Here is a 1,094,087-nt window from a genome sequence, read left to right as displayed (position 1 = left end):
CTCGAGAAAACAATGGCAGATTGCAGGACAGAGAGATAAAAATATTCAAATGGCTCGAAGAACTATGGGACTTAACATCTGAGGTCATCAGTCCCCTAGACTTAGAACTACTTAAACCTAACTAACCTAAGGTCATCACACACATCCATGCCCGAGGCAGGATTTGAATCTGCGACCGTAGCAGCAGCGCGGTTCCTTACTGAAACTCCTAGAACCACTCGGCCGGACACAGAGAGATAAGCTAGACTCATTGGCCTGAAGCTAGACTCATTGGCGTGATTAATATTTCATGTTCATGTAACTGGCTACTATTAGGGCCGTTTTGTTGGATTATTTCAGTCACCTCAGACAACCAATACACAAACAGTGAAGATGCGAAACACTCCGAGGAGACTGTACATAAATCACTGACATTTAACTCAAGCAGCATTGCTTCCCATAAGTGGTGATAAAGTCGAGATGGTAGGAAGAAAAACTGACCTCGCAGATATCCAAGATGATAAAGCCTTTCATATTCTGACCTAGCGCTGAAAGCGTTACAATACTAGAAACCAGAAAAAAATTTGGAATTGTTTTGTCGATATCAATGCCTCTTGAGACGTGTTACATGGAGTGTCATATGTCTAAAGAAAACCAGCAGAGTGTAACATTTGTTTGAGAGTTACACAATCTGTCTAAATTATATTCCATATAGCCAGATATGAAGTGGACATGTCGTAGAGTTTAACCCAGAAACTCTAGCCTAAAAACGTCTAGCCGTAATAAGCGAGAGCGCTAGTTCTCGAAGGGAGATTCAGAAGTAGAAGCACTGCATTCATGAGAAGCATACCTTAGCGTTACCATTTACCTTGTGAGAGAATAACTGGAGCGTTTATTCTGGGACAGAAATAGAAACCAAAAAGGCGACGAAGACAAATATCCTCCGTCTCCCTCTGCGCAGAAAGCATAATTCAACCACTTTGTTACTTACACACAACTCTCTTACTGCTTTGGTACACTATAAGTGGCTGGAGTAACAGTGCGTCTTAAGTGGCTAAAAGATTTCACAGGGAACGTTCTTTTTAATAAGGGTCGTAAGACTGACCTCTTATTAATGTGGAATTCTAGCCGCAATTTTGGTTCAAATAACATGACTTTCATCAGAGCCTCTCACCTCCTCTGTCTAAACCGACACGAATTCTTAGAAGCCACCTGTGTTTAGAGCTCAAATGTTTGAAAGCTACCCTCTTTTCCATAGCATATTGTTCGATTTGTGAAGTGCCTCGTTTCTCGCAATTGCTTGTGTACTGTTGTGTTATATTCGGCCACTCCACACATTTCGTGCATAGCTGACATTTAACTGTTCCGATAAAATTACGCCATGCTCAGCTGTACCGAGGAGCCTAGTTACAAGAAGTAACTGGGACAACCCACGCGCAAATCTAGTCTACAGTCCCAGTGATGGGAAGTATGGTGTGTCAATACGTGCCCTACCGTCAGCAAAAATCAAAGCAGTAGCCGGCGGCATGTCGCCCTACGGGGATCGCAGTGGTAAGGGGCCAAGATAGGGTGTGGTCCACATTTATTCAGCGTCATACTCGCTGCTGCTCTCTCCAAAATATTTTTCCCCCAAAAGCTAGAATACAGATAAATAAGGATGGAAATTTTCTTTATTTTCTTGTATCATCCAGAATTAACATTTTCGTAAGCAGTAGCATTACCTCTCTAAAATTGTCATAAACGGCAGTGTCGTTTGTAGCACGGTAGTTTCCTAAGAGTATTGTGTTGGCTGCAGCGACTGCCAGCTGATCGAAAGAGTAACCTAAAACAGCTTTCTACGTGAAGGTTTGCTTGAAAACCACAGTGTTTTACTACGACTCAAAAGACCCCGCCCGGTTAGCTGTGAGGTCTAACGCACGGCTTTCCGGATTGGGAAGGAGCGCCTGGTCCCCGGCACGAATCCGCCCGGCGCACTTGTGTCGAGATCCGATGAGCCGGCCAGTCTGTGGATGGATTTTAGGCTGTTTTCCATCTGCCTCGGCGAATGCGGGCTGGTTCCCATTATTCCGCCTCAGCTACACTATGCCGGCGATTGCTGCGCAAACAAGTTCTCCATGTATGCGTACACCACCATTACTCTACTATGCAAACATAAGGGGTTACACTCGTCTGGTGTGAGACGTTCCCTGGGGGGGGGGGGGGGGGGGGGGGTCCACTGGACGCCGAACCGCACAATAACCCTGAAAGAGTGGTTCGGTATGGGGCGGTGGAGGGGTGACGTGGACTGCGGTAGTCGTCGTGGGGTTGCGGACCACTGCGGCTGCGGCGAGGACGGAGCCTCTCCGTCGTTTCTAGGCCTCCGGTTAACCTATAATACAATGACTCAAAGATGTACTTCACACACTACATAAAGTACTACTTTTGAAATCCAGAGAATGTATCTTCATGGGGAATTACAGGAACTGAACGCAGCAAATAATATTGGCATAAACACTGACTCTTGTGATACATAAGCATAGACGTTGGCATAGACCTTTAACTACTTCATTGAAATCGAATAACGCACTGATTGTCAAAGCAGAGACAGTACATCTCCATGCCACACCAATCCTTGCGGACCAAAACTAATAAGAAATATGGTTTTTCATTTAATTCCCTAAATAAAGACATGTAAGTATCAACCAAATTTGAAAGACAAGAGCATCACTCGCTAATCTTCTCGTTGTTGGCAACACACAAATAATCATTCTGGAAAGACAACACATAGAAGTAAACAACACAGTTATACATGTTTCTCTGGTGATGATACAGTGAATTACAACTGGGCACACAAAATATTGCAGAAAGTAAGACCGAAATGCAATAAAAAATAACTTTTTCCTCTAGATACAGCGTTTAACAGGTACAAGTGCACATATTCCTATTGGTGGCTGAGGACAGTGGGCTAAACGACAGTGCATTAGTACTTACGTCATCTACAGACCAATAATTATTGCTATTAAAAGCAGTGTGTTTCTAGGTTGGGTAGCATCTTCAAGTATACGTGGCAAGAGCAAACCATTAATGTTTGTTTTCCACTGTGCAGCAGGTGAGGTGTTGAAGAATGGACGCGTGAAAGCAAAATCATTAGTCTATACTGGCAGGTGCAGTCTACGTAGTGATGGAGTTACGACCGTGAAGGAAACATCTCGCCGTGAAGTTTGTGAGAAGACTCTTCGACCCAGGGAAAAAGTATCCAACACACTAATGTGAATACATATTTAGGTACCATACGTAAAAATATCTGCACTCAAACGCGTTGCACCCAGTATATTAAATTCAGGACACAGACGTCTAGTGAGAGATTAAATTATTGTTATTAGCAGCTCGAGATTTCAAAATATCTTAAGGTTTGTCATAAATAACATACCACAAAGAAGTTAGTCAGGTGAATATGAAAGCTAATATTACACGATACCCCATGTAACGCAGGAGTCACGTTGAGGCAAATAGTAGTATCTTAAAAATTAACACTTGGCTAGGCCAGTACTATACGCTACATCAAAGAAGCAGGAATGTGTCTGGTAGTAGGGCGTTGCCATTGCGATCGAACGTGTTCAAATCATAGTTTCGCGATAGAGGAATTGCACACAAATCAGAAGAGCAAAATGAGAAGACAAGTATCTATGTGGTATGACAGAGAGACACTAGTCATTCCGATCATCGTATTGTGTTCTTAGCCGAGGGGCAGAAAAAAACGCTTCTGCTCAGTGATTAATATAAATATTGGCTCGAGAATTGCTAGGCACACAGTGTGATAGATCTGGCTCATCCAGGAAGCCACGTGTATCCCTGTCGAAAAGTTAATTAAGTAGACACGTAGAGTTGAGACCACTCAGCTTTTGCACTACCCCTTCGATTGCGATCATCTGACATTCCACTCCCCTTACAGTTGTTTTGCCCTCACACAGAACAAAATCCGTAATCTCTTACTGAAGTCCAATACAGTTTTTTACAGAATTCAGTACTATGAATTTAGACTTTCTATTGTCATGTGTTCAAAAGAAATCCAATAAATATAAATACTTCTATTCTTTTCATTTCAAATTCCCCTGAAGCACACATAAGAACACTAAAATTTATTAATATTTTTGCACGCAAATGTATGAAAAGCTTCTTACGGAAACAGAAGACAGTGGACTATATCTATCTATTTCAAATTCTCTCACTTCTTACTCAACTGGAATACTTCGTAAACTATAATTGAAATGGTTCCAAGCCTTCGATTCTGGCAACTAATGCGTTAGCAGCATTGAGTTCTCTTAACGTGAAGAGAAGAAAAGGAGGTCACACAACGTCGAGCCGACGTCTTGATCACTAGGAACTAATGAGGTGAGTAGTGAAACAATAGTGGCTCGGCGTTGTTGAAAGTTACCAATAAGATCAACAGGTATGAAAGTAATACATTCTATCAGAAGAAAACAAACATAAAATTGGCTTGGAAAGGACCTAATGGATTTAAAAACGTAATTGATAGTATTTTACGAAACAGTGAAGAAATTCTACAAAATATTATAGCCCTACAGTAGCGCAGAATTTCAAGTGATAATAGACTGAGAAGACAGACTGAAAAAAGATATTAAACTAGAAAGAAACAAACTCATTACACAGGAAATCACAAATGTTGCTTATGAGAATTTATTAAAGAATGGATATTAAATTAAGCACCTTAGAAAATTAAGGTTATACAAACATAGATGAAGAAGCAATTATTGAACACAGCTATTTACACAAACAACAAAAGATTTTTTTTTCAAATCTTGACATATCTGTCAATAACGAGTAATACACGATCCAAACCACTCATACGAAACACAAAACTGGTATCCTGCCCCTTCTGAATTTTAACACAAAGGAAAGCATACAAATCTGTAGTTTAATATAAATGACACTGTAACTGGTAATGTTTCTGTAAAACTAGTTAATATATAACTACAAATTATATGAAAATGTGTGACAGTGTCCACAAACGGTAATCAAAAGATAAAAACAACAGCTGTCAACAGACAAAAAAATAAATCTATTTTCAAGAAAAAATCTATCCTTACATCTATCTTCATGAGCACTCAGCAGTTCACACTTGGCAAAGGGTTCATACAACCATTCTCAAGCTATTTCTCGACCGTGGCACACTCTAATAGCGTGTGAGAAAATTGAACACCGAAATCTTTTCGTGGAATCTCTGATTTCACTCATTTTATCACGATGATCATTTCTCCCATCTAGAAGGGAGTGAAAAAATATTTTCGCTTTCAAGGATCTAATGATTTTTCTAATAATTGATGCCCGAAACGAATAATACATTCATGACACCCTCTCCTGTATTTCGCGATAATGCAAAATAGCTGCTCTCCTTTGAACTGCAGTAGTTAAAAAGAAAACAAAGGGAAGGGAAGTCTCTAACGGAACAAGGTCACTATTAAAGAAAACGTTAAGTTTCCAGTAAAAATTGTTAGAAACATGCTAGAAAATCAAATAAAACTGTTCTCATATTTCTTCAAGGGAATATGGAAGTTTCAATAGAAATTTTATAGAGGAAACGACTGATTACAGTAAAAGTGTGGAGAAAATAAACCGTTACCTTCATCATTTAAAATGACAGATGACACCGTAACTAACAATGATACAAATTTTTAAAAGCATTCCAATAATTCCTTAAATGCTTGGTTTGTATACCTCTAGAGATGAAACATAAACAGAAATCGTTAAGTATATAAATAATTTGATTCTGGAAGTAGTGCCAGATGACATGAATCAAGCCACTGAACGTGTGAGGAAACTAAGGGCACGTCGGTATAATAGTGTTTCAATAGAAATGGTGAAATATAGAGTCAAGGTAATCCAAAAGGAGCTAGCATAACTGTTTACCAAATGTCTACAAAGGAAGACAATGGACAAAATTGGAACAATGTTGTAATTACTCTGTTCCACAATAAAGGAGAAAAATAAATCATAAAAATTACAGGATTATTATCCTCCTCAGTGAAATGTATATTGTCACGTAGAAGGTGTAATTAGATGAATGACGAACACAAACTTCACTTAACGAAGGTTTATTCAGCACTTGCACATACAAAGCTCGGAGCGAACTGCCTCCGGCCAGAACACATACGGATATATACAGCTACAGAACATTCCAGTACAATGATTCTTGCCAATTGTGGATACTTCTGGAATGTACTCGAACCGAATACAGAAATTAAGATTTTACAGTTCAGGTGAGTTTTGAACTCACGACCCTCCATGCAACAGTCCAGCATGATAACCACTACACTATTTTTTTATCTCAATTTGTTCTGTTCTGTTAGTTGAATTTGTTCGTGGCGCACATCCGATGACACTTGTTCAGGTTGTTCGTTGTTCCTTTCACTCAGTTCTTTTATTACAGAGGGCAGCTAAACCCTCTGACAGAACACGCTGAGCTACCGTTCCGGCATTACAGCTGTGTTACTCAGCTTCTTCTACTCCATTACTCCCTCCTTAAGAGAACAGCTTCTCGTTGTTACATCGTCCTAGTTCGGGAACGAGTCACCGGTCCTGCATACTCCGACTCCCGATGACTGATTCTAGCCCTGGCGGTGATCTTCTTAGAACTTCCCTTACCGCTACATTCTTCGTCACCTTTCCGCTTGTTGCCTGTTTCTGGAGCTTCGAATTTACCCTGGGTTGCAGGATCCTTATAGGGCTTTTTCGAAAGATGTGGACCGTATCTCTGATCTTTCGTCGTCTTGTGTCGGGGTCGAAATCTTCAACTTCATAAGTAACATCAGACAATTGTCTTACAACCTTATAACGTCCAGAGTAGCGCCTGAGGGGCTTCTCAGAGAGACCAACCTTCTGAACAGGAGTGAAGATCCAGACGAGGTCACCAGGCTGGTAAACAACAGGGTGGTGGCTCGCGTCATACCTCCGGCGATCGTTTTCTTGAGCCTGCAGCGTGCGGAGTCTAGCTAACTGCCGAGCTTCCTCAGCTCTGGTTAACAACTGGCCAATGTAGCCGTCGTCCACGTCATCAGGATGTAACGGAAACAAAGTGTCCATCATCGTCGTCGCCTCACGCCAATGCACCAGGAGAAATGCCGTAAATCCTGTGTGTCTTGTTTGGCGGTGTTGTAGGCAAACGTCACGAAAGTTAACACCTCATCCCAGTTGCTCGGCTCACATTGACGAACATTGATAGCATGTCTTAGTAAGATGTTCAGTAAGCCCCTTAGTTTGCGGATGGTAGGCAGTCGTCATGTGATGAGTAATGTTGTACCGACGGTTTGTCTCTGTCACAAGATTCGAATGATAAACTTGCCCTCGATCCGTAATTAACGACCTTGGGGCACCATGTTTTAATACAATGTCTTCTACGATGAATTTGGCTACCTCGAATGCTTCGGCTGTTTTTACGGCTTTTGTAATGGCATAGCGTGTCAGATAATCAGTGCAAACAATAATCCATCTATTGCCACTAGCAGACGTTGGAAATCGTCCGAGAAGGTCAATCCCAGCACGCTGGAAAGGCGTTTTGGCTGGTCGAATTGGTGTGAGTCGGCCAGGTTTCTGAGGAACTGCCTTTCTCATCTGTAAAACTAGACAGTGCGACACATAGTGGCGGAGCCGGCCGAGGTGGCCGAGCGGTTGTAGGCGCTACAGTCTGGAACGGCGCGACCGCTACGGTCGCAGGTTCGAATCCTGCCTCGAGAATGGATGTGTGTGATGTCCTTAGGTTAGTTAGGTTTAAGTAGTTCTAAGTTCTAGGGGACTGATGACCTCAGCAGTTAAGTCCCATAGTGCTCAGGGCCATTTGAACCACATAGCGGCGGGCACTCCTAAATAAACCTGGCCAGAAAAATCTCCTACGGATCCTATTATATGTCTTAATAAGTGATAAATATCCGGCCTCTTGTGTGTCATGGAATTTCTGTAGAACATCTAAGCGCATATGTTTAGGAATCACTGGTAGCCACCTCTTTCCAAGCGGATCAAAGTTTTTCTTGCGACGTAATCCATTAACTACCTTAAATTGTCCTTTCACATTCTCTGACCGATTTAAGGCAAGCATAATTTGAGATATCTTGGCGTCCTTCTTCTGCTCAGCAGAGAGATCTTGGAGTGCAGTGAGACAGTCACTATCTTAATCAAAGTCTTGATGGTCTTGCACAGGATTTCTCGAGAGACAGTCCGCATCTTGGTGTTTTCTTCCACTTTTGTACACTATGGTAATGTCATAATCTTGAAGACGTAGTGCCCACCTGGCGAGTCGTCTTATTGGATCCTTAAGACCTATCAACCAACAAAGTGAATGATGGTCTGTAACAACTGAGAATGGCCTTCCATAGAGATACTGTCGAAATTTGCACATGGCACAGATCACAGCAAGACATTCTCTTTCTGTAGTTGAGTAGTTTCTCTCGGCTTTTGTATGCGTCCTAGAAGCATAGGCTATAACCTTCTCTTACATTCCACTAAAAGATCCATGGGTTATGCATGACATGACACGTGATAGTTACCTTTCTAGCGCTGACTACAGGAATGATCACTTCATCCAGCACACGTAGTCTCCACACACTCGGATGAGCATCTTCCTGTCCACAGTATCTCATCTCGTCTAGCATAACCTTCGAGTGGCCACAATTTATAATTGCCCTAGAAGCTTTCAAAAAGTCCTATCCGAGAATGACGTCATGACTACACTCTTGTAAGACAACGAATGCTAAGGGTTGTGTATGGCCACTGATACCCACACGAATGGTACATCTTCCTGTAGGTTTTACATATTCCCCATTAGCCTCCTTCAGCAGAGATGTTTTGCTGTCGACGAATACTGTTTTCTGCAACTGGCGACGGTACTTCTCCGAAATGACTGAATATGATACTCCAGAGTCCACAAGAGCTTCGGCTGGTCGGACATCCATGCAGATATCGACATAGTTTCCTATCATTTTTGTAGTGATCGACGGTGGAGGATTTTTCTCTTCGGCGGCCTCACCTTCAAAGAAGGTCGCACCCTATAGTTTTTCAGGTTGCGGCGGCTAGGTGATTGGCTGGAGCTTCTAAACGGCGATGGAGACTTGATCGGCGTGTTGGGAAGCGTCCTGTCCAGCGGCCAGCTTGCGGCGATGGTGACCTACGTCGTCCTGCGCCCACATCTTCTTGTTGATCTTCGTCGTCCCGGAGTTGGCGTCGGCTAAGATCGGTCTGCTGTCTTCTGGCGCGGGCGCCATCAAATACCCGCCGCCTTTCTCGACAATAGCGCACCACATATCCCGGTCGTCCGCAGTGGAAACATACTGGTTGGTTAGCCTGGGTCCTCCAGACGTCAGTCTTCCTTGGTGCCCAAACAGGTTCCTCATGTGGCAGTGTAGGAACGTAACTCCGCCTGGGTCTCGACTTTTTCACCGTTTTAAAGGGAAATGAAGGACGAGAGATTAGGTTCAATGTCTGTTCCAATTCCTCCCTTATGACCTCTTGAAGTGTCTCGGTTTTTTGCTCGCATGCAATCCAAGTGCCTTCTGAACTTCCTCTCTCACTATCTGACGAAGAGCACTTGTGAAATCAGTTTCTTCCTCCATCACAGACATCGATACGACGTTTGGAAGCCGTCCAAAGTTCTTGCGTGTAATTCTTTTTTGATGCATTGTCTCGATATACTGGCACCATTTTATGAAGTCGTCTGCTGTCGAAACCTCCTTCAGGAGTAGAGCTTGATACATGTCCTCAGCAACACCCTTCATGAGACGTGCAAGCTTATCTTCCTCCTTCATTCTAGGATCCACTATTTTACACAGCTCCAAGACGTCTTGAATGTTCAAAAATTCAAATGGCTCTGAGCACTATGGGACTTAACATTTTAGGTCATCAGTCCCCTAGAACTTAGAACTACTTAAACCCAACTAACCTAAGGACATCACACACATCCATGCCCGAGGCTGGATTTGAAACTACGACCGTAGCAGTCCCGCGGTTCCGGACTGCAGCGCCTAGAACCGCACGGCCACCGCGGCCGGCTGTCTTGAATGTAGGATGCTGTAGTTTCTCCTGGACGCTGTGCCCTGCACTTTAATTTATCTTCAGCCCTGCACTTCTGTCGTTGTGTGTCGCCGAAATACTTACGCAGTTCCGCCTGGAATACTTCCCAGCTTGTGAACTTCTCCTCGTTGTTCTCATACCATTGCTTGGCATTGGCCTCCAAGTAGAAAAATACGTTAGCCAAACACACGGTGTCATCCCATTTGTTAAATCAGGCTATACGCTCATGTACTTTCAGCCACTTGTTTTGATCTTGGACATCGTCACCAGAGAACCCGGAAGGATATCTCATGTGGTGGCACACAGCTGCTGTCATCGTAACTTCCGCTTCTTCTGTCTCCGATAGATGCTATCTGTTGAATATTACTCTAACTCGGGTTTCTCGCAAAGTAAACAGCGGCTCTGTCGTGGCCTGATGGGAAATGAATGTCGAGAGCCTTCATGGTTCAACTCCTGACCCTGCCACATCACTTTCAATTGCCTGTATGCGTCTTTGTTTCTAATCTGGGAGGCACACACCAGAGTTTTATAGGGATCTGGCTTGAGGAAATTTTCTCTGTGGTAGACAGCTAAGTGTTCGAGAGTCCGCATCAGTTCACCTTCCACGGCAGTATTATCGGCATATATAAACTGTTTCACCTCGGCGTTTATTGGATGGTCATTTGTATAGATGTTAAACAAAACTGGCGACGTTAAAATTTAACGAGCAGTCGTTGGTGGTTGACATTATCACAGGCAGCCGAGAGATCCGTAAAAGTGAGTTCGGTTGTCTGCTTCCATTCGGAACCGTCCTCTGTGTTGGGTAAGTGAGTATTTGGCCACAACATATTTTACCAGGAATAAATCCTGCTTTTCTGGTATGGTTTTGGTCTCCATTGTGCCAAAAATTCTGTCAAGAAACATTCTTTCAAGTGTCTTGTATACATAATACGGAAGTGGCAGAGGCCTGAATTTTTGTGGATCTGTAGGTTCTTTCTCTGATTTTAGGAGTGCTACCACCTTGGCTTTTCTTCAGAGTGATACAACTGTTCATTAAGTGTACAATCCAGTTTAGGACTGCGGGCCCAAGATGCTTTATTTGTTCAGTGCGGATACCATCCAGGCCAGCAGCTTTGTGTTTCTTCATTTGGTGGATCGTTCTTCTCAACTGTTGAATACTGAATGGCGTGGTGAGGGCGTCGACTTCATTACTTATATCACGTTCGATTTTCAGTCTTCTCACTTTAGATGGTATTTTACCACTTAACAGAAGGCGGTGAGCGGTGAGCTATCATGTCAGAAGTTACTCCAGTTAGATTAGGTGTTGGAGTTGTAGGATCGTTCCAGAGACATTTTCCTACCATCCACGCTCGCAGGCTGTTTGGCTTCATATCGAGATCCGTTATCAGTTTTGACTATCTTTCTATTCGCACTGTTAATATTGATTGTAGGACCTCTTCACCTGCTCGAAAAGTGTTTTCTGAGAAATAATCGTCGTACATCGATTGTTACTGCTCTACAAATTCTTTAGGTCCTCCTTCCATGTCTACAATATCTTGAGCCCTACAGTCCTTCTGTATACACTTCCTGGATTTTTTTACCAGCAGAAAAAAGCTGTTATAAGAACCGGTACGTGGTACCAGTTGTATGATTTCTCGGTCCAGTTCTTCTGTAAAACACTTCCACTTTGCTTTATTAAAATTAAAGTGTCTTAAAGAGAACTACTATGGGGTCTGACAGTTGCACTGACTATGCGGGTTGTTAGTCTGTGTTACGACTGTGGTATCGGGCTTCCCACAGTTTTTGATGTCTAGCCACTGATTCTGCCACTAACAAAGATATTGCCTGGGTTGTATCCACTGTTGAAGGACGTCAGCTGTTTCACGTCATGTATTACTTTTACATCCACCCTTTTTGCCAATTATTACAGTCTCTCACTATGTATCTCTGTTTCAGAGTAGCTGCTCACCGTGCTATGGCAGTTAAAATCACCAATAAAAAATTTTAAGGTCTAATTTCGGAAATTTTTTTGGTCCTTGAAGGTGAAATCTACAGGTGGTGGTTTGTAGAAGGAAGTTACCGTGCATGAGTTGCCCTCGAAGATAAGAATATCGACGTCTTTTTTACAGTTGGAGCTGCCGACGTGAATTTAATGTTCCTTTTAGCAAAGACTGCACTTCCATATTGTTCGTGAGGTCTCTGCAGTATTTGCTTCATACCTTGAACAAGAGGTCATCTGCTTTCTGTTCCTCAGTGTGTCCCCGGAAGTAAGAGGAAATTACAGTTTGTATCCTTGGGTAGAGTAATTAGAAATAAGTCCTTATCTGCAGAAAGGCCTTCGATATTTATTGCGGTTGTCACTAATGCTGCCTTTAACCAAACCCTTTTTGGTAGGACAGGCTCAGGTTTTTTTTAAATTTTCTTTTTCCTTTTTTTATATCAGTTCGTGCCATGGTGTTGGTACGAGTAGACGACATTGTCATTAGCGGAAGTCCCTTACTGGGGCACAAGACATACAAGAAGTCTTTAAAATTGACCTCATGGAATATGGGTGAATGATATTAAAAATTTGCAAGTGCAATATGAATACCTATTGTTCATCTCATTAATGTATGGCTTCTGGAGGAGATCAATATGCAGCAACCGATGCCAAATAGGTGATGATAATGAAGTGAGTAGAGAGAAGAAAATTATTACGTGCAGGTCTACAAAATATTCTTTTGATTCAGTTTCTACTCTGCATCGATCAAATTCCTGTGCGCAGTTTTACAGAATTTACAGCATCTTGTCAGCTTGAGCTAGTATCTGCCAATTTTTATGTGCACAGCGTACTGAAGTACTAGAACACGCTAATAGAGGTCCTATACTCAATATAGGCCATCAATTCTAAGGAATGAAAAAAATGTTTTAATTTTAAATGATTTCTCCAATTATGCGATGTTTCTGTAAAATCTCTATACATTTCTTGCCATTTCAGACATAAAAGTACTTGCATCTACTTTCCACGAAATTTCAATCATCAGAAGATAGTGACCAATTTCATACTCAGATACTGTAAATCAAAAACAGAAATTAATCATTGTTCTATGGGTATCAATCTGATTTTTCATCAAATAATAGAGCAAACAACGTTAGTGCTACCTCGTATGTAAAGAACAAAGTAAATTAAAAACTCAATCTTGACTAAATTCTGAAAGAAAATACATCATTGGAATCTCAGATCAAAGCCACAAATGCAAGCTGAAAGCAGGAACACAGAAAAAATAATAACTTGCAAGAGCTTATGTAGAAAATAAAGACTATTAAATAAAAGAATTTTTTTTATACCTGAGAAGGAGAGTAAACAGAAAAAATATTTTGTATAGATTTAATACAAAAAATAAATCAAGTTTTGAGGGTTAAATGGTAAATGTGTTGGTGTCTCATATAAAATATTGGTGAATGAGATATAAAAGGCCAATACGTGAACATAAGGTACCTTCCATGATAAAACAATTTCTTAAGACCAGAAATACAAATAGATATAACAGCTGAAAATGATAATTTCTGATAACAACTACCCTTTTAATAAAATTATAGACAATATTCAAAGAACCAAACATTTTTATCTAATGAATAAGTTTGGTTTAGGAAACATATTTTTAAAATTGGCTTATGAAGGAATTTAATACTTTTTAAAGGTATGCATTGAAAACTATTTGTTTTCATTCAACATAACACTACAGATTTACTGAAATAAGACCTAACTGCAGAACAAGGTAGATAATAATTTTAATAATTAAAAGTATTGATTAATTGTAGACAAAATTCTGTCATCTGTTGATGCCCAGTTCAAATTGATCCTGCACGATCTATTGAAGGTATTTACATAGATAACGTAAATACTGTTACTGATAAATTAAAAATGATTCACTGAGAAGAATGCATTGCAAAGGAACTATTCCAAAACTAAAAATTTGAATTTAACTGAACATTCACTTTTTTTTCATTAGTAAACAAAAATTACATCATAATTCCTTTCCTGAATAAATTGCAATACACATTTAAAGCCTATAAATCTTGGATAATCACTGTATTGTGACTTCATTCAGTCTAGATCTCAAAAACTGGTGTACACAACCTAAGTGGAAAAATGTGTATATTAACAGGACTCTCATATCACCTAAATAGTTGTAAAAACACTCAGTAGAAACCTTACTGAACCAGCCAAGCATATCTGTTATCAGCAGATAGTTTCTGATATATGAATGTGGATGAAAAATGTGATAGTGAACATATGTGCACAGAGTTGAGCTCCTGGTGCAGCAATGTTATGGAACATATTGAACTTAGAGTGTCAAATAACTCGACAAACATTGACAGCAGTTTGAACTGAAATAAATGTGGGAACGTACTGAGGACTTGATAACATTAGCTCTGTCTCAATGAAAATATACTGATGGAATACATACATTATGAATCTCCACTGCTGGTGATGGAAAATGTATATGGGAGTGAGACATGTTGTTGGCCTGTACATTTTCTGAAAGTCGTAAAAATAGCTATTCTTAGACATAAAGTAAATATGTAAGTCAAAAATGGTCAAATGGCTCTGAGCACTATGGGACTTAACATATGAGGTCATCAGTCCCCTAGAACTTAGAACTACTTAAACCTAACTACCCTAAGCACATCACACACATCCATGCCTGAGGCAGGATTCTAACCTGCGACCGAGCAGTCGTGCGGTTCCAGACTGAACCGCTCGGACACTCCGGCCTGCCATATGTAAGTCACAAGTGAATGGTCACAGTACAGGGACGGTATTTGAAAATAATAAAAGAGCCTTTAGCTGTCCATGACACAATGGCCTGCTATATAATCTCTGTCTACACTTTTCATCACAGTAAATTATTAAGATCTTGTAACCTGTCGCCATAAACAGAATTGTTGCTACTTTATGTAGGTGTAGAAGTCGTTTTACGAATAAGGAATAAGGCTCTTCCTAAGAACCAACTGTCTTAAACGATCTCTCAGTCAAAAATTATGGAGGAGAGATACCCAAATAATTCCTTCTTAGAACCCTCAGGTTCGGAACATTTGATCTTCAATTTAAGTTTATCAACTGACCATCGAAGGCATAATCACAGCAAAGAGTGAATGTTTATCGAAGATACAGAAAGCACATCAAATGGACGTCTTCCTATTTCAGGGAAGCTACACGGAAGTAGAGTGAAACAGCACTAACAATATCAACACAGATCTAAAAAGACTTTGAGAAGCAAAAGTTAAGCACGTGGGTCTTTTTCGACCTAACTGTAGCCTATGATACCGTCTCTCGTGACAGACTATTCAGACTACTGCTCGAATTTATCAGTAACACTCCATATTTGAAATCAACCGTTCTAATTGGCAACATGCTGAACAATAGATACATCCAGGCGTTCTCAGAGTATTCAAAAACGATAGTTGATAAAATGAATTATGTTATCCCACAAGGTTCTGTTTTGGTTCCACTCTGTTTTAACTTGTGTAAATATGACCTAACAAAATCTAAATCCAGGAAATTTATTTACGCTGACGGTATAGCTTTGATGGCTCAGGATCAAATCTTTAGGGAAGCTGAATCAAAACAACGTCAGACCTGAAGACATATGAAACTTCAAATATAATTCTTTCCAGCCAAATCAACTTTTCATCTGCGGAATAAACAAGCCACCTACAAACCTTATATCACATTTAGAGATCAGAATTTCCAATATTGAAACCCTCCAAAATAACAAGAAGTGACCCTATACGGGTAACTGACATACAAGATCCATTATCGGAATGGGGCAGCTAAAATCAAAACTCGGAACAATATATCCCAAAAGTAAACAGGAACCTCCCATTGCAACAGTTCTCAAGTAGTCACCTTCAGCTGTTTCACAATCAGTCGCAGAATACTGCTGTTCCACCAGCCTAAACAGTGTTCATACCAAAATAATTGAAACACAGCTCATTCAAACAATGCACCTCATCATTGGATGTATTCGTCCCACAAACACGTACTGGCTACTGGCTCTTAGAAATGTTCCTATACAGATCATCAGAAGAATACAAGTATTGCTGAACGTGTGAACAAGAATCCCAGAGTTACCAGATAATTCAGAAATTTTATTATCATAACCCCAGCGGTTGGGGTCTAGAAAACCATTGTGACGCACATAAATCAGTCTGCAGAACAGCCGTATTAATATGTAAGATGCCTAGGACAATAAATGGCAGGAGCAAACTTCCTTGACCAATTAAAACTCCCAACCAGCAGGCTTTTATCTCCCATGACACTATTGCATACTGAATAGGATCAGAACTGACCAGGGCAGATGAACAGCATTGCTGCACCAATGGGAATGGAAGTCTTCTTCTTAGTGTGAATGCGGTGAAGAGGAGCAAACTGTAGATCATATAACGTTTGAATGTTCCCTCGGAGCATTCAGAGGAACGATGGAAGATATTCAGAATTTGTCTGCTGAAGCCTCTGACAGGATTTCTATTCTGGACTGATGGCTATGAACCTGACGCTGTGTGTATCTGAATGGGAATATATGTATTTGATGTAAATAGTGGTCTTGTATTTTCTCCTGTAATCATATGATAAATTAATAAATAAATATGTCCAGAAAACCTGTCAATTGCATAATAACGTTACAAACAGGACAAATATCAACCTTGCACATTCAGCGAAGAATACAGCTATTTATCGGAGTTATGAAAATCTCACTTACATTGCGACCGAGCGAGGTGGCACAGTGGTTAGCACACTGGACTCGCCTTCGGGAGGACGACGGTTCAATCCCGCGTCCGGCCATCCTGAATTAGTTTTTCCGTGATTTCCCTAAATCGCTCGAGGCAAATGCCGGGATGGTTCCTCTGAAAGGGCACGGCCAACTTCCTTCCCCGTCCTTCTCTGATCCGACGAGACCGATGACCTCTCAGTTTGATTTCTTCCCACAAACAACCCAACTTACATTGCCATGCTATTTGTAGATGGTGAAGACTTCTGAAAATTTAAAATTAATCCAGTGAATACAGTACAATTATGTTCATTTCCAGGAGGATACTTCTGAATCGTTAAGTCGCAATAAAAGGGTGAAACATACCCAGAAATGATTCAGTAAAGTATCTTGGCCAAATAAATGATTATTGCCTAGTGTCCAATTGGTGCTATGCTCGTAAATGAGCCAGAATATTTCATTCGTATCCTTAATTCAACAGTAATTTTCTGACTGCTACAGTAAACTGTTTATTTACACTATGGTGATACTTCTAGTAGTCTTTGGTAATTTTGGTAACTAGATTGACTACAAGAACTCAAGACATGGTTATTCTGCAGCTAAAAGACAAGGCTGTCTTATCGATTATATGTTATCATAAAAGTTGTCCGCCCCAGTAGCTGAGTGGTCAGCGTGACGGATTGCCGTCCTCTGGGCCCGGGTTCGATTCCCGGCTGGGTCGGAGATTTTCTCCGCTCAGGGACTGGGTGTTGTGTTGTGTTCATCATCATTTCATCCCCATCTGGCGTGCAGGTCGCCCAATGTGGTGCCGAATGTAATAAGACCTGCGATATGGCGGCCGGACCTGCCCCGCGAGGGGCCTCCCGGCCAATGACGCCAAACGCTCATCATCATCATCATCATCATAAAAGTTCCCAAACATCACGCCACAAAAGTACCACTAATTTACGTTTGTTGTTCAGAACAGAAATCCGTCAGATAACGTCAAAATGTGAGCTGTGAACTTTGAATGATACCCTGCAATACACCTTCTATGAAACGTGTGGCATAGCTTAAGTAACTGCAGAACTCAAACATTTTTAAAAATTATAAAAACTGGCTTTCATTTCAGTCACAAGAGTAGTCGGATGTATTGAAAAGTCTGGATGGTTGAGAGTGGAATGACATAAAGTGATCACAAAATCATGCACATTGTTATCAATGGAAGGGAAACCCAAGACAGCACAGAAAATGTGTGTATAAGGTCAAAATGCAACACCAAGAAGATTGACTGAGAAAAAGTGAGAGGAGTGTTTCAGTGTCTGGGAAGTCCTTAGTTGGGTGGTGATGTGGATTTTAAAGTACAAGAACTGACAATGTAGGCCTCGATACCTATCAGGAGAGGCTCTTCTAGAGGGGTACCTTGCTCCTGGATTGACGTGATGAAGAAATTAAGATAGGAGATCCAGCATCACCAAAGAAGAAAAAATCCGACGGCTGCATGTTCACAGGTATGTTAAACAACGCGTTAAGAAAGAATTACGAAACACAAAAATGGAACGATGGAGACCTTTAGTGGAAACTAACTTAAAAAGCGATCCCTGGAAAAACATACAAAATAGTCTGCGAGAAAATACGAACATCAACAATTTTGTCCACATACTAAAGAATTGATGGGACAGTAACACCACGCATCGTATGGTGGATTGCGGAGTATGTCTGTAGATGTAGATGTAGGTTCACAGTTTGCGGCCCTGTTAATGGGAGAACTGCTTCCTGACGATAAAGAAGTACATGAGACTGATGATCAGCGTAGGTTGCTATGTTGTGGGAAGAACATAGAAACAATAAGCTTGTGTACTCCTTTGCACAAGAAGAAATTAGGCGAATAATTTTAAGACTGAGAAACAAAAAAATCTCCAGGACCGGATAGGATACCTGATGTAGTAAAGCAAGCTTTATGTGACTATCTAGATATCTGCCTGTGTGAACTGCATAACGAGTGTATCTTCCAAGGACGGGTTCCCGCACGGAGGAAGAATGCTGAGATGGCGATAATTAGTTAAAGGCAAGACAAGGATCCGATGATACGAAATCCTACGCAACAATTTGCCTTCCGAACGTTCTCCATGATACATTTGCAAAACTATCATGCAAAAATGTTACAAAATCACAGACTTTTACATTCGATAAGCCTTCACCATTAAGTATTTAGAAGAGGCAAGTCAATTAATAAAGCGATAGACACTCATTCTGTGTACGCTCTAGCGATAACGATCGACAGTCCTGGCGCCGTCGATATCTTACCATGACCACAGAAATTTCTTACCGTTTGTTTGTGGTGCGATCAGCCTCCCAATGATAAGTTAAGTCGAAGTTGTGCAGGGGCTCGGCAGTTGAATGCGCAGTCTGCCTACCACACATACGACTCCAACATCAAAATGCTATGCAAGCGAATGCAATGCTCATTATACATCACTTAAAAAATTAACACTGATTTCCGAAGCATGGGCATCTGTTTTGTAACGAAAACAGCTTCACAGTGAGACAACAAATTAGATATGCAAATAGCTGACTATATTTATTGTTTGAGCGCCGCATAGTCAGAATTAGTTATAGGAGAGTCGCGGTTATCACTGCAAAGAGAGCGTGCACTGGACAATATCGATTTATTTTAATCAAATTCTACGTCAATGAATGAAAATTACTGTTAAGCAGTTACTATAGTATGACATCTGTTTACTAGTGTTAACAGCAAACATTGGCTCATTAGAAGCTTAATTGCATCTGGATGTACCCCTAACACACTCGAGTACACCTCGAATCCAAATGGAAGACTGCCTGGGAAGAGCTACAAGCTTTCGTAATCTGCACAGCTTGCAAATGCAACGCAAACGATTGCGAGACTCACGAATTAACTCAGTTAATCAAGCAACCCAAGTCGCTCGGCAAATCCTACCAATTGTGGGCTGATGAGCTAACGGACAGAGCTAATTGCGAAACGCGCAACTTACTTAGAGCTCAGCGAATATCTGCCTTGATGTGCAAGTCAGATCTGAATTAAAACGACATAGATGGCGGCAAGGAAAGGCTGCGACCGCTTACTTTTGGATCAGGAGAGATCCATATGGTTTTCCCATAACAAGTCACAGAGCAGAACGTCCACTCAATCTAACTCCCTACTTCCTTATTGGTCGATCCCTTCGCGCCACAGCATTGTGTCAGATAAGATTCATATGACTGAGTGGATGGCAAGGTTTTGGAGTGAAGGCAACTAATTTTTCCACGATGGGCTAGCGGTCAAGCCAGACCTGGTAAACAGCCACTTGGCTCATTCGCTTTCCACCAAGCCAAACAGAAATCTTTCTGCAGAGGTAGCCAGCCTTGTGCTTTCCTTAAACATAGCCAAAAATAAGGTAATAAATTGATTAAACATTGTGTAGCGATACGTGACTGTAACGGCACATCACCCCACCACTTGTCCTTATGAAAAGAATAAAACTCCTATGATTGCTATCCTCGATACTCACGAGGACAATCATCTACTTCAGCCTAACAATAGAACTCATATAATATTCTTTCAACAAATTAGAATAAAAATGCAGCACTGTATCATTGCCTCTTTGGTTAAAACGACAATAAAAAGAGGAAGATAACTGTGATATCTCCAGATTAGTTTGTATGAAGATGCGTTATCGATCTTTAACCAGAAAACAGATACTTCTGACCCCCTCAATACCAATAAGATGATTATAACGTTATTTTATAGCCTGGGATAACATACCAGGTGTTCTTCCATGTGCATTAAATTTTTGACTAGTAAACTATAATTATTTCATAAAAAAATTAGACATGGCAGTTGTTGTCTTTCCTCTAGATCTTTTATAACGAAAAGTTTAAAAAAGTGCTAGATGTCCATAAGGACAATGTTTCATGTGTAATTACACAAAATATATTGATTAATTTTAAAAAGATGTCACTAGGATCTCTTCGTGTGCAAAAAATTGCAACGAAATAATTAAAAAAGGAAAAATTATAAAAATACCTTAAACGGTGAATGATTTATTTGGCCATGTATAACTGCATGTGTTAAATGAAAATCTTACTTGCCAAAACTTAACATGAGTATTTCCAGATTCATTGAAATAGTGATGTATGCCTTGATTGTTCTCATGCATCACGTTCCAAATGTGTGTTGTTGTTGTTGTTGTGGTCTTCAGTCCTGAGACTGCTTTGATACAGCTCTCCATGTTACCCTATCCTGTGCAAGCTTCTTCATCTTCCAGTACCTACTGCAGCCTACATCCTTCTGAATCTGCTTAGTGTATTCATCTCTTGGTCTCCCTCTAAGATTTTTACTCTCCACACTACCCTCCAATACTAAATTGGTGATCCCTCGATGTCTCAGAACATGTCCTACCAACCGATCCCTTCTTCTAGTCAAGTTGTGCCACAAGCTCCTCTTCTCCCCAATTCTATTCAATACCTACTCATTAGTTATGTGATCTACCCATCTAATCTTCAGCATTCTTCTGTAGCACCACATTTCAAAAGCTTCTATTCTCTTTTTGTCTAAACCACTTATCGTCCACGTTTCACTTCCATACATCGCTAAACTCCATACAAATACTTTCAGAAACGACTTCCTGACATTTAAATCTATACTTGATGTTAACAAATTTTGCTTCTTCAGAAACGCTTTCCTTCTCATTGCCAGTCTACATTTTATATCCTCTCTACTTCGACCATCATCAGTTACTTTGCTCCCCAAATAGCAAAACTCTTTTACTTCTTTAAGTGTCTCATTTCCTAATCTAACGTCCGCAGCATCACCCGACTTAATTCGACTACATTCCATTATCCTCGTTTTGGTGGAATATAAGTAATAGTTGAATAAAAACCAAGTAGTGAAACATTTTTATACATTTCTTTTATTGGAACACTTAACCTTTTTCCTTTTTTCTTTTAGTCGTTTGTTCATCGAATCTAAAGGTTAAGATCAACCAAAATATCAAGAATTTATAAAAAATTTATTGAAAATATTGATGAATTTATTCCATTAGATGAAAGGTAAAATAATTTAGTTGTAGTTTTCACATAATTTCTTTCTTGAAAATCAGGTTGCACTTAGAGAGTATTTTACTACAGGCAGACATAAAGGAATAGATTGGTGTTTCTTAGCCCAAGCCAATTCAAAAATTCCAAAACAATTACTTAGAGATAATCTAAATTTTTATATAGTTCATACAAGATCACACAAAACTAAATCATATTCATCATGAATTTGTATGTACTGTTTTAAAATTTGATGATGCTAAAGAAATATGTAGTAAATGTTGGAATAAAGATGAATTATTACAATAGATAAGACTAATAATGGTAAAACACACAAAAGATATTTTTAAACATCATACATAAAACGTAAAAATGTTAAACATAAAAACATTGAATATTAACATAAAACATAAAAAGGTTGATTTAAATGATAAATCTAAAATATAAACATAATTATTCCGTTTTTATCCTTAATAAATGTTTTCAAAATTAGTCTCAGAAGTTTTTAGAAAAACTAAACAAAACAGAAAAGTAAAAGAACAATTCAAAGAAGTGTTTAAAATTGAAAAAAACAACCAAGAATAGATTATAAAAAGTTTAAAAAACAAAGATCAAGCAGCTGTCGATGCAGCTGGTACAAGTTAAACAAGGAAGTGAAGCATTAGGTGATAATGTGTTTAAAGCTATTAAAGAGAACAGGGTTGAAAAGCAAATGGTTCCTGATAAACACCATTACTTGGAAGGATTTAGCGATATTGCTACAACTGAGCAATGTGATAGTGATAAAACAGTTTATACATTATGTGTATCAGAAAAACAGGGTTTATTGTGTAAATATGAAGAAGAAGTTAAAAATAGAAAAAAATCAAAAGCCAAAAAAGTTTAAAAATATAACTGAAATAATGTTAAAAGTTATCAATCATAGAAAAGATACTATTTTTGGCTTAAGAGCTGTTGGTACTTTTTGATACATTGTTAAATATCCAACAGAACTCAATGATAATAAATTAAATATTAGTGAAAAACAATATGAAGATACTGATTGATTAATTGATCTTTCAACCAAAAAACAACTACTTTGGATGAGTTAGGTGAAGAAATTGATTCTTTTGATTTAATAAGTTATGCTAAATTTCATTAACTCAAATTCTGTATTTTCTACATCTACAAATTTACATCTACTTGGATACTCTGAAATTACAATCAAGTGCCTGTCAGAGGGTTCATCAAACCACATTCACAACTCTCTATTATTCCAATCTCTTATAGCGTGTGGAAAGACTGAACATCTATATCGTTCTGTGCGAGCTCTGATTTCCTTTATTTTATCATGGTGATCGTTTCTCCCTATGTAAGTCAGTGTCAACAAAATATTTTCACATTCAGAGGAAAAATTTGGTGGATGGAATTTCGTGGGAAGATTCCATCTCAACGAAAAACACCTTTCTTTCAATGATTTACAGCCCAAATCCTGCAGCATTTCTGTGACACTCTCTCCCATATTTCGCGATAATACAAAACATACTGCCTTTCTTTGAACTTTTTGGATGTACTCCATCAGTCCTATCTGGTAAGGATCCCACACTGCGCAGCAGTATTCTGAAAGAGGACGAACAAGCGTAGTGTAAGCAGTCTCCTTTGTAGTTCTGTTACATTTTCTAACTGTCCTGTCAATAAAACACAGTCTTTGTTTAGCCTTCCCCACAACATTTTCTATGTGTCCTTTCCAATTTAAGTTGTTTGTAACTGTAATTCCTAGGTATTCAGTAGAATTTACAGCTTTTAGATTAGACTGATTTATCGTGTAAGCAAAGTTTAACGAGTTCCTTTTAGCACTCATGTGGATGACCTCACACTTTTCGTTATTTAGGGTCAACTGCCACTTTTTGCACCATTCAGATATCTTTTCTAAATCGTTTTGCAGTTTGTTTTGATTTTCTGATGACTTTATTAGTCGATAAATGACAGTGTCATCTGCAAACAACCAAAGACAGCTGATCAGATTGCCTCCAAAATCGTTTATATAGTTAAGGAACAGCAGAGTGCCTGTAACATTACATTGGGGAACGCCAGAATCACTTCTGTTTTACTCGATGACTTTCCATCAATTACTATGAACTGTCACCTCTCTGAGAGGAAATCACGAATCCAATCACATAACTGAGACTATATTCCACAAGCATGCAATTTCACTATGAGACACTTGTCTGGCACAGTGTCAAAAGCCTTCCCGAAATCCATAAATATGGTATCAATCTGAAATGTCTTGTCAATAGCACTCAACACTTCATGTGAATAAAGAGCTAATTGTGTTTCACAGGAATATTTTCTAAACCCATGTTGACTGTGTGTCAATACATCATTTTCTTCGAGGTGATTCATAATGTTTGCACAAAATATATGTTATAAAATCCTGCAGCATATCGACATTAATGATATGGGCAACTACAATGTCTAAATAAAAAATCTAATAAATAATCTAAATAAAATTATGTCAGGAAAGGGAATAAATATAATTAATTGATAAAAACATTTGTTGAAGAATATTTTGCTTGTTTCTCACAAAGATATTTTTATGATACCTTTCAAAATATTTGTCAAGATTTAGTTAAAAATATTGAGAAAAACCAGTTGAATATATTTGGTTGTATGATATTCATCAATTAAGTGAGAGATGAACAGTAATCTATGGAGAAGAATCAGCTGGAGATAAAATTATCATACTGCTGAAGTTGGAATAAGAGATACGTTTACTAATAAACTCATTGATTTTATAATTAACAATCCAAACGGAATTCCATATTTTATTAGAGTTTTGAATAGCTTACACATACATTTTGGCAAAGTGAAAATACCAGTCAATGATGCAGTTGATAATTTACCATTTAAAATGCGTCTAAATTATTGTAATTGTTGTAGCAATGGGACTAAAGTAAATAAAAGAGTAGTATGTGCAGATATAGGAATAAATCCATTGATGAAGCATGTAAAGAACACGATATTTTTATAATGATCATAAAAAATTATGAAAAAGGAATGAAGCTAATGGAAAACTTCAATTAGCTGCAAAAGAAAGAATGCATTCTTCAGATTCTTCAACTGGTGAAAAAATGGGTGCAACTGCAGTTGAAGGAATAATTAGGTCTTGGATTAAATGTAAATGAAAATGGATAGGGACTGTAAAGAAATTCTTCACTAATTTTTAATCTATATATATGAATAACTTTAGTATTGATTATACTACACTTCCAAATAGCAAAATAAATCAAAATCTATAAAATTTGAACTGAATAATGAGGCATTAAATTGTACTGATTAATTTTTAAGTGATGCACAGAAAAGAAAAAGTGATAAAACACTGGTGGAAATTTAATTATTAAATCAGGTATCCCTGTTGCGAAAAAATTATTTAATATTTAATGACCAAAAAAGAAACAAAGCATGAATTTTGTTTTTTACAAATTTTATTAGCTGCATCACCATATCCAGCAAATATTGGTTCACTTGCTGGTGGAATTGCAGCAATTGCAAACGCAGTTAAAATCAAGAAAAAAGTTGGTAAAGAATCAGAAGAACGAAAAAGAGAATCTAGCAAGGGAAAATGAAGCAAATGTTTTGGATAAAGTAAAAAAAATTCAAAGAAATAATAACAAATTTTAATAATCCCTTATCTAATATTGACATACATCTACATCTACATCTACATCTACATTGATACTCCGCAAGCCACCCAACGGTGTGTGGCAGAGGGCACTTTACGTGCCACTGTCATTACCTCCCTTTCCTGTTCCAGTCGCGTATGGTTCGCGGGAAGAACGACTGTCTGAAAGCCTCCGTGCGCGCTCTAATCTCTCTAATTTTACATTCGTGATCTCCTCGGGAGGTATAAGTAGGGGGAAGCGATATATTCGATACCTCGTCCAGAAACGCACCCTCTCGAAACCTGGCGAGCAAGCTACACCGCGATGCAGAGCGCCTCTCTTGCAGAGTCTGCCACTTGAGTTTATTAAACATCTCCGTAACGCTATCACGGTTACCAAATAACCCGGTGACGAAACGCGCCGCTCTTCTTTGGATCTTCTCTATCTCCTCCGTCAACCCGACCTGGTACGGATCCCACACTGATGAGCAATACTCAAGTATAGGTCGAACGAGTGTTTTGTAAGCCACCTCCTTTGTTGATGGACTACATTTTCTAAGCACTCTCCCAATGAATCTCAACCTGGTACCCGCCTTACCAACAATTAATTTTATATGATCATTCCACTTCAAATCGTTCCGCACGCATACTCCCAGATATTTTACAGACGTAACTGCTACCAGTGTTTGTTCCGCTATCATATAATCATACAATAAAGGATCCTTCTTTCTATGTATTCGCAATACATTACATTTGTCTATGTTAAGGGTCAGTTGCCACTCCCTGCACCAAGTGCCTATCCGCTGCAGATCTTCCTGCATTTCGCTACAATTTTCTAATGCTGCAACTTCTCTGTATACTACAGCATCATCCGCGAAAAGCCGCATGGAACTTCCGACACTATCTACTAAGTCATTTATATATATTGTGAAAAGCAATGGTCCCATAACACTCCCCTGTGGCACACCAGAGGTTACTTTAACGTCTGTAGACGTCTCTCCATTGATAACAACATGCTGTGTTCTGTTTGCTAAAAACTCTTCAATCCAGCCACACAGCTGGTCTGATATTCCGTAGGCTCTTACTTTGTTTATCAGGCGACAGTGCGGAACTGTATCGAACGCCTTCCGGAAGTCAAGAAAAATAGCATCTACCTGGGAGCCTGTATCTAATATTTTCTGGGTCTCATGAACAAATAAGGCGAGTTGGGTCTCACACGATCGCTGTTTCCGGAATCCATGTTGATTCGTACATAGTAGATTCTGGGTTTCCAGAAATGACATGATACGCGAGCAAAAAACATGTTCTAAAGTTCTACAAGAGATCGACGTAAGAGATATAGGTCTATAGTTTTGCGCATCTGCTCGACGACCCTTCTTGAAGACTGGGACTATCTGTGCTCTTTTCCAATCATTTGGAACCCTCCGTTCCTCTAGAGACTTGCGGTACACGGCTGTTAGAAGGGGGGCAAGTTCTTTCGCGTACTCTGTGTAGAATAGAATTGGTATCCCGTCAGGTCCAGTGGACTTTTGTAACCTCCCCACAAAAATTTTAAAAGAAAAAAGAATGACAATACTTAATAGAAATGGGAGCCGAGTGTAACCTCCCCACAAAAATTTACATGAATGACAATATTATTTAAGAATGCTAATGGTCGTTGCTCTATGCGTAACCTGCCCACAATGAAATGTACTGACAATGGCAACAAAAATGTGAAATTCGCAATCTGACTCAAATATAAATTCCTCTCAAAAATTAAAGTCCATTCAGTGATAAGAAAATTCAATTAAACCGAAACATCGGTCTTTGGCCCTGTGTAAAACAATCATAATTAAAGTCTTACCTCAGAATAACTGGATGTCAAATTTCTGCTCTTATCTTTGCGCACGGCTTGGAGGAACTGCATTGCAAATGATAATATTCCTTTTTTCTGTGATTTTACTGAAATTTTTCTTCAAAAGAAGTGGAATGAAATGGGAAGTGCAACGAAATTTTTAGTTCAATAAAAAATTAAATTTTTGAAAAAATGCTTTTGAAATTAAAATTATTATTGGGGGACTTGTTAGAGATTGATTACAATAAATAAGTTTTACATTGTCTAATGATTATATTAATTAACAGTGTACCTCATTCAGCATCTTGACCAGTGTTGCCGACCGCCTACATCACACAACCGCACTGAGCTGCTACTACTGACCGACCGCTCTGCATGACGACTATTAGCGTACTGCACTGCACGACTACACAGAGCTACAGACTCGCAACGACTGCTACTGACAGACTACTGAGAACCGCTCGCAACACTCGCGCGGTCAAGCGCAAACTCTCTGGTCACAGATGCTACAATGCCTCGCCATCGCTGCTATGTTACATACGTGTTTCACTTTCCTCTATTGAGTGATTCCAGTTGCTTTTCTATTACTTGGACACTTATTTCGATGTCAGCCATTTTTTCGTTTGTGCGAGGATTTAGAGAAGGAACTGCAGTGCGGTCTTCCTCTGTGAAACAGCTTTGGAAAAAGGTGTTTAGTATTTCAGCTTTACGCGTGTCATCCTCTGTTTCAATGCCATCATCATCCCGTAGTGTCTGGATATGCTGTTTCGAGCCACTTACTGATTTAACGTAAGACCAGAACTTCCTAGGATTTTCTGTCAAGTCGGTACATAGAATTTTACTTTCGAATTCAATGAACGCTTCACGCATAGCCCTCCTTACGCTAACTTTGACATCGTTTAGCTTCTGTTTGTCTGAGAGGTTTTGGCTGCGTTTAAACTTGGAGTGGAGCTCTCTTTGCTTTCGCAGTAGTTTCCTAACTTTGTTGTTGTACCACGGTGGGTTTTTCCCGTCCCTCACAGTTTTACTCGGCACGTACCTGTCTAAAACGCATTTTACGATTGCCTTGAACTTTTTCCATAAACACTCAACATTGTCAGTGTCGGAACAGAAATTTTCGTTTTGATCTGTTAGGTAGTCTGAAATCTGCCTTCTATTACTCTTGCTAAACAGATAAACCTTCCTCCCTTTTTTTATATTCCTATTAACTTCCATATTCAGGGATGCTGCAACGGCCTTATGATCACTGATTCCCTGTTCTGTACATACAGAGTCGAAAAGTTCGGGTCTGTTTGTTATCAGTAGGTCCAAGATGTTATCTCCATGAGTCGGTTCTCTGTTTAATTGCTCGAGGTAATTTTCGGATAGTGCACTCAGTATAATGTCACTCGATGCTCTGTCCCTACCACCCGTCCTAAACATCTGAGTGTCCCAGTCAATATCTGGTAAATTGAAATCTCCACCTAAGACTATAACATGCTGAGAAAATTTATATGAAATGTATTCCAAATTCTCTCTCAGTTGTTCTGCCACTAATGCTGCTGAGTCGGGAGGTCGGTAAAAGGAGCCAATTATTAACCTAGTTCGGTTGTTTAGTGTAACCTCCACCCATAATAATTCACAGGAACTATCCACTTCTACTTCACTACAGGATAAACTACTACTAACAGCGACGAACACTCCACCACCGGTTGCATGCAATCTATCCTTTCTAAACACCGTCTGTACCTTTGTAAAAATTTCGGCAGAATTTATCTCTGGCTTAAGCCAGCTTTCTGTACCTATAACGATTTCAGCTTCGGTGCTTTCTATCAGCGCTTGAAGTTCCGGTACTTTACCAACGCAGCTTCGACAGTTGACAATTACAATACCGATTGCTGCTTGGTCCCAGCATGTCCTGACTTTGCCCCGCACCCGTTGAGGCTGTTGCCCTTTCTGTACTTGCCCAAGGCCATCTAACCTAAAATAGATGAATAAGTTAAACAATTGTTGTTGTTGTAGTCTTCAGTCCTGAGACTAGTCTGATGCTTCTTCATTTCCCAGTACCTACTGCAACCTACATCCTTCTAAATCCGCTTAGTGTATTCATCTTTTGGTCTCCCTCTACGATTTTTACCCTCCACACTGCCCCCCAATACTAAATTGGTGATCCCTTGATGCCTCAGAACATGTCCTACCAACCGATCCCTTCTTCTAGTCAAGTTCTGCCACAAATACCTCTTCGCCCCAGTTCTATTCAATACCTCCTCATTAGTTATGTGATCTACCCATCAAATCTTCAGCATTTTTCTGTAGCACCACATTTCGAAAGCTTCTATTCTCTTCTTGTCCAAACTAATTATCGTCCATTATTCACTTCCATACATGATCATGCTCCATATAAATACTTTCAGAAACGACTTCCTGACATTTAAACCCATGCTCAATGTTAACGAATTTCTCGTCTTCAGAAACGCCTTCCTTCCTATTGCCAGTCTACAGTTTATATCGTCTCTACTTCGACCATCATCAGTTATTTTGCTCCCTAAATAGCAAAACTCCTTTACTACGTTAAGTGTGTCATTTCCTAATCTAATTCCCTCAGCATCACCCGACTTATGTCGACTACATTCCATTATCCTCGTTTTGCTTTTGTTGATGTTCATCTTATATCCTCCTTTCATGACACTGTCCATTCCGTTCAGCTGCTCTTCCAGGTCCTTTGCTGTCTCTGACAGAATTACAATATCATCGGCAAACCTCAAAGTTTTTATTTCGTCTCCATGGATTTTAATACCTACTCCGAATTTCTCTTTTGTTTCCTTTACTGCTTGCTCAATATACAGACTGAATAACATCAGGGAAAGGCTACAACCCTGTCTCACTCCCTTACCAACCACTGCTTCTCTTTCATATCCCTCGACTCTTATAACTGCCATACAGTTTCTGTACAAGTTGTAAACAGCCTTTCGCTCCCTGTATTTTACCCCTGCCACCTTCAGAATTTGAAAGTGAGTATTCCAGTCAACATTGTCAAAAGCTTTCTCTAAGTCTACAAATGCTAGAAACTTAGGTTTGTCTTTCCTTAATCTATTTTCTAAGATAAGTCGTAGGGTCAGTATTGCCTCACGTGTTCCAACATTTCTACGAAATCCTAACTGATCTTCCCCGAGGTCGGGTTCTACCAGTTTTTCCATTCGTCTGTAAATAATTCGCGTTAGTATTTTGCAGCTGTGACTTATTAAACTGATAGTTCGGTAATTTTCACATCTGTCAACACCTGCTTTCTTTGGGATTGGAATTATTATATTCTTCTTGAAGTCTGAGGGTATTTTGCCGGTCTCATACATCTTGCTCACCAGATGGTAGAATTTTGTCAGGACTTGCTCACCCAAGGCTGTCAGTAGTTCTAATGGAATGTTGTCTACTCTGGGGGCCTTGTTTCGACTTAGGTCTTTCAGTGCTCTGTCAAACTCTTCATGCAGTATCGTATGTCCCATTTCATCTTCATCTACATCCTCTTCCATTTCCATAACATTCTCCATAAATACACTGCCCTTTTTATAGACCCTCTAACGATTAAGAAATAAATACTTTTATAGTGTTTTATGACTGATGTGTTACCTGATAAACCAAAAAGTTACGATTGTAGAATAGTAAATTAAGATACATTTGATCATTTTGGTACTCACTAGATTTGTTATTATAAGAATAAAAATATAAAATTTGTTTTTCATTCATTTGGGAGGAAATATATCGAAACAACTGGTAAATTACCTGTGAAAAATATGATTTATATTCTAGCATCGAAAAAATACAAAATTTTAGTGAATTTATTTGTCGTCATTTGTGCTTTTTTGATTTAAAGCTATTACATAATAATTATAAGTTTAATCATATTTTCAATTTAATAAATGAAACTTTTTGGAAATAAGTTACATGCTAAACTCAGTAACGCTACAGAAAAAAAATTAAAAAATTTTTATCATTAGAACCAAAAACTAATGATGAATTAATATCAAAATTTGAAGACTTTCAATCAAAATATACAGATTTTCAATCAAAATTATAAATATTCGTTTAGCATTGCATCCCAAAGTACAGGAAGAATGAGCATGAGATTAAAATAATAAAACTGTCATTACTGTCATTAAAAACAAAATTGAAAAATATTCAATCATCATTAGACTCAGAAATAGATATTGTAATTAAACAATTCCAGAAAATATTAAATGCCGTTTTTAAAGTAACTAAGGGTCTATTAGTTTTAAAGGTAGAGAAATTGTGAACATAAATGATCCTACTCATGCAGACAATGCACTGATCAGACAATATTTAGCTAATGAATTAAAGATTCTCGTTGCTAAAGCTGAATATACAAGTATTTTAACGTGATTGAATGAGTATATCACTATAACGGATTTTAATCAATATTATAAAACTAATCTGGTTAACTAGTTTACAAAAAACCAAATAGAAAAGGGTTTCCCTGATTATTCCTCAAAAAGAGATTTAACTCCATATTAAAATTAGTATTCTTAAAGATAAACGCTATTCTAAACAAATAATTGAATTTACTTTTATGATGGATGGCAAACAAAAAATCTACAATTTCAAAAAACGTAATTTATTCTTAAAAAGTTGTTTTTGTTGGTCAAAATATAAACAGCGCTTTAACTATATTTTGATGAGTGTTTTTGACAAAATTTACAAAATAAATGCTGACATCCAATCAATTAAAGTAGTAATCAACTAAAATTTTCTAAATGTAAGATCAAAAGATTCTGTTAATTATTCTTTATTCTATATAAATGGAGCATTATAATTACATCCACTGTTTGAACTGCAAAAATTTTACTGAAATGCATAACCCTCGAAAATTAATAACTTCAATTGGAAAACATGGAATTGAGGGAATTTGTTCAATCTGTAAAATTTAAGAAAGCAATATCTTAAAAAATTGAAGGTAATTGATTAAATACTCATGAAAAAATTATTAATGAATTGCATAAACCAAAGACCAAAAATATAATTTCTTTTGAAATTAATGAGTATGACAAGTTGAGTTGGTTGAAATGGATTCTGGAAAATTAAAGGAATTTCAAAAATAAATAAAAGATATAAAAACGTATTAACTCTTATAGACTTTCCCAAAATTTGCTTGGGCTATACCAGTTAAAGATAAAAACACATAAAAATGTAGTTCATTCTTCTCAAAAAATATTCAAAATAAGAGAAGCAAAAAATTTACAAACAGATACAATATAGAATTTAAAGAATTAATGAAAAGTTTAGTATTAATCATTAATCTGTCAGTTCTGTCATTTTTTTCGCCAACTTTAATTTATCACCATTGAATTTAACAGTATATTTACCAACAGGGCTTAATCCAAAAATAGTATCTTCAGAATGACTGAAAAATTTTAACATTTTTTGACTTATATTTATTTAATATCTTTGTTTATGATTTTTTCTGTTTTTAATTCCTTCTACATATTTATACAAGCAACCGTGTACAAGTAACCATGAAATTAATACTGACATTCTACACACGCTAGTTCCTTGATTTTCTAGCATTCATTGCAACACTCTCTCCTTCACAACAGGAGTGCAAATGGTCCAAGGTCTGTCATGATCTGCCATTGTTGGAGCTATAGAACCAAATTCTGCAGGACAACTGACTGTTTGTGCATATCGTACCCTGCATTCTTTATAAACCTTCCCATGTGGAATAATTGGCTACCATTATACTGGTAAATTAAAAGATAAATCCACAATGTAACACATTTCACAAACTCGCCAAAACATAACTTGTTCCATTAGAAGTAATGTATGCACTGAACCTATGCAGAACTGAGAATACAATTTATAGCAACAACTCTAACAGATGTTTACAGCGTATTATATCCATAGACAACAACAGAGGAATGTGTTGTCAGTTGTTTACTGTATTGCGTACATCGTTCGTAATAGCAAAGAGCTTACATTAGAAGAGATGAGTTTCACACCAGCATAGATGAACTAATGCTCATAGCTCCTAAGGTATGCACTTTAGAGCCCATGTAAATTAGGCGTTCTTCTCTTATTTTGGTCCATACTACCACCTCTAAAACTACGGAATACACTTATTTTAACATCCTGTATATTCCATTCACCTTTTATTTCTAACTTCTTTGCTTAGTACTGGCTAGCCGTCTGAGTGTTCGATGTTCATACTGTGGCTTCTCTTTCGTGCAAAGGTGTCACTAATTTTTCTGTAGGTGGTATATATTTTTCCATAGGTTTACATGCTTCTATAGCCTGCTCTTCAGTCATTCCTGCTTATCTATTTTGTACTTTGTGCCAGTCTGTATTCTAGATTTCTGTACTCTCTTTCGCTTGCTTTGATTTCAATGCATTTTTATATTTCCTTCTTTGGTCAGTTAAATTCAATATCACCTGCGTTATCTATGGATTTCTATTAGGCGTTATCTTTTCACCATTTGTTCCTCCAGTGCCTTCACAGCTTCCCCTCTCAAAGCCAGCTATTCGTTTTCTACTGTATTCCCTTCTTCTATATCAGCCAAATGTTACATAAGGCTCTCTCTGGATCTTTTAATAATCTCTGATTCTTTTTAACTTATCCAGACCCATTTCCTTAATTTCCTACCATTTTATAATTTCTTAACTTTTAATTTACAGTTCATAACAAATAAATTATGGTCAGTGTCCACATCCACCTCTGGAAATATCTCACAGTTTAAAATTTGGTTTCGGAATCCTCGCCTTACCATTATGTAAACAGTTTGAGACCTTCCACTGTCTACAGGTCGTGAAACATTCCCTGCCTCCAAGTCTTTCCCACCTATACAACCTTCTCACATGCATCTTAAACCAAGTGTTAGGAATTATGGGGCGGTGGCTCACATTAAGGAGTTTGGAAGTTCTGTTCTTGGTTTTATTGTTGTTGAAAGTTTGTCCGAATTTTTTTAAATACAAGAGCCCGAAAATTGTTTGTGCAGACAGCCAGAAAGTGATGGTGAACGTGCTGTCATTAATATTCAGTGTACAAGTGTACAGCTCAACATTCTGAAACTTAAATGAAATGCTCTAACGCTCTATACATAATTCACGACAGTCAGAAACAGTCAGGGCAATAAATTAAAGTCTATGGCTGTTAACAAATCAGTACATTCAATAAAAATTCACAAACACAAAGTAATAGTTTTTGAATTCATTAAAGTTTTTCCATTGTGATCAGCACTCGACATGGGCTGAAACGCCAAAGAAGCTGGTATAGGCATGCATTTTCAAATACAGAGATATGTAAACAGGCTGAATACATCGAATTTTCTGTATTACAAGTCTGCACACATCCCCCCGCACTTCCTCCTTCCCCCTTCGCACACTATGGTTATGTTTACCATGATAATTCCACATGTAAAGTGTATGTCAAATATTTGTATGTCATATGTGTATGACATTTTTTATTTGAGGAGTTCATTGTGTTCTAAGATACACTTACATCTGACATATGTCAGTCGGATATCGTGTCTAATGTAAACAGTGAAAAATTTGTGTCAAAGATATATACTTCTACCACCAATTAAATGCATAAGCACATCTATATGAATAGATATAAATATTGATTACTTGCAATTTCAAACTCATTAGGCAGATATCGCGTAAGTTGGCGGCTCTTTTACCTTTCTGACAGTAAACTTAAGCTATACAGCGGTACATGCAAAATTTATAGACAGAATGAAGAAACATAATGCTGTAACTGAAATGGCGGAAGAATTTTGTATGACTGTTGAAGAGATTCAAGTAAAACTCCATAACTTAAGAAGTCAGTCTCACAATGATTTTAAAAAAAAATCACAAAGATGAAATTTGGCCAGGGCATTGAAGAAATGTATATATCAAAACGCCTGTATTATAATTTTCAGATGTTTCTGGAAGGAATTTCAGAGTTAAAATGGCAATAGGAAGTTTACCAAAGGTAAGTGAAAATGCACATTGTTTTGTTTATTTGATCCAGTTCATTCTTTATATTAATGTGTTTTGTCACGGAACTTCCACTTGGCTGTTTACAAAATATCCCTTATACTCTCTGTGCACTTCGTTAGCATTCTTTGAATAGTTTTTACTAGGGCCAGATTTTAAGGTTCAAATCTTCAGTAAGGTATTATACCAACATAAAATGAGAAACAAGGTGGAAGGTTCCAAGTTTGTGGATATGTATCATTAATCACAGCCTCAGAATACATTTATTTATCGAAGATATTTGATGTCAACTCATTTCCTTGAAAGAACATACTGATCGTATTGGAGTCCTGCAGACGGTGTGGAACTGGTACAAGGCGATAAGGTTATCCTCACCATTAAAGCGGTGTGTATTCACCATTCGGTCGTATACAATCAGATGTGTAAAATGGGCAGAAATGGAAACGTGACAGAGTGGCAGAATGAATCTATTGTGATGCTCATATGTTTCATGATTTGTAGTGGAGTGGACACTGCCATGTTCCAAGAAAACAACTTCCGTGTTCACAGCAGAGATCAGAAATGAGCTCTGTATATTTGCATTAAGTTCGCCCGCGAGTCCTATGATGTCATCTCCGAACTCGCTGCCTTCTTACGTTCAGAGACGCGACTCGCGAGTCTCCGTCGCTGCCAGTCAACCGAAAACTCCTCACTTGAGTCTGATGTAAAGTACAAGTGGACTCTACCAGCGTAGAAAGGAGAGCGAGTGTACGAGTTCGCGACTACAGCCGTCGACTCGCTGTAATGCTGCTACTTACGTAGCCATTGGGCATGATGATTTTTGAGTACCAGTACAATGGCTGATCAGTTGACTGTGAATATGTATATTACACTCGTGTGTATGTATGTACAGTGTATGTATGTATGTATGTATGTATGTATATGAGTGTGCGTATATCTACGAGGGCGTCCTGAAAAGTAATGCCTCCGATCTTTTTACGTGAAAACTCTAAGAGCTTTTCAAATAAAACTAATGCTGTTAACATTCTAAATCTGTGCTCTTCATGTCTACATATTTGCAGCCCTCTGCCGCTAGAGGGCTCCAAACTGTAACTTGTAACACGATGGTATCTAACGTAACTATTCGGTGCGTGAGAAACAGCATGCTGTAATCGAGTTTCGAACTCAAAGAGTTCGTCCACCCATGGAGCACCCTATCCTTCGGTATGACAATGCCATATCACATACATTTGCAACAGTCGGACGCCTTGGGTCCACTGTCATCCATCATCTTCCATGCAGTCCCGACTTGGCCCCAACCGATTTTCGCCTATTCCCAAAATTCCCAAAATTTACAGTACACATTCGAGAACTTCACTTTCACAGTGATCAAGCGGTGTGAATAGTGGTGAGGCTGCCGCTCCGTCAACAGACTCAACTGAGGAGTTTTCGGTTGACTGGCAGTCAAGTGACGGTATCAACAAATTGGTCTATCGTTGGAATAAATATGTCCGTCGCCAATGTCAGTATGTTGGGGAATAAATATGTAGATGTGAAAAACAAGATGTAAGACATTAATAACGTTTGTTTTATGTAGAAAGCTTGAAGAGTTTTCACACAAAAATTCGGAGGAATTCCTCTTCAGGACGCCCTCATAAATGTGTATTTCCATAGGGTGGTCAGAAACAGTGCAGCTGAGGTTGTGCTGAGAAATAATTGTTAAGAAAAAATTTTCGAATTATTTATAATTGAAATTAGCCAATTACTTTGCTACGCGTGCAAATGCAAGAATTTGCACGCGCTAAAATGCGATGGAGCGCAGACTTCTGTGGGTCCGTGTCCCTTAGTTGAAATGCTGATTATCAGGTAAAATGTGCCTTTTTCGAAAATCATAAATTTGCACTAGGTAAGTAAAAGGTACGCATACTCGGTTTGAGGAAACCAAACGAAGTACACGTTTAGCGAGACCGTCCCTGGCAAGATACTTGAATTAGTGCTCGCTTCGACCTTATTGGCTAACTTCAGTGCTAATTGACTCGGATCCGATGCAATAGAATCTGTTTCTTAACATTACTTCTCAACACACTTTCCATGTATTACCATCACAAGCTTATCACATATATCACACCAAAAAAAGTTTTGCATCACCTCGGATCCGAGACTTTTGGAACCTGTACAGAAAATTGGGATAGAGATCAACATACACATCGTTTCCGCCCATTTTATTGCTCATGAAAACCACACATTGCATGTTGTACCACCATACAAAATGGCTCTGGGCACTATGGGACTTAACTTCTGAGGTCATCAGTCCCCTAGAACTTAGAACTACCTAAAGCTAACTAACCTAAGGACATCACACACATCCGTGCCCGAGGCAGGATCCGAACCTGCGACCGTAGCGGTCTCGCGGTTCCAGACTGTAGCGCCTAGAACCGCTCGGCCAAACCGGCTGACCACCACCATACAGCGAGACCTTCAGAGGCAGTGGTCCAGATTTCTGAACACATCGGTACCTCTAATACTCAGTAGCACGTCGTCTTGCATTGATGCATGCAGTATTCGTCGTGGCATACTATCCACAAGTTCAAGATACAATTGGTGCAGATTGTCCCACTCCTCAACGGTGATTTGTCGTAGATCTCTCACAGTGGTTGGTGGGTCGCGTCGACCATAAACAGTCCTTTTAAATCTATCCCAGGCATGTTCGATAGCGTTCATGTCTGCAGAACATGCTGGCCACTCTAGTCGAGCGATGTCGGTATCCTGAAGGAAGTCATTAGTCATTAACAAGATGTGCACGAGGGGGACGCGAATTGTCGTCCATGAAGACCAATGCCTCGCCAATATGCTGCCGATATCGTTGCACTAGCGGTCGGACGATGGCATTCACGTATCGTACAGTCGTTACGGCACCTTCCATGACCACCAGCCGCGTACGTCGGTCCCACATAATGCCACCCCAAAACAGCAGAGAATCTACAACTTACTGCACCCGCTGGACAGTGTGTCTATGGCGTTCAACCTGACCGAGTTGCCTCCAAACACGTCTCCGAGGATTGTCTGGTTGAAGGCATATGCGATACTCATCGGTGAAGAGAACGTGATACCAGTCTTGAGCGACCCATTCGGCATGCTGTTGGGCCCGTCTGTACCGCGCTGCGTGGTGTCCTGGTTGCAAAGATGGACCTGGCCACGGACGTCTGGAGTGAAGTTGTGCATCAAGCTGCGTATTGCGCATTCTTTGAGTCGTAACACGACGGCCTGTAGCTGCACGGAAAGCATTATTCAACATGGTGGCGTTGCTGTCAGGGTTCCTCCGAGCCATAATCCGTATGTAGCGGTCATCCGTTGCAGTAGTAGCCCTTGGACGGCCTGAGCAAGGCATGTCATCGACAGATCCTGTTTCTCTGTATCTCCTCGATGTCCGAACAACATCGCTTTGGTTCACTCCGAGACGCCTGGACACTTCCCTTGTTGGGAGCCCTTGCTGGCACAAAGTAACAATGCGGACGCGGTCGAAACGGGGTATTGACCGTCTAGGCATTGTTGAACTACAGACGACACGAGCCGTGTACCTCCTTCCTGGTGGAATGACTGGAACTGATCGGCTGTCGGACCCCCTCCGTCTAATAGGCGCTACTCATGCATGGTTGTTTACATGTTTGAGCGGATGTAGTGACATCTTTGAACAGTTAAAGGGACTTTGTCTGTGATACAATATCCACAGTCAACGTCTATCTTCAGGCGTTCTGGGAACCGGGGTGATGCAAAACTTTTTGTGATATATCACGATTAACCGTACACCCACACTCCTGCATGTTTCAGTAAGAGAGAACGAGTAGAAAGCGACAACAGAGCCACTGTTCTGAAACTTTTTCCTTGACGAGTTGAGGCGGTGTTATACGCTATTAGCATGATTTCTCCTGAAGGTGACTAATTTGCTGTCCGATGTGCTTGTAACACTAGAAGGAAAAATGAATTGTACCTTCATCAAAACTAGACATGATTGTCTTAAATAGCGATCAAAGACTAAAAAGCCATATTTTTATTTAATTGTACCTTCCTTTGGTGAATCTAGCTTTCAAACAAAAAGGAGTGATATACACAGCTACAAAACTCTTTTACAACATGTTCATAGAAAGAAATAGGCTGAAAGATTGCAGATGTATTTCCAAATGTAGGTCACAATTGTTTACCCATTAACACCCCTTTCTGCGACACAGAGGAAATGTTGAATATAAATAAGCAGTCAGTAACTAACCTGTAAACGGCCACCAGCGTGCAGCCATATGACTTTACATGCTTTTTAATGGTCCTGAAATTTTCTGCTCACTTGACGTTTATCGTAAATATGATTTACAGCACATTGAATAACACATACTGCTCGTATGTCTGCAGTGGTTGCTGCAAACGGCGGTTACTCTACATAGCAACAAATTATCGTCGCGACGTTGTAAGCTCCCTATCCAGTTTTTAAGGCGGGTGCATAAGCAAGCCCGAAATAAGCTCTGAATATAAATCTCCTCTCATATACAAGGTTTTGTCCTACGAAGTACGCGATCTGACAAGAAAATATGACCTAGAATAGGAAAGGTATACTTTGTGCAACATATTTATAACGGACGTAGCAAGTAGTCAACTGATCTGCGTGAAGCGGACTAGTCGTAACTAACGCCTGAATTTACGTGAGAAACGTGCGAGGCACGGTTTTTGCAGCTCCGTTGTGTGCAAAGGGAAAGCAGTTCCCAGTCTTAGCAGAACTCACAAATGCAAGACGTAACGAAGTCACACTTTAGACATTGCCCTAAAGAATTAGGGGAACATGATTTTGGGCGTCTGCCAACCTTCACTGTGCAATGACTGAGGATCGGTTATGTAACCAAATTATAACTTCACCTTTCAAAAATTAAGTACACAACGTAAGATCATAACATCCTCATTCATTTACATAACAAGAACTGAAATGTCTGACAGGTGTCGAAAACAAAGTGGAAACAATCAATCATCCCGTTATCCTGGATGTTTCTCATTAGACTTTGAGAGCTTCTGTAACATGTATGCCCTTTGTGTTCGCGCATCACCGCCTGACGAATAAGTCTACGGAGGTCACCTTGTGGTATCCGTTCCCATTCTTTAATGAGAACCTTAGAGAAATTTTGGAGAATCTATGATGGAACAGGCCTCCAAGTATGCCCCACACATGATCGATGGTGTTTAGGTCGGAACTCATCGCTGGCCATTTCATTACTCCATTGCCCTGGCGTCGCAAAACACCCGTGCTGACGCCCGCTACATAGGAATTCGACCACCAACTTCTACAGCAGCCACCACATGGTCCAACAGGATCTGTGCGATGTAATGCCTGGTGGTAAGGCAACTGTGGACAACGACAAGATCCGCACCGCTGTCAACTCTGATGTCTCCCCACACAGTCACACAACCTTGGCAGAATCCGTGGATTTCCTGAACAACATTTGGGAGGTACCGCTCACCACGGAACCTCCACACACGAATCCGGCCATCATCTTGCGTTAGGGAAAATCTGGACTCGTCTGCGAATAACACGTTTCGCTGGTGACGAAGTTACCAGTTGACGTGGAAACGACAGAACTGAAGGCCAGCTGCTAGATGTTCTCGTGCCAAGCGAGGTTCTCGAACAGGACGTCTGGGTCGTAAGGTCATTTCTCGTAACCTGTTCCTTACAGTCTGATCATGCACAGCGGCTCTGAAATCGTCTTGCAGTGCTTTGGCGGTATCCGTACGATGCCGCTACTCAGAGTTGGGCAGATATCGGCCTTCACGTGGGATTCTAATGCGTGAGCGACCTTATCCAACTCGCCTTGTGTACTGACCTGTCTCCCTGTAGCGTGTCCGCAACCTATGGATGACAGCAAGGTGAAGTCCATCCTTATTGCATCAAATACTCTGTCATGGTAACTTGCACTTCATTAACATGACGAATTGCGTATGCTTGGTGGAATACAACGTCCGCAAATGCCAACTGTCGTCTGTGTACCTGATAATAGAACTTTGGGACACCGCTACTCACGTCCACGGAAATGCATAACACAGCCTGTAGATAGTGAAAAACTTTGGGTGTTGCATGCCTTGAAAGGCAAGGTATCAGGTTCAACAAAATGGTTCAAATGGCTCTGAGTACTATGGGACTTAACATCTGTGGTCATCAGTCCCCTAGAACTTAGAACTACTTAAACCTAACTAACCTAAGGACATCACACACATCCATGCCCGAGGCAGGATTCGAACCTGCGACCGTAGCAGTCGCGCGGTTCCGGACTGAGGAAAATATCAGGCTATGCAATAAGACCTCAGGTACAGCCTATATTAAAACAGATTTAGCATACGAGACTTGATACAGGTGTCACCCCAATTATTTTGAGCAGTATATAAAAGCATAAACTGCATCTCCGTCAGATACGTGAGCGCCTGTCTTACCGTCTGTTCTAAAAAGCGTGCATAGGAAGACGGTGAGTATAGTTCACTGCAGCTGCTCAATAATTTTATTCTGAACGTAGAAATAATTCAAGAACTTAGCTACCTTTGCTGATGGCAAAATGCACTCTATGTTCAGTGGTTTGGTACTGATCGCAGGGTGCAATTCAGCGTAAATTCGTCGTAATAAGAAATTGCAAAAAGGTGGGAATTTAAGGAGATGGGACCTGGATAAACTGAAAGAACCAGAGGTTGTACAGAGTCTCAGGGAGAGCATAAGGGAACAATTGACAGGACTGGGTGAAAGAAGTACAGTAGAAGAAGAATGGGTAGCTCTGAGGGATGAAGTAGTGAAGGCAGCAGAGGATCAAATTGGTAAAAAGACGAGGGCTAGTAGAACTCCTTGGGTAACAGAAGAAATATTGAACTTAATCGATTAAAGGAGAAAATACAAAAATGCAGTAAATGAAGCAGGCAAAAAGGAATACAAACGTCTTAAAAATGAGCTCGTCAGGAAGTGCAAAATGGCTAAGCAGGGATGGCTAGAGGACAAATGTAAGGATGTAGAGGCTTATCTCACTAGGGGTAAGATAGATACTGCCTACAGGAAAATTAAAGAGACCTTTGGAGAAAAGAGAACCACTTGTATGAATATCAAGAGCTAAGATGGAATCCCAGTTCTAAGCAAAGAAGGGAAAGCAGAAAGGTGGAAGGAGTATATAGAGGGTCTATACAAGGGCGATGTATTTGAGGACAATATTCTGGAAATGGAAGAGGATGTAGATGAAGATGAAATGGGAGATACGATATTGCGTGAAGAGTTTGACAGAGCACTGAAAGACCTGAGTCGAAACAAGGCCCCCAGAGTAGACAACATTCCATTAGAACTACTAACGGCCTTGGGAGAGCCAGTCCTGACAAAACTCTACCATCTGGTGAGCAAGATGTATGAGACAGTCGAAATACCCTCAGACTTCAAGAAGAATATAATAATTCCAATCCCAAAGAAAGCAGGTGTTGACAGACGTGAAAATTACCGAACTATCAGTTTAATAAGTCACAGCTGAAAAATACTAACGCGAATTATTTACAGACGAATGGAAAAACTGGGAGAAGCTGACCTCGGGGAAGATCAGTTTGGATTCCGTAGAAATGTTGGAACACGTGAGGCAATACTGACCTTACGACTTATCTTAGAAGAAAGATTAAGGAAAGGCAAACCTACGTTTCTAGCATTTGTAGACTTACAGAAAGCTTTTGACAATGTTGACTGGAATACTCTCTTACAAATTCTAAAGGTGGCAGGGGTAAAATACAGGGAGCGAAAGGCTATTTACAATTTGTATAGAAACCAGATGGCAGTTGTAAGAGTTGAGGGGCATGAAAGGGAAGCAGTGGTTGGGAAGGGAGTGAGACAGGGTTGTAGCCTCTCCCCGATGTTATTGACTCTGTATATTGAGCAAGCAGTAAAGGAAACAAAAGAAAAATTCGGAGTAGGTATTAAAATCCATGGAGAAGAAATAAAAATTTTGAGGTTCGCCGATGACATTGTAATTCTATCTGAGGCAGCAAAGGACTTGGAAGAGCAGTTGAACGGAATGGACAGTGTCTTGAAAGGAGGATATAAGATGAACATCAACAAAAGCAAAACGAGGATAATGGAATGTGGTCGAATTAAGTTAGGTGATGCTGAGGGAATTAAATTAGGAAATGAGACATTTAAAGTAGTAAAGGAGTTTTGCTATTTGGGGAGCAAAATAACTGGTGATGGTCGAAGTAGAGAAGATATAAATTGTAGACTGGCAATGGCAAGGAAAGCGTTTCTGAAGAAGAGAAATTTGTTAACATCGAGTATAGATTTAAGTGTCAAGAAGTCGTTTCTGAAAGTATTTGTATGGAGTGTAGCCATGTATGGAAGTGAAACATGGACGATAAATAGTTTGGACAAGAAGAGAATAGAAGCTTTCGAAATGTGGTGCTACAGAAGAATGCTGAAGATTAGATGGGTAGATCACATAACTAATGATGAAGTATTGGATAGAATTGGGGAGAAGAGGAGTATGTGGCACAACTTGACAAAATGAAGGGATCGGTTGGTAGGACATGTTCTGAGACATCAAGGGATCACCAATTTAGTGTTGGAGGGCAGCGTGGAGGGTAAAAATCGTAAAGGGAGACCAAGAGATGAATACACTAAGCAGATTCAGAAGGATGTAGGCTGCAGTAGGTACTGGAAGATGAAGAAGCTTGCACAGGATAGGGTAGCATGGAGAGCTGCATCAAACCAGTCTCAGGACTGAAGACCACAACAACAACCGGGAAATGATAGCAAGGAATTTCTAATGATTTTGAAAATATTTTAATTGAAAAGCATCTAGTTACTTCCAAAATATACTTAACCGCAATGGTACACACAGTATTCGTGCACAAAAAGAAGGTCATTGGTGGGGGACATTATGGGTTTAAATTCCTATTACTTGGATCGATTAATAGAAAATCGATTCTGTACAGTGCATCGAATACTACTCTCTTCTCGATCCCACAGGAGCAACATCTCCAAATGGGAAAGAAGGAAGAAAGATTATGGTTTAACATCCGGTTGACATCGAGATCGTTAGAGACGGAGCGCAAGCTCGGAATGTGGAATGTTTCAAGGATGGAGAAGGAAATCGGTAGTGCCGTTTTAAAGGAACCATCCCCGAATTTACCTAAAACAATTTAGAGAAATAACGGAAAATCAAAACCCGTGCGGTCGTCGTCCTCCCGAATGCGAGTCCAGTGTGCTAACCACTGCGTCACTTCTCTCGGTCTCAACATGCAAAATACGCTCTAAGGTGCTAAAAGATTCCGTGAATATCTACAACTTCAAAACGTGCAATACGAACCAGAAAAATAGGCACTCATTAAGTGCAGTATATCTGCGAGCCAGCAGCAGACTGATTGAGTCTGTACTCAAATTCTGCACAACCATATTTCATCTTATCACAGCGCAGCACCCCATTCAAGTTCACCGACCGACTCATGCAAGCAGGCCATACTGAATCGTACGCACTTTGTCCGTTTCAAATACATAGTCCATCTTTCGCCACGAGGCGCGATCAAATCTGAATGGCCTGAGGAACTTGAAACTCATTGTCTTCCGACCACCTAACTGAACGTGTCAAAGGCAGTTACGATCGTAGAAATAATAGCTCGGAACAGGAAAAAAGGAAGATTAGAATTTAACGTCCCGTCGACAGCGCGGTCATTAGTGACAGACAGTCAACACAGAATCTACATCTACATGGCTGCTCTGCAAGTCACAATTAAGTGCTTGGCAGAGGGTTCATCAAACCACCTTCATTCTATTTCTGTATCGTTCCACTATCGAATAGTGCGCAGGAAAAACGAACGATCAAATCTTTCCGTGCGAGTTCTGATTTCTCCTATTTTATTATGACGATCATTTCTCCCTATGTAGGTGGGAGCCAAGAAGATATTTTCGCATTCGGAGGAGAAAGTTGGGGATTGGAATTTCATGAGAAGATGCTATCGCAACGAAAAACGCCTCTGTTTTAATGATTACCGTCAAAATTCGCGTATCGTATCAGTTACCCTCTCTCCGATATTTCGTGATAATACAAAACGAGCTACCCTTCTTTGAAGTTCTACGAAGTCCTGCGTCAGTCCTATCTGACGCATATCGCACACGGCGCAGCAGCACTCCAGCAGAGGACGGACAAGCGTACTGCAGACCCGTTCCACTTTCATCTTTGGTTCGCTTTCCCTATAACATTATCCATTTGATAGTTCCAGTTCAAGTTATTCGTAACTGTAACCCCTCAGTATTTAGATTTGTGTGATTTATCATGTATCGGAACTTTTGCGGATTCCTTGTAGTGCTCATGTGAATGACTTTAAACTTTTTATTATTCTAAGTCAGTTGCCACTTTTCGCCCGACACAGATACCGTGTCTAAATCATTTTACAACTGGTTTTGATCTTCTGATGGCTTAACAGGCCGGCCGGGGTGGCCGAGCGGTTCTAGGCGCTACAGTCTGGAACCGCGCTACCGCTACGGTCGCAGGTTCGAATCCTGACTCGGGCATAGATGTGTGTGATGTCCTTAGGTTATGAAACTTCCTGGCAGATTAAAACTGTGTGCCCGACCGAGCCTCGAACTCGGGACCTTTGCCTTTCGCGGGCAAGTGCTCTACCAACTGAGCTACCGAAGTACGACTCACGCCCGGTACTCACAGCTTTACTTCTGCCAGTACCTTGTCTCCTACCTTCCAAACTTTACAGAAGCTCTCCTGCGAACCTTGCAGAACTAGCACTCCTGAAAGAAACGATATTGCGGAGACATGGCTTAGCCACAGCCTGGGGGATGTTTCCAGAATGAGATTTTCACTCTGCAGCGGAGTTTGCGCTGATATGATCTCCGCTGCAGAGTGAAAATCTCTTTCTGGTCCTTAGGTTAGTTAGGTTTAAGTAGTTCTAAGTTCTAGTGGACTGATGATCTCAGAAGTTAAATCCCACAGTGTTCAGAGCCATTTGAACCATTTTTTTTTTTTTACTTAACAATCGATAAATGAGAGCATCATCTGCAGATAACCTAACAGCGCTTCTCAAATTGTTTCGTAAATCATTTGTATGGGTTAGGAGCAGCAGAGGGCCTATAACACTCTCTTGGGGAACGCCAGATACTACTTCTGTTTCACTCGATAACTTTTCGTCAATTACTACGAACTGTGACCTTTCCAACATGAAATCGTGAATCTAGCCACACAACTGTGGCGATAATCCGTAGGCACGCAATTTGATTGTAGCTTGTGAGGAACGATGTGAAATGGGTTCTGGAAATCAAAGACTATGGAATTAATTTGACATCCCCTGTGAGAATAAAGAGCTAGCTGTGTTTCACAAGAAGGATATTTTCTGAATCCATGTTGGCTATTTGTCAATAAGTCGTTTTCTCCTATGTGATTCACGATGTTCGAACACAATATTGTACCTTGCAGCGCACCTGCGAGTTAACAAGCGAAATAATTCAGTAGCGAAAGTTAAAAATGTGACAGACAACTTGCAACGCAATACGCTTATTTATAAGTCCGTACACATCGTCGTCGAACGCAACGAGGGTGTAGCTCGACGATATTGTTCCGCCCGCGTTGCACTTGGCTGCGCTGTGCGGAGTCACGGTCTCGAAAGCGAAAGGCGAGCACTGGCGGTGGTTCGCACGTGGCTAGTTGCAGTCTGGGCTAGACGGTGGCCTCGTAAGGCCGGCTGTACTGACGCGAGCCTGGCTCCGGCTACGTGCTGGTCGGCATGCGCCGCTCACCAATTGCTGATTCGCGCGCCGGCCGCCGTCTGCTGACAGCCTTCCTGGGATATTAACAGCCGCCGGACCCCTGAGAACCGTTCGCTGACGCACCTCTTCCCAGCGAAACCGCTCCCGCACGCTACTGTTGTCGGTACGTAACGCTGATGAAAGCGAGTTAAAAATGCCGTCTTACGCCGGTGGCTGTAGGAAAGCTGAATTCCTGCGAATTAAAGTGAACTGCTCTTGGAGTTTCCCGGAGACGGAAAGTCCACGTTCTTCTTTCTCGTCGCTCTTTCAAATCGACAACTTGAACAAATACGGATAACATTTCCGGTCAGTCGAGACATACTTACTTGGCACTTTCATTCGTTAGACAGTAGGTTTATTAGTTATATTTTCCACAAATTATTTGCACAATATGTAAGGGGCGAGCAAAAGGTTTCCATTCGAATTCCGTACAGTCCAGGATCGGTATTTCAATCAGGGAAAATCGCCGTAAGTATTGACACAATCATCCCGCCGGCGCACAGGGGTCGAAGATACCCTTTCGGTAAAGCACTGTGTTCTGCTGTGTGAACAAGTCCGTAACTGCCTACTGCAAACCTTCGTCCGACAGAAATCGTCGACCCCTCCAGGCCTTTTTAAGGGACCGAAGGCGTGATAATCGTATGGGCAGAGTTTATGGGGACAGTGTCCCCCACTTAACTTGCCGTAACTCCTGCGTTACGATATTCGCGATATGGAGACGTGCGTTATCACAAAGCAGCACCATCCTTTGGCGCGGTTTTCCGTTTTTCGATAGACATGCTGCACCATCCACTTTTTTTATTCTCCGTTAGATGTCTGCAGGTATTTGTCCTTTGGCAGTCAAGAAAGAAATCACAGCACGGTGGTCCTGTTTGGAAGCGTTTGGTAATAACGTCGCAATGGTTCACGTTTACGCATTTACCGTACGCACGTCGGAAGGACACGAATGCTGCTATAATCCCTTGCTGATATCTACATCGGAGTCGTGCTACGTTGCACATTTGCTGCAGCAACCCCCTCAGACGGGAACTTTCTGATCGCCCTTTACATCATAATAATATGCAAAAAAAATGGCTCTGAGCACTATGGGACTCAACTGCTTTGGTTATCAGTCCCCTAGAACTTAGAACTACTTAAACCTAACTAACCTAAGGACAGCACACACATCCATGCCCGAGGCAGGATGCGAACCTGCGACCGTAGCAGTCGCACGGTTCCGGACTGCGCGCCTAGAACCGCGAGACCACCGCGGCCGGCTAATAATTTGCAGTTAGGTACTTAATAGACTGGCTAAATGATATAACTTTCGCTATTCCTTCTCTTCTTTCCTACTCCTTTTTTAGAATGTTGCAGTTTCGGCTCTGTAACCGTTTTCAAACCGAGTGACGTGGCGCAGTGGTTAGCACACTAGACTCGCATTCGGGAGGACGACGGTTCAAACCCGCGTCCGCCCATCGAGATTTAGCTTTTCTGTAATTTCCCTAAATTGCTTCTGACAAATACCGGTACGGTTCCTTGGAAAGGGCACTGCCGATTTCCTCCCCCATCCTTGACACAATACGAGCTTATGCTCCATCTCTAATGACCTCGATGTCGACGGGATGTTAAACCCAATCTTCCTTTTGCGTTTTCAAGTGATTTTGTATTATCCTATGGCAGTTACTCACACTTAATAGCGTAGCACGTATCAAGAACAACTTATTCAACATTAAACCATATAGCTAACATAATGTCAACGCCTCTTATATGATTTTTCAAACTTCCAAATACCACGGAAGTTGTGTTGATATACCTACCTCCGTTGCAGGTAAAAAAAGAAAAAAAAGTAGGCGACATTGCTGCGATGCCACTCTACTCAGAGGTTAGCAGCTTAGAATCCTGGTGGTGGAACTATTAAAAAAATGTTCAAATGTGTGTGAAATCTTATGGGACTTAACTGCTAAGGTCATCAGTCCCTAAGCTTACACACTATTTAACCTAAATTATCCTAAGGACAAACACACACACCCATGCCCGAGGGAGGACTCGAACCTCCGCCGGGACCAGCCGGGAACTATTCACTTCTAGTCTTTGGCAGGCAAGGGTATGAGTTTTGCTGACAGCGTTCCTGTCAACAGTCTTTGCGCCAATGTTCTGCATTGAATTCCTAATCCCCCCCGCAGCGTTTCATTGAGTGGAAGCATGTGACACTGTTGACAGTCATCCATCCGTCGGATGGGGACGTTTAAGTTCGACGGCCCCCTTGGGACTACCCGAGAGGAGTAGGCTAAGGGCCGACGCCGGATTTAGCCCCCTCCCTTCTCTCAGCATCATCATCATACGACACAGACATAACACCACACTATACACTCCAAAAATACACATACGTCACACATCTTATATATCCGCAAAGCCCACTAGTATAGAGGACGCACAACCCTTCCAGCAGGCGGCTCAACCCGCCCATTGGGATTTCCCAGCTAATAATACCCTACGACATTTGTTTTCATTAATTCTACATCTGCGTGATTGCTTTGCAATTCACACGTAAGTGTTTAGCAGAAGGTTCTTGGAATCACTTTCAGCATATTTTTTGCTCCACTTTCGAATAGCACGTGGAAAAATTGAACACCTAAATATTTCCTCACGAGCTCTGATTTGTCTATTTTTTTAGCATGATCGTTCACCCTATTTACGAAGGGATTAAATAAATAATTTTTTGCCTGTGAAGGAGAAAAGCTTTTATTGAAATTCCGTGACAAGATCTCATCACAATCAAATACGCCATTGGTTTAATTGTTCCAAAAATGGTTCAAATGGCTCTAAGCACTTTGGGACTGAACACCTGAGGTCATCAGTCCCCTAGACTTAGAACTACTTAAACCTAACTAACCTAAGGACATCACACACATCCATGCCGGAGGCAGGATTCGAACCTGCGACCGTAGCAGCAAGGCGGTTCCGGACTGAAGCGCCTAGAACCGCTCGGCGACAACGGTCGACGTTTGACTATTGCCACGCCACTCGCGTATCATATTTGTGACACTCTCGCCCCTATTTGGCGATAATACAAAACGAAATGCCCTTCTTTGAATGTTTTCTATGTCCTCCGTCAATTCTCTCTGTTAAGGAGCCCGTGCTGCGCAGCAGTACTCAAGAAGAAAATGGACAAGCGTAATGTAAGCAGTTTCTTTAGTAGATCTGTTACATCCTCTAAGTGTTATGACAACAGAACGCAGTCTTTGGTAAGCCGTCCTCACAACATTTTCTACGTGATCTTTCCAGTTTCAGTTGTTCGTTATCGTAGTCCAAAGGTATTTAGTTGAATTAACAGCATTTAAATTTGGGTGATTTATCTTGTAGCCAAAATTTAACGGACCGTAGATGTAGAGTCAACTGCCGCCTTTCGCACTATACAGATATCTTGTCTCAGTCATTTTGCAACTGGATTTTATCGCCGAATGCCTTTACTGGACGGTAAATTACAGCATCATCTTCAAATAATCTATGACAGTGCTCATATTGTTTCCTGAATCGTTTATACAAATTAAAAATAGCAGTGGGCTTATAGCACTTCCTTGAGGAATGCCAGATATCACTTCAGTTTTCCTTGATGACTTTCCGTCAGTAACTACGAACTGTGACCTTTCTCATGGGTAATTACGAATCCAGTCCGGCAACTCAGACGCTATTCGATAGGCACGCAGTTTGATTAGAAGTCGCTTTTAAGGAACCGTGTCAAAAGCCTTCTGGAAATCTAGAGATATTGAATCAATTTAAGATCCCCTGTCGATAGTATTCGTTACTTCTTGAGAATAAAGAACTAGTTTTGCTTCACAAGAACGACATTTTCTGAACCTATGTTGACTATGTGCTAATAGACTATTTTCTTCGAGGTAATTCGTAATGTTCGAACACAGTGTATGTCCGAAAATCCTAGTGCAAATCGACGTCCGTGATACGGATCTGTAATTCAGCAAATTATTTCAATTTTCTTTTTTATACAGGGTGTTACAAAAAGGTACGGCCAAACTTTCAGGAAACATTCCTAGTGCAAATCGACGTCCGTGATACTGATCTGTAATTCAGCAAATTATTTCAATTTCCTTTTTTATACAGGGTGTTACAAAAAGGTACGGCCAAACTTTCAGGAAACATTCCTCACACACAAATAAAGAAAAGATGTTATGTGGACATGTGTCCGGAAACGCTTACTTTCCATGTTAGAGCTCATTTTATTACTTCTCTTCAAATCACATTAGTCATGGAATGGAAACACACAGCAACAGAACATACCAGCGTGACTTCAAACACTTTGTTATAGGAAATGTTCAAAATGTCCTCCGTTAGCGAGGATACATGCATCCACCCTCCGTCGCATGGAATCCCTGATGCGCTGATGCAGCCCTGGAGAATGGTGTATTGTATCACAGCCGTCCCGCTGTTTTCTCAGGATTATATATGTTGCTAAGAGGTCCAATGGTTCAAATGGTTCAAATGGCTCTGAGCACTATGGGACTTAACATCTAAGGTCATCAGTCCCCTAGAACTTAGAACTACTTAAACCTAACTAACCTAAGGACATCACACACATCCATGCTCGAGGCAGGATTCGAACCTGCGACCGTAGCGGTCACGCGGTTCCAGACTGAAGCGCCTAGAACCGCACGGCCACATCGGCCGGCTTAAGAGGTCCAATAGGTTTTCACAAACATTTGCACTTCGAATGGAGTCCTAATCTAATTGTTCAAAGTAACGTTTGGAGAAAGCATTTAGTACAATTTCTGGCGATGTTTTATGCCTACTACCAACTTTAAACATGTATTCTCACCAACATATCGAGGGTACAGTGGAGTCATCGCCAACTGTAACTGTAGGAGTAGTGTATCCAATTGATACTGAACTCAAGTTTCCTTTGAATTTTTAAGCAATAATATCATCTGAATCGGGGAGTTGGTAAAAGTAACCAATTTATTTCGATTGTCAAGTATAACATCTACCCATACTAACTTACAGCAACTATCCGCTTCAGTTTCTTTACAAGACCAACCACTTTTAATAATTCTACCCTTTCTGAACACCGTTAGGTGCTTTCTAAAAATTTCGGTCGAACTTATCTCCGGCTTTAGCCAGCTTTCAGTACCTATAAATACTTAAGCTTCAGTACTTTCTATTAGCGCTTGGAACTATGGTTCTTTCCCAACACAGCTACGACAGTTTACGAATATAATAGCGATTTTTCCTAGATGTATCCTCGTGCTATGTTTGATTGATACCCTTTGAGACTGAAGCCCTTTTTGTGTTTTTCTGAGACTCTGTAACCTAAAAAGCCGCTCATCCCACTCCACACGGCCTCCGCTCTGTAGTGGCTTCCTGTGTTTCATAAGCAACGTGTCCAAGCAATGAGGCCATATTATGTTTAACTCAGAGTCCAGCTGTGTCATCGGATTATGTAGTAATGCATTCAGTGATACTGACAGTTTATGAGCAGTTGATATGGCCCTAAGTTGTTGCTGTAAGGTGTAAATCGTAAATGCAATAAAAACTGCATATTCATTAGCGACCGTTAGTTCCTTATCATAAAGTATTCAGTTTAAGATACTGTACTATCTGTATGTTTTTGACCCTGAAGGCTTGGCAATACCTATATGTAGGGGAAGTTGGGTAAGATAACAAAGAGTGTGTGACATTTCGCACGACGAGTTCGCAAACAAGTTGCATTCAAAAACAGAGTATTTGGTTGAGCGATATGTGGCTGCAAGTTGCCCTGTAGTGGCCAGGGCAGGTAAAGTCAGCGGGCGCTGAGCAGCGTAGCCAAGTTACCGCAGCGAGCTGTGAACGGAGGAGGGGATCTGCTCGGCCGACAGTAGCGACCTAGCGACTTGCATAATCCCTTAGTGAGAAGGGAGCGTGTTCCAACGAATGCTTAAAGAAGCGAAGCAAAATGACCAGGCACTGAATATGTTACAATTTAAACTTAGAATATTGCTGAAAACACTAAAACTGCTTCTAGACAAGCTATGAAAACTCAAGAGACAGAACTTGCGATAGTGATACAAGCTAACTAAAATTATTACCAGGTGTATAAAGTCATCATCATCAAATTTATTAACATTCGTACTAATATAGTTTAAAAAATCAATAAAAAATACACAGACATGCAATGTATGCTTACGATGCTCAGTTGGATACGTCTCGAAGTCGGCAAAGGAATGACCATATTTCCATTATTGTTCAACAAATTCACAATTTTTTACAAAAAATTTAATCAATAAAACATAGAATGATGTCGAAACAAAGGTTTCTTCACACTTACACTAGCGATTATCTCTAGCATGAGTGGTTCGTCCCATTGTCTCATTTTCATTATTTTTATTTAATGGGAATTTAGTATCTTGACCTTTTTAAAAGTGTCATTTGAGTAACATGGGACTACAGTGCCAAAGTGAATAGGATTGTTAACATGACTTGGTTCCCCCAATTCCGTTAGTTGTAGATAAAATTTCAATAAAGCTAGTTATTTAGCTATGTTTAATATTGGATATCTAATCGCTAATCAACCAAGAGTATGTGTCATATATATTTGAAGTGCATAAAAGTTGTAATACGTATAATCTTACGAATGGTAGTCTACTTGTAAGTTGATGCATTGGCTCAAGCAGGGTGTCACATGACCACGTTTTTAAACGGACAGGCAGATTAATGTCCGTGATCTTTAGGATTTCATCTCTTGGTCGGTGTGATTGGTTTTGGTAAGGTTTGCGTGGCCAAAGAGTTGTTTGAAACATAATCAGTTAACAAACATTTGCCTCCCACCTATAGCTCGTTCAAGATCTCATACCGCCTGAAACATTCATTTACGAACATTAGTTTCTTCACTCAACACTTCTACATTCTGTATAATAATTGTATAGGGATGGGACACCCTTTATATGAGGTGAATTAGTAAACTCATTGAAAGTCCTTTGAAAGTATGTCGTTGCTTTCAGGTTTCTGATACACCTATACTATTACATAAAGGCAAGTCGTTGTTTTATATTGTTACCACAAATCTCGAAAAGTACTTGACCGAATTACTTCAGATTTTTACACGATACTCTAACAAAACTTTGGACAGACATAGATTATGTATTTTTTAAATATTTATAATATACCGGCTGTCCCGCCTAAGAGTTGTCAGGCGAATTTCCTCCGGTGTTTTGGCAGATAATTGCCATTTATTTATTGCAGTGTATAGCTAGAGTCACCCCCAAAAAATACTTCTCATCACATCTTTCACGTGGCGCACAGCATCCACGGAAAGCGACAATTTGTTTCCCGTTACGAACAAAATGATTTTAAAGCGGAATGTTAAGTGCCCATTCGATAGAGTGGACCCAAATTAGTCTAGTGGCATACTCGATTTATCGATATGTATTAACAGGGACAGTAAAACATGAAAAATAATAAGTACACCAGCACCACTGCTGCATGACGGAAGCAGTCAACGCCGGCGAAGCCGCTGGGCTGTCGCCACTGAACTAGTTGTGATTCTTCGTGTTTTACTCTTCTTACCAATGCATTTCGATTAAAACAAATGTCGCTAGACTAATTTCGGACCGTTCAATAGAATAGGAACGTAAAATTCCGCTACAAAAATCGTTTTGTTTGTAATGGGAAACAAACCGACACTTTCAGTCGATACTGGACGTCGTAGGAAACACGTTGTAAGGTGTCAGGCAAATCCAACACCTTCCTTGAAAACCCTGACATGATAAGCAAATCCAGTAGTATGTCACATAGCTCCGAATAAATCGTGACATTAAATTAACCAAAGTAATACGAGTAACGAGTGAACAAATGGAATACCACAGACTAACGCACGAATGCCTACATGCATGTCATACCTTCCCACCGCGAGACAGACGCAGTTCCGAGGGGAGAAACGAGAACAGAAGCCGAGAGCAGAACAATGTTAAGCTAGAAGGCCCTACGATAAGGGACGAACACCCACGTCACCAGCTAACCACCAGGACCACGCCCCAGCCCATGTTAAAAGCTAGAGCCATCCAGAAGAACAGTATAGATCTTACGATAACACTAAAAGGGCCACACCAGCCGCAAGTTTTAGCGTGAGACTTTTTCGCGTCTCTGTTACGTTGCAAACTTTAAAAACATTGCCCACCATGAAAAGTATAACGTTTCCCATTGGATAGACAGAATTTTTGTAGGCAGAGCTTAAGGTTAACATTGAGACCCTGATTGATCAGACGAAAACACAGCCAGATAGTTTTTTTTAAACCAACTTCGGTAAATTGTAGTAAGGAGAAGTTAGGAGTGAGTTGCTTCCGTGATAACGAGCTGTATGGAGCTGCGTCGCCCGCCGCCCTCTGACGCTGCATAACCAACGACAAGGTAATGAACGCATGCGATGCCGAATTTTTGAGCGCATAGGGCTTCACTCAGAACTGCAGAAGTCTCATCAATTACATCCCCGTTTTGCGTAATACTAGTGTCGATCGTCAATTAAAGCTCATGGTATTCACATTTGCTACGTGAAGTAAAAATCTGAAACGCGATGATTTTTCTGTTATATAATTATTGAGAAGCCACATCAGCCACTGTACTTTACAACAAGTTAAATAAGTAATTAAAGATAATTGAGGGTCACTGTAGACCAATTTCATAGTTTTCTCTTTTATGAAACTTAACTTAAATCTAGATTATAGATGTGATATGGCATAGGTCATCCTTCGATCCATTGTAGAACTTGGAAACCCATTCAGGGAATATTCGTTAACATATTTGTTGAACACAGTTGGTTTTCATCATCCGGTATTAAAATATTCCCTTTTATCAATAGTGCATTTTATAAACAATGTTTTGTGAGTAGAATAAAAATTCCAATGGTAAACTTTACTGCTTTTTCGACGTTATTTTACCAGCTAACTAAAAATAGGAAAGCCTTGAACCCCTTCCACTAAATTTAGTTAGTATTAAGATTCTTTTACAGGGAGTGCAGTGGAGCTGACGCTGAAATCATTAAGGATTTGATTATATCATCGCCAGTCTCACTGAACTCTTCTGAACTCTACATGTCTGGCGTCTCCTTACCAGCAACAGGTCCCAGGTTCAAACTAGTCAATTCCCTAAAAAACACACTCAGAGCATCGTTGCGCGAAAGTGGTAGAGAGACACGACTTAGAACAAACAGAAACCACGCAGAATATTAGAGAATGGCGACCTTGCCAGGATGGTAAAATACCATGATTGAAGGTCGACCACATGCCTAACTAGGTCAGAAAAATATCTTGTTGAAAATTTTCGTACCAAATTTTTTTTCCTAAAGTTATAAATAGTCGAAAACAGTAGCTGCAGCGATAGATAGTAAGAAAGTATTCAATAGAACGTGAGACATTCTAGCAGAGACAATAGCATAATTAAATTATGAATTTTAATATTGTTAGAATTAAGTTTTCTCTCCAATGCAAGCGCACAGGTGGCGGATACGTCGTTGACAAGTTGGTTCTGACCCAACAAGTAAGTGAACGGATTGTCAAGTCGTGTGTGCATCAAGTTTATGAAACGCGTGAGATCGTATGAGCGCATGTTGACGCGAAGTAGGGCACGTGAATTGCTTTTAAAACAGAAAATAAGGGATTCGGAAAGATTAGCAATGGCAGATCCAGGCCTTGACCGGATTGAGGGAGAGACCCAGCATGAAGATGGACAGAGAATAGAGGACAGTACAACAGGCGATGCAGTATCGAGACAAATAGTACAGATAACGCACCATAACGAGGATAATGTACGTCAAGGCACAGAAAATCTAGGTCAGCATACGACAGAGGAGCAGGAAAGTAGAGAGACAGCCGATGAGGATTCTAACTTGCGTCTTGAATACGTAGAACCCATAGTACAAGTAATCAGAGCTCCCTCACCACAGAGTACAAGGAATTCGAGCAGAAACGTGTCACCGCACAGTTCAATGCAATCGGTTGCAAACCAACACTTGGGCGAAAACACAGAGCGTAGGACGTCGGAAGAAAACGCAATAGGACTCACCAATCTGGCAGCATTATTACAATTAATGACGGAAACCATGACAAGACAAAATAAAGAAATTGCGAACCAAATTAAAATTCAGAATGCAGAAACGACGAACCAAATTGCAGAAACCACGAGACAAATGCGTGAGATTAAAGAACAAACCAAAAAATTCAGTTACACCTAAGTCATATTGTAGATGAGGCAAAAGAATCTCGAGAAGTGATAGGAAACTTAATAACAGGTCACAATCAATTGAGAACAGACATTGACAAGGTACAAGCGGACGTACACACAGGACGAGATCAAAACATTACATAACAACACCCAGGGAGAAGACAAGAAACTAGAGAAACAGATAAACGTAATTACTATACAAGCAGCAGGTACAGCGCGTGAAATTGGTGAAAACAGTGTGTTACACAAACGTATCACAAAAGCAGCGCTGAAAAGATATGATAACCGCATAGTCAAAATAGAAGCGCAAACGAAGCGACAATTTCAGAAATTGCGAACAGAGTTGTCGCAAACCATTGAAGAGCGTAGTGAACAAGATCGAATAAGCTCTGAGTCTGCAACCATATCCGTATCTGTAACAGCACCGGAAAAACAAGCAATTAACGAAGATAACATGCATTTTTGATTCCAGTCACAGGCGGAAAACAACATACGTGAAATCAGACCGCCTGCACCGCAACAAACACGTTTCGAAATTCTTGATGAACAAACGGCACCACAAACACATGCAGAACCACAAATGTATGTTTCAAGGCAGTTTGGATCGTGCAATGGAAGTATGACGAAGTACGACAACGATCATTTCCTCACAGTCAGAAAACTTCAACACTTTCGAGAAGGAAACTCATTACATCCACGAACTTTTATTGATCAATACCGAGTAGGATTACCAGAACACTGGACGCTAGCACACAAATTAGACTTTATATGTGCACACATGTCAGGATCAGTCGCAGAAACCATTCAAAATGTCGCAGTGACATGCCGATCGTACGAAGATTTCAGAGAGAAGTTTCTCTCACGGTATTGGTCCAGCGAAGCACGGAACAGAGTGAAGTACGAATTACTACAGAACCCATATTTTGAAAATTCAGGAGAGAAGAGTCCCGTGAAATATTTCGAATTAATGGCAAAGAAAAATCAATGCTTAGATGTACCATACAGTGATGGAGAGTTATTTAATTATGCGGGACGAAGTTACCATTGAAATACCAGCAATCATTAGTAGGTCGCGGAGGCAATGACGTCGAAGCATTTGAAGGTATTCTAAGGGAACTAGAGTTCATATTTTCGGAAGATGACGCAAGAAAAAGACGAAGCGCACGTGAAAACGAAAGCAAAAAACAGTGGAATCCACAAGACACAGTTCGAAGAAACAATAATTACGAACCACGTGATAATTTCGCACAAAGAAACGACAATAGATTTCGACAAAGAACCGGTTTTGGATTTAGAAGAGAATATGGCAATAACTGTAATTCACCCAGGAACGGCAACAACTATTACAGAGGGAATAACGACAACCGGAACGGGTACATGAGAACCAAAAGACCGACAAATTATTAACAAAGAAACCACTATCAACAAGCTGAACAAGAAAAGAGAATACAGATAGAAGAGGTGGAGGTAAGACCACCAAACCATGATAAACGTTTGAATTGACAGCTAAGCGCCCATGCCAAAGAGAATGACGCACCGACCCAGGACAATTGCAGCACCTTGAACAGAGAAGTAAATACCTTATCACGAGAAGAGAAGAAGGAAGAAACAAATCCGCAGGGACCAGATGAAAACGGAGACAGGAAAATAACAATATCGTGTTGGGACGAAATTAATTGGGAGAATACTGACGAGGAAGATGAATTACCAGAGGCATGCACAACGAATGTAGGAGGAAAGGACGAAGTAATGAGTATTGCAGAGCTATTTGAGATGGAAACCAGAGAAAGCGAATTCAATGAGGGTAATGCGCAGTCGACAGAAGTTGAAAATAAGTTACTAGTGGGCACACAACCCAACGTATATAATGAAGGAAGTTATGAAGTGATAATTAGAGCATTTAGATGCGATTATGTGGAAGTAGCGACGAAGAAGGAGAAGATAGACGAGGATGAGGAAAAAGTAGAAGATGTTGAAGAAAGCGTAAATGAAGGAAGAAATAGAGAAGAGGAAATAAAAGAGAGAGAAGTAGCAGTCGAAGCTTATCCTACAGAGAGTTCGAATTCACAAGGGAAATTCCTGAAAAGACTCATGTATGATTCTGTGGAGGATTCGTTGATGCAAGAAGAAGAAGAAGAACAGAACCAACCCTTTCAAATTCAACCAATTGTGAAGGCCATGGTAAAGCATATCCCAGTCAATATTGTAATTGATAGCGGAAGTGAACTGACTGCGATCTCAGGAAAATTTATTCATGCAGTGTAATGCCAATGAGGAATTGCCAGTTCTGAAAACACGTAAGATTAAAGTAAGAGGTCCTATTAGAAACAATGCTGCGGAAGTTACGAGACAAACAAGCTTAACTCTTTCGTGTCAAGGTCAAAATATCGAAGCCAACTTCGTGATTATACCTAAACTAACTGTAGATTTGATTATAGGTGCAGATTTTTTAAATGAGAGACGAGCGATAATAGATATGGGGAAAGGTAGCGTAACATTCGGGAATGTCACACTTCTCTTTGAGCAAAAGCTAGAATTAGATGAAATACCAGTTATAAACAAACAATTAAGAATGACGCGAGATAAAGAGGATGAAGAATTAGAATGGTATACACAAAAGGGGGAATCGCCTCAACTCATGTTAGAAGTCCATAAAGAAATCGACGAAAAATTGCAAGAAGTTCAAGGTATTTCGGAACAAAGTAAAAGAGAATTAGAGGGTATTTTACGAGATAAAGCAGAGGTATTTTTACCTAAGACTGGCAGTATTAAACACTTTCAGTACAAGTTTGAAGTAAAACAGCACAAACCATTTAGAGTGCCACCCTACACAATCCCATTAAGCTGCAGGAATAAAGTATTCCAGGAGATATCTAAAATGTTAGATGATGATATTATTGAACCAGCTACCTCCACATATAACAGCCCGCTCCATATTGTACAAAAACGAGATGGGAGCATCAGGTTATTGCTTGATTCCAGACAGATCAACACAATCATAATCTCTGAGACAGATCGCCCAGAAAAATTAGAGGAATTGATACAAAACTTCCACGGTGCTAAGATATTTTCATCAATTGATTTACGGAGTAGTTTCTGGCAAATAGAATTGGCCCCAGAATGTAGACAATTTACAGCATTTATCGTATTCGGTAGATGTTACCAGTTTAAACGATTGCCATTTGGTTTAAACGTATCATCAGCAGCGTTTATTAGGGGATTTAATACTATACTCAGTCTTGAAATTTTACAAAAAATTTCTTGTTATGTTGATGATGTGATTATAGCAGAACCCTCTTGGGAACATCACAACGACACATTAAATCAGTTTTTACAGATCATGAAAGAGCATGGGGTCACAGCAAATATAACAAAATCCAAATTTGGAAGGCGAGAGGTCAAATTTCTAGGACACATAATTTCAGAGAAAGGGGTAATGCCCGACCCCGAAAAACTAACGGCAATCAATGAATTATGTACTCCATATAATAAGAAAACTCTCAGAGGATTTCTAGGTCTCACCGGATTCTATAAAAAATTTATTTAGATCAACTCTCCCGCAACACCACGCCTATGTGCATTGACTGGAAAGAACACGCCATGGGTATGGGATCAACAAGCCAATGAAGAATTTTTAAAAGTGAAAAACGCACTAACAACAGCACCGATTTTAGCACATCCTGATTTAACACAAAATTTTTATGTGGCTACTGATAGCGCGAAAACAGGTTTAGGAGTTGTTTTATCCCAAGAATACGAACAGGCAGGGCTAAGATCATAAAGAACAATTGCATTTGCCAGTCGGGTACTCACAAAAAGCGAGAAAAACTATTCAGTCACGGAGCTGGAAGCATTGGCCATCGTATGGGGCTTCCAACGTTTTCGATACTTCCTATTCGGAAGAAAAACAAAAGTATACACTGACCACAAAGCATTAGAATTTCTGTTATCCGCCAAACTAACTCATGGGAGGTTAGCCAGATGGATGTTAATACTACAAGAATTTGACTTCACTATTACACACATACCAGGACCTGCGAATGTATTAGCGGATGCTTTATCACGATGTCCATAGGGTGCATCCAATAACATAGGTTTGGAAGCAGCAGAAGACCAGTTTACAATGTACTATATGAAACAAGTACCTTTCGAAAACTACATTACGACAGCATTGAAAAACATAGGCAAAGAACAGGACAAGGATCCCGAAATACTAGGAATCAAACACAAGTGGAGAAGTAAGGATTTTCCAGACATTCGACAGCACTATCTCGTAAAAAACAATGTTTTATTTTTTAGACGAAATGTTGCAACGAATGAATGGTTAATTTATATCCCAGATGAGCTAATTAATAAGTACATATGGTATACACATTTAAGTAATGGCCACTTTGGACCAAAGAAATGCTTTTTAAAAATAAAACAAACAAGCCCTTTTCCTAATATGGAAAGACGAATTAGAACAGTATTAGTCAAATGCAAAAAATGTATGAGGGCTAAACACGTCACTTTCCAAACCAAACCACCTGTGTTTCCAATAATCCCTAAAAAATTAAAACAAATAGCTGCAACAGATTTGATGGGGCCCCTCCCATGCACAAAAAATGGATATATTTTCATATTTGTCGTTTTGGAACTTACTTCTAAACCTTGACACCATTGAAATGGGCAACAGGTCTTACTATAAGTAAAGGATTTAGACAAGACTTTCTCAGACAAGTAGGTCGAGTGGAACGAATAATTTCGGATAATGGCCCACAATACAAATCAGTGCAATGGCAGAACACGTTAAAACAACACAAAATAAAACCCATCTACATATCTAAGTACAAACCTAGCGTAAATCCAGCAGGACGATCTATGAAGGACATAGGCACTTTATGCCGATTATGTGCAGGCAAAAGACACAACACTTGGGATATATACCTTAAAGATTTTCAAGAAGTAATAAATGAAATGCCACATAGCACTATACTACTACCTCCAGTTACTGTACTTAAAAATATTGAACCCCCAAACATAACCAGAGAAAATGTTAGATTTCCTATTGTACCACGTAGACAGCACAAACAAGTCATAGCAACAGCACTCTCCAACATCAGAAAGGCAGCCATTAAAAGAAAAGAAAGAGGAGATAGAACAGCAATTAAAAGAACATTCTCAGTAGGCCAGAAAGTATTTGTAAAAACACACTATCTCTACAGCAAACAGAAACACTAAATACGTAAGTTTTACCCTGCATACAAAGGACCTGTCATAATTAGCCGAATTGCTCATGATAATGCTGTGGAACTAATGAACCCAAAAACAGGCAGAACCTTAGGACTTCACCATGTGAACCATATCAAAAAGTTTGAAGATTAATTTTGTTACTGGTAAATAATCAGCATAATATTTCAAGATTATGTTGCATATAAGATCGTCAGGAGAAAGAAAAATGAAGAGAGAGGAAGGTGGGAAAAAGAAAGTAGTTTCAATAAAAACAAAAACAAAAATAACACCAATAGTACCATAGATTAAGGTGAAGGGATAAAACGTAGATAGTCTAACAGCATGAAATACTAAAATGCTATACACCACGACATTGCACAAAAATAAAAAAACGAATTTGAGGATTCTTGTAGAAGTTAAGACTCAAAATATCTTAGAATTGTAACATGGAAAGGGCGCCGAAATTTGTAAAGCTTTTTAAGAAGGCGTAAAACAATGTAGGTACTAGACATATGTTAGATGATTATAAGTAAAGCTTTTTGTAAGAACCATTGTAAAAACTCCAGCAAAGATCAGATGCAACAACCCACAAGTTGCAATGCGAGAAGTATCAATAAAGAAAAGGACATAATTAGCAAGACACGATTCCTACAAGGCAGAAGCATCGAGAGAAGGGAAAGGACAGCAAGACCAACAGAGGGCTCTTGTAGCTGAAGTGGGCAGTAAATCTGCTGAACCACAGAGTGGCGGAACCCTGCTGGGACAGAACACGGAACCACAGACTGGCGGAACCCTGCTGGGACAGAACACGGAAGGCCAAGAGGAGCGAGCAAACCACGGCCCGATGAGAAGATCGCTTGGGCAAGCCACCACTGGCAAAAAAAAAAAAAGTGTAAAAGTCACACTACTGCTATTAAACAGCACGCTGATGCACGAAACTGAAGAAAACTTGCACAAAGTAAAAATGACACACCCAAACAATTTATCAAACTGGTACTAAGAGGAGAACTTCAAAGCGACTAGTTATCATTAAATATTTCCATATCCTGCCCAGAGAAGAACCAAGAAGCAAGTAAGAAGCAGAGAAAAAGTAGGAAGAACAGAAGTTGAAGATTCGCAAGATTGAGACCAAGAAAGAAGATGGGTGAAAAATAGACGACATACGTTCCCAAATCCCTATCCTATTGTAAACAAGCTGTCTACGAAGTATTACAACTAAAACCGACCGCTTTCAGCGACACATATCGATCACTTTCACGCATACAAAGCCAGTAAACCACAAGATTCTGCACTCATGGCTCCATTTTATTATGGGACCTCCACAACAGCAACACTCACTTGCAAAGCCAACAAGGAACGACGAACGAAGCTGTACATCATATACTTGCCCACATCCATCTCGTGCAAGTCCATCACCTTTGTGCAAAAACATTCGCCAACCTCATGCTTAAACATTCATAGGAATGTGTGAATGTGTGAAATCAAATTATGTGATGTAGGAATTGTGCAAAAAGAAACGTGTGAAAAACAAAATAAGTTAAGCACACCAGACAGCTAATAAACTACAAAATAACAGTCATTGACTATGGACTTAAGTAAAAAATAGACTATCGATAAAAATAAGTCATTAGTTCTGAAATGGACAGTATATAAAGAACAAAAGTAAGGCATAATAAACACTAAAACTATATGCCACTTATTTTCTCCTCATAAAAATAAAAGAATAACTATATTTTACTTATTTTCTCCTTATAAAAACAAAGAATAAAAAATTATCTTGTTGGATGTTTTCCCATTTTTTAACATTTGTACCATTTGTTACAATAATATCTCAATACTTGTGTATGTTTATTTCTTTGTCAAAGCAATTCTTGGAAATAATTCTTATTTGTTAGTGTAACAATGCTGAAATGCATGTCTAGAAACAAAAACATTTTACTTATACATGATATTTAGAAAATGTGTTAGGAATAAATTTTACTTAATTAATACATTTATAAAAAAATTTCTAAGAAAATCGATGTGAAAGACTCCTCACTTTCGATAACAAACTTCTTAAAAAACAAACTTCACACTTAAATAAAGAAAGAAAATAATTAAAAATTAATAATAATAATAATAGCATAAAAATATTCTTCTTTTGTCAATATAAACATATTTTTGAGAATAATGTAGAAGAAAATAAAAATATAAATTAGTAATACAAACTGGCATAGAACCAGAATAACGTGGCTGAACAGTAGGCAACAAAATTTAGATAAAGGAATAATTTTTGGCTGACAGACAACGATTCAATCATTGCCTAACTTCAGTGCAAAAATTAAGTTCGAAGGGTGGTGATATGTAAGGTGTAAGGCAAATCCAACACCTTCCATGAAAACCCTGACATGATAAGCAAATCCAGTAGTATGTCACATAGCTCTGTATAAATCGTGACATTACATTAACCAAATTAATACGAGTAACGAGTGAACAAATGGAGTACCACAGACTAACGCAAGAATGCCTAAATGCATGTCATACCTGCCCACCGGGAAACAGACGCAGTTCCGAGGGGAGAAACGAGAACAGAAGCCGAGAGCAGAAACGTGTTAGGCTAGAAGGCCCTACGATAAGGGACGGACATCCACGTCGCCAGCTAACCACCAGGACCACCCCCCCACCCCATGTTAAAAGCTAGAGCCCTCCAGAAGAACAGTGTAGATCTTACGATAACACAAAATGTGCCACACCAGCCGCAAGTTTTAGTGTGAGACTTTTTCGCGTCTCTGTTACGTTGCAAACTTTAAAAACATTGTCCACCATGAAAAGTATAACGTTTCTCATTCGATAGACAGAACTTTTGTAGGCGGAGCTTAAGGTTAACATTGAGACCCTGATTGATCAGATGAAAACACAGCCAGATAGTTTTTTTTAAACCGACTTCGGTAAATTGTAGTAAGGAGAAGTTAGGAGTGAGTTGCTTCTGTGATGGCGAGCTGTATGGAGCTGCGTCGCCCGCCACCCTCTGACGCTTCATAACCAACGACAAGGTAATGAACGCATGTGATGCTGAAATTTTGAGCGCATAAGGCTTCACTCAGAACTGCAGAAGTCTCATCTGTTACATCCCTGTTTTGCGTAATACTAGTGTCGGTCGTCAATTAAAGCTCATGGTATTCACATTTGCTACGTGAAGTAAAAATCTGAAAAGCGATGATTTTTCTGTTATATAATTATTGAGAAACCACATCAGCCACTATACTTTACAAGTTAAATAAGTAATTAAAGATAATTGAGGGTCACTGTAGCCCATTTTGATAGTTGTCTCTTTTATGAAACTTACCTTAAATCTAGATTATAGATGTGATATGGCATAGGTCATCCTTCGATCCATTGTAGAACTTGGAAACCCATTCAGGGAATATTTGTTCACATTTTTGTTGAACGCAGTTGGTTTTTATCATCCTGTATTAAAATATTTCCTTTTATCAATAGTGCAATTTATAAACAATGTTTTGTGAGTAGAATAAAAATTTCAATGGTAAACTTTACTGCTTTTTCGACGTTATTTTATCAGCTAACTAAAAATAGGAAAGCCTTGAACCCCTTCCACTAAATTTAGTTAGTATTAAGATTCTTTTACAGGGAGTGCAGTGGAGCTGACGCTGAAATCATTAAGGATTTAATTATATCATCGCCAGTCTCACTGCACTCTTCTGAACTCTACATGTCTGGCGTCTCCTTACCAGCAACAGGTCCCAGATTCAAACTAGTCATTCCCCTAAAAAACACACTCAGAGCGTCGTTGCGCGAAAGTGGTAGAGAGAGAGACGACTTAGAACAAACAGAAACCACGCAGAATATTAGAGAATGGCGACCCTGCCAGGATGGTAAAATACCATGATTGAAGGTCGACCCCATGCCTAACTAGGTCAGAAAAATATCTTGAAAAATTTTCGTAACAAATTTTTTTTCCTAAAGTTATAAATAGTCGAAAACAGTAGCTGCAGCGATAGATAGTAAGAAAGTATTCAATAGAACGTGAGACATTCTAGCAGAGACAATGGCACAATTAAGTTATGAATTTTAATATTGTTAGAATTAAGTTTTCCCTGCAATGCAAGTGCACAGGTGGCGGATACATCGTTGACAAGTTGGTTCTGACCCAACAAGTAAGTAAACGGTTTGTCAAGTCGTGTGTGCATCAAGTTTATGAAACGCGTGAGATCGTATGAGCGCATGTTGACGCGAAGTAGGGCACGTGAATTGCTTTTAAAACAGAAAATAAGGGATTCGGAAAGATTAGCAATGGCAGATCCAGACCTTGACCGGATTGAGGTAGAGACCCAGCATGAAGATGGACAGAGAATAGAGGACAGTACAACAGGCGATGCAGTATCGAGACAAATAGTACAGATAACGCACCATAACGAGGATAATGTACGTCAAGGCACAGAAAATCTAGGTCAGCATACGACAGAGGAGCAGGAAAGTAGAGAGACAGCCGATGAGGATTCTAACTTGCGTCTTGAATACGTAGAACCCATAGTACAAGTAATCAGAGCTCCCTCACCACAGAGTACAAGGAATTCGAGCAGAAACGTGTCACCGCACAGTTCAATGCAATCGGTTGCAAACCAACACTTGGGCGAAAACACAGAGCGTAGGACGTCGGAAGAAAACGCAATAGGACTCACCAACCTGGCAGCATTATTACAATTAATGACGGAAACCATGACAAGACAAAATAAAGAAATTGCGAACCAAATTAAAATTCAGAATGCAGAAACGACGAACCAAATTGCAGAAACCACGAGACAAATGCGTGAGATTAAAGAACAAACCAAAAAATTCAGTTACACCTAAGTCATATTGTAGATGAGGCAAAAGAATCTCGAGAAGTGATAGGAAACTTAATAATAGGTCACAATCAATTGAGAACAGACATTGACAAGGTACAAGCGGACGTACACACAGGACGAGATCAAAACATTACGTAATAACACCCAGGGAGAAGTCAAGAAACTAGAGAAACAGATAAACGTAATTACTATACAAGCAGCAGGTACAGCGCGTGAAATTGGTGAAAACAGTGTGTTACACAAACGTATCACAAAAGCAGCGCTGAAAAGATATGATAACCGCATAGTCAAAATAGAAGCGCAAACGAAGCGACAATTTCAGAAATTGCAAACAGAGTTGTTGCATACCATTGAAGAGCGTAGTGAACAAGATCGAACAAGCACTGAGTCTGCAACCATATTTGTATCTGTAACAGCACCGGAAAAACAAGCAATTAACGAAGGTATCATGAATTTTCGATTCCAGTCACAGGCGGAAAATAACATACGTGAAATCAGACAGCCTGCACCGCAACAAACACGTTTCGAAATTCTTGATGAACAAACGGCACCACAAACACATGCAGAAACCACAAATGTATGTTTCAAGACAGTTTGGATCGTGCAATGAAGCGGCAAGGTTAGCCAGACAAGATACCGAACCAATACCTGACAATGGAAAGCCAGGTCGCGAAGAATACAGTGCAATGCATTCAGCTACACGTTCACAACCGATGGAAGAATATTATTGCATACCACCCCAACGATACTACGCAAGGGTACGCGAAAGTTACTGTGGACAATATCCAATTGATCTACCACAACCGGAAAGAACGACGGGAGAAATGATCAGAAACAAAAGTGGCGAAAAATCGCGAATTTCATATGGAACTATGATGAAGTACGACAACGATCATTTCCTCACAGTCACAAAATTTCAACACTTTCGAGAAGGAAACTCATTACATCCAGACTATATATATATATATATATATATATATATATATATATATATATATATATATATATATATATATATATATATATATATATATATATATATATATATACATCAAAAACGTTTCGCATCACCTCAGTTCCGACACTTCCGGAGCCTGTACAGAAAATTGGAATAGAAAGCAACATTTTGTTGCTCATGAAAACCACACATTGTATGTTGTACCACCATACAGCGAGACCTTCAAGGTGTTGGTCCATTTACGGTCCCTCTAATACCCAGTAACGCGTCCTCTTGCATTGATGCATGCTTGTATTAGTCTTGGCATACTATCCACAAGTTCAAGGCACTATTGGTACAGATTGTCCCACTCCTTAACGGTGATTCGTCGTAGATCCCTCAGAGTGGTAGGTAGGTCATGTGGTCCAGAACAGCCCTTTTCATTCTACCTCAGGCATGTTCGATAGGCTTCGTGTATGGAAAACATGCTGGCCACTCTAATCGAGCGATGTCGTTATCCTGAAGGAAATCATTCACAAGATGTGCACGATGGGGGCGCCAACTGTCGTCCATGAAGACGAATACCTCGCCAATCTGCTGCCGATATGGATGCACTATCGGTCGGAGTATGGCATTCGCGTATCGTATAGTTGTTACGGCGCCTTCCACGACCACCAGCGGCGTACGTCGGTCGCACATAATGCCATCCCTAAACAGCAGGGAACCTCCACCTTGCTGGACTCTCTGGTCAGTGTGTCTAAGGCGTTCAGCCTTACCAAGATGCCTCCAAACACGTCTCCGACGATTGTATGGTGAAGAAAACGTGATGCCAATCCTGAGCGGTCCATTCGGCAGTTTGTTGGGCCCATCTGTACCGCGCTGCATGGTGTCGTGGTTGCAAAGATAGACCTCGCCAAGGACGTTGGGAGTGTAGTTGCGCATCATGCTGCCAATTGCGCACACTTTGAGTCGTAACATGACGTCCTGTGGCTGCACGAAAAGCATTATTCAACATGGTGGCGTTGCTGTCAGGGTTCCTCCGAGCGATAATCCGTAGGTAGCGGTCATCCACTGCAGTAGAAGCCCTTGGATGGCGTGTGCGAGGCATGTCATCGACAGTTCCTGTCTTTCTGTATCTCCTCCATGTCCGAACAACATCGCTTTGGTTCACTCCGAGACGCCTGAACACTTCCCTTGTTGAGAGCCCCTCCTGGCACAAAGGAACAATGCGGACACGGTCGAATTGCGGTATTGACCTTCTAGGTATGGTTGAACTAAGGACAACACGATCCGTGTACCTCCTTCCTGGTGTAATGACTGGAACTGATCAGCTGTCGGACCCCCTCCGTGCCAGCCGCTGTGGACGCTATGGCCGAGTGGTACTAGGCGCTTCTGTCCGGAACCGCGCTTCTGCTGCGGTTGCCGGCTCGAGTCCTGCCTCGGGCATGGATGTGCTTGATGTCCTTAGGTTAGTTAGGTATAAGTAGTTCTAAGTCTAGGGGACTGATGACCTCAGATGTTAAGTCCCATAGTGCTTAGAGGCATCTGAACCAATTTTTAAACTCCCCTCCCCGTCTAATAGGCGCTGCTCATGGATGGTTGTTTACATCTATGGGCGGGTTTAGTTACATCTCTGAACAGTCAAAGGGACTGTGTCTGTGATGCAATACCCACAGTCAACATCTTTCTTCAGGATTTCTGGGAACCGTGGTGATGCTCAACTTTTTTAAAATATGACGGCATATGGCACCTGGGGGGATTGTAGATGTACTGATAACAGTTTCAGCGTCGTCCCCCAACAGATAGCATAGTGGCATTGGTACCAGAGCACCGTCTGTGTCTGTTCTTCAATGGGGAATGCTCATAGCCAGAAGGCTCATGGTGGAGCAAACGTGTGAAGCAAGCAGCCAACCGTGCCATGGGGACGCACTCGTGCCGCCTGCAGCCAAATGAAAGAGTTTGAAAGGGATAGAATTGTGGCCTTCCGAATGGTGGGATGGTCCTTTCGGAGAACTTCCACACAGGTTGGACGTGCTGCGTCATTTGTTCAACGATGCTGGTATCAATGGTCACGTGAACATTCTCACAACCGCAAACGTGGTTCCGGACGTCCACGCAACGCAGACGCCTGCCAACATCATCGTATTGTAAGGGAAGCAATGGTAGATCAATCAGGTACAACATCGCAGATAAGAGGACGCGTGAGTCCAGACGTGTCAACACGAACTGTTACAAACTTGTTATTAGCAGTGGGACTACAGGCAGACACACCTCTAGCTCGTCTTCCACCCACGCCACAGCATCGACGAGCACGACTCGACCGGTGCCGTCAGAGATCACTCGCAAGATGGAATGGCGAGCCGCGTTCTTGAGTGATGAAAGCAGATTCTGCCTGTACGCAAGTGATGGCCGTTTGGGCGTACGACGTTGGTCTGGTTAGCGCATTCGTCCAAGACACACTGGCCCCACTCCAGGCCTTACGGTCTGGGATATCACAAGCTACAACTCTCGTTCCCTTTGGTGCTTCTGGATGGGCGCTAGTCAGCGCTCGGTAAGTGTGGAATGTTGTTAGACCCGTTCTTTTTTTCGTTCTTGCCACAGGAAGGCGATGTGTTGTTCTAAGAGGAAATGCTCGCCCACACACTGCCCATGTAACTAAACGTGCTGTGCGAGAAGTGCAGTAGCTACTCTGGCCAGCTCGATCTCCGGGCTTGTATCCAACCGAGCACGTGTAGGATATGGTAGGACTCATACGACTCTTCAACCGATCAACTCTTACAGAACTACGTGAACAGGTAGAGCAGGTGAGGCATGATGTATCCCAGGACAGTGTTTTTGCCATGAGTACGATCGACTGTATGCCAGAGTCAGCACCTGCATTGCCACCTGTAGAGACTACATCACGTTCTACTATGGACATTTCAGCAAACGGCAATACCTGGTCCATCAGATCCACTAGTGCTATTGATCTGTACATTTCATGTACTCCATATGCACTTTTCTTCTTTTGGATCTGCAGCTCTTGTCTTTCTTTCCGTGTCTTCAGTTAAATTATTGGATATACGCCCGCCTTTTACGCAAAACACTCATTTTTCTTGTTACTCAAACAACTTTCGGCATCTATGTGCCATCATCAGTAGGTTTTGTTTATTGAAAACTGTAACAAGTGCACATATTTTAGGATGTAACTGACCTGACACAGTGAGGCCTAAAGAAAGTTTTTGAACGTTTTTGTTCTTAGCGTGATTTTACATTACATGATTTTGCAGGACCATCTGTATGGTGTCGTGTACTGAAAGCTCGTCATCTGCAAACAAAACGATGTAAATTTGAATTTCGTCGGAGAGTTAACACATCCCTTGACTTTTAAAAAACATTATTTTGGTGTGGCAATGTTTTGCGTATATGTTTGTCATTTTTGTTGTGACTGATCCTTCTTCTTTTGCGTCCTGAGTGCACTGCACATACATGTTAAGGGACTTTGTGTAATTTCGTTTTTACGAACGCCTTTCTACTTCGCAAAAAGCGTTGAGCACTATATTTTTTCCAGAGAAAGTTTGGCTTCAAATTTGAATTTTGTTTACTTTTTCTCTCTACTTGTGTGCGTGCGCGCTCGAGCGCGCTTGTGTGTAAGTTCCTTTGGCTTTCTATGTTGCCTTTTCTGTAAAGTTCCTTTAATGTGTTAAATAATGTGCCTTTACAGAGTGTAGTGTTTTCATTTAACACTTGTTTGCTTTCTGCTATTGCCTTACGTATGTGGAAGTTCTCTACTATTGTCAGTTTGTGGTATAGGCTGTGGCTGCTGGTATTCATTGGCGCTTGCATACTGTCAACGGAGCACTGGCAGTGAATAAAAGCTCGGTGAGTCCTTGGACCAGGAATCTGCCATCATCGCAACAAGACCGTGCGAAGTTGTACGATCTGCGAGTACCTCCCGGCCGAACACAGCTGCAATGTTGGAACATGCGGACAGTTTCACTCGAGGTGATCTACACATCACAATAAAGAACCTCTCTGGACAACTGAACGTCTCTGTTGGTAGTGCTGACATACCTGTCCACCAGTTGGGATACTCGAAGGTTTGTGCCCGCTGCGCTCCTCGGCTCCTAACAGAAGACTGTAGGGAGCAACGAAGGACCATCTGTGTGGAACTGCTTGCGTGTTACGAGGCCGATCGTAACAATATTTCGTCGAACATCGTCACAGATGATGAAATACGGCTTCATCACTTCGAACCAGCAACAAAACGGCAATCCATAGAGCGGCGCCACACCACCTCTCCTCCGAAGAAGAAGCTCAAAGCCGTACCCTCAGACGGTAAAGTTATACGGACGGTCCTGCGGGACTCTGAAGGGCTTATTCTGTCTGATGTCCCTTCTGGTGCAACGATCAACTCAGAAGTGTACTGTGCTGTCCGCAGGAAACTTATGAAACGACTTGAGCGTGTTCGTCGCCACAAAAATGCAAACGATCTTCTCCTTCTACATGACAACACAAGGTGTCTTACAAGTCTGCGGGCACGAGAGGAGCTGACAAACCCTCACTCGACTGTCTCCGTCATCCACACTAAGGGCAGGATCTCGCATCTTCCGGCTTCCACCTGTTTGGCACAATGAAAGATGCACTCCGCGGGAAGCAGTACGTTGATGAAGGGGAAGTTATTATGCAGCAAGCCGTTGGCTCACGTCGACCAGTAGAGTGGTACCACACGGGCATGCAAGTCCTCTCAGTAAGGTGCTGTAACGCCGTCGCATTGAACGGAGATTATGTCGAATAATAGGGGCTTGTAGCCAAAAGAGTGAGGGATAATATGGTGTATTGTCATCCTGAATAAAACGAACCTGCTTTCAGAAAAAAATGTATTGCATTACTTATTGAACGGCCCTCGTTTTTACGTCCAAACAAAGTTTCCACAGTTTACTCATACTCAGCCGGCCGCTGTGAACCAGCGGTTCTAGGGGCTTCAGTCTGGAACCGCGCGACTGCTACGGTCGCAGGTTCGACTCCTGCCTCGGGCATGGATGTGTGTGATGTCCTTAGGTTAGTTAGGTTTAACTAGTTCTAAGTTCTAGGGGACTGATGACCTCAGATGTTAAGTCCCATAGTGCTCAGAGCCATTTGAACCATTTGAACTAATACGCATTAATATTTTCCTCACCTTTATCTGACCTGTGAAGGTAAGATGTATTTGGTTTAGAAGATGCGGAACTGTTACATTGTTCAAAAGTAATTAACTAGTTAAATTCATGCTAACAGATGTGTTGTATGTTTTACTTAAAACAAAAGAGCTCAGCTACTTTGTGATCAAGAAAATCATAGCTATACTCAGTACGAATCTTAGAGAGTCTCAGATAACGCCGCCCTGCCACGCAGAATTCATCAATGTTCTGAAGGAAGTCAAGAAACAACAGCAAAAGTCTGGACTTAGAACAAATAAAAATTATATTATTTAACGAATGTTATATATTGCTTGTAGTTATGCTATGTGCTATACATATAAACTGCTAAAACAGTGCAAATCAGAGACAATTATAACATTCTCTCAAGTCTTACATCTCAAGCTTTCCCGGAATTTCAGAACCTTCTTCTCAGTTTAGTGGATCTCACTGCCAAACACGATGGGTGGTAAATGAGAAAAATTATATGAACTAGTGACTTTAATCTCATTTCAGTCTCTCTCACCATCAAAAACAATGTGAATCAACTGCTATGGTCATTTAATATGTAGCCCAACATTTTTATTAATCAGCTTGATTTTTTCTGTCTTTCTCCCTCTGTGTCTCTTTCTTTCACTTCTTTTGTGTGCCTGCAGTGCACTGGCTGGACGCTCTGTTCAACGATTCACCCTTACTTCTTACTAAATCACTACACAACTGCATCTAGCTGCAAACTCTACCTTTCAGCCTGATAATTCACATAGCTCTTACGTTCCATGCGTGTAACTAGAATGGTAAACTTTGACAACCTTGTTCGAGGCAGCACGTGATTATGGGAGTGATCGCAACAGCAAGCTACACTACTTGTTTCACTTCGTCGCTCTACTTTCCCCGAGAATTTATAGCACTCTTTCAGAATTACTAAGTTCCTCTTAATATTCAAACATTAACAAGTTAATAGATGTAAAATTTTATATATCTTTCACCAGGCACCTGTCTGAATTTATTGCCTACTTAAATCACGTTATCCTCTACATGATGGGCCTAAATGGCTGCGAATTTTAATTAATAATTGAATAACCGGCTGTATGAGCCCCTGCTTCTACCTCATAATTCCTCAGATCGTTACTGACTAATGGTAACATGATTTCCAAGAAACGTATGACTTTACATGGTACTTAAAAGCACAAAAATATAACGTAATATAAAGGCACCGTAATCAGTTGTTGGTGTCGAAAGTCCTTTCCAGTGTAGAATGAAGTCTTTTAATGTATGTCTTGCATCATTCCAAACTTTTAAACAATGACCAATAAACTTAAGGTATTGCAGTACTACTGTAGTCAGTGAGCAGTCGGGCTTCTTGTAGTGACAGCACCTAGTAAATCGTTAATCAGAGTCTTAATGGTATTTATCTCCACTTGTTTTTCGTATATCATTATCTTTCACTTTATTAAGAGTGTTCTGCAAAAAATAGTTTTTATTAGTGACCACAGAATCACACTAATTTTGTAAAAGTTTTCAGATGTGAATGGTGCAGATTCCTGGAAAACATTATTTCCGATAAAAAAAAAAGTGGTTCAAATGGCTCTGAGCACTATGGGACTTAACATCTTAGGTCATCAGTCCCCTAGAGCTTAGAACTACTTAAACCTAACTAACCTAAGGACATCACACACATCCATGCCCGAGGCAGGATTCGAACCTGCGACCGTAGCAGTCGCGCTGTTCGGGACTGAAGCGCCTAGAACCGCTCTGCCAAATTTCCGATCACTCTCTTCTTTGTTCTGAAAATCTTCATTGATAGCTCATTCTTTTGCGATTACAATTTCCGAAAAAATTGGTGATTTATTCAAGAGAAAGAGCTTCACAAACTGAGCAAGTAAATAACGCGATGGTCCACCTCTGGCCTTATGCAAGCAGTTATTCGGCTTCTTGTTGATGTCTAGGCTTGTTGAATGTGCTTCTGAGGCATATAGTGCCAAATTCCGTCCAACTGGCGTGTTTTTTGTCAAAATTCGAGCTGGTTGGAGGGCCCTGCCCTGCTCTTATTGGGAAAAGATCTGGCGACCTAGCTGGGTTCTTTGCTAATCGTCGGGTCTCAGTTCGAAGCGAAACTCATCACTGAAGACAATTATATTCCAGTCAATGAGTTTCCAGGCGGAGAACGTGTATGGAGACACCCTTTACAGAGGTGTGAGACCAACGTAACTGACGTCCGCCATACCGCCCGACAAGGTCTGGAGTGCCGGTTCTTTTCATTGTCATCCGCGACACTCTTACAGCAAAGCAGTACGGTGACTATACTCTGCGCCCCGTTTTGTTGGTCTTCGTGACAAGCCCTCCTGGGCTTACATTTCAGCAAGATAATGCCCGTCCGCACACGGCGAAAGTTTCTGCTGCCCGTTTTCATGATTGAAAAACCCTGTCGAGGTCATTAAGGGCCCCAGATCTCTCCACAATTGAGAACTTTAGAGCCATTATGAGCAAGGCCCTCCAATCATCTCAGGATTTTGACGATCCAAAGCGCCAACTGGATAGAATTTATACACTCTGGAGGGCTACTCTCTTATAGTTTCTTATACGAATTTTCACCTATTTTGAGGCCATTTTGGCGTCACCAGTTTTTGTCTATGCCTGCTCAATATTGCCAACTGCTTGATCTTAAGAATAAATACATTCTATACTTCTTCAACGACGCTTTCCAAGTGTCATGGAAAGTCCGTATCCTTGACTTACTCCCGCTTTGAATACGAAAGTTTATGACATTTTTTTCTATATCTCTACGTTTTTTGTGCCCATTTCAAGGAATCGATATTAGGGTTTGACGTCCCGTCGACGACGACGACGTTAGGGATGGATCACAAGCTTGGATTTGGGAGGGCGAGGAACTAAATTGACGGTGTCCTTAAGCGACTTAGAGTAACCGTGAAAAACCTAAATATTGAAGGATGGAAGGGAATTTGAACAAGAGTCCTCTCGAATGCGAGTCCATCGATTTATCATTGCGCCATCTAGCTCGGTGAGTGTCCATCTAAATTCATACAACGCCTGGGAAGCTGCTGAAGTGTAAGTATTAATATTTACACACGTTCAAAGATGACTTACGAGTTACTGAGTAGTCGGCCTTCTGAAGTCAAAGCATGTGCTATTTATAGTATCTTTATGATGTTACACGGGTAGTCTTAGGAGTAACAGTTGCTCTGGGTATTTCAGAATACAGCCTTATTTTTTCCGTTATAGTCGTCCTCTACTAAAAAGACATCAGGTAAAAATGATGGTTCTGACGCTTTTCTGTTACAATTTACTTTTATTTTCTGTGCAGTTTTGTGTCAGGAGTGACTATGTGCTTTTATTATTATTATTACTTTTATTATCATTATCAAGGAACTTTCCTTAGAATGCATAGTTTATCATATTTCTGTTCGAAAAAACGGATTTTTTTATCTTTTTTGCAGTACCCTGTTCTAGCGTAACCGAAATTGCGGAACCAAGCGAGGTAGCGCGACACCCCCGGGATAACAAGGCCGCCCAGCAGTGTTAGTGACGTCACACTAAGCGGCCCATAGCCAACGCAGCAGTCTGATGCTAACGATCTTCCGTCCGTCATACAGAAAGGAGCCAACTAATCGATAATTCGAACCAAAGACCAAATTATATATATTCTTGTAAACAGCATAAAGGTTCATAACGAAATACCGATTACATATACGGGCAGGAATAAGTTTAATCGATTGAGAAACTTTGCCACTATTTTAGAATTGTCAGAACACTATTTAGCTTTTAAACTCGCGTACAGGTGGTGACAAATGCTAACTGACAGCAGGACTTAACATTTTCAAGCCATTACACTGCAAGTAAATTATCTTAAACACGTAGCAAAACCCTCACAACTTTCGTTTACAATAAGGTAAAAAGAGTTTGCTGTATCTCATAAAACACCTGACTATTGTGAATTTACTCACATTTTCATGGTGACAGCTCTTTTCAACCATTTTTACAAGTGCATCTCCAGTAATAAAGAATGGAAACAAAGGATAGACATCAAATATTCTTCTTTTAACATAGACATCACTGAACACAAGACCCTGTCTTGCACTATGATACTAAGGGACTGCTCTTTCCTTTAAGAAAAGCCTGACAATTTGAAGTTCACTCTGCTATTGAAGATACACTTCTAGAAACAATATTGAAAACGTTATGAAAGGTAAGATAAGTAGGAAATGAAGAACAACCAAGTGCATTACATGTAAAAATGTGAGAAAAAGGCTGAGGCTCTCTTTACTTACCATTTTCAATCTCTCTACAGGTTACTTCCTTTGTCACATAGAAATCACCAACTACAAGTCTCATTATTGCTGTCTGGTACTAACAAAGTGCTTTTATATTTAGAAAACCTTACAATTTTATGTTCATTCTGGTACTGAAGATAAACACTTTTCAAAGGAGTTCTAGAAGTAGGCATATATAACATATAGTAAGAAATGTTGAACAACCAAGGCCACCTTATGTGTTACTAAACTATCAAGCCTTTCTTTGCCTGAAATAGCAATGTACTGAAGTAGATAAACATTGGATGTCAGAATATGACATCCGTGCACTCTAAACAATGGAGTTTTCTTAGCAATCAGTGACAACAGAAACAAGCTATGTATATTAAAACTGGTACGTCTGTTTCAATATTTTTTAAACCATCATCACTGACACATATCACAAAATGAAGCACCATCAACATACACATTGCTGAATTCTCATCATCACCATTCATCTGTACAATTTTTAGTTTCCTATGTGGGTGCACATTTAGTTCTAAGATACTCATAAGTCTTAAATTCTTTTCTGATTCTAACAACTACCTATATGATATATGATACTGACTTCCACATAATCGCCAGTAAAGTTCAAATCAAGCTACCAGTATCTAGTGAGACAGTTTGAAATTTACCTTGCAGGATATATGACATATTTAGTTCTCCACAGCAGTATTAATTAATCTTCACTAAGCCATATGTGGTAACCCTAAGTGCTGTATATTTCTCTAGGGGCAATTTACCATTCTACATTTTTAAACTTCTACATTTGTCCAACCAAGTAATGAACTTGTCCAGGAAATTGTACCACATATCCCTTACTTTGTTAGTCAGAAGTTTCTGAATTTTTTAATATGGGTTCAGATGCAGGCTAATGACAGGTAGCAATCAATTCATGCTAAGCAATACAATAAGATGTTAAGGCTGTGCCAAAAAGACTCAGTTTTGTTTATTACAATTTTCAGGAAACTGTAGAGCACTTGACTGAGCATAACATCATTCATTTAAAGGGTAAAAGCAGTTTACTTATCCGGAGGTTAGTGACAGGGCGCGAGCAATGTATTTTAAGCAATATTACAAAAATGTTGTGGAATTGTGGCCATTGTAGATTTCTGATTCTTAGTACTTTGAAGACAACATTTCTGATACAGTGTGCTGACAAGAACTTTCACACAACAGATCAGCAGTCATAATTATTTTCCAAATTATTCCAGCTGCTATTGCTCTTTGATTCAGCAGTTTCAGGAATGATGATGTTGCCAACAACTTTCGTAGAGTCAAGTAACTGTACATAACTACTGTCACAGGAAATTCACGTGGGAATTTCAAACTTCCTCTGTCCAATTGTCTAATTAAATTAAACGGTTTCTCAATTGTCATTAACCCATCCAGTATAAAAAAATCTGTGCAGTCACTGCACTGAAGTTTCCTAATCAATGAGTGGCAACAGAACCAACAATGTACGTTAAAACTGGGAGTTCAGATTCAACATTTTTTAAATCATCTTCACTGATATTGACATTAAAGGTATATTCACTATCATTCACACTGCTCTCAGTACTTTCATCACAACTATGCATCTCTACCATTCTCAGCTTCTCTTGTGCGTGAACACTGAGTTCTAAAACAGTAATGAGTCTTAACTTCTTTTCAGTTTGTAACAACAGCCTAAGTGAGATATGATACTGATATCCTGATAACTGTCTATATAGACCAAACCTTGCTTCCAGAGAATCAGTTTGGAACTTACCTGGCAGAATATATGACATATTTAGTTCCTTTCAACAGCATTCAGTTACTTGCATCAAGCTATATGTTGTGAGTCGAAGTGTTGTGTGTGTTTCCACAGACAATTTACCATTCCCTGACTCTAAACTTCTCCATTTACGTAACCAAGTAAGAAATTTATCAAGAAAACTGTAACGTATGTCTCCTGCTTTATTGGTCAGAGGCTTCTGCATTTCTTCCTTATGGTGCTTTAACATTGACAATCCCCCACCAAATAATAATAAGATTTATAAATTTAGCAGTACCTTCCCAGTTTTCTACATTATGAACTGGCCCCAACTCAACCATGCTACTTTCTACATAATAACTGAATATTTGAGTCACCAGCTTAACATTTTGCCTTTCTAAAGATGAAGGCCACAGGGCTTTCACAGACAACACGTAACCATATTTCAACAGTTTTTGGCTTTCTAAGTGAGTAATTCTCTAGCTGCAGCGAAAGATGCATACCTAACAATATCAGAATTATCAAAATCTGGATAACAAAATGTTTGCCTGTGGTTCTTCAGATTTATCCAGTTGTTCCTTATGCACTTAAAAATATCGACAGTGTTATGCACAAAAAACATTGGTCTTTTACCATCTGTAGGAGATGGGTATACAGATCTGGCTTGTGGTGGATTTGCAAAGTATGTAACATTTTCTGTTAATGGCATTATTATCTGTAACAAGTGAAACAACCTGAAAGCCAGCTGCTTCTATATCTACTACTAAAGTTCTTACTACATTAAACAAGCTCTCTGCGTTCAGTTTTTTTTCACAGGGAATGCATGTACAACAGTTTTGAAAGGAGAAAGAATACTCTGAATCATGAATACATGTGCACTGGTTGCTATTTCGGCAGTATCCTAAGTCATTCCAGTAATATTCCCCCCTTTATAATCTACATATGGTTTGATGTGGATCTCATCTAGCATAAATTTTCCCTTTGTGCAGAAGCTGTTTCTATATTTTCAGATATAGCTTTACTTAATGCATCTGCTTCTAGCCGTTGTCTTCTTTGACTTGGGGGCTCCCGTTGAACATCTTGTCTTGAGATTAAATAACTGGGACAGTTTGGCAGGAAACATGGCACTGCATTTTCTTTCAGTCTTGGTTTTTCTAGACGAAATGTCAAAGTTCTCCCTGTTTTCCAGTCAACTGCTGTGCTTTGAAGAATCAGGCCACTCTGACTGAAGTGTTCTTGACAAACCTGGAAAGGAAATGAAAAGAAAATTGTTCCATAATAATTTCGAAATTAATTAATTGTACTTAAGATATAAAGATTTCACATTAGTAAAAGTGTGCCGCACATCTTTGACACAATGTGAGATAAGTACTTAACACTACCTTAAAATGTTTTGTTGTTAGTAATGCAAAAATGCTACTCATCAAACGAAAAAAAACTTGAGGGCCGGGGCATTTGGTAGCCTGACTTGCATTTGTAACTGCTAGCCTAAATCAAATATACTGCTTACATTGTTATCTATTGTTTTACGTTAACTTACACCCTTTACAGTTAATACATACTGAAACATTCTAAATCGGAACAATAAAAATCGTTTAAACAATACTTTCAATGAAAGTAAACAGTGTAGTCTTTGTAGTTGTAATTTATTCTTACGAAATTAGCTTCAGTTTTTTTGTTAATAATGTAACTTGTTACAACTTACCACTGAATGTTCAGAGGGAGTGAAGTTCTGCCGTCGAATAGCATGTGTCCACTTCTTCCTCAGTTCAGCGTCCTTTGGAAATCTGACCACAGATATCTTTTTCCCAGACCAGTAGTTGCTAGTACAGCCCGGTACACAGCACTTATTCACCATAGTGTAACGGACAAGTACTTTGCGGTAGTGAAAGAGATGTATCAAAATAACAACAGTTTCAGCAACTCACAGCTCGACACTCGAAAGCAGTCCACTCACAGCAATATACTATCGCCATATTGGGCCGCTTGTCGTGACGTCACGGTGACGTAGCAACCCCTGTTGGTTGGCCTTGTTTTCTCGGAGGTGTCGGGTAGCGAGCCGTCCTGATTTTTCTATATCGCGCCGGGCAAATGACGGGATGATTCGTTTGAAAGGGCACGGCCGATTTCGTTCCCGATCCCTGAAGTGTTCCGAGTTTGTAGCCCGTCTCCCATTACACCAGTGGCGATGGGGCGTCAAACTTTAATCTCAGGTGGTAGAGCACTTGCCCACGAAAGGTAAAGGTCCCGAGTTCGAGTCTCGGTCCGCCACACAGTTTTAATCTGCCAGGAAGTTTCATATCAGCGCACACTCCGCTGCTGAGTGAAAATCACATTCTGGAAACATCCCCCAATCCCCCAGCCTGTGGCTAAGCCATTTCTCGCGCAATATCCTTTCTTCCAGGAGTGCTAGTTCTGCGCCGGCCAGGGTGGCCGAGCGGTTCTAGACGCTACAGTCTGGAACCGCGCGACCGCTACAGTCACAGGTTCGAATCCTGCCTCGGGAATGGATGTGTGTGATGTTCTTAGGTTAGTTAGGTTTGAGTAGTTCTAAGTTCTAGGGGACTGACGACCTCAGTAGTTAAGTCCCATAGTGCCCAGAGCCATTTGAATCATTTTTGCTGCTTCTGCAAGGTCCGCAGAAGAGCTTCTGTGTAGTTTGGAATAACGTCTAGAAACACTTCAATGAGAGTCCATTCGCACGCCTTCCTTCACTAAAAAGACAGAGTTCGTAACGTGGCCGACCGGTGTGGCCGAGCGGTTCTAGGCGCTTCAGTCTTGAACCGCGCGACCGCTACGGTCGCAGGTTCGAATCCTGCCTCGGGCATGGATGTGTGTGATGTCCTTAGGTTAGTTAGGTTAAAGTAGTTCTAAGTTCTAGGGGACTGATGACCATAGATGTTAAGTCCCATAGTGCTCAGAGCCATTTCAACCATTTTTTTCATCAGTCCCCCAGACTTAGAACTACTTATACCGAACCAACCTCAGGACATCACACACATCCATGTCCGAGGCAGAATTAGAACCTGCAACCGTAGCAGCAGCGCGGTTCCGGAGTGAAGCGACTAGAACCGCTCGGCCACATCGGCCGGCTTCACAAGACTCTTGTGGATCTTTATCTCTATGAATTCCTTTATACAATAAGGGTAAAGGAACGAACCCACAAAATTACAGACTCATACTCTCAATATCAATGAGCTTCAGAGCAACTAAACATATTTTAAGTCCAAATCCAATAAGTTTTCTTGAGACAGAAAAGCTTCTGACCACAAAACACCACAGAATTGGAAGCATTCTTCGTGCGAAACTCAGCTTGCCCTACTGTCACACGATATCCTGCGAATCATGGATGAAGGGCCACAGACCTTTCCCATATTCTTAGTTATCTGAAAAGCGTTTGACATGGTAAGCAGTAGGGCAATGGGGACACGAGCGCCATTTGTTAGTGCGGGTTGCCTACTTCAGGCACAAGTATACACTCATGGGTAAACCTATCATGCTCTTTTGATTGACAGGTCCTTAACCTATTGTTCCGCCAAATGGATTATGACCCCCTGAGGATAATCCATCCTTCCAAGTAGCCCCCATCTCCTCGTCCCCCTCCCCTGGGAACTCCCTCACTGATACAAACACACTTTTTGATATCAGTTTGATTCACCAATTAATTAAATCGCTTAATTAATTACGCCTCCCCTTCTGGGAAACTACCCAGCCCTCCCCCCTCCCCTCCCCCAGCTGGAAATTGACGGGGAAAAGAATCAGTTCATTAGACATTTTTCAGGAACCGATTGCAGTGCATGGAAAATTCTTTATTTAAACAGTTTATGGGACACAAGAGGGTGTTTGGAAAATAGTTTATTCATTAATTTAAAGAATTTTTCAGAAAACTGGTTGCAGTGTATGGAATAACGTTTACTTAACAAATTTACGTGATACAGGGTGGTGTATGGAATATAGTTCATTTAAAGAATTTGTCTGGAAACCGATTCAGTGTACGGAATATTGAAACAATCGCAGAGCTTTTTTCATTCTGCTCGCATAAGGAAACATGTAATTACACTGTCACAGACCGCTTAAACATATCGGAAAAACTTTCTTGCACTCGCTCCACGCACCAGAGTTGCACCAGCTCCAAGAACCCATGCGCCGTTCTCACAGCGCCGGCTGCCACGGCCACGCACCCCAGGATCCTCGATGGCTGTTGGCTACCTCAGCGTGCAGGCCTGTGTATCTACATCTACATCATACTCCGCAAGCCACCTAATGGTGTGTGGCGGAGGGTACTTTCAGTACCACTATCTGATCCCTCCAACCCTCTTCCACTCACGAATAGTGCATGGAAAGAATGATTGTCGGTAAGCCTCTGTGTTGCCTCTAATTTCTCGAATTTTCTCCTCGTGGTCAATACGCGAGATGTATGTGGGGGGGAAGTAATATGTTGTCTGACTCCTGAAAAGTGCTGTCCCGAAATTTCAATTAGTAAATCTTTCCGTGATGCACAACGCCTCTCTTGTAACGGCTGCCAGTGGAGTTTGTTTAGCATCTCCGTCACCCTCTCTCGCCAGATAAACGATCCCATGTCGAAACGCGCCGCTCTTCGTTGGATCTTCTCTATCTCCTCTATTAGTCCTACCTGATAGGGATCCCAGCTAGATGAACAATACTCAAGAATCGGGCGAACAAGAACCTTATAAGCCACTTCTTTCGTCGATGAGCTACATTTCCTTAAGATTCTTCCGATGAATCTGAGTCTGGTGTCTGCTTTTCCCACTATCTTGTTTTTACGGTCATTCCACTTAAGGTCGCTCTGGATGGTTACGCATAGGTATTTTACAGCAGACACTGTCTCCAACTGTTTGTCATCAGTAGTGTAGCTATACAGTAGAAGATTTCTTTTCCAATGTACGCGCAATACGTTACATTTATTTACGTTCAGGGTCAACTGCCAGAGTCTGCACCATTCATCAAATCTCTGCATGTCGTTTTGCAAATTCTTACTATCTTCTGATGTTGCTACTTTGGTATTAACAACTGCATCATCTGTGAATAGTCTTAAAGAGCATCCGGGCTGGCCGTTGTGGCCAAGCGGTTCTGGGCGCTTCAGTCTAGAATCGCGCGACCGCTAAGGTCGCAGGTTCGAATCCTGCCTCTGGCATGGCTTTGTGTGATGTCCTTAGGTTAGTTAGGTTTAAGTAGCTCTAAGTTCTAGGGGACTGATGACCTCAGATGTTAAGTCCCATAGTGCTCAGAGCCATTTGAACCATTTTCAGCGCTTCCGGAAGGTACTGCATCCTGCCAAGACTCTCTCAAACAAGCGTCCAACACTATTGATAATCAGCAGCGGTCCCTCGGACGCAAGGGTTGGGAAGACATCACCGACATGGGTTGGTGTACTGTAATCAGCATCGCAGTCGATAGTGCACCAAAGAAAACGCTACGATCTCCTTAGGGGAGCCGATGAGAGTACGTTCTGCGTAACCATTTTGTTACAGCCGTATTGCCATCCTATTTGTACATTATAGCAGATCCAGTTGAACCCTTGCATTGCTATATTGTGCATGTTTACAAAATGAATCTATCGGCCCTTCCGTTCGGATATACTCCTCAATGCGTTGAAATCACAATTCACCAAGTCAAATCTATCCTTCCCTTACGACTAACATATGTAATTTTTTTACACGAAAAGTTGTCTTATTACTTCTCACAAACGTCGGGTGATATGTCGGAACACGAGCCACAGTGCCTTTACGTTCAAAAAGCAGCATAACGTTCCTGCCTGTCATTTATAGGTGTATAAAAAAAATTATACGTGTACACTCGCACCAGCTGCGTATCGTTTTCGTACTGCCCACTGGCAAATAAAGCCCCCCACCGTCACATATTTGACGATGAACTAAGGATGTAATTACAATTTTAAAAAGCCCGAGCATCTTTTTTTTATTTTGTGGATTTCACCACTTCCACGAAACCTTTTCGTATTTGTGATACTTGTAAATACGGCCAATACACAGTGGCGTCCAATGTATTTTCAGACCACCAAGTCGGGGTTTGTGTCAGTGAATTCCATGCATAGCTACCGTAGACATACTCACCATCACAGAGATCATACAAATTTCCGCTGACTAAGAAATCATTGCAATGTAATATATACTAGGGTACGTCCATTCGGAGTTAATTTTCACAAACCAAACAAATGGGTGGAGAACCCGCAAAACTGTGCTGCACCGAGTCTAAGCACATTTTAAGTTCCTGTTGCTAAGCACTGTATCTCTTTACACTTTAGAGCAGGAGAAGGATCACTATGAGACTGATCTGTTGCAGCTAGCAAAACTGAGTTTGTTACGAAAAAACAAAAGAGCCTCTTAGAGCGTCATACAAAGATTTTGTTTGTTACATGTTCGAGAAATTGACACTTAATGATACATACCTCTTTAGATCCTGAAACATGTGTGTGCTGGAGCTGAATATTCAGAAAGGAATACTTTGTTATGCAGAAACATCCTATAGGCTTGAATGCAAAAAATGCTTTATTCCAATCGTACAAATAGATTTCTGTTTACCTCTTTCAGCGCACCACCTGTATGTAACTAAATAACCACTATGAATCCATCGTCATTCAGTTATTCAGCTTCAACTTTGTGCAGGATGTCTATAAATAAGGTAATGCCGTAATTCTAAGAGTCAATATGAGGAATGGTAGTGAGTGTATTGTGCAAAGTATGATCATACTTTAGTTATCGCTATAAAGAGGGATAGTGACTGAACAGCTCTGTTTATTCAAGAACAGAGCCGTATCCACACATTAGAAAAAATATTCTATAGCTTTTACTTCTTCGATATGTTACAGCACTTAACCTTGAAGACTACGAATTCACAAGAAAAAGAGAATGTTACTGTTTACATCGTTTTTGAGCGGGTGAAACCAAGAAATGTGTGTAACGTGCTCTCGAATATTTATATGAAACTGATTAAGAGTCGTCGCTGTGTGAACGCTTTTGATTACTGTATGTTCCCTACGCAACTTGTACCATTACTATGTGATTTTATTTGCTACCTGACATGTTTGAAAGGGAAGAACTCATTTCAAAGTATGAATCCTGCTTTACGCACTATGATTCGAATACGTAATGCCAGACTGATGCGTCACTATTAACGTCCTTTCTCTCATTTTAGCCGCGCGGTCTGGGGCGCCTTGCCACGGTTCTCACGCCTCCCCCCGTCGGAGGTTCGGGTCCTCCCTCGGGCATGGGCTTGTGTGTTGTCCTTAAAGTAAGTTAGTTTAAGTAGTGTGTAAGCCTAGGGATCGATGACCCCAGCAGTTTCGTCTCATAGGAACTTACCACCAAAATATCTCACTTTAGTTTAAGCTAGTCAGCAATGTGTCTCTCTGTTTCTCTGAGTCGAATCGCTGTTAAATTGTTATTAAAGTGTTTGAGTGTTTCAAGTGAACTCAAAATTCCGAAGAGGAAGTGTTCATTCCAAGAAACATATCCAGATGAATGGTCTTTCATAAAACGAGGGAGACGTGATTCTGAAGCAGAATGTGTAATTTGTAAGTATTATGATATTAATGCGGATAGGGAAGAGCAGATATTAAGGATCATTTAGCTAATCACTTAGCTAACGTAAAGCACAAATCAAAAGTGCACTCTGGAAGCACTTAAAGAAATGGACGGTTACTTTGTTTCAAATGCAATCGAACAGGGTCAGTCAGTAACAGCAGCGAAATTAGCAATATGCTGTCATACCGTTAAAGATCATTATATGTTTGAAATCATTGAACTATACGTTGACTCTAAGCTCCGAACTTTTGAACGTTTCTGAAGCTGCAAGAAAAGTGGCTTTAGGCATAATAAAATCAACAGCAATTTTGAAATCATTGTTAGCGCCCAACACTGTAAAACAAAAAGCAGTGATCTTTCAAAGTTCCGTTGTTTTTGGCATAGCTGCAGCTGTTCACAACTAAAAGAGGCATTTGCGTGTATACAGGGTGGTCCATTTGGTCCATTGATCGTGACCGGGGCCAATATCTCACGAAATAAGCGTCAAACGAAAAAACTACAAAGAACCAAACTTGTCTAGCTTGAAGGGGGAAACCAGATGGCGCTATGGTTGGCCCGCTAGATGGCGCTGCCATAGGTCAAACGGATATCAACTGCGTTTTGTTAAATAGGAACCCCCATTTTTTTTACATATTCGTGTAGTACATAAAGAAATATGAATGTTTTAGTTGGGCCACTTTTTTCGCTTTGTGATAGATGGCACTGTAATAGTCACAAACATATGACTCACAATTTTAGACGAACAGTTGGTAACAGGTAGGTTTTTTAAATTAAAATACAGAACGTAGGTACGTTTGAACATTTTTGTTACAATGTTACACATATACCTTTGTGAACTTATCATTTCTGAGAACGCATGCTGTTACAGCGTGATTACCTGTAAATACCACAATAATGCAATAAATGCTCAAAATGATATCCGTCAACCTAAGTGCATTTGGCAATACGTGTAACGACATTCTTCTCAAAAGCGAGTGGTTCGCCTTCCGTAATGTTCGCACATACACTGACTATGTGCTGACGCATGATGTCAGACGTTGTCGGTGGATCACGATAGCAAATATCCTTCAACTTTCCCCACAGAAAGAAACCCGGGGACGTCAGATCCGGTGAACGTGCGGGCCATGGTATGGTGCTTCGACGACCAATCCGCCTGTCGTGAATTACGCTATTCAATACCGTTTCAACCGCACGCGATCTATGTGCCGGACATCCATCATGTTGGAAGTACATCGCCCATCTGTCATGCAGTGAAACATCTTGTAGTAACATCGGTAGAACATTACGTAGGAAATCAGCATACATTGCACCATTTAGATTGCCATCGATAAAATGGGCGCCAATTATCCTTCCTCCCATAATGCCGCACCGTACATTCACCCGTCAAGGTCGCTGATGTTCCACTTGTCGCAGCCATCGTGGATTTTCCGTTGCCCAGTAGTGCATATTATGCCGGTTTACGTTACCGCTGTTGGTGAATGACGCTTCGTCGCTAAATAGAAAGCGTGCAAAAAATCTGTCATCGTCCCATAATTTCTCTTGTGCCCAGTGGCAGAACTGTGCACGACGTTCAAAGTCGTCGCCATGCAATTCCTGGTGCATAGAAATATGGTACGGGTGCAATCGATGTTGATGTAGCATTCCCAACACCGACGTTTTTGAGATTCCCGATTCTCGTGCAATTTTGTCTGCTACTGATGTGCGGATTAGCCGCAACAGCAGCTAAAACACCTACTTGGGCATCATCATTTGTTGCAGGTCGTGGTTGACGTTTCACATGTGGCTGAACACATCCTGTTTCCTTAAATAACGTAACTATCCGGCGAACGCTCCGGACACTTGGATGATGTCGTCCAGGACACTGAGCAGCATACATAGCACACGCCAATTGGGCATTTTGATCACAATAGCCTTACATCAACACGATATCGACCTTTTCCGCAATTGGTAAACGGTCCATTTTAACACGGGTGATGTGTCACGAAGCAAATACCGTCCGTACTGGCGGAATTTTACGTGATACCACGTACTTACACGTTAGTGACTATTACAGCGCCATCTGTCACAAAGCGAAAAAAGTGGTCCAACTAAAACATTCATATTTCTTTACGTACTACACTAATATGTAATAAAAAATGGGGGTTCCTTTATAAGAAAACGCAGTTGATATCCGTTTGACGTGTAATAGCGCCATCTAGCAGGCCAACCATAGCGCCATCTGGTTTCTCCCTTCAAGCTAGACGAGTTTCGTTCTTTGTAGTTGTTTCGTTTGATGCTTATTTCGTGAGATATTTGGCCAGGGCCGGCCGACGTGGCCGTGCGGTTCTAGACGCTGCAGTCTGGAACCGCGAGACCGCAACGGTCGCAGGTTCGAGTCCTGCCTCGGGCATGGATGTGTGTGATGTCCTTAGGTTAGTTAGGTTTAACTAGTTCTAAGTTCTAGGGGACTAATGACCTCCGAAGTTGAGTCCCATAGTGCTCAGAGCCATTTGAACCATTTATTTGGCCAGGTAACTATTAATGGATAAATAAATGTAGAAATATTTTTTTGTTTAGGGTATTAAAAATTTTTAACTTTTTTTCACACATATGGTGTGATATATGCACACATAAATATACATTTTTTCTTTTTTTCAACATGTGATGTGTATATATTGACGTGTACATATACACATGAATAAAAAATATTTACACGACACACAAACACACATAGAAAATTACATGCGGTAAATGTACCAAAGAGTGAGCAGTCCCAAAGAGAGCGCAGCTTGTGTTGCTGACATCTGACAAAACCGATCAGCTCGCCACTGACGTAGTAGTGTTCAGAGTGGTATCAGTAACACCTCGTAGAAGTTGCGTTAAGAAATCCTGTGTTTCCAAAGTGGAACAGGTTAGAATCACTTTTCTACTTTCTTGAGGTAGTTCTGGTACTCTGGTGCATAAGTTATACACAGAATACGTAAGCAATAGCCTTTAATTCTTGATTGCATTTTGGAAGGCTGGCTTAACTTCGCTTGGAATACTTGTTTCTGTACGGAAGAGAAGGGATATAACAGCTCCAAAGATTGCGTGCATTCCATTTAGTGTTGGTTGGTTGGTTGGTTGATTTGGGAGAGGGGACCAAACAACGAGGTCACCGGTCCCATCGGATTAAGGAAGAATGGGGAAGGAAGTCAGCCGTGCCCTTTCAAAAAAAAAAAAAAGTTCAAATGTATGTGAAATATTATGGGACTTAACTGCTAAGGTCATCACTCCCTAAGCTTACACACTACTTAACCTAAATTATCCTAAGGACAAACACACACACCCATGCCTGAGAGAGGACTCGCACCTCCGCCGGGACTAGCCGCACAGTCCACGACTGTAGCACCTCAGTCCGCTCGGCTAATCCAGCGCGGCGTACCCTTTCAAAGGGGCCATCCCGGAATTTGCCTTAAGCGATTTAGGGAAATCATGAAAAAACCTTGGTGTCTTATATAGGTGTTGCCGCCCGCAGCGCCGTATTCTGCCTGTTCACATATCTCTGTCTTTGAATACGCATGCCTATACCAGTTCCATTGGCGCTACAATATATATATGCCAAAGAAACTGGTATAGGCATGCGTATTCAAAGACAGAGATATGTAAACAGGCAGAATACGGCGCTGCGGGCGGCAACACCTATATAAGATACCAAGTGACTGGCGCAGTTGTTAGATTGTTTACTGCTGCTACAAAGGCAGGTTCAAAATGGCTCCAAGCACTATGGGACTCAGCATCTGAGGTCATCAGTCCCCTAGACTTAGAACTACTTAAACCTAACTAACCTAATGACATCACACACATCCATGCCCGAGGCAGGATTCGAACCTGCGACCGTAGCAGCAGCGCGGTTCCGGACTGAAGCGCCTAGAACCGCTCGGCCACAGCGGCCGGCTACAAAGGCAGGTTATCAAGATATAAGTGAGTTTTAACATAGTGTTATAGTCGGCGCACGAGCGATGGGACAAAACATCTCCGAGGTAGCGATGAAGTAGGGATTTTCCCGTACGACCATTTCACGAATGTACCTAGAACATCAGGAATCTGGCAAATCATCAAATCTCGCTGCGGCCGATAAAAGATCGTGGAGGAACGGGACCAACGACGACTGAAGAGAATCGTTCAACGTGACAGAAGTGCAACCCTTCCGCAAATTGCAGCAGATTTCAACGCTAGGCCATCAACAAGAGTCAGCCTTCGAAACATTCAACGAAACATCATCGATATGGGCTTTCGGAGCCGATGGCCCACTCCTGTAACATTGATGATTGCACGACACAAAGCTTTACGTCTCGCCTGGGCCCGTCAACGCCGACACTAGGCGGCTGATGACTTGAAACATGTTGCCTGATCGGACGAGTCTCGTTTCAAATTTTATCGAGATGGTGGACGTGTCGAATAAGGAGACAACCTCATGAATCCATGTACCCTGCATGTCAGCAGGGGACTGTTAGAGCTGGTGGAGGCTCTGTAATGGTGTGGGACTTATGCAGTTGGAATGATATGGACCCTTGATACGTCTAGATAGACTCTGATAGGTGACACGTACGTAAACATGCTGTCTGATCACCTACATCTATCCATGTCCATGGTGCATTTCGACGGACTTGGACAATTCCAACAGGACAATGCGACACCCCACACGTTCAGAATTACTACAGTGTGGCTCCAGTAACACTCATCTGGGTTTAAACACTTCCGCTGGCCACCAAACTCCCCAGATATGAACATTATTTAACATACACTCCTGGAAATTGAAATAAGAACACCGTGAATTCATTGTCCCAGGAAGGGGAAACTTTATTGACACATTCCTGGGGTCAGATACATCACATGATCACACTGACAGACCCACAGGCACATAGACACAGGCAACAGAGTATGCACAATGTCGGCACTAGTACAGTGTATATCCACCTTTCGCAGCAATGCAGGCTGCTATTCTCCCATGGAGACGATCGTAGAGATGTTGGATGTAGTCCTGTGGAACGGCTTGCCATGCCATTTCCACCTGGCGCCTCAGTTGGACCAGCGTTCGTGCTGGACGTGCAGACCGCGTGAGACGACGCTTCATCCAGTCCCAAACATGCTCAATGGGGGACAGATCCGGAGATCTTGCTGGCCAGGGTAGTTGACTTACACCTTCTAGAGCACGTTGGGTGGCACGGGATACATGCGGACGTGCATTGTCCTGTTGGAACAGCAAGTTCCCTTGCCGGTCTAGGAATGGTAGAACGATGGGTTCGATGACGGTTTGGATGTACCGTGCACTATTCAGTGTCCCCTCGACGATCACCAGTGGTGTACGGCCAGTGTAGGAGATCGCTCCCCACACCATGATGCCGGGTGTTGGCCCTGTGTGCCTCGGTCGTATGCAGTCCTGATTGTGGCGCTCACCTGCACGGCGCCAAACACGCATACGACCATCATTGGCACCAAGGCAGAAGCGACTCTCATCGCTGAAGACGACACGTCTTCATTCGTCCCTCCATTCACGCCTGTCACGACACCACTGGAGGCGGGCTGCACGATGTTGGGGCGTGAGCGGAAGACGGCCTAACGGTGTGCGGGAACGTAGCCCATCTTCATGGAGACGGTTGCGAATGGTCCTCGCCGATACCCCAGGAGCAACAGTGTCCCTAATTTGCTGGGAAGTGGCGGTGCGGTCCCCTACGGCACTGCGTAGGATCCTACGGTCTTGGCGTGCATCCGTGCGTCGCTGCGGTCCGGTCCCAGGTCGACGGGCACGTGCACCTTCCGCCGACCACTGGCGACAACATCGATGTACTGTGGAGACCTCACGCCCCACGTGTTGAGCAATTCGGCGGTACGTCCACCCGGCCTCCCGCATGCCCACTATACGCCCTCGCTCAAAGTCCGTCAACTGCACATACGGTTCACGTCCACGCTGTCGTGGCATGCTACCAGTGTTAAAGACTGCGATGGAGCTCCGTATGCCACGGCAAACTGGCTGACACTGACGGCGGCGGTGCACAAATGCTGCGCAGCTAGCGCCATTCGACGGCCAACACCGCGGTTCCTGGTGTGTCCGCTGTGCCGTGCATGTGATCATTGCTTGTACAGCCCTTCCGCAGTGTTCGGAGCAAGTATGGTGCGTCTGACACACCGGTGTCAATGTGTTCTTCTTTCCATTTCCAGGAGTGTATCTGGGATGCCTTGCCAACGTGCTGTTCAGAAGAGATCTCCACCCCTCGTGCTCTTACGGATTTACAGACAGCCCTGCAGGATTGATGGTGTCAGTTACCTCGAGCACTACTTCAGACATTAGTCGAAATCATGCCGCGTCGTGTTGCGGTACTTCTGCGTGCTCGAAGCGACCCTACACGGTATTAGGCAGGTGTATCAGTTTCTTTGGCTCTTCAGTGTATATGCCAGCTACATTTATTAAGAGATGGTACTGTTCCCCCATGATACACAAAAAACATCAGGACATTCTTGTAGAAGAAAAGAAAAACGCAAGCCAAATTTAATAGCACGTAAAATCTCCAACATATGCGATGTTTTACCGAAGCTCATAATTTAGCGCGCACTTCAATGCGCGATGCATTTAATAGTTCACACAACGAAACTTTCTCTCAGTATTTGGCAGAATAAAGAACAGCTGCCAACATGAACAACTTAGATGTAGAGATCATCGGTGTAGGTAAGCTGCTTAAATCACCTAATAACAGCAAGTCCTCCTGTCCAGATTTATACGAATTAGGTTCCTTTCAGAGTATGTCGGTGTGACAGTTCCATAGTTATAAACCATATGCAACCGCTCACTCGACGAAAGACCCGTTCCTAAAGATTGGAATGTTACACAGATCACACCAAAACTCAAGAAAGTAAGTAGGAGTAATCTGCTGAATTAGAGATCCATATCACTGATGTTGATTTGCAGTAGCTTTTTGGAACGTATACTGTATTCGACAGTTATGAATTACCTCAAAGAAAACCATCTACTGACAAATATTCAGCGCGGATTTAGAAAATATCGTTCTTCCCAAACCCAACTAGTTGTTTATCCCCATATGTAGCGAGTGCTATCCAAAGGGAATCTCAATTCGATTTCATCTTTCTAGAATCACAGAAGACTTTTGACACTGTTGCTCACAAATAACTTCTAACCACATTGCAAGCCTATAGAATATCGTCTCAGTTGTGCGACTCGATTCGTGATTTACTGTTATAAATGTCACGGATCGTAGAAATTGACAGAAAGCCATGGTTTGAAACAGATGTGATATCTGGCGTTCTCCAATGATTTAGACAAGCTATCTGCATGGTGTGCAAAGCGGCAATTGAATTTAAACAATAAAAAGTATTAAGTCATCAACATGGATACTAAAAGGTATCCGCAAAATCCCGGTTATACGATAAATCACGCATATCTAAAGGCTGTCAACTCATTTAAATACTTAGGGATAAAAATTACGAATAAATTAAACTGGAAAGGAAACATAGATCATGTTGTGGGGAAGGTGAACCAAAGACTGCAACACACCCACTAAACATGCAACAAATCCACTTAAGAGGCTGCTTACGCAACGCTTGTCCTTCCTTTCTGGCGTACTGCTGCATGGTATGGAACCCTTACGAGACAGGATTAACGGACATCTAAAATTTCAAAGAAGGGAAGCTCGTTTTGTATTACCGCGAAACGGGAGAGAGAGTCACGGACATGATACGCAAGTTGGGTGGCAGTCATTAAAACAAAGGCGTGTTTCGGTGCGGCAGGATCTTTTCACGATTTTCGGTAACCAGCTTTCTCCTCTGTATCGAAAATATTTTCTTGGCGCACACTTACATAGGGAGAAACGATCATGGCAGTAAAACAAGAGAAATCAGAGCTCTCACGGAAATATTTATGTGTTCGTTTTCCCCGCGCGCTGTTCGAGAGTGGAGCGGTAGAGAAATAGCTTGAAGTTAGTTCTATTAACCCTCTGCCAGACACTGCAGAGTAGTCACGTGGATGTATATGTAGTTAACTGGAGGAACGAAGCGTTCCAAGTGTTTGGAAGTAGTCTGAGAGGCATTCTCGTTTCCGAGAAGATTGTAACTGCAAGCTGTATCGCTGACGTCAGTCTGTTCTAGAATTATCGAACACGTTTTTGCGCTCGTGTATTATTATTTTTTGAGGACGAAAATCTCCACTGTAACAAACAACACAGATTTTGAAAATAGGAATCTTTTGAGGATCTACTCTCTCTTTTCGTCGATGAAAACAAGAGGGCAGCACATAACGGTGACCAGATTGATGCTGTGTTGTTCAACTTCCGAGAGGCATTCCATACAGTTCCACACTGCAGACATCTCAACAAACTGTGAGCTTTGCGATATACCACACAAGATTTATGACTTGATTCAAGGCTTACTAGCAGATAGAAAGGAACACCTGGCTTTTAACGGGGCGAAATCGTCGCATGTAAGTAAAAAATTGCGTCTATGAAAAAGCAAATAATGTTGAAGCTTGCACAAAAAAAAACTTTGCGTTCTGCCTTACGGCAGGTCTTGTCATGGGGAAGCCACTCGGTGAGCCAGCTCACTCCTTCTCTACACATCAAAATCTGTCGTCCATAGTGTGACATCGGCGGTAAACAATGCACAGCAATTAGAGATCTCAACCCACCGAACTGCTCGCGGCGGTTGGCGGTAACCCTTTGTCTCTAACCTCTGCCTGGATTTCATCCATTGTCATATGTCTGTTCATCAGAGCCGATCTAACAATGTCTTAAAGCCTACTGTCTTCTCGTGGTGTAGCCCTTCTTGCCAAACTGTTGCCCTGATTCCATCTCGTTATCATTCGTTCTGCAGTCGCTACACTACAGCCACCTGTCTACGCATTCTGTACTTAACATAACGTTAGTCACTCCCAATAGCCATCATCTACTCATACTATTCTTCATACCTATAGATGATAACCATCATGGGACATTCCTAACATAATGTCGCACCTCCTTTTGCCGCCGTAGTGCAGCAATTGGAGGTGGCTTGGACTCAACAAGTCGCTGGAAGTCTCCTATAAAATTTTTGAAATGGCTGAAATGGCTCTGAACACTATGGGACTTAACATCTGAGGTCATCAGTCCCCTAGAACTTAGAGCTACTTAAACTACTTAAACTAACCTGAGGACATCACACACATCCATGCTCGAGGCAGGATTCGAACCTGCGACCGTAGCGGTCGCGGTTCCAGACTGAAGCACCTAGAACCGCTCGGCCACTCCGGCCGGCAAAAATTTTGAGCCATGCTGTTTCTTTAGCCGTCCATAATTGCGAAAGTGTTGCCGGTGCTTGATATTAGCACGAACTGACCTCTCCGTTATGTCCCATAAGTGTTCGAGGGATTCATGTCGGTATATCTCAGTAGCCAAATCATTCGCAGGAATTGTCCAGAATCTTCTTGAAACGAATCCCGTACAATTGTGACCCAGTGACAAAGTGCATTGCCATCCAAAGATATTCCATCTTTGTTTGGGAACATCAAGTACATGAATGGCTGCAAATGATCTCCAAGCAGCCGAACATAACCATTTCCGGTCAATGAACGGTTCAATCGGACTAGAGAACCCAGTTAACTGCATGTAAACACAGTTCACATCATTACAGCGTCACCACCATCTTGCACCGTGCCTTATTCACAACTTGGGTCCATGGCTACGCGGGGTCTGGGGTCTGCGCCACACTCCAACCCTACCATCAGCTCTTACCAACTAAAATCCAGACTCATCTGACCACGCCACGGTTTTGCAGTCGTCTAGGATCCAACCGATATGGCCAGGAGCTCAGGAGAGGTGCTGCAGGCGATATCGTGTTGTTAGTAATGACACTCTCGTCGATTGTCTGCTGCCATAGCCCATTAACGACAAATTTTGCCGCACCGTCGTAACGGACACCGTTTGCCGTACGTTCCACGCATATTTTTGCGGTTATGTCACGCAGCGTTGCTTGTCTGCTAGCACTGACAAGTCTACGTAAAAGGCACTGCTCTTGGCCGTTACGCGAAGGCCGTCGGACACTGTGTTGTCCGTCTTGAGAGGTAATACCTGAAATTTGGTACTGTCGGCACGTTTTTGACACTGTGTATCTCGGAATTCCCTAACTATTTTCGAAATGGAATGCCCACGTGTATAGCTCCAAGTACCATTCCGCGTTCAGGGTCTGTTAACTTCCGTCGTGCGGCTCTAATCACACCTGACACCTTTTGACATGAAACAGCTGAGTGCAAATGACAGCTCCACCAATGCACTGCCCTTTTATACCATCTATACGCGATAATACCACATCTGTATACGTACATATTGCTATACCATGACTTTTGTCTCCTTAATGTAGGTAGGAATGGGTTTTTCTGTACCAAAACCATAGAAAATAAGCGCTTATGAAGATGAAATTTTAATCAACATATTTCACAGGCGAGGAAATGCTAGAATATCAGTTAGGTAGCATTCGGTAAAGGTTTTCATGTCCTTTAGTGAATACAGGTTGTTTATTTTAACTTGAGTCAACTAAATATCTCGAAAACGGTGCATCGTATGAAGAAAAAAATGTTCTAGGTGAGAAGATAATATTAGCAAAGAGGACATCCATCTGTGCTGCAACTGGCCGCCTTCTACCCAACCCTCCTGCGTGGGCGGAGTCAACTTTGTACTTTCAGATGGGAACCACCCATTTAATTGCATTTTCGTATGGTACGCCAAAAAATACGTTCGGCTTCCTCAAACCAGTGTTTTCCATTCGAGATAGAAGGCGCTGTAATCGACATATATCAGGTATGACTGTTTTGCAATTAAGAACCGACACATTTGATTCTACATTTCATTTGCGGTGTAAATGTAAACATGTGTCTTCTAACGGGTCATTTTGATGTTCGAAAATCACTTTAGCCTTACAAATTTAATTGTACTGAATAACATGGTTGCCCGTTTCACTGTCTCGTTAGAAACTGCGCTTAGCGTAATTCAGGAAAAACGACGTGGATGTAATAGTTTTCTGTTTCCATCAGAATGATTGATACCGGGGTGTCCTCTTGCCTCTGGTATTGATGTGCTTGATTTCGAGTGTTCCCTTGCCTCTCACTATTGGAATGCTAGATTTCGGCTTGTATCCGTGGCAGGTCTGCCTGCCACTATCACTTGATGGACATTTTACCTTATTGCAGGATTGTGGTTTGTATTCCGCCGGTAGTCGCGTAGCGGCCAGAACGAGAGTCAGGGCGGTTGGATGGAAACACACACCGATATCAGTCACCCAGATTGCGTGGTCCGAGGACGGCCACCAAACTAAAGCATTTCGATGGTTTGGGGAACAGAAAACTATTGCCAAAAATGTCAATGTCTAGCCATATTGTTTGTACTGTACAATCACATCTACAACACTCAAGTAACGTTTGAATATCAGTATCAAAATATCAGTATTAACCGTTAGAACACAAAGGTTTACATTTACATCGTAAATTAAATTAAGAATTAAGTGCGACATTTCTTAGCTGCAAAGACAGGCACAAATGATATTCGTCGATTACAGCGCCATTTACCACGAATGGGAAAGAATGGTGCGTAGAATCCAATTATGCAATAAAATGAGGGACGGGGGGGGGGGGGGGGGGGGGGGAGGGCAGGGTTCCCATTTGGAAATACAAAGTTGATTCCGTGTACGCAGGAGGGGTGGTTAGGAGACGACCAGCTGGAGTACAGACAGATGTCACCTTTACTAATATTAACTTTTCACAGAAAACATTAATTCGTATTCGATGTATCTAGTTGCCTCAAGTAAAACAAACAGCCTGTATACAGGGTGTCCCAGGAGGAATGGTCAGCATTCAGGGATATGACAGGAATGATCATTCGAAGCAAAAAAGTCTAGTAAATATAGATCCACTTATCCATTCGCATCAAATTCGGCACTATATTGTTAACAGAAAGTTATTAGATAAGCTTAAAATAGTTTAGCGATGGATATGTCTTCATGTCATCGAAATTCAGCGTATTAATTTATGTTCTGTCTTTTAATGGACGAAGAAAGCGAGAACGTAATGTATACAAAAATGTCAGACGCCTTACAGAAGAGGATTACCCTTGCATCAATATATATTTGTGATACATTGCCCTAAAATGTAAATTGTACCTGCATGCTTCGGCATAATGTTATGTACGGCGCGTCGTGGTCGCACCATTAAGGCAACAGTAATGCCGCGGGAAGGACATGGACGTTGGAATATCCGATCAGCCTTGAGGCACACCTTTTAACCTGCATAATGAGCAATGGCTTTGGACATTACAGCAACGCAGCCAAAGCATTTTACCTCAGCTGCACTACTGATTTTAAGTGCTGTTCTTCATTTTTAAAGAAATGTTTATCTCGAATAAACGATTATTCCTCTGTCCAGCGTAAATTGTTTTTCTATTACTGTTATTTGTGAACGCGAACATTTTATGTTAAGTGTAATAGTGACTGGTTACAGACTGCAGTGTAGGATACAAACAACAGCAGTAACCTGTCATAGATAATCATCACCTCCAATTCGTGGATACGCTATTTCAATGTGGTTGTGAACTAACTTCATGAAGCAGGATGTCCTCATGTATCAAACAAAACAAAACGTCTGTGGGTGTCTCAGTTCGGCCAAGGGCAAACGAGGCCCACTTAGAGGGTATGGAAGGTGCCGCGTACACCTGTTGAACGATATCTTGACGATGGCTGAGAGATCGGTCAATGTCGGAGTCAGGGGGCGTAAGCGACGTTGCAGCTTGGAAGAAAGGATTCACGCAGTGAAATTCAGCACACGTTCGTCCAACTCTGTAGAAGAATTACGAATATTGTTCATTTAGAGATACAAAAAAATATAAGTGTAATAGTTGTTTAAAAAAGTTCTGAAGCTAACAGGGCGCAGGTTTCCCTATTACGGCGTTGTTTCGATAAAATATTCAAGGGTAAATTGTACAAGCAATAACCGAGAGAAGTTTCCAGGAGAATGAAAGTACTACAACCACCAACCGGTGCGGGCACAATTCCAGTACGACTCCAACAACGGATTCTCACTGTGTCATAAGTGAAGCGCATTGGTTATGGTATATAGTGCACTGTAGCCACTGCGTAGTTAAGTGGTACCCTGCTCCTAATCGTTCAGTGTACCTTGCCAGTTTATTGTTTACCTATTAACTTGTGGATGCAGTATGCACTACAAACTGCTTGAAATCATTAACAGGGGTATGGTTTACTATGAAGCGAGACGGAATGGGGGAAGAAGCCCTTCGTATGTAAGAGCATAGGTTTCCTAACAGAAGACAGACGCCTTTGCTGCAGTTTCACGATAAAGGAACAAGGCGCCTTCGTACTGATAAGGCTGGCGCTGTAAAGCGTGATGTGAGAATATCGTATTTACTATGGGTCATGTGATTGAGGTTTGTCGGTACAATTTCAGTTAGTTCAGTCGCGTGTTATGGGCACAAGTCGCCTAACTGCTGGCAGCCACCACTACAGTACAGTATGAACGAGTACCACCCTCAGAAAGTGCAACCACCAGAAGCACCTGATTTCGCACCTCCTATGGAGTCTAAGAGTTGGTTTCTTTTACAAAAATTTAACAAGGCCGCCTTTAACAGAGACGTGCTATGCTTGATTATCGTCTTCTATGACGTGTATCTCATCAGTCTCTGCACACAGAATGTATTAGTCTGCAGGGCATAGTAAAATTTGCTGTGAATGGCAAGCACTGGTAGGAGCATGGTGGAGCACCAGCACACCGAAGAGGACCAGCGGCGTGGCCAGTGTGCTTACCTACTTCAACCTCCTTCAATGTTTCTCTTCGAGAGCGGGTACAGAGGGTGTCGCACGTGCCTCCCGATGTCATCAGAGCTGACCTGATTCTCCAAACCACTGACGCGTTTCACTACATAAAACAGAGTGTTACCATGCTCTACATGGCTTATCGTCATTGTTGAAACAGTATCAAACATGTAACAAGGATCAAGAAATACTATTTCAGTAAAATATCTATAGTGACTGTGGCACACGATGTTTACGTTTGTGACGTCATGTGAGCCCGGTCAGTGCAATACCCATGATACCACAAATCATACCCATTTATTTATGATGTTATTATGATCATATGACAAGCCAAGCCATCCCTTGGATGTGATTCACATGCAAGAAGCCACACCACATTTCTTGGAACTGAGGTGGCCATTAACGAAACAGCTCATCACATACCAGTGCTTTACAGGACATTGAAATGATATAGCCTTTCGCAATGTAAGCAAAAACATCCGCATTGGTTGTGCTCAAAAGTATGTGAATGATGTGAATTATTTGTGCCGTGCTCAGAACTATTTATCCAAAAAATTATATAAATGGTATAATTTGCAGTATTGCCACATCTAAAATACATCAGGAACACAAACACACACACGCGTATGCATGCACATCCACCCACCCATTCCCCCCCTCCCCTCCCCCCCCCCCCCCCCCCCCGACCTCCGCCACACACACACATACACACACAGGTTGCTTACCACAGTTGGCAAGTATAATTACAGGTCTCTGATTGCAAACAATTCAGAGTTGACAGAAAAGTAAAACTGTGTTATTTCTCATAATATGGAAGACTTCCAGCACAAAACATATATGGCACTACTGTCATAATTTAATTGTTCCATGACATTAAAAAAATTACATATGGCTTGTATATTGGCACTACTGAGAAAAACTTGTAGACTAAGCAGCACTAGTTAACAATTGTTGTACGAGACTTTGCAAGCATAATGTACCTTCAAATTAAATATGTCTACGTCTAAATTATCTGTATTACAAATTAAAATTCAGTTCTTATGCCACATTTTGCAAGCAAAATGGACCTCCAATTTAAACATTTCCACATCTAATTGTCTGTATTACTTATTAAAATTCATGTAGCTTGCTTATTGGCACTACTGAAATAAATTATAGGATAGTAGATAAAAGTAGTTTAATATCTGTACCGTGCATTAAATTCATCTAAATACATAAAATTGGTTGTAGAACATTCAAAACACACATGGACGCTACAGTTGATTCAACTTACGGCTAAAAGTCTATTTATCAACGATAATTACCGATGTAGGCAATGTTATGCATTGATAACATCTTATGCTCACAGAAAGCAGTTTCAGTTAGTTCACCATTTATCCATACATATTCCTATGATTGTAGTGTATTTTGCATAGCAATATGATCAAAATACCTAACACCAGCAAATGCTTTTTATTTATACGCTAAAAGGGGCTGTCCAGCAACAGCCTCTGGGAAAATGGAGTTACTGATATGTTTTCCCACAGAACCATCATCTTACTTGCACTTGGTTCCATCAACAACTTACCAAGTATGTGTCTCAACGGAGTAAATTGAAAGGTCTCTGCTGGATTCCTTTCATGTTAATTTCTTAAATCTGTTGTCATTTACGGCATAAATTCCTCTTCTAAATTTACTGTGGCGTTTCTGACTATCTGGGAGGTGACTGAGTAGTGGAACGTGTTACTTTTACACATAAACAAGAACGATCCGTCACACTACTACACTTTAAAACACAGTTTCTATGTAATTCATGCCACACAGTCTCATACGGAACCTACATCTGCTTTCTTTTATATACTGTATATGATAAGATACTGTCATCCCCCTTCCCTTCTATGTGAGAAGATGAATGAGCAAATGTATTTCTAGTTGCACGCTTGAGGGTAGCAGACAAGCCTGTCTGCTTGAGAACAGTAGGACCAACGTCGGAACAGGTAGCTACGCTTTCTAAAAGCAGAGAGGTTTCTATTCTTAGTATGGTCCTGTCCGTCCCTTGTCATGTTGGTATAGGAAGCTGCCCCTCTGGCCACTTCCGTTTGTATTTGTGAGCCACCCTCAGTAAGGAACCACGGCAGTCTGTCCGTGGCGAGCGTCTGAAGTGGTAAGATCTCCGGCTAAGCGCGTGTCTGCTAAGTCCGTAGGATAGTGGATTTCTTAAGTTCAGCCTAACTGAAAATTTAATCACCTTTATTTCAGGTTTACCTCTAAAATATCTAATGTTATCTTAAATTGCAGCGCAGTGTAATTCGAGTGTGAAGTTCAGAATATATTCCGGTAGTTGCTTTGTCACTACTTTGTGAGTAAAGTGGAGCCACGTGTTGATCAGTAACTCTAACTAATATCATCAATCTTAAATGCGAATGTGCGTGAGATTATAACGTCTCGTCTTGACAATATTTTTCAATATAGCAACTTTTCTTTATGTTCAACCCACGTGGGGTGTACTTTGTGAGACCAGTACCACGTGCTCATACAATGGTTTGACCCATCAGGTTAATAGTAAGACGATAGTAACCAGTTTGAGGTTTTTCTTTTGTAAATTGCTTTTCGATCTAATTTATTTTAATTATCAAAATTATTGTGGAGTTACACTCTTTGTAGCCGGCCGTGGTGGCCGTGAGGTTCTAGGCGCTGCAGTCTGGAGCCGAGCGACCGCTACGGTCGCAGGTTCCAATCCTGCGTCGGGCATGGATGTGTGTGATGTCCTTAGGTTAGTTAAGTTTAATTAGTTCTAAGTTCTAGGCGACTGATGACCTCAGAAGTTAAGTCGCATAGTGCTCAGAGCCATTACACTCTTTGTGTAAATCAAGTTGACCACGTGAAGCATGTGGTGTAATCATCAAAGTAGCCCTCAGCTACTCTTTTCGGGAAGATTTCACAGGGAGTTAGCATGAATTTAGTATACCAGTATGTGATAATTACATGACGGACAGGATTGTGCTACGAACGTAGCTTCTTTGGGTGAAAATTGAATCGGTTGGTTGTGGTTAATTTCCTCTTGCATATGTTTCAACGTTCTTCGTGTGTTATTTTATGAATGCAGTGTTGTATGCAGTTTCCCAATCTTGGCTCCATATTTGATGTGTTCCGTAAGATTACAATCTCACATTTTCACAATTCTAAATAAGGCACCAGCTTAGTTATGAATCGAGTTTAATATGCTGAAATTTCAATGATCAATGTTAAAACAAATTTCCAAATATAAACTGATTTATTTCTTTTTATTTAAATTCTCTTTTTTATATACATATCACCGGTTGTCGTATGAATATTAAAAGATTATAATTAATGTTAGTCTGGTTGGGAATTTGGTAAGCTAGACTGGAGAACTGGTGAAACAGTTGCTCAGTAATGCAAGGTTAACTTCCCCAGACAGTTCGCAGCTTTTAACCCACTTTTTTGGTCTTGAATATCAGCACCGCTTTCAGAAGAAATTAAAGTAACAACGTTACAAAGTTCATAATTATTCATCTAAGCTCTTCATTCTTTAAGTAAGACTTGGTGTTCTTATACGGAATTTACCATTCTGCAACTGTGCCTTTCACTCTATTTTCCACAGTCATTGGAAACTTCAAGCAATAATCGATACTTCTTACAGCTCCTCTACAATAGCTATTATTTCATTATCATGTTTATTGTTGCCTACCACTTTTGAAGCTAGCAAGATAACTAATCGTTCTACCAGTTCATTTGGGCTATTCCAGTAGACACTGTTGATATCTGCTGGCGATTCACTGAAGATGATCTTCCAGGTGTAAATATCACCTGCCCATCATAGCCATCCTCTTATTCTTCTTCTCATCATCATTAGCAGCAACAGAATCATCATCTTCCTTTTAATAATCATGCTCTTCTTCGTCATCATATTCCTAATTACAGTCATCCTCCTCTTCTTCTTCTTCTTCTTCTCCTCCCTCCAATGCCTCCAAATTTTGCTTTCAAAAATACATTGTCTGCTTTGGCTTCAGCTTCATTGTCTGCTTTTTCTTGGTCTCTTTTCTTCTTCTTCTTCTTCGTGTACTTCTTCTTCTCCATTCGGAATAGCTAAACCGATCTCTGTAGCAGTTCGTAAATGGGTTTAAATGATTTTGTCCAGCACAGGCTCAGCTTCAGTTTGCCTTCTTTGCACTAATGATAGTTTCTTGTAGATATTTCATTATTTATTAGGGGATCCACGAGAGTTGATCCTATTTTGTCAGGTCGCAACCCCAATTCCGAATTGTACTCACAGAGCTGAAACTTTTCCCTATTCGTCTATTTGGGTGAGAGTGAGGACGGGGCAACTCGCTCTCCTGCTCACAACATGCAGCTAAATTATTATTTATTTACCTCCGCTCCATAAAGTATTATCCCTTGCCCTTCTCCGAGGAATGGAAAGACTGTCTGGCGGTGCCCGTGATGGGCTAGGAACGGCTTTGTCACTCATCGAGAGATGATTAATATGCAACACAACACAACACGCCAGAACGATCACTTCAAAATGGCTACATCACAATGTTCAGGTTGTTACATCAGTGATATATGCAGCGAACAAAACATGAGCGGGAGAAAGTCGGTTGACTTCTACCGATCCAAAACTAGAAGCCCTCGTCGCTCATCTCTCTGTGAACGATCAGGTACTATATGAGTTAAAGTAGGACAATCGCATGTTGTCTAGGAGTGCCACAGAAAATTAGTAAATCATTATTTCATTTTTATCAAATTTTCTTTTGTATTTCTTTCGATTGCATAGTCTTATGACTTGAGACAGAGAAAATTGATTATGATTGCTATGTCTTATCTTATCTAACTAAACAGTTTAACTTTTACCCACAGATAACTGATACTAAATATGGCTAAATCTACATACATCAAAAAAAGTTTTGCATCACGCTGTTTCCCATAACTCCTGTAGATAGACGTTGATTGTGATATTGTATCACAGTCCCTTTGACTGCTCAGAGATGTCACTAAAGCCGCCCAAAGATGTAAACAACCATGCATGAGCAGCACCTATTAGACGGAGAGGTCCGATAGCCGTTCAGTTCCAGTTATTCCACAAGGAAGGAGGTACACGGCTCGTGTCGTCTGTAGTTCAACCTTGCCTAGACGGTCAATATCGCGGTTCGACCGCGTCCGCTATGTTACTTTGTGCCAGGAAGGGCTCTCGACAAGGAAAGTGTGAAGGAGTATCGGAGTGAACCAAAGCGATGTTGTTCGGACATGAAGGAGATACAGAGAGACAGGAACTGTCCATGACATGCATCGCTCAGTGGATGACCGCTGCCTACGGATTATGGCTCGAAGGAGCCCTGTCAGCAACGACACCATGTTGAATAATGCTTTTCGTGCAGCCATAGGACGTCATGTTACGACTCAAACTGTGGGCAGTTGGTTGCATGATGCGCAACTTCACTCCGTCCATGGCGAGGTCCATCTTTCCAACCACGACACCATGCAGCGTGATACAGATGGGCTCTACAACATGCCAATTGGAATGCTCAGGATTGGCATCACGTTCTCTTCACCGATAAGTGTCGCATAGCCTTAGATGTGCTCTACAACATGCCAATTGGAATGCTCAGGATTGGCATCACGTTCTCTTCACCGATAAGTGTCGCATAGCCTTCAACCAGACAATCGTCGGAGGCGTGTTTGGAGCCAACCCGGTCAGGCTCAACGCCATAGACACACTGTCCAGCGAGTGGAGCAAGGTGGAGGTTCCCTGCTGTTTTGGGGTGGCATTATGTGGGGCCGTCGTACGCTGCTGGTGGTCATGGAAGGCGCCGTAATGGCTGTACGATACGTGAATGACATCCTCCGAACGATATTGCAGCCATATCGGCAGCATATTGGCGAGGTATTCGTCTTCATGAACGACAGTTCGCGCCCCCATCGTGCGCATCTTGTGAATGACTTCCTTCAGGATAACAACATCGTTCGACTAGAGTGACCAGCATGTTTTCCAAACATGAACCGTATTGAACATGCCTGGGATAGACTGAAAATGGCTATTTATGGACGATGTGACCCACCAACCACTCTGATGGATCTACGCTGAATCCCCGTTGAGGAGTGGGACAACGGGAACAGTTAATTCTGCTAGCCGTTCAAAACATTTTAAAAACTTATGATACACTGAACACCGATTCCTTTGAGGAACAACACACTTCAAAGACGTATTGACTAAATGAGGTATTGTAGTGTATTGTATTGTATTGAAGTGAGCTCTAAGAAACGACGGAGAGGCTTCGTCCCCGCCGTAGCCTCGGTGGTACACAACCCCACAACAGGCTCCAGCAGTTCACTCATCGCACCGCCGCCCCACACCGAACCCAGGGTTATTGTGCGGTTCGACGCCCCAGTGGACCTACGACCGGGAACGTCTCACACCGGACGAGTGTAACCCCAATGTTTGGGTGGTAGAGTAATTATGGTGTACAGGTACGTGGAGAAAGTGTTTGCGCAGCAATCGCCGACATAGTGTAACTGAGGCAGATGGAAAAAAAGACTTAAAAACCATACACAGACTGGCCGGCACACCGGACCTCGACACTAATCCGCCTGGCAGATTCTTGCTGGGGACTGGCACGCCTTCCTGCCCGGAAAATGAGGTATAATATTGAAAGCATCTTGCAAAATTATCAGCAAACGATTCAGTCCTCCACACAACTAGACGAGTCAGTTTTGCCTGTTAATGAAGCATTATTACTGGCATATGTTCATTTTGTATGGACCAAGAAATCCATGCAGAACAGCTGTTAGGGAGAACCGTGACAGCAGACACTTGAGGTGAACCATTATTTAATGTTTTCAAAGATTGTTCAATGGAAAAAGTGACCCCTCTATCGAATATAACATCAGCAGCTATCGTGGACCTACAGTATAAGTCATTTAAAGCAAAATATACCTGCGGTGTTTGGAGTACACTGTGCCATCCATCGACAACATTTAGTTATTAAAAATCTGAGAGGTAGACTGCATCAACCTCTCCAATTTATCATTAAAGCAATAAACAAAATTCGATTCAATGCGTTAAATTCCAGGGCATATCCGCTGTTGTGTGAAGAAAATGATGGGAACTTTGATCGTTTACTCCTTCTCTCTGAAGCACGCTGGCAATCAATGTTGGACAATACTTTTTTCGTTTTTTGAGACTGTTTTCGATATTTTGAACGCGTAAGATAACACTTTTAAAATAAAATTTAATCAAGTGGAAACCACACATTCCTTATTTAACAGATTTGTTTAATAAATTTGATGAAATTGACTTTCTGTTTTAAAGTGACAGTCTAAATCTGATACAGATTTTCGTGGCACAATTAAATTATAGAAGCAAAACAATGGACGGAACGAATTTTGCTAGTTTTTCAATTTGACATAGACGCGTTGCCAGGATAATGACGTTTCAATGTACGGTCAACATTTAAACGTCCTTCACACATATTTGCAACTAGGTCTGAGGATGTTTTGCCTCAGAGGATTATCAATCCATATAGTGACATTGAAGAAACGGATGTCATATTAAAAGAAGAAATCATCGAACAAGCACTAACGAACTTAAAGCACAGTTTACAAAGGGATATCAGCAATTCCGTCTTCAGATAAATGTACATGTTACTTAAAGTGTATTATAGACTACTGCGACAAAGTTTGTTTTAGTTCTATAGTCTGGAACCGCGCGACCACTACGGCCGCAGGTTCGAATCCTGCCTCGGACATGGATGTGTGTGCTGTCCTTTGGTTAGTTAGATTTAAGTAGTTCTAAGTTCTAGGGGACTGATGACCTCAGAAGTTAAGTCCCATAGTGCTCAGAGCCATTTGAACCATTTTTTTTTTTTTTTAGTTTTTCCATCTTTGTACCTGGTGGAAAGGGGCTGCAACCAAACTTGGCACACATATTATTTACTGTCTGGAAACAATCGCTGTGAGGGTAAGGACACGTGCCTATTAAAGGGATGGGGTGGGGCAAACTGTAATGTTGTTCACGACGCGCAAATAGCGAGACTATATTCAACCAGTATTTGAAAATGATAGCACTTAGTGACTTGGAACAAACTTTTCACATATTTTCAAACCATTACGAAACTTTGTCTCCATGAGAACCCTAACAAAGTGATGAAAGATAAAAATTTATAGTTTACTACATTCTCGCTGTTCATGTTGTAAAACTGCCGCATCAGACATGCCGTTTTAATTTATTACGTCTTTATTACTAACTGTATTCACAGCACATTTTGCTGAATGTACCAGCAAAATTATAAAAAAATGGCTCTGAGCACTATGGGACTTAACATCTCACGTCATCATTCCCCTAGAACTTAGAACTACTTAAACCTAACCAACCTAAGGACATCACACACATCCATGCCCGAGGCAGGATTCGAACCTGCGACCGTAGTGGTCGCGCGGTTCCAGACTGAAGCGCCTATAACCGCTCGGCCACCAGCGGCCGGCAGCAAAATCATACCATTGTTCGGGACATAGTTCAGGAGATATGACGTCATAAACAATTCGATGCGCGAAAAACTGCAGCATCGTGGGTGACGTTTAAATTTATTACATATTTGCTAACAACTCTATTAGCGACATATTTCGCAGACGGTATCCACACATACTGCTGAATGTATGAGTCCGGGAGATATGATGTAAAAATACGAGTACTGAGACGTGTGAGAAACTGCTGCATCATGCATGGCGTTTTAATTATTTACTTCTTTACTACTGGCTGTATTCGCAACATATTTCGCAGATAGTATCCGCATATACAGCTGAACGTCTCTACGAAAACATATATTTATAAAGAAGAGAATGTGGCACTTCATTCTGTCGCTGACTTCCGAAAATACTTCTGTCACTGAATTAAAAAGAAACTAACAGCACTACGAGTTGGTTTTTTGGTGTACTTCGAAACTAACAGCGTCATCTATTGGTTCTTTGGCGTACTACGCTGTGATGATTAAACATGCGAACTACTAAGTTGAGCACACGATTTTAGGTAAAACTTTAAATCACAAAATCTCATCCGATTTTGATGAAATAATGCCTATATGTTGACCCCATATACTCTCAAGCTACCTGTGAAAACACCATGAAAATTCGTCTAGCAGTTTTATAGATTAGCGTGTTCAAACAAACAGACATCACAAATTTAGACAACATTGTCTATGGAGTGCAGCGATTCGGCGCTATATTTAGGTTAAAATCAACAATAACAGTGTTCGATCGTGGTATCACGAGAAAATCAAGGAGCTGCCAGCACCGGCCACAGGGGGCCAAAATTCCTGAGGATGACTTTAACATAACCAGAAACCGGTAAATAAACAAATATAATTGCGATCTCGATTGTTGATTTTAACCTGAACAAACAGACAGAACGATTTTACCGTTTTATTATTAGTATAGAGGAAGGCTATTCTTACTATAGCGTTAAAACGTAGTGCTGAAATCCTAAAATGAACCGACAGTTAATTTGTAAACTGAATCCCTCTGTGCACCTGTCCCATATCTCACAGACTAATACAATGAGCGAGTTAGGTGGCGCAGTGGTAGCACACTGGACTCACATTCGGGGGGGACCACGGTTCAAACCCGCCTCCGGCTGTCATGATTTAGATTTTCCGTGATTTCCCTAAATCGCTTCAGAAAAATGCCGGGATGGTTCCTTTAAAAGGGAACGGCCGGTTTCCTTCCCTATCCTTCCCTCATCCGATGGGAAATATTTATGAATCAGGTGTGTGCATGGTACGTGTCAGACTCTACTATAAATACGTTGAAATCGTGATCGTAGGAATAGGTAGTCCTAAGATTTCGCGATTATGAAGTGCGTGTGTGAAGTGAGTGATAACAATTTCAAATTAGTGTATATTGAAACGAACATAATCGCAATTTGGTTTAACACTTAACTTTCACTTCTGCCCTACACTCAGACCAAACACTCAGTCTCACTGTGCTTGTTATTGTTTTTGTTAGTGCAGTGCTGTTACTAGTATGTCTGCTGGCTAGCAGTAGATTTTTATTTTGTTTCTCTTTTCCTGCAACATGCTGAAGGGAGACTGTTTATCTAGAATAGAGGAAAATGTTGTCATACATACATCTACAAATCGTGCTAAATTACGTAAAGGCTGAGTGGGCAAGCAAGCCTTGTAGCTGCAAATCGGCGTGTTATGACAATATTCAGGCGCGAGAAACATTTAAGATAATTAAAGGTTTCAATATTATTTTAACTTTTTTATTTTATTTTTGTGTGGTCCACAGCCTCAATGCGTTTTGTGAGTGAAAATATGATTCTGGTAGGCTGTATTTTTTTTTTTTTTTTTTTTACTATCTATACGATGGTCAGTTTCAATCTTTGGTCATTTTCAAACATGTATCCGAAGCTTCCAACTCCATCTTACGTTATAATACATGGCTAGTACATGTCGACAGGAGTACACCTTACTTCTGTGCGTATGTTGTACGAAAACAATATACTATTGTACGCCGTCACGTCTATTAACCGACACAAAAAGAAAGATCTCATCCGTATATTATCAGATTATCGATCCCCCGAAGATCAAGTCTGCTACTTATCACTGTCACATGAGACATGTATTACGACTTGTTAAATAATATTACGCGGTATACAATAAGCAATAAAATAAATTATTGTCATGTGCTTGTAAACTTTCAAAATCTTAGAATGAAATAAATTCGTTTGTGTACATATAATTTGGTATTGTCTCTTTTCCCCATCAACAGATTCGTGTCACACTGTCATCCTTTCTGATATTAATAAATTAAAAATGCTTCTGTAACATGTAATACACCGTCCAGTCACACTAGTGTAACCACCGCCTATGTTCGACCTCAGCGTGCAATAACCACTAACGAACAGCTGGTGGCAGCACTAGCAGTGGAGGATATACGCACATCAAAAAAGTTTTCCAACATCTCGGTTCCGAGAGTTCCGGAACCTGTACAGAAAATTGGAATAGAGATCAACATAAACGTTGTTTCCGCCCTTTTTCTTGCTCATCAGAATCACACGTTGCATGTTGTACCACCATACAGCGAGACCTTCAGAGGTGGCAGTCCAAATTGCTCTACATACCGGTACCTCTAATACCCAGTTGCACATCCTCTTGCATTGATGCATACCTGTATTCGTAATGGCATACTATCCACAAGTTCATCAAGGCACTCTTGGTCCAGATTGTCCCACTCCTCAACGGCGATTTGGCGTAGATCCCTCAGAGCGGTTGGTGGGTCACGTCGTCCATAAACAGCTCTTTCCAATCTATCCCAGGCATGTTCGCTACGGTTCATGTCTGGAGAACATGCTGGTCACTTTAGTCGAGCAATGTCGTTATCCTGAAGGAAGTCACTCACAAGATGTGTACGATGGGGGCGCGAACTGTCGTTCATGAAGACGAACGCCTCGCCAATATGCTACCGATATGGTTGCACTATCGGGCGGAGGATGGTATTCACGTATCGTACAGCCATTACGGCGCCTTCGATGACCACCAGCGGCGTGGTCGGCCCCACATAATTCCACCCCAAAACAGCAGGAAACCCCCACCTTGCTCCACTCGCTGGGCAGTGTGTCTCAGGCGTTCAGCCTGACCGGGTTGCCTCCAAAGACGACTCCGACGATTGTCTGGTTGAAGTCATATGCGACACTCATCGGTGAAGATAACGTCCAATCGACATGTTGTTGGGCCCATCTGTACCGTGCTGCATGATTTCGTGGCTGCAAAGATGGACCTCGCCATGGAAGTCAGGAGTGAAGTTGCGCATCATGCTGCCTATTGCGCACAGTTTGAGTCGTAACACGACGCCCTGTGGCTGCACGAAAAGCATTCTTCAACATGGTGTCGTTGCTGTCAGGGTTCCTCCGAGCCATAAACCGTAGGTAGCGGTCATCCACTGCAGTAGTAGGCCTTGGCGGCCTGAGCGAGGCGTGTCATCTACAGTTTCTGTCTCTCTGTTTCTCCTCCATGTCCGAACAACATCGCTTTGGTTCACTCCGAGACGCATGGACACTTCCGTTGTACACTGTGCATGGCCAAATGGCGCTACCCATAACCGGTGCCGAGGCAACTGTTGAGTACTATAGGCCATAGATGATAGAGGTGACAGTGGCTACGGGGACGTGTACGGGCGAATAGACACGCAACTGTTAAACAACTGACCGCCCAGATGAACCAGGGGCCTACCAACAGTCTCCTCAACGACCGTTCTGCGAACGTTGCTGTGCCCGGGCCACTGAACCAGTCGCCTGGTTTATGTACCCATGCTAACTACTGTTCATCAGTGACGAATGCTGTAATGTGCTACCCAGTACCACAATTGGGTGCCCACTGAGTGGTGACATGTAATCTTTTTTCGGATGAATCCCGTTTCATGCTCCATAGGACATTTCGCGTGTATGGCGCGGGACATCTGAAAACAAACACCATGCAACAATCGTCGGAAGGGTCCAGACTGGAGGAGAGGGCGTTATGGTCTGGGGAATGTTTTCGTGGCTCTTCCTGGGTCATCTTGTCGTTATGGAAGGCACAATGGGTCAACAGAAATATGCACTTGCATCTTTTCTTGAGGACCATGCCCACATCAGCATGCAGTTTTACATCCACCAGCAGGACAATGGAATGTGTCACACAACATTAACTTACAGAACCCACTGCCTGAACACCAAAAGAAAGGTATCAGAAAGAAATAACATCGTCCGGAAACTAGCTGGTACAACTTGGGACACACAGCCTCGTGTTCTGAGAACATCAGCCTTAGACCTCTGTTATTCTGCAGCAGAATTTTCCTGTCCTACCTGGTGCAGCTCCGTGCATGCTAGGGAGGTTCACGTTGCCCTAAACGAGACCTTCAGAATCATCACAGGCCCCAGGAGATCAACTCCACTCCAAAAGTCTACTATCTAGCAGTCATCCTACCCCCAGATATTCACCATGAATCTACTGCCCGACTAGAAAGCAATGAAACCGTAAATTTCGAGATCCACTCTGCATGCGTAATCACCAGCAACTGCCGATTCAAGTCAAGGCGAAGTTTTCTCTATACTACAGAAACTCTCACTGGACTACCTTCAGCATTCGTGCTAAATTCCTGGCGTAACTGAGGCTGCAACATCACAGAACTGATGGTCCCATATGAGAATGTACCTTCTGGCCATGAAGAAAGCTGGCCGACATGACAAAAGCTCAACAGGCTAAGATCTGGAGTCAGCAGGTGCAAGACCAACTTGAAGAAGTGGGGATTTTCTTAAGACTCGACACAGTGCGAATGTGGAGAAGAGCAAATCATAGACCATGTCCTCATCTGCAAGCTGTGTCTGGCTACATGCTTGCTACATGAACTGATGGCACTACCCCTGAGCCCCGTGAGGTCGCTAAATATTGGTCACACACCATTTTAAATGTGTTACTATGTACCATCTGTTTGTAGAAAGCTGGTAATGTTTGTAGTCTATTTATCGCTTGCGCCTTGTCCTGCAGTGACGCAGGGTCGGCCATGGTTAAATGGATTTGGCATGTTAATGGGTGGCCGGATGTCCTTCCTGCCGCCACCCCATACCCCCCGGTATGGAATTAGTGTACCCCAGCTGTCTGCATCTAGTGTAAATCGTGAAATAGCGTGAATGTATTTCAAATGTCTGCGAGTCGTGTAACTGAAGCGGGACGTGGGGACCAGCCCGGTATTTACCTAGTAGGATGTGGAAAACCGCCTAAAAACCACATCCAGGCTGGCCGGCACACCGGCCGCCGTCGTTAAGCCGCCGGGCGGATTCGATCCGTTGCCGGCGCGCCTACCCGAGTCCAGGAAGCAGTGCGTTAGCGCTCTCGGCTACCCTGGCGGGTCCTGGTAATGTTTGTAGTATCAGACTGAAATTATCTAGGTATTATTTTGATTAATGAATGTTTTCTGACGCGCTTAAGTAAATTAGTAAATACAAGGGTCCTTTGATAAGTAATGCAACACTTTTTTTAAAAAAATCAGATTGGTTTTATTCGAGATTCCAGTACACCATAAACTTGTGTAAGGACTTCCATTATCATAGTGAAGGAGAAATTTGTTTGCATCTTTGTGGCGACGAACATCTTGGCGTTTCTTCAATTTTCTGAGGCTAGCACAACACATTCCAGTGTTGATTGCTGCACCATGAAGGAGGAAATCGAACAGAATAATCCCTTCAGAGTCCCAGAAGACCATCGACTTGACTTCACCGGCTGTGAACTTTTTCTTATGGGGAGAGATTGTGTGGCGCCATGGGTTGCCGTTTTGTTTCAGGTTAGAAGTGGTGATCCCACGTTTCATCGCCTGTGACGATGTTGGACTAAAATTGTTATAATCAGCCTCGCAAAGCGCAAGCAATTGCCCACCTATGGTCTTTCGTTTCTCTTTATGGCCATCTGATCGGCGGCAAGGAATTCAGGGGCATACATCTTTGAGTACCTCAACTGGTGGTCGAGTGCGTCAGCACTACCAACAGAGACGTCCAGCTCTGCGGCGACGTGTTTGATTGTGATCCGTCGATTACCTCAAATGAGAGTGTCCGCACGTTCGAACACTGTAGGAGTCCCACCTGTGTGTGGGATCGAACAGATTTGCCTGACCTTACTACGATGATGACAGACGCCTCACCAACGACTCACCGTGCTTTTGTTCACTGCCAGTACTCCGTAGACATTCTGCAAGCACCTATGAATATCTGAGATGCTCTGGTTTTCCGTCAAGAAAAGCTCAATGACAGCTCTCTGCTTGGAAAGCTCTTCCGTTATAGACGCCATTTTGAAAGCTACGTTTAGTGCCGCCACCTATCAGAAATTTATTAAAATTATAGGGACTGAAGCAGGAATATTCCACGATGTCTCACAACAAATTCCGCATTTTTTTTCAAGCGAAAATGGGCCAGAAAAAAATGTGTTGCATGACTTGTTGAACGCGCCTCGTAGTTGTATAGTTTCCAGCACTATTTTTAGGACACGCGCTGCTGTGTTTTTGGACACAAGTTCCATTTTTCCGCGAGGAATTGGGAATTTACAAGGTGTGTCTGTCATGTAACGCACGGGTGTATGTGCTTTAGATTACCGAGGGTAGTTTGGCGTTAATTGTGCGTGGCAGGCGGCTGCGGCAGTGGCGGCGGCGCAGATAAAGCATCGCGGCAGCGCTGACGGTGCGCCGGGCGCCAAGCGGACGCATACCAATCTCCCGGGCGCGGCTATCGGCGCATCTCGGCAGTACATCTGCTGCGGCAGCGCCAGCGCCCGCGGGGAGGGTCGCCCCGGCCTGAAATCACGTGTCGGTAATAGTGCCGGCCGCGCCGCGCCGCGCCGCACCGGGCCACGGTCTCGGCGCTGTTAGCACGCCGCTCCTTCACGCCGCGCGTATCTGTCGTTTTATCGCTACTTACGTACGTCACAATGTGCTTTATACAAAATACCAGCATCAGCACTAGTAGCGCGACAAATATTTAGAGTAAAGCGAGCTTAAGGTGCAAGCTGATTCGGGCTTCTTCTCGTTCTTTCCTCTCAGACATCAACGTGCAAAGCCCTTTATATAAGAGGGGCGTTCAATAAATGTCGCAACACATGAAAATCGAAATTTGTTGCGGGTCATCGTGGAATATTCCCGCTTCGGCCCCTAGTTTCAAGAGGTTCCGATAGGTGGCGGCGCTATACGTGTCCTTCGAAATGGCATCTGTAACAGAGGTGTGTTCCAAGCAAAGGGCTGTCATTGGTTTTCTTTTGGTAGAAAACCAGAGCATCGCAGACATTCATAGGCGCTTGCAGAATGTCTACGGAGACTTGGCAGTGAAAAAAAAAAGCAATGACTCGTTGGACAACGCTTCTGTCATCATCGCAACAAGATCGCACAAACCTGTCCGATCTCCTGTGTGCCGCCAGGCCGCAAACAGATAAGACTCCTGCAATGTTGGAGCGTGCGGACAGTCTCGTTCGAGGTGATCGATGGATCACAATCAGACACCTCGCTGCACAACAGAACGTCTCCGTTGGTAGTGCTGATACACTCTTCCACCGATCGGGGCATTCAAAGGCGTGTGCCCGTTGTGTTAAAAATGTTTAAATGAGTGTGAAATATTATGGGACTTAACTGCTAAGGTCATCAGTCCCTAAGCTTACACACTACTTAACCTAAATTATCCTAAGGACAAACACACACACCCATGCCTGAGGGAGGACTCGAACCCGTTGTGTTCCTTGCCGGCTAACAGAAGACCATAAAGAGTAACGAAGGAGCTTCTGTGCGGAATTGCTTGCGCGTTACGAGACTGACTGTGACAATGTTTTGCCAAACATAGTCACAAGAGGGGGGGGGGGGGGGTGGCGGGAGTTACTGTATTTGATGTTCTCCCTCAGGGAGTAACGATCAACTCTAAAGTATATTGTGCAATCGTCAAAAAATTGAAGAAAATAGTTCAGTGTGTTCGTCGTCACAAAAATGCAAACGAACTTCTCTTTCTCCATTACAACGCATGGCCTCAAACAAGTCTGCACACTCTGGAGGAGCTCATAAATCTTAATCTGACTGTTCTTGCTCATTCGCCCTACAGCCCGGATCTCGCTCCTTGCAACTTCCATCTGTTTGGCACAGTGAAGGTCGCACTCCACGGGAAGCAGTACATGGATGTTAGGGAGGTCAGTGTTGCAGCAAGACGTTGGCTCTGACCTTGACTAGTATACCGGTACCATGCGGGCATACAGGTCTTCCCAGTAAGCTGGCGTGAGAGCGTCGCACTGAACGTAGATTATGTTGAAAATAGTGTCTTGTAGTCAGAAGAGTGGGAACAGTATGGTGTATTGGAATCCTGAATAAATCCAACCCACTTTCATAAAAAATATTTTACATTACTTACTGAACACCTCTCGTACATCTAAAGTGTGGAGAAAAACTTGCTGTTAACTAAGTCAGAGAAGGGTTGGGGGCGTCGAATGGAGCAAAATATTCCATATAACGATAGTTCGGAATTGCATCACTGTGGAGCCATGTGTGACTTTCGAGGGTTACGTCTAGAGAGCCTGTATACAGAGAGAGTGGCCATAGGTGAAGTTGCCCGTGATTGGTCAATTAGCTTTCGCAGAAAAATGGCGCCAAACGTCTCTCGCGCTTCATTTGTTCGCCGTGCTTTTGAGTTGAATTGAAGTTCAGAGGACTTTTGGAAACGATTAAAAGGTATTTGAATTATTGAGAGACTTGTTATGCGTTGTGCATGCATGTTCGATTTAGTTGTATATCGTTTTTAGTAAGTAATTAGCGTTTTCGATCTTAAATACGAGTTGAAATAATGAAGCGTTTTGTGATGAAGTCGGTGGGCCTACATGTTTGAAGTAAACACGTTAGTAATTGTACAGTATTGTTTTTGACATCTGTAATTCGTTCTGCAGACGTTCGTAAATGATGCCAGGTTGTGCTGCATTTGGTTGTTCCAATAGAGGCGAAGGTGGATTTCGCATGTTAGCATTTCCACGCAATGAAGAAAGACGAAAGCAGTGGGCAGTCGCAATCAACAGGGCTGACATAAATCAAACAGGAGCCTTGTGGAAACCAACCAAGTACTCTTATCTATGCGAAGTAAGTCGTTTTTGCTTTTTACTACATATAAAACAACTTGCAATATACATAGTTAAATTTGAAAGCAGACCTGTAAATTGGCTGTGTGAAAATTATTATAACACATTATTCTTATAAACAAACGCATTTAACGAATGATTTCGCCATGTTGTCTTGTGCTTTTGATTCGGTGAGTGTGTACTCCACTACTGGCCATTCAAAAGTCCCGCCCGCAGTTTGGCAGAAAAATGGCCGCCGTGTCGTCCGGTTGGCCACTCTCTCCCAATACAGGCTCTCTAGTTACGTCTTACGCGATACACTAGATACTCAGCTGCCTGATATATTTCCGAAACGAAAAAACGTAAAACGTAACTTTGTGTTGAAAGTGACGTTTGTTCCCGTTTATGGATTGTGTATTCCTACCCGTTGTGTGAGCCACTGACATAGGTACATTCACAGCCAACTGTATTTTTCGCATTTTGTGTCACTTCGGAAATTTATGAGGTGGCAAAGTTAGATGGGGAACCCTGTATAGCGGGAGAAGAAAAAACGCCACGCTTGGAGGTCGGCATGCGACTCCTCATCCCAGTTCAAGCCAAAATTGTATGTAGCAAAACCTAGTTCTGCCTATAAGTTTAATAGAAATGCGATTTAAAAAACGAAGCTCTGTCAGTGCCGTAACTGCGTGCAGCGTGGCTAAGAACGGGCAGTATGAACTCTACGCGCTGCCACAGCTGTCCCATTAGCTCAGTGAGAGGAGGCAATGCCGTGGGGAATGGATATGGAGACTCACCGATGTTCGAGTTGCGTTCACACCAACCTTTTTTGTTTTTTCTTCATTTAAAGAATCAAACTATATGCAATTTCCACCTCCACAATGCTGTATCTTGTGTATTTCTTTCTGTTACTGTTAACTTCATTTAAACATTAAGACATAATATGAACTACTTAGAGGCATAAACGAACACTTTTCTTCATATATGACACAGATAAATCCAATAAAAAATAATGGTAGTAACAATAACCTCATCTGTATCCAATGGGGTACAAAAAACACAATAGATAGGATAGAATAGATTGCACATTATGCTCCGCACAACTATTCCATTCTGTACTTGTGACGTCCAGGCTTATCTTCACAGAGTCGGTAAGTACACGTACGAGCAACGTTCACTTTAGAGAAGACGACCAAAGCAACCACCTTGTATTTGTAAACACTTCACCACTTGCTGGATCATACTTTGCTGGACCCTACACAACACACCGGCGACCACCATTGTCGAAGCAGCATGCATGCGGTCTATTACGTGGTGTACATCCATGAGTGGACTGCAAGAAACCTGACCCTTTAAATGTCCCCACAAATAAAAATCTAGTGGATTAAGGCCTGCGGAATGTGGAGGCCATAACACTGGACTGCCACGACCAGCCCATTTCCCTGGGAACGCTTCATTTAAATAGGTACCCACATTCATTCCAAAGATGCATCACGTTGAAACCATAACTGTCGCAAAACACCAACTGGAACAGATGCCTACAAAAATTAAAAAAAGGAATCTGACGAGGATTCGAATCATGGCTCCGTGATGGATGTGATGACCCAGCAGTCTATTCAGTGAGCTACAAGAGCTGGTACGGTAGCGTAGGGTAATACATGTTCCCCTGTACATTCTGATGCACTTCATAGTGTGACAGTGTTGCCAGCTCCTCATTTGCATAGATTTATTTTCAAAATGCACCTGACCTCATTTTGCCGGATAAACTTTAATCTTGAATCTGGGTGCTGGGTCTCATGCCGACCTCCAGGTGCGACATTTTTTCTTCACCCTGTATACACTGCCGGAGAAAAAATGCAAAACCCTGAAGGACAAGGTCATTTGATTGACAAGTGGGGTGACAGGTATTTCGTCATCGAATCAAGTACAGAATAACAAATTCAGACCAAATGAAACATACATGTCACAGGAAAGGGTACTCAAACAGTCGCATCAATACACAGTACATCCCCCCCCCCCCCTCTAGTAGCAACGCAGGCATGTATCCTCGCGTGTAAATGATTATAAAGGTACTGAATGTCATCCTGCGACAGACTGCCTCAAGCCTATTGCCCCTTTTGTTATAATTCGGCTGTGGTTCTTGGAGAGCCTGGAGAACCATTAATTTCTCGCTTCATCCTGTCCCATAGCTGTTCAGTAGGCAAGGGACCAGATGGTCTTGCGAGTCAGGGCAGTAGTTGTACATCACGAGGAGCACGTTGCGCCTCAGCAGCTGTATGTGAACGTACATTGCCCTGCTGATAAAGCACATCACCTTACTGTCGAAGTAATAGTAATAGAACGGGGATAACAACCTAAGCAATGTAGCGGGCACTGGTTACTTTACTCAGCAGAAACACCAAATGTGACCGCGTGTTATAACCAATGGCCCCCCACACCATGAGACCTGCGGTGGGACCTGTGTGTTGTGGGCGAAAGCACTCCAATATAGCCCGTTCACCAGGTCTAAACCATACACGTGTACGTCCATCGCCTACATACAGCCAAAACTTACTCTCATCACTGAAGACTATAGAGAGCCTTTCCACAGTCCAGTCGACTCTTTCACGACACCAGAGTAATTGGAAATTTGTGGTAAGGTCTTATGGGACCAAACTGCTGAAGTCATCGGTCCCTAAGCCTACAAACTACTTAATCTAACTTAAACTAACTTACGCTATGGACAACACCCACACACCGATGCCCGAGGGAGAACTCGAACCTCCGACGGGCGGCGCGGCACGGACCGTGACAAGGCGCCCTAGACCGCGCGACCACCCTGTGCGGCATCACACCAGAGTAACCATGCTTGTTAGTATCGTGGTGACAGTGGTAGCTAGGCCAGAGACACACGTGGTTCTAATCTACTGCAAGCAGACGGTTCCCGATGGTCCAATGACACAGCAGGTACTATTTGAGCTCAGATATCGTCCCAGGACAGCGTTTAGTCGGCCACCACCGTTCGCATAATGCATCGATCTTGATGTGCTTCCACAGTACGCGGATATCCAGAACGTGGTCTACAGGTGCGGGAATGTTCCAAAGACCATTACTGAAAGCAGCGACACATCACCGATATATTGTGCCCAACACGTGCAGCAAAAGGTCGATACGTAAGTCAGCCCACATACATACTGCTCATCACTTCTTTCATGCGATGCTCAGTCATAATAAACGACGTGGTTTGCTTTCCGTTACAAACAAAATGATTTTAAAGAGGAATTTTACGGTAGAGTGGTCCCTAATAACTCACTTGCGATATTCCTTTTTTTGACATGTATCAAATGGGACAGCTGAACAGAAAGAATATCCAGATGTACACCGCTACGGTCGCAGGTTCGAATCCTGCCTCGGGCATGGATGTGTATGATGTCCTTAGGTTAGTTAGGTTTAAGTAGTTCTAAGTTCTAGGGGACAGATGACCTCAGCAGTTAAGTCCAATAGTGCTCAGAGCCATTTTGAACCAGATGTACAGCAGCAACTCACGTTCCGCCTTGACCGGCGCTGCCTGCTATCACCATACAGCAGTACTATAACGTCGCTATTGCAGTACCTGGTTATTCTTCCTGTTTTACTGCCCCTGTTAATACGTATCGATAAAACAAATATCCCTCTAGACTGATTTGGGACCACTCTGTCGAATAAGCACGTAAAATTTCGGTTTAAAAACAAACCGACACTTTCCATTGACACTGAACTTGCATAGAACTACCTAAACCTAACTAACCTAAGGACATCACACACATCCATGCCCGAGGCAGGATTCGAACCTGCGACAATAGCGGTCGTGCGGTTCCAGACTGAAGTGCCTAGAACCGCTCGGCCACAGCGGCCGGTCCGGCTACTGGACCGGGTGAGCCGTGTACTTACTTAACGCTGTGTGCAATACGTTACATGTACTCTCTGTGAATGTAAAGAAGTATTATTAAATATTAATCGATCGTTTTCATACTCAGTGTACAAAATTCTATGGATAACAAAACCACACTGATAAAATTTCAAATCTGTAATGTCAATATTTTCGGAGAGATAAATTTTTACCTAAATCACATAAGAACTGTGCTGGCATTGTGAAACCGATTAGGGACTGTAATGTATTCATCTATAGTATCAATAGAAACTACAACCAAGACGATAGGTTCATATAATATAATTTTCTGTAAATTTCTTTTGTTTCATTGCCACAGATTCCTGACGTAATTAACAGTACATTGGATAACTATTATTTCGTTGTGTTTTGGTTGTGTGAGTGTTTTGGAGAGATTCAGAGAGTTAATGGAGAACATGCATAAAGTGAGAATGTGATGTTTTATTAAAACTACGTAAATGTAAGCGTGAGAAAGTTGTTGTATAATACGGGGATTTGTGATATATGTTCGAGTGAGCTTGATTTCGTAAAAGGCAGCCAGAAGGGACGTGGAGCTAAATTTATTAGTAACTTTATTTTATGGAAAGGGATCGTATTTTGTTTTCATTTAACTTTACCTAATCTCGGAACTACGAGATTTCTAGTCTGAATTACGTGTGGTAATCTGATTGGCTGACATTAGAAATACCGCGAGTATGGAAGTGCTCGAGTTGATCTGATCAGCTGCTTAACATAGTAGGCAATAAGAATTCAGCCTTTCCCGCGCGTTTGAGTAGGGCTTTAAGCCTCAGAGCTATGAGTCGAGATAGTCGTTCGGGAGCCGTCTTCTGGTTGTCACCTATGTCAAATCGCGCTGATCGAATTGGCACCAAAATGAAGAAACCCGCGCATTTGATCGGTTCTCGTGTACCTGATGAAAAACGGCTACAGTATCGAGTATTTTGGAGAAGTTTGGACTTTGTGAATGATTTGTTTTAGAAGATATCGCGTGTAGACATTTTAAGTCGTACATTTACTCCGCTTGGCGTGTTTCGTGCAAATTACGAGACATTAAGGCGACCATTTCTGTACAAGAAGCCTACTGAACGACTGAATGTTTTAACTCGCAAGTAGTCGTGGGTCAGTGAATGTTCAGGACGTTTAAAATATCGGGTCGGACTAAACATTTTCTGGCTGCTTTTGGGTGTGAACTTGTTACTGAGACAGTAACATTGCAGAATTAGTGTCTGGATATTAAATAAGGACTTGATAGACTTTTTTGTGTTTTAAAGACAATAAAACAGCTTACAGGAAATTTTAGCCGTTTTTCAAGCGAGTCATGCAAGAATCCCGAACTCCCAATAGTTTAACTAATTTTCAGATGCTCCTCATAGACTGGAGTTATGTCGCTTTGCGCGGTAGGTATTTAGTCCAAAGGATAGTGACAGCGCGTCTCGCCAAGCCGCTGACTCCATCTACACACTGCAAAATTGAAACTGCAAAAATCTGCCAGAACACCACTGAAAATGCGGCTGACAGTTCTTATGATAGGCACCATATACTATATATACACATCAAAAAAAGTTTTGCATCACCCCGGTTCCCAGCTCCTGAGGATAGACATTGACTGTGGATATTGTATCACAGACACAGTTCATTTGACTTTTCAGAGATGTCACTGAACCCACCCAAACATGATAACAACCATGCATGAGCAGCGCCTATTAGACGGAGGGGGTCCGACACCCAATCAGTTCCAGTCATTTCACCAGGAAGGAGGTACACAGCTCGTGTTGTCTATAGTTCAACCATGCCTAGACGGTCAATGTCGCGGTTAGATCGCGTCCGCATTGTTACTTGGTACCAGGAAGGGCTCTCAACAAGCGAAGTGTCCATGCGTCTCGGACTGAACCAAGCGATGTTGTTCGGACATGAAGGACATATAGAGAGACAGGAACTGTAGATGACATGCCTCGCTCAGGCCGTCCAAGGGCTACTACTGCAGTGGATGACCGCTACCTACGATTTATGGCTCGGAGGAACCCTGACAGTAACGACACCATGTTGAATAATGCTTTTCGTGCAGCCACAGGGTGTCGTGTTACGACTCAAACTGTGTGCAATAGGCAGCATGATGTGCAACCTCACTCCTGACGTCCATGGCGAGGTCCACCTTTGCACCCACGAAATCATGCAGCACGGTACAGATGGGCTCAACAACATGTCGAATGGACCGCTCAGGATTGGTATCACGTTCTCTTCACCGATGAGTGTCGCATATGCCTTCAACCAGACAATCGTCAGAGATGTGTTTGGAGGCAACCTGGTCAGGCTGAACGCCTTAGACACACTGTCCAGCGAGCGCAGCAAGGTGCAGGTTCCCTGCTATTTTGAGGAGGCATTATGTGGGGCCGACGTACGCCTTTGATGGTCATGGAAGGTCCCGTAACGGCTGAACGATACGTGAATGCCATCCTCCGACCGACAGTGCAACTATATTGGCAGTATATTGGTAAGGCATTCATCTTCGTGGACGACAGTTGGCGCCCCATCATGCACATCTTGTGAATGACTACCTTCAGGATAACGACATCGCTCTACTAGAGTGTCCAGCATTTTCTCCAGACATGAACCATATCGATGTGCCTGGGATAGATTGAAAAGGACTGTTCATGGACGACGTGACCCACCAGCCACTCTGAGGGATCTACGCCGAATCGCCTTTAAGGTGTGGGACAATCTGGACCAACAGTGCCTTGATGAACTTGTGGATAGTATGCCACGACGAATACAGGTATGCATCAGTGCAAGAGGACGTGCTACTGGGTATTAGAGGTACCAGTGTGTACAGCAGTCTGGACCACCACGTCTGAAGGTCTCGCTATATGGTGGTACAACATACATGTGTGATTCTGATGAGCAATAAAAAGGGTGGAAATGATGTTTATGTTGATCTCTATTCCACTTTTCTGTACAGGTTCCGGAACTCTCGGAACCGAAGCTCAAAAATGGTTCAAATGGCTCTGAGCACTATGCGACTTAACTTCTGAGGTCATCAGTCGCCTACAACTTAGAACTAATTAAACGTAACTAACCTAAGGACATCACACACACTTGCATGCCCGAGGCAGGATTCGAACCTGCGACCGTAGCGGTCGCTCGGTTCCAGACTGTAGCGCCTAGAACCGCAAGGCCACTCCGGCCGGCCGGAACCGAGGTGATGCAAAACTTGTTTTAACGTGTGCATAACAGAATATGAAAGGGGCCTCATAGTGAGTCTCCATTTACCCGGCTGGTCGAATTGTGCAGACTTGTGGGACATTCGTATCTGGCAATGGCTCCTTTGCATGGAAACGTAAGGGCAAGCAGACCCGTCGTCAAGGTTCCGGTCGACCACGTCTGATCACCACAAGGGAGTACCGCCCTATTCTGCACCAAAAGGACACCATGCAACACTTTGTGTCATCGCACATCATTGCTCGGAGACTAGCAGCAGCCTGACTAAGAAACTACAGTCTCACGCTGCCATTGACACCTCAACGTAAACGGTCGAGCTGGAAATGGTGCAATGACTAGGAGGCATGGACTGCTGATGCATGGAGTCTCATCTGATCAGTATTGACGGCAGCGACTTCACGAAAGGTCCCATTCTTCCAATGCTTTGGAGAGACACAGCGGTGTTCCTACTGTGATCATGATGTGTCGAACCATCGGATATGACTTCAGATCACGGCTGGTAGTGATTGAGGAAACACTGGTGGTACTACTGTCCGTCACGGATAATATGCGTCCACATGTGTTAACTCTCATGCGACAATCTTGTGGTGCCAGGCTTCAACAGGACATGGTATGTGTCTCTAGGAACTGTCTGCATGGTTTTGAGGTACTTCTGTGGCAAACATGGTGCCCAGATGATGATGGCATTGAAACAGAGGATGACACGCGTAAAGCTGAAATACTAAACACCTTTTTCCAAAGCTGTTTCACAGAGGAAGACCGCACTGCAGTTCCTTCTCTAAATCCTCGCACAAACGAAAAAATGGCTGACATCGAAATAAGTGTCCAAGGAATAGAAAAGCAACTGGAATCACTCAATAGAGGAAAGTCCACTGGACCTGACGGGATACCAATTCGATTCTACACAGAGTACGCGAAAGAACTTGCCCCCCTTCTAACAGCCGTGTACCGCAAGTCTCTAGAGGAACGGAGGGTTCCAAATGATTGGAAAAGAGCACAGATAGTCCCAGTCTTCAAGAAGGGTCGTCGAGCAGATGCGCAAAACTATAGACCTATATCTCTTACGTCGATCTCTTGTAGAATTTTAGAACATGTTTTTTGCTCGCGTATCATGTCATTTCTGGAAACCCAGAATCTACTATGTAGGAATCAACATGGATTCCGGAAACAGCGATCGTGTGAGACCCAACTCGCCTTATTTGTTCATGAGACCCAGAAAATATTAGATACAGGCTCCCAGGTAGATGCTATTTTTCTTGACTTCCGGAAGGCGTTCGATACAGTTCCGCACTGTCGCCTGATAAACAAAGTAAGAGCCTACGGAATATCAGACCAGCTGTGTGGCTGGATTGAAGAGTTTTTAGCAAACAGAACACAGCATGTTGTTATCAATGGAGAGACGTCTACAGACGTTAAAGTAACCTCTGGCGTGCCACAGGGGAGTGTTATGGGACCATAGCTTTTCACAATATATATAAATGACTTAGTAGATAGTGTCGGAAGTTCCATGCGGCTTTTCGCGGATGATGCTGTAGTATACAGAGAAGTTGCTGCATTAGAAAATTGTAGCGAAATACAGGAAGATCTGCAGCGGATAGGCACTTGGTGCAGGGAGTGGCAACTGACCCTTAACATAGACAAATGTAATGTATTGCGAATACATAGAAAGAAGGATCCTTTATTGTATGATTATATGATAGCGGAACAAACACTGGTAGCAGTTACTTCTGTAAAATATCTGGGAGTATGCGTACGGAACGATTTGAAGTGGAATGATCATATAAAATTAATTGTTGGTAAGGCGGGTACCAGGTTGAGATTCATTGGGAGAGTGCTTAGAAAATGTAGTCCATCAACAAAGGAGGTGGCTTACAAAACACTCGTTCGACCTATACTTGAGTATTGCTCATCAGTGTGGGATCCGTACCAGGTCGGGTTGACGGAGGAGATAGAAAAGATCCAAAGAAGAGCGGCGCGTTTCGTCACCGGGTTATTTGGTAACCGTGATAGCGTTACGGAGATGTTTAATAAACTCAAGTGGCAGACTCTGCAAGAGAGGCGCTCTGCATCGCGGTGTAGCTTGCTGTCCAGGTTTCGAGAGGGTGCGTTTCTGGATGAGGTATCGAATATATTGCTTCCCCCTACTTATACCTCCCGAGGAGATCACGAATGTAAAATTAGAGAGATTAGAGCGCGCACGGAGGCTTTCAGACAGTCGTTCTTCCCGCGAACCATACGCGACTGGAACAGGAAAGGGAGGTAATGACAGTGGCACGTAAAGTGTCCTCCTCCACACACCGTTGGGTGGCTTGCGGAGTATCAATGTAGATGTAGATGTAGATCTCTCCCCGATAGAACATGTAGGGGATCAGCACAGACATAAACTCCGTCCTAGTGCAAGTATCCAGTTACAACAGCTGTGGGTCAGCTTGCCTCAAGAGGGGATTGAACGCCTTGATGACACCCTTCCAAACCGAATCAGTGAATGCTTCCAGGCCAGAAGAGGTGCAACGTCTTTGCTCGTAAGTGGGCTCATTCAGCCAAGTTCTTTCTTAATTTGACTGAATTTTGTAATCACTGGAATAACAACAAATACCCTCTCAACCCATGAAGGTTCATTTCGTTTCCTCTTCTCCTTCCGGTGGCCTCCCATCGGGTAGACCATTCGCCGGGTACAAGTCTTTCGATTTAACGCCACTTCGGTGACTTGCGCGTCGATAGGGATGAAATGATGATGATCAGGACAACACAACATCCAGTCACTGAGCGGAGAAAATCTCGGACCCAGCCGGGAATCGAACCGGGCCCTTAGGATTAACATTCTGTCAAGTTGTCAGCTACCGGAGTTGGCCATGTTGTGGTTTGTACTGGTAATACTAATATTTACTAACTCAAATGACAGTTACTGGTGTAAGCTCTTTCGGAACAATTTCTATACTGCAATATGATAAACTCCGTAATTACAGACGGGGATATGTACTTTTCATTTTTTGTCGTAATGTAGATAATTACTTTCAGTATAGACTAACAAAATATCTGTGTTGTACGAGAAAAGTTCTCAAATTCTTGCTGGTTGATGACTGGCCCAAGCGTTTTATAGCCATTGTGGACAGCGCAACTGACGATGGAGAGCGTGAGTTCTCGTTTAGAAATCTAGTGAGGCAATCTTGTTCTAAATGTCGAGTTCTAACATCCGACGATGTATTCTTCTTGCAGTATTCTGAACTTAAATAGAAATGAAGGTTACATAAATGTTGTCATTGTATTATTTGAAAATGCATCAAATCTACGTTTAACGAGAAAATGGATCTGATTTAATAATAACTAATCCGATAATAAACTTACATTCTGGGAGCGTATTGTGGATAACGTTCGGGAAACTATTTTGGGAGTCCGATAATTCATCTTTCGCTGAATAGCAACTGTAAAATCGTTTCTGACTTACGTTTATTATCTGGAGTACTGACATGAAACATCCCAACTGGAAGACTAAAATAGATCCCCTGCATACTGCAAGTAGGTGCCTTAACGAATCAGGCCGTCCGAAAACGCATCCATGTCAGACCCAAATATTCATTTTCAGTTACTTTATGCTCTTTTTTTGTCAAACAAGCGTAGGTTATTACCTAAGGTACAGCATCGCCGGAGGCACAGACATGTCAGAAGACAGTAATTCTTACCGCTTTGGAACTATACATCAATTGATTTAAATTCACTGACATGAAACGAATGAAATCCACATTCGAAGCTGGGTCTGACAAAAACTGAAGGTGGAACGTTTTAATACGGCTTTCAGTGCTATGATTTGTAAGGTCTGTACTTTTTTCTAGATGAGTTAAGTACATGTGTCTGCAGTAAAACGTGCCATACATACGCCCCTTTTATACAAAGTTTTGACCCAAGAAATAATCTACAACTCCCGATTTCATAAATATATTCAAGAGTAGCGGATGCTTATATTGGGGAACAGGAAGAAACGTGGATCTGGACGAATATTTAAATAAATTTAATATCGCAATTACTTCTCAGAGTTTCATAACCCGATTCGGTGAACATATACTTGATCTTCATTATAGGTGGACCAAGTACTACGATGACGCAAGCCTCAGTCTGTTAGTCTAACATCCGTCCAAACAAGAACGAGAAACATATAATCATCTCGAACATAATATTGTGAACAGAAAGCAATGGCGGAGTCACAGCAGAACTATTTACCTTCTCGACTCTAAAAGCATGTAATGAATTGAAAAAGAACTCTGGTTGTGGCAGTTTGATGCCGAATGTAGCTTTCACAATAAAGTTAGTGGTCAAATTAAATGCAGATTCGAGGGTGAATATAGAAGCACGTGTAAAATCGAATTTTTAGTATGGGTTTCATTAAGTGACTGCAGAAGGAAAACAAGCGGTAGATATTTTAATTAAATTCCTGGTTCCTGAGACTCAATCCAAAAGCAGTAACAAATAAAAAATAACACTTGTCCTGTGGTGAACCACGTAGTATACAGGGCGACGGCTACAAAAAATTGAACAAAGAAAAATTCTAGTCACATCAGCAGATCCTGAACATGTTTAAATTAACCGGAATGTGATGTATTCAGTACGTCTACCGTACGAATGAACAAGTGGCAACTAGACACGGTACCGTGTTCATGGACCACGATCTACCTCCTCGAACAAAGGAAGTTAAGTTTGAACACAAGTGAAGGGACATTTGAAGACTTTAAAATGCTGCAAACAAAATACAAAATATTACGCTCAGCTGTAGGCTCAATCTATCACCTCGCCGTCACTCTTATCCCTCGTTGCATGAGAATGGGAGTCAGAAAGTAACCTCATCGCAAATACTTAACATCCACAAGCAAGCTGCCACACCAACCAAAACGTGGAGGCGTTGAGACGAGCCAAAATAAGAATCAGAATGCTTTGTGCGCTGTTCAACGGCGCTCACAAACACGTGAACGAACATCGCAGGCCTATGATTGGGCCTTCCACACGGCCTCCAAGGTATAGGATAGCAAGCATGCCTTCACACCATTAGCCAAAGACTGTAATACATTAAATGATCGATAACATGGTACAAAACGTCGTTGAAACCGATTTACGACTCAGATCTAGTGTAAGAATGAATAACTCCAATTCATTCCACTAATTTCTTATGAGCACCTTTAATTTACCTGAAGATATCTTGAAGACGAATAGCAGAGAGATCAGTACATCTTATGACAGTTCCAGATCTGTATGGCGCAGGACTCATTTCTCCCGCGCTCAGAAAAATGGGACCCGTTCCTCCAAAGCCCGCAAGAGTCCGGAAAAGGATGGGACGCATTCCTCCCGTTTAAAGCGTGTACACGTATCTTTCACAGCTGATGACCGCCCTTCATCGCATCGGGTGATGACGCTGGAGTATGTGGCCAGCCTACGGAACCGTTAGCGTTCTCGAGCGGGATTTTTCTGCGCAGAAAACGGCGCTCACCCCGGACCACTCGTCAGTCTAAACTTTGTGAATACTCCAGGCAAGCAAAGCTTTCTAACGTATGTACTTGTAGCAGAAGCTGTAAAGCGTTATCGCGATTATCATAAATATTGTTAAATGTGACATGGAGATTTTATTTCTTACTCGTAAAGTTCCGTTAGACCGTAAAATGTCCATAAAACGGCTGGATATAAACTAGCACAATAACAATGAGACACAGAAGTTGGCTGGAATTTTCCCTAGGAACTACAAGACATAAGAAAACGAGTGTGGTTTGAGGATATTCTTCAGTTTAGATTGTAAGGTGCGATGATTGCCGCTAAGAGCTTTGACATCTCGTAGTTGCTTAAAGAAAGGGGATGCAGGAGAATACTATAAACCTTTCTGCACAAGAGTCAGCGAGATGTGATCCAAATGCAGACTGAATTTCTATCTAGTATTAATTGAATGAAAGCTGCTGATTCGTTGGAATAAGCTCATGCTTTTAAAACAAATATCATCAAAGAAAATGCATCTTGAGAATACCAGTTAGCTTAGCGTTACCTAGAGTGCACCATGAGGAGGCGAACTGTTTCAAACTCCAAAAATATTAACATATTTATTTTTATGTATTTTTAAATATATTTACAAAAGTTCTTCATCTATATCCTAATGCATTTATGTACATTTAAAATAATATTTTTTTTTATTTTAGTGTGTAATTCCTAGTTTGATAGCCGGTCGCGGTGGCCGAGGGGTCCTAGGTGCTTCAGTATGGAACCGCGCGACTGCTACGGTCGCAGGTTCGAATCCTGCCACGGGCATGGATGTGTGTGATGTCCTTAGGTTAGTTAGGTTTAAGTAGTTCTACGTTTAGGGGACTGATGATCTCAGGCTTTAAGTTCCATAATGCTCAGAGCCATTTGAACCATTTGAACCTAGTTTGATTTATAAGAAAACGATTCCACATATCGAAATCTAGAAATTTTCGAGCTGTCAAATTTGTCACTTTCTGTATCATGAATTGAAAGTCTGAACAGTTTCTTCCCTTTTTCTTGGTTTTTGACGAATTTAATGCGATTTTAGAGTCCAGTAGAATTTTTTTCATGACCTTAAGAAATCTGTAAATATCTGTACTGTAGACGTAGAACTGACCATTACATTTGCTGTGGAAATTTTCACGAGCATTGGTGGCGCTCTGTCTATTACAGCTAAGTTCTGCCCACATACACGGAGGAAAGAGTGCATTTTCTTCTATATAAGTTTCCATTAAGTAATCGCAAAACGTTTGCAATTTTTCCAATGCAGGCATCGCTGATACGAAACACTCAAAAAACCAGTCGCCAACCGTATCAGGATCCAGCATAGTGAAACCAAATATATCTCACAGAAACCTTCCAATTCCACTTCTTTCATAGTAATCATGTGAAAGTCCCAGTGTTTGTATTTTTCGGCACTAGCTCTGAGTTAAATGAAATTTGCAAGCTTGGATTCCTATATCAGTCCAGACTTCATTTCCAGCTTTCATTATGCTGTCTTCAAAGTTGTAATGCTACGCGTATTTAGGGGAGCTAATTGGCCGCCCAGTACTGTCAGGAGGCTGGGGCTCAGGTCGCGGTGTGACAGCCCCAGTCGAGGCGCTTTGGCTTGGCGAGCCGCAGCAAATGGTACAGGCGAGCCAGGTACAAACACAAGCAGCGTCGCTAGAAATGAGAAAATCCCAAAGCTGGGATGGACAGCTGTTGCTCGTATGGCTTTTCTGCAGGAGGCAACGCTCCAAATATGACGAAGTGTCAGACAAACTGAAAGATGGCTTCTGGCAGCTCTTTGAGTGTCTGTAATAATTTGCAATCTGATATAAATGCAAATCTGAATATATTGGTGTGCCCCAAAAAATGACTCGCATCCACTGGCACAGCAATAATTCCCGTATATTTAAAACAACAAAAGTTAATAATTTAAAATGACTAAATATTTTCGTAATATACCTCTGAATTGATAACTTTTAAACACTTCATGCGATTTCAACATACGAAATACCAGATGACAGCACTGCTCTGCAGCTATCATCGCTGAAAGCTATGTATCTGTATCTATTTTATTTCTCGACTTATTAAATTTTTTGTATCTTTTCATTATGCAAATGTTTGTCAGACCATCATATCCTCCACAATTACACAGCAAATAAATACTGCATGAATACATCATATTTTGTCATGCTTGTGTATTTATTTGATGAACGGTTTATTATTTTGCCAGTGACTTTATTTAAATATTAACTCCTACTGATAATACAAAATCATGGTAATTTAGGAGGCAGTCAGTCACATGTGTTAGCTGACACCACCGTTGTAAAAGAGTGCCAAAAGATGCTTCTGACAAGCAAGCTTAAATAATTGTTTAAACAATATTAAAGACAATCTGTTGTCATTTATCATGATCACACTTGCGCAAGAATACTGTCTTATTTATTTATGGACAAATTTTTATTTATATTTATTGTGAATGGTTTGAGTGTGACTGAATGTTTATAACATTTCTGTACTTCAATATTGTTATAATATATTAGTTTAGTCCAGGAAGCGGTCATGTTGAGTCAAATCATGTCTGTAGAGTTTAAGAACGATGTATTTTTAGTGGGGACGTCTTCAGCCAATGTAAAAGCAGACGGTAGGGGTCAAGTGGAGACTGGGACTTTTTGAATGAAGAGCTCAAGGGAGCGACCTCTGACACTTGGATGTTCGTTCCGGAAGAAGGCAGACCTGCCTGTAGTATCGAGTGGTTTTTGATAGAGTGGGTGATACATTCCGGCGAGTGAACGGCCGCTACCATACTGTAATTTCTCAAGAAATTTTATATTTCGAGAGGTCTGAATGTGCCCTAGAATAGGACTCTTAACTTTTTCTGCTTGCATTATTAGCCGAGCGGTCTAAGGCGCTGCAGTCATGGACTGTGCGGTTAGTACCGGAGGAGGTTCGAGTCCTCCCTCGGGCATGCGTGTGTATGTTTGTCCTTAGGATAATTTAGGTTAAGTAGTGTGTAAGCTTGGGGACTTTTTTTTCCCAAATTTATGAAACATGCATAACCCACTTTCTAATACTTTTGAGTGGGCGTATTATGACTAAATATCTCTGCTAATAGCACTACAGGAGTGGTTTATTAATGCATGCATACTATCTATTTATTAAGCAGCTTTGTTATATGTAAATCATCGGCCTCTTAGTCTCTCTGGAACGCTGCCAGAGAGTTGCCCGTCCCTAGCCACGTGGAGGTGGGCCGCTACTTCTAGAGAAACCACTCCATTTGTACTGCTCTTTTATTCCCCTCACCACCATGCTGATCTAACTACAACTACTTGCTACTATTAGTCAAGACTTAAACAACGTAATATTTACGTATGTACAATTGCGCATTAGATCTGAAGCGCATTTACTGTCTCCTAAGGTAGGCTCGCTGGGCCTCCCTTGAGATTTTGTTTACCAATTTTGCGAAATTGCTGAACAATTCGCTGTTTGTCAATATTTCGTGAACAATTCTTGTTCGCAGAAGCTGCCTCTCTGCTGAGACAGCCTGTTCGTATATTGGGCACTCAAACACAATGTGTTCTGGCGATCCTTCGTGGGCACCACAGTCACACTCCGGTGTTGGCCTTTTCCCTATCTTATGCAGGTACGTGGGATAGGGACCGTGTCCTGTAAGGAAGTGAACTAGGCCCTGTGAGGGCTTCATTATCTTGTTCTTTAGTCTTCCTCTCACTGTGGGTAGAAACCCGTGGACTCTGCGGCCTGTAGTGGACCCATCCCATTCGTCCTGCCAAATGTCAAGCACCGTTTCACGAATGGCTTTGACGCTTACCAGAGGAATGCCCATTATATTTTGCACCCTTTCAATGTTCTGTTTGTGCAGCCAGTAGAAGGCTGCGTGCTGCCTTATTATTAGGTCTAGTGGGCATAGACCCATAATTACCAACAGTGCATCTGTTGGACTTGTGTTGAATGCTCCAATGCATCTCAACAGAACGTTCCTCTGTATTCGCCTGACAGCGGCGGCAGGTCGCACCAGAGCTAGCCTGTGGGCCCACACACTGTATGCGTGCCCTACTATTGGTGCCAATATACTGTTATGATAGATATTTATTTTTTTTGACGGCAGATGGAACCTACTTTGTCCAATTAATATTATCTTATTGAACAGAGCTAAGGACTTTGTCGTTATTTGCTCAATATGCGGAATGAAACTCCAATTCTCATCTAAATATACCCCAAGGTAACGGGCATATCTCTGTCGCGACACTGCCTGGCCATTAATTCTGACTGTTGGGTCCCTATTTAACTTGCCTTTCAGGAGCATATATAGCGATTTTTGTGGTGCAATAGACATTTTAGTCTTCTCACACCAGTTGGTTAACAATTCAATAGCCAGTGGTGATCGGTCTTCGATCACATTGCGAGTGTCACCTTCTACTAGAATTGCGAGATCATCCGCATAAGCAACGACTCCCAGAACTGCAGTCTCTCCCTGCAGGACGTTCAACAAAGATTCCATGTTGATATCCCAGAAAATGGGACCACACACCGATCCCTGGGGACAACCACGGGATACTCTTTTAGATACGACGCCTCCAGGAGCCGTTATCTTAGCAGTTCTTCCATCACAGTAGGCCTCCAGACAGCCATACAGCAGCTGCGGGCACCCAATCTCTCTTAGGCGAGAGAAGAGTGCCGGCCACCACAGGTTGTCGAAGGCCCCTGAGATGTCTATCATTATGCCAAGAACATACTTCGATGTCGCAGAGTGAACAATTCGGCAAACCTCATTGATCGCATCCTGAGTGGAGCGACCCTTTCGGAATCCGAACTGCCCAGGTAGATGCTATTTTTCTTGACTTCCGGAAGGCGTTCGATACAGTTCCGCACTGTCGCCTGATAAAGAAAGTAAGAGCCTACGGAATATCAGACCAGCTGTGTGGCTGGACTGAAGAGTTTTTAGCAAACAGAACACAGCATGTTGTTATCAATGGAGAGACGTCTACAGACGTTAAAGTAACCTCTGGCGTGCCACAGGGGAGTGTTATGGGACCATAGCTTTTCACAATATATATAAATGACTTAGTAGATAGTGTCGGAAGTTCCATGCGGCTTTTCGTGGATGATGCTGTAGTATACAGAGAAGTTGCTGCATTAGAAAATTGTAGTGAAATACAGGAAGATCTGCAGCGGATAGGCACTTGGTGCAGGGAGTGGCAACTGACCCTTAACATAGACAAATGTAATGTATTGCGAATACATAGAAAGAAGGATCCTTTATTGTATGATTATATGATAGCGGAACAAACACTGGTAGCAGTTACTTCTGTAAAATATCTGGGAGTATGCGTACGGAACGATTTGAAGTGGAATGATCATATAAAATTAATTGTTGGTAAGGCGGGTACCAGGTTGAGATTCATTGGGAGAGTGCTTAGAAAATGTAGTCCATCAACAAAGGAGGTGGCTTACAAAACACTCGTTCGACCTATACTTGAGTATTGCTCATCAGTGTGGGATCCGTACCAGGTCGGGTTGACGGAGGAGATAGAGAAGATCCAAAGAAGAGCGGCGCGTTTCGTCACCGGGTTATTTGGTAACCGTGATAGCGTTACGGAGATGTTTAATAAACTCAAGTGGCAGACTCTGCAAGAGAGGCGCTCTGCATCGCGGTGTAGCTTGCTCGCCAGGTTTCGAGAGGGTGCGTTTCTGGATGAGGTATCGAATATATTGCTTCCCCCTACTTATACCTCCCGAGGAGATCACGAATGTAAAATTAGAGAGATTAGAGCGCGCACGGAGGCTTTCAGACAGTCGTTCTTCCCGCGAACCATACGCGACTGGAACAGGAAAGGGAGGTAATGACAGTGGCACGTAAAGTGCCCTCCGCCACACACCGTTGGGTGGCTTGCGGAGTATCAATGTAGATGTAGATGTAGATACCATGCAGAGTTCGATGACTCTGGAGACGGTCAGCAAGCAACTTCTCAAATGCTTTGGCCGGCCGCGGTGGTCTAGCGGTTCTAGGCGCGCAGTCCGGAACCGCGCGACTGCTACGGTCGCAGGTTCGAATCCTGCCTCGGGAATGGATGTGTGTGATGTCCTTAGGTTAGTTAGGTTTAAGTAGTTCTAAGTTCTAGGGGACTGATGACCACAGTAGTTAAGTCCCATAGTGCTCAGAGCCATTTGAACCATCAAATGCTTTGCCCATTACATCCAGCAGACAGATAGGCCGATAGGATTTCGGCACCGTTGGATCTTTATCAGGGCCTTTCCTGATAATTACAACTTCTGCAGTTTTCCACTTTAGTGGATAATAGCCCCTTTGTAAACAGATGTTGTAAATACGACTTAATGCTGGGGCGACCAAGTGCGCGAGTCCCTGTAAGATCTCCACAGGGATCCCATCAGGACCAGGCGCCTTCTTTCTTGCAAAGGTGTAGATGGTTGCTTCTACCTCCTCTGCTGAGAAGGGGCACACGTTTGTATCGTTAAGATACGGAATCGAGAGCGCCTGACGTATTTCCCGCTGCTCGTGCGAGTCCTGGTCCTCGATGTCATCTGGCAGTAATGTGTCTAACAGCAGTCTTGCTGTTTCTTCCCAATTCTTGGTCGTGTCACCATCCCCAGCACGTAGTGTAGACAACATCATGGGCGATCTAATTTTTTCTCGAACGATGTTGTAAGGAATTCCCCAAGGGTCTGTTCCCAGCTGATCGTTCACAAATCTTTCCCAGGATTGGCGCCTTGTAATGTCTAATTGATCCTTGTATCTCTGCTTCAGACGACGGTAAATACGCAGGTGGTATTGTCGTTCGTCGTGGGCAAAGCTCCTTTGGTAGTTGCTTCGCGCCCTTCTGACCGACCGTTTGAGCACAGTCAATTCAGGGGTCCATGGGGTGGACTCCCTGCAGATGTATCTCGCTATTCGAGGTACAGCCAGTGTGATAGCCGTTTGCACGGAGCTTACCAGCTCCTCCACAGCTTCATCAATATTACCTATGTCCTCCCCGAACTCAGGAGGACTGAACACCTGCACGAGTCTGTCTCAGTCTGTCCGAGCATAATTGAACCGTTCCACCCACTCGCCTGGCACATCTGTGATGGTCGTCGCTATTTCGAATGTTATACAGCTATGATCACTGACAGTTAGGTGTCCTCTAACTTGCCAGTTATGGACTGATGACCTTAGCAGTTAAGTCCCATAAGATTTCACACACATTTTTTGCTTACATTACGGAACTGATGATAGACGGAGTAGGGATTGCCATTCTTTGTATCACGTGTAAAGCATGATGATGATCTCTGAATTGTTTTGTATTTCTGTGTATTTCATTAACTCGCAATTCTATCCAGTGCAGAGACTATCTGACTGCAGGATCACAGCTACAAGTGATTACTTGCAGCATATTATCTGTAGGGCATGAAAGCAGGCGTTTGCAGCTTAACCCTGTGGCTATATCGAGCTATTCTTTTTAGACAGACCTGTGCATGCCCAGGTACCTAAAGTACAAGTAACCACAGGTGAAGACGCAACTGGTTTGCTCGTATGGGATGCTGTTTAGAAGAATAACTAACTACCCAGCAGTAACCGTTAAGTACTGTCGCAGTTGGTGGTTCATCCTGGATATGAGTCTAATCCCGTTAGATATGAACTTGTAATTCTAACGCTTTACAATAATAATCTGTGATCTAGGTCGAAATCTACTGCATTATAGGCAGTTTGTGTGGGGTTCAGAGCATAGGATTTGCAGCCGTTGCGTGCATGAGGATCGGTAGCAAAAGTTAGTTTTGGGGAAGTTATAAATGGAACTTCAAGAAAGGAGAAATGCAGAGGCGTGCTGATTTCGAGTCTGCATCGAGAGCAACAGCGGAGACGTCTACTGCATACGAGCAGCAGCAGCGGCCACAGCAGTGCGGACCACCGGTACCGACTTCATCAGCGTCGGCAATGGCATAACACTCGGCAGCAACTACACATTCGGCAGCAACAGTACAGCAGAAGCAGGCAGCATGACCGAAAAGTTAAGTACTTGCGCCGATAGCGTTAGCACGTGTGTGTGTGTGTGTGTGTGAGTAGTGCCAGCAATGAAATACAGAGGAAGTGGTGTCGTAATACACTACTGGCCATTAAAATTGCTACACCAAGAAGAAATGCAGATGATAAACGGGTATTCATTGGACAAATATATTATACTACAACTGACATGTGATTACATTTTCACGCAGTTTGGGTGCATAGATCCTGAGAAATCAGTACCCAGAACAACCACCTGTGGCCGTCATAACGGCCTTGATACGCCTGGGCATTGAGTCAAACAGAGCTTGAATGGCGTGTACAGCTACAGCTGCCCATGCAGCTACAAAAAAAAAAGTTCAAATGTGTGTGAAATCTTATGGGACTTAACCGCTAAGGTCATCAGTCCCTAAGCTTACACACTACTTAACCTAAATTATCCTAAGGACAAACACACACACCCATGCCCGAGGGAGGACTCGAACCTCCGCCAGGACTAGCCGCACAGTCCATGACTGCAGCGCCTTACACCGCTCGGCTAATACCCGCGCAGCCATGCAGCTTCAACACGACACCACAGTTCATCAAGAGTAGTGACTGGCGTATTGTGACGAGCCAGTTGCTCGGCCACCATTTACCAGTCATTTTCAATTGGTGAGGAATCTGGAGAATGTGCTGGCCAGGGCAGCAATTGAACATTTTCTGTATCCAGATAGGCCCGTACAGGACCTGCAACATGCGGTCGTGCATTATCCTGCTGAAATGTAGGGTTTCGCAGGGATAGAATGAAGGGCAGAGCCACGGGTAGTAACACATCTGAAATGTAACATCCACTGTTCAAAGTGCCGTCAATGCGAACAAGAGGTGACCGAGACGTGTAACCAATGGCACCCCATACCATCACGCCGGGTGATACGCCAGTATAGCAATGACGAATACACGCTTCCAATGTGCGTTCACCGCGATGTCGCCAAACACGGATGCGACCATCATGATGCATGAACCTGGATTCATCCGAAAAAATTACGTTTTGCCATTCGTGCACCCAGGTTCGTCGTTGAGTGCACCATCGCAGGAGCTCCTCTCTGTGATGCAGCGTCAAGGGTAACCGCAGCCATGGTCTCCGAGCTGATAGTCCATTCTGCTGCAAACGTTGTCGAACTGTTCATGCAGATGATTGTTGTCTTGCAAACGACCCCATCTGTTGACTCAGGGATCGAGACGCGGTTGCCATGCGGATAATATACCTGTCATCCCGACTGCTAGCGATATGAGGCAGTTGGGATCCAGCACTGCGTTCCGTATTACCCTCCTGAAGCCACCGATTCCATATTCTGCTAACAGTCATTGGATCTCGACCAACGCGAGCAGCAATCTCGCTATACGATAAACAGCGATCGCGATAGGTTACAATCCGACCTTTATCAAAGTCGGAAACGTGATGGTACGCATTTCTCCTCCTTACACGAGGCACCACAACAACGTTTCACCAGGCAACGCCGGTCAACTGCTGTTTGTGTATGAGAAATCGGTTGGAAACTTTCCTCATGTCAGCACGTTGTAGATGTCGCCATCGGTGCCAACCTTGTGTGAATGCTCTGAAAAGCTAATCATTTGCATATCACAGCATGTTCTTCCTGTCGGTTAAATTTCGCGCCTGTAGCACGTCATCTTCGTAGTGTAGCAATTTTAATGGCTAGTAGTGTATCTTTCGTGGGTAGGGAGTGGTCCCCTCATTTCACTTAAGAAAACGCTGAACATGGAAGGATATGAACACATTTTGCAAAATTGTTTGCTGCGTACAATAGGAGAACACCTTGGAGACGGTGATTGTTTCCGTCGGCACGAGATTGCACCATGTCTTAAAGCAGCATCTCTAAAGCAATGGTTTGTGGACAATGACATTCATGAAATGGACTGAGCTGCCCACAGTCAAGACCTGAACCCAATGGAGCATCTTTGCGATGAGGTAGAACATCAACTTCTCTCCAGACCCCAGCGTCCAACATCACCACAGTCTCTGGCTTCGGCTTTTGAAGACGAATGGGCTGCTATTGTTCCATAGCAACGCGGACACCTCACTAATATTATCCCCAGCGGAATTTATGCCGTCATGAAGGCAAAAGATGAAGATGACAGATATTAACGTCCACTAATATCTGTATATGTGCTTTTGATCAGATCGTGCATATGCTTGCATACATGAAATCGCACCGCATTGGGCGCGTTAAATTATCAGAAGGAATAACTGCCATCAGGCGGTGAAGATCACGTGACAGTCGTTCCATCTCGGCGTCGTTCTGACTCATGCGTTATCGGAGGCGATATGGAGGGGCATGGAGCCAGCGTAGCGCACTTCCGGCCATTATCGACGTCCCGACCTTAGGGAGGTGGTTGAATTTGCCGAGTGCCATTTAGTGTAACAGAGGATACGAGTCAGACACGGAAAGCTACAGCGTTGTACATCTACAGTTACATACATGCTCCGGAAGCCAGCACACGGTGCAGTGGCGGAGGAAACCTTGTATCACCCTCTCCTATTCCGCTCGCAACTATAGCAAGGGCAAAACGGCCGTAAATGCTTCCGTACAAGCCCTGATTTCTCTTATCTTGCCTTTACGTCCTTAGGCGCGATGTGCGTTGGTTTCAGTAGAATAGCTCTGCAGTCATCCTCAGATTCCCGTTCTCTAAATTTTCCCAACAACGTTCCTCGAAAAGAACGTCGACTTCCCTCCCTCCCATATGAGTTCAAGAATCATCTCCGTAAAACTCGCGTGTTGATCTGAACGTGCCAGTAACAAATCTAACAGCAAGCCTCTGAATTGCTTCGATTTCTTCCTAAACCTCTAAACCTGGTAGGGATCCCAAACACTTGAGCAGCACATAAGAACTGGTCGCACACAAGGATTCTGTTTGCAGTATTTTTTATAGATGAGCTACATTTTCCTACATTTCTCCCAACAAACCGAAGTCAGCCTTTCGCCTTCCGTAAAAACCAAGTCCGCCTCCGTAGCTTAGCGGTAGCGTTTCCGCTTATGAAGCAGGGGGCCCGGGTTCGATTCCCGGCAGGGGACTGGATGTTTTGTGTCCTTCATCCTCATAGCCGGCACGGTAACTCAGCATGTTCGGTCAGAGGGCCGATTCTCCTTTGTAATAAAAAAAAAACTGAGTAAAGGAATCAACGATCAACTTGAACGGATGCCATGTGACGTCCGCACAGACCAAATGCAACGAACTATACTGAAAAAAAAAACATGTTACGTGATCGTTCCATTGCACTTCGCCTTGCAGAGTTACGTTTAGATATTCAATCGACGTGGCAGTGTCGAGCAGCACACCGCTAATGCCGTATTCAAACATTACAGGATTGATTTCCCTACTCATCTGCATTTTTTTCCACATTTAGAGCAATCTGCCACTAATTACTCCAAATAAGAGTTCTGTTCAAGTCTTCTTGTATTTTCCTACAATCACTCAAGGAGACACCTTCCCGTACTCGACAGCGTCATCGGAAAACAATCGCAGATTGCTGCTCACTTACTTACACCGATAAACTGGCATAAGATCTGTTGTCTATCTCACTTTCACGTTATCCCGAATACGATTTGTGACTTGACTAAGAATTTTTCGGTAGGAAGCACCCAGAAAGCTACCTTTGATGGAGAGTCACCGACAGATGGAGTAGTAACTTCGGGTGTGCCTCCTAGAAGTGCGTTTGTACCACTGCTGCTCATGTTATACAGTATGTTAACGACCTTGCGGACAATATTAATAGTAGTCTCAGAGGTTTCGCAGAGGAAACAGTTATCTATAATTAAGTTCTCTCTGAAAGAAGCAATACAAATATTCAGTCACATCTTGATAAGATTACAAAACAGTGGGAAGATTGGGATCTTGCTTTAAATATTTAGAAACGTTAAATTATGCACGTCACAAAACGAAAAACGTAGTATTCTATGACAATAACATCAGTGATCTAAAGCTGGAATAATTCCAATTTAAAATAATCGGCTCATACAAATATCTGGCTGTAGCACTTAGTAGGGTTTTCAGGTAGAACGCTCACACTCGTAGGAAAAGTAGGTGAGAGATTTCATTTCGTTGGTGGAATACTAGAGACATACAGTATATTGCTTACAAATCACTTGTTCGACGCATTCTAGAATATTCTCTAGGTGTATAGGACCGTACCAAATAGGATTCACTGCGGATATTGAACATGTGCAGAGAAGGGCTGTACGAATGGTCACAGGTGTTTTTGACTCATGGGACACCACAGAGATGCTGAAGAAACTGAAGTGGCAGATTCTTGAAGACAGAAGTAAATTATCCCGGGACAGCATTCTTAAAAAATTTCAAGAACCGACTTTAAGGAGAGATTGTACCTTCGTAGGGCACAAAATATTTTTAAAAAATTTGCTCATAAACATTCCTTGAAGTGTATTTTACTAGAGAAATATGTTTTCTAAGGGCATTTTAGCTATTAAAGGTTTTAAATATTCATTTACTTTAAGGGCAGCACATGTTTCCACGCCCCCGCTTTTGCCTTGTGTCATCTTCTTGGACTTCAGAAACATAATTTTCTGGTTTGTGAAAATATTTCGTGCTCACAGTTGGCTGCTCTGTTCGTGCGCTACATCCAATTGTTCCTTGTCCTTCCAGAACTCAAATGAATCATTTAACAGTGTCATATGGTCTAGAAGTCCTAAAACAGTGTTTGTAGGTAAAGATACATTGAATTTGGGTGTTTATGATGCAGTTCTTTCATTTAATGATGGCAATGTGGGGAGGATTAGGCTGCTTCAAAAGTTAGGCATACAACCTGGGGAAAATATGGTGATGGCATGTTCCGAATTGGATGCTGTCCGTGTGAAGGAAGTAGATTATGAAGTGAGCATGTTAGCTAGGAAGGCAACAACGCATTCAAGGAATGCTAGGAGAGCCAGGGAGGATGATGAAAATGCAGATGACTCCGGATATGGTGCAGGGATGTTCTAAGGTCAGTAACAAACTATGTTCATCTTTAAAGTCAGATTCCTGAGATTTTATTATTTAATGATTAGGTACTTTTTTTTCAGGAACTTACCATCATAGAACAGTGAAACTTACACAACTTACAGAAACTGCACTGAATATCAATGATGCATTTTTAAAAGAAGTTCAGTTAAATATTGTAGAAATTATTAATTAAGAAAGCTTAAATATGTGGAAAAAATTTACAACTTGCAAAAAGTTCTCTAAAACATAAATTATGCAAGCGACTTATCTCCAGAAAAAGTCAATGGAGAGAGACTCTTCCACCACCAGCAATTAAAATTTTATATTATCTGAATCGTTCACGAGATAAATGTACCTAAAATTGACAAATTTAACATTTTTAAGTATATAAGATACACTCTCCCCTTAAATGATGAGTATAGAAATACAATGAAATTCCCTACTTATCGCTCCCGCAGGGATTGTGAGGACGAGAGTAGATTAATTACAGCGAGAACGAAGAATGTAAACAGTCTTTCTTCCGACTCTCCAAACGCGAAAGGAACAATGGGACGTACGTCTGGCATGTACTTCACAGTGATTTGCAAAGTATAGATGAAGATGTGAATGTAGATTTAAAGCTATCTGCCCGCCAACAAGGAGTGTAACGCCGTATTACGAAGCGTTGAGCAGAGCACTTCTCGACCGGTGACCCTTCGAATGCGTTACCGCTTTCCGAACTGGGACACCCGCGGTGCGAGACTAATGAGCGAGCCAGCTACGGTCGCTAGTGTAAATTGTTGGCATAAATCACATTTGGGCCTCAGATAACAGCTCCTCTGTTACCCCTTACGACAAATTGATTACGAGTATTGTCTAAGAGGCTAATACCCCGTGGCCTGCGCGTTCACCACTTACCTATTAGAACCAATTACGGACAAAAGGCGAAAGTAAATCTATATCTATATTTAAAATGATTTTGTCTAAGGGATAGATCGCCGGTGGACGGTCCTAGCACAATGCATCACGCATTGCGCCATTGTATGCAAATCGGTAAACGGCCGGGGCGGAGGGGCTCGGCAAGTGGTGTACACGTGAAGGGCTTCGATTTCTTTCGGTGGGCGGTGCGGAGGAGTTACAAATGAGGCGCCCGCCCGAACAATGGGGCCACAAAAACGACGCGGGCGCCGCCGAAGCCGCAGCCACGGCCGACGCCGCGCGCGTGCGAAAACAGCCCGCGGCTCCCGCTGCCGGATTAGCGTGCGCCGATTCCGTGACTCGGCGACGAGAGTTACGTTGCACGTACGCTGCATAACCAGCGAGTGCGGAAGACAACTGAATTTACCTCCGGTGTGCGCCATACGATGGAGTCCTTGACAGAGTACTGACGTAAGCGTGGCACAGTACTGATCGCTGCAGGAGTCGCTTCGGAGCTAGTGCTGGTAGCCACTGATGGGCAATGGGATTTTCTTCGGGACTGTTTGAGGACCGTACTTGGCTCACAAGATCGAGAAAGACAGAGGTCGCACAGTGGAGATCGGTGCTGGTTGGACGAAAATATGGAAACACAGCGAGAAATGCATACTTGAACACAAACGCAGTTGCTAGCCAAACCTGCATGTGGCGCTTTTGTATCTGGCCACGAACGGCCCATGTGCAATTCTCTCTATACTTTGCAAGTGTCAGTCGGCCCATGTGCAATTCTCTCTATACTTTGCAAGTGTCAGTCGTGGTCAGAAGAATATTCTGTGTAGCTGTAAGTGCGTTATGTCGGAGCTAAGTGAATTCGAACTTTGGGAAACTGTTGGTGATCGTGTGGTTGGTGCTGCCGTAAAGAAGATAGCCGAAGTGTTTGGTGTTTAAAGATGCACCGTATCGAAGATTTATACCGCGAACACAGAAGCGGAAAAACATGATCTGCTAAGTCACAACGCGGAGGAAAATGTGTTGAGTGATCGTGGCAGACTGTCATTGAAGAGGTTCAAAATGGCTCTAAGCACTATGGGTCTTAACATCTGAGGTCATCAGGACCTAACATCTATGGCCATCCACACGCAAACACAACGGTACAGGTGAGCCCCTGTTAATCAGACGCCATTACTGGATATCCAGCTGGAACACACTTCCGAATAACTGGCACCACGCAAGGAAGCCGTACCGTACACTGCATGCAGACAAGCTCCACACATCCCCCACACAGTGAGATGATCTATGGCCGATCTCCGACTACTGTATAACGATCTTTATTGTTCCAGGAATGTAGCGGCTGCAGCAACTGGGATACATCGCCATCGCTTGCCACGGTAATGATGCATGATACCCATACTAACAGATCCAACCTTGCATGAACTATCGCAGCTAGTAAGCTACTACTGCTCTTACTACCCATCCCACTGTCGCACAGAGGTTTTTTTTCCCACGGCACGAGCCCTGTCACTTTTTTCCCTCTGCTCTTCAAACCGCTACCCTCACTCGCGTTTCGTCCACTATCACCTGATGGACCGTGTTAATGCGTAGTCTTACCCAGACGCACGGATAACATCACAGCCCAGCATCCTGTGATCCACTTAATAGATAACTAACATGTTGACGGAGGTGACAGTAGAACTTTTGGTTTGGTCACCACGTTGGTGCGGGCGTGGAGGGGCCCCATCTAAAAAAAAAAGTCCCGTAGACTTAGAATTACTTAAGCCTAACTAAACTTAGGACATCACACACATCCATGCCCGAGGCAGGATTCGAACCTGCGACCGTAGCAGCAGGGCGGTTCCGGACCGAAGCGCCTAGAACCGCTCGGCCACAGCGGCCGGCCATTGAAGAGGATTGTGACGAAATACTTGGGGGGGCAGTCAAATGAAAATCGAACACTCACCACAACTGGACCACGGAATGGTGTCAGTCTGGAACCGCAAGACCGCTACGGTCGCAGGTTCGAATCCTGCCTCGGGCATGGATGTTTGTGATGTACTTAGGTTAGTTAGGTTTAACTAGTTCTAAGTTCTAGGGGACTAATGACCTCAGCAGTTGAGTCCCATAGTGCTCAGAGCCATTTTTTTGAATTGTGTCATTCAAACATAATCATCACACGCATGTAGATCTTTATCCCACTGCGAGACAAGACGATCAATTCCTGTTTCGTAGAACGCTGTCGGGCGCTGACTAACCAACAACTTCATCCACTTTTGGCCTCGTCCGACTAAAACCAATGTCCACGTGCGTCTTTCTTCAGGTAGCCAAAGATGTGAAAATCACACAGTGAAAGATCCGGGGAGTACGGAGGATGCTGCAGTGTTTCCCTACCAAATCGCTGAGGCGTAGCCTTTATCCGATTGGCAGTTTAGGGGTGGACGTTATCATTCAACACGATGATTACATCAGCCAGCACGAGGGCAAACGGCAAACCTAACAGTGGAAACCGCGCACATCTCCTCCTCCAAAGAAATCCAAAAGTCTTCACACTAGTTCCGGTAAGGTCATGGTGATCTTCCTCTTCGACTGTGGAGGCGCTCTGCTCCTCGAGCTCCTCGAGCATGGAACCACAATCAGTGCGCAGTCCTATGAAGTCACTTTACAGATATTGCGACTCGCCATAAAGTCAAAACACCTGGGAATGCTGCCGGACGGAAGCATCCTGTTGCCGATAACGCCCACTCCCACACTGCCAGCCGGACGAAGCCTATACGTCACCGATTTGTTTGGGAAACACTGCAGTATCACCGGTAAAGCCCAAATCTTTCATTATGTTATTTTCACCACTTTGGCGACACGAAGGAAGACATGCGTGGACGGCGGTTTCAGTCAGACCAGGAAGTGCAACAGTGTGGATCCGTCAGCGGCCGACCGCGTTCTACGACACAGGAATTAATCGTCTCATCTCCCAACGGGATAAATGTCTTAACGAGTGTGGTGAGCCGGTCGGTGTGGGCGAGTAGTTCTAGGCGCTACAGTCTGGAACCGCGCGACCGCTAGGGTCGCAGGTTCGAATCCTGCCTCGGGCATGGATGTGTGTGATGTCCTTAGGTTAGTTAGGTTTAAGTAGTTCTAAGTTCTAGGGGACTGATGACCTCAGAAGTTAAGCCCCATAGTGCTCAGAGCCATTTGAACCATTTTTGAGTGTGGTGATCACTTTCGAATGGAACCATTCCGTGGTCCCTTTGCGGCTGGTGTTCGGTTTTCATATGACTGCCCCTTATAAAAGGACGACAGTTGCAAAGTCACTGCAGAACTGAATGTCGTGCTCGCGAACCCTATCAGCAACCAAACAACACGAACGGAGCTCCGTAAGCTGGGAATGGCAGGCCGACTGAAATTCCAAAACCACACATTAGTGATTCAAATTCCCATAACACGAAATCGTGGCGACGAAGTCACAAAACCTGGACTATAAATATGTGACCATTTTGGTTGATCAGGTCCATTCCATGGTAAAATGTTTATTCCCAGTGGTTATTCAGTGTTCCAAGGCGGCAGGGACCCTGTTCACACAGCCCCCATCGTCCAGAACCGCTCTTGTGAGCACTAGGATGAATATTCACATGTCTCCTGGGTACCACAGTTACAAGATCTCAATATTATTGAGCCTTTATGGTCTGCTTTGGAGAGAAAGCTGTGTGATCGCTATCCACTTCCATCATCGTTACCTGAACTTACTGCTATTTCGCAGGAATAATGGTATAATATTGCCTGGAAAACAGTACAGGACCTGTATTTATTCATTACGAGACGACTAGAAGCATGGTAAAGTGTTAGGCTTTTGATGTTTCCGTATTTTTGTCCATCCCCTATATACACGAAAGTGAGGACACAGTTGGGGAGTAGAATCGATGCTTTGCCGCAACGTCTGATATAAAGAGGCAATCATTCTCTTCAAATCGATTACATAGGGTGTGTCCAATAAAGAACTCCCTGAATTTAAAATTAAATATGACGAAAACAAAGAGCAGTAGAAGAATGTAACTGGAAAGCTGTAAGAAATTTATACAGAGGTTTTGAAATACGGGAGGACTTCAAAAAGTAAATTACATTTCTACATCTACATGTCCACTCTGCAAGTCATACTTAAGTGCGTGGCAGAGGGTTCATCGAACCACGTTCACAATAATTTTCTGTTATTCCCCTCTCGAACAGCGCGCAGGAAAAACGAACACGAGCTCTGACTTACCGTATTTTATTACGATGAGCGTTTCTACCCATGTAGGTCGGCGTCAACAAAATATTTACTCATTCGGAGAAGGAAGTTGGTGGTTGAAATTTCGTGAGAAACGCCTTTATTTTAATGCTGTCCACCCCAACTCTTGTATCACATTCGCGACACTATCTCCTCTATTTCTCGATAATATAGGACACACTGCCCTTCCTTGAACTTCCTCGATGTACTCCGCTAATCCTATCTGGTAAGGATCCCACACTGCGCAGCAGTTCAAAATGGATCAAATGGCTCTGAGCACTATTGGACTTAACTGCTGAGGTCATCAGTCCCCTAGAACTTAGAACTACTTAAACCTAACTAACCTAAGGACATCACACACATCCATGCCCGAGGCAGGATTCGAACCTGCGACCGTAGCGGTCGCGTGGTTCCAGACTGTAGCGCCTAGAACCGCACGGCCACTCCGGCCGGCGCGCGCAGCAGTACTCCAAAGGGGGACGGACAAGCCTAGTGCAGGCAGTCACTTTAGTAGATATGTTGCAGCTTCTAAGTGTTCTACCAATAAAACGCAGTCTTTGGTTCCCCTTCCCCACAAGATTTTCTATGTGTTCTTTCCAATTTAAGTCGTTCGTTATTGTAAATTCCTAGACATTTAGTTGAATTTACGGCTTTAATATTTGACTGATTTATCATGTAGCCGAAGTTTTACAGATTCCTTTTAGTACTCACGTGAATGACCTCACACTTCCATTAGGGTCAATTGCAGTTTTCACAACATACAGATATCTTATCTAAATCGTTCTGCTATTGGTTTTGATCTTCTGGTGACCTTACTGCAAACAACATAAGACGGCTTGCTCATATTGTCTCCTAAATCGTTTATGTAGATAAGGAACAATATAGGCCTTACAAACTACCTTGGGGAACGCCAGAAATCACTTCTGTTTTACTCGATGACTTTCCGTCAGTTACTACGAACTGTGAGCTTACTGACAGGAAATCACGAATTAAGTCGCATATCTGAGACGATATTCCATAAGCATGCGGTTTGATTACAAGCTGCTTGTGAAGTACGGTGTCAAAAGTCTTCTGGAAATCTATAAATACGGAATGAATTTGAAATACTTTCTCAATAGCATTCAACACTTCTTATGAGTAAAGAGCTAGTTGTGTTTCACAAGTCCATGTTGATTGTGTGTCAATATACCGTTCTCTTAAAGTAATTTATGATGTTAGAACACAATACATGTTGCAAAATCCTGCTGCAATCGACTTTAACGATATGGGACTGTAATTTAGCGGTTTACTCCTATTAACCTTTCTTGAATATTGGTATGACCTTGTAAGTAGGCTGTTTAGGTTTTTTTATTGGTAACGCCACCTCTGTATGAAAATCACTGGCTGTGCTGTGTGCAGTCTGTGGCTGCTTTGCATTGTTGTAATACTCGCCATTGTAGTGTTGGGCAGCGGCAGCTGGATGTGAACAGCGCGTAGCGTTGCGCAGTTGGAGGTGAGCCGCCAGCAGTGGTGGATGTGGGGAGAGAGATGGCGGAGTTTTGAAATTTGTCATGAACTGCTATATTTATATATGATGATATCAAGGTAAATACATTGTTTGTTCTCTATTAATATCTTTCATTTGCTAACTATCCCTATCAGTAGTTAGTGCCTTCAGTAGTTTGAATCTTTTATTTAGCTGGCAGTAGTGGCGCTCGCTGTATTGCAGTAGCTTGAGTAGCGTAGATTTTTGTGAGGTAAGTGATTTGTGAAAGGTATAGTTTACTGTTAGTCAGGGCCATTCTTTTGTAGGGAATTTTGAAAGTCAGATTGCGTTGCGCTAACAAAATATTGTGTGTCAGGTTAAGGACAGTCGTGTATAATTGTTTAAAGGGGACGTTTCAACCTGTGCAACTTTCCAGGCTTTGGGTGCGAATCTTTCGTCGAGCTAGCGGTTGTATATGATTGTTAGTTATGGAGCTATTGCATCAGCATACTCTGAGAGAACGTAATTGGTAGTTGTTAAGTGATTTACGTTGCTTCACTACTCCGAGGATATCTGCCTCCAAGTTACTCAAGTTCGCAGCTGTTCTTGATTCGAATTCTGGAATATTTATTTCTTCTTGTTTCCCGAAGGAATTTCAGAAGGCTGTATTGAATAACTTTGCTTTAACAGCACAGTCATCGATAGTATTTCCATTGCTATCGCGCGGAGAAGGCATTGATTGTATCTTACCGCTAGCAAACTTTACGTACGACCAGAATCTCTTTGGATTTTCTGCCAGGTTTCGATACGAAGTTTCATTGTGGAAACTATTATAAGCATCTTGCATTGAAGTCAGCGCTTCAGAAGGAGATCGCCAATCTTATTACGGCAGGCCAAGTAAATTTTATTGTATGCTGTACTACACTTCGAAGTGATACAGATATAAGACACTATTCTTCAACATAGTCACCAAGTCTCTGTAAGCAGCAGTCGGAACGTTCTACCAATTGTTCACTTCCTCGAAGACATAAATGCGCTCATTGGTTACGAAGTCATTAGAGAGTTACTGTGAGAAAGTCCTCATCACTAGAATCTCTTCTACCCAGATGTTCTTTGGTCTTGCCGGAGAAATGGAAATCGCATGGTGCAAGACTTGATCTTCCCGATCAGTATCTCCCATGTCCTTCCGGCTTTGCTCAAACTGTTGGCTCCATTTCACTGCGGATATACGCGACATTGGATTTAGTCCATATTTAGCCCAACATTCACGGCAAAACAGTGATACTTCGACTTTAGAGTGCGTTTCCAGTTGCCGCGCCATTTCATTCGCACACTGTGACTCATGTATATTATCCGTACCACAGGAAATCTGTGTCTGCAGGAAACCTGTAACATGTGCTCTCTTCTGGCAATGTGTCACTCTTGTTGTGCACTGATCCTAGCTTGGGAATGACATGTGTAGCTCCCGCTCAACTAAAACATCCAAGAACGGAAGCTTACCATCCCTCTCCAACAAGACATTAAATTCACCGTTCATGTGGTCAAATAACTGGTGCAGTGCATTTTCACTATGAGGCCATGTCAAGAAAGTGTCGCCAACGTACCGTAAGAAGCAAGATGGACGCAACTTCGTAGAGTTCAGAGATTGCCCCTTAAAGTGCTCCGTGGAAAAAATCTCGACGTTCGGAAACGATGGGGGTACCATGGCTGTGCCATCCGTCATCTCATAATATTCATTGCGGTACAGGGAGTACGTTGTTGTTAAGGCATGGCAGAACAGCTTGACGATCTCAGGTGGGAACTGTCGGGCCAAAAGATCCAGCTTGTCTTGTACCAATACCATCGTAAAAAGTGACACAACATCCACATCAACTATTATGTCATTTTGGTCTATTTTTATTTTCGTGGGGGTATCAACGAATGACTGCGTGGAAACAACGTGATGTTCGCAGTGCCCCAGTTGTGTTCTAATAACCATGCCAGACGTTTTGCCTGTCTGTACGTTGGTGAACTGATTGTACTAACTGTAGGTATCAGAGGAACATTTTCTTTATGTATCTTCGGCAGTCCATAAAGCCTGGGAGGTCTAGTGTTACGTGGCATTAATTTCTTCGTCACTTCTTCTGGCATATCAGAGTCGTTTACCTACTTCCTTTTCTTTCTGACGATGGTCTGTGTTGGATCGCGACCTATCTCCCGATGTGTATCAATGAGGACTTTGTTGTCTTGCCAGCTGATAAAGGAAATGCCACTGCGGTCCTGAACACCGAACACTACCACTGAAGGTGCTGCATTTATTAGAAGATGATACATACCGGAAGCGTAGTCGCGGTCCAAACAGACCATCGTCAGAAAGACAAGGAAGATAATCTGGACGTTGTGTCACGTTTTACGAGGGTGCCGGTACGAGTCACGCTGTATCTTTTGACCTCAGATCGTCAACTTGTTCTATCGTGCCTTAACGACACTGTACTTCCTGTTCCTCAATGAATATTATGAGATGACGGGTGGCACAGTCGTGGGATCCCCACTGTCGCCGGACGTCGCGATCATTTTCATGGAGCACTTTGAGGAGCAAGCTCTGAACTATGCGAGGTTGCGTTCATCTTGCTTCCTACGGTACACTGAGCACACGTTGTTGATATAGCCTCATGGTAAAAACTCACTGCAGCAGCCCGTCGTCCACCTGAAAGGTGTCCACCTCAACATTAAATTTACTGTCGAGTTGGAGAGGGATGGCAAGCTTCCGATTTTGGATGTTTTAGTTGAGCAGGAGGCCGGCTTGGTCATTCGGTGTACAGGAAATCCATGAACAATGACCGGTACTTGAGCGCCAACAGTTTTCACCACACTGTACACATGAATACGGTCATGAACGCATTAGCACACAGGGCAAAGATCATTTCTGATGACGATCATCTAGAGTCTGAATTCCGGCTTATGAAGCACGTGTTCAGAGAAAATAGTTACAGTATGGGAGAAATTTCAAAAGCTTTCAACTGCCACCACCGATGGAAGACTCCTCGTAAATCGGTAGTGCAGGCCAATCCAGCTGCATTCCTTACATACTGTGAAGCAACTATTAGCAAGATAGGACGCGTGCAGTGGCGACATAGACTGAAACCAGTGTTCTGGCCCCGCCTCCAAGATAAGAGACACGTTACGGCCAGTTAAAGACAACATAGTTCTTCGAGTTCTTCGTCCGTATGCTGTCCCCTGCGAATGTGATTACATTTATGGAGATCAAACTATTCGCACTATTGCTGATGGTCGTGCAGAGCATTCACGACATGTCCAACAAAGGAAACGTGAAAAGTCGTCCGTGGCTGAGTATTGCCTAGAAAACGGGCATAAAATACACCTTGAAAAGAGGAGAGTTTTGACTCAAACACCGTCATATTCGGATTCTGTTATAAAATTAGCGGCCGAAATTAGAATAAACAGCAACAGTTTCAACAGAGACCGGGAGTACACGCGTAGTATGGCATGGGGGCTGGCTTTGGACATTGAGCGAAAGCTAAGACGGGGGCTTGACGCTTGGAGGGACGCGGGAGCAGCAATTTCAAAGGTGGCGCCACCCCTCCCCCCTTACCACGCCATCCGACGTCACTCGATCCCGCGGAGGGACGGAGCTGCTAGGAGCTGCCCAACGTGCCTTTCGCGTTTGTGTCACTCCGGCCCGCACTGGAAGATTCCAGTCGCTGACATAACAACTATATAAGCAGAACACCGTGCCAGCCCCCGCAGACAGTGATTTTAACTCCTGACGACAGCTATCGAAAGATCGAGTGCTTAAAAAACTGCTACAGCTTGAACAATTAAACTTCCTTCTATCGATCTTTGTTTTCGTATCAATAAATTTGAAAACCAGGGAGTCCTTTGCTGGACACCTAGCAGAAAGGAAGGAAAGTAAGAGATTAACGTCTCTTCGATATCGTAGTCACTAGATACTGTGAAAAAGATCAGACTGAGATTGTCCTCGATGGCGAGTGTTCATCAGAGACAACGGTATCGTCAGGATTGAAATTGTGATAGGACTGCTCTTATTCTCTACGTACATAAATGATCTGACGGACAGGATGCTGCTACGGTCGCAGGTTCGAATCCTGCCTCGGGCATGGATGTGTGTGATGTCCTTAGGTTAGTTGGGTTTAAGTAGTTCTACGTCTAGGGGACTGATGGCTTCAGATGTTAAGTCCCATAGTGCTTAGAGCCATTTGAACCATTTGACGGACAGGATGAGCAGCAAACTGTGGTTGTTTGCTGATGACACTGTCGTATATGGGAAGTTGTCGTCATTAGATGACTATAGGATACAAAATGACTTAGATAAATTTTCTAGTTGCTGAATGACAGCCTACTCTAAATGTAGAATAATGTAAGTTGATATAGATGAATAGAAAGAACAATCCGGTAATGTTCGAATATAGCGTTGCTGCTTGACATAGCCACGTCGATTAAATATCTAGGCATAGTGTTTCAAAGCTATATGAAATGCAACCAACATTTAACGACGGATACAGGGAAGACAAATGGTCGACTTCGGTCTACTGGGAGAATTCCGGGGAAGTGTAGCTCATGTATAAAGGAGACTGCGTGTAGAAGGCTAGTGCGATCCATTCTTGAGTACCGCTCGAGTGTTTGCGATGCCCACCAGCCCGGATTAAAGGAATTGTTACTGGTAAGTTCGATCACTATGCGAATATTATGGACACGCTTAGTGAACTGAAATGGGAGTGCCTGCAGGGAAGACGACGTTCTTTTCGCGAAGCACTATTGAGAAAATTTAGAGAACCGGCATTTGAAGCTGACAGCACAATGATTCTGCTGTCACCAAGATACATTTCTTAAGGACAACGACGATAAAAAATCTCCGCCCGAACAGGATATGAAGACCCAACGGTAGCGACCAGCTGCCGTGTCATCCTCAGCCAACAGGCGTCACTGGATGCGGATATGGAGGGCATGTGGTCAGCACACCGCTCTCCCGGCCGTATGTCAGTTTACGAGACCACAATGAGGATAAGATACGAGAAAGTATGGGTCGTACGGAGGCACATAGACAATCGTTTTTACCTCGCTCTATTTGCGAGTGGAACGGGAAATGACTAATAGTGGTACAAGGTACCTGCCATTATCGTACGGTGGCTCGCTGAGTACATACCCGGTCCAGTCACACTAATATGACCACAGCCTATCTTCGACATCAACGTGCGATAACCACTCACAAACGGCTGGTGGTAACACTAGCAGTATCCGGGGACGTGGAAAAATAGCGCAGTTGTTGGAATGCGGAATGGGTCAAGAGTGGAAGCATTTCCGAAACGGATAAGTTTGTAAACAGTTCGGGTGTCGCCGTGGTTAAAGTATACTGTGCATTGTAAAATGGCGCTATCCAATACCGGCGCCGAGCAACTGTGATGCAAAAGTACTTTAAATGACTCTAAGCACTATGGGACTTAACATCTGAGGTCATCAGTCCCCTAGACTTAGAACTACTTAAACCTAACTAACCTAAGGACTTCACACACAGCCATGCCCCAGGCAAGATTCGAACCTGCGACAGTAGCAATCGCGCGGTTCCGGACTGAAGCGCCTAGAACCGCTCTGCCACCGCGGCCGGCATTCCAGAAATCCCGAAGATCCTTCCAACTCCACGTTAACCAGTTTACCTCATGGGTTAACCGTTGGCTTCTGAACATAATTCCTTCCAAAAACCCAGGCAGCTATTACGAGACGAACTACCCACAGTTTCTGTCCCGTTGACAACTACATAACCATTTGTGACTATCCTATCCTACGAACTAAAAGCCTAAAATACCTTTGACTACACTCGACAGAAAACTAACATGATAAGCCCATCATCCAACAAAATCCCTAAAGTTACTAATCCGCTATACAAAGAGATTGCAGCTCTTCACTTTCCTCGAGATCTACCAAACTTTCATTCGAACAATTCTCCTCCACCAACGTTGTCTGAACAACGCTGCTGCCTCCTGAGAAGTGATCAGACTAGTTCTAATACACGCTGAATGGCCAAAGAAACTGGTATAGGCACGCGCATTCAAACACAGAGATTTGTAAACAGGCAGAATATGGCGCTGCGGTCGGCAACGCCTATATAAGACAACAAGTGTCCGGCGCAGTTGTTAGATCGGCTACTGCTGCTACAATGGTAGGTTACCAAGATTTAAGTAAGTTTGAACGTGGTGTTACAGTTGGCGCACGAGCAATGTGACTCAGCGTCTCCAAGGTAGCGATGAAATGGGGATTTTCCCATACGACCATTTTACGATTGTACCGTGAATATCAGAAATCCGGTAAAACACTAATTCTCAGACATCGCTGCCGCCGGAAAAACATCCTGAAATAATGGGACCAACGACGGTTCAAATGGTTCAGATGGCTCTGAGCACTATGGTACTTAACATCTGAGGTCATCAGTCCCCTAGACTTAGAACTACTTAAACCTAAGGACATCACTCACATCCATGCCCGAGGCAGGATTCGAACCTGAGACCATAGCAGCAGCGAGGTTCCGGACTGAAGCGCCTAGAACCCCTCGACCACAGCGCCCGGCTAACTGTGGTGCTCCACTGGCAATAGATCACAGGGCGAACGACGGCTGCGGAGATGTGCACGGGTGAATAGTCATGCAACTGTTGATTAAGTGATAGCCCAGATGTTCCAAAGGTCTATCAACAGTATCTTCTCAACGATCGTTCAGCAGATGTTGCTGTGTATGGGTCTCCGCAGAAGGCGCCTGGTTCATGCGCCCATGCCAACTGCTGTTCATCGGCGACGGATGCTGGAATTTGCACGCGAACACCGCAACTGGACGACAACTGAGTTGCGGCAAGAGACCTTTTCAGATAAATCACGATTTGTGGTACATCGGACAGGTGGACGTTGGCGTGTACGGCGCAAAACGTCTGAAATCAGACACCCTGCAACATTCATTGGAAGGGTCGAGGCCGGAGGAGGGAGCGTTATGGTCTGGTGGCATTCGTGGCACAGTGTATCGAGACAAGTATGCGTCTATCGTTCCACCCCTACATGCAGTTTGTTTTTCCTCGGCACAATGACACCTACCACTAGGATAACGCAACGAGTCACGCAGCTCGCAGTGGACGTACGCGGTTCGAAGAGCACCAGGATGAGTGTATTGTACTCCCCAGGCCGCCAAACTCCCAGGATTTAAACCCAATCGAGTATCTGTGGGATCACTTCTATCGGGCTGTTCACGACATGGATCCTCCACCGAGAAGCCTGGCGCAGCTGGCCACGGCACTGGATCGGTATGGTGCTACATCCCTGTCGATACCTTCCAGAACCTCATTGACTATCTTCCTGCCCGTCTCACAGTAGTCCGCGCTGCAAAAGGTTGTTTTTCAGGCTTCTGACATGTCGACACATTAACATGACCGAACAGTGTTTTTGTATCCCGCCTGGATCGGCGGCGCGTGGATCTACACCTGTGAACTGCTTCTGCAAAATAGTCCGAGAGTGAAGGAAGCGAGTAGGAGCAGGAAAAGGTGAAGTACTTCGTTACTGCCTGTAGATTTTACAAGTTTACTGAAAAAATATGAGTACATAAATGGTTACTTAACTTTGGCTGAGGTGAACACGTAGGTGCGAAGCCGTACAGGTATCAAAGCTAACAGATACTAGAAGTTACAAAGGCAAAATCTGTAGTGGCTCGCCCACTATGAAACAGAAACAATGTTGCTTGGTCGTCTACTCGTGATCAAATGGGGCTGAATCTGGAGCGTCGCTAGTCGAGCTCCACAGCGTTGGCTAGGGGGCGCAGAGGTCGGCGTTGTTCGTCCGCTCTCGTAGTGCCAACCTACTAAAGCGCACCTACGTTGTGGCATCGTAGCTATAGATACCACAAGTATATGTAGCTTTATATGTAGAAGGGAAGATAAGAAAATACTTATTGGTTGTCGAATTAGTAAATAAGCAATTCCGCCATTTGTCCGAGATGATTTAGCTGAACCACGGAAAACAGCAATCAAGATGGTGGGCATAGGATTTGAAACCTGCTCTTGTCGAATACGAGTCTGGAGTCCTTCACTGCGCCGCTTATCCCAGAGACGAAAGCTTATCGGCCAAAATAATCCAAACGTACCTGTGTTCTTGCACGTTCAGTCAGTAATAAATCAGCGCTCAACACTCGTTTCTCTTTACTTATTTATCTTTTGTGTCACGTAGGTATCGTTCAGCTGTCGTAAGAGCCTACCGTCCAGATGTCGAGCTTTCTTCATTGGATCGCATACCTTAGGGTTTCAGTTAAGTCAGCTCAAGTTCCTTCAGTCGGCTTTCTTAAAAATTAACCTGAGGTAGCACAAAATAAAACAGAGGATTCGCATTTGAGAAGTAACTAAAACACTCATGAACCTTTGTTTAAGAACACTGAGGTGCATTAGCCACGATCCTGTCAGAGGTGGTATAGCTTCGCCTTCGTCTGAACAACGAACTGGCTCACCAAGTCAGTTATAAATTGACCTATTTTTAAACAAGGTATCTGAACCACAGAGAATAAGCAGACCACTGACTAGTATCAAGTCCACCCATTACATTAACTGCAACAAAATAAAAACCTAAGAAACAACCAGGGATTCGAACCGCTGGCATTAGGACCTTTTTAATTTCATTTATTCATCTTTATTCATTGATCATCACCAAGGTTATTAATACGGGCCGTACGTCTAGATATTGTGAACAAACTGTGCAGAGCGCATATAAACTATCGATATTATTTCTTAAAGCAGTTCTTAGATAGTCAGACTTTCGTCTCCTGCCAGCGGATTGCGGTTGCGATTGCGTGTTGTTCTCCATACGTTTCTCTTAGGAAAGTTGAAACGACCCTTTCGTCCGCGCTTCGGAGCTTCCGTGGCGACACACCCGCGGCCACAAAAAAATGGTTCAAATGGCTCTGAGCACTATGGGACTCAACTGCTGAGGTCATTAGTCCCCTAGAACTTAGAACTAGTTAAACCTAACTAACCTAAGGACAGCACAAACATCCATGCCCGAGGCAGGATTCGAACCTGCGACCGTAGCGGTCTTGCGGTTCCAGACTGCAGCGCGCGGCCACACCCACAATTCACTCACTGTTGCCAATGTGGGGCGCGTGAGAAAAATTATGTGGCATACTGCTCCACGGACGAAATCGGAAAGTTTGCTAGCGGACCCCGATTACTTCTCTGGACGTTCACACTATCCACTCACTTCAAATACGGGTCGCCAGCCGCGCTTTAACACGCGAGACAGACTTAAACATCTCATTTCTTAAAAAATCAATGATCACAATTATTAAGTAATCCAATTACTTTCACAAAGATTCCGAGATGTCAAAAAAGAAAAAATCTCACAAAATACCACCGTCGAATTACCATGGGAACAAATGAGATTTGTTGGTAACTTTCCCAAGTCTGTCTCCCCCTGTGCAGGAATCGCGAAAACAGAGAGCGTAATGGTCGTGGGCTCCGTGACATATGGAAGTTTGGGTCGGTTCTGGAGGCGCGCACGGATACCCGAAGCGATTAAGGCGACCGCTCGCGAAAACCGAGAAGCTCTGGTTCGAATCCCGGTCCGGCACAGATTTTCATGTGCCATAAACAGTCAATGTCACTCCAGATTCGCAAAATGAGAATCAATTTTTTAAAAGCTGTCACTTCTATGCGACACCACCTTCGGCTAGCTAATGGTTGCTCGCTCTGCTCTGAGACCTCTTTTTACCAAACAAGTCGACGCTCACTGACCCGCAGCACTCGCGGAGAAACAGAGGATGCTTACAGCGCTTCTGTAAAATGCTGCCTTCTGGCAGGACTTTAAAAACATTTTCTGCAATGAATGTTGGAAACACTGGCCCTCACATCTACATCTGCACCTACATTCCTCAAGCAAAGAACGATTGCCGGTAAGCCTCCATGTAGGCTCCAATCTCTCACATACACGGGTGAAAGCAATATATTCTTTGATTCTTCTAGGAAAGTACAGTCACGGTAACAGTAAACTATACCCTGATGCAGAACACCTCTCTTTCAGCGTCTGTCATTGGTGTCAGTTGATCGCTTCCGTGACGCTTTCGTGCTTACTAAATGAGGTAGGAAAATCACCTCTTCAGTTGTAAGGCTTTTACTTTTAAATATCACGACCGGTTTTGGGTTAACAAATGCCCATCATCAGGTGCAATTAGTCCGGTGCTGCGAGCCCGCTTGCCGCGGAGTCCTCTGCGCTCGCTTGTGGTGGTCGCCTCCGCTCTACCATTCTCGCGGCACGCGGGTTCGCAGCACACGACTAATTGCACCTGATGATGGGCATTTGTTAGCTCGAAACCGGCGATGGCATTTAAAAATTAAAAGCCTTAGAACTGAAGCGGTGATTTTCGTGTCTATTACAGTGCTCAGTTACGGACGTTCCCCCAAAAGGATTGTGCACTTACTAAATAAGCCTGTAACGAAATGTTCTGCTCTTCTTTTGATCCTCTCTATTTCATCTATCAGTTCCATCTGGTACGGTCCCATGCTGACAAAGAACATCCAAGTGTTGGTCGAGCGAGGGTTTTGTAAGCTACCTCCGTTGCTGGCGGAATACATTTCCTGAGGATCTTCGAAAGAGTCTCAATCTGGCATCTGCCACTCCTGCGATTAGTCTTACGTGGTTTTTCCACTTTAAATCGCTCCGTAAGCATATTCTTAGATATTTTATGGAAGAAACTGCTTCCAGTGATTGTTCTCCAATCGTGTAATCATACAGTGCCCGCCCCTGGTAGCTGAGTGGTCAGCACGACGGCATGTCACACCTAACGGCCCGGGTTAGCTTCCCGGCTGGGTCGGAGATTTCCTCAGTTCAGGGACTTGGTGTTGTGTTGCCCGTACCATCATCATTTCATCCCTATCGACACGCAAGTCGCCGCAGTAGCGTCAACTCGAAAGACTTGCACCAGGCGAACGGTCTACCCGACGGGACGCCCTAGCCACACGGCATTTCCATTTCCATCATACAGTAATGGATTTTTCTGTCTATATATACGCAGTACGTTATATTTATTGATGTTTAGGGTCAATTGGCATTACCTGCATCACGCGTTGATCGTCTGCAGGCCTTCCCGAATTTCGTTGCAATTTTCTAGCGTTGCGACTTCTCTGTATATAACATCATCTTCTGCAGAAAAGTCTCATGGAACTTCCGAAGTTATCTGCTAGATCATTTCTATATACTGTGGAAAGTAATGGACTTATAGCATTCCCTTGGTGTATGCCAAAGTTACTTTTACGTCTGAAGACTTCTCTCCATTGAGAATGACACGCTGTGTTCTGTTTGCTAGAAACTGTTCAGTCTAATCACACAGTTGATCTGATGTTCCATACGCTCTTACTTTCGTCATTAGGCGGCTGTGTAGAATTATATCGAACGCCTTACGGAAGTCAAAGAACACGACATCCATATGGGGTGATCAAAAAGTTTCCGTTCGAAGGGCGTACATGAATCGGTATGGCAATCAGGCAAAATCGCCATGAGCACTGAGGCTACCATCCCACTGACACATCAGGTTGAAGATAACCGTTTGGTAAAACACCGTGCTCTGTTGCCTGAAGAAGTCAGTAGCTGCCTGCTACACATCCTCGTCCGACAGGAATCGTCGACCCCTGAAGGCCATTTTTAAGGGACCGAAGGCGTGATGATCGCATGGGGAGAGATCAGGACTATATGGCGCGTGCTCAAGTTCTGTCACTTGAGTTGGCGTAACTTCTGCATGACTGTATTTGCGACATGAGGTGTGTTATCATGAAGCAGCAGCATCCCTTGATGCTCTATTCAACAACGGTGGTTTGCGAGAGACATTCTACCCCATACACATTCTTCGTTCTGCGATGGACGTCTACCGGTGTTCGTGCTTCGACAGCCAAGAAAAGAATTACAGTTCGTTGGCCCTGTTTGAACGCATTTGGCAATAACGTCGCCATAGTTCACGTTTCCGCGTTTACCGCACGCAAGCCGGAAAGACACGAATGCCACACTAATCCCTTGTCTACGTGTAGTGCTTTTATAGCCATATCGGAGTCGAGCTGCGTTGCCTATACGCTGCAGCAACACTCTAAAACCGAAACTCTTTGAGCGCCCCTTATACATTAAAGTCGGCAAAGATATCTTTTAATACGAGTCGTCAAGAGACAATAAAACACATGCAACGTCCTGTTTATTTACTAGTATCTGCTACGAAACCATTCCCGATAGTTTCATATAGCTGTACCTCGGTAACCATTTATAGCAGAGAAACTGTTTCATATTCTCGCTGCAGAATGGTCCTTACGAGGAATTATCATGAAGTGTTGATTATTACCTCGAAAAATTTAACTTGCGGCCATGAAACATGGTCAAAGTGTTAAGAATTCTCTACAGACTCTTAGTTCAATGTAACACATTTTTGACGGCGATAGATAGCTTGGTAGAGACCTTGATTGTGAAAGTCTACATTTCAGCTGGTCAGAAAACGCTCCACGTGGAATTCTTGAACATATTCACAGTTCGAATATAATAAATTTCCTTGAGCCGGAGAAGCTTCTGTCCACGAATCAGCACGGTGTTAGGAAGTATCGGCTGTTCGAAACTCAGCTTGCCCTTTTCTCACATGATATCCTGCAAGCTATGGGTGAAAAGCAACAGGCGTATTCCGTATTCATAGATTTCCGAAAAGTATTTGACAGAGAGCCCCATTGCAGACTCCTGACGAAGGTACGAGCATACGGAAAAGGTTCCCAGATTTAAGAGTGGCTCGAATGTTTCTTAAGTAACAAAATTCAGTACCTTGTTTCTTGACGGCGACTGTTCATTAGAGGCAAGTGTATTGTCAGGAGTGCTATCATCCCCTACATACACAAATGATCTGACGGACAGGGTGAGCAGCAGCATACGGCTGTTTGCTTATGATCCTGTGGTGTACGAGAAGGTGTTGTCGTTGAGTGTTTTTGGGTGAACACAGGATGAATTAAACAAAATTTCTAGTTGGTGTCATGAATGGTAACTTGCTCTAAATGTAGAAAAATGTAAGATAATGCAGATGAATACGAAAAACAAACTCTTAATGTTCGAATACAGCACTAGTAGTGCCCAGTTGACACAGTTACGTCGATTAAATATCACGGCGTAACGGCATGAAATGGAATGAGCATGTAGGAATTGTAGTAGGGAAGGCGAATGGTCGACTTCGGTTTATTAGGAGGCTTTTAGCAAAGTGTGGTTCATCTATAAAGGAGACCACATATAGGACGCTAGTGTACCCTTCCTTGAGTATTCGAATATTTGGGATCCCCACCAGGTCGGATTAAAGGAAGACATGGAAGAAATTCAGAGGCAGGCTGCTAAATTGGTTAACGGTAGGCTCGAACAACTAATAGCTATTACGGAGATGCTTCGGGTACTCAAATGGGGATCCCTGGAGAGAAGATGAGGTCCTTTTAGAGGATCGCTATTGAAGAAATTTAGAGGACCGTAGTTGAATATAGAACGATTCTGCTGTCGTCAAGGTACATTTCGAGTAAGGACCACGAAGATAAGATAAGAGACATTAGGGCTCGTGTGGAGGCACATAGACAGTCGCTTTTCCCTCTCTCTGTTTGCGAGTCAAACAGGAAAGGAAATGACGAGTAGTGGTGCAGGGTACCCTACGCCATGCACCATACGGTGACTTGCGGAGTGTGTGTGTAAGCGTAAATGTAGACGTAAAATCACGTCATCGTCATTCTGGATATGCGCGCAACGCAGTAGTTCCCATTTCCGAGGAAAGAGGAAGAAATCACTAGATGCCATTTTAGAAGAATACGAGTGGGGGAAAGGGGTAGGGGAGGCTGAGACAATATTTCATAGCCCAAAGAAGCAACATGTGCCACCGTGTCCTGAGCAGAATGAACTGTGGTATCGTTGTGGAGCAAAAACATCCCATTGAACAGCTTACGTCGACACTTCGTCTTGACCTCCCTACATTGGTCATTACAGCCTCCCGTAGATGTTGTCAAAATATTTCACGAGCATTCTCCTGTGACAATCTGACCCTAACGAACACAGTCTGTTGGCATCATACCATGGTAGTCCCAAAAGATATTCTGCATCAGCTTGCCCAACAATTGTTGGGTCCCCGCCTTTTCCGGCGGTGGTGAATCCACATGTTTCCACTGCTTGCTTTCCTCCTTTGTTTCGGAATCAAAGCGATACACCGAGGACTCACCAGTCGTGATAAGTAGGATGCCGTAGCTTCAACATTTACGCTGCTGCCTCGGTTTGGCGGAGTTTTTGAAACGGTATGATCGGTCGTCGAACCCACCGGACGACAAACTTCGACGTGTTGAAAATGTCTTGCAAGATGTTGATATGTGATCCATGACGGATTTTCGTTTTTTAGACTATCGGCTCTATCGTGATGCGCTTGTCTTACAAGGGAAGGCCGCCAATTGTGAAATTCAGATTCAATTCATACTGCGCATGATAAAAGCTCATGGCCAAAGGTGTAATGTGGCAAAGCACCAAGATGCACTTCTCAGCCGTTGTCGAGAAAATCGACAGTTAAAATAAACCGTTGCGGTGAAATACTCTCAACGATTAATTATTATCGACAGCGTCGTAGCGCAGCGGTAAGCGCTCGGGTTCGTAATCCGAAGGTCGCCGGATCGAATCTCGCGCCATCCAATTTTTTTTTTTTAGTATTTGTTTTTTGTTATTCAAATGTGTCTATACACACACACACATATATATATATATATATATATATATATAATTCCCGGCAATCAGTTGCAACAGTTATGCATATAATAAGTTGTTGAAGGTCGTTTGTCGTGGAAAAACTGGCGACTTCGAACATCATTATATTTTCCGCAAACAAAGTTGTATTTCACAAATGTTATTAATTGTTTTCATAATGTTAACCACGTACAGTTAACGGAAGACGTAGAAATGATATTCCGAAACGAATACGTATAGCGCAAGTCAAACGTTCGAATTAGAATAGAGACCCCAATACAAATTTGCTGTGTGCAGGTATGAAATATAAGCTCCGTTACTCGCTCGTTACACTTGAAGGACAGATGTTGAATGGGCCGAAACGAGCCGCCGCATAAAAGCATAGTTGCCTGCTAACTTCGAAAGAAGGTAGATGCGGTCCCTAGCGCAACTTATAACATCGTCGAAAATCAGTGCGGACGTGAGAGCTTTGGTACACCCTGTTAAACAAACGGAAAAATGGAGGCGGTACAATTGGAGAGCGATCCGCCTTCACCAAAATGCATAAGCAATTCATTAATAGTTATATATATATATATATATATATATATATATATATATATATATATCCCCCCCCATGAACCATGGACCTTGCCGTTGGTGGGGAGGCTTGCGTGCCTCAGCGATACAGATAGCCGTACCGTAGGTGCAACCACAACGGAGAGGTATCTGTTGAGAGGCCAGACAAACGTGTGGTTCCTGAAGAGGGGCAGCAGCCTTTTCAGTAGTTGCAAGGGCAACAGTCTGGATGATTGACTGATCTGGCCTTGTAACAATAACCAAAACGGCCTTGCTGTGCTGGTACTGCGAACGGCTGAAAGCAAGGGGAAACTACAGCTGTAATTTTTCCCGAGGGCATGCAGCTTTACTGTATGATTACATGATGATGGCGTCCTCTTGGGTAAAATATTCCGGAGGTAAAATAGTCCCCCATTCGGATCTCCGGGCGGGGACTACTCAGGAGGATGTTGTTATCAGGAGAAAGAAAACTGGCATTCTACGGATCGGAGCGTGGAATGTCAGATCCCTTAATCGGGCAGGTAGGTTAGAAAATTTAAAAAGGGAAATGGATAGGTTGAAGTTAGATATAGTGGGAATTAGTGAAGTTCGGTGGCAGGAGGAACAAGACTTCTGGTCAGGTGACTACAGGGTTATAAACACAAAATCAAATAGGGGTAATGCAGGAGTAGGTTTAATAATGAATAGGAAAATAGGAATGCGGGTAAGCTACTACAAACAGCATAGTGAACGCATTATTGTGGCCAAGGTAGATACGAAGCCCACACCTACTACAGTAGTACAAGTTTATATGCCAACTAGCTCTGCAGATGACGAAGAAATTGAAGAAATGTATGATGAAATAAAAGAAATTATTCAGATTGTGAAGGGAGACGAAAATTTAATAGTCATGGGTGACTGGAATTCGAGTGTAGGAAAAGGGAGAGAAGGAAACATAGTAGGTGAATATGGATTGGGGGACAGAAATGAAAGAGGAAGCCGCCTGGTAGAATTTTGCACAGAGCACAACATAATCATAACTAACACTTGGTTTAAGAATCATGAAAGAAGGTTGTATACATGGAAGAACCCTGGAGATACTAAAAGGTATCAGATAGATTATATAATGGTAAGACAGAGATTTAGGAACCAGGTTTTAAATTGTAAGACATTTCCAGGGGCAGATATGGACTCTGACCACAATCTATTGGTTATGACCTGTAGATTAAAACTGAAGAAACTGCAAAAAGGTGGGAATTTAAGGAGATGGGACCTGGATAAACTAAAAGAACCAGAGGTTGTACAGAGATTCAGGGAGAGCATAAGGGAGCAATTGATAGGAACGGGGGAAATAAATACAGTAGAAGAAGAATGGGTAGCTTTGAGGGATGAAGTAGTGAAGGCAGCAGAGGATCAAGTAGGTATAAAGACGAGGGCTAGTAGAAATCCTTGGGTAACAGAAGAAATATTGAATTTAATTGATGAAAGGAGAAAATATAAAAATGCAGTAAGTGAAACAGGCAAAAAGGAATACAAACGTCTCAAAAATGAGATCGACAGGAAGTGCAAAATGGCTAAGCAGGAATGGCTAGAGGACAAATGTAAGGATGTAGAGGCCTATCTCACTAGGGGTAAGATAGATACCGCCTACAGGAAAATTAAAGAGACCTTTGGAGATAAGAGAACGACTTGTATGAATATCAAGAGTTCAGATGGAAACCCAGTTCTAAGCAAAGAAGGGAAAGCAGAAAGGTGGAAGGAGTATATAGAGGGTCTATACAAGGGCGATGTACTTGAGGACAATATTATGGAAATGGAAAAGGATGTAGATGAAGATGAAATTGGAGATACGATACTGCGTGAAGAGTTTGACAGAGCACTGAAAGACCTGAGTCGAAACAAGGCCTCCGGAGTAGACAATATTCCATTGGAACTACTGACGGCCGTGGGAGAGCCAGTCCTGACAAAACTCTACCATCTGGTGAGCAAGATGTATGAAACAGGCGAAATACCCTCAGACTTCAAGAAGAATATAATAATTCCAATCCCAAAGAAAGCAGGTGTTGACAGATGTGAAAATTACCGAACTATCAGCTTAATAAGTCACAGCTGCAAAATACTAACACGAATTCTTTACAGACGAATGGAAAAACTAGTAGAAGCCAACCTCGGGGAAGATCAGTTTGGATTCCGTAGAAACACTGGAACACGTGAGGCAATACTGACCTTACGACTTATCTTAGAAGAAAGATTAAGGAAAGGCAAACCTACGTTTCTAGCATTTGTAGACTTAGAGAAAGCTTTTGACAATGTTGACTGGAATACTCTCTTTCAAATTCTAAAGGTGGCAGGGGTAAAATACAGGGAGCGAAAGGCTATTTACAATTTGTACAGAAACCAGATGGCAGTTATAAGAGTCGAGGGACATGAAAGGGAAGCAGTGGTTGGGAAGGGAGTAAGACAGGGTTGTAGCCTGTCCCCGATGTTGTTCAATCTATATATTGAGCAAGCAGTAAAGGAAACAAAAGAAAAATTCGGAGTAGGTATTAAAATTCATGGAGAAGAAATAAAAACTTTGAGGTTCGCCGATGACATTGTAATTCTGTCAGAGACAGCAAAGGACTTGGAAGAGCAGTTGAATGGAATGGACAGTGTCTTGAAAGGAAGATATAAGATGAACATCAACAAAAGCAAAACAAGGATAATGGAATGTAGTCTAATTAAGTCGGGTGATGCTGAGGGAATTAGATTAGGAAATGAGGCACTTAAAGTAGTAAAGGAGTTTTGCTATTTGGGGAGCAAAATAACTGATGATGGTCGAAGTAGAGAGGATATAAAATGTAGGCTGGCAATGGCAAGGAAAGCGTTTCTGAAGAAGAGAAATTTGTTAACATCCAGTATTGATTTAAGTGTCAGGAAGTCATTTCTGAAAGTATTCGTATGGAGTGTAGCCATGTATGGAAGTGAAACATGGACGATAAATAGTTTGGACAAGAAGAGAATAGAAGCTTTCGAAATGTGGTGCTACAGAAGAATGCTGAAGATTAGATGGGTAGATCACATAACTAATGAGGAAGTATTGAATAGGATTGGGGAGAAGAGAAGTTTGTGGCACAACTTGACCAGAAGAAGGGATCGGTTGGTAGGACATGTTCTGAGGCATCAAGGGATCACCAATTTAGTATTGGAGGGCAGCGTGGAGGGTAAAAATCGTAGGGGGAGACCAAGAGATGAATACACTAAGCAGATTCAGAAGGATGTAGGTTGCAGTAGGTATTGGGAGATGAAAAAGCTTGCACAGGATAGAGTAGCATGGAGAGCTGCATCAAACCAGTCTCAGGACTGAAGACCACAACAACAACAACATATATATATATATATATATAATTTGAATTACAAAAATCTAATAATAAAAAAAAAATGTTGCATGGCACGAGATTCGATCCGGCGACCTTCCCATTACAAACCCGAGCGCTTACCGCTGCGCCACGACGCTGTATAAAACTATTAACCGTAGAGGACATTTCACCGCAACGGTTTATTTTAACTGTCGATTTTCTCGACAACGGCTGAGAAGTGCATCTTGGTGCTTTGCCACATTACACCTCTGGCCATGAGCTTTTATTATGCGCAGTATGAATCGAATCTGAATTTCACAATTGGCGGCCTCCCCTTGTTAGAGCATCAGGACACACTTCTCTTGCGATTACCGGTTCTTCACAGGGAGATGTTGTGTCTACATCCACATGTACATCTACATACATACTCAGCAAGCCATCATATGGGATGTTGCAGAGGGTATCCTGTACCACTACTAGTCTTTTACTTTCCGGTTCCACTAGCAAATAGAGCGAGCGAGAAACTACTGTCTATATGCCTCCATAAGAGCCCTTATTTCTATTATCTGCATCCTTACACGAAAAGTATGTTGTCGGCTGTAGAATCGTTCCGCAGTCAGCTTCAAATGCCGGGTCTCTAAATTTTCTCAGTATTATTACTCGGAAAGAACGTCGCCTTCCCTCCAGGGATTCCCATTTTGGTTCTCGAAGCATCTCCGTAATATTGGCGTGTTGTTCGAACATACCAGTAACAAATCTAGTAGCCCGCTTCGGAATTGCTTCGGTGTCTTCCTTGAACCCGAGGTGGTGTGAATCCCAAACTGTCGAGCGGTACCTATGATGGGTCGTAATAGCGTCCCACATGCGGTCTCCTTTACAGACTGATTTGGAGGAGGACGAGGAGATTACTGTTTAACGTCCCGTCGACAACGAGGTCATTAGAGACGGAGCACAAGCTCGGATTAGGGAAGGATGGGGAAGGAAATCGGCCATGCCCTTTCTAAGGAATCATCCCGGCATTTGCCTGAAGCGATTTAGGGAAATCACGGAAAACCTAAATCAGGATGGCCGGACGCGGGATTGAACCGTCGTCCTCCCGAATGCGAGTCCAGTGTGCTAACCACTGCGCCACCTCGCTCGGTGACTGATTTGGTTGGGAGCAGGATACAGGGGCTGCTGGAGTGGAAAGCTGAGCAACAAATTGAGGATAGAATATAAAATTTAATTTATTACGCAAGAAAATTCATGCAAGGTACTGGTAACAACATGTTGACATATAACTTGTTCAATTTAAATGTACATCAGCTGATTTAACATGAATCATCAACAACTTGTCTAACATCAAACAATCTGCAGATATGAGATTTAAACCTTTCCCAAAATTTTAATGCTTGTAAAATGTTATTACGAAACACAGAAAATTACCAAACTGGTCACTGTATTCAAACCTTACATAACCTAATGGGCACAATGGCTTACAGGAAATAATATCACAGACGTATACCAATATCGGCCCACTACAGCACTGTCTTACGTGACCTTGTGTGCCACAATGATTCACAGAACCAACTCATATAGTTAAATGGTAAATATTAGCCACAATGGCGCTTGCGTTATAATCTTACGTAGCACACCGATTTACCAAGACAATGCAATTAATGCCAAGTACAGTCTGGTCCAGAATAACGAGTGGCCTACCACTGCTTAAACTACACAGAATCAGTAATGAACTGTTTTACAAGGCAAGCACATTCAGTTCAGACAAGTTAACTAGACAGTGCCTCCATTTGAATTTTACCACAGAAGTCCATCAATAGTCATAGGCCAGACGGTGATTCGAAAAGGATTGATAACGAGTTACCGCACTGTTGGCGGTTGGCACTAAACCCCTGGCGTGCGACAGATGTGTGGGCCAGAAACCCCGTTGCAACAGGAGTCGTTAACAACAGTACTCACAGAACTCTTTCTAAAACCACACCGTGAAATGACGTCAAAGGGGTTTCCAAATCAGTTTAACACTCAACAGTAGTGAGTAAGATGGCTCAAATGGCTCTGAGCACTATGGGACTTAACATCAGTGGTCATCAGTCCCCTAGAACTTAGAACTACTTAAACCTAACTAACCTAAGGACATCACACACATCCATGCCCGAGGCAGGATTCGAACCTGCGACCGTAGCAGTCGCGCAGCTCCGGACTGAGCGCCTAGTGAGTAAGAGATAAGGACAAAAAAACAGACACACACACGGCACTTACAATTAGCCTTGAATTATTCCTAGCCGTGGTTAAGATTGAATTAATTTTAATTCAACAGGTAAACAGTTGTGTCACAGTAGACTTAAACTTTACTTGACTAGCGTCACAATTTGGGCGTCCCTTAACTGACAAAAGTTCAGTAAGAAACTGAAATGCAATTTAAAGACACTCAAGTAAGGGTATTGTGAAACACTTCATCAACAATTTAAGCAAACACGCCCAACATAGGCACTCCAGTCCATACGTAAATCAACCAGGGCACAAGTCAGTATTTCGACACGCGACGTGGGAACACTCACTGCTCAGCAGCGCAAGCCAGAATACGACAGAAAGAAGTCTCGCTGTAACTCCACCAGATGAAGATGCACCAAACTAACAGCTCACCTTTAACAATATTAACCAAATGCCGCTAATAAGGTAATGGCCAGAATAACACCAGCCCGTAGCCACAGCGTGAGAAAGGTTGAACTCGTAAACAGAACGAACGACAGCGAGTCACTGCAGCATCTCCAGTTCCGCTGCTCGGCCCATTCCAATGCAACTGCCACACTCACACCACTTGCCGACGCGACTTCCGTGATCTTCCGGCGTCTCTCCGCCCAGGCCCGCTCGTCTCTCTCTGCCCGAGACTCCCTTTCGGCTTCCCGCACGGAATCCCAGAGGGCGCACCAACCCGCGCACCGCAAAGCGAATCGCAAGAGATCGAACACACTACACCGGAACAATCAAATCGCAGGAGCACACGGCACACAGATGACCCACACTTTCCTAAAATTCTTCGCCATTCAGGTTTTTTTACCGCTCTAGAAGCGTCTGCAGCACCTGACCACCGTGTCGTTGGTACATTGTTGCTGCACACTTGCATCATCTTAACATGGATTGTTGCAGGGTTGATCTCCTTCAAATGCAGTAATCAAATTACTGCATGATACTTAACCTTATCGTCTCTCTCCGTAGCTGAGTGGTCAGCGCGGCTGGCTACCACGTGAAGGACACGTCTCTTATTCCCGCTACTACCGTACCAAGGATTTTTCCTTGGCGGTAGGACTAGAACAGGGTGCACCCAGCCTCGTGATGCCAGCTGAGGAGCTGCTTGACCGAGCAGTAGCGGCTCCTAGTCACGAAAACTGATAACGGCCGGGAGAGCGCCGTGCTTACCCCACGCCTCTCCATATCGCATTAAGTGCTGTCGTTGGTAAAGGACGACACAGCGGTCGGCCGGTACAGGACCTGCGGACGAAGTTTATGATACGTTTACTTTAGTTTACCAAAGGGCTGCGCCATTTTGTTTTGGGTCCTCCAGCGGCGGCATGTGGTACTGTGGCACGAGAGTTCCAGTGTGTACCAGGCCTACTGAGATGTACCTGCAAATAAACAAAAAATTCTTTATTTAACGTATTTTTTCGATATTATAATGAAAACTTCATGACTATCTCTCGCACTATCTCCTCTTAAAGTATGCCGTATTCCTCCTGAAACAGTCCACAGGGTAAAAATATTACGAATTGGCTACAACAGGTTATTTATCGAATTTCACATAACCAGTTTTCTTGTACTTTAAAGCAGATCGCAGAAGTTTAGGAAGAGGGATGAGGGGGCGACGGCCTGGTGTTGCAATGCACGACGCAAGCGTTACGTCGCAAAATATCGTGAGAAAATAACGTTAGTATCGCGGGATCTCACTCAGCGCCATCACGTTCTGTTCGCTGGACTCTCGATCTGATATAACGGCACAGGGCTCTGTGTCCGTCATCTCCGCAATGGCTCGCCAACATCTAGGAGCCCGAAAGAAAACCAGTAAAACTAAAAATCAGTCACGCGTAGCACACGTTCGACGTCAGATTTTAGTTCCACGAACGAGAGACTAACATGTTGGTAATACTTATGATGTGGCGTTCCATGTTTATCCAATGAAAGTGTTATAATGCCTGCCTTGATAAAACTTCATTTTTAATTCCAACTGGTTCTTCCCAAGTACATTTTCTTTTTACTCTCGTCTGGAAGAATGTGGAAGGGAGTAACAAGTTGTTCTTATTGGCAGATTCTTCTGACGTAAGACCTCTGATGTTCCTGGTATCGTAGCTGAGGTTTTCGTTTGAGTAACGATTTCTTAGTTTGTGTCCTACTATTGCACTAAAATCTTAAAGCACTTCAGAATTGCAAGTGTTCACAGACTCTTAACATGCAAAGTAAAAAGAGATGCAAAACTACAAAATACAGGCTCGTCAGTAAGAAAGTCAGAAATGTAGATTATTAGAAATTGTTTAAGATTGTGATGGTATACCAGATTAAATTAAGCAACAAGTTGAGCATCTTACAATCTATATATTATATGGTTGTAGACGGAAGGGGTGATTATTTATCAAGCATCTTACAATCGATAGTTTATATGCACATGGATGGAAGGATGGTTATTTAACAAAGACACCTCCCGCCGGAGGTTCGAGTCCTCCCTCGGGCATGGGTGTGTGTGCTGTCTTTAGCGTAAGTTAGTTTAAGTTACTTTCAGTAGTGTGTAAGTCTAGGGACCGATGATCTTAGCGGTTTGGTCCCTTAGAAAATCACACACATTTGAACACATTAACAAAGGCACAAGCAAACAGTAACAGGTGTATCAGGTGCAAAGAAAGAAAAAGAAAGAAGAAAATATCAAATGAAACGAAGCAGCTGTTAAGCAAAAGACGCAAGGTCCAAGCATTCAATAACAAATGCGTGACAGAACGTGGAGTAATAAACAGAACTAGTTGTAAATTTCCTCGAAAGGCTGTGAGAACATATAAAGAAAATATGGTGAAAGCAGTGACTGAAACCAACAAAAGTATGAAGACGCAAAACAAAAGATTTGCTGGGTGGGTGCCATATTTCACCGGCCAGGATGGCAGCAAGCGCAGTAAAAAGCCACAGAGAAAGCTTTACAACAATTTCATGGTTTTTTTAAATACTTGTGTAGTTTAAGGGATTTATCATGAAAACAAATAGATTATATTAAAAATTTCAAATTGGTTCTATCAAGTCATTCCGGATATGAAGAAACAGGCTACAACAGATCCAGTGTTTCGCTTGGAATGATTAAAGGTACACGAAATGTTTTTACAAATGAACTTGCAAAATTATTTACAGTATGTTCGCGAAACGAGACAAATTCTTCAAACCTGGACTGGACCAACGTCATAATAATTTTCATTCATAAGAGACAGACAAGTCCTAAAAACCTGTAGACACAACGGTCCGTAATTTATAAGATATTCACCGAAATCGTTTCCAAACACACAAAAACATTATGTTTGAATTAGAAAAACGATAACGCAAGCTTTATGATCAGTGAATGAAAATTGTCACATAGATGCATTGATCAGTTTCAGCAATGTTTGCCAACAGCATTTGAGAAACACGGCATTGATTCAACTCATATTAGTGTACTGAAAAATATATTCGTCAAAGTTACAGCTTTGATTAGACTTCAACGGGACAGTGAGAAATTTAGAGTTGAAAGGTTAGTCAGACAGGAACATTCCGTAACACTAAAACTGTTCTCAGTAGTCCCCGAGGTAGTTTTCGGATTCTTAAACTAGGAAGATGAATGATACATATATTTCGCTTTTCGTTGTCCGCCACTCTGACGTGCTGTTGTGTTCCGTTAGGTAGTGCTCATACGGCAGCTTCGGCTTTTCAATTTGTGACGTTTGTCTGTAGTATCGCCTTCAGCGCCGTCTGGAGGACAACACAATTAGTTCTTATTTTTCTTGTTTATATTTTATGAGTATCGTAGTTTTAGTAGTGTGTATTTAAGAATGGAAATCAAGAAGGAAGTGCTCGGATTAGAAAAGGTATAAGTCAGGTATATAATCTTTCGCCCCTATTATTCAATTTATACATCGAAGAAGAAATGACGGAAATAAAAGAAAGATTCGGGAGTGGAACTGAAGTTCAGGTTGAAATGATTCCTGTGAAAGGATTCACGGATGATAGTGAAAGGGAGAAAGAATTGCAGGACCTATTAAATGGAATAAACCGTGCAACGCGCACACGCTACAGAATGAGAGCTAACCGAAAGAAAACGAAAGTAATGTGGAGTAGCAGAAATGAGATTAGTGATAAACGTAACATCAAAATTAGTGACCACGGAGTAGACGAAGTAAAGAAATTCTACTACCTTCGAAGCAAAATAACGCGTGACTGACCAAGCAAAGACGACTTAAAAACAGACTAGCAAGGCAAAGAAAGCATTCCTGGTCAAAATTAGGCTATTAGTATCAAAGATCGGCATTAATTTGAGGAAGAAATTTCTCAGGATGTACGTTTGGAGCGTTGTATGGAAATGAATGATGGACTGTGCGAAAACCGGAAAAGAAGAGAATCGAAGAGTTTGAGATGTGCTCCCATAGAAGGATGTTGGATATTAAGTGGACTGATAAGATAAGAAACGGGGAGGTTCTCCGCACAGTTCTCGAGGAGAGCAAAATGTGGAAAACGTTGACAAGAAAAAAAAAGCAATGTGATATCACATGTATTAAGATACCAAAGAATACCTTCCATGGAACTTGAGAGACCTGTGGAGGGCAAACACTGCAGGGGAAGACAGTGATTTGAGCCAACAAATAATCCAGGATGTCAGGTGCAAGGGCTACTCTGAGATGAAGAAGTTGGGACAGGAGAAGAATTCATGACTGGGTGCATCAAACAAGGCAGAAGAATGGTGAGAAAAAAATTACGCCGACTGCCGGGCACATTTGGGTAGTTTGAACTTGTAGAAAAGCCATTCAGTGTTCGCATTTTGTTGAAGAAGGAAAAGGAAGATTGCGTTTAACGTCCCGCCGACACTGAGGTTATTAGAGACGGAGTACAAGCTCGGATTAAGTCATGGATGGGGAAAGAAATCGGCCTTGATCTTTAAAAGGAATCATTCCAGCATTTTCCTGGAGAGATTTAGGGAAATCAAGGATAACCTAAATCTGGATCGCAGGACGGGGGTTTGAACCGTCGTTTGAACCGTCGTCCTCCCGAATGCGAATCCAGTGTGCTAACCACTGCGCCACCTCACTCGGTCTGCTTGTGTGATGTGCACTCGTGTTCAGTGAGGGGTGTTTATGTAACGGCTTGCGCTTTTCATTTTGTGATATTGTTTAGAAGTATGGCCTTCAGTGCCGTCTAAAAGACACCACTGTTAGTTTTTATTTTTATTTTGTAGCTGTTAGAAATGGATAGAGACTGTTGTTTCTTGTGCACAAGGTGAATTGGCCGGAAATACACTCCTGGAAATTGAAATAAGAACACCGTGAATTCATTGTCCCAGGAAGGGGAAACTTTATTGACACATTCCTGGGGTCAGATACATCACATGATCACACTGACAGAACCACAGGCACATAGATACAGGCAACAGAGCATGCACAATGTCGGCACTAGTACAGTGTATATCCACCTTTCGCAGCAATGCAGGCTGCTATTCTCCCATGGAGACGATCGTAGAGATGCTGGATGTAGTCCTGTGGAACGGCTTGCCATGCCATTTCCACCTGGCGCCTCAGTTGGACCAGCGTTCGTGCTGGACGTGCAGACCGCGTGAGACGACGCTTCATCCAGTCCCAAACATGCTCAATGGGGGACAGATCCGGAAATCTTGCTGGCCAGGGTAGTTGACTTACACCTTCTAGAGCACGTTGGGTGGCACGGGATACATGCGGACGTGCATTGTCCTGTTGGAACAGCAAGTTCCCTTGCCGGTCTAGGAATGGTAGAACGATGGGTTCGATGACGGTTTGAATGTACCGTGCACTATTCAGTGTCCCCTCGACGATCACCAGTGGTGTACGGCCAGTGTAGGAGATCGCTCCCCACACCATGATGCCGGGTGTTGGCCCTGTGTGCCTCGGTCGTATGCAGTCCTGATTGTGGCGCTCACCTGCACGGCGCCAAACACGCATACGACCATCATTGGCACCAAGGCAGAAGCGACTCTCATCGCTGAAGACGACACGTCTCCATTCGTCCCTCCATTCACGCCTGTCGCGACACCACTGGAGGCGGGCTGCACGATGTTGGGGCGTGAGCGGAAGACGGCCTAACGGTGTGCGGGACCGTAGCCCAGCTTCATGGAGACGGTTGCGAATGGTCCTCGCTGATACCCCAGGAGCAACAGTGTCCCTAATTTGCTGGGAAGTGGCGGTGCGGTCCCCTACGGCACTGCGTAGGATCCTACGGTCTTGGCGTGCATCCGTGCGTCGCTGCGGTCCGGTCCCAGGTCGACGGGCACGTGCACCTTCCGCCGACCACTGGCGATAACATCGATGTACTGTGGAGACCTCACGCCCCACGTGTTGAGCAATTCGGCGGTACGTCCACCCGGCCTCCCGCATGCCCACTATACGCCCTCGCTCAAAGTCCGTCAACTGCACATACGGTTCACGTCCACGCTGTCGCGGCATGCTACCAGTGTTAAAGACTGCGATGGAGCTCCGTATGCCACGGCAAACTGGCTGACACTGACGGCGGCGGTGCACAAATGCTGCGCAGCTAGCGCCATTCGACGGCCAACACCGCGGTTCCTGGTGTGTCCGCTGTGCCGTGCGTGTGATCATTGCTTGTACAGCCCTCTCGCAGTGTCCGGAGCAAGTATGGTGGGTCTGACACACCGGTGTCAATGTGTTCTTTTTTCCATTTCCAGGAGTGTAGCTAGGAGCTGCACTGGTCACGGTCGATAGGCTTCCGATGGCTGGTCTAAGACGCAGCGACGTTGGGGCCCCAGTGGCGAAACCTGCGACTCCTTGTTGCCGTTGGAAGTCCCTGGCAACACCGATTGCACTGAGCCTTCAGATGCGTAACATCTGAGTGGTTTGTGCTCACTGGAGAGTCAGTAGCAAACGGTGGTGAGGTCACTTATCTTGGGCCGGATAGCGAATGTGGGATTTGGCCGAACAGCTGTCCATTTACGCTTTACAAATAGCTATCAGATGCTGCCCTTTGTTTATAATCTAGCTGTGCTAGAAAGGGATGCCTCATTTTTGGGTCAGTGACCGATATCCGTGATACATCTGGACAATCTCAGAGGATGGGTTTGTTGGTCATTAGAAGTTTCATCGTTAGGCAGGTAATGGAGGCCCTCAGTGAAGAAGCGGACACGTTGGGTAAGAAGGGCAATGTGTTTTCGGTACGCTTATCGGGAGGTCTCGTTCAAGATGTGACGGAAGCTCTGCCAACGGATATTGAATGCAGTGGCTGTAACCGGCTGCAAATAGTAGGTCATGCCAGTACGAATGCGCTTGCTGCATAGGTTCTGAGGCAATCCTCAGTTCCTTTAGAGTTTAGACAGTTGGCTGATTTTTTTAACACAGCTAGACTCGCCCGCTGGGTGGAATCACAGCTCTCTGTTTTCAGCATCGTACACTTCATCGATCGCGGTGTCTTGGTTTGATTCGTATGATGTTGTTTTGTATACCTTATCTAAAAGTTACTTCGAGCAGATAGAGAACAGAGTCGTGAGGAGAATGTCTTACACCGTCCAGCAACTAAAAAAAATGGTTCAAATGGCTCTGAGCACTATGCGACTTAATTTCTGAGGTTATCAGTCGCCTATAACTTAGAACTAATTAAACCTAACTAACCTAAGGACATCACACACATCCATGCCCGAGGCAGGATTCGAACCTGCGACCGTAGCGGTCGCTCGGTTCCAGACTGTAGCGCCCACAACCGCACGGCCACTCCGACCAGAGCTTTTCGATATAGTTGATGCAGAGGAGGATACTGGGTTAGGTTAGGTTAGGTTAGTGTTGTTTAACATCCCGTCCACAACGAGGTCATTAGAGACGGAGCGCAAGCTCGGGTTAGGGAAGGATGGGGAAGGATATCGGCTGTGCCCTTTCAAAGGAACCATCCCGGCATTTGCCTGAAACGATTTAGGGAAATCACGGAAAACCTAAATCAGGATGGCTGGAGACGGGATTGAACCGTCGTCCTCCCGAATGCGAGTCCAGTGTGCTAACCACTGCGCCACCTCGCTCGGTAAGGATACTAGTGATCACAGGACTGTTTTACCATTGTTGACCAAAGGTGTTCAAGAAATGTTAAGAAGGGTATGAAAATATTTTGGCTTAGCAAGTGTGGTAGGGAACAAGCTGCTAGGTACCTAAGTAGTCAACATTAAATATTAAGTTGTGAGGACGAAGATGTAGGCGAAAATGGACAAAATTCAGAAGCATTGCACATTACACCTTGTGTTAGTCAAGGTTTTGAGTGGTGTAAAGACTCACTGTGATACAAGTACGGCAGTCGTGCGAGGAAGTTCCTACCTAAACGAAGAGACGTTCATCACAGGTTTAAGCCAAATCAAAGTTTAGTTAGCAAACAAAAGCTGGACGAAGTCAAAGTGAGCGTATGGAGAGAAATGCGAGCAGCGTTCCATGAATTCGAAAGTAAAATTTAGTAACCGATCTGACTAAAATTCCTAGGAAGTTTTGGTGTGACATAAAGTCAGTAAGCGGATCGGAATCATGTATTCAGTCGCTCAATCTCCATTATGGCACCGAAACCGAAGATGACGAAGAGAAAGTCGAAGTACTGAATTCAGTATTCAGAAAATATTTGACCACAGATGATCGACATACCGTTCTGCCTTTGAAGAAGGATCCAAGTAAATTTTACAAGTCAGATCAGACTGTGGACATACTTCCCGTCAGCGCAATCCGAGTCGAGTGTAACATTGCAACGAACTTCTATCTCAACAATAGTCTGATTCATACTAATTACGGCTTCTTCCCCTCAGTTGCAACGGGGCATAAGATTGTTGAGACCCCTGCCAATGCAGTATACCTTCCAGTGACAGCTCACACATTGGATTATTTGGAACTGCGTATTGTGGACTAGAATAACCAACTTGTTGACTTTCGTGGCGAGGAAATCATTGTACGATTACATCTAAGGCAGGATGGGCGTACGGTATAAAACAAGTGCACGCAATCCACACTCTGTCACTTCGCTACCGAATAGCAAAGTGATAAGACGTGCGAACTACGAGTTTCTTAAACCAGTTGGCTTGAAACCGCGCAATGACGTCCTCACTCAATATAACCAGTCCGATAGAGTATGATGAGAGAATTATACGTTAGGAATACTTCTCTCAAAAACCTTACGCTTCAACCACACTTAACAAGAACGATGAAATAAGAATTGTCATCCAGCACCAAAACGCACTCATGTTTCTATGCAAGAGTTTCATGTATCTAGAGGGGTCATTCAAGAAAACCGACGGCAGCGATACAGTGGGATCCAAGCTTACACGTAACACTTTAGCATTCCTGTTCCAAGAGATACGCTGTGAACTCAATGGGTCTGAGACCGACCGTACACGCAGTGTCAGCATAACATTAATGCTTAAAACGTACGTCTCAGCATCACCCGCGGATTTGCATAGTTTAGAAAATGCGGGATGGTTCATAAAAGATCCAGAGGATAGAACAGTTGCAGAGTACAAGCGATTTACTCCATGCATACCTCTAAAAATGCTTATGGGGTACTTTGAGGACATGAGGCAGGTTATTATGAACGCTACTAGGAACTCATTCTGGTGCGGAGTGCGACGGACAATACCCCATACATTCAAGGAGCTCAAGAGGAGAATATGATCACAATCAGCAAGATAATATGGTAAATGCCTCACATCAGTGTATCCGACGAGGAGCGTTTGAAACTTTTAAAAGTCCTGAATTCTGGTACATTTCTGTCACTGACATTTCGCTCGTGGGAGGTTTTCGAATACCCAGTGTTACCGACTGTGAGCAGACAAACATAGGCTATTAAAACCTCTTCGGAGCTAGAGACACCTAGATTAATCATACTTGCGTTTCAGACTGATAGAAGAGGTAATATAGCAAATGATTCCACCGTGTTCGACATCTGCAAGTCAACTAATGCCAAAGTCTACCTCAATGGAGAATTCTACCCATATGACAGTATACATCTGCAGTGGAATCAAAATGTATACAGTCTAGCTTATGACATGTACGCAAGGTTTCGTACTTCTTACTATGAAACAGCCGAAGGAGAGAGAGGAGGGTGTCTACTCAGTCCACGTAAGTTCAAGGAGCTTTCGCTGATCGTCGTAATAGACTGCTCAAAACAGAACAGGATAGTTAAGTCTGGACCTATAGATGTGCGAATTGAATTTGAATCTTTGACAAATTTCCCAGAACACACTGCTGTGTATGCTCTAGTTGTACATGACTGTGTGATCAACTGCTGCCCACTCACCGGTGTTGTGCAACGAGCTGTATAAATTAATAAGTGCTGCAACTTACCTAGAGCATTTCACAATGACGTCTCAAGCTGTGAACACCATTGCGGATGCTCAGGGTTTCTGTGCTGGTGAACGTAGACAGTTCACATTCAAAGATGTTGCATTTGTAGAGTACACACAAGATGCTGGAATAATAGGGACATTCTCAGCAAACATTGCGTCACCTAGGTCTTTCAAGTATGTGAAGTGTGCTAAGACATGGAAGAGTACAAAGTGGTTAACACATTTCTACCATGGAATTCAGTGAGATGATCCTGGCAGACCCTATAAAGATATGTTGACGGCGCTTAAATTATTCGATCACGTGGATACTATCATCTACGTAAAGCGGGAAGGAGAAGATCTTATGGATGCGCCGAACATTTAAGTTTGCTGCTATTAAAGACCTGGAATTCTGCGAGTGTCCTTTTCTCCATCGACTCAAGAACATGGATGAAAAAAGTGTTGCTGTGTCTTCATATGAAATGTAAAATTACTTTTAAGTTGGATGAAAAATAAATGAAGTTTTGCCTCACAACCTCTGTGTTCTTCTTTCTCAACCCTGTTCCCGCTGTGACAGGGTACAGTTTTTTAACCACGTGCTATGTCTGTAGTTTTCTTCAATCACAGGAGATATAATTTTAGACATGCCTGCTATAAATCTTTGGAAGCGGACACTGTCACATGCCTCCTGCTCCCATAACCCAATTTGTGCTGCACGATAAGCTTAATTCCATGTAACCATTCTACAGATTTTGTTACCTCCCATCTTAAACTTCACCTCCTTAATAGCACTCATCTTCAGCAAAAGTAATGTCATTTGAGACATGCACAGCTTTTTATATATATAAACATATATAATGGTATAGGGTATATGGTTTTTTGTAAATAACAACAAAGATGTATGGTGTCTAATTTTTTCTTGGTTTATTCAGTTCACACAAATACAGTATAGTTATTGAAGTACAATATAATTCTTGAGGTACAATATAGTATTCTTGAGGTACAAATTAACTCTGCTATTCAAATGCAGAAATACTTTTAACTTACACGCTACACCTGTAACACTGGTACGAAATTTTTTTTATATAAATGTATGCTAAGAACTAATGCGGAGATACTTTCTTTACTACTATAACTAAATTCCACAGCCCCCCAGTAGCAGGGCTTTTACAATAATTTTGATGGACTGCGCACGTTTAGAATCTAATTTCAACAGTCCACAATAGCAAAGGTTTTTAAAATAACAATTGTGATGGACTGTGAGCTATATGCACTTACAAACTATTCTGACTTGAATGGCTAACAAGAGGTGAAAAACTTAAAAGGTATTCTATTTACAACACGCACATGGTGCATAAATATATATTTTTTTCTATTTCTTGTTTTCTTATATATTTTTTTATTTCTTTCACACACATGATGTGTATATATAAACATGAATTTTGTTTTGTTCTTTTTTCCGTTTTATCCTTTCTTTTCCACACATTCTCTCTCTCTCTCTCTCTCTCTATATATATATATATATATATATATATACGACACACACACAAAGTTACTTACACTATGATGAAATGGTCATTCTACTACTCTGCAGACTCTCTCTCTCTCTCTCTCTCTCTCTCTCTCTCTATATATATATATATATATATATATATATATATATATATATATATATATATACGACACACACACAAAGTTACTTACACTATGATGAAATGGTCATTCTACTACTCTGCAGACTCTCTCTCTCTCTCTTTCTTTCTCTCTCTCCACTATCACTCAAACAGAGTCCCCCACCCTTTCTTCTCTCGCTACAAGTGAGTGGTCTGAGTACGGGCGAATTTCAGTCCCGTCATCACAAATTACCCTTTTACAGTCATGAGGAAGCAGACCGATTTTAGACTGTATTACACTGTACACCTCATGTCTTCTCGATCGAATACTGGTCTGCCGTACCATATGCGGTGGTTGCGGTGCAGAACCACGAACACCACTGTACAGACATCACAAATAGTCTTCGATGGAGAGGGCTCTCGATGCCATGCAACGCACACCCTTAGCCTGCCTCTGGGTGGCACCTTCCAATGTGCGATACACATACATTTTTGAGCGTAGACCTACAAACTCCACAATCGGCAATCCATTCGACTCGTCCTTTATAAGACCGATTACCTTCTTGTTCTGTGGAACAATTATTATCGGCCGTGTATGAGGACGTGACGAATTCATTACCATGGCACCTAATTACTTCGTATGGATCGCAGTTCTTCACCCAATAGATGAAGCTATCTGTATCCATATAAAGTAATTTAAGATCTGCGAAATGAGTTTTCGCAAACTCATAATGAAAGCGGAACATGTGGAGTTTGGATAAGTCTAGTATGCACGTTCCCACATAAATAGGTTTCGTAAACTCTACTGCAGTCTTCCCCATCTCCACAGCAACAAAGTTCTTATTGAATATGGTGACCCGCTTAAAATTTGGTCTGGAAATGCATTTCCTTACGCCATAACGCCCGTCCCATTCGGTTTCTAATCAAAATCTCTCGTCGTTTCCTCAAATTCTCCATTGTTTTACCGAAAATTGAATTATTCATCAATTTATAAAAATCTTTCTCAAAGTCACACATCACGGAAGCTCTCTGTCTCGTATTCAAATCAATACGCTCCTCCATCCAGGGGGACTGCTTGAAGGAGATAGCCCAGGTGATTTTAACCAGCTCCATACCCAAACTGAGGCATTGCTGGAGGTTACGATGATGAATGATGTATCTCCACTTGTCCCCCAGCGTTGTCATCAGTTTTGGTGTGGAGCCTCCTCGCAGAACTAGTTGCTCTGGGCACAGCGGCAAATCGGTATGAGCATCATGCAAACTAATAGCGTATGTGAGTTCTGCCTCCATCACATACCCTACATCAGAATCAACTGCCGTACCACCCATTATTTTTCCACCTAATCCCTTGAATTTGTCTTCGGGCACCCATCAAAACGCCCCAATTGGCAGTGACTGCTGCATGGCATGCCAGTATAAGTTATTTATATCCAAGTATATCCCCCATGGATCCCTCGTTCAAAGAAAAGAAGCATGCCAGCATCAGTCAATAATTCAACACTGCAGTTCGTTTTCTTGAGCGTTGGGTCCCAACACAACCTGGGTGCCGTGTAATAAAATGCGAGATCAAGAGAATGCGTGGTCATACATAGACTCCGGAATTCCTCGAAAACGTCCGCTAGTAAACGCAAGTCTGTGTCCATGTAAAGCCATGCGTACTCTCCTACACTGGAAATATTGAATTCCCGCCAGACATTCATGGCATGCTCATACTCTGCATCTGTTATGGCATCGCCTGTAAGGTTGCTGGAGAATGCAGTTATGTCAGGTAGACTGGTTTCGTTGATATTCGCCATACTATCCACATACTCGTATGGGAAAACCCCCTTTCCAGTCACAAGTTGAAACTTTTCCTCTTCAGGGAATGCAGCTCAAGTGATATGCATATCCCCCGAGGTAGAGTTTCAACGAGTTTCTGGAGTGGCGCCTGCTGGAAACGTAGCGTATCAAGGAAGCGGAGCGTAATTCTTGGCGTCATTCGTTTGGAGAATGAAATATACTTCTCGACGCTCTTAGGTAGGACACTGACCTCATCTTCCTCCTAACCGAAACCAGCCGAGTACTCAACTAGAAAGGGAGCGTCACAGCCGCTTAAAATGTGGAAGAAAGCGGGTATGTGTCTAGGTAGCTGGTACTTCAAATTGCACACGTTGTGAGTTGTGCCACAGAACTTCCTCGTGAGAGGACAGTGGTCCTTACGAGGAGTTTCCGCTTTTCTATCTAATGGCAGCCCACAAATATGACAATCAACCGCTATATTATACAAATCTTCATTCTCCTTCGATTTGGTCACGGCCACGTTGCCGCTGTAAAGCTTATCAACCTCCCATGAAACTTTTTCGAGCTCAGTAAGCAGCCAAACTGCAGGATTATCCCCGACGTAAGATTTGTAGCAGTTAAGACTGGAATCATATGACGATACAATTTGGTACGCTGCCGCATATGATACGTGTTTTTCTGTAGAGGTGTAATGTGAAGCTGTAGGGTCACCTTCACAGCGGGTCACAGGAGCGTGGAGGCATTCAAAGTCTGCGTACACTACAAATAGTGGTGGTGAACATTCTTCAACTTTGTGAATTTGTTTTTCCTGCGTAGGCATAATAACACGTACTGGGTCCTTGGAAGAACAGTCTACTAGATTGCCGCTAATAACTTGTCTGAGGAGAAATAATTGAAGCACCTTAAGCAAATTCGTTGCTTATGTTCATGTTTATTTATCTGGATGGAAAGGAGTCGGGACATGTCTTTGATCCAAACATAGTGATAATTATCACTTTCAGAGAAGTGCAGCAGGTTTACATGCAGCTCACGCTCACTGGCAAATTTTGAGAAATGGAGTGGGCCGACGACAGTATGCTTTTCTTGCTCATCTGACTCGCTTTTCTTCTCCAGGCCATAAACATGAACCGATATGCCGCTATTCTGCACCTCAAATTTAGGTATGTTCTCGATCTTGACGGAGAACTCTATATCATCAAAGTTATAACACCCACGAATATTATTATCAGCTAAATGGTATGTACTCGGACGTTCAGGATAATCCCTTCGATCGTATTTTATTTCGGAAGCCAGGATTGACCATGCAAAACAAGCATGATCGTTTGTATTGTCGACATTAATACATGCCCTCTTGTTAGCTATATCTTTAGGAAGCTTGACCCTCCATTTACCAGATCGTAGACATGTGTATGGATGTTCAGGCGTAGGATTCTGCCGAGTGCTTTAACTGACACTCTCACTTACATCTCAGAAATCCAGCCCAATATAGCACTCAAGGTGGATTTACGAAACCACTCAGCGATTGATGTACTCCGCGTTATCACGCCATTTTCCATCCAAAGATAATGAAGGCTCGTTTCTTCAACACCAGACTCAACTTTGGGGGTGGGTGGGGGGGGCGATAATTCAATGCAAAGCACCGCATAGCATTTAATGGCGGGATACTGCGGATCATTGACTACCTCGAGGAGTTCTGTTTCCACGACAGGAAGGCACGCGCTTAGAAATCCAACAGTTCGCAGTACCCTCCTGCCGGGTTGTCGATTCTGGTGAACGGCATTCGCTCCTCAAAGGCGTCAGCAATCAGCGACACTAACTGCGGTGTGGTATCACTGACCTGATGTCCTTCACTAAAAGGACGGGGGAAGGATCTGCCTCTAGGCACATGACCTTCTCTATTACTAATACTGTAACTGGAACTAGTCGATGGAGTTGGCGAGGTAGACATGGGTGCTCGCTGTACCTCATGTGACGGCACAGCAGGAGACGCTGCTGAATCGAGCCGCTGCGTGAGGGCGGCCCATGGACGCCAGAGCGATGTTGTGGCAGCCGTGGCAGGGTCGGGGCCCGGGGCAGCGGCGGCGGCGGACGCTTCCCGCGCAGCGACGAGCGGCGCCCTTATAAGCGAGGCGTGCCTTTCCGGACGCCGCTTTGATGAGGAGGACGGTTTAGTCGCCACCGCTATGCGTCCCACACCGTGTTGAGACGCGGCCGCTGTAGAAGAAGAAGAAGATATAAAATAAGTCAAAGTTAAGTACACTGTTTCCCGCTGCTGGAACGGTGAAAGAAAGAATTCTGAAGATCACATGGTTATAAGCTGCGTGAGTAATTACCTTTTCCGCTCTGGCTCCAGGGCATAAGCAATTGATCAGGCGACTCCACTGCACCCTCAAAAAAACATCGTAATTATCGTGCAACAGAGCGAGATATGAGCGCCTTTGTAGGTCCTCGCCTACAACCACAAGAAACAAAATATACAAATCGATTTGTTAGGGAAAAAAATTATATACTACTACTAAACTTACAATTATGCTGCTTGGACTTCTCATTATTTGCTGGAGGCTGTTCCTGCATTTGCTGATGAACAGCCTCCAGTTGCCTGTCCAGCAAATCCAAGTCCTGTAGAGTTGTTTCTGTAACAGGATGAGACATAATTTTTTTTTTTATTTTGAATGTAGAGTTACTCTGAAAGATCAAACATGGCTATTTTTGCCTATACTTACGTGGCTGCTGTTGTCGGTTATCCACAGCTGGGGCTGAAAACAATTACAATGAAATGAACACCCTGAGCTGCTTACAGGCGTTGACATACGTCAACGGGGACAGATGAAAATGTGTGCCCCGCCCGGGACTCGAACCCGGGATCTCCTGCTTACATGGCAGACGCTCTATCCATCTTTTTTTTTTCCTTCCTCCCCTTCAACCCATCCTTACGCTCGCCAATTTCTGTCTTCTCGGCCTGGCTTCTATGCCGTTTAAAGAGCGTTTAATACAAAGGATGCTTCTTCTGCATCAAGAAAAGAAACTGTTGTCACTGCAGTGGAAATTGCAAGATGCCGTTGCTTCCGCAGCAAAGGAAACGTTTCATTCCTGTCGATGACTCTTGGCTGCCACACTTTTATTTTCATCTTGTTTAGTTGTTTTTTCTTTTTTGTTTTTTTTAATTTGTTTTAATTATACAAAAAGTTTTTTAATTTTTTAATTTTTAAGTTTTTTATTTTTTTATATTTTCTATTTTTTTTAAATATTGTTCGTTTCCACTATTCTCTGCGTGGGATATCTCGGCTTATTGACGGCACTCAACGCTCGTCTTCTCGAGGGTTGCCTATTATGGTATACCCCAAGCATATAGCTTGGTCTCGTTTCTTTTTCGCCATTTGTATGTTATCTCCTATGTCAGCAGCTGTCTTCTCTTAGCACTGAGTGCCCAATTGCCGGACGCCACACGCTGGTTGTGATGTGGAATATATGGACGTGAAAAATAAATAAATAAAAAAATAAAAAATACATAACACACTGCCATCAACGTTATTAACAGTCGGACGCAGTGCATACATATACTTCGTCGTTCCTTGTTCGTTTTTTTCTTTTTTTTTTTCATCGTCTTTGTCGTTCATAGTGTCGTTATTCTCAATGCTGGTATAGAGTTCGCGAACTTTTGTCTGTATTTGTTATCCTTCGTCAGCAGTTGTGCTTGTGTGGCTAGATATACTCTGTAGCCCCGGTAAGATGGCGCATCTTCGGTTTGAATTAGGTAATGCAGAGTATGTCCTGTCAGCCATGTCCATATATTTTTCATCGAGATGGGATAGTAAGTGCCATCTGGTTGCAACACCGATGTGATGGAGATTGTCTGTCTAGCTGTCCTGCAGATAGAGGCATGGTTCATTCTGCACCATTCCCAGACCAATTTATTTTCTCCGAAGACACATCTGTGTTCTAAGTTGTCTATGAGGGCACACTCCCCACATCTGTCAGTTGCCGACAATCGTATTATGTGTAATTTTTCTTTCGTAGGTATGGTTTCATTAACTACTTTATACCAGGTTGATCTGATATTTCTTCCGAGCACTTTGTTGTGGATGATCTTCCAGATTTGAGCCCAAACCCGTAGGGGATACTTCGTTTCCATGCGGTTTACTCTTCCACCATATCCATCTGAGCCACCGAGGACACAGAGGATAGCGCGACTGCAGGGATTTATCTCTGGCACGCCTCCCGCGAAACCCACATTCTCAACGTATTGTCCCGTACTACATTCGTAGCGCCCCCGCCAATTATACTCACTACTCGCGGCGCGTTGCCGATTCCCGTAAGAGTTCGGGCACTGTTTGTGCATTCGCACAGAAGAAGAAGCTAAGGGTGTTCATTTCATTGTAATTTCATTCTGACGAGCTGCCTGGTCACCGATGGTATCTGTTCTTTCGGACATGTCTGAAAGAAAAGACACCATCTTAGTAACTATATAGTTAAGGCTCCCCGGCCACTTGACCATCTTCTTCTTCTATGTGAATGCACAAACAGTGCCCGAACTCTTACGGGAATCGGCACGCCGCGAGTAAAATGGTTCAAATGGCTCTGAGCACTATGGGACGTAACATCTTTGGTCATCAGTCCCCTAGAACTTAGAACTACTTAAACCTAACTAACCTAAGGACAGCACACAACACTCAGCCATCACGAGGCAGAGAAAATCCCTGACCGCGCCGGGAATCGAACCCGGGAACCCGGGCGTGGGAAGCGAGAACGCTACCGCACGACCACGAGATGCGGGCGCGCCGCGAGTAGTGAGTATAATGGGCGGGGGCACTACGTTGAGAATGTGGGTTTCGCGGGAGGCGTGCCAGAGATAAATCCCTGCAGTCGCGCTATCCTCTGTGTCCTCGGTGGCTCAGATGGATATGGTGGAAGAGTAAACCGCATGGAAACGAAATATCAGTCTGCTTTAGGCGGTGGCGCGGCACGGACCTGCTGTCCCGGCCGCGGGCGCGCGTGGACGAGGAAGTGTTTACACCGCCGGTACTCGCGCGTGTTTTTGTCTGACTCGATAGCCATGGCACACAATTTTCGAAAGACTACGCTCCAATTTACGTTCGACAACGAATTTGCCAGACCCAAAGCTTTCGAAATAGAGCGTTTTTTGAGGGAAGAAGTTCGTTTACCTGCTGCTGACGTAATTGGAATACACCTGTCCATTGTAAGCAGTACAATGTACGTAAACATGACCGATGAAGCTGCGTGTGAAAGAACTCTCTCCGCTGCTCAAAGAGGATTTAAATTTCGACACTCTGATGGGCATATCAGCGATGTAACAGTAGCTCCTTCAGGATTGGGTGTGAGGGTCATTCGGATCTTTCAAGGGAACCTCCCCATCGCACCCCCCTCAGATTTAGTTATAAGTTGGCACAGTGGATAGGCCTTGAAAAACTGAACACAGATCAATCGAGAAAACAGGAAGAAGTTGTGTGGAGCTATGAAAAAAATAAGCAAAATATACAAACTGAGTAGTCCATGCGAAGATATGCAACATCAAGGTTGATGTGAGCTCAGTGGCGCCGTGGTCCCGTGGTTAGCGTGAGCAGCTGCGGAACGAGAGGTCCTAGGTTCAAGTTTTCCTTGGAGAGTAAAATTTTATTTTTTATTTTCAGACAATTATCAAAGTTTAGGCACTCACACTTAATCAACTTCGCTCTCCAAAATTCCAGGACATGTTCAGATTTGCTTGGACATATGCAGTATTTGACCGTCTACACACGGAAAAATTTGAAAACGTTAAAAACATATGTTTTGACAGAGCACAGGGAGAAGTGTGCGACTGTGAAACTGTTGGATTCATTTGTTGCAGTTTATGTGACAAACTCTTATGTTTTCATCACTTTTTTGGGAGCAATTCTCAAATCCACAAGAAAACCTAAATCGGACAATGTAGAAGAATCTTTTTACCAATTCGCCAAGTGTACAAGATAGGTGGGTCGACAACATATTCCTGTCATATGACGCACATGCCCTCACCAGTGTCGTATAGAATATATCAGACGTGTTTTCCTGTGGAGGAATCGGTTGACCTATGATCTTCCGAGCAAATGTTTTCGGTTCCCATTGGAGAGGCACGACCTTTCGTCTACTAATGGCACGGTTTTGCGGTGCGGTGCGGTCGCAAAACACAGACGCTAAACTTATTACTGTGAACAGAGACGTCAATGAACGAATGGACAGATCATAACTTTATGAAAATAAAGAAAAACTTTTCACTTGTTTTTTTTTCGCTACCCCTTTTTTTTCTTTTTCTTTTTTTTTCTTTTTTTGGTAAACATTTTCTTTTCTTTTGAAAACCCGTTAGTAAAATGGAACTAAAAAAAACAAGTGCCACCGCCACTTTTCATCCTATAACAAAAAAATCTAGGCCACTTCAGGCGTTGGCTCCTGACTAAACCTACCCCTGGGAGCTGCCTATATACCAGGGGAAATATGGGAAATCAAGGTTAGGGCTATCCTTACAAACAAAACAAAATCTTCCTTTTTCTTAATTTTTTTTTTTTGTGTAAGTGATCAGAGGCCTTCTGCGCCCCGCTGGTAATATGTTGAGTCACGTCTTCTCGAAATTGATGTGTTCCGTTCAATTGTTCAGAAATGTTCATTGGTTCAAACAGGAAACCTTCTTCTCTCTTGGCTTAACACATTCCAGCTGGAGGCGGCTCGTGGAAAGCACTCCCAAGGAAGTTCGAGAAAAATTGTCTGTATTTTGGGTGACGGACAACGACATAATGACGGTCATTGAGGTATGTCCAAAAATCGAGTACAGAGTCTACAGTTTGTCTAAATATGTAGTGAATGGCATGTCCGCGAATCCAATTCACAGCATTGGTCTTTGTCCGAGGAAAATAGTCACGTTCCGGAAATAATAATGAAAGGGGAGTAATCCGATACGGAATGTCCCGCGTTAGAAAAGCCACAATACGTCCAACCAAGTGCCAAACCTCCGCCGCCGGTCCGCAAACAAACCGATGTTCATCATTGTCTGGCACTCCACACGTGGAGCATAGAGGTGATTGGGCGAGGTGGATACGATGAAGGCGAAATTGGTTGATTTGCTTACCATTGACAGTTAGGTACCAGACAGATTGTACATTCGTGTCAAGGTAACAGGCGAACACCGCGCGCCATACATGACGCCAGTCAACCTGGGGGAACTTTTGTTCAATCGGGTTAGGTGGACGACCTAATTGGAGGACATTGTATACTGCCTTTGTCTTGAGTAAAAGCTGTCTTGGTAAGGTGAGGCGTAGATAACTGAGTTCCAGAAAGAAGTACCGTATATAATGGAACTGGGCCGGAACATCCGAGATCATCACTGGGGCTGACAGTGAGACCGGCGAGTATGCCGACAGGAGGAGACCAGTGAGGCTCGTTAGGCAACGGGTCCATACCGTCATCTGGGAGCTGACAAATAGGGCGCGAGCTCTATCCGGCACGTGAAACAGACCTATCCCTCCTCGTTCACGGGGAAGAGTGAGGGTTGCATAGTTAACTTTGCACAACATCCCAGAGCTGACGAAAGATGCCATCGCTGCCAACATGCGACGTGCCACAGTAAGCGGGAAAGGTAGAACTTGTGCTACATGGGGAACTCGGGATGCGATATATGTATTGACATATCGAGCTCGTTGGAGAATATCTAGGGATCGAAGGCGATGGTCCATAAGACCTGCTCTGATCATTAAAAAGAGGCGTCGGCAGTTGATGGTGGCTGAACGCCGGAGATCAGATGAAAAATCTATTCCCAAACAACGAATGGTATCAACGGTGGTGAGAGGTGTAACGCACTCCACGGGAAGTCCCGTGCCTATGAACATAACTTGTGACTTGCGTACGTTTAAAGAGCTACCCGACGCCTCACCATAAGTCGCTACCCACGTCAAAACAGCTCGAACCTCGTCAGCATTACGTAAACAGATGACTACATCGTCAGCATAGGCCGTGCAACAGAATCGGTAGCGATCTATGGACAACCCTACCAAACGTTGTCTTAGTCCACATAGCAAGGATTCCAAGGAAAAGGCGTACAAAATTGCTGATAGAGGGCAACCTTGACGTACGGATCGACCTATTATTATCGGTGGAGTGAGTCTGCCATTGTACATAATCCTGGATGAGGCACCCAGCAGAAGGCGCATCACTACCGTGATAACGGCGACTGGGAAACCCATATGGTGGAGAACGGCCGTAAGGAACGAATGGTCAACCCTATCAAAAGCTTGACTAAAGTCCAAAGACGCAAGTGCCCCAGAGAGGTGTTGTGCCTGGGTAACGGCGATCATATCCCTGTAGCGGCATAAAGCCGTGCGAATATTATTATTTCCTCCCAAAGATGCTTGGTCTGGCGACACAACGTATCGGGCAACGTTTTTAAGTCGTGCTGCCAAAAGGCGAGTGAAGATTTTCATATCACTGTTAAGGAGGGTGAGGGGCCGATAATCACTGATATTGTTGCCACCGTGCGGTTTATGTACAGGAATAATAATTCCTTCCATGAAAGCGTCCGGCACACGTACTTCCGGAGACATCAGTTCCCGAAAGATGGAGGTGAAGGTGGACTCTAACAAATCACGGAAGGTGCGATAAAATTCGAGGGGAAGACCGTCGGGTCCTGTGGAGCGATTGATGGTTCCTGCCCGGATCGCATCGCGGACTTCCTCATCAGTCACCTCTGACATCAAGTCAATCGCCGCATCTCCTGGGATACCAGCGAAGTTGAGCTGTGAGACTTCCTCGATCAACTCTGGGGAATGTGGAATTGCGGCGTAGAGCTGCCGGTAGTGGGCGTGAAGCACATTCCCTATTGCAGATTGGGTTACGTAGCTACGCCGTTTTTGATCCGTTAGGACGTGAATCAATTTTTGGCGTCGATTTTGTCGTTCTTGGATGATATGGTACATCGACGGATGTTCATGAGGCATGCGATCAGCAGTACGAGATCGTACTATCGCTCCTTCCAAATGCCGTCGCATGAGATTGGAGATTTGGGCCTTAGCTTGGTTCATCCTTGTATGGCGCTCAGGGGAGGCTGGCATCGTGGAGCATTCTCGTAGGATCCTGTAGTAAAAGTCCATAGTGCTCTTCCTCCAAGCGACAACATCTTTGCCATACCGGATTAAAGTTTTTCGAAGAGCAGGTTTTGCACACTGGATCCACCAGGATATGATAGACGGATACGTGGGTCGGCGTCTATTACATGTTATCCAAGTGTCTTCTATTAGAAGTCGACAGTCAGGTGAATTAAGAAGTGCCGTGTTCAGTTTCCATAAACCACGTCCGTGCCATACTGCCTGTCTTGTGAGAACAACATCACAGAAGTAATCCTCATGGTCTGAGAAAGTAAGAGGCCAGATTTCAGCCTGTCGAGTGTGTTGAATTAGGGATCGCGAGATGTAGATGCGATCCAGTCGGCTAGAGGAGTGCGCAGTGTAGTTCGTAAAGCCCAAAAGATCACCGTGAACATGTCTCCACGTGTCGACAAATTGTAGCCGCGTGACGACTGTTTCCAGAGCTGCGCATGGTGAGTGACGCGGCAATTGATCCTGAGGTCGCTGGGTGCAGTTGAAGTCTCCACCCATGACCCAGTCATCGTGTGGTCCCATAAAAAGGGGTGTAACTTCATTCGCGAAGAAGGCATTGCGTTCACGACGGTAGCTGGAGCCCGACGGTGCATAAATGTTGACGATGCGTACACCAAAGAGAGTAAGGGCCATACCTCTGCCGCTGGGGAGGTATAGGACATCTTCGGCAGGAAGACCTTCGCGTAAGATGATGGCAACACCACTACCGGTGTCCGAAGCGGGAGAAAGATGCACCGTGAAGCCATGTGGTGGTGAAAAATCGGCGACATGCACTTCCTGAAAAAGCGCAATATCTATGTCCGCATCATAAATCATATCTCGGAGCAGCGCCAGTTTGTGGGGCGCACGAATGGTCGCGAGGTTAATCGTTGCGACACGATAAAGCTGGTGTTGGAGTCCCACAGGCACAGGTGGGGCTTCTTCTTCAGGAGCGAGAGGTCGTCGATCTTGCCGGTCCGCTGAAGAGGCTGCTATGGTGGAGAGTTTGTGGGCGCGGGCGCAACCGATGGGGGTGCCCCATCATCAGCAGCGTCCACCCCAGTCCCTTCGATCTCCACGTCGTCCGCCCAGGAGACTGATACTGCGGTAGGGCATCGGCTGTGCACATCATCCACGTGGAGAGGAGACGTAGTTTTCGTCTCATCGGATAGGCTCTCTTCAACGTCGACCTGTGGGGGCGACGGCGCCAGTAAGGAGGGGTGTTCGTTGCCAGTGGTCGCCTGTGGCGGGTCTTTCGCATCAGACTTTTGGTCATCAGAGAGCGGTTTGTCGTCCATCTTCGGGTCTGCATCCCTGGTATCCATCCGTAGAATGGATTCATCAGGGGGTGTACGGCTACGTTTCTTTCTCTTTCGTGTCGACCTTTGTTTTCGAACAGGTCGTTCAGAGTCCGATTGCGGGTGGCTTTCGTCTGACTCCGGACCAGTCTGAAGGAAAGCAGAAGTAGGTACCACTCCCGGATCAACGTCCATCTCAGTAGCATTTTCAGTCACAGTGCTGCGATGATTCGGTAGGTCAGGATCTGGCGTCTGGGGCACCTCAGAAGGAATCTCAGGAGCGGTTGCATCTACCTGATCAGACGTCGTCAACGGAGCAGGAAGACTCTGTGTAGACGTGCTACCTTCCTGGGCAACCTTGGCGTATGTGACAGGGACCTGAGTCATCACCGCTGGGGACGCTTCCTCGCCGACCGGCGTCTGGATCAGGCGGCGTCGCATGCAGGCGGATCTGACGTGGCCTTCTTGTCCACAACCCGCACATGTTCGGGGTTGGCCGTCGTACATGACAATGGCTCGCACCCCGCCAATGGTCAGGTATGATGGTATATGTTTTTTCAGTTCAATTTTGACCTGACGCACACCATTAAGGACATGGTAGGTCGTGAAGGTTTGCCATTTTTCCTCTACGTAACCGATGACGTTAGGTCGTGAAGGTTTGCCATTTTTCCTCTACGTAACCGATGACGTTACCGTATGGTTGTAACGCAGAGACAACTTCGTCCTTCGGCACTTCAAAAGGTAGTTCAAACACCCTAATCGTGCGTTGACCGTACTCTGCGAGTTCAAGTGTTACAGCTCCGACGTGACCATCAGAGTATTTGAACTTAAGTCCATTGGCATGGCGGCGAATAACATCTTCACACACCTCGGTGTTTGTCATTTTAATATGAACGACACTACTCGTGATCGAAAAATGGATTCCGATAACGTGGTTAGGATCCAAACGAACTTCTTCACGTATGAACGTTTCAACTTCATGTGCACGAGGTCGCGCATGTTCAGCTGGGAAGGAAACTTTAAGGGTCGCACGGCGGTAAGCGCTCGACATGTTGTTCACAGTGGACGGACACAAGCCTTAAAGCTACGACGCGGAAGTCAACAACGCCTGCAGCGGAGCACTGGCCGGCGCGCGGGGCCGTCCGCACGCTGCCACGGCTGAGAGCCGACTGATTCACTTGAGGTGAGACTTGAACCAAGGACCTCTCGTTCTGCAGCTGCGCACGCTAACCACGGGACCACGGCGCTCCTGGGTTTAGATTATCCTTGATGTTGCCTATCTTCGCATGGACTACTCAGTTTGTATATTTTGCTTATTTTTTCATAGATCCACACAACTTCTTCCTGTTTTCTCGATTGATCTGTGTTCAGTTTTCCAAGGCCTATCCACTGTGCCAACTTATAACTAAATCTGAGGGGGTTGCGATGGGGAGGTTCCCTTGTTTGAATTGCCGTTTGAGGTGCCAGAATCGATGGTTACTGAATCGCTGCGACCATATGGAACGGTACTTAGTCATACGCCTGAACGCTGGGCAAGTTTTAGTACCTATCCTACGCTAAACGGCGTGCGACAGGTGCGAATCGTCCTTACTAAACATATCCCGTCTTATTTATACATTGGCGGATGTCGAGCTATTGTGATCTACGATGGCCAGCCACGCACCTGTTCTGGCTGTGGTGGAGAAGGACATATCCGCTCGGAGTGCATACAACGTCGCGTCGTGCAACTTCCACATGGAGAAGTGTCACAGCGAGAAGTTCCAACACAACTGCCGATGACGTACGTGTCGGTGGCCCGCCGGGAGGTGTTGCCAAGTTCGGAGCGTGACAAGGACGTGTTTATGCAAGAGCAGACCGAGTTACGGGAGCATGGAGGTGACTCGGAGAATGTCCCTACACCCACGTCACGTCAGTTGAGGGAGGAACCTTCCGAAAACTCACATGTAGCACGCGGCGTGGAAGTAGAGGTCGAGACAGTGGCGCCGGCAACGGACCAACGAATGATCGACGAACACAGTGAGGCAGCAGAGGGCAGGGCACGCAAACAGCAATCGCCGAAGCGTCGCAAAAAGCGTCGCCATAGTTCAGGTGACACGTCGCCCCCTAGCCTAGGGGACACGGAAGGTATCCTAGCCGAAGAACTGTCTGACACAGAACACGTGCCTTTAGAGGACGCTGATAGGATTCCGTCAGATGGTGACCGGATGTCTTGCCTTTCAGATGGTCCCTCTTCCTTGACACCGACTGACCCAGCGCTGCCGACGAAGGAGTCAGGGACACCAATGTCTCGGCAGCCACGTCGAAATACATCAGAGGACGTTTCTCGAATGGATGACCACTGCGACTGGGCGGTACCATTTGAAGTCATACAGGAATTGCCACCCCCAAATGATGACCACTCACCTACAGGATGCACACCACGGAACGACAACAAAGGAGGGCAGCCCGTTGGCGGGCACCCCTCTGAGCACGAATAGTGGACTAAAGCCCTTGGAGTTCTCAATGACATGACACGAGCATGACAACGACAACGAACCAAGCATATATGGTAGGCACAGTGAACATTAACACCGCACGTTCGCTTGCAAAGATGCAACTTCTCCGGGACATGATTTACGCCACAGACGTTGATATTCTGCTGATGCAGGAAACCTGCAATGCTGCTTTTCCCGACGTGCATGGATACAACACTTACCTAGCGCCGACTCCAGATGGAGGACGTGGCACAGCGATACTAGTCCGGGAAGGGATTCCGATGTGTGACCTCGATTACCTTCCTTCGGCTCGGGGTTTGGCTATGACTGTGAACGGCATTCGTATCGTCAACATCTATGCACCCTCCGGATCTTACAATCGACAGGCGCGTGCACGATTCTACTCAGAGGAGATTGCCCCCCTGTTCCGTGGGAGGTATGACCACATCTTGGTAGGGGGGGATTTTAACTGTGTACTCACACCGATGGATCAAACTCCTAATTTCAGCTCCTGCCACGCATTGAACACGATCTGCCGGGACATGGCCCTTATGGACACGTGGGAAAAGATCCATGGGCAGCAAGAGGGCTACACGTATTTTACTAGTCACTCGGCGAGCAGGCTGGATCGGATTTATGTTTCTGACGGATTAAGATATCACGTGTTGGCTGCTGAACGTTGGCCCACAGCTTTTACGGATCACCTTGCATATTTATGCACGTTAACCCTTCCACGGCAGCGGGACTGGAGGAGTCGTAGTTCCTGGAAACTTAATTCATCCTTATTGGTGGATCTCGAATGTCGCCAGCGGATCGAAGACACATGGCAGACTTGCACTCGCCGTCTGCCGCTGCACCGTACGGTTCTTTCGTGGTGGCTGCAGTGTGCAAAACCGGCGATACGAAGAGCTCTCATAACGTATGGCAAGGAAAAAGCGAAATGACTCCGAGATACACTTGATTATTACTACATGGTGCTCCGCGACCTGTCCTCCAGGGCCCCATCGCCCGAGCGTCAAGCGGAAGTCCATCGCATTCAGGCCTGCATTTTATCGATCACGAGACGTCGACTGGAGGGATTTTCGATCCGTGCTCGGTGCTTGGACAACGTCGATGGAGAGCGTATTGGCATGCATCATGTGTCCAAGGGACATGCGCGTAATCGCCGATACCTAATCACAGTCCTCCATGATGACGATGGTCGGCCCTTGACGTCACAACAGGACATTGCTGCTGAGTTTCTGGAGCATTACCGCCTCCTTTTCACTGGGATGCCGACGGACAATCGGACAGGAGAAGAAATTTTGCGACAGATGCAAACGGAGGTGGATGGTCCGGATGCAGAGGCGCTATTGGAGCCCCTAACGGAAGATGACATTCGGGACGCACTCGCGAAGGGTGCGGTGCATAAATCCCTTGCGCCAGATGGGTTGACACTCGAATTTTACCGCTCATTTGCGGATTTAATGATGTCCCAGTTGGTATTGATGTATAATGAGTTATTGAGCCCTGACACGGACGTTCCGTCGCAGTTCATGGCGGGACTGCTTATACCAATACCGAAATCGACAGCGAGTGTCATCGCCCATCAATTTAGACCGCTCACGATGCTCAATACTGACTATAAGATCTTTGCGCTAATGTTGGCGGCAAGGCTCCAGACTGTAATATCCAAGACAATACCACCAGACCAGGCTTGTCTAGGGGTTCGGAGCAACATACATTCTTTCCTCGGCGAATACCGTGACGTAATTTCCCTGACGGAAGCTTGTCGCATGCGAGCGGCGTTCGTATCGGTGGATTTTGATCGTGCCTTTGACAGGATCAACCATGATTTCCTTGACTCGTCCATGCGACGCATGGCGATACCACAGGATTTTATTACCGTCCTCATGCGCCTCCTTCGCGGCGCTTCTTCGACGGTGAGAGTCAATGGCAGGGAGGTAGGAACGATTCCTGTTTGCAGCTCAGTTAGGCAAGGATGTCCCTTGTCGATGATACTGTTTACAATAGCGCTCGAGCCATTGATGCAGACTCTTAGACGGACTCTAACAGGCGTCCGACTCCGTGCGAGCTCCTTCACGTGTCGTGCATATGCCGACGACTTGATGATACTCGTCCGGTCGGAGAACAAAGTATGTCAGGTAGTTACCCTTCTTACTACGTACGGAGTGGCTGCGGGAAGCAGGGTCAACATGAATAAAACCAAGATCATGCACATCGGTCGAGGGCTGGACGCTCTGCACAGTCCGTTTACGACGGTGGACATCTTGCGATGCTTAGGTGTATTGTTCACCCGATCGCTACGGCAATCAGCGGCGGCGAGCTATCGACGTCTCCTCCAGAACGTCCGACTGCACATACGCAACAATTCACTCCGAACGCACGTCCTGCTCCAAAGGGTGGACTACACTAATGTTCACCTGGCCTCGCGACTGCTGCACCTGGCACAGTTACTGCCAATGTCTCATGGTATTGCTGACGGATTAATGGCGGCCTTTGGATACTATGTCAGCCAAGGAATGTTGTTTAAGATCAAATACGAGACTTTAACTCTCCCACACCATTCTGGAGGACGTAACCTCACGGATGTGCGGAACAAGGCTCTAGCTCTATACCTGCGAGCGACGCTACGCACTTTCGAACCAACGGCAACACGCCATCACGTCGGCCATCCTGGATGTGCTTCTTCCCACGTCCTTTGAACCACCGGTGGCGGTAGGCACAGTCTCGCCCTCTTTTTCTCACGTCGCGCGATTTTTTGTTGATTTTAGTTATGTTCAGTTACAGATACCTTCTACAAGAATCCCCACTACCCGTGAGATATATCGATACTTGCGGCGTCATCATGGCAGCAATGTTGTCGAACTTAAATACCCAACATGAAACTGGCGACAGATTTGGCGAGCTGTCCATACACCTCTCACCACCACAGCAGCGCGATCGTCATGGTATACACTAATCAACCGCAAGGCAGTCAACCGCCAACGATTGTACGACATTCGCATGGTAGATTCCCCGCTCTGCCTTATATGTGACATGCAGGACACCGACGAACATTCTCTGGAGTGCGGTGAGGCAAAGGATGTTTGGCGGCTGACGCAACGCATCATGGCCCTCCTCCGACGCACCAACGAATCAACGATCACGACGGACGTTTTATTTTTCCCTGACACTGTATTTTTCCCCTCACAAAAAACTTCGGCAATCCAATGGATTGGAGGACACTCATCGCACTACGTGCTCTCGCGGACCTTGATATCGGGCATGGACTATTGGCATTATCTACTAGAACAACACGAAATCATCCGACGCCACTCTAAATATAAAACGCATTTTGCGAACTTTCTAGGCAACATGTTTCATAACTCCCCGAAGCGGTGGGGAGTCCCAGGTTTACGTTGTTTCGAGGGATAGGATGTACTCCCAGTGAAGTGACAAGGATGTCACTTCAGCCCTATATTTCTTTCCCTTCTTTTTAATATATGATTTTACTTTTGGGACATTAAAATTAAATGAATAAATAAAATATTATTGTTATTAACAAAAAAATTACAATGTACGATGTTTCCTTCCTGTTGCCTCTCCCTTATTTATCCCGTCAATAGATGGGGACACCGTGGAAAAAATTATAAAAAGTAAAAATAAATAAAAAAAAGAAAAAAAAAGTGGTTTACCTGCATAGTAGACAGGAGATCGCGGGTTCGAATCCAAAAAAAAAAAAGATGGATAGAGTGTCTGCCATGTAAGCAGGAGATCCCGGGTTCGAGTCCCGGTAGGGGCACATATTTTCATCTGTCCCCATTGACGTATGTCAACGCCTGTAAGCAGCTAAGGGTGTTCATTTCATTGTAATTTCATTCTGACGAGCTGCTAGGTCACCGGACATGTCCGAAAGAACAGATACCATCTTAGTAACTATACTAAAAACGATTATCTACTACAGCAGCAGCAACACAACGTGGAACAGCCCCCAGCTCTGCCTCCAACTGAATTTGCATTTGTTTCAGGTGATCTAGAAAAAGAAAAAAGAAGTATGAAATAAGAAAATTTTGAATGACTACTACAGAAGTAGAACAAACTAAAATGAAATTATACTTACAAGGCAATTCTGACTGTGCACCCAACACAGGCGGCTGGACTTCCAGGGTCTGTTGCGGTCCAGCCCCCTCCTCTCTCTCCTCACACTCGCGGACAAAACCCGCGAGTTGTTCTATAACAAGGAGACAGAGTTAATAAGGCGAATTTAACATAAACTCGAAAATTCACACTCAAAATAGAAATTATGCACTCACTTGGTAATCATGTATCCTGAACTCTACGTCTCTTCCCACTACACTCTGAGGTGTTGCTGGAGTTACCTCTCTTCACCTTATGGCGATAAAAGAACTAGTGAACACACACACACACACACACACACACACACACACACACACACACACAGCCGAGCGGTCTAAGGCGCTGCAGTCATGGACTGAGCGGCTGATCCCGGCGGAGGTTCGAGTCCTCCCTCGGGCATGGGTGTGTGTGTTTGTCCTTATGATAATTTAGGTTAAGTAGTGTGTAAGCTTAGGGACTGATGACCTTAGCAGTTAAGTCCAATAAGATTTCACACACATTTGAACATTTCAACACACACACACACACGAACGAACGAAGCTGGGACGAACTAAGGACGATTGAGAAAGATTGTTGGAGACCTGAGTCTATGATAATTTATGGATTTACAGCGAGAGAATTCATACTATGAGTGTGGCGGTATTTGGAATACTTGATGGATGATATTGAATTCAGCCTCTGAATCTGAAGTCATTATGTGTATATTATGAGCTCATCTGAGGAGAATGCAATTAGATGTATTATTGATCAAGGGAGGGATGTATTTTTATTGCATCTCGCTCAAAGTCTGCGAGCTTAGTGATTTTCGAAGGTGAATGCTATATACAGATAATTCTAGGTTGCTGGTATTAAGACTAGGGTTTCTTACATTTAGCTTAGATTGGCAAACACTGAAGCAAATCATTTAGAAAGTCTTGAGATTATAAAATGGAGAAACTTTTTTTTAGTATTTAGAAATGGCATACAGTGGAAAAGATGAAATTCTAGGCTATTTTGGTAAACAGCTCATGTTAGGGTAAGAATTTTTCTATGCAGACAAGCTGAGACATCAAGAAAGCGGACCTTAAGTATTTCTGGGACACTATACAATTTCTGAGAGTTTGACTTGGTTCTTATTTTTACATAGCAATGTGACTTTAGTATAACATTGAGAAATACGCGCTTTTCGTGGCGATGCATCAGCTACACATCATGCATGTCCCATTAGAATCACGAGCAGTCGAACACATTTCTACTGCACAATCTGTGACGTCAGTGTGCATGTGCAGGTTAGATGCTGTGATGTCAGTATGTGCACACACAGGCTAGACACATCACACATGTCCCATTAGGATCGTGAGCAGTGAAACAGATTTCTAGAGCATGATCTGTGATGTCAGTATGCTCGAACAGGCTAGATGCGTCATGCATGTCTTGTTAGGATCGAGAGAGAGAAAGCAGTTGAAGAGATGGGAGGGATGACAGTGTTCTCTGGTGGCAGTACTGTGTACTAGGCCCAGACCTTGTGGCGAACACACTGTTTCTCTCCATTTTCCCCTGCCATCTTGGATTACGTCATGGAACAGACGACAGTGCGCTCTGGTGGTGGTAGTTTGTACTAGGTCAGTTGGACTCTGGGCCTCACGGCGAACACACTGGATGATGGTAGTGCCTTAAATTGTGTAAATAAAGACTGGTGTATGATTTTGACAGTTGAGGATTAGCAAGCATGTTTGCAGAGTCTTTTATGTGGGTTATTATTTTGACGATTTATTATTTCGGTGATTTACGAGTGGTTTGCAGGTCTGTAGGCTGCGCAGTGCATTATTTTGGCAGTTTACAATTAGCAAGCATGTATGCAGAGCATTATACATGCATTATTTTGGTGATCTACAAGTAGTTTGCAGGTCTGTAGTCTGTATGGCATGACCCCAAGCATGTCAGAGCGTGTGTTTTGTATCAGTGTGATAAATATGCTATCTCAAATCCATCTCTAAACAAATTGTTCCAAAATAAATAACATATACTCCTTCCTCTCTCCAGCAGCCCAGCACAGGCTGAGTCATTTTACCCTCCAGACAGCCATCTTGGGTTACATCACAGAACAGATGACAGCACCCTCTGGTGACAGTACTGTGTACTAGGTCAGTTGGACTCCGGTCCTCGTGGCGACACACTGGATGGTGGTACCGCTTCTAACTGTTTAAATAAAGACTGCATGCAGAATAAAGACTTACATCCAGCACAGACTGAGTCCTTTTCCCACCAATTCCTAGGAAGAGGGGGTGATTGGATGACTTAGGTTAGTGGAGGTAGCCCAAATGACCTATCTTCCTGCAATTTTCTTAGTTTAGCAGTATGTTTCACTGTCCTAATGGAATCTGAACTTCCTGCCATTTTCTGGGGGAGGAGAGGGGGAAGGTTAGGTTAGAGGAGGTAGCTCAATTGATCTATCTTCCTGCCAAAATTCGAACTTCCCGCCAGAAGCCGCCATCTTGGATGATGTCAACAGATGAAGTCACAGCTGTCATCTTGGATGACGTCATCGATGCTATCTTCGGTATAGGTACTTTGGGGCGACGCTGACCTAGTCCCCCTACCCGAGGTTTGTTTCCCGGCTGGGTCAGAGATTTTCTCAGCTCAGACTAGTGTTGTGTTGTCCTTTCATTCGTATCGTCATAACTGACAATCCACTATTGCGATGGCTGTATGAGCACGCCCCGAAAACCAGGAAAAAAACAGGAATAGAAAGCAACTGTAGAGACTAAAGTGATGCATAATTAACACACATAGAAAACAGAACGAGTTAGCAACACGGTTATTGATCTGGTGGATGCGTTTTTATGTTTACGGCAACTGAAGACAACGATAGGAGGGGCAGGAAAAGAAATTAACAGAAAAGTAAAGTGTTTTTGATAAACTAATGAGCTTTTTCGAAAATAAATTTACAATGTGACAGAAAAGGAATGTTTACAATCAATGTACGCTGCCAGATTTGACTTGGCATTGAGAGATAGACTTCAAATACGAAAACCACTGAGAAACTGAGGTTTCCTCAACAAACAGTGAAGGAATGCATATTTGGAACTGGAAACCGGAAAAACAAACAAAATTGATAAGAAACAGATTGGGATTGAACACGTAATTCGGAGCATAATGAAAATGAGAGGAAGGGGGGTGGAACATGTAGCAAGGCGAATGGGTGGCAGATGAACCAAGGAACTTCTTTGCTGCATTCCAGAAGGTAATAAAATACCGAGAAGACGACGTAATTGAAGGTGAGTGGATTAAATTAGAAAACAAGAAGGAGTGACATGGATGCATTATCCTGGAAACGTCTAGAGGAAGCCTTTATTCAGCAATAGACGCCAAACAGCAGAGACAGTGGTGTATGCCTGTATTTAAGTATAAACACAAATTATGGATGAGAAAATATTTCAGCAACTAATCACGAAGATTTCACGGTGCGAAAGATTGGCTACAGGTCACTGTGTGATCTTAAATTTGTCTAACTTTGGTTCAGTGGCTACAACGCGATGTGTGTGTGTGTGTGTGTGTGTGTGTGTGTGTGTGTGTGTGTGTGAGGAGAGGTCACTGAGCGGTTTGCATGATGTTCTGGCTCCATCTAAACGAACTTGGAAAGACTCGAATAGCTCTTTTGTGGATCTTCTCTGTTACTTCTGTCTTCTGTTAATCCTATCTACTAAGCAACCCAGGAAGAGAAACAATCATAAAAATAATGTTTGACTTACTTCGTAGATGAATTACATCTTCCCATAGTCTTCAAGTTAATTTCAATGTGGTACATGCTGTTTCCATTTGTGTGATTGCTCCGAAGTAAATCACAACCTAGCGTATTTCACCACTGTCTCTCGCTCCAGTGATGCGTTGGGGGCGGTTTAGTGAAACAGTATCGTTTTATAACTTTGCACAGACATTGCTGACAGACTTTTCCCCAGCTTGTGTGATTTGTGCCACTTTTTAACTAGAGACTAAGACACGGATTTGTACTTGGAAGTAGTGGGGCTCAAATCCGCAGCCAATTGTAGATATTAAGATTATCCGTGCTTTCGCCAAATCACTAAAAGTAAATGCTGGGATGTTTCCTTTGAAATTGGCTTGGCCAAATATCTTCTCTGTCCTTGTCTAATCTGGGTCTGTCCACCACCTGTAATAAACTCGTCGTCGAAGACACATTAAAGTGTAATCGTACTCTCTCCCGTCCATCTTGTAACTATTTCTGACATTTGAAGGAATTTTGCATGTGCACTATTGTCTTCGGTAACATGTAGTTACATGTTTGTGTCTCCAAAGCATCATTACGTCATTATATCGAAACAGCGAAACAATACAAAAAGTTACATACTCAGTGTTGTCACTGCTGAATGCATTACACGTTAAAATGCGATTATACCAGTGAACGGTATGCAACAAAAGTTGAGGTCACTAACTCATGCTAGCGTCGTGGAGCTGGAAACCGAGTTAGTTAGGCGGAAGAATTTTTTTCAACACTACTTGGTCACACGGGGATGAGAAAAGACGGTGTACAATTTCTAATAACACCACTGTGTGCCAGCTTACTTACCGATCCGCAGTCTCCATTCGGAAGGACGAATATGACTCTACCTATGATGAACATTCCGTAGGATGGCGACTTACAGCAAAGCGGGTCCAATATGTAAAGTTAGTTCAAATGGTTCAAATGGCTCTGAGCACTATGGGACTTAACTACTGTGGTCATCAGTCACCTAGAACTTAGAACTACTTAAACCTAACTAACTTAAGGACATCACACACATCCATGCCCGAGGCAGGATTCGAACCTGCGACCATAGCGGTCACACGGTTCCAGACTGTAGCGCCTATAACCGCACGGCCACTCCGGCCGGCTGTAAAGTTAGTAAGCTGCGTACCGACACCATATGTCACCTTCCTTCCTTTCAATCCATATTTGTCTGTAGCGACATGACTACGGTATAAGAATATATGAGATCCAGATACTAAGCTGACGCTTCTTAACAGAAAGGAGGAACGCAATAGCAAACTATCTGCACTAGGACATTGCCCGCGAAAGTACCACTGGGTTTTTCATTGCACCTAAAAATCTATGACGAGAATGAGATCGTGCAAACCAGAAGAATAGATTAAGAGTTTTGTACAGCGCACATGTTTCTTGGATATGGTATACACGTGTCCCTCTGTTTATACGTTATAGAATAAAGACAGATCATTTTACACTAATACGTGTATGAGGTTGGAAAGCATGGGCGAAATTCTCGTCAAGTACGTGAGACACGAACTACTATATGGCAACAAAAGCTAATTTCGTAACTAAGTGACTTTCTTCCTGTAATACGTTCAGGAACGTCAAACAAGAATGAGATCACTTCGTGGCATCGTATAAAATACAATGCTAGGAAAATACACACGGCCTTCCATCGCATTTAAAATAACTTTTTCTGGGATTTCGCGACCGCTACAATCCTTGTTTTTAAGCCCACTGTTGTGCTGTACATACACTAATGGCCATTAAAATTGCTACACCAAGAAGAAATGCAGATGATAAACGGGTATTCGTTGGACAAATATACTAGAACTGACATGTCATTACATTAACACGCAATTTGGGTGCATAGATCCTGAGAAATCAGTACCCAGAACAACCACCTCTGGCCGTAATAACGGCCTTGATACGCCTGGGCATTGAATCAAACAGAGCTTGGATGGCGTGTACAGGTACAGCTGCCCATGCAGCTTCAACATGATACCACAGTTAATCAAGAGTAGTGACTGGCGTATTGTGATGAGCCAGTTGCTCGGCCACCTTTGACCAGACTTTTCAATTGGTGAGAGATCTGGAGAATGTGCTGGCCAGGCAGCAGTCGAACATTTTCTGTATCCAGAAAGGCCCGTACAAGATGTGCAACATGCGGTCGTGCATTATCCGCTGAAATGTAGGGTTTCGCAGGGATCGAATGAAGGGTAGAGCCACGGGTCGTAACACATCTGAAATGTAACGTCCACTGTTCAAAGTGCCGTCAATGCGAACAAGAGGTGACCGAGACGTGGCACCCCATACCATCACGCCGGGTGATATGCCAGTATGGCGATGACGAATACAAGCTTCCAATGTGCGTTCACCGCGATGTCGCCAAACACGGATGCGACCATCATGATGCTGTAAACAGAACCTGGATTCATCCGAAAAAATGAAGTATTGCCATTCGTGCACCAAGGATCGTCAGTCCGCAGCTCGTGGTCGTGCGGTAGCGTTCTCGCTTCCCGCGCCCGGGTTCCCGAGTTCGATTTCCAGCTGGGTCAGGGATTTTCTCCGCCTCCTGATGACTGGGTGTTGTGTGATGTCCTTTAGGTTAGTTAGGTTTAAGTAGTTCTAAGTTCTAGGGGACTGATGAGCATAGATGTTAAGTCCCATAGTGCTCAGAGCCATTTGAACCATTTTGAACCAGGATCGTCGTTGAGTACACCATCGCAGACGCTCCTGTCTGTGATGCAGCGTGAAGGATAACCGCAGCCATGGTCTCCGAGTTGATAGTCTATGCTACTGCAAACGTGGTCGAACTGTTAGTGCAGATTGTTGTTGTCTTGCAAACGTCCCCATCGAGACGGGGCTGCACGATCCGTTACAGCCATGCGAATAAGATGCCTGTCATCTCGACTGCTAGTGATACGAGGCCGTTGGGATCCAGCACGGCGTTCCGTATTACCCTCCTGAACCCGCCGATCCCAATTCTGCTGACAGTCATTGGATCTCGACCAACGCGAGCAGCAATGTCGCGATACGATAAACCGCAATCGCGATAGACTACAATCCGACCTTTATCAAAGTCGGAAACGTGAAGGTACGCATTTCTCCTCCTTACACGAGGCATCACAACAACTTTTCACCAGGCAACGCCGGTCAACTGCTGTTTGTGTATGAGAAATCGGTTGGAAACTTTCCTCATGTCAGCACGTTGTAGGTGTCGCCACCGGCGCCAACCTTGTGTGAATGCTCTGAAAAGCTAATGATTCGCATATCACAGCATCTTCTTCCTGTCGGTTAAATTTCGCGTCTGTAGCACGTCATCTTCGTGGTGTAGCAATTTTAATGGCCAGTAGTGTAACTACAGAACATTTGTGTCAACGTTCGGCTGTTACTTTACTTATAGAGTCACAGACTCTCCGCGCTAATAAACGAACTCTCTAAAACACAATGCGGCTTTTGAACCACAGTTATTTTAACTTGCGTTGTTGTTAACGAGAACAAAATTACATTTAAAGGCCAGAGTACGCTCTGCAAACCTTTTGCAGAAGCCGTCGTAAATAATGGGTGGCCCACCATCTGTACATCGAAAATCACTGTATATTGCGTGGCAAGTGCTTCTTGTTGTAATATACTGACTGTATAGGAACCGAACGGTACAATTCGGGAATGGATTGCTCAGAAAGAGAAAAACAGAAAGGGCTGTTACAACATGGATCCAGAAACGAGTTATTAGAGAGTTCTCCGAACATGTATATTTCGGAATGCACACAGATACCCTCAAAACTGTTGACGAGCCAGCGATCTCTGATCGGGCACCAGAGAAAATTTTCAGAAATGACCTTTCCCACACTCAATAAAGACATCTCTGCGTCTCCTCACTGCTCCATCAAATGGCCAAAACTGTCCAGAGTACCGCTTGCTTCATAATCTGTCACAAAGAACAGGCGAAGAGTTAGTTCAGTAGCAAACTTAGTCGAATACGTGTCAGACTTCTGTATCGCCTCCGGAAAAAGTCACGAGGGATCCATTCAGGTTAGCATGGTGGCCGAGTCGTGAATTCACTTACACCTACCTACTGACCAGGATACTATCAACCGAGATGCCTTCGAAGAGATAGTTGGAAATGTACTAGAGTACCGTCACGCACTCAGCAGAGTTGTCATGCCAGGGGCATATCTTCCAAGTAATCAATCAGTCTATGTCGTTTGTTTACCTAACCGTATCCAAAGAAGGTAGAGTCCTGACGAACTGTCACAACCACTGTCCCCCCAAATATTAAGGAAGAACCTCTGTTGGAGAAATTACTGAATAAGCTGCACGTTGCTTTGCATTATATTTATTAGTTTACCAACTCAGAGAAGTCCATTTCAGCGAAGACTGAGACAATGTGCTTTGCCACGCAATAGGACACGATGCTTATTTATTGGAAGCCAGTTTACCTGAGGAAAATTACAATAATGGTTCAAATGGCTCTGAGCACTATGGGACTCAACTGCTGAGGTCATTAGTCCCCTAGAACTTAGAACTACTAAAACCTAACTAACCTAAGGACATCACACACATCCGTGCCCGAGGCAGGATTCGAACCTGCGACCGTAGTGGTCTCGCGGTTCCAGACTGCAGCGCCAGAACCGCGCGGCCACTTCGGCCGGCGAAAATGACAATAGCAACACCATGCTGACAGAGAGTGAAAGGTTTTAAAGGCTGACGCTGTGAACTATATGACTTCACACTTTACAAGATTTACGGTAGGAAGCTGATCCTATAAAATTATTTTTGTGAACTGGAATGTTACTTAGAACGAATTTAGAAGGGAATATTTGCTTTAGTGAGTATGGAGTGAGAGGTTGCGAGGTGCCGGTGTTAAGAAGTGTTTCGTGGGCACTTTAATTAGAAGGAATCTGCTTGTGGCTTGATCAAGCTGCGGCGGTACCTACCGTTTAATGCTGCTGGGTAGTTGCTCTTCTAAACAGCGTCCCATACGAGCCAACCATTTGCGTCTTTACCTGTGGTAACTCGTACTTAAGATAATGGAGCTACGCATGGCTCCGTTTAAAACGAATAGTTCGAAGTAGTCATAGAGCTGAGCCGCGCATGTCTGCTCTCATGTCCAGCAGCTAATTTGCTGCAAATAATAACCTGCAACTGTGATCCTACAGCCAAACAGTCTAGGCATTGGCTGGAATTGCAAATTAATAAAGTGCAGTACACAGAAATATGAAATAAAGATAAATGAATAATTTCATAAAAAGAGTTCTATTCTAACGTCTGTAACTGATGTAGACGACAGAGAAGTGCGTTGAAATTGAAATGAAATCTGAAATAAACGGAAAATGGTATTACACTATTCAATTAGAATACAAACAATAAATACCCTTATCAAATGCAATAACGTTACACAGAGGGCTTTACAAGAATGGTAGTGAAATCACCAAAGTGAATAGTGATCAATGACTCGCGAAAACTAAGTCCATTTCGTAATCACAGTACACGAAATATTCACCAGCTCAGAACAGTTCAGAGTTCAACATGATGATTCACAAATTAACACACGTGATACCAGGAATAGTAACTCATACTCTGTCTATCTTCAGTTCCTTAATACTGGAAAAAATTAGAGTCCTATTCTGGAGCACATTCAAACCTCTCGAAACATATAGTCCCTTCAGAAGTTAAGTATAGTAGCAGCCTTTCACTGCCCAGAATCAAACATCTCCACGATCGAATACCACTCATTACCACGGGTAAGTCTGCCTCCTTCCAGAACTCGAGTAAAAGTGGACAGAAACACTCCCTTGAGCTCTTCACTCGAAAAGTTCCAGTCTCCACTTGACTCTCGTAGTGTTCCGCCACTGTCTGCTTCTTCATTGGCTGAAGGCCATCCCCACCAAAATACATCGTCCTTAAGCTATACAGACATGATCTGATTCAAGTTGACCACTTTCCTGCTGTAAGCTGATATAATACGACAATATTTAAACAAAGAAATGTTATAAACATTCTGCCACACTTAGATAATTTACAATAATTATAAATAAAGTATCCGGACACTCCCTAAAACATACGTTTTTCATATTAGGTTCATTGTGCTGCCACTTACTGCCAGGTACTCCATATCAGCGACCTCAGTAGTCATTAGACACCGTGAGAGAGCAGAATGGGGTGTTCCGCGGAACTCAAGGACTTCGAACGTGGTCAGGTGATTGGGTGTCACTTGTGACATACGCCGGTACGCGAGATTTCCACACTCCTAAACATCCCTAGGTCCACTGTTTCCGATGTGATAGTGAAGTGGAAACATGAAGGAACACGTACAGCACAAAAAGGTACAGGCCGACCTCGTCTGTTAACTGACAGAGACCGCCGACAGTTGAAGAGGGTCGTAATGTGTAATAGATAGACATCTATACAGACCATAACACAGGAATTCCAAACTGCATCAGGAACCACTGCAAGTACTATGCCTGTTAGGTGGGAGGTGAGAAAACTCGGATTTCATGGTCGAGCGGCTGCTCATAAGCCACACATCACGCCAGTAAATGCCAAACGACGCCTCGCTTGGTATAAGGAGCGTAAGCATTGGACGATTGAACGGTGGAAAAACGCTGTGTGGAGTGACGAATCACGCTACACAATGTGGCGATCCGATGGCAGGCTGTGGGTATGGCGAATGCCCAGTGAACGGCATCTGCCAGCGTGTGTAGTGCCAACAGTAAAATTCGGAGGCGGTGGTGTTATGGTGTGGTCGTGTTTTTCATGGAGGGGGCTTGCACACCTTGTTGTTTTGCGTAGCACTAGGCGACAGCACAGGCTTGCATTGATGTTTTAAGCACCTTCTTGCTTCTCACAGTTGAAGAGCAATTCTGGGATGGCGATCGCATCTTTCAGCACGATCGAGCACCTGTCCATAATGAACGGCCTGTGGCGTAGTGGTTACACGACAATAACATCACTGTAATGGACTGGCCTGCACAGAGTCCTGACCTGAATCCTATAGAACACCTTTGGGATGTTTTGGAACGCCGACTTCGTGCCAGGCCTCATCGACCGACATCGATACCTCTCCCCATCTCCGTGAAGAAAAGGCTGCCATTCCCCAAGAAACCTTCCAGCACCTGATTGAAGGTATGCCTGCGAGAGTGGAAGCTGTCATCAAGGCTAAGGGTGGGCCAACACCATATTGGATTCCAGCATTTCCGATGGAGGGCGTCACGAACTTGTAAGTCATTTTCAGCCAAGTGTCCAGATACTTTTGATCACATAGTGTATGTGCATAAATAAGCCAATGCTGTAATTAACCTAATCTTTTCCTCACTAGTCTATGGGAACGATGTTTTAGGGGGAGGAGGGGGAGGTTGGAGAATATTCCTAGAGTCATGATTTCCAGCTGGTTCTTGAAATTTTCTTAGTAGACTTCTTGCAGACAGTTTCTGTCTGTCTTCAAGAGTCTGCCAGTTCAGTTCTTTCAACATATCAGTGACACTCACCCACCAGTCAGACAAATCTGTGACCATTCGTGCTGATCTTCTCCGTACATGGTCAATATCTGCTGTTAGTCCTATTTGGTACAGGTCCAATACACTTGAGCAATATTCTAGGACGGAGCCCACGAGTAATTTGTAAGCAATCTCCTTTGTAGACTGATTGCACTTTCGTAGTATTCTACCAATAAACCGAAGTCTTCTACCTGCTTTACACACGACAGAACATATGTGATCTTTCCGCTTCATGCACCAACTAAGCGTTACAGACAAGTATTTATATGAGACTTCAAATTCCAACTGTCACTCACTGATGTTATATTCATAGGATACAATGTGTTTTCGTTTTGTGAAGTGAACAAATTTACGTTCTTCAACATTTAAAGCAAGTTGAGAGTCATTGTACAACTTTGAAATCTCATCAAGGTCTGATTGAATATTTGTACAGCTTCTTTCGAACTGTACTTAGTTGTAGATAAGTGCATCACCTGCAAAAAGTCTGAGGATACTATTAATAATGTCTGCAGGGTCATTAATATACAACATGAACAGAAATGGATCCAATACACTTCCTGAAGTCACTTCTATATCTGTCGATGATTTTCCATCCGAGATATCATGCTGAGACCTCCCTACCAAGAAATGTTCAATCCAGTCACATATTTCTTTTGAACCCCCATACATATGACTTTTGATAATAAGTGTAGGTGTGGTACTGAGTCAAATGCTTTTCAGAAATCGAGAACTACTGCATCTGTCTGACTACCTTGACCTAGGGCTGACAGGATGTCATCTCAGGAAAGTGCGATTTGGGTTTCACATGACCTATGATTTCGAAATTCATGCTGGTTGGCATGGAAGTGGTCGTTCTGTTCGAGATACCTCATTATGTTTGAGCTCATAATATGTTCTAAGATTCAACAACAAATAGATGTCAAGAATATTGCACGGTAGTTTTGTGGATCTCTTCTACTGTCCTTGTTGCACAAGGGTGTGACCTGTGTTTTCTTCCAGATACTGGGCACCGTTTTTTTTTCGAGAGATCTACGATAGATTATAGCTAAGAGAGGGGCTAACTCTGCCGTGAACTGGGTATAAAATCTAATAGGAATTCCGCCTGGCCCTGGAGATTTGTTCGAGTTTGACTATTTCAGCTGTTTCTCAACGCCACTGACACTCATATCTATTTTACTGATCTTTACAGTCATACGAGGATTTAACTGGGGCAGTACTCCTGGGTTTTCCTTTTTAAAGGAACATTTGAAAACAGAGTTAAGCATCCCTACTTTTGCTTTGCTACTCTCAGTTTCAGTTCCTGCCTTGTCCATGTGTGACTGGACACTAACTTTGGTGCCACTAACAGCATTTACATACGAACAGAATTTCTTTAGGTACGGTCAAATATCTTTCGACAATATTCTGCTACAGCAGTCACTGATGGCTTCATGAATTGCTCTCTTGACTGCCAAACGCGTTTCATTCAGCATCTCTCTATCTATAGCCCTATGCTTTGTTTTATACCTTTCATGCAGCAATCTCTGATTCTTTAAAAGTTTCTTTACAATGACTGTATACGATGGAGGCTCTCTCCCATTACGAACTGTTCTACTGGGTACATATCTATCCAGTGCATTATCAGCTCCTGTACTGAGCTAAAAGTTTCAAGTTGATAAGACACTACTGCGTCTCTGTCTCGTTTGCTGAATATATAAATTTTCCTGTTTGTTGTAGCTACTCTTTGTATTTTGGTATCCATTTTTGTTATAACTGCCTATGGCCACTGATACGAAGGGATACCAGTAGCGTTCACTTTGCAACCTCACATTTCGGAACTTAAATATGGAGCTACTACTAAAACACCTGCACCAGAAAGGTTAATCACGCGATCTGACTACTTATTAAGGCAGCAATGATCTTTGCTAGTCGCCCGCATCTCGTGGTCGTGCGGTAGCGTTCTCGCTTCCCACGCCCGGGTTCCCGGGTTCGATTCCCGGCGGGGTCAGGGATTTTCTCTGTCTCGTGATGGCTGGGTGTTGTGTGCTGTCCTTAGGTTAGTTAGGTTTAAGTAGTTCTAAGTTCTAGGGGACTTATGACCACAGCAGTTGAGTCCTATAGTGCTCAGAGCCATTTGAACCATCTTTGCTAGTCGGCCGGTGTGGCAGAGCGGTTCTAGGCGCTACAGTCTGGAACCGCGCGACCGCCACGGTCGCAGGTTCGAATCCTGCCTCGGGCATGGATGTGTGTGATGTCCTTAGTTTAGTTAGGTTTAAGTAGTTCTAAGTTCTATGGGACTGATGACCTCAGAAGTTAAGTCCCATAGTGCTCAGGGCCATTTGAACCGTTTTTTTTATCTTTGCTAGAAGAGGAAAGTACGAAGGGATAGGGCCAGGTAACGAATGTCATTACAGCTTTCATGGCGGCGTACAGACAATACAATTTGAGTTGCAGAAACAACAATAGTTCCTTAACAAAATGCCAGGAAGAAATCGTGGTGACTGAGTGATATGCGACTGTACATAAGTGCGTACTCCTACAACATGGCAGTGACACTGTCGATACGCACTGGTCAAGAACAGCGAAGATTCATCGTTATTTGTGATCAGAGGTCCTGAAGATTCCGAATGAATAAAATTGTTTATGTTGAAGGAAAATCTGTGAATTCGTGAAAAGACGTGATGTCAGCAACGAACAACGTGGTGGAAGAGCAATGTATATGCGAACTGAGACAACGACACAGCAGATTGCGACAGTAGGTGCATTATTTTTTTATGAATTTAACGTGAGTCACCGATCTGTTCACAATACGATCCAGGATTATCCTGTCTATGGGGAGTGCGTAATCAATGGTTACCAAGGTGGCTGCCCTATGATGGCAGATGTACGCTGCAGACATTGTCTCACAAGCACCGGGACTGTTATGCGCGTGAAGGAGCCGCAGGTCTCGATCGAACTGTGACAGAAGTCACGAAATGGGTAAGCCATTTCGAACCAGATAGTAAGACATAAACGATGGACTGGAAGCACCCACCATCTCAGCTCGAGAAGTAATTGAGGACACTACTGTTCATTGCCAAGGTGTTGGTGTCTTTCTTCCGGCACTCCGTACAGATGTGCCTCCAGCAGCAGAGTCAAACTGGGACTATCACACGCTGCAGTCGTATGCTACATTAGAAAACCGTCGTATGGCTAAAGTACCGGGGAGTATATGGACAGGTGAATCAAACGGCTTGCAAATCATGGTGGCATGCTGAAACTAAGGCAATAACCATCTCCAAAAATATATATGTAAAAAACCTTAATTATAAAAGTTTCTTACGTAATTAATGAACCTTGGAAAAAAGAAACTGAAACAAAGTCGAGCGCAATAACAAGAAGATGTTGCTGCTTGCAATCAAACATTAATAAATTTTATTTTCGTAATATTTAGTGGGATGCACTACGTGCGCCGAAATAAAGAATAAGGCAGACAGAAGAGGAGAATCGCGTAACTGGTGAAAACCAACCACAAGGTTGAACACGAAAGAGAGAGAAGTTAATTGAATACGGTACTAGATAAATCCACGAGGGTGAACTATCAGAGTAAATGAAGTAGCAATTAGAAGACAAAACATGCCGTATTAGTGGAATCCGTTTCAATGAGCTATGAAGTTTCACGGCTCACTTCTCTGTAGTGAACATGTTTATACTTAAAATTCTCAACAAATATGATAATGAAGATATCTGTCTAATTTGCTCAGATAAAATCACCTTAGCGGTTTAGACTCTAGCATTTGCGAGGATGGACTTACCCTAGAAAAGAGAAAGAACCTCCTAAATGTGCAGTGAGAGCTCTTGTTATGGAGCGCAAGCGCCTCCAGAACATTTCCGAATGATGCGTTGCCAGTTATAGAGGGAGCTGGCCTCGTAGGTAACGTTATAAAGCAACAAATTGCAAGTTACAGGATGAGAAAACAAATGTGTGATGAGCTAGAGTATTTAATGGAAGAGCATGCTTTTGAACAAGCACATATCAGGACTATGATCGCCAATACCTGGCGTACGTGGTGGGATGACTGCGAAACAGGTGGGCGAAAGTATAGTGTATATTCTCCTCGGTGGTTGCGGACCTTATGCTGAATATTTACGAGAAATAAGTGAAAGGTCGTCACAGGAGTATGACTGTTTTGTCGTGTTAGAAACGACTGAAGACCTAATAGCTGAAAGTCCTAACTTTGTGCCTGTAGCACGCCGGTATGGAAGGGAGTTGTTACTCAATTCATTACACGACTTTGTTAGGAAGTTGGTATAATTAGCGTAACTAAATATTCTGACAGGTATAATATCGACAGAATATCTGATAGACCTCGCCGGATAACGACAGTACAAAAGTACAGGGTGACCCACAAGTACGAAACTACCCTATTAAAACAAAATCGTCGCGTGGGGTAGCCGAGCGGTCTAGGGCGCCTTCACGTTTGACGCGGCTCCCCCCGACGGAGGTGCGAGTCCTCCCTCGGGCATGGGTGTGTGTGTTGTCCTTAGAGTAAATTAGTTTAAGTTAGGTTAAGTAGTGTGCAGGCTTAGGGACCGATGACAGCAGTTTGGTTCCATAATACCTTACCACAAATTTCCAAAACAAAATCAAAAGAATAAACAGAAATTTAAAGTCAAGTAATAAGGGATGGGAGAGGGAGGAAACCACTGAGGCTATATCATCAATATGATGGCTACTTTAGAAGCCACCATTCTGTATGCAGCTCGTAATTTTACATGGAAAGGGTGCTATGTGACATCTCAGGCAGACAGAGAATTACGTGAGAGAAACATTGGTGTCTTTCATTTGGCGATAGCTTTATTCACTCTCGAACTCTATAGCATTTTGTTCAGAGCAAGGCAGCTTCTGGCGATACCATATAATGCTTATAAGATGTGCTCGGACGTGTTGTCCAGCATGTTGTGAGGTGGGTGTTATCTACTGAAATGCGAGCGAGAGCATCAACAATTGACTCCCTGAGGTGTGCGAGGTTTTCCATCTTCACTGCATACACAACTGCCTTCAAGCGTCCCCACAGATAGAAAGTTATTGGACTAAAAATCCGGATTAGGAGGCGGCCACTCCACCAAACCTCTAAGACCTACACTATGTGATCAAAAGTATCCGGACACCTGGCTGAAAATTACTTACAAGTTCGAGGCACCCTCAACCGGTAATGCTGGAATCCAATATGGTGTTGGCCCACCCATAGCCTTGATGACAGCTTCCACTCTCGCAGGCATAAGTTCAATCAGGTGCTGGAAGGTTTCTTGGAGAATGGTAGCCCATTCTTCACGGAGTGCTGCATTGAGGTGTCGATGTTGGTGGGTGAGACCTGGCACGAAGTCAGCCTTGCAGAACATCCCAAAGGTGTTCTATAGGATTCAGGTCAGGACTCTGTGCAGGCCAGTCCATTAAAAGGATGTTATTGTCGTGTAACCACTACGCCACAGGCCGTGCATTATGAGCAGGTGCTCGATCGTCTTGAAAGATGCAATCGCCAATTGCTCTTCAATAGTTGGAAGCAAGAAGGTGCTTAAAACATCATTGTAGGCCTGTGCTGTGATAGAGCTACGCAAAATAACAAGGGGTGCAAGCCCCCTCAATGAAATACACGACCACATCATAACACCACCGCCTCCGAATTTTACTGTTTGCACTACACACGCTGACAGATGACGTTCACTGGGCATTCGCCATATCCACAGCCTACCATCGGATCAACCACAGCCTACCATCGGATCTCCACATTGTGTAGCTTGATTCGTCACTCCACACAACATTTTTCCAATGTGCAATCGTCCAATGTTTACTCTCCCTACACCAAGCGAGGCGTCGTTTGGCATTTACTGGCGTGATGTGTGGCTTGTGAGCAGCCGCTCGACCATGAAATCCGCGTTTTCTCACCTCCCACCTAGCAGTCATAGTACTTGCAGTGGAATTCCTGTGTTATGATCTGGATAGATGTCTATCTATTACACATTACGACCCTCTTCACCTGTCAGCTGCCGGCCGCGGTGGTCTAGCGGTTCAGGCGCTCAGTCCGGAACCGCGCGGCTACTACGGTCGCAGGTTCGAATCCTGCCTCGGGCATGTATGTGTGTGATGTCCTTAGGTTAGTTAGGTTTAAGTAGTTCTAAGTTCTAGGGGACTGATGACCACAGATGTCAAGTCCAATAGTGCTCAGAACCATTTGAACCATTTGAACCTGTCGGCTCCCGCGCCCCGGTTTCCGGGTTCGATTCCCGGCGGGTTCAGGGATTTTCTGTGCCTCGTGATGACTGGGTGTTGTGTGATGTCCTTAGGTTAGTTAGGTTTAATTAGTTCTAAGTTCTAGGGGACTGATGACCTCAGATGTTAAGTCCCATAGTGCTCAGAGCCATTTGATTCAACTGTCGACGGTCTCTGTCAGTCAACAGACAAGGTCGGCCTGTACGCTTTTGTGCTGTACGTATCCCTTCACGTTTCCCCTTAACTTTCACATCGGAAGCAGTGGACCTAGGGATGTTTAGGAGTGTGAAAATCTCGCGTACAGACGTATGACACAAGTGACACCCAATCAACTGACCACTTTAGAACTCCTTGAGTTCCGCGGAACGCCCCATTCTGCTCTCTCACGGTGTCTAATGACTACTGAAGTCGCTGATATGGAGTACCCGGCAGTAGGTGGCAGCACAATGCACCTAATATGAAAAACGTATGTTTCTGGGGGTGTCCGGATACTTTTGATCGAACAGTGTATCTATCCCCGATAAAACTAGGTATTACCGTCCGTCCAGAAAGTTCCGAGGCTGATTTTATTCCTGGCGTATGAGCGATGTCAGTGCAGTAATTACTGTAGCAACTTGAACTAACAATTGTAAACAACAGATTTACATTCGACCAGTCAGTTGTTAGTGGGCAGTGCTAAGTAGTGGATGTGCGGCCATAGTGTGTCAGTTCGGTCACAAATCGCAGTGGATCAACTTCACTCAATCTAGTGTTCAAGACATTCTCCAGAAGGTTTCTGAAGAAGAGAAACCAGTGTGCAAAATGCGTCCCACAAATTGTCTCCCAAACTAAAACAACGACGTGTGGATGCCTGCCGTGACTTGATCGAAATGCGATACATAGACCATTCGTTTCTCGAAGAAGTCGTGACAGGTGACGAATCTTAGTTTTGTCAATATTAACCTAACAAAAACGAAAAAAATCGAAATTCACATAATGAATCAGCGCTTTGACGACATAATCAATACCCAAATTAATGTGATGTGCGAGTTGAACATCCCAAAGAAGACTTTTCTGACAGTCCCGCATGGGTGTATGGATGTTATGTGCTCTGTATTCCGGTGAGGGGAATTATGTAGGACAAACGAAGCATTAAAAGCACCATCGTAACTCTTCTAAATTTTTGCTATTTCAGTCCATCTAACAGGCTGGTGTGATGGGGAATAGGTAGGGCCTAAAAGCTAGCCCATAATGAAATGGCACTATCAAGGTGAAAGGAAGTTGAAAATGTCCCGTCTTCAGATAGAAGTGATGGCAGCACATCGTCTGATAGCTGCACACAACGAGTTGTTGTTAGCATACTATGAATTAAGAAGGGCCTAACAATACAAGATCCCTATATTCGATACCAGACCATCACTTTCGATGCACCAACTACCTTCGGCGGATAAATCTAGAGAGGGTTGACATATGAGAAGTATGTGATCCTGTTTATTTATCTCTCGTTCACATAGGAATTGGCTGAATCGGTAAACAGTCCATCATAAGGGAAACGCTGCTTTTCGTCCGGCCTGCGTGTCACCCATTCTGCAAATTGAACTCAACGATCAAGGTCGTCCTAGGTGAGATGTGACATTTGCATTTAGTAAGAGTGCCATTAATGTGTGGCAAAATTTTTCATTATTTATGTACGGCTGAAGCAAGTTTTCTACGAGATACGGTGAAAAATGTGTCCTTACTGAAAGATGCCAGAACAGTTGTAGGAGTTGCTTCATCCAAAGTCATTTTCCATCGTCCAGCTTTCGGTTTACTTTTTTTGGGGGGGAGGGGGGGGGGAACATAGCCAGTTTCAGGAATTTCTCGAGAAGTTTCAACAGCCAGTTCCCGAAATTCCTTGACCAGGGAAGACGAATGGAATATTCCAAAATTTGAAACACGAACAGCTGCTAGCATGAGTTTCTTAGAAGTAGATACCTTAGGGTTTGCGAAGCAACTCGAATCCCTTGATATGGGCAAGTCTTCAGGTCCAGATTGTATACCAATTAGCTTCCTTTCAGATTACGCTGATACAATAGCTCCCTACTTAGCAATCATATTCAACCGCTCGCTCACCGATAGATCTCTACCTACAGATTGGAAAATTGCGCAGGTCGCACCAGTGTTTAAGAAGGGTAGTAGGAGTAATCCATCGAACTACAGACCTATATCATTGACGTCAGTTTGCAGTAGGGTTTTGGAGCATATACTGTATTCAAACATTATGAATCACCTCGAAGGGAACGATCTATTGATACGTAATCAGCATGGTTTCAGAAAACATCGTTCTCGTGCAACGCAGCTAGCTCTTTATTCGCACGAAGTAATCGCCGCTATCGACAGTGGATCTCAAGTTGATTCCGTATTTCTAGATTTCCGGAAAGCTTTTGACACCGTTCCTCACAAGCGACTTCTAATCAAGCTGCGGGCCTATGGGGTATCGTCTCAGTTGTGCGACAGGATTCGTTATTTCCTGTCAGGAAGATCGCAGTTCGTAGTAATAGACGGCAAATCATCGAGTAAAACTGAAGTGATATCAGGTGTTCCCCAGGGTAGCGTTCTGGAACCTCTGCTGTTCCTGATCTATATAAATGACCTGAGTGACAATCTGAGCAGTTCTCTTAGGTTGTTCGCAGATGATGCTGTAATTTACCGTCTAGTAAGGTCATCTGAAGACCAGTATCAGTTGCAAAACGATTTAGAAAAGATTGCTGTATGGTGTGGCAGGTGGCAGTTGACGCTAAATAACGAAAAGCGTTAGGTGATCCACATGAGTTCCAAAAGAAATCCGCTGGAATTCGATTACTTGATAAACAGTACAATTCTCAAGGCTGTCAATTCAACTAAGTACCTGGGTGTTAAAATTACGAACAACTTCAGCTGGAAAGACCACATAGATAATATTGTGGGGAAGGCAAGCCAAAGGTTGCGTTTCATTGGCAGGACACTTACAAGATGCAACAAGTCCACTAAAGAGACAGCTTACACTACACTCGTTCGTCCTCTGTTAGAATATTGCTGCGCGGTGTGGGATCCTTACAGGGTGGGATTTATGGAGGACATCGAAAGGGTGCAAAAAAAGGGCAGCTCGTTTTGTATTATCACGTAATAGGGGAGAGAGTGTGGCAGATATGATACGCGAGTTGCGATGGAAGTCATTAAAGCAAAGACGTTTTTCGTCGCGGCGAGATCTATTTACGAAAGTTCAGTCACCAACTTTCTCTTCTGAATGCGAAAATATTTTGTTGAGCCCAACCTACATAGGTAGGAATGATCATCAAAATAAAATAAGAGAAATCAGAGCTCGAACAGAAAGGTTTAGGTGTTCGTTTTTCCCGCGCACTGTTTGGGATTGGAATGGTAGGGAGATATTATGATTGTGGTTCGATGAACCCTCTGTCAAGCACTTAAATGTGAATTGCAGAGTAATGATGTAGATGTAGATGTAGATGTACATTCGTTCATCAAATAGTAAAAACCTTAAATAATAATGTGTCGCCTGCTGGTTTTTTTGTGATCTCTCCCAGGCTTTTGATTGTGTAGATCATTACACTCTATTAGAAAAACTCAAGTTTTATGGAATTATGGATTTACATGCATGTGGTTTGAATTATACTTGACAAACGGAATGCAAAAGATTGTGCTGCATAATTCAGACAATGTTGGAAACGTAGAAAATTTTAGTGACTTGGGTAAAAATTGCAAAGGGAGTCCCACATGGTTCAATTTTGGGTCCACTCATACTCGTTATATATGTGAATGACCTTCCACTTAACATTCAACAACCAAAACTGGTACTTTTTGCAGATGATGCTAGTGTTATAATAAATCCCATTAGAGAAAAAGCAACAGAAGACTTAGTAAATGATATTTTCCAAGGAATTATTAAGCGATTCTCTGAAAATGGACTCTCCTTACATTCAGTTCTGTGCAACAAACAGTTATACCAACAAATGATGTAGCAAATGACCAGGAGTCAGTAAGTAGGATGGATCGCTCCAAATTACTGGGTGTATATATTGATGTGAACTTGAACTGAAAGAAGCATATTACTGAGCTTGTCAAACAATTATGTTCAGCAGCTTTCGCTTTTCGTATAATTGCCAATCTTGGAAACAAACGTATAAACTTCCTTACATATTTTGCCTATTTCCACTCTGTAATAATGTCGCACGACTTAGAAAGTATTGACTGCACAAAAGTGGGCAGTGAGAATAATACGTGGTGTTCACCCAGGGGCGTCATGTAGGCGCCTCTTCAAGGAGCTAGGAATTTTAACTGCGCATTCACAATACATATTTTCGCTAAAGAAATTCGTCATAAATAATCCAATACATTGAGAAGAACAGTGATGTACATACCTAACAACACTAGAGGGAAAAATCACCTTTATTACCCATTGTTAAAGCTGTCTGTCGCTCAGAGCGGAGTTCAATATGCAGCAATAAAAATTTTTGATCAATTGCCCAATAACATAAAATACCCGACAGGGACTGAAGCAAGTTTTAAATCTAATTTAAAATCATTTCTCTTAGATAGCTCCTATTCTATTTGCGAATTGCTACTTCAAAACTAATAGCCAGTTAAAAAAAGAAAGAAAACCGTTTTAAATGTAGTTGCGTGAGTAGTAATAAAATGACAGTGTTCATAAATCATTTTGATAAAAGGACCGTTCAAATGATCTGTGGAACGTGTATCTAACTAACTAACCATCGCAGTAGGGGTAACGAATGGTCCGTCTGGATAGTGCAAGTTGAGATCCTCTGCGACAACACGGATGCTCCTCTCTCCTGATATCACGACGGTCTCATGGTGTTCGATTTGTGTTAACGTCATCAACTTTCAAGTCACCTGTAAAGAAGGAACATCAGTCATATCTCGAGAATGAATAAAGTTATGATTAAATTAAAGACACTGTTGTTTTTCTCGTGTGATTCTCCATCTGCTTCATCTTGCACATGATCTCATACCTATCTGAAAAATTACGAGTTAAATCTAGTATGGCGGCTCCAAAAATGGCCGCTTTGTTGGTAACGTAGCTTCACAGATTTTCCCTCTCTCCCATCTCATACTACTTGATTTCAAATTTTTTGTTTGTTCACCTGTTTTTGTTTTAGGAGGGTGGTTCCACAGCTGCAGACCATCCTGTTCTGAGCCTCGTTGAGAGGAAATATGTAATACACAGACAGCAGTTAAAAATAAATAATGTACCGTATTTTGTTAGACTATACCAAATTTTTGCAACTATTAATTGTGATTTTTTAATTTTTCACGAGAGTATTTTGGTGTTTAAACTGTAAGTTATGTGTTGTAGGCATCTCACTCGTGGTATGAGGAGAGCGGTCCCTGCGGAAGTTCGTCGTTACTGGTGAGCGAGCAACAGTAGATCGTCTCTCGAAGCAAATGACTCAGGGAGATGCGAGGCGTGTACCTAACCAACAGATAGCAGAACTATGTCATTTATCAGTCTGGTGCAGGGGACGAGTTCTAGCAACATACGTGCTCTTATGCTTCATTGGCGATAGCGGGTACAATTCGCAAAGCAATTTTGACGTTGGATTATCTTTATCATGAGCCATTCGACATCCTCTAAAACTCACTCTGACAAAAAAAGTTAAGCACCCGGAAGACGTGGTCAGTGTAACATCGTAAACATATACACCAGGGTTGGGTTTGTAACTGATTAAGAGTCGCAGTTCTCTGTGGCTCGTAAAACGGCCACCAGAGCGCATTAGTGTAGAACGCGTTAAGTTTTGTTACCAGGTCTAGTAGGGTGCATAAAGGGTGAGAAAAGCATCAAATCTTGAGTGATCTCTGCGAAGGACACGAAGATGCCGCATACTTGTGTGAGATAGCGTTACTAGAATCAGACAGAATTTCAAAGGGGCCACATTGTGGATCTCCGTTGGGTGAGCTAGTCGAATCGTGCAATAGCCAGATTTGTGGGACATTCAGATATGACAGTGGTCCCAGGTTGGACAGCGTGGGAACCTGAGGGCAGGCATACTCGCAGTCAAGGTTCTGGTAGATCTTCTCTGATTACCTCAAAGGAGGATCGCCGTATTGCGCACCAGGCAAATAGTAGCTCCTTTCCATCATTACCTGCCATCCTTGAACAAGTAATCGACTCTCTGCAACTTTCTGTGACATCCTGCACTATTGGTCGGATACTAGCAGCGGCCGGACAAGGGAATTGCCGTCCAATGTGTAGACTACCGTTGACACCACAACACAAACGGCTGCGTCTGGAGTGGTGCCGTGACTGGGAAGCATGGGCTTGCTTGGAGTTGCATTGTGTTTAGTAATGAATCGCGGTTCGGCATTATCCTGGATGAACATCGTCGGCGAGTACGGCGGCGACCTCAGGAAAGGTCCCATTCTTCCAGTGTTCTGGAGAGGCACAGAGGTGTTGCTCCTGGCGTCACGGTGTGGGGAGCCGTCAGATATGACTTCAGATCACGGCTTGTAGTGATTAAGGAAACTCTGACGGCGCAACAGTACGTCACAGACATTCTGCATCCTCGTGTGTTACCTCTCAAGCCACAGTATTGTAGTGCCATTTTTCAACAGAACAATGCTCGTCCACAGAAGGCACGCGTATCTATGAAATTTCTGAGTGATTTTGAGGTACTGCCGTGGCAAATATGGTTCCCAAATCTGCCACAGATAGATTGTGTGTTGGACCAGCATGTGTCCTTGTGCTAGTATGCAGGATATCAAGGGCCAGTTACAACAGGGAATAAAACGGCTTTATGACACCCTTTGCACGATAAATAGTTTAGACAAGAAGAGAATAGAAGCTTTCGAAATGTGGTGCTACAGAACAATGTTGAAGATTAGATGGGTAGATCATACAACTAATGAGGAGGTACCGAATAGAATTGGCGAGAAGAGAAATTTGTGGCACAACTTGACTAGAAGAAGGGATCGGTTGGTAGGACATGTTTTGAGACATCAAGGGATCACAAATTTAGTATTGGAGGGCAGCGTGGAGGTAAAAATCGTAGAGGGAGACCAAGAGATGAATACACTAAGCAGGTTCAGGACGTAGGTTGCAGTAGGTACTGGGAGATGAAGAAGCTTGCACAGGACAGAGTAGCATGGAGAGCTGCATCAAAACAGTCTCTGGTCTGAAGACCACAACAACAACATGACACCCTTCCCAACCGAATCAGTGCATGCTTCCAGGCCAGAGGGGGTGCAACGTCGTTAGTGGTAAGTGGGCTCATACTGCCAAGTTCTTTCTTACTTTGGCTCGATTTTATATTCACTGTAGTAGCATCACATACCCTCTCAACCTTTCAAGTTTAATTTCGTTTCCTCCTCCCCTTCTGGGTGCTTCACTTTTGTTGTCAGGCAGTGTGTATAAGGCCTCCTACACACTTCTCCATGTCATCTGTATGCAGCCATGTGTTCGTGCATGTTTTCTAATGTGATCTACCCATCTTCTATTGGCGTCTACTCGTCTTTCCCTATATTTAGGAATTTAGCAAAGAACTGCCTTGGTCAACCAGCATCTGCTGTCATTTCGCCCAGTTACATGCCTCCCCTACATCAACTTTAGTTTCATCTCAGTCATTACTACACATTCCACTCCAGTTTGTTCCTTGATCAGTTTGTTTGTTTCTTTGTCTCTCCTACTACATTTAACTTTAGACGCTGAGCTTTTTCCAATTTATTTTCGTTTTTCGCATTAAGATTGGACATTTTAGGGTCATAAGTTAAAGTTGGTAACACACACAGATTATAAGTTTTCCTTTAGGGACAAGTTGAAAACTTAGTCTTGAGAACCTAGTTTCGTTCACCAAAGGCACTCAAGGCATTTGGGATCTTCTTGCTTTTTTTTTTTTTTGTCGATCCAGTTTTTGTCTTCAACTGCCTTAAATACAAAAATTCATTATTGTTCATTTATATTACTTTCATTTCGCTGTGTCGCCTACCTACTGTTCTAGTTTTATTATAGTTGCTGCTGCTCAGTTCACTTTTAAATTTGCCATATAAAGTGTTGTTGCAGTTTATCTGCACTAGAGGCAAACAGCACAAAGTCATAACCTAAACTAAAGTATCACAGATATTTTATATTAAGACGTAATCCTCTTCGTTTTCCCAATCCATGGTAAAAAAAAAATCTTGTAAAATACTGATCTTTCGATCGATGCCTGCTTGTGCCACAGAAAGCAAGTGGACTGTGGTGAATGCGATACTGTTACATCAGCAACATGTTATACAGATTGGTTTAAGACCTGCTAGTGCTGGCAGCGCCGTGATCTTGGTAATTTTTTCCTGGTGGAGCAAGAGAGACAAGGGGTTAAGTTCATCTTTATGTATTTACAAATGGACCTCTATCTCATTTGGAGACGAATAGGGAAGAATGCTGCGGTGGCCTGTTTCATCAAGGGTCTTGACATTCATATGATTTGAATTACGGTAACCACGGTAGAAAAAAGGTCAAGAGCACCACGTGGCAACTTGCACCAAACTCCTTCCGAATGAGAACTTTAGCCACTGTGCCACCTCACTCGGTTGAATGCTTATCTTGCTCTAAATTTGTCTCCTGATCATAGCAGATGACAGAGTGACAGATTTATGTATTGTTCCATTCCTGATAATTCGTTTTATCTCTCGTACATATTCATCCCCTACTCTGAAAGGGATGGTATATTGCAGCACCATGAAGCAGCCTACCACACTGCCGCAATCAACAGACTGCTTTGAATAACTTCGCCAGAAGTTACTGGTACGTCCCAGCAAGAACGTGAAATTGAAGTCACTGTGTAGAACACCTGTGTGCGATTCTATTTAAGCATTTAGAGAAAAATTACTGTATAGTTATTAAACAGATTATTATAACAGGTCGTTTATTCTAACGGAAAGAATGATGGACAGATGCACCAAAGATGCAATTTTTAACTAAAATTCTAAAATGTGTTGTATCCATCAACTTATGGCCCACATTGAAATAATTAAGATCATACACGTGATTTAAAGCACGTAAGGTAGCACGTAACATATCATTACACCCATACTACAAAAAAGAGCGGCAGCATTCAATGCAATGGTTTCTCTGCCATGTAATTGACGTTATGTTCATGGCTCGCTCAAGTTGCTCTCGTTGGTCCCTAAAGCGCGTCAAAATATTTCAATAAATATTAACAACATAAATCGCCAAAAGCGGTATGTATTTTAGTCTTGTCAAAAGAAAGAGGAGAGATATTTACACTATCGCCGAAAAAAACAGTTGAAAGGATCAAGACAGTACTTGCATAGATATTTGATGAGCTCTTTGTCGTGTGTTTATGAAGTACCGTACATCGGTGTTAATACAGATAGTAACTGTACACAACACAAATCAAATGCCGTTGTCCACAAGCGCGTCGCATCACCAGGAGATCTGATAATACGTATAACGGTGTCATTTCGGACAGTTCGTGGGCCCACCACGAATTAAATACAGTTGTCCATACGCGCGTTGCATCGCCAACAGATGGAATAACAGTGTTCTTCCCGTAAACCGGGTGCTGTAGTTGATATTGTGCGTGCGCAGTTGGCAGACGTGATCCCCTTAGATCCTCAGCTGTTCGCATGCTGACATCTAAGCCGTATCAACATGGCTACTCTCGGACGATTGAGTAGACGATTTCAACAAATATCTATAAAATTTTCAGGTGTTACTAAATCGTATAGTACTATCAACCGGCCGGGAACATTTAACATACTTGCGGGAACGATAGCATGTGCAGTAGGAGGCGGATTAGTGCTTTACGTGGCCCACAGACTTGGAAAGATCAGTGCCGTACATGCGTTTAAACCCAAAAAGGTAGGCATTAGAAGTGAGTTATTTATAAATCCCTGATACTTTCACTAACGTGCGAGTTGGTTTTCTTTTGCATAAGATATATTTCTTGCATATATCTCACTCGCAGTTTGTGCACGGTTTGTGAGACGTTGATACGGGGGAGATTATTGGCGCTGCCAAAAATATTTTGATTGATAGTTACGCCCATTTTCCATTACATACATGTAAAATGGTAACCTTGCCCGTGCTATAGCCCCAGCAAATGCAGAACTAACGTACTGAACGTAATAACACCAATCTTGACGTAATTATTGCTGAGTTGTAAGCAAATAACTTTTACTGCAGCTCTACAAAGCCGTTGGTACTGTGATAGATGTTTGTTGCTGGCTGTAACAAAGACGCTATAGCAAGTTAAATTTTGTGATATAGAAGAATAATTGTATGAATCTAAAGCTTAAGAACATAATTTGTTTTTGTATTTCTTTACAGTATATGTGATCGTACATTGTAGCTCAAAAATAACCTCAGAACTAAATACCGGTAGCTTGACGTAAACATTGTAGAACTTTCGTTGCATAATAAAGTACTTGTTTGCATCTTAGTGTAAGAGAGTATGAACTGTTGGAAACGATATTTTACTAGCTAATCTATAGTGATCAGCTGTTATGCCGAATTTTTCGTAGTGTGGGGTGTGGATATTATGGCTCCACAATTCTTATTGTTCTGAGAGAGGTGATGTAGAAACGCCTAAATGGTGTTCTTAAACTGGGAGTTTTGAATTATGCCTGTAGTCAGCACAAAGTGGGCGTTAAAGAGTGTGTTTACATAGCCCTGTGGTTTTAGGTCATATGCTGCTTCAAGAAGCGTAAGAATTAATATAATTAAAAGTGATGTGTATCACAAAACTCCACTCTGGTATCTGATCATACTGTCATTAATTTAATTGATGTGGAACTATGTGGTAGGCAGTTAGTTGTTCATTTGGAGAGACTCCTATTTGTTCAGTTTTTTTTATGGGAAAAATTACTAATTCTGGTTTAAGTATTATACATGACATATCTTGAATGGCTGCTACCATGCTTGCTTGTTCAGATATTTGACATTCAGGCACCTGTGGGATACCAACCAATGTGTCATTTCCAGATGCATCCTTATCAAAATAGCTGTAAATAATGTAAGTGTATACTTCATAGTTTTCTTTAATTTTACTCCTTTATCAGATCACTGCTAAATTGTAGCAACTAGCAATTTCAGTGTCCAGATATCGTACATGCATCAAATTTTAACCGAATAACATGAATGTATAGGTCCTTGCACCACTGGTATTGTGTAAGTGGTCAACCATTCAACTGAATAGATTTGGAAATCCTAAAGACAATTCCCAAGATCCCTTTTGAAATGACAAGCAAATGCTAACTGTGTATGACCCAGTAATTTATGGTCAAAAATATGAAGAAAAGTCATTCAGCTTTGAAAATCTGGTGGAAAAAGAATGGTACAACCAGATATCTGCTGTGTAGTAGCTTTTTAATCATTGCATCAAAAGAAGGAAAAGTTTGAGATTGTCTGAAAAAAGGTGCAGCTGTTACTAACTAGACTGTATTTTGGGAAACTATTAGATTGTGCAAGAAATTTACAAATGGATTATTTGAATATAACACAACTAATGAAACTTTATAGATAAATAAGCTTAAAATAGCAGTTCTATAATTTTCAACATCCATTAGTATTGCCTGTGAAAAAAATTATAAAATATGCACATTTTGTTATAGTTTCAACAATAGAGTTGCACAAAAAATAACTGCAAATACTGTTTGTATAAAGTTTATTGGTTACATTAATTACAGTGCAAAATGCATGCCTTCTGTTACCGTCCCTAATACACGTGGCTTTACTTCCTATAAAGTAAAATTTGCTGGTATATGGTGATCGCTTTAAAATGGATATGTGATATACACACATTGATACTGAAACTGCTTATTATGAACACTGTAGATTACATAGATATAAATAAATGAAATAAAATCTTTGCATTAGGAGGAAATGTGTTAAAAATAGAATATACCTCTGTACGATTACACTATATGATCTGAGTGAGTCAAAGAATTCTTAGTAATGCAGAGAAAGGGGCTTGAAAGTAGACATACCATCAAAGTACTGTGCACTACTTTAGTGCACATAAGTTTCCCATGGAAGATGTTTAAAAGGGGATTGTGAATTGGATCATGCTTAGAAAAAGTAGTCTGTAAAAATGAAATTATTGAATTTGAAACTTTTTGGTAACTGGATTGTTATATTTATAGGGAAATAGGTGATTGGATAATAATGTGGGGTTTACTGCCAATGAAGACACACTATTGCTCATATGGATTCAAATAAGTGTCCAGCCATCCAGATTTAGGATTTCCACGATTTTCCTAAATTGCCCCAGGCGAGTACTGGGATGATTCCTTTGATAGGGTATGGCCAATTTCCTTTCCCATCCTAAGGAAACAATCTGAGTGTGTGCTTGCTGTAATGACGTTGTTGTGTTAAACCACCCACCCACCATATGGGTTCTTCCCCACTATTCTTTGAATGTTAATGCAGCTAATTCTAGAGATGTTTATCAAATGGTTTTGTTTGCATGAGAACTAATGACAGCTTGAGGCATGTGCAGGAACATGTTCACTCTGCTGTTTCATTGTTTATGTAGCAGTTAAGAACAAATGCTCTAAAAATTTAGTCATAAAAATTAGGTGGAGTAACCGGACTTGAAGATGTGATGAAGCATAGAATTTGACATTGACAACAATGTGAAACAATTCAAAGTTTAAATGACAAGTTTGATAGTGCCAGAGAAGTGGGGACTAGTGTAGCAGGGGATACAACCCGTCGGCTTTGGACAATGACGTCACAAGTGGCCAATCGAGAAGCGATTCTTCTTAGTGTTGTAGCTCCCTTCAGTGGCTAAGTGTTTTTTGGCTTTTTTAAAAAAATCTCACAAGATAGAATAAAACAGATCCAGTTTATTAAGCAATCAGTAAAAAAACGAAACTGAAACATAACAGCAAAAGCGAAAATGGTAAACTGCTCTCTGGCGACTTGTGACGTCATTGTCCTAAGCCGACGGGTTGTATCCCCTGCTACACTAGCCCCAAGAAGTGTCATGGTGAAGTAAGTTTGAAGGCATCAGGCAGGCTTTGTCACAATAGATAAGTCACCACAACAGTATTTACTGCACCAGGAAAAAAAAAAAAATTGTGGTATGAGCACACAACTTACATACCTGAGATGTAGTCTGGCTTTCACATGAACTTTGGAGTGATTCAATATGTGGAAGGTATACCATTTTTGCTGGAAAAGAATTACACCAGTTAATCATACTCCAAAAATTTCCTTTCTGAGTTGTACAGTGTGCTGTCATATTGCCACCAATACAAGATTGTCAGTGGAAATTGTTTGGCATTCTCTTTACAGTTAGTGATGTACTGTGCAGTTGCTACTCATGTTATAAATTTTTTATTATGACATTCATGAAGTTTATGCTACTTTAGTATTTATTATAATTGATAGTGAAGTAAGAGATCCTCGGTGTATATAATGGATGTAGAGTTGTTTAACATTGTCAGAAATTAAGCACAATATAGCTCAGTTGCATATGACTGAAAAAAATAATTGACAATAACATTCGGTAACAATAGCATTCACCACTGTGATGTAGGGAAACAATTGAAAATTTAAATATAAATGGCTCAAAGATAACTTTAATACTGCTGCTCCCAAGTAAGAATTCATGTTTTAACCAGTAGTCTGTCCCATGTATAATACTTGTCATAGTGTTTACCAGGCATGGATCTAAAGTAGTCAACTCTTGGATATAGTTGCAATATATTCTGATAGAATATAAACCCTGATTGCTTTGAATGACAGTAACTGGAGTATTCCACCAATAATATGAGAATAATATTTGTCGTTTGAGTACTGTGTGTCACTTCATAAGGATCATTGCCCTTCAGCTCACTATGCTGTATAGGAAACTACATAATGAACAACCTAGAATTGCCCCACCTTTTTATTTGAAGTCATTACTTAATTTTTACTAGCAAAAATGTTTTTGGTTGTGACTGGCAGCAGTTAAACATCAAATATAAATCTTAAAATATATTGTAGTGGTGCAATGAAATTAATTTTTGGTCCATTCTCATCCTCTGTGAAATGCTTCAGATGGTTATCCAATTTGTTTTTTATTGGATTCTGTAACCAAATTAGCTTTTGGTGAATATTGTGCAGATAATTTGAACATGAATACTTTGTGTTAAGAAAGATATTTATAACTACAGTATTTTTTGAATTCTCACTGGGTATTCGTCCAGGCAGTGTCTTCCAGCTGGTGCAATAATTTGGCAAGTTGTTGACTTGGTGCTGTTCTTAAGCATGTCTAGTTTTAAGCAGGACTCTGAAATATATCACAATTTGGGTCATACCACCTGGAAAAATACCCAAGAACAGTTGAAAAGCATTGCACAATGGAAAAATCTAAAATTGTGCATTACAAAATTTGCTGTTGTGATAAATAATTGTGGCAACTAGAGTGGTTATTCATTTAATGATTTTCACAGTTCTCAACATTACTAAATGTCTGTGGTTCTCAGAAAATGTCAGGATGTGCTTATTATAGCATTGATTTGCCTTTTCCTTTTCATATTAATAGTATTAGGTTATTTCTTGTAAACAGTTATTTCAAAACAAATATTTTTCTTGTGATGTGACTCACTGAGCTAGAGCTTCTTGTGCTTTGTAGTTTTATGTTGGATGGAAATTCTGGGGAAAGCTATCTTTTCTATTTGACTCGTGGAGAAATTATTAATAAAACTTCGTGATTTTTTTTTATTTTTTTTTTTTTTTTTCCTCCTCACCAGGAAAACTCTCAAGTCTTTGAAGTATTGTGGCAAATTGAATGAATGTTTTTGAAATTTCAATGTACAAATATGTGTATTCCTTACAGTGATGCATTTGAGTTTTTGGCTTTTCATTTAAGATTTTGTTTCACATCATATGCAATTTTAAATTCTACTCCCCACCATATCTGCATCTCTCAGGTTACCCATCTTAGTATATTTTATGAAAAAAAATGCATTATGTTTGATGTATTTTTCATATCCATTATAAACATCCATATTGAAGTAATTGATCAGTACAGATAGCGCTTTCCCTTAGGCGTCGTTGGTGATGATTACAGTCCATTCGTGCATCAGTAGTAGTGTGTGCATGTGAACATACTGAAGATGGGGACCTGTAATTAGAAGTTTTATCCATGAAAACTACAAAGCACCAAATTTTAGATTTTTCATTCAAAATGACATTGATTACTAGAGACTTTGGTAACACAATATTTTAAAAGTGTTTATTAACCACCACGATCACAATAAAATTTTCTGGCCCTTACTGGTTTCAGTTTTTTAGCTAATCATCTCACCTAAATCAATCCTGAAGGTGGTTTGGTAAAGAACTAATAAATATTATGTTGATATATAGGGATCAGTGTCTTCTGCTACATAATTTGTACACTTGGACTTCTCATCATCTTTGGTGCTGGCCAGTGTGGTAAACACTTAGTATCTACAAACTACAATACTAATTTGAAGAGGTTGAGAATTTTCCTTGATATAAATTAAACAAAACATATATACTCACCCAAAGTATGAGTAAATTACTACTCTGAGGCAAAATGAGTTTGAAGGAGTGGGAATTATCATTTAAGCTAATACTAAAAGAAAACAAACAAAATTACAGGAAGAATTCAAAGTGCCTAGCTCAAATATTGTGTGACAACCATATTGGGGGACTGAACCACCCACCTTTGCACTGCAACACACTAATGCACTAACGATGTTATTGTGTGTGAAATCATACACGATGTGTAAGTGGATGTAGAGAAGAATGCTGAAAGTGTATGTACTTTGTTTCAGTATTATACTTTGGAATGTAGATTGTGTTTAAGAGAATAATTTGTTGCATAACCAGAGGTGTAGGTTTCATTGGAAGCTGACATTTTGGTTGTGAATTGCTAAAGCCACAGATGTGATGTAGTGAAAGTAACTATAATCCTTGATAGGGTGTTTTTTTTTTTTTTCTCTCCCCATATTGAATTTCGGTGTGTGATTGTCAGCTGTTTCGTGTTGTGGGTCAGAGCAGATTGGCAGTATCAGCAGGTGCAATATTTCCCATACCATTGTCATTCTCTCTGAGGAGTACGGCATAGTGTAAACATAATCACTAGCCAAGTGTACCTTGCTAACCAAGTCTTCGTCCAACTACTGTGCAACTTACTGCTCTGGTAAGATATTGGCCTTGTATTTAGGCTAGTGCTGGTTCAAATCCCACTATGTCCAACAAGTCAGATTTTTGTGTGGTTTCACTAAATTGTGTAAGGCACATGATGGAATAGTTTGTTTTCAAAAAGACATTGCTGATTTCCTTCTCCAATTCACACTCAGTATTTAGTGACTTCATCATCGACAATGTTAACCCTAAACTTGCATTAGCATACCTGAAATCAGTCACTTTAAACAACACAGAGAAAGAATTCAAACAGGCTTGTGTTATATATTGAAAGGATTTATTCTTACATTTCCAATATCTGTTGTCTCTGAAGAAGTTTCTGGTCATGGACTCCAATATTCTAACTGTACATTTTGGAGCCCTCCATGATCTTAGAGTTCTAGATATCCTTCTGAAGTCTTGTACACAATGGTGATCCTGTGTGGTGATCCTTGTAAGAGACATAAATTGTGGAAAAAAGCTGGTGGATTTCCTTTTATTACTTGTTGGTATTTCTCTTCGTAAACTTCTAATACTTTCCACTTTTCTGTGAATTTGTTATTAACTATTCATATGGGCTTAATTTAAATGTTCCTTAATCTGTTGATTCCACAAAGTAGGTGCACAGTTTTCTATCACTGCAGTTATGGAAATACTGGTTGTGAATCATCTAATGTAACTTCCCAACACAGAACTTGAGAAATATGTTAAAACTGGTAACATAATGTAGCAAGAGCCCAGACTTGAAACATTTGCATTTGTCTGGTTATCATTGTTCAGATGTTTATTTCACAAATTCATTCCAGTTAAGTGGTAGAATGATTATGTATACAAGACCTCAGCTGATTGTGATCTCATCATCAAAACTGAGCTATTTCACCATTTCTAATAATCTTGCATATGAAAAGTTCACAACGATTATAAAGAAAAGACAGAAATAAGTTGCACAACTGAAACAAGTTAATTAATTGAATTACTGTATTCCTTTTATGTAAGCTGTAGTGTGTTTTGTAGTCTCAGAAAAGAAGTGTACTGACTCTGGTGGGGGGAGAACAGAAATACTATAAATTTAATATAATACTTAGTGGTCTTATTGATCATGGAAGATGGTAAAAGAAATGAAAGTGTGCATTCACACAGTTTTCTGTCAATAGTCTACTTAAGGTACTTATTTTAGACATTTATGGTAGCCTTCTTTCTTCTGAAGGTAACATGGAGAATAAGTGTGTGAATGTTAGTTCTGTTTGTACCATTTAACTGTGAAGAAATGTGTGCATGTTAAATACATACATACATGTAACTAATGTAACATATTAGCACTGGATTCCGCCGGCCGTGGTGGCCAAGCGGTTCTAGGCGCTTCAGTCTCAAACCGCGCGACCGCTACGATCGCAGGTTCGAATCCTACCTCAGGCATGGACGTGTGTGATATCCTTACGTTAGTTAGGTTTAAGTAGTTCTAAGTTCTAGGGGACTGATGACCTCAGCTGTTAAGTCCCATAATGCTCAGAGCCATTTGAACCATTTTTTAGCACTGGATTCCCAGTAAAAAGGCAAACTTTCTCACATACTTGCACCAATTTAGTGCATATGTAGTGAGGGTGCAATTTTTCTTTCTCATGACATGAAGTTGTCATTCAGTGTCTTACATTTCTGTAGGGACTTTACAAATTAATACGTTAGGCTATTACTGTTACTGAACAACAGTGTCCTGTATCAGCACGTTCCTGAATTTCACAACCTTTTCATTTGATGTAGTTCATATGTACATGTGTATGTCTCAAAATTACTTTCCATGAGGAGCTTCCATTACCATATTTAAAGTGAATTAGTCATCAATGAAATTGACGTGTTGCACTATTTAATGTGTGGAAGCAGTAAAGCATCCTCTGCTATAACTGGTTCAACATCCCACTTGTCAAAGTTTCTCCACCCACTCATATTATTGTACTATCAAAAAATTCTTATTCCTGAGCTTTCCCTGTGTATTGGGAATTGTGCAAACTGATATGTTGCCAACTGTTTGATTAGAATGCTTACCACACTTTAATCTGTTTCCCCTCATTCGTTTCAGCTAAAGCATTAGAAAAGGGCCTTCTAGCAGCCCTCTATGTTCACTATTGAGAAACTGCATTAGCCACACCTATCTTGTTGCATGTAGCACACCTCATTGCATTGATAATGGCAGTGAAGCATGTTGATGTGGACTCCGCAATTTCCCAAAAAATTCAGGGGAGCTGTCCAGATCAGTGACTGCTTTACATCACCCACAATTGAGAGCTTTTATCTACATATTCATATATACTCCACAAGCCACCATACGGTGCACAGCAGGGGGTACTTTGTACCATTACTAGTCATTTCCTTTCCTTTTCCACTAGCAAATAGACAGAGGGAGGGACAGCTGTCTCTGTCTCTGTACAAGCTGTAATTTCTCGTATCTTGTCTTTATGTGAGATGTATGTTGATGACAGTAGAATCGTTGTGCAGTCAGCTTCAGATGCTGGTTCGCTAAATTTTCTCAGTAGTGTTACTCGAAAAGAATTTCCCCTTCCCTCCAGGAGTTAGAGTTCTGGAAGGATCTCTGTAATACTTGCATGTTGGTCAAACCTACCAATAAATCTTGTATCCCACCCCTGGATTGTTTTGATGTCTTCCTTTAATCTGACCTGGTGGGGATCCTAAACACTCGAGCAGTACTCAAGAGTGGGTCTCAGCGGCATTCTATATGTAGTCACCTTCGCATATAAACCACACTTGGCTGAAATTCTCCAAATAAATGGAAGTTAACTATTCACCTTTCCTACTACAATTCTTACATCCTCATTCATTTCATATTGCTTTGCAATGTTACACCTAGATATTTAAACACTGTGACTGTGTCTAGCTGCACACTACTAACACTGTATTTGAATATTACAAGATTGTTTTTCCTAGTCACGTGCATTAATTTAAATTTTTCTACATTCAAAGTAAGCTGCCATTCATCAAACAAACTAGGAATTTTGTCTGTCATCTTGTGCCATCCTACAGTCACTCAGCGATGGTATGTCCTGTACACCACAGCATCAGCAAACAGCAACAGATTGCTGCACACCATGTCCATCAGATTATTTACTTTACTTATACAGAGAATAACAGTGTCACTCCTGCCAGTAATCTTGCCTCTGAACTACACTCGCCATCGAAGACAGCATATTGGGTTCTATTACTTAAGAAGTCTGCGAGCCACTCGTATATCTTGGAACCTATTATGTATGCTCATTCTTTCTGTAACAGTATACAGTGGGAAACGTATCAGATGCTTTTCAGAAATCTAGGAGTATGGAATCTGCCTGCTGCCCTTCATTCATAGTGTGCAGGATTGTGTGTGAGAAAAGGGCTAGCTGAGTTAAGTACCACTGATGTTTTCTAAAACTATGCTGATTTATGGACAGAATGTTTTCCATCTCTAGGAAATTTATTATATTTGAACTTGGAATATGTTCAAGAATTCTGCAGCAAACCAGTGTTAAAGATATTGGTCTGTAATCATGCTGTCCATTCTTTTACCTTTCCTACATAAGGGAGTCATCTTCACGTCTTTTCAGTCACTTGGGACTTTGCACTGGGAAATAGGTTTGTGATAAATACAAACTAAGGAAGGAAACTAAGTAAGGTGTCAGTGCTATAGAGTACTCACTATGAAACTGAATTGGGCTTCCATGTGTACCTGGTGACTTAGTTGTTTCTCAATTCTTTCATTTGCTCCTCTATGCCCGGGGATGCTTATTACTACATGTTCCATATTAGAGCCTATGCAATGGTCAAACTACATTACATTCATACGATTCTCCTTTCTGAGTGATTTCTTAAATGCAAGATTGAAAACTTTGGCTTTGCTTTCATTGTCTCCTATTGCCACACTGGATAGATGTGTTTGAACCACTATCTGTCCCTACTCACTGCAATGAATCCATCGACATGCCAGTCTATACTTGCTAGGTTAAAGTCTCCTCCAACTAATGTTGCATGATCTGGGTGTGTACATGCTAATGACCTTAGGCTTTATTTGAATGACTCCAAAACTGTCTCAGTGGAATCGGGTGGACTGTAAAAACATCCAACAATTAACTTGATTTCATCTATACCTGTTATACAGGCCCATATAACTTCAGTAACATCAATAGACAAAGTATTTTAGTCAAGCACAAGAAACACTCCCCTCCCCCATATTTTTTATATATGTTCCATTACTTGCTAAATATATGAGCTTTCTACTTTGGGTTTCAGCTAGCATTTGTTCCCGAGAATAATTTGAGCTCAAGAAATTTTCTAGAGGGCAGTAAATCTAGAACTTTGCTACAGATATTTTGACAGTTTACTGATAACATTTTGACAGTCAGTGTCATTACTGTGAACGCAGTCTGATTTTGCTACTGCATATCGACTGGTGAGTGTTCATCAGAGTACGTCAGACTATTGTTTAACATAAGAAACAGCGATGAGCACACCAAAAGTAGTCTGCTACGCGAGTAGTTGCTTCATTTGTGTACAGCAACTCTGAATTATCAAAGGGGCTTGTACAAGTCTCCACCGATAACACGGGTCCAGATATATATGCAGCCAAGACTCTCATAGATTTGACAAAGCCTTTGGTTAAGACCCTACACGCAGCTCCAAACCAAAGGTCCCTCATGAGCTCTGGGAACGATGTTGCAAATTGTGATTTCTGGTTGCACCACACGTGAGACACCAGCAGCTGTCACCACGCCCATTAGCTGCTGGAGTGAACCGAGGATGGCCTCGGAATCAAAGTTACAGGCAGCATTGGGGCCAACGTGAGCCACAACTTGGAGACAGCTGTACACCGCATGCTCAGTAACCACAAGGCCTCCTCCACTTCTCGGATGAGATACCTCATCAGATATACTAAGTGCACATTGGGTTTCTTCCTAGCCCTAAATTACTATTTTCCTAAGAGGCTCCATAAAACTCCTAAAATTTGAACTCCTGATAACTTGATAACACCTCCTCTCCCCCATGTACCCTGCTGAAGGAGCAGGCACCAGTCCACTTACAGGGTCAAAAATGCGCAAGGTCAGACACAGCCTCCACAGTGGCAGTCCATCTGGAGTGCCGCAAATTCGGCGCCACCTGCCACTCATCATAAGGAGAGGGCAATGTAAACTGAAATGTGCCTCGGCAGCAGAGACCATTGGGTGCTGTTGGCTGCCTGAGTCTACATTTTACAGTTACAAAAGCACAGCTTACACCTCTAGAAAGCTTTGTTAGAGACTGGTCCAATTACTGACATATTATTCAGGGGTATCCTGCATGTTCTCAATGGCACTGAGGTCATGCGACATAGAAGTTAACACTAGCACTTTTGTGTTCATGGAGTGTTCTTAGAAATATTCCAGAGTTATGGTGTGACCCATTGATTTCATGGTGGTACAAGTTGCCTGAAAGCAATTAATCAAGTGCACGATCCAGTAATATGTTTGCTGCTGAGGGACCATAGCAGATTTGCTTCATATCTTGTAAACATCCTCCATATGAAAACACTTACTCTAGTTACCTGAATGGTGCCCTGTTGGGAAGCAGATGAATCACCTCATACTTCTAGACATTCTCGTAGTATTACATTGATGGGTATGGATGTCTTTCACAACTTCTAAGTCCAGACACCTTTCTCCTTGTTTCAAGCATCCAGTAGGTGTAGTTCTGTGTCCATCTCATCTCTGTGCATTTGCACATGGTGACTAGGTGCACCGATAGGGCTATGGATCCTCTAGTGTGGTGGTGGTTCTAAATTATATCACTATTCGCAAGTTGTCTAGTAGTGAATTGCCAGATAATTCACTGCAGCGTGTTCCATCTGTCCATCCATAGTTACAGCCCATGACAGAATATAGTGTTCCCCTTATTTATTAGTGGCGCTGTATCCTTCTAATCACTGTTATAACCTGCAATAATCTGTCGTTACTCCAGTTTTAGAATTGTTGCCTGTGGCAGTTGACTACAATGTGAAACGTCTTCTCCAGATTAAGGTAATCAGGATACACCCTTGATGACACATAACAAGCACAGTGCATGCAAACTCTGAGAGACGGCATGTCCAATGTGCAGGGTGCTCATAACCAAGCTACAAGCAAGTGCATTGATACGATATCTTGCTCATCTGTCAAGCTGGCAGCCAGTACGAAGTCTGATCGCATACACATCAGGTCGTTTAACAGTCAAATCCATTCCATTTGATGCAGTCACAGTAGCTTCCTCACTCCCTCCCTCCACATCAAGTGCTTCTAAGTTGCTGATGAATGTATTTGATTTTTACTGCCAATGCCTTATATTCATAAATCTATGTTCATTGATGCTTGAACATTTGGAAGATTTAGTACAATGCAAAATGTTTCCCAAGTTGGATCATAATAGAAAGTTTCTTTCTGTAATGCCAAATAAGCTTTTCATTCTAACACCATTTAGAGTCATCTTATTGATACCTGGCAATGTCAGACCAACAAAAAATCAGAAAAATTACGCTGTTAAAACAGTTTTTACTTCACTGTGAAATGTCGTTTACTGTCAAGATCACAACTAGTGTTGTTAGCAGATGGTGAAACTCGCCAACTATCCACAGTTTTATGTACTGTATATTGTTATATGTACACATAATACGAAGTATATATTAAAGGGTTACTGTATGGATGAGGAGCAAATGTTTCATTGGGTTTTTTTTCCATTATTACCATCAATTCCTGGTAGATGGTCAAATAGTCAACAGATATACAGTGAGCCTTTTATCAATACAATCAGATTTAGAATAGTAAAAATCAGTTTTGTTCCTAGTGTCTTACTTTAAAGAGTATTGTTTCTGAAGTTTGATCAGATAGTAAACCTTCTTGATGGAATAAGTGTTTGCTTCCATAAAATCTTCTCAGTTTACAAGCCACGTAATTTCAGTTCCTAGTATATGTAGTTGAAGCAGCTGACAACAGCTTGAGGAGTATTTACACTATGAATAATCTTATTAAATATTTTTGCGGTGAGTAATGCATAACATCCAAGTGCAGAATCGTCACAGAATATTAGTCGACACAGCATTAATGAATAGAAGTCTCCAGCTGACTTCAATATTTTAATCTAAAAAATCAATGATAAAATGCAGAGTTTAAGTTATTGATCTAAAGTTTGTAACACAATACATAATGTGTTGTATCTAATCAGTGTCCTTAACAATATCTTCAAGCAAAAATTTTAACTGCTAAAGTTTTCTACGTAAATCTGCACCCCCCTTTTCACCTTTTGCTGTTACTGAGGTAGTTACACCATGTGCTTAATAGGGTTTCATAAGTCATCTACTTACAGAAAAATGTTGGATAATTTATTGAACATTCCATTCATTATTGCTTCATTGATGTATATCTGAAGGATTGAAGGAGGAATTTGCGCATCTAGCAAAAACAAATTTTGCTAATTTGTCTGTTTGAAAATCATGTATAATCTGATAGACTGAATTCAGGATCTCAACCAGTGTTTTATGAATAGTGGTTTGTGCCCATTTGGAAGATGGTTTCTTATCCAAACTGATGGGGTACTTTACTGCGACTTTGTTCCTCACTAAATATAAAGTAAGCTAGTAATTAATTTTACTTTCAATGCTATAAAATGTTTGCTCAAAATACAACTTCCTTGTATAGAGTCCATTGTCAGAGATGCATCACAGAAAATTTAGTTTGTACATATTTCGTAATTTAACTATTTCGTTATATGGTTGGTGAGTTATTAAATTGATACTTTCAGAGAATGAGCCCTGATGGAATCCAGATTTTGACTAATACTCTGGTTGTATACTGAACTGTTCCAAAGTAAATTATCATTTCCAAACCCGTAGAGAATTTTTTCAATACTTCTGAAAGTTAAGTGTTACGCCAGTTACTGAGTAAAACAGCTGTGCCAGAACAGTTTTTAACATATTATTGGATGCCTTATCAACCTTGTGAGGCATTTAGCTTTTAAGGTTAGTTATTTTCTTAATTTTCGCAGGAAATGTTGAACGAATATAAAACTATTGGATTATCTGTGATTCTGTTCCTTGCATGTACTGATTCCTTTTCCTTTTGAGCTGTTTTCACATCATTTGCATCATTGTTTTGGAAGTGATTATTGAAAGTATGTTTTGTATGTAGGTTGTTCTATCTGTTTGCTCATATTCCTTAATAAATAAATAATTTTCCTTCTCCACAAACTTTCCAGTTTGTTTTAAACACCCTATGTATTATTTTAACATTATTATTAGAAATATTGCCTTTGGACTTAAATTACAAACTTTATTGTTCAATAATCTTCCTTGGTGTTGAACATTACTACTCAGAACAGTGATAAGTTACTATGCTGTTCTGATCAAATGGTTATAAATAAATACAGGCAAATTCTAGTGTCATTGAAAAGTATTTATAAAAATGTTGTCTATTACAGTGCTCCTATTTTATACAACTTAAATCACAACTCTGCAGTTCGTGGCAAATTATAAGTGTTAAATAATTAGTGTTTACTATGAGTCATAAAACAATTAATATTGAAATATTCCAAACCATTGTAGGCCAACTGAGCTGTGCTCTCTACTTATGCTACCAATTCTTCCTATGAATAAGGAAAAGTCACATAAAAAGTGATTCAAAACCAAGGAAAGTGCCAACAACCCACTGAATTAGCATGCACTCCTCCTCTCCAATGGTGGTTTTATGCTTGAGGATACTGATATTCACATGAAGGAACTGGAGAGGTGACCACAGTCCATTGTTACCCATGTCCTCTCAGCTGAATCATCACTGCTGAGGGTGAAGAACAAGGACAGTCCTCCCCAATCAAAAGGTCCAACAGGTGATAATAGGACTAATATATTGCAATGAAACTTAAATGGATACTAATTGATCGAATTTGGAAGAATTGCAGCTCCTGGCTCAGGAGAAACCATGTTGCATCTGCTTACAAGAAAGCCATTTTACAATCACTGACACTATTGTGTTAAGTGGCTACCACTCCTACAGGAAGCATGATCTTACTGGAGACAGGGCTAAGGTGGGGTGACTGTCTTCATTGATGTCAGTTGCCTCTCCTCTCCTGTTTCTCTTACCGTGGCCACACAAGCAGTTGTAGTGGTAGTTGTCAAACCAGTTAAGGTCACCATGTGTTCTTTGTATCTTCTACCGCATGATCTGTTGGATGGAGATGCACTGACAGCACTGCTGTGGGGCTCGGCTACCACATGCTCTGGGGGTTGAATTATCCAGCACCTCGTCCATTTAGAAAGTACCTACCTTTTGAACTACGGTCAGATGACTCTTTCCTACAGCTAGAGGGTTATCTTCAGCCATTGACTTTTTTTTCCCAGATGTTGCAGACTCGGTTCAGTGGGAAGTAGCCACAGATTTTCATTCTAGTGATCACTTTCCGGTGTGGATCACCTGCTGACTCGGACGACAGTTGACAGGGGACTGCAAAGCTGAATGCTTCAAAGGGCAAATTGATTGGCACAGTCAGCAGGCTGTCTTTGTACAACAGGAATATGCCCAAGAGATGGTGGCGCATTTCATTGTGTGATCTAATGTGGTGCTGCCAATTCCATTCCTCTGTTTAGTGACAAACCCAGACGACGACCTGTCCATTGCTGAGATGAAGAATATTGCTGGCCAATTAGGACCAGGCACGGAACACTGCAGCAATTCAAAGACCAACTACAGAAAACCTTCATGCCCTCAGACTTGATAGGGCACAGGTAGGGTGAATAACTTCAGTAAGAACTTTGTAACTTCCATTAATCGGTCCACCTCAACATTTTGTGTTTGGGACTCAGTAAGGCGGATTTCAGGCAAGGACAGTATACCTCCCCTTATGGGCTTGAGAACTGGATTCTTGGTGGTCATTCCTAAAGACATGTCTCAGCTTTTAGCTGGAAACCGGTATTGTCAGTTCATCTGGACAAACTTCTGAGTTTCAGATGTTCAATAGGATTGAGTAGATGATGCATCTCTGCTTCTCGTGTAATCGGAAGGTCTAGTCATCCATTCTGCATGTAGGAATTGGAATTGATTCTGTGAGCAACCAAACAGTGCTCCAGAAACGGATCAATCTGTTTGTCAGATCTGATTTCAAGGGTAGTACCCTTGCCACTTGTAAGGAGGCTCGTTAATGACATTGTGGAAAGCAGGCAAGGTTCATACCAACCCTAACAGTTACCTGAGTGTAGCCCTTACTGGCTGTACGGGTAAGACTGTCAAGTGTGTGATGAACTCCTGCCTCACCTAGTTCCTTAGATCCTGAGGTCACCTGCACTGTGCCTAGTGCAGTTTCTGGTGCTAGTGTTCCACTCTTGACAACTCACTTCTGGCGAAAATGATACAGGAGACCTTCTTATACTTTGAGTTATTTTGAGCTTCAAAAAGTTTAGGACATGACTTGGAGCTACAACGTTCTTCACTAACTCACAGATGGGGACTACGTGAATGTCTGCTGCTTCTTATTGAGTCCAGGCCAGGTGCTTTCACTGTCAAGTTGATTCCTTGTCTGGCTACTTTGTTCGGTAGAATGAGGTCTCCCCAGGCAGTGAGCTGTGTTACACTGCTGCTATCAATGGCATCTCCTCTGCAGTCAGAAGTCCATTTCAGTTCTTCATGTGTGGATGACTTCAGGATCTTCTTCTTGCCCTCCAAACTTGCGATGATGAGGTAACTCCAACTGACCATAAGGAGGCTGCACACTTTGGTCAGTAAAACTAGTTTTTAGGTTTGCACTTGAAAAGACCACTTGTCAGCCTCAACCATGCTCATTACAGTTTTCACCCACTGGCACTCACAGTGGGCACACTATTTTATGGCTCTAAACTATCTTGGCTCCTGCACCTGAAATACATGGGAACAATTGAATATTTTGAAATGCCTCAGTAGAAAGGTGTGGGGAGCTGGCAAATACTGTCTCCTACAATTTTATAGCGCATTTTACATAACACAGATTACACATCACAGTTTGTGGATCAGCCCATATTTGCAGCATAAAGATTTTACACAGTCCACCATGAGGGCATTTGGATATTGGCTGGAGCCATTCAGACCAGACCAATTCAGTCTGTGTTCAGAGCCTGGTGAACCAGCACTCCTAATTCAGTTGTGCCTCCTTCTCACTTGGCAGGTCCTGAAAATCTCCGCATTACCTCAGTCATTGGCATTTAGTGTCGTTGTCTACCTCAACTGTGACAGGTTGCTAGGGAACCACGTCCATATGATGAAGTCATTAGAGATATGTGCTGCAGAAAGTCTCGTGGAGCTGCAATATCAGATGTCCAAACACAGCCAGGGATAGAAAAAACTGCCGTATTTCCGTGTTCATAAGCCTAAAGTGATTTTAAGCTTGATACAGTACAAGAAAATTTGTATGCCAGATTGTTTTCTTCAATTTTAAGTACATACCACAGTTTTATTATTGTTTATACAGATGCATCCAAGCAAGAGAATACTGTCAGTTCAGCTGTGATAGGTTTTTCTAAGCGTGCCCTCCAGAACAATTTACGAATTATGATGTGGAGTTAAATGGCATTATGATGCCCCTGGAGTGGATGTAATAGCATCACAGGATTTCTTGTCTGTTTTGTCTTACTCAGTGTGCTAAAAGAGACCCATCGAATATACACAGTAGAGCAGTTGATTCAACTCATCCGTGACGCTTACAGTGGTTCCTATACTGAGGCAAGGAGGTGGCCTTTTGCTAGGTACACGGACACAAGAAGAGACAGGGAAATCACATAGACAACAGAACAGTCAGAGCAGCTCTCGAGATGATGTATGTAGTCATCCCCCTGCATGCCACTGTATCATTACCTGACAGAAGCATCGTTCATCAATGGGAGACTGAATCGTTGGAAGTGACAGACAACAAACTACAGTCACTCAAATCAACCACATGTGTGCATGGTGGACTTCATGCCAATATTACCTGTGGAAGGTAGTGCTGTTCACTAGACAGCACATAGGGCATAGCCCTTTAACACATGGTTGCTTCCTCTGGTAGGCTAATCCACCTGTGTGAGGTTTGTGGTTTTCTACGTTCGGTTCAGCATCTTTGGCAACATGTTTTATAAACTCACACCAGGGCAGCCCTTGGTGTGGCTGGGTTTTTCCCACCATCCTTGCCAACACTAACCTGAGTGTCACATGGGTTCTGAAATTTTGTTGACTGTCAGGCCCCATCCCTAAAGTGCTCGGGAAGGGAGGTGGATTTTAATGCATTATAAACAATTCCATGTGTTGGGACAGCCTTTGGCCTCCCCTCCCCTCAAGAATGGCACTGGCATGCTGACTCTTCATAAGGGCACTGATGACCATGCTGGTGAGTGCCGCACAGCCAAAATCATCATGTCTTCAGTTCACCTGAAAACATTCCTGCCAGCCGCTGTGACCGAGCGGTTCTAGGCGCTTCGATACGGAACCACGTGACTGCTACGGTCGCAGGTTCGAATCCTGCCTCGGGCATAGATGTGTGTGATGTCCTTAGCTTAGTTAGGTTTAAGTAGTTCTAAGTCTAGGGGACTGATGACTTCAGATGTTAAGTCCCATAGTGCTCAGAGCCATTTGAATTTTGAGAACATTCCTGGTAGATGTCACTACCTCTGGATGAACGAGTCCTCGACCAAGGGAGTGCTGACCTCGATGTTTAGTCCCCTACGACCAACCAACAATCAGTGGCTTGGTGGCTGGGAGGGCCTCAGTTCAATCCTGGGCCCATCAGTGCTGCTGTGGCTGAAGCCCCAGGCAGGCTGTCGTGTCAGAATGACGGTTGTGCAGTGGTGGCCTTACAGTGGAAGCCCACACTACAGCGGACAAAGACTCGATGATTCTTTGCCCACCTTGACCAGGCGGACAGCATTTCTATGCATCTCAGTTAGTGGGCTTGCTGAGTAGTTGCCATGTCAGGTACACCACTTGCTGCTAACTGCCGAAGTTTCCCATGGTTACGTTAACTTTGTTGATTATTAACTGGACAGTTGTACTGTGGCTCCTGCCGGCCGGAGTGGCCGAGCGGTTAAAGGCGCTACAGTCTGGAACCGCACGACCGCTACGGTCGCAGGTTCGAATCCTGCCTCGGGCATGAATGTGTGTGATGTTCTTAGGTTAGTTAGGTTTAAGTAGTTCTAAGTTCTAGGGGACTGATGACCACAGCAGTTGAGTCCCATAGTGCTCAGAGCCATTTGAACTGTGGCTCCTGGGTTGGCTGTGTGACGTAATGCTCCGCCAGTGAATTAAGGTAAGTAGTATGATTACGACAACAGGCCCCTTGCCTTGGCTCACACTATTAGTCCTGAAGTAACGCAAACTGTCGCTGCAGCAGCAACGGTAGTAATCATGTGCTGAGCCTTTTGATGTGTTGTTGTGATCTTCAGTCCCAAGACTCGTTTGAGGCAGCTATGCCCTCTTGTCTGTTCTGTGCAAGCCACTTCATCTCTACAGAGCTACTGCAGTCTACAACCTTTTGAGCCTGTTCATTTTACTCAAGTCTTTGTCTTGGTCTCGGTCTAGAATTTTTATCTATTGTGCTTCCTTCTGTTACCAAATTGACTGTTGCTTTGTGGACCCTGTAGACAACAATTACGTTAAATTTATGTATGTGTGGTGTCTGTTCTTCGGGACATGTCCAATGGGAATCCAGCTTCATGTGGCGAACAATGAGTGGGGTGGACAGGTGACGCTACGTAAGTAGTGTGCGACAAGTTGGGAATTTGGGTCGTATGGAAAGCGTTGTCGGATAGCCGAAGCAGTTATGGTGACCGCTCGTGTATAGTGGGAAATACAGGTTAGAGTCCTGGTCCGGCACAAATTTTCATTTGTCCCCATTGAATTCATGTCAATGCCCAGTTGCGGCCGATGTTAAAATCTATTTCATTTCATAGTTTAAATTAAAAATATGTGAAACTTTTCAGTCAGTATAATTAAAACTTGCCCCTTCTCATACCACCCAACTCTGTATAGAATCTTCCCCAAATCTGCAATGTACAGTCTAACTCAAACCCCCATAGGATGCATTCTTTCCGCAATACATCTGTACGTCAATTTCTACTTCCGTTGTTGGGGCACAGCATGTCACCTACTTGCCCTCCTTCCAAAGTTCGTTATCAGTGTCACAACAGTTGACAAACTTTTATCTGACTAAGCAAGATGATACAGTAGTTAAGATGATAGACCTGTGTTTTGGGGACTTAGGTTAAAATTCATGTGGAGAAATCCAGATTTTTTTCTGTTTTTCTCCTAAATCATTTGACAAATGCCGTGAAAATTTCTTCAACAGCCAATGATCTAATCTCTCCACATATTTATCCAGTTGAGCCAATGCTCCGTCTTTGGAAAGCTCAACGAGACGTGAACTTGTAAAATGTCTTCCCTTCGTTCCCACGGTGCCATCCTGTCCATCCTCATGTGGAAGTCTGGTTTCCCAAGTATTTTGTCCTCTAGAATTCCTTCTTGGTAGAAAACCGGAGAAGGTAATAAAGCGCAGAAGAAAAACTAGTGAAGAAAACTCTACAGATTGAACTGGCATACCATTATACTAGAAGTATAAGCTAAGTGAGAATGGGGAAAGAATGAATGTAGCGGATTGGAGCTTTCGGTCGATCCATGTGGAGGGAAATTGTTTGGACGTTGTCCACAAAACCCAAGTATTCAGTCATCTTGTGACTGAAGCTCTTCTGTCCGTGTTTGCTTGCAAACCTTTGTTTTTGCAGACGGTCAGCCTTCAGCAAAACGAAAGATAAAAATTGTGTTGTGCTCAAGGTAAACCCTCTTCAAAAACAAATCTGGAAGTATCCCAAGTTTCGGCACCTCTGTAGTGCACCGTTTCATTACATACAATCAATCGTAGAAGCCTGTCACGTCATGATAAATCCATAGACTATCTATACAAAACGTCGCGCAGCGTTTGTTTCACTGAAAAAAATGCCCTTTACAAGTAATGCCGAAAGTAGTATGAGAATTGATCTGGCTGGCTCATCGTGAGATAGCACTGTGTTCTGTCCGATATGTTTCCCCTCAAGGCAATACTACTAGCTACGCTTTATCGGCAGAATCAGTACAATGAAGTCAATCGCAATCCTATTTTCATTAACTATAGGCAGCAGTCTGAAGTCCTAAGTAGCGATCGAATGGTGCGCCTTTACTTCCTGGCTGCGTTCCCCTGCTCCAGAAGACTTAATGTTGGGCTAATGCCCATATAGATCTGAATGTCCGAAAGGCTTCCTTCCCGCCTAATGGGTCGGATAGGAGTGTTTGAAAAATAAAGGGATAGGGAAATGCTTAGTGCTACGGTTAATGTTCATATATTTGTAAATGTGTCCCATTAACAAAAACCTAAAATGGCCGGTAATAGTGAGCTTGGGATGTTTGTAATTTATGTTGAATGCATCATGAGCGACTGAAGAAAAGTTCACGGGACAAAGTCTCTGAATTGTAGAAGTTTGTTGGATTAATGATACGATGGAGCAATGTTCAGTTCTAGGATAATTACATACTGTTTTACTTGAATCAGGGAGTCTTCTTTAATATTTGATCCTTAATAACGGTAGTTTGCTTCCATGACCCAGACATTACAACCACACTGTATAGATGGAAGGTCCGTTTTTCACAATAACATTTTTACTTCTGGGGCCAGTCCGCTAACTTTCATAAAGGGAGGAACAATTGAAATAACCTAGCTGAACCTTGATTACATGCTTCAGTAGTATGTATATTCCAGGTAAGTTTGTGACTAACTTTAAGGCCGAGGTATTCTGCGGATTCACACCCGGGAAGATCCATTGCGTCAAGACGAACTAGGAATTGGTGGCCTCCTGGAATTGGTGGCCTCCTGATAGCGAACTTGATTGCCTGACATTTTCCCGGAATAATTATTTTCAAAAGGTTACACAGCTAAGTAACTGGTCGAGGTGCTTTTGTAGATTCATAGATATGTAATCGAGGTTTCTGTGACTGATAAAGAGAGCATTGGCGTCTGCAAAGGAGGCCAGATGATTACTAGCTCTCATTGGCATGTCTGTTGTATATAGTCTATAAAGTACAGGGCCCAGGGTAGAGACATGGCGGACTCCTGCCTCTGTTGCTTTAAGCCTACTCCTAGACCTGTGTAATCGTACATAAAGATCCTTCTCCGAACAAAGGAGACTAGGAACTTGATAAGATGAAGTGAGGGTCATGTTGATGGAGCTATAAAGTAATCCGTTGGACACGATCGAATGCTAATTGTAAATGCTCCCTTTTCCAGCACCTGTACCTCGTGTTTGCTGATCAAACGATCAGCCCATGTGATAAGCGTCTGGAGGCATCTATTGGTGATCGCGCGAACTTGATGCTGCAGTACATCGATACCCCTGCCGCAGATGCTGATAACATTGCGGGCGGTAATAACAATGTCGGCTGGTGATCCTAGGAACTGGTAGCTCCAGCGTGTCGATATTTGAGTTAGTACTGTCTACACAGGGTATAAGACAGCAGATCAGCAAATAAAGCCTGAGATGGTGTACCTTATCACTTCACTTTTGTGATGTCTTGCATTCTAGTTCTGCAAGACTATGGAGGGGACCGCCTAGCCTGTCGGGAAGATAAGGTAAAGTGCTTGCCATAACTGCCGTGAATGACAAGCTGCCACTGTCAGTACAACGTTTTTGCGTACAATTCTTGATTCTAGTATGCTGCTGTGCATTGAAGTTAAAGACCTAACCTTCCTATACAAAATGGCTCTTCATTTCTATTGGTAAAATACACAGAAGATCGCAGCAAGAAATGTGAACACGCTGAAACGTCACTACATAGGGACCATAGCAATAACAAAGGAAGCAGTCTACCAACTGGTACATGGAAATATGTCACATGCCTCAGAACTTGCCCAGATTTCCAAAGGACTGGGAATACACTATAGACAGCTTGGCCGCGATGTAGAATTCACAGAAAAAAAGGTAAGACTTTCTGGAAGTAAAATATTGTGAAGTGTAAATTATGTTATCGGGTTCTAGAGAGATCACAGACGTAAAATAAACCAAAGAAAATTTTCTTTCCTTGAAATAACAGGCGTAAGACTGTTGAATGAAGTTTCCATACAGTCATTTCGGTTATATTTGAGCACCCTGAGAAATAAGCTAGAAATGAGAGAAGAAAATTACTTTATAAGCGTAGGCTGGAGTGCACTGTGTAAAATAATTTGCTTGCGACACCAAAAAACAAGCCTTTCTCAGACTGAAGAACCCATATCATAGTCTTCATAAAGCACTTCAGTTGTTTGTTGTATTGCATGTAAATGTTGAGAAAGTGGTTGTGCCTAAGTATTTCGTCAGCAGTTATTCGCATGGAAAAAAATTAATGCTCATATGCTCCGTTCAGTGTATGGCACGCTATCATTGATGTATCAGACTTACGTATGTTGCGCTGAATACAGGCATTACAAGTAACCGTGAACACAACTGACTGGACTTAAATATGGGTAGGTTTTGAACACCTTTATCGGCCTTTGTGATAATTTGTTCTGACGGCTAACACAGTTACAGCCTCACCGTCGATGTGTCGACCTGAGATCTGAGTGTCATTTGCTCTAGCGTGACTTGCAGTAAATACTTCCTCTAGGGTAGAATAGATCTAAGAAAAACTGTAGCCAGCCTATATTTTATTACAAGTTTCGCAGGAGAGCTGTGAAGTTTTGGAGGTAGGAGACGAGGTACTGGCGGAAGTAAAGCTGTGAGAATCGGTCGTGAGTCGTGCTCGAGTAACTCAGCTGGCAAAGGTCCCGAGTTAGAGTCTCGGTCTGGCACACAGTTTTCATCTGCCAGCAAATTTCGTTTTCTGTATTTTTACCAATACACGTGCGACTCATTCTGAACCACAGAAGCTACAGCCTTAAGCTGACTCGAAGTTCAAATAGCGCATAGGTATTTTCTCACGTCATTTTGCATAATAAAAATTGACTTAATGACTGCTTGCACACGATAGTTTTTATAGTTCATTTCCCCTGTAACCTTTCGCTTTATTCTTCGGAGGTTATTGTACATTTTTTCGTAGCGTTTTGTCTTTCAAGCTAAAGTTGGTTATTAGGAACCATTTTGCTCAGAGAAAAATGAATTGCAAAGCTGTCAGTATCTATCATTACTGAAGCAAATATGGCAAAAGTTATGAACATCTACGGCTGTTCTTACAGGAGCAACGTGTAACTGGCTAAAGACACCCCAGACCAGTTGGGTAGAACTGAATTTTGGAAAGTGGGCACAACATTGTAAGTAGGCAGCAATGTTATAATTCCAAGAGCGTAAAAGTATATTTCTGTGGTGTATTTTCCACTTACACCATACATTCTAATGCATATTCAGGTCCTGGCTGTACGGCAGAAAATTATAAAATATTTTGTTGTATAAGTTTTAAATTTAATGCCTTAAGAACAAAACTGTTTGTTTCGTATGTTTATGGCGCTTTTAAGTTACTGACTGGATCCTGTATAGCTACTGCGTCACGCTGTATCTTATGATACTACTTCGACTTTATTCTCCACAAATTATAGCTGGATTGCAAATAATCTAATAGAATTCTTGAACAGGTCACGACTGATCTACCTGCTGCCATGCAAAGAGAATTCGGAGCTGATGTTTGTAAAGCATGCACAAATATGACACACGCGCTAAATTATAGACGTTTACCCAAGTTCTGGTAATTACTCGAAAAATCATTCATCCCTCAAGCCGCTTAAGTGGTCAGAATGCATGCGCAACGTTCCTCACAAATCACAAACGCTCAAGTATTCCTGCACGAAATGCTTGCAAATCTTGTGGTAATGTATGTGACTACCTTTATCGTAATGTACTCTGGCTGCTAGAATCTACACTCATACAGCAAATTCCTGAGTTAAAATACACATGTTTACAGACACATCATTGTACTTAAAATTTACATAATATAAACTTTTTAATAATTGAAGTGTTAAATACTTCTTATAAGATGATGTAAGTAGACTGTCATGCTCTTGAACGCTTCGCAGGCATTATATTAAAACGCCTTTTTTGTGTGTGTGTGTGTGTGTGTGTGTGTGTGTGTGTGTGTGTGTGTGTGTGTGTGTGTGTGTGTGTGTGTGTGTGTGGGGTGGGGGGGGGGGAGGGGGGAGGTATTGCGGATTTCCCTGCGAAGCTGTCAGTTAAAGCGACCTGCTGTGGTGCCAAGCTGCATTCTCTTAGTAGTTCTGGTTTCGTGTGCGGGTAGTGATGTTACTTGTATTGTGATTACCATATTTCTACTCAGTGTTGAACTGCCGGTGAAATAATAACAGACGTAATTTGCTGTAGCTCATAGCAACAACATTGCCTTCAGAAGTTGCGATGTTCTTACAATTGTTTCCCGAAAAGTCTCAGTGTACACTGAACTGAACATGGATGTGACTGCACAAACCAGTCGACAAAGTAAATGTTTGTAATGTTAGGATACATTCAGAACATTTCCTGTCCGTGGATTGCGTCAGTGATTAGAAAAACGTGTTAGGTATCTGTGTAAGACCACACAAAAAGAATGCTGTCCGTACGAGCAAAATAATTAGGAGAGAACATTCAGAATGCTCCAAGAGACTGTTCATTGTAACAATACATGATATAAGCTAGCGAATTATTATCGTACTTTAAAATGACATTAACAAACGTTTTCCTAAGTTCTGTCACTACGCGTGGATCCATCATGGATATTAAATATGTCGTTTTTACAGATGTTACTGATATATTATAGAGAACCCATATGTACGTTGTTGCGAATTACCTTTACTTCTAGGTCGTCACAGAAAGAGCCAATCATGTGGATCTGATATCTATGCGAAAAATTCTTAAGACTTCATATTCCTTAAACACCGTTGCCTCTTTAAGATTGCCTAAAATATTTTATTTATTTTGATTGCGACTTCGAGAATTCCTCATTGTCAAGCAAAAATCATAACCACAAATGGTATTTTCTCGAAAATGAAATCGAACATCAAGTTAACTTTCTAAAATACTGCAATACTTGTTGTTCTTCCTTCAGTCATAGCCATACAATCTTCCAACAAACATTTTAAAGTCTGAAACTTCCTGGCAGATTAAAACTATGTGCCCGACCGAGACTCGAACTCGGGTTCGAGTCTCGGTCGGGCACACAGTTTTAATCTGCCAGGAAGTTTGATATCAGCGCACACTCCGCTGCAGAGTGAAAATCTCATTCTGGATTTTAAAATCTCATTCTGGATTTTAAAGTCTCTTCAGGTTTTTTAATATAACGTACGCAGTTTTCTGGGAAAATCTCATCTTTGGAAAATCTTAATTCGTGTAGTAGTTCAGTAAAAGTAACCGTTTCCTTGAGCACGCAATTCACAGCCTGCACAGTGCGACGTAAAAGTAACTGCAGCTGTTCTCACGCTTTGGCTTTACACTTTCAGTAATATTCAGATATGTGTCTGAAATATGAAACGCAATTGAAAGATCGTTCCTTCGATGATGCCTCAGGTGTATGACTTGACGCGTTCATGACATCTGGCAAAACAAGTCCTAAGTCACTGTCGTTGCTTAATTTCGAGAAGAGAGACAGTACAGTATACGCACTCTGTCAATACGCAGGGTTTGAGAAATGTTTTATTTGTGGATAGCCGAAGCTGCTTCTATATTTCCAAATTTTTTGCTCCCATGATGCAAGCTAAAGCTATAAGTGTAGCCCAGTTCCTTTCGGTTCTTTTTGTTGTTCTTCCTAAGCACTCACTAATCACTGCGACATAGACGTAATATACTGGCTGCTTCCCTGTTGCAAGTAAGCTGAGGGCAATTACCACCTTAAGTATTACGCCAGCAGTTACAACTTATTGGACTGTAGTATTAATTTTATTTAAGGTAGGTATAAAACGTTTGCTCCAGTTTCGATTAAGATTGTTGCCTCGTATACTACACTCTAGTTACTTCATTCTTCGTTGGAGCGTTGAAGTGCTGGGCAGAGGATATTTCAGTCTACTGATTTGGGAGAAACAGCTCTTACTTTAAGTACTTCAATACCTTAAAAGGAAATCCAACACATATTACGAAAATTTTCTTTGCAGCCAGTGTTGCGTCAGACTATGCTCCAATTTTCTAGGTAATAATTGCAGACATAGAAACGTCCTAGTTTCTAAATATTGACTTCAACATTCCAGAATGTCTTACTTAAGATATGGCACACATTACATGGGCTTGGCTCCAAACACGATAACATTGTGGGTTCACTCGGAGGCGTAACATTAAATTGCCACCCTGCTGCAAAAGAAATTGTGGATCAAGGCTGACTTACTACGAATTTTAAAGGTGGTCTCTCATATCCATCACTAGACTGGCTGGCTGTATTGCTAGAGATGTTGTAAATTTTCGAAACTTTTAACGGAGAAGGGATTTCGAAGTGCAAGAAATTGATGGAAGTACTCGTATATTGACTGTCAAAATTAACGAGAAAATCAGTTTCTTGCACGTGTTGACAAGGATTTTAATTCGGATCAGCCCCGTAAATAGTAAGACTAAATGGGTGGCTCTGAAGAAGAAAGCAACTCTGCACAACGTCTCTTTCAACAAATTAAACCAATGCTATTTTTGCGTATCATATATTATATGAAACAGTTGTATGGTGAGAATGGTATTTGTTGATTTGATAATCATCTTAATCGGTAATCCTACGCAACTAGTGTGACGGTGAAAATGGCTGTGCAGTGTTCTGCTGATTTGAAGTCTCATTTGATTTTTAGCGATTTTAGGATGTAGCACTTTGACTGATTAAATAGTGGTTATTTTGAAATGTAACAGCTGAAAGACAGAATTCTGTATTATCGGTTCGAGAAATAACCCAGAATCATTACTGCTTAGCACAACGGAGATAAGATGTATGCGGCACTCCCCTCCCCTCTCCAGTGACGTCGGGGGCACTGGTAAACGGCAGCGTACTAGGCGGAAGTGTCTTTCCTTTTAAATTTCTACCTACCTTGCCAGCGCCTCACTGCACTTGAGAACAGTAGGTAAGGGCTTCTCTCACGAAAATCCTTTCTATGCAGACAGTGCTGTGTCGAACGATGAGTTAAGCAGCATATTGTACATAGAGATACGTCACTACAGTTTTGCACAGCATCTTCTAATACACCGACCGTAAGAAAATCTACCCGTCTACGTTATGTTACTTTTATAGAAAGCGATAACTACAAAGTCACTTTCTTAAAGTGTGTTTTTTTCCGAATTCGTCATCCGACGCTAAGCAAAAGAACTTCAGTACACAAAGAAGTACTCCACACTAACGAGCTAATTCACAACATAAAAACAAAAGAAAATATGTATGGTTTGATATCTTGACATAGTGCTTTGACGCTGGGATACAGTAGACAGTTAGTGTTCCATTGGTGTTAATTACAAACAAAGCCGTTTGGCTACGAGGCCATACCAGCTAGCCCATTGGTGTTCTGAATGGCGACCTCTTCTGTGAGCCAATTGTAGCAGAGGCGGTGATACTGGTTATAGGAATAAGTACTATATATATTTTTCCTTAAGTGTGTACAGTGTTGAAATGTGATGATTGAAAGTAATGTATAAGCGAAAATTAAAATTTCCCCATTCAATCGTGGGAGGTGCGAGTCTAAGTGAAACACACGAGTCCTAGTATTTAAGATTATGATGTAAAGCAGAATTTCATAGAGTCCCTCATTTCGAAGCGTGTTTGGCTCAGCGGCCCGCAGGCTTGTGTACTCCTGGAAAGGAAGAGTTTTTAGGCTTCTCGGGCAACCATTAACCCTGACTTTTGTGTTTCAACGCTCGTGGAAAACTGACGTCATCGAGAAGCATTTTTGAGCAATTAAAAGTGATCATAGTCTGAAGTCGCGACATGTGGGCTGAAGACTAGATAATGGTTTAACTGTGTGGGCAGCGGGTTACGGGCGTTCGTTGGCATACAGTAGATTCTTACATGCAGTACCTATCTGTCTGCCGAAACAATGCATACGGAGCTTACAAGCTCCCTTAACAATCATAGTAATTCACTCGAATGATGGTACTTCCCTAAAGTATTTGTGTCTGCCTTCGTGTTCTATAGTTTTGACTTGGGCGCGTATGACCTCAGTTATTTTTTGCGCCCTAAAGCAAAAGAAAACCAAACCAAAGTATGTGAAACATACAAGAGTTGTGACTCTGCTAAAGAAACGTAATGCAGAAGACATTGCAAACTACATACCCGTTTCCCTTGTATCGTTGTTCTCAAAAAATAATAGTGACGAAAGGCAGATTAACGTATTGCTACGAATACGTACAGCATTTGAAGATGACCCTGTCTAATGCGCATTCACGAAAGCCTGTTAATTCCGTATGAAATTTGTGCCATAGCAGCTGATCGGTACTAGTAACGCTCGCCCACGAGTTATCAGTACTGGAAGACAAACAATAAAACATTCTCCTTCTCATATCTTCTAAATCCCCAATGACAACGCTACGTACCTCTCTGCCTCTGAGGAAAGCGGCCAACGTTACTTAGCTCAGCGTCAGATTCACCACCGTCCACTAAAATTAAGCACATCTTAAAATACTACTTTCACTGTAAGTATTTTTGTTACTGAGAAAGAAAACCACTCTTTAGAAGTTCTTAACGTTAGTTGACGTTTTTGGATTCAGGTGTTAGTCGCTATTGCATATTATAAAATACGGCTGAGAACAGAGGTCGCAATTGGACGACCACTGTTCTATACAACGAAGGATTACTTAGACATAGCTGCGGTCTGGTAAAAATAAAGCAATACGAGCTAATAATATAATAAATAATATAATAATAATACGTCTCGTTTCACAACAGATTTCCTGGATAATGCTAACATCTTATCCTCTTCCAAAGCGCAACGTCTCTCGGTATGGAGTGGTGCTAAGTAAATTTTTCAGGCAAGCAAGTGTGAAGCTGTGATTCACAAAATGGAAACCACACATCATGGAAGACTGGAACCAGACTGAAATTAACGTTAGAGGGCTGCAAATAAACACGAGACGTGGCAGAGTAAGACAATGTGCACTAACTGTTGCCGAGAAGAAACAAGAGAACACACACACACACACACACACAGAGAGACAGAGAGAGAGAGAGAGAGAGAGAGAGAGAGAGAGAGAGAGAGAGAGAGAGAGAGCGGGGGGGGGGGGGGGGGGGGGGGAGAGAGTTGCTGGTTTCAGATAAATGGCTTGCGTATCAGTATCTTGCACAGTTGATTCTGCTTATGTACTTACTTTCGTCTGTTAACGCTATGCCGTCCGGTGACACCACAGCTGTGTCTTGCGCGAAATAGCGGTCAACGGCTGGCGACACCACAGTGGTGTCGTCTGCGTAGTACCGCTCAGTGGCCGGCGACACCACAGTAGTGTCGTCAGCAGAGTATCGGGCAATGGCCAGCGACAGCACTTAAGTATTTTTTGCATTCTGTTGGTGTTTTGTCTAGGTAACAATAAGTTACACACATCAAGTTTTTTGTTTCTATAAATACTTGTGCCCTTTCCTCGTGGCAGACGAAAGAGACGATACGATTATTTACGACGAATGAGCGGACGTCTTGTCTGACGTTCCGGACGACTTGGCCGATTGGGAAGAAGACAATGGATACCAAAAAAATGAAAGTAAAGCAGAATTGTCGGAAGATAGTAAAATACGTCCAAGAAGAATTTTGCGAACGCTACGGTTGCCAGCTGATTCGGATGAATCAGATGAAGACAGTGCTCTGTGGTCAGACTTTGATTTAACGAGGACCAATAATAAATCTGAAAGATCTCCGGGTCCAAATATATTTCCCAAAGATACACAGAGCGTCGAGGATATCGTAGAATTACATATTGGGAACGATCTATTGGAATATATTAACAACGAAATCAACAAGTACTACTGCCAAAATTGCAATGGAAGGAAACTGGATAAAAATAATGCCAAATTGGTCTACGTTACGGGACCCGAACTTAGAAAATGGTTTCGGCTTGCTATCCTCATGGGAATTGTTAAAAAAAAAAAAGCAAGGATCGATTACTATTGGTCAACGAATCCGTTGACAGATACACCGATATGTCGCAAAACGATGTCCCGCAACCGATTCAGACAAATATTATCATTTTCACATTTTTCCGACAACAATAATAAACCGCATAATGCCGACCGGCTTTTCAAAGTGCAATTATTGATTATCTTTCCAAAAAGGTTAAAGAATCTTTCCGTCTACGACAAAACATCTTAGTTGATGAAGGACCGATAATGTGGCGGGGACGGTTAAATTTTAATCCGCCGAAGATTACGAAACATGACATACTCATTAGGATGCTGTGTGAGTAAAGTACTGGATGCATTTCCTCATTCAAGATATATTCCGGTGCTGGACAGCCTTTAGCAAAAACAGTCATGGAACTTTTGACGCCTTCTTATGAAAAGTGGCATCACCTCTACATGGGTAGTTATTATAACAGTGTAGAACTTGAGAGAACTTATTTGAAAAGAAAATTCGACTTTGTGGAACGATACGGCAAAATAGAGAATTTCCGGAAAAATTAAAGCGCGCAAAAGTCAATCTGTTTGAAGCGTGTCATCAACGGAAAGATGAAGTACTCGCACAGGTATGGAGAGCTTCGAAAACTAAAACGATACGAGTGATCTCTACAATACATAATGCCACTGTGACTGACACTCAAAGAAAATGTAGAAAAACCAATCACACAGTAAAAAAAAAAAAAAACAAAAAGTGGAAATGTATTAGACTACAAAAAATACACGAAAGGAGTGGATCGGGCTGACCAATATTTGAGTTGTTACTCTATGTACAGAACAACTATAAAATGGTCAATAAAGGTTTGCATGTACCTCTTTAATTGCGCATTATTCGATGCATTCCATAAATGTCAATATTTCAATACAGAACACAAGAGTCTCCGATTTCACGATTTTTGTTAATTGAAAGTGTCTGACTCGTGGATAAAAGACCGTGTACCTGCTTCTGAGCAAAACTTGGAGATGTCTACTATATCGCGTAGGTCTCATCATGATCCGGTTGACAGACTTTCTGGTCACATTAAGCAACAGCAACTAATACTTATTTCCGAAACGAAAACGAAAAAACTGCCTTTTATGTTAAAAAAAAAAACAGAAAAAAGAACAACAAACTTAAGGTGGAAGCCTTGTGAAGCTGCTTTACATCTTGGAGACTGCTGCATATCATATGAAAGAGAAATACTACACTACTGGCCATTAAAATTGCTACACCAAGAAGAAATGCAGATGATAAACGGGTATTCATTGGACAAATATATTACACTAGAACTGACAAGAGATTACATTTTCACGCAATTTGGGTGCGTAGATCCTGAGAAATCAGTATCCAGAACAACCACCTCTGGCCGTAATAACGGCCTTGATACGCCTGGGCATTGAATCAAACAGCTTGGATGGTGTGTACAGGTACAGCTGCCCATGCAGCTTCAACACGATACCACTGTTCTTCAATAGTAGTGACCGGCGTATTGTGACGAGACAGTTGCTAGGCCACCATTGACCAGACGTTTTCCATTGGTGAGAGATCTGGAGAATGTGCTGGCCAGTGCAGCAGTCGAACATTTTCTGTATCCAGAAAAGCCCGTAAAGGACCCGCAACATGCGGTCGTACATTATCCTTCTGAAATGTAGGGATTCGCAGGGATCGAGTGAAGGGCAGAGCCACGGGTCGCAACACATCTGAAATGTGACGTCCACTGTTCAAAGTGCCATCAATGCAAACAAGAGGTGACAGACGTGTAACCAATGGCACCCCATACCATCACGCCGTGTGATACGCCAGTATGGCGATGACGAATACACGCTTCCAATGTGCGTCCACCGCGATGTCCCCAAACACGGATGCGACCATCACGATTGTGTAAACAGAACCTGGATTCATCCAAAAAATGACGTTTTGCCATTCGTGCACCCAGGTTCGTCGTTGAGAACACCATCGCAGGCGCTCCTGTCTGTGATGCAGCGTCAAGGGTAACCGCAACCATGGTCTCCGAGCTGATAGTCCATGCTGCTGCAAACGTCGTCGAACTGTTCGTGCAGATGGTTGTTGTCTTGCAAACGTCCCCATCTGTTGACTCAGGGATCGAGACGTGGCTGCACGATCCGTTACAGCCATGCGGATAAGATGCCTGTCATCTCGACTGCTAGTGATACGAGGCCGTTGGGATCCAGCACGGCGTTAAGTATTACTCTCCTGAACCCAACGATTCCATATTCTGCTAACAGTCATTGGATCTTGACCAACGCGAGCAGCAGTGTCGCCATACGAAAAAACGCAATCGCGATAGGCTACAATCCGACCTTTATCAAAGTCGGAAACGTGATGGTACGCATTTCTCTTCCTTTGACGAGGCATCACAACAACGTTTCACCAGGCAACGCCGGTCAACTGCTGTTTGTGTATGAGAAATCGGTTGGAAACTTTCCTCATGTCAGCATGTTGTAGGTGTCGCCACCGGCGCCAACCTTGTGTGAATGCCCTGAACGGCTAATCATTTGCATATCACGGCATCATCTTCCTGTCGGTTAAATTTCGCGTCTGTAGCACGTCGTCTTCGTGATGTAGCAATTTTAGTGGCCAGTAGTGTAATTACCAAAGACAATGCAAATAAAAAAAATGAAACAAATTTTGTATTTATTTACGTATGTATATCTTCGAAATTTCATGAAAGTAGGGGAACAGGGGTGAGAACGTATGAGAACTAACAATGAGATTAGTAAAACGTAACAATTTATAATCTCCCGATAATGTCAAGAAAGGCCGTCTGCAAGCCAGATAATCCGAATTAGCGCTTCCGGCGCCAAGCGAACCAATTTGTACCAGACGTGCGGACGGCAAAGTGTTACGCTTGTAGGGAAGTAATTTTCCAGTCCCAGCAGCGTCGCTGTTGCCGCTTATGTCCAAGACTTGAGTTTTGCATTGAAAAGGAAAGGAGGTCAAATCAGTTGTTAACCTGCCATCGTTGAGGTGGCCATAAGAGACAGAGCAGAATCTCTTATTTGAGGAAGGAATACTTCCGTTTCCACCCCGGGCGCATCCATTGACTGATTTCGATAAAAAACGGAGAACTTAAATCTGGATGGCCAGATTCGAATGTGGCCGCCATCCTCCGAATGCGATACCAGTGTGCAAATCATTGCTTCACCTTTTTCGGTTATCATGACACCCCTAGTATGTTTCGAATATATACTCTCGGATTTTGTTCTCGCCTCATAGTGATGAATCGGCGTGTTTTTCTCTCTTTGTGACTGTTCTGATTAAATATCCTTGGTTCTCTTTGTCGAAGCAGTCGAGCAAGTATTTACAGCTATATATATATCTGCGGAAAGACAGCTTACTGTGAATAAAATTTTTGGCAGAATCGTTTCTTACCTGCAGATAACGCGGTACGTCTTGGATGCGTGGTTCTCGCCGGTTCACAGACAACTATGAAGTCTTCCCGTCGGCGGAGGTTGAAGGGTGTTCTTTTTTCTAGTGACTTATATTTTGTCCACACATTTTGAACTTCTGGAGGCAATCATACACACCTCATTGTGACACGGCGCTCTAAGACACTGGATTCACATTTGAAAGTGCGGCGCTTCAAATACTCGTTTGGTCACCGAGATTCAGGTTTTCAGTGGTTCCACTAAATCGCTTACGGCAAATTTTAGGATTTTTCCTGTGAAAAGGAAAAGGTCAATTTCCTTCCACGTCCTTTCATATTCTTCGCCAATCGGACTCTGAGTTCTACTTCGTCGTCGATGGGTCGTTAAATCCTTATCTTCTCCACGCGGGAATGCCTTTCCGCTTGTAGCTGTTGTCATTCGTACACTTCCAATTTACGCGAGTAACGGCTGCACGTCAACATCTGAAAAGGCTCACGGCTTCCGTGATACTCGCTTCCTGCTGTCGGACCATAACATTCTGCCCTTCACAAACTCGCCTACAGTTGCAGCTGTGTTCATTCTTTGGGCGTCCGATCGACCAGTCTGTGTGTTGCTAAAACTTGTATACATGTTATGTCGCACTTGACGGATGAGTGGCAAGCTCCATGTTAGCGGCGTTGTCATAATCTTATAGTTAGTCGTGTGGACATCTTGAAACAGAAAGAATCACTGTTCGCATTTCTAATTCCATAGAGAGCACTGCTTCTTTTCTTATTTTGATACTACTACTAGCCTACGCCCCTTTTCGATTACGATCCTATTTAACCCCACATACTTTTGCCATTGCGCAATAACCACCGTTTTTCAGATGTCATTTCATTGGATTTTATGTGTGGGAAAATAATTAAATATGTAACATTCCGATAAGTTGGGAGACAAAACCGAGAGGGAGGAGGCAGCGTGCACTTCAAGACCACTAATATCCTCCTTCGTAAAAGTAGATGCAGCGGCGGGGGCCAGAAAAGAAAAGGAGTAGAAATAAAAAGGAGATAAAATTGTTAGAAGAATAAACAGTTCAGACGTAATGTAGCACTAAGTAGGGTGGGCGTTATTAGAAGCTAAAAGCGGTGGGCGCGGCGTGCAGGCGCAGCTGAGGGGCACGCGACTTGCGGGCCACCGAGTGCCGCCTCTTTAATGCGACCAGTGTCCCGCGGCCGGCGCAAGATAGATTTCTGGCGCATTCTTTCGCATCTGAACTCGTGTTTTGGGAAACGTCAAGCCGTGAAATATACGAGCTGGTAAAAGTATTCTTCTATTGTGTCTTCGATGTCTCAGTAGGATAGCAGGTCTCGGGTTCTCTTGTTGCTTGTATTTTATGGCCGTTTAAGCAGCACCGTTTTTCCCGGCGATTAGTTAAACTCAGGTGTGTGTCTTCGGCGTCAAACCCACCACACTTTCAAAAGGTGTTTAGGCTCTTTGTTCCAGATGAAATCTTTAGATTTTACCGCTCTGGTCGAGAAGCATGCGACAGCATAGCTAAGAATCTGACAATGGAGACAGCGATATGTTCTTTATACTTCACGCACCGTCCCCGGAAATTAAATGAAATTCTTGTCAAAGTAAGATGAGACAGACGTTCAGCCATTTCACAAACTGAAGTAATGGAGTGACACATTGAAAGAATGATCGATTGTCAAAAACAAGACGAGAGAATAAGCGACGGGGTGGGGTTAGTCATTTCTTTTTTTTCTTTTTAGAATTTGTCTTAAAAGGCACTCTGATTGTCTGACTCTTTTCGTTGAAAACCTGTCTTTAATATTGGAACATGACGGATTAAATGGGGATGATTTCAACGGATTATTTGTAAATCTACACTCGGAAAATGACTGCGTAATACAGGGAAGAAGGTTCTTATCACTGTACTACTTACAGGGTGTTTCAAAAATGACCGGTATATTTGAAACGGCAATAAAAACTAAACGAGCAGCGATAGAAATACACCGTTTGTTGCAATATGCTTGGGACAACAGTACATTTTCAGGCAGACAAACTTTCGAAATTACAGTAGTTACAATTTTCAACAACAGATGGCGCTGCAAGTGATGTGAAAGATATAGAAGACAGCGCAGTCTGTGGGTGTGCCATTCTGTACGTCGTCTTTCTGCTGTAAGCGTGTGCTGTTCACAACGTGCAAGTGTGCTGTAGACAACATGGTTTATTCCTTAGAACAGAGGATTTTTCTGGTGTTGGAATTCCACCGCCTAGAACACAGTGTTGTTGCAACAAGGCGAAGTTTTCAATGGAGGTTTAATGTAACCAAAGGACCGAAAAGCGATACAATAAAGGATCTGTTTGAAAAATTTCAACGGACTGGGAACGTGAGGGATGAACGTGCTGGAAAGGTAGGGCGACCGCGTACGGCAACCACAGAGGGCAACGCGCAGCTAGTGCAGCAGGTGATCCAACAGCGGCCTCGGGTTTCCGTTCGCCGTGTTGCAGCTGCGGTCCAAATGACGCCAACGTCCACGTATCGTCTCATGCGCCAGAGTTTACACCTCTATCCATACCAAATTCAAACGCGGCAACCCCTCAGCGCCGCTACCATTGCTGCACGAGAGACATTCGCTAACGATATAGTGCACAGGATTGATGACGGCGATATGCATGTGGGCAGCATTTGGTTTACTGACGAAGCTTATTTTTACCTGGACGGCTTCGTCAATAAACAGAACTGGCGCATATGGGAAACCGAAAAGCCCCATGTTGCAGTCCCATCGTCCCTGCATCCTCAAAAAGTACTGGACTGGGCCGCCATTTCTTCCAAAGGAATCATTGGCCCATTTTTCAGATCCGAAACGATTACTGCATCACGCTATCTGGACATTCTTCGTGAATTTGTGGCGGTACAAACTGCCTTAGACGACACTGCGAACACCTCGTGGTTTATGCAAGATGGTGCCTGGCCACATCGCACGGCCGACGTCTTTAATTTCCTGAATGAATATTTCGATGATCGTGTGATTGCTTTGGGCTATCCGAAACATACAGGAGGCGGCGTGGATTGGCCTCCCTATTCGCCAGACATGAACCCCTGTGACTTCTTTCTGTGGGGACACTTGAAAGACCAGGTGTACCGCCAGAATCCAGAAACAATTGAACAGCTGAAGCAGTTCATCTCATCTGCATGTGAAGCCATTACGCCAGACACGTTGTCAAAGGTTTCGGGTAATTTCATTCAGAGACTACGCCATATTATTGCTACGCATGGTGGATATGTGGAAAATATCGTACTATAGAGTTTCCCAGACCGCAGCGCCATCTGTTGTTGAAAATTGTAACTACTGTAATTTCGAAAGTTTGTCTGCCTGAAAATGTACTGTTGTCCCAAGCATATTGCAACAAACGGTGTATTTCTATCGCTGCTCGTTTAGTTTTTATTGCCGTTTCAAATATACCGGTCATTTTTGAAACACACTGTATGAGGACTTCTTCCCATTCCACTGGCGTATGGACGCGGTGAGAATGTCTGCTGAAGTCCCTCTACACGCGCGCTTTAATTAGTCTGCTACCTACAAGAGCGGTATTTAGGGTGCCGTTAGTGTAAGTCTATATTCATTACTTAATGGTAGTTTTTAGAACTTTGTAAGTAGGCTTGACGGAATTGTTGGCGTCTACCTTAAAGCGTCTACTAGTTCTGGCATTTCAGTGTTACTGTGACGCTCTCGTATGGGTCAAACAAACAAGTGACAATCATGTCGCCCTTCTTTGCGTATGTTTAATAACACGTGTTAGCCCTATTCGGTATTAGGTTCAAATGGCTCTGAGCGCTATGGGACTTAACTTCTGACGTCATCAGTCCCCTAGAACTTAGAACTACTTAAACCTAACTAACCTAAGGACATCACACACATCCGTGCCCGAGGCAGGATTCGAACCTGCGACCGTAGCGGTCGCGCGGTTCCAGACTGTAGCGCCTAGAATCGCTCGGCCACCTCGGCTGGCTCGGTATTAGGCCCACGTACTTAAGAAATATTGTGGGATGGGTGGTGCTATTCTTTTGTTAGCAATCTACTATATAGATTGATTCCATTTTTCCAGTATCCTACGAATTATCTATTCCACAGCGGAACCTGTGTGATAACCATAATATTTTTTTATAACCTTGTGGAGAAAGTTGCAACGTATGTTTCTCCTTTCTGGAGACTGCTTCTTTGTACTGGACGTTACCGACTGCATCATCTTTCGTAAATATTTTTAATCCTAAAATTGTATAGGGTAATTGACTGTAATAACGCCATGCAGGGTTTGACGCCATGTACGCCATGTGCAGTTTAATGGCTAGTTTGAAAATATTCCGATGGCCGATGGCTGCAGCACCGAGTAAATAACAACAAAAGAAGAGAGGCGGGGGGGGGGGGGGGGGGGGGAAGCGTCCACTGCATGCTCGTAGCGTCCTAGCGGCAGTCTCAACCTCAGTGTGAGGGACCTTGAGTGTGGGTTGGGCAGCCGTCAGAGTGATGTCGCGTGCCAAAAGTTTGTGTATTGACGCTGAATATTTTCCGCGAGTTAAAGAAGGTACATATAGATTTCTAACGTCAGTCTCATTTAATGTTTCGATTACTGTGTGATTAAAATACTGTGAATTCTTTCGTGTATTAAAGCATATAAATAGATTTTAAAATATTTAAATAGTTTCAATATGTTTGATAAAAATTTTAATAAGACGCAGGCAAGTAGTAACGCCATTTCTGTATTTTTCTCATCTAGGTGACGATATGGGTAAACCCTGTCAAAATCTTCGTGGAAAGTAGAGTACTGAGACTCTACAGAATGCCATTGAAGGAGTTGGATCTGAAATTACTGTTTCGGAGGCTTCAAAAGGATTCAACAGCCCGCGATGAACTCTTCTAGACTGGCTGAACAGGGATGAAGGGAAGACGCCAAATAGGAAACTCGACTGTAATGCTGTGTTCAAGTCCGACACTGAAAAAGAACTTACAGAGCTGTTAGGCTGCAGCAAGTTGGTTTTTATGTCACCAAAAATTGCTGTACAAGAAGACACCTGAAATCAGCGTAGTCTTAGACATAAAACGCCTTTCTCTAGTGATCAAGCAGTAAGATATTGGTTTAAACGATTTCTACAAGAAGGCATTATAAGAGCGCATGTGGCAACACATGGAGAACGAGGAGAAACAATTACAGTTGTTGCATGTTGTAATGCTGTTGGTATGTGGATTCCGCCCATGGTCCTTTACAAAGACATCTATGCAAAAAAGGGTTTCGGAGATGACTTGCCATCTGGCAGCACATTTGCTATGCACCAAAAGCCTACTTAAGTACAGACGTTTTCTGCTGATTTCGGAGACATTTCAACCAGTACCGGTCTTCTGGAAACTGCTCGCTCACGTTGCACGGCCATAGAAGTCACAAGAATGTCAGTGTACTGGATGTAGCAGAACAACTAGTTATCAAGATACTATGCCTTCCTGCCCATTGCAGTCATGAGCTCCAGCCCTGGGACAAAAGTTTTTTTCAAATTTCTTAAAGTCTACTGGAATGAGGCTGTTGATAGACACCATCATCGGAACCTAGGACGGTCACTTGGGAAGCTACAATTTCCATAACTATTTTCTGAAGCATAGTACCGAGCTGTAACTCCTAATAATGCTAGTTATGGGTATAGGGCGACTGGAATTCGTACATACAACCCATATGTTTTCTCAAAAACGTCATTTGCACCGAGTTCTGTGTCTGAGAGACGGATTGCAGAAGTTAACTTACCATCTCAAAGGGCGAAGACTCCTGGGAAGGAAAGTTACCAGCAGAAGGTTTCTTAATGCCAGAGCAACAGTTCTCAACAGAGAGATGTTTAATACTGATTCATCAGCTGTATCAAAATCGGCTCTTGCAAATGGTGGCAAGGAAACCACAATCAAAGGACACTCCAAGTCCTGTGAAAGAATCTGTACTGCGCTCACTGTGATGGCTACTTCTACGACAAAAGGAGCAAGGAGAATTAAATTCAGTGCAGTCAGTGTAAAACATTGTATCATGAAACATGTGATAAAGGATGTGTTAAAAACAGGGCTGTGTACACGTGGGAAGATGGCTGTGCTGAACTTGAAAGTGATTTAAGTTCATTGTATGCTTAAATAGTTCTCCCTTTCCTACATAAAATTATATCCAAAAAATACTAAATGTAGGACAATTAGTTTTAAAGAAATCCATAAGGGAGGTGTTAGGGCATAACTCATTAAAAATTGAGACATTCTGCATGCCTCTATACAATGTTAGAGACAGTTAACTGAATACATGGCGTTATTACCTTCAGTAACCCTATCATAAAGTCCACTACTGATAACTGATCTGAAAAAAGCTATACACTAAGAACAGAAAATATATTATTTTTTGGGCCATTGCTATACTAGAACACAGTAAGAGTACCACGAAAGAGAACTAAATTTTACGAAGAAATTATTTGATGCAGTAGAACAGACCATTGCTTCAATAAACGATTTGACGGAGAACATAAATGTCTCTAGTATCTGAGATTTCGCCGTTGAATTTCCCATTACACAGAAAATGAGGCAGTCAGGAATGTCACACGAAATACTTTCGTCAGAAACAGGATAACTGTGAGGAATAGATTGTGAATTAAATGTAGCAAACGTCCAAAATGTTAATCGAAAAGAGCGCAGGTGACACTCGGGTGCAAAATGATGAGGAGACTGTTACCACAGAATGACCGTCATAAACAACTCACCTCTGTAGAATAATTATAGAACAAGAGTTCAAACTCAAAGCACTGGCTCGCGTCACGCTCTTCATGCGTGTACCCTCTATATGTGAAACAAATCAAACTGCAAATAATTGTTCCCGCCTCCCTTTCTTTTTCTGAATTGACTTTAAATTATTCGAAATAGATTGACAAGAAACCGACGTATTTTGATGTCAGACGCAATAATTTCACTCAGGACGTTCGGACAATTTATCGGTGTCTACGACGAAATGGTGTACGCAGTTTGTTGTGTACGGACTTGATGCGTGACGACATTCCGCCAGTGGTATCCTTATCGGTGTTAGTACTGCACAAGAAGCGCCTGTTTGTCGCCGTCGAGGCCTCACAAACACCGGAACGGGAACGTTGAACCGCAGTATTTCCAAGTCGACGGCCTCTGCCGGCCTCCCTCTTGATTTAGTCAATCAGTTCATCGCCCATGTATATTTACGTATTGTTCCACTGAACGCGGTAGCAGCATTGAGGAAGACTGCTTCAATACTGAATACGACACTTTCGGTCACGTTTGTTTAAATCACGTAATTACGGTAGTAAGTTCGTATCCGTCTCTCGTAGTGGCAAGAACAGTCCAAAAGTGGTCATACAACTGAAATGACGCCGCTCTGTGAAGAAGTAAATATTGATAATTTAAGTTCAATAGAAAATACTCCGTATGTCAATAAAATACAGATATTTGGTAAAAAAAATGTGACTGAGGAGAACTGTAATCCATTCCATACAGTATTTTTTTAGCAGCAGCCATATTCACTGCATTTTTAAATTATTTATTGCATGAACAATAAACAGAGCCAGTGAGGGAAAAAATATTGTACAGCTTTTGCTAAATTTCGGAAGTGTATCGCGTGCAGTTAGGACAACCGCATAGGGTGATAAGTATGGTTTGTTTGTCTAAGAAGATAGTCACAAACGAAATGAATGCTGCTGTAAAATATCTTCACGTGAAGAGTGTGAGAGCTGCGAAATTCGTAAACAAAGTGGGCTGAGCTCATTTGGACTCAGTACTGCCGTTTCAGACTTCCTGGATTTCAGCATCGTCATAAGAGGTGAATCGTGATCCGGTAATGGACTAACAACGAAATAAAATTTGCGCCCGGTGATTGTTACTACAGACTACTTAACAGTATGCTAATACTGTATTCTTCTCGAAAAATTAAGCGTGAAAATGCCTTGTCTAAGATGGGTCGTGATTGCAGACTCGTGGCCAAAAATGGGCACAGACACTATTTCAGTGCAAAATTAGACAGTCTTCATGATCGCTCCATGGATAAAATTTGGATCCATCATGAGGCCGTTAAAGCCAGAGCACAAAGTCTTGCTCTTTGGTATATCAACGCTCCAGCCAATACAGAAGCTGTAATGATGCCAAGAATGAATTAGTTGGGATTCTAAACTGTTCATGATTTAGTCCCAAAGAAAGTATTTCTGCATGCAATCTTTAAAAAAACGCAGATCTCAGTGGGTTAGTTGCGCAGTCAGCGTTGGAGAGTGTTACGAAATGGTTAAAAGTTAACTATTTATTCTTTTTTTTTAATCAGATTAATAAATCTATCTTGTAAATGGAATACCAAAGATCAGACGTGGTGTAGAAAAAAGTAGCGCCTGTATATTAAAAACCCTATCACGTGTTTTCCTGGTTAAGATGTGTAAAAATGGCCTATTTTTCATCCTCTCTGAATAATTGAGGGTTTATTGTATTCCGTATGATCTTACATGACGTGGCCCTGCTGCAATTGAGCAAGCAAAGCGCACAGTTTCCTGTGTTGCAGCAACACAGTCATCCATTGGCTTCAATTACTAACACGACCCGCGAGGTAATGCTAATGACCGACACCGTGACTTCAATTGTAAGCTTCTGCACTTATCTTGCTCCTCTCAAGTGATGTGCCACGAAGATAAATGAGTGGGCGGCAACTTTTAATCTTCCGCCCTGGTTCTAAGAGCGGCAAGCTATTGACAACATTCGCAGACCACCTCGCCGACGTGCAGAGTCACATCGAATCGATTGTTTACTTCTCCTAAGAGAATAAATAAAACTTTAGCGCCCTATTTTTTTTAGGGGTTGATATTTCATCGCAAAGAGCATTCTGTGCGTACCCCTTCTACACAAGACCATGAGCGTCAAGAAAATACGCTCTCAGGACCCCTTTATTTGTGTTTACCTGCCAGCAATACAACTGCGTCTTTGCTTGGTCGTGTGTAGGGGGGGTAGTCATTAAGTTTTATCTTATCTTTTGCAGCTACATGTGTGCAGTCGTAGTACACACTGAAAACCACGCGCCATAATACTACCCAGCCATGATATTATTGCACTTCTGCTCCCGTGGCCATTATCGCAAACAAGCGGTGACGTTACGATAAACAGAAACTATATCCATTTTCTCGACTGCCGTATACACTGTGGAAGTTCGAATTGATTCACCAGCAAGTTGTCTCGTCGTTAGAACAGCAGAGCAGATTCATATGGGCTCCAAGTGCACAGGTAAACATACAAGCCGACCAAAGCCCCTCACACCCAGGTGCAGTAATATTGTGGTCGGCTAATACCATATTAATCGGTTACAGTATTATTGCACCTGGGAGTGGGGACGCTTATGTCGGATCGTGTGCTTACCTGTGCACTTGAACCTGAGCAGAATGTGCTCTGCTGTTTTAACGACGAAACAACTTGCGCCGTGAAACTATTCGGACATCCACAGCGTATACGACAGCAGAAAATACTGATGTGATTTTTGTGTACTGTAATGTTACTTCGTATTTACGATAATGGCCACGGGAGGCCAAGTGCAATAATATCGTTGTTGGGTAGTACTCTAGCACGCCGCTGGAGGAACCAAAACAGAAGCAGAGCAGACCATCTCCACGTATGAACAAGCTGCGTCATTTTGTTATGGCTCGCGTAGAAATGTACTGAGAGCTACATACATGTACCTGCAAACAAACAAATTAACTGCCAAACTTTATTTTTTCGAGTTGCAATATAATTAGTCTTTTAATAATCCATAGTTTACAATACTGTTTCTAAAAACTCCAACACTTCCGTGAAAGTGAACAAATGTAAAGCTTATAGTATATCTTACTGAGCATTTGCTTGTAAATAATTCTTATTACAAAGCGATATAGCACTTGTTAGGCCGTCAGGCAGGGATGTAAGGGATGAGAGCTATCGCTCTGTATGTAACAGTGTCACAGCGTTCAAAGTAACAGTGGACATGGAGATTGTGCTACGTGATTGTAGGAGACTGACATGCGTTTTTTTTACATATATAGTGATCATACTGAGTGAAAGTAAGTGCATCTAAAATAACTAACGTAAATTTGAGTTTGTACTGCTGGTGATATGAGTGACTGCGAAATGAAACCACTGGAGCAGTATGTACTTTAGATATAAATTTATTAAATTTGAGTCCCATTTTTGTTTGTTATTTAGGACTATAATTTGTTTCAGGCAATACGAGTTCATGGAAGTTTCGAGATTGGAACTATGTCTAGAAAAATGCGAATTTGCTTTTAAATATTTGACATGGAATGATGGTTGGTTGAAAACTGTATGTCACAGTGATTCCAAAGTGAAACCAAAACATTAAAGCAATTGACTGGTTCCTTTTTGCCAATTTCTTATTGTATTCGTAGCTGACTATGGCGATGCAGGTGAATTTCTTGAAAAGTTTATTTTTTTTTATGTTGTTGGTACTCAGAGGATTAATGTCTAACTTTGTTGGTGTTTGGAATACATAAATTTCCCTTCCCGATAATAGTGTGGATTCCGAAGATCTCGAACTGCTATGATCTTCTTATACAACTGAAATTTGTGGTCAGAGACATCTTCCTACACCACCATTTGATACTTATTTACCCACGAGGCGCCACCCAAATAGTTACTCGCACCTGAACCCGCCATTGACGACAAATTATCTCAATTTCCATCACTAGTAGGCTAGTTACCTGTTCATATACCTAGCACAAAACGTATGACTGTTTTATTACTGTTAAACAAAACGTATGATAGTTTGATTAGTGTTAAACAGAAAGCTCTTACTTACATATTCGGATGCTACGAGAGGATCGAGGGACTAATAACCATGTAGTTGAGTCCCTTTCTATGTATCATCATCATCGCTTATCCCGTGAGACTCTGGTACTGGCCAGAGTATGTCTTCTGCACTGTAGACGCGTTGCTTCTTGTATGTGTGTGCTGTTTACCAAGGAGACGCAATGTATGTTCTCGTTTCATTGCTTGCCTGGACCCCTGTCTTGTACCAAGGAAAATACGTCTGTTATGAGCGGCACTAGTTACTCCATGCGATCCGGTCAGACACAGTTATGTATGGATATAGTTTCTCGGTAGTCACACTGAAACTAGGTTGCCATTCGTCTCGTAATGTAGTGCGGCCAAAAGTGCTGTCAGTGGTTAAGTAAAAGATCATGATGGACAACGTGCCGATGGCATCGTAAATATGTTCCAGGTTTCCCAGTAGATTAATGCGTGCTGTTAGAAATTTATGGCGGATACCTCAGTTCGTGGGTGAGAAATTGGATACCTCTCAGTTTACGAGAGGCTATGTAAAACGGTTTTGAGTTAGCGCCTAATGAAAGCGCTCGTCGAGAAATAAATCTCGGAATCCGTGGCTGAGAAAACTGTCAGCGGTGTGCGAGCTAAGGTGTCACAGTGTGCCTGCCAAGTCGCCGGAAAGTTTCACGGATGTTTCAGGCCATCACTAGTCAATATAGTTTGGCCCACTCATCCTGGAACGACCTGTATCGATAATTTATCCATGTTACAGTTGGTTGTGCTAATGGATTAAATTGCTTGAAAAAATACAAAAACCAGCTACATTTTGTGTAACTTCATATATGCCTAGGCGCTTTTCGGATGTTCACCCCTTTTCAATTATCGTAATGCACTTACATATTCAACAGCATTGTAAAAATGTCGGCTGCATTTTGAACGCAATATCTGCTGTATGGAAAACAATTCCTGCCATGTTTCTAAAGTCGTGTATTTACGTCTACTGAACAGTTTACATCGAAAATTAAACTTAATCGCATTTTAATGATATATTCTCCTCGAGATCACACTTCTGAAGACTTCATTTTCTACATTTGTCTTGGCGATTTTTATGTGAATACTGCCAACCCTGAATTAACGTACTCTTAATCGTTGACGTCAGGTAAAGACAACAGGCTTTTAGGATGTCATTAGTGACCTATCAAATCGAGATGGAGATAGGCAAGGCATATAAGTAGATAAACTGCAATTTTTTGTTAGATCGCTCGTGGTAAGAGATAATCAGCACGACGAGCTGACTGTGGATGGGTAGCCATAAGGAAACCAACAGAATTCAGTAATGTGTAAATCGTAAGATGGTATACGTCGACCAACCGAGGAAGAAAATGTAGCAGAGGACGGTTAAGGTGTTAGGGTGTTAGTTAACTGGTTACCGGTAAATGTCTTTATCGTATTGGTCAGTGTCATGACCCACGAAGTTATTGCAGGGCACTGCATTTACGTATAACAGCTTATGGGATGCACTTTATAAATCTACTAGCGAACCTGGCAGTGCTTCGACGCTTCGCAGTTGCTAAACATGTATGGGTGTTGGGTTTACATCCTAACCACCTCCTCCCCTCTATTTCTATCCATCTACTCCTCGCTCCTCTCTCTCTCTCTCTCTCTCTCTCTCTCTCTCTCTCCCCCTCCCCCTCCCCCTCCCCCTCCCCCTCCCCCTCCCCCTCTCACCCCGACCCCTCTCCCTCACCCTCTCCATCGTCCGCTCCCCCAACCTCTGTCCGTTTCCTCACCCGTCCCACCTATATGTCCATTTCCTAACCCCCCACCCCCCCACCCCTCCCTGTCCTTTTCCTAATTCCGCCTTGTTTGTTGTTGTTGCAAACGAAACTACGATTGGGAATTGAAGTCGCTTAAATCGCGTGGGATCATTGGTATATGGGGTATGAGAGAGACTCTCTAACTGCTGGATCTGTAAAGATGGTAGCTTCATTGACAGTATTTCGCATAGTTTTAATCTGCGAACGGGTACAATTGCAAACTTAGCCATAAATACAGCTTTCATGTTCATTATTAATAGCGACTGCGAGGCAGAAAACGAAACAGCACATTTTCGCAACGTAGCACAGCTTTTTCTTTCTTGCAGTCAGTTGTAACAGAAGACTTGTACATCCTCGTTCAAAAGAATGTAGCCTCTCTCAAACTGAATGTTTATTAGAATATGGTGTAAAAATTTGAAAAAAATCGGTCAAGAAATTCCGTAGGTTTTTGCCAACAACTTTTCGCTGTTACAGACAGGATGGTGACAGAAAACAGTCTGAGAATATTGTAAGGGTGTTGCAGGGTAGGTTGTGTTGAGAAATGACTGTTAAGAAAAAAATCGATACGTTGTGCTGTTTCCAAGTTAATTATTATTTAAGTTAGCCAATCAGGCCGTTTCGCGATCAAATTCAAACGGCCCGCCAGATACAGTTGGTATAAGTTGTTCTCATAGCGTAGACGATAGCGCGCGAGACTTCTCAGCCTTTGGCTCGGGTTAGATCGTTACAGTTCAGTTTTTGTAGCGCTGTCTTCTTCGATCTTAGGAATCCAAACGAAGAACACGTGTCACGACGCCGTCTCTGGCGGGCCGCTTAAATTTGCGAGTGCAACGGTCTGATAGGCTAACTTCAATGCTAATTACCTAGGAAACGGCGCAACCTCTCGAATTTTTTTAACAATTATTCCTCAGCACAACGTACCCTGCGACACTCTTGAAAGCTTTTCAGGCTGTTTCTAACCATCCTATATATCCATATTTATATATTGTACATACTAAATATATAGAGCCTACATCCGTCCAAATGTTTATTGGAGTATCGTGTAAAAGTTTGAAGTAAATCGGCAAAGAACTTCTCGAGATTTTAGGTAACAAAGTTAAACTACAATTTTTCTTTACAGAGTAGTACTACTTTAGCCCGCTGCTTCGCTCGCGTAGACTGTATGATCTGCACAATTTTTTTTTTCTTTGATCAAATTCTTATGTTGTTCACAAATTGAAACACCTTCTAAACAGTTCATGCTCAATAAAGTTATAGAAGCATGGTCTTTGACGAATGCACTTCTGACCAAAAAGCGATTGTGGTAGCTCAAGTAAAAGGTTTTTCTAATCATGCCTGATGGTATTTCCATAGAAACTTCATCCCCTTACACATATTTCTTTATATCTAACCAAGAAGTGAAATACCAATTTTCATAGGTTCACCATTAATTTTTTTTAATGTAACGAAATATTTTCTTAAAAATTCCGTCCTTATTTTAGCGCCTTACTTGCTGAATTTCCAAAAACTCGGGAACAGGTATTTTTCTATTTCTGACTGAGAAACCAAATACCAATTTTCGTAGTTCTAGCTTCAAAATTGCCATAATATCGACATAGTTTCAAAAAAGTTTCATCTGCTGTTTCATCCCTTTAGGAGTGTAATTTGTAAAAATCTCTTCTTATATAATGCCTACAGTATAAGATCCACGCCCTCTCTAAATTTCAAGTTTCTGTCCTTAGTGGGTTGAGCTGGGTGAGAATGAGTCAGTGAGCCAGTCTGGCATATTCCACCCCGTTAGAGGTTGACTTTCCAAAGACAGTTAAACACTTGCTTTCTATTTCTAACTGAGAAGCCGAATTCAAATTTTCGTAGATTTAGCTTTAAAAATGCAGTCGTAATGAAGTGAAATATTATGAAATATAAAACACTCCCGTAGGAGCTGAATTTTCAAATAAACACCTTCTCTCTTTTTTCTAACGGAGAAATCAAAAACCAATTTTCATAGTTACAGCTTTAAAAATACTTTAGTAGTTCCTTAACAATGATTTATTTTCAAAAAAATATCTTTCACCTATTATACCCCAATAGGTTTAAAGTTCAAAAAATGTTGAAACATTTATTTCTTTATTTCTGACCGAGAAAGCAAATGCCGATTTTTAGGTCTAGCTTCAAAATTGCCTTAATGGAGACATACTTTCAAAAACCTTTCCTCCTCTATTTCACCCCCTTGGGCGTGGAATTCCGAAAAATCAATTGTTACAGACTTCTACAGTATAACATCAACACCGTCTGCAAATTTCAAGTTGTTGTCAGTATTGGTTTCAGCTGGGGGCTGATGAGTCAGTGATTAAGTCATTCATTAGGGACATTGTCTTATATAAAAACAGCTCCATATTCGGGTTTCCAACTAGAGTGACGATTATTGTGAATATTTTGACGACAAATCCAGGTGAGAGTGATGTTGCTAGGTACAGTCACTGCTAGGATTTCAATCGGGTGGTTTATTCCTATTGTTGTTTGCAGTTTTTGCTTTTCAAACTTCAACTTGCCATTCCTTCATTAGTAAAAGTAATTTTTTGGGGTAGACAAGGTTTCTGATAATTTCTATAATTCACAGATACCAGTGGATATCTAATAACGAAGTATCTAATTTACCTGAGAGACCCAATATTTTATACCATGAATACGCTTCTCTAAAAACCGCAAGAGTAAAGCGAAAACCTGCATCACGCCAAGAGTATCAGAGATGGATCATACACAACATCTGAACGACACGAAACCTCTGAAAATCATCTCGCTTACAGGCAACTACGCAACATCGTTAGTGTGTGAGAAATGTGAAACTCTGGTAGGATCGTTCGCTAAACAGAGAACGTTCAGACTCCCGCGGTCCTGCAGGTGGTTCAGAAATAGACAAATAAGATTCTACAGCTAAAACTCCAATCATTTATGATGACCTAAATCAGTATACCGCACACCAAAGTCTTTACTTGACCAACGCACAAAGACGCAAAACAACATTTCCCTGAAAGAAAATGTAGTTGGTACAAGGGTTTTTAAATTTAATTAGCTATCGGAAAACAAGGGGTTACACTCTTCCACTGTTTTAATTCAGCAAAGCTTTCAGCACTATCAACTTTGACATGGTAGTTGTGAAACCCAGAAGCCAAAATTTTTCTTAACTGTTGTTAGGCTCAAGTTTATACTGGAGGGAAGTCGTGTCAGGGGCTCCACAAGAATAAAATACGCGTTCAGTTAATTTACTCATTATACGTTAGTGTTTTGTCATTACTATCATAGTGCAGATATCACTTACACGCTGCGGACCTCCAGTTATACCCACTGAAAATCCAACAAACCCATATACCAGCTATGCAGCACGTAAACATCGATGTTTCAAAGTGGACACAGAATATAGTTTCGAAACTTAGCCCATCTGGAACGCAGCCAGGTTTAATCGCTCACAAACGAAGTATTATCCTATCAGTTCAGAGAATCATTTCTGCGTTATAGAAATGACATCCCTCCTCTGTAAAGTACTTCGGGATAATACTGAGCCAACATTTATACTGCGTGGAACATACAGCAGCAGACTGTTAGAAAGCATCAGTGTCTCTAATACACTGCAGCAATATAATACAAGTATTTCTTCTTGAGCTTAAAAATAATTTTACAGAATCAGTAGTACCCCAATTCTTGATTATTCTGATGCCATTCCTCAATGGCTTACATACGTTCGTGACATTCGTTTTTCAACTATATCTTTTCTACCTTCGAATACTTATCACCGCTACGTGCATATAACCTTCTGTTTGCTCTACCGTCGGCTCAATCATTGCACATCTGTTACTTGTCTGCGACTGTAACACTACAAGCTGAGCAATACTGCAGAAAAATTCGAGCGCTACAAAGTAGAGTGCTCTCTATACCGGTATACAACGCGACTCTCCCCTCATAAATCATTTTCTGTACCAGGATCTGGACTTTAGAATGATCTTCTTCAAAATATCTGTCTTTTCCACATATTTGTCTGTAGCTCATTCTAGGTCCTCTTCCTCCTCTCCTTTGTCTGCGGGGCTTCCACTGAAACAGTCTGCACCTTCTTAAGTTACTGTCCTTTCCATCGTCTGCTGTCTCATTATCCCACCTAGTCGGTTGGTTGGTTTGGGTTGGAAATGGATTCCATCGTCTGCTGTCTCATTATCCCACCTAGTCGGTTGGTTGGTTGGTTGGTTTGGGTTGGAAATGGACCAAACTACAGAGTTGTTGGTTCATTTTTCCTCAAGTAAACAAGTCTAAAGGTAAAAAAATTCCCAAAAGGAGTTACGGAAAGTAAAACCTCGCAAAACTAACGGGGAACCACACCGAAAGAGAAAACGAAAGAAGCAAACCAAAAGGGGAAAGTAGACAAAGGTATTAAAATCATATAGCAGATGGCCTGGCCAGGCTGATCCCAAGAATAAAATAGGATGAGCGAGCCACTGTGCAACACACACAAATCTCCAGTCTAAAAGACAAGGCGAGGTGTACACACATATGGAAAAGACGAACACCAAGACAAATAAAATGCAAAGAAAGAGATGTTAAACACAGTTTTAAAACTGCTAAACTAATGTTATTTTTATTCTTAATTTATTATTATTACTATTATTATTATTTCTTTCTTGTCTCAGATGTTATGTCTGGTTAAAAATGGAAGGTGACATAGACCTTGATCAAGCGTGACTTCCTTTTAACTGTACGGTATATGTTACATTGCATTTAGGAACTTTCGTGTAATTGAACAAGTGTCAATTATTACAGATTTCTGTAGTTGTATATATAAGTTTGGATGTAGCTGTATTGCATTGATGTACTGGTGGATATTGTGTGGTATGACTCCTGTAGTTGATAGTATAATTGGTATAATGTCAACTTTATCCTGATGCCACATGTCCTTGACTTCCTAAGCCAGTTGGATGTATTTTTCAATTTTTTCTCCTGTTTTCTGTTGTATATTTGTTGTATTGGGTATGGATATTTCGATTAGTTGTGTTAATTTCTTATTTTTATTGGAGAGTATGATGTCAGGTTTGTTATGTGGTGTTGTTTTATCTGTTATAATGGTTCTGTTCCAGTATAATTTGTATTCATCGTTCTCCAGTACATTTTGTGGTGCATACTTGTATGTGGGAACATGTTGTTTTATAAGTTTATGTTGTAAGGCAAGCTGTTGATGTATTATTTTTGCTACATTGTCATGTCTTCTGGGGTATTCTGTATTTGCTAGTATTGTACATCCGCTTGTGATGTGATCTACTGTTTCTATTTGTTGTTTGCAAAGTCTGCATTTATCTGTTGTGGTATTGGGATCTTTAATAATATGCTTGCTGTAATATCTGGTGTTTATTGTTTGATCCTGTATTGCAATCATGAATCCTTCCGTCTGACTGTATATATTGCCTTTTCTTAGCCATGTGTTGGATGCGTCTTGATCGATGTGTGGCTGTGTTAGATGTTACGGGTGCTTGCCATGTAGTGTTTTCTTTTTCCAATTTACTTTCTTCGTATCTGTTGATGTTATGTGATCTAAAGGGTTATAGAGGTGGTTATGAAATTACAGTGGTGTAGCCGATGTATTTATATGAGTGATTGCTTTGTGTATTTTGCTAGTTTCTGCTCGTTCTATAAAGAATTTTCTTAAATTGTCTACCTGTCCATAATGTAGGTTTTTTATGTCGATAAATCCCCTTCCTCCTTCCTTTCTACTTAATGTGAATCTTTCAGTTGCTGAATGTATGTGATGTATTCTATATTTGTGGCATTGTGATCATGTAAGTGTATTGAGTGCGTCTAGGTCTGTGTTACTCCATTTCACTACTCCAAATGAGTAGGTCAATATTGGTATAGCATAAGTATTTATAGCTTTTGGCTTGTTTCTTGCTGTCAATTCTGTTTTCAGTATTTTTGTTAGTCTTTTAGTTCTTCTTTAATATTTGTATTATCTATTCCTATTTTATTATTATTATTATTATTATTATTATTATTATTATTATTATTATTATTATTATTACTGATATTTCTATTATACATAATCAGCTTCATACATATCAGATGTATCCATAACTGAGCCACAAGTACAATAGAAATTTAGTAGCTTGGCAAAAAATGTTTTAAAATAGTTTATATGTCCGAAGTAAAAGAGAGTCAGAATCCCCTCATCTGGTGAGGCTAAATAAAATAATAAAAAAAATAAAACCTAATAATCCAGTCACGCTCTTTCCAGCAGCGAAAGATTTTCAGTGCTGTTGGAATTGGTTAATGGAAGGAGGACAGCGCTCCTATTTCTCACGTCTTGATAAGAACGTGTTACGGGATGTCTCCGTCAGAACTGATTCCAGTACTCTGTTGTCCGTCTTCCTGAAAACCATCTGCATTATATTTGGAAGAGTTGGTATCCCTCCCCTCCCCTTCCCTCCTCTTTACTAAAGAAAATGCCAATGATCAGACGTTCAGAATATTCTTTTGGCACAATCTCCCTCCATAAAATATACAAGTGGGAGCTGTACAGAACACTACACATATATCGGGGGTGGAAAAAATCCCTCGTAAGTGATGCAGAATGTATTGATGGATTACCAGTGGAATTAGAAAACTGTGAGCGAAGTTAATATGCTTGCATAGGTTAATGATGTGGAGCTACACACACGGACATTCCGACAGGCAGCGTAGTTATGCAAGAAGTGGACTTCTCTGTACACTGAGTAACATCTATTTATATTCGTTGCCGAAATCGCCAAGCGTACCACAATCTGAGTGCTTGTTGTGTGTGCCAGTAGTCGGCCTGTTTGTGTAGGGCACGGCGCTTTACAGTTAGGATTCTGCCAACGCCAGTACACTGCTTGAGCTTGGTCTGATAACGCCACTAGTTCTCGCAAGCAATTAGAGGCTTTCGTAGATCGACAGTTGTTTTTTGTTAGCCTTTTCTTTCGTGGATATATGGGATTTGATATTGTTAATGTCTGCAGGCATTTTCATCTGCTGCTACTGGAGTTATAAAATTTAAATTGAATTTTATTTGTGTAAGGATGGACTAAAAAAGTAACAGCGAATAGTCGCGGATTTACTTAATTTGGGAAAGTGTCAACTGAATTCTTTGGTTAAAAAAAATGGCTCTGAGCACTATCGGACTTAACTTCTAAGGCCATCAGTCCCCTAGAACTTAGAACGACTTAAACCTAACTAACCTAAGGACATTACACACATCCATGCCCGAGGCAGGATTCGAACCTGCGACCGTAGCGCTCGCGCGGTTCCAGACTAGCTCCCAGAACCGCTCGGCCACACCGGCCGGCAACTGAATTCTTTGACATGAAGATGTAAACTCTCGAAAAAACAATCGTAATATCTCATGTTCCCACCAACACCTTTTTCACTTCAGGCTATAAAATAGTATTATAAACCCCTACAGGCTTCTTTCGTAGGGGCTCAAACAATTACGCTAGACTAAGACCAATGCGTACAGGGTATATAATATATATATAGGATGTCCCATTTATCTTGACAACTCTAAGTAACTGTTTGTCCAGATGCAAATTACAAAATGTTTCAAGCAAATGTTCTCTATCCATCAAGGGGGACATCAATCAGCATGGTTTCCTTCGTTGTATCTTTGTTTTTTTTTAAAGATATGAAGAGCGGTATGACTTATTTAAATCACACGCTGTATTTTTTATTCGGTAATTCATTTCCTCTCCTAAAGACCTATTCAAAAATGTATCACAGTGTACCATTCACTGAAACACAACGTTATTAATTACGTAACACAACATTGACGTTCACAGTCCTTAATGCAGGTACACGGGTTAATGGAACACATCCACGAGGTGACGTTGACAGAGGGCAAATGTAAACAAAAGTAGAATGCACACCCATCATTCCGTCAACCACCGTCAGTTGAAGAGTTGTGTGCGTAGAATGCACACCAACAAGAGAAGGTAGAAGTGCTACTCATCTATGGGGAATGTATGTTAGCAGAAGCCGGCCGAAGTGGCCGTGCGGTTAAAGGCGCTGCAGTCTGGAACCGCAAGACCGCTACGGCCGCAGGTTCGAATCCTGCCTCGGGCATGGATGTTTGTGATGTCCTTAGGTTAGTTAGGTTTAACTAGTTCTAAGTTCTAGGGGACTAATGACCTCAGCAGTTGAGTCCCATAGTGCTCAGAGCCATTTGAACCATTTTTTGTTAGCAGAACAGTAACTGCAATACTGTTTTCTTATGTACGTGTACATTTAGTACAGTAGTTTAGTCCTTTTAAATACTGTTGTGTAGAGTAGGCATACAGTAAAGGCTGTCCTTCCTACGAAACGTTTCTTTTATTGTTGTTGTTGAAGGTAGGTGAAATGCTGCGCAGGCAACGGAACTGTACAGAGAGCGATATCCTGACAAGAACCTACCTTCCCGACGGATGTTTTCTCGTCTTGTTGCGACGCTTCAGGAAACGGAAAGTTTCAACCCGCGACAGCGCAATCGTCGTAGCACTCGCGCACACGAAGCTGCAGAAGTTACTGTTCTTGCTTCCGTTGCTATGAATCCACATGTGAGCACACGACAGCCTGAACACGAGATTGGCATTCCTAAAACCAGTGTACATCGTGTTCTTACACCTTACTGGTTCCATCCTTACCATGTATACCTAAATCAAGAATTGCATGGGAATGATTTCCAGAATCGTGTACAGTTCTGTCAGTGGGCACAGCAGCAAATCCTCGCCAACCCAAACTACTTCTCCAGTGTTCTATGTACCGATGAAGGTTCCTTCTCAAACAAAGGACAGGTAAATACAAGGTACATGCATTGCTGGTCCAGCAACAACGCACGATGGCTTACACAATCAGCATCAATGGAGAGTTAACGTCTGGTGTGGGATGCTTGGTCTACAATTATTGGCCCTTATTTAATCAATGATAGTCTAAAAGGCACAGCGTATGCCAACTTCCTCAGATGAATTCTTCCTCCTCTTCTGGATGAAGTGCCGCTAAGAACCAGACTGCTTATGTGGTATCAGCACATAATTAGTTGCGTGCACTTCGTGTTCTGAACCGAAGGTATCCTACCAGATGGATTGGTCGAGGAGGAACAGTTACTTGGCCTGCTAGGTCTCCTGATTTAAATCCTCTCGACTTTTTTCTTTGGGGATGCATTAAAGACGTTGTCTACCGCGATATTCCAACAACTCCAGAGGACATCCAGTAACTTACCGTGCTTGCTACTTCTAATTCTCTTCGGCAGGCAACACTGGAAGCAGTAAATAATTCTTTCATTCAACGAGTGCACCAGTGTATCTGTGTCCAGGGTCACCACTTTGAGCACCTTTGAATGTTCTACTCCATGGCAACGGTACAGGAGAGTCAAAGTCAATTTTGTGTTATGTTTTTACTTGGTTTTCATTTGTTTTCTGACAACTCCAGCTAGTGGACGAGTTTGTGATCCCGAGCCCAAAGTCTGTGTTGTGTTATGTAATTAATAACGTTGTGTTTCAGTGAATGGTACACTGTGATACATTTTTGAATAGGTCTTTAGGAGAGGAAATAAATAACCGAATAAAAAATATAGGGTGCCATTTAAAAAAGTCATACCGCTGTTCATATCTTTGTAAAAAAACAAAGCTACAACGAAGGCAATCATGCTGATTGGTGTCCCCTGACGGCCCAAGAACATTTGCTTGAAACATTTTGTACTTTGCATCTGGACAAACAGTTATTTAGGGTGGTAAAGATAAATGGGGCACCCTATATATATACAGGGTGAGGCAGCTAAGTCATAACATCCCTTGTATCTCGTCAACCGTAATAGATACAAAGATGCCGTTTGGACAGTGAATTTCAGGGACAGGGGCTACTTGAATACATCACATTTCATGTTTGTGCTATTTTTTATTACAGAGATATGAGGCCATTTTTTTTAATGGAACCCTATGTTAAATTTTAGCGTAACATGATGGACTTAAAGTATTTCAAATGTATGTATATCATAATATTTAGGCGAATAATTTTGAGACACAGATATGTTCCCGTATCGTATTCGTCCTTCGAAGCGGCGTTGTCCAATGCGACCTTTCCTGTTGACCACTGAGGAACTTAACAGGGAAGGCGTTGTTTCCTGCTTCTCGATAACGCCGCAAGGTGACGCACGAGGTAGCTGGAGAGAAGGGTATAAATGTGCTGCTGGGGTAATGAGACATCGCATTTCCGTCACAGTTTCTTGGAGCAGACATGTACACCGACAAAGAAAAGTTAGATATGCTTCTAGTGTATGGTGAAAGCAGAAGAAATGCTGTTACGGCAATAAAGCGATATGGAGAGCTGTATCCTGATCGTGAGCGCACTACGCGCCAGCTTCTTGCACGTATTTACAAGAAACGAATCGGGATCGTGGAACGCCATACAGAGGACAAGGCAGAAAACTGAAACTGGCGAGGTACATGAAGAGGGCGTTCTAGCGTTGGCACATAACGACCCTACTATTTCGTCGCGACGTATCGCCTCGGAATGTGGTGTAAGTCACAGAAGTGTTCTACGCATATTGCACCGGCATAGATTTCACCCGTTTCACCTCTCATTACATCAAGCACTCTCCGTTGTGGATTTCGAGCGGCGCCAGGAATTTTGCCGGTTTGCTCTGCAGCGCCTACAAGATAATCCAACGTTTTTTTTTTTTTTTTTTTTCTTCAACGGGTCTTTTTACTGATGAAGCGACTATCACCAACCACGGTAATGTGAATTTGCATAATATGCATTACTGGTCAATAGAGAATCCTCATTGGCTTCGACAGGTACAGCATCAGCAACCGTGGAGTGTTAACGTGTGGTGCGGCATCCTCGGAAATGTCATTGTAGAGCGTACGTCATTCCGGGTATACTAAATGGCAATAACCATGCACAATTTCTGCGAAACGTTCTGCCCATTTTGCTGGAAGAGGTACCACTAACCACGCGTCAGTGCATGTGGTTCCAACATGACGGCTGTCCTGCTCACTCTTCCCGTGTGGCTACAGAGCTGTTAAATGAAAAGTTCCCGGATTGTTGGATAGGACGACGTGCTGGAGTGAAGTAGCCAGCCCGGTCTCCTGATCTGACCCATCTTGATTTTTTTCTGTGTGTGTGTGGGGGGGGGGGGGGGGGGGAGGAGGCAGGCAACCAACCATAAAGTGTATGCTCAAATACCAACTACGCCAGACGTTATGAAGCAACGTATCATCGAAGCGCGCGCTGATATCTCACGTGACACCCTCGCAGCCGTTCACAAATCATTCGAACGGCGACTACAAATGTGCACTGCAGCAGAGGGGAAACATTTTGAGCACATGCTTCAGTAAAGTTTTGTATCATGTACAGTATGTATTTTGCATCTTTGTGTGTATTTGCTTCGTAAAAAATAAATACGTCCGAATTATTGTGACCAATAAGGGCCTCTTCATTTACATTTGTATTTCTGTTACTTAAAATGTTAAACATCTTGTAGTATTTTAATACTGTATGTTGTCTACCATTTTGGCATCGCAGTTGTCAAATAACTGAATAATATTTGTGCGACATCATCAGTTCATTTTTGCGCAAAATATTGCAGTATGTATTACTATAGTCGGGTAAATGGGTGTGTTTGTGTAAGGACGGACTCGCGACGTCTACCATGTACTCTACACGACAGGAAAGATCGCATTGGACAACGCCACTTCGAAGGACGAACACGATACGAGACCGTATCTGTGTTTCAAAAACTATTCGCCTAAATATTATGATATACACATATTTGAAACCGTCTTTTTAAGCGCATCATGTTACGCTAAAATTTAACATGGGGTTCCATTTAAAAAAAACCAAAGATGGTCTCATATCTCTGTAATAAAAAATAGCACAAACATGAAATTTGATGTATTCAAATGTATTCAAGCAGCCCTGTCCCTGCAATTCACTGCACAAACGGCATCTTTGTATCTATTACGGTTGGGGAGATACAAGGGGAATTATGACTTAGCTGCCTCACCGTATATACACTCCTGGAAATGGAAAAAAGAACACATTGACACCGGTGTGTCAGACCCACCATACTTGCTCCGGACACTGCGAGAGGGCTGTACAAGCAATGATCACACGTACGACACAGCGGACACACCAGGAACCGCGGTGTTGGCCGTCGAATGGCGCTAGCTGCGCAGCATTTGTGCACCGCCGCCGTCAGTGTCAGCCAGTTTGCCGTGGCATACGGAGCTCCATCGCAGTCTTTAACACTGGTAGCATGCCGCGACAGCGTGGACGTGAACCGTATGTGCAGTTGACGGACTTTGAGCGAGGGCGTATAGTGGGCATGCGGGAGGCCGGGTGGACGTACCGCCGAATTGCTCAACACGTGGGGCGTGAGGTCTCCACAGTACATCGATGTTGTCGCCAGTGGTCGGCGGAAGGTGCACGTGCCCGTCGACCTGGGACCGGACCGCAGCGACGCACGGATGCACGCCAAGACCGTAGGATCCTACGCAGTGCCGTAGGGGACCGCACCGCCACTTCCCAGCAAATTAGGGACACTGTTGCTCCTGGGGTATCGGCGAGGACCATTCGCAACCGTCTCCATGAAGCTGGGCTACGGTCCCGCACACCGTTAGGCCGTCTTCCGCTCACGCCCCAACATCGTGCAGCCCGCCTCCAGTGGTGTCGCGACAGGCGTGAATGGAGGGACGAATGGAGACGTGTCGTCTTCAGCGATAAGAGTCGCTTCTGCCTTGGTGCCAATGATGGTCGTATGCGTGTTTGGCGCCGTGCAGGTGAGCGCCACAATCAGGACTGCATACGACCGAGGCACACAGGGCCAACACCCGGCATCATGGTGTGGGGAGCGATCTCCTACACTGGCCGTACACCACTGGTGATCGTCGAGGGGACACTGAATAGTGCACGGTACATCCAAACCGTCATCGAACCCATCGTTCTACCATTCCTAGACCGGCAAGGGAACTTGCTGTTCCAACAGGACAATGCACTTCCGCATGTATCCCGTGCCACCCAACGTGCTCTAGAAGGTGTAAGTCAACTACCCTGGCCAGCAAGATCTCCGGATCTGTCCCCCATTGAGCATGTTTGGGACTGGATGAAGCGTCGTCTCACGCGGTCTGCACGTCCAGCACGAACGCTGGTCCAACTGAGGCGCCAGGTGGAAATGGCATGGCAAGCCGTTCCACAGGACTACATCCAGCATCTCTACGATCGTCTCCATGGGAGAATAGCAGCCTGCATTGCTGCGAAAGGTGGATATACACTGTACTAGTGCCGACATTGTGCATGCTCTGTTGCCTGTGTCTATGTGCCTGTGGTTCTGTCAGTGTGATCATGTGATGTATCTGACCCCAGGAATGTGTCAATAAAGTTTCCCCTTCCTGGGACAATGAATTCACGGTGTTCTTATTTCAATTTCCAGGAGTGTATATATATGATGATTCGCGAAGATCTGCAAATATTTTTGTATGTTCTTCTACAAGTAAAACTAAAGAAAAAAGTTCATATAAACATAGGTCCGAAAATGTTTAGTTACGGAGATACGGCTAATAAAAGACTTTGCCTGAAATTTAGCAACTTCGCTAATAGGAAGCAGATTATATTAGATTGAGCAGACCAAAAACAACAAAATAAATGGAAATCGTGCTTTACTTTAACCACGTACAGTTCTGCGATAGCTTCATATTAGCGAAGTTGTTAAATTTCAGGCAAAATCTTTTTTTAGCCGTAACGCCGTAACTAAACACTTGCGGGCCTATATTTATATGAACTTTTTTTCTTTAGTTTTACCTGTAGAATAACATATTAAAATATTTGCATATCTTCGTGAATCACCCTGTATATAACATATACTGGTGTCCAAAATTAAAGCAACAAACCGAAATTTTGGAAGTTGCGTTTCTTTTGCCACAAAACAGTATAATAATGTGATGGTAAAGTAGAAACAATATAAAGAATGCAGAACGTAAACAACTGCAACATGCATTACGGCAGACAAAAATGTTCTTCATTTTTGCCAACTTAACGGATTTGCACACACACATCCCGACAGCTGGTTAATGCTCTTAGTATGCACTGTGACCAACTCTGGCAACTATACAAGCCTGACAAACGACGGCGATAACGCCCATTCTTCCTGCAGCACTGCTCGCAAGTCTTGTAGAGTGGTTGGTGGATGCTGACGTGATGCAACCCATGTCCCTAGTGCATCCCAGACGTGCGCTATGGGATTCAAATCGGGAGAGCGAGCAGCCCACGCCATGCGCGCAGTATCTTCCGTTTCCAAGAAAACATCAACTACAGTTTCGATCTCCATAAACTCTCGCCACATCCGAGAAACAACAGAATGATTCACATTAAGTCATAGGCCTAGATCACTTGGCGACTATCTTGCTTCCATTCTCCCCATGACCCTCGCAGAGAGCCTGGTAGGCGTCTTCTCTGTGCCATACTGCATGGTCTGTAACTGTGTACACAGCGATTGTGGATTTGGGACTATCCGGCACACACTATCCCGTTTGATAGGTGCCCTGACGTAATAGTTGGCGTGGTTGTCTGTACACTAGAATGCCATCTTCCGTGCAGGACACGGTCGTACGGACATCCGTCGACAGTATGTATGACGCACGCACGCACACTCACACGATCACAGATACTTTAATAATTACACTCTAAAGTTGGCAATAAAATTCGATCTTTCGCAATAACATCTGACAGTCGGCAACATAAACCAAAACATTGCATCAAAACAAGTGTTCAGTTCCAAGTGCTGTGAAATGTGGGGAAAAAAACAGCAAATTGTCATTTATAAGAAGAGGAACAACACCAAAAATGAAACAAGAGCGTAATATGTAGTAAATTGTCGACGCAACCTGTAAGTACAGTACAGTTCAAAAATATTACTACATAATAGCAAAAACCAACCACCAGAACAGTTTATAACCTGTAGGTACATTGACCAAAATGTAAACTAAATAGCAAAAATATTTACATATTTCAGGCCACTGAAGATGCCTTGCAGGAAATAAAGGCGAAACTCGTAGGGCACGAAAACTGTGTTTCATTCAGCTGTAGTCAGACGGTCCATAAAGTAAAAAATATCAATATACCGCAATATATTTTCACCGATAAATGGAGAGCTAATAAAATTTGTATGTGGCACACACTTCAAAGAGATGTTGGAATACTGATGCAGCAGGAGTAGAAACGCATAGCTTCAGGACTGTCATATTTGCAACAGATGAAGGAAGACCATTTCTCATTGGCGGCACATAGCCCGATTCTTTGAAGAATGAATGTCATAGAAGCTCCTGTCAGCGTAGGAAATGCGTTTAGAACGGAATAGCAACCGAAGAGCCCATGTCCTGAAACGAACAGTCGCGTGACCCATTCGCGTTAAATTACTTTTTACAACGAAATATAGCTGAGAGGAAAAGTTTTCAAATAATGGAAAAATAATGAGGTAGTTTTGACTTTTTAAGATGTCTGTTGCCACCACTATAGACCGTGGATGAGTTTTATTTTATACATTAATTTCTAAAGTTACGTTGTGTACACTCAAATCAGCTAACCGTTTCAGTCTTTAGTTATTACACTCAAATCAGCTAACCGTTTCAGTCTTTAGTTATTACTTTCATCCGCATGTGAGAGACTTGTATGAATTTCAGTGGGTTGAATAATAAAATGCTTTTTGTATGTCTCGGTCGTAAAATGCGTCTCGATACTGACCGAAGAGGAAAAACTCTTGCAATATTCTATTAGGAGTCTGAAGTTTTTGTATGGTTGTCTTACAGTAGCGTCCCCGAAACAAAACTAAGCAGTTTCTGCCGCCCGGTGTGTATTCGTTAAGACAATGGACTAATATATGTGATGAGACAGCTTCAGATCCCGGTAGGTTAGTCTAGCTAACTTGATTTGTCTTTTTATACGCTTACTTAATCCCTTCAAAGTAAGAGCACGGCCTCTTTTCTGTACAGTTCTTGCCGAAATTGCCTACTCAGTCTCTAATTACATCGAGTTCGAAGATACGTTAATTTCTAACCCACCTGCCACACTTCACCCTACCACATTAACAAATTTACGTCAAAAAGCATAACTTAATAATGTCCTTCACTTCTAGGACGCTTTAGTTAGAATTTCAAGTCACTTTAAGTACACAAATACGTCATCTTGTTCAGTTTATTAAAACGCTTTCTCATTTTTGTGCGAGTGATAGCATGTAGCGCGTGGTCACTTGGCGCCAATACAAATTAATCACATAGTAAACAAGCACACTTGGGAAACTGTTAGCAAATGCCGGAATGATTCCTTTGAAAAGGCACGGCCGAGTTCCTTCCCCATCCTTCTTTAATCCGATGGGACCGATGATCTCGTTTTTTGGTCCCCTTCACCCAACCTACCTACCTACCTATCTACCTACCTACCTACCTACCTACCTACCTACCTACCTACCTACCTACCTACCTTAACACACTTCCTTGGGGTACTCCGGAAATTACCTTTACATCTGACTGTTTTGTTCCGTTAAGAGCCACATGTTGAGTTTTATCTGCAAGGAAGTCTTCAGTCACAAGCCTGGTCCGATACTACGTATTTTCACTAAACGCCAGTGCGGGACGGTGTCAAATGCCTTCCTGAAGTCAAGAAGTACGGCATCAACCTGAGAGCTGTTGTCCACAGCGCTGTGGATCTCATGGAGGAACAGACCGAACTGAATTTCGCAGGATCTCTGTTTGCGGAATCGATTTTAAATAGGAAGTTCCCATTCTCAAAAAACATTACGTTTTATAATTCTGCAACAGATTGACGTCAACGATATAGGCCTATGACTATAACTATGTGCATCTATCCTACCACAGCTCTTGAAAACTTGAAAGACCAGCGTTTTTTTCTTCAGTCGCTAGGTACCATTCCTTGCTCCAGCAAACTACGATAAAATGCTGCTAGAAGGGGAGCAAGTTGTTCCGCATAATCTTTGTAGAATCTCAAAGGTATCTCATCCGGTCCTCATGCCTTTCTGCTAGTAAGCGAATGTAGTTGCTTTTCTACTCCGTGATCGGTTATCTCAGTGTTTGTGAGGCCCACAGAACCCATCCATATTTTGTAATAATATGCTTCTAGCTATCAACAGCAGAATCCTAAAACGTCAACTAATGTTAAGAGCTTCTTAAGAGTGCATTTTTATTGCTCAGAGGCCGGCCTGTGTGACCGAGCGGTTCTAGGCGCTACAGTCTGGAACCGCGCGACCGCTACGGCCTCGGGCATGGCTGTGTGTGGTGTCCTTAGGTTAGTTAGGTTTAAGTAGTTCTAAGTTCTAGGGGACTGATGACCTCAGATGTTAAGTCCCATAGTGCTCAGAGCCATTTTTTTTATTGCTCAGAACAAACAAAAATACTTAGATAATATTTTAAGATGTGCTTAATTGTAATTGACGATGGTGAATTCGACCGCGAGCTAAGTAGTTTGCCTCTTCCGGCAGGGGCAGTGTGGTATCTAGTGCCGCCACTGCGGCTTTAGTAGAAGTGAGGGGGAAATATTTTATCATTTGTCTTCCATGCTTAGAAGTCACCAGCGTGCGCAACTGGCTCATATCAGCTGCTATGGTATGGATATCAAACGGTAATAACATGGATTGCTGAATGCGCATTATAACCCGCCAGGATAGCCGAGAGCGCTAACGCGCTGCTTCCTGGACTCGGGTAGACGCGCCGGCCCCGGATCGAATTCGCCCGGCGGATTAACGACGACGGCCGGTGTGCCGGCCAGCCTGGTTGTGGTTTTTAGGCGGTTTTACACATTCTACTAGGTGAATACCGGGCTGGTTCCCACCTCCCGCCTCAGTTACACGACTCGCAGACATTTGCAACTCATTCACACTCTTTCCCGATTTCCACTAGACGCCGACAGCTGGGGCACACTAATTCCGTCCCGGGGGGGTATGGGGTGGTGGCAGGAAGGGCATCAGGCTACCCCTTAAAATTCACCATGCCAAATCCGTCCTTAACCCTGCCGACCCTGCGCACACTGCGGGATAAAGGCAGTAGCAAAAGAAAGAAAGTTGAATGCGCATTATAGAGACGGTCGACTTCAAATGTGGTACGTGTATATACGTGCGTGGGGCTAGGGCCTCTCGTCGGGTAGACTGGTCGCCTGGTACAAGTCTTTTTAGTTGACGCCACTTCAGCGACTTGCGTGTCGATGAGGATGAAATGTTAATGAAAGCACCACACAGTCCCTGTGCAGAGAAAATCTCTGACCCAGTCGGGAATCTAACCCCAACACCTCGCGTGGCAATCTGCCATGCTGACAACTCAGCTATGGAGGCAACTCAAATTAAGTCTATTGTAATACCGTGCAATGAGTAAAATAAAAACGACTTTAAAAATATTTAGTAAACATATGATATGTGTATGGTGTCTGGCCTTAGACATGTCCGTTAAGGCGAGGCGGCCAACGACCTCTTCAATGCTGATATACACCAGGGTCAAACTCTAACGGGAATCGGCGAAATGCAGTGGATAAGGGGATAATGGGCAAGGTGCACTACGTTAGTAGTGTCTGTATGAGTTGAGAATTTGGGTCTGGAGGGAAGCGTGCTAGCGTTGTCCGTGCAGTTGCAATAACCAGTGTCCGGATGGCTTAGTGTTCAGAGCATCTGTCTAGTAAGCAAGAGACCTGGGTTCGAATCCTGGTCCGGCACAAATTTTCAACTTTCCCCTTTGATTTCAGTCAATGCTGCTCGCAGGAAATGTCAGTAATTTCCTTGTGTCTTAATTTAGTAAACAGTTGTGATCATGTCTAATATTGCAGTTACTGTTATTAATTAATATTATGTTCTAATTCATGTAGGTTCCCAATTAATTGTATTAGTGGTAGTGGAAGGTGTGGTAAGGTGGCGAGGACGGGAAAATTATCATTGCATACTTTTTGCCCTGAACAACACTGCTGTTTCCTGACTAGTTCTAACACACGCCGAAGGGCCAAAGAAACTGGTGTAGGCACGCGTATTCAAATACAGAGATAGGTAAACAGGCAGAATACGGCGCTACGGTCGGCAACGCCTATATAAGACAAGAAGTGTCCGGCGCAGTTGTTAGATCGGCTACTGCTGCTACAATGGCAGGTTATCAAGATTTAAGTAAGTTTGAACGTGGTGTTATAGTTGGCGCACGAGCAATGGGACACAGCATCTCCAAGGTAGCGATGAAATGGGGATTTTCTCATACGACCATTTCACGAGTGTACCGTGAATATCAGGAATCCAGTAAAACATCAAATCTCAGACATCTCTGCGGCCGGGAAAAGATCCTGAATGAATGGGACCAACGACGTCTGGAGAGAATCGTTAAACGTGACAGAAGTGCAACCCTTCCGCCGATTGCTGCAGATTTCATTGCTGGGCCATCAACAAATGTCAGTGTGCGAAACATCATCGATATGGGCTTTCGGAGCCGAAGGCCCACTCATGTAGCCTGGTGACTACACGACACAAAGTTTTACGCCTCGCCTAGGGCCCGACAACTCCGAAACTCCGACATTGGACTGTTGATGACTGGTCGGCCGAGTCTCGTTTCAAATTTTATCGAGCGGATGGACGTGTACGGTTATGGAGACAGCCTCATGAATCCATGGACCCTGCGTGTCAGCAGGGGACTCTTCAAGCTGTTGGAGGCTCTGTAATGGTGTGGGGCGTGTGCAATTGGAGTTACATGGGACCCCTGATAGGTCTAGATAAGGCTCTCGCAGGTGACACGTACGTAAAAATCCTGTCTGATCACCTGCATCCATTCATGTCCGTTGTGCATTCCGAAGGACTTGGGCAATTCCAGCAGGACAATGCAAGACCCCACACGTCCAGAATTGCTACATAGTAGCTCCAGGAACACTCTTCTGAGTTTAAACACTTCCGCCGACCACGAAACTCCCCAGACACGAACATTATTGAGCATATCTGGGATGCCTTGCAACATGCTGTTCAGAAGATATCTCCATTTCCTCGTAATCTTACGGATTTATTGACAGCCCTGCAGGATTCACACTTTAGACATTAGTAGAGTCCATGCCACATCGTGCTGCGGCAGTTTTGCGCGCTCGCTGGAGCCCTACACGATATTAGGCTGGTGTACCAGTTTCTTTGGCTCTTCAGTGTACATCGCCATTGTTGTCAGTAAGATTGACACAGGAAACTTGTTCCGTTATTTTTAGTAAAAACTTTGTTTTTGAGTGGTCTGATGTGCGGTAAGTCATTAATATTATTCTTGCTGCCTCACTTGTATGGGGAGTAATTATTTTTAAAAATATTAGTGTTTAAACAACTCCTTTGGCGTACAAATACAGTTGCTTGTTATTTATTTCAGTTTGATAGTTTCTTCTGTGAATTACGTGTGCTGATATAGCGTCCGAACGGAGAAAGTGACCAAGGTGTTCACCCTAGTAACAAGTATTTCCAACTTGTATACAAAGCTATCATCCGCCATTCTATCTGTTTGTGAAAACTTTGAATTAATTGAGTTACATTATTGAAAACCGTCTCTGTTCTGTTGTATTTGCCCTAATAAAAAGATCCAATTGGAAGCTATCTGCTGCAGCGATTAGTATTCTTTCAGATACTAGGGCCTGAAGATACCTTCAAAGTGTGCCCGGAAATCAGAAAAACGAACAACTTAAATTGAAACGATGACGTAGATAATTTTGGGGGGAAGTCAAACCGAACACTGCATTTTATCGGCAGAAGGCTTAGAATATGCAACAAATCTACTGAAGAGACTGCCTTTACCATGCTCTTCCGTCCCCTACAAGGGTGCCGGCCGCGGTGATCTAGCGGTTCTAGGCGCGCAGTCCGGTACCGCGCGACTGCTACGGTCGCAGGTTCGAATCCTGCCTCGGGCATGGATGTGTGTGATGTCCTTAGGTTAGTTAGGTTTAAGTAGTTCTAAGTTCTAGGGGACTGATGACCACAGTAGTTAAGTCCCATAGTGCTCAGAGCCAGCCTACAAGGGTATTGCTTTGCGGTGTAGGATCCATAAGAGACTAGATTAACGGAAGATATCGAAAAGTCCGGAGAGAGAAGGAGAGGGGTTCGTTTTGTATTATCACGAAATACGGGAGCGTGTGTTACGGATATAATAGGCGAGTTGGTATGGCAATCATTAAAACACTGGTGGTTCTCATTGTAACGAGATCTTTTCACGAAATTTCGATCAACAACTTTCTCCTCTGAATCTGAAAATATTGTGTTGTTGCTAGCCTACATAGGGAGAAATGATTGTTGTAATATAATAAGAGAAATCAGAGATCGTACAGGAAGATTTGTGTTCGTTTTTCACATGCGCTTTAGAGTATTTTCTGAATGTGATGTAGATATAGAAAAACAAACAGGGGATGCTATTGCGATGGTACTGACTACAGTGCACGCTTAGATAAGGTAAACTGGTCACTACGTAAGCCTTCGAAAATGCGTGTGGTTTGATACCATATAATACTCGCCCGTACCTTCCTATGCGGCCCGATGTGTCGCCATGCAATGTCAGTATTGGCTCTCTAGTAAAAATTGTTTGATGACCGCTGTTTAACGGGTATAGTAATACTTTGTCCGGTGATCTTATCTCCAAAGATCTGTAAACAGCGCACCCATTCTTTCCTGTACTTCCATCTATGGGAAGCTATTGAAATTGGTTCTTGCCTATCTTTTGCTTAGTATGAAGCTGGTCTGACGGTGTCGCCGTGATGAGCTAAGCAGAAAGTGCGCGCCACTTGGGGGAGGTATTCCCGATCGTTTCGGTAGCCGGCTGTGTGCGTCAGGCGTTCCGTGAAGCGTCTCTCCACGTCCTCGCACGTACTCCACCAGCCTCCTGTCCAGAACCACGTGCTGGCGGGCTCCGGACATTCCACTTAAACTGTATTACGTGCGTCATATTCCGTGGAAGTCGCTGGGATGTGCAACGAGTCAACTATGTACATTTAAGTGAGATGCAGTAGAATGGCTTTAATCTATACTACTATATAAAGACAAGTCGTTTAACGTTGTTACCAAAAATCTCGCGAAGTTCTTGACCAACTTACTTCCGATCTTCACACAATTCTCTTATAAACGTTCTATCGAACATAGGCTACATATTTTTTAAATACATATGGTATATCTGTGTTCCAAGTTATTAGTAAAAATCTCGAAAAGTGTTTGACCTATTTTCTTCAAATTTTCGCAGTATTCTAATACTCGTAAATTTTCAGGCGGAAATTGGTTAAATATTTTTTGTAAACAATAATGTACAGGTTATCTGTTAAAACAAACTACGAGAAAGTAAATGCTCTGTGCTGTGCAAATGTGTGGTATCATTTCCTTTTTTGCAGTCATTTTTAACTACAATAGCAGGGCGTTTAAAGCAACAGACAAATTGTTTCTTCCACATATATTATTTTTCCTTATAAGTAATTTTAAACAACTACTACTCTCAGATGTGGCTCTGACAACGAAACTCCCCATCGCATATCCCTCAGAGTTAGTGGTAAGATGGCCCAGTGGATAACCAGTTAAGAACTGAACACAGATCAAGCATGAAAACAAGAAGGTGTACGGAAGTGTAAAAAAGAGAAAGCAAAATGGAAACAGTGAACGGTCCAAGCTTAACAAGTGCAATATTAAGCGCACATTAAGAGGCGCAATGCCATCGTTAAGTGGTCACAGAGCTGTATTGTGAAGCGGACGAACCGTGTTCAAAACTCTCTCATGCCATTTGCTTTTATTTTATTTTTTTCCCCGCCAACATTATGAATTGTCTATCCCGTCATTGAAATGTTCGTTCTCTTTCTGTAGTTTTGGCAGTTGTCATACTGTATATTGGTTGTAGAATATGAGTCGTGGTAAGAATAAGTTACCGTCGCAAGTAAACATGATGAATAGTGAGAGTAGGCGAGATACCACGTAGACAAAAAAAAAATGGTTCAAATGGCTCTGAGCACTATGGGACTAAACATATGAGGTCATCAGTCCCCTAGAACTTAGAACTACTTAAACCTAACTAACCCAAGGACATCACACACATCCATGCCCGAGGCAGGATTCGAACCTGCGACCGTAGCGGTCACGCTGTTCCAGACTGAAGCGCCTAGAACCGCTCGGCCACTCCGGCCGGCTCCACGTAGACACAGAAATGAAAACAACATATAAGCGGGTGTGAACTATGTTACAACAAAGGAATTCGACAATCAAAACTTCCAAAAAGGGACGAAACTTCAAAAACGTTAAAAACATTTGTTGTAACAGAATACAGAGAAACTGTGTGATTGTGAGACTGTTGCGTTCATCTGTTGCAACTTATATGACAAAGTATTATGTTTTCATCATTTCCTTGGGATTCATCACATTCACACTCATACGAACGGCTATATCGGGCAAGGAGGTATATCTCACTCACTCAGCAGTTGTACAAATTAGGTGCGTCGATAAGAGATTCCTATCGTATGACACACTAATGCCGTGTATGACACGACGTGTTCTTCTATGGAGGATTCGGTTGACTTGCGCCTCGTCATCAAACATTTGCGGTTCCCATTCGAAAGCCACTTCCTTTCGGTTGCTAAAAGAGTAGTTGTACCTAATCAGCTGTCATTATAGGTCCCTTCATTACACCTCGCCAACGCACATGGACGTAACACCACGACACAGACACGAATTTTAATACTGCGGGGGTAAAAAAAAAAAAAAGGCACGAGGAAGGTTTTATAACGATTCTGCCGCTTGGTAGTCCAACACCGTGACCACTTAACTACGACTCCGTCGCTCATGCAGGCTGCTCTACATTGCACTTCTCGTCCTTGAAACGTTCACTGTTTCTATTTTGCCATTTTTTTTCATAGTTCAGTACACCTCCTTCGTGTTTTCATGCTTTATCTATGTTCAGTTTTTGACGGCCTGTACACTGGGCCCTCGTAACACTAAATCTGAGGGCGTGTGAATTATCCTTGTTAGTAGAAAAGACAGGTTGCTGGCACTACTACTTACAGCTGAAGATGATCCACAGTTATCGAAACATGTAATCTAATTAAAATGTGCAAACGAGACGGAACAATAAATGTGCTGTTTTCTTTTCTTCCTTGCAGTCTGGTTTCACAGAAAACAGGAAAGTTATATTTATGGCTTAACCGAAACTTTGTAATCCTACATGTTTGCAGATTAAAACTATGCGAAATACTGTCAATGAAGCTATTACCTTCAAACATCCAGCAGCAGTAGAGTTCTCTCGTACCCTGTATACCAATGATCCCACCCGACTTACCTTTTCATTTTAAGCGACTTAAGTTCCTAATCAAGGATTTGTTGGCAATGACAACAAACATGGCTCAGTATTGGAGAGAGGGGAAGAGGAGATGAACAGAAAGGTGAGGAAGGAATGGATATAGAGAGGGGGAAAGGAGGAGATGTACAGAGAGAGAGGGATAAAGAGAAGACGGACAAACAGAAGGGAGAAAGAGAAGATGGACAGAGAGAGGGGAGGAAAGGGAGATCAGGATGTACCGTGTGGTTATAATTAAACTTTCCCCATCTAACACGTTATGACATGGAAACTAATTTCCATACGAGTACAAAACTTGGCAGCATTAATGTCAAGGACATGGGGAAGCGAAATAATGCAGAATCAATTCAATTGAAACACTTTTAGTGTGCTGCTACGGTACATGAGACCATTACATACTGGTACCATTACAGGTACAAAAGGGACTCAATATGGCGCCCATCAGAAGAGTCTGAAAGCGCTGGAATGCATTCTACACAGCAGAACGAAGCATGTCGGTAGGTATGCTAGCTACCTCTCTTGATATGCTACGCTTCAGATCGGCAAATCTGTGAACGTTCCCCAGGTAAACCCTGTCCTTCATTTAGCCCCACAACCAGAAATCACAGGGAGTAAGGTCAGGTGATGGTGCCGGCCAAGCATTTGGAAACGATCGGCTAATAATTCGATCGTTTCCAGATGTGTTTCGGAGAAGCAGGTTAACTACACGAGCGATGTGCGATGGGGCCCCATCTTCCATGAAAACTGTTGAGTTCAATGTTTCTCTCTCCTGTAGGGCGGGTGTGACGTGCTGGCGAAGCATATCGCAGTAACGCTGGCCAGTCACACTGCATGTCTTTGGTCCCTAAGCGCCAGTCTGTCCAAAAAAGAATCGGCCAATGATGAGCGTAGCCATGAAGCCGCACCATATGGTGAAACGTTCACCATACAGAGGAACTTCATGCACAGTGACTGGCGGTGAAGATCCCCATACTCGGAAATCCTGTGTGTTCACTGCACCCATCAGAGAAAAATGGGCTTCGTCTGTCCATAGGATGGTCCAGGGTCAGCCCTCATCAACTTCAATCCTTCAGAGAATGTGGAGAGCGAAGTCAACATGTCGTTGTGCGTCCTATGGTGCAAGGTGCTGTACGATATGGATCTTCTACATATACTATTTGAGAATGCTTCGAAGCACCTTCCGTTCAGTGGACCACGGGATGTTCAACTGTCGTGACACAGCACGCGCACTGCCTGACAATCGGGAATTGCGCGCAGTGTTGTCTGTCGTAGCAACTGCGATTTATCAACCACCTGTGGTGCAGCCGGTAGTCGGCCTCTTCCCGGAGCGTCGCTCAGTTCTCCATTTGGTGCGAACTTCATCATGCTCCGCACAGCAGTTGGGAAAAGAAGACCCTTCCGTAATCTTTTCAGCAGGTGATATTCTCGATGTGCAGCTGGAGCATTACTTGTATTTTGATAAAGCTTCACCCCTAATGCTCTGTCCCTTTTGTCCAAGGTCATTTTGACAAGTCAACAAGTACACTGCGACTGGTTAGGTGTGTGAGAATCATAATGACTGATCACGGCACCTGTTGGCCATAGTTGAAACTGGTCGGTGGCGCTGTGAAGTATGGAGATCATGCACTCTATACTGTGGACATCAATGCTACGAAGTTTGGTACTCGTACGGAAATTATTTTTCGTGGTATAACGTGTGAAATAGGGAAAGTTTAATTATAACCACCCAATATATTCGATTTGCATACTTAGCAGTTGCGGAGCATTGCTGGGTTCGCTAGTTTCATAAATTTCATAGTAGGGCGCGACACGAATTGTATTAGAACTTATGAGGTTAGTTTCAAGAATTTCTGTGAAGTTTCTCTTCAATGGAGGAGGAGGAGGATTTGAACAGTAAGAAATCCCTTGATTCATTCACAAACTGGACCACCTTATCAATATTCTCTGGCAGGTTGCTGTATAAAGGCGTTCCTATGTGACTGCTTTCCATTTTAACGTTAAATCCTTAAAATCCGTATAGAGATCTTTTTTGTGTTAGTGTTACACTGAGTGATGAACGTCATTGAATGCAAAAGGCACACGAGTCAGTCGTCTGTCGGAACACATGCGGTGTCTTTATCTCCGTACAGTCCTAGAAGAAATGGACTGCGATAACCTGAATACAAATGGGCAGCGATTTGACTCACACTAGACTGCAGATCGCCCCTCATGGCTCTGCGATAGTCCGGTGCATCGGTTTATGCGTGTGGAAACATTTTCTTTACGATACTGAACATCCACCATCGACGCTGTTGACCTCGAAAACCAGAATTCTTGAGTAATCTCCGGTGTAATACGATCCATGCTTCTTGCACCGATTAGCGTCCCGCTTTCAAAGTCGACTAATTCGCAAAGTGCTGCATTGTTAATTACACACCTGTGTTTATCAAGCTGCTCCAATATTATGTCTACATTCGCACCATACGCCACATCTAGCCGCAATATTTGGGCGTCATATGCGGAACACTTCAAATGGGGCAACCCTTCGCACGATTTTTAACTACTAAGTTTTCAGTCAAAAAATGGTTCAAATGGCTCTGAGCACTATGGGACTTAACATCTGTGGTCATCAGTCCCCTAGAATTAGAACTACTTAAACCTAACTAACCTAAGGACATCACACACATCCATGCCCGAGGCAGGATTCGAACCTGCGACCGTAGCAGTTTTCAGTCATGACTTGTTCATTTCTTTTTAGAAGAAGAGAGATATCTGAAATTACAAGACATTGAGTATATATACTGACAGTTGCCAGAAGTCTTCAAAAAGGCCGCTGCAGCATGTTCTTGGAATGTCATCAGATACGATTCATATAACACGTCTCTGTTTTCTGAAAGTGGTGTCACTATAAGTCGAATTTTCCCTAAAAAGATCCTGTATAACATATTCGTGAAAATAAATGTGAACTGATTTAATTTTTAAATCATTCATAACTGTTAAACGAGCGTAATGGAGTGTTTAACTCACAAGAGGACCGTACGAACTTCCCCTCACCTATCTGATTCACATTGACAGAATGAGTAGGGCCCTACTAGGACTTACATATTTAAACAGGAAGATGCAACTATCAACCGTTTTCGAGAAAATCTAGTTTGGAAACTTTACGCGTATTTATATATTTTGTATGGTTGTTAGTACTCAAGAAGTCCACAGCCGACCGTGCTAAACTGTTAGCTCCGGGAGTTCGCGATCCATGAATCGAAATCACTGCCTGCACTTTCTTTTTCTTCCCACGTAATTATTGTGACTGTTTGCACAGTTATTATTAAATGATTCATTTATTATTTTCATATCGTAGGTTCGAATCCTGCCTCGAGCATGGATGTGTATGATGTCCTTACGTTAGTTAGGTTTAAGTACACTCCTGGAAATGGAAAAAAGAACACATTGACACCGGTGTGTCAGACCCACCATACTTGCTCCGGACACTGCGAGAGGGCTGTACAAGCAATGATCACACGCACGGCACAGCGGACACACCAGGAACCGCGGTGTTGGCCGTCGAATGGCGCTAGCTGCGCAGCATTTGTGCACTGCCGCCATCAGTGTCAGCCAGTTTGCCGTGGCATACGGAGCTCCATCGCAGTCTTTAACACTGGTAGCATGCCGCGACAGCGTGGACGTGAACCGTATGTGCAGTTGACGGACTTTGAGCGAGGGCGTATAGTGGGCATGCGGGAGGCCGGGTGGACGTACCGCCGAATTGCTCAACACGTGGGGCGTGAGGTCTCCACAGTACATCGATGTTGTCGCCAGTGGTCGGCGGAAGGTGCACGTGCCCGTCGACCTGGGACCGGACCGCAGCGACGCACGGATGCACGCCAAGACCGTAGGATCCTACGCAGTGCCGTAGGGGACCGCACCGTCACTTCCCAGCAAATTAGGGACACTGTTGCTCCTGGGGTATCGGCGAGGACCATTCGCAACCGTCTCCATGAAGCTGGGCTACGGTCCCGCACACCGTTAGGCCGTCTTCCGCTCACGCCCCAACATCGTGCAGCCCGCCTCCAGTGGTGTCGCGACAGGCGTGAATGGAGGGACGAATGGAGACGTGTCGTCTTCAGCGATGAGAGTCGCTTCTGCCTTGGTGCCAATGATGGTCGTATGCGTGTTTGGCGCCGTGCAGGTGAGCGCCACAATCAGGACTGCATACGACCGAGGCACACAGGGCCAACACCCGGCATCATGGTGTGGGGAGCGATCTCCTACACTGGCCGTACACCACTGGTGATCGTCGAGGGGCACTGAATAGTGCACGGTACATCCAAACCGTCATCGAACCCATCGTTCTACCATTCCTAGACCGGCAAGGGAACTTGCTGTTCCAACAGGACAATGCACGTCCGCATGTATCCCGTGCCACCCAACGTGCTCTAGAAGGTGTAAGTCAACTACCCTGGCCAGCAAGATCTCCGGATCTGTCCCCCATTGAGCATGTTTGGGACTGGATGAAGCGTCGTCTCACGCGGTCTGCACGTCCAGCACGAACGCTGGTCCAACTGAGGCGCCAGGTGGAAATGGCATGGCAAGCCGTTCCACAGGACTACATCCAGCATCTCTACGATCGTCTCCATGGGAGAATAGCAGCCTGCATTGCTGCGGAAGGTGGATATACACTGTACTAGTGCCGACATTGTGCATGCTCTGTTGCCTGAGTCTATGTGCCTGTGGTTCTGTCAGTGTGATCATGTGATGTATCTGACCCCAGGAATGTGTCAATAAAGTTTCCCCTTCCTGGGACAATGAATTCACGGTGTTCTTATTTCAATTTCCAGGAGTGTAGTTCTAAGTCTAGGGGACTGGTGACCTCAGATGCCAAGTCCCATAGTGCTTAGAGCCATTTGAACAATATTATTTTCATAATCTTTATCCAAAATTTTCTTAATGAGATTGATTAAATGGTTACACAACAACTTTAAATCAAATCAGTGTAGTCGTTTTATTTATATTATTGTGTCTCCATGTGTGGCAAGTACAATGTGTAACCTATGGTGCAGTGTACGAATAACGACGACGACGACGACTGTCGTGATCGTAGAAACATGGGAAACAGTATTTTGTCTATATAGACTGAACTTGTGAATGAAAATTTGTACTAAGGCCGGGAATCGAACCCAGTTCTCCTGCTTATTAGGCAGATGCATTAGCCACCAAGCCACGGTGGCACAGCAGTTCACACAACACACTTGTCATTTCATTTGTATAGGTGGTATAGGTGACTGCTCGTGGGTTTCAGGCTGTATCGCCCATTTACGTTCGATGCTGAGGTGCTATTCCAGAACATCGAGAGCTTCGCCAATTCTGTTCCTATATAAGGGGAAATTTAAAGTAGACTGGGGCGGCAGTGACAGTTTGGGTTGAGGAGGGAGGCTTGCCAGAGTAATCCATGCAGTTGTGTAAACCGCTGTGCCGAGATGGCTTAGTGGCTGGCGCACCTGCCTAGTAAGCAGGAGATCTGGGTTCGATTCCCGGCCTTGGTACAAATTTTCACTCGACACTTCAGTCTATTTACATTAAATCCTATCTATGTGAGACCAGTAAAGTCTCTGAAATTGTCATTTCATGGGAAATAATCCTGCGACTTGCAGCACTTGTAATAACGGCGAATCTGTGCTAGTGCATGGTTTTTTCAATGTGTCTGTCTGCAAAACAAACATGGGCTACATTCGTAAGCAATTCTCGTTCATCACAAAATTTCACGGTGTACCACGCGTATCTGTTGTTAGAATAGGAATGAAGTAAAAAATAAAAAAAAGAGTACCAGTAGCGAGAGTAGATTCATCGACCTCGCGCTTATCAAACTTATTCGTTTGGCTGCGGAAGCCTTGGTTACTAGCGACCATACGAAGTATTTAAGCACGGGTAAAGTATTAAAACTCGATTTTCTTGAAAACTGTTGAGGTTGGAGTCATTGCTGTTTACATCTGTTGAAGCGCTACTCGTACCCTGTACTACCTGTCTGTATGAATCAAATCGGTGAGCAGTAGTGCGTACGGTTCTGGTCCCCTGTCAGTCACTTAAGTTTCAGTTCTCCAGCGCTGGTGGTGGTCTATTTATAATTCTCAAATCTGACACTATCTCCTTATTTTATGCCATTGTCTGAATAAGTTGTAGGTACAGGCTTGTCTGTTCAATTAGAAGTGTTGAGCGTCATGTATAGTCCTACAAAATTTATCGAAAACACTTCCTCTTTGAAGTATTTTCTGCTGTTCAAACATGCTCTAGTGCTACTATTTATTCCTATACTTGTATAATCCGGAAAAAAGGATAATTTGTAACACACATATCTGGGAGTGGAAGATCGTTAGACCCAACAATTTACCACAGTATGGGGGCATGTCCTACTGACTTTAGCCAAGATCAGATATTAGAGCCCTTTCCGAAGTCAAAAGGTTTCATTCAGTGAAAACTTGCTGCTGCCGTTGCGTTATGTTTTCTTTAAAACGCTTAGTTATATTTATCTATATCAACTGCTGTCAGTCGTGTGAAGGGTGAAATTGTAAAACGTTCTAAGTGCCCAATCAGACTTTTCCCAGGATAATGAAAAAATAATGTATCTCTGTTTCCAAACATAGGAAATATACAGCCAGCCGGTTGCAAATAACTGTTCGTTACATTGACCTAGGTTTCGACACCTAATAAGTGTGTCTTCATCAGAATGTAATTTTACGGTTGCTCAGAATTTCATTCTACTGGAGATACCCTTAGCAGGTTTCGGAACGTAAGTCAGTGTACCAAATAGTTACTTGCAACCGGTTGGCTGTGTAATTCCTATGTTCGAAAATTATATACGGTTGCTGAGAAACAGACATGCTTAAAACTGTAAGGATTTCTGTTTGTACATATCTGATTTGTATTCAAAAAAATTGAGAAGGCATTCTGGTGTCACAGAATGATTCATCACCATCAGCATCATCACCGCATCACAGCAAAAATTGGGACAAAGTAGAAAATAAATGATTTATTAAGAACATTCTAAGTGCTATACCAGGAAACTGACTGGCTGGAAGTGTCCGCTAGAAAGTTTTTACAAGTTGATTTTTCGAGAGAAAAGTATAGCAGCCAGTCTGTGCCCATAACGCTGTTAAGTACACAAATAGCGCCGTCACTGGTTTCAAACTCGCTGGTTAATCTTCAGACGGCTGTTGACGTTTACATCACACTTGCAACAATTAATGTAAACAACAAATTTAACATAAACGTTAACAGCCGTCCGAAGATGTCGGCTCGAAATCGGTAACGTTGCTATTTGTGCACGCAGAAGAATAACATTGTTAAGTGGCTGGTTGCTTTTTCCTTCTAAGAATCAACTTGTATTTCGTTCACAGCCAAGGTCTCAGAACTGCCAGTTTTCCATAAAAGAACGGAAAGAATCTTTTTTCCACCTGCTATTAGTAGTGAGGCACTATGTTTTATTTGTGATCATACAAGCACACAAGTACAGCATTAGTTTTCTTAATTCGTAGAACTATAGTCAACAAAACACACTTCCCATATCTTTTAAATTTTGGAGCTCCAGGGAGAAGCACGACTTGGCACAAAGACCATGTGCCATCTACTAACATGAGCACCATGACGAGGGGGCATTAAACCCATATACTGACGCATGTTTGAAAGAGATTCTCTTTGGTTCCGCGTCTGGATCAGGTCGAGGGACATGCAACAGAGTACCGCAAATAATAGCACTGAAAACACGTTTTGAGAAAAAGTGGCACTTAGTATGTTTTCCATTTTCATTCATCATACTGTTATTGATCTCATTAGATTATATTAGATTTAGGAAAAGACACAAGGAACCTAAATCTCTATGGCCAGATGGAGATACGAACCGCCACTCTCTCGAATTCGAGTCCTTTGTCTGACAACTGCTGCTCGTCGCTCAGTACGGCATGACCGTTCTCTCTCCAGATCCCGTTACGATTTATTCTGTCTTTAACCCGAAGATGACTTAAACATGATAGTTCTGTACTGGATATGGTTCTGATGAACACTGAAATGACATGATGGTATGGCATTGATGGCCGGGAGTCCTCATCTAGGGAAGTTCAGTCGGCGAATTGCAAGTCTTTTCACGACGCCACATTTGGCGGCTGTCGTGTCGATGATGTCACCCAGTCCACGAGCGGAGAAAATGTTAGAATCGGCCGAGAAACGAACCTGGGCCCGCTACCTGGTAGTCAGACGCCCTGACCATCAGTTGAGGCGGCGGACTGTCTGATGAACATTGTGTGACTTCGACTCCATCCGACACTTGAAGGGACTAATCAAGCCAGTCAAGATGGGACCCAAAGCTAAGGGTAAACCATGAACTCAAATGCATGCCACAACTTTCACATACACGGAGACATTACCGTAAGTGGGAGTTGACTTAAATGTAAGAACCAGCTTTGTGACGTTCAAATGGCTCTGAGCACTATGGGACTTAACTTCTGAGATCATCAGTCCCCTAGAACTTAGAACTACTTAAACCCAACTAACCTAAGGACATCACACACACCCATGCCCGAGGCAGGATTCGAACCTGCGACCGTAGCGGTCGCGCGGTTCCAGACTGTAGCGGCTAGAACCGCTCGGTCATCCCGGCCGGCCCTGATGTGACGTAGTGACTTTGTTTGTGGCTTCAGCAAATCACTTCTGATGACCGATGGCGTGGTTCATACGAATAATCCAAACCGATTTAATCTGCAGCCCCGTTACAACTGAATTATATCCGGTCTCTAACTTACTTTTCTCAACCAGAATCAGAAGACGTAAACAACGTAAAAGACTTGGTGCCACTTTTGTTTGAACGGTCGCGTGGCTAAAGGGTGTCTGCTTTCGCAAAGCGTTGAGTTTTGGTGTTCCCCGGAACAGAGGGAGGGGCCGGCGTGTCATCGGCGCGACACGCCATTGAGCTTCGTCGCACAGCCATTGTTGCGTGCGGGCCGCACAATGGCAGGCGCTGTAGCGGCGTACGTGCTGCGCCGCCTGTGCAGCTTATTGTCTCATTGTGTCGCAATTCAAGTTCACGGCCGAGCACGTAAGCTGGCCTATAACAGGCCGTTACGTCCACTGTTGACCAACTCTTTTAACTCGCCACTTCGTCGCCCGAGCTGTCGCAATTGGGGCGGCCGTTCTCTTAAATGACACAACGAACTACACCCGATCTTTCCGCCAAAGAACGGCACACATTCCCAACTGTGCATAAAGTTGTGTTACTGTCAGTACGGCGTGCGGAACCCTTGCATCCTTCCTGCACTGTCCAAGGCCTTAGAATATGTAGTCAAAGACCAGTTAGCAATCTACCTAACTGCAACCAATCTACTAGACAAATACCAATCAGGTTTTTGTAAACATCGCAGCAAATCTGCCTTAATAAAGTTAACACATGACTAGAAGCTTGCCATGGATGCTAAAGAGGCGACTGTCATGTGCTTCTTAGACTTGACCGAAGCCCTTGACACTGTCGGCTTTGAATTTTCACTTTCCAAACTTAGCATGCTAAATTTCTCTCAAAGTGCAGTGCAGTAGTTTCGCTCATACGTGACGCATTGGCAGCAATGCGTCATGTCCCAAGCAGTACTGGTTAGTCATTCTAGGTTCATTAGCGTGAATCGGGAATTCCTACCATCTTTAACCATATATGGGCCAAATATCAACTTTTCTCCTTCAGCAAAGAGTCTGTTAGTAACAGTAGAGGAAAATCTAAATTGGACTGAGCACATAACGCGCAAGGAGGCATCAGCATTTATCCATGCCCTACTAAAATATAAAAAGTTCTTCTCTTTTGATCTGAAAAAATTGTGTAAACACTTCCGAGTCTTGATTATTATCCTGCGGGGTGGTTCTCTGGAAAGGTCACGGCGCCTGGAAATGGTTACGAATGTCAGTGTTAGGTATATGTGTATTGTTCTCTTCTCTGCTGTCGTATCAATGTATACTGTCCGTCATATCTCTCCTCGACCTTAACGCCCTTGTCCGAACAACCTGGCAGAAAGCCTCCTTCCCAGCAGAGCAAAATCCTTTCTGTCCCACTCCATCGCTCAGCAACTTTCTGGAAGTCCTTCTGAGTAGCAGGAAGCCGAATTAGGAATAACCTCCCGCATTGTGTTAGACAACTGAATAGCGTATCCAACTTCAGAAGACGGTTAACGACATATCTACTAAAGAAACAATAATGATTCCATTGCCTAGGTACGCACTCGTTACCCTTGTACATCCTTCATCCTTTACAGCTACATCTCCCTCATTTCCCAGTATTTTTAGTTGGTACTGTCTCCTTAAATTTCCTTTCCTCAGAACTCACTATAGTAGAAAAAATCTATTTTATACACCTATAACTCCTTTTTATGTCTGCTATTATTATTATTATTATTATTATTATTATTATTATTATTATTGTAATTATTATCATCATCACTAGTGGCAGCAGTTACAGTAGTAAAAGTACTGCCAATATTAACTTTATTAGTTCATAATCACTATTATTTAGTCACATTGACACTTCAGACACTAATATTATTTTAAGACTATTGCTCATATTAAAACTGTTATGTCTTAGGTAACTATGATGTAGAAAAGTTAGTGTATTTCTGAAACCCTGGTCCAGCGTAAGAGAGGGTCTGATGGCCCAATCCGATGAGGTGAAATAAATAAATAAAATAAAAACTTTTTTGGCGGAGGGCACTTTGTACCATAGCTAGTCATTCCCTTCCTCTTCCACATGCTTCCAAGGAGCCCTAATTTCTGTTTTCTTGTCTTCGCAGTTCTTACGCGAGATCTGTGTTGGCGGTAGTAAAATCGTTCTGCAGTCTGTCAAAAATGTCGATTCTCTAAACTTTCTCAACAGTATTTCGCGAAAATAACGTATCGTCCCATCCAGGCATTCCCATTTAAGTTCATGTAGCATTTCTGTAGTTATCGCGTGTTGCTCGAAGCCACCGGTAGAAAATCTAACAGCATGCCTGACTTGGTTGAATGTGTTCTTTTAATCCGACCTGGTCGGTGTCCCGAACACTCTAGCAGTACTCAGTAATGGGTTTTACAAGTGCTCTGTAGCGATCTGCGTTATAGATGAACTACAGTTTCCTGGAATTCTCCCAAAAAAACCAAGTCAGCCATTCGCCTTCCCTGACACCAACCTTAAATGCTCTTGCCATTTCATATCGTTTTGCAACGTTTCCCCCAGATATTTAATGGACGTGACTGTATCAGACAGCGCATGACCAACACTGATATGAACATTACATTATTCAACATTTAGAGCAAACTGACATTAATCACATCAAACAGAAATTTTTTTGTGTCCTCCTACAGTCAGTCAACGACTACACTTTCCCGTGCACTGCAGCGTCATCAGCAAACAGTCGTAGATTGCGACTCACCCTCACCATCAGATCTTTCATGTATAAAGAGAACAACAGCGGTCTTTTCACATGTCTCTAGTGCGCTCCTGGCAATGCCCTTGTCTCCGCGATGAACACTTGTCGCCGAGGGCAACGTAGTGCGTTCTATTACTTAAATAGTCTTCGAGGCACTGACATATCTGAGAACCTGTTCCGTATGCGCGGCCCTTCGTTGACAGTCTGCAGTGGGTCATTGTGTCCAATGTTTTCTGTAAACCTGCCAATAAATATAATAATGCTAAGCAGTGTAGGTCAGAACCGAGGGTTCTTCTCTTTGTAAGGTTGCGCCGTCAGCTGTCGTAGTCTTCCTTATTAATCCACACCTTCTCATGCTGTATCGAAGGGAGAATTATGCGCTCTTGTACTGCAGAGCTGACCAGTCCTCCATTCGAAGCGATTTCACTATGAACATCGTATGGTATGAACACCGTATGGCAGAGTCGTGCAGTCTGTCTCTCCAGAATATAGTTCAAGCGTCAAATACCTCTGCCACTACACTCGCGCGCTCCAATTTATTATTTGTTTGTTTATTTAACCTGATCTGATTAGGAGCCTCAGGCCTTCACATACATCGCATAAGGGTTTCACACAGGCAGTACATTTCGTATATCATAGTTACTCCAGAAATAATAATTTTAACTTGAAAAAAGTATTAAAATGATTTACATGTCAGAAGTGGCAATTTGAGTAAATAACAGTGGCTATGAATTAATAAAGTTAATACTGGCAGTACTTATACTACTGCAGCTGCAGCCACTAGTGATAATGATGATGACAATAATGATAGTATCAGATATAAAAAGAATTAATAGGTATGCAAAATTATGAAGGCAGATGTGCTGCTATGTTTACGGAATCTTTATTGGTAAGTTGTTTGTAGTTAGGTAGATTGCTAGCTGGTCGTCGACTGCTGTAGTAACGGTATCATCGGGAAACTTGTAGGAGGATGAAGGTTATTGATTGTAACACAAGAGTATGGTTTTGCTAACAGCAGGCACTGCTGCCTGAAGGAGAGGAAGTGGTCGACGATGGTAAACTACTGCAGCAGATAGGCGCTACAATGTGCAACAGGCAATAAGCGACCCTCGTCAAACAGCGGGAGCAATTGCGACATCATTTGACAGGACTGCAAGGCACGCAGTCGCATGCTCAACAGTGCACGGGGTTGTTCTCTTTCCCCGCCGACCAGTACTTTGTGTTCCATAAACACCCACACATCGGCAGCATCTTTTGCGATGGTGCCAAGAGCATAGGTACTGAACCGATGAGGAGCAGGGCTCACGTGCTCTTCTCAGATGAAAGCAGATTGTTTTAGTAGTGATTCTGGGCGAGAAATGGAACACGTAATGCGCCCAGTAACATTGTCGAACATGGTCGTTTTGGTGGTCGAAGTGTTACGATGTGGAGAGGCATTATGTTGCACGGGGGTACTGACATCAAAAGCTTTCACCACAGTACACTAACTGGCCAACTTTATTGTGACACTGTATTCCTTTCCCATGTCTTTCAGAGATGCATTCGGTCTTGACTTCATTTTTTTGAATGGCAATGCGCAACCGCGTCAAGTAGTGCAAGTGGAGGAACTCTTGGAACGAGAGCATATTCCGCGAATGGACTGACCAGCCCAACTTAAATCTCATCGAGCACATGTGTTCTTAGGTTTTAATAGCCTGACATCAGAACAGCCCATCATCTGTTTTTTTTTTCCTTTCTTTCTTCGTTCTGCATCTCATACCCTTCCTGCCCTTCGGCGTTTGAGTTTCCTCTACGTTTCTTCTTCCTCCCTGTGACCTGGACGCGTAATAGGTGACTGGGTAGCTCGTAATTCCCAGCCCTGAGTGGACAGGTAGGGCTTGCACGTACCCCATGGTACAGGCCAGGCCCAGGGAGGGATGATTTCCTGAGCCGTGACCCTCCCAAACTGCCGATTGGTCCCTCTGTGAGAAGTTTAGGAGGTGTGATCTCAGGTGTGAACAGTCACCAAAGGCCAGTGGGCCCCCCCCTCTAAGGGGAGCCCTCAGATGGAAGGATCGCGCCATTCGAGACGCTTGCAGTCACGAGGGATTTTCTCGCACTGAGCCACTTACCTTCATGTCAGTCTCTGTCTACTAAAACGGAGTGAGACTAAAGATTCAAAGACTCCCATCTGCACCTCGGTTCTTCGTGGTATCATGTGCTAAAGAAAGTCGGTCTTTTTCTGTGGTTAATCCGTTGCTGTAGTTGCTGACCCTGTGATATCTTGCTCTCATGTACATAATGGGACTTTGATTTTGGAGAATAATTGTGATTTTGAAGACCAACTGCTTACAACTTCTCTCCTCCACAGCTATCCTGTTCATGTCGAGGCTCATCGAATGCTGAATTCTTTGCATGGTGTTATTTACACTTGGCTGCTTGATGGTCTGACTGAGGGAGAAATCCAAACTTACCTCTCTGATCAGGGCGTCACTGCAGTGCATCGGGTAATGAAAATCATTGATGTCACCTTAGTTCCTACACACACTCTCTTTCTCACTTTTGGTTGAGTAGTGCTTCCATCGAAGATCAAAGCTGGCTATTAAGTCGCCACAGTCTGACCATACATTTCAAACCCGATGTGTTGCTGCCAGTGTCAACGTTACAACCACACTCGAATGTCCTGTAAAAACACTGCCAAATATGTTACTTGTAGTAGGACTGCTCACGAGGGCGATTGCCTGCCTCCTCCTCTTCATTGTACCAATTGTAATGGAGACCATGCCGCCTCATCCCCTGAGGCCGTCCAGGAGATCTCAGTGAAGGAAAAAGTGCCTCACCCTGTCGCTTGCAAGTTGTTCACTAATCGAAAGCCCTGCATTTTACCACCAGGCATTTACAGTACCGTTCTTGCTACGCCTCGCTCCATGGAAAACATGCCCATGCAGACTTACGACCTCAAATGCAGCACTGCAGTTATCAAATTGTGCAGTATCGTGGTAGCATCTTCGTCTTCTTCTCTTCCACCAAGCCTGTCCCCAGTGGCGAAATCCTGTGCTTCACAACTGGCAGGCTAGAAAGGACGAAAGGAGCATTCGCGTGAAGACTTCTTATCCAGTCAACAAAAAACATCTGAGTCTTCATCTGCCTGTCGCAAAGGCTTCTCCTTTGCCGACACGGAGGGCCTCTTCAGTGGTATCGCTGGGTGATACCCTCACTCAGCCGACCTCTGTTTCGCCAGGGGCACAGCCATCCATTTTTCTGCCTTGGAGTTTGCAGGTTGAATGTTCACATGTGTGTGAATTCCCAAGGGACCAAACTGCTGAGGTCATCGGTCCCTCGACTTACACACTACTTAAACTTATGCTAAGAACAACACACACACACACACACACACACACACACACACACACACACACACACACGCGCGCGCGCGCCCTAGGGAGGACTCGAACCTCCGGAGGGAGGGGCCGCGCAATCCGTGACATGCCGCCTCAAACAGAGCGGCCACTCCGCGCGACTCTGCTGGCTGATCCAGAGAAAATGCCTTCTTGTAACAGGATCTTCTAGTCTCTGCACCCTGTAGTCGTGAAACTTGGAAGGCTGGCCCACAGTAGCTGCTGAGGTAACAACCTTTCATTTTTTCCCCTCCTCCATTTTCCCAGTCATGACTCTCTCCAAAGGAACGTTCTCGGCCTTAGATCCAACGAGGAGCAATTATGGCTGCTCTTGGACTTGCAGCATCCACTTGTTCTCTGCCACCAGGGAACGAAACTGCATCCTCGCGACCGCTTTGACCTCTTGCATTTCTTTCCAGTCTGCTTTGACCTCCCCCACCCTCAAAGGAAGGAATTCCATCTCACAAGATAGTCATGCTGCTCATCTGCGATGAAATTTATAGTCAAACCATCTCACTGAACACCCAGCTGTTTTTTTTTTTTCATTTACATTTTCTTCCATACATCCCCTTTTGTCTTTTTATCATCTACATCCCTCTGTCATTTGGTGTCACCAGGGCATATTTCCTCCAACATATTGATCAACTCCCTTACACCTTTCTGCTGCTCAGTGACATTAATGTACACCATTCCTTTTGGGATCTTCCAGAATCTGTCTGGGAGGTGCCCTCTTGGCTGACCTTCAGTCAACTCAACCACATCTACCTTGACACTGGAGCACCCACGTTCCTTTGAGACTCCATGCACACCTATTCTTGTTCGAACCATTCGTTCTGCGCTGTCCAGCTTGCGCATCTTCTTGAGTAGTCCGTTCTCGCTGACACATACTCGAGCGAACATTTCCCGTGTGCTATCCGTTTGCTGACTGCTGTCTGACTTATGTGTTAACCCAACTGGCAGCTTTCTAAAAATGACTGGAGGCTTTACTCCTCCTTGGCATCCTTCTACGAACATTTCCCCAGTTGTGATGACCAGGTAGAACACCTTACAAGCGTTATCTTTACCACTGCAGAACGTTCCATCCCTTGCACTTCATCTTTATCACGCCGTGCCCCAGTTCCTTGGTGGAATGAAGTTTGCTGCGACCCAAGTCGCGCGCGGAGACGTGCTCTCCACGTTTTTAACCGTCATCCTACGATTCGTTATAGACAGTTGCGTGCGCAATATTGTCGCATCTTCAGGATAGCAGAAAAGCTAGCTGGATTTCATTTACTAGTTCCTTCAACAGTCCCACTTGCTCTTCCGTCGCGTGGTCCAACCATAGCCCATTCCTCAGTTTTCGGCTAGACCGTAGCAAATGATGCCATTGTGGATTTCACTGCTATCTCCAACATCATAGGCCGCTATTTTGCGGAAATTTAGAGCTCACCCACTAACACCCTGCCTTCCTCCATCGGAAATGAGTGGAGGAGGCTCGGGTGATATCGTTGGCCTCTCAGAATAATGAACTCTGCAATCTTAGTATGAGGGAGTTAGATCATGCTCTCACTTCATCTCGGTCTTCCATCCGATGGCCAGATGATGTTCACATTCAGATTTTGCAGCACCTCTCTCTTGCGGCAAGCACTTTCTTCTTCATACGTACAATCCGATCTGGGCAGAGGGCACGTTTCGCAGACGCTCGCGTGAAGCCACTATCATAACCATACCTAAGCCAAGTAAGGACAAACACCCTCCTTCTAGCTACCGCGCCATTCCTCCCACCAGCTGTGTTTCCAATGTGATGGAATGTATGATTCATGCCCAGCTGGTATGGTGGTTCGAGTCTCGCAATTTCTTAGCTACTGCATAATGTGGATTTCGAACGCGCCTTTCTGCAGTCGACCATCTCGTCACTTTGTCCACCCATGTCATGAACGGTTTTCTGCGGAAATACCAGTCTGTGGCCGTGTTTATTGATTTGAGAATGCCTACAACACCTGGTGGAGGACTGGTAGCTTCTGTACTCTATACACGTTGGGCTTCTTAGGCCGCCTGCCCATTTTCCTTCGGGAATTTTTTTAAAGACAGAGTTTTCAAATTGCGTTTGTGTTCTGCCTTGTCGGACACCTTTCTCCAGGAAAACGGGGTGTCTCAGGGCTCCATCCTGAGCGTCGTCCTCTTTGCTATAGCCATTAACCTTATTATGGCCTGTCTCCCGCCGGGCACCTCCGGCTCCATTTTCGTCGACGTCCTTGCTATCTATTGCAGTACTCCACGGACTTGTCTCCATGAGTGACGTCTTCAGCGATGTGTTGATCGTCTTTACTCGTGGTGCATCGACAATGGCTTTTGCCCTTCCACTGACATAACAGTTTGTATGAATTTCTGGTGGCGTAATGGGTTTCTTCCACAGCCTTTGCATCTTGGGCCTGTTGCTTTTCTATCGCTGAAACTACAAAATCCCTGGGGCTCATGCGTGATAGAATACTTTCTTGGTCTACTCACATGTCTTACCTGCCCGCCCGCTGTACTCGGCCCCTCAGTGTCTTACGTGTACTAAGCGGTACTTCCTGGGGAGCGTATCGGATCACCTTCCTCCGTTTCTACCGATCCCTTTGTACGTTTGGAACTAGGCTATGGGTGTTTCGTTTATGCATCTGCACGTCCGTCCACCTTACTCCGTCTAAATACAATCCACAATTGTGGAATCCGTTTGGCCACTGGCGCCTTTTTACTCTAGCCCAGTTGAGAGTCTCTATGCAGAAGCCGCCGAACTACAGCTGTGATACTAGCGTGATGTTCTACTCAGTGGATATGCATGCCGTTTGTCTGTCATGCCCGGCCACACATCTTATGCATTCTTCTTTGATGATTCATTTGACTGTCAGTATGGGGCGCGTCCCTCTCCTCTGTTACATCCTGGAGTTCGCATTCGGCTATTGCTCTGGCAACTTAACTTCATGCTACCTGTCACTATCTCGATGGGTGTGAGCCCTTCACCACTTGGCTTCGAGCGGCGGCTTGTGTTCACCTTGAACTACAGACCTATATCATTGACGTCAGTTTGCAGTAGGGTTTTGGAGCATATACTGTATTCAAACATTATGAATCACCTCGAAGGGAACGATGTATTGATACGCAATCAGCATGGTTTCAGAAAACATCGTTCTTGTGCATCGCAGCTAGCTCTTTATTCGCACGAAGTAATGGCCGCTATCGACAGGGGATCTCAAGTTGATTCCGTATTTCTGGATTTACGGAAAGCTTTTGACACCGTTACTCACAAGCGACTTCTAATCAAGCTGCGGGCCTATGGAGTATCGTCTCAGTTGTGCGACTGGATTCGTGATTTCCTGTCAGGAAGGTCGCAGTTCGTAGTAATAGACAGCAAATCATCGAGTAAAACTGAAGTGATATTAGGTGTTCCCCAGGGAAGCGTCCTGGGACCTTTGCTGTTCCTGATCTATATAAATGACCTGGGTGACAATCTGAGCAGTTCTCTTAGGTTGTTCGCAGTTGATGCTGTAATTTACCGTCTAGTAAAGTCATCCGAAGACCAGTATCAGTTGCAAAGCGATTTAGAAAAGATGGCTGTATAGTGTGGCAAGTGATCCACATGAGTTCCAAAAGAAATCCGTTGGAATTCGATTACTCGATAAATAGTACAATTCTCAAGGCTGTCAATTCAACTAAGTACCTGGGTGTTAAAATTACGAACAACTTCTGTTGGAAAGACCACATAGATAATATTGTGGGGAAGGCGAGCCAAAGGTTGCGTTTCATTGGCAGGACACTTAGAAGATGCAACAAGTCCACTAAAGAGACAGCTTACACTACACTCGTTCGTCCTCTGTTAGAGTATTGCTGCGCGGTGTGGGATCCTTACCAGGTGGGATTGACGGAGGACATCGAAAGGGTGCAAAAAAGGGCAGCTCGTTTTTTATTATCACGTAATAGGGGAGAGAGTGTGGCAGATATGATAAGCGCGTTGGGATGGAAGTCACTAAAGCAAAGACGTTTTTCGTCGCGGCGAGATCTATTTACGAAATTTCAGTCACCAACTTTCTCTTCCGAATGCGAAAATATTTTGTTGAGCCCAACCTACATAGGTAGGAATGATCATCAAAATAAAATAAGAGAAATCAGAGCTCGAACAGAAAGGTTTAGGTGTTCGTTTTTCCCGCGCGCGTTTTTCGGAAGTGGAATGGTAGAGAGATAGTATTATTGTGGTTCGATGAATCCTCTGCCAAGCACTTAAATGTGAATTCCAGAGTAATCATGTAGATGTAGATGTAGATGAACGTCATTCGTTTCCGAAGGAGACTACTCCAGATTCGATCTATCGCTATAAGTTTCTCGAACTTTACACAGAACCTAGCAATAGTACTTTTGTGGCGCGGGATTAGCCGTGCGGTCTGAGGCGCTGCAGTCATGGACTGTGCGGCTGGTCCCGCCGGAGGTTCGAGTCCTACCTCGGGCATGTGTGTGTGTGTGTGTGTGTGTGTGTGTGTGTGTGTGTTTGTCCTTAGGATAATTTAGGTTAAGTAGTGTGTAAGCTTAGGGACTGATGACCTTAGCAGTTAAGTCCCATAAGATTTCACACACATTTGAACATTTTTGAACAGTACCTTTGTGTACAATGATGGGTTTCCGAGTAACTGGTGTCAGGTGTGCCTTTGTCATTGGTGCCGACAATTTTCGGTATCGGTTTCCAGAACACTGCTCAGTATTAACAACAGAGCTGTTCGTCTGTATCAGGCCACGCAGTACATTCGGAAACACAGACTTTCAATTGTGCCATCTGCCCCGATTGTCTCAGTGCCCTTCAGGGCCTCTGTGTGCTGTATACAGTCCATCCCGTGGTGCAACGGGACCAAGCAACTTTCACTTGCTCATTCCTGAGGGAGCCACTATGATGTTTATATGGGTTCCTGGTCACGTCGGTCTGGCGGGAAACGAGGCTGCTGGCCGGTCGGGGTGGCCGAGCGGTTCTAGGCGCTACAGTTTGGAACCGCGCGACCGCTACGGTCGCAGGTTCGAACCCTGCCTGGGGCATGGATGTGTGTGATGTCCTTAGGTTAGTTAGGTTTAATTAGTTCTAAGTTCTAGGGAACCTATGACCTCAGAAGTTAAGTACCATAGTGCTCAGAGCCATTTGAACCATTTTTGACGCTGCTGCCAAGGCTGCAGTCCTCCTACCTCGGGCCGCTAGTTCTTCCATTCCTTCCAATGACTTCCGTGTTGCCGTCTGTCAGCAGGTGGTGTCACTTTGAGATCACAACCGGAACAAGCTCTGGGGAATTAAACCTCTCCCAGCGGCTTGGCCAACCTCCTCTCGGCCCTCTCGCCGGGAGGAGATCATTTTAGCTAGGTTGCGTATTGGGCACTGTCGTTTTAACCATCGCCAATTTTTAACTGGAGAATCCTCTCCCCTTTGCCCTCACTGTCATCAACCTTTGATGGTTCGCCATTTCCTGACCGAATTTACCGTCTGAGTTATCGGGCGCTTTAGCGAACGACGCGCGGGCTGTCGACTGTCGATGGGGTTTTACTTTTTACCCGTCGTAGCAGTATGGTGAAGGACGTTTAATCTTTAGTTCAGGAACTCCGTTGTGTGTACGGCGTATTTTGTGGACCTTTCTCCAAGAGGAAGTCCTTGTTCTTAGTTCTCTTTCCTTCCATCGATTGGACGTAACGTGTGATCGTTTTTAACGCCTTTTTCGTATTAATGTTGTAAGGTCGTGACTTGGACGCGTATGATAAGTTGTTTTCACGCCCTAAAACAAAGCAAAACAATGTGCTATACTGTAACAATTCCTTCTATGCATATTTCATGTTTCATCTAGCTATATTACTCGGTAGTGTCACACCATGCGAAAGTTAACTTCGTTCATTACTTTCGCACACCAGTGTACTTGATAGTACCAAGCATTGAACAAAGACCTCAGAATAGCTGACGTTCAGCTACTGAGGTGGACTGTCGCCTGTTATTGCTGTGGTCTCAGCTGTGACACTGTAAACTAAGGGCGATTTCCAACAAGCAGCAATCTAAATTCAGTTGCCTCCTAGGCGTACATCTCGATTTTTAACGATTTGAACATTTGTTCTGATTGTGTAGTTAAACTTCACTAGAAACGTTTCCCAAGTGTTGACGACAAGGGTTTTACAGTGATGGCGCATACATACCCGTAACGAGTAATATGCTTCAGTTTCATTTTACGCTTTAATCCCACTCACAGCAGGTGGGCGGCATCGTTTTAAGCTGGATGTCTGTATTGGAGCCGGCCGAAGTGGCCGATCGGTTCTAGGCGCTTCAGTGTGGAACTGCGCGACCGCTACGGTCGCAGGTTCGAATCCTGCCTCGGGCGTGGATAGTGTGATGTCCTTAGGTTAGTTAGGTTTAAGTAGTTCTAAGTTCTAGGGGTCTGATGACCTCCGCTGTTAAGTCCCATAGTGCTCAGAGCCATTTTTCTGTATTGGATGTCAGGGGGCAACCGGTTGCAAACTGGCGACAGTTTGCGCCGAAGTGACTTCACACTTGCATAACTTTGCTGAAAACAGACATAGTGCCCCTATTTTGCTTTCGTTTTAAAGTAGAGGTAGTAAGTTTGTGTTAATATGTCTCCGATATACGTGACGGTTGTGGATTGTGAACTGCACAAGCGCGCAGTGAACCCACGATTTTCAGCTTTACCTATTCAACACTTGAGGGGTCATATGCTGGTGACTAATTATCCGATCTGTCGATCCAAACAAAGTTTGTTTTTGAGGAGTGTATACATTTCAACTCCTACTGAATTCCAGGTATCCGTCTAAAAAGTTAAAAAAGATAACAGGCTGTGAATTTGAAAATGAACTCTTTTGTCATAATGGAGTGACGTAGAAGAGCAAGGTATACTCAGATTTATAAAAAATCTTACACTAATGCTTAGGGCTCAACATTCCAATGAGAATTATACGGAAAACGTAGCACTTTGACCCAAATCCAATGCCCAGTACTGCCGTGAATATAAACAACGTAAGCTTTCTCGCTAACAGTAGTGTCGTATGGCGTTCTTTAAACTTAATTAGTGAACTGTTTGGACAAACAAACAACGCAAGGGAAAATTTTTATAGACCGGACATTTTCAAAAAGCATTCAAATAATACCATAGCCATGTCTTATCACTACCCTGTCTTCAGCAAATTAAATAATTCAAACCAAAACTGTATTTGATTGTCGTTCTCATTAAAATAACTGAGGCAGGGTCCGAAATTATTTCTATTTTTATTCACCTGTGAATGTTACTAACAATATTCTAAAATTTATAAATCCTTTCCTTTCAGGTAAGTCGCAAATGTGGATCTTGTTCCGTGCATTGCTGCCAGTTCGTATTGCTGCAGGAAAATGCTCTGTACGCGGTAGGAGATACGTAAGTAACCAACATATTACACGCCACAGTGTTTTCCATCGGTATTGAAAATTCAGAAATGTTTACACACAGTCAGTCATGTTAGAAAGAAGCTCTTATTTTACCGATTTGAAGAACAGTAGTAACTGTAGTGTACTCATATTAAATGCTGTGTTTGGAGTCTTCATAAGATCAGAGATTATTGTAAAAGACCTGTTGCTTTAATGACGTGATTTTACTGACCTAAACTTTCTTTTCCGAGTGAGCACTAATGACAGACCACCTCGAGACACATACGAGGTCCGATGGACTCCTCGATTGCTCCTATGCTGAAGGCAGACGTTGTAGAGAGCCTTCCAGGTACTCAGGAGGAAGCAGCCACTGACTGCTTATGACGTTGAATAGAAAGCCTGTTGAAGAGGCATGGTCGAGTAGCACGAGAGCGGAACTCTTTTGAGCAGGGAAAGTATGCGGGAGTATCAGATTACCAGCGGTCAGCAGAAAACCAGCAGAAGTGTTTTCCATGTATGTAAGTTACCCATTTACAGTATATTTTTCACGGTAAAAGTGACTTTCTCATTAGGACCCAGTCACTGGAATAGACTTTCGGCTACAATGTAATACAGTAGCAGTAACAATTGTTTTCTTGTGGCGTTATACGAGGGCGAATCAGAAACTGTTAGTCCGTATTCTTTTTAGCCAAATTACGGCTGTCAATGCAAAGTCAACATATCCATTCCCAGCGATACAGCTGTCTTGGCCTTATCTGCCGGCAGCAGCACGGTGCTGTTTTCAGTTGTTGGAGATGAGTATAGTGGTTGTGCTTCACATGTCCATAGCGTACGATCAACGGAGTGTTTCTTTTTCTGTGGAGCAAGGGACGAAGGTCATCGAAATCCACAGGAAAATACGGCCCACGTATCGAGAAAAAGTCTCTTTTTTGAGAAGTATGAGGAGGGGGTGGTGGTGGTGGTGGTGGTGGTGATGATGGTGATGATGTGACTTCCCAAAGGCCATGAAGACTTGCATGTCAGTGAGCGTTCGAGGCCATGTTCGTCGCTGAGTGACGACAACTTTTCATGCCACTAGGTGCAACCATCAATGCCGATAGTTACTGTTCCGCACTGTCACGTCTGCGGGCTCCCATCGGGGAGAAACGCCAAGGGATTCTCGGTGTGAACAACGTGGTTATTCTCCACGACAATGCGAGGCCACATGTGGCAATCACAACAGCCGACAAGCTCCGGCCATTTCCCTGGGAGAGTCCCTACCACCCACCTTACAGTCCGGACCATGCCCCCCAGTGATATTCATGTTTTCCGTCCGCTAAAGTTCCTGGCACGACACTGATTCATGTACAACAGTGAAGCCAAGGCAGCAGTTCGATGGTAGTTCCACAGTCAGTCGGACGATTTCTACCACAGGAGCACATTACATTTAGTGCTGCGATGGGATAAATGTCTGAACCAGTGTGGGGACATGTAGAAAAATAATGGAAGGTATGTAGAATAGTATGTTTGTTTGTAATGACCTGTATGTACCTTATTTCGACTAACGAAAAATAGGCGCAAAGACTTTCTGAACCACCCTCGTACGTTAAAATATGAACTCTTGCAACATATAAGGTGTTTTTTTATTTTTTTAAGTGTCATATTCATAGAGGAGGTGGTACTGGTCAAAACTAGAAGTGAAATTGCTATAATTATACGTCCAGAAACCAGTATCTGTTGAGAGATGGGCCTTTTACTTGTGACGAGTAATTTGTAGTATTCGGTGGTGCAGACCTGCGTCGTCTTCCTCATCAATGCGTAGTTCAGCTGGGTTAGGTGCCAGGCTTTTCAGGAAGTCATCCACTAATTGGTGCCAACTTGCCGATCGGTGTGGCAGATTGGTTCTAGGCGCTTAAGTCTGGAACCGCGCGACCGCTACGGTCGCAGGTTCGAATCCTGCCTCGGGCATGGATGTGTGTGATGTCCTTAGGTTAGTTAGGTTTAAGTAGGTCTAAGTTCTAGGGGACTGATGACCTCAGATGCTAAGTCCCATGGTGCTCAGAGCCATCTGAACCATTTTTTGGTTCCAACTTGTTTAACATTAGACTTCACAGGGGATGTAGTGACAGTACCTCAGCGCAATGTGTCAAGGGCGATGGATTGGTCGAGGAGATCCGGTAGCATAGCCTCTCTCTTAATATGACCTGAATCCGTTGGGCTTCTAACTGTGAGGATTTTTGAAGGCGTTCGTGATCGCCCAACCCATCGACAATGTGGAGACGTTAATGGAAAGTGCGACCAATGCCTGTGACGCGCCGAATGGAGCCACGTGTATTTGCAAGAGTGCGTCATTCACTACGAAAGACAGACGAATACGTGGTAACTACATGCAAAACTGCCTTTAGTGTCTACTTTTGTGGAAGTATTGATTTCTGGACGTATCATTATATGAACTTCTAGTTTTGACCAGTAGCACGTCCTATACGAATACGTGACACTTTTTTTAACACCTTCTGTATTCAGCTGTGCCTGTCATACGTACGAATGTGGTTTTGGTCTGCGAGTCTAAATATGAAACAAATATATTATTTGTAAGATGGAAAGATATATATACACACACAAAAGAAAAATAGTCCCGTAAACAAGTGCCACCTCAAGTCTTCTGAAGAGAAATAGAAATTCACATAAATGGCTATGAAAATTTCCAAAAGATAAATTGACAACACACGATGTCCACCATGAATTTACAAGAGTGGCTGTTATGTGGTTAACAGGTTAGTCAGACAACCAAATAAGGGGGAGTAAACGAGCCAAGAGTGTGAGAAAAGTAACCCTGTATGACGAAATAAATTTCGGGTGAACAGCCTGGTGTCCTATGCACACTCATACCAGGCTGTTCACCCGAAATTTATTTCGTCGTAAAATACAACTGGAGAAATTGAAGAATCACAACCCTGTATGTTTGCTATTGAAGCATTTGCTGAAAACGTATACATAACTTTTATGATCAGCTCAGTGTTTGCTTTTTGTGGAATAAAAGCGTATAAAAGTCAGACCACATGGAACTGACCATTCAGCCACCAGCTTCATAATCGGCAAATTTTTGTCTCAGTGAAACTGAGAAATAGAACAGTTTAGGAAGAATTAACATGCTATCGAAATTCTGTGGAGAAATAAGTTGCTAAAAGCAACATAAAACCAAATTAGTATTTGAGAGTAAGCTTTCTTTAACATCGTCGCATCAGTGATAGTATTATAATGATGTATTTTAACTGACGATGAGTAATATAGTTTTTTGTGTCTCTGTCAAATACAGTTACTTTCTACATTGTATGCAAATAGGCGGCTGTCAGCTTATTAGTAGTCCTGCGCTATCGAAAATAAAATCGGCGTTTAACGGTTTAATTACGGCGTGAAAGGTGGACGGCGGCAGATAACAACTTGATTCACGCTAACCGCAGCGCCGAGGCCTATCATCTTCGTGCCCGCTCGGGGCTTTAACCAAAATTTAATGCATGCTGCAAGCTTCCGGGAACGGCCACGCAACTGCCTGTAGCTAGCATTTCGTGAACTGGTTACCTTCATCGCTTTCAAAAACTATCCATATTTACAAATTTGAAATTTGCAAGTTGACGCATTGTACATAGGAGGTGCGTTTGTCATAAGGGCCTGGTATGGACAAGAAGAGCCTCTCATATGCTCTGTAGCCTTTGGCATCTGAGATTACATTTGTACGTTGGAGCTGTATTGTAAGGAATTATTTTTTTAATGTAATGTGTTAACTTCGGAGCCGGTAGTGTTCCCTGTCTTCACAACAGACTTAATGAGACATGTGATCGGCCAGGACTCCATTCCGTCACAGCTCGACAAGGAGGAGCAGTGCACCCAATTTTCTGGTGAGCAAATTACTGTAACTAGCATTCTCAACACTAGATAGCGACTGGATGGTCACGAAACTTGGGCTTGTATTCTGAGGAGCAGGATTAAATACCTTACAGACCATCCTCATTTAAAATATAGAAAAATAAACAAGACTGGATCAGTCAGGAAACATCATTTATTCAATTATAACGTGTTTCAGATGCTTTGCTCTACCATCAGATGCCGATTTTGGTTTCCATCTCAACATCATTGCTTCCAGAAAATCAACAATGTTGAAACTTTTGGATTCATGTTCATGTGTGTTGCGGATTTTTCTGAGGAACTTTGCATTTGAGTTTTAGATATTCACTGTTACAACAAAACTGTTACCTTATGATGGAGCAAACCCTCCAAAAAGCGTTGTAATCGAAGAATTAAAGTTTAGTGACTGGGTTCCGTCTTACTTATGTGCAGTTCAAGCAACCCCATGGAAGTATCCTATAGAAAGCTTCATTTGCGTTTTATGTAGTTTCTCCTAATCAGATTCAGATGAATGCCGGTATGCCTCGCGGGGTAGCCGCGCGGTCTAGGCGCATTGCCACAGTTCGCGAGGCTTCGCCGCGTCGAAGTTTCGAGTCCTCCCTCGGGCATGGATGTGTATGTTGTCCTTAGCGTAAGTTAGTTTAAGTCAAATTAAGTAGTGCATAACCCTAGGGACCGATGACCCCAGCAGTTTGGTCCGATACGAACTTACCACAAATTTCCAAAAATGCCGGGATATTTCCTCCAAAAGGTCACAAATGGTTCCTGCCCTGCTGCTTCTCCAGCTAACCTGGTGCTCGATCTTTAATGATACCGATTTCAGTGACATGTTGTACTCTGGACCACCAGCTTCCAGAACTTCAGTCGCTGCCGCTCCGCTAACTATATTTTGCCGCAGACTGTTTATTCTTTCCAGGAGTTCGTCTCTGTGTGTTAGACCCTATTACTTTAATAGATCGTTGATATGTATATACTATCGCAAATCTATTTTATGCGTTGTTTTTTCATTTCTCTGTAGATGCACACCTGTGCTCCGCAAACCACCGTGAAGGGCATGACAGAGGGTACTGTGGTGTCACCGCCAGACACCACACTTGCTAGGTGGTAGCCTTTAAATCGGCCGTGGTCCGTTAGTATACGTCGGACCCGCGTGTCGCCACTATCAGTGATTGCAGACCGAGCGCCGCCACACGGCAGGTCTAGAGAGACTTCCTAGCACTCGCCCCAGTTGGACAGCCGACTTTGCTAGCGATGGTTCACTGTCTACATACGCTCTCATTTGCCAAGACGACAGTTTAGTATAGCCTTCAACTACGTCATTTGCTACGACCTAGCAAGGCGCCACATTCAGTTACTATTCTGAACAGATAATATTGTGAATCATGTACCGTCAAGAGCGACGTTCATCATTAATGGATTAAAGTTAATATCAAACTAATTATGTCCACTTTCTGAAGTCACATTCCTTGTCATGTTCCAGACCTCACGTCAGCATAGTTCTTCCCTCTTCACGCCAGCCTGCGTGAGCTAAAACGCGTGCATTTCGGCCTCCAGTCGTAACACGATGTTGGCTCTTCTGCTAACACAAAAGGTACCTCTCACCTGTACCAGTGCTTCTTCGTTTCCATTCGCGTACGGAGCGCAGGAAGAATGACTGTTTAAATGCTTATGTGCGCACTGTAATTAATTTGATCTTATCCTCACGATCCCTACTCGGGCGGATACGTAAGGAGTTGCATAGTATTTTCCTAGATCCATCATTTAACGTCGGTCCTTGAAACTTTATAAGTAGGCTTTCTTCGCGGAACAGTTTGCGTCTGTCAAACGCCTGCCAGTTCAGCGCCTCTGTGACACTCTCCCATTAGTCAAACAAACCTGTAACAATTCGTGCTGTTGTTCTCCGTGTACTTTCAATATCCCTCGTTTGTCCTATTTGGTACGAGTCCCACACACATGACAAATATTCTAGGATGGGTCGAGCGAGTGATTTTTAAGCAGTCTCATTTGTAGACTGATCCCACTTTCCCAATATTCTAACAATGAACCGAAGTCTGTCACCTGCCTTACTTATCACTGAGCTTATGTGACTATACCGTTTCGTGTACCTACAAAGAGTTACATCCAGGTACTGGTTAGAGTTCACCGCTTCCAACTGCAGCTTAGCATCATCATAACCATAGGAGTCTTAAGTTTGTTTAGTTTACCGAAGTGCACCGTTTCACATTTCTGTGCATTTGAAGCAAGTTGTCAATCTTGCCCCACGTTAAAATACTATCAAGCTCAATATATGTGCAGCTTTTTCCAGTTAGTATTTCATTACAGATCACTCCATCTGTGAAAAGTCTCAGGTTACTATTAATATTTTCCGCGAGGTCCCAACACACTTCCGTGAAGCACATCCGACGTTATTTTTACATCCGTCGCTTGATACCCCATTCGAATGTACTTCTGATAATAAGTGTACATGTGGCACTGAGTCCTAATGCTTTCGGAAATCGAGAAATACCGCATCTGCCTTACTGCCATGGTCCAGGGTTTTCCGTAAGTCATGTGAGAAAAGTGCGAGTTGGGTTTGACATGATCCGTGCTTTTGAAATCCATGCTGGTTGTCATAGAGGAGTTACCTCATTACGTCTGAGCTCAGAATATGCTCTAAGAATTTACAACAAATGAATGTCAAGGATATTGGGTGGCAGTTTTGTGGATCACTTTCCCTACCCTTCTTTTACACGAGTGTGACATGTTTTCTTCCACCTGCTGAGCACGGTTTTCTGTTCAAGGGATTCACAATAGACTATAGTTAAAAGAAGGGCTTAACTGGGCCGCAAATTCGGCGTAGAATCTAATACGTATTCCTTTGGGCCCTAAATACACCAATACGTAGTTCACTCATCTTTTCAGTGGTACGAGGATTAAATTGGGATAGCTCTCCTGGGTTTTCCTTTATAAAGGGACATTTAAAAACGTTGTTAAGATTTCTGCTTTTGGTTTGCTACTCTCAATTTCACTTCCTGTCTCGTCCATGGATGCTAACTTTGGTACCAGTAACAGCCTTTACGTAGGACCAGAATTTCTTTGGGTATTGTGAAAAATCATTCGACAGTATTCTGCTACGGTAGTAATTGGAGGCTTCACTCATTGCTCTTTTGGCAGCCAAACGCATCCCATTCAGCATCCCACTACTTGTGCACCAACGCTTTGTTTTACGCCTATTATGCAGTAGTGTGTGTTTCTTTAGAAGTTCCTTTAGAGTTACTGTATACCGTTTGCGTGGTCAGTTACTCTTTTAAACTTGAGCCATAGTTCCTCTGTGTGCACTTCTCCCGAACTAAAAGAAGGGACTTAACTTTGTACAGTCACCACCGAAGTATCTCTGCCGAAGACATCATAAGTGGTGCGGAACAAGCAGTTAGTGATGTCGGAGATTCTCGAGCGGTCTTCATTAAAAGAAAATGTCACTAGAAAGCACCTCCCTCAGGCTCCTCGACCACCTACAATATATGGCCTTCCAAAGGTTCGTAACAAGAGCACACCCTTCCGTCCCATAGTGAGCACCATTGGTTCGTCAACTTACGGACTTGCAAAACATCTGGGCAGCTAAAAAAATGGCACTATGGGACTTAACATCTGAGGTCATCAGTCCCCTAGACTTAGACCTACTTAAACCTAACTAACCTAAGGACATCACACACAGCCATGCCCAAGGCAGGATTCGAACCTGCCACCGTACCAGCAGCGCGGTTCCGGACTGAAGCCTCTAGAGCCTCCCGGCCACAGCGGCCGGCATCATCTGGGCAGCCTCCTTAATCTGCACGGTGGTCATTGTGTGCTCCACATCAAGAATACGACCGACTTCATCAGTCGCATTACATGCCTGCGTCTTGGAGAAGGGGATATGATGGTCAGCTCTGATGTGGTGTCATTATTCACGCTCTGTCCACCAAAGATTCTATAAATCTGCTCTTATTATTATTACCGGAAACCTACCCACACGAACCGATATCTGTATGCTACCGACCGTCGCAGAAAAATTCTGTTCCGAGGACCTTGGTACATTGAACGTAAGCTATTTCAGAAAACCCTCCGAAAGAACTAAGTCACTTACGAAAAATATTCAAGGAAAACGGCTACGTCATCCGCCAAATTTCGGAAGACTTCTTGTCGAAGAAACGTAAGCTGAAGGTCCCTGAGGAGGACACGAAGAAGCTTGCGTTTTTGACGTTCGATGGATCAGTAACAGGAAAGATAAGCTGTCTCTTAAAGAGGCATAAAGTCGGTTCGATTTTCGGAGCTCCAGCAAAATTTCGATAACGAATGAGGCCTGTGAAAGACGATATAGGTCTCAGAGCACCAGGAGTACCCCGTGTGGGTGCGGGAAGTTTTATGTTGGACAGACTGTGCGTACTATTCAATAGCGCCGTGTAGAACATAAGAGATTTTTCCGTTTACGGTATCGTGAGAAATCAGCGGTAGCAGAACGTGTTCTGGAAAACGGAAGCCGTATGGCTTTCGCCGAGACATCTGTTACTAAACGGGGTAATAGTTTCTGGGATAGCGTCGTAAAAGAAGCGATCGAGATAAAACATTTCTGATAACACCCTCAATAAAGATGGCGACCTGCAGCTAGGCACAGCTTCGAACCCGACCATCGGAAGGTTGAAGCGGGGGCGGCAAGCCCTCAACGAAAACATAACCATATGTACCGCTGGAGCGAGCACCGGTGGCGTCATTGAAGGCAGTGCAGCGATATAAGGACGGTAGTAACAATCATTCGACAGTCACCACTCGACAATGGCCAAGGAGCACTCGGCCGAAAGCTCGTGGATTGGCGCGGCTGGAAGCCAGAATACGTCATAGCATTTCTCCTGTCTATTACTTAAAAATAAACAGTATTTATAGCAGAATTGAAATTGTCAATGTTTTATTCAGGATTTACTCGAAAATTGTTGGTCTGTAACGTGGAACAGAGGTTTGGTGTAGTAAAAATAAATAATACAAATGGTTCAAATGGCTCTGAGCACTATGGGACTCAACTGCTGAGGTCATTAGTCCCCTAGAACTTAGAACTAGTTAAACCTAACTAACCTAAGGACATCACAAACATCCATGCCCGAGGCAGGATTCGAACCTGCGCCCGTAGCGGTCTTGCGGTTCCAGACTGCAGCGCCTTTAACCGCACGGCCACTTCGGCCGGCTAAAAAATACAAATTTATCATAAAGCGCCAGCAAACGCGAAGCAAAAATATATCAAGCATCGCTTCAGTACTCCTAGAGCTTATATAAAACATGTTTCTGCTATCCACAAACAAACATTTATCAGTAATAACAGGAAACTATTGCCTTTGATCATGATGATGAACGTTCTGTTGAGTACAAAATAACAACACTGATTATTTATATATATATATATATATATATATATATATATATATATTCCTGGAAATGGAAAAAAGAACACATTGACACCGGTGTGTCAGACCCACCATACTTGCTCCGGACACTGCGAGAGGGCTGTACAAGCAATGATCACACGCACGGCACAGCGGACACACCAGGAACCGCGGTGTTGGCCGTCGAATGGCGCTAGCTGCGCAGCATTTGTGCACCGCCGCCGTCAGTGTCAGCCAGTTTGCCGTGGCATACGGAGTTCCATCGCAGTCTTTAACACTGGTAGCATGCCGCGACAGCGTGGACGTGAACCGTATGTGCAGTTGACGGACTTTGAGCGAGGGCGTATAGTGGGCATGCGGGAGGCCGGGTGGACGTACCGCCGAATTGCTCAACACGTGGGGCGTGAGGTCTCCATAGTACATCGATGTTGTCGCCAGTGGTCGGCGGAAGGTGCACGTGCCCGTCGACCTGCGACCGGACCGCAGCGACGCACAGATGCACGCCAAGACCGTAGGATCCTACACAGTGCCGTAGGGGACCGCACCGCCACTTCCCAGCAAATTAGGGACACTGTTGCTCCTGGGGTATCGGCGAGGACCATTCGCAACCGTCTCCATGAAGCTGGGCTACGGTCCCGCACACCGTTAGGCCGTCTTCCGCTCACGCCCCAACATCGTGCAGCCCGCCTCCAGTGGTGTCGCGACAGGCGTGAATGGAGGGACGAATGGAGACGTGTCGTCTTCAGCGATGAGAGTCGCTTCTGCCTTGGTGCCAATGATGGTCGTATGCGTGTTTGGCGCCGTGCAGGTGAGCGCCACAATCAGGACTGCATACGACCGAGGCACACAGGGCCAACACCCGGCATCATGGTGTGGGGAGCGATCTCCTACACTGGCCGTACACCACTGGTGATCGTCGAGGGGACACTGAATAGTGCACGGTACATCCAAACCGTCATCGAACCCATCGTTCTACCATTCCTAGACCGGCAAGGGAACTTGCTGTTCCAACAGGACAATGCACGTCCGCATGTATCCCGTGCCACCCAACGTGCTCTAGAAGGTGTAAGTCAACTACCCTGGCCAGCAAGATCTCCGGATCTGTCCCCCATTGAGCATGTTTGGGACTGGATGAAGCGTCGTCTCACGCGGTCTGCACGTCCAGCACGAACGCTGGTCCAACTGAGGCGCCAGGTGGAAATGGCATGGCAAGCCGTTCCACAGGACTACATCCAGCATCTCTACGATCGTCTCCATGGGAGAATAGCAGCCTGCATTGCTGCGAAAGGTGGATATACACTGTACTAGTGCCGACATTGTGCATGCTCTGTTGCCTGTGTCTATGTGCCTGTGGTTCTGTCAGTGTGATCATGTGATGTATCTGACCCCAGGAATGTGTCAATAAAGTTTCCCCTTCCTTGGACAATGAATTCACGGTGTTCTTATTTCAATTTCCAGGAGTGTACATATATATATATATATATATATATATATATATATATATATATATACGGCATACATGCGGACGTGCATTGTCCTGTTGGAACAGCAAGTTCCCTTGCCGGTCTAGGAATGGTAGAACGATGGGTTCGATGACGGTTTGGATGTACCGTGCACTATTCAGTGTCCCCTCGACGATCACCAGTGGTGTACGGCCAGTGTAGGAGATCGCTCCCTACACCATGATGCCGGGTGTTGGCCCTGTGTGCCTCGGTCGTATGCAGTCCTGATTGTGGCGCTCACCTGCACGGCGCCAAACACGCATACGACCATCATTGGCACCAAGCAGAAGCGACTCTCATCGCTGAAGACGACACGTCTCCATTCGTCCCTCCATTCACGCCTGTCGCGACACCACTGGAGGCGGGCTGCACGATGTTGGGGCGTGAACGGAAGACGGCCTAACGGTGTGCGGGACCGTAGCCCAGCTTCATGGAGACGGTTGCGAATGGTCCTCGCCGATACCCCAGGAGCAACAGTGTCCCTAATTTGCTGGGAAGTGGCGGTGCGGTCCCCTACGGCACTGCGTAGGATCCTACGGTCTTGGCGTGCATCCGTGCGTCGCTGCGGTCCGGTCCCAGGTCGACGGGCACGTGCACCTTCCGCCGACCACTGGCGACAACATCGATGTACTGTGGAGACCTCACGCCCCACGTGTTGAGCAATTCGGCGGTACGTCCACCCGGCCTCCCGCATGCCCACTATACGCCCTCGCTCAAAGTCCGTCAACTGCACATACGGTTCACGTCCACGCTGTCGCGGCATGCTACCAGTGTTAAAGACTGCGATGGAGCTCCGTATGCCACGGCAAACTGGCTGACACTGACGGCGGCGGTGCACAAATGCTGCGCAGCTAGCGCCATTCGACGGCCAACACCGCGGTTCCTGGTGTGTCCGCTGTGCCGTGCGTGTGATCATTGCTTGTACAGCCCTCTCGCAGTGTCCCGAGCAAGTATGGTGGGTCTGACACATCGGTGTCAATGTGTTCTTTTTTCCATTTCCAGGAGTGTATATATATTTGCAAACTGTTCTTGCATCAAAAGCAACGCGATCAACTAATTTTTATTACTTATAAAATGCAATTTATATTGTGTAACGATGTAAAGTATACAATGGACTAGCATAGAATGATGTGCAGTTCTAATTATGTGCAAAACAAATAAACAAGGAGAAATCGCCGGCTCCCAGTTTCTCTCGTACACATTTATTTATATTTCGCTGCCACTGCTACCGGTGATCCTACCATTTACTACGTCATATATGTACTGGCCCAAAACTACCGAACCGTAGTATTCGTAGAGCGTAGCTCTAATGACAACCGACGCCTGCATATTTTCTCAACTCATGATTAGTCTTTGCGAAAAGTAATTTGTTGTTCTCCAGATTGGTAGTTAATTTATTTTTCTGATCTGGGATGAAGTGCTTTTGAGTGAGTGTTGCGGAACTTATTGTGGCAAGATTCAGTCATAGCATCAGGAATTTATATTAAAGCTAATCCAGTACTCGTGAGAAATACACGCTCGAGGCAACTGTCGTTGCACAAGAATAACAGGAAGTCTTAGATGCTAACAGCAGCGTTACTGGATCAAACACCACATACGCGCCGGCCGGAGTGGCCGTGCGGTTCTAGGCGCTACAGTCTGGAACCGAGCGACTGCTACGGTCGCAGGTTCGAATCGTGCCTCGGGCATGGATGTGTGTGATGTCCTTAGGTTAGTTAGGTTTAGTTAGTTCTAAGTTCTAGGTGACTGATGACCTCAGAAGTTAAGTCGCATAGTGCTCAGAGCCATTTGAACCATTTTTGAACCACATACGCATTATGTTAATTTTTTTCGATTTTCTTTGAATCAAAGATATCTTCGCATAACTCACAAACAGACGTCAGATTCCATGTGTAATGCCGGACTATAAAAATTACAATGTATTATAAGAGTTTGGTTTCCCAATTAAGACTCTAGCAAAAATGATAGAATTATTAGACATGACGATGATAGTATATATCATTAGGCATCATCGCATCTGAAATGGTTTGCTCTTGCTTTCTTTGTCCTGACATCCAGCTCATCAAACAATTTGCACTGGGTCCTACGGGTAGACGTGGAGTCCGAAACATTGTCCAACACTGTTTTTATACGTGAAAATCTTATGGTGTAAAAAATGTTAATCGATTGAAAAAATTGTACGATCAATTGTGGATTGAATGCTGGTACTCTGGTTTTGTAATCAGAATACAGAAATAATTTACCTCTGAGCAATTTCTCGACAATAAAATGTTTTCGCACTCTGAGAGGAAAATTGGTCATTGAAATTTCATAAGAAGTTCCTGCCGCAAGAAAAACGCCTTTCGGAATGAAATTTCCACTCTGGAGCGGAGTATGCGTTGTTACGGAACTTCCTGGCAGATTAAAACTGTGCTCGACCGGGACTCGAACTCGGGACCTTTGCCTTGCGCAGGCAAATGTTCTACCGACTGAGCTACCCAAGGAAGACTCACAACCCGTCCCTACAGCTTTACTTCTGCAGTACCTCTTCTCCTACCGTAAAAGAGCCTTTGTTTTAATGATTGCCACCCCAATTCGCGTATCATATCCGTGACACTCCCTCCCCTTTTTTTGCCATAATATAAATCGAGGTGTCCTCCTTTGAACTTTTTCTATATTGTCTGTCAATCCTATTTGATGTGGATCCCACACTGCGTAGCAGTGCTTCAGAAGAGGACGCACAAGCGTAGAGTAGGCATTGTCTTTAGTAGACCTGTTGCATCTTCTAAATTTTCTGCCAATGAACTGCAGTGTTTGGTTTGCTTTCCCGACAACATTATCTGTGTGATCGGTCCAATTTAAGTTATTTGCAACTGTAATCCCTATGTATTTAATTGAATTCGCAGCCTGTTAAAGTATAACGCTCCACCTTCTGCAAGTATCAGTGGCTCCGAGAGCTCTAGACGATGACACTGACACACACACACACACACACACACACACACACACACACACACAAATCTTGCTCGGATGGACGTGGGCGGTAGAGCGTTACCTGCGAAACGCATGACGGTCAGGGCCTTCCGCGCAAAATTAACGTTCTCGAGAAAACTTTTCATTTGCGCTTGGTTCATCGAATCTCATTGTGGAGTGGTATTTCGATTCTATAAAGATTACGTGTCTGCAGATCGGTCTGAAATATGTGGCATTACTGAGTACTTCTACTTCGAAGCGCGCAGACCGAAGTAGCATTAGTTTTCTTTCATAACATCCATATTTGGATACTTCCATTCGCCATGTACTGTTAATAAGGTAAACGTAGGGCTTAACCAAGCTCTTACTTAAAATAACCGTTACAATTGCCCATTTTCGGGCAAATTGATTTTCGTTCTTACACATCGAGAGAAAATCCTCGTATAAATATTCATGGAAGGTGTCGACGTTCCAGGTGAAGCTAATAGATGCTGACACATGTTTGCATACGAAGGACCCATAAAATGTCAGTGGTGTGTGCACGTCTGGCATGTACAGCCCAGCTCGTTTGGTCATGTTTTGTTAACGACGTAGTCCTCTGACTAGCGCCAGAGAAGGCGGCGAAATTGTTTGTCACACGATCGACCACGTAATCAAAGCATGGGTAAAATTCCAAGAAAAACTAGTATTCATGGCGGTGATTGCGTGCTATTCACTCGATGGAATAATAGCTTCTCTACACAGCAATATATAATTTTTAAAAAGTGACGTATGTTATTCACTCTCTGCAGCTGTTTTTCTAACTCCCCCCCCCCCCACCCCGCCCTCCTCCCTCCCCCTTTAGAAAGTGCCGAAATAATTTTTATGCTATTCTGCTGCAGATGAAAGGAATATACTTCTAATGGTCTGTAGTTACGTACACACTGAAAAGCCAAAGAAACTGGTACACCTGCCTAATATCGTATAGGGCCCCCACGAGCACGCAGAAGTGCCGCAACACGACGTGGCACGGACTAGACTGTCTGAAGTAGTGCTGGAGGGAGCTGACACCAAGAATCCAGCAGGGCTGTCCATAAATCCGTAAGAGTACGAGGGGATGAAGATCTCTTCTGAACAGCACGTTGCAAGGCATCCCAGATATGCTCAATAATGTTCATGTCTGGGGAGTTTGGTGGCAAGCGGAAGTGTTTAAAATCAGAAGTGTGTTCCCTGGAGCCGCTCTGTAGCAATTCTGTACGTGTGGGGCGTCGCATTGTCCTCTTGGAATTGTCCAAGTCCGTCGGAATGCACAATGGACGTGAATGGATGCAAGTGATCAGGCAGGATTAATACGTACGTATCACCTGTCAGAGTCGTATCTAGTCGTATCAAGGGTCCATATCACTCCAACTGCACACGTCCCACACCATTACAGAGCCTCCACCAGCTCGAACAGTCCCCTGCTGACATACAGGGTCCATGGATTCATGAGGTTGTCTCCATACCCAACACGTTCATCCCCTAGATAAAATTTGAAACGAGACTCGTCCGATCAGGCAACATGTTTCAAGTCATTAGCCGCCTAGTGTCGGTATTGACGGGCCCCGGGGGAGACGTAAAGCTTTGTAGGGTACACGAGTGGGCCCTCGGCTCCGAAAGCCCATATCCATGGTATTTCGTTGAATGTTTCGCACACTGACACTTGTTGATGGACCAGCGTTGAAATTTACAGCAATTTGCGGAAGGTTTGCACTTCTGTCACGTTTAACGATTCTCTTCAGTCGTCGTTGGTCCCGTTCTTGCAGGATCTTTTTGTGGCTGCAGCTGTGTCGGAGATCTGATGTTTTACCAGATTCCTGATATTCACGGTACTCTCGTGCAACGGTCGTACTGGAAAATCCCTACTTCATCGCTACCTCGGAGAGGCCGTGTCCCATCGCTCGTGCGCCGACGCTCAAACTCACTTAAATCTTGATAACCTGCCACTGTAGCAGCAGTAACCGATGTAACAACTGCGCCAGACACTAGTTGTCATATATATAGGCGTGACCGCCAGCAGCGCCATCTTCTGCAAGTTTACATATCTCTGTGTTTGAATACGCAGGCCTATACCAGTTTCCTGGCGCTTCTGTGGAGCTGCTTTGAAAAAAATCTGTAATTTTGTAACTCCATGGTGAAATAACATTATTTTTGTTGCTGGAGAACTAGGAACCATTAGAAAATAGTGTCTCCCTCTGCGGGTCTGGGGCTTAAAACAGGCCCGAGGTATTCCTTCCTGTCGTAAGAGGCGACTAACAGGAGTCTCACAAGTTTCGGCCTTTATGTGATGGTCCCCTGTAGGGTTTGACCTCCATTTTTCAAAATTTTCCCCGAAGAGCGAGCCAATTGGGGAAGGGTGCGTTACATGGAGCATAGCGTCCATGATGCGTTGAGACCTTTTGCATCTTTCATCGACGTGGATCTGCACTTCCGCTAATTCTCCAGCTGTTGAGCGAGGTCACCCTCCTGGGTGCGTTTTCCTGCGTCCTCTGTGCAGTATCGCTTTCTGGCTGTCGACGGTAATGGACTTCTTAGCTCGTTTGCGCCTGTCCGTTGTGCTGGGGCCGCCATGTACCCTGTTCGTTGTAGCCCCCTGACCACACAGGGATCTCTCTGCTTATGCCTGCCCCCATTAACTCCCCACGTATGCCAAGGAGTAGTTGCCCATCACCCTGGGGCATCGGGACTCCTGTCAATGGCCATCCTGCCAGGTGGCCTTTGCTGCCGCTGGGTGATGCCCGTGGGGAGGGGCTCCTGGTCGTAGTGGGCGGTATCAGAGCGGATGACATGCCATGAAGCGTAGTACGTCATCTCTTGCTGGTGGTCAAACACCAGCAGTCTCTAAGAGGTGTAAGAGGTGTTCTAACTTCAATGCTAAGAAATACGACCCCAAATAGTCGCCCCCCCCCCCCCCCCCCCCGCCGGCCACACCATCGGAGGAACGCCAGGCTAAGGATGGCAGCAAAGCTTATTCACCCTGGTACCTCATATGTACGAGAGTGGATGGGGAACCTTTTTTGTCAAGTTTTTTGTGGAGCATTTAGAGGACACGTTTCGGGAGGTGGAGGGCTTGTCCAAACTGCGGTCAGGGTCGGTCTTCATCAAAACAGTATCCTCTGCCCAGTAGCGGGCACTACCCGCCTGTGACAAGCTGGGGGATGTTCCTGTTTCCATCACGCCTCATAAGAGCTTAAATATGGTCCAGAGTATCATATTTCACAGGGATCTTCTTTTTCAGTCTGACGATGAGCTGCGCGCCAATTTAGAGTGGCGAGGTGTCCATTTCGTCCGGCGCGTCCACTGGGGTCTGAGGGATAATCAGGTTGCCACTGGTGCCTTCATCATGGCCTTCGAGTGTGATGCATTGCCCAAGAATGTCAAGGTGATGGTCTACCACTGTAACATAAAGCCTTATATCCCTCTCCCGATGCAGTGCTTTAAGTGCTGGAAATTCGGCCATATGTCTTCCCACTGTACTTCCAGCGTCACGGATCGGGATTGTGGACGTTCCTCACATTCCAATACTCCTTGTGCCCCGCCTCCCATCTGTGTCAACAGCGGAGAGCACCATTCACCTTGCTCGCCAGACTGCAGGAGTCTCCAGAAAGAAAGAAAAATAATGGAATACAACACCCTGGACCGACTGACCTACACTGAGGCTAAGAGAAAATATGAGAGGCTACACCCTGTGCATATGACGCCAACCTACGCTGCCGCTATGACAACGGTTCTACCATCTTCCGTTCCGCCGTGTACAGTTGGCTCTCAGAGCCATCAGGCTCCACCTGCCCCCTTGATGGTGGAGGGAATTGCCCTCCCTGTTGTTCCTGCACAACCTACTTCAGGAGCAACACCCCCTCCCCCCTCCCCCTGCCCCCCGACCCCATCGGGGACGTCAGTCCCCACTTCTCAGCCAGAGAAGAGTAAGTCTTCTTTGGCTCCTCTCGCCAGGAAGGGTTCCCTTGGGTCACTCCCTTCACAGGTTCCTACCAGTGGCAAAACTGACACCTGCCAGTGGCTGAAGCAACAACAGGTATCTGGTCGAGGGGTTCATGGTCCTCCTCAGTCCCTGAGACTGAATCAGTGAAGTCCTCACATCAGGACCAACCTAAGGAGCAGCGAGAGAAACCTAAAAAGAAAAAGACCCCCAAGAACCAAGACGCGCACACCACCACTACCTACAAGCTCTGTGTCTGAGGATGAGGTGGAGATTGTGGCGTCTGCTGAGGACCTAGATCTCACTGGGCCCTCAGACACAATGTATGTCGATCGCACAGCTACTAATCTAGTTGCAGCAGGTGACCCTGAGGCGTGGACTGCCTCATTGAGTGTTTCATGCCATCACAGTCTCACGATCACGTAATCCTCCAGTGGAATTGCAGCGGTTTTTTCCACCACCTGGCTGAGCTACAGCAACTGTTAAGCTTTACACCTGCTTTCTGCATTGCCCTCCAGGAAACTTGGTTCCCGGCAATGCGGAACCCTGCCCTTGGCAGCTATAAGGGATATTACAGGAACCGTAGCGACTATAATAGTGTCGGGTGGAGTTTGCGTCTATGTCCTGAACTCAGTATGTAGTGAACCTGTGCCCCTTCAAACCCCTCTTGAAGTTGTGGCTGTCAGGTTAAGGATGACGCAGGAAATAACTGTCTGAAATGTATATCTTCCTCCAGATGGTGCAGTACCCCTGAACGTATTGGCTGCACTGTTTGATCAACTCCCTAAACCTTTCCTAGATTTTAAGGGCAATAACCCAGTGCGGGGTGATGCCATGCTTACTGGCCGAGGTAGGGAGGTCGAAAATTTACTGTCACAACTCGACCTCTGCCTCTTAAATAGAGGTGCCCCCACACATTTCAGTGTGGCACATGGCACATAATCGGCCATTGATCTCTCGGTTTGCAGTCATGGCCTTCTCCCTACTATCCACTGGAGAGCACATGACGAACTGTGTGGTAGTGACCACTTCCCCATCTTCTTGTCACTCCCCTGGCCTCATGCCGACGGACGCCTATCCAGATGAGCTTTAAACAAGGCAGACTTCGAAGCTTTCACCACTGCTGTCACCGCTGAATGTCCCCCACATTGTGCCATCGATGTTGTCGTTGAGCATGTCACTACTACGATCGTTTCTGCGGGGGAAAACGCGATCCCTCGTTCTTTAGGGTGCCCCCAGTGAAAGACAGTGCCTTGTTGGTCGCCGGAAGTCACTGAGGCAATAAAGAGCGTCAGTGAGCTCTACAGCGACATAAGCGGCACTCCTTCCCTAGAGCACCTGATAGACTGTAAGCGGCTCCTTGCCCGCGTTCGCCAGTTTAATCGACAAAAAAAGGAGTGTTGGGAGATGTATGTCTCGACTATTGGGTGCCATGCGTAACCTTCCCTAGTTTGGACGAAGATCAGACGTCCTTTTGGCTACCAGACCCTAACAGGTGTCCCTGGAATTAACATCGGTGGCGTATAATCTACCGACGCAAACGTGATTGCCGAACACTTTGCTGATCACTATGCTCGAGCTTCTGCGTCGGAGAACTACCCCCCAGCCTTTCGCACCCTCAAACGGCGGATGGAAAGGGAAGTTCTCTCGTTCACTACACGCCACAGTGAACCGTATAACGCCCCGTTTACTGAGTGGGAGCTCCTCAGCGCCCTTGCACATTGCCCCTACACAGCTCCTGGGCCACATCGGATCCGCAATCAGATGATTATACATCTCTCATCTGACTACATTCGACATCTCGTCATCTTCAACCAGATCTGGTGCGATGGCGTCTTTCCATCGCAATGGTGGGAGAGCACCATCATTCCGGTGCTCAAACCCGGTCAAAACCCGCTTGACGTGGATAGCTACTGGCCCATCAGCCTCACCAACGTTATTTGTAAGCTGCTGGAACGTATGGTGTGTCGGCAGTTGGGTTGGGTCCTGGAGTCACGTGGCCTACTGGCTCCATGTCAGGGCGGATTCCGCCAGGGTCTCTCCACCACTGATAACCTTGTGTCCTTCAAGTCTGCCATTCGAGCAGCCTTTTCCAGACGCCAACATCTGGTTGCCATCTTTTTTTTTTTACTTACATAATGCGTACGAGATGACCGGGCGACATCATATCCTTGCCACATTGTATGAGTGGGGTCTCAGGGGCCTGCTCCAGAATTTTATCCAAAACATCTTATCGCTCCGTACTTTCCACGTCCAAGTCGGTGCCTCCCGTAGTTCCTCCGTATTCAGGAGAATGGCGTTCTGCAGGGCTATGTATTGAGGGTCTCTCTAGTTTTAGGTTCTGTTAACGGTCTAGCAGCAGCTGTAGGACCTTTGGTCTCACCTTCTCTGTACGCGAATGACTTCTGCATTTCGTACTGTTCCTCCAGTACTGGTGTTGCTGAGCGGCGCCTCCAGGGAGCCATTCACAAGGCGCATTCATGGGCTCTAGCCCACAGCTTCCAGTTTTCAGCCGCTAAGTCGTGTTTCATGCAATTCTGTTGGCGTCCCACCGTTTATCCAGAACTAGAACTTCACCTTACTGACGATCCACTCACTGTAGTGGAGACATATCGATTCTTAGGACTGGTTTTCAACGCCCCATTGACTTGGCTACCTCATCTTCGTCAGCTTAACCGGAAGTGCTGGCAGCACCTCAATGCCATCCGCTGCCTGAGCAACACCAACTGGGGTGCAGATCGCCTACGCTGTTGCAGCTCTACAGAGCCCTTGTTCAATCCCGCCATGACTATGGGAGTCTGGTTTACGGTTCGGCGGCGCCCTCTGCGTTGCGTTTACTCGACTCTCCAGACGGGAGCTTTTAGCACGATTCCAGTGCCCTGGTGGAGGCAGGAGTCCCTCCATTGAAGGTTAGGCGTGCACAACTGCTCGCCTGTTACGTTGTATTCGTTCGTAGTTCTCCTGCGCATCCGAATTACCGTCTCCTTTTCCCAACCACGGCGCTTCATTTTCCGAATCGGTGGCCCAGGTCAGGGCTTACGATTGCGGTCTGAACTTGAGTCCTTCCCGTTACCTCCTCTCCTCGAAGTCCATCCACGTACACTTCCATGGTGTATATCAAGGCTGCAGATTCTTCTGGACTTTTCATATGGCCCTAAGGACTTCGTTAACCTAGCCCGCATCTCGTGGTCGTGCGGTAGCGTTCTCGCTTCCCACGCCCGGGTTCCCGGGTTCGATTCCCGGCGGGGTCAGGGATTTTCTCTGCCTCGTGATGGCTGGGTGTTGTGTGCTGTCCTTAGGTTAGTTAGATTTAAGTAGTTCTAAGTTCTAGGGGACTGATGACCATAGATGTTAAGTCCCATAGTGCTCAGAGCCATTTGAACTATTTGAACTTAGTTAACCCTGCGGCTCTCCGCTATCACTTCCTCTCGATTCTCCACATGTACCGGGGCCATGAAGTGGTTTACACCAATGACTCGATGGCTGATGGTCACGCAGCCTTTGCTTATGTTCATGGAGGACACATTGTACAGCACTGCTTGCCAGATGGCTGCAGTGTTTTCACTGCAGAGCCGGCGGCTATATCTCGTGCTCCTGAGCACATCCACTAATGGCCTGGAGAGTCATTTCTCCTGTGTACTGACTCCTTGAGCAGCCTACAAGCTATCGACCAGTGTTACCGTCGCCATTCTTTGGTAGCGTCCATTCAGGAGCCCATCTATGCCCTGGAACGGTCCCATCGTTCAGTGGTGTTTGTGTGGACCCCAGGACACGTCGGAATCACAGGCAACGAACTTGCCGACAGGCTGGCCAAACAGGCTACGAGGAAACCGCTTCTGGAGATGGGCATCTCCGAAACTGACCTGCGTTCTGTCTTACGCCGCAGGGTTTTTCGGCTTTTGGAGAAGGAATGGCATAACAGTACACACAACAAACTGCATGCCATTAAGGAGACTACAAATGTGTGGAAGTCTTCCATGCGGTCCTATCGCAGGGAATCAGTTGTCCTCTGCCGGCTCCGCATTCGTGAGGACCCACCTCGGTGTCGCTGTGGCTCACCAATGACGATCGTCCACCTCTTCCTGGACTGTCCACTTTTAGCCGCTCTGCGGCAGACTTCTAACTTTCCCAGCACCCTACCTTCGTTGTTTGGCGACAATGCCTCAACAGCAGCTTTATTTTTACGTTTTATTCGTGAGGGTGAGTTTTATCATTTGATCTAAGTTTTAGCGAATGTCCTTTGTCTCTCTGTGTCTTCCACCCAAGTGCTTTTAGGGTGGAGGTTTTAATTTGTTGCAAAGTGGCTGGCTTCTCCTTTTTATACTCATGGTCAGCCAGCCATGGTAATCTGCTCTCTTGTTTTGATCTCTTCTACATGTTTCTTAGCCGGCCGCTGTGGCGGAGCGCTTCTAGGCTCTTCAGTCCAGAACCACGCCGCTGATACGGTCGCAGGTTCGAATCCTGCCTCGTGCATGGATGTGTGTGATGTCCTTAGGTTGTTAGGTTTAAGTAGTTTTAAGTCTACGGTACTGATGACCTCAGATGTTAAGTCCCATAGTGCTTAGAGCCATTTGAACAATTTTTTTACATGTTTCTTGCGTCTCTCTGTGGTTTCCGTGTCCGATTTTGTCCATTTTAGTGTTTTTTGCCCTTGTGGATTTCTCCTTTCTTCCAGCTGTGTTTTTTATGTCTCGACTATTTTGCTGCTACACTTGTGAAATTGTTTTAATCGGAACAAGGGACCGATTGCCTGGCAGTTTGGTCCCTCCCCCCCCCCCCCCCTCTTTTAAACCAACCAACCAACCAAAATAGTGTCACGTTTGGAGCGCATTCCTTTATATTGTATTTTCAAAAGTCTGACAATGCCGGAAAAGCGCGCTGAGCTGATTTTCGCAACTCTTTTGAGTTTTTTCGTACTGTTGTAACGAATAAAATTCCCTTCTTCGACGTAAAATACATTTCTGGCGAAAATAACATACCCTGTTTAAAAGTTTTTTGAGCGGTGTATTGTTTCTCTCCACTCCACGCGTAGACTCTAAAAAGATGGTGTCTTAGGAGAAATAAACGTAATAGTATTGGTAATAACACTTTCGGATTATATTTAACGTATATCAGTGGAAGTGGAAAACGTTAGAAAAGTAAGGAAGAAAGACGAATATAGCGTCACGTCGACAGCCCGTTCATTAGAGACGGAGCACTGCACAATTACGAAAGGATAGGGAGGGAAATCGGATATCATTTGCCTGGAGTGATTTAGGGAAAACGCGGAAACCTAAAACTGGATGGCCGAACGGGCTTTAAACCGTCGTCCTCTCGAATGAGAAACCAGTGTACTAACCACTGCGCTACCTCGCTCGGTAGAACGCTACAGATCATTATTGCCACTGAGCGAGGTGGCGCAGTGGTTAGCACACTGGACTCGCATTAGGGAGGACGACCGTTCAGACCCGCGCCCGACCATCCTGACAGGTTTTCTGTGATTTCCCTACAACGCTTCAGGCAAATGCCAGGATGGTTCCTTTGAGAGGGCACGGCCGACTTCCTTCCTAATCCGATGGGACCGATGACCTTGCAGTTTGGTTCCCTCCCCCAAATCAACCACCCACCACTGCCAGAACACACTGGTACATAATTTTCAAAGCACGCAGTATATTAGCACGAAACGTATGCGACAATATTAAAAATTTCCTGTTTAGCAAATATGTCGCTATAATTGGAGGGAAAGCGTTAGAAAAAGGAGTAGTTTTGATTGTTTTCTCGCCAAGATGGTTACAATTTTTATGAAAGTGAATTACTTCACACACAGTTTGTACTAATTTATTACTTAAAAGGCTACATAAAACCGCTATTTAAGGAAATATAATGTAGTTGAAACTGTTGCGAAGTCGTGAGAGTTCTACGAGAACGAGTAAATTACGTAGCTAACAACAGCTGGCAATAATACAAGAAAATTTAGCATAATTTTTATAAGTGGTAGAAATATTAACACATCTTTCAGATTCAACATCAGAGTAAATCATTAGAACCGTATGTAAGTTAGAGCTTTGGAGTAACCGCAGATACGACACAAGCTTTAAGAAAATGTGATGTAAATGGTTACATGAGGGTAGTCAACTGGATGTCGGTAATTCATAGTGTGTGTTATACGGCGACAAGTGAAGAGCCACACATTTCGTAGAGATTTGCAAGTAAAGCAAGTGTTTTACGCTAGTCCTCAATGAAAAGAAAGGCGTTATTGGTTCTGATCCTCGCTGCTGCGTAAGATCATCTTGGTGAGAAGTTGAACGCACTGTGTACCCGTAACCTACTTGTCGCAGAGACAACACACTAAGATAAATTAATGATTTATGACGACGTGTTAACACAGGTTATTTTTGAGTTTTATTCGAGACTGGTATGGGGAAAAAGCTAAAATTGTGGGTTGTCTCTGGTCCTACCACACAGCATGTAATGGTGTGCAGAGCAAATACAGGGTGTTTGGAAATACCCATTACAGACTTCCATGATGTGTAGAGGGGAGGGAGTACATAATATTTTTAACTAGAACCCATGTTCGGAAACGCCATCCAAGGACGCTCCCCCTGCGGGTCCGGGGTAAGAATAGGCCCGAGGTATTCCTGCCTGTCGTAAGAGGCGACTAAAAGGAGTTTCAACCGTTTCGGCCTTCCATGTGATGGTCCCCCTTGGGGTTTGACCTCCATTTTCAAAATTCTACAGAAGTACGAGCCTTTTGGGGAAGGGCGCCTTACGTGGTGTACCATTGGTCCTCAGTGCACTAAGACCTTGGCACTCAGCATTGTAACGGCGTTGTAACCATACCCACTATTCCTCAAATTGGGCCTAAACGCCTGATGGGTTGTACAAGTTACGCCCATAGTGCGTCCCCATCTGCACCTACGATCATGATGGACTTTCCATGGCACCAGAAATCCAGCACGGTAGCCAGTCTGTTGTGGTGGGGTCGTCATGTACCCTCTAGGTTGTAGCCCCCTGACAACACAGGGATCGTACTGCCGATACCTGAGCTGCACCCACCCCACGTCGGCCAAGGAGTAGATGCCCGTTTCCTTGGGGCATCAGGACTCCCGGCAGCGGTCATCCTGCCAGCTGGCCCTTGCTGAGGCTGGGTGGCGCCCGTGGGGAGAGCCCCTGGTCGGAGTGGGTGGTGTCGAGGCGGACGTTTCGCAGATGAAACGTCAACACGTATCAGGTCGCTCCTCGGCCGAGTCTTTCAAAAGGAAAGGTACTGTCTCTGGTTCTGGTTCTCCTGCCCTTTCCCCCTTGGCCACTCCCTGGGACGAGGGACAGGCCCGCCAGCTTGGGGCGAAGTACTTCCCCCGCTATTTGGTCTGTTCTCGAACCGATGGGGGGACGTTCGCCACCTCCAAGCCCATGTTCTTTGTTCAGCACATCGAGGACATCTTCGGGGAAATCAAGGCTCTCAGTAAGATGCGTTTGGGGTCCGTTCTTATAAAGACCACCTCCGCCACACAGTCAGCGGCGCTCCAGGCGTGCGACCGACTAGGGGACATCCCAGTGTCCATTGTCCCGCATCTGGCACTAAATAGGACGCAGGGGGTTATTTTTCATCGGGACCTCCTGCTGCAATCTGATGAGGAGCTCAGGGCCAACCTGGAGCGCCGAGGCGTGCATTTCGCCCGGCGAGTCCAGCGCGGCCCCAAAGACCGTCGCATCGACACTGGGGGGGACGTTCTCCCGGAGAAGGTAAAGGTGTTGTGCTACCGGTGCGACGTGCGACCTTACGTCCCGCCTCCTATGCGCTGTTTTCGGTGTTTGCGCTTTGGGCACATGTCGTCACGGTGTGAGGCTGAGCCCCTTTGTGGCGATTGTGGACGTCCTCTTCGTGAGGAACATACATGCACCCCACCACCTCGGTGCGTTAATTGTCCTGGCATCCACTCGCCTAGATCCTTAGACTGCCCCGCGTATCAGAAGGAGAAGAAGATTCAAGAACTCAAAACTTTGGATCGTCTCTCTTATTCTGAGGCGAGCAAGAAGTATGACCGCCTCCATCCCGTGACGTTGACCACTTCGTTTGCCTCAGTTGTGTCCACTCCTTCCACGGTATCCTCACCCCTATCCTGTCCCCCCTCCGCCTCCTCCCCCCATCCGAGGTCTATACCTCTGCCTCCCAAATCCCTCCCTTCCAAATCCTCCTCCCCCGTGGCCCCTGCCCCTTCTGCCCCAGGGGCCACCCTTCCTCCTCCTCCTCCTCCCCCCCCCCGTCGCCTGAGAAGCGATCCTCTTCTCAGGCGTCCATCGGGGAAACGTTCCGGACCCCAGCTTCCGAGGTCCAGCGTTCCAAAACGGACCCCGCGCGTGAGGACCTTCTTCGGGTCCAGCCCACCATCCCTGTGCCTCCTCGGACTTCCAAGAAGGCCTCCAAGAAGAAGTCTCTATCCCCCTCTCCACCCCGGCGCGTTTCGTCTGACGCTCCATCCATGAGTCGCTGCTCCCGGCCGTCCTCAGTTTCGCCGGGACGCTCTGCTGCCAGGCGCTCAGCTGGCCTCTCGTCGGCAAATGATGCTGCCCCTCCTACACAACCCGGGACAGCGGCCGCAGCTGGCGACGACTCGATGGAACAGGATCCGCCTCCCGACGGTTGTAGCGTTGTTCCTTCGAAGCCTGGCCCTCCGCGGGCGTCGAGGTGACCAGCTCTTCCCCCGTCTCGTTCCCCCTCTTTTTTGACTAGCGATGGCCTTGTTACATTGGAACATAAGAGGTATTCGATCTAATCGGGAGGAATTACAACTGCTGCTCCGCCTGCACTGTCAGCTCGTCCTTGGTCTCCAGGAAACCAAGTTGCGCCCGACTGACCGTATTGCCTTTACCCACTATACCTCGGAGCGGTATGACCTCACCCCTGTGGACGGTATCCCAGCTCATGGTGGGGTCATGTTGCTCGTTCGGGACGATGTCTATTACCATCCCATCCCATTGACCACCCCACTCCAAGCAATAGCTGTCCGTATTACTCTTTCTGCTTTTACTTTTTCAGTTTGTACCATCTACACTCCATCGTCATCCACTGTTAGTCGGGCTGACATGATGCACCTGATTGTTCAGCTTCCCCCGCCGTTTTTATTGTTTGGCGACTTCAATGCCCATCATCCCCTTTGGGGCTCTCCTGCATCCTGTCAAGGAGGCTCACTCTTGGCGGATGTCTTCAACCATCACAATCTTGTCTGCCTCAATACTGGCGCCCCGACTTTCCTCTCGGACTCTACTCATACCTACTCCCACTTGGACCTCTCGATCTGTTCTACCACTCTTGCCCGTCGGTTCGAGTGGTATGTCCTTTCTGACACCTATTCGAGCGACCACTTCCCCTGTGTCGTTCGTCTCCTGCACCACACCCCATCCCCACGTCCTTCGAGCTGGAACATACCAAAAGCTGACTGGGGACTTTACTCCTCCCTGGCGACCTTTCTGGACCACGATTTTCTCAGTTGTGACAGTCAGGTCGAATACCTCACGGCTGTTATCATCAATGCTGCCGAACGTTCCATTCCTCGTACTACCTCTTCTTCACGTCGCGTTTCCGTCCCCTGGTGGAACGAGGCTTGTAGAGACGCTATCCGTGCTCGACGACGTGCTTTACGCACGTTTCGCCGCCATCCTACGTTGGCGAATTGTAATGGATACAAACGACTCCGAGCGCAATGCCGTAGAGTCATCAAAGACAGCAAAAAAGCTTGTTGGGCCTCTTTCACCAGCTCCTTTAACAGTTTTACTCCCTCTTCTGTCGTATGGGGTGGCCTGCGCCGGCTGTCGGGCATTAAGGCCCACTCCTCGGTACCTGGCCTGACCTCAGGTAATGAGGTCCTCATTGATCCTGTGGCTGTCTCCAACGCCTTCGGCCGGTTTTTCGCGGAGGTTTCATGCTCCGCCCATTACCACCCTGCCTTCCTTCCCAGGAAAGAGGCAGAAGAGGCTCGGCGACCTTCCTTCCACTCGCTGAATCTGGAAACTTATAATGCCCCCTTTACTATGCGGGAACTCGAACATGATTTTGCACTGTCCCGGTCCTCTGCTCCGGGGCCAGATGCCATTCACGTTCAGATGCTGGCACACCTTTCTCCGGCGGGCAAAAGCTTCCTTCTTCGTACCTACAATCGCGTCTGGACCGAAGGTCAGGTCCCCATGCGTTGGCGTGACGCTGTCGTTGTTCCTATACCCAAACCCGGGAAGGATAGACACCTTCCTTCTAGTTACCGCCCCATTTCTCTTACAATCTGTGTCTGTAAGGTGATGGAGCGCATGGTTCATTCTCGGTTAGTCTGGATTCTTGAATCTCGACGGCTTCTTACCAATGTCCAATGCGGCTTTCGTCGCCGCCGCTCCGCTGTTGACCACCTTGTGACCTTGTCGACATTCATCATGAACAACTTTTTGCGAAGGCGCCAAACGGTAGCCATGTTCTTCGATTTGGAGAAGGCTTATGATACCTGTTGGAGAGGAGGTATCCTCCGCACTATGCACAGGTGGGGCCTACGCGGTCGCCTGCCCCTTCTTATTGATTCCTTTTTAACGGACCGAAAGTTTAGGGTACGTGTGGGTTCCGTATTGTCCGACGTCTTCCTCCAGGAGAACGGAGTGCCTCAGGGCTCCGTCTTGAGCGTAGCCCTTTTTGCCATCGCGATCAATCCAATTATGGATTGCATTCCACCTAATGTCTCAGGCTCTCTCTTTGTCGATGACTTCGCGATCTACTGCAGTGCCCAGAGAACATGCCTCCTAGAGCGCTGCCTTCAGCGTTGTCTAGACAGCCTATACTCATGGAGCGTGGCAAATGGCTTCCGGTTCTCTGAAGAGAAGACGGTTTGTATCAACTTTTGGCGATATAAAGCGTTCCTTCCGCCATCCTTACATCTCGGTGCCGTTGTTCTCCCATTCATGGAAACAACTAAGTTTCTAGGGCTCACGTTGGACAAGAAACTTTGTTGGTCTCCGCATGTCTCTTATTTGGCGGCCTGTTGTACACGTTCCCTTAATGTCCTCAGAGTTCTTAGCGGTTCATCTTGGGGAGCAGATCGCACTGTCCTGCTTCGCTTGTATCGGTCCATAGTCCGATCGAAGCTGGATTATGGGAGCTTCGTCTACTCGTCTGCTCGGCCATCGCTCTTACGCCGTCTCAACTCCATCCACCATCGGGGGTTACGTCTTGCGACTGGAGCCTTCTACACTAGTCCTGTCGAGAGTCTTTATGCTGAAGCTGCGGAATTACCATTGACCTACTGGCGCGACGTACTGCTGTGTCGGTATGCCTGCCGGCTGTTGTCTATGCCCGACCACCCCTCTTACCAGTCCTTCTTCGCCGATTCTCTCGACCGTCAGTACGGGTTGTATGTGTCTGCCCTGCTGCCCCCCCGGAGTCCGCTTCCGTCGCCTGCTTCGACAATTGGATTTTGCCCTCCCTACCACCTTCAGAGAGGGGGAGAGCCTGACACCACCTTGGCTCCAGGCTCCGGTTCATATTTATCTCGACCTCAGCTCACTCCCGAAGGAGGGTACTCCGGCTGCAGTGTATTGCTCACGGTTTGTCGAACTTCGTGCTCGACTTGCCGGTCACAACTTTATTTACACCGATGGCTCCAAAACTGACGATGGTGTCGGCTGTGCCTTTGTCGTCGGGGCCGCCACCTTTAAATACCGGCTCCTCGACCAATGTTCGAGCTTTACGGCCGAGCTTTTTGCTCTCCATCAGGCCGTTCAGTATGCCCGCCGCCACCTCCATTCATCGTATGTACTCTGCTCTGACTCACTCAGTGCTCTTCAGAGCCTTGGAGCTCCCTATCCGGTCCATCCCTTGGTTCAACGGATACAGCAGTCCCTCCATTCTTTCGCTGATAATGGTTCTCCTGTCAGCTTTCTGTGACTTCCCGGACATGTAGGAGTGCCTGGGAATGAGGCTGCAGATGCTGCAGCCAAGGCTGCAGTCCTCCTGCCTCGGCCAGCCTCCCATTGTGTCCCGTCATCTGACGTTCGTGGGGTTGTTTGTAAGAGGCTTGTGTCCTTGTGGTGGGATACTTGGTCCTCACTTCAAGGAAACAAGCTCCGGGCAGTAAAACCGTTGCCAACTGCTTGGACAACCTCCTCCCGACCATCTCGGCGAGAAGAGGTCCTTCTGACCAGGTTGCGGATTGGGCATTGCTGGTTTAGCCACCGCTACCTGCTCTCCGGTGACCCAGCCCCGCAGTGCCCTTGTGGTCAAGCATTAACAGTGCGCCATGTTTTATTGTCGTGTCCCCGCTTTAGTCAATCTCGTGTTGTCCTGTCCCTGCCATCTACTTTACCGGATATTTTAGCTGATGACGCTCGAGCAGCTGCTCGTGTTCTGCGTTTTGTAACTTTGACTGGCTTGTCCAAAGACATCTAACTTTTTACTTATTTTATCTGCATCTTTGTCAGGCCTTTCTGGTGTCCCCCCCTCCCCTTGAGTTTTACTAGATTCCATGTGCTCTAACAACAGTGACTGGGCGTTAATGACCTCAGTAGTTGAGCGCCCTTAAACCCCACCAAAAAAAAAAAAATCCAAGGACGCTATAGAGCCTTAAAATTATAAGCGCTGGAGCCTGTACATTGTTGTTGTGGTCTTCAGTCCAGAGACTGGTTTGGTGCAGCTCTCCGTGCTACTCTATCCTGTGCAAGCTTCATCATCTCCCAGTACCTACTGCAACCTACATCCTTCTGAATCTGTGTAGTGTATTCATCTCGTGGGCTCCCTCTACGATTTTTACCCTCTGCGCTGCCCTCCAGTACTAAATTGGTGATCCCTTGATGCCTCAGAATATGTCCTACCAACCGATCCCTTCTTCTAGTCAAGTTGTGCCACAAATTTCTCTTCTCCCCAATTTTAGTTAATACGTCCTCATTAGTTACGTGATCTACCCATCTAATCTTCAGCATTCTTTTGTAGCACCACATTTCGAAAGCTTCTATTCTCTTTTTGTCTAAACTATTGATCGTCCACGTTTCACTTCCATACATGGCTACACTCCATACAAATACTTTCAGCAACGACTTCCTGACACTTAAATCTATACTCGATGTTAACAAATTTCTCTTCTTCAGAAACGCTTTCCTTGCCATTGCCAGTCTACATTTTATACCCTCTCTACTTCGACCATCATCAGTTATTTTGCTCCCCAAATAGCAAAACTCATCTACTACTTTAAGAGTCTCATTTCCAAATCTAATTCCCTCAGCATCACCCGATTTAATTCGACTACATTCCATTATCCTCGTTTTGCTTTTGTTGATGTTCATCTTATATCCCCCTTTCAAGACACTGTCCATACCGTTCAGCTGCTCTTCCAGGTCCTTTGCTGTCATTACAATGTCATCGGCAAACCTTAAAGTTTTTATTTCTTCTCTATGGATTTTAATTTCTACTCCAAACTTTTCTTTTGTTTCCTTTAGTGCTTGCTCAATATACAGATTGAATAACATCGGGGATAGGCTACAACCCTGTCTCACTCCCTTCCCAACCACTGCTTCCCTTTCATGCCCCTCGACTTTTATAACTGCCATTTGGTTTCTGTGCAAAATGTAAATAGCCTTTCGCTCCTTGTATTTTACCCCTGCCACCTTCAGAATTTGAAAGAAAGTATTCCAGTCAACATTGTCAAAAGCTTTCTCAAAGTCTACAAATGCTATAAACGTATGTTTGCCTTTCCTTAATCTATTTTCTAAGATAAGTCGTAGGGTCAGTATTGCCTCTCGTGAGCCTGTATATGTATGTATATATACTGGGTGATTCCTTTATTGATGATAGAAACTTTCAAGGACAATGAATAAATGTAGCAATTTGAGGTAAGAGTCCCTGTACCGGACACGAAAGAGTGTGAAGTTATAAGGCAACTTTCAGAGGTGGTGGTATGGACCAACACAAGAAAAAATGTCCAGTAAACATGGTTCTCTGCAATGCTTCCATGTTCACTGCACATTTTTTCCTTGTTCTGGTCCATACTACCGCTTCTGAGAGTTGCATACCCTACATTGTTAGCAGCAACAGCACCGATACATGTATTCCACTGTCAGAAGAATCAGAATAATCTTTGCTTGTAACTTTCGACTCGTTCGTTCCCGAACAAGGCACCCTTACCTCAAATTGATACGTTTATCAATCTCCATCATCCTTGAAAGCTTAAAACATAAATAACATAATCATTCTATGCATACGTTTACAGGCGCCGGTGCCTACAATTTTTACGCTCTGTAGCGTCGTTGGATGAAGTTCTTATTCCAAATATTGTCTACTCATTCCCCTTTACAATTTCTAGAAGTTTGTAACGGAAATTTCGAACACACTGTATGCTTGGTTAGGATTGGCCCAGTGGATGTGATATGCTCTGACTTCCCCAACTGGGAAAGCAACACTGTCGGCTCGTTACTGAGAAGAATGAACCTTCAGCACTCATCGTGTTGTGATTGTTAGTAACAGAATAAATGCGTCTTGTCAATAGTTGACCATTTACATTGGCCAGGAACTAGTCTGATATGGATCTAAACTTATTTAGGGAAACCTCTGATAACTTGAATCAGGAAGACCGTGCAGGGATTTTAACCCCATCTCTTTCCCTTTTACCAATTCAGTATCTTAAACATTGCACGACTAGGATAAGTGGCAGTCACCGAAAAGGAAGGGATAAAAAGTCTGTAGTTTGAAGCGTGTATAGTAAAAACCACCAAGCAACTTACTTTTCAATCACGCAAAACGATGCTTAACGTGGCGCTGTTTCGTATGTGGGGTGGGGGCAGGGAGGGGTGGGTCGTTAAGACCCAGAGGTGGACGAGGTCGGTCTCTCTCTCTCTCTCTCTCTCTCTCTCTCTCTCTCTCTCTCTCTCCTGGAAGCCCTCGTCTGCTCTCTGATCTGCAGACAGCCTCGACGATACACTTTCATCTGTCATCCACTTACTTCTCATCTGTGGCATCAATATTGCTTTCGTTGCCTCGACAACTCCTGCTTCGATAAGATTTTTGGCTGATGTCACTAATTCCAGACGAATTATACCATAATCGTATGGACGATGGGCTAAGGACTTCACTGTTCAGTCGCTCAACCACCTAATCAACCAACAATCGTATGTAGGACGCTCGACAGCAACCGAAAGTGAAAATCTCATTCAGAGTTTCCGAAAACAAACACGTAGATTAACAAGGAATCGAAACAAACCATTAGATTACTAGTGTTCACATACTCCTGACATACCGAGCTGCATGCTGTAAAACACAAATGTCCGAAACAGTCTATACCCTTAGTTAAATCCATTAGGCTACTTAAAAAGTATTTGCCAAACGAGGCTGTTCTCGGTAATAGATTTTGTTCCGTGTTGTCAGTACTCTCTGGAATACAACCCACAGTATACGATAAATTATACGAATGGTAACAGTGACAAACTTAATATTACATTCCAAGAAGGGAGTGAGCTGCACATATCAGTTGCTGCTTCCTAAACATTACGAAACTTTCTGCCGCCATTTTTAATCGGTAAAGTACACGACGAAAGGTCATGCAACATTCAGTGCTACAGCTAATGTTGTAAACATGTCACGGCTAATATGCTTCTTTACTTTACTGGGTGAAAATTATAGTCGAGCTTTGGTCCATTAACATTTTAACCGCTTTTGCTCGCAACAGCCACGTTTACGCACGTACTTAACGATCTCGTTTGTGTCCTGTGGTTGCAGCACTTGGACATATTAATAGGCCGTGGGGTTTAGCAAGCTTTAAAGACTATCATTTCGTTATCTCAGTTGCGTGAACTTAATGATGTAAATGAAAGGTGATTCACGCAGTGAGGCATGCTTAGGTGCGTGGCTTGTGTCACGTCGCTGACAAATGACGGAGGCAAGCACACTGGTTTTCGATACGTCGTCAGCCTGTTACGTCACTCGTGCTTGGTCTACAGTCAAGCTATTAATGCGTTTTCTGCGCTCACTGTACAGACGGAAGTGTCTTCTTTGTGGATCAAAAGCTAATTGATCCTAGTTGTCGTTTACGTATAGTTTTTATTATTTTTATTTTTAGATATATCGAGCCCAGGATGAACTTCCTGTAGTAACCGCAATTGACTGATCAAAGTAAAATTCTTTTTTTTATTTATTTTTTCCTTAATCGTACGTTTCAGAACTGATAGCAGAACACATTAAACTCTCGATTATCCACTGTAATTAAGGACTTGAAAGCGCGTGAACCGAATTCCGCGGCTAATCCGCTATTAAAGTACGTCTTGTACCATTACAATAAGACAACACATTCTTGCTTGGTTTATAACCACGCGCACTGTGCTCTGCCTCGAAAGCTAAAGTCTTTGTTGCTAGACATTTCCAAAACAACCTGGGTTCGTCCTAATTGTATACTTGCTCCAGTTCTAAATTTTCTCGTTCAGTAAACTTCTGGAAATCCTTACAGAAGTCTCAAGCAGTATTTATTACCCCTTATTAGCTTTTCGCCGTGGAATGCAATCTCCCGGGTACCATGGCGTTGTTTAGATCTTGTTAACGAGCCGAAAGATAAATTAAAATCTCCTTCAATCCCAAAGGTTTTGTAGAAAAACTGATCCTCTTTGGCGGTTACTGGGCCAGATACTTCTGTACCCTCTGCTCTTTTCTGCTGAAACCATTGCAACATGGCTTTATTCAGTTATGCGTACACTGCCATTTTCATAGCCTTCCGCTTTGACATACCTTTCGATGAGTCACAATTGCTAGGAAATAGAATTATTTCGTCTTTGTTTAATCCGCTAGTTTATGGTAATTACTACTAAGCGCTTCACCATTTGAAGATCGGGTACTTCAGTGAATGCTGCCGATGACGCATAAAAATGGAAACACACCACATCAAAAACAATCACGCACACTGTTTAATTAGTGCAAACATTTTTGTGTCCGGACAAGATGTGAAGAAAGCGTAAGATCCAGCTGCATCTGAACCGAGCGAGGTGGCGCAGTGGTTAGACACTGGACTCGCATTCGGAAGGACGACGGTTCAATCCCGCGTCCGGCCATCCTGATTTAGGTTTTCCGTGATTTTCCTAAATCACTCCAGGCAAATGCCGGGATGGTTCCTCTGAAAGGGCACGGCCGACTTCCTTCCCCATCCTTCCCTAATCCGATGAGACCGATGACCACGCTGTCTGGTCTCCTTCCCCAAACCAACCAACCAACCAGCTGCATCTGAAGATGCTGTAGTATGTAAAGGACGTTGTAGCACCAAAATGAGCAGGCTCTTAACTGCACTTTCACGTTTTAGACAGTTGTGAAACGATTTGAACTTACTAAACAGTATGTATTATTGTTTTTGATAAATTTTCTTTATAATGACTGACGAGGTTTTAATTAGCAGACATCAAAGTGTATCTACTTCAAAGAATAACAGACATTACAGGATATACACTTTGTGATCAAAAGTATCCGGACACCCCCAAAAATATAAGTTTTTCATATTAGGTGCATTGTGCTGCCACCTACTGCCAGCTACACCGTATCAGCGACCTCAGTAGTCATTAGAGATCGTGAGAGAGCAGAATGGGGCGCTCCGCGGAACTCACGGACTTTGAATGTGGTCAGGTGATTGGGTGTCACTTGTGTCATACGTCTGTACGCGAGATTTCCACACTCCTAAACATCCCTAGGTCCACTGTTTCCGATGTGATAGTGAGTGGAAACGTGAAGGGACACGTACAGCACAAAAGCGTACAGGCCGACGTCGTCTGCTGACTGACAGAGACCGCCGACATTTGAAGAGGGTCGTAATGTGTAATAGGCAGACATCTATCCAGACCATAACACAGGAATTCCAAACTGCATCAGGATCCACTGCTAGTACTATGAGAGTTAGGCAGGAGGTGAGAAAACTTGGACTTCATGGTCGAGCGGCTGTTCGTAAGTCAAATATCACGCCGGTAAATACCAAAAGACGCCTCGCTTTGTGTAAGGAGCATAAACATTGGACAATTGAACAGTAGATAAACGTTGTGTGGACTGACGAATCACGGCACACAATGTGGCGATCCGATGGCATGGTGCGGGTATGGCGATTTCCCGGTGAACGTCATCTGTGTAGTGCCAAAAGTAAAATTGTGTTATGGTGTGGCCGTGTTTTTCATTGAGGGGGCTTGCAGCCCTTGTTGTTTAGCGTAGCACTATCACAGCATAGGCTTACATTGATGTTTTAAGCGCCTTCTTGCTTCCCACTGTTGAAGAGCAATTCGGGGATGGCGATTGCATCTTTCAACACGATCGAGCACCTGTTCATAATGCATGGCCTGTGGTGGAGTGGTTACACGACAATGACATCCCTGTAATGGACTGGCCTGTACAGAGTCCTGGCCTGAATCCTATAGAACAGCCTTGGGGTGTTTTGGAACGCCTACTTCGTGCCAGGCCTCACCGACCGACATCGATACCTCTCCTCAGTGCAGCACTCCGTGAAGAATGGGCTGCCATTCCGCAAGAAACCTTCGAGCATCTGATTGAACGTATGCCTGCGAGAGTTGAAGCTGTGATCAGGCCTAAGGGTGAGCTAACACCATATTGAATTCCAGTATTACCGATGGAGGGCGCCACGAACTTGTAAGACATTTTAAGCCAGGTGTCCGGATACTTTTGTTCACATGGTGTATGCCGTTAAAAAATCTAATCAGTAATGTAGATGAAACTACTGTGAACATGAAGTAATGCACATGGTTTGGCTGCTCCTCTGAACCCCAAGTGCACATCTCCCTCCCTCCCTCCTTCCCTCCCTCCCTCCTTCCCTCCCCCCTCTCCTCCTCCCCCCTCTCCTCCTCCCCTCTCCCCCTCCCCTCTCCTCCTCCCTCTCTCTCTCTGACTTTCCACCAGACATTTTAAGGATGTTGTTAAATATATGCGGGCTTGTATCTGTTTCTCATGTAACTCTGGTAACTCTGATCCTCAACTGGTCTGTTTGCTAGCGAGGCACGCTTAAGTGAAAAGTTGTATTTTCCTCTCGCTAGTAGTGGAACCACGCCTACGACCTGAGAATATCCGTTGCGCATCATATAATGAAATGAATTATCGACACCATACACTGTGTAGCAAAACCTGATATATTTGTCTAACTCGTCACAGTCAGTTAAAGAGACTACATCAAACAGCGGGGAGTTGATACCTATATCGAATGGCGCTGACAAAAAACTTATGCGTCAGGCGATGCATCACAGTGGTCAAGATACTGCACTCGTATTAGACAGTAGATCTCTCAATCTACATCTACATCATTACTCTACTATTCACAATAAACTGCCTGGCAGATGGTTCAATGAACAACCTTCAAGCTGTCTCTAACGTTCCACTCTCGAACGGCGCGCGGGAAGAACGAGCACTTGCAGTTTTCTGTACGAGCCCTGATTTCTCGTATTTTATCGTAATGATCGTTTCTCCTTATGTAGGTGGGTGCCAACAGAATGTTTTCGCAATCGGAAGAGAAAACTGGTGATTGAAATTTCGTGAGAAGATCCCGTCGCAACGAAACGCCTTTATTTTAGTGATTGCCACTCCAATTCACGTATCATGTCTGTGGCACTATCTCCCCTATTTCTTGATAATACAAAACGTGCCGCACTTCTTTGAACTTTTTCGATGTCATCCGTCATTCCCACCTGATGCGGATCCCACACAGCACAGCAATACTACAGAAAAGTGCGGACAAGTGTGGTGTAAGCAGTCTCTTTAGTAGACCTGTTCCACCTTCTAAGGGTTCTGCCAATGAGTCGCAGTCTTTAGTTTGCTCTACCCACAACATTATCTATGTGATCGTTCCATTTTAGGTTATTTGCAATTGTAATCCCTAAGTCCTTAGTTGAATTTACGGCCTTCAGTTCTGCGTGACTTATCGCGTAATCGAAATTTGGCGGATTTCTTTTAGTACTCATGTGAATAACTTCACACATTTCTTTATTCAGGGTCAATTGCCACTTTTCACGCCATACAGATATCTTATATAAATCATTTTGAAATTAGTTTTGGTCATCTGATGACTTTACAAGACGGTAAATGACGGCATCATCTGCAAATAATCTAAGAGGGCTATTCGGATTGTCTCGTATGTCGTTAATATAGATCAGGAACAATAGAGGACCTAAACACTTCCTTTGGTAACGCCGGATATTACTCCTGTTTTACTCCATAACTTATTACGAAGTGTGACCTTTCTGAGAAGAAATCACGAATCCAGTCGCACAATTGAGGCGCTATTCCATAGGCACGCAGTTTTGTTAGAAGACACTTATGAGGAACGGTGTCGAAAGACTTCTGGAAATCTAAAAATATGGAATCAATTTAACATCCTCTGTCGATAGCACTCATTGCGTCATGAGTGTAAAGAACTACATAAGAACGATGTTTCCTGAATCCGTGCTGACTATGTGTCAATAGATCGTTTTCTTCGCGCTAATTAATAATGTTCGAACAAAGTATAAGTTCCATGGGCCTGTAATTTAGCGCATTACTCCTATTTCCCTTTTTGGGTATTGGTGTGACTTGATCAGTTTTCCAGTCTTTAGGTACGGATCTTTCTGTGAGCGAGCGGTTGTATATAATTGCTAAATATGGAGCTAATGCATCAGCATACTCTGAAAGGAACCTGACAATGCTGTCGTTCTGATTTAGGTTCTCTGTAATTTCCCAAGAGACTTAAGAATTCTGCGTTCATGCTTTGTTGTACCAGTCTCACTTAGTTCCTTGTGCCGTCCGAGGTATTGAGAGGTCTCTTACGACCACGATAGTCAGAAGTATTAAACCGTCACAAAAATGGAAAGATTCTGTGCACTGGTTCCTAGGAAACTAAAACAGGCAGTTATGTTGTACATCGCTGCAATGTCCTTCATACTTATAAATGATAGTTTGCAATAATAATCATTTGCTACCCTTTTCTTCATTGTTATATTTAAGCACGCACATAACAATGGTGCGTTTCTCTTTTATCCATTATGATACTGTTTGCAACATACAACTGTTGAAACTTATTTAATTAAAACTACTGAAAGTACTCTCCAACCCCTTTCCCCCATCATTCATCTTGTAATATGTTCTAGTTAATACTAATATCACTACCATTAATAGGCCGGCCGGGGTGGCCGAGCGGTTCTAGGCGCTACAGTCTGGAACCGCGCGACTGCTACGGTCGCAGGTTCGAATCCTGCCTCGGGCATGGATGTGTGTGATGTCCTTAGGTTAGTTAGGTTTAAGTAGTTCTAAGTCTAGGGGACTGATGACCTCAGATGCTAAGTCCCATAGTGCTCAGAGCAATTTGAGCCACCATTAATAGCACGATTACGACCGTTAAGACTTTCACTTGCCTTGTTCCCCATGAGTTTACTGCTTAAAGGCTACAGTTTCGTTACAGAGATTGACTGTGACGTTAAATAGTAGGGCACAGCAGGTCCTAGACGACCTTGACCCCATTTTCAGCGTCATTGATAAGATGAGGGGATGATAAGATATGGTGTCAGGCTACTCTTCACCTTGAGAGATGGATATTATGTTACGACTAAGGCAACTATATGAGGTATATTCAAGGTCACTCACCTCCCCCTCCCTCCTAAGTCAGGGTACACAGCTGAGGCACTGTCGGTATAAGATAGCCATGAAATTGACTATTGGGTTACACATCCTGCCCACGCATCTCTACCCTTTCCCTTCCACCCTGAACCAACAAGATTCAAGCTGCTGCTCCTCCTCCCCCTTCTCCTCCTCCTCCCCCTCCTCCCTCCCTCTTTCTTTATAACTAGAGCAACAGCATAGGTGATGCCAGTCTGTTTCTGTGCGCCATATGGAGCGTATCCGGTTTGTTTGGGATAATGGTGTGGATATTTGTTGTAAATAATAATAACAAATTAATTTTATATTATTCCAATGTGAGTTTCGTCCCCCTGCTCTCGGTGCCGCATCAACAACACATCGCATCATGTAAAAGAAAACTATTGCTACTTCAGAGGCCAACATTAAATACATGTTCTAACGGATCAAGTGCCTGGAGACAGTTTTCATCCTACAGGTGTGTACATAATGACTTTGCTGAGATTTTGTTTTAAAAAATCCGATAGTGAAATGGGTATACTGTATAGCGTTTACAGTGCATTGGATATCCCATTGTGAAGTTAGCAAGTAATACTGTGTGTATAAAGTAAATTTATCTGTATGTTTGTTATAACAAATACCCATACCCTGCACTGATCCTCTCAATACAGAGCACATGCTTTGAATGGAGAGCAGCAACATACGTGTCATAAATAATTCGGATTGTACGGATCCTTTTGAGCACAGGCTGCATTGTGATTGGTGGAGAATGTCGTGTTATTGACGTGACATGCCGTGTCCTTTCAGCGCTGCGTTATGTCGATAACGTGAAATTCTCAGCCAATCACAGTGCAGTCTGTGCTCAAAAGTATCCGTACAATATGAATTATTTATCACTCATGTGCTACTGGTCTCCATTCAAAGTATGTGCTCTGTAGTGTGAGGATAAGGGCGGGGTATGGGTATTTGTTATACATACAGATATAATTTATATACACAGTATTACCTGCTAACTCCACTGTGGGATGTCTAATACATTGTATAAACTACACTGTTTACCCATTTCGCTATTGGATTTTTTTTAAACAAAATCCCAGCAAAGACATAACGTACACACCCCTAGGGTCATAATTGTCTCCAGGCACTAGACCCATTAGAATGTGTGTAACGTTGGTCTGTGATGTAGCATTAGGTTTCTTTTGCAGTTTCCTCTAAACTGTTTTCAGCACTTCCTGCTAAAATTTTTCCGATGTACCTTTTGCTCCTGCAGTATGATCCAATGCAGTGGAATATAGTAGCTTCGTCTTGACATCGTGTCTCTAGAATGCACGGTATTTCCACTATGTATGCATGGTGTCGTCTACTCTCATATATTTAATCTTTAATGTAATGACTTAAACCCCCTCTCTACTGAATATTCTAATTACTCCCTCTATAGAATGCTTTTTTCCAGGTGTGTGTGGCACCATTTATCTCCCATATATATCTAATGCTTACACCACAAATTCCGAGTACTCACTCTGTATAAATACAGATGCCCTGTATTGCAAATCTGTATGTGGAATTTTCAAATTTTTTTCTGTTTTTCCACTTTTTCCATTCCTCAGTGTTTTTTCGCAATTTTTCCATTTTCTGCATTTTCCCATATTTTTCTACATTTTTCCATGTTCTGTATGTAAATGTACAAGAATATATATATGCCCCTATTGCATACTCACCCAAGTTTCTTTTTATCCAATAGTGATTTAGATCTACAAACTGTAAATCTTCCAAATTTCAACCCGCATAGTACTAAAACTAAAGCCGAAGCTTACATACGGTGAAACGCGTAGCTTGGGTGGGAGAGAGAGAGAGAGAGAGAGAGAGAGAGAGAGAGAGAGAGAGAGAGAGAGAGAGAAAGGGGGGGAGGGGAGGGGAGGGGAGTTAAGCTACTTTATTTCGTATGTTGGTTTGTCACATACTTCCCACTCTCTACCACTCAAACCTGTTGTGGGTGTATCCAGTTGTGGACATTACCCCGGACCTAATGCTGGTGAATCCACCTTCAAATGCTACCTTGTCCCTATTATAAGATGGATCCACAGTTGGATGCTACCCCACATTTAACATGGGTGGATCCATCTTTGGATGCTACCCTGGATGTAACATTGATGGATCCACGCTGAACAACATCCTGCGTGTAATGTTATCTGGGTCCATCTTTGGATACTGTCCCGGGTGTAATGCTAGTGCAGCCACCTTTGGACATTACCTCAAACTTAACATGGTGGAACCATCCTTTAAATTCATATGTTACATACATCCTGGATCTAACCTTTGATAGCTGTAGTTGATCAGTAGTCAAAACATTATGTCCATAGTTCAATCTTGTATCTCTGGAGTATATACTAAGTTTTGACAGCCTTAGTTGCACTATATTGTGTGTTATTAATATTCAAGAAAGTATAAATGGATGTCATTGTTGTTATATGGTCATGGTGTGATATTTGGTAAGGATCAGTGGGCACAAAGCTGTATTTAAAAGACGGCCAAAGTCAGCACTCGACCTCCATAGCAATCCATAAGTGACTGAGAAGACTTGAAGGCCCTCACAGAAGTTTTTCTACGGTCCCATGAAATCTATACGCGGCCGTGTGTGCAAGTCACATGACCAAGCATTTGTGACCTTGGCGATGTGTTGAATCCGATTCACATTAAATTGCAGGTAACGAGGGTTTTTTCCTTGCCAATTAGTGCGATTTCTGCTTAATGATCATTAAATCTGCATCAATTAATGTATCTATGTTGCAATGTTTATTTTTTGGCCCAGAAAAAGGAAGTTGAGACTAGTGTCAGAAAATATTATTCCTGCACCATCTAGAGTAATGGAAAGACTGCTTCCGAAATAGGGGTTTCCACGCACTCTTATATGAATTCACCGTGGTAACGCCGATAAGCAGCGGCCCACGAACAAGAAAATACTTTGGACGACCTGGCGCTTAAAGGGTGAGGTTTAAAGACTCATTTTGACCGCCGGTCCGTGTACGGGTCTTGCCCGAGGAGGTATTGTTGACGAAACGTTTAAATGATGAAGCTGGCGAGCGAGGTGTAAGCGTGTTTGGTATTCAGAGCGGCCGACGCGGCACGGCGTCACACGCTGGCGCACAAGTCGTGCCGCCGCCGCCGCCGCCTGCCCCTCGCCACGCACTCTCCCCACCATTTTCTCTCACACGGTTCATTCTGTTCCACTGAACTCTACTTCTCCATCGTTTAGATTTAACTGTGCTGCAAGAAAAGCCCCGAGGGAAGTGGCAGCTCGATGTTCACGGTCGGAAAAAACCATGATTGAATCACTTGTTTTCAACCTACCTTTCCAAAATTATTCCAATAGAGTGCCTAGTTGATACATTTGTCGAAGTGGTGGTCGATCCCGGTCCTCACGCATGTCGAAGTGGTGATGTAACGTTTGGTTACGCCATTGTCTGACCACAAAATCTAAATGCGATGCTACAGTCTCTGATCCTAGGATTTTTTTCTGGCGCTTTGCACAATTTTCACTACTGGAAATATTTCGTGTATCTGTGGAAAGAAAAGGTTGCGCTTTGGGTCTCTCTCACACTAATCTGTAGAACCTGCAGTAACTAATGGGATCATCTGGTTGTCAGTCAATAGGATGAAGCCTAGTAGAACACTGTTGCTTAAAGTGACGTTTGGGTTTTCTGTTCTGTAACGTCTAGGAACACTGCAATGAGATTCCATTCGTACGCCTTCCTTCACTAAAATGACAGAGTTCGTAACGCGAGAGCGTACTTCTGTGCCAGTGTTGAATAGTTCTCGTTTGACTGGTATAAACATGGGAAACGGTTTTTGTGTGTGTGTGGGGGGGGGGGGGGGGGGGGCGAGTAAACAGTAGCCTCCTCCTTTTTTAGGTGTTTATCACTTTGCTCTTCGACACAACGAAATTCCTTAATGTAAATCAGATACATAATACAGTCTTTTTCTAGTTACTGATTTGCAGCTGCTCACTCATTTATGAATTTCTTGTGACTCTCTTTTCATTTAGTTTCTCCTTCAGTTTGGTCCGAAAACCGCTTTTCTTTTTGGTAGCGAACGAAGATCTTATGTGCTAATCATTAATACTTGCCTATTTTCACGAAAGAACTGTATTTTTCGTGTCTCAGATAGTTATTGGCTGAGAAATTATAAGTAAATATATAAAATCAGCGTTTCAGGTCCCTCTTGCCAAAGAATTTTTATTTATTGACTGCCTGATATCCTGTTACTGTTTGTAATCTATTGATGTTTTTCTTTTCTTGCGGCAAATTTAACCTGCATGACGAGTTCAAACTCTAATCATCAGACGCGTACGTTAAGTTTCACGTCGCTCTAAATTCGGAGGAACCTGTTTTATTTGTATAGTAATATTTCAAACGTAGTACATAGCTTAATACTTTAGGGCGCACTGTTGTTATTTAGTTGTAGCAAAACCTAGTTCTTGTAAAAAAGTGATGAGGCCTAGTGCACATTTGAATCTTCCTTGCAGTTGATTGAAGTAGTATACCGGAGTTGTTCTACAAATAAGGAGACTAACGTTAAGTTCATCACGTCGAGTCTTTGCTGTTGAGAAAGGAAAGATAAAGGAAACGCTTCGTGATTAGTTCACTTTAACTCCAGGATAATCTTAATGTTATCAGTTCTACTACGCTTCGTCTTTGCCATCAAATGCAGTAATAATCCGAATATCTCTATGATTGGAAGAAAGATCCAAGCGAGGAAGAGATTAGGAAAAAAAAACCTTCCCAATTATTAGTAAACTTGAACGGGGAGGGGGCGGGGGATGGCAGTGCGAATATACTAACTATGGAGAAGAGCAGAGTGGAAAACGAAACACAAATTGAAGGAATATCGTTGATTCTTTGCAGTTACAGTGTATCAGGCAGGATTGTAACACACAACCTCGATCTAACGCACCCCGATCATTAGGGACGAGCAACAGCATAACAACTAGCGTGGGGAAGCAAGTGGCCGAGAGTATACCAAGGAAGACATCCTTGTACTGGCCTGAGTGATTAAAGGCAAACCACGGGAAATCAAAATGTGGTTGGTGAGCTGACATCTGACACATAGTAGGGAGAAGCAGCGGTGAAACCAGGTCCAGCCATCCAGATTTAGTTTTCCCGTAATTTTCCTGTGCTATTTCAGCCGAGCTCTTAACATTTATTCTACAAAGAAGGAGAACTATTATTTAATGATTTAAATAATCAAGATACTGCTCTACCTAGCTTGATTTCACTGTCGACGAAGCGCTAACTGCCGATTTCGGAAAATATCATGACTACCAAATCAGGTCCCAGCTTGGCTCCTCTCAGATGAAAGTGTGATTAGAAACTCTTTAGCTCAACTTCCCTCCGAGATCGGTGTAATAAGTGACTGACAACAAATTAAGTTTTTTAAACACAGGAAAATAAATTGACCATAGTTTTAGTGACGGGATTGTCTACGCTGTCGCGTGAAGTGATTAAGGGAAGCAGAGGGAAACCTTTGACTGAAAGATATTAACTCCCTCCCTTCCAAACCAAGAGTTCATTGTCACCATCACTACACCCCTTCTCTTGGTCCGTCATTCGTGCGGTGCAATGAGTGTATGCTGTTGGGAAGCCCTGTTGGGAATTCCAGAAATTACTGACTAGATATAATGCTTCTTTCCGTTCTCGTTCCAGCGAGTGCACGTTTATGTATTCGCATTGATTTAGCGCTCAGTCAGCAGCAGTATTTCCTAATATCGTGACAACGAGTGTCCACCAGTATTAAAATAATATAGGACACAATACTAGGGACATATATTTTCTACATCTCCATAGATACTCTGCAAGCCACCACACGGTGCACGGCGGAGGATACCACGTACCACTACTAGTCTCTTCCTTTCCTCTTCCACTTGAAAATAGAGCGAGAGGGAAAAGACGTCTAATATCCTCCGTACGAGCGCTAATTTTTCACATCTTAACTTCGTGGTACTTATGCGAAATGTACTTCGGCAGCAGTAGAATCGTTCTACAGTCGGCCGCAAATGCCGGTTCTCTAAATTACCGCAATAGCGCCTCGCGAAAACAGCATCATGTTCCTTCCAGGAATTCCCATTTGAGTTCAGAAAGCTCCTCTGCAATACTTGCATGCTGATCGTACCTACCGGTATCAAATCTAATTGCACGCATCTGAATTGCTAAGATGTCTTCCTTTAATCCGACCTGATGGGAATCTCAAACACTCGACTATTACCCAAGAATATATCGCACTATCAAAAAAATGGTTCAAATGGCTCTGAGCACTATGGGACTCAACTGCTGAGGTCATTAGTCCCCTAGAACTTAGAACTAGTTAAACCTAACTAACCTAAGGACATCACAAACATCCAAGCCCGAAGCAGGATTCGAACCTGCGACCGTAGCGGTCTTGCGGTTCCAGACTGCAGCGCCTGTAACCGCACGGCCACTTCGGCCGGCTATCGCACTATCGTTCTATGTACCATCTCCTTTATGGATGAGGTACACTTAACGAGAATTCTCGCAAGAAAACGAAGTCGAGCCATCACCTTCCCTACTACCAACTTCACGTGCTCGTTCCATTTCATATCGATTTGCATCTTTACGCCACTGTGTCAAACAGCGCCCTACTAATGCTGTACGCGAACGTACAGGATTATTTTTCTTACTCATCCGCATTAACTTACATTTTTTTCTGAAAGCAGAGCAAGCGGCCATTCATCATACCAACTAGAAATTTTGTCTAAGTCATCTTGTATACTCCTACGGTCACTCGACGATACCTACCCGTACATGACAGCCGTAAATCGCTGCTCAACCTGTCCGTCAGATCATTTATGTGTATAGAGAATTAGAGCGGCCCTGTCACACTTCGCTATGGCACTCCTCACGGTACCATTGTCTCTGACGAGCACTCGCCGTCGCGGACAAATGGCTCTGAGCACTATGGGACTTAACATCTGAGGTCATCAGTCCCGTAGACTTAGAACTACTTAAACCTAACTAACCTAAGGACATCACACACATCCATGCCCGAGGCAGGATTCGAACCTGCGACCGTAGCAGCAGCGCGGTTCCGACTGAAGCGCCTAGAACCACTCGGCCACCGCGGCCGGCTCGTCCCGGGCAGCGTACTGGGTTCTATTACTTAAAAAATCTTCGACCCATCTGGAAACTTAGACTGTGTGCTTAGACTGTGAAGTCTGCTGTGGGGTACGGTGTTAAACGCTTTACGGAAATCTAGGGTATGGAATCTGCCTGTTGCCCTCAATCCATCATTTCTAAGATATCATGTGAGAGAAGAGGGCAAACTGATTTTCGTACAAGTGATGCTTTCGGAAAACGTGGTGATTAATAGGCAGAAACTTTTCTGTCTCAAGGAAATTTGTTACGTTAGAACTCAGAATGCGTTCAAGAATTCTGCAGTAAACCGATGTTAAGAATGCTGGTCTGTAATTAAGAGGGTCCATTCTTCTATCTTTCTTAGACACAGGAGTCACTTACGCTTTATCCCAGTCGCTTGGGACTTTGCACTGGTCAAGAGATTCGCGGTAAATGCAACCTAAGTATGGGGCCAATGCCGCAGCGTACGCTCTGTAAACCCAATTTGGATTACATATGTACCTGGCGACTCACTTGTTTCCGAGTCGCGTGGAGTGGCCGCGTGGTTTGAGGCCCCATGTTACGGATTGCGCGGCCCCTCCCACCGGAGGTTCGAGTCCTCCCTCGGGCATGAGTGTGTGTGTGTGTGTGTGTGTGTGTGTGTGTGTGTGTGTGTGTGTGTGTGTTCTTAGCATAATTTAGTTTAAGTAGTGTGTGAGTCTGTAAGTCTACGGACCGATGACCTCAGCGGTATGGTTCCTTAGGAATTCTCACACATTTGAACTTGTTTTCAACTTTTTCAGATGTCTTTGTACGCCAAGGATGCTATTTCTATATCATCCGTACCGGAGTATGGACGACAGTCAAATGACGGTATGTTTGTGCGATCCTCCAGCTTGACTGATTTCTTAGCGTGAAACTTAAAACTGCAGCTCTACTTTTGCTATTTTCTATGCCACCCCCAGACTGGTCGACGAGTTACTGGATAGACGCCTTCGACTCGCATAGTGATTGTATGTATGATCAGAATTTTCTCGGGCTCTCGACAAGATCTTTCGCTAAGGGATGACAGTGGAAATTTTTATATGGTTCGCGCATTGATCTTCTTACGGACGCATGAATACCTACTAACTTCTGCCTGTCAACATTTTCGCGTTCTTTTTTGAACAAATAGTGCGCCAATCTCTGTTTCCTCAGCATTTTACGAATTTGATTATTAAACTACGGAGGATCCTTCCCATTATTAATCCACTTATTTGGAACATGCGTCTCAAGAGCACGATTTACAATCGGTTTAAGCTTTGCCCATGGTTCCAGCAGGTCCGTCATATTGGAGATAAATGATGTCCATTTCTTGTCCAAGTGGGATACTAACAAATGGCTTATCTGCTTTTTCTAGCACAAATACTCTCGTAACCTTCTTGACGGATTTATTAACTTCAGTAACCACCGTCGCTATGTTATCATGATCACTAATTAATGTCTCTCTACGGACGCTGTCAGCCGGCCGGAGTGGCCGTGCGATTCTAGGCGCTACAGTCTGGAACCGAGCGACCGCTACGGTCGCAGGTTCGAATCCTGCCTCGGGCATGGATGTTTGTGATGTCCTTAGGTTAGTTAGGTTTAATTAGTTCTAAGTTCTAGGCGACTGATGACCTCAGAATTTAAGTCGCATAGTGCTCAGAGCCATTTGGACACTGTCAATAAGCGCAGGCATGTTTGTACCTGCAGGTTGTAAAATATCCCCATTGCGTGTGGGCTGTCGAACTAACTGTTCAAGGCAGTTTCTGGAAAACCTGTTCAAAAGTACTTCACAAGACTATCCGTACCACCTGCAGTGAATCCAGAGACGTTTGTCTGCACTCGGCAATTTAAGTCACCTCTAAGAAACACTGCATATCTGGGTATTACCACGCTACTGAGCATAGAATTTCCGTGAATGGTTCTACGACTTTTACTGCGGTATCAGGTGGGCGCTGAAAATAACGGATAATTTAGTTCACCTTGGCCTTCTACTCGTGTCCAGATAAATTCGTAGGCTCAATTTCGCCCTCTATAGATGCAGTATTTTTGTCGAAGGCAGTTAACATTTCCCATCCTACGGCCTCGCATCTGTCCTTTCGATATACTTTCCATGCCTAGCTAAATATTTCGGAGCTTACTACTTCGGGTTTCAGCCAGCTCTCAGTTCCGTGAATAATTTGAGAGCGACATCGTTTCTGGAGGGCAGTGAGTTCAGGAACTTCGTTACGAATATTTCGACAATTTACTGTTATAATTTTGACAGTCACGTTGTACGTGATCCGATTTCGCTCTCTGCGTATCGACTGGCGAACGTTCCTCAGAGAACCTCAAACTACGCCTACCCCAAAAAAAAAAAAAGAAAGCCATGCGCACGCCCCAAGCACACCACTGCCTGATTAGGTGCTTCCTTCATGCATTGCGTCCCTGACGTATCAGGGGAGTCCTACGACACTCCACCAATAACTCAGGTCCAGAAATCTGCCGGCCGGAGTGGCCGAGCGGTTCTGGGCGCTACAGTCTGGAACCGCGCGACCGCTACGGTCGCAGGTTCGAATCCTGCCTCGGGCATGGATGTGTGTGATGTCCTTAGGTTAGTTAGGTTTAAGTAGTTCTAAGTTCTAGGGGACTGATGACCTTAGAAGTTAAGTCCCATAGTGCTCAGGGCTATTTGAACCATTTGAACCAACCAGAAATCTGCTACTATGATCGTCACAGAATCTGTGGAGCCCCTGGTTGAGACCCTCCACTCGGCTCCGCACCAAAAGAGCCCGAACGACTCTGGTACGATGCTGCAAACTGTGAGCTCTGCTTGTACCCCGAGAGCGAGGCCAGTTATCTTCACCAGTATCGCCAGTCGCCCGTAGGAACTGAGGATGTTCTCAGAACCCAAGCGACAGGCGTCATTGTTGTCGACATGAGCAACTTGCAGATCTTTGCACCCTGCACTATCGATAGCCGCAGACAGGACCTCCTCCACATCTCGCACGAGGCCTCCCGACAGACATACAGTGCACATTGGAATTCCTTCTGGTCCTGGATGCTATTTCCCTAAGGGGCTCCGTAACGCTCCTAACACAGAAGCTCCTGACAACTAATAAATCACTCGCCCCGTGTGCCTGCTCGGACCCTGCTGAAAGAGCGGCCACCTGTCCACTCAGAATGAATGGGCGAGACAGACAAAGTAGTTTAGCGTAAGCTCAAAATTTACGAAAATACAATGATTGTGAGGGGACTGGGAAACCAACTACAATATGTTTTAAGGAAGTGCCCCAGTATTTATCTCGTGTGATTTAGAAAAATGGCAGTAAAATTAAATGGTGAGGAACGGGCCAGCTTCGGAATAAGAGTCCTGTGTCTTAACAACTGTGCCACTTTCGTAGATAAAACAGTTTCAGGTTCGAAGAATATGACAATCACTTTGTGTTGCAGTATCAATTCTAACAAATTTCCTGTGAAAATATCAAGGTTGCACATGTGGTATGGAACGTATTTCTAGAATTATCCGTACAAATATGATGCATATACAGGGCTATTACAAATGATTGAAGCGATTTCATAAATTCACTGTAGCTCCATTCATTGACATATGGTCACGACACACTACAGATACGTAGAAAAACTCATAGAGTTTTGTTCGGCTGAAGCCGCACTTCAGGTTTCTGCCGCCAGAGCGCTCGAGAGCGCAGTGAGACAAAATGTCGACAGGAGCCGAGAAAGCGTATGTCGTGCTGGAAATGCACTCACATCAGTCAGTCATAACAGTGCAACGACACTTCAGGACGAAGTTCAACAAAGATCCACCAACTGCTAACTCCACTCTGCGATTGTATGCGCAGTTTAAAGTTTCTGGATGCCTCTGTAAGGGGAAATCAACGGGTCGCCCTGCAGTGAGCGAAGAAACGGTTGAACGCGTGCGGGCAAGTTTCACGCGTAGCCCGCGGAAGTCGACGAATAAAGCAAGCAGGGAGCTAAACGTACCACAGCCGACGGTTTGGAAAATCTTACGGAAAAGGCTAAAGCATAAGCCTTACCGTTTACAATTGCTACAAGCCCTGACACCCGATGACAATGTCAAACGCTTTGAATTTTCGGCGTGGTTGCAACAGCCCATGGAAGAGGATGCGTTCAGTGCGAGACTTGTTTTCAGTGATGAAGTAACATTTTTTCTTAATGGTGAAGTGAACAGACACAATGTGCGAATCTGGGCGGTAGAGAATCCTCACGCATTCGTGCAGCAAATTCGCAATTCACCAAAAGTTAACGTGTTTTGTGCAATCTCACGGTTTAAAGTTTATGGCCCTTTTTCTTCTGCGAAAAAAACGTTACAGGACGCGTGTATCTGGATATGCTGGAAAATGGGCTCATGCCACAACTGGAGACCGACAGCGCCGACTTCATCTTTCAACAGGATGGTGCTCCACCGCACTTCCATCATGATGTTCGGCATTTCTTAAACAGGAGATTGGAAAACCGATGGATCGGTCGTGGTGGAGATCATGATCAGCAATTCATGTCATGGCCTCCACGCTCTCCCGACTTAACCCCATGCGATTTCTTTCTGTGGGGTTATGTGAAAGATTCAGTGTTTAAACCTCCTCTACCAAGAAACGTGCCAGAACTGCGAGCTCGCATCAACGATGCTTTCGAACTCATTGATAGGGACATGCTGCGCCGAGTGTGGGAGGAACTTGATTATCGGCTTGATGTCTGCCGAATCACTAAAGGGGCACATATCGAACATTTGTGAATGCCTAAAAAAACTTCTTGAGTTTTTGTATGTGTGTGCAAAGCATTGTGAAAATATCTCAAATAATAAAGTTATTGTAGAGCTGTGAAATCGCTTCAATCATTTGTAATAACCCTGTATATAGGGTGCATCAAAAAGAACTTTACAACTTTGAAAACTCACGTTGATTTATTCATTCAGCGTACAGACACGGTTTTGGTGTCATTTTATGCCAAAAAAAATGCAATTGCGGCCGCCTGGCGCAAGTCCTTCTATCTGACGCCACTTCGGCCATTTGGTCGTCTATGAAGTTGAGGTGGAATGATTAGGACAACACAAACACCCAGTTCCCGAGCGAAGAAAATCTCCAACACGGCCGAGACTCGAACTCACTATCTAGAGGCAGCGTCGCTAACCTCTAGACGAGTTAAGGACAGTTATTTAGACTGTTTTGATGTTATCCACCATCTCTTCCTATGTAGTGCCACTCTCTTCATGTCTCTACATCTTCTGCCCTCAATAATCAACATCTTAAAGTTTTAATCATTAATTTCAAATATTACACAGTGCGGAGAAGTCTGAAGGAGACCTCTATTCTTCAGTTGATTGTAAATGTATGATGATTGGTATCGGTAATAAATGCGAAAATCCCTGATTTCGAAGGAAGGAAAAGTATTTACTGAAGTTAAGATTTTCGTTGTATTGAATACAGATTGAGTTTTGGCACTTTTCTCCTTCCTGCTCCAATTTGTGCTATTAGCTAATGTCCAGGTTTTACTGCTTCGTCACCCCTCTACTACGAACTCGCACCAACACACGACCTCAGTCGGTGGAATCAGCTGGCAGCTGCTTGCCTGTAGTGATTTATGGTTCGATTGCGAATGGAGCGGCGCCACCCGCTCCGGGCGAGGCGAGCGTGTGTTTGAGGCTGCGTGTCACGCGTCTGGTGCCGCCAGAGGGCCATTCAACAACAGGAAGCGCCCTGACTCAGCGTCGCAAACCGCAAGTCTGACTCCGCCGTGCGCCAGCTCGCACGTACCAAACAATATATTCTCCTAAACTCCACGCCTCACCCCGCACGGTTGCAGGAAGTCATCTTGATGCTTTCGCGAAGAGATAGTCGTTTGTCATTGTCACTTCTTTTTCTCACACTGTGTGCTACGAACAGCATTTGCGTGCCGGTTCCAACTCTAGAACCCTCCTCTCTGGTATCTAACGCAAATCGTGGAATAAACAATCACAGCTACAATTTTGGTTTGGCTTAACCTCTGTAACAATTTTCACGTTATAACGATTTCACATTACAGCATTGCATCTATTAGTCCAATTAAAGCCGTCGAACGCTTTCAATTTTGCGGACCCATATTCGACAAAACGACGGTTTAAATCCCTGTTCGGTCATCCAGATTTAGATGTATCGTTATGCCCTTAAATCGCGTAAAGTGAATGCCGGAATGATTTCTTTGAAAGAGCACGACCAATTTCCAACCTTCTGGTCCACCTCGAATGGCTTAGTCGTTGATGGAACGTTAAACCCTAATCTTCCGTCCATTCTTTTTTTCTTTAACTTCGTACCAGGGAACATGTAGCTTACACATTAGCCATATGTGAGTGACTCGCACGCCACAAGTTATTTCTTTCGTATCACGTTTTGCAGGAGAATTACCGAAAAGTTACAGAAAAGTAACAGAGTAAGAAAAAATATCCAAAATGATTAAAGTGTTCTTGCAGAAAATATCCAATACACTGATGAGCCAAAGCATTATGACCACCGGCTTAATAGCCTGTTTCTCTATCTTTGGAACTAAATACATCACTTATTGGTAGATTTGTGGAGGTATATGGCATTAGATGTCTACGCACAGGTCATGTGATTTGCTTAAATAACGGGCCGCTGATTTTCGTACGCAGTGATGGCGCCCGATAGCGACTCAGATGAGTTCCACAGGATTTACATCAGACGACTTCGATCGCCGAGACATCAACGTGAGTTTACTATAATGCTTCTCAAACCACTGTAGCACAGTCGTGGCACCAGTATGGCCGTGGCTCTCATAAATAAGTCGAAGGTTAACCTTACTTTAAAGCTTATCTTACCAAAGTGCTAAATTTGTACTTCACCAAAAGCCGGCCGGGGTGGCCGAGCGGTTCTAAGCGCTACAGTCTGGAACCGCACGACCGCTACGGTCGCAGGTTCGAATCCTGCCTCTGGCATGGATGTTTGTGATGTCCTTAGGTTAGTTAGGTTTAAGTAGTTCTAAGTTCTAGGGGACTGATGACCTCAGATGTTAAGTTCCATAGTGCTCAGAGCCATTTGAATCATTTGAACTTCACCAAAAAGCACTTGTAACTCAAGTCTTTTTATTTAAAGCGCCCAAGTTACTATGATAAGCAGTAATGCTCATTAGCCTTATATCATTCCTAAATGCGCCTTTCTAAGGTCAAAAAGAGAAATTATTGCGAAATCAGAGGAAACGGGGATGATGTAATAGAAAAGGTCCATGAGGCATTGTGCAGTGTCTTCTCACTATTGTATTTGTACCAAAGACAACTCGAATAACCGTCAGTGCAGACATGGCGACTTGGGTGGAAGTGTGCAAGCAACTTACACCAGATCATTTGTACGACTATATCGTCGAATCATCGAAATTGTGTGTAACGAGTCAGTTTACGGGATATATATGCGTGAACAGTGTTAACATTAATGATTAACATTAATGAATACCTTTCTTTTTAGTCCTACACTTGCAACTACACTTAAAAAACAAGTTTGTTTGCACAATTTTTAAATAGCAATCCGTCCATGAAATAGAAGTTGTCCAGGGGAAATTGTGTTAGGTTAGATTTAAAACTTGATTAACTATCTACCATATCGTTTGCTGTGCGACTGAAAAAGGCTTGATACTTGGCGTCCAGACATAATTTTCTTTCGATTTACTTATCACAGAGCACAAACGCTTTGTTATTCTTCCCTCGTAACAAAATTCTTCACCATGGCTACATTTGGATAGCTGGCTAAATTTTCGCGTCTCTGTGTCACTGCTTCTAAAACTTTTACACGGCTCTGTTCACGAAGTTATATTCTCTAGACGGATGGCAGCTGTAAAAGACCTTTACAATTGTGGCGAGGGGTTCTGCAAACGGACACCTCTCGCACTATGTTTAGTGCACACTCGACTTCAGTGTTTCGGTTTTTGCTTGACTAATAGCGTTTTCCTACTTTTTGTGACTTTCGTCTTGAGAAACTTACAGAATTTCGACCCTTTCGTGTAAGTCAGCTGCTCAAGTTAGGTAGCCTCCTCCGTTTTGGTGGCAAAATATGAACGTTTGTGGGATTTCCATGTATATAGAGTGGTGAGTTTATGTGCGGGTAATGATACGTTAGGGCCGGCGGTCTGTGTCGCGCCCATTATCCCGCGCGCCTCTTGATTTACATCTTGTTAACCGTTCACACCCGATCGCCCTAATCGCTTTATACTCTACTTTACATTCCTGTACTTAAAGCCGTGAATGGTAACGTCTCGGCCGCTGCAGCCGACATACCCCGCCCAGAGCCACCCCTTTCCCAGCCTGCGCCGGGAAAAAACGAACAGCCTGACTCAGCTGACCCTTTTTATCAGCAGGTGCGGCTGTTTTGCTCGAGCTGGTGATACCATTTGATGGTGACCTAATTGGGCCGATTGATATGCTAATTGTGAGTGCTTGCGTAATGAGAAGGTATCGTTTCCACGCGATATATCAACATTACGAGTTTTACATTTACACCTATATACGCGTGGCTGAACTGCAGTTTCCAGTAACACGGGCATTAAGCAAGTAACATTCTCCAGTATTGAGAGAAAGTCACACTGAATATGAGAAACGTGAAGTGTGTCCACGTAAAAGAGAGTGAACGGTGAAACTGTGTGACACAACTAAAAGATGTTCGGAGGTAACAAGATTCAGCTAGAAATGGCTAACGGTAAGTAGGTAAGCAGCGGAAGGTACAAACATAGTACGGAAAACAACTCTGTGTGGGCGGGAATGAGCACATTTGCTACTGAATTAGGAAATTATGTCTGACGAAGGATCAATTACTTATTTAGCAACAGTTAATAAAAGAATGTTTTTATTACAGCTTACGATGTTAGCTAGAGTGCAGTAAACACGGTATAATGAGTCAGAACCTTAATTTTACGCAAACTGATAGCTAAATTTTAACTTGGCTCTACTTACCTTAAAATGGTCTACGTGGAGAACATATCAATAATGCAATCATAAAGTGTTCATTATGGTGCTTGACGATTAAAGGTGTACGAAAAAGCTAACGCCATAGTCATATTACCAGCAACCTACGATACGTCCTACGCAAAAAATTAAATATTGGATATCTTTGTGCAAGACACGTGTCGCAGTTTCTGAATAAGTAATGACCAAAAGTGAACGCAAAAACGAATTCCTTATAAATATTTGGATCGTTTACTAAATAAATCGTTATTACAGTTATTACGTGTGCCCCACATTAACTTCAGAAATGAAAACAGTGGGCGGAAGCCAGCACTTAAAATGACGAAGCCTACTTCATCTCCTGGAAAGGTTACGGCGAGTATCTTCTGGGATGGAAAGGTTTTTTTTTTTTTGTTATCAATTACCTTGCCAGGGTTAAATGAACAACCGGCAAACAGGATGAAACTACGAGGGAGCAGGCCTTAATAGAAAGGAAAAATGCTCCTATCTACTTTGGAAATGGGAAAATTGAGAGATTGGAAGTACAAAGTGATGGAACATCTATCGTATTCACCTCTGCCTTCGAATTATTCTCACGTCTAACGAAACTCGTGTCTGGAAATCTTGAGTGCAATGAAAAAGTTATAACAGTTGTAGAGAATATTTTGCAGACCTTCCGGAATCGTTGCCAGTGGATAAAACGTGGACAATGTGCTTTTACCGAAAGGAAAACTACTTTATAAAAAGAGGCATTTTTCACATAAAATATACAGCTCTCACAGACCGAGGAACTTTCTCCGTGTTTAGTGTAATTACCTGTTCTGATGAGTACTGACAGTATAAAAAAACAAACACACACACACACACACACACACACACAAAGATTTAAAGTTGCTTAATTGGTTCAGAAAGGTGTTGATTACCCAGGAAAGCCCGTTTTCAATAATTTGCCAATAACTATAGAAAGATTAGCTACTTGTGAAGCACAGTTTAAGAGGAGCGAGGAGCAGAAAGGATTTATTGGTGGCCAACTCCTACTCCATTGACGAACCGCTCATTAATAAAAAAATTCCCTGCGGGGTCAGGGATTTTCACCTGCCCCGAGATGACTGGGTGTTGCTGTGTCGTCTTCATCATCATTCATCCACATTACGGTCAGAGGAAGGTAACGGCTAACCACCTCCATTAGGACCTTGCCCAGTACGGCGGTACGCGTCTCCCGCGTCGTTCCCCTACGCTCTGTCAAGAAGCATGGAACTTCATTTCCAAAACAAATTAACTTATATGTTATTAATAATGTCAAAGTGTTACATATAAGCGGACTTCTGCTCATCTTCAGTGCCGTAATGCGGTCTGTTGTTAAATTATCTTACGCACATCGGTGTATATAGATTACACCTTTGTGACGAGTTTCGTATTAATCCTTAAATAAAAATGTTTCAGATATAATGCTTATTCCACTTGTCGTAGTGTATGTGGAAGAAACATAAGGATATCTGTTCTTTTGTATATTTGCGTTAATTATTTTTGTTTCTGTGACATGTTCTACCTTCTTCAGGTTCTCCTCAGTGTGGATGTATTGAATGAAAAGTATAGGGTAAGGTGGTAAAATTTCGATATAGGTACTATTCCCGATCTACGTAAGGTTTCGCGCAATTTTTCAGTTTCGTAGTGTTGATGGCGCTGCCTTTGTGTGGCGTTGCAATGCGGAAGGTTTCTGCAGCTCCTGTCTTTTCCTTGAGTCACCAGTTTGTGCTACAGAGATATAAATTTTTCTTGTTGAGCGGTAAGTGAAGTTACTCAGTTTTATCCACTGTTATAATCTGACTAGTTGCCATGTGCTTGTAAATTCTATATTAGTGAGGTTAGAGACTTGTTTTCCGTTCCCACGTGTTCAAAGGCATCTATACAGAAAGACTGTGTGCCATGTGCTGCCATTTCTTGGTACAGTTCAGTACTATTTACTCATTACATACATTAACATTACACTAATACTTGTTCCATAGATCATGAATACGACATTTCGTAATATTGTGGAGCGTGTCAGTTTGCCGCGCGGGGTAGCTGTATGGTCTAAGACACCTTGCCACGGTTCGCGCGGCTACCTCCGTGGGAGGTTCGAGTCCTCCATCGCGCATGGGTGTGTGTGTTGTCCTTAGCCTAAGTTAGTTCACGGTAGATTAAGTAGTGTGTAAGCCTAGGAACTGATGACCTTAGCAGTTGGTCCCATAGGAAATTACCACAACCGTGTCAGTTTAACATACGTTTTCATTGCACTTTTTTTCTTCGTTTACCGTACTACTTCATATCAAAAAATTCATCTGTTAAGTACAAGGAGTTGTCATTCAGAAATTCTTTTAATTTGTTTATAAGTGTTGGTTGGCTATTTATCAGACTTTTAATGCTATTTGGCAAATGACCAAAGATTTTTGTGACAGCGTAAGCCAACCCTTTCTGTGCCAAAGTCAGATTTAACCCAGAATAGTGAAGATCATATTTTCTTCTAATGTTGTAGCTATGCATTCGCAGTTGTTTTTGAATTCGGATGGGTTATCAATAACGATTTTCATAAGTGAATATATTTATTGCGAAGGTACTGTGAATATTCCAAGTTCCTTAAATAAACGTCTGCAAGGTGGTCTGTGGTGGGCTCCAGCTATTAGTCTGGTTACATACTTTTGAATACTTTTTCTCTTAATGATGCTATAGGAAAACAGTGAATCAAAACAGGCGTAGTACGCTAATTTACTGATATGTTTATCACCAAAATTTCCAATAACCCTAACGGCATAAGTAGCTGAACCTAACTGTTTCAGCAGATCATCAACGTGTTTCGTCCAATTCAATTTCTCATCAATGCACACACTCAGAAATTTTGAATATTCTGCCTTAGCAACAGATTTCTGTTCATAGTCTATACTTATCAGTGGTGTTATGCCATTTACTGTACAGAATTGTGTACAATATGTTTTCTCAAAACTTAATTAGGGTTCTTTTGCAGAGAACCACTTAACTTTTGAAAATGCATTGTTTCAATTTCCTCGGAAAATTCTTGTGTGTTGGGTGTGAGTACTATACTTGTATCATCAGCAAATGAACTAGCTTTGCATTTTTGTGAATATAGAGTGGCAAGTCATTAATATATATTAAGTACAATAAGGGACATAAGACTGAACCCTCTGGGACACCATTCTTGATACCTCTCCAGTTACAGGATTCTGCTGATTTTTTGCAAACTATCTGTACTGTTAATTTTAACCTTGTGAATTCTTCCAGTGAAAGATGAATGAAACCATTTGTGCACTGCCACACTCATACCACAGTACTTAAGCTTATCTAGATTAATTTCATGATTCACACAGTCAGACGCTTTCGAGAGATCACAAAATATCCCAATGGGGATGTTCGGTTATTTAGAGCAATATTTGATCAGTGAAAGCACATAAAACATTTTCTGTTGAAAAGCCATTCTGGAAACCAAATTGACATTTTGTTAGTACTCTATTTTTACAAACATGTGAAGCTGCTCTTGAATACATTACTTTTTCAAGAATTTTGGATAAAGCTGTCAGAAGTGAGATTGGGCGGTAGTTAACATCAGACCTATCCCCTGTTTTATGCAATGGTTTAACTACAGCATATTCCAGTCTATCTAGAAAAACGCCCCGTAGCAGTGAGCTACAACATATGTGGCTGACAATCCTGTTTACCTGTTGGGAACAAGTTTTTAGTACTATGTTGGAAATGCCATCAATTCCATGTGAGCTTTTACTTTTGAGTGAATTTATTATTTTCTTAATTTCAGTAGGAGTGGTGGGTTGAATTTTAATTTTATCACATTACATAGGTATTGCCTCTTCCATATACAACCTTGCATTTTCTAGTGAATAGCTGGATCCTATTTTCTCTACAACACTTAAAGAATGATTATTAAAAGTATTTTGTACTTCTGACTTTTCATTGAGTTCGATAGAAATAGTCTTCCTGTGCTCTCGGCTACCCTTTTTCCCTTTTAACAATATTCTAAATTGCTTTAATTTTACTATCAGAGATGCTAATCCCAGACATAATGCACATACTTCTGGACTTTTTAATACCTTTTCTGAATACAGTGGAATAGTTTTAATAATGGTTGACTGTTTCTGGATCATTACTCCCCCTAGCTATAAGATACATTTCCCTTTTGTGTTTACAAGATATTTTTATCCCTTTAGTAAGCAATGGCTTTTTAGATGGTTTCTTACAATTATGTTTCACTGTTTTGTTAGGGAAACTGTTTTCAAATGGTTCAAATGGCTCTGAGCACTATGGGACTCAACTGCTGAGGTCATTAGTCCCCTAGAACTTAGAAATAGTTAAACCTAACTAACCTAAAGACATCACAAACATCCATGCCCGAGGCAGGATTCGAACCTGCGACCGTAGCGGTCTTGCGGTTCCAGACTGCAGCGCCTGTAACCGCACGGCCACTTCGGGCGGCGGAAACTGTTTTCAAATATACTCACGAAGGCATCATGAAATAAGTTAAATTTTAAATTAGCATCAGGTTCCCTGTCCACCTCATCCCAGTCTAAATGTTGCAAGCTTTCTCTAAAACTTGTAATTATTAATTCGTTAATTGACTGCACTATTTAGGAGGACTGTTTGCACTACCCTATGGAGCTGTGTCGTACTGTAACTAGCTGTGCATCATGATCACAAACCATTTTTAATAGAAAAAGTTTTTATTTAATTAAATATATCTTGATCTACGAGGTGTGGCTAGGAAAAAACCGGACTAGTACTGGTGAAACAATAAAACGAGTGCAATATGGCTGAAAGTCGCGTGGCCTGTCACGTGACTCTCGCTCCGCCTACTGCTCGAGTTTCATCTGCCTCCTGCACTCAGTCTGCCCGTGGCGTCTGTTTTAAGTAGTTGACGTTTTGTCTGTGCTTCGGAAAATGTTGAGTGTACAGAAAGAACAGCGTGTTAACATCAAATTTTGTTTCAAACTAGGAAAATCTGCAAGTGAAACGTTTGTAATGTTACAACAAGTGTACGGCGATGATTGCTTATCACGAACACAAGTGTTTGAGTGGTTTAAACGATTTAAAGATGGCCGCGAAGACACCAGTGATGACACTCGCACTGGCAGACCATTGTCAGCAAAAACTGATGCAAACATTGAAAAAATCGGTAAACTTGTTCGACAAGATCGCCGTTTAACAATCAGAGCAGTGTCTGAGTTAACAGGAGTTGACAAGGAAAGTGTTAGGCAGGTTCTTCATGAAAGTTTCAACATGAACAAAGTGTGTTCAAAAATGGTTCCAAAGTGCCTCACAATTGAACAGAAGGAACGCCGAAGAATGATTTGTTCTGACATCCTGGAAAACATTGAAAGTGATCCCACCTTCTTACAAAATGTTATTACTTGCGATGAATCGTGGCTTTTTACTTACGATCCCGAAACTAAACGCCAATAGATGCATTGGAAAACTCCTGGTTCTCCGCGACAAAAAAAGCACGAATGTCAAAATCGAAATTCAAGGCAATGATGATTGTTTTTTTTTTACATCAAAGGGATTGTGCACATTGATTGGGTACCAGAGGGACAAACAGTGAATCAGCATTACTACATTAGCGTCCTGGCTACCCTACGTGAGCGAGTACGGAGAAAACGGAACGATTTGTGGAAATAAAAGTCATGGATCCTTCACCAAGACAATGCCCCAGCTCACAGTGCGTTGTCAGTGAAGACGTTTTTGGCAAAACACAACATTCCCATCTTAGATCATCCACCCTACTCACCTGATTTGGCCCCCTGTGACTTTTTTCTTTTCCCTAAAGTCAAGTCAGCTTTGAAAGGAACTAGATTTGAGACTGTTGAAGCAGTAAAAGAAAAAGCGACGGAAGTAATGTATGGACTTACCGAAAATGATCTGCAGCATTGCTATGAACAGTGGAAAATTCGTATGGAGCGGTGTAGAGACCGAGGAGGAGAGTACATTGAAGGAGATAACATGAAATTGTAAATAATTGTAAATAAATGTTTTTTCCAGCATCAGTCCGGTTTTTTTCTAGCCGCACCTCGTATAAAAACATTATCTATCAGTGTGCTGCTTTCCTTTACCACCCAAGTAGGAAAATCAATGACTGGTGTCAAATTGAAAGAACCAAGTAATAGCTCAAGGTCAAGCTTTCTATCAGGCTGTTTCAGAAAATCTACATATAAATCCCCAAAAACAATAATTTGCTTCCCTCTGTCTGACAGATAGCACAACAAAGAATCCAAGTTTTTCAAAAATATCTGAAAATTTCCCAATGGGAACTTATACACAGCTACAATTATAAAAGTACAATTATTTAGTTTAAGTTCACACGTACATGCTTCTATATGTTGCTCAACACAACATTTTTTTAATTCTAAATTTTCCACACAATGATAAATTTCAACATGCTTGGCACTTCCTCCTCTCTCCATAGTTTCTACATACGTATGCTGAAAGCTTATATCCACCTACATTTACCTTTTCCATATATGTGACTCTGTGATATTCTGACAGGCATAGTACATGTGTTCCACACTCAGTTTCTAAATCTAAACAGAGAAGAAGCTCATCTATGTTGTTTTTTAATTCCCTATATTCTGGTGCAATATGTAAACATTATTTTTCACTGTACTTTTATGAGAATCTTGTGATGTTTTAACATATCTAATACCTGCTTGTCTGAGCTTCTCATTAAGCTGAATTTCATTCAATGATGAATCATTGGACACTGATCTTAGCGTAAAGAAGAGGTACTCCCATGAATTTCAGTGCCCTTCCTCGTGATTTCACCCTCGCCAATAGCACATTTTCAGTCAGAAAAAGGTACAATTTCGATATCCTAGTACAATTTAGTTCAATGCAGTTCTTTAGTTTAGCCCGTCAAGACTGGTTACAGTAGATATATTATACGCAATTACTACAAATAAACTCTGTGTATTTAAACATAACTTCTCTCGTGAGTTTTTAAAGCAAACCATTATTTTTTCTCTTAGATGCCCCGAAAACGACCATAAAAGAAAATCGACAGTAAATGGAGTCCAGCTGCATTACATGTGGCAATAAAGAGTGTAATGGACGAACATTTGATCCTCCGAGCTGCCTCAGAATTATACGACATTCCTTTCAGCACTGTGCGTGGTAGAGTACAAATTTAAAGACTGCAAATTGAATTATAGCTAACGGCCTTACCGCAGTGGTAACACCGGTTCCCGTCAGATCACCGAAGTTAAGCGCTGTCAGGCTGGGCTAGCACTTGGATGGGTGACCATCCGGTCTGCCGAGCGCTGTTGGCGAGCGTGGTGCACTCAGCCCTTATGAGGCAAACTGACGAGCTACTTGATTGAGAAGTAGCGGCTCCGGTGTCGGAAACTGACATACGGCCGGGAGAACGGTGTACTGACCACATGCCCCTCCATATCCGCATCCAGTGACGCCTGTGGTCTGAGGATCACGCGGCGGCCGGTCGGTTCCTTTGGGTCTTCATGGCCTGTTCGAGAAAAAAAAAACTGAATTATCTCCAACTATAGAAAACAGAAATGGTCATCCAACGATACTCAATTCTGAAACGGAAGATGCTTCGGTTGCGAGCTAACATCCCAAAGATGTTCGGGCCCACATGCGGTTCCTCTTCGTCGAAATGTCTTGGCTCAGACTCGTCTAGGGGTTGAACCGCACGTGTCGCATTACACGCCCTAAATTAGACACTTGTGACCCTTTGGTTAAATTGTCAGGCTGATGGCAAGTTTTCGAAATACAAAGTTAACATATAAAAACAGTAATAATAATAATATCGGAAACCGACGGTCCGTTTTCGCGTCTCCATCCGAACTGTCCCCTTTGGTGTCTCGACCAGACTCGCCCTTTGCCCGTCTCCGGCCGCGTTTCCCACGCGCCGAACATCTTCGCTCAACTGACTAGCGCAGTTCTCATTCCTGAAGCCGTCCATCTGATAGGCTACAGCTTATTCTACATTATTTTACATTTTAACATATTTAAATAATCAAAGCTGACCACTTTCACGTTCTAAATAAAGTAACAATAATATCCATTACAACACGGACCGCACGGCCCCTCCCGCCGGAGGTTCGAGTCCTCCCTTGGGCATGGTGTGTGTGTTGTTGTTAGCATAAGTTAGTTTAAGTAGTGTGTAAGACTGGGGACCGATGACCTCAGCAGTTTGGTCCATTAGGAATTCACACACATTTGAACATATCCATTACATAATAAACGTTAAATTCTTTTACATAAAACCAATTCAATTTACTTCTTAGCTTTGAATGCCACGGCCAGTAGCCTTGCACCAATGTCCTTTCTGATAAATGAATAAAGAACAAAAGTAACTACTATGCACTAAACTTTACAACAAATATTCTATTAACTAATGATTCAATAAGGTGTCATGCTGTCATCGTTCAATGTATTTTGTGTGGAGGAAATGATGATCTGATGCTTAAGTGAAAATACTGATAATTTAAATTTACTATATCTTTTAAACAAATAGTTTCAGAGCTGATATTTACAACGTTTGTCACTTTAACGATGCGCTTCTATAGGAAATGTCGATCGTTAAGATCGACTAAAACATTCAGATTTTAGCATTCAGGTCTTTGTTACAAAACTTGTTAGTTTCACTGTAACAGTAAATCCTAAACTATTATAGATATGATCATTATTCAAGTTTTATTGGGATCACCATGAAAATGTAAGGAGGATGGCAGATTAAAATTACTGTGTCTTGATTCCCTGCACTGCTGCAGAATTAAATACTTTTCAAAAATTTTTCCCTTTATGGCCGATCTTAGGTCCGCCATATTTAACACTGCTACGTCTACTCGGCCACAAACGGATGCTTCTGGGTTTCCCCATGACGTAGGTTCTCGTCTGTCTCACTCACACACTACAGCGCTTAGGCCTCAATAGACAATAGACGCCTGTGAATTTTCCCATCCCGTGGTGAATCTACGCCCTTTGTGGCACTCGGTTTTCGACGACAGTGTTCGTTTCACAATTCCTGTAGGCTGACTCTTTCGGCCATATATTTAAATGAGAGCGCAATGCTCGTTAGCTCACTTAGTTCAGAGAGTTTTATTTCTAGAACAGCGAGGACTAGGTCTGTCGCCACACCAGTTAAGAAGAGCTGCAATGCGATTTGCTGAGAAAAATTATTTGATACATCCATGGAACTTGGAAAGCAAAGTTGCTGGAATCGATTGGTTTAGAGCATTTATTAAGAGACGCGCTGTGAAATCGCGATGATCTTTCACGAGCCAGAGCTGAAGGCTTAAATAAAACAGAAGTAAGTACATATTTCCAGAATTTGGGAGAAATCTTAAAGAAATGTTATTTTTTTGATAAACCCGAGTGTATTTATAATATGAATGAGTCCGGCTTTCCTACTAACAACTGGCCCCCAAAAATAGTTAGTCCTAAAGGTAAGCTAGAAGTTGTTTCACTAACAGACGTAGAAAGAGGACAAAATGTGACTGTTGCTGCATGCTTGAACGCATCTGGTACGTATTTACCTCCAATGGTAATTTTCAAAGGAGTCAGGAAACGCCCTCGTGGTTCCATTACGGAGATAAATCAGGGTACATTAATGAAGAAATGTGTATGATCTGGCTTCGACACTTCAAGAAATATAAAACAGTGGGTAGTCTTACATTTCTTATTATTGACAACCATGCGAGCCACACCAGCTTGAATGCTGTAGGGTACTGTAGAGGAAAATGGGATAGAACTTCTGGGATTGCCTCCACACAGTCCACATGTACTATAGCCGTTAGACAGAGCTTTCTCTAGTCTCTAAAGGCTCAATATCACAGAAATGCAACTGAGTGGATTCACCGTAACCTCAGTGAAAGTGTTACAAAACTATGATTCTGTACTATTTTCTATGACGCCTCGAGCAAAACTGCATCTGTTGGGTATGCAATCAAGAGGTTCCTGTGCACAGGAATAATACCCTTCTGCAAAGACATCGTTCCTGAGAAGAAATTTGCGCCTTCAACCTTATTCGAGGCTCCTGCGTCTTCAGTCCCCAACAATGTTACAGTTGCTGAACAGATCAAAGAAAACTTGAGTCTCATTTCAAGTCGGTACTCCACTCATACGATTATGCTCAGTGGTGACTTCAATCTTCCCCTCGATATGCTGAAAAAATTATACGTTTAAAACCGGCGGCGAGCATAAAACGTCATCTGAAATTGTACTGAATGCTTTCTCAGAAAATTATTTTGAACAATTAGTTCATGAGCCCCCTCGAAGCGTAAATGGTTGCGAAAGCATACTTGACCTCCTAGCAATAAATAATCCTGGACAAGGAGGAACTATCGTGACGAATACAGGGATTAGTCACTACAAGGCATTTGCTGCTAGGCTGAATACCGTAATACCTACAACCATCAAAAAGAAACGCAAAGTATATCTATTTAAAAAAGCTGATAAAAATGCTATTAACGCCTTTTTTAAGAGACAGTCTTCACTTCTTCCGATCTGATCATGTAAGCGTAGAAAAGATGAGAGATGATTTCAAAGAGATAGTATCGATGGCAATTGAGAGATATATACCACATAAATTAATAAGTGATTGTACTGATCCTCCATGGTACACAAAACGGGTCAGATCGCTGTTGCAGAAGCAGCGAAAGAAGTATGCCAAATTTAAAAGAACGCAAGATCCCCAAGATTTGCAAAGATTTGCAGAAGTTCGAAATATATCGCGTACTTCAATGCTTTTAACAATTTCCACAACGAAACTCTGTCTCGGAATCTGGCAGAAAACCCAAAGAGATTCTGATGATACATAAAGCACACTAGGGCAAGAGGCAATCAGTTCCTTCTCCGCGCAATAACAACGGCGAAGTCACTGATGATAGTGCCACTAAAGTAGAGTTATTAAATACGATTTTCCGAAACTCCTTCACCAAAAAAGAAAGTAAATATTATTGAATTCCAATCAAGAACAACTACCAAGATGAGAAACTTAGAAGTAGATATCCTCGGTGTAGCAAAAAAAATTCAAATGTTCAAATGTCTGTGAAATCTTATGGGACTTAACTGCTAAGGTCATCAGTTCCTAAGCGTACACACTACTTTAATCTAAATTATCCTAAGAACAAACACACACACCCATGCCCGAGGGAGGACTCGAACCTCCGCCGGGACCAGCCGCACAGTCCATGACTGCAGTGCCTTAGACCGCTCAGCTAATCCCGCGCAGCCCGGTGTAGCAAAGCAGCTTAAATCACTTAATACAGGCAACGCCTCCGATCCAGATTGCATACCAGTCACGTTCCTTTCAGAGTATGCTTATACAATAGCTCCATATCTGGCAATTACGTACAACCACCCGCTCACAGAAAGATCCGTACCTAAAGACTGGAAATTTGCTCAATACACAATAATACCCAAAAAGGAAAATAGGATTAATGTGGTGTGCGTACTGTAAGACCTTCGGTACACACACCATCAGATTATTTGACTTGTCGCTCTAACAAAGTAGGCGAGTGTCAGCAATATGTCTCGTGGTCTTATCGTGGCGTGTTCATCTTCTGCCGTTAGGTCAGACGATAGAAATGCCACTTAGAGTAGCAGATTGACGGTGACCAACTTTAAAAAGAACTTGATTAATTTTCACACACATTTATTAAAGTAATAAAAAGCATATATAGACGTAACTTGATTCTGGATGCTGTTTACAATTGACAATCTGAAGTTCCTTGGGTCTTGGTACGTTAATCTTATACTCACATATCTCTGATACTTGACAAAGTGTCTATACATTTCTCTTCATGGCTATGTACAGGAATATGATAATCTTACTAGGCGCAGACTGAAACTTGACTAAAGACTGGTACAGACTAACGCAGACTGACTAATCGGAGGTCTGTACACTCGTTATAATACCTCGAGCGTTCAGGTATCACTGCGCGAGTGTGATCCGCGAGGAGAAAAGATTCTACGTTAGCAGCAATATCATTGGTTGCGTTACATATCAGTACGCGGATCGGCGGAAGCAAAATTTGGTCCGTCTCTATGACAGCACCATCTCGTAGTGCGGAGACGGACGAGCGCTGCGCCTGCGCTATTGTGCTTAGCGGGGCGCGCTCTAGTGGGAAAGTTGTGTACGCGCTGACTACGCGGAACTATGTACACAACAATTAATCTGCTGAATTACAGGCCCATATCACTAACGTCAATTTGCAGTAGGGTTTTGGAACATATACTGTGTTCGAACATTATGAATTATCGCGAAGAAAACGATCTATTGACACATAGTCAGCCCGGATTCAGGAAACATCGTTCTTATGAAATACACTTTACACTCGTGACGTAATGAGTGCTATCGAAAGGGGATGTCAAATTGATTCCATATTTTTAGATTTCCAGAAGGCTTTTGACACCGTTCCTCGTAAGTGTCTTCTAACAAAACTGCGTGCCTATGGAATAGCGCCTCAGTTGTGCGACTGGATTCATGATTTCCTCTCAGAAAGGTAACAGTTCGCAGTAATAGACGGAAAGTCATCAAGTAAAACAGGAGTAATATCCGGCGTTCCCCAAGGAAGTGCTATAAGCCCTCTATTGTTCCTGGTCTATATTAACGAAATAGGAGACAATCTGAGTAGCCGGCTTAGATTGTTTGCAGATGATGCTGCCATTTAGCCGGCCGTTGTGGCCGAGCGGTTCTAGGCGTTTCAGTCCAACCGCACTGCTGGTACGGTCGCAGGTTCGAATCCTGCCTCGGGCATGGATGTGTGTTATGTCCTTAGGTTAACTAGGTTTAAGTAGTTCTGAGTCTAGCGGACTGATGACCTCAGATGTTAAGTCCCATAGTGCTCAGAGCCATTTGAACCATTTGATACTGCCATTTACCGTCATCAGATGACCAAAACGAGTTTCAAAATTATTTAGATAAGATATTTGTATGGTGCGGAAAGTGACAATTGACCCTGAATAAAGAAAAGTGTGAAGTTATTCACATGAGCACTAAAAGAAATCCGCTAAATTTCGATTACGCGATAGTCACACAAATCTGAAGGCTGTACATTCAACTAAATACTTAGGGATTACTATTACAAATAGCCTAAATTGGAACGATCACATAGATAATGTGGGTAAAGCAAACCAACGACTGCGATTCATTGGCAGAACGCTTAGAAGGTGCAACAGATCTACTAAAGAGACTGCTTACACCACACTTTTCCGCGGTATTCTGAGTATTGTTGTGAGGTGTGGGATCTGTGTCAGGTGGGACTGTCGGATGACATCGAAAAAGTTCAAAGAAGGGCGGCTCCTTCTGTATTGTCACTAAATAGGGGAGATGGTGCCACAGACATGATACGGGAATTGGAGTGGCAATCATTAAAACAAAGGCGTTTTTCGTTGCGACAGGATCTTCTCATGAAATTTCAATCACCAGTTTTCTCCTCCGATTGCGAAAACATTCTGTTGGGATCCACCTACATTGGGAGAAACGATTATCACGATGAAATAAGAGAAATCAGGGTTCGCACAGAAAAATTTAAGAGCTCGTTTTTCCCGCGCGCCTTTCGAGAGTGGAACGGCAGAGAGAGAGAGAGCTTGAAGGTTGTTCATTGAACCCTCTGCCAGGTACATTATTGTGAATAGCAGAGTAATCACGTAGGTGTGTAGATGAATGAAGCTACTGCCAGTGTTCTGGGAGAAGAGCGTACATCTTTAAAAGATGTAACTGAAGAGCATGGCAAATGCGTAATACCAGTAGCCAGTACCATTTCTCAGCACGATGTTCTCAAGGACATTTTGCGAACTACAGAGAAAAAAGTATCGTCTCGGGAAAGGAAAACACAGGCACCAATTGGGCTCACATCAGATGGAAACCAGAATTACCTCCGCAGCAAGAGAAATCTTTTTCAGCTGGGAACAAAAAAAGAAAGAAACAAATGCAACAAGAACAATAAACAGAAAGTAGGTCAATGAGTAATGATAAAAGAAGTATTAAAAGCTTCAAATCGCCAGCAAACAATGAGAATAATTGTGGATTTCGTTTCTTGAATTATTATAGTGTGGCATTATTGGTAAAGGGTGACTTGTTTGTCTACCAAGTAAGTGATGTTTGGTACCATGAAGTTTGGGTCCGTGCCAGAGGGAAAAGTGCTTTTTATATGTAAGATGTCAATGATTAGAGTTGTACCAAGTTGTGACAACAATTGTAGCTAGTGTGGTACATTTTCGAACAATTTTACTCAATTCTGTAATAATGTCTTACGTTTAAACCAACACTTGTAATGGCGTAATATCTGTGTTACATATTCATTAAACTTCAAAGAACAAGAGCCATAATTTAAATTATTTAATTCCTGAGTATGTTTCCAGTTACAATAGCATTTGTCCGAAATGATCGAAATTGTACCACATTACCCTATCCTGCCTCTATCTTTCCATTGATCTATCTAAAGCCAAGCAGTAAATTGCCGGTTTGAATCTTCATACAGGGCGTACATTTTTAAATTTATTTCAGCTCTCCACGAGCGACTGCATCAGTAATATTATGTCGTAGCATATTGCAACCTCTTAGACTAATCGCAGCTCCATGCCGATTGTAAGCATGTCATAATAATAGTTAATTCTTTGAACAATTAATCGATTGGTGAATAGTATATTGTAATCTGTTGCTCTGTATTATGAGTCTTTGATCAAAAATAACATACAAAAATCAGTTAACATAATTAGATATTTTGTTACGAATGTGCAGTCCACCTGCCGACTGTATCCAAACTAATTAAAGACTTACAACCTCATGATTAGACTCAGGAAAAAAAAACATCTTTTTTGAAGCTGAGGGAACGAATGTCTTCACAACGAGTTTTAGATATTACTGAAACGTTATTTCTTCAGCTTCGTTTTCATCTCAATTCGGTTCTTGTCTCGCCTTCTATTTGTCTTCTTAGGTGATTATTTGTTTCATGTCTGTTTCAGGAAGACACGTGTATCCACAGCCTTTGAAACATTCATTTTGCTCTCTCTGTACTTCCTGAGGGAAAACTTACGATTGTCTAAATCATTGCAGTTGTCTTTGAAACCAGTTCTTCAGTCGAAGCAGCAATCGCCTTCATCCAGTAACCTTGAAGTATCAAAATAAAATACACCTCTTTAAGTCGCTTTTACCGTGACGGATGACTGTTGAAGTGACACCGCCGACGGTCGTTGCATTTCTGCCTCTACGTTAAGATTTACAATATGTGGTATACGCCCCTGCGTTCAACTCGATTACCCGTCCGTGAACAGTTACAGGCAGCATATTTGTGGTGAGAAACAGCTTATGTCAGCACGATCCTTCATTTCGACTTTCACTGTGCGTTTAGCTTAGCTCTTAACGTTCCGATACGCATGTGGCTATCGTTTTAATACTGGTACCATTCTGCCTCGTCACTATTACGCTTCGGCAAAGTAAATGATAGAAGATCGTTAGATATGCGTAGCTATGGACGTTATCGCGAATCACTGGTAATTTACTTCTGTTCTGGTTTTTACTCATATGCAGTCTCGTTCGATCATTTGCGTTAAAAGTAGAAGGCAATGCCCTTAAGTTACCTCAGGCATCATGCTCTAATTCTTAGCTCTCTTAATACCAAAAACCGTTCTGAATTACCGAAATATAGCTTCAGATGTGTTCTACGCACTTATTTCACGCTTAAACTGGGCTAAAAGGGCACTTTTTCTTTCCCAACCTTGCCGTTTGTTTCAGGCGGTATCTTTTAGGCCCTATTTGGTTTCCCCAGATGGGAGTAATTTAGTTAAATGAGCGCCGATGAATCAGAACTGCGGAGACGACGGCGCTAATTGCGATATTCTGGAGACAGATGGCGTCTGGAGCACTCAAAGAGCGCGCCCATGTGCTGCCCGCGGAAGCCATTTCTCGGCATATCGCTTTTCCACGCCTACTGATCCATCACGTGGCTGCCGCCTCGAGTTCCACGTCTGCAGCTGCATCGTGCTCTGTTGCACTGACAGTGCGCTTGTTATTGTTCTGTTGAGAATTTCGAAAACTCACGAAATATGTGCACAGGGCCGGTGAAGTCAGACCCGGTTCTTACCAAAAGTCGTATTGTATTGACTGTGAAAATTTACACTTGTTAAGAGGTGCATTACCGGCATGTGATTCAGAGCTTAGCCAAGTCACATTGAACTCTCCGTATGATTACGAATGCAGGGTGAGTCAAAACAGGCTTCACAACTTTGGAATGCTATATAAATTCATTGAGATAACTTGCAGACTCGTTGGATGTGTCACTTTTTAGTAAACCACCTCAAGTTTCACATAAGTTTCAAGTGTCATTTTGGTTCGATGTGACTACCATTTGTGATGCGGCAAACGCCGTATTGGTAATACGAGGGTCACTCCAAAAGAAATGCACACTATTTTTGTAAAAATACAGTTTTCATTCTGCATGTGTGAAAGTCTTACAGTGTGTAGATACATCCTTCCCGCTTGTTTTCAATCTTAGTTCAACCTGTTCCCGCGAGTGGCGCCGTCACAGCATGTCTTCAAGATGGCTGCTAGACTTGACGTTCGTCAGAAGCAACGTGCTGTCATAGAATTCCTGTGCTGTGAAAACGAGACAGTGGGAAACGTCCACAAGAGATTGAAAAAGGTGTATGGAGATGCTGCTGTCGATCACAGTACAGTTAGTCGGTGGGCAAGCAGGTTACGGGTAGGATATTGACAGTGGCTCACAAAGAAACAAGAAAAACGGTATGCAGCGAACTTTTGGAACAGTACGAGAATGGTGGAGATGAATTTCTTCGAAGAACTGTGACAAGTGATGAAACATGGCTCCATCATTTTTCACCAGAGACGAAGAGGCAATCAGTGGAGTGGCATCATTCAAATTCACCCAAGAAAAAAAATTCAAAACCACACCTTCTGCTAGAAAAGTTCCGAAGGACTCTTGTTTGTGGACATCATGCCAAGTGGAACCACCATAAATTCAGATGCATATGTGACGACACTGAAGAAACTTCAAGCTCGACTGAGTCGTGTTCGACCACATCGGCAAAAGCAGGTTGTTTTGCTGTTGCACGACAATGCACGGCCACATCTCAGTCAAAAAACCATGGAATCGATCACAAAACTCGGATGGACAACACTGAAACACCCGCCTTACAGTCCTGACCTGGCTCCATGTGATTATCACCTCTTTGGGGAACTGGAAGACTCTCTTCGTGGAACAAGGTTTGAAGATGATGACTCCCTTGTGCACGCTGCCAAACAATGCCTCCAACAGGTTGGTCCAGAATTTTACCGTGCGGATACACAGGCGCTGGATCCAAGATGGCGTAAGGCAGTTGAGAGGGATGGAAATTATGTGGAGAAATGAAAATATTGTTCCTAAAGGATGTATCTACACATTGTAAAACATTCAAACATGTAGAATAAAAGATGGATTAAAAAAAATAGTGTGCATTTCTTTTGGAGTGACCCTCGTAAATTTCTTCCCACACTCGTTGCAGCAATTCGGGCGGAACTTGTGCAGCGGCAGCAAAAACTCGATTTTTAAGGTCGGCTAAATTGTTTGGTAGGGAAGGAACATGCACGCGGTCCTTAATGAAACCCCAGAGAAAGAAATCCAGTGGCGTCAAATGTGGTGAGCGAGGTGGCCATGCGACTGGCTTTTCGTGGTCAGTCCACCGACCTGGAAAGCAACTATCGAGGAAATCTCGAAGTTCCGTGAGGAAATGAGGTTGTGCCCAGTCTTGCTGGTAGTAAACCACCCCATCTCTGTCATCGTCATTGATCTGTGGAATTAATAAAAAGTTTTCTAGCATATCCAGATACACAATACCATTGACAGTTCTCTCCATGGAATAAGAAAGGGCCTTACATTTCCAGTTTGCTAAAGGCACAAAACACATTAACTTTGAGGCTGTCACGAACGTGTTCAGGGATGCATACGGATTTTCGCTTCCCCGTTTTCTGTATGCCACAGACATGAAATGTTGACCTATCGCTGAAGATTATTGTGTTCAAGAATGTCTCGCCGTCCTCTATTCGATACAACGTTTCTGCACAGAATTACTCACGAGGAACCTTATCTGTATCACTACTGTGTTGTCCCATCGTGAATCTGTTTGGTTTCAAGTGTAAACGTCTTCGCAGTACTCTCGCAAGACGCATGTCGCGTTGATTTTTGTGGACTGCGGGCAAAGCTCTCCCTAACCTGTTCGACATAATCAACAACATGCGGGTGACCTGATTATTTATCATGTCGCAGTGAACAACCCGACTCAACAAAGTTCTTGTGCCAAGAGTAAATTGTTGGTCTGCTTTGGGGTTCCTTAGCGTATTCGGTGCCACGAAAGTATCCACTTTGTGTACTACGCTGGCGCTCCTGGTGGCGGAATGGGGTACTAAAGCACAACGTCAATCAAACTTTAGGTTCTTCGCTACAAAATGACACATCTTCCGATTCTGTAAGCGGTCTCAATAAATTTCTATATATTTCCAAAGTTGTAAAGTCCTTTTTGACTCGCTCTGTATTATTGCCACAGCTCATGTAGTTACGTAGCAATGACGTCAGAATTACCAGAGATGAGATATAAATACAAGCTAAATGAATAATATTCATTTCCTGGGGTTTCTTCCTTTCGCACAGTCAATATATTGAACGATTCTTTTGTCACCCCTCTTTATAGACTAAATTTTCGCTAATTGGACCTACGTGGCCATTACACGAGAAATGTTGGAGAAATTGATATCTTTCTTGACTTACATTGGAACATGTGCCCTCGGAATTCTGAGAGTAAGGCTGCTCATAATCTGCATACCAATTCTTGTAGCGTCTCCCATTGTAGATTTTAGAGAATTTCTACAGTAGTCTCACACTGAATAGTCAACCCGTTGACGTAGAGCTCCGCTCTTCTTCGAATTTTGTCTCTCTTCCGTTAATCCCAGTTGGTGAAGACCCTGACCGACAAACCGCGCTTAGAAACTGAACGAGTTAGTCTTTTGTAAGCGGCCTCCGCCGTATGTGAATTGCTCTCTTGTAAGGATCACTGCTCACCACGAACCATGGCCTTGTTGCGGTAGAGTGAGTTGGATGCCTCAACGATACAGACAACCGTACCGTCGGTGTAATGACATTGGAGGGTACACGTGGAGAGTCCAAGGTAATAATATGTGGTTCCTGAAAAGGGGCAGCAACATTTGCAGTAGTTGCATGGGCAACAGTGTGGATGATTGGCTGACCTGGCCTTGTAGCAGTAACCAAAATGACCTTATTAAGTTGATATTGCGAACGGCTGAAAGTAAGAGGAAACTACAGCCGTTGCATTTTCCGAGGGCACGTAGGACCTTTATAGCACAAGTTCACTAAAATAAGGGGTAGGTTGATAAGACACATCCAAAAACGTCAGAGAATAATTAACTTGCAGCTGGAGGAAAGTGTCGGGGATAAACATTGCAGAGAGAGGAGAGGGCTCCGCAATAGTAAGTAGGCAGTAACCATGCAGATATGAACAGACTTGAACGGGGCAGGCTAGCATAGGCAGCTGCGTCGAACCAGCTATCAGACTGAATACCACAGTAACAAGGATCACTGAATGCTAATCATGTGATCTAACGAGATATTTTTGTGCCATACGTTTGCGCGTAATACATACACATATATACGCTTTATGTCAGCTGCCAGTATTTGCAGAAAGTGAATATCGTATTAAAGTCTTCCTGCACTTCGCAGCAGTTTTTCTGTTGACAATATTGGGCCGTCTGCGAATAACCAGCTTATCCAAGCGAAGTGGTGCAGTAATAAGAAATTGACCTCGCATTCGGTTTGACGACGATTCATACTTCCGTCCGAGTATTGAGATTTAGGTCATTTCCTTCCTGAACTCCATCTCTACGAACCTCGTCTTTTAAAGAGTTTTTTGGTAGGGAGGACGCAGCAGCACGCTATGTTGGATGGAGAGTCATCGACAGACGTAGAAGTACCCTGCTTTTGTGTTGTGTATTTTAAGGGCCTTGAGGGTCAAGAGTAACATTTGACTGTTCGCACATAATGCAGTTATCTATAATGAAGTAAAGTCTGAAAGAAGCTGCACAAATATTCAATCAGATGTTGATAAGGTTTCAAAGTGATGCAAAAATCGGCCAGAAACATAATATTATCCACTTAGAAAAAGGAAGAACGTAGTATCTTGTGATTATAATATCAGTGAGTCACAGTTGGAATCGTAAACTTTGACAAATACCTGGGCGTAACACTTTGTTGGGACATAAAATGTAGCGATAATATAGGCTTAGTCGTGGGAAAAGTGGGTAGCAGACTTCGGTTTCTTGATAGAACAATAGGTAAATGCAGTCAGTCTACAAAAGAAATTGCTTAAAAATAACTTGTGCGACGCATCCCAGAATATTGCTCAAGTGTTTGGAACCAGTACCAATAAGACCAACAGTGATATTGAACGTATACAGAAAAAGGCAGCGCGAAAAGCCACAAGTTTGTTTGACCTGCTGGAGAGTGTCACAGAGGTGTTTAAAAGAACTGAACTGGCAGACTCTTAAAGACTGACGTAAATTATCTCGGTAAAACCTACTTAACAGGTTTCAGGAACCGGTTTTAAATAATGGCTCTAGGAATTACAAGATGTCCAGCGAAGGAGCCCATGATTTCAAAACAAAATATCTCAAAAACTAAGATGGATAGACGAGTGCACAAAAGATATGTATATTGTGAAATCTGTAAGAATTTTATAGAGAAGTTTCGAAATAGTTCGAAAAGAACTAACAGATGACGCTGTGCGCTGTGCAGCTCGTACAATACCATCGTGCATAATTAAATCGTCCTCTGCAAGCAGTCTTAGCAATCACATCACAATCTTTTCGATATGTCCACCACTTGCATTATGGAGGTGGCGCAAATGAACAATGAAATTTGCTAGTACATCGTGCATTGTCTCACCGGAAATGCATTCAAATGCTAGCCAAATCACCGGCTCATGTTACTCCAGCGTGATTAGATGGTTCCAGTAAAGTGTCTTTTTACTATGCCTCACAAAAAGTAGGCACCAGGAGACAGATCGGGCGAATATGGAGGCCAGTCCATCCCTGCGCCAGTAAATTTGCAATAACCCAAAGCAATGACTATTCCCAAAGTAGCTGTGTAGCTACAAACTGTTCCAAAATTGCAGCGTAATGGTCACTAATGATCGTTTTTCGCATCAAAAAGGGCCAATAATGCCTCTGCCGCATCACCTGCGAACCAGATGCAGCCAACATCGAATCCTCCGATACTATTCATTGTGAGAATCTGGTTAGCAAAGCCAACCCTCTGTCGTAAGACTCGTACGAGTACGGTCTGGTGGCTTTGATTTTGAATGGAAACATGCGTAAGCTGTCTCTCAATATTTTTTGCATGCTGGAACGCTTCAAACCAGCCTTTGCCGCAGTTCTTTGATTGGATTTCCTTCGATTTTGCTAAATAATTCCAGACTCGTGGCGAAATTTTCAGGAGTAACTACAATGCGCCTGGGGCCAACATTCTGCGCTAAATCGTCAGCCAAGCTGCCTGTCCGTTGCAATTTGAGGAACTTGCCATTGGCTTTCTCATCGGATCTTTTCCGACATTAAATCGTGTTTTGAAATCTGCACCGTGTTGCCGTAGGACTGTGTTCTAACCTGTTGTATTCCAGTACCAGAAAAACATGTACAATGAAATACAGGATTCCAAACCCTTCCTTCGGTTCGCTAACATCTTTCACGTTTCAACGGCACTCTCGCTCTTAGTTTCGAGATATTTAATTTTGAACTCAAGGACTTCTTGACTGTACTACAAAACCCAACATATCGCTCCCATAGGGATCGTGAGTTCAAGATAAGATTAATTACAGCACGCACAAAGCCACTTCAACAGGCATTCTTCTCGCGCTCCGTACGTAAATGGAACGAGAGAAAGCCTTAACTGGTACAGTGGGGCGTACCCTCTGCCGTACGCTTCAAAGTGATTTGCAGTGTATAGATCTAGAAGTAAAAAGAAATGGAAAATGAAGAAAATACAGAGATTTGCGATCTGAAAATGACTAAAAGTTCGTGACGCCCTCCATCGGTAAAGCTGGAATCCAATATGACGTCGGCCCACCCTTAGCCTTGATGACAGCTTCCACTCTCGCAGGCATACGTTCAATCAGGTGCTGGAAGGTTTCTTGGGGAATGGTAGCCCATTCTTGACGGAGTGCTGCACTGAAGAGAGGTGTCGATGTCGGTCGGTGAGGCCTGGCATGAAGTCGGCGTTCCAAAACATCCCAAAGGTGTTCTGTAGGATTCAGGTCAGGACTCTTTGCAGGCCAGTCCATTACAGGGATGTTATTGTCGTGTAACCACTCTGCTACAGGCCGTGCGGTGCTCGATCGTGTTGAAAGATGCAATCACCATCCCCGAATTGCTCTTCAGCAGTGGGAAGCAAGAAGCTGCTTAAAACATCAATGTAGGCCTGTGCTGTGACAGTGCCACGGAAAACAACAAGGGGTGCAAGCCCCCTCCATGAAAAACAAGACCACACCATAACACCACCGCCCGCGAATTTTACTCTTGGCATTACACACGCTGGCAGATGACGTTCACCGGGCATTCGCCATACCCACACCCTGCCATCAGATCGCCACATTGTGTGCCGTGATTCGTCACTCCACACAAAGTTTTTCCATTGTTCAGTTGTCCAACGTTTACGCTCCTTACACCAAACGAGGCGTCGTTTGGCATTTACCGGCGTGATGTGTGGCTTATGAACAGCCGCTCGACCATGAAATCCAAGTTTTCTCACCTCATGTCTAACTGTCATAGTACTTGCAGTGGATCCTGATACAGTTGGAAATTCCTGTGTTATGTTTTGGATAGATGTCTGCCTATTACACATCACGACCCTCTTCAAATGTCGGCAGGCTCTATCAGTCAACAGACGAGGTCGGCCTGTACGCTTTTGTGCTGTACGTGTCCCTTCACGTTTCCACTCACTATCACATTGGAAACAGTGGACCTAGGGATGTGTAGGAGTGTGGAAATCTCGCGTACAGACGTATGACACAAGTGGCACCCAATCACCTGACCACGTTCGAAGTCCGTGAATTCAGCGGAGAGCCCCATTCTGGTCTCTCACGATATCTAATGACTACTGAGGTCGCTGATATGGAGTACCTGCCAGTTGGTGGCAGCACAATGCACCTAATATGAAAAACGTTTGTTTTTGGGGGTGTCCGGATACTTTTGATCACATAGTGAATGAGCGCTGCATTAAATTAATAGTGTCCAACTACTACTCTGCCCTAATCCCTTTCTCTCGATAGCTGCATAGGGGAATCCGTTTCGATTCGTACATGGAAGTTATTCGGTCTCAAAATCATCTTCCTTGAGCTGAAAATACGATGACATATTTGTGAATTTCAGTAACCCCTCTGAATGAAACGTTTATTGTTCTTATTGAAGTTAACACTCGCGACGGACGGTTGCCTATTCTCCTTTCGGCGTAGGTGCTTAGGCTTACAGACGTGTTTTTCAAGGGATGTGCCTTACTAAGTGTACTTTCACCACTTTCTGTCGTTAATCAGATCGTTAATCATTCCTGTTTGTGTTTTCTGAGGCGTACTTATTTTCCATGTTTGAGATATTCGCGTTTTTCACTTTCAATGGCAATCTTGCGAACAGCTGCTGGTTTCTTGCTACATGACTGTTATTTGTTAATGTTGCATACATTAAATGTATAGAGTCGCCTTGTCCAGTTGCTTCTCAGTTCGACAATGCAATCTCACTGATGTTTTTCGGTGGCAGTCTTTTATCTCTACGCGTTGATCTTTCAGCAAAATTTACGCTAATACAAGACAGCTTTCAGGGAAAGAAGGAAGGAAGGGAGGGAGAAAGAAAGAAAGAAAGAAAGAAAGAAAAAAGCAGCAGCAGAGAATTTTTTTTTTATTATTTTCGATTAAACCAGTCAGTGCAAACTGAATTGACAAAAACATGCCGTGAGAAGAGTTATGGAGTGTGATCACACTGTTAAGATCCTTATGAACAAAAGGGCAGAAGTTCGATACCAAGCTGAAAGAAGTGGTCATGTGCTTTACATGTTCTAAAGTAACTATAGGTGTACATACACTCTGAATCATGATATAATTTTGAGCATTCAGTGTTGTCATCGTTAGTGTACTGTCTGACAAAGAGACTGCATGGAACTCATCGAACATGAACTTCTATTTCATCTTCGATCCTCCTAATATTTCATATAAGAATGATATCCCTGAAGACGTCGCGGGCTACATAGAGAGAGATGTTTGCCAGGTAAATTAAGAACGAAGTCTTTCCCTGTCTCAGTACTGGTGACTCATCCATACCCCCCCCCCCCTCCTCCAACATAGTACCACATACATATGTGGCAGTGACAGAGACAGAGACATGGTAAACCACCAGCTGGAGCCAGGCACAGCGTCGCTGCAGGCTGCGATAGCGAGGACGTGCTGGACTGGCTGCGTGGGCAGAGGGAGGTTGGGGCAGGTCACGGGGCGCAGCTGCCTGCAGTCATTTGTCGCTCCAGCAGCTGCCTGCGGCGGGCTGCCGTGGGATGAGACATGTTCGCAGTCCCACAAAGCGTATCCATCACTTACTGCTCTTATCGTCCACCTAGCTACGACGTAACCCCATTACATCCGCATCCATCTCCACAGTCTCTTTTTAATGCGTGACAAAGAGTTGTTGGTCACAGACACACCGGCTCCGTAGTAGGTTCTGTGCCCTGTTCCCTGTCCGAGGGACGCAGTATAGCCTAAGTCTAATCTTCCGAAGCGGGTACGGTCTGTAAGTTTCAGACTGCCCTCAAATATTTGAGGAAACCTACCGACTCAACATTAAACCCTGATTATATCGCCAAAATTTTCGCGAAAAAAGTTACCATTTAAAGCCCCGTCGACGACGAAGTCATTAGAGACGGAGCACATCTTCTGATAGGACAAGGATTAGGAAGGAACGCGGCTGTTTCTATTTCAAAGCAACTATCCCGGTGTTTGGCATAACCGATGTGGGGAAGCCACAAGAAAATATGAAACTTAGCACATGGACAGATTTGATCCCTCTCTTCTTGAAAGCGAGCCCGCAAAGTTAAGCACTATGCATGTTCACTGATGTTTCGTTTCGATCCGAGTCGTTCTCGCATCACTTGACGGAGCATTGATACAAATTTCTAATGTAGGGCATCAAATATCAAAATCGAAAAATTTGACTATCGGACGTAGATTGTAGTCGCATGACTCAATCGTGTTCATTTCGATGTCAAATTATACAGAAATTTCCAAGTGAGACCCCTTATCGGTAAAAGAATTAAATTTGAAGCTTTGTTAGTATTTTAATAAAAAATAACAATTACCTGAAAGCATCCCCCGTATGTGAAGAAAGTGAAAATGTAGTTCCAAATTGAACTTACCCATACGATAAAACGTAGTGCTCCATAACTATTTTACAAAATTTGGCCAGTGTGACAGTATATATTGGGAGTTAAAAAGGTGTGGCGCAGTCAACCATCCTAACTGATTTGATGAAGCTTTTTGCAATGAAGTCGAAGTCTTCACTGTGAAATATTTATGACGTCACCTGTCGGAATTTCGAAACCGAAAATTATGCTCTGGTGACGGAACTGCATCCCGAACAAGACTTAGATAATATTTCCACAAAATTTTTTGTTGTTAACGCTTGCGATTTAAGTCATAAGGAAAGACGCCGATTCGCTTGGTGTAGATCATTTTGCTTTTCGTCCGATCGCATTCGAGGATTCCGAATTCGCCGCAGTAGGTGTCTGAATTGTATCAGTTCTCAATGAAAGAGTTGGAAATATTTTTTACGAAGAGTTCAGATATATACTTCATTTTTTCGTCCACGGCGTGTACTCATAAATTCGTTTATTATTACATAAATTCGTGTGAATCATGGCGTGGTGTAAAGCTTTCTAGTTGACGCCATTATTGCGTGTGAAGTCAATCAAGTGTAATGGTCTAGCGTAGGTGACTGTGAGTGTGTGTCGAGCGCAGTGTGTTAGTGTTTGTGATAGTCTCTCCCATCGAGAGCGTTCCGACGATCTTTCTTGACATATATTCGTTCTGATTTTCGTTGTGGAGTAGAGACCTGCTTTTAGACAGGTAGTCCGATTTGTTATTAGCGTACAAATACTGATATAGTATGAATAAATCCTCGTTTGTGAAATTTTTTCCTGCTGACCATATGCCGTGGACTATCATTTAAACCTTGAATAATTAGGGAAGCGAAATAAGATGAGTAACTGTGTGAACATTTTATGTTCGAATAAATCATTGTCAAACAGAATAAATGGGGCCGTGCAAGAGCTTCATAAATTTCAGTATTTCCCCTTTCCAGACAAGGTTCTGTGCAACGGCGTCTCTTACACAGGAATGAAAATTGCCGAAGGCGAGAGATACTGAAGATTGTTTAATAAAACCAGTCATAAGGCCGAACATTTTTCTCCATTAAGTGTTTTTCGCCTAGTGGCATGATTGCAGCTCGCTACTCTATAAACACTCGCCAACGGCGCAAATAAGCGATGAGCTGCGAAGACGATGGAACCGCTCCTGAACCTCAATTACGCGTTTTGTTTTGAGCGGCACTCCAGTTTGTTTGGGTAGAAAATTGCGGCCTCCCAGTGGAATGCTGTCTTGGCACAACTTCAAGGCGAGTCGTTGAGGTGCACACTTCCGACACGTTGTATCATCTGCGTCTGCCATTACTGAGATGTGTGCAGTGAATTTCAAGCTAACCAATCTGTTCACTCATATCTGGTACAAAAAGTGCTTTCAGTTCCATGTTTATCAGCTCTGCTACTGCGTAACAATTTGTGGCTGACCTATGCGTATTGGGAGTCAATTATTAAGTGGCAGTTTGGGTCGTGATAAAAAAGGGCTGTTTGATTTGCTTAATGTCCGCGGTTTGAAAACGACGAATAAGTGTTCCGCTTGGTTCAAATCTAGGCTCCTTAATATCGCTCCCGCCCCCTACGCCTCCTGCGTAATACAGGGTGTTACAAAAAGGTACGGCCAAACTTTCAGGAAACATTCCTCACACACAAATAAAGAAAAGATGTTATGTGGACAAGTGTCCGGAAACGCTTAATTTCCATGTTAGAGCTCATTTTAGTTTCGTCAGTATGTACTGTACTTCCTCGATTCACCGCCAGTTTGCCCAATTGAAGGAAGGTAATGTTGACTTCGGTGCTTGTGTTGACATGCGACTCATTACTGTACAGTACTAGCATCAAGCACATCAGTACGTAGCATCAACAGGTTAGTGTTCATCACGAACGTGGTTTTGCAGTCAGTGCAATGTTTACAAATGCGGTGTTGGCAGATGCCCATTTGATGTATGGATTAGCACGGGGCAATAGCCGTGGCGCGGTACGTTTGTATCGAGACAGATTTCCAGAACGAAGGTGTCCCGACAGGAAGACGTTCGAAGCAATTGATCGGCGTCTTAGGGAGCACGGAACATTCCAGCCTATGACTCGCGACTGGGGAAGACCTAGAACGACGAGGACACCTGCAATGGACTAGGCAATTCTTAGTGCAGTTGACGATAACCCTAATTTCAGCGTCAGAGAAGTTGCTGCTGTACAAGGTAACGTTGACCACGTCACTGTATGGAGAGTGCTACGTGAGAACCAGTTGTTTCCGTACCATGTACAGCATGTGCAGGCACTATCAGCAGCTGATTGGCCTCTACGGGTACACTTCTGCGAATGGTTCATCCAACAATGTGTCAATCCTCATTTCAGTGTAAATGTTCTCTTTACGGATGAGGCTTCATTCCAACGTGTCCAAATTGTAAATTTTCACAATCAACATGTGTGGGCTGACGAGAATCCGCACGCAATTGTGCAATCACGTCATCAACACAGATTTTCTGTGAACGTTTGGGCAGGAATTGTTGGTGGTGTATTGATTGGGCCCCATGTTCTTCCACCTACGCTCAATGGAGCACGTTATCATGATTTCATACGGGATACTCTACCTGTGCTGCTAGAACATGTGCTTTTACAAGTACGACACAACATGTGTTTCATGCACGATGGAGCTCCTGCACATTTCAGTCGAAGTGTTCGTACGCATCTCAACAACAGATTCGGTGACCGATGGATTGGTAGAGGCGGACCAATTCCATGGCCTCCACGCTCTCCTGACCTCAACCCTCTTGACTTTCATTTATGGGGGCATTTGAAAGCTCTTGTCTACGCAACCCCGGTACCAAATTTAGACTCTCTTCGTGCTCGTATTGTGGATGGCTGTGATACGATACGCCATTCATCAGGGCTTGATCAGCGCATCAGGGATTCCATGCGACGGAGGGTGGATGCATGTATCCTCACTAACGGAGGACACTTTGAACGTTTCCTGTAACAAAGTGTTTGAAGTCACGCTGGTACGTTATGTTGCTGTTTGTTTCCATTCCATGATTAATGCGATTTGAAGAGAAGTAATAAAATGAGCTCTAACTTGAAAAGTAAGCGTTTCCAGACACATGTCCACATAACATATTTTCTTTCTTTGTGTGTGAGGAATGTTTCCTGAAAGTTTGGCCGTACCTTTTTGTAACACCCTGTATATCAGATGTTTATTATAGTCGAGCGTGTAACATAACGTTATTGTTGAGATCTGAAACGTTATGGAGACATACAATTATATGAAACTTCAGAATATGTCCCATCAGCGTAGGCGTGGCGGTGTATCATACCTTACGATTCTTGTGAAGGGACCGCGGCTGCATAACGTGATGCATGCTTCTAAAGTATGGAGTTGTTTGTGGTCTACAGTTATTGAGTCCGTTGTTGCAAATTATGGATGATACGACTATTCAACCACTATAGTAGTTGGTAGTTGTTGGGTTCAGTTCAGATTTGAGCTTTCTTCCCATGTATCTGTGTGAGATACAATAATCTTGTCACAGTAAAATACGTATGCAATTCTGCCACATTTTCTCAGCCCGCTCCTCTGTGAACCGGAAACCGTCTGATCTGATTACAGTGGTCAACATAATTTAAGTGACAAAGACTTTGAGTGGTGTTCTTTTCCACGAGGGGCTTTCTATAAGTAATGCAACATTTTTTTTCTCTACCGGTTTCGGTTGAAGAATGTGGAATTTGTTGTGGAACATCGAGGAATATTCCCGCATCGGCCCTCATAGTTTCATGAAGTTCCGATAGGTGGCGACGCTTTACATAGCCTTCAAGGACCATGTGTACGGAATGGCTTGGGCGTTACGAGGCTGATTATGATTTTTTTTTTTTTTTTGTCGAACATTTCAGTCATTTCTAACGGAGGTGCGGAGAACCAGAGCATCGCAGATATTCATAGGCGCTTGCAGAATGCCTGCGAAGGCCTGACAGTGAACAAAAGCACTGTGAGACATTCGGTGAGGCGTCTGTCATCACGACATAGAGGTCGCGCAAACCAGTCCGATCTCCTGCGTGCTGTCCGCAGCTCGTGGTCGTGCGGTAGCGTTCTCGCTTCCCACGCCCGCGTTACCGGGTTCGATTCCCGGCGGGGTCAGGGATTTTATCTGCCTCGTGATGACTGGGTGTTGTGTGATGTCCATAGGTTAGTTAGGTTTAAGTAGTTCTAAGTTCTAGGGGACTGATGACCATAGCTGTTAAGTCCCATAGTGCTCAGAGCCATTTGAACCATCCTGCGTGCTGGCTGGCCGCACACAGCTGTCTGTCCTGCAATGTTGGTGCATTGGGACACTCTTATTCGAGGTGATCTACGGATTACAAACACCACGCTGCTCAATTGAACGTCTCTGTTGGTATTGCTGACACATTCGTCCACCAGTTGGGGTTCTCGAAGGTTTGTAGCCCGCTGGGTTCCTCGCCGCTTAACAGAAGACCGTAAAGAGCAACGAAGGACAATGTGTACGGAATTGCTTGCGCGTTACGACGCTGATTGTGACAATTTTTTGTCGAACATTTCAATTGCACTGTAAATCATAAAAGTCTAAAGGCTGTGAATTCAGCTAAATGCTTAGAGATTACAATTACGAATAACTTGAACTGGAACGATCACACAGAGAACGTTGCAGGAAAAGCAAACCAAAGACTGCGGTTTATTGGCAGAACATTCAGAGGGTGCAACAGGTCTATTAACACTTTCGCTGCGGCTGACGCTTATAAGCGTCACAACAAGCCACGAGCCAGTGCGGCTGACGCTTATAAACGTCCGCGCTCACTGTCCGATTACTCAGTCTAGTTGCAGCGTCTAAGCTAGTATCAAAGCCTGTAAACTTTTGTTTTGTGTGGTCAGTTATCGAACGTATATTGTTCGTAATGGCGGTTAATGGGCCTTCCAATGTGAAAAGGAGCAGGAAAAGTGTTTCGCTTACTAATTTCTACACATCTGGGATCCCCTGGGCGTCTATGATAAATGTAGACGGCTAATTCTCTCACACCAGGAGCAAACGTGTTACTAAATTGACGACCTCTATCAGAGTCAATCTTAAAAATGCACATTCAAGGTAAATATAATTTCAAATTAATCCAATTTCCTTTTTCCTTTTTTTCCTTCTTAAGAATATGCGTTTTGGAATCCAAATTGTATTTTTTGTTACATTATCAACAAATCACGAACATCTGATTGACGCCTGTGACCCCTACAGGTGTCAGATAGCAAACAGACTTTAAAACATGACCACAATACAGTCGAAGCTTATTTGAAGTAATGCGCCTAAGGTGTCAGCATTAGGTCAGTATAGAACGTGATCCTACAGATCTTACAAGGTCTTGACGTCAACCTGTAGCTCAGGTGTACTTAGGAGCGTCGGCTCCGAGCGCTACCTGCCGTTTCAGAGTGTTACCGGCCCGCACTCGCACTTGCCGGGGCGCACTGAGAGTTGCACGCCTGCACCGATGTCGCAGCGAAAGTGTTCAAGAGAATGCCTACACTACGCTTGTGCGTCCTCTTCTGGAAAACTCTTGTGCGGGTGGATCCGCTTCAAATACGAATGACGGAGAACATGGAAAGAGTTCGAAGAAGGGCAGTTCGTTTGGTACTATCATGAAATAGGGGAGAATGTGCCACGGATATGATACACGAATTGGGGTGGCAGTCATTAAAACAAAGGCGTTTTTCGCTGCGGCAGGACCTTCTCACGAAATTTCAATCCCCAGTTTATCCTCAGAGTGTGAAAATATCTTGTTGGCGCCCACATATATAGGGAGAAATGACCATCATAATAAAATAAGAGTTCGCACGCTGTTCGAGAGTGGAACGGTAGAGAAGTGGCTTAAAGGTGGTTCGATGAACCCTCTGCCAGGCACTTAATTGTGAACTGCAGAGTAATCATGTAGATGTAGAACATCGTTACGGGCGATGAAACATGGGCTCAGCATTTCGATCCGGAAACAAACCGGCAATCCATTGAGTGGCGCCACACCACCTCTTCTCCGAAGAAAAACTTTAGAGCCGCGTGCTCAGCAGGTGAAGTCATGACGACGGTGTTCTGGACCTCTGAAGGAGCTGTTCTGTCTGATGTTCTCCTTCGTGGTGCAACGATCAACTCTGAAGTGTATTATGTTACCCTCAGGAAATTGAAGAAACTACATCAGCGTGTTCGTCGCCACAAAAATGCGAACGAACTTCTCCTTATTTATGACAACGCAAGGTCTTGCACAAGACTGCGCAGCCGAGAGCAGCTCACAAAACTTCATTGGACTGTTCTTCCTCATCGACCCTCAATCTGAGATCTCGCACCTTCCGACTTCCATCTGTTTGGCACAGTGAAGGAGGCACTTCGCGGGAAGCAGTACGTGGATGATGGGGAGGTACTGATGCTGCAAAACGTTGGCTTCGTCGTCGATCAATAGAATGTTATCATGCAGTCATACTGGCCTTCAGAGTAAGGTGGCGTAAGGCTGTCGCATTGAACGGAGATTATGTTGAAAAATAGGGTTTAGTAGCAAAAAGAGTGGGGAATAACACGGTGCATTGAATTCGTGAATAAAATCTATCTCCTTTAGAAAAAAAAAGTGTTGCATTACTTACTTTAACGCTCCTCATAAGTCGTGGTTGCTGAATTCGAAAATGAAATGAGTTTTTGGCTGTTAGTTACGAGTAGTTAATTAGTTACATGTACCATAGATTATTGGAACGATTCTGGGGTAAATACAAAAAAAAGTGTGAAATGCGGAAAAATCAGGGTACCAAATGGGAATACAGGTTATCTGTATTTATACAGAGAGAGTAATCGAAATTCGAGGCGTAAGTTGTAAGACTTCAATGTAAGCCCTGTATATGGGATGACACCACACACCAACTTAGAAAGAAGAGCATTATACAGAGGGAGTAATCGGAATTTATGGTAGAAGCTCTACGACTTTAACGTGACCACTGGGTATGTGCTTTAATAGTGGAAAGACGGGACAGTCCAGACACATGGCCTCAAGACGGAACTGTTATATTCCCCTACACGTGTGCCGTACTATACCAGCAGTAGGCATATCGGAAAAAAATTTAACAGGGAGGCACTGGAATTTCGACAATATATGAAAAAACCTATGGTTATGTCATATAAACTGAAGGTGGCCGACATTAAAATGCATGTTCTAATGGCTCAATTGCCTGGACTGTTGTATGAGATTTTTGTAGACTATTATCACGTTATGGATGTGGATATAATCCACGACTTTCCTGTGATTGGCCGAGCGAGGTGGCGCAGTGGTTAGCACACTGGACTCGCATTCGGGAGGACGACGTTTCAATCCCGCGTCCGGCCATCCTGATTTAGGTTTTCCGTGATTTCCCTAAATCGGTTCACGCAAATGCCGGGATGGTTTCTTTGAAAGGTCACGGCCGACTTCCTTCCCCATCCTTTTCTAATCCGATGGGACCCATGACCTCGCTGTTTGGTCTCCTACCCCAACCAACCTAACCCTCTCCTGGGCTTTCTAAAACAGTGGACATGTGTGACTACCTAACATAAAACCACGAATTCCGTGTGCGAGATGAAGATTACAAGGAAGGTAATAAGGTCATTTCAGTGCAAATGTTCTCTCTACGGACGAGGCTTCATTCCAACGTGATCAAATTGTAAATTTTCACAATCAACATGTGTAGGCTGAGGAGAATCCGCACGTAATTGTGCAATCATGTCATCAACACAGATTTTCTGTGAACGTTTGGGCAGGCATTGTTGGTGATGTCTTGATTGGGCCCCATGTTCTTCCACCTACGCTCAATGGAGCACGTTATCATGATTTCATACGGGATACTCTACCTGTGCTGCTAGAACATGTGCCTTTACAAGTACGACACAACATGTGGTTCATGCACTATGGAGCTCCTGCACATTTCAGTCGAAGTGTTCGTACGCTTCTCAACAACAGATTCGGTGACCGATGGATTGGTAGAGGCGGACCTATTCCATGGCCTCCACGCTCTCCTGACCTCAACCCTCTTGACTTTCATTTATGGGGGCATTTGAAAGCTCTTGTCTACGCAACCCCGGTACCAAATTTAGAGACTCTTCGTGCTCGTATTGTGGACGGCTGTGATACAATACGCCATTCTCCAGGGCTGCATCAGCGCATCAGGGATTCCATGCGACGGAGGGTGGATGCATGTATCCTCACTAACGGAGGACATTTTGAACATTTCCTGTAACAAAGTATTTGAAGTCACCCTGGTACGTTCTGTTGCTGTGTGTTTCCATTCCATGATTAATGTGATTTGAAGAGAAGTAATAAAATGAGCTCTAACATGAAAAGTAAGCGTTTCCGGACACATGTCCACATAACATATTTTCTGAAAGTTTGGCCGTACCTTTTTGTAACACCCTGTATATTTCTCCAACTGGACACTGTGCGACGTACGCGAGGTAGCTGCAATGTCTCATCAGACAGGTATAGAAATTTCAATGTGGACAGTTAAAACATAACTGCTTTCCCTATCCTTGTTACCCCATAGGAAGACGGACAAGCCAGACTTCTGAGAGCGAGACAATTCATCCAGTACTTATTGTGTACTCGAACTGATAGGCACATTTTTACAGTGACAAAGCCGTTATTTTTGGTGGATTATATTGAAGGTAACTTACGAGAAGCTGAGACATTCAGGTAAAATGTGTAATGGAATACTGTTGATTAAAGCATCCTATGCTGCACAGTATACAGTTCTTCAGCCATGTGAATGTCTGGGTGACAGAGCAGTGTCCATTGCCCCCACACAAAACTTCGAATGTGTTCCAAGGAATCTTCCACACAGAACTTACATTCCAAACAGACGAGAAGCTATAGCAAATCTTGCACGGTGACGTGTACATTTTGTCCAAGGCTTCTAAAGAGCCCTAGATGGTAATATATACAGCTGCCTTTCCCTTAGCATTTGAAGGAAATTTCTTTTCAAAAAAACTTAGTGCTATGGTGTACAGGTATGATATGAAACCTTACGTCCCACCACCCACAAAGTGTTTCCACTGCTTTCGCTTTTGTCATTGTCATCCTGCTACATGGCGGATCCATAATGTGATAACTGCAGTTGACCACTCCGCGAAGGTAGTCCTTGTAAAAAACCACCTTTTTTGTGAATAGCTCATATCATCATTCTCCCCATTCACTTGTTTGCCCAATGCTCAAGAAAGGCAAGTAAATGTATGAATATAAATCTACTGACCACCTCTCATATGCTGGAGTATGGAAAAAATTAACGCCTACATTTTGTTGATATGATGACTATTTACGCGAAAATCACAGCCATCACTCCCACAACGTCATTTTTCTCGAAATCAGTTCTCGCACGATTTTCAGGAACCACTTACCACATCTGGCTGAGGTACATTTTCTCCTCGAGCATTTACTGGTGACAGGTCCCTCCTCTCGGGACACCTCCACCTGGAAATCCTCAGATCAGAAGCCTGCCGCCAGCCAGTGACTGAAGGAACTGTTACCTATGGATCCCAGGAGTGCCCATTCTTCATCCATCCACACACTCATTGCTGATACCCCCTCGTAGGTATCTCGGCTACCGAAGGTTTTGGAGGAGGAGGAGGAGGAGGAGAATTGGGACGTGGCTACTCTGGTGATTCCGGTGGTGCTAGACCCCGTCACGCCGTCGGATTGTGAACCAATGTTCATTGACGTGGTTTCATCCCCATCAGTTACAATGATTCTGTGGTGTCCTCCTGAACACCCATTCATTCATTCGGACTGTAGTATATATTACTGTTACATGACAGAACTACAGCATATTATTTCCTCCTCTTCTGCAATTTGCCTTGCCCTATCGGAAATGCCTGATGACCATTCCCCCAACATTCCGTGGTTATCGAGCATTCTGTCGGAACTCTGTTGACCCTGAGAGGCCACCGGTGACACAGATGTCAGTTGAGTGGATTCCCCTTCATACCACTTTGGGATCAATAGTCGTGTGGACGCAAACGATATCAGCGATCACAATTTGCAATGCCCACTTACCTCCAGGTAGACCACTTACTTAGGTTTAGTTAATCCAAGATGAACATCTGGTGGGATACTGCTCCCTCTAAAACTCCACACTATCGTCGAAAGTACCGCTGCATTCTACTCTTCCTTCCATTCCTCCTGAACAGAATCCGCCATTGTATGTCTCCTCTGCATCGGTCATACCGAACTGACCCATAGTTTTACTCGTATTTTGCTTAACAAACCACCCTCACATAATGGTTGTGGTGCCTTGTGGACAGTTTCTCATATCCTGGCGGAGGTTCGAGTCCTCCCTCGGGCATGGATGTGTGTGTTTGTCCTTAGGATAATTTAGGTTAAGTGGTGTGTAAGTTTAGGGGCTGATGACCTTAGCAGTTAAGTTCCATAAGATTTCACACACATTTGAACATATCCTGGTGCTAAGTGCCCCTCGTCCTGGCTCCCTATGCTAATTGTGGTCTTCTGAATTCTTTGCGTCTCATGTTGGCAGACACTCGCGGATAAGTGAACTGGTTATCCTTTTTCCCCATGACAGTGGTTTTTATTCTCAGATATAACGTTTTAAACTACCTGCAGGGTGGGAGTGAAGTGGTTGTGGTTAGGTGTGTAACCTGCCACATGCTTAGCCTGGGAGAACTCGACCCTGCCTCCTTTACCTGTTGCCTCTGCCATCCCTCCTTTTATCTGCTTTAATTGCTTTTAGGTGATTTGCCTATTTTTCCACCGCACCCTGTTTCCCGATTTAGGAGTAGCTCTGTTGTTAGTGGGTGCTATCCCCTTCTTCAGCACTTTGCCTTTGGTGAATCGGGAGTGGGACGGCCTTCCCCGTTCGCATGCAGTGCCCCGGGTACGCCCATGTGCGGTCTTAATTATTTCTCTCATCTTGTTTTATTATTGACTGTTCAGCTGCGTCAGTTACATTTTTAGCATTTTCCTTTTACTGTTTTGGATCTCTTGACTAGAAGGCATTCTTTACTCTGTAGCATCCTTTGTCGTTAATCAGATTCGTGGGATTCGGGTGTGGGCAGGATTTCTCTGGGTAGGACTGAGCCCTGCAGTATTGCTTTCTGTGTCTCACTTTGCCACTCCTACGTACTTTCCTGATGACCTCACTCTTAAGTCCCTTACCGCCAGTCAATCAATCAGTCACCCAAACAGACAATCTTGGGTCGTGTTGACACTACCGGTCGGCCGGAATACGCACCAAGCAACCATATCTGGCATACGGCTCTGGCAGACATGCTGCGCCCTTTCTCATTTCTTCTGTAACCCTCCCGAGCTTCAGTACGTTAAACTTTGGAAACCTAAACCTAGGACAGCGGGATCGCAAGTGTGTGACACACACTTTAGAAGGGTGAAAAATACTATGATAAACTTTTGCTAAATATTCATTGTTTTGATCAAACTAACATTAACGACCGCCACGTGCAACCCGTCACAAAAAGCATACGGGGTTTTTGTAGTTTGTTGGCAGAATTTTCAAACGCATTACTATTGTATTGATTCGCTCAGTAGTAAAAGATCAGATACATTCAACGCTGGGATAGTGCAGCTGAGTCAGAAGCCTTTGTTCCATGTGAAAGTAATCTTCTGCTCTAGTCTAAAAATTTTATTTTTGCGTTCACCTTGTGTGTTGCTAAAGCTGATTTTCTTACTGAAATGCAGATAGGATGTGCGCTTTTAGAGCTCACCGCACTAATATGTTCTACATAAAAGCTTTCATTTAGTGTTCATGGTCAACGCCACATGGACTACTAAGAGTGTGTGCTGAAAAGTGATGCCTCCGAATTTTTATATGAAAAATCATTAAGCTTTTTAAATAAAACAAACGTTATTGACATTATACATCTTTATTCCTCATCTCTACACATTTATTTTTCGACGTAATCACTCAGGCGACGAACACATTTCTCCCAACGAGAGACTAATTTGTTGAAACCGTCACAGTAGAAAGTTTGAGTTTGTTGGCGGAGCCACAGCCTTACGTCTGCTTGCACCGCTTCATCACTATCAAACTGGGGTTGTCGAAGGCGTTCTTTACGTTTTGGAAACAGATGAAAATTGAATGGGGCCAAGTCGGAGAGGATGATCGATGACAGCGTCGGTTGTTGCAGATATCTCAGCGCTCGTGTGTGGCCTGGCATTGTCATGCTGAAAGAGAGGGTGCCAGATGTGTGGACAGACTCTTTGGATTCGAAACTGGATTATAGCGCGCTGTTTCTGACGCGCCGGCATAGTTAAACACCGCCATGTTAACACGGTTCATTTTGGAGCGCTCTAGCAGCACAGTGCCGCAAATGTGTAGGTACAAGGAATAAAGATGTAGAATGTTAATAACGTTTGTTTCATTTATTAAGCTTTCAATTTTCACACAAGAATTCGGAAGCATTACCTTTCAGCACCCCCTCGTACTACTACTACTACTACTACTAGTAGTAGTAATATTAATATTACCACTATTGTCGTACCACTACTTGTGCTGTTAGTTTCAAATATCTTTACGACGATGTTTTTGACGTCCGTCAGAAAATGATCATCTGTAGACCACCTCATCTCCTCTGCACTATGTAAGGTAGATATCTTGATGCCTGTTTACTGGCAATGATTCCTGTAGAAAATAACTTCTTAAAACGGGTGAAGATAGCTTTTGCTTTTGGAGCGGGCACTAATAAACTCGGAGCTGATCACGCAAACTTCAACAATACAACCAACCAACCAACTATCTAACTAAACTTTTATTCTCGGAACGTTTATTCGTAGAGGAATAAAATGCAGTGCTGCAGTGGTACTCAAAACACACAAGATCCTAGAGTATCGCAGCTGCAGGTCATTGTGGTTAGAAAGAGGGGGAAAAAAAATGGTTCAAATGGCTCTGAGCACTATGGGACTGAACTTCTGAGGTCATCAGTCCCCTAGAACTTAGAACTACTTAAACCTAACTAACCTAAGGACATCACACACATCCATGCCCGAGGCAGGATTCGAACCTGCGACCGTAGCGGTCGCGCGGTTCCAGACTGTAGCGCCTAGAACCGCTCGGCCACACTGACCGGCAGGTTAGAAACAGAAAATACTTTCCAGTTCTACTAGGCTTCTCTGCGACTCCGAGTTGTTTGCGGATGTATGACTTGTCGTTCACTGAGACAACATAAATCAAAATAACCGACGTTACGCTTTTGAAACCTGCTTTATACCCAGCTTGCTGCGTATGGTACGTCACAAAGCGTGGCGGAAAATGTTGGCGGAATGTCATGATGTCCCATAATCACCACAGACCCTATCGCCATGCACCCATCAATGTACTGATTTTCGCTCCAAAGCAGGACGAAATGGATCTTCATGCTGACCAAATCGTGTTTCAAAATATCTTAGCTGCTCGCGGAATGGCTCTGAGTACTATGCGACTTAACTTCTGAGGTCATCAGTCGCCTAGAACTTAGAACTAATTACACCTAACTAACCTAAGGACATCCCGAGGCAGGATTCGAACCTGCGACCGTAGCGGTCGCTCGGTTCCAGACTGTAGCGCCTAGAACCGCACGGCCACTCCGGCCGGCTGCTCGCGGAAACAAACGATACTGTGCACTGATGAGCATAAGCGTGTGCTGTGAGACATTCCACGAATCTTTTCTCAAGATTCGCTTACCAAACGTATTCACTGTTTTTGGTGCCCAGTTCCATACGCCCATGAGATCTGTCTGCAAAATGCGACGAAGCTGTGCAGTGAAATTAAGCTGTAGTTTCCTCCAGCACCAAACGAAATAAATGTAACAGCAAGGAAATAAGTCAGAATATATAAGAAACGCTTTTCCGCCTACAAAGCTAGGTGAAGTTGGCATCAGTGTAAGGAAACAGGCATTCGACACAACAAAAGAATGCATGTGCTGAGCACTCTGTGTCGTCGCCTTGCATTCTGTAACCTTTGTGCTGGGCCGTAGTATGATTCGTCAATGTGTAACAAGATTATGCAGTCGGTGAAATGAAATGCACTTTACGATCGCACAGAGGAGAGCAACTAATTTTAATCCTTTCGCGAGTTAGATACTAGTCAGTAGCACAGAAGTTTATACGTGACGAGCTTACCCACCTGTGTGCAGTGCTCTGCCTTGCAACTTTGTGTACATCACGTTTCAACGGAAAATATTTTATATTGTAGCGAATCAGGAACGTTTTTCGAATGATCAGTCCCTTCCTTTAGATGAGCATGAGAAAATTTCAGGGCTTAAAAGTAGTTGGTAGTATCTGATCTACCACCTAAATTTTTAGACGAGTGAATCTAGTAGTCCCAAGATTTTTAGCTTATCCCTATTCTCTGACTGACTTATCCCACACAGTTTTCGATCTCTTACTTTAAGCAATTCACAGTGAATATGGGTGACACTGGAAGTGAGTGATTGTCCACGTGAATGGTAATTGATCATTTCCTTTTAATGTATGGTTAACGCTGTTCTGGGAGCTCTATTCGTCTCCAAAAAATTCGAAAAATTGCAAGAGCTCATAAGAACTTCCGTCGTAGTCGCCGTCTGTGTCATAGGCGCCATCAAATAAGACAGCGAGTAGGAATTTAAAACTGAGCCGACACATTACGTTTTCGTCGAAACTGAATCTTCTTTGGTGGAGGGACAAACCATTGTTCTTAAATGTGATTCCTTCGTAGCATACTGCTTCTTTTGTTAGTAATGAGGTATTGCTTTTCCCTCTGGTTATCGCTGCAAGACTGATCAAACGACGAAAGTAAGTTAAGTACTCTAAGTGCTTGTCTGCTTGTCGCGATGGCGCTTACAGCTTTGTGAAGCAGACTAAGCCTTGTGTGCTCTTCGGATGAGGCTTGATTGAGCAGTGTCGGCTGCATCGAGGCACCGGCGTCCCAGCGGTGGGCGTGCCTCAGCGCTCAGCCGTCTGAATAAATCACCAGCTCCAAGAATGCCGTGCTGGCTAGTAATGCTCTGACCTTGGTTATTTCATCGCGATGGCAGGTAGGAGATGAGCCGTAGGTGCTGATAATATTGCTAATTAGTTTGAGTGATATCTGCGAACCGAATTAGTGCAACAAATACTGGAATGCATCGGATTCAAAGAGTACTGCTAATTGAATTCATTACCTTTCAGCGACAGTTGCAAGACTAATTGTCTTTAATGGCATAAGTGCTGTGCACAGTAACTTTCGTAATCAGCATTCATTTAATTGTGACTAATGTTAATGATCACATGATGATGCTTACTACAAAACGGAAAGCACATTTTAAAGTTTTCCTATCAGTTTTTTAATTAACATATTATATGCTAGTGAATTTCGTAGAACACTTTTTTATAAAACACTTCCTCTTGCGTCTGTTCAAAACATTGCTTAAGGAGGTCAGCCATTGGAGTATTGCTTAAAGCTAAGACAGATCTGTAATATAATATTTCTAAAATAAAAATTCACTATTCGCTTAGATTTGCTGGAAAATATTCATTCAACTGATAAGACAAAAAGTTTTGATTTCCCTCTTCGAGTAAAATGAGGTATAATGCAATGCCGAAGAGTCTCATTCTACCTAGGTAATACTGACGTGCAAGATAATTTTTTCTTTTAAGTTTCTTTGAGAAGGGTCCAGTCAGAATTCTTTCATGCTAGTGTTACTATCCAATGTTTCGATTTTGCTAACCACCAACCGATTGAAGCTATCGGTCGGCTTAAGGTACGATTTACCTTCAAATTTACGTCCAACTATCGTCAAGTAATGAAGCAGATTAAAGAAAAAGTACACTGCTCCTTTAGTATGTAGGAAACTATATGCAATTTTAATCTGGTTCCATCGAATCTAGACATCTGCTATAATTAGAAATATGAGAAAAAAGAAACTTTTAGTAAATACATATAGGGGAAAATCCCTGCGAATGAGACAGAAGTAGAACGGCGATGGGCAGAGTACTTCGCAAAATTACTAAACTGTGATGACGCCACAGAGTCTTTCCCATGTGAGGCACCAGACACCGTAGACGGCAAAGTGGAGACTCCCAGTGAAGAAGAAATACGACAAATGATCAAAAACCTAACAAACAATAAGGCTTTCGGCGAAGATCAAATTGCAAGAGAGAGAATAAAGAATGGAGAATTAGTTCTGGTTAAAATAATTACAGAACTGTTAAAGACTGGTTAGGAATGTGAGAGACTGCCTGAAGACTGGAAAATTGTCGGACTATCAAAGTGGTTTCAGAACGAAAAGATCAACAAAATGGTTCAAATGGCTCTGAGCTCTATGGGACTTATCATGTGAGGTCATCAGTCCCCTATAACTTTGAACTACTTAAACCTAACTGACCTAGGGACGTCACACACATCCATGTCCGAGGCAGGATTCGAACCAGCGGTCGCGCGGCTCCAGACATGCGCCTATAGCCGCTCGGCCACACCGGCCAGCGAACAGATCAACAACTGACCACATTTTTACGCTTAGACAGGTGACCACGGAAGGTTGGGAACATAACGTTGAGCTTCACATGGATTTTGTAGATTTCAAAAAAGCTTAAAAGCTTATGACACCCTACATAGGGGCACAATTACCAGTTCTTGAAAGAGTTTGTTTCCACAAAACTTTATAAAGATAGTGCAGTTGTGTTTATAGCATACCTATTACAGCGTGAAAATCACTACAGGAATCTCAGAACATTTTGAGGTCAAACCTGGTCTTAGAAAAGGAGACATACACTAAAGCCGAAGAAACTGGTGTAGGCATGCGTATTCAAATACAGAGATATGTAAACAGGCAGAATACGGCGCTGCGGTCGGCAACGCCTTTGTAAGACGACAAGTGTCTGGCGTAGTTATTGTGTCGGTTACTGCTGCTACAATGGCAGGTTATCAAGATTTAAGTGAGTTTGAACGTGATGTTATAGTCGGCGCACGAACGATGGGACACATCATCTCCGAGGTAGCGATGAAGTGGGGATCCTTTCGTACGACCATTTCACGCGAGTACCGTGAAAATCAGAAATCTGGTAAAACATCAGATCTTCGACATCGCTGCTGTAGGAAAAATATCCAGCAAGAACAGGACCAGTGACGACTAAAGAGAATCGTTCAATGTGTCAGAAGTGCAACCCTGCCGCAATTGCTCCACATTTAAATGCTGGGCCATCAACAAGTGTCAGCGTGCGAAACATTCAACGAAACTTCACCGATATCGGCTTTCGTGGCCGGAAATTCACTCTTGAGCGCTTGATGACTTTACAACACAAAGCAATACGCCTCGCCTGGGGCCGTCAACACCGACATTGGACTGTTGATGACTGGACACTTGTTACCTGGTCGGATGAGTCTAGTTTCAAATTGTATCGAGCGGACGGACGTGTACGGGTATGGAGACAACCTCATGAATCCATGGACCCTGCGTGTCAACAGCGGCCTGTTCAAGCTGGTGGAGGCTCTGTAATGGTGAGGAGCATGTGCAGTTGGAGTGATATGGGACCCCTGATACGTCTAGATACGACTCTGACAAGTGACACGTACGTAAGCATCCTGTCTGATCAACTGCATCCATTCATATCTATTGTGCATTCCGGCGGACAATGGGACACCACACACGCTCAGAATTGCTACAGAGTGACTCCAGGAACACTCTTCTGAGTTTAAGCACTTCCGCTGGCCACCAAATTCCCCAGACATGAATATTATTGAGCACATCTGGGACGCCTTGCAACGTGCTGTTTAGAAGAGATCTCCATCCCCTCGTACTCTTACGGGTTTATGGACAGCCCTGCAGGATTCATGGTGTCAGTTACCTCCAGCACTACGCCAGACATTATCCGAAACCATGCTATGTCCTGTTGCGGCACTTCTGCGTGCTCGCGACGGCCCTACACGATATTAGGCAGGTATACCAGTTTCTTTAGCTCTTCAGCGTATTATCTGCAATACTTTCTAATTTAATTTTAGAGGAGATTTATAGAGAATACCAAAAATTAAACCAAGCTGAAATGAAATTGGGTAATGTCACAATAAATCGGCTTGCATATGCCAACGATATTGTTCTAATACGTGGTAGCAAAGATGAATTGAAGCTCATGACAAGTTCTTACAATAATATTGCAAGGAAAGAAGGGTTAAAATTAACGAGGAGAAAACTGAGTACATAGTCGGTAGCAGGGCACCCAATGATCACTCCATTAATAGTTGATGAATTCACTCTTCAGAGAGAGGACAGATTTAAATATTTGGGAAGCCTTTTTAGCGAGCAAAATAGAATGGAAACTGAGATTAAGGCAAGGATGGCAGCGGCAAACAGATCATATTTTGGCTTACCGGACTGCTGTGAAATAGAGCAGTTACGAGGAGTTTTAAAATCAGACTATTGTAGTGTATAATTCTCTCGTTACCTCTGTATGTCTCTGAAACATTTACGTTAAGGAAAACAATTGAACAAAATCTGCCAGTCTTGGAGAGAAATATATTAAGGAAAATATTTAGCCCCAAGGGGGACACCCAGTCCCAGGAACGGAGGATATTAAAAAAAAATGAAAAATTAAAAAAAAAAACAGGAACTGGCAGACACATACTCGCAAGCTGATATTATCCGAAGGATAGAGAAAAAGCTTACTGTTGGCTGGACACTTAAATAAATAAGGATGGAAGAGGAAAGAATGGCATTCGCATGATTCGTGGAAAGCAAGAGAGGGCGAGGAAGGCCATGGAGAAGATGGAAGGATGATATGAACAGGGATAAGGAGGGGATGGGCCTGCAAACAGGAGAAAGCGGGGTACGGAAATAATTGGTGGAAGAACAAACACACGGTCTTCCAGGCCAAAGTGACAACTGAAGAAGAAGAAGAAGTAGTAGAAGAAGAAGAATCTCATAAGTGACTGGACAACAGAGGCTCCGAAATTTGCGCTGCGCTTCGGAATTAGTGCTGTTGACTTTGGAAAAATATTAAAAGCGTTGATAGCGACGTTATAGTTTATCCCGTCTATGTGTAAACCATTCTAGTTGGAGTAGCTCAGGTTGGTTGGTTGGTTGGTTTGGGGAAGGAGACCAGACAGCGTGGTCATCGGTCTCATCGGATTAGGGAAGGATTGGGAAGGAAGTCGGCCGTGCCCTTTCAGAGGAACCATCCCGGCATTTGCCTGGAGTGATTTAGGGAAATCACAGTAGCTCAGGGGGACGAATGATGGCACGTGAGTCACCTAGCATTCACGTTATGAAGTTATGTTGTGAAATCAGGATCTCTTGTGACCTACGTTACCTGATAGTTTTAAAGGGTACTGTTAACGTTCCCTGTTATACATAATGGCGAGACTGGTGCAAACTCGCATAGTTCCGGAAAAAAAGTAGATGTTGGCTTTGGTCTTGTCCCCATTTTCCGTCGCATCACAAAAGTATTGGGCATAAATAGGCAGAAAGACCCAGTATTAATCATTATACGACTGCAGAACGGTCATTGGAAGCAGTCACATCCATAAAATATCTAGGAGTCTGCGTACGGAGCGAATTAAAAGTGGAACGACCGCATAAAACTAATCGTAGGTAAGGTAGAAGCCAGACACTGATTCATTGGAAGAATCCCCCGGAAGTGTAATCCAAACACGAAAGGAGGTAGCTTAGAAAACTCGTTCGGCCAGTACTCGAATGTTTCTCGTCAGTCTGCGGACCGTTTCAGATGACATTGATTGAGGAAATAGAGAAGAATCAAAGAAGAGCAGCGTGATTCGAATCATTTAGTAAGCGCGAAAGCGATACGTAGATGTTCAGCCAGCTCCTATGGCAGACGTTGCAAGAGAGGCGTTCTGAATCACGTTGTGGTTCACAGGTAAAGTTCCGAGTACGTACGTCCTAGAAGAGTCAAACAGTATAGTACTTCCTTCTACGTATATCACAAGAAAAGACACTGAAAGTAAAATTAAAGAGAAAAAAAAGCGGGAAGGATTTCTAAACCACAGGATTTCTATACCTGTGAGACTTGAAAGCTCGCCACGTCATTGCGCCCGGTGCGGCGCTGCGTGGCGGGCTGCGGCTATTTGGGTCCGCCCAGGGTGATGCAACAGTGTGCAGCCGGCCACTGCTCTCGGCTATTTACTCTTCCGGTCTCTCATTGTTTCATCTGGAGTCTCTGTCACGATAACGTGCCTGTCTTTCACTACCGCAGACCGTGCACAGTAAGCACTCTCTTTTCACAGCGCGAAGGCCCAGCTGTACTGATTGCGATTAATGAAGCACACCTAACATACCGAAGAGGTACCAAATTGGAGGGATGTTGATTGCTAAGTTTCACCCTCACCTAGTTACAAAAATTTTCAGGTGATTCAGCGTGTCAATCGAGATGCGATAGGTTGCCTGCGTGACCGTTCTGGAACCAGGACCTTTGTATACAGCCCTGTGAACTAGGTCGTCGTCTTGTCGGTAAATGTGTCCGTAGCATGCTTATGATAGTGATATAGAAGAAAGAGCTGCCTTCGGTTACCGAAAACACTGATATAAACATCTTGCTACGTATACACGGAAGCCTGAAGGAGCGGGCCCAAGTTTAGTACATTAATACCTCCCAAATATCAAAGAACGGAACAGCTGACGGGAATGTAGCCGGGCGGGTGACGTCTTCGGCAACAGCCGATACTTCGAAAGTACACACACGGTCATTTTCAAAACAGAAATGCAGCGAGAAAGTGCTGTGTATGGAAATTTAAAAGCTCGGCACGTGAGACATATGCAGGATTACAACACCACAAAACCAAAGATGACCGACTTGCTATGTTACTGTACAGTGTCAGCACAGTGTACAGCAACGTAATAAGTATTACATGCCTCGTCGGTTGAAAACGACGAACAGATCGAATGTCCCTCTCTCGCGAAAATGGTGTGTGTGTGTGTGTGTGTGTGTGTGTGTGTGTGTGTGTGTGTGTGTGTGTGTGTGTGTCATCCTGGAGGCGTGCTTGGATAGCTAAGACGACCCCTCACATCAAGAGTGAAATTTGGATTTGAGACCCTCAGCTATAAATAGTACAGCTGAAGTAAATTTCGATTCGCAGTTTGCGAATCAAATTTCGTAATGTGTAAAAGATGACCAATGTCAGAAGTTTCCGACAGCAAATATTAATTTTCAGCCATTGATTAAGGAGCATTAACTCTGTCTCTCTGTTGTTGAGCAGGTAGATAGGATTCTAAACGGAAATTGAAAAAAAAAACTCCGTCTTTATTTTATAAGGTCACTTGCTAATTTAGTCTCAATTGCTTGCTTAATCACACTATACTAATAGCTAAATTCAATCCACCCGAATATTTTCTCCACGATGGAAAGATACGTGTGCCTTCCCTTCATTCGTGTGTTGGTCAGGAGGAAGGGGCGGCCGCTGTGGTCGAATGGTTCTAGGCGCCTCAGTCCGGAACCACACTGCTGCTGCGGTCGCAGGTTCGAATCCTGCCTCGGGCATGGATGTGTGTGATGTCCTTAGGTTAAAGTAGTTCTAAGTCTAGGGCACTGATGACCTCAGATGTTAAGTCCCATAGTGCTTAGAGCGATTTGAACCATTTTTTCAGGAGGAAGGTTGACGCACGTTGGGACATATCGATTGTAGGGAGCCAACTCACATTGATTTGTGTCTTCAGGCTGATAGTTGTCACCATCCGGTTCAGCGGGAAGGAGTACTTTATACCTTGCTTCGTAAGGCCCACGTCACCTCAGACTGTGAACGTTTGTGAGCTGTGTCAGCTCTCGAAATCACCTACCTTCTGAATGGTTGTAGTGACACGCGTTGCCCCATCGACCGCCGTACTCGGGTGAATGATGAAAACAACGATGTGGTACCTAAACAAGCGTTTTTTGTTTTGTTTTATAACGCAGATAGCATTCCCAGAGGGACAGGTCGCATTCTGCGGAGACAATGTGAAGTCTGTTTTTCGACAACCAACAGAGATTAGGATACTTTCGGGTTTTGTGAAAGATTATCTTTGTTTGCGCAAGGCAGGTGTGTACTGTATTCCGTGCAGTTGTGCCATGTCATACATTGGTCAGTCAGGACCACGGAGGACCGATGTACTGGGCATAAGCTTCACACGTGATTACAACGGCCGAGAAAATCTGTTATTGCAGAACATGACCATCGCCATGGTCATGACCATGTCCACGGCCGTGGCACTGGTCAACCTATGGAATATAACACAGAGATTCGGGTGTGCTCTTCCAGCTGTTGGCGTAGTGTTATTAAGGAAGTAGTAGTTCACATTAAACTACTAAGTAACCTTGTAAAGAGAGAAGGAGGTTTTTGCTTAAATTCTGCTTGGAATCCTCCTTTCTCCCTGGTCTGACAACAGAGGGAACAGAGTTAATGCTACTTGCTCATTCGTTGTTAATTAACATTCACTATCGAAAACTTCGGACGTTGGTCATTTTCGTTGTATGGTGACGGTAATGTTTACTGTATGTATATACGTGTGTGTGTGTGTGTGTGTGTGTGTGTGTGTGTGTGTGTGTGTGTGTGTGTGTGTGTGTGTGTGTGCGCGCGCAAATCACCTTGTAGAGCGTTCTCTAGTTGCATTTGTGCTTTAAAAATGAGGGACGGTTTTTGAAGACGTTAAGTTGTTCGAACGTTTTGTACGCCAGGAGAAACTTAAATTTCACATCGAAGCAGCACCTCTGCCGTGAACTACTCCCTCAGCACACCGCGGGTTAAACGCCTCATTGGATCATCAGTGCACTCGGCGGCTTGCATAATTGAAGAGATGCCAAATCGTTTCTCTCTGGACCATTCTACACGCCTCGTGTCAACTACTTTGCAGTTTCTGTTTCGTTTGGCCCACTCAAGACGTGCAACTTTGTGACGCTTTGAGCAGTTGTCTTTTGCGAAGTACCCGACTCCAAATGTTCATTGCATGCAATTCCCTTTTCAATATTCTCTCGGAAACTGGCTGAGACGAACCTACATTCATTAATTACAGAAATTGCTGTCGAGTTTGAGACAGACTGTCGTTCAAATGGCGTGACACGCGTCTCGTTCCTGTTGGTTACGACCACTGTTGTCGCGCAGTGTTACATGGCTGTGGGTTGAACGCCGTTCATTTTAGACACTTTGGACAGCCCGAGTTGATACACTAACAAATCGGACAGTTACATTTACGGCGTGGTCATGGACACGTCCCAACATTGTCACTGCTTTTTGATATTCTGTCACGTCTCAACGTCGATCTATTTTACCACGCTGATTCCAACGCATGAACACGCCTGGTACCAGTTTTCACCAGCTACTGTGCTGCAAAGCGACCAGTGTTCTCTTTCAGGGACGTGACTTATGTTTTTCCCGGTGAGCTTATACAGTGTGTTCAGGAGGAATAGTAAATATCTTAGGAGCTGGTAGTATAGACGAATTGCAAGAAAAAATACGCTATAACATGTGTCCAATTATTATTTTTAGTACAGAGATACAACTGTTGGTATGAAACACAAACTTAAAGCAGAGGGAAATAATGACATACACAGTTGGTTTTCAGAAATTCCACCGCCAACTTCAATGCACTTACGACTTCTCTTGATAACACCACGTCTAGCTCCTCCGAGGTCCTCTTTGCGTTCTTTTATGAGGGCTGCACTACTCGTAATCCGAACGATCAAATCGGCTCTTGTTCAACCATCCCCACAGGCGAAAATCAAAAAGGGTAAGGTCTGGGGACGTTGGTGACCAAGAAACGTGCTCCTTTCTACCGATCCATCTCCGGGGAATGTTAGGTTTAGATGATGTCACATGACGACTGCAATGTACAGGAGCCCCGTCATCCAGGATGAGCATAACGCATTCTTGTACCCAAAGAAATCTCTTCCAGTAATGCTGGAAGCTCATTTTGAGAAAAGTGTAGATAACGGAGTCCTGTAAGACGATGCGGTAACACAATAGGCCCGATCAACTGACTGCCTATCGAACCACACCACACATTTACAGAGAAGCGTTCTTGAAAATGTGTCTCCACAATGGTATGTGAGTTTTCTTCAGATCACTGATGTGAATTACGAGTGTTTTTAATGCCGTCACGTTAGGAAATCGTAGGCCGTATTCTCTACAAGCAGCAGCGTTTCCATTACAAAACCCATACACAAATGCCATATCGACACTCAGCATGTGTAAATACGTGCAGCATGTTTACGCGCTGCAGTACCGTAGACTTGGCCAACAAATCACAATGAAAAGTTCCATGTGAACTAAAGCACAACTTTACAACGTGTAAATACGCCCATAGCAAACGAAAATGCATTGAACTCAGATGTATCTGTGTACTCAATAAAAAATTGAACCCATGTTATGGCATTTTTATGGCAATTCTTATACCTCCTAATATATATTTCCTTTCCTCCTGCAGCACCCTGTATACGCATGAAAATGTTTCTTTGCTATGATGCTCTTCTGCAGTTCGTGATTCCCATTGTCCCTTATGAGAAACACTTAAAGTAGATGCACTGAAGTGAAATAATAATAATGTCGTGTGACGAGGGCCTCCCGTCGGGTAGACCGGTAGCCTGGTGCAAGTCTTTCGATTTGACGCCACTTCGGCGACGTGCGCGTCGATGGGGATGAAATGATGATGATTACGACAATACAACACCCAGTCCCTGAGCGGAGAAAACCTCCGACCCAGCCGGGAATCGAACCTGGGCCCTTTGGATTGACATTCTGTCGCGCTACCGGGGCGGACCTGAAGTGAAATGAGCTGATGACGACCAAATAATTGAATATGCGGTGATATAAAATAATATCAGTGAAAACTGGACAAAAATAGAGAACCTACAATGTAATGAGTATGTCACGACAACTAAAAATTTGTGACACTGGGAATGTAACCCTGATTTCCAGTTTATCGCGAAGAGTCGGCTTAACCATCAGACTATCTGAGAGGACCTTGCCATGCCACATGCGATCTATATTAATTGATTTAAATTCGCCGAAATGAAATTAATAGAGCGATGGGGATGAAATCAATTAGGATGCAGTGATATGAAATTTATTCCCACATACCCCCTCTGGACGTAGTGCTCGTAATTCGTAGGTTTAAACATAATTAACAGTTAAAGTTTGAATCAGGCGTGAAAGACTGATCAGGTAGCCTAATGGTTAAGAAGACAGCTTCGGAAAAACAAGTGATTTAGGCTCGAGTCCCGATCTGATTCAAAACATTCCTTAGTAACGACATATTCGTCCTTTGAGAATAATAGACAAAACGATTTATCCCAACCCAGAAGTTTCCTAGATCTGCTCTTTCTCCTTTGATCATTAGATAACAGATTTGCTATCCTATACGAACATACAAATTTCAAAACACAATGACCGTTCTCTATCAATTGTGATATTTTTCGTTTACCTGTATGCATTTCTTTATTTCTATTTAACCATAATATCTTGTTTTGTGTTTTATTTGGCAGTTTGTATATCAAACAGATTTTCCGCTGAATGGACCCAGTACCTGTCGTGTACACCACAAAGAAATCAGTGATTGTCACTGCAAATCGAACCGACGACCCTTGCGCCAGTGGTCAGCAGCGAGCCTGTCAGGGAGCCAGTCAATGGATGAAGCAAGAGCAAGAGGAAGAAGAAGAAGGAGGAAGAGGAGGGAGAGGAGAAGGAGAAGAAGAATCTTTCACCGGTTCATTGACTTCCAAAAGAGTATAGTGCTGGAAATTAACTATAGGAGGAGGTTGTGCTAAAACATCAGATCAGCAGATATGAAACGAAACATTGATCACTTTTTAACAGGTCAGATGCAAATATCAGATATTTAAATCTGGAGGTGGGTAACCCAACTCGCAGTTTATTTGTGCAATAAGTGATACAGGGAATCGTCTGAGCGCGGTAAGACGCTTCAGAGTCACCTCAACTTTAAGCTAAATGTAACGACCATTGGTATAGAAATATGTAACCTTTACTTGAAACTTCATCAGTACTAACATTAGACGGCATTCTTCGAGTAAAGACAATGTGATTTTAGCGCTCCTCTTTATTCAAAATCACAGTTGCACTCGCCAACAGCTGGGTGACAAGTTGAATAAATGAAATACCATTTTAATCTCTATTTTGGAAACTAAATGCTGTCACAGTTACATTGAAATGTGGAATCTATTTCGAAAAATCACTCTTATAGAGAAATTAAAAGAAGGGAGCTTTATAAATAAGAACTAACGAGAAATAACAATGCACTTGATACTTACGATGTGCCATAAGATGTCTTATCGCGTTGTCCAGCTGTCAGTAAATGTAAATTTTCAAGAGTTTATTAGTTATCGACATTTTGGACATTATCGTGAGATTCCTTCGAACTCTGATTTCATGCCACGATATCAGTTAAAAAAAATGAAAACTGATCTCCTTATGCTGCCGACTGAACGCAGTTTAATCCTGCTCATGAAGCATCTGTGGCAGTGTTATTGTAGTGGAATGAGGTCAGTGCACCTACCGCTGACTTCAGAAACCATTACAGCTTGAAACTAATTCTCAGAAGCTGTCCCGAGTGAAACTCTCCCACTCGAAGTACCCGTGACTGTTTCGTACTTGGAAGCTAGGTCATCCGTGAAGCATGCAGAAATGCTGAATGTTCGACTGCGAAGGCAAACCTGCTGAAATAACTAGCAACACCTTACTGAATTCTCAGCGTAGTACAGTTGTGATTTCTGTTCCATCTGGTTAGTGGCAAATATCATCTATCATATTGCATTTCTCTTCTTCTGTTTCAGTGTGAACTTACGCAGTGTTCCTTAAGTGATTTCTTGGTACTGTAGATATACCTCCGAATTGTAATAATAATTTTTAACACTAAATAGATCAAATGAAATTTATCTCGATCTGTTCCTATTAAGTGGTCTGCTCTCAGACACCTTCTGTATCTTTGTCTCAAGTTCCCCTTTGCAGCAGCAGTTTATCATAGGTTGCTGGAGCAACGAGCATCCAAAACCATTGGAAAAAAGCGAAAGTCATTCTTGCTTACGAGAAGATGGCTCTGAGCATCATGGGACTCAACTTCTGAGGTCATTAGTCCCCTAGAACTTAGAACTAGTTAAACCTAACTAACCTAAGGACATCACACACATCCATGCCCGAGGCAGGATTCGAACCTGCGACCGTAGCGGTCTCACGGTTCCAGGCTGCAGCGCCAGAACCGCACGGCCACTTCGGCCGGCTTACGAGAAGAGTCGTCACACACATGCACATATTTAAAAGCCTGTATCAGTTGCCTCAGTCTGTTGTGAGCTAATAAACAAATTTTGTACTTACATTTTGTAATTTTTTTAAATACATAGTTCAGTCCCGAATGAACTTAGATTTCACAGAAAGCAGTTTTTTGAAATTCAGTTTGTCGTCTTCCTATGTTTACTCAAAGGCAGTAGACAGACACACTCAGTTTGATAGTCTTAATTGACTTCGTGAATGCATTCATTGGTGATCCACACAGTTGCCCATTGCACAAAACACAAGGGCCGGCCGCTTTGGCCGAGCGATTCTAGGCGCTTCAGTCCGGAACCGCGCTGCTGCTACGGTCGCAGGTTCAAATCCTGCCTCGGGCTTGGATGTGTGTGATGTCCTTAGGTTGGTTAGGTTTAAGTTAGTTTTAAGTCTAGGAGACTGATGACCTCAGATGTAACGTCCCATAGTGCTTAGAGCCATTTGAACAAAACAGGAGCCTATAGCCTATCTGCAAAGCCTTCTTGCGGAACTGACTTTTTTCTCTCCAATAGAACTCACGAAAAAAGAAGAAAAAAGGAAGGACGCTTTGTGCAAGGAGCGCCAGTTAACCCCCATCACGTTCGATTTACGGCGTGATCGAGGTGGTCCCACAGATTGTTGATTGGGTTTAAACCAGAGAGTTTGATGGCCAGAGAAGTACGGTAAACTCATCCTGCTGCTGTTCGAACCACGCACGTACACTGCGAGCTGTGTGGCACGTTGCATTGTCCTGCTGGTGGATGCCATCGTACCGAGGAAAAATGAACTACATGTAGGAGTGGACATGGTCCTCAAGTTGTTGTTCTTGTTATTGTGGTCTTCAGTCCTGAGACTGGTTTGATGCAGCTCTCCATGCTACTCTATCCTGTGCAAGCTTCATCTCCCAGTACCTACTACGGCCTACATCCTTCTGAATCTGCTTAGTGTGTTCATCTCTTGGTCTCCCTCTACGATTTTTATCCTCCACGCTGCTCTCCAATACTAAATTGGTGATCCCTCGATGTCTCAGAACATTTCCTACCAACCGATCCTTTCTTCTAGTCAAGTTGTGCCACAAGCTCCTCTTCTCCCCAATTCTGTTCAATACCTCCTCATTAGTTATGTGATCTACCCATCTAATCTTCAGCATTCTTCTGTAGCACCACATATCGAAAGCTTCTATCCTCTTTTTGTCTAAACTATTTATGGTCCACGTTTCACTTCCATACATGGCTACACGCCATACAAATACTTTCAGAAACGACTTCCTGACATTTAAATCTATACTCGATGTTAACAAATTTTTTTCTTCAGAAACACTTACTTTTCCATTGACAGTCTACATTTTATATCCTCTCTACTTCGACCATCATCAGTTATTTTGCTCCCCAAATAGCAAAACTCCTTTACTACTTTAAGTGTCTCATTTCCTAATCTAATTCCCTCAGCATCACCTGACTTAATTCGACTAAATTCCATTATCCATGTTTTGCTTTTGTTGATGTTCATCTTATACCCTCCTTTCAAGACACTGTCCATTCCGTTCAGCTGCTCTTCCAAGTCCTTTGCTGTCTCTGACAGAATTACAATGTCATCGGTGAACTTCAAAGTTTTTATTTCTTCTCCATGGATTTTAATACCTACTCCGAACTTTTCTTTTGTTTCCTTTATTGCTTGCTCAGTATACAGATTGAATAACATCGGGGGTAGGCTACAACCCTGTCTGACTCCCTTCCCAACCACTACTTCTTTTTCATACCCCTCGACTCTTATAACTGCCATCTACTTTCTGTACAAATTCTAAATAGCCTTTCGCTCAGTGTGTTTTACCCCTGCCACCTTCAGAATTTGAAAGAGAGTATTCCAATCAACGTTGTCAAAAGCTTTCGCTAAGTCTACAAATGCTAGAAACGTAGGTTTGCCTTTCCTTAACCTTTCTTCTAAGATAAGTCGTAGGGTCAGTATTGCCTCACGTGTTCCAACATTTCTACGGAATCCAAACTGATCTTCTGCGAGGTCGGCTTCTACCAGTTTTTCCATTCGTCTGTAAATAATTCGCGTTAGGATTTTGCAGCCGTGACTTATTAAACTGATGTTCGGTAATTTTCACATTTGTCCACTCCTGCTTTCTTTGGGATTGGAATTATTATATTCTTCTTGAAGTCTGAGGGAATTTCGCCTGTCTCATACATCTTGCTCACCAGATGGTAGAGTTTTGTCAGGACTGGCTCTCTGAGGCTGTCAATAGTTGTAATGGAATGTTGTCTACTCTGGGGGCCTTGTTTCGACTCAGGTCCTTCAGTGCTCTGTCAAACTCTTCACGCAGTATCATATCTCCCATTTCATCTTCATCTACATCCTCTTCCATTTCCATAATATTGTCCTCAAGTACATCGCCCTATGTATAGACCCTCTACATACTCCTTCCACCTTTCTGCTTTCCCTTCTTTGCTTAGAACTGGGTTTCGGTCTGAGCTCTTGATATTCATGCAAGTGGTTCTCCTTTCTCCAAAGGTCTCTTTAATTTTCCTGTAGGCAGTATCTATCTTACCCTAGGATAGATGCATAATTGCGTTGATGCAGTGTGCTTTCCAGAATGACTAAATCATCCAAGAATGCCACAAAAGCATCCCCAGACCATAACTTATGCAGGGTGTTTGCTTTCATACGTTTCAAGCCGTACACACAAACGGTCATCTGTTCGATGGAGCGCAAATCGTGATTCATCTGTAAAGGCCATCTTTCGCCACTCATTGCACGACCAGTTGCAGTATTGGTGTGCAAATTCCTTGCTTGTCGCCGATGAACAGCAGTCAGCATGGGTGCTTGAAGCAGGATCCTGCTGCGGAGGACCATACGAAGCAACGTTCGCTGAATGGTCGTTGAGGAGACGCTGCTGGTACCTCCTTGGTTCATATCGGCGGTCGCTGATCAACAATTGCGCGTGTATTCGCCCGTACACATCTTCGCAGCCGTCGTTCACCCCTGTCGTCTATGGACTGTTTTGCATCACAGTTGCCTCGGCGCCGGTTTTGGATAGCGCCATTTTGCCGTGGACGACATATTTTAACCACAGCGATACGCGAACAGTGGAATACTTCCACCCTTGCCCCGGAAACCGTTTTGGACGTCAGATAAATCGCTCCGTTTCCGCATTACGATAACAACTGCACTGTTTGCCACGTTCCCGCGACACTCTTTATATATCCCCCACATGCAGTGCTGCCACCCGCCGTGTGTGAATGATTATTTCACGTTGAGGGTTGGGTTGTTTGGGGAAGGAGGCCAGATAGTGAGGTCATCGGCCTCATCAGATTAGGGAAGGATGGGGAAGGAAGTCGGCCGTGCCTTTTCAAAGGAATCATCCCGACATTTTCCTGGAGCGATTTAGGGAAATCACAGAAAACGTAAATCAAGATGGCCGGACGCGGGATTGAACATTTCTTCCTCCCGAATGAGAGTCTACTGCGCCACCTCGCTCGGTTATTTCACGTTAACGTCGAACGTAGGCGGTGGTCACATTAATGCCAACTGAACCGTGCAGGTTCTGCGTATTGGCGAAAAACATTATTCTAAAGTATTTTGCGTTCTTAGGTTTCTCGTCTTAAGATTTTTCAGTGCATCTTACTTCGTTGCATTTCTGGAAACACAAAATATTCAACGATTGGAGTAAAGATTGAAAATCATTTGTCCGAATATTCGTTGTCGATTGAGTTTTTTTTTTAATTCATATTAATTGTTAGTCATTTAGGTTTCGTAGAACATTCACTAAATAGTTGGTAATGTATAATATGCAACATGATTTTTTCACACACACATTTTGTTTATCAAATAATATCAACGACCTGAAACGTCTTCCCTACGCATCGTGTGTGTTCGTTTAGTTTTATCTTTATATTCTGGCTTTCTTGTGCCATTTTTGTCATTTGGAATTGAGAGAGTCAACAGGAGACCAGCTTGCCGCGTCTTACGCCTGCGCCGGCGCCGGCGCGGTGTCATTGACTTCTAACTGCGAGGCAGACTCGAGTTTGGACGACAGTCAAAACTGTAACCTTTCGCCCACCTGTGGTGCTATAGTTTTCTGTCGGTAAGGCGTTGCTACGGTTTCTAATGCGTAGAATTGTCTGATTATGAGAAAAGGCTTTAGTCTTCCGTGTCAATGACTCCCGTCCGTGCGACGACTTGGCGAGTTCTCAAACTCGTAACCTTTGCGCGCGTCTGCAACTAAATCGAACCGCGAGTCATTTCGCTGATGTGGCTGCTGGATGCCGAAAACAGACTTGCAACTTCCTCATCTAGCAGGCCGCTAATTTCGGTGAAAGTTATCGACAATGGTGCTCAATGGCGTTCAGAATTCCTCGAACATGACGACCTGCCGTATGGGAATGGATTGGAGGACACTGAATAATTTCATTCCGACATGCACAAAAAGCAAAATGACATTCAGAAATACGGTGGAGTGAATAGCATAATAGTTGCAACGTAATAATTCAGTCTTTGTCACATTTTGATTATTTAATCAGATAACCAGTTTCCGCTTTATTAAAGTCCTAATGATATGTATTAGACGGAAATATCCCAGAATTGCTGAAGCATGAAGCTATTGCACACACATTGAAAACAAGTAAAATAAACACTCTAAAAACAATGGAGACACAGCACGCAAAGTCATAAATTTAGCTAATTAATAATGTGTGTAATTTTTACAGTGAAAATTCATTCTGTTAACAATCCCCTAGACTGTGGCTAAGTCATTTCTCCCCATTATCCTTTCTTACGGAAGCCCTTGACCCAGCAGGTACGATCGAGCGAGGTAACGCAGTGTTTAGCACACTGGATTCGCATTCGGGAGGACGTCGGTTCAGTCCCGCGTCCAGCCATCCTGATTTAGATTTTCCGTGAATTCCCTTCATGGCTTCAGGGTTTGAAAGGGCACGGCCGTCTTCCTTTCCCATCCTTCCCTAAATCCGATGAGACCGATGACCTCGCTGTTTGGTCTCCTCCCCCAAACAACCCAACCCCAACCCAGCAGGTACGCCTGAGAACTTCTGTGGAGTTTTGAAGGTAGAAGAAGGGTACTGGCGGAAGTAGAATTGTGGAAATAGGTCGTGAGTCTTGCGTAGATTTGCCCGCGAAAGATAAATGTTCCGCGTTCGAGTCTCGGCCCGGCACTCCATTTTAATCTGTTAGAAGTTTGTGTGCGTAATACTTAAAATGATCGGTAAAAGTAGCAAATTTTGGCGTCAGTAGCGCAGCTGGAAAGAACTGTGGCATAGCAAGAAAAAAAATTAAGAGTAAATAGACATTAGAATGTACCGGCAAAAGTAAAAGTCATATGTTTATCAGGTACACATAATAATCATTTTAGAAAAAGGAAATGATCGTATGATATTGATGGCCGGGTGTTCCCACCTGGGGAAGTTCGGCTGCCGAGATGCAAGTCTTTTCAGTTGACCCGCATTGGGCGATTTGCGTGTCGATGATGATGAAATGATGAGAGAACAAATCAGCACCCAGTCCCGGAGCGAAGAAAATCCCCGACTCGGCCGGGAATCGAACTGGGGCCGGCTGAATGACAGTGAGACGCGCTTATCACTCAGCTAATGAGGCGGACATCATTTTATTAAAATGATGTAAGAAAAATCTGTCCTTATAAAATCTGTCATTGGCCTTCCCACAAGCGCCACAGGTGTCAATGTTTATGACTTAAGCTCGTTATTCAACAATTACTTATCTTCTTAATCTGTTCCATTAATTGCTGCACGTCCACTGTGTAGCTAATGTTTTTGAGATAACTAGCTTTCTAGTTTCCCACCTCTGTTTAATTGATTATTGTTTCACAAATTCTGAAACGCCCTTGCTTTTATTTTGCTTTTATAGATCCGTTGATGCCTGTAAAGTAGAAACTGCTAACATGTTTAAATAAGTGGAATTGTGACTAAAACAGTGAATTCCTTAGTTCATTGAGATGTGAAGGTCACCGGTGTCCTCCAAACATGTAAATGATCTCATTTCATAAAATAGTTCAGTAGCACGAACAGCATAGTGATGCAGATGGATTATACCACCAAAGTGGTGCGATTATGCATTTTATTAGTAATTGCAGAAAAATGTCATGTCATTCTTTTTTGTTCTCCTTCTTAGGAGTAGCATTTGATGCGTGCGCCTTATCGTCAGCGCAGCGATTTTAGGTACTGCTGTCAGTTCTGTTACCATCGTTGTTGTGTAATATTCTCACACTGTCTTACTCACTCTCACCCACCCATAACCCCACCCTCCCGCCCGCCCTCACGTCCACTCACCCACCCAGCTTACGAAATGCCATCTCTAGATCGGTCTCATTCTGTAGTGGTACATTTAAAATTTACTCCGATGCTCGAGGTACTCGTATCCGCAACCTCCTCCTGCATCCACATCTACATCTGCATGGCTACTCTGCAGATCACACTTAAGTGCCTGGCAGAGGGTTCATCGAACCGCCTTCACAATAATTCTCTATTATTCCACTCTCGAGCACAGCGCAGAAAAAACGAACACCTTTTATCTTTCTGTGCGAGCTCTGATTTCCTTTATTTTATTATGATGATCATTTCTCCCTACATAGGTCGGCGTCAACACAATATTTTCACATCCGGAGTGGAGAATTGATGATTGAAATTTCGTGAAAAGATCCCGCCGCAAAGAGAAACGCCTTTCTTTTAATGGTGTCCATCCCAAATCCAGTATCATGTCCGTATCACTGTCTCCCTGTTTCTCGATAATACTAAAATATTAAAAGTGCTGCCCTTCTTTAAACTTTCTCGATATACTCTGTTAACTCTATCTGGTAAGGAGCCCATGTCCGCTGATCGTGGTCGTGCGGTAGCGTTCTCGCTTCTCGCTTCCCGCGCCCGGCTTCCCGGGTTCGATTCCCGGCGGGGTCAGAGATTTTCTCTGCCTCGTGATGACTGGGTGTTGTGTGATGTCCTTAGGTTAGTTAGGTTTAAGTAGTTCTAAGTTCTAGGGGACTGATGACCATAGATGTTAAGTCCCATAGTGCTCAGAGCCATTTGAACCATTTAAGGAGCCTATACCGTCCAACAGTACTACAAAATAGGGCGGACAAGTGTGTAAGCAGTCTCTTTAGTAGACCTCTTGCGTCTTCTAAGTGTTCTGCCAATAAAACGCACTTTTTGGCTCTCCTTCCCCACAACATTTTCTGTGTGTTATTTATAATTTAAGTTGTTCGTAATTGTAATTCATAGGTATTTGATTGAATTTACGGTCTTTAGATTTGATAGTTTTAGCGTGTAACCGAAGCTTTACGGATTCCTTTTAGCACTCATGGGGATAACCTCACACGTTTCATTATTTAGGGATCAAATGGTTCAAATTGCTCTGAGCACTATGGGGCTCAACATCTATGGTCATCAGTCCCCTAGAACTTAGAACTACTTAAACCTAACTAACCTAAGGACATCGCACAACACACAGTCATCACGAGGCAGAGAAAATCCCTGACCCCGCCGGGAATCGAACCTGGGAACCCGGGCTCGGGAAGCGAGAACGCGACCGCGAGACCACGAGCTGCGGATATTTAGGGATCAATTGCCAATTTTCGTACCATATAGATATCTTATCTAAATCGTTTTTCAGTTGGTTTTGATCTTCTTGTGACTTCACTAGGCGATAAACGACAGCATCATCTGCAAACAACCAAAGAAGGCTGTTCAGATTGTCTCCTAAATCACTTATATTGATATGGGACAACAGAGGGCGTAAGCATTGCCTTGGGGAACGCCAGAAATCACTTCTGTTTTACTCGATGAGTTTACGTCTGTTGCTACGAACTGTGACCACTCTGACAGGAAATCACGAATCCAGTCGCATAACTGAGACTATATTCCATAAACACGTGATTTCATTACAAGCCGCTGGTGAGGTACGGTGTTAAAAGCCTTTTGGAAATCTAGAAATGCCGAATCAATTTGAAATACTTTGTCAATAGCATTCATCACTTCGTATGAGTAAAGAGCTAGTTTTGTTTCACAAGAACGATGTTTTCGTGTTGACTATGTGTCAGTAGACCGTTCTCTGCGTGATAATTCATAATGTTCGAACACAGTATATGTTCCAAAATCCTGCTCCATATAGACGTTAATGATATGGAGCAGTAATTCAGTGGATTACTCCTACTACCTTTCTTGAATATTGGTGTGACTTGTGCCATTTGCCAGTCGTTAGGTACGGATCTTTCGTTGAGCGAGCGGTTGTATATGATTGTGAAGTAAGGAGCTATTGCATCAGCATCCTCTGAAAGGAACCTAACTGGCAGATAATATGGACCGGAAGACTTGCTTTTATTAAGTGATTTTAAGTTGCTTCACTACTCCGAGATTATCTACTTCTAAGTTAGTTATGTTGGCAGTTGTTCTGGATTCGAATTCTGGAATAGTTACTTTGTCTTCTTTGGTGAAGGAATTTCGGACGGCTGTGTTTAATAACTCTGCTTTAGCCGCACTGTAATCGATAGTACTTCCATTGCTATCGCGCAGGGAAGGCATTGATTGTGTCTTGCGGCTTGCATATTTTACATACGACTAGAATCTCTTTGGATTTTCAAGTGGTTCAAATGGCTCTGAGCACTATGGGACTTAACATCTGAGGTCATCAGTCCCATAAACCTTAGAACTACTTAAACCTAACTAACCTAAGGACATCACACACATACATGCCCGAGGCAGGATTGAACCTGCGACCGTAGCAGTCGCGCTGTTCCAGACTGAAGCGCCTAGAACTGCTCGGCCACCGCGGCCGGCTTTGGATTTTCTGTCAGGTTTCGAGACAAAGTTTCGTATAAGCATCTCGCATTGAATTCTGCGCTAAATTTCGAGCTTCAATAAAAGATCGCCAAACTTGGAGATTTTGCGTTCGTTGGCATGCATTTTTCGTTGTTCCCTAAACAGTGTTCTGGCCTGTTTTGTGCTTCGTGGGTAATCAGCTTTGTCTTTAGTTAATTAATTTGGTATAAATCTCTCAATACCTGTCGATACTATTTATTTGAATTCAAGCCACATCTTGTCTGCTTCGAGGCAGCGATGCTATTTAGGCAGTACAGACGCTGTAGAATGAAATGTCAGCGACATTATTCAAGACGAAGGTAATGTTGCCAGTACATGTACTGATGAACCAAATCATTATGATCATTGCCCACCGCGAGACTGAATGCAGCCTGATGGCATTGCGGGCCCTCGCACCGTAGGGTATGTATATAAGCGCAGCAGAGACAAAATGGAAACCAACTAGCGACGATAATGATCACTAATGGTGAAATCGACTGACAAAAGCTACTGGAAATGCGCATCTCGGGAAATGGCGAGGGTGGTGAGCTGTTTGCGTGCTGTCATGAGTATAAATGGACACTGAAACGACGAGTAGGCGACGAGGTGTTTTGTCGTTATACCTGCCACAGCCGCCTTTTCCGCTTTAAAGAGCGGGCACGCCTCCAAATTCAGAGTTCTGTGATGAGGCGCGGACGTCCAAGTTCAATGCTGGTCCGTGAAAAGGTGTTTCGGAGCACGCCTTTCAGCGGACATATTTGAACATGAGGCTCCGCAGTAGACGACCCCAGCGTCTTCCCATGTTGATCCAACGACGTCGTCGATTAGGATTAACCACTACGGTCGCAGGTTCGAATCCTGCCTCGGGCATGGATGTGTGTGATGTCCTTAGGTTAGTTAGGTTTAAGTAGTTCTAAGTTATAGGGGACTGATGACCTCAGAAGTTAAGTCGCATAGTGGCTCTGAGCACTATGGGACTTAACATCTATGGTCATCAGTCCCCTAGAACTTAGAACTACTTAAACCTAACTAACCTAAGGACATCACACAACACCCAGTCATCACGAGGCAGAGAATAAGTCGCATAGTGCTCAGAGCCATTTGAACCATTTGATTAAGGTTACAGTGGGCACAGGATTATCTAGATTGGACCGTGGATCAGTGGAACTGCTCGCCTGATCGAATGAATCATGTTTATTGCTACCGCAGGTCGATGGTCGTGTCCGTATACGCTGTCATCCAGGCGAACGGCTACTCGAAACATGGACCTCGCCACTGGCTTAGCCCGATGGTGGTAGGTTACAGTGGTTTGAACAGCAGCTAGTGAACTCATGTTGATCCGTTGGCCACCAAATTAGCCTGATCTGAACCTCATGAAACAGGCGTGGGACTGTATGGAGCTCAATCTCCGTGTCACAAACCATCGACCTGCAATTTACGGGAATTGCGTGCCTCGTGCGTAGATTTGTCACATGCCTCCAGAAGCCTACCAATTACTTGCAGAATGCACGCCACACATAATCGCTACTTCACAGCTTTCCAAAGGTGGACCAATACGCTGTTAAGCGGGTGGTTATAATGTTCTGGTTAATCACTTTATATCAGTGTACTCAGACACTGTACGTGGTAATAAGGCGAATCGCCTTAATGCATTAAGCGTAGGCTATCTGTAATCCAGACGCAAATTAATCCAACGGGTTAATGCAGTGAAAATTGGCTGTGCATATAACAGTTCTGTTGAATTCAAAGGCCCTCCTACAGGAGGCAAATAATCAAAAATCCCTTGTAAAATGTGCATTTCTGAACAGTGTGTATGGACATGTAACTAGGAAAACACATTGATGGTACAAGTAATAGTTTTTTTGCCATAGAAATGTAGTTACCGTATTACTTTGAGCATCTTCCAAAGGAAGCGGAGTTAGATGAACTGATCATTGATGACTAGATCACTTGTTTCTCTGGAACGATTCACGGACTTATAACATTGGCTTAGACTTGGACATAAGTAGGAGCCCATGCTGCTGCGACCGTCTGCTCTCTCACCTTCAGCGACCCTTACCTATTTTTGCCTTCCTCAAAATTATGGAAATTTTCTTATTTTTCTCACTCTGTGCAGCGTACTTCTTATTGTCACGGTTAATTCCAAGATTCCCTGTATGTACCCCACAGCTTGTCTATTCGCATTGTTGAAGCATGTTACTGATTCCAATTCACTTTGTTTCCAAACAAGCTACGAACCTTACACGATTTTACGTTCAGAATGGTTCCAATGGCTCTGAGCACTATGGGACTTAACATCTGAGGTCATCAGTCCCTAGAACTTAGAACTACTTAAACCTGAGGACATCACACACATCCTTGTCCGATGCAGGATTCGAACCTGAGACCGTAGCAGTCGCACGGTTCCCGACTGCAGCGCCTAGAATCGCTCGGCCACCGCGGCCGACCGATTTTCCGTTTGGATATATGCGATCTGGAAATTTTTGATACACTTCGTTAAAGGGACGTTCTCCACGTCTCCTACATCTCCTCCTAAACCACTGGACCGATTTCAACCAAACTTGGAACACATCCCTACAGGATGCAACCGCTGACGGGGTAAGAACCACCTACCTATCATAGTTCAGGAGTTACGATTCCATCAACAATGAGATGAGTGAAAGAATGCCGCATCGTGTATTAAGTTTTAATACATTTAGACTCTACTACTAACAAGGCACTCTTTCAGTCGAGTCAACTTCAGGAAATCCGTGACACCAGGCAGTGCTTTTGACAGCTTTCTGCTGCGAATCGCAAACAGCTGTAGGCGAAAACAGTAGCCGTCCATAGAGCTTTGAAGAGACGTTGCCACAGAGGCGTTTACAAAATCGGTTTGTCGACACGCGAAGCTGGTGTACATACACATTTGAACATTATGCGTATTTCTTTGTACGACAGTTTCAAAGGTGTTCTCACGAATACGTGCAAATGAATTTTTTCCGTATTATACTACAAACACAGTTCATTTTTTGTTTCCATTTTTAAATAGAAAATGGCAAAATGAATACCAGGACAATGCCTGGTTTCTCTGCTAGTTTTCTATAAAACAACGACCAAAGCTGCACTGTATACCAGTTTATTTTATTATGTAATTTTATACTTTCTTGGGGTATGATTACCTTAAACGGCAGTCGGGTATTCAGCCTCGTGCCGACGCTGCGATATTTGGGAAATGTGAGTTGTTGCCATCCTGCGGCGGTGCTGATGAGTGAGTGCCCACGATCGATAGGAGGAAAACGCGGATCAAGACGGCACTCACAGGAAGATATTCAGCCATCAGTACCGCTGTAGGATGGCAGCGAGGCAATTTGCCGAAGTATTGCACCATCTGGACGACGCTACCCGAGAGCAGTTACAGAATTTATTTTATTACCCGGCCGGTATCGCGCTAACGCCCATCATCACCGGCCATGTAAAAGAAGGAATGTATAATGTAGAAAATCTGTCTCATTTATCAACATGTCGATACATATTTACAGCTTGCTTTGCGAATGCACTCAATTTAAGTGCTACCGAATACGCTGACGTCGATTCTCGATATTAATATGTGCCAAGCGATCGCAGAACAACGAAATAGTTAAAAATTAACTCAGTGTATTGGCGCAATAAGCCTAACTAACCTAAGGACATCACACACATCCATGTCCGAGGCAGGATTCGAAGCTGCGACCGTAGCAGCAGCGCGGTTCCGGACTGACACGCCTAGATCCGCTCGGCCACAGCGGCCGGCAGGTGGTATCGACAACGCTGCAGAGGTTTCTCTGGGAAGCCCTTACACATCCTACATACAGTCCCGATCTCTCTCCAAGCGATTTCCAAATTTTTGGAGCCCTGAAGAAAGTCATTCGTTGCCGAATTGCTTCAGAAAAAGAGGTGCACGCGTCTATAGAATAATGATTCTATAGGCAACCGCAAACATTTTTCCTTAAAGGCATTTACCTTCTTGTTTCACACAGGCATAACTGTATTAACAGCGATCGCGATTACTTTTGAAACAATAAACAGTTTACGTATTCTTTACCATGTGTATAGTTTCCATCTGACTGCCTATTATAAAATAGTTTATTGAATGATAAGAGGAATGTCACAGTTCACACAATGAGGTAACGTAGCTAAGAAATTACTAAGTCAGTAACCTCTCGAGGCCTCGTAGGTTAGTTTAATACATTCGAAAAATGGACTGTGTCGATATTGTGGATCATTGGCGCGAGGAGTACTTGGCCAATTTTCTCGCCAGACTCTTGCTTCGAAGACGTCTGTATGCGATCAGTTTTTCATCGCAGGGTTAGCGGACTAAGGTTTCTCAGAAAGTCACACTAATTCTGATAGTGATCCCGAGTCATTTGACGACATTCACTATTATCTTCTGAATGGTTGAAGATCAATTACTGTGAGCAATATGACGTCTTCTATACAGAATGAGACCCTGCTTTACCCACTAAGTTCCAGACGTTGAGAAGGGTGTTTTGTTAACAGTACTGATACAAAGAAGCTGTAGTGTGCAGTAGCTAGATTCTAAACAATTCATTCAGTTCATTTACGCAAAGTGCAGTTCATAACAGTACAGGGTAACATATTTCACGAGTTGTTCAAACGTAAGTGGCGTAAGATTTTTGTGTAACAAATTGCACGGACCATTTTTGAACGAATCATTTGAGACCAAAGCCTACGTATATCAAATCACCCGGTAAGCGACATTCATCACCCTGTCATTGTGTCTCGATAGAGTTGGAATACAAGCTGTATATAGGTAGTTACTAGAAATATACAACGGCTCACGAAGTTTTAATGATCAATGGAACAGTACATCATCTTTAGTAGCTGGAAGACGGTACAACGGCCCCAATCATTCCACTGACATGGCGATATGCGTACCACCCAGGGAACAATCGTCCATGCCTTCCTACTGTATTCCAAAAATTTTACTGACTCTACATCAAAGTATGAAAAAAAACCGTAACTTTGCCGGCAGTCGATATTGATCCCCAAATGGCCATCGATATTATACTGAAGGCGATGTAGGGCATCAGAATCTCGCGACTTTTGTCCGGTTTGGCGCCAATTAATAGCAGAGATAAGCTTACTCAATTTTGTATCGATCTTCGCTGTGCCATGCGGATGAAAATGTTTGCTGATTTAGCTAATAAAACTCATCAGGAACTATTTAAAAAAGAGAAAATCACATAAAACGAACTGTTGGTAAGACTGGTGCCATACAGAGGTCCAGTGGAACAATTGTAAACAGCTATGGTTCATCCACTAAGAAGGCAGCTTAATCGTTCGACTGAATTCTACTTTGCAGTCTAGGACTTTCAGCAGGTGGTAGTAATACAGTAAATACAGAAAATCCCTTTATCAAACTTGAAAGCGTCACGGAGATATCCATCCAATTACATACATACAGTGAGGTGACAAAAGTCATGGGATAGCACTACGGCCGGCCGGAGTGGCCGAGCGGTTCTAGGCGCTACAGTCTGGAACCGCACGACCGCTACAGTCGCAGGTTCGAAGCTTACCTCAGGCATGGATGTGTGTGATGTCCTTAGGTTAGTTAGGTTTAAGTAGTTCTAAGTTCTAGGTGACTGATGACCTCAGCAGTTAAGTCCCATAGTGCTCAGAGCCATTTTTAATGGCACTACGCACATACACAGATGGGGGTAGTATCGTGTACACAGGGTGTAAGAGGGCAGTGCATTGTCGGAGCTGTCATTTGTACTCAGGATTCGTGTGAAAAGGTTTCCGACGTGATTGTGGTCGCACAACGGGAATTAACGGACTTCGAACGCGGAATAGTAGTTAAAGCTAGACGCATGGGAAATCGTTAGGGAATTCAATATTCCGATATTCACAGTGTGAAGAGATTGCTTAGAATGCTAAATTCCAGGCATTACCTCTCACCGTGGACAACACAAAAAATGGCTCTGGGCACTATGGGACTTAACTGCTGATGTCATCAGTCCCCTAGAACTTAGAACTACTTAAACCTAACTAACCTGAGGACAATACACACATCCGTGCCCGAGGCAGGATTATAACCTGCGACCGTAGCGGTCACGCGGTTCCAGACTGTAGCACGTGCAACCGTTCGGCCACTCCGGCCGGCTCATGGACAACACAGTGGCCGACAGCCTTCACTTAACGACAGACAGCAGCGGTGTTTGCGTAGAATTGTCATTGCTAACAGACAAGCAACACTACGTGACATAACCGAAGAAATCAGTGTGGGACGTACAACTAACGTATGCATTAGGACAGTGCGGAGAAGTTTGGCGTTAATGGGCTATGACAGTAGATTACCGATGCGAGTGCCTTTGCTAGCAGGTTCTGGCGCTGCAGTCCGGAACCGCGGGACTGCTACGGTCGCAGGTTCGAATCCTGCCTCTGGCATGTGTGTGTGTGATGTCCTTAGGTTAGTTAGGTTTAAGTAGTTCTAAGTTCTAGGGGGCTTATGACCTAAGATGTTGAGTCCCATAGTGCTCAGAGCCATTTGAACCTTTGCTAGCAGCACGACAGCGCCTCTCCTTGACTCGTGACCATATCCGTTGGACCTCAGACTGGAAAACCGTGGGCGGGTCAGATGAATCCCGATTTCAGTTGGTAAGAACTGGAAGTAGGGTTCGATTGTTTAGCAAACCCTACGGAGCAATGGACCCAAGATATTACCAAAGGACTGTGCAAGCTGGTACTGGCCCCATAATGGTGTGGGCTGTGTTTACATGGTGTGGACTGGGTACTCTGGTCCAAATGAACCGATCATTATTCGAAATGGTTATGTTAGGATACTTAGAGACGATTTGCAGCCATTCATGGACTTCATTTTTGTGGATGACAATGCGCCATGTCACTGGGCCACAGTGGTTCGCGATTGATTTGAAGAACATTGTGGACAATTCGAGACAGATCGCCCGACATGAATTCAGTCGAACATTTATGGAACATAATCGAAAGGTCGCAGTTACGGACGGCTATAGAACCAGTATGGCTCATTATTTCTGCAGGGGACTTCAACGACTTCTGGAGTCCATGTGACGTAGAGTTGCTGCACTTCAAAAATAGTTCAAATGGCTCTGAGCACTATGCGACTTAACTTCTGATGTCATCAGTCGCCTAGAACTTAGAACTAATTAAACCTAACTAACATAAGGACATCACACACATCCATGCCCGAGGCAGGATTCGAACCTGCGACCGTAGCGGTCGCTCGGCTCCAGACTGTAGCACCTAGAACCGCACGACCACTCCGGCCGGCGTTGCTGCACTGAGCGAGGCGAAAGAAGGTAAGACACTGTGTTAGGAGTTATCCCATGACTTTTGTCACCTCAGTGTACATACTTGTACACATACATACGTCTCGGGAAATAAGCGTAGAGGTACAAAATCGGAAAATGTTGATTTAACGCAGAGGTTTTCTGGCTGTCGTTATTTAAAGGGAGGGAATGGTTGATGTGGTAAAGCCATACGCAAGCGTGAGGGGGTTTTGGAGTGTAAATCCAAATGTAGATAGGGATTCCTATAAAAAACGACTACCGCAGCGCACTAGACGCACTGCCTGTTCATATTTGCTACGGGACACCGTGTCTGGGATCTGACGACGTAATCGTCAAAATTTGAAACCACGTGCCGTTGGAACTCTGTCGATTGCTATTTCCGACGACTGGCGTAGTTTTGTTTTCTATTATGACTTAATAGGCGGACGGCCTCGTGTCGTAATTGAAAGCAACGCAGCCTAGGCGCCGGTGCTCGTGTCCGATTTGGTGCTGGCCCGGGCAGCCTTATTAGAAGTGCCCGTCCCCGTCCTCGCAAACCACTATAATCGCCGGCCGCGCCGCTATAAATCAGCGGTAACGATCCGCTTATACCTGGAGTTACTGCCGCCGGTTCACACTTAGGCGCCGTTTAGTGCCTTGCCGCGCCACCTCGCCCTTTACTGTTGCTCAGTGTTCCCTTTCTCGTGAAAGTTCCTACATTTGTTTGTCGGAACGGCTAATTTCAGGAGCGAACGTTGCTACTGACATATAGTCACTGTTAGGACATTAAAGACGTGTTTTTTTCAGCCACGTGCCACAAAATTGAAACACTTTCTCCTTACTTTTAGATTTGAGTGTAATATCGCATCAGGACATTTTCTTCTTCCCCATCGTATCCACGGTAACTTCCTAACTGTAGTCACTTGTTGCTTTTCGGTCACATTTGATTAGCTGATCGTACCGGTTTAAAATAACTGAATGAGCTTTCACCTGTCCTGATGCAGTACACGGATGTGACATGTCATGGGCTACCTCCTAATATCGTCTGGAACCTCCATTTGCCCAACGTAGCGTAGGAACTCGACGTGGACCCAAAAAGTTGTTAGAAGTCCCCTGCAGAAATGCAGAGCCATGCTGCCTCTATAGCCGTCCGTGACTACGAAAGTATTGCCGATGCAAGATTTTGTGCACGAACTGATCTCTCGGTTATGTCCCATAAATGTTCGACGGGATTCATGTCGGACGATCTGCGTGGCCAAATAATTCGCTCGAACTGTCCAGAATGTTCTCCACACCAATTGCGAACAATTGTGGCACGGTGACATGATGCATTATCATCTATAAAAATTCCATCGTTGTTTCGGAACATGACGTCCATCAATGGCTACAAATAGTCTACAAGTAGTCGACCATAATTATTTCTAGTCAATGATCGGTTTAGTTGGACCAAAGGACCTAGTCTATTCCACGCAAACACGGCTCACACCATTATAGAGCAACCACCAATTTACACAGTGTATTGTTGACAACTTGGCCCCATGGTTTCGTGGGGTCCGCGCCACATTCGAACCCTACCATCAGCTCTTACCAACTGAAATCGGCCTTCATCTGACCAGGCCACGGTTTTCCAGTCGTCTGGGGTCCAACCGACGCGGTCACGAACCTAGAAAAGGCGCTGCAGGCGATGTCGTGCTGTTAGCAAAGGCACTAGCGTCGTCGTCTGCTGCCATAGCCCATTAACACCACATTTCACTACACTGTACTAACGAATACATTCGTCGTACGTCCCACATTGATTTCTGCGGTTATTTCGCACGGTATTGTTTGTCTGTTAGCAATGATAACTCTACGTGAACACCATTGCCCTCGATCGTCAAGTGAAGGCCGTCGGCCACTGCGCTGTCCGTGGTGAGAGGTAACTCCTGAAATTTGGTATTCTCGGCACACACTTGACACTGTGGATCTCGGAACACTGAACTTCCCTAATGATTTCCGAAATGGAATGTGCCTTGCGTCTAGCCCCAATTACCATTCCGCGTTCGGAGTCTGTTAATTCCTGTCGTGCGACCATAATCACGTCGGAAACCTCTTCACATGAATCACCTGAGCACAAATGACAGCTCCGCCAATGCACTGCAATTTTATACCGTGAGTAGGAGGACGACGGTTCAATCCCGCGTCCGGCCATCCTGATTTAGGTTTTCCGTGATTTCCCTAAATCGCTCCAGGCAAATGCCGGGGTGGCCGACTTCCTTCCCCGTCCTTCCTTAATCTGATGAGACCGATGACCTCGCTGTTTGGTCTCTTCCCCCAAACAACCCAACAACGCGTGTGTAGGAGATACTATCGCCATCTGTAAATGTGCGTACCGCTATCCCATGACTTTTGTCGCCTCAATGTATTTCTTAAGATTCTCGACGTTTGGAGAAACTGTCATTTACTTTTCTCTAGGATTGTCGGTCATAATAGAGGATTTTGTTACGTCAGCGTGCTGCCGTCAGAGTTTCTTATGTTACAGGCTATAGTACTACATCTGTCAGTCAGCAATTTGGACGAAAGACTGGCAAGTAACCTACCTGTTGTATGACCCCCAGTAAAATTATATTCGGCTTCTTTCTTAAATAGTGTTGTTGTTGTTGTTGTTGTTTTCATCACCCGTGGATCACTTTTACAAAACTGTGGGACATATCATGGGAAGACGGCTTAATGCCAAAAACATAATTCATATTTAAAAACATTTACATACTTTACAAGTCTCGCTTGTCAAAGTAAAGTATATAGTCTTCCATGACCCTATAGTAGGTACCATCCCCGAACTTGGCAAAAGTAATTTAGAGAGAACATGGGAAACATAAATAAAGATGGCCGTTTGGGTATTAGTGCCTCCATCCTTCTAGCTGAGTGTGATGCGAATGTTGGTGCAGCGACCAAACGGAGTGTGTTCCGCTTACAGCTTCTCACAACAGGGAAAGTTAGTAATGGGCAAGGCACTGTGCGCACTGGTCAGCGTATGAATTGTGGTCGGTTCCCTTCACATATGGCTTCTACTTAAATGCAAAAATGAAAGCAGACGTGTTTTGATGGCGTGACGCCTGACTCCGTTATGACCAGATTGAATGAAAAGCCTTCAGACAAGGAAGTTACTGTATTTGGAGTGGCGGATGGAGAGACTGGCCTCTGTCTGATCTATCTCATCTGCGTTTACGCCGATGATACGGTTGACGCTTATGCACAATCTTAAGTTAGTATAGTAAATGAATATGTCATCCCAAAGAACGGCCGGCCGGAGTAGCCGAGCGGTTCTAGGCGCTTCAGTTTGGAACCGCGCGACCGCTACGGTCGCAGGTTCGAATCCTGCCCCGGGCATGGATGTGTGTAATGTCCTTAGGTTAGTTAGGTTTAAGTAGTTCTAAGTTCTAGGGGACTCATGGCCTCAGAAGTTAAGTCCCATAGTGCTCAGAGCCATTTGAACCATCCCAAAGAACAACTTTCGATCACACAGGGCTCGTTTAGTGGACGAACATCTTAAACAGCATACGATTCAACATATGGACTGGACAGCTGTATTTCTTAATCTAAATTCCATAGAGCCAGTTTGTGGTCCTCGCTGAATGCGCGCTGCCGGTGTATCCCGTCGGACGTGTACTGCGCCGAGAATAGTTTTGTACATCTACATCTACGTGATTACTCTGCTATTCACAATAAAGTGCCTGGCAGAGGGTTCAGTGAACCACCTTCAAGCTGTCCCTCTACCGTTCCACTCTCGAACGGTACGCGGGAGAAAACGAGCACTTAATTTTTTCTGTGCGAGCCCTGATTTCTCTTATTTTATTGTGTTGATCTTATCTCCCTATGTAGGTGGTTGCGAACAGAATGTTTTCGCAATCGGAGGAGAAAACTGGTGATTGAAATTTCATGAGAAGATCCCGTCGCAACGAGAAACGCCTTTGTTTTAATGATTGCCACTCCAATCCACGTATTATGTCTGTGACACTATCTCCCCTATTTCGCGATAATACAAAACGAGCTGCCTTTCTTTGTACTTTTTCGGTGTCATCCGTCAGTCCCACCTGATGCGGATCCCACACCGCACAGTAGTACTCCAGAATAGGGCCGACAAGCGTGGTGTAAGCAGTCTCTTTAGTAGACCTGTTGCACCTTGTAAGCGTTCTGCCAAAGAATCGCAGTCTTTGGTTTGCTCTACCTACAACATTATCTATGTGATTGTTCCAATGTAGGCTATTTATAATTGTAATCGCTAAGTATTTAGTTTAATGTACAGCCTTCAGATTTGTGTGACTTATCTTGTAATAAAAATTTAGCTGATTTCTTTTAGTATTTATGTGAATAACTTCACACTTTTCCTTATTCAGGATCAATTGCCACTTTTCCCACCATAGAGATATCTTATCTGAATCATTTTGCAAGTCGTCTTGATCATCTGATGACTTTACAAGACGGTAAATGACAGCATCATCTGCAAACAATCTAACTATTATCTAACTAAACAATCTAACTATTATCACACATAGTTTTGTGAGGTTAATGTTCGAGGTAGTCACACCACGTACTTATTCAGTACGGAGCTGAATAACCTTGGTTGCGCATTTCAGACATTTTCTGATTTCGAATATAACTGCTTTGTCTGGAGTTGTTTCCATTGTTCCTGTGACGTGTGTTATTGCTCTGACTACATTTCATTGCGTTTCATTCAAACCTTTAATTTATCGTAATTTTTCTGGTTTTGTGGAGCTCAATTAGATTACACGGTGATTATAATTAAACTTTCATCACTTCAGAAGACCCTCATGAAAAATGGGTGATCGTAGGACAATGAAACTTCGTGTAAACTTTGTAAGGACATGTGGAAGAGAAATGACTAATAAACCATTGAAAGAAAGTCATTTTAATTTTCACATGAGTGAGCAATATTTGTTAATTGCGTACCATGTTTACGTTCCAGGTTACAAACGTTGCTGTGTGTGGCCGCCATCTTCATCCACGATAGCCTGGAAATCATTAGAGATTTCTATACTGCTGCCCAAAACATCTAAGGTGGGATGGACCATGGAATGATCTGCTGTCGTGACACAACTTGAAGATCGTTGCTGTCTCACCCATGGCAACGGCAACTTCAACAATATGTGCCGCAGTTGGCCGTCGTCACCTCCGAGGAGCAGTTTCTAAACCGTAAATTAATTCTAACTTCCGAACCATGTTCTTCAGTCATGGCGTGGAAAGAGAATCTATCTGTATTCCTTTAATGCGTCGGCACTCTCGGAGAGCAGCAGCACTGTTGCTGATGGTTTGATAAAACAGCTTTACGAGTAATGCCCTGCTCACCTTGTCCAGACTCATGTAGTGCATCTGTAATGCATACTGATGCTTGTGTTTCAACCCTACGTCGTCGTACCAGTACCGGCGCCTAACGGCAAGTCATGACACTAATACTACTGAAGATGCAAATCCTGCAGCGCACACTCTGGATGTCATTCCTATAAAGTTGGGTACCCGTACCGTAAATAGTACTCTGTCTGCAATGGCTCAGGTAGTGACCATTTCCGGCGCGTGTCCGGAACGGAAGGCGGAGAAGATCTCTCGCCCTGCTGTTGTGGTCAGCCAGCAGAAAAGACAGGATCAAAAAGGCAGCGCGATGAGTCGTAATTACGGGAGCAGCCCGTCATTTGCATGAGACACGCCGCTAAACCGTGTGTAATGGGCAGCCCGTCAACGCCGCAGTACACGTTAATTACATTACGTTGCTTCACCGTGATACTCGTGGTAACTCAGCCCGTTTCATGTGAGGCCGTTCCGGGCAGGAAAGCTTTCACTAAGCCCCTACAAATGGAACAACAGTGTAAGGCAGTCACAGTTAGAGTGAGGACTACCATAATGGAAACGGTTCAACATTATACATATATTTTGTTAATGAGGCTCCGGATTAACTATTATTACAGCTTGTAGTTGAATTTTATGGAGTTCTCCGCGACATACGTCATTTAGTTGGTACAGCGAAGAATGAGGAGGAAAAATTAATCTCCTTCCTACCCCAACCCAACTGTAAATCACCAGCATTAACATACTGACAACGCATTGGTACGCACGTAGAACAATTATTGAAGAAGTCCACCCGCTGCACACAGCAAGTAGAAGCCTGACCAATGCCATTCCCTCCACGACACATTGCCTGAACTCTATTAGACCAAATCTATCTTGTCTTCTCAGGCCCATTTCTAAGTACGGCATGGTGGATCGTAATCGGTGCTTTATATTAAAATTCGTGTGTCATAGCCATGGCATTTACCAGATCCTATGCAACATTTTGAAGTCCTTAGCAGAAAATGACAATCGATGGTCTCCCCCCAAGCCATTGGCCCCAATATCAAGCCGGCCGGTGTGGCCGAGCGGTTCTAGGCGCTACAGTCTGGAACTGCGCGACCGCTACGGTTGCAGGTTCGAATCCTGCCTCGGGCATGGATGTGTGTGATGCCCTTAGGTTAGTTAGGTTTAAATAGTTCTAAGTTCTAGGGGACTGATGACCTCAGTTGTTAAGTCCCATAGTGCTCAGAGCCATTTGAACCATTTTGAACCCAATATCAAACTACAATTTACAACAGCCCAGTTTTTTTTATGTCTGTACAGACAATTTGATAGAGCATTTGTTCAACGCGCCATTCTATATCTATACAATGCACGCCACTTTAAAGAGTGTGGCGGAGGGTATTTCTGGCATCACATTCACAGCCAAATGACGCGATAGAACATTGAAGAAGCAAATGTTGACGACAGCGTGCCAGGCATCCACAGATGAAGCACTGACACTTTTGAGCATTTTCCCTGGCACATCAGGAACCGGGAGTAATGCGAAGTAGATTCATCACGAGTGGTTATAATGGTAACAATTCCACCCATAGCAGCCCGAACTAGGGTGTGCCGCATGCGATGCTGCAGTCTTAAGACACTAGACTCCTGTTCAGAAGGACGGAATGTCAAATCCCCATTCAGCCAACCAGATTTAGGTTTTCGGCAAAGTTTCTAAATCGGTTAAAGTAAATGCCGAGATGGTTTCTTTGAAAGAATATGGTCGATTTCCTTCACCGTACTTCCTTATTCCAAACTTTGCTAAGTCTTTAATGAGCTTATTGTTGAAGGACTGTTAAACCTAATCTTCCTTCCTAACTGCCCTAGTCACTCGAACGCTATCCCCTCGGCGCTCGTCTTCACTGGGACGTTCAAGTACCTATCATCAGGTTCGACAACTGCAACTGAGGTCGACCCGCGCTGTTAACGCCTGCCGAGTGAGATATCCGCATGATCCGGCATCGGAACAGCATCCAGCGGGGACTACTTCTACGCCCACCGAAGCACAACGTCTACTATCCATCGTAAAGCCTGAGAAGTCGCTCAAATCGTAGTCCTTCTTGGGTGCGTAAAGCTTGCGGCTTCTCATCGTATGATTATGCTTCTGACACTAAACACATCGGTCTTCTGGGGTTCAGACCATTGCACCGAACCACCACCAATCGGGCTGTTGCCTTCAAGGCCGAAACCAGCCGAGATCGTGATGCCTTTCAGCAGCAGACTTTGTCAGTGAGATAAACCGCAAAATGGAGGTCATCACATAACCACCAACCATTTCGAAAATCTCGGCCCTGTTTGCAGATTTCGGGTTGTTCCTGTCAGAAAGATCCAGGTAACCGGATAACCCGCTGGATCTGCCATGAACCGTGGACCTTCGTTGCGTACATCAGTGATACAGAAAGATGCATCATAGGTCCAACCTCATCGGAGGAGTATCTTTGGAAATGCCCCACACATTGTTCCCGAAGAAGGGTAGCAATCACTTGAGTGACTACAGGGGCGACTGAGTGACTGATCCGGCCTTGCAACGTCAACCCACATGGCTCTGATGTTTTGGTACTGTGAACGACTGACAGCTAACGGGAAAAGCTGCTACATTTCCCAAGGACATACGGTTCTACCTTTGGCGAAAAGGGAAGCATCGCTAAGCAAAGAAGGGAAGGCTGAAAAGTGAAAGTATATATATACGGAAAGGGTGAAAAGTATATATATACATATATATATATATATATATATATATATATATATATATATATATATATATATATATCCAAGAGAGTGTTGTAGAAAGGGAAGTGATAATGTGAGAAAAATGGACAAAACGCTAAAAATCTTTAGTCGTAAGAACGCAACTGGAACAGACGACATTCATTCAAAATAAATAAGATCCTTGGTTAAACCGTTCTAGTTGCTATGTGGGATATGTGAGAAAGAAAAAAAAATCAAGAACAATATAATCCCAATCATAAAGAGTACAGCTGCTTGCAGCTGTTCAAATGGCTCTGAGCACTATGGGACTTAACATCTGCGATCATCAGTCTCCTAGAACTTAGAACTACTTAAACCTAACTAACCTAAGGACATCACACACATCCATGCCCGAGGCAGGATTCGAACCTTTGACCGTAGCGGTCGCGCGGTTCCAGACTGAAGCGCCTAGAACCGCTCGTCCACACCGGCCGGCCGCTTACAGTTGTATGACTGAACCATCAGCTTAATAAGTTATGATCACAAAATACTAAAAAGAATTACATGCGGAAGAATGGGTGTGTTGATAGCTGCCGACCTATAGAAAATATTGTTGTTGCAAAGGAGACAACACTGATTCTACGACTTACCTTAGAAGGTACACTCAAATGGTTGAAATGGCGCTGAGCACTATGGGACTTAACAGCTGTGGTCATCAGTCCCCTAGAACTTAGAACTACTTAAACCTAACTAACCTAAGGACATCACACACATACATGCCCGAGGCAGGATTCGAACCTGCGACCGTAGCAGTCGCGCGGTTCCGGACTGCGCGCCTAGAACCGCGAGACCACCGCGGCCGGCGAAGGTACACTGTAGGCAGACATATGTTGATAGCATTTGTAAATTTACAAAAAAGCTCTTTGAAATTCTGGGCGTAGCATAGGTAAAATACTGTAAGGAAAAGTTATCTACACCTTCTTTTACATAAAGCAGAGTGCGGTAGTAAGAGATGAAAGGGATTCAGTTGTTAAGAAGTGAGAAAGGTGGAGACCGACCGCCCCCCCCCCCCCCCCCGCACCAATGGTATTCCATCTAAGCATAGGACAAACAGTAAAGGAATGTGGGAGAAGTTTGGAAAAAGGGACTCTAGTTTGTGAGGAAAAATGCTTTGAAATTGCCTATGGCAATTACGTCAGACGGTGAAAGATTTTGAAGATGATTTGAACGTAATAAATAGGGTCTTCAAAGGACGTTATAAGACGAATGTCAATAAAAGTAAAACTGTCCAGCTACTTGTTTTCATCATTTCGTTTGCTCTCCCGCTGCGCTAATCTGTACTTAAGCGTCGAAATTGCTTTCGTAACGCACACTAAATTCATTCATGTACACAACAGTGTCACATGTAAATATTACATAATCGGAAAGAATTTCTGATCGTAAAATTCTAATGCTACATACCATTCATGAGTTTATTGCTTATTACTAAAAATTTATCGGCCGAGCTGTTCTAGGCGCTTCAGTCTGGAACCGTGCGACCACTACGGTCGCAGGTTCGAATCCTGCCTCGGGCATGGATGTGTGTGATGTCCTTAGGTTAGTTAGGTTTAAGTAGTTCTAAGTTCTAGGGGACTGCTGACCTCAGATGTTAAGTCCCATAGTGCTCGGAGCCACTTGACCCATTTTTAAAAATTTATCGTTAACTTAATGACCACTTTGAGGTTGTGCGATGACCCGTGCTTTTGTACAGTTGCCCTCCAATCACAAGCGCTCCAGAACGACCAAACAGATATAAATAATGTTTGTGTGGTTTCGTCTGTGAGAATGCTTGTAAATAAATAATTTATTTCGCTAGATAGCAGAAGGAAGTGTTGTTCAAATGGCTCTGAGCACTACGGGACTTAACTTCTGAGGTCATCAGTCCCCTACAACTTAGAACTACTTAAACCTAACTACCCTAAGGACATCACACACATCCATGCCCGAGGCAGGATTCGAACCTGCGACAGTAGCGGTCGCGCGGATCCAGACTGTAGCGCCTAGAACCGCACGGTCACTCCGTCCGGCAAGGAAGTGTTGTAACTGTACGTTAATTTGATATATAAATGCATGCTACATGAATGTACACGACTTATTTTTTGTGTGCTTTTCTTTGCTGTCACTGTTTTCGGTGACCAGAGAAGTAGGCAAAGAAGCTTCTCGTACCTAATGCCGCACGTTAATAACGGTGGGTGGTGCAATCTCTGCCCCTGTTGTCTCCGATTCCGCGTTGCTGTATCAAATATTGTGCCTCTTTGTTTTTAATATCACCACATTCGGTGTTAAAATCACTTATGGCTGGTTAATGAGTTATGAAACGCCGTAATTTGTCGGTTTACTGAAAATCAAATGTATGTCGCGCAGTTAATGGAAGGATGTCGAGTCGGGCTTGGTATGAAATCCACACAAACTGTTTCATTAGTTTAAATCGCACATTCAGTCTCTATGGGAGTAGAATGAGCAATGGTTTACTGAGTACGAACCCTACTCAGTTCGACGTACTACGCTCTCACAATTTCACCTCTTGCACAAGATATTCCGTGTACAATACTGTTTATATAAGTTACCTGTCAAATAAAGTTCTGTTATGTTTAAGGATTACTCCTCTCTCGACGTCACTATCCTTAAACTGCCTCCATGCCCTCTCCCGCAGATTTTTACATAGATATCCGTTTCTCTAGGTGGAGACTACTTAGGAGTATGTCGTCATGAGGAAATACAAAACTGGTATACTACCTACGGACCCAGAGACCCAGAAAATATTAGATACAGGCTCCCAAGTAGATGCTATTTTCCTTAACTTCCGGAAGGCGTTCGATACAGTTCCGCACTGTCGCCTGATAAACAAAGTAAGAGCCTACGGAATATCAGACCAGCTGTGTGGCTGGATTGAAGAGTTTTTAGCAAACAGAACACAGCATGTTGTTATCAATGGAGGGACGTCTACAGACGTTAAGGTAACCTCTGGCGTGCCACAGGGGAGTGTTATGGGACCATTGCTTTTCACAATATATATAAATGACCTAGTAGATAGTGTCGGAAGTTCCATGCGGCTTTTCGCGGATGATGCTGTAGTATACAGAGAAGTTGCAGCATTAGAAAATTGTAGCGAAATGCAGGAAGATCTGCAGCGGATAGGCACTTGATTCAGGGAGTGGCAACTGACCCATAACATAGATAAATGTAATGTATTGCGAATACATAGAAAGAAGGATCCTTTATTGTATGATTATATGCTAGCGGAACAAACACTGGTAGCAGTTACTTCTGTAAAATATCTGGGAGTATGCGTGCGGAGCGATTTGAAGTGGAATGATCATATAAAATTAATTGTTGGTAAGGCGGGTACCAGGTTGAGATTCATTGGGAGAGTCCTTAGAAAATGTAGTCCATCAACAAAGGAGGTGGCTTACAAAACACTCGTTCGACCTATACTTGAGTATTGCTCATCAGTGTGGGATCCGTACCAGATCGGGTTGACGGAGGAAATAGAGAAGAGCGGCGCGTTTCGTCACAGGGTTATTTGGTAACCGTTATAGCGTTACGGAGATGTTTAACAAACTCAATTGGCAGACTCTGCAAGAGAGGGTGCGTTTCTGGATGAGGTATCGAATATATTGCTTCCCCCTACTTATACCTCCCGAGGAGATCACGAATGTAAAATTAGAGAGATTCGAGCGCGCACGGAGGCTTTCAGACAGTCGTTCTTCTCGCGAACCATACGCGATTGGAACAGAAAAGGGAGGTAATGACAGTGGCACGTAAAGTGCCCTCCGCCACGCACCGTTCGGTGGCTTGCGGAGTATAAATGTAGATGTAGATCGGAGGGTGGAATGTTAATCCAGTTAGAAATTCAGTCAGAAATCGCGTAGTCAGGTTCCAAAATCTACGAAAGGCAATGGATAGTTAGATATAGGTGGAATTAGTGAAATGTGGAGGATCTTTAGTCAGATCAGTACAGGATTATCACCATAAAATCAAATAGGAGTAAAGCAGGAGTATGCCTGATACTAAATACGAAAACAAGAATGTGGATTAACTACGATGAATAGCACAGTGAACGCATTATCGTAGCCAAAATAAATACGATGCCAAAATTTTCCACAGTAATAAGAGTTTAAACGCCAACTAGCTCAAAATTTGATGAAGAGATTGAAAAGAATGCATGATGAAATAAAGGAAATTATTCACATATTTAAAGGAGATGAAAATTTAATTGTGACGGGTGGATGGAATTCGTTTGTAGGAAAAGGAAGAGAGGGAAATACAGTAGAAATGTACGGGCGAGGGAGGGGGGACGAGAATGGAGGAGGAACCTGCCTGGTAGAATTTTGCACAGAGCATAATTTAATCATCGATAACACTTGGTTTAAGAATCATGAAAGAAGGCTTTATATGTGTAAGATACCTGAGGACACTGCAAGGTTTCAGATTGATTACGTAACTGTAAGAGTTTCACAACCAGATTTTTAACTGTAAGACGTTTGCCGCGACAGAAGTGGACTCCGACCATAATTGGTTGGTTATCAACTGCAGACTAACACTGAAGAAATTGCAAAACTGTAGGAAATTAAAGAAGTGGTACTGGTTAAAGTGAAAAAACCGGAGCTTGCTGAGAGACTTGCAGAGGGAACATTAATCAGCGTTTAACTGACACAGAAAAGGACTACACAGAAGACGAGTAGGTAGCTTCGAGATACGAAATACGAGGCAGCGGACGATCAGAAGGTAAAAAGACAAGGCCTACTAGAAATCCTTGGGATAATACAGTAGATACTAAATTTAACTGACGAAAAGAGAAAGTACAAAAGTGCTTCATATGAAGCAGGACAAAGGCAATACAAACGTCTAAAAAAATAACTTTCTGAAAGTGCAAAATGGTCCAGCAGGAATGGCCAGAGAATAAATGCAAGATTATAGAAGCATACATAACTAGGGAAAGATAAATGCAGCCTGTAAGAAAATCAGTGACTGTCGGAGAAAAGAGAAGCAACTGTATGAATAGGAGCTCAGATGGCAGACCAGTACCAAGCAAAGACGGAAAGCTGAAAGATGGAAAAAATACGTGTTATTGTTGTTGTGGTTGTGGTCTTCAGTCCAGAGAGGTGGTTTGATGCAGCTCTCCATGCTACTCTATCCTGTGCAAGCTTCTTCGTCTCCAAGTAACTACTGCACCTTACGTCCTTCTGAATCTGCCTAATATATTAATCTCTTGGTCTCTCTCTCTACGACTTTTACCCTCCACACTGCCCTCCAATACTAAACTGGTGATCCCTTTATACCTCGGAATATGTCCTACCAACCGATCCCTTCTTCTGGTCAAGTTGTGCCACAAACTCCTCTTCTCCCCAATTCTATTCAATACTTCCTCATTAGTTATGTGATCTACCCATCTAATCTTCAGCATTCTTCTGTAACACCACGTTTGGAAAGCTTCTATTATCTTCTTCTCTAAACTATTTATCGTCCATGTTTCACTTCCATACATCGCTACATTTCATACAAATACTTCCAGAAAATACTTCCTGACACTTAAATCGATACTCGATGTTAACAAATTTCTCTTCTTCAGAAACGCTTTCCTTGCCATTGCCAGTCTACATTTTATATCCTCTCTACTTCGACCATCATCAGTTATTTTGCTCCCCAAATAGCAAAACCCATTTACTACTTTAAGCGTCTCATTTCCTAATCTAATTGCCTCAGCATCACCTGATTTAATTAGACTACATTCCATTATACTCGTTTTCCTTTTGTTGATGTTCATCTTATATCCTCCTTTCAAGACACTGTCCATTCCGTTCAACTGCTCTTCCAAATCCTTTACTGTCCCTGACAGAATTACAATGTCATCGGCAAACCTCAAAGTCTTTATTTCTTCTCCATGTGTTTTAATTCCTATTCCAAATTTTTCTTTTCTTTCCTTTACTGCTTGCTCAATGTACAGATTGAATAACATTGGGGATAGGCTACAAACCTGTCTCTCTCCCTTCCCAGCCACTGCTTCCCTTTCATGCGCTTCGACTCTTATAACTGCCATTTGGTTTCTGTATACACTGTAAATAGCCTTTCGCTCCCTGTATTTGACACCAGCCACCTTTAGAATTTGAAAGAAAGTATTCCAGTCAACATTTTCAAAAGCTCTCTCTGAGTCTACAAATGCTAGAAACATAGGTTTGCCTTTCCTCAGTCTATCTTGTAAGATAAGTCGTAGGGTCAGTATTGCCTCACGTGTTCCAATATTTCTACAAAATCCAAACTGATCTTCCCTGAGGTCGGCTTCTACCAGTTTTTCCATTCGTCTGTAAAGAATTCGTGTTAGTATTTTGCAGCCGTGACTTATTAAACTGATAGTTCGATAATTGTCACACCTGTCAACACCTGCTTTCTTTGGAATTGGATTTATTATATTCTTCTTGAAGTCTGAAGGTATTTCGCCCGTCTCATACATCTTGCTCACCAGATGGTAAAGTTTTGTCACGGCTGGCTCTCCCAAGGCTATCAGTAGTTCTAATGGAATGTTGTGTATTCCCGCGGCCTTGTTTCTACTTAGGTCTTTCAGTGCTCTATCAAACACTTCAGTATCACATCTCCCATTTCACCTTCATCTGCGTCCTCTTCCATCTCCATAATATTGCCCTCAAGTACATCGCCCTATGTATAGACCCTCTACATACTACTTCCAACTTTCTGCTTTCCCTTCTTTGCCTAGTACAGGTTTTCCATCTGAGCTCTTGATATTCATACAAGTGGTTCTCTTTTGTCCAAAGCTGTGCGGCTGGTTCCGGCGGAGGTTCGAGTCCTCCCTCGGGCATGGGTGTGTGTGTTTGTCCTTAGGATGATTTAGGTTAAGTAGTGTGTAAGCTTAGGGACTGATGACCTTAGCAGTTGAGTCCCATAAGATTTCACACACATTTGGAATTTTTTTTTTTTTTCTTTTTGTCCAAAGGTCTCTTTAATTTTCCTGCAGGCAGTATTTGTCCTACCCCTAGTGATATATGCCTCTACATAGAGGGTCCATATAAGAGGAAGAAAGTATTATAGAAGAAGAACTAGTAATAGGTGAAGATGAGGTGGGGCATATGATACTGAGAGAATAATTAGACAGAGCAGTGAAAGACAGTAGATGTCATTCCAACAGAATTATTGAGATCCTTGAGAGAGTCAGCCATGGCAAAACTATTCCCTCTGCTGTGCCAGATATCAGACAGACGAAATTCCTTTAGACTTCAGGAAGAATGTAAAATTCCAGTTCCAGAGAAGGCAGATGACGACTGTTGTGAATACTACCGACCCATCACTTCAGTAACTCATGGCTGCAAAATAGACTTCTTGCCATTAAAATTGCTACACCACGAAGATGACGTACTACAGACGCAAAATTTAACCGACAGGAAGAAGATGCTGTGATATGCAAATGATTAGCTTTTCAGAGCATTCACACAAGGTTGGCGCCGGTGGCGACACCTACAACCTGCTGACATGAGGAAAGTTTCCAACCGATTTCTCACACACAAACAGCAGTTGACCAGCGTTGCCTGGTGAAACGTTGTAGTGATGCCTCGTGTAAGGAGGAGAAATGTGTATCATCACGTTTCCGATTTTGATAAATGTCGGATTGTAGCCTATCGCGATTACGGTTTATCGTATCGCGACATTGCTGCTCGCGTTGGACGAGTTCCAATGACAGCCCGCATCTCGTGGTCGTGCGGTAGCGTTCTCGCTTCCCACGCCCGGGTTCCCGGGTTCGATTCCCGGCGGGGTCAGGGATTTTCTCTGCCTCGTGATGGCTGGGTGTTGTGTGCTGTCCTTAGGTTAGTTAGGTTTAAGTAGTTCTAAGATGTAGGGGACTGATGACCATAGATGTTAAGTCCCATAGTGCTCAGAGCCATTTGAACCATTCAGTTCCAATGACTGTTGGCCGAATATGGAGTCGGTGGGTTCAGGAGGGTAATACAGAACGCTGTGCTGGATCCCAACGGCCGCGTATCACTAGCAGTCGAGATGACAGGCGTCTTATCCGCATGGCTGTAACGGATCGTGCAGCCACGTCTCGATCCCTGAGTCAACAGATGGGGACGTTTGCAAGACAACAAACATCTGCACGAACAGTTCGATGACGTTTGCAGCAGCATGGACTACCAGCTCGGAGACCATGGCTGCGGTTACCCTTGACGCTGCATCACAGACAGGAGCGCCTGCGATGGTGTACTCAACGACGAACCTGGGTGCACGAATGGCAAAACGTCATTTTTTCGGATGAATCCAGGTTCTGTTTACAGCATCATGATGGTCGCATCCGTGTTTGGCGAAATCGCGGTGACCGCATATTGGAAGCGTGTATTCGTCATCGCCATATTGGCGTATCACCCGGCGTGATGGTATGGGGTGGCATTGGTTACACGTCTCGGTCACCTATTGTTCGCATTGACGGCACTTTGAACAGTGGACATTACATTTCAGATGTGTTACGACCCATGGCTCTACTCTTCATTCGATCCCTGCGAAACCCTACATTTCAGCAGGATAATGCACGATCGCATGTTGCAAGTCCTTTACGGATCTTTCTGGATACAGAAAAGGTTCGACTGCTGCCCTGACCAGCACATTCTCCAGATCTCTCACCAATTGAAAACGTCTGGGCAATGGTGGCCGAGTAACTGTCTCGTCACAATACGCCATCACTACTCTTGATGAACTGTGGTATGGTGTTGAAGCTGCATGGGCAGCTGTACCTGAACACGCCATCCAAGATGTTTGACTGAATGCCCAGACGTATCAAGGCCGTTATTACGCCCAGAGGTGGTTGTTCTGGGTACTGATTTCTCGGGATGTATGCACCCAAATTGCTTGAAAATGTAATCACATGTCAGTTCTAGTATAATATATTTGTCCAATGAATACCCGTTTATCATCTGCATTTCTTCTTGGTGTAGCAATTTTAATGGCCAGTAGTGTTTAGACTCAAATTATTCACAGAAGAATTGAAAAACTGGTAGGGCCTGGCCTCCCCTAAAATCAGTTTAGGTTCTGGAGAAATGTAGGAATACACAAGGCAATACTGATCCTACGACTGGTCCTAGAAGATAGTATTTATAGATTTAGAGCAAGCTTTTGACAGTGGTGGTTGGTCTACACTCGTTGAATTTCTGAAGGAATCAGGAATAAAATACAAGGAGTAAAATGTTATTTACAACTTGTACAGAAACCAGACTGCAGTGTTAAGAGTCGAAGGACATGAAAGGGAAGTAGTAGTTGAGAAGGGAGCGAGACAGTTTTGTAGCCTATCCCCGATGTTATTCAATATGTAAATTGAACTATCAGTAAAGGAAACCAGGGGAGCTACGGAAACGAAATTCTAGTTCAGGCAGAAGAAATAAAACTTCAGATATACCAGTGACATTATAATTCTGTCAGAGATGAATAAGGCCTTGAAAAAGCAGGTGAACGGATTGGATAATGTCGTGAAAACAGGTCAAAGGATGATCACCAATAAAAGTAGAACAAGAGCAATGGAAAGTAGTGGAAATACATCAGCCGATGTCGAGGGAATTAATTAGGAAATCGGACGCTAAAAGTAGTAGTGAATTTTGTTGTTTGGGCAGCAAAATAAGTGATTATGGGTGAAGTAGAGAAGATATAAACTGTGGACTGCTAATAGTAAGAAAAAATTTCTAAGAAAGAGCAATTTCTTTATATCTGACATATAAATATAAGTGTTAGGAATTCCTTTCTGGAAGTATTTGTCTTGAGTGTAACCTTGTATGGGAGTGAAAGTTGGACGATAGGCAGTTCACCCAAGGAAAGAATTAAAGCTTTTGAAATGCGGTGCTATAAACGAATACTGTAGATGAATTGGAGATATTGGATCCAATTGGAGATGAAAGAATTTTGTGGCACAGCCTTACTAAAGCAGGCATCGGTTGACAGGACACCTCCTGAGGCAATAGAGGTATTGTCAATTTGGTAATGGACGTAAGTTTGGGGGTAAAACTTGTAGAGGAAGATCAAAGCTTGAATACCGTAATCACGTTTAAATGGATTAGGTTGACTGCTTGTTTTTGTGGCATTTATCCCGTAACATCACGGTGTTGACTTGTTAATTTTTTTCGGATTTGGCAATGTTAGTGTGATAGAGGGTGGCCGAATGCCCTTCCTGTCACCCCACCCCCTCCACTCTCGTCCCCTTCCCTCCCCTCCCCGCCCCGCCCTGGTTAACTAGACTGTTTTTCTGGTAGTCATAACTTCTGGATTGACACGCCTGGTTGTGTTGACACTTCGAGCGGCGAATTTGTAGCAGTTTTGGAGCGAATGCCGTGAAGTGTTTCCTTCAGTTTAGAAATCGAGTTGAACTTACGAGGGCATAAGTCAGGGGATTGCAGTAGGTGGTATTGCACTTAGCAGCCCCATCAGTCAAACAAATCAGTAACAGCTTGCACTGTACGTGCTTGAGAATTTTCCTGCAAATTGATGGCCAGGTCCTGCAGAAAGTATCATGACTTCTGTCTCTACGCTGTTCATTTTTGGAACACAACCTACGAACAGCTTAGAGACAGAGGTGATGACACTTTCTGCGGGACCTGACCATCATTTTGCAGGACAATGCTCAAGCACGTACAGTACAAGCTGTTACTGATTTGTTTGACTGATGCGGCTGCTAAGTGCTATACCAACTACTGCACTACCCTGACTTAAGCCCTCTTAAGTTCAACTCGACTTCTAAACTGAAGAAAACACTTCACGGCATTCGCTTCAGAACTGCTACAAATTCATTGGGCAATAGACCGCGCCGCTCGAAGTGTCAACACAACTGGCACTGCTAACAGTATCCTACGACTTCCACATCGCTGGCAACGGGTTATACACAATCTTGGTGACTACTTTGAAGGTCAGTAAAACTGTGAAAAACGTATCTACTTTTTTCGAGCTGTAAATAAATAGTTGCCACTGTTAAAGTTCCAACCCTCGTAATTTGAAAATGAAATTTCAAATACCGTGACCGAGCGAGGTGGCGCAATGTGTAGCACACTGGATTCGCATACGGGAGGACAACGGTTCAGACCCCTTCCCGCCATCCTGATTTAGGTTTTCCGTGAATTTCATAAATCTCTTCAGACAAATGCTGGGATGGTTTCCTTGAAAGGACACGGCCGACTTCCTCCCCATCCGTCCCTAATCCAATGGGACCGATGGTTCAAATGGCTCTGAGCACTATGGGACTTATAAACATCTGAGGTCATGAGTCCCCTAGAACTTAGAAGTACTTAAACCTAACTAGCCTAAGGACATCACACACATCCACGCCCGAGGCAGGATTCGAATCTGCGACCGTAGCGGTCGCACGGTTCTGGACTGTAGCGCCTAGAACTGCTCGACCACTGCGGCCAGCTGGGACCGATGACCTCGCTGTTTGGTCCCGTCCGCCGAACCAACCAGACAACCAACCAACCAACCGACCGACCATCAAATACCGTGAAATTAAAGAAAAGAACAGCCACATTCATGGTACGCTTGTGTTTACTACTCATCTGAACTGTGACGCTAGGACTGTAGTCCCAAGCACAAGTATTTGAACGTACTATCACCGTCTGTTGCATAATTAAACTTACCTAAAATTGCAAATAGTCATCCGTTTATTCCGGAAGGTGCGCAATCACTTTCGGATATCAAATGGTAGAGGGCAGTTGCATAACCTAGTAAGAATTTCGTTGAATAAAAGAAAAGTTTGATTTGCATCTTGCTCTAAATGATGTGTTTATAGTTTCATGTACACTGCTGTGCAGAACGTAAGGGCGAGCCAGATAAAGTAAAATAACATATTGAAGTTCTCGGTGAAGGTAATGAAAGTGCGGGATCATGTTGCCAGATGTCTCCCAGTCGTGCACGAAAGATGGATGTCACCTTGTGAGGTCAGCGTGACTGTAGCACCAAATGGGACTGGTCTCGCAACACGAGGCAGTTGAAGGAACGGGAAAAGAGAATGTCAGTCAGCGAGCAGTTGGGGTGTACTGTGGTGGTGGTCTTCCTTACAACATGGCCTGGTGACAACATTTGGAAGATTTGACACTGGGAAGAATCATTGGGAAACTGGAGAAAGGAAGTAGTGTGAGGAGTTCAGTCCATGAATTTGGTAATTGCTCACAGCATTGTTTCTTGCGCATGGGGAACGTTTCGAACAACAGATGCGTGTACTCGAAGGACAGGAGGTAGTCGACCACGGTCAACTAAAGCAGTAGATGACCTCTACATTGTGCAGCATGGAAGAAGGGACTCACATGAAACAGCGGGTGCAATAATTGCAACCACATTTAACAGGACTGCAATGCACGTAAAATCACGCTCCACAGTGGCACGGCGACTTCTTTGAGAGGGGGGGGTTGGTCTGTCTGCCCGACGATCAGTGGCGAAGCGTCCATTAAGTTTCTAAGGCTGGCCTACTCAAAAAATTCCAAAATAATACGTCCAAACTAAATTTAATCCGCTCTGCTCACGTTCCCTCGTGAATGTTCTCAAATATTTTACGTCTGAATTTCATATATGCACACGCCAGTGTAATGCATCACTCCTCTAGCTTTGCAACTAATAGCAATTCGGAATTCCGTGCTTGTTATAAGCATGCGCAGTAAGCCCGTTTCTTACGCGTGGCGGGCTAGGGTTCCTACAGCGTGAATACGGGTTTTGAAAGCTGGCGTTTGATTTGTTTCTACTTGCCGCCAGTAGGTGGATACACACCTAAGTGGAATGACAAGTCATTCAGCAGTTCTCTAACAGATAGCGCTACTTCGCATCATCTAGCATGCTAGCAGCAAGCTGGGCGGCATGTGAAACCATTAACTCTTAAGTGTTTGTTTAAAACATAAAGTACAAGGAAATATTCGTAATTTATAGAAAATAAATGTGAATGCGTCATCGGATGCGGCTGCAAGATGATAGGAAATAGCTTATGTATTTTCATTGTTCCTTAGATTAAAATTTAGTAGCCTTGCTTATTTCAAAGGTTAGTAGTTCTGTAGCTTGTCTGTTGGCTTTCATACCAGTAGCGCTAGACGTGCTTATGCTGAAACTTGGAACATGAATTTTGTAGTTAAAATGTATTAACTTGTGGTAGTGATTGAGTGATTAGTGAAGTATATTTCAATGTGCCCTGTCACGTGCGAGGTATCATCGTCAATTTGTCTTGTCATTGTATTCCCGAAAGGAAAACTGTAAACTGTCTAATATTTAAATTATTATCTTGTAACGCATGGTATTACTGACTGCTTCGAACTGTCATGGACGTGTTTTTTTTTTTCATCACAAGATCCACTGAATTTTTTTATTGAAAAACGTGCATTCTTCTCTCGTCCTTCTTTGGAAGATAAACTCCTGGCGAAAGAACGAAAGCCGACAATAAGTCTGTCTATTAAAAAATCTTAAGGGAAATTTGTAAGACGTTTCCAAACACAATGGTACAATTAAAATACATGGTTAACGGGCAGAGTTCTAAGGAACAAACTGTTTTGTTTTTACTTTGTACTATTTGGAATGGGCAATGACGGTTTCGAATGGCCTAAGTGGGGAGCAGGCGAAGAGAGTCTTCAAAATTCCCTTTCGGAAACTTAAAAAAATGAATGTTCCATTTCACATATGACAGCAGCTGTTAAATACAATCAGCTAAGTACAGTAAGAACTGACCAAGCTCTTTCAGAAGCAACATGCCTGGAAGCTTTGAAACATAACAAGAAGATTGATCGATACAGAAGTATAATGAAGAGACTTATTTCGACTATCTGCATTTTAGCACTACAAGAATTAACTCTTCGAGATCATGACGAATCTGAGGTATCAGTAAGTAAAGGAAATTATTTAGAACTTTTTGAATTCTTGGCGTAAGAAGCACCATACATGAAAGTTCATTTGGCATCAGATGGAGTATTTAAGGACACTTCGTCTGACACACAGAATGAATAATAACTTGCATTACGGATGTTATTAAGATCAAATTTCAAGTGAAGTTAAAAACAGTCCTACTATAACAGTACACGCCGACGAAACAACGGCTGTCTCATCTAAAAGTCAAATGAGTAAAATTTTTCGTTTTGCAAATATCTAATCAAGAGAATACAATAGAGATTCGTAAGATTTTATGATGTATACAAAGACCGGAGCACACAAGGCATAGCCACTGTTATGTTGCAAGTGCTAAGCAGTTTGAATACTGATAAAAATACGACGGCTGCAGTACAATGGCAGGAAACAATTATGGCGCTCATTCTGTAATGAAAACAAGTATATCCTAATGCTCTCTTTATCCACTGCTACGCACATCAGTTGAACTTCGTCCTTTTCCGTGCTTGTAAATAAACTACGCAAGTAAAATTTTTTGTGGGCAAATCTGTAACGATTTCACGAATTTCTTAACGGTTCCAGTAAAAGAAGTGGACTTCTGAGGGAAAGGGGCTTTAAACGATGAATTACTTGTGAAATATGGTGGAATTTTCATTTGCGGACTGTCCAAATCATTATTCTTCACTATACAGACATATGAGAACAGCATTTAATGGTGTGGTAAACAATGAAGGGTAGGATGATAATTCTTTACATCAAGCAATTCAGCTAAACAGTACACTGGATGATCAAACGTTACGTTTCCTACTGCAGGTATATGTAATTGGATTTTCCAGCATACAAATATCGAGTTTGACACCATGCAAAGTAAAACTGTGCACATAGACGCTGTAAGTTCGAAATTGAAAACTGCATTAAGACTGTTGAAAGACTGAGATGTGAGAAAATTATTCTGAAAAGCATAGTCGAAGCTATGTTGTTGTTGTGGTCTTCAGTCCTGAGACTGGTTTGATGCAGCTCTCCATGCTACTCTATCCTGTGCAAGCTTTTTCATCTCCCAGTACCTACTGCAACCTACATCCTTCTGAATCTGCTTAGTGTATTCATCTCTTGGTCTCCCTCTACGATTTTTACCCTCCACGCTGCCCTCCAATACTAAATTGGTGATCCCTTGATGCCTCAGAACATGTCCTACCAACCGATTCCTTCTTCTGGTCAAGTTGTGCCACAAAGTTCTCTTCTCCCCAATCCTATTCAATACTTCCTCATTAGTTATGTGATCTACCCATCTAATCTTCAGCATTCTTCTGTAGCACCACATTTCGAAAGCTTCTATTCTCTTCTTGTCCAAACTATTTATCGTCCATGTTTCACTTCCATACATGGCTACACTCCATACGAATACTTTCAGAAATGACTTCCTGACACTTAAATCAATACTGGATGTTAACAAATTTCTCTTCTTCAGAAACGCTTTCCTTGCCATTGCCAGCCTACATTTTATATCCTCTCTGCTTCGACCATCATCAGTTATTTTGCTCCCCAAATAGCAAAACTCCTTTACTACTTTAAGTGCCTCATTTCCTAATCTAATTCCCTCAGCATCACCCGACTTAATTAGACTACATTCCATTATCCTTGTTTTGCTTTTGTTGATGTTCATCTTATATCCTCCTTTCAAGACACTGTCCATTCCATTCAACTGCTCTTCCAAGTCCTTTGCTGTCTCTGACAGAATTACAATGTCATCGGCGAACCTCAAAGTTTTTATTTCTTCTCCATGAATTTTAATACCTACTCCGAATTTTTCTTTTGTTTTCTTTACTGCTTGCTCAATATACAAATTGAACAACATCGGGGAGAGGCTACAACCCTGTCTTACTCCCTTCCCAACCACTGCTTCCCTTTCATGTCCCTCGACTCTTATAACTGCCATCTGGTTTCTGTACAAATTGTAAATAGCCTTTTGCTCCCTGTATTTTACCCCTGCCACCTTTAGAATTTGAAAGAGAGTATTCCAGTCAACATTGTCAAAAGCTTTCTCTAAGTCTACAAATGCTAGAAACGTAGGTTTGCCTTTCCTTAATCTTTCTTCTAAGATAAGTCGTAAGGTCAGTATTGCCTCACGTGTTCCAGTGTTTCTACGGAATCCAAACTGATCTTCCCCGAGGTTGGCTTCTACTAGTTTTTCCATTCGTCTGTAAAGAATTCGTGTTAGTATTTTGCAGCTGTGACTTATTAAGCTGATAGTTCGGTAATTTTCACATCTGTCAACACCTGCTTTCTTTGGGATTGGAATTATTATATTCTTCTTGAAGTCTGAGGGTATTTCGCCTGTTTCATACATCTTGCTCACCAGATGGTAGAGTTTTGTCAGGACTGGCTCTCCCACGGCCGTCAGTAGTTCCAATGGAATATTGTCTACTCCGGGGGCCTTGTTTCGACTCAGGTCTTTCAGTGCTCTGTCAAACTCTTCACGCAGTATCGTATCTCCCATTTCATCTTCATCTACATCCTCTTCCATTTCCATAATATTGTCCTCAAGTACATCGCCCTTGTATAGACCCTCTATATACTCCTTCCACCTTTCTGCTTTCCCTTCTTTGCTTAGAACTGGGTTTCCATCTGAGCTCTTGATATTCATACAAGTCGTTCTCTTATCTCCAAAGGTCTCTTTAATTTTCCTGTAGGCAGTATCTATCTTACCCCTAGTGAGATAGGCCTCTACATCCTTACATTTGTCCTCTAGCCATCCCTGCTTAGCCATTTTGCACTTCCTGTCGATCTCATTTTTGAGACGTTTGTATTCCTTTTTGCCTGTTTCACTTACTGCATTTTTATATTTTCTCCTTTCATCAATTAAATTCAATATTTCTTCTGTTACCCAAGGATTTCTACTAGCCCTCGTCTTTTTACCTACTTGATCCTCTGCTGCCTTCACTACTTCATCCCTCAAAGCTACCCATTCTTCTTCTACTGTATTTCTTTCCCCCATTCCTGTCAATTGTTCCCTTATGCTCTCCCTGAATCTCTGTACAACCTCTGGTTCTTTTAGTTTATCCAGGTCCCATCTCCTGAAATTCCCACCTTTTTGCAGTTTCTTCAGTTTTAATCTACAGTTCATAACCAATAGATTGTGGTCAGAGTCCACATCTGCCCCTGGAAATGTCTTACAATTTATAACCTGGTTCCTAAATCTCTGTCTTACCATTATATAATCTATCTGATACCTTTTAGTATCTCCAGGGTTCTTCCATGTATACAACCTTCTTTCATGATTCTTAAACCAAGTGTTAGTTATGATTATGTTGTGCTCTGTGCAAAATTCTACCAGGCGGCTTCCTCTTTCATTTCTGTCCCCCAATCCATATTCACCTACTATGTTTCCTTCTCTCCCTTTTCCTACACTCGAATTCCAGTCACCCATGACTATTAAATTTTCGTCTCCCTTCACAATCTGAATAATTTCTTTTATTTCATCATACATTTCTTCAATTTCTTCGTCATCTGCAGAGCTAGTTGGCATATAAACTTGTACTACTGTAGTAGGTGTGGGCTTCGTATCTATCTTGGCCACAATAATGCGTTCACTATGCTGTTTGTAGTAGCTTACCCGCATTCCTATTTTCCTATTCATTATTAAAGCTACTCCTGCATTACCCCTATTTGATTTTGTGTTTATAACCCTGTAGTCACCTGACCAGAAGTCTTGTTCCTCCTGCCACCGAACTTCACTAATTCCCACTATATCTAACTTCAACCTATCCATTTCCCTTTTTAAATTTTCTAACCTACCTGCCCGATTAAGGGATCTGACATTCCACGCTCCGATCCGTAGAACGCCAGTTTCCTTTCTCCTGATAACGACATCCTCTTGAGTAGTCCCCGCCCGGAGATCCGAATGGGGGACTATTTTACCTCCGGAATATTTTACCCAAGAGGACGCCATCATCATGTAATCATACAGTAAAGCTGCATGTCCTCGGGAAAAATTACGGCTGTAGTTTCCCCTTGCTTTCAGCCGTTCGCAGTACCAGCACAGCAAGGCCGTTTTGGTTATTGTTACAAGGCCAGATCAGTCAATCATCCAGACTGTTGCCCTTGCAACTACTGAAAAGGCTGCTGCCCCTCTTCAGGAACCACACGTTTGTCTGGCCTCTCAACAGATACCCCTCCGTTGTGGTTGTACCTACGGTACGGCTATCTGTATCGCTGAGGCACGCAAGCCTCCCCACCAACGGCAAGGTCCATGGTTCATGGGGGGGAGTCGAAGCTAAGCGCCTTATAAATTCAGCAAAAGTATCTGAAATTAATTTTAATGAAACAGAAGGAAATATGCAGAAATTGAGAAGGTTAGCATGTGAAATAATTGACATAGTAGTAGTAAACATGGAAACTAGATTGCAGGACTTTCATGAAACAGATTTTACAGAACTTGTAAATGAGAAAAAGTTCTCAGGTTATAGTAGGCCAAATACTCGTAATTTCCCGATACATGAAGTGGAAAAACTACTTAAAATATATCCTTTCTTTGACAGTGAAAAACTGAAAGAACAGCTTACGTTTATTAACAGCAGTGAAGATAGACGTCTAAAGCCTCAGTACCTCCTTAAATCCTTTATAAACAATGCATAAATTTTTTTTCTCTGAATGCATGAAATTACTGTGGTTGGGTCTTGCAATTCCAGCAACCACCAAAGCATGAAACCGAGCGAGGTGACGCAGTGGTTAGACACTGGATTCGCATTCGGGAGGACGACGGTTCAATCCCGCGTCCGGCCTTCCTGATTTAGGTTTTCCGTGATTTCCCTAAATCGCTCCAGGCAAATGCCGGGATGGTTCCTTTCAAAGGGCACGGCCGACTTCCTTCTCCGTCCTTCCCTAATCCCATGAGACCGATGACCTCGCTGTCTGGTCTCCTTCCCCAAAACAACCCAACCCAACCCAAAGCATGAATACATTAAAACGCATTAAAACCTACTTTCGCAACACAATGACAAAAGACAGACTGTCAAACTTGGCGATTTTCGCTATAGAGTAGGGAAGTGTGAAATCTTCAACCAGATGGCAGGATTTCATGTGTAATGTTACCGATGTTTAAGCCCATGAAGATAGAACTAAATTATAAAAAGAAGTAACGGAGAGTTACTGTGTGTTGTATTTTTATTAATGTGTGGCTGTTTAACATTTTTATGCTTTTATTTATAACAATTTTTGTAGTAGTGTGTCTTAATAGAAATGTGTAACTAAGTTGCTTTTTTGCAGTGTTACTGTTTTACAAGTTTTTGTTCTAAGATTTTTTTCTTTGTTGAAAATCGTAATTCTCACCTACCCTACAAAAAATGCCACGCTTCGTCACTACCGACGACCAGTACGTAGTGTTCCGTTGACACTCGCACATTGGCGGCACATTTTGCGATGCTGCCAAGAGCACAGGGATTTTTTTTCTGTTGTATTTTTTGTAGCCGTGTGCGTATTTATTATTGCCGACCGTGAGGGTCTTATAGCCACTGCTTCTGACAGTGTGCGTAGGGGTTAGGGGTTACCGAAAGACCATGTGAATACAAAACCACCATAAGCACAATTGCACGTCCCTGCCACGTGCAGTCGAACCCTTTTTATTTTCTTTCTTCTTATTTTATGTAATGCAGTTTTTAGATTTATACTCATAGAACATAAAATGTACGTAAATGTGAAAGACGGCTGTTATATCCACGACGAGCTTTAGACGGCGTGCCCACTTGCAGCGAAGCTCAACACTGATTCGAAGAGCGCACAGGGGGTGTTCGTATCCGCGAGGTTAGTAATATATAATTGATGAGGTTATTCGTGCTAGTTCGTGTTGTATTTTTTTTTCTGCTTTATCTGTTGTTATTCCTATGTGTTCGTTGAAGCTATGTCCCTCCTCAAGATGTACCCCAAAATATCTTGTTACTGTTGTGCGTTTAATGTTTATGTTACCAAGTTAATGCAGGGATTCCGTTTCACTGATCCTTTCATTAGAATGTATGCAATTTTGTTGCTTGCAACTGTTCGCTTGTTCCTGTTGCATTTTGTAATGGTATAAAGTATTGCACTTGCTTTCTGTTCTAGCTGCTCTCTGTTGTCATCTGATATGACAGCTAATATCTCATTCGCGTATATAATTACTCCATCCGGCCTCGCGTCCCCTTGGAGTACATGAAGAAAGGATTCAGTGGAAATATCACAGAAAATGATTCCACAGATCGATTCTTGCGGACAACCCTTGGTTATTTTCTTAGTAATTTGGCGATTGTCCGAGCGTCATTCTACGATCCTGTCCCTACAGTAGTCCTGGAAACTGATGGTACAGGGCCTCAGGCACTTCCAGTTCAGTAAGCCTCGCAAATATTGCAGGCTACCAGAGATTATCTAAGCGCTTGCAATGTCTAAGGTTATTGCAACTGCATATTTACGTATGGTTCCCGAAACTATTATGAATGCTCTGTTTATAACATCATCAACTGATTTACCTTTCCTGAAGCCAAATTGATGTGAAGTAAAGCCACGAAGGGCTCTAGTGTGCTAGAAGGTGGTCACACAGAAGCTTTTCACGGACCTTAGCTAGTGGATTTATTAACAGATGGGTCTGTATGATATTGGATCTGTAGGATCCCTGTCCGCGGATTTTTGATTATTGGTGAATTGGCTATCTTCCAAATTTTTGATGCTCTTCCCAGCCTTAGAGCTTCGTTTAATATCTGGGTTAACATTGGGAGTATCTGGCGATGCCTGTTGCAGTACCTCAGAGTGAATCCCTTCTGGCCCGTGTCCTTTTTCAGTCTTTTTGCTGTCGCTGACACAACTTCATCTTGCGCAAATGGGCAGGCGACAGTTGTTTTGTGGTATGGTTCTTCAAGCTGTTCTCGTAGTGTGGTGTGTTGCTCCTACACTGAGTTCATGATATCATCAGTGAGGAGTTTATCCAGCAGATATTGTGCTGTCTGCCTTCATCCCTGTGTCCTGGACCCGTCTCCCTGCCTTAGCGTTCAAGAACGAATGGGGTTTTGATTTATTCAGTCAGTATTTTGTGTGGTTCTCCCCAAACGATTTCTTGTGTTTCTGCTGTCACGAGATGCACCCAGTGTTTCTTCTTGGTCTCTGACAGTAGTTTTAAAAGTTTCCTCCGCTAGTCTATATGTAGCTAGTCTTAGATGTCGATCTCTTACCATAATTGCTCTCTGGTATAAACTTATTTTTCGTTACATATCACGTTTTAGGTTAATTCCATACTCCGTACTGACTTTTTTTTATCGGTGTCTGTTGGAAGTGTCTCCTGGTGGCCTTTTTGCAGTGCTTCAGTTGAATGCTCGGAAATCTACACTCCCCTGAATTTCTGTTAGATTCTTCTTCTCAGGTTTTCCCAGTCTGCTTTGCATGGTAATAAACGTTCGTCCTTTTCTTCTCTTTTTGTGGCTGTGTCTTGCGTCTTGGTCACAAGAAATGTTACTACGGTGAGGTCGCTCGTCGTTATGTGTTTGTGTACTGTCCAGTCATTAATGAGTGTGAGTGGTGTGTTATTGACAAAATTATGTCTTGATTGAAAAGGAATGCAGCATGCATCAAGGACATAGCAACATACGCACAACGAAAGAGACTAATTCTAACTTCACACATAAGTTCACGGTCTACTCTGTGGAACTCACACAAAACAGTCGGCAGAAATCAAACCTACATTTGGATCGGACTTCCTCAACTCTTGTGTAAAAAGGTGTGCAGTATACTGCTGCATCCATTTTCAATAAGCTGCCACTCGAATTCAAAAATCTTAGCAGTAATCCACGCGCTTTCAAATCGAAAGTGAAGAGTTTCATCATGGGTGTACTCCTTCTATTCTGTCGAGTTGTTCCTTGAAAAATTAAGCTCATTCTCATTGTACTGCTGATAGCGTTTGCTTAAACTTATGGACTGATTTTCTTTCAGGTTCATGAACATTTATTTTTATCTGTTATTACTTTTATGTTGTAAGTTCATGTACTGACACGTTCCATGACCTTGGAGATTTGCTCCTCAATTTGGTCCTACGGAACTTGACATGTAAATAAAATAAAAAATAAAATTGATTGCTGATCCATCGTGTCCCATGTATGTTGGTGGGTGTCTGTCTTTGTTCACTACGTGCAGTCCACATTCTCAATGATTTTGTTAATCACTGTTCCTCTGTCGACTCTTTTGTGTGAGTTGCACAGAGTAGACCGTGAGCTTATGTGTGAAGTTAGAATTAGTCTCTTTCGTTGTGCGTATGTTGCTATGTCCTTGATGCATGCTGCATTCCTTTTCACCCAGATAATCCGTGTTTTGGATCGTACCAGGCTGTTTATGTTCTAATTGCGTTGGTTCGGTCTCTAATGTGGGATTGTTTGTGTTTTGTGTCCTGTGTGGCAAGTCTCTGTCGTGGGTATGCTATGTTCTGAGACATGTGAAGCAGGTTGTCTTGAAGCTCTTGTATCCTGAGCTGTAGCACAATTTGATAATTTGCCTAGTAATACAATTGTCTTTCAAGCTGTCTAGCTCAGTAGGTTCTGTTGCTCCATAAATGACCACGCATATGAATTCTGTAGTTTTTTAGGTAACTACTGTCCATTGCCTCGGTGTTTACAAGAGACATTAACGGTTGTGCAGGTGTGTCTTCAAAGTTTGGAGGAAGAAGGCCCATCTGCTGTCTCCAGGACGTGGACCTCTGTTGGCTGCGTTCCATTGTGGAGGGAGACTCACGTTTCTTTACATCTGTGTGTTTTGCCCTGTTGTGTAATGTGGTTATCTTTATACATCCACTTGTTAACCTCACTGCTACAATTTGGTGCACTATAAGCCATAGTGTATGCTTTCAATTATTCTGTTGTACAGCTGATTATATGTAGGGCAATCTGCGGCTTCGAACTTTTGCACTCGTTTTCCATGTTCCTTTTGGTACAGAGCACACAGATGGGGGTCACCTTTTTACCTACAATCTCACTTCTTACGTCCCTTCTGACCGCATTTGGCGTTTGTGATCTCAGTTTCCTCTGTAGATCACAACAGCCGTAACATTGTGTTACGACGGCAAATTCTTTGATTAGTTATGACTGATAGTCAATTTAGACTCTGCCCTTTGGTAATAGCAGCTTCCTAACTGATCGGCTCACCTCGAGCACGTTTTCTGAAAAGCCTCCACCCTTTGTGCCCTTCTTGAACGTAATTTTTTCTTACCTGTTAAAGTCTTTCCTTAAAATGTCCTCACCCAAATTCAGTTAAGATAGACCTCCAAGAACTCATTGCAGTGCACCCTGTCCCTGATACACTGACGAATAGTGGCTTCCATTTTCGGGGCTTTCACCCTTTATTTGTGGTATTACGCTGGCTTTTACGATCAGCTTTTTGCAGTCTCTGTGGGACGCAATCTCCACGATTACTGTGTAGCTGTTGTTCTGACTGGTTTAATTCTAAGTTTTTCTCTGGATGGGCCTGTCTTACTTGTTAGTGTCTCTCTGATGGATTTCAAGTCTTTATTGCATGATTTGATAAAAACTGCTGTGGCCTGCTTTTTCTTTGCTTTTTTTTGTCTTATGGCTGTGTGCTTAGTGTTTGGTTCTTCGCTTAAGGTTGCAGCATACGTTTTCGGAAACGATTGGGTTCTTGGCAGTTCAGCTTTAGTTGTCCATTCTCTGTCTATAATTGAGTGACCTGACTTTGTAATTGCTGTATTACCGCATCCTTCGCAGACTCCTGAGCGTGCTAGTTCCAATGTGAGTGTTTCGTTCTCTTCTTTTAAGAGCATTACCTTGTCCTGTACCTTACCAAGTCCAGAGGCAAAAGTGTATAGTTTGTGCTTAATGAGAGTAACAAAGCTTGTGGAGACATGCTTGGTTTACAGTTCGGTAGCAGTCTCATTCAATGATATGTCCATAACTGATACACTTTTTTTGAGACATAGGCACATGTGCTGCGTCTCCAGTGGTGGTTCCATGAGTACTATCAATGTCGGGGTCTAGAATTGCCCTTGTCCTACGTTGCAGTCTCGTTCTTGGGCTGGCAGCCAAGGGTGTCATGTCGTCACTCCAGGACCTGTAGCGGGGAGAAAAGCTGGTAGCCGCTGTGCTGACGTCGATGTGTAGCATGGCCAGACGTCGCTCACGCTGTGCGGCGTGCTGACTCGCGTAACCGATACGCGCTCGACCAGTAGGAGTGCGACGGCCTCTCCACTCACGCAGAACTTGCCAACGGAGGAGCGCACCACAGCGCGAAAAGACAAAAACCGCAGTCCTGGACTAGTTCCTATCACGTCACGTGGCAGATCTCACCTTCAGACATCCGCATAGAAACGCTGCAGCGACGCAGCGTGATTTGCTAAGTTCCACTCACCTGGTGGTGAATTTCTTCTTACACACGCACGCCTCCTTGAAGATACGGGCATACGTCTCTCAGCCGGAAAAAAGCTATAGTTTCTTATGTACACTACTGGCCATTAAAATTGCTACACCACGAAGATGACGTGCTACGGACGCGAAATTTAACCAACAGGAAGAAGATGCTGTGATAAGCAAATGATTAGCTTTTCAGAGCATTCACACAAGGTTGGCGCCGGTGGCGACACCTACAACGTGCGCGCGCGCTATTCTGGAAGATTGCTCATATGACCTGTTACTTCAGTTTACTGTATAAAGCCGGCCGAGGTGGCCGAGCGGTTCTAGACGCTTCAGTCTGGAACCGCGCGACCGATACGGTCGCAGGTTTGAATCCTACCTCGAGTATGGGTGTGTGTGTGATGTCCTTAGGTTAGTTAGGTTTAAGTAGTTCTAAGTTCTAGGGGACTGATGACCTCAGATGTTAAGTCCCATAGTGCTCAGCGCCATTTGAATCATTTTACTGTAGGAAAATTTTTACATAAAACAGTATTTCACATTCACACGTTCTTTCACTCTCATTACGAAACACAATAATAGTAGTAATTAATAAACAATTAGAAAATCAAACAAACAAAATCGGAAATAAAACTGACAGTATTTCGACTGCATCTCCAACAGTGTCCGTCAGCTAGTAGCCTTTGTCACATGGCATAGGACGTACATACACAGGAGCCATCTAATGCTACCTGTCTGGCGCGTGACTCACACTGCACGCCTGCTCACAGATGTCCCATTCCAATAGGGACGATGTAGAGACGCTACGCCTCGACGCGCACTACAATCTGACATCTTTTCCCCACTGAATCGCGAAAACAGGCGGAGCGCCCACCGCACACGTCCGCAAGCGACGCGCCTCACACGTCCGCAAGCGACGCGCCTCTCTCAGCTTGGGAATTCGATCAGGGAGGAATGGGGTCGCGTACTCCTCTCGAATGAGTGCAGAGCCGGCCGTGGTGGCCGAGCGGTTCTAGGCGCTTCAGTCCGGAACCGCACGACTGCTACGGTCGCAAGTTCGAATCCTGCCTCGGGCATGGATGTGTGTGATGTCGTTAGGTTAGTTTGGTTTAAGGACTTCTAAGTTCTAGGAGACTGATGACCTTTGATGTTAAGTCTCATAGTGCTCAGAGCCATTTGAACCATTTTTGATGAGCGCAGATTCAGTCTAAGTCGTGGTTCTGGACTTACCTTGACACCAACCGTTGTGGTGTTACGGTATGAGAAGGCATAAAGTTGCATGGGCGTACTGACCTCAGAGTTATTGAACACGATACTCACCGGTCAACCTTGTCGTGACACTCCTGCTCCACTATGTGCATCTTTTCAGGGGTGCATTCGGCAATGACTTCATTTTTGTGGATCACAATACCCGACCACATCGAACTGCGCAGGTGGAGGAGATCCTGGAATGAGAGGATATACGGCGAATGAACTGGCCGGCCCGTTTACCCGAATTAAATCACATCGAGGGCGTGTGGCATGCGTCGAGCAGACGTATTTCAGTGCGTCCACATGCACCGACGACCAGGCAGCAATTTTCAACCGCGCTGATGGAGGAAGGGAACGCTGTACCACAAGAACTCTTAGCCAATCTTGTGGCCAGAGTGGGAGCACGATCAGAGCATGTATTGCAGAGCATGCGTGCATCACCAGATGTTGGAAACCAGTTCCAAAATGATTTAGACAAGATATGTCTCGTGCGAAAAGTGGCAGTTGGCTATAGATAATGAACCACATCATAACTAAAAGGAATCCGCCAAATTTCATTTACACGATAAATCTCTCAAATCTAAATGCTGTAAATGCAAGCAAATACTTAGGGATTACAATTATGAATAACTTAAATTGGAACAATCACATAGATAATATTGCGGGGAAAGCAAACCAAAGACTGTGATTTATTGACAGAGCACTCAGTAAATCTAACAGGTCTACTAAAGAGACTGCTTACAAGGCGCTTGTCCGCCCTCTTCTGGAGTATTATTATGCGGTGTGGGATCTGCAGCAGATAGAATTCACGGAGGACATTGAAAAAGTTCAAAGAAGGGCAGTATTTCCGTGAGATAGGGGAGAGAGTGCTACGGATATGATACACGCATTGGAGTGATAATCATTAAAACAATGGCGTTTTTCGTTGTGACAGGATCTTCTCATGAAATTTAAATCATCAACTTCCTCCTCAGAGTGTGGAAATATTTTGTTGGCTCCCACCTGTATGGGGAGAAATGATCAACATAATTAAATAAGAGAAATGGGAGCTCGTACGGAAAGATTTAACTGTTCGTTTTTCCCGCGCGCTGTTGGAGTGTGGATCGGTAGAAAAATAGTTTGAATACCGTTCGCTGAATCCTCTGACAGGCAGTTCCACAGTAATCATGTAGATGTAGATGCTGTCCATGGTGATCACATACCCTATTAAGAACCATGTCTCGCCTTTTGTAACGCTCAGGCCCATCATAAATCGCGGTTACTTCAGTCTTTGAATCAAAGTGTCGTTTCTATTCATCTCAATGAGTGTTTCTTTCAGTTACTTTCAGCACTATACTGCAGCAGCTTTTTCTGCGTATTGTCCTAGTTTCATCAATCTATATTACTTGACAGTGATAAACGTCATGCGAAAGTTACTTCGGTCCTTGTGTTTTGCACATCAGTATATACTTATTACCAGATGAATCTCAGAGTAATATCTAGGGTTGCGATCATTTCCTGCTTTGGTATTTATTCTTATCAGTTTAGGCACGGCGTCTATGATTATTTAATTTCCCTTGTTGAAATATCAAACACTACCTACATAAAATTTGTCCGTCATTTATTAGTGTTACAGCAGAAATACAGAATGAAGCATGGTCATGACAGGATTGTGGTCTCTAAAGGGTGCCAATCTTGTGCGAGGACTGGAAATACACCATGAAAATATGCATTCCGAAACTTCCCCATATTGTGAAAGAACTACTTTTTAGTAATTACTATTGAGCAAATATACGAAGAGTAAGTGATTGAAGAATAGCCAGATAACGTCCTTTCGATATTAGTGTCGATCTGTCTCGTCATTGATACACATATTAGTATCTTAGCAGACAATATTCAAGCTACATGTCTTGTACATGTATGTTATGTTGTAAGCGACGCCGGGACGCTGGTGAAATCGTGCGTAAGTGGGACTCGGCGCACTGTAATCGGCGGCGATAAATCTGTATGTTGGGAGCCCGCTGACCACACACGGCCAGCCTGCCAACACTCCACATATTCCTCATTATGTCATTATCCCGCAGTATTTAACGGCAGCAGGTTCCTGTTAAGATGTAAATGTGTCCAGAAAATGGGCCTCTTTGTTGTTGCGGTTTACGCCGGCTCTTTAACATGTCATCCGGGCAGGTGCTAAGGTATCATATACTTCACGAGCCGTCCTTTAGAATACCGTTCTTTGTATACTTGCCATTACAAACATGCAGAGGTCTGTTAAATGCTTAAAGCGGCATACAAAATTTAAAGTTTACATATATAATTCATAACCATGCGTATGGATAACACATTTAGATACATCTTCGCCTCATTTACTGCGATGTCTTGTTCTGCAAGTTTTCTTATTCAACTGGTTGTGCGTTGTGTTTCTGAGGCGGAGGTGGCATATGAGGTCGTGATTTGCATTGACAAATGTGAGACAATGCCTAAACCGCCCGGAGGGCCACGCGTGCTAAAGCGCGGCTTCCAAGGCTGGGAGGTGCGCAGGGCTTGGATCGAATCCACCCGGAGGATTAACGACGTTGGTCGGTATGCCTGCCAGCCTGGATGTGGTTTCTAGATGGCTGCCCACATCCCACATTGTGTTCCGGGCTGGAACGCAAGTTTCACCTTAATTACACGATTCGCAAACATTAAGAAGTTTTCTCCCACATGAATAACACTGAACGCAGACATGCTTAGGTTTGCCAGGTTTTTAAACTAAAAATACGAGAGATTTTGGAAATGATTGCGAAAATAGTCCATCGTGCCATTAACGTCATGTTTTGCCTCTAGTAGACCGTTATATACAACCGTAGACAAACGTATACACGGCCGACCATTGTGGCCGAGCGGTTCTAGGCGCTCCAGTCCGGAACCGCGCGACCGCTACGGTCGCAGGTTCGAATCCTGCCTCGGGTATGGATGTGTGTGATGTCCTTAGGTTAGTCAGGTTTAAGTAGTTCTAAGTTCTAGGGGACTGATGACCTCAAATGTTAAGTCTAATAGTGTTCAGAGCCATTTGAACAAACGTATACACAAATAACAGGTGTGTCCCAAAACGTATATAGGTACGGAAACTCCTTTTACAAAAGAAAATACGATACAAACTACTCCCTGAACTGAGATCGAACAACACGTCTACTCTCTACCGAAGCCCAAGACGAAAGCTTCGTCACGGAAGCTTCATGCTTGCCAACATGAAAAAGAGAGAAGTCCAAGGTGATAAAATGGAAATGTCGATTGTTCATTGGGGGACGATAATCTTTGAATGATTCGAAACTGTTAGCATAAAGAAATAATAAAAACTTATGAAACAGGAGAGAAAACATTATCAAATACGTCAAATATGTGAGTTGGGTAAAATACGGGAAAACCCTAAAAGGCGGGAGACCAGTTGAAAATACGGGAGACAGGAGAATATGTGGGTAAAATTCGGGAGACCGCGTGAAATATGGGAGACCTGGCAGCGCTAGACGTGTTGGGATACACACATTCCTTCCCGGGAGGGTTTTTTTTTTGGGGGGGGGGGTTTGGGATTGGTAACGAGTTGGCGGCGAGAAGGCCATCCCGCAACCCCTTTAAAGTAAGCATCCCGTATACGTTGATCACTATTTCGGCCCTATACTGATGCATTACTAAATCACAAGATGAAGAAGCAGAATAAGGTGAAGACAGTGCGTAAAAAATCATACTCAAGCTGGTCGGTTCACTACATCAATACTCATTAATTCGTCGTAGATATGAGCCAGAGCAGGGTCCATCCACCTGTTCAGGTGCAAAGGGGCCCTGACAGGGATAGAGAAAGATGTAGGCATCTGAAGGGAAAATGGTTCAAATGGCTCTGAGCACTATGGGACTTAACTTCTGAGGTCATCAGTCCCCTAGAACCTAGAACTACTTAAACCTAACTAACCTAAGGACATCACACACATCCATGCCCGAGGCAGGATTCGAACCTGCGATCGTAGCGGTCGCGCGGTTCCAGATTGTAGCGCCTAGAACCGCTCGGCCACCCTGGCCGGCTCTGAAGGGAAGTTTACTTGAAAACATATTAAACAATATTCTCTATTTCGGAATACATTGCCGCGCCCGAGGCCATCAGCAGTCTCGGTGGTCGTGGAAAGATGGAGTTTTGGTGTTGGAACAAAATGCTACAAAAAAAAAAAAGGGGTAGAGAAAAGATGATTTATGTCACTGCTATAGCTGAAAGCCGAAACCAGTGGGTCAGTCTCGTCTGGATCCAACGCTCTTTGCGACGACCGGCAGCCAACACGTAAATTCTCTCTCACGCTGCTCCTTGGCAGTTCAGAAGCGGTGACAGTGGCTTGTTGACGACCAACCTCTGCTGACGCGGCGATCCTACTCGGCACTTAGGCCTCAACGAATTTTCTCGAACAGTACAGAAGAAAATTTAAGCGAGAAAAAAATTAAAAACAACGATAAAAATTCGCGATATCTCTTAGACTGGCTAGGCGACCTGAACACACCACTCTCGCAAGCGGGTTCACTGTGTTTTGAGATATACAACAGAACCGCCACGAGAAATGTCTGAGCATTAAACACTTTGTCACGCTGATATTCTACTGTCTCCTCTAGTAAACTTCGCGCTATCAAGGAGACTACGGCTGCCCCTTAAAGACAGTAGTTTATATCCTGGTGGAATGCCCCCTCTTCTGGATTTACGTGCCAAGCATGATCTTCCAGATTCTTTGCCTCTAATGTTTTCAAACGACGTGCGGACAGTTGAACTGATTCTTAGTTTTCTCCGAGAAAGTGGTTTTTTATTCTCAGATAAAATGTGTGACTAGGGCCTCCCGTTGGGTAGACCGTTCGCCGGGTGCAAGTCTTTCGATTTGACGCCACTTCGGCGACTTGCGCGTCGATGGCGATGAAATGATGATGATTAGGACAACACAACACCCAGCCGGGAATCAAACCCTGTCCCTTAGGCTTGATATTCTGTCACGATGAGCACTCAGTTACCGGGGGCGGACATTCTCAGATATAACATTTCACACGGCTGTCGAGGCGGGGCCGTGGTGATTGCAGTTGGGGTCCCCCTTGCCCACCCGGTCCCCGCCTCTTCCCCCCCCCCCCCCCCCCACAGTTTGCCCCTTTTACCCTGTCTTTAATTATTTTTAGATGCGTTTAGTACTTTTTCCTGCCGTCCCCGTCCCCTATTTTATTTTTTGCGGGGAGTGCCCGTGCGTATAGCACTTCGTCGAAAGCAAGACCTAAAGGATTCCTTACGGTTGATAGTACTTAGTACGAAGGAACAATTGAATAGATTTTTATGCTTTCTCCGAGAGAGTGGGTTGTATTCCCATCTTCAGTACTCTGACCACCTCCCCACGCGGCTTGAAGAAAGTGCAGTATTTATTCCGTTACTGTCTGACCCCTAAATCGTGTCAGACATGCCTCTCGCCGCGGAGGGAACAAAATGGCTCAAATGGCTCTGAGCACTATGGGACTTAACATCTGTGGTCATCAGTCCCCTAGAACTTAGAACTACTTAAACCTAACTAACCTAAGGACATCACACACATCCATGCCCGAGGCAGGATTCGAACCTGCGACCGTAGCGGTCACGCGGTTCCAGACTGAAGCGCCTAGAACCGCAAGGCCACACCGGCCGGCGCGGAGGGAACCCTCGTCTGTTCTACGACCTGTAGATCGGCGTGACCAATGTAGTTCTGCCTCTCACTCAATCATTTCTCATCTCTGGTATAAATATGCATGAATGCCTAGATTTTACCATTCTATGTCTACATCTACTGGACTACTCTGCAAGTCACACTGAAGTACCTGGCAGACAGGTCATGGAATCACTTCCACACCATTTCTTTGCCGTTCCACTCTCTAAAAGCGCACAGGGAAAGCTGACTCAGATCTTTCTGTGCGAGCTCTGATTTCTCTTACGTAACTACAGTGATCTTTCCTCCCTTTGTAAGTGGGTGTCAACGAAGTATTTTCGCCTTCGGAGGAGAACGTTGGCGATTGAAATTTCGTGAAAAGGTCTCTCTGCAACGAAAAATATATTTGTTTTAATGATTGCCGCCCCAACTCGTGTATCATATCCGTGACACAGTCTCCGCTATTTCGCGATAATACAAAACGAGCTGCCCATCCTTGAAATTTTTCGATGTCCTCCGTCAATATAATTTTGTATACATACCATACTGTACAGCAATAGTCCAGAAGAGGACGGACTAGGGTAGTGTAGGCAGTCTCTTTAGTAGACCTGTTGCATCTGCTAAGTGTTCTGCCGATAAAACGCTGTTTTCGGTTTGCCTTCCCCATAACATTATATGTGTGATTGTTCCAATTTAAGTTGTTCGTAATTGTAATTGCAAGGTATTTAGTTGAACTGACAGCGTTTAGATTTGTGTTATTTATCGTGTAAGCTAAATTAACGGATTACTTTTAGTACTCATGTGGGTAACCTCACACTTTCCATTATTGAGAGTCAACTGCTACATTTCGCAGCGTAAAGATATCTCGTCTAAATCATTTTGCATTTTGTTTTGATCTTCTGATTGCTGTACTAGACGGTAAATGGCAGCATCATCTGCAAAAAACCTAAGAGGATTGCTCGGAATGCCTGCTATATCGTTTATATTAATTAGGAACAGAAGAGGATTCGTAAAACTTCATCGAGGAACGCCAGCTATCACTTCTGTTGTACTGGAGGACTTTCCTTTAATTACTAAGTACTGTGATCTTTCCGAAAGGAAATCCCAATCCAGTCATACAGCTGAGACGATACCCCATAGGCACCTACGTACCATCACAATTCGATTAAATTTCTAAACTACAGATGAACTACGCCATACCCGTGATCCTGTGGACGAGGGACTGATGATCCCGTCGTTTTGTCCCTCATCCCACCGAGCAATACCTCTCTCTCTCTCTCTCTCTCTCTCTCTCTCTCTCTCTCTCTCTCTCTCACACACACTGGCGTCTTACTAGATGAAAGATAGAACAATGAAAGTCTAGGGCCACATCACACCGCTCATGTCTAAATATTGCGTGTACATCAGTATCGGACAGAATTACCAGCCAGCTATAGATGACGGCGGCACTAAATGCAGAGTGAATTGGTTAATGGTAACAAAGGGCGAAATCCTATACGCAGCCGTGCGCTTGCATGGAAGTTAATTGCGAGTGCTTCAAGTGGACACCAACTTTGGTGCTGTTATCCCGCTGCGCAATATGTAAGACCGACGTTCTTTTCTCTGAAAGGACCTGCCTTTGTACTGTCATTTATTCGTCTTGGAAGTTCGTCAGCTTAGACACGGTGCCACTGGACACAATGAGACGTACCCTTGCAGCCGTTCAGGGCCATCTTTCCTAATTAGGAAAGGACCGGCGGGTCTCATTACATCTTATTCAGACTTCTGACTGCTCGATGCGGCCCTTACATGGAGTAAGAACCGGCCAATCAATAAAAACATATCATCCAAATAAAATATGTAACAACGCGTGAAAGGTAGGACGAACAAAAGAAAACCTCACTAATCGAAATGCTCTTATTGGCTCTTAAAGCCCTTAATTTCGTATCGATTCTCCGCTACGGCTTACAGAACGTTTGTGCCATTTGTCATTGTCCGAATTTTCTGTGGGATGGAAAAGCACATCGAGCTTCATCTTCATCTAGGGTTTGTATATTAAGTACATCTGTATCCGTACTCTGCGAAACATGACACAGTGAGTGTGGGACGGTAGATTGTATTGTACTAGCTGCTTTTTCTAATGATTACGAAGGCAATTAGAGAAATTCCCGCCCCGACAGTTGATTGTCGGAATATTATAAGCTAATTTTCACGAGGTATACGGAGTCCTCCTCAGAGTCGCTCTTAATGAACATTCTGCTGCAGTCATGATACATTCTCTCGCCCATCTATCAAGTCTGGGACCATTCACGCTGCTCTCCTCTGTATACACTCAATGTGCTATAAGTCCAACTTGATATACATCTCCACACCATTACTTTTAGCAATTGCTTTCGTAAGGGAACTACTGTTTCCTAGTATCCTGCCAACAAATCTAAATCTTAATATTTATTTAATTTTTTTTTTTTTTTTTTTTTTTACGTGCAGCAGAGCTTGTGTAAATATCCGACATCATGTGTCTACACATTGATTACACGGGTTTTTATGGCATGACACACTAGCTGGGGTTCATTAATTGGGTAGTTAAAGGCTGTTACAATTTTTTATATCTAGTAAATTGCACAACGTTGAGAGCTGTTTCCCAGTTTTAGCGCCCGATTACTATGTTATTCAGAACCGATGGAATATTACAAGAATTTACGTGGGGTGTAATTTCCTCATAGAAATCCCATCTTCGAAAAATCAGAGACTACAAGTTCCACTATCTACTTGTTCTCTAAACTGTAACGTAAATCGTGATAGTCCTATTTAGCTGCATGGGGCAAACCAGATATTTCTTCCGTTTGTTTAAACTACTGTAAAACCGGGATAACTTGCTGCGTATTTCCTGTCAAGATATTTTCAGTCCAATCTAGAAGAGAATAAAGATATCCCATAGCTTTTTGTGTATATGGTGCTTCTGACGGGGACTGTTGTGCTTTGCTTGTTCGATGTTTTCTGGCTCCGTGCTGTTTTCCATGGACATGAGTTTCTTCCAGGTAGTTTATTATCATTCAGCTCATAATATGTCTCAGAATCCTGACAAAAAGAAAAGTGAGTGCTGTAAGACTGTAGTTTCGTGGATCAGAATTGCTGCCTTTTTAAAAATATTGTGTGACCTTTTCTCATCGCAGGGAACAGTTTTTTTCTGTTTTGTGTGTAATCTGACAGACATTATATCGGGTTCTGCAGACCACACACGTATCCTCATAACGATACTGCTCTACTACTCGGAACGTTTTGTGAATATAAAAAGAACTTATTACTGAAAATGTCCAAGTTTTATAATATTCCGGAATTAATTACGAAGCACGAGTCGTCTTTCTGTTGTACATAACTGTAGTAATACCCCATGTCAGTATATGTTTTGGAACTATCTCAAGGCCCCAGTAATATTTTGTGCAACTATATTTTATTACACCTAGTGCGGAGAAGTGTTGCAGCTCAAGGAGTATATGAGTAGAGCAAAACCAATTTTCGCCAGCTTTCTGAAACCTTACCACAAGTTCACAAGATTTCCTGTCTTGACTCCGTTATCAAAGTGTATTCCGTGTTACTACAACGTCAGGATAAATCGATTACCGTTGTGGTGAGAAGGATTTTTGTATTTATTCAGGTTTTGCCACTAAAAACATGGCTCTGTCTAGTCGTTGTTCGTGACTGATTGCAGTGATAGCAAGTTGCTCGGGAAATACTGCGATCACCCTACATCCCTGCGCTCAAATTCACTGGAATATCAGGACGTATTGTGGTAAGTGGTTTACAATGGTTTTATTTAACTGGCTTCTTACATTAGGCGATGAATACTGCTAAACAGCAAATTTATGATTTAGACAAGACTCGTGGATGATAATGGTGCCCTATTTATCGCGTCAAGATACAAACTGTACTGTTGGAGAAGCAAACTAATGTGCTTAGAGGATCCGTGCAACACTGGTGGGAAAGGACACACTGACCACCACATGTCACAAAAGTACTCGTTGCAAATTGCACTAACGAACAGTGAAAAAAACCAAAAAATATTCGATGAACCATTTATTTATAGATGATAAATGGAAGAGACGTAACATGGTTATGTCCCTATAGGACATAGAACAAAACGATTGAAACAAAAGTTTGCATGAGAGACATTTCATGTTTTATTAAGATATTTAGAGAAGTTACCTCGCTACTGAACTAAATTAGCGCGATGCAATCTAACATATGATAAGTATCTCGGATGCTACGTAGTGGCAATGAAAACCATTACAAATTCTCCTCCACTTCTTGTGTGATTAGAGTTTATGGTTTATCTATAAAGACAGCGATGCCGTCGGAGCTACAAAATTAATCAACTTACCATCCATTCTGGCAGTCCGTGGTAGCACTAATAGACACAAACGCTTCACAGCTCCACCACCACTAGATACCGATGTTACAAATTGATGATTTAAGGCATTAATCATGTGTTTTAGTTGTAATCTGGTTATAATGCGGTGATTTATGTATTGCTATTGCGTGACAGAAGTGTAGGAATGATACAGGGTGTCCATACAGTCCCTTTACAACTTCAAAATGTTATTACAATGGCAGTTGTTGAAATATTTTAACAAATTTTCTTTTATTGTAATCACTGTTTACTAAAGTTTTGATATATACTAAAATTTTGTGTTTCTGATACTCTGTCGATGGAAGGAACTGAACCTCTATAAAATGGCAACTCCTCAAGAGAAGGCACAATGTGTGTCCTGTTTTAGTGAGACAAAATCGGATGTTCAGACTCAACAAAATTTCAAAACGAAGTATGAAAGAGATCCACCATCGCACCCTTCAATCCGTGTATGGCACAAAAAATTTATGGAGACAGGGACAGTATTGGATAAAGGGAGGAGCGGGCAACCAAAAACATCCGAGGAAAACATCGATCGTGATTTAAACGTTTTCACTTGTTCACCTACGAAGTCCATCCGCACTGCTGCCAGACAGTTGACAGTTGCAACTACCACCTTGAACTATGCATGAGGTCCTTGGCTCTGAGCACTATGGGACTTAACTTCTGAGGTCATCAGTCCCCTAGAGCTTAGAACTACTTAAACCTAACTAACCTATGGACATCACACACACCCATGCTCGAGGCAGGATTCGAACCTGTGACCGTAGCGGTCGCGCGGTTCCAGGCTGTACCGCCTAGAACCGCTCGGCCACCCCGGCCGGCTCATGAGGTCCTTCACAAGAACTTACGGTTGTACGCTTACAAAGTGCGACTGTTACAGACACTTGAGCCAAATGACAAGCCAAAACGGACAGAGTTTGCACTCAACATCCTGGAACGCCTTTCGGACGATGAAACATTCCTCAAGCGAGTTTGTTTCAGTGACGAGGCAACTTTTCATGTTTATGGGACATTAAACAGACACAATGTGAGAATTTGGGGATCTGAACACCCCCATGTGACTAGGGAGCTTCACGGAGATAGTCCAAAAGTGAATGTGTGGTGTGGAATCAGGTGCAACCGAATAATTGGTCCATTTTTCTTCAACGAGTCAACAATTACTGCAGATGTTTACCTCGACTTTCTGACCGAATATGTAGCACACAATTGATTGACTTACAACATCTTGCTGTAAAATGATAGTTGGTTGTACCACCACATCGGGGACTGCATGTTCGTCGGTTCCTCAATGAAACATCTCCGGGCAGATGGATTGGGAGGGATGGGCCAATACCTTGGCCACCTCGTTCGCCAGATATCACTCCCTTAGACTTTTTGTACAACTTGAAGCAAAGGATTCGTAATGCCATTGCCACCACTAGTGACGCTATGCTACAGCTAACATGGCAAGAAATCGAGTACCGTCTTGATGTGCTTCGTGCAACGAAAAGCGCCCGTACAGGTCTATTAAACACTGTAAAAAACTTTTATAAACACTGATTACAATAAAAGAAATGTTGTTAAAATATTTCAACAAATGCCGTTATAATAAAATTTTGAAGTTGTAAAGGGACTTTATAGACACCCTGTATTTCTTTACCTGCAAGTGGTAAACACTGCATAAGAGATCACTATAGTTTGTCAACTCCAGACAGTGTTATATAACAAACTGACATCCTGCATGGAGGCGAATAATCTGACTTCGTCAATGTGGCTTGTCCTCCAGTGAAATTCCAGTGCACAGGAGGGCCTTTGGTCGTTCGAAACTGTCTGGCGGTACTTTTAGAATAGCCAATATAGTTGAACTTCCGACGTTATTTCGTGTAAGGTAATGTAGTGATTTCTTGTCATGAGCGAGACTGGAACGAAGTAGTAGAGTCGAGTCATGGTAGGCTAAGCTGTGGTTGAGACACTGGTCTCATTCCTGTGTCGCCATAAATCCCCGTCTGGCCATCCAGATGTAGATTTTCTGTGATTTCCTTAAAATCGATGGAGGTGAATTCTGGGATGTATGTTTTGAAAAGTACGGGGCCGATGTCCTTAACTGTCCTTGGCGACATGAGGTTGTGCTTAGTCACTGATGAACTCATCGTCGACTGGACGTTAATACGCAATCTTACTTCCTAAACAAGACCCTAACCACTTTTCTCTACATCCTTGTCCAATCGAGGACTCTGTCTCTAATGACCTCGGTATCATCGGAATGTTTAAAGTTTAACCTTCGCCCTTTTCTTCTTTTTTTTTTTAGGTTTCTCGCGCCCATATTAGAGACTGTTGTGTCGCGGTATTTGGTTAGAAACCATTTAATTAGTACTGCTTGATGTTCCTTTAGTTTAAGCCATTCTCCAGTTTCCTGAATTATATCTAAAACCAATTAGTGGTCATCACTAACTACCAGGATTTTTATGAGAGCACAGAATAAGGTTAAAGTAGCAGCTTCCTATGCGTATTTAGCAAAATTATTGAACATAGTAATGAAGCATAAATATTGCAGTTTGACATCCATCGGTTTACCAGTCCGTCCAGCGTATCACATCCATTACTAGTTCTGATGAACCAGTAGCTATTGCGACGTAATTGTTTAGTGGCTTGTGGCAGAGCGCTTCTATTGCGCTAGCCGCAGATGCGGAGATGGAAGTCCCTTGACCGCTATCTTGCTTCTTGCCGATCGTTCGTATTTACGACTGCGCAGTAACAAATCCCGAACGTAATCTCGATATCTGATGGGGGCATTATGCTACAGTTTCGTAAAAGTTCTGCGTGAAGGCGCTCCCCTGAGATAGGCTATTTAGATTGGTCGACTCTTGCGACTGGAATGTGCGCTGTTTGGGAGATTTGAGTCATACAGTTCTGTAAAGAAACATTGTTGTAGCGACGGGACAAGTAGCATTTGTGTGTCTGTTGGCATATAAAAGTCAGGGACGGAGACGGTTGCCATGTAAGCATCTAGCGATAACGTAAGCCTTAATGTCTGTATTGTACCACTTTGCTGTTGTTTGGCCTTGTGAGGAATGACAACTTATGGCTTATCCAGATTGTCAGTACTTTCCAAGAACGAAGTTGGTATAGATTCTTAATTGTGTCATAAATGAAAAACATTTAATAATTGTTGTACAGATGCTCCATATAAAAAAACAATTATTTATGGGAGAAATACCACCCTTCTTTCCATCACTATCTTAGTGTTGATTATGTTCCTTTCTCCAGTACGAAGGCTGCATCCTGAAGCTCGGGTAGCGTTTTTCTTATGTTTGTGTGCTTTGTCTCTGTTGTCATTCCACCTTTTAGGTGAGGTACGGCCATCACCTGTGTTTTTTCTCTTCATCTCTCCCCCCCCGTAAATTATTTTGGTCTTATACGAGTCTAGTACAACCATTTTATACAGCCTGTCTTTCTTCTTAGACGAGTTCTGCTCTCGCAAGTTACATTACATCTATTCACTTTCGAATATCATTGCAGGCACCAATAACGCCAGTAGATGGCGTCCACTACTCGTTTTCCAAATCAGCAGTTTCTGCTGAACCACACTCGCCGCGACGAACAGCAATACATTTTGGTACAGTGCTGTTTCCTTCGATGAGGCTAACAACAGAAGATCGCCATTTCGAGCTAGTTTTAGGAATGGCAGTCCATTCTTCCCCAGGAGCCGACACTAGAGAAGATATTGTTAGACGTGGGGTCTGGAGCGATGTCGACGTCCTAACTCATTCCACGTATGTTCCATTCGGTTCAGGTCGGGACTCTAGGCAGCCAAGTCCATTTCCGGAATGTTATTGTCCACTACTATTATCTCACAGATGCCGTTTCATGAAAGGGAGCATTGTCATGCTGATACAAACGATCGTCGTCTGCGAACTGTTCCTCAACTGTATGCAATATGCAATATTTTAAGATGTTTTCATATCCTTCCGCGTTTAACGTTTTCGTAAGAGCAGTAAGGAGAGCGCACTCTAACGACGAAAAGCACCCCAATACTGTCATGTCGCCTCCTCCATACCTCGCAGTTGACACGAAACATTATGGCAAGTAACGTTCTCCGGCATTCGCCAGACACAAATCCTTCCATCGGATTGCTAAAGGGTACAGCGTGATTCGTCACTCATTTCCAGTCATCCACAGTCCGATGGCATCGCTCTTTACACCATCTCAAGCGTAGCTTAGCATTGACTGCAGAAATGTGTAGCTTACGAGCAGCTGCTCGGGCATTTTACCCCATTCTTTTTAAGTCCCTGCGCAGAATCATTGTGCTTGCTGGACTGCTGTTAGTACTTCAGAACTCTCGCGCGATTTCTTCCGCTGATTTCCTGCTTTCTCTTACAACCAATCACCGCAATGATCGATGGCCTCTGTCCGTCAGTAACATGAGATCTGCCATGTCTTTGCTTAGTTTTTCATAGATGATGGTATTATTTCTTAATAAACGCTGATTTTTTGCTAACTGATGCTTTACAATGCACTGATTTTTGCTCTAAGCATCCCCTGATGTGACAGAAATTTGATATTTATGTAGACAAAACGTTAAACTCAGATAATCCGCGCTATAAATAGAAAGGTATGTAATATCGAGGCCAGCATTGCTTTGGTAAATGATTTTAGGCGATCCCTCACACAAACTGTGTTTTACATTATACATAAGGCATGTAACATTTCCATTGGATTTCTAATTGGTGACAGTTGAATCTGAAGAGGTGAGCTATATGTGAAACATGTTTGTAATCGATTTGTGGGGGTAGTGGGACTTCAAATAGAAAGCTAACACGCTTCCATAAGATTCATAAATCATTTTCCAACAAATGTCTGTACGGTTGCTCCAATTCGGGCGCTAGTGCAGGAGATAGCGGGTGTCAAGAGATGCGATGTGACACAACCGTGAGTGTGGTTTTGAGAAAATTGTAGGGCATTGAAATATGTTCAGTTGTGGTGAAATATTGTAGTTCCAACAATTGTCAGACTTAGACTTATTCAAGGTCGTGAAGAGTTTGATTTTATGAAGGCTAGTTTGAACAACTTCGAAGTTGGAACTGTGAGTAGGCCTTAAGAAGTGGGAATATAGTGAGAAATTGAACAATTTGTGGACTGCACAGTGGGGACTACGTAACACTCCATTATACATCTACATGTTTCAGCAAAAATTGTCACAAAATGTCCCACACAATGTAATAAATTACTGATGTCAGTATATGAGATGGCAGTCCAAGATGGTCAACTTGGAGGGATATGGTTACAGCCTGCATTGTTGTCCGTCCAAGTTAGTTCTTCCAGTTTCCTTAGAACTGCAGTTCATCTGTTCTCCTCCACTCATTCCCGATGTGCAGGTTTACTAGTCATTAAGTGGACCTGCCACCTGTGCTCCATACACCATCGTGAAAGATTGATTATTGTGAAGTGTCTTCAGAGATTTGGTAAACCCAGACAGAAGAAACTCACTCGCACCATCAGTTGTCTTAACCTGTTCCTCTCTCTCACTGTTTTAAGATCATCGTCATCATCATCATGTTATGGAGCATCAGTTATCAAGTATCAGCGATTATATGAATGTATGTGTTTTTTCATTGTTTTCATTTGTCTTTCCTTCAGGACGACAGCAAGCAAACTTACTCCATGATGCAGTCCCCTGATACTGTACATTAGAACAGGACACAGAATTGTTTCCAAACTTCGAACATTTACACCAAATGTCACTAGGTACAAGACGAATGCGAGTGACAGTAAATGTATTGTTAGAGGCGTGTCATCAGATCGGGTGTTTAAAATATTGGTAATTACTGAAAGTCGACGATTTGGTGACATGAAAGTAGTGTTATCAGACTGAATTGTACCAATTATGCCAGAATTCAACACAAATAACTTCATTGTTCAGCGCTCAAATGGCAGCAGTGTTACTGTATTGCCATACAGTGTGTGTCAGAGACTAACCAAGAACAGTGAAAATACAGAACACGCAGAGTTCCACGTAGGGCATTCACTTTCAGAAATCTACGTTCAGAAACTTGATGTATGCCAGCCTAGCCAACCAAAGTGTGGTGGACGAGTGTGTTGAGTGGTGCCCTCATGTACATAGGTTTTATGGATTTGTATGGTGAAGTCTTATAAAACTTACCAAGAGCACTTAAGAAGAAGAAGAAGAAGAAGAAACATTCGTTGCTGCAAATGTCGATGATTGTTGTGCATCAGCAAGCAGTATTATGACCAATGCAATGACATCACTGTCCGACATTGGTGCAGAATATGAGTTCACACATATGTAACCAATTGTCTCCCTCAACAAATAGCCCCCTGATACACAGGAGCTGAAATCAAGACTGCATACACCGGTGCTTCTTGATGTTGCATCTGAAATCAAGTCAGCACACAGAACTGTTTCCAGACTGATTTTCTATTATCATCAACATCTGTACCACTCATCGAACCACTAGCATTGCATAGTGCACCTATATATGGTGTTAGTCTCTGCGGTGTACAGTCTGAATGCGCATGGCAGTTAATGTGTCCTTACAGGCTTGGCATCACATTGAGAGTTGAGCGTAGTGGTGATTTTTGAAAATCGGCGATTTGTTATCGTGAAAGTAGTGCTATCAGACTGTAGCTAGTATCAATTATGTTAGAATTCAGAACAAGTAAGTGAACTTCAGATGTGCTAGCCCAGCCATCCAGTGTGCTGCGGAAGATTGTGTCAGGTAGCGCCTTTATGTGCACTGATTTTGTGGAAACGTCTGGCATGCATTTACAGAGCCTACCTGTCAGAACAACACTCTGCTACGTATTTAGCCATTATCAGTGCACTATTTTGTGGTATCCATGCATTTCCTAGTACGTCAGCACCCTGTTGTTCGGGTTTCTGTTACAGTTCGCTCAAGAGTAGTATGAGTAGTATGACATCAGTAATCATGTAGATATTTTATATTTGTGCTTGTAAATTGTACTTGCAACGAAAGTAATTGCATTGATTACATAAAAACGCAGAATCTACGCGGTCGACAAATTTCTATTACTTATGAAATGCAATTTATGTTTTTTGTAAGGCTCTGAAATATACAAAACGATGCGCGGTTCTAATTAAGTGCAAAACAAACAAACAAACAAACAAACAAAAAGAAGTCATCGGCTCCCCGTTTCTGTTCCACATTTTTATGTTTATTTCACTACCAAAGCCACAAAAAATAGCGGGAATCCTACCATTTACTACGTCGTATATGTACTGTGCCAAAACAACCGAGCCATAGTTTTGGCAAAAGGGGGTGTGGGGGAGGGGGACGTACTATATGTACAGGTGGTCAGAAACAGCCCGAAAAGCTTGCAAGTTTGTTCCAGGGCAGGATGTGCTTAGAAATAAATGATAAATAAAAAATTCGGTAGGTTGCACCGTTTCCGAGTTGATTAGCATTGAAATTAGCCAAACAGGCTGTTGCACGCGCAAATTCGAGCGGCCTTCTAGAGACAGTGTCGCTTACCGTGTTCTGTGCTTGGTTTCCTAAAACCGAACTACATGGCGATGCAAAACTTGGACAGGAGACGGTAGTACAAAGATCGAACCCGAGCCAAAGGCTGAGCAGTCTCGTGCGCTATCATCTACCCTATGAGAATAACTGACACTAATTGTATCTCGCTGGTCGCTTGAATTTGCTCACGCAACGGCCGACTAACTTCATTGCTAATTAACTCAGGAACTGCGCAATGTATCGACTTTTTTTAACAATTATTTCTCAGCACAACCTAGCCTGCAACACTCTTACAGTCTTTTGAGATTGTTTTTGACAACACTATATTTTTACAAAGTGCAAGGATTTGCTGTCGCAGGTTTGCTGCTTCACGTGTGTAGCTTCAAAGTAAGAGAATTTGTTTCATAGGTATCTTATTGTGGATCTTATTATTTAATTGTGGAGAACGGCTGCTGCTCCTTTAGGAGCGCCACGATTTACTAGTGTTTTGTCTGTTCTTTGGATAATGTCATGGAAGATCATTTGGAGACTGTTTGCACTGGTTTCGAAGGGCCCTAGTTGTTACTGAATCGGTAATTACATTGTGAAACCATTGGTATTGACGAAGCCAGTGGTTACATCTTCCTTGGGTTTTCACCCATGGTTGTTTATTGATTCTCTTTCCGTGGTTTTCCTTTATAGGCTTGAAAAGCCTTGGTTGTGTATTGACATTTCACTGGTGGCATGCGCTGCCTGTGACGTGTATTGGTTATGGCTTCGTGTGTGTTTGGATTTTCTAGAGATATGGCTGCGATATGGGCTTCATTTTGTAATGGAGTACCTGGTTTTTGGCCGGGTTTTGTTGTTTCGTTTGCTTCTTTGGGTTTTCGGGTGATGTTAATGTTTCTTTTTCGATTGATTTCTTTGTTGGTCGAATGTGTAGATATAGTTTTCTGGCAACAGGCACTGGTCCATCTTTTTCACAAAGAAAGTTTTGGTAACTTCGATTACTTCTCTTTGCCTATCGGGTAGTATGTGGCTGGCCAGCGTCATCGCCCTCGTAGCCAGATGAAGATTTTGAAAGGGCAAGGTCAGCCCGAAGACGGCCTTGTTCGTGGTCGCGTGTAGTGGCATCAGAATCTCGTGCTTATTTTGTCTGTCCGGTAATAAATGATGTGTGCAAAGCCTCTGGTCTACGCTTTAGCCTAATCTCGTGTACTTTGTTTGCCATGTGTGTGTGCAATTTATTCCGACGAACCTATAGCCTTTTTCTGTTCTGCTTAGACAACTGCAGAACAGTTGCCCTTGCCTCCAAAAGTTGCCTTGAGCCACGGAACGTTCTTTTTTGTAATATTTGTGTGTTCAATTAAACTGTTTGAAGACAAAAAAAAAAATGGTTCAAATGGCTCTGAGCACTATGGGACTTAACATCTATGGTCATCAGTCCCCTAGAACATAGAACTACTTAAACCTAACTAACCTAAGGACATCACACACATCCATACTCGAGGCAGGATTCGAACCTGCGACCGTCGCGGTCTCGCGGTTCCAGACTGAAGCGCCTAGAACCGCTCGGCCACACCGGCCGGCCCAGTTATGGAGGCTAGGCATATCTTACATGAGCAAGTTCCTGTAGAACAAAACACACGAGTATTTCAAGTCTCTTCTCGTTGCCTGTTAAGGGTCGACGCCATAGCCGTCGCTAGAAAACAAAGCAATGAGAGTGTTTTACACTTAATGGTGAACCCTGAGATTCGTGTAATGCATGACAAGGAGTGCGTAAAGTTAAAGAAACGTAGAACGAGATTATCACAAAACGCAATACGACGAAACCACGAGCCTGCATGAATTTTAAAGCCTCTTGCAGTGTTCCAGGTAAGTGGGTCCATAAGACACGCGTCAGGGACGCCGAAACAGCGCCCACGGCTTCTGATTGAGATGCGGGCGGACGGAAAGATGAGACGTTCTAGATAGGAAGCGACTCGTGCGTCTAGATAGTGATTTCGGAAGCTTACGGGAACGGCCGAAGCCGCTGCACGAAGCAGCAATAACGCCAAGAATCCGGAGGGAGCTCCCTGGCACCACACTCTGATAGCAGTAGCGTACCCAATCTGAAATGCCTGTGAATAATTGGTTGATTCGTTAGAGGAACTAATCCGTATACACTAACAGTAAAGAATGCAAGTTTCCGTTTTTTCAAATGGAAAGCTCTCCAATTAGTTTGTGGTGGGAGCCCTGTCCATAATGCTGCACTAGGAAGAGAACGAATTTTAGTGGCTGTATTTCTCTGGATCGTATTAATACAAATGAAAGCAGTGTATCATCTGTTTCGCCAAGTATTCGTTTTCTGTTCAAGAGCTTTTCCATAGAACAGTGAAGTGATTCTGTGGGAAATAGTTCCAAGAATCTACAGAACACAGCCCTGAGAAAGCCTAATTGAATAAAATTTCATATTTTACGGAGAGGAAAAATTTCTCACTGTAATTACCTTAATGGGGTTTCCGTCTGTAATGGCCCCACTGTCGGCGGGACGTTAAGCACTAACTTTCCTACATTAATTAATGCGATCGCTAAGTGAAAGGTTGAAACAACTGGGAGGAATGAGGTCCCTGCAGACCTCTTGAAAGAACAGCAATATCTGCGTAATTTTTCAACGTAAACATTGAATGAAGTGCATTTACATCGACCAGCCCTAGAAATTGATATTATACCTAAAATGATAAGCATCTGTTCTGCTTATGCATTTCTCTGTTACCTCAGATACTGATTTCGTCTTTTGAATTACTTTACTTCACACCACAAAAGTCTGTAGAAAGAGTATCGTCCCGTGTCATAGGACAAGTTGCGCTTTGACATTATAGTCGACAACAGCTTGACGCGTATTTTGTTCACAGCTATCCAACAGTCTTCAGATTATCATTCTTGGTGCTCTGTAAAATTTGTACTGATGCTAAAGTTACAGCTGAGGAATGAACACATGTTATGGGTGACTCGTTTCTATCAACACCAGTCGTTCTGATGCAGATATTTGGTGGTTTCTCTGCATCAGTTCGGTGTACGCTTACACTGTACCATGGGCAGATCCTGTGTGGAAAGGCCACACAAATTTATTCGTGGGAAAGGCAGATGTCACAAATTAATTCGTGGGAAAGGCAGATGTAAGGGTGGAGTTTATTAAAAAAGAGTATTTCAGTCATGGAGGTGGTCTTTTGTAAAACATTCGTTCGAAAAATTATTGAGTAGTATTCGTTTGTCTCTGAACCTTACCAAGTATTATAGACAAAAGGAACAACTGATATAAGGGCTGCGCACTTCGTCGCAGGTAATTATAGTCAGCGTAGGAAACTCATAGGAACTTTCAACGATCTAAATTGGGAAACGATACAAGAAAATTACTGTACAAAGGTTAACCGTGCTCTCAAAATGCTGGGAGCCCTCATGGCAATACTAGTCTAGAAATATATTACTTACAACAGATTACATCTCGCATAATGAACACAACGACAAAATTAAAGAAATTCTGGCGTATACAGAGTGATAGCGATAGTCTTTTCTTCTGAGTTTCTTCCGCGAAAGTAATAAAATAAGGTTGGAGGAGTGGCGGGAAGAGTGGAAGCGGTGGTGTGAAGACTGTTGGCGGGGGGGAAGGGCCGGGGGAAGAGAATAGTTCCGTTACAGAATGCATCCGCCGCCATACGCTTGACGGCGGTCTGCGTGGTACAATATGCAGAAAGGTGGTTACCAGCCCTTGTTCATCATGTTGCCTAATATAACAGTAGTTGATGTCGCCCACAATACCCATTGGCGCCCCTATCAATCGCTGTCTGTTTGTTATGACGCTGAGTAACTCGGAGATTGCTCTACATCTTTGGTTTGGTGTCTAGCGTGTGGTGCACAAAGTAATTTATGCACTCAGCACGTAGATCAGTGGATACAAGGAAAACGTGATAGCAAAAATTACACAGACTATGGGGATATTGTGGCAATATCAGAAAGCTCTGCCGGCCGCTGTGGTCGAGTGGTTCTAGGCGCTTCAGTCCGGAACCGCGCTGCTGCTACGGTCGCAGGTTCGAATTCTGCCCCGGCCACGAATTTGTGTGATGTCCTTAGGTTAGTTAGGTTTAAGTAGTTCTAAGTCTAGGGGGCTCATGACCTCAGATGTTAAGTCCCATAGTGCTTAGAGCCATTTGAACCAGAAAGCTCTATGGTCCATTGTTGCGTGGTGGATGTGGAGTCCATCGTTGCGGGATGTTGTCAGACTTGGTGGTAGACTGCCAGGCATATGAACTGCTAAGTTCTCTTCGAATAAAGTCTTATATTGTAGAATCATTGTGTTAACATTACGTTTCTTATTCTTTGCAGTCTATTTCGCCGTTATACAAACCGATTCATAAATTCCAGTTATCGGTTGTTATTCTGACTCTAAAGTCCTTATACGGCGCTCTTTGATGTCGATGATCTATAGGTAGATCGCTTTCAGCGTTTAGAGTTAGTAAACACAAATTTTCATTTAACGCGATCGTCTAAAATATACTCAAAATAGTCGCGTAATACTGTCAACCTTTGTCTATACGCCTTGTACCTTTTGTTTATTTGCATTTCATTCGCGGTATTGCAATTTTCACATAGTTACACATCATGTGACTTTTCAATGTTGTTCTCTATACAGTGTGATGAGAAACAGTCTGAAAACTCGTAAGGGTGTTACGTTGCACCGTTTCCGAGTTAATTAGCATTAAAGTTAGCCAATCAGGCCGTTGCGCGCATGAATTCAAGAAGGCCCCCAGATACAAATAGTGTCATGTGTTCTCATAGCATAAATGATAGCGCACGATACTGATCAGCTTTTGGCGCGGGTTCGATCCTTACTACTTTCCCATGTCAGATTTTTGTATCGCTCTGTTGTTTGGTTTTAGGAAACCAAACAAAGAACACATTTGGCTACACTGTGTCTGGCGGGCCGCTTGTTGCATGCGCAACGGCCAGATTGGCTAACTTTAGTGCTAATTAACTGGGGAAAGGCGCAACGCATCGAATTTTTTTCTTAACAGTTATTCCTGAGCAGAACCTACCTTTCAACACCCTTTCAAGCTTTTCACACTATTTGTGACCACTCTGTATACTGCCTGACAAAAAAGTTATTCCAGTATTACAGAATCGAATTAAATTTACAAAGAACGAGTATGAGCCCACTTACCAATATGACGTTACACACCTACTGGCCTGGATACCTATACAGATTCGATTGGGGAAGGTGCTATTAAGGCATTTCATCCTGTCCTGACGCAACCTTGCCCACAACTTTTGTAACTGGTCCTTGAAATTCTGGTTACTGCCACTGGGACGGAGTTGACGTCCGAGCTGGTCCGACCCATGTTCTGTGGTGGTCAGTGCTGTGGATCTTGCTAGCCATGGGACTATCTCAAATCACGCAGGCAGTTCATAGCGACGCTTCCTAGATGTGGTCGAGTATTATCCTTTTGAAAAATGGCATCGCGATATTCTCTTGTGACATGTAACACATGAGGCCGAAGGATGTCCGTAACGTACCGTTGTGCCGTCAGATCTTCCTCAGTCACCACCAGTCGTGACGTGAAGTCATTCCCGTGGGTCCCCACACCATGATGCGAGGAGTAACACTGCTGTCTCTCCAAAACATTCGAAGAATGGGACTTCTCTGCAGGTTGCTGCCATACTCGCCGACTGTAGTGATCCTGTGTAGTGCAGAACCGCGATTCATCACTGAATACAAGTCGAAGCCATTCATCAGCAGTCCATTCTTCCCGGTCACAGGGCCACTCCAAACGCAGTCATTTGTGTTGTGGTGTTAAGGCAGCCTACGCACGGGACGGTAATTCCCTAGTCCCACTACTGCTAGTCTTCGACCAGTGGCCCGGAATGACACAGACTGTTGCAGGGAGTCAATTACCTGTTGCCGGATTACGTTCTCAAATGCGAAAGGAGGTACAAGCTCTAATAATTTACATACCCACTGATGTGTATGTGATCGAAGTATCATTGGCATCCAACCATGTCTTCTTAGTGCTTCACTTTTTATGTCAGGCAGTGTTTGAAGTCCACGCTTCCGGGACGTCGTTGATGTCACTAGATCTATTTCTTAATTCACGTTCACAAATTATTTTTCTTGAAGGAGCGACTAGGTGAACCGCAAAATAGTATGTAATTTGCTTAAGTTCAGTACAAAGAATAAGCAGTGTCAGACATACACAGAGCTGTACTAGTACAGGAAATGTTTTCGCAGTTGCGAGTATGAACCACCTTCGGCTTTATATTAGAATGACGATATAACTTCAGCCGGACCGGGCCTTGAATCCGGATTGCCCGCTTTACGCGAGCGGTCGCCTCGGCTATCCGTGCACGACTCATGGTCAGACCTAAACTTCCACTATTATGCCGTCGTTCTCGTTTCACAACCTGCACTCGTACGTTACGTATGGTTCAAATGGCTCTGAGCACTATGGGACTCAACATCTTAGGTCATAAGTCCTCTAGAACTTAGAACTACTTAAACCTAACCAACCTAAGGACATCACATACACCCATACCCGAGGCAGGATTCGAACCTGCGACCGTAGCAGCCCCGCGGTTCCGGACTGCAGCGCCAGAAGCGCAAGGCCACCGCGGCCGGCTGAGATTTTCATATCTAGTGCACTTCTACACAGAGTGGGCAAGTAGAGGGCCCCGAGCCATCGCAGTACTACTTCCTTTTTCAAATTTCCAACACCTTCCTGCCCTACCCATCTGCATGCTATAACCCCAGCTAGACACCTTGCTAGCAACCCAGCTTACCCTAGACCGCGCTTTGACTGTTTCATGATTTCTTTTCACACTTAGTAATTCTCACTAACAGCCTATTCACCTTCATAAACAGTGCAGAAGTGCAAAAGGACAAGTGAAAAAGGACACTAGGTAGGGATTAATAACTATCCTTAGGGCGGCCAGGTTACTACTGTCTAAAATTATAAAGTCCTAACGTAAGTTAGCAACTGATGTTTGTTCAGTACGTGTGGTTGACAATAAACACAAGAAAAATTAATACGCCATACGCCATACGCCGTCAAGAGTACATTTGTGTGGCTGAGAATCGCTCGAGAGGTATGCTCAGCCTTCTGTTCGCAACTGAACGCCACTTTAACGACTGACGCGCCCTTAACCTATCAGAGCAGTTCTCTCAGGGAGGGAGGACATAAGAGTTTAACGTGGAATCCGAACCACGTGTCGTTGCTGGCACATCTTCCCATCATTGAGAGCTGAATGCTGGCTCAAAAGTAGACTGAAAAATTCTGTTATCTGACTAGGATTCAGACTTGCACTTTACTGCTGGGCCACCAAGCCCTATGCGCCTTCAGAACCAACGCTTAACGCGAGAGCCTAGCGCGGCTACGACTTAAAACGCCAACTCGCCATCGCATATCATTCATTCAAAAAATTATTGAAAACTGTGCATTAAAAAAAGACTATTACGGCAGTGGGAGTTATGGAAAACTTATACGCGGTGGTTACGCTAGAGGACGCTAAAGTTAAGTTTCTAACAGCAGAAATAAAAAATTAGTTCAAATTCAGGTTATTTATTTTATTCAAAACAAATTATTCCTACTGTGAGGCAATGCATTCTCCAAAAATACCAGAACACAGGTTGTCCGCTACTCTCAAGTTCTGAATCGTCATCGGTTAAAACATGAAGAGCCCGTAGATACTATGAAACAACTGTTTTTATCTTGCTCTCTGCTCCGTCGCGGTTGCATTGTTATCGAAAATAAATAGAGGCAAGCTGAATGTTTCTGTACCAAATAGTCGTTCCTTTTGTTTCGCTGAAATAAATTGGGTGCGATCGGGTAGAAACATTTTATAGTAGAGTTCTATGAACAAATTTTCCTTAATTAACTGAGAGTAATAAAGTTTTTGGGATTTTTTTCTAAACCATTTTTCTCGTATTAATGGGTCAATAATAAATCCACATGCCATCAGTTTCTCATTACCTATACGTAACATACAATTCTTCTGTACTGTGCACAAAGTGTAATGCTTCATTAGTAAGTTGCGTCGCAAAGCCTAGGCTTACTTTCTCAGGACTGAGCGTTGGTTTTTATGGTTACGAGAACTCATCCGACCTCGTGCTGTTCTCTGAAATATGCCGCGCGATTATGCGCCCTCTTGCGGCCAGTAGGTCGTTCTCGTCCGCGCCACTGACCTTGACTTTGCACTGGCGAATCTTATCAGAGGACCTGTTTTTCCGCCGTTGCCGCCGCGCTATCTACAGTGGGCCTACAAACTTTTTTTTCACAGCGAATCTCCGTTAACGAAGTCGGTTCGCGCACGTGCCCTCGCTCGCAGAAAGAAAAAGAACCTTCGGATGGACCACCCAGAAGGTAAAAATTCGAGTTGGTCTGCGTCAGACCATTCTCAGTGCGAAGTCGCATTTTTATAGGAAAGCTGTCGTCCTGGAAAAATATTGCCCACTCAATGTAAAATAGGAGGATGCTGTCTAACGTGCCCTTGCCCGAGTAGCAGTAAGCATGCTTATCTGCGGTCCCATATGGTTCTCTGAACAGATTGCGGGAAACAGCCTGAGCAGGATCGTTAAATCTTCTTTTAATTGCCTCGGAAGCACTGAACTGAATGAGAAATTATTTATGAAAGATACCTGACGTAGTGCTCTGTAAAAAGTTTGTGGGATTTAGTAAATTGTTTGATTCTGAACTGTGTTACTTCATCCAGTCACTCAAAAGGCGCTGTGAAAATTAAATTACAACAGCTCATCCGATCAACAGAAAAAATTTGAACCGTATAGATTCGCTGTTGGTGACCATGACAATGTTACACTTTTACTCGTGGGAAGCAGGTTTGAAATCCCCTAAGGCTATCCTACGTTAACGTCCCTGCTTTTCCCAAATCACGCCAGACTAATGCTGGAATCGTTATTTTGTCGCGGTCGATTTTCTGCCTCATCCTTCTGCTACAGTATTCGGGAATGGTCTTTAATATTCCGATTATAGTCTAATCTTCCTTCTTCCGATTGTTAAATCCTCTTCCACATGTGATTTGTTTTAATAGAAACGTGGAATTGATGTCTTAGTGTCGTTGTTGATATTCGTTAGGACAACGACACTTAGTTTCTGAAAATGCGTTACTTACTAGGACTGACCTTTTTAAGAAATTTTAGCATTACAAGAAAGGTACTCTTGTACTAGTTACTACTTTATGTCTATGCCTGTCTAGAATTTATTCGGTGAAACTGCACTGCACGTATACAGTTTAATTCTCTACATAGCAATTATTAAGCAGACAGAAGTAGCCAGTAAATGGATCTGACTGAGTTTATGAGGTGCTTACAACTTCTAAATTCAAGGAAATCCCTTTTTAAGAAACTCTAAAATGTTACTGTTATGAAAACTTTTTTCTTCATATTAATGTTAGATTCGGAACTAATTCATGCAGTAATGATACGTGGGAACGTTTGCCATTTAAGTACGAGGCAGTTTTCAACTGGTTTGTGTGGTAAGTATTGGGTGTTAACTAATGACGTTCTAATAAATCGAAAGCCAACTAGCAATGGAATAAGAACTTATTTCATTAATGCATGATTGGTGTTTGAAAAACATTGAAACATTAAAGTTAGATGCTTGTTACCTATAGTTTGAGAGTCTATGTTAATGGAAGCCCGTTTTACGATAAATGTAATGCATAGTTCGCTTAATAATGACGGACAAGTGAATAGTATTTTTTTCTTACATGAAACAGCTGAAAAGATTAGTGATGATGGTTCATGTGAAATAGGTATTTAAGATACATAAATATGAAAAGTTAATAGTACTGACATACATTTGTCATTAAAAGTCCTGAACCTGGGTACTGCATAGAACACTTACTTGCGATACGAGGATGCAAGCACAGACTCAAAAGAAACTCCGTTCGTTGATCAGGTTCTTGGCCGGATTCTCAGCCCCTTAAGGTAGCACTAGGTTGTTTCTTCTATCTGCGCATCACAAACACAGCGAATAGGTGAAAATCGGAAATCCACAGACGAGAGGTTAGATGATTTGCTGGCGGATGTTGCAGTCAGTATTCTCCCATCAGTTTGAAACTCTGTCGTGTCCAGTTTACTGATCGAAATCTTATCAGTGACGAATCGCATGAATTGGGAGATCGACAGAGGAGAAAAGTGTTTAATGCTAAGTTTAAACTTTTTTTGAAATGTTAAGGATAATAAGTTGCCGTCTCTTCATCTAAGAATAGATGATGAATGCAGCTAGCCGCTAACTTTGTGTAATCTCTTGTCTGTATAGACGTGTATCTGTTGCCTTTAAGATCCCTTCCCCTTCACACACAAATCTATACAGTAAAGTAAGGGCCTCCCATTTGTTGGCTGATCCGTGATAAGACAGGCGAAAAGTTAGACTAATGGAGGATTATTAGTATTATCTCTATTTTCATTCGCTCTCTCTCTTTCTCTCCTTTATCTATGTACAGTTTTTAATATAATATTTCATTACGTGAAATCAGCCAAATAGAATCTTTGGTGGAGTCCTTCGTCTTGGTAATCAGCGGCTGGCTTGCTGTAAGAGATCTTTACATTTATTATTACTGTTAAACACTGCATTCGGTCGGGAGAATCAATCGTGTGGACAATTTGTTCCTTTTACGAAAGATTGCGAATTCCAGATGTGTACGAAGCCTTTTTGGACGATTTAACACAGACTCAGTGATTGCAGGCTCTCTTCGACACAGCTGAAACTTCCCCACTAATTACAGGGCCAACGTGATCATCAAATGATTCAGAAAAACTCATTCGTTCATTCACTCCAGAACAAAAAAGTCTCAAACCTTATTTATGAAGGAAATTGTGTATTAAATCCATCTCCATTACATGTACAGATCTCCGGTGATTCCACGTCTTAACTATTTTCCATTTACAGTCTCTTTCTCTTCAAACCAACCGCTAGCGGCACAAATGTTATTTGGCTCGCTTTAGCGAGAAGAAAAGCAAAATATGTATCTCTCAGAAACACGTCAATCCCTCAACAGATACTCCAGAAGCTGTCCTAGTTACGACTCTAACAACCATGGAGAATGTATATATGCATCTCTGTTATTTCAAAGAATAAACGCACTAGAAAATACTTTGGCGTCGTCGAGCTGTCGCTTCATATGTTATGAGAAAATCAGATCAGATACTTCTCCAAAGTGAATGAATGTGGATGGTTTGATTGACAATGATTAATTGGTGCGTGGTAGAGGGTATTTTCTGTGGGGACATTACAATGCCCCTCGCAGCGAGCGAAGTTTGTGAGCCTAATTTTGATTTACCGAACACACTTCGCGAGCTATCTGTTAGTGTGGGTAACCCGGAAGTGATGAGTGTCAGTCCTCCGACTGAAAAAAAAAAAAATGTGTTTAAGACAGACGAAGAAAAGAAACATTGAAAACAGAAGAAATGAAGAGACAGGTACTGCGGCTGTATTGCTTTTACGTGCATCAAGGTGGTATGTCTGCTGTGCACAACCAAGGAAGATGATCTTCCATGAAACTGTTATCAGGGTCTACCCATTCGGGAACTTTCTTAAGGGGCTCCGGAAAGGCTCAAAATCATGAAAAGTTCAATTTTTACTTTTTTGCGTTTTCTGAATCTGCAGACTATTACCTTTTAATAGATATACAATTTATTCAATTCCGAAGACTACAACTATTTTTAAATTTTTTTGAAATGTGTTCTACATGGGCGTGGCCCACTGTGGCGCTGTTAAACTGCTGTCAAATGGTGTTATTATTAACGTCCGTGTTCATCAGGTACATTTTAGTGATGTGAGATAAAGTATGTGTTGTGGCTAACCTGTGATGGTTCAATATATATCGCTGGTGTGATTGTGGATTGTTTCATGTTTATTTACTCTGTCGTTATCTCGAAAATATTCGTAATTAATTCTGTTTCTTGAGTCTCTGTTTTGTTGAAGTATAATAATGATTAAAAGTAAAGTTATTAGAAATCCTCTGAAGGCTTTTAAGAAAAGGAGAAATGTTGGAAAGCCAAAGGTATGTGTTATTACTGTAAACAATAAAGACGATAACCAAGTGAGTGAACCTAACCTCTCAAGTACACCTGCCCATAGCAGTCAAAGTGGGAAAGAAAATACTTCACAGAAGAAGCTTGGTTCAATGAGTGAAAACTATGAATGTTTTATGGGCGAATCGGATGTGAATGAAATATTTGATATGTCGGTTCTCAAAGGAATTTTTTCAAACTGTGTAAGATGTATTCATTGTAGTGAAGTTGGTCTGGAACTCTCCATAATAAAGCACATAGGACTTGCTAGTGAAATACAACTGAAATGTGATAAGTGTTCATACATGACCACCTTTTGGAACAGTGTTGCAGTAACTGCAACTGAAGAAAATGGTAGCAAAATCTACAAACACAACAACGAGCGATGCTTGCTTTAGGCAAGGAACGCATTCGGGCTGCAGACAGGGCTGTAAAGAGTCTAGAAATACAAGCAAGAGTAAACAGGAGGAGGAACAAGACGAAGCTGGAGGAGGAGTTTGCAGAGGATGAAGATAATCCATCCTATGGACCTGGAATGCACTAAAACGTTAATCCAATCTTTGTCGCTCGATTCCCAAAACTTTTATTTTCTCATACTAATTACATGTCTTCTAAGGATCTTCCAAACATATTTGTTTCAAACTTTCAGTAAATGTTACACAGTACCTTCTGCATAATTTAACACAGCCTTTTTCCAAAAAACTGTATATTTTTGAATATATAAATAAAAAATTGCAAAAAAATGTTGTGAATTTTCATTACAATTGAAAAAAAAATCATCTTTAATAACTGAACTAAAATTTTGTAAAATCCCTGTGTTAAGTTGTAGCCCATATTCCAATAAATAATCTGTAAAAAGTTCAACTTCCTACCTCAAATACTTTGTGAGGAAAGATGTAATTTATAAGCGTTATTTTAACATTGCAAGTATAGGGCGTTCCGGAGCCCCTTAAGCGGGGAAACCTTGGAAAACCTCTTAAGCCTAGACCCCCAGCCTACGGTACGTAGAAGATAGGAAAGCCTACAGAATAGAAAAATTAATTTTGAAATTGATCTCTAAAGGAAATATAGGGATCGATTTATATAACGATTTGGAGAAGAGTGATTTGTGCCTCTAGCTAAAAAAAATTTACAATAAATAACTCGAGGTTTTTTTTTACAATCTTGTTCCCAGGACAATATCTTGCGGTGCTGAAACTCCCCCGGATCTTGCATGTCCCCGACGTCCACATTTGTAGTCGGTCTTCTACGCGGCCCACAATGGGAAGAGTAGAAGGGACAGGGATACCAGATTTCACATGTAACATTCATTCCAAAAGAATTAGCAATGACCAAAAGGGAAACTCTTCCTGTAAAAGAACTGGTTAGGTTGCACCGTCCAATATTCTCCTTTTTGAAAACAAAATCCCTATGGCTTCATGCATCCTTTTTCTTACGATGTACTGCAAGGAATGTTGCCATTGACTTAAAGTTTCCATTTATCCATTGACTAATGCTGTTGCCGAAAACATCATAATATTTACTCTAGTTTGAATTTTCTTTTGGACTTCGCATCACCACTTGTGCTTGTAAGTCCAAAAATTCTGACACATTTTCTGTCAATGATTTATTCTTCGTAATTTAAAGGATTCATGCAACTTGCAGTAGATTTTGGATTCAAATCATCGAATAATGGAAAGTGTGGTTCATTTTATACAAAGACATAATCCATCATTTCCTTGAAAAGTAATATCATTTATCTATACTCATAAAATTTTTATCCTAAATACATATATTTCTCCGCTTGATTGCTGTAATGTAAAAGTTATTAGTAGTGAGGAATGTGGATTCACTTCTTTCATTTATTCTCTGATTCATCCGGCATTCATACATGCACATATATGGAAATGTATTTTCAAACAAAATTCCAAAGTGAACAAGACCCATTAAATAACTACTAATTCTATGAATCTTAGTTTCTTTTGACATTCAACAATAAATGAAGAACTCTTAACGTCTAATTATGACACTTTTTTGAAGTTCAACATCAATCAGTTTCCCCTCGCGTTTGATGCGAGTCTCTTACAAAGGATATCTGTGTCGTCTATATCGATTCTAACTCTCGCGCCGACGTCAATTGTTTTGCGCGGGAAATTATCTTTGCGGCGTTAACCGTCGCTCATGATTCACTGCCTAAACGCATCACTTCACACGTTTACACATCTAAGCGTGCACTTGAAATTATATATGAACATTCACTGGGAACCTCTTTTGATTATGCAGCGTCATTTTCGGGAAACATTTCTTTTTCTTGAAGGTCATTCAGATCCTTTATAAATCTTGATGACATTAGCAATGCTAAAGTTCCATGTTTACCCAAACACAGGGGAAGCCTATCTCCACTATCTTCTTTGCAGCACTCGATAGTAATAGTTAGTCACTATTTCTACAATCTGTGTCACAGATTAATTATTTCAGTTTAAAGTTTTCTAACACTAAACACACACAATTTATTGTTATGTTTTTACGAGCGTTCATCTCTGTCACTCGCAACACCATTCCTCCCTATCTTCTAATCTTCATTAAATTTTTTCAAGTCTTTATGGGAAAATAACCCTTTAATTTTGTTAGATCCCGGGTATGCTAACAGATAAGCCCCAGGGTTCGGAATTTGTAGAATGATGTATGGGCTAGTATATAATAACTCCCATTTCTTTATACTCTTCTTTCTTAAGGATGATTTGGTATGTCTTTTGACTAGTACCTTCTCTCCGACGTGGTACGCCTGTACCCTCTTGATTAATTTGTCATATTGTTGTTTCCTCTGATCAGCCTTTTGCGTCATATTTATGATGGCTTGTCTAATTTTTTCTTCCCAAGGCATTTCAGTTTCCTGAGTTTTGGGCATATGTTCAGTCCAGAAGTTTTCTTCTTTTGCCTCGAACATCAATTCATGAGGTGTGTATCCAGTGGAGGAGTGGGGCACGTTGTTGTATATCTGCTCAAATTCTTCCACATAATTTGCCCACGCAGTCTGCTTATTATGGCAATAGGTCCTCATAAATCGATTGAACTCTCTAAAAATTCTCTCAACCAAATTGCCTTGTGGGTGGTAAAATGATGTTAGTACGTGTTTCACACCGACTTGAGACACAGCCTGTTTCCATCGGAGTCCCGTGAATATCTTAGCATTGTCTGTTGTTATCGCGCCGGCCGCGGTGGTCTCGCGGTTCTAGGCGCGCAGTCCGGAACCGTGCGACTGCTACGGTCGCAGGTTCGAATCCTGCCTCGGGCATGGATGTGTGTGATGTCCTTAGGTTAGTTAGGTTTAAGTAGTTCTAAGTTCTAGGGGACTGATGACCGCAGCTGTCCCATAGTGCTCAGAGCCATTTGAACCATTTTTTGTTATTATCGCCTTAGGTATACCAACATGTGGAAGATAATCCCTTGTCAATCGTAATACAATTACTTTGGCTGTAGCCGCCTTTATCGGGTATAGCTTTACGTATTTCGTACACACATCGAGACATGCCAACACATATCTAACATCACCTCTTGAAGTAGGCAACGGTCCACACAGATCGCACGAAATTAATTCTTTTGGTTCTTGGACTAATATAGAGCATAATGGGTGCTTACTCCCTTTTGAATCCGGCTTTGTTTTTTGACAGATTATGCATTTCTTCAAGACCTCATGCACTCTGCGCTTTATGTTGGGAAAATAACAGTACACACTCATCTTGTCTGCACATTTTGTCGCACCGAAATGTCCCCAGGTTAATTGGGTGAACCATACGAGTTTCTCTGTTTGCGCCTCAGGTATACAAACACACCAACGAACTTTGTTTGGCCTTCCACAGCGGAAGAATAATACGCCATTTATTTTTTTATTTATTCAGGATTTACAATGTGAGTACATTTTTCCAGCACCTATTCTAGATGACAGTAAGTCACTAATTATTGTTCTCCACTCTTCTCTATTTGTCCATAAATCTTCAGGAATGTTGTTCTTCCTCATTGCTGACTGTACTCCCTGTATCCATGTATCAGGTGGTCGTCCCCTTTTTCTCCTTCCAATTGGTACCCAGTCGATTATGCATTTTGGTAGCCTTTCCTGTTCCATTCGTCTGATGTGTCCATACCATTTAAGTTGTTTGTGCTCGATGAAATCAATAATTGAATTTTTACATTTCATCTTGCCTCTGATTACTTCATTTCTTATTCTTTCTCGTCTTGATATTCTTGCTGAACGTCTCCAGAAATCCATTTCTGTGGCTAATAATTTTGATTTCAGTTGCCATTTTGTTGTCCACACTTCTGAACCATATGTAATAATGCTCCTAACTATTGTTTTAAAAATCCATATTTTGTTATCAGTTGTTATGTGTTTGTCCCAGAGAATTCCATTCAATAAAGAGATTGTCGTCTTTCCAGAATTTATTCTTGATCTAATTTCTTTGTCCTGTTTCCCATCATTTGTAATTTTCACACCTAAATATTTATATTCCTCAGCAGCTGTTATTGTTCCCATCCCTTCTTCTAATATTAAGTCTCCATTCACTCCACCAATTACCATGTACTTTGTTTTATTCATGTTTACATTTAGACCTGATTTTTTATATTCTTGAATCAATTTTCTGGTCATATACTCTATGTCCTCATAGTCTTGGGCTATAATCAGTTGGTCATCTGCAAATTGTAACGAGTATATTGTTCTATCATTTATTGGTATTCCCATAGCGTGACATTTTTTCTTCCAATTCTGTAAAGTTACTTCTGTATATATTTTATACAATGTAGGTGAGATGCTACATCCTTGACGTAATCCTTTTGTGACTTGGAATCCATGTGATAGATATTTACCAATTTTTATTTTTGAAATAGAATTTTTATATAAATTTTGAATTGCTTTAATTATTCTTAGATTTATTCCTATTGATATTAAAGCTTTCCAAAACTGGATAAAGGCACACTATCATAGGATTTTTCTATATCTATGAATACTAAATGTATAGGTTGTGCCCGAACCTTTTTTTTTCAATAATTTGTTGTAGGCAAAAGATATGATCAATTGTTGATCTTCCAGCTCTAAAACCTGCTTGTTCTTCAGCCTCCTTTTCTTTGTATTCTTGTTCTAACAAATATTTAATAATTCTTCCATATAATCTACTGAAGGTATTGGTCACTGTTATTCCCCTATAATTTTTACACTCATCTTTCGCTCCTTTTTTATGTATCACTGAAATATATCCTACTTTCAAATCATTTGGGACATCTTCCCCATTTAAACATCTTTCGAAAAGGTTTCTTAACAATTCCATTAATTTCTTTGTTCCTAATTTTAATAATTCTGCAGGAATACCTCCAATGCCTGTAGCCCTTCCATTCTTTAAAGATTTTATTGCAGTTTTTACTGTCTCTATTTCCAAACGGATGTAATTCTCTGATTGTAGATCTATCATTTCATTATATTCAGGGTTTCCCAAGTATTCTTCCCTGTTTTCTGTTAATAAACTTTTAAAATATTTTTCCCAAGAGTCATGAGTAATATATTTAATATGTGTTGTTTCCTTGGAATTCCTTCTTAAATTTTTTATAGTTTTCCATGCTTCTGTGTTTCTTTTACCACCACTATAGGATTCAATTTTTTGACATGACTGTTCCCAAACTGTGTTTTTTGCTTCTGCAACCTTTTTCCGGATTTTCGCTTGTTGTGCATTAAGCTCTATTTTATCTTGAAGATTTCTGGTATTTAACCATTTTAAATATTTTTCTTTCTTTACCAGCTTGTAATAATTTGCCATCTGATCCGAAGGTTGCTGTTGTAACCTTTGAATGACACTTCCCCATTGAGCATCTCTTTTCTGTAACTGTGCCATATGCGCACACAAATTCACGTAGTACGTCTTATATGGATTTTCCTGCAGCAGCAATACAGGGAATTCTGAGTTATTATTTACTTCAATCTCTTTGGTCAAACCCTGTGGTGACCTTGATAGAGCGTCAGCAATAATGTTTTGCTGTCCTGAGACATGCACGATCTAAAATTGGTATTGTTGCAGAGCGAGAGTCCATCTAGCCAGTCTGGGGTGTAACAGTTTACACGTTTGTAAAAACGTTAATGATTGATGATCGCAATATACGATAGTCTTTGACCCATATAGATAATAATGAAGTTTTTTAAATCCCCTGATGACCGCAAGAGCCACTAATTCTGTCGTCGTGTAAGTTCGTTTCTCAGTTGGACAAAACGCGACTAGCAAACGCAATAGGACAGAAGGTGAGTTGTCCATTTCTCTTGCGTACTTGGAAAAGGCACGCTCCAATACCCACATTCGACGAATCTGTTGACAAGTAAAATTCTTCTTGCATGTCCGGATGGTACAAAAGCGGTGCATTTACTAATTGCTTCTTTATCTCTTCGAATGCTTCTTGACACTCTAATGTCCAGAGCCACGGCACATCCTTCTTCAGCAGACTATTTAGAGCTGCTGCGTTCATCGCCTGATTTGTTATGAATCTTCTAAAAAATGAGGCCAGGCCCATAAACCCTTTTAATTGCCTCCTATTCCTGGGTGTTGGAAACTTACTAATCGCAATTAGCTTCTCCTTGGTTGGTAAAATGCCCTTTGCGTCAATTATATGCCCCAGGAACTTGATTCTGTTTACTGCAAAATGGGATTTCTGTAGGTTAGCAGTTATTCCCATGGTTTTGAACACGTCCAACACTCGGTTCAGTAAGGTAATATGCTCCTCCCAAGTTTTCAATGTAATAAGCAAATCATCAACAAACACTGTTATCCTGCTTCTGAGTTCTGGGTCTAGTGCATAATCTAGAGCTGCTATAAAGATTCTGGCACTAATGTTGAGTCTGAAAGGAACTACAGTAAATTGGTAACTTCTTCTGGAATAAATGAAAGCCGTATACTTCCTTGATGACTCATCCAGCTTGACTTGCCAATAAGAGCTCCGCAAATCAATGCTCGTCAAATATTGGACATCCTGGAACCGTTGTATAAGTTCGTCTATGTTTTCCGGATGTGTTCTCACTGGAATTATGATTTTATTTATTTCTCTGGCGTCGAGTACCAGTCTAACAGTCCCATTTGCTTTTGGCACGACTAACAATGGGGAGCAGTATGGGCTTGTAGAGGGTTCGATCAAACCCCTTTTCAACATGCGATCTATTTCCTTTTGAACTTGAGCCTTTAACCTCCAGGGAACAGGATAGAAAGTTCTACAACACGTTTCGTGCGGCTTAACGTAGAGATGGCATATGTATCCCTTAATAACTCCTGGCCTTTCATCAAAAACGTTTTCATACGTTAATAATAATTCATTGAGCTGCTTCTTCTGATCTTCGATAATGCAGTCGGATTCATTTAACTTTTCAAACACTAATTGACCGAAATCTTCTTTGACTTGGAACTCATCAATTACGTGCTCTTTCGAATTTTGGGCCGTCCTGATTACTTGCACACTGATATTTTCTCGTAAGGCTTTTTTTTTTTTTCAACAACTCCAACTCAATTTCTTGTTTATTAACATTCAACCAAATTTTTCCTGTTTTAAAATCTATTCTGCATCCGTATTGACGTAGGCTGTCGACTCCGATAATGCAATCTACCACCAAATTTATCACAACAAGGAATGTGCTTAATATTGCTACTCGTACATTTCCGAATTCCACACCAAGTAGTGACCGCACCTTTACATTAACCGATCGAGCCCCAACGGCGCCTATTATTCTGCAATCTTGAACTGGAAATACTGGTACTCGTCTTATATTTCTGATCCTGTTGAATAGTGCCTCCGAAATAACATTTGTGGTTGCAGCTGTGTCTAAAACCGCCACTATAGGTACGGTCTCCATAATGACTTGCACTTCGGCTACTGCCACCTGTTCCTTATCCTCATCTTGTGGTTCTAAGTCCTCGGTCAGTTCATCCGCCAGTAATCGTCCATCATTATACGTTAGCATGGGTACACATATCCTGTTGCCCCTCAACCAGTTGTTGACCGCTCCTCCGGGGCACGAGTGGGTCCTTACAAGTTTGTTGGATTTTGATTTGTCTGCTGGTTGACATCATCCGTCACTTCGGTAATTACCGGTTGATTCGTAGATGTCCGTCCCCACTGATGTTGGCTATTTGAATTCATTCCTCCCGGTTGATTCCACTTTCTATTATTGTTATTATTCCAGGCTTGGGGTCTGAAATTTCTTTCGTTCCCCCACACGGGATTGTATCTTTTCCCGTTCCTGTTGTTCCTTGAATAGCCCCTCGCAAGACCATTGCAGGGATTACTGTTGAGATTTTGAGGGGTTTCTCCATTATTTAACGATCTCTGTTCATTCCTTCTAAGTGTCGATTGATCGCCATTGGTATAAGACATACTTCCACCTTGCCTACCGTTTGGCGGAGGTTCTATCTCCCTATATTGGAATCTGTTATTACGGGCTTTCTGGTTGTTCTCATCGATAATATCTATATGGTCTAACGTCGTGTGGAACGACTCCAAGTCTTTGTCGTTGCCGTAAATCGATTGATTCCGGATGCTAGTTGGTAATCTTACCTTAAGTATGTTTATTATGTCTGACAAGGGCATAGGTCTGTCCCAGTATCTCGTTTTATTTATATATTTTTCGAAATACCTTCTAAGGCTTCCTTTCGAAAAGGAGAAAGGCTCTGGGTAGAGCACCTCCTGCCTTAGGCGTTTCTGTACCCCTTCTGACCAGAACTTTGTTAAAAACGCCTTCTCAAAATCGTCATATGTCGGGCAAACAGAAGTCATGTCCGAGGCCCAGATCGCCCCCGAACCTTGTATATATCCTGTAACAAAACTGATCTTCTGCCACTCCGACCAATTTATGGGTAGCACTCCTCTCAAACTTCGAATAAAAACAATTGGATGGACCCCCCTTTTGTCAGGGTTAAAAATCTGGAATTGCCGATGCTTTATCATTTTTTCTTCGGCATGGCAAAGGCTTTCGTAATCTCCGTTAGATAAGAATTCACGCGAACAACCAGCTTGTGGCAATTTAATGTTTGAATTACTTACACAAGTCGGTATTGTGTGCGAATGGGCAGTAACTGGCTCTATAGTCGCTGGCAACTTCTGCTGCTGCCCTGTATTCATTTGTTCTGAGCTTTGTTGTGAAGCGCGCATCGACTCTTCTATCGTTTGTTTCCAATGCTCCAAATCAGCACCTAACTGCTGTCGCACCTCCTTTAGTCCTTTCGCAAACAAATTCTCTTCCTGTTTGCCGGATAAACTCTGGAATGCTGCCTTAACATTTTGCTCAACGTTTTCACACATTAGCCTTTTGTTTTCTAATGTGATTTCGGATAATTTACCCGTTAATACGTTAATTTGGTGGTCTATAACGTCTTGACGCTCTGTCAGATGTTCAACGCTTTCCTTTAGGTTAGCCTGTGTATGTGCCAATTCAGGAAGTTGCGCAATTGCACATGACATGGCGTCTTGCTTTTGTACTAATTGCGGAACCATTTCCACTTGTTCCCGTACAGTATCTATCTCAATAGCCACATACTCCTTCATTTCGACACGTACGCGGTGAGTAGATTCCTCACATTGTGCTTTCACCAATTCTATTTGTGCAATTAATTTTCGTTCCGTCTCTTCGGCCTGATCTTTGAGTTCTTTGGTCTTCGCCTCTATCAGCTGCTCTAATTCGGAAAAACTGTCTTGTAACTGCTGCTTAATCTCTGTCTGGACTAATTTTTTTTCTTCTTGAGTTTGAGATTTTCCTGCCCTTCAGTAACTGAGGCTAATTTCGTATTCAAGTCATTTTGCCCTTCAGTAACTGAGACTAATTTCGCGTTAATGTCGGTTTTCAAGGTATTCATGCTCTCGCTTATCATCTGCATCTGTCTCATGATAATTGCCAATGGATCTAATCCCTGCTGCGTACTTGCTGTTACACCTCCAGCCGTGTCTACAGGGCGTTCTATTGCGCTATCTGTAGCCATCGGTCCTACAACACTTCTTACTGCATCATTATTATCAGTGCTAACAGCTGAAGGTTGTTGCGTGCTGCTATGCTCTACTTGACTCATCCTAAACATTGCCCTAGTTAAAACCATATAAATGTTCTACTGTCACTATGTATAACTCCCTTCTACTGTCACTATATGTAACTCCATTCACACAAGAGTACTTCTGTGTCTACTTTCTTAATGTACATATACAGATAAATGCAATTGGGATAGGTCAATCAAAACACATCTAACATGAACACAATTAATCAATGTTCAAATATCAAATAACACTAAACAGAAAAGCGTATACTTCAACTATACTAGCAAGCTTTAATAATAAAAATATAGATCTGGCCTTTTCTCTGCACCCAGCGTGCTGTCTTTCAGCTTTATTTGTAGATCCAATTATATCACCTGCGAGTCTTTCCTCTCTTTTCCAAGCGTCAATTAGGTTAGCTCGTCGTAGTTGACATGAAACAGAGAACAAAATTATTTTAGAAACATCCAAAAACGTGTCCTGTCACGGATTGGCCATTTTAACATTTTTGAAATGTTAAGGCTAATAAGTTGCCGTCTCTTCATCTAAGAATAGATGATGAATGCAGCTAGCCGCTAACTTTGTGTAATGTCTTGTCTGTATAAACGTGTATCTGTTGCCTTTAAGATCCCTTCCCTTTCACACATAAATCTATACAGTAAAGTAAGGGCCTCCCATTTGTTGGCTGATCCGTGATAAGACAGGCGAAAAGTTAGACTAATGGAGGATTATTAGTATTATCTCTATTTTCATTCGCTCTCTCTCTTTCTCTCCTTTATCTGTGTACAGTTTTTAATATAATATTTCATTACGTGAAGTCGCAGGTTCGAATCCTGCCTCGGGCATGGATGTGTGTGATGTCCTTAGGTTAGTTAGGTTTAATTAGTTCTAAGTTCTAGGGGACTGATGACCACTGCAGTTAAGTCCCATAGTGCTCAGAGCCATTTGAACCATTACGTGAAATCAGCCAAATAGAATCTTTGGTGGAGTCCTTCGTCTTGGTAATCAGCGGCTGGCTTGCTGTAAGAGATCTTTTCATTTATTATTACTGTTAAACACTGCATTCGGTCGGGAGAATCAATCGTGTGGACAATTTGTTCCTTTTACGAAAGATTGCGAATTCCAGATGTGTACGAAGCCTTTTTGGATGATTTAACACAGACTCAGTGATTGCAGGCTCTCTTCGACACAGCTGAAACTTCCCCACTAATTACAGGGCCAACGTGATCATCAAATGATTCAGAAAAACTCATTCGTTCATTCACTCCAGAACAAAAAAGTCATAAACCTTATTTATGAAGGAAATTGTGTATTAAATCCATCTCCATTACATGTACAGATCTCCGGTGATTCCACGTCTTAATTATTTTCCATTTACAGTCTCTTTCTCTTCAAACCAACCGCTAGCGGCACAAATGTTATTTGGCTCGCTTTAGCGAGAAGAAAAGCAAAATATGTATCTCTCAGAAACACGTCAATCCCTCAACAGATACTCCAGAAGCTGTCCTAGTTACGACTCTAACAACCATGGAGAATGCGTATATGCATCTCTGTTATTTCAAAGAATAAACGCACTAGAAAATACTTTGGCGTCGTCGAGCTGTCGCCTCGTATGTTACGAGAAAATCAGATCAGATACTTCTCCAAAGTGAATGAATGTGGATGGTTTGATTGACAATGATTAATTGGTGCGTGGTAGAGGGTATTTTCTGTGGGGACATTACATAAGCATGGAAAGTTCAGAAAGAAGTACAGAGTTCAATGTAAACATAGCGTCTATCCCAAGAGCTCTGTAAAATATAAACTCGCCCCCATCAATGCGGAGATACTTGATTCCAAAACAATGGTGGTAATGGAATAAAAGAAGTTGTTAAAAATACTGTCTTTGGTGCACAGTTTGATATGATTTCCATACAGACATTACGAAGTAGACAATGGTGATCTGCGCTCAAAAATCACCCTCCATGCAGCATCCATTACCCGTGGTTAAATTATTGTTCGTAGCATATGTTTAGGAATTTAGTGTATTCTGAGTGTAGATTGGGGACTGCCTTCCCCATAATAAAGGAATCAAGCCTCTTAACGCAGGATTTTTTTTTTTATTTGGACTCCAGAGTTCGTACTCTATTTAGCTATTTAAAACACATGGTTACGGTCTATACTTAATTGTAGTAAGTGAATACATTAATGCCTACATACAGATATAAAAGCTCAAGCCATCACAGTTTGGTAGACAATACTCTCTTTAACAACTAAAAATGCAAGTAAAATAGACCTTTTTGATTTATCTATTGACACCAAGTCTGAAAGTTAATCGGAAGCGTAACGTAAAAATTGAAATATGCAAATAATTAAACAATCAAATTGTTCTCTATACTCCTAAGGCATTATCGCTGGATCATTTCACTCATTAAGATTGTTCATACACGGATATTTCCGTTTACACAAAGACACGCACATCCAGTTGTAACCTTTCCAGAATGTTTATATGGTTTGTGTGTGAACTAATTTCAACTAAGTGACTCCGTAGGTGGAAAGTGGCAGATTCCTTAATTCTGAGAAGTCTTTGGTTAACAAATGAGCGTGGTGTTAAGACACGACAGTGTTGCGTTTTCTTGTCTCCGTCCGAGACTGCTATTTGTGTTTGAGACAGAAACGCTGTATTTTTTGTGGCGCCGCCTAGAACGCCGCCGAGGGAATTCCACTCAGCTGTCGCTTGTGTGGTGGGCCTGCGGATTTTGTCCGCCCTTGAACTTCATATGGTTCTTCTTCAGTATTTCTGGAGGATTCCTCCGGCCGCCTGTGCTCTTTCCCCAAACGACGCATTTATAGCAGCCTGCTAGCGGCGAGACGTGTGCGTCATGACCCATAAAACTGTAACCAGTGATGAACTAGCCTGCGGGTCGTCCCTGCCTCTTTCCGGGAAACTAATGGCTCTCTTGATGCTTTGTGACTTTCGCCTCTCGTCAGCTGTTGTCGAACAGATCCTGCTGTAAAGCGGAAACAGCATGAAATCTCCGTTTTAAAAGTAGCTCCGTCGTTAATGTCTGTTTAGCTTTTCTATATCCACTGTAGAGAACGTTAAATGGTCTAGTGTCTCGGATGTACGGTGGTAACTCTCAAGCGCTGCAGGTAACGCAAACGTGGAGAAGCGAATATTACACACATTATTATTAGAAATAATTTCAGAAACGACACTTTTAATTTCCTCTGGCGAGAACAATGATGTTGTTGTTGTTGTGGTCTTCAGTCCTGAGACTGGTTTGATGCAGCTCTCCATGCTACTCTATCCTGTGCAAGCTTCATCATCTCCCAGTACCTACTGCAACCTACATCCTTCTGAAACTGCTTAGTGTATTCATCTCTTGGTCTCCCCCTACGATTTTTACCCTCCACGCTGCCCTCCAATACTAAATTGGTGATCCCTTGATGTCTCAGAACATGTCCTACCAACCGATCCCTTCTTCTGGTCAAGTTGTGCCACAAACTTCTCTTCTCCCCAATCCTATTCAATACTTCCTCATTAGTTATGTGATCTACCCATCTAATCTTCAGCATTCTTCTGTAGCACCACATTTCGAAACCTTCTATTCTCTTCTTGTCCAAACTATTTACCGTCCATGTTTCACTTCCATACATGGTTACACTCCATACAAATACTTTCAGAAATGACTTCCTGACACTTAAATCTATACTCGATGTTAACAAATTTTTCTTCTTCAGGAACACTTTCCTTGCCATTGCCAGTCTACATTTGATATCCTCTCTACTTCGACCATCATCAGTTATTTTGCTCCACAAATAGCAAAACTCCTTTCCTACTTTAAGTGTCTCATTTCCTAATCTAATACCCTCAACATCACCCGACTTAATTCGACTACATTCCATTATCCTCGTTTTGCTTTTGTTGATGTTCATCTTATATCCTCCCTTCAAGACAACATCCATTCCGTTCAACTGCTCTTCCAAGTCCTTTGCTGTCTCTGGCAGAATTACATTGTCATCGGCGAACCTCAACATTTTTATTTCTTCTCCATGGATTTTAATACCTACTCCGAATTTTTCTTTTGTTTCCTTTACTGCTTGCTCAATATACAGAATGAATAACATCGGGGAGAGGCTACAACCCTGTCTTACTCCCTTCCCAACCACTGCTTCCCTTTCTTGTCCCTCGACTCTTATAACTGCCATATGGTTTCTGTACAAATTGTAAATAGCCTTTCGCTCCCTGTATTTTACCCCTGCCACCTTTAGAATTTGAAAGAGAGTATTCCAGTCAACATTGTCAAAAGCTTTCTCTAAGTCTACAAATGCTAGAAACGTAGGTTTGCCTTTCCTTAATCTTTCTTCTAAGATAAGTCGTAAGGTCAGTATTGCCTCACGTGTTCCTGTATTTCTACGGAATCCAAACTGATCTTCCCCAAAGTCGGCTTCTACTAGTTTTTCCATTCGTCTGTAAAGAATTCGAGTTAGTATTTTGCAGCTGTGACTTATTAAACTGATAGTTCTGTAATTTTCACATCTGTCAACACCTGCTTTCTTTGGGATTGGAATTATTATATTCTTCTTGAAGTCTGAAGGTATTTCGCCTGTTTCATACATCTTGCTCACCAGATGGTAGAGTTTTGTCAGGACTGGCTCTCCCACGGCCGTCAGTAGTTCCAATGGAATGTTGTCTACTCCGGGGGCCTTGTTTCGACTCAGGTCTTTCAGTGCTCTGTCAAACTCTTCACGCAGTATCGTATCTCCCATTTCATCTTCATCTACATCCTCTTCCATTTCCATAATATCGTCCTCAAGTGCATCGCCCTTGTATAGACCCTCTATATACTCCTTCCTCCTTTCTGCTTTCCCTTCTTTGCTTAGAACTGGGTTTCCATCTGAGCTCTTGATGTTCATACAAGTGGTTCTCTTATCTCCAAAGGTCTCTTTAATTTTCCTGTAGGCAGTATTTATCTTACCCCTAGTGAGATAAGCCTCTACATCCTTACATTTGTCCTCTAGCCATCGCTGCTTAGCCATTTTGCACTTCCTGTTGATCTCATTTTTGAGACGTTTGTACTCCTTTTTGCCTGCTTCATTTACTGCATTTTTATATTTTCTCCTTTCATCAATTAAATTCAATATTTCTTCTGTTACCCAAGGATATCTACTAGCCCTCGTCTTTTTACCTACTTGACCCTCTGCTGCCTTCGCTACTTCATCCCTCAAAGCTACCCATTCTTCTTCTACTGTATTTCTTTCCCCCATTCCTGTCAATTGTTCCCTTATGCTCTCCCTGAAACTCTGTACAACCTCTGGTTCTATCAGTTTATCCAGGTCCCATCTCCTTAAATTCCCACCTTTTTGCAGTTTCTTCAGTTTTAATCTACAGGTCATAACCAATAGATTGTGGTCAGAGTCCACATCTGCCCCTGGAAATGTCTTACAATTTAAAACCTGGTTCCTAAATCTCTGTCTTACCATTATATAATCTATCTGATACCTTTTAGTATCTCCAGGGTTCTTCCATGTATACAACCTTCTATCATGATTCTTAAACCAAGTGTTAGCTGTGATTAAGTTGTGCTCTGTGCAAAATTCTACCAGGTGGCTTCCTCTTTCATTTCTTAGCCCCAATCCATATTCACCTACTACGTTTCCTTCTCTCCCTTTTCCTACACTCGAATTCCAGTCACCCATGACTATTAAATTTTCGTCTCCCTTCACAATCTGAATAATTTCTTTTATTTCATCATACATTTCTTCAATTTCTTCGTCATCTGCAGAGCTAGTTGGCATATAAACTTGTACTACTGTAGTAGGCATGGGCTTCGTGTCTATCTTGGCCACAATAATGCGTTCACTATGCTGTTTGTAATAGCTTACCCTTATTCCTATTTTCCTATTCATTATTAAACCTACTCCTGCATTACCCCTATTTGACTTTGTGTTTATAACCCTGTAGTCACCTGACCAGAAGTCTTGTTCCTCCTGCCACCGAACTTCACTAATTTCCACTATATCTAACTTTAACCTATCCATTTCCCTTTTTAAATTTTCTAACCTACCTGCCCGATTAAGGGATCTGACATTCCACGCTCCGATCCGTAGAACGCCAGTTTTCTTTCTCCTGATAACGACATCCTCTTGAGTAGTCCCCGCCCGGAGATCCGAATGGGGGACTATTTTACCTCCTGAATATTTTACCCAAGAGGACGCCATCATCATTTAATCATACAGTAAAAGCTGCATGCCCTCGGGAAAAATTACGGCCGTAGTTTCCCCTTGCTTTCAGCCGTTCGCAGTACCAGCACAGCAAGGCCGTTTCGGTTATTGTTACAAGGTCAGATCAGTCAATCATCCAGACTGTTGCCCCTGCAACTACTGAAAAGGCTGCTGCCCCTCTTCGGGAACCACACGTTTGTCTGGCCTCTCAACAGATACCCCTCCGTTGTGGTTGTACCTACGGTACAGCTATCTGTATCGCTGAGGCACGCAAGCCTCCCCACCAACGGCAAGGTCCATGGTTCATGGGGGGAGGGAAATTATGATAAGTTGTTAAAATATTCGTAAAGTCTTTTCACTCGTCATATGGAAAATATTTATCATGGTACCAGGGCACTATATACCAACCCCTACACAAAGTATCGAGTAACAACACTTCCCTAATTTTATTGAACAACCTTTGGCTGCCACGGAGCTTAACGCTTTATCGCACCGTGTTGTAAATATAAATACCACGTAGCGAATAGTCATTAATCTTGCATTACTCAAAGAAAAGGTAGTGTCATGAAAAACTTTTGTGCGAATGAAACGATCATTCATTGCTTCAGACTGATATTTTGTGGCTAAGTAATTGAATTCATGCTTACAATTATTTTCACATTAAATTCCATTTTACGCCTTATTCTCTTACAAATAACTACTGATTTGTTTTAGTAACTATCAGACTGAAACTGAAACAAATGTTCCGTTGAAAATTAGATCTTCCGATGTATTTATGTTTGTACTATAACGAATTTAGATGTTTCCTGTGCTGCAGTACTTCTCGGATAGTTGTGATGAGATATTAATCCAACATTAATGTTTGTACTTCATGACTTCAAACGAGGGAACATTGTTGACGCTCTGTTTTTCGGTGCATCCGTGACATACCAGGAGCTGATTTGTCTAGCACCATGACAACAAAAATAATTCGTGGGAAATATTCCTGTGATGAACATAAAAGAAAAACTAATAATTACACTCGTCTCCTACAGCTTCCTGAAAACCAGACGATTGCATAGAAGAGGTTTCAGTTCCATAAGCGGCAAAAAATTTATTCACAAACCATTCAAAAAATGTAAGCTGGTCCGACACATCTGTTTTTAATCGGTTCTCTAATATGGGACGTGTTTATGTACGGAGAACACCAGGAGAAACGTAGTCTAGACTGACTTCTACTGTCTAAAATTGTTTCCAAAGAAGCACGACTGTTCATCGTAGCGATAAGCGTATGTAAGATTAGGAAAAAAGAAAACGAGATTCGAACGCCACACGGGCAGATTTTGTGCAGCCTCAGCCGTTTGCGATAACGCTGCTGCTTGACGCCTTACACTCTTACAGTTTTCGACGGACTCGTTTAACTTTGAATCCAGATTCCTCGAGAACGCTCCAAAAGCGCATCATACTTGAGTATCATTTGCTACATATAAGCAGGCATTAAAATCGTGCGAAAGCTTAAAGAAATCGGTGCGCCGCTCGCTATGTGCTTTACTTCTTTCGCCACGATTTCTAGGGAACCGATAGGTCTTCGTCGGCCTCTACAGTAGTCAGATTTGGATATTGAGGCACTGTGGTCTGTATTGGAAAGAGAAAAGCAAGTAAAGGCCTGTTATCCTCTTCAAACATCTCTCGAGGGAGTGGATCAGTTTCTTTGTGAGGGGTGATTTTAAATCCAGTTGCCTCAGATTCATTGTTAAGATACATCCATTCCCAAAACATTTCGGGATACTGTGGCGTTTTCTATCAGTGGATGTGAAAAACCAATTAAACTCTGAGCCCCCATAAATTAAATTAAGCCACAAATCCACATATGGTAATGGATTTCACCAATTACAACGACTATTGGCTGCAGACCATTTCAGGAGGTTGGTCCCTGGATTAATTTGTGTTCCAAGTATTAATAAATAAGTAGAAACATTAATTCACAGTTGGTAGTTAATTTGTAAACACCGTTCACAAAAATCACAGTTCAAACAATAACGAAGTATCGGCCATGTTGTTCCAGAGTTGCCTCTAGGGGGCTCACGGCTGTTTCATGAGTTAATGTGTGGCGCGCACGGGGCCCCGAGCTATTGCGGCCCTTTCCCGGGCTACATTTCCTTCCCCGTCCTCACTCCTTCCCCTGTGCCCCTCTTTTCTCTCTCTCTCTCCCCCCCCCCCCCTCGATATTCTTACTTACGTCGACCTGGATATCCACGCGGTTTCTTATATTCTTTTCGGTTTTTGTTCTCCTTGCCTTGCCTTTTCTTTTTCATCTTTCCTTTTTCGCGTTTTTGGTCCCCTTTGATTTGACCTCCACTTCTAAATTTTTTCTCCATAGTGTGAGCCATTAAGGGTAGAAGTCCCTCCCTAAAATCTACGGCGTCGATTCCTCACCCTACCCCCCCTTCATTCCTTCCCCTCTTCCTTACCCGCTGTAGCCACACCCCTGCCCTAGGTCACCACAATGTGTAGCCAGTCCATATGGTAGGGCTCTTCTGTACCCATCTGGCAGAGCCCCTTGACAACACACAGATCACTCTTCTTATACCTAAGCTGTTGCCTATCTGTGTATGCCTAGGGGTGGTTGCTTGTCATTCTGGAGCATCGGAATTCTCAACAATGGCCACCATGCCAGATGGCCCATGCTGTACCTGAGGGCACCCACAAGGAGAGCCCCTGATCAGAGTGGGTGGTACGAGGGTGGATACTTTGCATATAAAACGTATTAAAAAAACTGGCAGTTCTTCAATGGCCGACTCTTTGGCTGGCAGTGGATCGTTTAATGCTGCTTGTTGTGACTCTGTAGCCTTGCCTTCCCTGGCTACGCTCTGGGAGGAGGGCCATTGCTAGTCGACTGGGGTTGAAACAATTTAACGGCTACCTGGTCCGCTACCTGGAACACTTTCAGCGGCACCGAGCTATTATTTTTAGTGGAAAATATCGAAGAGAAGTTTCGCCAATTCGAGCCTCTCACAAGGGAACCTCCCCATCGCACCCCCCTCAGATTTAGTCATAAGGTGACATAGTGGATAGGCCTTGAAAAACGGAACACAGATCAATCGAGAAAACAGGAAGAAGTTGTGTGGAACTATGAAAAAAATAAGCAAAATATACAAACTGAGTAGTCCATGCGCAAGATAGGCAACATCAAGGAGAGTGTGAGCAAAGGAGCGCCGTGGTCCCGTGGTTAGCGTGAGCGGCTGCGGAACGAGAGGTCCTTGGTTCAAGTCCTCCCTCGAGTGAAAAGTTTGCTTTTTTTATCTTCGCAAAGATATGATCTGTCCGTTCGTTCATTGACGTCTCTATTCACTGTAATAAGTTTAGTGTCTGTGTTTTGCGACCGCACCGCAAAACCGTGCGATTAGTAGACGGAAGGGGGTGCCTCTCCAATGGGAACTGAAAACATTTAATCGCAAGGTCATAGGTCAACCGATTCCTCCACAGGAAAACACGTCAGATATATTCTATACGACATTGGTGACGGCATGTGCGTCACATGACAGGAATATGTTGTTGACCCACCTAACTTGTACACTTGGCGAATGGGTAAAAAGATTCTTCTACCTTGCCCGATTTAGGTTTTCTTGTGGATGTGATAATCACTCCCAAAAAAGTGATGACAACATAACGGACGGACAGATAATAATTGTCTGAAGATAAAAAATTAAACTTTTCACTTGAGGGAAGACTTGAACCAAGGGCCTCTCGTTCCGCAGCCGCTCACGCTAACCACGGGACCACAGCGCTCCTTAGCTCGCATACTCCTTTATGTTGCCCATGGACTAGCCAGTTTGTATATTTTGCTTGTTTTTTCATAGTTCCACACAACTTCTTCCTGTTTTCTCGATTGATCTGTGTTCCGTTTTACAAGGCCTATCCACTGTGCCAACTTATAACTAAATCTGAGGGGGGTGCGATGTGGAGGTTCCCTTGTCAGTAAAATGTGATTGTATTCGCTGTTGATCAAAACTTCTTCTGTCACCCACTCTGTAGCACTTCGTGATTGTGATCATCTTGGCGACATGCCCGTGTCCACTACTCCTCAACAGTCTTTGAATGTGGTCCAGGGAGTCATTTTTCATAGAGATCTCATCCTTCAAACTGATTAGGAATTCCGAGCCAATCAGGAACAACAAGGCATAGCTTTTGATCAGCGTGTTCAGAAAGGTCGTAAGGACAGTTACACCGATACTAGCGTTGCTATTCTGGCATTTGAGGGAGATACACTCCTGGAAAGGTCAAGGTTATGGCTTATCAGTGTGACATGAAGCCGAACGTAACGTTGTCAGTGTCTACATTTTGAGCATATGTCCTCCTGCTGTACAGAGGGCCCTCCATGTGATGAATGTGGATACCAACTCTGTGAGTGGAGCCCCAATGTTCTGCTGCCCAGGTGTGTCTTAATTGTCATGACTATGACTATGACTCTTGACTCTCGCCAGATTGCAGGGTTTATAAGGAGGAAAAGAAGATACAGCAGTATAAGTCCCTTGATCGTTTTTCCCACACTGAGGCTCGTCCCTCCCTGTGGTTCCCTCTCTCCCCCTACTGACTGCTGCTCCCTCTCCCCAGCTGGAAAAGTGTCCCCCTTCTTTGGTATCCACTGGTTGGGGGCTGCCTCCCAGTGGGGCTGCCTCCTGAGAGCCCTACCCTGGTGTCTCCCAGGCCAGAGGCCTGCTGCCACAACTTGGCTGTGGGACCCACAGTCCGTGTGCCACAAGATCGTCTGCTCTCTCTCAGTTCTGGATCTTGCAGAAGCCTGCTCTCTCTGTGCCCTGACCACCTCGACATATGAAAAAAGAAGAATAAGAATAAGAAGAAGAAGAAATGCAAGTCCCAGGACAAGAGTACTCTGGTGCCCTCAGAGGTGCCACGTCCCTCCTGACAACCTGAGACTAACCTGTTATTGATAGATGTCATCCCATCCTTGTCTTGTTGGTGGAGGATGAGAACTCAGTGACATGAGTGGCTGCAGCCCGCTCACCTCCCATTTGGATCCCCGTTCCGTGCTCATTCAATGGTACTGTAATGGATACTACTGTCACTTCCAGGCGTTGCAATCCCTTATTTCCTTTTACTCGGCAGCTGTGTCATTCTTCAGGAATATTATTTTACTGATTCTCACTCAATCACCCTTAGCGAGTTACGTGCAGTTTGTCGGAACCACGTCATACAGATGGATCTACATCCTCACATGCCACTTACACCTGGTGTCCTTACTGCCCTCATTCACCAACTCTTCCATCCCTCCCCCTTCTTGGGAGATTTTAGTACCCATCACCCTTTGTGGTGCAGTGCTTTCTCATTTAGTTGGCGATGCCTCTTTGACCAATTTCTTGTAGACCATGACCTGTGTCTTCTTAATGATGCTTCCACTACTCATTTTAGAGCCACTTATGGCACTTTCTCTGTCATTGATCTTTCGCTCACTTCCACTCCCCTTCTTCCTTCCTTGCACTGGTCACCACACGATTACCTCTGTGATAGTGACCACTTCCCATTGATTCTTTTGTTCCCTTTTTACCTCCAATCTGCCAGGTTACCCCACTAGGCTTTCCATCATACTCATTGGCCTCTATATACCTCCCAGGTCGTGTTTCCAACTTTGTCATGTTTTATTGACGAATTCATTTGTGATCTGTCTGGTGAGGTAATTTGCGCTGCAAGTACTGCCATTCAATGCTCAATGGGACCCATGGTGGACTACAGCATTGCCTCCGTCATCCGTTATCACCGTCCCACGTTGCAAACACTTAAGTGGCACTCACGCCCTAGCGGTCTTGTTACCTTTAAAAGTCTTCTCGCCAAAGCGTCTTACTTAATCATACGGAGCAAATGGGTGTGTTAGGAATGCTCTGTCTCCACCCTAGGTTCTTATGTCGCTATGTCATGGGTGTGGGCTACACTTCACACCCTCCAAGGTTGTCAGCGCCAGTCTTCCATTCCAGGCCTTGCCCTTCCAGGTACGCTTTGTACTGATATATCAGTTCTTGCGCAACACCTTGTAGCCCATTTTGTGATGGCATCAACGTCAGCCTTCTATCCAGCTGCCTTCCTCCTCTGGAAACAGCGAGCTGAAGCTTCCCACTTACGTTGTAACCCTTGCCAGGCAGATCCTACAATTAACCTTTTACTGAATGCAAACTCCTCCTGGCCCTTTCTTCTGCTCACAAAACACCCAGTGGCCCTAATTCTATCCATATCTGGTTGCTTGAACACCTCAATCTTCCACAACAACAGTATCTCCTGCAGGTATTTAACCATATTTCGCTCCAAGGCATTCTCCCCTGTGAATAGGGACGCAGTATTGTGGTTCCTGCCCTTAAGCTTGCCAAGGATCCATCATCACTTTGTAGCTACTGGTCAGTTAGTCTCACCATTGTCATCGTCAAGTTATTTGAACAGCTGGTGGTTTGTCGGCTCAGTTGGGTCCTCGAATCTCAGAATCGTTTATCTCCTTACCATTGTGGCTTTCAGGAGAGACAGTCTCCTATCCATCAAACATGCTTCGATTGAAAAATATAGTTTGGCAAGTCTTTCCTCAGCACCGCCATCTTGTTGTAGATTTCTTCTATCTTCATAAGGTCTACGACACAGCTTGGCGCCATCATACTCTACTTACACTCCATGAGTATGGTATTTGGGGCCAACCTCCCGACTTTTATTCGCCACTTGCTGTCCTATTGGCCGTTCAGAGTTTTGGTTGGCACTGTTCTCAGCTCTCTGTAGACCCAGGAGAATGGCATTCCACAGGGTTCCATATTAAGTGACGTTCTTTTCTCATCAATATTAATGGACATGTGGCTTCTACCGGCCCATTAGTCACTTCTGCTCTGTATGTTAATGATTTTTGCATTTGAGCTAGCTTCCACTCGGTTGTCTTTGTGGAGGAACAGCTCCGGGGTACAATACAGTGTGCTTCTGCATGCACACTCTCACATGGTTTTCAGTTACCTCCCCTTAAGTCGAGGGTGGTGCATTCCTGTCGCTGCACTACAGGCCATCGTGATCTGGAACTACCGCAACACGTAATATCTGACCATGGTCCCCCATTTCTATTTCTTTAGTATTTTTGACAACGAGCTTACTTGGTACCACCATATCCACTTTCTGAAGGTTGGCTGTTATAAACTCAATGTCCGTCAGTTTATAGATCAGCTGCCTTTCCATGCTGTTCCTCTTGAACCCAGTTCACATTTATTGTATCCATTTAGCCACCAGTGCCTTTCGCACTAGCCCTCTCCATAGTCTTCTGGTTGATGCTGAGATCCCGCCCCTTTTGGTTTGGTGGTCTCAGCTCCTGGTTTCATATGCCATCACTATCCGCTCTTCCCCTGCTCACCCCTTCTATTCTATTCTTTTTGCAGCTTTGGCATGTCGCCCCCCCCCCCCCTCCTTCCCCCCTCAGGTGGGTTTACTGGTTGGGCTCTGTGTCGCTTCTTTCCATCACTATTTCAATCTGTCCTCCTTGTCCTCTTCCTCACGTTCTCTCCTGACCACCCCCACTTGGTTAGTTCCTTGGTCTCAGATTTTGATGGATCTCTTCTGGTGTCTGAAAGCCACCATTGTTCCATTGTTTATTCCGCCTCCTCTTACAGGAGTTTCAGGATACTATTGTTTTTACATCAGTGGCTCTAAATACTCCAATCAAGTGGGAAATGTCTTCGTTTTGTGTTGACATAGAACACCATCTCATGCCTTCCACGTGTGGGGTGTTTACCATGGAACTGATGGCCATCTATGAGGCCTTCTGCTTTGTTAAGTGGTACTCCATCACTTGAGTTTTGTTATGTATGGAGTCAATGAGTGGCCTTCAGGCTATCACTCAGTGCTACTCCCACGAATCCTTGGTATCTGTCATCCACGACCACCTCTCTGTTCTTGGCGATGCTGCTTGTTTAGTTGATTTCGTTTTGGTTCCCAGCCACATGATTATCAAGGGTAATGAACTTGCCAACCACCTTCGCCCGTTCTCCACGACCCCTCTGGGGGCGGATTTGCGGCCTTACGTCAAATCCCTTTTTGCTCAATCATGGGTTGACTTTTGGGGGGCTGTCCCATTGTCGAATAAACTTCAAGCAATCAAGGAGACTCCCACCACGTGGCATTCTTCCCTCTACATATCCTACCTCTACCGCCTTTGCATCGGCCATACTAGTTGGACCCATGGTTTTTTACTTGGCAGTGATCCACCTCTCCCTTTGTAGTTGCAGGGCCCTCCTCACAGTGACCCATATTTTGCTGGACTGCCCCCGCCTTTTGACCCTTCACGTTAAATACGCCTTCCCATCTTTCTTGTCCCAGGTGTTAACAGACGACTCTCGTATGGTTACATCTGTCCTCAGTTTTCTTTCTGAAAGTGGTTTGTTCTCCCAGGTTTAAGTACCTAAATTTCCCCCTGGAATTGGAGTCCCTCAGTTGGCGTTGGAATTAGTTATGGAGGCCTTAGCCTTACCTCCACACCAGCCAGGCTCTGCCCCCGTTTTCCCTACGTTTTGTCTGGTCTTTTGTGCCCTTTTGTTTCCTCTTTTTTCTTGTATCTTTTTCCCCTGGTGTTGTCCCTGTTGCGTAGTGATCATGGTATGGTGTGGGGACTGGGAATGATCAGTGAGGGTGCTGGTGCCCCAATGTGCGAAGTGTTTCTGGGGTGCACCTGCTCTCGCCATTCTCCCCACCCACCCCCACCTCCTCCTGTTCCTTACTCTTCGTGCTACTGTGACGTTCCTTTTGCCTTTTTGTTTTCCCTTCCTCTTGACTGGATTGTGCTGTTCGTGTTGTTCCTCCCTTAGTTTCTGCCAGCTTAGATGATGGGGCTGATGACCTCGCTGTTCGGTCTCATCCCCCCAATCAACGAACCAACCAACCATTTCAGAGATGAAAGGTTAATTTTGGCAGGCAATCACAAAAGCTAAACGAATGCTAAGTCCCACAACCTCCTCCAGTGACATCTTACAATGAACTGCTGCTGATGTGCGTCGAAAATGTGTATATAGATATGCCTTTCCCACCAGATTAGGGGATGTGAGGTAACTGAAATGAAGTACAAATATTTAATTCATAGTAGAAGAAAGCTGGCCAGTGACAAGCATTTTTAGTACAGGGTGATTAATTATAAAGTTAAACTTTCAAACCACTGTAGAAATAACACCACTGGTAAAATGATATCAAATTGCAACGGAATATTATCGGAGAAAGGGGAAAATGTGTGGCAGAAGAAAAATGAATAGTTGCAAAATGTAGCAATAGATAGCGCTGTAAGCATCATAACTTAATAGTGGTCGACTACAAGTGTCAAATGAATCATACAACAATGCCTAAGGTGCACATTTGACGTTAAACAAACTGTACTATTCAGTGTGAATGGGTGTACAGGTGTGATGCTGTTAGTTATGTAAGCCCATCCACCACGGCAAGGTCATATCACATCGGATGGGAAAAGTCGGTTTTTAATTGTAGTAAGTCCAAAAAACGCATAAAAAGCATCAATCAAAATCAAATCGGATTATTAATTTCCGTGTGACTGGCGCAAAACATGTTCAATATGCTGTCCACAGTTTTCTGTCACAAGTTGAAATCGAGAAGCAGCATGTTCCACAGCTGATCGATGTGTTTCCGGGGTCACCTTCAGAAAGTGTTGATCAATGCGTGCCTTCAATGCAGATAAGTTCGCAATCGGAATATTGAACACAACATCTTTCAGATGGCTCCACAGCCAGAAGTCGCACGGATTAAGATCGAGTGATCGGGGCGGCCAGGCTGTAGGGAAATGGCGGCTGATAATTCTAGCATTTCCGAAACGGCACTTCAGCAGCTGTTTAACTGGATTTGCGATGTGCGGAGGTGCGCCATCTTGCGTAAAAGTGATTCCGTCGACAGATCCACGCTGTTGAAGAGCTGGAATTATGTGGTTGCGCAAAACACACTAATAGCGCTTACCAGTGACGGTGTAGTTAACAGGACCGGAAGCACCTGTCTCTTCGAAAAACTATGGCCCTATGATAAATGATGCAGAGCCCGCACCACACAGTGACCTTTTCGGGATGATGTGGTACTGGTCGATTTGCGTGTGGGTTTTCCGTTCTCCAATTTCGACAATTCTGTGTATTGACATATCCTGTCAGATGGAAGTGGGCTTCGTCTATCCACGAAATCTTCCACGGCCAATCATTATCCACTTCCATGCGAGGACTAAACTCTAAATCAAAGGTCTCTCTTGCTGGCAGGTCAACAGGAAGCAACTCGTGCACATAGGTAATTTTGAATGGATAGCAAAGAAGGATGTTTCGTAGGATTTTACGCACCGTGCTCATGAGTATGTCCAATTTTGGGACAATTCTCCGTGCACTACACGTTTGCACACCGCCACTCGTCTCCTCCTGCATTGCTGTGGCCACTGCTTTTACTGACGTTGAATCAATTTGTTTCCTCACTCTACCAGGCTGCACACCAAAAGAACCCGTCTCTTCGAATTTCCGAATCATTTTCTCCAGATCCATGGCAGTCATCGGACCAACGCCTTTTTCCAAACCCTTCAGTGTCCGGATCTTCTGCAGAGTGTCGTGTTCACGGTTGTCATTCTTGTAATACAGCTTTCCAAGCAGAGCGCGATCCTCCATTGAGACAGTCATGGCGAACGTAGCAGACACGAAAGGAGGAAAAGCTGCGTACCCGGCATGTTTATACCAACTTCAATGGATCGTGCGCATGACAGGTGGTTTCATTTACGTAGTCTGACACATACAGCGCCATCTATTGATCAATATTCACACTATTATTTTTTCTTCTGCCGCATGTTTTCCCCTTTCTCCGATAATATTCCGTTGCAATTTGACGTCATTCTGACTAATGGTGTTATTTCTACAGCGTTTTGAAAGTTTAACTTTAATTGTAATCACCATGTACTTCTAACACGAGAGAGATTGTCACTTGCAAATTAAAGCAGTTGGGATGTGTATAAATGTCATAGCAACAATACATGAGTCATCTATACTGTTCACAAATCCTTCTGCCGTCTTCACAAAATGAAATAAATGTAATTTTTACGAAATTTAAAACAACTGTAAAATGTTGTGTAAAGTGTCCCATTTTAAAACATTTGTTGTACTGATTCCATAACTGGTCTTACGTTTCGCGTTACAGCCTTATTTCCAAAGTTATGGATAATAAAATATTGAGATTAATGTGGCTAGTTATTTCATTAATATTAATTTACCTAACGTGTTTGTGAGCTAGCTGTCCGAGTGGTTATAATTAAAGTGCACCTTCTCACAGAGGTCCATTGTGGGCTGTAATTATCGTATGGTGTAGCGATACTTAGTAGATATTCTAATCCATTAATGCGGAACCTATTTTCGCTGGAAAAACATTAGTTCCAATTTTGGCCACTTGGTGCAAATCTGGCGCTGTGAATGCAAGAAAGACACACAGAAATGTTTGCATATGTAATGTATTAGGAACAGAACGTGAGTAGAAAAGGTCAAACATGTGAGAAAGGCATAATATTGATTTCATTATTAACACAATTTGTTCAATGTGAGCACCGGAGACGTCGACGATATCCTCGATCCGTAAAACTACGTGATGAGTAGTTGCCTGTAGCAGTTCCATGGGGATCTGAGCACCGTGTTTCTGTATACTGGCCTTCATATCAGGTAGAGGCCGAACGTGTTCTTCAGTTATCCCCAGAGCCAAAAGTCACATGGATTCAGATCAGGTGATCTTACAGGCCATGCATGTGGGAAACCTTTGGAGATAAAACGTTCGTGGCCCGCATCTCGTGGTCGTGCGGTAGCGTTCTCGCTTCCCACGCCCGGGTTCCCGGGTTCGATTCCCGGCGGGGTCAGGGATTTTCTCTGCCTCGTGATGGCTGGGTGTTGTGTGCTGTCCTTAGGTTAGTTAGGTTTAAGTAGTTCTAAGTTCTAGGGGACTGATGACCATAGATGTTAAGTCCCATAGTGCTCAGAGCCATTTGAACCGTTTGAAAACGTTCGTGGAAGGTTGGATTAAGCAGATCTTTGACTGGGCGAGCGACATGAGCTGGTGCCCCATCTTGCATGAAAACAGTGATTCCACACAGCGCGCTCTTTCAAAGCAGGAATCGCATACGGTATAAAGAGGTTCCGATAACATGCACAGTACACCTGACAGGTCCTCTGCGTGTATTCTTTTCAATGAAGAATGGACCGAGAATATAGATGCTTGTGAATCCACACCACACCGGTCACATACGGCAATTACAGTGGCTCTTTGTGCACAACATGCGGTTTAACAGCACCCAAAATTCGTTAGTTCTGTGTATTCACTGCACACTACAGTGTAAAATGTGTCTCGTCACTCCTTAGACTATTGCCCAGCTACATGTCATGAGCTCCGATCCGTACCAGAAACCGAAGAGCAAATTCAGAACGTTGTTGTGCATCATGAAGTTTCAGTTGCTGCGCCACCTGGGTCTTGTACAGGTACCTGTGTAAAACAGACCGTAAAACGTCCCGTACTGTTGACCATGGGATGGACAGTTCTCGTGACTCTGTACTAGCACTACCCAGGGCAAGTGCTGCGTGGTCATTTACAGCAACAGCAACCTCGTCAGCAGATTCCACTTGGACAGGACTGCATTCTGTTTCAGGTGCTGACCCGTGCTTTCGAATTTCATTATCATCTTTAAACCGTTAAATGACATAGAGCCTTTCCTCAGACCTTTCAAACGGAGATACTCTCTCAATGCAATGCTGTAATTGCTGCCGTTCACGTAAAGCAGTTTCAGAAACAGCACACGGTCTCTATTCCCGATAGCTGTACTGTTCACTCACGTTACGGCTTGTCAGATGATAGCCTGAATCTCATACCATCATACAGTGTACAGCATCAGATTTGCACCAGGTGGCCAGAATTGGAGGTAATTTGTTTTCCAGCGTAAATCGGTGCACCATTAACGCACGAGCATATCGACCAAGTTTCATTGCCATGCTATAATTACAACCCACACTGGACCTCCGTGAGTAGCTGCACTTTCATGATAATCATCCGGTAGATGTAAAACTTTATCTTTTGTCCTCTAACATTAGTTGAATGACCTATATATTTGTAAACATCTTTTAACTGGATTTTGATATTGCACTGTGGATTGCTTTGTCCATAAGTGATACAGTTTTGCAATTCGCCAGAAGAGTATGTCCCACTGAATCTTGTTATCCTATCATGATCCTCAGTTGATGGTAACAACATATGGAGTAATGGGTTTATCTGCTTACAACATTTCGAAATACAGAGGTCTTACGGAGATCTGAAAATACAATTTCATAAGGTTTGTCTGATATGTACGAAATCGACAGATATCTGAAAATACATTCTCAGAAGATTTATTAGGTATCTACGGAATCAGCAGTCAGCAATGTTGTGTGGATTTGAGAAACATGTCTTATGTATAACAGATTTAGAATGTGCGCAGTATCAAATCAGGTTAAGGTAGTCTGCTGCAAAATGTTGCGACCGACTTTTGCCCCATAATAGATAATCGATAACTTAAATTATAACTCAATACCGAAAGTAAACCTACGTACTATTTATTGGGTACCCATGTTATTGTGGCTAACCCTTGTAAAAAGACGTAAACGTCGCACATGTTTGGTCGGTAACACCAATTACTCATTAATTTTCAATATTTGTTCTCTTTTACGAGTTAACGAACAACGAAGAGAGAACACTTCTGTTCGCTCCTCTACGCTGTTTAGCATATCTGCCTTCCTGATGAATGTGATTTGGGACTGTATTTTCATAGGAGGAAAGTTTTTCCTCGCGCAAGACTCTTTGAAGTGTGCACAACAATATATAAAAGCATAGTTAATTACGACACGCTCGAGACACAGTGACAAACTTCAAGGCGATGGTTGGTTCTTTTCTCATTATCAAGTCCTAAAGACACAATCTGAAATCTCTAGATTCTTCCAGGTCGACTCCTATGGCCCACGAAAAAATTGCATTCCACACATGTATGGAATACGGTTTTGCTACACTGTCTCATTTCCGGTGGTTTTTCATGCACGTGTGAAACTCGACGTAGCAGCACATTAACGGAATAACAGGGCACGTAGTAGTCGGAGTGTCATTAGCCGAATGTTGGAGATAAGACAGGAAAGTTCATTATTTGAAGTGATAGTGCAGGATTTATTCTGGAGCTTTCAAATCCCTTACATTGGGTACAACTGTGTTTGATTACGCTCGTAGAACATTCTTTGATGATTTGAGTCGCTCCTGTAGCATTGGAGTGGGAGTAGGAGAAGTTTTAAATTTTATTATTTATAATTTACGTCCTACATATTGGTGTCCAAAATTAAAGCAACAAACCACTATTTCACGGTCCTGTGATTAATTCATTATATAATCATACAGACTGTCGAGAGATGTCCGTACGATCGTGTCCTGCACGGAAGATGGCATGATGGTCAACGGACAACCACGCCAACGATTACCTCAGGGCACCTATCGAACGGGATATTGTTTGTCGGGTAGTCCCTTATTCACAATCGCTGTGTACACAGTCACAGACTGTGCAGTATGGCACAGAGAAGACGCCTATCAGGCTCTCTGCAATGGAGGGCCATGCGAAGAATGGAAGCAGGACAGTCGCAAAGTGATGTGGCCCGATGGCTTAGTGTGAATCGTTCTGTTTTTCGGATGTGGCGACAATTCAGAGAGATCTTAACTGTATCCCGAAGACCAGGGCGGGGTCGACCACACGTAACATCAGAAAGAGAGATCTGTTACTTGGCTGTAAGGGCACGACGGTACCGTGTTAGTACTGCACGGCAACTGGCATCTGACCTCGCAGCATCCACTGGACGTGTTGTAGCGAGGCAAACGTTGTACAGAAGGCGTCGATAGAGTGGCCTTTATTGTCAGAGATCTGCTGTAAATGTACCTCTGACGCATCTCCACAAAAGGGAACGTCTAGAGAGGAGCTGTCAACATGTCACCTGGACGGTCGAAAAGTGGGCCAATGTTCTTCTCACAGATGAGTTCCGATTTGGTCTTGGTCTGGACAGTGATTCTCGACCCATGGAACACGATTTCGGGACCCAACCATTGTGGAAAAAGACTGATATCGAGGATGGACCCCTGATGGTGTGGGCAGGGATTATGTTGAACACTCTGACACCTCTTCACGAAATTGTACGGTTAAATCAGCAAGGCTTAACTTCTGTCTGGTATTGTGATGAGAGATTTTGGAGCTCATGTGCAGTTCTTACGAGTGCTGTGGACCCAGACTTCGCATTGCTGGATGATAGTGCTCGACCTCGTAGAGCGCGCGTGGTTGATGTTTTCCTGGAAACGGAAGATATTGCACACACGACGTAACCTGCTCGCTCTCTCGATTTGAATCATATAGAGCACGTCAGAAAATCAAATGGCTCTAAGCACTATGAGACTTAACATCAGAGGTCATCAGTGCCCTAGACTTAGAACTACTTAAACCTAACTAACCTAAGGACATCACACACGTCCATGCCCGAGTCAGGATTCGAACATGCAACCGTAGCAGCAGCGCGGTTCCGGATTGAAGCGCTTAGAACCGCTCGGCCACAGAGGCTGACAGAGCACGTCAGAGATGCGCTAAGGACACGGGTTGCATCACGTCAGCATCTACCAACAGCTCTCCAAGACTTGCGAGCAGCGTAGCAGAAAGAATGGGCGCTATTGCCTCAGCATGACATTGATGACATCATTTACAGGTGCCCTGTCGTCGTCAGACCTGTATTGCTGCCAGAGGTGGTCACACCCCAAACTGAGCGCATTAACCAGTTGTCGTAATGTGTGTGTGTAAATCCGTTAAGTTGGAAAAAAGAACAACATTTTTGTCTACCGTTATGCATGTTCCAGTTGTTTACGTTCTGTATTCTTTATGTTGTTTCTACTTTACTATCACCTGATTATACTGTTTTGTGGCAAAATAAACGCAACATTGCAAAATTTCGGTTTGTTGCTTTAATGTTGGACACCAGTGTAGATACAGGGTTCAAGTTTAGAAGAGGGAAGTCAATGGTAATAAACAAGCAGATATAATGTACGATGAGCGTATTTATAAATGACAAAATTGTAGTACTGATGTGGTGCATGCAAGGCTTAGTGATCGAAAAGTTAAATAAAGAAAATGCAAAAAAACTTAAATGCCGCTTTACTGCAAGGTGTATATGAAGGACGTGGTTATCTTATTACATAAACAAACATACCACAAATAGTTTCCTTTGTTTGACTCTTTGCATGAAGACTATTTGTCTGTAAAAGTACCATTGTAACCAGCGGAGGTCTTCTTCTCTACGTTATCAGATTCACACAATGCACTACTTGAGAGCCGGCCGCTGTGTCCGTGGGGTTCTAGGCGCTTCAGCTCGGAACCGCGTGACTGCTACGGTCGCAGATTCGAATCCTGCCTCGGGCATGGATGTGTGTGATGTGCTTAGGTTATTTAGGTTTAAGTAGTTCTAAGTTCTAAGGGACTGATGACCTAAGATGTTAAGTCCCATAGTGCTCAGAGCCATTTGAACCATTTTGAACCACTACTTGAGAAACCAGAAACTGGGCGTGATGATCATCACATTACGCGGGCAACCGTGTGATTGTGTAGTGAAAGATCTTCTGATCGTTCCTCGCCATCCTGCTGCTTCTTGAACACGCAATACAAACATTTCTAGCGACAGGATATGTGAACAGCACAAAATGTAAACGCCACAAAGCTGTAACCATACAACAGATTTTTTTCTTTCTTTATTTTTTCGTCTGTAGCACAAAATCTGTATGCTAGAACAAGTCTTCAGTGGAAGTGGCATCGATCAACAAAGCGCTTTGCGAATTCCACAATATTTCGTACTTATCACATTTGACGTACCAGGAGCTATACGGCGAAGAGTTTCATAAACGGAACAGATCGCTGAAAGGGATGCGGGCTAATACGTACAGATCTTGTCGAAGAATGAAGCGTTGTTTATTTACGATGTGCAGAATGTCTACACCCTGTCCTTTCTATTCTTATTTCAGTCTTTTTATAATACATTTTGTTGCATTCTAGATGATTTTGAGCAAATGTGGGTACAGTTTTCTGTGGTTTTTAACTTACGGGGGTTTCCTCAGTCTAGCTGAGCCTAATCTTCATTTCTTGCCCACATAATATGAACGACATTATTTACAGATGATCGTGGTTAGAGTGCCTTAAAGCATTAGTCAAATTACAGAGCTTAAGGATCCTAAACTAATGATTTGACTCGAGGAAAGTGAATATTCCTGGCGGTACGAGGGCTTAAAAGTGCATTTCGTATGTGGCACAAATTCATAAACTGCTTATGTTTGTGGTACTATCTTCAAAAGAAAGAAAAAATGGTGTGCGATGTGTACATGATGTTTACCACTGTTTGCAATTCATGGATAGATGTCGGCGATGGAACATTGCTTGTTACAGGAACATGCAGAATTGTACACTGCGAAGAATGTTGTGAGGGGAGTAATCGTAGAGCAGCAATTACACTCCTATCAGCAAATTGTGCAAGAAATAATGTTGAGTCTAATGTCTAGCTATGCCAGTGGACTATCCAGTGCAGTAGTAGATTGCCGGACGTCCTACGTTTTTATTGTTATCTGATAAAGCCTCTCAAGGGTGAAGTTTCCAGCTTAGGCAATAGCAATATGTGAGCTGATGAAAATCCAAAACCCACACTCGTCTCAGATCAGCAGCAACAATTCCTTATCAGTTTTTGGGGTGGATCTGCTATGTGTTTGCTGACATCCAGTTTTGGATGCTCGTTACCTAGCGTTTATTCGAGACGTGCCTTCTCTTGTAGTCTGCGAGAAGTCGTGGCTCTAGTACGACGGAGCGCCACCCGACTGCGATATTAACGCCCACTAGAACATGAATCGGATGGGACGTTCGTGTCACACGGCCAGCGCGTTGTCCTAGTCTCATTCCTAGGGATTTTTTTTCTTGTTCTTTTGCTGCAGAGTTGCACGAAGTAAGTGTATCAAATCCCAATAACAACTTAACAGTAAGTCCTCAGAAAATCCTAGTTGCGTATCACATTATTCAATAAGGACGTTTATATCCGAGAGAAGATGGGGAAAGTTTTATGAAGTTAAGGTTTGTTACTTTGAAAAATTGCTTTAAGTCTAGCTTACATTTATCTATATTATATTGATCTCCTTAAATTCTCAAACTGTCTTGCTAATTTAGCCGCGCGGGGTAGCCGTGCGGTCTAAGGCGCCTTGCCACGGCTCGTGCGGCTACCCCCGTCGGAGGTTCGAGTCCTCCTTCGGGCATGGGTGTGTGTGGTGTCGTTAGCGTAAGTCAGTTTAAGTTAGATGATGTAGTGTGTCAGCCTATGGACCGATGACCTTAGCAGTTTGGTCCCATAGGAACTTACCGCAAATTTCCAAATTGCGAATTTAATAAACAAGACACTTTGCTGTCAGTCAGTAACGTTGTAGTTGCAGCATTTAATTTGAAACTACGCTGTTCAGCAACTGTCACCACAGTTCATCTTGGTAGACATTAACACACAGACAAGCTGCTTATAACTCACTCAATTATAGAACCAATAGTGACGCACTTTTTGACATCAACATGCATAAAAGTAAAAACAGTAAAAAGCCAACGGAGAGAACTGCAAAAAGAAACCCACTGCATGCATATTGTTCATTGGTAAATTTTAGAGAAAAGAGCCCGTACCTTCAGACCACACGATATCACTATTGCTTCCAGACCACGTAATAAACACCACACCTTCAGACATATCATACAGACACCGAGTGATCAATTCATAAATACACGCAGTGATGCATATACAAAATCGTCAGTGGTCCATATGAAAATAGGTATATAGGCCAAACTGGGAGATATTTTCATAAACAACTATCTTAACCATATAGGCCAAACTGGGAGATGTTTTCATGAACAACTATCTTAAACACATCAGTGCATGCCAAAAGCAATTACTCCAAATAAACAATGACAATCCACTGTAATGACACTAAACAACCGCTCAGAGATATGTAAAATGATCAAAATTACATTGAATGGACCGTTGTTATCAAATGTATTTATAGGAGGAACTTCTAATCTTCGTGACTGGCGCAAAATATGGAAATAATTTGCTGAAAACAAGGAATAATGATTAATGTAGTTCGCAAAACAACAAAATCTCGACATTAGAATGCTTGTTTCAAATGGTTCAAATGGCTCTGAGCACTATGGGACTCAACTGCTGTGGTCATAAGTCCCCTAGAACTTAGAACTACTTAAACCTAACTAACCTAAGGACATCACACAACACCCAGCCATCACGAGGCAGAGAAAATCCCTGACCCCGCCGGGAATCGAACCCGGGAACCCGGGCGTGGGAAGCGAGAACGCTACCGCACGACCACGAGATGCGGGCATGCTTGTTTCAGTAATAACATAAACACCTGTGTATTTCTTGAGATTTTTCTTAAAAAATTAAATTTCTTTTAACATTTGTAATATTTTCTCGTGATTTCCGTAAGAAAACGTCCATTCCGTACTAAAAGTTGTCTCAACGTTATTTAAGTATGTCTGTAAAACTTCGATATTTATAAGTACAATAATCTTAGACTTCAGTCGATGTTACCATTTTTGTTTAGCATTATGTGCTAGAAATTGTAATGCATATTCGCTCCACACATAATCAATATGTTACTTTTATGACTATATGCTACGTAAGATGATAAAAGCTGTATCCCACAGTAATTATCTTGCCACAACTTTGCCACTTAAGTTTACTGACATCCATAACAAGTAAAACAAAAAGCCGGCCGGAGTGGCCGAGTGGTCCTAGGCGCTACAATCTGGAACCGTGCGCCCGCTACGGTCGCAGGTTCGAATCCTGCCTCGGGCCTGGATGTGTGTGATGTCCTTAGGTTAGTTAGGTTTAAGCAGTTCTAGGGGACTGATGACCTCAGAAGTCAAGTCCCATAGTGCTCAGAGCCATTTGAACCATTTTAAAACAAAAACATAACAATTTTGCCGCATATAATGAAGAAAAATAATGTATAGCTAATAAATTTATGAAACCTTATAAAATTTAAGTTGTCGCGTAATATTCAACTTTCTAAAGTCAATGAAAACCTAAAATTCGCTTCCGATCACCTACTATAAATTACATACTTTGATTACGGTGTACCTAGACAAGTAAACTAATTAATGGACTCGCATTCGGGAGGACGACGGTTCAATCCCGCGTCCGGCCATCCTGAATGAGGTTTTCCGTGATTTCCCTAAATCGCTCCAGGTAAATGCCGGGATGGTTCCTCTGAAAGGGCACGGCCGACTTCCTTCCCCATCCTTCCTACTCCGATGAGACCGATGACTTCGCTGTCTGGTCTCCTTCCCCAACAACAACAACAACAATAATTAATGGATGAGTATAAGTTTCCCAATGGTGACGCGTATAAACGTATCCAGAATTATTGTTTAAACAGTTACTGACAGTTCAGTCGATTGAATCATGAAAGTCTTTCGTCTCGGTTATGTTCCTCTCAGTGACGAGTAGATAGCTATCGTAACTTTTAGCATCGGTCGGCGGGCGGCGGGCGCTCACGTATAGCAAACACGCTGCGACTAAAGGAACAAAGGAAGCAGCAGACACTTCCCGCAGTGCGGGCGCCACGCCCGGGGATGCGACGGGCCCGGCGCGCCGTTTCCCGGCCGCTGCCTCGGGGGGCGAAGACCGATGAAGAGGCGGCGCGCGGCTTGCGGCTTTTCATCTGCCGTATTGTTCTGCGCCTCGCCGCACAAGCACGCCTCATTAAGCCGGGTTCGACGCCCGCCACTGCCACCGACTGCGACGCCTGTGCCTTGCCGGCGGATTTGTGCTCGTCATACTATCATTTCCATTCCCCTTATCTATCTTGTACAACTGCTCCCGACTGCCGCTGACACTTGTGTAACAGGACGTTGTTGCGAGAATTCGCCTCTCGTTCCTGTCCCAAAAGAGATCGTAACTGCGTAAAGGCATTTATGTCGACGATGTGCTTCTTCACTTTTCTTCTCCCACCTCCCTTCTCTTTCCTTTTCCTGGTCTTTCCCCTCCCCTCTTGCCCGCTCTTCGCTGCTTTCCCCTCTCCTCTCTCTTTGCTGGTTTTCCTCTCCCCTCTTCCATGGTTTTCCCTCTCTCCACTTCCCCACTCTCTTCTGGTCTTTTTCTCTGCCTCGTGATGACTGGGTGTTGTGTGCTGTCCTTAGGTTAGTTAGGTTTAAGTAGTTCTAAGTTCTAGGAGACTGATGACCATAGCTGTTAAGTCCCATAGTGCTCAGAGCCATCTTCTGGTCTTTCCGCTACTCTTTTCCCCAGTCTTCTCTGGTCTTCCCCTCCACTCTCGTCTCTCTCCCCTCCTCCTCCTCCTCCTCCTCCTCCTCCTCCTCCTCCTCCTCCTCCTCTGCTCTGCAATATTCTACCAGTTGCTAGTTCACTACAATTACCAGACTAAAAATACTACCAATGTTTCAGTTTCGCATTTCATTTGGATGTGCAAATGTACATTGGCTAATATCTTCCATTACATTCTCCAGTCTACTGCGCACTGATTCATTATACGCTACAAAGAGGTGTTTGCATTTATGAAATGATAGATCGGTCCTTCAGGTTATTGTGGTACGGAAGATACTTCACTCAAAAATAGGAGGCCGTCCTGAAAAATGCCTCCCGAATTTTTTATGCGAACACTCTTCAATTTTTTTAAATGAAACGAAAGTGATCAACATTATACATCATTATTCTTTATGTCTACATATTTATTTCTTGAAATTTTCACCCTGGCGATTAACAGATTTCTCCTAATGAAAGACCAGTCGGTTGATACCATCACTGTAGACTGTTTTGATTTTGTTGGCGCAGCCACAATGTCACCTCAGGTTGCACCGTTTCATCACTTTCAAAGTGAAGTTCTCGAAGGTGTTGGGAACGTATGAAAATCGGATGCGTCTAAGTCGAGACTGTGCGCGTTTGTTTCCTGGCATTGTCTTGCTGAAGGAGAGGATGCTCCGTGTTTGGACGAAGTCTTCGAATTCTAAACTCAATTCAGCACGCTGTTTCTCATCCGCCGACATAGTTACGTTACACACTGACATGTTACACGCTTCAATCCGGAGCCGTCTAGCGGCAGAGGATAGCAACTTGCGTCAGTGAAGTTGACCGAGTGACATGCGTGATATGTAATATTGACAATAGAATAAAAAATTCAGAGACATTGCTTTTCAGCACGCCTTCATATAAACAACACGACCATTGACACTGCCTTTGATTTTTCATCATAATAGAGAAGGTAGCACTCTATTACCTGAAGGTTTAGTATTTCCTCTCATGTTTTTTAGGCATATACTTTACGTAAATAGAAAATTTGCAGAGGATCAACGCTTCGTGCACATACTGGCAGTTGACCATCGACATAAATAAATGTAATGTATTGCACATAAATAGGCGGAAAGACTTATTACTGTATGATTACACGATTTCCGAGCAGTCATTGGAGGCAGCCATATTCATAAAATATCCAGGAGTGTGCGTACGGAGCGATATAAAGTGGAATGATAACATAAAACTAATTGTAGGTAAAGTAGATGCCAGACACTGATATTCATTGGAAGAATTCTTAGGAAAGGTCGTCCATCAATGGAGGAAGTAGCTTACGAACACTCGTTCCACAAATACTTGAATATTGGTCTTCAGTCTGGAATCAGTGCCAGACATAGAAGAAATTGAGAATATTTAAAGAAAAGCAGCATGTTTCGTTACAGGTTCACTTAGTAAGCGCGGAAGCGTCACGGAAATAGTGAGCTAACTCCAGTGGCGGACGCCACAAGAGAGGCGTCCTGCATCACAGTGTGATTAATGTCAAAATTCCGATAACATGCGTTCCTAGAAGAGTTCAAATGGCTCTGAGCACTATGGGACTCAACTGCTGAGGTCATTAGTCCCATAGAACTTAGAACTAGTTAAACCTAACTAACCTAAGGACATCACAAACGTCCATGCCCGAGGCAGGATTCGAACCTGCGACCGTAGCGGTCTTGCGGTTCCAGACTGCAGCGCCTTTAACCGCACGGCCACTTCGGCCGGCCCTAGAAGAGTCAAACAACATATTACTTCCTCCTGCATACGAAGGGCGTTCAGTAAGTAATGCTACTCTTTTTTTTTGTCAGGTAGTTTCTATTGAAGAAATGCGGAATTCGTTGTGCGACATTGCAGAACATTACCGCTTCAGCTACTAGCGTTGCATGAAGTTTCGGTAGGTATCGGCGCTATATGTAGCCTTCAGAATGACGTCTATAGCGGAGGAGCGTTTCAAACAGAGAGCTGTCACGTAATTTCTTTTCGGTGGAAAATCAAATCATGGCAGATATTCATGGGCGCTTGGAGAACGTCTACGGAAACATGGCATTGAAGAAAAGTACGGTGAGTCGTTGAGCGAGGCGTCTGTCATTATCGTAACGAGGTCGCTCGAACCTGTCCGATTTCCCACGTGCCTGTCGGCAGCGCGCATCTGTGACTCCTGCAATGTTGGAACGTGCGGACACTCTCAGTGAAGGTGATCTACGGATTTCTCTCTCTCTCTCTCTCTCTCTCTCTCTCTCTCTCTCTCTCTCACACACAGACACACACACACACACACACACACACACACACACACACAATCTCACACACCTCGCTGGTGAGCTGGACGTCTCTGTTAGTAGTGCTGACACACTCGTCCGCCAGTTCGGGTACTCAAAGATGTGTGCTCATCGGGTTCCTCGCAGCCTTACAGAAGACCATAAAAGAGCAACGATCTGTGAGGAACTGCTTGTGCGTTACTAGGCTGAGAGTGAAAATTTTTCTCGAACATCGTCACAGGCAATGAAACATGAGTTCATCACTTCGAACCGGAAACAGAACGGCAATCCATGGAGTGGCACCATACCAGCGCTCCTCTGAAGAAAAAGTTGTCTCACCATCAGACGGTAAAGTCAGGGTGACGGTCTTCTGGACTCTGGAGGGTTTTTTTCTGTTTGAAGTCCTCCATCCTGGTGCAATGATCAACTCTGAAGAAACGACATCAGTGTGTTCGTCACCACAAGAATGCAAACGAACTTCTTCATTACAACGCAAGGCCTCACGCAAGTCTGCGCGCCCGAGAAGAGCTCACGAAACTTCGCTGGACTGGTCTTCCTCATCCAGTCTACAGCTCGGATCTCGCACCTTCCTACTTCCATCTGTTTGGCCCAATGAAGGATACACTCCGCGGAAAGCAGTACGTTGATGATGGGGAAGTTATTATGCAGCAAGACATTGGCCCCGACGTCGGCCAGTACAGTGGTACCTACCGTCCGGGAATACGGACCCTCCCAGAAAGGTGGGGAAAGATCGTCACATTGAACGGAAATTATGTTGAAAAATAGAGTTTTGTAGCCAGAAGAGTGGGGAATAATGTGGTGTTTTAGAATCTTGGAAAAAAACCAATCTGCCCCAGAAGAAAAAAAGTGTTGCGTTACTTACTGAACGCCTCTTGTATATTTCGATAGAAGACAGAGAGTTACCAACAATCTTCCCTCCCGTGAACCATTCGAGAAGAACGAGAAAGAGGGGGGGGGGGGGGGGCGCGATGAGCTACAGAGGATCGCAAAGTATCCTCCCTAGAAACGGTGACATGGCTTGTGGAGCACAGATATCGAGCCGGCCGCAGTGGTCGAGCGGTTCTAGGCGCTACAGTCTGGAACCGCGTGGCCGCTACGTCGCAGGTTCGAATCCTGCCTCGGGCATGGATGTGTGTGATGTCCTTAGGTTAGTTAGGTTTAAGTAGTTCTAAGTTCTAGGAGACTGATGACCTCAGCAGTTAAGTCCCATAGTACTCAGAGCCATTTGAACCCATACATGAGATGCGAATCTTCCAACGCTACATCAGTGAACATATCCATTCAGATGTGTGTCACTCTGAACGTACAACCAACACTACCACAAAAACAAACCCGAGAGAAAACCTTGACGTATTGAACGAAAGTTTGATAGCGAAAAGTAAAGATCAGGTTCTGCGAGTGAATCGAATAAGTTTGTTTCCAAACAGGATACACAACGTATTCTGTCGACATCTGCGCATTTGTACTGGTGTGTTCAGTGCAATGCAGACAGATGGGGATAATAAGCGAAATACAATTAATGTGTAACGAGCAACAGGAGACCACGGGTCTTATCCACTTCGGAAAGGTACTGTTGTTTACTAGGAAGCAGTAGGAAAAAAAAAAAACACGCCAAAAGCCGTTTTTTTTTGTCGAAAGTATCATGTGTGTGAGAAGCACGTGTAAGGCATTTTTTTATTATAGTTATGTTCTTTACTTTTAAATTTTATCGAATGCGTGTATGAGTGCGACGGTCCCTTGACGTCTGTTTCAGTGTAGATGCGTTAGCATCGTTCGAATTCCTAGGAGAATCAATAATTTGCTGGTAGTGGGTTAGTGGACAGGAGACGCTTCATGGCAGCGTGCGATAAGTCAACAATTTAGGTCGGACGGAAAGCGTGTCCGGATGACCGAGGTGATTACGGCAACTGTTATAGAGAAGCGGAGCATCTGGGTTCGAGTCCCGGTCCGGCAAAAATTTTCAGCTTTCGGCATTGCATTACCATAATGCCCTGTGCGGCTGGAAGTCACAAGTTCCCCACACTCCCTTTCCCTTTCCTTCCTCATCGTCTATTTCACATGTAAGAAATAATCTTCAAACTTAACTCTTTCGTCATCTTTTCGCCCACTCCTGTTTTTCTGCGGTGTTGGCGTTGTTATATGGGTTGTGGCATGCTAGTCACAGATGGCCACTTGGTGCCTTTCCAGACGCCACCATTTCCCTGGGGACGGAATCTGTGTACACCATCTGCCTGCGTCTAGAATAAATCTCATGTACAAGTATGAGAACGTCTTCCAAATGTTTTGCGTAGAGTGTATCTGAGGTGGAACCTAGCTAACTGGATATGGAAAATCGCCCATCTCTCTTCGTTAATCCGCGAGGTGGATTTGACCCGGGGCAGTCTCGCTTCCCCGAATCCCGGGAGCTGTGCGTTAACCCGTCGGATATCCGGGCGGGATTAATCTCGTCTGCAGTGAAACTTCATTATTATTGAAGCTATGGATGTTTAACCATATTGCTACCAGTCTGTCGAAGCTTTCGGAAAACATATCTTTCTCCAAATGAATTTATTTGAATCCAGATCCAGCTATCCCGACCGTGATTCCTATATTACTGAAGTGAAATCTGAGTAGGTTTCAACTCTCTCTTTACCATTTTTCTTCGTATAGCAATTACATTGCCGAGCCTTTTATCAGAACCAAGGAGTGAGCCATCAAAGTGCTCATCGTTCATCAAATATTTATGTCAAATATTTTTGTTCGTGATAGTGCCAGAAATGAACTAATTCGAATGGCAAGCGAAGTATTTAAGGGCGGCTTCCAATGTCTCTCAAGCCGCGCCCTTCTGTTTACCTTGTATTCAAAATTAACGAGACGTAATTCACGTTTGCTGCTGAGGAGGTCAGGCTTCATTTGCCAATATACGAAAGAATGACGTAGCTGTATTAAAAAGGGGCAAGAAATAAAAAAGCCGCAAAAGACCCTGTTAGAAAACTGTAGGTATCTTTGAAGAAGCTCTAGTCTTCGATGGTGATCATTTTATACTGACATGTTAAAAGCTGTAGAATATTTTTAATTTTTTATTTCCATTACTCAGTTCAAATGTGTGTGAAATCTTATGGGACTCAACTGCTAAGGTCATTAGTCCCTAAGCTTACACACTACTTAACCTAAATTATCCTAAGGACAAACACACACACCCATGCCCTAGGGAGGATTCGAACCTCCGCCGGGACCAGCCGCACAGTCTATGACTGCAGCGATTACTCAGTCGAAAGTAAATTTCCTTAAGGGACAGTTTGCTGTTTATTAATATCTACCAATTAAATTATCAAGGTTCCTTATTATTGCTTTCTACTAATGTTTCACATTTGCGCAGTAATATCCAAGGCCTCTTGTATCATTTTACTTGCGTTAAGTGTGTTCAACACTTCCTGTGTTTTCGTTTATATCACTGTTTACTTTTGTAACTTGCTTACTTTACTTCCGAAATATCATAATCGTCACATTTCTTTCTTCACTGCTTTTGTTAAAATTATGACAGTATTGTAGTTGTATTGTTTTACAGCTATTTAATTAATGGTTCTGTTAATTTTAACGTACAAATAGTGCAAAACTATACATCCTGTAGAAATGGAATGTATGCTACATAGGCCATACGTCATTTATTTATGTGAGAAACCTGCTATATGCTGTCTTGCGGAGGTACTAAAACTTCACTAATGTTCACATGCAACTAATATTGAACTAAACTTGGCATTTCCGTTAGAACTATTTACTATTGAATTGTTGTTAGCTATGTTAACACTCGCAATACGCTTCGAAGGGGAGGGACTAAGATGTGGATCACCAGTTTTCATCAGTTTTTGCAAGGCGTTTTGTATCGAAAATAGACAAGTGTTTTGGTTATTTGCTAAAAACTATACGTAGGTTCTGAAAGAACCGTGATCAAAGCTGATGACAGAAGATCGTCTGAAAACAAACATTTTTCGTAAATATATTATTCGGTCGAAAGTTCATAATGTTAGGGTTATTAAAGTTTTGTGTTTTCATGTTGTAGTTTGGTTACCCTACATTCAAGGTATCTAGTAGGACGAGATCGACGGTCTTGTGGTCAAGATATTTGACTACCAATCTACTGGTCCAAATTCGATTCTTGGTCGTGGCCTTTTTTTTCATTGGGTAATTTTTTTCCGTTTATCTGATAGTATTCTGGTATTGGGAATACCCTTCTTTCCTTTTCTTGAAGTAAATCTCTGGAGGTTTCACTAATACTCAAATAAGCTTATGTAATGTATTGATAGTTATTTTCTTCGTGATACATGACGCACTGCGATAGAACTTATGAAGATGATGATCACGAGACCTGCACCGTGAAAGTGCTACAAACGAAACGTACCTCTTTTGTCAACAGTGTGACGTTTATATTTTCTGGCAATTTTATCGCTCGACTTAAAAATCGGGCAACATCGCAGCAGAGGAGAGAATTACAAGATAGAATGGATGCTATAAAAATTTATGCGTAGATCCATAACCATTTGTCCACGCGTGTCTTTCAAGGTATGTTTTTATACGCTTGGCACGGATCCAGATTGATATTTGTTAGATCTCATTTTAGCAAAGAAAATCAGATGCGTTTTCCGCGAACAGTGTACCAGAAAACATGTCAATGTGGCAAGATTTTGCTTCTGTGTTGCGCACGGCGCGAGAATAATTTTTGTTTTGGCTATTTCTATGATAAGTTTCAGCCCCAATGATTGTGAGAACGCTCACGGATAGGCGATCAGTTAGGATTATGCAGTGGTTTGCTTTAGGAGTTATTTTTGTTGTGTATCAAGATGAGAATATCTGTCAGTAGATTATATATATTTATTTCATTAATAAATCACTCCTCCCGATGTTTTTCTTCAAGAAAGCAAAAAAAAAAAAAAAGTATTCCGAGTATCAGAATATTATCAGTTATATTGAAGAAATATCGAATAAAAAAAAAACTCAACCAAGAATCGAACACGGATCATCAGTTTCGTAGGCTAATGCCTTACCACTCGTCCGCCGACCCCGTTCTGCTAAACACTTACAATGCTGGGTATACAAGCTACAACATAAAAAACATAAAAACGTTAAAACTCAAACATTATTATCTTTGGCCCCCATATTATATTTTTTTAAATGTTGTTTTAGACGATCATGCGATGCATAGCATCTAAAATATGAATTTCCGTCATCAAGTAGGGAGTGTTTAGCAAAAATCTGAAACATGTAACTTTTGTGTTAGTAGAAGAGCCAACACCGTGTTACGAGTGGAGGCCGAAATGCACGCGTTTTAGCTCACGCAGGCTGGCGTGAGGAGGAAAGAACTATACTGACGTGAGGTCTGGAACATGACAAGGAATGAGAATTCAGAAAGCGGACGTAACTAGTTTGATACTTAACTTTAGTCCATTAATGATGAACGTCGCTCTTGACGGTACACGATTCACAATATTATCTGTTCAGAATATATTCTTGAAGATAGTAATTATAGTAACTGAATATAGCGCCTTACTAGGTCGTAGCAAATGCCGTAGCTGAAGGCTGTGCTAAACTGTTGTCTCTGCAAATGAGAGCGTATGTAGACAGTGATCATCGCTAACAAAGTCGGCTGTACAACTGGGGCGAGTGCTAGGGAGTCTCTCTAGACTAGACCTGCCGTGTGGCGGCGCTCGGTCTGCAATCACTGATAGTGGCGACACGCGGGTCCGACGTATACTAACGGACCGCGGCCGATTTAGAGGCTACCACCTAGCAAGTGTGGTGTCTGGCGGTGACACTACAGTAACTCTTTATTTTCAGTATAGAACGTCCTAGCAAAACTTGATTAAAATCGGTGGCCCAGATGTAAGACCCTCCCCTTGTTAGGTAAGAACGCAAATTAGTGTGTTTAAGTTAAGACAGGAAGTGGATTACGCCGTCTTAGATATTAGTTCTTTTGTATATCTTTCCATGTTTTACTATTGTGATGGAAAACATGTTGGAAATGTGATAATTCTGGTTTCAATGATTGTTCCGTTCGTTCCGTGTTACAGGATCAGTTGTGGAAACATTTACTTCCAGTGTACAGTCAGGGAGGACTGTAATGACATGAAAACCCGCCAAATTTTAAACAACGGCTTCTTAACAATAGACTCGTTGGTACGCAACTGAAGGCATTTAGGATCGTATTATCTATTCTCAATAATGACGATATGCTATATGAAGAAAGTGGGTCCTCCTGAACTTAATGTAGGATTGTGCCTAGAAAGTTCCACATTTGTGTTTCCCGCGTGTGAACGTCCCTTCTACGTGGAAAATTCTTTTCTGTCTTTGTAGTCGACAGTGAGAATAATGTTTATTTTGATCATGAGGTGTCTGGTTATAGCCGATGAAACGGATTTTCAGATGCATTTTAGATTCTTCTATAAACATTGATTCCCGTCACATCTTTGTCCTTCGACGTTTTATCGCATTACAGTGACTAGACCACTGCGCTTACCTTAGCTATCGTGGTAGCTAATCCACATTGCCGCACGCAAACTCGGCCAATGGTTAGTCAACGCGGCTACCGACGATGCAGGAGGAGACTAGTCATCGCTATATGAGTGATTTGCGGATGGTATGCGGTCGTAGGACACACATACTACTCACAAATTTTGTACACGTATGTCTATACAGTGGTTTGCGCAATTATTAGGCCGTACATGAGGCTCTAGTGGTATCATCGGAAAGATGATATCAATCCTGATATTCACATCGATGTTTCCATGCGGTAAGGTGCAAATAACGTTACATACTCGTTCTCACATGTCCATGGCCAACGAGTTGGAATAACAAGTTCTGAGCACAACTTAATCGTCCAGTGTCAGACATAACGTTACCCATCACGAGAAGGTACTGTGCCAATATGCAAGGATTAGAAGAAGCGTCGGAAGGGATATGAAAACCTGTTTGAAGCGCTATACCCTCTAGTTGCCACATGCGTCTGCCATTTTCCTGTGGTTGAAATGGCTCTGAGCACTATGGGACTTAACTTCTGAGGTCATCAGTCCCCTAGAACTTAGAACTACTTAAACCTAACTAACCTAAGGACATCACACACATCCATGCCCGAGGCAGGATTCGAACCTGCGACCATAGCGGTCGCGCGGTTCCAGACTGTAGCGCCTAGAACCGCTCGGCCACTCCCATTTTCCTGTGTTTGCGTGTAATACCGCGTTTTGATCCAGTCCTTCTACCAACCGCTCTCAAGCTGTCACCCTCCCCCACCCTTTTCCTCTCATGTGTGTATCCCCCCTCCCCTCCTCCCCCCCTCCACACACGTTTCCACAAATGTAGCACATATGTTAGAATGACCAGATGATGAATTAATTCGAAATTATGATCACCACTTTCTAAATTTATTTCATTAACAATGACGCGTTCGCGTGGTTAGCGCATCTTCAGGTTATCTGTAATTCGTACTAACAATCTTTTAGATAACAGTTCATTCGCGAACCTATCTAGTACCGATCAATGAGACAGCTAAACTGTAGGCGAGAAGTAAAGTGATTCACTTACCTTGAACAGCGAAGTCCGCAGCTCCTGGTCGTGCGGTAGCGTTCTCGCTTCCCACGCCCGGGTTCCCGGGTTCGATTCCCGGCGGGGTCAGGGATTTTCTCTGCCTCGTGATGACTGGGTGTTGTGCGACGTCCTTAGGTTAGTTAGGTTTAAGTATTTCTAAGTTCTAGGGGACTGATGACCATAGATGTTAAGTCCCATAGTGCTCAGAGCCATTTGAACCATTTGAACAGCGAAGACAGCATTAGTCGTGTTTACAAGCAATTGATATAGTGCCTTTAAAGCGAAGGCCGCAATGTAAACATTGGAAAGCCTGAAATCAAATGGCCAGTGAAAACCTGTAAGTTAAAAGCAATATTTGTTTACAAGTGTGTTTCATGGCTGTGATCCTTAACCTATCTTCGCAACGCATACTGCGATGGTGTGGTGAGTTTCTTTTTTTGGTTTTAGTCCTGCGCTCGTGCAGTTTTAATGTCTTATTAATGTTTTAATTTTACGCTTTTAACTAAGAGTTATCCATCTTCCATTTTGGCTTTCCAATATTTATATTTGGCGACTGCGGCCTTCGCTTTAATGGCATCATATCAATGGCTTTTAAATGTGACTAATGCGGCCTCCGCTGTGCAAGGCAAGCGAATCACTTCATTTCTCACCTTTAGCTTAGGTTTCCATTGGTCAGTGCTTAGATAGGTTCGCGAATAAACTGTTACATAACAATATTGTGGTTACTAATTACGGATAATTTGAAAACGCGCGAAACGCCTCATTATTAATAAACACTTGCAACAGAGACTTCTAAACTGACGTAATCGTTGATTCCTTCCTTCACTCCCACCGATCGTAAGTTACAGCGCATTCAGGAATGACCTCATTACTACGACACATTAGTCAGTACCATTAAATTATGCAATAAAGATGTTTATTGTAGTTTAATGTTGCTGAATCGATAGTGAGGCGTAGTGGAAGCAACGTGCCACTGTAGGGCTGGAGGGCGTCCCGCCTCCCCCACGAGGAAGGCGGCGGCGGCGGCGGCGGCGCGCGCTAGCAGAACGAGAAACGTTGCCTGCCAGAGATACTGCAGCAGCCCACCGTAAACTCCCAATTTTATCAAGATGACGCGTGCCCGCGTATGAGTGATGCGGCAGATCCGCCGCGCGATAGCCCGGACCTGCACACCTTTCAATGAACACCGCAGTCTGCTAGCCATTCCTCGCCTCGCCCTCTGGCGACACCACAGTCAACGCTGCTTACACCGCAACAACATTACTTTCGTCTCTTCATTCCGGCTGCGTGGCTACACACAGTGGACTAGTCTGAAAGACAGTCCTGAATGAAATGCGGCTATTATTCGTCTGTATCCCAGAAATGACGGCATTGGTGCAATAACCAGGTACTTTTGGCCGAAAATGAGATTTTGCTAGCATTGTATACTTTGAAAATTTTCTTAAAGATATAACGGTCATTTGACTGCACAACATGTTTTGTTTCACAATCTAGATTTCGGCCTTAGGCCAATATCAATTGTTACAAGCATAATTATACTTGCGTAGAACTGAAATCATCGTCAGAACATTTATCTTTGGTTATATAAACCAATTTTGTCGAAATAAATTCGAGAACATTTGTGTAGTATGCTAATTTACTGGCAATTAACGTAACTCAGTTGATGTGGTTGTGGAAAAATAGATGGCCAAATCATAGGTTTTAAACTTAGCTACACTGTGTCGAAGCAGCCACCATTGGCTTTTTTTTATTTTTTATTTTTTTGAATTTTACCTTCCAAAGTTTTCTGATAACAGTTACTTCTACAGGGTGTTTCAAAAATGACCAGTATATTTGAAACGGCAATAAAAACTAAGCGAGCAGCGATAGAAATACACCGTTTGTTGCAATATGCTTGGGACAACAGTACATTTTCAGGCGGACAAACTTTCGAAATTACAGTAGTTACAATTTTCAACAACAGATGGCGCTGCAAGTGATGTGAAAGATATAGAAGACAACGCAGTCTGTGGGTGCGCCATTCTGTACGTCGTCTTTCTGCTGTAAGCGTGTGCTGTTCACAACGTGCAAGTGTGCTGTAGACAACATGGTTTATTCCTTAGAACAGAGGATTTTTCTGGTGTTGGAATTCCACCGCCTAGAACACAGTGTTGTTGCAACAAGACGAAGTTTTCAACGGAGGTTTAATGTAACCAAAGGACCGAAAAGCGATACAATAAAGGATCTGTTTGAAAAATTTCAACGGACTGGGAACGTGACGGATGAACGTGCTGGAAAGGTAGGGCGACCGCGTACGGCAACCACAGAGGGTAACGCGCAGCTAGTGCAGCAGGTGATCCAACAGCGGCCTCGGGTTTCCGTTCGCCGTGTTGCAGCTGCGGTCCAAATGACGCCAACGTCCACGTATCGTCTCATGCGCCAGAGTTTACACCTCTATCCATACAAAATTCAAACGCGGCAACCCCTCAGCGCCGCTACCATTGCTGCACGAGAGACATTCGCTAACGATATAGTGCACAGGATTGATGACGGCGATATGCATGTGGGCAGCATTTGGTTTACTGACGAAGCTTATTTTTACCTGAACGGCTTCGTCAATAAACAGAACTGGCGCATATGGGGAACCGAAAAGCCCCATGTTGCAGTCCCATCGTCCCTGCATCCTCAAAAAGTACTTGTCTGGGCCGCCATTTCTTCCAAAGGAATCATTGGCCCATTTTTCATATCCGAAACGATTACTGCATCACGCTATCTGGACATTCTTCGTGAATTTGTGGCGGTACAAACTGCCTTAGACGACACTGCGAACACCTCGTGGTTTATGCAAGATGGTGCCCGGCCACATCGCACGGCCGACGTCTTTAATTTCCTGAATGAATATTTCGATGATCGTGTGATTGCTTTGGGCTATCCGAAACATACAGGAGGCGGCGTGGATTGGCCTCCCTATTCGCCAGACATGAACCCCTCTGACTTCTTTCTGTGGGGACACTTGAAAGACCAGGTGTACCGCCAGAATCCAGAAACAATTGAACAGCTGAAGCAGTACATCTCATCTGCATGTGAAGCCATTCCGCCAGACACGTTGCCAAAGGTTTCAGGTAATTTCATTCAGAGACTACGCCATATTATTGCTACGCATGGTGGATATGTGGAAAATATCGTACTATAGAGTTTCCCAGACCGCAGTGCCATCTGTTGTTGAAAATTGTAACTACTGTAATTTCGAAAGTTTGTCTGCCTGAAAATGTACTGTTGTCCCAAGCATATTGCAACAAACGGTGTATTTCTATCGCTGCTCGTTTAGTTTTTATTGACGTTTCAAATATACCGGTCATTTTTGAAACACCCTGTACAAGTACAATGAGACTTAGAGAAAAAGGCAAAGAAAAGGTTCAAATGGCTCTGAGCACTATAGGACTTAACATCTATGGTCATCAGTCCCCTAGAACTTAGAACTACTTAAACCTAATTAACCTAAGGACAGCATACAACACCCAGTCATCACGAGGCAGAGAAAATCCCTGACCCCGCCGGGAATCGAACCCGGGAACCCGGGCGTGGGAAGCGAGAACGCTACCGCACGACCACGAGCTGCGGACACAAAGTAAAGTATTAAATGATATACACGATTTCGTTACTAACGTACGTGACAAAAATGTTGAGCATGTTAAGCATGTAATTCTCTGTAATTGATTTATTTTGCGTTCGATATACCAGATGCCTTACAGTACTATACAGATTCAGAATGGGAAACTTAATTAACATGCAAATGTAACAAAACATTATTCATCATAAATTTAGTTATACATATTACTGTACTTATAAACCTACAGTGCATACATGTTGTGATCTGTCAAAAAAATTAACAATAAAACAGAAACACTTAATATACAAATACAAAAAATGGCACAGTTCGTGAGTCTTTGCAGATCCTCTAGTGAACCATGAATATCACACTCGATTATGTGCTGCATCGTCTGTATTTCGCCGCAGTGACACTCAGGATCGTCCACGTAGCCCCACTTGTCCATCAGCTCGTTGCACCGTTCAACACCAGTTCTATTATGATTTCGTCATTCAGAAAGCCTCAACTACATTTACTTTTCCTGAGGAAAAATTTTATAAAGTGCCTCCGCCCGTTAAAGCTGAGAAACGTACAGATGTCTTGGAGCTTTTCAAGAAGAGTGTGCCAGCCTCAGACATTGAAATTTATAAGACGGTGATGTGTGACAGAACTCTTAGTGATGCTACATCCAGTTCGTCAGAACCTGCTGCGGCAGTGACTTTTATTAGGGTATCCGTGTATTTGTAATTACCAGACTACCCACATTATTCAGTAACCTGTAAAGTGCTAATAATGTTGTTTCTTTAATTACTTGTTTATTTATTTGACATCATATTCATTAAAATATTTTCCCTGGTGCAAGAGAGAATTCAGTTTCTTTGAAATTCAATAAATATCATAACAAATCTTAGTATAGTTATGTAATTACGTTTTGTCGATGGCCTAAATATACGTTAGGAAAAGACAAGGCCGATACAAAAATTCTTACAATTGGTGGATAGTTTTTGTGTTTTACTCGAAGCTACGTAAATGTGACTTATCTGATTATTACAACAGTGCCTTCAAATGCGTCCGTCTTCCCACTACTTAATTAGTCAATGACACACTTTTAGGCAACATGTCTAACAGCTTTTGTCTTTGTTCTGTGTTTCAGGTACGTATCTGTCGGCCATAAATACGCGTGATTAACATTCACGAAGCATATCGCAGTAAGTATTTCACCTACACATAATCACAACCATTGGTATCTTTATAAACATGACTTCGAAAAACTGATTATGTTATTTAACACGTCTAGTTCCGAAGGACAAAATTGAGGAGCAAATCTCCAAGGTCATGGAACGTGTCACTACATTAAATTACAAGATAAAAGTAATAACCGATAAAATAAAATGTTTATGAAACCAAAGAGACAAGCCATAAGTTTATGCAAACGCAATCAACAATTTAACACAGGAATCAGCTTAATTTTTCAAGGACATCCTCGACAGAATAGGAGGAGTGACCCTTGAGGAAACTCTTCAGTTTCGATTTGAAAGCGCTTGGATTATTGCTAAGATCTTTGAATTCTTGTAGTAGCTTATTGAAAATTAATGCAGCAGTAATACTGCACAACTTTCTGCACAAGCGTCAAGGAAGTGCGATCCAAATGCATATTGGATTTCTGCCTAGTATTAACTGAGTGAAAACTGCTAAATCTTGGGAATAAGCGCATACTGCTAACACGAAACGAGAGTAAAGAATATGTATATTGAGAGGCCAGTGTCAGAATACCCAGACTAATAAACAGGGGTCGACAAGAGGTTCGCGAATTTACACCGCTTATTGCCCGAACCGCTCGGTTCTTTGAGAATGGGAAGAGTTACCCCAAAATATAATACCATACGTCATAAGCGAATGAAAATAAGCAAAGTAGACTACTTTTCATGCCTATATCTCTCTTACTTCAGACACCGTTCGAATAGTAAAAATGACAGAATTAACTCTTTGAACAAGATCCTGAACGTGGGATTTCCACGACAGTTTACTATCTACCTGGACACCTAGAATTTTGAACTGTTCATTTTCACTCTTTCTGCGAAGTTAAAACATAGGGTTTTGTTGAATTGTGTGTTAGAAAGTGTAAAAACTGTGTCTTATTGTGATTTAGTGTTTATTTTCTACAAGCTACGAACTTTTGTCATGAACTGCACTGTTTCGAACAGAGCATCCTTTACTACCAAGCTAGTGTCATCACGAAACAAAAATATTTTGGAATTACCTGTAATACTAGAGGGCATATCATTTATATAAATAAGGAAAAGCAGTGGCCCCAGCACTGATCTCTGCGGCACCCTCCCCCCCCCCCCCTCTCCCCCCTCCCTCTTTGGCCGTGCCCCACTCAGATCCCACATCATAGCCATTCTCAACACTGTAGAGAATGACCTTTTGCTGTCTGTTATTAAAGGAAGAGGTGAACCAGTTGTCAGCTACTCCCTGTATTCCATAATGGTACAACTTCTGGAGCAATAATTTGTGATCAACACAATCGAACACCTTAGTTAAATACAAAAAAGATGCCTAGCGTTCGAAAGCTTTCGTTTAATCCATCCAGGATCTCATACAGGAAAGAGAATATAGCATTTGCAGTTGTTAAACCACTTCTAAAACCGAACTGTGCATTTGATACCAAATTATGTAAAATAAAATGATCGATTATCCTTACATGCCTAGCCTTTTCAATAACTATAGCAAACACTGATGGCATAGAAATAGGTCTAAAATTGTCTACATTATCCCTTCCTCCCTTTGTATGAAGTGGCTTTACTACTGAGTACTTCAATCATTCAGGAAAGGCCGGCCGGAGTGGCCGTGCGGTTCTAGGCGCTACAGTTTGTATTTCCCTCTCTTCCGCGCTTCAGTCTGGAGCCGCGCGGCTGCTACGGTCGCAGGTTCGAATCCTGCCTCGGGCATGGATGTGTGTGATGTCCTTAGGTTAGTTAGGTTTAAGTAGTTCTAAGTTCTAGGGCACTGATGACCTCAGATTTTAAGTCCCATAGTGCTCAGAACCATTCAGGAAACTGACCATTCTGAAAGGAAAAATTACAAATATGGCTAAGTACAGGGCTCACATGCCCAGCACAGTACTTTAATATTCTGCTAGGCACTCCATCATATCCAAGAAAGCCCTTAGTCTTCAGTGATTTAATGGTTGATCCTTCGTTGTAAATTCAATCAATTTTTGTCGTACAATAAGGAATTCCACGTTTCATATAAGTGATACGATACTTTACTGTAGATCAGACAGAAATAGTCGGTGGAAGTGAAGAAGTCCTGGACTGGTAAACTCCTAACGGCAGCCTCTTGTTCCCAATTACTGTTCGGCCGTCATTGTTTTCGTTTTCCTTACCCCAAGCTTTTCAGATGAATCCAGACTTACTATCATGCAAGGTGGAGAATGCACTAAAGTTTCATGTTTAATGACCTTTTTCTATCGAAATTTGATCTGGTTATTCCAGATATTTAACATGTACTCCGTCTGATCAGAAGTATTCGGACACCCAATGTAATACGGAACTGACCACTAAATGTCATGGGCCGTGGAACCGCCAGTATAAAAGGAGGCGGCGAGTATTGTGTCGCCAGCAGAGAACCAGTAACAGCAGACTGGGTCGGTCAGGAAAGACCAAATGTTCAAATGTGTGTGAAATGTTATGGGACTTAACTGCTATGGTCATCAGTCCCTAAGCTTACACACTGCGTCACCTAAATTATCCTAAGGACGAACACACACACCCATGCCCGAGGGAGGACTCGAACCACCGCCGGGACCAGCCGCACAGTCCATGACGGGGTCAGGAAAGCTCAGTAACTTCGAACATAGACTACTAATCGAATATCACCTGAGTGACGGATTTATCAGGCATGTTTCGTTCTTTCTAAAGCTGCACAAGTCGATAGTTGATGTACTTGTGGAGAGGAAAGTAACAATAACAGATAAACCTAGAGCAGGTGGGCCGCATGTGCTGACGGACAGAGGATGGTTGTGAAAAATGCCATGAAATCAACTGGAGAAATGACTAGATTCGTGGGTTCTGAAGTGCTACCATCAGTCCAGCTAGTCCCCGTCAGCCACACATCTGTATAGTCGATGCTGAGCGACGCCTGAGGTGTTGTAATGAGCAACGCCACAGAACAGTGAATGACTGGAAACGAGTGATTCGGAGTAGTGCTATACCCTGTGGTAATCCAATGGAAAGGATTATATTTCGCGAATGCCTGGAGAACATTCCCTGCCATCATGTGTAGTGCCAAAAGCGGAGTACAGACGAGGTGTAATTGCGGTATGGTAGCGTTTTTCGCTGTTAGATTGTGGTTATTGCACTTAAGAAATCGCTAAATGCGGAAGGTTATGAACACAATTTACAGCATTGTGTACTGTGTACAGCAGGTCAGTTCGGAGACGTGACTTTATCAGCATGACAGTGCTCCATGTCGTAAAGCAGCATCTGTGAGGCAATGGTTGTGGACAATAACGTTCCTGAAATGGATTATCCTCCCCAGAGTCCCGACGTGAACCCAGTGGGACACCTTTAGGATGAGCTAGAATGTCGACTTTGCTCCAGACACAGCGACCCATACCACTATCTTCTCTCGTTGCGCTTCCTGAGGAAGAATGGGCTGTCATTCCTCCACAGACATTCAGACACCACATTGTAATTGTTTCCAGCAGAGTTAAAGACGGAGGGTGGATAGATTCCATGTTGATGACCAGTAGTAGACCTCTGGAAACTTTTGTTCAGTTACTATGCAGCTAATATCAAAGTTAGTACATTTACTGTAACTGTTTTTAGTGTACTGTTGGTGTCGTGTATATACCTTACCTGCAGAATAGAAGAACGTCAGAGAAATTCATAGAAACGAGTTTTGTTGTGTGTTAGAAAGAGATTCGGTTGTTAATCGTGTAATGATTTTTCTCTCTGGTCCTTAGTCTTCCGTAATGGTGATCCATTGTTATTTCTATAACCTTTAAAATATCACACTGCTTAAAGTTCATTATTACTACAAAATTCGTTAAAGCTCTCTCCTTGTCTGTTATTAGCGATCTTCACAGTAACGACCTAGGATTTATCATTTTCCGTACCGCTTGGGATACTGAAAACAACTACTAAACGTGAACCAAACTACTGACGACTGCTGTTGAAGTATTGTCTAAAGATCTCGAATCCCCGAGAAATGATGATTTCAGTATTATATTTTCTTCTCCATTTTGGTAAACGTTATATAAATTACACACATCAAAATGTTTTGCATCACCTCTGTTCTACAGAAAATTGGAATAGATATCAACATAAACATCATTTCTAACCTTTTTATTGCTCATGAAAACCACAAATTGCATGTTGCACCACCATACAGCGAGACCTCAGAGATGGTGATCCAGTTTGCTGTTACATACCGGTACCTCTAATACCCAGTAGCACATCCTCTTGCATTGATGCATGTCTGTATTCATCTTGACATACTATCAACATGTTCATCAAGGCACTGTTGGTCCAGATTGTTCCACTCCTCAACGGCGATTCGGCGTAGAACCTTCAGAGTGGTTGGTGGGTCATGTCGTCCACAAACAGCCCTTTTCAATCTATCCCAGGCATGTTTGATAGGGTTCATATCTGGATAACTTGCTGGCCACTCTAGTCGACGATGTATTATCCTGAAGGAAGTCATTCACAAGATGTGCACAATGGGGGCGAGAATTATCGTCCATGTAGACGAATACCTCGCCAATATGCTGCAGATATGTTTGCACTATCGGTCGGAGGATGGCATTCACGTATCGTACAGCCGTTACGGCGCCTTCCATGACCACCAGCGGCGTACGTCGGCCCAACATTGTACCACCCCTAAACAGCAGGGAACCTCCACCTTGCTGCACTCGCTAGACGGTGTGTCTAAGGCGCTCACCCTTACCGTGTTGCCTCCAGACACGTCTCCGCTGATTGTCTGGTGAAGGCATATGCGACACTCATCAGCGAAGAGAATATGATGCCAATCCTGAGCGGTCCATTCGCTGTGTTTTTGGGCCCATCTGTTCCGCGACGAATGGTGTCGTGGTTGCAAAGATGGACCTCGCCATGGACGTCGGGAGTGAAGTTGCGCATCATGCAGCCTATGTCATCGACAGCTTCTGTATCTCTGTACCTCCCCCATGTCCGAACAACATCGCTGTGGTTCACTACGAGACACCTGGACACTTCCCTTGTTGAGAGACGTTCCTGGCACGAAGTAATAATGCGGACGCGATCGAACCGCGGTATTGACCGTCTAGGCATGGTTGAACTATAGATAACACGAGCCGTGTACCTCCTTCCTGGTGAAATGACTGGAACTTATCAGCTGTCGGACCACCTCCATCTAATAGGCACTGCTCATGCATGGTTTTTTACATCTTTGGACGGGTTTAGTGACATCTCTGAACAGTCAAAGGGACTGTGTCTGTGATACAATATCCACAGTCAACGTCTATCTTCAGGAGTTCTTGGGACCTGGGTGATGTAAAACTTATTTGGTGTGTGTATTTTCGTATTTTAAACTGACTTGAAACTCGAGATAGAAGACTGAGTAGTTTGTATATTTCCTTTGAAGTTGTAGGAAGTTGCAGGTTTAAAAATGGACATTTCTGAAAAGTTCGTCCTACAAGCTGACTGAAATGTACATGGTCGCTAATTTGAGGCCTCCTTTCTAGCTGTTCCCTCCTGTCCTCTAGATATTTTTTCCACCTAGAACGTGACTTCCAGTGACTTCCTTTGCCGAGAAGTGTCTGCGTGCTTGCGTGTATACTCTATGTTCCGTCTGCACTTTACTATTGGGAAGGAAATCCTAATATCCTGCTACGTCCTGTGATAATATCTTCAGTGTAGACTTGAGTAAAACATTAGAGAATTGGCATAATTAGTTACTTTATACTCTTGAAGTAGACTCATCGGGCTTGTCACACAGGTGGTCGTTCACGGCAACCATTCATCGCAACAGGGAACAGGACTTAGTTTCATCTGCTCTTCTTTAAGCGAATGGTTTGAGTCTGTCATATACACTCTAAGAAGGAAAAAAAAGAGACACAACGAAGGAATTATCCGAGTGGGATGGAAATCGGTAGGTGCTATGTACATGAACAGACAAACAAGTGATAACAATTTCAGAAAAATTGAATGTTTTATTCAAGAAAAAGATCTTCACGAACTGAGCAAGTCAATAACACATTGGTTCACCTCTGCCTCTTCCGCAAATAGTTATTTGGCTTGGCACTGATCGATAGAGTCGTTTGATGTCGTCCTGAGGGATATCGTGCCAAATTCTATCCAATCAAACTCGAAAACAAGCTGTAAAAACTTTAGCCGTATGCGGGCGGGCATTATCTTGCTGATATGTAAGCCTAGAATGACATGCCGTGAAGGGCAACAAAACGGTGGGTAGAATATCGACAAAGTACCGTTGTGCTATAAGAGTGCCGCGGATGACAATCAAGGGAGTCCTGCTATGAAAAGAAATGGCAGTCCAGACCATCACTCCTGGCTGTCAGGACGTATGGCGGCCGACAGTCAGGTTGGTATCCCACCGCTCTCCGGGACGCCTCAAGACGTCTTCGTTGGTCATCGAGGCTCAGGTCGAAGCGGGACGCATCGGTAACGACAATTATACTCAGTTCAATGAAATTCCAGGCCGAATGTGATCGACCCAGCGCAAACGGTCTTGCTCGTGTACGGAGGTCAATGTTAGTCGGCGCAAGGGACGCCGCGAGCTCAGCCCCGTTTCTGAGAGCCGCCTATTCTCCTTGTGGTCACCGAAGCACCAGCTGCACGTCGGTTCGATGATGGTGGATGAATACGGGGCTCTGAGTGCCTCTCTGACGATTGCTCGGTCCTCAGGTTCTGTCGTCTCTCCAGGTCAGTCTCTTCCTCCTTGACACTTTGTTCGGCCATGGTTCACCCATTCCTGCCAACATAGTCGAATAGAACTATCGCCCCTATTCAGATGTCGAGAGCGATTCGCCGATTACTCCAACTGGCTTCTTTGAACCTAAGTACATTTCCTCTCTCAAAAGGGTACATCTGCGTATATTGTTCACGCGCCCGTCTGCAAGGCATAGGTGCTGCCCAAATGAGTAGACGGAATTAAATTCGCAGAAACTTTTTATGCTCTAGTATTGACATGTCCCCTTTTACTGTCCTTACCATTAGCGCGTTGAAACTGAGCCGCAGCGTCACACAATCTTCCATGGGCGGCCAAAATTTACAATTTTGCGTTTTCCGTCGATACTTGTTGACTATCAGTTTGTGACTAATGTGCATAATTCCTTCGTGGTGCGTGATCGTGTTCGTCTTAGATGTATGACATGACGCTCTTCACGTTACTGAATCTTCTGGTAGTGTGTCATAATACCAAGTCAATGAAGATGACGATTTTTGTCCATTGTAGTAAGAAAAGTGGGCGCCTCTAGTGGCTACTGCTTACATTGTGTGTATTGTGTGTGTATTGAACCGGGGACCTAGAAACGACGGAGAGGCTTCGTCCCGCCATAGCCCGCAGTGGTTCACAACAGGCCACAGCAGTCCACCCACCCCACCGCCGCCCCACTCCGAACCCAGGGTTATTGTGCGGTTCGGCCAAATATTTGCGTGGTAGAGTAAGTATGGCGTACACGTATGTGGAGACAGTGTTTACGCAGTAATGGCCAACATAGTGTAACTGAGGCGGAATAACGGGAAACCAGCCCACATTCACTGAGGCAGCCTTAAAAACCATCCACAGTCTGGCCGGCACACCGGACCTCGACACTAATCCGTCGGGCTGATTCGTGCCGGGGTCCGGCACGCCTACCCACTCGGGAAGCAGCGCGTTAGACCGCGCGGCTAACCGGTCGGGCACTGCTTACATCATACAGAATGATTTACGATTAATTGTCCACAATTGTTATCTATTAAGGACAGGACAATACATTCGAAATCAGCGCACAACGTTCGTGCTAAGTCTCATAGATAAAGGCAACTGCGTATGTATATATCTTCTTTACCTTTTGGTAGACTAAGACTGTACACTACGTGTTGCAACCTCAGGCAGCTGTGGTACCCTAGGATATCAGCAACATGAGATCTGTAGGCAGCCCAGTGACTTTTAAATCAGCCTTAGTAAATGCTGGGCTGGTTGATTCGAAGGGACGGAAATGTTTTAGATGTTTAGAGGTAAGTTCCTATGGGACCAAACTGCTGAGGTTATCGATCCCTAGGCTTACACACTACTTAATCTAACTTAAACTAACTTATGCTAAGGACAACACACACACCCATGTCCGAAGGAGGACTCGAACCTCTGACGGGGGGAGCCACCCGAACCGTGGCAAGACGCCCTAGACCACGCGGCTACGGAAATGTGAAATGTATTTAATAATTTGTGAATGTGAAATAGAAGAACTACATTCTGATTATTCCACGTCATAAACACTGTGAGAAACGTGCAAAACTGTTGTTTTGGCTGACTTAATAATGTCTGTGCACGCCTCCTCAAAATGTGTTTATTTTCACACTTAATCTTGCGCTAACTCGTTAACAGCCAATCATAGGTTTTCACATTTATGTCTGGCATAGCTTATATTCATACTTTCCAAGAAATTGGTTTTGCGAAACCTGTTTACAGTATGTCGCGTTTCCTCCGATTTCACTAAATAATTCTTTATGGATTCAGAGTTAGATCCTTACACTAACAAAAACACCACTGCCGAGACCACCAGAGATTGTTTTTAAAAGTTTCGCATTTCTTATGAGATCTTGCCATGTCGCCAATAGAAAATTTCTTTAGAGCAGGAGTACCTATTATGAATTGAATTGGTCTTATGCGTAACTTTTAGGGGTAAGTCTTTATATATACACATCAAAAAAAGTTTAGCATCACCTCGGTTCCGAGAGGTCCGGACCCTGTACAGAAAATTGGAATAGAGATCAACTTAAACATCATTTCCACCCTTTTTATTGCTCATGAAAACCACACACTGCGTGTTGTACCACCATACAGCGAGACCTTCAGAGGTGGTGGTCCAGATTACTGCGCACACCGGTACCTCCAGTAGCACGTCCTCTTGCATTGATGCATGCCTGTATTCATCGTGGCATACTATCCACAATTTCATCAAGGCACTGTTGGTCCAGATTGTCCCACTCCTCAACGGCGATTCGTCGTAGATACCTCAGAGTGGTTGGTGGGTCACGTCGTCCATAAGCAACCCTTTTCAATCCACCCCAGGCATGTTCGATTGGGTTCATACCTGGAGAACGTGCTGGCCACTCTAGTCGAGCGATGTCGTTATCCTGAAGGAAGTCATTCACAAGATGTGCACAAGGGGGACGCGAATTGTCGTCCATGAAGACGAATGCCTCGCCAATATGCTGCCGATATGGTTACATTATCGGTCGGAAGATGGCATTCACGTATCGTAGAGCCGTTACAGCGCCTTCCATGACCACCAGTGGCGTACCTCGGCCCCACATAGTACCACCCCTAAACAGCAGGGAAATTCCACCTTGCTGCACTCGATGGACAGTATGTTTAAGGCGTTCAGCCTGACCGGGTTGCCTCCAAACACGTCTCCGACGATTGTCTGGTTGAAGGCGTATGCGACACTCATTGGTGAAGAGAACGTGATGCCAATCCTGAGCGGTCCATTCGGCATGTTGTAGGGCCCATCTGTGCCGCACTGCATGGTGTCGTGGTTGCAAAGATTGACCTCGCCATGGACGTCAGGAATGAAGTTGCGCATTATGCAGCCTATTGCGCACAGTTTGAGTCGTTACACGACGTCCTGTGGCTGCACGAAAAGCATTATTCAACATGGTGGCGTTGCTTTCAGGGTTCCTCCGAGCCATAATCCGTAGGTAGCGGTCATCCACTGCAGTAGTAGCTATTGGGCGGCCTGAGCGAGGCATGTCATCGACAGTTCCTTTCTCCTTGTATCTCTTCCATGTCCGAACAACATCGCTTTGGTTCACTCTGTGACGCCTGGACACTTCCCTTGTTGAGAGACCTTCCTGGCACAAAGTAACAGTGCGGACGCGATCGAACCGCGGTATTGACCGTCTAGGCATGATTGATCTACAGACAACACGAGCCGTGTGCCTCCCTCCTGGTGGAATGACTGGAACTGATCGGCTGTCGGGCCCCCTCCGTCTAATAGGCGCTGCTCATGCACAATTGCTTACATCTTTGGGCGGGTTTAGTGACTTCTCTGAACAGCCAAAGTGACTGTGTCTGTGATAAAATATCCGCATTCAGCGTCTATTTTCAGGAGTTCTGGGAACCGGGGTGATGAAAAACTTTTTTGGCTCTGTGTATATCTGAATAATATTCAGGAAAAATCGCATAACATTCGAATAGTAGACAACCCACTGTGACGTTTTTTAACAATAGCAATTTTTTGTGCGGTAGCTTTCTATGAACGTGTTTTGTTGAACAGTGTGTCTAATATTTGAATATAAATTATGATGCTAATATTCCCACCACTGCGACAGAGAAGTGTTGCCTTCTTCGTCTTCTAAGCACGTTAATAACCTCTTTAACTTCCTCGTCGATGACTGTGCGGTGGGTGCATGGCGTGGGTCTGCTTTCGCTTAAATGAAGCCTCAGGCCGAAACGCTCAGTGATGAAAGATGCCGACGGCGGCTATAAAACATCTCACGTGTGACCAAAGTTTTCGTCGGCTGAGTGGCGCTAGATTTGTGGGTGATAAGGACGTCGAGATAGTGCGCTGGCTGAGCGCATCTTCACTGTCAACATGAAACATTCACGCGACACTCACACGCGGCCTCTCCACCTAGGACCCTCGTTTCATCTCTTTCTCTGTCATGTAATACTTGAACTTTTATGTCTGCTGTCACAACGTCGCGGTGTCCCCCCAGCCGGCTGAGTGTTAATAAAATCCTGCCGCCAAGATAAAAAGGATGCGAGAGGAAACCGCCTCATTGGTTTGTGTATGGTTCAAGTGTTGTCGGAGGTCAAGATTTGGAAACACGAAATGTGGTGTGTGGTGCGTGGTGCCAGCTGACGTCATTCGTAGCCCGATCTTTTATTAGCACACAACCCTTTATGTTGAACTAGCGACCCGGTCCTGCTTCGCACGGATAGCATAAAGTATCTGCGGCCAGACGACTTGTTTATGGACCGCTGCGTAGAGTTAAGTCAACGAATATTATGACGTTCATATAAGCGATGTAAGCAGTGCTCGCCAGGAAAAGTTGTCCGCAGGCATGGCTGTTGTGTTCCGTGATAAATTAGGGTTTGGAGTGACATCTCATGGCGATGATGGGAGCATAGTGATGTAAGATATCTGTTTCAATCCAATTTAAATACTGCATGCGAATCGCGCGCGCGTCTGTGTGTGTGTGTGTGTGTGTGTTGTGAGTGAGAGAGAGAGAGAGAGAGAGAGAGAGAGAGAGAGAAACTGATTGATTGATGCCGGCCGTGCGCTTCTAGGCGCTCAGTCCGGAACCGCGCGACTGCTACTGTCGCAGGTTCGAATCCTGCCTCGGGCATGGATGTGTTTGATGTCCGTAGGTTAGTTAGGTTTAAGTAGTTCTACGTTCTAGGTGACTGATGACCACAGCTATTAAGTCCCATAGTGCTCAGAGCCATTTGAACCATTTGATTGGTTCAATAGTGTATATATCGGAGGCTGGCTGAGGAGGCGCAAATAAAAGGAAAAAATCAGAATAAAAACGCACGTGATATACATGGTTAGCTCGTGTTACAGCACTCCTCTAGTGAAGCTTAGTACGCACTGTGCTGCAATATTAAGGCTTGTTGGTGCTATTCTTTATCGTGGACTCTTTACGGCAAACTACTTCGTTATGCCACGCACAAAACCGTATCCAGTTCTAGGTTTGATTGAAGGAAAGCAGAAAGTTGAAAACTGAGCCATGTGCTACAATGCCGAATAAACTTTCTGTATGTAAACCAAGCAAAGTTGCTGAAGTAGCTTTTCGGGGAACATATTACTTGTAGCGTAAAAAATAAAACACCACATATTTTGAGTTTGCATGTCTTTCCGCTGTGCAGTTGTTCTCGAACAGTTGCTGGGCAACAATTGGTTAAAAAAATTGATTATTTCAAATTGTCTAACATCCAGCCTAATGATGAGGTGGTTATCTTTTCGTTGTTGGTTATATTTATAACGATACTTGGAAGCTGAATATTTCACTGCCTGTTTGGTTAAGCGTGCGAATTATCATTGTTAACCTGAGGGAAGCAGAAATTGGCAGTCTGAAACTGTCGTCATATTTAGAAATACGTCCCTCAATCATTTGTGGAAGTATTTCGGAATCTTGTGAATTCATCCGCAAGAAATTTCTGAATACAATTCAAGAAGATTGAGCCCGTGACTTTATGATGTTTAAAAGGTATAAATCTCTTTTTTGCCATTGAAAATTCGTTTACTGGTTCTCCGTAAAATTTGAAAGTGTCCAAAAATATATCTTTTGCCCCACCACGCAAAGCATCGTGTTCACATCTATGTTTGGCCCTGGGAGAGCATAAAGCTGAAAGTGGTGTCATCTGCTGCGCTGCTGAAAGACTTTTTTTATATAAACGAAGGAAAGCTGTATCCCGTGCAGAAGTAAATTTTCGGAAAACATTTTACTTCATTCATAAAGAATTGAAAACAACAAGTTTTGAATACCCGTGTTCGCTTTGCAGTTGTTCTGAAACATTTTCAATCTAACGGATGTCAGTTACGCGACTTGCATGCCGCTATCCAGTTACCCAACCAGAGAAAGAGGAGCTACAGATTAACGTGGAATCTGAGCCATGTTTCGTTTCTCGCGAATCTCCACATCATGGGGAGGTGAACGCTAGGTTTGAAGACAGAGTGAAATAAAGTGACCCAGCTGGGATTCGATCCGACACGCTCTAGGTGTCTAGCCATACGCTCTATCGCCGCATCACCAAACCAGATGCAGAGCTTGTTATGCTTTCTGTACTCCAGAGTCACTGCTGCTCTCTCGAGTTATGGAGACAATTCGTATGAAATATTTATAAATCATATACAAAAACCTCCTCGTGAAAATATATATCCACAGCGACCGTTTTCTGCACAAATGATGAGAAATTTTATGCAACGTTACGAGGTAAAAAGGGAGGTGGACTAGAGATAAGCATTCCATAGACGTCGATGTTAGAGTGCACTACCTCAGCTGGTGGATAGAGCATGGAATGGCCGTAAACCGTTGGTAAACAATCCCTAAAATCCTATAAAATAACTTACGGAGACCACGTAAAATCGTTTTCATGATTTATAGACTGTAATTTTAAATCTGTTGCTTAAAATCTGCACCATATCTCTGTGTTCCAGCATCAGAGTCTTAATGGCATTTTTTCTCTTCATTCAGAATAGTAAATAGCTGATTTATAGCTCAGGGATAATTATTTTTGCTATCCGTCAAGCTTGGACAGTATGAATTTTCCGACTCCGTCGTCGTTGTCGTAGCATGCCTGCAGGTGCACATATGACGCAAAGTTCAGTTTTCTCTTACGCGTGTGTCTGGATGAATTTTGGAAGTCAGTCAGCTCTCCTCGAATCACTACACCGTTATATACATGCGGGAATAATCGAACTGACGCCACCGATTCATCGACAGGTTAGACGACATCCCAAGGACAATTGAAAGATTATCACGCTTGTCAGATCGACGTGTAGTTAACATAAACAAAAGCCGCCATGCGCCTGCTAGAGGTGAACTTTCGAAAGCGTCTTACACAGCACCATCCCATTACGCTGCGTTGGTCACGATGCGTTCGTACGGTCTCAAGGTTTCACTCGACGGCGCCGAGCAAGGAGTGTCAGCCGGCTTCCATGCGGACGCCCGTAACGGCCGAGACAGGGCAGTGCGCGTGCGTGTTACCTCCAGGAAACTTGAGAACCTACTTTCAGCCGTTGCTGCAAACGCTTCATCACACAAAATACTAAGAGCACTGCTACAATTTACCTGTCGTTACTTAAGATGGCTTGTTTCTGCCTTATATTGGAAACGGCCGTCAGCGACTCAATAATTCTAAATTAAGAAAACAATAGAATTGCATTTAGAGCTGCTTAATACAAAGGAAAGTGGCACTCACTCAAAACCTTTTATCCCTTCGCTCAATTTCTACAGTACGGAAACGCATTTTTCACAATTAACACCTGCATGCACCCATTCCTTAGCTGTGGAACTATTTGTAGGGATACTATACACAGAAAATGGATATCGTTTCAAAACTACAGAAAATGCCCTTAAGAATAACCAAACATAGTAACTGGGCTCGCTGTAAATACGAGGGCTTGCTTGAAAAGTAATGCCTCCAAATTTTTTGTTCTGTTGTCAATATTGGTTGTGGTTTTACATGCTGTGCATATCACTCGGCCAACTTTCGGTTTCGCTGACGCAAGTTGCCTACCTCTACCGCTAGAGGGCTCTGAATTGTAGCGTGGAATACAGCGGTGTGTGACGTAACTATGTCTGTGCGCGAGAAACAGCGTGCTGTAATAGAGTTCAGAACTCTAATAAGAGTTCGTCCACACATGGAGCACCCTCTCCTTCGGCATGGCAGTGTCAGACCACACATGAGCGGTGCAACATTTGCAACAAACCGACGCCTTGGGTTCACTGACATCAGTCATCCTCCATACAGTTCCGACTTGGCCCCACCTTCGAGGACTTCACTTCGATAGTGCTGAAGCGGTGCATGCAGAGGTGAGGTTGTGGGACCGTCAAGAAAGTCAAACATTCTGCAATGACTGTATCAACTGCTCTCTCGTTGGGAGAAATGTGTTGGTGGCCTGGGTGACTAAGTCGGGAAATAAGTATGTACACATAAAGAATTCGGATACATTACTTTTCAGCACCCCCTCGTACCTGTTGCAACAGCTGGAGATCCTAACTGCCCCATGTCAGTGCCACCACCAATGTGGTATCCACATGAAGCAGAACATTAGTAACAATTATACTAATACAGAATTCGTAGTCATGAAATGAGATGCGGATACTACTTGCATCTACCGAGAGAAAGAATGAACAAAAAATAAAACACTTTTTTCTACCAGGAAATAAAACTGTAGATTAAATATCCCAAGAAGCAACTAAAACGTTGATCCCAGAATGTGATTTTCACTCTGCAGTGGAGTGTGCGCTGATATGAAACTTCTTGGCAGATTAAAACTGTGTGCCGGACCGAGACTCGAACTCGGGACCTTTGCCTTTCGCGGGCAAATGCTCTACCAACTGAGCTACCCAAGCACGACTCACGCCCCGTCCTCACAGCCTTAATTCTGCCAGTATCTCGTCTCCTACCTTCCAAACTATACAGAAGCTCTCCTGCAAAACTTGCAGAACTAGCACTCCTGAAAGAAAGGACCTTGCGGAGACATGGCTTAGCCACAGCCTGGGGGATGTTTCCAGAATCACATTTTCACTCTGCAGCGGAGTGTGCGCTGATATGAAACTTCCTGGCAGATTAAAACTGTGTGCCGAGCACTTGCCCGCGGAAGGCAAAGGTCCCGAGTTAGAGTCTCGGTCCGGCACAAAGTTTTAAAATGTTGATGTTGTGGATTGGCAAGACAGCCAACCCACTATGAGAGGAAGCCGAAAGGCACGCGTTTTAGCTCACGCAGGCTGGCGTGAGGTCTGGAACACGTCAAGGAAATGAGACTAACAAAAAACGTACGTAGCTGCTGGAATACCTAACTTTAATCCATAATTGGTGAACATCGCTCTTGACGGTACATGTTTTACAGCATCAATAGTAACTGGTAATGGCGCTTTGCTAGGTCGTAGCAAATGACGTAGCTGAAGGCTATGCTAACTATCGTCTCGGCAAATGAGAGCGTATTTTGTCAGTGAACCATCGCTAGCAAAGTCGGCTGTACAACTGGGGCGAGTGCTAGGAAGTCTCTCTAGACTTGCCGTGTGGCGGCGCTCGGTCTGCAATCACTGATAGTGGCGACATGCGGGTCCGACGTATACTACGGACCGCGGCCGATTTAAAAGCTACCACCTAGCAAGTGTGGTGTCTGGCGGTGACACCACAGTTGATACTTAAAAAGTACGTTTATGAGAACCTCTCAAACAAATAATACTTACTGGATAGTCAAAGATTATTTAGAGGACACACAGTAGGGGTTGGTAAATAATTAACACAAATTAATAATAAACACCTTTGTCATTCTACAATGTATAGTCAAAATTTAGTGTGTCTTGCTGTAACATCTTATCCCCAAGCTCTGTGACGGGTAATATACTAATCTATTCCCATATTCCTGAACTCAACATGCACATGCGGTTTATTCTGACTGCTCATGATATCCTGAGTAGGGACACCGATGTTCCTAAAATTTTCGTGAAATCATACCGCTTATCGTTCTGGCCAAGTTGTGTCTGACAACATAAGACATTCACAGTGGGTTATTATTGTCTTCATCTACATGCACACACATACCATGCAAACCATCTTACGGTGTGTGGCGGAAAATACTTGTGGTACCACTGTCTTCTCCCTATTTGCTGTTGCGTTAAGCAAGAACGATTGTTGGTAAAGCTCCGTTTGACTTTTAATTTACTCTGATTTTCTCGTTGTGGTCATTTTGCGACACGGGTGTAGAAGGAAGTAATATGTTTCCCGACTCTTTCTGGAAAGTACGCTGTCGGAGATTCAACAGTAAACCTATTTGTGACGCCCAATTCCTCTCTCGTAGTGTCTGCCCTGGAGTTGGTTGAGCATCTCTGCAATGCTCTTGCACCGACTAAACGATAAGATGACGAAACGCACCGCTCTTCGTTGGTATTTTCAGCATTCGTAATGTGGTGAAGATGTTGCTCTATGGATTATGACGCTGAGACCTCTTTATCTAGGTACTTCCATTCGGACACTCATGTACCGCGCTCTACTTTCGTGAGCGTTCTTCTGCCACTTCACGCAGAAGATACCGGTAAACTTTATATTTCTTTATAAAGTTAAGAATCTCGCTGCATCGCATTGTTCTGTAAAATTGTTCGAAACACTGCATAATATTTCTCATTGTACGAGCGTAATTAGTGCAGTTATCTTCTTTGAATTGAATGTCATGTTTGATCTTTAATTACACGTTTTGCAGTTGCCTGTGATAGCAGCAGATGTCTTTGCACTATGGGCACAGATATCCCAAATAACACCTCTATCCTTGTGGTTATGTTCTGCACTGAAAGTCCACCATGTCGGAAACAACCGAGTTTACACACATTTCCCCGTAAACTCTCTTCGCGATAGTTTTGCAGAAAGAATTGTCTGTATTTAAATACAGAATTTCTGTTCCGCCACTTTATGTTCCGAACATTGTACAGATGATTACAAAGTGGCGTCATGCCTGTAACCGTCACGAAATGGAATGGAAGTTTTCCTATCGGCCGAGTACTGAAGACGGGAGCCGGTACGATACAGAACAAGTTGCCACGAACACTAACCTTTTGTGTGTTAGTTTTTGCGTTAGTTCATGGAATACCGTTAATATTTGAATCAATTTTATGTTAAAAAAGGGGAAAAATTCGCTTGACGTCTTCCTAAGAGTCTCTCCATTCCTTGCATATCAGGCCGGCCGGAGTGGCCGAGTTGTTCTAGGCGCAACAGTCTGGAACCGCGCGACCGCTACGGTCGCAGGTTCGAATCCTGCCTCGGGCATGGATGTTTGTGATGTCCTTAGGTTAGTTAGGTTTAAGTAGTTCTAAGTTCTAGGGGACTGATGACCTCAGCAGTTAAGTCCCATAGTGCTCAGAGCCATTTGAATCTTGCATATTAGACTCCTAATTATGTAAGCGTCGACTAGATGATGATTAATTACAAACGAATAATGTTGACGGCAGTTGACGGTTTCGTACCTAGTAAATTAATAATAGATGGAACGCGTTGCCCATGGTACCCAAAGCTGGTCAGGCCACTGTCGCAGAAACGACGAAAAAGACATTTCAGATTTAAAAGGACGCACAGTTCTCGAAATTTAGTGTAGAATTCAATGTGAGATGGTTTCGACAGCTTCCACGACGAAACTCTTGTCTCGAAATCTAGCAGAAAACTCAGAGGCTCTGGTCTATGTACAGTCTACCAGTGGTAAGGCGAAATCAGTGCCTACCCTGCGTAATAGTAGTAGTAATAATACCGACGATAGCGCCGCTGAAGCAGAGCTACTAGACACGGTTTTTCAAAAATCTTTCACCAAAGATGATGTAGTATACATTCCTGAATTCGAATCAAGAACAGCTGCCAACGTGAGTAATTCGGAAGTAGCGAAGCAGCGAAGTCACATACCAAAGGCAAATCTTACGGTCCATATTGTATTCTGAAGAAATAGCTTCATTTTTAGCAATCGCATACAACCGCTCGCTCGATTAAAGATCCTTACCTAAAGACTAGGAAGTTTCACAGGTGACACCGATACACAAAAAATGTAAGTAATCCGTTGAATTGCAGATACACACAGCTTCAGTAGGATTTTGAACATAGACTATGTTCGAACATTATGACATACCTCCAATTAAAGGATGTATGGACCCATACACAGCACAGAGCAATATTGTTCTTGTGAAATACAACTGACTCTCTATTCACAATAAGTAATGAGTGCTGTCGACAGGAGATCTCCATCTACAACACACTCCGCAAGCTACCGTATGATGCACAGGGGACGGTACCTCGTATCAGTAATAGTCGTTTCCTTTCGTGTTGTTTTCGCAAATGGAGCGAAGGAAGAAACGACTGTCTGTACGGCACTGTACGAGCCGTAACTTCTCGTACGTTAGTGGTCCTTACGCTTAATGTGTGTCGGAAGTAAGTGAATAGTTCTGCAGTGGGCTTCAGATGATGGTTCTCTAAATTTTCTCAATAGTGTTCCACAAAAATAACGTCGGCTTCCCTCCAGAGACCAGAGACTCCCATTTTAGTTCACAAAGCATTTGCGTAATACTTGAATGTTGATCGATCTTACCTGTAACAAATCTAGCTGCATGCCTGTGAATAGCTACGTCTTCCTTTAATCCGACCTGGTGGAGATCTCAAACACTCGAGCACTACTCGAAAAAGGGTCGCACCAACGTCCTATACTCGTTTTCCTTTACATATGAGTCAACCATTCTCCTTCCTTACTATTGTCCTTGGGTGCCGGTTCCGTTTCTTATCGCTTTGCAACGTTACGTCTAGATATATAATCGATGTGACTATGCCAAGCAGCACATCATTAATACTATACTCGAACATAGAGGATTTTATTCCTACTCATCTGCGTTAACTTACATTTTTATGCATTCAGACCAAACTGCCATTCATCACACCAAGTACTGTCGAGTCATTCCGTATCCTCCTACAGTCACCCAAAGACTATACCTTCCCGTACACCACAACGTCATCAGCAAACAGTCGTAGACTTCCTCGCATCATGTACGTCAGATCGTATGTGTATACAGAGAATCAGAGAGGCCGTATCGAGCTACCTGGGGCACCGATCCCCGTCTCTCCGTACACCAGCCGTGAAGGAAACGTACTGGGTTCTCGTATTTAAGAAGCCTTAGAGCAACTCATATTTCTAAGAATCTAATCCGTATGCCCGGAGCTTTGTTAAGTCTGCGAGCGAGCGAGCCGGCGCAATGATCACCACAGTGGACTCGCATTCAGTAGAAAGTGGTTCAAATGGCTCTGAGCGCTATGGGACTTGACATCTGAGGTTATCAGTTCCCTAGAACTTAGAACTACTTGAACCAAACTAACCTAAGGACATCACACACATCCATGCCCGAGGCAGGATTCGAGCCTGCGACCGCAGCAGCCGCACGGTTCCGAACTGAAGCGCCTAGAACCGCTCGACCATTACGGCCGGCTCTCGCATTCAGTAGGACGAGGGTCCAAACCCGCGTCCGGCCATCCTGATTTAGGTTTTCCGCGAGTTCTCGAAATCGCCAAAGGAAAATGCCGGGATGGTTCCTCTGAAAGGGCACCGCCGATTGTCTTCTCCATCCTTTCCAAAGCAGAGCTTGTGGTTCGCCTTATCGTTGTCGACGGGACGTTAAACACTAATATCCTCCGCCTGCCAACAGTCTGCGGTGGGGCAGCGTATCAAACGCTTTCCGGAAATCTAGGAATACGGAATCTGCCTGTCGCCCTTCATCCATGGTTCGCAGGATATCGTGCGACAAAATGCCAAGCTGGGTTTCGAACGAGCAGTGATTTATAAATCCTTGCTATATATGAAGCTATTCCGTCTCAAGGAAATATATTGTATTCTAACGCAGAATACGTTCAAGAATTCTGCAGCAGACTGATGTTCAGGACGTGGGTCCCTAATTTTGCGGATCCGTTCCTTTAATCTTCTTACACACAGGTGCCACCTGCGCTTCAATCCAGTCGCTTGGCACTTCGCGCTGTGTGAGAGATTAGCTATAGCCTAAAGGCAAGCTAAGTAAGGGGCAGTGCCGAAGAGTACTCTCTGTAAAACCAAAGTGGAATTGCATCTCGACGTGGTGACTTACTTATTTTCAACTCTTTCAATGCTTCTCTACGCCAGTGATGCCTACTACTATATCTGCCATACGAGAGTCCGTGGAACGATCAAATGACGGTATGTTTTTACGATCCTCCAGCGTGAATGATTTCGTAAACGCTGAAATTTAAAACGTCAGCTTTCATGTTGCCAACTTCTATTGCCACACCAGACCGGTCAACGAGCCTTCGACCCGCATTGCAATGTTGAGTAAGACGAATATTTCCTAGGGTTCTCGGCAAAATCTTCTGCTAAGGTATGGCGGTAGAAATTTTTGTATGCTTTTCCATCCCTAATCTACTTATTCGGCAAATACTCCTCAATAGCACGATTTACAATAAGTTTAAACATTTCCTTTAATTCCCCTACGGCCGTCGTATTGGAACTGAATGGTGTCCATTCACTGTCTACGTGGGATGCTAAAAACTACTTATCTGCTCTTTCTAGCAAGAATACTGTCCTAGTCTTCTTGATGGATTTATTATCTTCGTTAAACATCGTCGCTATGATGAAATCATGATCACTAATTCCTGTCTCTATTCTGCCACTGTCAATAAGGTCAGGGTTGCTTGTAGCTATAAAATCTACAATATTTCCACTGCGTGTGGGCTGCGAACTAGCAGATCAAGACAGTTTTCGCTAAACATGTTCAAAATTACTTCACAAGAATGTCTGTCCGTACCACCTGCAACGAATCCATAGACGTCACCGTTTATACCCGGTAGGTTAAAGTTGCCCCCAACTACGCTGCTCTGCAAAACTTAAGGACATGGTAGATAAAGTAACGTAACATATTAAGTAGTCGGTAGAAATGAATGAAAGTGCGCGAGCATGTTGCCGGAGGTCCCCCGGTCGTGGACATAAAGTTGGACGTCACATGGCGTGAGATCAGCGTGACCATATCTCCAAATGGGGCTGGCCCCGGATCAAGAGGCAGTTCAACAAACGGGAAAAAGACAGTGTGTGTCATTTAGCGAGCAGTTACGATGCACTGTCGTTGGATTCCTCATTACAACATGGGCCGGAGACTTAGGTTGAGTTCACACGAGGAAAAGTGATCGGGAAACGGGAAGGCGGACGAAGTGTGGCGAGTATAGCTCAGAAGTTCAGTACTGCTCACAGCATTGTTTCACGCGCAAGGGGCAGTCCCGAACCACAGACACTGCTGGCTGATGGAGATGTGGTCTACCACGGTCAACTACAGCAGCGGATGACAGCTACATTGTACAACACGCAAGAAGGGACCCGCGACAAACAGCTGGTGAAATTGCGATCGGCCGGCCAGAGTGGCCGAGCGGTTCTAGGCGCTACAGTCTGGAACCGCGCGACTGCTACGGTCGCAGGTTCGAATCCTGCCTCGGGCATGAATGTGTGTGATGTCCTTAGGTTAGTTAGGTTTAAGTAGTTCTAAGTTCTAGGGGACTGATGACCTCAGAAGTTAAGTCCCATAGTGCTCAGAGCAATTTGAACCAAGCTATTTTTGAAATTGCGATCATATTCAACAGGACTGCAAGGCACGCAGCCTACATCTGCTTCTACATGGATACTCCGCAAATCGCACTTATATGCCTGGCGGAGGGTTCATCGAACGACCTTCAGAATAATTCTCTACGATACCAAACTTGAACAGCGCACGGAAAAAAACGAACACCTATATCTTTCCGTGAGGGCTCTGATTTGCCTTGTTTTATTATGATGATCGTTTCTTCCTATGTATGGTGGCGCCAACAAAATATTTTCGCATTCGGAGGAGAATATTGGTGATTGAAATTTCGTGAGAAGGTTCTGCCGCACCGAAAAACTCCTTTGTTTTTATGATGTCTACGCCAAATCCTGTATCATGTCAGTGACACTCTGTCCCCTATTTCGCGATAATACAGAACGTGCTGCCCTCCTTTGAACTTTCTCGATGTACTCCGTTAATCCTATCTGGTAAGGATCCCAGATCGCGCAGCAATTCTCCCAAAGAGAATGAACAACCGTAGTGTAGGCAGTCTCTTTAGTAGGTCTGTTACATTTTCTATGTGTTCTGCAAGTAAAACACAGTCTTTGTTTTGCCTTCCCCACAGCATTTTGTATGTGTTCTTTCCAATTTACGTTGTTCATAATTGTAATTCTTAGGTATTTAGTTGAATTTACGGCCTTTAGATTTATCGTGTAATCTTTTAGCACACGAATGTGTGGATGACAAACTTTTCATTATTTAGGGCCAATTGCCAATATTTGCACCATACGAATATCATATCTAAATTGTTTTGCTATCGGTTTTGACCTTCTGACGACTTTACTAGACAATAGACCACAGCATCATCTGCAGACAGCCTAAGACAGCTGCTCAGATTCTCCTAAATCATTTATATAGACAATGAACAGCAGGGAGTCCGTAACACTACCTTGGGGAACGCCAGAAGTCACTTCTGTTTTACTCGATGACTTTCCGTCAATTACTATTAACTGTGCCTTTCTCGTATGAAATCACTAATCCAATCACATAACTGAGGCGATATTCCATAAGTACGCAGTTTCACTACAAGCCAATTGTGTAGTACAGTGTCAAAGACCTTCTGGAAATCTAGAAATACGGAATTAATTTGTACGGTATCAGTTTGAAATCCCTTGTCAGTTGCACTAAAAACTTCGTGTGTGTAAAGAGCTAGTTGTGTTTCGCAAGAACTATATTTTCTAAACCCGTGTTGACTGTGTGTCAATAGACCGTTTTCTTCGAGGTAATTTATAATGTTCGAACACAATATATGCTCGAAAGTCCTACTGCATATTGACTTTAATCTCACGCTCCACGGCGGAACGTCGACTACGTGGCGGTGGTCTCTTTGCCCGACGACCAGTACATTGCGTCCAGCTGACACTCGCAGTTTGGCGGCACCGTTTGCGATGGCGCCAAGAGAATAGAGAGTGGAACAATGAGGAGTGGGGTCGCATGACCTCGGATGAGAGCAGATCCAGTATGAGTTGTGATTTTGGATGTACCCTCATATGGCGTGAGTGGGCAACACGCAATGCCGTCGGCCACTGCGTTATCTGTGATGAGGGGTATAGTCTGAAATTTCGTATTCTCTTCACATTGTAGATCTCGAAATACTGAATTTCCCAATGATTTCAGAAATGAAATGTCCCAGGCGTCTAGCTCTAACTACCATTTCGCGTTTAAAGTCTTAATTTCCGTCGTGCGGCCATAATCACGTTGGAAGCCTTTTCACACGAATCATCTGAGTACAAAAGGAAGCTCTGCCAATGCCCTGCCCTTTTATACTTTGTTTACGCAATACTACGGCCATTTGTGAATGTGGATCTTACTATCCCATGACTTTCGTCACCGCAGTGTATTCCGACGCCAGCGCGGTCGAAACCTGCTGGATGGTCGTCGGTGCATGTTCCAAGAGCTCCTCCACCTGCGCTGTTCGACGCAGTCGAGCATTGTCAGCCATAAAAATGACGTCAGGGCCGAAACATCCCTCAAAAGACGCAAATGGGGAAGAAGTACAGTGCGACAATAATGTTGACCGGTGAGTGTACAGTGTTAAAATATCTGCAGGTCACAAAGCCTGGCCGGCCGCTGTGGCCGAGCGGTTCTAGGCGCTTCAGTCCGGAACCGTGCTGCTGCTACGGTCACAGGTTCGAATCCTGCCTCTGGCATGGATGTGTGTGATGTCCTTATGTTAGTTAGGTTTAAGTAGTTCTAATGTTAAGTCCCATAGTGCTTAGAGCCATTTGAACCATTTTGTCAGAACGCCCATGCAACATTATGCGTCCCCACACCTTTATCCGTTAGGACAGTGTGTCGAAGTTTGGCGTTAATGGGCTATGGCAGCAGACGACCGACACGAGTGCCTTTGCTAACTGGATAACGATGTCGCCTTCAGCGCCTCTCCTGGGCTCGTGGCCATATCGGTTGGACCCTAGACGACTGGAAAACCGTGGCCTGATCAGACGAGTCCCGATCTGAGTTGGTAACAGCTGGTGGTACAGTTCGAGTGTGGCGCAGACCCCACGAAGGCATTGGCCGCGGTTGTCTACGAGGCACTGCGCAGCTGGTGGTGGCTACATAATATTGTGGACTGTGTTTACATGGAATAGCTTGGGTCCTGTGGCCCAACTGAACCGACCATTGACTGGAAATGGTTATGTTCGACTACATGTCGACCATTTGCAACCATTCATCGACTTATGTTCCGAAACAACGATGTCATGTCACCGGGCCACAACGGTTCGGGATCGGTTAGGAGAACATTCTGGACAGTTCGAGCGAGTGATTTGGCCACCCAGATCGCCCGACATGAATCCCATCGAACAGTTATGGGACATATTCGAGAGGTCAGCTCGCGCACAAGCTCCTGTACCGGCAACTCTCTCGCAATTATGGACGGCTATAGGGGCAAGGGACTTCCAACGACCCCTTGAGTCCATACCACGTCGAGTTACTGCACTACGCTGGTAAAAAGGAAGTATGACACGATATTAGTAGATATCCCATGACTTTTGTCACCTAAGTGTGGAACGACCTACCACAGGAAGTGCTTACCAGCCTTGTGACTGCCATGGGATCACGTTGCATAGCATTTACGGCTGTTCGTGGTGATCACACACCGTATTAAGAACCATGCCTTCTATTATATCCAGGGGACCATCGTAAATTGCTGTGACTATGTCATTATTATCTTCGAAAAAACTTGTCATTTATGTTCGTCTTATTGCGTTTTTCTTTCATTTGCCTTCTGTACTCTACTGTAGCAGTTCTTACTATGTGTGGACAAACTTACATAGAGCTTCGTTACTTTGTAAGGACACTTCATGTGAAAGTTACTTTCGTTCGTAAGTTTTCCACACCAGCGTAATATTGTATGATCTGGGTATTTCCACCCATTTCTTTGAATGATTCTAAACGGTCACGGTGGTAGCGGGTTGCCGGTAAAAAGCCGATAGTTGAGTTCATTTGCCCTGTTACTCACATCCATCCTGGTACTACTAACTTAAGAAATAAACTATAGCAGCAGACAAAGAAAACTAAGTAGGTAACTTGCCACTATCTTGGCGTGACACCAAGCCTGACTGAGCTGTGGCCGACAGCTGGTGGCCGTTCAAAACAAATAAATGACAACTGCGATCCAAAGTTGATTCGATATTGATAGGTTTCCAGAAGGCTTTTGACCCCGTTCCTCACAAGCAGCTTCTAATGAAATTGCGCGCTTGTGGCGTGTTGTCACAGATGTGCGTCTAGATTCGTGATTTCTTGTGAGAAAGGTCGCAGTTCGTAATAATTGATAGGAAATCATCTATTGAAACCCAGGTGATACCGGGGGTTCCTCAAGTATGTGTCATAGGCAGTCTGCTGTTCTCAATCTATATAAAATATTTAGGAAACACTCCGAGCAACATTCTTAGACCGTTTGCGGAGATACTTTCGTCCACCGTCTAGCAAAGTCACCATAAAATCAAAACTAATTACAAAATGCTTGAAAAGATAGCTGCATGGCTTGCAAAGTGGGAATTGACCCTGAAAAATAAAAACTGTGTGTGTTTCCCACACGAGTACTAAAAACTGATTTCGGTTACACGAGAAATCATATAAACTGAAAGGCTGTCTATTCTACTAAATACCTATCGATTATAATTACGGAATACTTAAACTGGAACCGTTTGGTTTGGTTAGGTTAGTGTTTTTTTAACGTCCCGTCGACAACGAGGTCATTAGAGACGGAGCACAAGCTCGGGTTAGGAAAGGATGGGGAAGGATCGGCCGTGCCCTTTTAAAGGAACCATCCCGGCATTTGCCTGAAACGATTTAGGGAAATCACGGAAAACCTAAATCAGGATGGCTGGAGACGGGATTGAACAGTCGTCCTCCCGAATGCGAGTCCAGTGTGCTAACCACTGCGCCACCTCGCTCGGTACTGGAACCGTCACATGTAAATTTTTTTCGGGAATGTAAACTCTGCTTTATTGGCAGAATACGACTATATCCAACAAATTTGGTAGAGAGACTGTCTACGCTTTGCATTTCCGTCCTCTTCTGGAGTATCGCTGCAGGATATGGGATCTTTATCATAGAGAATTGACTGAGGACATCAGAAAAAGTCAAAGAAGGGCAGCAAGTTTTGTATTATCAAGAAAGAGGGGTGAGACGGATACGATACGCGAATAAGGGTGGCAATCATTAAAACATAAGTGTTTTTCTTTTGGGGCGAGATCTTTTCGCACATTTACAATCACCACCTTTCTCTTCCGAATACCAAAATATTTTGTTGACTCCCAGACAATTAGCGAGTAATGACCATCGTGATAAAATAACAGAAATGAGAGCTCGCATGGAAAGATTTATGTGTTTAATTTTCCCGCATGCTAATCTAAAATGTAATAGTCTGAAAGTGATTCTATGAACACTCTGGCAAACACCTAAGTGTGAACTGCAGATTAAACGTGCAGTTGTAGATGTAAATTGTTATGGAAAAGTGTTACGTGCTTAGATGTACAACACCTTATATTGTACAGAAGGTTCGTTTTACAATAAATATCAGTGTGAAACCTTCGAGACATGCCATCACGAGTTATGCTGTTTCCTGGCATAACTACATTACTCGAACCATTTCTTGGACTGGCCATACAGTGGCACTGATACTAGCTATTGTTCCCTAAAAAATTCAAAAGCCTAATTCTTCTACGCTTTAAAAAATCCTGTAATTTTGCAAGGATGCACGACCCTTGCGAATATGACTACTTTTTCGAAGAAAACTGTTCGAAACTGCTGTAACTTTAGAATTTTTTTAATGTCATTTTTGGCTAAGAGGGGAAATGAGTTGCTCTCTTCTCATAGTAGCATTCAAGTCAGCAGGAAGTCTTACTACCAGCATTCTGGTTATCAAAACAACCAAACTACCAGAAGTAACCTTAGACAATGAAAATCATAACATCTATAATTAATATTTTCTAGTAATCTGTAATTCATTCGTAGATGAACCTACCCACCACTTCATTTGCGACATTACATTTCTGTCAGTGCTTCATTGACTTAGGTTTGTACAGACAGGCATCCCCCGACAAATATGCTAGTCATCAAAATTTATGGTTCTCGTCTGTAACTCCTTTGCAACATCTTGAAAGCTAGTGCCATTCTTCCTTCTAGAAGATATATTCTCAGACCGCGAATATGATTAGAAATCGTCAGTACAATTTATTAGTGTCGTTTGAAAATTTGTGCCGATCAAGGACTCGAATCCAGATTTCCCGCTTAGCACCAGCTGCCGCTTTAACCACTTCGGCTGTACGTACACACCTCCCAGACCGACCCAGTCCTCCATGTCGCAACGAGTGCCTACGTCCCGCACTCGCACACTTTGCCTGAATCTCGCACAAGAAACTTTATTATTATTATTATTATTATTATTATTATTATCGCGGCCTACGTAGACATCTAATACCATTTTGCAGTGTGCGTATTTTGCTGATGCGTCTCAGAAGGACATTGCAAAGTACACTGTAAAATACAGAAATTGCAAATAGTATCCTTGCTTTTCATGCACCCACACTGCGTAAGGTTTCATTGCTAATTATGTATTTTTTACCTCACTCGTTGCAGCCCAGTTTGTCCCTTTTCAAGTCACCATTTTGCTTAACATATTTGTCACATTAATTTGATTTTTTTATGTTCGACTTTCATATATTTGTCCTTGGAAATACTTGCTTTCGATTTGGTGTTCTGGATCTGAATGTATTTTGTACGTTATTTCTTTAGCTTCCCTTCATTGTCTTCTCCCATATGAACTTCGTTTACTTAAACAACAGCTGGTGGATGGAAGTGGCCTACCTATTTCATCATAGAGCTTAGCTTTCTGCTTCGACAAGTAGCCAAAAATGTTCTGCACTTTTAGATGATTGCCTCCTTCGCTCTTCATATCACCGGATATAATTTTCTCCCTTTCACATTAATTCTGGTTCTACATAGCACTTTCTCGTTTGTTATTTAAGCGTTCTTTTCTGTTTCTCGAGAGGTCACTTGCAATAATTTGTTAATCTTTGTTTCTCCATTGACAGTTTCTCCTGTTCCTGGGTTGAGGATCTTGGTATAAAGCTAACGAAACACTTCGCCGCGTCAGTCCATTCTCCATCTTAAACTATTATATTCTACATTCTTATATTTTGACACAGCTATGGTTTTTCCCTGCACTTTGTCTACACATGTTACGTATATTGTTGTAGAGTTCACCTCTGTGATCGTATTCGCCACAAATTTTGACTGAATAATGTATGTGAATGTGAAGTCATTATAGTTGTCATCATGGAACTCTACTTCCGAAATGGAATTAGGTTACCCACTCAGTTCTAAATAGTTGCTGCCATTATAGTAAGTTTTTCCTCTGTTCACAGAGTGGAAGATAGTTAAGTGACATTTGGAGAAGCTTTTTAAGCCTAACTCACGTCTTTTTGTATAATGGTCCGATATTCACCAGTAGTAGCAATCAGAAATTGGCGTCCTTTAAGTGAAATTTCGTAAAATATTGATGGGAGTAGTTTAGTTACACTGAGTTACCTTTACTCATTTAGCCTTCTACAACCAATGTCCACAATGAAAAGCACGTAAGTTCGAAATCTGATACTATTCATAGGTAATTGGAAATTTGTGGTAAGGTCTTATGGGACCCGCCCGTCACCCTGGGGCATCAGGACTCCCGGCAATGACCATCCTGCTAGATGGCCTTTCTACATCTACATTGATACTCCGCAAGCCACCCAACGGTGTGTGGCGGAGGGCGGAGGGCGACTGGGTGGCGCCCGTGGTCGGAATGGGTGGCATCAGGGCGGACGACACGCGATTTAAGCGTAGTACATCATCTCTTGCTGGTGGTCAAACACCAGCAATCTCTAAGCGTTCACGGGCCCAATTCAACGCACAGAAGTATGACCCCAAATCGTTCCCCTCCCTGGCTACACCATAGGAGGAACGTCAGGCTAAGGATGGTATCGGCTCTTCATCGCCCCGGTACCTTGTATGTTCGAGAGCTGATGGGGAATCTTCCATGACAATGAAGTCTCAGTTTCTTGTTGAGCATTTAGAGGACAGGTTTGGGGAGGTGTCCTAAATGAGATCTGGGTCAGTCTTGATCAAAACAGCATCCTCTGCCCAGTCACAGGCGTTACTCGCTTGTGACAAGCTGGGGGATATTTCTGTAACTATCACGCCCCATAAGAGCTTAAATATGGTCCAGGGTAACATATTTGCCAGGGACCTTCTTTTGCAGTCTGACGATGAGCTGCGCGCCAATTTAGAGCGGCGAGGTGTACATTTCGTTCGGCGTGTCCAATGGGAACCGAGGGATAATCACGTTGCCACCGGTGCCTTCATCTTGGCCTTCCAGGGTGATACATTAGCCAAAAAGGTCAAGGTGATGGTCTACCGCCGTGATGTAAAGTCCTATATCCCCCCCCCCCCCCCCTCAATGTGGTGCTTCAAATGCTGGAAGTTTGGCCTTATGTCTTCCCACTGTACTTCCAGCGTCACATCTCGAGATTGCGGTCGCCCATCACATCCCAATACTCCGTGTGCCCCGCCTCCCGTCTGTATCAGCTGCAGAGACCACCATTCGCTTTGCTTGTCTTATTGCAGGATTCTCCAGAAAGAAAGGAAAATCATGGAGTAAAAGACCCTAGACCAACTCACCTTCACTGAGGCTAACAGGAAATTTGAATACCTGCATCCTGTACATATGACATCGTCTTATGGCGCCGCTACAACAGCTCTAGCCCCATCAGCTCCGCCACCCCAGTCACCTCTCAGAGCCGGAAGACTACACGTGCCCTCTTGATGGTGGGGGACACTTCCCTCCCCTCTTGCTCCTGCACCACCTACTTCGGGAGCAACACTCCCCCAACGACAGTCCCCACTCCTCAGCTGGAGAAGCTTAAGTCTTCTTCGGCTCCTCTCGCTAGGAAGTGGTCCCTTGGGTTACTCCCTTCTCAGGTTCGTGCTAACGGGAAAGATGACACCCACCAGTAGCTGAAGAGCCCAAAAGCAGCTGGTCATAGGGCTTCACGCTCAACCTCAGTCCCGGAGACTGAATCAGTGAAGTCCTCCCAGCCAGGAAAACCCAAGGAGCAGCGTTGAGAAATCCAAAAAGATGATCCCCAAGGCCAAGGGAATTTCGGTGGCACCCACACCACCGCTACCTACAAGCGCCGAGGAAAGCAGCGGGCACACACCTTTGAATACCGAAAGTGGTGACCCGTGTGTCAGCACTATCAACAGAGATGTCCAGTTTTGCAGCGAGGTGTTTGATTATGATCCCTCTATCACCTCGAATAAGTGGGTCCCCACGTTCCAATATTGCAGGAGTCACAACTGTGTGCGGCCGGCCAGCGTGCGGGATATCGGACAGGTATGCGCGACCTTATTGCGATTATGACAGACGTCTCGCTCATAAATATCTACGATGCTTTGGTTTTCTGGAAAAAGAAATTCAATGATAGCTCTCTGCTTGGAACGCACCTCCGTTACAGACGCCGTTCTGAAGTCTACCACGTGTCGGAACTTCAGAAACCATAGGGACTGAAGCGGGAATAGTCCACGAAGTCACACAACAAACTAACGCATTTTTTCACCGAAACTGTCCGGAAGAAAAAGTGTTGCATTACTTAGTAACGCTCCTCGTAGGTATTACAAACTCCTCAGGAGGTGTCTTTATGTTTAATCACAGTTCTTCGAACATATCGAATACTGCCACTTCGTATCGTTATTTGCTGATATTTAATACATGTGACTGGACCCAAAAGATAATTACAGATGTTATATTCTGATAAAATGAGATGATTTTCTCTTTCAGGAGTCAGATGTTCGGATAACAGATCTCCATCTACATGTAAACTCAGCAAACCAACGTGAAGTGCATGACGGAAGGTGCATCCCATTATACCAGTTATTAGAGCTTCTTCCCATTCTATTCACGTACGGAGTGCGAGAGGAATTATTGTTTTAATGCCTCTGTGCATACTGTAATTATTGTAACCTTATCCTCACGATCCCTGTATGAACGATGAGTAGGGGGTTGTATATTCTTAGTCACGGTGTAAATATCTACGGAGCTCCTCCATTTCGGCAAGGCTGACGATTCCCTTTATAACAGTGGAAACATACATGAAAACAGGCAAGCAAAGACCACTTATTGACGATGTTTTTTGGTTGTTTGGCCTCGTTTGTTATATTTTACTTCTAAAGAGAATTTTCATTTCGACGCGCAGTACGGAAATAAATTTTCTGACTCGCGGTCACACAATACGAAAAAGTGGGAGCGTTAGAAACTCTTTTCAAGAATTCACACAGAATGTTTTTTCGAGACGTATTCTCGCGAGGCCGGGAGAGAGCGGCGGTTATCAGCTGAAGCCCTGCGGGGGTTAAGGGCGATGTTAAATTGAGTCTGACTGTGCGGTATGTGCCCGCAGCCCGCGGCGCGCCTCTACCTGCGGCTATAATGCGCGTTATATATTAAAGTGCGTGCCTTTGTCACATGCAGATTTGTCCTCATCAGAGCGAGCATTAGCTTAACAAAGGCGGCGCTGCAATAATTAGGATAGCAGGGGAGGAAGGCCGTGTCGGCCAGCGGGGGAGGCGAGATGGCGGCAGATAGGGTAGCGAGCGATATATCACGGCGCCGGCCAGCGGCCGCTCTCTAATAAAGTCATAAACAGCGCCGCTCATTAGCACGCGCGCCACGCCCCTCCCTGCCCTAATACCAATCCCCGTGACCTAGAACCGCCAAACTCCAGCTCCGAGGGAAGTATCCGGACCCTTGTGCTCGCAGGTGCCTCAAAGTTACACGAAAACAACCTACTCTTTGCCTATTATATCCTGAATTACACACATCAACAAACGTAACTAGTTTTCATGACAGCCAACTGGCTATTCTTGACAAAACGGGGAAAGAGAAATAAATGGGGAAGAAAGTCACAGCTTGATTATCAGTGTTTCAGTTATCACCTAAAGATCTTCATTGCGATCTCAACACAACGCGTTTCAGTCGCGCGCGAACGCATCTCAAATTACCGTATGTACTGGTGTAGAAGCGGAAAAAGGTGGGGGGTTACATAGTGTGCAACCCCACTCCCCTTTCCCTTTCCCTTTCCTTTTTTCCCGAATCCCACACTTACCGTTCCCGTTTCATCTGTGAATTGTGTGCCGAAAGAACAGCTGGCAATACAATTCAAAATTTGTCGTTCTGTCCAATAATACAAAGAAACAAGGTAACTAAAATGTGAAGAAACTGTGATAGTCAAGCACTTATCATTGGTACGTCATGTGGAGACGAAATTTCGTTCTCCACTCCCTTTCGCCCATTCTGATTTGTGGCAATGGTGCGCGACCATCCTGCAGTAACGGGTAGCACGGGGTCAGAAATTCCTAGCTTCGATTTCGGGCGTCATGTGAAAATACACAGACAATCGTTTTGGTGGTTCATTGGCTATTTTCACACAGATGCTTGGTTTACTAGCGTTATGAGCATAGTCGCGGAGTGATTGACGCTTCCTTTTTAAAATTTAAAGTAAAAACTGGCTTAGTACTTACACTTTTGTGTGCTACTTGGAAGGATCCGGTGTCGCTGTTGTTAGTATGGCTACTGTAATTTTTTTGGCTGCTCGACTAATTTTCAAGTTCATTGAGTAACTCTTACACTGGGTGAAAAAAAAGAGGATTTTTCAGTTAGTTGTGAACAAGGTAGAGTCAGGCGTTCATATTACTCCAGATTATAATCACGTTAAAACATCAGTTTTGATGGACGAGTCTTTCTTACCTAACATTAAGAACCATAAAAATCCTGTGTTACTATCTATTTGCGGTAAAATATTTTTATTCGTTAGCAAGAATTCATTTCTCAGTCAGTCAGATTACAACATCCATACTGAATCAATTAGATCTTCAAACTCACTTATTATTGAGGAATTTTCTGGGCCATAAAGAGGTATTTCTTCAACCGTCATGTTGTTGTGAAAGCTAACACACTGAGCTGACGAAAGTCGTGGGATACTTATTAATATCGTGTTGGGCCTCCTTTAGCCCAGCTAGTCTAGCAACTCGCCGTGGCTTGAACTCACCAAGTCGTTGGAAGTCCCTTGCAGAAATCTTGAGCAACACTGCCTCTGTAACCGTCCATAATTGCGAAACTGTTACCGGTGCTAGATTTTGTGCACGAACTGCCCTCTCGATTATATCCCATAAATGTTCGATGGTATTCATGTCGGGCGATCTGGGTGGCCGGATCATTCGCTTGAATTATCCAGAATGTTCTTCAGACGAGTCTCGAACAAGTGTGCCTCGATGACATGGTGCATTGACATATATAACAATGCCATCGTTGTTTGGGAACATGAAGTCAATGAATGGTTACAAATGGTCTCCAAGTAGCCGAACATAACCATTCCCTATCAATTACCGGTTCAAAAATGGTTCAAATGGCTCTGAGCACTACGGGACTCAACATCTTAGATCATAAGTCCCCTAGAACTTAGAACTACTTAAACCTAACTAACCTAAGGACATCACACACACCCATGCCCGAGGCAGGATTCGAACCTGCGACCGTAGCAGTCCCGCGGTTCCGGACTGCAGCGCCAGAACCGCACGGCCACCGCGGCCGGCGATTACCGGTTCATTGGACCAGAGTACATTCCATATAAACATAGGTCACACCATTTTGGAGCCACCATCAGCTTGCACAGTTCGTTGTTGACAACTTGAGTCCATGGCTTCGTGGGGTCTGCGCCACATTCGAACCCTACCATCAGCTCTCACGCACTGAAAACGGGTTTTATCTGACCGGGCCACAGTTTTCCAGTCGTCGAGGGTCCAACCGATATGGTCACGAGCACAGGAGAGGCGCTGCCTGCAATGTCGTGCTGTTACCAAAGGCACTCGCGTCGGTTGTCAGCTGCCATAGCCCATTAACGCCAAACTTCGCCGCATTGTCCTAACGTATATATTCGTCGTACGTCCCACATTGATTTCGTCTGTTATTACGCGCAGTGTTGCTCGCCTGTTAGCAGTGACAACCCTACGCAAATGCCTCGGCTCTCAGTCGTTATGTGAATGCCGACGGACACTGCGCTGTCCGTGGTGAGAGGTAACGCCTAAAATTTAGTGTTCTTCGCACACACATCTCGCTGTGGATCTCAAATATTGCATTCTCTAACGATTTCCTAAATGGAACGTTCGATGCATCTATCTCCAACTGCCATCCGACGTTCAAAGTCTATTAATTCCCGTGATGCGGCCATAATCACGCCGGAAACCTTTTCACATAAATCATCTGAGTACAAATGACAGCTCCGCCAATGGAGTGCCGTTTTGTACCTTGTGTACGCAATATTGCTGCCATCTGTATGTGCACATATCGCTGTCCTATGACTTTTCTCATTGCGTTTAACCATACACCATAACCACATTTACCACAATTGTAAAATTATAGTGTCTGTTTTAATATTTAAATTTTGATCAAATTGCAGATCACTAGAAGCTTCGTGGGGCTCAAATCTCCGTCGAGACGCTCAGATAAAGGTTTTTAGTCGTGTCCTTAAATCACTTCAACCTAATGGTGGGATGGTACTTTTAAACAGGTCACTGCCGATTACTTTTCCGATCTTTGCACAACTGAGCTACTGCTCAATCTCTAGTCCTAAAGATATCAGCTTGACTTTAATGTCGAACCTCCCTCCCTCCCTAGGAACTTCAGCGACGGACAACATCGATATGCAGCAGGATTTTGGAATATATATTGTGTTCGAACATTGCGAATTACCTCGAAGAGAACGGTCTATTAACACAGAGTCAGCACGTATTTAGAAAATAACGTTCTTGTGAAACAGAACTTGCTTTTTTCCGATACAAAATGTTGCTTGCTATCGAGAAACGATTTAAAACTCTTTCCGTATTTCTAGATTTCCAGAAGGCTTTAACACTGTATCTCACAAGTGACTTGTAATCAAATTGCGTGCTTGCGGAATATCGTCTCATATATGCGACTGGATTTGTAATTTCCTATCAGAGGGGTCGTAGTTCTTAGTAATTGACGGAAAGTCATCGAGTGAAATGGAAGAGATTTCTGATTTCCCCCAAGGTATTGTTATAATCCCTCTGTTGTTCCTTATCTCTACACAGACAATCTGAGCAGCCGTCTTAGGTTGTTTGCTGATGATGCTGTCGTTTATCGTCGAATAAAGTCATCAGAAGATCAAAACTTATTGCCAAACCATTTAGATAACTGTATGGTGTGAAAACTGACATTTTGCCGTAAATAATGAAAAGTGTGACGTCATCCACAGGAGTGCTAAAAGGAATCCGTAAAACTTCGGTTACATGATAAATCAATCAAATCGTAAATTCCAGTAAATACCTATAATTACAATTACGAACAACTTAATTTGGAAAGAACACATTGAAAATGTTTTGGGGAAGCTGACCCAAAGACTGCGCTTTATATGCAGAACGCTTAGCAGATGCAACAGCTCGACTAAACAGACTGCCTACACTAAGCTTGTCCGTCGTCTTTTGGAATACTGCTGGCGTGGGATCCTGACCAGATAGGATTAACGAAGCACTTTGAGAAAGTTCAAAGAAGAGCAGCGCGTTTTGTATTACCGAAAAATGGGAGAGAGAGTGTCATGCACATGATACAGGATTTGGGATGCACACAATTAAAATAAAGGCGTTTCTCTCTTTGCGGCGGTATCTTCTTACGAAATTTCCATCACCAACTTCCTCCTCCTTATGCAAAAATATTTTGTTGACACTGACCTACATGGGTAAAAGCTATCATAGTAATAAAATAAGGTAAATCAGAGGTGGCACGGAAAGATAGAGGCAGTTGATTTCTCCGCGAGCTGTTCGAGAGTGGAATAATAGAGAATTATTGTGAAGAGATTTCGGCGAACCATCTGCCAGTCACTTAAGTGTGATTTGCAGAGCAGCCATGTAGATGTAGATGTAGAGGTAAAAGTTCATATGAACAAACGTGAGCCTTAAAAACAGTTTGTTATCTCAGGTGTAAGAAGAATGGAGATAGGAAAGACTATTTCCATGCGATAAAACAGTCACAGGAGCAATACTGTTTTGATTACCCTGAGAAATTTGTCAGTTCCGAAATAAAGTCTCTAACCTGGTGAATTGTCTTTGTCACATCACACAGTGTTAAGTATTTGTGTAGGCGCCACCACTTATTTCCTAATCAGTATTTTAGAAACTCATGGGTTATGACTATGGAATGTCTTTTTCACATAGGGGACTCTTTTGTTGAATCTCCATGAAAAGAAATTTAGATTTAATCAGTGAATTCTGCAAACTTGTAATTTTGTGACTACACGTGTTCCAAGAGTTTCTCCTAGTCACAAGGCTATGCGTATAAGCATGTGGTGTGTGAAACGCGTACTTATCCACTCTACGTCAAGGAAACAAGCTCCGGGCAGTAAAACCGCTCCCAACTGCTTGGACAACCTCCTCCCGACCATCTCGGCGAGAGGAGGTCCTTCTGACCAGGTTGCGGATTGGGCATTGCCGGTTTAGCCACCGCTACCTGCTCTCCGGTGACCCAGCCCCGCAGTGCCCTTGTGGTCAGGCATTAACAGTGCGCCATGTTTTATTGTCGTGTCCCCGCTTTAGTCAATCTCGTGTTGTCCTGTCCCTGCCATCTACTTTACCGGATATTTTAGCTGATGACGCTCGAGCAGCTGCTCGTGTTCTGCGTTTTATAACTTTTACTGACTTGTCCAAAGACATCTAACCTTTTTACTTATTTTATCTGCATCTTTGTCAGGTCTTTCTGGTGTCCCCCCCTCCCCTTGAGTTTTACTAGATTCCATGTGCTCTAACAACAGTGACTGGGCGCTAATGACCTCAGTAGTTGAGCGCCCTTAAACCCCACCAAAAAAGAAAAAAACACTACGTCATTATAGGGGCATTCATGTTACCGTCATATCTACTGGCTGAGTATCCTGGATGTGTACCGAAAATATTCTTTTTTCCTGTTTGTCCGCTTCGTAATAAGAAGGCGCCGGTTCTGTCGATGTTTTATTCCTCACCAGTTAAAACCATTTCTGTAGGTCTATTTACTAGGTGATCCAATAGTGGCAGTAAAAGTGAAAATTAAAAATTGCAAGAATTTGAAAAGGTGATACATTTTTACCTATATTTCACAAGTTTTGTTGCACATCACTTATGTTCCATGTTCTTAACCCATTTTCTTGTGTTGCACCGGTGTTACTACAGCATACCTGTTTACTGCCAAGCAAAGACTCTACAAACTCTAAATGTTTTTGTGGTTACTATGATGTTGAACCTTAGTAATAATTCCATGAGAAAACCTGTGACCAGAGCTTGGTGACAATGGGCTTCGAGTGAAACCTAAATTGGTTCAAATGGCTCTGAGCACTATGGGACTTAACATCTGAGGTCATCAGTCCCCTATAACTTAGAACTACTTAAACCTAACTAACCTAAGGACATCACACACATCCATGCCCGAGGCAGGATTCGAACCTGTGACCGTAGCGGTCGCGCGGTAGTGAAACCTAAATTAAGACCATAGGCTGCCTACAACCTGCTGCGAACAACAGATAAGTCGGTTGTAGACGTCTTCATATTGGTCACACACACTATTTACAGACAGATCCCTACTCCGGTGGGAGTACTGTCAGTGTGTTGTGCTCGTAATGAACTGCTTAGAGTAAAACACATTTTATGCGCCGATAGAAAACTTGGCCCTTGGTTAACAAAGAGGAGTGTTCTGGGAGGTGATAGAACGAATGTAGTGTGTATTTCAAAGTAACGTCTATTCTTACAATGGAAGGCCTGGTTCATCTGTGTGTGTGTGTGTGTGTGTGTGTGTGTGTGTGTGTGTGTGTGTGTGTTTCCTCTAGGATGCGCTTCAGGAGTTGATTTTACTGTTTGCAAAATACATATTGTAAGTAGCTTAATAAGCCTGGTACAGAAACTAAGTAGAGGAACAGTCAGTCTCCACGTTAGGAGGCCCAAAAAGCAACAACAAAATCGACGACACCTAGATAGCCCACTGCTGCCTTAAAAAGCTGTGGGGGTGTAAACCGCTAGAAACGTCATCCTACATCTACATCTACATTTATACTCCGCAAGCCACCCAACGGTGTGTGGCGGAGGGCACTTTACGTGCCACTGTCATTACGTCATTACCTCCCTTTCCTGTTCCAGTCGCGTATGGTTCGCGGGAAGAACGACTGTCTGAAAGCCTACGTGCGCGCTCTAATCTCTCTAATTTTACATTCCTCCTCGGGAGGTATAAGTAGGGGGAAGCAATATATTCGATACCTCATCCAGAAACGCACCCTCTCGAAACCTGGCGAGCAAGCTACACCGCGATGCAGAGCGCCTCTCTTGCAGAGTCTGCCACTTGAGTTTATTAAACATCTCCGTAACGCTATCACGGTTACCAAATAACCCTGTGACGAAACGCGCCGCTCTTCTTTGGATCTTCTCTATCTCCTCCGTCAAACCGATCTGGTACGGATCCCACACTGATGAGCAATACTCAAGTATAGGTCGAACGAGTGTTTTGTAAGCCACCTCCTTTGTTGATGGACTACATTTTCTAAGCACTCTCCCAATGAATCTCAACCTGGTACCCACCTTACCAACAATTAATTTTATATGATCATTCCACTTCAAATCGTTCCGCACGCATACTCCCAGATATTTTACAGAAGTAACTGCTACCAGTGTTTGTCCCGCTATCATATAATCATACAATAAAGGATCCTTCTTTCTATGTATTCGCAATACATTATATTTGTCTATGTTAAGGGTCAGTTGCCACTCCCTGCACCAAGTGCCTATCCGCTGCAGATCTTCCTGCATTTCGCTACAATTTTCTAATGCTGCAACTTCTCTGTATACTACAGCATCATCCGCATGGAACTTCCAACACTATCTACTAGGTCATTTATATATTTATATTGTGAAAAGCAATGGTCCCATAACACTCCCCTGTGGCACGTCAGAGGTTACTTTAACGTCTGTAGACGTCTCTCCATTGATAACAACATGCTGTGTTCTGTTTGCTAAAAACTCTTCAATCCAGCCACACAGCCACACAGCTGGTCTGATATTCCGTAGGATCTTACTTTGTTTATCAGGCGCCAGTGCGGAACTGTATCGAACGCCTTCCGGAAGTCAAGAAAAATAGCATCTACCTGGGAGCCTGTATCTAATATTTTCTGGGTCTCATGAACAAATAAAGCGAGTTGGGTCTCACACGATCGCTGTTTCCGGAATCCATGTTGATTCCTACATAGTAGATTCTGGGTTTCCAAAAACGACATGATACTCGAGCAAAAAACATGTTCTAAAATTCTACAACAGATCGACGTCAGAGATATAGGTCTATAGTTTTGCGCATCTGCTCGACGACCCTTCTTGAAGACTGGGACTATCTGTGCTCTTTTCCAATCATTTTGAACCCTCCGTTCCTCTAGAGACTTGCGGTACACGGCTGTTAGAAGGGGGGCAAGTTCTTTCGCGTACTCTGTGTAGAATCGAATTGGTATCCCGTCAGGTCCAGTGGACTTTCCTCTATTGAGTGATTCCAGTTGCTTTTCTATTCCTTGGACACTTATTTCGATGTCAGCCATTTTTTCGTTTGTGCGAGGATTTAGAGAAGGAACTGCAGTGCGGTCTTCCTCTGTGAAACAGCTTTGGAAAAAGGTGTTTAGTATTTCAGCTTTACGCGTGTCATCCTCTGTTTCAATGCCATCATCATCCCGGAGTGTCTGGATATGCTGTTTCGAGCCACTTACTGATTTAACGTAAGACCAGAACTTCCTAGGATTTTCTGTCAAGTCGGTACATAGAATTTTACTTTCGAATTCACTGAACGCTTCACGCATAGCCCTCCTTACGCTAACTTTGACATCGTTTAGCTTCTGTTTGTCTGAGAGGTTTTGGCTGCGTTTAAACTTGGAGTGGAGCTCTCTTTGCTTTCACAGTAGTTTCCTAACTTTGTTGTTGTACCACGGTGGGTTTTTCCCGTCCCTCACAGTTTTACTCGGCACGTACCTGTCTAAAACGCATTTTACGATTGCCTTGAACTTTTTCCATAAACACTCAACATTGTCAGTGTCGGAACAGAAATTTTCGTTTTGATCTGTTAGGTAGTCTGAAATCTGCCTTCTATTACTCTTGCTAAACAGATAAACCTTCCTCCCTTTTTTTATATTCCTATTAACTTCCATATTCAGGGATGCTGCAACGGCCTTATGATCACTGATTCCCTGTTCTGTACATACAGAGTCGAAAAGTACGGGTCTGTTTGTTATCAGTAGGTCCAAGATGTTATCTCCACGAGTCGGTTCTCTGTTTAATTGCTCGAGGTAATTTTCGGATAGTGCATTCAGTATAATGTCACTCGATGCTCTGTCCCTACCACCCGTCCTAAACATCTGAGTGTCCCAGTCTATATCTGGTAAATTGAAATCTCCACCTAAGACTATAACATGCTGAGAAAATTTATGTGAAATGTATTCCAAATTTTCTCTCAGTTGTTCTGCCACTAATGCTGCTGAGTCGGGAGGTCGGTAAAAGGAGCCAATTATTAACCTAGTTCGGTTGTTGAGTGTAACCTCCACCCATAATAATTCACAGGAACTATCCACTTCTACTTCACTACAGGATAAACTACTACTAACAGCGACGAACACTCCACCACCGGTTGCATGCAATCTATCCTTTCTAAACACCGTCTGTACCTTTGTAAAAATTTCGGCAGAATTTATCTCTGGCTTAAGCCAGCTTTCTGTACCTATAACGATTTCAGCTTCGGTGCTTTCTATCAGCGCTTGAAGTTCTGGTACTTTACCAACGCAGCTTCGACAGCTGACAATTACAATACCGATTGCTGCTTGGTCCCCGCATGTCCTGACTTTGCCCCGCACCCGTTGAGGCTGTTGCCCTTTCTGTACTTGCCCAAGGCCATCTAACCTAAAAAACCGCCCAGCCCACGCCACACAACCCCTGCTACCCGTGTAGCCGCTTGTTGCGTGTAGTGGACTCCTGACCTATCCAGCGGAACCCGAAACCCCACCACCCTATGGCGCATGTCGAGGAATCTGCAGCCCACACGGTCGCAGAACCGTCTCAGCCTCTGATTCAGACCCTCCACGCGGCTCTGTACCAAAGGTCCGCAGTCAGTCCTGTCGACGATGCTGCAGATGGTGAGCTCTGCTTTCATCCCGCTAGCGAGACTGGCAGTCTTCACCAAATCAGATAGCCGCCGGAAGCCAGAGAGGATTTCCTCCGATCCATAGCGACACACATCATTGGTGCCGACATGAGCGACCACCTGCAGATGGGTGCACCCTATACCCTTCATGGCATCCGGAAGGACCCTTTCCACATCTGGAATGACTCCCCCCGGTATGCACACCGAGTGAACATTGGTTTTCTTCCCCTCTCTTGCTGCCATTTCCCTAAGGCGCCCCATTACGCGCCTGACGTTGGAGCTCCCAACTACCAGTAAGCCCACCCTCTGCGACCGCCCGGATCTTGCAGACTGAGGGGCAACCTCTGGAACAGGACAAGCAGCCATGTCAGGCCGAAGATCAGTATCAGCCTGAGACAGAGCCTGAAACCGGTTCGTCAGACAAACTGGAGAGGCTTTCCGTTCAGCCCTCCGGAATGTCTTTCGCCCCCTGCCACACCTTGAGACGACCTCCCACTCTACCACAGGTGAGGGATCAGCCTCAATGCGGGCAGTATCCCGGGCAACCACAGTCGTAGTCCGATCAGGGGATGCGTGGGACGAGCTGGCCGTCGCCGACAAACCCCCATCCGGACCCCCACAGTGATGCCCATTGGCAACAGCCTCAAGCTGTGTGACCGAAGCCAACACTGCCTGAAGCTGGGAGCGAAGGGATGCCAACTCAGCCTGCATCCGAACACAGCAGTTGCAGTCCCTATCCATGCTAAAAACTGTTTTGCAAAGAACGTCTGAACTAATCTACAGAGAGCGCAAACAAATCAACAAAATTTAAACTGTTATTAAAATACAAGATTGCCTAGTAAATGCAGTAATGCTGCTACTTGCGCACTGCTGACACTGCTCGGCGGCGGAAGGAGACTACGCGATTTTACACTATTCAGGTACTAAAACGCGATGCTACAACTCTCAAATACTATAATATGCCCGAAATGTATGAATTAAACAATGCAAGTACCAAAAACACGCAAAGAAATTAAGAATTAAACTATGTAACAAATGAGTGAGCTAGGAGTATACGACTTGCTGCTCAGCTGCTTATCCAACGGCGGCAGGGAGCACACTGACTGTGACCAACCGACACTGGCCGTTCAAAACAAAAACAGAAGACTAACGACTACGCGAATTTACACTATTTAGGTACTAAAACGCGATGCTACAACTCTCAAATACTATAATACGCCCGAAATTTATGAATTAAACAATGCAAGTACCAAAAACACGCAAAGAAATTAAGAATTAAACTATGTAACAAATGAGTGAGCTAGGAGTATACGACTTGCTGCTCAGCTGCTTATCCAACGGCGGCAGGGAGCACACTCCTCCCCTAGTCTGGCTAATGACTCAGGCTATCCGTCGTTAACCTTACGTAAATGATTCGATCTGTATTTGACTCCCTTCCCGTTTTCGAAGACTAGCGTTTTACGCGCTATAGTTCTCATAGAAAATTGGAATTTTCTCGACTACTCGCAGCAGTAAAGCCTGTGTGTTGACATTTATCTACTTGACCGTTGACAGACCAACGGGAGATCTGCTTGTTTTACAATGGGCTGACGACCGGCCCCGTCTTCGCACGAGTAGCAATAAGTATCTACGGCCGGACGACTTGCCTGGAGTAGCACACAGTAATACATTACATACATAAACCTTCCTCGTGAATTAGTCTATTAGTGAAATATATCTGCAGTAGATACTAAGATTGCCCTTCACATACAGACGTGTTTGGGGACTTTTATTTAGTTATACATGTAGATTTCAGCTGCCATTCGATCTCTACACTTCAGCTTACAATGATAAAAAGGACATTAAACTTGTCAGAATAAGATGAGACAAAACCCCGTAAAGCGTGGGAGAAGTTGTGACTGCTGAAGGCTTGCCATTTCCAGTCATCACCCGCCAGAATACACCTGAAGTGGATGCGCCAAGTCCACATCGCACCATTTATGCACAGCAACTCACTAACAGTTACAGTAAACTCCAGGTGCTTATGGATTTTGAAGATACCGAGGTGTGAAAAGATGCAAATTTCCCCCGCGGGAAAGTAGCTCGCTATTTACATCATGAATGAAACACATACTACACTGGTATAATATTCCACAATACTTATTATTTGTTACACGAACCGGTTTTCGGCTATTACGCCATCATCATGCACAAAGATACGTGTGGTGCAGTAAAGTGTTGTTGGATCAAAGATTTTTTAACTAAGGCATCTACGGAGTATCTCAGTTTCCACAGATGAAAATTGTTAATGTTAGAATTACGAATAAAACATGAGGGACTATTTCAGGGTAAATACGGTGTAAGATTATTTGACTGAAGTAAAATATGTGACACACTAACTAATCAACTATAGACAGATAACAACAGTTGTTCACAGAAGAAAATAATTGAACAATAAACTTTGGTGACATACTCCCAATTTGTGACTGAACAAAATACTCTTGTCTATAACAAATCCTAAATTACAAACAGATAAGACATGGCAGTGATATTCGCAGGTGAGCGAAGCAGCTGTGATTATACAAAGTAAAATTCTTTAACACAACGAGAGAAATTATAGTAACTGAAATAAAGAAAAATGGGGCATCTGAGCAAGAGGGGCAATTTACAACATGGCCTGAATGGCATTATGAGCAGTATCTCCAGTTAAAAGTGGCGAGTAAGGGAACTGTGTCTGGTCAGTCAGTACTAAGCGTGCGCTGACGGACATACGTTTATTAATTTTCATTATTTCAAGATAGTTCATCCTGGTTTAAGGATGTGATGTAGTACTTCATGTTTCACCTTGTAACTATGGCCTTCTGTAAGCAAGTGGTCGACAAAAGTAGTCTCCTTTTCTTTTTCTGCTTCTGTGTTGTTCCGCCGGCTAGTGTGGCCGAGCGGTTCTAGGCGTTTCAGTCCGGAGCCGCGCGACTGCTACGGTCGCAGGTTCGAATCCTGCCTCGGGCATGGATGTGTGTGCTGTCCTTAGGTTAGTTATGTTTAAGTAGTTCTAAGTTGTAGGGGACTGATGACCTCAGATGTTAAGTCCCATAGTATTCAGAGCCATTTGAGCCATTTTTTTTTTTTTTTTTTTTTTGTGGGTGTTGTTCCTTCAAGGGGTACATATTGCCCTGTCAGGCTGTCCTATATAGAATTTTCCACTATTAAAAGTAATTTTACACATTCCACTATTTTCCGCAGCTGGGGTGCTGTCTTTACCATTGGGCAAGAAGTGTCCAATAGTTTTGTGCACATAAAATGACGTTTTTACATTCCTGGATTTAAGCTTTCTGGCTACATCCTGTGAGACTTTTCCTAAATATGGAGTTGTGCACCATTTATTGCGTTCTTGGGGTGGTGGGTCAAGAAAAAGAATAAAGAACAGAGTATGTCTGTTGTGTTTCTGCTTTATGTGCATTATGGAGTCCACTAAGGTAGGAGGATAGCCATTGTTTGATGCTGTTCGTTTGACTGCATTTAATTCAATTTGGATGTTGACTTCAATCATAGGAATGGATATTAGGTGATGTATCATTGAGTGAAAGGCAGCATGTTTATAGGTCACTGGGTGTTGAGAATTGGCCGGTATTATCGGTATTATCTGTGGTGGTAGATTTCCTATAAATCTTGGAAGTATGTATATGGTCACTGATGTCTATGCGTTAGATTTAGATAATTTATGCAGTTACCCCCCAAACTCTATTGTGAATTTTGTACTGTTGTGTTTAGAATTTAGTTGCTTGATAAATTTTTGAAGTTGTCTTGTAATACCTATCTATAACCACAACACATCATCAACATACCTAAACCAGTATCCAACCTTGGAAGAGAGTGGATTATGTTCCAAAAACTGTGTTTCAAAATTGTTCATAAGACTTCAACAAGGGCTAGGCTGAGGGGGTGGGGTGTCCCCATAGGTAGACCATCCAACTGGTTGTGTATCTTGGCACTGAAACGATGTTGTGTTACACAAGTTTGTGTAGCTAACCCTATGTCATATGTGACAACCAGGTTATCTCTTGGTTTATCTAGTAAGTCTGTGAGAATGTTTAGGCACTCCTGAACGGGCATATTAGTGAAAAGTTGCTAACACCAAAAAGAGCTAACTTGGCACTAGGGAGATTTGCATATCTTTTAGCTTGTTCACGAAGTCAACTGAATTAAGGATACCACGACTAGGTTTCAACTTGGTTTTGATCATGATTAGGCAATTTAACACCCTGGCTAATTTCTAACATGGAACCGAGAATGGAGACACCACAGGACGGATTGGGATATTATCTTTATGGAGTTAAGGAAGGTCATAAAGTGTGGGAGCTGTAGGATTCATATTGGTGAGGACGTAGGTATCAGAGTCTAATATTATACTTTTATACAGTTTAATAAAACTTTTAATTTTATCATTATAGGATTGTGTGGAGTCTTTCTGTATCTGTTGTAAGCTGATGGCATTTAGGAAATCTTTCACTTTCTCAACATAGTCACATTTGTTCATTAATACAACAGCATTTCCTTTGTATGATCGGACTGCTACAACATTATTGTCATTAATTTTATTCTCGAAATTGTTGAATACTGGTTGTTCTTCAGCTGATGGGTCAGTAGACCCGACGTTGGTTTTATCAGTTCATGGGCTACAAGATGTTTAGTGCAGATGTCCTCACCTAATACATATTCTAGGTCCATTTTTTTTTATTTCAAGTCGTTTTTCGGAGACTTTTTTTGTGGTGGATCACATCTAAAGCCTTTCCCCAGTACACAGAGTTCTTCGTTGGTCGATTTTAAGTCCGAAAGTTCAGTTTTTACACGATCTGCAAACTTTTGGTTCTGAATTGGTTTTGAAAGTTGTTTACCACTGAATAGTTTATTTATTTTAACCTTCTGTTTTTCTTGCATGGTATGCACGAGTCATTAACTTCCTGTCTCACTTCACTGTACAATATATCGAACTCCACTGGGTGTAAAAGGGCCGAAATTCATATGTGCGTTAATTCTGTGTGTACTCACTTGATCACGAATGCAGTATCATTTTGTTTCTCCATGTTTTTTATGCAACGTCTACTGCCTTTGTAGAAGGTGCAGTCGTCGACTTTAGGGTCATTCCATGTCCCAGTTTAGAAGATGATCCCAGCTCGACCATCTTCAATTTTGATGAAATGTGTACAGGATGTACCTGAGGGCCCTACATGAACTAATGCAAAGTTGCAGGCTCACCTGTAACTTGGTTGAGGTGCTAGAGCCAGTTTCGTGAAGACCACTTTTACAGAGACCGAAAAGTCGTGAAGAAATCGACAGGTTTGGCATTTCACTGTTCCTAATGTAAAAGAGCTAGACTCTTGCTTCTGGGTATAATGGTAGAACTTTGTGTGCTCTGCACACAAATGTTGCAAGAAGAGTTTAGAAAGCAATGCATTTGGCATAATCACAGTTCAAAGTGGGCAACAAATCATGTCTCGAGAAATTTGCCCCATAGATTAACGAGGCATAAGGAGTGGAGCAAGTGCGCTATGAACCTGGTCTTTTGCCAAACTACTGTCTGGGTGTTTAGTATATCACAAATTTTGGCCTCGCTTGTGTGTTTAATTACTGTGCTACCATCCTGTAAATTTGCTAAAAAACATGAATTATCAAAATATACCCGTATTCAAAGTCATGTATCTCAAAAAGGACACCTACTACATTACATTCATTTACACCATTCAACAGTGCACATTTCATTCTATTAGAAAAACTTATTTTCATTTTGGTGTCTCTTTGGGTAAGGTGCAAAAAATTCGCCTAAACTATTGACTTTTTTGGTAATTCGGAAAGTCCTTGTATTGGTCCATGGTGGCTATGCCTCTACCAATCTCAATACTAGTAACCCCATCGCCAAGGGGCCACGCCCAATAGCCATGCAAGGTCACCCACGGGTGGGTTTCTTTACTGCAGGTTCCCAAGCCTGAAAGTGGGTGTCTAGCAGGTTCCCAAGCCGGAATGCGAGTGAGTTTCGCTGTGGTTCTCAAGCCATAATACAGAATTCTTCAATTGTTAAATGTTTTAAATTTTTTTCTGATGTCCAAAACTATTGCTTCCGGCAAAGTGTATTGCTGCCCCATCATTGAAGCAGCTGGGACTGGTGTGACTGCAATTATCTGTTGTTCTGGAATCCAGCATATGTCTCTTCTAGTAGGCCAATGAAACGACTGAACAGCTCCATGAGGATGCATGAAATTAATCAAAGCATCTTTTTCTTCAGATGAAACTTCACAGATATTTCCTATCCACCATTTTCCATCATAAACGCAAGCAACATACCGACCAGGCTGTAGTTCATTAATGACAACATCTTTAGTAGCAACTTTAGCATGTCGTTCAACAATGCTATAAACGACGATGTATCATTTGATACTCTGTGAATCGTAAGTCGCTTTTCATCAAGTGGCACAAAATGGTGTTGGTCTCTTGTACCAGACACTGTACATCCACCCTCAAAACGTTTCTCTTGATCAATTTTTGCATCTTCAATAATTTTTTTAATATAAGTAAGTTCAATGCCATGAATTTATTTATTTAATTTTTTTTTTTTTTTTTTTTGCAATATTGAAACAGATCCGATGGTGTTAAGATTTGGTTGTCAATTGGGCGTTGAAGGCTACCTCTTGCTGCTAAACGCTTAACTGTGGCCCCAATTCCGTCACATGGTGATTTCCCATGGCTTGTTCAGAAAAAATTCCATTCTGCAGTAATGCCAAAATCTTTTTGATGATGGCAAATATTTAGGAAGCTCTTAAAATTTTTGTACTGTGCTGCAGAACCGTCGCTAAAATAATGAATATGCTTAATTTCTTTAAAAATGCACTTAAGGGACTTGATCAAGTACGTTAAAAACATATACACTGCAACTGTGTCATGTCGGAGGCAATCACTGATTATACAGTACCTGACACTCTTTAGGTCTTCATTAACTTTGTAGTAAATGACAAATGGATGTATTGTACCTTGACTATTGTCCCAATGGAATCCCTGCACTGCGTCTTTGACAAGAAAGGAGTAATTTTCTGCGAAATCCATTAATATCATTAATTCTCTTGGCTTGAGACCTTGTTTAGTGAACTGCAAATGCTTGCTCTGATGCTTTGCAATGTAGTGGTGAGTATAAAGGGCCAACAGTTTTGTAACTAATAGTTCAATGAATTCTTCAACTGTCATTTCTCTGGTTTCAGGTGTATCTCTATCAGTGCTAGTCCATTGTTTGAAATGAATTGTATCCTCAGGATCAATATCTGCAAAAGCGCTTTCCAAATATTAATTTAGAGCTTCTGTTCCTAGACATACTTCACAGCGATGAAGCATGCAATCCTTTGTTTCCAAGTTACAGACAATTTTGCTCAGTAACATTTTGTAATCTTCTTTTATCGGGCTATGTGCCAATAGTAGTTTCACATTTCGATGTATTGCGCAGACACAATCTGAATGTGAACCAGCTGTGCCTACAGTCACACACCACTTTGGCCTTAATTCACAAAACTTGGAAAATCCAATTTCCGGTCCATTTTTATTGCGGTACGCAACAAATATTTCTTTTAAGTTGCTCAATAATAAGTATTTCTGTCTTTTAACCGTTTCTCGATCTATCGGAACAGTAATACAGTCCTTTTTTCCTGGACAAATCCGACTAAACGCTTCATCATATAAATGTTCTATGACTCCTGCCTTCATATCCTCAGAAAGCTTTTTCCTACATTTACCTTTGGGCTGTGCCAATATTCATTGTTCAGCTTTTAACTTTCTAGCCTTCCTTACCATTCTTTCTGAAACACAAAATTCTTCCATAGTCTTTTTGATAGACCAGCTTTGGGGAACCAAGGTCAAAATTTGAATTTTCTCGTTATTATTTGATATATGTAATATTTCTTTCAGTTCTTGGATCAGCTCAATGTAATTTGAACAAGTCAAGCATTGCTTGCTTGTGGATGGTTGCTCCAGTTCACTGGGATCAAGTCCACCCACTTCTGCAACTTTCTTAATAATTGCACCTTCAATTTAATGTATTTTGCGCTTTGCATATCCTTTTGTATCCCTTGCACCAATTCGTTGAAATTTTAATCCTGATATTCCAACAGATATTAAGCTTGTATTCAAATTGTGACCAACTTTAGTCTCACCATTTTCATGTGACTGATATGTAATGTCCATTTGTGAATATTTCAGTGTGTCAAATTCTTTTCTGTAGGAAGGGCACATTTTTTGGCCTGGTTTAAAATCAAACATGGTTATCCTTTTTAGTAGGTCAGCTGTTTCTATGTTGATTGAGCGCAAGCTTTTTAGTACAGTGTGGTTTTTCTTGCCAAATGGGTTGCAGCATGATCTTTGCAAAAATTCAAATCTTTTTAGGAGTAAAGCTTCATGATGGAAGCATAGTTGAGTATTTTCAGTAGAGTGTAAATCACTCCGTCTAGTATATAATTCTTGGTCTTCTAAGGAAAGTTGCTTTTCAGCTTTCAGTCCTTTTAAGCCACTGTATGTCGTTAAATGGCATGGGGAATCAGTATTTCCAAAACTGCATACATTAACTTGATCTTGTTCTTCCATTTTAGCAACAACTTGATATGCTTCAGACCGTAAAATCAAATTGTCGAGTCCTAAATAAAGAAAAGAAATAAAATTAATAAGCATTCAGCTTCCCAAAAATTATGTAGCAGTCTCTAGTACAGTTAAAAGGTTAAATTTAGCAATAAACTTGTCAAAAACAGGTTTAAAATCACCGAAAAACCAGCAAAATTAATATTTAAACAATGAAGACATAATCAACAAAATTCCAAATCTTAGGCGACATTTTTGCACCTTACCCAAAGAGACACCAAAATGAAAATGAGTTTTTCTAATAGAATGAAATGTTCACTGTTGAATGGTGTAAATGAATGTAATGTAGTAGGTGTCCATTTTGAGATACATGACTTTGAATACGGGTATATTTTGATAATTCATGTTCTTTAGCAAATTTGCATGATGGTAGCACAGTAATTAAACACACAAGCGAGGCCAAAATTTGTGATACGCTAAACACCCAGACAGTAGTTTGGCAAAAGACCAGGTTCATAGCGCACTTTCTCCACTACTTATGCCTCGTTAAACTATGGGGCAAATTTCACGAGACATGATCTGTTGCCCACTTTGAACTGAGATTATGCCAAATGCATTGCTTTCTAAACTCTTCTTGCAACATTTGTGTGTAGAGCACACAAAGTTCTACCATTATACCCAGAAGCAAGAGTCTAGCTCTTTTACATTAGGAACAGTGGAATGCCAAACCTGACGATTTCTTCACGACTTTTCGGTCTCTGTAAAAGTAGTCTTCACGAAAATGGCTCTAGCACCTCAACCAAGTTACAGGTGAGCCTGAAACTTTGCATAAGTTCATATATGTTTTTTAGGTTAGATGGCCTTGGGCAAGTACAGAAAGGGCAACAGCCTGAACGGGTGCGGGGCAAAGTCAGGACATGCGGGGACCAAGCAGCAATCGGTATTGTAATTGTCAACTGTCGAAGCTGCGTTGGTAAAGTACCAGAACTTCAAGCGCTGATAGAAAGCACCGAAGCTGAAATCGTTATAGGTACAGAAAGCTGGCTTAAGCCAGAGATAAATTCTGCCGAAATTTTTACAAAGGTACAGACGGTGTTTAGAAAGGATAGATTGCATGCAACCGGTGGTGGAGTGTTCGTCGCTGTTAGTAGTAGTTTATCCTGTAGTGAAGTAGAAGTGGATAGTTCCTGTGAATTATTATGGGTGGAGGTTACACTCAACAACCGAACTAGGTTAATAATTGGCTCCTTTTACCGACCTCCCGACTCAGCAGCATTAGTGGCAGAACAACTGAGAGAAAATTTGGAATACATTTCACATAAATTTTCTCAGCATGTTATAGTCTTAGGTGGAGATTTCAATTTACCAGATATAGACTGGGACACTCAGATGTTTAGGACGGGTGGTAGGGACAGAGCATCGAGTGACATTATACTGAATGCACTATCCGAAAATTACCTCGAGCAATTAAACAGAGAACCGACTCGTGGAGATAACATCTTGGACCTACTGATAACAAACAGACCCGTACTTTTCGACTCTGTATGTACAGAACAGGGAATCAGTGATCATAAGGCCGTTGCAGCATCCCTGAATATGGAAGTTAATAGGAATATAAAAAAAGGGAGGAAGGTTTATCTGTTTAGCAAGAGTAATAGAAGGCAGATTTCAGACTACCTAACAGATCAAAACGAAAATTTCTGTTCCGACACTGACAATGTTGAGTGTTTATGGAAAAAGTTCAAGGCAATCGTAAAATGCGTTTTAGACAGGTACGTGCCGAGTAAAACTGTGAGGGACGGGAAAAACCCACCGTGGTACAACAACAAAGTTAGGAAACTACTGTGAAAGCAAAGAGAGCTCCACTCCAAGTTTAAACGCAGCCAAAACCTCTCAGACAAACAGAAGCTAAACGATGTCAAAGTTAGCGTAAGGAGGGCTATGCGTGAAGCGTTCAGTGAATTCGAAAGTAAAATTCTATGTACCGACTTGACAGAAAATCCTAGGAAGTTCTGGTCTTACGTTAAATCAGTAAGTGGCTCGAAACAGCATATCCAGACACTCCGGGATGATGATGGCATTGAAACAGAGGATGACACGCGTAAAGCTGAAATACTAAACACCTTTTTCCAAAGCTGTTTCACAGAGGAAGACCGCACTGCAGTTCCTTCTCTAAATCCTCGCACAAACGAAAAAATGGCTGACATCGAAATAAGTGTCCAAGGAATAGAAAAGCAACTGGAATCACTCAATAGAGGAAAGTCCACTGGACCTGACGGGATACCAATTCGATTCTACACAGAGTACGCGAAAGAACTTGCCCCCCTTCTAACAGCCGTGTACCGCAAGTCTCTAGAGGAACGGAGGGTTCAAAATGATTGGAAAAGAGCACAGATAGTCCCAGTCTTCAAGAAGGGTCGTCGAGCAGATGCGCAAAACTATAGACCTATATCTCTGACGTCGATCTGTTGTAGAATTTTAGAACATGTTTTTTGCTCGAGTATCATGTCGTTTTTGGAAACCCAGAATCTACTATGTAGGAATCAACATGGATTCCGGAAACAGCGATCGTGTGAGACCCAACTCGCTTTATTTGTTCATGAGACCCAGAAAATATTAGATACAGGCTCCCAGGTAGATGCTATTTTTCTTGACTTCCGGAAGGCGTTCGATACAGTTCCGCACTGGCGCCTGATAAACAAAGTAAGATCCTACGGAATATCAGACCAGCTGTGTGGCTGTGTGGCTGGATTGAAGAGTTTTTAGCAAACAGAACACAGCATGTTGTTATCAATGGAGAGACGTCTACAGACGTTAAAGTAACCTCTGACGTGCCACAGGGGAGTGTTATGGGACCATTGCTTTTCACAATATAAATATATAAATGACCTAGTAGATAGTGTTGGAAGTTCCATGCGGATGATGCTGTAGTATACAGAGAAGTTGCAGCATTAGAAAATTGTAGCGAAATGCAGGAAGATCTGCAGCGGATAGGCACTTGGTGCAGGGAGTGGCAACTGACCCTTAACATAGACAAATATAATGTATTGCGAATACATAGAAAGAAGGATCCTTTATTGTATGATTATATGATAGCGGGACAAACACTGGTAGCAGTTACTTCTGTAAAATATCTGGGAGTATGCGTGCGGAACGATTTGAAGTGGAATGATCATATAAAATTAATTGTTGGTAAGGTGGGTACCAGGTTGAGATTCATTGGGAGAGTGCTTAGAAAATGTAGTCCATCAACAAAGGAGGTGGCTTACAAAACACTCGTTCGACCTATACTTGAGTATTGCTCATCAGTGTGGGATCCGTACCAGATCGGTTTGACGGAGGAGATAGAGAAGATCCAAAGAAGAGCGGCGCGTTTCGTCACAGGGTTATTTGGTAACCGTGATAGCGTTACGGAGATGTTTAATAAACTCAAGTGGCAGACTCTGCAAGAGAGGCGCTCTGCATCGCGGTGTAGCTTGCTCGCCAGGTTTCGAGAGGGTGCGTTTCTGGATGAGGTATCGAATATATTGCTTCCCCCTACTTATACCTCCCGAGGAGGAATGTAAAATTAGAGAGATTAGAGCGCGCACGTAGGCTTTCAGACAGTCGTTCTTCCCGCGAACCATACGCGACTGGAACAGGAAAGGGAGGTAATGACGTAATGACAGTGGCACGTAAAGTGCCCTCCGCCACACACCGTTGGGTGGCTTGCGGAGTATAAATGTAGATGTAGATGTAGGGCCCTCAGGTACATTCTGTACACATTTCATCAAAATTGAAGATGGTCGAGCTGGGAGCCCTAGGACACTTCACGTGGAATGACTATTTAGTCTTACACGCGTATATTTTGGAACAATATTCTTCTGAATACGCTGACTGTTGAACCAAATTTGTTGACCAGCGTTTGCTTTTTGTTTTACTAGCATCTCGTAAATGACAGATATTTTTGCTGTGTTGTCACATTTGATTGCATTGATTAACTATTCCGTCGGTTCTTGTTAGAATATTTTATACATTATGAATGAAACACAATTCACAGCCTACTCTGATACCTTCATTCAAGGCATCAGCCTGAACTCACTAATATTAATGATTTAGTGTGTAATAATATTTAAAAAGAAACCATATGTTTAAATTGACATCACTACCACTCAATATTTCAATTTTCGTTTTTGGTAAGGTACGCAGATTATGTGAATTATTGAGAGAACTGTTTATCTTGCTGCCCACAATTCAGAGGACGTAACTGTACTTTTATTATTTACCCCTAATTAGATTTACTTTGATTAATTCTTCATAATGGTGGTTTCATGTATTCTGTTAATACTGAATTTACTTTTATGATGTATATCGTTTCAGATATCTGGTTAAGCTGGAGATCTCTTAATGATAGTGTTTCTTCTTGGTTGTGTTTGACGCAGATAGCTGGCCGCAGAAATTCAGTAGCATACGAGGAAGCTTATGTAGTTTACACATTCTGTAATATATCATTTCCTGCAAGGCGGTGGATTCGTCCTCTTGGGTGTTAGCGACGTGAGCGCCGATATCCGGTTGATTTGCGCTTTGTCTAGCCTCCAGCCGACTGGTTAGTCTTTCCCAGATCCATCCGAAGTGAATTGTGGTCGTAACACATTAGGCAGGCTTAAGGGCCGGTGACATTCCCATGACAGTATGTGTTTTCCAGCATTTGTTTGAAATGTACTGAAGAAACCTGCTAGGAACCAGCACTTTCCAGCATAGTGCTGTCAGCGGGAGAAGGAAATGGCCAATGGGAGTGCTTGGATCGTGTTTGGCTGGGAGAGACGACTGTTCAGTTTTCGGGAGTTGTTGGCAGCTCGCGGGATCGAAGAGTCGTGTGGCTGCCCTCCCGGGTGCCGGATGCAAACATTTACTTTCTGGGTCACAAGTGGTGTTCAAACGAGTTTTCAATCTCTGAAGTTGGTACTTAGTGATCCTTATTGGACAACGAAGCTATTTTTAAAATACGGTAAGCATACAAGAATGAGAAAGTGCATTCTCTTGCGCTTGTTTGGAATTTTGATGAATCATTGCCGGCCGGTGTGGCCAAGCGGTTCTAGGCGCTTCAGTCTGGAACCGCGCAACCGCTACGGTCGCAGGTTCGAATCCTGCCTCGGGCATGGATGTGTGTGATGTCCTTAGGTTAGTTAGGTTTAAGTAGTTCTAGGTTCTAGGGGACTGATGACCTCAGATGTGAAGTCCCATAGTGCTCAGAGCCATTTGAACCATTTGATGAATCATTTACACTTGTCTGTGCAAGTGTTACGTTTAATTGAGTGTACACATGTTCCGTAGGCAGAATCCTCATGTCGGGTTGTGGATCCATTTGCAAACTGGAGGCGGTGTTTATTGAAAGAGGTGGGTTCGTAGGATCTCCTTGAAACTAATACAAGGGCGTGCTGAATATTAATGCCTCCTAATTTTTCATGTGAGACCTCATAAAGTTTTTAAATAAAATAAACTTTATTAACATTCTACATCTTTATTCTTCACGTCTACGTAGGGTGCAATGGGGCTATTTCACTCAAGGGGCTAATCCGCCTGAAATAAGAAATGTTGCAACAACGCGGTAGTTCCTCACAGAGTCAAGGTCGTAGTGCCTCCAGTGTGTGCCAGTTGACACGAGAGAAGAGGAAACTCTAGAGGTAAGCGAATTGTGATAGATTTTTGCCATAGTTAAAGAATACAGCCTAACAAATTAAAGTGTACCATGCATAATCGTATAAGAACACAAGTTATCCAGTGTGAATCAAAAATTATTGCTGGTTTTTTTCACAAAGGTCTGATTTTGCCACGTCTTTCCGCTCAGATAAATTATTAGTTTAACTTATGTTTTGCTGCGAAATTCTAGAGAACATGTTTTCTTGGTTTCTTTTCAGTTGGTTGCCACATACAAAACGAAAAAGCCAAGTGCTTCACAGTCTGAGGAGGATATGAAACAAGCAGTAACAAGTTTTTTAGGCAGCTCCTCTGAATAAAGTGCCAGCAATGTGGTACATGGTTTCAGGAAGTCTATGTGAGCGTAAATAGACCAATAAGTTTTACTTATGGTAAATGCCCGTGATTCTAACACTGAAATGCACAGGAAGGCATAGCGTCTTGACTGGGTGGAATAGCCCCACCATTTTTATACGGTATATTGTGATATCTGCCTTCTTCAGGTGTTTATTTAATACTTTGTTCGTTTAAAGAAGTTTCGACCTTGTGTATTGGAATGTATTCACAATTAACATACCATAATTGTATCACAAGGTCCGATTTTTCTTAAAAAGTTTCATTTCATATTACATAGGTCTTACAGTTAAAATAAGCGAAATACCTCCGCTGTATCCTATTTATTTCTTAACATAGCCACCCTGGCGACGAATGCATGTCTCCTAACGAGAGACCAGTTTGTTGATGTCGGTATGCAGAATGTTCGATTTTACTGTAGAACCACAACCTCACCTCAGCTTGCACTGCTTCAACACTCTCAAAGTGAAGTCCTCAGAGGTGTTCCTTAAAGTTTGGAAACATGTGAAAATCGGGGGGACCAAGTACGGACAGTATGGAAGATGGCAGTGAACTCAAGGCGTCGGATTGTTGCACATGTGTGGACGAACTCTTATGCGGTTAGAACTCGATTACAGCACACTGTTTCTCACGCACCGACATGTTACCTTCTAGCGGCAGAAGGCTCCAAATATGTAGACATGAAGAATAAAGGTATAGAATGCTAGTAAAGTTTGTTTTATTTAAAAAGCTTTAGCATTTGTCACACAAAAATTCAGTGGCATTACTTTTCAACACGCCCTCGTGTATAATTTTTGTTTCCGTGCAAATGCTGATGTTTCTGCGTAAGTTTTAACCTATTGAATTTCGGCTATTATCATGTTTTTTCTTTATGGGTATTGTCGGTGGAAGGAGCTCGGGACCCGATAGCGGCGCTGTGTTAATTGTTAGCTGTTACATTTTCCAGTCCGTATCTCGAAATATTGCCGAATATAGTTCGACAGCTGCAGGGTACTAATTATTGGTTTTGTAACACCAACGAGTTTTAAACTTGTCTCGCTGGTCAAACCGATGCTGCCGACCCTTATTAAGACTAGTTTGTTAAGTGGTGTTGTGTAGAGAATTGATCCGGGTTCTCCAATAAAAGTTGGTAGTTAATCCTCAGAGTACGACGCAAAATTTATCTCGCGTGTTACGAGCGTGTGTATTCCATCCACAGCAGTGACTGCGACTTTGTGCGATGCCACGAAATCTCTACGAACGAGATGAAGGAATATTTCATCTATAGTTCTTTTTCACTGTCAAGTATTCCGGCCATCGGTATAATCTAGTAGTGTATTCCTAATCATTCCCTTATATTTCCACGGTTTAGGTCGTCTTATGGTTCCAAATACTAATGTAAAAATTACTAATTACTTTTACATTTGTTTTATCATTGTTTAATTTACGTAATTAGAATTGTGTTAAAAAGTTCACTCTCTTCCGGGCAGTCCTCCTGTGAAGGAGTTTCGGCAGCTCTGAACATATCAGCAGAGCTTGTAGTCCTGTGTCCGCGCGCGCGCGCGCCCACACACACACACACACACACACACACACACAGAGAGAGAGAGAGAGAGAGAGAGAGAGAGAGAGAGAGAGATTGGCTATTGGCTGTGCTCCGCGATCAGCGCCACAAGTTAGGCCTGTAGCAAGCAGCGAACACTGACGTGTTGCCAACTTGCAGGCGCTTGGAGAACATTCGGCTCGTAAGCAGTATACGTCAAATTCATTTAACTTTATAGTTCTATTGTCCGGAATGTATTATTTGTAGGTATTGTGTTAGACTGTCAAATGAAGTCTTGAACCCTTAGTGGAGTATAGAGATGCATTACTTTCAGAAACGTTATAATTGAGAAAGGTTTTCTTTCCTTGTCTGTATAACATAACTTCTTGAAGTATTGCTATTAACATATCTAACTCCATATAAATAACTAAACAAATAATATTTTTCTCGACAGTGCTTTCCAATCCGCTATCAGTCTAAAGTCTCCCACCTCAAACAGGATCTGGATGTCAATGATTGGCAGGTGAATGTAATCAGATGATATTATGAAAATTCATGCAGAAGTTAAATATTTATGGTATACATTATCTGTTGGGCTATGTTAAACGAAATTAACTGATCAGTCATATGGCAACGAAGCGTTCTCGTGACGTGCCATCGACAGCACTGTCTCCACCACAGTCTACCAAGTAACACTATTGTTTCGCGTTGTTGATATCTCGTTTACTTTTTTGGCTAATTTTATTCGAATGAAATGTTATACAGGCTCAAGGCAGATGCCTGCAATGTCTGATTTAAGGGAGCAGTTATGCCACGTGAAATACCACATTACGTAAATATTTGAACTCTTCGAAGCACATTTGCGGAGAGGATGTTCTAGGTCACAGTGTATCAAACCATTCTCCCAATTCAGAAGTGGTTTTCAGTCAACTGAATATGACCCTCCACCGGGACAGCCTGTGACCTCCTCCGATAGCACCCACATTCAGGAAATCAACGACTTGGTGCAAGTTAACCGTCGTCTGCCGTAGGACTTGAGAAAGAGATTGGAATGTCAGTTTCTTTTAACGTACATCGAGCTGCAGCACAGTTTCTTCGTTTGATTACCGAAGATTATAGATAACACTGTGTGAACACTGTTGGTTCTTGTATAAGCTGGTGGCGATGAAACATTCATGCACAAGGCGGTAACAGCACAGAGTCTCGATTTACGGCTACGACATGGAAACAAAAGTGAAACGAGACCTGAGTTCCTCCCGGTGGATACAACGTTCAAATAACTTACGAGAATGCAGCCGGGTGACGACGACAATCGCCGACATTTCGATAGGTGACCATTCTTTCATTTTCAAGGCAAAACTGCAGCAGGTAAGCGCTGTGGAAGTGAATTTTAAAAAAAAAAAAAAATGGTTCAAATGGCTCTGAGCACTATGGGACTTAACTTCTGTGGTCACCAGTCCCCTAGAACTTAGAACTACTTAAACCTAACTAACCTAAGGACATCACACACATCCATGCCCGAGGCAGGATTCGAACCTGCGGCCGTAGCGGTCACGCGGTTCCAGACTGAAGCGCCTTTAATCGCACGGCCACACCGGCCGGCAGTGAATTTTAAACCTCGGTTTGTACAGTAATTCCGGAAAGGTCATACACACACACACACACACACACACACACACACACACACACACACTAAACACTAGCGCAACTACACAACCGAAGATGACAGATGCCAGAAGTTAGCGATAGTGAAAATTACTAAACAGCGTGTGAAGTAGCATTAACTCTGTCCCCTTTTCTTACATGGGAGAGCCGGCCGGGGTGGCCGAGCGGTTCTAGGCGCTACAGTCTGGAACCGCGCGACCGCTACGGTCGCAGGTTCGAATCCTGCCTCGGGCATGAATGTGTGTGATGTCATTAGGTTAGTTAGGTTTAAGTAGTTCTAAGTTCTAGGGGACTGATGGCCTCAGAAGTTAAGTCCCATAGTGCTCAGAGCCATTTGAACCATTACATGGGAGAGGAGAAGATTCCCTTCAGAACTTAAGCAAAAATTTCCGTTTCTATTTATAAGGTTACTTGCTAATTTAATCTCAACCTCTTCCTTAATAACACCATCCCAGTAGCTGGAAGTGCATGCTAGAATTTCTGTGTTGTATCCCATAGGGCGACCGATGCCAAGACAATGTTCTGCAGTAGCCGATTTGCTCGACTGTGTAAGCGTGCCTGACTTTCGAGGTTAGGTTTAGTGATGAATGAACGAACATATTTCGACATGTGTTGAGTTCCAGTTACTTTCTATTCATTGACCAGTACTATGAGCAGACAGATGTAGCTGCGACGCAAAGCCCGTTGTCACCTGTTATTGCAAATTTGTGTATGGAAAACTTCGAGGAACGTGCTTTGGGGTCGGCAACTTGGAAACTTGCGTGAGTTGTTTTTTTTTTTTTTCAGGCACGCAGACGATACTTTTTTCATCCCACGGCAGTGAGAATTTGAACAACTGTTTGGAACACCTGAATTCAGTCCACACGAATATTTGTTTCACGGTGGAGGTGAAAAAGAATGGCTGCCTTCCCTTCCTTGCGTTGGTCAGGAGCAAGTTTGATGGTTTATTGGGACATGCTGTTTATAGGAAGCCTACTCACATGACTTTTATCTACAGGCTGGTAGTTGCCACCATCCGGCTCAGTGAAAAAGGGGATACTTCGTAACTTGGTTCACAGGGCCCACGTCATTCCAGGCCCTGAGATTTAGTTAGCTGGTTAACCCATCTTCAGGTCACCTTCTGTCGGAATGGATATAGTGACTGACAGATCAGACGTGCGTTACGCGATCGACCAAACTTGCACCGGGTGAGTGATGATAACACCGAGTTGGCACTAAGATCTACGACCTTTCTGCCTTAGGCAGGGAGCAACAAGATTGACCTTATTTTGCGGAAATATTATGAGAAACGTTTCCATCCGCCAGGGTAGCCGAGAGCGCTAACGCGCTGCTTCCTGGACTCGGATAGGCGCGCCGGCCCCGGATCGAATCCGCCCGGCGGATTAACGACGAGGTCCGATGTGCCGGCCAGCCTGGATGTGGTTTTTAGGCGGTTTTCCACATCCCGCTAGGTGAATACCGAGCTGGTCCCCATGTTCCGCCTCAGTTACACGGCTCGTAGACATCTAAACACATTCGAAGTATTCCATGGATTACACTCGACGCAGACAGTTGGGGGGGGGGGGGTGGTATGGAGTGGCAGCAGGAAGGGTATCCGGCCACCCCTTAACCATTAACATGCCAAATCCGATTAACGATGGCTGACCCTGCGTAACTGTAGGACAAGGCTCAAGCGGTAGAATGATGACAAACGTTTCCCGACAGCCATCTAAAACAAAGGTCCTTTTACGTTTGCGTAAGGCGAGTTTCTTATCGTATTCCTTGCGGTTGTGTCATGCACTCTATGGGAAAAAGAGCACACCAAGAACGAATTATCGCTACGGGACGGAAATCTGTATATGTGATGCGCCCGTTCAGACAAACAAATGATTAAAATTTCAGAAAACTTGCATTTGAGCAAGATAATGCCTGCCACACACGTTGAGAGTTTTTACTGCTTATCTTCGTGTTTTCCAAACCCTAACTTGGCCAGCAAGATCGCAGGATTTCTCCCCTGTTGAGAACGTTTCGAGCATTATGGGCAGGGCCCTCCAACCAGCTCGTGATTTTGACGATATAACGCACCAGTCGGATGGATCGTTCCACAAAATCCCTCAAGAGGACATCAGGCAATTCTGTCAGTCAATGCCAAGCCAAATAACTGCTTGCATAAGGGCCAGAGATGGACCAAAGCAGCCGGCCAGAGTGGCCGAGCGGTTCTAGGCGCTACAGTCTGGAACCGCGCGACCGTTTCGGTCGCAGGTTCGAATCCTGCCTCGGGCATGGATGTGTGTGATGCCCTTAGGTTAGTTAGGTTTAAGTAGTTCTAATTTCTAGGGGACTGATGACCTCAGAAGTTAAGTCGCATAGTGCTCAGAGCCATTTGAACATTTTTTGGGGCAAAACGTTATTGGCTTGAGCCATTTGTGAAGCTCTTCCTCTTGAATAAATCAGTTTTTCTCTGAGATTGTAATTATTTGTTTGTCTGTAGATGTACATCACATCTATCGATTTCTGTTTTTTCCCTTAGAGTGTGTGATGGTCAGACTATGAGGATATTGTCTTGGCAACTGTCATCCTATGGAATATAGCAGCACGGAGATTCTAGTATGCACTTCCATCTGTTGGGATACTGTTATCAAGAAGCAGTTGAGATTAAATTAGCAGGTAACCTTGTAAACAGGAATAGAAGTTTGTTTAAATTCTACATGGAATCCTCCTGTCTCTCTTGTCAAAGAAACACAGAGACAGAGTTGACGACACTTCACCTGTTGTTTAGTAATTTTCATTATCGGTAACTTCGGGTACCTTGAAAGTGATAGGGTGGTCACCTGTCGAAATATCGGCGGTTGTCGACGTCATCACCCGGCTACATTATCGGAATTTACATGAACGAAAGTGAAAAGATCGCAGTGCGTTACAAACTCTCGATCGAGAGTTAAAGTGATGCACACTACTCGTTTTTTCGGATGGCAATGAAATTGAGAATTTCAAGATTTTTGCCTTAAGGTCGAACACCCCTTCATAATTACTATGAAAGCAATTTGAAAAGGTGGCAAAAGAAAAATGATCAAAAGACATCGCAGTTGTGGCAAAGCAGCTCATGGTTTCGTAAAAATAAACTGCGTGATCATTCAGCATAGTGAGCAGAAAAATTCTGTACATAAATTCTGACGAATGTCCTCCCCAAGACACACTATTCCCTGTAACTCGCACTATGCTACTTTTATTGTTTTCGAAATTACAATCAGCGCTGAAATGAACCCGTTTCGATACAACTGATGAGATTAACGAGAATTCACCACAGACGCCAAAGGAGAGTTAAAAGAATGCTTTCCACAACACCACATCGAAATGGAAATACTGCTGTGTGTACTTTGAAGCAGCCAAGGTCAAAACATCTGTAAGTTGAACATATATGTTATTAAAATGTTTGCTTTTTTTTCCTACAGACATTCCACTTGAAAACGTAAAGATTTAAAATGGAGAGAATTCGTAATTACGTGACCGTCAGTCTTACTGCAGTGGTTCCCTTCGTGTATTGGAATATTACTTCGGGAACCCCTAAGCGTTAGGACACGAAAGGCTTCCTAACCATTCTCACGTAAACTGCAAACGTATACCGGCGATTACCTGCAGAACAATATTTTAGAGATTTCAGAGTTCAAAAGTGATGGCCTGAAAGAACTGACTGGTGTTGTTCCGGAATCTGTTGTTGCAGCTATCTAACCGGAAACCAAAGTGAAAAGCCGTATATGAAGTTAAAACAATTACTTAATACTAAGAGACTACTATCGCTCATATGAAAAGATGTGAGGAACGCCCATAGAGAACAGTTAATTCCATACAGAAATGCAACGAAAATATTGTTTATAAATCTGGACGTTTGGCTGTTCGTACTTGATTTGCTCAAGGAAAGACAGATCGGCACTCGGCCTACTGTGTCAGCATTGATGACCGTAGAAGCACCCTGCTACGGCAATAAAGCTAACGCTGAAAGTAAATTTAACTGTTTTAGAGAAAGTGAGAAAGATGTAAGTTAAAAGGTTAATACAGTGATGCGTACTGATGAGCGGAGACATTATGAGTATTGCCCAACGCGAGACTGAATGCCGCCTGGTGGCGATATGGGCACATGACTCGATTGGGAGAGTATATAAGCTGAGTCGAAACGAATGAGGAATCATTCTAGCGACGATAAGGACGACAAATGGGGAAATCCACTGACATGAGCGACTTTGACAAAAGGCAGATTAGTCCAGCGCCTCGGAACGAGCATCTGAGAATCCGCCAGGTTGGTGGCAGCTTTGGATCGTGTTAAAGACGGTGAAACTACGAGTGGACAAGACGTTGGACGTCCAGGCCGTATCACAGAACGAAGAGGTCGGAGGCTTGCCCACAGGATAGGCAGGGATCTGAGGAAGATCTGATGACAAAATACTGATGCAGGAACAGTCTTCCTGAGTACACCGTTAACGGCCATTGCTGAATATGGGGTTCAGCAACGCACGACCTCTTCATGTTCCCATGCTGACTCAATTACATCGTCAGTTACAATGGACACAGGTTCATCTACATTATACTGTGTCTCAGTGGGAATGTCTCAACTGGTTGCATAAATCACGCTTCTTGTTATACCAAATCGAAGATGGTGTCCGTATAGGCCGTAATCCAGGAGAACGGCTGGTCGAAATAACGCACCGCGCCGCGTGCGCAGCGCTATGGGGGAAGGGGGGGCGGGGGGGGGGGGCGAAGTATTGCGCTATGAGTGACGTTCACCAGGGCTTCTGTGGAACGTGTGGTAGTAATCGAAGGTACCATGACAGCTGTGGACTACGCGAATATAATTGCCGACCACCTGGACCCTTTCATGATTGCCTTCCCCGACAGCGATGGCATCTCCCAGCAGGGTAACTACCCGTGTCACAAGTCCAGAATTGTGCTACATACGTGTAAGGACTTCCCCATGAACCATGGACCTTGCCGTTGGTGGGGAGGCTTGCGTGCCTCAGGGATAGAGATAGCCGTACCATAGGTGCAACCACAATAGAGGGGTATCTGTTGAGAGGCCAGACAAACGTGTGGTTCCTGAAGAGAGGCAGCAGCCTTTTCAGTAGTTGCAGGGGCAACAGTCTGGATGATTGAGTGACCTGGCCTTGCAACATTAACCAAAACGGCCTTGCTGTGCTGGTACTGCGAACGGCTGAAAGCAAGGGGAAACTACGGCCGTAATTTTTCCCGAGGGCATGCAGCTTTACTGTATGGATAAATGATGATGGCGTCCTCTTGGGTAAAATATTCCGGAGGTAAAATAGTCCCCCATTCGGATCTCCAGGCGGGGACTACTCAAGAGGACGTCGTTATCAGGAAAAAGAAAACTGGCGTTCTACGGATCGGAGCGTGGAATGTCAGACCCCTTAACCGAGCAGGTAGATTAGAAAATTTAAAAAGGGAAATGGATAGGTTAAAGTTAGATATAGTGGGAATTAGTGAAGTTCGGTGGCAGGAGGAACAAGACTTTTGATCCGGTGAATACAGGGTTATAAACACAAAATCAAATAGGGGTAATCCAGGAGTAGGTTTAATAATGAATAAAAAAAATAGGAGTGCGGGTAAGCTACTACAAACAGCATAGTGAACGCATTATTGTGGCCAAGATAGACACGAAGCCCACGCCTACTACGGTAGTACAAGTTTATATGCCAACTAGCTCTGCAGATGATGAAGAAATTGATGAAATATGTGATGAGATAAAAGAAATTATTCAGGTAGTGAAGGGAGATGAAAATTTAATAGTCATGGGTGACTGGAATTCGAGAGTAGGAAAAGGGAGAGAAGGAAACATAGTAGGTGAATATGGATTGGGGCTAAGAAATGAAAGAGGAAGCCGTCTGGTAGAGTTTTGCACAGAGCATAACTTAATCATAGCTAACACTTGGTTCAAGAATCACGAAAGAAGGTTGTATACATGGAAGAATCCTGGAGATACTAGAAGGTATCAGATAGATTATATAATATTAAGACAGAGATTTAGGAACCAGGTTTTAAATTGTAAGACATTTCCAGGGGCAGATGTGGACTCTGACCACAATCTATTGGTTATGAACTGCAGATTAAAACTGAAGAAACTGTAAAAAGGTGGGAATTTAAGGAGATGGGACCTGGATAAACTGACTAAACCAGAGGTTGTACAGAGATTCAGGGGAAGCATAAGGGAACAATTGACAAGACTGGGGGAAAGAAATACGGTAGAAGAAGAATGGTTAGCTTTGAGGGATGAAGTAGTGAAGGCAGCAGAGGATCAAGTAGGTAAAAAGACGGGGGCTAGTAGAAATCCTTGGGTGACAGAAGAAATATTGAATTTAATTGATGAAAGGAGAAAATATAAGAATGCGGTAAATGAAGCAGGCAAAAAGGAATACAAATGTCTCAAAAATGAGATTGACAGGAAGTGCAAAATGGCTAAGCAGGCATGGCTAGAGGACAAATATAAGGATGTAGAGGCTTATCTCACTAGGGGTAAGATAGATACTGCCTACAGGAAAATTAAAGAGACCTTTGGAGAAAAGAGAACCACTTGTATGAATATCAAAAGCTCTGATGGAAACCCAGTTTTAAGCAAAGAAGGGAAAGCACAAAGGTGGAAGGAGTATATAGATGGTCTATACAAGGGCGAGGTACTTGAGGGCAATATTATGGAAATGGAAGAGGATGTAAATAAAGATGAAATGGGAGATATGATACTGCGTGAAGAGTTTGACAGAGCGCTGAAAGACCTAAGACGAAACAGGGCCCTGGGAGTAGACAACATTCCATTAGAACTACTGATAGCCTTGGGAGAGCCAGTCCTGACAAAACTCTACCATCTGGTGAGCAAAATGTATGAGACAAGCGAAATACCCTCAGACTTCAAGAAGAATATAATAATTCCAATCCCAAAGAAAGCAGGTGTTGACAGATGTGAAAATTACCGAACTATCAGTTCAATAAGTCACGGCTGAAAAATACTAACGCGAATTCTTTACAGATGAATGGAAAAACTGGTAGAAGCCGACCTCAGGGAAGATCAGTTTGGATTTTGTAGAAACATTGGAACACGTGAGGCAATACTGACCCTACGACTTATCTTAGAAGCTAGATTAAGAAAAGGCAAACCTACGTTTCTAGCATTTGTAGACATAGAGAAAGCCTTTGACAATGTTGACTGGAATACTCTCTTTCAAATTCTAAACGTGGCAGGGGTAAAATACAGGAAACGAAAGGCTATTTACAGTTTGTATGGAAACCAGATGGCAGTTATAAGAGTCAAGTGACATGAAATGGAAACAGTGGTTGGGAAGGGAGTCAGACAGGGTTGTAGCCTCTCCCCGATGTTATTCAATCTGTATATTGAGCAAGCAGTAAAGGAAACAAAAGAAAAATTCGGAGTAGGCATTAAAATCCATGGAGAAGAAATAAAGACTTTGAGGTTTTCCGATGACATTGTAATTCTATCAGAGACAGCAAAGGACTTGGAAGAGCAGTTGAACGAAATGGACAGTGTCATGAAAGGAGGGTATAAGATGAACATCAACAAAAGCAAAACAAGGATAATTGAATGTAATCGAATTAAGCCGGGTGGTGCTGAGGGAATTAGGTTAGGAAATGAGAGACTTAAAGTAGTAAAGGAGTTTTGCTATTTGTGGAGCAAAATAACTGATGATGGTCGAAGTAGAGAGGATATAAAATGTAGACTGGCAATGGCAAGGAAAGTGTTTCTGAAGAAGAGGAATTTGTTAATATCGAGTATAGATTTAAGTGTCAGGAAGTCGTTTCTGAAAGTATTTGTATGGAGTGTAGCCATGTATGGAAGTGAAACATGGACGATAAATAGTTTGGACAAGAAGAAAATAGAAGCTTTCGAAATGTGGTGCTACAGAAGAATGGTGAAGATTAGATGGGTAGATCACATAACTAATAATGAAGTATTGAACAGAATTGGGGAGAAGAGGAGTATGTGGCACAACTTGACAAAAAGAAGGGACCGGTTAGTAGGACATGTTCTGAGGCATCAAGGGATCACAAATTTAGCATTGGAGGGCAGTGTGGAGGGTAAAAATCATAGAGGGAGACCAGGAGATGAATCCACTAAGCAGATTCAGAAGGATGTGGGTTGCAGTAAGTACTAGGAGATGAAGAAGCTTGCACAGGATAAGGTAGCATGGAGAGCTGCATCAAACCAGTCTCAGGACTGAAGACCACAACAACAACAACAACAACAACGTTTAAGGAGCATGATAGTGAACTCAGGTTGGTATCTTGACCACCAAATTCGCCTGATTTTAACCCAGTGTAACATTCCTGGGACGCTCGGACGCCAGCACCGCGCCCACAAGCAACTGCCCAGTAATTTACCGGAATTGCGTTACCTGTGCGTAGACTCTGGTGTTGCGCACATCGCAAATCCTGCCTTGTCAGCTCTGTGTCATGCAAAATAGCTGCTGCTGTTTTGCGTTAGAAAGGTGGATCAACACGCTATTAAGCAGTTTGTCGTAATGGCTTTTGCTCTTTCTGTACTGTATTTACAACTATCGAAGCAACACAAGTACTGATTCATTAGATGTCAGAGAAAATTATGAATAACCCTTCAGAATGAAAGGTGAGGTACTGGCAGAAGGAAAACTGTGAGGACGGGGCGTGAGTCGTGCTTGGGTAGCTCAGTTGGTAGAGCACTTGCCCGCGAAAGGCAAAGGTCCCGAGTTAGAGCCTCAGTCAGGCACACAGTTTTAATTTGCCAGGAAGTAGTCACCCTGAATGCCTTAGGGATTTCACGAAAAAACACAAGATTACTGGGCGTGATTCAAAGTCCCATTTATCTTAAAAAGGAGTGCAGTGACTTATTCACTGCATCACCTAGCTCAGTAAAATGAAGTGATTATAATTGGTGTTTTTGTGAATGGCCGTTGGCCACGCGATTTCAGTTCACAACCAATCTACGTTATATGGTTAGATGCTGATCCTTTTGAGTGGCGGATTGTATCTCATGTACCGAAAAAATGACAAGGCAGAGTTCGTTAATGTAGAAGCTTCCTAATGCCAGAAACCGTATTTCCCTATCTCAGTGGCTTCAGAATAGAACTTCGTCAGCACCGGCAGGATATGTGTTCCGCGTATTGACTTACGTAATTCTCGTATCACAAATTTGTGTCAAAAATGAGTTATTTCATTGAGACACAATTAACCAGTGTTGTTAGTTACTCAGCCGGCCGAAGTGGCCGTGCGGTTAAAGGCGCTGCAGTCTGGAACCGCAAGACCGCTACGGTCGCAGGTTCGAATCCTGCCTCGGGCATGGATGTTTGTGATTTCCTTAGGTTAGTTAGGTTTAACTAGTTCTAAGTTCTAGGGGACTAATGACCTCAGCAGTTGAGTCCCATAGTGCTCAGAGCCATTTGAACCATTTTTTGTTAGTTACTCAGAAGTACTTCTTGGTGGTGTTATTGAAATGAAATACTAAATTACAAAAAGGAAAGAAAGAAAGAAAGAAAGAAAGAAAGAAAGAGGAGTAGGAGAGAGGGGGGAGGGGGGGGGGGGGAGAGAGAGAGAGAGAGAGAGAGAGAGAGAGAGAGAGAGAGAGAGAGAGAGAGAGAGGGGGGGGGGGGGGTCGGAAAGTTAGTGCCTTGTTGGCAGTGTTTCATGTAGTATTAGTACTATTAGAAGCGACTTAGTGCTGGAGTTAACGCAATGTGTAGGTCGTTTCGTCGTCCAACTGCGAGTGTGACTTGTATTTTCGCTTTAATAACGCCCAGATTTTACGCGCTTGGGTGCACAGCGTACATCCTTTGCATCCAGATTTTGGCGTCCTGCCATTTAGTATGCGATTTTAGGAGTTCGCAACCAATCTACGTGATATTTGGGTTGTTATCTTCTCTGCTGCACTTGGATATTCCATAAATTCTAAATGAAGCCGCAGACAGTATTATAAATCTTTTCTTGCGTTTGAGGGCTCATCTAACATACAATGTCACTTTAATTTCCAAGCATGCACCAGTTCTAACAGATGCTTATGGAAAGTTTGTAAAAACAGCAATAATATAACATATGAGCAGCTTTTGATTCAGTTACCACGTTGTTGCAATTCTTACCTCCTGAACACTTGATCTCGTCTTAGTAACCAATGTTTCACATAATGGTACATACAAGTATCGTTGATAAAATTGGCTCAAATGGTTCAAATGGCTCTGAGCACTATGGGACTCAACATCTGTGGTCATAAGTCCCCTAGAACTTAGAACTACTTAAACCTAACTAACCTAAGGACATCACACACATCCATGCCCGAGGCAGGATTCGAACCTGCGACCGTAGCAGTCGCGCGGTTCCTGACTGAGCGCCTAGAACCGCTAGACCACCGCGGCCGGCTGATAAAATTGCACCTTGTTTTTTCCTGTGATATAAATTCTCCCTTGCGCTTTATCGTGTTACGCAACATGAATTCTTCATCTACGCCTGTATTTGTGCGGTGCGAATAATTATAAAATACGTTGGGATTCCTTCAAAATCAGGTAATGTTGGTGTGTGAGAGGAAAACTGCTTGTATGCCGATGTGTATCACAATAATTTTATCGTAATATGTTCTGTGGCATCAATGCGTAGAGGGCTAAACAGTTATCTGCTTCGCCCTGAAATTATTTTTGTTTAGACAGTGTCGTTGTACCGCAGTTGGCTCCAGTAACAATTCGCTCTGTCAAATGGTTCAATTGGATCTGAGCACTATGCGACTTAACTACTGAGGTCATCAATCCCCTGGAACTTAGAACTATTAAACTTAACTAACCTAAGGACATCACACACATCCATGCCCGAGGCAGGATTCGAACCTACGACCGTAGCGGTCGCGCGGTTCCAGACTGTAGCGCCTAGAACCGCTCGACCACTCCGGCCGGCACGCACTGTCCTTCCTTGTATATGATCCGATGTCTCCTGTTCGTCCTGCTCCTTTGATCAATATTCCAGTAAGAGTTCCCAGTTGTTGAGTAAAGAACATATTTCCCGTTAGCATACAAAGGAACCGTAACCAGCAATTTGCTTTACCTAGAACTAAGAAAATGCGATCTCTGCAACTAATATTTCCACAATTTACTTCTAAATATTTATTTGACATAGCTACCTTCTAGTTTACTCATTAATCCTTTAATCTTTGTAGAAGACAGTGGGTGGGCGTCGGCTGGTCGGTTTGAATAAAACAACAGTATACTTTCAGCCTTAAATTTTGAAGTTTGTATTAAGCTGCCGGTTTCGATGTTACGTCATCAGGCCGTCAGTTTGTAATGTAATATCAAAAGTGATAGCTTAATAAAGAGTTCAAAATATACGGCTGAAGGTGTACTGCTGTTTGCTTCACATTAATCCTGTTATCAAAGGTTACCTGCCTCCGTAACCGATGTCGCTAACACACGCCTGTGCGTTGGCGCTCGACTCGGAAAAAGCAATTTCGATTCTTGAAGGTTGAAGAAATTTTCGCCGCCAGTATTTGGCCGGTAAGCGGAAGACAAGTTTTGGCCTAAAGATCCTGATCACCAGACTTCGCACTAATGTCCTGGGTTAAATTCCAAAGCTCTCCGCAGCATCTCATGGAGTGAGGGCGTGTCACGCTGTTGATGGGCTGTCAGATGAGGTCGTTAAGCTCGGCGGCTCTCTTTGGTGCTGTCGTATTGAAATAGGCTGTGTCCCGCCAACAGGTTTCACCCTCTCCTTTCTGTCATCACACCCACACACACACACACACACACACACACACACACACACCACACGCGCGCGCGCGTATGATGTAATTAATATCGTCTGGAATAGCCCACTTTGCGAATGTGGTGATAAAGATGATGAAACGAGTGTTTCGGTGTTGCTCGCTGTTGTTCGACTAGGCTGAATAGTTCATCATCTGTTGGCACGATTCCGAATCAGGCTATCAACCTGTCTCTGTTCGTCATAATCGCACCATAGGTTCAGTTCCCCATGATGTCAGCTACTCAAGGCTCCTTGCCTTGTAGCCCCTATTCTTCATCCTCTACTAGGCACCGATAAATCGCTCACTTTCTCATATCGCTGGAGCAGTCACCAATCACTAACACTGTCACTTTAAATTAAAGTACTGTGTGGAATTGTTGACTGGTGTATCCCCAAGAGACTTATTGGAAATATTTATTCTCATACACTGACACTGTCTCATTGCCAAGTCTTTGTGGTACTGCGTAGTGATGCTTTGGTGCTTAACTGCAGCGTTTTGCCTAAGGTGACTAAGATTGAGTACATGTAATGTAGCGTCGTTTTTGGGTGGTGGTTGTTGTGGTAGTGTTTTGGAACAGTTTCGAGGGGCACGCTGAGCTAAACGTTCTCTGCTGACGGAAAGATCGTTATTAGAAGAGACAGTGCCGAACCATATGATATTTAACCTAAGATGGTGGTGCACAGTCCGGTATTCAGGAACTGTAAGAGACGCTACCTTTTTTTTTTCAGTTAAATACTGCCGACTAAATTTCTACCAGCAAATATCGAAGTGAATGGATCAAGCGCCAGTACGGGCGATATCCACGATGAAACCAAGTGCCGTGTCTCTTTGCACCGCTGAATTGTAACTATGTCACGAAATTACGTGATCACATGATGGAGTACACACTCTGCACTCATTCAGTTCTCGGCTACCTATTCTTTATTTGGGTAAAATCTGAAAATTTGGAGCGTGTAGAACTTTTCCATGGTTTCTGCGAACCAATGCAATCGTACTGTGGTGCAGTGTAAGCCGTTTATAGATTCCTACCTTCGGTGAACATGTCAATTTATATGGAAATTCAGTTTACCGAATCAAATTTTCATTCTGCAGCGGAGTATGGCCTGAGATGAAACTTCCCGGCGCATTAAAAGTGTGTGCGCACCGCGACTCGAACTCGGGATCTTTGCCTGTCATTGGCAAGTGCTCTACCAACTGAGCTACCCAAGTACGACTTCCTACCCTTCCTCACAGCTTTGTATGGTAGGAGACGAGGTACTGGCAGAACTCATTGTGTGAGGACGGATCGTGAGTCGTGCTTGGGTAGCTCAGTTGGCCGAGCACTTTCTCGCGAAAGGTCTTGAGTTCGAGTCTAACGTTTTGTGGGTGTACTCCATAATGGAGATGGAGCTCGCGGCCTCAGCTACGTTGCCCTTATCGTGAGGGACCTAGACTCTTGCCGCTGCTCGCCAAGCGCGGGTATTTGTGGTTTACTGACAATAACTTTTGCCGTGTTTCAAGTGGGCTGTTCTTAATTGTTGCTCCCACGTGCCCCTCTTGCAAAAATTTAGTCTGATGACGAGATGTTCTGTACAGAAGACTGAGCACTTGCACCATCTTACTTATTTTGAGAACCAACTTGAAATACAGCTGAGGAAACACAACAAAACAGTTTCCCTTCCGTTACGGGTCATCCTAGTTTGGAACGAAATAATTTCAAATATTCCTCGTCACACGGTGTACCTACTAAGCGTTTCATTGTCATTCTTAACCAATAAATATTCGGGCCGATAACAATGAATATATATTTTGTCATGTCTGTCGTCATGTCTGCAGACTCACATCTCATCCAGTTTACGAGGTTTCTCTTTTCCCCTACGGACTCTGGGGCGCCGGTTACTTTAATCGAGCCGTTGAATGTCGATACCGGTTGCACTCGTGCAGACGACACAGGCGCCGCACCTGCGCGCCTCGGCCGGCGTGCGGCCGCACCAGACTGTACGGGCGGCGTTTATTTTTGAAACGGAAAAATGTCGGTCTTCGAACCAGTGACACCCGGCGGCCGCGGCTAGAAAAAGCCCCAGGCCTAGCGCGCTATTATTTGTGCGCGGTGAATGGACTCGCCGGTTCCGGCCGGCACGTATGTTTGTCTTGGCGGATGGACTCTCGCCTACCCAGCGACGCCGCTCTTCCGCTCCTTTTCCGGTCCTCAGTTTACTTCTCGGCCAGCGCACCGCGGTCGCTTATGGCGAGTCCCTGATAAACTCCAGCAGTAGCTTTTCAAGTAGAAACCTTGAGGCTCGTGCTGTCAAATCCGATCAGCTACTGACATACTTATGTTTTAGTTATATTTAATCCCGTTGAAGATGACGCGCTGGGCTCGCAGCTGCAAAGTCTTGATTGTAAAGAACTTACTTTCCTTGTAATAGATATTTAATTTTCAAGCGCATCTGTTAAGTCATCAGTACCCTTCGCAACTTCACGATGCGGTTTGACCATGTGTCCTTAATATATGGGTTGTTTCGTATTGCTGCTAGAATGTTACTCACTCACGAAATCGTGTGCCGTAGCCCTTGCTTCGGCTGTTACGTAGGTAGGCAGGTACGTACGTTATCCATAGAGTATTCTTCGAAATTATGTGGAACGAGTCTGTTTACAGGATATGTATGCATGATCTTTGTTAACATCAATGAACATATTATTGTTTTAGTCCTAACCATGCAACAACACCTAAAAATATTTTTGTCTTTCTTTTTAACTGGCTACCAGTCTTCTAAGTACAAATTCACCAGCGGAACAGAACGAGTTATCAAACATTGGTTCAAATGGCTCTGAGCACTATGCGACTTAACTTCTGAGGTCATCAGTTGCCTAGAACTTAGAACTAATTAAACCTAACTAACCTAAGGACATCACACATATCCATGCCCGAGGCAGGATTCGAACCTGCGACCGTAGCGGTCGCTCGGCTCCAGACTGTAGCGCCTAGAACCGTACGGCCACTCCGGCCGGCTTATCAAACATTATTTGCAGCTCATATACAGGGTGGTCAGAGCAGCCTGATCAGTTTGTAAGTGTGTTGCAGGGTAGGTTGTGCTGAGAAATAATTGTTAAGGGAAAAAAATACGATAAGCTACGCCGTTTTCGAGCTAATTAGCATTGATTTGCCAATCAGGCCGTTGTGTGCACAAATTCAAGCGGCCTGCCAGATACAGTTAGTGTCAGTCGTTCTCTTAGCGAAGATGATAGCGTGCGGGACTGCTCAGTCGCCGGCCGCGGTGGTCTCGTGGTTCTAGGCGCGCAGTCCGGAACCGCGGGACTGCTACGGTCGCAGGTTCGAATCCTGCCTCGGGCATGGATGTGTGTGATGTCCTTAGGTTAGTTAGGTTTAAGTAGTTCTAAGTTCTAGGGGACTGATGACCACAGAAGTTAAGTCCCCTAGTGCTCAGAGCCATTTGAACCATTTTTGAACTGCTCAGTCTTTGGCTCGGTTTCAGTCCTTATTGCCGCCCCATGTCCAATTTTGGCATCGCCGTGTTATTGGGTTTTAGGAAAACTAACGAAAAACACGTTTGGCGATACTACCTCTGGCAGGCCGCTGAAATTTGTGCGCGCAACAGCTGATTGGCTAACTTCAATGCTAAGTAACCTGGAAACAGCGCAACATATCGATTTTTTTTGTTCACAATTACGTCTCGGCCCAACCTACCCTGCAACATCCTTACAAGCTTTTCAGACTGTTCCTGACCGCCCTATATAAAGCACATATGACAGAGAGTTACGTAGCGAGATGATACTGCGGTGATGGCCCCCAGACCATCCAATGAAAACAATACATCGTTTCATCTTTCCCACAGAGGCACATAATTATTGCAGCCAGACGCGACATATTCTTCAGTTGGCCTCAGTATTACTTTTCTCAGGATCTCGAACTGACAGAGTGCCCTATGCGTGACGTCGCTGTCAACGCGTGGACACTCAAGAAAGTAATTCTTTGTTTATATCGATTCCTTCCGTGATACAGAGAGACGAAGCAAGATGTCTGTTACCATTTTAGCCGGCCAGAGTGGCCGAGCGGTTTAGGCGCTTCAGTCTGGAACCACGCGACCGCTACGGTCGCAGGTTCGGATCCTACCTCGGGCATGGATGTGTGTGATGTCCTTAGGTTAGTTAGGTTTAAGTGGTTCTAAGTTCTAGGGGACTGATGACCACAGAAGTTAAGTCCCATAGTGCTCAGAGCCATTTGGACCATTTTTGTTACCATTTTGGCCATTGCTTCCCTTGCTCCGTTGCGAGGCGGACCCAGCAAACCGAACAATACATAACAATATAGTGCTATCTTGAAATAAAAATTAGAAAATTGATTTTGCATCCAATAGGCTCTAAAATTCCATATCAGGTTATAATGATTTACAGTATACTTAACTTTTTGGAAGTGTTGAAAACGCTTTCTATCGAAGATAAAAAAGTGAAATTTCGCTCAAAGTTAAGCAATTAATAAAATAGTCAAAACAATTCCCATTGTATCATTGCAGATTATACAGTTTAAAAAAGTATCTGCATTCTTTGGAAGTACTTTCTATCCGTTCTGTATGTTACTGAAAACTGATGTGCCTGGACTTGCTGGCAGAATGAAGCTGTGTGTTAGACCAGGACTTTGATTCAGGAACCTTCCTTTTCGCGGATAATGCTCTTACCAGATGAGCATCCAAGCACGGCTTCCCACAACTCCAATTGAGCCATTACCTCTCTCCTACATTTCAAACTCGTACCTTGGTTGGTAAAAGCAGATTGCATGTTCTAGTCCCTGTCTGGCATAGTTTTAATCTGAAAGGTAATTTTAAAACCTAGGACATTCTGCTGAAGTTAAACATTCATTCTGGAACACATGTGCCTGCTCACAGTATTGTACATAAAGAAATGGGAGACCACATGTGTGAAATATCTTTGTCATTATTCGAATGGTAACTGACTGTGCGAGTGTCGCAAGTGGATTCTCTTATTAGCTGTTGAGCGTGGGAAGCGATTTGTGTTAGTTAATTTTAAAAGTCTGGCGCTCACTGTGTATTTATGCAGCCGCGGTAAGAACGAAATGTTAATTCTACAGAATTCGCTGCTTCTATAGAGTAAGATCGTTTTGAATTTAAAAAATTACGGGGCAGTAATAATAGAAAATTTGTTCGCAAATCGAGTACTACATTGCTGGACCAAGAATTCTTCAACTGTCGCCCTATGTATGCTTGAAAACGTTTGGTTTCGAGAGAGCCTCGTTGGCTCAAGTTGTAAGAGCGTGTTGTTGGACTTACTTCATTTAGAAAATTTTTGTTGGTACGAAGTCCGAATATGCTCGTCCTGACGTTAATTGTTCGCCATTAAAAGTTAGTTCTTGGTTTTTAAAGGATAGAATGCTTTTTTGCAGACCATTAATCATGTCCAAACAAAACACAAATATACTTCCATGTCTAACATACGAGGAGGACAAATTAAATATAAGGTAGCCTGTGAAAAATGAGATGCAAAGATATTTAGGAAAAACAGTCGTTAGTGGGAAGGGGCATCTGCTATACCTCAGTTGTTTCGTTTGCTCAGATACACCAGTCTTTGTCTCCACATCCTTCCACACAATCCTCTTCCTCCTCCTCCACCACCATCATTAACCCTTCACCCTACTCCTCACACCTAACTCACCCCCTTCCTTTCATCTCTTACTCCACTAACAAGCTTCTTGTCTTCGTCTCTCACACCACATTTGTATGTCTCCCTCCCTTCTCTTTCACCCAAATTACAAGACACCTTTCTCTGCTCTCACCTCACTCATATGCATCGATACCTCATCTCACCCTTCACTCTCACATCCCCACCCCTTCCTCTCACACCACAAACCCCCTGCGGGTCCGGGGTAAGAATAGGCTCGAGGTATTCCTGCCTGTCGTAAGAGGCGACTAAAAGGAGTTTCAACCGTTTCGGCCTTCCATGTGATGGTCCCCCTTGGGGTTTGACCTCCATTTTTCAAAATTCTACAGAAGTACGAGCCTTTTGGGGAAGGACGCCTTACGTGGTGTACCACTGGTCCTCAGTGCACTAAGACCTTGGCACTCAGCATTGAACCGGCGTTGTAACCATACCCACTATTCCTCAAATTGGGCCTAAACGCCTGATGGGTTGTACAAGTTACGCCCATAGTGTGTCCCCATCTGCACCTACGATCATGATGGACTTTCCATGGCAACAGAAATCCAGCACGGTAGCCAGCCCGTTGTGGTGGGGTCGTCATGTACCCTCTAGGTTGTAGCCCCCTGACAACACAGGGATCGTACTGCCGATACCTGAGCTACACCCTCCCCACATCAGCCAAGGAGTAGATGCCCGTCTCCTTGGGGCATCAGGACTCCCGGCAACGGTCATCCTGCCAGGTGGCCCTTGCTGAGGCTGGGTGGCGCCCGTGGGGAGAGCCCCTGGTCGGAGTGGGTGGTATCGGGGCGGACATTTCGCAGATGAAACGTCAACACGTATCAGGTCGCTCTGCGGCCGAATCTTTCAAAAGGAAGGGTACTGTCCCTAGTTCTGGTTCTCCTGCCCTTTCCCCCTTGGCCACTCCCTGGGAGGAGGGACAGGCCCGCCGGCTTGGGGCAAGTACTTTCCCCGCTATTTGGTCTGTTCTCGAACCGATGGGGGGACGTTCGCCACCTCCAAGCCCATGTTCTTTGTTCAGCACATTGAGGACATCTTCGGGGAAATCGAGGCTCTCAGTAAGATGCGTTTGGGGTCCGTTCTTATAAAGACCACCTCCGCCACACAGTCGGCGGCGCTCCAGGCATGCGACCGCCTAGGGGACATCCCAGTGTCCATTGTCCCGCATCTGGCACAAATAGGACGCAGGGGGTTATTTTTCATCGGGACCTCCTGCTGCAATCTGATGAGGAGCTCAGGGCCAACCTGGAGCACCGAGGCGTGCATTTCGTCTGGCGAGTCCAGCGCGGCCCCAAAGACCATCGCATCGACACCGGGGCCTTTATCCTCGCCTTCGAGGGGGACGTTCTCCCGGAGAAGGTAAAGGTGATGTGCTACCGGTGTGACGTGTGACCTTACGTCCCACCTCCTATGCGCTGTTTTCGGTGTTTCTGCTTTGGGCACATGTCGTCACGGTGTGAGGCTGAGCCCCTTTGTGGCGATTGTGGATGTCCTCTTCATGAGGAACATACATGCACCCCACCACCTCGGTGCGTTAATTGTCCTGGCATCCACTCGCCTAGATCCTCAGACTGCCCCGTATATCAGAAGGAGAAGAAGTTACAAGAACTCAAAACTTTGGATCGTCTCTCTTATTCTGAGGCCAGGAAGAAGTATGACCGCCTCCATCCCGTGCCTTTGACCACTTCGTTTGCCTCAGTTGTGTCCACTTCTTCCGCGGTATCCTCACCCCTATCCTGTCCCCCCTCCGCCTCCTCCCCCCATCCGGGGTCTCTGCCTCCGCCTCCCAAATCCCTCCCTTCCAAATCCTCCTCCCCGTGGCCCCCGCCCCCTCTGCCCCAGGGGCCACCCTTCCTCCTCCTCCTCCTCCTCCTCCTCCTCCCCCCCCGCCGCCTGAGAAGCGATCCTCTTCTCAGGCGTCCATCGGGGAAACGTTCCGGACCCCACCTTCCGAGGTCCGGCGTTACAAAACGGACCCCGCGCGTGAGGACCTTCTTCGGGTCCAGCCCACCATCCCTGTGCCTCCTCGGACTTCCAAGAAGGCCTCCAAGAAGAAGTCTCTATCCCCCTCTCCACCGCGGCGCGTTTCGTCTGACGCTCCATCCGTGAGTCGCTGCTCCCGGCCGTCCTCAGTTTCGCTGGGACGCTCTGCTGCCAGGCGCTCAGCTGGCCTCTCGTCGGCAAATGATGCTGCCCCTCCTACACCACCAGGGACAGCGGCCGCAGCTGGCGACGACTCGATGGAACAGGATCCGCCTCCCGCCGGTTGTAGCGTTGTTCCCTCGAAACCTGGCCCTCCGCGGCCGTCGAGGTGACCAGCTCTTCCCCCGTCTCGTTCCCCCTCTTTTTTGACTAGCGATGGCCTTGTTACATTGGAACATAAGAGGTATTCGATCTAATCGGGAGGAATTACAACTGCTCCTCCGCCTGCACTGTCCGCTCGTCCTTGGTCTCCAGGAAACCAAGTTGCGCCCGACTGACTGTATTGCCTTTACTCACTATACCTCGGAGCGGTATGACCTCACCCCTGTGGACGGTATCCCAGCTCATGGTGGGGTCATGTTGCTCGTTCGGGACGATGTCTATTACCATCCCATCCCATTGACCACCCCACTCCAAGCAATAGCTGTCCGTATTACTCTTTCTGCTTTTACTTTTTCAGTTTGTACCATCTACACTCCGTCGTCATCCGCTGTTAGTCGGGCTGACATGATGCACCTGATTGTTCAGCTTCCCCCGCCGTTTTTATTGTTTAGCGACTTCAATGCCCATCATCCCCTTTGGGGCTCTCCTGCATCCTGTCAAAGAGGCTCACTCTTGGCGGATGTCTTCAACCATCTCAATCTTGTCTGCCTCAATACCGGCGCCCCGACTTTCCTCTCGGACTCTACTCATACCTACTCCCACTTGGACCTCTCGATCTGTTCTACCACTCTTGCCCGTCGGTTCGAGTGGTATGTCCTTTCTGACACCTATTCGAGCGACTGCTTCCCCTGTGTCGTTCGTCTCCTGCACCACACCCCATCCCCACGTCCTTCGAGCTGGAACATACCGAAAGCTGACTGGGGACTTTACTCCTCCCTGGCGACCTTTCCAGACCACGATTTTCTCAGTTGTGACAGTCAGGTCGAATACGTCACGGCTGTTATCATCAATGCTGCCGAACGTTCCATTCCTGGTACTACCTCTTCACGTCGCGTTTCCGTCCCCTGGTGGAACGAGGCTTGTAGAGACTCTATCCGTGCTCGACGACGTGCTTTACGCACCTTTCGCCGCCATCCTACGTTGGCGAATTGTATTGGATACAAACGACTCCGAGCGCAATGCCGTAGAGTCATCAAAGACAGCAAAAAAGCTTGTTGGGCCTCTTTCACCAGCTCCTTTAACAGTTTTACTCCCTATTCTGTCGTATGGGGTGGCCTGCGCCGGCTGTCGGGCATTAAGGCCCACTCCTCGGTACCTGGCCTGACCTCAGGTAATGAGGTCCTCATTGATCCTGTGGCTGTCTCCAACGCCTTCGGCCGGTTTTTCGCGGAGGTTTCAAGCTCCGCCCATTACCACCCTGCCTTCCTTCCCAGGAAAGAGGCAGAATAGGCTCGGCGACCTTCCTTCCACTCGCTGAATCTGGAAACTTATAATGCCCCCTTTACTATGCGGGAACTCGAACGTGCGCTTGCACTGTCCCGGTCCTCTGCTCCGGGGCCAGATGCCATTCACGTTCAGATGCTGGCACACCTTTCTCCGGCGGGCAAAAGCTTCCTTCTTCGTACCTACAATCGCGTCTGGACCGAAGGTCAGGTCCCCATGCGTTGGCGTGACGCCGTCGTTATTCCTATACCCAAACCCGGGAAGGATAGACACCTTCCTTCTAGTTACCGCCCCATTTCTCTTACAAGCTCTGTCTGTAAGGTGATGGAGCGCATGGTTCATGCTCGGTTAGTTTGGATTCTTGAATCTCGACGGTTACTTACCAATGTCCAATGCGGCTTTCGTCGCCGCTGCTCCGCTGTTGACCACCTTGTGACCTTGTCGACATTCATCATGAACAACTTTTTGCGAAGGCGCCAAGCGGTAGCCATGTTCTTCGATTTGGAGAAGGCTTATGATACCTGTTGGAGAGGAGGTATCCTCCGCACTATGCACAGGTGGGGCCTACGCGGTCGACTGCCCCTTTTTATTGATTCCTTTTTAACGGATCGAAAGTTTAGGGTACGTGTGGGCTCCGTATTGTCCGACGTCTTCCTCCAGGAGAATGGAGTGCCTCAGGGCTCCGTCTTGAGTGTAGCCCTTTTTGCCATCGCGATCAATCCAATTATGGATTGCATTCCACCTAATGTCTCAGGCTCTCTCTTTGTCGATGACTTCGCGATCTACTGCAGTGCTCAGAGTACATGCCTCCTGGAGCGCTGCCTTCAGCGTTGTCTAGACAGCCTATACTCATGGAGCGTGGCAAATGGCTTCCGGTTCTCTGAAGAGAAGACGGTTTGTACCAACTTTTGGCGATATAAAGCGTTCCTTCCGCCATCCTTCCATCTCGGTCCCGTTGTTCTCCAATTCGTGGAAACAACTAAGTTTCTAGGGCTCACGTTGGACAGGAAACTGTGTTGGTCTCCGCATGTCTCTTATTTGGCGGCCCGTTGTACACGTTCCCTTAATGTCCTCAGAGTTCTTAGTGGTTCATCTTGGGGAGTGGATTGCACTGTCCTGCTTCGCTTGTATCGGTCCATAGTCCGATCGAAGCTGGATTATGGGAGCTTCGTCTACTCGTCTGCTCGGCCATCCCTCTTACGCCGTCTCAACTCCATCCACCATCGGGGGTTACATCTTGCGACCGGAGCCTTCTACACTAGTCCTGTCGAGAGTCTTTATGCTGAAGCTGCCGAATTACCATTGACCTACCGGCGCGACGTACTGCTGTGTCGGTATGCCTGCCAGCTGTTGTCTATGCCCGACCACCCCTCTTACCAGTCCTTCTTCGCCGATTCTCTCGACCCTCAGTACGGGTTGTATGTGTCTGCCCTGCTGCCCCCCGGAGTCCGCTTCCGTGGCCTGCTTCGACAATTGGATTTTGCCCTCCCTACCACCTTCAGAGAGAGTGAGAGCCCGACACCACCTTGGCTCCAGGCTCCGGTTCATATTTATCTCGACCTCAGCTCACTCCCGAAGGAGGGTACTCCGGCTGCAGTGTATTGCTGACGGTTTGTCGAACTTCGTGCTCGACTTGCCGGTCACACCTTTATTTACACCGATGGCTCCAAAACTGACGATGGTGTCGGCTGTGCCTTTGTCGTCGGGGCCGCCACCTTTAAATACCAGCTCCTCGACCAATGTTCCAGCTTTACGACCGAGCTTTTTGCTCTCCATCGGGCCGTTCAGTATGCCCGCCGCCACCGCCATTCATCGTCTGTACTCTGCTCTGACTCACTCAGTGCTCTCCAGTGCCTTGGAGCTCCCTATCTGGTCTATCCCTTGGTTCAACGGATACAGCAGTCCCTCCATTCTTTCGCTGATAATGGTTCTCCTGTCAGCTTTCTGTGGGTTCCCGGACATGTAGGAGTGCCTGGGAATGAGGCTGCGGATGCTGCAGCCAAGGCTGCAGTCCTCCTGCCTCGGCCAGCCTCCCATTGTGTCCCGTCATCTGACGTTCGTGGGGATGTTTGTAAGAGGCTTGTGTCGTTGTGGTGGGATGCTTGGTCATCCCTCCAAGGAAACAAGCTCCGGGCAGTAAAACCGCTCCCAACTGCTTGGACAACCTCCTCCCGACCATCTTGGCGAGAGGAGGTCCTTCTGACCAGGTTGCGGATTGGGCATTGCCGGTTTAGCCACCGCTACCTGCTCTCCGGTGACCCAGCCCCGCAGTGCCCTTGTGGTCAGGCATTAACAGTGCGCCATGTTTTATTGTCGTGTCCCCGCTTTAGTCAATCTCGTGTTGTCCTGTCCCTGCCATCTACTTTACCGGATATTTTAGCTGATGACGCTCGAGCAGCTGCTCGTGTTCTGTGTTTTATAACTTTTACTGGCTTGTCCAAAGACATCTAACCTTTTTACTTATTTTATCTGCATCTTTGTCAGGTCTTTCTGGTGTCCCCCCCCTCCCCTTGAGTTTTACTAGATTCCATGTGCTCTAACAACAGTGACTGGGTGCTAATGACCTCAGTAGTTGAGCGCCCTTAAACCCCACCAAAAAAAAAAAAAAAAAAAAAACTCTCACATCACTCTTACACTCATTGTTCCACTACCATCCTACTCACTGCTTTCTGCGTCCCATCCCTCCCTTGACTCCCCACTCGCCCTTACCCCCCCCCCACTCGCTCTTACCCCCTCCCCCGCTCGCCCTTACCCTCCCCCGCTCGCCCTTACCCTCCCCCGCTCGCCCTTACCCTCCCCCGCTCGCCCTTACCCTCCCCCGCTCGCCCTTACCCTCCCCCACTCGCCCTTACCCTCCCCCGCTCGCCCTTACCCTCCCCCGCTCGCCCTTACCCTCCCCCACTCGCCCTTACCCTCACCCGCTCGCCCTTACCCTCCCCCGCTCGCCCTTACCCTCCCCCACTCGCCCTTACCCTCCCCCACTCGCCCTTACCCTCCCCCGCTCGCCCTTACCCTCCCCCGCTCGCCCTTACCCTCCCCCGCTCGCCCTTACCCTCCCCCGCTCGCCCCTATCCCGCCACCACTCACCCTTCCATGCCACCACTCACCCTTCCACGCCACCACTAGCCTTTCCCCGCCCCCCACTCACCCTTCCCCCCTTCTTAGCCCTTCGCCCTGCTCGCCCTTCCCCTCCCTAGCCCTTCACCCTGCTCGCTCTTCCACTCCCTTTCTCACCCTTCCCTCCCTAGCTTGCCTGCCTGTTCCCTCCCTCCCTCCCTCCTCCCCAAGCTATACCCTTGATTCTGCTATTCCTTTATGGTCTTGTCTCGCATTTCCACTCTCCATCTTTTTCTGTTCCCCCTTGGGGTTTGACTTCCATTTATAAACTGTTTCCATTGTGTGAACCATTTGGGAAAAACTGGGGAAGAACTCCCTTCCCAGCATCTCTGGCATGGGTTTCTCTGCCCCCAGCTACCACCCTTTCTTCCTCACCATAGCCTCTACCCCCTTCCCCCCACCAGGTCATCAGCATTGTTGCCAGTCTGTGTGGTGAGGCTGTTGGGTTGCCATCTGGGAGAGCCCCTGGCAACACAGGGATCATTCTTCTGATACCTGATCTGTCATTGCCTCATGTATGGATAGGTGTGGTTGCTCATCTTCTTTGGGCATCAGAACTGCTGGCAACGACTGCTGTGACAGACAACCCTTGCAGCAGCTGGATAGTTCAAAACAATGGCTCAAATGGCTCTGAGCACAATGGGACTTAACATCTGAGGTCATCAGTCCCCTAGCACGTAGAACTACTTAAACCTAACTAACCTAAGGACATCACACATACATGCCCGAGGCAGGATTCGAACCTGCGACCGTAGCGGTCGCGCGGTTCCAGACTGAAGCGCCTAGAACCGCTCTGCCACACCGGCTGGCCTGGATAGTTCCCACAAGGTGAGCCCCTGATCGGAGCAGGTGGTACCACAGCAAATGTGCTGCAGATTAAGCATGCTAAGCTCCATGTTTCTGCCTGCTTTTTTGCGGCCGTCTCTTCAGATAGGAACGGCTCTCTCTCTGCTTCTACTTTTGCTTCCTCAGCCTTCCCTTCCATGCCCACTCCTTTGGAGGAGGGAAGTGCCTGCTGGCTTCGGGTGAAACCCTTTCCCGCTTTACTTGGTTTTGTTCCAAGACATACAGGGAGACTTTCACCATTACCAAATCGCAGTTTTTTGTAGAACACATTGAATATAAGTCCGGTGAAGTTCTACTGACTAAAACCTATTCTGCCAGTCACTTGACGTCCCTTTGTGCTTGTGAACAGTTAGGAGACATCCTGGTGCGAATTACTCCTCACCAGTCCTTAAATATGACCCAGGACATTGTTTCCCACAGGGACCGCCTTCAATCTGATCAGATACTCAGGGGCAGAACTTATGTGGCATGGCGTGGCATTCATTTCGTTTAGCGAGTCCAGATAGGACCTAAGGACAATATTGTTGAGACTGGCACGTTCATTCTGGCTTTTGAGGGGGATACCCTTCCAGAAGTAGCCGAAGTTATGATTTACCATTGCGATATGATGCCCTGTATCTCACCTCCCATGCACTGTTTCCAGTGTCTCAGTTTTGGTCACGTCTTTTCGATATGAGTTGGGTCCTATTTGCAGTGAATGTGGTTAGCTTCTACATGTGCGGAGTCCTTGCTCCCTGCTGCCCAAATGCGTGACTTGTTCTGGCCCACATTCTCCTTGCTCACTAGATTGCCCAGTCGATAATAATGGAAGGAATATTCAGGAATTTAATACTCTCTACTGTCTATCCTACACTGAGGCCCAACAGAAATTCGAATGTATACACCCACTATCCTTAATATTTACCTTCGCTTCTGTTGCCTCCTTTCCTCCTCCTCCTCCTTCTTTCTCCTTACTTCCATCCTGTCCCCCTTCCCTTTCCTCTCCTCCCACTCTGAGAGCCTCAAGGTCAATCATTCTCTTTTGGATACTAATATTGCTGCAGTTTGCTCTCTTCCTGACTACACCTCCACTCACCATCTATTGGAGCAAGAGAAGAAGAAGAAGAAGAAGATGTGTAAGATTCAGGGCAAGGCCTTCCCGATATCCCAGGGTGGGTCACCCCTTCTCTCTGTCAGGGTTTGATCTTAAATTCATAGACGTCACTCCATCTTATTGGTGACCGAGCTGGGTGGGGCAGTGATTATCACACTGGACTCGCATTTGGGAGGACGATGCTTCAAACCTGTGGCTGGCCATCATGATCTAGGTTTTCCATGATTTCCCTAAATCTCTTCAGCCTAGTGCTGGAATGGTTCCTTTGAAATGGCACTGCCGACTGGCTTCCCCCTCCTTCCCTAATACGAGGAACCAATGACTTCACTGTTTGGTCGCCTCCCTCAAACCAATCAATCAACCAACCAGCCAACCAACCTACCTACCTTATTGATGATGGACGCTGACTCGGCACAGTTATCGATAGTAGCCCATTCAATGTCCATCCGGGCTGTTGTACTAGCCTCCTCCAATGAAATTGTAATGGTTACTATCGTCAGCTTCCAGAAGTGCAGTCTCTTCTTTCTCTCTACTCTGTAGCTTCTGTTGTATTGCAAGAATCTCATTTTGTGGATCGTCAGTTCCTCATTTTTCGGGGTTTCCAAGTCTTTTACTGGAGTCAGGTCGGCCCTTTGCGAGCCTCCGGTGGTGTCTGTACATTGATCCACACAGGCATTGTTAGTTCCTGGGCTCCTCTTCAAAACTCATTGGGAATGCTGGCCATTCGGGTCCATTTAGACATTTGCTGCTCTTCTTGCCCTCCTTAGACAGCTCCCTCCTCCCTTCCTTCTCCTTGATGTGCAGGACTTGATCTCTGTTTCCTCAACACTGGAGCTCCCACACACTGTAGTGTGGCACACAGCACTTTCTCGGCCATTGATCTTTTCATTTCCTCCCTTCCATTCAATGAGGAGTTCATGACGATTTGTGCGACAGTTATCATCTTACGATTGTCTTTTCTTCAGCATCACTCACATGGATGCCCTTCTGCATGAGTCTTTATTAATGTGGATGGGGATGCCTTTACCTTGGCTGTGATATCAGACACTCCTCCACACAACGACATTGATGAGGACAAACAGTTTGACAGAATCCATCCTTTCAGCAGCTGCTTCAGCGATTCCCTCTTCCTTGGGATCTCCCAGATGGAAGACTGTCCCTTGGTGGACCCTGAAATTGCTGCAGATATTAAATACTGCCTTCGTGCCCTCCAACACAACAAATGGCATCTATCTATTGACTACCTCCTGGCCTTTAAACAGCTTCATGTCTGGGCATGTTAACTGATTAAACGCCAGAATTGGATTTGTGGGGAATAATATGTCGCTGCCACAGGGCTGCATACTCCCGTTTCACAGGTATGGGCAAAGATCAGACGCATTTTTGCCATCATACTCCTACAGGTGCCCTGAGAGTATATCAGAATGTTGTTATCCTCACCAACCTGAACTCTGTTGCTGACCATTTTGCTCGGCACTTTGCCCAGGCCTCAACGTCAGTCCACAATCCACCTGTGTTCCATCGTCTCAATCACCGTCTGGAGCTACTCCCATTATCTTTCTTTTCACATACAGGTTGGCGCCTCATGTGGCACCTTCCACCTGCAGAAGAAGAGGTACCGCAGGGTTCTGTGTCCCTCTCTTTTTAGTGGCTGCCAATTACCTTGGGAGGTTGTGGGACCTATGCTGTCTCCCTCTTTGTATGCTGACTGTTGCATTTATTTTTGATCCTCCGCAATGAACATTGTTGAAGACAGACTGCAGGGAACGATATACCGAATGCAGTCTTAGTCTCTTACTCACGGCTTCAAATTTTCGGCTGCCAAGACCTGCGTTATGCATTTCCGTCATTGTTGTACAGTGTATCCCCATTCCTGATCTGCACTGTGATGACCAGCCTCTCAATATGTGGACTATCATCGTTTTTGTGGGACTGGTCTTTGATGTCTGTTTGACAGGACTTCCCCATCTTCCATAACTAAAGCAGATATGTTGGTCGCACCTTCACGCTCTTCAGTGCCTCATCAGTACCATTTAGGGTGCGGACCACTCTACTGCGCTACAGTTCTACAAAGAACTTGTCCAGTTCCATGTAGATTATGGAAGTCTCGCATATGACTCAGTGTCTTCTTCGACGTTACAGATGTTAGACCGGATACACCATTGTGGGGTATGACTGGCAGCTGGCATCTTTCGGACTAGAATGGTCATCAGCCTTGTAGCAGAGCCAAAGGTTCCACCATTACGGGTTCTGCACCTACGACAAGTGATCACTTATGCTGTATGCATCCACTGCTCCTCAGAGCACCCAAACTATTGTCTCCTCTTTCCAGATACAGAGATTCGCCTCCTGCAGTGGCGGCCCAAGTCTGTGGCTATAATCGCTTTCTGGATCTGGCACCTTTTTTCAGAACTCCAGCTCTCCCCTTTACCACCTCTTCTCTGGGACTGCTCATGTACACCTGTGTGGTGCATCCTCCATCCACAGCTCTGTCTTGAGCTACAACAAGGTCCAAAAGACTCAGCTCTGCCTGAGGTCCTCTACCGCCAAATCTTCTCCATTCTTAGCGCATTTTGGGGTTCAGAAGTAGTCTACACTGATGGCTTGATGGTTGCCGGTCACACTGCCTTTGCTTACATTTGTGTTGGATACAGTGAACTCCACTTCTTGCCGGATGGCTGCAGTATTTTCACTATGGAGTTAATAGCCATCACTCATGCTCTTGAGCATATCCATTACTTCATTGGTGAGTCCTTCCTCATCCATATCGACTCATTGCTGTTTACAAACTTCTGATCAGTGTTACCTCCGCCATACGTTGGTCCTAACTATCTAAGATTCTCTTTGTGCCTTCACACAGTGTTGATACTTGGTTGTCTTCGTCTAGACCCCATGTCACATTGGGATCCTGGGGAATGAACTCGCTGGCTGGTTGGACAAACTGGCTTCTGGCAAGCTGCTTCTTAGGACTAGTATTCCAGTGCAAACTTTCGATCGGTATTAAGCTGTTAAACCCTACAGGTTTAGAATATTGACTTACACAAACTAACTATGGGCGATAAAGGAGATCACGAATTTGTCGAGGTTCTCCATGTGGGCTTCTCGAAAGGACTCTATCATCTTTTGCTGATTCTACATTGACCATACTTGGCTGACTCATGGTTATCTCCTCAGTCGTGAGGACCCATTCCACTGTCGATACGGATCCCACTGTTGTTAATAGACTACGCCTCAGCAGATGACGTGGTCTTAGGGTTTATTCATGAATGATGTTTTTATCACTCTAAAGAAGGGCGTCTTAGCCTTGTTAGCCCATTTATTTGACAGGACACCGTTTTGCCTCCTCTGCCCTGACAGGGCAATGGCTGCCTGGGCTTTGGTGGTCTGTCCCAGCTCTCACCCTACCCGTTTGTTTGCTCTTCTTCCCATTCTCGCATGTTCTGTCTAAATTGGTGTTTTTCCTCTGTTTTCCTGCGCTTCTCTCGCCCTGTCCGTGTTGTTAGTCTTTGCTGTGTGTTGTTGGGTAGGATGACTCTGGTAAGTGGCAGGGGGTATACTCTCCATCGAATTTCAGGGCCTCCAGCTGCTTCCTGTATGGGAACCTAGGCCACCTTGTTTCCTTTCCCTTCTTCTTCTTCTTTCTTGTTCTAGGCTTTGTTGAACTTATATAGACCTCGGTTTTTTTCCTTGGGTTGCGTGTACTAGGCCCTTCTTCAGTGTGTAGTTTTGTTGACTTGTCTGTTACAGGTAGGAGGGACTGATAACCTCGTAGTTTGCTCCATTTAACCTTGAGTCAAAAAGCACCGACTGCCGTAGCCCCACTTGTTACACACACGCTCCATTACGTACTGCCCCATATACAGCCTGCACTTGCTTCTTGCTGCTCCGCTGTCCCCCATGTAACAACCGTCCTTCCTGCCGCCCAGTCCTCACAGCAATGCACGACACGCAGCCCATCGACCGCCACAAACGTATCTGTTGTGTCGGCTACTGTAGGAGTCAGCACCTACACAAACAAGGAAGGAGAGAAGTTGCGATGGCCGGTAGCAGTAGTCCAAATCGTCTGTGCAAAGCACTTGAAGATTAATACCGTAACTCTTTATTTCTAAAAAGAAAATATATATAACTTAACTTGAGGTGCTACTTATGCCTCCTTCAAGCAATTACTGTACCTACTGTTACTACTCCCAGAACGCAAGCCAAATATCGTCTTCCTAAAACTCAGTACTGATGCTCTCAAACTCTGCGATCGAACTGGCCAGACCAGCGACGGGCGGCTGGTTAAATCAGCGTTGATGGGGGGCGCTGAACTCTGTCTTCCTGGAGGTGTGGCGCTGCCCGCTCTTTCCATTGGTCACGGGTCAGCGCCTTCTTGATTCCGTTTCGCGGCTCTACGCTGGTCGGTGTGCAGTCCATGCTTTAGGAGTTGACACTATTAATAGGCAAAGAAGTGCCAACCGGCACACCTTTCAGAGCAGTGGGTCGACCACACGCTAACCACGAAAAACATCCTCATACCGTAACGCAATCTCCTCTGTACTTCACTGTTGGCACTAAATATGATGTTTTCCAGGCATTCGCCAAACCGAAATCCTTGCCACAGGGTATAGCGTGATTCATCACTCCAAATCACATTCGAAGTCACTGATCTCGCCATACCGACCCATTCTGCTGTTAGTGCTTCTTTACTGATAACATAATACTCTCCACTTTCTTTTGTATTGTCAAGTCCACTGCTCAGGACATTTAGAGGAGCTGACACCATGAACCCTGCAGGGCTTTTCATAAATCCGTAAGAGTACGACGGGGTGGAGATTTCTTCTGAACGGCACGTTGCAAGGCATCCCTGAGGAGTTTTGTGGCCAGCGGAAGTGTTTATACTCAGAAGAGTGTTCCTAGAGCCACACTGTTAAAGTTATTGACGTGTGGGGTGTCGCACTGTCCTGATGGAATTGCCCAAGTCCGTCAGAATGCACAATGGACGTGAATGGATGCAGGTGATCAGACAGGATGCTTAGGTACGGGTCACATGTCAGAGTCGTAACTATACGTATCAGGGGTCCCATATCACTACAATTGCACACGCCCCAGGCCATTACAGAGCCTCCACCAGCTTAAACACTCCCTGCTGACCTGTAGGTTCCATGGATTTATGAGGTTTTCTCTGTACCCATAACACGACCATCCGCTCGATACAATTTGAAACGAGACTCGTCCGACCAGGCAACAGTCATCAACAGCCCACTGTCGGTGCTGACGCTACGGTCGCAGGTTCGAATCCTGCCTCGGGCATGGATGTGTGTAATATCCTTAGGTTAGTTAGGTTTAAGTAGTTCTAAGTTCTAGGGGACTGATGGCCTTAGAAGTTAAGTCCCATAGTGCTCAGAGCCATTTGAACCTTTTTTTTTTTTTTACGTAGGTGTACTTTTCAACAAGGATGTCTTACCGGCATATGATAGACGCCAAGCGTTATGACATCGGACTCACTTTTGGTCCCTTTACACTCAGCCTCCATGTTGAAACTACCACGGAGCGACGTAGCGTTGTAGTTATAAGGCTGGAATCTCAATGTGAAGGAGTGGGTTTCAGACTCCTATACGAGGAATTCAAGTTTCTCCCGGTTTCTCTAAATCAGCTCAGGTCAATACTAAGACGGTTGATTTGAGAACGAAGGCCATATCTATCCATTCGAGCTTGTGTTCCGCATCACACAGATTATTTATTTATTTTTTACGACGTCACAAGCAGGCTATGACGAAATCACTATATTAACGATAGAAATGTTTCTTTCACGCAGTACAATGCTACGGAGAATCAAAAAATGGTTCAAATGGCTCTGAGCACTATGCGACTTAACTTGTGAGGTCATCAGTCGCCTAGAACTTAGAACTAATTAAACCTAACTAACCTAAGGACATCACACACATCCATGCCCGAGGCAGGATTCGAACCTGCGACCGTAGTGGTCACGCGGTTCCAGACTGAAGCGCCTTTAACCGCACGGCCACACCGGCCGGCACTACGGAGAATAAAAACACTGTTGACATAGTGAAGAAAGGACAATGATTTTTAAATGCTGTGTTAAATTGTCTCTCTTTCGGTTAAGAGTTAAACTATATGTTGCAGTTTTATCGAGGGTGTATTATATTTCAGGAGAGTTTTTGAGATTTTTAGAATTTCAGACACGTTTTCACTGCAAACAATTTCTTCATTTCATATATCATTATTTCAACCACTTCAGTGTTTATAGAAGTAGCTGATGGTGATTATAAAGATCGAAGACTGTTCCGAATTCTACAAATTTAAAACATTGGATCGCTGTCTCGTTGATGGAACGTGACATAACCAGAGTGAAAAATTTTTGATAGTTAACCAGGAACGTCCTTAGCATTTCATTCGGCAGCAAAAATAGTCATGTTGGTGGATGCACAGATGTGCGTTACCAATATCTTTGTGACGTTAGTGTTGGTGATCCTTTTGGGAACCAGTTTGCATCCTGGCCACTTCGGCTTTTTGTTGAGAACCAGAAGTAGTACTCGGATATATTATCATGCCTAAATATAGAAGAGAGGGATTCAGATTTCGTCGAGAGAAGCTAATAAAATTTTACACAGTTATAAAGAAAAGCTAATGTGGCAGGTTAGCAACAGTATAGTTTATTAATTTTACCAGTCATAAACGTGGAGGTATGTTATAATAAGCAAGCAGCTCTCGCTTCGATTGCTACTGTTGATACCACCAGCGCCACCATTTAAGGGACACAGTATCTGGTTGTTGCGTGTTGCTCCTTTTGGGACAACTTGCTGCAGTGACTGCTGTCGTAAGTGGAAAATATAATTACGTGTACCTTTGTTCAGCGTCTTCTCTTTCTTATTTATGACGTCTAAATTAACACTTTTATTACGGCACTTCGCGCCCCGACCTTTGTCATAGTTTGGGAGTGAAACTGGGACAAGAAACCGCTAAGACTGAATTGCGTAACAACGGTGTACACATTCATTTCTGACCTTACTGCTTTTCAGATACGATCGAAACTACAGATGCAAATCCGACGCTAATGACGCGTTCAAAAGGACACCGTGGATCTGCAGATAGAGGCGAATAAGATCTGCATCGTCTCGTAAATCAGAATTTATGGCCTCTTAGAAAAAGCGGCACCATCAGCGGCAGGGTCAGCGCCCAGAGGCAAAGGACACGGCTGCTGACGGAGCGCGGCTTTCGCGCAACTTTAATAGTCACAATTTACGCCTTAACGAGCTCGCGGCGGCTGTGTAGTAGACGCCACCAAATAAGACACGGGAACACCGTCTCTTTGCTTTCCATTTGTTTGGGGGACGGCCGGTATTGCGGTAGGCTGCGGCCACATTAGGCAGCATGAAGCAGCTGTTCCGGGGGTCACGCGGCATTCCATTACACGCGCGCGCGATACGCATCTTATCATTACTCTCTGTCACGGCGGTCTCGATATTTAAGAAATTGTTCCCATGGGGCGCGCGGCCCTTGTCTCTCAGCTTCAATTATCGTCAGCGGGCAGGGCCTTTGTGTGTGGCCGGGTCACGCCGGCCACGCGCTATCGGCCGCCCATCTCCCGTTGGCCACTTTCATCAATCTGGTGACACCGGCCACGGCCGCGTCTGTCGCCGGCGACGCCTCCCCGCGCATTCCACTGCCGCCCGCGCTCGTCCACTTACACGCTAGCTGCTGTCTTTCCTCCACTAACCTGCTATCTTTCTCCTTTCACAAACAAAATTCCAGGAGTGCTGCCCAGTTTTAATTCTCGCAGCATTGGAAAGATCGGTGTTACGCATACAGGGTGTTTATAAAGACACTTCCCTTCCCCTCAAACTCTTTATTATGGAATATAAACAACATTGACATACATTGAGAGATTTCTCGGTACAAATTTAGTTCATTTCAATGTTATGACCCTGAAAATATAAGCCTAAGTCCCATCGTTCCTGTATAGCCCGAAACACTCTTGCTAACATAGCTGGCGTTACTTGTTCTGCAGCTGCAAAACTGCGGTATTTCTATTATTGAAAATTATTGATTTTCACTGGATACACCTCGGACTTGATAAATCACTAGATGAAAAGGTCCATTGGGATCGAACGGGGCGAGCGGGCAACCTAAAGTCTTGGCCATGCACTGCCAATCCATCTCCCAGGAAATGTGGCATTCAGGTAGTACTGGACGCAGTCGATCAGCAGCTACAGCTGTACCTTATTCTGTTGTGAACATTCTTTATATTGCGGCCAGTAAATTGAGAATTTTAACGTAATTGTAAGGGACTTGATAAACACAGTGTGCTACTATCTGAAATCGCTAAAATGAAACGAAGTTCCAGAGCCCTGTGGAATTCCTATCAGACTGTTTGCAGGGAGCCCAAGAAATGTTACGACAAACTTCGAGGGGTTTTACAGGGTGTCTTGAGAAACAAATCGAGGGTAGAAACCCGTGTCTGGAAACGTCATCCAACGACGCTACAGAGCGGCCAAGTTACAGGCGCCGGCGCCTACCACATGGGCAGCAAACCTGACTTCGTACGCTGGAGGACGTAAGCGGAACGTCTCACAGTGTTGTCTGTCATTCAGTGATCGCTACTCGTTGCCCATCTAGCTGCTGGGTAGAAAAGCCTTGTCTCCTGTGAGTGCGACGATGCTCTGTTGCCTCGGTGGATGACGGTTTCGGACACGTATTTCTATCCACAGTTTATATTTCTCCTGGAACCCTCTAAATTCTCAAAGTTTATATTTCTCCTGGAACCCTCTAAATTCTCAGCTGTTTTTCGGTATACAGGAGAAAATTAAATTGCAGGTGGAAAACTGAATCCGAAACCGTCATCCACCGAGCCAACAGAGCATCGCATTTAGAGGACACAGATCCTGTCTACGCAGCATCTAGCCCCATCTTCTCCACTGGCGATCGTGGCAATCAGTCGCGATCACTGAATAACAAACAACATTGCGAGACTTTCCACATTCGGTCCGCCAGCGTACAGTCACGTTTGCTGCCGAAATGGTGGCCCAGTGGCAGGTGCTGGCGCCTACAACTTCGACGCTCTGTAGCATCGTTGGATGACGTTGCCGGACACGGATTCCTATCCTTGATATGTTTCTCAAGACAGTCTCTACTACCCCTCGAAATTTGTCGTAACACTTCTGGGGCACTTTGTTTACAACTAGAGACCTTAACTGGCTCTGCACGGGTAGCATTAAGTATCGAATTTCTTTATTTCCGTCTGCGGTATCAAAATTGTTAGGTTCTGAGACTACCAATTTCAGAGCTGCAGCAAAACATGGGAAAAAACGTAAATACAACTGATGAATTGTCTACATCTTAAAACGACGAAACAGCCCATAATGAAAAGTATTACTAACATACATGTCGAAGGCATGCGCTTTAAATATGACGAGCCATACCTGTTTTAAAACGTGTCCTAACATAATGAAGCCGTCAAACTATAAACACAAACCACGTTAGCATGGTCACACAAATTTAAAATATGGTATATACAAGGCAACAGTGTCGACGGAGTCATTTTGTTAACAAACTGTTGTACATTTGCAGCCGGCCGTTGTGGCCGAGCGGTTCTAGGCACTTCAGTCTGGAACCGCGCTGTTGCTGCGATCGCAGGTTCAAAAATGGTTCAAATGGCTCTGAGCACTATGGGACTTAACTTCTGAGGTCATCAGTCCCCTAGAACTTAGAACTACTTAAACCTACCTAACCTAAGGACATCACTCACAACCATGCCCGAGGCAGGATTCGAACCTGCGACCGTAGCGGTCGCGCGCTTCCAGACTGTAGCGCCTAGAACCGCTCGGTCACCCTGGCCGGCGTGAAGCGCCTAGAACCGCGTCGCAGGTTCGAATCCTGCCTCGGGCATGGAGGTGTGTGATGTCCTTAGGTTAGTTAGGTTTAAGTAGTACGAAGTCTAGGTGACTGATGACTTCAGATGTTAAGTCCCATAGTGCTTAGAGCCATTTGAACCATTTTTTGTACGTTTGCCACAAAATGTTGGGATCCTAAGCTCGTCAGATGTCGCTACAGTAGTCGTATACATATTACTCAATAATATAAGCGTAGGATATAGAACAAAAGGAATACAATAGGGAAAATCTACAGTGGACTTACCAGGTGTCTAAGTTATTACAATAATAAAATGCAATAAATTAAAAACGCGACTAAAGTTACATCGCTATAAAGTACATAGTTGAATGACAATAATTGTGACACTTATATAATTGACTAATGTGTATACGCCTACAGTATAGACATCTAACGAGCTTACGACACTAGCATTTTGCGGCTGCTATACAGAAGTTTGTTATGAACAGTAGCGCTGTTAACAAAATGACTCCGTCGCCACTGTGGCCTAATATAGACCGTATTTTAAATGTGTGTGACGATGTTAAGCTGGTTTGTGTTTATCGTTTGACGGTGCCGCTATGGTTTCGTTATGTTAGGAAATGCTTTAAAACAGGTATGCCTCGTCTTATTTAAAGTGCATGGTTTCCACATGTATATCAGTAATTCTTTTCATTATGGCCTATTTTATTGTTTTAAGATGTAGACAATCCATTAGTTGTGTTCACGTTTTTCCCCATGTTTTGCTGCAGGTGGCGAGATGGCCATTGCTGACCGAAACCGGTAGTCTAAGTACCTAACAATTTTGTGATCATAGACGGAAATAAAGAATTTATTCTACACTTTCTGGATGACTGATCAATTCGCAGCTTGTCGAAATATTGAACTATTTGGCGTAGCGATAATTTTGTTCGTACACCACTGCAGACAGCTATGAACAACTTTCGGTAACTGAATATCACCACTTTCATATAACTCAAACGATTTAAGCAGCTCAGGCCAAGAAAGATCTCAGGAGCCACGTATGTTAACCGTAGCATATTGGGTTGACGTTTCGAGCAACATGTCGTGACAATGGTGGGTGCTGCGTGCTACCAATCTGGCCGACCGCAACTGAGTTGGACGCGAGCTGCTGCCACTTAACGGCCAGCCGACTCCAGCACCAGTCCAATGCTAAAAAATCTGTTCTCCTCAGCATAATGCATCCTGCATCGTAGGTCGTTTAGGAAGATGGCGGTAGCAGGAGCTGACCTCCCAGTAGCAGGAGGAGGAGGAGGAGGAGGAGGAGGAGATTAGTGTTCAATGTCCCGTCGACAATAGGGTCATTCGACTCGGAGCACAAGCTCGGATTAGGGAAGGATGGGGAAGTAAATCGGCTGTGCCCTTTCAAAGGAACCATCCTGGCATTTGCCCGGAGCGTTCAGTGTGCTAACCATGTTCCACCTCGCTTGGTCCCAGGAGCTGTAGATAGCGCCGGCCTGGCGCTGCAGTTCGGTGGCCTTGTGTCCATCTCTTGTCTCCGTAAACCGTCCTCCTGAATCAAGTCTATGTATTACCGAAACTCGTATCAAAATCCCGACTGTATTGCCTGAAATCAGCGCGAAAATACGTAAAGGAACAGCGACGGAGGACTTCAAATTATATACAGGGTATCCTAGGAGGAATTGTTAATACTCAGGGATATGACAATAACGATCATTCGAAACAAAAAAGTCTAGTAAACATATGCTCCAAAGGACACACTTTAAGAGATATGAACACTTGTTCATCTTCTCTACTGTCACATACTTTTTCTATTGAACAAGTGCTGATAATTCTTAAGGCATGCATTTTGGAGCCCATGTTTACTAGAACTTTTGCTTCTAATGATCTTTCCTGTCATATCCCTAAATACTGACCATTCTCCCTGACACCCCGCACGTACAGGGTGACCCAAAAGTCCGTTAACAGTTGAAAGTACACTCATCATTCACTGAATAATGTAGGTAGCGAGGTAAAGCTTAACACACACGCCTGCAATGATATGAGGTTTTATCGAAACCAAAAAATAATTGAAAACTGCCGAACAGATGGCGCTGCACAGTGGCGCCGCACGAAAAACGTGTCAGTGCGACGGGTTTGAAGTACGGCGGTATGTTACGGAATCGCGTCATCCTTACTGGCTGATAAACACCTGCTGGAAGGTACGATTCCTGTGCAGAATGGCGCTCCATCCCGTATTGCTACACGTGCGAAAGTCTCTTGCGTACATCGCGTGCTGGGCCGCCACTTCCGTCGTGCTTGGTCTTCAAGGTACCCAGACCTGTAATGTAGAAAATGTAGTCCATCAACAAAGGAGGTGGCTTACAAAACACTCGTTCGACCTATACTTGAGTATTGCTCATCAGTGTGGGATCCGTACCAGATCGGTCTGACGGAGGAGATAGAGAAGATCCAAAGAAGAGCGGCGCGTTTCGTCACAGGGTTATTTGGTAACCGTGATAGCGTTACGGAAATGTTTAATAAACTCAAGTGGCAGACTCTGCAAGAGAGGCGCTCTGCATCGCGGTGTAGCTTGCTCGCCAGGTTTCGAGAGGGTGCGTTTCTGGATGAGGTATCGAATATATTGCTTCCCCCTACTTATACCTCCCAAGGAGATCACGAATGTAAAATTAGAGAGATTAGAGCGCGCACGGAGGCTTTCAGACAGTCGTTCTTCCCGCGAACCATACGCGACTGGAACAGGAAAGGGAGGTAATGACAGTGGCACGTAAAGTGCCCTCCGCCACACACCGTTGGGTGGCTTGCGGAGTATAAATGTAGATGTAGACGTAGATGTAGACCTCAATCCGTGTGATCTTTGATTGTGGGGTTTCCTGAAGTCGTAAGTCTGCCGCGATCGTCCGACCTCATTAGGGATGGTGAAACACAACATCCAACGCCAGTTCCTCACCATACCTACTGATCAGCTGAACAGTGCTGTTCACAACAGCGTCCCTCGACTACAGGTATTGTTGATGAATGACAACCGACATGATGAGCATTTGTTATAAAGAACATGGTCTATGCAAAAATCAATTATTATGGTAATTATTGCTTTTTTATCACATGAAGCAGCATCTGTTGGTCATTTTGTGCTCCCTTTCTGGTTTCAGTAAAAACCCATGTCATTTTAAGCATGTGCCATTTTTTAATTCTCTACCTATATTATTATGTGAAGTAGTGAATTTTCAAGTATTAATGGTCTTTTCGGTCACTCTGTATATAGAAGAAGAAGAAGAAGAAGAAAAAGGAAATGCCTCATTGACTCCTCTAACAAAAATCCTTTTCCCAGTGGCTGGAAGTAAGCACAGGCCACAGCCGTCTACAAGAAGGATAGCATAAGCAACACAAAAAACTACCGTCCAATATGTTTGACATCTGTCTGTTGCAGAATCTTAGAAGATATTCCTATCCGAACGTAATGATGTATCTCGCACTATATGACAATCTCGATCCTTATCGTCATAAATTTCGAAAACATCGGTCGTATGAAACCCATCTAGAGCTCTTCTCATATGTTTGGAAAGCCATGGATCAAGGCTATCAGATAAATACAGTGTTTTTTTTTTTTTTTTTTACTCCAGAAATGCATTTTCTTGGTACCACTGAAATGATTATTAATAGAAATGTGATCGTATGGGGTATCACAAAAAAATTCATCTGAACTGAGGAATGATTGGTAGAGAGGCTGCAGCATTTTACCTTGGATAGGATGTCATGGACAGGTGTAGAAGTAACTTCAGGTGTGACCGAGGGAACTGTGTTGGTACCCTTGTTGCTCATGTTGCGTGTTAAATACAGTATTAATGGCAGTCAGTACTAGTATTAATAGTAGCTTAGGGCGTTTACGTATTATTCAGTTATATACAGTGAAGTACTACCTGAAAAAAACTCCACAGATATTCAGTTAGATATTGATAATATTTGAAAGTGGTGTAAAGAATGGCTACTTCATATAAATGTGCAGAAAAGTGAAATCCTGCTCTTCGCAAATCATCAGTGACACCATCATCAGTGAGTCAGAAGTTGAATCAGTCGCAGTCCATTCCGGTATACCTCTCAAGTGTATGGGAGCAATACAAAATATAACTATCGGGTGAAACTGAACGTAAACAAAGAAGAGGAACCGCACGATCACATACATGTCTGACTCGCGGAAGAGTGTCAGAGAAATGCTAAAAGTTCGTAACTGGGAGATGCTTGAAGATAAATGCCGACTATCACCTGAAATTCGTCTTAAATGTTTCGTGAAACAACAGGAAGCGAAAAATCTAGGAATATACTGCAATCCCTAAGTATCGCTCATATAGGAGCAAGGCAAAATTCTACTTACTACATGGTGCAGAGATTCGTGTAAGCAATCATTTTTCCCGCGCTCTATACGCGAATGGAAGGGGAGCAAGACCTAATTAAATGGTACAATGGGGAATACCGTGTGCCAAGAACTTCATAATGGTCTGAAAGATGTAGATGTAGCCGGCCGCTGTGGCGGAGCGGTTCTAGGCGCTTCAGTCCGGAACCGCGCTGCTGCTACGGTCGCAGGTTCGAATACTGCCTCGGGCACGGATATGTGTGATGTCCTTAGGTTAGTTAGGTTAAAGTAGTTCTAAGTTCTAGGGGACTGATGACCGTAGATGTTAAGTCCCATAGTGCTCAGAGCCATTTGAAGCCATTTCATCAGTCCCCTAGATTTAGAACTACTTAAACCTAACTAACATAACACACATCCATGCCCGAGGCAGGATTCGAACCTGAGACCGTATCAGTAGCGCGGTTCCGGACCGAAGCGCCTAGAACCGCTCGGCCACAGTGGCCGGCTAACAAATGTCTCCATTGATGTAAGACTACCTTCACTCGTCACTACAGATCTCACGATGAATGTCAACGGCTAGAAACCATATTACAAAACAGATTTCAAATTTGAAAGGATCTTCAATCGCAAATCTCGTTTTGAATACCCATGATTCATTGTAGGCAACAACCACCACCACCACCAACAACAACAACAACAACACACTTCTTCCCATGTTATATGAGAACAGAGGTTACTTTCTGGATAACCCATGTGTAATCGCACCGAACGAGCTAGCGGAGTGGTTAGCACATTGGACTCGCATTCGTGTGACCGACGGTCCAAACTCCCGTCCGGCAGTCCTACTGTTAGGTTTTCCGTGATTTGCTTAAATCGCCTCAGTAGATACCAGGACGGTTACTTTGAAAATGGCACCGACGATTTCCTTCCCTATCTTTCCGTAATCCTAGCTTGTGCTCCGTCTCTAACCCTTTCAGACTCTGAATGTGGAAAATTATATTTCTTAATTTTTTGTTGGTATTCCTTTTAATACATTAAGAGGGAAAATGTGAAAAATAAGCGTTACATACATTAACTGAACAAATACAGGACGATTTCAAATGGAGCCACTGTGCACGGAATGTCGTTAATGTTGGTGGTAAGTTTGAGAGCAGTCCCTTTCGGCAGATAGGCACTGGGATACTTAGCAGGGAGCACATGTTCATCTGCTTCTGTTAAGTTCCTTCTTTGTACTCTAGTGTACACATAGCCTTCAGGTGTCATGTATTTGCAGTTAATTTGTTTCTGTTGTGCGTTTTTCAACTTGACAACAGTTCTTTTTCTTTTGCTAATGGTTCTGATCATGTATTTGGATTTCCATGTATTAGGACTTTCAAGGAAACTACTGCTCCCTAACAGGCCCATTGCAGTAAGTCTTCGAAAATCTTTTGGCTCTTGTTTCGTGTGATTAGTTAGTCGAAAGGGAATAAATACATTTCTAACAGAAATATCACAACAGTCTTCTTCACACATTTTAGATTTCCTATCAATTTCATAAAAACTGTTCGTCATGTTACCTCATCTACACATGCCACGTTTGAACTTATTATTTTTAGGCTAAATACAGTTGTAGCTGTGCCGCCCTTTTCTTCTCGGAAATCGAGGGCACTGTCTTCAGCCAACATCATCTTCGCTTTCACTATTACTGTCAGTCCGAGTCGGCATCAGAAGGAATCTTTTCCAAAGGCACGCCAGAATGTCTTTGTCCTTTTTCTGCTCGAGTGCGTCATGTGAAACTGGAAATAGAAGGTCGGTAACAGCTACTCATGTTGTCTTTATAGCCGCAGTGGTTTCAAACAGAACCAGCACAATAATTATTAAAAAAAGTACGTAGATTTAATTAGTCCCTCAATAAAACAGTATACATTTTAACAGAGCAGTATTCTGTATCTAATTCATGCGAAAAACATACCTCACACTGATAAATTCAGTTCCAATTTGAAAAGAAAGACAATCCTACTACGCAAAGAATAATGGCTCCTTCGTCTGCCCTTTTAATGTAGCCACTGCAGACATGCCACGAAATGAAAAAAAATCGTAGGTGGTTTCGAAAGCAGCCACGTCCTCTGAAATGGCTAACGACCACGCTGTCTGTGAGACGTTCAAGTCTAATCTTATTTTTTTCCTTTTTTCGCATGATCGCTAAATAACAGTGTCTTGGTGGTGCTTAGTTAAAAGTTTCTGGGTTTCATTCTGGCTGTGGAAAATACGAGGTGCGATCAAAAAGTTCCCGGAACGCGGTAGTAAAGTCTTAACGTCTTAGCCGGATGTTATTAAGCTCCACTATCGCAAGTAGATGTCTCCTTGCGAGAGTACACACCCGTCGCTGTACTGCAGCCATTTTCAAAATCCCTGTCGCGGGTCCGTATCTGTTAGTTCGTTCCTGGTTGGATATGCCCTGCGCTTGACTTTCGATCCGGTAAGAGTTGCTATTGCATGAAGGCACAGACGTTTCCATTTTCAAGAAGGATCATCGAACAAATGGGCGATCTGAAGTGGACGACGACACAAAAACACAAATTCCAGACTGACATTAATTGGAAAAATCCTAAGGTGGTGGTGGTGGTGGTGGTTGGTGTTTAACGTCCCGTCGACAACGAGGTCATTAGAGACGGAGCGCAAGCTCGGGTTAGGGAAGGATTGGGAAGGAAATCGGCTGTGCCCTTTCAAAGGAACCATCCCGGCATTTGCCTGAAACGATTTAGGGCAATCACGGAAAACCTAAATCAGGATGGCCGGAGACGGGATTGAACCGTCGTCCTCCCGAATGCGAGTCCAGTGTGCTAATCACTGCGCCACCTCGCTCGGTGGAAAAATCCTAAGGCAATGTACTTCACCAGCGGAGGAGTTACCTTACAAAACCCACGTACAAGGTTTTTGAGTATTGCTCGATAGTCTGTGATCCTAAGCAGGTAGTATTAATAGACGATATTCAAAGAACAGCAGTACTTTTCGTCACGGTTTTGCGTAGTAAACGCTATGGCGTTACGGAGATGTTCGCCGAGTTCAAAAGGCAGACGCCAGAACTGAGGGATTGTGCTTTATTGTATGGTTTACTGTTAAAATCCCAAGAGCGAACCTTCGAAGAAAAGTCGAGCAACAAATTACTTTCTCTACACTATCTGAGCAAAAGTGGCCGGACACCTATTAGTGGATATTAATATGGGGTGTGCCAATCCTTCGCCTTTTTGAAGGCTGAACTCTGCTGAGGAAACTTTCAATGAGGTGTCTGAGTAAAGGAACGTCAGCTTATTCTTCCTCAAGAGCCGAAACGATAGAAGGGAGTGGTGCTTGACGCGGGGGTCTAGAGCGAAGTCGACGTTCTAACTCATAGGTGAAATGTTCCACTGGGTTCGGGTCGGGAATATGGACAAGGCAGTCCATTTCAGGGATGTTGTTGTCCACAAAGCATTGCCTCTCAGATGTTGCTGTATGGCAGGATGCATTCTCATACTGGTAGAATCATCGCCTCCGAAATGTTCCTCAAGTGAACACAATGCAACATGCTGTAAAATGTGTTAATGTCCTTCCGCATTTACCGTTTCCTTAAGCGCTTAAGGGGACCACATACTAACCACGAAACCACGAAAAATATCCCCATACCTTGACACCACATCCTCTGCACTTCACTTTTGGCACTACACATGATGGCAGGTAAAGTCCTCCTGGCATTCACCAAACCCAAATCCTTCCATCGGGTTGCCACAAGTTACAATGTGATTCACCGTTCCAGCTCACTCGTTTCCAGTCATCCATTGTACAGTGGTGTCGTTCTTTACACTAGCTCAAGCGTCTCTTAGCGTTTTCTACAGAAATGTATGGCTTGTGAGGAGCTGCTCGACCATTGTGTCCTATCGTTTTTAACTCCCTATGCACAGTCATTGTTCTAGCTGTACTGCTGGTAGCATTTCAGAACTTAGGCGTGATTCCTTCGGCTGATTTCATGCAATGTTTTGCAAACAGCCTCCGCAGTGCTCGACGGTCCCTGTCTGTCAATCCATGCGGTCTGCCTGGTCGTCGTTTAGCTGTGGTTGTTCCTTCCCGTTCCCACTTCTCAGTCATACCTTCAGCCGTCGACTTGAGCAGTTTTACGAGGGATGAAATGTTCCTGATAGATTTATACTCACAAGGGGACCATCAGACCTGTTAATGACGGAGTTTGATGAGACTTAGGTATGTTGTAGAGGGACCTCTACTGAGTACCTAGCTAGCGGCTTGTCATTCGGCGGCCGCTTGTTTCCGAGAAAATCGATGTTGATGTTTTATGCGCAACTTTTCTATCCGTAACGTCAGATATGTACTGCCTAGTTAGCGTAGCGGCTACGTTTTGTGGCTACCATGGTGATGGTCCGCGTTTAAGTCCTAGCCATTTATTTTTTTAAACGTCATCGTACGGAATATCATTTAATAGAATATGCCACGCAAAATTACTCAAAATCAGTCACTTTCGCGGTAATAATGTCCTTAATAAATCAATCATTACAGCAACCTTTTTTCGGATGTGTGTTCCGTTTGTAGTTCGTAGTTAAAATTCCAAATATTTGGACAGCGTTCACTCCCTCTGTTTACTAGACGTAATCTCGCCTCTTGTTGTCCCCTCTCCGTAATGAAACGTAACGAAATTCACAGGCCCTGTAAACCGGCAGTATCAGTTGCACGCAACGTGTCTTCAGTGCAGATTGTGTCAAAAGAGTACAAGAAATGGACGAAGCAAGCGTTTCCACAGAAGAAGAGCCAAGAGAAGATACATCAGAAGCAGAGGAGTGTGATGAGCTATCCGAGGGCGAACTCACCAACGTCCTCAGATTCACTGAAATATGCCTCCCGATATGAACCTTCTTAGAAATACATCTCCGACCACGATTTCCACTAATTCCATTGCAGTTGGAGACGCAATATCCAGCGGATGATAAGATCTGTTGGCCGGAAGCCGAAACATCATTGTAGATGATTTAGTATACGTAATCTATTCTGTAACAATCGGAGTACACATTTGAAGAAAGTTGGCTGTAATGATTGATTTATTAACGAAAGTAATACGGTGAAAATGATTATTCTTGAATAATGTTGTATTACATATACTATTTGACGATATTCTGTACGATGAAATTGGGGAAAAATACGGGGGGGGGGGGGGGGGCAGGATTTGAACCCAGAACACCATCATATAGCCATGAACCTTAGTCGCTTCGCTAATCTCGCTGGGAAAACACGCCTTATATTACGATTGTAGGAAGTACGCATAAAATTTCAACATCGATTTCCTCGGAAACTAGCATCCCTCGCATGAAAAGCCGCTAACCAGGTACTCAGGACAGGTCCCTCTACAACATACGTAAGACTCATCAAAATCCGTGATTGATAGGTCTGGTGGTCCCTATCTCAGGTGACTTTTAATTCCAATAACTAGTCCACGTTCGAAGTCACAGAGCACTCCTGACCGCCCATTCTGGTGCTGCTGCTAGTTTGCTGACAACACACTACTCCCCGTTTCCTTTTATACTAACGGATCCTCCTCTCGCGGCATTTAGTGGTCAATTCTGTATTACAGAGGGGTGTCCGGATACTGGATATAATTAGATAGTGGATATAATTGTGGTGAAATTGTGCCTGTATATACTTTCTGTTTTCTTTCAAGGGTGAACGATTCAAGAAGATCCTATACTTCCCCGCACGTACACTACCGTTTGTGGAAATTGCAACACCAAGAAGGAAACGCATGAATTCAATTTATTTAATACCACAGGTTAGGTACATGACAAATAACAAATGCTTACCATTTCAAATCTGTACATGTCCTTTGAGCCCTACTATTCAGTATGTCGTGTGGCCACCATGCGCTGCAATGAGAGCTGCTATACGCCGTGGCATTGAATCAATAAGGTTCTGAATACGTTCCTGAGGGATTTCCCTCCATGCCCTTTGTATCCGAGCCCACAAATCCGTGACACCAGTTACTGGAGGACCGTGACGCACCAGGTGCCGACCAACCATATCCCAGACATGTTCGATGGGCGACATGTCTGGCGAACGTTCAGGCCAGGGAAGCAGTGGTACATCCGTCGCTCTTCGGAGAAGGCCTGTACATTCTTCGCAATATGTTGCTGGGCACTGTCCTGTTGAAATGTATCCTGTGGAGATGCCTGAAGCAGGGAAAGTACCTCAAGCTCCACAACCTCCGTTAGGTACCGGTTGCTGTTCAAAGTGCCCGCATTACGTACGAGGCTAGATCGGTTGTTGTAACCAATGGCGCCCCAAACCATCACACCTGGTGATTGACCGCTATGCCGCTCCACAATGCAGCCCTCCAGGTTGCGCTCTCCACGGTACCGCCGGACACGTTTGCCTCCATCACTGTAGGACACGTTGAAGCAGGACCCATCCGAAAAGATTACATGTTGCCACTGAGCAACCCAGTGACGGTGTTCACGTGCCTATTGCAGTCGGAGCAGCTTGTGGTTTCTGGACTATGGAAGCCGACGTAATGGCATGCGTGCAACCAGTCCAACCTGCAGCAGACGGCGACGAACCGTCGATGCAGACAAGTTCACACTGTTGCAGTGCTCCAAAGACGAGCCAACACTCTGGATGACGCTGTAAGGTCCGTAAGGGCCATGCAGACAAGATAACGGTCATCCCGCGCTGCGGTCACGTTCCGTGGTCCAGTTCCCGCTCGTCGCTAGGTACGACCTTCCTCTATCCACTGCTTCCACACACGCATCACTGTCGTAGCAGCATGCCCTGTGCGAACCGAAATGTCACAATATGACAACCCCGTTTCCCGGAGACCGATCATCCTGCCCCGTTCGAACTCGCTCACATGCCGATATGGCTCCCTTTAACGTCGACGAGGCATACTGGCATTCACTGTATTGTTTCCACCTTGTGTTCAAAAAAATGGTTCAAATGGTTCTGAGCACTATGGGACTTAACATCTGTGGTCATCGGTCCCCTAGAACTTAGAACTATCTAACCTAAGGACATCACACACATCCATGCCCGAGGCAGGATTCGAACCTGCGACCGTAGCAGTCGCGCGGTTCCGGACTGCGCGCCTAGAACCGCTAGACCACCGCGGCCGGCTCCACCTTGTGTGACAGCTCTGAATCGACTACACTAGGCGCAACATCGACCCTGTCGGACCGACAAGAGAGGGCTCTGCTCGGCCTACGTGTACATATCTCGCTGAAAAACGTATCACGCATTGCTTGCACACCCGTCGCCACTTCTATCAAGTGTGGCGCTATTCGGGTTATTCCTTCTCGGTGTAGCACTTTCCACAAACTACAGTGTATTATTCAAGAAAGGACCAGGGATGGCAGGATCAGAGATGAGAGGGAGGGGTGACAATGATAGTGGTGCGCGAAATAGCCTTCGCCACACAGCCTAGCGTGGTTTGTGGGAGCATAGATTTACAGGTAGGAAAAAGGAAGAGGTCGCATGAAATTGGGCATGATGAGTACGGATATATAATCTCCCCCCCCCCCCCCCCCTCTAGCCCGCATCTCGTGGTCGTGGTTCCCGGGTTCGATTCCCGGCGGGGTCAGGGATTTTCTCTGCCTCGTGATGGCTGGGTGTTGTGTGATGTCCTTAGGTTAGTTAGGTTTAAGTAGTTCTAAGTTCTAGGGGACTGATGACCATTGATGTTAAGTCCCATAGTGCTCAGAGCATTTGAATCAAATCTCTCTCTCCTCCCCCCTCCCCCGTCTTTGCGAAGTGCTTTATCGTATAACTCGTTGGTACTTACCGAGCGAGGTGGCGCAGTGGTTAGCACACTGGAATTGCATTCGGGAGGACAACGGTTCGAACCCGCGTCCGGCCATCCTGAGTTGTTTTCAGTGATTTCCCTAAATCGCTTCAGGCAAGTGCAGGGATAGTTAGTTTGAAAGGGCACTTCCGATTTCCTTCCCCATCCAATCAGAGCTTGTGCTCCGTCTGTAATGACCTTACTGTCTACGGGACGTTAAAACACTAATCTTCTCGTCCTCAAGTAAGTGTTATTAGTGTGATTGGCACGTATAAACTCACTCATTTCAGTTTGATCTTCTTTCTTGATATACTGGTTTCGTGATGTCTCACCGAGCTGCTTGTGCTTAATTTGGACATAGTCCAAAAATTGTCACTACTTGCAATTTTCGAAAGATAATTTGAGTCTTATTGAAGCCGTTGTGGTAGTTCCCTGCATGATCTGAAGTCACGGGGTCTGCTTTGCACGAACTTCATAGCATCATCCTAAGGTTCAGTAGTTGTGACATTTGTTTGCATGTACGGGAACTTAGTTCAAAGGTGTTACAGTGATGTCTCATTTTCTAAGAGCTCGCAGATTCTGATTCCTCACTTTGACGATACACTTAGCTGTAATGCTAGGTGACAGCCGCCTGTGGTGATCGTCTTCATTCGATGTTTGTCGGCAGTTTTTGAAAAGTTTGTACCATTCATAAGCTTGTTTCTGATCTAAAGAGTACTTCAGTACCTTTTTTTGTATTTATTAAGCAAATTCTTCCAAGTTAGGAATTAGGCTTTATACAGACACATTATTATTACTAGACAATGTTCGAAAAACCGCGTACTCATGGACGCAACACTGGAAAATAAATTTACCGAAGATACAAATAACCGCTCATAACCATTCGCACACAAAATTAAATTTTGGGAACTTTCATAGTATGTTGTCTTTTAACTGTTAAATTTGTTGGCAAGGATAGGCAAGTGACGGTTTACAGTTCCTGATAGTCGTGTAGTTCTGCTATGTTTTTATCTAAATTTCAAGTTTCTGCGTAATGACTGACGGAGTGGGGGGACAGAGCAGTGGTGATGAGTTTTTCTGGTGAGGTCTTACAGCTCGCAGGTCCGCCGGTGCTCTTCCCAATAGGCTATGCGCCGACATTAGATTTCATTCTCATCTTTCCTTTATTGCAATCCCGTTTTCACTTAAGAACAACATATTGGGAAGTAGGCTTCATACGCGAGTCAATCTCTGTCACAGGTGATCCTGGAAGCTGTATACAGAACGTCGGAAAATAATTAGTAGTGAACCTATATAACCGAAACTGAAAAATCACTCATATTAGCTGTTGCCTCTACTGTTACAGTTTGTATTTTAATACTTCTCCGTTTGTTTTCTTTTTTTTTTTGTGAACAGGCATTTTGTTTGTGGAAATACGTATTCCGTTTAATGTTTCATAAAGCTTCCCTTAACAGACGGTAACATGTTGCTCCTGGACTCAGCTTAAAAACTCTCTTCGATGTTTGCATCCAAGACTGTAACAGGCTGAAATACGGAGATAGACGTGCCTCAGTAGAAGACAGCTTCTCGAATAGGAATAACGTGTTGTTGTACAGTATCGCTTTGCAGCTTGTGGTAGTTTTTGGTCGTGATGAAGGGTGCTGAAGTACCATGTCATGGTCTTTCTACTCCGATCATGCTTCAGTCATGATCGCAAAAGTGTTAACGTGTGCGCGCTTTTCTAATGTGTCACCATTGGCTATTACAGTGTTAATTTGTAAAAGAGAAAGAAAAAGTGGATGATACATAGAAATCACTCACTAATAATCTTGATCATTTCATTGCTATCGGTATTTCAACTGTGAGTTTCCTTAAGAAATTCCTTTTCCCGGTATTTCTGCTCGGACAAACTAGCGTACAGGATACACTAATCTTAAAACCGGGTGCGAATATCGCAGCCTTTCGACTAATATTCTCCCCCTTACTTTTATAAAAGTATATGTTCCAGTGACAGTAAGTTCTTTTCTAATCGTGTTTGGTTCATGTATTATTTTTAGACGCAAACAGATTTTTGCAAATAGTAAACTGATTTGACTGACATAGTATGGTATAACGACTCCTACGTTACGCGATCAGACCCAGAGGACCGCACGCAGCTCCAAGGCACCACTGCTACTGAATTGTATTGCCGCATTCTGTTGCCATTCACCCTCTATGCTGACCTGTAGCAAGTCCTCATTGATTCCATCTTCTCACCTTTTCTTTGGTCTGCATAGAGATCTTCTACAGCTGGGAGTAAAGTTCATGGATCTCAAAGGTCATCACTGTTTATACATTGGAACGACATGCCTTATCCATACAAACCATTTCGTTCTCATATTCTGGTATATTGTAGATATCATCCAGCTCCCAGTTATGCCGAATCCTGCATTCCCTAGTGTTCTCTTACTGTACTGGACCAGAGATCTTTCTAAAGACTCTCAGCTCGAAAACGAGAAGCGTATTTAAGTCTTCTTTACGGACACACTAAAGTTTCGCAGCCCTATAACCCAACGGATTTGTACAGTGTTTTGTACAGCTGGGTTTTGAAACAGCTTGAGAGACTGGGTTATTTAAAAACTTGACCGAGACTGAAGTACGATCGGCTTGTGGCTTATAGCCTCGCTTTGATGTGCGCCTCATATAATGAGTCCTATGTAAAGACCACCCCCAGATATTTAAAGTTATGAACTCTTATTTACGATCGGGTTCCGACTACCAGAGGCTGGAGTGGGTCTCTTGAACAGGCGTGAATCCTGATAATCGACAGATACTCGGGCTTCCATTCATTCACGGAGACCGATTTTGCTTGCTGTCGCTCATCCGCATTAGGTCTTCCTTAGATTTGAACCACAGGACCATGTAATCGGAAAATGCGAGGTGTGTCATTTTCCTCTCCTTCAGATTCGACCCTTTCGACATTCTTATGGAAAGCTTCCTTCATTATCATTCCGAAATGGCCTTCGGGGAAGTGTAATCAGTTTTTGAAGTCATTGCCATGACACTGTAGATCCAGCGAAATATGAAGCACACTCGTTTGGTTCATCCAAATGGTTCAAATGGCCCTGAGCACTATGGGACTTAACATCTATGGTCATCAGTCCCCTAGAACTTAGAACTACTTAAACCTAACTAACCTAAGGACATCACACAACACCCAGCCATCACGAGGCTGAGAAAATCCCTGACTCCGCCGGGAATCGAACCCGGGAACCCGGGCGTGGGAAGCGAGAACGCTACCGCTCGACCACGAGCTGCTCGTACTTCAGAGATACCTCCTAAGGACATTTGCTTTGTGCTACTGCTGCTAAAATTTTAGTTTCATTTCTTTCATCAGTTTCTCTTCTTTTTCGTTGGCGTATTTTACTCTCCATAATTCCAATTTTAGTACTTTTTTTTTTGTAATGTTTGCAAAGACAGAGCGTGAGTGCTGGCACGATCTCGATTTTCTTCAGCATACAACCGCACCGCTGCTTTAATCGCCTGGCGACATTCGCCATAAACGCTATTCACGTTCTCGACCGTGGTATACACTGTGAATGTCTCAGTAGCTTAACGAGCAAGTTATTCGTTTGCTACAACAGTAGAACACAGACTGATAGGCGTCAAGCGCACGGGTAAGCACAGGAACCATACCTGAGTTGTGTGTTTGCATACATTTGATATAATAGGACAGACGTTTGTGGAACCTCTTCTGCTGACGGCGGGACGGTGGTCTGCTGCGCTGTCATACTATTACTGTTTGATTAAGTTACATACACGTTATTGTGTTGAAGTTCGCTAAGAAGTTTTTCAAATGCCACAGGAAAAACTATACATTTCCATTAGGGAAAAAATAAGTCGGTATCGCAGTTTGGCTACTATAAACTATAAGAATTAGTTGCGAAAGTCAGGAAATTCGCCATCGTTTCCGCTATAACTTGCCGCAGCTCGGTACATTTATTCATTCATTTATCCTGGGGATGCTGACTCAAAGGCATTCAAAGAAATTTAAAAACGGAGGCCCTATGGGAACAATGTGAACATCTGCAAACTAGTGTATGTTGGCCACATTCAGAAAAGAATTGGATCAAGACTTCGACGGTTCAAGGCTAGCATGAAAGACAAAAAATTGAAGGATGGAAAAACTTCAGATGAGAAAAACAGATTGACAGAGGCTGCTATATACTGTATTCGAAAGTGCTACGTTCTAACAATTAGACAGAATGCACCAGATATAGAATTAATGAGAAGACCAGGCTGGGCTCTGTTTTTTCACACAGTTTCAAGGAAAGAGAATCCCCAAGAGGGGCTATTTCCAAAAGGAGGAGCTAACTGGTACAAGTACAGTAGAGGCAAAGTAACTAAACGACAGTACAATGACTCTTATAATTTGCCACCTGCCATAATGGACGAAATAAACCAATATTCCGAGACTTCGCAGATATTAGTCTACTGAAGACATGTCTCCACGGCCGGACTCAAAACCTAATTGAGTGTGTTAACCATGTGATATGGAACAGACTACCTAAAACTGTGTTTGTGGGTATAAACTCTCTTCCCTTGGACGTTTATGATGCTGTTTCATCATTCAGTCGTGGCAGTATAACATAGTGCAAACTTTTGCATAAGATGTGGCTCTGCGGAAGCAGCTATACTTTGTTTAGACAAGGAACGGGTCAGGTCTTCAGATAATGCAGTAAAAATCTATTCAAAGATAGCTCGACAGCATAGAAGAGCCATCAAGAGGAAGCTGTTGGACATTTCTGATGATACTAGTTATGGAGCAGGTGTTATAATATACCCGAATTAAAAGTTCTGCCAAATTATTGTGTATTTAGGGGATTTGTGTTTTAAAATACTTGCTAAAATGTGTAACTTTTTGTAACATTTAGAAAAAATAAAATCTCAAAAAACTAAACTTTCTTTATAAAAAATGATCAATTCAGTAGAAAAAAAGAACATGCGTCTGCTTTCTGTGAAAAAAAATCGAGAGTATAGTCCCAATAACTCACGAGAAAATTTTCCTAGCTTTTGGCTCAATTTGACATTGAAGGCGTCGGGCATTCCGTGTATCTTTAAAAAACAGTACAAATCTTTTAATGTGTATCTATATTATGTTTGCCCATTCGTGATGTACACCACCACGTTGTTCATGCAATGCAAGGCATTTAAAATCTCTTTAGAATAACAGTCGCGAATCGATACATTTTTTAAATTAAAATCGTTGGTTCGTTCTGGGAGCGCAGTGTTTTTCAAGTGAGAGAAGTTAGTTTGTACCTGATGTGTTCAGCTACTATATCGTTGTGACAATCCTATCATAAAGCGTGCGAATTCGCTTCGTCTCATTTCCCAGATAGTCTGCACCGTAAGAGCACCGTTTGTTCCAGGTGAGCGAAGTTCCCGGCCGTGTGTGTGAGCTAAGAGCCCCCAGGAACTGATTTGTGGACGCTCGTGCGCTTGCGCTAGCTGCGTGTTGGTGGTCCGGCGATTGGAATCATCCGGACACGCCTCATAAGCCATCACGTCGGCTTCTCTCACCAGAGAAAAAATTTCCAACACTCTGCCGCTATCCAAAGCTCGCTTTGGTTCCATAGAAATCCATTCATTCGCTTGCCTTGTATGAAAGCGGGAGCTACGATCCGATCTGAAGTGAGTGTTGGGCACCATCCTTCATTATATAATATTTAGGATTTTATTTTGTATTCACGATTAAATACCACTTACACTACTATGGGTGTATGAATTTATTTATTATTTATTTATTTATTATGTTCTGCGGGGCATTGCTACTTCGTCATAGAACCACTCAGTAAATAGTTTACGCAAGGCTGATTAGAAATTGTATAAACAAAAGAACGAAAGAATTGATAAAACTCGAAAAAAATTGAGATTATGCAAGTAAATAACACATGCCAGAGAGAAGTTCTCAACCACTGCGACGAACTCTTGTACAGAATAGGAGTGCGCCAAGAAGAAACTTTAGAACTGGGATTTCGAATACATGGATATAGCACTGTTTTTGTCCTGGCAATGAAACCTGCTGAATAGTGCACAGTTTTCTGTGTTATCCAAGTGGATATCGTTTTTATGTGTAGTGATCACTGAATGAATGTTTAGCTTCTTCTGGATAAGTCTGTATTGTTAACAATAAATCTCACAGTTGATATCTCGTACGTACCGGGACGACAGCGTTAGAATTTTGAGACATCTGAACAAGTCTTCACGAAGTTCGCGAACGGACACTTTAGGTCAGTCGGATCACCCTTTTCTGAGCTAAGAATGTTCTTGGTGAGGACACAGAGTTGCCCCAGAGTATAACACCGTAGAGTGAAAGTAAACAAGCCTTCGCGTTTCTGTGCTAGTGACAGTGGAAATCGTTCTCATAGGGACGATAGTCGTTTTCAGATATTGAAAGTAATACTTCCAAGAAAGCCTTCCATGTGCCGCCAGACCTAAGAGTTTAAAGTGGTTGTCCTCACTGACTGTTAGACGTACAAGAGTTCCGTATGGAAAACTGTCCACTGCGTTTTGTTGCTATTAAGTGTTTGAAAGTCACTTGCTGATGTTACTAACTACCCTGTTAGCTACATTATATGGTACAATCCACGCCTTTCTCAATAACACTTCTCAGCTGCAAAGACAACAATTATTGTGTCTCTGTTTTGTTTAGTGGAAGATCATTCATATATATATATATGAAGAAAAGGAATAATCCCAGAACAGAACCCTGTGGTGCCCCCCACTTTACATGACCCCAGCCACATTCAAACCTTTTGTCTGTTCGTTGACACTGCAGGATAACCACATGATTTATACTTTCGAGATGTGAAGTGAAATGGAACGTTGGTGAGCTTCGTCCCAAATGCCACCAACTTATACAGAAGTATTGCATTGTCCACACAATCAAATGCCTTTGCCCAACCAAAGAAAATACCTACTGTCTTCAGCTAGCGTTGCTAGGGTGTCAAACGCAACATAATAATTCGCATTTTCCATGGATATTTTCCTGAAGTCAAACAGAGACTCCGACAGCAAGGTATGTGCACTGAGATGTGCCAAAACTCTCCTATACAATGCCTTCTCGAAAACATTTGAAAACACTAGTAGCAAAGAAATGGACCGGTAGTGGTTTACATTCTCTCTCCCATCTAACGACTTTCGAGATGAAACCGTTAAAAACTTAACGAAAATAAAACTTGGTTTTTCCTTCAACAAAATCTGTTTATGATGTATTCGTGTATGGATCAGATTATATCATCTTGGACACTTAAGCACCATAGCTGTTGGTCACGAAACAAAAAATGCAGGTAGCGCAATTGGTCAAGTCCCCAGACTCATTTTCGACAATTGGGATTAAATCTCGCCCGATCATCCTGGTTAATTTTTCAATGTCAATAAACTTCACCAACAGCCATATAATTTAAGATATTTTATTTTATTCTGAAAGCAACCAGTTTCCGCAATTCATTTTGCCATCTTCAGGTCCCATGCGCTTTTATCCAATTAAATCAACTTATCGTATAGTGCCATAAAACACTGAATATAGTGAATTACAGTCGTTATACAAATGCTTCATACGAAGACATGACAGTAAGTGGCTGTTACCTCTGGTGACACTGAGTTGCTGTCACATCTTCATATAAAGCATTGGCGCTATACGATAAGTTCCTTTTGAGGGTTTAATAACACTTCGGCGTTTTTTTGTTCTACTGATTTTTATTTATATGAACTACACTCCTGGAAATTGAAATAAGAACACCGTGAATTCATTGTCCCAGGAAGGGGAAACTTTATTGACACATTCCTGGGGTCAGATACATCACATGATCACACTGACAGAACCACAGGCACATAGACACAGGCAACAGAGCATGCACAATGTCGGCACTAGTACAGTGTATATCCACCTTTCGCAGCAATGCAGGCTGCTATTCTCCCATGGAGACGATCGTAGAGATGCTGGATGTAGTCCTGTGGAACGGCTTGCCATGCCATTTCCACCTGGCGCCTCAGTTGGACCAGCGTTCGTGCTGGACGTGCAGACCGCATGAGACGACGCTTCATCCAGTCCCAAACATGCTCAATGGGGGACAGATCCGGAGATCTTGCTGGCCAGGGTAGTTGACTTACACCTTCTAGAGCACGTTGGGTGGCACGGGATACATGCGGACGTGCATTGTCCTGTTGGAACAGCAAGTTCCCTTGCCGGTCTAGGAATGGTAGAACGATGGTTCGATGACGGTTTGGATGTACCGTGCACTATTCAGTGTCCCCTCGACGATCACCAGTGGTGTACGGCCAGTGTAGGAGATCGCTCCCCACACCATGATGCCGGGTGTTGGCCCTGTGTGCCTCGGTCGTATGCAGTCCTGATTGTGGCGCTCTCCTGCACGGCGCCAAACACGCATACGACCATCATTGGCACCAAGGCAGAAGCGACTCTCATCGCTGAAGACGACACGTCTCCATTCGTCCCTCCATTCACGCCTGTCGCGAAACCACTGGAGGTGGGCTGCACGATGTTGGGGCGTGAGCGGAAGACAGCCTAACGGTGTGCGGGACCGTAGCCCAGCTTCATGGAGACGGTTGCGAATGGTCCTCGGCGATACCCCAGGAGCAACAGTGTCCCTAATTTGCTGGGAAGTGGCGGTGCGGTCCCCTACGGCACTGCGTAGGATCCTACGGTCTTGGCGTGCATCCGTGCGTCGCTGCGGTCCGTTCCCAGGTCGACGGGCACGTGCACCTTCCGCCGACCACTGGCGATAACATCGATGTACTGTGGAGACCTCACGCCCCACGTGTTGAGCAATTCGGCGGTACGTCCACCCGGCCTCCCGCATGCCCACTATACGCCCTCGCTCAAAGTCCGTCAACTGCACATACGGTTCACGTCCACGCTGTCGCGGCATGCTACCAGTGTTAAAGACTGCGATGGAGCTCCGTATGCCACGGCAAACTGGCAGACACTGACGGCGGCGGTGCACAAATGCTGCGCAGCTAGCGCCATTCGACGGCCAACACCGCGGTTCCTGGTGTGTCCGCTGTGCCGTGCGTGTGATCATTGTTTGTACAGCCCTCTCGCAGTGTCCGGAGCAAGTATGGTGGGTCTGACACACCGGTGTCAATGTGTTCTTTTTTCCATTTCCAGGAGTGTAGTTTTCGGCTTATTAGGCCATATTCAGATAACTACTGGCTGTTGTTTACAAGGAGCTTGTTTCTTACGAACCAAACATTCTGGACTAAGATACAACGCACTTACATACCATCTTTAGTTGCGGTATTGCCTTTGGAATTGTCAAACGGGTCTTTTGACTGTTTGTTCTCTAATACTGTTCTTTAACTTAATAACTCACAATATAATGTAATATCCGTTATGTGTTTACATTCCTAACTGTAACAATGTAATATTTGGTATATATTAATGCACAATTTTTCTAATAACAAAATGTAACCCCCCAAAGAAAACATCGCTGTTGTACAACCAACAATTAGTGCCCAGTGCAACTGTTCACAACAAATACCAAAAAATTGTAATTTTGTAATAATGTGTATTCTAAATAATTCTAATTGTTGTCATACATGGTACTGACAAACCATAAAATGTGATTTATTAAGTTAAAGAACAGTTTTACAGAACATAACGTCAAAAGACCCGTTTGACAATTCCAAAGACAATACCACAACTGAAGATCGTATGTAAGTACGTTGTATCTTAGTCCAGAATGTTTGGTTCGTAAGAACACAAGCCCCTTGTAAACAATAGCCAGTAGTTATCTGAAGATGTCCTAATAAGCCGAAAACTAGTTCATACAAATAAAAATCAGTAGAACTAAACCCCGCCTAACTGTTGCTAAACCCTCATTATGGAATTGTTCTATCAAGAAGCGACGGAAGAATCCATAAATACGACAAGTTCCTTTATTTGGATAAAAGCGCATTGGGCTTGAACATGGTAAAATGAATTGCGGAAACTGGTTGCTTTCACAACAAAATAAAATATCTTAAAGTATACGGCCTTTGGTGAAGTTTATTGACATAGAAAAGTACTTACTAACCGATGTCCCCTGGCCGTGACTGACGAACAGAGACATTCTGGTTAAGGTTTTCCATGCCTTCCCCTCTACATTAAAGCGAATGTTAAGATGCGTGTGCCGGCCGGAGTCGCCGAGCGGTTCTAGGCGCTACAGTCTGGCTGGAGCTGCGCGACAGCTACGGTCGCAGGTTCGAATCCTGCCTCGGGCATGGTTGTGTGTGATGTCTTTGGGTTAGTTAGGTTTAAGTAGTTCTAAGTTCTAGGGGACTGATGACCTCCGATTTTAAGTCCCATAGTGCTCAGAGCCATTTTTTAAGATGGGTGCTTTGAAAAGTACTCGACTAGAACCCCTCGAAATTCTCGTCCGATTGAATCACGTGCTCCGTCTCGAAAGACGTCATCAATGGGAGATTGAGCGCTAATATTCCTTCCTTGGTAACAGTGTCACGTGAATACCATTGCTGCAACTATTTTAATCGCCTTTGTCATGTCTTTAACATCTCGATGTTGTTTTTTCTGTTGTCCGTTTATACTTATTCTTTCATCGTGATTTCATTCTGGATATAAATTGGCTGTCGACGAGAAACGAAAGGTTACACATACTTACTACGGTGCAGAATTTTAAAGTACTTTCAACGAATCACTATTTTTCCCCCGTAACTCACATTAGCACATGGTGTATGTCTAAGACTGCGTCGTAGTAACGTAGGGTAGGTCAGGTGAAACTGAAGGCCCCTTATTTTCCATGGTTGACTCCTAGGCTGCCGGTGACGTCAAACTTGGATATGTACATTTTGACACTCCGGGTCTGCCGCTGAAATATAGAAACATTTTCTTGCATCTTTTTTATGAGGAAACAGAACAGTTAAAGTAACTACCGGGTAGTTATTATTAAACTGACGGTATACCGAGTGCTGTGGTGCGTGCTCTACACATTTCAGCATGCTGAAACCTCGAACGTATGTCCATTAACATATGCACTCGCGGATTATGCTGAAAAAATAGCAGTTCCACTTTCTGCCCCCAAGTGAAAGTATGGTGCTGTAAGCAGTCAGAATGTGGTGTGGGTGCAGGAAAAGGGCCGGAAGAATCAAATGATATCGGTGGTTCTGGCACGTTTATTAGGATATGGTCACAAGTTACAACATGGGTTAAATGTGGTCTCCCGAGTCTGCAACATGCTGCATCCATAACACGGCATGGCCGACAGTTGCTCGCAGCATATCCGGTGTAATACACTATGTTATTGTATGCTAGTCTTCAGTTCAGGAAGGGTCCGAATGTATTCCAAATAGACACGGTCTTTCAGATATCCCCGCAACCAAAAGTCACATGGATTTAGGTCGGGGGATCTGGAAGACCACACATTTCGAAATTGCCAAGGGATCATGTGGTCGTTACCGAAGAGTTCTCGAAGCAAATCTGTCACATGGCAAACAACACCTGGTGTTGCCCCATCTTACATGAAAATAGAGGTGTGGGAACAGTTACGTTCTCGCAAAGGTGGAATCATGGGTTGCACAAGGAGGTCCTTATAACGTGCAAATATCACTGTACACCTCACAGGCCCGCGAGGTGTCATCTCCTCGTAGAAAATCGGACTGAGAATGAAGGAACGTGTGAACCATACCACAGAGTCACAGCTGAGTGCTGTGCCGCAGTGGAACCCTATATGCGACGGTTCTGTGCATTCACGGCACCGTGCAGAGTAAAATGTGCCTCGTCCGTCCAAAGAATATTCCGCGGTCACACGTCATCCATTTCCATGCGTCCTAAAGAACGAAGGGAAAGTCATGGCTTTGTAGTCTATCTTGGGCTTCATTTAGCGTTCGCTCTGAATCTTGTAGGGATATCAGTGTAAAATACGCCGCTAAATCTTTTAAACTGTTGACCAGGGGAGAGACATTCCTGTGACACAGCTCGAGCACTGGATGCAGAATTTATGGCATGTGCTGCAAGGCAGGCTATAGCTACGGCAACTTCACCAGTAACTGGCATATGCTTGGGCCGCCTCCCTATCCCTGCTGCACCACCTATTTCACCTGGTTTTTTTTCAGATTTCCTGATCATGTACTTTAGCCTACTTATTAACATGGGGCCTCTTCGTAGCTGTTCCTGTCAGCGATATTCCCACAAAGCAGCGCTGCTTTTGCCACCGTTCTGATAAAACAACTTTACCAGCAGTGCACGGTGTTTCTTCTAAGTAGACATTCGGTTTTGTACGGGAAACTTCCTCCTTCTTAACTTTTTACACCAACTGTCACTTCACAAAAGAAATAAACACTTGTCGCCAAGCGACAAACAATATACTGACGTCAAAACAGGAAACAGTGCACATTCTGTCTGCTTACAGCGCCATATTTTCACTTGGTGGCAGAAAGTGCAACTATTATTTTTTCAGCATACTCCGCGAGTGCATAAGTTAATGAACATACAGCCCGCACTGCAGCACTCTGAACACCGTGAGTCTAATTATAACCACCTGATAGCTCGTAGAAGCAAAATACGAAATACATTGTAATTGTATAGGCTTCTGATACACTTCTGCACAAATTAAGAAAAAAAGATACGTAACTCTTCAGGCTTTCCCGGCGATCTAATGACATCTTGGGTTGTCGGGTGTTCTGCCGGATATCAGCGTCGTACTTGCGATTATGCCAGACCAGAGTAGGGGATAGCGAATCTGGCAACATTTGCCAAACAACCATAGGCCGGAAATATAACGTTGTGGATATACGGCCACAAAATGGCAGCCAGTAAACGACGTCCGTGCTAAAGTGTTTGCATTTAACCGAACTTGTGCCAGCGCATACTAGTTGTGATAAAGAGTGCAGTTACTATTCTGTTAGGTCAAGGAGACTGCTCAGATTGATCAGTCGAAGCTAGGCAAACTATCCACGGACACTTCCCTTAGACGTGATTCCTACACTTACTTACATATTCCGCAAGTCACCGTACGGCGCATGGCGGTGTGTACCTTGTACCACTACAAGTCATTTCCTTTCCTGTTCACTCGCAAATGAAACAATGAGTAAATGACTGTCTATATACGTCTGTAGGAACCCTGATTTCTCACATGTTGTCTTGGCGGTCCTTACGCGAGATGTGTGTTGGCTACAGTGGAATCGTTCTGCAGTCTGTCGCAAATACTGGTTTTCTAAACTTTCTCAGTAATGTTTCACGAAAATAACGTTGTGTTGCCTCCAAGGATTCCCATGAGATTTCATGAAGCATCTCCATAATACTCATGTGACTGGGTGTTTGTGTGTGTCCTCATCGTTTCATCACGTTCATGAAAGTGGCGAGATTGGGCTGAGAGAAGGTTGGGAATTTGTACGGGCGCTGATAATCGCGCAGTTGAGCGCCCCACAAACCAAACATCATCATCATAATACTCATGTGTTGATCGAAACTACCAGTAACAAATCCAGCAGCGCGCCTCTGAATTGCTTCGATGTCTTGCTTTAATTTGACCTGGAGGGGATCCCAAACATTCGAGCATTACTCAAGAATGGGTCAAACTCTGTCTCCTTTGTAGATGAGCTACACTTTTGTAGAATTTCTGCAATAAACTGAAGTCGTCCATTCACCTTCCGTACTACCATCATTCCATTCTAGTTCCATTTCATGTCGCTTTGCAGCACCTCGCATATATATTTAATCTACGTGACTGTCAAGCAGCACACCACGAATAGTATATTCGAACATTACAAGATTGATTTTCCTGCTCTTCTGCATTAGTTTACAGTTTTATACATTTAGAACTCATTCATAACGTCAACTAGAAATTCTGTCTATCATCTTGCCTCGGCCTACAGTCGGTCATCAAAGACACCTCGTACACCGCAGCGTCATCAGCAAACAGTCGCAGATTGCTGCTCACCCCTCCGTCAAATTATTTATGTATACTCGCATAGAGAATAAGAGCAGTTCTATTGCTCAACTGTGGGGCATTCCTGACGATACCCTTGTCTCTGATGAACACTCGCCTTTGAGGATAACGTTCTATATTCTGTAACTAAAGAAGTCTTCGGGCCATTCAGACATCTGGAAACCTGTTCCGTATGTTTGGTTCTTATTTAAGTCTATTGTGGTGCACCATGTTAAACGATCTCCATAAAAGTAGGAATATGGGATTTGCCTGTTGACCTTCATCCGTGGTTCGGAGGATCTCTTGTGAGAAAAGGGCAAGCTGATTTTTGCACGAGCTATGCCCTCTTAATTCGTACTGATTTGTGAACAGAAGCTTTTCCGCCGCAAAGAACTTTATTATATTCAGACTTCGAATATGCTCAGTAATTCTACAGTAAGCTGAAGTTAGGGATATTAGCCTGTAATTTTACAGGTCCATTCTTTTACCCTTCTGTTAATTATACAGTAACACCCTGCGCTTTTGTCCAGTCGCTTGGGACTTTACGCTGGGCGAGAGAGCAGCGATGAACGGAAGCTAAGTAAGAGGCCTTTGCCGAAGCGTATCCTCTGTAAACCCGAACTGGGATTCATGGCAACTTATTTGTTTCCAACTCTTTCAGTTGCTTCTCAACGCCAAGGATGTCTATATCTGTGTCCTCCTTATAAGAGTCAGTGCGACGGTGAAACAATGGTATGTATGTGTAATCCTCCCGCAGAATGAGTTTTTTAATCGTGAAATTTAAAACATCAGCTTTCCTTTTGGTGTGTTCCATTGCCACACCAGACAGGTCGACAAGTGACTGAATAGCAGCCTTCCACACATTTAGGATTTTACGTAGCTTCAGAATTTTCTCGGTTTCTCGGCAAGATCTTTCGCTAACGATGGTGGTGGATGTAGTTGTTGCTTCGCCCATTATCATTTTATAGACGCATGAATTTTTACTTACTTTTGCCTGTTGACATTTGCGAGTAAGTTTTTGAACCGAGAATGCCCCAGTCTCAGTTTCCTCAGCATTTTTCGAATTTTGTTTATAAACCACTGTGGATGTTTCCGTCTTAATCCACTTCTTCGCACACACTTCTCCAGAGTGCGATTTACAATGAGTTCAAACTTTGTCCATAATTCTTCCATGTCCATCATATTGGAACTAAATTATGTTCATTCATTGTCTAAGTGGGATGCTTACAACTTCTTATCTGCTGTCTCCAGCGTAAATACTATGCTAGCCTTCTAGGTGGATTTATTAACTGTAGTAACCATCGTCTCTGTGATATCATGATCACTGATCCCTGGCTCTATACTGATGCTGTCGATAAGGTCAGCCCTGTTTCTAGCTACAAGGTCTGAAATTTTTCCATTGCGTGGTCTGTCGAACTAGCTGCTGAAGATAGTTTTCGGAAAATATGTTCAGAGTTACCTCAGAGGAGAGTCTGTCCGTACCACCTGCAATGAGTCCATAGACGTCACAGTCTACATTCGGTAGGTTTAACTCGCCTCCAGCTGACTTTGTATGTTCCGTGCATTTCCGTGATACTGATCATAGACCCTCTATGAATGACTCTAAAACGGTCACGGCGGAATTGGGTGACCGGTAAAAAACATCGGATGGTTGAGTTCACCAAGGCCTGCTATTCGCGTCCAAATAATTACAGACTCAGTTTCGACCTCGATAGACAATATTTTTGTTGACTGCAATGAACAGTCCCCCTCCACCCAAGTCTCGTCAAATATTTCATAGGTTTCTACTTCGGGAAGAAATAGAGAGGGTATAAAATGCAGACTGGCTATAGTACGAAACATATTTCTGAAAAAGAGGAATTTGTTAATATCTAATACAAATTTAAATGTTAGGAAGCTTTTACAGAAGATATTTGTCTGGAATGTAGCCTTGTATCGAAGTGAAACGTGGACGATAAGCTGTTCAGACAAGAAAAGAATGGAAGCTTTTGAAATGTGAAGCAACAGAAAAATTCTGGTGATTGTATGGGTAGATAGAGTATCATGTGGAAGTACTGAATCGAATTGGGGGAAAAATTATGGCATAACTTAACTTAAAGGTTAATAGAACAAATCATGGAGTCTGAAGGAATCGTCAGATTGCTTATAGAGGGAAGTGTATGAGGTAAAAATTGTAGAGGGAGACAGATGGATGTAGGTTGCAGTAGTTATGCAGAGAAAAAGGAGCTTGCACTGTACAGACTAGCGCGGAGACCTGCATCTAACCAGTCTTCTGACTGAAGGCCACTCCATCGAGTAACATGCTTGACATTAGTCGACAAATTTGTAATGAATACGTAGTGACAATTGAAAGACTGTGAATGACCGGGAACCTAAGGCTTTTCGGGGAAACGATACGCTGGTTGGGCAAACTAAAATTGTCCCGGAAAATATTGACAGTAAGTGTGACGTGGGACTGACCGTTAACCTTTGTTAATGATCATCACATCGCTACAGAGTCCGCTGCGCGCCATTTTTGCCACTAAGTTGTGCATTGCAGACTTTGATGGATGTTTTGTCAAAGAACTTCATCTTTAAACTCCTGCATTAACAGTTTCGGACGCGTTTTCCAGAAATTATGCTGCTGTTGCATTCAGCTGGTTACCGAACCGTCACTCATTTAAACGTATGACACAGCAAAGCACTCGGGGCAGAGAGAGAGAGGGAGTTGCGCATGCGCAGACATGTGACAGCAACCGATTTGTGCATCAAAATCACGGCTTCCAGCATTTTCTGTGATGGGCTGTTCTCCTGTTCATTAAAAAGGATCAGTTCCGCGTCAGTTCTATAAATATTTTCTGGGCCAGTGTTATTTTGCCCATTCCTACATAACCCTTCATATAATCTCTGGTAGTAGTGTTAGGAATGATAGGTGAAAACATTAGCGACAAAGTTTCATACCGGGCAGCGACTTTCAATTGAAATGTCCTCCTCTGTGCCGGAATTACATAATGTGTTTACGAGTACAGGTGGTGTCGCCGGAACGACAAAACAGGGAAGTTCTGAGTCTGGCCGACGGTCGTGTACGGAAAGCCAAAGCGGTTAAGGCGACCGCTCGGGTAAAGCGGGAAATCTGGGTTCGAGCCCCGGTTTGGCACAGATTTTCATTGTAGTCATTCCCTTATACAGCTGATGGTTGTTCGCATTCGCAGCTGCGAATACATTTCATGTATAAAAGTGTGTGTCAGGTCTGGAGACGTGTCCAGATGTCATAATGTTTAAAGCGACTGGTTGCGATAAGCAACGTGACTGCTACGGTCGCAGGTTCGAATCCTGCCTCGGGCATGGATGTGTGTGATGTCCTTAGGTTAGTTAGGTTTAAGTAGTTCTAAGTTCTAGGAGACTGATGACCACAGATGTTAAATCCCATAGTGCTCAGAACCATTTTTTGCGATAAGCAAGAAATCCGTTTAGCTCCTGCTCTGACACAAATTCAGTTGTCATTATAGATTAATTGCATTGCAGGTTCAGCATTTCTGAACGGTCTGCACTATGACTTCGTGCCATTTCATCTTAATTTATTTCACATCCACCAATCCACTCATTTCAGTATATTTAATTCATTTTAGACACGTTTGTAATTTGACACTGAAAAGAAAACATCTCGTTCAACTCTAGTGTTTTGGCCGATATTGCCATGCGAATATAGATTTTGTCGCTTGAATAAAACCATGTGAACAGGTGATTTTTGTTAGAAGTAATAAGATAAATCTGTATTCTTAGACAATGTGATACGAAGAATAGTGAACAAGAACACAGAGAGCATGGTTCTTATATGAAATACGAGGAAACAGAACACTGAAACTAACCTTGGATCACAACCATCAGGTTAATGCATAATGATGGGCATTCTGTCAACCGCATAGGGGACATAAAGTATTGCGAGTATTATGCATTATACTATAAACTACATCTACATCTACATGACTACTCTGCAATTCACATGTAAGTGCTTGGCAGAGGGTTCATCGAACCACAATCATACTATCTCCCTACCATTCCACTCCCGAACAGAGCGCGGGAAAAACGAACACCTAAACCTTTCTGTTCGAGCTCTGATTTCTCTTATTTTATTTTGATGATCATTCTTACCTATGTAGGATGGACTCAGCAAAATATTTTCGCATTCGGAAGAGAAAGTTGGCGACTGAAATTTCGTAAATAGATCTCGCCGCGACGAAAAACGTCTTTGCTTTAATGACTTCCATACCAACTCGCGTATCATATCTGCCACACTCTCTCCCCTATTACGTGATAATACAAAACGAGCTGCCCTTTTTTGCACCCTTTCGATGTCCTCCGTCAATCCCACCAGGTAAGCAATATTCTAACAGAGGACGAACGAGTGTAGTGTAAGCTGTCTCTTTAGTGGACTTGTTGCATCTTCTAAGTGTCCTGCCAATGAAACGCAACCTTTGGCTCGCCATCCCCACAATATTATCTATGTGGTCTTTCGAACTGAAGTTGTTCGTAATTTTAACACCCAGGTACTTAGTTGAATTGACAGCCTTGAGAATTGTACTATTTATCGAGTAATAGAATTCCAACGGATTTCTTTTGGAACTCATGTGGATCAACTCACACTTTTCGTTATTTAACGTCAACTGCCACCTGCCACACCATACAGTAATCTTTTCTAAATCGCTTTGCAACTGATACTGGTCTTCGGATGACCTTACTAGACGGTAAATTACAGCATCATCTGCGAACAACGCACGGGAACTGCTCAGATTGTCACCCAGGTCATTTATATAGATCAGGAAAAGCAGAGGTCCCAGGACGCTTCCCTGGAGAACACCTGATATCACCTCTGTTTTACTGACTAACAATCCTAGCCTCATTACAGATATCTAGGAAATAATCATTGTACTTAATAGATCATTTCGTGGTTGATAGGACACATATCCCACCCTGGCAAGAACGGTGCCCCAACTCAGAAATGCAATACATGAGAAAACTCAGCTTAAGGTTTCTGTAAAAGTATATTGAATTAGTATGGGAGTCCTCCAAGTTTCAAGTAAATATTGTGAGCAGTAAATTTCATTATTTTTCGTGCACGTAGAGACACTTCACAAGTATTTTTCAGTGACATAAACTAAAAATTACCTTTTTTGGCCTGTGTCACTTTTCTTGCCGGGGTGCAATATGTCCCACTAAAGTAATACGCAGTTTTTGACATGGATAAGTCTATATAAAATATCTATCTAGTGCTACAATCTAGCGATAAGCTTTCGGAACTAGAAGAAAGTAACTATGGGCCATGGAATAGATATACAGGATGATCAGCAACAGTCTGAAAAGTTTTTAAGGGTGTTGCAGGCTAAGTTGTACTGAGAAGTAATTGATAAGAAACAGATTCTATACTTTGGGCCGTATCCGAGTTACTTAGCGTTGAAGTTAGCCACTCAGGCCCGACTAAGACGGTCTCGCCAAACGTGTTTTTAGTCTGGTTTCCTGAAACCAAACAAGAGAATGGTACAAAAATTGGACATGGAACGGCAATAAGGATCGAGTCCGAGCCAAAGGCTGATCAGTCTCGTGCGTTATCATCTATGTCAGCGGTTCACAACCTTTTTCGGGTCGCGAACCCCTTCAACGATCTGAGTTGGATAAATCACTGACTTTGAAATATGCATACAGTAGACATGCGTAAATTTTAATTCCAAAGAAAAGATTTTATAACATTAAAATACCTTAACCCTTAATGGTTAAAACCTAAAGGTAATCTAGTTATGGCTTAAAAGTTACACAACGCGTAGGTCTAGTTGCAATAATAAATACAAGTTTCAATTTTAATTATTCACCTCTTCCTTGGAATTCAGTGAGAAGGTTGCACCTGCTTTCCATGGCACAGAACTTATTAGTCAGGAACCACAGTAGTTGAAATCTGAAACCACTTTCAGCACAAAATCTGTTTCTGCATTTATTATTTAAATAGGCATATGGAGAAAATTACTTTTCGTACAAATATGTGGATGAAAAGGGTAATAAAGCCATTATGGCTTTATTTGCTAACACTGCGAACTCATTTAAAGTTAACCAAAAACCAATGAATGAAAAAGATTTATAACTTTTCTGTAACTGAAAATAAGTGGAAATTTCAAGAAGCTGCTCTTTTTCATTTATGCTCAATGTGGATTCTAAAACTCTTGACTCTCCGAAGGAATTGCGAATCTAATTATTTTTATTGATATAGCAGGGAAATATTCTCTGAAGGTTTTCCCATGTCCCTTCAAATATTCTTTAACCATATTCTTGACATTTTCGTCCAAAGAAGGATGACTTTCCACCAAGAAGTCGTAAATGTTATCAAAGCACTTCGTTTAATTCCTTGTGATACATTTTTAGTGAATAATTCGATACGGTCTTGCACAATATAAATTTTTATATTTGACTCTTTGATAGATAAATTTAAGCTATTACTCTTTTAGAAAATTTCTGCCAAATAATGTAAAGTCTGAAGCCAGATTTCATCTTCAATGCACTTTGTTTTGAGAAAGACATGGCCGGTGAGAAAAACCCAAACTTCATCTTTAAGGTCATATAGTCTGGAAATAGTTGTACCTCAAGATAGCCGCCTACCTTCAGTGTGAGACGATAAACACTTATAAATGCTTTCCATTTCATTACAAAGCACTACAAAGATGCGGGAGTTTGTAGAGCGAACCTTAATGAAAATAATTATTTTCACTGCATCGTCCAGCACAGATTTCGATCCATCGGGCATGCGTTTAGAAACAAGAGCCTGTCTGTGACTGCAACAGTATGTCCAAGAAACGTTTGGCACAACCGATTTCACTTTAGCGACAAACACAGCGTAACACCCATAGATTCCGCACCATCTGAACAAATGCCTGCACAGCTAGTCCGTTCTATTGAATTTTTGCGAAGGTGTTCGTGGTTAACTTAAATATATCTCCTTCCGCAGTTCTCTCTTTTAAGGGTCTGCAGAATAGTAGCGCCTCGTTTTCAGACTCCCCATTTATATAACGGACGAAAACTAACAAAGTGGCTAGATTGGCAACATCAGTCGATTCGTTAAGTTGAATCGCAAGAGGAGGACTGGCTCGAACTCTTCCCAGAATTTCATTTCAGACATAATTTGACATTTCCTTAATCCGGCGGTTGATCGTATTGGCGGACAATGATACCATACTGACTTTTTTTGCGAAAGATTCTCCAAGCATGCACTATCCTACGTCATTTTACATGGGTACACGAAATCTTCAGCTATTGAATGATGTTCTGCACAGTTCAAGAACATTCTCATTGTCAGCGTTTGCAGCTGATGCAAAAGTACTTAAATTATTTTTCCACTCGTCAGCTTTTCGTGTAGAAAAAGAAACCAACAGATTTGTTTACGTGGGTGGGGTTACAAGCTTCTAAATGGCGTTTAAGTAGATAAGGTTTCAGGCTAAGGTTAGCAAGAATGTAGCCACAAACAACGTACTGTGGCCTTGGACAGTCCTTGTCACCTATGTATGAAAATCTGAACCTAATGTAATTATCATCGTAGGTTCTTTTCTTTGCACACGGTTCACTTTTGTCGGATTGACACACACGTCACTAGAAAGTTAAAGATAAGTTGACACAACATTTACTTACGCTCGTGCTAAATTCTGTTTCCCTTTTAGACTTCCACTTTTCAACCAGTTATCCATTTTAATGTGAACGGACACTATTCTGATATGCAACTGACAACCTACTGCATTTGCCACAACGAAAGAAGTAGTAAGCTATTGTTGGAAATCAAAGGCCTGACCGCCATATAACCATTCCTTAATGGGGTTGCGGTACTGTTATTAGTATTGTTAGAACACAAAGAAGCTGACAGACTAAATTTCCATTGTAGCGAAATCAAATGCATTCCTAACGTCGTTAAATAACAGTAAGTCAGGAATCCGCATTAAATATTAATTTATTGTGGAAATAATGTGATACATTCCCGATGTTACACACATGTTAATTTAATTTAATAATAATAGTAGTAGCAGCAATAATAATAATAATAATAATAATAATAATAATAATAATAACCAGACATAACGTCTGAGACAGAAAAGAAAAAGAATAATAATAGTAATAATAACAATAATTTACCATATATATTTACCAATAATAATGAAAACCTGGTACACAGAAAGTCCCACAAGACAAATTGCCTATTGTGACAACCCATGTGAAAATCGTACAAGTACCACATTTTAAGTACCTGTGAGAAATCATCCAGCCATCAGGGATAAACCTAAAGGCTAATGAGGAAAGAATAAAAAAAAACTACAGAAAGCATGTAAACTCACGTGGAACTATTATAACAAAAAGTCCATATCCATTAACGCAAAATTGAGGCACTACAACACTGTCGTACTTCCGGAGGCACTGCATGCATCTGAAACAACACAAATAGGTGGGCAAACTAAAATCAAAGAAATAGAGAAACAAGAAAGGAAAATTCTCAGGGAAATTTTTGGACTGATACAAGAGCAAGGAATCTGGAAGAAGAGACCAACATCAGAACTATATAAATACACAGACAAGATTACGAATACAATAAGGAAAAGAAGAATGCAGTTCTACGGACATATCCACAGGATGAATGAAAACAGAATTTCAAAGCGAATTCTTAAAGTCATAACTCGGGCAGGGGAAAAGCGAAATGGATAAAAGAAGTTGAAGAGGACCTCAGACAAGCACACATAACAGTAAACGATGCAGAAAATAGAACTGAATTCAGGAACATCATCAAAAAACATAAATTTGACACCACAACACAGAAGAGACCAGGATGCAAATGGACAGCGGAGCGAAAGAAACAACACAGTGAACACATGAAGAAAATTTGGGCTCAGAAAAAACATGAACAATCATCATAAAGAAATTCAAGTTCAAACGCTCTCTTTAAATGGGAATAATCGAAAATAATAATAATAATAGTAATTATAACAATACCGCAAACAGCAGTAGGCCTAACCTCGAAACACGCCATATGGAATAGACTGCTGACGAACCTCATGGAATATTTTGCGAACCCACTGGGGGTTCACGAGCCACAGGTTGGGAAACGATGACCTACGCTCTGAGAAAAAGTGACACTAATTGTATCTGCCGAGCCGCTTGAATTTGCGCGCGCTATGGCCTGATTGGCTAACTTCGATAGCAATTAACATTTGCTTCTCAGCTCAACCTAGCCTGCAACGGCCTTGCGGCCTTTTCAGACTTTTTCTAGACCGCTAGCGATCAAATAGGGCGGCGTGTGTTTATAGCGGGCACAGCGTTTCTATTTCACGAAAATCATGTGAAATAACCATCTTCTCCGCTCCAAGTATATCTGAAGTAACTAACAGTATTCTGTTATACACAACTGAGACTGTTTTGAAATATTACTGCACTGTTCCGTTATTGTGCTTGTTCGTACATAACTTGTATGAAGTCCGATGTGTACGCCTCAGCAAACTTCACAAAATATAGCAAACGTTGGTATGTGATACCTCAAACGTATACTGAAATTTTATGTTGAAAATTTGTTTGCGATATTGTATATATTTCACTGTCACAACAGTCTTTGATTTGTTATACTACTTCCCATATTTGCCAATCTTATAAAATCACTCTACAGACATGGACCTAGTTAGAGTTGTAGGACACATGTGCCCCACCTCAGCGATTTTCATCGGTCAACTTAAAAGTTTTTTGGTAGTGAAAGTGTATTATTCATCATAACGGAACACAATTTTCGACTTCTTATTATTTTAAATACCTATAAAAATAGATTTTAATCACGAAAGAGTGAACAGTTAAACCTATGAAATTTGAGAAACTCGAAAGGTTATAAAACCTGAAATAGAAATGCAGAAGTCTTAAACAAACGTGCATATTAACAAATGTGAGTGGTGCCAAATGTTTGAAATAAAAATATAGACATTAATTCTGCAGTGCCCTGGTAAAGGGACAGAGCGAGTTTGGTTTCCCTTAATTGGTACAATCATAAAGGAATATGTCAGTCGATGTTTAATTATTATTATTATTATTATTATTATTATTATTACTGTCATAATTTCAGAAAGCTTTCACCGTCTAATCAGCTGGCCGGAGGAAAAGAGTAAGAATACGTAATTAGACACGTTTGCTTCGGCGAATTACTGGTAACCAAAGCATTGCCGATTTATATCCACTCGAGAATATATGTAATGTGCCGATGCGCCTCGCGTTATGGCCTTTATTGTTTCCCGGTTACGCCATATTGATACAGTTATCCATTGCCGTATAGATCCTTCGTTTAGTCAGGATGTAAAAACGTCGCAGTAAGCATATTTTTTCCAGAGAGAGAGAGAGAGAGAGAGAGAGAGAGAGAGAGAGAGAGAGAGCTGTGGTGGCGCCTCTGGGTGCACAGGGATAAGGAGGCAGGCAGTGGCGTTACAAGGAGCTGAGCAATATTTCTGTGAGAGTGGTGTTTTCTTGTCCCTTTGTGACGGCGCAGCGCTTCCTTCCGGGTTCCATGTTTACGACACGCGTAGACACCGCTGCTGGCCGCTCCATAAGGCGGAGCCTTGTTTAGGAAAGTGTGCCACCAGCTTCCCATCTTGATCCATGGCCACCGGCCATCAGCGTCCATTTACATATATTTGATTTTGTTTTTGCTGAGGATGCTTTCTCTGGCGTCCTCCGTCTCGCGTCTGTACAGTGATGGTTCGTACTTGGGCCCTAGCACTCCCAGTGGACCGAGAACTTTTTCTTCCTTTCATACGATGCTTACGTCACTCTATCTCACGTCGGGAATTACGCGTCAGTAGCCTGCAATATAAAATTCGTCAGAGAGAGAGAGAGAGAGAGAGAGAGAGAGAGAGAGAGAGAGCCTAAGGGGAAATGGGGGGGAGGACTCGCATTGTAGGTAAGGTAGTTTTCAGTCCTATGTAATATTTTCGATAGTAAATTGAAAATTTTTGGAAAAACTTACGTTCCCTACTTTCCGCGTGAGGATGTAACGCCTTACTCAACCCTAGGTCAGAGAAGTTCGTGTAGTCTAAAACTAAAATAACTCTCTCTCTCTCTCTCTCTCTCTCTCTCTCAGTGCTGTCCGATATTCTTCAATGGGATTTGGACACAAGCATCTGAAAAATTACACCTAGTGTCAACCGATAGTGTTTTTTTGCCAATCAGACTGGCGCGTCCTCGGTCTTGAAAAAATATACTTCAGGCTTAGAGGCATATTGTTAGTCCTGGAGCATCCGTGTATTGAACGATAAAATGTGACCATCACAGTACGCGTCTGAGTTCACACCGTAAATACTAAAACAGTATTCAGCAATAGGTCACTAAGGATCTCTTGAAAGATGTTAAATATTTCCCTAAAAATCTTACAAGAAATCGAAGCATTCTCCGCATACTACCTTCAAACGACTATGTATTCGTTCCACTTCATTTCACTCTGCAACGTTATTCTTAGTTTAGCGGCAATCAACTAATGCTGTAGTACCCAACCACAGTATTACTGCACTTGGCCTCCCTTGGCCGTTATCGGAAACACGCTGTGACGTTAAAGTAAACAAGTACAGTGCTGACTAAGGAAAGCGCATCACATTGTGAATGATTTAAAAACAGCTCTTCATACACTGTCAAGTGGTTCAGCGTGTCCTTCCGAAATATCACGATAAAAACTCATGATAAGCCGATCGAAGCACACTCACTTCTAGCTGCAGTAATGTTGTGGTCGACTAATACTAGGATACTATCACATGGTTTCCTCCTGTTAATGCGTATTACTCCTCATTGTTGCCCATTTCAGACAAACTGCCTTTAACTATACAAGTAGAAATTTTGTCGAAGACAGTAATCTTTTATAGAGTACCCCGATAACGTACTATACATGCGAATGTTGAAAATATGAGCAGTTCTATCACGATCCTTAAAGTACTCACGACGCTAACCTTGTTTCTGTGGAAGATGATGCCGTGGTAGTTTGCTTTAGGAACCATGGAGTAGTAAAAAATAGCATTTTTTTCTTTACTGGTTGGACGCAACCAGACACATGGCTGTGTAGTCAGTTTTGGCTTCTCCTGTTTCAGTGCTGCAGACGCTACAGTACCACTTCAGGTACTTCGCACCTGAGAGTTAGTCACCACTAATCCCCCACATGATGTGCTTCCTTTGTATACAAACTCATTCTTCTTTCTGTTTTATTTCTAGACATTTCACTTATAAGAAATAATTTTAAAATTCTTAGGTGTAGACAAGCAATCGGACTTCTATGGTGTTGAATCAACACGGATTTCGAGATTGGAGAAAGGTAGTCTGCTCTGACCGACCTGGCTCATTATATTAAGCATGTGGACGTGAGGGATGGAGGCTATTGTCGTAGGGGCGCGGAACTGACCGCGGACCGATAATGAATTAGAAGACAGTTGCATTCTGTTGGTCTAGTAGTCTCTTGGGAAGTGTCGGATTTACTGATTTGTTTCAGGAATTTGAAGAGTCCGAGGAAACTTGCGGGGTTAATAAAGAAATTGTTTGTAACAGGCTCTAATTTTCTTTCTTGACATAGCTGTTTAATTAAAGATGCCCAATTCTCTTTAGTGAAAACCTGAAATGTCCAGTCAAGGAGAAGCCGACAGATACAGAACGTGTGCAGAAAATTGTGCTGTGATTGTTTTATGTTCGAAATCCTATTTGTAATCGTAGATATTAATGCAACGGGAAGTAAGAAATTGTGATGAACATTCGCAGTACATGAACTTATTATGCAGAACTAAATTCAGTCCTATTTAAATATTCAATGCCGGATACAAGCAACATAGTTACCTGACCCAAGCGCTAAAATACGCGTCGCTGCAAGTATAATATTAAAAGTAAATAAATAATAGTATAAACTATTTCATGAAGTTGATTATTTAAAGTATTTGTTATATATTCCCAGTGTTAAGAGCCCGAGGGAAGAAGCAACTCTTTATGGGCGTCTGTCTCATCGCCTACAGTGTCGCTAAATATTGGGAATTATTTTAGGACGACGGCGGAAGGAATCGGCCATAACCCCTTGAAAGAACCAAGTCGCATTTCGTCTCAAACGAAGTAAGAAAACTTCATAGCCTTAATATTGGAGACATCGAAGCTATTCACCATGTTCATCCCAATCGCATACTCCCGCGATCCATGTGGGTTTTCTATGTATTTGTGGTCTGGCTTGCTACTGAAGGAGCGACATCACCTGTTGCGGGATCTGCATGTGCAAATGCAGGAATTTGATGGTAAAGGTACTACAAGTCCCCCTCTTCTCCCTCCCCCCTCCACACATCCACCCACCCACCCACCCACCCATCCACCCACCACTACCACCACCACCACAATGGACCACAGTTACAAGGAGGAAAGATAACGGAGACTTCATTGTTTTACGAAACACTCTCTGTTGCAGTTCCAGTCTGAATTATGTACTCTTTTAGCATTTGACTCTGACAATCCAGTTCATAATTAATACGGCAAGCAATTAAAAGTTCATAGAAAATGATGATGTCAGTAAACGTTTATACACATCTTCGTGGTAGTTCCAAATTTCTGGCTCACTGCCTTCTTTGTCTAGGGATGAAATAAAGGCCCCGTATTTTATATTTCATTGTAAAGAAGCCTTTTCACAATAACACTGTTCGATGTTTTATTTCACATTTCTGGTTTTGTCATAACACCAAAATTCTACCGTACACACTCTTTTTATATTAAAGAGAGCTTCTCCATTATTATTACATTTAACAGAGAAGGCGTATCAAGACAAAACCATAAGCGCACATAATTGCTGCCAAATACTGAATGTGACTAAGAACACGCGCGTTACGTACTGTATGACGGCTCAACTAATGTATACGACTGAATGCTTTAGCGCAGATTCGTTTCTTTACAGGGCGTAGCAAAAATTTACCTCACATTTTCGTGACAAATTCCTCGCACGCAGACGAAAAATTTGTTATATCAACATGGGTGTGGAAACACTTTGTTTCCATGTTACAACTCGATTTCTTCAGCTAACTTAAGTGCATATATCCTCGGAGTAGTGAAGCAACGTAAATCACTTAATAAAAGCAAGTCTTCCGGTCCAGACTGTATACTAATTAGGTTCCTTTCAGAGTATGCTGATGCAATAGCTCCATACTTAACAATCATATACAACCGATCGCTCGACGAAAGATCCGTGCCTGAAGACTGGACAGTTGCACAAGTCACACCAATATTCAAGGAAGGTGGTAGAAATAACCCACTAAATTACAGGCCCATATCATTAACGTCGATACGCCGCAGGATTTTGGAGCATGTATTGTGTTCGGACATTGTGAATTACCTCGAAGAGAACAGTTCATTGACACACAGTCTTGCGAAACACAAATAGCTCTTTACACACACGAAATTGGAGTGCTATTCATTGGATATTTCAGATTGACTCCGTATTTCTAGATTTCCAGAACGCTTTTGACACTGTACTGCACAAGAGATTGGTAGTGAAATAGCGTGCTTGTGGAATATCGTCTCAGTTATGTGACTGGATTCGTGATTTCCTGTCAGAGAGGTCACAGTTCGTAGCAACTAACGGAAAGTCATCGTGTAAAGCAGAACTGATGTCTGGCGTTCCTCAAGCTAGTGTTCCTTATCATTATAAATGATTTAGGAGACAATCTGAGAAGCCTTCTTAGGTTGTTTGGAGATGATGCTGTCGTTTATCGTCTTGCAAAGTCAACAGAAGATCAAAACAAATTGCAAAACGATTTAGAAAAGACGTCTGTATGGTGCGAAAGTTGGAAATTGATCCTAAATAATGAAAATTGTCAGGTCATCAACATGTGTCCTAAAAGAAATCCGTTAAACTTCCGTTACACGGTAAATCAGCCAAATTTAAGGACGTTAAATTCAGCTAAATACCTAGGAATTACAATTGCGAGCAACTTAAATTGGAAAGAACACACAGAAAATGTTTTGGGGAAGGTGAGCCAAAAGACTGCGTTTTATTGGCAGAACACTTTCAAAGTGTAACAGATCTACTAAAGAGACTCTACACTACGCTTGCCCATCGTCTTTTGGAGTGCTGCTAAGCGGTGTGGGATCCTTACCAGGTAGGATTAACGGAGTATATAGAGAAAGTTCGAAGAAGAGCAGCAAGTTTTGTATGATCACGAAATAGGGGAGAGAGACTGTCACTGACATGATACAGGATTTGGGGTCGACGTTAGTAAAACAAAGGCGTTTTTCGTTGCGATGGAAGCTTCTCACGAAATTTCAGTCACCAACTTTCTCTTCGGAATGCGAAAGTATTTTGTTGACACCGACCTACATAGGGAGAAACGATCATAATAATGAAATAAGAGAAACCGCAGCTCGCACGGATAGACATAGGTGTTCGTTTTTTCCGCTCGCTGTTCGAGATTGGAATAATAGAGTATTATTGTGAAGGTGGTTCGACGAACCCTCTGCCAGGCACTTAAATGTGATTTTTAGAGTATCCATGTAGATGTAGATGTCATTAAGCATGGGAAACACACTCGAACAGAAAGCACCAGCATACCACAAACTACTCTTTCTCGTAGGTGATATTCAGTATTCCCTCCGTGGGCATCGATACATGCATCAAGCTGCCGTCGTAGTGGATCTCGGATGCGCTAATGTATCTCCAGAGCATTGCATATGGTTTCACAGCCTTCCATAATACGGGCACAGAGACTCTTCATCTGGGGTTCCATGCACAAGAGCTTTCAAGCGCCCCCCACAAATAAAACTATAGTGAGTGTGGAGGCCAGGCAGTTGATCCATCTCTACCTACCCATCCGTCACCGAATCTGTTATCTTGAAGCCGACAGACATTAACACTAAAATGAGGAGGTGCTCCATCGTGCATGAAGTACATGTTTTGTTGCACAGCTAAAGGCATATCTGCTAACAGATCTCGCAGAACGTTCTCTACGAAATTATGATAACTTTGTCCTTTGAGACTGGGCATAAGAAAGAAAGTGGGGCCCTATTAAACAGTCACCAACAGTGGCGGTCCAAACATTGACAGAAAATCTTTTTGATGGCTTGCATCAGTATTTGCGTGAGGATTGACGTCTGCCCATACATGCCGATTGTGAAAATTTACAATCTGATCTCGCTGAAATGACGCCTCATCTGTGAACAGCACCGTTGCGCTAAAATTAGGGTTGGCATTTGTTGAATAAACCATTCGCAGAAGAGTACTCGTGCTGATAGTGCCTGCACACATTGTAAATGGTATGGATATAGCTGCTCTTCGTGTACCGCTCACCAGACAGTCATGTGGTCAACATTCAGTGTTGCAGGTACATGTGTTGTACTGACACTAGGGTCGTCGTCAACTACATGAAGAACTGCCTCCTCCCGTTGCGGTGCCCTTGTCCTTCTAGGCCTTCCGCAGTTGCGAGTATCTGGTTTAAATGGCTTCAGACGTTTCCCTGTCGGGGAACCTTCGTCCTGAAAATATCTCCCGGTACAGACGTTGAGCGCCAGCGGCATTACCGTCAGCTAATCCATACAGCAAATAGACGCCTGCCATCTCTGCGTTTGTGTACACTGTCATTGCACGAGAGATACTGACTCACCTTCTGCTATTTACAACAGGCAGTAATGTGATCATTTACTAAGCAAACCTTTATAAGCCTCCGTCTTAAGAACTTTTAATTTGAAGTTGGCGACAACACATTAATAAGCAGTTTTACTAGGAAAATTATTTTCAGCAAGCATCATTAACTTTAACTCACTCTCTTGCCACATTAACTTTAACTGTCTTTTTACTATATTCAAGAGGTATCACTTAGCAAAACACTGGGCTTTAATGTACCTTCAGTAAGGACACTCGGAAATCACTTTAGTTCAAACGGAGAGGAACCTGAGAGGTGTTATGATAAGGAGAAAAATCAAGGTAGGTACATAAATTCAGTTTTAAATTACCTTATATTTGAGCACACTAACACATCCAATAAGCTGATCCTTCACTGTACATTATTATAGTATTCGGTAATAGTGATTGCGCAATATGGTGGCGATTGCATGTTGGTAATTGGATTCGCAGGCAGAATTGCTGGACTCAGTCATTTCTTGGTGGCGATGGTCGATACCAATCCCAGAATATTTCCAGCTATTTATCCATCCATCCGAGGCATTGGAAAGCGGCAGGCAAAGCCTCTCTCGGAACCAGCACAATATACAACTTTTACATGGCAGTGCACAGTTTGGTAGCTCGTCCCCGTCTCGTAGCTCGTCCCCGACTGACTCTTGTTCCACCTTTTCTACCTAGGCCAACCACAATTTGCGCGCGCTACACAGTTCCGTTCCCGAGGGGAACCACAACTACTCTTACATACAGAATAGCTAAGAACCCTAAGTGAGGATCAGCAGTTCACATAACAGCAAACAAATACAATAAATAAAACAAAACATTTGCACATATTGACATTTCTACCAAAAATTATTCACACAAAATTACAATTATATACAGTAAATTTTGCTCCCTCCAAATGGGACAAAGAATTTAAATGACAGATACACTACTTTGCATAGAACCAAACCATGACATCAAAGTTTGTACAAAGAAAGGAGTACACAATTTTGTGTTATCTAGTCAATCAAACTCATTTACAGAAGCTTAACGATGTAATATTAAATGAAACAAAAGCAAAATAAATAAGTAGAACACTAGAGTTATGGTGTTACAAGTTCTTGCATGTTTTCAGTGCTGTTAGAGGACGGTTCCTTACCTCTAACTCACGACCGCTACGGTCGCAGGTTCGAATCCTGCCTCGGGCATGGATGTGTGTGATGTCCTTAGGTTAGTTAGGTTTAAGTAGTTCTAAGTTCTAGGGGACTTATGACCACAGCAGTTGAGTCCCATAGTGCTCAGAGCCATTTGAACCTTACCTTTAACTCAGAACCAGTATCTCCGAGGTTAGCATACTTTTTCAGAATTATCAAGCCATAAGTGGACGTTAGTTTTGTAAACATTTGACGCTATATACCTCCGCAACCCTATCAAGAGCTTGTCACGCAGAATCGACCAGTAATATCAGCAAGGCGTGTAGCTGGAGAGATCGCGTGTGCTGTTGTCGCCTTGCAATGTGTACTTCTACAGATGATGTGCGTCGCCAAGCACATTGTAGCGGTCGCCCACTGCCGTGTTGGAAAACCCTACTTTTCCGTCAGGCTGCAGCCCGAGGATCTGTGTGGCGTCGTTACACCCAATAAAACAGCATTCAAATTATTCCAGTTATTGCTCAGAATACAAGTCATTGCCGTGTCTTCTGCGACGGCTGGTGGCTGTGTAATTCGGAGGGGAATCCGCTGAATCCAACAGCGGACTCAAAGCTGTCAGGGACGCTGCATCAGCTTAGAGTTGAAATCGACGACAACCTGATGCGGCGGTTTCCCGCCCGCTGGCGAGGTAGGCACGCCCCATAAGTAGTTCTGCTTGGAGATGGCGGTGACCGTTACGTGTCTGTTTCACACGCCGTTTCTGGGAGTACTCGGACCACGATGTCGGTTGGCGTGATGGCATGCTGAACACGGCCCGCCCGTAGGGTACGCCGCCAGACTCGGCCGACGCTGGAGTTTTAAAGCAGCTTCTGCTCTGGATCGGAGCCGTGTTAGTAGACCACTGGACTACCGGAGACTCTTGGCTGCTGTGCTGACTCCAGTAATGGATGCTGGACTTCAACATCCATGGATACGGACTGCTGGTCATCTCGAGGAGATGCCCTGCTCCACGACGTTATTCGTAATCACCGAATTGGTTCTGCTCTTCTCGAGTCGATAGTGGTCTTCATTTCCACTACGAGAGTCACTCTTATAGAAATGCACACTATTTTTGTAAAAATACAGTTTTCATTCTGCATGTGTGAAAGTTTTACAGTGTGTAGATACAGCCTTCCCGCTTGCTGTCAAACTTAATTCAACCTGTTCCCATGAGTGGCGCCGTCTCAGCATGTCTTCAAGATGGCTGCTACACTTGACGTTCGTCAGAAGCTACGTGTTGTCATAGAATTCCTGTGCTGTGAAAACGAGACAGTGGGAAACATCCACAAGAGGTTGAGAAAGGTGTATGGAGATGCTGCTGTCGATCGCAGTACAGTTAGTCGGTGGGCAAGCAGGTTACGTGATGAAAGCGGGCACGGCAATATTGAGGATTGTCCTCGCAGCGGCAGGCCTCGTACTGCACACATTCCAGACAATGTGCAGAGTGTTAACCAATTGGTGACTGCTGACAGACGCATCACAGTGAACGAATTGTCACACTACGTTGGGATAGGGGAAGCAAGTGTTTGCAGAATACTGAAAGTGTTAGCGTTAAAAAAGGTTTGTGTCTGGTGGGTTCTCAGGATGTTGACAGTGGCTCACAAAGAAACAAGAAAAACGGTATGCAGCGAACTTTTGGAACAGTACGAGAATGGTGGAGATGAATTTCTTGGAGGAATTGTGACAGGTGATGAAACATGGCTCCATCATTTTTCACCAGAGACGAAGAGGCAACCAGTGGAGTGGTATCATGCAAATTCACCCAAGGAAAAAAAATTCAAAACCACCCCTTCTGCTGGAAAAGTTATGGCTACGGTGTTTTTCGATTCCGAAGGACTCTTGCTTGTGGACATCATGCCAAGTGGAACCAACATAAATTCTGATGCATATGTGACGACACTGAAGAAACTTCAAGCTCGACTGAGTCGTGTTCGACCACATCGGCAAAATCAGGATGTTTTGCTTTTGCACGACAATGCACAGCCACATTTCAGTCAAAAAACCATGGAATCGATCACAAAACTCGGATGGACAACACTGAAACACCCGCCTTACAGTCCTGACCTGGCTCCATGTGACTATAATCTCTTTTGGAAACTGAAAGACTCTCTTTGTGGAACAAGGTTTGAAGATGACGACTCCCTTGTGCACGCTGCCAAACAGTGGCTCCAAGAGGTTGGTCCAGAATTTTACCGTGCGGGTATACAGGCGCTGGTTCCAAGATGGCGTAAGGCAGTTGAGAGGGATGGAAATTATGTGGTTCCTAAAGGATGTATCTACACACTATAAAACTTTCATACATTTAGAATAAAAGATGGATTTAAAATACATAGTGTGCATTTCTTTTGGAGTGACCCTCGTACATTTGCTTAACGAATTTGATACAGTGTTTTACTGCTTAGTCAAGCTCCTGCTAGGTAATGTTGCGTCCTATCTTGTTTCTCTTACATGACGTAACGAAGGCTGTATGGCCTGCACTTATCTAACAAATTTCTGTTCAGCTCGCTCCCAGTCTCGCTGAAGAGTATCGAGGTTGCTGTCTTCCTGACCGAATAACAGTGTTGAAATATGTATGCTTTCCAGCTGGCAGCTGTTGATACTTGCGCGTGACAGAGTAACGCCGGCTGTTCGAACTAAGATGATTTTACTCTCCCATTTCTTTACAAATTTTCCGCATAGCAATATGTATGGTTATGGAAATCTAACACATTATTCGTTTGGACACAGGTGGTTCTCTTCGTCTGCAGCACTGGGTTTCACCCCCAAAGTTTACCATCAAAGTGTGTGGAACTTTATACAGAAAAAAGCATTGTTAGGTGAAAGTATGTCAAGTGCTAAAAACATTTCTTACGTGGTAATGTTAATAGTGTCGCATTCTAGGTTACTAAGAGACCTAAAATAGCTCCTACAGACGTTACAGATGTATGACTTTAGTGCATTTCTGTGTTACCACACTCCTGACGACTATAAATAGCTTCGTGTCGGTAAGATTTGTATGGGACAGCCTTCACTGCAGAGGTTGGCAGATGCTTTGGCTAAGTGTTGGTGGGCGCGAACCATATGACGTAACTATTTCCCAGTTCTAAAAATTAGAGTAGAGTAAGTGTGCAGTCTTGTAACCAGCAGTGGTGTGGTACCCAGACCATAGTGAACAATAGCTTACCTGTATTCCAAACTGCAGCTGTAGACACGTCTGTGCAGGCAGGCTCTGGCCTATCACCTGGGTACACTACCGTCTCAGATCACTTGGTGCTCGTGGATCTTGAAAGGCTGTTGCTACCACTTGGTGCACAGCTCGCAGATCAGATGGATGCAGCAACTGATGGTAGTCCGATGCAGGTGCATACCTCTCTGTCCTGTCCTACTACGCGTGACTGTGACAAGCATGCAGGTTGGACGAGTGATCTATATAGTTTTAAACCTGGAATAAGTGCTCCATAGTTCTGACAAACAGTGAGCTTGCCATCAATTTAACATTCGGGTAAGTGGAGGAGATTAGTGTTTAACGTCCCGTCGACAACGAGGTCACTAGAGACGGAGCGCAAGCTCGGGTGAGGAAAGGAAGGAAATCGGCCGTGCCCTTTCACAGGAACCATCCCGGCATTTGCCTCGGGTAAGTGAATTTTTAATTTTCCGCCATTTTACATGTAGCTCTAGCGACTTGGCAACCATGCCGCCTGTGCTAATATTTCCATGTCAGCCATCTTCGATGTTATACATAGCCCAAGGTACCTCTTCTGCCATTATGGATTTTCAACCAGTAACTCTCCATCTCAGGTTTCCTGCCAATTGAAACTTCGTTATGTCTGTCATCTTTGACTATGTCATTTTGTAACCAGAAAAATTGAGACCCTAGCCACACGGCATTTCCATTTACCAGAGAAATTGGCTATTTTTGAATTTCTCACTATTATGTGAATTTCCCGCCATATTTAATTTCCTGACATTTTAACCATAGACCAACTGGCCTTTTTCAGAGAGGGGAGCTGGAGGGAGAACACTGGAAACAGTGCGGGACGTCATAGGGGCAGAGGGGAAACCTGGCAACAATGCACACAACTCAGAAGTAGACTAGCTACACTACTTCAATGCTGGTGCCGCTGGAAAAACCATGCGTAATAGACTGTGGTATGTCTATGGTGGATTTCACCACTTTTTACAGCTCATGACTGGTTGTCGGATAGAGCATTACGTATCATACAAACTTTGTGACACATCAACCGTATGGTGTAGCAGGTTGTAGTTACCGAAAAGGCGAAAGAATGTACAAAGAGAAGTTCACCAACAGGCCTAACCATAAGTGTAGGAAATTTATCTCCGGAGACAGAAAAATAACAGAAATTAGTTTGCTCAAGCTGACCAAAGAAAGCTGGCCTTTTTTCTCGAGGAGGACTCTTTAACACTGGAGGGATGAAGGAGTGTGTGTTGAATCGTTTCGGAGAAGATGCATACTACACATCTGTCAACTTTGGCATGGTTTAAAGGGCTCTGATCACTATGGGACTTAACATCTGAGGTCATCAGTCCCCTAGAACTTAGAACTACTTAAACCTAACTAACCTAAGTACATCACACACATCCATGCCCGAGGCAGGATTCGAACCTGCGACCGTAGCGGTCGCTCGGTTTCAGACTGAAGCGCCTAGAACCGCTCGGCCACAGCGGCCGTCAACTTTGGCATGAATTGCACAGTTCAGATAATGTAGTGTGGGGAATACTGGTGGAGGAGTAATTACACCCCTATCAATAACAGTGTGCTCAAACAGTGGAGACGAAAGGTTTTGAACCCTGAGTTCTATTCTCTCACTGTGTAATATGATCTGCATGTGCTGAGGCTGGCAGTCATCTCTTCGAATAGTTACGAGCTAAAATCGTTGTTGTAAGATGTGGGTAGTTTACGTCAATTAAAAACTAAATATTCGTTTCCGACTATTCTTCCTTATCTTACAAAACTCAGTTTAGGATCCTCTAACATCTGTATAATATTGACTCTAAAGATTTAGAACATACTGTATAATGAAACTTATCGTAATCATCAAATGATTAATAAAAAGATATCGTCATGCTAACAGTCGTTGTTCATGGCTGGTCTTCAAATTTCTTGTAGTTAAATGAAGATGTTCGTTTTTTGAAGAGACTGGAGAGCTTAACATTTCTGAATTTCCACGTGTTTACCCTATATAAGTATATTGTCCTGAGTTGAGCGATTAGTGAAAATCGTAGAAAACCTGAGAAGAGCCACATCCATTACAAAACGTTAAGATACTTTTTCGACATTTTGATTTATTGACCTTAACTCGGCAGCTGGTCAGTGAACACTGTTCTGCGTGATAATGGTAAATATTGTTGTTCTGCATGCCTCTTAGTGGTGCCCCAGTTTTGCATGTGACCCACCTCGTTGACAAGCATGAGAGGTCATATCGTCTTGGCATTGTAAACATTGGTGCTGTCTACACGCAAAAATCTCAAAATTAACAGCTGCTATGCACCGTATAATTATCTGTGTACATGCAGAATGTCACAGAAATACCAGCATGCAACAGTTGTTAAGAATAGTGTCTGTAAATAGCAACTGTACTAGTTACGCATAACTGCACTTAAATCAGATACCATCAGAGATTGTCTGGCTCAACACTGAAGAGAGAATACGCAAGTTAATTACGTAAGTGGAACCTTGAGTGTTTTAAAATGGCTGCCAACACATATAAATGTCATAACTTGCAAAACAGTGCCTTGATCACTATATTTACACCTCGACATACAGGTTATGCGGAATTAATTGCAGTCTTTGCGTTGACAGCAGAACTTCGTATCATTGAGGATAAGAAACGGACTAGGCTGTAACTGTCTTTAAAGAGTATTTTGAAATAATAAAACAAAAAAGCAAAGCGCAGTGACGTTCGTGATTCGTTTGGAGTGGTGAATGAAAATTAAATGCAAATTTATTACTGAAACATGAATGAACACTTAATAAAACCAGTTAAGGACGATTATGCCAACACCGCGATATTCGCTCTGCTATTTTTAATGTGTGCTAAACATGGAATATTATGTGGAGGACACACTTGGCAATGGCAGTAACTGATGTATTTCGCATCAAGAAGTAAATACAGAGAATTGTTTCGCAAAGCCAGAATTGAGGCCCGTCAACAATATTACACGTAAAAGATTTTATTATGGCGTCTGATCTACATGATTTTATTCCGTGAGACGTAGGCAATTGTGTTTCGTGACATCCTTCTTTTTATTCATTTGCTTTCTTTCAAGCGTTCTGGTCGTTTTTACGTTCCGCGTCTGTTGCTGGATCATTTGCTCGTTTGTTACGTGTTTTTATAGCCTTTAATGTACTTGATATATAAATGCCAATGTATTTACTCATTGGTCTCAAATAGCTGGACCCGTTGAGACGACATTTTACGAAATAGTCCTTGTCGGGCCATACTTAGCGTGTTCCCTCCTTGTTTATAGTAAATATTTGACTGCATTTTTAAATTGCTTGCAGGTTCTTTTTCTCGCATGTACTTTCCAAACCACGTTGACGCTAACGCATCACGGACGTATGTGATAATGTGCCAGTTTACTGCGTGGTCAACAAAGAATAACATGCGAACTTCGGTCATCGTCTTCTCGTCTTTGCAAAATGTGCAGATAACACCCGCTACTTAAATAAGTCACTTAACTATCAAGTGAACTTGTTGTCAAAAAGTTTCGCTCTTCTTATTGTTGTTTTTGTAAAAGATCTTCAGTAGCTTATCTCTACAAGTTCTTAATTTCTTGCAAAGCACAAGTACTGACAATGTATGACGTGGTTGTGACGACGAAAAAGATAAGGACGCAGGCTTACGTCAAACGCACTGAACTGTATCGAAATTCCTCATAAATTAAATAAATATTCAAGTTTAGGATGTATCAACATTAGCAGCTCTCATTTTCAGTTCTGCGTGGAGCATTTGTCTTGTTTGCCATTAGATTTGCAGCACCAGTCTAAAGACAGATTTAGAGAATATTCAAAGTTTCTTGGACAACAAAAATAAATTGTTCGTCATTCTACAAGATGTAAGTGGGCTTCGAATGGAAAAAAAGAATAGTTTCGATATCAAGCCCCCTGAAGCGTGGATCTTTGGCAGGTGAAGTAGCTTGTGTGCCTCATTGATAGAGATAGCTCTGCACAGCCACCACGGAGAGGTATCCATTGAGAGGCAAGACAAACGCGTGGTTCCTGAAGAGGGGCAGCAGTCTGGATGATCGATTTACTTGACTTTGTAACACTAGCTGACATGCCCTTGCTGTACTGTTATTGCGAATGGCCGAAAACAAGAGAAATTACAGCCGTCATTTTTTTCCGTGGGCATGAGGCTCTACTGTGTTAATGATGATGGCCTTCTCTTGGGTAAAATATTGCGGAGGTAAACTAGCTTCCCGATCGAATATCTGGGCGGGGCTACTCAGGAGCATGTCGTCACCAGAAAAAACAAAATTCACATTCTACGGGTCGGGGCGAGGAAAGTTAGATCCGGAAAGTTAGATCCCTTAACCGGGTGTGTAGGCAGCTAGCTTAAATAATCAAAAAAAGGGAAATGGATAGCTTGAAATTGGACATAGTGGAAAATAGTACAGTGGCAGGAAGAACATAACTTCTAGTCAGTTCGGCACAGTATTATCAACACAAAGTCGAGTGGGGGTAATGCAGGAGCAGGCCAAATAATGGATAAGAAAATAGTAATGTGGGTAAGCTAGTATGAATAGAATACTGAACGCATAATTGTAGCCATGGTAGAAACTAAGCCAAGACCCACCCCAGTAGTAAGAGTTTATATGCCGACTAGCTTCGCAGATGATGAAGAGATTTAACGAATGTATGATGAGATGAAATATTTCGATTGTTAAGGGAAACGAAATTTTAATTGTGATGGATGGCGGGAATTCTGTGCAAGGAGGAGGAAGATAAGGAAAAATAGTGAGATACTGTGGACTTGGGAAAAACAAAGAAAGCCACGTGGTAGAATTTTACAAATGGCTCTGAGCACTATGGGACTTAACATCTGTGGTCATCAGTCCCCTAGAACTTAGAACTACTTAAACCGAACTAACCTAAGGACATCACACACATCCATGCCCGAGGCAGGATTCGAACCTGCTACCGTAGCGGTCACGCGGTTCCAAACTGAAGCGCTTAGAACCGCACGGCCAAGAATTTTACACAGAGCATATTTTAATCATCGCTAAAGCTTGTTTTTGGAATCGTGAAAGAAGGTTGTGTATGAGGAAGAGACCTGGAGACACTGGAAGGCTTCTGGTTGATTATATAATGGTAAGGCAAAATTTTCGAAACAAAATTTTAAATTGTAAGACGTTTCCAGGGGCAGATGTGGATTCATACACAATTTATTGGTTATGGACTGCAGTCAAAAACTGAAGAAATTGCAAAACGGCAGGAAATTAAGGAAATGTGATCTGGCTAAACTGAAGGAACCAGAAGTTGTAGAGAATTTCAGAGGGAGCGTTAGGCAGCGGTTGACTAGACAAAGGAAAGGAATGCAAAAGAAGACGAACTGGTAGCTTTAAGGCATGAAATAGGGAAGACAGCGGATGACCATGTAGCTAAAAAGGCAAGGCCTAGTAGAATTCCCTGCCTAACGCAGAAGATTTTAAATTTAATTGACGAAAGGAGAAAATACAAAAATGCATCAAATGAAGCAGGCGAAAGAGAATGTAGACGTTTAAAGACTCAAATTGGCAGGAAGTGCAAAATAACTATGCAGTAGTGGCTAAAGAACAATTGCAAACGTGTAGAAGCTTGCATAACTGGGGAAAGGTGCCAATTGTAGGAAAATTAAACGGACTCTTGGAGAAAGGAGAAGCAGCTGTATGAATATCAAAAGCTCAGATAACAAGATAGTACTAAGCAAAGAAGGCAAAGCTGAAAATGGAAGGACCATATAGAGGCTTTATACATTGGAGGAGAATATTACATAAAGAGAAAGTAGGTGAAGGGGAAATGGGAGATATGACACCACGAGAAGGAGTTCAGAGCACTGAAAGATCTAAGTGGAAACAAGGTCCCTGGAACAAACGACATTTCCTGAGAATTGTTGAGATCCGTGGGAGAGCTAGCCATGACAATACTATTCCACCTCGGTGCAAGATATACGAGACGGTGAAATACTCTGAGACCCGAGGAAGAATGTAATAATCACAGTGCCAAAAAAGGCAGGTGCGGACAGGTGAGAATACTTCTGAGTTGACAGTTTAATAAGTTGTGGTTGGAAAATAATTATACAAATTAGTTGCAGAAGATAGGAAAAACTGGAAGAAACCGACCTCAGGGAAGATCATTTTGGGTTCCAGAGAAATGCGGGAACGCACAAGGCAATACTGTTCCTACGTCTGGAGATAAATCGAATAAAGGCAAACCCATGTTTGTAGCTCTTGTAGGAGTAGAGAAAGATATTGACGATGTTGACTGGAATACACACTCTGAAATTTTGACTATAGCAGGGGGAAAGTACTGGGTGCGGAACGTTCTTTACAACTTGTACAGAAATCAGACTGCAGTTGTAAGAGTCGAAGGACGTGAAAGGGAAGACGTACTTGAGAAGGGGGTGAGGACATCGTTGTGGCCTATCCTACATGATGTTCAGTCTGTACATTGAGCAAGCTGTGGAGGAAATCAAGCCAAGATTTTTAAAGGAAATTGAAGTTCAAGGTGAAGAAATAAAAACTTCGAGGTTTTCAGTGACGTCAGTATTTTGTAATAAACGGAAAAGGGCAGGAAGAGCAGCTGAACGGAATGGACAGTGTCTTGAAAGGAGGATATAAGTTGAACATCAACAAATGAAAAACAAGCGTGTGGGATATAGTCGAATTAAACCAGGCGATGCTGAGGGAATTAGATCAAGAAACGAGACACTGAAGATAGATGACTTTTGTTATTTGGGCAGCAAAATAATTGATGATGGCCGAAGTAGAGAGGCTGTAGCAAGGAAATCATTTCTCAAAAAGAGGCATTTGTTAACATGTGATATAAATTTAAGTATTAGGAAGTCTTTTCTGGAGATCATTGGAGTGTAGCCTCATATAGAAGTGAAACGTGGTCGATAAACAGTTCAAACAAGAAAGAGAATAAAAGCTTTTGAAATGTGATACTGTAGAAAAATGCTGAAGATTATATGGATACATCGAATAACAAATGAGGTACTGAGCTGAGTCGGGGAAAGACAAATTTATGGCACAACTTGACTAATAAAAGGGATCGGTTGGTAGGTCGCATCTTAAGGCAGTAAGGAAACGTCACTTTGGTAATGAAGGTAAGTGTAGTAGGAATAAAAATTCTAGAGGGGGTGCAAGGTATCTAGTAAGCAGGTGCAAATGAATGTAGGTTACGGTAGTTACACAGAATGAAGAGGTTTGCACAAGATACTCTAACAAGTAGAGCTCCAGCAAACCAGCCGTCTGAATAAAGACCACAACAAAAATTTCGATGTAGTTTTATGTGAAAAAAAGACGCTCTGTTGCCGTAAGTGAAGGATGTGGAAGTATGTGACATACTGCGACACGTGACCCGGGTGTGACAGGGCACAAATTGAAATTCCTGTGGCAGAGGTTGGAGGCAGTGATGAATTCTCCGCAGATTGCAGAACGACAGCCATCCTGTCAATTTACGTTGGCTTCTTTGATGTCCAGCGTTCTGTAAGTTGCTGCCATGCAAGCACAGCTATAAAGTGCTGCATTTTATCTGTCTACAGCACGAGCGTTCCATTCCGGTGTCGTCAGTTTGCGCACGAGTCATACCCCTTGGCGACCTAGTTGTTCTACATCTACGTGTAATTGACGACTCTGCAATTCACACTTGTTTTGCTAAGGATTCATCAAACCACCGTCAGATTCTCTACCGTTTCTATCCCGTACAGTGCGCGGGAAAAGCGAACACTTCGATCTTTCCGTGCGAGCTCTGATTTCTCGTAATTTATTACGATGATCATTTCTCTATACGTAGACGTGGCGTCAACAAAATATTTTCGCATTCGGAGAACAAAATTTGTGATTGGAATTTCGTGAAAAGATGCAGCCACAATGAAAAACGCCTTTGTTTTAATTATTGCCACCGTAACTCGCGTATCATATCAATGATTACTTCCCCTATTGATCATAATCGTTTTCTTTGAACTTTTTCGATGTCCTGCGTCACTCCTATCTGGTCAGGATCCCATACTGCGCAGCAGAACTCTAGAAGAGGAAGGACAAGCTTAGTGCACCTCAGTAGTGAAGAACTACCCGAACATTTACAGAGGTGAGGAGCATCACGTGCGTCGACGCCCGCCAGCCAACAAACCTGACACCGGCGCATTCCTCCTCGCCTTTAACAGGGATTCGTTTTCATAGGTCAAAATCATAGTTTACTGGTGCAATGTGAAGCCGTATTTCCCACCCTGGTGCAGTGCCTTAAATGCCTGCTTCGAGCATATGTCTCCTCTGTATACATGTGATCCAGTCTGTGGAGACTGTGGCCAGTCCGTTCACCAAAATTCACCACGCGCGCTACTCCTGTCTTTGTCAATTGCGAGGACGACCACCCTCCCTAGTTCTCAAAACGTGCTACCTCTATCAAGGAACACAAGATCCAGGAGCTGAAGGTCGCAGATCAACTCTCAGATTTTGAAGCTCGTAAGAAATGTGGCCCTTTGTATGCAGTCTGTGATGCAGACTGTGGCCAGGTCATTTGCGTATTTCCTCCATCGACGTGGACCTCTGGTAGTCGCGCAAATAAACTTGACCATGGAGCGATACGCCATCCCCTCTTGCGGTTTGTGTGGCACGATCTTCAGGAACCACTCCCCGCAGCCAGGGAAGCAGTGACAGGACTCCCTTTTGGGACCCCTCTCACAAGAGTCTCAACCACCAAACGTTCTGAAAGAGGAAAGAAAGAAGTCACGGGCGAAGGCTACTCTGGTGACCCACATGCTGTCGGACTCTGAATCGATGTCTTTTTGATGCTGTTCCACCTCCATATTGAACAGGACGACCCTTCTCCAACTCTTCGAGGTTACCGCACATTTTTTTGGAATCGTATTCGTTTCGAGAGGGCATCTGGAGGTGTCTATGCATTGGTTCACACAGAAGTCGTCTGTGAATGGACTGCCTTCAAAAAAAATGGTTCAAATGGCTCTGAGCACTATGGGACTTAACATCGATGGTCATCAGTCCCCTAGAACTTAGAACTACTTAAACCTAACTAACCTAAGGACAGCACACAACACCCAGCCATCACGAGGCAGAGAAAATCCCTGATCCCGCCGGGAATCGAACCCGGGAACCCGGGCGTGGGAAGCGAGAACGCTACCGCACGACCACGAGATGCGGGCAGGGACTGCCTTCTATACCACGTTGGAAGCAATAGCACTGCGAATGTAAACGACCCCAGCAGTCATCACCACTCGTAATGTTTAGTTACCCTCAGGCAGGGCACTAACGCGCCCTTAAATGGCCACCTTCATCCACCCTCCCCCCCCCCCCCCCCCACCCCACCCCACCCCACCACTCCTTGCTTCTACTTACAAGGGAACCTCCCCATCGCACCCCCCTCAGATTTAGTTATAAGTTGGCACAGAGGATAGGCCTTGAAAAGCCGGCCGAAGTGGCCGTGCGGTTAAAGGCGCTGCAGTCTGGAACCGCAAGACCGCTACGGTCGCAGGTTCGAATCCTGCCTCGGGCATGGATGTTTGTGATGTCCTTAGGTTAGTTAGGTTTAACTAGTTCTAAGTTCTAGGGGACTAATGACCTCAGCAGTTGAGTCCCATAGTGCTCAGAGCCATTTTTGAACCTTGAAAAACTGAACACAGATCAATCGATAAAACAGGAAGAAGTTGTGTGGAACTATGAAAAAAATATGCAAAATATATTAACTGAGTAGTCCATGAGCAAGATAGGCAAGATCAAGTACATTATGAGCTCAAGATCGTTGTGGTCCCGTGGTAGCATTAGCGGTTCCGGAACGAGAGGTCCTTGGTTCAAGTCTTCCCTCGAGTGAAAAGTTTACTTCCTTTATTTTCGCAAAGTTATGATCTGTCCGATCGTTCATTGACGTCTCTGTTCACTGTAATAAGTTTAGTGTCTGTGTTTTGCGACCGCACCGCAAAACCGTGCGATTAGTAGACGAAAGGACGTGCATCTCCAATGGGAACCGAAAACATTTGATCGCAAGGTCATAGGTCAACCGATTCCTCCACAGGAAAACACGTCTGATATATTCTATACGACACTGGTGACGGCATGTGCGTCACATGACAGGAATATGTTGTCGACCCACCTAACTTGTACACTTGGCGAATGGGTAAAAAGATTCTTCTACCTTGCCCGATTTAGGTTTTCTTGTGGATGTGATAATCACTCCCAAAAAAGTGATGAAAACATAAGAGTTTGTCACATAAACTGCAACAAATGAATGCAACTGTTTCACAGTCGCACAGTTTTCCCTGTGCTCTGTCAAAACGTATGTTTTTAACGTTTTCAAATTTTTCCGTGTGTAGACCGTCAAATCCTGCATACGTCCAAGCAAATCCGAAAATGTCCTGGAATTTTGGAGAGCGAAATTGATTATGTGTGAGTGCCTGAACTTTGATAATTGTCTCAAAAAATAAAATAAACTCTTCACTCGAGAGAAGACTTGAACCAAGGACCTCTAGTTTCGCAGCTGCTCACGCTACCACGGAACCACGGCGTTCGTGAGCTCACATGTTCCTTGATGTTGCATATCTTGCCCATGGACTACTCAGTTTTTATGTTTTGCTTATTTTTTTCATAGTTCCACACAACTTCTTCCTGTTTTCTCGATTGATCTGTGTTCAGTTTCTCAAGGCCTATCCACTGTGCCAACTTATAACTAAATCTAAGGGGGGTGCGATGGGGAGGTTCCCTTGTTAGATATTACAATGTTCACCGCCCCTTGCCGGGAAGTACCATTTCGTCACCATGTCACCTCAGTGGGAAGTCATTAACTTTCTCCTCTAGATACGAAAATAATTTACTGTCGCCACCTTACGTAGGGAGAAATGATCATCGTAATAAAACAAATCAGAGCTCATACAGGGAGCTTTAAGTGTTCATTTTTTCCACGTTCTATTCGAGAATGGAAACTAGAGGAATAATCTCAAGGTAGCTCGGTGAAACCTCTGCCAGGCACTTAAGTATGAGTTGCAGAGTAGTCATGTATACGCAGAAGTATCAGGGTACTAACGTAATTTACACTCACAGCTCTAAAACCACAAATAGCACACGGCATACTTTCAAATATACTGCCAGTCAGGAACAACATATGTTGCCAGGGATTTGTAGTGTTTTTACTTCAAATCTGATAGCAATCAAAAGAGCCGTATGCTTTATTGAACAGACTTCTCTCTGCCCCGTTGTGATTTCTAGTGACTCAGTGAGCAGCTACTGATCGAAGTTATTCCTGTCACCCTGTTATATCTGCTATGCATGATTTACTTTCTGTCATTATTGGTATAACCTGTTCAGTTGTCTTTCTCTGGGTCCCATGTCGTGAGTACCGACTTTTTTTTTTTAATCGTTGTGTTGGGTCGTTGCGGACGTCACATGACATCCCTTCAAGTTCGTTTGTTGGTCCTTGCACTCAGTTTTTTTATTACAGAGGCCCACTGGCTCTCTGACCGAACACGCTGAGCTACCGTGCCGGCGACCATTTGGCTAGAGAAGCGTTTATTCGTTCAACATTCACTTTGCCGATCCCAAGAGCGGATTTGCGGGTGCAAATAAGACCTCTCCTCATTTGGAGATGGAAAAACACGTGGTGGGGTACTGCCCCCTCTAATAAACCCTGCGCTACTACTTGCATTCATTCGGAAGGAGTCCACTGTCATACGTCGCCTCCGCATCAGCCATAGAAGATTAACCCATAGTTTTACTTTATGTAACGAGCCATCTCCACGTAGTAGTTGCGGAGCCTTGCAGACAGTAACTCACGTCCTGGTGAAATGCCGCCCCCCCCCCCCCCCCTCCGCTCCTGGTTCTGCATGCTAAGCATAGTCCTCCCAAGTCTTCGCCTCTAATATTGGCAGACGACTCTCAGAGAGTTGAGCTAGTTGCCTGTTTACTCCGTGAGAGTCGTATTAATCTTAGATGTAAGGTTTTAAACTACTTTCGGGGCAGGTGTGGGATGGCTTGGGGTTGGGCGTCTCTCGACGCATGCTGGGTCTGGGCGACCTTCGAATCTACCTTCTTTGCCATCTTACCCTGTCACCCCTCTTTGTACCTCTTTTTTTTAAATTCTGGTTTAATTGCTTTTAGGTGCGGTTAGTAGTTCTTTCTTTTCTTACGCACTCTTTTCTCGTTTTAGGGACAACACACTGATGAACAGTCAACGCCGTACCTCCTCTTTAATTAACGCTTTGATAATAATGGGTCTTGACAATAACGGGTCGGCCGGGAAGGGCCCCATTCACATGCAGAGCACCAAGGGACACTCGAACTTTATTTTATTATTGTCGGTTCAAGCAGTATCCATTGTTTTTAGCCTTCTCACTTTCATGAATCTCCCGGCCAGAAGGATTAACGAAAACTGAGATGCAGGTGGCGTTTCTCTCGACACAGATGAGTCCTGGGAGACCCGTCGTCTGCTCTGAACTGCTTAACGGCAAGATTCATACATTTCTATTTCTCTTTAAATTATTTCTCAGCCTGACGTCAATATAGCTTTCAAGGTTACTATTTTACCACTCCTACATACTTCTACAATTCGATCATATTTATGCCTGACTTCAGATGACTCATCTTTTGACTCCGCTATTATCCCTTAAAACTCCTCTCCCCGCCCCCTCCCCCTACAAACAACCCAGACATTGAAGCCACTACTTCTTACTCGAAGAGGACCTCAATTAGCATCATGAGGCTGAATTCACTCCGTTCCAGTTCTCCCGGGAGGAAAAAGTCCTTTAACTTATTTATGGAATTTTTCAATTCATTAGAATATTATGTTTATGTATAAATTGAAGCACTGCCCTCTACATCTACATCCATATTCAGCAAGCCACCTGACGGTGTGTGGCAGGCAGTTGCTGAAGATGCCTTCATCCCAAAAATTGTTGTCTCTGCTGTTGCAGCTCAGTACGTGGCGTGAGTCTTCGAATACTGACGACAGCGAATGCTACGCCTTTTCACGCTGCTCACTCAAACTGGTGATCGCACATTCGAGCACGTTCTGAAAACTGCACAGCTGTTCGTATCATTTTACATAATCGTCTCTATGTTATTTTAAAACTGTTCTCTACCATCCCAAACTGCAATGCTTATATTCCAAGTGTGTGTGTGTGTGTGTGTGTGTGTGTGTGTGTGTGTGTGTGTGTGATCCACATCTGCTCCTAAACGAAGAAACCAATGGACCAATTTCAACCAAACTTGGTACACACATCACTTACTGTCTCGAAAGAATAACTATGGGGGAGAGGGGAAGAACTCCCCTACCTATCAAAGGGATGGTGGGCAGTGTAGCTCAGGACGTGCGAATACCCACACTTCATTCATCCAGTATTTGAGAATGAGAGTAGGTAGTGACTCGCAACAAACTTTAAACGAAATTTCAAACATTTTCGAAAATTTTTCTCGCTGACAGCCCCTACCAAATGATGGAAGGAGAAAAGTTTATCGCGTACTATATTTCCGCTGTTCATGCAGTAAAACCGCCGCATGAAGCTCTGAAGCTGAATATTTTAACATAATTAAGTGAAAATTTTTCATTTTTTCATTTAGTATTTCTTTGCTACTAACTCTGTTCACAACACATTTCTCAGACAATAGCCAAACATACAACTCGATGTATCTGCAAATTTATGTCATTGTATGACACACAATGCAGGAGATACGACGTTATAAACATTCAGCTGATTGAAAATGAAATTGCAGGTCGAAATTCGTTAGTAATACAGTTGAAATGTGTGTACAAATAAGTGTGAAATATATTAATTATGTGTAAATATATTTGACATGTGTGTAAAGCTACAGATAAAATGCTCATCCTAAACCCCAGGAACGATTTCAGTCAAAATTGGTACACAGATAAGTTACTATCTGGAAAGAAATACTGTGGGCGTAAGAACCATTAGCCTCCTATTGGGGGTGGGGGTGATAATGTGGAAAGAGAAGGGTGGAGTAGATAGACAGACAGAGGGGGGGGGGAGCAGGAGGAGGATACAGATAGGAGGCATGGAGATAGACACAGAGGAAGGAAGGGGGAAGTGGACAGAGAAAGAAGAGGAAATGGAAAGAGAAAAGAGAGAGGGAGTAGGAGATGAACAGTGAGGAAAGGAGGAGGAGATGATCAGAGAGGGAGGAGGAGATGGACAGGGAGAGGAGGAAGGAGGGGATGGTTGGGGAGAGGGGAAGGAGGAGATAGATAGGGAGAGGGGGAAGAATAGATGGATAGGGAGAGGGGGAGATGGGCAGGGAGAGGGAGAGGAGGAGATGGGCAGGTAGAGGGAGAGGAGGAGTTGGACAGGGAGAAGGGGAGGAGGAGATTGATGGGGTGATGGGGAGGGCATGGACGGGGAGAGGGGAAGGAGGAGATGTACAGGGAGAAGTAGACAAGGAGATGGACAGGGAGAGGGGGAGGGGATGAACAGGGAGGGTGAGGAGGAAGTGGACAGGGAGAGGGAGGAAGGAGGGGATGGGCAGAGAGAGAAAGGAGGCTAATAGAAAATAGAAATAAATACATACCCGGGCAGCGCCAGGTACTTAGTCATTATAAAAAGCTGAAAAGCAATTTGGCCATAGTCACTGTGGAAACGGTCTGTAGTGATCTGCTTTTTGGAATAAGGTTATCGGGATGAAGCAGGGAAGACATCTAGTTTGGATTACTATTATTACGAAGAAACCTGCTGTTGTCGTATCTCATTGGAGTTACTCTGACTTTTGTGACATTCTGCTTTACGACGGATATGATTGCTAAATCCGGCAATTAAAACCTGTGGATGCTGAGGGGAGAGATGTAATTTCTCGAGAGTCAACTCTCCCATTGTTGTTTCGGAAATATTCTTTATTCTTTCTCAGTTACGTTAAGACAGGAATGTTACACGAAAGACAGTAGCCTGCCTTTATCGACAAGACAGATAGCGCTCTCCCTCTCTCTGAAATAGCGATGCTGTGTGCGTTTCTTTTGGAGACTTAGATGATTTATTTCGGTCCTTTTCTCAGTCTGTTGTCCGCCTCCGTAGCGCAAGCGATAGCGTTACCGCCTACCACGCAAGGGGACCCGGGTTCGATTCCCGGCAGGGGACTGGGTGTTGTGTGTCCTTCATCATCTTTTTCATCATCATCACACGCAAGTCGCCAAAGTGTCATCAACTAAAAAGACTTGCAATACGGCGGACGAACCCCAAAAGGGATATCCCGGCCAATAAATTCCATACGATCATTTCATTTCATTTTTCCAACAGTCCGAGAGCTTAGATTCTGTGTCGTCGGTTGTGTTTCCTGTTTCTCGTCGGTTAAGACTGCGCTGCCTCCCAGTCTGGCAGCACACGACAGCGGACCGACAGTCACCAGAGGCGGGACTAAGTGTGTCAGGTAGGGCGCACGTGCGGATGCGGCGCCGTCGAGAGAGTGTGCAAGGTTCAGTAACCCGCGGTACTCCGCTCATGTTAGTTGCGGCGCTATTTCCAGGGTTTTACGACGCGGCGCGTCATGTCGTACGCCTTTATTCGACGCCGGTATTTCTGTGTGGCACATTCGCAGACACTTCCTCGCATTTCTACCGCGTGACTGGCTGGCCATTCTCCTGCTGCGTCGTCAGTCTACGCTGGGCAACACCAGCTAGTAGTAACGCTCGTGCGCTGGAAGGCTGATAGAAATCTACATACAGCCATCCAGATTCAGGTTCACGTAATTCGCCTAAGGCTATTGTTGGAGTGGTTCTCCCTCCTTGTCCTATTCGAGCTTGTACTTCTTTTGTAATGACTTCGTCGACGACGGCACGCTAAACTCCAATCTTCTCCTTCCTATCTGGATATACAGAGAAATATGCGACTGTTTACACTCGTTGGTTAAAGGAGTGAGTGAGTGAGGATCCTTCTGAAAGATTTAATGTTCACTGCTGATATCTCGGAAACATTAACCATACTTGACAAAAAAGTAAAGGAGTTGCTAAATTTCTCATAGGGCCACTCCAGTCATTCTTTTAACCAGCGTATGTAAGCATTTATGTACTTCTCTGGCAAGCTGAACAGATAAGGATGGAAGGTTAGTTGGGTTTTTGCCAAACGAGGACGTAGAGGAAGAAAATGATGCGTCTTGATCTACACCCATCGTGAGCTGTATGTGGTCATGAATGCTGGTGGATTGAACGTCTCATCAATGTTGCTATAATAAATACTTTTCCTTGTGGAAGCAGTATCCATGGTCATCAAACATCCCAGAGACAGATGTGAAGCGACCACTTCAAAACAGCTTGATTTCAGCAAAGCTTTTGATACTGTTGATTTCGATATATTGCTTATTAAAATGAAACAGCTGAATTTTTCAAATAGTGCAATGCTGTGGCTCGACAGCTTCCTCAGACACGGATGTCATCGAGTCATCTGTGGCTCGAAGTAATCATCGTGGAAATATGTGCTCTATGGAGTCCACCAGAATTCCGTCGTTCTTGGCCCATTGCTTTCCTCGCTGTATATCAATGACATTTCATCTGTACTTCACTGTTGTAACTAGCAGCTACGCACTAAGTGGCAGCCCTAACAATACTGCTGCTGCCGTATCAGGTATGAATGACGATTTTTGTTCCGTATCACGGTGAGCGCAAAACCTGGGTTCGAAATGAAATCCGAAGGAGTCGCAGGTCTTCCTCATATCACGCGGAAAGTTGATCAGTGGACATTACGTTAAACAGTTCCTCCAATACTTCTTAATGGTATTGAGTTGCCGTTTCAAAAAACCGCATAAGACCTTGACATAATCTTTGTCGAAAATCTAAATTGAGAAGTAAACTGTTACATTATGGAGGAAATCCATCTCCTACCTACATGGAATCCAAAAATGTAGAAAAAAAATTTATACTTGATAGTAAGCACAAACCAGTCCATTCTTCAGTCCTGTCAAATAATTACTACAGTGATGTAGTTCAACGCTACACAAATAGTGAAAACTTGTACGAGCTAACGATGAACAATTCCGGAAGATAAGTATGCAATAGTCAATTCTTTTGATCATAACAATCCTTCCTCTATTCCGTTAGGGTGGATGCGACAGGATAGGTGACGTGGTTTTCACACGCTTTGTTTACTTCGTAGGATTCTACTCATTTGTGTCCTTAACGCATCTCCCCCACATATCAAATACCTATCATCATCCCATAACTATAGTACTTCCAGCATCTTGGCCGTACCTTTGCACAACGCTAAACTTTTCCCCATACCCTTAGTTTCAACCAAATGACTTTGGACTAAATTATCGTGTAACCTGCGTGTTACCGAAAGACCATTCTGCATTCAAGAAAATGTCTGCTTAGATGGAAGACAGGGCCCCAAGTCCCTAATCACGACAGTTGAAATAATTGATTAAACAAATAATGTCCGAAGTGCAGGTTCACTATATATGTGGCTTGCGGGCTACACATCGTCCATCAGTTAAAATACAGTTCAACAGCCGTGTTATCAGAGAAATGAGAGAGCAGATATTTTGATTACAGCGCGTCCGAATAATAAAACCACTTCAGAGCTGACCATAACAACACCTTTTCCAAGACGCAATTACTTAATTTATATTATCAAATAACTATTATTATCGTTGATGATGTTACCAGTGACCAATTTTTTGACGAAGACTGACTAAATCGTTTTATATTACTGTAAGTGGGTAACTTGATGCCGCATTGAGCCGAAGGTGAATCTCCTTGTAATTTATTTTAGTCAGATCGTAATAAGTTAATGATGTGGATGGATGTAGGAGGAGATTTTTTGTAACACATTCTTCCAATGATGACCATAGAACAATGTCGTCCTGAAATACGAGAAGTGTTGGCACTTGCGCCACTACAGCCATGGAAGAATATACTTCGGAATCCACATACAACTGCATTTGAAAACACACAGATTCATGAGTTAGATTGCGTAATAAAAGAAGTATTGTGATCAAAGTATCTAAATGTACAGGCAATGAATAGGACGGCTTGCAGTGAAATATACCTCGGTGCTAAGGCATGCCGGCCGGGTAGGCCGAGCGGTTCTAGGCGCTACAGTGTGGAACCGCGCGACCGCTACGGTCGCAGGTTCGAATCCTGCCTCGGGCATGGGTGTGTGTGATGTCCTTAGGTTACTTAGGTTTAAGTAGTGCTAAGTTCTAGGGGACTGATGACCTCAGAAGTTAAGCCCCATAGTGCTCAGAGCCCTTTGAACAATTTTTTGCTAAGGCCTCGCTAGGCTCTAAAGCTTCGGGAAAGAAAATCACTTTTTATGGCAGTAGATGGAATACCACTAACGTTACATCCCGTAGTGCGACATTGGCATTAACCATATGTCAGTTAGTTACCCCTTGACAATAACAGAGGACTAGGCGGCAGAAACCTCATGGAAATTTAGTTACGCAACAGGACTGGAAGCTCATGAAGATTCTATTATACAAATTAATTCAATGCCGTCTGGAAGAATTTTACTTAGTAAAAACATTGTGAGAATTTAAAATTTCTACTGTCCGGAAGTAGAAGTCGGAATTCTTGCTTGTCAGGATAAATCGCGATTCTGCAACGATTTCCTTTCACAATGATGCTGTTCCCACGCACTCCGTGCGAGTATCAAAAGTGGAAATATCAGTGACAGCGAAAGTCTGAGTCAGGCCTGAAGGCGTGCTCGAATAGCGTAATGGTTGAGGTGACTCCTCGTGAAAAGCAAGAAATCAGGGTCCCAGTCCTCGTCTGGTACCAATGTTCAGTCTTCACGAAATGTTCATTACATTCGAAATTCATAATTTCTGACTTGCTTTCGTTGATGCCACTTCACGTCATGGCGCTTTCATTAGTTTTATTTTATACTAAGGGCTGAGCGGTTTGTGTGTGTGTGTGTGTGTGTGTGTGTGTGTGTGTGTGTGTGTGTGTGTGTGTGTGTGTTTCTCTTCCACTGTTTTCAAAAGTACGTAACTTACCGTTGTTTAAATCAAGAAGTTCTTTCACAAGAAACCGTGGCAATCTCGACAGTCTAAGGGGCACTTCGACGGTGCACTGCAGCCGTATTATGAGCCTTGGTTGAGTATCCCTCCCAATCCGTCCCTTGCCACTGCGCATCTGACGATCTAGAGGCGTCCTCGTATTTCCACTGCCACCGCGCTTGTCCCTTTCGGTAATTAGCTGCACGACCAAGCGACTTTTACGGCACTTTAGTTTGTAGTTAATTTTTTTTCTCATCGGGGAATATTTGTTTCTCAGGAGCCAACGTTTCATACCACATTCAGATAGTTTCATTTAGATTACCATTTGCTCAGAGCAGACACCGTTATTGCATACTGAAGTAGTGTGTTGCAGTCTTGGCCAGAATTACTTTCTCCGTAGTTGTTGTAATTTTCGAGAGCAGCAAGAATATTATTATTTATTTTGGAAAGTAGGAAAGAGGTTCTGGCGGAAGTAAAACTTTGAAGGCGGATCGTAAACTTGATATCTCAATCGGCAGAGAACTTATCCACGAAAGGGAAAGGTTCCAGTTTCGAGTACCAGTGTACACACAGGTTTAATCTGTCAGGAGTTTAAGATCATCGCACACTCCGCTGCAGAGTGGAAACAGTCCCCTAGGCTGTGGCTAAGCTATTCCGCCATTGTGGAAAACTGTTTGTTACAACGGTTAACGTATTAGGAAGTTAACGTTCTTGACCAAAACGATATCATTGCCAGTTGGTCTTTGCCATAGACAGTAGTCTCATTTGTGCAGTACAAGCATACATGTCAGTTATCCACCTCTAGACCTGTTTCGAGAGTGAATGTATGAAAGCCAATGTGTGTGTGTGTGTGTGTGTGTGTGTGTGTGTGTGTGTGTGTGTGTTTTTCAATTTTTATTTTTCCGTTTGTACTGGGTTTACTTCGTGTGTGACATTCATCTCGACTGTACATTGAGCCGTCTACTCACCTGTAGCCTTGAGGTTACCTTCTTGGTCAACGGGACTCAACACGATAGAGAAACAGTATCGCGGCGTAACCTCATATTCTATCTGTTGCTTGCTGAAAACCGAATTTCAAAGCGTATTCGTCATAAAACGATTTCATTCTTATCTATACTCTGATTCAAATGGTTCAAATGGCTCTGAGCACTACGGGACTTAACTTCTAAGGTCATCAGTCCCCTAGAACTTAGAACTACTTAAACCTAACTAACCTAAGGACATCACACACATCCATGCCCGAGGCAGGATTCGAACCTGCGATCGTAGCGATCGCGCGGTTCCGGACTGAAGTGCCTAGAACCGCTCGACCACTCCGGCCGGCGAAAACTCGTCACTTGAGTCTGTTGTCGGGTAACATCTTAGGAAGGAAAGCTAGTACACGAGTTCTCAAGTGAATCCGAGAACTTGCTGCGTTACCGCGAACTATAGTCTCAAAATGATGATTAATCATTAAAATAAATTTACAGCAGTCATCGAAGAAGTTACAGAAATTAATAATAAGCTATACAACTCGCTAATAGCCCTTAAATGCAGGTTTCCATTACCAAAAGAGAACACAAACAGCGCGCTTTTTGATTGCAGGGACATAACAGTGACGTACTTTGTGCTCAGGTTTCGTTTAACTGTAAACAATATGTTTCCTCATGGATGATGTGGACTAAACAAAAATGCAACTTCTTTGTTTGCATTGGACGAACTTGATATGTTTTTCGTCTGAATTGTGGACTAGAGCATCGAACTTTTTCCAGACTCTTTCTATACTGGAGCACAGTTACAATTGTATACACTGCATCACTTAATTTTCGTCTCACAGCATCCACAGTCTTTCAAAACACAGCTTCGTTAGAGGCCATCTGAATCCGACAATCGATCATTTCGCTCTATCAGTGATCTTTTACAGAAGCATGATCGTGCACTCGACTTCTGTAGTCCAGCACGCTTCAGTGAGAGAGCGCAAGTAGACGAGTAGGAAGCGACGGCAACGCCACCGGTCTCACAAGAGTAAGCCACGTTGCGATCACAGATTTAATTCAAACTTTGTACACCTGTAGTAGGCCATTAAAGCAACATAATGTGCAAGTAGTTCAAATGTTCAAATGTGTGTGGAATCTTATGGGACTTAACTGCTAAGGTCATCAGTCCCTAAGCTTACACACTACTTAACCTAAATTACCATAAGGACAAACACACACACACACATCCATGCCCGAGGGAGGACTCGAACCTCCGCCGGGACCAGCCGCACAGTCCATGACTGCAGCGCCTGAGACCGCTCGGCTAATCCTGCGCGGCGTGCAAGTAGAAAGGTGCACTTCTCTAGCAATTCAGAGAAAATCGCAAGAGAAGTTTTACGCGTCTGTTATGTAAGTAATGTATTTGTGCAAAGGTGCCGGCCGTGAGAAGTCAGTGTGGTTAAGTGCTCAGTCGGCTCTCAGCCATGGTAGCGTGCGGAACCGCCCCGCGCGCCGGCCAGCGCTCCGCTCTCGATGTTGTTTACTTTCTGCGTCGCGGTATTTGTGTTTATAGAGTCCACTACTAGCGTACCTCATGGCGCACTCTTATCGCCGTGCGACGATCAAAGTAACGTTTCAGGCCGAACATCCCCGACCAACAGCCTTTGAAGCAGAACTGTTCATACGAGAGGATTTGCGTTTGAACCTCCTGGATGTGATCGGAATACATTTTTCCATCACAGGAAGTGTTGTATGCATCAAGATGTCGAAGGAGGCGCTATGCGCTCAAGTGATCCAACGACACAGAGCCGTTCTAAAATTTAAACGCTCTGATGGACACATAGGTGCAGTGACAGTGGACCATGCGGGATTCGGTCTCCGAACTTTGCAGGTGTTCGAACGGGAGTTCAGAGTACCTCAAGAAGCAGTCATTGTCGCTTTCCAGAGGTGTGGAAATGTCTTAGGTCACCTCGCGGAGAAGTGGCAAACATTTACTACCTACCCAGTGTTAAATGGCGTCCAGCAGATCAAAATTGAGCTGACGAAACACGTTCCATCGTACCTGCTGATTAGCGGTGTGCGGGTCATCGACATGTACGATGGCCTGCCACGAACGTGCTCCGAATGTGGCCAGGAGGGACATGGTTCAAATGGCTCTGAGCACTATGGGACTTAACATCTGTGGTCATCAGTCCCCTAGAACTTAGAACTGCTTAAACCTAACCAACCTAAGGACATCACATACATCCATGCCCGAGGCAGGATTCGAACCTGCGACAGTAGCGGTCACGCGGTTCCAAACTGAAGCGCCTAGAACCGCACGGCTACACCGGCCGGCTGGGCATGTCCGGTCCGAATGTTTACGCCGACGTTTGAAACAGACACCGCTGGGTGAAGTGACCCCGGCATCGACGTTCACGTCCCTACCCGTCACACACGCGACGGTAGGACAGAACCCTGCCGCGCTACTTCAGGATACGCCTGAAGCCTCGTCAACACCACCCACCGCACCAAAACATGGCGACGAGACCAGCATGGCGTCACCACCAGTGCTCGCACCGGAACCATCCAATCTCAGGACCGAGACGGACGACCCTCCTCGAACCATGGACGACGAATTAGATGTCGTGCCAACTGCTACCTGTATCCAGACAGGTATAGCGACGGATGATGGGCGATCACATTCTGATTGGGATCAACACATTAGGAAACAGCGGTCGCCCAGGAAGCGCAAGGTGCGCCGACGAACACCCTCCGACAACGCCGTCCTTCAGATGACCTCGCGAGATGACGACCGGATGTCCGATGATGACCTTCCATATTGCGTCCAGTCGCATGGTATGACCACTACTGACGCCCCTTCTGTGAAGAATCCTCTCTCAATCCAGAACACGCGCTCAATGTTGCCAGTATATGAGGACGACAGCTATTGTCGCAGCGCCTGCTTCCCCCACTCCGCCAGTAAACGACTGTCACATGTCTTCGCCGTCAGCATCCTGGGTCGATGATGTTGAAGGAGGAGCGGATCAGACCACCAGCGTGTCCGAGCGAGAACATCCTACGGAAGCGCCAGAGCCGGCGCCCTGCCAGTAATAACGACCACTGCGGCATACCCGGTGGGTCTGCACCTGCAGGATGCTCCCATCACTCATTCTACATCAACTGCAAGGGACTGCACACAGCAATATCGTGTCGCCACATTGGATCTTGCCACCATCCAAGCCCCTCACAAACTGACCATGTTCCGAGACACCATCTACTCTGTGTATGCTGATATTGCACTCCTACAGGAGGTGTTTGTCGCTGACTTCCAAGTGCCCGCAGGGTATACCGCCTATGTTTTTCACGCCTCCAACATTGGTAGTGGAGTCGCCATCCTCCTACGCGACGGGCTCCCTGCACAGGATGTAACATACCTCCCCACTGCACGGGTTATGGCCCTCACCCTATTTGGTGTGCATATCATTAACATCTACACACCGTCTGGCTCCAGCCGCCGTCATGGCCGACATACATTCTTCGCCGAGGAGGTCACACTGCTCTTCACAGGCCCAAAAGACGATTTGGTACTCGGTGGGGACTTCAGCTCGACATAAGGGTCCACTGACCAACTCCCATGGAATTCACCTTGTGCGGCTCTCTCGATGATAATCGATCGCCTGCAACTTATTGACACCTGCACATGGCTCCATGGAACCCAACCAAGTTACACATTTTACACCACTCACTCATCAAGGCGCATAGACCACATCTACCTGACCTGCCTGCTTGCTGATGGCACCCGCGATGTAGAAGTCTGGCCCATGGCTTTTTCAGACTATGAAGCATACATCTGCGACGTCACTCTCGTCCGACAGCGTGTGTGGCACAGTCGTGGTCTGTGGAAATTTAATGTCGCCCCACCTGACCTCCCCGGACTGTCGTCGTATGATCGAGGATGCATGGGTACGATTCTGGCGTCGTTGTGACGCCTATGACTCCACCTAATCATGGTGGCTCTCCTGTGCGAAGACGACCCTCCGTAAAACATTGATGAGCTATGGTAAGAAAGTCAAGGGTTGGCGTACTAATAACTTGCACTTTTATTATTCCATTCTTCGTGACTATGTGGCGATGCCTTTTTCGCCAGCCTGGCAGACGGTGGTACACCGAACAAAGGCGCAGATCTCCTTGATCATGCGCCATCACCTGGAAGGCACTGTAGTCTGATCTCGGACCTCTAATTGTGTACCTCAAGAACATCCGTCGATAAACCACCTCCTCCAGGAAAGACGACGAGCATGTAGGGCTCCGATCCACGTCCTCAGTGATGCGGAAGGCCACCGGCATGAGAACCAACAAACCGTCGGCCATGCTGTCCACAATCACTTCGCCGAAATGTATGCAGCTGTATCGCATCCTGTGGAACTGATCACAGAGGTCGCACGACTTACTATGGGCACTCTCCCGATGGAGGTAGCTCATGAACTCCAAGAAGATGTGACCACAGATGAAGTACTCGATGCTGTCAAGGCAGGATCTGATAACAGATCACCAGGGCCCGATTATATCCCCATCGAATTTTACAAAAGCTTTAACTCTGTTGGCTTGCACATGGACGACCATCGCACAAGAGCTGATGTCTCCGATGATAGCGTTCCCTAACACCTTTCTCGAGGGCATCATTATACCCATTCACAACCCGTACAGGCGATCGAGCGTCCATGATTATCGATCAATCACGTTGCTCAACAGCGATATGAAAATGTTTATATGGCTGCTGGCATCGCAACTCAAGAAGGTTGCACGTTACGTCACCTCCAGCAACCAGACTTGCCTAGGAGGCGACAACAATATCCCTATGGCCCTTTGCCGTTACCGAGACATGATAGCATTTGCTCGTCACCAACGTCTCCGTGATGCCTTGAAAGCATCGGGCAGCTCCTTCAACGAGTCCAAATCCAAGGTCTTACTCATTGGTGAGGGCCTACCGCAGAGAAGCGTCGCCCCCCTTAGCGTCGCCGCCATGGTTCGATGTCTTGGCATTGAATTCATAGCCGATCTCCGTCGCTCAGCGGCTATTAACCGTAGGCGTTTGCCACAGACCATCAGATCTTGCAGATCACCGTCTCCGAACCCTCGGCATTATCCAACGCGCCCAGTGTGTGAACATCTATCATGCCTCCCGTATACCACTTGAGGCTCAGGTACTACCGGTCCCAACTCTTTTGGCCCGACATCTGTTGATGGCATTGGGCTCCTTCGTTAGCTCAGGGGTGTTATTCAAAGTGCAGTATGACTCCCTTGCACTCCCACGGGTGTGTGGTGAGGTGGGACTAATACACGTGCCGACCAGAGTCACGGCGCTGTACATCATCTCCCAACTCACTCTCTGGCATCGTTGCCCGCAAAGCCTCACTGGACTCCTATTCCAAGAGTTCGCGCCGGTCTCTTTGTCCGCCCCAGTTTTGGTATCGACCATCCCATCGCCCTTTTATCATATATGGCGATTTTTCCTGGACTTCAGTTATGTCTACCGGCCTTTACCACTTTCACATTTGTTTCAGGCGAAAACAGTTTACCAAGTGTTACAACAATGCCACTCGCCCAACCCCATCGAAATTAAGTGTCCCCAGTATGTGTGGCATCACATATGGAAAGCGGTTCACGCATGATTTCTCGAATCCGACGTCCAATCAGCGTGGTATATCACAGTGAATGGCAAACAAGTTAACGGACATCGACTGCATCGCAGCCATCTAGCCGACTCGCCGCTCTGCACCCTCTGTGGAGTGGTCGACACAGACGACCACCAGTTCCACTGTGGTTCAGCGTCCGATGTCTGGACACTTGCGCGTCGTATTTTGGCGTTTCTTACACGCCAGACAACCGCTCAGATCGAAATCCACATACTTTTATTCCCGGAGAGGACTTTTTACCCCACCACCAAAACTCATTCTGTGAACTGGATCTGTGGCCACGCGATCCGTTATCCTTTTAATTCTGGCCATACGTCAATTCTAGGATATTGGAATTACCTCAACGAAGGACACTGCTTCCTAACATGCAACCCACACTATCAGCAATTCTTCTCCAATTTCTTATGGGGCACCTTTAATCATCCGCCTCGCAGCTGGAACGTCCAAGCCATGAGAAGCAGAAAACTGATTTGAACCTACCCGAACCGAACAGAACCGATAACGAAATCGACGCCCACTCAACGAGAAGACACGCTTGAACGTGCTGGCCGACGCAGGACCCGTTACTCAAGGTGCTCATACACTACTGGCCATTAAAATTGCTACACCACGAAGATGACGTGCTACAGACGCGAAATTTAACCGACTGGAAGAAGATGCTGTGAGATGCAAATGATTAGCTTTTCAGAGCATTCACACAAGGTTGGCGCCGGTGGCGACACCTACAACGTGCTGACATGAGGAAAGTTTCCAACCGATTTCTCATACACAAACAGCAGTTGACCGGCGTTGCCTGGTGAAACGTTGTTGTGATGCCTCGTGTAAGGAGGAGAAATGCGTACCATCACGTTTCCAACTTTGATAAAGGTCGGATTGTAGCCTATCGCGATTGCGGTTTATCGTATCGCGACATTGCTGCTCTCGTTGGTCGAGATCCAATGACTGTTAGCAGAATATGGAATCGGTGGGTTCAGGAGGGTAATACGGAACGCCGTGCTGGATCCCAACGGCCTCGTATCACTATCAGTCGAGATGACAGGCATCTTATCCGCATGGCTGTAACGGATCGTGCAGCCACGCCTCGATCCCTGAGTCAACAGATGGGGACGTTTGCAAGACAACAACCATCTGCACGAACAGTTCGGCGACGTTTGCAGCAGCATGGACTATCAGCTCGTAGACCATGGCTGCGGTTACCCTTGGCGCTGCATCACAGACAGGGGCACCTGCGATGGTGTACTCAACGACGACCTGGGTGCACGAATGGCAAAACGTCATTTTTTCGGATGAATCCAGGTTCTGTTTACAGCATCATGACGGTCGCATCCGTGTTTGGCGACATCGCGGTGAACGCACATTGGAAGCGTGTATTCGTCACCGCATCACCCGGCGTGTTGGTATGGGATGCCATTGGTTACACGTCTCGGTCACCTCTTGTTCGCATTGACGGCACTTTGAACAGTGGACGCTACATTTCAGATGTGCTACGACCTGTGGCTCTACCCTTCATTCGATCCCTGCGAAACCCTACATTTCAGCAGGATAATGCACGACCGCATGTTGCAGGTCCTGTACGGGCCTTTCTGGATATAGAAAATGTTCGACTGCTGCCCTGGCCAGCACATTCTCCAGATCTCTCACCAATTGAAAACGTGTGTCAATGGTGGCCGAGCAACTGGCTCGTCACAATACGCCAGTCACTACTCTTGATGATCTGTGGTATCGTGCTGAAGCTGCATGGGCAGCTGTACCTGTACACGCCATCCAAGCTGTTTGACCCAATGCCCAGGCGTATCAAGGCCGTTATTACGGCCAGAGGTGGTTGTTCTGGGTACTAATTTCTCAGGATCCATGCACCCAAATTGCGTGAATGTAATCACATGTCAGTTCTAGTAAAATATATTTGTCCAATGAATACCAGTTTATCATCTGCATTTCTTCTTGGTGTTGCAATTTTAATGGCCAGTAGTGTACATAAAACATAAAAACAGAAACACTCAAAAAATAAATAAAAGTAAAAAATAAATAAAAATTAAAAGAAGAAACAAAAATTCTAATTCTGTAATTTTCATTTCTCCCCTGTGGTTTCCTTTCCTTTATCCTCATATCTTTCCTTTACCCCCATAGCTCTAGGTTAGTATTAGATAGGGGCCAACACCTAAAGTGCTGATTCGTTTTTTTTTGTTTTTGTTTTTTTTTTATTTAGGGCAACAATGGCTGTGGCAATTTTCCTTCCTTATTTTTGAATCCCTTTTATACTCCCCAGGAGTAAAAAGAGTGCTTAGCGTTCGAGCTTCGTGAGACGAATGTATAGCATTCGAGTCCTGCTGAAACTTAAGTTTTAATCTATATTATTTTCATCACTGGTTATATTATTTAATTTGTGAGACATTTGAGACATAATATAATTTAGAAAAACGTGTATTTGCATGACGTTTTAGTGAATTTCATATTATTTGAATACTTACTATTTTTAATGAAATTTAACTATTAGAACAGACACATTTAAAACTATCGACAATTAAATGAAGAAACGCATAAAGTTTTCCTGAAAATGTGTGACTGTTGTGCTTTGAGAAATCCCTTATACATGCAGTTTGGTAAGTCACCTGGATCTACTTTGCACCTCGACGCTTCGAGCTGCAGACACAGGGGCAGGCCCCGTTTGTCAGTTAACCTGCGTAGCTGTAAGACGTTGCTAATGTAGCAAGAAGGAATATTGTAGGTGCAAATATTTTGAATATCACAGAATTTATACTTTGAGTACAAAAACGAAGGTTTCAGTGGGAGTCGAACCGTCGTCTCATACATGTTCGTCTTACGAAGCTCGAAAGCTAACCACTTGTCCACCTTGAACTCTAAACGTTCGGCACCTACGCACAGATACGTCAGTTACATAATAGACACGTAAAACTGCTCTTGCCATTTTTGCGGAATTGCCAGCATAGTGCACCTTACTACTTGCACATTATGTTGTTCTAATGGTGTACTCAATGTGTACAAAGTTTGAAGTTAAGTCCGTGATCCCAACGTCGTTGCCTCCCCCGCTCAGACTCGTCATATTCACGGAACTACAGTGGTTCAAATGGCTCTAAGCACTATGGGACTAAACATATGAGGTCATCAATCCCCTAGACTTAGAACTACTTAAACTTAACTAACCTAAGGATATCATACACATCCATGCCCGAGGCAGGATTCGAACCTGCGACCGTAGCAGCAGCGCGGTTCCGGACTGAAGCGCCTAGAACCGCTCGGCCACAGAGGCCGGGTAACTACAGTGGGAATGAAGGAAGCAAGCCGGTACAATACTGACTTATCAGCGGCGCCTTGTTCTAGTGCAGGGGTTCCCAACAAAATTTTCTCGAGGATCCCCCTCATCGAGCATGATTGGTACCTTGTCATATCACAGTATCAAGTACCTGAAAAAGCCAAATTAAGAATCTTTTATTACGTTTTCTAATTTTGGTACTTAGAAAAAAACATTGACATATTCATTATTGAAAAAATATTGAGTTTAAAACTGCTCATGCAGGAAGCGGCCAAAACAAAATCTGTTATCATACGAAATATATTTAATATATTTTTTATTCTAGTAGCATCTTACGGACCCCTCTGGCATAGTTCGCGGACCACCTGTTGGGAACCATTGTTCTAGTGTAAGCAAACCTCAACATTGGATTCATACTCCCTCCGTCTCTGATATCTACCGCAAACAAAGACGATTTTATTTTGTGAAATAGCGACTTTCTACTCATTATTTATCCCAATACATTAAAACTAATGGTTTTTAATAACTGTCCAGGCATCCTTCTTATATATCCTGAAGCTACTCCTAATCCAGTGTTTTAATCAGTTTGTCATATCCTTAATTATGGCCCAGCGTCCTTCGTCAGCGTAAATTCACACTTCCTAAAAACCGGTATTATTACACCAGCAGTGGTTCCCCTCTTCGCTGCAACAGCCACTGTTTCTTTCTTGTCTAATTCTCTTTCTTCCCTAGGTGAAGCTTTAACGTAGTAGTTCGCCCTTGATTTCCCAGGGTCTCTTACATTGCGAAGACTTGGATTAGTCACAGACTGGGGGATAGTTTCCAGAAGGTTCAAGTCTGAACACACTCCGCTGCAGAGTGAAAATTCATTCTGAAAATAAACCTCAGGCTGTGGCTAAGCCACGTCTCCGCAATTTCCTGCCAGGAAGCAACTCATTAATGTGTTTGTTAATTTAAAGTTGGAAGTAGAGTAGCAGGAAGCAACTTGAGTTAATGATTTTGTTGCTTCGTGCTGTTACACTTGCTCGTAGGCAAATTACTAACGGACTGCAGAAGCTCGATTTGTACGTTGCACGTCCAGTCAGCATAGCTGTATTTAGAAGGAAAGATTGTGATTTAGCGTTCCGCCAAAGACGAGACAAGAGAGACACAAAATTAGTAAAGATTGAATACATTCCAGAATTGGACAGCACTGGATCAGGAAAATGATCCTGTTTTTTTTTCGGTGGAACTATCGCGGCGTTTGCATAGTGATTTAGGGAAAAATTAAATCTAGATGTCGGAGGCAGGATTTGACTGTAGTCCAGTAGCTTAACCCCAGCATCGTCCTGCTCGGATAATATAATTAGAAATGGAAAGTTTTTGCTCAGTCTGGAATCTTGGAGAATTTGATTGTGGTCTTCATTACGCCATGTACTTGTGATTACTCTTAATTACATAAATATATTACCGGGAGGCAAAATAAACGTATCGTGGAGTAAATATACGGACCACGCCTCACCAGACAACATTTTTGCGCTGCGGTCCAATGTTGGCCTACGTTCCAGCGAGATTGCGCAGCTGCCACTGAAAGTGGAAGTACTTTGCATCTGACTTTTCCTTTTAAAGCCGAAACGTAACGAGGACCGCTAAGATTGAGATGTGAGTCATCTTGCAGGTTTGCAGCTTGTCTTGAAATAGGTGGAGGGCCTGGTTCGACCCGCCGTGCGGCGCGACGCTGTACATCACTGTCTGCGTGCGGCCAGCCGCTGCTGCCAGAACATTCACCTCGCCCGCGCCCGACGGGACGCAAGGCGAATTGGGGCACCAGTAACGGTGCATGCACTCTGCACAGCAAAGCTAGCTACCTCTCTCTCTCTCTCTCTCTCTCTCTCTCTGTGTGTGTGTGTGTGTGTGTGTGTGTGTGTGTGTGTGTGTTTCTTCTGTCAGCGACGGGCGGTGCGCATGCACCTACGTCGCCGTGGCTACAACCTCGTCTGGTGTTTATTTGCTGCCCTCGAACGTTGCCAACTGTCAGGTTCCTCGCCTCCCTTTTAAGATCTGTGTTAAGCTGAAGTGCAGCCTTTATTGTGAGATCCGTAGATCTGTTTGCAAAACTTTAATCATCCAATTCCTAGCCCTACGTGAAGGGCTGAATCACCCCGTTTCAAGTTCCACCGTCAAGTGAGATCTGGCAGTCTCTGAGGGTCTCAGCTAGGAAGTTAACAAACACAGTTACTTTCAACTAATTACTATTAAAAACAGTCTTGATCACAATTTATTTTATAAGGTGACCGGTTTCGACCACTGCTGTGGTCATCTTCAGACCATTGAGTGGAAACCCCTTTCTGTTGGAGAATCACAATTGTGATTCTCCAACAGAAAGGGGTTTCCACTCAATGGTCTGAAGATGACCACAGCAGTGGTCGAAACCGGTCACCTTATAAAATAAATTGTGATCAAGACTGTTTTTAATAGTAATTAGTTACAATTTTATTGATCACTGCTGTTCCCATAATGCATTCAAAAGTAATACAGTTACTTTCGTTCGGGCTTATTTGTATAATCCATACTTCAGCGTTCAAATGTTCCTGTACTTTCCTAGCGATCAAATTAAAGTTGCAACTGCTGTTAAATGAACGCTGATTAAATTCCCCGTCTAGCCATCTACATTTACATCCGGCTTACCTAAATTTCTTAAGTCAATTGCCGTACTGGTTCGTTTGAAAACGTTGCAGCCGATACCTTTCCCCATCCGTAGCTTGTGCTGTGTCTGTAACGTTCATGGGGCCTACGGAACGTTAAACTCTTGTCGTTTTTCGTTTCTTTTATACCCCAAAAGCCACCCTCGTGTATTGTGGAGAATATTCCTGCTACCATTTTTATCCCCACCTCTCCCCCCACCCCTCCCCTGTTCAAAAATGGTTCAAATGGCTCTGAGCACTATGGGACTCAACTGCTGTGGTCATTAGTCCCCTAGAACGTAGAACTACTTAAACCTAACTAACCTAAGGACATCACACACACCCATGCCCGAGGCAGGATTCGAACCTGCGACCGTAGCAGCAGCGCGGCTCCGGACGGGAGCGCGTAGAACCGCACGACCACCGCGGCCGGCCCTCCCCTGTTCCTTCCTGTCGTGCGCTCACAAAACCCTATCATTGTTTCCCTGTTCTATTTGCGAATGGTGCGTGGGAAGCGTTATTATGAGTCAAATTTATCTCAGATTCCTGTTGTCATAATTTCCCGTGATGTTAATAGGACGACATAATATCTGGCCTGATTCTTCTTGAAACATGCAATCCTGTAGAATCTGCCACTAAAGTTTGATGAGCATCTGACAAAACCCTTACGGAACGCGCCGGTCTTATTAGGTTCTTTAGCATCACCTCTAGTAGGTAAGGTTCCCACACTGACGAGCGATACTCAATAATCGGTCGAACGAGTGTGTTGTAACCCACTTCTTCCTTGGATGGGTTAAACTTAAGATTCTTTCATCAGCTTTTCCTACAACTACTTGCCTATGGTAGTTTCACTTTAAAAGTCGCTCTGCACGTTTACACATTTGTACACTCCTGGAAATGGAAAAAAGAACACATTGACACCGGTGTGTCAGACCCACCATACTTGCTCCGGACACTGCGAGAGGGCTGTACAAGCAATGATCACACGCACGGCACAGCGGACACACCAGGAACCGCGGTGTTGGCCGTCGAATGGCGCTAGCTGCGCAGCATTTGTGCACCGCCGCCGTCAGTGTCGGCCAGTTTGCCGTAGCATACGGAGCTCCATCGCAGTCTTTAACACTGGTAGCATGCCGCGACAGCGTGGACGTGAACCGTATGTGAAGTTGACGGACTTTGAGCGAGGGCGTATAGTGGGCATGCGGGAGGCCGGGTGGACGTACCGCCGAATTGCTCAACACGTGGGGCGTGAGGTCTCCACAGTACATCGATGTTATCGCCAGTGGTCGGCGGAAGGTGCACGTGCCCGTCGACCTGGGACCGGACCGCAGCGACGCACGGATGCACGCCAAGACCGTAGGATCCTACGCAGTGCCGTAGGGGACCGCACCGCCACTTCCCAGCAAATTAGGGACACTGGTGCTCCTGGGGTATCGGCGAGGACCATTCGCAACCGTCTCCATGAAGCTGGGCTACGGTCCCGCACACCGTTAGGCCGTCTTCCGCTCACGCCCCAACATCGTGCAGCCCGCCTCCAGTGGTGTCGCGACAGGCGTGAATGGAGGGACGAATGGAGACGTGTCTTCAGCGATGAGAGTCGCTTCTGCCTTGGTGCCAATGATGGTCGTATGCGTGTTTGGCGCCGTGCAGGTGAGCGCCACAACCGGGACTGCATACGACCGAGGCACACAGGGCCAACACCCGGCATCATGGTGTGGGGAGCGATCTCCTACACTGGCCGTACACCACTGGTGATCGTCGAGGGGACACTGAATAGTGCACGGTACATCCAAACCGTCATCGAACCCATCGTTCTACCATTCCTAGACCGGCAAGGGAACTTGCTGTTCCAACAGGACAATGCACGTCCGCATGTATCCCGTGCCACCCAACGTGCTCTAGAAGGTGTAAGTCAACTACCCTGGCCAGCAAGATCTCCGGATCTGTCCCCCATTGAGCATGTTTGGGACTGGATGAAGCGTCATCTCATGCGGTCTGCACGTCCAGCACGAACGCTGGTCCAACTGAGGCGCCAGGTGGAAATGGCATGGCAAGCCGTTCCACAGGACTACATCCAGCATCTCTACGATCGTCTCCATGGGAGAATAGCAGCCTGCATTGCTGCGAAAGGTGGATATACACTGTACTAGTGCCGACATTGTGCATGCTCTGTTGCCTGTGTCTATGTGCCTGTGGTTCTGTCAGTGTGATCATGTGATGTATCTGACCCCAGGAATGTGTCAATAAAGTTTCCCCTTCCTGGGACAATGAATTCACGGTGTTCTTATTTCAATTTCCAGGAGTGTATTTTATGGTAGTTACTGTTTTGATTGAGTTTTCGCCAATAGCGCAATTGAACAGTAATGGGTCGCTTCGTCTGTTTATGCGAAATGCGTTACATTTGTTTACTTTCAGGGTTAACAGTACCAATTTTCGATTCCCTGTATGTCTTACTCCATATTGCCACTGTCCTAGGGCGTTGCGAGCTTTTACTAGACAACAGCATCGTCCACAAACATCATCACGGATATTCGGACCGTAATCATTTAAATATTTATATATATTCTTAGCAGTAACGATCCTATAACGTACCCATAAAGTAATCTCAAAGTTACGTTTACATCTTTTCATTTCGTTCCTTCAAGAATGGCGTGTCGAGTTCTATCTGCTGGGAATTTCTGGATCCAGTCAGAAAGTTGGCCCGAGATTTCGTAAATTCGAATTTCGTTCACTCAAAAACAGTGTAGGATTGTAACATTGCCTTCCGGAAGTCAAGATACAGGGTGTCAACCTATGTGCCGTTAATCTTACCGACCAACTGGGCGAGGTTAATGGCTCTGAGCACTATGGGACTTAACTTCTGAGGTCATCAGTCCGCTAGAACTTGGAACTACTTAAACGTAACCAACCTAAGAACACCACATACATCCATGCCCGAGGCAGGATTCGAACCTGCGACCGTAACGGTCCTGAGGTTCCAGACTGTAGCGCCTAGAACCGAGCGGCCACCCCGGCCGGCAGGTTTTCGGAATCCGTGTTGATGCCTACAGAAGAGGTCTTAGTGTTCCAAACTGGAGCATAAAACCTATTCATGATTCTACAGCAGATTGGCATCACTGATGTAAGTTAATTATTAAGTGCGTTTGTCCGATGACCCTTCTGACAAACGGGATTCAGCTGTACTTTTTCCAATCGCTTGGAACCTTGGTTGCTCCAGAAACATACAGTAACTGCTGCTGTAAGGCGAGCAGGTATATATGATCTATTTAGAATGATGTCTCACCATGTCTGTAGGCTTTACCTTCGTTGCACTATTTTAGTTTATTTTATACGCCACAATCGCTTATGCCAGTAACTGCCCTTTCGGCATTCTGGTGCTTATTACAAGGTGGAATCGCTATACGATCTTTCGCAGTGAAACAGTTGCTGAAGACAAAATTGATTATTTCAGCCTTCTATCATCTTTCGTTTCATTGCCACTATAATCACTGACCGACTTCAATAGCCAGCATAGACCCATTTACTGACTACATAAGACCAAACTTTTAGGAATATTTCGTCAGATCGATAGCCTAAATGCGAGATGGGAACAATGTAAAGATGGCTGCCCCACTAATAACTTGCACCAGGTGCGAACAGTGATCTAATATTTGACTCGTGCATATTGAAAGTGTAAAATACACTCCCGGAAATTGAAATAAGAACACCGTGAATTCATTGTCCCAGGAAGGGGAAACTTTATTGACACATTCCTGGGGTCAGATACATCACATGATCACACTGACAGAACCACAGGCACATAGACACAGGCAACAGAGCATGCACAATGTCGGCACTAGTACAGTGTATATCCACCTTTCGCAGCAATGCAGGCTGCTATTCTCCCATGGAGACGATCGTAGAGATGCTGGATGTAGTCCTGTGGAACGGCTTGCCATGCCATTTCCACCTGGCGCCTCAGTTGGACCAGCGTTCGTGCTGGACGTACAGACCGCGTGAGACGACGCTTCATCCAGTCCCAAACATGCTCAATGGGGGACAGATCCGGAGATCTTGCTGGCCAGGGTAGTTGACTTACACCTTCTAGAGCACGTTGGGTGGCACGGGATACATGCGGACGTGCATTGTCCTGTTGGAACAGCAAGTTTCCTTGCCGGTCTAGGAATGGTAGAACGATGGGTTCTATGACGGTTTGGATGTACCGTGCACTATTCAGTGTCCCCTCGACGATCACCAGTGGTGTACGGCCAGTGTAGGAGATCGCTCCCCACACCATGATGCCGGGTGTTGGCCCTGTGTGCCTCGGTCGTATGCAGTCCTGATTGTGGCGCTCACCTGCACGGCGCCAAACACGCATACGACCATCATTGGCACCAAGGCAGAAGTGACTCTCATCGCTGAAGACGACACGTCTCCATTCGTCCCTCCATTCACGCCTGTCGCGACACCACTGGAGGCGGGCTGCACGATGTTGGGGCGTGAGCGGAAGACGGCCTAACGGTGTGCGGGACCGTAGCCCAGCTTCATGGAGACGGTTGCGAATGGTCCTCGCCGATACCCCAGGAGCAACAGTGTCCCTAATTTGCTGGGAAGTGGCGGTGCTGTCCCCTACGGCACTGTGTAGGATCCTACGGTCTTGGCGTGCATCTGTGCGTCGCTGCGGTCCGGTCCCAGGTCGACGGGCACGTGCACCTTCCGCCGACCACTGGCGACAACATCGATGTACTGTGGAGACCTCACGCCCCACGTGTTGAGCAATTCGGCGGTACGTCCACCCGGCCTCCCGCATGCCCACTATACGCCCTCGCTCAAAGTCCGTCAACTGCACATACGGTTCACGTCCACGCTGTCGCGGCATGCTACCAGTGTTAAAGACTGCGATGGAGCTCCGTATGCCACGGCAAACTGGCTGACACTGACGGCGGCGGTGCACAAATGCTGCGCAGCTAGCGCCATTCGACGGCCAACACCGCGGTTCCTGGTGTGTCCGCTGTGCCGTGCGTGTGATCATTGCTTGTACAGCCCTCTCGCAGTGTCCGGAGCAAGTATGGTGGGTCTGACACACCGGTGTCAATGTGTTCTTTTTTCCATTTCCAGGAGTGTATATTTAAATTCATCGCAAATAAAGGTCCAGAATAGCGGTGCATGGTTGTCATAGAAATAAGTCTATGAATGGAACCGAAAATTCGCGAATACTTTGACATCCAACGACTGTGTTTCTCGTCCTTTGTCCCTCCATTGTGGTACCAGAAAAGACTGCAGTTATTGATGCCATCTTGATGGAACTAACACTGTCATACTGGCCCCCCAGGGGGGGTCCACAACTCTTTTGTGGACACGTGCGTAGCGAGCACGGGACCCCGAGCTAATGTGGCCCTCCTTCCTTTCCGGGCTGCATACCTTCCCTTTCCGCATCCTTCCCCATCCCCCATCTTCGCCCCCCCCCCCTCACCTCTGGCTGTTTCCTTCCCTTTCTCCCCCTCTGGGAGTATGGTTTGTGCCTACGTCCGGAGACGGACACTCGAAACTGTTACAAATTCCTTGCTTTCTACACTTGCAAGTCTTCGTCCTTCCTCTGTCCTTCTCTTTTCCTTCCCTCTTCTCTTTGCCCTTTTCTCCGCTGCGGCGTTTGCGATCCCTCTTCTTTCCTTTCCCTTTCTCTTTTTTTTCCTCCCTGTGCGTGTCTGAAGGCCGACCCACGCATTTCCATGCGTAGCCGGTGACGGGATAACACGTAATTCCCCGCCCTGGGTAGACAGGTAGGACACGTACGTACCCCCTGGTAACGGCCAGGCCCAGGGAGGGGTGATTACCCGAGCTGATACCTTCCGAAAGTGCCGATTGGTCCCTCCGTCCGTTTGTCGGGAGGTGTGACCTGAGGTGTGAACAATCACCTAAGGCGAGAGTGCCCTCAGAGAGGGCCCCCACAAGGGAGGAGCACGCCATCGGAGACGCCGGTAATCATGGGGGATTCTTCCGCAATGGTTTCCTCACCTTCCACTATGTCTGCTCACAAGCGTAAGTTCACTGAGTCTCAGCCACAGACAGTTCTTCCATCGTTGCCACAGTTCCTTGTTGTTTCTCGGTCTGACGAAGGTCACGACTTCTCCATGGTCAACCCTTTCATTATTCCGAAAGGTGTCGACGCAATTGCAGGTCCTGTAAAGTCTTGTTCCAGATTACGGAATGGCACCCTGTTGTTAGAAACAGTCAGTGCCCTCCAGGCACAAAAATTGCTGCGTACTTCTCTGCTCCACACCTTCCCTGTCCGGGTTGAAGCGCACCGCACTTTAAATTCCTTGCGTGGGATCGTTTATACACGCTCCCTCGATGGATTGTTTGACAAAGAAATTCAGCACTACCTGTCTGACCAGGGCGTAACGGCTGTTCATAGAGCTATGAAAAGGGTGGACACGAACATCATTCCAACCCGCACTGTCTTCTTGACATTTGACAAAGTTCAACTCCCATCGAAAATCAAAGCAGGCTATGAGATAATTTCCGTTCGCCCTTATGTCCCAAACCCTACGTGTTGCTATCGGTGTCAGCGGTTCAATCACACTAGCCAGTCCTGTTCCAATCCGGCCAAATGTGTTACGTGTGGCTAGGATGCCCATGAGGGTGCTTGTCCACCTCCATCCCCTCGCTGCATCAACTGTATGGGTGACCACGCTGCTTCCTCTCGATATTACCCCATTTTTAAGGACGAAAAGCTCATCCAGGAAATAAGAGTGAAGGAAAAGGTGTCGACCTTTACTGCTCGAAAATTATTCGCTAGTCGACAGCCCACCATGCCTCAGACAGGAAAATACAGCACTGTCCTTGCTTCTCCTCGGCCAACAAAGGAGGCGGCCATGCAGACTTGCGACCTCACCTTTAGTGCCACGGTCGTCAGATCGGCCAGCGCAAAGATCGCCCATTCGACCTCGCCACTTTCGCTTGCCCACTCTATGGCTCACCCTTCGTCGGGTTCTGCTAAATATCGAGCCCAAAAGTCAGACACCAAGACTTCGAAAAAAGAGCATACTCGTGAAGAGTTTTTACGTACCGCAACTTCCCAGCCATCGGTTCCTCCTTCATCTAAACATCATACTTCCAAGAAGGCTACAAAGAAACCCAGTTCCTCTCCTTCTCCGCCAAGGCGTGTCCCATCTACAGCACCACCTGGCGGAAATCGCCCTCGGCCGTCTTCTGTGTCGCCAAGGCGCACTGCTGGTGGCCGATCAACCGGCCGATCGCTGGTGGCAGGAGCTGCTCCTGACCAACCTATGGATCAGGATCTTCTGCCTTCGGCTGAATGCCATTCCATGCTGTCGGTCGCAAGCTCTGAGCAGTCGTTGAGTTGACAGCACCCTTGGTCACATTCCTCCATTTTCTGTTCACCCTATGTCCATTATCCACTGGAATATCCGCGGTATTCGAGCCAATCGGGATGAATTGTCGATCCTCTTACGATCCTACTCGCCGGTCATCTTCTGTCTTCAGGAAACAAAGCTGTGTCCCCATGACCGCTTTGTTCTCCCTCATTTTCAGTCGGTCCGATATGATCTCCCCTCTGTTGAAGGCACTCCAGCACATGGAGGACTCCTGATTCTTCTCCATGAAACTCTCCATTATTACCCAATCCATTTAAACACTTCTTTCCAAGCTGTCGCCGTCCGTCTTTCCCTTTCCGGATACACGTTCTCTCTTTGTACTGTATACATTCCATCGTCCACACCAATGGCACGAGCTGATCTCCTTCATCTTCTTGGTCAGCTTCCACCCCCCTATTTGCTGGTTGGGGTTTTCAATGCCCACCACCCGCTTTGGGGAACTCCACATCCTTGTCCACGTGGCTCACTATTCAAAAATGGTTCAAATGGCTCTGAGCACTATGCGACTTAACTTCTGAGGTCATCAGTCGCCTAGAACTTAGAACTAATTAAACCTAACTAACCTAAGGACATCACACACATCCATGCCCGAGGCAGGATTCGAACCTGCGACCGTAGCTGTCCCGCGGTTCCGGACTGAGCGCCTAGAACCGCTAGACCACCGCGGCCGGCGGCTCACAATTGCTCGACGTCTTCCACCAAGCGGATCTAGTTTGCCTCAACACTGGGGTCCCTACATTTTTGTCTGCCTCCACGACAAATTTATCTCATTTGGACCTTGCGGTCGGTACTATTCCGCTAGCTCGGCGCTTCGAATGGTTCGCCCTTGATGATACACACTTGAGTGACCTCTTTCCATGTGTCCTTAGACTGCAGCCTCAACTGCCATACATGCGCCCGCGACGCTGGAAGTTTGCCCAAGCTGATTGGAAACTTTTTTCGTCTCTAGCGACATTCGATGACCGTCACTTTCCCAGCGTCGACGATGAGGTCACACATATTACCGACGTTATTCTTACAGCTGCGGAACATTCAATACCACGCACCTCCAAATTGCCCCGGCACCCCCCAGTTCCTTGGTGGAACGAGGCATGCCGTGACGCAATACGTGAGCGGCGACGTGCTCTCCGCGTTTTCCGCCACCATCCTACTTTGGCCAACTGTATCCGCTATAAGCAGTTCCGTGCGCGATGCCGTCGAGTCATCTGCGATAGCAAGAAGGCAAGCTGGAAATTCTTTATTAGCTCATTTAACACCTTCACTCCCTCCTCGGAAGTTTGGAGTCGGCTTCGACGGTTCTCAGGCGCGCCTAGTTTCTCCCCGGTCTCTGGACTCACTGTGGCGCATGATACATTAGTGGACCCCGTCGCAATTTCTAACTCGTTGGGTCAGCACTTTGCTGAGATTTCGAGCTCTTCAAATTACCCGCCAGCGTTTCTCCCGAAGAAACGTGCAGCGGAAGTGCGACCTCTTGCTTTCTCCTCTCAAAATCGCGAAAGCTACAATACTGTTTTCTCCATGCGGGAACTCCAACATGCACTCTCTTCTTCTCGCTCCTCCGCCCCAGGACCGGATGGTATCCACGTCCAAATGTTGCTGCATTTATCAACCCACAGTCTGCGTTACCTCCTTCGCCTTTATAATCGAATTTGGACCGACAGTACTTTTCCCAGACGATGGCGGGAAGCTATCGTCGTTCCTGTTCCGAAACTTGGAAAGGACAAACATCTCCCCTCTAGCTATCGCCCCATTTCTCTCACGAGTAGTGTCTGTAAGGTTTTGGAGCGTATGGTGAATTACCGTTTAGCGTGGTGGCTGGAATCCCGCAGTCTTTTAACACCTGCCCAATGCGGATTCCGAAAGCATCGTTCTGCAGTTGACCATCTTGTTGCTCTCTCCACTTATATCATGAACAATTTTCTCCGGAAACGCCAAACGGTAGCAATATTTTTTGATCTGGAGAGAGCATACGATACCTGTTGGAGGACAGGCATCCTCCGCACACTGTTCTCGTGGGGCTTTCGAGGTCGGCTACCCCTTTTTCTTCGCGAATTTATGGCAGAGCGCACATTTAGTGTGCGGGTGAACACTACTCTCTCCCGTACTTTCTCCCAAGAAAACGGGGTACCCCAGGGCTCCGTGCTGAGTGTTGTACTGTTTGCCATTGCCATCAATCCAATTATGGATTGTCTCCTTCCTGATGTCTCGGGCTCCCTCTTTGTGGACGATTTTGCGATCTACTACAGCTCTCAACGGACCAGCCTTCTTGAACGACGTCTTCAAGGATGTCTCGATCGCCTCCACTCTTGGAGCATCGAAACCGGCTTCCGTTTGTCTCCGAGTAAGACCGTTTGTGTTAATTTTTGGCGACGTAAGGAGTTTCTTCCGCCCTCCTTACATCTAGGTCCTGTCAACCTTCCGTTTTCAGACGTCGCTAAATTCTTAAGTCTTATGTTTGACAGAAAACTGTGCTGATCCTCCCACGTTTCCTATCTTTCGGCTCGCTGTCTGCGATGCCTTAACACCCTCCGTGTCCTGAATGGTACCTCCTGGGGAGCGGACCGAGTGGTCCTTCTCCGCCTCTATCGCGCCTTAGTGCGCTCGAAATTGGACTATGGAAGCATAGTCTACTCCTCTGCTCGGCCGTCTATTCTTCGGCGTCTCGACTCTATCCACCACCGTGGATTACGTTTAGTGTCTGGAGCTTTTTACACCAGCCCTGTGGAAAGCCTTTATGCTGAGACTGCTGAACCTCCGCTGTCCAATCGGCGAGCAGTCCTTCTGAGTCGTTATGCTAGCCATCTGTCTTCCATGCCTGCTAATCCAGCCCATGACTTTTTTTCGACGCCTCCTTTGATGTAGGTTATGCAGGCCGCCCCTCCTCCCTACTACCACCGGGAGTCCGCTTCCGTCAACTGCTCCATTCTCTTTCCTTCCGCTTTCCTAAAACCTTCTTGACAACTTGGGGTACAGCACCGCCTTGGCTCCGTCCCCGGATCTGCCTGCTCCGTGACCTTTGTCGATTTCCCAAGGATGGTACCCCTTCTTGTTTATCGTCGGGCATTTGCTGCTCTATGTGCACAAATGACGGACGCCACATTTATTTACATCGACGGCTCGAAAACATCGTTAGGTGTAGGGAGTGCCTATATTGTTGGCGACACCCCAAATCACTTTCGGCTTCCCGACCAGTGTTCGGTTTATACTGCGGAGCTTTACGCTGTTCTCCAGGCTGTCCACTACATCCGCCGCCATCAGCGGATACAGTACGTTATCTGCTCAGATTCTCTCAGCTCTCTCCTCAGTCTCCAAGCTCCTTATCCTGTGCACCCTCTGGTCCACCGGATTCAGGACTGTCTGCGCTTGCTCCACCTGGGGGGCGTCTCGGTGGCGTTCCTCTGGCTCCCGGGACACGTTGGTATCTGTGGAAATGAGGCGGCCGATATTGCAACCAAGGCTGCAGTCTCTCTTCTTCGGTCAGCTATTCAATCGATTCCCTTCGCCGATCTACGGAGCGTTTTATGTCGTCGTGTTGTTCATTTATGGCACGCGCATTGGTCGACACTTCCCCATAATAAATTGCGGGACGTGAAAGCTCTTCCTTGTGCTTGGACCTCTTCCTCCCGAACGCGTCGTCGGGAGGAGGTAATTTTAACTCGACTCCGGATAAGGCACTGTCTTTTTAGCCATCGACATCTTTTAAGCGGAGATCCTCCCCCACTATGTCCCCACTGCTCTCAGCTGTGGACGGTAAGACACCTTTTAATTGAGTGCCCCTATTTTAATCCGTTACGCTCCCGTCTACAGCTATCGCCTGATATATCGTCGATTTTAGCAGATGACACGCGCTCAGCCGACCGCGTTCTCCAGTTTATTAGTGCCAGTGAAATGACGTCAGTCATTTGAAGCTTTTTTTGGGGACAACCAACCCCTTTCTGTAGTGGATTTTTAAGCCTTCCTTCTGCTTTTAGTTTCTCCAATTTTATGACTTTCGTTCCCATTGCTGCTGGTTTTCAATTTCGGTTTTTTACTGTTTCCTAAGTCACGGACCGGGCGCTAATGACCATAGCAGTTTTGCGCCCTAAAACCAAAACAAAAAAAAACTGTCATACCGGCGCGACATCCTACTCAGTAGGTATGCGTGTCGGCGTTCTTTCATGCCAGGCCACCCAACCTTTGACCCTTTTTTTGATGACATTCTTGACCGCCAATACGATGTACGTTTCTTCTCTGCGGCCTCCCGGCATCCGCATTCGTCACCTGCTTCAGAAGCCGCAGTTCACACTTCCTGCTACTTTCCGAATGGGTGAGAGGCCTTCACCACCTTGGCTTCAGGTACAGGTTTGTGTTCGTTTTGACCTCAGCTCGTTCCCGAAGGTTTCAACTCCCCAGCTGACCTATCGCTGCAAATTTCTCGAACTTCGCTCACGACTTGCCGATAGCTTATTCTTGTACACTGATGGTTCCAAGTCCGCGCACTGTGCTTTTGTCGTCGGGGATGATACGTATCAATACCGGCTTCTCTACCAGTGCACAATTTTTACCGCAGAGCTTTGTGCCCTCTATCAGGCTGTTCACTATGTCCGGAGGCACCAGCTCACTCGCTGTGTGATCTGCTCTGACTCCCTCAGGCCCTTCAGAATCTGGATGATCCAGATCCAGTCCAACCCATCGTTCGACCGATCCAGGACTGCCTCCATTTGTTCCCGGATGGGGGAGCCCAAGTGATGTTCATGTGGGTTCCTGGCCATGTTGGTATGCCTGAGAATGACACTACTGATGCTGCAGCCAAGGCCGCAGTCCATCTCGGTCGGTCCGCCTTTTACTCTGTTCCCTCGCAAGATATTCGTAATTTTCTCTATCGGCGTATCACGTCACGTTTGCATGACCATTGGTGCTCCCTTCATGGGAACAAACTCAGAGAAGTCAAACCTCTCCCAACAGCCTGGTCGACTTGACAAAAGAGATTTGATTTCTACCTGGTGACTCCAGTGTCTTGTCGACGTCTTTTAGATTTTTAGATACTCTTCTGTAACGTCTTGACGTTTTAGATATGTTTATATGTTTTTCTTCCTTTCTGTATTCGGCCTCGAAACTGTTAACTGTTTTTTTTACCCTCGCGGTCCCAGCATTCTATGGTTCTATACTGGGCGCTAATGACCTTAGATGTTTTGCGCCCTAAAATTCCCCCCCCCCCCCCCAAAAAAAAAAAAATCTTGATGGATCCCGTGAAGTAACAACGGATGACACTACAGCAGCTGTATATTTTACTCATGTTTCAGCACACCTCAGTACACACGATATATACTCTTATTTTACAAACGATCTGAAAGATTGTAAAAAGTGACATATTGATGTGTGTGAAGAAATGTTTCGGTGCATTGAGCAAGTAGGTAACGCTGAAATCGTCACTGCAGACTACGCCTTGATCCTCTACCAATGGCAGAGGTGTAGAGAGCTAAAGCGGTATGGCGGAGCGCTTGACGCCGCTAAGGTCCATTGTCGTCCCTGCATCGTATTTTAAACACCTTAAAAGTATCATCAGCTTTAAAACGGATCAAAACTGTGCGAATTTTTCTAGGCTTTATGTTGCAACAAGACCACGTACGTACCCTATTAAACTTGAGGTCTGAGTTTCTTAAGAGCCCCATCCTCGCCAAATCTTGCAACGAATAATTTCCATATGAGTGGGCCACTCAAAGGATCAATGGATCTATTATATCTGATTAATTAGCACACAATCTCAGTCGATTTCTTTGTTCTGCGATCATTCTAGCATTTAGTGAGCGCTGCTGGACTTACGTTGAGCTCGAAGTAGATCGGAAAGGTGTGTGTGTAGTCCAAAATTAATAAAATTTTCTATCACATTTGCATAATGAAAAGTATTTGCTGCCTTTGATGTGTCACCTTCGTAACTCCTTCTGCTAAGAAGCTGATTATTGAATATATAACATGAAAAGCCTTCTCATACTGAAACTACGACGTCAGTAGTAATTGTACTCGTTATGATATTTTGCAATGTGAGTATTTACCAGAAAATCGACAGTATATTGTATTTGCTGCAACGTATCTTTTGCAATCCAAGCTCTCCCAGTCGCTGTCATGGAATGTAGTAGTAAATGAGTCATAAATGCGAGCAGGTCATTTTATTTTCACATGTTTTCTGTATCTGCTCTGATGTTCAAAATAATTTCCCTTAAAACTGCATGAACTTTTTCTTATGATTAATCTTTGTGATAGTATGAGATATGGGCAAGTCGATCACATGCTGAATGTTGCACTGTAGCTATGTACACGATTTAACGATGTTTGTACCAGAATGTATAAGATGTGCTTCATACAGGAAGAAAAAGCTGTTGATTGCACCATTTGTTGTCAACACAGTATTCGAAATATAGCTGATGGAAGAATGCTAAAGACGTAACTGCCTCAAGTCTCCTGTACATAAGCGAAATCCCAAATCTCATCATGGGGAAATAAATCGCCGGTATTTCTTCAATTGGGTCTGTATGTTTTTTGAAGCCCCTGTTAGTTCGTGTCGTGGTTGTTGCACAGTGAAGATTTTTGCTTAGTTTTATCATTTGATAAACATTAGTATTTTATTTTTCTGCAACAGCACAGTTTGTTTTCAATGTTTTTCTTTTGCATACTTGCATACTTTAGCTGAACAAATGTCAAAGAAGAGATTTGTTTTATTCACAGAGAGTAGCGGTGCGGGGAAGTATTTCCTAGCAGTATTGTTGCTATAAAATTATAAATTATGGAGTTTCTGTCACGGTAAAAGTCGCTGCCAGGTGAGCTGTAAATGTCAAAATAACTTATATAGCAGCTGTGAGTGTTTCTCTACATAATGGACATATTTTGTCGCAGCAATATTTGCTAGCGTACAGTCGGTAAATTCTGAAAGTGGAATATTTCTTAATGGTTGACTTCAAACTGCGTTACAGCCTCCATTACTGCTGGCGGATACGAATGCCGAAAATAAAATTATTACAACGTATATCATCATAATGTCTTCCACGGCAGTAAGCTCGCATTGGAAAACGCAGCTTGAGATACACGATATGGATTTTACACTCTTTCTTTCAGCGCACCCCTGACATTCTTCGAACTGCATTTTAGATAATGGTGTATTTGAAATACGGTCTTTTGGAAAAAATGTAACAGTGTTTATAGTGGCCATAAAGTAATCTGAAAATAGCATTAAAATGACACGAATGTGTCTGTATTCGTATGCGGAACAGAAGAGCGAAGATTTATTGGCCCTATAAATTTTTGCACGAGTCCGCAAGTTAGCATTCATCATCCATGTGGGCTTTCTTTCCCTCGGTGCCACGCTGTGTTTTATTTTCGCGGTCGGAGTCTCATCCATTTCGCTGTATTCTGAGGATCCGTATTAAAACCTCACACGTTCACTATTTCAGCCAACGTCGTCAAATGTTGACTGCCATCCACAGGGCAAAGTACTAGCTCCTTTCGTTTTTGTATTGATTCCTATTAGTTTTATTCTAGTGAAATCAGTTAACTAAAACTGTTGTTTTGTTAAGCTACGCTCGTGTGTACATAAATACTCAACATCCTGAGGATTAGTTTAAACGACACTGCGTTGAACTTGGAATGGCATCTTTGATCTAAGGACTGATTCGCGCAACAGGGTTGTGCAAGAACTTTTGTGTACCAAGTGATCCGACATTTTACGGAACAACTTCTACTTTTCCACATACAAGAGCTTCACACACGCATATAAATACCTGTCTAAACATTTGTAGGAATGTGAAATGATTGCATAGACTCAGTCGAAGGTAATGCAGATGGCAGACTTGGATTAATTGGTAGGATACTAGGAAAATGCAACCAGTCTACAAAAGAGATTGCTTACAAGACACTCGTGCGACCCTACCTAGAATATTGCTAATGCGTGTGTGCGACCAAAACAAATAGGACTAGGGAATACTGAACGTATACAACGATCGGCAGCACGAATGTTCGGAGGTTTGTTTGACCCGTATGTGAGCGTCGTGGGGATGCACAAGAACCTAAACTGATAGACGCCAACCGTCCCGCGGAAGCCTGCTTGCAACGTTTCAAGAATCAGTATTAACCCTAGATTACTAAACCATTGTAAAATTTTGCAGTTGGTACCAATTCGCGGTTCCCCCGCAATCTGGTGTTGGCAGTATAGGGTGTAAAATAGTATATTTTGTGCTTTTTTGTGTGACAAGCCACTGGAGACCTTATAATTGTAATTAACTGTGAATTATGACTTCCTTTGAGTGAAATACGAAGCAGTAAGATTTTCGATGGTTTAGTAACAATGTAACATTTTACCCCGTGTAGTGTTCCAGGGTTAACCGGGAAATCTAGGAATATACGAGTAGTAAAACTCCCCTGAGTATCGCTCCCGTTGAGACCGCGATGAGAAGATTAGACTAATTACAGCGCACACAGAGGCGCTTAAGCAATCACCCTTCCCGCGGTCCATACGCAGATGGAATCGAAAGCAGCCCTAGTGATACTGTGCGAAGTACCCTCTGCCACGAACTTTACAGTGGTTTGCATGGTACAGATTTTGAGGTGGTTGCGTTCGGTGCTTCGACTGTGGAAACTCACAAGCTCCCTGTAACTTCAACATGATAATGCACCACTCACATCGTTCCCAATCTGTCTCTGACTGATCAGGGCAACGCTTCGCTGACATGAAAGAGTTTGTGTGTTCTTGCAGGTCACTACCTCAAACTGCAACCAGTAGTTCATAATATACTATGGCCCCTGTTTTAATACTCCGAAACATTCTCTCTAAATAAAATATGACCCATAAATGAATAACAACGTGATCTAACTTTTACCGTATATCTTTTAATGACCAGAAACTTTCTCATGGCGGAACAAAATAATGAAAGGGGGATTAAACATAAGCAAAAGAAAGATAACTTGAAACCTTAAACTTCTCAACAAATATCATCTACCTTCTCCCTATCTGTGTTGCCGAATCACTTCCTGTAGGAACAATCCGTACAGTGAAAATGGACATGCACAGTTGCACGATATCCTACAACTCCTAATAAACTGAAAATGAGCTCCAGTGGTAGCTAAATCTCGATCTCTTCTTCACTGCAGCCATGTGACTTGATGTTCTATTGTATCAGAAGTTTACCTTATTAACTGAAAACTGCATTTAAAAATAATTTCTTTGCTGAAGGTAGATCCTTCTATTTCACCTTGAAGTACAATGAAACTGAATGTACTTCCTTCGCGAACGTGTTTCTGAAGTGAGCACGTGTAAGGATTTAATCAAAGATCAAATGGTTCAAACGGCTCTGAGCACTATGAGACTTAACTTCTCAGGTCATCAGTCCCCTAGAACTTAGAACTACTTAAACCTAACCAACCTAAGGACATCACACACATCCATGCCCGAGGCAGGATTCGAACCTGCGACCGTAGCGGCCGCGCGGTTCCAGACTGAAGCGCCTAGAACCGCTTGGCCACAACGGCCGGCAATCAAAGATCAGAGGAGTGGAAAATGACTATATAAAAGTCGCAAATTATGTGAATACTGAATAAGCGTGGGTATGTTATGCAGAAAGAGGCTAAAAATTCTCATCTCTTACATAAGTGTGTCCTTCAACGGACCACGTGACTTAACATGACCATACAGTTACCAAAGCAGAAAAATAATCCTCTATTCGTATCAGCTCTCTTAATGAGTGGAAAAGCAGTGGGATAAACTACTTACAGACTCAAATAAATGAATAGAAAATGGATACTGAATCCTACGTATTCTGGTAATTAGCCACGTGTTTGCTATCGTGCGACCCTTAACTGAAAGTACGCGAACGACTCCTGCGGCGGCCGGGAACCAACTCCCTCAAAATTCTCTTCCGCCCCGCGCTCAGGGATCGACTGCTTCGCTTTGCCAGAACTCGACTAATAGTTGGTAATAAAGCTTTCGCCAATTATGGCCTTACAATAAATTCGTCGAGAGTCCCACTACGCCGGCCGGTGTGGCCGTGCGGTTAAAGGCGCTTCAGTCTGGAACCGCGTGACCGCTACGGTCGCAGGTTCGAATCCTGCCTCGGGCATGGATGTGTGTGATGTCCTTAGGTTAGTTAGGTTTAATTAGTTCTAAGTTCTAGGCGACTGATGACCTCAGAAGTTAAGTCGCATAGTGCTCAGAGCCATTTAGTCCCACTACCGTACTCCGTCAACCTAGGCGTCAATACCGTACCGTCCCGCCAATCCCCGTCGGTACGTGCAAACGTGTGCTGATGTAATAGTTGTGCTGATATAATAGCACAGCAGCCCATCACAGCCTCCGCCAGGACTTTGCGCGAGAAGCTGTCTGGCGATGGGAGTCAACAGAATATAATAATTGGGGTGCTACGTGTCGCGTCGTGTCTTTCTTTCGGCTACCCCCTGGAGCTCGGTGACTATTTCTCCGAGAAGTCCCAAACAACAATACAGCCGTGGCCCTCAGCTGGCGCGGTCCTGCCCAAAATATTCGGCTTTCGTGAGAAAACTGCCCCAGTCATTGTAAAAATGGCTCTGACCTCTGAGACCCGACGCCAAAAGAAGAGCCGCCAGCCATGGGTGGGTCGGGACTTCCGCAATTCCCAGTGACCGAATGTTACCCACTCCTTCTGACCATTTACTGCTATTGTGAGCGGTTGGCCTCCTCACAGCCCAAAAGTGCCCATTCGTCTCCAGTGTGAAATGAATAGAATTACGATAGGCATGCATCCTATTCCCGATCATGCACATACCGCTATGTAGCATCCAGTTACCTACTTCCCATGACAGTGAAATATGGTAGCGACATGGCTTTAATTTGCGTGTATGCAAATTTAGATTTTAAAAATGCAAGATAGGCTGGTTTGATGGCTCTTCATAAGTGCAAGGAAGAGGCCAGAGGGCCTGGCGTCTTGCAATTCTAACCAAGTTGTTAAACCGAACAGAGAAACTAATTACAGAGTGTCTCGTGTACATAAATCATAAAAACCATGTAACGTATAACTACGCAAAGGTCATGCAAGGAAGCAACAATCTCACTATGTTCTTGGACGACGTCTCTTCAATGTGTCCGTTTCAAAATCACAAGACAAGGGTCTATACCAAATGATTAAACACATCCCAGCAGGGAAACCACTACATGTTCATGGCAGCAAGCAATGCAAAGAGTGTATCCTTTGTCCAACAACCATACGGGGTGTGGCTAACTCATTCTCCGCAACTAACTAAAAGATATTTGCTTGCTAGTCTCATAGTTTAAGTCGCGAGCTTAAGACACGCCTTTGCAGTTTACAAGCAAAAATGAAGCTACTACAGCAGACAGAAGAGTGGGTATATGTTCTTTGAGATATGCAAATGCTTATTCATACGCGTACGAGTACATAACATGTCTATAGGAGACGGGTTTCACTTACTGAGCTGTGTTAGGACGCCATCGACAGAGACGGCCGTACCATTGTCCAATCTCCGTGAGTTTTCGGGGGAAATTGAGCGGTTATGAATCAGCGTATCTCCTCAGAATTTGCAGTGTCTTGTTAATGGTAGCGTCTGGACTCTTACTGTCATCAGGCATGCTAAATTCTACATTAGTGAACATGTAGTGTTTGAGATTGACTGGTTACGACACAGACTTCTTCGATACATGACGCACTGAATAGATGATACAAAATAGATTATGTAATATTTCACTCTTCGTGCTATATAAATGATTGTAGCACTTTCAAGACTGCCACCTTTAGTTTAATTTTCTTAAGAAGATTCCAGGGAAATGACCCGGTGATATATTCAACAGACTACAGAACAATATTATCCACAGTTCTTCTAGTTTCTCATTTGAGTCGGAAGTTTGGTGTCTTAATTTTGCTGTGGTAATGGGTCTAAGACAAGGATGTAGTTTTTCGCCTCTATTGTTCAATCTATACATCAAAGAAGCAATGACGGAAACAAAAGAAATGTTCAAGACTAGGATTAAAATTCAAAGTGAAAGGATAACAGTAATAAGATTCACTGACTGACATTGCTATCCTCAGTGAAAGGGAAGAAGAATTACAGATCTGTTGAATGGAATGAACAATCTAATTAATGCAGAATATGGATTGAAAGTAAACCGAAGGAGGACGAAAGTGATGAGAAGTAACAGAAATGAGGGTTGCGGGAAACTTAACATCAGTATTGGGGATCACGAAGTGGATGAAGACAAGGAATTCTGCTACCTAGGCAGCAGAATAACCCGTGATGGAAGGAGGAAAAAGGACATAAAAAGCAGGCTAGCACTGGCAAAAAGGACATACCTGGCAAAGAGAAGTCTAGTATCTGACATAGGCCTTCTGAGACTATACGTTTGGAGCAAAGTATTGGATGGTAGTGAAACATGGGCTCTGGGAAAACCGGAACAGAAGAGAATCGGAAGAGTTTGAGATGTGCTGCTACAGACGAATGTTGAAAATTAGGTGGACTTCAAAAATGGCTCTGAGCACTATGGGACTCAACATCTTAGGTCATCAGTCCCCTAGAACTTAGAACTACTTAAACCTAACTAACCTAAGGACATCACACACATCCATGCCCGAGGCAGGATTCGAACCTGCGACCGTAGCGGCCGCGCGGTTCCAGACTGTAGCGCCTAGAACCGCATGACCACCCCGGCCGGCTTGGGTGGACTGATAAGGTAAGGTGTGAGGAGGTTCAGCGAGGAAAGGAATATATGGAAAGCACTGACAAGAAGAAGGGACAGGGTAATAGCACTTCTTTTAAGACATCAGGGAATAACTTCCATTTTACTAAAGAAAGCTGTAGAGGGTAAAAATTGTAGAGGAAGACAGAAAGTGGAATCCATCCAGCAAATAATTGAGGACGTAGGCTGTAAGCGCTACTCTGAGATGTAAAGGTTGGCACAGGAGAGGAATTCGTGACGGGCCGCATCAAACTTGTCAGAAGACTAATGACAAAGGATATAGTGGAGGAACCTGGCGAAAAAGTTTACGTTTCTTATGTGTACGCGTATTATGCTAGTGCATCACGCAGAGGCTCTTGATACGTTGTATATAAGAGGGCGGATCTTAGCATTTCTACACAAATAACGGTGATGGAGTAGGTACGGAATAAGCTGAGACGGAGGCAGCAGTCATGTGACGGGAAGCGGCCGGCTGGCAGCGAGGCAGTCCATGAGCAACACGTGATGTGTGCACGCGGTGCGCGCCACGTTTCTGGAAACGCTGCCAGCATCCCCGCATACGCCCAGCTCAGATAGCACTTGGGCATCCGCATCGATCCGCTGTTTTTCCTTACAATAACCGATATTCAGTGTATGGCAGAATATATCTGCTGCATGTACCATATGCCCTCAGCCTGACAACGCGTTTTATTCGATTGACAAGAGTCGCTCGGGAAAATTGACCGTCTTTGCACCTCTGCGTGTATCATAATATCTCTTTTTTTAGGATTGTAATAAGTGGATAGTAAGCATGAGGCCACGCTGAAAAGTAATGATATCGAAGCTTAAAGCTTTTTAAATAAAAAAATTCTACATATGTACTCATGTTTACGTAATCATTTCTCAACATAGTCACCCTGGCGACGAACACCTTTCTCCCAACGAGACCAATCTGTTGATACCGTCACTGTAGAATGTTTTACTTTGTTGACGGATCCACAACTTCACCCCCGCTTGCACCGCTTCTTCACTATCAAACTGAAGTCCTCGAAGGTTTTCCTTAAGTTTTGGAAACAGATGAAGATCGGATGGGGCCAAGTTGGGACTATATGGAGGATGATCGAGGGTAGTGAACCCAAGGCGTCGGATAGTTGGAGATGTCGCAGCCATCATGTGTAATCTGGCATTGTCATGCTCCAGGAAAAGGTGTTCCATGATTGGACGAACTCTTCTAATTGGAAACACTGTATCTCACGCACCGACATAGTCACCTTACACACTACCGTGACATACGGTACAGTTGGAGCCCGCTAGCGGCAGAGGCCTACAGATATGTAGACGTGAAGAATAGCGATGTAGAATGTTAATAACTTTTGTTTTGTTTAAAAATCTTTAAGAGTTTTCACATTAAAAAGTCGGAGTCGTGTGTGTATACAGTCAGATGTCGTCACAGTTTCTTGGAATAGTGTTTCACAAAATGTAAGACATATTTTGTAGTGTCTGCTGAGGAAGTGAAATGCCTCATACGCGAGGTTCACATAATCTGACTGCTAAGTGCTTTTTAGTACTTCTTTTTTTTTTTTTTGCTCCTCTATATGGCACTTATATTGTGCGAATGACCATAAACTGCGTGGCAGAGGATGATACTTGTAATATTCGCAGATTCCGCCCTGAACTATTTGGCATTCTCTCTCTCTCTCTCTCTCTCTCTCTCTCTCTCTCTCTCTCTCTCTCTTGTGTGTGTGTGTGTGTGTGTGTGTGTGTGTGTGTGTGTGTGTGTGTGTGTGTGTGTGTCAGCTGAATCATTTCAACGTCTCTGTTTTCTCTCTCGACCGATAAACGGGCCGGAGAACATTCGGACTGTTCTTCTTTCTGTGTGCTTTATGTCCCCTGTTTGTCATACTGTCACTTGGTGTGGGTCCCACGCACTGTTGGAGTTGAAATACACAGTGTAACTGAGTAACAACAATCATATTCCGCCTACTCGCTGCGCCCTACACATGCAGTGTAATTAACTTCTGCCGAGTCTGCTGATAAACATGACAATTTTGACACCGTTATCAAGTTACTGTTACATCTGTGTTGTCGAACTAGGTTATCCTTAGTGAAAAGCCGCCGAACTGTATTCGATCGGATTGGAGTCCGTTTTCCATAATGTTTTAAGACTATGGAGGAAACCTACAATCATTTTGAACTGCAGCGTGATTACGTGATAATATGATAAGTTGTAATCAGGGCCTTGGGTCATTTCAGTTTGTTGCCTGTGGTCGCCAGTTAAAATAAACTGTGAATTACTATATATGTGTTGCAGACAGTTGTGACGCGAGTTACGTGTTATAAATGTACGCGCTGTGAGTCGCAGAACATTACCCTCTGTAGCCGTGCAGTGTGAATGGGTGACACGTCCGCTCCGCGGGCCCCGTGACTTGCACGTGATGTTGATGCAGACTGGTGGGAGCGCGTGCGCACCGGCCACAAATAGTCGCTCCAAATACCTGCTGCAGTTGTCTTCCGGAGTGCGCACTTGTCATCGTCCCGACGTCGCTTTGTCTACGCAAAGTAGAAAATAGAGGATTTATCCCAGCGTTACTTTCATCACGGTGCTTCGGTATTGTATCAAGGTCAGACTTACACTCCTAAACCGCATAAACTTTAAATGTTTGACGGCCAGCTACAACGAAGAAGTAGCAGTGGTGTGGATGAGCAGACTGACTTCTCATACAATGAGATGTAATTGCAGGTGGGATGGTGGGTGGGTTAGGGGAGGGCGGTGTCAGTATTACTATTTATGGTCTCGGAAACAGTACGTTACTTAAAACCGACAAATTATGGACAACATTCATACTAATCTGAAGCGCCAAAGAAACTGGTATAGGCATGCGTGCTCAAATACGGAGATATGTAAACAGGCAGAATACGGCGCTGCGGCCTGGCGCAATTGTTAGATCGGTTACTGCTGCTACAATGGCAGGTTATCAAGATTTAAGTGAGTTTGAACGTGGTGTTCTAGTCGGCGCACGAGCTATGGGAAACAGCATCACCGAGATAGCGAAGAAGTGGGGAATTTCCCGTACGACCATTTCATGTGTGTACCATGAGTATGAGGAACCTGGTAAAACATCAAATCTCCGACATGACTGCGGCCGGAAAAAGATCCTGCAACGACGGGACCAACGACGACTGAAGAGAACCGTTCAACGTGACAGAAGTGCAACCCTTCCGCAAACTGCTGCAGATTTCAATGCTGGGCCATCAACAAGTGTCAGCCTGCGAACCAGTCAACGAAACATCATCGATATGGGCTTTCGGAGCCGAAGGCCCACTCATGTACCCTTGATGACTGCACGACACAAAGTTTTACGCCTCGCCTGGGCCCGTCAACACCGACATTGGACATGTTGCCTGGTCGGACGAGTCTCGTTTCACATTGTATCGAGCGGATGGTCGTGTACGGGTGTGGAGATAACGTCATGAATCCGTGCACCTACATGTCAGCAGAGGACTGTTCAAGCTGGTGGAGGCTCTGTAACGGTGTGTGGCTTGTGCAATTGGAGTGATAGGGGACTCCGATACGTGTAGATACGATTGACAAGTGACACGTATGTAAGCATCCTGATGTCGATTGTGCATTCCGACAGACTTGGGCAATTCCAGCACGACAATGCGACATCTCACTCTTCCAGAATTGCTACAGAGTGTATCCAGGAACACTTCCGCTGGCGACCAAACTCCCCAGACATGAACATTATTGAGCATATTTAGAATGCCTTGTAACGTGCTGTAAAGAAGAGATCTTCACTCCAACCCCCCAACCCCCTCGTACTTTTACGGATTTATGGACAGCACTGCAGGATTCATGTGTCAATTCCCTCCGGCACTACTTCGGACATTAGTCGAGTCCATGCCAAGTCGTGTTGCGGCACTTTTGCGTGCTCGCGGGGCCCCTACATGATATTAGGCAGGTGTACCAGTTTCTTTGGCTCTTCAGTGTATTATCACAGCGTATGATGAGACAAGATCACTATTGACACACTTTACTTCTATTAATTGGCTTCATACGTACTGCTTGCCGTCTAATGGCTATGAAAGACTACTTACATATACCGAAAAAATAACGATATACAGTAGTTTTAGAACAGTGCTTCTGTTGTATCACTGTTTTAGTTCATAATTTAAGAAATTGTTCATATGTAATTAAATTTAAAGTGCATGTAATTTATTATTACTAATTAAATTTTTTATCTCGAATGCATCCTCGAATCAGCAGGCTCAGCTGTATATGTCCGGAGCTGTTCATCTAACAGCCTCGCCTGTCAGTGATTCCCTGACGCGAAGATTTTCCCAAACTACATTATATAGTAACGTATAATAATCACCAGAATATCTGTAACCTAATTTGCATTCTTGCAGCCTCAGTTTTATATCCTAATGGTTAAGTCAATTTTTTAATGAACTAATACATATATATGAACATTGTGTCTTGGTATTAGCGCAAGAGACGTAAATAGGCTACAGCAACCCTCCGTTTTCCGTATCTTCTACGCGCAGCTTTCTCGATGTGATTCTATCTAAAGTTATCATTCTAAGCCTCATTAACAATTTGCATAAAACCGTAACATCAGTTAGTTTCCTGGGACATGCAGGGAGTGTCAGACCAGAGAAATAGCCGGCCGTTGTGGCCGAGTGGTTCTAGGCGCTTCAGTTCGGAACCGCGCTGCTGCTACGGTCGCAGGTTCGAATCCTGCCTCGGGCATGGATGTGTGTGATGTCCTTAGGTTAGTCAGGTTTAAGTAGTTCTAAGTCTAGCGGACTGATCACCTCAGATGTTAAGTCCCATAGTGCTCAGAGCCATTTGAACCATTTTGAACCAGAGAAATACTCTCTGTGCATCCACATTCCTGGCACGCTTTTAAAGATTTTTATTAAGCATGAAAATTGTTTAGAAAATTGATTCCCTAGAGCTATTGGTTAGTGTTCAGTTTACTTGTGATAACTACTTTTGCAGAACATCGATGTCGGTTTTCATTTGTTTTTTTATTCCTATGATCCCATAGTGCGCTGACACACACACACACACACACACACACACACACACACACACACACACACACACACACACACACACACCCTGCATCACCATTTTAGGCAAGGTCTTCGTGTAGATGTTTCGCTATTACCTTCCTCCGACATGTTATGAAGTGTCAGATGTGTATCTGTGTCATGTGGATGATTGTGACGAGTGCTCGTACAGTGTATTGCTGAGTGCGTGTTATGGGTTAAGGGTAGGGAGAGGGTGGAATCCAGTGCTGGCACATAGCCTATTCCTCTCGAATAGCACCAAGAGGGCCGCTGAAGTCAACATCCCCCTCCCACGGACCCATCATCATCGGTAGTGTCACATGCCCTCACTTCACAAGACGCTGCGGAGAAGTTTGGAATTTAATCCAGAACGTTTCCACAGGAGCTAGTGATCAGGACTTTAGGCAACTACCTCTCCTTACCTTGCTGGCCACATACTGGTAGTGAAAATTTCATCCACCACCAGGATTCGAACCGGTGGACCTCAGAGTCGAGTGCCACCGCGCAAGAGTGCGTTAGCGACCTCGGTTGCGGAGGGTTTTTTTTTTTTTGTAGTAAGATCTCATAATTTGATTTTGTGCTGCATCATGCGCATCAGTATTATATTACGTATTAGAATTATTCCTCTGATACTACTATATGCACTTTTCTTTCATTTGAATCGAGAACTATAGAGAATACACACACACTGAGGACACGTCGACGCAGGACTCGAACCCTTAATATATGCTTTGAAAAGCAGCTGCACAACCCCAAAACCAGGCAAAAAAGTCCTAAAATTTTTTAGAAAGGCCTTTCACGTGCAGGTCAACATTTTTCCTGATACGTATCCCATTTTAGTTTAATAACTGGTTGTGTAATGTTCTTGTACAGACAAAATAATCAGTGATAAATCACGTAGCTCCTCTTCGAACTTTCTAATTTCTTCAGCCAATTCGACCTGATTTAGATTCTGTACAGACAAGAAATCCTCTAGAATAAGTGATATGTGTGTACTGGAATTTATCCCCTTCCTAACACTTACGTTTTATTTCCTTTCTAACTCTCGTCTGCCGTTACAACTGCTAAGGTGTGGCATAGTTACGCTGACGACACCTTCGTCGTGTGGAGCTGTGGTGAGGAACACGTCGCCGACATCCTTAGACACCACAGTCTGCATGCCAACATAAAATTTACTGTGGAACTAGAAAAAGACCAACAGCTACCTTTTCTAGATACGCTGTTTACGAGTAATAGTGAGAACTTGGTACACAGCGTGTATCAAAAAAAACAGACGCACACATACACACATACAACCCGATACCTGCAAGATCTATCAAACCATCACCCGAGCAAGAAAAGAGGGACGATTAATACGCTCGCAACGCGCGCAAGACGAATACGTGTGCCACAGCACATCGGATGCCAGATATAACACCTGGATAGCGTTCTGAGGAGCAATGGGTACTCCACTAGTTGCATAAGAGGTATCTGGAAATCCATCACTCAGGGAAGTGACACGTCTAAAGAAGAAATGTGGGGCACAGCCTTTCTGCCATACACCCACAAGGTGACGGCCAGAATCAGCAGTATACTTCGCAAACACGGCGTACAGTCTATATACAAACAGACGAAGACGATCAAAAACTGTCTCAGATAGGCAAAGGACAAAAGAGAGTCTTATAAATTCACCATGAACGTAAGGTTGTGTGTTTTTTTTTTTTTTTTTTTTTTTTTTTTTTGGAAGAGCGCTATTTCTTCCAAGTTCGTTTTCGAATACCTCCATATGTGTTTCTTTATCCTCTTTACTGTGGCCTCTTCATAAACTTGCATATCAAGTTTTTCTTGAAAACTATTTTTCATGGCTTTCAGGATTTCTGTACTATTCTTAAGAATTCAGGTTTTGGTAATTTTTTCTGTTCTATGAGATAAATTTCAATTTTATATTGGCTAGATAATCGTCTGTTTCTATACTTTCTCATTGTTTAGCTTGTACGCGGGCCGGTGTGGCCTTGCGGTTCTAGGCGCTTCAGTCTGGAACCGCGTGACCGCTTTGGTCGCAGGTTCGAGTCCTGTCTCGGGCATGGATGTTTGTGATGTCCTTAGGTTAGTTAGGTTTAAGTTGTTCTAACAAGGGAACCTCCCCATCGCACCCCCCTCAGATTTAGTTATAAGTTGGCACAGTGGATAGGCCTTGAAAAACTGAACACAGATCAATCGAGAAAACAGGAAGAAATTGTGTGGAACTATGAAAAAATAAGCAAAATATACAAACTGAGTAGTTTATGGGCGAGATAGGCAACATCAAGGATAGTGTTAGGTCACGAGCGCCGTGGTCTCGTGGTTAGCGTGAGCAGCTGCGGAACGAGAGGTTCTTGGTTCAAGCCTTTCCTCGGGTGAAAATTTTAACTTTTTATTTTCATTTTATGTGACAAACACTTATGTTTTCATCACTTTTTAGGAGTGATTATCACATCCACAAGAAAACCTAAATCGGACAAGATAGAAGAATCTTTTTACCCATTCGCCAAGTATACAAGTTAGGTGGGTCGACAACATATTCCTGTCATGTGACGCACATGCCTTCACCAGTGTCGTATAGAATATATCAGACGTGTTTTCCTGTGGAGGAATCGGTTGACCTATGACCTTGCGATCAAATGTTTTCGGTTCCCATTGGAGAGGCACGTCCTTTCGTGTACTAATCGCATGGTTTTGCGGTGCGGTCGCAAAACACTGTTTGTCCCATGACTTTAATTGAAAACATGAGTTAACACCCTCAAATCCTGTACTCTGCATTTAGGAATTCATCTAGCCATCTCTGTCGAGCCGTAAGAGTAATTTCCTTATTACAAAACCTCAAACAAAATGCATGTTGACATATTGAGAATGTGAAAAGATCTCTGAGGTCTCTGGTAGTCGGCTTAAAACTACAGTCTTTTTTGACAGTCCACTGGAGTCGTAACTGTTGGTAATATCGTCATCGAGCGTTACAGTTACGTGTCAGCTTCAGAATCTTCATCCCCACACCCTCTGAAAATTGCATCCATGTCCATTTGAAGTTTTTAAATTGCTGTTGGGTGGTCAGCCGAGTCCTAAAGTGTTCGGCTTTCCCCACGAAATAGTTTTATGCTGACCATGTATCAGTGTGCCTTCTTACAGATTAATTCAATTTTTGGTTACTCTTCATCGCTACATGTAACTTCTAAACGCTGTAAATTAATGCTCGTATTAGAAATTACTAGGCGTTAAACATAAATTTCTGCCATTATTATGGAGTTCATTGGCGGAAACCTACATTTTCATAACGCAGATGCGAACAGTTAATATCTGATTTGTGCCGCATCTCATGGCAGCAGAAAGCACTTATTCTGGCGAGAACTTATAAGCCTGTTATTTGCAGAGAGAAGAGGAGCCCCTGGTGCGCGCCGTGAAGCCTACGTCCCGCGAGCGGCGCTTCATCAAGTTCGCTTCAGCCGAGTATAATGGACAACTGTACATGACGCCGCAGGACTTCCTCGAGTCTGTCGTCGAACAAGAGCCTCGCCGTAAGTCTGACTGCTTGTTGAATTGTTTTGTCATATAGGATTCCAACCTTGATAATTACCAACAGAGATACACTATCTGTTCAAAAGTATCCACACACAGCCATGTAATGCGGAATTGACCACTAAATGTCCCTAGATGCATAAGTCGACTGATAGTGATGTGATTGTGGAGTGTAAACGCGAAGGAGAAACTACAGCTAAACCGATACAAGCCGGACTTTTATGTACTGACAGACAGGGACCGTCGAAGGTTGCAGAGAGCGGATGTAAAAAATTTCGTGAAATTAGCAGAGTGAGTTCCAGTAGTGCCACCAGCAGTCTAAGTACCACAATGACTGCGCTTAGGGAATTGAAAAAACTATGTACTATGGTCAAGGAGCTCCTCATGAGCCACGTGTTGCTATGTCTGTGATGTCCTTAGGTTAGTTCGGTTTAAGTAGTTCTAGGGGACTGATGACCTCAGATGTGAAGTCCCATAGTGCTCAGAGCCATTTGAACCATTTGATGATGTAAAGAGCGACGCCACTGGGCAGTGGATGTTTGATATGGGTGTTTCGAAGTGATGAATCCGATGCAAGGGTTTGTGTTTGGCGAATGCCTGGAGAACGTTAGCAGCCATCATGACTGGTGCCAACTCTATGTGATCAAAAGTATCCGGGCACCTGGCTGAAAATGATTTACAAGGGCGTGGCGCCCTCCATCGGTAATTCTGTAATTCAGTATGGTGTTGACCCACCCTTAGCCTTGATGACAGCTTCCAGTCTCGCAGGCATACGTTCAATCAGGTGCTGGGAGGTTTCTTGGGGAATGGCAGCCCATTCTTCACGGAGTGCTGCAATGAAGAGAGGTATCGATGTCGATCGATGAGGCCTGGCACGAAGTCGGCGTTCCAAAACATTCCAAAGGTGTTCTATAGGATTCACGTCAGGAGTATGTGCAGGCCAGTCCATTACAGGTATGTTATTGTCCTGCATTATGAACAGGTGCTCGACCGTGCTGAAAGATGCAATCGCCATCCCCGAATTGCTCTTCAACAGTGGGAAGCAAGAACGTGGTTAAAACATCAATATAGGCTGTGCTGTGACAGTGCCACGCAAAACGACAAGGGGTGCAAGCCCCCCCCCCCCCCCCCCCCATGAAAAACACGACCACACCATAGCGCCATCGCCTCCGAATTTTACTGTTGGCACTACACACGCTGGCAGATGACGTTCACCGGGCATTCGCCATACCCACACCCTGCCATCGGATCGCCACATTGTGTACCGTGATTCGTCACTCCACACAACGTTTGTCTGCTATTCAATCGTCCAATGTTTACGCTACTTACACCAAGCGAGGCGTCGTTTGGCATTTACCGGCGTGATGTGTGGCTTATGAGTAGCGGCTCGATCATGAAATCCAAGTTTTCTCACCTCCCGCCTAACTGTCATAGTACTTGCAGTGGATCCTGATACAGTTTGGAATTCCTGTGGTATGGTTTGGATAGATGTCTGCTTATTACAGATTACGACCCTCTTCAACTGTCTGCGGCTTCTGTCAGTCAACAGACGAGGTCGGCCTGTACGCTTTTGTGCTGTACGTGTCCCTTCACGTTTCCACTTCACTATCACATCGGGAACAGTGGACCTAGGGATGTTTAGGAGTGTGAAAATCTCGCGTACAGACATATGACACAAGTGATATCCAATCACCTGACCACGTTCGAAGTACGTGAGTTCCGCGGAACGCCCCATTCTGCTCTCTCACAATGTCCAATGATTACTCAGATCGCTAATATGGAGTACCTGGCAGTCAATGCACGTAATATGAAAAGCGTACGTTTTTGATGGTGTCCGGATACTTCTGATCACATAGTGTACACTGTTGCCTTTTTCCTAGACGTGAGAACGAAAATTGACCAAACACATTAATGGCCGCCGTTAGCTTGTTAATTTCCCAGGGAACTGTCAATCATTTAATTTACACATCGCTCATCTGAGCATTTATACCTGTGATCAGACCTCACAGCTTAAGTTTTTTAGATTTTTTTCGTCAGTTCTGTTCTTTTACCAGGAGTACCTAAGAGCTCCGAGCATCGTTTCCCTAGCTGAAACAACACTTTAGAGCCGAGCCATTTCTTAAAAACTTTTGCAGTCAATGAGACATCCACATCGCGCATGGATGGGCTGAGCACGGTTCAAGTGTAGGTAGTTAGTCGCTTCCATTGTCTTCATGTTAATGTTAACTTTAGTAACTGTATGGTAAAGATGGCTGTGATTATTACCAGTGCAGTGTAGTGCACCGTTAAGTTTACGTTTTTGTGGACCAAAGTTCAATGAAGGAGCATAGGTGGAAACTGGTGAAGGGACATGAGCAACTACAATAATAGAGCAGAGTCCAGACAGGAATGCTGATACAACTATTGATTTCATAGAGATCATCGAATCAGGAGGCACAGTAATGACATTGGACTTACATTCAGGAAGACAGCTGTTCAAATCCTGGTCTGTCATCCAGATGTAAAGTTTTCGTGAGTTCCCTAAATCGCCTAAGACAAATGCCGAGGATGGCGCCTTTGAAAGGGCACTGCTGAGTTCTTTCCCCATTCTTCCCCAAGCCAAGCTTATGTTCTCTCTCTAATGAACTCGTCATCTACGAGATGTTGGACCCTAATCTGCCTTACTTCGCTTTCTTCGTTCATTCCTTCTAGTGAGGTCATAGATTGCTGATAAAAGAATTTTGTTGCGTCTCGAATTATTGCGCCGCCTCCTGCCCCCCCCCCCCCCCCCCATCAAGGCCAAGGGCTCATATTTCTTTTGCCAGTGCGTGTTTGGCCAACACAAGACATCGGCCCTTGCAGCACTTCTTCCCTTCCCACGGGTGGTGCCGACACTGCCTTAGGAGGGACATGAAGCTAAGAAACAAGGGAATAAATACTTCCATGAATATTTACTTTGCTCTAGGAACCACAGGGACATCTTCTTGGCCACAACGTCATTGTTATTTGTTCAACACCTTGACAGGTTTGCTGAAGTTGCAGCAATTTCGAAGATGGGAGTTGGTTCTACTCTGATTGAAATGGTACACCTGCTCAGTCACTGGCACTTCTCGCCTGTAACAAGCTCGATGACATTCCTATAACCCCCCCCCCCCCCCCGCCCCAGCCCCAGCCCCACAACAGTCTCAATATGGTACAGAGTATCGCCTTCCGCCGCGACCTTTTACAGACCAATGATGAATTACGTGCCAATCTGGAGTGATGGGGTGTGCATTTTGTCCGTCATGTCCAGTGGAGACCAAAGGACAATAGTGTACGATATTGCAATGCCTGTGTTATTCTGAATTACGATGCAATGTTCATTTGGACATGCCATTATGAAATACATGAAATGTGTTCGCAGTTGCGAATGTGGAAAATCTACAGCTGTATATTGGAATGATGACAACGAAAATGTGTGTTGGACCGGAACCTATACCAGGATTTCCCGCTTATCGCGAGTGGTTGCCTTACTATTATGTATCAGATCATGAATCACAGCCAAACCCAAACTTTCATATGTCGTCAACCAAGTGTCTACAACCTGTAGTCGTACATTCATTATGTATATTCGTGTCTGGGGGAAACATTTTACTTTAAAGTCGCTTTCTCGATGCCGGCAGATAAATACGATAAGTTTGGGTCTGGCCGAGGCTCAATGTCCAAAGGAACTTTGCATCATAATTCGAAATAACACTGGCACTGCAATATCGTACTTATTCGCCGACACCAGGCAAGCGACTTTCAAGTAAAATGAATGTAACTCCATCCTCTGTCTGGAGTGTGGGACTATGGCTGGTCAACTGCGGTTCGAGTCAGTTTGGCACAAATTTTCACTGTCCTCATTTCATTATACAGCTGTAGGTTGTCCTTATTCGCAACTGTGAATGCAGTGCATGTAAAGGACAATAGAGTTGATACTGGGGCCTTCATCTTGGCCTTTGAAGGCAACTCTTTGCCCTGAAAGGTCAAGGTTATAGTGTGTTGATTTGATGTGAAACTGCATGTTCCTCCTCCCCCTCCCCCCCACACGCGGTGCTTCAAATGTATGACATTCCACCACACGTCTTCCCATTGTAGCGTCAACCCCATCTGTAAGGATTGTCAACATCAGTTGAATATGGGCCTTCCTTGTGCCCTGTGCTCCTGTGCCCCCCTCCCCCCCTCCCCCATCCGTGTCAGCTGTGGGGAGCGCCATTCTCTCTGTTCACCAGACTGCACTGTCTTCCAAACAGAAAAGAAAATCCAAGAATTCGAGACTGGACTGACTCATATATCACAAGGCCAAGAGGAAATATGATCGTTTTCATCCTGTACATATGACTGATGTTTACTACAGATACATCATCATCTTCTGTAGCGACAGTACCCTCGCTTTTCGAGATTTCCACGTGTGGTCTTGGGGCCTGCTGGACTACACGCACTCCCCTGGTGGTTGGGGGTCATCCTGTTGATTCCTCCACACCCACTTTGTGAACATTCACTCCTCACCTTAGGGGACAAATCTTCAACCTCCAGCCTGAGAATCATCACCCTCCTTCAGTGCGTCTCACCATTAAGGGGACCCTCGAGACGCTTCCCTCCAAGGATTCAGCCAGTGGCTGAAGGAGCCATGCATTGCTGGTTGTAGAGGTTCATGTTTCTTCACAAGGGCAGACAATCTTTCGTGGACATGGAAAGCATCCAAGGAGAAGTGAGACTGAAAGAAGATCTCCAAGACAAAGGAGGTTCCAGTGGTCCCCATGCCACTGACCCCGCTTGTTTCGACTCTGTACGTGAGGTAGAATTCCTGGTGGAACCTGTGGCACCGGAGCCCCATACACAAGCTGCTACATAATGCACGTGTATATATGCCACGTCCTCACAACCTGCGACTCTGGGGCGTGATCTGCCTCCTTGGTCCCTGCACACCCCCACAGGATACCTATAGCATTATCTTCCAGTAGAAATGTAGAAGTTTCTTCCACAGCCTGCTGATCTACAATGTCTCCTATGCGTTTCCCTTGCTTACTGTATTGCCCTCCAGGAAACTCGATTTCAGCATTGCTAACCACTACCCTCCTCAGCTATCAGGGCTGTTTTAAGAATCAAGCTATGACAGAGCGTTTGGGTAGAGTTTTCACATGCATTCTGGACTGTACAGTGAACACAAGCCATTCAGTATGACTTCAGAGGTTGTGGCTGTTCGTGTGACGTATTTCTGTATTTTATCATCTGTAGTGTGTATCTCTGTGCCAATAGTGAAGTGTCACAGACCACATGGTCTTCATTGATTTCTCTCTCACACCATGTTTCCCCATTTTGGGCAACTTCAGTGCCCACAACCCCTTGTGGGGTTGAAGTACAACCAACAGCTGCAGTAAAGCTATTGAAACTTGGCTTACACAGCTGAATCTTTGTCTCTTTAATACTGGTGCCCCCTACACACTTCGCCGTGTTATACAGATCATATTCAGCCACTGAGCTTCCCATTTGCATCCCTGGTCTTCTCCCCTCCATCTACTTGGGAGTCCATGATGACCTGTTTGACAGTGATCATTTTCCAATCGTCCTGTCCCTCCCTCACGATCACCTGCCTGGACACCTGCCCAGATGGGCTCTTAACAAAGCTGACTGGGTTGCCTTTGAGTCTGCCATCACTCTTAGCTCCCCATCACTTAGAGTTGTCGATGTCCAGAGCACAACTGCAGCTATGCATTTGACAGCACACATAGCAATCCCCTATTGCTCTTCCTCAGGAGTCGCCCCCCCCCACCCCCCACCCCCCCGGTCGGAAGACAGCATCTCAGAAATCGCTGTGGCCATTAGAGATCACAGTACTGTATGCTACAAGGGAGCACTTCATTGCCTTCAGTGGTTCCCTGCCCTGATCCACCACCCAATAAAACGACAGAAGCAACAATGCTGGGAACTATTATTGGACCACATACCCCTCCTTAGCAGGTTTGATGCTTCTATGGTCGCCAATACCACACAAGTGTACGTGCCATCTCCTTGAATGGTGTTGTCTACACTGTCACACATGCTGTCACCGAACATTTTGTTCTGTATTATGCTTGAGAGTCAGCATCTGAGAATCGTCAGCCTACATTCTTTGTCCTCAAACAGCAGGTGGTGCGAATTCACTTAACTGTCACTACACATCACATGGAGCCATATAATGCTCTGTTTAGTGATTGGGAATTCGTCAATGCCCTAACACTTTGCCTTGACATGGCTCCAGGGTTAGACCTCATCTACAGCCAAATGCTCAAACACCTGTCAGTGAACTGCCAGTGTCATGTCCTTTTCATTTTCAACTGTATCTATAGCAGGATGCGTTCCCATCTAGGTGGCATGAAAGCGTGATAACTCTGAGATGGATACCTGTCACCCAATTAGTCTAACTAATGTTCACTGCATGTGTATGGTGAAGCCTTGACTCTCAGGTCTTTTTCTCCATTCCACTGCAATTTTTTCCAAGGCCATTCTACTGCTGACAATTTGATGTGCCTTGAGTCTGCTATCCCATCAGCTTCTGCCCAGCGGCAGCACCTTATTGTTGTCTTCTCGGACAGCAAAAGGCTTATGACACCATATGGCATTATCACACCCTTGTTACCCTTCACGAGTGGCGTCTCCGGGGCCCACTTCCAATTTTTGTCCAAAACTTTTTGTCACACCATACTTTCCAGGTTGCTGCTTCCCACAATACACCTCATATACAAGAGAATGGGGTATTGCTGGGCTCTGTATTTAGTGTGTCTCCTTTTTCTGGTGGCTATCAATGGTCTAGCTTTAGCTGTGGGTTCTACAGTTTCACCTTCCCAGTACACCGACGATTTTTGTATTTCCTCTTTCTCCTCCACTGTGGATTTTGCCATGCGCTGACTGAACGTTTCCATGTGAAAGTTGCAGACCTGGCTCTCATCCATGACTTCTGGTTTTCAGTGCCAAGACATACATCGTGGACTTCTGTCGCCATTGTACTGTCCATCCACAGCCAGATCTCCACCACATTGAGCAACTGGTCGTTGAGGTAGAGTCTTATCGCTTTCTGGAGCTGGTCTTCGTTTCATGGTTGAAGTGACCTCCCCACCTTCACAAACTTAAGCTAACATGCTGGTCACACATTAACATTCTTCGCTGCCACAGTAACACCATTTTTCTTTATTACAGGAGTCTGGCATATGGCTCAACATCACTTTCAGCATTGTGGATTCTGTACCCAATGCACAATTGTGGAATCTGATTTATGACAGGCAGTTTTCGGACCAGACCTGCAGCCCTGTGAACAGCGTTCTAACGGACGCTGAGATCCTTCCACTGCAGATCAGGTGCCAAAAACTCCTGGTCAACTATGTTCTACACATTCACTGCTCCCCTGCACACCTGCACTACCGTGCCGTTTCACCTATTAGGGAGATACACCTCCCACAACAGCGGCCCAGGACTGGAGTTTGCATACTGTGTCTGTGCTGTGAACTGCAACTGACCCCACTGTCGCCCATTGTCAGGAAGCAATTCCATATGCCGCTGTGGTGTGTACCACATCCTGAGGTATGTCTGGAGCTATCGTTTGGACCAAAAAACTCTGTTGGTGCCACAGTTTTTTGTGGTCTGTTCCTGGCCATCCTTGATACATTTCCAGGTTCAGAAGTGGTATACACTGCCAGAACCGTGATTTATTTTCAAAGAATTTTCTTGAGAATTTATTCTACTTACTAGCGATTCATCAAGAACATTAACACATTTAATCACACTATGTGAGCGTGGAAGTAGTTGCCAGGGAGTAACCGATGAAATGATAAGCAAATTCCTTTTTAACAAATGGTAATTTATTCACTTTAATGGTGCCTAAAGCATTTTTTTAAAGAAACAGATTTAAAATTATAATCAGAAAGCACCATCTAAATATCAAGTTACAATTTATTCAGAAGCAGAAAGAAACAAATTTTTGACTGTATGAGCTTTCAGGCTGAGAACCTTGCTGCTCCCTTTCGACACGGCCGTAGTTACGACCACTCACAACAACCTCTGAAAGAGACTACACTGGTGCAAATCTGCAACACACCAGATTACTTTAAACTAAAGGTTTTAACAATTTACACAAGCACACAAACTATGCACCCCCGTAGGAGGGATGGAAATGGTACAAAACACTAAATATTAAAATGTTAACTTTGCCACCGAAGGTGCAACTTGATTTTAACTTTTAAGAAAAGTCTTACGGTGAAAGGCTGGCAACTTTATACACTAAAATGATCATTTAAATAAAAGCCCATAAAATTCAATCTTATATAAAATTCTGCAAGGTTGGCCAAACAAGTTAAGATGCTCTACAGCGCACAGATACCGCCTCTCAAGATTATAGGCAAGAAAAAAACATATTCAGGAATTAGGCCGTTACACTCCAAGCAATAAATTCGTTAACACACCAAATCCGACAAACATGACAGAGGCAGCTCCGAACGACAGACAGACACTAACTGCCTAATAAATGCGGACGTCAGATAGACGAGCAAGATGGGGACGAGACACTGACCAAGAAAACAAGTAGAATTTAACAAGAGTAAATCACACAACCTATCACCAATCACTTAACTTCTAATAAACTGCGATTTCTCGAGAAGACCTGGCGGAGCAGCCCCAAATCGCTCTCCCGAACCGTCCGCTGCCAGCCGCTTCAACGGACGCAGGAAGGCGCGCCGGTCTCACGGCGTCACAGCTCGCACCGGCCAGACCGATGTCGTGGGTTGACTCCTGTTGCTCTCGTGTCGACCGCGAAGCCACTACCCCTCGCTATACGGCGCTGCCCACTGGACTCACGTGGCGACCTCACATGCGCCGACGCTCAAGACGGACTAGTCATCTTGCGTCTGTCCGTCCCCGGTAGCTGAGTGTCAGCGCGACAACATGTCAATCCTAAGCGCCCGGGTTCGATTCCCGACTGGGTCGGAGATTTTCTCCGCTCAGGGACTGGGTGTTGTGTTGTCCTAATCATCATTTCATCCCCATCGACGCGCAGGTCGCCAAGTGGCGTCAAATCGAAAGACTTCCACCCGGCGAACGGTCTACCCGACGGGAGGCCCTAGTCACATGGCATTTACATTTATCTTGCGCCTCAGTGCGCGACCGACCAACCGATCGATCCAACCGCCAATGACCATTGCCTGAGCAAACTCGAGCAGACTGGCGGCCTAACGCGCAGACTCAGATGCAGGAACTAAGCCTCGACCGGGCGACCACTCGCTGAGTCTCTTACTGGCGGAGTGAAAAGACTCTCATTTATCCGGCTTTAAAGATTGATCCGAACGAAAGACATACTAGCACTCCGGACGACAGACAGACACTAACTGCCTCCCAAATTCAGACGAGAGACAGACTAGCAAGCTGGGGACGAGAGACTGACCCAGATTGACTGACTGGCGAGCTCATAGCGCCCCTTAAATGCACGTGAACAGCAACCTTTCCCCCCTTTCCCACCAGAGGGAGACACCAAAGCTGCGATTGCCACAGCGGCGCCACCGCCAGAAACGGAGGGCGACTGCCTCACATTACGCGCTGCGGCGCGCTCTTCAAAGCAGAAATTTTTACCACGGATCACTGCCAATGGATGAACTGGTTTTACCTGCACACATGGTAGGTGCAATGAATAATGTTCCCTGCCGAATGGCTCCTGTGTATTCACTGCAGAATTGGGGGCCATCTCTCAAGCCCTGATTCATGCTTGTTCGTTGCACCAGCGAGACGTTCTTAATCAGCAGTGGCCCTCTGAGTAGTCTTTGGACTATTGACCAATGCTACCTCGACACCCATTGTTTGTGTCTGTCCATGATCCCCTTTCTGACTTCCATCAAGCTGGATAGTTGGTCATCTTCGTCTGGACCCCAGGTCAAGTTGGAATCCCAGAGAACCAACACGATGTGCTGGTTAGCCAAGATGCCTACCAGGATGCCAACTTTGGAGGTGGGGGTACCAGAACCAGACCTTCAGTCTACTCTATGCTGTCAGTTGTTCGAGGCACGGGACACACAGTGGTGTGCCCTGCTTTCTCTCAAAAAACTGAAAGCAATAAGGGCTCCACAACCATGTGGCAGTCTCCCTTCGTGCTTCTTGCAGGCAATCTACTGTTCAGTCAGCTTCACATTTGTCACACGTGGCTGACCCATGACCACATCCTATGATATGAGGCTCCACCCCACCATCAGTGTGGGGCCCATCTGATGGTGGCCCACATCCTACAGGACTGCCCCAATTTGTCACCTTATGGCGAAACCTTAGACTTGCTAATACGCTGCCTCTGTTGCTACCAGACATCTGATCTCGTTTCACATTTCACCCGTGAAGGTGGTTTCTTCTCCTCTCTGTGAGGTAGGGCACATTGGCCTCTTGGGCCGCTTGAGATATCTGAGGTTTGCCCTGTCACCTGCACAGACCCAAGGGATCCCATGGCTGCCCTTGCTCGTTGGTCCGGCCTGTCTCCTGTCCTTCCCACATTAGTCATTCTTATTCTTGTACATCTATCGTTGGTTTAATATCTCGTCGTGGTTCTCTTTCCTGAGATTTTATCAGTTTGTCTGCGTTGCTAATTTTTTGTGGTAATGGAGGGTGAGGAAACACCCGTCAGATGTAGAGGGTGCATCTCTTATCGCATAATATGTCCGCGGGTCTCTAGCTGCTTTCTGGTCGTAACAACTCGTCGACCTTCACCTTGTTACCCCTCTCTCGTCTCTAATTGCTTCTGTTTCCTTGTTTTATTTATTTTCACTTATAACCAAGTTCATCAGGATTTATCTTCTGTGTTTTCCCTCTCAGAGGACTGTTCCCGGCTTGACGCATGTAGGATGTAGTGTCTGATGACTTTGTAGTTCAGTCCCTTTAACCTCATATAATTCCAATGAATTATTGGCTAATTCCTTCAGTGTCATGTGGCTTGGGTCCGTGTTGGTGTTTGTGTTAGAGGGTCAGGGATAATGTAGTAAGTACAACACGCTGAAAATCAGAGCTGTTGCGTTATAGAACTGTTAATGCAGCTCGAATCACATACATCTAGCCATAACTGACATTTTTCCATTACTGGCAATTTACCTCACGTTGGAAAATCTCTTCATATCAATACCATCGCTCATTTCTCCATTCAGGAGCCGTTTCAGTGCCTTTCATATTTTTTTGTTTTACTTTTTCTTCCAGTATATTTTTCTTCTCGCGTGCATATGTGACATTGTATCAATTAGTTTGTTTTGTATGCATACACTGTAACGTGTGTGGTCTGTGAAATCATAACTTTTAGTCATAGTGTGCCACTGACACTTTCCTTACGACCTCGTCTATCTAGTGCACCACTCAATAATTAAAAAGTTGTGCAGTCTGTCCTTAATCATTTCCTAAAATTATAATGCACCTTCAGGAAAGTCTGCTAGTTACTAGCCCTGAGTAGCGTCTGTGGAATGAATTAGACTTAATAGACAGTTTCCATGCAACATTCATCTTGCTAACAGGCTGTTTGTAGCTATCGTTCGTCATTCATGTGGTTTTCTTTACAGTTGTTCGCCATGTGGAAGACAGCTTGCCCGAAATCTGCGACTTCTACCTGCCGATGGAAAACAAAACGCTCGAATCTGGCAACTCTTCCCAAAGCGCCTTCCGAGTGACACGCACAAACTCGGAAACTTCTACCAGCTCGTGACAGACCAACTTCATCCCCATCCCCCGTCCCCGCCGGCCGTGGTGGTCGAGCGGTTCTAGGCGCGTCAGTCCGGAACCGCGCGACTGCTACGGTCGCAGGTTCGCATCCTGCCTCGGCATGGATGTGTGTGATGTCCTTAGGTTAGTTAGGTTTAAGTAGTTCTAAGTGCTAGGGGACTGATGACCTCAGATGTTAAGTCCCATAGTGCTCAGAGCCATTTTTGAACCCCCCTCCCCAGGGGGCTCACCACTCTATGGTGAGTTGGTGTTTGGCTACCACAGGGTCCCAGCCTGTGCAGCACGCACCTCTTCCCTTTCCATGCTGCGTGCATATCCTCCTGCTATTTTTATTCCCCTCCCTTGGGGAACATGGGTATTTTCGGGAATATGTTCTGAAGTTTCGGTAGCCTGGCATCGGAACAATACTTTGTTTCATTTCTTTGTTCTCCATCTCTTCCCCGTCTTTAACTTCGGCGTTTGAGCTTTCTCTTCGTTCCTTCTTCCTCCCTGTGCGCTCCTGAAGACCGGCCCATGCGTTTGTCGTGTGACTGGTTTGGGTAATTCCCAGTGCTGGGTCGACAGGTAGGGTTCGCACATACCCCCTGATACAGACCAGTCCCAGGGAGAAGTGATTACCTGAGATGTTACCTTCCCAGTTGCCAATTGGTCCCTCAATCTGGAGTTTGGGAGTTGAGTTCAAAAATGGCTCTGAGCACTATGGGACTTAACATCTGTGGTCATCAGTCCCCTAGAACTTAGAACTACTTAAACCTAACTAACCTAAGGACATCACACACATCCATGCCCGAGGCAGGATTCGAACCTGCGATCGTAGCAGTCGCGCGGTTCCGGACTGAGCGCCTAGAACCGCTAGACCACCGCGGCCGGCGGGGGGAGTTGAGTCCTGAGGTGTGAACAGTCATCTAAGGCGAGTGAGCCCCTATCTGAGGGGGCCCCATTCGGAAGGAGCGCGCCATGGGAGATGGTGGCAACCATGGAAGATTTTTTCGCAATGAGCCAGTCATCATAATCTCAGTCTTCATCTATTAAATGTAAACGGAATAAGGCTAAAGAGTCAACGACTCTCCCAGCTGCACCTCAGTTCCTTGTGGTATCATGTACCAAAGGACATCAGTGTTTTGCTACAGTTAATGTATTTACTATTCGAAAGAGTGTTGATGCAATTGCAGTCTGGCTCCCACTTATATAATGGGACTTTGCTTCTGGAGACCAGTTGTGATTTTTCAAGCTGAACAGCTGCTTATTGCTTCTCTTCTCCATGGATATCCTGTTCATATTGAGGCGCATCGTACTCTGAATTCTTCATGTGATGTTATTTACACTCAGCTTCTTGATGGTCTGACAAAGGGATAAATCCAGCATTATCTCTGATCAGGGCTTCGCTGCCATCCATCGAGTAATGAAAAAGGTCGATGCAAACTTAGTGCCTGCACGCACCCTTCATCTCACATTTGATCAAGTTGTGCTTCCATCTAAGATTAGGGCAGGCTATGAAGTTATCCACAGTCTGACTATACATTCCAAACCCGATGTGTTGCTACCAGTGTCAATGTTATAGCCACACTCGCGTGTCCTGTCAAAACACGTCAAAATGTGTTACTTGTTCCTATTCGACAGTGTCGCCACATGATGCCATTATCTGGCTGACCTCCATTTCACCGGTGAGTAGTGCCTACCATTTCTCTGCCCTGGAGTCCACAGGCCGACCCAGGGAGAATGCCAACACATTCGTAGATTTCGTAGAGCCTTTGTGCCCGGTAGGAGTGAGTCTTTGAAGGCTGGCACTGGGCAGCCACCGATGTGACTGCCCTTCGTTTCTTCCCTCCTACTCATTCCTCATTTGACTCTTCTCCAGTGGAACATTTGTGGCATTAGATCCAAGAAGGAGGAATAATGGCTGCTCTTGGAATCACAGCATCCAGTTGTTCTCTGCCTCCAATAAACGAAATTGCAGCCTCACAACTGCTTTGACCTCTCGTGTTTCCTTCCAGTTTGCACTGACCTCCCCCCCCCCATCCCCCCCACTCCCGTTCCCGAAGAAGGCATTACCTCTCATGGAGGAGTCATGCTGCTCATTTGGGGTGATGTCCATGGCCAGACTATCTCACTGAACACCAAGCTGCAAGCTGTTGCAGTCCACATTTTCCTTCCTTTTTTCGCCTTTTCTCTTTGTAACGTCTACATCCCTTTGTCATTCGCTGTCACCAGGGCAGCCTTACTCCAGCTTATTGGTCAGCTCCCTCACTGCTTTTTACTGCTTAGCGATTTTAATGCCCACCATGCCCTTTGTGGCTCTTTGAGAACCTGTCTGAGATGTACCCTCTTGGCTGACCTTCAGTCAACTCCACCACATCTGTCTTAACACTGAAGCACCCACGTTTCTTTCAGGCTCCACACACACCTATTTCCATTTGGACCTCTTGTTCTGTGCTCCCAGCTTGCCTGTCGTCTCTAGTGGTCCCTTCTCTCCTTCACATACTCGAGTGAGCATTTCCCATACGTTATCCATTTTCCTGTCTCTTGTCCCACCTGCGTGTAAACCTAATTGTCAGCGTTCCACGGCCGACTGGATGCCTTACCCCTCCCTCGCGACCTCCGACGACCAATATTTCCCCAGTTGTGATGACCAGGTAGAGTACCTTACGAACGTTATCCTTACCACTACAGAATGTGTCATATCTCGCACTTCTAAGTGCACCGTGTCCCAGTCCCCTGGTGGACTGACGCATGCTGCAACGCGATTTGCCCAAGGAGACATGCTCTCACACTATAATGTTGAACTTTGGGATTGAAAACTAGCTATTTGGATTTCTTTTACAAGTTCCTTTAAGATTTTGACTCCCTTTCCCGTCATGTGGGGCAACCTCCGTCGGCTTTCTGTGACCAAGGTTCATTCCCCGATTTCCAGCCTGACCGTATCGGGTGTTGTCATTGAGGACCCTATTGCTGTCTCGAAAACCTTTGGCCGCATTTTTGCGAAGATTTCAAGCTCCAAACCCTATCACCCTGCCTTCCTCCTTCGGAAACGAGTGGAAGCGGCTCAGGTGATAGCTTTTCCCTGTCAGAATCGTGAATGCTACAATGCTGCCTTTACTATGAGGGAACTTTACCATGTTCTCACATCCCAATCATATGTCACAGGGCTGGGCAATGTTCACTTTCAGATGTTGCAGCATCTGTCTCTTGTAGGCAAGCACTTTCTCCTATGTACATACAGTTGCATTTGGCCAGATGGCACGTTTCCCAGACGCTGGCGTGGAGCCACTATCATTACCCATACCTAAGCCCAGTAAGGACAAACACCTTTTTTCTAGCTACCGCTCCACTTCCCTCACTAGCTGTGTTTCCAGTGTGATGGAACGTATGATTCATGGCTGGCTGGTAGGGTGGCTTGAGTCTTGCAATCTACTAACCTACTCCACAATGTGGATTTCGTGCGCGCCGCTCTGCAGTTGGCCATCTCATCACTTTGTCAACCCATGTCATGAACGGTTTCCTGCGAAAATATGAGACTGGGGCCATGTTTTCTGATTTGAGAAAGCATACAACACCTGCTGGAGAACTGGTATCCTCTTTACTCTATACACATAGGACTTCTAAGAAGCCTGCCCAATTTCCTTCGGGAGTTTTTAAAAGACTGAGTTTCAAGGTACGTGTGGGTTCGGCCTGGTCGGATACCTGTATCCAGGAGAACGGGGTGCCTCAAGAATCTGTCCTGAGCGTCGTTCTCTTTGCTATAGCCATTAAACCTATTATGGACAGTCATCCACCAGACATCTCTGGTTCCCTTTTCCTCGGCGACTGTATGATCTATCGAAGTTCTCCACGGCCTTGTCTCCTTGAGCGGCTTCTTCAGCGATGCCTCGATCGTCTTTACTCGTGCAGCATCGACAATAGCTTTCACTTTTCTAACGAAAAAAGCGTTTGCATGAATTTCTAGCGACGCAATAAGATTTTTTCACCATCTTTACATCTTCGGCCTGTTGCTCGCCTGTTCGCTGAAACTAGGAAATTACTGGGGCTCATGCTTGATATGAAACTTTACCCAGTCCCTCAATGTCCTATGTGTCCTAAGTGGTACTTCCTGGGGAGCGGATCGGACCACCCTCCTCCGTTTGTACCGATTCCTTGTCCGTTCGAAACTAGACTATGGATGTTTCGTTTATTCACCTGCATGTCCTTCCATCTTACGCCGTCTTAACATAATCCACCATTGAGGAATGCGTTTGGCCCCTGGTGCCATTTACATTAGTCCGGTTGAGCGTCTCTATGCAGAAGCTGCCGAACTACCTCCGTCATACCGGCGTGATGTCCTCCTCATTGGATATGCATGCCGTTTGTCTTCCATGTCTGGCCAACCATCCTATGCCCCCTTTCTCAATGACTCCCTTGGCCACTAATGTGGGGCATGCCCTTCTTCTCTGTTATCTCCCAGAGTTCGCTTTGGGCTATTGCTCTAGCAGCTTAACTGTACGCTACCTGTCATGTTCCCGACGGGTGTGAACCCTTCCCCAGCTTGGCTTCCTGCAGCAGCCTGTGTTCATCTTGGACTTCATTCACTTCCCAGGGACACTACTCCAGATTTGATCTATCGTTTTAAGTTTCTCGATCTTAGCACACAACCTAGCGATATTACCTTCGTGTACACTGACATCTCTAACACTGACCAAGGTTTCGGGTGTGTCTTCATCATAGGCACCGTCCATTTTCAGTATCGGCTTTCAGACACTGCTCGATTTGTGCAGCAGAGCTCTTCACCCTCTACCAGGCCACCCAGTACATCTGGCGACACAGGCTTTTTAATTGTCATATGTTCCGATTCTCTCAGTGCTCTTCAGAACCTCTATGTTCTGTACACTGTCCATTTCTTAGTGCAACGGATCAAAGAAAGCCTCCACTTGCTCGCCACCTTGTCCCAGGAACATCTACCGTGATGTTCCTGAGGGGTTCCTGGTCACGTCGGTCTGACGGGAAATGAGGCTGCTGACGATGCTGCCAAGGCTGCAGTCCTCCTACCTCGGCCTGCTAGGTCTTTCATTCCTTCAGATAATCTCCGTGCTACCATCTGGCGGCAGGTGGTGTCACTTTGGCATCATCACTGGTCTTCTCTTCAGGGGACAAGTTGCAGGGTATTAAACCTCTCCCACCAGCTTGGCCGACCTCCTCTCGGCCCTCTAGTCGCCATTTCCTGACCCAGTGGCCTTTTTAACCGTTTTTTTACGTTCCAGTGTATATTTGCCGTCTGAGTTATCGGCCGTTTTAGCGAACGACGCGCGGGCTGTCAATCGCGTTTTCTTTTTATCTCTCGCAGCAATACGGCGAAGGACATTTCATCTTTGGTTCGGGACCTCCGCTGTCTCTACGGCGTATTTTGTGAGCCTTGTTTTTAATTTCCTTTCCTTCCGACGGTTGGACCTAGCGTATAGTCGCGTTTTACTTCTTTTACTTATTGGTGTTCTAAGGTTATGATATGGCCGCTTATGAACTCAATTATTTTCGCGCCCTGAAACGAAACAAAAAAAAGACCACCTACACAAACTCTTCCAAATAAGAACGGAGCAAGTCCACAACCTCCGCCTCTATTTACACTGTTCTTAAAGAATATTGTAAATACTGTACCACTGAACAAGATATGAAAGAAAACAAATTATAGATAAATACAAAGACTTCATTATAAATTTGACAAACAAAAATATTTCAAGAAGAAACTGCATTTCATTTATCTTACGTTGTTCTCGTGCCTGCTTTGCATGAAACGCACTTTACAAATTCTAATTCGCCAGTTTCATCATTTCTGGTAGGAAAGCTTGCGTCTTCATGGTTTTTGAGTCAGTTTTGATGATGTGGTCATTTTTTGCAGAGTTAATTCTTACTTAGGTATCACATCGTTCATCCTTCCGACTTTTCACAAAATTGAGGATGTTTGGGTGAGGATTCACACGAAGCATTGAAACGGGAATGAAAACTTTCACAAACATTAGTCGCTCTCGTTAAGAAAGCGCAGGCTCCTACCCAAACGTGATGAGGAAATAGCGCACCTTCATCGTCATCAATGTAATTTTCATTTATATAATCGGCAAATTTGGCGGGCTTTTTGTCTTGTGATCGTATTCTGACCAGGTCAGTAAAAACATCAGGAATATCTTGAGGATTTAAGTAACTTAGCCCAAAGGTGTAATGCAGCCACTGGCCTTTTTCAGTGTCTTCGTACATTGAAGCTAATTTCAGGAATAACGTAATTTTAGGAATAACTGTGTTCTTCTGTGTTTTTGAAAAAGGCGCATAATACCCTATACTCATTATGACCGTTATTCGTTCAACAGTAATACGGTTTTCCGAAAATATCAATTATAATTGTATTTACCAAACATGAGCCAGGTGAAACATACAGTCAGTAATCTTGGTTGATGGGAAGTCAACCTTGATACTCCCATGGATGGACTGTTTGAAGACAATTACCACAGCTGTCGGATTAAAAGACACTTGTCTCTTCCTCCAGTCATCTTGAACACACTGTATGATTTTCAGATATGTCTCCTCGTTGTTATCTTTTATAAGGATGACCACTAAAGATATGTAAGGGCTTCCAGAGTAAGTGTGGACCGCGAATAACTGGAGAAAGTGTTTCGTTGCATATTGAAAAGTACCATCCATCAGTATAGGTTCCTACTGACATAGGTATCGTAGATTGGAGTCGGTGGAAAAGTCATGACCGTTTTCCATATCATTATTAAGGACAAAGGCATGGCCTTTTGTAGTTGTCACCTCCATGTGAGATAAGGCAACCTGAATTTCCATCGCGGATTTTGGCAGTTTCGGCATATTCTTCAAACGAGCCTGAGTAATATTGTTCCGAATATACCTTACATCCTTCCTCGTTTATGTGTTATGGGTTGTCGGATCATCCTTCCTCGTTTATGTGTTATGGGTTGTCGGATTGTCATCTACTACTTTGCTAATAAGCTGTGATGGTCTTTCATCCAAAGCTTCACGATTTGTTTTAACAGAATTCGATAACATTCTCCAGTTTAACAAGTGTTCTGGATCTGGTGAGTGGTCATGAGTGCCTTCCAAACCCGAAAATGTGTTTTCAGTGCCTACTGTGAATACTTTAACCTAATGCCATGAATTTTTACCACAGCATCGCCATCCACGTTTTTCGGTTCCTACAAATCTTCAGTAAAATTTGAATTTATAATCGTCGAAGGTTAAAGGTATATTACCACGATCACTAAAAGTAATTTGCAAAAAGTGAGTTTCTGCCATATTTTTCCCTTGGATGACTTACTCGATCTACACAACGAAACAGTATGTGAATCTGCACAGATGTCAGCGAGTTGCTGTCGTCCACAGTACTGAAGAGTTTGGTTTAGGGCCAGGAATACGACACTCATGGACCCATACCTTGGGTTGGGCCATTCTGCTACCTGCGTACAAAGCTGCCGAGTTCGATTGTGCGATTAACTGACCCTTTCACAGTACGCTTCTAGTGGTCATTGAAAGTTGCCGAATTCGAGTCTTGCCGTGGAAGATGCCCTGCTGGGTGCAGACTAAAGCACGGTTTCCAGTCAGATGCTGATCGTAGTTCACGTCGGCGCCAGCAATTTTTGTTACTTGGGATCTGAGACTAGTGTCGGCTCGTCTCGCAGATTTGGCGGAAACAGTGAAGACAGCCTTAAAAGTTAGGTATCAGCATAGATGTCGGTATGCAACAACTTTCTGAGAACTGAGAACTGATCATTCCTCTCTGGTCTGAAGTTGGCGGACTCGGCTGTAGACTACTCGATCGCCGCTATATCGTAATACTTACGTTATCCTGGACAGACCGGGAAATGACCGCTTTGGTGGCACAGTACATTTTCAACGCCTAGTTTCTGTCACATGAATGAGGAAAATCTGTCAAGCATCAAATATGGAGAGTGAGAATATTAAAAATATGAATTGTTCGCAGAGAAGTCCCAGAAATCACCTCAGTTGCCCTTACATAATATTAGGATCTAAGACTTGATAGAACTCGACACAGAAATTTGGGAAATTTTCAACATTGCCTGAATTTATTCCGGGAAGATAGACTTCTCATGAGGTGATGTGTTTAAAGGAACAAATGAAAAATTAAATCATTTCGTCTAGCGAAGTCCACAATGAAATCAGAGTAGCCGATAGCGAACTTAGAATAATTGCCATATGCTCCCACCACTACACACACATTGTGATAGAGTCTTTATTAGATAGCAAGAAAATACACAGAGGTAGGAGATAATTTAACTCCTGTATTAGCAACTGGGAAAATTTCGCATACGTTACTGGCAGTAAGTACAATGTATCTTAAAAAGTAGAACAGACCCGATCAGTTTTATAGCTTCATCAAAGAGACAGGGAGCAGCGACTATAGTGACTACTAACAAAGGCAAGAGGCGTATTTATGTTTGACGGAACTCGTAGACAATCAATAACATCATTCCTAAAAATCGAATGAGTATGCTTAGTTCAAGTCTGAGAAACGAGACAGAGTTGTGTACAAAGATCAAACACAACCTAACTTGCGCTTTAGATAAATACCTACCAAGCAGTATTAAAAATCAAAAAGACCCCTTTATTTAGTGGTATTATTCGGAAATTTATTCGGAAACCAAAATTGTTACACTCATCAATGAGAAATAGGGAAACGGATGCAGAACTTAATTGTAAATCGTGCCTCCGTAAGGTCTATCATACATGGGGCTTACAACAGTTTCCACTCTCAGATCTTGATGGAATATCTTTCAGTATAAAATTCGGGCCCTATTTAAACTCAGTGAATGGATACAAACGTTCCATCCAGTCACCTGAGGATCAGTCGTGTTTAACCTAAGACAGGAAGAAAGTCGTTATATTGAATTACACATTTAAAAATACATTCACGCATTTGAGTAATATGAGTAATATTACCAAACTGCCTTCCTATTACGGTACTGTTTGACCACCGCACACATTCGGAAATGAGTGATACTGAAATAAGCTTTCCCGTATGAAACAAAAAAGATTACAGCTATTCAAAGAGAAATAAAGACGAGGTGCTGACGGGATGCGCATTAAATTTTATATTGAGTACACTGTGGAATTTGCTCCTTTGCTGACTGGTACTTATCAGCAAATAGACAATCTTCCACGCAGTCTTCTGAGCACTCAAGGAGGGTAGAAATAGCGATTGTCCAGAATTATAGAGTAACAATGGTAACGTCAGTGTGTTGCAGGATCGTAGAGCACAGTCTGAGTTCCAACATTTCTGAAAGGCGTTAGACACTGTCGAATAATAACCAAGAAACGACGCCGGCCGCAGTGGCCGTGCGGTTCTGGGCGCTACAGTCTGGAACCGATCGACCGCTACGGTCGCAGGTTCGAATCCTGCCTCGGGCATGGATGTGTGTGATGTCCTTGGGTTAGTTAGGTTTAATTAGTTCTAAGTTCTAGGCGACTGATGACCTCAGCAGTTAAGTCGCATAGTGCTCAGAGCCATTTGAACCAACAAACGACCATTGAATTATTTCCCAACTTACGACCAATAGAATCAGGTGTGCCCCCAAAGAAGCAGAATCGGAAAACTAATTTTCTCAGTACACAGAAACTATTCGTAAGGTATGGTCAACAGCACTCTGTTCGCTGATGTTGGGTCCAGGAAAGTATCGTTCCTAGATAATCATAAGGAAACTGCAGATGTATTTCCATGATGCACTGAATGGTAGCTTTCATCTAGTGCGCATTAGATGCATAGTAATGCATAAAAAAGAAAGGGAACCCGATAAAGTCCAATTACAAGGTCGATTAAGAACCTCTGGAACCTGTCTTGTTGTTTAAATAAGTAGGGGTCATATTATGAACCAGTATGAAATGAATCGAACGCGTTAAATTAGTGGAAGATTTAGATATATTTGCATGATATTGGGAAATTTCTGTGCATTTGTAAAGGAAACTATTAAAGATGTTAGTGTGGCCTATTCTGGGATAATGTTCCTGCGTTTAAAGTCCTTATCAAGCAAACTTACTACAGACATCGAATCACTTAAGAGCCACGTGTAATAGCTCGAATAAAATAATTTTCCCCCAAGGAGGCTCACAACTTGAGTACGTGCATGGCTACAACACGGCCCCAACCTTTGCAGCATTGCTTCCTTTCCATGCTGCAAGCTTACACTTCCACTGTGCGGATGGTTTTCTTGGTGTAGACCCTGCTTGGATCTGGTTTAAGATTTGGTGCTTGAGTTTCCACTTCCAGGGTTTTCTACACCTTTCCATTAAATAAAAACGTGGTCCCCATTGTTGGATTTGACCTCCCACCAATTTTCAAAAATCTCCATATGTGCGGATCGTCCAGGGAAGGTCGCCCGATGCAATGTATGTTCCACCTTTGTGCCTTTCTGTCTTTGCACCCTTCTCTTTAATAAGGTAACACACACAAAATCTAGCACTATAGCCATCCCGTTGTGGAGTGGGAGGTCGTCAAGTACCTGCACGATGATCGCCCCCTGACCACACAAAACCGCACGGGGTAGCAGTGCGGCCTGAGGCATCTTGTCACGGTCCGTGCGGCTTCCCCTGTCGGAGGTTTGAGTCCTCCCTTGGGCATGGGTGCGTGTGTCGTCCTTAGCGTAAGTTAGTTTAAGTTATATTAAGCAGTGTGTAAGCTTAGGGACCGGTGACCTCAGCAGTTTGGTCTCATAAGACCTTACCACAAATTTCCAATTTTTGACCACACAACTGAAAACTCCCCACGTACGTCAGTAGGTATGTGCGCTCGTGACTGGAGCATGGGGACTCCGAGCAATGGATTGCAGGCCAGGTGGCCATTGCTGAGGATGGGTGGCACCCATGGGGAGAGCCCCCATTCACAGTGGATGGCACCATGGTGGATGAGCCGCAAATGAAGCAGATGAAGTTATCCCCTGCTTCTGGTCATATGGCACCAGCAGTCTATGGAATGAAAGTCCTCATTTAATGCAGAAAGATACAACCCTAAAATGTTCCCTTCCCTGGCTACACTGTGGGAGGAATGCAGGGCTTAGCAGCAAGCCAAGAAATACTCCTCCCCAATATTCGTTTGCACAAGGGCTGATGGGGATCCCTTCTTGGCGACAAAACCCTTATTCTTTGTGGAGAACATAAAAGACAAGTTTGGGGAAGTGGCAGCCATCTCTGAAATGAAAAGTGGGTAAATTTTGATCAAAACAGCATCCCCTGTCCAGGCGCGAGCGCTGCTCACCTGTAACAAGCTGGGTGACGTAATGGTGACTGTTGTTCCCCATAATAGTCTAAATATGGTTCAGGGCATCTTTTTCCACCGAGACCTGCTCTTACAATCTGATGATGACATACACACCAACTTGGAGTGATGGGATTTACACTTAGTCAGTCATGTACATAAGGAGCCAAATGCCAATAGGATCATTTGCCATGACATGAAACTGTATGTCCCTCCCCCCCCCCCCCACACCCCAATATACGGTGCTTCAGGTGTTGAAATTTAGGCATATGTCTTCGCGTAGCAATGCTAGCTAGCACCATCTGTAGAGATTGTGAGTCGAGAGAACTGTGTGTGAATTCTCCTTGTGCCCTCCCCCCATCTGTATCAGCTGTGGAAATCACCATTCTCCCTGCTCAACAGATTGCACTTTTTCCAGAGAGAGAATAAAATACAAGAATATAAGACTCTGGACAAACTAACTTACAAGAGGCCAAGAAGCAGTTGAGCGGTCGCTCCCAGCACGTATAACAGTGTCATATGCTACAACTACGACAACGTCGCCCCCCTTTGTCGACAGTACTCCCACCCATTACACCTCCTACAGTGGGACCTTGAGGCTGCTTGACCGTGCCTGCCCCCCTGATGGTTGGGAGCTCTTCTCTTGATGCTTGCGCCACACCTACTTTGGGATCGTTGCTGCCCACCCAGTGGGGACAATGGTCCCCACCTTCTAGCTGGAGACAAATCACCTTCCTCCAGCTTATCTCGCCAGGAAGGTGTCCCAAGGGACACTTCCTTCCAAGGTTTCTGTTGGTCTACAACTGGGCACCAGCCAGTGGCTGAAGGAGCCACAGACTGCTGGTCACAAAGCTTTGCGATCATCGTCGTTACCTGAAACTGATTCAGATAAGGCCTCAGAGTCATCCAAAACCTCTAAGGAGAGGAAAGACAAGAAAAAGTCCTCCAAAAAGGAGGATATTCAGGTTTCTTTCACGCCACCAGGTCCCACCTGTGTGACTCCTGTGGCCAGGGCAGAGATTCTGGCGGCCCCCCAGTCCCCAGTTCACACCACACAACAGAACTCCGAACCTGTGTGTATTGATGCCACAACCCTCTTAACCAGTGGCAGCAGGTAACCCTAGGGCACAACCTTCTTCCTTGGTCCCTTTATGACTTCAAATTACAACATTATTCTCCAGTGGAATTGTAGCGATTTTTTTCCACCACTTGGCTGAGCTAATACATCTTTTAAGAACTTCCTCTGCCTTCTGCATTGCCCTTCAGGAAACTTTGTTTCCAGTAACGCAGACCCTGGCCCTGCCTTGATACTGGGGATATTATAAGAATCATGCTACCTATGACTGGGTGTTCAAATGGTTCAAATGGCTCTGAGCACTATGGGACTTCTGAGGTCATCAGTCCCATAGAACTTAGAACTACTTAAACCTAACTAACCTAAGGACACCACACACATCCATGCCAGAGGTAGGATTCGAACCTGCGACCGTAACGGTCGCGCGGTTCCACATTGTAGTGCCTAAAACCGCTCGGCCACTCCGTGACTGGGTGTCAGATGGAGTTTGCGCACATGTTCTGGCCACTGTATATAACGAACTATTAATATACTTTTGGAACCTTTGGAGGCTATGGCTGCTTGGATAAGGGCATTTCAGCATATTACCATCTGTAATGTGTACCTCCCTTCCGATGGTGAAGTGCCTTAGAACATACTGCTTGCATTGGTTTCTCATCTCCCCACACCTTTACTAATCTTGAGTGATTTCAACGCCCAAAACCCTTTTTGGCGTAGAACCATGTTCACTGGCCATGGAAAACACCTCGAAAACTTACTGGCACAACTTGACCTCTACCTCTTGAATATTGTGGTAAGTGGTGGGGGATACGTGTCCCTTAATGACTTGGCTTTCATGGTCTTCCAGCTGTTCCCTAGATAGGGTACTTTGCCTGCCTTTTTCCCTATGTCTCCCTTTCTTCTTTTTTGTCCCATATCTCGCCTTCGTTGACCTTTGGTTGACCTTGGGTTTTCTTTCCCTGGGTTTTGTGTGGTAGGTCATCTATGATATCCAGTCACGTAGACCTGTCTGTTCCAGGAAAATGGAACTGATGACCTAGTAGCTTGGTCCCTTTAATCATCCAACAAAGCAACCAACCAATAAAATAATTTTAAGATTGACAGGTTGCAGTGACTGTTGCCAACGTGCAGCCAGCCGCAGTTTCCATAGGACACGTGAAGTTTGGAGGTTCTAGCGCCTGGCTGTGCACTTTCAGGCTGTACTAATGCGATATCTTCCAAACAGTTACATTACATGTACCACTGCGTACTGAGTGAGAGTACACAACCAAACCTCTTCAACAACGACCCAGAAAGTTTATTGTTCTCACATCATTATTTCCACCGCCAACCAGCTTAGGAGGTTCCCAGTTTCTCGAAAGCGTCATTAAAGTCCACCAAAGGTACTGTGGTGTGGATGTTTCGTGTCAAGCGCCTGTTCCACTAATTCTTGCTGACCATAACATGTAGTCACTCGAACAAGTCGTAGTCAATGAAGCATCCAGAAACTCAGATGAAAACATCAGCAAGTAAGGTACAACGAAGGCCTATAATGAGAACTATAACCAATAGTTGGATAAACGACGTAGCGTACCACGACCAAAGCACTTCACTCAGGCCCATAACTAATAAACAACCGCTTAAAAATAAATGTTCTTTAACAAAAGTTGACTCTTCGTGTGTCACCAGCATGCATCTAAGTTTGCAGATGACCTCTTATAATTTCACAGTTTCTGGAAAAGGGACTTAACTGCTGAGCTTGTCACGTTAGTTTTACACTGAGTAAACCAAAGGATAAAAATATAATTAGAATTGACATCTGTAATCATTGTGACTGTTGGCTGTTTTCTAACTTCCCTCTTATTCGCGTTACAGCACGACTTAAACGAAGAATGCTGACTGATAAAGACCTGGAGAACATTCGAGATAAGACTCCTGCCCTTCGCCAAGGTTCTTCTCAGATGTTTCGGACATTGCGTGACAAAGGTAAGAATTCACTGATTATAGCTTACTCACTTTATTTACGTTTTCACTTGCTGCTTACTACGGGTTGCAGAAATTACAAAATTTCTTGGAAATAACTGCGTAAAATAAAAGCATTCAGCAAACGTCTCGCCTAAAATATTCTCTAGTGTATTTATTTGCGAGTCGAGACAATCGAGGAATCTGTCTTTAAACTTCCAATTTGTTCACCTATCTAGATATTTAAACCGACGCAAAGTTTCTATGTGATCTATATAGGCAGTGCACTATATGTTGTTGTTTTAAATATGTTTTTGAACACATTTTATAAAAACCTTTGGTAAAGTAATCGCAGAGATACTGTTTTTTTTCCGAACTGATGTATTCAGTGATGTATTACGAGCCGACATTGTCGAAATTGAAGACAGCATTTAAAATAAAACTGCTTATCAAGACGAGTTAACGTGTTTATCCACTGTAGGGAACCGACTCTCCAATGTACGGGAGACTAGCTAGCGTTGGATTAAACCTAACTGCTTGCAATGGAATGTGATTTTAATCGCATAATGGGAACCAGCTGCAAACACCGTGCGGCATAAAAATATGATTAGAATTGACGTGTGTAATTATTGTGACTGTTGGGTAATTTTTTCCTTAATTTTTGCATGTTTCACTCCACCAACGCGATGGTCCTCAGACCTTTGGAAATTCAATATGCTACACAAGCACGCGGTAAGATAAATTCACTGGTGCACCTTACAATGTGATAACTTACATTACGTTGTCACGGGCCACGTGGTAAAAATATGAGGCCGTGTATATCGCCACCGTCATATATCTAACGGAGTAAGTTGATTGTGTACGGTTATCTTAAACTCTTTGGTCAGCTACATTCCAAGATTAAACAGCAAGACGTATTATCTCTTCTTGAGCGAGCTACTCAACCGAATAGTAGCGGCTTCGCTCAAGAATACCATCATAACGACCGGGAGAGCGGTGTGCTGAACCCACGCCCATCCTATCCGCATCCTCCCCTGAGGATGACACGGCGGTCGGATGGTCCCGGTAGGCCACTCGTGGCCTGAAAGACGGAGTGAGTGAGCGAGTCAAAGCCCTGTCGATATGCGCGTTGGTTTAAACTATTTCATGAAGCCTAATATGTTGCAGTTGTTGTGGCCTTCAGTCCAGAGACTGGTTTGATGCAGCTCTCCATGCTACTCTATCCTGTGCAATCATCTTCATCTCAAAGTACCTATTGCAACCTACTTCCTTCTGAATCTACTTAGTGTATTATCTCTTGATCTCCCTCTACGATTTTTACCCTCCACTCCACTCTGCCCTCCAATACTAAACTGGTGTCCCTTGATGCCTCAGAACATGTCCTGCCAACCTATCCCTTCTTCTAGTCGAGTTGTGCCACAAATTCCTCTTCTCCCCAATTCTATTCGGTACCTCCTCATTAGTTACGTGATCTACCCATCTAATCTTCAGCATTCTTCTGTAGCATTTCAAAAGCATCTATTCTCTTCTTGTCTAAACTATTTATCGTCCATGTTTCACTTCCATAAAAGGCTACACTCCGCATAAATACTTTCAGGAAAGACTTCCTGACACTTAAATCTATACTCGGAGGAGGAGGAGGAGATTAGTGTTTAACGTCCCGTCGACAACGACGTCATTAGAGACGGAGCACAAGCTCGGGTGAGAGGGAAGGATGGGGAAGGAAATCGGCCGTGCCCTTTCAAAAGAACCATCCCGGCATTTGCCTGAAGCGATTTAGGGAAATCACGGAAAACCTAAATCAGGATGGCCGGAGACGGGATTGAGCCGTCGTCCTCCCGAATGCGAGTCCAGTGTGCTAACCACTGCGCAAATCTATACTCGATGTTAACAAATTCAGTTATTTTGCTCCCCAAATAGCAAACCTCATCTATTACTTTAAGTATCTTAGTTCCTAATCTAATTCCCTCAGCATCACCTGATTTAACTCGACTACATTCCATTATCCTCGTTTTGCTTTTATTGATGTTCATCTTATATCCTCCTTTCAAGAAACTGTCCATTCCATTCAACTGCTCTTCCAGGTCCTTTGCTGTCTCTGACAGAATTACAAAGTTTTTATTTCTTCTCCATGAATTTTAATTCCTACTCCAAATTTTTCTTTTGTTTCCTTTACTGCTTCTTCAACATACAGATTGAATAACGTCGGGGATAGGCTACAACCCTGTCTCACTCCCTTCCCAACCTCTGCTTCCCTTTCATGCCCCTCGACTCTTATACCTGCCATCTGGTTTCTGTGTAAATTGTAAATAGCATTTCGCTCCCTGTATTTAACCCCTGCCACCTTCAGAATTTGAGAATATTCCAGTCAAGATTGTTAAAAGCTTTCACTCAAGCCTACAAATGCCAGAAATGTAGGTTTCCCTTTTCTTAATCTATCTTCTAAGATAAGACATTTGGTCAGTATTGCATCACGTGTTGCAGCATTCCTACGGAATCCGAACTGATTTTCTCCGAGGTCGGCTTTTGCCAATTTTATCCATTCGTCTGTAAAGAATTCGTGTTAGTATTTTGCAGCCGTGACTTATTAAACTGATAGTTCGGTAATTTTCACATCTGTCAACACCTGCTTTCTTTGGGATTGGAATTATTGTATTCTTCTTGAACTCTGAGGTTATTTCGCCTGTCTCATACATCTTGCTCACCAGATGGTAAAGTTTTGTCAGGGCTGGCTCTCCCAAGGCTGTCAGTAGTTCTAATGGAATATTGTTTACACCTGGGGCCTTGTTTCGTCTTAGGTCTTTCAGTGCTCTGTCAAATTCTTCACACAGTATTACATCTCCCATTTCATCTTCATCTACATCATCTTCCATTTCCATAATATAGCCCTCGAGTACATCGCCCCTATAAAGACCCTCTATATACTCCTACCACCTTTCTGCTTTCCCTTCTTTGCATAGTATTGGTTTGCCATCTGAGCTCTTGGTATTCATACAAGTGGTTCTCTTTTCTCCAAAGGTCTCTTTAATTTTCCTGTAGGCAGTATCTATCTTATCCCTAGTGATATATGCCTCTACGTCCTTACATTTATCCTCTAGCCATCCCTGCTTAGCCATTTTGCACTTCCTGTCGATCTCATTTCTGAGACGTTTGTATTCCTTTTTGCCTGCTTCATTTACTGCATTTTTATATTTTCTCCTTTCATCAGTTAAATTCAGTATCTCTTCTGTTACGCAAGGATTTCTACTAGTCCTCGTCGTTTTACCTACTTGATCCTCTGCTGCCTTCACTATTTCATCTTTCAAAGCTATGCATTCTTCTTCTACTGTGTTTCATTCCCCCGTTCTTGTCAATCGTTCCCTAATGCTATGTCTGAAACTCTCTAAAATCTCAGGTTCCCTCAGTTTATCCAGGTCCCATCTCCTTAAATTCCCACATTTTTGCAGTTTATTCAGTTTTAGTCTACAGTTCATAACCAATAAATTGTTGTCAGAGTCCACATCTGGCCCTGGAAATGTCTTACAATGTAAAACCTGGTTCCTAAATCTCTGTCTTACCATTATTTAATTTATCTGTAATCTTCCAGTGTCTCCAGGCCTCTTCCACGTATGCAACCTTCTTTCATGATTCTTAAACCAAGTGTTAGCTATGATTAAGTTATGCTCTGTGCAAAATTCTACCAGGCGAAGCCTAATATAAAATAACGTGTTACAAAAACTCTGGTATCATTAAACTGTGCCAAAATGTCAGCCGCTTTCTCGAGCGCCCTCACACACAATTCTAAAAAACATACGTGGTTATTCATAGTAAAATTACAAATCAGAACTATAATGGGCAATTTTACGGGCGTTAATACATGTATGTCATGTCTTAACAGGTTATTAAAGCTATTGCAACTAATCTATAGTAACGTAGATGAAACGTACAATTCAGACATAGTGACACTATTCTTCTTACGCTTACAGCTATTAAAGCGCAATATATGGAGGAAAGGTACATATTTATTTTTGACGTAGATATTTGGTAAATATACGTATATGGATGTAACAAATTTCAAGTTGCATGGAACTTTCGTATTATTTCTTTCAGGTTGTATACAGTGGATATGCGACGCTTGTTACTCTGCCTGCCCCATGTGTGTTCTTGACACTTGCAGTCCAGTAGCAAATAGCTAAAGCATTCCATCTACATCTGCATTTATACTCCGCAAGCCACCCAACGGTGTGTGGCGGAGGGCACTTTACGTGCCACTGTCATTACCTCCCTTTCCTGTTCCAGTCGCGGGAAGAACGACTGTCTCAAAGCCTCCGTGCGCGCTCTAATCTCTCTAATTTTACATTCGTGATCTCCTCGGGAGGTATAAGTAGGGGGAAGCAATATATTCGATACCTCATCCAGAAACGCACCCTCTCGAAACCTGGCGAGCAAGCTACACCACGATGCAGAGCGCCTCTCTTGCAGAATCTGCCACTTGAGTTTGCTAAACATCTCCGTAACGCTTACCAAATAACCCTGTGATGAAACGCGCCGCTCTTCTTTGGATCTTCTCTATCTCCTCCGTCAACCCGATCTGGTACGGATCCCACACTGATGAGCAATACTCAAGTATAGGTCGAACGAGTGTTTTGTAAGCCACCTCCTTTGTTGATGGACTACATTTTCTAAGGACTCTCCCAATGAATCTCAACCTGGTACCCGCCTTACCAACAATTAATTTTATATGATCATTCCACTTCAAATCCATCCGCACACATACTCCCAGATATTTTACTGGAGTAACTGCTACCAGTGTTTGTTCCGATATCATATAATCATACAATAAAGGATCCTTCTTTCTATGTATTCGCAATACATTACATTTGTCTATGTTAAGGGTCAGTTGCCACTCCCTGCACCAAGCGCCTATCCGCTGCAGATCTTCCTGCATTTCGATACAATTTTCTAATGCTGCAACTTCTCTGTATACTACAGCATCATCCGCGAAAAGCCGCATGGAACTTCCGACACTATCTACTAGGTCATTTATATATATTGTGAAAAGCAATGGTCCCATAACACTCCCCTGTGGCACGCCAGAGGTTACTTTAACGTCTGTAGACGTCTCTCCATTGATAACAACATGCTGTGTTCTGTTTGCTAAAAACTCTTCAATCCAGCCACACAGCTGGTCTGATATTCTGTAGGCTCTTACTTTGTTTATCAGACGACAGTGCGGAACTGTATCGAACGCCTTCCGGAAGTCAAGAAAAATAGCATCTACCTGGGAGCCTGTATCTAATATTTTCTGGGTCTCATGAACAAATAAAGCGAGTTGGGTCTCACACGATCGCTGTTTCTGGAATCCATGTTGATTCCTACATAGTAGTTTCTGGGTTTCCAAAATGACATGGTACTCGAGCAAAAAACATGTTCTAAAATTCTACAACAGATCGACGTCAGAGATATAGGTCTATAGTTTTGCGCATCTGCTCGACTACCCTTCTTGAAGACTGGGACTAACTGTTCTCTTTTCCAATCATTTGGAACCTTCCGTTCCTCTAGAGACTTGCATGTCATGCACGTTTACACGCTGACAGTATTTCGCGGTCATAATCATTGTCCTACACTGAGCCATAATGGAAGCTAACGGTGCCAGTATGTGTAACCGCTATCACATTGTAAACATAATGAATCACATCCGAAAGTAATTCTAGAGAATGGCGGTTTCGACCTTGTCGGTGCTACCATGACTCTTTTGTGCTTGCCACATTAACGCCAGTTAAAATGGTAATTACAGTTTTTTTTACTGTGTCAAAATAGTGGTTAATCTTAGGTACGTGTCCTCACGCCCGTAAAAGCGGCGTTTCATTACCACTTGTGTGATGTTATCGCTGCCAACATGAATGGTCAATTGCCGTCTTGCTTGAATGCGAAAGTTTCAGGTATCGTAATTTTAAATATCTTACTTTTTTTCCATTTTAACGTACTGTAATCTTCCTACGACTAATGTCGCGATGTCCGACTTCTGCAGTCATATACATTTAGTTGCAGGTGCTTTTAAATAATTTTAATGTGCTTTTAGAAATACGACATGCGGAAGTCAACGTTTGGAGAAACGGCAATTTTAATTCTGTTGTATGTTAATTTAAAAGGTGTTTCTAACCAGTTATGAATCTTAGAATGTGTTCATCCCTGTAAAAGCAGCGACTCTTCACCGTCTTTATGACGTCAGCAGAACCATCATTAATTATCTTACTAATTCCCATTGGTGTAAATACGAAAGTTCCATTCAATATGAAATTTGTTACCTTCATGAGTACACACAAATTTTAGTGATTAACATTGCATGAAACAGGCTAACGTAAGCCATTGAAAATGTAAAAAGCTGGGGCATTAATAACCGGTATAACCGCCAGAATGTTGATTGCATGCTTGCAAACGTGCATGCATAGTGTTGTGCAGGTACTGCATGTCAGTATGGGTGATGGAATTACACGTCTGTTGCACTTGGTCGGTCAGTACAGGGACGGCTAATGCTGGTTGTGAATGACGCTGGAGTTATCGTCCGATAATGTTACTTATGTGCTAGATTGGAAACAGATCTCGTGAACGAGCAGGCCAAGGCAACATGTCGACACTCTGTAGAGCATGTTGGGTTACGACAGCGGAATGTGGGCGAGCGTTATCCTGTTGGAAAGCATCCCACGGAATGCTGTTTATGAATGGCAGCACAAGAAGTCGAGTCACCGGTTTGACGTACAAATAAGCTGTCAGGGTGCGTGCCATAACCACGAGGGTGTTTTTACTGTCACACGAAATTGCATCCCAGACCATAACTCCAGTTGTAGGTCCAGTGTGTCTAACATGCAGACAGGTTGAGGTTTTTCACTCTGCAGCGGAGTGTGCGCTGATATGAAACTTCCTGGCAGATTAAAACTGTGTGCCCGACCGAGACTCGAACTCGGGGCCTTTGCCTTTCGCGGGCAAGTGCTCTACCATCTGAGCTACCGAAGCAGGAGAGCTTCTGTAAAGTTTGGAACGTAGGAGACGAGATACTGGCAGAAGTAAAGCTGTGAGGACCGGGCGTGAGTCGTACTTCGGTAGCTCAGATGGTAGAGCACTTGCCCGCGAAAGGCAAAGGTCCCGAGTTCGAGCCTCGGTCGGGCACACAGTTTTAATCTGCCAGGAAGTTTCATGCAGACAGGTTGGTTGCAGTTCCTCAACTGGCCTCCTCCTAAGCAATACATGGCCATCACTGGCTCTGAGGCAGAACCGGCTTTCACCAGAAACACAACAGACCTCGACCCTGTCCTCCAGTGAGATCTCACTTGACACCACTGAAGCCGCCAATGGCTACAAGGCGTCTGGCTCGGAGCTGTCCTTGAGGTAACCCATTTGCAACAGTTCTTTGTGTCACTGTGGTGCCAACTGCTGCTCAACTTGCTGCTGCAGGTGCAATACAATTTGCCATAGCCATACACCGAACACGATAGTCTTTCCTATCGATAGTGCCACGTGGCCGTCTGGAGCCCGGTCTTCTTGCAACCGTACTTTCTCGTGACCACCACTTTCAGCACTCACATACAGTGGCTACATTCCTGCCAAGTTTCCTGCAGTATCACAGAACGAACATCCATCTTCTCATAGCCTTTATTACACGACATCGTTCAAACTCAGTGAAGTGTTACTAATAATGGCGTCTTTGTCGCTTTAAAGACATTCTTGACTAATAGTAGGTCATCACGTCCAATCTCAAAGGTAACTAGCGCTCACTACCGCTACAGTGTGTATTTAGAGCAAACCTGATATGTGACTGGCGCGAAATTTGAATAGATATTATCGTTCATATGTGGAAACACACCTACCTACCTACCTACCTACTTTCGTTTATGTCCCACAATTCATTCGTGCCCCCCAGGGGGTCTACAATTCTTTTGTGGATACGTGCGTGGCGAGCACGGGGTCCCGAGCTTGTGCAGTTCTCCTTCCTTTTCGGGCTGCCCTAGCCCCCTTCCCCATCCCTCCTCGTCCCCAATCCTCCCCCCCCCTTACCTCCCCTTCACACTCCCTCTTCTTGGGAGTAATGTATCGAGCCTTCGTCCGGAGACGGACGTTTGAAAACTCCAGGATCCTGTTTCCTTTGTTTTTCTCCATCCTCACGCTTTCTTCCTCTACTGGTCTTTCCGTACGTTCACTCTTCTCCTTGCTTTCATGCCCTTACTTCCATCTCTGCCTCATTCTCCTTGCCCTATTCTCCTTGTCTTCTTTCCCACTTCAGCGTTTGAGATTCTTTCTTCCATCCCTCTATCCCTCTCTCTCTTTCCTCTCTTCTTTCCTCCCTGTGCGTGTCTGGAGGCCGACGCACGCGTTCGCACGCGTAGCCGGTGACGGGGTAACGCGTAATTCCCCGCCCTGGGTAGACAAGTAAGGCACGCACGTTCCCCCTGGTAAAGGCCAGGCCCAGGGAGGGATGATTGCCTGAGCTGTTACCTTCCGAACGTGCCGATTGGTCCCTCCGTCCGTTTCATGGGAGGTGTGACCTGAGGTGTGAACAATCACGTAAGGCGGGAGTGCCCTCTGAGAGGGCCCCCACAAGGAAGGAGCGCGCCATCGGAGACGCTGGCAACCATGGGCGATTCATCTGCAATGGATTTCTCTTCTTCTTCTTCTTCTTCTTCCCTGTCTTCTGCCCAAAAAAGAAAGCTAGATGAAACTCTCGTTCCGAAAATTCTACCACCAGCACCGAAGTTTCTTGTTGTCACAAGATCTCATGGTCACGATTTCTCAACAGTCAACCCTTTCGTCATTCAGAAGGGTGTAGATGCTATTGCAGGACCAGTGAAATCTTGCACTCGGTTGGCAACGGTACCTTGCTGTTGGAGACAGAGAGCGCGTTCCAGGCCCAAAAATTACTTCGAGCCCCTCTCTTACACACATTTCCTGTACGGGTGGAGGCCCACCACACCTTGAATTCGTCGCGTGGCGTGGTGTATACCACGTCACTCGACAGACTAACTGATGAGGAGATTCTGTCTTTCCTCTCTGATCAGGGAGTGGCGGCCGTCCATTGGGTCGTGAAAAGGGTCGACAAGGACCTCATACCGACCCGAACCATATTCCTGACATTCGACAATGTGCAACTGCCTTCACGAATTAAAGCGGGTTATGAGATCATTTCTGTTCGGCCGTATGTACCCAGCCCTACAAGGTGTTACCAATGTCAGCGGTTTAACTATACACGGCAGTCTTGTTCGAGTGCGGCTAAATGCGTTACCTGTGGCAGGGACACCCATGAGGGTGGCTGTCCACCTCCGTCCCCTCGTTACATTAACTGTATGGGCGACCATGCTGCCTCCTCTCGCTACTGCCCCGTCTACAAAGATCAGAAAAGTATACAGGAAATTCGAATGAAAGAGAAGGTGTCGACCTCGGCTGCTCGCAAGTTATTCAATAGCAGAAAGCCCACTGTGCTTCCGGCGGGTAAATACAGTAACGTTCTCGCCTCTCCTCGGCCTACCAGGGAGGTAGCTACACAGACATGCGATCTAACATTTAGCGATTCGGTCGTCAGATCGGCCAGTGCTAAGATCGCCCTCTTCCTCCCACCAACCCTAAGGCTCAAACATGATCATTGCTACTGCTAAGACGAAGACCTCTAAACCAGATGCTCGGACCTTCAAAAAAGAACCGACACGCGACGATTTCTTGCATACACAAACACGTGCGGTGCGGTGCCAGAAGCCGGGCGAGGGTCTTGCAGTCTGAATTTAACATTGTATTCAGGCACTAGTCCTTAATCATCTGACCTATTGAAGACTTGTGTATCGGTATGAGTAGTCTATTAACGAAGACAGGTGGCATGCAGAAACCGAGAGACATCAGCTCTCAATAGATGGCGATCCAATGTGGCATCATCAGGGTTCAGAAAGTTCCATATAACTGAAGTGGAAATCATCCTGTCCCGGGTACATTGTTATGTGCACCCTTGTCTAGTGCCTCCTACGCGTCGTTCTGTGTGATCTCCGCTAAAAGTGTCGTCGACGGTGTGCGACACATACTGCAAAATGTCGTTATCGTCCCCCCCTTATTTCTTCTCGTGGTAAAACCGTCGATAATGGTCTACAAAGCCTTCACAATGAACGACTGTGTCGTTAAGGTTTGGCCATCCAGCAGATGTTAATTTCGCCGCTCACGAACGCACGACTCCTTCCAATTTTCGCCGCGAAAGACACAAGATTTTGGCTCTAACCTGATGGCTTGCCGTCTGCCGGTCTGGTGACGGTAATTTGGATGCGAGATTGAGATGCTTTGTGCAATAAACGTCCAAAGTATTACGATGCCATTTAGCGATGTTCTTTCCGTATTGTATTAGCACTCGCTAGAACGCCAGTTTTATACATTCCATCCGCAGTACCAACGACATCATTCGCAATCCAAGGACTTGCGGGTCCTGGGGATATGTCGCGTTCGTGTTCCAGATCCCATGGCTTCAGCATACCCGTTGTTGGTGGAGGGTGAACGTGCACATGAAGGAGATGAGGTCTGAAAAGGCAAACGGGATTTTGCTACCATTATCGTACCACTCTCACTGTAACTATACTGCATTTGATAAGAATATTTTCTGTCTGCATTTTAACTCAATATTGCAGGACCACTTCCCGTTTATTTGAGATGTCCTTACTCGAATAAACATTACTCAGCATGATTCTCTGCCGTCTACAACAATTACAGACTTCAGAACAGAATCATTGTTATTAAATAATTTATTTAACTTCTACTCTGTATTTCTGGTTTTTTTATTAATTATCTATTCCAGCAAATGCATAGACTGTTTGACTGTAGGATCCCAGCTATAGGTCATTATCTGCAACGAATTAGCTGTGGGGCATGAAAGCATACGTGCGCAGCTCGACGCTATGACTACATTGAGCTATTCTTTTCAAACGGATCCTGCATAGCCCACACTCGACGACATATCCGTACCCAAAGACTGGAAAGCTGCCCAGGTCACACCAATATTCAAGAAAGGTAGTTGGAGCAATCCACTAAACTACAGGCCCATATAATTAACGTCGATATGCAGCAGGATTTTGGAACATATATTGTGTTCAAACATTATGAAGTACCTAAAAGAAAACTGTCTATTGACACAAAGTCAACATGGGTTTAGAAAACATCGTTCCTGCGAAACACAACTAGGTCTTCATTCACACGAAGGGTTGAGTGCTGTTGACAGGAGATTTCAGATCGATTCCGTATATCTGGATTTCCGGAAGGCTTTTGACACTGTACCACACAAACGGCTCGTTGTGATATTGCGTGATTATGGAATATCGTCTCAGTTATGTGACTGGATTCGTGATTTCCTGTCAGAGAGGTCACAGTTCGTAGTAACTGACGGAAAGTCATCGAGTAAAACAGAAGTGAATTCTGGCGTTCCCCAAGGTAGTGTTATAGGCCCTTTGCTGTTCCTTATCTATATAAACGGTTTGGGAGCCAATCTGAGCAGTCGTCTTAGGTTGTTTGTAAATGACGCTGTCGTTTATCGCCTAATAATGTCATCAGAAGGTCAAAACAAATTGCAAAACCATTTAGAAATGATATCTGAATGGTGCGAAAAATGGCAGTTGACCCTAAATAACGAAAAGTCTGAGGTCATCCACATGAGTGCTAAAAGGAATTCGTTAAACTTCGGTTACACGATAAATCAGTCTAATATAAAAGCCGTAAATTCAACTAAATACCTAGGTGTTACTATTACGAACAACTTAAATTGGAAGGAACACATTGAAAATGTTGTGGGGAAGGCTAACCGAAGATTGCGTTTTATTGGCAGGACACTTAGAAAATGTAACAGATCTACTGCCTACACCATGCTTGTCCGTCCTCTTTTAGAATACTGCTGTGTGGTGTTGGACCCTTACCAGATATTACTGACAGAGTACATCGAAAAAGTTCAAGAAGGGCAGCATGTTTTGTATTATCGCGAAATACGGGAGAGAGTGTCACAGCAATGATACAGGATTTGGGCTGGACATCATTAAAGGAAAGGCGTTTTCCGTTGCGACGGAATCCTCTAACGAAATTCCAATCACCAACTTTCTCCTCCAAATGCGAAAATATTTTGTTGACACCGTACTGCATAGGGAGAAACGATCACCACGATAAGATAAGAGAAATCAGAGCTCTTATGGAAAGATATAGGCGTTCGTTCTTTCCGCGCGTTATACGAGATTGGAATAATAGAGATTTGTGAAGGTGGTTCGGTGAACCCTCTGCCAGGCAGTTAAATGTGATTTGCAGGGTATCCATGTAGATGTAGATGTGTTCGTTCGTTCCACGCGCTATACGAGATTGTTTTAATAGAGAATTGTGAAGGTGGTTTGATGAACCCTCTGCCAGGCACTTAAATGTGATTTGCAGAGTATCCTTGTAGATGTAGATCACAGCCATCAACTATTCTTTCGATAAAACGTAATTCTTCAAAGAAGGCTCATAGCAAAAAGAGTTCTCCATCTCCGCCGAGGCGAGTTTCTTCTCCTGCGCCACCCATCGGTTGCCGTCCCCGGCCATCTTCAGTTTCGCCAGGCCGCACCGCTGGTAGCCGATCATCTGGCCTTACAGGGGGGAGGAAGCTGCCCCTCCTCACCAGCTCAGGAAGGTGGCAGACGCAACTGTTGAGTTGATGGACCATGACTCACCACTTATCGATCGCAGCAGCAGTGCTCCCTCGAAGCCAGGCCCTCAGCGGCCATCGAGGTGACCCTTTCATGTTTCTACTTTTTCTTTTCGTTTTCCTAATGGCACTTCTTCAATGGAATATTTGCGGCATTCGGTCCAACCGAGAGGAACTAAAATTGCTCCTTCGAATGCACTGCCCGCTTGTCGTAGGTCTCCAAGAAACGAAGTTACGCCCCTGCGATCGTATTCACCTGGCACAATATACCTCCGTGCGTTTTGACCTACCCCCTGTGGCAGGTATTCCGGCTCATAGAGGGGTCATGTTGCTGGTTCGGGATGATGTCTACTACGATCCAATCACATTGCACACAGATCTGCAGGCAGTTGCCGTCCGAATTACTCTCCCCACATTCACATTTTCCATTTGTACTGTTTACACTCCATCATCGTCTGCCTTTACTAGGGCAGACATGATACAACTGATTGATCAGCTTCCTACACCATTTTTGTTGATTGGAGACTTTAATGCCCACCATCCCCTTTGGGGCTCTCCAGCATCCCGCCCGAGAGGCTCCCTCTTGGCAGACCTTTTCAACCACCTCAATCTAGTCTGCTTAAATACCGGTGCACCTACCTTCCTTTCGGACGCAACGCATACCTATTCCCACTTGGACCTCTCAATATCCACTATCCAACTTGCACGTCGGTTCGAGTGGTATGCTCTGTCTGACACATACTCGAGCAACCATTTCCCCTGCGTAATCCATCTCCTGCATCACACCCCTTCTCCACGTTCCACTAGCTGGAACATCTCCAAAGCCGACTGGCGGCTTTTCACCTCCCTGGCGACCTTCCATGATCAGAACTTCTCCAGCTACGATAGTCATGTCGCATACCTCACGGACGTTATTCTCACTGATGCTGAATATTCCATCCCTCGTACTTCCTCTTCTCCACGTCGAGTCCCAGTCCCCTGGTGGACTACAGCATGCAGCGACGCTATTCGTGCTCGGCGACGTGCTTTACGCACCTTCCAACGCCACCTTACGGTGGCGAACTGTATCAGTTACAACCGACTCCGTGCACAATGTCGTCGTGTTGTCAAAGAAAGCAAAAAGGCTTGCTGTGTGGCTTTCACCAGCTCATTCAACAGTTTTACCCCTCCTTCGGTTGTCTGGGATGGCCTACGCCGGCTATCTGGCACCAAGGTCCACTCCCCGATTTCTGGCCTGACTATAGCGAATGAAGTCCTTGTGGATCCTGAGGATGTCTCAAATGCCTTCGGCCGCTTTTTCGCGGAGGATTCGAGCACTGCCCATTACCACCCTGCCTTCCTCCCCCGAAAACAAGCAGAGGCGGCACGGCCACCTTCTTTCCAGTCTTTGAATCGTGAAAGTTACAATGCCACCTTCACCGTGCAATTCAGATGCTGAAGAACCTTTCTCCTGCAGGTAAAGACTTTCTTCTTCACGCCTATAATCGCATCTGGACTGAAGGTCATGTTCCCACACGCTGGCGTGAAGCAATTGTTGTTCTCATACCCAAACCAGGAAAGGACAAACACCTTCCTTCCAGTTATCGCCCCATCTCCCTTACCAGCCTGCAAGGTGATGGAGTGCATGGTAAATTCTCGATTGGTTTGGCTCCTTTAATCTCGACGCCTCCTTACCAAAGTCCAATGTGGGTTTCGTAGGCGCCGCTCTGCTGTTGACTACCTAGTTACCTTGTCGACCTTCATTATGAACAACTTTTTGCGTATGCGCCAGACGGTGACTGTGTTTTTCGATTTGGAGAAGGCTTACGACACCTGTTGGAGGGCGGGCATTCTCCGCACCATGCACACTTGGGGCCTTCGCGGTCGCCTCCTTCTTTTTATTAATGCATTTTTAATGGATCGAATGTTCAGGGTACGCGTGGGTTCTGTTTTGTCAGATGCCTTTCGCCAGGAGAAGTGGGTGCCCCAGGGCTCCGTTTTGAGCGTGGCCCTTTTTGCCATAGGTATCAATCCAATAATGGATTGCCTTCCAGCTGACGTTTCAGGCTCCCTTTTCGTGGACGACTTTACAATCTACTGCAGCGCTCAGACAACATGTCTCCTGGAGCGCTGTCTTCAGCGTTGTCTAGACCGTCTATATTCCTGGAGTGTCGCTAACGGTTTCCGTTTTTCTGGTGAGAAAACTGTCTGTATGAACTTCTGGCGTTACAAACAGTTTCTAGTCCCGTTGCTCTCCCATTCGTGGAGACAACGAAATTTTTAGGTCTTACATTTGACAGGCAACTTTGATGGTCTTCACATGTGTCTTACTTGGCTGCTCGTTGTACCCGTTCCCTAAATGTCCTCCGTGTTCTCAGCGGTACGTCATGGGGAGCAGATCGAATGGTCCTACTTCGCTTATGTCGGGTCATTGTCCGATCAAAGCTGGATTATGGGAGCTTTGTCTACTCTTCTGCCCGGCCGTTCATGTTACGCCGTCTAAACTCTATCCACCATCGGGGATTACGTCTGGCTACTGGAACATTCTACACCAGCTCCGTTGAGAGTCTGTATGTCGAAGCTGCCGAATTACCGCGAAACTACCTGCGCGATATGTTGTTTTGTCGGTACGCCTGCCGGCTGACGTCAATGCCCGCCCACCCGTGATATTTCTCCTTCTTTGACGATTCCCTCGACCGCCAATACGGGCTGTATGTCTCTGCCCTGTCACCTCCTGGAGTTCGCTTTCGTTACCTGCTTCAGCAACTTGATTTTACCCTCCCTACGACTTTTCGAGTGGGTGAAAGCCCGAAGCCACCTTGGCTCCAGGCTCAGGTTCGCGTTCACCTTGAACTCAGCTCGCTCCCAAAGGAGAGGACCGCGGATTCGATATACCGCTCGAGGTTTGTCGAACTTCGTTCGAGGCTCGCTAATAACGTCTTTATTTACACAGATAGCTCCAAGACTACTGCTAGCGTCGGATGTGGCTTTGTCGTTGGGGATGATACCTTTTAATACCGGCTCCTTGACCGGTGTTCAAGCTTTACAGATGAGCTTTTTGCTGTGTATCAGGCTGTTCAGTATATCCGCCGCCATCGTCATTCTTCCTATGCCATCTGCTCTGATTCTTTGAGCGCCATTCAGAGTCTCTGTGACCCATATTCGGACCACCCTTTCATGCAACGAATTCAACGATCCCTTCAGTCGCTAGCTGATACCGGCGCTCGTGTCCTTCTTTTGTGGATTCCTGGCCACGTTGGTGTGCCTGGGAACGAAGCTGCTGATGCTGCGGCTAAGGCTGCTGTCCTCCTGCCTCGGACAGCTTCCTTTTGTGTCCCATCAACTGATGTTAGTGGGGTTCTTTGTCGGCGCGTTTCATCATTTTGGCATGAAGCTTGGTTCTCTCTCCATGAAAATAAGCTTAGGGCCATCAAACCGATCCCGACGGCTTGGACGATCTCCTCACGCCCTTTCCGGCGAGAGGAGGTCATTTTGGCCAGGTTGCGGATTGGGCATTGCCGATTTAGCCACCGCTACCTGTTGTCCGCTCACCCCGCCCCGCAGTGCCCCTGTGGTCATCCATCGACGGTGCGCCATGTTTTATTGTCCTGCCCCCGTTTTATTCACTCTCGTGTTGTCCTGTGTCTGCCGTCTACCTTACAAGAACTTTTAGCTGATGATGCTCGAGCAGCTGCTCGTGTCCTTAGTTTTATTACATTTACGGACTGTCCGCCCCAGTAGCTGAGTGGTCAGCGTGACGGATTGCCGTCCTCTGGGCCCGGGTTCGATTCCCGGCTGGGTCGGAGATTTTCTCCGCTCAGGGACTGGGTGTTGTGTTGTGTTCATCATCATTTCATCCCCATCCGGCGTGCAGGTCGCCCAATGTGGCGCCGAATGTAATAAGACCTGCGATATGGCGGCCGGACCTGCCCCGCGAGGGGCCTCCCGGCCAATGACGCCAAACGCTCATCATCATCATCATTTACGGACTTGTCCAAAAACATCGAACCCTTTCAATTTGTTTCTCTGCGTCTTTGTAAATACTTTCTGGTGTTGCCCCCTTGCGTTTTTTCTACGCTATTAGTGCACTAACGTTACTGGTCGCTAATGACCTTAGTAATTTCGCGCCATAAACAAAAAAAACATTCGTGGTAGTGCAATTTTTTTCCATCAGTGTAGTTTTTTATTTATTTTATTTTACACGTCTAGTTCCGTAGGACCAAAATGAGGAGCAAATCTCCAAAGTCAAGGAACGTGTCAGTACATGATAGTACAACATAAAACTAATAACAGATAAAATAAAATGTTTACGAAGCCAAAAAAAGACAATCTATAAGTTTATATAAACGCAGTCAGCAATATAACACAGGAATCAGCTTAATTTTCAAGAAACTCCTCGACAGAATACAATGAGAGACTCATGAGGAAACTCTTCAGTTTCGATTTGAAAGCGTGCGACTTACTGCTAAGATTTTTGAATTCTTGTGGTAGCTTATTGAAAATGGATGCAGCAGTATACTGCACACCTTCTTGCACAAGAGTCAAGGAAGTGCGATCCAAATGCAGATTGGATTTCTGCCTGGTATTAAATGAGTCAGCCAACGGCCTTGCGCAGTGGTAAGACGGGTTCCCTTCAGATCACCGAATTTAAGCGCTGTCGGGTTGGGCTAGCACTTGGATGGGCGCCGGCCGCTGTGGCCGAGCGGTTCTAGGTGCTTCAGTCCGGCACCGGTCTGCTGCTACGGTCGCGGGTTCGAATCCTGCCTCGGACATGGATATGTGTGATGTCCTTAGGTTAGTTAGATTTAAGTAGTTGTAAGTCTAGGGGAATGATGACCTCAGATGTTAAGTCCCATAGCACTTAGAGCCATTTGAACCATTTGAACTTGGATGGGTGACCGGTCTTCCGAGCGCTGTTGGCAAGCCGGGTGCACTCAGCCCTTGTGAGTCAAACTGAGGAGCTACTTGACTGAGAAGTAGCGGCTCCGGTCACGAAAACTGACTACTTGCTGTGAGAGCGGTGTGCTGACCACATGTCCCTCCGTATACGCATCCAGTGACGCCCCTGGGCTGAGAGGATGACACGGCAGCCGGTCGGTACCGTTGGGCCTTCCAAGGCCTGTTCGAACGGAGTTTTAGTTTTTAGTTTAATAAATGAGTGAAAGCTGCTAATTCTTGGAAATAAGCTGATATTGTTAACAAGAAACGACAGTAAAGAATACATATATTGAGAGGCCAATGTCAGAGTACCCAGACTAATGAACAGGGGTCGGCAAGAGATTCCTGAATTTACACCACTTACTTCCCGAACGGCCCGCTTCTGAGCCAAAAATATCCTTTGAGAATGGGAAGAGTTACCCCAAAATATAGTACCATACGTCACAAGCGAATGAAAATAAGCAAAGTACCTGTAGACTGCATTTCGTGTCGAACTATCACTTACTTCAAATACCGTTCGAATAGTATAAATGACAGCATTAAGTCTTTAAACAAGATCCTGAACATGAGCTTTCCACGACAGTTTACTATCTATCTGAACACTTCGAAATTTGAACTGTTCAGTTTCACTAATAATATGCCCATTCTGTGAAATTAAAACATGGGGTTTTGTTGAATTGTGTGTTAGAAACTATAAAAACTGAGTCTTACTGTGATTTAGCGTTAGTTTATTTTCTACAAGCCATGAACCTATGTCCGGAACTGCACTATTTGAAACAGTGCCAATTTCGCACACAACATCCTTTACTACCAAGCTAGTGTAATCAGCAAACAGAAATATTGTAGAATTACCTGTAAGACTAGGGGCATATCATTTCTATAAATAAAGAACAGTAGTGGCCCCAGCACCAATTTCTGGTGCCCCATTCAGACTCCACATCACAGCCATTCTCAACACTCTAAATAATGACCTTTTTGCTGTCGTTAAAGTAAGAGATGAACCAATTGTGTTCCAAAATGGTCCAACGTCTGGAGCAATATTTTGTGATCAGCACAATCAGAACCCTTAGTTAAATCAAAAAAGATGCCTAGGGTTCGAAACAATTTGTTTAATCCATCCAGTACCTCACAGAGAAAAGAGAATACAGCATTTTCAGTTAAACCACTTCTAAAACCGAACTGTAGATTTAATTGTAAATTATGTGAAATAAAATGATCGATTATCCTAACATACACAGCCTTTTCAATAACTTTTGTAAACACTGATGGCACAGAAATAGGTCTAAAATTATCTACATTATCCCTTTCTCCCCTCTTTTATAAAGCAGCTTTACTACTGAGTACGTGATCGTTCAGGAAACTGCCCATTCTTAAAGGACAAATTACAAATATGGCTAAGTACAGGGCTAACATGTGCAGCACAGTACTTTAATATTCTGCTAGGCACTCCACCCATGAGAATCCTTAATCTTCAGTGATTTAATTATTGACTCAATCTTCCCCTTGTCACTATCACAGCTTGATTGTGACTACTTCTAACATTTTGATATAATTCCCACTTTGCTCTACATGATATCCTTGTCCCACTAGTCAGCTACCCAGGCTGCCTTTTAATGCTAGTGCCCTGTTTAGAACGTTGTAATGGAAAGCAACTTTCACAGAGCGTGAGAAATGTGTTAAGGAAAGCAATTTATTTTCATCTATGTTATCGGCACTATAAACATCCTGCCATTCTTGTTCCTTAACGCGGTTTAAAAAACTCTCTATTGCCGTTGGAATAGCTTTTGTACATAATTTGTAATTATATATAAAATTTGTTTCAGTACAAAAGCATTTTAGTATTAAAATTTGTGCATCATGGTCTGAAAGGCCATTCACCCTTTTACTAATATAATGCCCATCTAGTAATGAAGAATGAATGGAAATATTGTCAATGGCTGTGCTATTGTTCTCTTGCACCCTGGTTGAAAAAAAAAACACAGTCTTCATCGGATTATGTGAATTTAGGAGATCTTCCAACATCCTCTTTCTTGCCCAATCACATATAAAATTAATATTGAAATCATCACACATAATTAATTTTTGGTACTTCCTATAAAGTGAACCAAGAACGCTCTCTAGCCTGAGCAGAAATTCGCTGAAGTCAGAGTTACAGGACCTATAAACAACAACAATTAGAAGTTCAGTTTCACTAAATTCAACTGCCCCTGCACAACATTCAGATATCTGTTCAGTGCAGCGTTGTGATACATCTATGGACTCTAGAGGAATACTGTCATTTACGTACGTGGCCAGTCCCCCACTCCGCAAAGAACTCCTTGGAAAAATAGCTCACAAATCTGTATGCTGGTAAAGGAAGCCTCTGAATTGTCAAATTATTTAAGTGGTGCTCCGATAAATCAATAATGTCAGAGTCAACATCTATAAGCAGTTCACTAACTTTAACTCTTAATACTTCTTATATTTGGATAAAATATGCTAATTCCTTCATTATTTGGACACCTGACATCCTCTGAAGGTGATTCCTTTGTTAGAGGGACTTCCTTTAAGCAGGGATACCTATCAGGTGACTGCAGTCTAAAACAGGTGCAGCTCTAACATCAACTGCTACAGTAATTTTTCCATGAGTGATCCCACTACCACCCACTACACTGTCACCTATAAGCTTTGCCAGCCTCCCCTTTCCACACCTATTGAGGTGCAGGCCAAGCCTGGTGAAACCCAATCTGTTGATAGACTCAACTGGCACCACTGCAATGTGAGCAATGCCCTCCACCATCAGTGCCTTCTCCAGCCCCATGTTACCACACCTAACAGCAGCATTTGGACGAGGCCAATCATGACGCTAAAACAGTTGCATGAAGTGCACATTAGTGCCACCATTTTGAGTAGCTATCCTTACCAGGTCACCACCTACATCATAGTCCCCGCCACTATAAAGACTATTCCCACATCCACCCACAATCACTACCTGATCCTCTTTCATAAAATTCCTACATAACTCTCTTATGTTAACAATCAGTTGAGCTAACCGTGTACAAGGCTTCACAATGCTGGTGATCTGCTACTTCCTGCCCAACACTTCCTGCAACTACTGGCCCACACCTCTGCCATGTGAACTACCTGGCAGCGGAACCTTATTTTTTCTGCTAGAATTTGCAACTGACTTAGGCTCCCTAACTATTGAGGACTGCTGCATTTTCCTACACCTATTGCTACAAGAGGCTCCTCTCCACCCAACTCTGACAGTTGGTCAACTCTGACAGTTGGTCAACTCTGACAGTTGGTCAACTCTGACAGTTGGTCAACTCTGACAGTTGGTCAACTCTGACTGTTGGAGTCTGTGCTAATATACACTCCTGGAAATTGAAATAAGAACACCGTGAATTCATTGTCCCAGGAAGGGGAAACTTTATTGACACATTCCTGGGGTCAGATACATCACATGATCACACTGACAGAACCACAGGCACATAGACACAGGCAACAGAGCATGCACAATGTCGGCACTAGTACAGTGTATATCCACCTTTCGCAGCAATGCAGGCTGCTATTCTCCCATGGAGACGATCGTAGAAATGCTGGATGTAGTCCTGTGGAACGGCTTGCCATGCCATTTCCAGCTGGCGCCTCAGTTGGACCAGCGTTCGTGCTGGACGTGCAGACCGCGTGAGACGACGCTTCATCCAGTCCCAAACATGCTCAATGGGGGACAGATCCGGAGATCTTGCTGGCCAGGGTAGTTGACTTACACCTTCTAGAGCACGTTGGGTGGCACGGGATACATGCGGACGTGCATTGTCCTGTTGGAACAGCAAGTTCCCTTGCCGGTCTAGGAATGGTAGAACGATGGGTTCGATGACGGTTTGGATGTACCGTGCACTATTCAGTGTCCCCTCGACGATCACCAGTGGTGTACGGCCAGTGTAGGAGATCGCTCCCCACACCATGATGCCGGGTGTTGGCCCTGTGTGCCTCGGTCGTATGCAGTCCTGATTGTGGCGCTCACCTGCACGGCGCCAAACACGCATACGACCATCATTGGCACCAAGGCAGAAGCGACTCTCATCGCTGAAGACGGCACGTCTCCATTCGTCCCTCCATTCACGCCTGTCGCGACACCACTGGAGGCGGGCTGCACGATATTGGGGCGTGAGCGGAAGACGGCCTAACGGTGTGCGGGACCGTAGCCCAGCTTCATGGAGACGGTTGCGAATGGTCCTCGCCGATACCCCAGGAGCAACAGTGTCCCTAATTTGCTGGGAAGTGGCGGTGCGGTCCCCTACGGCACTGCGTAGGATCCTACGGTCTTGGCGTGCATCCGTGCGTCGCTGCGGTCCGGTCCCAGGTCGACGGGCACGTGCACCTTCCGCCGACCACTGGCGACAACATCGATGTACTGTGGAGACCTCACGCCCCACGTGTTGAGCAATTCGGCGGTACGTCCACCCGGCCTCCCGCATGCCCACTATACGCCCTCGCTCAAAGTCCGTCAACTGCACATACGGTTCACGTCCACGCTGTCGCGGCATGCTACCGGTGTTAAAGACTGCGATGGAGCTCCGTATGCCACGGCAAACTGGCTGACACTGACGGCGGCGGTGCACAAATGCTGCGCAGCTAGCGCCATTCGACGGCCAACACCGCGGTTCCTGGTGTGTCCGCTGTGCCGTGCGTGTGATCATTGCTTGTACAGCCCTCTCGCAGTGTCCGGAGCAAGTATGGTGGGTCTGACACACCGGTGTCAATGTGTTCTTTTTTCCATTTCCAGGAGTGTATTTTAGTTTCAATGGTATTAATAACCCGGTATATACTTTACGCCCATAAAAGTGACCATTCTAGTTCTGATTTATAATTTTGCTATGTCTATTCAAAATTATTTTAATAATGAGATATGTTTTTTGGATTTGTATGTGTGAATGCCCAAAAAAGTGGCTGATAGTTTGCTATAGTTTAGAGATATAACTGTTCTTTGTATTAAATTGTTTTACATTAGGTTTCACGAGATAGTTTAAACCAAAGTGCATATCGATAGGACTTTCACTTGCTCAGCAAGAATTGATAGGTCTTTGCTGTTTAATCTTAGAATCCCTGACCAGAGAGCTTATGTTAACCATACACAACCATCTTACTCCATTTTATATATGACAGCAGCAATATACACAGCCTGATATTTGTAACATGTGACTCTGGGTTACGTAATGTAAGTTATAACATTTTAAGTTGAATCTGTGAATTTATCTTATTTTATGGTTGTGTTATACTCTGTGTTTCCAGAGGTATGAAGGTGCTCGCGTTGGTCGAGTGAAATGTAAAAATAAAGGGAAAAAGTTACATGCAATTTTAATTAACTATAGGACAGCATACGTGTAGGAGTGTAGCAAATACAGTCGACCGGCAACATAAACATGTATAATAGTTATACGGCAGAAGAACAGATGATTCCGTTCTTCATGTCTGACGAATTTCAGTACTCCAAATTATAATGTTTTCCCGCGCACTGAAGGTTCACATAATGCACTAACAGCCACCGCTAGACGTTATATTCACCTAGAACACAGTGCAGTCTTCTGACTTAAAATGTGACGTTTTATAAATGTGCCTTGAAGTTTCGGGATAACAAGTATTATCTTCTCATGACAATGTCAACAACAAGACAGCTGAGGAGCTTTATTTTTCGTCTGGGCTCAGTAGTAAAATTCTTAGGGTCTTCTTACTTGGTATTTCTGTATTTTCTTAGTTAGACATTTTACCGTTTTTGCCTCTGTTCACCTTATTTTCACTGCAACTTTCCACTCAGCTTGCTATAACTTCTCAGTGCAGCACCGCCGAGAGTATTTGGAAAGGAGTCTGGAAGTATTTGGAGGAGGAACGTTTTCAAGCGGAAAGACAGTGGCTGCTATATTGTTCATTAAGTGGACCCCTATAAGATATTTAGCGGTAATGTTAGGTCTGGCGGTGCAATCAATCAGTCAATCAATCAATCAATCACTATCATATACGTAACGATTGTCATGTAATGGGAAGAGTAAGGAAGTCATCAATTGACCGACCTGTTACAAATCCAATAGTGCTCTCATAGACAGTTGTACCAACATGAAACTTTTCTTGTACAGACGGTATTATCGGAGCTGAAAGTCACGTTTTATTCCAGAAAAAATATCTACGACCAACCAGCGATCTAACAGCGAAATTTCCGATTTATTGTGGCACTTACCCACTGATCGACAAAGCCATTCAGGTAATAATGTATCATATGACAGTTCCCCATCCACCTCCGTAGCTGAGAGGTCAGTACGGCTGGCTGCCATACGGGGGATCCCGGTTCGATTCCCGAACCCGCCAGGTTACCCGCGACCGCTTTCGGGATGGGAAGCTATGCCATCCCCGGATCTAATCCATCCGACGGATTAACGACAAGATGTCGGTGTTCCGACCGGTGTGGATGTAGTTTTTAGGCGGTTTCCCACATGCCACTAGGTGAATATCAGGCTGGTTCCCATGTTCCGCTTCAGATACGCGCTAAACAAACATTTAGTACATTTTTCTCAGATTTGCACACAGAATTTACTATACACGCAGACAGACAGAGTAATTGTTTTTGTCCTGGAGGGGGGGGGGGGTAAATAGGGGACTAATGACTTTCGCTGTTTGGTATCCTTAAAGATTTACTCAGCATCCGCGTCGATCCCCAACACTGTCAGGGAGTTCCCCTTGGTGGGAGGAGTGGTACGGGTTGCACTCAGTCTACTGGGGCCAACTGAGGAGCTAATCGACAGATTAGTAGCGGTTCCAAGTTCAAGCACCCCGACAATGACCTGGAGAGCGGTGTGCTGGTCACGTGCTTCTCCACACCGCGTTCAGTGAAACCATTGGTGGAGGAAGACACGGTGCTCTGTAGGGCCTGATTGGTTCGTCTAAGGGCAGAACGCGAAACTTCGACAGTTACCCAGAAATTCTTCAAGGTAGGATAGGTATAAGCGGTGCGATTTTACCACATCCGTAGATGACGTGATACTGTTCACATATTCTTTGAAAAAGAGAAAGGTCATGCACAGATAAGAGTGAATTTCGGAAGTGTAAACATTTCATGGAAACTCAGTCTTTTACACTAATTTTTTTACTGTGTCCTTTTACTGCCAGGAAACACTATGTAGAGGGGGAAATACAAGAGGATATCTTGAGGCGAAACATAGGAAATGGAATGTGAACAAACAGTGTTTCTAACACGGTCTAATGCAGTGGTTCACTTCCTTTCTGAGACCATTACCCATGAGTACAATCAGATATTAGCTAATAAACGCCTCCGCCCCACACCATACAACCTCTGTGTTTGTACGTGGTTTATTAAACCAAGAACAAATGAGACGATCGATACCGCAAACTTGTAACAAACTGGCCACTAAAATTGCTACACCACGAAGATGACGTGCTACAGACACGAAATTTAACCGACAGGAAGAAGATGCTGTGATATGCAAATGATTAGCTTTTCAGAACATTCACACAATGTTGGCGCCGGTGGCGACACCTACAACGTGCTGACATGAAGAAAGTTTCCAACCGATTTCTCATACACAAACAGCAGTTGACCGGCGTTGCCTGGTGAAACGTTGTTGTGATGCCTCGTGTAAGGAGGAGAAATGCGTACCATCACGTTTGCGAATTTGATAAAGGTCGGATTGTAGCCTACCGCGATTGCGCTTTATCGTATCGCGACATTGCTGTTCGCGTTGGTCGAGATCCAATGACTGTTAGCAGAATATGGAATTGGTGGGTTCAAGAGGGTAATACGGAATACCGTGCTGGATCCCAACGGCCTCGTATCACTAGCAGTCGAGATGACAGGCATCTTATCCACATGGCTGTAACGGATCGTGCAGCCACGTCTCGATCCCTGAGTCAGCAGATGAGGACGTTTGCAAGACAACAACCATCTGCACGAACATTTCGACGACGTTTGCAGCAGCATGGACTACAGCTCGGAGACCATGGCTGCGGTTACCCTTGACGCTGCATCACAGACGGGAGCGCCTGCGATGGTGTACTCAACGACGAACCTGGGTGCACGAATGGCAAAACGTCATTTTTTCGGATGAATCCAGGTTCTGTTCACAGCGTCATGATGGTCGCATCCGTGTTTGGCGACATCGTGGTGAACGCACATTGGAAGCATGCATGCGTCATCGCCATACTGGCGTATCACCCGGCGTGTTGGTATGGGGTGCCATTGGTTACACGTCTCGGTCACCTCTTGTCCGCAGTGACTGCTCTTTGAACAGTGGACGTTACATTTCAGATGTGTTACGACCTGTGGCTCTACCCTTCATTCGATCCCTGCGAAACCATACATTTCAGCAGGATAATGCACGACCGCATGTTGCAGGTCCTGTACGGGCCTTTCTGGATACAGAAAATGTTCGACTGCTGCCCTGGCTAGCACATTCTCCAGATCTCTCACCAACTGAAAACGTGTGTCAATGGTAGCCGAGCAACTGGCTCGTCACAATACGCCAGTCACTACTCTTGATGAACTGTGGTATTGTTTGAAGCTGCATGAGCAGCTGTACCTGTACACGCCATCCAAGCTCTGTTTGACTCAATGCCCAGGCGTATCAAGGGCGTTATTACGGCCAGAGGTGGTTGTTCTGGGTGTATATATATGAGGAGAAGTCAAATGAAAACCGTAAATATTTTTTTAAATATTATTTATTGTGCAGAAGTGGGTCAAAGCTGTATCATTTTTCAACATAATCTCCACCACGCTCAATGCAAGTCCTCCAGCGCTTACAAAGTGCATAAATTCGTTTAGAAAAAAATTCTTTTGGTAGTCCGCGCAACCACTCATGCACCGCGTGGCGCACTTCTTCATCAGAACGGAACTTCTGTCCTCCCATTGTGTCTTTGAGTGGTCCAAACATATGGAAATCATTTTGGGCAAGGTCTGTTGAGTATGGTGGATGAGGAAGACACTCAAAATGCAGGTCTGTGATTGTTGCAACTGTTGTACGGGCAGTGTGGGGCCTTGCATTGTCATGTTGCAAAAGGACACCTGCAGAGAGCAATACACGTCGCTTTGACTTGATTGCAGGCCGCAGATGAATTTTTAGGAGATCTGTGTATGATGCACTGGTGACAGTGCTCCCTCTAGGTATGTAATGCTCCAACATGACGCCTTTTTCGTCCCAAAAGAGAGTCAGCATAACTTTCCCTGCTGATGGTTCTGTTCAAAACATCTTTGGTTTTGGTGATGAGGAATGGCGCCATTCCTTGCTCGCTCTCTTCGCTTCCGGTTGGTGGAAGTGAACCCTGGTTTCATCCCCAGTAATGATTCTTGCAAGGAAGCCATCACCTACTCGTTCAAAGCGCCGAAGTAGTTCTTCACAAGCATCAACACGTCGTTCTCTCATTTCAGGAGTCAGCTGCCTTGACACCCATCTTACAGACACTTTGTGAAACTGGAGCACATCATGCACAATGTAGTGTGCTGACCCATGACTAACCTGTAAACCTGCTGCAGTGTCATTCAGTGTCACTCGGCGGTTTTCCTTCACTATGGCTTCTAGTGCTGCAATGTTCTGTGGAGTCACAACTCGTTGTGCCTGACTGGACGAGGAGCCGCAGATGAATTTTTAGGAGATCTGTGTATGATGCACTGGTGACAGTGCTCCCTCTAGGTATGTAATGCTCCAACATGACGCCTTTTTCGTCCCAAAAGAGTGTCAGCATAACTTTCCCTGCTGATGGTTCTGTTCAAAACTTCTTTGCTGATGGTTCTGTTCAAAACTTCTTTGGTTTTGGTGATGAGGAATGGCGCCCTGCCGCCGTTGGATAAGCAGCTGAGCAGCAAGTCGTATACTCCTAGCTCACTCGTTTGTTACATAGTTTAATTCTTAATTTCTTTGCGTGTTTTTGGTACATTCATTGTTTAATTCATAAATTTCGGGCGTATTATAGTATTTGAGAGTTGTAGCATCGCGTTTTAGTACCTGAATAGTGTAAATTCGCGTAGTCGTTTGTCTACTGTTTTGGTTTTGAACGGCCAGTGTCGGTTGGTCACAGTCAGTGTGCTCCCTGCCGCCGTTGGATAAGCAGCTGAGCAGCAAGTCGTATACTCCTAGCTCACTCATTTGTCGCATAGTTTAATTCTTAATTTCTTTGCGTGTTTTTGGTACTTGCATTGTTTAATTCATAAATTTCGGGCGTATTATAGTATTTGAGAGTTGTAGCATCGCATTTTAGTACCTGAATAGTGTAAATTCGCGTAGTCGTTTGTCTACTGTTTTTGTTTTTGAACAGCCAGTGTCGATTGGTCACAGTCAGTGTGCTCCCTGCCGCCGTTGGATAAGCAGCTGAGCAGCAAGTCGTATACTCCTAGCTCACTCGTTTGTTACATAGTTTAATTCTTAATTTCTTTGCGTGTTTTTGGTACTTGCATTGTTTAATTCATAAATTTCGGGCGTATTATAGTATTTGAGAGTGTACCTGAATAGTGTAATTTCGCTTAGTCTCCCTCCGCCGCCGAGCAGTGTCAGCAGTGCGCAAGTAGCAGCATTACTGCATTTACTAGGCAATCTTGTATTTTAATAACCGTTTAAATTTTGTGTCGATTTGTTTGCGCTCTCTGTAGATTAGTTCAGACGTTCTTTGCAAAACAGTTTTTAGCATGGATAGGGACTGCAACTGCTGTGTTCGGATGCAGGCTGAGTTGGCTTCCCTTCGCTCCCACCTTCAGGCAGTGTTGGCTTCGGTCACACAGCTTGAGGCTGTTGCCAATGGGCATCACTGTGGGGGTCCGGATGGGGGTTTGTCGGGGACGGCCAGCTCGTCCCACGCATCCCCTGATCGGACTACGACTGTGGTTGCCCGGGATACTGCCCGCATTGTGGCTGATCCCTCACCTGTGGTAGAGTGGGAGGTCGTTTCAAGGTGTGGCAGGGGGCGAAAGACATTCCGGAGGGCTGAACGGAAAGCCTCTCCAGTTTGTCTGACGAACCGGTTTCAGGCTCTGTCTCAGGCTGATACTGATCTTCGGCCTGACATGGCTGCTTGTCCTGTTCCAGAGGTTGCCCCTCAGTCTGCAAGATCCGGGCAGTTGCAGAGGGTGGGCTTACTGGTAGTTGGGAGCTCCAACGTCAGGCGCGTAATGGGGCCCCTTAGGGAAATGGCAGCAAGAGAGGGGAAGAAAACCAATGTGCACTCCGTGTGCATACCGGGGGGAGTCATTCCAGATGTGGAAAGGGTCCTTCCGGATGCCATGAAGGGTACAGGGTGCACCCATCTGCAGGTGGTCGCTCATGTCGGCACCAATGATGTGTGTCGCTATGGATCGGAGGAAATCCTCTCTGGCTTCCGGCGGCTATCTGATTTGGTGAAGACTGCCAGTCTCGCTAGCGGGATGAAAGCAGAGCTCACCATCTGCAGCATCGTCGACAGGACTGACTGCGGACCTTTGGTACAGAGCCGAGTGGAGGGTCTGAATCAGAGGCTGAGACGGTTCTGCGACCGTGTGGGCTGCAGAATCCTCGACTTGCGCCATAGGGTGGTGGGGTTTCGGGTTCCGCTGGATAGGTCAGGAGTCCACTACACGCAACAAGTGGCTACACGGGTAGCAGGGGTTGTGTGGCGTGGGCTGGGCGGTTTTTTAGGTTAGATGGCCTTGTGCAAGTACAGAAAGGGCAACAGCCTCAACGGGTGCGGGGCAAAGTCAGGACATGCGGGGACCAAGCAGCAATCGGTATTGTAATTGTCAACTGTCGAAGCTGCGTTGGTAAAGTACCGGAACTTCAAGCGCTGATAGAAAGCACCGAAGCTGAAATCGTTATATGTACAGAAAGCTGGCTTAAGCCAGAGATAAATTCTGCCGAAATTTTTACAAGGGTACAGACGGTGTTTAGAAAGGATAGATTGCATGCAATCGGTGGTGGAGTGTTCGTCGCTGTTAGTAGTAGTTTATCCTGTAGTGAAGTAGAAGTGGATAGTTCCTGTGAATTATTATGGGTGGAGGTTACACTAAACAACCGAACTAGGTTAATAATTGGCTCCTTTTACCGACCTCCCGACTCAGCAGCATTAGTGGCAGAACAACTGAGAGAAAATTTGGAATACATTTCACATAAATTTTCTCAGCATGTTATAGTCTTAGGTGGAGATTTCAATTTACCAGATATAGACTGGAACACTCAGATGTTTAGGACGGGTGGTAGGGACAGAGCATCGAGTGACATTATACTGAGTGCACTATCCGAAAATTACCTCGAGCAATTAAACAGAGAACCGACTCGTGGAGATAACATCTTGGACCTACTGATAACAAACAGACCCGAACTTTTCGACTCTGTATGTACAGAACAGGGAATCAGTGATCATAAGGCCGTTGCAGCATCCCTGAATATGGAAGGGGTTAATAGGAATATAAAAAAAGGGAGGAAGGTTTATCTGTTTAGCAAGAGTAATAGAAGGCAGATTTCAACTACCTAACAGATCAAAACGAAAATTTCTGTTCCGACACTGACAATGTTGAGTGTTTATGGAAAAAGTTCAAGGCAATCGTAAAATGCGTTTTAGACAGGTACGTGCCGAGTAAAACTATGAGGGACGGGAAAAACCCACCGTGGTACAACAACAAAGTTAGGAAACTACTGCGAAAGCAAAGAGAGCTCCACTCCAAGTTTAAACGCAGCCAAAACCTCTCAGACAAACAGAAGCTAAACGATGTCAAAGTTAGCGTAAGGAGGGCTATGCGTGAAGCGTTCATTGAATTCGAAAGTAAAATTCTATGTACCGACTTGACAGAAAATCCTAGGAAGTTCTGGTCTTACGTTAAATCAGTAAGTGGCTCGAAACAGCATATCCAGACACTACGGGATGATGATGGCATTGAAACAGAGGATGACACGCGTAAAGCTGAAATACTAAACACCTTTTTCCAAAGCTGTTTCACAGAGGAAGACCGCACTGCAGTTCCTTCTCTAAATCCTCGCACAAACGAAAAAATGGCTGACATCGAAATAAGTGTCGAAGGAATAGAAAAGCAACTGGAATCACTCAATAGAGGAAAGTCCACTGGACCAGACGGGATACCAATTCGATTCTACACAGAGTACGCGAAAGAACTCGCCCCCCTTCTAACAGCCGTGTACCGCAAGTCTCTAGAGGAACGGAGGGTTCCAAATGATTGGAAAAGAGCACAGGTAGTCCCAGTCTTCAAGAAGGGTCGTCGAGCAGATGCGCAAAACTATAGACCTATATCTCTGACGTCGATCTCTTGTAGAATTTTAGAACATGTTTTTTGCTCGCGTATCATGTCATTTCTGGAAACCCAGAATCTACTATGTAGCAATCAACATGGATTCCGGAAACAGCGATCGTGTGAGACCCAACTCGCTTTATTTGTTCATGAGACCCAGAAAATATTAGATACAGGCTCCCAGGAAGGCGTTCGATACAGTTCCGCACTGTCGCCTGATAAACAAAGTAAGAGCCTACGGAATATCAGACCAGCTGTGTGGCTGGATTGAAGAGTTTTTAGCAAACAGAACACAGCATGTTGTTATCAATGGAGAGACGTCTACAGACGTTAAAGTAACCTCTGGCGTGCCACAGGGGAGTGTTATGTGACCATTGCTTTTCACAATATATATAAATGACCTAGTAGATAGTGTCGGAAGTTCCATGCGGCTTTTCGCGGATGATGCTGTAGTATACAGAGAAGTTGCAGCATTAGAAAATTGTAGCGAAATGCAGGAAGATCTGCAGCGGATAGGCACTTGGTGCAGGGAGTGGCAACTGACCCTTAACATAGACAAATGTAATGTATTGCGAATACATAGAAAGAAGGATCCTTTATTGTATGATTATATGATAGCGGAACAAACACTGGTAGCAGTTACTTCTGTAAAATATCTGGGAGTATGCGTGCGGAACGATTTGAAGTGGAATGATCATATAAAATTAATTGTTGGTAAGGCGGGTACCAGGTTGAGATTCATTGGGAGAGTGCTTAGAAAATGTAGTCCATCAACAAAGGAGGTGGCTTACAAAACACTCGTTCGACCTATACTTGAGTATTGCTCATCAGTGTGGGATCCGTACCAGATCGGTCTGACGGAGGAGATAGAGAAGATCCAAAGAAGAGCGGCGCGTTTCGTCACAGGGTTATTTGGTAACCGTGATAGCGTTACGGAGATGTTTAATAAACTCAAGTGGCAGACTCTGCAAGAGAGGCGCTCTGCATCGCGGTGTAGCTTGCTCGCCAGGTTTCGAGAGGGTGCGTTTCTGGATGAGGTATCGAATATATTGCTTCCCCCTACTTATACCTCCCGAGGAGATCACGAATGTAAAATTAGAGAGATTAGAGCGCGCACGGAGACTTTGAGACAGTCGTTCTTCCCGCGAACCATACGCGACTGGAACAGGAAAGGGAGGTAATGACAGTGGCACGTAAAGTGCCCTCCGCCACACACCGTGGCTTGCGGAGTATCAATGTAGATGTAGATGTAGAGCACTTCCACTTGCGAACTTCCTTCTCCATTCGTAGACTTGTTGCTGTAACAAACCTGCATCACCGTACTGAACCTTCATTCGTCGATGAATTTCAATAGGTTTCACACCTTCACTATGCAAAAACCGAATAACAGCACGCTGTTCTTCCCTGGTGCAAGTCGCAAGTGGGACGGCCATCTTTATACTGATACTGCGACGGTATGTGTGCATCTGCACTATGCTGCCACCTACAGGCCATTCTGCACGCTGTTTGTAGCACGCTTACCAACTTACAGGATAACGGCCTGAAATTTCGATTTGTTATTACAAATTTAAGGTTTTTCATTTGACTCACCCTCGTATATACTCTCCTGGAAATTGAAATAAGAACACCGTGAATTCATTGTCCCAGGAAGGGGAAACTTTATTGACACATTCCTGGGGTCAGATACATCACATGATCACACTGACAGAACCACAGGCACATAGACACAGGCAACAGAGCATGCACAATGTCGGCACTAGTACAGTGTATATCCACCTTTCGCAGCAATGCAGGCTGCTATTCTCCCATGGAGACGATCGTAGAGATGCTGGATGTAGTCCTGTGGAACGGCTTGCCATGCCATTTCCACCTGGCGCCTCAGTTGGACCAGCGTTCGTGCTGGACGTGCAGACCGCGTGAGACGACGCTTCATCCAGTCCCAAACATGCTCAATGGGGGACAGATCCGGAGATCTTGCTGGCCAGGGTAGTTGACTTACACCTTCTAGAGCACGTTGGCTGGCACGGGATACATGCGGACGTGCATTGTCCTGTTGGAACAGCAAGTTCCCTTGCCGGTCTAGGAATGGTAGAACGATGGGTTCGATGACGGTTTGGATGTACCGTGCACTATTCAGTGTCCCCTCGACGATCACCAGTGGTGTACGGCCAGTGTAGGAGATCGCTCCCCACACCATGATGCCGGGTGTTGGCCCTGTGTGCCTCGGTCGTATGCAGTCCTGATTGTGGCGCTCACCTGCACGGCACCAAACACGCATACGACCATCATTGGCACCAAGGCAGAAGCGACTCTCATCGCTGAAGACGGCACGTCTCCATTCGTCCCTCCATTCACGCCTGTCGCGACACCACTGGAGGCGGGCTGCACGATATTGGGGCGTGAGCGGAAGATGGCCTAACGGTGTGCGGGACCGTAGCCCAGCTTCATGGAGACGGTTGCGAATGGTCCTCGCCGATACCCCAGGAGCAACAGTGTCCCTAATTTGCTGGGAAGTGGCGGTGCGGTCCCCTACGGCACTGCGTAGGATCCTACGGTCTTGGCGTGCATCCGTGCGTCGCTGCGGTCCGGTCCCAGGTCGACGGGCACGTGCACCTTCCGCCGACCACTGGCGACAACATCGATGTACTGTGGAGACCTCACGCCCCACGTGTTGAGCAATTCGGCGGTACGTCCACCCGGCCTCCCGCATGCCCACTATACGCCCTCGCTCAAAGTCCGTCAACTGCACATACGGTTCACGTCCACGCTGTCGCGGCATGCTACCGGTGTTAAAGACTGCGATGGAGCTCCGTATGCCACGGCAAACTGGCTGACACTGACGGCGGCGGTGCACAAATGCTGCGCAGCTAGCGCCATTCGACGGCCAACACCGCGGTTCCTGGTGTGTCCGCTGTGCCGTGCGTGTGATCATTGCTTGTACAGCCCTCTCGCAGTGTCCGGAGCAAGTATGGTGGGTCTGACACACCGGTGTCAATGTGTTCTTTTTTCCATTTCCAGGAGTGTATTTTCTTACCAGTCAGTGCACACCGTAAGTCATCCTCCAAGTCCATTCAGATCCTTTTTCTTGTTTCATTGCTGTCGTAGTCATAAATCTGCTTTGCCATATTTAAATCTTAAATGCATCGTTTCTGTTTCTGTACTAGAATAAATGATGAAGCAATTTCTGGCGCATGGCAAGTGTCTCATCTGACTCCTCCTCAGAAAGGAAACGAGTCCGCTCCCTAGCGACACTTGCTTCGCTCTCGCCCTTCCGCCCCCTCCCCCCCCCCCCCCCCCCCACCAATCACTGTACTGGCCATTACGGAGTTACTGTTTTGTTGTACTTTCAGTTAGTTCGATTATCTGTATCTAGTCCATTTCAGGAATTAAATATGAGTCGGAGAAGAAATTTTCATAAGATATTTAGTGCGTTTTACTGAGGGTAAGCGTGTAGCGGATAGACTTTGTGAAAGTCATGATGATCGTACTTTAGTTTCATAATGTGGCTTTCATCACATCGTGTCAGATATTAACGATAATATCTGAAAAAAAGTAATTACTGGTAAGGTACGTAATCAGTATTAGAATCTTAAAAAATAGGATGATAATTACAATGAACTTTTAAAAATAGTTTCGTGACTGAGACACAGTCAAACCATTTTGATTTCAAACCACTCAGAAAATTTCACTTTATCCTTCAGAGAGTACTAATTACCCCAGGTTGGGAATCACTGGTGTAATGAGAATAGGGGTTGCTTAATTCATGCACCTGGATTTCACTATTGTAGTGTCAGGTGTGTAATAACTGTCAAAGTAGTGAAATATAAATGCATTTTATGGCAAATCGTGTAAAGTGTGACTCGATTATCCGGGCCTCAGTTATACGGATTCGCGATCGTCCGGATTGTCTACCACAAGCAGATATCTGTGTACTGTCTAGTCCGTGCGCTACCCGCCCGCGCCCTGCGCCGCGAACGAACAGCAGGAGATGTAAGAAGATGAAACAGAAGGAAACATAGATGCAGAAAATTGTGCAGGACCATCTTATGCGGAAGTATTTCAAGCCCTGGAAACACCTTTCAAATGGTTCGTTAAACAGCCAGTGTTATACCGTGCGTTTACTATAATTAACACGAATTTGTGATGTAGCAGCAATGAAGAGAAAAAAATGTTTACGTCGAAAGACAGTTATCAAATATTTCAAACAAAATTAATCTACAGTGACAGCCCTACGTGACTTTTGTTAGATATATCATGATTAAGGTTGTAGTAGCTTAGTAATTTTAAGAAAATATGTACGTATGTATGAGAACGTGTCTCTAAACTCTTAACACTCATTGATTTTTGTTAATTTTAATAAATTTAATTTGTTTTCTCGTTCTGAATGAACATGTAACATTATGTTTTAACCCTGAAAGATAACCGTCCGTAGACGACGTAGGTTGTTTTTCTTGAGTCAGTAACACAAAAATCGCTTTACTCGATAAACTCGATTATTCGAATGACTTACGAAAACAATCAGTCCGGTTAGTAGAGTCTCCACTGTACATCGTTTGCGGGTGTCTAAAAGTACTGAGACGTTTGTTAAAGTCGTTTGGCTCTAGAGGCATCAGCCGAGTAGGAATCAAAGAAGTAGGATGATTCATTTGTCCAGCATTATGTGACAATCGATCTGCTTTACAACTGACTTGGAGCTGTAAAAGAGCGATGTGTATCATGAAAGTACGTAAATTTCGTTGATGTCGCATATTAACGTGTTTGAAGTCCTATGACAAAACAGTACACACGGGAAACTTTCCATGTAGAGATGCGCAAAGTGTAACTGTAATCGCGTGATAAAGTACTGAAAGATCATACAGTAGTAAATATTACATTTATCGGAGTGAGGAAAGCGATCTCCATCTACATACACGTACATATTCCGCAAGCTATCGTAAGGTGCGTGGCGTAGGGTACCCTCTACCACTACTAGTCATTTCCTTTCCTGTTCCACTCGCAAATAGAGCGAGGGAAAAACTGGTGTCTGTATGCCTCCGTATGATGTCTAATTTTTCGTATCTTATCTTCATTATCCTTACGCGAAATGTATGTTGACAGCAGTAGAATGTTTCTGTAGTCAGCTTCAGATGCAAATTCTCCAATTTTTTCCATAGTGTTTGAAAAGAACTTCGCCTTCCCTCCAAGTTTTCCCAGTTGAATTCCCAAAGCATCTCCGTAATACTTGCGTGTTGTTCGAACCTACTGGTAACAAATGTAGCAGCCCGCCTCTGAATTGCCTCGATGCATTTGTTAAATCCGGTCTGGTAGGGATCCCAAACACTCGAGCAGTACCCAAGAATAGGTCTAACTAGCGTCCTGTATGCTCCGTTGCAGATGAACCACACTTTCCCAAAATTCTCGCACTAAACCAAAGTCGACCATTCGCCTTCCCTAACACAGTCCTCACATATCCATTCCATTTAATATCGCTTTGCAACGTTACGCCCAGATATTCAAACGAAGTGGCTATGTCAAGCAGGATACTACTAACGCTGTATCCGAACTTTGCGGGTTTGTTTTTCCTACTCATCCGCATTAACTTGCATTTTTCTACATTTAGAGCTAGTTGCCATTCATTACAAAAACTAGTAATTTTGTCTAAAGGACCTTGTTTCCTCCTATAGTCACTCAACGTCGATACCTGCCCGTACACCACAGCATCGTCATCAGGCAACCGCAGATTGCTGCTCATTCTGTTTGCCATATCAATTATGTATATAGAAAATAATAACGGTCTTATCACACTTTCCTGGGGCACTCCTGACGATAGCCTTGTCTCTGATGAACACTCGCCGTCGTACCTTCGTTAACAATCTGCAGTAAGGCACCGTGCCCAATGCTTTTGAGAAATCTATAATTATAGGATCTGCATGTTGGCCTTCATCAATAGTGCGTAGTATATCATGTGAGAAAAGGGCAAGTTCAGTTTCTAAAACCACATTGATTCATGGACAAAAAATTTTCGGTCTCCAGGAAATTTATTATATTCGAACTGAGAATATGTTCGAGATTCTGCAGTAAAGTGATGTTAAGAGTATGTAATTTTCGGGTTCGTTCTTTTACCCTTCTTATATACAGAAGTTACCTGAGCTTTCTTCCAGCCACTTGGGACCACGCGACCGACCAAAGCAACGAAGATGACGTGGTTGAAGGAAAATACGCGCCGCAGCAGTTGAACCCTAAGAATGTGTTACATCGGAGTTTGTGAGGGGAACTAGCAGACAAACGGACGCTGCACCTGTGCGGCCCAGACGCTAAGAAAAAGAGATTCAGATTCCTACGGTAGATACAATTATCTCGCTGCGCCCGCTAAACGGCAGTTACTTAAATTTATATCCACAAGCTGACACGTTCATCACGTCCATAAAACTTAGTAGCAACATAAAAAGGTATGTGAAACACATGTGGAGGGTTGTCAGTTGAAAGATGGAGACCGTATGACAACAGAAAAAGCTGTTGTATGCCCAGGAACCAGAGCTCATAGACCAGGTCTCTCTTCCAAAAATCATCAGGCGCGTTTTCTCTGGTGTTTCAGCAAACGGTTGCAATTTCGTTTTTGCAATGTGTGGATGGAGTCAGCCCAAGAGTTATTAGTCAACGGAAGGCATAGGTTTATTTTTTATTAGAGTTAACATGTTTTTAAAGTAGATTAATATGTGCGTATTCGATAGAGCGGTTCCAGTTTATTCTAGTGAGATATTTGATTTAAAGATGCGTATTAACAGGGACAGAAAAACACGAACAACAAGCAGTACTCTAGCAGCGATTGAGTGCCTCTGCTGCATGGCGGTAGTGAGTGAACAAGACAGAGTTTCCAGAGCCAACAACTGAAACGGGGCAACTTGACATTGATGACATGGTGAAGAAATGTTTACCAATATGACAGTTGCTAGGAGACAATGTTAAAACTAATATCGCACTAGACTAATTAGGAATCGATGTACCGAATGAGTGCATAAAATTCCACTTAAAAGAAACACGTTGTTTATAACGAGAAACGAATTGACGTCTTCCGTTGACACTGAATTTTGATTGATACACGATATGAGCAGTATTTGTTTGTGCTGACTCCGCCTACACATTTCAAAAACTAAATTGGAAAAATCTGCCGAAACATCCAAGAAAATGTGCCTGACATTTGTTAACAGTGACATCCGACACGTGTATAAACTACTGAAAAGGAGCGCACACGGCCCTCTTGAGCTTCGTGTATTGTTTTCTTCGGAAATACCTCTCTCTCTCTCTCTCCTTCTCCCTCTCCCTCTCCCTCCCCCTCTCCCTCCCCCTCTCCCCCTCTCCCCCCCTCTCTCCGTGTGTATGTGTGTGTGTGTGTGTGTGTGTGTGTGTGTGTGTACTCTTTTGACCAGAGAAAATCGCTACGAACAACCACCTGCAATCTCACCACGGTCCAATGTAGGGCGCTGTCTCTCCAGTTGTAAATGGGACAGTAGGATCGTAAGGGTTCTGTACCCTGTTCAGTTTGTCAACATTTCTCGAAGTGTCAATTCAAATTTAAAACTTGTGAGTTGTCGCTTTATGGCAAGGTGGTTTTTCAGTATGTGGAGCTGTCCGCCAAATTTGCATACACAACAGTGACGCCATTCGAACATCCACCGCCATCGTGAGGAACAAAGCATGTAAGATTTGCCTTCTAATGGTCACCTGCAGTCAACAATACCAGCTGATGGCCGCTTCCTACAAATTATTGCTCTTAGGTAACCCAAGTAAAATGCCACACAACAGTGCGCGCTGGCTTTTTGAAAGCAATTGGGAGGGCAATGCCGACCCAACGATCAGTTTGGCTTCAAGGCACCCATTACGGATAACAGTACAAACGTACTAGCACCACAACGGACGAAGAATGTAGACAAAGAATACCTGGACCAATGGCCTTGGATACTCTTCACCGACGAGCGCAGAATTTGACACATGACGATCGTCGTAGAGTACTGTAGAGTGTGTTATCTACCAGTGCAAATCTCAGACGTGAAGTCCCAGGAGTTCAGCAGGGAAGTCTGGTCACTCATGTTTCGGGCCGGTATTATGTACGGATGTCAGACGCCTCACATCGGTATCTTGCGTGATTTGAGGGCTGTGCAGTATCGGAACAGAATCCTGCCACCTGTTACATAGCCCTACAACCAACATTTTGGCGGTGAGTTCGTCTTTCAAGACGAAGACACTGAAGACCATCCTCGTGAAGACAAAGATGTGTCCTTCCGAAGAAACTGCCTTTATGTCATTTATTGTTTTATTATTTCACAGTTATTCCGTATATCACTCGATAAGATCCATAACATAAAACATGGGTGGTTGCTGTATGTTCAGCGGCCAATATCATGGATAAATTACCAAACACAGCACCAGATAATCGATCAGGAATATACATCTTAATTGAGATTAATATCCAAAGTAGTACATCGACTAAATGGGATGGTTCAAATGGCTCTGAGCACTATGGGACTTAACATCTGAGGTCATCAGTCCCCTAGAACTTAGAACTACTTAAACCTAACTAACCTAAGGACATCACACACATCCATGCCCGAGGCAGGATTCGAACCTGCGACCGTAGCAGACGCACGGTTCCGGACTGAAGCGCCTAGAACCGCTTGGCCACCGCGGCCGGCTAAATGGAATGCCGATTCAATATACAGTACTCTAGCAGCGATTGAGTGCCTCTGCTGCCGTGAACACATGAATACGCTTTGTTTAAAAAATCCTAAACAAATTTACCTTTGCTTTGCATATTGCTGAAGATGGATATCAAGTGATATGCAGAGCAGGCGAGGCGTAAAGCTTTGTGTCGTGCAGTCATTAAGGGTACACGAGTGGGCCTTCAGCTCCGAAAGCCCATATCGATGATGTGTCGTTGAATGGTTCGCACGCTGACACTTGCTGATAGCCCAGCATTGAAATCTGCAGCAATTTGCGGAAGGGTTGCACTTCTGTCATGTTGAACGATTCTCTTCAGTCGTCGTTGGTTCCGTTCTTCCAGGATCTTTTTCCGGCCGCAGCGATTTCGGAGATTCGATGTTTTACCGAATTCCTCATATTCACGGTACACACGTGAAATGGTCGTACGGAAAAATCCTCACTTCACCGCTACCTCGGAGATGCTGTGTCCCATCGCTCGTGCGCCAACTATAACACCACGTTCAAACTCACTTAAATCTTGATAACCTGCCACTGTAGCAGCAGTAACCGATCTAAGAACTGCGCCAGACCTTTGTTGTCTTATATAGGCGTTGCCGACCGCAGTGCCGTATTATGCCTGTTTATTATATCTGTATTTGAATACGCATGCCTATATCAGATTCTTTGGCGCTTTAGACTATTTGAACTCAAATTGGACGCCATTATTCTTGCGAAAACAGTACTGAGTACTGATTTGCATAGCCAACATACATTTCGCGTAAGATGAGAGATATTAGGACTTGTACAGAGGCATATACACGGTTCAGTCACATTAATGTGACCACCGGCAGTGTTAGATCTCAACTTGCAATAACATCTCGCAGACGAAGCTGGCAGCATGTGGAAGGTGTATTAAGCGTGTCGGGAGGACGCGGATAACAGTACAGTCGTTATCGTGATGCGAAAACGGAGCGATTTATCTGACGTCGTGAGTGGAAGTATTTCCGAAACGGCTAGGTTTGTAAACTGTTCATGTGTCGACGTGGTTAAAGTATACCTTGTACCTTGCATGGCAAAACGAGGCTATCCAAAACCGGCACTCAGGCAAGTGTGGTGCACCACGGGCCTTAGATGACTCGGGTGAGCGATGGCTGCGAAGATGTGTGCTGGTGAATAGATGTGCAACTGTAGAGCATCTGACTGTCCAGATGAACCAAGGGACTACCAAGAGTGTCTCCTAGACCGTCCAGCGAACGTTGCTGCGTATGGGCTTCAGCAGCAGGCGCCTGTTTCACGCACCCGTGCTGACGGCTGTTCATCGGCGACGAAGTCTGGAATTTGCATGCCAGTACCACAACTGGACGTCCACTGGACGGCGACAGGTGACCACCTTAGAAGAATGACGTTTCATGCTCTATCGGACAGTTGCGCATTAGCGTGTACGACCCTGCAACAATCGTCGGAAGGATCCGGACCAGTGTAGTGAGCATTGTGGAAGGGGTAATGTTTTCATGGCATTCTCTGGGTGATCTCCTCATTCTGGAAGACACAGTGGATCAACACAAGTATGTATCAATCCTTGGGAATAATGTCAACCCCTACGTGCAGTTTGCTTATTCCTCTACGCTTCGGCTTCTACCAGCAGGACAGTGACATGTCACCGAGCGAGGTGGCGCAGTGGTTAGCACACTGAACTCGCATTCGGGAGGACGACGGTTCAATCCCGCGTCTGGCCATCCTGATTTAGGTTTTCCGTGACTTCCCTAAATCACTCCAGGCAAATGCTGGGATGGTTCCTTTGAAAGGGGACGGCCGACTTCCTTCCCCATCCTTTCCTAATCCGCTAAGATCGATGACCTCGCTATTTGGTCTCTTCCCCCAAACAACACAACACAACCCAACAGTGACATGTCACACAACTCGCAGTGTACGTGCGCAGTTCGAAGACCACCAGCATGGGTTTACTCCACTCAGCTAAGTACCAAAATGCCCGGATTTAAACCCAACCTAGGAACTGTGGGACCAACTCGATCGGACTGTTCACGCTATAGATCCACAACCTAGAAACCTTGCCACTGGAGTTAGCGTGGCTCCACATCTCTGTCGGTACTTCCAGAACCTCATTGACACTCTTCCTGCATGTCCGCACTGCAAAAGGTGGTTAGCCAGGCTTTTGACAGGTGGTCAAATTGATGTCACTGGACCGTGTAAATAGTCGCTTTCTTCCCCACGATCTATTATTGGGAGTGGCGCAAGGTACCATACCCACCCAGCACCACCTATCAGTAGAACCTGTCCGTGTCCTCCATGCTCGCGATTCTGAGGTTCCCGCTGGAGGTCAGACGTAATTGTGCATCTGCACTGAAGTTGGATTCGTTGCCCATCAAGGCGAATCAGTTATATGAATGCGTGGTGTCTGCTCTTTCAGACATCTCCTAAAGAACAGACACCACGCGGAATCCGCAGCCGTGATACATTATATGTAAAATCCCAATGTAGGTGACGCCAATAGCTCTTTTCCTTTCCTTTCTCCCGCCTCCACCTTCAATTTACATATATGATGATACAGCCACCGTATAAACACAGACATTGTAACCGTCAATGACGTACCCGTGCCTCATTGGGCTAAAATGACGATACACTCTCTCTCTCTCTCTCTCTCTCTCTCTCTCTCTCTCCCTCTCTCTATCTCTCTCTCTCATATATATATATATATATATATATATATATATATATATATATATATATATATATGTGTGTGTGTGTGTGTGTGTGTGTGTGTGTGTGTGTGTGTGTGTGTGTGTGTGTGTGTGTGTGTGTGTGCGCGCGCGAGAGAGAGAGAGAGAGAGAGAGAGAGAGAGAGAGAGAGAGAGAGAGAGAGAATCACGGAATGTGCGAGCGTAAAGATTGTGAATGGCTGTGACAAACAACTGAAACCAGCCCGGATTTGCAAAATGCTAATCAATTCCGTAACTATCTCTTGTAGCATTATAGCAGCGCCTAAGACACAAATCGAAAATATCACGAAATAACCAGTCATGTTACCCGATTTTTATCTGTAGTTATGATCACGTGATTGACTTAAAATACATACACGGTGCTTTGCACGGCTAGAGATATAACTGCGCGCATTAGTCTCTAATCTTGCAAATCAGTCTGCACCCCGTCCTTAAATTTCTCGAACTTCGCTCTCCCAACGGATTTTTCTTCCATCATACGCTGAGACTTAAGAGATCCTTCCCAACTCCTCTTGAGAACAATAATTCCTCTTATGATTGGTAAGTGGTTGTTTGTTGCCCATCCTTTACCAAAGCACCTGAAAATACGAGTAAATTCCTGAAACTGTGTATACAAGTGATAAATAATGTTATCGATTAGATCGACCCAGACAGGTAAACATCGGGCGAGGCATTTCTTACGGTTTTATGTAAATACTGTTGTGTATATCAGACAGGTAATTTGTAATGACAGATGCTTATAATCTTGCCCATCTTCACATTCCTTGTGCTTTAACTAGGGTGTAATAAAATAGTCTTACATCTTGTGGTAACATGAAAGGGGTTCCCTTATTACTGCAGGAACGTTGCAACATTTTGGTAAAAAGTGCAATGCAGATAATTTCGTCACAAAAAGATATAGGATACGAAATACATTTTATGTTTAAAAAATAATAAATGTGATGTGGAGAATGCGAGTATTGTTATCCCCTTGTACGCTAAACAGACGAAAGAGCTAGTGAGGACATTATCTGTCTCTCGCCCACATATGGTAGGTACAGCAGGGAACAGGACGTAACGACCGATCACGAGACGTACGAATCACAGCTGAGAATACAGTCTGTATTATCTTTAATAACATATACCCAGGAGTATTTTCAGCCAACGGCCTAGTAACATATACCCAGGAGTATTTTCGGCCAACGGCCTTACCGCAGTGGTAACGCCGATTTCCGTCAGATCACCGAAGTTAAGCGCTGTCGGGCTGGACTAGCACTTGGATGGGTGACCATCCGGTCTGCCGAGCGCTGTTGCCAATCAAGGTGCACTCAGCCCTTGTGGAGGCTAACTAAGGAGATACTTGATTGAGGAGTAGCGGCTCCGGTCTCGTAAACTGAAATACGGCCGGGAGAGCGGTATGCTGGCTACATGCCCCTCCATATACGCATCCAGTGAAGCCTATGGGGTGAGGATGACACGGCGGCCGGTCGATACCGTTGGGCCTTCCAAGACCTGTTTCGGACGGAGTTTAGTTTTTATGAGTATTTCCAGAAGTGTAGTGTTATTGAAATTCCACATACTCGAAAGCTTTAATAAGTAATAGTCTAAGTCTGTTGAACAGGTGTCCCTCAAGTCTGCCATCTGAACAGCCTTTTCCAGACGCCAACATCTGGTTGTCATCCTTTTTGACTTACGTAAAGAATACGACACGACCTGGCGACATCATATCCTTGCCACATTGTATGAGTGGGGTCTCCGGGGCCCGCTCCCGATTTTTATCCAAAACTTCCCGTCACTCCGTACTTTCCGTGTCCAAGTCGTACAGCTCCTCCAGTACTGGTGTTGCTGAATGGCGCCTACAGGGAGCCATCCACAAGGTGCAGTCATGGGCTCTGACCTACAGCATCCAGTTTACAGCTGCAAAGTCGTGTGTTATGTATGCACTTCTGTCTGCATCGTACCGTTCATCCGCAACCCGAACTTTACCTTAATGACGATCCATTCACTGCAGTGGAGGCACATAGATTCTTAAGACTGGTTTCCGACGTTCGATTGACGGTTTCCTCACCTTCGTAAGCTTAAGCGGAAGTGCTGGCAGCACCTTAATGCCCTCCTCTGCTTGAGCAACACCAACTGGGGTGCAGATCGCTCTACGCTGCTGCTGCTCTACAGAGCCCTTGTTCAATCCCGCCTTCACTGTGGGAGCGTGGTTTTTGTTTCGGCGGCGTCCTCAGCGTTGTGTTTGCTCGACCCAGTGCACCACTGTGGCGTTCGCCAAGTGACGGGAGCTTTTAGAACGAGTCCGGTGACCAGTGTCCTGGTGGGGGCCGGAGTCCCTCCATTCAAGGTCAGGCGTGCACAACTGCTCGCCAGTTACGTTGCACACGTTCATAGTTCTCCTGCACATCCGAATTACCGTTTCCTTTTCTCAACCACAGCGGTTCATCTCCCGCATCAGCGGCCCAGGTCAGGCCTTACGATTGTGGTTCGCGTCCGGGCCCTTCTGTCTGAACTGGAGTCCTTCCCTTTACCACCTCTCCTCGAGGTCCATTCATGTACACCTCCATGGTGTACACCTAGGCCGCAGATTCTTCTGGACCTTTCGCGTGACCCTAAGGACTCCGTTAACCTTGTGACTATCTGCTATCATTTCCTCTCGATTCTCGACGTGTACCAGGCCACGAAGTCGTTTACACCGACGGCTCGATGGCTGATGGTCACGCAGGCTTTGCGTATGTTCATGGAGGACATATTGAACAGCACTCCTTGCCAGATCGCTGAAGTGTTTTCACTGCAGAGCTGACGGCCATATCTCGTGCTCTGGAGCACATCCGCTCATGCCCTGGCGAGTCATTTCTCCTGTGTACTGACTGTTTGAGCAGCCATCCTTTGGTAGCGTCCATTCAGGAGTCCATCTATGCCCTGGAAGGGTCCAGTCGTTCAGTGGTGTTTGTGTGGACCCCAGGACACGTCCGAATCCCAGGCAACGAGCTTTCCAACAGGCTGGCATCTCCGAAACTGACCTGCGTTCTGTCTTACACTGCAGGGTATTTCGGCTTTTTTTTTAAGACAGAATGGCATAACCTCAGTACGCACAGCAAACTACGTTCCATTAAGAAGACTACGAATGTGTGGAAGTCTTCCATGTGGTCCTCTCGCAGGGAATCAGTTGTCCTCTGCCGGCTCCGCATTGGCCATATGTGGCTAATGCATGGTTACCTCCTCCGTCGCGAGGACCCACCTCGGTGTCGCTGTGGTTCACAAATGACGGTCGCTCACCTCTTGCTGGAGTGCCCACTTTTAGCCGGTCTGTGGCGGACTTTTAACTTTCCCAGTACCCTATCTTCGCTGTTTGGCGACAATGCCTCAACAGCAGCTTTAGTTGTACGTTTTATTCGTGAGAGTGGGTTTTATCATTTGATCTAAGTTTTAGCGCTTGTCCTCCGTCCCTCTGTGTCTTCCACCCTAGTGCTTTTAGGGTGGAGGTTTTAATATATTTCAGAGTGGCTGGCTTCTCCTTTTTATTCTCATGGTCAGCCAACCATGGTAATCTGATCTCTTGTTTTGATCTCTTATACATGTTTCTTGCGCCTCTCTGTGATTTTCTTGTCTGATTTTGTCCATTTTAGTGTTTGTTGCCCTTCTGTCATTCTTGTGGTTTTCTCCTTTCTTCCAGCTGTGTTTGGCATGTCTCGATTATTTTACTCCCACCCTTGTGGAATTATTTTAATCAGAACGAGGGACCGATGACCTAGCAGTTTGGTCCCTCCCCCCGTCTTTTAAACCAACCAGCTGCAGAGTAATTATATGTAGTTTGATTTCTTACCCCAGGTATCTGGTTGTCTTCATTCCGCGTGGAAGATATGTGCTGTGTATCTTGTTTGGAATTTGTCAGCTTGTGTGGTTTCAACATGATGGGCACACTTTGCACTCGTTGTTCGAAACCACATTGATTTACAGTTTGGACAACAAGGGACTGGTCGCGGTGGTCCTGTTCCGTGGCCAGCTCTTTCACCAGACGTGACCCCAGTGGATTACTACTTATGATGGAATGTGAGGAGCCCAATATAGGAGATTCCTATCGAGACATGCATCTGGTTGATAGGATTTTTGCAGAGGCAGAAGTACTAGACCAAGCTCTTGAGATTCTTGAGCGTGTGAGACAATTAATTGTGCGTCTCTGTACACTCTGTCGTAGTCCACATGTTGAGCAGTACGTTTTAGGGAACCGTTCTAAATTTGTTGCCTATTGTACTGTACGCTGACAGGACAGATTGGACACGCTGTGGTAAATGTGCGTGTTTCGTCTGGGGATTGTTGCATTATCATGTGTTTCGTGTAGTACGTTTTGATGATCGTATATTAAAGAAATTTTCATTGTTGCGAAATTACGTTCACGGAAAAAGGGTAATTGGCGTATAATTCTATAACGAGCCACCAGAAATCATGGGTACCTTACACCAAAATATTTAGATAATTTCCCTGAACAACCTCTGAACGGGGCAGAACGATTGGTCTCTGGGAGGCGGGTCTGTCGGTCCGTGACACTGTGGCCAGTACAGAGCATGCTGCTTAACAGTGAGACGTATGTGGAACCTGTGAAGAGTAGAGGGCTGTACACAGCTCCGCACATAGGCACGATGTGAACACGGCGCGAGATGACCGCCATCTTATCTGCTTAGACGTAACTGACAAAATAGCTTCGTCCACAGTGCTGACGCAACGTTGGAGCACTGCAACGAGTGTCGATATGTCTGCGTCGACAGTTCGACAACGTCTTCTGCGAGCTGGACTGGTGCCACGCATGCCATTGCGTCTGCCTCCATTGACCAGAAACCACCATCGCCGCAGACTGCAATGGACATGCGAATGTCTTGCGTGCTGAGTGGCAAAACGCTTCTACATGTCCTACAGTGATGGGCGTATACGTGTCCGACCCCGCCATGGTGAACGCAGTCGGACAGACTGTATTGTTTAGCACCGAGCAAGGTAGCACAGTGATGAGCACACTAAACTCGCATTCGGGAGGACGACGGTTCAAACCCGCATCCGTCCATCATGCATGTGGCGAGGAATGTGCAAGCCTTCTTCGAAGAATGACGGGTATCACTGATCCCCCGGCCATCTCGTTCACGTGACATGTCGCCCATCGAATATATCCGGGATACAGTCGGTCAGCAGCTTGTTCGTTCGGGCTCTCCTGCGGCTGCAGTTGATGTTTTGTAGACGCGCCTACAAACTGCGTGGCAGAGTATTCCCTAGCAGCATATTCAGGTGATCTTTGATTCCGTGGCTCGATGTCTAGCGGCACTGATTACAGCGTGTGGTGGCGCTACTCAGTACAGTCACAGTGCATGTACGGCTCTGTAATGCTAATCATTTGTGTAGTGTCATGTCCCTAGTCGGTAGAATACATTTCATTGTGATCACATCTCTGGATTTTGGTGTTCCACTTTTTCCTAACAGTAGTGTAATTTGGGCCAACTCAATTAAGGCACAAGGAAATGTTAAGCCCAAAACCAAGTCATCAGTGCTATAACAGCCTTTGGAAGTTACAGCGTTTCTGTAGGTGGTATGCTCTTGCCTTCTTCTGATTTGTGCAGTAATTTAACCATTTATGAGAGGGAGACTGCTACAGTTACTAACAGTAGTGTAGCACGACGTTTTTCACGTTTACAAATCACTGTCAGAGGTGAAAGAATCAGCATTCAGCATATAGAGTCTTGTAATCGAACGAGGGATTGAACCTGAACATTTGCATTAGTCGTCTGACACCCTTTTAGCTGCTCAGATGAGAGACATACTTGGTCAAGTGTTTCATGTAGATCTCTCTCCAACAAGCTTAGTATTCTTATACTAACCAACCTCGCTATACATTAACTCTCTAAATAAGGAGATTAGTGATTGACAATACGAACTTCCTTTTAAAAGGAACAGCAGCATCTGTTAATTGGCTACTGGTCATGCTATTCCTCTTTATGTTATAAGCAAATTCTGAAGCATGTTTCAAAAATCTTTGCAGATCAATTGAGCATACATTTTCAGTAGGATTCCTCAAGGATTTAGGGCTGCATTACAAATCACAGAATTTAAATCCAAGTTGAAGCTTTTCTCCAGAAAAACACCTTCTGTTTCCTCCAGGACATACTAAACTCCACTTAATTACATTATGGGAACATAATTTCAGGAAACGAAAAGGGATTTCGAAAATATTAAAATGAATTGAAAAGGAGGGCAAAAATGTTAATGCAAAAAGCATTCAGGTTTGTTTATCCTCATTACTCGCGGCATTTCGTCGATTCCCATAAGAGTTCAAGCGTAGTGTGCATCCACACTGAAGTGATTAGATTAGTTAGATTAGATTAGTACTTGTTCCATAGATCATGAATACGACACTTCGTAATGATGTGGAACGTGTCAGGTTAATGAAAGGCATCTATACAAGATATTACATTAGACAAAATATTACATGACACTCAATATGTTTTTTTAATTTTTTTTTGTGGAGGTTGGGAAATTACCCACTTACTATATCCAAAAATTCATCTAATGAGTAGAAGGAGTTGCCATTAAGAAATTCTTTTAATTTACTTTTAAATGCTATATGGCTATCTGTCAGACTTTTGATGCTATTAGGTAAGTGACCAAAGACTTTTGTGGCAGCATAATTTACCCCCTTCTGAGCCAAAGTTAGATTTAACCTTGAGTAGTGAAGATCATCCTTTCTCCTAGTGTTGTACCCATGTACACTGCTATTACTTTTTAATTCGTTCGGATTGTTAATAACAAATTTCATAAGTGAATGTATATATTGTGAGGCTACAGTGAAGATTTCTAGCTCTTTAAATAAGTGTCTGCAGGATAGCTCCAGCAATTATTCTGATTACACGCTTTTGTGCAATGAACACTCTTTTACTCAATGATGAGTTACCCCAGAATATGATGCCATACGAAAGCAGAGAATCAAAATAGGCGTGGTAAGCTAATTTACTCAGATGTATATCGCCAAAATTTGCAATGACCCGAATAGCATAAGTAGCTGAACTCAAACGTTTCAGCAGATCCTCAGTGTGTTTTTTCCAGTTCAACCCCTCATCAATGCATACACCTAGAAATTTTGAATATTCTACCTTAGCTACTGATTTCTGATCGAAGTCTATATTTATTAATGGGGTCATTCCATTTACTGTGTGGAACTGTATATACTGTGTTTTGTCAAAGTTTAATGAGAGCCCATTTGCAGAGAACCACTTAATGATTTTCTGAAAAACATCGTTTACAATTTCACCAGTTAATTCTTGTCTGTCGGGTGTGATAGCTATACTTGTATCATCGTCAAAAAGTACCAGCTTTGCATCTTCGTGAATATAGAATGGCAAGTCATTAATATATATTAAGAACAGCAGAGGACCCAAGACCAAACCTTGCGGCACCCCATTCTTGATTGTTCCCCAGTTTTAGAAATCAGCAGTTTTTTGCATATTATGTGAACTGTTTATTTCAACTTTCTGCACTCTTCCAGTTAGGTATGATTTAAACCATTTGAGCACTGTCCCATTCATACTGCAGTACTTGAGCTTATCTAGAAGTATTCCATGATTTACACAATCAAAAGCCTTTGATAGAGCACAAAAAATCCCAACGGGTGACTTCCGGTTACTCAGAGCATTTAATATTTCATTAGTGAAAGTATATGTAGCATTTTCCGTTGAAAAACCCTTCTGGAAACCAAACTGACATTTTGTTAAAACTTTATTCTTACAAAGGTGTGAAACTACTCTACAATACATTACTTTATCAAGAATTTTGGATAAGTCAGTCAGAAGAGAGATTGGGTGGTAGTTGTTGACATCAGACGTATCCCCTTTTTTATGCAATGGTATAACAATGGCATACTTCAGTCTATCTGGGAAAATACCCTGCTTCAGAGAGCTATTACATATGTGGCTAAGAATCCCACTTCTTTCTTGGGAACAAGCTTTTATTATCCTACTGGAAATGCCACCAATTCCATGTGAGGTTTTATTCTTGAGAGAGTTTATTATCTTCCTAATTTCAGATGGAGAGTTGGGTGGCATTTCAATTCTATCAAATGGTGTGGGTAAGGCTTTTTCCATTAACTGCTTTGCTTCTTCTAATGAACATTTAGATCCTATGTTCTCTACAATATTTAAAAAATGATTATTCAAAATGTTTTTGACTTCCGGCTTGTTGTTTATCAAGTTTCCATTCACTTTGATGGTGATGCCATCATCCTGTACTCTTGGTTGTCCTGTCTCCCTTGTAATAATATTCCAAATTAATCTCAGACATGATGCACATGCTTCTGGACTTTTTAATAACCTTTCTTAATGTAGCACAGTAGTTTTTATAATATTTGGCTGTTTCTGGGTCATTACTCTTTCTTGTTGTTAAATACAGTTCCCTTTTGTGGTTACAAGATATTTTTATTCCTTTAGTAAGCCAAGGTTTTTTGCACAGTTTCTTATAATTAGATTTAACCACTTTCCTGGGGAAACAGTTTTCAAATTCTCTTACAAGTGTATCATGAAATAAGTTATATTTTAAATTAGCATCGGGTTCCTTGTACACCTCATCCCAGTCTAACTGCTGAAGATTTTCTCTGAAATTTCTAATTGTTGAGTCATTAATTGAACACACAACTTTGGACGGTAGTTTTGAATTACTGAATGGAGCTGTGTCATATACTGTAACTAGCTGAGCATCATGATCAGAAAGCCCATTCTCAACAGGACAAGAATTTATGTTTTTAAACCTATCGTGGTCTATAAAAGTGTTATCTATCAATGTGCTGCTGTCCTTTACTACCCGAGAAGGAAAATTAATGACAGATGTCAAATTGAAAGAATGGAGCAAGACTTCCCGGTCATTCTTCCTATTACACTCTTTCAGTGAGTCAACATTGAAGTACCTACAAATAATAATTTGCTTTCCCCTATCTGACAGATAGCGCAACAAGGCATCCAAGTTTTCCAGGAATAAATGGAAATCTCCTGAAGGGGACCTATATACTGTTACTATTATAAAAGGGCCCTCCTTCAGTTTAAGTTGGCAGGCACATGCTTCTATATGTTGCTCTAGACAAAACTTTTTTGCATCTAAGCTTTCTACACAGTGATAACTTTTGACATATGTGGCAACTCCTCCTCCCACCTTATTCTCTCTACTCATATGTGCAGCTAGTTTATAACCACTGATATTTACCTTTTCCATATCAGACACAATGTGATGCTCAGACAGGCATAGTATATCTATTACATTATTAGATTCAATGTCATCTAAACAAACCAGGAGCTCATCTACCTTATTCTTCAATCCCGGAATATTTTGGTGAAAAATGGTAACATTATTTTTTACTTTACTTTTGTTAGAATCTACTTTTTTCTTTAATCCACCAATATTTTGGTTAAATATGGTAACATTATTATTTACTTTCCTGTTGTGAGAATTTTGTGAGTTTTGGACCTCTTTTGCACCTGCCTGTCTGAACTTCTCATTGGACACTGATATTAGTCTAAAAAAGAGGTACATCCATGAGTACTAGTGTCCCCCCTTATGGATTTTGCTACCAACCCTGCCAGTGGTCATTAGTCATCCTCGCTTTAATTATATATGTGGTGTCTGTTCTTTCGGATGCGATCACTTCAGTGCGGATGCACACCGCACTCAAACCCCTATGGAAATCGTTGAAATGCCGCGAGTAATGAGGATAATGGGCAAGAGGCACTACGTCAGTAGTGAGTGGATAAGTTGACAATTTGGTCTGACGGAAGGAATGCTAGGGAAGTCTGTGTAATTGCGATTATCACTGTATCTCGATGGCACAGTGGTCAGTGTCATTGTCATCTTGCCGTATCCACAGAAGGTCTCCTTCATAGGGGATTTTGCAGTTTGGTGGACATCCCAAGCCAAACTGTATCCCACTGAGCGATTTCCATACAGTTCAAGATTCTGCATCACAAGGAGCAATCTTTCCATACATTTCAAATGGTTTGGAAATTTAGGTATCCATTACTTGGCTCTAGTTTTCACTACATCATTGCATTATATTAATCTCATCCATGGAATCCAACTGAGAGGGTACGGACCAAGGATTCGCTTCTGGGGCAGGGGTCTCGCCAATCCTCAAATATAAATCACCATTATCCCCACTTTTAAAGTGTCACTTATGAATCTGACTATAATAGTAATAAGAACAATGAAACATTTAATTACAAAAATATACAGAATGTTTTACTATAGTAATAATAATAATAATAATGTGTTTGTATCTGTGCTCAGGCCAGTATTTATGATCTATAGACATCTAGGCAGAACTTTGCTGTTATTACGTACTAATATGACAGATACCACTTTTTATTCCTGTACTTGTATTGTCTGCAAAAGAGAACAAAATTTCTTTTTACAGTGCTAGTGAAAGATCGTTTATGTGTATCAGAAACAGAGGACCTAAAACAGACCTCTGTTGTGCACCAAGTGTGATTGCTTCAAGTCTTTGGTGCCTATTGCTATTTGATTGACATACTGGTGGTACATTCAATTTATAGTCAGTGGATTAGATAGGAACTGTGAATCACATGTCTCAAATATTCTGTAATAAGATATTTTAACTTTCGCTTAAGTATAACGTGACTCCCACTATCAAGAGCCTTAGCCAACTCACAAAATATTCCCAATGATGATGATTTCTAATTAATTGATTCTCGTGTATCACATATCAAGGTCAATACACCACAGCTTGTTCAGCTGACAGTCCTTTTTTGAAATCCAAACTCTGTGCCTTTGAGTGTTTTCTGCACTGTTTATAAAGCCTTTTGTACATTTTATCTCCATTTTTGTAGAGTAGGATGACAAAGTCATGTTTATCTGTGAAAATACTAATATGAAAAGATTGCTTATATAATTACCTTGTTGTCTTATAAACTTCAGCTGAGCAACATGTGATTATTTTCCTACTGATTTAATCGTAATTGCTTGAGCAAGTATTTTAAGAGTTGGTAATGCTGGGGACATCTTTGGGAGATGTAGGATATAAAACTTTATTAAATTTGTTTTGGAATGTTTTTATTTGAAAACTTAGTCTATCTATTAGTGCTCAGATTTAAATTATCTTTTACTCTGCATTGCAGAAAATGTATTAAAAGAGTAATTTTGGGCTACATTATTTGGTCAAGACATTGTATACTCGAAAGCAATTTCCTCATTTCTTGTTTCATTTATTCTGTCTAATATTTTCTGTGCTCAGATAGTACTTACCTTATTACTGGAGGAACTTCTTTTTTTCTAAAAATAACATATGTTTTGATGGTCTGATCACTTTAAGCATGATTCTGTTGGTTATACAGGGTTTATGAGCATTTAGTATATCTTAAGTGATGGTACACTATGTATAAAACAGTTCCTGCAAATGATACCTACTGCTGTTTACAAGGTACTACCCATTCTCCCCAACTATTGAAACTATAAAACAGATACTGAATTCCTGTGGGTTAAAAATATCACCAGAGAAATTAGCTGTTGCCCATTTGCAAAGAAACAATTATAAACAGCATTTGTTGTTGGTTAATTTTCAAACTATAAAACGCTAATAAAATCCCAGGATCAATTTCTAAGAATCCATAAGTTGCAAGATTGTAGACATCCACTACAAAACACTGTTTAATCGTGAAATGGTGTGAACTGTAGCAGGGCAACTCAGAAATGTGTGAGACGACAATGTAAAACAGTTTAGTGTACTGTCACAAGTATATGTAGACAGAGGTCTTGGGTATAGTTCTCATTGAATGCTATGTGTATTTCACATATGGTGTGTCATGTAGAGAATCGGGATAGCTTAGATAGTACATAGGGATGACATCATACATGACTGGACCATGACAGTTAAACTTTCAATACTAGGTGATCTGGGAGATAGATGACACCCAAAGCATCATTTAATACCTGTAGAGTATGTTACAGGAGAGTGGAGACACTTGCCAATTTTGTATCAAGTTTCTGAAGACATCAAGTCATTAAACATAGCCTTCATTAGAGACTTCCTGGCATCCTGTGTTTCTCTTGTCTCTTGTCAGACTGTGTATAGTTGTCGTAGAGAGTTTACAATGTATGCTCAACAACTCTCCAAATGGGTTACTAAAACAGAGCAGAACATGGTCCAACCAATCTGGTGTCTCTCACACCATACTGATTAAGGTGGTAATACACTGGAGTTTCATTTGAGAGTACAGTGATTCAGATCCTTGTCTGACCATCTAGATTTAGGTTTTCCATTGTTACCTAAACTCCTTTATTTAAGGCTATTTGGTTTCTTTGAAAAGGAGTCAGACAATCATTTTTCCCCCATCCATCTCCAGGCCTAGCCTGTGACCCAACTCTGATTATTGCAGAAAGAGACTAATATGGAACTGCCAGTTTTCTCATCTGGAATGATACAATGTTAGGAGCATGTACACCATCGCACCTGTTTAAACGATAATGTAATGGCTCTGGCCCATAGGGATGGCATATCCTTATAATCCACACACTATTGTCACTTTTGCATAATTAGGTAAGTGCAACACCAGGTGGACCAGTAGCTACATCATGAGGACCTAATGAATCTAGAGTGGTTAGCTAACTCTCCAGACTTATATCTGATTAAACATGTGTGAGACAATGTAGGATGAAAGATTACAGGCTGGACACCGGCACCACACACGTGTAACGGTGGGAGGCATTATCCCAAGTTATGCTGAATGGTGTGTCCCACAGTGTAGAGAGATTCTATCCATCCTGTATTTCTTGAAAAGGTATTATGTTCTGCATTGACCTTCCTATATGCCACTGATAGAAGGCTATCATTGTACGTCAGTTGCTGCCTGTAACAGGTTATCCTGTACACTCTGTATCGTTATCACTGTGTCACATGTCACTATATTGCCGGAGATCATTTCTGATGTTCACATTTTTTATGGATCTAAAAGATCCCTTAACTTATAGATGCAAGTGTAATATGGTTTGCATTATGAATGAATGCTCAAAGTGCTACAAATTTAATTTGTTGGTGTGTCCAAACGTTTTTGGGAAAATGCCAGATCGTGAGCCTGATAAGTTTTCTTTCCACCCTTGTCCATCTCAGTTAATGGCTTACCTCTAGTAAGTTAAATAACACCAACAGAATGTTAAACTGAAACCTGCCTACCTTCTTCTTTCTTGCTTAAGAAGAAGAAGAAAAACTTTCACAATTTGTGTGAACAATATGATTTTCTTTTATGTATAGAAATTATTCTGTTGTTGCTAGTTAATAAATTTATGTGCACACAATAAAAGTCAAATGGGTTTCACTAAACTGATAATATATCAGTAATAATCTGGTTGTTGTTGTTGTTGTGGTCTTCAGTCCTGAGACTGGTTTGATGCAGCTCTCCATGCTACTCTATCCTTTGCAAGCTTCTTCATGTCCCAGTACGTACTGCAGCTTACATCCTTCTGAATCTGCTTAGTGTATTAATCTCTTGGTCTCCCTCTACGATTTTTACCCTCCACGCTGCCCTCCAATACTAAATTGGTGATCCCTTGATGCCTCAGAACATCTCCTACCAACCGATCCCTTCTTCTAGTCAAGTTGTTCCACAAACTCCTCTTCTCCCCAATTCTATTCAATACCTCCTCATTAGTTATGTGATCTACCCATCTAATCTTCAGCATTCTTCTGTAGCACCACATTTCGAAAGCTTCTATTCTCTTCTTGTCCAAACTATTTATCATCCATGTTTCACTTCCATACATGGCTACACTCCATACAAATACTTTCAGAAACGACTTCCTGACACTTAAATCTATACTCGATGTTAACAAATTTCTATTCTTCAGAAATGCTTTCCTTGCCATTGCCAGTCTACATTTTATATCCTCTTTACTTCGACCATCATCAGCTATTTTGCTCCCCAAATAGCATAACTCCTTTATTACTTTTAATGTCTCATTTCCTAATCTAATTCCCTCAGCATCACCCGAGTTAACTCGACTACATTCCATTATCCTCGTTTTGCTTTTGTTGATGTTCATCTTATATCCTCCTTTCAAGACACTGTCCATTCCGTTCAACTGCTCCTCCAAGTCCTTTGCTGTCTCTGACAGAATTACAATGTCATCGGCAAACCTCAAAGTTTTTATTTCTTCTCCATGGACTTTAATACCTACTCCAAATTTTTCTTTTCTTTTCTTTCCTTTACTGCTTGCTCAATATACAGATTGAATAACATCGGGGATAGGCTACAACCCTGTCTCACTCCCTTCCCAACCACTGCTTCCTTTTCATGTCCCTCAACTCTTATAACTGCCATCTGGTTTCTGTACAAATTGTAAATAGCCTTTCACTCCCAGTATCAATGATATAAAGTTACCTTAATGTTTAGGTGTATTGTACTACAGTTTTCTAAATTTGTGTTAAGTTTCCATATGTTTCCAAAACATTCGGTGAGAAAAGTTATTCTTTCTTGTTTAATTTAAGTATCTTTGGACATGATTGTTTAATCCGATGCTACTGCTAAAAGTATTTGAGACCCTTGAGTATTACTTGGAATAGTAATTTCTCTTTCTTTTTCAGGAATAATATCCTACACGGAGTATCTGTTTCTGCTGTCAATACTTACAAGTACGTAAATCTATGTTTACAGTTCAGTATTTTTTTCTGCACCACTTGTTTGTAGTTACTAATTCTTGAGTAGTGTAAATAAATTAGAAAAGAGCAGCTATCTCTATTTTTGGTTTCTAGGTGTTGATTTGCTGTCTCAAAGTGTTCACGTTGGATTTGTTTGTCATTTGTCTTATTTTTGTCCTAGAAGTTGGAGACATATTGTATTACCATCATTTATCTTTGTGTAAATAGCTAAAAATGTGGTAAATGACTGAGTTGATAGGTAGCAGTATGGTATTACAGTAGTCTATTGCACAGTGCTTATAATACAATCTTGTGGTGTGTTAGAAACCTGCTCTGTGATGTGATCTAACAATTAGAGATTACACAAATGAAATCCATAAATACAATCCAATTCTTGATTCCTAATTGACAAATCATTCAAGTCAGCCTTTTCCTGCTGTTGGTAATGTGTCTGTTTCCAGATAGTCAGAAGGCAATGATCCTTGCTTAAAAACTGCAGTTAAAAAGTAGAATATTGTCCACTCATGGAAGTTGAGATCATCATACTTCATCTGGGAGTCTTTATGTTGAAACCGCAAAGCAGTTGGGGTGGGTTGTGCTATGTATTTGGAATGCTATATCAAACAGAAGACTTCCTGGAACTACTGCATGAATTATCACTGCTGAGTTGTGGCCACATGAAAGTCTGATCACATCGAAGAACATGTTACTACCCACAACATTATGTACTATAATGGATGCTACACAATAAATCCCATCTGTGTTCCAGCTACTCCAACTTCTATGAATTGCACAGTAATGAACTGCCTGTCCAATCTCCAGAATTCTCCTGGCTCCATCCTCCATGAAGACTTGTTCTCATATTATGTCTGTCTCTGTTATCTCCCAGTTTCCTAATGACTGGTACTCCATCCCTTCCCCACAGATTTATACTTCTCTTTGTGCCTCATTTTAGTTATATTTACACTCTGTATATGTGGGGGGAGGGTGGTGAAGTGTGGGAAGAGATGAGGAGGGTGTAAGTTTAAAGAGTAACACAAATTATGCACTGGAAAATTACAGGGTCTGAAATTTCATAATTGATTCTGGCAGTTAGAGATTCATATATTTGATGTGAAGGAAGTGCACCTCTTAATTACTATAATTTGTCCTTTAAAAAGTTAAAGACAAATTTCCAAACATTGTTTATTGTTTTAGGAAGAGTATGAAAGATATTATTGTTTCAGAACCTCAAACTGGATTTCGTATTGCATTCAACATGTTTGATACTGATGGTAATGAGCGTGTTGATAAGACTGAATTTCTTGTGGTAAGTACATTGATTTCAAACTCCTATCATTTATAAGCTGCTCCTTGTTTACATTGTAATGCATAAATTTCTAGCCACATGATTTTGTGCTAAATATCTTTCAATTTTGGAACAATGGTTCTTTTCATAGGTGGAAGAGTACAAATTTTACATCATGTTTGAGTTGAATAGTGCTCCCCTCCCCCTCCAAATTTTCGTTACACAATTCAGGAGCATGTGAATTACGGATTATCACAACAGTGGATTTGCCATGCAGCTCCCAGAGATAAAATAATGTTGTACTGACCACCACATTCACCCAGTTTGAGTCCTTGTAATTTCTTCTTGTGGAATTTTGTAAAGACTGCTTGTGCCACCATTTGAAACAGTGCTAGCCAACCTACACGTATGGATCTCTGCAGCTATTGCAGCAATTGACAAAAACATCAAACAAAGCACTTGGGCAAGTTTCTCCAGCTATGTGCATACTGTGCAAAGCATGTTGTAAAATTTGAACATTTATAACGTGCTCAAAGTTTTTTTACATTCATTTCAATTTCTACCGTGACTATTTTTTTTTTCTGAAATGTTACAGTCAACAACAATAATTACATTTTGAAACTGAAAACATAATTTTCACTCACACTGTATTGTAGATTTTTAATAATAGTACTGCAACTGTATTGTATATTGTAAATACTTCCCACTGAATGAGTACTGTTTTCAGCAAAGTTACAGTCATTACGATTGTACAAAAATTGGACAAGTAGCTATAGTGGTTGAAAGTGTGTGATTGGGGAAGAACAATTATTGACATAATAAGTTTCAAGCTTTCAGAAATTTGTTAATTAAAATGAAGAAACTGGAGGGAAGGGGGGGGGGGGAGGCTCACAAGTTTTGGCACAGAAGCAGAATGAAAATGACACAATGTAATTAATTCCCAGAGCAGATAATATACTATACAAAGCAGCAAGTCCTATGTTCAAATACCGGTCTTATAAAGTGATGGAAGGCAAGGGGGATACACAAGTTGCATCAATTAACACAAGTAAGTAGAAATAATGTGTTGACAGAGGGGTGAGTGGGGGGGGGGGGGGGGGGGGGGATCTGGGTGAGAAAATTGGTGGTAGTGAGTGAAAGACTTAGAAGAAAAGGAAGTACTGTGAAGACAATGTAGAATAGTGAAGAAAACAAGATGGAATGATAACACAAGGAAAAATTAGTGTAATTCAGTGCCAGATGAAAGAAAGAAACTAGAAGTGATGATCAGTTCCTGTGAGGGAACAATATGACCTCGTGACAAAATAAGTTCCAGAATCGGCACTGTCAAAGTATATATTGCAGTGCAGTATAAGGTGTTTTCCTGTGTAGTCTATATATCGTCATTCAGTATTTTCAGTTGTCAATAAATGCAGGCTGCTGAATGATATGTGGAACAACACATGTAATGTCACATACATGTCTTTCTTCTGTTATTTATTTGTTAAATGCTTCCCTGCATACGAATATGTTTAACACTAAGTGGATCAATGAGGAATATTTTATATTAGGAAAGATTGCTTGTATATGAATCATAAGAAGATGACCAGACAAAATACTTCACTTTTTTCAGATGAAGCAAGCCAACTTAAAATGGTTGTAAGAAGATTTTATGTACAGTATACCTCATATCTGGAATAGAGATGTGTTGCAGGGGATGTATGAGATTGAGGTTCTTAGAGGATTTTCTTCCAAGTAGAGTGCAATTTATTTTATGATATGCTAGGAGGAATTGTAGGCTAATACTGGTGAAAATATTGATTAAAGACACAGTCTTGTAGTTACAAAGGAGTTCAGCTGATGTATTATCAAGTCTGGATTGAGGCAAACTACACTGAAAATTTATTGCTGTACAATGTTGGTAACTGCAGGAATGAAAGATATGGACAGAAATTGTTTCAGTTTTACTTGGAGAGTTTGTAACCAAGAATAATGTTCACTGTGAGAGAGTTAACAAACAGTGAAAGGCATAGCTTGTGTATTTAATGTATATGACAACATAGTGATGTTAGTTCTATGAGACTGAAACAGATATCAAAGACTGATATTTTTGCCATAAAAAGAAGTCCTATAGTTGCAGCAAATGCCATTAAGGCTACAGAGAAAATATTTTTCAGTGACTCTGTAGTTAACTTGAGACCGTAAGAAAGATTACCACTTCCAATGTCATTACCATAAATTTATATATGTCGGATAGCCATAAAGTCTTTATTCTCATGTCAGAAAAATAAAGTTATGTAATTATTTCCTTGTTTGTGAATACATGTCTGCAGTCCTAGCAGACACTGAAATTCCCAGATCACAGAACCGTACCCTGCAAAATGGCACAGCCTGTCCCCAATTTAACAGTGGGCTGTGGTATTTTGCTTTCTCTCTTTAGTGGTGCACTACAGTACTGTGAGGAGGAGGAGGAGGAGGAGGAGGAAGAGGAGGAGGGCGATTTCAGTGTGTGGCAGAACTGCAGACATGTACCAGCAAACAAAAAAAGATTAAATGTTTAACCCGAAAGAACAGATACCATCTTCATATATATATAAACTCGTCTAGCTTGAAGGGGGAAACCAGATGGCGCTATGGTTGGCCTGCTATAAGGCGCTGCCATAGGTCAAACTGTTATCAACTGCATTTTTTAAAGTAGGAACCCTCATATTTTATTAAATATTCATGTAGTACGTAAAGCAATATGAATGTTTTAGTTGGACCACTTTTTTCACTTTGTGATAGATGGAGCTGTAATAGTCACAAATGTATAAGTACATGGCATCACGTAACATTCCGCCAGTGCAGACGGTATTTGCTTTGTGATACATTACCTGTGTTAAAATGGACCATTTACCAATTGCAGAAAAGGTTGATATTGTGTTGATGTGTGGCTATTGTGATCAAAATGCCCAACGGGCGTGTGCTATGAATGCTGCTCGGTATCCTGGATGACATCATCCAAGTGTCCAGACCGTTCCCGGATAGTTATGTTATTTAAGGGAACAGGAAGTGTTCAGCCACATGTGAAACATCAACCACAACCTGCAACAAATGATGATGCCCAAGTAGATGTTTTAGCTGCTGTCGCAGCTAATCCGCACGTCAGTAGCAGACAAATTGCATGAGAATCGGGAATCTCAAAAACGTCGGTGTTGAGAATGTTACATCAACATCGATTGCACCTGTACCATATTTCTATGCACCAGGAATTGCATGGCAATGACTTTGAACATTGTGTACAGTTCTGCCACTGGGCACAAGAGAAATTACGGGATGGTGACAGATTTTCTGCACGCATTCTGTTGTGCGACGAAGCGTCATTCACCAACAGTGGTAGCGTAAACCAGCATAATATGCTCTATTGGGCAATGTAAAATCCACGATGGCTGCAACAAGTGGAACATCAGCGATCTTGGCGGGCTAATGTATGGTGCGGCATTATGGAGGAAGGATAGTTGGCCCCCATTTTATTGATGGCAATCCAAATGGTGCAATGTATGCTGATTTCCTACATAATGTTCTACCAATGTTACTACAAGATGTTTCACTGCATGACAGAATGGCGATGTACTTCCAACATGATGGATGTCCGGCACATAGCTCGCATGCAGTTGAAGCGGTATTGAATAGCATATTTTATGACAGGTGGATTGGTGGTCCAACTAAAACATTCATATTTCTTTACGTACTACACGAATATGTAATAAAAAATGGGGGTTCATATTTTAAAAAACGCAGTTGGTATCCTATATATAAAGCCGTGAGTAATGAGCGTAATGGCAGGGACACTACGAATATAGTGCAGGACAATAAGTTGGGATTGTGGGTCTCACGGGAGGCATGCCAGAGACAAGTCTTTGCAGTGGCACTATCCTCTGTGTCCTCGGTGGCTCAGGTGGCTAGAGCGTCTACCATGTAAGCAGGAGATCCCGGGTTCGAATCCTGGTCGGGGCACACATTTTCAACTGTCCCCATTGATGTATATCAGCGCCTGTATGCAGCAAAGGGTATTCATTTCATTGTATTGATTTACTTGTAATTTCATTCTAATGAGCTGCACGGTCACCGATGGTATCTGTTCTTTCGGACATGTCTGAAAGAACAGATACCAAGGTTCACCGGCCATTTGACCATTTTCTGTGCAAATGCACAAACAGTGCCCGAACTCGTACGGGAATTGATAAAGCCGCGAGTAATGAGTGAAATGGGCAGGGGCACTACGAATATAGTGCGGGACAATAAGTTGGGAATTTGTGTCCCACGGGAAGCATACCAGAGATAAGTCTGTGCAGTCGCACTGTCCTCTGTGTCCTCAGTGGCTCAGATGGATAGAATGTCTGCCATGTAAGCAGGAGATCCCAGGTTCGAATCTCAGTCAGGACACACATTTTAAACTGTCCCCTTTGATATATATATGAACACCTGTATGCATGTAAGGGTATTCATTTCATTGTAGTGATTTAATTGTAATTTCATATAACACAGGCCAGAAGCTACACATAACCAGTGATAACAATGGTGGCATATTTACTGTATAATTTCATCATCAGACTTAGTCCAAAGCTACTGTAAATATTAGATGTTCATGGATCACAGTTTACATGATGTTTGTCAGTTACTTATCACTCCCAGAGTGAGTTCCAAGAGTTTTATAAAAATACTGACTCATAGATGTTCAAAGGTTGATAACTGATCCTGAACTGAGTGACTACATTTCAATTCTGTACTAACTGCACAGTGTTCATTCTGACTGTCACAGATTTGTCGACCAAACAAATGCTGACCAGGGATTAACTGAAGCATTGTTCAGTACAGTGATAATTCAAATTTGTAGTTACAATCTGATTTATAATTGGAAGAAGGTCAAAATTAGTTTCCACAGAATAACAGTGAGCCAAGGAGTAATCTGGTTAACTATGGCTTAGATAACTGGAAAATTGACAAAGTTATATGGACTATATTGTGAATACTATGTATACTGCCACAGGGATTCACAATTCCCACAAAAAGTGGCATAAATATGTAATTTTCTATATTGAATAATTAGTGAACTTCACATGTTTTCATAATACAAGAGGGCATTTTTGCAATCATAAAAAATCAGGCCTACAAAACTAGGTAACTAAGTTTTGGAAATAATCACCAGTTAAAAATAGAAGATTCTGAAAGACGAAAATTTTTGTTATGAATAACTTTTGAAACATGATGTTTTTGGAGGAGCTAGAGTAAAACAGACATGCACACATGCCAATAAGCACATGACTATGTGTTGCTGGAGGGACTAATAGTGCCAGTGCTATTTTTCTGCAGGTGGATTGCTTGTGTTGGGGGTAGTGTCAGTGGAAAGGGAGACAGGGTGCAGGGAGAAGGACTAGGAGTGAGCAGCTAGTGGCCCGGAGGGAGGCAGCTGATTTGCCACTTAGGAATGCAACAGGGGAGGGGGGGAGCACAGGCATATGAGCTGGCATCATTGCAGCAGCTGGTGGAAAGCAGCACACACTGTAGGTGACATTAGGGCACAAATTGGTAGGTAGTGACAGGAAAGAGGAAGGGGAACTGTTGGGTGGAGGGTTCAGCAACAGTGGGTAACCTGAGATTGAGCCTAGAACGATTACAGGAGCAGATTATGTGTTGTAAAGATAACTCCCTTTTGCATAATTCATAGAAGCAGGTGATGGAGGGAAGTATCCACATGGCACAGGTTGTGAAGCAGCCATTAAAATTGAGCTTGGTGTGCCACCGGGTGCACAACTATGCTCTTGACAGCCGTTCAGCGGTGGCCATTCATCCTGCTGGTTAGCTGGTTGGTAGTGATGAAAAACTGTGCAGTGTTTGCAGCAGAGTTGGAATATGTGTGGCTGCCTTCACAAGAGGCCTGGCCTACGATGTGGTAGGAAAAGCCTTTGACAGGGCTGGAGTAAGAGATGCTGGGTAGGCAGATTCGGCAGATATTGCAGCTTGGTCTGCCACAAGGATATGATCCCTACGACAAGTGGTTGGGAGTGGGTGTGACACAGGGATGGACTGGGACGTGACTGATGGAGGGGAAGGACACTTCAGGAGGGGTGGGAAGGACCTTGGGTAGGATGTCCCTCATTTCAGGACAGGGTGAGAGAGAATTGAAGTACTGGCAGAGGATATGGATCAGTTGTTGCAGTCCAGGATGTTATTGGGTAATGAGGGGAGTGCTTTGTAGCTGATTCTTGGGGTTGGTGTGGGATTGGGGGATGTGAGGATATGCATGGGTAATCTGTTTGTGGACTGGGTTTGAGGGGGGGGGGGGGGGGGTTGGTATTGCATGTCTGTAGAGGCCTTTGTGAGACCTTCAACATATTGGGCTAAGGAGACTTGTCATTGAACATACATCATCCACAGGTGGCTGGGCTGTGTGGGATGAATTTTTTGATGTGGAAATGCAGGTACTGTTGGTGGTTAGTGGGTTTAATGTGGGCAGAGGTGTTGATGGAGCCATCAGAATTGTGAGGGTCAACTTCCATGAAGTTGTCTCGTTGGGTAGAGGAGAACCAGATAAAGTGCAAGGTGAGAAAAGGTGTTGAAGTTAGGTGAGTTAATGTGGATAGTGTGTTTTGGCCCTGAGTCCACATCATGAAGATGTCATCGATGAGCCTAAACCAGACAAGTGGTTGAGAGTTTCCGGAGGCTATGAAGGTTTCCTTTAGATGACCTATAAACAGGTTGCCACAGAAGGGTGTTTTGGGTGTTCATGGCTCTGCCACAGATTTGTTTGTAAACCTTCCCTTCAAAGGAAAAGTAGTGGGTCAGGATATGGTTTGTAAGGTGTACAAGGAATGAGGTGGTGAGTGTAGAGTGTGAAGAATGTTGTGGGAGGTTGTGTTGGAAAGTTGGTGAAGGAAGTGGTTAGTAGCTTTGATGTGGGAGGCTAGGTTTTGGGAAATTGGTTGGAGGTGTTGGTCAACAAGAGCAGAAATTCTTTCAGTGGGAACACAATAGCCAGCTACAATTGGGTGTCCAGGATTGTTGGGATTTGGCGATTTTGGGGGGCATGTAGACGATGGGTGTGCAGACTTTTGTTTGGGTGAGGAGGAAGATGGACTCAGGTGAGAGATTCTGGGAAGGGCCTATTCCAGCCAGCCTCATGTTGGAGCAGCTCATCGCAGGATGACTCTGGAAGCTAGCAAGTTATCTTTCTTTTCAGTGTACAATTGACAACTCAGTGCTTCTGCTATTTGGTGAGTGGTGCCCTTTAATCCAAAATTATTTATAGTCTACAAGAACTTTCCTACAACTTTTAAACTGATATAACTGTTATTAATAATGTGACTAATCATTAGAAACTGCAAGCCTAGAATCATTAGTACATAACCTTTATAAAAGTAAATGCAGATTTGTCATTGTGGCTTTCCTATACAGAAAATGTAATGCAGTACCACAAATATCCCCCCCCCCCCCCTCCCACACACACACACTAGAAATTCCATTCACTACAGTTAAGTTGCCATTCTTCATTTCTCTATACACATTTTTACTTTTATGGGTATAATTTGTGACTTTGGTTTCTAACTTTTATATTTAGATTTTATTTACAGCTATGACTTAGATAATGTAACTCACTACATTGTATACAAAAATAGATCCAGCGTATTATGGCAAAGAACATGAAGGAGCAGTATGAAAATGATGCCAGTCTACAGACTGTGAGTTTTATTGCTTGTCTTTGTTTTAATACCTTGTTGGAATTGCAGAGCTGATGTAAATGCTGACTGCTTTAACATGATGCAGTGCTGTGTAGTGTAGAGGAAATGTATATATGCAAAAAAGCTTCAGATGTTATTCTTTGTAATTATTTTATGTGCTGAAGGAGAAAAATATTAGGCACTTGATATTCCACAAGAGTAGTTATTTAAAATTCTCTCCTTTTCAGGAAAGGACTGGTGGTGATGAGTAGTTATGGTGCCATGCAAATATGCTAAATTCATTGCATGGAATTTTGTGTGTTTCATTGTTTAAATGAGATTTCGTAACATTGCTAACAGAACCAGCAAGTTTGTACTGATACATATAGAAGTATAGCTATTATATAGTTTTTCATGTGGTGGTTTTTTAAATGTTTTCAGCATTACATTTCTGTGTACTTACTCTGAAAAAAAAATTTTGTACTGATTCTGTAAACTAGCATATTGAACACACATTTACATTCATAAAACTATAAAACTGTGACAATGTAAACTTCTAGGATGAGAAAACTGGGGCCATTTACTCACTTTTGGGAAGTACTATAATTATCAGCAGCTGAATTAGAAGTTAGAAAGGCTTTCCTTATTGATTGTGAGTGATGTGTCTTAGTGTAACTGTTTTGTGTAGGTCCATATGCCAACTGCATGTAGAGTGTAGTGTGCTGTTTTCGGTGTTGTTGACAGTGAGAGGCTGAAACTGGGTTTCACCACATAGCTTCTGCTCCTCTGCAATAACATTAACAGGATCCACTAGTTTAAGTGTCCACATCCAATGAAGGGAATACCATCGACATTGTTACATGTCCTCAATTCTTGCGTTAGTAAATATGTGCTGGATTTAGCCTGGCTCACTAATCTGTAGTCACCTGGATTTCTTCTGGGTCAAGGGTCACCATATTAGGGGGCATTGGTAACTGCGGATATAAACGTGAATGATACAAGCACGCTTAGTTGACAACCTTGATGATTGACAGGTGTGCCATTAGTATAAATTTGCTACATCCCAAACATTCAGGAAACAGAATAGTTAAAAGAAGTTTTTAAATAACAATACTATTAATAATGTATCATTTCCCATGAATAAATAGCAATATTCACAGATTTTGATGCTGTCATGCATTTCTGTTGTTATGGCTTGTTTTAAATCCAGAGTTCTGTTTATCTGGTTTAGCTATGTCTATCCAAAAAATTGTTGGTAGAAAATTAAGCTCTCAAAATGAAAGATTTATGAATATAAATAATAAACACTAAATAGTTTATGTGTATTTGACCACTTAATGATTGATTGATTATGTGGTACTCAAGAAAATATTCCAGGAATACAACCTCTAAGTCTGTGAAGTTCAAATACAGTGATGAAGAGAGGGAGATTATTGCACTTTGTTAGTATGAATAGAGCTAAACAACCAATATTTGTGGCTTGCATTCCAAGATTCTTAAACAATGTGCACATTTATGTATCTCCAACATGTACATATTTTCTTGATTGTGGTTTTATTTCTGTTTTTGTAGCTAATCTTTTTACATATTAAAGAGTAAGTGCAATGGGAAGATATCTTCTCATTACATTGACTAGGAAAGCTAACATTTGTTTTTCTTCTTGCATTTATGTGACAAAAGTTTGATCACTTAAGGTAAGAATACACTTAAGACAAATAAAAATTAATGAAAAGGTGTATGAGATTAGAAATGAAAATGCACACAGTAGGCAGTTGAAATGCTAAATAAATGATATATATGAAAACCTTGTACGGAGTTCTTAAATTGGAGTACCTCAGGAACCAGTATCCAACAGTACAACAAAAGACATTCAATAGTTGGTACTACACTCGTGCTTATAAATTAACGATAATGCTGATACATGGTGAAACAATGCTCTGGTGGGTGGTTTGCGGGTTTAACTCACCTCGGAGTATGACCATGTGGTGCACTTGACCTGCGGTCATTGCACATATGCAGAGGTGTGTTAGTGCATGTCAGAGTACGGTGCAGCGAGTAAGTGTGCAGACATTTCCAAACATACTAATGGTGACTGCTGTGTCAAAAATGGCTCAAAGAACACATATTGATGACATTATGAGGGGTAGAATACTAGGGCAACTGGAGGCTGGTCAAGTACAGCAGGCCGTAGCATGGGCCCTCTGTGTGCCACAATGTGTGATCTCAAGATTACGGCACAATTCCAGCAAACAGCGAATGTGTCCAGGCGCTACAGTATGGGACGTCCACAGTGTACAACACACAAGAAGACCGATATCTCACCATCAGTGCCCACAGACAGCCACGGAGTACTGCAGGTAGTCTTGTTCAGGACCTTACCCGCAGCCACTGGAACAGTTGTCTCCAGACAAACAGTCTGCAGATGACTGAACAGACATGGTTTATTTGCGCAGAGACCTGCAAGGTGCATTCCACTGACCCCTGGTCCCAGGAGAGCCAAAAAGCCTAGTGTCAAGAACACAGTACATGGTCATTGGAACAGTGGTCTCAGGTTATATTCACAGACGAGTCCAGATATAGTCTGAACAGTGATTCTCACCAGATTTTCATCTGGCGCGAACCACGAACCAGATACCAGCCCCTTAATGTCCTTGAAAGGGACCTGTATGGAGGTTGTGGTTTGATGGTGTGAGGTGAGATTGTGATTGGTGCACATACACCCCTGCATGTCGTTGACAGAGGAACTGTAACCGGTCATGTGTATCGAGACGTCATTTTGCACCAGTATGTCTGCCTTTTCAGGGGTGCAGTGGATCCCACTTTCCTCCTGATGGACAATAACGCACGACCCCACTGAGCTGCCATCATGGAGGAGTACCTCAAACAGAAGATATCAGGCAAATGGAGTGGCCTGCCTGTTCTCCAGACCTAAACCCCATCGAGCATATCTGGGATGCTCTTGGTTGGCATATCGCTGCACATCTTCAAACCCTAGGACATTTCAGTAGCTCCAACAGGCACTGGTGCAAGAATGGGAGGCTATACCCCAGCAGCTGCTTGACCACCTGATCCAGAGTATGCCAACCTATTGTGCGGCCTGTTTACATGTGCATGGTGATCATATCCCATATTGATGTCAGGGTACATGTGCAGGAAACAGTGGCGTTTTGTAGCACATGTGTTTCGGGACAGTTTTTCTCAACTTATCACCAATACCGTGGACTTACAGATCTGTGTCATGTGTGTTCCCTTTGTGCCTATGCTATTAGTGCCAGTTTTGTGTAGTGGCATGTTGTGTGGCACCATTTTCTGCAATTATCCTTAATTTATGAGCAGGAGTGTACTTTGACATGTGTAAATATGAATCACACTTCATTTAACTATTATTTTCATCATTAACCTATTAACAGGAACACATCTTTTAAAAGAAAGCAGTTACAATTCCTCAATATTTGTGAATTACACTGCACTGAGGTGTTCGCCTTAGCAGTAAAACGTTAGTAAAATGAAATTCAGCCAGTATTTACTAGTGACCCTTTATTGTACTAACCCACATATAGAACCTCAGTGGAAAATTAAACAAGAGTTTCTGAAAATCAAACAATTTGGTTGTCATGCTATAGCAAGAAAGAATGAAGAAATTACATAAAAGTGTAGTGAGAATCATCCTCCTCCACTACATTCTTCAGGTTTAAATTGTTTGTAGTGCGTGTTATAGCAAATACAACGTTTGGTTATCTTAATTTATAGGACTGCATTGATAATTAAGACTTATTAACTTAGGGTAGGCAGGCTATTTTGGGTCTGTTTCATTTTATTTTAGGTAGGATGTAATGTGACATCATCTGCAAAAATAGTAATAAACTGAGCTATAACATATTTGTACAATGGCTGAAGATGGGAAAGGCTGTACATTCACTGGAAGCACCATTGCACCACACATCCTGAGAATATTATGGAAAGCACAGGAACAGGGGTATGGACTTAGTTGAACCTAGTTGGCAACAAATATGGGCACAGCATTTTGCCTAGTGAAACAGTCTCCTTGAAACACTGTGTAATGACTTTTCACATACCCCATACATGCTTTACATCTGCTGCTTGATATAGTTAACATAATCTGTCAATGAAGAAATCCATTTTGAAAATATAATGTAATTGGATAGATGAAAAATGTGCTCACCATGCAGCAGCAGGAGGACACACTTATAAAGGTACAGAAATTTGCAAGCTTTTGGAGCGAGTGACTCCTTCTTCTGGTGGAAAGGGTGAAGGGGAAGGAAGAGGGGGGGGAAGGAAAAAGACTGTTCAGCTTTAGGAAATTGGGAAAGTTTGGAAAAGTCATCCAGAACCCTGGGTCAGGGGAGACTTGCACAGGGGGGAGACTTACTGGATGGCCAGTTCTCCCTTCTCATTCTAGCCAGTAAGCCTCACCTGACCTGTAGTTCTTGGCGACTTTTTCCAACTCTCCCTATTTCCTAAAACTCATCAGTCCTTTTCCTTCATCGCTCTTCCTTCCTCTTCAACCTTTCTGCTGGTAGGAGGAGCCACTGGCTCTGACAGCTTGCAAATTTCAATACCTTTATATGTGTGTTATCCTGCTACCACGTGGTGAGAAAATATTTTTATTTAATTTAATCTGTATTTAGAGAAGACAATAGTCAATAGATAGGTGTTGGGTTCACATTGGTAAATGTGGTGTCCAGTTCACTGTTTGAAATTCACCAGAATGCTCATGAAACCTCACTTCAAAATTCTTCCCCTGAGAGCAGATTCATTATTTTGCTATAATATTCTGTCACTTTCAGAACATTTAAGCTATATACAAGAGCATGAATCAGTCAAAAACAATTTTCCATTGTTGCTACAATGAACAGACCTGCATAAGAAGACAGTGGTGTCAGTTACTGCTACAAGAATCCATACAAAATGTTACAAATTGCCATTTTGACAAGCAAGATCCAACCATCATCTCGGGAACAACTGATTGTTGTTTTATTGATTGTGCCAAATGTTTCTAGTCAGTAATTATTCACTGGATTAACTTACTGAATCCAGGAAAGACACTTCCTTCTATGCTTTAACATTGATGGAGGCATTCTGGCAGATCTTTGGATCTAACATCTAGTGGGACCTGATTAATAATACACTGTTCTGCCTGACTCATGTCTGACATCATCTATGTTAAATTATTAAGTCAAAATCAATTTGAAAGCCACACTTGCTAATGTTGCATTGATTTGACTTGTGCAGGGAGACAAAATAACAGTGGTCTTGGCCCATTATTGTCCACAACAAAACTGAGTTCATTGTGGAGTTTCACTCCCAGGATTCTAGTAAAACTAACCAGTACCCTTAAAGAATGGTAGGAGACTCTTTACTAGTTCCTTATTATACATAATTTTGTCAGGACTTAATGACCCAAATATTCTTCACATTGGACAATTAGGTGTGGTGTGATTTCATGCCCCTTGCCAAATAGTCTACACTTAAGAGCATCTTTCTCTATACCCATCGTGTGCAGGTGTTTCTTAAAGTTACCACAGCCAGTCTGTAGTCCTACCATGAGTCTAATCTGTCTTCTGTTCAGGCCCAGGATAACATAACGTCTCGTGAAATATCATTAGAGTGCCATGTTTTTTCTCTCTCTCTCTTTTTTTTTTTCATAGGCCAATATTTCTATGTGCTGCCTCCTGATCCAGCTATGTAGTTTTGATTTTACAATTGCCTTGGTGATCATAGAAAAGTTTCTGGTCTAATAAATGGAGTTGTTACACCCACCCTGATGAGCCTATCAACTTGTTCATTGCCATTAATTCCTGAGTGACCAGGGATCCACAACAAGTTTATCATCACAAGGGCATCATGGCATTCTGCTATGATCTTTGTTCTCATTGCAGTGGCTCACAGAGATTTGGGAGCTGCTTGACTGTCCAAATAAATGTAGATGCTATGATCCATGTAACACCAATACAAATTCTCCTCTGCACACATTCTGATAGCAGATATTTCCATCTGAAATACTATGGCCAGGTTCCCTAGAGAGATTGCTCTCTTTAGTCTGGGTTGTATCCTGTATACCCCAGCTCTAGTACCCTTGTATGAATAATGATGTCACACCGAAGCACACAGGGGCGCCACTGGAAGATTCTCTAGCACTGCTCAAGGGACACTTTTATGAGGACATAGTCAAACTCTTTTGGCATGTGCTAACCACCACCTACTTCAAATGTTGTGGGAAATTCTACAAGCAAATAGATGGAGTTGCTATGGGTTCCCCCTTAGCACCTATCATGGCTAACTTATACATGGAATACTTTGAGGAGGTAGCATTGGACATGGCTCCACTGAAACTGAAAGCATTTTACAGACATGTGGATGACACCTCTATGGTATGGCCACATGTTAAAGATAAACTACTTGAGTTCCCGCAGCACCTCAACGGTGTACATGAAAACATCAAGTTTACCATGGAGATAGAGAAAAATGGAAGCCTACTCTTTCTGGACATCCTGGTTACTAGAAACGCAGGAGGTACGCTGGGACATTCGGTATATAGGAGGGAAACACATATGGACCTATATCTCAAAGCTAGGAGCTGTCACCATCCAGCGCAATGCAGCTCTCTACTTAACACCTCGGTACACAGGGCGAGGTCCATTTGCAACAAGAAGAGCTTACCGAGTGAACTACAACATCCAAAGGAAACCTTCAGAAGAAACAGCTACAGCAAGAAACTAATAGGGAGAGCTTTGAGGAACAATAAGAAGAGAGGAGGAGAGAGAACCGGAAGAGGATGACACAAGAGGTTGTGCATTCCTGCCATATGCGGGACCACCAACAACGAAGATTGCAAGAATCCTTAAGAAGCACCAAGTGAAAACCATCTTTGACACAGCAAAGAAAATCAAGGATATACTTGGATCAACCAAACACCCACTAGGACTAATGACACCGGGTGTTTATAGAATTGGATGTAAATGTGGCATGCAATACGTAGGGCAGATGCAACATTGCATTACACAGCACCATACAGAACATATAAGAAATGTGCATCTTGGACAGGTTGACAAGTCCACAGTGGCGAAACACAGCATCAACGAAAAGCATACTTTCGAATTTGAAGAAACAAAGGAGATATGCAGCACCAGCAGATTTTGGGATTCAGTTATAATAGAAGTGGTAGAGATTCGTCTGCACGAAAATTTAATTAATCAAGACAGTGGTTACCATCTCAGTACAGCTGGGAATCCTGCAATTAGGAAAATTTGGCAAGAATGCTCTGGTCCAAAAGGGACCGCGGCCGGCGCTGGTATGAACAGACACCGGGAATCAATGCCCGCACGTGCCTCCCCCCCCCCCCCCCCCCCCCGCCCCGCCACCACCACCACCAGTGGTGCCAAGAGCCTGGTGCGATTCCGCTGGCACGTGATTGGTCGGCAGCCGGAATCTGATAGTGGTCCAGCACCTACAAAGGCGTGCAACAGACAGCATCCTGACACTTCACTTGAAGATGATAGATATGCAATCCATTGAAATGTTGCGACCAGAAGACGATACCACTTGGCTGATAACCTGTGAAGATTTCGTAGCTGAAATATGCCGAGAAAGCCTGCAATCGCATATAAGTGTAGAGCTTTTCCCACTTTCCCAACAGATTGGTGAAATGCTGTCTCATATGATTTATGTGATTGATGTGTGTTTTGATTTCATGCAGAGTAATCTCAGTTAACCATCTTTCCCTAATGTGCACATTAACCAGTTTTTCTATTGTATTTGTAAGAAATGAGGACAGGCTGTTTAGTCTCATACCGTTTTCCTTGGTATGATCAGTTCTCCCTGGTTTTGGAATGAAAACATGCTGACTGTCCTCAAATTGTCAGGAATGATTCATGCTGCTAGGCTGACCTTAAACAGTCTCCATATGAATCCAATTAAGCCCTCTCCTGCGTGTTGTAGTAGAGCTGGAAAGATTCCATGTGGGCCTGATGACTTCAACAGTTGAAATGTTATCATCGTCCACTTGATTTTCTTGAAACAAATACATTCTCTGGCAGATTCCCAGTTCTCTCTTTGATAACCTGTAAACCAGTACCTCTCAAAGAATCTTGTTCTGTGTTATCTGCCAGAGTGCACTGAGGGAAGTGAATCTTCAGGAGCCCATACAGCACTCACTTGCTGTCCTTGTGTACCCACCATTCTCCTTCCTTTGAGTACTTCCTGGATTAGTTTGTATTCTTGTGAAGATTTTGTGAAGTCTGGCCCTGATAGCTGCACTTTCCACCTCCTCACACAGTACAGTCCACATTGATAGTTTCACTTGCTTAATCACAAGGTTGTGTTTGTAAAGGGGCCCCTGATATTTTGCCCATTGTCCTTTCCTTCTTGCAGCAGTTTTCTTACATGCTTCCTTCACAATTCCAGACTCTTGTTCCACCTGTTGGTACATTTCTTCGTAATTGGGCAGTTTTCTGAATATGAATGAGGTCATAATGGCAGATGTTGCTGTCTTTGCCATTTCCTTGTTGGAAATGGATTTCTTATTGAAGTTCTGACTTCTGATAAGTGTTAGTTTAGGTCTCTCCTATACAAGTCTGTCTTTTTCCTCAGAATTCCCAAGGCCATGGTTTGTTTATCACCCATCTCAACTTCAAACTTAATATACATTTGGTCACATAAGGATGGCTCCAAAGCCACATGCCATTGTTTGACATAATTACCCATTAGAATGGACCCAAAAGTTATGTCAATTACTACTTCCTTTCTTTTATACCTAGTGGTAGGTTCCCTGTTCCTATTCAACCTTTATAAGTTACTCTTGTATAGGTATTTGAGTAGATGCTCACCTCTGCTGTTGGTGCCACTGCTTTCTCACACTAGGTTGTGGTCAATGCCACTGCAACCAACCAACCAACCAACCATCCAGTGGTTGCTATTCAGCTGCAGGCAGCTGTCTACTACTCTCCTCATTTCCTGGGAATGAGGAATACTGTCTTCATAAGAAAGGTAAACTGAGGTGAACGCAGTTTCCCTCATGCTTCTTTCTTCACACTGTTTCATCCTAACGGTCACTAAGTCCCTGGAACAACAGTCTGCCATCAGCATGAATGAAATTCCATTCTTGACGTTAATGCATGTTCTGGAGTTCCTTAGATTTCTTGCATAAATCATCTTAACTCCAGTTCCTTCAAAGCCTGAGATGACTCCCTTTATAAAAGAGGGGGCAACACTGTTGTAACATGAAGGACATGCATCACATGACTTGTGCACTGTCTGTAGTTGATAGCAGAAGCACAGTTGAAGTAGTGCAAAGAGCAGACACAGCTGAGTTTGAATCAGTTGCAGTCTATATTGTCTGGAAGTATTCACCTGATATGAGTCCATGTGCTAAAGACCTGTTTGTCAAAAGGAAGGAGCCTCTTCATGGCACGTTTCTCTTGGTTTGAACCCAATGAATGAGGTGGCACAGTGGTAAGATGCCAGACACATATTTGGGAGGACAGTGTATGAAATCCCCTTCTGTAAATCAAGATTCAGATTTTCTGTAATTTCCCTAAATTGTCTAAGAAAAATGTCAGGATGGTTTCACTGGAAAGGCACAGCCAGATCTGCGTTTGTGCTCCATTTTGAATGATCTCTCCATTTATGAGGTGTTTTTTGGATGAATCCAGCCTATTACCTTGTTTAATATCATGTCTAGTTTTCTTCTTTTTTGTGAATTTTGTGTAGGTGATGACACATAAGTACGTACTTAAAATTCTTGGAGCAACTCAAAATCTGGGCTTTACTACCAATATTTTAACTGGCAGTACATAGACCGTAAGGGAGCAGCAAAGTTTTTTGTGAATATCCTCCTCTGAAGACCTAAATATTGAGTTGGGAATGAATATGATATTGTGTTAAGCAAATTCTCATGAAAAATCTAGTATCATAAATGAAGAATTGAAAGTGAGAGCCAGTATAGATGCTTGTGGCTAGCAGTATATTCCAATACACATGGGTGAAATCAGCTAATACTGTTCTTGAGATGAATAGTAGTCAGACACAGAATTGCTTGGGGGGGGGGGGGGGGGCGCTGCATTTGTAATAACGTCACTGGAAAGAGAAGCAAATTAAGTACTAGATTTTCAGCCACAAATTGTTGGAGACATGTAAATGATCACCAGAATTGGTATCATTATTTATCAGCTTGGAAGATATCAGCAGACATTTTTAGGGACTGAATGCATAATTGGCTTAAGGAAATTTATTTTCATATAGCTTAGTGCCTCTAACAAAAATTTGAGATGGATTAACACATTTTTAAGTTAAAAAAGTTTTAGCTGTGATCACAATGTCTTCTCTGGTGGTGAAGCCATAGTTTTGATTTAGCATACCCCTAATTAAAGCTAATGTAGAAATATACATGTGACTTAAGGTCCTAAATACTGCTCTTCAAAGATTTTTTGTTTGGACCAAGCATATATTTTATTTACATAATATTTCATTTACCTTATTGCTTTCATAGTTAATGAAGCTGGTGGCTGGACCAATGGCAGTTCGTGAAATTAAGAAAGAGATACAGTCAACAGTGCAAACACAAAACACACCTACACAAAATCAGACAATCGTAAGTTAGATTGTTCAGTTGTGTGACAGCTTGTTGCTTCTCTCTGCATCACTAACAGCCATCATTGTTTGCTCTACATGTTCTGTATGTAGTATCACACTATAGACATTGTATCTAAAATATAATTCCTGTATTATTGTATGTATGCACATTGGACAGAGAGGGGTATTTTCACTGAAGATAGATGCACCATATGTGTGAATGAGAAAAGAAAGCTCTAAGCCATTCCTTTCTGTTTCTGAAAGTTGTCAGATCACAGCTTAGTTTAATGTAAATTATCTTGAGTATCTGGAAAACTCACAGATAGTATCTGCACTGGTAGTTAAAAAATTGTTTCACAGTTCCAGTCTTCTCCTCTGCATCAAATACTCTTTGCCTGGTAGTTAAAAGTGTTGATGTCATTGGACACTGAATATATCTCAGATTTGGAAGAAAATGTCACCTATATTTCTGTAACTATACAGCCTTTTATGCTGTAGTACTTATACAGTACTTAAGGACATGGGTTGTCCATAACAAAGGTATAGCAAAGAAGTTACTATTACCTACACATCAGTATCACGCAGAACTTTTTTGTTTTTATCACAGAAAAGATATGAGTTTGCTTGTACGTTAAGCAGTTCTATTGTCAGATTTAATTTCATTTTTATTTTCTTACAGTCATGTGGCTCAGTGGGTTAGCAAGACACTATGGACTGAAGGTGTGGTGTTGAAGTTCGCATTGGTTCTATGATTTTCACCTTTGACTGACTACCACTGTCACAGCTGGAAATGTTTGTTACTGCAAAAATGCTGAGTTGCACAGTGGTTTCGAGTCCATGAGTCAAATGACAATGATGATGTTGAATGTAATTCCAGTGAAGAATGTGTGCCATTCTCAGGTCAATGAAGTACTGAAATACATTTTATATTTAAAACTAAATCAGTCTATGGCAGTATGCAAAAGTCCTCGTATAGTTGGCTGGGTACGTTAGTTCAGAGGTTGGAGGAGAGTAAGGGCATACCATTTCCAACAGGTCCATTCTTAATAAAGCATGTTCAACTCGAGCTTTGAGTTGTTGATGACTATACCTTTTTGTAGTGGTCATGAAACTGCCTATAAATAGTACATGAACTTCAACAAATATCTGTTTAAGTGAGTTTACTAGATAAACTAAAGGCAAATTTTACTAACAACATTTTACCAGGGCAATGAAAACAGACAGGTTGCATTTTAGACTTAATTAAAAACACTTTTCAGAATGCTTTTATTAACTTTCTTGAACTGGAAGATCCTATGCCAGAGTGAACTGACTACAAATTTGGACATTTTGAGTTTGCTATGGCAAGCACTGTAGAATATCACAAATATTCATGTGGCACAACAGGTCAGGAGTATGGTTTGGTAGTGAGAGGGATATTTTTCACATTGTCAGTTCTGATATATCTTGATCTACAGTTATCTCTGATGCAAAAATGAACTAAGTCCATCTTGTGGAAGAAAGTTCACATGAGTCAAATGACAATGTTTACATTGAGTGTAGTTCCAGTGAAGAATATGTACCATTCTCAGGTCAGTGAAGTAGTGAAAGTAAATGTTATATTTAAAAGTACATCAGTCTATGGTAGTATGTGAAAGTGAACCACATATTTTGATGGTATCTTGACAAATGATCGGGGTAGTAAGCATTATATTCACATGTTTTATGTTTCTTTGTGTTATACCTTCTGACTCGTACAACACCCACAAGAATCATCTCATTTTTTGGTCTATGGAATGAAAACTGAATCTATTCTAATTTAATCTAATAAGGATGTGCTGTGCTGCCATCTAGTGAGTAAAGTGTGAACTATGTCATGGAATACACACAACCATCAATAGAGACATATTTTTTATTGATTATTATAGCCATTGAATGTTGTGAACTTGAAGAACGTAGTTGGTTCACTTAAGCATATGAAATGTATTAAAAATCATTGTTTTGAATGGTACACTATGTGATCAAAAGTATCTGGTCACCTGGCTGAAAATAACTTACAAGTTCATGGTGCCCTCCATCGGTAATGCTGGAATTCAATATGGTGTTGGTCACCCTTAGCCTTGATCACACCTTCCACTATCACAGGCATACATTCAATCAGGTGCTGGAATGTTTCTTGTGGAATGGCAGTCAATTCTTCATGGAGTGCTGCACTGAGGAAAGGAATTGATGTCAGACTGTGAGGCTTGGTATGAAGTCTGTGTTCCAAAACATCCCAAAAGTGTTCTATAGGATTCAGGTCAGGACTCTGTGCAGGCCAGTCCATTACAGGGATGTTATTGTCATGTAACCACTCTGCCACAGGATGTGTATTATGAGAAAGTGCTCGATCATGTTTAAAGATGCAATTGCCATCCCTGAATTGCTCTTCAACAGTGGGAAGCAAGAAGGTGCTTAAAACATCAATGTAGGCTTGTGCTATGATAGTGCCATGCAAAACAACAAGGGGTGCAAGCCCCCCTCCATGAAAAACACGACCACACCATAACACCACCGCCTCCGAATTTTACTGTTGGCACTACACACGCTGGCAGATGACGTTCACTGGGCATTTGCCATACCCACACCCTGCCATCAGATCACCACTTGTGTACCATGATTTGTCACTCCACACAATGTTTTTCTACTGTTCAGTCATCCAATCTTTACACTCCTAACACCAAACGAGGCGTCATTTGGCATTTACTGGCGTAATGTGTGGCTTATGAGCAGCCACTTGACAATGAAATCCAAGTTTTCTCACCTCCCACCTAACTGTCATGGTACTTGCAGTGGATACTGATGCAGTTTGGAATTCCTGTGTGATAGTTTGGAAAGATGTCTGCTTATTACACATTATGACCCACTTCAACTGTCGGCACTCTGTCAGTCAACAGACGAGGTCGGCCTGGACGCTTTTATGCTGTACGTCCCCCTTCACGTTTCCACTACACTATCACATTGGAAACAGTGTAGAGCTAGGGATTTTTAGGAGTGTGGAAGTCTCACTTACAGACGTATGACACAATTGACACTCAATCACCTGACGCATTTGAAGCCCGTGAGTTCTGCAGAGTGCCCCATCCTGCTCTCTCATGATTTCTAATGACTACTGAGATTGCTGATATGGAATACCTGGTAGTAGGTGGTAGCACATTGCACCTAATGTGAAAAACGTATGTTTTTGTGGGTGCCAAAACAGTTTTGATCACATGGTGTACATCTGTTGATAAACTTTACTTAACATTTATGTGTGCTGTGCCGGTTTTGTGAAGATACAAGTGGAGAACATACATGCTGTAGGTTTATATAAAGCAAAATTTTATCTTCTGAAGAATCCAATGACATAATTAAGATGAAGCACAAGAAAGACAGTCAAAACATGCAGAGGCAAGAAACAAAAGTTCATTGTGGTGGAAATGTAAAGCAACTATTTGTGCAGGTCTCACAGTTTAACATCACTTTTAACAAACAAGAAAAAAAAGTTTGTGGACTAACTATAGCTTGGATGAACATAAGATGCATCAGAATAACAAAAGAGAAGCCTAATGTAATACAGTTTAATTACACTCACAATGACTGTGTGGAATAAGAGTCCAAAGAAGAAAGACATTGAGTCAGTATTGTGCTTCATTCCCCCCTATTCACCATGATTTTTACAAGAACTTAACAACTGCTATACAGGTAGCTTGAAATTCCAGTGAATATGTGTTGTCAGAAGAGGAATGAGAGCCCCCAAAATTCTATTTAAATAGTACACACATTGTCTCTTAGTAGTGCAAAACCTTTTGTTTCGATGAATGAAACAAGATTGTTGTACAGGTAATATCCATATTGAGACAGTAAAGTTGTTCAATTTTTAGTGCTTTTCCTTGTAATGACCATATTCTTTTCAGGCCTCTATTTGCGTGTGTTTTGTTTATCAGCAAAATGTAATATATGTTAGGAGTCAGTTGAATGCTATTTACTGCCCTCAGTACCTCAAATGATTTAAATGAATGTCTCAAAACATCCCGTTTGTTGTTGGTTCAGTCTGGCATAGCACCTTCCAACTGGTAAAGTTCTGTAAGCAGTAAAAAGTTCTAAATTTTTGAGTACTCATTTATCTAAAGAAATAGTAGGTGATGTTTTTGTTGTTACAGTAGTTGTACAAATGCTGTGATTGTAACTGACAGAGACTAAGTGAAACAATGTAGTGACTAGGCTCTGTACTCTTACTTGGAAGAAATGAAGTTTAGTTTTTGTCTGGCTATCCAGTTTTAGGTTTTTCATGGTTTCTCTAAATCTTTAGCCATAAACTGATCTCCATCCTCTTCTATCTCAAATCTGAGCTTGTGTCCATCTCTAATTGCATCACCACTGCTGGGATATTAAACCACACTCCCCCTCCATTTTTTCCTGTTATGGAGAGGAGGGAATTCACCTTTAGCAATTTAGATAAGTTGCTAGTGAAGATGGGGTAGTTTAATCTACCATAGAAGCTGCAGGAGGTTTCTGGACACAAGACATAACAAATATATTATAAGAAGAAAGTGGGAGAAGAGAGCATACATGGAGAAATAGATAGTAAAAGTGTAAATGTGCCTAAGAATGTTTCTCCCCTACATTTCTACCACCCTCACCTCCCCTCTTGTTCAATGTGAATTGTCTAAGCAGTAATCTTGTCTTAAACTTGATTTCATCTTTGTTGCTCAGTCCCACAAACAGCTACATCAGTTTTCTTCTCTAAATGTCATGGCTCAACAAAAAATTATTTTTTTTCCTTGGACAGAATGACCAAGAATTACATTCCTCTCCCATTTCATAAACTTGTAGCTTCAAAGACCTCTGTTACAATGTTGAAGTTTCTCATTTCACAGTAATTCATTCTGGCTACCCAGTTGGTCTTTAAAAACAGTAAGTTACTTTACTTTTGTTTCTTTTTTAATTTAAATCTTGCACAAATTTCTGGCATCTGGCTTCACAGAAATGTTTAGCTGTGTGTTAATGTATGTAATTTTGCAAATAAATATGTAGATCTAATAGATTGTCTAAACTAATAAAGTCTTTTGCAATAAATATTCCAGTGGCCATTTTCTCTTTTACTAACAAATATTGCTTATTTTGTTCTTTCATGGGAACACTGATTTTTCCAGAAGTGGGTACTCCATCTTCAACAGTCTCTAACGAATCTGTACTTTATTACTCCTACAGCTGGCACATCTACTTGTACCTAACAGTTTTGATCCAACTGTGCTGCTATGTTAAACAGCAAATCTGTGCTTTCTACAAAAGGTAGTTTATTGCAGTGAATGTGATTATGCTATATGTTTGTAAAATGTGACACACTAACAAACAATTCTGCATTAGAAATGCATATCTGTCTGTAAATGTTAAGGATTTTTTTTCCAGTTTGCAAGTTACTGTCATATTGTAATAACAGTGAGAAGTAAAGAGTTTGATTTTATGCTTACACATAGTGTTCCATTGCAGATGGAGAAGATATTTAGCCATGCATGGAAGGGCAAACGGGGAATTGCAGATGTTAAGGAAGACCCAAAGCCTCACCCTATACATGAGGATTATGTGGATGATGAACAAGGTTTGCAGCGAAGACATCTAGTGGATACAACACTCATTATCCACTTCTTTGGAAAGAAGGGGAAGGATGAATTGAGATATGAGGGCTTCAAAAAGTAATATAATATTCCATACAATTTTCTTTGTTGCTTGATTAGTGTTTCAGTGCTGTGCAGTTTAAAATAAATCTATCTTTCCCCATGTGAATCATGTGAAAATATCAGTGTTGTTCATTAACTCATCAAACATTAGTGTGGGATAATATAGACTCCATGGATGAAGTATTTGCTTTATAAACTTAGAGTTGAAGTTCTATGAATAGTGATAATGAAAAGCCATGAAAAAAGCTGAGCACTATGTCATTGCATATGATTATTGCAATGTCCGATTGATTATGCTGCTGTGCTTGCTAGTAAATGTTTTCTAATCTTCCACTATTATTGATGCCTTCATTGTAAGAGTGCACTATGAATACCCTGTTACATCTATACCTTGTAAATAACTGCAAAGTGTACTGATCAGCTTGAACATTATGACCACTGACCTACTATCGATATTAACCCATTCAGGCAATAGCAGCATTACCTGGCAAGAGATGACTGCTACTCAAACACACACACAATGCATTTGGTGTCAGTCAGCATGCTGTCCTTGTTTAAAATGGGGAAGGTGTGCAATCTATCCGAGTTTGGCTGAGAGCAGATAGCGATGGCCGGAGACTCGGCACGAGCATTCTAGAAATTGCCTGACTTGGGTGTTTGAGGAATGCTGTGGTGAGTGTCTTCAACACATTGTGAAACCAAGGTAAAACCACATTCAGACATCGTGGGGTTGGGTGGCCACCCTTCATTATAGATGTTGGACATAGTAGGCTGGGCAGACTGTTAAGACAGGACAGACAGTGATCTGTGCTAGAACTAACATTAGACTTTAATGCTGGGCAGCGTACAAATGTGTGTGAACACACAGTGCACTGAATACTCCTAATGATGGGCCTCTGCAGCCGACGACCCATACATGTACTGATGTCAACACCCCGACATCGGCAACTACGACTGAAACAGGCATGTGACCATTGGCACTGGACATTGGCACCGTGGCAGAGCATTGCACTGTCTGATGAATCTCGATATCTTCTTCATCATGCTGATGGGATGGTGTGAAACTGTCCTCTTCCAGGGGAACAGCTCCTTGACTCCTTTACTGTGGGTTGGAGGCAATCTGGCAGCGGCCCCATAATGCTCTGGGGAACATTCATGTGGACATGCATGGGTCCAATGGAGCTCATGCAAGGCACCATAATGGCCAAGTAGTATAGTACACTGGTTGCATATCAGCGTCACCTGGCGAGGGATGACTGCTCGACAGATCTGAACCCGATCGAGCACACAAGGGATGTGATTGAATGCCCCCCCCCCCCCCTCCCTGGAATTTACAGGAATTAGGTGATTTGTATGTGTAATTGTGATGCCAACTCCCTCCAGGCAACCTACCAATGCCCCATTGCTTCCATGCCACGACATGTCACTGCTGTTATCTGTGCCAAAGGTGGACATACCGTTTATTAGGTAGGTGGTCATAATGTTCTGGCTGATCTGTGTATGTGGCTGCATTGTTTAAAAACGTCATCACACTGTCCCTAATGTGTGTCTGTCTCCTCTAATGACTGTAAATATTATTTCAAAAGTCAAAATCTTGCCTTTAAGCTGCAGTCTAGTTGTAGTGCGCAGATTACTTTTCACAGAGGTAAGGAAAGCCAAGGAAAAAGGCAGAACAGTCTCCTAGTTCAGTGGCTGAAGGTCACAATGTTTTCTTTACAATAACTCAGTCTTTTATCTTCAAACAGTGCATTATAGAAAAGATAAATGAAATGCTGCTCTGTTACAAGCTCCTTCAGGATCTAGGGGAACACTTTGTTATTGTTGAAATTGTTCTCATGAGGAGTTTACTCTAGTCCTCATACAGGTGTCATTATTCAGCTTGGGAAAAATGATTATTATGCTAGACTGTGTCCTGTTTAGCCAAAATAACAAACCGAACAGTTTCTGCTGTCTACATATTGCCAATGTGTGGACTTACCCACATGTGGAGGTTTCCTCAGTAGATCATTGATCTGGTACTCCATGAGAAGTCATAGAGCTGCTCATACTTTTTCCATGAAGCTTGATGAAGTGTGTTATTCCAAACTATGTGCTATTTATGGTATTCTGTATAGTGTTTGATAAGCTTTCCAACATGGATTTCACCAATCTGAATTACTTTCTCATTTATTAATCTTATTGATTAACTTGATGGTGACAAAGAATTCCTTAAAGATGTAGCTCAACTGTTTATCATTATCAAAACTGGCTTTCTTACTGAGAAATACCCCTAATATCAGTCTGTTTGCAACTTCAACTTGTGCACTACCATCTTTTTTTAATGCTCTCATTTATTAAGATACTTAATGAAACATACTTATTTTTAGGTTCATGGAAAATCTTCAAAAGGAAGTTCTGGAGCTTGAGTTCCATGAATTTTCAAAAGGACATGACACAATTACTGAAGTAGATTTTGCAAAAATACTTTTGCGCTACACTTATTTGGATACAGATGAGTATGTTTCTACAATTTGTATGGTAACTTAACAACAATATTTGTGACACTTGTTTGTCAGAAACTTAATGAAATCTTTCTCTGCCCTCACCCTTCAATCACTTACCTATTTTCCCATCAGATATGACATGTACTTGGATCGTCTGCTCACCAGAATCAAAGAGGAGAAGGGTATCACATTTGAAGAATTCCACGCATTTTGTCAGTTTCTAAACAATTTAGAAGATTTCACGATAGCAATGCGAATGTATACATTGGCTGATCATCCAATTTCAAAAGGTAAGACAACTTTGACAAAAATGTTACTAATTAGTAGTAAAAATTTGGTGTAATACTAGAGTTTCTTAAATCCAAAATAAATTTCTGCATAAAATGTTCATAAAGAAAGAAACTCAGTTGCTTAATTATAAACTAATGTAAGGTTAATGTGATATTGCACTATACTTCAGCTTTAGGGTTTCACCCACTACCAACTTCTTTACTCTGGTAAAATTGTGTACACAGATAGGGGTATTATAAAGGCACAATACCTGAACATTAAATAGTAACATGTGCTAATGGATTAGTCTACTGAAAGTGTCCAGTATGTGGATTTAGGTTCCATGTCCTGATTTAACACCAAAGTTTTGAAATAGTGTTCCCAAAGAAATACTTTCCTACCAACCTATATACTTAAATCTGTATATGCCAAGTAGTAACTTTACAGTCTAGGACACAATCATTCTTTGTACATTTATATTACTAAAATAATGCCACAAATAAAATGGATATGAACTTGAAACTTCACTTGTCTCAGCCACACTTCTTATTTTAAAAAGAAGTGTACCTGAGACAAGCAAAATTTCAAGTGCAAATAGGCCACATTGTCTTATACTGCTTTTTTGCAGACTACCAAGAATAAGATGGATATGTACAAAAAAATAAGATGGATATGTACAAAAAAATAAGATATTAGATGCTGTTGTTTGTTTTGTGGTCTTCAGTTGGAAGACTGGTTTGATGCAGCTCTCGATGCTGCCCTATCCTGTGCAAGCATCTTCATCTCCAAATAGCTACTACAACATGCATACTTCTGAATCTGCTTATTGTCTCCATCTCTTGGTCTCCCGCCATGATTTTTATCTCCCACACTTCCCTCCACTACTAAATTGATGATTCCTTGATGTCTCAGAATGTGCATAGTCAACCAATCCCTTCTTCTAGTCAGGTTGGCCACAGATTTCTTTCATCACCAGTTCTATTCAGTACCACCTCATTAGTTACATGATCTACCCATCTAATCTTCAGCATTCTTCTTTAGTACCATGTTTCAAAAGCTTCTGTTCTCTTCTTGTTTAAACTGTTCATTATCCATGTTTCACTTCCATACATGGCTACACTCCATACAAATACTTTTTCTTGCCATTACCAGTCTACATTTTGTATCCTCTCTACTGTGGCCATCATCAGTTATTTTGCTTCCCAAATAACAAAACTCATCAACTACTTTAAGTGTCTCATTTCCTAATCTAATTCCCTCAGCATTACCTGTCTCACACCCTTCTCAACCATTGCTGCCCTTTCATGCCACTCTACTCTTACAACTGCCATACCCCTACTACCTTTAGAATTTCAAAGAAAGTATTCCAGTCATCTATATCAAAAGTTTTCTCTATTTCTACAAATGCTAAAAATGTAGGTTTTCCCTTTCTTGACCTTTTGTCTAAGATAAGCCCTATGGTCAGTATCATGCGTAGCTACATTTCTCCGAAATCCAAACTGATCTTCCCCAAGGTCAGCTTCTACCAGTTTTTCCATTCTTCTGTAAAGAATTTGTGTTAGTATTTTGCAACCATGACGTACTAAACTGGTAGTTTGGTAACATTTGCACCTGTCAGCACCTGCTTTCTTTGGAATTAGAATTATTGCATTCTTTTGGAAGTATGAAGGTATTTCATACATCTGTCTCATACATCTTGCACGCCAAATGGAAGAGTTTCATCGTGGCTGGCTCTCCCAAAGCTATCAGTGGTTCTAACAATATGTTGTTTATTACCGGGGCCTTGTTTCAACTAAAATCTTCAAGTGTTCTGTCAAATTCTTCTTGCAGTATCATATCTCCCATCTCATTTTCATCTATGTTTTCTTCCATTTCTATAATATTGCCTTCAGTTCATCTCCATTGCACACTGAGGCACCAGAGAAACTGGTATAGGCATGCATATTCAAATTCAGAGAAATGTAAACAGGCAGAATATGGCGCTGCAGTCGGCAACGTGTACATAAGGCAACAAGTGTCTGACGCAGGTGTTAGATCAGTTACTGCTGCTGCAGTGGCAGATTATTGAGATTTAAGTCAGTTTGAATGTGGTGTTATAGTCAGCATACTAACAATGAGACACAGCATCTCCGAGATAGTGATGAAGTGAGGATTTTCCCATATGCCATTTCACGAGTGTACCATGAATATCAGGAATCCAGTAAAACATCAAATTTCCAACATCACCGGGTCTGGAAAAAGATCCTGCAACAGTGGGACCAACAGTGACTTAAGAGGATCATTCAGTGTGACAGAAGTGCAACCCTTCCACAAATTGCTGCAGATTTCAGTGCTGTACCATCAACTAGTGTGAACCATTCAATGAAACCTCATTGATATGGGCTTTCACAGCTGACGGCCCACTCATGTAGCCTTGATGACTATATGGCACAAAGCTTTACACCTCGCCTGGGCCCATCAACACAGACATTTAGACTGTTGATGACTGGAAGCATGTTGTATGGTTGGACGAGTCGCGTTTCAAATTTTATCAAGTTGATGGACATATATGGGTGTGGAGACAACCTCATGAATCCTTGGACCCTGCATATCAGCAGGGGATTGTTGAAGCTGGTGGAGTCTCTGTAATGTTGTGGGGCATATGCAGTTCGAATGATATGTCCAGATACGACTATGACAGGTGACACATATGTAAGCATCCTGTGTGATCACCTCCATCCATTCATATCCATTATGCATTCTGCCAGACTTGGACAATTCCAGGAGGAAAATGTGACACCCTACATGTCTGGAATTACTACAGAGTGGCTCCGGGAACACTCTTCTGAGTTTAAACATGTCCGCCGGCCACCAAACTCCCCAGGCATGGACATTATTGAGCATATCTGGGATGTATTGCAATGTGCTGTTCAGAAGAGATCTCCACCCCATCATGCTCTTATGGATTTATGGATAGCCCGGTAGGATTCATGGTGTCAATTCCCTCCAGCACTACTTCAGACATTAGTTAAGTCCATGCCATGTCGTGTTGCAGCACTTTTGCATGCTCACTGGGGCCCTACACGATGTTAAGCAGGTGTACCAGTTTCTTTGGCTCTTCAGTGTATAAATCCTTTATATACTCCTTCCACCTGTCAGCTTTGCCTTCCATGCTGAGGACTGGTTTTCCATCTGAGCTCTTCATATTAATACAGATACTTCTCTTTTCTCCAAAAGCCTCTTTTACTTTTCCTGTACGTGATATCTCTCTCCCCTACTGAAATATGCTTATAAATCCTTGCATTTGCCCTCTATCCATTCCTGCTTAGTCATTTTACACTTCTGTCAATCTCATTTTTTATTTCTTTGTATTCCCTTTTGCTTGCTTCATTTGTATATTTTCTCCTTTCACCAATTAAATACAGTATCTCCTATGTTATCCAAGGATTTTTACTAGACCTTGTCTTTTTACCTATTAGATCCTGTGCTGCCTTCACTATTTCATCTCTCGTTGCTACCCATTCATCATCTACTGTATTGCTTTCCTCTGTTCTAGTCAACCATTGTGTAATGCTCCTTCTGGAACTCTCAAAAACCTATGCATCTTTCAACTTATCCAGGTCCCAGCTCCTCCTTACCTTTTTACAGTTTCTTCAGTTTTGATTTACAGTTCATAATCAGTAATCATAATCCACATATACATCGGAAATGTCTTGCACAGTGGCAGCTCACAGATGTACATTCTTGGTGTTCACAAATTTTTATATTCAGATCAGTTTGGGAGTGTGAAATTTATAGCATCAGCTGTATAACAGTTATGCTTGTCAACAAATTTATAAAACTATAGCTACTGCCAGTAACAATAACAACATTAATAATAATAATAATAATTAGATGCATAACTTATCTGACAAAAGAAATAATTGTTTTTGAGGGATTTTGTTGTTTTGTAAATAATGAAGTATAGTTTAGGGCAATAAAAAATAATGTGTAAGTTTTCACAACTCTCCATTTTGCATTTTTGTGTAAGTGGGAGTTTTTGTGCTTTTCCATTTTTTTCAGACAAATATACAAGTTCCTTAAGAGATGTATTAGTCCACGAATTTACTTCCAAGCTGAGAATCAGATATTCTTTTGCTTCACCTACACGACAACTTCTTGTCCTAACTCTACACTTTCTTGTTAAGTGTTTGCTTCTAGTCACACTTATTTGATTTCACCACTGTCTCAATCAAAGGGCCTGTTCTCAGAAGCCATAGTTCCTTTGCCGCTAACTTTTCCTGATAATTTATTGTTCTATTCCCAAAATGATATTCTCACTATGCAACAAAGTGTGCACTGATATGAAACTTCCTGGCAGATTAAAGCTGTGTGCTGGGACAAGACTCGAATTTGGGACCTTTGTCAATCGTGGTCAGGTGCTCTACTGACTGAACTACCCGAGCACGACTAACAACCCATCCTCAAAGGTTTACCTTTCTGTTAGCATTTAAAATAGATTCAGCATTCTTCATGTTTATGCTGCACACAAAAGCCAGATCCCACCCAGTAAACAACCAACTACAAACACAAAGTGCCTTTTGTGGAAATGATTGAACTCAAGTAGTAATGTCTGCCATCATGGCCACTTAATTAGAACATAAATGAGGCACTGAGATCCACAAGGGCCTAAAGCACACCACCATCGATCCCACATGTAAGTGAATGTCAGAGAAACCAATGATACAGCTTTTTGTGAATTTTCATATATGCAGTGTGGGCCTACAGCACAGACAAACCTGACTCACCATAAGATCAACATATTTCAGAAGCATGAATAAATCTTACAATCTCACAATCAATGGTGATGTGCTTTAGGCCCTTATGATTCTCACAAGGGAAACTCCCCATTGCACCCCTCCTCAGATTTAAAGATTAGATGGCCCAGTGGATAGCCCATAAAAAACTGAACACAGATCAAGCATGAAAACAGGAAGAATGTTTATGGATCTGTAAAAAAGATAAAGCAAAATAGAAACAGTGAACAGTCCAAGCTTAACAAGTGCAATATTAAGCACACATTAAGAGGTGCGACATCATGGTTAAGTGGTCAAAGATTTGTACTGTGAAGTGGATGAGACATGTTCAAAACTTTCTCACCTATTACTGCCCCCCCCCTTCCATTACCTATTATCAAATTCCAGTCCCCCCTTCACAATTAATTTTCTGTCTCCCTTAAATATCTGAATAATTTATTTTATCTCATCATACAGTTCTACAAACTCTTCTTCATCTGCAGAGCTAGCTGGCATATAAACATGTGCTGCTGTGGTGGGTGTGGACTTCTTGTCTGTCTTGGCTACATTGTAGCTTACCTGCATTCCTATTTTCTAATTCATTATTAAACCCACTCCTGCATTGCCCCTACTTGATTTTGATTTTGTATTTAATAACCCCGTATTTTCTGACCAGAAGTCATATTCCTCCTGGCACAAAACTTCCTTAATTCCTACTATATCTAAATTCAACATGTCCATTTCCTCTTTAAATTTTTGGAATCTATTTTACCTCCTGAATATTTTACCCAATAGTATGCCATCATCCTTTAACCATATAATAGAGTTGCATGCCCTTGGGAAAAATTACGGCTGCAGTTTTCCATTGCTCTCAGGTATTTGCAGTTCCAGCACAGCAAAGCAATTTTGGTTCATGTTAAAAGACCAGATCAGTCAATCATTCAGACTGCCTCTGCAACTACTGAAAATAGTGCTGCCCCACTTCAGGAACAACACATTTGTTTGGCATCTCAACAAATACCCCTCCATTTCGGTTGCACCAAAGTTACAGCTGTCTGTATCGCTGAAGCATGCAACAATTTTTCTCAGAGTACATGGACTGAAGTCTGGGGACCTGGGAAGCCAAGCAAAATGGACATGGCAGCTCAGCACATCATCCTCACCAAATGATGTGCACAAGAGATATTTCACATGTGTATCAATATGGAGTGGAACGCCGTCCTGCATAAAAGTTGCACCTTCCATCAAGTGTTTAGCAGCCAGGCTAGGGACGATCTGATTCTCTCTCTCTCTCTCTCTCTCTCTCTCTCTCTCTCTCACTATAGTTCATTTTATACACAATTCTTGTGTCACTGACATGAAGCTGTCCAGGGCCATATGTTGGCCAGTTTTTGCACTCACTTTTGGTTTCAACAAAATCCTATATCATTTCAGGTGTGTATCAGTCTTTTACCTCCCTACCTACATTATTCTGTGAATTAGTGCATTTTCAAATGCTAACTGACTTTTGGGTCACCTTGCATGATGCTCATCCATCTCACTGTCCAAACATTTATGAGTGGATGTTTCAATGTCTAGTTGAGGTTGCTTATAATTTAACAAAAATTTCATCATGACTGTCTTACCAGTATTCATTTTAAGTATGTTTATGATCTGACCAAAATTCTCTTCAGTATTTAACACACCTAAATGTTTCAAACAGCTCCAGCTAATAGTGGATGTATCATTAGCAGTGTACTCTAACTTCAAGTTTTGTAGCTGTGCTATGTACACCTAAATCTATGTACATACATTGCAAGCTAAGCAGAGGGTACTTAGCATTATTAGGGTTTCCCATTTCAATTGAATATGAAGGATGGGGGAAACGAATGCTTAAATGCCTATGTGCACACTGTAATTTGTGTGCTATTATATTCACTTTCACTGTGAGGATGATACACAGGAGCTGAAGTATATTTCTAGATTGTTCACTTAATAATTGTACTTGAAACTTTGAAAGTAGGACTTCACAGTATAATTTGCATCTGCCAATTTAGGTTTCACAACATTTCCATTATGTTCTCCTGAGTGTCAAACAAACCTGTGACACACTACCCTTCTTTGAATACATTCAATATCCACTGTTAGTCCTATTTGATATGGGTCCCACACACTTCAGTTATATTCTAAGATGGGATAAAAAAGCAATTTGTAAGCAATATTCTTTGTAGATATTTTTGTAGTATCATGCCAATGAAGAGAAGTCTGACACCTGGTCTAACTATGACTGAGCCTCTGCGATTATTCCATGTTATAGCCATACAAATTGTTAAATCCAGATAATTGTACACGTTGACTGATTCCGGCTGTGAACAATTGATATTGTAGTAATGGGGTACAATGTTTGGGCATTTTGTGAAGTGCACAATTTTACATTTATGAATATTTAATGCATGTTGCCAGTGATTGGACCAGTTTGAAATCTTAACAATGTTTGAGTGGATGTTTTTGTAACTTTTGCAGTTAGTTTGCAAAATGAACAGCAAGAGCCCCAAAACTCTTCCCTGGGTCATCACCTGATGTTCTTCTACATCTGTTGACACACTGTCTAGGGTAACATGGTGCTTACTCTCTACCAAGATAGCCTCAGTCCACTCACATTTTTTCCCACATGACATCACAGTTTTGTGGTATCAAGTTATATGATTTCCTGAAGTCAACAAACTAATGTTTTCACTGGACTGCCCTGATCAATGACTTTCAGGGTGTGACATGAGAGACGTGAGAGTTGGGTTTTGCCTGATTAATGTTTTCAGAATCTATTCTAGCTGGCATTGAGGAGGTATTTCTATTAGAGGTAACTGAGTGCATTTGAACTCCTGCCCCGAGGTAAGTGTTTTGAGTTCACCTTTGAGATACGGCACAACTGCCCTTTATCTAGTGTACTGAACTTGTAAATCTTCCTACTTGTTTTAGTTGCTTTTCGTATTTTGTGAATCATTGTTACAACAACGGCCTCATGGTCACTGATACCAGTTTCAATATGGACATCCTCAAAGAGATCAGGTCTACTTGTTGCTAATAGATCTTGCACATTTCCACCATGAGTGCACTTTCAAAATATCTATTCTATGTAGTTTTCTGGGGCAGCATTTAGTATTGTTTTGCAGGAAGTCTTGTCACACCCATTACTTACAAAACTGGAATTATCCCAGTCAGTTGTTGGATGACACTCCAATGATAACTGTATGATTAGGGAATACGTGTACTAGTAAGTTGAGGTTTTCTCAATTTTTCAGTTACATATAGGAGCGAGTCTGGTGGTCGATAGACCCAATTATAAATTTCTGCTTGGTCTTGATACTGAGTCTTGCCCAAACAATCACACATGCAGTCTCACTTTCTGTCTTGGTATTTTTAAATTTCTTTCCTACTCCAACAAATAAACCCTCTCCATTTCCCAATTAATTTTTGATACATACTTAATTTATTCCAAAATTTGCACTGCTGTCAATTTAGTTTTACCGCCAGCTTTCTGTACCTAGTATAATGTAAACTCCACTGCTTTTTAGAATTATTTCAATCTCTGACACATAGTACACAAGTGCTGCAGCAGTTGATCACTAGTGTTTTAATTATTTCATCTGTGTAGGATATTTCTTTAGATCTGAAACTAATACTTCAGTCACCTACAGTTATAATTATCTGAATTGGGCGGAGAAATTAATACATACAAGAAACAAAAATGGCACAAGAATACTTCACTAAGTGATTCCACAACTGAGAATCTTGCTTGTTGATTTCACAGTTAGGATTTTCCTTTCAATTTTATAATATGTTTTAGGTAGCCTTTAGCATATGAGGGCATGCTGAAAAGTAATGCCTACAATTTTTTTTATCCTTTTGTCAATATTGATTGAGGTATTATATGTCAGGCATATTGCTATGTCAACTTTTCTATTTTGCTAACACAAGTTGCAACCTTCTGGTGCTAGAGGGCTCCAAATTGTAACATGGTGGTGTGTAACATAATTATGTTGGTGTGTGAGGAACAGCATACTGTAATCAAGTTTCTAATCACAGGAAATGTGACTCCAATTGAAACACATAGAAGAATGAAAGCTGTGTTCAGTGATTATTGTCTTGACAGCGGTAATGTACAACACTGGATTGTTCATGCTCATAATGAAGGAAATGGTGGTGCTAATCTCATCTTGGCCCCATTTGATTTTCATCTGTTTCCAAAACCTAAACAACAGCTTCAAGAACTTAACTTTGTTAGTGAAGAAGTAGTGCAAGCAGAAATGAGGTTGTGGCTCCATCAAAAAAGTTAAACAGTCTACAGTGACGGTATCAACAAATTGGTCTGTCATTGGGAGAAATGTGTTTGTTGCCACAGTGACTATGTTGCAAAATAAATGTGTAGACATTAAGAATAAAGTTGTACCGAGCGAGGTGGCGCAGTGGTAGCACACTGGACTCGCATTCGGGAGGACGACGGTTCAATCCTGTCTCCAGCCATCCTGATTTAGGTTTTCCGTGATTTCCCAAAATCGTTTCAGGCAAATGCCAGGATGGTTCCTTTGAAAGGGCATGGCCGATTTCCTTCCCAATCCTTCCCTAACCCGAGCTTGCGCTCCATCTCTAATGACCTCGTTGTCGACGGGACGTTAAATATTAACCTAACCTATAAAGTTGTAGAATGTTAATAACATGTGTTTTATTTAAAAAGCTTTAAGAATTTTCACTTAAAAAGTTGGAGGCATTACTTTTCAGGACACCCTCATATACACACACATAATAGCAGAGTTTAGCACATTATCGCTTGCAAAATAAGTATGTATGTTCACAAAATCAGTGCAAAAATTGTAGTGGAGAGTGACTGCCATAAGCAAAAAAAAGAAAAAGAAAGAAAGAAAAATCAATGTGAAATCCAGTGTTCTATCTTCCATAACTCAAAATTAAACAGCTGCAAGATGTAAATTCTGTGCTACTGTACATCAGGTCACATCCTTATTTAACTTGCTTCCGTTCTTCTTGATCAGTTAAAGTAAATGTTGGAATAATCACTTCAAAAATACCAGAAGGGATTTCTTGAGCCACTTCTGTTAAAATTAATGTGATAAGCATATATACTTTAAGCTGGTGTTTTATATCATTCATAAAGAACAATGTGAAAAATCTGTGAGGTATTTAAGGTTATATTATTTCAAAACAAAACAAAAAATTCATTCCAGCCTCATATCTACAGGAAGGAAATAATAGCAGAATTATAGAAGACATTTGTATGATCATTTTTCAAATTAAACATTTGTATATTTGATTATTTACTTTAAAATTTCAGATGAATTCCACAGGGCAGTGAAAATATGCACTGGAACAAATTTGAGTCGGCATCTAGTTCATATAGTATTTCAGATATTTGATGAAGATGGTGATGGACAACTGAGTTACCGTGAATTTATTGCTATAATGAAGGATCGTCTTCATAGAGGTTTCAAGGTATGCAAAAGAAGTTGGGATCAGATAGGTATTCTGGTATCATATCATTTTTATTAATAGTTAAAACAATATTTCATAATGTTCTGTGATGGTTTCATTCACATTTCCATCCTTTTCTATTGTCAGGTGCTGACTGAAAAAGCATGTAAATGGTAAAGTAACTACTACTAGATAGTATTTACCTCATTCATACTTTTAAATTAATGACATCTGTTTCTGTTACAGTCATATGCAAAGAATGAAGGCTGGGAGGCATTCAAAAACTGTGTGAAGAATGAAATGAAAGCCCCTGTTTAATCGTTTCATCTCAAAATCTACATTAATGGCAGCTAAAATGACTACTCCTTTCTGAAACTTCCATACCTTGAGAACAACAGAACTGTGAATCCTTTTGTAAATATATTTATTTCTCCCTGTATTTTATATTGCCGAATAAATGATGAGAAACACAATTTGTAGATTCCTTATTGTTCCACCACAAATGACTATGACAAAATTTTTATCCTTTTCATTTTTCTCGATAGTCAGCTGCCACATTAAAAATTTTCTGTAAATCTCAGTTGAAATTTCCAGTTGGTGAAGAACTTCTACTGCTATCAAGTTATATGGCAGCATGAAGAACATTAAAGGCTAACAAAAGTAATCTGATTGATTGCTGAATTGGCATGAAGTTTCATCATGTAAGTTGTTTGACAGAAACTGAATGAGGCACTTCAGACGAAGAAAGTTTTGAACTCATTATCTGGTATCCCAGCTGGGTAACTTTGAAAGCCTCATGTGGAGTGTGGAATTGGATCTTCGGCACCAGACAGAGCTTTTACAACCATCAGCTCTTCCATCACCTTGCCGCAGCACCACACACCATTTCATAAGCCAGATGGAGCATGTGGCCATCTCGTACAATCAGCCATGCAGCTACACACCTCAGTGCCATATTCGCTTTACTACTGTCTCATCGTAATAACACACGGTTGGTTCTTGGTCTCTGCTTATGCTCTGTCTCAAGTTCTCTCTCTCTCTCTCTCTCTCAATTACTCATTGGATTTTGTTTCTCTGTAGTGCCATCGCCATGTGTCCATTTCCTTGTTGTTGTCATTGTCTTTTATGTTTCCACTTGTTGATCTGCTTGATTGCTCCAGACCAGTCAGTCCAGCCTTGTCAGGTTTTTCTTGAGCCATTCCTGACGTTTACTTGAATCTCAGTCACAATACAAGGGTGTGTGGAAAATTTTTAATTCTGTTCCCACCATTTGTTGAGGTATTCTGTGTCATACATATTGCTTGGTCAACTTTTCCGCTTTGCTGGTGCAAGTTGCAACTATCTGTCACTAGAGGGCTCTGAATTGTAGGATGTAACATGGTAGTGTGTAACATAATTATGTCAAAACAAGAGAAACAGTGTGCTGTAATTGAGTTTCTAACTGCAGAAACTACACATGGAGCACCCTCAACTTCAGTGTGATGATCCCAGACCACACAGAAGTGCTGTAACATCTGTACCAATTGGACACCTTGGATTCACTGTCATGCCTCATCCTCCATACAGTCCCGGTGTGGCCTCATGCAATTTTCATCTGTTTCCAAAATTTGAAGAACACCTTCCAGCACTTCAGTTTGATAGTGATGAATCAGTGCAAGCAGAGGTAAGGTTGTTGCTCTGACAATGAAGTTGGACATTCTGCACTGATTGTCTCAACAAACTGGTCTCCTGTTGGGAGAAATTTGTTCAGCACCAGGGTGACTAGGTTGAGAAATAAATATGTAGACATGAAAAATAAAATTGTAGACTGTTAGTAACATTTTTTGTATTTAGAAAGCTTTAAGAGTTCTCACATAAAAAAATCAGAGGAATCACTATTCAGCACACCCTCATATAATGAGAATGTGCATGACCTAACTTACCCAGGTCATACTGATCAGGAATAGAGAGCAATATTCTGTCACTACCAAGACAAGCATTATAATTGTTAACTTGTATTCTGTTCAGACAGAAGTCTAATATCAATGACTTTAAAACATATGTTTCTAAAATTAAGTTACATAAACATTTTAACATATTGCACAGAATAAAATCTCTCTTCCTTTTAAGAGATGCTCTGTACCAAGTCAACTCCATCAAAAGCTTTCTGTCTTTTGCATTTACACACTTACCACACCTTTCTGCTGGACATCATCTTAATCTGTGCACATTCTGACACTCATACCCTCCTTCCAGGTAATGTCTTTGTTTTTGTTCCAGATTTTGATGAAAATGGTTTTTCCAACCTTTATGACATTAGTCCATGGTAAGATCCTTACAAAATTCTTGTTTTAATTTTATTTTCTGAGCTCATTTTGGAAATGACATAAGAATTCAGAATACACAGTTAACAAATTTGTAGGGTTAGGGAAGGTGGGAACCCCGTAACAACATAGCTAATGGCCACTATGTTCTCATAACACACCAGCACTTACTTGGAATCAGATGTATATCAGTGTGAAGAAGAAGAAGAAGAAGAAGAAGAAGAAGAAGAAGAAGAAGGTTATTCTCCTCTTGTCTAAACTGTTTATCATCCATCTTTTCACTTCCCATACATATCTACACTCCATACAAATACCTTCAAGAAAGACTTCCTAACACTTAAACCTATATTTGATGTTAACAAATTTGTCTTCTTCAGAAATACTTTTCTTGAAATTGGCAACTTACATTTTATATCCTCTTTACTTCCGTTGTCATCAGTTATTTTGCTGCCCAAATAGCATAACTTATCTACTACTTTTACTGTCTCATTTCCTAACCTAATTCCTTCAGCATAGCCTTATATAATTTGATGACATTCCATTATCTTTGTTTTGCTTTATCCTCCTTTTAAGATGCTGGTGTGTCCATTCAACTGCTCTTCCAAGTCCTCTGCCGCCTCTGACAAAATTACAATGTCATCAGCAAACCTCAAAATTTTTATTTCTCCTCCCTGAGATTTCATTCCTACTCCAAATTTCTCATTGATTTCCTTTACTGATTGCTCAATGTGCAGATTGAATAACATTGTTCATCACCTTCTCCACCTATTTCTCCTTCTTGGAGACTTCAATGAACATCATGTACAGTGGGGCTCTGCTTTCATGTACAGTGGGGCTCTGCTTACACTTGCTGCATGGGTTGCTTCTGCGTTACTGTGCATAGATTCTGGCTACAAGAAAGCAACACACCTTATCTTAGCAACAGGATCATTCTTAGCCACTTATCTGTCTCTCTGTTCTCCAGCATTAAACATTACAGTGCCGTCTGAAGCGGCTGATTACTTAAGTTATAGTAACCATTTCCCCATTTGGGACAACTTGCCACGCATACATAGCATTACCCAAAAGGAAGTATCCAAAATGAATGCTTACCAGAACCAACTCTCTTTACCTGAACAGAAATATAACACTTGGGACAGGGATCACATCGCTCAGTTCATCCATAAGATTCCTGAAATACCCATTGTAAAATCACCAGGAAAACATCCCAGAATTGCATATTCTAGTAGTAAGATAAGTGTCATTCGGTGATCAGATATAGACATACAGCTCTGGATTCCAACACTGTCTATTTGGGCAGGGGGGGGGCACCTTGAACCTTTCCCAGTAGAAAGAGAGAGCTAGTCACATGTCTAAGCAAGTACAAAAGATCATGACAAGAATTTGTGAACTCTGTTAACTGTTTCATACTATCTGTGAAAGTATGTGAGGTAGTGAGGGGAATAATGGTAGTAGAGTATCCTGTGATAGATATACAGTATACTGGTAGTCTCACAACCACAACACACACAATTACCAAACAATAGCAGCCTACTTTCACAAAATAATGTAAGAAACTGCCACAACTTTACCAGCACCAGAGACAGATGAAGTGATGTACAAAATGCTGAGGAGCATACAGACTACATAAAGAAATTCTTGTCACACTTTTCAACAGAATTTGGGCTGAAGGAGAGTACTCCAACTAACAGAGTGTGGCAGTTGTCATTCCCCTTGCCAACACTGAGGAGGAGTGCACAAATACAGATATCTGATGCAATGTGTCTGTCTCCATCTGCATTGGGAAGACATTAACAAACATTATAAAATACTTCTCAGTATGGACTATTGAATCTAGGAGGATAATCTGCCACTTTCTTTTTGAGTTCAGGAGAAACCATTCAACTTTCAACTACCTGACCTTTCTGAAAGCAGGAATATTGTCACACGCAATCCAGAATGAAGTACCAGGTAGGTTAGCAGTGTCGTTAAAAAGAACTAAAATTTTACACTGAAAGCATGTTTATTGAGCTCACACATGAGAGTATAGACAGAGGTGAACTGCCTGCATCAACGGTGTGTGCTCCTGCTTATATGTACCTACATACGAGGGCTGATCAGCAAAGACTGAGACTGATTTTTTTTTCACAGATGTTTATTATTCCATTTCAATGTTTACATGATATTTTTCAAAGTACTCACCTCATACCTGAATGCACTTTTTATAGCACCTTTGCCAGTCCTTGAACACATGGTGCACGCTATCATTTGTCAGGTCCTTGAGAATTCCCGCACTTTTCTTGAACACTGCCTCATAGTTCTCAAATCAAATGCCCTGAAGCTTTGCCTTTAGTCATGGGAATGGAAAAAATAAAAATCACAGGGTGCAAGATTGCGGCTATAAGGCAGATGCAATACACAGATAGTTTTGAACTGAGCCAGAAACTACATGATTTGCGATAACTGATTCCAGAAACACATCCCCTCCATCAGCAAAGAGATGAAGCATCTCATGGCTTGTGTCCATTCACACAACCTTTTGTTTCGAAGTCAACAGAGGCGGCATCCAATGGGCACAACATGGGTCATACGGAGATGATCATGCATAATCATAATCATGTGTAATCTCAACACCACACTCAGGTTAAGTAATGTCATCTGCACATGCTCACGGACCATCACAGCAGTTGTGTTGATGTTGAGTTCAGTCACAGAAGAAGCCGAAACACCAGGCCCATTTTGCTTAACACAGACAAGTCTGCTTTCTTTGAAATCCTTGATCCACTTAAACACTGCCACATGAGGTACTGCATCTTCACCATACACTTGCTGCAGATTTCTGTGAATTTGAGTGGCTGTATGGTTTAAACAAATGCTGAATTTTATTGCACCATACTGCTCCTCTTGTGTCAGCTCCATTGTTTGGTATGCGAAATGCAAAGAGAGTCTACAAAATAGAGCATTACTACCAACCTACTGATAGGAGAGTGCTGCCACCTATGGACACTGTAAATAAAAACCTGCTCTTTTCAGACATTCACAGTACAGATAGGAAACTATCACAGCACAGCACAGCTTTGTTGACCATCCCTCATAGAATGTTCCAGCAGACTGAAAGGTTTGCTGTAAAAAGAAGGTAGCTCCAGAGGAGGGGGAGGGGAGAGAATGTATTTCATTCTATCTGAGAAAGATTTATCGCCTTTTGATTGTTGTTCAAAAGATAGGGCTACTTGTCTTGTTAGTTTGTTGAGAGAAAGAGGAGTTACCTCTGATTTGGATCAAATGACTGATGTGGTTCATTTACAGGTACATTTTGTAATTGTTACTTGTATGTACAGTAGATTGATTTTCAGTCTTGTCATGTATTTTATTTTAATAAACATAGCTGTATCTACTTTTGCAAAAGACACTGTAGTCTAATGACTATTACAAGCATGCTAATGCATACGAAATCACTTCTAGGAAATATGGTGCAAACTGTAATCTCATTCCTACTCAGAAAAAGCAGAAAATTTGTTTCGGTCGTAACCTCTGTTAAAACTTGGTTCCTTTTGTCAGCTGACTAACTTGTGATAACGGCAGTCTCTCAGTAGCTTTGAAATATCAGTGTCACTATTCCTAAGAGAGTTTAGTCTAGTAATCAGATTCTTAATCAACTGACACAACACTGCTGAGATATGAGTGGACCCTTTACACATTTATTATTTTCAAAACACATTACAATGATCAGTCTCTTGTGTTGACTTTGTATACAGTTCACAAAACAGAGGCTAGCAGCTCCAATTAACAAATTTAATTGATGGTGGTGTACTTACTCACAAATCTGAATACAGAACTTAGCACCCTTGTCTATACACACAGTAAATGTCCAGAACACACAGTTTAAATGATTACCATCAATTATTAATTGCTCACGGAGAAAGTCTCTGGACTTGCACTAAAACAATTGGCACAAAGTTGTTAACAGAATGGATATTAACCACAGATTCATTAAAACATTTGCACATAGATGCTTGTGCCTTTGTGTTTAGGTGAAGACTCTTAAAGACTGAACAATCAAAAGCAACACAGAGATGTTAACGTCATGAATAACTAAGACAGACTTTACACATAGATATTGATTACTGAGTGCTGACTGAAAGCTTTGTGCTTTCTTCCTATATATGGACAAGTGTATAGATAATTGTTGAGTTTTGAAAATACATTTTGATTTATAATAGAAAAAGGTCAAAATTAGTAGTTATGGAATCACAGTGAGCCAAGTAGTAATCTGCTTTATCTATCTTTGATTACTGGAAAACTGACAAAGTTGCATGACTATATTATAAATACCATGTATACTCTTGCAGGGATCCCCAGTTCCTGCCAAATTTGGCTAATTTATCAAACTCTCAAGGTCTAATAATTAATAAACTAAAATTTTTACAAAAGCAAGTGGGCACTTTCGTAATCAGTGAAACTAGGGCAACAAAATTAACTAACTAAATCCTGGAAATAAGCAATGTTAACAATGGAACAGTCTAGACATTGAAAAGTTTAATTACTAATAACTTTTGTAACATTTGGTTACTGAAATATTTGCTTACTGAAAGGAGGAACCAAAGAGCCTTCAACGGAGATATATCAGTACATTCAGAGGTACTTATTAGCTCATCTCAAATTCGATCTCTATGTGGTTTCTCTAAGTGTTAAATCTTGAATATTTATTCATATAGTTGTTTCTAAATGAGATCATTAGATCGTGATCATTAGTAATCAAGAAATTACCTTGTGAATAATGAGAATTTAAAATCACCTGCTTGAACAAGTAAATAGACAACTTGATTACCATTAGTATATCTCATCCAAAAAACAAGGCAAAATAAAGAAAAAATATTATTATTATTATTATTATTATTATCTTTCCTTTCTCAGACCTTAGGTCTGGTTCGGAATGAAAGTGACGCGGACCTTGATCAAGCGTCACTTCCTTTTAACTGTACGGTATATGTTACATTGCGTTTAGGAACTTTCGGGTAATTGAACATGTATCAATAATTACGGATTTCTGAAGTTGTATATATAAGTTTGGATGTAGCTGTATTGCATTGATGTACTGGTGGATATTGCGTGGTATGACTCCTGTAGTTGAAAGTATAATTGGTATAATGTCAACTTTATCCTGATGCCACATGTCCTTGACTTCCTCAGCCAGTTGGATGTATTTTTCAATTTTTTCTCCTGTTTTCTTCTGTATATTTGCTGTATTGGGTATGGATATTTCAATTAGTTGTGTTAATTTCTCCTTTTTATTGGTGAGTATGATGTCAGGTTTGTTATGTGGCGTTGTTTTATCTGTTATAATGGTTCTGTTCCAGTATAATTTGTATTCATCATTCTCCAGTACATTTTGTGGTGTATACTTGTATGTAGGAACGTGTTGTTTTAAAAGTTTATGTTGTAAGGCAAGCTGTTGATGTATTATTTTTGCGACGTTGTCATGTCTTCTGGGGTATTCTGTATTTGCTAGTATTGTACATCCGCTTGTGATGTGATCTACTGTTTCTATTTGTTGTTTGCAAAGTCTGCATTTATCTGTTGTGGTATTGGGATCTTTAATAATATGCTTGCTGTAATATCTGGTGTTTATTGTTTGATCCTGTATTGCAATCATGAATCCTTCTGTCTCACTGTATATATTGCCTCTTCTTAGCCATGTGTTGGATGCGTCTTGATCGATGTGTGGCTGTGTTAGATGATACGGGTGCTTGCCATGTAGTGTTTTCTTTTTCCAATTTACTTTCTTTGTGTCTGTTGATGTTACGTGATCTAAAGGGTTGTAGAGGTGGTTATGAAATTGTAGTGGTGTAGCCGATGTATTTATGTGGGTGATTGCTTTGTGTATTTTGCTAGTTTCTGCTCGTTCTAGAAAGAATTTTCTTAAATTGTCTACCTGTCCATAATGTAGGTTTTTTATGTCGATAAATCCCCTTCCTCCTTCCTTTCTGCTTAATGTGAATCTTTCTGTTGCTGAATGTATGTGATGTATTCTATATTTGTGGCATTGTGATCGTGTAAGTGTATTGAGTGCTTCTAGGCCTGTGTTACTCCATTTCACTACTCCAAATGAGTAGGTCAATATTGGTATAGCATAGGTATTTATAGCTTTTGTCTTGTTTCTTGCTGTCAATTCTGTTTTCAGTATTTTTGTTAGTCTTTGTCTATATTTTTCTTTTAGCTCTTCCTTAATATTTCTATCATCTATTCCTATTTTTTGTCTGTATCCTAGATATTTATAGGCATCTGTTTTTTCCATCACTTCTATGCAGTCGCTGTGGTTATCCAATATGTAATCTTCTTGTTTAGTGTGTTTTCCCTTGACTATGCTATTTTTCTTACATTTGTCTGTTCCAAAAGCCATATTTATATCATTGCTAAATACTTCTGTTATCTTTAGTAATTGGTTGAGTTGTTGATTTGTTGCTGCCAGTAGTTTTAGATCATCCATGTATAGCAAATGTGTGATTTTGTGTGGGTATGTTCCAGTAATATTGTAACCATAATTTGTATTATTTAGCATGTTGGATAGTGGGTTCAGAGCAAGGCAGAACCAGAAAGGACTTAATGAATCTCCTTGGTATATTCCACGCTTAATCTGTATTGGCTGTGATGTGATATTATTTGAATTTGTTTGGATATTAAGTGTGGTTTTCCAGTTTTTCATTACTATGTTTAGGAACTGTATCAATTTAGGATCTATTTTATATATTTCCAATATTTGTAGTAACCATGAGTGGGGTACACTATCAAAAGCTTTTTGGTAATCGATGTATGCGTAGTGTAGCGACCTTTGTTTAGTTTTAGCTTGATATGTCACCTCTGCATCTATTATCAGTTGCTCTTTACATCCTCGTGCTCCTTTGCAACAGCCTTTTTGTTCTTCATTTATAATTTTGTTCTGTGTTGTATGTGTCACTAGTTTCTGTTTAATGACTGAAGTTAATGTTTTGTATATTGTTGGTAGGCATGTTATGGGGCGATATTTAGCTGGGTTCGCTGTGTCTGCTTGATCTTTAGGTTTCAGATAAGTTATTCCATGTGTAAGTGTATCAGGGAATGTGTATGGGTCTGCAATGTAACTGTTAAATAATTTAGTTAGATGTGAATGTGTTGAGGTGAACTTCTTTAACCAGAAATTTGCTATTTTATCATTTCCAGGGGCTTTCCAATTGTGAGTAGAATTAATTGCTTGGGTGACTTCATGTTGCAAAATTGTCACTTCAGGCATTTGTGGTATCATCTTGTATGTGTCTGTTTCTGCTTGTATCCACCGTGCATGCCTGTTATGTTGTACCGGGTTTGACCATATGTTGCTCCAGAAGTGTTCCATGTCTGTTATGTTTGGTGGATTGTTTATTTCAATGTGTGTGTTATCTATTGTCTGGTAAAATTTCTTTTGGTTTGTGTTGAATGTTTGGTTTTGTTTCCTTCTATTTTCACTTTTTTTGTATCTTCTGAGTCGTTTGGCGAATGCTTGTAATTTCTGCTTCTTTTCGTCTAATTGCTCTGTCGCTTCTTGTTGTGAGATTTTACCTAACCTTTTTGGTTTTTTTTCCGAGATTTCATTTCTTATAAATTGTGTTAGCTGTCCGATGTCTTTTCTCAGTTTTTCTATTTTGATCTGTAGCCTGTGTTGCCATGCTGGTTTTGTGGGTTTCTTCTGTGTGTTGGTTGGTTCTGATCTCTGCCTAGTGTGTATATTTAGTGTAGTGAGTGCTCCTATATATACCAGTAGTTGTAACTCTTCCATAGTTGTGTTTTCATTTATTTTGTTGTGTATGATTGTGTTGATAGTTTTTATTGTTGTTTCGACTTGTGGGTTATTTGGTGGTCTATGCAAGAATGGTCTAATGTCTGTATTTGTGTCTTTGTATTCTATATATGTTAGCTGAAATTTTTCTTCTATATCTAATATCTGTGTCACTTTGTGTTCTATTTGTGCTTGTTCTGGTGGCTGCCTTAAGATTTCGTTTTCCTCTGATTGTTTAATTGGTGCGTGTTGTTCTTTGTTTGTTTGCTCTGGGATGTTTGAGTCCATTACTGTATTTTCTTCTTCTTCTGATTGCACATTATTTTGTTCCAGTATTTGTTGTACTTGTTGTTTGATGTTATCTAATTCTGACTAGGGTATCCTGTTATTTTTTATTATTCCACGGATCTGATCAGCTAGTCGTTGTTCTGTTAAAAAATTTAATTCTGGGTATCTGGTAATAAATGTTGTGTATACGTGTGATCTGTATCCAGTTGTTTTGGTTCCTACGTTTGTTGCTTGGTAATAACAGAACATGAGGTGTCGATTAACTTCATCTGACCATCTCATCCTCTGTCTTTGTTTTCCTTCTAGGGTGGTTGCAGGAAGCATATCCTGCAAAACACCTCTATTTGGATTTAAATCATTTTCCAGTTGGCTAGCAGTGTCATTACCATTGTGGGCGGGCATAGGGTTCAAGTGTCGTCCCCGACCATGACGGCGCTTGTCCGAGGCTTCATTAGTTCTGTCCTGAACCAACTAATCACACTAAAAGGGGGGTTAGCCCTATTAGTGGTTTGTTCTTTTCGTCGCCTTTTACGACTGGCAGAACATACCGGAGGCCTATTCTTTTCCCGGGCCTCCATGGGAGTTATTATTATTATTATTATTATTATTATTATTATTGAGAACAGAATAAGAGCACATGGATGGTTCAGGTTCATTCTGTTACACTTTCTGTCCTCCCTACTCTTAATGTAATGAAAGGGCACTAGCACCATCACACAAAATAAGTAGTTTTATGTTGAACTACATGCAATGAATGCACTAAAATAAATCTATTGTGCTTAAAGTTTTCATTAAATAAAATGTCATGGTTTTAGACTAATTTTTTTCATGCAATCTGTTTCCTAAGAGTAGATAAATCATCTGTTGTCGCAAGAAAGAGGCAGATATAAGGCATGTACCAGGATATATTTTTGAGCATAAATATTGCCCTAATACAGGGTGGCAATTGTTGAATTGTATGAAATAAAATTGTCATAACATTTGAACAGTTTGTAAACTGCATGGTTGGCTGCAGGACATGATGGAAATTATTATGCTCAGTATGGTTTGGTTTAGCGACGAAGCCCACTTTCATTTGGATGGGTTTATCAGTAAGCAAAATTGGCACATTTGGGGAACTGAGAATATTCATTTCACGATTTAAATGTCTCCTAACCCTCAATGGGTGACTGTGTGCTGTGCAATGTCCAGTCACAGAATAATTTGTGTGATATTCCTTGACGACACGGTGCCTACCGTACAGTAAGTGATGGTTTTGGAAGATGATTTCATCCCTGTTATTCAAAGTGGCCCTGATTTTGACAAGATGTGGTCCATGCAAGACAGAGCTCGACCCCCTCAAAGTAGGAGAGTGTTTGATGTCCTGGAGGAGCACTTCGTGGACCGCATTCTGGCTCTGGGTTACCCAGAGGCCACTGGCTTGGGCCTCAATTGGCTGCTGTATTCTCCAAATCTGAAGACATGTGACTCTTTTTGTGGGGCTATATTAGAGACAAGGTGTACAGAAATAACCCCAAAACCATTGCTGAGCTGAAAACAGCCATTCAGGCAGTCATCAACAGCATCAGTGTTCTGACACTTCAGCGGGTCATGCAGAATTTCACTATTCGTCTGCACCACATCATCGCCAATGATGACAAGCATAGCCTAAATCTGAATATCTGTAGCGACATTTACATGAAAGTGTGTGCACAATGTAGTTTGTAACTAACTTAAAGTTTTTTCATATAGTTCAATAATTGTCACCATGTATGTAAAAACCTCAAAGGACATCGCATTTTTTAAAAAAAGCTTTTTTCCAAAAATGTTGAAAACTCGAGATATCTCCTTTTTGCAGCAAATCCTTCAGTTACAATATTTCAGACATAAGTAACTCCAAGAACCTTTTAGAGAAAAATAAGTGATAAATAATTACTGGAGGTGAGAATCAAAATGGTGACTTGAACATCGCCAAGCAGTGACTTTAAGCACAACAACACGGATGACATACTGCATTTGGCATTGCTCCTCCTCCTCCTACTCCTCCTCACAAAACAGTGATCCATTGTTCCGAAGTAGAGTAAAGCTTCCTGGACCTAGAACTGGTCAGTTGTACTCCTTCCAGCAATACTCATGAATCCTTGCAGTCTGGTCATGACACCACATTATGGTCACTACAATGTCCTGAGTTACTTCTGTTGAGGTACAACCCTGACAAGTCTTCGTGTTTCTTATATCAGAAACCCCCTATAATCAATTTGCATCTTGGTCCTATGGTAGGACTTCATGCCAAAGACACAGAGGATATCTATGCAATTTTGGCTCTTCAGTGTAGAATCATCACCCTTAACTTCATAGCTGAGGTTTGAGAAGTGATTTACACTTTAGTATGATCCAAAGTAGTGTTAGAATATAATTCTCCTAATGGTGCAATATTTCACACAGTATAAAAAGCCAAACTAGGCCGCCAGGCTTGTGGCTCTCAGGTCAGTGTTTGGCTTTACAATGCTCATGGTCCTTATGTTGAACATCTAAGTTATGCATGTCTTGCTTTTGCAGTTCTGGCAAGGAGCTGTTTTGATACAATCTAACTCAGTATCGTCAGGTTGAAAAAGAAACAGATTATCCATTGTAGTTTCAGCCTCTTCGCAGTGGATTAGAGAAAAAAGCAGTGTGAAACCTGTAGAGTCTAGCTTTGCTGTGTTGTAAACATGTCTCACAACAAGCAGTATTGTATCCTAGCCCCTCTGTTCAACATCGCTGCACTTCAAGAGCACACCTGCCGATGTCTTTTATGTTCTGAGGGTGCATTTGTATATAGGTGGCAGCTACTCATGTTGTGGATGAAGATCCATTGTTAAATTGTTTTCTGCACCAGTCCTGACTGAAACATCTTTTCACAATCAGAGATCATTACACATGGTGTTAAAAAAAAAAATGGTTCAAATGGCTCTGAGCACTATGGAACTTAACAGCTGTGGTCATCAGTCCCCTAGAACTTAGAACTACTTAAACCTAACTAACCTAAGGACATCACACACATCCATGCCCGAGGCAGGATTCGAACCTGCGACCGTAGCGGTCACGCGGTTCCAGACTGTTGAGCCTAGAACCGCACGGCCACCCCGGCCGGCACACATGGTGTTCCATGTTTCAAAATTAGGTCTTCTACAAGAAACCTACCAATTACCAGAGCTTTGGTAGTATGTACAGCCTTGGTGACAGCTGCATGGGTGAGGCAGTCATTGCACACTACTATGCATAATCTCCATTTGTTGAATTGATAAGCCTCCCAAAAATGTTAATTCAAACTGGTGAAATTTAGTGACTGCAGAAAGAATGAGTACCAGGTGTCCTGAAGTAAATGATTCTCATAGTTCTGTCACTGGCAAAACAGTAGTGGCTTACATAATGTCAGTAAGAACAGTAGAGACCTAACTTATATCCATTTCTGATTCTGTCAAGGGTCTCTTCAAATCCCAAATGACCTGATGTCAGAAAATTGTGAAAATACATCATATGGCTTGCCATATATGGGGTAGGATGACAAGCAACCATTTCCACCTTGGTGAGTTGTAATTCCTTTTATGCATTGTTCCTTCTCTTGATTTGAATTATCATTGATAGTTGCTTCCATCTCTAACACATCTGTAGTCTTGAGCAATACTGGATCTTCCCTTTGTTCAGCTTCAATGTTCATCAGGACAGCAATGGCTGGGATATCCCCAGCACTCTGTTTTACTCCCCAATGGAGTCTACAAAAGGCATCCTTGTGCTCGTGTTCATTTTTGTATACTGCCATCATGTATTTCAGAAACTTCAGTGCCCATCTGGCTAATCATGATGAATCCTTCAGAGTGGTCAGCCTGCATAAAGAATGGTGGCTAGTCAGAATAGTGGATGGTCTGCCATATATAAAATGGGTCAGAATTTGCTGATTTCAGACTTGAAGATCACTATGGAAGTAAAGCAATCACATGTTTTTTTTTTTCACCTTCCTGACTTTGCACTAAAACTGCGTATATCCTTTAAACAGTTGCATTGATGTGTAGTCCCATCTTGGCATTTTTGTCAAAAAGTACTGATGATATCACCACCACCTTGGAAACAGAAAATCTTCCTTGCTACTTACTCCAAGAAAATTGGTGTCTCCCTGAAGTAATTCCTTGTGTGGGTCTCTCACATCATGAATGTGCCAAGAAGTTGGGAAATCTGCTAAGATGCTTACTTTTACGGATCAGGATAGGCTTGTATTCATAAACTAGGTGTTCAAATATTCCCCCCCCCCCCCCTTTCAAGTCATCATGGACAGACTTCAACACAGTTATCAAAACAGCTTAGATATTCTTCAAACGTCTTTGAGAGCAACAGTGTCATCCTGGCAGCAAAGACAGGTTGTCCATCATGCATTCAAAGGCAACTGGAGCATTGCAAATTTCAAACAGCATAACTTTGAACTCATAGAAGTCATCAGGTGCTATGAAAGCAGTCTTCCCAGTCTGCCTCATCAACAACAATTTTCCAGTAGTTAGTATGGGTGTACTTCACTCCCTTCATACAGTATGAGGTGTTTTCAGAGACCAGAGGGAAGGACCAAAATTATATCTTCTCACATCATCATCCCCACTTCCTTCTGAATTATTTGTTGTTCAATGGGCAATGCCTTACATGAGCACTGATTCACATTGAGTTGTCTAGTCTACCTTGTCTCCACTACAGATTTGAATGCACTCGAAAACTGATGCAGAATGGCCAACATTGTTAGTAGGTCAAGCCAAGAGCTGCTGGCAGGTGGATATTGTACGCTTCCTGTGTGCAGTCAATAATGGTAGTGTAGCATAATTCTCCATTCATGACTAGTTTCACTGTGCATTTTCACACTTCCATAGGGGTGAGTTGTAGCTGTCTACATGGCAAATGGAGACCCAAAGCTCTCCTTGCCCATTTGTCATGATTATGTTAATTGCTCGCATATAGATTACTTTTGTGAGGTTGAGTAACTGTTCACACTTTACTAGAGCTGAGCATCTATATTTGATTAGAACTTATCTCATTGATAACAACAGAAAAAGTCTGTTTTTAATGGTAGACAGTCAGCCAGAGCAATCCTTATTGTATGAACTTGTTGGAGCAACTTCTTCAATCTGAAGCTCCAATATTCCACTGCCTGAGAATGCCAGTGATATCCACAAGGAGTCTCATCTAATGATTGTTGCTGCATTTTGGTAAACTGACAATTTCAAAAAGTGTCATTGATACCTCTCAGACAGATGTATATTCCATTTGCAGCCTTCACCACAATGAACTTTGAAAATCTGAATATAATTTTCAGATCATGATGAGAAGCATAAAATTCCACAGAAAGTAGTATCCAGATTTGACTAGACCCTGGAGAAGTTGATCATTGTTGGTGATGATGTAATTTCCCTGACATAATTCAATCTGAAGTGGCCTCAGCTCCATAAATTGCACTTAGTTTTGGCATCTGGGCAAATGGCTGGAACCACAGGTACAGCAATGCGTGTCATCTCTCAGGTTGGCTGTAGTCATTTGCTGGCACCTGTATGCCTAGTTGTTGCATAGTTTGACATCTTGCACTGTAATCATTGTCAAACCCTTCTTTACAGTAGCACATATTGTCCTCCAGTCTGCAAATATCTCTCTCTGTAGTAGTCTAACTACTGAGGGAGCCAATTTATATATGTCGTAAAGACTATGGATAATGTACAGCATAGGCCAGGAGTTTCCAACTACATTGCTCCATATCAGTCAGTTTTTTACAGGTTGGGGTAAATGGTCAACAAACATTTTCTCAAATTAGCAATTCTACCTCCTCCCAGCAGGATTTGTCACTCATTGCTGCTGCTGCTGCTGCTGCTGCTTCTGGCCAGTTTGTAGTGTAAGAATCTTGGTACACTATATTTTAGTTGATTGACTTCAATATTCTGACAAAATGCAGTGGCTGGCTTTGATAGCAACCTGACATTTATTGGAAGCAACAATGAAATTAGTGTTGAGAAAGTTTGAAGGTGGTGTGTGCTGTCAAGACTTCTGTGGAAACCAATGAGTATGATATTTTAATGTGAATGAAAGTGGCTCATCCATCCTTTAAGTCAAAATTCAGCCAGTCATCTATCTTGAATGCCATTTTGCAATTACACAAGCATAGAGAATGCACATACCACAAACATACATAATTCACAATTATTGACACGAAGACTGAAGTATGTCTTAAGACTCAGAAAGTAGACTACGGTCGAATGCAGCAACAGCAACAACAACAGCAGTAGTGTTCACTATTGTTACTCTTCTTAAGAGATTAATATTTTTGCCATATGGGAACTTCACACTGGACCCTTGTATTTCGTGGACTGATCTTTCCAGACATGACTCAATGCACCTTCTCATCTTGAAGATAGTAGAACATTGCCCACAGCAAGCAAGGGACCACATTCAAGTTGTGTATTAGTACAAAATTTTGACAGGAAGTTAGATAAGGTTGTACTTGGCAGTGTTCATTTGATAATCATAATAAAGCTGCTAACTTACACATCAGGTGAAAATATCACAGAGAGGGGTATTGAGGTTGTTGGAAGGGGAAAAAAAATTGACATCCCAGGATCAATTAAGCAGAATAACTTAAAATGTATGCTTTTAATGTATGTTACACAAAACAGGTAATACAGGAAGTGCATTAGGGCTGTACATGATATTTGCCGGTTATTAGTGAATCTTATTGTCACATGACACTTTCAAGACAGATCTACATTTACATCGACACTCCGCAAGCCACCAGGTGCTTGGCAGAGGGTACTCTGCACCACTACTAGCCATTTACTTTCCCATTCCACTCACAAATAGAGTGACGGAAAAATTGACTGTCTATATGCCTCTGTATGAGCCCTAATTTCTGTTGCATGAGTTTAGGCCCAGGTGCGGAATATTAGTGTTACTTCTTTCGGGACATGAATGTTTCACTTGAAGGTTTCTCTCTTGAAAGTACAGACCGTAGTACAGATATAATAATGCATATGGTCTCAACCAATTAAGTTCTGAGGAACTACTCTCGACAACTATGCATAAATTTTGATATGCAGGTTTATACTCATCATTCAGGGGTGTGCTACTGTCATAAAACACACACACACAAACACAAACACAAACACAAACACGCGCACACACACACACACACACACACACACACACACACACACACACACACACACACATTCTATGGCTGCAAACATGACAGCTATTCCAGGCCATGCCCACATTATTCACATTCTGCATCTGCACACATCAATGCAATCTTATAGCAGTGTCAACAAGTTACATTAGTTGCAACACCTATGGATACTTACACATTGTTTGTGTTAGTTACAATTAAGACACCCATGCTGCCCAAGTAGTATCAACTAGAAAGATTTATACAGGCAGTGGATATGGAAGACCAGAACCTTTTCTATCATCAGTGTGATTGACTTGTGTCCTTGAGTTCTAATTTGGCACACAGAGTGCCTTGTAGACAACTATAGACCAGATACCAGACACTAACTGAAAATCAACACACACAACAACTGTCTCAAATAGCCCAACAATTATAATTACATGACATAAAGGTACCTGCAGTCACTTTGTAAATGTCAATGGTAACCGCATTTTGACAGCTGTCATCCCTTCCACTCCAATCAGTCACACCTATTGGTCTGCAGGGTTGCCGCAAGTTTCCCCAAATGAAATTCACTGATTTCTAAACAAGTTTTAACATTTTCCCCAACAAATTTTGAGATCTTAAGGGTAAGTAAAATGTAAGGACTTCTGTATTTCTAAATGTGTGAGCAAAAATCTTAAGTACTAACATAATTTTTTGTAATGAACTTTTTAAAGTGGAGAAAGCTAGCCAAATGGTATATATGTTTCATTAAGACAACTGATGTTATTTTATTTCAATAAAGGAAAACACACTTGGGGACAAAAATATGCATTTTGTTGGAGTCTTATGACATATTTAAAATACCTTCACTGCTTTCTGAAATAACCTCAGAGAAAAGTAGGCAGCTTGGAAGAAATTTATAAAATGGGGAAAGTTGTGTAAACCATCACTATAGGTGACCACCAATAAAATGTTGGTTTTATTATTTTCATTATTGTCAGTTATTATCCACTGTGTTATGTCTATTATTCTAGAGGTATAGTGTGATTTTTCTTTCAAGAAATACACAAGTAAATAGCATACAAACTGCCAGCAACTGCCACAATTTTCTTCTTCTTATCGTCCATACTTTCTAATATATAAACTACTTTCAAAGTGTCAAACTGTACTAGAATAAATTAAATGTCTATAAAATGCCCCAGTGTACAATGTACTTGCAGTGAGACAGTCACAATTCCTGAAATCCATCGCCTGTGGCCCCTGTTCTGCCAAGGAGCACCACAGTCTTGGGTTCATGGAAAAACCATGAAAATTTGCCACATTACGCCACAGATCGGTGAGACTAGATCTGACAGGCAGGGCCCGCATGTTAGTGGGAAACTATAGGATTCACATTGGCAGGCCCGATCCGTTAGAGATACCATAGAAATGGTCTGCGGTTCTGGCCCATCATGGAAGTCCACTCGTGTCTCCAGCTATTCCAGTGTCACAGACACCATGTTGATGCAGTGAGACCACAGTGATCATCCATGCAACAGATAACTTGCGCAAATACTCTGAGAATCAATACTAATGAGGATAAGTAGCAACTCACCATAAAAATGATCACTAAGCCACAGTAAGGCACATAGAAAAGACAATCACACTCTTAGCTAAATTTTTGGCCATAGCCTTTGTCAGAAAATGAGAGCGCGCACACATTCACACAATCACTCAGACACAACTCATGCACACATGACAGTTGTCTCCGGCTGCTGTGTTAACAAGCTCTGAGAATCATATTCAAACAAACCATTCCTCAAGCCCCCCTGCCTTTCATTGGCAGCTGCTAGGCTAGCAGCAAGCAGTGGTGGCAGCACTGACTCCACACTGAGGGGAGGTGTAGGAAGGGAAGAAGCGGTAAGAATGGCAGAGTAGGGAAGCGGTGTATGTATTCAGCTGCACCCAACCAGCATGACATCTCAGTAAACAAACAATTTCATGCTACTGAGACAAACATGAGATTTTTCCATGTTTCAAATTTCCCTGATACGTTTGCAAATCCCTGATATCCAGAACTTGCGGCAACCCTGGTGTGGCCATTCCTGTATGGCACAACTGTATTGAGAAAAATTCACTTGCCCATTATGCTGAAAATCTCACACTATCTTGTCTGCAAATAGACTTCCTGCACAGTATCCTCACACAACACTGCTTCCTACCACCCCCAAGAACCAGCTGCAAAGAAGCAACCGCCCCATCACCCAATTCCATCCCAGACCACAATCCTTCCCATCAATCCTAAGGTGATATTTTGCTGCCCACACAATATCCTGGTCCATCCTGATGCCACACCTACTCCCTGCTCCTTGTCACATGGGTCATATCCATGTGGAAGAACCAGGTGCAAGACCTGTCAAATACACACTCTCAGCACATAATGCTCCAGTCCTGTTGCAGACACACTATACCATTACAGACAGAACCACCACTGAAAGTTTTATACAAGCTCTGCTGCAATTGTTGCACAGAATTTTATGTTCGCATGACTACCAACCAGATGTCCACCAGAATGGTCACTACCAACATGTGGCCAAGAACAGAGTTGAGTACAACATGCTACATTTCAATGTCTGCTTCACAGCTCGTGCCATTTGGACCCTTCCACCAACATCAGCTTCTCTGAACTAAGCGGATGGGAGTTGTCTCTGCAACACGTCATTCACTCTATCCTTCTGGTCTCTATCTACACTAACCCCCTGCCCCAGGACCCACAATTCACTTGGCCTGCGCACACCACCTCTTCCCAGCAGCCTTTGGGCAATGTGAAGCTGCAAGTTGATATTTTTTCATATAATTATCCTGTCTTTTGAGAGGCCTAAATTGAAAAAAAAAAAAAAAAAAAACGATAGCAATTGTTATAACCACTAGCCAAATAGGTTTTCAACAACATTCAGCTCTTGTGCATAAGTTATATTCACTTGTTAAAGGAAAGGAAGGTGGAGATATTTCAGAAAACTGAAGTTCATGAACAGTTTGATTGTCTTCGGAGGCGCAATTGTATTGTCTGTGACTTGGAGACTCAATTATGAACAACCACATCAAACAGCGTACACAAGTCACCGAAGTGGCGTCAAATCAAAAGACTTGCACCCAGCAAATGGTCTACCCGACAGGAGGCCCTAGTCACATGACATTTACATTTACTGACTGTCATAAAAAGAGCTGCACTCAGAAGGACAAGGCATATTGTGATAATTGGCAGGCATGCAGTTACATGGTCCCACACATACGAAATGGTTACTCTCTCAACTTTGAATGACCAACACTTACTGAGCTACATGGTCACAAAACATGTTGGTATGGTGTCGGGCCCCACGCTTGTGAATACAAGCGTCCAGATGAAATAACGTACAGGTCTCGGATGTAATTCTGTGATACTCCATCCAACACTGGTTGTACCTGAGTGCTCAGTTCCCAGTACAGATGAAGTCCTGACGACCTATTCCATCGCCCCACACACATTATGCAGCTAGCCATGGCAGAGTACCTAGAGCTGCAAGGCACACTCCAGAGGTGGCAGCAATATGAGGAAGTGTGTTGTCATGGTAGGTAAAAGAAAGAAATTTAACTATTTTACGGCAAAATTCGGTTTATGTCTTTCCCCTTTTCATGTTATTTTCTCCAATTTTGGTGCTATTTGTCACATCAGACAGTTATGTGAGAAATGAACTATCATTTTCAGCTAAGAGCACAGCCACTGTTTGCAGGACCACCTCCACCTACCATGCAGCTGTCAGAAGAGTTCATGAGGAACACCACAGAATATTGTTCTCAACACCATCACACCAGACAGGTGGGCTGTATGACAACAAACTGCTCCTTGTGGCACTCTCTACTGCACCTCCAAGGCAGAAGTAGAACTCATTACTAACAATGACCTGCTGCCAGACTACAAAGCTAATTGTCCATTTTTGCTGACATCAGGTGAGTCGAGTGCAACGCTGTGGGGGTGAGTGGTCGTCATCTTAGTTGGCATGCAGTGAGCCCTTTGTCATGCAACCACCTATCAATGGTATGTCACCTATGGGTGTTTGCACAGAAAGCAGGGCAGCCCACTGAATGGCCCCTATTGTTGCTGTTAGATCTGTTCGCATGTGGCAGACTATCAGTCCTTCCTCCCAGTTGGGCATTTCCAACATCCATATACTACATATCGTGCATGCAAGTTTTTCTGTATCCCCTGCCACCAACAGCGGGCAGTGTTGGTGTTCATACAACTAGGATGGTGCACAGATATGACAGCATCACCCAGACTCCCACAGCCTCAGGATGTAGCCCCTATCGAACTCATCTAGCTGGGCAATCCACTGTTAAACATGTTTCTTGGGCACAGTGCACACTCAGGTGAACTACACACTGTCATACTGGCCAGCATGGCTTTTTGTCTTATGTTAACCGATGTCACCCTGGCACCAGCCACACTCACTGTGTGTGCGGCCGACTATGCAAAAGTAATCATGACTGACTGTGTGTAACATATTTGCACGCTGGATCAGTGAGGACAACTGAAAAGTAGGTGTCATCAACCCTTATACTGGTTTGAACACTGAAATGTTTTACTGTGCATGGTCCTATGAGAGGTGGTGCATCCTTGCCTTCCTTCAACCTCTGAATTAACTGACCCAGCCAGTTGTAGGTGGAACTACACGTTAAAGAACTCCAAAACAGTGGATTTTTCACATTAACAAGTAAATGAAGAAACATCACTGTACCTTTGGATTTGTAGTATATGAAGACTATAAATTATAAAATTTTATTCAGGCACCCTCTGGAACAAATAATAATTATTATTTTAGTCGACAAGCTTCAGGATGTGACAGTCTCATGAATGCTATTGCCCATCAATCTCTCTGGACTTTAATCCAGTTGAACTTCACTCCAAAATTAAGTCAGAGATCTACCTTCTTTAATAGTGGCCAAAATTTTGATAAGAAAATTATAAATTCTCTCTCTGAATCCTTTATATTATGTGGGATATCATCATAATATTATCCAGTTTTTGTTTATGCATCTTACCTTCTCCAATCTCAAGTAGATTGCAACTGATATTTGCATCTTTTCTGTGGATGCCCATTCCTTTTTCCTTGAGGTGTATATTTGTATATTACTTTTAGATATTCATTCTTCTAGTATCCTTGGAAAGTGTTCATGCGATTTCTTTCTGTACTACTATATTTTCTGAAGCATGGTTTTGACACCCAATTCATTCCTTATTTCACTACTTTTTATAGGCTTGAGTTACACCAGCTAGAGGCCTTTAGGAGTCTGATCTCTGTTGCCTCAATCCTCCCCGTTATTGGCAGTTGGAGTCCAAGTCTCTGACCCATACGTTATAACTGGTACTGCCATCATATTGTAAAATTTTAGTAATGTCTCTTTTTTCCAATGTTCTTGAAGAGTGTGATTAATAGTATCTACCAACTGCTGAATTTTTGCAGTTTGCATTCTTGATCATTGTACGTGGCATGAGACCTCAAATTTTATTCAAAAGTATTTATTTGGTCTAGCAGCTTATCAACTGTCATTTTTCCTCTTAAATACTTCTTACCACGGAATGCCATTATATTAGTTTTAATTTGATATATGTCATTATCATTTGCTACCTTGTGCAAGAACCAAATGGCTCTCAGTAATGTATCTTCTGAATCCACTAAGATTATTTGATCATCTGCAAACAGGAGCATATTTAAAACTTTAATTTTAAGCTTATTATGGTGCACTACTTTACTCTGTCATGTCTTTATGACGTTGTCTATGTACATTGATCAGCTCGTACATTATGACCACCTACCTAATTGCCAGTATGTTCACATTTGGCTTGGAGACCAGTGGTGACGGGCTGTGGCTTGGAAGTGATAAGGCCTTGGTGGGGGGAGGGGAGGTTGGGTTATTTGTGGGAGGAGGCCAAACCGCGAGGTCATCGGATTAGGGAAGAATGGGGAAGGAAGTTGGCCATGCCCTTTCAAAGAAACCATCCCCGCATTTTCCTGGAGCAATTTAGAGAAAGCATGGAAAACCTACATCAGGATGGCCGGACGCAGGATTGAACTGCCGTCCTCCCAAATGCGATTCCAGAGTGCTAATCCCTCTGCCACCTCGTTCGGTGAGGCCTTGGTAGGTCGCTGGAGGAAATTAGCACCACACCTGCACACACAAAAGTCCCTTAAATCCCATAAATTCCGGGGAGGGGAGCAATAAGCTTTGGTACCATGTTCAATCACATCACAAATGTGTTCAATTAGGTTCAGATCTGTTGAGCTGGGGGCCAGCACATCAATTTGAACTTGCCACTGTGTTCCTCGAACCGCTCCATCGCACTCCTGGCCTTGTTATATGGTGCATTATCTTACTGGAAAAGTCAGAGGCATTTGGAAACATGATTGTACGGGGTCTGCAATCAGTGTGCGATACTCTTTGGCTGTCATGGGACCTTGCACGACCTCCTCTGAATCCATGGATGCCCACATTTATATCGGGATTCATCAGACCTTGGAACGCTCTGCCACTGCACCGAAGGTCACATGCCAACTTCAATCGTAGTTACCAATGTCGTGGTATTAACACTGGTACATGCTTGGGTACTTGTATTCTGCCCAGCATTAAAGTCTGATGTTAGATCCACCACAGTTCACCACCTGTCCTGTTTTACCAGTCTGCCCAGCCTATGACATCTGACATCTGTTATGAGGGGTGGCTGCCCAACCCCATGGTGTCTGGATGTGGTTTCACCACATGTTTAAGACACTCACCACAGCATTCTTTGAACACCCGACAAGTCGTACAGTTTCTAAAATGGTCATGCCAAGCCTCCAGGCCATCACAATCAATCTGCCCTCGGTCAGACTCAGATAGACCACACATCTTCCCCTTTCTACACACAGACAGCACCCCCACTGATACTACATGCACTCTGTGTGTGTGTGTGTGTGTGTGTGTGTGTGTGTGTGAGAGAGAGAGAGAGAGAGAGAGAGAGAGAGAGAGAGAGAGAGAGACTAACAGTCATTCCTCAATCAAACATTTGTGTGATGTATGCTGCTCAAATTAGTTTGACAATCACAAGATGCAACAACTTTTCTATGCTCAGCCAACCAAATAGGAACCATACATGAAGTGCTGAACTGTGTAGCAGGAGGTTATAAATTAATGCTGGCTTGAAATTCGAAATGTTCTGGATCTCCACTGAAAATAATTTTGATGTTACTAATCCTGCAGAACTAGAAAAGGCTTGTTCAATCCATTTCTAACAGTCTACGAAAATTTGTACTGGAACATTTCAGGCACATATTTGAGCACCCTGTGCTGTACTGAACACTACCTACTAATAAATTAATATGATTATCAGTAACATGTCAATATAATTCATATTAATTTATTAGTAGGTAGTGTTCAGTACAGCACAGGGTGCTCAAATATGTGCCTGAAATGTTCCAGTACAAATTTTACAAACTTCAATCTTCAACTTCTGGAAATAAACATGATTATCAGTAACATGTCAATATAATTCATGTTTATTTCCAGAAGTTGAAGATTGAAGTTTGTAACCATCAAATGGGAACTCAATGAAAGTTTTAAAATGGCTAAGCTTTCAGGATCACTTTTTAAAAAGGCGATCAAATAAAAAGCTCTTATAAGCCAAGATCAAAAAGGGTCATTGCAAATTATGCAGAAAGAAATATCACCTTGAGTATATATTATTTCCAAAATCTCTTAACCCTTTTAAATATGGTACTTTAATTACACAGTGCTGCACCGAGTTTTACCTATATTTCTTGTCAGAACACCTAAGTGAGTTAGCTGTTCATATAAATCTTCCCAGACATATGACACAAAATCGTCCTGTTACATCACCCTCATTAAAACTTAAAAACCTGTTACACAGGTAGTGCACTTACCATTTCAGCTCAATATTGCTTCAATTCTAATAACATTGAATGATCTCATTTGCTAAAAAATGGGCATTGAGCAACCCATTTGTAGTGCATGGACAAAAATATTAAAATTTCTTTCACTTATAACACTACAGTAGTGACAAATTTATTTCACAGCTTTTCAAACAACATATACTACTACCTAAATAATAGAAAATTTGTGTTGATTTTGTAGTATGTCCAAAATCTATATTAAAATATTTTTGTCTGTAAAAATGTTGATTAATTTTGAAAGAAATACTGTCACATTCTTTTTTGGTATGAAAGTAAAGACTTAAAGTTTACAACTTCTTAACAGCAAGAGATATAATGAACAACAAGTTTCAATAAGAGACAAATATAAATTAAGTGTAATACAGCTCAGGAATTATAGTTCAGAAGAGTCACAGTCTTAACTCCACAACACTGCCACACACGGAATGCACAGTCTTCACTTTTTGGCTAGTTCATTTGAAAGCCAGTCCAAGCCCTCATATAAGCCTTGACCTTGCGTAGCACACGTAGCTTGTATGTACCACTGAAACAAATAATTGCATTTTAATTACAAAACAGCTACAGATATTCATTCCATGTTAAAATTAAAGTATTGTTGGTATTTTTATTAGATTTTCAACCAATAGACTGGAAATTCTGCATTTGTTCCACTTGTGGAAGTGAGAATGTAGTGTGTGTGTGTGTGTGTGTGTGTGTGTGTGTGTGTGTGTGTGCGCGCGCGCGCGGTGGGGTGGGTTCTACAAATTCATAGAATTCTTTTGAAAAATTAAGAACATAATACGGAATCAAATCTAAAACCAGAAAATGATCATTGACTATAATCTGGCAGTGTAGTTACTTACATGTCTGTTTCGAAGTTGATTCAGCCCAAGCTTATCAGTGAGTTCCGCTGCACTCATAGCATTTGGCAGATCTTGTTTGTTTGCGAAAACAAGTAGGACAGCATCTCGTAATTCATCTTCTTGCAGCTAGAGGACAATAATTTATATTTATGCACTTAAAAATCTCTCATTGCAACTGAGAAAGACAATGGCAACAAAAGAATGACTAAGCAGGGAAAAAAACTATGCAAAAGAGAAACTGAGTACAGCTGTCACATGTAGGAAATAATATTTGCATAAAATGTATGAATCATACCATGGATACATAGCAAACAATGACAAGAGGATAAAAACTGTCAATGAAACTATATGATGATGAGCATTAGAAATGTAAATTTAACTATGGGCAAAATTAGGAACAGGGACAAAAATGATCATGATTCATGCTATATATAAAAAGTAAGTGTGAGAATGTGCATCAACACAGCTTATTCACCAACATTACTTGCAATCTTTCTTTTCTCATGCTCTATTGTCAGTCCATGGATTATTCTCCCTCACCCATTATTGCACACCAACCAATTTTCTACCCTTCCCATTATACTCAACAGCTTCAGTATTTCTCCAGTCACCTCGTTACATGGTACACATCGGTCACTATTTCACATGAAAGCAATGTGAGAACTTCTTTGAAGTATCTTAGTAAACAAGTCAACACAAAAGGTAAACTTTTTTAGTACGTGTCCTGTTATCTGCTAGTAATTAAAGAGCCTTAGGCTGTCATTCATGCATCTGCATTAACGTCTGAATAGTTGAGGGTGCAAGTCATAATACCAATTACGCTTGAGAATATTCTGTTGTGGACTGGCAAGACAGCCAATCCACAATGACGGGCAGCCGAAAGGCACGCGTTTAAGCTCACGCAGGCTGGCGTGAGGTCTGGAACAGTTCAAGGTCTTATAGTAGCAAAAATAGTACGTAGCTTCTGGAATACTTAACTTTAATCCATAATTGGTGAACATCGGTCTGAAGGTACATGCATCACAAGATAAATAGCAAATGATAATGGCGCCTTGCTAGGTCGTAGCAAATGACGTAGCTGAAGGCTATGCTAACTATCGTCTCAGCAAATGAGCGCGTAATGTCAGTGAACCATCGCTAGCAAAGTCGGCTGTACAACTGGGGCGAGTGCTAGCAAGTCTCTCCAGACCTGCCGTGTGGCGGCGCTTGGTCTGCAATCACTGACAGTGGCGACACGAGGGTCCGGCGTATACTAACGGACCGCGGCCAATTTAATGGCTACCACCTAGCAAGTGTGGTGTCTGGCGGTGACACCACATATTCTATTTAGTTAGGTTGTGCACAGCAATATTTTCTTCTCAGAAGGAACAAGTTTTGTAGAAAAAAATATGTTCACTTGAAAGAACACAGCTGATGCCTGTGTGATTTAGAGACTCATGAATCGCAATTTGAAGTTCAGGTACGTAGTTCAGTTTTTCAGCCAGAACTTCCAGCTGATTCTAAAATGCAACTATTGTGCAAATCCTGGATAACATTTTCTTCTACTATCAGTTTTCATATGGGGACTGGTACACTCTCTTCACCTAATACTGTATTTGTTTGTAATAGTGGCTAACACAAGTTGTAAAGAATGAATATATTGTCAAAATACAGAATTTAAGTTATCTATGGCTTATAAATGGATATTCCAATAAATGTAAATTCTGAGGGAGCATGTATGCTCAGATAATATTCCAAGTAAACCGTGACTGCAGTATTTTCCTGAACATGACACAGCATTATTTCCAGAGCAAACAGATGCTTATGAAAATATCCAAACTCTTTTACAATGGTGAATGAACACTGCCCAGTCACATTAATGTGACTACCTGTCAAACACATGAATAAACACCATTCGCAGCACAGACCGCTGCAAGACATGCAGGAAGAGTGTCAATGAGGTACTCGAAGGCAGCGTCACTGATGTGGAACCATGCCAACCCAAGTATCACGGCCAGCTGCACTTTGTTTCTCAGTTGAGGATCCATGGTGCAACCAGCCTAACTGATGTGGTCCTACGAATTCTCAATTGGGTTTAAATACAGGGCATTCGGTGGCAAGGGGAGCATGGTAAACTCATCCTAGCACTCTTCAAACCACACATGTACACTGCAAGCTGTGTGACACATTACATTGTCCTCCTTGTAGATGCCAATGTGCCAAGGAGAAACAAACTGCATGTTGGGATGAATATGGTCCACAAAGATAGATGCATACTTGTGTTGATTCATTGTGCCTCCCAGAATTGCTACATCATCCACAGAATGCCACAAAAACATTCCCCAAATCATACATAAGTCCCTCCTTGTTTTTGGCCATCTTTTCAATGGGGCATAAAATGTGAGTCATCTGAAAAGGCCACCTGTAGCCACCCAGCAGACTCCAGTCATTGTATTGGAGTGAGAATTCTAGCCTTCATCACCGATGAACAGCAGTCAGCATGGGTGCGTGAACCTTCATCACCGATGAACAGCAGTCAGCATGGGTGCGTGAACCAGGCACTTGCTGTGTAGGACCATACCCAGTAACATTTGCTGAACAGTCATTGAGGACACACTGCTGATAGTCCCTTGGTTCACCTGGGTGGTCAGTTGGTCAACAGTTGCAGATCTATTCGTCTGTACACATGTTTGCAGCTGGATACCCCTGTTTGTATGTCCCATGGTGCACAAGTTGGCTTAGCACCCATTTTTGGATAGTGCCTTTCTTTAACCAATGCGGCATGCAAACCGTTGACCAATTTAGCAGTTTCAGAAATGCTTCCACTTTTGGCCCAAAAGCCAATGATTATGCACGTCAAGTTATCAATAGCTCTGTTTACATATTATGACAATGACTGCACTGTTTTCAGTGTCCTGCCGACATGCTTTACATACCCTCCACTGCCAGACCTGGCACCTGCTGTTAGTGAGTGATTAAATTTATCTGCTGTGTTGCTGTGAGAGCACTCTTGTTACCCTAAGGATTGGAACAGTTTGGCATGTCGTGATCAGTACATTGTCGGGCCTTCTACTTGCTACTAGCATGACAATCTAGCACTGTATACGCGAAGTTTATATCAGCACCTCGGCTGCAGTCAGATTGTAGATGCCTGACACACGGGACACTTCATCTTCGAGGTTGTAAAGGCATTGCAATTTTCAAGTGCCATTACATCAAGGGTGTGTATCATATACAGAGGGAATACCACTGTCCCATGGGTCAGTTGCAATGGCAATATGTTGATGACAAAGGTTACTGTCAACTTTGGGTGATGCAGAACAGTAAGAGCAGTCATCCCAACCAGAACAATAAGCATCTGTCTCATACATGAACGAGGAGTGATCAAAAAGTAATGGAAATTTTTAATTTTGCGGACTTTACACATCAGGTTTTCAATGTTTTTTATCTTGTTGGTACACATGTTCGTGACATATGTTTGCATTTTCAGCTGTTTCAAATATGTAGTTTATTGTTGACAGTCAAAAATGTTATACATGATACTGAGTGCTCAGCTCAGCAAACTTTTACTTCCGTAAAAGATGGAATAAAGTGCAGCAACACATTCGAAATGTGGACTGTGGCTTTTGGCAAATCTACCATGAGTAAGACAAGGGTTCACAAGTGGTATAAACGTTTCAAAGAGGGCCAATGGGACATTTAAGGTGACGACTGCCCTGGGTGCCCTAGCACATCAATTGCTGACGGCACTGTGGAAGTAGTGAAGAAAATGGTTACGGAAAATCACTGAACCACCATCACAGAGATTTCTGACGATGCTGGCATATCCTCTGGCTCATATCACGCATTTTTTTATGTTTTGGGCAGGAAATGTGTAACAGCAAAGCTTGTTCCAAAATTGTTCAATTTCAACCAAAAACAACATCGCATAGACATTCCAGGAATTGCTGAATGAAGTAAACAACAATTCAGAGCCTCTAAAGAAGGTTATAACAGGTGATAAACATGGGTATATGGTATGAACCGAAACCAATGCCCAAGTGTGCCAATGGAAACTGCCTGAACATTCAAGACAGAAAAAATTCTACAACTTTGATCACATGTGAAGGTTTTTCTCACCGTTTTCTATCATTTGAATGGGATAGTGCATCATGAGTTCCTACTTTATCATTGTATGGTCAATAATGAATACTAACTGGAAGTTGTGTGCTGTTTTTGGGAAGAAAAACAGCCAGAGCTGTGGCAAAACCACTCACGGAAATTGCATCACGATAACGCTCATGCTTACATCTCAATGCTTCTTCACGATTTTTAGGCTAAAAATTAATCCATTATGTTGTGTCAGCCATCGTAATTGCCAGACATGACCCACTGCGACTTCTTTCAATTCTCGAAGCTGAAGAGAACCACAAAGGCGGCTGTTTTGCCACCATAGACAAGATAAAAACAGAATCGCTGAAGCAGCTGAACACCATAATGAAAAGGAAGTTCCAAAAGTACTTCCAAGATTGGAAAAAGTGCTGGCACAAGTGTATTATATCTTAGGGGAATTACTTTGACGGGGATAGAGTGGTGGTGGTTGTTGGGATGTTTAAGGGAGGACTAAACAGCTAAGGTCATCAGTCCCCTATAGAGTGGATGATGATGAATAAATAAATAAAGATTCTTTATGAAAAACACAAATTCCCATTACTTTTTGTTCACATCTCTTACACATGACAGTGGTTTAATGTTTTAAGTGCCCACCATTTTACACAGAAGTCCATCACATTACAGAATGTACATAATTGCTCATCAAAGTAAAGGACACTTGTGATTGAGGTACTGACCTTATTGACACTTAGCATGTACCTTCTAAAAACACAAGAAAGTTTGCTCCATGTCATTCCTAGAGGTGAGATATGGAAAAGAAAGTACAAGCCTCTGCACAATGGCAAGATTCAGATCAAATCAAACTTCCTGTAATTATTTTTTGTTTTAGTGAATAAATTTGTTTATTCTATAGAGAAAATTAAATTAACTGAGCAAGCTGTTGTCAATTCCTGAAAATTTTTTTTAACACTCAAAAGGGGAGAGCGTGTAATATCTTTAGCACTTGATATTCCATCCAAAGCCTTCCATGTCAATGACCACCTGCAGCCTGCAAGGGACTCTGCCAGGTGAGTAATAAATCTCTCATTTTTGCCACCTCCTCCAAGGCAGCTAGACTCCAACCCTTCCTGGCAAAGGGTTGGGCAAATTTTCTTACACAGTCCACTTCACCTGCACCCATAATCTTTCAATTGGTCATAGGTCTGGTGCAAAAAGAGGTCAGTCAACATGGGAAATCTCATTTTGTTCTGCAACCAATTCCAGCACCATACCTGACATATATTGAGCACTGATCCTACTAGAGACAGATTAATATTTCACGAGGTAGTTGTCACACTGATTGAGTCTACTGGGTAGCATCAAGTTGGCCAACTATCCTGTGAACCATTCCAAGTCCACACATACACATACAGATCCAAGCTACCACATTCACACTGACACTGTGAGATGACTTAGGGATAAATTTGGAAATAGACACCATGTGGCCTACTCATACCAAAACATAATTCACTGTGAAGAATACTGATTCATCAGAAAACATTGCATTCTGCTGGTCACAACAGATATTTTTCTCTACAAACCCTAATTAGTAGAGTCAATTATCACCATGAAGCCTCCACATTATGGCCACACATTTGCTCTGTTGTTCACATTTGCGCAAACTGTCAGTCTACCAAGAAATGCAGCAGGATGTTTCAATTACACTACAATTAAAGCTTGATTTTACCGTAATATGTTTGATAGTTCATTACCATGGATGGGTGTTGCAGACTAACATCCAGTTTTCACACACTTACTGGATTCTCCACTATCACAATGTTTTACCTGTCATAAGAAAACTTCAGTGTGAGTTGCAACTGTTATGAAACTAAATAACCAGCTTTTAACAATTATTGTCCTTCCATTATACAGCACTACTACTACTAATACTACTACTACCACACTGTGGCTGGGCAGATGGTGTTTGTTTTAATAGTAGTAGTATATTTTCAGAAGCCAGAGCCATCCCATATATATATTTGTGAGCGTTAACATCAGATGACTTGATCACTCAGTTATAGTGACAATCAACAAAACTTTCTCTGTTAAGTGTTATGTAATGCATCTATAGCTAACAAAATGTATTTTATTAGCATAAAAGCTTTCATGTCATCTTTAAACAAGTCTTGAGTCCATATAGGATCATTTTTGCATAATATTTCAAGTAGCAGTTTCTCTCCCTTGTGTTCTCCACATAACTCAGAAAACTGACTTGTCAGTGTTGCACTGGATTAACTTTCCACCACCACTTTTTGTCTGTCAAATGCAACTCTCCTTACTGCACATCACAGAGCACCAAGATTAACACAGATGCAGAACCACCAATGGACTCCGAGCATGGAAAAAGGTTTCTTGGACATGAAGTACGGTGCACAGCAATGGCACGGTACAAGGGCACAAAAAAAATCACACAGGCACTGTATTCTGTTTATGAACGTGGTACTGTGAACACATGACCCGTAGATATTCACATGTTGGAAATTTTCACATGGGTTGAAGTGAGGCCCTGAAATGTCTGTTATCACCCAACCATGTGCATTTCTTTGTCTGTAGCACACCACAGATGACCTGTCCATTCAAAAGCCTATATAACACCACATAACTCTTGTCTGAATGGTGCTGGTAGGTTCTCCTGGTCACCTGACCTCAGTCCCGTAAAGAACATCGGGGGCATCATCAAGATACATACAAACACTGTGACCTCATGATCCCATCTCCAACCAAACTCAACAAGTGACAGATGGTGTTTGCAATGTCACATGACGGAATTCACACCATCACACACAATTGGGTGAAAAAAAAGGGGGGGGGGGGGTGTTACATGCTGCTAAGTAGCTAACTTAGTACTCAAATTGCTTGCAAGACTGCTACAGTGTTTAAAAAATGTAAAAGCAGACAGTCATGGCAAAGACAGGATCCCATCATGATGTTCACAGAAAACTATTACTTTGATATTTATGAAAAACATGCTAGCATCTATATAATCATTTGATTAATTCAGTAATGCGGCAATTTCTTGAACTACTTAAGATCACAATATTTCAAATATATTTTAATAATTAATACTGCTATGAAGTACTTGATGTAGTTAACTGGGAAGAGAGATTATATAATGGCGGTTTTTGAACAGCATGAGTCATATATCAAATGAACACACATGCTAAAGTGTTAACCCATTCACATACAGCAACCGACCATAAGCATATACATACATGAATGCCTCACATACAAATGACTAACATTATTTAACCCAAGGAATGGACAACATCAAGTTTCCTGAACAGTATCTCAGAGCGTGTACAATGTAGAGCCTGCAACAGAAAATCAACATCGAAGCAAACTTGAAATGTGAGGAAGGTGCATTTTTTACTTAAAAGCGAAAGGAGCTGCAGCCATATGCATTTCCATAAAAATATACAGAATCAAGGAGCAGCACCAGAAAAATTCCAAGTGTTGCAATTTCAACGATCTTGTAGCAGGAGCAGCAGATAGTTAAAACTTTGAACAGCACTCCATCTGAAATATACAAAATGACAAAGGATGGAATTAAGGATAGATCAAAATGATTTAATGTCCCTGTAAGACATGTGGAATAACCACAATATATTGGTTATGAACTGTAGATTATAATTGAAGAAATTACAAGATGGTAAGAAATTAAAGAGACTGACGCGAATAAGTTGAAAGAACCATATGATGTTGAGAGTTTAAGAGGGAGCATTACGCAGTGATTGACTGAAACAGGGGAAAGGGATACAGTGGAAGCTGAATCAGCTGCTTTGAAAGAAATAGTGAAGGCAGCAAGGGGTCACATAGGGAATAGAAATGTCTAAAAATTGAGATTGACAAAAAGTGCAAAATAGCTACAGTACAAATGTAAGGTTATTTTACTGGGTAAAAGACTGATATCAACTAAAGGAAAATTAAAGAAGGCTTTTGAACTCATATGGAAAACCAGCACTAAGCAAAGAAGGGAAAGGTGGAGTGAGTACACAGGGGCTATACAAGGGAAATATTATAGAAAGGGAAGAGAACATACATGCAGATGAGATGGAAGATACAATACTGCGAGACTAATATGACAGAGCATTGAAAGATCTAAGCCAAAAGAAGGCCCCTGGAGTACACAATCCGTCAGAATTTCTGATATTCTAGGGAGAGCAAGCCATGACGAAACTATTACACCTAGGATGCAAGATGTAAGAGACACGCAGAATACCTACAAACTTAAAAAAGAATCTAATAATTCCAATACCAAATAAAGCAGGTGCTTATATGTAAGATATTTCCAAACTATCAGTTTATAAGTCATGGCTGCAAAATACTAACACAAATGATTTACAGAAGACTGGAGAAATTGGTAGAAGCTGCCTTTAGTGAAAATCAGTTTCGATTCTGGAGAAACGTTGGAGCACGTGAGGCAATATTAACACACTGTCTTGTCTTAGAAGGCGCGTTAAGCAGTAGCAAACCTATTTTTATAGTATTTGACCATGCCAAGTGGAATACATTTTGAAAATCTGGAGGTAGCATCGTTAAAATACAGAGAGCTTAAGATTATTTACAACTTCTGCCGAAACCACACTGCAGTTATAGTCCAAGGTTGGTCGGTTGGTTTGTTGGTTTAAAAGAGGGGGAGGGGGGGGGGGGGGAGGACCAAACTACAAGGTCATCAGTCCCTTGTTCATAATAAAACAATGCCACAAGTATTACAATAAAACAGACGAGACATATAACACAAAACAGAAAGAAAGGAAAAACCACAAGAATGAAGGAAAGGCAAGGGACACTAAAAGGAACAAAAGAGGACAAGAAAACAGAGACGCTAGAAACAGAAGAGATTGAAACAAGAAAGAAGATAACAGTGGCTGGCCAACCACGAAAATAAAAAGGAAACGCCAGCCACTCTGCAGCACATTAAAATCTCCACCCTAAAAGAACTAGGGTGGAGGACACAGAGGGACAAAGGACATGTGCTAAAACTGAGATCAAATGATAAAACCCACCCTCACGAATAAAACGTAAAACTAAATCACCCAACGAGGTGTTGTCAGATAAAATGAGCAGTAATGAGGCCGGTACCCCACGATTTCATTGCTGAGCAGTCAAAGTGGGACAGTGCACCAGAATATGGGCCACTGTCAACCGGGCACCGCACTGACACTGAGGCAACCATGGGTCACCCAAGCGTGGCCAATGCGGATCCGGCAGAGGACAACTGATTCCCTGCAAGAGGCCCACATGGAAGACTTCCACACATTCGTAGTCTCCTTAATGGCACGCAGTTTGCTGTGCGTACTGTTATGCCATTCCATCTCCCAAAGCCAAAAAACCCTGCAGTTTAAGACAGAACACAGGTCAGTTTTGGAGATGCCCATCTCAAGAAGCGGTTTCTGTGTAGCCTGTTTGGCCAACCTGTTGGAAAGTTCAATGCCTGGGATTCCCACGTGCCCTGGGGTCCACACAAACACCACTGATCAACGGGACTGGTCCAGGACATAGATGGACTCCTGGATGGACGCCCCACCAAAGGATGGCAAGGGTAGCACTTGTCGATAGCTTGTAGGCTGCTCAAGGAGTCAGTACACACAACGAACGATTTCTCGGGGCATGAACACATGTACTGAAGAGCAAGAGATGTAGACACCAGCTTGGCAGTGAAAACACTGCAGCCATCGGGCAAGGAATGCTGTTCAGTATGTCTTCCATGGACATACGCGAAGCCGACGTGAGCATCAGCCATCGGTGTAAACCACTTCGTGGCCTCGGCAGTTGACAATAATCGAGAGGAAGTGGCAGCAGAGAGCCGCAGGGTTAACTGAGTCCTTAGGGCCATGTGAAATGTCTAGGCAAAGCTGTGGCCTACATGTACACCATGGACGTGTACGTGAATGGACCTCACGTATAGGTGGTAAAGGCAAGGACTCCAGTTCAGAAAGAAGGGATCGGACACGAACTGCAATTGGAAGCCGTGACCTGGGCTGCGGATATGGGAGATGAACCGCCGTGGGTGGGAAAAGGAGACCGTGTTTAAGATGCGCAGGAGAACTACCAACGTGTGCAACATAACTAGTCAGCAGTTGCGCAGGCCTAACCTGCAATGGAGGGTCTCCGGCCACTACCAGGACGCTGGTCACCGGACTCGTCCTTAAAGCTCCTATCGCTAGGTGAATGCCACAGTGGTGCACTGGGTCGAGAAAACGCAACGCTGAGGGCGCCGCCGAACCATAAACCATACTCCCATAGTCAAGGCAGAATTGAACAAGGGCTCTGTACAGCTGCAGCAGTGTAGAACGATCTGGACCCCAGTTGGGTTTGCTCGGGCAGCGGAGGGTACTGAGGTGCTGCCAGTACTTCCCCTTAAGCTGATGAAGGTGAGGAAGCCATCGAGCATAGAAAACCAGTCCTAAGAATTGATATGTCTCCACTACAGTGAGTGGATTGTCATTAAGGTAAGGTTCTGGTTCTGGATGAACAGTATGACGCCCACAGAAGTGCACAACACACAACTTTGCGGCGAAAACTGGAAACTGTGGGATAGAGCATATGACTGCATCTTGTGGACTGCTCCCTGTAACCGCCACTTAGCAACACCAGTACTGGTGGAGCACAGAGGTGAGACGGACGGCCCTACAGCTGCTGCTAGACCATTAATGGCCACTAAAAACAGAGACATGGGGGGAACTATGGGAGGCACCAACTTGGACACAGAAAGTACGAAGTGACAGGAAGTTTTGGATACGAATCTGGAGCAGGCCTTTGAGACCCCACTCGTATAACATGTGAAGGATATGATGTCGCCAGGTCATATCATACTCTTTTCGTAAATAAAATTTAAAAAAAAGCAATCAAATTTTGGCGTCTGGAAAAGGCCGTTCGGATGGCAAACTCTAGGGACACAAGATTATCAGTAGTAGAGCGACCCTGTTGGAAGCCTCCCTGACATCGAGCCAGTAGGGCATGTGACTCTAGGACCCAACCTAACTGCCGACACACCATACATTCCAGCAGCTTACAAAGAACGTTGGTGAGGCTGATGGGCCGATAGCTATCCACATCTAGTGGGTTTTTACCGGGTTTGAGCACCGGAGTGATGGCGCTCTTCCACCACTGCGATGGAAAAATGCCATCGCACCAGATCCGGTTGAAGATGATGTGGAGATGTTGCTCGTAGTCAGATGAGATACGTTTAATCATCTGACTGTGGATCCGATCTGGTCCAGGAGCCATATCGGGGCAATGTGCAAGGGCACTGAGGAGCTCCCACTCTGTAAATGGGGCGTCATAGGTTTCACTGTGGCGTGTAGTAAATGAGAGGGTTTTTCCTTCCAGCCGCCGTTCGAGAGTGCATAAGGCTGGGGGGGGTAATTCTCTGATGCAGAGGCTCAAGCATAGTGCTCAACAATCGCGTTTGCATCGGTAGATAAAACGCCATTTATGTTAACACCATGAACACCTGTTGGGGTCTGGTACCCGACAACAAGTTTGATCTTTGCCCAGACTTGGGAAGGTGATGTATGGCACCCAATTGTCGAGATGTATCTCTGCCAACACTCCTGCTTCCATCGTTTGATAAGGCGTCCGTGGGCTTGATGCCGGGGCAGTGACAGGAAGATGGGAAGTGGTCACTACCACACAGGTTGTCATGTGCTCTCCAGTGTATAGATGGGAGAAGCCCTGGGCTGCAAATTGATAAAGCAATGGCTGAGGTAACTACCTCAAGCCACACCGATATGTGTGGTGCCCCAGTATTTAACAGGCAGATCTCAAACTTAGACAGTAAAGTTTCGACATCTTTGCCTCGGCCAGTAAGTACAGTGCCACTTCACAAGGGGTTATGGGCTTTTAAATCTCCCAAAAGTATGAAAGGTTTAGGGAGTTGATCAATCAGTGCAGCTAATACATTCAGGGATACTACACCATCTGGAGGAAGATACACTACTGGCCATTAAAATTGCTACACCACGAAGATGACGTGCTACAGGCACGAAATTTAACCGACAGGACGTAGATGCTGTGATATGCAAATGATTAGCTTTTCAAAGCATTACCACAAGGTTGGCGCACCGGTGGCGACACCTACAATGTGCTGACATGAGGAAATTTTCCAGCCGATTTCTCGTACACAAACAGCAGTTGACCGGCGTTGCCTGGTGAAACGTCGTCGTGATGCCTTGTGTAAGGAGGAGAAATGCGTACAATCACGTTTCAGACTTTGATAAAGGTCGAATTGTAACCCATCGCGATTGCGGTTTATCGTATCGCGACATTGCTGCTCGAGATCCAATGACTGTTAGCAGAATATGGAATCGGTGGGTTCAGGAGGGTAATACGGAATGCCGTGCTCGATCCCAACGGTCTCTTAACACTAGCAGTCCAGATGACAGGCATCTTATCTGCATGGCTGTAACGGATCGTGCAGCCACGTCTCGATCCCCGAGTCAACAGATGGGGACGTTTGCAAGACAACAACCATCTGCACGAACAGTTCAACGATGTTTGCAGCAGCATGGACTATCAGCTCGGAGACCATGGCTGCGATTACACTTGACACTGCATCACAGATAGGAGCGCCTGCGATGGTGTGCTCAAGGACGAACCTGGGTGCACGAATCGCAAAATATAATTTTTTTGGATGAATCCAGGTTCTGTTTACAGCATCATGATGGTCGCATCCGTGTTTGGCAACATCGCGATGAACGCACATTGGAAGCGTGTATTCGTCATCGCCATACTGGTGTATCACCCGGTGTGATGGTATGGGGTGCCATTGGTTACACATCTCAGTCACCTCTTGTTCGCATTGACGGCACTTTGAACAGTGGACATTACATTTCAGATGTGTTACAACCCGTGGCTCTACTCTTCATTTGATCCCTGTGAAACCCTACATTTCAGCAGGATAATGCACGACCGCATGTTGCAGGTCCTGTACGGGCCTTTCTGGATACAGAAAATGTTCGACTGCTGCCCTGGCCAGCACATTCTCCGGATCTCTCACCAATTGAAAACGTCTGGTCAATGGTGGCTGAGCAACTGGCTAGTCACAATACACCAGTCACTACTCTTTATGAACTGTGGTACCGTGTTGAAGCTGCATGGGCAGCTGTACCTGTACACACCATCCAAGCTGTTTGATTCAATGCCCAGGCGTATCAAGGCCGTTATTACGGCCAGAGGTGGTTGTTCTGGGTACTGATTTCTCAAGACTATGCACCCAAATTGCGCAAAAATGTAATCACATGTCTGTTCTAGTATAATATATTTGTCCAATGAATACCCATTTATCATGTGCATTTCTTCTTGGTGTAGCAATTTTAATGGCCAGTAGTGTGTACATTGCAGACAGTTAATTTCTGCGTCGTCATTCTGACACCACAGCTTCAAGAGGGGTTTGAAGGGGCACATGTTCACTACAGACTGAGTTTAGGACATAAACGTGAACTCCACCTGACACTCGATTATAGTCACTATGGTTACTGTAATATCCCTTATAGCCACGGGGTGCAGGGGTCCGGGAACCAGGTTTCCTGGAGGGCAATGCAGATAGCAGGTGTGAAGCTTAACAGTTGCCATAGCTCAGCCAGGCGGTGGAAAAACTGCCACAATTCCACTGGAAGATGACATGATCATGACGCTGGGAAGGCATGGAAGATTCAATGAGGCAGTTCACGCCTCAGTGTCACCTGCTGCCACTGACTTTTTGCCTGAATAGTTTATATCCATTTTGTCTGAGGGTCCGGCGAGATCTAGGTCCTCAGCGGACAGCAGAATCTCCATCTCATACACAAACGCAGAGCTTGGAGGTAGCGGTGGTGTGGGTGCCACCACAATTCCCTTTGTCTTGGGGACCTTCTTTTTGGATTTCTCTCGCTGCTCCTTGGATTTCCCTGGCTGGGAGGACTTCACTGAGTAGGTGGTGCAAGAGCAACAGGGAGGGAAGTGCCCCCCGCCATCAAGGGAGCAGTTGTAGTCTTCCAACTCTCAGAGCCGACTGGAAATCGCAGAACTGATGGGGCTACAAATGTTCTCACAGTGGCGGCATAAGATGAGGTCACAGCCGCAGGATGTAGGTGCTCAGATATCCTCTTGGCCTCAGTGAAGGGCAGCCTGTCCAGGATCTTGTATTCAAGTATTTTCCTTTCTTGCTGTAAAATCTTGCAGTCTGGTAAGCAAGGGGAATGATGGTCTCTGCAGTTGACACAGATGGGAGGCGGGGTATTGGGGTGGGATAGACATCCACAATCTCAACATGTGATGTTTGAAGTACAGCGAGAAGACAAATGCCAAACTTCCAGCACTTAAAGCAATGCATTGGGGGAGGGATATATGGCTTGACACCACAGCGGTAGACAGTCCCCTTGACCTTCTCAGGTAATGTGTCACCCTCGAAGGCCAAGATGAAGGCACCGGTGGCAACCTGATTATCCCTCGGACCGTGACTGACTCGCCGGATGAAATGAACTTCTCGTCACTAAGTTGGTGCACAGCTCGTCGTCAGACTGCAAAAGGAGGTCCCTGTGGAATTTAATACCCTGGACCACATTTAAGCTCTTATGAGGTGTGATGGTAACAGAAACATCCCCCAGCTTGTCACAAGCGAGTAATGACTGTGACTGGGCAGAGGATGCTGTTTTTATCATGACTGACCCTGACCACATTTTGGACAAGCCTCCTCAAACTTGTCCTCTAAATGCTCTACAAAAAACTGAGGCTTCATAGAGACAAAGGAGTCCCCATCAGCCCTTGTACCTACCGGGGCGAATAAGGTTTGCTGCCATCCTTAGCCTGGAGTTCCTCCCATGGTGTGGCCAGGGAGGGGCACGATTTAGCATACTTCCTTGCATTGTACTGAGACTTGGAAGGCTTAGAGACTGCTGGTGTTTGATCACCAGCATGAGATGATGTACTACGCTTCATCATGTGTCATCTGCCCTGATGCCACCCACTCCGACCAGAGGCCCTAACCACGGACGCCACCCAGCCGCAGCAAAGACCACCTGTCATGATGGCCATTGCCGGGAGTCCCTATGCCCCAGGGTGACAAGCATCTACTCCTTGGCATACGTGGGGAGTTAACGGTACAGGCATCAGCAGAGCAATCACTGTGTTGTCAGGAGGCTACAATCAACAGGGTACATGGCAGCCCCACCACAACAGACTGGCTACCGTGCTGGATATGAGGTGCACAGAATTGCATGGACCTCGTTGGCGCAGGAAACAACACTGCATAGTGGGGAGGGGGGGGGGGGGGGGGGGGGGGGGGGGAGGAAAACGCACCCAGGAAGGTGTCCTCACTCAAGAGATGGAGAATGAGCAGGACTGCAATGCCACAACGAGAAAGTATGCTACAGATTGCTCTTCGTGAAAATTTTTAAAAATGGGGGTCAAAGCCTACAGGGGACCATCACATAAAAGTTGAAAGGTGTGAGACTCCTTTTAGTTGTCGCTTACGACAGGCAAGAATACCTCGGGCCTATTCTAACACCCGGGCCTGCAGTGGGCGGGCGGGGGGAGACAAGAAGGTATTGACAGTTTAGTTTTGGAGGAAAGTGTAGGGGATAAAAATTTTAGGAGGAGACTAAGAGAGGACTACTGTAAGCAGGTTTGGAAGGATATGGGTTGCAGCAGTTATTTGGAGGTGATGAGGCTTGGACAGAATGGAGTAGGATGGAGAGCTGCAGCAAATCATTCTTCAGATTGAAGACCACAACAACATAACAATAAGGCCATGACTCGTGTCCATCGACACTAGTTCAGTTGGATGCAAGTAGAGACAAGAAATCAACCATAGCTTTGCTGAAATAATCATCTCAACATTTACATGAATTAATTCACAATAACTACAGAAAACCAAACACAGGATAAGTATGGAACTTGAGCACTGAAAGAAGTGCAACATTTTGAACTTTTTGCTTAGTACGGATGAAGAGTGGAAGAATCTCAGACAGAAGCAGCACAGGATTCATAAAAAAAAAAAATCTTCATAGACTTTAAAACCACATTCAGACACAATTGCTTAAGAGTAGGTTCTGACTTATGATGGAAGTACTCTGAACTGCAAACAAAATATGACAAACTGCCATTTTCACCTTTGCTCAAATGAAACTGTTTACTGACGAAAACCATTAATGACTGAAGGTTCTGCTCCTCATTGCTGAAATACAAAAGTACTGAGCACTGATATGCACTAAAAAATGGAATGGTAAGAGATCCTGTTTTGATCACAGACAGACTTCTTTTCTCAAGCTTATTTTCCAGATACAGGTACCAAATACTTTGCCCACTCTATTATCTCAATACACACAGATACTCCTGCTACTGAATTTTCGAAATTTGGGAAGGCCAGTGCACTACAACTCCACGTAGTTAATAATGACTGGATAATATGAAATGCAGAGGTATTCAAACCCATCAGCTGTTCTTAAGAAACATTTTGCAATCAGTGCATCCTTCTGACTGGCACCTCGGCCAAGGATTTCATTAAGTACCTTTCACTTAGCTTGTGCATCTGAAAGTGTACAGTCCAAGACAGATATACTGTCACTCACCATCAAATTACGATGGAATGGAATTTGAAATGGGAGACATTATGTTAGGAGTGTATGTACTTATCTATCGAACTACTATCTCCTGAAAAGTAATAACATGAAAGGTGGTAACTCTTCAGGCTTTCCCGGCGATCTAATGACATCTTGGGTTGCCGGGTGTTCTGCCGGATATCAGTGTCGTACTTGCACGATATTTCGGTCACGTAGCTCGTAACCTTCATCAGGTCGCACCTGATGAAGGTTACGAGCTACGTGACCGAAATATCGTGCAAGTATGATGCTGATATCTGGCAGAACACCCGCCAACCCAAGATGTCATGAAAGGTGGTGCCGGGCACACACTATTTTAACAAATGTGATGATTCATCATACTTTAATTCATGATTCTTTTTTTGTGACTGTATTAACTTATACACTCATGATTATCAGATTTGAAATATTCAAGTCTCACTTCAATGATTCCCATTAGATGACAGTTACCTCAAAAGTAACACAAATGTAACAATTACACAAACTTAAGTGTCTGTACTATTTTACCATATTCTGTAGTTCCTTTTCTGCTTCACCAATTCTTTCTCTGTCATTGGAGTCAACGACAAAAATTAAGCCCTGAGTATTTTGGAAATAATGGCGCCACAGTGGTCTTATCTTATCTTGACCACCTACATCCCACACAGTGAAGCATATGTTCTTGTATTCCACCGTTTCTACATTGAAACCTGGAAAATAACATAATGAATTAATATCACCTGACTTACACACATAGGTAAAAAGATTATATTATCAACTTGAAAAGAATAATTCTAAACGGCGAAACATTTGTCTTAAACACAATTTTATCATTAACTCATGGCGTGTGTTGGGAGAAACCCATCACCAGATCAGTGGCATGAAACATACAATATATTAAACACTGCAACAACACACTGAAGCTGAGAAACATACGCATTAGAATCAATACAGAGTACCTCATCACTTCCTACTCCATTCCATAAAACAATCAGTGCCTAACTGACTAAGGCAGTTCAACATAGAACAAGGTAAACAATTTTGCAAGTAGGTGGTAGCAGTGACAGTAATGCCTATGACATCAGTAATAACTAGCAAGTATTCATTCTCAATTGTGCGCACCTGCCGATGAATCAACACTTCTTCTATTCGGTGAGTGGTCTCCTTTATTCGTAAATTTTTGTGTCAGTCATGACTGTTATGTCACTATTTCTTTTTAAAGTACATGTATTATTTAGCTATATATATGCATAGTGTCAACAAAGGAATCAAACTGTACTAACAAGGCTGTAGTTGCACCATTCTAATAGCTGCTGGAATTTGAACATTGGAAGCGACACAATTTGAACTAGCCAAGGACATAAATTTCAATCAAAATGTTAAAAGCGATTTTACCTGACAAACTCTAAGATTACAACTACTTCAATAATTACGGTGACGGAAAAAAAATTGCAATATGAAGGAGTTGTCACATAAGAGTGGCTCTAGTACGCCACTATGAGGATGCATATCGGCTTTGCTTTCAACACACTTCAACAGTCATGAGTGTTAGGTACCTTTGAGATTCTACTCAGGGAGTTGATGTCAGTCAACAGTGCCTTTAAGGCGAAAAACATGTCATTATCAGCACCTCACTGAGTATGAATGAGGTCGTGTAATAGGACTACGAGAAGCTGGATATTCTTTCTGCAATATTGTGGAAAAATTGGCAGGAATGTAACCACTGCACACATTTACTGGCAGTGGTGGTCATGAGCATGTACAGTCACGAGATGACCAGGCTCCAGACAGCCACGTGACGTTACCACAAGGGAAGACCATCGTGATCAGCGTGTGAGTCTGGCACATTGTACTGCACCTGTAGCAGCAATTTGAGTAGCAGCTTGCACCACAGTGACACAACAAACTATTACAAATTGCTTACTTCAAGGGCACACCGAGCCAGATGCCCTGTAGCATGCATTCCACTTACCCCAAACCACTGTCATTTGTGACTTTAGCTATGTCAAGTGAGGCTCATTGGACTGCAGAATGGAGATCTGTAGTGTTTTCTGGTGGAAGCTGGTTCTGCCTCAGTGTCAGTGATGGCCGTGTCTTGGTTAGGGGGAGGCCAGTTGAGGGTCTGCAACTAACCTGTCGGTGTGCTACACACATTGAACCTACACCTGGAGTTAGTCTGGAGAGCAGTTTCATGTGCCAGCAGGAGCATTCTTGCGGTTATCTCATACACCCTCACTGCATATTTGTACATCAAACTGGTGATTCAACCTGTTGTACTGCCATTCACGAACAGCATTCCATGAGGAGTTTTGCAAAAGGATAATGCTCCCCCACATATAGCTGTTGTAACCCAACATGCTCTACACAATGTTGACAGTCGCCTTGGCCTCCTGAAGTCTCCAATCGAGCAAATATGGGACATCTTCAGATGATAACTCCAGCTTCATCCACTAAACAGCATTAACTGTCCCTGTATTGATGGACCAAGTGCAACAGACATGGAACACCATCCCACAAACTGACATATGGTGACATGTACAACACAATGCATGCACGATAGCATGCTTGCGTTCAACATTCTGGCAGTTACACCAGTTATTAATATACCAGGATTTCACATTTGCAATGGCTGACATCGCAATTACATTAGCTTGGTATCTTACAATGTTAATCAAACTTTGTTACTCTACATTAATTATTTTTTGATGTTGAAGATGTGGAAAGATGAGAGCATTACGTTTATTATGATTAAAAGGAAAAACTAATGATTTTAGCTTAGTTGCAAGTTGAATTACGCCACCAAAAATCCATCAGTCACTACAATTTAATTAATGACACCAATGGGATGCCGTATCTGACCCCAATAGAAACAAAAGAGCCACATCCATCACAACTGCAGATTGCAGCACACACGGCCAAACATGAAATGAAATGTATTAACATGTAAGCAGCTTCTAAAAATATTTCAAACATTTTTTACAATTTTAAATGGGACAGGTAAGGAACAAAATACACACTGTATCTATAACATAACACGAAATGAAGTTTTTAAAATTCAGATATTGCTTACAACTTAAAGAGACTTTAAAAGGTAAGTAAAATGTGTCATTAGTGACAAGATTTTTACAAGATAATAACCAATACGTTGTAATTTAATTAACCTACAAAGGATCAGAGTTAATCCAAATTTTCTTCAGGGAAGAACCTAATATGTGCTGAATTTTTTTTTTCATTTGTAACCTGATCATCTGCTTTTTTGTGGTGTGAAAAGATCTATATTTCTTCGAGACATCACGTGTAGTGCCCTTTTGTACCAAATGGAAAATTTCCATACTTTCATCAATAGGCTGTAATGTGTGTGTATTGTTTCTAAGGTGACATCCTAACACACTAAATACTGATTTAAGTGTGATCCCTGAAACACATTTTGATGTCACACATTGTCTGCTCAATACAATGAAGTGAAAAAGTCATGGGGTAGTGATATGCACATAAACAGATAGTGGCAGTATTGCTTACACAGAGTATAAAATAGCAGTGCATTGGTGGAGCTGTCATTTACACTGACGAGCCAAAACATTACGACCACTGCCCACCGCACGGTATGCTGCATGGAGGCTCTGAGAGCATGTGATGCAGTAAGAGAAGTATACAAATGGAGCAGAGATGAATGGGGAATCATTTCAGTGATAAGTGGCACAAATGTGCAAATCTGCTGACTTAAGTGACTTTGACAAAAGCGAGATTGTTGTGGCCCAGTGCCTGGGAGCGAGCATCTTGGAAATAGTTAAGGTGGTCAGCTGTCCGCATGCTACTGTCTTGGGCATCTATGGAAAGCGGTTGAAGAATGCTGAAACCACAAGTAGGCGACAAGAAATTTGATGTCCATACCTCATCACAGAACACATGGATCTGAGGCTTACCCGCTCTCTAAATCAGGATACGCGGTGATCTGAGGCAGGTATGATGAAAGAGTACAGTGCTGGAGCAGTCAAAAGTGTTTTTGGGCTCAGTGTAAAGTATTTAACATTGTGTTCTGGAGCAGAAGACCCCTATGTGGCCCCATGCTGACCAAACAACATGGTTGATTATGATTTCAGAGGGCACAGGATTATTGTGACTGGACCACAGATCAATGGAATCGTGTCACCTGGTCAGATGAATCCCATTTATTGTTAAACCAGGCCAATGGTTGTGTGCAGATACACTGTCACCTGGGTGCAGTTCACCACAGGTGCGTGACGGTGGAAGCAGTATTATGCTATGGGAGACATTCACCTGGGCTACCACCACGGCAGCTGTAGACTATGTGAACACTATTAGGGACCACCTGTAATCCTTTATGCATGGTGTCTTCCCCAATAGCAATGGCATCTTTCAGCAGGATAACTGTCCATGAAACAAGGCCAGAATCATGCTGCAACAGTTTGAGAAACATGATAGTTAACTCAGGTTGATGTCTTGTCCATCAAATTTGGCTTATCCGAATCCGATGAAATCCATCTGGGACACTATCACACACCAGCTCTGCATCCACAAACCAACCACCCATAAACTGTGGGAAGTGTATGACCTGAGCATAGGCACCTGGTTGCACAAACATCTGGAAACCTACCAAGTAGTTATTGAATGGATGGCACGCAGAATCACTGCTGAACTGCGTTCCAGAGATGGACCCACACACTTTTAATCAGGTGATCATAATGTTTACGCTCACCTGTGTATACTCAGGTGATTCATGTGAAAAGGCTTCTGACACGACTATGGTGGCATGACAGAAATTAACAAACTTTGAATGTGGAATGGCAGTTGGAGCTACATGCATGGGACATTCCATTTCAGAAATCATTAGGCAATTCAATACTCCCAGACCCACAGTGTCAAGAGTGTACCGAGAACATCAAATTTCAGGTATTACCTCTCACCGCAGACAGTACCGTGACCTACGGTCTTCACTTAACAACTGAGAGCAGTGGCGTTCGCATTCAGTTGTCAGTGTTAATGGACAACCAACACTGAATGAAATAACCACAGAAATCAATGTGAGATGTATGATGAACATATCCCTTAGGACAGTGCAGCAAAATTTGGCATTAATGGATTATGGCAGCAGATGACTGATGCGAGTGTCTTTGCTAACAGCACATCATCACCCTTAGTGCCTCTCCTGAGCTCGTGGCCATATTGGTTGTACCCTACATGACTGGGACACATGGCTTGGTCAGAGGAGTCTGCATTTCAGTTGGTAAGAGCTTATGATAAGAGTTCCAGTGTGGCACAGACCCCATGAAGCTTTGGACCCAAGCTGTCAATGAGGCAATGTGCAAGCTGGGTGGCAGCTCCCTCATAGTGTGGGTTGTGTTTACTTGGAATGGACTGGGCCCTCTGGTCCAACTGAACTGATCATTGACTGGAAATGGTTATTTTCAACTACTTGGATACCATTTGCTGGCATTCACGGACTTAATGTTCTCTAAAAAAAAAATGTCCTGTCACTGAGCCACAATTTTTCATAACGGGTCTGAAGAATATTCTGGAAAATTCAAGCAAATGATTTGACCACCCAGATCGCCCAGCACGAATCCCATCGAACATTTATGGGACATAATTGAGAGCTCAGTTTGTGCACAAAATCCTGCACCAATAACACTTTCACAATTATGTGACAGCTATAGAGACAGCAAAGCTCAGTATTTCTGCACTACGACAAGCATCTCTCTCCGAACCACATGTGGTTTTGGTTTTGTTCTTGCCAAAAGAATAAAATGGAACAGTTTGGATTAAGTTTCAAAAAGCTGAGTTGGGGCAGTAGTAGAATTCATCAAATTGATTCAGTTTTCCCATTCTTTTAAATACTTTACTTTACCCCTTCATCATAGGGAACAGCCTTACATATTGAATGCTTTGCATCCGTGTATAAAAGTTCAACATTGTGACTGAGAAAAATGGACTACTCAATAATCTATACCTTTCTGTTAAGAAGATAGATAACAAATTAGGAGTTGTGGATTTTTACCACAAACAAATCTGCACTGATGTTATCATCAGCCAAGATTCCCACCACCCTTTACTGTCTAAGTAATTATTTTTGTACTACACTAGTAGGCTAGCAAAATTACACCTTGGCTATAATACCAGTGATTGTGAACTCAATATTATTATCTAATTTTGTCAGGACAATGGATATGAAGCAAGAAATATATGTAGATTGTTCCATTCTACTCTTTCAGCACACTAAAACCACCTTTGGTGAAAAAATGTGTTATTCACATAAGACAACCTATTTCATGATAAGATTACATATGCATTTAGAAATACTAACGTGAAGATATGTTTCTGCACTAGGAAAATATTGTGTTTATGCCTGCATTGAAGTCTGGGGAAAAAAACCACTGGATTGCATTAAGGTACCACCTAAGAGACGATAAACATTTATTGAGGTCCACTGATGGAAGTACAGAAATTTTACATTTGGCACTGAAGTGCACCATACTTGATGTCATATAACAGAGACCTTTTCACACCATACAAATGTTTCTTTTATGCCCCCTGTTTGATGACTATCCGGACTAACTCTGATCCTCTGTAAGTTAACTGAACAGCACGGTATTGGAGTATTCTTTGTGGAAACACTTGTTGCCACTGTCACATTTTACTTATTGTTTTAAGTCTAAGTTATAAGCAATACCTGTATTTGTGACTGTAGTCTTTCCCGGCGTAAACTACTGATGAAGGTTTCTTGGGTCTCCAGCCAGGTGGTAGCATTGATATCTTGCAACGTTTTGGGAAGTGCCGTACTACCCATCTTCTGGCCAGAGATATCAATGCTGCCACCCGGCTGGAGACCCGAGAAACCTTCATCAATACCTGTATTTTTAACATTTTATTTCATGTTATAGATACAAATTACGTTTTACTCCTCACTCATCTCATTTCAAATAGTAAAAAATAATTTTTAACTTCCTTAGAAGCTATTTAAACATTTATACATTTTTTGTGATTTGTCTCTGTGCACTGTGAGCTGCCACTGTCACAGATGTGGTGCTCTTGTTTTCTTTGGGGTCGGGTATAGCATCCCACTGGTGGTGTGGCTGATGACCACAATATTAAAAATGTAGCTTGCTACTAAGCTATAGTTGTCGGTGACTTCTTTTAATCGTAATAGATTTCCTTACTCCCTTCCTTTAAAGTTTTATTTTTTAACTTTTATTGTTTTGACTCATGTACTCTTGTTTTCAAATAATGACTACATTACGAAAAGGACTGATTACTACTCACCACGGAGATACTGAGTGACAGATAGTCGCCACAAAAAGGCTGTAGAACAAGTTAGCTTTTGGCCTTTTCATAATATTGTCACTATCCCATCCTGCATTTTGCACTGCTTGTATTCAAACGGGTTGGTTGAAATAATGACTGTCATGACTATTGTTTTAAATTTGCATGCTGAATTTTCCCCATACACACCACATTCGTATGTTCAAATTCAGCAGCTTGAAGCCTTCTTGGTAGAAATTTGAAACTGCAGTGAGTGATTATTTTCTGTGGTGTAATTGTAATAACTGATCTCAATGTTACAAGCACCACCTGCTACGAGGGCTATCCACAAAGTACATTATATTTTGGAATTAAAAATAAATAAAGTATTGGAAAATTTTTTTATTATATGCAGATGAAAGCCACACTTAAATACTACTTTTCTACATAATTGCCATTTAAATTAAGGCACTTATTGTAGCGATGGACGAGCTTGGAAATTCCTTCGTCGTAAAATTCGGCCGCCTGCACCTTCAACCACGTGGTTACCTCTTCTTAAAGCTGTGCGTCGTCATCAAAACGCTGCATAGCCAACCACTTCTTCATTGCTGGGAATAAGTGGAAGTCGCTCGGTGCCAGGTCGGGACTGTACGGCGGATGAGGAAACAACTCCCACTTAAAAGATTCGAGAACTTCACGAGTGGCTTTTGCCGTGTGGGCCCGGGCGTTGTCGTGAATCAGCAAGATCTTTGAGCCCAACTTTCCCCTGCGCTTGTTTTGTATTGCTCTTCTGAGGTTGTGCAGAGTTTGGCAATACCTTTGAGAGTTTATTGTAGTGCCTCTTTCCAGGAAATCCACAAAAATCACACCTTCTCTGTCCCAAAAGAAGAGGTAACCACGTGGTTGAAGGCACAGGCGGCCGAATTTTACGACGAAGAAATTTCCAAGCTCGTCCATCGCTACGAAAAGTGCCTTAATTTAAATGGCAACTACGTAGAAAAGTAGTATTTAAGTGTGGTTTTCATCTGTATATAATAATAAAAATTTCCAATACTTTATTTATTTTTAATTCCAAAATTTAATGTACTTTGTGGATAGCCCTCGTATTAGGCCATATACGGCAGTGGTTCCTCACAATTTTAATATCACTATGCCATTCCTATACTGCTTTTAACACTATGAAAGACTTTTTGTACCAATTTATTCCAATTTTTCTCACTTCCTAGGGTAAAATTCTAGCAGGTTTGGAATGTTTTAGCTATGGTGTCATTAGTGCAATTTGATTCCTTTGTTATGACTGATGTCATAAGCCTTACTTCTCTCAACGTCACCTACAGAAAAAATTGTTTACTTTGTACCGCATTGAACTGCCATTGTCGACTGGGCACTGATGATGTTACAGAATGGAGTAGAAAGTGGGAAGATACTCTGCACAGATTCTAAAAAATATGTTTCTCAGCTTCACCAAGTTCTTGCAATGTATTCCTTTTAATATATTGTCTTACATTGCACAGGGTGGGCAAAATAAAACTGACCCAGAATATAGTCATAAGACTGACTCAAAATTGATTCTTGTTAATTAACTGGATAACTATCACACACAATGCTGAGAACTATGATTCCAATGTACCAGTCTGTTGCTTTCACGTGTCAGTGCATGTTCATATGCTGCCCATTGTAGTGACTACTTTGCTGTGTCATTGCATTTAAGTGAGAGGAGAATAAATGTCTAGTTATCAGCTGAATGTAACACAATATGGTGCTCACGATGAAATACCACGCATCATTGTTGACTGTTATACGAAATCAATTTGTGAAAACATTTGTGGAACTATTAGCATAATAGTCTGACTGGTTTTGGCAAAACCTGTGTCAAGTTCTGCAATGCAAAACTTAGTGGCAAAAAGGAAAAAAATACGGTTTCTGCTGCAAATAAAAGCCACAGATATCCAAATAGAAAACATTATTCAAAGTGAAGGAAAGACTGGAACAAATTAAATCGAGGTTTCAATGTCGTTTATCTGTGCAAGTAGGAATTTATAGATCTTGTCAAGTCATCATCCAATGGGACCTGCATTTGTATCCTTAGAAATTTACTGTTGTGCATGAGTCAAGGCACCCAGATGAACTTTGGCACATTGAATTCTGCTAGTGGTTTCTGAGTGAAGTGGAATTGGGACTTTTGGACCTTCAGTTTTTCCATTTATTCTGATGGGACCGGGTTCAGCCTGTCAGTGTATTGTGAACTTGCAGAATATGCACCACTACACATCAGAAAATCCCCATCAGTACTCTGAAGAGCCATAACAAAATCTCAAGATTGGTGTTGGGCACACAATGTCTGGTGTCAACATCAAAAAATAACTCTTTCACCAAACTGAATGGCTTCACAACCTTGTCACAAGTGCCTGAGGTGTTGACGGTGAGGAAACGGACAACCAGCAGAGACACTAATCTCCTGGCCACCTTTACCTGATCTCTCTCCGTGTTTTCTACCTTTGGGGCAAACAAACGTCAGATGTACCCAAATAATCCTCACACACTGGAAGGGCTACAGCAAAACACTGAAAAACTATTGCTTTTATCCCTCAGGCAGGGCTGCTACCCGTGTCTCGAAGTTGGACAAATAAAGCACAGTGCTGCATTGGCATTCCAGGGAAGGATAGGGAAGGAAGTCGGTCATTCACTTTTAAAGGAACCATCTTGACATTTGTTTGAAGAAATTTAGGGAAATCACGGAGAACCTAAATCAGGATGGTCGGTTGCAGGTTTGAACCATCGTCCTCTTGAATGCGAGTCCAGTGTGCTAACCACTGGGCCACCTTGCTCGGTAACGTTCAATTCCGCATCACTTTAGCTGTAAATATTTTGCAGGCCAATTTTATTTATCCCATCATGTATGTTTCACGCCACAGATCTGATGATGGTGTTCTCCCAAAATGCATCACATGATTATAAATAACATTATTTTGTCAATTGGGGTGTTTTACGATTTACTGATCTTAAGAGGATTTTTGTCGAAAGTGAAAAAGACAGCCATAGTCACTAAATAAATGTTGCTGGAATTTCAAAACCATTCCTTTCAGGAGTACACTACTTACATTAAAGGTAAAGATGTTAAATATGTACTGTGTGGTTAGGTATGCAGTAATGTACACTACTCGCCATTAAAATTGCTACACCACGAAGATGGTGGGCTACAGAAATTTAACAGACAGGAAGAAGATGCTGTAATATGCAAATGATTAGCTTTTCAGAGCATTCACACAAGGTTCGCGTCGGTGGCAACGCCTACAACATGTTGACATGAGGAAAGTTTCCAACCGATTTCTCACACACAAACAGCAGTTGACCGGCATTGCCTGGTGAAACGTTGTTGTGATGAGAAATGCGTACCATCATGTTTCCAACTTTGATAAAGGTCGGACTGTAGTCTATCGCAATTGCGGTTTATCGTATCGCGACATTTCTGCTCACGTTGGTCGAGATCCAACGACTGTTAGCAGAATATGGAATCGGTGGGTTCACGAGGGTAATACGGAACGCCGTGCTGGATCCCAATAGCCTCGTATCACTAGCAGTTGAGATGACAGGCATCTTATCTGCATGGCTGTAACAGATCGTGCAGCCACGTCTCGATCCCTGAGTCAACAGATGGGGACGTTTGCAAGACGACAACCATCTGCACAAACAGTTCGGCAACGTTTGCACCAGCATGAACTATCAGTTCGGAGACGATGGCTGCAGTTACCCTTGACACTGCATCACAGACAGGAGCACCTGCGATGGTGTACTCAAGGACAAACCTGGGTGCATTAATAGCAAAACATTTTTTCGGATGAATCCAGGTTCTGTTTACAGCATCATGATGGTCGCATCGGTGTTTGGCTACATCGTGGTGAACGCACATTTGAAGCATGTATTCGTCATCACCATGCTGGTGTATCACCCGGCGTGATGGTATGAGGTGCCATTGGTTACACATCACGGTCACCTCTTGTTCGCATTGACGGTACTTTAAACAGTAGATGTTACATTTCAGATGTGTTACGACCCGTGGCTCTACTCTTCATTCAATCCCTGCGAAACCCTACATTTCAGCAGGATAATGCACAACCGCATGTTGCAGGTCTTGTACAGGCCTTTTGGGAAACAGAAAATGTTTAACTGCTGCCCTGGCCAGCACATTCTCCAGATCTCTCACCAATTGAAAACGTCTGGTCAATGGTGGCCGAGCAACTAACTCGTCACAATACGCCAGACACCATTCTTGATGAACTGTGGAATCTTGTTGAAGCTGCATGGGCAGCTCTACCTGCACACACTATCCAAGCTCTGTTTGACTCAATGCCCAGGCGTATGAAGGCCATTATTACGGACAGAGGTGGTTGTTCTGGGTACTGGTTTCTCAGGATCTATGCACCCAAATTGCGTGAAAATGTAATCACATGTCAGTTTTAGTAAAATATATTTGTCCATTGAATACCCGTTTATCATCTGCATTTCTTCTTGGTGTAGCAATTTTAATGGCCAGTAGTGAAACTTGGCCTTAACTCCACATGAGCATTATTTCCGATGTACCAACATTGCCAGTAAGTGTGTACCTATCAGTAGTGCAACACTGAGCAGCAACACAATTCACAATAGTGTTAAGTATCATTAAATTTAATGCCTGTTAAGTGTTTCCATTTTGTTTGAATCCCAACACAAATCAAAATGAATCTTTTGAATGCTACTGATAACTAAGGCGTGTTTTCATATATCGCAAGTAAATACATTGTTGCAAGAGCAACATAAGTTAGGAACAAGTATTACGTACCAATAGTTGGAATGGTAGTGACGATTTCACCAAGCTTTAACTTGTACAATATCGTTGTTTTTCCTGCGGCATCAAGTCCGACTGTAACACAACAATTAAACCAATGAGCTGAAATTGTCAGTCAGTCACATGTGACTATGCAATATATCAGGTGAAATATAAGCAGATATACTTCTGTTTACAAGAAAATTTTAATTAATAAACTGGCTGTGTGTCTGTATAACAATCACATTTCACATAAAATCATAGTGAGCTAAATACTTTTCTGTTCAGTGTTTCCTTTTCTGAAGAAGGCTTTGGTCAAAAGCTAAATGTGTACAAGTCTTTTCGTTGTGCCTGTCTGCAACTCAATAGCAATCTATCTTCTGGTTCTTTTGGTTAAGTTACTGTTTAAATGAGTCAAACCAAGACTTTGTTTGCATGGTGAACACTTGTAATAAAAAGTTGATGATACTAAATATTTACAACTAACAGTATCGAAGTAGACTCTTAGGTACATTTGAATTGACTTTTTTTTATCATTTCCAGTGAAGGTAACTTTAACAACTGACAGCTGCCATTTTATTGGGACCTCTGCCTTCATATAAAAACAATTTCACTTTTCATTTGCCATGTTTAGCTAAAGCATTGGTCAGGTCACTCATAAATCTAAAAATAAAGATGTGTAGAAAATGCTGAGGGAAGGTTCAGCCATTTAATCGGAACAGTTTCCTTTCTTGAGAAGTATTGCCAGCTTTCCTTTGTGAATCGTGAATGTGAAAAAGTTTCAATATAGCCAAATGTAATGAGTAAATGTAGATTATACTACAATGAGAGAACATGTAGTGTGTGTGTGTGTGTGTGTGTGTGTGTGTGTGGAACCTGCTGCTAGTACATGCAATATTCCTCTCAATCTGACAGACAGATCACTAACAACAAGGGCTTACATCATCATTACACAATGCAATATAAGGTGGTTACAATATGAAACAGGGCACTTGCACGCAATCTGGTAACAGGAATGATACCCTACCATCCATCATTCCTATGCCAATCAAAGTCTGGAGGCAACCATTTCTTCCATCAACCATATCTGAATAGTCACTTTGGGATGAGATGAAAAAGTATTGTGCAATCTAAATCCAAGTGTGACGAATTCTTAAGCGTGCAAAGATTACTCTATTGATCACTGACTCAGAAAGTATTTTCTACACAGTGTGTGTGTGTCTATACGATTTGAGTTCTTCATGCTTCACTTTGAGGATTCACAATTTGAGCTGATGAGAGCTGATGGAAGAAGACTGTCCAAATGGAATCAAATTCCTTCCCAAATTCACGGAAATCTGTCTCTTCCAAACAGAAATAGCCAAAATCAAGGCTAGGAACCAAAGCAGATGTTCAAAAAAGGTGAGATATACATCAATGTTTTCCAGTTTTCATGCATCCATGTTTCTGATGGAATGCAGCTGTTAATTATTATTTTGATTGTTGAACTTAAGCTACCAATGTACGATCGGTTCTCATCATCATTTGTGTAGCCTGAACTAATGCTAGTTTATGAGGGTACGAAATTAGTGGTGAGCAAATTGGGACCAGAGTTAAATTTTACAAATGTGTAGTAGGCATGCTGTAGTTTCCATTGATTCTCAGAACTGTACTAGCATGCATTCTGTTGCAAACATGGATCTGTACGGTTTGCTGCTTTGTAATTCAATCAGTGAAATCTTTCACATGAAGAAGAAACTGAATGATAGCAATTTTTTAATTATGAATGTTGTAAAAAGCAAAATTGGTTTCACAGCTGAGCACATCCCAGTCGCTAAATTTTCACTGGTAAAATGAAGTAACTTCAACAGTAACAGCTAAGATCAATTGATACACAAACTGTTGAAAGCAACATACGTGTAATGCTGGTAAAATGGTTACTGGAAAGGCTATTTCACGTCTAGTCTTTAACTGAACATTTTTAGCTGTGAAATAATGGAGTTTCATAATTATATTTTCAGCCACTGAAGTGTCTGAGGCAGAGATGAGATTTTATATTGATTTCACTTTCATCATTAATTAAACCCACTAATGAGAAATGGGTATTGTTCATATGTGTTTGGAGTGTAGGCCTACATAAAATATTATTTTCTCTTCACAGATGAAGCAAATGAAAGGGAAGATAGCATAAATGGAGAGCAAGCTTAAGACATTTTTGCACCCAGATCAAATTAAGTACTTGGAAATATTTTCTGAATCAAATCCTTTTAAATGATCAAATGACACTAAGATTTGCTAAACGTGAAATGCACTGTTGGTACAAAGTGTTGTGAATTTGTAAGGAGCATCAATTATGCACTGCCATCAGCAAGACCACTGAGGAGGACTGAAGCCTGCAAGTTTGCACCTGATATTCTGCATATTATTGAGTGGTCAAGTGAGAAGTTCCAATCTGAAGATGTGCAACGAAAACTGTGTGTACAGTCATTGGATGAAATGTCCATGGGGTCTTTTGTTCAATATGACAAAGGTTTAAAAAGATATATGGAATTTGTGATTGAAGAGTTACGCAGTCAATCAGAGCTGCAACTTGCCAGCCATGCTTTAGTTTTTGTGGTATGAGGTTTCACAGTGCAATGAAAGCAGGTTGTGGCACATTTTTTAACTGGGAACCCTAAAGACCCACATCAATTTTGGAACACCCTGTGGAAAGCAATCAAATATTTGTATAGTGAAGGTATAATAGTCAAGTATTTTTAATGTGATACAGGTACTATCAATGTTGGCATGTGGAGAATTATTGATTCAATTCCGAACCAGGTGAAATGTAAAATTAAAAACTCGTGTCTGTCTACAGAGAATTTGTATTTTTCTGCTGGTGTACCTCGCATTTTAAAGAACATTACAAATTGTTTGTTGTCACAAAACAAAAATACTTCGAGTCACAACACTGTTTCACTGAGAGATGTAGAAACTTTAGTCAGACTTTAGGGTTGGGGTGTACCTGTACTAGTTCCAAGTTTGTCAGCTATAGAGATTAATTTGAAATGACTGGAGTTCCACTGGTTAGGAACTATTTCAAATTTTGTAGTCCTGTCTTCCTCAGTTGCTTTTAATATTACGGTATATTGACAATTTTTACTTTTGGACCATCCAACATTGAAACTGTAAGTAGAATTTAAAATATTGCTGCATCATAAAATAACCACCAATCAGAACTGTTTATAACCTTTACATACATTGCCTCAAAATGTAAACTAAATAGTAAAAATATGTAAATATTCCAGGCCACTGAAGATGCCTTGCAGAGAATAAAGGCGAAACACATATGGCACGAAAATTTTGTTTCATTCAGTTGTCAGTAGATGGTCCAAAAGTAAAAATTATAAATATACCATAAAAGACTAGACACTTGTTAAATCATAATGTGGCTTCAGCTTTACAAATGATGCATTAGCAGGACTTATTCCGAAATAGGTTCTAATAATTTCATTTATTAATAATTTTATTAAGTGGTATGAAATAACTGTAAGTAGAAATAAAGTAGAATTTCTCTGTAGGAACAGTTTAGACAACTTGAGAGAGACACTGAGTTGCAACAGCAAGAAGCTGTGGAAACCAATATATGCTGGACTTCAAATTTCTACTAGAACGGCTATGGAATTGTTTGAGGGTTTATATTCCAAGAGCTTAACTACCCGTTAACCAGTAAGAACACTTGTTTTCAAAAGCCCATGAAACTAGTAATATTCATCTTACACCAGTAAAACTAAGACATGTAATGAGGATAGTAAGCATTGCACAGTATTTACATCTACCATAGTCATTGTCAAATGAAGTGAATGATTTGAATAAATTAATTTACCTGATCATTTCTTTTTCTGTGATAACCAATACCATCTACAACAGAGCTCATATTTTTATAATTTAAACAGCACATAATTTGTTAGTAGTATTCAGGGTTGAGAAAAACCTGGATATTTTAAAAAGCACACAGTGGGTAATATTTTTGTATTATGATTTAACAGTTCAATTTAAATTTCTATGATTAATTTATTCAAAACACTAACCCATTCTTATGAATACTTTATTAGTGTCCCATTTCTTGTCCTGCCAGCACTGTATCCCTTGAGAGAATCTTCTCCACGTATGGCTAGTTTGCTCAAAATTAAGAAATAATTTAGGAGAGAAAAGACCAGTGAAACGGGAAAAAAGATCTATAAATTTCTGCATTCCTCCAACAAGGAGTAAACTGTATTTTACAGTCATTATGATTCTACATAAAGTTAGAGTTTTTTCTGGAAGTGTAAATGTTAGTTGTGTTTCTTATATTGCAAAAAAGCTTAACATTTTGTATGTTGATTAAATTTTTATAATAAAACATAGTTGGGTTTTTGGTGTCTAAACAGGTTTTTAGAAGACATGTTTTTTTTTTTAGTTTGGTTAAATTACAACAACTTTGGTAGCAGTTGTCTTCAAGAAACTGATTTGTTTCATCTGCTCCTTATGCTTGTGGGTGACACTTTTGGTCATAAATGTAGTTTTTCTGTAATTAATGTGGCAGTAATATCACAGCATAATATAGTACACTGAGACTCTGCTATTTTCAGATTTGAAACACAGCTTGCTGGAACATAAAGGAGGAGGAGGAGATTAGTGTTTTACGTCCCGTCGACAACGAGGTCATTAGAGACGGAGCGCAAGCTCGGGTGAGGGAGGGATGGGGAAGGAAATCAGCCGTGCCCTTTCAAAGGAACCATCCCGGAATTTGCCTGAAGCGATTTAGGGAAATCACGGAAAACCTAAATCAAGATGGCCGGAGGCGGGATTGAACCGTCGTCCTCCCGAATGCGAGTCCAGTGTGCTAACCACTGCGCCGCCTCGCTCGGTAACATAAAGGAGACTGCTATCATGTCAGTATGTGTTTCCAGTATACTTGTTTTGGCTGAAACAGACAAAAAAGTTACTGCTTATGTATGAACCAATGATTTTTGCAGTCTCTCTAACAGTTGTGTTGGGAAAACTCATGCCTGATGGAGGATTATGCAATGCTGGCCAAAGTCAATCCATCTACTTTTGATGGTCAATTTCTTGTCCCTGTGTTTTCTGCTACAATTTCCTGGCACAAGATACTTTGATCCTGGAGGTTAGCTACCTTTTCTCTGGGCTTCAACTGAAAGAACTGTATTCATGGTGATGTAAAAATATTTTCAAGAGATAAATGTATTTCCCATGTAAGTGTCAACTTCGTAAGCTTTTAGACTGGCATGAGTAAAGATTTATGCCAGAACTGAACTATTCAAGGTTGGAAGTGCTGCTCAAGTAACTACTAATCTCCAGTCTGCTATGTTGTTTTGAACTGTGGATAATTTTGTGCATTGTTAGACAACATATTACTTTGCCACAACTAATGGATTTTTATCCGACCAACTGTTAAAATTACAAATCTCAAACAGCAACAATTACAGCAGTTACGACTGATGACCTTAGCAGTTAAGTCCAATAAGATTTCACATTTCATACAGCAGTTACATTAGTCATCTCCAGGAGATGTAAGCCTGATACCACATTGTTATTTGGGATTGTCTGTAAATAAACATTCTGGGTAAAACTGAATTCATAAAATCTATTTCCAATTTTATTAAATACATCATGATCATGAACCCCGCCATTTATCAAAAATACTGAATTAACTGAAATGTTTCATCAAATGTCCCAGTACTGAAAGACCAGATAAGTTATAGCTTCTTGTGCTGTCACCAGTATTACACGACAAATTGCAGTTCCACTGCTATTCCTTAAAGGTGCAAACAAGTGTCATTCTCTACTTGGAACTTTTGTAAAGTTATAATGTACAATTTTTCCCTTAAAAGTGCACACTGAAACAAATATTTTCATTATTACTGGAAATTTTTTTATTGTTAACTTTTTTATTCCTTATCGCTCCATCAGTTGAAATATTGATTTGGTTTGAAGCAGTGAAAGGTAAAATTACGACAAAGTATGCTATAGAGAATGTGGCCGCACTGATTCTTGTTGCAATTTGTGTGATGTTTGGGTAATGCTTCGTACAGTAAATTCTCTCTCGCACTGAAAGGAAAAAGGCCTTTTCATTAACGAAATTCTGCTTGCCCCAAAGGTATCTGGGGAACAAAAAGCTGTATGTTTTCCTTAAAATAGTAGGTAACCCTTCCCTGCCTTTCAATCATTTAAGCACAAGTGTAAGGGGGTGATGTGGATGGAATAGCCTGTCTAGTGAGCTTTTCTGGCCAGTTTGTTTCACCTGCCGGCATATGAAATGGCACAAATTTGCAGGTGATGAGTTACTAGTGATTTTCACGTGATACATTACACAGTTTCTGTTTGAAATGTTTATTGTTCCATCAGGATATGGTAAAGATTAAAATGTCACGAAAACTAAGTTAAACGCAAGATTTTTTAATATCCTCAACACTAATTGTTAGTAAATGACTCACATACCGAAATAACTTTCACTACATAAAGACAATACTAATAGTAAGACAATATTAGTAGTATGCACTACATATGTAACCATTCATCCAGATGCTTCACTAGCACATGTGGCAGTGATGCATCAGGTTTTACTGCCAAGAATTTACACTGTGCAGGTATGAACATTTCTGAAGGTGTACCATATTACTCAAACTAAATGAACAATCTCTGTCTTATGCATCAACATTTTATTTTGGAACTTACAAAGACAATTTTCAACTCAGAAGGTATGCAAATTAACTTCACAACAATAAACATTTTCAAAAGCAACTGTTCTCTTCTCTAACAACAATTATACTGCGTTATCAGCTCTAGCCACAAATGGCAGCTCCACAAGGAACATTGGTGTCCAGAATTCCCCTGTATAGGCCTTGGTATGAGCTATATAGATCAAGTGAAATTTCCAATACCCATTTTTCGTTTTCTGCCTCTTTCTTTAGGTTACTTCATATTGTGGTTTCATTGATTGCCAAGGTTATTGTTTGGTTGATTTTTGGATTAGTATTTGTTTTGGTTTATCTCCGTTATTAGGATAGTCATATATTTAGTTCATCCACACCCAAAGCCCCCTGATCGCTGCACTTGCCCCATTAGTTTCTTGTTATTTCTGTAATGAAATATTTTTTGTTTTATTTGTGTATGTTAACATGTGTAATGCGTGACATGGTCACCACATTGTACAAGCTTTAAATAGAGGTATCCACCATCTTGATGACGTCACAGGTAAAACGTGACGAGAGGTACCAGGTAGCATAATCTTCAGTATTCCCCGTTTGTGTTTTATAATATTAATCTCCCACATAAAAATTACAGCTCTCCTGGATTCTGTCAACAAATCTAAGTCCATCATTTGCTTTACATGCAATTTAACCTCCGTCATTTCATAGTTCCACACATTGTTAATGCCACATATTTGTAAAGGTAGCAGTTTTTAAATGTTAATCGTTGTTGTTGTGGTCTTCAGTCCTGAGACTGGTTTGATGCAGCTCTCCATGCTACTCTATCCTGTGCAAGCTTCTTCATCTCCCAGTACCTACTGCAACCTACATCCTTCTGAATCTGCTTAGTGTATTCATCTCTTGGTCTCCTTCTACGATTTTTACCCTCCAATGCTAAATTTGTGATCCCTTGATGCCTCAGAACATGTCCTACCAACTGGTCCCTTCTTCTTGTCAAGTTGTGCCACAAACTTCTCTTCTTCCCAATTCTATTAAATACCTCCTCATCAGTTATGCGATCTGCCCATCTAATCTTCAGCATTCTTCTGTAGCACCACATTTCGAAAGCTTCTATTCTCTTCTTGTCCAAACTATTAATCGTCCATGTTTAACTTCCATACATAGCTACACTCCATACAAATACTTTCAGAAACGACTTCCTGACAAATCTATACTCTATGTTAACAAATTTCTCTTCTTCAGAAATGCTTTCCTTGCCATTGCCGGTCTACATTTTATATCCTCTCTACTTCGACCATCATCAGTTATTTTGCTCCCCAAATAGCAAAACTCCTTTACTACTGTAAGTGTCTCATTTCCTAATCTAATTCCCTCAGCATCACCCGACTTAATTCGACTACATTCCATTATCCTCGATTTGCTTTTGTTGATGTTCGTCTTATAGCCTCCTTTCAAGACATTATCCATTCCGTTCAACTGCTCTTCCAAGTCCTTTGCTGTCTCTGACAGAATTACAATGTCATCTGCAAACCTCAAAGTTTTTATTTCTTCTCCATGGATTTTAATACCTACTCCAGATTTTTCTTTTGTTTCCTTCACTGCTTGCTCAATATACAGACTGAATAATATCGGGGAGAGGGTACAACCCTGTCTCACTCCCTTCCCAACCACTGTTTCCCTTTCATGTCCCTCGACTCTTATAACTGCCATCTGGTTTCTGTACAAATTGTAAATAGCCTTTCGCTCCATATATTTTACCCCTGCCACCTTCAGAATTTGAAAGAGAGTATTCCAGTCAACATTGTCAAAAGCTTTCTCTAAGTCTACAAATGCTAGAAACGTAGGTTTGCCTTTCCTTAATCTAGCTTCTAAGATAAGTCGTAGGGTCAGTATTGCCTCACGTGTTCCAATATTTCTACGGAATCCAAACTGATCTTCCCCGAGGTCGGCTTCTACTAGTTCTTCCATTCATCTGTAAAGAATTCGTGTTAGTATTTTGCAGTCGTGACTTATTAAACTGATAGTTCGGTAATTTTCACATCTGTCAACACCTGCTTTCTTTGGGATTGGAATTATTATATTGTTCTTGAAGTCTGAGGGTATTTTGCCTGTCTCATATATCTTGCTCGCCAGATGGTAGAGTTTTGTCAGGACTGGCTCTCCCAAGGCTGTCGGTAGTTCTAATGGAATGTTGTCTACCCCCGGGGCCTTGTTTCGACTCAGGTCTCTCGGTGCTCTGTCAAACTCTTCACGCAGTACCATATCTCCCATTTCATCTTCATCTACATCCTCTTCCATTTCCATAATATTGTCCTCAAGTACATCGCCCTTCTGTTACCCAAGGATTTCTAGCAGCCCTCGTCTTTTTACCTACTTTATCCTCTGCTGCCTTCACTACTTCATCCCTCAAAGTTACCCATTCTTCTTCTACTGTATTTCTTTCCCCCAATCCTGTCAATTGTTCCCTTATGCTCTCCTTGAAACTCTGAACAACCTCTGGTTCTTTCAGTGTATCCAGGTCCCATCTCCTTAAATTCCCACCTTTTTGCAGTTTCTTCAGTTTTAATGTACAGTTCATAACTAATAGATTGTGGTCCGAGTCCACATCTGCCCCTGGAAATGTCTTACAATTTAAAACCTGGTTCCTAAATCTCTGTCGTACCATTATATAATCTATCTGATACCTGTCAGTATCTCCAGGCTTCTTCCATGTATACAACCTTCTTTTATGATTCTTGAATCAAGTGTTAGCTATGATTAAGTTGTGCTCTGTGCAAAATTCTACCACACGGCTTCCTCTTTCATTTCTTCCCCCCAATCCATATTCACCTACTACGTTTCCTTCTATCTGTTTTCCTACTACCGAATTCCCGTCACCCACGACTATTACATTTTCGTCTCCCTTCACTATCTGAATAATTTCTTTTATTTCATCATACATTTCTTCAATTTCTTCGTCATCTGCAGAGCTAGTTGGCATATAGACTTGTACTACTGTCATAGGCATGGGCTTCGTGTCTATCTTGGCCACAATAATGCGTTCACTATGCTGTTTGTAGTAGCTTACCCGCAATCCTATTTTTTTATTCATTATTAAACCTACTCCTGCATTACCCCTATTTGATTTAGTATTTATACCCCTGTATTCGCCTGACCAAAAGTCTTGTTCCTCCTGCCACCAAACTTCACTGATTCCCACTATATCTAACTTTAACCTATCCATTTCCCTTTTTAAATTTTCTAACCTACCTGCCCAATTAAGGGATCTGACATTCCACGCTCCGATCCGTAGAACGCCAGTTTTCTTTCTCCTGGTAATGACGTCATCCTGAGTAGTCCCCACCCGGAGATCCGAATGGGGGACTATTTTACCTCCGGAATATTTTACCCAAGAGGACGCCATCATCATTTAACCATACAGTAAAGCTGCATGCCCTGGGGAAAAATTACGGCCGTAGTTTCCCCTTGCAGTACCAGCACAGCAAGGCCGTTTTGGTTAGTGTTACAAGGCCAGATCAGTCAATCATCCAGACTTTTGCCCCTGCAACTACTGAAAAGGCTGCTGTCCCTCTTCAGGAACCACACGTTTGTCTGGCCTCTCAACAGATACCCCTCTGTTGTGGTTGCACCTACGGTACAGCTATCTGTATCGCTGAGGCACGCAAGCCTCCCCACCAACGGCAAGGTCCATGGTCTATGGGGGGAGGAAATGTTAATCATGAATAGCTTAAAATGTTAATCATGAATAGCTTAACTCTGATTAAAACCATTTGTTATTTGCGGTTTGTCACATGGTACTACAGTGTTACCACATTGGAAGTCAAGGATCTTACAAGAGTAAGCATGCTGTGAATAGAGGGATAACAAAGTTTTGGGCACTGTGACCAGCAGTAGTTAAATGGGCTGCCAGCAGAGCTTGATAACGAATTAGACAGGTACACAACACTATCCTGACACAGTGAACTTAACTGATATCTTGTTACGAAGCACTGGCATTTGCAGGTGACATTCAGACTTTCTGATTGGTGGAATTAGGTTCTGTGGGATTAAGTTTCAAACATCAAGTACTTTTAATCAAACTATATTCATTAATAAACAAAAATAATCAATTTTTGAAGATCTAATGTAACTGGACAGATAAGTCTATTCACAAAGCAGCAGCAGGGGAAAAAACATACAGAAATCTGGGAGCTTTCTGAGCCAGTTGCCTTTTATTCTGGAAGAAGGGCTGAAGGGGAAGAAAGAGGGGTCCATCAAAGGACTGGTGAGGTTTAGGAAATGTGGAGAGTTTGAAGAAGACTCCCAGGTCAGGGAGATTTATTGCATGATGTGATGTTAAGTTTCCTCTGACCCGAGAGTCTGGGCAGTTAACAAGAACTGTATTCTGACAATATCCAACTGTGTAATCAATAAAAAGCATAAAATGAAAGATGGTATAAAATAATATTTAGTAAAATTTGTTTTAATCATAATATTAAAGAAAAACATATGCAAATATGAGGGTTGGAACTTTAATAGTGGCAACTATTTATTTACAGCTTGTACAAAATAGATACATGTTTCAAAGTTTTACTGACCTTCAAGTAGTCACCAGCAATGTATGTAACCAGTTGCCAGTGATTTGGAAGTCGTAGGATACTCTTAGCAGTGCCAGTTGTGTTGACAGTTCGAGCAGCGTAGTCTATTGCCCGACAAATTTGTAGCAGTTCTGAAGCAATGCCGTGAAGCGTTTCCTTCAGTTTAGAAATCGAGGGCTTATGTCAGGGGAGTGCAGCAGGTGGTATAGCACTTAAGCAGCCCCATCAGTCAAACAAATCAGTAACAGCTTTCACTGTACATGCATGAGCATTGTCCTGCAAAAGTGATGGTCAGGTCCTGCAGAAAGTGTTATCACTTCTGTCTCTATGCTGTTTATTTTTGGAATACAACCTATGACCAGCTTCGAGACACAAGTGATGACACTTTCTGCAGGACCTGACCATCATTTTGCAGGACAATGCTCACGCACGTACAATGCAAGCTGTTACTGATTTGTTTGACTGATGGGGCTGCTAAGTGCTATACCACCTACTCCACTCCCCTGACTGAGTTCAACTCAATTTCTAAACTGAAAGAAACACTTCACGGCATTTGCTTCAGAACTACTACAAATTCGTCGGGCAATAAACAGCGCCGCTCAAACTGTCTACACAACTGGCACTGCTAAGAGTATCATATGACTTCCACATCGCTGGCAAAGGGTTATACACAATGCTTGTGACTACTTTGAAGGTCAGTGAAACTTTGAAACGTATCTATTTTGTAATAAATCACTAAATATAAAAGCAACACATTAACGGGCCTAATGGATGAATGGTTAAGGACAAGATCTGCATCACCAGAAAGTCATTATCAAATGTGTACTTCAAAAGGACTTGCAAAATAAACATTAAAAAGCTGTATGGTGTATTTGACAGCCAATACATTGCTGTGCCTGTGTGCATCACCTCTGCGTAGCAACTATATGATCTATTTGGGCTAGTAAACATATGCCACAAATAACCAAAACACAGCAAGTTCTAGAAAAACTTTTGTTTTGCCACCTGTGAGAAACACATCTGTGCAGCTGCAGCCATACCCAACAGCAGAGCACTAACCTCTTTAAGACTTAATGTGATACTTATGAATTAACACATGGAAAATGAAAAATTGTAACTGGAAGAAGGACGGTCAAAGGGGTCGACAGAAGCATCCGATCCAACGCGTCGGCTTTGACCCGTGACGTAAGGGTGTTGTCGTGTGTGGCGTCATGACGGCGCGAAGTTTGGTTTGAGTGTGGCTGTCTCCAGTTCCGTTTTATCTTATTTTATTTACTTTTCTGATCTGTTCGTTCTATCTCGTGAGATTTTTTTTAAAATTTAAAAACACTTATTACTTATTTTAATTATCTGTTTCCTCGAATTTCTGTTTTAGTTTATTATATTTATCTTTCTGATCTGTTCATTCTATCCTGTGAGATTTTTTTTTTTTAAAGACAAAAAACACTAATCAGCTACTGAAGCATCTTTATCTTCTATGGGTTGCAGGGGTTACGACCCCTGGGGAGGTGGGTGGGTATTCATGCATGGCTGTCTTCACTTACACGTTGTAGTTATGCAAGGCGTCTAAATTTGTTTATATTTAGTTTGCCCCCCCACCCAAAACACCCCATTTCCCGCGTTTGTCCCGTTAGTGTCATTAGGCTTCTTGTGGAAAGTGTGTGTGTGTTTTTGTTTCCGCCATATTTGTGACGTCATGGGTCAAAGCTGACGGGTGGGATCGGATGCTTCCGTATTTCCGGTCAAAGTATAACACCATGTCAATGAGGTTGCAGGGACAGTGCCCAATCTCTGACCGGACACAGAGCAAGTCTGCAATCAGCCATAGCTTTTCCAAACTACTATCTCAACAGTCACATTAATGGATCTAGTTGTCTCAGAGAAACTCTAGACATGGCACATATTTAAACTTCACTCCACTTGAACGACAGTCCAGTATGCAAACCACTACACCACAAAATTGTCATTAATCAAATGTGACCCTAAGTAAAGTGTTTCATTTCATATGTATAAATAAGTCATATGACAACTTCAACCTGACACTGGTTTCTCCTCCATTACATCTTCTAAATAAATATCAAATATTTTAATGTTGAAATCAGTTCCTGCACAAATGACATTCTGAACAGGGTTAGAATGCTAGGATTATATGCCCTTTCCTACCCACCTGAGAAACAGCTCACTCCAGTTATAAGCTGACTATAGTTTAATGTGATGTTCAGATCCCAATGCTAAGTTTTTGCCCTCATCCCTCCAAACACAAACAATTTAAGCCTTTTAAGTGATAAGTGTCACCTTAACTGACAATAAAATTCAAATAATTAAACAGAGGTGACATCACAAATAACTAAACTTTTAGTCCCCCACTTAACAGTTCACTGGGGAAGAAAGAAAAAAAATTATAGCATATCTGAGCACATGTTCTAGTTCACAGGGAATAATATTAATAGCAATCGCAGACTTTTCTCATGCGACACAGAATTAGGAGTCCAAGAGGAATTTTTGAAACTAGTGGACAGGTTTGACCAGTGACTTTATGTTATTGGCTGCTGTGGAATCACAGTTTGGTGCATATTTTTTACAGTTTGGTTGTTAACTATGACTACAATACCAGTGAGCCACTGTTGGAATCTGTTAACCCAAACTGTAACAATCTGTAGAGGTAAGAAACAGAACAATAATATAGTCTCTGTTGTAAGTACAGCAGGTGCCATAATGCAGTTCATTTGTGGTGAACACCAGGGAAATGCAGCCAGTCTACAGAGGCGATTGTTTGCAAAACATTCATGCAACCCACCTTACAATATTGATGCGTGTGAGACCTGTATCACATGGGTTAGAACAGGCGATGTCAAATAGATACAAAGATGAGCAGCACAAATTGCCACACATCTGTTTGACCCAAGGGAGAGAGTCACGAAGATGATTGAAGAACTGGACAGGCAAACTATCCCATGAAAGCCTACTTAGAAAGTTCCTAGACTATTCCAAAGCTGAATTTCCAAGAGGATGGTTTGTACATGGCTGAATTACATTAATCAAATTTTGTTGTAGAAGCAAGACTTAAAATTGAAATAATCAGTTTAATAATGTCAAGCACATAGCAACGTTTTCTGAGCGAAATGAACTTTCATTTGTAAACCGGCATTTACCACAACCTCATTCCTTGATCAGTACTTGAAGCATGTAAAAAAGTTTTCTTGTATAACCATTGTCAAACACAATCATAACGAACAGAAAACTGACATCAGACGACTGAGGATGTGGTAAAGCTACAAAATACCAAAGGAAACAACAGTATAACACGAGTCACACGATATGGGACACGTAATCATAAATACCAAAACGATACAAATTCCAACAGCCAAGCATTAACTCGGCGGGATTTCGGTGGATGCAAAGGGCAAACTACGACGAACACTTGGAAAGCACCTGAGTACTGCTGAAAACATTACCACTATACAAACAAGAAACAAAGCAAATGCACTGGCAAGTGAAGTATTTCATTCCATGACAGAAATACAGAGGTTTTTCTTTTACACTCGTAAGATAGGGCAAGCGACCAAAAACAGGCTACGACAGAAAACTTCAATAGAGAGTCAGCATATCAAAATATGAAGATCCACTGTATCACAATTAGTGTGTGTGTACTTTTAACATCACATTATAGCCTTACCCATCAAAATTCTCATCTGCTTCTTCCCAAAGAGTCTTGTCAAAACACTTGATATTGTCAGTCCCATGATTGTACTGATATATTAAAATCGAACTCTTATTCCGTAAATACTGTTACACAGTACTTATTCTTTAACACTTGTGCAGCATTAAAGCCAAGAATTAACAAACACGTGCCACGTCAAGTTGAAACTACAAATCTGTTGTCGTTAACGTCATCGGCTTCAAAGAGCTTGCACTGTTTGAGAAAATTTTGTTGCCCAACCCACAAGGTGCTGGCCGTCTCAAAGACTATCAGTACAAGATATAGCGCAATAACTGAAACATTTCCAATGTGCAACTAAACTGGCGCTTCTTAAGTGGCGACAGAGAAACTACTTAGAGCCAGATTCCATTGTCGTTGCTCGAGTGATGCAACTTCTCGCCATTTCACTAAAAATTAATAGCTTTTAATTTTGTAATACCACGAGCCTTTGCAGCTATTAAGTGGCGTCGCTGTAAATTCTTACGCTTTCAGACTGCTTTTCCATTTCTTATGTCAGTATTCCAAAATAATGTAATGCAAGAGAAATAATATCAGATGGGTAAGTATTTGATTTGTAATTACTGTAGACGTGAACAATCCTTAAAAGTAGATAATATGTTGTATGAAACCATTTCAGCAATGATGACAAGACACTAACAAAGCATACTTTTACATAAGTATTCCTTTTTCTGTAAATCGTTTACAAACTTGCAGACTACTATGAGCTTTGTCATCCCTCCTAAGCTAGGCTCACTCACGCAACAAAAGTGTAGCACAGCTAGTGACATACTGCAGTTGCATGAGTGACGCCACTTTTGTTACGCCACAGCTAAAGGTCTGGATTTCATTATAATTTCTCTGGATCGTAAGGTGTACCCGGCAGCAGATATAGATTCAGACCACAATTCAGTGGTGATGAAGAGCAGGCTGAAGTTTAAGAGATTATTCAGGAAGAATCAACAGCTTGCGGAAAGAAATCTGATACGGAAGTACTAAGGAACGATGGGATCTGCTGGAAGTTCTCTAAGACTATAGATACAGCAATAAGTAATAGCCCAGTAAGCAGTACAGTTGAAGAGGAATGGACATATATAAAAAGAACAATCACAGAAGCTGGAAAGAAAAACATAGGTACAAAGAAGGTAACTACAAAGAAGCCATGGGAAACAGAAGAAATACTTCGGTTAATCGACGAAAGAAAAAGGTACAAAAATGCTCAGGTATATTCAGGAATACAGAAATATAAGTCGCTGAGGGAAATAAATAGGAATTGCAGGGAAGCTAATATTAAATGGCTGCAGGAATAATGTGAAGAAATCGAAAAAGAAATGATTGTCGGAAGGACTGACTCAACATATTGGAAAGTAAAAACATCATTCGGTGAAATCAGAAGCATGGGTGATTACGTTAAGGGTGCAACGGGAATTCCACTGTTAAATGCGGAGGAGAGTGCGGATATGTGGAAAAGTTACTTTGAAGACCTCTATCAGGGGGAAGATTTGTTTGATGTGATAGAAGAAGAAACAGGAGTCGATTTAGAAGAGATAGAGGATCGAGTATAAGAAACAGAATTTAAGAAACCTTTGGAGGACTTAAGATAAAATAAGGCAGAAGGGATAGACAACATTCCATCAGAATTTCTAAAATAGTTGGGGGAAGTAGCAACAAAACGACTATTCATGTTGGTGTATAGAATGTGTGAGTCTGGCGACATACCATCTGACTTTCGAAAAAATATCATCCACCCAATTCCAAAGACCGCAGAAGTTGACTAGTGTGAGAATTATGGCACAATCAGCTTAACAGCTCATGCTTCCAAGTTGCTGACAAGAATAACATACAGAAAAATGTAAAAGAAAATTGAGGAAGTGTTAGATGACGATTAGTTTGCCTTTAGGAAACGTAAAGGCACCAGAGAGGCAACTCTGACGTTGCTGTTTATAGTGGAAGCAAGAGTAAAGAAAAACATGACATGTTCATAGGTTTTGTCAACCCCGAAAAAGCGTTTGACAATGTAAAATGGTGCAAGGTGTTCGAAATTCTGAGAAAAATAGGGTAAGCTATAAGGAGAGACAGGTAATATACAATATGTAGAAGAGCCAAGAGAGAATAATAAGAGTGGACGGCCAAGAACTAAGTGCTTGGATTAGAAAGGGTGTAAGACAGGCATGTAGTCTTAAGCCCCTACTGTTTAATCTGTACATCAAAGAAGCAATGATGGCAATAAATAACAGGTTCAGGAGTGGGATTAAAATTCAAGAGGAAAGGATGTCAATTATGTGATTCGCTGGTGACATTGCTATCCTCAGTGAAAGCGAGGAAGAATTACCTCATCTGCTGAATGGAACGCACAATCTAATGAGTAGAGAATATGGATTGCCGGTAAATCGAAGAAATACGACAATAATGAGAAGTAACAGAAATGAGAACAGCGAGAAAATTAACATCAGGATTGATGATGACAAAGTAGTTGAAGTTAAGGAATTCTGCTACCTAGGCAGCAAGATAACCAGCGATGGATGGGGCAAGGAGGACATCAAAAGCAGACTAGCAATGGCAAAAAGGGCATTCCTGGTCAAGAGAAATCTACTAATATCAAACATAGGCCTTAATCTGAGGAAGAAATTTCTGAGAATGTACGTTTGGAGCACAGCATTATATGGTAGTGAAACATGGACTGTGGGCAAACCGGAACAGAAGAGAATCGAAGCATTTGAGATGTGGTGCTGTAGAGGAGTGTTAATAATTATGTAGGCTGACAAGGTATGAGATGAGGAGGTTTTGCGCAGAATAGGAGAGAAAAGGAATACACTCCTGGAAATGGAAAAAAGAACACATTGACACCGGTGTGTCAGACCCACCATACTTGCTCCGGACACTGCGAGAGGGCTGCACAAGCAATGATCACACGCACGGCACAGCGGACACACCAGGAACCGCGGTGTTGGCCGTCGAATGGCGCTAGCTGCGCAGCATTTGTGCACCGCCGCCGTCAGTGTCAGCCAGTTTGCCGTGGCATACGGAGCTCCATCGCAGTCTTTAACACTGGTAGCATGCCGCGACAGCGTGGACGTGAACCGTATGTGCAGTTGACGGACTTTGAGCGAGGGCGTATAGTGGGCATGCGGGAGGCCGGGTGGACGTACCGCCGAATTGCTCAACACGTGGGGCGTGAGGTCTCCACAGTACATCGATGTTGTCGCCAGTGGTCGGCGGAAGGTGCACGTGCCCATCGACCTGGGACCGGACCGCAGCGACGCACGGATGCACGCCAAGACCGTAGGATCCTACGCAGTGCCGTAGGGGACCGCACCGCCACTTCCCAACAAATTAGGGACACTGTTGCTCCTGGGGTATCGGCGAGGACCATTCGCAACCGTCTCCATGAAGCTGGGCTACGGTCCTGCACACCGTTAGGCCGTCTTCCGCTCACGCCCCAACATCGTGCAGCCCGCCTCCAGTGGTGTCGCGACAGGCGTGAATGGAGGGACGAATGGAGACGTGTCGTCTTCAGCGATGAGAGTCGCATCTGCCTCGGTGCCAATGATGGTCGTATGCGTGTTTGGCGCCGTGCAGGTGAGCGCCACAATCAGGACTGCATACGACCGAGGCACACAGGGCCAACACCCGGCATCATGGTGTGGGGAGCGATCTCCTACACTGGCCGTACACCACTGGTGATCGTCGAGGGGACACTGAATAGTGCACGGTACATCCAAACCGTCATCGAACCCATCGTTCTACCATTCCTAGACCGGCAAGGGAACTTGCTGTTCCAACAGGACAATGCACGTCCGCATGTATCCCGTGCCACCCAACGTGCTCTAGAAGGTGTAAGTCAACTACCCTGGCCAGCAAGATCTCCGGATCTGTCCCCCATTGAGCATGTTTGGGACTGGATGAAGCGTCGTCTCACGCGGTCTGCACGTCCAGCACGAACGCTGGTCCAACTGAGGCGCCAGGTGGAAATGGCATGGCAAGCCGTTCCACAGGACTACATCCAGCATCTCTACGATCGTCTCCATGGGAGATTAGCAGCCTGCATTGCTGCGAAAGGTGGATATACACTGTACTAGTGCCGACATTGTGCATGCTCTGTTGCCTGTGTCTATGTGCCTGTGGTTCTGTCAGAGTGATCATGTGATGTATCTGACCCCAGGAATGTGTCAATAAAGTTTCCCCTTCCTGGGACAATGAATTCACGGTGTTCTTATTTCAATTTCCAGGAGTGTATATGGAGAACACTGACAAGAAGAAGGGACAGGATGATACGACATATATTAAGACAACAGGGAATGACTTTCAGGGTACTTAGAGGAAGTTGTAGAGGGCAAAAAACTGCAGAGGAAGGAAGTGATTGGAATACATCCAGCAACTAATTGAGGACACAGGTTGCAAGTGCTACTCTTAGCTGAAGAGGATGGCAGAGGAGAGGAATTCGCGATAGGTCACATCAAACCAGTTAGAAGAATGATGACTCAAAAAAAGACCAGGGTCTCTCAGCCATTCTCCTATTTGTTGTTCTGTACCCTCCACGATCAGATAACATTAGATCATGTGCTTCCTTTAGAATCTACTCCTTAAACTTCACTGGTATGTGTATGCATAGCCCTAGCTTCGTTTCCTTGCACAACAATTTGTCAAATGTGGTAAATTGCGATTGCATCATGTACTGATTACAGTCAGTATCAGCACTCTGTGCTGCCTGCCACTCTGCAAGACCATGACCTGGAACTTTCAACCCTACTACCTTCCTGCTTAATGCATCTGCACTTCTGTGCTTCTTCCCTGGCTTGTGACGTACTTTGTAGTCGAATTCGTTAAGTCTCGGGGCCCATCTCGTCAGCCTGCTAGACGTGTCCTTCAGTTGCAACAATCACTTCAAAGCAGCGTGGTCGGTCAGTACTCGAAATATTTCTCTGTAAAGATAAAACCTAAAACACGTGGCACAGTAAATGAGGCTCAGCGTCTCGCTCTCTGTTACTGACTAGTTCTTCTATGCTGCATTCAGCTGTCTCGATGTGTAAACTACAGGATGCTTTTCGCCGTTAATGTCCTGGCTTAAAACACATCGCAAAGCGTGATTAGATGTTTCACATGAAAGGATAAACTCCTTCTGAAAGTCTGGCAATACTAGAACTACGCTGGATGTCAAAACTCTGTTTAATTCTTCAAACACATCTGACACTCTTCTGTCCATATGAACTAAAACCTATCCTTAGCAACCGCTTGAGTGGTTATGTTATGTTAGGAAACCCTTTCACGAATTATCTGTTGTACTTTGAGATTCCAAAAAAGATTGCAAGTCTTTAATCGACATAGGCTCTGGGAACTCTCACACAGCTTGCACTCTTCCTACTCCATCTCTACTAACTATGTAGAACTTTTCTAATGCAAAAGGCACTTCTCTGTGCTCAATGTCAGAGGTGCAGCCCTCAATCTCTTAAGCACTTCCTTCATACATTGTCACTGCTGCTCCACGCCTTTTGAGAATGCAATGATATTGTCTAAGTGAACTGTACACTGGCATGGTCTGAGACCTCTCAACGCACTATCCAGTAACCTCTGAAATGTTTGAGGTGGATTTTTCACTCCAAACAGCATTCTCTTGAACTGATAGTGCCCCCACGGTACCGAAAATGCTGTCTTCCGCCAGTCTTTGGGAACAATTTCCAATTGATGGTAACCACTCCTCAAATCCATAGTCAAAAAGTGCCAATAATGTCCCAAGTTACCAATGGTCACAGTAGTGTTAGGGATGGGGTATGTATCCATTATGGTATGCTGTGCAGGTGACAGTAATTACAGTAGAACCATGCCTATATTTTTTTGTTAGAACCGTGATTCCTGCACACTATGGAATACTGTTCTCTTCTATTATTTCATCAGCTAACTGCTGATTAATAAAATCTTCCATAATCAGCTGCAAATACATAGGCATGCAATATGGTTTCTGATACACATGTGCTTTGTCCCCTGTTGGTTTTGGTGTTCGAGCAACGAGTGTTGTTGGCAAGGTACCCAATGGGAAAATTATATCCTCAACTTCAAACAGCATTTCTTCCCTCCGCTTTCTCTCTATTCGTTTTGGATGTTCCACTTTCCTACATAATGCAGTCATAATGGCAGCTCTTGGTTGCTTGCAGTTCACACTCCTTCAGTACCACTCATCCAGAATGTCCAAACTCACTTTTAACACAAAAAGTCAGTCAACAGATGTGATTCACTTCATCAGAGAATCTTCAGTGGTAACGGTGTAAGTATTATGAGTAGTAATATGTATTTTGATTATTATAGACTTAAAAAAGGTTTTCTTAAGACTAAGGGAAGTCCAGCAATGGCTTCATGCCATGGGGGGTATTGAAATTTTTCTATGCTCCCTACTTGCTACATTGTATCTGTCTAAAGAAGTGGTAATATGCAGCTCAGAAACACAACTACTTTTACCACTTTTTGCTTAGAGACAATAGATCACACAACTTTAAATACTCAAGACACAGTAGTTAAGTAGCATCAAATAGCATCTTGTAGTGATATAAGAATTGCGAGACAGAAATGAATACAAATGCCAAGTAGAATCAACATCAGGACATAAGTTGTTGATGACAGTGGCGGACTATAATATAGAAAAAAGGCAGAAACAAAAGAATGAGTCTCCAGTGGAAACTTCAAGTTTGATGCCACAACTGACAGAGATCATACCATAGCACATTTTTTTAAAAAAAATGTTCAAATGTGTGTGAATTCCTAAGGGATCAAACTGCTGAGGTCATCAGTCCTTAGACGTGCACACTCCTTACTCTAACTTGTGCTAAGAACAACACACACACCCATACCTGAGGGAGGACTCGAACCTCAGGCGGGAGGGCCGCGCAATGTGTGACATGGCGCCTCTAACCGCGCGGCCACTCCGCGTGGCCAATTTTTTAAAAACTACGCTTTATTCAGCAAAAAAATAAATTGTACAGGATTAGGCAATCCAAAATCACGTAAAATTCTACAGAACTAGTATGATATGCCTTCAAGTGGATGTGAGAATATGGGAGGGTAATCCCAAAAATAAGGTCTCCTATGTTTTTATATGCACATAGACCTGTTTATTTCTACAATGATTTACAGATTTACATCAGTTTACGGCTTGAACATTTAGCTATTTTTCGACATAATCACCGTTTCTGTCGATGTATTTTTGTAGATGCTGCGGCAGTTTTTGTATGCCCATGTCACACCAGCTTGCCGCCATGCTGTTCAGAAAGTTATGAATCTCTTCTTTCATCTCGTCGTCGGAGCTGAATCGCTTTCTAGCCAAATGTTCCTTTAACCTAAGGAACAGGTGATAGTCACTGGGCGCCAAGTCAGGACTATAGGGTGGGTGATTATGTTCCACTGAAACTGTTGCAGGAGTGCAACGGTTTGCCGAGCGATGTGTGGGTGAGCGTTGTCATGGAGAATGTGTACACCCTTGCTCAACACTGCTCCGGTTCTGAATTGCCCGTTTGAGTTTTTTCAGAGTCTCACAGTACCTGTCAGCGTTAATTGTGGTCCCAGTGGGCATAAAGTCGACCAAAAATACCCCTTTCCAGTCTCAAAAAACGGTTGTCATGACATTACCAGCAGACTGTGTTTGTTTGAATTTCCGTGGCTTTGGCGAAGGAGGATGCCGCCATTGGCGTGATTGTTGCTTGGTCTCAGGTGTAAAGTGGTATGCCCAGATTTCGTCACCTAAGACAATTGAGTCCAGAAAGTTGTCCTGTTCGGCAGCAAGGCGGTGAAGAAATGTGCGGAAAGCATCAACTTGTTGTCGCATGTGGTCCTCAGTCAGCATGCGTGGCACCCATCTTGCGCACACTTTTCGGTAGTTCAATGTTTCCGTTAAAATTCTGTGAGCGGTGCTTCGGGAAACCTCAGGAACGAACGTGCAGAGATCATCCAGGGTGATCCGCCGATCTTCACGCATGCTTTGCTCAACCTTCAACACTGTCTCCTCAGAAATTGACGTTCTCCCGCTCCTGTGTTCGTCGTGAATTTCGGTCCGACCAACTGCAAACTCTCTACACCACATACGAACATTTTTGACATCCATGCACGACTCACCATACACTTCTGTGAATTGGCGACGGATTTCAATCGGCGCAGTGCCCTTTGCGTTCAAAAACCGAATAACGCGCGCAATTCGCACTTGGCGGTAACATCCAACGATAGCTCCATTCCCAACGGCTGCCAAGCCAAGACTGAGCGCCTCAGCGTGGCGTGCGCATGTTTACACACAGCGCGTGAAGCACTCTTCACAACAGTGTGACCAACTGCCACACAAACAGAGTTCTAGGAGACCTTACTTTTAAGATTACCCTCGTATAATGAGCAGCTATTTAGAGAAAATATTGAAAATAATAAGAGTATGGAAAACAGATACTGTCATTAGTAGTCTATGTATGGTCATCCCAAAACTGTCATTTTTAATCTGGACGTCACTGGAACAGCAGCAACAGCATCAGGAAATTTAGAGGATATCGTAGATTTCCTGCACGGAATAACAACCTGCAGTTGCGGCCTAGTTTTTTTCCAAATGTTCGGCACCCAGCGCTATTTTCGGCAAAATACGGCGCTATTTAGGGTTCCGTGTCTAATTTTTATGAAGACACACATTTCATTAATATTTCATTGATTTCCCTGCACTTTTTAAGAAAATATGTGTAAATATTTGTTTCATTACTGTTCTCCCCCATATTAGGAAGACGATGTAAATATTGGTTTCGTGACTAATTTTACCGATTTTTAAGACAACACACATACATATGAGTTTCGCTGCCGTTTTATACATTTTCAGGGAACACACATAAAAAATGTGGCTTTAAATATTTAATTTTTTTTTCTAGCACTCTACAAATGGCTACATTTTGTCAGAAAGAATCACGTAAAAATATCTATCAAACAATCATTCCTTCATGGTAATCTAACAAACTACATTGATGTTCAGCGATAAACAATTTTTATTTAACAACAAAATGTGCACGAGGCCTGAGTTATGCTTGATATGAACTTCTCCTCACCAATTTTTGTGTATTACACAACTATCAGATCCTCTAATGCTATATGATTATACTGGATTTTGTAAAAAAGAAAAAAAAGGTGGAATGTTTCTACAGAGAAAGGTATGTACTTCGCTAATATGCTCCATATTTATGCCGCTACCATCAGGATAAAAATAGTCGATCTGCGTACTGTACTAAAAGATATTAACTTTTAGTACTTCATTCAATGTCTCCAATTGCACCGCATTGCATGCTCCAAAGTGCTTGTCTCGATGTCACGGAGGCTGTGGAAAGAGGGCTATCATTATTTCTTTATCTAAAACTGGAAAAAAAATGTGACGGGTCCTCTCCCCAATCTGCACGCTGCCGAAGGCGGCTTGCCCCCGCATGTGGATAAACAAAACATTCCGATTCCAGAGCTTGAGCTCTCTTAGCCGGCGACTGTGCTTCCCCACTCCACCCCTCCCTCATCCCATCCCCCGCCCAGCGCACAGACGGCAGCCAGCTTCTATGAGCGATGAGCGTATCTCGATCAAAAAACCGGTAATGCACCTCCTTCCCACTAGCCCTGCATAATCGAACAGACCGCATACGCGAATTTGCACCCCTCCTAGTCGCTTCTATTGCGATCTGCCTTTCCGTTGGCGCTTACTGCACTCGTGATTTTAACTATTTCTGTTTGATTAATGATGTATTCCCTCGTCACCTGTACTTCCCTACACTCATCTCTACTGTACAATCTCACTTTCACATGCATTGTTTCTTTACTGATTAGTTGGTCATCATTTTTAAAGCCACACGTTTCTTGCTCTAGATTTTCACAAAGTGCTCAGATGTTTGCGGAAAATTCTTCACTTCGCGACCACATACAGTAATGATATACTGACATGTCTTCCATAGAAGTGTCACTATCCAGTGATAATCGCTTCCAGCAGTGCACTGTGTTCATATCTTAGTTTCTGTTCACCATTATGAACATTTCCGCCTTTCCTTTATATGTCATATATTTCACCATGATTACGCAACCCTGATATAGCAGATAATTGACCACAAGTACTCCTTATCCGACGCTAACGCTGTCGCAAAGGATACCTAGGACCATGAACAAAACCAAAAATATATGAAGCGAAGAATATTTTCTAGAAATTATGGGATCTAACACTGGCCTCAACACTACATATGTGTGGTAAAAGTCGTTGCTCAAGCTACCAGCCAATAGTTCTCCCATTACTAGACGTACATAAATCATTAACCTAACATATAGCCTACTGATCTACAGCAATAAACAACAAGTTCGTTTCTAAAAAGTCTTCGTCATACGTAGCCATTCTGATTCTTGACAATCACAGGTGGAATACGCACAATGTTTACAAGTGTCACAGAATTCGGGTAGAGACTCGTTACAAGGTGCGCTATAACTTACATCATCTTTATTTTGAATGTATATCCTGAAAGCTGTAGTTTTTAATGAATCGTCAGCAACGATCAGTGAAATTGGATTTTCTGATCACTGTTATAAAGTTGTTCATAAGTATTGGGGCTAGGCTGGTTCCACCCCGAAGTACCGTTATCCAAGATGGCGGTGATGACGTCAATCAAGATGGAGGGTTTTGGCGGGAAGTTTGAATTTTGGTGGGAAAGAGCCACGCCCCCCTCGCCCAGAAAAAATGGCGTGAAGTTCAAATTTCAACATGATTATGCGTCAAACCCCAGTTATCTCTACTAAGCAAAGAAAATGGCGGGAAAAAAGGACTTATCTTTATTCTTTAACAAATTTTAACCAGGTCTGGACTCCAACTGGCTTAGTTCATATCGGTGCCACCAGAGGGCACTCCCCTGACTTCAGGTGATGACGCAAGTACCGTCATTCGAGATGGCTGCACCCGATGTATCCATCACGAGCTCAAGAGCCCAACTGGCTTAGTTCATATCGTGGCCACCTCAGGATGCTACCGTGACGTCGGTTGTTGACACAATATTATGTGCTCTCTCTCGCGCCGCACCACCGGCCCGTGGGCATCCAACCGCTTATGTCAAACACCCTCGGCCGCCACCTCCATACACACGCCATACATAGTCTTCTGTAAATATGCTAACTAAACTAACACCCACATCACGCATCTAACCTATCAATTACCTAAGTACTTAATTCCATTTCAATTTTAATCATATTCAATAAGTCAATTTAAAATTTCAATATTCAATTATCAAGTGAGAAGTTCGACATTTTCCCGCTTTCAGCCCGGTGTTCATTTATGACATATCACCCCCTCCCCACCCCACCCCTAGAATGCTGCACTCCTTTTGGCTGCTGCATTAGTCACATGATTCGGCTTCATTGAAACTAGGAGCTGGAATCAATTTTCACCAATGCCACACCCACCTGGACTTGGAATCAAATAGTTAAACTCTCCACCACAATCCTCATCCCAGCACCACACCCCCTTACTGACCCATGTTGATGGTCTTTTAGCGTGTACTAACTGCACTAATGTGCACTAACCTGTACTAACGTGTACTAAAGTGCACAGCACATGACTCCATCCAAGATGGTGGGACAAAATGACGGGAAAACAGGTCTGAACACAAGTCTTTATTTTGCAGGTCGTGTCTCCACCACGAGGCTTACTGTCCAACTGACACAGTACACATTACTGCCATCAGGTCGTACTGTCATCCCTTCTATGACCTAATCCCAGATTGTGGTCTGTAGGGGCGAGAATTATGCTAAAATTACCCAGACTGCTCTACATTGCTGGGGAGAGTAAGGAAGGAGTCCACTCTTTCGAACATTTTATTTAGAGATCTAATATATTTATCACACTGAGGTAAAACACTCTCCATCTTATCCTTGTTCTCACAATACACACTCTACAGACACACAAACAAATCCTAATTTACGCAAATAATTTAATTCCAGACATTCACACCCCTCCTAAATAATTCAGCACAGGTATGTCTAGACATGCTCAGCAGCGGCATCTCATTCATACTTCATTTCTGAGAAATTCCTATCCAAATACGTGTTCACCTAAACACAAGTGCTGCCGTGATCGGGCGGGAGTGCAGCCGCGAGCTGCCCCCGAATGCAGGCGAAAGTTGGGTCTACACAGTGTCCCTTATACCCACGTCACAAAACTGTAAGGCACAGCCCCATTGTCGAGACACCTCAGGCCAGCACTGTCTCTACCACGGATGCCAGAATAGAGCAGCATGCTACCACCTGACAGAACAAACATGACGTGTTCAGCTGTGTTTGCCCGCCACAGCATGGCTCACGCCGCGTCTCCCGGCTGTACGTCCGAGTCGCGGCTCGCCGTGTAACAACGTTCCCAATCTTATTCAACGGTAGCTTTCTGTATGTCCGAGCTTGTATGCACGGAAATTCCTACTCTAACAGTATCTCCTTACGAAAATAACATCTAATGCACTCACCCCATCGCTCCTACCGTCTTTCCCCTCCAGATTCCAACATACGCAAACGTTCCCTCCACCCAGCATAAACGATGGAGCATTCTTATTTGCTCTTATCGAATTTACACGCCCAATTGCTTATGCAGCCAGTATCGAAGCACGATCCACCTATTCTTTCTGGTGCTTTCAGCCATTATATTACACAGCGAGCGAGGTGGCGCAGTGGTTAGCACACTGGACTCGCATTCGGGAGGACGACGGTTCAATCCCGTTTCCGGCCATCCTGATTTAGGTTTTCCGTGATTTCCCTAAATCGTTTCAGGCAAGTGCCGGAATGGTTCCTTTGAAAAGGCATTGCCGATTTCCTTCCCAATCCCTCCCTAACCCGAGCTTGCGCTCTGTCTCTAATGACCTCGTTGTCGCCGGGACGTTAAACACTAACCACTATCACCATTATATTACACAGAACGCTAAATTGCATTCATGGTTAAACCCGCAAAATTCTCTCCCCATTATCAAATACATACCAAACACACACGAATATTGCAAATGGTTCAAATGGCTCTGAGCACTATGGGACTTAACTTCTAAGGTCATCAGTCCCCTAGAACTTAGAACTACTTAAACCTAACTAACCTAAGGACATCACTCACATCCATGCCCGAGGCAGGATTCGAACCTGCGACCGTAGCGGCCGCGCGGTTCCAGACTGTAGTGCCTTTAACCGCTTGGCCACCACGGCCGGCACGAATATTGCAAGCCCGGAACATATTTACCACTCTAACTACAATTAAATATTACTATTCCTGCTACAGTCTGACACCAATCAATGTACACGTAACATCTCCTCTTGACGACTGTAGTTCAGTATTTATAGCTTAGTAGAGATAGCCGGTGTGAGACATATTATCATGTTGGAATTTCAACTAAGCGCCATTTTTTCTGGGTGAGGGGGGCATGGCACATTCCAGCCAAAAACCGCCATCTTGATTGGCGTCATCGCCGCCATCTTGCATAAAGGTACTTTGGGGTGGAACCAGCCTAGCCCCAATAATTCCGCATTTCTGTGCCACGTACCTGCATGTACTTATATGTAAACGTTATTTGTCCTACATTATCGAAATCATGTTGCAGCAGATATTAATTTCCTTTCCTATTCTTCTGTATATTAATCTTGTCAGCTGTTTGGATGCATGAGCTGTTAAGCTGATTCTGCGATGATATTTTTCCGAAAGTCTGATGGTACGCCGCCAGTCTCATTGATTTTAGACACCAGCCTGAACAGTGGTTTGGTCCTACCTAATGATTTTAGAAATTCTGATCGGCTGTAATCCATCCCTTCTGCTTTATACGGATCCCAAGTCTTCCAGAGGCCTCTGATATTCTGACTCTAATACTTAAGCCCCTATGTGTTCCTTATCGACTCCAGTATCTTCATCTGTCATGTCATCAGACAAGTTTACCCCCTCAATAGTCCTTCAATGTACTCTTTCCACCTATTCGTTCTCTCCTCTGCGTTTAACAGTAGGATTCACTGCAGTCTTAATGTTACCACCTTTCTTTTAATTTCATCGAAGGTTATTTTGACTTTTCTGTAAGCTGAGTCAGTCCTTCTGACGATCATTTCTTTTTTAAAGATTTCTTTAGATTTTTCCTGCAGTCATTTCGCCTTGGCTGTCCTGCGCTTGCTATTTATTTCATTCCTGAGGTATTTATATACCCTCATTCCTATCAAATGGTTCAAATGGCTCTGAGCACTATGGGACTCAACTGCTGTGGTCATCAGTCCCCTAGAACTTAGAACTACTTAAACCGAACTAACCTAAGGACATCACACACATCCATGCCCGAGGCAGGATTCGAACCTGCGAGTGTAGCAGCAGCGCGGCTCCGGACTGGAGCGCCTAGAACCGCACGGCCACCGCGGCCGGCTCATTCCTATCTTTCCGTGAATATTTTTGTACTTCCTCGGTCAGTTCCTTGATCAGTATCTCAATGTAGTCACTTCGCAAGATGTATATGGGATGGAGTAATATACACTGAAGGGCTAAAGAAACTGGTATAGTCATGCGTATTCCAATACAGAGAGATGTAAACAGGCAGGATACGGCGCTGCGGTCGGCAACGCCTGCATAAGTCAACAAGTGTCTGGCGCTGTTGTTAGATGGGCTACTGCTCCTATAATGGCAGGTTATCACGATTTAAGTGAGTTTGAACGTGGTGCTATAGTTGGTGCACGAGCGATGAGACACAGTATTTCCGAGGTAGCGATGAAGTGGGGATTTTCCCGTAGGACTATTTCTTGAGTGCACCATAAATTTCAGGAATTCGGTAAAACATCAGATCTCCGACATCGCTGCGGCCAAAAAAAGATCCTGCAAGTGCGGGGCCAACTACAAATAAAGAAAATCGTTCAACGTGACAGAAGTGTAACCCTTCCGCAAATTGCCGCAGATTCCAATGCTGGGCCATCAGCAAATGGCAGGATATGAACCATTCAACGAAACATCGATATGGGCTTTCGGAGCCGAAGGCCCACTCGTGAACCCTTGGTGACTGCACTACACAAAGCTTTACGCCTCCCCTGGGCCTGTCAACACCGACATTGGACTGTTGATGACTGGAAACATATTGCCTGGTTGGACAAGCACGTTTCAAGTTTTATTGAGCGAATGAACGTGTATGCGTATGGAGACAACCTCACGAATCCATGGACCCTGCGTCAGCAGGGGGCTGTTCAAGCTGGTGGAGGCTGTGTAATGGTGTGGAGCGTGTGCAGTTGGAGTGATATGGGACCTCTGATACGTACAGATACGACTTTGACAGGTGACATGTACGAAAGCATCCTATCTGATCCCTTCATCCATTCATGTCCATCATGCATTCCGACGGACTTGGGCAATTCCAGCAGGACAATGAGATACCTCACACGTCCATAATTGCTACAGAGTGGCTCCAGGAACACTCTTCTGAGTTTAAACACTTCCGCTGGCCACCACACTCCCCAGACATGAACATTATTGACATTATTGAGCATATCGGGGATGCCTTGTAACGCGCCGTTCAGAAGAGATCTCCACCTCCTTGTACTCTTACGGGTTTATAGACAGACCTGCAGGATTCATGGTGTCAACTGTCTCCAGCACTACTTCAGACATTAGTCGCCGGCCGGAGTGGCCGAGCGGTTAAAGGCGCTACAGTCTGGAACCGCACGACCGCTACGGTCGCAGGTTCGAATCCTGCCTCGGGCATGGATGTGTGTGATGTCCTTAGGTTAGTTAGGTTTAAGTAGTTCTAAGTTCTAGGGTACTTGCGACCACAGCAGTTGAGTCCCATAGTGCTCAGAGCCATTTGAACCAGACATGAGTCGAGTCTAAGCCACGTCGTGTTGCGGCACTTCTGCGTGCTCGCGGAGGCCCTACACGATATTAGGCAGGTATACCAGTTTCTTTGGCTCTTCAGTGTATTTACTCACAGCAATTAGAAAAGCAGTAAAGAGATAACTTGTCATCCTCCTTTTTATCAAAGTATCACTTACACCCCACATTCTCGCCAGTCACGAATCTTTTAGTCTTCTATAAATGGCATTTGCATCTACCTGATTTTGACGAATAAGGCTGGCTCTAGGCGTCGTCAGCCAAGTCACGGAGCCCTGCAAATGTTCTCGTTGCGACACGTTGCGACAGCACCGTTCCGTTAGTTAGAAGGCTGACTACACCTCTACCCGTCACTGGCGATGCAGATAGCCATCACAACTAGAAAAAATAGCATACTAAGGTACAGGAAGAAACTCACAACCATGCAGATGCGATCGTATTACAGACGAGACAACTGCACATCTCATATTTTGCTGACATCATCATCAGGACTTCCTAATCTCCAATATCATTCCAGGAGTCTTGACATCCTGCCAAGTGCCGAGGTCAAGGAGGGAGAGCCTAGCTACCACCCTGCACCTCTGCAAATTTTGCATGAAGAACCCTCCCCTCCATCTGTAGCACTCCCTGGTCTGCATTCGTTATAGCGAGTCTCGACTATAGATCGCGTGCATGTCATATTTCTCTGAGATCAGAACCCTCACTGTCTACACTTCAGTAACTTGTATGCTGAACGACTTCCTCCCCCTCCCCTCCCCCCCCCCCCCCCCCACCCTCACACCTCTTGCACGCTCGTGGTATCTTTAGTGGATGCTTTCGTATCATACTCCACCATGTGTTATATTTCGCATCAACGCTTTCTTATCATTCCGGGAACAAAGAAAAAGCGCCTCCCACCCCTCGCGCATTGCCAGCTGTCGACACCGTCAATTGTAGAGCTCCCAAACTGCTTTCGAGCAATGTTTTCAGTGCTTGGGTGTTTGTCACAACGACAAATTAATTTAAAATACCGAACGATATGACGACGTCATATATTCGTCACGTTAGAGTAACATACATAATTCTAAGTGCTCATGTTTTTGTAATAGCAAATTATTGTTGACCTCAAAGGAATGAACGACGTCACACACCAGCATAACATCCATGAGCAATATAATGCTCGAAAGTACCTGTAGCATTTATCAATCAGTGGCGCGGCTCTGAAATGTTCCTGGGATAACAGAGGGCCAGAACGGGCTGTTATTTTCTGAACAAGAATAATTAAAAAGCATTTTTTGTAGAGTTTTAAAACGAATGGAAAATTAGCTTTCGTAAAGTACTCCAAGGTAATTCTGCAAGAACACGGACAGCCTTACGCAGGAGATATCGAGATCGTAAACATGCTATATTTTCGTTGTGCTCTACACAACGCAGTACAGTATTTCTGGTAGAATTATTACTTCTCATTTGTTCCGATGAAGGCTGCGATCAAAACGGACACTAGTGATAATTATGGCGTACACGTATCATGATTTTTATGTAATTTATAGGAGAAACGAAAGTAACATTGGGTGTCCACTCCTCCCCCAAGGACACATAACTGAAACACTAGTAGTTTAGCAGCAAATGAGCCTACGTACATCACCGCAAGTAGTTCTTATGCTAATATTTTCGTTATTAGTCGAGATTGTGCTTAAGAGGGTCAATATAGGCTACATAAATGATTTGCAAGATAGGACACCGTCTCAGTCAAATTGTGCTTACAGGACATATGGTCGTTAGAAGATAATAAAGAAATACAAAATTTCCTCCTAGTGTGATGATACTCCCTTATGTACCAGGAAGCCACAAATTGTTCGATATCTTTGTCGGCAGACATAGTTAGGAATCGTAGCTTCTACTGTGATTGTGGCAATCGAATTATGTAACATTGAGCCCCCCCTCCCGCCGTACACAGCACCAAAGTCAGCTTCTATCTTCTATTAATTTCGTAAGCATTAAACATATACGACTGGATGCGTGGTAAATGTTTTGCTAGTTTCAGCCTGTCCTGAGAAACACGCCGCTGATTGTGAGCTGCCTAATCCCCAACTTGTTAAGACTTGTCGAGACGGGGAAATATGAAAATACTTTAATGGGAAAGGCAGCACCGCCGGAATAACACTGCTTGTAGGTACCAGCCCTGCATTTGATATGTTTCTCTTGTTTTAATGTAACACTCCTGTGTCGTATTTGTCGGAGTCAGCGTAGTTTATGAATGATGCATACAGACAAGGCATAGTTAATAATAACACTGCTTGGAGGGGTGGTTTACCTGTGCACGAGTAGACAAATTGCAGAGCGTCGTGAAACACCAGACTTCAGCAGCCGGCCGGAGTGACGTAGCGGTTCTAGGCGCTACAGTTTGGAACCGCGTGACCGCTACTGTCGCAGGTTCGAATCCTGCCTCGGGCATGGATGTGTGTGATGTCCTTAGGTTAGTTAGGTTTAAGTAGTTCTAAGTTCTAGGGGACTGATGACTTCAGAAGTTAAGTCCCATAGTGCTCAGAGCCATTTGAACCATTTTTTTTTAGACTTCATCAGTTCTGTAAGGGATCTGCTAGCCGACACATGGTAGGACGCTGTAAAACATCGTTTATTAGCGTTTAAAATACTTATATGTTCTAACACAGAGGTAAACACGTACCTATCAATAACTTCGTTCACTCTTATGCTTGTGAGTTACATCAGTAAATATCCTATATAGTTTGTGGACTACAACTGGAAGTCATCCGCGTTAGTCACCTCCAAGTGAACATTACACTCCACCAAGGAAAGTAAGCTGATTACGCGTGAAGTTACCTTAGAATGCACTTACTACAATGTAAACTGTCAAACTGCAATTTTGGAAATGGGTTCAGCTATCACTGTCCAAAGAGCTTTACTATAGTGCTTCTCTGTCAAACACCTATGTAGCGCGCCGGGCACGACCAACACCGACTCAAAGGAAGGCCTTGGCGCTTGTTCGTGACGTCACGTTAGCTAGGCACGGCGAACGCTAGGTCTGTTGCAGGCATACTCACAATCGTGGTGTCTCCCTCTCTGACACAGGAAAATGTGAAACTATTGGCGGTAGTTGACCAACACACATTGTTCTGAGAGATTTCTGCAATCAATTAATTGTGCAATTGATTACATTTCTTAACAAATAGTGTACTCCTGAAATTAAATTTCTTCTAGGCGCGCAGTCCGGAACCGCGCGACTGCTACGGTCGCAGGTTCGAATCCTGCCTCGGGCATGGATGTGTGTGATGTCCTTAGGTTAGTTAGGTTTAAGTAGTTCTAAGTTCTAGGGGACTGATGACCACAGCTGTTAAGTCCCATAGTGCTCAGAGCCATTTGAACCATTTTTGAACTTAAATTTCCACCTGTTTTAAGGATTGACACACAAAAACAACTTCATGCTCCAGCAGCAACAGAATTCGTGCTTCTTTACCTTATTTGTAAATCTGAGGAAGTTACGTTTGTACTGCGTTGCTTTTACAAGAAACTGTGAACGTATTGGTGCTCTTCATTAGGTATCTTGGTTGACTATGAAATATCTTGCAATTGTACACGTTGGGGGAGAGGGGTGGGGGGTGTGACAGAAGAAGAGGCGAAAGAGAGATACTTGTTTTATCAAATAAAATTTTTTTATCTTACAAAGTTTCTCCTTTCAGTTGCAAGAGGGGAATATTTATCTTTTCTAATGCGCATGTTTAAAAAAGTTTAAGCTCAGCAGTATTTTCGATGTATGAAGCTATTTTGTTTCCTGTTTAGAATTCCTTTCGTTGAAGACGACTGTAATCTAATGGCTGGCCACAGTTGGACATTTACACATGTAAATTAGTTCACATTTCCAGTGACGATGTCAAACGAAAATAAATAAATAAATTAATTAATTAATTAAAGAAACGAGTTAATTGTAAGAGGGTTGGGGTAAGTTTCGATAACAAAATGGATCAAGTAAATATAGTTACTTGAATGTAAAATTTCCGAAGCTTGCCATGGGGCAAAGCATTTTCTCATATTGATCTACGTTTGTTTCGACAGGATTCAGTGATACAGAACTATGATCTTCATTTGTAGCTTTACGATAGTAAGAAAGTCTTTCATCTAAATAAAATTGCAGAATCCAAAACAATACCAAACATTTTGTCCAAAAATAAGAGATTTATAGTGATAAGCACGCCCAGGCATTTCTGCCTGCAACAGACCTGGCGTTCACCGTGCCTAGCTGACGTGACGTCACGAACAAGCGCCGAGGCCTTCCTTTGAGTCGGTGTTGGCACGACACGACACGCTGTTCAAAATTACTTAAGGATTGACTGTTAGGCAGGAACACGTGGAACTGTCAACTATACACTTTATTATGTAGAAGATGCATCAATGTGTTCTGGAAGAGCTGCACTATAGTTTCATTTTAGTTTTTTGTGTGACAGCAAATTATATACGAACAGTTTGCGAAAATGCATTTCTTTCTGGCGAAGTTACCGAATTTTCGACATGCGGGAAACTTTTGTGTTATTGGAGTTCGATGAATACATTAGGGGAATATAATCTCAGGAAGACATCAAATTTTCATCTCTGCAAACTGGAACGTTGTCCGGGTTTTTTTAACACGAGATAAATTCAGTTAAATATGACGCACAAAAGTCCGCACGCGCGCCAAGAATTAATGGGCCACCTGTATGATTCCGTTACGAGAAAGGGATAGCTAGATTATAATTAACCTAGTACTAACTTTTCTGACCCACCTGCTTACTTGTAGCCGAGCGGTTCTGGGAGCTTCAGTCTGGAACCGCGCGACTGCTACGACGCAGGTTCGAATCCTGCCTCGGGCATGGATGTGTTTGATGTCCGTAGGTTAGTTAGGTTTAGGTAGTTCTAAGTTCTAGGGGACTGATGACCTCAGATGTTAAGTCCCATAGCGCTCAGAGCCATTTGAACCTTTTTTTTTTTTTTTTGCTTATTCGTAACACAAGAAAAAAAACATTTTGTGTTTGTTTATCACGGTGAAAAAACGTTTCGTAGATAGTCGAGGAAGTACATGGGAGATTAGTAAGGCTGTTACCATCCGCAAACAAACCCCATACTGTACGCTAAACGAGAGCTTATGTACGTAATACGAGGCTTATTCCGAATAAGGTCCGATCGGTAGCGAAATGGAAATCACAGTGAAAATCGGATAAAGCTTTGCTTAGGTGTGTTGAACAGTGTCTCTAGTATGTCCGTTGATCGCGTCACGACTGTCTTTTCAGTTCTGAGTTCTTTTCAGTTCTCCCGCCAAGTATGAGTGCCGGTGAGAGATTTCGCTTTATTTGATGCAGCCCACACAACATAACTGTCATGCATTTCCTTCTCGCCCGCAGTCTGCAGGGGCAATGAGGACGCCCTTGCAGCGTTTTCGATGAGAAGTATTTGACCGCCCTCCATACAGCCCGGACTTTGCTCCCTCTGATTTTCATCTCTGCTGACATGAACCGCTGGCTATGAAGTCAACGTTTTGTCACAGACAACGAACTGCACATCAGCGTAGAGACTGAAGAACGTTAATTTAAGATACTTCTCCTCGAAGCTATTAGTACAACACATTCTGTGACAATACTCTGTGGTTTCAATATTCTGTTGAGACTTTTATTGTTCAACCGATGTACAGAGGTTCGACAAAAACACGTAGCAAACACAACGAGAAAGTCGAATCTTTGAATATAAATACAGGTTGTGCTGTTGTATTTGACCACGAACCACGAACGATCCTTGTGAAATGTCCATGTGTTAGTGGCGGTCATTACAGAGCATTTGTCAGAGCACAGTGCAATTGAACGTGGTCAAATTATTGGCGCTCGTACGGTCGGTGAGCTTCGTAACCAAAGTAGCCGAAATGTTTAGTGCTTCAAGAGCCACCATGTCGAAGATTTATCCCGTACACAGGGAAAAGTGAGAAAAAAAACATCATCTGCTAAGCCACAACGCGGACGAACGTGTGTTTAGTAATCGTAATAGAAGATCATTGAAGAGGATTTTGACGAAGAACAGGACGACAGATGCGAAAGTCACTGCAGAACTGAATCTCGAACTGTCAGCACCAACATCACGAAGGGAGCTCCAGAAGCAAGGAATTGCACGGCGAGTTGGAATTATACATCTACTTGTGATGAAAATCTTCACGACGGGAAAACATGGCGCTGAAGCCATGAAACTTGAATTATGGCGCAATCGGTCGTATGAGTCATATTTGATACCGTTTCCAACTAAGAACGATCTGTTTAAACGTCTGGGAGTGCACTGTAATATTAAACTATTAACCCAAACAATACGAGACAGCCTCCTATGTGAGAAGCAAAGCTTAACCAAAAAGGGAAAAAAAAGGTTGTAGATATTGCAATGAGCGTGTGGTGTCATGACATTACCACTTTGAACAGAGAGAGACGATGATTTCGACATCATCACGCACTGGAACACGGATGAATTAATGCGAATACAACTGTGATACCGGTGAGGAATGGCTGATAATTGTCGATATATTCCTAATAGATTAGTGTATCGTCCGCAGCTCGTGGTCGTGCGGTAGCGTTCTCGCTTCCCACGCCCGGGTTCCCGGGTTCGATTCCCGGCGGGGTCAGGGATTTTCTCTGCCTCGTCATGACTGGGTGTTGTGTGATGTCCTTAGGTTAGTTAGGTTTAAGTAGTTCTAAGTTCTAGGGGACTGATGACCATAGATGTTAAGTCCCATAGTGCTCAGAGCCATTTGATTAGTGTATCGACCAACCAATTAACGTTAGATAAGCAGGATCGAGAGTCTTCGGAAACGCTTCCCATAGCTGTAACTCTCAACTGGTTGCGCTCAATACAGACTAACCGGCTTACATCATGGCTGTAAGAATTGTTGCAATATGTTCCCATTATTAATAATAAAAGACCTACATGTAACTCAGCCCTGTGACATTACGATTTACGAAATACCGTCTCTCTGCTTTAAAAGTGTCGTGAGGCGAGCCAGCTGGCGGTACACTCGGCATAGTGTCAAGTCACCACATGCATACACACGCACTAGGAGGTAATACTCACACACTATCGGTCCTAAAAATGTAGATGAGGAGCACTGTGACCTATGGAATACTGTTTGCTCTTTGCTATAAAGACCGCTGAATGGAGTCACAATTTTGTATTGTCAGGGAGAAGTCATTACGTGTTGTTCGTTCCACACTACTCTGGAGGTCATGATATACTATAAGCACATAGCGTAATTCCAGAATGAGATTTTCACTCAGCAGGGGAGTGTGCGCTGATATGAAATTTCCTCGCAGATTAAAACTGTGTGCCGGACCGAGACTCGAACTCGGGACCTTTGCCTTTCGCGGGCAAGTGCTCTGCCAACTGAGTTACCCAAGCACGACTCACGCCCCGTCCTGACAGCTTTACTTCTGCCAGTACCTCGTCTCCTACCTTCCAAACTTTACAGAAGCTCCCCTGCAACCTTGCAGAACTAGCACTCCTGAAAGAAAGGATATTGCGAAGACATGGCTGAGCCACAGCCTGGGGGATGTTTCCAGAATGAGATTTTCACTCTGCAGCGGAGTGTGCGAACTCCCGAGTTCGAGTTTCGGTCTTGCACACAGTTTTAATCTGCCAGGAAGTTTCATATCAGCGCACACTCCGCTGCAGAGTGAAAATATCATTATGGAAACATCCCCCAGGCTGTGGCTAAGCCATGTCTCCGCATTATCCTTTCTTTCTGGAGTGCCAGTTCTCCAAAGTTGCAGGAGAGCTTCTGTAAAATTTGGAAGGTAGGAGACGAGGTACTGGCAGAAGTAAAGCTGTGAGGACGTAGCGTGAGTCGTGCTTGGGTAGCTCAGTTGATAGAGCACTTGCTCGCGAAGGCAAAGGTCCCGAGTTTGAGTCTCGATCTGGCACACAGTTTTAATCTGCCAGGAAGTTTCACATAGCGTAATTGTTTTATGAAGCGTTGCTTGATAATGTTCAATGGGGCAAAAGTAGATACAAGCGAATAAAATAAAATGAAGTATTTATTTTATATTAAAACAGTTGCATGCAGGAAAAATGCCTTCTTTCAGTAAAAACTAAAGCAATTGTTCTTCACAAATTAAGTAATATTCTCAAATCACGGAATCTCATACTTCTCAACAGGCTACAAAGATCTAGTTCAGGGTCTTGCGTAATCTGTCTAAAGATCAGCCCCAGAATCACACAAATGTTTACAATTACCTTGAATGAACACTTCAGTAGGCGCAGGTGCAGATACGGGCGAAAGTTGCCGCGTCCTGCACTGAACACGCGCTTATCTTACATTTCATTCATCTCCCTCGAACTCACAAACTATTATTAGTACGGAGATGAACTGGCACCAATGTGTCCTAGAAGAGTTACACTATGGCTTCATTGTTAATTATATTCACGGCAATGTCGAATTATAAGAGTCATTTTCCTGACGACGGTACCTCAATCTCGACAAGTCGAAACTTCTGTGTTATAGAAGTTCGCTGTATTCATTAGACAAACGAAATCTCGAAAATAAATCACATATTTATCTGATACAAAGCGGAACTCCCACTTAATGTGTAACACGGGATATTTTGAGGTAAATGTGATGCATAATGCTCCACCATTTCAAGCACAAGGAGCAAAGCGCTCACCCATTACTAGAAACATACCGCTGGTTTCATAATTAACCGGCTATTACGTTCAGTCAAACTGTTGTACTTCCTCTCGTCACCAAGCGCCCCCGTCTAGAGAAATGGCCGTAGTGAGGGTCCAGTTCCCACAGAACTGTAAATAGCACTGTGCGGGCTATCTGGAGAAAGACTTTTTTCCTTAAGGGCGAGCAATAATTTGCTGAATAGTAGATGTTCTTCATGCTACATAATAATAAACATGCTGCATTGCACCCTCCGCAAATAAATCTATCTTTTCGGCACGATGTTTTCCCTACAGTGTTTTCATCTTGTTCGCCGTAAATTTACTTGACAATCTTTACAATAGTGATTTTGTTTATATTCAAAGCTGCTTCCAGACTTGTACTATATATTTTTTTCTCGGAGTACACATGTACACACTAATACTTTATCTCCACTAACCTCGTACGATCCCCATGATCAGTTTAACCAAGTTGAAGGTCTCTACTTATGACATTTGACGAAACTGCTTTTCACATTGTTCAGCGTAATAAAACGCACAACAAATAAAATAATAGCTCCCGCAACAATAAGATATTACACAAACAAAATCACGCGATAGTTTGCGTCTATCTTCAAGTGTCTGCCAGTTCAATTTCGTCAGCATCTCTATGACACTCTCCCACAGATCAAACAAACCTGTTACCATTCGTGCTGCGTTTCTCTGCATACGTTCAACATCCCTTGTTAGTCCTACTTGGTACGAGCCCCACACACTTGAACAAGATTCTAGGATCACACGAGTGTTTTGCACACAGTATCCTTTGTAGACTCATTCCGGTTCCCTAGTATTCTACCAATGAAAACTTGCTTTATCTATGTCAAGGCCCACATGATCATTCCATTTCTTGTCCCTACAAGGTGTTACACCTAGGTATTTGTATAACTGGCCGATTTTAGTTGTGACCTGTTGACTCTGTGGTTATAGGATGCTACGTTTTTTTTTCTGTTTGTTAAGTGCACAATTTTACCTTTTTTAAACATTTAAAGCAAGCTGTCAATATTGGTACCGCTTTGAAATCTTAGCAAGAGCTGATTGAAAATTTGCGCAGCTTCTTTCAGACGGTACTTCACTGTAGATAACTGCATCATCTGCGGAAAGTCTTTGGTTACCACTGGTATTTGCAATGTTATCAATAGACAGCACGAACAGCAGGGGTTCGCAACACACTCTCTGTGGCACACCCGAGCTGAGAATATGTTTTAAGATTCTACGACAACAAACGGATGTCAAGAATATTGGACGCCGCTTTTGTGGATCTAGATGGGTGTGACCTGTGCTTAGCTCCAACTACTGAGCACAGATTCTTCTGTTTAACAGTTCTACGCTAAATTACAATTAAAAGAGGAGCTATCTCAACCGCAAATTTGATACAGAATCAGAGAGAGAGAGAGTCCATCGAGTCCTGAAGCTTTGTTCAGTTTTTCGCCATTTCAATTGTTGATCAACACCACTGGCACTAATATCTATATCAATTTTCTTTGCAGTGGTGCAAGAATTAAATTGGAGCAATACACCTGGATTTTCATCTGCAAAAGGAACATCTTAAAACCGAGTTCGGCGTTTCTGCTTTTGCTTTGCTCCCCTCAGTTTCAGTCCCTGTCTCGTCCATGTGTTTCTGGACACTAACAATGGTACCACTAACAGCCTTTACATTCGACCAGAATTTCTTTGGGTATTCTGAGAGATTCTTAGACAATATTCTTCTACAGCGATCGTTGAAGGCTTCGGGCTGAAACACATTCCAGCATCTTTGTGCCATCATCAGAGGGTTTTTCTATTGAAATTTGTAAGAAGTGAAAGTATGTTTGGTTATAACTGATTTAACAAAACGAGGCCTAAAGAAAGTTTTGGATTCGTTTTGCTTCTTAGCGTAATTTTACATTATATGGTCTTGCAGGACCAACTGTGCGGTGTCCTGTACTGATAGCGTGTCATCTGCAAACCAAACGATGTAAATGTAAATTTCATCGGTGAGTTGACACATCTCTTGATTTTTAAAAAACGTGACTTTCGCGTGTCAAAATGTTTAGCATATATAATTGTAACTACTCACGTTTTTTTGTGACTGATTCTTCTTCTTTTAGGTTCTAAGGACACTTCTCACCCATATTAACGTACTCTGGGTAATTTCTTTCTTTATAAACGCCTTTTTACTTCGCTAAACGCGATGAGCACTATGTTTTGGGCTACTAGGTGGTCAGCAAATGTGTTGTGAGTACTGTTGATTTTTAGTGTTCTGAGGAAAACACCTCAGAGCACTAAAAAGTAACAGCACCAATAGCACATTTGCTGACTGCCTAATAGCCCACAACCACCACCCAGCTACAATATCAACAGATTTAATAATACCGAAATCCAGCCACAGCCTAGACCATAAACTGACAACAGAAGAGAACTTCCTCATACAGAAGGCAATAGCAGAAGGTAAACAAGTTCTACACTACTGGCCATTAAAATTGCTACACCAAGAAGAAATGCCGATGATAAACGGGTATTCATTGGAAAAATATATTATACTAGAACTGACGTGTGATTACGTTTTCACGCAATTTGGGTGCATAGATCCTGAGAAATCAGTACCCAGAACAACCACCTCTGGCCGTAATAACGGCCTTGACACGCCTGGGCATTGAGTCAAACAGAGCTTGGATGGAGTGTACAGATACAGCTGCCCATGCAGCTTCAACACGATACCACAGTTCAAGAGTAGTGACTGGCGTATTGTGACGAGCCAGTTGCTCAGCCACCATTGAACAGACGTTTTCAATTGGTGAGAGATCTGGAGAATGTGCTGGCCAGGGCAACAGTCGAACATTTTCTGTATCCAGAAAGTCCCGTACAGGACCTGCAACATGCGGTCGTGAATTATCCTGCTGAAACGTAGGGTTTTGCAGGGATCGAATGAAGGGTAGAGCCACGGGTAGTAACACATCTGAAATGTAACGTCCACTGTTCAAAGTGCCATCAATGCGAACAAGAGGTGACCGAGACGTGTAACCAATGGCACCCCATACCATCACGCTGGGTGATACGCCAGTATGGCGATGGTAATACGGTGACGAATACACGCTTCCAATGTGCGTTCACCGCGATGTCGCCAAACACGGATGCGACCATCATGATGCCGTAAACAGAACCAGGATTCATCCGAAAAAATGACGTTTTGCCATTCGTGCACCCAGGTTCGTCGTTGAGTACACCATCGCAGGTGCTCCCGTCTGTGATGGACCATCATGATGCCGTAAACAGAACCAGGATTCATCCGAAAAAATGACGTTTTGCCATTCGTGCACCCAGGTTCGTCGTTGAGTACACCATCGCAGGTGCTCCCGTCTGTGATGCAGCGTCAAGGGTAACCGCAGCCATGGTCTCCGAGCTGATAGTCCATGCTGCTGGAAACGTCGTCGAACTGTTCGTGCAGATGGTTGTTGTCTTGCAAACGTCCTCATCTGTTGACTCATGGATCGAGACGTGGCTGCACGATCCGTTACAGCCATGCGGATAAAATGCCTGTCATCTCGACTGCTAGTGATACGAGGCCGTTGGGATCCAGCACGGCGTTCCGTATTACCCTCGTGAACCCACCGATTCCATATTCTGCTAACAGTCATTGAATTACGACCAACGCTAGCAGCAATGTCGCGATACGATAACACGCAATCGCGATAGGCTACTATCCGATCTTTATCAAAGTCGGAAACGTCATGGTACGCATTTCTCCTCCTTACACGAGGCATCACAACAACGTTTCACCAGGCAACGCCGGTCAACTGCTGTTTGTGTATGAGAAATCGGTTGGAAACTATCCTCATGTCACCACGTTGTAGGTGTCGCCACCGGCGCCAACCTTGTGTGAATGCTCTGAAAAGCTAATCATTTGCATATCACAGCATCTTCTTACTGTCGGTTAAATTTCGCGTCTGTAGCACGTCATCTTTGTGGTGTAGCAATTTTAATGGCCAGCAGTGTAAATGAAAACACTACACTCTGTAAAGGTGCATTATTTAATAGACTAAAGGAACTTTACAAAAAAGGCAATAGAAACAGCTAAAGGAGGTTACACACACACCCACACACACACACACACACACACACACAGAGAGAGAGAGAGAGAGAGAGAGAGAGAGAGAGTGAGAAAGAGAAAAGTAAACAAAATTCAAACTCGGCGCCAAACTTACTTGGGAACAAATGAACGCCGACGGGGTTAGGAAAAACAAGAACATAGTGCTCACCGCGTTTAGCGAAGTAAAAAGGCGTTTATAAAGAAAGAAACTACACAAAGTACATTAATATGGGTGTGCAGTGTCCTTGGAACCTAAAAAAAGAATCTGTCACAACAAAACGTGAGTAGTAACAGTTATACATGCTAAACATTTTAACACACCAAACTCACGTTTTTTTTTTTTTTAAATCTAAAGATGTGTTAACTCGCCAATGAAATTTACATGTACATCGCTTGGATTGCAGATGACAAGGTATCAGTGCAGGACACCAGACAGTTGGTCCTGCAAAACCATATAATGTAAAACTACGCTAAGAAGCAAAACGAACCAAAACTTTCTTTAGTTTTCGTTTATTTAAATCAGTTATAACCTAAAATACTTTCACTTCTTACAAATTTCAATAAAAAACCCACTGGTGATGGCATAGAGGCGCTGAACAAGTTTGGGGGAAAAAGAAAAAAACAGAGTGTTTGCAAAAAAGCGGAACCCATATCCTATAATTTAACTGCTAATGTGGAAAGGAAGGACAAGAGCTGCAGATTCAAAAGATGCATATGTCTCGCATATGTATTGGGAATAATAAACAGCAAGCTATAATTCTCCCAAAATCACTACGTATAGAAGTAACAGTGTAGCAAAAAATGGTTGCCTGTCCAATCGAATTTTATAGCTGGGAACAGAACAGAGTGTGTGTTTCACCTGTCCAAGACTGTGTAAGCGTAATAAGAACAGCTGCCATGCGTTGTGCTAAGTCGTCAGCCGAAACCGACCAGCCACATTGGTTTCTACCTTCTTTTTTTAACCCTAACAATCAATCACGACACACAGGGCCAATGGCGTCTACTCGAACGCCGATGCCTCTATGCAAGTGTTATACTAAACCAGCAGGAGAGTTATACTATTCACCACAGTGCCGTCTGTTGTAAAACTGATTATAATGGCGGCCTTATGCGATGTGCTTACCGTAAGAGAAAAAATGCAAGTGGTGTGAGCGTGTTCATTATACCTGCTTCTGCACGTGGCCCAACAGACACGGCACAGTTGTGGTTGATAGGCAGAAGACTTTGCGTTGGCAGACCTAGGAAAGCACCAGCAGGTCTCAGCAGGCACAATGCTGAGTGTGTCGGTTCTCGAGATCTCGACCTTGCTTACATTACGCTGCTGATAACGTCCTGCCATTTTCGCATACACCTCACACCGTACCACGAGGCTTGGCGTAGCCACAAATTGCGTTGTCAGGACGGCCGGCGGCTTGTGTCCTGCGTCATGCATCGACGTCAGGCGTCATGCGTTAGCTCTGATGTGACTTGTACTTGCAAAGTGTGCGGTAATATTATACTTGAAGCCTCATTGTGTTTCCGGAGCATTTAAGAAGCCATATACAGAAAGTAACTTGTATAGGGAGGTGGCGGGATGGAGGTCTCCTGTTGATGTCGGTATGGCACTCACCATCAGCCCGCGTCCTACGTAAGCGACAGAAGCGACCGATAGCGCGCGATAGCTTCAGACGACGAAACACTACCGCAGGTATGGTTACGGAAGTGTCCTACGTGGGCGACGTCCGTATTGCTGCCTGTTCCACCTGCTACTAGCGACGTTTGAACTAGAGATGGGCAAACTCGTTCATCCTTGGGAGCTAGTTAACAGGTGATCGCTCTTTTTTGGGGACCGTTCATTTTTACTCGTTCACCGTTCATTTGTGCTTGGTATACGGTTCTTATGAAAAATTGAAAATTAGTATCATACATGACTGAAGATGGAAGGCGCCGAGAGGGGGCACTTGCCTCCGCCCTGGAGTACAGAGTTTTTATTCATAACAGAATTCGGTCACACTTGTAATTTTCGTGTTCTGCAAAACCTCTCGTTTAGCCAACTGTAGCGTTATGTGACTGATCGCAGTGAAATCATATGAGGTAGCGCTCGAAAAACCGGCCCCGAGTTCAGACTGCTCGCAAATTACGCACGATTTGTTGACCGCTACGAGAAGAATAGATAAACATGTAATAATTAGGCAGTGAAGAAATAACAAATAAGATAATGAAAACAACAACTTCGAAACAATAGATGATAATTGGTAGGCGACTATAAGCAGTCTAGTCCTCGGGGCCGATTCTTCGTGTGCCATCCTGTACCACTGAAATAATATTGTAGGAGTTATCATATTCTGTTTACAGAATGTGACAGCAGACACTCGATTATGTAACGCGGACTTCATTCGGTTATAAGTCGGTCTGCCTTACATAACAATCAATATGCTCTTTTACCTTAGATCAAAAAAAGACTCGTATGTGCCGTACCGATTTCCTTTGCATGTGTAATAACAAAAAATCTTCCCCTTTTACAAGTATTTCTTCTGCTGTTTATCACAATAGTGAGGTAAGCTGATATGCCGTTTTGTTACCTGAAAATTACATACCACGTAATTTTATGTAATTTACGTAATTGTAAAATATATTTTAATTACCGGTCTTGGACGCTGAATAGAATACGAAAAGAACCAGAAGTTCAGAGTTCAAAAAAGGTTTGAAACAGATCTAGAATGGGCGTGCGCAGCGAACGAAACGAACAACTCTATACGGAACTAACTACGAGCAGTTGACAGTGGAACTGCGAGTGGCCACGCGAAGAAGGACGAGTCCGGACGAGCGAGAACGAGACAGATGGGAACGGGACCGAGGCTGGAACGAGACCGACCGTTTCCCGTTCCCAGGAACTATATGTTCAAATGTGTGTGAATCCTTATGGGACTTAACTGTTAAGGTCGTCAGTCCCTAAGCTTACACACTACTTACCCTAAATCATCCTAAGGACAAACACACACACCCATGCCCGAGGGAGGACTCGAACCTCCGCCGGGACCAGCCGCACAGTCCATGACTGCAGCGCCTGAGGCCGCTCGACTAATCCCGCGCGGCCGGGAACTATAAGTAGAAAGCCGCGGCCGAAGTGAACTATGAAAGACCGTTCCTTAGAATTCGTTCACCGCTCGTTCCGTTCATCTTGATGAACCGTTCCTTTGGACCCGTAGTTCGCGCACGACTCATCTCTAATTTGAACGTGTTTGGATCTGGTCTTTGCAGCATGTGCGACGAGCGACAGCCACGCATCTTCCCAGCAAAGCAGTGGAGCGGACGCGACGGCAGCTATGAAATACTGATCTCCGATTTTAAGAAAAATATTCGGCAAAAAAATTTGATTCTTCCGCATCTTACAACTTGATACCTTTGCTCGATAAAGGTCTGAATTTATTTTCGTTGTTCGTCATAGTTACTGTGCTTCACGGAACTGAGTACATGGCTGCACGAAATTGTTAAGAGTTTACAGAGGTAAAATCACAATGCATAGACTTTCCATGTAGTTCATTTAATGCATACATTACTGGGTATTAAATGTAACCAATATTGTAAGTAGGCTGTTTAGGTTTTTATATTGGTAACAATCACGCCTCTAAGATCACTTTCCAGCATCCGAAATGTTATTCCTTTTGCAACAAATCGGTTTTCTGTAGTTGCGAAATCTCTGACAATCAACGAAAACCTGGTACATTGTTCTACTTTCAGACTAATACTGATGATGCTACTATCAGCAATCAAATCTGCTTTTATAGCTGGAAAACTTATTAACACTAGCGGGCGCGGGCCGATTGGCTTATAAAACCAGTGGGGACGGGAGGAGGAGGGGGAACGGGGGGGGGGGGGGGGGGGAGTGTTCCTTCTGCCACACTGATTCAGCTTATATGTGTGTGTAAAACTTATGTTGGTGATACAAGCAACGCAGCCTAATTCGATGGTGACACACAGGTTCGTTGGTGAGTAGCACAGCTGGTCGGAAGGAAATAACAATAAATGTTCACTTACAATCATTGTGTTGTAGCACAGTATTTCTCAAACAACCGTCTTCTATAAGCCTTAAATTCAGCCTGCATTACATCGAGTTCAATAGGTGTAAACACATACATTGGAATACCGTTCGTAAACTCAGCCTCTACAGACTTGAGGGGCTCAACATTTACACTCTTTGGTACAGGAGAAATACAGTTACTGATGCATTGATTCAGTTGACCTACATTTACACTGTTGTTGGCCAAAAACTCGATGAATTCATAGTACGCCCCTGTTACACGTGCACCCCAGTTTGTTAGTCCATCTAACACAAACGTTAGTGCTCTTTACGGATCATACGTATTCAGAACATTCGTATGTTTTATGTAAATGTGCGCGTCCCATGACATTAATTCAAGCACTGCCTCACGTTGTATATATATATATATATATATATATATATATATATATATGGAACTTAAATAGTTGCAACACTGCTGTGGAGACACTATGCAATGGAATCTACTATTGTCGTTGATAGCACACGTTGTTGACATACCTATGTTACCTCCGAGCAAATGGACTCGCCCGTCCCACGTCATCGGCGTGCGCACAATCGAGGGAAACACAGTCACTTGTGAGCGAGCGGTCTAACGTAACGGTGTCACTATGTTTTCGAAACAGGAACAACGGAGTTGGATCAAGATTGGATGTGCCAGAGGTCGTACACCACGACAGTGTCATCAAGGTCTTCAAGAGGCGTGCGGGGAATCGACGTTGCCGTACAGTACAGTGGCACGTTTGGTAAAAGCCTTCAACGAAGGTCGGCAAACTGTGGCAGACATGCATCGGGCTGGTCTCCTAGCGTCTCTAAAGAAGAAGTGCATGCTGTTGCCGCATTAGTGGACAGTGATCGACGCCATACGATTCGTGAGCTCGCCCACGAAACCGGATTAGAGCATACAACTGTGCTTCGCATCCTGAAGGAACGCTTGGGCATGCGAAAAGTTGCGCCACGATGGGTTCCGCATGACTTTACGGAAATGCAGAAAGAGTGCATTATGACACTGCTTAGACGCACTTGGAGCGCTATGAGCGCGAAGGAGAGGCTTTCTTACGCCGTATAGTAACACTGGATGAGACATGGGCCACATCGTACGAGCCAAAACTGAAACGCCAATCCAAAGAATGGGTCGCCGCGAAAGTTGAAAGTGCGTCAGAGCCCCAGTATGGTGAAAGTTATGGTGATTCTCGTGTACGACTGTGATGGTGTTATTCTAACTCGTTACGTTCCTCCACGGTTGACCGTCAATGCACAGTATTACTGTCGTTTTGGAGCATCACCTGCGACCAGCTTTGCGAAAGAAGCGGCGACACTTTCTGCGCAACCCACCCATCATTTTCCACGACAGTGCACGGGCGCATACAGCGCAAGCTGTGGCTGCTCTGTTCGGTCGATGGGACCGGGAAATACTGTACAGTAGAGTCTCGATAGTTCGAGTCTCGGTAGTTCGAGTTTCCAATAATCCGAGCCTCTTTTTTTAAAAAAAAAGAAAAAAAGGTTGCAACGATCTACTTTCTTTGTTTTACTAACATGCTAAATAATGAAAACATCATTGCAAAAGATAGATAGGGAGAGTACAGCTCAGTGACAAAACAGACAACAATGCTATCAACACCGACGATTAGCTCTCTGCCCTGTTGCACGAACGTTTGTTGTCAGTATGGCACGAAATTCCGCGACTGCTGCCGGCTGCTACCGATCAAAACTGGGGAGTTCATACGCTGCTGTAGTTCCCAGTACCTGTACTGTACAGTATTGTGTGTCGTTTTGTTTGTTGACTGTGTGTTCCGTTGTAAACCTTACAAAGATGAGTGCTGTAACAAAAAAGAGGAAATTTGTGCCTTTGCATCTAAAATTAGAAGCACTAAGACGACTTGACAAAGGAGAAACAATAAAAAAACTTGCTCTCGAATATGGTGTCGGTGAAGTTACTGTTAGTGACTGGCGAAGAAACCGACTTAAATTGGAACAGTTTTCTTCACAGAAATGCTCACACGAATCTCTCAGTCGAAGAAGTATAAAGAAGTCAGACTTCGAAAAAACAAGTGAGGGAGACGACAATTTCGCCGCTAGTGTGGGCTGGCTCGACAAGTGGAAGAAGAGGTATGGAGTGCATCAACTAGACGTATGTGGAGAAAAACTCTCTGGTGACGCTCAGGCCGTTTCAAAATTTATCGTCGAGTTTAAAATAATCATAACTGACGAAAATTTGTCTAATGAACAAATATATAACTGTGACGAAACTGGGCTAAATTTTACAATGTTATCAGCGAGAACACTTGCTCCTCCTGAAGAAAAAACTGCTCCTGAGCACAAAAAAAGCAAAGAGCGGCTCACAGTTATGGTAGCTTCAAATGCAACTGGAAACCACAAACTAAAACTAGTTGTGATTGGGAAGTCTGCCAAACCAAGAGCATTCAAGAATGTATCCATCTCAGCTCTTCCAGTTGTCTATACACATCAGAATAATGTCTGAATGAATCAGGAAATCTTCAAGAACTGGTTTTTTAACTCATTTGTACCTGACTGCAAGACTTTTTTAAAAGAAAAGGGACTGCCATGCAAAGCAATTTTGCTCATGGATAATGCGTCCTCACGTCCAAGTGCAGGAGAACTGCAGTGCGACGGTATCCGCACCATGTTTTTCCCACCAAACGTTACCGGTCTCATTCAGCCCATGGATCACGGCGTTCTGGAATGTCTAAAAAAACGTATCTACGGCGATTGCTACAGTCAATCCTGCATTCCGAAGACAACGAAAGCATTGTAGGAGCCTTGAAGAAAGTGCCTTTGAAGGACGTCGTGTACTGGATTAGCGAATCTTGGAGCGAAATGAAGCCAGACACAATTTCTAAGTCATGGAGGAAAATTCTACAGGAAAGTATGCCAGACACAGAAACCGAAGATTTAGCAGATGAGGACGATCAACCATTGTGTAATTTAATCAGCAGATTGCCAGGGTGTGAAGAGGCAGAAGAGGTGGAAGGAGGCGAGTGGTTAAATTCGGACGAACAGTTGGAAGTGACAGTCTCTTCCTGCACCGATGATGAGTCACACCGATGGCTACGCTGCTCTCGAGGCCGCCATATGCTACGTGGAACAACAGCCTCGAGGCGACACCAACTGACCTAGTGCTCCTGAAACGGTGGCATGACATTGCCGCGAGGAAACGTTGCAGCTTCGCCAAACAAAAGACTTTACTATTATTTGTCTAAATAAATAATTATTGTTATTCTGCCAATGCAAATGCATGTGTAAATACTTTTGTTTTAATAAAGTTCATATTTTGACCTGTATTACTTACAATATCATAATATTTCTTTTTCCCATTTAAATTTCGATAGTCCGAGTTTTCGATAGTTCGAGGTTGTTCCGGTCCCGGTCACCTCGACCTATCGAGACTCTACTGTACCATCCACCATACTCCCTGGACTTAAGTCCTTGTGAATTTGATTTGATTCCGAAGGTGAAGGAACCACTCTGTGGCATTCGCTTCAGAACTGTTACAGAGATTCGACAGGCAGTAGACCACTCCATTCGCACCATCAACAGAACAGGCTCTGCTGATGGCATACTACGCCTTAAAATAGGTGCAAACATGTAACTCTTTTGTATCCATTGTGAATAAATAGTTGCCACTATTTAAGTATATATATATATATATATATATATATATATATATATATATATATATATATATATATGGTAGCGATTATAGAGGCGATTAGGGTACATACAGTGGTACATAGACAATCATTTATACTCATCATTACGTGTGTGGGTGGAATAGGAACGAAAAAATCAGTAACACTGTTATGACATAGCCCACACCGTGCCGTGGTTTGTGGAATATGTTTTATATGTGGATTCGTGTCTATAGGCGCCAGAAGGTTTAGCGATTTGTATAGGATTGACGATTTGTGAGTGTTGGTGCTGAATGTAGATAAATGTAACTATTGAATCTAAAATAGCCAGAGAGAACTGCTACTGTTCTATTATGGCATTGACTATGAATCACTAGGAGCAGTTCCAATCGTAAGGAAGTATCTGGACATAAACATCTGGGTGGTTGTGATTTTTTCTGTACGTTAGTGTGCTAGTTTTTCTAATTATAATAGCTATCTACAAAGCCAGTGATGCGTAGAGGGCTAGGCTGCCTTCTTACTAATGGAATGGTGCTGTCGCAACATGATGGTATTTCGAGAAAATTAGCAGGGCTCTGTGACTAGGCTGGGGACGTGTAGAGCCAGCCTTACTAGTCAAAATCAGGTACATGCAAATGCCATTTATCAAAGACTAGAAGATTCGTGACTGTTGATAATGTGCGGTGTAAGTAATACTCTGACAAAAGGGAGGATGGGAGGTGATATCTTTACCGCTTTCTCTAAGTGCTGTGAGCAAATATATTATTCTTTCCCACATACAACTCGCGAAGTGACTGCCATGAGAAAATTTGTGGCTATATCTAAATTGATCGAGGAACTGATCAAGGAAGTACAAAATGGTTCAAATGGCTCTGAGCACTATGGGACTTAACATCTATGGTCATCAGTCCCCTAGAACTTAGAACTACTTAAACCTAACTAACCTAAGGACAACACACAACACCCAGTCATCACGAGGCAGAGAAAATCCCTGACCCCGCCGGGAATCGAACCCGGGCGTGGGAAGCGAGAACGCTACCGCACGACCACGAGCTGCAGACCAAGGAAGTACAAAAATGTTCATCGGAAGACAGGAATACAGCTATACACCGATCAGTCAGACCACCATAACCACCTATGAAATAGTCTATATGTCCATCTTTTGCACAGATAACAGCGGCGACTCGTCATGGCATGGAATCAATTAAGCCTTGATAGGTCGCTGGAGAGAGCTGGCATAACATCTGTAAGCAAGTCACCTAATTCCCGTCAATTCTGAGGAGAGGGGCGATGAACTCTGACGCCATATTCAGTCACATCTTTAATGTGTTCGATCGGGTTCAGGTCTGACGAGTTGGGGGGCCAGCAAATCAACTGAAACACGCCACTGTGTTCCTCGATCCATTCCATCACACTCTTGGCCTTGTGACATGGTGCATGATACTGCTGTCGGAAAACAGTGTATGATACTCCTTGGCCAACATTGTGCCTTGCACGAACTCTACTGCATCCATGGATGTGCATGTGATGTTCCCCAGGGAACAATGGAGCCACCACCAGTTTGTCTCTGTACCTCATTACAAGTGTCACGGAGCTGTTCCCCTGGAAGATGAAGGATTCACGCTCTCCCATTGGTATGATGAAGAAGGCATCGCGATTCATCAGACGGTAAATTCTATTCCACTGCACCAACTTTCAGTGCTGATGGTTACATGCTCATTTCAGTCATAGTTGCCGAGATCCTCAGATACTCGACAAGTTGTGATGTTTCCAAGATGCTCGTGCCAAGCCTCTGGGCCATTAAAATCTGGCCTCGGTCAAATTAATATATATCTCGCGCGCCTTCCCCGTTCTGCATGCGCACAGCACACTCACTGATACTAAGTATATGCACCCTGCGTGTCGCTGTGTAGCAGTCATTCCTCGCCATTCTTCGACATTCCTCACAGTCATTCCTCGCCAGGACACGCTGCAATCGCCTGGACGGGTTTATATCGATAGCAGGTCGGTGGTCATAATGTTCTGGCTGATCAGTGTATAAATACCTTAGGAATGAAATAAATGGGAAGTACAGTACAAACAAGGCGAAATGGTTGCAGGAAAAACTGGAAAAATCTAAAAAAGTAACGATGATCGGAAACACTGACTCACCTGAAAGTCAAAACAACGTTCCATAAAATTAAAAGCAGAAGAACGAGCGGAAAGGTGGAAGCCATACACTGAAGGAGTCTATGAGAGGGAGGACGTGTCTGATGATGTGACAGATGAAGAAACAGGAGTCGATAAGGAAATATTAGAGACAGAATTTAAGAAATCTCTGTAAGAGGTGAGATCCAAATAAAGCAGACGGGATAGACAACATTCCATTGGAAGTTCTAAAATCATTAGGGAAAAGGCGACCAAACATCTGTTCAAGTTTCTGTCTAGAATCTATGAGACTAGCAGCATTCAATCAGACTGTCAGAAAAATATCATCCAAGCAGTTCTCAAGATAGCAAGGGCAAACAGATGTGAAAATTTGAAAACTATCACACAATGAGCTTTATGCATCCAAATTGCTGAAAAGATTAATGTAAAGAAAAATGTAAAAGAAAACTGAGGATCTGTGGCGACAATTTCGAGAATGTAGGACAAATTATGTTTACATGTAAGTATCACTCAGGTACATGTGAACAATTTTATAACAGTGATTCGAAAATTCGATTTCACTGGTGTTGCTGATGATTCATTAAACATACAGCTTTCGAGATATTCATTTCAAAATCAGTATGACGTAAGTTACAGTGCATCTTGTAACCAGTCTGTACCCAAATTCTGTGAAGCTTGTAAACATTGAGGGCATTCCACACGTGATTGTCAAGTATGTGCTAGTAGGAGGGCAATGGCCCCGTCACCCCACTCTGCATTGTCGCCAGATTTATTCATGATTCCTGATCCTAGGTGGTGGCGATAGATGTGGCCACATTGCAATGATGTCATGGTGGAAAGTTCAAATTTTGGTGGTAAAATAGATCAGATAGGCTTCCTCCACTAACCTAAGCCATCCAACCACCACCTCTTCCTTAGAATTGGCGGGAAAAGTACTCAAGTCTGTGCTGGGCTGCTGGATAGGACAGATGAAAGTCTTTATTTTGCATGTACTGTTTATTTAAGCAATCTGAGTTGTCATAGGCAGAAGCCCATCCAGTGTTTCACCATAAGGTCTGGAGTCCAACTGTCCTACTACGTATTTCCACCACCAGAGGGCGCTGTTGTCCTGCCCATGATGTACTACAAGATGGCAGTCTCGGGAAAATGGCGGGAAAAGGCCTCAGTCTGTGTCCAACTGCTGGAGAGGAAGGAGTGTAGTTTGTTTATTTTCAGTGAGAAGTTGTAACACTTGGGGTCACAATAAATAGCCTACAGACTGCAAAATGCTTGTAAATTACCTAACTAATGCAGTACACTGATGTACAGACAAGCAAACAACTCGTAAATTGTCAAAGTAATGCATGTAAAACGCTCTGTAAACACGCTCACTATTTATAAACTGTCGAAATAATGCATTGCACAGCCCATAGACCTGTTAACAAAATAATGCAATACACTGAAGTACAGACACGTTCACTATGTGCAAAATTGTCAAAATAATGCATGTATAACACTCTGCAAACACGATCAAAACGCTTCAACAGTCGAAGTAATGCAGTACACAAACACTCATTGCATGTAAAATCGCTTTCGAACTATTGTTAAGAAATTCGACTGCAACATATAGCGATCTGTTCCCTACAGAGGTCCAAGTCAGAATGATGACTGGATGTCTCGGGCTCGCATGCTGGTCCAGCTTGCCCACTTGTGACACGTCTCTGACTGCATACATGTTTAATTGTGGCTGACGCATCGCCTTTATACCTGTGGGTCCAGCGCCAGCAAAACTGCCAAACGAGATGTTTGCCTAGCGACCCACCCTTGCAGGCGCAGCTAAAAGATTATCAGTGTTATACTGACATCTAATGTCTATGTAAATAACAGCCAAGTCTCCCTCTAGATGCGCTATAGAAATTTTTTGCAATGCTTTCAGAAACTGTTTACGAAAATATCTCAAAATAACACAGAATGCATTCTTCCTAACGATCCTAATGGGACAGCCCATCCATTACATATAGACCCTTCCTGGAAATCGTAAAGTGGCAAGGGGTTTTCATGATGTCAACTTGTCTGCATGGAAATTCCTGTCCTAACAGGACCTGTTTAGGAAAATATCCCAGAATAATACCGAATGCATTCTTCCTGATGGTCCTAACGAGGCATCCCGTCCATCACATGTTCCCAGAAATTGAAACTTCCTGCTTTCGACATACATCTCAGAAACGGTAAATGTTTGCTCATCTTCTCACCGCTAAAAGTCTTCATAATGTCTGTGTGTGCTTGGGGAAACACCGTTAATCGTAAAAGTATTCCTGTTGTTTGGAAAGAGAGCACTGTCTAAGCACAGACAGTAAAATCAGGATAATTATACAAACAGAATTCGAAGCACTGTCTTACACAAGAGAAAAGTGGATGGAATTTTCCGTGTCCTACAGCCATTGGCCTGGAGATGTTTTAATGCCACCATGGTGGATGAGGGACAGCATCTCGCCAGAAATGGATGGTCTGCTTCAACTTGTCTTAGGACACTTGAACAAAGAAGACAACATGTTACTCTCAGAACTTTCCATACATACCTTGCCCCCATCTTGTTCGAACCAGTCTGTAGAGGCTGCTATGCCCCAGCACAAATGATGTCTTGTGAATGAGTGGAGCATTCTGATTGGTTCTTACTGAATTTACCTGTCAAACTGATGCTGGTGCCGGTGTAGGATCACGGTCCGCCATTTTCTGTGGACGAAACTTTCAGCGGCACAACCATTTTGTACAGATCGCCATATTGCACTGGCAGTTAAACCCTGCAGAAGTGGTCTACAGATGTCAAATATGGAAAGACACTTCCTCAATTACACTGCTCTACTATTGTTGAGCAAAGTTTGAATTTTTTGTTGTGAAACCCGTCTAACTACTGCTGCTGGTGTGGGAGCACTGTCCACCATTTTCTGCGGACGAGACTTTCAGTCACAAAACTATTTTGTACAGATCGTGTATCGCATTGACAGTTAAATCTTGCAAAAGTGGTTGTCAGATCATGAAATATGGAAAGACACTTCATCAATCACAGTGCTCTCCAACTATCAAGGAAAGCTTGAATATTTCAGCGTGAAGCTGATCTCCAACCCAGCTATATAACCACATACCATATCGATGTAGTAAACACATAATTTGTATCCTGCGCCATACAAAATCACCACTTTTGCATCCTGAGTATAGCTATCGACCACCAGACACTCATACATATACCACAAAGACAGATAGCATAAGCAAAAAATGGTTCAAATGGCTCTGAGCACTATGGGATTCAACTGCTAAGGTCATTAGTCCCCTAGAACTTAGAACAAGTTAAACCTAACTAACCTAAGGACATCACAAACATCCATGCCCGAGGCAGGATTCGAACCTGCGACCGTAGCGGTCTTGCGGTTCCAGACTGCAGCGCCTTTAACCGCACGGCCACTTCGGCCGGCTAGCATAAGCACATGCACCCTATATATCTCTCACATCACTAGATATTTCCCACGAGGTCGGGCGGTCATCCACCGTAGCCAATGGTCACAAGTCATCTGCTCCCACACACACACTGGCCCGACATGTGACCAGAGCACCCTCTGTGGACTGAGGGCACTCTCCAATCTGTAGTACAAATGCTGGGGCGGTTCCCCCTAGCACAAAGGCGTTACTGTTTCTGACCCCGACCTGCTTGCTTGCTTCCTTTCTACACCAATCTCCAGACTCTGGGATTACAAGAATATATGTTTTTTCACATGGTTTACAAGAATATCAAACCATTTAAGCGATACTTCTCGATATCAAGCACATTGCTATATCGCTTGCATAGCACTATCGCTTGCACTGTATAATTCCTAAGATATAGACTGGACATTATTTCTCTAGAAACCCAAAACTTTAGCGAGATTCAGCGAGGTGGAACGTGCTGTAAACCACTGAGAACTAGAAACTTATCTCGTCTGTGGAGGCCTTTATGTGAAAACTCGAAAAAATGGACTGATAATTCCATTCGCAAACACCGATGTCGGTGATATAACAGATCCCAAGTCATCCTTATAATTTACAAAGTCAACTAAGGTATTTATCATGTCTAGAGAACCAGCAAACGTGTGTCCATCCGTCTAGATGCACACAACACACACCGTGATCGATGTTCTCTCAACAACATAAAGACGGGAAATGTGCACAAGCCGTTAACCAGACAATTTGCATGGGAGGGAATAATGCTCTAACGCAAACACGTCCAGATTGAATTTTCTCAATCGTTCCCGCCACAGGCCACCGCCGAGATGCGCCACGCACCCCCAGACAGAATCGTTCTGGGAAACCAGCCACATAAATATATCTGATCGCTGTACCTACAGTTAAATATTATGATTGCAGCCTCAGTCGGACGACATTCGACAATGTGTGAAGTATTGGGAATACCCCCTCATGACGACCGTTCTTATGATTTGACATAATTTTCCAAGTAAAAAGAAATCTTTCATTCCCTTTGCGGCTATCGCAGTTTTCCATGTCAAATCCATACCTTCCCTTATGACAGCACATATCCATTTTCTTTGCACATGTCAGAACACACACACATACTTTATAAGCCCGATGCTCAAGGCGAATGTATCATGCGCCCCCTACTATTAAGTATAATACTTCGCCAATAACTGAATGCTGGTGATACAAAACAATACTGAGCGAAAATCAGCGATGGGTGGGCCTGTCTCATAAGTCTTTCTTGCGAGTGGTACCACTGTGTCTTAGAAAGACAAACGTAATCGTCTTACAAGCCGCCAGACATCGTCTTGCAAGTTGCCAGATATTAAAAACACGATTGCAACGTCTATGTTACTGTCACAGTCGGTCTTGATTCTACAGGTTCTCACAAACATCGCTAACGATACCCATGTTAAAAACTATACAAGTCTTATAAATCGAGGTATGGCATTACCTCCAAACGAAGTGGTTTCTTCAAACAAATACTGACACTCAATATAGACGGTGATTGCTGGAGTGTGTATTAACAGACCAACAGTGCGGTTACACGTCACTGACAGAGTAAAATAGTTCAAATGGCTCTGAACACTATGGGACTTAACATCTGAGGTCATCAGTCCCCTAGACTTAGAACTACTTAAACCTAACTAACCTAAGGACATCACACACACCCATGCCCGTGGCAGGATTCGAACCTGCGACCGTAGCAGTCGCACGGCACTGGACTGAAGCACCAGAACCGCTCGGCCACCACGGCCGGCTGACAGAGTAAGCACGTAATAAAATCACCAAACCTAGAAAGTGATTTGGCTAAGGAACATGATTTGAAGCTGGTGTTTGTAACTCCCTCATGCCACCGCTAGATATTTCTCCAGCATTTGTAACGCACTCTGTCTCAATACCAGGTCAGAGGTTCTGTGATATATCCACTGGGTTATGAGAATGATCACATACAGTAGATGGTGTGCTGATTGAGGTTGTACGAAATGTACACAAACTTTTCAGATCTCTAGTGTTATGATTTCTGGTAAAAATGCTGTCTGCAACTTGCAATCAAGTCTTTCCATTCAACCACATACCTGCGTTGGACCCTATGGATGATTACAGGCATTACTGAATCATATTCGTGGCACTCTCATATCTCGAAACGAGTCACCGTTTTCGTACCTGTCTGCTACAATAAAATTCCAACGTGGTTTTAGATAGTCCCTATGCATCCTGCAACTGCTCCTCAAACTCTGCCCTGCCATCCCTGCAGCTTTGCGCATGTGATCGTTCCAATTTGAGTCGGAACTGAGCAGAAGTCGCAGAGAGCTACATGTACCACATTCTGCAACCCATGGAGAAATGGGCTAAGTTGAGTTAGTATGACAGGAGTGTGTTTTGGCCATTTGGTTCCATAGTTCCGGCAACTGTGTACGATGTGTAAGGTCAGCGCCAAATGAAGACCGCTCCTGCAACACGAGGTAGTATAAAAGACAGTACGAACAGTTACGGTGGTGTTTCTTGTCGGGAAAATTAGGAAGACTCAACATCATACAGGAACTGCAGACCGAAGCAGATCTGCGTCCCTCAGGTTCCATTCACGTCTGTCACCCCAACATTCTAACGTCGTTATTCTGTACCATCCAACAGAGAAAAATTACGAACTATAAAACCACCGCTAACTTCATCTGATAGAGGTCTTGATAATATTTTTACCGAATCTCTCTCTTCCGATATATCAGAAACAAACACCGTATGCATGCCAGCATCGAGCATATGCGACGATCCTATTAAATATACAGGTACTGATCCATTGGAGCAGGCGGCCAGTGATCGAAGCCGCTTGTACAGACCAGTGTAAAGTGCCAATGCCCATACTGTAGGACGAGGAGGACCATATACTATCAGTCGCAAGAGAAACTCCCTGTGACCCTGTGTTGTTGTTTGAAACATTGTTTTTTTCTGCTGTAACACGCTTTTTACACTGCCATAGATTTAGTTTTCTCTGCCACAACTTCGAGGTCTGTGTCAGGTTCTAAACTGACATTGACACGTTTCGATCCACTGGACGTCGCATGGTGTAAGTCATGTTGGTGCTGCTGCTACCAGACACACACACACACACACACACACACACACACACACACTGGATGATTGACATAAAAGACAGTCAGAACATAATGAAACTGAAAGAGTTTTGCGGCATTGTGGAGGGTTTCCAAACTGCTGTCCGAAGGTAATTGATGGCCTCTACGTTTAAACTCATCTGTCACAGTGATGAGATAGCTGATAGCTCTGTGTTCCGTTTCCATTGATTCCTCGTACTGCAGTCATACACGCGATCACTGTTTCGGTGCTGGCCATTCCCGCTTTGTGTTGTCCCTTCACCAAGACTCTTTCTCTGTCTCAAACAAGCGATGTCAGTCAATTATTATGTGGTAATCAACAGTGTACTACTGGACGGATGGGATGAAAAAGACACCATCGATGTACTCTAATAATAAGCATCGCAGTTGATAGTGTGAACAATTTTAGCAATTTTACCATAATTTCAACATCAACCAATGACATCCCAATTTCAGTATCATCGTTAAACCGCCCCTCCTTTACTTTGTGAGTACCATTGCGAGTGTAGATAGATGACCGTGCAGTACATCCATTCATTGTTAATTCTCGAACATATATATCAAAGTATACCAGACAGCGATCTACATATTTCTAGCACTTCGAGCATAGTGCGTAATTTATGATCTTTTTCTATGCGGATGGGAGTCACAAAGCATACTCGCATTCTTAGGATAAAGTTAGAGGTTAAACGATCTCCTCGCATTGTCTTTGACAAACCTACGCTGCAGCACTGTCACCGATTTAATCTGCAACTGACCAGAAGTAGACTGCTACATTCCACTGCTCGTGAAGGAATGGAGTGTTCCCAGTCCATAACTGCTGTTCCGCACCCATCCAAGTGCACAAGATTTCTCCAGATGCGTGCCTGTCGAGGAGGTTAGCACCCCTTATCGATGTATAGTAGTAGATATGAAAGTGTTGTGATGTAATAGCGGAGGGTTAAGAAGAACAAGAAACGGGTGGTTTATATGTGTAATGGAGCTTCAGACGAACGGAGTTCGAAGCATTTTACGTAAATCAACTATATTATCAATTCTAAAGTATTGTTTTAGTGTCTGGGATCAGTACGAAGAAGGTATTGGTAAGAGAGAATGTAAACACATGCACTCCTAAGCCTACACGGTTCTGCACTTAAAACAGGTTATAATGTTAGATCATTGTAGTTTCCGACCTGTTAGTCATGAGGGATGCAACGCTGTTAATATTCCAATGTAAGAAATATATTTCCACACATATATCCTTCTTGCAGGTTTCTCTACCATAAACTATGGTGTCAAACTGTAAAATGAAAAAAAAACACTTCCTTAAAGCATCGATTCTGTGTGATACATGCACAATATAGCTTCCCAGAGGTGTATAGCGTCCACTGTTCTTATCCAATCATGGTTCAGAAATTATACTATGCTCACATGAGTCTTATAGAAAATAATCGTTGGTAATGGATAATACCTCTTACAAGGAAACAGACAAACGCATAGCAGCGGCGTTTGCCATGTGAAATTACAAGTCATCCCACCGCTAACTCTGCAAACAGGACACCTGTCAAGCAGATGTATACACGGGATTGCAGTGCCTCACAAATTCCTGCAGCTAACTTAGAATCACCTTAGTTATAAAACTGAAGCCTCAATTTTATACCCGAGATGCCACAGGGGAATGGAGTACGTCGCATAAATCTTCGTTTGTTTAGAGGAACGTGTCGAAACAGGATGGTCACGTTTCATCACACATGAGATGGAAGATAACGATCGCAAGTAGACGGTGGTCCAAGTCACACACAGAACACGCGGTTGTGTACGAGTCAAACACAGGCTATGTCACAAACTGATGCACCCTGACAGAAAAACGGAGGCAGATGGTTCTCTGTTTCTCCAAGAAAGCGTCAGAGACAGCAGTCAGCTCATGTGTATCACCATTACCTCAATAGACATAGAGTAGAATGCTGCCTCGACGAAAAAAGACACTGTTTCCCTGGTTCCCGGTGCTTTCATGCCAACGTTTTCTCATTTTTTTTCTCTTGCTGTCGTATACTCGTTCCCGCGTACAAAAATTATTCTGCGCCAACCAGAAGACGCCTTTGCACCATGGGGAATAGATCAAGTCTTTGTACAACAGTTTGGAGAGTGATCTCAGTTTGCTGAGGGTACTCTGGTCATGCGACGGGCCAGTGTGTGTGAGGGTAGTTGACTTGTGACCATCAGCTGCGGTGGATGACCGCCTGACCTCGCGGGATATATCTAGTGCTGGGAGGAGTGTATACAGTGCATGTGCTTATGGTTCAAATGGCTCTGAGCACTATGGGACTTAACTTCTGAGGTCATCAGTCCCCTAGAACTTAGAACTACTTAAACCTAACTAACCTAAGGACATCACACACATCCATGCCAAAGGCAGGATTCGAACCTGCGACCGTAGCGGTGCTTACGCCATCTGTCTTCACGGTCTATGTACGAGTGTGTGGTAATCGATAGCTGTATGCAGAATGCAGAAGTGGTGTATTTGTATGGTGCAGGATATGAATTGTGTGTTTACTGCATCGATATGATGTGTGTGGTGACGTAGCTGGGTTGGAGATCGGTTTCACACTAAAATATTCAAGCTCTCGTCGACAGTAGCAGAGCAGTGTAATTGAGGAAATTGAGGAAGTGCCTTTCCATATTTGATGATCTGTAGACAACTTTTGCAAGGTATAACTGTCAGTGCAATATGTCAATCTGTGCAAAATAGTTTTTTCGCTGAAAGTCTCATCTGCAGAAAATGGCGGACAGTGCTCCCACACCAGCAGCAGTATTGTATCCTGCCTACTCGTCAATTATAGGGTGTCTAGGAAACCTGCTTTCTCGGATTGATAGACAACAATTCAAGCAAATCGTATTAATGATTTTTATTACAGAAAATAAATAACAATACTTAAATTTGAGAGATACAAATGTGTTGCAAGCGAAGGGCGACATGCAAAACAAACAATGTTCTTCAATATATACAATTCCTCAGTGGCTGGTCTTGAAGTGGCTAATCTGAATTCTGCTGTAGAAATGAGCCGCGACCAGTCGGCGCAGCGCTTATATCCTCTTCCCATAGAGGGTGCTGCCGTCACGTTGTCGTCCAGGGAAGGGATTGGTCAGCGTGCAATTGGCAGATGTCTTCTTCACAGCTCTCTCTGCTCTTTCGTTTGCGACTGGCGTGCCGTAACATACCTCCTCCTCAAAGTGACGGACCGTCGTCGTATAGGGAGCTTGACAACGGCGGGTGAGGCAGGAGTGTGGATACTTTGAGGGAATGGAAGTTGTGGCTGCAGGGGACGTCAGGCTTCCAGTCGTACCCCGCCATACACCCTTCGCTCTGGAGGAAACATCCCCCGGAAAACGACCAGAAGGGTACGCGTCCACCTGAGGCCGATAGCAAGATGCAGAAGGTGTAGGCTGCTGCGGCGTGGGCGGGCCCAGCTCCATCATTAGGACGAGAGGAGGCGGAAGAGGTGAGGGCTCCGTCTCCATGAGGTAGTCCTGCGGTGTCGTGATGACACCCCCTGGTGTCTGCTGTGGCTATAAAGTCTTTGGTATCCGTGAATATGGGGGAACAGATACAGAAGGATCGCCGTGCACATGACAGTGGTGAATTTGATTGTGATGTCGGCGCTACCATCCGTCTGGGCCTGAAATGAGACACATGCACGCGCCAAGTGACGAAGGATCTCGGCTCGCACCCAGCGTCTGCTGCCGCTAAAAATCCAACATCGTGCGGTGCGAAGCGATACTTGTGGCTTTCCTTCAGTGCCGGCTGCTGAGGAGGGTGGAGCAGTGTCCGATGGCAGCGGCCGTCAGGCAATTCCGCCGGCGATGGTTAATCTCGATGATGCGAACGATATGAGACGAGAAATAGTTGCAGTGCTTGATGCATGGTGTGTTCGGTTCGAAGAAACGATGCACTAGTTAGATGCTGTTATGCCATTGCGTTCACAGAATGTCTCAAATTCATTTGACGTGAACTAGGGTCGTTGTCCAACACTATGACTTCAGGCAAATCTTCAAGGCAAAAGACAGAGGCCAACACGTGAATTGTGCTACGTGACTTTGGCACAGCAAAAGGAATTTGCTATAAGGGTCTGCCACAATCAACCAGCGAGTGTTAGAAAATGGTCCCTCAAAGTCTATATGCACACGTTGCCATTGTGGCTGCGACATAGGCCAAGCAGAGAATTTTTGTGGCGGAGTGGACTGACTTTCCACACATGCGTGACACTGTGAGTCATCTGTTTTATTTGGGTGTCTATACCTGCCAAGTACAGTGCCGACGCGCTAACTGTTCCGTACGAACAATCCCCCAGTGTCCTTGGTGAAGTAACTGCAACACTTCCTTTCGCAAAGCTTCAGGGATCAACACACGTGATTGTCCACTGTCATTTTCAACAAGAATCACACCTTGCTGTATAGCGAGGCTATCCCAACGTGCAAAGTATCGGCTCACTAATGAGTTCTTTATGCTATGCAAAGAGCAAGGCCAAGATGTGCGAATGTATTTTAGCAAAATGTTCAAATCTGAATCAGCTTCCATGGCCTGTGCAATTTTCTGATAGTTCAGAGGAAAGGATTGAAGCAATTCAGAATCATGAGCATCGAAGTGACAACAAGTTGCAGCAGAAGCGTCAAAGTCTGTATTAGGGCCAGTCGGAAGACATGAAAGTGCATCCGCATTATCATGTTGAGCTGTCGGACGATACACAATTTCGTACTAATATTGAGACAGCAACAATGACCATCTTTGCAATTTTTGGGCAGTTCGTACAGAAACTGGCTTCATGGGATGAAATAAGGACTGCAATGGCTTGTGATCCGTTGTTAAGTAGAATGTTCTGCCATGCAAATAGTGGTGGAATTTGGTGACACCATACACAAGACCCAGTGCCTCTTTCTCTGTTTGTGCGTAGTTACTCTGAGATTTGGCTAGCACTTTCCATGCGAAAGTGCGAAAGCAATAGGCCTGTCTTTACCACCAGATCTGTGCGAAAGCACTGCACCAATTCCGTAAGAGGAAGCGTCAACTTGCAACACAACTGGTAGGATCACTGAGCAATGCATCTTTAAGTTTTTGAAAAGCTTCTTGGCACTCATCTGTCCAAACAAAAAGGGGACATTCTTGCGATGTAGGCGATGCAATGGAGCTGCGATTTGTGCAGCTTTCGGTATGAACCGAATATGATAGTTCATTTTCCCCAAAACTAAATGCAATTCTGTGACATTGCGAGAAACTGGCAGGTCAGGGATGGCTAGAAAATGTGACTGAGGAGGATTTATACCTTGATTGTTTATGATACGACCAAGATACTGCAACTCAGGTTTTAAAAAATCACTCTTGTCCAGTCTACACTTCAGTCCTGCATCAGATAACACACAAAACAAAATACGCAAATTTCAAATATGTTCTTCAGGTGTACGACCTGCTACAATATCGTCCACGTAGTTTGAACAGTTTGGTACTTGAGCAGCCAGCTGTTCCAAATACCGTTGGAAAATAGCGGGTGCGGAAGCACTCCCAAAAGGCGAACACAAATATTCAAACAAGCCCAAATGAGTGTTCACAACACACATTTTGAGATTCTCCATCAAGTGATATTTGAAGTTATGCGTCGCGCAAATAAATTCGTGAAAAGTAACGACCAGTGCCTAACCTGTCTATGAGGTCCTCTGGGCGTGGCAGTGGGTAAGTATAAATCACAGTTTGTGGGTTGACTGTAGATTTAAAGTCAACACAGAGGCGAATGCGACCTGAAAGCTTGGGGTACAAAACCACTGGACTTGCCCATTCACTAGTTTATATGGCCACAATAACTCCGATATCTTGCAATTCTTCAAGTTCGGCAGCGACTTTGTCCCCTAATGCAATGGGAACAGGTCTGGCCCAGCAAAATTTCGGCTGAGTATTGTCTTTGATAGTAATATGTGCGACAAAAATTTTACCCTTGCCTAAACCTTCAGGAAAGAGGTAAGGGAATTCTACACTGTCTTTTGAATTGAACGCAGTCACTGACAACACATTGTCCTGAATTTTAAAGCCAAGCAAATCAAACGAATCAAGGCTAAATATATTCTCACAATCGCGTGATTGTAGCACCGTAAAAGTCACAGTTCGCGTATGCAAACTATACATGGCAGGCAAAGTACATTTTCCGACTGTCCATTATAAGCCGTCAGTTGCGTGCTAGTTTTAGAAAGGCGTATTTGACGATCTGTAAACCACTTTTGCAGTGTGAGTGCAATACAGGGTGTTACAAAAAGGTACGGCCAAACTTTCAGGAAACATTCCTCACACACAAAGAAAGAAAATGTGTTATGTGGACATGTGTCCGGAAACGCTTACTTTCCATGTTAAAGCTCATTTTATTACTTCTCTTCAAATCACATTAATCATGCAATGGAAACACACAGCAACAGCATGTACCAGCGTGACTTCAAACACTTTGTTACAGGAAATGTTCAAAATGTCCTCCGTTAGCGAGGATACATGCATCCACCCTCCATCGCATGGAATCCCTGATGCGCTGATGCAGCCCTGGAGAATGGTATATTGTATCACAGCCGTCCACAATACGAGCACGAAGAGTCTCTACATTTGGTACCGGGGTTGCGTAGACAAGAGCTTTCAAATGCCCCCATCAATGAAAGTCAAGAGGATTGAGGTCAGGGGAGCGTGGAGGCCATGGTACTGGTCCGCCTTTACCAATCCATCGGTCGCCGAATCTGTTGTTGAGAGGCGTACGAACACTTCGACTGAAATGTGCAGGAGCTCCATCGTGCGTGAACCACATGTTGTGTCGTATTTGTAAAGGCACATGTTCTAGCAGCACAGGCAGAGTATCCCGTATGAAATCATGATAACGTGCTCCATTGAGCGTAGGTTGAAGAACATGGGGCCCAATCAAGACATCATCAACAATGCCTGCCCAAACGTTCACAGAAAATCTGTGTTGATGACATGATTGCACAATTGCGTGCGGATTCTCGTCAGCCCACACATGCTGATTGTGAAAATTTAGAATTTGATCACGTTGGAATGAAGCCTCATCCGTAAAGAGAACATTTGCACTGAAATGAGGATTGACACATTGTTGGATGAACCATTCGCAGAAGTGTACCCGTGGAGGCCAATCAGCTGCTGATAGTGCCTGCACACGCTGTACATGGTACGGAAACAACTGGTCCTCCCGTAGCACTCTCCATACAGTGACGTGGTCAACGTTACCTTATACAGCAGCAACTTCTCTGACGCTGGCATTAGGTTATCGTCAACTGCAAGAAGAATTGCCTCGTCCATTGCAGGTGTCCTCGTCGTTCTAGGTCTTTCCCAGTCGCGAGTCATAGGCTGGAATGTTCTGTGATCCCTAAGACGCCGATCAATTGCTTCGAACGTCTTCCTGTCGGGACACCTTCGTTCTGGAAATCTGTCTCGATACAAACGTACCGCGCCACGGCTATTGCCCCGTGCTAATCCATACATCAAATGGGCATCCGCCAACTCCGCATTTGTAAACATTGCACTGACTGCAAAACCACGTTCGTGATGAACACTAACCTGTTGATGCTACGTACTGATGTGCTTGATGCTAGTACTGTAGAGCAATGAGTCGCATGTCAACACAAGCACCGAAGTCAGCATTACCTTCCTTCAATTGGGCCAACTGGCGGTGAATCGAGGAAGTACAGTACATACTGACGAAACTAAAATGAGCTCTAACATTGAAATTAAGCGTTTCCGGACACATGTCCACATAACATCTTTTCTTTATTTGTGTGTGAGAAATGTTTCCTGAAAGTTTGGCCGTACCTTTTTGTAACACCCTGTATAGCGATCTGTTCAAAATAGTTTTGCCACTGAAAGTCTCGTCTGCAGAAAAACATGGCGGACAAAACAACAAGAATGCTTTTATGATTAACGTTCTTTTCACAAGCATGCGCAGACATGTTGAAGGTTTTTAGCGGTGACAACATGATGTAATGCAGGGCTTCACAACGTGTGGTCCGCGGGTCCCTTAGGGGTCCGCCGGCTCTTTCTAGGGGGTCCGCGGCCATCTTTCACCAAATCGTGTAAAATAATGAGTAACATTATTGAATAAAAATGTGAAAATCAAATTCATCACTATTTTTTTTTCGTGTCAAAAACATGTGTACTTTTACTTCAGGACGTATTCCCAAGCAGCCTTTGCGGTTCCTAAGTGAGAACCCTGAAAGGGTACAGTACCGCCCGACACTGAAAATAGGTACAACATACTTCATTATTTTTGTCAGAACAACACATTGTTTTGTAAAATAACTCAATTTCAATTAATACAGCGAAGCCGGATACCAGTGTGGGAAAGAATGACAATTTATTTGTTTAATTGATCACATGTGCACTCCCACAAAGCAAATCCCTACATCCAGTTTGGTGAGATCTGTGAAATGAATGAATGTATGGTCGTCTGCTAACCGCAGATAGTGAATGTGAATATACGATCATGTTTGAGACGATCCTTTGGCCACCTTTGGTGGGACCAAAGAGATGAAATTAACCTGAGCTTTGAGTGCCTGAAATGTGGCTGACCAATATGGTAGCATGGTCTTCCCCCACCTCGAGTTAGGTGCGGGATGACCTGGAGAACGGCCATGTTTCAGCACTCTGCCGCTGGATCTTGTGCTGTTATGACCTGTTTTAGTTGTGCTCCGTAATGACGAAAGAGTGAAGACATGGTATGCATGTGGAATATTTAAGAGTAGTTTGAAATAATAATTTCTCTATTTCAGGAACTTTTGTGGGGAGAATTAAATGTCAGGCAGGTAATATTAATGGGATTGTAGTAATCTTCGGAAGTGACCAATGGTCACAATGAAACCACGTGTAGCAATAAGTTGAAATACGTCCGTGTGCTTAAGTTAAGCTGAATTACTAGCGTGTGTACAATAAGTTGAAATATTTAAGAAATAGCGTGTGTACCATAAGTTGAAATATTTAAGAAATGGCGTGTGCAGGACTTGAAATTAGAGACGAGTACTTCTACGTGGTGAGTACTGTGTGAGTCTCAAACTGTGTATGAGACAAAAGATAAAGAGAAGTACTCGTCCATGGTATCAGTTGAGGACTCGCGTGTGTGATGAATACGTTCTTAATATTACTTTGCGTGATATGATTCCGTGTGACGCTAGATTCAAACTCTGAGAGAGAAGCAAGGTGAGTCGGCCGTCTATCCAGCAACGCCACTTGGCTTGCATTGCACAGGAAGACGTGCAAATATCTCCAGAGTTCATAGTAGGAAAGTAGAATTACAAAGTGGGGCAGTGTCGTATGAAACTGGGATAAATACCAATTGAAGTGGGAAAGCTGAAAGTGATAGTGTTGTGACTATTTAGTGTTTTGTATTTCTTATTGCAGTGTGATGCATGTCATGTAATTTGGGTATGAGTGGTTTGCATGGGAGAGTGGCAAGGTAGTTTCAAAAGATTATTGGGTTATGCTTGTTGCTTCTGTATCGCTCGATCTGGAGGAAAGTTTCGTGATGATGATTGTGAGAGTCGAAGTGTGAGATATAATAAAAGATCCACCATCCTATCCAGAAAGTGCACTGTAGCGTTAAATAATTACGAGACCATAATATAGAGATTCACCAATGTAAAGCCATGCCCACTGGGCGGAATTTCTCATGTGTTATTGTTGTAGGTTATAGAATTTGTGTGTTTAGGTTAGAGAATTTATCGGAATAAATAAGATAGTGAAAAGAAAAAGATTGGTGGACTTTTCCTTCGAATTGTATGTTGTCATTATGTCCCGAATTTATAATGTGTGCGCCATTCATATTCAGTGCGATGGCCACGTGTTGACAAAAGCCGTTAAATAAAAGACAAAAAGGAAATGTGGTATTGCCAGTGCGTAGTGTACAGTCAGAGTTCTGTAAATTACTGATAGTCAGATGCGTGTTTCCGTTGCGTATTAATCATATAGGAGGATAACTTGTAACTTAAGTGTGAGTACTAGAGTTCATGTTACTCGATAAATAAGAATGAATCCACTCGCTTGGCAGACCACTCATCTTGCAGGCCTGACTGCTTGATGCCACAGTATGAGCAAGGCATGTGGGTGCCTCTCAACCCATACACAGTTTAGTGCCGGAGAATGCGGCTTCTCTGATCGACTGTTTCGCAACAGTACGGGGGATCAAGGCGCTAGATGCGCTGAAACCTTTTACGCATGCGCCGAGCGAGCTTTGTCGACCAATCACCGTGCTCGCTGGCACGTATGTGGCCCCAGGCATCATTAAATGTTAAACTTGCTTTGTCAGTGCACTACCTATTTCATAAGTCGTTTTTTGACCAGTTTGTTACTTCTAACATGGATCGGTGGCTGAAGTCAGGATCATTGAAGAAGGGTACAGTCTCTCCATCGCCTTCACAACAAGGGAAGTTTCCAGTTGAAATGAATGAGGAGGGAGGACGACGAAAGGAAGAACAATCACAAGAAGCTCCACAGCCAGATTTATTATGTGAAAACGCTGCAAGTGCTCCATTGGTTGCAATATCCTGTGGAAGTGGAATAACCAAGAAGCGTAAGTATAACGAAAGCTATATAGAAACAGGCTTTATGGAAACAAAGGAGGGTAAAGCTCAGTGTGTAATTTGTGCGCGAGTCCTTCCGAGCAGTTCAATGGTTCCAGTTAAATTGCACAGTCATTTTCAAGGTACTCCCCCGGATTTCCAGGCTAAAGACATCGATTTTTTCAAAAGGAAGAGTGCTGAATAGCAGCTTCTCAGCATTGCATCAAAACTCATGCAAAAACAATTAATGAAAATTCATTAAAAGCTTCTTTCTTGGATAGTTATCGAGTGGCAAAAACAGCCAAAGCTCATACCATTGCAGAAAATCTCATAAAGCCGTGTTGTTATGATCATTGGGAACGTGGCACTTGCATTAAGAAGCTTTCATTTCCCATGGGTTTCGTTCTGAAATTTAAAGTTACTGTGCTCTTGACTGACTAGGGGTCCGCCATGGATTTTCGACTGAAGAAGGGGTCCGCCAGCTGAAAAGGTGGGGAAGCCCTGATTCTAATGTTTACCGGTTCTGAGACGTATGTTGCAAACAGGACGTTATGATTTCCGGAAAGGGTAACACATGATGGATGGGATACCTCTGCCGGCCGGTGTGGCCGAGCGGTTCTAGGCGCTTCAGTCTGGAAACGCGCGACCGCTACGGTCGCAGGTTCGAATCCTACCTGGGCATGGATGTGTGTGATGCACTTAGGTTAGTTAGGTTTAAGTAGTTCTGAGTTCTAGGGGACTGATGACCTCAGATGTTAAGACCCATAGTGCTCAGAACCATTTGAACCATTTTTGGATACCTCATTAGCACCATCAGGAAGAATGCATTTGTTGTTATTCTGGGATATTTTCGTAAACTGGTCCTGTTAGGACAAAAATTTCCATGCAGCTGAGACATCATGAAAGCTCCTACAACAAAAGCATCTGTTAACTATTTCTACAGAACATTACGATTTCCGGGAAGTATTGATATGTAATGGACGAGCTGTCTCATTAGGATCGCTAGGAAGACTGTATCCTGTGTTACATTTTCATAAACAGTTTCTGAAAGCATTGCAAAATATTTATACAGCGCGTTCAGAGGGTCACATGGCTGTTATTTACATAGACGTGAGACGTCAGTATAACACTGATGACCTATTAGCTGCACCTGCGAGGTTGGGTCGCTAGGCAAACATCTCGTTTGGCAATTAGGCCGGCACTGGACCTGCAGGTATGAAGGTGATGCATCAGGTAGCATCTCATCTGAGTCAGGGCGATTCAAGATTTCGGAGAAATATTCTCCCCATTTTTCTATAATTCTTTCCTTGTCATTTATCATGTTGCCGTTCTTATATCTAATGAAAAAGTTTCGGCTCTGAAATACACGTTTTCGATTTTTGAAACATCGGAAAAACTGTCTTGGAGTCTTGTTGTGGCTCTCTGCCTCAACTTGTTGCAATAAACTGGTTAGATGTGTTCTCTTCTCTGTGCTTAGGATTCAGTTCATCTCCCTTCTGCTGTTGAGAAGATATTCCCTTTTCTGCTCATTCTCCCGGTCAGCCAGCCACTTCTTCCTTGTCTTCCTTCTCTTTTTTGTAGCCTTCTGCCATGTTTCTTTGACCCATTTTCTCTTCTTAATTCTCTTCTTTCTTCCCAATTACACAGTACCGCGAAATTTACTTGCTTCCATTTTTCCTCCACGTTCTCTCTTGCTTTCTGGTTTTCAAGCGCCTAACACGGTTTTTTATTTCTACAGCATATTGCTCTTTAATTGTACTTTATCACAGTTTGCAACATTCGAAGCAGATTCTAGTGTTTCCTTCTTCTTCTAATGCATGTAGGTGAACATCATTTTAAGTGTATATACAACCAGGACGTGGTGTCATGCACAGTCATCATCTCTATACGACCTGACCTGGCTATAGCGCTGGTCCACCAAGATGTGAGCTATCTGGTTGGTAGTTTTCCCATCCGGTGAGCACAAGGTCCTCTTATGTATTCTCTTGTCTTCGAAGTAAGTCGAACTTACTGTCAGGTTCTTTGGGATAACTAAGCTGATCATCCTCTGACTATTCTCATTGGTCTCATTATGGAAGTTTTGCCTTCCTATAGTTAGTATATAGAATTCTTCTTTTACCACTTTTCCATTAAAATCTCCAGGAACTATCTTGATGTTTCTAGCTCGTCATAGAATTCTTCCTTTTCTTAATCTGTTTTGTCTTGTGTCAGGGCGTGAACGTTGGATAAGTGTGATGTCGCCACTTGGTTTCCGAGTACTATGTAGGACATTCTTTTGTTAACAGCTTTGAATTCTTTAACTGAATCTCCTATTTTGTCATGTATTACAAAACCAGTGCAGAATTCACGTGTATCTACACATACCACATAAAATAAATACTATGTATTCACCTCCTTTGTGAGTACCCTCATCCAGCCATCTTGTCTCTTGTATTGCCTACAAGTCCAGTTTATATCACTTAATTTCTGAGACCATAGGGTGGATAGCTCTTGGTCTTTCTAGGGTTTCAAAATTCCAATATCCAAAATTAAAATTTCCAAATAATAGTCCATTTTCCCTTAACACCTTTCGTTTTCTATTGTATCTTTTAGGGCAAGTTTGTGATCCGTAACAAAGATCTTTTCTCGGGATTGGGTTGGTAGCCGAATTCCCGACCCCCTCCTTTAACCCGGCTTGGGATTGGTATTGGCTGTCACAAGGTCGCTAGCAGAGAAACAATAATATTAATAATAATTAGCCTTTGTCCGTACTATAAAAATACAACAGTCGTTCCAGGCAATCTCAATTCCTAGCCTATACTATTAGCAACAATTTCGACCCCAAGCTGAGGCTTAAGTTTTGTTTTGAGAATGATAAAGACATTTCAGGTTATTTGGAGGATGTGTCCTTATATCACATGATATGAAGAGGATTTTTGAGACTGGAAAAAAATAAAGAACACAATATGGTTTAAACTCGTGGACGTGAGTACGCTAATATTTATTTACATCCTATCAGAGATTCGTCTTTTCTTTTAAAAAAAATGGCGCAAACACCAAAATGACTGATGTTTGAGCCTCGGAGATAAAATATAATTCAAGACGTCTATTTATTCACTGTTTTCCTGGTAATTTATCGTTCACATCAGAATACCTACAAATATACTCAGTTTTACCTACTTTTAAAAGCGTTTGCTCACTAAAAAAAGAAAAGAAACTGCATTATATTAGGAATTTTTAACTTTCATTGTAAGTAGTTTTTGCACCAAAGTCAGCATTTCAGGTCTCACAGGCGTTACTTTGTGATTCTGCATTGTGGCCTAGACTCTCTGCAAACTCAAAAGTGTTTTACAGTATTCGAAAATAACTGAGAGTATTATGCAATTACTTAAATAGGCATCCTGTGATGTCTGAGTAGACCAAACGAAACTAACAGTACCGGTATTGAATTGTGAGACTTATGACAGACTAAATGAGATAAGCAATTACATGCGTTTCACCATAAAACTTCACTTATACCACTTAGAAACTGAAATTCATGTTGTCACGTCGAAACCACAGTCAAGTCCAAATCCGCAGGCAAAGTCGTCAACGGAGAACAACACTTAAAACTAAAAGAATGTTTATTAGTGACAGAAATATACAGCTATAACAGAATTCAACTCATGGATGGAGTGTGCAACAATTTACACAGAAATTAATTATCCCGGAATGCTGGTGTTTATACTAACATCGGATATTCCAGAATATACATACATTACAAACATAAGGTGTTTCAAGAACATTTTAAAAACGATAAATGATGAATAACAAATAATAGCTGGTGGTCGGGTATAAACTGGCAACATGCAGCACGCCATCGACCAATGGTAACCAGTATGCTACACTGCGTGCGCCATGGCACACGGCAATATGATCGTATCTTCGTAGATGTTAACAAAACTGTAGATAAACCACTGGCTAAAATGCATATATTTCACGTTTGTCAGCGCAACAAGAATGCAATTTGTCATAGGTGTGCCATGAATGGAGGAAAACGGAAGAGTCAAAATACTATCTCTTTCCGTATTAGGGTTATCACTTTCTTTTTCTATTGCAGATGCGGGGGTGGGACGGAAGTATATCCATTGTCATAACGACGAAGCAACACAGGCAAAAAAGCAGTATTCGGACATTTTTAACTGCCGTGTGTCATTGTTAATCTGGGCTGCGAGAATCTGGTATCCGTGTAGTTGCATGTGCCTTGCTTTTATTTTTTACCGGTCAGTACATGGAACCGCTTAGAGGAAGTGAATGAATAGATGATCTATTTTTTAATTTTTTTCTGAATTTCCGCCTCAAATTTGACGACCGCCAAATTTCGGCGCCCTAGGTGTCCGTCAATCTCGCCTCTCCGGTAGAGGCGGGAATGCCTGTGAGTCGTAACAAAAGGTCCCCCACCACTTCGGTTACTCCACGGCGCGGCAGCTGACTAGCCGCGAAGTGAGTCGGCAGTTTCAGTGAGTTCCCCGAACGCGAAGAAAGCGACGCTGAGCATAACGTCCGTCACGGGCGGAATCGTGAGGCTACGAGGAGAACCGTGTCGCTGCCAAGCACTCTCGTTAACATTCCTGTGTAATCTTTCGCTTCGCGATGGCGTATATGAAGGTCTGAGAGGTTCTACACATCTGCACTCATGATGAAGACTTTGCTGTCCAGTGCGCTGGAAAGGAACATCACAAACTTTTCCTGCAACCACCAGCGACTGGGCGGGAGGAACTGCAGGACAGCAGCTGACGTACTACACGTTTCCATTGGCGTTCGAGAAATTTATTAAGCTTGTGATGGACGGCCTGCTTTTCGGCTTGTAAAAATAACCCTTCTTTCCATGTCTGCAGGTGAAAATAAACCAAAACTGCTTGTACGTCGGTTCTAGGCGCTTAGTCCGGAACCGCGCTGCTGCTACGGCCGTAGATTCGAATCCTGCCTCGGGGATGGATGTGTGTGATGTCCTTAGGTTAGTTAGGTTTGAGTAGTTCTGAGTCTAGGGACTGATGACCTCAGATATTAAGTCCCATAGTGCTTAGAGTCATCTGAACCATTTTGCTTGTACGTGTTAAACGTAACGCTGACATTTAACTCCTAAATACTGTTTCATTGTACCTGTTGAGGAGTTAATGAATTATTTTGTTCTAAACAACCAGCTCAATGAGGTCAGGCTTAGTATTCCTTGAGATGACACAGAATATTGCTGTACTGAACAAAACCCTAACATGCTGGTTATATTGTCACAATTACCGATTTCAGTTGTGATTAACAGCCATCTTAAAAATGTACAGGTACAACTATATCGACATCAACATCTACACTCTGTAAGCTACTGTGAAGAGCAGGTTAGAAGGTACTTACCATTCTACCAAAATTAGGATTTCTTTCGTTCGATTGGCATATTCGCGACTTCGTAGTCACTACTTGAGCGACACGTAGGCAGCTATAACATATCCTAGCTTCTTTCCATCCCATTGGTTGTTAAAACTTCGTGGTAGGCTTTTGCGGGAAAGTTGGTGTCTATTTTCAAGCGTATGTCATTTCAAGTTTTACGGTTTTCTTGTGAGTCAAACAAATCTGTAAGTATTTGTGCTGCCTTTCTTTGCATACGTTAAGTACATTCCGATAATCCTATTTGGATCAGGTCTCACATATTAGAGTAGTATTACGTAGGAAATCTCCTTTCTTCAGTAATTGCATTTACCCAGTATCTTATCAATGAACCGAACTCTGGCACTTCTTTACCGACGATTTGATATCTTCACAAAATGTTACTCTTAGTTACACAGCACAAAAGAATTAATAGGTCGCTTTTTGAAAACCCATCATTTACGTCCATTGCGACACGTTGTTGTTGTTGTCGTCTTCAGTCAAGAGACTGGTTTGATGCAGCTCTCCATGCTACTCTATCCTGTGCAAGCTTCTTCATCTCCCAGTACCTACTGCAACCTACATCCTTCTGAATCTGCTTAGTGTATTCATCTCTTGGTCTCCGTCTACGATTTTTACCCTCCACGCTCCCCTCCAATACTAAATTGGTGATCCCTTGATGCCTCAGAACATGTCCTACCAACCGATCCCTTCTTCTAGTCAAGTTGTGATATAAGCTCCTCTTCCCCCAATTCTATTCAATACCTCCTCATTGGTTATGTGATCTACCCATCTAATCTTCAGCATTTTTCTGTAGCACCACATTTCGAAAGCTTCTATTCTCTTCTTGTCCAAACTGGTTATTGTCCATGTTTCACTTCCACACATGGCTACACTCCATACAAATACTTTCAGAAACGACTTCCTGACATTTAAATCTATACTCGATGTTAACAAATTTTTCTTCTTCAGAAACGCTTTCCTTGCCATTGCCAGTCTACATTTTATATCCTCTCTACTTCGATCATCATCAGTTATTTTGCTCCCCAAATAGCAAAACTCCTTTACTACTTTACGTGTCTCATTTCCTAATCTAATCCCCTCAGCATCACCCGACTTAATTCGACTACATTCCATCATCCTCGTTTTGCTTTTGTTGATGTTCATCTTATACCCTCCTTTCAAGACACTGTCCATTCCGTTCAACTGCTCTTCCAAGACCTTTGCTGTCTCTGACAGAATTACAATGTCATCGGCGAACCTCAAAGTTTTTATTTCTTCTCCATGGAATTGAATACCTACTCCAAATTTTTCTTTTGTTTCCTTTACTGCTTGCTCAATATACAGATCGAACAACATCGGGGAGAGGCTACAACCCTGTCTCACTTCCTTCCCAACCACTGCTTCCCTTTCATACCCCTCGACTATTATAACTGCCATCCGCTTTCTGTACAAATTGTGTCGGCACGAGTGGCCGTGCGGTTCTAGGCGCTACAGTCTGGAGCCGAGCGACCGCTACGGTCGCAGGTTCGAATCCTGCCTCGGGCATGGATGTGTGTGATGTCCTTAGGATAGTTAGGTTTAATTAGTTCTAAGTTCTAGGCGACTGATGACCTCAGAAGTTAAGTCGCATAGTGCTCAGAGCCATTTGAACCATTTTTTCTGTACAAATTGTAAATAGCCTTTCGCTCCCTGTATTTTGCCCCTGCCACCTTCAGAATTTGAAAGTGAGTATTCCAATCAACATTGTCAAAAGCTTTCTCTAAGTCTACAAATGCTAGAAACGTAGGTTTGCCTTTCCTTAATCTTTCTTCTAAGACAAGTCGTAGGGTCAGTATTGCCTCACTTGTTCCAACATTTCTACGGAATCCAAACTGGTCTTCCCCGAGGTCGGCTTCTATCAGTTTTTCCATTCGTCTGTAAAGAATTCGCGTTATTATTTTGCAGCTATGACTTATTAAACTGATAGTTCGGTAATTTTCACATCTGTCAACACCTGCTTTCTTTGGGATTGGGATTATTATATTCTTCTTGAAGTGTGAGGGTATTTCGCCTGTCTCATACATCTTGCTCACCAGATGGTAGAGTTTTGTCAGGACTGGCTCTCCCAAGGCTGCGACACACAAGTTCGAAATTTGGTTGTTCAAATGGTTCAAATGGCTCTGAGCACTATGGGACTCAACTGCTGAGGTCATTAGTCCCCTAGAACTTAGAACTAGTTAAACCTAACTAACCTAAGGACATCACAAACATCCATGCCCGAGGCAGGATTCGAACCTGCGACCGTAGCGGTCTTGCGGTTCCAGACTGCAGCGCCTTTAACCGCACGGCTACTTCGGCCGGCTCGAAATTTGGCTCGAAGGTGCCTACAACCGTCTTTTGTAACGGTGCAGAAGCAATGCGTCCTGTGAAGGCACTCTCAAGATCGGTGACGCTTGAAACAACATGGTTCCAGAGCTCAGAAGTTCGTGTGAGGTGGGTTAAGGATGTCTCATGAGCATCACATTTCACCACAGTTCCGCCCATCGCCATCGTGGACGTGTCACACCACGGGAAAGTCGTCACGCACACCCTTAACTGCCGGCCGGAGTGGCCGAGCGGTTCTAGGCACTACAGTCTGGAACCGCGTGACCACTACGGTCGTACGTTCGAATCCTGCCTCGGGCATGGATGTGTGTGGTGTCCTTCGGTTAGTTAGGTTTAAGTTGTTCTAAGTTCTAGGAGACTGATGACCTCAGAAGTTAAGTCCCATAATGCTCAGAGCCATTTGAACATGTCACCCTTTCTCTTAAGGCCTCTGCGATGGAGGTCAGAATCGCGACTCCCAACATTGAACTAACGCAGTGGTCCAGGGCAAAATTTCAGACACACTGCCGCTCAGTATTGAGATGGCATGGCCTTAGGAGGTGGCATAAAGGGCGTCAGTGGAACCAGCTGTTCCCTTGGGGTGTTCATTTACGAACATCTTCTGCTCGAAGACGAAGTTTGCAGTGCGATGTGCAACAAAACGACATTCTTGAGAACGTTTAACATGATCACACCCTCCAAACGATTCAGCCCGTCTCTAAGTGCGTCATGCGGCTGCAACCCAATTGAACGTGTTCCGACCCCGACGGAATTTAGTGCGACCACAGTTTCTGCTTACGTATACAATATGGAACCGCTAGGGACCTTTCGAAATCACTCGACAAAATTTGAAAGTGATTCAAAGCATCAAAGAGTGTTTATACTTTTTCAGTCCTGTCGTTTCGCACACTCCGGTGGCGCGATCATGGGAGGGAGGGGGGGGGGGGGGGGTGAGACATTGACACATGTGTGAATAAGATGGCGAAGGACCCCCTCTAAGAACTCTCCCCTCCCCCCCCTCTCGCCCCCCAGTTCGGCAACACCTTTCGTACCATCCACATATCTTTGTTGAAAACTTGTACCTGTACAGAGACTCCCCTTGGCGTTTTCCTAGATGTCTACAGGCAAGGAATTCCTTCGTCACACCTCAGATCCCGTATGCCTGGCAACAGACACTAAAGCAATAGTGTAGCCCCACTCAGCTGATGGGTGTCAAAGGTTTTGCCTCCCCACACGTGTCTAGGAAACGGTCTAGGCCAATTTCTGTACAGGAACATTTTGGAGGTACAGAACAGTGGATGGATGGCACTGAATGTGTTGCTGAACAGGATTGTCTTAGAGTGACACTTTATTTCACACATCAAAAAAAGCTTTGCATCACCCTGGTTCCCAAAACTCCTGAAGACAGACGTTGACTGTGGATATTGTATCACAGACACAGTCCCTTTGACTGTTCAGAGATGTCAGTAAACCTGCCTAAAGATGTAAACAACCACGCATGAGCAGTGCCTATTAGTCGGAGGGTGTCCGTCAGCCGATCAGTTCCAGTCATTCCGAAGGAGGTACACAGCTCGTGTTGTCTGTAGTTCAATCATGCCTAGACGGTCAATACCACGGTTCGATCGCGTCCGTATTGTTACTTTGTGCCAGGAAGGGCTCTCAACAAGGGAAGTGTCCAGGTGTCTCGGAATGAACCAAAGCGATGATGTTCGGACATAAAGGAGCTACAGAGAGACAGGAACTGTCGACGACATGCGTCGCTCAGGCCGCCTAAGGGCTACTACTGCAGTGGATGACCGCTACCTGAGGATTATGACTTGGAGGAACCCTGACAGCAACGCCACCATTTTGAATAATGCTTTTCGTGCAGACACAGAACGTCGTGTTGCGACTCAAACTGTGCGCAATAGGCTGCATGATGCGAAAGTTCACTCCCGACGTCCATGGCGAGGTCCACTTTTGCAATCACGACACCAGGCAGTGCGGTACAGATAGGCCCAACAACATGCCGAATGGACCGCTCAGGTTTGGCATCACGTTCTCTTCGCCAATGAGTGTCACATACGCCTTCAACCGGACAATCGTCGGAGACGTGTTTGGAGGCAATCCGGTCAGGCTGAACGCCTTAGACACACTGTCCAACGAGTGCAGCAAGGTGTAGGTTCCCTGATGTTTCGGGGTGCCATTATCTGGGTCCGATATACGCCCCTGGTGGTCATGGAAGGCGCCGTAACGGCTGTACGATACGTGAATGCCATCCTCCGACCGATAGTGCAACCATATCAGCAGCATATTGGCTAGGCATTCGTCTTCATGGACGACAATTCGCACCCCCATCGTGCACATCTTGTGAATGACTTTCTTCAGGATAACGACATCGCTCGACTGTTCTCCAGACATGAACCCTATCAAACATGCCTGGGATAAATTGAAAAGGGCTGTTTATGGACGGCTTGACCCACCAACCACTCTGAGGAATCTACGCCGAATCACTGCTGAGGAGTGGGACAATCTGGACCAACAGGGCCTTGTTGCACTTGTGGATAGTATGCCACGCCGAATATAGGCATGCATCAATGCAAGAGGACACGCTATTGGGTATTAGAGGTACCGGTGTGTACAGCAATCTGGAGCACCGTCTCTGAAGGTCTCGCTGTATGGTGGAACAACATGCAATGTGTGGTTTTCATGAGCAATAAAGAGGGTGGAGCCGGCCGGTGTAGCCGTGCGGTTCTAGGCGCTTCAGTCTGGAACCGCGTGACCGCTACGGTCGCAGGTTCGAATCCTGCCTCGGGCATGGATGTGTGTGGTGTGCTTAGGTTAGTTAGGTTTAAGTAGTTCAAGTTCTAGGGGACAGATGACCACAGATGTTAAGTCCCATAGTGTTCAGAGCCATTTGAACCATTTTTTGAAAGAGGGTGGAAATGATGTTTATGATGATCTCTATTACAATTTTCTGTACAGGTTCCAGAACTCTCGGAACCCAGGTGATGCAAAACTTTTTTTGATGTGTGCATTTTATTCATGAATGAGTCATTGCAGCAACCCCCCCCCCCCCCCCCCCCGTGATTACGCCATGGGAAGCCGCGAAGCATGAGGGCTGAAAACGTACAAACACTCTTTGCACTCTTTGCTGCTTAGGATCAACAAGTTCGAAATTTTTCGAATGATCCCTAGTAGTTCCACCCTGTATGCCAAAGCATAAACTGTGATCGAACTGAATTCCTCAGGAGTCAGAACACGTTGAATGGGACTGTAGCCCCCTGATGTACTTAGAGAGGGGTCGAATTGTGCAGGAGGTGTCATCATGCTAATGATTGTCAAGACTGTCGTTCTGTTGCACATTGTGCTGCAAACTGTCGTTTTGGCCCCAAAAGTGTGTAAATGAACGCCCCAGGGGAAGGGCTGGTTTCACCGACCCCCTCTGTGCCACCTCCTTAGGACTTTCTGTGTCGGTTCTGAGTGGAGGGTTGCTTGAAATGTTTTCTTCACCCAGCCATAAGAAAGATGCGTGATTTCAAAATTGGGCGTCGCGGTTCTGACCTCCATCACAGAAGCGTCAAGAGAATGGGTGAGAATGTGAGTAGAGTGGGTAAATGAGACGAACTTCCCAACATGTGACATGTCTACGGTGGCGTTGAACAGAATTGTGGTGAAATTTGGTGCCATTATGACATCATTAACCCACCGCACACCTCCCATAACTTCTGAGCTCTGGCCTGTGTGTCGTATATGCCGACATGTTACTGTTTGAAGCGTCGTGGAGCACGAGAGTGATGTCGCAGGGCGCAACATTTTTGCACAATTACAGAGGATGGTTACAGGCACCATTCAGCCGAATTTCACACTTCTACGTCACAGAGGGGGCAATGGTCAGTTTCAGATAATTAAGTCTTTTGTGCGGTGCATATGTATGGGTTGAAAGATTCTAATAGTACCTAATCGATATTGCACGCATAGGATAATATATTTTCGAATTTTATAAAGCGTACAGTTTAATAGTTCTGAAATTTTACAGCAAGTTGCCAATCTTTGCACCACTTCGAAATCTTATCCTGCGCTGAGAGAATTTCGGTGCACCTTTTTAAGGTAGTATTTCATCACAGACAACTGTGAAAATCTGATATTACAATTAATATTGTCTCCCATGTCACTAATATACAACATGAGCAGCAAGGATAGTAACACATTTCACTGGAGCACATCTGAGATTCTTCTACATCAGTCACATTTTCATCAAGGAAAGCATACTAACAGTCTCATTCCGTAGAACTCTTCAATCTAGTATGAATGGGACAGTGCTCCAATGGTTTAAATCATACCTAACTGGAAGAGTGCAGGAAGTTGAAATAAGCAGTTCGCATAAAATGCAAAAAACTGGTGATTTCTCAAACTGGGGAACAATCAAGAATGGAGTGCCGCAAGGTTTGGTCTTGGGTCCTCCGCTGTTCTTAATATATATTAATGACTTGCCATTCTATATTCACGAAGATGCAAAGCTGGTACTTTTTGCTGATGATACAAGTATAGCTATCACATCCAACAGACAAGAATTAACTGGTGAAATTGTAAACGATGTTTTTCAGAAAATCATTAAATGGTTCTCTGCAAATAGGCTCTCATTAAACTTTGACAAAACACAGTATATACAGTTCCACACAGTAAATGTAATGACACCATTGATAAATATGGACTTCGATTAGAAATCGGTAGCTAAGGTAGAATATTCAAAATTTCTAGGTGTATACATTGATGAGGGGTTGAAATGGAAAAAACACACTGAGGATCTGCTGAAACGTTTGAGTTCAACTACTTATGCTATCAGGGTCATTGCAAATTTTGGCGATATACATCTGAGTAAATTAGCTTACCATGCCTATATTCATTCTCTGCTGTCCTATGGCATCATATTCTGGGGTAACTCATCATTGAGTAAAAGAGTGCTCATTGCATAAAAGCGTGTAATCAGAATAATTGCTGGAGCTCATCCAAGATCACCCTGCAGACACTTATTTAAAGAGCTAGAGATCTTCACTGTAGCCTCACAATACATATATATTCACTTATGAAATTTGGTATTAACAATCCGAACGAATTCAAAAGTAATAGTGGTGTACATGGCTACAACACTAGGAGAAAGGATGATCTTCACTACTCAAGATTAAATCTAACTTTGGCTCAAAAGGGGGTAAATTACGCTGCCACGAAAGTCTTTGGTCACTTACCTAATAGCATCAAAAGTCTGACAGATAGCCATATAGCATTTAAAAGTAAATTAAAAGAATTTCTTAATGGCAACTCCTTCTACTCATCAGATGAAATTTTGGATATAATAAGTGGGTAATTTCCCCAACTCCCACAAAAAAATTAAAAATATGAAGTGTCATGTAATATTTTGTGTAGTGTAATATCTTTTATAGACACATTTTATTAATCTGACACGTTCCACATCATTACGAAGTGTCGTATTGATGATCTATGGAACAAGTACTAATCTAATCTACTCTAATCTAGTAACAAATTTCGTTTGATACCACACATGATCCTAATTTCGTTAAAAATCGTAGGTGTGATGCTGAGTCATATGTTTTTTAGAAGTCAAATCATTCTACATGCACCTGATTGCCTTGCTCCATGACTTTTTTGGTGTCATAAGAGAAGAGTGGATTCGCATGTTCAGTGTTTATGGGCTCCACACTGATTGGCGTGGAAGAGGCCCTTGCGTTAGAGATGTCTCTCTACGTTTGAGCTAAGAATATATTATAACATTCAACAACATATGGGTGTCAATTAATTTAGTTAGCAGCTTTGTTGATTAGTCTGCTACTAGACCAGTGTGATCTCTGCTTTCTTCCAATTACTGGTCATAGTTTACAGTTTGAAGCCTCTACAGTATATTACGGTTAAGAGTGAGACTAAGCTGCACCTTCTGTGTAGAATCTCACTGGGATACGATGCCCTGGGGTCTCATTTGGAGTTAATGATTGCAATTGTTTCTCAGCGCCACTCATACTAATATCTGTACCAGTTATCTTCACAGTGGTTCGAGATTTAAACTGGGGCACTACTCCTGCGGCTTCCTTTGCATAAGAGCATTTGTAAACGGAGGTTAGTATTTCTGGTTTCACTTTGTTATCCCCAATTCCGGTTCCTTTGTCACCCATAAGCGATTATGTACAATCTTTGGTGCCACTAACTGTCTTCGCACGTAACCAGAATATCTTTGATTCAATGTCTACAGAAATTGCCTTTTGCGGATCTCAAACAAGTTTCATTTAGTATCGCATTATCTCTAGCTCTAAGATTATCGAACAAAATATTTGTCACCCGATTAAAAGAGCGCAATGGTAGCTTTAGAACGCTGTAGACTGTAACTGGTACTAGTCATATGGCGCACCACCGCTGACGTAAATCCGTCCTCAGACGGAACGTCTTTCTCACAGTAAAGGACGCCAGATATGGCTTCCACCATGGTTGGTGCACGCTGTTGCGTCATACCGAATGTGCTCTTCATCATGAATTGCGACCACAATGCCCTCTAGCGGCATTTCTCCGCGGTATATGGTTCGCAAATCACACATTTTCCTTACGAAAATAAACTCGCGTTGAATTATTAGGTCTATAAAAATGCACGTTTCTTTCCTTATCCAAATGCTAGCCTGTTGTTATATCTTAAGTATGTACAAATAAAAATTTCAATATCCATGAACATGACAGAAGGCAAAAGAAAAGTTCCATGTCCAGTCGGTGAGAACAAACTTTTAAAACTACCAACACAAGTAGTGTGATACAAATTTACAATATTCGTCTACATAAGATGTAAATCTGACAAGAGGATAGTAGAGGGTCAGTGAGAGAACTGGATAAGCCAGAACCCAACTTAAAGGTCATTCCTGGAAGCCTGACATCATCACATCTGGCTACATGCAAAAGGCCATGAAATCGACAAACCTGGAATTCTGACATCATCGCATCCAGCCACGTGCACCAAGGCCATAACATCATTGCTCCAGGAATCCTGACATGATTGTGTCATTTCCCTATTAAGGCGTATTGGTAAGTACTTTGTTCATCCTTCTCTTATTATTACTATTATTATTATTATTATTTCTTTCTTGTCTCAGACGTTATGTCTGGTTAAAAATGGAAGGTGACGCGGACCTTGATCAAGCGTGACTTCCTTTTAACTGTACGGTATATGTTACATTGCATTTATGAACTTTCGGGTAATTGAACAAGTGTCAATAATTACAGATTTCTGTAGTTGTATATATAAGTTTGTATGCAGCTGTATTGCATTCATGTACTGGTGGATATTGTGTGGTATGACTCCTGTAGTTGATAGTATAATTGGTATAATGTCAACTTTATCCTGATGCCACATGTCCTTGACTTCCTCAGCCAGTTGGATGTATTTTTCAATTTTTTCTCCTGTTTTCTGTTGTATATTTGTTGTATTGGGTATGGATATTTCGATTAGTTGTGTTAATTTCTTCTTTTTATTGGTGAGTATGATGTCAGGTTTGTTATGTGGTGTTGTTTTATCTGTTATAATGGTTCTGTTCCAGTATAATTTGTATTCATCGTTCTCCAGTACATTTTGTGGTGCATACTTGTATGTGGGAACATGTTGTTTTATAAGTTTATGTTGTAAGGCAAGCTGTTGATATATTATTTTTGCTACATTGTCGTGTCTTCTGGGGTATTCTGTATTTGCTAGTATTGTACATCCGCTTGTGATGTGATCTACAGTTTCTATTTGTTGTTTGCAAAGTCTGCATTTATCTGTTGTGGTATTGGGATCTTTAATAATATGCTTGCTGTAATATCTGGTGTTTATTGTTTGATCCTGTATTGCAATCATGAATCCTTCCATCTCACTGTATATATTGCCTTTTCTTGGCCATGTGTTGGATGCGTCTTGATCGATGTGTGGCTGTGTTAGATGATACGGGTGCTTGCCATGTAGTGTTTTCTTTTTCCAATTTACTTTCTTCGTATTTGTTGATGTTATGTGATCTAAAGGGTTGTAGAAGTGGTTATGAAATTGCAGTGGTGTAGCCGATGTACACTCCTGGAAATGGAAAAAAGAACACATTGACACCGGTGTGTCAGACCCACCATACTTGCTCCGGACACTGCGAGAGGGCTGTACAAGCAATGATCACACGCACGGCACAGCGGACACACCAGGAACCGCGGTGTTGGCCGTCGAATGGCGCTAGCTGCGCAGTATTTGTGCACCGCCGCCGTCAGTGTCAGCCAGTTTGCCGTGGCATACGGAGCTCCATCGCAGTCTTTAACACTGGTAGCATGCCGCGACAGCGTGGACGTGAACCGTATGTGCAGTTGACGCACTCTGAGCGAGGGCATATAGTGAGCATGTGGGAGGCCGCGTGGACGTACCGCCGAATTGCTCAACACGTGGGGCGTGAGGTCTCCACAGTACATCGATGTTGTCGCCAGTGGTCGGCGGAAGGTGCACGTGCCCGTCGACCTGGGACCGGACCGCAGCGACGCACGGATGCACGCCAAGACCGTAGGATCCTACGCAGTGCCGTAGGGGACCGCACCGCCACTTCCCAGCAAATTAGGGACACTGTTGCTCCTGGGGTATCGGCGAGGACCATTCGCAACCGTCTCCATGAAGCTGGGCTACGGTCCCGCACACCGTTAGGCCGTCTTCCGCTCACGCCCCAACATCGTGCAGCCCGCCTCCAGTGGTGTCGCGACAGGCGTGAATGGAGGGACGAATGGAGACGTGTCGTCTTCAGCGATGAGAGTCGCTTCTGCCTTGGTGCCAATGATGGTCGTATGCGTGTTTGGCGCCGTGCAGGTGAGCGCCACAATCAGGACTGCATACGACCGAGGCACACAGGGCCAACACCCGGCATCATGGTGTGGGGAGCGATCTCCTACACTGGCCGTACACCACTGGTGATCGTCGAGGGGACACTGAATAGTGCACGGTACATCCAAACCGTCATCGAACCCATCGTTCTACCATTCCTAGACCGGCAAGGGAACTTGCTGTTCCAACAGGACAATGCACGTCCGCATGTATCCCGTGCCACCCAACGTGTTCTAGAAGGTGTAAGTCAACTACCCTGGCCAGCAAGATCTCCGGATCTGTCCCCGATTGAGCATGTTTGGGACTGGATGAAGCGTCGTCTCACGTGGTCTGCACGTCCAGCACGAACGCTGGTCCAACTGAGGCGCCAGGTGGAAATGGCATGGCAAGCCGTTCCACAGGACTACATCCAGCATCTCTACTATCGTCTCCATGGGAGAATAGCAGCCTGCATTGCTGCGAAAGGTGGATATACACTGTACTAGTGCCGACATTGTGCATGCTCTGTTGCCTGTGTCTATGTGCCTGTGGTTCTGTCAGTGTGATCATGTGATGTATCTGACCCCAGGAATGTGTCAATAAAGTTTCCCCTTCCTGGGACAATGAATTCACGGTGTTCTTATTTCAATTTCCAGGAGTGTATTTATATGAGTGATTGCTTTGTGTATTGTGCTCGTTTCTGCTTGTTCTAGAAAGAATTTTCTTAAATTGTCTACCTGTCCATAATGTAGGTTTTTTATGTTGATAAATCCCCTTCCTCCTTCTTTTCTGCTTAATGTGAATCTTTCAGTTGCGGAATGTATGTGATGTATTCTATATTTGTGGCATTGTGATCGTCTAAGTGTATTGAGTGCTTCTAGGTCTGTGTTACTCCATTTCACTACTCCAAATGAGTAGGTCAATATTGGTATAGCATAAGTATTTATAGCTTTTGTCTTGTTTCTTGCTGTCAATTCTGTTTTCAGTATTTTTGTTAGTCTTTGTCTATATTTTTCTTTTAGTTCTTCTTTAATACTTGTATTATCTATTTCTATTTTTTGTCTGTATCCTAGATATTTATAGGCATCTGTTTCTTCCATCGCTTCTATGCAGCCGCTGTGGTTATCCAATATGTAATCTTCTTGTTTAGTGTGTTTTCCCTTGACTATGCTATTTTTCTTACATTTGTCTGTTCCAAAAGCCATGTTTATATCATTGCTGAATACTTCTGTTATCTTTAGTAATTGGTTGAGTTGTTGATTTGTTGCTGCCAGTAGTTTTAGATCATCCATGTATAGCAAATGTGTGATTTTGTGTGGGTATGTTCCAGTAATATTGTATCCATAATTTGTATTATTTAGCATGTTGGATAGTGGGTTCAGAGCAAGGCAGAACCAGAAAGGACTTAATGAGTCTCCTTGGTATATTCCACGCTTAATCTGTATTGGCTGTGGTGTGATATTATTTGAATTTGTTTGGATATTAACAAGGGAACCTCCCCATCGCACCCCCCTCAGATTTAGTTATAAGTTGGCACAGTGGATAGACCTTGAAAAACTGAACACAGATCAAACGAGAAAACAGGAAGAAGTTGTGTGGAACTATTAAAAAAATAAGCAAAATATACAAACTGAGTAGACCATGCGCAAGATAGGGAACTCCAAGGTTAGTCTCAGCCCATGAGTGCCGTGGTCTCGTGGTCAGCGTGAGCAGCTGCGGAGCGAGAGGTCCTTGGTTCAAGTTTTCCCTCAAGTGAAAAGTTTAATTTTTTATTTTCAAACAATTGTTATCTGTCCGTCCGTCGGTCCGATGCGAGGTAACTGCGTTTTTTTTAATACGAATCCCCATTTTCATTACGTATTCGTGTAGTACGTAAAGAAATATGATTACTTTAGTTGGACCACTTTTTTCGCTTTGTGAGGCGCTGTAATAGTCACAAACATATGGCTCACAATTTAAGATGAACAGTTGGTAACAGGTAGGTTTTTTAAATTAAAATACAGAACATTGTATTTCGGTTGTTCCATTGTGATACATGTACCTTTGTGAACTTATCATTTCTGAGAACGCATGCTGTTACGGCGTGATTACCTGTAAATACCATATTAATGCAATAAATGCTCAAAATGATGTCCGTCAACCTCAATGCATTTGGCAATACGTGTAACGACATTCCTCTCAACAGCGAGTAGTTCGCCGTCCGTAATATTCGCACATGCATTGACAATGCGCTGACGCATGTTGTCAGGCATTGTTGGTGGATCGCGATAGCAAATATCCTTCAACTTTCCCCACAGAAAGAAATCCGGGGACGTCAGATCCGGTGAAGGTGCGGGCCATGGTATGGCGCTTTGACGACCAACCCACCTGTCATGAAATATGCTATTCAACACCGCTTCAACCACACGCGAGCTATGTGCCGGACATCCATCATGTTGGAAGTACATCGCCATTCTGTCATGCAGTGAAACATCTTGTAGTAACATCGGTAGAACATTACGTAGGAAATCAGCATACAATGCACCATTTAGACTGCCATCGATAAAATGGGGGCCAATTATCCTTCCTCCCATAATACCGCACCGTACATTAACCCGCCAAGGTCGCTGATGTTCCACTTGTCGCAGCCATCGTGGATTTTCCGTTGCCCAATAGTGCGTATTATGCCGGTTTACGTTACCGCTGTTGGTGAATGACGCTTCGTCGCTAAATAGAATGCGTGCAAAAAATCTGTCATTGTCCCGTAATTTCTATTGTGCCCAGTGGCAGAACTGTACACGACGTTCAAAGTCGTCGCCATGCAATTCCTGGTACACAGAAATATGGTACGGGTGCAATCGATGTTGATGTAGCATTCTCAACACCGACGTTTTTGAGATTCCCGAATCTCGCGCAATTTGTCTGTTACTGGTGTGCGGATTAGCCGCGACAGCAGCTAAAACACCTACTTGGGCATCATTGTTTGTTGCAGGTCGTGGTTGACGTTTGACATGTGGCTGAACACTTCCTGTTTCCATAAATAACGTAACTAATCGGCGAACGGTCCGGACACTTGGATGATGTCCAGGATACTGAGCAGCATACATAGCACACGCCCGTTGGACATTTTGATAACAACGGCCATACATCACCACGATACCGACCTTCTCCGCAATTGTTAAACGGTCCATTTTAACACGGGTAATGTGTCATGAAGCAAATACCGTCCGCACTGGCGGAATGTTACGTGATACCACGTATTTATACGCCTGTGACTATTACAGCGCCATCTATCACAAAGCGAAAGAAGTGGTCCAACTAAAACATTCATATTTTACGTACTACACGAATATGTAATAAAAATGGGGGTTCCTATTTAAAAAACGCAGTTGATATCCGTTTGACCTATGGCAGCAACATCTAGCGGGCCAACCATAGCGCCATCTGGTTTCCCCCTTCAAGCTATACAAATTTCGTTCTTTGTAGTTTTTGCGTTTGGTGATTATTTCGTGAAATATTTGGCCCAGTCACTATCAATGGACCACCCTGTATATATAACTAGCTCTCAACACCTTCTATGCATTTCAGTCTGATCCCCATCATGAAGCACTCAGTACGTGCTGATGGTGATGGAGCAATCAAGTGCTTCCCTTTTGCGGGGTATTGATGGTGATGAGATTCCACCATCACCCCATCTTGGCAATGCATTATATGCAGAGTTAATGCAGGGTGAGGATATTAGACCTTAGTAGCAATTATTTTGTGTGTGTACCTAAACTTATTTTCGATACTTATACGTCTGTGACTATTACAGCGCCATCTATCACAAAGCGAAAGATTGGATTTTAGATGTGACTGGTAATTTTTCGATGAGACCCACAGTCACGATAGGATCAGATGTAATTGATCTCGTTATGTAACTTATCTCTGTACAAGTATGAGTGTCTGTACATTTTTCCTACTTAGCCAGTGTCGTTTTTTCTCGCTGTTTCAGAATCCATTGCTCATAATCTGGCTCCATAACCATTCATATAATCAGAGGGATGGTGTGTGGATGTGTGGCTATAAGTCCATTTATTGATATGTTAGCCACATCATCCCAGATATCTGCCAATAGTGATGATGGTATATATGTACTGTGTAGAAACGGACTCTGGTAAAAAAAAAAAAAAAAAAAAAAAACCATGTCTGATGTCATACATTTCCACAACTGTGGTCATGTACGTGAACTGAAAATCACAATCTGCATTGCAACTTGAGTGCAGCCAGCTGCAGAGCAACTTGAGCATGAAGAACTTTGACAAGTTTCTTTCAGCTCTCAGCCAAGACCATGCCAGCCACAGCAGCTGCACCACATCTTATTGGGACTGCTGATGCAAGAGACATGGACACTAGGAAAAAGAGTTCATCTCCCAGACAATGTGTGTAGATCAGTTCACATATTTGATGACTGGCATTTTATCACACTCAGGGAGGCTCGCAAAGGCCCCTGGATGCAATTAGCAGTTGACCGTTTCCACTTCAATTGGCATATAAATGGAGCCTCCAAAATTATTTCTCGTATTCTTCATGAGGAGCACACACAAAGTGCAAAACTGCTAATTAATTTCAATACATCCTGGTATTTCAGGATTATAACACAAGTCAAACGTTATTTCTCACACGATATAATTATATTAACTTCCACATATATAATACAGTCACAATCACTATATTTTACTTTCATCAAAGTGTCCTCCTTTTGAATTTAATGTCTGCCTCACAAACTCGAGGCAAGCGGTCAATCAGTTTTTGTAGGTATCGTAAATCTGTATGGTTCCACACATCCTTAACAATACTACAGAGATGCTCGGTGCTGGATATATTAACTTCCCTGATGCATCTGTCCACTTCATCACAGACAATTTCAATGGGATTACAATCGGGGTTTTGGGACGGCCATACCATATCATTCAGTACTTTCTGTTTTTCGTTTGATGCAATGTAGTTCGTACAGTATGCCGACCGATGTTTTGGGTCATTATCCTATTGCAAGTTGAACCCTTTCTTTATTAAGCGCAATTCACTTCGTATTGCATGATACTGAAGTATGCGGTGGTAGAGCTTCTGATCCGTACAGCCTTATGTTTTCATAATGTTGCCAACTCTATTTCCGGCAAAACATCCCCAAACCACAATATAACCTTCACCATGTTTAACTGTAGGTAGAACACACTGCTGGGCTACCCTTACCCCTACAAATTGGCGAACAAATATTCTTCTTCTGTTTCCAAAAACCTCGAACTTCCATTCATCGGTGAATAACACCTCCGTCCACTCTTCCAATGCCCAATTACGAAGTTTTCTAGCCCATTCAAGTCTCTTCTATTTATTCATGAGCCTTAGAAGGTTTTTTTTTGCTGTCACACATACTTTCAACCTGGCTTCAATTATTCTCCTTTTTACTGCTGCAACAGATATTGTTGTCGTGTTCATTTCTACCAATTCTGCACGAATTTTGGGCTCAATTTTGAATCTATTTCTCTTAGTGGTAATTCTGATATACACTATGCGATCAAAAGTACCCGGACACCCCCAAATACATATCTTTTTCATATTAGGTGCATTATGCTGCCACCTACTGCCAGATACTCCATATCGGCGACCTCAGTAGTCATTAGACATCGTGAGAGACTAGAATGGGGCGCTCTGTGGAACTCATGGACTTCGAACATGGTCAGGTGATTGGGTGTCACTTGTGTCACACGGCTGTAAACGAGACTTCCACACTCCTAAACATCCCTAGGTCAACTGTTTCTGATGTGATAGTGAAGTGAAAATGTAAAGGGACACGTACAGCACAAAAGCGTACAGGCCGACCTCGCCTGTTGACTGACAGAGAGTGCCGACAGTTGAATAGGGTCGTAATGTGTAATAGGCAGACATCTATCCAAACAGTCACACAGGAATTCCAAACTGCATCAGGATCCATTGCAAGTGCTATGACAGTTAGGTGGGAGGTGAGAAAACTTAGATAAACTGCTTATAAGCCACTGATCACGCCGGTAAATGCCAAACGACGCCTGGCTTGGTGTAAGGAGGGTAAACATTGGACGACTGAACAGTGGAAAAACGTTGTGTGGAGTGACGAATCATAGTACACAATGTGGCGATCTAATGGCAGGTTGTGGGTGTGGCTAATGGCCGGTGAACGTCATCTGCCAGCGTGTGTAGTGCCAAGAGTAAAATTCGGAGGCGGTGGTGTTATGGTGCGGTCGTGTTTTTCATGGAGGGGGCTTTCACTCCTTGCTGCTTTGTGTGGCACTATCACATCACAGGCCGACATTGATGTTTTAAGCACCTTCTTGTTTCCCGAAAACAAATTCGGGGATGGCGACTGCATCTTTCAACACGATCGATCACCTGTTCATAATGCACGGCCTATGATGGAGTGGTTACACGACAATAACATGCCTGTAATAGACTGACCTGCACAGACTCCTTACCTGAATCCTGTAGAAAACCTTTGGGATGCTTTGGAACGCCGACTTCGTGCCAGGCCTCGCCGACCGACATAGATACCTTTCCTCAGTGCAGCACTCTGTGAAGAATGGGCTGCCATTCCCCAAGAAACCTTCCATCACCTGGTTGAACATATGCCTGCGAGAGTGGAAGCTGCATCAAGGCTAGGGGTGGGCCAACACCATGTTGAATTCCAGCATTACTGATGGAGGGCGCCACGAACTTGTAAGTCATTTTCAGCGAGGTGTCCGGATACTTTTGATCACATAGTGTATTTGTCATCACTCTTAGTTGTTTTACGAGGTCGTCCTGGTCGTAGTATGTCCTTATTGCTACCTTTTGTCTTCTGGCGGTCACAGGAGTATTGCACTCCCCCTATTGACACACTACACTGTTTCGCAATTTGGCGAATAGATATACCTGCTTGGCTAAGTGCTACAATTGCAGCACGTTTTTCTATGGATATCTCCACTAGTGGAGCCATATTAGCGATGTGCACACTTCAGTGTTACGAAGTAACTGACGTGCAGGAACCAGATGTTATGTATCGTAGCACTGCTTGCCATTCGCTGCGGACATCACATCACTACAGGGAACAACACAGGTGCACCAAATGCGGCGTCCGTCGGCAAATAAGTAAACAAACATACGAGGAGGAATCCAAAATTTTCGGGACTGGTGCTGCCATCTGAAAAGTAGGAGTAGTAGATCTTTGCACCGCTATGTGGCGAGAGCTGCATACCTGATGAGTCAGTGTGCGTAGTAGCATTCAGCTGGGAGGACGTGTTGCATATCCACAGTGATTTCCGTAATACTCTGTATTTGGTGTGTGGCGATTTTACGATCGATCCGCGAACAGAACAGCACGTGTGTATCAAATTCTGTGCGAATCTCGGGAAAAGTGCTACGGAGGCCCTTGCAATGATTTAACAAGTGTCTGGGGGACAGAGCATGAGCTGTACGCGTGTGTTTGAGTGGCTCTCCAAGACCCAAAAAAGCGAGATAGGTGAAGAGCAAAGTGAAGAGCGTGGTCATCGTTTTCATTGATGCCGAGGGAATTGTGCACAAAGAATTCGTCCCACCCAACCAAAAGAGTGAGTTCCCCTTACCACTGGGGATGAATTCCATGAAAACGTGCGGCGACGATGGCCCGAACTTTGGCGTCAAGGGAACTGGCTGCTGTATCACGACAACGCGCCCTGTCACACGTCCTTGCTCACCAGGACGTTTTTGGTAGAAACAACATGGCGGTTGTACCCCACCAACTATATTCGCCAGATTTGACACCTCGCTGACTTCGCGCTATTCCCAAAATTGAAACTCAAGTTCAAAGGCCGTCGGTTCGACACCCTAGAGAGGATTCAAGAAGCATCGCTGGTGGTGATAAACACCCTCAAAGAACAGCACTTCAAGAAAACGTTTGACCAGTGGCAGAAGCGCTGGGACCGGTGTGAATGTGCGGATGGGAACTAATTCGAGGGTGATGGTGACCATTATTCCAATGGTATGGTTTTCAACAGATGGCAGCATCAGTCCCGAAAATATTGGATAGCATCTCGTATCAGGTAGGTACATAACGTTTATGTACACAACATTGTTTGTTAGATACTATTGTATCTCGATGACCACAAACAAAAATCATGACATGTGTACAACTGTTGTACTATTCGTTTGCTTTCTCAATCGTACCCATGGTATTAGACCTTATCAACAGAGAACTAGATTTATTGGGTGTATTGAAATTAATGAGTGGTAGTGTATATTAAATAAGTACCTGAAGCCTAAGTGAAAAAACGGAATGAAGTGAATAAATAAATATGAAGTTTTTCAGATAAACAATTTATTTATTGGTAAATCGGTTCAGTTGCAGTGGTACACTTTCTGAAGTGTTCGTAAACTCATGTTGTCCATATCGCTTCTTCTTCTTCTTCAGTTGGTTGATGGCAGGACATACGTGTGCTTGGAGATACTGAATATATGCATTTTTACAAACTGCTTGAACCCTGGACATCTTCTCATGACCTTTCACATGAACTATGATTTCTCTGTGATCGAAGTTCAGGGCCATGACACCATAACTTCATATTTATGTACCAGTGTTCATTTCATTCCGCTTTCTCACTTAAGCTTCAGGTAATTATTTAATATACGTTGTCTGTTCTCCGCATGAAGAATAAGAGAAATAATTTTGAATTAATAAATATGAAGTTTTTTTTAGATAAACAATTCATTTATTGTTAAACCAGTTCAGTAGCAGTGGTACATTTTCTGAAGTGTTCCTAAACTCATGTTGCCCATATTTCTTCTTCTTCAGCTAGTTGATGGCAGGACATACATGTGTTTGGAGATCCTGAATACATGCATTTTTACAAATTTCTTGAACGCTGAACATCTTCTCATGATCTGTGATTTCACTGCGATCGAAGTTCAGAGCCGCGACACTATATCTTCATAGGCCATTCCACCATCATCCCAGTGTTTTGCATGGTAAAATCGAGTCACCTGTGGTGTTATTTTTCGAGTTTTAGCAGACCGCACTGAGCTAAATGGTTTGGGCGAAGTGATGATCGTGGAATACTTTATTAATACCTGTCTGGCGTTGGAGGATGTGATGAATGCAATATCTTTAAACACAAATTGTCAGAATGAATCATAAAACTCATGTCTGTCTGCAAAGATGTTTGGATTATAAGGTATCACTGTAAAAAAAAAAAAAAAAAAAAAAAAAAAAAAAAAAAAAAACGAATGTTGTGTAATACCTCTACATTTATAGTACAGAATGTACAATTCCTGGTAGTGATAAATAGTTTAGGAGACAGTCATGTGGCAATAATGCGTATGCTGCCTTGCCTGCAGGGAAGTTTTGCAAAGATTCGAATTCAGTATGTACGTCCACAGTTACAGTTTTCACTACCTTTTGTTACGTTGAATACCTGTGGGCTGAGTGTACATCCGAAACCATCATCAGTCTTACAGTAAGATGGGCAAAATCTTATGTACATGTCATACAATAGTCCATACATTTTTTTGCTCCAGTCAAACTGTATTTTTGTCATATGAAAAAAATTGGAGTTTAGACGAACTTCAGCATTGATTAGTTTACTGTTATCAAATCGAATCCTCCTTCAGATTCCTCTTCCTGCCTGTCTGCAGCACTAGAATAATAAAGCGAGGCTTTTCTAGCTTGACAGATGCCTGTCACCCAAGCTTACTGAAATGACCCTGGGAAGAATATGCTATTCATACAGCTCCCATGGTTGGAAGGGTAATGGCAGTTGAACTTCAGAATTAAGTGCATACAAAAATTTCAGATTTTCTTCATCTGATGGAGATATATGCAGCACCTACCACACCAACTTCTCCAGCATAATTTTATGCCCTTCTCCTTATTCTCCTAGAATGTATGAGTTATTATCAGCAGCACTTAGAACTAAAATCAGCTCCTGTTTACCATTCATAATGACACGTTTATTATCTTCAGAGAAGCCCATCAACATTTGAGCAGGATACACACACTGAAAAAGAGCCATCTATTTATCTGTCTACGTATCATCCAGCGTTTTCTAAGGCATTCACACCAACGCTCATGCAGAGACATATGTTTTAAGATTCGATGTGATTCCAGCGTTTGTAGTGTAGTCGTTTTCGGCACCATTAAGTTCATTTCTTATTTCTTGAAACAGAAAGGTGAATGCATTATGTGTACAGTGCAATGTCACCGCTGCTGCTGGAGTCTTCTAACAAATATAGGAAGCTATTGCTTGGAATTGTCAAACCACTTTGATGCTGAAATTGAATTCTCCTCTCATGGTAATTATCAATTTTTAACCTCTTCCGACAGTTATCTGTATATACTATGGATAAATTTGCCGTTAAGGTACAAGCTTGTGATGGTATTACACTCAACACGAATCATATTGACTGGTAGTATATCTACTGGTTTCTTCAGCTCGTGAATTTTAGCGGAATTATGTATTCTCTAGCATTTGAGCACACAAGAAATCTAGTAGTGATACCATTGAGCCTACGTGGCTTAATTTCACTGTCTCTTTTTTTTCTGTTTTAAATGTATTAAAATATATATGTAACTCAAAACGTTTTACAGATCGTTTTATATGTTCAGCTAAATCATCAAAATCATCGGAGCAAGGAAGCATTACCATACTTTCCCACTTCCTAGACGTGGCTTATTGTTTGCCTTGGTGACGTTAGCTGTTCGATAGTATGTTTCTTTACCGAACAATTCAATACTCCACTGCCCCATTACTTAGGTCTGTTGGAGGACAGTAGTTTAGTTTTAATGTAGATGTATGTCCTTTTCAAGTTATAGTGTATGACATAGCTTCTAAGCCTCAGTTGATGTAGTGAAGTATATACTGCTTGTTTTTATGCAGTAATTAGAACAAACATTAGATATACACTGACCAGCCAGAACATTATCACCTCTGACCCACTATCGATGTAAACCCTTCCAGGTGATAGCAGCATTACCTGACGCGGAATGACTGTTAGTCAGACACACACATGGTGCATGCAGTATCAGAGAGCGTGTGTAGACTGAGGAAGGCGTGCCATCTATCTGAGTTTGACCGAGGGCAGATTGTGATGGCCCAGAGGCTTGACATGAGCATTTCGGAAACTGCACAACTTGTTGGGTGTTCGATGAGTGCTGTGGTGAGCGTCTTCAACACGTGGCGAAACCCAGGTGAAACCACATCCAGATATCGTAGGAGTTGGACAGCCACCCCTCATTGCAGATGTCAGACGTCTTAGGCAGCCGACGACCCATATATGTGCAAGTTTTAACACCAGAACATTGGCAACTGCGACAGAAATGGGTGCACGACCATCGGCATTGAACGTTGGCGCAGTGGCACACTGTTGCATGGTCTGCTGAATCCCAATACCTTCTACATCATGCTGATGGGACTGCATGAATCCTTTATCTTCCAGGGCAACAGTTCCTTTACTGCGAGATGGAGACAAGCTGGCGACGGCTCCATTATTCTATGGGAAACGTTCACATGGGCATCTGTGGGTCCAGTAGAGCTCGTGCAAAGCACCGTGCTAGTCAAGGAATATCATACACTGCTTGGAGACCACGACACACCTTCACGACAATCATGTTTCCCAACAGCAGTAGCATTTTTAAGCAAGATAATGTGCCATGTCACAAGGCCAGGAGTGTGATGGAGTGATTTGAAGAACACAGTGGCGAATTCGAATTGATGTGCTAGCCCCCCAACTCACCTGATTTGAATCCAATCTAACACATCTGGGGTGTGATTGAATGTGGCACCAGAGCTCGTCGCCCGTAATTTACGAACATTAGGTGACTTGTGTGTACGGATGTGGTGCCAGCGACCTACAAAGGCCTCATTGCTTCCATGCCATGAATGCGTCACTGCTGTTATCTGTGCCAAAGGTGGACATACCAGCTATTAGGTAAGTGGTCATAATGTTCTGGCTGATCAGTATAGATGACTGCAAAGATATGAACTGAAGGCTTGGTAGCTTCGAAAATTGAAGAATACCTGATATTTGTGACCAATGGCCTTTGCAGTCTGGTCTCTTCAACCCCCACAAACCCTCCCCACCTGATTTTTGTAGGTAAAGTAATAACACGATTCTTCTCGTGGTTTTGAATCGCCGAATGGATGAAAGCAATAGATCCTATTCCGATTTTTTTAACATACATAACCCAGTGAGTCCCTTATCCTCGCACAACATCTAAGCTGACACTCCTACATTCTTTGGATTTCCACATCGTCTTTTGAAATGTAGCCTGCATAAAAACGCCGTGATATCTTGGTATTTTCACTGTCTGATGAGTTTAAGCAGATCTATGTTTGTAAGTGGTTTGTCCACAAGCATCACTATGAGCTTTCTTTTTAATGAGCAGAACAAGTCCTCTAATGTGCGGCTTTGAATATAATCCGTTACCGATAGAAATGGCCTGCATTGTTGTATTATGTCTTCTGGTCTTCTCAAGCTGCTTCTCTACGTTTTCTGCATTTTTTACTACTTGAGTTATGGCAGCATTTCCTCCTGCTAACGAACCAGTGGCCAACAGCCCGGCAAATGCAGAAATTAGAAACGGAATTATTCCGTGAGTCGCCATAGGTATTGGCAGAACCTTAGGCATTTCAACATGTCTTTTTCTTCCTCCTTTTCGTCTCAAGGCACCATTCGCCGCTACCGTCACTGATTGGATGTAGTTTTTTAAACATCCCGTAGTTTTTTTCTTCTTCTTTAGTTTACGGAGGGCTGCATTCGTAATTTGCCCTGAAATTTATTCCTGCATCCAATTTAAGTTTGCAAATACAACAGTATGTCTTCCTATAGTAATGTCCTTTCTTCGACCTATCTGTTTGGCTTTATCAACCAATATTCGGTCTGCAATGAGAGGATCTTTATTTGTGGGATAAGCAATATTGTGCTCCTTGCATGCATCGTTTAGTTTATTAGTTCCCTTATCACCACAACCTAGATGCTTCTTCAGCTTCGTTCGAGGTCCACAGAAGTTCTATCCAGCGATCTGAAGATCAACTGGTAGCTATTCAGAATACCGCCCCCCACCTCTGATAATGTGTAACCTATCACATACGTCACACTGGTGCGTGGTTTGAGGTCTGCATGTCCTATTACACACGAAATCCTGAATATTCACCCAATGCTGTGCTTTGATGGGAATCCGAACCATTTCATAAATGCCACACTTCCTCGACGTCTTGTGACCCTCTCCATGAGTAACACTTCGGGTTCGGAGCTTTACTGTAAGTCCTCTGTGTAAAAAATCTCTGCAATATCTTCACCATTGGTGTCGTTTAAGACGTAAGTTCTCGGGTTTGTGCGCTGCACTTCGGAAAGTGTAAATATCTCCGTTGACCATTTTGGTAGGTAAGAGTCTAAAAAACACTTTTATATTTCGAAATAGATATAAAATCACTTACGTTGAACTTATGCTTGTGTGAATCCACCATCTTAATACGTTTATATTCTGTATTTAGGAGCCCTTTATCATTGGCATCAATAGATCTCATCTTAATTGTATGATGAGTAGTCTGATTATAGTCATCAATAATTTGTGGTAGAGTGTCTAGCCATTTGTATGATCCTCAGAGATCAAACCGCATCCATATCTGATTTTTGTTCATCCTGTTCAAGAATTCAAGAATACTAGCTTTCAAATGGGAAAATAATGAGTAGTTGTTTATTCCATATCGCTCTATTACTTGATCATGAATATTCGTGCATATCTACGTGATCAGTCTGCCATAAATCATCCAGTCCCTGTATCGTGACATGTCTGTGTGGGAATGTTTTGTGCGCTGCCCTGTGGAGCTCATGAACAACCATCTTCATTATTACTTGATGGTATGTCTTTCTCAAAGCTCTGGAAAGATTGGTGTGATTTCGTTCATGTGACCTGTATTCCCTGTGGCAGCTGATGCTGTGAATAGCTGTATCGTTCTATGACTTCGTTTGGGTCATCGTAACCATTACGTAACTTGAGTGGTAGACTGTTCAGTATTTTATGCTTAATTTCAACACCTTTGCCTGCGCTATGTGCACCTGTTAACGTGGGTTTTATTACATTCTTGTATTTGAAGTTGTTTGAGCCTTTCATTTGTCCCTGTTTTTGACGTTTAAAGTTTTTAAGAAAATTAGCTTTAATAAACCAGGTGTTCTTTCAAATTCCGTATTCCCAACTTGTACTGCATTCTCAGTTAAACCTATAGGGCGATTACCTAATGTATATCGTTTATTCCTGCTGTCCCTGTATGTTCTGTCTAACTTAACAGCCCTGTGATGGGTAATGAAATTGGTAATAGTAAATCCTCCCTCTTCTTCTTGCTGCTCTTCTTCTTTTCTACATTCATCCATAGTGCGTGAGAGTCTTTTCAGACTCTCAGTTACTGGTTTAAACGTTTCTGAGAAAGATTGATCTCGTTGAAATTGCCCTAATTTCAGCAGTCGCAATATCTGTTGAATAGACTTCTGGGCTTCAGTAACTTAACACTTCGTTATAGACATGCTATTGTACACTATGTCACTTTTGTGATGGTATACAACTTATATTTACTCTGAGGCTACTGTGATGGGATGCAACTTCCTTGGATACTGTCTGGATAAACTAAGTACATCCTTTAGTACTGTGTCGACTTCTTCAATTCTGTCATTCAACATCACGCCTTTTCTAGCTACTTCCTCGGTAGGTCTTTCCAGTTTCATTTTCATTTTCCTGTCATTGTCTAGATACATGTTCTTAAAACCTCAGAACAAGTGTGCTACACATATGCAAATTTGTCCACAGTCTGCAGTATACTGATACAGCTACGCATTGGTACACTACCTTTTAAGCAGGAACTCCTGGAAGTTTCGTTTGTATCTACCATCAATCAGTTTCCTTATTTTATCAATAACCAGAAAGCTATACTGCTTGTAATATCAGGAACCCCAACATACGTTAACAAATTCATTGTATGTCACCTCAGCTCCTACCTGCACTTGGTAAATATGTTTTAAATTTATATTGTCGTATTTGAATGTGATAGTAAGGTTCACATTGTTTCTTACCAACTACTTTGTAATCCTGGAATATGTCTAGCTCAAATAAAAGACATTAGCTTACATACAATGACTGAAAAACAAAAATATGTTCTTATCAGATACCGGTTTTCCACTACATCATCAAATATGAACACATTCTTCGGTTTTATTTTCTCAGGTGGTGGAATATTACTGCTTTTGCTGTAATTCTAGTAGGTTACTCCGTCAATGTCATGCAAAATTTCCTGTAATAGTTGACATTTGGGTTGAAATAGGGTTGTTGAAAGTACGTGTACATCCTCAAAGTCAATCCCCTCAGAATACATTAAAAGTGATAACAAGATTAGCCCCCCTGCAATCCAACAATCGAAGCATGTGTATTATCAGGGAGTAGTTAACCATTCCTCCTTCTTCTTCTCCTGGTTACCCATACCACTGCAGGACCAGTCATGCTCATGTTGGCAACTGTTTTGTAACTGTGAGATATAGCGGATTTTACAGAGAAATAAATAACTCATGAATAGCTCTTAAAGCTTCTCTTCAATTTATGAACACTTACATATAGCTGAGTATATAAACAAAATAAAATAATATCGTAGTTTTGAGTCTACATCTAGCAAAAGAGATTAGTGCTTTTGCACCTCCATCAACGTGCAGCATGAACCATGGAATTAAGATATGGATTGCACTTTTATTTCACTCACTTAGGCTATGGTTTCTTCTGATGGGTGGAGAGTTTGGTGAGCTATCTCCAGCAGATTAGTCGACAATGTCTCATAGAATCGGTGGACATATGGCCACCACAATATTCAACACTCTAGCTGATGCTGTATTGCATAGCTGGTATACATTAATTCTTAAAAGTCTGCTCCTGTAGATGTATGCACTCTCTGTTGTTAAATATTTTAGCTATTCAAGGGAATTTCCCTGCAGAGGTTGTATGATAATCCATTATTACCAATGGAGAGTGAACGTTTCCATTGAACAAGCCTAAAATCTGCATTGACACATCACATAGACGACAACATTCACCAATGGATAATATTACTTTGATGCCCTAAACCGAGCGTTTTCAAATACTACCGCTGGATAAAACTCGTGATTCGATATCTTACCGACACTGACACGCTTACAACCACTGATGTATAAACTGTAGGTTTGACTGAACAACATTATTTCCACATCAGGTGGCTGCTGCTGCAATGACTTCAGCTTGGCTACAAGGAAATGAATTATTACCATCACCTTCATGGCTCATGGCAGGGAGTGTTGATATGCATCTCGACATCTTTATCCTTTGACAGTTCTCTCATAAGTGTGTGAACTATTTGTCGATTACTCTTAATATATGCTATGTGCGACCTTTTTTAATGTATGCACGGATCTCCACTGCCAGTTCATCATCACCATCAGAATGAATAAGGTTATTATTATCATTGATATCAAGTGCAGAGTGATGGCGGTCGTTGTTCTCTTATACAGTATAGTCATAGATATTCTGGAGCTAATTAACCATGCCTCTGCGTGAGTGGTTACAATACTTTACAAGACAGGAAAGTATTCTAGGCAGCTTTTGTTCGCTGTGAAATTGTATGCTGAAGTCGCAGCTACAGCTGCTGCCCCAGCACCTCAGAATCAAAGACATTACATTCATACAGTGTACAGTGCACGCTCTCTGCTCGGTGCTGCACATCTAAAGTTGCTGTTATTATTATTACATCTTCACAAGCATGGCACTGTATGTCTAACATTGGTCATATCTGTCAGTGAACACATCCTATATTAGTGTGTTCATTAGCAAGACCTTCCAGGCAGTTCAACTGTCGGCTTTTTATGAACTTATCAATTCAAGACATAAAGTCTGTAAATGATCATAATTATTGTGGCACTTTATTTGTAAAGGTCCACTTTGATTTCACAGATTTGTTGCTATGTACCTACACGTATAGATTTTGACGTTAATACCTACATCAGAATATTTTATGATCTGAAGAAGGCAGTAGCTGAAACCAGTTATAGTGGATTGTAAAATTTGTGTGAACAAGACAGACCTTTACAAATAAAGTCCTTACAAACTGTTAGTGTGTGTGCTGTTATTGAATGACTCGCTTGAAAAAACATAATTGTAGGATATATTTACTTACATAGCAAAAATTGTATGGTATTCCTCATGATTGCTATACACACTTGCGGACTGTTGTTGCCGCTGTGATGTGTGGAACACCTCCATTTCCTGGCCCAGTAGAACCTCTGTTAGCACTGTGATAGTAACATAAACACAAAGTATAACAACATACAATCATAATAATAATTATAGATGGATGCATATTTACTGCAAGTGGAGCGAGATTCCACCCAGGTAACGCACTGCTATTATTTTGTCACTACCACGTCTTGTGTGATGGAAGACTAGATCGAAATTTTAAAAAGGATACACAGTTTGAGCATATGCAGAATGTTGTGTTGGTGGACCCAATCAGATAACGCAGCCTCTCGCCATTCTGTTGCACTGGCATTATATGTTGACAGTCTTACACTCCTACATTATGAAGTATTTTTATTCTTGATGCAGAAAGCTGTGAGTGCATTTCTCTGATAGATGTTTACAACAAATAGACTTCTTAAAATCTAATTTGCTCAATGCAAGTATCCCATCAATAGAACACATGCCATCTAGACGTATGTACAGGCAGCAAAGAATCACGCCATTGTTATGCATTTTAAAAACATGACAACATATCAAGTTTTTCTCATGATGCCACAGTTGCAGGCTTTACCAGCTCACAGCTTCTCTACAATATAGCAGCAGTAAAACTGCACTATATGCAAATTATTTCTGCAGTGAATGGGGGCACGGGAGAACAAAGTCACTGGGGGTGAGGGGAGGGAGCACTGATACTGGGGGGGGGGGGGGGGCGAACTTCACAGGGAAATGACGTGATGTTGTCAGAATTCCATGAGCGATAACATAATGACTTTGGCCAAATGCAATGATCTCAAAATTCCAGGGACGATAAAGTCATGGCCTTGATGCACGTGGAAGGATGTGATGACATCAGATTTCCAGGAATGACTTCGAAGTCAGAGTCAAGATTATCTAGTTCTCTCACTGACCCTCTGCAGAGGACAATACAGGTGCAGGCAAAAGTGGTTCAGATCACACTGTTCAATGCACATTGTTTAACAGAGTGTGCTACAGCAGACGATTCATATGTATTCCCATGTTGATCCAACGGCATTGTCAGCTAATTCTGCAGTGGGCTCCGGATCATCAAGATTGGACTGTGGATGAAAAGTATCACCAGGTTGGATGACTGTTTCTTGTTATACCACGTCGATGGTCATGTCCAGATAGGCCATCTTCAGGCTAAAGGCTGCTCGAAAAATGTGACACGCCTCAGATGAAGGCCTATGGGGTCAGTATTACACTCTGAAAGACATTCACCTTGACTTCTATGGGATATGTGGTAGTAATTTAAGGCACCATGAAAGCTGTGGATTAGGTGAACATTATTGCAGACTACCTGCAAGCCTTCATGGTTGTTGTCTCCCCAAACGGCGTTGGCATCTTCCGTTTCACTAGGCCAGGGCTGTACAGGGGGAGCGAACAAAACTAACCAATGGATACGATTGGACATGAATGTGTGCATATAACCTCAGTATGCATATAACTTACAGTTATTTCGAACAGGATGGAGCAACTGCCTAGACACCGGGCTGAACCTTGGAACACATTTACACAATCTTCACGCCTGACAGAGTTGTTAGCAGAGTTCAGTCTGGTCGTGGCCCTAGCTGGCCACCCAACTCACTTGATCTGCAGTGTGCGATTACTTTGTGTGGGAGCCCTCAAGTATAAGGTGTATCACAACAACCTTCATAGTCTTCAAGAACAGCAGAAGAACATTGCAGATGAGACTGCAGAATTTCTAGCAGTCCAGCTTCAATCTGCCTTCAGCAACTTGCTGACTGGAGCCCAAAAGTGCCAAGAGTTGAATGGTGGTCACTTTCTGCACCTGCTATAGTCAGGTTAGTATTGTATTTTTTTACCTACAGTGCATTTCTTTGTACCTAGAAACTCACTTCTCTGGACCTCTTTTATTTGCCCTACCCTATACTACAGTTGTTTGAAGAGTGTGCTAGTGAACTCACATTGATAGCTTAGCTACCAAATTCACCTAAGCTGAACTCAATACAAAAAAATCTGGTACAGTATGCGGTCCCAGCTCCGCGTCCACACACTACTAGCCTATAACGCTCGGTAATTATGTTACTTGTTAGTAGATGTCTGATGATACATACATCCAGAAACCTACCAAGGACTTGTCGAATCAATGTCACGCCGAATCATTGCTTTATTGTGTTCCAAAAGTGGACCAACACTAATAAGAAGGTGGCCATCATGTTTTAGCTCATCTGTGTATGTGGCATACTTAATAAGTGAATGAGGGAGGGAAAGGGGCAGTGGAAACTTTAGTTAATATAAGACGGCTAGACGTGGCACCAGTTTATATTACTTTCTTTCTTCCTTTTTTTTCCCTAAAGGACACAATCCTCAGGTTCTGTAGCTGGCGATCTATTTTCTTGCATGTAACTGACCTATAAAATGTAAAAAATATCCCTCAACAAAAACAAAACATGGTAATTTTCCAACAGTAGATGGGGCAATATTTTGGTGGAAAAGAAAAGAGAGTCATTTCTGATGATAGATACGATAAATCTGTCGGCAATATAGAAAAAAAGTACTCCTTCTTCAGGCCACAAGTGGCCCATCGGGACCATCCGACCGCCGTGTCATCCTCAGATGACGATGTGGATAGGTGGGGAGTGTGGTCAGCACACCGCTCTCCCAGTCGTTACGATGGTATTCTGTGGTGGGAGCCGCTACTATTCAGTCGAGTAGCTCCTCAATTGACATCACGAGGCTGAGTGCACCCCTAAAAATGGCAACAGCGCATCGCGGCCCAGATGGTCACCCATTCATATGCCGGCCACATACGACAGCACTTTACTTTGGCAATCTGACGGGAACTGGTGTATCTACTGCGGCAAGGTCGTTGCCTTCGGCAACATAGGAATGAAGTAATATTAATTTCTGCTGTTAGCCTATTGAGGGCAGATGTCTTAGGTATGGAGCTTGAGAATGCTGCACAAAATAGGAAGAATCAACTTCTTATCACAATTTCTACGCTATCGATAAAAATAAATGATGACAAAATAGAGAAATAAAAGACCTTGTATCAGCTGACCAACGGAACTGTAAAGAAGGAAACTGAAGGACTGATTTGTGGCTGCACAGCAAAAAACCATCAGAACCATCGCCGTCATAGCCAGAATAGAGAAATCAGCAGTGGACCCAAAGTGCAGACTCTCCAAAGAAGCTGACAATATAATTGACCATGTCTTGCACTGTTTCTAAACGATCACACAGATTGATTACAAATAGAGACACAGTGATGTGGCACAAATGATCTACAGGAAATTATGTCAGAATTACAGTTTGGGGTCGTAAGAACTGGTGGGACAAAAAGCCAGAAAAAGATGTCGAAAACGAATGCACCAAATCACTGAGGATCCTCCTACTTCAGACAGATCTAATGCTACAACACGATTTTGGAGAAAAATGAAGCATGGATCATCGTTATTGCCATTCCCAGAGATAGCAGCTTCGAGGAGAAACAACTTGAAAAACTTACTAGCACAAAGACTTGAAAACTGAACCACAGCAACTGTGGTGTAAACCAGTGAAATTGGCTCCAGTGGTGCTTGGCACGGTGCGAACAGTGCCAAAAACACTTAAAAACGATTGGAATAGATAAATATATCCAACTGTGAACTATAAAGAGCCACTTTACTGGGAGCTGCAGGAATCATATCCTGATACATCACGCAGTCCTAGACTCTCAGAAAGTGTCCGACGAGTGAAAAAGTACAAAATCCAGCATATTGAACTTTTTTCCGTGTTTGCCGCTATAAATAATAATAACAATTATAATAATAATGAACTGTGAACTAGAAACAACAGCAAACTGTTGGATTTAACCCGACGTCGAAAAATTATTTATTGCATTAAAACATTCTATTTCCACTTTAGACAAGATTGTGTATTGTAATCAGAGTAGTACTCCATGTGCCTTATCCATATTCAAAACCATTAAAATTATACCTTCGTAATATATCGTGAGGCATCGTACAGAAAATATGGCAGTATAGAGGAGTCGACTCAGAAAGCTTGCTGTTGCTGATAAAGGTAACTGCAGCTTTTCGTGGTGTGCCCCTTAGTTACCGCTGTAGGATGCGAGGTGCACACCATGTCGGTGTGCTGCCGCTCGGCACTTTCGGTTTCACAAAGGATGCCTGTGTCGACAAAAGAGGACAGGCGAAAGCGCTCTCTCTCTCGCGAATGAGTTTGTTCTATTTTGTGAACAGCCACGAAATATGTGCCAACCAATTACAGTATCGCCTTAAACGTCCAAAAAACTTTGTAGACTGTTAGAGATATAATTCTTTTATAAATATTGTGAATGACTGTGGAAACATGCATATATACAGGCTGGTCCATTGATCGTGACAGGGCCAAGTATCTCACGAAATAAGCGTCAAACTAAAAATCTACAAAGAACGAAACTTGTCTAGCTTGAAGGGGGGAACCAGATGGCGCTATGGTTGTCCCGCTAGATGGCGCTGCCATAGGTCAAACTGATATCAACTGCGGTTTTTTTTTTTTTTTTAAATAGAAACCCCATTTTTATTACATATTCGTGTAGTACGTAAAGAAATATGAATGTTTTAGTTGGACCACTTTTTTCGCTTTGTGATAGATGGCGCTGTAATAGTCACAAACATATGGCTCACAATTTTAGACGAACGGCTGGTAACAGGTAGGTTTTTAAATTAAAATACAGAACGTAGGTACGTTTGAACATTTTAAAAAATGGTTCAAATGGCTCCGAGCACTATGGGACTTAACATCTGTGGTCATCAGTCCCCTACAACTTAGAACTACTTAAACCTAACTAACCTAAGGACATCACACACATCCACGCCCGAGGCAGGATTCGAACCTGCGACCGCAGCAGTCGCGCGGTTCCAGACTGAGCGCCTAGAACCGCTCGGCCACCGTGGCCGGCTGAACATTTTATTTCAGTACCTTTGTGAACTTACCATTTCTGAGAACGCATGCTGTTACAGCGTGATTACCTGTAAATACCACAATAATAGAATAAAAGCTCAAAATGATGTCTGTCAACCTCAATGCATTTGGCAATACGTGTAACGACATTCCTCTCAACAGCGAGTAGTTCGCCTTCCGTAATGTTTGCCCATGCATTGACAATGCGCTGACGCATGTTGTCAGGCGTTGTCGGTGGATCACGATAGCAAATATCCTTCAACTTCTCCCCCCCGCCCCCGCCCCCCACCCCCGCCGCCCACAGAAAGAAATCCGGGGACTTCAGATCCGGTGAACGTGCGGGCCATGGTATGGTGCTTCGACGACCAATCCACCTGTCATGAAATATGCTATTCAATACCGCTTCAACCATACACGAGCTATGTGCCGGACATACATCATGTTGAAAGTACATCGCCACTCTGTCATGCAGTGAAACATCTTGTAGTAACATCGGTAGAACATTATGTAGGAAATCAGCATACATTGCACCATTTAGACTGCCATCGATAAAATGGGGGCCAATTATCCTTCCTCCCATAATACCGCACCGTACATTAACCTGCCAAGGTCGCTGATGTTCCACTTGTCGCAGCCATTGTGGATTTTCCGTTGCCCAATAGTGCATATTATGCCGGTTTACGTTACCGCTGTTGGTGAATGACGCTTCGTCGCTAAACAGAACGCGTGAAAAAAATCTGTCATCGTCCCGTAATTTCTCTTGTGCTCAGTGGCAGAACTGTACACTACGTTCAAAGTCGTCGCCATACAATTCCTGATGCATAGAAATATGGTACGGGTGCAATCGATGTTGATGTAGCATTCTCAACACCGACGTTTTTGAGATTCCCGATTCTCGCGCAATTTGTCTGCTACTGATGTACGGATTAGCCGCGACAGCAGCCAATACACCTACTTGGGCGACATCATTTGTTACAGGTCATGGTTGACGTTTGCAATGTGGCTGAACACTTCTTGTTTCCTTAAATAACGTAACTATCCGGCGAACGGTCCGGACACTTGGATGATGTCCAGGATACCGAGCAGCATACATAGCACATTCCCGTTGGGCATTTTGATAACAACGGCCATACATCAACACGATATCGACCTTTTCCGCAATTGGTAAACGGCCCATTTTAACACGGGTGATATATCACGAAGCAAATAGCGTCCGCACTGGCGGAGTGTTACGTGATACCACGTAGTTATACGTTTGTGACTATTGCAGCGCCATCTATCACAAAGCGAAAAAAGTGGTCCAACTAAAACATTCATATTTCTTCACGTACTACACGAATATGTAATAAAAAATGGGGGTTCCTATTTAAAAAAACGCAGCTGATATCCGTTTGACCTTGCCCCATGGCAGCGCCATCTAGCGGGCCAACCATAGCGCTATCTGGTTTTCCCCTTCAAGCTAGACGAGTTTCGTTCTTTGTAGTTTTTTCGTTTGATGCTTATTTCGTGAGATATTTGACTCGGTCACTATCAATGGACCACCCTGTATAGACACAAACACTTATATGAAGTACAGGAAATTTAACAGTAATATTGCAGTAAATAAATGATTTTTTTGGCTTTATCTACATCAGAGCTTGCCTACTTGTATTCGCGTATTTTGCATTTTCTCCTCTACTAAATAGGGAGAGGTTACACTTTTGATGTGTAGTCCAAAGTCGATGATCCCACGACCACTGCAGTCGTAAATGATGATGCCATTGGTTCAACATGAGAACACGTGCGTATCATTTACTGCAGAGCTCCGTGTTCAGCAAAGTGTGCTGGTGCTCTGACACAGCTGTGCTTGCACCAGCACAGATCGCCTCCTATCGACTCCTTTACAGAGTGGCCAAGACTTCGACCTCTACGTCCTGTGGTGAGGCCTGGACGTCCAACACCTTGGCTACTCGTGGTTGCACCGTCTTTCAACAACATTTCATACATGCTCACGACAGTAGCGTCCCAACAGCTACTAACTTCGCCGTTTCCAAGATGCTCATTGGCATATGCCGCGCCATAGCGATCTGCCATTTTTACAAATTTTTATGTCATCGTATTTCCCTATTTACAGTTGGTATCGTCGCTTGGCTGATTCTCCAGTCTTCTTGGCTCTACTTATGCAGGGTAAGGCAGCTAAGACAGGACACCCCAAATATATCCAGAAAGAATCAATATATCGAGGTGCGGTTTTCGCCAAATTAAAGCGGGCAATATGCCAAATTTCCTGACTTTCGCAAGTAATTTTTTCGTTTATAACAGCCGAATCACGACAACGACGTTGTTTTTATTTCCTAATGAAGTTATAATCTTTTCCTGTGGCGTCTGAAAGAAGTTTCTAAGAGAATTTCGACAACGTAACATGTATGGGACTAGATCAAACAGTATCCCTGTCCTGCCGTCAAGAAAAGACGTTCCACACACGTCTGCCCTATTATACCAGATGTAAGCAAATACATGACTCAGGAATGATTCGTGTCTTATTGTCACGGCCGTCATGCAAGGCGCTCAAAATGTTGATCTTGAGCGTTGCTACGCTCTATGAAGTGATCATGGAGAAACCATACTGCACGCTGAATTTCACCAGCAGTTGACGACAGCATAGCACGCTGTTATAAGGCATTTCACGTCTTCGGGTGTTGTCGGTGTTACCTGACACACCTCTTGTTTTAATTTTCGCTGTAGATAAAAGTGTAGCAATGTTAAACGTCGTGAGTGTGCAGACCAATTTGCATTTCCCGAAAGACCATTCCAACGTACTTCGAATGTTCTCTTAAGAGGAGCTCTCGTTAAATGTGCGGTACGGGAGGCACGATGTTGGAAGCACACTGATTGCCTTCTGTCCAGTGGAGTATCTTCCAATAACTGGAAGCTGCCAACGTAAGTAACGTAGAAGTAACGTAGTGAAGCAACTTAGGTCACTTAATAAAAGCAAGTCTTCTGGTCCAGACTGTATACCAATTAGGTTCCTTTTGGAGTATGCTGACGCATTAGCTCCATACTTAACAATCATATACAACCGTTCGCTCGACTAAAGATCCGTACCCAAAGACTGAAAAGTTGCACAGGTCACACCAATACTCAAGAAAGGTAGTAGGAGTAATTCACTAAATTACAGGCCCATATCGTTAACGTCGATATGCAGGAAGATTTTGGAACATATATTGTGTTCGAACATTATGAATTACCTCGAAGAAAACTGTCTATTGACGCTTAGTCAACATGGGTTTAGAAAACATCGTTCTTGTGAAACACAACTGGCTCTTTATTCAGTGCTACTGATAAGGGATTTCAGATCGATTCCCTATTTCTGGTTTTCTGGAAGCCTTTTGACGCTGTACCACACAAGCGGCTTGTAGTGAAATTGCGTGCTTATGAAATATCGTCTCAGTATTGTGACTGGATTTGCGATTTCCTGTCAGAGAGGTCACACACTTCGTAGTAATTGACTGAAAGTCATCGAGTAAAACAGAAGTTATTTTCTGGCGTTCCCCAAGGTAGTGTTATAGGCCCTTTGCTGTTCCTTATCTATATAAACGATTTGGGAGACAATCTGAGCAGCCGTCTTAAGTTGTTTGCAGATGACGCTGTCGTTTATCGACTAATAAAGTCAGAAAATCAAAACAAATTGCAAAACGATTTAGAAAAGGTATCTGAATGGTGCGAAAATTGGCAATTAACTCTAAATAACGAGATGTGTGAGGTCACCCACATGAGTGCTAAAAGGAATTCGTTAAACTTCGGTTACACGATAAATCAGTCTAATCTAAAAGCCGTAAATTCAACTAAATACCTAGGTATTACAATTACGAACAACTTACATTGGAAGGAAGGCATAGAAAATGTTCTGGGGAAGGCTAACCAAAGACTGCGTTTTATTGGCAGGACACTTAGAAAATGTAACAGATCTACTACGGAGACTGCCTACACTACGCTTGTCCGTCCTCTTTTAGAATACTGCTGCGCGGTGTGGGATCCTTACCAGACAGGACTGACGGAGTTCAAGGAAGAAATATGGGAGAGAGTGTCACAGACATGATACAGGATTTGGGCTGGACATCATTAAAAGAAAGGCGTTTTTAGTTGCGACGGAATCAGTCTGACTGATAAACGCGAGAACCGTACCTGAGCTTTGTGTTTGCTTATATTTAGTGTAATAGGGCAGACGTTTGTGGAACCTCTTTTCCCGACGGCTGAACAGTGGTTTGCGACGTTGTTGTCTTGATGCTATTTGATCAAGTCTCATACACGTTATGGCGCTGAAGTTCCTTTAGAAGTATATGGTTCCATTACAGAAAAACAAAATCGCTGGCGTAATTTGACTACTAAAACAGATAAAAATTTCTTGCAACTTCAGAAAATTCATAATATTGTCGGCTTTAACTTGGCAAAATCGCACCTGGATATATTGATTAATTCTAGATGTATTTGGAGTAGCAGTCTTACCTGCTTACCCTGTATACTTTCATTACAGCGTCACGTACGTGCAACGTCAGCAGACGGCAGTCGATCTCGCCATGAACAGTTGTCATAACGATTTGACTCATCATTGTATCCATAAATAATTACTGTGTATGCCATGTGTGGAAAACTTATTGTATCCTCATCAAATAAGTGCAGAATACTGACAGACAATTTTTGTGTAATACAGGGTGTTTATAAATGAATATCGGGGTTTTAACGCTTTATAATATTTATTACATTAAACTTACAGTTATAAATGATATGTCAAATGAAAGAGCAACTCAAACAGTTTGACCAAGAACCTTATAAATGTTCACTGGCATAGCGAAGTACACGACTGGTTGAACTTCACTGTACCCAAGCGCTGGATAGTCTGCAAGGGGCCCAATGACAGGGCTTGCTTTGCATGCGTTCACCCGACCTAACGCCATGCGATTTTTTCCTTTGGGGCTTCATCAAGGGTCTTGTGTACGTGCCTCCGCTACCAGCAGACCTCCCAGAATTAAGAAACCGGATTGAAGCAGCTGTTGCTACAATCACTCAAGACAGACTTATCAACGTTCGGGAAGAACTCGATTATAGATTTGATGTGTGCCGTGTGACAAATGGTGCTCACATTGAACATTTATAAGGGTCTTGGTAAAACTGTTTGAGTTGCTCTTTCATTTGACATCTCGTTTATAACTGTAGGTTTAATATAATAAATATTATAAACCGTTGAAAGCCCGATATTCATTTATAAACACCTTGTATTATCTCTTTTAGGTATCATCAGCATTACCTGAAAATCGGTCATGCTGCAGCTCATTCGAGCCTGGTGATCTAGTGGTAAAGTGTGCATCCGGAAATCAAAAGAACGTGGAATGTAATCTCGGTCGCACCACAGAATATTTCAGTTTGCCTTTAACCTAGCCTTTACCCATCAATTATGTGAAGTTTCACCAGGAACGACCCTTTCTGCGGTATAATTACTGAGGTAGGATAGCTACACGCAAGTCACCAAAGTGGCTGCGGTTTCCGCCGTCCAGTTTATATAAAATTACGAATTTTATACATTAGCATGAACATGAAAATCAAACTGCTAGCGTACCACCCTAAGTATACAACATTCCGTTCTACAACTCGAAATGTATTTACTGCATCAAAGGACGCTTCCAGCAATGCAGAAGTAGTAGACGTTTAGAATTGGGTTACTATTGGTTCAGTTTGTGTTGACAAAGACAATCTAAATAATTTTTATACTTTGGCACATATACTTCCTCGAAATATTTTGGCATACAAGACGTTAATTTTGTCCGAAACTTTCTGGAAAAGGATCTGCATTTGTTTCTGTAGATAAACCATTATGTTTTCGATCTCTTCGTACGCGTAAAATAACCCCTGATGATATGTGAGTAATTTCAAATAAAGCACGTTGTGGTACTCAGAAATTCAGTATTATGGATGATTGCACCGTATAGACAAGATTTGAATAAGGGATATGGTAAATTAAAAACATACAGGCGCTTGACCCTACTGTTTCCTGTGATACGTACGAGGAAGGTAGCACAGCCTAGCCATCACAATTTCCCCATGAATGTGGGTACTATCCCGCTGTTGTACACACAGTACACCCTGGACGGAACTGATACGGCAGTGTACTCAGGAAGTATAGCAGCGCCTACTTCAGTCTGTGACAGACGAACTTGCCAAATGAACGAGCAAATGTCGTCTGTCCTTAAATAGTGCCAAGACAAACACCACGGTCGTTGCCAGGTGTTGACGCAAGCAGAGGTGATGCGCATTACTGCCGTGGCACAGCGCGACGGAACGCCACTGACCGACACGTCCGTGACCCGCCGGCAGCGCAGATGAGCCTGCTTGTCCTGCCCAACAGCAAAGTTGACCCCGAGCCCAGTGTCACTGGTCAAAAGAAGTACTCAGTCACTCATGCCATTCTTTTATTTTTCGTTACATTTAACTCGGAACTGTAATTATTTCTTTAAAACGAGATACTAATTTAATCTCGAAATTGTTTCTTAATCTTGAAATTGTTTCTTAACCTTGAAATTATTTCTTTTTCATTATTATAGTGAAATTTTAGTTATTAGTATTGGAGGAGGAGGAGGAGATTAGTGTTTAACGTCCCGTCAACAACGAGGTCATAAGAGACGGAGCGCAAGCTCGGGTGAGGGAAGGATGGGGAAGGAAATCTGCCGTGCCCTTTCAAAGGAACCATCCCGGCATTTGCCTAAAGCGATTTAGGGAAATCACGGAAAACCTAAATCAGGATGGCCGGAGACGAGATTGAAACGTTGCCCTCCCGAATGCGAGTCCAGTGTGCTAACCACTGCGCCACCTCGCTCGGTATCAGTATTGGAACTTAACAGCAAAAAACCAGAGTTGTTCCCTACAAACTTAATTATGTATGTAATTAGACAGCTCAGCTATAGGTTTTGATGAGTGAGTTTGCGAGTATCAAAATATGTGACATAAATGGTCGTACCTTTTGACTGCAAAAACTCGGAAGCTTAAACTGCTTACACTGCCAAGTGACCGTAGACGTCAATGTTTGAAATCAATAATAGCTTGATATGCTCCTGAGAAAAAGGGGACTTAATAGACGAACAGACAGACCGACAGAGGGCCAACGAACGGCAAAAAAGTGTGATATAATTACAAATTAACAAGTATCGAATTTTTTATTGTACTTATACTGTGAAACTTTGTTTCTTGCCAAATTTCAAGATTCTAAGTCAAGCGGGTAGTACACTGTAGGTTTTTATGAGTCAGTTTGCGGATATGAAAATGTATGGCTTAAGTGGCCATATCTTTCGATAGCATCGACTTAAAAACATAAATTTTTTACACCGCCGCGGTATTGTAGACCTTATTATTTGGCAAAAATTTCTACTTCATATTTCTATCCGTACCTGAGAAAGATGGGTTGGACTCACTAGGTGTTGAGCATATTCAACTCCAATTGCAGGGTTTCAGCTGCCTGCCATCCTGCTTACTGCAGAGGTCCGGAGTAATCTTAGAATTAGTGCAGTACAGGAGAATTTGCACTCCTGCATGTGTTTTTAATACACCCTAAGACAAAAAAAAAAAAGAAAAAAAATGACGCACCACGAAGGAATTGTGGGAATGGGACGGAAATCGAGAGATGTGATGTATATGAGCAGATAACCAAGACATTACAAGTTCAGGAAAAACGGGTAATTATTCAAGAGAAAGAGCTTCACAAACTGAGCAAGTCGATAAATCATTAATCCACCTCTGGCCCTTATACAAGAAGTCACTCGGCTTGGCGTTGATTAACAGATTTTTTGGACGTCCTCCTGACGGATGTTGCGCCAAATTGTGTCCAATTGTGGCGTTGGCTCGTCAAAATCCCAAGATGGTTGGAGGGGCCTGCCCACAATGCTCCATACGTTCTCAGCTGAGAGGAGATCCGTCAACCTTGCTGACCACGATAGGGTTCGATAGGAACGAATACAAGCAGTAGAAACTCGTGCCACATACGGGCGGGCATTGTCTTGGTGAAATGTAAGTCCATGACAGGTTGCACGAAGGGCAACAAAAAAGGGCGTGAATATCGTCGACATACCGCTGTGGTGTAAGGGCGCCTTGGATGACAACCCAAGGAGTCCTGCTACGAAAAGAAATGGCACCTGAGACCATCACTCCTAGTTGTCGGGCCCTGTGGTGATCGACAGTCAGGTTGGAAGTCCACTGCTGTCTGGGGTGTCTACAAACACTCATCAGCCTGGAATCTCATTGACTGTAGTAAAATTGTCTTCAGTGGTGAGTCCCGCTTCGAACTGAGCCCTGATGACCAACGAAAACGTGTCTGAAGACACCCTGGACTGTGGTGAAATACTATCGCCCGCCACATGACCCGACAATCAGGAGTGATGGTCTGGGGCACCATTTCTTTTCGTAGCATGAACCCTTTGGTTCTTAACCAAGGCACCCTTACGGCACAGCGGTACGTCGACGATATTCCACGCACGGTTTTGTTGCCCTTCATGGCAAGACATCCTGGAACAACATTTCAGCAATATAATGCTCACCCTCGTACGGGGACGGTTTCTACTGCTTGTATTTGTACATGCCAAATCCTACCTTGGCCAGCAAAAGATCGTGGGATGGAATCTCGGTCAACGGTCAACCGATCTCTCCCAAGCTGAGAACGTTTAGAGCATTACAGGCAGGGCCCTCCAACCAACTAGGGAATTTGACGATCTAGCATGCCAACTAGACAGAATTTGACACGATGTCCCTCAGGAGGACATCCAACAACTCTATCATTCAATGCCAATCCGGACAACTGCTCGTATTAGGGCGAGACGTGAACCAATGGATTACTGCCCTGCTCAATTTTCAAACTCTTTCTCTTGAATAAATAATACAATTTTTCCGAAATTGTGATCATTCTTTGTACATGTACATCACATCTACCGATTTCCGCCACATTCGGATAATTCCTTTGTGGTGCGTCCTTTTTCTTTGTCCTAGAGTAAACATTATTTTATGAGATTTTAACTGAGCACTGCAACTCTGTAGCTGTAATTACGGATGGGTCTAAACAGAGGGACTCTGTTGGTTTATCTATTGTTTATCCTGATAGTGTCCTCAAGATCCGATTGCCTCACGAGTTCTCTGTCTTCGACGCAGAATTATGCGCGATCTTGCGGGTACTGGAGCAGATTAGATGTATTCGAAGTTCTAAATTGTTTGTCTCTTGCGATTCCTTAAGTGCCCTTCACACTTTGCACCGCTTGTACCCAGCAGATAAAGTAGTCCAGAATATCCAGGACACCTTCCTCCATCTTAAAAGGCTCTGGAACGAGGTGTCTGTCTGTTGGGTGCAGCGCACACGGGTATTGCGGGTAACGGAAGAGCGGATGTAGCAGCCAAGGAGGCGTGTCGCCATCCTCAGGTCAGTGTGCCATCCCCTTGCATGATATCGCCTCGCTGTTGAGGTGCAGTCATGCGTTGATGGAGGAAGAGTGGCTGGAAGTGATAGTCAGACAATAAGTTCCGTCTAGTAAAGCCCACAAAGCGGCCCTGGCGTACCTCTTTCCAGCCCCACAGATGGGATGAGGTCTTCCTTAGTCGTATTCGCATAAGCCACAGCCTTATGTCACATGGCTTCTTGCTGCGGCTAGAGGACCCTCCAATATGTGGTGCTTGTGGCGTACATATCACTGCGCACCACATTTTATTAGACTGTGTTTTCTTTTCAGACCAGAGGGCAGCGGCATATTTGCCCTCCATTTTAAGTGACTTTCAGATAAGTGTGGTTAGCGTTATAAGATTTTTTGATTTGTCCAACATCGTTCCGAAGATTTTCGGGAGATGCTCTTAATGTGGCTCACATCTGTTTTTTGTAAGTGGTCAGCCAGTCACATATCCCTGTGCCTTTCTTTTAGCTCTTCTATTGTTTTACTTATGTTTTAGTCCCAAGTATAGCACCTTTCAACCTTTCTCTGTTGTCTTAAGGCGATAGAGGTAGAGTGATTGTGTGGGCCGACGCGAGTGTGATGAAAGTGAATGAATAAGTGCCCATTTGTAGGTTTACTCATCACTTTGTGACAACAGTTATCGTCATTATATCCACATTTGTTTCTTTTAATACGTGTAAGGGCGCTGATAATCTCGCAGCTAAGGCCCAGAAACTCCAAACACACACACACACACACACACACACACACACACACACACACACACACACACACATACACGCAGACACAGAAAGAGAGAAGTCTTAACATACAACAAAGTGATCCTATGAGGGTTCTGTTTACACCGACTAAGGTACGTAACCCTAAAAATGAAGAGGAAACGAAAATACGAAGCAAAAGATGTATTCATAGAGTGTGTATTATTCATTCTTTTACAAATACGCATAACGTCTGTACGCAGTCAGAACCATTGACGTAAGACTGGGCCATTTTTGTGGAATTACAATTGCAGTTTAAATGAGCACGAGACGGTCTTAATTGTCAGCAACTGTGTTCCACAATTAAAGATGAAATAACTGAGTTATTTCAGATTGTTCATAGTTACAGAGGCATTGGAAGCGGAACCATGCCAAGGTGATCCTAGTAGTGGGGCAACAAGAACGTCAGTCCATTTTGTTAGTGCAAGTTGCCTACATCAGGAGCAGGTATGCACTCAGGGCAAATCTATTGTTCTCCTGTGATTGACAGGTACTTAACCTATTGTTCTCCTTTGATTGACAGGTACCTAACCTACTGTTCTTCTAAAAGGACCCATGCTTTTGATTGACAGGCACTTAACCTATTGCTCCCCCACCCCCTCAGGAAACCTCACCCCTCGCTGATACCGCTACAGTTTCAGGTCTGAATTATTAGATGGCCCCACTCACTCTTATCAGTTTGATTGACTACTTAATTAAATTGATAAATTAATTAATCTCTCCCCCTCTGGTAAACCCCCTCTCCTCCCACCCTCCCTCCCGGAAATTGGCAGGAAAAAGACTCAGTTGATCAGTCATTTGGAGGGAATTCGGTTGCAGTGTGTGTAATATTGTTTAAACACTTTAGACAATGTATAGAACATTATTTAATTACTTATGGCAGTGTATGGAATATGGTTTATTTATTCAGTCAAATAATTTGTCTGGAAATCGATTGCTGTGTATGGAATATATGGAAATCGGTGGAGAGGAAGGATCTCATAACAGGATTTGTCTTGCTCATCATTCTCTGCTGTTTGGAAACATACTGGTCTTGTAAGAAGTAATTACATGGGGCAAACATGTTTCATAATCCCCTAATGTTGGCACTGTACTCTGGGTGTCTTAACCTAATGTTTGGGCCTTTGAAAAAGATATTCAAATGTGTGTGAAATCTTATGGGACTTAACTGCTAAGGTCATCAGTCCCTAAGCTTACACACTACTTAACCTAAATTACACACACCCATGTGCAAGGGAGGACTCGAACCTCCGCCGGGACCAGCCGCACAGTCCATGACTGCAGCGCCCCAGACCACTCGGCTAATCCCGTGCGGTGTGGTTTTCCACGTCACCCCTATTTCCTTAAACAATTGTATCGCATTTGATACCAAATTAAGTAATTAGTTATGTCCTCCCACCATTTTCTGGTACTCTTTTCGAATTTCACATACTTTTTGAACTCCATTTCTGGCGCATTCTTGTTTGTCACCCACCCCCCTTAAACTATTGTACTGCGTTTTACATAAAAATTATGCAAATTAACCTAGTGTTCTGCAGTTAACATGCTGTTCTGCCCCATGTCACCCACTCACACACACCCTCTCCTTAACAGTTGTACCGTTAATACCAATTTGATATGAAAAATTTATACAAATTAATTGATTCGATATTCTTCACATGTATGGGGTAGTTTCTTTTTAATTTGCAGCATCCTATTGGTCAATGAAATTGATGAAATATAGTTTAAACAAAAGATCGCTAATAAAAAACGTGATGCCCAATGCCAACACCGCCGACTCTGCACAGGTGTCCGTTCGGGTCCCACAAGCATGAGGTGGTAACATCTTTTTCATACACCCGAGAAATTCCTGCCAAAATGTGTGTTCACCTAGGCACCGTTGCTGGCGCGATGACGCATAGCTGAGGTGCAGGTCCAGCGCCAAGAGAGATGTTCCAATGCTTCCTTTCCGAGCAGTCCTAATGGGACAGCCCATCCATCACTGAATTTACTTGTCAGACTGCTGCTGCTGCCCGTGTGGGAGCACCGTCCGCCATTGTTTTCTGCAGATGACGCTTTCAGCAGCAAAATACTGTTTTGTACACACCGCCATATTGCACTGGCAGTTAAACTGTGCAGAAGTTGTCTGCAGATCATCAAATACATACAAGACTCACAATAATACTGGGAACCACAAACATGAAACTTCCTGGCAGATTAAAACTGTGTGCCCGCCCGAGACTCGAACTCGGGACCTTTGCCTTTCGCGGGCAAGTCCTCTACCATCTGAGCTACCGAAGCACGACTTACGCCCGGTACTCACAGCTTTACTTCTGCCAGTACCTGCCAGTACCTCACTGGCAGAAGTAAAGCTGTGAGTACCGGGCGTCAGTCGTGCTTCGGTAGCTCAGATGGTACAGCACTTGCCCGCGAAAGGCAAAGTTCCCGAGTTCGAGTCTCGGTCGGGCAAACAGTTTTAATCTGCCAGGAAGTTTCATATCAGCGCACACTCTGCTGCAGGGTGAAAATCTCATTCTGGAACCACAAACATATTTACCAGTGTAACTACAATCAAATATAACAACTGCTGCTGCAGACTGACACCAATCGCTTTATATGTAATGTCTCCTATGGACGGCTATGGTTCTGGAACGAAGCTCAATATCTATAGCACACATAATTTTCCACGTAAAAATCTCTCTCATACCCTCGCAGTTATCATTGCGGTGAATCAATACGTCCCTACGATAGGACACACACTCGTTTTCTCTGGTCATGCCACAACATGATCCAGAGTAACATTACACTGCAATATATACAAATTTTACACAAACAGTGCAGTTATCTTTTATACCTGTACAGCGCCTGAAAAAGTTATGATATACCTGCACTCACACTGGCTATATGTCTCGATTCTCCTCAGCCCTAGGAAATTATCTGACAAACTCTTCGAATCAGCGCTTTTGGAACGTGCTGCATCCTGCCAAGATTCTCTCAAACAAGTGTTATGAAGGACAGGCGTCCGGCACTATGTGATGATGAATACCGCACCCGCGGATATAATGCTTGGAAAGACATCATTGACGCTGGTTGGTGTACTGTAATCAACATCACTATCGATAGAACAACCGCTACGGTCGCAGATTCGAATCCTGCCTCGGGCATGGTTGTGTGTGATGTCTTTAGGTTAGTTAGGTTTAAGTAGCTCTAAGTTCTAGGGGTCTGATGACCTCAGACGTTAAGTCCCATAGTGCTCAGAGCCAAAACCATTCTCATAGAACAACAAGGAAAATGCGAGGTACGCTTAGAGGTACTGATGAGGGGACGTATTGTTACAGCCGTATTGCCTGTCCCGTTTGTACACTATTAGAGGTCCAATTGAACACTTGCTTTGCTATATTGTGCAGCTGTTTATGAAATGAATCTATCACCACTTACGTTTGGATGTACTTGTCAGTGCATTGAAATCACAATTCACCATGTCCAATATATCACTCTATTATGACTAGGCATATGTTATTGTTTTTTGTTTTTATGTGAATTGTAGTTTGATTCCTTCCCACGGAAGTATGTTGGAACATAATCCACGGTACCTTTACGTTCAAGTAGCAACATGTGCACCGACAGTTAAACCTTGCAAAGTGGCATACAGATCATCAAATACGAAAAGACTCCTCCTACTCAATTACACTGCTCTCCCCTGAGGACAGGAGCTTGAATATTAGGGAGCATGAAACCGATCTCCAACCCAGCAATATATCACTGCATACCGAGCCAATGTAGTAAACATACAATTCGTATCCTGTGCCATAAAAAAAACGCCCCTTTTACATCATTCGCATAGCTATCGACCACCAGACACTCGTACATATACCACTAAGACAGACAGCACCGTATATACTCTTCGCAGCACTAGATATTTTCCCGCAGCTGACAGTCACAAGCTATCCACTCTCGACGTGTGACCAGAGCGCCCTCAACAGACCGAAGTCACTTTCAGAACTGTTCTGCAAATTCGGGGTCGTTTCTCCTCGATACAAACGCGTTACTCTTTCTGGTCCGGACCTGCATGCTTGCTTGATTGCTTTTCTACAGCCATCTCCAGACTCTGGGATTACAAAAACACATGTATTTTCGCATGGTTTGCCATAATATTATACCATTTTCGCCATACTTCTTTATATCAAGCACACAGCAGTATCCTACCCATCGCTCGCGCAACATAATTCTGAAGATATTGAGTGGAAATTATTTCATAGTATGAATTCTTTCGTTGTAAATCAATAAATTATCATAGACTCAGTTCTACTCGAGGTACTGGAAGCATCTGGCTAGTTCAGCTTTTACTAGGATCGCTAGTGAGCCAACCCCCCACCCCACAAAATGTTCAACACCCATTGGTTCACGCTAAGATCACGTAATACTACGTCATCACATCTATATAAGGAATCGCTCTCTAGAAATCTCATTTCGCATTCCTTGCTAGAATATCATACCATTTTCGCGGTACTTCTCGATATCAAGCACAGAGCAGTATCCTACCGATCGCGCAATATAATTCCGAAGATATAGACTGGAATTATTTCTCTAGAAACCCGAAACTTTAGCTAGGTGGGGCGTGCTGTAAACCACTGACTAGAAACTTGTCACGTCTGCGAAGACATTTACTCGGAAACTCGAAAAAAATATATGGAAAACTGATATTTCGGCTCGCTAATACCAACGTCGGTGATGTAACAAATTCCAAATCACCCCTATAATTTACAAAGCCAAATAACATGTTTCTCATGTCTAGAGAACCAGCAAAAGTGTCTTCCACTTGCTAGAAGCATACACCACAATCGATGTACTCTCATCTAAATAAAGACGCGAAATGTGAAGAAGCAGTCAACCGAACAATTTACATGGGTGGGAATAATGGCCCAGCGCAAACACACATCCATATTGAATCTTCTCAAATCTCCACGCGATCACGAAAGCTATCCAACACATACTAAGTATTAGTTCGCTATTCGGTCGTCTAGAGGACAACGCGGTTAAGACGTCTACATTCCTATGACCCAACAGGTCTCTCCCTTCTACATCTACATCTACATCTACATCTATACTCCGCGAGCCACCTTACGGTGTGTGGCGGAGGGTACTTATTGTACCACTATCTGATCCCCCCTTCCCTGTTCCATTCACGAATTGTGCGTGGGAAGAACGACTGCTTGTAAGTCTCCGTATTTGCTCTAATTTCTCGGATCTTTTCGTTGTGATCATTACGCGAGATATATGTGGGCGGTAGTAATATGTTGCCCATCTCTTCCCGGAATGTGCTCTCTCGTAATTTCGATAATAAACCTCTCCGTATTGCGTAACGCCTTTCTTGAAGTGTCCGCCACTGGAGCTTGTTCAGCATCTCCGTAACGCTCTCGCGCTGACTAAATGTCCCCATGACGAATCGCGCTGCTTTTCGCTGGATCATGTCTATCTCTTCTATTAATCCAACCTGGTAAGGGTCCCATACTGATGAGCAATACTCAAGAATCGGACGAACAAGCGTTTTGTAAGCTACTTCTTTCGTCGATGAGTCACATTTTCTTAGAATTCTTCCTATGAATCTCAACCTGGCGCCTGCTTTTCCCACTATTTGTTTTATGTGATCATTCCACTTCAGATCGCTCCGGATAGTAACTCCTAAGTATTTTACGGTCGTTACCGCTTCCAATGATTTACCACCTATGGCATAATCGTACTGGAATGGATTTCTGCCCCTATGTATGCGCATTATATTACATTTATCTACGTTTAGGGAAAGCTGCCAGCCGTCGCACCATGCATTAATCCTCTGCAGGTCCTCCTGGAGTACGTACGAGTCTTCTGATGTTACTACTTTCTTGTAGACAACCGTGTCATCTGCAAATAGCCTCACGGAGCTACCGATGTTGTCAACTAAGTCATTTATGTATATTGTAAACAATAAAGGTCCTATCACGCTTCCCTGCGGTACTCCCGAAATTACCTCTACATCTGCAGATTTTGAACCGTTAAGAATGACATGTTGTGTTCTTTCTTCTAGGAAATCCTGAATCCAATCACAAACCTGGTCCGATATTCCGTAAACTCGTATTTTTTTCACTAAACGTAAGTGCGGAACCGTATCAAATGCCTTCCTGAAGTCCAGGAATACGGCATCAATCTGCTCGCCAGTGTCTACGGCACTGTGAATTTCTTGGGCAAATAGGGCGAGCTGAGTTTCACATGATCTCTGTTTGCGGAATCCATGTTGGTTATGATGAAGGAGATTTGTATTATCTAAGAACGTCATAATACGAGAACACAAAACATGTTCCATTATTCTACAACAGATTGACGTAAGCGAAATAGGCCTATAATTATTCGCATCTGATTTATGACCCTTCTTGAAAATGGGAACGACCTGCGCTTTCTTCCAGTCGCTAGGTACTTTACGTTCTTCCAGCGATCTACGATAAATTGCTGATAGAAAGGGGGCAAGTTCTTTAGCATAATCACTGTAGAATCTTAAGGGTATCTCGTCTGGTCCGGATGCTTTTCCGCTACTAAGTGATAGCAGTTGTTTTTCAATTCCGATATCGTTTATTTCAATATTTTCCATTTTGGCGTCCGTGCGACGGCTGAAGTCAGGGACCGTGTTACGATTTTCCGCAGTGAAACAGTTTCGGAACACTGAATTCAGTATTTCTGCCTTTCTTCGGTCGTCCTCTGTTTCGGTGCCATCGTGGTCAACGAGTGACTGAATAGGGGATTTAGATCCGCTTACCGATTTTACATATGACCAAAACTTTTTAGGGTTCTTGTTTAGATTGTTTGCCAATGTTTTATGTTCGAATTCGTTGAATGCTTCTCTCATTGCTCTCTTTACGCTCTTTTTCGCTTCGTTCAGCTTTTCCTTATCAGCTATGATTCGACTACTCTTAAACCTATGATGAAGCTTTCTTTGTTTCCGTAGTACCTTTCGTACATGATTGTTATACCACGGTGGATCTTTCCCCTCGCTTTGGACCTTAGTCGGTACGAACTTATCTAAGGCGTACTGGACGATGTTTCTGAATTTTTTCCATTTTTGTTCCACATCCTCTTCCTCAGAAATGAACGTTTGATGGTGATCACTCAGATATTCTGCGATTTGTGCCCTATCACTCTTGTTAAGCAAATATATTTTCCTTCCTTTCTTGGCATTTCTTATTACACTTGTAGTCATTGATGCAACCACTGACTTATGATCACTGATACCCTCTTCTACATTCACGGAGTCGAAAAGTTCCGGTCTATTTGTTGCTATGAGGTCTAAAACGTTAGCTTCACGAGTTGGTTCTCTAACTATCTGCTCGAAGTAATTCTCGGACAAGGCAGTCAGGATAATGTCACAAGAGTCTCTGTCCCTGGCTCCAGTTCTGATTGTGTGACTATCCCATTCTATACCTGGTAGATTGAAGTCTCCCCCTATTACAATAGTATGATCACGAAACTTCTTCACGACGTTCTGCAGGTTCTCTCTGAGGCGCTCAACTACTACGGTTGCTGATGCAGGTGGTCTATAGAAGCATCCGACTATCATATCTGACCCACCTTTGATACTTAACTTAACCCAGATTATTTCACATTCGCATTCGCTAATAACTTCACTGGATATTATTGAATTCTTTACTGCTATAAATACTCCTCCACCATTGGCGTTTATCCTATCCTTGCGGTATATATTCCATTCTGTGTCTAGGATTTCGTTACTGTTCACTTCCGGTTTTAACCAACTTTCCGTTCCTAATACTATATGCGCACTATTTCCTTCAATAAGAGATACTAATTCAGGAACCTTGCCCTGGATACTCCTGCAGTTTACCAATATTACGTTAACTTTTCCTGTTTTTGGTCTCTGAGGACGGACGTTCTTTATCAACGATGATAATGTCCTCTCTGGTAAGCCGTCAGACAGATCTTCCTGTTAATGGGAAACATGAACGTCCCCGCGCAGGTCACCAGCACTGCACGCCAAGCACGCACAGGTAGAATCATCATCCTAAGAAATCGGTCACAGATATATTTTATCCCTGTACTTACAACTAAATGTTATGATCGCGGTCTCAGTTGAGAGACATTCGACATTGAGCGAAGTATCAGAAATACAACCTGTTGATGGCTGTGGCTCTGGAAATAGAAATATCAGTACCATTCTTATGACTTGCCCTACTCTTCCCTTTGCTATCATAGTACCCCACCTCAAATCCATACCTTCCTTACGAATGGACATAGTCATTTCCTTTGCACGTGTCAGAACACAAACACATACTTTATAAGCCTGATGCTCAAGGTGAACCTATCACACACCCCCTACTATTAAGTATAATACTTTATCAATAACTGATCACTGGCGATACGAATTAACACTGACTGAAAATTAACGATGGGTGAGCATGCCTCATAAGTTTTTCCTGTGAGTGCTACCACTGTATCGTAGAAAAAGAGGTTTAATCGTCTTACAAACTGCCAGATGTTAAAAAACCCGATCCCAACAACTATCGTATGTTACTATCACAGACGGTCTTGGTTCGACATGTGCACACAAGTATCCATGTTAAAAGCTATACCGGTTTTATAAATCCACGAATCATGTGGTTTTCCCAGACAAATACTGAGATGATGATCGTAGGAGCGTATATTATCAGACCAATAGTTTGTTTACACATAACCCACGATGCAACCTCGTCATAAAACCGTTCAATTTTGAAAGTGATACGGCTAAGGAACGTGGTATGAAACCGCTATTTGCAACCCCCTTACGCCGCTGCCACTAGATATTTCGCCAGTATTTGTAACGTATTCTGTATCGATACTATGTCAGAGGTTCTGCGCTGTATCCACAGAGTTATAGGCGATGACTGAGGAGGATCACAAAGAGTTGTAGATGGTGTGCTGATTGAGGTCGTAAGAAATGTACACTAGCTTATCAGATCTCTAGTGTTACGCTATCTGCTAGAAATGATATGTATGATTTGGAATCAAGTCTTTCCATTCAACCACGTACCTGGCTTTGATCCTATGGAGAAGTCCTCTAATGATTCAGTCACTAGTGAATCATATTTCTGGCACTCTCATATCTCGAAAGGAGCCACTTTTCTCGAACCTGTCTGCTCCAGTAATACTCCAACATGGTTTTAGGTAGCCCCTATGCATCTTGTAACAACCCCTCAGACTCTACACTACTGTCCCTATAGCTTTGTGCATGTGATTATTCCAATGTAAGTCGGTGCTGAGTAGAAGACGGAGAAACCTTCTGCAACCCACGTAGAAACAGGAGAAGCTGCGACAGGACTGTGTTTTGACCATTCCACTGAGATAAGGACGAGGGTTTCTGCTACTTCACTAAGGTGAAGCCCCAAACTACATACAAGTACTATAGATCCACGTCCATTCACATCTATCTCCCGAAAATGCTATCTTCGCTATTTTCTACCATCCATCAGAGAAAAATTACAAACTATAAAAGCTCAACTAACTTCATCTGATAGCGAACTAGATAAGATTTTTACTGCATTTCCCTCCTCGAATATATAGAAAACAAATATCGCAAGCATGCAGGCATAAAGCACATGTGAAAATCCTATTAAATATACAGGTATTGATCAACTGCACAGACCAGTTTACAGTTCCATCCACTGTACTCTAGGAGGATGATCATATCCTGCGGACTATACTGTAAGTTGCAATAGACGCCCCCCTATGGCCCTGTGTCGTTGTTTGAAACATTTGTTTTTGCTCTAACACACATTGTCCACTGCCAAACATTTTATATTTCTGCCATGACCTCGAGGTCTGTGTCAGGTTCTAAACTGACGTTAAGACATTCTGATCCCCTACCTCTCGCAGACAACAAGGACATCAACCCAAACTACAGTTATCCAAGACGTCGCACTGTGACGCGATTGACGTCATTCAAGATGGCTGCCGTGACGTCAGCTGATGACACAAGTACCGTTACCTAAGGTGACTGGAAAGTGGAACATCCCCCTGCCAAGCCCCCCTGGCGGGAAGTTTGAATTTTGGAGGGAAGATAGGTCAATTGGGCTACCTCTAGACGTCGCACTGTGTAAATCATATTGTTACCACTGTTGCCACAACACACCACACACGCTGGAAGATTTTAAGTAAAAGTCATTTACAACATAAGGAAACTGGACGAATTTTACGGCGTTGGCGTGCGTTACCAAACTGCATTTAAACTCATCTGTCACATTGACCAAATAGCTGATGGCTCTGCTTTCCATTTCGAGTAATTCCTCACATTGCAGTCATGTACGCGATCACTATTTCAGTGCTATCCATCCCCACAAGGTGTCACCCCGCCAAAAATCTCCTTCTCCAACTCAAACAAGCGTGCCAATGTGCCACTGGAGAGATGAGATGGAAAAGACACTGCCAATGTACTGAAATAATAAGCACCACAGTTGATACTGTGAACAATTTTAGCACTTTTACACTAATTTCAACACTGACCAATGATGTGACTTCGTGTTTCCCAGTTTTAGTATCATAGCTAAACCGCCCCTTCTCCACTTTGTGAGTATCATTACGAATGTGGATAGATGACTATGCAGTACATCCATTCATTGTTAATTCTCGAATACATGCATCACCAAAGTATATCAGCAACACTCTACATGTTTCTAACACTTCGACCATAGTGCTTAATTTACGATCTATCTCTATGCTGATAGGAGTCACAGAGCATTCTCACAGTCTTAGGGTAAAATTAGAGACTGAAAGACTCCCCTCACACTGTCATTGACCAACCCGCCCTGCAGCACCGTCACCAATTTAATCTGCAACCGATCAGAAGTAGTCCACTAAATTCCATGTCTCGTGAATGAATGGAGCTTACCGAGTCCTCACCCATCCAAGTGCACAACATTTCTCGAGATTCGCCCATGTCGAGGAGGTTAGTACTCCTTATCGATGTATAGTGACAGACTTGAAAGTGTCGTGACGTAAAATCTGACGGTTAAGAAGAACAAGAAACGGATGATTTTTATTCGCGATGAAGCTCCAAGCAGATGGAGTGCGACGCATTTTTACGTAAATCAACCAAGCTATCGATTTTAAAGTATTATTCCAGAGTCTAGGATCAGTACCTGGAAGGTATTGGTAAGAGAGAACATAAACATATGCACTCCTAAGGCTACGACGCTCTGCACTTAAAACGGGCTATAATGTTAGATCGCTTGCGTTTCCGACCTATCAGCCGTATGGAATGTAGCGCTGTTAATATTCCAGTGTAAGAAATATATTTCAAGCGCAAGACATACATCCTTCTTCCAGATTTTTCTACGATAAACTATGTTACCGAACCGTAAAATGAAAAAACTACTGCCTTAAAACATCGGCTCTTTGTGATACGAGCACAATATAGCCTTCTGAAGATGTATAGCGTCCGCTGTTCACATCCGATCACAGTTCAGAAATTATACTATGCCTGCTTAAGCCGTATAGAAAATGATCGTTAGTAACAGGGAATACCTCTTACAAGGAAATAGATAAACGCATAGCAGCAGCATCCGACATGTGAAAATTACAAAAAAAATCAAATGGCTCTGAGCGCTATGGGACTTAACATCTGCGGTCATCAGTCCCCTAGAACTTAGAACTACTTAAACCTAACTAACCTAAGGACAGCACACACATCCATGCCCGAGGCAGGATTCGAACCTGCGACCGTAGCGGTCACGCGGTTCCAGACTGAAGCGCCTTTAACCGCACGGCCACACCGGCTGAAGCGCCTTTAACCGCACGGTCACACCGGCCGGCGTGAAAATTACAGGTCATTCCGCCACTAACTCTGTAAACAGCATATCTGTCAGGTAAATGCATACACGGGGATTGCAGTGCCTCACAAGCACCTATTGCTAACTTAGTTATGAAGCTGAAGTCTTGATTTTACACCCAAGATACGACAGGGGGATGGAGTACATCGCATAAATCATAGTTCGTTTAGAGGAACGTTTCACGTTTCATCACACATGAGATGGAAATCCTCTGATGACCAGCAGGTTTACCGTTAACGATCGCAAGTAGACAGTGTTTTAAACCACATACAGAACACGTGGCTGTATATGAGTACAACGCGACTGATGCATCCTGACAGAACAGTGTAAAAATTGACCTGCAGCAACTTCTCCCTCTCTAGAATGCATCATCAGTCCACCATTAAATCGTATCTCGTTACAGCTCCATCTCAGTCGATCACCTCATCCACTCTCTGTTATCCTTTAACACAGAAGCACGTAAGTTTAGAGGCTGATGGTTCTCTGTCTTCGTGAAAAGCGCCAATACAGAAGCCAACTCGCATGTGTCAGTGGTACCTCAATAGACATACAGTATAATGTTGCCTCGACGGAAAAAAATTAACTACTTCCCTGATTCCCTTCGCTTCCATGTCGAAGTTTCCTCAGATTCCTCTTGCTGCCGCATACTTGTTCCCATGTACAAATTGTTCTGCGCGAACAGGAAGATACGCAGGTACTTCCTCATTTTCCGCACATTTCGGTGTATATTCGGTGAATTTATACCTATTCCACCGTCATTTTTCGCAATTCTATCGATTCTATGTCAGATCTATCCATGGGATCATGACATAACCTCTCATTCTGTCTTCTAAAATTGCCTGTAAATGTAGCACATCTCCCCACACCTAGCCCAAATACACTGATGAGGATTCGTAGTTACAGCACTGTACTCGATTGTATCCAGTCGCCTCCACATTTGGAGAGCGTCTGCTCTGTTTTCTGTATATATGTATATCTCCGACTTCTACTCTGTTTCGACTTATGTTGGAACAATCACATGCACAAAGATACAGGGATGGTAGTGTAGAGTCCGAGGGGTTGTTGGAAGGTCCATAGGGGCTACCTAAAACTATGTTGGAGTATTACTGTAGCAGATAGGTTCGAGAAAAAAAAATATGATTCACTAGTGGCTGTAATCATTAAAGGACTTCTCCATAGGATCCAACGCAGGTATGTGGTTGAATTGAAAGACTTGATTCCAAATCATAGACATCATTTCTACCAAAATTGTAGCACTAGAGATATGAAAAGCTAGAGTACATTTCTTACGACCTCAGTCAGCGCACCATTTACTGCTTTTTGTGATCCTTCTCAATTAGTCATCGCCTATAACTCAGTGGATATAGCGCAGAACCTCTGACATGGCATCGAGACAGAATGCATTACAAATACTGGAGAAATATCTCGTAGTGCCGGCGTGAGGGAGTTACAAATACTGGTTTCATACCATGCTCCTTAGCCGAATCACTTTCAAAATGCGGTAATTTTATTATGAGGGTGCACAGTCAGTGATGTGTAACCACACTGCTGGTCTGATGATATACACTCTCGCGATCACCGTCTATGCTCAGTGTGATGGTATTTGTCCGGAAAAACCACGTCATTCATAGGTAAAATGCCATACATGGATTTATAAGTCCGGCATAGCTTTTAACATGGACACTTGTGTGCACCTGTAAAACCAAGACCACATGTGATGGTAATATGATTGTGTTTTTGTTAACATATAGCGGTTTGTAAGACGATTAGTCTCTCTTTCTAAGACACAGTGGTAGCACTCGCAAGAAAAACTTATGAGACATGTCCACCCATCGTTGATTTTCAGTCAGTATTATTTTGGATCGCCAGAAACCAGTTATTGACAAAGTATTATACTTAGTAGCAGGGGGTGCGTGATAGATTTGCCTTGAGCATCAGGCTTATAAAGTATGTGTTTGTGTTCCAACACGTGCAAAGGAAATACACTACTGGCCATTAAAATTGCTACACCATGAAGATGACATGCTACAGACGCGAAATTTAACTGACAGGAAGAAGATGCTGTGATATGCAAATGATTAGCTATTCAGAGCATTCACACAAGGCTGGCGATGGTGGCGACACCCACAACGTGCTGACATGGGGAAAGTTTCCAACCGATTTCTCATACACAAACAGCAGTTGACCGACGTTGCCTGGTGAAACGTTGTTGTGATGCCCCGTGTAAGGAGGAGAAATGCTTACGATCACATTTTCGACTTTGATAAAGGTCGGATTGTAGCCTATCGCGATTGTGGTTTGTCGTATCGCGACATTGCTGCTCGCGTTGGTCAAGATCCAATGACTGTTAGCAGAATATGGAATTGGTGGGTTCAGAGGGTAATACGGAATGCCGTGCTGGATCCCAACGGCCTCGTATCACTAGCAGTCGAGATGACGGGCATCTTATCAGCATGGCTTTAACAGATCGTGCAGCCACGTCTCGATCCCTGAGTTAACAGATGGGGACGTTTGCAAGACAACAACCATCTGCATGAACAGTGCACGTTTGCTGGTTCTCTAGACATGAGAAACACCTTGGTTGACTTTATAAATTATAGGGATGATTTGGAATTTGTTACATCACTGACATCGGTATTCGCGAGTGGAAATATCAGTTTCCTCTATTTTTTTGAGTTCTGATATAAAGGTTTTCGCAGACAGGATAAGTCTCTAGTTGCTCAGTGGTTTACTGCACTCTCCACCTCACTAAAGTTTCGGGTTTGTAGAGAAATAATTTACAGTCTATCTCTTCAGAATTATGTTGAACAAGCAATCGGTAGGATACTACTGTGTGCTTGATATCGAGAAGTACCACAAAAATGGTATATATTACGGCAAACCATGCGAAAATGCATGTGTTCTTGTAATCCCAGGGTCTGGAGATGTGTGTAGAAAAGCAAGCAAGCAGGTACGAACCAGGAACAGTAACATGTTTGTTCTGAGGGAAAATGAGCCCGAATTTGTAGAACAGTTCTGAGAGTGACTTCAGTCCACTGACAGCACTCTGGTCATGCATTGAAAGTGGATGACTTGTGAACGTTGGCTGTGGAAAAATATCTAGTGCTACGAGGAGTATGTATGATGCTGTCTGTCTTCACGGTATATGTACGAGTGTCTGGTGGTTGATAGCTATATGAATGATGTAAATGGAGCGATTCTTGTATGGCGCAGGATATGAATAACATGTTTACTATATTGACACAGCACGCGGTTATATATTGCTGGGTTGGAGATTGGTTTCACGCTCTAATATTCAAGCTTCTGTCCTCAGGGCAGAGCAGTGCAATTGAGTAATAGTCTTTCCGTATTTGACGATCTGTAGGCCACTTTGCAAAGTTTAATTGTCGGTGCACATGTTGCTGCTTGAACATAAAGGTACTGTGGCTTATGTTCCGACATACATTTGTGGGAAGTAATCAAACTACTATTCAAGTAAACACAAAAAACAATTACGTATGTCTGGTCATAATAGAAAGATAGATTAGACATGTTGAATTGTGATTTCAATGTACTGAGAAGTATATCTGAATGTAAGTGGTGATAGATTCATTTTGTAAACAGATGCACAATATAGCAAAGCAAGTGTTCAATTGGACCTGCTATAGTGTACAAACAGGATGGGCAATAGGGCTGTAACAATAAGTCCCATCATTGGGACCCCTAAGTGTACCCTCACATTTTCCTTGTTGTTCTATCAATAGTGATGTTGATTACGAACAGAGAGAGAGCAAACAGAAAAATTCCATATGCCGGTATGGGACCAGTCTCAGCAAAAGAAAAAGAAGCATCCTCAAAAGCAGCAGAATCGTCAGTGGTGGAACCAACAGCTAAACCAACATATTCAGCGGTAACTATTGCCCGTCCTACATGCAACAGAAAACAAACTCAGCGTTTTTTATGGTGAGTAACACGAGAGATGAGGATTCAAAGTTGTGTGAAGCATCTCTCTCGTGTGTTCAATATGAGTTTTCCACACCTCAAGCAATACTATCAACTAATGTACTGAAAAAAGCCACTCCTAGCAAACATCACACAAATGCGAAGGTGAGAAAAAATCAAACTTCGTCTTTATTACACCAAAATATATGTAGCCTCAAGAATAAAATAGACCAGTTGCTAATAAATTTAAAAGATGAGTGTGAAAGTGAGCCCGATATACTGTGTTTCTCAGATCATCACGTTATGAGTGGGATCCATATGATACAGATTGAGAACTTTAGTTTAGCTACTCATTTCTGTAGATCTGTTATGGAAAAAGGTGGTGTTGCAATAGTTATAAAAAATAATATAGTGTTTAAATCCCTAGATTTAAGCAAATACTGTGATGAACAACATTTTGAGATGTGTGGCATTGAGTTAACAGCAGACAGTGCAACTGTTATTGTTCTGGCTGTTTACAGGGCACCTGCTGGAAATCTAAATGTATTTCTAAGACAAACTGAATCACTTCTGGCCCACCTATGTAGGAAAACTAAATCTATCATTGTTATGGGTGACTTCAATGTGGACCTTTTAATAGACAAGAGAAACAAGACAGATTTTGAACATTTAATGTACTGTTACAATTTAGTACCAGTGGTGGACACTCCAACTAGAGTAACTGCCAGCTCTAGCACTTTAATAGATAATGTATTTGTAAATAAGAATATTTGCAATAATTTAACCATGAAAAATATTATAAATGGTCTCTCTGATCGTGAAGGGCAATTCCTCACTCTAAACCAAATGAATGTACAAAGAAAAGAAAATATCATTTGGAAAACATTTAGGCTTATAAACAGACACACCACTGAAACCCTTAATCAGCAATTACGGCTTGTGGACTGGTCTCCTGTATATGCTACAGTTGATGTTAATTCAAAATTTAATATATTTATCGATGAAGTTACAAGCCTTTTTGAAGAAGCATTTCCAAAAAAATCAGTGAGAGAAAACCTGTTCAAATCTGGAAAAAAGCCTTGGATTACTAAAGGCTCAAAATCTCTTGTAAAACAAGAAGAGAACTATATGCTGCAGCCAGGAGTTCAAATGATAACAGTAGGATTACACACTATAAAATCTACAATAAAGTTCTGATTGGGTGAGGGTAATCTTGTTAGCGATCCAAAAACAGTTGCAGACACATTCAACAACAATTTTTAACAATAACAGAAAAAATAGGTTTACAACGGTCCATGAAGCAAGCCATCAATCTTTTGAAAGCTAGAGTACCTGGTTCAGTACAACACATGAAGGTAAAAACAGTCACTGTTCATGAAATTGAAAGAGTTATTAAATCCATTAAAAGTAAAAACTCTGCTGGAAATGACAACATTTCTAACAAATTATTAAAATACTGCTCCAGCCATGTAAGTAAAGTCCTTTGCCACATTTTTGATGCGTCACTTAAGCAAGGAATAGTTCCTGAGAGGCTTAAGTATGCAGTTGTAAAACCGCTGTATAAGAAGGGGGATAAGACGGATACTGCTAACTATAGACCAATATCACTACTGACAAGCTTTTCAAAGGTTTTAGAGAAACTAATGCATGCCAGGATAGTTAAGCATCTCAGTGAACACAATAGCTTCAGCAATAGTCAGTTTGGATTTCAGAAAGGTTTGTCAATGGAAGATGCAATATTTGCATTTACTGGCAAACTCTTGGAATCCATCAACAAAAAACTGAAAGTGATTGGCATATTTTGTGACCTAACAAAAGCATTTGACTGTGTAAATCACCAAATTCTTTTACAAAAAGCTGCACATCTCAGTATAAGTGGTGCAACAGGGAAATGGCTCAACTCATATCTGTCAAACAGGAAACAAAAAGTTGTAGTAGATAGTCAAGATGGTGTCCCAGTATCTTCAGAATGGGGTACCATCACATGTGGAGTGCCACAGGGCTCAGTTCTGGGCCCCCTACTTTTTATTATATTTATAAATGATCTTCCTCTCTCTACGGAATATTGTAGATTCACCATTTTTGCGGATGACACTACACTACTTATTGATAATTCAGTAGATAAACTTGAGGTAACGGCAAATAAGGTTTTAAATGAAACGGTGAACTGGTTCAACATTAATGGTCTTATTCTAAATTACTGTAAAACAAACTACATTCAGTTCCGCAAAAAATCCAAAGATAGGTGAGCAGACAATAACCAGGGTAGATTCCTCAAAATACCTAGGCTTCCATATTGATATCAAACTGAATTGGTCAAACCACATCGTGGATCTGTGCAAAAGACTAAGTTCAGCAACATATGCATTGTGCATTGTTTCTCCTTATAGAAATATGGAAACCATGAAGTCAGTGTATTATGGTTACTTTCATGCAATTATGGCATTTGGAATTATATTTTGGGGAAATCAGCCACTGGCTAAAAAAGTACTGTGTGTACAAAAAAGAGCCATAAGGATCATGTGTGGAGTCCATCCTAGAGCCACATGCAGGAATCTTTTTAAGAAGCTTGAAATACTTACATCCACTGGGCAATGTATATTCTCATTGATGTGCTTCATAAGGAAAGAAAAATCCATCTTTAAGCTGAATAGTGCATATCAAAATCACAATACTAGAAGGAAACATGATATCCACTATGAACAGCCAAATCTATAAGTATGGTGCAGAAAGGAGTCCATTTCAGTGGCTGTAAGATTTTTAATGCCCTCCCTTCAAGAATTAAGTGTTTGGTAGATGATGATCTCCTGTTTAAAAAAACCTTAAGGCAGTTCCTATTGCAAGGATCATTTTATACATTAGAAGAGTTCCTGAACCACAGTGTTTAACATTTCCTGTATTGTAAATTGCGAATGTATGCCAAAATTTGTATTTGTAATACCAAATATTTTTATTGTAAACATATATTTTGCAATATTTATTTCTCTGTTACACTTATTATTATGTAATCTTTATCTATCTCTAAAATGTATTTTTGTAGTGGGATCTAAGTTACTGTTTACTGTTTTTTGTTTTGTAATCTCTATCTATCTCTAAAATGTATTTTTTGTAGTGGGACCTAAGTTACTATTTACTGTTTTTGTTTTGTTTTATGTATTACCATAAATTCTGGCCAAAAGCTTGTACAATTGACATGTTCCATATCCTGTGATAGTGTCACAACTCACCAGAACAAGAGATAAATAAATAAATAAATAAAATAATAACAGTACACTAACCTACGTCAGTGATGTGTTTCCAAGCATTACATCTGTCAGTGCGGTATTCATTATCCTTCATAACACTTGTTTGAGAGAATCTTGGCAGGATGCACCACCTTCCAGAAGTGCTGATTTGAAGACTTTGTCAGATAATTTGCTAGGGCTGAGGAGAATCGAGACATATAGCTGGTGTGAGTGTAGGTATACCATAACTTTTTCAGGCGCTGTACAGATATAAAAAATAACTGCACTGTTTGTGTAAAATGTGTATATATTACAGTGTAATGTTACTCTGGCTTATGTTGTGGCATGACCATAGAAAATGAGTGTGTGTCCTATCGTGAGGGACATATAGATTCACTGCAATGATAACCGCGAGGGTATGAGAGAGATTTTTACATGGAAAATTATCTGTATTATAGATATTGAGATTCGTTCCAGAACCATAGCCGTCCATAGGAGACATTACATGTAAAGAGATTGGTGTCAGTCTGCAGCAGCAATTGTTATATTTAATTGTAGTTACACTGGTAAATATGTTTGTGGTTCCCAGTATTATTGTGAGTCTTGTATGTATTTGATGATCTGTAGACAACTTCTGCACGGTTTAACTGCCAGTGAAATATGGTGATGTGTACAAAATAGTTTTTTGCCACCGAAAGTATCGTCTGCAGAAAACAACGGCAGACGGTGCTCCCACACCAGTAGCAGCAGCAGTTTGATGGGTAAATTCAGGGCTGGATCCGCACCGCAGCTATGCATCATCATGCCAGCAATGGTGCCTAGGTGAACACGTATTTCGACAGGAATTTCTCAGGTGTCATGCATGAAAGAGATGTCATCACCTCATGCTTGCAGGACCTGAACTGACACCTGTGCAGAGTCGGCGGTGTCTGTGTCAGGCGTAGAGGGGCAGGATGTGTTTTTTATTCGCTGTTTAAACTATATACCATTGATTTCACCGACCAACAGGATACTGCAAATTAAAAAGACACTACCCCATACATGTGAAGAATATTGAATTAATTAATTTGCATACATTTTTTATATCAAAGTGATGTCGGTGGTACAATAGTTAAGGAGAGAGTGTGCGTGAGTGGGTGACATGGAGCAGAACAGCATGTTAAGTGCAGAACACTAGGTTAATTTGCATTATGTAAAACGCAGTACAGTAGTTTAAAGGGGGTGGGTGACAAAGAAGAAGGCACCAGAAATGACGTTCAAAAGCATGTGAAATTCGAAAAGAGTAATAGAAAATGGTGGGAGGACATAACTAATTACTTAATTTGGTATCAAATGTGGTACAATAGTTTAAGGAAATAGGGGTGCTGTGGAAAACCACTTAATAGAACTATAGGTTATTTGCTGACATAGGCCCGAACATAAGGTTAAGACACCCAGAGTACAGTGCCGAACAGTAGGTTATGCAACATGTTTGCCCCATGTAATTACTTCTTACAAGACCGGCATGTTTCCAAACAGCAGAGAATGATGAGCAAGACAAATCCTGTTATGAGATCCTTCCTCTCCACTGATTTCCATGTATTCCATACAAAGCATTCAATTTCCAGACAAATTCTTTAACTAAATAAATAAACTATATTCCATACACTGCCATAAATAATTAAATAATATTCTATACATTGTCTAAAGTGTTTAAACAATATTACACACACTGCAACTGAATTCCCTCCAAACGACTGATCAACTGAGTCTTTTTCCTGCCAATTTCCAGGAGGGAGGGTGGGAGGATAGGGGTTACCAGAGGGGGAGAGATTAATTAATTTATCAATTTAATTAAGTAGTCAATCAAATTGATAAGAGTGAGTGAGGCTATCCAATAACTCAGACCTGAAAGTGTAGCTGTATCAGCGAGGTGTGAGGTTTCCTGAGGAAGCGGGGGAGCAATAGGTTAAATGTCTGTCATTCAAAAGGAAGGATCCTTTTAGAAGAACAGTAGGTTAAATACCTGTCAATCAAAGGAGAACAATAGGTTAAGTACCTGTCAATCAAAGGAGAACAATAGCTTTGCCTCTGAGTGCACACCTGCACCTGATGTAGACAACCTGCACTAACAAAATGGACTGACGCCTCATTGACCCACTACTGATCATGTGATTTTGGCAAAGCAAATTTACAATTTGTATGTATTTTCTAAAAAAAACTGAGAGTAAAACAATACTTCTTTTGGGTCCCCAAGTTGCCTGCACCTGTGGTATGGGTCAGTCTCACCACCTCCTACACATGGCCTGGATTTAACAAAGTTCTCCCACGCTAACAATATTGTACGTTATTAAGAGGTTAATTCTATATTAATAAGTGTCACACAGAACTTATTATATCTCAGAGCAGGTAGTTATCAACTTAATATATGTGAACAAAAACTTTGTGCTCCAGGTTGCAATGGGGTAAGTACCCCGTCTTGCCTCTCCCTTGCAGATGCCTATGGATGAATCACGAACAAAACTGAACAAAGGCCAGTCGAGTGGTCATATTGTACTGGAGGAGCTTGTTTCAGTTTCTGCGATTTCACTTACACGACAGGCCACCATGAATATGTCACATGAATCTGGATATAAGTCCAGAACTGAGAAAAAGTCATTCACTACCGAGCGGGGTGGCGCAGTGGTTAGACACTGGACTCGCATTCGGGAGGACGACGGTTCAATCCCGCGTCCGGCCATCCTGATTTAGGTTTTCCGTGATTTCCCTAAATCACTCCAGGCAAATGCCGGGATGGTTCCTCTGAAAGGGCACGGCCGACTTCCTTCCCAATCCTTCCCTAATCCGATGAGACCGATGACCACGCTGTCTGGTCTCCTTCCCCAAACCAACTAACCAACCAAAGTCATTCACTAATGAAAACAATGGAACGTTCCAATTGTAATTTGCCCTAATCTACAAAATCTAATCAATCAAATTTTTGAAATATGTGCTCTTCACAGATGACAAAACATATTAAATTGGGTTCAAAAGTGGACCAGTTAGTGTGGAAAAAGCCAAACAATGTACAGGAACCTAAAAATATCGCACGCACAACGAAATATATGGGAAAGACTATTGTGGAAAGGACTGTCATGGAAAGGACTCTCATGGTTTGAGGCTGTGTGAGTCATGCAAGCGTAAGAGAACTAAGCCGTTAATGCAAGGATTTAAATGCAAACTGTTATATGAAAAAATCACAAAATAATTTATTAAAAAGTTTGTATACTCCTGGAACAGAGAGGAAACTTTTGTTTAATCAACGTCATGACCCCCAGGCGTAAAAAATGCTAAACACAGTAATGATTGCTTGACAACGCATCTTATGAGTTACAAACTCTTCCTGCCATCATATATCATCCCAACAGCAAATTCGTGGTCCATACAGATACAAAGTCAGGAAAAGGAAGTGATTACGTGAAATTACTTAATCAAGAACCTGAAAATAGCTCAGGAAGAAATAGGTCCTGAAGTAACAGCAACTGATCTTGTAGATTCCTTGCCTGGAAGAGTATAGGTCCTGAGACGAGCCAAAAGACACCATGCAAAAAATCAGAAGCAAAGGAAAATCTGTACGAATACCTTTTTGTACACAATTTTCCTTTCTTCTTCATTATTTATTTTTGAATAAAAAGCTCTTTATTGTTTTATATTACTTCTGTATATTCTTTTAAAAAGATAATGAAAATTTTGAGTTAAATGTAAAAAAATACAACAATAAGGAAACTTTGGAGTGTTTTTGTGTGAACTTCATTGTAGTGTTGTGTTCTAGAATATGCATCGCTTAAGTAGGAAAATGCAATTACTTCATAGATGGGCTACCCTCACATCAGGGTGTTACAAAGAGATGCTTCCAGTACACAGTGGGTTTCACCAGTCTTTCCCAGAGTTTATCTCAATGTACGGGGCCTGCAGGTCTTTTTTTTTTTTTTTTTTTTTTTAAGAATTTGGCAAATTTATCTTTTTCACTATTTTACTCAATTATGTATCAGTCAGTAAATATTTTGGAGTTGATAATATTTTATTCCTATTTTTTTTTTAATGTCTTTCAACCAAGTTGCCAGCGTGCATTCCCACAGTGCCTACTTGCCGAGTTGAACCGTGGCAGCAGCATTATGCCACCGTTTCCGATAATCTGCTGACAAATGCAGTCATGCGCACCTGTAGGCAGGCGGTATGGGGTGTGAGAAAGGAGTTAAATGGCAGTTGCTGGCTGCGTCATGGAGCATAGAACACAGTCTGGTGGTTGTCTTGTGCTCTAGTTTTGCAACGGAGCAGACAGTTGTCTCTGTCTCTCTGAACCAGTTTTCAAATCTTTTCAGGTTCATCTTCAAATGGTTTCAGGAAGTTACACCATTACTGCTAGCATAATGCTGGGTGCTGGCTCTATGACAAAAAGATGGGTCACACATTAATGTATCGCCATGACTATAGCTTATCCGTCGATATGGATCTAAATTTAGTTTTTTCTTACTGCGACAATATACGCGGCTTTTTCCGATTAGTGTCCATCTGTCTGCCTCCATTTTGATGTCCAGTAGTTATATCAGTACACACACTTCCACACAAACTAAATTAATTTACAATCTGACATGAGACTTTTCCAGCATCCAGCCTGCGCTTTACAACTGTTGCTTATAACAAAGATCTTCACAGAAAGATATGGCATAGGCCTACTTTGTACAGAGATGTAATTTGTTGTTCTTTACATGTATTAAAGTCAATATAAAGGCAAGTATTTTAATCACAATAGCGATAACATGAGAGCATAAGATAAAATAAATAAATAAATTACTACAAGCACAAACTTCAGGTGATCTGATATCTCATTTCTATTTGTATATTACAGGCAGTTTATAGCACTATTTTTATTTTTTTTTATTTTGATTGGCATTAACATGAATACCCAGGAATCAATAATACAGAGTTATTGTACCTGTAGTGAGATGCAGCTGTCTGTATGACTAGGACCTTTATATTTAAATTAATAACAAATCTTCAAATGAGCTGTTGACTTATTTCTGTTGTTAGTTAACATGATGTGAGGTATTATCAAGAGTAGATTCTGTATATTTTAGCTAAAGGTATATGTATAAAAGTTATAGTGATTGTAATGGACTAAAGCTGTTTGTATGGCTGTACGCTTTATATTTAAAACATCATGAACAAAAGTTCTTTAACTGTTGACTTATTTTTATTCTTACATTAGAGGGATCTGGAATATTGGTAAAGGCAGCTTCTGTTTGTTCCAGCTAGAAATTAATATGTATAAAAGTACTGATTTATGTTAGCAGTAGAGGGCTTTAACATTTAGAAATATAGTACAGGTTTCATTCTGTGGTAGGATATTACATTGACACCCGTGGATTTAGGATGTAAGGAGAGGGAGGGGGGAGGTCGTTGTGAGGGGGGGGGGGGGGGGGAGCCGGTGTAGGGTTTACTGTGTAATTACTTGTTTTGAACTAGCAGATCTTCAAAGTTCTGAAGGGAAAATTTGTTTCTCAGTTCAATTTGATCATCGAGTAGGTAGTCAGGTGCTGTATTTGTGTAGATAAATATTTCAATTTCTTCAAGAAGGTCAAGTATTGTGCCTTTGTTGGCAAAATGGAGTATTTTTTAAAAGTTACAAGAAGAAAAGAACTATTTTGTTTGCGATTGGAAAATTCTGTAACATGAGATTTACCCTACCAATATATGTGCCTACAACATATTAAAAATCAAATTAACATTGAACAAATATGTTTTCAAGATATACAATTTTAAAGTGAACAGTTCCTGGTGAAGACGGCCAAAATTTCGACTGTCTTCTGTTTTGCGTGCAGTGCGTGTCGCTGAAAAACTGCACATATTTTGCTGCACTGTTTGCCTTTTGAAACATTTGATGTGTCAGTGCTGTAGGATAATTCATGCCCTTTCACACTGTAAGTGTTAGTACCATGTGTACTTATTGTGCATCTTACCAGTGAGCTCCTGGCACAGCCCTACAACCGATGCAGTTCCTAATCAGGAGCGAATTATTTAGTCTCACCTGAATGATTTGGTGATTCAGTTTTTAAATCTCTGCATGTTAATCTAATTTATTGAACACAGTTCTTGTGTTTTTTGTGTGTCTACAGCAGAGTTCCATAGTGCATGTTGATAGTCATTTGTTCTAAAAGCTAGTGACCGTATAGTCATGCAGCAGCAACCAGCTGAGGCACACGCAGCAACAGGGAAGTAACCGATTTTGTGACATTTTTCGAGTTCCTAACCAAGAGCGAATTGTGCAGTTTCATCTGGTGCTTTGATACTTTAGGTTCTTGAGTTTCTGTGTGTTAATTTAGTACTTAATAGGCACAGTTCTCGTGTTTTGGTTTGCGTCTTAACGTAGACCGATTTTGTGACCATTTACAAGTTCCGAATCAGGAGCAGGGTATTTAGTCTCACCCATGTGCTTTGGTAGTCCAGTTTTAGAACCTCTGTCTGTTAATCTAATTTATTAGACACAGTTCTTGCATTTGTAACGATGGCTACAACAGAGTTCCATAGCATGTGTTGAGTGTCCTTGTCTGTCTGCATAGTGTAGTTTTCCACAGTCTTTAGTATGGACAGGAAATGTGATTACAGTGTGTAGATGCAAGCTGAGTTGCTGACACTTCGCTCTCAGCTCCAGGCTGTGATGACTTTAGTTACACAGCTTGAAGCTGCAATGGATGGGCATCACTGTTGAGGGTTGGTTGTGGGGATCCAACGGACGTCCGGTATGTCTGAATCCAGTGATCGACATGAACCAGTGACCAGACCAGTTACTGCTTGCACTGGGTTGACACCTCACCCGTGGTCGAGTGGGAAGTCATCTCAGGGTGTGGCAGGCAGTGAGAGACTTCCCAAGGAGGCACACAGAAGGCCTCCCCAGTTTGTCTGACAAACAGGTTACAGGTGCTGTCTGTGGGCTGACACTTTCCCTCAGCCAGATGCAGTCGCTTGTCCTGTTTCAGGGGAAACCTCTCAGTGTGCCAGATTCGGACAATCACAGAGGGTGGGATTATTGGTAGTTGGAAGCTCCAATGATAGGCTTGTTATGGGGACCCATAGGGACAAGGCTGCCAAGGAGTGGAAGAAAGCCAATGTGCACTCCATGTGCATACTGAGTGGAGTCATTCTAGACTTGGAATGGTTCGTTCTGGATGCCATGAAGAGCACAGGGTGCAGCCAACTGCAGGTGGTGGCTCACACCAGCATCAATGGTGTGTCTCATGTTGGATCAGAAGAGATTCCGTCTGGTTTTGAGCAGCTAACAGATATGGTAAAGCCTGCCAATCTTGCTTAGAAGATGAAAGCAGAGCTTACCATTTGCAGCATAGTTAACAGGGCCGATTGCGGAACTCTGGTACACAGCTGAGCGGAGGGTTTGAATCACAGGCTCAGACTGTTCTGCAATCATGTAGGCTGCCGATTCCTTGACTTGCACCATAGGATGATTGGGTTTCGGGTTCCGCTGAATAGGTCAGGAGTCCACTACACGCAGGAGATGGCTACACTGGTATCAGGCGCTGTGTTGTGTGGACTGGGTGGTTTTTTAGGTTAGAGGGTCTCTGGGAAACACAAAAAGGACTTCAGTCTCAAAGGCTGCAGGTCGAACACAGGAGGAACATACATCCAGGAACCATCGGTATACCAGTTGTAAATTAGCGTAGCTGTGTTGGGAAAGTACCAGAGCTCCAAGCCATAATAGAAAGCACAGATGCTCAAATTGGAATAGGCACTGAAAGCTGGCTAAAGCTGGAGATAATTTCAGCCAAAATTTTCGCAAATACGCTAATGGTCTACAAAAAGAATAGGCTAAACACAGTTGGCGGTGATGTGATAGTTGCTGTTAGAAGTAGTTTATCCTGTAGCAAAATTGAAATAGATAGTTCTTGTGAGTTGGCATGGGAAGAGGCCATTCTTGGCAACCAGAATAAAATAATAATTGGATAGTTTTACTGACCTCCCAACTCAGATGATACAATTGCTGAAAGGCTAAAAAAAAATAGAGTTTAATTTCAAACACATACCCAATGCATACAATTATAGTTAATGGTGACTTTAATTTACCTTCGATATGTTGGCAATAATAACTGTTTAAATCCAGAGGTACTCATAAAACGTCATCCAAAACTGTGCTAAATGCAGTCTCTGAACATTATTTCGAGCAGTTAGTTCATGAACCCATGCAAATAATAAATGGTTGTGAAAACACACTTGACCCCTAAGCAACAATCCTGAGCTAATATCATACATCAAAACAGATACAGGGATTAGTGAATGCAGGGTTTCCATAGTAAGACTGAATTTGTAACTCTTAAATTCTTCAGAAATCAATGACAGTATACCTACTCAAAAAAAGGAGATAAAATTCACTTGATGCCTTCCTGAGAGGCAATCTCCACTTCTTCCAAATTAACAAGGTAAGAGTGGACCAGGTGTGGCTTGAATTCAGAGGAATAGTATCAACAGTAATTGAGAGATTTATACCAAATAAATTAACAAATGACAGAGCTGATTCCCCTTGATACACAAAATGGGTCACAATTGTGTTCCAGAAACAATGAAGAAAGCATGCAAAATTTAAACAATGCAAAATCTCCAAGACTGGCGATCTTTTACAGAAGCTCGAAACTTAGTGTGGATTTCAATGCAAGATGCTTATAATAGTTTCCACAGTGAAATTCTCTCTCAAATCCTGGCAAAAAATCCAAAAAGGTCTTGGTTGTATGTAAAGTATGCGAGCGGTAAAACACAGTGAACGCCTTCTTTGCACGATAGCAATGAAAATATTATCGACGACAGTGCTGCCAAAGCAGAGTTACTAAATACTGCCTTCTGTAATTCCTTCACCAAAGAAGACAAATAAAATATTCCAGAATTTGAATCAAGAAGAGTTGCCAACACAAGTTACTTAGAAGTAGATATCCTTGAATTAGTGAAGCAACTTATATCAGTTAATAAAAGTAAGTCTTCCGGTCCAGACTGTTTACCAGTTAGGTTCCTTTCAGAGTATGTTGCTGCAATAGCTTCATATTTAACAATCATATATAACCACTCATTCAACAAAAGTTCCATACCCAAAAACTATAAGTTGCACAGGTCACACCAATATTCAAGAAAGGTGGTACAAATAATACACTACATTACACGCCCACATCATTAACATTGATATTCAGCAGGATTTTGGAACATATATTGTGTTTGAACATTGTGAATTACCTCAAAGAAAACAATCTATTGACACAGTCGGCATAGATTTAGAAAACTTTGTTCTTGTGAAACACAACAAGCTCTTTACTCACATAAAGTGTTGAGTGCTATTGACAAGGGATTTCAAATTGATTCCGTATCTCTAGATTTAGAGAAGGCTTTTGATACTGTGGCATTCAAGCGGCTTGTAGTGCAATTGCGTGCTTATGGAGTATTGTCTCCCTTATGTGACTGGACTCATGATTTCCTGTCACAGGGGTCACAATTCGTAGTAATTGATGGAAAGTCATCGAGTAAAACAGAAGTGATTTCTGGCATTCCATAAGGTAGTGTTATAGGCCATTTACTGTTCGTTATCTCCATGAACAATTTAGAAGACAATCTGAGCAGCCATCTTAGGTTGTTTGTAGCTGATGGTGTCGTTTATCATCTGGTAAAGACATCAGAAGATCAAAATAAATTGCAAAATTATATAGAAAAGATATCTGTATGGTGCAAAAATTGACAGCTGACCCTAAATAATGAAAAGTGGAGGTCATCCACATGAGTGCTAAAGGGAATCTGTTAAACTTCGGTTACACACTAAATCAATCAAATGTAAAGCCTGTAAATTCAACTAAATACCTAGGAATTACAATCACAAACAACTTAAATTGGAAAGAACACATAGAAAATATTGTGGGGAAGACAAACCAAAGAAAGCATTTTATTGGCAAAACACTAAAAAAGTGTAACAGATTTACCAATGAGACTGCCTATACTATGCTTGTCCATCCTATTTTCGAGTACAGCTGTGCAGTCTGGGATCCTTACCAGATAGAATTAATGGTGTACATTGAGAAAGTTCAAAGAAGAGCAGCATTTTTTGTATTATCGCAAAACAGGGGAGAGAGTGTCTGTGCCATGATGTTTGGTGTGGACATCATTAAAACAAAGTATTTTTCGTTGCAGCAGAATCTTCTCATGAAATTTGAATCACCAACTTTCTCCTCTGAATGCAAAAATATTTTGTTGCCATCGACCTACATAGGGAGAAATAATCATCATAATAAAATAAGGGAAATCAGAGCTCACAGGGAAAGATACAGGTGTTTGGTTTTTCCATGCGCTGCTTTAGATTGGGATAATAGAGAATTACTGTGAAGGTGGTTCGATGAACCCTCTGCCAGGCACTTAAGTGTGATTTGTAGAGTATCCACGTAGATGTAGGTGTAGGTGTACTTTGTAGACTAGAAAATCAGATTACATTTACCTGGACATGCTTGGCATTTCCTGTTCCGTGCGGATACGAGTGTTGCTGAGAAATTGCACTTACCTGTTGCACTGCTCTCCTTTTGTAGTAGCTGTGCCAGTTCATTAGGATAATTCATGCCCTTCAGGTTATATATGTTTGTGTTATTTGTCTTGTGTAGGTTAGGAAATCAAATTTTATCTATCAGATCGACTCTTAAGAAGAAAGTAACCAGGTGCATGTGAAAGCTGTATCATTTTTCAACATTACCCAGAAGAGCAGATAATTACAGCATTGACGGGAACGGTGAAATGCGGACAACAGCAAGTCACCATTCTACTGTGCACATTTAGCTGCTCCCACGCCCAGGTGTACATGAATGCTCTTTATCCGTCAGGTGTTCCTACCTGCCACAGTTGTATGAACACCCATAGCCATCTGGCTGTTCTATGTGCCAGGCGTACATCATACATGTATGCCTATAGTGGCAAAAGCATTACACTATGTTCCAAGTACATGCAGCCAAAGTTACATGACAGATTCTTTATCATGACAAAGTATTTTGTCACAACCATTTATCTGTGGAAGTATATAGACCAATGCTCCAATACACATGGGTACAATATTCCTGAACCTCTGGACAAATTCAAAAGTGTCACTGAAGGGGTGTTCAGCACTGATATCATGGAATAAGCAGTTATGACACTGATCAACTTTTTTTCTTCTTCTTTTTTTCCACTGTACATTTTGTATTCATTCAAATTACTTTGAGCATTTTATTGAAAGTTCTCACTAGAATTTATAGTTAAGATATCTGCACTGCATTTGGCTTCTACAATGATATCTGCAATGGCATCTAAAATATGTTTGCAGAGTCTTGGAGAAAAATGACACTCACCACCACATTGAGGGGTGTGTAACAGTACCGTAACCAAAATCTCATACAGATACGTTCATTCAAATGCAGATACTTTCCTTGTGAGAATGCGTTGAAGAACTCTGCAGCAAACCGATGTTAGGAATATTGGTGTGTAATTTTGTGGGTGTGTTATTTTACCCATCTTATATACAGGAGTCACCTGGGCTTTTTTCCAGTCACTTGGGACTATGCTTTGGCCAAGAGATTCATGATAAACAGAAGCTAAGTTAGGGGTCAATGCCACAGAATACTCTTTGCAAAACCAAATTTAGATTCCATCAGGACCTTCCTCCAGCCTTCGAACTGACTTAAGCCAGCAAGTTAATCAGGGACCTACAATTTAACGTGGACACAAATCATGATGCAACTTGGCATTAGCAAAGATGAAAGAAATAATAAGTGACAGAAAACATCCTAGTGACACATGGGGTGTGAGCTTCGGGCCTTTGGATCAATAATCGGATGCAACCTACTGAGACAATGAGCCACATTTTTCTTTAGTATATTAACATAAGTTTAATCAATGTTCTGTTTCTCAAAGGCGATTCAGTACAGATTTCGTTGGAACTTAGTCGATGGATTTTTCAAATTCCAATAATGTTAGAAAAAGGTGTAATTCATATTCAATATTCCATACTATAATTTCATTCACAAGTTGCAAATGGTCAGCTGCACTGTATCCACTTCTACAGCCGTGCTGTTCCCATTCTCATTTAAAATGTAACCCCCCCCCCCCCCCCCCCCCCCCCCCCCAGGGTGATTGGCATGTAAAGTGTTGTTCTTGTATCAGTATTTCACAATGCATTTACATTTTTACTGCCATTTCAATATTTCAGGAACATATTAATTTTCACTGTCTATTATCTGAGTTTCATATACAAACTTATGAAGAAAAGTTTTACTCGTCAAATAATCTCCCTGTTAGTTCTGGCAGTGTCATATATGCAGTGGCTTCCAAATTAGGCTCCAAAATAAAATAACGCAACAACAACAACTCAGACCTGCACCTTTGAAAGTAGGCTGGCATGTCGTACTACGGTGACAGAAGACAGCTGTGATTGCCAGCTTTAAGAAGTGGACACAGAATGGAAGACAAATTGTGATGGAGAATCATTCACAAACTTATCACAGGTCAAGCACAGAGATAACATGGTGGTTAAAACATTTATCTTATTGTTATGATGTTCACAGAATGTGACAAAATCTAACAATGTGCATTTTCAACTTCTCGCGGTGTAATGAATACGCCATTAAATTTCATGCAGCCACGCAAATAAAACTTCTTTCACTGATATTTTGGCCACGTATTGTCCGGCCATCCTCAGAGTGAGTCACCTCTCCTTGTAGACTTTCTGAGGCAAAAGGACGGTAGCATTACCTTTATCACCATGCAGGATGACTGTGTCAGTATCCTCACGCAGCTTTCGTATCGCACATCTTTCATCCTTGGAGCATTGCTTCTTTGTGGATGATGTTTCGTAATTGCTTGACAGGTTCCTAATCTGATTTCTTTAGCAGAATCCTCTGATGGTGGTTGGATAGCTTCTTCAATGGCACTGATGAAAGACGGTATCGGCAAAGTCTTTGGAGTAGGAGCAAAATTTAGCCCTTTCCTTAATACAGATAACGCAGCTTCGTCCAGATCCTTACCCGTCAAATTTATGACAGGACCTTAGTGCATAGGGTGTACTGTATACCCAATAAAGATTATTTTGCAGGAAGAGCTCACATACCTCAAGACCATTTTTAAAGCAAATGAATTTTCTCTGCAACAAATTTGTAGAGCATTCAATGCAAAGCCTAGAATGCAGGTACGTGACGGCCTAGAAGATAGTAATTCCTTCAGATCTAGTGCGTTTTTGCCTATGTGGGTGCTCTTTCCTCAAAGATAGGGCATATACTATATAAACATTGTGTTAAGGTGATCTTACGACCCCCACGAAGATTGCAGCTTTCTCAGCTCTGTGAAGGGCAATTTACGGCTTCATAAAGTGAGTGTGTATCAGGTTCCTTGAGGAAATTGTGAGAAGTCATACATAGGTCAAACAACACGCACCATTCATGAGAGATGTGTGGAGCATCGATGATACACATGCTTATCACAGCCAGACAAGTCAGCTGTGGTCGAACATTGTATTGATACGGGGCATTCCGTGAATTACAGTGATGTGAAGATTTTAACATCCACCTCTTCCTTTTGGGAATCTGTCTTCAAAGAAGCTATAGAGATTAGATTAGCTAATAATTTAATAAATAGAGAAACTGGTTTTAATTTGGACAAAGCATGGAATCCAGCTCTTGGGGTAATTAAACTGTAGAGAAGTCATCATGGTGCCACCGCTGCTCATATACGTCAATAAGCGAATTGAATGTCTGTACGCCTCAGCCACAGGCGGTGCATATGTAAGAGTATTTCTTTGCCACTGACCAGCATCTGTGACCCGCATGTGCAGTACCGCCACGGTGGAGCATATAAGGTCGCACTTGGCATCCTATTGTTAGTCTTGTGACTCACTCTGAGGATGGCCGAACGATACGTGGCTGAAATATCAGTGGAGGAAATTCTATTTGTGTGGCTGCATGCCTGAAATTTAATGGACTAAAACCTAACAAGTTTACCATCCAGAACATTCAATTGAGAATGGACTAGGGCTATGAAATACACTAATAATTGACATTCTTGCTGTTCACTAAAGTTATAGGCTTGGTAGTCCATACCAACTACACTATTCACAAGATTTGCCACCGTAGGTGCAACCACAACGGAGGGATATCTGTTGAGAGGCCAGACAAACGTGTGGTTCCTGAAAAGAGGCAGCAGCCTTTTCAGTAGTTGCAGGGGCAACAGTCTGGATGATTGACTGATCTGGCCTTGTAACACTAACCAAAATGGCCTTGCTGTTCTGGTACTGCGAACGGCTGAAAGCAAGGGGAAACTACAGCCATAATTTTTCCCGAGGGCATGCAACTTTAGATACAGTGGGAATTAGTGAAGTTTGGTGGCAGGAGGAACAAGACTTCTGGTCAGGTGAATACAGGGTTATAAATACAAAATCAAATAGGGGTAATGCAGGAGTAGGTTTAATAATGAATAAAAAAATAGGTGTACGGGTAAGCTACTACAAACAGCATAGTGAACGCATTATTGTGGCCAAGATAGACATGAAGCC

At 43.1% G+C, this 1,094,087-nt stretch overlaps 2 protein-coding genes, 1 non-coding gene and 2 pseudogenes across 5 annotated transcripts; 3 read left to right on the top strand and 2 right to left on the bottom strand.

The window, feature by feature from the left end:
* The first annotated feature begins 229,142 nt into the window (after window positions 1–229,142).
* LOC126470186 (calcium uptake protein 3, mitochondrial-like) lies at window positions 229,143–886,560 on the top strand. Of its 3 annotated transcripts, XM_050097843.1 has the most exons (12): window positions 229,143–229,390; window positions 764,909–765,053; window positions 790,926–791,036; window positions 847,835–847,882; window positions 849,115–849,197; window positions 856,811–856,873; window positions 867,360–867,461; window positions 872,933–873,135; window positions 875,487–875,615; window positions 875,736–875,893; window positions 885,951–886,108; window positions 886,334–886,560. In XM_050097843.1, the coding sequence occupies exons 1-12, from the start codon at window positions 229,181–229,183 to the stop codon at window positions 886,403–886,405; spliced, it is 1,482 nt and encodes a 493-aa protein (XP_049953800.1). In that variant the 5' UTR covers window positions 229,143–229,180; the 3' UTR covers window positions 886,406–886,560. The 3 variants fall into 3 exon arrangements, with proteins under 3 accessions (XP_049953800.1, XP_049953801.1, XP_049953802.1); XM_050097844.1 differs by lacking the exon at window positions 856,811–856,873 and having other exon boundaries at window positions 229,144–229,390; XM_050097845.1 differs by lacking the exons at window positions 856,811–856,873; window positions 867,360–867,461 and having other exon boundaries at window positions 229,144–229,390.
* On the top strand, window positions 385,708–385,825 carry LOC126471807 (5S ribosomal RNA; annotated as a pseudogene).
* On the bottom strand, window positions 577,577–577,651 carry Trnas-cga (transfer RNA serine (anticodon CGA)). Its single transcript has one exon. It is a non-coding gene; the product is annotated as a tRNA-Ser (tRNA).
* Window positions 834,425–834,542, top strand: LOC126471747 (5S ribosomal RNA; annotated as a pseudogene).
* Window positions 886,561–911,619: 25,059 nt separating the features above from the next.
* LOC126470188 (ADP-ribosylation factor 2) lies at window positions 911,620–956,300 on the bottom strand. Its single transcript, XM_050097846.1, has 5 exons — window positions 956,040–956,300; window positions 941,131–941,211; window positions 929,583–929,764; window positions 912,385–912,510; window positions 911,620–912,065 (listed from the first exon to the last, which is right to left on the bottom strand). The coding sequence occupies exons 1-5, from the start codon at window positions 956,104–956,106 to the stop codon at window positions 911,979–911,981; spliced, it is 543 nt and encodes a 180-aa protein (XP_049953803.1). The 5' UTR covers window positions 956,107–956,300; the 3' UTR covers window positions 911,620–911,978.
* Between the last annotated feature and the right edge of the window lie 137,787 nt (window positions 956,301–1,094,087).

The sequence above is a fragment of the Schistocerca serialis genome, chromosome 3, assembly GCF_023864345.2.
Source record: "Schistocerca serialis cubense isolate TAMUIC-IGC-003099 chromosome 3, iqSchSeri2.2, whole genome shotgun sequence".
Lineage (NCBI taxonomy): Eukaryota > Metazoa > Arthropoda > Insecta > Orthoptera > Acrididae > Schistocerca > Schistocerca serialis.
This window is presented reverse-complemented; position numbering and strand designations above follow the sequence as displayed.

Bases quoted from the DNA above. Each gene is read 5' to 3' on its own strand.
- LOC126470186 (XM_050097843.1), top strand. From the start codon at position 229,181: ATGGCTACTCTCGGACGATTGAGTAGACGATTTCAACAAATATCTATA. The intron at 849,198-856,810 runs GTAAGTACATTG...ATACAAAAATAG, and splicing joins ATAAGACTGAATTTCTTGTG to ATCCAGCGTATTATGGCAAA. The intron at 856,874-867,359 runs GTGAGTTTTATT...TTGCTTTCATAG, and splicing joins ATGATGCCAGTCTACAGACT to TTAATGAAGCTGGTGGCTGG.
- LOC126470188 (XM_050097846.1), bottom strand. From the start codon at position 956,106: ATGGGACTGACAATATCAAGTGTTTTGACAAGACTCTTTGGGAAGAAG. The intron at 929,765-941,130 runs GTACGTAATACT...GTTATTTTCCAG, and splicing joins CACTACCATTCCAACTATTG to GTTTCAATGTAGAAACGGTG. The intron at 912,511-929,582 runs GTAAAATAGTAC...ATTGTCCTCTAG, and splicing joins AAAAGGAACTACAGAATATG to CTGCAAGAAGATGAATTACG.